At 41.3% G+C, this 1,153,433-nt stretch overlaps 8 protein-coding genes and 1 long non-coding RNA gene across 20 annotated transcripts; 5 read left to right on the top strand and 4 right to left on the bottom strand.

Annotated features, from left to right (window-relative positions):
* Positions 1 to 453,092: 453,092 nt before the first annotated feature.
* LOC134358791 (uncharacterized) lies at positions 453,093 to 462,459 on the bottom strand. The gene is made up of 3 exons (XR_010020949.1): positions 462,131 to 462,459; positions 461,181 to 461,304; positions 453,093 to 453,203 (listed from the first exon to the last, which is right to left on the bottom strand). It is a non-coding gene; the product is annotated as an uncharacterized LOC134358791 (long non-coding RNA).
* Positions 462,460 to 486,456: 23,997 nt separating this feature from the next.
* LOC134340589 (transcription factor E2F6-like) lies at positions 486,457 to 515,606 on the top strand. The gene is made up of 6 exons (XM_063038014.1): positions 486,457 to 486,686; positions 492,718 to 492,922; positions 499,421 to 499,580; positions 502,670 to 502,783; positions 505,013 to 505,178; positions 513,574 to 515,606. Exons 1-6 carry the CDS (start codon positions 486,668 to 486,670, stop codon positions 513,591 to 513,593), a joined length of 684 nt encoding a protein of 227 aa, XP_062894084.1. The 5' UTR covers positions 486,457 to 486,667; the 3' UTR covers positions 513,594 to 515,606.
* A 10,638-nt stretch (positions 515,607 to 526,244) lies between these two features.
* Positions 526,245 to 543,176, top strand: LOC134340583 (transcription factor E2F6-like). Its single transcript, XM_063038001.1, has 6 exons — positions 526,245 to 526,493; positions 531,191 to 531,395; positions 535,239 to 535,398; positions 537,279 to 537,392; positions 539,994 to 540,159; positions 540,960 to 543,176. Exons 1-6 carry the CDS (start codon positions 526,475 to 526,477, stop codon positions 540,977 to 540,979), a joined length of 684 nt encoding a protein of 227 aa, XP_062894071.1. The 5' UTR covers positions 526,245 to 526,474; the 3' UTR covers positions 540,980 to 543,176.
* Positions 543,177 to 625,387: 82,211 nt separating this feature from the next.
* asap2a (ArfGAP with SH3 domain, ankyrin repeat and PH domain 2a) lies at positions 625,388 to 882,828 on the top strand. The gene is made up of 28 exons (XM_063037946.1): positions 625,388 to 625,754; positions 688,377 to 688,449; positions 736,899 to 737,044; positions 737,776 to 737,850; positions 742,497 to 742,546; positions 765,238 to 765,367; positions 770,773 to 770,858; positions 770,981 to 771,056; positions 782,234 to 782,320; positions 793,250 to 793,353; positions 794,563 to 794,632; positions 795,382 to 795,469; positions 798,334 to 798,382; positions 808,879 to 809,045; positions 824,079 to 824,212; positions 833,207 to 833,301; positions 837,149 to 837,338; positions 844,695 to 844,780; positions 847,810 to 847,925; positions 853,639 to 853,706; positions 853,799 to 853,906; positions 854,348 to 854,585; positions 857,322 to 857,480; positions 859,849 to 860,041; positions 861,034 to 861,101; positions 862,754 to 862,860; positions 866,093 to 866,215; positions 879,292 to 882,828. The coding sequence occupies exons 1-28, from the start codon at positions 625,629 to 625,631 to the stop codon at positions 879,364 to 879,366; spliced, it is 3,087 nt and encodes a 1,028-aa protein (XP_062894016.1). The 5' UTR covers positions 625,388 to 625,628; the 3' UTR covers positions 879,367 to 882,828.
* A 185-nt stretch (positions 882,829 to 883,013) lies between these two features.
* On the bottom strand, positions 883,014 to 906,050 carry itgb1bp1 (integrin beta 1 binding protein 1). Of its 3 annotated transcripts, none has more exons than XM_063037988.1 (7): positions 903,551 to 903,686; positions 903,205 to 903,290; positions 897,599 to 897,677; positions 889,137 to 889,273; positions 887,558 to 887,650; positions 886,414 to 886,563; positions 883,014 to 883,574 (listed from the first exon to the last, which is right to left on the bottom strand). In XM_063037988.1, exons 2-7 carry the CDS (start codon positions 903,274 to 903,276, stop codon positions 883,503 to 883,505), a joined length of 603 nt encoding a protein of 200 aa, XP_062894058.1. In that variant the 5' UTR covers positions 903,277 to 903,290; positions 903,551 to 903,686; the 3' UTR covers positions 883,014 to 883,502. The 3 variants fall into 3 exon arrangements, with proteins under 3 accessions (XP_062894058.1, XP_062894049.1, XP_062894041.1); XM_063037979.1 differs by lacking the exon at positions 903,551 to 903,686 and adding an exon at positions 905,686 to 905,908 and having other exon boundaries at positions 883,015 to 883,574; XM_063037971.1 differs by lacking the exon at positions 903,551 to 903,686 and adding an exon at positions 905,915 to 906,050 and having other exon boundaries at positions 883,018 to 883,574.
* cpsf3 (cleavage and polyadenylation specific factor 3) lies at positions 906,029 to 955,198 on the top strand. Its single transcript, XM_063037960.1, has 18 exons — positions 906,029 to 906,219; positions 907,239 to 907,302; positions 909,710 to 909,807; positions 919,287 to 919,415; positions 920,274 to 920,451; positions 925,068 to 925,157; positions 927,144 to 927,294; positions 928,906 to 929,081; positions 930,374 to 930,532; positions 931,219 to 931,365; positions 931,855 to 932,007; positions 934,539 to 934,647; positions 936,390 to 936,488; positions 941,064 to 941,158; positions 943,578 to 943,665; positions 944,575 to 944,644; positions 949,069 to 949,168; positions 954,653 to 955,198. Exons 1-18 carry the CDS (start codon positions 906,149 to 906,151, stop codon positions 954,755 to 954,757), a joined length of 2,082 nt encoding a protein of 693 aa, XP_062894030.1. The 5' UTR covers positions 906,029 to 906,148; the 3' UTR covers positions 954,758 to 955,198.
* Positions 955,199 to 956,255: 1,057 nt separating this feature from the next.
* On the top strand, positions 956,256 to 1,016,431 carry iah1 (isoamyl acetate hydrolyzing esterase 1 (putative)). 8 transcript variants are annotated; one of them, XR_010016577.1, is made up of 7 exons: positions 956,256 to 956,445; positions 978,913 to 978,965; positions 980,175 to 980,323; positions 986,925 to 987,086; positions 992,551 to 992,666; positions 993,874 to 994,570; positions 1,015,096 to 1,016,431. XR_010016577.1 is itself a non-coding variant. In XM_063037880.1 (6 exons), the coding sequence occupies exons 1-6, from the start codon at positions 956,386 to 956,388 to the stop codon at positions 994,042 to 994,044; spliced, it is 711 nt and encodes a 236-aa protein (XP_062893950.1). In that variant the 5' UTR covers positions 956,256 to 956,385; the 3' UTR covers positions 994,045 to 999,159. The 8 variants fall into 8 exon arrangements, 6 of the variants coding, with proteins under 6 accessions (XP_062893950.1, XP_062893992.1, XP_062893986.1 ...); XR_010016576.1 differs by having other exon boundaries at positions 1,014,737 to 1,016,431; XM_063037880.1 differs by lacking the exon at positions 1,015,096 to 1,016,431 and having other exon boundaries at positions 993,874 to 999,159.
* adam17b (ADAM metallopeptidase domain 17b) lies at positions 999,285 to 1,090,921 on the bottom strand. 2 transcript variants are annotated; one of them, XM_063037856.1, is made up of 19 exons: positions 1,090,714 to 1,090,921; positions 1,065,122 to 1,065,254; positions 1,063,091 to 1,063,224; positions 1,053,688 to 1,053,776; positions 1,052,595 to 1,052,781; positions 1,045,702 to 1,045,838; positions 1,043,120 to 1,043,209; positions 1,038,510 to 1,038,620; positions 1,037,757 to 1,037,913; positions 1,036,992 to 1,037,080; positions 1,035,208 to 1,035,357; positions 1,033,163 to 1,033,362; positions 1,031,577 to 1,031,680; positions 1,030,012 to 1,030,146; positions 1,021,033 to 1,021,160; positions 1,016,871 to 1,016,949; positions 1,014,516 to 1,014,604; positions 1,013,637 to 1,013,693; positions 999,285 to 1,000,179 (listed from the first exon to the last, which is right to left on the bottom strand). In XM_063037856.1, the coding sequence occupies exons 1-19, from the start codon at positions 1,090,823 to 1,090,825 to the stop codon at positions 999,817 to 999,819; spliced, it is 2,544 nt and encodes an 847-aa protein (XP_062893926.1). In that variant the 5' UTR covers positions 1,090,826 to 1,090,921; the 3' UTR covers positions 999,285 to 999,816. The 2 variants fall into 2 exon arrangements, with proteins under 2 accessions (XP_062893926.1, XP_062893936.1); XM_063037866.1 differs by having other exon boundaries at positions 1,037,769 to 1,037,913.
* Positions 1,090,922 to 1,110,788: 19,867 nt separating this feature from the next.
* On the bottom strand, positions 1,110,789 to 1,134,004 carry ywhaqa (tyrosine 3-monooxygenase/tryptophan 5-monooxygenase activation protein, theta polypeptide a). 2 transcript variants are annotated; one of them, XM_063037838.1, is made up of 6 exons: positions 1,133,893 to 1,134,004; positions 1,132,996 to 1,133,487; positions 1,118,402 to 1,118,525; positions 1,117,802 to 1,117,965; positions 1,114,173 to 1,114,268; positions 1,110,789 to 1,111,854 (listed from the first exon to the last, which is right to left on the bottom strand). In XM_063037838.1, the coding sequence occupies exons 2-6, from the start codon at positions 1,133,383 to 1,133,385 to the stop codon at positions 1,111,789 to 1,111,791; spliced, it is 840 nt and encodes a 279-aa protein (XP_062893908.1). In that variant the 5' UTR covers positions 1,133,386 to 1,133,487; positions 1,133,893 to 1,134,004; the 3' UTR covers positions 1,110,789 to 1,111,788. The 2 variants fall into 2 exon arrangements, with proteins under 2 accessions (XP_062893908.1, XP_062893913.1); XM_063037843.1 differs by having other exon boundaries at positions 1,133,794 to 1,133,920.
* Positions 1,134,005 to 1,153,433: the final 19,429 nt, after the last annotated feature.

The following is a 1,153,433-nucleotide window of genomic DNA, read 5'->3' as shown; positions in this document are numbered from 1 at the left end:
TGGTAGGTGAGACTTGTGGCTGTGAAAACAATCTCAGGTTCTGGGGCCTCCTCCATGTTGGTTGTAGGAGCTGACTCTGAGACTGCAGGAAGTGGTTCTAACAGCTTTGGACACCTTTCTTCTCCTTTTCAACTTCTTGTTTTTCTTTATTTCATCTTCCTTTTTCTTCTAGTTTCCTGTGAGGATATCTAAATTTGTTAATTTCTCAAAAATTAGGTCTCATTTATCCTCTTCTATTTCTATAGCACTTATGACATCCTCCTTTCTTTTCCTGTTTGTTTTTTCTAGTTTGTGCATCTTGATCTCAGGAAGGTCCACTTAGTTCACTGGAGTATTCTCTTATTAATCCTTCTATTGCTCCCTTTAAAATCTGATCTCTCCTCTTGGTTTCCTCATCCACAAGACAAATCCTCTGTTTTCATATCTCCATTAACTCATTTTCTTTTGGCCTTCCATTCATCCAGCTGGGCTTTGGTCTTTGCATCTGTTTTTTAAAAGCAGCTTTTTGTCTCCAACTTGTCGTTCATGCAATAACCTTAAATGCTACAGGGTAGATCCTTGATTTTTATACTCACGAAAGCTGGATACTTGCAACTTTCCTGAAGCACTTTGAATTCTCTTCCAGCTTAAAACTATGTCATATTTCACAAGTAACTGCCTGATTAACAAATCAGAAGCTTTCTCAGATATGTTGCCTACAAAAGTTGTTGTAGTTGGACCACTGTTTTCATCACTTCCACAATTCCTCTGAGCAGCATAGACCTTCCTTACTCCAAACTGCTTTTCAACCAGAGGCACAAAGGTTGGCACCAACACAGTTTGTCCTTTGTTGGGCAATGGTTCATGATTGGAGAATGGAGATAACTGTGGCATCTTCCAGTACCTTTCTTAATTTGGTTTCAGGTGACTCTATTACAGGGGATGTGGCAAGAAAAAAGTGGATGCATTTCCACTCAAGTTGTAGTTGGATCAGCCAATCACACCCTCCTGTAACACGCATAAAAGTTGCTGGTGAATGCAGCAGGCCAGGCAGCAACTCTAGGAAGAGGTACAATCGACGTTTCGGGCCACAACCCTTCGTCAGGACTAACTGAAAGAAGAGCTAGGAAGAGATTTGAAAGTGGGAGGGGGAGGGGGAGATCCAAAATGATAGGAGAAGACAGGAGGGGGAGGGATGGAGCCAAGAGCCAGGATTGGCAAAAGGGATATGAGAGGATCATGGGACAGGAGGCCTAGGGAGAAAGAAAAGGAGGAGGGGGAAAAAACCAGAGGATGGGCAAGGTGTATAGTGAGGGGAACAGAGGCAGAAAAAGGAGAGAGAGAGAAAAAGAATGTGTGTGTGTATAAATAAATAACAGATGGGGTACGAGGGGAAGGTGGGGCATTAACGGAAGTTTGAGAAGTCAATGTTCATGCCATCAGGTTGGAGGCTACCCAGACGGAATATAAGATGTTGTTCCTCCAACCTGAGTGTGGCTTCATCTTTACAGTAGAGGAGGCCGTGGATAGACATGTCAGAATGGGAATGGGATGTGGAATTAAAATGTGTGGCCACTGGAAGGTCCTGCTTTCTCTGGTGGACAGAGTGTAGATGTTCAGCAAAGCGGTCTCCCAGTCTGCGTCGGGTCTCGCCTCCACACCCTCCTGTATTTACCACATACAAGCCCAATGTGGCTTCTTGGTTGTTGTAGCTCACTGTTACAAAAACATCATTCTCATTGGAGTTATTGTTTCTCCAGTGTAAGTTCTTATTTCAATACCTGCAGGTTTCAGTTTGGATCTTTTAATTGCTGTTCAAGCTCATTTTGTGGAATGACTGAAACAGCCGAGTCAGTCTCCAATTCCATTTAAATTAATTTGTTGTTCACTTCTGGTGTGAGCCATATTGTTTGTCTATTGTTAATGTTCACGTTCTAATTCTTAACACTGCGCAGTTCGCTGTCACTCTCATCATTGTCAGATTTTTCATCAACAGCATGCATATTAGCACTCTTTGAAACTGCAACTTGATTTTTTAGCTTTTTCTCTTCCTTGCGCAGTCCATTTATTTTTGTCTGATGACATGTTCTTTGCATATGTCCTACTTCGTTGCATTTCCTAGCAACACATACAAAATGCTGAAGGATCTCGAGCAGCCTTGGCAGCATCTGCGAAAATAGTATGATTGACATTTCTGGCTGAATCTCTTCAGCAGGACTGGAGAAAAAACTGAGAAGTAGATTTAAAAGGTGAGGGGAGGGGAGAGAAGAACACAAGGTGATAGGTGAAACCTGGAGGGGGAAGGATGAAGTAAAAAGCTGGGAAGTTGATTGGTGAAAGAGACAGAAGGCCATGGAAGAAAGAAAAATGGGGAAGAGCACCAGAGGGAGGTGATGCGGGCAAGGTGATAAGGTGAGAGAGGGAAAAGAGGATGGGAAATGGTAAGGCGGGGTGGGGGGTGGAGGCATTTAGAGAAATCGATGTTCTTGCCATCAGGTTGGAGGCTACCCAAACAGAATATAAGGTATTGTTCCTTCAGCCCAAGTGTGGCCTCATCACGACAGTGGAGTAGGCCATGGATGAACATATCGGAATGGGAAGTGGAATTAAAATGGGTGGCCACTGGGGGATCCCACTTGTTCTGGTGGACAGAGCGTAGATGCTCGGCAAAGCAGTCTCCCATTCTACGTCAGGTCTCAATGATATACAGGAGGCCGCACCAGGAGCACTGCACACAGTAAATGACCCCAACAGGCTCACAGGTGTAGTGTCGCCTCACCTGGAAGGACTATTTGGGGCCCTGAATGGTAGTAAGGGAGGAAGTGTAAGAGAGGTGTAGCTTTTGTTCTGCTTGCAAGCATAGTTGCCAGGAGGGAGATAAGTGGGGAGGGACGAATGGACAAGGGAGTTACGTAGGGAGCGAACCCTGCAGAAAGCAGAAATTGTTGGGGATTGGCAGTCGTTTTAGAGAATTATGTGCTGGACACAGAGGCTGTTGGGGTGATAGGTGATAACAAGAGGAACCCATGTGTGAAATGGAAGAGATGTGGTTGAGAGAAGCATTGATGGTGGAAGAAGGGAAGCCCCTTTCTTTGAAAAAGGAAGACATCTCCCTTGTTCTAAAATGAAAAGCCTCATCCTGAGAGCAGATACAGCGGAGGCGGAGGAATTGAGAGGAAGGGATGGTTTTTACAAGTAACAGGGTGGGACGAGGTATAGTTCAGGTAGCTGTGAGAGTGCAAGTGTTTATAATAGACATCAGAGGATAAGCTTTCTCCAGAGATAGAGACAGTGAGATCGTAAAAGGGAAGGGAGGTGTCCGAAATGGACCAAGTGAATTTGAGGGCAAGGTGGAAACTGGAGGCAAAGTGGATGAGTTGACGAGTTCAGCACGGGTGCCGGAGGCAGCACCAAAGCGTAACACAGGACCAGTTTGTGCAACCACCATCCCAGGTGTCCACTTCGTTCCAGAAATGTAGCTCCGGGTAAGTACTCTCTCCTGCAGGGAAACTTCCGTACATAGCTTTGGCATGAACCCTGCCTGTTCATCTAGCACAATCTATTCTTTGTTTGAAGGTCTAAGCAGGTCAATCCAAGTGCAAAGCTGTCTTTTCATCAGCGCAGTGGCTGGAGACATTTTGGTGGTGGCAGTATGTCAGCAAGAAAGTGCTGAGATGCTGGTTGAGAGATCCACTTCCCACTGAAGTCTTGAGGGCTTGTTTATCTCCCTCCGTCCCTCCCTCTCATGCAAATTTTTGCCATGTTATACTGGTGGCCTTATACATTGAATGACTTAATCAATTTGTTGCAAATTGTAGAGAATGACAAACAAAACCAACTGTACCAATGCAGATGTGAAACATTGAATATTTCTGGCATACCAAAGCAAACTAACTTATCGGAAACCGAATAAGTGTAGTTTTATGATAGTTGCTCTTTGTACGGAATATACAGTGGTTAGTCTCCATGGCTTCTTGTGGTGAGGCCACAATCATCACTGCATTCCAAAGCTCCATGTTCACACATGCTGGCACCCCTGCTTGCATACATGGTGACTGTGCGTCTTCAGTGGTAAAGGCTTTCAGGCTATGTGTGAACAAACAGGTATACAAGAGGAGTACAACACTCCATTCCAGCAACAACTGAGTGGAACAGTAGAGTGAAGGAATCAAGATTAGAGAGGCCTGGCAAAACTGGTCTATTCTAGAGGCCAAAAGTAGGCTACACTGTCCCTGAAGTGCAGGTGCCCATAAACAAAGAACCAATTGCAAAAATTGGACCACACAAGGATGTACACTTCTTTCTTTACTGTGTAACGTCCACCTCAATATCCCCCTGATCACTAACTCAGCCTAACCATTGCCTACACCAGATACAACGCTCCTTGAGGAATCCGGGAATTCAAGAGAAAGCAAAATAACATGAGACAGTATTTTGGAGACCACAGAAAGGGGACTGGCCCCAAGAAAAGAAATTCCATAAAAATAATTCCACTCCTAGTTTCGGTCTGAGATGGAAAGCTCCTTGTCTCGCGACCCAGGTTAACAATAGGACTGTGGCAATTGCGACTGGGAGATGAAAAAAAAACTAAATAAAACTGTCTCCATAGAAAATATAAAACTTGCTTCAGCAGGGTTTATCTCCTCAGAATGACTGGAACTCCTACATTAGGTCTACCACACAACCCCTACACCCTGATGAGAAATAGGGTGAGATGTATTGAAAAGATAAAACACGTATCTATATCTAAAAAGAAATGTAAAAAAATTCCAATTCACTTGCCGAAGATCTCATAAATATATTGCCCAAGAATAATACACCCAAAATGCATTGTTTTTTTTTAGAGTAGGAAAGACTAAGACTCCAGGAAGAAATGTTGTTCTTGTTATGCTTTCTTTTTAGTATCTGTGTTTATACAATGTTATTCAGTGCTGCCTTATGCTTTTCTTCACATACAAAGTTGCATTTACTACAGAAATTTTCTCATCTGGCTCGGACACCCCTACATTTAATAAATCAGAGAATATTAGATTAAGAAGTACTGCGAGTAACGATGACTCTAATTAAAATATCATCAAACAGACCTTACCCCTTGGTCATGTGTGAACTAATACACTGGAACTCTTAATCTTGCCTCTGCCAAAGTGATTGTTCCTGTCCATTTAAACATTCACTTTGACCATATTACAGATGAAGTGAACATAGATACATGGGAAAGCAAAGAATCATTTGCAGAAATGATTAATGACACCCTAACAAAGCTGAAAATTCCAGCCCAGATATTGAAGGTAAACTCATAGGGGAATGCCTTGACATGGATCCCGCTGCACTTGAAGAAAAGTATAGATTCTGATTCAGATTCACTGAATGGTCCCACTCATGGGAGCATGACTTTGAAGCTGTTAGACTAGAACATTGTGAAAAGCCTATTTTTTAAATGAAGACTCTTCTCAATTAGACGGATATCTCATTGCACTTTCCCTTTCTGGCCAACAAGAATATAAGCGTTCTTACTAAAAAAGGGTTTCAGACATTTCCATTTCCCCAACTATGGCCACCATTCCACTCCATTGTTCAATGTCAAGGTAACATAAAAATTTTCTGTGTTACTACTTTATATTCTAAATGGTTCTTTGAAGCCCTTATCCCAGGTTCTTTCATGGGAAGGTAAGACAGAAAGATGCACTGAAGCAGAAAGAAAGATAGAACAAAAATATTTTCCTCCCTGGTCAAATGAACCTGTCAAATCCAATAAGCTTTTTAGAAATTTTAGACCCATAGACTATTATATCTATCCAGATTTCTTATTTGCCCTTAATCAGACAGTCACAAATTGTTTGTGCTGTGGTGCGAATAATGCCTTACAAAAATTAGTTGAACTATTCTTACAAAAATTAGTTGAACTATTGGAGTCATTACAAATCCAGTTATACAGTACTTCTGATAGACTTTGACCACAAGTTGAAAGATGGGGTAAACAAGCCTATGAAAAATTTTACTGTTGGAGACCAATTGATAATGTTAAACTTTGGAGTTGCACTGATAACATTACTCCCCAAATAAACAATCCTTTGATTATTGCTATGTATTCAGTCAGATGGTATTGTCATGAACAGGCAAAAAACAATTCGGCCGTTAACAATTCTCATATTTTTTTGCTAATATTAGAGTAAAGCTGCCTGTGCAGCTATATTCTGACAGTGTTGGTCTCATAACACTGATGTGATCCTTCAGTTCACTCAGAATGTAAAAAATTCTGATGACAGGAGTTGTTCAGACATACCACTATCAAAGGATCACCCACTTTTTAAGGTTTGTAGATAAAAGACTCTTGAAGTAATCTGATTATTTAATCTATGTTGTGTATCTCAAAACAGAAATCCAAGTCCAGTTTCAAGGAACTATTTATGGTAGACACATCAAATAATATTCTCGAAGGATTTAACATTCATTAACAATAGCTAGAAGAAACTCTATCAAATCTAAAGAATATTTCTCAATACACTATAGAGTAAATGAATTTACACAATTAGATTAGTGAGGCACTTCCTTTCACTAGTTTTCTTTGTGGGACCATACTAAACCCTTGTCTGGCTTAATGCCCTGGATTAAACAATAGCTAAGACCTCTACAGCTGTTGCAAATTTAACTTCCACAGCAGCAAATACACAGGTACATTCCTCTGCCTTCGATTTCTGCAGCAGATGATTTGTTTGTCTGTGGCTTGGAGGTACATCTTTTTAGCTTGTAGGAATTGTACCTGTGTTTCAGAAATCCTTTGTGTTGTAGAAATGGTTTACAATTTGGAAATATTTTACAAAATAGGTTTTAAATGTGTTTTAAGAATGTTATTTGGATTTAAACATGTATCACTGAAAATAAATGAACTCTGTTTAAACTACTTGGTTAGCTGGAAGTATCTCCTCCTTGGTAGGGAGAGTGTCCATCACTCAAATATTGGGAATTAGCATCTAAACTCACCATGGAGGATAAGCAGGGAAGTGAACTAGCTTTTGAAGACTGAGCAGTCACAGTATAACTTCCCTTTAGTGAGGGTACTCATGGTTATTTATATCCGACAGAGCTTAAGGTTTTTGTTTGAGTTTAAAACGCCGCAGTCAGAAACCCAATCCCGTCACACTTTTTATTAACACTATAACCTAAAATTTATAATCTCAAGATGTAAGAAAAATATAAATTATGATTTTTGTTCTTAAACATGGTTCCTGGAATTTTATATACATCAGCAATATTCTAAAGTTATACCTGAAGCTAAAAAATGGGTGACACAATTTATAACTTGGTGGCAAGTCAATGCTCACACAGTACTGGAATGTGATGCTCACTAAATTAGAATAGCTTCGAGAAGTCATCAGGGCACAATACAGGCAATCCAACTCCCTAAAGGAAAATAAAGGGCTCAATGTCTTTTGTAATATTTGTTGCCCTTGAGTAAACTCAGGCAGCAGCCATAGCAATCAGGAGAATATTCTGTTCCAAATCAACCTTCCAACTCACTGCAGAGATAAGAGTAGCTGTTCTCTCCCAATTTCTCCACACCACTACTTCCTCCAAGCCCTAGTCCCTACTTGTCCTGTGATGGATGTTCACTTTGCAGGGCTTGAGAGGCTTATTGGTAAACTCAGCTTTCCAGCTCACTGCATGACCTTTCCACAAGATCAGAGCTGTTGGTGATAAAGTTAAACTTTAGCCAACTATTCCTTGATCAGCTTTTTGCTGTAATCAAGAACCATTCCCCAGTTCTTAATGTAAATTGCAAGCAACAAACAGTCTGAGGTTGGAGACACAGTAAAGTGACTTGGTTCCATTAGCCAAATGCAAAATCATGGTTCACTTAGCACATCAAACATGTTTACAAATGGGATATTTGTGCACTCATAGGGTCATCCCCCACAACATTAGTTGCGAATACTTGGGATTACTTGGAATTAAAGAGGCTAGGCGTGAGGAGGTTAGTTCACAACAGAGGGATGGGAACCAGTGCAGAGAGACAGAGGGGTGTAAAGTGAGCGTAGAAGCAAAAAGTACAAAGGAGAAAAGTAAAAGTGGCAGGCCGACAAATCCAGGGCAAGCATTAAAAAGGGCCACTTTTCAACGTAATTGTACAAGGGCTAAGAGAGTTGTAAAAGAGCGCCTGAAGGCTTTATGTGTCAATGCAAGGAGCATTCGTAATAAGGTGGATGAATTGAAAGTGCAGATTGTTATTAATGATTATGATATAGTTGGGATCACAGAGACATGGCGCCAGGGTGACCAGGGATGGGAGCTCAACGTTCAGGGATATTCAATATTCAGGAGGGATAGACATGAAGGAAGGGGAGGTGGGGTGGCGTTGCTGGTTAAAAAAGAGATTAACGCAATAGAAAGGAAGGACATAAGCTGGGAAGATGTGGAATCAATATGGGTAGAGCTGCGTAACACTAAGGAGCAGAAGACGCTGGTGGGAGTTGTGTACAGGCCACCTAACAGTAGTAGTGAGGTCGGTGATGGTATTAAACAGGAAATTAGAAATGTGTGCAATAAAGGAACAGCAGTTATAATGGGTGACTTCAATCTACATGTAGATTGGGTGAACCAAATTGGTAAAGGTGCTGAGGAAGAGGATTTCTTGGAATGTATGCGGGATGGTTTTTTGAACCAACATGTCGTGGAACCAACTAGAGAGCAGGCTATTCTGGACTGGGTTTTGAGCAATGAGGAAGGGTTAATTAGCGATCTTGTCGTGACAGGCCCCTTGGGTAAGAGTGACCATAATATGGTGGAATTCTTCATTAAGATGGAGAGTGACATAGTTAATTCAGAAACAAAGGTTCTGAACTTAAAGAGGGGTAACTTTGAAGGTATGAGACGTGAATTAGCTAAGATAGACTGGCAAATGACACTTAAAGGATTGACGGTGGATATGCAATGGCAAGCATTTAAAGGTTGCATGGATGAACTACAACAATTGTTCATCCCAGTTTGGCAAAAGAATAAATCAAGGAAGGTAGTGCACCCATGGCTGACAAAAAATTAGGGATAGTATCAATTCCAAAGAAGAAGCATACAAATTAGCCAGAGAAAGTGGCTCACCTGAGGACTGGGAGAAATTCAGAGTTCAGCAGAGGAGGACAAAGGGCTTAATTAGGAAGGGGAAAAAAGATTATGAGAGAAAACTGGCAGGGAATATAAAAATGGACTGTAAAAGCTTTTATAGATATGTAAAAAGGAAAAGACTGGTAAAGACAAATGTAGGTCCCCTGCAGACAGAAACAGGTGAATTGATTATGGGGAGCAAGGACATGGCAGACCAATTGAATAATTACTTTGGTTCTGTCTTCACCAAGGAGGACATAAATAATCTTCCAGAAATAGTAGGGGACAGAGGGTCCAGTGAGATGGAGGAACTGAGCGAAATACATGTTAGTAGGGAAGTGGTGTTAGGTAAATTGAAGGGATTGAAGGCAGATAAATCCCCAGGGCTAGATGGTCTGCATCCTAGAGTGCTTAAGGAAGTAGCCCAAGAAATAGTGGATGCATTAGTGATAATTTTTCGAAACTCATTAGATTCTGGACTAGTTCCTGAGGATTGGAGGGTGGCTAATGTAACTCCACTTTTTAAAAAAGGAGGGAGAGAGAAACCGGGGAATTATAGACCGGTTAGCCTAACGTCGGTGGTGGAGAAACTGCTGGAGTCAGTTAACAAGGATGTGATAACAGCACGTTTGGAAAGCGGTGAAATGATCGGACAAAGTCAGCATGGATTTGTGAAAGGAAATCATGTCTGACGAATCTCATAGAATTTTTTGAGGATGTAACTAGTAGAGTGGATAGGGGAGAACCAGTGGATGTGGTATATTTGGATTTTCAAAAGGCTTTTGACAAGGTCCCACACAGGAGATTAGTGTGCAAACTTAAAGCACATGGTATTGGGGGTAAGGTATTGGTGTGGGTGGAGAATTGGTTAGCAGACAGGAAGCAAAGAGTGGGAATAAACGGGACCTTTTCAGAATGGCAGGCGGTAACTAGTGGGGTACCGCAAGGCTCAGTGCTGGGACCCCAGTTGTTTACAATATATATTAATGACTTGGATGAGGGAATTAAATGCAGCATCTCCAAGTTTGCGGATGACACGAAGCTGGGTGGCAGTGTTAGCAGTGAGGAGGATGCTAAGAGGATGCAGGGTGACTTGGATAGGTTGGGTGAGTGGGCAAACTTATGGCAGATGCAATTTAATGTGGATAAATGTGAAGTTATCCACTTTGGTGGCAAAAATAGGAAAACAGATTATTATCTGAATGATGGCCGATTAGGAAAAGGGGAGGTGCAACGAGACCAGGGTGTCATTATACACCAGTCATTGAAAGTGGGCATGCAGGTACAGCAGGCGGTGAAAAAGGCGAATGGTATGCTGGCATTTATAGCGAGAGGATTCGAGTACAGGAGCAGGGAGGTACTACTGCAGTTGTACAAGGCCTTGGTGAGACCACACCTGGAGTATTGTGTGCAGTTTTGGTCCCCTAATCTGAGGAAAGACATCTTTGCCATAGAGGGAGTACAAAGAAGGTTCACCAGATTGATTCCTGGGATGGCAGGTCTTTCATATGAAGAAAGACTGGATGAACTGGGTTTGTACTCGTTGGAATTTAGAAGATTGAGGGGGGATCTGACTGAAACGTATAAGATCCTAAAGGGATTGGACAGGCTAGATGCGGGAAGATTGTTCCCGATGTTGGGGAGGTCCAGAACGAGGGGTCACAGTTTGAGGATAAAGGGGAAGCCTTTTAGGACCGTGATTAGGAAAAACTTCTTCACACAGAGAGTGGTGAATCTGTGGAATTCTCTGCCACAGCAAACTGTTGAGGCCAGTTCATTGGCTATGTTTAAGAGGGAGTTAGATATGGCCCTTGTGGCTACGGGGGTCAGGGGGTATGGAGGGAAGGCTGGGGTGGGGTTCTGAGTTGGATGATCAGCCATGATCATAATAAATGGCGGTGCAGGCTCGAAGGGCCGAATGGCCTACTCCTGCACCTATTTTCTATGTTTCTATGTTTCTATCTCTGTTGTCAGAAGCTTTTAAGATCATTGTGTGAGTTATTTTGTCCCAGCATAGATATCTGAAAAGCATCAAATGCAGATGATGTCATCTGGTAGAAAATAGTATAAGCGCCATCATAGATTTGGGCTTGTTAAGACTGACAAAGATAATGACAGAAAGATAGGGTTATAGAAAGAAACACTAGAATTTATTCCTCATCCTTTAGTTCCTGCGATAGACAACTCTTTCATCTGCAACTTGTTGCTATGTTTTTCTAGTCCTTAACAATTGTACCTGGGTTTGGAAATCCTTGGAAGCCAGGCAGAATCTATAGGAAGAGGTACAGTCAATGTCTCGGCCTGAAACGTTGACTGTACCTCTTCCTATAGATGTTGCCTGGCCTGTTGCATTCACCAGCAATTTTTGTGTGTGTTGCCTGAATTTCCAGCATCTGCAGATTTCCTCGTGTTTGGAAATCCTTTGTAGTTTGTAAAATATTTTGTAATTTAGAAATCTTTAAGAATTTAGAAATCCTTTTAGTTTTAAATGTGTGTTAAAATTTAAACCTGTATCATTAAAAATAAAATAACTTTGTTTAAGCTACTTTGTTCACTGGAATGTTGAGGGGATCCCATCAGTCAAGCAATGGATATTGACAGCTAAGCGTCACCCAGAGGCCAGGCAGTGAAGTAAGCTAGTCTTTGAAGAACAGGTAGATCTGTTTCTGTGCTGTAATTGTTAATCGTTATAGTACAACCTACCTACAGTGAGGGATGAATAGATATTTATATCGGATAGGGCTTAAAATCTTGCTTTGAATTTAGGGTTTTGCAGACCGGGAATATAATACCATTACAGTCCCTACTGCCCTTCCCAATGGGTTTCTCCCTCTTTATCTCCTCAGTAGCCCATCTGGTACCTTCTGCAGGTGGCTTCATTTGTTCAAAATTGAAATATTCTTCCCAAATGAAATTCAATGTCCAATATTGGGTGCACATTGCCACTCCCTATTCCAATGAAGGGAAAATTTACTGCAACCAATCTGTCAGACTTTCACGAACCATTTGGGACACTTAACTTTTCCATTAATACTCTTACATCTATGCCAGATTGCAAATTATATTTTCTAACTGTTACAATTGCATAAACCAATATTGCATTATAGAAACTGAGGTAGAAATAACCCATTCAGACCCCTTTGATCTGTACTGTGTCCTATACAACCTACCAGAAAAGTAATTCAAAGTTCTGTACAAAATCTATGCTATTCCTTAAAATTAACATTATTGTTGTTATTTTACAAATAAGTTCAATTACTTGATTCATCTGTAAAGTTTAATGCAAAGATTTCTAATTGAACCATATAACCATATAACAATTACAGCACGGAAACAGGCCATCTCGACCCTTCTGGTCCGTGCCGAACTCTTACTCTCACCTAGTCCCACCGACCTACACTTAGCCCAATATAACCATATAACATTTCTAAGTAATCTTGTTATCTTTTGAAAAATGAGCATAAAAGCAAGGAGGGCAACATCCTCACCGGCTTGTGGAACAAAACTGGGTAAGTACAAGTCCCTGGAGACAATGCTGAGGCTCTGTGAATCACTGGTGAAACCACACTTGGTGCTTTGCATTTTCTGGTCATCAGACCACAAAATTCAGAGCATGCAAAAGAATGAGGCAAAAGGGACAAACTGTTTGAAGAATGGTTACAGAAACCTGAGGTCAACTATTAAAGTTGATAAAACGTTTAATGGAATAGGTAGGAGTATATTCACCTCCATGTTTACAAGATTGATTTGTTGTCCATATCTTTTTATGATTCCATGACTAGTTTTCCCAGGGATTCCTTCAGAGTGTTTCAACAGCACTTGTAGCTTTTGCAATCAATACAAAAAAAAATCATTTTTTTGCAATCTTCTGATTCTTATTAGGAGCTTGGCAGGTGTAAGGAGTTACACGAACCCCTTACAAGGATCACCGCAGGCCATTGCTTAACCATAAATTTTGTAAAGGTAAAATCACTTTGTAAAACTGGGAGGAAAAGATTACTTTCTCCAGCTCCATCCGAAAACCGATGTCAGTCACCACTCACTTTACCATCCCTGCCCCTCCTTTGCTGCTAATCTCAGTTGCCGCCTCCTTCTTTGTGTACGAGTCAATTGAAGGACATACTGGATGATATCTCCCTCAGACAGGTAGACCAGGACTTCTGCCCTTGCGTGTGACACCAGTTCCATCCCATTGGGACATGCTGTCTGTAATTGTGTTGGCAAACTTAGTATCATTTGAGGTGACCAAGAGAGGGAAGGGTGGGAATTGTAAAATGAATGGTAGCAGACTTGACCTCTGCTTTTGAAGTGGAGCTGTAAGGAGTAATCCTGCCCCTCCTAGCTTCAGAAAAAGATCTTCCTCTATAAAACAGACAATTGCCTGCAGCAGTTTATTGAAGGAGCTAACAAAATAGTCATTGGAACAGCTCATCCATTAATAGATTCCTGTCATTGGTAAGGCAGAAAATTAAGCACTGGTGCAGCATTTAAAATGGTTCAGCTGGTTAGGCTAACCCTTCCTTTTGGAAGGAACCACATCAGAGAGTTAAAAATACTCAGGCTGTCAGCATCAGGAAGAACTCTGAGGTTCTCAGGTGAACTGCCTTCTGTATTAATCAAAGGATAAGGGAAAGGAATTAGTGTGGTCTATAGGCTGAGTCCTCGTGGAAGAAAAATGCTAAGGCAGTCAGTGCAAAGCATTGCAGGAAGAGGTTTAATGAAATTAAATATGTAGCTAAAGCTCATGATTTCTCAATTCTCCATCCAGTTCCTGATAGAACATCTGAATTTTAATGCTCTCAATTTTTTTTATTGAAAGCAACTGGGAGGTGGTGATGATGATGTGATTGGTTGTGGTTGCCACATGTGCTAACTTTTAACAAAAACAAATGTATGAGATCCTGAAGTCTCACATTCAACAGTTCAGAAACAGCTTCTTCCCCTCCACCACTGTTTTCTGATCACTCTACAGATACATGAACACTATCTTGTCAATTCTTTTTCTTACATTATTTATTTATTTCTGTCATGTGTAGTAATTTTATACAACAAATTTAAAATCATACACGTCAGTGCTAATAAATCTGATTCTGATAAAAATATGCAGTATTTCAATATTATAATGCTGCATTATTGTGTTCTGTTTTCTTATATTTCAGAGACATTTTTGAAAATCAGAGACATTTTTGAAAATCACTAGAATTTTATTATATTTTTGAAAATTGTCTGTGGTTGGATAGATGCCACAATTGCTACCTCAGAGCATCTTGACACTCCCACATCCCAATTTTTAAGGAGGGTTTCCCAATCATGCTAGGCTTTCTCTCTCTTGCTGCTTCCTCATATGTTTGGAAGGCTTGTCCCTCTTCTTCATCTTTGTCTGCATCCTGAAAGAAATCTTTCTGAATAAAGATGATTAATTAAGCCAGGAGAGTAAGATCAGGGAACTAAATTGAGACTCGAGAAAGCCTCGCAAATCAGATCCATTGGGAAGTATGCATAGCTGCACAAAAGGGAGGCTGTGCTACTGAACAAACCCAATTTAAAGCAAAGCATCTAAAGAAAGTAGGTACCCTTGCTTCTGAGTCCAGATAGATATTCCAGCCACAATGCAGACAAAGGCTAAGCCAATACTCCAGTGGGAGTATTGTCTTATCAGAAATACTGCCTTTTATGCTTAAGTCATGATTCATCTGTTCTCAGTGGTAGACACAATAGCCCTAATTGTATCAAAGAACATTGGGGGAGTTTAATAGCTATTTTTGGAAGCTTCTGTGTGTGTTAGCTGCATTACTAAAATTATTACATTTCAAAATTAATTAATTGGTTTTAAAGCACTTCTAACATAGAACTACAGATGAACTGTTGAAAACATCCTGCCTGGTAACATCATGGCCTGGTGCGGCAATTCACATGCACAGGAATATACAAAGCTACCAAAAGTAGTGGACTGTGCCCAATACATCATATCAACATCGTATCCCTCTATTGGTAGTGTCTAAATGAGGCGCTGTGTTAAGAAGGCAACATCTATCATTAAGATCCTCATGCCATGGTTTTGTATCTATCCTCGGGCAAGAGGTACAGCAGCCTGAAATTCCAGACTACCAGGTTCAAGACCAGTTACTTCTCTTCAACCATTCAGTTTCTGAACCAACTGGGACAACCCTAACCAGTACAGTTCAGCAATACTATGACCATTTTTCACTAAAAATAGAATTTGTTTTCTAGTTCTCACCGTGTTTTCTTGTAATAATCACATATAATTTATGCTTAATTTTTGTTTTTCTAGCAAGTCCTGTTTATATGATGCAATGTGACTGTAATGCTGTGAAAGCTAATATCTCAAGTCACCTGTGCTTAGATGTACTTGTGCATATGACAATGACAATAAACTGAACTTTGACTTTGCGAATGATAGATTTAATAAACTGACTGTCCTTTATTTTTAATGCTATGTTAAAGAGTTTAAATAAAATAACAATTAAGTTTAAAGCACCACAAAGTGTCGTACCCCATGCCTCTTCTCTAGTGGCATAGTTGAACCTTTGTTTTTGTTTTACTAATCATATGGAACTCTCCGGTCTAATTCAATGCTACAATTTAAAGAATTGATATTTCTCATCACCTTTTGAATTTTGATCTATCTTATTTGTGTGCATCCTCTACAAATGCACAATCAGACAATCACAAAAGAAATACTTCACTGTTGTAAGCCCATTAAATGTCCCACCATATTAGCAGAGCACACAACCACTGTTAAATTGGCTGTTGTGAATAATGGCTTTGATGCAGTGCAAGGTGCCAGCATTCATGCTGCAGCCAAATGACAAGAACATTTTTGATCTTGGTTTGAGGAAAGCTATAAAAGTAACAAAGCATCATAATTTAGTATTTTCTTTTGTATCACATTTTCTGACCTGCACAAAACTCACTGGAAAGAGACCGCAACCTACAACACACTAATACTTAGGGCACTGAAGACACTCATTGAAACCCGTTTACAATATTTAAATCAAACCTGAGACATAACTTAAAGACATCAATCTTAAAAATTCAGCCAAATATTTCTAAAATTTCAATGTGCTCAAAAGCACTTCAATTATATTCTATTTCATCAAAGCAGTAGTATTCTTCAGATAATTAACTATATCTTCCGTGATAGTTAGCTAAACAAAGTAGTTGCTTCAATATTGAAAATATGAATGTGCTGCTGCCCAGTCGTTATATTCTATAGGACATCTCCATTAAGAATATAAAGCAATCCATCCCGACTAGAAAAAGCAATGGGTTCCCTTTAAAATCAGAAATAATTAATGTCATCATGAATGCTGGCTACTATTTATATGTCCCTTGATATCAAAGTCTTGGAAATGCAGGTGTGCAGCTTAATTTTTAATTAGCGGTAAGCAGGGGTTGAAACCCTACTGACATGTTGGAGGCCTCTCACTCTTTGTGCCCAAGGGCATGTAAAATAGCATTGATAGAATGCTAATGCAAGATTGTAAAATGCACCAGATGCAAATGAATCCCAAGGAATCTATTAGTGACCCTCACAACAATTGAAATAGCATTGCTTCATCGTTTTCATTGTGCCTTGTTGTAAGTGGCAAACATTGAAAAGAAAATTCTAATCTAATTTAATAGATTACTACTGAATGATTGAGAGAAATGTGCTCCTTTACATTTTTTTAAATCTAGAATTCCTAGGACACACAATATTATGTGGATTGGAATTCGTTGAAATATTTATTTATTTTTTGAGATACAGTGCAGAATAGGTCCTTCAAGCTGTGGCACCCAGCAACCCACCTACTTAAACATAGAAACATAGAAAATAGGTGCAGGAGTAGGCCATTCGGCCCTTCGAGCCTGCACCGCCATTTATTATGATCATGGCTGATCATCCAACTCAGAACCCAGCCTTCCCTCCATACCCCCTGACCCCTGTAGCCACAAGGGCCATATCTAACTTCCTTTTAAACATAGCTAATGAACTGGCCTCAACAGTTTGCTGTGGCAGAGAATTCCACAGATTCACCACTCTCTGTGTGAAGAAGTTTTTCCTAACCTCGGTCCTAAAAGGCTTCCCCTCTATCCTCAAACTGTGACCCCTCATTCTGGACTTCCCCAACATCGGGAACAATCTTCTCGCATCTAGCCTGTCCAATCCCTTTAGGATCTTATACGTAGCTCTAGTCTAATCACGGGACAATTTAAAATAACCAATTAGCCTACTAACTGGTATGTCTTTGGACTGTGCGAGGAAACCCACATCGTCACTGGGAAAATGTACAAACTCCTTACTGATAGTGGCAGGAAATGAACCCGTGTCGCTGGCACTGTAAAGTGTTGTGGTACCCACTATGCTACCGTAAGATCGGGAGCAGTAAATGAAGAGTCAAGGCAGGTGCCGGAGTCCACGTTCGACCACTTTATGGCAGGATTTCAATGGGCCCTTAAGGGCTTTTGTATCTGATTACATGCTGTGAAGTCTGGGCAGCAAATTGGACTGGGGAAAGAAAACAAGGATATCGTAGGATTGTGAATAAGTGATGTAAAGAAAGATAACCTTCAACAAGAACCAGAAATACAAATACAAAGGGAAAACTTTACTGATGAAAGAATGTGATTTCCTGCTGTGTACATAGGTAAATGAATGTTTACAAATGCGTATTAATATTAAATGTGTATTAATAATAAATATCATTTGGTATGTGTATATGCGTAGTTAAGAACTATTTTCCATCGTGTGCAAACCCACTTGATCATTTTCAATGACATTAAATATAAACAGAATGAAAGGTGCTTCAGTAGAAGATGTGATCACAATTATTTTGATGTCCGCTAATTCAGCTTTAGAAGATCACCTCCATTTCCCTAGAAAGAGGCTTTGCAATTGTTCTTGCCCTGCAGGTTTGGTCTGCAGTTTAGTACTGACTTTTCCCAATTCTTAGCTCAGTCTCTTTTCAAGCATTTACATATCCATCCCTGGCTAAATGAATGAAAGTGTTTTCATTTTACAGGAGTTGCTGGTTCATTGACAGGTGCAGTAACCAATACTTTCTCCTTGAAAGAAACCTGATCAAGAAACCTGGAAATCCCTGACAAAATGGCACTGAGCTTTGATGTCCATCGAGGTTGTGGCTCAGACTTGGTAGTTTTTTAGGTTCATAGGGATCGTTTGGGGGGCAGTGCAGGGAGTTTAGGGGACTGGTTATTGTTTAGGGACAGATATGTGGAGAGTTAAAGGTCAGGGGCAGTAAATGAAGAGACGAGGCAGGTGCTGGAGTCCAGGTTGGACCACTCTGTGGTAGGTCAGTGATTTAAGTGGATAGATATCAGGTCAGTGGAGCACTGAAGACAAAGACAAGGGATCCTCATGGTCCAGACCGAGGTCAGAGAACCCCATGGAGAAGGGCTGGTATCCAGAACTAGAGGGCACAGCCTCAAAATTGAGGGGCAATCCTTTAGAACAGAGGTAAGGAGGAATTCTTATAGCCAGAGAGTAGTACATCTGTGAAATGCTCTGCCACAGACTGTGGCGGAGGCCACATCCACGCATATATTTAAGGCAGAAGTTGATTGTTTCCTGATTGGTCAGAGCATCAAAGGATATGGCGAGAAGGCAGGTGTATGGGGTTGTGTGGGATCCGGGTTCAGCCATGATGGAATAGCAGAGCAGATTTGATGGGCTGAATGGCCTAATTCTGCTCCTGTGTCTTATGGTCTTGTTGCACGGGGCGCCTGAGGAGAACCCAAGTGCAGGACACCGGCAGGTCAACTGAGTTGGGGATGCGGGTGTAGACAGGAACGTAGAACAGCAAACCGGAGGAATCTTGACAAGAAGATGGGATCTACAGGAACTATCTTGAAACTAGAGGTGAACTTGGAACTAAACTTAGAACTAACAGTTCTAAGCGGACAAGAGAAGGAGGTATCACACGAGAATAAACTAACAAACTGGCGACCTGTCTAGTGACGCCATCGTACTTATTTCACAGTCTCTGATGAAAACCAGGTGTACTGTAATTAGGTAAACGAGCAGCAATTGGAAATCTAATGACGGAAATTAGGGCATAATCAGGGAGAAAGGAGCACTAAAGGGGGACAGCCAAATGGAACCATGACAGGCCTTATGGACACTCCAGATCAGTGAGACCCCCAAATCGGTGAGTAACGGGATTAGAAGTCTGTGTAACCAGGAGGCAGGAGGGCTGGTGACCCACCAGGTCAGTGAATCCCAGGGTTGAGGTCCATGTGAGTCTAGAGTTCGACGCCCAGATTTCCAAGGTCCATAATCAATGAGTCCTGGGGTCAATACTGAAGATTGAAGAATAAAGTTTGCAAGCCTGGAAGTCAAGACCCAATGGTCAAAGTCCCGGTGTCAGCAAGTCAGAGGCCTGATGTCTGTGAGTTTGGGCCAGGGATAATCCCCAGAGTAGGAGACCCGTTCATGTCTTGGCAATCAAGAAGGATCGGAAGAGTTGTATAGAGTACGCTGGCAGAAAAACTTTTGCAAAATGTCTAAAGGTATTGACAATGCTATTTTTCTGGCCATACTCTATTCTGAGGTTGTTCATGGAGAGCCAAAGAAGAACAGTCTACAAGTAACCTGTGTCACAGACAACTACTCTCTGGTTGATGCCATCAAATCCACCAAGTCAGTTACAGAGAAGAAGCTTCTTCTAGAGATGAGCAGCATCAAGGAACTGACCCAAGCAGAGAAAATTCATCACGTGATATGGTCAGCTACAAAGGAACAACTAGCTGACTGGCTCACAAAGGCAGAAGCATAAGCTCTTGTGTTGCCGAAGGCACTTAGTGAAGGCATTTAGTATCTTAAGAACTGTATCAACATCAAGCGTTAGAATTAATTCCCATGTCCTAAAGGACATTTGAGTTGATATATATATTTTTTTACTTTGAAGGCGCCAAATGAGGGAATAGGGTATCTTAAGAAATGTATCAGGCCTAACAACAAGACGTAAAAGTAATACATTAAAACCAATTGACATTTATTTTTTAATACACATAAAAGGATGGGAGATTGTTGAGTTCTGTTCATTTGTACTATGTAAGCATTTAGTTGGAATGTTCATTTTACCTGTTATGGGCATATGCATGACAGTGGTTGGGGGAATGTTGGGTAAGAAAGAGGCAACCTAGTGTAATAAAAGTAAATGGAGAAAGTAAAGTTGTTAAATCAAAATAAAAGCCTGTCTTTGTTGTTTGTATATTATAAGAGTTTGTTGTCTTCTGTCTTCTGATTGATCTATTGATCCTGTTATAGTTACTATTCCATAGATTTGCTGAGTATGGCCAGGAAAATGAAACTCAGGGTTGTATATGGTGACATACAGTATTTGTACTTTGATAATAAAATTTATTGTGAACTTTGAGTTTGAGGTCCTGAGTTCAACATCATGTGAAAAGAGAGTTCTGTGGTCAGTACCAAAGATCAAAGCCCAAAAGTCAAAGCCGTTGGTTTAGTGTGTCCAGAAGTCAGAGGCCCAACGTCTGCAAATCCAGGCTAGAGAGCGGAGTTACCCTTTTCTGGGCTTGGAGGCTTGTCTGTGTGTGTGAGTTAGGAGGAAACAACTTGGTTTGTTGCTGTTGTTTGTTTTGTTGCTGTTGTTGTTGGTGCTTGTTTTGCTATTACTTCTGGGCATGCTATGTTGTCGCTGGAATGTGTGTTGATGCTTGTGGACCGCCCACAGCACTCCCTTGGCTTGTGTAGGTTGTTAAGTTCAATGTCACATGTGATAAATAAATGAATCTGAATCCGATCTGATGGCAGAACCACCAGCCACTTTCTACCACCTCAAACAACTGTGAAAAACGATTTTAAGGGTTAAGAAAAGTCTTTCTGTGGATGCTGCTAGTGAAATGCTGGACATATGAATCGGCTGCAGGTTGACTGATGTTACTATTAACCAACTGCAGCCCAGAATGTTTATGAGGTGAGCAGCATGAGGAATGCAATGGTCTTCTTTGTCACAATCATCGAATAAAAACCTCGGACAATATAGTGCAGTCATCGCTGAAAGAGCTGTTACGTTTATAACTCCAAATCATAAAACTAATTTTAAAAAATGTGAAGAGTCTAACTTCATTTTTACTTTACTGAGGTGCCTACATATGAAGCAGTGGTGTGATGACGTTTGTCTTTCATGTACTTCATACATATAACCATAATGAATTACTTAAACAACAAAGAATACTTAATCAAACTATATATTTACAATAATATTCAAATATTAGCTATATATTAAATACACAACACTCCTCCCTGCCTAGCAATAAACTCCAACTCAATATAGAACGTATCTCAATATATATATACATACACACACTATATATACAGTACACTGTATAATACAATTACTGTATAAACATCCACAGCAAAGTAAATCTTAACTCATCACGTTCAGACCTAAAGATGTAATCACTGTGGAGAATTTCTTATTCTTGTGGGATAACGTCTTTCCTGACTAGGGAGGTCACTCTGCTTGGCAGGTGGGACTTGTGGTTGTGGAAACAATCTCAGGTTTGGGGCCTCCTCCGAGGTGGTTGTAGGAGATGACTCTGAGACTGCAGAAAGTGGTTCTGACAGCTCTGGACACCTTTTTTCTCCTTTTTCTCAGCTTTTCGTTCTGGATCTACTTTGATCGTTGCTTTTCTCCCAGTTCTGGCTTCTTTCTCTCTCTTTATCCTGCTTCTTTTTTTTCTCATGTTTCTCCTCTCTTTCAGGCCTTTCTCTTACTTGTTCAAGTTCTTTCTCTCTATCTCTTCTTTCCTTTTCAACTTCTAGTCTTTCTTTTTCTTGTCTTCCTCTTTTTTCTTATAGTTCTGTATCTCCGAATTTGCTAATCTCTTGAGAGATTATGTCTTGTTTATTCTCTTCCATTTCCATAGAACTTATGTCATCCTCCTGTTTCTTTTCCTTTTTCTTCTTTCTACAATATGCATCTTGATCTTGGGGAATGTGCATTTAGTTCACTAGAGTATTCTTTTATTAATCCTTCTATGGCTCCCTTTACAATCTGATCTTTCTTCTTGGTTTCCTCATCCACAACGTCATCTGATGAACCCTCTGTTCATGTATCTCTATTGACTCCTTTATATTTGGCCTTCCATTCATCCAACTGTATTTGGTCTTTACATTTACTTTTATAAGCAGCTTTCTGTCTCCCACTTCAAGTTCATGCAATAACTTTAATGCATATATAGTAGATTCTGGTTCATTATACTCCTGAAAGGAAAATGCTTGCAACTTTCCTGAAACTCTTTGAACTCTATTCCAGTTTAGAACCAAACCACATTTTGCAAGTAACTGCCTGATTAATTTATCAGATATGTTGCCTACAAAAACTATTGGTTAAGACAAATGTAGGTCCCTTACAGTCAGAAACAGGTGAGTTGATCATGGGGAACAAGGACATGGCAGACCAATTGAATAACTACTTTAGTTCTGTCTTCACTAAGGAGGATATAAATAATCTTCTGGAAATAGTAGGGGATCGAGGGTCTAGTGAGATGGAGGAACTGAGGGAAATACATGTTAGTAGGGAAGTGATGTTAGGTAAATTGAAGGGATTAAAGGCAGGTAAATCCCCAGGGCCAGATGGTCTGCATCCCAGAGTGCTTAAGGAAGTAGCCCAAGAAATAGTGGACGCATTAGTGATAATTTTTCAAAACTCTTTAGATTCTGGATTAGCTCCTGAGGATTGGAGGGTGGCTAATGTAACCCCACTTTTTAAAAAAGGAGGGAGAGAAAAACCGGGGAATTATAGACCGGTAAGTCTGACATCGGTGGTGGGGAAAATGCTAGAGTCAGTTATCAAAGATGTGATAACAGCACATTTGGAAAGCGGTGAAATCATCCGACAAAGTCAGCATGGATTTGTGAAAGGAAAATCATGTCTGAAGAAGCTCATAGAATTTTTTGAGGATGTAACTAGTAGACTGGATAGGGGAGAACCAGTGGATGTGGTATATTTGGATTTTCAAAAGGCTTTTGACATGGTCTCACACAGGAGATTAGTGTGCAAACTTAAAGCACATGGTATTCGGGGTATGGTATTGATGTGGATGGAGAATTGGTTGGCAGACAGAAAGCAAAGAAGGGAATAAATGGGACCTTTTCAGAATGGCAGGCAGTGACTAGTGGGGTACCGCAAGGCTCAGTGCTGGGACCCCAGTTGTTTACAATATATATTAATGACTTAGACGAGGGAATTAAATGTAGCATCTCCAAGTTTGTGGATGACACGAAGCTGGGCGGCAGTGTTAGCTGTGAGGAGGATGCTAAGAGGATGCAGGGTGACTTAGATAGGTTAGGTGAGTGGGCAAATTCATCCCAGATGCAATTTAATGTGGATAAATGTGAGGTTATCCACTTTGGTGGCAAGAACAGGAAAGCAGATTATTATCTGAATGGTGGCCGATTAGGAAAAGGGGAGGTGCAACGAGACCTGGGTGTCATTGTACACCAGTCATTGAAAGTGGGCATGCAGGTACAGCAGGCAGTGAAAAAGGCAAATGGTATGCTGGCATTCATAGCAAGAGGATTCGAGTACAAGAGCAGGGAGGTACTACTGCAGTTGTACAAGGCCTTGGTGAGACCACACCTGGAGTATTGTTTGCAGTTTTGGTCCCCTAATCTGAGGAAAGACATTCTTGCCATAGAGGGAGTACAAAGAAGGTTCACCAGATTGATTCCTGGGATGGCAGGACTTTCATATGATGAAAGACTGGATTGACTAGGCTTATACTCTCTAGAATTTAGAAGATTGAGGGGGGATCTTATTGAAACGTGTAAAATTCTAAAGGGATTGGACAGGCTAGATGCAGGAAGATTGTTCCCGATGTTGGGGAAGTCCAGGATGAGGGGTCAGAGTTTGAGGATAAAGGGGAAGCCTTTTAGGACAGAGGTGAGGAAAAACTTCTTCACACAGGGAGTGGTGAAGCTGTGGAATTCTCTGCCACAGGAAACAGTTGAGGCCAGTTCTTTGGCTATATTTAAAAGGGAGTTAGATATGCCCCTTGTGGCTAAAGGGATCGGGGGTATGGAGAGAAGGCAGGTACAGGGTTCTGAGTTGGATGATCAGCCATGATCATACTGAATGGTGGTGCAGGCTCGAAGGGCCGAATGGCCTACTCCTGCACCTATTTTCTATGTTTCTATTGTAGTCGGGCCACTGCTTTCATCACTTTCACAATCCCTCTGAGCAGCCTGGTCCTTCCTTTCTTCAATATGCTTTGCAAGCAGAGGCACAGAGGATGGCACCAACGCCTGCTTGCCCTCTGCTGGGCAATGGTTCATGGTGAACAGCACGGAGAAAGTTGTAGCATCATCAAGTGCCTTTCTTAATTCATTTTCAGTTGACTCTGTTGCTGGGAATGTGGCATGCAAATGGTGGATGGATCTCCAATCAAGTTGTAATTGTCTAAGCCACTCATGCTCTCCCCTTCCCCCAATATTGGCCTTCCTGTTTTTACCACATACAATGCCAATGTAGCTTGTAAGTTGTTGTATTAAACTATTACAAATGTCATTGCCACAAAAGTTATCTTTTCTGTGGGAATTTGAATTTTATCTTTTTCTCTTCCCTGTGCATCCATTTATTTTTGTCTGCCTAACATGCTCCGTGTATGTGTCTTACTTTGCTGCATTTTTCTGTTAATTTTGCCTTTAAACCTGCGTTGGTCTAGTGTATGTGAGCCTCTGCCACAAATTGTTTCGGCCAGGCTAGTCTCTGGTTTCAGGTTTCAGTTTTGTTCGTGCTCACGTTTATTCCTGACTGCACCTCCTTTGGGTCTCTGTCTGCTGTTTCTATTGATACAAATATTTCAACTGCTCTTTTAAATGTAAGTTGTGCTTCAGTTAGGAGCTGCTTTTGAATGCTTTCTCGTAAGATTAAACAAATGATATGATCTCTCAGTGCATCATTAAACCCATTACTGAACTGACAATGCTCAGATAACTTCTTCAATTCAACCACTTAAGATGAAATGGACTCCTCTTCCTTCTGATTCCATTTATTAAACCTAAAGCTCTTTGCAGTGGGTTTCATTCTAAATGTTCCTGCATTATTTTCACGATATCAGCAAGGCTCATCTTGGCTGGTTTGGTTGGAGTGGTCAAACTTTTAAGCAAACTATATGCCTTTAAATCCAATGTGCTCAGCAAGATTGGCGCTCTTCTCATGGGCTATTCCATCTGTTTTAAAATACTGCTCAATTTGCTCAGTATACCAAATCTCATTATCCGTTGTGCAATTGGCATGTCAATCTTTTCAATGTAGCCATTGGTTTCTGTACTTTTTATGGTTAATGTCATCACTGTTTATGAACCCATGTATTTGTCCATTTCCTGACTTTTTTTTAACTCGACTAGCTTTCTCCCCTTGCAAAGAAAAGAAATGTGCTGCACTGCATCTTTCAACTGACCATTTCTCTCTTGCGAAGAAGGTATGCAGTGCTTTCTTTTAAACTCAAACGTCTTGGGGTTCCAGTGACGTCATCGTTCATAATGGCAGCTTAAATCAACAGCTCCTCCGGAAAAACGCATATTTTGCCCCGTTAGTCCATTAATCACAAGATCTTTCAAAAATATCTGAATTGATAAGGGGGGAAAGAATGGGGAAAAAGAATGGAGATAAAAAAAGCATCACTGCGGAGTCTATGGAAGAGAGAGGTGCAGCGCGTGGCTCTCCTACACGTGCGCGTGGTGGCGAGGCTGACGCGGGGCCTCGTGCGAGCGAAGCGGCAAATATGATAAGGATTCTGGTAGAGATAAGGGAAGTCCAAAAAGATAAAAAGCAACAACTCAATGATATAAAGTCAGAGCTTGCCAAAGTCAATCAGAAAATAGTGGTGGCTGAGACTCCAATTGAGAAGGTGGAAGATGACGTGCAAAACGTGGAAGAGATACTAAGTAAGATGATAAAAATATTAAATCAACAGGTAAGTAAATTGTTTGACCAGGAGGGAAGATCGTGACGGAAAAAAATCAGGATTTATAATGTTCCCGAAGGAGCAGAGGGATTATCGATGATGGACTTTGTAGAAAAGCTGCTGCGGGAAGCGCTGGCGATTCCCCGGACTATGGCGATTGAAATTGAGAAGGCACATCGTTCGTTCGTCCCACAGCCCTCCATGAGAAAGTAAACCGCATTCAATAGTTCTTAAATTCCTTCGATTCAAGAGCAAGGCGGAGATTCTACAAAGGCCCTGGGGTAAGAAGAGGGTTTTTTGGAACGGGAAGTTAATATACTTCGATCATGATTACCCCCCGGCGGTCCTACAGAAATGGAAGGAACATTCCGAAGTGAAACGAATATTAAAGCAAGAAAAGATTAAATTCCAAACCCCGTACCCCGCTAAATTGAGGGTATTTTTACCAAGAAGGGATACAGCTATACCCAACGGTGAAGGAGGCGACTACAGACATGAACAACAGAGGACTGTCCATTAGCATGGTCAAACCAAGGGAAAGTCTAGCTGAGCAGTTATCCCGATCTGCTTGGGAAATAGTAAGAGAACCTAGAAAGCAGGGGATGGGAGCAGGACGAGAGAAGGATATTAGGAGGAGACTGTCAGTTCTCCGAGGACAGCCCTCACCTCCTCCAGAAGAGCCATAAGGTTTGGCTAACTTTAAAAGTGCTGATAAACTAAACTGAAGCAAAAATAGACAGTGATATACCTATCTCGAGAAATGCGTGTTATAATGTGGATTTTATATTATTCAATTTTTCAAAATTCATTTATTCATTCCTTTTTCCCCACCAAAATGAGAATATATACATGGAAGGAATGCACAGGGAAATCATTTCTGTATAATGGACATAGTTTTTTTGACTTACTTTTATAGGTACTGCAACGGGGACCCTCAACCCACAGGTAGGAGGGACTACCCCCACGGTTAGACTTTTCTTCTAGCCCAACCCAGGGTTATCTAGAGACCCCAGCCTTGGAATCACACCTTTGTTACTTTTTTTTAATTATTCGCGTTTCTTGGCTCTTATTTGTTCAGGGAGTAGATCGATGAAGTTATATTCTGCAAATTTCAATGATATACTAACAGATAAATACACATGGCTAAGGACAAATTAAAATTCATTTCTTTTAATGTCAATGGGCTGTTAAATCCAGTCAAGCGCAGTAAAATTCTATCAAAAATGAGAAAAGAACTAGCCCATGTAGTATATTTACAGGAAACTCACTTAAGTGATAACAAGCATGGAAAATTAAAGAGAATGGGCTTCACTAATTTGTTTTTCTCATCATATAAATCAGAACATAGAAGAGGAGTTGTTATTCTCATCTCAAGTCAGCTAAATTTTGAAAAAGTATTCGTAATTGGAGATAAGGAGGGCAGGTATATTCTGGTAAGGGGGAACATAGATGGAAATCCAGTTACTTTATTGAATATATACACACCCTTAGGAAGTGATATTAGTTTCTTCCAATAAATTACTAATTTTCTGGTAACGGAAACAGAAGGTCTCTTGATATGTGGGGGAGACTTAAATTTACAATTACAACCAAAGTTAGAACATGGAACATAGAATAGTACAGCACAGTACAGGCACTTCAGCCCACAATGTTGTGCCGACCCTCAAACCCTGCCTCCCATATAAGCCCCCACCTTAATTTCCTCCACATACCTGTCTAGTAGTCTCTTAAACTTCACTAGTGTATCTGCCTCCGCCATTGACTCAGGCAGTGCATTCCACACACCAACCACTCTTTGAGTAAAAAACCTTCCTCTAATATCCCTCTTGAACTTCCCACCCCTTACCTTAAAGCCATATCCTCTTGTATTGAGCAGTGGTGCCCTGGAGAAGAGGCGCTGGCTATCCACTCTATCTATTCCTCTTTTAATCTTGTACACCTCTATCATGTCTCCTCTCATCCTCCTTCTCTCCAAAGAGTAAAGCCCTAGCTCCCTTAATCTCTGATCATAATACATACTTTCTAAACCAGGCAGCGTCCTGGTAAATCTCCTCTGTACCCTTTCCAATGCTTCCACATCCTTCCTATAGTGAGGTGACCAGAACTGGACACAATACTCCAAGTGTGGCCTAACCAGAGTTTTATAGAGCTGCATCATTACATCGCGACTCTTAAACTCTATCCCCCGACTTATGAAAGCCAACACCCCATAAGCTTTCTTAACTACCCTATCCACCTGTGAGGCAACTTTCAGGGATCTGTGGACATGTACCCCGAGATTCCTCTGCTCCTCCACTCTACCAAGTATCCTGCCATTTACTTTGTACTCTGCCTTGGAGTTGGTCCTTCCAAAGTGCACCACCTCACACTTCTCCAGGTTGAACTCCATCTGCCACTTCTCAGCCCACTCCTACATCCTATCAATGTCCTTTTGCAATCTTTGACAATCCTCTACACTATCTACAACACCACCAATCTTTGTGTTGGCTGCAAACTTGCCAACTCACCCTTCTACCCCCACATCCAGGTCGTTAATAAAAATCACGAAAAGTAGAGGTCCCAGAACAGATCCTTGTGGGACACCACTAGTCACAATTCTCCAATCTGAATGTACTCCCTTTGCCTTCTGCTGGTAAGCCAATTCTGAATCCACCTGGCCAAACTTCCCTGGATCCCATGCCTTCTAACTTCCTGAATAAGCCTACCATGTGGAACCTTGTCAAATGCTTTACTAAAATCCATATAGATCACATCCACTGCACTACCCTCATCTATATGCCTGGTCACCTCCTCAAAGAACTCTATCAGGCTTGTTAGACACAATCTGCCCTTCACAAAGCCATGCTGACTGTCCCTGATCAGACCATGATTCTCTAAATGCCCAGAGAACCTATCTCTAAGAATCTTTTCCAACAGCTTTCCCACCACAGGCGTAAGGCTCACTGGTCTATAATTATCCGGACTATCCCTACTACCTTTTTTGAACAAGGGGACAACATTTGCCTCCCTCCAATCATCCGGTACCATTCCTGTGGACAACGAGGACATAAAGATCCTAGCCAGCAGCAAGTTAGACTCTTCCAATAGAAAAACTTATGAAACAAAGTCCTTACATAAGAAAGTTAACACTCTTTTTGAGGATGTTGGTCTAATTGATATATGGAGGGACCTTTTCCCCGACAGAGGGGATTACACTCATTATTCTGCCCCTCATTCTGTATATACAAGAATAGACTATTTCATAACATCTGGAAAAGATAGCCACAAAATAATCACCTGTGGAATTGGGAAAATAGATGTAAGTGACCATGCACCTATATATTTATCTGTTGATTTTGACCTACAACCAAAGAATACTATTTGGAAACTAAATTCAAGTCTACTCAATGATCCCTAGTTTAAGGAACAAATTAAAAAAGAAATTGGTCCTTACTTAGAATTCAATGATAATGGAAAGGTTTCACCTCCCATTCTATGGGATACTCTGAAGGCTGTCTTAAGAGGGAAAATTATAGCGATATCTTCATATAAGAAAAAAATAAGGAATAGAACATTAGAGGAATTATAAAATAAGCTGAAGGAACTAGAGAAAAACACAAATTGAGTTTGGCACAGGATACACTAGAGGAAATTTTAAAAATTAGGAATGAAATTAATAGTTTGGCTACAGAAGAAATTAGAAAAAATTCAATGTTTCTGAAACAGGGACACTATGAAAGTGGATCTAAATCTATGAAAATACTGGCGTGGAGACTGAAAAAAAGATAGCAGAAAATACAATTCATGGAATTAGGGATCCAAGAACAAAAGTGATAAGAAAAATAAGCTAAGTGAAATTCAAGAAGCTTTTGAAATGTTTTACGAAACTCTATATTCCAAAGTTCCAGAGAGAAGCATTACCCAAAATGACACCTTCCTGAATTCTTTAGAGTTACCCACTTTAAGCAAAAAACAAAATAGAACGATGACTGCTGACATAACTGAAGCTGAACTAAAAACTGCAATTAGTAGGCTTAAATTAAGCAAGTCACCAGGATCAAATGGATATACAGCAGAGTAGTATAAAGAGTTTAGAAGTGAGTTAATTCCTATTTTACTCCCCACACTGAACTGGGCCCTAAGAAAGGCGCAAATGCCACCCAGCTGGAAGGAGGCGATAATCTCAGCTATACCGAAAGAAGGCAAGGATAAAATGGAATGTGGGTCATTTAGACAAATATCTGTTCTTAATGTGGATTATAGAATATTTATCTCCATCATGGCCAAACGATTAGAAGAGTTTCTACCCACACTAATCATAATGATCAGGCAGGTTTTATACAACAATGTCAAACACAAGACAATATACAAAGGACACTTCACATTATGGATCATTTTTTAAAAAATGAAGTTGAAGTAATAGTGATAAGTGTGGATGCTGAAAAGACATTTGATTTGGTTAATTGGAATTTTCTTTACAGAGTTTTACATAGATTTGGTCTACATGACACAATTATTAAAACTATACAGGCACTATATGACGATCCTACTGCCAGGATTAAAATCAATGGATATTTATCTAATAGTTTTACCCTAGAAAGGGGCACGAAACGGGGTTGTGCATGGTCACCGCTACTCTTCGCATTATATCTGGAACCATTAGCTCAATATATCAGACAAAATCAAGATATCATGGGAATCAATATTAAAGGGACAGAGCATAAATTGGCCTGTTACACGGATTGCATTTTGATCTATCCAGGGCAACCAACATACTCTTTACCTAAATTGATGCAATCCTTTGAACAATATGGCCAATTATCAGGACACAAGATCAACATAGATAAAACCCAGCTACTTTCATATAACTATAGCTCATCAAGAAAAATTGACAGTAGATATCCTTGGGCGTGGCAAACAGAGTCCGTCAAATATTTGGGCATCATTATGCCAAAAGATTTGGCAAAATTATCAGAATGCAATTATCAGCCTATATATAAAAAAATTAAGGAAGATATAACAAGATGGAATCTAATTCCTTTTCTTGGTCTCAGTTCAAGGATTGAACCTATTAAAATGAATATGCTGCCCAGACTATTATATCTCTTTCAGACCCTACCAAAAGAGATTAACCAAAACCTATTCAATGAATGGAACAAGATGCTATCAAGATATATATGGCAAGGTAAAAGGCCTAGGGTTCATTTCAAAACTTTGTAATTAGCCAAGGAAAAAGGGGGATGGGGCCTACCTTCTCTTAGAGATTATTATTTTGCAGCACAGTTGAGAGCCGTGATATGCTGGTGCAACCCATCATATGGAGCTCAATGGAAAAACGTTGAGGAGAGGATACTTTCCATCCCCATACAGGCAATTTTGGCTGATAAGAACCTACTAAGTTACATAAATAATATTGACAACCCATGGGTGAAATGGACTCTTAAAATATGGAAAACTATTATAAAAGAATATAAACTAGAGAGAGACATTGCAATTCTTAAATGGTGTGCATATGACTCGGATTTTACACTGAATAAACTGGATGCTAGATTTAAGGACCGGACAGCTAGTCATAGTCATAGTCATACTTTATTGATCCCGGGGGAAATTGGTTTTCATTACAGTTGCACCATAAATAATTAAATAGTAATAAAACCATAAATAATTAAATAGTAATATATAAATTATGCCAGTAAATTATGAAATAAGTCCAGGACCAGCCTATTGGCTCAGGGTGTCTGACCCTCCAAGGGAGGAGTTGTAAAGTTTGATGGCCACAGGCAGGAATGACTTCCTATGACGCTCTGTGTTGCATCTCGGTGGAATGAGTCTCTGGCTGAATGTACTCCTGTGCCCAACCAGTCTATTATGTAGTGGATGGGAGACATTGACCAAGATGGCATGCAACTTAGACAGCATCCTCTTTTCAGACACCACCGTGAGAGAGTCCAGTTCCATCCCCACAACATCACTGGCCTTACGAATGAGTTTGTTGATTCTGTTGGTGTCTGCTACCCTCAGCCTGCTGCCCCAGCACACAACAGCAAACATGATCCCACTGGCCACCACAGACTCGTAGAACATCCTCAGGATCGTCCGGCAGATGTTAAAGGACCTCAGTCTCCTCAAGAAATAGAGACAGCTCTGACCCTTCTTGTAGACAGCCTCAGTGTTCTTTGACCAGTCCAGTTTATTGTCAATTCGTATCCCCAGGTATTTGTAATCCTCCACCATGTCCACACTGACCCTCTGGATGGAAACAGGGGTCACCGGTACCTTAGCTCTCCTCAGGTCTACCACCAGCTCCTTAGCTAAAGGAATAACAGCTATTTGCAATATAATGAAAGAAGGAACACTGTTCAGTTTCGAAATGCTCAAAGAGAAACACTTATTAGAAAAACGAGACTTTTACTGGTATTTACAGATGCGACAATATGTTAATAGACGGTTAAAAATGTAACCAAGGCAAGTACATGTCTGAAAGAGCTATTTAGAAAAGCATATAATTCAGACAATGGTAGTAGAATAATTTCAAGCGTTTATAAGGGTTTGTCAAATCTTAAAGCACATTCGACTTCGTACGTTAAAACAAAATGGGGGAAGGAAGGAGGGATAATAATATCTGAGGGAGACTGGACAATAATATGGAGGTATCAATGGAAGTGTACCGGTTCACAGAAATGGAGGGAGTTTGGGTGGATAAACTTGATAAGATATTTTATTACACCCTCTCAGAAATCCCATTATGGTAGTAACCTCCCTGTTTGCTGGAGAAATTGTGGAAATCAAAATCAAACAATTATCATATTTTCTGGGAATGCCCCATTATCAAAGACTATTGGAGTGGGATACATAATGCCCTACAAGACATCTTTAAATGTGAGATACCCTTAGGGAGTACATAGAACATAGAACATAGAATAGTACAGCACAGTACAGGCCCTTCGGCCCACAATGTTGTGCCGACCCTCAAACCCTGCCTCCCATATAAGCCCCCAGCTTAGATTCCTCCATATACCTGTCTAGTAGTCTCTTAAACTTCACTAGTGTATCTGCCTCCACCACTGACTCAGGCAGTGCATTCCACGCACCAACCACTCTCTGAGTAAAGAACCTTCCTCTAATATCCCCCTTGAACTTTCCACCCCTTACCTTAAAGCCATGTCCTCTTGTATTGAGCAGTGGTGCCCTGGGGAAGAGGCGCTGGCTATCCACTCTGTCTATTCCTCTTATTATCTTGTACACCTCTATCATGTCTCCTCTCATCCTCCTTCTCTCCAAAGAGTAAAGCCCTAGCTCCCTTAATCTCTGTTCATAATGCATACTTTCTAAACCAGGCAGCATCCTGGTAAATCTCCTCTGTACCCTTTCCAATGCTTCCATATCCTTCCTACAGTGAGGTGACCAGAACTGGACACAATACTCCAAGTGTGGCCTAACCAGAGTTTTATAGAGCTGCATCATTACATCGCGACTCTTAAACTCTATCCCTCGACTTATGAAAGCTAACACCCCATAAGCTTTCTTAACTACCCTATCCACCTGTGAGGCAACTTTCAGGGATCTGTGGACATGTACCCCGAGATCCCTCTGCTCCTCCACACTACCAAGTATCCTGCCATTTACTTTGTACTCTGCCTTGGAGTTTGTCCTTCCAAAGTGTACCACCTCACACTTCTCCAGGTTGAACTCCATCTGCCACTTCTCAGCCCACTTCTGCATCCTATCAACGTCTCTCTGCAATCTTTGACAATCCTCTACGCTATCTACAACACCACCAACCTTTGTGTCATCTGCAAACTTGCCAACCCACCCTTCTACCCCCACATCCAGGTCGTTAATAAAAATCACGAAAAGTAGAGGTCCCAGAACAGATCCTTGTGGGACACCACTAGTCACAATTCTCCAATCTGAATGTACTCCCTCTGCCTTCTGCTGGTAAGCCAATTCTGAATCCACCTGGCCAAACTTCCCTGGATCCCATGCCTTCTAACTTCCTGAATAAGCCTACCATGTGGAACCTTGTCAAATGCCTTACTAAAATCCATATAGATCACATCCACTACACTACCCTCATCTATATGCCTGGTCACCTCCTCAAAGAACTCTATCAGGCTTGTTAGACACAATCTGCCCTTCACAAAGCCATGCTGACTGTCCCTGATCAGACCATGATTCTCTAAATGCCCAGAGATCCTATCTCTAAGAATCTTTTCCAACAGCTTTCCCACCACAGACATAAGGCTCACTGGTCTATAATTACCCGGACTATCCCTACTACCTTTTTTGAACAAGGGAACAACATTCGCCTCCCTCCAATCCTCCGGTACCATTCCCGTGGACAACAAGGACATAAAGATCTTAGCCAGAGGCTCAGCAATCTCTTCTCTCGCCTCGTGGAGCAGCCGGGGGAATATTCTGTCAGGCCCCAGGGACTTATCTGTCCTAATGTATTTTAACAACTCCAACACCTCCTCTCCCTTAATATCAATATGCTCCAGAACATCAACCTCACTCATATTGTCCTCACCATCATCAAGTTCCCTCTCATTGGTGAATACTGAAGAGAAGTATTCATTGAGGACCTCGCTCACTTCCACAGCCTCCAGGCACATCTTCCCACCTTTATCTCTAATCGGTCCTACCTTCACTCCTGTCATCCTTTTTTTCTTCACATAATTGAAGAATGCCTTGGGGTTTTCCTTTACCCTACTCGCCAAGGCCTTCTCATGCCCCCTTCTTGCTCTTCTCAGCCCCTTCTTAAGCTCCTTTCTTGCTTCCCTATATTCCTCAATAGACCCATCTGATCCTTGCTTCCTAAACCTCATGTATGCTGCCTTCTTCCTCCTGACTAGATTTTCCACCTCACTTGTCACCCACGGTTCCTTCACCCTACCATTCTTTATCTTCCTCACTGGGACAAATCTACATCCCTTACATCCCGCAAGAGATCTCTAAACATCAACAACATGTCCATAGTACATTTCCCTGCAAAAACAAGTAAGACCATATATTTTGGGTATATACCTCAAGAATGGTTGAAAAGAGATAAATATTTAATGAATGTACTGCTGGTGGCTGGTAAAAAGACCCTTACCAGGAAATGGTTATCTCAGGAGAGCCCAACTTTAAATGTATGGATGGAAATTACAATGGACATTTATAAAATGGAGAAGATAACAGCATCTGTTAATCATAAGTTGAAACAATTTTATTCATACCGGAAAAAGTGGTTTAACTACATAACACCTCATCGGCCTGATTTTATTCTCATAAGTCAATGAATATGTTGTAAAAAATGATCACTCCCTACTCTGTATAAAGCTTTCTTCCTTCGATTGTTCTTTCTTTCCTCTCCTTTCTATAAGTGTATACCTCAGATAAATATTATGTGATTTGTGACAAATATGATTATATGATATATATGTACAGTATCTGAAATACATCTTATGGAAATGTTTGATGATGAAATTCAATAAAAAATAAATTACAAAAAAATAAACTCAAACATCTTGCTGCACTTTTTTTCAAACTCGAACCTTACACTGTGCTTCACGAGGTAGGTAATCAACTCAGGTTCATTTAAAACTTCCTCGTCACCACTGCTATGTTTTGTAACTCCAAAACATAAAATTAATTTAAAAGAAAAATGCAGAGAGTCCAGAATGCAAATCTATCTTCAATTTTACTTTAGTGAGGCATATACATATGATGCTGTGGCATAATGACATATACCATTCATATACTTCATACATATAACCATAATAAATTATTTAAACAACAAAAGAATTCTTAATCAAACAATATATTTGCAATATTACTCAAACATTACTGATATATTAAATACACAAGCGATGTCATGGAATGGTGGCTGTTGCTTTGAAATTGTCTCCTCTGCTTACTTGCTCCCTCTTACAGAATCTCCTTACTGCTTGATTCACTTCCCCTCCCAGCTGTACACTCAGTCTTCTAGAAATGGGTCTCATTGTCTCTCTCCTGGTTTTTCTCTCCCTTTCACTGCTGCAAAACACAGAAACAAAAAAATACATTTGCATGCAACCTGGCGGGAAATCTATACCTGTAACTCTAGGGTATATGAATCCAGCAATCCTTTTCTGGCACAATAATCATAACCTTCAATTGAATGGTGCCAGCCTGCTACCCTAGCCTAATCTTGTGTTGGATATTTCCTTGGACACAGCTGTGCTTTTCACTCCTCTAACCTGTTTGGGTGCATTACACAGCTTAATATCTAACCACAAGATAGTGTAACCCAAGGGCATAACAGTAAGATTCAATAAGATCTTAACAGGATAACTGCGTCTTCCATTAATCTCTCTGCTATCATCTGTCAAACAGTTTAAAGCCAGCAAGGGAAGCACTTGATATAATGAGCATAAATACAAATAACAAGCTTTTTTTTTCACTCATTGGTTTTAACATATCTTGCAACCAAACAGTAACTATGATCCTGATCATCAATCATGTTGGGTCTCAATGTTATCTGTAAGAAATCTGTACGTCCTCCCCAAGGAATGTGTGGTTTTCTCCGTTTGCTCCACTTTCCTCCCACAGTCCAAAGACATACTGGTAAGAAGAATAATTGGTCATTTAAATTATCCCGTAATTAAGCTAGGGTTAAATTGGGGGTTGCTGGGTGCGGCAGCTCGAAGGGCCAGAAGAGCCTACTCTGGGCTTTATCTCGAAGTAAATACAAATAAATAAATAAAACGTCAATCATCCAACTGCCTCCTCAGCTCACCTACAGAGTTCCTCCAATAGTTTGTGATTTGATTGGGATTACAGTATCTGCAATTTCTTGTGTCTCCAGTAGCTTTGATCTTCTTTATTAAATCTTTTCTAACTTTGGAAATGTGGCTTTCCAGACAACGTAAGTAATGAATGTGTGATACTTCTATGAACCAATGAGCCATCTTACTGACTTAACTAAAGTAACACACATCGACCTTTTGCATACTAATTCTCCAAGCTGGATCATAGCTCACCCTTGCAAAAGCCTGTTTAAGAAACGTTTAGTGTATGTTTTCATCCCTGCTTTGTTTTATATTGTTTGAAACTAGAGGGAAAACCCTGGACAATGAGAGAAACTATCAAAATGGTTGACTTACAAATTTGAATGTTGCTTATTGTTCAGGGAAACAAACAAAAAGCCTAGTTCATTAGTGATATGTCTATATTATCTTACATTTGTGTTACTTTAAAATTTGTAGAGATATACATATTTTTTTAAAAATAAAAGCAGATTTCTGGTCCTTTGTGAAAGCATATTCACAAACCCAACATATGACATTGTCTTCCCCATTGCAATGAAGAAATAATTTTTCCTGTAAGATACCAACACACAAGGTAAAACAATATTTTTTTAAATTGCTGAAGAATTTACCACCGAATCTGGTCTTTATAATGAGCTTATAATTTACCAATCTATTAAGTGCTATCTATAGTTTCTTGGACACAGAATGTAAACACTGCTTGTTTATAATAAATTAATATTTAGGATAGTGGAGTTGCTGTAATGTTGTTTTGTAGATTAACCTGTCAGCACAAATCATGTCAAAAGTCAGTTCATATTGGAGTACACAGTTTCCTTTTAGTCAGATAGGCTTCACTTAGCCTTGGGAAGATTTTCAAATTTTGCCTGGACTGCACTTAATGCAGCCATTTGGATAGTGTCCTTTTCAAATCAATGGGGCTATTCCGGATAGAGCCATTAAAAGTAATTGACTTTTCATCTCTGTTGCTGAAGACTGCATAATTTATGAAAACCCCTGTGTAGGCTTAAATAATAGATTGTGTTTTATGTGAGAGGGCAGCTCCTTGCGTTGCTCAAGCCCAAGCGGCAGGTATTTCAGAATTTATACTTTCTCTTATTGCTTTTTTCATTTGACTGCTTGGACATTAATACATTTGATTGGATTCCACTTTAATCGAAAGTTATTTAAAGAAAAGGAACAACCTACAACATCCCACTGCTGGAGATAATGAAGGAATGCTTAGACACCTTCTGATGAATTATTAATTGCTAGCAATATAGCTTCTGGATACATCTGGCAAAGATAATGTTAATTATTGCTAAATTACATACGAAAATATGGCCAAACAGGGTATTTTATTATGCAAACGTTTACTTCAGCATGGACACCTCATCACTGAGTCTCCATTTATAGTCCTCAGTAGAGACATAGTATTAGGGATGGAGACTGGGAAAGAAAGGCTCATTTCCCACATTGAATTTATCAAGGGTAGGAAATGATTGTTCACTTTTAAATAATTTAAGTATTGAAACTGATGCCAATCTGTGTATTTGTTTTGTTTAGAGGATATTGCTTTCAAGATACTTCATTAATATTGCATGCATAAAATAGTTATCATATTAGAAATGCACAGTGAGGGCCCCTTTACACTCTTCGTGTTTTACTTGCAATCTTGCCATCTATTCGTCTCTTGAGAACACATTCCACAAGATATCTATGAGGTTCCCAGTCATCTAGATCATTGTATATCAAGCAGTAGTAAATCAAGGCAACGGGACTTGATGTGTTGTCCGGAAGATGTCTCACCACTCATCTGAGAGGCTTCTTCAGTTCTGATCCATGGTGGGTACTTTTCCGGCTTATAAACTCTGTGTGTTGTTTAAATGTATACCAATCACATGAGGGCCATTAAGAGTTGTAGAGGTAGCAGGGACATCAGCCCAACAGGCAGAAGTAAGGAGCAATGCAGATGGAAAACATAGTCATCCTATATGCAGCTGGAGTTTCAGAGAAATTCAGAAGAATTTTCAACAAACACCAAATCCTTGTGTTTTTCAACCTACAAAAACACTTGGACAGAAACTCATCCACCTCAAGGATCCTACACACAAACAAAAACGGAGCAATATTGTATATGTATCCAACGCAATGAGAACTGCACAGATCTGAGTATCAGGGAGGCAAATCAACCACTTCACAAACGGATGGCCCAACATCCGAGGGCGAACACCTCAGGTCAAGACTCAGCTGTTTATCTACACCTAAAGGACAAAGGGACACTCCTTTGATGATAACAATATGCACATTTGGGATAGGAGGGGACAGGTGGTTTGAAAGAGGGGTTAAAGAAGCTATTTTTGACAAACTGGAAAACCTATCCCTGAACAGAGGGGGTGGGGTACGACACTACCTATCAGCTACTTACAATGCAGTCCTAACATCTCTACCCTGGCATCTCCACAATGGTTCACACCCCCTTAATGCAAACATAAGACTAATGACCCTCTCATTACCTATACCACTCTTAACTACTCTCTTATGATTGCTATAAATTCTTCATTAGCAAAGTTGAAGACATTAGAATGAACATTCCCCCCCCCCCCCACCCGTGACCTAACTGTCTCACTGGTCTGTTCATCTAAACTGGACTGTTTCCAACCTATCACGCGACCCTCCCTTACAAAGATTGTTTCCACCATGAAACCTGCAACATGGCCTATTGACATTGTCTCCACTGCCCTCCTGAAGGATGTCTTTGACATAGCTGGTCCCAGCATCCTCTCTATTATCAACAGCTCCCTGACCACTGGTACCATTCCAACCTGCTTCAATTGTGCTGTGGTCCAGCCCCTCCTGAAAAAACCCAACTTAGACCCTACCTTTCCTAGTAACTACAGACCTATTTCTAATCTTCCATTCCTGTCAAAGGTTCTCAAAAAGGTTATTCTTAGTCAATTGCTGCCCTACCTACACCAAAACAACATCTTGGAAAGATTTCAGTCAGGTTTTAAGCCTTATCATAGCACTGAGTCTGCCCTGCTGGAAGTGTACAAAGATCTCCTCCTCTCTACCGACTCAGGTGACTCTGCCATTCTAATTCTTCTTGACCTCAGCGCAGCGTTTGATACCATGGATCATGCCATTTTAATAGACCGTCTCCAGTACGGGGTTGGTGTTGATAGCACTGCCTTGAACTGGTTCACATCCTACCTCAAAAATAGAAGCTTCTCCGTCAACATAGGCAAATTTTCCTCTTCTCCAGCTAGTTTCTCCTGCGGGGTCCCACAAGGTTCCATCTTAGGTCCCATTCTTTTCTCTATATACATGCTTCCCCTCGGTCAAATCATTCAAAAACACAACATTTTCTTCCATTGTTATGCTGATGACACACAGTTTTAGCTCCCCTTGAAACCAAACGACCAGTCAAATCTAGTCAGCCTCATGAACTGCTTTGAGGACATAAAGTGTTGGATGGCACAAAACTTCCTACAGCTGAATGAAGGCAAGTCTGAAGCTATCCTATTTTGCCCCCCTGACTCCATCAAAGTGATTACCAACAGTCTTGGTAACCTGTCCACCCTTGTCAAACCCCATGTCAAAAACCTTGGTGTGATATTTGATTTCGCCTTTAAGTTTGAAAAGCAAGTTAATGCAGTAGTAAAAGCCTATTTTTTCCAGCTTCGTACTATTGCCAAAATCAAGTCGTTCTCTCTTTCAAAAATCTCGATAAAGTCATCCACACCCTTATATCCTCCCGCTTGGACTACTCCAATTACCTGTATACTGGGATTAGTCAGTCATCCCTGTCCCACCTGCAACTGGTCCAGAATGCTGCAGCCAGGCTCCTGACAGGTGAACGGAACAGGGACCATATTACTTCTATCCTGGCCTCTCTCCACTGGTTACCAGTACGGTTTAGAATTGATTTTAAGGTTCTCCTGTTTGTTTATAAAGCCCTAAATGGGCTGGCCCCCTCCTATATCTCAGACCTTCTAACCCCTTATTCTACTTCCAGGTCCCTCAGGTCAGCTGACTTGGGGCTCCTGGCTGTCCCGCGATCTAAATTTAAGCTCAGGGGTGACCGCGCCTTCGCTGTTGTAGCCCCTAGACTGTGGAAAAGCATTCCCCTCCCTATCAGATCTGACCCCTCCATTGACTCTTTTAAGTCCAGGCTCAAAACTTACCTTTATTCACTAGCGCTTGAGTCTTCCTGATGTGGCTGATTTTTGGCTTGTGCCTAGGCTCATGTGTTGTTTATTTTGTGCCTATAAGCTGTGTGTCTTGTTGTTTATATCTGTGTTTCTTGTACTTGTGATTGTAGCTACCTGTTATGGTTTGTACTGCACTTCAGTCAACATTGGATGTTTTTAAACGTGCTTTATAAATAAATTTGACTTGACTTGACTTGACTATGCCTTTAAATAACTCACCAAATTTAGAAGCTGGAAAACTACCCAGTCAAGGATCAGACTGGAAGAAGCCACTTGATGAGTGGTGAAACATCTTCTAGTCCAGTTGCCTTGATTTACTACTGCTTGACACATTCCACAAGAGGTCAAGTATTGAGGAAGAGGCTTTTGATTTAAATTTGTAAGGTCATATTTACCACTTTCTGGTCACAGTGGCCTCTTCAGGTCCAATCAAAGTTGTAGTCGTTCATCTTTTATGTTTTTTTATACAACCTCAAGCCACTGCTAGATACTAAGAACATCAGGTACTGCAGGACTAACCCATCAATGAGTTTCTCGATAGTGATGGAGTATTGTTATTGTGTTGTCTCCTGGACTTGTCGTGTGCCATTGTGCTGTGATGGTGTGCAGTGCAAATGATTGTCTTGGGTGTTTTTTATTGTGATCATAAGACCCTATTGGACACTGAGAATGTTGAACTCTGCAAGTCTGATTTATTGGGGAGATCGATGGCAGGCTGCGTTGCCTCAGTCGAGGCTGTGGGGCTGCCTGTTGCAGCTGACCGGGAAAGGACATACTGAGGTGCTATGGGAGAGCCCTGTGAGATGTGCCAAACTCCATACTTGGGTTGGGGATGGGCCCGTCCTCTCAGTGCTTCCTTCCAGTCTTTGTTCTTCCTATCACTCCAGCACAACTTGCTATCAGTCAAGCCACTCAGGATCATGGGCTCTATTACATTTTTCTTTCTGACTGTATGTTTTTCTGAAATCATAACCATATGTGCTATTTGTGCCCTGTGCGATGTGCTGTTGGTAATGTATTTTGCACCTTGGCCTCCAGACAAACACTGTTTCAGTTGGCTATATTCAAGTCTGGTTGAATGATGATTGACTTGAACTTGGGTTTGATAATAATTGTTGATTGCTATGTATTGTTTGTACTAATGTTCTTACTCAGTATATCCTAAATGGAGAACAATGGGTTGTAACTGGTTGTCTGCATTTGAGTCTGCTTTCAGGGGACTTTCTGGCAGATGGTTATTAATCTGAAAGAAGAAATTGGTGAATCTCTTTTGAGAGATAGTCTTAGTCATGTTTCTTGATCAATTTGAGCTACAATTCAGGTAAAGTGGAGCTCCCTGAGTTATTTTAAAGAGCAACTAAAATGCCTGACAACTTTAACTCAATGTTTCACAATGAAGTAAGATCTTATTTGTTCATTTAAATCGGAAGTAAATGGAGAAATTGTCTGAATGCAGCAAAAATAGCAATTGCAATTCTCCACAATTAAGATGCCACAAATTTTGCATGGCTCAGCAGATTCATTTAATTTGTTAGGGTGAACCATTGTGAACTTGTAGATTTAAGCTGGTTGTTCGTCTGTTTTTGTTCGTGTGTAGTTTTTCATTGATTCTATTGTGTTTCTTAGTATCTACTGTGAATGACTGCAAGTAAATTAATCTCAGGGTATTATATGGTGACATACTGTATGTACCTTGACAATATAATTAAACTCTTGAAACTATTCACCAATTAAGTCCTGTTAATGTGCTCTTCATCTTAAAATATTGGTTGAAAAATTTTTTTTTTAATTCCTTCACTTCAGGAAAGGTTCTTGTAAATTGGAAAATAGAAAATGTATTTTCTTTCTTCAAACAGGAGAGGGGGAGGGGACAAAGAAAGAAGGAAACTACCGGCCAATTTGCTGAACATCCATTATTGGGAAACAGTTAGAATCTATTGTGAAAGATGTTACAAGGGAAGACTTGAGTTCAAGGAAATTAATGAAAGAGAATCCCATTTGACCAACTTTTTAAATGTTGTTGAAAAATGCAACATATGTTATTGATAAAAGCAAACTGATGGGCAATCTACACTTGGAATTCTAGAATTTGCAATGGAAATTCTCCAAGGTACCTCATGCAAAGTTGTTGCAGGAAATAAAAGCTCAGATATATAAAATAATATATCAGTGGAAGAAAATTGGCAAGTTAACAGAAAACATGCTGAATAAGAGAGTGGCAAGATGTAATGAGTAGTGTGCTACAGGGATCAGTACTGAGACCTGGACGTTTTAGAATTTATATAATGACTGGAGTGAAGGCATCAATGGTGTAGTTGCTAAATTTGCTGAGAAGACATAGATGACTCTATGAATCATAGATTCTACAAGACGTAGACCACTACAGCACAAAACAGGCTCTCATCCCATCTAATCCAGGCCAAAATGTTATTCTTCCTTGTCCCATCAAACTATGCCTGGACCTTAGGCCCCCCCACCCCCATCCATTTACTTAAGAGAAGTTTGGTTAAGTGTTGCAATTGAACTCACACTTCCACTGGCAGCTTAGTCCACACTTAGATAAGCCTTTGAATAATGAATTTCCCTCTCAGATTCTCTTTAAATATTTCATCTTTCATCTTTAACCTATGACCTCTAGTTCTACACTCACCCATCTACACCCCTCATAGTTTTGTATGCCTCCTTCCCTCCTGCATCACAGAGCCAGAGTCAGTGCCAGAGGCTTGACTGCTGTGGGCTTTCTTCTGCTCGGCTATCACTAACCACCACCCCCCCCCAAACAAAGGTATCCAAAACAATAAACTCCAGAGGGGAACAGCCACAGGATTACCCTGCAGTGGCTGCCTATCCCCTATCCCCTATCCCGCTCGTGATGGTCAGCCAGTTTCCTGTGTAACTACCACCCTGTATCTCCTGTCAATCAAACCCTCTGACTCCCAAGTGATTCAAAGGTCATCCAGCTCCAGCTCCAATTCCCTAATATGGTCTGTGAGTAGCTCAATAGGATACACATCCTACAGCTGAGATCATCAAGGGTACTGGAGGTCTCCCTGTCTTCCCACATCGTGCAAGAGGAGCACTCCACTGTGATGAAGTGCTTTGAGAGGTTGGTGAGGAAACATATCAACTCCTGCCTGCGAAGAAACTTGTGCTCCAATATGCCGACTGTCACAACAAGTCAATAGCAGATGCCATTTCTTTGGCTCTTCACTCAATCCTGGAACATCTGGACAGTGAAAATGCATACATCAAGATGCTTTTCATTGACTGCAGCTTGGCATTCAATACTATCATTCGCTCAAAACAAATCAACAAGCTTAAAGTCCAAAAGATACAGAATTAGGCCATTTGACCCATCAAGACTGATTTCTCAGCCACAATCTCCTGCTTTCTCCCTAGATCCTTTCATGCCCTGACCAATCAAGAATCTATTAACCTCTGCCTTAAATAAACATAATGACTTGGCCTCCACAGCTGCCTGTGCCAATGAATTCCACAGATTCACCACTCTCTGGCTAAAGAAATTCCTCCTCATCTCCATTCTAAAAGGATACCCCTCTATTCTGAGGCTGTGTCCTCTGGTCTTAGACTCTCCCATCATAGGAAACATCCTTTCCACATCCACTCTATCAAGGCCTTTCACTGTTTGATAGGTTTCAATGAGGTCGCTTTTCATTCTTCTGAATTCTAGGAAATACAGGCCTAGAGCCATCAAACACTCTTCATATGACAAGCCATTCAATCCTGGAATCATTTTCATGAATCTCCTTTGAACTCTCTCCAGTTTCTGCACATCTTTTCTAAGATAAGGGGCTGAAACCTGCTCACAATACTCCAAGTGAGGCCTCACCAGTGTTTCATAAAGTTTCAACATTGCATCCTTGCTTTTACATTCTAGCCCTCTTGAAATGAATGCTAATATTGTATTTGCCTTCCTCAGCAGATTTAACCTGCAAATTAACCTTTAGGCAACCCTGCACAAGGACTCCCAAGTACCTTTACATCTCAGGTTTTTTTTTGTATTTTCTCACAACATAGAAAAAAGTCAACCCTTTCATTTCTTCTACCTAAGTGCATGATTATACATTTCCCGACACTATTCCATCTGCCATTTCTTTCCCATTCTCCTAATCTATCTAAGTCCTTCTGTAAACTTTCTACTTCCTCAAAACTACCTGCCCCTCCTCCTAGCTTCAGACCTTCTGCAAACTTTGCAACAAAGCCATCAATTCCACCATCCAAAGCTCTGACGTATAAAGTATCAGTCCCAACACGGACTCCTATTGAACACCATCAGTCATCAGCAGCCAGTCAGAAAAGGCTCCCTTCATTCCCACTCTTTGCCTCCTGCCAATCAGCCACTGCTTTATCCATGCTAGAATCTTTCAGGTAGTACCATAGGCTCATAGTTTGTTAAGCAGACTTGCGTGTGGCACTTTGCTAAAGGCCTTAAGGAAATTCAAGTACACAACATCAACTCATTCTCCTTCGTCTATCCTGCTTCTTAATTCTTCAAAGAATTCCAACAGATTTGTCAGGCAAGATTTTCCCTTGAGGAAACCATGCTGACTATGGCCTATTTTATCATGAGCCTCCAAGTACCCTGAGACCTCATCTTTAATAATCGATTCCAACATCTTCCCAACTACTGAGGTCAGAGCAATAGGCCTATAGTTTCCTTTCTTCTGCCTCTCTCCTTTCTGGAAAAATGGAGTGACATTTGCAGTTTTCCAGTCTTCCGGAACCATTCCAAAACCTAGTGATTCTTGAAAGGTCATTTGTGCCTCCACAATCTCTTCAGGTACATCTTTCAAACCTCTGGGGTGTACACCATCTGGTACAGGAGACTTATCTACCTTTAGACCTATACAGTTTCCCAAAAACCTTCTCTCTAGTTATGGTAACTTCACAAACTGCATGCCCCTATCACTTTCCACCATATTGCTGGAGTCTTCAGAGGTGAAGAATGATGAAAAATGCTTGTTCATTTCATCCGCTATTTCATTGTTCCCCATTACTACCTTTCCAGCATCGTTTTCCAGTGGTCCAATATCCAATTTTGCCTCTCTTTTACACTATGTATCTGAAGAAACTTTTGGTATCCTCTTTAGTATTATTGGCTAGCTGACTTTTGTATTCTGTCTTTACCTTCTTAATTACTTTTTTTGTTGCCTTCTTTGGTTTCTAAAAGCTTCCCAATCCTCTACTGGGTTACTGTAGTATACTGGGGGGTAACTGCATATTATACTCTTGTGTTTTATATGTAACTTAGTAGGGAGATTGAGAGGGTCATACTCGTCTAAGGGTCGGTTCATCATGGTGTCACAATTTTTGAAGGGTAGATGTATTGTGCAGGATGTGGCTTGTCACAAGCTGCTCCATCGTGATTGGTTAGTTTAGCAACTAAAGCTGCTCTTCTCATTGGTTGGCTGCCTAGTCTCCAGTTTCAAATGTCCTGGGTATAAAGTCTAGCACCTGTGGAAGCTCTTTCTCGATCCCTTTGTCTCTGGGCCTCATGGCATTGAACACATAGGAAGGTATGCTCTGCATGCACTTTTAACGAAGTATCTGTTTGTTGAATATTTAGTTTTGTGGTTTGTGTAACATGAATGTTGGGTCAAATTTTTACTGTGAGGTTTTTAAAAAAAAATTAATACACTTATTCGCAGTCAATGTTTTCTGCCTCGTTCGCCAGACCCATGAACCTGATTCAACGTTTCAGCATGCAGAACTTCTGCTTTCTTAGAAGTATGCAAAAATTCAACATGTCATCTAAAACTTTGGAAAAAAATATTCCTATAGCTGTGTGGTGGAGAGTATACTGACTGGTTGCATCATGACCTGGTATGGAAACACCAATGCCCCTGAACGGTAAGCCTGTAGAGGATTTGAGTAGAGGATTTGGCCCAGTCTATCACAAGTAAAGCCCTTCCTACCATTGAGCGCTGTTAGAGGAAATCAGCATCAAGGACCTCCACCACCCAGGCCATGCTCTTTTCTCCCTGCTGCCATCAGGAACGAGATACAGGAGGCTCAGGACCCACACCACCAGGTTCAGGAATAGTCATGAACCCTCATCCATCAGGCTCTTGAACCAGAGGGGATAACTCACTCAATTCCACTCACCCTATCACTGAACTGTTCCCACAACCTATGGACTCATTTTCAAGGACTCTTCATCTCGTGTCTCGATATTTATTGACTATTTGTTTGTTATTATTATTTTTTTCTCTTTTTGTATTTGCACAGTTTGTTGTCTTTTGCACACATTGTTTACCCTGTTGGGGCAGGCCTTTCATCGATTCCATTGTGTTTCTTGTATTTACTGTGAATGCCCACAATAAAAAGAATCTCAAGTTTGTATATGCTGAAATAAGAAAGAAACTTACCAGAGACCTACATTAGCCTCTGTCTCTTCTCAGCAGATTCTCCCGAGTGGCCATTGTGTGACTGGGTCAGGAATAAAGTGGGGACCTGAGGCTTTGGCTTGCAGAGGAGAGGGGCTACACAAAAAGCTTGCTATGGAAATGGTGAATACAGAGCTCCAAGCTTCAGAGGTACCTGCAATCCCTTCTACATGATTCACAAAAGACTAGTGTACAAGTACAGCAAGTAACAAAGAAAACTGACAGAACATCATTGATACGGGAATTGAATGCAAAATGTCCCAAAGGAAATCACAGTTCTTTCACAGAAAATAAGAAAATCTTGTATTCCTTTTTTTGAAGTTAGTTTGGAGACAATAAAGGCTGGGGTAGATTGTACAGAGAGTGGAGCTAATATTTTCTCTTTTCAGAATTTATGCTTAATCCCTTAAAACTGCACTATCTCAATTTTGAGAGAGACAGAGTAATACCTGAACTGTGAGAATATTTCTTTTGGGATAACCTTAAAAAAAAACTGGGATACTTCTCTAGAAAACTAAAGAATATCCCGAAAAAAGAGATTGTCAGGAATTTAAAAAGTTAGAGAGATACAAGAGTTAACTTTGGACCAGACTAAAGACAGTAAATGTGAGATAGTCACAAAATTCAGCGGAGAATACAGGAAAAGCTTATTTGCACAGAGTTGAGTAAATTTGAATGTCACTTCTGCGGAGTAGTGAAGGGAGGTAAGATTTATATTTGTATAACATTTTTCATAGCCTCAGGTAACCATTAACACTTGATAGCCAACATAGTACTTCTGAAATACAGTGACTGTTGTGGAAAATGCAGCAGCCAATAATAGCATCTGCATCAGCAAGTACATGAACTACAGCCCCTAGTATTCCTCATTACAATTGTGGTATTGGGACAACCTCCTGATAGAAGAGTCCGAGTTTCAATTCCGGGACTTTTTAGTTTCAGGCTCATTAATTTCTCTATAATTTTTTTCCTGATTCTTACTACTTTTATTTCCCTATGTATACTAGCCCCTTAGTTCTCTATTATTTCTAGAAGAATTTTTGTGTCTTATCTTATGATAACATACACAAAGTACTTCTTTAATTCCTTTGATGTTCTTTTTTCTCCATTATAAATTCTCCCATATTTCTCCTAGACTTGCTCTTAATAGTCTTGTTTTTGACAAATGCCCTTTCAGCCCATTTTCACATTTCCCGTGAGTTTGCACTCACATTCCAACTTTCCTCTCTATCTCTTGTTTAGTAACCTGTTCTGACTTTTAAAATTCTTGCAATCATTGGCTGATTGACTGTATTAAATCTATGGGAAAGGTTAAATTGTAATCCATGGTGAAGCATTTCCCTCTCTGTTTCTGTGCCTTAAAGGAGAGGGTAGGTGTTGAAAACCATGTTTTTTTAAAAACTGTTCACCATTGCCTCTCTGCTGTTGTGCACTTTAATGCAGTTTCCACTCTACCACAAGCAAGCAGCCCCTCACATCTTCATAGTCCCCTTTGTTTAGATTGAAAAATCCGACTTTCATATTGAAAGTGCTGTCACTCAAATGTAATGTAAAAATTTTAACACATTACGGTCATCATTTTCTCAGGTTCTCATGGAAAAAGGTTAATAATCAACCATTTTTCATTGCATTATACTGAATCTTAAAGAGCCTGTTCTCTAGTAAGTTCCTTGACATATTGACTTAAAACCCAAAAATTCATTTTCCATCTTCTTTGCATTAATTTGATTAGCTTAGTCTATGTGTAGATTAAAGTCCTTCATAAAAACGTAATTCATACCCATCTAATTTCCTCAATCACTCTTTACCCTTATTCTGAGGCTTGCAATAATTCCCAGCAATATTTTCTGCCCTCTGCTGTTGCTTAGTTTGTTATGGTAAGTAGGTGAAACCCAACTTCTTCATTTGTGCTGTTAGTTCATCCAACATGTTTTTCAAAGTACACTATTATTAAAGTATGTACACTCTACTATATACAACCTTGAGATTTGTCTCCTTACAGGCAGCCACAAAAACAAAGACACCCAATAGAATCCAAATTTTAAAAAAGACTGTCATCAAACACCCAATGTGCAAAAAAAGGAATAAATTGCACAAACGATAAAAACTAAGTAAATAACATTTAGAACTAAAGTTCACAGAAGTGAGTTCACAACCATGAAGCCTGTCATAGAACCATAGAACCATAGAAACTACAGCACAGAAACAGGCCTTTTGGCTCTTCTTGGCTGTGCCGAACCATTTTCTGCCTAGTCCCACTGACCTGCACACGGACCATATCCCTCCATACACCTCCCATCCATGTATCTGTCCAATTTATTCTTAAATGTTAAAAAAGAACCCCCCCTCACCCTTAACCCATATCCTCTGGTTTTTTTTCTCCCCTTGCCTCAGTGGAAAAAGCCTGCTTGCATTCACTCTATCAATACCCATCATAATTTTATATACCTCTATCAAATCTCCCCTCATTCTTCTACGCTCCAGGGAATAAAGTCCTAACCTATTCAACCTTTCTCTGTAACTGAGTTTCTCAAGTCCCGGCAACATCCTTGTAAACCTTCTCTGCACTCTTTCAATCTTATTTATATCCTTCCTGTAATTTGGTGACCAAAACTGAACACAACGCTCCAGATTCGGCCTCACCAATGCCTTATACAACCTCATCATAACATTCCAGCTCTTGTACTCAATACTACGATTAATAAAGGCCAATGTACCAAAAGCTCTCTTTACGACCCTATCTACCTGTGATGCCACTTTTAGGGAATTTTGTATCTGTATTCCCAGATCCCTCTGTTCCACTGCACTCCTCAGTGCCTTACCATTAACCCTGTATGTTCTGCCTTGGTTTGTCTTTCCAACATGCAATACCTCACACTTGTCTGTATTAAACTCCATCTGCCATTTTTCAGCCCATTTTTCCAGCTGGTCCAAGTTCCTCTGCAGGCTCTGAAAACCTTCCTCACTGTCTACTACACCTCCAATCTTTGTATCATCAGCAAATTTGCTGATCCAATTTACCACATTATCATCCAGATCATTGATATAGATGACAAATAACAATGGACCCAGCACTGATCCCTGTGGCACACCACTAGTCACAGGCCTCCACTCGGAGAAGCAATTCTCTACTACCACTCTTTGGCTTCTTCCATTGAGCCAATGTCTAATCCAATTTACCACCTCTCCATGTATACCTAGCAACAGAATTTTCCTAACTAACCTCCCATGCGGGACCTTGTCAAAGGCCTTACTGAAGTCCATGTAGACAATATCCACTGCCTTCCCTTAATCCACTTTCCTGGTAACCTCCTCGAAAAACTCCAATAGATTGGTCAAACATGATCTACCACGCACAAAGCCATGTTGACTCTCCCTAATAAGTCCCTGTCTATCCAAATGCTTGTAGATTCTGTCTCTTTAGTACTCCCTCCAATAACTTACCTACTACCGACGTTAAACTTACTGGCCTATAATTTCCCGGATTACTTTTCGATCCTTTTTTAAACAACGGAACAACATGAGCCACTCTCCAATCCTCCGGCACCTCACCTGTAGACAGCAACATTTAAAATATTTCTCCCAGGGCCCCTGCAATTTCAATACAAGTCTCCTTCAAGGTCCGAGGGAACACCCTGTCAGGTCCCGGGGATTTATCCACTTTAATTTTCCTCAAGACAGCAAGGACCTCCTCCTTTTCGATCTGTACAGTTTTCGTGATCTCACTACTTGTTTCCCTTAATTCCATAGACTTCATGCCAGTTTCCTTTGTAAATACAGATGAAAAAAACCCACTTAAGATCTCCCTCATTTCCTTTGGAGCTGACCACTCTGATCTTCAAGAGGACCAATTTTATCCCTTACAATCCTTTTGCTCTACCTGTAAAAGCTCTTTGGATTATCCTTCACTCATCATCTTATACACCTCTATCAGGTCACCTCTCATTGTCTGTCGCTCCAAGGAGAAAAGGTCGAGTTCACTCAACCTATTCTCATAAGGCATGCTCCCAATCGAGGCAACATCCTCGTAAATCCCCTCTGCACCCTTTCTATGGTTCCTGCATCGTTCCCGTAGTAAGTTGACCAGAACTGAGCACCGTACTCCAAGTGGGGTCTGACCAGGGTCCTATAGAGCTGCAACATTACCTCTCGGCTCCTAAACTCAGTCCCACGATTGATGAAGGCCAATACACGTATGCCTTCTTAACCACAGAGTCAACCTGCATAGCAGTTTTGAGTGTCCTATGGGCTCAGACCCCAAGATCCCTCTGATCCTCCACACTGCCAAGAGTCTTGCCATTAATACTATCATACTGCCATCATATTTGACCGACCAAAGTTAACCACCTCACACTTATCGGAGTTGATTCTGATTCTATTTTCTCAGTGTGGTAAAGTTATAACAGATTGAGTTCTGAAATATTTAGTCTGAAATGTCTAGTCTCTTTCTCTCCCAAAAGATACCAACTGATCCTATGAGTATTTCTAACACTGGTTTCATTCTGAAGTTTAAATTTTTTTCTCTATCTATTTTACAAAAGAAACCTTTGACACACAACAGTCCTCAAACATTTTTCAAGATGCAACTCCTAAACACATCCTTGACCACATTTGTGGATTTTGTGATATTATTTGCAAACGAAAGCAAATTTAGCTTCTGGATCACATTCCAGAATTTGTTTCGTTAATCCTAGATAGCTGTGAAGAAATGCATAAATTGAAAGGCCCAGAGTGTTATCTTTAACTGAAAATTTCTATTATGGTGTTTAATCTTTCTGGCCTACGTGATTACCTTCAGAAGTCATTACATTGGCTGCACTTTATATGTACCGGAGGGCAGCACACAACAGGCATATACAGCATGGTCCACAGCTGCTACATTGAGTTGTGCAGGTGCACCTTATCATGGTGGGCACCCAGAAGGCACAATAATACATTAAACTTCCCCATCACCAGTTTTTATTTGAATCTCAGCCCTGTTATTAAATACCTTCCACTGCAAATCTCATTAATGCTACCTGAAGACCTCCTTCAATAGTTTATTGGGATTTTAAGGGGTGGGAGATGGGGGAGGAATGGAGGGAATGCTGCTTAATTGGTGTTAGCTGAGGATGGATGAAATTTTATCACTAAATCTATGCTAATTAAAAAGATCTAGGAAGGAAAAACTAATGAGGATGTTTATATTCAAGTGCAAAAGCATTCTTACATCTCTGCTATTTTGTGTGCAAGTTACCAGCATTTTGTGTCCAGTACATAGCAGAGTGACAGCACTGGCATCTGTTACATTGACAGAGAAGACAGGACCAGCTAGAATATAACAAGATGGAGAAACAACTGCTTAAGAAATTTTAATAAGCACCCTCTGTTTCTATTTATGAGAGATTCCAAAATATATTAGAATCACTGAGAATTAAAGCTTAGAATCAGATCATTTGATCTCACTTTTAAATACAGCATTTGTGCCCCGGATGAATATCATCCCACTCATGTACTGTTTTCTCCATTTCTGTACTTAAATAATTTCCCTTTTACAGCAAGAATACTATTTGCTTCAACTACTGCTTGTGAAGGCAAGTTCCACTTTCTAACCACACTCTTGAATTCCCTATTTGATTTATTAATATAAATGAAAAAGACGTACTAATATATCAACTATCATAACCTTTTCAGTAAACTTCCAGATCACTTAGTTATTGTAATAATAAGCTTCAGATTGAATCAGCTTAAAGTTATGATGTTGCCAAGGCAGGCTGAAGAAAGACTAGAGAGAGAAAAACAACTCCTAAGATACAAGCCATAAAACTAAGAAGGGAGTATTAGGGGAAAGGAATGGGAATATAGATGAAATTGCTGGTTTCTTAAAGTCATAGTCATTCAGAGATGCAACATAAAAACAGGTCCTTCACTCCACTGGATCCTCACTGACCAGTAACCACACATTGACACTAATCCTACATTAATCACATTTTTGTTCTCCCCCTATTCTCATCAAACTCCCCCCCCCCCCAAGATCCCACCACTCACCTACACATTAAGGGCAACTTGCCTACCGACACACATTATCGGGATGTGGGAGGCAACTGGAGAACCTAGATGAAACCCACATGGTCAGAAAGAGAACATGCGAACTCCACATAGACAGAACCTTGGGTAGAGATTAAACTTGGGTCTCATGGACAGTGAGGCTGTGACAGTTTCGGCTATATTTCCACACCACTCCTCTTCCCCAACTCGCAACCAAAACAGCTTCTGAATCCAGGTTGTCTCAAAACACTAATTTGGTGATATTATTGTTTATGTTATGCATTTGTATATGTCCCAATGTTCAGTTCACTGCCATTTGTGCAAGTGAATGACAGAGTAAGAACGGTCACCCCTGTCTCTTTGCCATTCCTATCTCCCTAATAAGGAGAAGGAATTGAAATCACTGTTGTTGAGTCAGAGTTATGGAGGTATCCGTGTGGACCAAGCTGCCTACCTGAGCCAGACCTATTTGCATGCATTTAGCTTGTACCTCTAAACTTTTCCTGTACATGTATCTGCCTAAATATATTCTCTGGATTGCTTCTGGTGCCACAAGCTAGTGAATATAGAATAGAAGGATATAACAGGTCAATGAGTTATGAAGGGTTGGTGCAGGGCAATGAGTTTAAGCTCCTGAATCATTGGGACTGTTTCTGAGAAGGGTGTACAAGAGGGAGTTCAAAGTTCAAAGTACCTTTGTTATCAAAGTATGTATACTGTGTATAACCTTGAAATTTGCCTTCTTACAGGCAGCCACCAAAATAAAGAAACCCAATAGAACCCATTAAAAAAGACTGTCAAACACCCAATATTCAAAATAAAAGAACAAATCATGCAAACAATAAAAAGTAAACAAATAACTCTCTGCAAATGGATCCTTGACTTCCTCACCGGATCTGTGTGGAGGTAAAATAACATCTCTATCTTGCTGATAATCAACACTGACACACTTTATAATGTGTATTTAGCCCACAGCTCTACTCTCTCTCCACCCATGACTGTGTGGCTAGCAAGAGCTCAAAAGCCATCTGTAAATTTGCTGATGATACAACCATTGTTGGTAGAATTTCTGATTGTGATGAGAGGGCATACAGGACCGAAATCTGCCAGCTAGTTGAGTGACGTTGGAGCAACAACCTCGTACTCAACGTCAGTAAGACCAAAGAGCTGATTGTGAACTTCAGAAAGGGCAGGACGAGGGAACAGGAACCAATTCTCATAGAGGGATCAAAAGCGGAAAGAGTGAGCAATTTTAAGTTCCTGGGTGTTAATATCTCTGAAGAAGATCTAACCTGGTCCCATCATATCAATACAGCTATAAAGAAGGCTAGACAGCCGCTATATTTCATTAGGAGTTGGTATGTCACCTCAAACACTCGTAATTTTCTACGGATGTACAGCACCATAGAGAGCATTCTAACTGGCTGCATTACCATCTAGTATGGAGGGGAGGGGTGGGGGGCTACTGCACAGGATTGAAATCAGCTGCAGAGTTGTAAAATGAGTCAGCCCCACCAGGGGTACTAGCCTCCGTAGTATCAAAGACATCTTCTCGGAGCAGTGCCTCAAAAGGCAACGTCCATCATTAAGGACCCCCATCACTCAGGGCATACTGTCTTCTCATTGTTACCATCAAGAAGGAGCTACAGAAGCCTGAAGGCACACACTAAATGATTGAAAGACAGACAGAATTGACAGCCCAGTATCCCAGGGTATAGAATTTTCAGGAGAGAGCGAGGGAGAAACTGAGATGTAAAAGAGGAAATATGCTTGTATTGTTAGTCAAGGAATGAATTGCTTCAACTTTGAGAAACAGTTTTCCAAAAGGGTCCTTAAATGAAGACAAATAGGTAGAGGTTTGGAATAGAAAGGGTATTATTGCTTTGCTGGGGATGTACTACAGACCATCTAGCAGCGAACTAGAGAAAGGAGAACAGACATGCATTCAAATAGCATAGAAATTTGATAAAATAAGGTTATAGTAACAATTTCCTAAATATTAACTATGATTCCCTTTAGTAAAAAAGGCACAGAGGGGGTGTGATTTTTCTTGAGGTGTGTTTAGGAGATCTTTTGATACTGTATTTAGATAGACAACAAGGGAAAGAGCATTATTAGACATTGTCTTGAGAAAGTAACTAGTCAGGTGGAGGGTGTGTCAATGAGGGGGCAGGCCTTTTGGAGGTAGTGACCATAACTCTGTATATTTCAAAGTTGTCATGCAAAAAGAGAGAGATAGACTAGGAATAAAAGTCTTATGTTGGAGGCAGGTGAGTTTCATTAGAATAAGACAGGACCTAGCAAAGCTGTACTGGGGGTCCTGACGAAGGGTCTCGGGCCGAAACGTCGACTGTACCCCTTCCTAGAGATGCTGCCTGGCCTGCTGCGTTCACCAGCAACTTTTATGTGTGTTGCTTGAAATTCCAGCATCTGCAGATTTCCTCGTCTATACTGAGGGCATCTACTTGCAGGAAAGTCTACATCTGCATGGACAAAACCATTCAGTGAAGAAATAGTGAGAGTTCATGTTCCTCCGAGGCTGAAAGCCAAGGGTAACAAGTACAGGGAAGCATAGATATCAAGAAATACCAAGGGTCAGATAAAAAGAAAAAGGATGCATACAACAGACATTGTGATCTAAGGCCAGGGGAAGTCCACTGCAAGTCTCCATAAATAAAAATAAACCACTCAGTGCCTTAACGGGGTTAAAGATAGATAAATCCCAATGATCAGGTGCGATTTATCCCAGGTGCTCTGGATTTCCAGTGTCTGCAGATTTTCTCATGCTATGTTTACTTTGCAGTTTATTTTGAACATGTGTAAGCTATGTAGAATTTACATTAATTTACGTTTATGGTAAATTTTGTCCTTGTTTTGTGCTGGGCTGTTGCTGCAATATTCAAATGTTGGCTTCATTTGTACCCTGTACAGCAACAAACTCAAACCTGAGCTTATACAATGCCTTAGAAGACACACTCCAAACCTTAGAGTAACATGTTTCTTCTGGGTTATTAATCTATTATTATTATTTGAGTCAAAGCATTAATTTCTTTGCCTGTATTTCCTCTTTGAGTTTGTGTAGTTCCTTTGCAATTAGGAAGTATTCAAAGCCATGAAGAGGTAAAAGAGAGGTCATTTCACTTTCCCCAGCCAAATAAAGGTCAACCATTTGACTCATCTGTCATGCTTAATCAGCTGATGAAAAGTCGGCAAAGTTACAGCTTGCAGCACTTCAATTCCAGGCATAAATCTTACATGATATCAGCTCAGAATGTGTTACTTTCTGATAGATATCCCTTCCCCCAGCTCTCCCCGCTATAGCATCGTACCCAAGAATGTTTACCTCAAACTGTAAATATGCACACTTAGTGACTTCTTATTCCAGTTTTGCAATGATGCTGTTGCTTTTAGGGAAACTTTACAGGAAAGCATGGTAAACTCCCAATACTTCTGTTTACCAGTTATCTTGTGTCAAGTCATACCCGGGTTCAATGCAAGCACTTTAGTTCGCTATAGTCCATAATTTTGACTCTGCAGTACTGTGATTGGAGTTTGTTGAGATAGACTCTTTAAGAACAAATGCCTTCTCTAAGAGTGTTAGGATGGAGAAGGGAGATGCATAGAAACTGTGTAGAGTACAGCACAAGCATCATATGTTTGGAAATATGAGGATAAACTGGTGTTCTGACATTGTTTTGTGATGACCTTATTTGGATCTTGGAGCAACTGGAATTAAAAGAATGATACTTAAAATGTGCATCAACATTACAGTGAATTATTCCACTGGATACTAGTTAGAAACTTGGACTACAGCACCCAATCCCTGAGATATCCTGTAAAAAGAATGTATAGGGAGTGAATTTGAAAAGAGGTGTCACAGCTGTAATTCCAGGATGGCAAACTTGCTTTTAAGTTAGAAGACAGTGCACTCAAGGATTTAAGAATATAACCCAGGCTGACAGTCCTGTGTAAAACTCAGGGATGTTGCAATTTTGCATCACACACAAAATGCTGAGGCAGCTGAGCAGTTCAAGCAGCATCTATGGAAAACAATAAATAATTGACGTTCCAGGGCATGACTTCATCAGGTATTGTTGCATGATCTTTTAGGTAAAGCATTAGATCAGATCCTTTTATTTGGATGTGAAAGATCCTGCAGTAAATATTTAAGACTACACTCGGAGGATCTGTGCGGATCATTGAATCATTCAGCATGCTCAGGCCTCTCAGTCCGTTGTGTCCACGTCACTTAAGAAGCACCATTTACGCTAATGCCATTTTCTATCTCAATTCTTCATCTTTCTCCACCCAGACAACCCCACTGATTCTTTGCCACCTGCCTAAACCAAGGGCAATCACATGCAGACTCGATGAAAATAGAACATAGAATAGTACAGCACAGGAACATGCCCTTCAACCCGCAATGTTGTGTCAAACCAATTAAATAAGCAATCAAATGGCCAGTCAAACTAATCCCATTTCCCTACAATGTCATTGTCTTTCCATTTTCCTTATTCATGTGATTCTCTAAATGTCTCTTAAAAGTCCCTGTACTACCACCACCCGAGGCAGTATATTCCAGGCACCCACCACTCTCTGTATATAAAAAAAATCTTCTCCTCACATCCCCATTGAAACAACCCCCTCTCTCCTTAAATACGTGCCTTCTGGTATTAGACATTTCAACCCTGGGGAAAAGTACTGTCTGTCTGCTCTATCTATGTCTCGTATAATTTTATAAACCTCTACTAGATTTCCCCTCGTTATCCACTGCTCAGTAGAAAACAACCCAAGTTTGTCCAACCTCTCATAAAAGCACATGGCCTCTAATCCAGGCAGCATCCTGGTAAAGCGATTCTGCACCCTTGACATCCTCTCTATAATGGAGCATCCAGAACTGTAGATGCAACCGAGCCAGTGTTTTATAAAGCTGCAACATAACTTGCTGTTTTTGAACTCAATGCCTTGACTAATAAAGGCAAGCATGCCATATGCCTTTATAACCACCCTATCACCCTGTGTAGCTACTTTCAGGTAACTATGAACTTGGACCCAAGATCCCTTTGCTCATCAACACTATAAAGGATCTTCCCCTTAAGTGTGTACTGTCTCTTTACAATTGACCCACCAAGGTGCAATACTTCACATTTGTCCAGGTTAAACTCCATCTGCCACTTTTCTGCCCATATCTGCAACTGAACAATATCCTGTTGTATTCTTTGCCAGTCTGCTGCACTATCCACAACACCGCCAATCTTCATATCATCTGCAAACTTACTAACCACCCATCTAGATTCTCATCCAGGTCGTTTATATGCATCACAAACAGCAGAGGTCCCAGTACAGACCCCTGTGGAACACCACTAATCACAAACCCCTGTCCCTTCGACCGTCACCCTCTGACTTCTATGGAAAAGCCAGTTCTGAATCCAAGTAGCCAATTCACCATGGGTCCCTTGCATTTTAATCTTCTGTGAGGGACCTTGTCAAAAGCTTTACTAAAATCTATGTATACATAAAACAAAGAAACATAGAAATCTACAGCGCATTACAGGCTCTACGGCCCACAATGTTGTGCCAACCATGAAACCTACTCTAGAAGCTGTCTAGAATTTCGCTACCACATAGCCCTCTATTCTTCTAAGCTCCATGTACCTATTTAAGAGTCTCTTAAAAGACCCTATTGTATCTGCCTCTATCACCTTCGCTGGCAGTGCATTCCAGGCACTCACCACTCTGTGTGGAAAAACTTACCTCTGACATCCCCCTTGTACCTACTTCCATCACCTTAAAACTATGCCCCTTCATGTTAACCATTTCAGCCCTGGGAAGAAGCCTCGGCTATCCACACAATCAATGCCTCTCATCATCTTGTACGCCTCTATCAGGTCATCTCTCATCCTCCATTGCTCCAAGTAAAAAAAGCCAAGTTCACTCAACCTATTCTCATAAGGCATGCTCCCCAATCAAGGCAACATCCTTGTAAATCTCCTCTGCACTCTCTCTATAGCATCCACATCCACAGCTCTACTTTCATCAATCACACTCATCACCTCATCAAAAAGCATAATCAAGTTAGTAACACTACATACGTAACATCTAAGATCAGGATCCATCCCAGGTCTCTAGAGTTGTGAAACAGCAGTTCTAATCACTGTATCATTCTGCCATCTTGGTATTTCCCCTGTGTCAGATGCTTTGAAATTCAGTGACACACACATTGAACGATGTTGATATCACAGCTACATACTCAATGACCTACGTGTACTAGTACAGTACATTGTGTGCACAGAGCACATCATGCAGTTTACAAACTAGGATGTGCTGAAAACACTTATGGTCAATTTTAATTTCAGTTCAGTCATGCAAAACCTAAAAGAAAACTCGCGCACACAATTGCACTCCTAGGCCTCTCCAGCACTACTTGTTAAAGAGCAAGAAAATTCTCCCCAGTGACTTCTAATAGTCCTTGAACAACATCAATGTTGCTGTCTGGTATAGGCTGCAGGGCATTGCCCAGCTATTGCATTCTCGTGTTGCAACATGGAATGCACTTCAAATTGCATTCAAATGGTCCTAATAGTCTTAGGTACATCCTGAGATTGTGAAGGACACTTCAGGAATACAAATCTTTCTTTCGTTACTTCTATAAGATGATACCATTAAGCTGGAAAACGTGCAGAGGGGGTTTACAAGGAAGATGCCAGAAATGAAGGAAATGACTTAAGGAGAGAGGTTGATCACATTGAGAATTTCTTCATGGGAGCATAGGAGAATGAGGAATGATCTTATCCTGGTGTATAGGATCACAAAGGACATAGACAGGGTCAATGCACACAGTATTTTTCCCAGGGTTGAATAACTGGAGGGAAAATGCTTAAGATAAAAAGGAGAGATCAAATAAGAAATTGAGCTGCCAGAGAAAATGGTTGAGGCAGGTACAGTTAAAAGGTTATTGGAAAGATGTATAAAAAGGCAAGGCTTAGAGGGTTTATAAGTCAAATGTGGACAAGCGGGACTGACCTAGATTGGGATCATGGACATGTTGGATCGAGGGACCTCTGGCTGTGCGATATGACTCTGTGGCCAGTCACTGCTTCACAGAGTTCCTCAGGAAGCATTAGTGAACCACATAATAATTATCTGGTCTTGATAGAGGCAGAGGTAGACTTTCAACATGATAATGCTGCTCTAAATGATTGTTATAGAATTATGCAGTGAAAAGTGGGTGTTCACTGTCAGGTTAATTGGCTAGAATGTTGGTAACTGTTAGGAAAATCAGGACGGTGTTGCTGGACACGTGTGAGGGAATTGGTTACAGGAATGTAAGTGGGACATGGGTTTGATGAGATTGCTCTAAGAGCCAGAATGATCCCCTCCTATGTTGTAAGGAAATATGAAAATCACTCATGCTGACTCTTTGAAAGAACTTTCCAATTAATCCCATTCAGCACTTAACCCTTTCCCCCGCAATTTTTTTTCCTTTTTCTATTCTTTATCCAGTTCCCTTGTGAAAGTAACTATTGAAACTACTTTCACTTCTCTTTACTTTCCTCCCAATTATTTTAAGGCTTGGTACATCTGCTTCTAGCCTCTTGGAATCTAACTTCGACAAAATGCATGGACTGCAGGGCATGTTCCCGTACTGCGCTGTCCAAATACAAACATTGTAGGAGAGGACGAAACAAATGGCAGGTGTGACATTGAGAACCCACTAAGGAGTTCATTGAAAATCACCATGCTAAGCGATGTCACAAATGTGATGTATGCTTTCCTGTGTAACTGTAAGGACACTGGAAACCCAAGATATTTTTAGTTTATTGGCGAAGGAGGTGGTGTGATGAGTATGGATTTTTATGGAACCCAGTATATGCTTCTTCTGACCCCAGCAGTAATTCCTCCTGCTTTAGGGGCTCACTTCTGGTTTACCTTGCCCCTGGTTGCTGTCTGGTCTCCTGCCCCATGGTGTGTGTTCACATCCTTGCCGACAGACCCAGACAGGGACAGGCTGAGTGCCAGCATCAACGGGAATGGATCTGATAGGGCTCACGGGGCTGGAGCGGCTGCTTTCTGGGAGTAAACAGAATGCTCCTCTGGGGTTTCAGAGAACGGAGTGGACATGTCCGTCCAAATTGGAGAGATGGCAGCAGAAAGTACCAGTGGCGGCTGCAAGTTTCCTTGAAGATACAAGAGACCAAAGATGACGAAATCTGGAGCCTCATAAATTTGCTAGATGTAACTGTTGAGTCAATGCTGCTCGTCTTGCTGAATTCCTCCAGCTGGCTGTTACTGCGAGTCTTATCGCTGGATTGTACCAGCGACACTTCCGCTAATAGGTTTTAGAATTAAAAATCTATCATATTGCACTCCACAAAAATGCTAAACAACAGCCTTTCTCTTTTCATCTGCTGTCAACTTGATTTGTAGAAACTCAACAAACATGAAAGAACTAGGAGTTCCCGGGCCCTGTGTTCCCATTCTAACACTGTGCATCAGGCCTCAAAGAGGTTGCGGAAGAGATTTAGGAGAATGGTGCTGCTGGATCACAGACTGAAACCTCCATAAACATCATAATGGTTAAAAAGGGTTCTCATCGAGATACTCACAATCAGGAATTGTCTTGGTTAAATAAATAACAGGAAACTGTCCACTGGAAGAAGTTTATCACCAGAGGAATTTAAGCTAATTGACACAAAAAAAACGGAAGTATTGCTTGTGCTCTGGAGTACCCTGCCTGAAAGAGAGGTGAGATATTTTTCATTGAAAACTGGTTACTTTGGTCTTAATGCCCCTGGTGAGCTGCTTCTGTATCATTTAAAACATAGAAATCTGCAGCACATTACAGGCCCTTCGGCCCACAATGTTGTATCAACCATGTAACCTACTCTAGAAGCTGCCTAGAATTTCCCTACCGCATAGTCCTCTATTTTTCTAAGATCCATGTGCCTAAGAGTCTCTGAAAGGACCCTATTTTATCCGTCTTATCGTCGTCAATGGCAGTGCATTCCATGCACCCACCACTGTCTGGGTGAAATCTTATCTCTGACATCCCCCTTGTACCTACTTCCAAGCACCTTAAAACTATGCCCCCTTGTGTTAGCCACTTCAGTCCTGGGAAAAAGCCTCTGGCTATCCACACAATCAATGCCTCTCATCATCTTATTCACCTTTATCAGGTCACCTCTCATCCTCCGTCACTCCAAGGAGAAAAGGCCAAGTTCACTCAACCTATTCTCATAAGGCATGCTCCCCAATCCAGGCAACATCCTTGTAAATCTCCTCTGTACTCTCGCTATAGTATCCGCATCCTTCCTGTAGTGAGGTGACCAGAAATGAGCACAGTACTCCAAGTGGGGTCCAACAAAGGTCTTGTATAACTGTAACATTACCTCACAGGTCTTGAATTCAATCCCATGTTTGATGAAGGCCAACACACCATATGCTTTCTTCTTAACACTGTCAGCCTGCTCAGCAGCCTTGAGTGTCCTATGGACACGGACCCCAAAATCTCTCTGATCCTCCACACTGCCAAGAGTCTTACCATTAACATTATATCCTGTATTCAGATTTGACCCACCAAAATAAATCACTTTACACTTATCTGGGTTGAACTCCATCTGCCACTTCTCAGCCCAGTTCTGCATCTTATCAATGTCACGCTATAACCTCTGACAACCCTCTAGACTATCTACAACACCCCCAACCTTTGTGCCATCAGCAAACTTACTAACCCACCTTCTACTTCCTCATGTATAAAAATCATTAAAAAGAGGCGTCCCAGAACAGGTCCCTGCAGAACATCACTGGTCACCGACCATCATGCAGAATACGAACCATCTACAACCACCCTTTGCCTTCTGTGGGCAAACCAATTCTGGATCTACAAAGCAAGGTCTCCTTGGATACCATGCCTCATTACTTTCTGAATGAGCCTTGCATGGGGAACCTTATCAAGTGCCTTACGGAAGTCCATGTACACTACATCCACTGCTTTACCTCCATCAATGTGTTTTGTTACATCCTCAACGAATTCAATCAGGGTCGTAAGACATGAACTGCCCTTGACAAAGCCATGCTGACTATTCCTAATCAGATTCTGTCTCTCCAAATGCTCATAAATCCTGCCTTTCAGGATCTTCTCCAACAACTTGCCCACCACTGAAGTCAGACTCACTGGTCTATAATTTCCTGGGTTATCTCCACTCCCTTTGTTGAACAAGGGAACAACATTTGCAAGCCTCCAATCCTCTGGTTCTTCTCCCATCCCTATTGCAGACATAAAGATCATTGCCAGAGACTCAGCAATCTCCTCCCTCACTTTCCACAATAGACTGGGGTATATCTCATCTGGACCTGGTGACTGATCTAAATTAATGCTTTTCAAAAGCTCCAACACATCTTCTTTCTTAAGCTCTATATGCTCAAGCACTTCAGTCTGCTGTAAGCCATCCCCACAATTGCCAGGGTCCATTCCCCTGGTGAGTACTGAAGCAAAGTATTCATTAAGTACCTTTGCTGCCTCCTCTGACTCCATGCACACGTTTCCACTATCACACCTGATTGGTCCTATTCTCACAGGGATAATCCTCTTGCTCTTCACATACTTGTAGAATGCCTTGGGGTTTTCCTTAATCCTCCTCACCAAGGCTTTCTCATGGCCCCTTCAAGCTCTCCTAATTTCATTCTTTTTTTTTGTAATTTATTTTTTATTAAATTTCATCATCAAACAAACATTTCCATAAGATGTATTTCAGATACTGTACATATATATAATATAATCATATTTGTCACAAATCTCCACATAATATTTATCTGAGGTAGATACTTATAGAAAGGAGAGGAAAGAAAGAATAATCAAAAGAAGAAAACTATGTACAGAGTAGGGAGTGTTTTTTTTAACATATTCATTGACTTGTGAGAATAAAATCAGGCCTATGAGGTTCTATGTAGTTAAATCATTTTTTCCAGTATGAATAAAATTGTTTCAACATATGATTAACAGATGCTGTTATCTTCTCCATGTTGTAAATATCCATTGTAATTTCCATCCATACATTTAAAGTTGGGCTCTCCTGAGATAACCATTTCCTGGTAAGGGTCTTTTTACCAGCCCCCAGCGGTACATTCATTAAATATTTATCTATTTTCAACCATTCTTGAGGTATATACCCAAAATATATAGTTTCATTCTTAAGCTCCTTCCTGGCAACCTTGTAATTTTCTAGAGCTCTAACAGTACCTAGTTTCTTAAACCTTTCATAAGCTTTTCATATCTTCTTAACTAGGTTTTCTACATCCTTTGTACAGCATGCTTCTTTTACCCCTACCATCCTTTCCCTGCCTCAATAGAAATTTCCAAGGATTTACATCCTTCCTGTAATGTGGTGACCTGGCTTCACATACACTACTGTAAATATGACCTAATTAAAGCTTTATACAGCTGTAACTTACCAACTTTTTTACTCTATTCCCAAATGATGTAGAAAAATATCCCAAAGACCTTCTTTACCAATTGCATTTACTTCTGTTGGTAATTCAGTGAGCTATAGACCTGCATCCCAAGCAACTGCTTTTGATCAATGCTCCTACGGGTCCGGCCATTCATTGAAAACTTCTCTTTTGCATTTGTCCTCTGAAAGTGCAATAACTCACACTTGTCCAGATTAAACTCCGTCTGCCATGTTTCTGGCAAGATTTCCAATTGATTCATATTGTGCTGTATCCTTTGACTATTTTCCTCACTATCTACAACTCCACTAACAGGTGTTGCATCCGCCAACTTAGCAATCAGACCACCAGTCCAGATCACTTTCTAAATGAAGTGCAATTAGAAATCATTTTCTATACCTTACAAAGACCAGATTTCCCATCATTGATCCTTATAGTACATTGCTGTTCAGAAACTTCCAATCAGAAAAATAGCCCTCCACCACACCCTCTATCTTCTATGTCCAAACTAAAATCATGAATGTTAGCCCAAACAGATTGAATTATGGGGTTCCATACTTTAAAATATTCATCCCCTGCTAAATTCACTGGCCATATAATGAGTCACAAATATATCCTGAATAACTTTTAAATACTGTGGATGTGAATGCGAATGAGTGACACAGAGCTGTAGATGTAAAAGGTCTTTATTTAGAACAAGAAGAAGGAAAAATCTATCTAAGAGAAGTCACAAAAGAATCTCACTGAACTCGAAGTACATGGAGGTGTTATACTCTTTAAGGACAAAGATAAAAAGCTGGTGTTGAAGTCAGAATTAGAATCAAAATCAGGTTTTTTTTTATATCATTGGCATGTGTTGTGAACTTTGTTAACTTAGAAGCAGCAGTACAATACATGATAATATAGAAAACAAACCAATCAGTTACAGTAAGTTTAAATAGTTATATTAAATAAAATTGTGCAAAATCAGAAGTAATATGTATTTTAAAAAGGGGGGGGGGAAAGTGTTCATTGGTTCAATGTCCATTCAGGAATCAAATGGCAGAGGGGAAGAAGCCATTCCTGAATCGCTGAGTGCGTGTCACTAGGCTTCTGCACCTCCCCCCTAACAGTAACAATGAGAAGGGGGCATGCCCTGGGCGATACACGGGGGCTTCTTTTGCTCCTATGCAGTAGCCCCCCTCAAACTAATCCTGGGAGCTTCTATGAGGGGCAATTAACATAAATATTCATGTATTTATAACATAAATATTATTTTGCTTTGCATAATTTACAGTAGTGAAAAACTAGAAAGTCCCACATCAAATGGTTGATTTCAATTACATTAAATATCATTAGATATTATATTGTTTAATATAGTATCCTTTTCAATAGAAGAGATTGCCCAATTAGCTCCAAGTATATTTCTCAAGTAATCACCCACTGTGAACAATTTTGAAGACTGGTTCTTTTTTGTATTAATGACTGCTATCCACACGATTCCTGGTTATCATCGACCTTTAACCCCTAACAGTAGTTTAAAAAGGAAATTGGATAAATGCTTGAAAAAGAAATAATAAATAAAAGACCAAGTGGGAGAAGCAGAAAAAGGACAAAATTATACATGTAGTTTGTTTTAAAGTTAGTGGGGTGCCACACTAATGTAGCAGTTCGCACAATGCTATTATAGCTCACAGTGTCAGAGTTCAATTCCGGTGCCCCCTGTAAGAAGTTTGTTCCCATGAGTGTGTAGATTTCCTCTGGGTGCTCTGGTTTCATTCCAGAGTCCAGAACTGGTTCATAGGTTAATTGGCCATTGTAACTTGTCCTGTGATTGGACTAGGACTAAATAAGTGCATTCTGGGCATTGCAGTTCATTGGGCTGGAAAGGCCTGTTCCTCACTCTGTCTCTAAATAAATAATGTTACAGTGAAATTGATAAGGGAAGAAGAACAAAGGTGCAGGCTCTTAATAGGGTAGACATCAGGAGAGGCTGGACAACACAAGGAGTAAGTAGATAACAGGAAACAGATACTGTCTGGAAGACGGAGGTAGAGGTATGTCTGGATGAAATGCAATTAGAAAGAGAGCAAGGAGATCTGAAACACCAGATGAGGAAACAAAAGAATATAATATTGGAAATGTAGGATAAAATACCAATATGGCTTGTTATCTGAAATTGCTGAATTCACTTTTGAATTTGGACAGTTGTATTTTGCCAGTTTGGGAGGTGTGTAACTGATCCTTGAGCTTAAATTGAACTTTGTTGGAACAGCGCGGAAAGTGAAAGGCAGAGGTCAGAATGGGAATGAGGTCGAGAATTAAAGTGACAAGCAATGAAAGTTCCATGTGTCACCCCTGTGACTAAATAGAATTATTCCTCAAAGTGACCACCCAAGATATTTGACTTCCTTAGAGATGACTACTTTAGGGAAAGGCTTGAATTGAAAAGTTCTTCCAAAGAGCTGGAAGTGGTATAATAACTTCCTGTGTTGTAACATTTTATGCTTCCTGCCATCAATAGGCTCCAGCTCAAACCAAGTGCTAGAAATTAATTGCAGTATCAAAGCGGGAAACTGTCTACACCTCGACTGAACACGGAAAAAGAATACTTTAATCATCTCAAGAAGTTCCTGCGTACTTCAAGCAAACTGTCAATGGGAAAGTACCATCATAGAAGTGAACCTGTTATTACATAAAGGTGGATCATATCCTCAATGACCTTTATAAGCTCTGGTAATGTTAAAGCTTTGAGATGTTTAATTGTATTCATATTATGATACAGTGACTCAAGATGACCTAAGAACTATACTTAGAAATCATAGAGCAATTCCTTCTGAGATAAGGATACTTTATTAAACAATGTAACATTCAATGATACTTTAAGGTAATTGAAACTAGCTTTTTGATGTCAGACATTCTGGTTTTTCACTACTGAAATTACGTCAGGCAAAGCAGTAAGTAATATTTATGTTAATTTTCCTGCATAGAAGGTGCTGGGATTAGATGGGTAAGGGATAAAATGGCAATCCTCTTGAGTAACAAACAGTTAAAAATGTTCTGTCAATCAATATCCATCTCAATCTTCTTATTACTACCTTTGGAGGAAGAGGAGACTGAAGACTCACGGTCAATGATGCAGAGATTTTTCTGAGATAGTGATTTCTGTCTCTGCACGGTACTGCTGCTGCAAAACAATCAACTTCACATCACATACTGTATGTCACTAAATCTGATTCTGATTCTGGAGAACCAGCAGCAAGTTATTTACAAATCCCACAGGAGGGGTTGGTCTATATTACACAATGAAGAAGACCTGGTGACTTCCCACTTCAGCACCATAGGCTGAATGGTCAATGCCTCGAACTGTTGCCAATTATTAGTCTGCCATGCACACCTGAATGTGTCAATATATTAGAGCTAGAAATAAATACTCAGGAGACCTCAGACATAATCAAATGGTCCTTTTGCAAGACTCTCTCCATAAGAAGTTGCAGGTGTGACAGAATCTTGGGCTTGTGCATGGAAAACAAGAGTAATCACACCAAACTCTGTCATTCCAAGGTTACAGTTTGCTGGAATACACTTAGCAGCAATTAATGCTAGAAGCAAGTCCTCTATTTGCAACAGTGTGGGAGAGGATGGGGCCAGGGTTTGTGCTGAGGATGTTTGACATCATGTCTTCACTGAAGTCTCCTTCTAATGTGGTGGACCTCTTTGGTATAACTCAGACCCAAGGTTACACTGTTCTGCTAAGGAGAGCACCATGAAAGCCATTAATAATATCTACTCTTTTACACCTTCCCCACTTCTTGTAGCCTTCAACTAGACAGATTCTTCATTGCACATTTCCCTAGTTACCTAATTAGCTGTCTATCTATCTATCTAATTATCTATCTACATCTAACTATTTGTCAGGAGGTTGGTATTACTGACAAGGCTGCAATTATTACCCATCCCTCATCGTCCTTGGGAAGGTGGTGGTGAGTAAAGTGCAGCATTTTTCCCAGTGAATGTAGGTGCATCCAAAGGGTTAACGGACAGGGCATTCTAAAACTTAGATCTAATGACAATGAGTTCTGATAAAGGGTCTTGACCCAAAACTTCTCCTCCATAGATGCTGCCTGACTTGCTAAGTTACACCGGCATTCTGCTTATGTTGCTGATGATATATTTCCAAAGGGAGTGAATAACTTGAAGGGAAATCTGCACTTGCTGGCTTGTCTTTCATAGTTTGAGAAGTGCTCTCAGAGGGACATAGATGAGTAACTGCAGTGTATTTTGAAAATAGTCACACCACAGCCGCATGCACCACTGGTGGAGGGAACAAGGATTAGAGTCGATGACCGATGCCAGTAAATGGACTTTTGTACTGAATAGTGATGAACTTCATAAATGTTGTTGCTGCTGCTCTCATCCAGGCAAGTGAAGAATATTCCATCAAGCCCTTGGTCTGTGCTGTGTAGCTGGCATTGGGATGTCAGAAGGTGAGACTTTTGTTGCCAAATACTCAGCTTCTGACCTGCTCTTGTTTGTTTGTTAGTTTATTTATATATTGGGCTACAGTGCAGAATAAACCCTTCCAGCCTAAAAATTCCCTGATTTAACCCTACACTGATGACAGGATAATTTAGGATGGCTGGTTAACCTACTCACCAGTACGTCTTTGGAATGAGGGAGGAGCCCCCAGTGCCTGGAAGAAACCCACACGAACATGGGGAGAACATACAGACTCCTTACATATACCCAGGTCATTGGTACAGTAATGCATTGTGCTAACCACAGCATTTGTAGCCAGAATGTATATGTGGCTGGTCAATTTGAGTTTCTGAGGGATGGTGACCTCTAGATGTTGACATTGGATTCTCAGCAAAGGCAATACCTTTGATTCAGGAAACTGTTGGGAGTATTCTAATTAGGTGATATATATACTTAGTACAGGTATGGTGGACCTGGTGAAGTAAAATTGTTAGAAATCTGCAGCACTCATATGTATTTGTAAATTAAGTAAACCAAACTGATGATTTGTAACAAGTTTCCATCTACAGAGTTCAGGAGAAGGTTGGGACAAGTACACCCCTGATTATTGAATATTGTGCTCACGACAGTAACCCACTGTAATGTTGTCCATGACAGAGAGGTGATACCACTATTTATTTAGTTTTATGCAGATTCATCCCATCTCTCCAGCACCAGCTAGAGCTATCGCCTTTCATTACTGCCAATACCAGGCTGATGGCTAGCTACATGTAGGGGCTGCAGGCTTGGTTTATATTTCATCCTTTGGTCCATTAACATTGCAATCACAGTATTCCAGTCAGAGTATATTCATGTATAGTGGTTATTTATACGGCTGCTGGCATATTGAAAGCTAAGGTGCCATTACTTTCTTCACTGTCATTTGGTCTTTTGAAAAAGAAAATACACAGTATGTGCTTCCCCTGCCTTCTCCAGCCACCTGTCCTACCAGCCTTCCAACCTAGGTACATCCTGTGTATCCCCACCTGAAAGATGAGTGAATTAGAAAAGGAATACATGAAGGACACCTGCCTCATACAAGCGGCTGCAGATTGTAGAGCGATTGTCCATACCGCAGAAAGGTTCTGCTGAGATCTTACTACTGGCTTTCTCAGTGCTCTCCTTAAAGAAGATTCAGTCTTGTGATTACCAAGAAGTAATGAGTTTCTAGTTCATGTAGGCGAGGTGTGGAGAGTTTTCTCAGTGTTAAATGTTTCACCACAGTCTCGGGCCTGAGCAGATTTCAGCTGCTTCGGATAGAAACTAAAGAGAGGCCAGAAGGACAAAAGCTCCAGAAAGACTGAAGTTGGCATTGTGATGCAATCAATATGTACATACTGTAGAATAAAAATATAGCATCAGTCCTGACTAGTTAAATCATCTAAAAATTTGTTTCCACTGTTTGTGTGAGGAATGGGTATCAAAGTAAGTTAATAAAAGAGAGAGACAGACAGAGAGAAAGAGGTACAGACATGCAAGAGTGACAGAGAGAAAGAGATAAGTAAGAGAGACAGAGAATGAGAAAGAGAGAATGTGAGTGCCTTCAACCCAATCCATGTTGGTAGAGAAACAGTCTATGCTTGAGAGATTATAAATTACACCAATTAATCTTTCATTTATTTCAATGTTTCCCTGATGAAAAGCTTTGAAGGACAATTAGCTGACATCGTGACCCCTTCTGTCTCCTTGAAACAGAAGCAATGGCAAAATGCTTACTCAAGTGTAAATTTGTGTTCCTCCTTCTGCTGTCCTGCAGGTGAAAATGTTCATCACCCTTCCTGAACAAAACAACTTAACTACCAATTTATCACCCAGACCAGGGATTTCAACAGCTAATTGTAAAAGAAAATTGCAATCAGATGCTAGAATTTAATAGTGGTATCATCAACAAGTGAAACTGTCATCAATTTGACTGAGCATGGAAAAGGAATAACTGTCTTTAAAAAGTTCCTGTGTGCTTCAAGTGAATTATCAAGGAGTAAATATCATTACAGAAGTGAGCCTATTATTACATGGTACTGGATCAGGACCTCAATGGCCTTTATAAGCACTGATAATAATAATTCCACCATAAATATCAACATGTGAGCACCATGTCATCGATGCTTTGAGATAGTTAATTGTGCCCATATTAGGAAACTAACATTACAGTGAGTACAACAGCTGATTTTAGCCAATGCTCTGTGCACACCTGGTCCATGTTTTGTCAACACGGCATTATGTCATCTGACTTGATAAACACAACCCTTTACAAAGACGTTGTGCCACATGTAATTATTTTTTAAAAGGAAATAAAATACAACAAAGAACTCCTGTCTTGGTGAGCACTCACCTGCTTTTTTTACATAAATAAACTTTTGTCCCTGCACCACACTTGATGTGGTGCCAAGACATTCCGGAGACTTCTTTCTGATACCTATGGAGGGCCACAGAATGCTGCCAGTCAGGCTGATCACTTGTTTTGCTTGTGATGGAGCAGTTAAATCACGCCAGATAACAACAAAGAACTGGAGCTTGACTTTCTCAGGTGGATTTTCCCCAAACATATGCTCCATCATTGGCCAGTTCAGTTTCCTGCAGCCTGTGGGGAAACCACAGGATGATTACCAGTGGGAGTTTAGACACCCTTCCTCAGCTGCTCATCCTGCCCCACCAGAATATCCAGTCTCCACTATCTGTTGTGTTGGTTCTCACCCATATGGTTCATCCCCATCCATTTTTCAATAAGTCCATTCTCTTGGCCTGGACCCCACTACTGAGCACAGTGTGCATCATCAGATCAGTCACCCACTACATCAACATTGGGTTCTCTATCCTAGTGTTCACGTACTTTGTTAGATAATCTCGGACCTATACATGTCAGAGAATAATTGACTGGAAGCCAAATCTTCTTCAAGGGGGTTCCTAAGACAGTGATGCCAGAAAGGAAGAATTTCACATCCAAAATTAGATTGTAGAAACTGTGATTGTTCTCCTTGGCACAAAGATGGTTGAGAAGAAATTTGAGGATGTGTATCCAAAATTATGACAGGTTTAGATGCAGGAGATAGAGGGAAGCTATTCTCATGTATGCATGGTTCAAAGAACCTAAGATTCTGATATACAGTGATTATAAAATGATACAAAGCTTAGAGTGGGGGATCAGTCAGAATGTGAAATATGATGTGAAACTTGCTGCCTTTAAGGGTGGTGGAAACAGAGTCAGTTTTCAAAAGAGCTGGCTGGGCCTTTAAGGGAATTTATAGGGATACAGATTTAGAACCAAAAATGATGAATTATCCACCAGTACAACAAAATGTATCGTGCTTAAATTTAACTGAGGTGCCTTCTAAGGTAGACTTTGACCTTATCGTGCCTTCCATCAGCGCCATAGAAACAGGGGCTGCTATACAATGATAGCAGATATCTTCCAGAGATATGGTAAGGTCCTTAATGAATACAAGCCATTCTCTCAAATGCTTGTGTGCTGGAGAGAAAATCTCACAGGAGGGAATTAAAAGTACAGCATCTCAATGCAAAAATGTTCAGTGACTTCACTTTCTTTTTGAAGAACTGTACCTGAACTATATCTGTGAACCATTCATGATCTTATTAAGATGAAGACAAGAAATGACTTGCCCTGGCTGTTTGCCTTCCACAAGGAGAAAAGGCATGCTAGCCAAATGTTTCTTTCCTCAAGCTCAGTGGCCTTTATACACCATTGAATGAATTCTAGATTAATCATTTAATACCCTTTAATAAAGTAATGAGGGACCAAAAGTTCTCTTTTGCATTATATTATGGTGGTTGAGTTTAAATCATAATAAGGGAAATGTTGCAGCTCCTTTAACTTCAGAGGTTCCATGGTTTAAACACAGTGAAATATTATTTTTCACAGGATTTAACTGAGTACATACTATTTATTACAAATTACTATAAATTGCACATTCTGACAGAGACGTAACAAAGATTTTTACTCCTTATGTATGTGAAGGATGTAAGAAATAAAGTCAATTCAATTCAATATAGGTGTAAAAGTAACAAGGACAAATATTCAGCAGGATCACTTACTGATGTAAACATTCCCTGTACCCTGTCTGTTGCAATTTAAGGTTTCTCAGTTATTGATTTATTTCATTCACATAAAATCCTCAGAGTAAGCAGTATTCTGCACTAAACCCTCTTCCATAATGAAAAGGAAGCTGCTGAAAATAACTCCAGCCAGATGGTCAAAACGGTATTAATAATATCAAGTTGGGTGGGTACCTAATTCAAGCCAACCCTGTGGTTAGTAAGAATTAATGTCAGCTTTCTTTGACCACGAAGGCATGGGGTTGGAATGGGGCTAGTGGTGAGAAGGAGAAATAAGTCAATAATTAATCAAAAGCTGAAGGTTTTTGACCTTGATCTTCATGCAAATCTCTTGGAGAAGCAGATAGCTATGGCAGTACATTGTCAATTCAAACACTTTACCAGAGACAAGGTATTACTGTTATTGTTGTACTTGGTTCTACCTCAATACATTATGTAATGATTTGATCTCTATAAACTGTATGCAATACAAACTTTTCACTGTATTTTTGGTACATGTGACAATAATAAACCAACGTCAGATCCAATATTCAGTCTCCAGGCAAAAGAAAGCATCCTGAATCCATCTCTCTCGAAAGGGCAGATAGATAGGGTTGTCTCATAGTTTATTCAATTGGCCCAAGTACAACTATAGGAAGTGATGGAAAAAAACAACATTGCAAAGGTCGCCCTCCAGTTTTAGTTCCATTATATTTCACAGACATGAACACCAAGCGTGTTGTTTGACAATCATTATGTGATATCCTGCCTCAATTGTGTCAACTTCACCAGCTTTCTGCACTGAAATTCTCTGAAATCGGCTGCGTGTGTTCTGTCAGCTGATGGGGCTCGGCTGGCAGGTTTATATTTGCTCATACAAAAACATAAAAGAATTTTAAAAGAATCAAAACTTTCCAGCAGAGGAGAATATTTTCCTCTCCTCATTCACCTCTCACAAAGCCTTCATGCCACAGCATCACTTTTTTTTTGCATAAATACCAGGCTCATTTGTTTTCACAAGTTTTTAAATACCTGTCAGAGCAAAAAAAATGTAATTTTTGTGTATTTAAGGTTCCCCAACCCCCATATCACTGATGCAATTTTGTGAACAGCTGCAGCTACAAATGTGACAAGCTGATATTCCACTATACCTCCATTATAAATACATCCTTTCAACTGTTGTGGCTGATGACACCAGTTCCAGTTTCTACTGAAAACAATTGCCGTGCAGAGTAAAACATTCTGCAATCCAGTGTTATCAAAGTGTAGCAGAACCTAATCAATTGCCCTCAAAAAAAGATTTTGACATTGGTTCTACTCAGGGCTATTTTCTCTGTTGTGTATTCTTCTTTAAAATAGACACATTTTAAATTATTTCTTCAAATATTTGAGAATTTTGCAAAATAGCAATATTAAGAAATAGCTGCATTTCTGTTGAACAACGATCATAATGTCTATTTGTCCAGCCCTTCCCTCTAACTGAAGAAATTCCAGCTTAACAACACTCATTGCCTAGACTTGCACAGACGACTAGAAGCACTTGGAAAATAAATTCTAGCAATGAGACCTCCACGAGCCTAATTGCACCCTTGTAAGAGCCGGCTGGTAGTCAGTGGCATCAACACTAGACTTCAAGGTGTGTGGTCCTGAGTTCAAATCTGGCCAGGTCCCAACCTGGGCGGCATCAGTATCAGTGCGGAAGAAAGGCTTGGCAATCTACTTCCATATCTTGCCACGAAATCCTAGCTACACTATCCATAGGGTCACCATGACTCAACGGCACTCAATAACAATAAGAAACAAGAGGAAAAGCTTTATTTATCACTTAATGTTAAATGTTATCACTTAAAAGCTAAGATGAATTTGTGAGAGTGGATTTGTGTCACTCTTCATTGTCCCCATTTTCTTGAAGTCCCAATAGATGCTCCAATCTCAACCTCTTTTCAGGCCTGAGGCCACTGCATCCTCTCCACACTGATCCTGATCTTCTTATTACTGCATTGACTCATCACTCTCCATCTCCTCAGGTGTCTGAATAGTCACTTTCTCCACTTGTTACCTCAAACTCCTCATGAAATATAGCTGCTATTGTTCCTTCTTTGTAATTGTATCAATATGTTGGGCCCAGGATAGATTTTCAGAGATCTTGACACCCAGGCATTTGAAGCTGCTCCTTGTCCGTGATGCTTGTCTCATTCAAACTATTTGTTAGCGGTTTAGGAACAGCAGCATTCAAGGTTGGTAAATTTAAGGCTGTGCAGATGGTCTCAATGAGACCAATTCCATGATAGATAGAATCAAAGAAACTGTCGGCAGGTAAGAGAAATTCATAAGTGCAAACCACCCTGAGGCGGCTACATGTGTGGTACATTATGACAATGTGACTTATAGCTACAAAGTGTGTGCCTCACATTGCATGTTTCACTGAGCATTTGCACAGCATTAATCAAAGAGGATTTCTTCAGCATAAGCCCACAGAGAACACAAGCTGCACAACTCTTCAGTGACCTTGGTCTAGCTTCCATTTATATTGTTTCCTTGAAGGAACTAGACCAGTATTTGACATCAAACAGTTTGTTCTAACCTATGCTGTCTCTCATCTGTAAAGAGCAGTCTAGACCAGTTCAAAAGCCTGTTAAGTGCAGGCAGCGCATTTAACCATTCCTGCCAACAATGAACTGCTGACTCACTTAGAGAATTGGACTTTTCTGTCTGAGATAAATTATTACACAGAACATTGTGATCACTAAACCTTAAGACCTAATATTCTCACCATGGACTAATCTGGCTGAAACTCACCAGCTGATCAAGGAGATAGCTCACGAGCTAGTCGAGTGCTTTGCTACATAGCCTCCTCCAGGTCTGGCTCTTTGTAGAATAAGTTAGAGTCATAGAGTGATTGGGCAATACACCACAGATACAGGTCCTGCAGCACAATGACTACAGCCCGACAGGCCTACCCAGCTACTCCCAATTCCCTGTATTCAGCTGATATTCCCCAGAGCCTCATCCTTTCTGCACATATCCAAGTGCTTCTTAAATTATTCTGTTGTACCTGCTTCAACCACATCCTCTGGCAGCTTGTTCCATACACCCTGTATGAAAAGGTTGCTCCTTAAGTCCCTTATAAATCTTTCCACTCTCAACTTTGAACTCACTTACCTTGGGGAGAAAACTTCCTACATATCTATATCCCCCATAATTTTATAAACCTTATAAGAGGACCCCTCATTCTATGCTCCATAGAATAAAGATCGAGCCTGCCCTTCAATACGGGCTTTTTTGTCCTGGCAACATGCTCATAAATCTTTTCTGCACGCCGTTCCGTTTTAACCACACCTACCCTATTACAGGGTGATCAATCTGAACGCAATACTCCAAGTGCGGCTTTACCAATAAATTGTAGAGCTGCAAATTAATGTTCCAACTCCTGTACTCAATGACTGATGAAGGCCAGCATGCCAAATACCTTTTTCACCACCCTCTCCAGATGGGTCTAAGTTCTGTGAGTTTGCAACATTACACTGCAGAGAAGGTAGTAAATACAACCCAGCTGTACAAAATTCCACCATCTCTCTGTTACTCTTAAATCTGAGAGATGCTTATGGGAAAATAGCTTTTACGGATGAATATGAAGAACTTGTGGAGTTGCTTTAATTAGTAAACCAAATATTATTTAAAACTATGACACAATATGATACACCCCCACCTTTGGCCCTGCTGGCTGTGCTTGGATTTAACACAGACAATAAACTGTTTTTGGCCACATTTTCACAATGCCCCAGCTGGAACAAAAATGTTTTGCCTACAAAAATAAGATTTTTCTCAGTGTGCGGTCCAAACTGATGAGCCAGCAGCTGCAGTAGTAAGGGAACTCTTGCAAATTCTCCTGTGATTTTTACGTTGAAGACCAGATTCGAGTGTAGATGCACCCTAGGAGTTTTTACTAAAGGCAGGAAATATACTCAACAGAACAAAAACCTGGTTTACATCTTGGAAAATATTTCTTGAAATGAGGAATTCCAGCAATCAAGCATTAAATACTCGAATCTGGTGCAACTGCAACATCTAGATTTTGACCCTTAACACATTTATATCTCTGAGGCAAAAGTATGGAGATTCATTCATAAGTATTCTGGCTTTTCAGGCAGAAATCAAGGATAACAAGAACTCTTTAGCTTCTCACGAAAGAAACTATATTGATATATATTGTCGGTGCCAACTTTCCAAAACAATACAAAAGTATAACGAGCAGCAAGTCAAAGGAATGAAAAATATAAAACTTAGTGCTGGCACGCTCTGGTGCTATTCTGAGATTAGGGACAAGATGGAGACAACTCTGTGCCCATGCTGTGACTGAGTGAAAAAGTCTTCATTTCAAATTCAGCTAAGGATAGAAGTTGCTGGACATATGATTGTGATATGCAAATCACCAGTATTCAAGATCAATGAATCTATGTGAAAAGATTTAGTTCATTTCCATGTCATGGTTTCAGAACGCTGTGTGTGTCCATATGTACAGAAATAATAGTTTGGAGTTATGTGACAAATATTTTATAATTATTCCATTTGAGTAGTGTGCAACAGGAAAACACCCTTAAAGGGACATTTCCGATCTATTGGAAGAGTGTTATGCTTTAGTCGGAGGTTTTTGGGATTACTTATTTACCAATTTTTTATGGATAATATTCTTCAAACCTGCACAGGAAGGCATTTGATCAAGTGATTCATAATGAAATCCATCTGTGTATATAATGGAAGGAGAATACTAGCTGCAGATTTCAACATTAACAACTCAAATCCGGCCTGAAGATATTAGTAAAAACGTTGCTTGCATTCATTTCAAACAATAAATATTTGTCCTTTCTATTCGTGCTGATACAGACACTGATATAATCAAACCTGGGAGAAATTCAAGGTCAGGAATTGTTCCTGCATGTAGTTGCCCTCAGCTTTTACTGCAGGTATGGGTTTCAGATTCTCAGTCCAGAATTGTACAGTTTCACTTGACATTCAGCTACAAAGCACTCTGAGATGCACCTGCATGCATAGGATTTGGAGTTTTACTCTCTAGATGATATATTTGGTGACTCAGAAAACAACAGGTGGGAAACACCAAGTGAAACATCCGTCCGCTAAGACAGGAGTGCGCTCAGATGCAGTGGCTTCTATGAGGTCAACCAATTTTGTCATTGTCTTTCTTAAGTGTACTTTTTACGATCATGAGACCCTGCTGGACATTAAGAACTGAAAGTACTGCAGGCCCACCCCATCAGTAAGTTACTCATTGGCAGAGAAGCTGATGGAGCTGGACTTGGTGTGGATCGTGATGCTGCCTGCATCAGAGAGGCGTCGGAGGAGTCAGTGCACAAAGATGGTGTGCAGTCTGACCACGAGTGATCGTCTTTCTACTCTTGTGATTGCAAGACCTTGTTGGACATGGGTGGTCTGTCATTCACTGTTTTTTGGTGGACTCCATGGCAGGCAGTGGGGCAGCTGCATGGCCTTGGTTCTAGCAAGGACCAGACCGTAAGCCACAGTATCGGTTGTTTGCAGTCACCCAGAGGGAGGCATCAGCATTGGGTGCTCCACTGGAATGTCCGAGGCGGTGTGGCGTGGCATCCATGTGGGAGTTGGTGCTGCCCCCATCCCCGCACCCCCTGTGTTCACTCAGCAGAAAAGCTGTATCGTGTTCAACTGCAGATCGCTTCAACGTTCATGGACTCAGGGACTTGGACTATAAATTTTTTGTATGACTGTATTTTACTGGTGTTTTATACAGTATATGTTTGCTGTCTTGTGTGCTATATGTGCCTTGTGCTGTGTATAAATGTTGGGGCTGTGTTTTGCACCCTGATCCCAGAGTAATGCTGTTTTATTTAGCTGTATTCATGCATGGTTGAATGGCAATCCAACTCGAACTTGAACTTGAAACCTAACAGTGGAATACTGAGTAACATGTTTGGAAAATCCCAAGCTGCCCTAGTGCAATGCACACTCCAGGTGAATAGCTGCCCCCTGCAAGCAGTTACCTCATATTTCTATATACTGAGGTAAAGGGGAACACATATACATGAAGTCACCTCTTGAATTCAGGCTTTCTTATTTTTCCCACCTTTCCATTGCCATCTCACTTTCACTCTACCTGCTTACAAATGGCTTCTTATCTGTTGTCCAAGTAGCAGTTGGAATTCTGACGGCATTCCTTTCAGCAGCATTGTGTTCTGAGCTAAATTCTGGCCGGATTCCATGAAACTCTGAATTGCCCAGAATCAAGGCAGTGACAAAACTATCCATTCAAGTTGTTTAAAGTGCAAATGGTGGTGTTTACTTCGATAATAAACTGGTGACTATTTGGAATTTTAAATTAAAATCGGCATTGAGATTGTACTTTCTCATTATCCTGGTACCTGCTGGAATTTGTAACACTAAGAGAAAGAAAGTAATTCGCAACAGGAATTGCTCACTCAGGTTTTCAGCTGTATTATCTGGCAAAGTATTGGACTCTGTGGCCACATGTAACAACTCACAACATCTCAGATTATTTTCTGAAAGATATGCTGTTTTCAACTCATGTTTTCTTTCATAGCACTAAACCAGAGATAAGAGAATGGATTTGGCTCAGAGCTGACCAGAGCCAGATGGCATGACTAATTTGGTAATATGCAGACTACACAATGACATTTACTGTATGTCTCAGTACAGCTGATATGAAACATACAACGAGCTGGCCTACTGGTATTTGTGATGTGAGAGTTACACAAATCAGACCTTTTCTGTTTCTAAGAGTATTCCTCCTTCATGTCCTAATTCAATACCACTGAGTAAAAAAAGACAACTGAGATACCACAATCATTGTGTATTCTTTTATTTCTATTACAAGATGACCAGTCTTGGTTGTGATTTGATATAAATTTAATCTCATCCCTGTGCTAACTTTGATTAGTGATTCTGTGTTTTCTTGCATTCTACTCACAGGGGTATTTCTATGAAAAAGCTGTCCAATAATATCTATTCCCCAGGCTTTTTCCATGTCCTGCATAGTTTTCCATTTCAAGTACACATTTTATCCTGCACCTATCTTTGTAGTTTGTGCTTTATCTTTCTTTCCATTGCTTCAGAGCCACTCTTCAACACATTAAAGGAAAATCAAGCCAGATGACAAATGTGCACCTTAAGATGATAAAGTTTTTCATAAAGGAATTTTAAGATGAAAATAACACCATTAATCTCTTTGAGTTTTTATAAATTTAGTGTTGCTTGCTCATTTTACAGTACAACTTTTACATAGACAATTAAGGTAACTTCAACTTTACACTGATTAAAAGGAATCAGAAGTTCATTCAAAACAACGAACTCTCTGAAATGTTGCTAATTCACTATTGCCCTTTCCCAGACTGTCCTTCCACAGGACATACAGTTCTGCTGTAGTATTTTGCCCTGCAGCCCCTCAGCTCTATTTCCCCATATTAATCTCTCTTCTCCCCACCCCCCCTCATACACACCCCCTCCCATTCATCTGAGTCAAAGCTCTTATCACTGCCACTGCAGATGCTCCAGCATTTCTGCCAATTAGGGGAAAGATGGAGAATCACACCACTGAGAGTGTCAGAAAGTCTGGAGTTTAGTGTGAGCCTGAGCCAAATCTGTCTTGGAATTGTTCGAAAAAGATCAAAACACAATTTTTAGAGTCTCAGTGCAAAAGCAGAATTATATTTAGTGGTATCTTTAACTTTAGCAGCAGAAGTGAACATTCAAGCATAGTAGCTGTAATAATGACCATTTTGCCAACATATATGCCTGTTATAGATATTCACTTCTTGGATGTTTACTAATCTCAGCTTTCTAAACACAGCAGCTGCTACTTGTAAGATACAACAGTTGGAAGTAAATTTTAAACTATTTCAAATCAAGTTAAATCAAGTTTAATATACATTCAAACCATACATAGGTGCAGCTGAATGAGACAGCTCTGGGGCCAAGGTGCAAAATATTTAAATAAGCAAGCAAACATTCAAAAATAGTGAGTAACATAATTCAAAATATCGAGCAAAGAAGCATATTCAATCAAAAACAAATCTATATAATCCAAGACCCTGGGCGATAATGTCCGGCAATCAATGGTACAGACTCCCAACAGGGCACAGAAGCATGTAATCCAGCCTGTCATTCCATGACTCGAACATGGGAGAGCAGAACCGATGGGTGAGACCAGGCACCAGCTGAGCTCAACCACACTGTTGCACTTCCCTGTCACTCACCTCTTCAGCAAGCCCAAGGCTTGAGGCCTAGTTCTGGCTACCACTGAGGCTACACGGCTCCTATGGTGACTGTCCCTCCACCAGACAATGGTAACAGGCCTGCCGCAACTTACATTATCACTATCTAACAGAGTCTTGCAATTGCTTTGTTTAGTTTCTGCTCATAAACAGAATTCAGTCTTCAGTTCTTAAAATGTAAATGACACGCAGTAATCAGCCTGAAGTTTAAAAACACAGCATTGCAAACAAACTCTATTTATAGCACAGATGCCCTGTCTGTGACAAGTAAGAAGCTAGTTCACTATACCTGCTTTATTACCGCTGGAGAGATGAAGTATAAGTCAATGACCTGTTCCATTTGGATTGTTGCAAGCAGACAAGTTGACACTAAGCTGTTTAGTTCAAGGAAGCTTGCAGAATAGATGAAAAGTATCAATTAGCATATCAATATCTGATGCGTTTATACTTGGGCATTTTATGTACTTAAGGAGGTTAGCTTCACAGCATTAAATGTGGAACTATGTCTCTAGGGTGCTTTTAATCCATTTGTATTAAAAGGTGTCTGAGGAAACACATGCATGTGAAGTCACACAAGTGGGAAAAAGGGTATAAGTGTAGATAGCAGTTCAGACTATTAGGTATGGGGTAATGAACACCAAAAAACATGGACAGAATGAAAATCCATTCCCCCAGCTTTGGTTTCTATGACAGACAATTCATAGAAAACATAGAAAATAGGTGCGGGAGTGGGCCATTCGGCCCTTCGAGCCTGCACCGCCATTCAGTATGATCATGGCTGATCATCCAACTCATAACCCTGTACTTGCCTTCTCTCCATACCCCCGATCCCTTTAGCCACAAGGGCCATATCTAACTCCCTCTTAAATATAGCTAATGAACTGGCCTCAACTGTTTCCTGTGGCAAAGAATTCCACAGATTCACCGCTCTCTGTGTGAAGAAGTTTTTCCTCATCTCGGTTCTAAAAGGCTTCCCCTTTATCCTCAAGCTGTGAACCCTCTTTCTGGACTTCCCCAATATCGGGAACAATCTTCCTGCATCTAGCCTGTCCAATCCCTTTAGAACTTTATACGTTTCAATCAGATCCGCCCTCAATCTTCTAAATTCCAGAGAGTATAAGCCTAGTCGATCCAGTCTTTCATCATATGAAAGTCCTGCCATCTCAGGAATCAATCTGGTGAACCTTCTTTGTACTCCCTCTATAGCAAGAATGACTTTCCTCAGATTAGGGGTCCAAAACTGCACACAATAGTCCAGGTGTGGTCTCACCAAGGCCTTGTACAACTGCTGTAGTACCTGTCTGCTCCTGTACTTGAATCCTCTTGCTATGAATGCCAGCATACCAATCGCCTTTTTCACCGCCTGCTGTACCTGCATGCCCACTTTCAATGAGTGGTGTACAATGACACCCAGGTCTCGTTGCACCTCCCCTTTTCCTAATCGGCCACCATTCAGATAATAATCTGTTTTCCTGTTAAAGTGGATAATCTTACATTTATCCACATTAAATTGCATCTGCCATGAATTTGCCCACTCACCCAACCCAAATCACCCTGCATCCTCTTAGCATCCTCCTCACAGCTAACACTGCCACCCAGCTTCGTGTCATCCGCAGACTTGGAGATGCTGCATTTAATTCCCTCGTCTAAGTCATTAATATATATTGTAAACAACTGGGGTCCCAGCACTGAGCCTTGCGGTACCCCACTAGTCACTGCCTGCCATTCTGAAAAGATCCCATTTATTGCCATTCTTTGCCTCCTGTCTGCCAACCAATTCTCTATCCACATCAATACCTTACCCCCAATACCATGTGCTTTAAGTATGAACACTAATCTCCCGTGTGGGACCTTGTCAAAAGCCTTTTGAAAATCCAAATATACTACATCTACTGGTTCTCCCCTATCCACTCTACTAGTTACATCCTCAAAAAATTCTATGAGATTCGTCAGACATGATTTTCCTTTCACAAATCCATGCTGACTTTGTCCAATGATTTCACTGCTTTCCAAATGTGCAGTTATCTTTGATAACTGACTCTAGCATTTTCTCCACCACCGATGTCAGGCTTACCGGTCTATAATTCCCTGGTTTCTCTCTCCCTCCTTTTTTAAAAAGCGGAGTTACATTAGCCAATTCATTCATCTACATCATGGCATGTCTTTTTAGTTTATTATACCTGCGTTTAGGAAATCTTCTATGCTTTGTTCTTTGTATTTTAGAAATGTTTAAAATAGGAATTCTTTAAGAGTTTTGAATGTGTTTTAAAAGTGATGTTTGGATTAAACATGTATCGCTGAAAATAAATGAACTGTGTTTTAAACTACTTTGTTAACCAGAAGTATTCTTTTCTTTGGTAGGAATAATGGGTATTGGTAGCTCAACTTGCCATGGAGAATAAACTGGGAAGAAAATTAGTCTTTGAAGATTGGGAAGTTACAGTGTTATCTCCTTTTAGTGAGAGTACTTGTGGTTGTGTATAACTGATACGGTTCAAGGTCTTTATTTGATTTTGAACTTCCACGGTCAGCAAATCCAATACCAGCACAGTTGATCCATGACATGGTTGCCTTATACCAAAATTATTATTTTAGAAATTATTATTATTTAGCAGTAATCCAACTCAGAGAGCTTTTGACAAATGCTACAGCAACCCGCCTCATATTATAAAATGGTCGACATCCTGGTTTCCAACAGTTGCACAAGCAAATGGTGGTCAACATTATCAATGTATTAATAGTATATCAAAAATATGGGATAATACTCCAACTGCTCCTCAAACTGAACATGATGAATATTTTATTTTTCAAGTCAGAGACTGAAATGATGAAGGGATAGAACACAGAGTAGGATGTACATTAGACAGACCAAATGCCATTATGCTCTGTATGATCTGCTGGTCTCAAACCATCACAATTTGTACCAGATCCCAATGTTGTAGCAATAATTAGTGCCGGGAGACAACAAGTTGGCCCCTTTTTAGAAAGAAACCAAGCACCCAGTTGGGGACCACATATTTATATGACAGAATCTATTGGCCCATATCTTAATTCCAATTCATGGAATGGGCCTTAAAGACACACATGAGGTAACAAACACACCAGTAAGCCCTAGAGGCACTAATGAAGCCTGGAGAACAGATGGTTGGGAACATGCTCTTGTGAAAATCTTTGCACCACGTGTGGAATAGCCCTTAATCAACATCTGATACATGAATAATTTCAGATTGTTGAAGAGATCCTGCACCACCTACATGGTGGAAACAGCATTACTGCTCATTCCCACACAAGAGCAACGAAGTTTCTCCTCTTTTCCCTCTAATGGGAATGTAGGGTCAGCAACAAAGTTATCAAACCAACCTTATTCCTCAGGTTGATCACATTCACAATGTTCTCCAACACCAGCTCCTCAGCAGGGAAAATGTAATCAATAAACCGAACTACTTCCCTGGTGTCAACCTGCCTTATTAAGAGATATTCACCCAGAACCAAGATGGCTAGGCACCAGGTATAGGTCACAAACCTTAGCTCCATCCCTTTCTTTGTGCAAGAACATGTCAGACCTAGATACTCCTCCTGGGACAGAGAACACTTATGGAAAAGAGTATGAAACTGGCCACACACCACGATGACCACTTCATCCTTCATCTTCTAAATATACAAAGGGACAGGGCCCATCCCAAATGTCCACTCTCTCTCCTGCAGTTTAGGGAAAACGAAATATAAAGAAGGGGAAGGTCGACGTTAATGTAAAAAAAACTGCTCAGGAGAATTTTAGCAACAACTCCACTCAAAATGCTCCATCCGAGAATGAGATACAAGCAAACCTCGTCTCACCTTTCGACATGTCAAAGCTCATATTTTTGGCAAAATTTGACCTTGCTGTTTTGAGATAGGAAGAGACATTATAACAAATGCTGCAAGGAATGGGTCGTAAGAAGTATAAATTTTGCACAGATCTGGCCAATGGCTTCTGGTCACACCTACTCCCTGAAGGTGACAGACAAAGGCTATGTAATCAACATTAAAAATTCTCAGCTCTTTTATACAAAAGTAAATTTCCTAGTTATAACAATTACCAATAAGAGACGTGGTTTAATCCCTGAATATAAACAAGAAGTCGCTCAAGTAGGATATCGGATAAAACCTAAGTGCCTTGCGTTCAACCCTAGACCTATTGTATAAAGCTAGAGGTTTCATACCTGATTATGCTCAGTGGCTAAAACCATTGTATCACAGGTGCACATGAAAAAATGCAAAGTTTTTTGTTTTTATCCCAGAAGATTATGAGACTATAGAGAAGTTAATGAATGCCTTTTAGCAAGCAATGGGCCTCTGGACAAAAGACCTAACAAAATATCATGCAACATAAACAAAATTTTTTAGGAACTCAGCAGGCCAGACAACATCTATGGAAAAGAGGTAAACTGTTGATGTTTCAGGCCAAGTTCCTTCATCGGGGCTGGAAGGAAAGAGGAGAAGTCAAAGTCAGAAGGTAGGGAGAGGAGAGGAAAAAGTGCAAGGTGGAAGGTGATTGGTGAAACTGGGTGAGGAGGAAGGGTTGAAGAAAAGAGCTGGGAAGTTGATTGGTGAAAGAGATAAAGGGCTAGAGAAGGGGGAATCTGATAGGAGAGGATAGAAGATTATGGAAGAGGGAGGAGCACCAGAAGGAGGTTATGGCAGGTAAGGAGATAAGGTGAGAAAAAGAAATGGGAATGGGGTAATAGTGAAGGACGGGGTGAGCAATTACCAGAAGTTAGAGAAATTGATGTTCATGCCATCAGGTTGGAGGCTTCCCAGATAGAATATAAGGTGTGCTCCTCCAACCAGAGTGTAGCCTCATCACACCAGTAAAGGAGGCTGCCAACAGTCCATGGACTCCCCTACCACCATGCAAAATTTATTTAGTTATCTCAGTTTTCTGAACATAGCAGCTACCACTTGTATGATAAAACAGTTGTAAGTAAGCTTCCAACTATTTGCTTTGTTTAGCTTCTGGTCGTAAACAGAAGTCAGTCTTCAGTTCTTAAAATGTAAATGGAAAGCAGAAATCAGCTTGAAGTTTAAAAACAGTTTACAAAGCTCTGTTTATAGCATAGACACTCTATCACACACCATTTTTTTTAAAACTCCTGTATTTGTTATTTCAATTCATAATGTAAGTCATAATAATTGATGCCAAGATTAAGGAAGGCATTTAGGATTTTTTTTTGGTCCACAAATCAAACAGGCCATCAAAGACAAGGCAATTCAAAGAACTTCTGGTGGGACTGGAGAAAATTGCATGGAAGTCATTCAAGGATGTTGTTGAAGATTTTCTTGGCAACTATAGAGTATGAAACTACATGCAGCTGGTTCACAACATTCTTCAAGCATACAAAACAATGAAGTGCAATATGTCACTAAAGATTCATTTTCTGCATTCCCATTTAGACCTCTTCCCTGCAAATCTGGGCACCATTAGAAATGTTGATAGTGAAAGTTTCACTAGGACATTGTGGTCATGGAAAAATGGTATCAAGGCAACTGGAATCCATCAATGCGAGCTCATTATTGTTGGACACTTAAGTGAGAAGCTTTAGACTCTGAGTACAGATGAAAATCATCAACAAATATCTTTAGCTTACTTGAACTATTCCAAAGCAGCAACACCATTATACAATTAAATACATTATATTCAATAAAAGTTAATTTCTTGTTTCTCTAAATTCCTATGAGTAGTCTGAAATCATATTTGTGTTCAGCATTAAGTGGTCTATCATGAAGAAAAAAATTCTGAGGAAGTAACACTTTTCAAAAAAAAATTGTTATCCAGTGTATCTGGAACTCATTGCTTGAAGAAGCAGTGCATCAGATACAATCACTCTGTTTAGATAGGTACTTGAATAAGCAAAGCACAGAAGAATCAGATCTTACGTGGGCAAATGGGTTTAGTATAGATGAGCAAAAATGTCAGCCAGGACATAGTGAACCAAAAGACCTGTTTCTGTGCTGTGTAACTCCATAATCTCTATAACCTCTATAATCTGTGTTAATTTGCTGGATGAAGAATATACATTGACCAGGACAACAGGCAAAACACCGACATCAGGTTAACAGCGCTTTTCAACAGGGATATTTGAAAACATATTGATTCAAGTAGCTCAAAAGAATTATTTTAAAAGAAATAGAAAATTTTAAAACTATTAAAAATTAAATATATTAATTAAATCAATGATTACAATGTTTTTAATTAAGAGCTAGTGTAAAGCTAAGAGCCAGATATGAAAGGACAGTATACTCAACTCTCATTTTAGGATGATTGTGCTCTGCCCCCAGGCTGCTGACTCCCACACTGCAGCTGGATGTCAAGCTCTAGCATATTCCATATTTCTCCTCTGCAGGGAAGTCAGGAATGTATGGATCCTTGAGTTGTATCTCTCTGGTGCTCCTTTTAGAAATTCACTCACAAAAGGCAAGATTTCCTGTTGGCCACCCACCCCAATTCGACTGTTCATTCCCATTTCAACATGTCGGTCCATGGCCTTCCCCACTGCCACTTTGAGACAACACTGAGGTTGGAAGAGCTGACTTTTCTTCCTCTACCCCCTTCTATCTTTTTCCATTCACTATTCTGTTTCCGCTCTCACCCTTTCTTCTTCTGTTCACCTGCCTATCACCTCCGTCTGATGCCCCTCCTCCTTCCCTTCTTCCATGGTGCTCTGACTTCTCCATCAGATTCCCTCTTCTTCTGCCTTTTACTTCTTCCATGCCTCACCTCCCGTGTTCTTACTTCATCCTCCCTCCCCAGCCACTCACATTACCCCCTCGCCTGGTTTCACTTATCATCTGCAAGCCTGCACTCCTTCGCCTCCTCCATCTTCTGCTCTCTTCCTGATAAGTGTCTCTTTCTGAAACTCTGTTCCCCTCCATAGATACTGCCTGATTTGCTGAGTTCCTCCAGCATTTTGTGGGTGTAGCAAAAGTCAGGTAGAGTTTGACCCATTCATATACTCTTCAAGGAAAAACATAAAGAAGGCAGAGAAAGACAGATAAATTAAAATTTTAAAAATGCAAACACAAGGAAACCTGCAGATGCTGGAAATTCAAGCAACACACACAAAAAAAGTGTTGGTGAACGAAGGGGCTCGGCCCGAAACATCGACTGTACCTCTTCCTATAGATGCTGCCTGGCCTGCTGCGTTCACCAGCACTTTTTTTTCGTGTGTGTTGCTTAAATTTAAATTTTAATGTATTTCCACTAAATAAATTAGAATTTTAATGCATTTCCATTAAAAGCACGAAAATGGTGTTACAAAGCTACAGCAGGGCATTTCTGTACCTGGGATTTGTTCAAATCAGAAAACTGCAGAAGACAAGGTATATTTTCATCCTTGTCCAAGCTGGTTTCAACCTCATCACGTGATGGTTGCTTCTGAGAGTTAGAAAGGTCTCCAACTAATTCTAAAACATCTCATCTATGAGAGACCAGCTGAAGTACAACAGGCACAGGTCTGGTAGGGAGTCTCTTACCTGGGTCAGTACTGGTTCCACTGCAGACTGCTGCAATGTTCATGGGCTCAGGGTGTTGGACTGTTTTTATGAGTGACTGTATTTCACTGATATCATTTTGTGCTTGCTCTCTTATATGTGCCATCCCTAATGCTGTGTATGACTGTTGGTATTGTGTTTTGCACCTTGGCCACGGAGTAACACTGTTTCATTTGAATCTATATGCGGGTATTCACATATGTTTAAATGCCAAATTAAACTTGAACTTGAACTTTTGATGACTAGATGGAGCATTTCAGTCATAAGGAATGACTGGATGGGCTGTGTTTGACCATAAAACAAAAGAGCAGAATTAGGCCATTTGGCCCATCGAGTCTGCTCTGCCATTCAATCATAGCTGATCTTTCTTTTCTCCTCCTCAACCTCATATAAGACCATAAGACATAGGAGCAGAATTGCTTTCCTTTCCCTGAGATGAAGAAAACTAAGCAGTGACCTGATAGTGCAATTCAATACTATAAGGGGTATAGAAAGGTAGAAACTTCTCTTAGCAGAGTTGTTTATCACCAAAGAGGATGGGTTTAAGTTAAGGTTCAAGAGATTCAGAGGAGATTTAAGCAAGATGTTTTTCATTCATTAAGATAAGCATTCATGAGATAGACGTCATCTACTTTTCTAGCACTTGTATATGACACTTGCATTAATCTGTTAATTTGTAGACTATGCCCTTGGATCTACAATAGCCACAGTAGCAAGAATATATTAACAGCAAAGGAAAAGACTAATGCTTTCAATTTAGATCCAAACGGGCATCACTGGTGACCATTTTCAATACAGGTTCAAATTCATTGGTAATTATTTGCCAGGTCACTTTTTTATCTACCTCAATGGATTACCTTGTCACTTCTCCAAAAAATATTTAGATTTTGAGACATGATTTTTGTGATGGCAATCATGGCTGTCCCTATTGTGTTACACACTTAATGATTCACTCAAAATTCCTTCTTTTTAATTGATGTCAAACCTGTGCTGCCTATATTTAGCTAGGTCTATTGTGTTACTTTTTGTGAAGGCGGAGGATCTATTAGTCTTCTTCCTATTCATGGGAATTATCCAAGGTGCAGTGAACTATTAAAAATAGAGGCTAGGGTCTCGCACAACATGACCAGTGATGTGTGGGCAAATTCACCATTTACGATTGAATAAAATCAAATTATATGGTAGGAATAAAAAGAAATAACTGAGACCTTTTTAATTCAACATCCAGCATGTTACATCTCTTTCCAGTGTTTAACTCTAATTACAGGCTATTAAACTTCTAGCTGCTTCTTTGTGAAAGTAGTCAGTGGATCTATACTCTTGACCTCCAACTGGTTGTTCTCCCCCTCAACTTTGATTGCTGTTGTTGCTCCAGTCTGAGATCACGAGTTCACGCATGCTCTCTGCATCGCAGCACTTCCTATTTCTGTTGAAAATTAATCATTTGCTTTCATACTTGAATAAATAATATTTATAATATTGTGAGACTCTAGTTCTCTCTGTGAAATGTGTCTTCTAAAGAACAGCAACAGTAAAATTAGCCCTCAGTGTTGAATTGCTGAATTGCTCCTGGTGTTAAAATTCAGTTACTTCATTTTCATTGAAGAAAATATTGAATGGCAACATAGAACATAGAACATGGAACCATACAGCACAGTACAGGTCCTTCAGCTCATGAGGTCGTGCCAACCTTATAACCTACTCTAAGGTCAATCTAACCCTTTCCTCCAATATAACCCTCCATACAATTGCGGAGAGGGGGGGAATCAGAGTGCCAGAACTGATGGAGAGAGATTACTAAAACCTCAGATTAAGTCAGCAATCAAAAGATTGAGTGTGATGTGACTAATGTCCTGAGCTGCGTATGTTTCAATGCAAGAAGTATTGTAGGAAAGGCAGATGAGCTCTGGCAGGGAATAGATCAACACATGGAATTTTGATATTGTGGCCATTAGTGAGACTTGGTTGCAGGAGCAGCAGGACCGACAGCTCAGTGTTCAGAGCTGCACTCTTTTAGATGTGACAGGGTGGGAGGGATTAAAGGAGGAGGGGTGGTGTTACTAGTCAGGAAAAATGTCATAGCAATGCTCGGACAAAACAGCCATTGCCGTAAATAGGAAAAAAAGATAGGTCTGGTCTGCGGGTTGAGATTCTAAATTAGAGAAAGGACCTGGTGAGTGTGGAACTGACTGGCTGTTTTCTGGCAAAGGTGTTCTTGGTAAGTGGGAGGCCTTCAGAAGTGAAACTTTGGGAGTACAAAGCTTCTATGTTGCCTGTCAGAATAAAAGGCAAAGAAAACAGGTATTTGCAGAGTGTAAGAAATGCAAGAGAACATGTAAGAACGAAATCAGGAGGGCTAAAAGAAGGCATGAGGTTGCCCGAGCAGACAAGGTGAAGGAGAATCCTAAGATATGTTCTGAGCAAAAGGATTGCAAGGGTCATCTGGAAAATCATAACAGTAATCTATGCGTGGAGACAGAAGAGATGAGGGAGATCATAAATGGATTTTTTGCATCTTTATTTACTCGGGAGATGGACACAGAGTCTATAGAAGTGAGGCAGTGAGCTCCTGGGCCCCATACAGAGACAAATCCTTCAACCCATCTAGTCTGTGCTGAACCATTTAAACTGCCTACTCTCACCAGCCTACACCCAGCCCATAGCCCTCCATACCCTTACCATTCATGTACCTATCCAAGCTGTCTTAAGCATTGAAATATAGCTGGTTGCTCATTCCACTGTCTCGTAATCCTCTGAGTGAAGATGTTTCCCCTCATGTTCCCTTTAAACTTTTCATCTTTCACCCTTAACCCATGATCTCTAGTTGTAGACCCACCCAATTTCAGTGGAAAAAGCCTGTTTGCATTTACCCTATCTACACCCCTCATAAATTTTGTATACCTCCATTAAATCTTGCCTCAATCTTCTACATTCCAAAGAATAAAGCCGTAATCTATTCAACCTTTCCTTAATACTCAGGTCCTCCTGACCTGGTAACATCCTTGTTATTTTTCTCTGTATTCTTTCAAACTTATTTACATCTTTCCAGTAAGCAGATGACCAAAGCTGCACACAATACTCCTCACCAATGTCTTATACGTAACATCCCATCTCCTATACTCAATACTTCGATTTATGAATGTCAAAGTGCCAAAAGCTTTCTTTACGACCCTATCTACCTGTATCACCACTTTCAATGAATTATGGACCTGTATTCCCAAATCCCTTTGTTCTATGACACTCCTCAGTATCCTGCCATTCATTATGTATGACTTACCCTGGTTGGTTATTCTGAAGGGCAAAACCTTGCACTTGTCTGCATTAAATTCCATCTGTCATTTTCCTGACCACTTTTTCCAGATCCCACTGTGAGCTCTGATAGTCTTCCTTGCTGCCCACTACACTCACAATCTTGATGCCATCCACAAATTTGCTGATTCAGTTAAGCACATTATCACCCAAATCATTGATATAGATGACAAACAACAATAGATCCAGCTCCGATCCCTGCAGCACTCCACTAGTCACAGGCCTCCAGTCAGAAAGACAACCATCTACTACCACTCTCTGGCTTCTCCCACAAGGTCGATGTCTCATCCTATTTACTACCTCATCTTGAATGCCGAATGACTGAACCTTCTTGACCAGCCTCCCATGTGGGACCTTGTCAAATGCCTTACTAAAATCCATGTAGACAACATTCACTGTCTTATTTCATCATCTTTCCTGGTAAGTTCCTCGATAAACTCGATGAGATTGTTTAGACACGATCTACCACACATAAAGCCATGCTGACTATCCCTAATCAGTTTATGTCTACCCAAATACTCGTATATCCAGTGCCTTGGAATACCTTCCAATAACTTTCCCATTTATGTTGTCAAGCTCACTGGCCTATATTTTTCTGGTTTATTTTTCGAGCCTTTCTTAAACAGCGGAACAACATTAGCTATGCCCCAACCCTCCAGTACCAAATCTGTCGCTGCCTGTTTTTGTGCTGTCTTTTTCTATGACTCCGTAACTCTATTTTTCTATCATCCATGTGCCTATCTAGGATTTTCCAAACACCCATCCCTTTCTGTGTGAAAACATTACCTTTGACATTTCCCCTATACCTTCCTTTAATCACCTTAAAGTTATGCTCCCTAGTATTAGCCATTTTCACTCTCGGAAGAGAGTGGCGGTCCACTCAATCTATGCCTCTTATCATCTTGTACACCTCTGTCAAGTCACGTCTCATACCACTTGACTCCAAAGAAAAAAGCCCAGCTCACTCCACCTATCATTATAAAACATGCTTTCTAATCCGGATAGCATCCTGGTAAATCTCTTCTGCACCCTCTCTAAAGCTTCCACATCCATCTTACAATGAGGTGACTAGACTGAGCACAGTACTCCAAGTGTGGTCTAACCGGGGTATTATAGAGCTGCAGCACTGCCTCGTTTTGAACTCAATACCCCTCTGTAATGAAGACTCCATAGAAATCTCCTTGAAGTGAAATGGGGATAATGCTGCTGGTTGGAACTTTAGTCCAAAGATGACATTGGAGGAAGGAATCCTGTGACAGGTTGAGCTGGTATCTGAGATAGGTGAATTCACAGTGTGTTAGGCTATCTTTAAAAATAGACCACTTGAGTTAGCTGACGTGATCTGGGAGAATCTTCATTTAGCTGCAAATAACCTTGATGGACAATGTGACTTAAAGTAGTGTATTTTTTTTTCTGAATAAGCATTGTGTTCTGGTCAGCCATGCACTTCTTATTTAGTCTAAGTTCAGCATTGAACCCAGTACATGCAGGGTGGTAACAAACTCTTACCTATTGGTGATTTGTGAATTTGTTTCTGAGACTAAGTAACTGGCAGCTGTCTGCAAGATGAGTGAGCACACTTTCAACTGGATAGACAGAGACTGCACTTGTGTGGGTTTTGTAATGTTTTGATTTGGGAACTCGTAAGCACAGTGTGAATTCCTCAGGCAACATACTCATTGAAAGGTACGCAATGTGTTTATTTTGCATGTTAAACTGCATCAAGACTGATCTCCCTTTGATCCACTGCAGGCCAGAAGCAATGAAATCAACCTGTGCTCTTCCTCTCCATCCAAACCACAGCTGATGTAGGTGCCCCAGACTACTAAAGTTGTTTGGAAAGAGTCTAGATGTGGGGCTACTAATTGCTACTTGCTACTGGTCAAATTGGCCTGGAGAGTTTGGAGTTGTGAGTTTGGCCACCTGTTCCTCGGTCTCCTTGCTAATGCCTGGAGAAGAGGAGCCATAATGTAGGCAAAATGTGTGTAACATTAAAGAAAGAGGGACAATTAAGAACACAAGAAAGAGATCAAAAAACAGCCATTTGGTTCAGGAGCCTGCACTGCCATTCAGATTGATCACAGATAATCCTGCAATATCCTTCTTGATTCCAAATTCCTTAATTCCTTTGGTTTCCTAAATCACACTAACCTGATCTTGAAAGTATCAATGACTAAACCCTTTTTGTACCTTCATGTTAATTTTTCCATATCTCTGACCTGGAAAGCTGGATCATTCTCCTGAAGTTCTCGCCCTAATTCACAATCTTCAATCCTAATGAAACAAACTCTTAGTATCAGCCTGTCAATAGGCCTCACTCTTCCATGAGATCAATACACATTATTCTAGGCTTTTGTAAATACAGGACAGCATTTCTCAATCTAATTGGTCTGGACCAATGTGATCGACGTAGACAACCAATTAGAGCAACAAGATGATATCAACTCATTACAGGAGCACTGAAAGAAATTTAATCTGTGTGGCTTCTACCTAAAATATATCAGGTACCCCAGGGCATCATTTACAGTAAATCTTAAAATAGGTTGTTTTATAATGATACACAGTACTTAACATGGCATGATTGATGGCCTGTTGGTTTAAGATTAACTGCTGCTGGTGAAAAGAGTTTACAATTTGGCAGCTACTTGTAAATTGCTGAATCTGAGTGAGAGGAGCTAGAATGAAAGAACACCTTTATTTGTTAATTCCTTTAAGTGCAATGCCCTTGTTAGAATGACAGTGCAATTGTCAACAAACTTGGTCCCATGTTTTTTTAGCCACTGTGTCATATTCGTTCAATGATGTTTGATGCATACTGCAAGCCATCTGGGAAAAGCATCAGCACATTTGCAGTTAATACCCAGTGGGGTAAATAATATCGATGTCAATTAATGTGCAATGCTGATATGTTGCCAGTGTTGCTGTTTTCGAGTACAGTAATTCAGCCACACGCTTCAGCCTTTATTCTAACTGCTGAGCAGGGCAAAGATGGTATTGCCTTGGTTGCCAGGTTCATTCTGATCATGAACATCTATGCATCCAGGCTAAAGCTGGAGACAATTATCCATTATTGCATAAGGAAGCTCAGAACACACGCTATTCCATTTTACCAGCGGCATATGTGAACTCATGGACGCATTCCAACTGCAATGGATTCCACTATCTCAATGTTCGCCTGGTGCAGATCATTGACAAAACATCATGCACAGCAAGAGCTTCCACTTAAATGGTGCCTTAAGCTATTCCATTGAATAAAATCTGATACTATGAAATATTAGAACATTTAGTCAAAGTTTGGTCAAAGATAAAGGTTTTAAAGGAAGAACAAGTGGTAGAGAAACAAACGGGTTTAGAGACGGCTTGCTGTCTTTTCCATGTTTTTCACTGTCCACCAATTATTTCCCACTGCTGTCGACCACTGGACATCCCAAGCATTGTAAAGAATGATGAGAGTCACAATTTTTAATCATTGGTATTTTAAAAAAAATGTTTTAACCATTATTTTTTAATCAGCTTTACTCTTTTTAACTATTGTTTGTTTAACCAATCTAGTGTTTGAATTGGTTCAATGATGTTGCTGGATCAATGGCTGACAGCTATAGGAACCTGGTTTTGATTCTGACCTCAGGTGCAGTTGGATATTCTCCTTATCTTTACATGAGTTTCTGCTGGGTATTCTGGTTTCCTCCCACAAACCAGTGGTGTGGTCATTAGTTCCCCTAGATATACCATAGCACAGACAAAAAAGAATCAAAGAAGATTTGACAGGTATGTGCTGTCAAACAGAGGACTATGCACTAGGGAAATTCCAGGCAGTTTCTAGAGTAGGTTACATGGTCGGCACAACATTGTGGGCCGAAGGGCCTGTAATAGGCTGTAGATTTCTATGTTCAATGAGGAAGTGAATAAATACAGAAGTATAGGGAGGTAAAGATAAGAGAAATGGACTGATGGAATTGGAACCAGTGTGGTCTCAGTGGGTTGATCAGCCTCCTTCTGTGTCATTATATATAAGCAATTCATTGATACAGCCATTTCCTCACTTTCCAAAGGGATATGTTTTGGTAAAACAATTCGTTAAGAGAAATTTCACAAATCAAAAAAACATGGGTGAAATACATATGGACATTTTGGTTACAGTGTATTCTTAGGGTTAGGGAGTTGCTTGTTATTCATCAGGTTAAAAACAGATTTGTAAATCAAAGAGTTGATGGCGCTATAGTAATAATCTGTAAATTGTAGTTTTGTATATTGAAGAAGTGCCCTCATCAAAGTTTTCCAGGGGGAATTCTTTGCATGGGGCTTGATCTCACACAATTCCATTTCTTCTCTGAGACGCAAGTGCCTCTTATGGACAAGGACATTGTTGCCTGCCTGAATTGAGTCAGTTTCCCCATCCAACAAAGTGGGGAATGCAGATGGTGTGAGCAATAAAATCAACTTTGTTTGCAATCGCAAGCCCCCCTTCTGATATGCTGCATAGTATCAACTTTTCAGCTTTGACTTGATTGTAGTACAAGCCTTTGTGTTTGAATGTTGTGGGTTTAAGTCTCATCCAGAAACCTGAGTGCATGACCCAGGCTGACCCTTTCAGGTAGTAGTGAGGAGATGCTGCAAAGTCACAGATCAATTTCAGATCAAATATTAGACAGGAGCCATGGTCTCATGCATGCCTCAAAGATCCATGACACCACAAGCAGGAGAGTTAACCTGGTGACCTAATTAATCACACCTCACTTGGGTAGGAAATGTCGACTCAGACCATGACATCACCAACAATCTAGTCATTATCACATTGGTGTTTATGTGCTTCTGGTGCACAAATTGCCTGCTTTGATTCCCACATGACGAACTTCAAAGAAGCTTTTTGACTGTAAGAACTTTGAGATATGAATTTTTTTTTTAAAATGCAAGACTCGCTTTCTTTGTCATACATGTCTTCACTAAGAAAGTTATCGCATTACCTTCCATACATTGTCCCAAACAGGTAATACTTATGTTGAGGCTTCTAAGCTGATCCTTAGATTTCTTTGCGAGTGCGTAGATTTAGCAAGCATGTGGAGATGTACATTTGCAGGTGCATTGCTGTCCATTTGTTCTGGTCAAAAGACAATGATCACACTAAAGTTTACTCTCTCCAGGACCTCCCTTTACCTTCATGCAGTAGCAATAGCAATAGCAGTAGCAATGCCTCTGTGCTGTACACTCACGAAAGCTCGTGGATGGTACAATAATTGTTTTGTGTTCACCAATTATGTTACAGCTTTCTTCGGGACTGCCTACTGTCAGCTGTGATATCCTGGTATCCTGGATCCTCCCATGTGAGTACATATCTGACATTGACATTCCGGTATGTACTGTTCCATAAGAAAGGCTTGTGGAAGCTCAGCGCATTTCTAGCTCTCAGTAGCTGACCAGCTCCCCCTTCAGACAATTGTGTTGCTTGCGAAACAGGCTCTTCAGCCTGCAAGGTGCAGCACCTGTGCTGCTGCTCATTAATTTCATTTGAATGAGATGGGTTACAACCAAATAGAGAGTAGCTTGTCTAAATGATCACTCTGGCCTGTTGGAATACCGCCCCAATCGCCTGATTGACTTAAACAAGGTAGGTTTAGAACTAAATTTTAAACAAAATACTTTTACAAATCTTGGAAGAGTTTACAATGAAAAAAAACTGATGTATTATCAAATACCGGCATTATTCTGCTTTTAATTATTTGCCTAAAATTTAACAATATCAATTCACTAGAAACTATGGGCTTTGAAAGGTTCTAATGTTGATTCAACATAATGACAGAATAGGTTGTATGAAGTAGGTTTAGATTCCCTTGATTAGCGGAAATTAACTACAGATTTCAATGAAGTGTTAAAAAACGAGGTGGGGAAACAAAAGGAGAATAGTTATTTCCTACAGCTGGTGAATCCAGGATATGAAGACTTAATCTTACAATTTATCTATGATTCTTATCAGGACTTCGTTCCCCAAAATACTAATGATGCTCTGTAAATTAAAAATTACAAGCCTGTTATTGATAGATCTTTGTTAAAATCAGCAGTAGAAGATAAAGGATAAAAAACAGTAGAGTAACAGAGCAGCTAAATCAAACTGAATTGCAAAACAGGTGCAAGGTGAATGGTCTCTTCCCATTCCCATAATGCTGGACTAGGGACTGCTGATATGATAGCAAAACAGTTGAATAAGTTTCTCACTTTTTCTGCCAATCATGAAGTCTTTTATTCTTGGGAAAGTTCATCATGGACATAAAAATACTCACATCTTCTGCCCGTTACTGGTACAAGATCTCTGGGGCAAGGCTTTACATCCGAAATTGAAAAACAGAAAAATAATGAGATCTGACGTTCTTTCATTTTAGGTCCAGGGCCATTGGTAAACTCATTGCATTATAGAACAGAATTTTTTTTTTGTGTAGTTTGGGTCAAAGGCTGAGTATTTACTGTGTATGATAGAAGTTCCCAAAAGCATTGTTGTCAGTGGGAAGGAGCCCGCAAAGAGAAAGGTTACCTGCAACGGTAACATAAAGGTTTGAGTTAAACTTAAAGCCAAGTAGATTGTTCACATTTTCTACTAAAAGTCTTCAAATAGAACAAGGACAAGGAATATGAAAAGAAAGAAAGAAAGCCATCACTTTGGTTATTCAATCAAAAAGGAGGGTTGGCAATGCCCAACGAAGGACTAACATCACTTACTTCAAGGCAATCCCCAGATGTACTTCTAACACTACAATAAATAGCAATGTCAGCTGGTTATTTGGGGGACAACGAAATGGCGGATGAACTGAATAAGTATTTTGCATCAATCTCACTGTGGGAATTCCTGGAGTCAGGGCTCATGAAGTTTGTGAAGTTACCATTACTAGGCAGAAGTTTCCTAGAAAACTGAAAGGTCTGAAGGTAGGTAAGTCATCTGGACCAGATGGTGTACACCTCATGGTTCTGAAAGAGATGACTGAAGAGATTGTGGAGGCATTAGTAATAATCTTTCAAAAATCATTAGATTCTGGAATGGTTCCGGGAAGACTGGAAAATTGTAAATGTTATTCCATTCTTCAAGAAGGGAGGGAGGCAGAAGAATGGAAACTATAGGCCAATTAGTCTGACCTCAGTGGTTGGGAAGATGTTAGAGTCAATTACTAAGGATGAGATCTCAGGGTACTTGGAGACACATGATAAAATAAGCTGTAGTCAGCATGGTTTTCTCAAGGGAAAATCTTGCCTGACAAAACTGTTTGAATTCTTTGAACAAATAACAAGCAGGAGAGACAAAAGAGAATTGGTTGATGTTGTGTTCTTGGATGTTCAGAAGGCCTTTGACAAGGTGCCACACGTGAGGCTGCTAACAATCTACGACCCCATGGTATTACATAACAGATTCTAGCATGGATAAAGCAGTGACTGATTGGCAGATGGCAAAGAGTGGGAATAAAGGAAGCCTTTTCTGGCTGGGTGCCAGTGACCAGTGATGTTCCACAGGGGTCTGTATTGGGTTGGACCAATTCTTTTTGTTTTATATTTGGATGATGGAATTGATGGCTTTGTTACAAAGTTTGCAGACAATATGAAGATAGGTGGAGGGGCGGGTAGTTTTGAGGAAACAGGTCGGCTACAGATGGACTTAGACAGATTAAGAGAATGGACAATGAAATGGCTGTGAAATACATTGTTGGGAAGTGTATGGTCATACACTTTGGTTGAAGAAATGAAAGGGTTGACTATTTTATAAATGGAGAGAAAATACAAAAAACTGAGGTGCAAAGGGACTTGGGAGTCCTCACATAGGATTCTCTAAGGGTTCATTTGCAGATTGAGTCTATGGTAAGGAAGGTAAATGTGATGTTAGCATTCATTTCAAGAGGGCTGGAATATAAAAGCAAAGGTGTAATGTTGAGACTTCATAAGCACAGGGTGAGGCCTCACTTGGAGTATTGTGAGCATCTTTGGGTCCCTTATCTTAGAAAGGATGTACTGAAACTGGAGAGGGTTCAAAGGAGGTTCATGAAAGGAGGTGACTATTCTGGGTGTAGTCGATAAAAGGTATGGGAGTTCAGGGCAAGAGCATTGTGGTAGGCCTCACCTTCAGATTATCCTGCACTTTATTTCATTACTCACCATATTTGTTGACACTATAGTAAGGCAAGATTCTCTGACATATTATTCATGTTTGTTACATATTTACATATCTCTTTATCCTTCATTCAATCAGCAACTTCACTTATTTCATTTGTGAGAGAACCTTTATGGGAAGTTAAATTTGATATTGAACATTTTTTTAGCAAATTGATTTCTTTTTTCAAATTTAAACATATGCACATCATTTTACCTGATGAGATTCAATGATATCTGTTCACTGTGAGTCAGGTGACTCATTAACTAGGCTTGGTTTTCTTCTGTTTCTCTCCTTAAAAATAAGAAAATAATTGAATTACTCTAGATGAGCATGACTTTTCCTTGCAATGTATCTATTCATGTCAACAAATTCTTCATCTTGTTGTTACTTCACCTTGGACACCACATTACAATACAATATTCTGGTCAGAATAAGGAACAGGATGTTGGGCAGACGTACGATTACAACAGGGTTTTAAGAAAGCTGAGGCCTCAGTGGCAACACTGATCATTTAATGCTAAAAAGAATGAATAACTGTAGTAGTATTTTCTAACCTAATGAGATTTGCACTATTACACAGTACCGTGTTGAAAACCTCCCGAAGGAAATCAATATTAAACCATAGCTTGATCATTATTAATCTAATGCCCATTAATCAATAATGCTTCCAAAATAATTCTCCCTTAATGCTATGAGTCTTCTAGGAGCAGATCATTATTATGATCACAATTTCTTGAAGCAGATATGAGTGCAAATTCAAAAAAACCTGTGGTTTGCTGTATGGATAACACTACGTCACCATAAGAAGTGGCATTTAAGTGGTTTGCATATTGTCAACACAGCCTGCCTTGTTTCTACTTTGGTCCCATACCCATTGAGTCACCATTCATACATATAACCTTAACTTCTCCATTGTTCTTTTTGATAGCTTCTTTAGCCGATCCTGTTTGAATTTTAGCAGCCTATCTTCATTTATATCTATTCCATGCTCTTTACTCACATTGCAATAAAAGTTCTCTTTGAATCCCTCTGTGGCCTTGAACCTCCTCTGGCCCTATGTTGCAGCTCATATTTTCCATCCTTGTGGCACAAGCCACTCTTCCCCATTGCTTCAACGTGTACCAGGAACAGGCCTTTTGCCTCAAAGCCTTCTCACTTGCCTCTCCTCACATTATTCGTTATGTTTACTGCCTATTTGTGGAAATGCCTTCAAGCATTTTTGCAATGAAGAAAACCCATCATCAGCTGTTCAAAACCAACATGGTATGGACAATGAAAGCTGGCCTTCCTCACAACTCCAATATCCCTATAATGAATGCAAAAGAAAGGCAAAGCAACATACGTCAGATGATGCATTTTTACATATTTTGCATTCTATAAGTATACATATCAGGAACTTTGTTACCAAGTGTTACGGGAACCCATATTAGATACCATATATATACTTGCTATGCACAGACACAACAGACACAGCAGTCCCTGGTGTGCTTTATATGAAACTAAACCTTTGCAGAATATAAATCTGTGCTTTTTTACTGCCTAACATCCCCAGTAATGACATTCAGTAACAGTTAATGAGGCTACCTATTACATAAAGCGACTGTCAATAAAACTGCAACATAAAACATGCCTGTGTTGACTGGAAGAAGAAGCTAAATCTGTTTTTTCTCAAATAGCGCAGGTCAGGTGCATGCTATTAGTGGCCTAAATTTAAAACAATAAAAATTGCCACCTTTCTCTGTGTCAAGCCAACTCAAATCATTACAGGAGCCTCCTGGGAATCAGCAGGTTTATCTGATACTACTCCGGTTATATTTGTGCTTGTGATCTGAGCAGAATTCTCTCATCTATTTCTGACAAGTGAACCAACACTGCTATAATCAAATTACTAGGTCGTCTATCTTTTCAGCCATCTTTGTGTGCACTGGTACTTCAGAGTACTTTCCAAATGTTCTGCACTGCACCTGTGAAATCCAATGGTCTGAATACACCAGATGACAAGATCTTCATGAATTGTAACAATAAGTGCCCTGACATCTTACGTGAGTGGCCATTGGCACATGCCAATCTGGTCAATGAGCCTCATTGATTAAAAATCATCGTCATCACAATGACTATGATTGTTTTTGCCAATTTCTTCTACAGAAGTGATTTGCCATTGCCTTCTTCTGAGCAGTGTCTTTACAAGACGGGTGACCTCAGCCATTATCAATACTCTTCAGAGATTATCTGCCTGGTGTCAGTAGTCCTGTAACCAGGACTTGTGATGTGCACCAGCTGCTCATACAACCATCCGCCACCTGTTCCCTTGGCTTCACGTGACCCTGATTGAGGGGCTACACCTTGCCCAAGGGTGACCTGCAGGCTAGCAGAGACAAGGAGCACTTTACACCTCCTTTGGTAGAGACATATCTCCACCCCGCCACCATGATTAAAAATAAAACCAGAAAATGCTGCAGGGCACACAGCAGATCAACTGCATCTCTCAAGAAACACAGAGCAAACTCATGCAACTTGTCAGAACATTCGCTGAGTGCATTCCATTTTTATTTCAATCTTGCTGTTTCTATATTATTTTGCAATGCAAGGAGGGTGGTCAGCTGTTGTGTGAATGCTTATATGTTCTTGGCACTGTTTAAAACTAGAGAGCTTACATCAGGAAGCAAAGTTGTCCAATAAGCCATTGAGGGAAAATAGTTGAAGAAACATTTTGGGAGTTTTAACTTAAGATCAACAAATAAACTTATTGTCAATAGAGAGAACCACCTATGCTTGTTCATAGTGGTATTCTCATTTCTTCATACAAATGTACAAACTTGTTTCTTGTTTTTAAAATCAGAACACGTTAACAGAAAACCTGAATATTTGTTACTGAGTGTTGTTGATGCCTTTTGCTTCCTCTGCAACTGCCTTTAAAAACTTTTGCCATGTGAGAATGTCATACAAGTAAATGAAAACCACTGACAAGTGTCAAAGACAGAGATGAAAACACAGTGAGCAGCTGTTGAGTGATAGTGTCAGGTTGAGATTTGGACATAATTGCATTCAGGATTATATTTTACCCGGCAGGGCCAGCCAACTGAAAGAGTACAATAGGAGACTGGGGTATCTAAAATATGAGGATTTAGGATAGATATAATGAAACTATATCCTCTGTAAGTGCCCATGGATGATCTTCCACATAATGATTTATTTCTGGAATAAGAACTGGTTCTATTTATGTTGGAGTCAGTGACAAAATCAGAATCAGAATCAGGTTTATGATGTGTCCTGAAATCGTGAACCAGCATGTGTCGTAAAATTTGTTAACTTATAATCTGGTACTAAGAGATGATTCCATGTGAAAATATAATCACATGCTCAAAATATCTCACTATTTTGAAAACTGCTTACATTTTAAAGACATAATGAAAACCCTGCTAAAAATTCCAAAATCTGCTTTTCTAAGGTCTCAGCCCAAAGCGTTGACTGTTTATTCTTGTCCACAGATGCTGCCTGACTTGCTGAGTTCCTCTGGCATTTTGTGTTGTTGTTCAAGATACCCAGCACCTGCAGAATGTCACATTAATGTAAAAACAGAAAATGATGGATGCAGTCAGTAGGTCAGGCCACACCTGCGGGAAGAGAAACAGAGTTAGAATTTTGGGTCAGAGAAGAACTTTGTTAGTATTCAGAGAGGGTGTGGGAGGGAGGATCATTATCTGCAACTTCCATCAGCTTTAAAGGATCCACATCAGAAACACTTTCCCCCGTTTTCCTCTTTCATCATTTTGCAGGAACCATTCCATTTGTGTCTTCCTGATGCTCTTCCACTCCCACCCCCTTCCCTACAACATTTCCCTTGCAATTGCAGGTGATGGAACCCCCATGCTTTCTCCTCTTCTTTTCCCACTATCCAGGGATCCAAATGGTCTCTTCGGATAAAGCAGTGATTCAGCTGTACTTCTTCCTATCTGGTGTATTGCATACCCTGCTCACAATATGGTCTGCCCTATATCAGAGAAACTTGAATGATTGTTGTGTTCAGTATTCAGGAGCACCCCACCTCTTTTTACAGAATTCTACAGTTTCAGGTAATTCAATTTTTCTGCCTATTTCAGATGCCAACCAGTGATATTGGCCCAGATTGTTGGTTGCTCCCCTCTCTCCCTTTCCTTTTTTGCCCTCTAGGTGTGGTGAACATGCACAACCTGACCCACCAGCCATATTCTCCTGTTCTGCATTTCACAACCCTTGCATTCCTTTGTCTTTGTTCTCACTGTCTAACTGCTCCCATTTACTCATTGACCAGATAACCTTGTTTATGGTTTAACCTCATGATTGCCCTAGTTTTACCCTTTGAGAGACTTTGCCCCCACCTTCCCTGCAGCCCATCATGATTCTTTTGTCTTCTTCCCGTTTCTGAGGAAGGGTCCTCATGCTGAAATATCACCTCACTTCTCTTCCCACAGATATAGACTGACTTGCTGTGCAATTTCTGTTTATATTTTAGAGTTCCAGCATCTGCAATCTTTATGATTTTCCACCATTCTAACCTACCTCCTCATTTAGAACCCAAGTATCAATATTAACACAGAATCTATAAGGAAGGGAATGGTTCCACCTACTTGCCTTTTTCCCATAACCCTGAATTCCCCAGCTATGCAAAAATTTAACAATGTCTTAAATATATTTAATGAGATAGCCTCTACTACTTCTCCAGGCAGAGAATTCCACAGCTTCACCATTCCCTCATGCAAACAGCATCTCCTCATCTATTTCCTAGAACTAAATTGAGAGGGAAAATAAGTCAGCCATGATTGAATGGCAGAGCAGACTTGATGGGCCAAATAGTCTAATTCTGCTCCTATATCTTATTGTCTTTATGAAGAAAGCACAATATTCTTCAATTTCACTTTCAAATTCCTCTGATTGCTCCTTTAAGTAAAGATAATTAGAGTCCAGCTTTTCCTTCACCACTACATTTTAGAGTCCACCATCTTAGAACACATACAAGAACAAATACGTGCTCAGATCAAAGATACATGCAAAATGCTGTCTGATCCTCATGCAAGTCACCCTGGCATCATTACTTTTATTCCTCTTTAAGGTGATTGTCTGGAGTTTGTTCCTTACCGCAGTTCTGCTTGGTAAGAGAGTTATTTACTGATTCACATATTGCTAATGCCCCTGCAAAATGAGGATCCTCTGGTGATCTTTATTGTCTTCTGACAACAAAGGTCCACAACAATCAAGGCAACCCACCGTCCAAGCCTCAAGATCCAGCTGCCAGCAAAGACAGGTATTCATGATGAGATTCACCATCTCCTTTAATGGGCTTTCAAATACAAACAAAAGGTAACTATATAACTCATTTAGAAGGAAAAGTTGGAATACTAAAGTAAAATAGCCAATAATATTAAAGAAAATACCGGAAGGATTTTTCGATACATAAAGTATAAAACAGTGGCAAGAGTGGATATTGGGGTGCTCAAAAATCATGCTGGAGAGGTAGTAATGGGGGACAACGAAATGGCAGATGAACTGAATAAGTATTTTGCATCAGTCTTCACTGCGGAAGACATAGAATAGTACAGCACAGTACAGGCCCTTCTGCCCACATTGTTGTGCTGACCCTCAAACCCTGATTCCTATATAATCCCCCACCTTAAATTCCTCCATATGCCTGTCTAGTAGTCTCTTAAATTTCACTAGTGTATCTGCCTCCACCACTGACTCAGGCAGTGCAATCCACGCACCAACCACTCTCTGAGTAAAAAACCTTCCTCTAATATCCCCCTTGAACTTCCCACCCCTTACCTTAAAGCCATGTCCCCTTGTATTGAGCAGTGGTGCCCTGGGGAAGAGGTGCTGGCTATCCACTCTATCTATTCCTCTTAATATCTTGAATACCTCTATCATGTCTCCTTCTCTCCAAAGAGTAAAGCCCTAGCTCCCTTAATCTCTGATCATAATGCATACTCTCTAAACCAGGCAGCATCCTGGTAAATCTCCTCTGTACCCTTTCCAATGCTTCCACATCCTTCCTATAGTGAGGCAACCAGAACTGGACACAGTTCTCCAAGAGTGGCCTAACCAGAGTTTTATAGAACTGCATCATTACCTCGTGACTCTTAAACTCTATCCCTCAACTTATGAAAGCTAACACCCCATAAGCTTTCTTAACTACCCTATCTACCTGCGAGGCAACTTTCAGGGATCTGTGGACATGTACTCCCAGATCCCTCTGCTCCTCCACACTACCAAGTATCCTGCCATGTGACATGAAATTTGTTAACTTAGCAGCAGCAGTTCAATGCAATACATAATCAAGCAGAGAGAAAAAAAACAATAAAATAAAAAATAATAATAATAAATAAACAAGTAAATCAATTACATATAGATTTTTTAAAAACAAGCAAAAACAGAAATACTTTATATTAAAAAAAGTGAGGTCATGTCCAAAGATTCAATATCCATTTAGGAATCAGATGGCAGAGGGGAAGAAGCTGTTCCTGAATCACTGAGTGTGTGTCTTCAGGCTTCTGTATCTCCCACCTGATGGTAACAGTGAGAAAAAGGCATGTCCTGGATACTGGAGGTCCTTAGTAATGGACACTGCCTTTCTGAGACACTGCTTCTTGAAGATATCCTGGGTACTTTGTAGGCTGGTGCCCAAGATGGAGCTGACTAGACTTACAACATTCTGCAGCTTCTTTCAGTCCTGTGCAGTAGCCGCTCCACACCAGACAGTGATGCAGCCTGGTGGTACGAGTCCTGATAACAAGCAAGAGAAAATCTGCAGATACTGGAAATCCAAGCAACACACACAAAATGCTGGAGGAGCTCAACAGGCCAGACAGCATCTATGGAAAAAAGCACAGTCAACATTTCGGCCTGAAACATCAACTGTGCTTTTTTCCATAGATGCTGTCTGGCCTGCTGGGTTCCTCCAGCATTTTGTGTGTGTTGCTCTTTATTACTTGGCCAGGTTTGACCACAGAGCAGAGCACTGGAGATAATTTAGCAGTAAACAATAACTTTAATGATAGACAGCCAAATTACAAGTGACATGGGGCCACAAAATAAGAAAGAACAGAAACTAAACACAATAGGCAACGGGATGAATTTTAGGCAGTGAGAGTGAAAGCAAAGAGTGACTGATTGAAGTCAGCTGGTTTGATGAGTGAACAAGGACTGTCTTCTTCCTCTTCTTCTCCGTCTTGTTTTACGACCATTGGCACCCAGATTAATGGTGCATTACCGCCACCTTCTGCTCCAGAGTGTGCAGTAGACTTACATTCTAAATCCCTTCACTCAATCACACATACACACACACCCTAACCTAACTGTACCCTAACTGTATACTTTACCCTCCCATCTTTGGCCATCCTAGTACCCTATTGCTGCTTATCCGTCATATCCTATAAAAAAAAACCCTGTGCCCCTTAAGAAAGCTAAAAATACCCTAACCTGTACTCTCTCACCAATGCCCAGCAACACTTTTAATGTGAATTCCTGCACCCCCAATTCCCTTAGATTAATTCTCATCATCTCTCTCCGTATCCCATACTTCCTGCAACTCAGAACTACATGTTCTACTGACTCCTCTTCCTGACATTCCTCACACAATCCTGTCTGGTGTTTCCCTATCATTTTCAATGTTTTGTTTAATGCACAGTGCCTCAGCTTAACCTAGTCCACATAGTTTCCTCTCTTCTGTATCCACGACCTACCCTAGTACCTGCAACACTTTTTTATATTTGATATAAATGCCTCCCTTTCCCCTCCCTGTCCCATCTTCCTTGCCACATTTGGTTGATTTTTTTTCCCAGATTACACACTTAACCTCTGCTTTACTGATACTAATGTGCATTTCCACATTTTCTTTCTTTAACGCCCTCTTTGCCAACTCATCCACCCTCTCATTCCCCTTCACCCCTACATGTGCTGGAACCCATAGAAATTTTACCTGACTTCCCTGATTTGCAATTCTTGTGACTGACTGAAGGACTTCATAAACTACATCTTGCTGACTGTTTGAGTGAAAAGACCTTAAACTTGCTAGAACTGAGGATGAATCTGAGCATATCAACACTTTGACTTGTCTAGCTTTCTCCACCCATCACAACGCAACCAACACTGCCAGCATCTCCACTGTATACACCCCTAACTTATTAGGTGTTCTTCTGCTGATTCCAATTTCTTTTGCTGGTATAGCCACCCCAAACCCTGTCACTCCTGTTTCAGGTTCCTTAGCACCATCCATATAAATGTGAGTATAATCACTGTACTTTTCCATCACATGACAGTTAAATGCACTTGTCAAATCAGTTTTATATCTTTCTTTCCTTTTTACTTCTAACAAATGTCAGTCTATGTCAGGCCAAACAAGCTTCCACGGAGCTACAACCGGATAAACTACTGAAGGACATATCCTTAGACCAAACACTCCACATTCTTTAGCAATATCATTCCCTACCCAACTAAAGGTATCCCTCTGAAACCTCCCATTTTCCCAGCACTCCTGCAACACTCCTTTAGCAGAGTGAGAATCATTGTGCCCCTGCAAATTAACCCAGTAGTTTGCCATCAATTGCATCCTTCTTAGTTCCAAAGACATTACTCCCATTTCTACCTGTAGGGCTGATATTGGTGATGTTTTAAAAGCCCCACTGCACACTCTCAAAGCCTGAGCCCGAATCACATCCAGTTTCCTTATAAGAGACGTAGCTGCTGATCCATATGTTATATTTCCATAGTCCAACACAGATCTTACTAAGGCCACATACATTCCCTTGAACATTGAACAACTTGCTCCCCATTCCCGACCAGTCAAACATCTTATCATATTTATTATTTTTTTACATTTCTCCTCGACTTTCCTGATATGGTCTGCCCATGTTAATCGTGAACCAAATATAACTCCCAGAAATTTAAATGATCCAACCCTTTCTAATTCAATCCCATACATCCTTAACTTCTTCCCTACCTCAATTCTTTTCCTGGTGAAAAATACAGTTTGAGTTTTTTCTACTGAAAATCTGCATCCCCAATCATAACCCCACTCCACCACTTCATCAATTGCTCCTTGTTGTTTCCTGACTATATACTCCATGTTCCTGCCTCTTTTCCACAAGGCCCCATCATCCACAAACAGTAACCTACCCATATCCACTGGTACCTTTGTGAAGACATCATTGATCATAATGATGAAAAGTAACAGGCTAATCACACTTCCTTGAGGTGTGCCATTTCCCACTATGTACTGTCTTGATAATTCTGATCCAATGCGAACTTGAATTTTTCTACCAAACAAAAAATCTTTAATCCAATTAAAAACTCTCCCACCAACCCCCACCTTGTGCAGTTTAATTAACAATCCTTCCTTCCACATCATATCATAGGCTTTTTCAATGTCAAAAAACACTGCAACTACTGACTCTTTATTTGTCTGGGCCTTTCTTATTTCAGTCTCTAACCTTATCACTGAGTCCATGGAATTCCTTCCCTTCCTAAAACCACTCTGATAACTTGCCAGCATTCCCCTCTTCTCAAGCTCATACGATAACCTTTCTGTTATCATCCTTTCCATTATCTTACATATATTTGATGTTAATGCTATTGGTCTGTAGCTAGTGGGTTTTGACAGATCCTTGACAGGTTTCCTTATTGGAATTAATAATGCTTCTTTCCATGCACTGAACACGGACTGTGGATGAGAAATGGGGTTAAATTTCTCAGCACATGAATCCTCTTAGCTGGGCAGCACCCGGGAGGGTGGTTGCATGTGCAGGCAAGACATGTTGGTGATATGTTTAGGAGGTTGTTGATTGAGCAGGTAGTAATCAAGTGTGAGGTTACAGAGTCTGGGTTTCTTTGAGTAGCCCAGTGATGATGGTAATCCCTGGATGTGGCAAGATATGTCAGTGAGCTCAAGAGGTCTGAAAGGCTGCAACCATCCTTTCAGAACATGAAACAAATGGTGATTAATTAAAATAATTCAGCACGAACAGACTTTGAGTTGTAGACACAAATCGTTCTCCATCTGTCCATTTTATGCCTCCTCCTGATGCACCCAGTTCTTCCTACAGCCATTCAAGTCTGCAACACACTATTTCCCCCTCCTCACCCATTTCATCTGCCTGTCACTCACATACTCTTTCAATGGAGTCCTTTCGCCCCACCACCATTCCCATCTGCACAGCCACCTGTCTTGTTCGATTCCATGCTCCACCTTCCTTCCCCAACATCTGCAGCCACCTGTTGCCTCCACCTATCATCTCGTAGCCTTTGTCACTATTCCCACTGCCTATTTCCACTCTTCACATTGATCCACCTATCTATCTTGCTCCACCCTTTTCCCTCATATCTTTATACTGGCTGCTTCCCCACCATTTTTCTCTCCGGAGGAATTTTGACCTGAAACATCGACTGCCAGTTTCCCTCCTCAGATGCTGCCTGAGCCCACTGACTTCCTCCAGTAACTTGATACAATCTTGTTTGTGTTTCTAAAAAAAAATGAGCACCATTACTAACCTCGTACATTGTCAACTGTACACACACGAATATGGGAAAAGCAACCACATGTGAGCAAGTGTTTGCTCTGTATGTGTCAGTGTTACCAAACACAGGTCATTCTTTTCTTGAAATTCTGTATATAAACAATACCATGAGGCCACATATAGCAGGCTGCATGTATCTAACCTCAGAAGCTCATTAGGGGACAGTCCAGTGGGTGAATGTAATCATGAATCATGACCTATGTAAGCAGATGACAGAATGGTTTTAAAGGTGAGAGTCTTGTAAAACATGTTTCACACGCTCAACTTTCAGTGCCGTACTAAAGTTCTACTCATTACTGTTCTCATTAAGTTTTAGGCCGTAATGAGTCACTCTCTCCTTGAATACATGGTTAGGGGAATTGGACTCACGCACTCAGAAAGTAGAAAGGACGGTAGAATTAACAGGTAGGGTAATGGCTGGCTGGCACAGTCAGAGTGGATGTATTAATGTTCTTGGCAGAGATTCCTGCCAACAGCATACCTGAAAAGGTTGTATTCTGAGCTTCAATCTTTCTCAAAGTTCATCCCACTGGAGTGATGTATCATTTACACTCAGTGGCCACTTTATTAGGTATATCGGCACACCTGATCGTTAATGCAATTATCTAGTCAGCCTATCTAGGTAGCAACTCAACGCATAAAAGCATACAGACGTGGTCAAGAGGTTCAGTTGTTCTTTAGACCAAGCATCAGAATGGGGAAGAAATGTGATCTAAGTGACAGACCACGGAATGATAGTTGGTGTCAAATGGAGTAGTTTGAGTATCTCAGAGTCTGATAGTCTCCTGGCATTTTTGTTCACAATATCTCGAGAGTCTACAGAGAATGGTGCAAAAAACAAACAAAAAAATGCCCAGTGAGCAGCAGTTCTGGGGGAAAAAAATGCCTTGTTAATAGGAGAGGTCAGAGGAGAATGGCCAGACTGGTTCAAGCTGACAGGAAGGCGACAGTAACTCAAATTAGCATGCATTACAACAGTGGTGTGCGGAAGACCATCTCTGAACACACATGTCGCACTTTGAAGTGGATGTACTACAGAAGTGGAAGACACAAGCATACCCTCAAGTGGTCACTTCATTAGGTACCAGAGGTATCAAATTAAAGTGGCCACTGGGTGTACATTCAAGACAGGGAGACAGACGGACACTTAACAGGGTGACCCTATTTTAGAAAAGTGAACAAGAATGCCCTTTAGACTACTAAAGTTGCTGAAGTGGTGCTGAATTTGTCTTTGGAAGTAGGAAGCAGATTTGGGGAACTTTCCTTTTTGAAATCAAGGGGTCACTCATTTAAGATAGAAATGAGGCCAATGTTTTTTTTTCCTCCAAGCGTTGTAAGTTTTTGGTTGAAGCAAAGAAAAGGGCAGAGGTAGATCCATTCCTGAATAAACATGGGCTCTGGGGTGAGGGGGGGGTTGGTACACATGTGAAATTGAGGTTACAGTCCATTTAACTCCACATGCTGTCTGACACATTGAGTTCCTCCGGCCTTTCTGTATGTTGTTCTTTCTCTCAGTGGTACTGGACACACTTGGCATCACTTAAGTTTCAATGGAATACATCTAATGGAATGGCTTAGGACAATAATCGGTTGCATTTACAATACTCTTTCTTCATGTTCTGAGGCAGCAGGCAAATCGGTCACTGGAACAGAGACCTGATGAGTGAATTGGAGGCAGTAGGTGAGTGAGTGACAAGTTCTGTTCATGGAGATGACTCCTGCAGCTACTTTTTAAAGCAAAATCAAAGGTAATAAGGTAGTGATAATTCAGAGACATTCTCCTGAGATATCCATAACAGTAGGAAAGTATATACGTAGGCTGGGTTGAGACCTGTTGCACATACACTTGGGTATTAAGTGCATGATCTTGTTCCCCCATGTGTTTTGTCTCCATCTTTATAGACTTACTATTGGTCATAGAAACATAGAAAATAGGTGCAGGAGTAGGCCATTCAGCCCTTCAAGCCTGCACCGCCATTCAGTACGATCATGCCCGATCATCCAACTCAGAACCCTACACCTGCCTTCTCTTCATACCCCCTGATCCCTTTAGCCACAAGGGCCATATCTAACTCCCTCTTAAGTATAGCCAGTTAACTGGCCTCAACTGTTTCCTGTGGCAGAGAATTCCACAGATTCACCACTCTCTGTGTGAAGAAGTTTTTCCTCATCTCAGTCCTAAAAGGCTTCCCCTTTATCCTCAAACTGTGACCCCTCGTTCTGGACTTCCCCAACATTGGGAACAATCTTCCTGCATCTAGCCTGTCCAATCCCTTTAGAATTTTATACGTTTCAATCAGATCGCCCCTCAATCTTCTAAATTCCAGAGAGTATAAGCCTAGTGGATCCAGTCTTTCATCATATGAAAATCCTGCCATCCCAGGAATCAATCTGGTGAACCTTCTTTGTACACCCTCTACGGCAAGAATGTCTTTCCTCAGATTAGGGGACCAAGACTGCACACAATACTCTAGGTGTGGTCTCACCAAGGCCATTTGTCATGTCCATCTTCCTAAGGCACTGCCCCTCCTTACACAGACTTTTCATAATCTGTATAGTCAAACAGTATTCTTCCCATTTCCAGTACTTTTATAAGAGTGGACGTGAAGAGGCTATTTCCAATAGTGGGGGAGTCCAAGACCAAAAGGCTTAGCCTCAGAATACAAAGACATCCCTATAGAACAGGGATAAGGAGGAATTTCTTTAGCCAGAAGGGGGTGAGTCTTTGGGATTCATTACCACAGATGGCTGTGGAGGCAAAGTTAGTGGGTATATCTAAAGTAGAGATAGATAGGTTCTTGATTAGTAAGGGCATCTAAGGTAACAAGGAGAAGGCAGGAGAATGGGGTTGCGAAAGATAATTGATCAGCTAGAATCGAATGGTGGAGCGGACTCAATAGACTGAATGGCCTCATTCTGCTCCAATGTCTAATGGCCTTACAGAACAGGGAAATCTAGGGATTCACCACTCTCTATGAGAATAAATTCTTCCGTATCTCAGACCATGTCTGGTAACCGCATCCCCTCATTAATGATTCTCCCACCAGTGGAAATCAAAAAGTTCAAAGTAAATTTATTATCAAAGTACATACATGTTTCCATATACAACCATGTACATGGATTTTTGTAGGCTCTTTTTGAAAAGCCGAAGTCTCAGCTCCCCACTCTAACCCAGGCCCAGCCACAAAATGGCCACTCAGGAGAACGTGGCAAGAAGAGACAGAGGCTAATGTAGGTTTCTGGTAAGTTCCTTTCTTTCTTTCTTTTATTCGTCACCACATACAAACCTGAGATTCACTTTCTTTTGGGCATTCATAGTAAATGCAAAGAAACACAGAAGAATCAATGAAAGACTGCACCCAACAAGATGGACAAACGCCAATGTGCAGAAGACAACAAACTGTGCAAATGCAGAGGAGAATAATAATAAATAAATAAGCAGTAAATATCGAGAACATAAGATGAAGAGCCCTTGAAAGTGAGTCTATAGGTTGTGGGAACAGTTCAGTGATGGGCGTCAGTGAAATTATCCTCTGTGGTTCAAGAGCCTGATGGTTGATGGGTAATAACTGTTCCTGAACCTAGAGGTCTTGAGGCTCATGTACCTTCTGTCTGGTGACAGCAGCATGAATAGAGCGTGGCCTGAGTGGTAGGGTTCCTTGATGATGGATGCTGCTTTCCTGCAACAGTGCTTCATGTTCTCAGTGGTGGGGAGGGCTTTACCTGGAATGAGCTGGGCCATATCCATTACTTTCTGTCTATCTTAAACACAAAATAATCTGCAGATGCTGAGGTCAAAGCAACACTCACAACACGCTGGAGGAACCCAGCAGGTCGGGCAGCATCTGTGGAAAAGATCGGTCGACGTTTCCACTGATGCAACCCGACCTGCTGAGTTCCTCCAGCGTGCTGTGAGTGTTTCTGTCTATCTTAACATCTACCCTGTCAATTCCCCCTAGGATATTACATTTTTCAATTAGATCAGTCCTCGTTGTTCTAAACTCCAAAGAATATAGATCTAATTTCTTTAATCGTTCATGATAGGATAATGTTGTCATCACAGCAATTAGCCTAATTAAGGCACAAAAGACCACAAATACTAAAATTTGGAGAAAAGAAAATAACTATTGGAGAAACTCAGTGAGTCAAGGAGCACCTGTGGAGGCAAAGGTATCTTTGAAATTTTGGGTTTGTAGCCATTCCAAAGAATCAACAGCTTCCTTGTCTCCACAGATGCAGTTTCACTCATCAACTTCCACTAACAGTTTGTTATTAGCCTAATAAAATACTTCAGGACTTCCTCCAATGGCAATAAATCCTTTCTTAAATGAGGGGACCAAAATTGTGCACAGGACACCTAATGTGGCTCCACCAACACTTCGTACAATCGTAACAATACTTCCCTATTTCTACATTTCAAACTCTTGCACTAAAGGCAAAGGCAAATGATGTTTCAGCAGAAGTAGGTAGGCTGGAGATAAGTAGGAATCAAGGTACAGAGAAAGGTTGGAAGGGAGGAATGAACATGAGACAACGTGATAGGATTTGTGATGGCAGGAGAAATGAAATGATCACAAGGATCACAAAGACAGCAACTTTTCAAGGCAAAAGCTCATAGTAACAGCAGAGGCAAAGCAATAAGGGAACTATTTAGGCAAATATTAAATTCTTTTCAAGAAGTTGTTTAATTCAGCTGTCTGGTCGAGCTAAGCTTTATTGGAACAAAATGGAAAGCTAGACAGAGAATAAAAATTGAACAACGGCCTGCGGACTAAACAATGGTGTTCCACAAAGTGGGCGCCTCATTTGTGTTTGGTCTTCCCATTGCAGAGGAAGCCACTTCATGAGCATCAAATGCAGTGTAGCAAATTGGAAAAGATTTGTCTTGATTTGCTGGAGACTTATGGGAATGTGCCTAAACTAGTGCCCCTTCAGGTTTTATTGTGTAATCCTATTAATTTCAGACACTTTATTTTTGAGAATAGCATCTAAACCCAGCTTCCTAGCTGCTACCTCCTGATTTATTTTTTGCTTTTAGATGACACCAGCTGTAACTGCAGGTCACTCTCACCGAACAGGTATGCACTATGTGTGCTTTGCAAAGCTTTGTTGATGAAACTTCACAGAGGGAAATGCTCGGTGACCCAATATAGTCATCTAACTGTTACTTCACTTACTGTTACATTCTTTTAAGCCAGAAATATACGAAGTAAAACCACCTGATCCGACAGCTGTCAAACCACCAACTTTTATTACCTTCTGCGTGTCCCACAATGGCAACTATGTTTCTGTCTGTGCCTGAACAGGTGACCACATAGCTTGATTTGGAAATGGATGCCCAGTTCCACTCCAAGGTTTGAAATTCTGGCCCATCAGTAATCGTAAATTCCAATAAGTTGTATAAACGAATGGCAAAACAAAACCAAAAATAATCTAATGTATAAACAATTTTATATAAAATACTTGGACAACATTGTTATGTGGTGCAGAGTGCAGTGCAGCCAGATTTGAGAAGGGTACTCCCCACTGTTTTTCTTGATTGATAATGTCCAAGGTGAAGTGAGATAAAGGCCACCACAGAGAGTGATAGATGTCACTCCCTTCATTCTTCCTGGAGTTAAAGCCCTTCTGGCTATGCAGATGGCTTCAGTTGCTCGAATCCACCCCCACTGACTGACCTGGGAAGAACAGGGTCTCAGACAAACTAGCCACAACACACAGGAGGATACCCAGCCAATTCCCAGTATTAACAAATGGGTCGCTGCAGACTTAGCAGAGTTTCTAAGGAGATCACTCCAGTCCATAGGCCTTGGACAACTTGGCCACAGGTCTGGGGGAGAAGTCCCTTAGCTACAAAGACATCAGGAAACCATTTTCAATCATTGCAGTTATCATCAGGCAGCCAGTTGAGAACTTATCCAAGGTCACGGCTCCATCAAGGCAGCTTGCTTCTTCATATATTCATTCAAGGCTAGAGTGGTAGTTCAGCCATGGAGAGGACTTTAGAGTGGTGAGGAGAGGTGAGGTGAGGGGTCAATCAGAGAAGGTACAAAGGAAGGAGAGCAGGAGACCAGAGAAGAAGTGAAGGGCTTTTCCCACAGCAGGTATGTGAGGAGGGACGGGAGGTTGGGTAGCAGAACAAGATAAAGCAGACTAATGCATGGAGGAAGAGGGGGCTGAGGGAGAGCAGGGGCCGGGGTTGCATTTGGGATGGGGATGGACCAAAGAAGGCGTAGGAAGAAAAGCAATGTGGGGTGCGTGGAGAATATTGATCGAGCATGTCAACACCATGACTGTCTAAAGTCTCAATAATGGAGCCACAGAATCACAGAAGACTAAAGCACAGAAACAGGCCCTTCGGCCCATCTAACCCATGCCAAATCATTAATCTGCCTAATCATATCGACCTGCATCTGGACCATGTCCCTTCATACCCCTCTCATTTATCAACCTATCCAAATTTCTCTTAAATGTCGGTGATGGCAAACTGACACATGGCCTTCACCCCCGAGGCAGGAACACTCTCCCACTCCTCATCCCTGACCAGCCCCTCATGTGCCCATCAGGACAAAGCCTCAGCATCAACGTTCCTGCTTCCCAGCCAGTACTTCAGGCTGAAATCATAGGCAGACAATGCCGTCAACCACCAATGGCCCATGGCAACCAGTTTCACCAAGGTCAGGACATAAGTTAGGGGGTTGTTGTCCGTTCTCACCTCAAACTTGGCCCTGTAGAGGTAGTCACTCAGCTTATCCACCACCACCCATTTCAACGCCAGAAATTCCAACTTGTGTGTGGGACAGTTTTTCTCAGAGGACGACACACTCTGACTGAGAAATGCAATGGGTCTCAACCCGGTGCCCTGATCCTGATACAGGACACCCCCCCAAGCCCTTTCGGCTGGCATCCATGTGCAGGATATATGGCAATCGGGGGTCCGCAAAAGCCAGCATTGGCACCTAGGTCAGCAGTTCCTTCAGCGACTGAAAGGCCTCCTCACATTTTACATCCCACCTCGGTCCAAAGGGTTCTGACGGGCTAAGATACTTTCCACTCTCCTGTCCTTTTCTCCCTCCCTTTCTTCCCCAAGGGAGGGTATCCGCACAGAAACTGATTCAAAGCGTGACTCACATTCATGTAGCCTTTCACGAACCTCCAATAATAACAACAAAACCCGAGGGATGAGCGCAGAGAGCTCACAGCCTGGGGTCTTGGCCAAATGGTCACCTCCTCTACCTTAGCCGGATCTATAGCTACTCCTACCATGAGACTATGTGCCCAACATAGCTAACAGACATTTGGCAGAATTGGCACTTGTCCAGGGAAAGTTTTAACCCTTCAGCTTTCAGGCGGCCGAGCACCTTCAGCAGCCTTGCTTCATGTTCCTCCAAGGTGGAGTCAAACACAATGATGTCATCCAGACAAACCAACACCTCAAGCAAGTTCATATCCCCCACCGTCTTCTCCATGACCCGCTGAAAGGTTGCAGGGGCTCCCAATATGCCCTGGGGCATCCTTTCAAACTGGAAAAATGCCAGGGGACGTATAAATGCCGTCTTCTCTTTGTCGGCCCCACTCATCAGGATCTGGTAATATCCACTCCTCAAGTCCAGCACACTGAACCACTTCACACCACTCAGGCAGGCCAGCGTGTCTTCAATCCTCGGGACCGTATACTGTTCAGAGTCCTATAGCCAACACACTTCCGTACCTTCCCATTCTTCTTTCAGACCACTACTACTGGAGACGCATAGGGGCCCCGGGACTCAGTGATGATTCCTTAAAACTTACACAAATGATGCCAAATGTCCTCCACCTCTGCAGGGTCCAGCCTCCGCGACCACTCTCTAAACGGGGTGTCCTCAGTCACACGGATAGTATGGCGAGTGCTCTTGGAACAACCCACGTCAAACTTGTCAGTAGAAAAGACACCTTCCAGCTTCAAGCCAGGCAGCATCTCTAGGAAGAGGTACAGTCAACGTTTCGGGCCGAGACCCTTCGTCAGGACTAACTGAAAGAAGAGCTAGTAAGAGATTTGAAACTGGGAGGGGGAGGGGGAGATCCAAAATGATAGGAGAAGACAGGAGGGGGAGGGATGGAGCCAAGAGCTGGACAGGTGATAGGCAAAAGGGATATGAGAGGATCATGGGACAGGAGGCCTAGGGAGAAAGAAAAGGGGAAGGGGGGGGAAAAAGCCCAGAGGATGGGCAAGGGGTATAGTCAGAGGGACAGAGGAGAAAAAGGAGAGCGAGAGAAAGAATGTGTGTGTATAAATAAATAACAGATGGGGTACGAGGGGGAGGTGGGGCATTAACGGAAGTTAGGGAAGTCGATGTTCATGCCATCAGGTTGGACACTACCCAGACGGAATATAAGGTGTTGTTCCTCCAACCTGAGTGTGGCTTTATCTTTACAGTAGAGGAGGCCGTGGATAGACATGTCAGAATGGGAATGGGACGTGGAATTAAAATGTGTGGCCACTGGGAGATCCCGCTTTCTCTGGTGGACAGAGCGTAGGTGTTCAGTGAAAAGATCTCCCAGTCTGAGTCGGGTCTCGCCAATATATAGAAGGCCACATTGGGAGCGCCGGATGCAGTATATCACCCCAGCCGACTCATGGGTGAAGTATCGCCTCACCTGGAAGGACTGTCTGGGGCCCTGAATGGTGGTGAGGGAGGAAGTGTAAGGGCATGTGTAGCGCTTGTTCCGCTTACAAGGATAAGTGCCAGGAGGGAGATCGGTGGGGAGGGATGGGGGGGACGAATGGACAAGGGAGTCGCGTAGAGAGCGATCTCTGTGGAAAGCGGTGGGGGGGGAGGGAAAGATGTGCTTAGTGGTGGGACCCCGTTGGAGGTGGCAGAAGTTACGGGACCTGGAGGCTGGTAGGATGGTAGGTGAGGACCAGGGGAACCCTATTCCTAGTGGGGTGGCAGGAGAGTGGAGTGAGAGCAGATGTGCGTGAAATGGGGGAAATGCGTTTGAGAGCAGAGTTGATGGTGGAGGAAGGGAAGCCCCTTTTTTAAAAAAAGGAGGACATCTCCCTTGTCCTGGAATGAAAAGCCTCATCCTGAGAGCAGATGTGGCGGAGACGGAGGAATTGCGAGAAGGGGATGGCATTTTTGCAAGAGACAGGGTGAGAAGAGGAATAGTCCAGATAGCTGTGAGAGTCAGTAGGCTTATAATAGACATCAGTGGATAAGCTGTCTCCAGAGATAGAGACAGAAAGATCTAGAAAGGGGAGGGAGGTGTCGGAAATGGACCAGGTAAACTTGAGGGCAGGGTGAAAGTTGGAGGCAAAGTTAATGAAGTCAACGAGCTCAGCATGCATGCAGGATGCAGCGCCAATGCAGTCATCGATGTAGCGAAGGAAAAGTGGGGGACAGATACCAGAATAGGTACGGAACATAGATTGTTCCACAAAGCCAACAAAAAGGCAGGCATAGCTGGGACCCATCCGGGTGCCCATAGCTACACCTTTAGTTTGGAGGAAGTGGGAGGAGCCAAAGGAGAAATTATTAAGAGTAAGGACTAATTCCGCTAGACATAGCCGAGTGGTGGTAGAGGGGAACTGGTTAGGTCTGGAATCCATGGATGTCCAGTCCCTATATACTTCCATCCCCCCCATCAGGAAGGTCTCAAAGCTCTCCACTTCTTTTTAGATTCCAGACCTAACCAGTTGCATTCACCAGCAACTTTTATGTGTGTCGCTTGAAATTCCAGCATCTGCAGATTTCCTCATGTTTGCCTTCCAGCTTCAACATCTTCTCTACCAACCTCCTCTTCAATACCTCAACAAAAGATGGAGGGAGGGGCCTCTTACGAGACTGTCGGAGACCCCAAGCATTCAGGTCCTGGGACTGGGTGCCCCTGGCTATCTGGTCCACTCTTAACTGATCCACCTCAGCTACCTCAGACCCCTCTACACTGCAAGCAATTTAGCTGCCTCCCTAGCTGAAAAAAATAAGCAGAAAGCTTCTCTCCCTTCTCCTGACACATGTTCTGAAACCCCACCATGAGCTCCATTGGGCTTCCTGTCAGGCCAAAAGCATTGTCCAGTGCTTGCATGTAATTGACAGCTGTCGCTACGGGATACCGCAACCTGACGGCTCTCACAACGTCAGCAGCCCGCCCACTCAAACTCTCAACCAATCTCTGTCGCTTTACATCATCAGAGCACTACCACTCATCTACCCCACTGGTGCAATGCTCAGGATAATCACACAGCATCCAACGAACTCAATCCTGAACAATACCCCCACAACAACTCACGGTTTGGCTAGTGGCTTAATCTAGGGGAAGACTGCCCTCGGCCTGACCAAACTTAAGAAATCTTGTTTGGGTGGATGCTGCGCGATGTGTCCCCTGTTACAAACCAGTACCATGAAATAACAAACAGTACACAATATGCAATTAAGTGCTTTATATTTCATAATTTGACTATATAGTTAGTAAAGAAACAAAAAAAGGAAAAAGCCCATTCTCATGAAACAGTCTAATGCGCAATGTTGGAGCTCACTGATAAGGCCGTTCCTCCACCATCGACCTCCTCAGAGCATCGCTGACCTTCGGACACTCACTCCAAGTCCACTCTGTCCAGCAGTCTACCGACTCTCTTCATTTGCATCTTCTCTCCTCATCTCTCCCCAGCAAAAGACCACAAAATCCCTGCTCCCAAACCCACAAGAAAGAACAACATCCCTCTCATTGGATAGCCCCACGTTCCAAAACCCCGTTATCTCTGGTCATAACCCAAACATTGCTGCTACAGAGAAACCATTATATTCACAGTGAAACCTTACAGCGTGTTACACAGATGCAAAAAATCCATTTAATATCTCCTCCATCTCTTTCGTTTCCACACATAGATTACCACTCTGATCTTCCAGAGGACCAATTTTGACCCTTGTTACGTTTGCTCTTAATATATCTGTAGAAGCCCTTAGGATTCTCCTTCACCTTGACTGCTAAAGCAACCTCCTGGTTTCCTTAAGTATTTTTTTGCATTTATTATAGTGCACAAGTACCTGACTTCTTCCTGCCTGCCTACAGTGGCAATGCATCTCCTTCTTTTTCTTAACCAGGGCCTCAGTGTCTCTCAAAAACCGAAGTCCCATTAGCCTGTTATCCTTGCCTTTTATTCTGACAGGAACATACGAACTCAGTACTCTCAAACTTTCACTTTTGAAGGCCTCTCACTTACCAAGTACACTTTTGCCAGAAAAACAACCTTTCCCAATCCTCATTTGCCAGATACTTTCTGACTCCATCAAAATTTGCCTTTCTCCAATTTAGAATCTCAAACTGAGGACCAGACCTATCCTTTTCCATAATTACCTTGAAACTAATGTCTTCCCCTACACAACCTCCTATCATCTGCCCTGTCTCATTCCCTAATTAGAGATCCAGCATTACACTCTACCTAGCTGGGATTTCTATGTAATGATTAAGAAAACTTTCCTGAACACATTTGACAAACTCTATCCCATCTAATTCTTTTACAGAACGGGAGTACCAATTAATATGTGGAATGCTAAATTCAATATGTGGACATTTAAGTGAGTGCTCTAATTTTGTCAAGCACTGCCTTCTCATCAAGTACAAGGTGTGTCAGCATCTGTTTCTACATCCTTGGGTTGAGCCTCACCCAGTCCTGCAAAAGAAAGGAAAACATACCAGTGAGTGTTGTGGAACATAATCACGTGATGTGACTGTATGTTGACTAGTGCCTAGCATGGCTAAATGGCCTGCAGTGTGTGGTAGCTGTGAAATGTGTGCATTTTGAAGTATGTTGGGAGAGAACAAAGCACATGAACGTTAGGTCTGTCCCTGCCAGATAAAGATTGGTGAGTATATAATGCAGATGTGGCTTATTGCACAATGTGTGCAGCCATTGATGCAGCTGATTGGATATTGCATTGTGAAAGCGTTCACTGACCTCAATTGCTTGTGTAAGGTCAATTAACTGATTACAGCCCAGCCAACAAGTCCTAATTTCTTGGCATCTGGTTTTAGCCACGTAGGTAACACCAGGCACTGTCTTTGCAGAACATGCCTGGAAGATCTTCTGGTTCCCTACAAACAGCTCACATCTCTCCACTCTTTAAGAAAAACTGCAAATATCACTTCAGTCTTTAAGAAAGGAGGAAGACAGCAGAAAGGAAATTATAGACCAGTTAGCCTGACCTCAAAGGTTGGGAAGATCTTAGAGTCAATTGTTAAGGATGAGGTGATAGAGCACATGGTGACACAGGACAAGATAGTACCAAGTCAGCATGGTTTCTCAAGGGAAAATTCTGCCTGATGAACCTGTTGGAATTCTTTGAGGAGATTACAAATAGGATAGATAAAGGGGATGCAGTGAATGTTGTATATTTGGACTTTCAGAAGGCCTTTGACAAGCTGCCACACATGAGGCTGTTTACCATGGGCTGCTTAAGAGCCCATGGTATCACAAGAAAGTTGCTAAAATGGTTAGAACATTGGCTGATTGGAAGAAAGCAGCAAGTGGGAATAAAAGGATTCTTGTCTGGTTGGCTGCCAGTGACTAGTGGTGTTCCATGGGGGTCGGTGTTGGGACCACTTCTTTTTATGCTGTATATAAATGATTTAGATAATGAAATAGATAACTTTGTTGCCAAGCTTTCAGATGATACGAAGATTGGTGGAGGGGTGGGTAGTGTTGAGGAAACAGGTAAGATGCAGAAGGACTTAGACAGATTAGGAGAATGGGGAAGAAAGTGGCAAATGAAATATAATGTTGGAAAATGCATGGTCATGCACTTTGGTAGTAGAAATAAAGGTGCAGACTATTTTCTAAACAGGGAGAAAATCCAAAAATCTGAGATGCAAAGGGACTTGGGAGTCCTTGTGCAGAACACCCTAAAGGTTAACTTGCAGGTTGAGTCAGTGGTGAGAAAGTCAAATACAACGTTAGCATTCATTTCAAGAGGTCTACAACACAAGAGCAGGGATGTGATGCTGAGGATTATAAGGCACTGGTGAGGCTTCATCTTAAGTATTGTGTACAGTTTTGGGCACCTCATTTTAGAAGAGATATGCTGGCGTTGGAGAGGGTCCAGAGAAGGTTCACGATTCCAGGAATGAAATGGTTATCATACGAGAAATATTTAAGGTCTCTGGGTCTGTACTTGCTGGAATTTAGAAGGACAAGGAGGGATCGCATTGAAACCTTTCGAATATTGAAAGGTCAAGGCAGAGTAGATGTGGAAAGGATGTTTCCCATGATGGGAGAGTTTAGGACAAGAGGGCACAGCCTCAGGATAGAGAGGTGTCCATTCAAAACAGAGACGCAGAGAAATTTGTTTAGCCAAAGGGTGATGAATTCGTGGAATTTGTTGCCACACGTAGCTGTGGAGGCCAGGTCACTAGATAAATTTAAGGCAGAGATTGACAGGTTCTTGATTGGACATGGCATCAACGGTTATGGGGAGAAGACCGGGAAATGGAATTGAGGAAGAGAATGAAAAGGATCAGCCATGATTAAATGGCGGAGCAGACTTCATGGGCCAAATGGCCTAATTCTGCTCCTATGTCTTATGGTCTTATGGTCTTTCCCCATTCCCATCCGCACCTCAATCTCCTGCACATGTGGCACAGCATCGGAACACCATTCATCTTCAACGTTGCGCTACAAACACAATGAGACATTCAAGAGAGGTGCCCAAGGTTTTAGACTTCCTGCTGAGGCAAGCAGATAATACACAGCAAGGTGAACAGAGGTCCATGTGGAAATCATACAAATAAGCAAGCCACACAAAGCCAACATGATGGTTGCAAAGGTGGAGTGACACAGTGGCACATCTAGTAAAGCAATTGCTTCACAGCGCCAGAGATCGATGTTCAGTCCTGACCTCAGGTGTTGTCTGTGCGGAGTTCACTTGTGTGAAGATTACACAATGCGCGTGTTTCCTCCAAGTGCTCTAGTTTCCTCCTGCATCCTAAAGCCACATCCATCAGGAGATTAATTGCCCAGTGTAAATTGCCCCTTGTGTGTATGTGAGTGGTAGAATCTGTGAGAGAGGTTAGTAAGAAAGTGGTGAGAATTGTTTTAAAAATAGGATGACATAGGATTAGTATAAATAGGTGGCTGATGATCACTGTAGATTCAATGCACTGAGAGGCCTAATTCCATGCTAGTTCTCTGCATGACACTTATTATAATCTTGTCTCCTTATCCAATTCAATCCACTCATGTTTGCATGTCCTGCCAGGTTTGTGGTTTTCTGACATTCTCTGAGAAACTAACCCACCAACAGCAATGAAACTATAATGGAATGTGGCCGTTTTGTTTTCTGATTAACATTGCTTTAAATAATAAGTGAAAAATGTGCAGTATTTCATATGGTTAACCCTTTATATCTAACTTTTGAAACAACATAATGTAAGCTACAGAGAGAAAACTCCTCAAATCATATATGAAACATTTAAAAAAGACATGCACACACCAGGAAATAACTCAGGGCAGCTATAAAATATTTGAAGGAACTATGAAGCAATTAATGAATTGTTTTTTAGAGCTAAATCTATCAGTGACTAACACATGCAAATAGCTTGAATGTAGGCAACGTTTATTGAGGCTAAGGATGACACATGAGAGGGGCAAAACAGTAAATTAGCCTGACAGCTGTAGTTGCTCCGAATGTGATGCTGTCTAAATTAGACTGGCAAATAACCCAATGAAAACAGGTGCAAAATGAACTTCATGCCTCCCAGGGAAAAAACATTGAACACTGGAGAGAGATGCACCTGTGCTATTGTTATGATAGAAAAAGCAGCTTTTAAGTGCAAATGCACTGACGTCTGAATAAGGGATGAAGAAGTGGTTTGATTTCTACATCCTTACATGTTCACTTTCCAATCAATCAGCGTTCGTGCTGAATTTACAAATGGAAAATGTCAGGGCCATTCTGTCAATTAACCCTTCTTTTTATGATGGTAACAACGATGTATATTTGTAACGCTGTTGAGAAAAATAGTGCTCAGATTTGTTTTGAATTTTTAAAGGAATTGTCTAGGCATGCCCAAAAGATGCAGATAGTGACAGGACCAGCAATGGTTGGATCCTGTCAAAGCAATCTCAGCCGTTCAGAAGATTGTAGGGTTATGCCTTCCTTCACACACTCGGGCAAATCATTCAGGATGTCACATCTTGCAGAGAAGTGGTTGTCACTTCCTGCTGCCAAACTAGAAATTCTGCTGCATTTGAAACTTACAGTAACTTGCACTGTAGAGAGGATGCAATTTGATGTTGGGCTGGAAGAGAGTGAGAACGTAAATTCCTGCATTGCTTGACTTAGCTGACACTGTGTTGGTTGATGGCCCAAGTGCAGAGGGACAGACACAAAAGGGGAAGGAACAGTTCTGAGTTTTAACAAAAACTGTACAGAACAAAAGGAAAATAATAAATGCTAGGCCAACAGGTCCACTAACTAATACTCTTAAACTAAAATCTAACTCATCATTGTTGCTCAGAAGCATTAACTTAATACTAAATTAAAACTGCTCCTTTACAGCATCAATCTAACTTGTAATCTTCTTTCCCGAAACACAGACTCAGGTAAGCAGGGAATGTTGCCATTGCTGATGCTTCGGTGAAGACTCAACAAGACTGATAGCAAAGCAAAGAGGGATACAAGACAAAGATTGTGCAGCAGAGAACCCTGACCCATCTCTATGTGCACTAACTGTTCAGCAGCAAGGACTCCCACATCAGTCTCTTGGTCAGGGAAGAGAGGAGGCTGGAATCCCTTTTGGCATTTGAAGGGGGTCATGCCAGTGGAGGATAACTGATAATATTGAGGGAAGTCTCTGCTCAAACCAGTTGGGAGCTCCAGGCTGAAGAGTTGGAAGAGACAAGGCAGCACAGAGTTGTTGCCATCTCTTGATTCACTCAAACACGAGGAATCCTGCAGATGCTGGAAATTCAAGTAACACACATCAAAGTTGCTGGTGAACGCAGTAGGCCAGGCAGCATCTCTAGGAAGAGGTACAGTCGAAGTTTCAGGCCGAGACCCTTCGTCAGGGCACTTCATCCTGACGAAAGGTCTCAGCCCAAAACGTCGACTGTACCCCTTGATTCAATCTCTCAATCAGGCTGCTAGTTTGGGAGTGGAAACCTGATGAGAGGCTGCCTGTGGCTTCCAAACCAGAACAGAAAGCCTTCCAAAAATGGGATGTGAACTGTGGTCTTTGATCAGACACCATGTCCTAAGAAAAGCTGTGCAGCTTAACCACACGTTGAACCATGACGCTGGCAGTTTCACAATTTGAAGGGAGATTGGGAGAGCAATGTTTTAGAGAATCAGTCCACAGCTACCAGATTGGTATGTTCCCATCTGAAGGAGGCAGACCAGTGATGAAAACCACTGAAAGGTGGGACCGGGAGCAGTGAGGCACAGGTAGTGGGAAAAGCAGACCAGCAGGGAGCTGACTTGATGTTCATCCTCAACACAAGTGGGACTGGCAGGAACAAAGTTGCAGACATCTTGGGACATATGGGGCCAACAATATCATCTCTTTATAATTTTCAGGGTCGATCAGATGACCAATCAGATGGGAAGAGTGACTCCACTCCAACACTCTGGGATGCACAGAAGTGGAAACAAACAGATGTTTGGGATGTCCCCAACTTCAGCCTGGATCCAACTTTTGGGCAGACCTCAACTCTTCTTCTCTTCCCCGAATCTCTGAAACATGAGCAAGGAGAGTTGGGCTCTGGAGTGGCAATGTCCTCAGAAATGTCAAACTGGTGGGAGAGAGCACCAGCCTTGTTATTCTTGCTGCCAGGACACTAAGTGAGCATGAAATTAAACTGGGTGTAGAAGAGAGTTCTACAGGCTTGAAGCGAGTTGTGTCTCTTGGTGTCACAAATGTAAGGAAGTTTCTTGTGATCTGTCCATACCAGAAAGGGGTCCTTTTCCCCCTCACCAGTGTCACCATGCCTCCTTGACAGCCAGAAGTTCTTGGTTCCAGACATTATAGTTACACTCTGCAGGAGTCAAATGCCGGGAAAGAAAAACACAGGGGTGTAGCTGATTATCTACAGAAGGACGCTAGCAGAGTACAACTCCAATGGTGAAATCTGATGCATCAACCTTGGTGATAAATGGATGGAATGGGCCTGGATGTTGCAGCACTGGGACAGTGATGGTGTCATGTTAGCTTTTGGGATGTTTCATCTGCTTCACTTGTCCATTGGAATCCTGTAGAGGTTTGCTTTGTGAGTGCATTTATGGGGTTAGGCATGGAGGAACTGAAGTTTCTTGTTACGTGACAATAAAAGTTTGCAAACCCCATGAAGCACCTTGCATGTCTGACTATAGATGGTAAGGAACACTCTGTAACTGCCTGAAATTTACATGAGTCCATTTCAACACTGGACATAACCCAAGAATGGCACCTGCTCCTTGTGGAACTCACACTTCCCTGGCCTAGTTGTTGTTGTTGATTGGCTTGCTGAGCTGGCTTGTTCGCTTGCAGATGTTTCGTTACCTGGCTAGGCAACATCATCAGTGCAACTACGAATGAAATGTTGGTGATCTACATTGTTCATCTTTCATGTGTCCTGTGATTAGTTCGTTTGTGTGTGTGTGTGTGGGTATATGTGCTATTTCTATTGGTTATCAATTATGTAATCTGCAATTGGTTCGCTAAAATCTGGTCAGGTGATTATTGTTGTCCGGACTGTGTTAGTCGACCGTTATGTAGGATTAACGTCATCATCATTGATTGACACGTAATCAGGTGTGAATTGGTTCTTGGTTCTGGACTGACGACTTGATGCTAAAGTGGGATGTAAACTGGATTCATTATGACGTGCTTATTGATAGAATTCTGTGTGGAGAACAAAGCCTCTAAGAATTCTCAGGCTTGCCGTTGACGAGCTTGGCCTAGGATAGTGACATTTGTCCAGTCAAATTGAAGTGCTTTGCTGTCACAGTCAACTGCGACAAGCATTATATTGGACAGACTAGTAGGAAGCTATCAACAAGGGTACATGAACACCAACTGGCTGTAAACCGTCATGATCAACTTTCCCCTATACATTGCAACAGCGAAGCTCATCAATTCGACTGGACCAACCTCAACCCGAGCTACAAATCTTTTCCAATATCTTATAAAGGTTGCGCTCCAGGAGCCATCTGAGAACCCTCCAAACATGATGGTCGTGACCGTGGCAGAGCCGGAATGGATAAGAATGTCATCCAAACATGCAAAAGAAAATTGGTTCAACATGTCCTGGAGCACCTCATTGACCAGGGCCTGAAAAACAGCAGGGGCACTGGCCAGGCAAAATGGCATCACGGTATACTCATAGTGGCCACTGGTGGTGTTGAATTCTATCTTCCACTCATCCATTTCTCAGATGCAAACCAGGGTATAAGAATCGTACAGATATATCTTGGAGAATATGGTTGCTCCCTGGAGGTGTTCATACACAGAGGCAAGAAGGGGAAGAGGGTGAGGGTTCCTCACCATAATGTTACTGAGGGGCCAAAAATCAATGCAAGGACAGAGCCTGCCGTCCTTCTTGCACAGAAGAACCCTTCTGCTTGGTGGATGGACAGGTAAATCCTAAGGTCAATGCCTCCTTGATGTATTCTTTCATGGATAACGTTTCAGGATGAGAGGGAAAAGAGCTGGCGCCGGGGAGGACAAAAACTGGGTAAGAGGTCAATGGCACAGTCATATGGCCAGTGTGGAGGCAGAGAGTTGGCCTCCTTCTTACTGAAGACGTCAAAAAGTTCAACATATTCAGCTGGAACACCAGACAGGCCCACACTAGTAGTTGGCACAGAAGGGGATAAACTGACAGGGGGTTGAGCTGGACCAAGACAGGCAGACAGGCATGCCGTCCTCTATGCTTACAGTGCCTTTAGCAACCAGATGATCCATGAGTTGTGTCAAGAGTGCCAGGGATGGGCAGAGCTGTTTGCTGTGGTTGCCTTCTAGCGCTACCTTTTCCACAGGCACTGTGGAAAATTGGATCCTGTTGGTGCCCAGAAACCGACCACCATTGACATATTGACATCAATAGTCTCTCCAATTGTTGAGTGGGAACTCCCCATCTTTGAGCCTGAGAGACATCCATGAGGCTCTCAGCTGCCTCAGTCAATAAAAGCCTGAAGCCCAGGGTCTGAGACCCTCACGAGTGGGAAGCTCAGAAGATTACTCGATTAGGGGAAGATGCTTGCAGGGAGAATCAACCAGTCAGAATTCGCCTTCTTGCTGACGGGTATCCTCATTTATTGGGTGCTTGGGATATAATGCACAGCAGAAGCAGCAACCTGTTCTCCTGTGCTGATCTCATTCCTCCTGAGACAGGTGCAAACCGTCCAATTACATGGGCACTTCCACGGACTGTGTACTGGTTGATGAAAAAGAGGATAATGACGGTCAGTGATCTAAAGAATAGGAGGCTCAGGGCAATCTCTCTCTGATTGCTATGCAGTTGCCTGGTTGTCTATTCGAATGGCCAGATTTATCAAGTCGTCCAGGTTCTCCTGTTCATCACGCACTCAGCCCACACTGGAAAGCAATGATGAGAGATCTGTCATTTCACCTGTCTCAGCTGCAAGAGTGCAGAATGTTTCTGCATAGTTCCTCACCTTCCTGTTCCCTTGGTGCAGGTCCAGGAGTTAGTGGACTGTCTCCTGACCCCATGCTGGAACATTAAACACTCTCCTGAACTCGACTATAAAGTGCTGGAAAGAACCTTGTGCTTATAGAGCGCTGCACAGGCTAAGTGGGGGTCCCTCGACATTCACCATGTAAGCCAGTTTACATACTTCATCTCCAATCTGACCTGGCCAGGCTTAAAAAGTCAGCTTACACTGGATATTAAAGTTCCTGCAGCAGTTGTGGTCACCGGAGTACCTGTGTGGTGGAGAAATGCTCAGTTAGGTCCAGAAGCTGCCAAGGGAATCAGAGCATTAGTGGCTGAGGCTGAGAAAAGGACATGGGAGGTACTGATGCTAGGCATGGGACTGTCCAGGCAGAAGGCTGCTAAATAATGGTTTCCACTTGATTCTGGCTGTCTATTGTAAGTTGCTGAACTGTGGCAGTGAGAGCGGCAATGGCAGCCACCTGATTCCGGCTATCTCATGTGACTTGCTGAACTATCACTGCGAACGCTGACACCTGCTCCTTGTGCTTGGACTGGCCTTGCCACTCTGAGAGTAGTTGTCGCATTGCATGAGCCACTTCTGCCAACCCAGCCTCCACTGACTAACTTCTCCTCCATCTGACGAACAAGCTTTGATTTGGGCTGGGCTTGCTGCTCTGAGTGTAGCTTTCACACTGCATGGGTCACTTTTGCCAAGTGAGCCTCCAGTGACTTTAACCTATCTCCAGCCTGATAAACAAAATTCAGGGCCAAGGTCAGCTGTTCTCTCTCCACTGGGTCCATTTTGATGGCCAAATCTTAATGACATAGTCTTCAGTGATGGCCTAAGTACACAGGGAGAAACATAGAAGCAGAATGAACAGTTCACTGAGTTTTAATAAATAATGACAGAACGGAAGGAAAATAATAAATGCTAGGCCAATGAACTCTCAAACTAAAATCTAATGCTCTCACTGCAATTCAGAAGCAGTAAGTTAATAGTAATCTAATGCCATTCCTTTACAACATCAGTCTAAATAGTAATTTTCTTTCCCAGAATATGGGCTAAGGTAAGCAAGGAGCATGGTTGTTGCTGTTCTTCGGTCAAGGCCCAACAGGACTGAAACAATGAAGGGAGTTAAATACAACAACAAAGCAACACTAATTGGCTGAAATGCACATTTCCACGAGGACAATTGCCGATTTCTTTCAGCTGCCCACCTGCGAAAGCTCACAGACTCCACAACATTAGTATCATTAGCATAGTGTTCTTTCTCCCTCATATTCTAGATTTTTCTGAAATGGTTGAAAATTTTGTTTGCCTCAATTACTCAATGCAGTAGTGAATTTCTCAACAACCCTGACCTCTGGGAAAAATTATATTTGATGAAATGGCAAAGGCTGACACCAGGTATGTGAAAACCTCCTACTTGCTGTCAACTGCAACAAAAGCTTTTGGCAGATGTAATTCTGGTTATAAAAATCAATAGTTTACATGTTAATCTGATGGGATATAGTGTCACAAGCAATTATAGGAAGTGCGTTGTTCCCATTGTAAAGTATCCGTTGTTGCATCTGATGGTTGATCGAATGGTTTGCTAAACCCACTAGTATTTGAAAGAAATAGCTAAAAGTTAATGCTAATGCAATAGTTTACCCCATTATGAATGTTCTGATTGTCTTTGATATGCTCTGCAGCTCATTCTAAATGATGAAAGAAAAGTTATCCAGGGTCTCAAGTTTGCAAAGATATTCCTACTGTTGGCCGAACACTTTTTCCTTCAATTTCAGTTGCAGGGTAACAATGCCCCAGGCAGCCTCTGTTATCCTGATGCTTCCCATTTCTTCTTGTTTTCATTGCTTCCTTTGACTTACTTCTCATTCACGACCAGATCATAAGCATGAATAGTGAAATGTCCATTCTGAAACCCTTGAGTGCATTCACAAATATATCTCCAAATGCCAAAGAAATGGAAACTCAAATTTCCAAAATGCAGTGCTGAAAATATTTTGATTACCCAACATTGCAGAACTTCTGACTTATTTTAGATCTTATGGTTGCACTTTAAGACATTTTGAAAGACATATCAATGTGCACTGGCTTTGCCATACTTCTAAACATCTAACACAGATATTTCGGGGTCTATTAACCATCCATGGCTGGGTTAAAAGAACTTTTTCCCCAGTGGGAATTCTTCAAAGGGTGGAGGTAGAGATCTTTCTTGGACAGGAAATATGAAGGATCTTCCAGACACTCATGATGTGGAATAATGACAGCTTGGCAGGGTTTCTCTCTTATGGTTATGTGGAAGGACAGCATTCTGACAAAAGTGTGGACCAAAATTGGGGAAGACCTAATGTACATCTCTATTCATTAGGTCCACAATCTCATAGACTTATTGACTGCTTTGATAATTCTTCCTGTCGCATTGTGCTCATCAATTACCATCACTCTTTTTTTACATTTACAGCTTGTACTTTCTCTATCTGTGCTTCCTGCCGAGCATGACTTCGTGCAAGAGGAGAACTGCTTTTCATCCAGAGGACGCAAAAGTGCAACCTTAGGACAGGGGAAGATGCTTCCCATTTCTGAGACAGGAATGCCCCTAACCTCCCCACATTTAGTCTACAAACCCAATAGTCCCCTCAACCCAGGCCCCATCTTCTGATCTCAGCCCTCCCATTGGCTTTCGATCTGCCTCTGTCACATTGCAGTCAAGCAGTCGAAAGAGCAAATAATCACTCCCCCCCCACTGTTAAATTTACAATGACGTGGGAAAGCCTGTTCTTCTGGATTTCCTGAACATAGTGAAATCACCTCCTCCCCCCTCCCCATGTGAATATCAGAGGTAGGTGCCTCTCTGCTATTTGCATTGGCAGCTGCAGACAGTAGACAGGGGTCTGAGCCACAGACCAGCCATCCTTTCCTTCCCATTAGACTAATGATGATTCCCTTGAAAGACGACAGATAATTCATACCCTGTTTGCATTTCAATCACCTCTACACAGATGCAATTTCAATGGTGTTAGCAATAGTATTAAAAGCTATCAGATCATTTGGAATAGTAACATCTGCAATTTAAAAGATCACAGAACAGACAAAGTTAATTTTTATAATTAATCAACCGTTGTGGGAATGTTTGGAGGAAGATGTCTATACTGAAGCATGTAAGCCAGAGTTTCACTGACTTCAAAGGCCTGGCTGCAACATGAAAAAATTCACATGATAATGTACACCATGTAAGTCACTCAGGTCTTTGACTCTAGCTGCCAAGCAGCCTAATATGTGCAAGTTCAGTCGGAATCTTGCTGTCAACCAACCCCACACACTGCACCCCACCCTCTCCTGATACACTGCAAGCTTCTTTGTGAAAATCTTACAGTGAAAAGGCACTACAGCTCATTCAATTGTATGAGGAATAAATTGTGAAGAAAAGGAATATTTATCTATGATCATCTTTGTGTGGTCTATCTAATGTGGGAAGAGAATCTCTAAGTAAATCTCTCTGTTTTAGTCAGAATTTAGTGGCTGGATAGAGCTGGTGAGTGAATATGGTGTATATCCGATGTCACTGAAGCTGCCCTGCTCCCATATGCCAAGGTTTCATTTATTTGTTCAGTTTGCGAATGTTGCAGGCATGAGCCACATTCTGTGGTTGGATGTTTGCTCAGTTTGGTCAGGATTTGGTGATCTATAACTATTTAAAGGAACCTTACGTCATGGAAATGGGCATTTTTTTTGCATTTTGTGCACCTATTTTCCATTAGAAGTTTCCTAACAATGCTGCTGGAAGATCAGACCCCCCTTTGAAGACAACAACAAAAACATACAGCAGAGAAACCTGATGGCGTGAATATTGACGTCTCTAACTTCCGTTAATGCCCCTCCTCCCCTTCACAACCCATCCCTTATTTATTTATTTAATATATTTTTAATATATTTTTTATTTTTCCCCCTTTTTTCTCTCTCTCTTTTTTCTCCCTCTGTCCCTCTCACTATAACTCCTTGCCTGCTCTCCACCCTCCGGGCTCCCCTCCCCACTTCTCTTTCTCCCCAGACTTTCCGTCCCATGATCCTCTCCATTCTCCAGCCTGGTATCCCTTTTGCCAATCAACTTTCCAGCTCTTAGATCCACCCCTCCCCTCCTGCCTTCTCCTATCATTTTGGATCTCCTCCTCCCCCTCCCACTTTCAAATCTCTTACTACCTCTTCTTTCAGTTAGTCCTGACGAAGGGTCCTGGCCTGAAATGTCGACTGTACCTCTTCCTATAGATGCTGCCTGGCCTGCTGCGTTCACCAGCATTTCTTGAGTGTGTTTGAATTTCCAGCATCTGCAGATTTCCTCATGTCAGCAGAGAAAGAACGTCTTCATGAAAATGGCTGTAAGTCTTCCGAAACTATTGGCATCAGATTATGCTAGATAGTGCTACCCAGTTTTCAAGGTTAAAACGTTGTTGGAACAGAGGAAATAAATTCAACAATTTCCTCAAAGGGGGCAAGGTAATAACACTTATTGTTTGCTTTATTGCTCATGGATAATCATCAGCCATCATTGTGTGCTTTGCATTAAATCCCCTTTCAGCACAAGAGGGTACAGAGTTATTGGGAACATCACAAGTAACCGGCTTGTCTGTCCACCTACAGCCAATCACAACAGACTGGAAGTGTTGTCGGGTAACAAACGCCTGTGCTCACGTCATTCATAGAAGGTGTTTCTTTTAGTTTTGTCAAAGGATGCAGCACAAATGAAGTTTTTCTGAAAATGGTCTGTGAGGTTTTCAAAGAGTACCACCATTAATAGAATGATGGTGAGCTCAATGAACTGTATGGAAATTTATGGGCCAACGCCCCTCTGTTTCTACCTAACGAGTTTTTCTGTTGTTAGATTTAAAAGTCAAATGTTGGGTTACCCTAAATATAAATTACTAAGCAGTAAAACATAACAGAGCCGCAACCAACCATTGTATCCACTCAGTAACGCATATCATCATATGGATTTTTTTTCAAAAAATATACTTTACCCAAAACTTATTTGGTAAGTGCACACAAGATGTGCCATTCTTTATATCCATTGCTGCATAATACTGTAACTCTTAGTGAAGAAGTTAGATCATTTAGGTGAGTGGAAGAGTGTTTCCTCGGATGGCCAAGTGTCCGTAGGTCTGCAATGATAAATATGTGACATAGTAACAATGTTAAATACTGGAGTTCTTATTCTTGTCTCATCAACCACAAAATGAGCAATAAGTTAAAGATTCATTTTCTGTTGTTCTTCACTGTTTGCAATAGATTCAAAGGCTGTGAAGTGCTTTGGAGAGTTTTGTATCAATAGAAAAACATTTCTTCGACTAAGCAATGTTTCTCTCACACAGATTCAATGCCTCTGATTCAAATTCAACTTGAAGAGAATCAGACAACTTCTTCAACTGAAAATAATGTCCTACTGCCTGCCCTTCAAATTAGCTGTCTGATTTTCTGTCTCTCCACATTTGTCTAGGACATGCCTTGCATCTCAGGCAAATATATTGATTGTTTCTTGCATAATGTCAATGTAGCTGTGCCCAGAATACAAACCGTATTCACAAAGAGGTAAACTTCTATCATTTACCATCTCATGTTCTTAGACAGCCATGGAGCTCCACAATATTGTATGGTTTTCTCCTCGTCCTTGATAAATGGATAATATTTCCATGGTTTTGCAGCATTCTGCAAAGGACATCAGTAGCCTTTCTGGATTCTTGAGCAAAGGTTTATTGTATGCTTTCTCCATGAATTCAAGTATTTTATTGGGTAGTTTCATTTCTTAACAGAGCTTGAAAACTCACAATAAATCATAATTGCCAAATTCCTGCATTGTGTTTGATCATCCATTCTAGATCATCCTTGTTCCTTAAATATAAATTACTAAGCAGTAAAACATAACAGAGCCGCAACCAACCATTGTATCCACTCAGTAACTCTGCCTGTCGGGATTGGAATATGTTCACAATGGGTTATATTGTGAGATTTCCAAGAAGCAAAACACAGAATGTGTTGTTTCTGCGCAATTAACTGATCTGTCTTCAGTATCATCATCATCATTCGTCAAATAGATAGAATTTTACATCTTGCGATGCACTCAGACACATTATCAGTGATGTAACCCGGGGTCACAGGGTTTTTTGGGGGGGGGGTGGGATCTTTCAACATCGAACACCCTCACCTGAGTGATTCTTGCCAGTGTTGATGTGGCCCCAACTTGTGTCTGAGTAGCATTCTGCCACGGATCACTCCTCCTGATCCACAGCCATCTCAAAGCTTGTCTCAATCATGTTCCTGATGGCTTTCCTTTTCTGGGCTCCTGAGATGCCCATCCGGCTGTAGGCTTGGAAGGGGGATTGACCAGCAAACCCTCTGCAGCCCATCTCTATGGGCGTACAGTGTACCCGCCACCCTTTACTGCAGCACTCCTCCACCTAGGCTTGGTACTTTGTCTTTTTCTTTTCATGGGCCTCCTCCATCCAGTCTTTCCAGGGAATGCAGCATCTCTAGGAAGAGGTACAGTCGACGTTTCAGGCCGAGACCAGTCCTGACGAAGTGTCTCGGCCTGAAACGTCGACCGTACCTCTTCCTAGAGATGCAGCCTGGCCTGCTGCGTTCACCAGCAACCTTGATGTGTGTTGCTTGAATTTCCAGCATCTGCAGAATTCCTGTTGTTTCCAGGGAATGGTCAGTTCCAATATGACCACCTGTCTAGATGATTCTGGCAGCAGCTCTATATCTGGCCTAAGGACGGTCAAGGAAATCTGAGCTGTTTCCCAAGATCAACTCTCAATTGCCAGTCCTTTGCTGTTCCTAGGAGGCCAGTATACTCTTTGGATTGGGTACGAGTCTTCTCCCCTGCCTTGATAAAAGCAATTGCCTGCTTTGCTGGGCAATGGTGTTTGGCCTTGGCGATGGCTGTGTACAAGGTGTCAGCCACTGTCTACAGTACCTGGTCATGGAGCCAACGATAACGCCCCTCCCCCAGGGTTTTTGGGGAGTAGCTGAGGATATGCTGTAATGTCCCCTTCCCTCGGCATAGGGAGCATGCTGGTGTTTCAGCCTTGCCCCAGCAGTAGGGGTTCACTGGGCTTGGGAAGACATCATAGACTGACTGGATCAGAAAAGTTGCAGTGGGGCTCAGCTCGCCAAACTACCCCCCATGAGTTGTTGTGCTCCATTACCTGATCCCATCTTGTCCACGCACCTTGTTGCCTCACGTAGCTCCTCCACAACAGCTCGCATCTTCTGCTGGATCAACTGGCGCCTCGCTCTTCCTTACCGTAACGGTCTGTTGGGAAACAACACAAGCTCGCCCAACCTATGCCTCTGCACCCACCAGCACACTGTGGCACAGCCGGGCTTCGGTTTGTTTGACTGCATCCGCCACCTCCTGCCCATCCTCACCTCAATGCCTGCGCGTGAGACTTTCATGTTGATACGCTCTGTATTGCAGCGCTTCCCTTGCACAGGCAACGGTAAGCTCCTTGTTTTCACTGCTGATGGGGAGCTTCAGTCTGTTTTTCTTCCCATAAAAGGCAATGCTGCTCAGGCTCCTGGGTATACCCAGCCACCTCCATAGGTGCTGGCTGATATTTCTCTCAAAGGCCTCAACCGTTGACAATGGGACATCATAGACTAGTAGAATCCACAGGATCCGAGAAAGAATACGACGCAGGTAATTTCAAGCCTTGAATTTACCCAGCAGCCCTGACTTGTCCACAGCAGTCTACCGTTGCTGCAGTTCTCCCCCGGCTGCTTTGATGGCTGCTGTGTCCTTCAGTGAGCTGTTAAGCACCTTGCCAAGGCTCTTCACCGGCTTCTCTAATAGGCTTGGAATTTGGGCAGCTCCCAGGTTAAAGCTGAATTTGTCAACCACCTTTCCTCTTGTAAGTTCCAAGGATCTGGATTTCTTAGGATTGAAGCTTACCCTTGCCCAAGCAGTGGCTTCTCCAGACCCCGGAGGATCCATCTGCATCCTGGCACTGACATTGTTGTTTCAGTCAGGTCATCCATGAATGCTCTTCTAGGTGGGGTTGGCGGAGGCTGACTTGGCCAACATGTCCATCACCAAGGAGAAGATGATCACAGACACTCTACATCCTGTTATGATCCTCTTCTCTGGACAATGTCAATCAGATGTGACTGTCCCAGAGTGGACACTTAGACTGAAATTACTGCGGTACTCCTGAATGAGATCCTGGCCCTGACTGGGACATGGTGGCACTCAAGGATGACTTCAACCAGTTTATGTTGTTTGGACCCATGTGCATTTGTGAGGTCCAGCCAGAGCATGGAGAGAACTCCCTCATCTTCCCGTGCTTCTCTGATCAACTGAGTTTCACTCCTGTATGCTCAGGGCATTCTGGAACTTGCACTATCCCGCCCTTCTGCACTGAGGTGTTAATGTAGTGATTCTTCAGGAGGTACCTTGTTAGGCGTCAGACAACAACACTGAAAAAATGCTCAGCAGTGAGGTAACTCAAAACTGCTTGATGTTCATGGAGTTCTCCTCCTTGGAAATCCAAACACTGTCTGTGAATCTCCACTGGTGGGCCCCTCTCCCCCTCCTCCAAATCGCCCCGAGGATCCTCCACAGTCTGTACAGAGGTTTGGGACACCACTTGTATACCATAAGACCATAAGACAAAGGAGCAGAAGTCGGCCATTCAGCCCATTGAGTCTGCTCCGCCATTTTATCATCAGCTGATCCATTCTCCCATTTAGTCCCACTCCCCCGCCTTCTCACCAAAACCTTTGATGCCCTGGCTACTCAGATACTTATCAATCTCTGCCTTAAATACACCCAATGACTTGGCCTCCACTGCTGCCCGTGGCAAAAAATTCCATAGATTCACCACCCTCTGGCTAAAAAAATTACTTCGCATTTCTGTTCTGAACGGGCACCCTTCAATCCTTAAGTCATGCCCTCTCGTACTAGACTCCCCCATCATGGGAAACAACTTTTCCACATCCACTCTGTCCATGCCTTTCAACATTTGAAATGTTTCTATGAGGTCTCCCCTCATTCTTCTAAACTCCAAGGAATACAGTCCAAGAGCGGACAAACGTTCCTCATATGTTAACCCTCTCATTCCCGGAATCATTCTAGTGAATATTCTCTGTACCCTCTCCAACGTCAGCACATCCTTTCTTAAATAAGGAGACCAAAACTGCCCACAGTACTCCAAGTGAGGTCCTTCTATGGTGATGCACTTGGTCCAGGTGCTGAGCTTTCCCTAGGTGTTCTTATTATTTCTTGGCCCTCTCTCAAGCTGGGCTCCCTGCTGTCAAACTCAGTGATAGGTGCTGATGGATTTACCAAGTCCCTGCATGCCCCCAAGTCTCGCTCCCTGGTTGCGTCTGTGTAGGTGTCCTGGAGATGCTGATCAATCTCCTCTTTTGGGCAAGATAGGGGTCTACTCCACTCTTGTCCAAGAAACTTCTTAGTGAAGCTAAATGTATCAGCTATGAAAGCAGCCCGCTTTCTGGCCCTCTGTGTTCTCTGTGCCGTTCTGCCCTGTGGAGAGTGAGGAGCTTCTTTCTCACAATGTTACGAAGCTCCTGCAGTGCTTCCTTCTCCTCCTCTGCTGCCTCCTTGTACATCTGTTTAAGTGACCTCCACTCCTGTCTCAACTGGCTGATCTTGCTGGCCCTCCAGTTCGTCGCATAGGGTGCACTCACCCACTGTTTCTCTTCTGTGCCAAACCTCTGCACAGTGAAACTGACGATGACCGCAGACGTGAACCTGAGCCTTCAGTCAGCATCCCTTCCTGAAGCATCAGGTATTTTGTCCACATGGCCGTCGAACTGATGCCACTCATCCTCCTTGCTTGCCGGAGGCCACTTCAGCCGGCGGTGTTCTGATGCTGCGGTTGGGGTTTTGGGTACATGGAGGTTCTGGGCACTGAGAGGTGACTCAGGGCCTGGCTCCTGCATCTCACCAGAGGTGATCCCTGTGCACTGTACCCAGTGTTCATTCCTCAGACTTCTCACCTTGGCCTGGTTGATCCTCAGACCATATGGGTTCTTACAAACTTTGCTGCAGACACATTCCCTGTTCATGGTCGGTTGATCGTTAGCGTGGGTCTTCATCTGTAGTCCATCTGGTCAGGGTTCTTATTCTCCCCCCCCCCCCCCGGACTCCCCTGGGGGTATACTTCTTTAGGGTGTTTCATAGCTTTGATGTGTTCTTCTTTACAGAAGAAGCAGCTCGGATTGCTAGCCCTAACTGCCCTGGTGCTGTCTCTCTGAATTGTCTGCTGCCACCACTATTTCGTGGTAGTCAGCCAGTCTCTTCCTGGATGTCACTGGCCTACTCAGGTGGACTGATAGAATAATACATCTTGCGATACATTCAGACACATCTTCAGAGACGTAGCTCGGGGTCACAGGTCTTTCACCATCAGGCACCCTCACCCGAGCGATCCTGCCGGTGCTGATCTGGCCCCAACTTGTGTCTGAGTAACATTCTGCCACAGATCACTCCTCCCGATCCACAGCCATCTCGAGGCTCACCCTGCTGCCTCAGTGGTGTTCCTAGTGGCTTCCCTCTTCTGGGCTCCTGAGATGCCCATCTAGCTGTAGGCTTGGCAGAAGGATTGACCAGCAAGCCCTCTGCAGCCCACCTCTATGGGTATACGGTGTGGCCACCACTCCTTACTGCAACACACCTCCACCTGGTCTTGGTACTTTGTCTTTTTCCTTTCATAGACCTCCTCCATCCAGTACTTCCCAGGGAATGGTCAGCTCCAACATGACCAGCTGTCTAGATGACTCTGACAGCAGCACCATGTCTGGCCTAAGATGGTCAAGAAGATGTGTCAGGGATTATGAGCTACTTCCTAGGTTGACAGTCGTTTGCTGTTCCTAGGAGGTCAGCATACTCCTTGAATTGGGTATAAGTCTTCCCCCTGCCTTGGTAAAAATGATTGCTTGCATCTAAAATATTGCCTAACAACTGGTAACACAGAGTATTTCCCTTGTTTGATGAGTCAGTGCTTATGAAAAATTATTTATGGGTATAATTTATTCCTGGATGGATTTGTCTTCTGAGCATAAAATGAGAATTGGAATGATCAAGTTCGTGAGTCTGACAGTGAGATAGTGTTAAACTGATTTGCAAGGTAGGGAACTGGCAGAATCGGATGGAATGCCAGTTTACAGCCTCTCACTTTTTTGCTTTATTGCCTTAACAGAATTAACTGAGGCAAAATTTAATATTTAAAACTAGAGATGTATCCATTCCATCAGTTCAGATTAAAATTGCTACTTTGCTGCTTTTGGGTAATTATCTGTCTTCTCAGAGAATCTAATTTGTTCTTAACTACTGTTTTGTTTTACAATCCATATCTTAAATTTGGTCTTTGATAGTAAAATAGACTTTTAGGAAGCGGACTTTGCAAACATTCTCATTTACTTTGGCACATTTCAAAGGTGCAATTTAATGTCAGAGAAATGTATGCAATATAGTCCCCTCCTACATTTACACACTTAGTCCAGCAGTCGTGGAGCATACGGATCCCTTCTTTGTAGACGTCGGCGTCTTGGGTCTCCAGAACGTGGTCCACAGCAGGGATGATTGATAAGTTCGTGGCCTAAGGTAGAAGGACATGAGTTATTAACTTCAAACTTTCTGCATAATCACTCAGAGTTGAACTGCACGGACATGTAACGAGAGCTGTATAACTCATCTCCTTCTACCAACTAAGTGTGTAAATGTAGGAGGGGACTATGTTGAAAAATAAATGTGCTAGGTTTTCTAAAACTGACTCCTTCTACCTTAGGTCAAGAACTTATCAATCACCCTTGTACATCCTGAAATGCTTTTCCTTCGCAAACATCCATGAAATCAGCGAAGTGCCCCAAAGAATGAACAACAGTTAAACATCAGAACTCCAAAGTCCCTCCCCAGCTCCTGCCTTCCACGCATAAGCAGCAGCAAGCAACGATCCCCCCTCCCCCCACCAGCAAAAAAAACCGCCTTGGTACCATAACCGAGCCCAAGCGTGTGCTTAGCAATAGAAAAGATACAAATCAAAGTTACCCCAAAGACTTCGCATTTCATCCGACATTCGACAAACCTCTCTCTCTCCCTGGCAAGACAGAGGGGAGTGTCGCCCATTTTCACAGTGAGCGGGAGACATAACAACAACCCACTGCTTTACAATGTTAAAAGTCTGTTTCATCTCCTTTTTCGAGCTCTGTGTCCAAAGATTGCAAAGACCCCAGGTCTTTGGGCCCACAGCGAAAGATTTTTCGGTCTCCCCGACGATACACGAGTCTCCTGCTGTGACACTGACCCTTGATCCGCCCGCCTCCAGAGCCCCGAGATCTTAGGCTTCCAAACACAAGTGAGACTCTCAGGCCAAACCCTCGAATAACAGCCAGTCGTGGAACCCCAAGAACAGGTCCCATTCCCACAAAGAACCGAACCCTGCAAGTAACTCCATGTCAGGGTCTTCAAAAGAATCCTGAAAGGGAAAAATAAAGATATTGAAGGTGGAAATAGAGCTGTTTCCAAAGATGCAAGCAAAGTTAGGCACCATTATCCCTTCTAAGCTCCGCATTTTCCCATAATGATGTATAATTTTATAGCATTGGAGCTGATGGATGCTGAGATGAAACTAGCTGTCCAGGAATATTTTAGTGTAGCTTTGATAATATTAATGTTCAGCTGCTACCTCAACATACTAGTTTCAATCATATGGTCAAAATTGGAGATATTTGTTAATATTGACGCAATGTTTGATTCTATTTGCAATTCCTCGATAAATGGAGCAATCCGTCCTTAAACACAACCGGATCTAGATAGAATTCTGGTACAAGGGATAAGAGGCAGGTAAGATTTGTACGACAAAGTAATGATCATCTCCTACATGAAAGAGTCTAACCAGCTACCCTAGCTAATGGAATTATTATTTCTGAGAGCCCCATCACTGATATCCTGGGAGTTAATCACTGACAAAAAATTCATTTGGACAAGCCATATAAATACTGCAGCTACCAGCACAAGTCTGAAGCTGGACATCTTGTGGCACAAGGGTCACCTCCTAACATCCCAAAGCCTTTCCACCTTCAAACATAAGACAAAAATAAGATGATGCTCTCATGTCTGGATTTGTGTAGCTCCAACAATATCCAGGAACTCAATACCGTCCAGGGCAAGGTAACTACTTGCTTGGCATTCCATCAACCAATTTGTTGCACTTTTATCAGCACATAATGGCTACTATGTATGCTATTGCCAAAATACATTGGGTTTCTTGACAAGGATATCCTACTAGCACTTTCCTTGCTGGTGGTTGCTTCCTAAGTCACACATAGGATTGACCTGAGTTCGGTGATGACCCAAGTACAGAGACAGACACACAGATGCAGAATGAACGGTTCACTGAGTTTAAATAAGAACTGTACAGAACAAAGAAAAATGGTAAATGTTAGGCCCACAAAGCCACCAACTAAAACTCTCAAACTAAGAGTTTACACCATCACTGTGGCTTGGAAGCATTAATTTAATACTGCTCCTTTACAGTGCCCATCTAAATTATTTATCTTCTTACCCAGACTAAGGTAAGCAGGGAGTGTTGCCATCACTGTCCTTCAGTCAAGACAACAAGACTGAAATGAAAGGAGAAGAGTTAAATACAATTACCAAGATACCCAAATTGGCAGGAATATACGATCTCGCATGCATGATTGCTGAGCTCTTCCAGCTGACCACCCATGAGAGCTCCCTGACTCTATGACAATGATTGTAGTTGTGCCAGGGCCTCCTTCCCGAGGCACCAGAGGCCTGTGCTGGTGGAAGTCCCAGATGAAAGACTTGTCCAAGTTGTTACGAGCAGGAACTCAAAAATATTCCACTGGGCCATATTCTTCCCAATCCACGAGGGACTGGACTCTGCCCTGCACCTGATGAGATGCCAGGAGGTGCCATACAGAATAGACCAGGGACCCATCTGCCAAGCATGAAGGAGGGGGTCTTGACTGGAGTAAGGTGAGGAGGAAGTCAGCAACTTGAGCTGTGAAATGTAGAACACAGGATGAATCTTCATAGATGATAGTAGGCTCAGCCTATAGGCAGCTCTGTTGATAAGCTTCTCCATTATGAATGGTGCCACGTAGCATGGGCCAGCTTACCGCCTTCTATTCTCAAAGGAAGATCTCTAGACACCATCCAGACTTTTTCTCTGACTTGAAATGTATCACTTGTCTCACCTGTCAGCATAGCCAATCAGCCTGCCAGGCCAATTGTTTCTGATTGTGCAGCAGAGAAGCCCTGACCCAGCTTTACATGTGCTTAACATTGGACAAACTGCTCAGCAGAAGGACTTCCATGCCAATCTCTTAGTCAGGGAAGGGTGGCAGCTAGAATCCCTTTTCTCATTCAAAGGGAGACGTGCCAGAGGAGGACAACTAGAAGTTATTGTGGGCAATCTCTGCCCAAACTATTTGAGAGCTCCATGGTGTAGTGTTGGAAGAGACAAGGCAGAACAAAATTGTCTCTAGTTCCTGATTCTCAGTTTGGCCATCAGATTAGAAATCTGATGAGAAGTTGATTGTGGCTCCCAAAAGAGACCACACAGCCTACCAAAAATGGGACCTGAATTGTGGTCCTCGATCAGACACTGTGTCCTAAGAGAAGCTGTGCAGCCTGAACATATGCTGAACCATGAGGGTGGCAGTTTCACAAGCTGTGGGGAGCCTGGGGAGTCCAAGTGGACTGCTTTAGAGAACCAGTCCACAACTATCAGAATGGTAGTGCCCCCAACTGACGGAGGCAGACCAGTGAGGAAACCCAACAAGAGGTGGAACCAGGAACAGTGAGGCATAAGCAACAAGCAGAGCAGACCAGCAGGGTGCTGAACTGACGACTTTGTCTGGACACAAATGGGAAAGGCAGAGACGAAGTTGTGGAAATCTTGGACATATATGGGCAACAAAATCATTTCTTTATAAATTCCAGGGTCCAGTGAATGCCTGGATGGGCAACCAGATGGGAAGAGTGACCCCATTCCAACACTCTGGAGTGTACAGTAGTAGGGGCAAACAGTTGTTTGGGAGGTCATTATTATTTTAGAACTGAGACCTGTTCCAGCAATTAAAATAAAATATAATAAAACATTCTTTCCTAAAGTAAGTCTGCAATAAATTGCATGCAATACTTCTCAACACTATAACATTGAACAATGACAGATCACTCTCTCAATGCACATTTAGTACCATTTACGCTTATGCTGAGGGTTTGTGCTCAAGCAATCTTTTCCTCTCACCAGCTTAAAAGTTTGCTGTTTAAAACTTCAGCCGTATTATGCACATGGCTTGTTTTGGCAATGAAGCCTTCTCACGTTGTTGAAACATGCAGACAGAGGTAAACAGTGGAATCAGTGGAGTCTTACAGACAGACTGACATTTCCATCTGTATGTGAGGCTGGTAATTAACAGGGAGTTCTTGCCTGCAGCACACCACCATCTGCTAGGGAAATGGCTGAATTAGGTGCTAGTTGGTTATTGCATCTCTATAGTGACTCCATCAGGTTTGGACATGAGACTTTGCATCTGCTAGACAATGAAGATGAGCTTTTAACGTGCTATTAGGCAATCCGACTGGGAAAAAGCAGAAAGGAACAGATTGGCTTTGGAGATATCTTCAGTTGTTTTGTTGTACTGACCTTCTCCTTTGGGATATGTGAACAACTAATGTGGTACTTTTTTCCTTGTTTTAATTGTATTTTTATTCCTTTATTTGCATGTTATCTTTCACCCTCTTTTACATCCCCTTTGAACCATGGGCAATTCTGTTCTGACAACAGCTTATAATTGGCTTGAAAAGTACTCCTTTCTTCATGCTTGCTCACTCTCTTTTCCCTGTGTTCTGAGGATGGGGATAAACATTCATCCACCCACCTGCCTCATTCTCTGAAGTCTGCTCCCCTGTCGTGACAGTTCATGTCACCTTTGATTCCTATCCCTTGATGCCCCCAACAAATAAAAAAAATTGTTACGAAGCCCTTTAGCATTTTGTGATTCCACCCTTTTAGAGTAGGGAATTACAGATTCTCACAAACATTAGGCCTTCTCGATTTCACTCAAAAATGATTTATCTTCAATTTAAAGTCAAACCACATAATTCTGGGTCCCCTCCCCCCGACCAGCCATATACATTCATTCTTGAGTCTTATCATTGTCATTACCTCATTTACATCAAACCTCAGCCTTTGAAGTTCAAGGAAATATGGCTCGTTAATACAGAACAACACATACAAAATGATGGAGGAACTCAGCAGACCTGGCAGCATCTGCGGAAAAGAGTAAACATTTGACATTTTGGGATGAGGTCCTTCTTCAGGACTGTTAATACAGCCTGCCTTCATAGTTAAACTTCTTAATTCCTTGTGTCATCCTAGTGAAGGCACACTGTAACCATTCTGAATTTCTTTAGATGGATGTGTAAAACTAAATTTTATAATCTAGGCAGCATGGCAAGAGCTAAACATAACAATCACATTACTTTTTACAACCTTCTGAAGATAACAGGCAAATATTCAACTCATTTTTCTAAACACCTTTTGTTCCTGTGATTTGTCATCTAGTGACTTGTGTACCTGGACCGCCTATGTCCCTTGGCTCCTCCACAGTTTCATTGAAAAGGACATCTGAATGGTCTTTATTGAATGCAACAGTGAACCCACATTGCACTCCACTTCCTGAAGCTTTACTTCTCCAAGTAGTCCTTTAGCTACTATCTGCTCACATCTTGAATGATTGAATTGCTGGAGCAGTGAAAGAAACCTATTGGGTCCATACTAGCTCCTCATTCAGCAAGCTATTCAGTCCATTCTCTTGCTCTTTTCTTCCATTGCCACAAATCATTTCCCCTCTATTGTCCATCCAACTCCATTTTGAATGCCTAATTGACTATTTTCAACATCCTCACAGGTGGTTAGTTCCAGATCATCACCACTTCTCTTCACGAAAAGTGATGATAATCACTGGGAAAGTTCCAATAGGCCCTTTCTGCATTTTCTTCTCAAGAATGTTCACATCATTCCAAAACTGGCAACCAGAACTGAATACAATACCCTGGATGCAGACTAACCAGTGTTTTGTAAACATAAATCCTGGGATTTTTGTAGTCTATATCTTTATTTGTGAGGTGACTATTTCCCATATGTTTCATTATCTGCTCTGTCAACAAATCATGCCTCTTTAAAGCTGAATGCTCATGAACACCTACGTCTCCCTGTTTCTGTACATACTGTGCCAAGTAGACTGCAGAAGGATAATGGTAGACTACCTTCTTTGCTGGTTTACCACTCCTCCAAGCTGAAAATTATCTGTTAACTTTAACACTTTTCCTGGCATATTCATATGTTAATCATTAATAAGTCGTAAAAACAGTGGTTCCAATATTGCCTCCCCCTTTCAAAGTGAAAGATAACCATTTACCACAGCTTACTGCAATTATTTTTCAATTCTGATGCTTATCCCTTTACTTTACTACTATCCCCTCAATTTTGCTAATGAGCATCGATATGAACCTTTGTGAAAGAACTTCTGAAAGTCCGTGTAAATGAAATCAATTACATTTCCATCGTCACTTTTCTCTGTTACCTCATCAAAATATTCAATCAAGTTAGACAATTATTACTCTCCTTCAATATATCTAAGCTGGATCTTCTTTTTCAACTCAACTTCTTAGTACCCATTATTTTTTTTCTCTCTGATTATTCTTTCTAGAAGTTTCCCCACCACCAAGGTAAAATTGACTGAAGTTAATATCAGGCACTTTTTTGCAAAGAAAGTGTCAAAATTGGTTTGAAGACTTGCACCAAATAAAACTGGAGTGACCTATATGAAGGTTTGGGTGTGGTGCTAAACCACCTACTCATTCAGGGCGAGAATGCACCCTTCATTCCTGAAGTCAGAAATTCACATTGTGAACAAATACAAGAGGAAGTCATGCATTTGATAATTGCATAGTACCCTGCTGTGCACTCAGGAGCAATTAATGTTATATTATTAATGAAGAATAAATCTTCACTTTTTCACTGAAGTTTAAATGAATTCTTAGCTGTCTAGTATTATGTCCAGTTTCTCGGCCAAAGATTATGTAGGATCAATTATGCCTTAATTTATTTTGGATGTGGCTCAGATGTATCCTAAAAGCATCACCATCTCTCGTTCCACCTTGATCTAACTTCAGCACCTCATTCCAGGAGAAGAACCAAAGATCTGAATACTCGAAGCTTACTTTCTTTGGCAAACAAATGCAAATAGCTTTGTGAGCCATGAAGGATTTGAAAGATTATCTTTTAATTATTACTGGGTATCAGGTGTGAGCTGCCACCAAAGCCAATTTCTTTCCGGTAAGGGGGAGGGTTGTGTTCCTACTGATAACTTATCTGAGCGAGCACCGACTTAACAGTGGGGCAAAGGTAGCACTGTTCGCCTTTGCTGCTCAAATCAATTTCCTGCCCTTTGCTATTCTGGCTATATCTTCATGTCTCTGCACAAAGAATGTGCCCTTCAATTTGCATCTGTACCTATCAATATTGCAGACCATGCATCACATTGCTGTGAGAATCATTGATAGCTGCTTAATGAAATAGTTGCAACTTGGCACTTTCCAGTGTCAGAATCAGAATCAGGTTTAATATCACTGGCATATGTCATGAAATTTGTTGTTCTGCAGCAGCAATCTATTTCAATACATATAAATTACTGTAAGAAGTATGTATAAAAAAATAAATTAAATAAGTAATGCAAAAAGAGAAAACAAGTACTTAAGTAGTATTCATTGGTTAATTGTCCATTCAGAAATTCGATGATAGAGGGGAGAAAGCTGTTCCTGGAGTATTGAGTATGTGTTTTCAGGCTCCCATACTTCCTATTTGGTGGTAGCAATGAGAAGAGGCAAGGTCCAGGGAAATGGGGGTCCTTAATGATGGATATCAACTTTTGTGGCATCACATTTATAAGGTGTCCTGGATGCTGAGGAGCCTAGTCCCAATGATGGAACTGGCAGAGTTACAACTCTCTGCAGCTTTTTCCAATCCTGTGCAGTGGACCTTCCATACCAGATAATGAGGCAACCAGTTAGAATGCTCTCCATGGTTCATCTGTAGAAATTTGCAGTGCCTTTTGTGACTTACCAATTCTCCTTGAACTCGGAATGAAGTATAGCCACTTTGTAATTACATGCCTTCTTTGTAATTACATCAGTATTTTTGGCTCAGGATAGATCCTCAGAGATGTTGACATCTAGGAATCTGAAAGTGCTTACCCTTTCCACTTCTGATCCCTCGATGAAGCCTTCTGTGTATTCCATCGAATTCCCCTTCCTGAAGTCTACAATCAATTCCATGGACTTACTGACATTAAGTGCAAGATTGTTGCTGCGACAGCACTCAACAAGTTGAACTATCTCACTCCTGTACACCTCCTTGTCATCATCTGAAATTCTGCCAAAAATAGTTGTGTCATTGGCAAATTTATAGATGCTGTTTGAGCTCTGTCTAGCCACAAAATCATGAGTGTAGAGAGAGAAGGGCAGTGGGCTAGGCACATATCCTTGAGGTGTGATAGCGATTGTTAGAGTGGAGAAATTTTACTTACAACCCTCACAGACTGTGGTCTCCAGGTGAGGAAGTTAAGGATCCAGTTGCAGAGGGAGGTACAGAGGTCCAGGATTTCGAGCTTGTTTATTAGAACTGAGGGTATGATTATCTTGAATGCCTGGTGCAGGAATTGCTATTGTTCAGATGATCCAAGGCGGAGTGAAGAACCGGTGAGATTGCATCCGCTGTAGACCTATTGTGGTGATAGGTAAATTGCATCGGATCTAGGTCCTTGCCAAGTCAGGAGTTGATTCTAGCCATGACCAACCTCTCAAAGCACTTCATCACATTAGATGTGAGTGCCACTGGGTGATCGCCTTTAAAACAACTCACCCTCCTCTTCTTGGGCACTGATATGATTGTTCCCCTTTTGAAACAGGTGGGAACCTCCATCTGTAGCAGTGAGAGATTGAAGATGTCCTTCAACACCCGTGCCAATTGGTTGGCACAGCTTTTCAGAACCCCACCATATACACCAACAGGGCCTGATGCTTTGTGAGGGTTCACTGTCTTGAAAGATGTTCTGATGTCGTCCTCCGAGACAGAGATTACACGGTCACCAGATGCTGCAGGGATTCACACAGTTTTTCCTCCCTTTCAAAGCATGCACAAAAGGCGTTGAGCTCCTCTGGGAATGGAGCATATATCCATTCATGACGTTGGGTTTCGCTTCGTAGGAAGTAAAGGCCTGCAGACCCTGCCAGAGCTGACATGCATTTGATTCTGTCTCTAACCTCAATCGGAATTCTTTTTCACCCTTAAAGTAGCCTTCTGTAGGTCATTTTAAAAACGCAAACAACAGGAATTCTGCAGATGCTGGAAATTCAAGCAACACACATCAAAGTTGCTGGTGAACGCAGCAGGCCAGGCAGCATCTCTAGGAAGAGGTACAGTCGACGTTTCAGGCCGAAGGGTCTCGGCCTGAAACGTCGACTGTACCTCTTCCTAGAGATGCTGCCTGGCCTGCTGCGTTCACCAGCAACTTTGATATGTGTTGCTTCTGTAGGTCATACCTGGACTTCTTGTGTAGTTCTTGATCACTAGACCAGTCCTGAATGCCACAGATCTAGCCCTTATGAATCTCCTGGTTCATCCACGACTTTTGTTTTAGTTGTGTCCGCTATGTTCTCGAAGGAACACATTCATCCACACAGGTCATGATGAATTCGCTGAAAACCGTGGCATATTCATTCAGACTTGAGAAGATGAAATCCTGACTATTACCAGTCTCCCAACTCAGAGCAGTACTGTAAGTGCTCTGCCAGCTCCCTTAACGATGCCTTCTTGGTCCTCATCACTGATGCTGCAGTCTTTAGTCTCTGTCTATATGCTGGGAGTAAAAATACAGTCAGGTGATCATAGTTTCCAAAGTGTGGGTGTGGGATGGCATGGTAAGCATTGGTATAACCGTGATCAAGTGCGTTGGTTCCTCTGATTCCACAGGATATGTTAGTGATAGTTGTTTAGAGAACTCTTTAATTTGGCATGGTTGAAATCCCCTGCAATGATAGGGAAGCCATCAGAGTACATAGTTTCATGCCTGTTGATCTCATTACCCAGCTCCCTCTGTGCCTGCCTGGCATTGGCCTGAGGTGAAATGAAGACCGCAACCAAGATGGTGGGGGAAAACTCTCTCTGAAGATAAAGTGGACAACATTGACTACCAGATGTCCCAGATTGGATGAACAGGATTGAGATAGAACTATAACATGCAACACAATGAGTTAATCATAAAGCATACTCGACCTCCCCTCTCTTTAAAAGCCAAAGTCGAAGTACATTTATTATCAAAGTATGTATGCAGTGTACAACCCTGTCTTCTCCACAGATAGCCACAGAAGAATGAAATGCTATGGAACCCATTCATAGAAAACATCCAACACTCAACATGCAAAAAGAAGAACAAATCATGCAAATGGAAAGAAATGAGCGAATGAAACACAGAATGTTAAATATGGTCTTTTGGCCGTAATAATCAATATCAAACAGTAGCTTTCCTTGAAACAGTCTAGGAATGTTCAGTTTAGTTCAGTTCAGTTTAATTTAGTGCTGTATCGTTCATTGACTGTCAGTCCATCCCGATCAAAATTGCACAAAATATCAATTAAAAAATGAGTAACCAGAAAACAGAAACACATGTAACATGAAATGCAGAGTCCTCTAAAAATGAGTCCAATCCACAAACTGTACCGATTAAACCTTGCCTGAGAATCAAGACTCCCGCACCTGCCTCAGGCAGCATCGAGTGAGGGGGACTGATTAAACACAGGCACCTTCCTCGACAGCAACAAGCAAGAGGGAGAGGGAGACTAGTCAAACACAGGCAGACGGCACTGAACACCATCACTCGCCTTCCATTCTTGTCCTCTAGGTTTCAAGTCTGTTTGACACATTAATCGGCAAGATCAGTGTAGAGTCGATCATGAGTTCATGCCCAATATTAGGCCACACAGTCTGTTTTCAACCATGACAAACTCTGTCAGAGACAGCAAAACTCCCAAATTGCTCAGTCAACCAAAAACACATTAACAAAATGTAATTTGGAAGAAGGAGAAGAAGAATGATGATGAGAGGTGACCTGATAGAGGTGTATTAGATGATGAGAGAGGCAATGATCATGTGGATAGCCAGAGGCTTTTAGAGCTGAAATGGCTAACACGAGGGGGCATAGTTTTAAGGTTCTTGGAAGTAGGTACAAGGGGGATGTCTGAGGTAAGTTTTTCACACAAAGAATGGTGAGCGTGTGGAATGCATTGCCAGCGAAGATGGAAGGGGCAGATACAATAGGGTCTTTTAAGAGACTCTTAGATAGGTATATAGAGCTTAGAAAAATAGGGGGCTTTGCAGTAGAGAAATTCTAGGCATGTGTGCAGGGTGTCGCCATTAGTCACATTGGTCATTAGCACCACCTTGCTCAAAAGACTCATCTATCTTGTCTTTGAGGAGAATTGTGAAGCTGTCTTGGCCTGATTGTTTGTCTCCCATATGATCGCTTTCAGTCTACCTGGTACAGATAACCTTCTGCTGAAAGCAATCATATTGCCTTTATGCGGCAATGCTTATGCTGGTTAAACCAGGTTTTGCCCTGCTTTCAAAACACACATAATTACAAAGTCTCAACTTTCCTGCAGAGTCTCTAAGTTGCAAAGCTAGGAGCATGTTTGCTGTAGAGTAGGCCCACTGATGTCTCTAGGGCTGACAGTCTAACGTGATAATTACTCCAAATGCAAGTCATACCCTGAATGTATGCAGTCGAGATTTTCCTGACATACTGGCAATGTGTGGTTTGTTTGAAGTGCTGGCAACATTTGTGCTGTGCAGTCAATTTTTGAAGACTGTTCTTTGCAGCAGCACTGTGGTTTTATGCTGGGGTTTTGACCAAAATTTGTATCGGCACAGATATTGGGGAAGAGGACGGAAGTGTGGCTTGTTGACCTATTTTTAGAAGTCATCGCTGATGAAACAGAACTGTTTGAACCATTTTAATTCCATCTTCTGGAATCAGGTACAGCAGGAACAAATTGGAGTGTGTTTCTTTTGCCCAAAAAGAATAGCCATCTGATGTTTCGCCAATGATCCAGACGCTGGATTTTAAGATTTAATAAGGAAGCCTTACTGTAACAGAGTTCACTTTGTTATATTACTGAGAAACTGGTACGGGGAGCTGGACCGAGGCAACAGCTCTCTTTGTTCATTACGGATATTTGTTCATGTTATTACCCATAGTAAACAGAGTTATGTTTTGCATCACATCTGCTGGAAGGATTACATTTCTCCTTTTAAAACTCTCTTGAAAGCAGCATCTTGAACCATAATTCTCATTTACAAAATGAGAGTTTTTAGATAGCCCTGGAAAGCTGTCTCTGGTGCTGTCCCACCCACCAACACCTGCTGCTGATTATTCGTACAAACTCGTCTCACTCACCGTCTAGGCTGCACAGGGTGTCAGTATCTGATCCTCTGCTTGACTGTTTGATGTAACTGTTTATGAACTGGCAGGAGGTAGCCTACTGTGTGGGAGCCTCTTTCCACTCAAAAGGGAAAAGTAATTAGAAGTACCATGATCAATGAAAGGGAAAACACCAAGTGCAAATCCAGCAGCAGATTTTCACTTTTGCACTCTGACTGAGCAGAGCCTAGAAGCTGGTGATACATCTAAAGGCCTTCTGGAACCAGTATCAACAGCTGCCTTGATTGTACTGGCATGGTTAAAGTGAAAGGCGTAGTATTATTACTTTCCCTGTTGCTGTAACCTATTCAAGCATGTATTATTGACCAAAAATTAAATCCCTCTGCAACCAGATGATGCAGTGCCTCTTAACTGGAAATAAATTGCTGCTACTGAATGCAGAAGCACCTTCTTCTTCACAGCAAGGAGCTGAGATCTACAGAAGATCTAGATCTTCTGTATCTAATAAAGTGGCCACTGCACGCATATTCGTGGTCTTTTGCTGTAACCCACACACTTCACGTTCTGATGTGTCGTGCATTCAGAGATGCTCTTCTGCACACCACTGTTGTAACACCTGGCTATCTGAGTTACTGTCACCTTCCTGTCAGCTTGAAACAGCCTGGCCGCTCTCCTGTGATCGCTCTCAATATCAAGGCATTTCGCTCACAGATCTGCCGCTCACTGGATGCTTCTGGTTTATTGTGCCATTCTCTGTGAGCTCCAGAGTGTTGTGCATGAAAATCCCTGGGGATCAGCAGTTTCTGAGTTACACAGACCACCCTGTCTGGCACTCATTCTACAATAGAAGTTACTTAGATCACATTTCCTCCCATTCTGGTGTTTGGTTTGAATAAGAACTGGACCTCTTGACTATGTCAGCTTTTATGCATTAGGTTTCATCCACATGATTGACTGATTAGATACTTGCATTAACGAGCAGATGTACAAACATACTTAAGAAAGTTGCCATTGAGTGTGGACTTGACACATACTCCAAGAATGTAGGTTGGCACGAGAAATCTCAAGGCACTAGTCTGAATAAGAGCTGGGGAGTTCTCGCTACTGAACTGCCCAAGTTTAATCTTTAACCAAAAATAATTAAAATGATTATATAGTTGTTCATTTATTTGATGTGTACAACAGAATGTGGGGCTCTGTATTTTCTACATTACAACAGTGGCATTCATTTGATATTAATTCACTGGATGTTAAGCACTCTGGGATGTCTTGGCACCATGAATAGAATTTAATAAATAGAATTTTCTGTTTAACTGTCAATCTCATAATTGTGATCAGACAAATGGGATCTCAAAGTGTGAGTGGTGAGTTGATTTACTGAGATACTGTGGATCCTACTGGATTTACAGCTCCAGTTATCTCAGTGTTAACAAAGAAGTTCTGGCAAGGATCTAATGAATGGTTGATGCTGAGATACATCCTAGGATACGCTGGGACACATCATCAGGGATGTAACCTGGGGTCATTGGGTGTTTCTTGCTAGGCAACACAGCCAGGGTTGATTAGGTCTTGGCCTATGTCCCAGCAGCAATGGTCCACGGGTCACACCTCTTGATCCATAGCCATCTAGAGGTTCGCTCAGCAGCCTCTGTGATAGTCCTACTGGATCTTCTCTTTGCAGCCCCATAATCCCAAGGGGAGAGTATGTTCCGCACAACGAAATACTTTGTGCAATTTGTCCATATTTTTCTGATAATATTTGATTGTGAACTATTTTATGGTTCCTTAAGGTTGTTTTAGCCGAGGCTGGTAATGGGGACAAGCTCCCTCTACCTATTAAATGCTTCCAGTGATGTGCGCCTCAAATAGCTTCTGACAACCAAGTCCAGCTCCTGAGGTTTCATGTGTGGCTTAGCTACTAAGCCTGGCAGTACCATGTTTTGCTGACAGGAGAAGGTACTGGTGCCTTAAAACCAGTTGCTTAGGGCAGATGAGTCTCGTCAGCCATGGTTGGCAGCTCATCTAGGAGAAGGAAAACTCTGATCTCAAACCTTCGCTGCCTCATGGCTATATCCACTCATGGGGAAGGCTTCAGAGTAAGGCCCGAGGGAAAAATCCAGAGCTGAAGTCCCAACATTGAGTTCAATGCTGATTGGCAACTCCTGCGACACTGTGGTACCAAACTGTGTCGGTCTCTGCCGTTCCTTTGGGTTCATCGGATGTGTGGAGAGGAGGAGCATGCTGCACGGCCAACAGCTTGCTCGCCATATTGTACTGTCCAGTAAAATATAGTCATAGTCATAGTAGTCATACTTTATTGATCCCGGGGCAATATGGTATCCAGACAGCTAGGACACAATTTCCATGGTCAACCCTGACCAACAGAAGCCCTCATCACAACTCACTATTTTATGAAGTTGCATACATCACCTTGAATGTAACTTAGAGGCAGCAATGAAATACTTAGCCAGCAATTTAAAGTTGCTTGTTCATTTCCTGGGATACAGCGCGGTATAGGCCCTCTGGCCCTTCAGACCATGCTGCCCAGCAATCCCCCGATTTAATCCGAGCCTAATCATGGGACCGTTTGCAATGTCTAATTAATCTGCCAACCGGTACGTCTTTGGACTGTCGGAGGAAACCGGAGCAGCCGAAGGAAACCCACACAGTCCTGGGGAGAACGTGCAAGCTCCTTACAGGTAGCGGCAGGAACTGAAGTTGGGTTGCCTGTACTGTAAAGCGTTGTGCTAACCACTACACTACCGTACCCCCTTGCACCCTGTACCAGAATGACAAGACTCAAAGGAAGCTGGGTAAAACCAAGCATTCAGCTCAGCAGGATGGATAAGCTGCATCCTATCGATCAATAAACAAAGAATGGTGATCACTTGTGCAGCCTTTTATATGTACTTTGAACAACACACACCAAAAATGCTGGAGGAGCTCAGCAGGACAGGCAGCATCTATGGAAAAGAGTAAAGAGACCGAAACATTGGCCGTACTCTTTGCCATAGATGCTACCTGGCCTGCTGAGTTCCTCCAGCATATTGTGTGTGTTGTTTGAATTTCCAGCATCTGCAGATTTTCTCTTGTTTGTTTGAGACTATTTTTTAAAATATGGTGAAAATTCAAATCTGTAAGTGGTGAGAAGCCTGAGATGATCATCGGACTATGCCCAGTAGCATAGTGATTAGCACAACGCTTTACAGTACCAGCGACCCGGGTTCAATTGATGCCATTAACCATATAACCATATAACAATTACAGCATGGAAACAGGCCATCTCGGCCCTTCTAGTCCGTGCCGAACTCTTACTCTCGCCTAGTCCCACCGACCTGCACTCAGCCCATAATCCTCCATTCCTTTCCTGTCCATATAGCTATCCAATTTAACTTTAAATGACATCGAACCTGTCTCAACCACTTCTGCTGGAAGCTCGTTCCACACAGCTACCACTCTCTGAGTAAAGAAGTTCCCCCTCATATTACCCCTAAACTTTTGCCCTTGAACTCTCAACTCATGTCCTCTTGTTTGACTCTCCCCCACTCTCAATGGAAAAAGCCTATCCACGTCAACTCTATCAATCCCCCTCATAATTTTAAACACCTCTATCAAGTCCCCCCTCAACCTTCTACACTCCAAAGAAAAAAGACCTAACTTGTTCAACCTTTCTCTGCAAGGAGTTTGTACATTCTTCCCATGATCTCCTGGGTTTCCTCCAGGTGCTCTGCTTTCCTCCCACAGCCCAAAGACATACCAGTTAGTAGGTTAGCAGGTCATTGTAAATTGTCTCATGATCGGGCTGGGGTTAGATCAGGGATTGCTGGGCAGTGCAGCCCGCAGGGCTGGAAATGCTTATTCCACACTGTATCTCAATAAATTTTTAAAAATCCAATGAACTTTTAATTAGAAAGTGTCCTCTTTGGAGCCAGCGGTGCAGTGTAGGAAATCATTTGCAGAAGTGAACAATGAAGAGGAGGATGTCAGAATTTGTGCAGAGCGTACCTTAAATGGAAATGTTCTTTGATGCCTGTTCCTTATCTCTTTGTCACATTTTCCGTTTCTGTATTCTATCATGTGCTCATGTGAGAAATGGTTTTGAGTTGTGTAAACCATCCTCCTTCGCCAAGGAGACTGCGTCGCAGCATAATGTGTCTCACAAGATGCTTTCTAATAACGTATTGGCCAATTTGGGTGTGATGATCATCTGGTGCTCCTATCAAAAGCTAATGAAATGATAGAATTTAAAATATAGCAGCAAAATTGTCAGCAAAGGAGAAAATAACTATAGACGACAGGTCTGATTTAATAAAATTTTATTTATTTTTATTTACAGACACAACATGGTAACAAGGCTTTCCAGCCCACAAGTCTATGCTGCCCAATGCAACCATGAGACTAATTAACCTAGTAACCTGTACTCTTCTGAAATGTGGAAAGGAACTGGAGCATCAGGATGAAGCCTGGGTCAAGTATTTAAAGTGCATTTGTTATCAAAGAATGTATAAATTACACAACATTGAGATTTGTTTGCTGACAGGCAGTCGCAAAGCAAGGAACCTGAAAGAACCCAATTTTAAAAAATTAGACCACCCCCAGTGCCCACAGAGAAAGAAAAAAAACACAAATCATGCAAGTGATCAACAACAACACCCTGCACTTCCAGTCTATATGGGCCAGTGTTTAGATTGTCCAATCAGTGAATTATATCTCGCATTAGGGCCCAGGCCTCACTGCAATGAATTGATCTGGGCTAGAACACACAGCCCAGTGATTCAGTTCAGACCTGGACTTCACTACCGAAGAAGCCGTCGTTGACCTCTCCAAATCGGTTTGACATTAGAGCAATCCACCCTCGCACCCAGGACAGCTGAATGGGCATCGGAGCTCCTCTGTCCCATTTTCTCCCCTCAAAATCATTCACTCCAACCAGCACGACTCCAACTCCAAGTGCTTCGATTTTGCAGCGAACAAGTAGGGCCCATCTTGCAAATTCACTTTGCCTTCACTCGCCTCTTCATTGTTTGCGGTGATAATTCACCACAATTTACCTTAAAATTCTGTTATAGAGATGTTTTTAATCAAATTCCTTTGCTTTTTATGTACCAGTAAGCTGTCACACACCTTCGACAGCGCCATCTTAAATCAGAAGAACACAAGAAGAATGTACAGGAATTGAACCCAGTTCGGTGGCACTGTAATTGCATTAGACAAAATGTTACCCTACCATGACACCAAAATGAATCAGGCAAGATATTTATGTGAGCAAAAATAGGTGAAATACTGTAACTGAAAAGACCATAAGACGTAGGAGCAGAATTAGGCCATTTGGCCCATCGAGTCTGCTCCACCATTCAATCAAGGCTGATCCTTTTTTTCCGCCTCCTTAGCCCCAGTTCCCAACCTTCTCCCAGTAACCTTTGATGCCATTTCCAGTCAAGAACCTATAAATCTCTGCCTTAAATAAACCCAACGACCTGGCCTCCTCAGCTGCCTGTGGTGACAAATCCCACAAATTCACTACCCTATGGCTAAGGAAATTTCTCTATATCTCTGTTTTAAATAGACACCCTTCCATCCTGAGGCTGTGCCCTTATGCCATAGACTCTCCCACCATGGGAAACATCCATTCCACATCTACCCTGTCTTGGCCTATCAACATTCGAAAGGTTTCAATGAGATCCCCCCTCATCCTTCTGAATTTCAGTGAGTACAGATCCAGAACCATCAAACATTCCTCATATGATAACCTCCTCTGGACCCTCTCCAATGCCAGCACATCTTTTCTTAGATGAGGAGCCCAAAACTGTTCTCAATACTCAAGGTAAGCCCTAACCAGTGCCTTATAACACCTCAGCATCACATCCCTGCTCTTGTATTCTAGACCTCTTGAAATGAATGCTTACAGTGAATTTGCCTTCCTCACCACCAACTCCAACGTCTTTAGGGTGTTCTGCACAAGGGCTCCAAGTCCCTTTGCATCTCAGATTTTTAGATTTTCTCCCTGTTTGGAAAACAGTCTGCACATTTAGTTCTACTACCAAAGTGCATGACCATGCATTTTCCAACTTTGTATTTCATTTGCCACTCTCTTGCCCATTCTCCTAATCCAAGTCCGTCTGCTGCCTATCTATTTCCACAACACTACCTGCCCCTCCACCAATCTTCATATCATCTGCAAACTTGGCAACAAAGCCAACTATTCCATCATCTAAATCATTGATATACAGCATAGAAAGAAGTGGTCCAACACCAACCCCTGTGGAACACCACTAGTCACTGGCAGCCAACCAGAAAAAAATTATTTTATTCCCACTCACTGCCTCCTACCAATCAGCCAATGCACTAACCATGTTAGTAACTTCCCTGTAATATCATGGGCCTTTAACTTGGTAAACAGCCTCATATATGACACCTTGTCAAAGGCCTTCTGAAAGTTCAAATTATACAACATTCACTACATCCCCTTTATCTATCCTACTTGTAATCCCTTCAATGAATTCAAAGAGGTTTATCAATCAAGATTTTCTCTTAAAGAAGCCATGCTGACTTTGTTCTCTCCTGACCTGTGTCAGGAAGAGCTCCATAACCTCATCCTTAACAATTGACTCCAACATCTTCCCAACCACTGAGGTCATTTCTGCTGCCTTCATCCTTTCTTAAAGAGTGCCAGAGCCCAACAATTTTTTGAAAGGTTATTACCAATGCCTCCACATTCTCTTCCTCTACCTCCTTCAGAACCCCAGGGTGCAGTTCATCAGGTCCGGGTGACTTATGTACCCTTGAGTCTTTCAGCTTTTTGAGCACCTACTCTCTTGTACTAGTAACAGCACCCACTTCTCTTCCTTCACACCTTTCAACATCTCGCATACTGCTAGTGTCTTCCACAGTGAAGGCCGATTCAAAATACTCATTCAGTTCGTCTGCCATCTCCTTGTGTCCCATTATTATTTCTCCAGCCTCATTTTCTAGTGGTCCTATATCCCCTCACATCTCTCTTCTAATTTTTTTTTTTACATACTTGAAAAAGCTTTTATCATCCACTTTGATATTGTTTGCTAGCCTGCTTTCATATTTCATCTTTTCCCTCCTAATGATTCTTTCAGTTGCTCTCTGTAGGTTTTTAAAAGCTTCCCAACCCTCTGTCTTCCTGCTAATTTTTGCTTTATTGTATGCCCTCTTCTGCTTCTACATTAGCTTTGACATCCTTTGTCAGCCACAGTTATAAAATTAAGAAGGCAAAATAGTACAAGATATATGTCTGGATCTCATCTAACTCCTGCATTTATTGCTTATTCTTAATTAATTAATTCTTAAAAGGGTAATAGTGAATTACCTTCTTAAACGCAGCAGTTCTTCTGGTGAGTAATAATCACAGTGCTATATCTAGATACAGTGACAATGAAGAAATGGCAATATATTTTTAATTCAAGATGGTGAGAAACGTGTGGGAACTTGCAGGTAATAGTAATTATTTTTTTTACACCCTGGTCTTTTGCGACAGAGTTCACAAGCTGAACTGTGCCTTTGGAGCAGCCGAGACAAATAACAGCAGTGAATTTTTTAACAATACACAGTGGAGCTACTGCACACCACCAGTAGGGAGAATGAATAGTTGGCAGCATAGGGACAGGAGCCAATCAAGAATGGTGTCAAGCTTCTTGATGCTGTTGGACTTGAACTCATCCAGCTCTGTGGAGAGAATTTCCTTCTGCTCTGACTTGTAGATGATAGAAAGGCTTTACAGTGTTAGGAGATGACGCAAGATACCCAACCTCTGATCTGCTGTTGTATTCACAATATTAAAAGTTCAAGATAAATTTATTATGTAAGTACATATATGTCACCATATACAACCCTGAGATTCCTTCTCTTACAGTCATACTCAATAAATCTATCATAAAATAATAACCATAATACAATCAATGAATGACCACGTTCAACTCTGGTGCAAAAGACAACAAACTGTGCAAATACAAAAAGAAAGAAAAACTAGTAATAAATAAATAAATAAATAAATAAATAAATAAATAGATAAGCAACAAATATTGAGAATATGAGATGAAGAGTCCTTGAAAGTTAGTCCATGGGTTGTGGGAACAGTTCAGTGATGGGGCGAGTGAAGCTGAGTGGAACTTTGCTTCATGAGTCTGATGGCTGAGGGGTTACAACTGTGACTACTGCTCCTGACGTGGTGATGTGAGTCCTGAGGCACCTGTACCATTTTTCCTGATGGCAACAATGAGATGAGAGAATGACCTGGGGTGTGGGAGTCCCTGATGATGGATGCTGCTTTCCTGTGACAACACTTTGTGTAGATGCACTCAATGGTAGGGAGGGCTTAACTCATGATGGACTGGGCTGTATCCACTACTTTTTGTAAATTTTCCATTCTAGAGCATTGGTATTTCCATATCAAGCTGTAATACAATCAGTCAATATACTCTCCACCTCACATCTATAGAAGTTTGTCAATGTATCATACGTCATGTCAAATCTTTGCAAACTCCTAAGTAGAGGTGTTGCCGTGTTTTCTTCATAATTGGCCCTTGTGCTGGGCCCAGGGCAGGTCCTACAAAATGATAACACCAAGGAATTTAAAGCTGCTGACCATCTCCACCTCTGACCCTCCAAAGAGGACTGGCTTATGGAACTCTGGGTCTCTCCAGAAGTTTAGGGACTGAATCTAAGTGTATTCTAAGAAATGTTTATCTTTTTCCCATTAAAATAGCCTTTCTTTTTGGTCATTAACCCAACAATCTTGTCGCATGTTTTAATGTGTTTTGCACATTACCTACAGCACCAGGGGATCCAACACACATCACCACTACTATATTACCATTAAATATGCCTACCAATCTATCAGTAAATCGTATTTCACCAAGTCTGATCAATTGGCTGTTCTTCTCCTTTCAGAGGCTAAAGAACAGGGCACCAGAGAGGGAGAGGAGCAGCCTCACGATTGCTTCAAGTCAATAGACAGGGTCATGTTCAAGGACTCATTAGAGGGCCTGGATAAATATGCCACAGTCGTCACAGATTTTATAAAGACACTGGTGGGCAAGTGCGTCCCCACAAATTCATTCAGGGTCTTCCCAAAACAGAAGCCCTGGACGAACCAAGAGACTTGCAATCTGCTAGAGCTAGATCAGTAGCATTCAGTTTGATGATCAAGGGACATACAAGAGGTCCTCAAGAAAGCCATCTCACACGTGAAGTGACAACTCTGAACCACACTTGGATCAAAGAATATGGAGGCAGCTTCATGAACTGCCACAGCCCCCAACAGCTCTGTGAATTCAGTCTCTGAGGCCGATGTGAGGACATCCTTCAGGGAGGAGAAGCCATGGAAAGCCTTCGGCCCAGATGGTGTACGTAGCTCAGTATTGAAGACCTGTTCTAATCAACTGGCTGAAATATTTACTGATATCTTTAACCTCTCACTTCAATAGCCTGTGGTGCCCAATAAGAACATGGTAAGATGCATCAATAACTATCGTCCAGTAGCACTTACATCCACTATGACAAAGTGCTTTGAGAGGTTGGTCATGAAGCATGTCAACTCTTGTCTGATGAGTGATTTGGATGCACTCCAATTTGCCTACCATCACAACATGACACGTACAGCAGATACGTACTTCATTAGTGCTTCACTCAACCCTGGAACATCTACATATTCAAGGTGCATTCATCAGAATGCTCTTCATTGACTACAGCTTGGCATTCAACACTATCATCCCCTCAAAACTAATCACTATGCTCCAAGACCTTGGCCTCAATACCACTTTGTGCAGTTATATCCTCTATTTCCTCACTTACAGCCTCTAGTCACTTTGGATTGGTAATATATCTTCTTCACAATCACTATCAGCACAGTTGCACAACAAGGCAGTGTGCTTTGCCCTGGCTGTACTTGATATATACTAATGACTGTGAGGCTAAGTACAGCTCCAATGCCATATACAAGTTTGCTCTCAACACCACTATTGTCCAGATCAAAGATGATGGTGAAAATCAGGTAGCATGGTGTCACAACACCATCTTCTCACTCATAGAGCTGATTATTGACTACAGGAGGAAAAGATATGAGCCAGCTCTCATTAGGGAGTTGAAGGAGGAGAGGATCAGTAACTTTAAATTCTTCTTCATTATCACTTCAGGGGATCTGTCCTGGGACCAGCAAGTACCATCACAAAGAAGGCATAACAACACCTGTACTTTCTTAGAAATTTGCACAGATTCAGCATATCATCTAAAACTTTAACAAACATATATAGATGCACAGTGAAGAGTTTACAGACTCATTATATCATGTCCTGGTATGGATATACAAATGCCCAAGAATGAAAGAGCCTACAAAAAGTGATGCATACAGACCAGTCCATCACAGGAAATGCCCTCCCCACTATTGAGAACATTTACAAGGAACACTGCCACAATAAAGCAGCATCCACCATCAAAGCCTCTCACCATCCAGGTCATGCTCTCTTCTCGTTGCTCCCATCAGGAAGGAGATGTAGGAACCTTGGGTCTCACACCACCAGGTTCAGGAAAAGTTACAAACCCTTCAACCATCAAGCTCCTGAATTCACTGAATTAATTTTACAGCCTATGGACTCACTTTCAAGGTCTATGCATTTCATGTTCTCTGTATTATTTATTTATTTGTTTGTTTATATTATTATGACTTTGCACAGTTTGTCTTTTACATATTGATTGTCTTGTCAGTCTTTGTGTGTAGTTTTTCATTGATTCTATATTGCATTTCTTTGTTCAACTGTGAATGCTTGCAAGGGAATGAATCTTACAGTAGTATATGATGACAGATACGTAATATAGTGAAATAGTTTGGGATGATTTCACGCAGTTAAGTGAGGTCACTTGGGTGGAGGTCATTAAATTTGAAGGGTGAATGAAGTTGAAACAAAAGACTTCTCTGTTATCATTGCCTGCTGGAAATTTGTGATCAAAATACTGCAGAAAATTTCATGGAGGATTTTCTGAAAACTGAGTTAGCCTCCAAAAATTCCCTGGGAAGGTGGCTTACTTTGTTTAAGATCTTAAGACATAGGAGCAGAATTAGGCCATTCAGCCCATTGAGTCTGCTCCACCATTCCATCATGGCTGATCCTGGATCCCACTCAACCCCGCACACCTGCCTTCTCACCATTTCCTTTGATGCCCTGACTGATCAGAAATGATCAATTTCCACCTTAGATATACCCACGGACTTGGCCTCCACCACAGTCTGTGGTAGAGCATTCCAAAGATTTATTACTCTCTGGTTAAAAAAAAATCCTCCTTACCTCTGTTACAAAAAGTCACCCCTCAGTTTTGAGGATGTGCCCTCTAGTTCTGGATATTCTCACCCGAGGGAACATTCTCTCCACATCCACCCTATCTAGCCCTTTCAACATTCGTAGGTTTCAGTGAGATCCCCATGCATTCTTCTATATTCCAGTGAGTACAGGCCCAAAGCTGCCAAACACTCTTCGTGTGTTAACCTCTTCATTTCCAGAATCATCCTCATAAATTTCCTCTGGACTCTCTCCAACGATAACACATCCGTACTGAGATATGGGGCCCAAAACAGTTGACAATATGTGGCCTGACTAGTTTCTTATAAAGGCTCAGCATTATCTCCTTTCTTTCATATTCTATTCCCCTTATAATAAATGCCAACATTGCATTTGCCTTCTTTACCACAGACTCAACCTGTAAATTAATCTTCTGGGAGTCTTATACGAGGACTCCTAAGTTCCTGTGAATCTCTGATGTTTGAGCCTTCTCCCCATTAGATAATAGTTCCTTTTACCAAAATACATTATCATACATTTCCCAACAGTGTTTTTCATTTGCTACTTTTCTGCCCATTCTTCCAACTTACGTGATTAAGTTTGTGATTAGGGAGAGAGGGAGAAGGGCTCTATTAGACCAATTATGTTAAACAGTACCCAAATAGAACAACCTCAAAGCTCTACGGCTCTCAGTGATCTTGAATCCACCCCGGGTACACTGCAGATAACATTGCCCAGTGATAGACTGCATTTTACCTATGCTGTCATTTGAAGACCATAATTTATTATTTTGTTCACTCTTGGAGAGTCCATATGGAAGATAAGAACGTGGGCACAACTACAGGAGCAAAAGCAGGTGATATGGCCCTTTGAGTCAGTTCTACCGTTCACTTAAGATGATAGCTGATCTCAGCTTGGGTTAAAGTCCACTTTTCCTTCCTGGTGCTCATGACACTTATAGAACCATAGAACACTACAGCACAGAAAACAGGCCATTTGGCCCTTCCAGTCTGCGCCAAAACTTTATTCCACTACTCCCATTGATCTGCACCCAGTCCATAACCCTCCAGAACTCTCCCCTCCATGTACCCATCCAATTTATTCTTAAAACTTAAGAGTAAGCCCACGTTTACCACATCAGATGGCAGCTCGTTCCACACTAGCACCACTCTCTGAGTGAAGAAGTTCCCCCTAATGTTCCCCCTAAACCTTTCCCCTTTCACCCTAAAGCCATGTCCTCTCATATTTATCTCTCCTAATCTAAGTGGAAAGAGCCTATTCACATTTACGCTCTCTATACCCCTCATAATTTTGTAAACCTCTATCAAATCCCCTCTCATTCTTCTATGCTCCAAGGAATAAAGTTCTAACCTGTTCAATTTTTCCCTGTAACTCAACTCCTGAAGACCCGGCAACATGCTAGTAAATCTTCTCTGCATTCTTTCAATCTTACTGATATCCTTCCTATAGTTAGGTGACCAGAACTGCACACAATACTCCAAATTTGGCTTCACCAATGTCTTATACAACCTCACCATAACATCCCAACTCCTATACTTAATACTTTGATTTGTGAATGCCAGGATGCCAAAAGCCTTCTTTACAACCCTGTCTACCTGTGACGTCACTTTCAGGGAACTATATATCTGAACTCCCAGACCCCTTTGTTCCTCTGCACTCCTCAGTGCCCTACCATTTACTGTGTATGTCTACCTTGATTTGTCCTTCCAAAATGCAACACCTCACACTACACTGCATTAAATTCCATCTGCCATTTTCTGGCCCATTATTCCAGTTGGTCCAGATCCCTCTGCAAGCTTTGAAAGCCTTCCTCGCTGTCCACAACGCCTCCAATCTTAGTGTCATCAGCAAACTAGCTGATCCAACTTACCACATTATCATCTAGATCATTGATATAGACAACAAACAGCAATGGTAAAGCTCAGAATTCAATACATGTACTGATTTAGCTTCCACTTTCTAATTATACATGGTTCTCAAAAAAAATTCCTCCTCAGTTCTGTCTTAAATGGGTAACTGCTTAGATCAAGGTTCTGTTCCCTATCTAGATCCTCTACCGGGAGAACCATCTGTTCAGCACATAACCCATCAAGGTCCCTCAGAACCTTATGTTTCAATAAGATCAGTTCCTTATTGAACCACCTCACCTCACCTCACCTCCCCCAATTTCATGACCCTTCACCAAAGATAGCAACCCAGGAAACCTTTTCTGTACTGCGGAGGATGCAAGAATATCCAACAGGAATGGAAAAGGACAATGTCAGAAACACTCAGCGATCTGGTGGCACCTCTGGAAGAAGAAAAAAAAGTTCAAACGTTTCAAGTCTGAGGCCTTGAAGTAGACTAGGGAAGAGAGAAAGCACCAGTTTCAGCAGCTGAAGGGTTGGTGTGAAAGGTGAGTGGGACTATCTCTAATGATGTGACAGCTAATGTGGCAGTCAGATTCGGATTATATTTCTTTGTCTGTGCCATATTCAGCTAGTAGCAAGGCTGTGAGATTTGTCCAGCAGACCGACCTAACTAATATCTAGCAGGAAACAAGCACCAGGATGAATGCCCCATCAGAAGCCTAGCAAAAATGGTGAAATTCCCCTTTATTGACTAGAGGTAATGAGGGACATGGGGGAAGGACTGGGGCTCGAGACGGAGAAATGCCAGTGGTGCTCAGCACCCTTCAGGGCAAAGATGACCTGCTCATTACTTTATATAGCACTGGAAAACAAATGGACCATCATTAGCTGTATCCTGAGGCAGGGTTAAGGGCGCGGGCGCTCCCTGGCTCATTGCTCTGACACTGCAGCAGTGAAACTCTGTTATTACCAAAGAAACTGCTAATCAACAAGCATCTGTTTCCCATTGTAATTCACAAAAAAAAGGAACTAGCTGTGGCAACACATTCACATGGAGGAAGAAGCTATTTCCATTGTTTATCTAGATAAACGGCTACACAGAGGAGGCTTTTCTACATTTTGGTGCCCTCTGTGTGAACTGCAAGCAAACAGTAATAATGGGTTGCTACATTGTGATTATGTCTCTCTACAATTAAAGAACAGCTGATTTCTTCCTCAGCATCTTTGTCCGTTGGGTAGAAGTCACAAAAAGTCACAAAGAAATAAAACAACTCAGCTGTGGATGTAACTTGTACTTCAGAGTCACGTGTACTTGAGCTGAACAACAACGAGTCCTGCCTGTGGTGCCTCTGACCAAATTTTTAGCAATACTTTATTCTGTACTTCCGTTGCACTTAAATTTCTTAATTTTTCAAAGAGGTTTTTAATGATTTTCTCCCCCTTCATAATCAAATAAGGAAGGCATTTGACAGTTATCCAGCACCAAGGCATTTTGCAACGTTTTCACACTGATAAAAGGCAAAAGACAATGCAAGTTCTGCAATTATTTTTTTAAGAGATATGTATATGGTGAAATCTTCAGTCATGTCTTTCTCATACCAATCAGTGGCAGTACATGAAATGTTCTGCATTGTGTCTGTCGCAAAATCTACCAGCAGCTTCCAGTGTCTACCCTCTCACCCCAGCACCACCTTCCTTTTACACAATATATCTTCTACCTGGTCTCCCGGGGTCCTGTTTCAAGTCAAGTTTATTGTCATAATGCACGGTGAGGTATAGGTAGGCAGGCACACAGATTCAGACAGCACACAGGAAAAAAGTTGTACATAAATTAGACCAAACAGTGAAGGAAAAAAAGACTGCAAAAACAAGACACTCATGCATAACAAGCAGAGATAAGTCGGTGGCATTTTAAGAGGAGACAGTAGCAGCAAGAAGAAAGCATGACAAATATTGCCTAAGGGACAGAAGGTGCAAACTGACTTCAGGTTTCCATGATACTACTCTGGCCTGGCTATCGGGAATAATCCTGAAGGCTATTTATCTTGTATGGTTTCAGTCTTTCTGGATTTTGTCTGCCCTCTACTGAATGCCTCCAGGAGACTGTTGAACACACTTCCTTTTATCCTGAAAAACTTAGTGAGTGTCTAAATTACTTATTAGACTTACGCATTGAAGCATGGAAATGTACTGCTTTTCTTATTGAAGAGGCTTTGGGTGCTAATTCTAGACATTTGTGCATAGATTTTGAAGAACCAATGGGAACTAAGTGAACTGACAAAAAGGCAACTGTTGTGGACATTAACTCCCAATTAAAACTTCAACAATAGATGAAGGTGCAGGTGAAGGGGACTGTAGATAGATTACAGGCAAAACATTCTTTCTTACTTATAACTCAGCAGGTGTATATTTATAAAAATGAGAGAATCTGCAGATGCTGGAAATCCTAAGCAACACACACAAAGTGCTGGAGGAGCTCAGCAGGTCAGGCAGCATCTATGGAAATGAATAAGCAGTCGACGTTTCGGGCTGAGACACTTTAAGACTGGAAAGGAAGGGGAGAAGATGACAGAATCAAAAGGTGGGGAGAAGGGGAAGGAGGACAGCTAGAAGGTGATAGGTGAAGCCAGGTGGGTAGGAAAGGGATATGCGGCTGTGGTAGCGAGTCAGGGTGAATACATGGTTGAAGAGTCAGAGAGCAGCAGACATCACAAAGGGGGAGAGGGTCTCACTGAACTCCCATCAAAGAGAAGATTTAAAATTTCTCCAGGATAGGTGTCTCTCTGTCAGGATGCTGGAGCAGGGACCCAGTTGCAGACCAAATACTGCGCGCCCTGTGATACTGCAAATCCAGAGGGGCAACAAAGTCAACATTAAAGTTCAGGTGGAGATCAAAACATCCAGAGAAATCCAAAGACCAGAACTGGGAAACAGGCAAAGTCAATATTCAGAGAGAGTTCAGATACAAATGCTGGAAAGGCTCAGGAAAACTCATTGGCACGATCTGGCAACAAACAGGTGAAAACACAGGACTAAGACACATTGAGCAATAAACAAAATGGTAGATGATAAGTGGAGCACAATGAGACACAAGTGGCAGCAGAACAGGTAATAATGAGAAACAGCTGAGAGGCAGAATAACCAGTAATACAGGGGTGGGAGTAGAGCAGGAGCGGGGACAGGAGCACATGGCAATACAAAACCACAGACTGACGGCTAGAGGGAAAACACACAAAAAAGACAGAGTTCAACTGGAGGTACTGACACTCTCAGAGAAACTTCACGATGGAGCTGCAAATTATAAACACAAGAGATTGTGCAGATGCTGAAAATCCAAAGCAACAGACTCAAAATGTTACAGGAACACAGCAGGTCAAGTAGCATCTAGGGAAATGAATATCCCATCAGATCCATGCCAATTCCCACAGAGTAATCTCATTCTCCTTCGATTTATTATTTTGAATGCCCATAAACTTTCCATTGATTCCTTTGCAACATTCCTGCACTGAAGAAAAATTTACACCAGCCTAATAATCTACCAGCATACCTTTGGGAAGCGGAAGAAAACCGAACGCACCCATTGGAAACCCATCCAATCACAGGGAGATGGTGTAAATTCAAAACTCAAGGCTGGAATTGAACTGGGCTCACAGTTAGTACATGTTTGCAACAGGGATCACTTTAATTTAGAAACAAATATTGAAGGTTCACAGTTAGAACAGAATACTATAGGACCCATGGATGAGAAGTAGCCCATATTCAATCAGCTATGAACTACAATACCTAATCACCTCGAACCCCCCTCCCAAACATAGTCATCATCTAAAACCTATCCCATTCTCTAATCCACCCTTGAGTTATTAATAGGTGAAAAGGGTAAAGCTCATGGCTAATAAGGAAAACATAAGGAAAACAGCATGGATTTGTGAAAGGAAAATCATGTCTGATGAATCTCATAGAATTTTTTGAGGATGTAACTAGTAGAGTGGATACAGGAGAACCAGTGGATGTGGTATATTTGGATTTCCAAAAGGCTTTTGACAAGGTCCCACACAGGAGATTAGTGTGCAAACTTAAAGCACATGGTATTGGGGGTAAGGTATTGATGTGGATAGAGAATTGGTTGGCAGACAGGAAGCAAAGAGTGGGAATAAACAGGACCTTTTCAGAATGGCAGGCAGTGACTAGTGGGGTACAGCAAGGCTCAGTGCTGGGACCCCACTTGTTTACAATATATATTAATAACTTAGACGAGGGAATTAAATGTAGCATCTCCAAGTTTGCGGATGACACGAAGCTGGGCGGCAGTGTTAGCTGTGAGGAGGATGCTAAGAGGATGCAGGGTGACTTAGATAGGTTGGGTGAGTGGGAAAATTCATGGCAGATGCAATTTAATGTGGATAAATGTGAGGTTATCCACTTTGGTGGCAAGAACAGGAAAACAGATTATTATCTGAATGGTGGCCGATTAGGAAAAGGGCAGGTGCAACGAGACCTGGGTGTCATTGTACACCAGTCATTGAAAGTGGGCATGCAGGTACAGCAGGCGGTGAAAAAGGCGAACGGTATGCTGGCATTCATAGCAAGAGGATTCGAGTACAGGAGTAGGGAGGTACTACTGCAGTTGTACAAGGCCTTGGTGAGACCACACCTGGAGTATTGTGTGCAATTTTGGTCCCCTAATCTGAGGAAAGACATTCTTGCCATAGAGGGAGTACAAAGAAGGTTCACCAGATTGATTCCTAGGATGGCAGGACTTTCATATGATGGAAGACTGGATCGACTAGGCTTGTACTCTCTGGAATTTAGAAGACTGAGGGGGGATCTTATTGAAACATATAAAATTCTAAAGGGATTGGACAGGCTAGATGCAGGAAGATTGTTCCCAATGTTGGGGAAGTCCAGAATGAGGGGTCACAGGTTGAGGATAAAGGGGAAGCATTTTAGGACCGAGATGAGGAAAAACTTCTTCACATAGAGAGTGGTGAATCTCTGGAATTCTCTACTGCAGGAAACAGTTGAGGCCAGTTCATTGGCTATATTTAAGAGGGAGTTAGATATGGCCCTTGTGGCTAAAGGGATCAGGGGGTATGGAGAGAAGGCAGGTACAGGGTTCTGAGTTGGATGATCAGGCATGATCGTACCGAATGGCGGTGCAGGCTCGAAGGGCCGAATGGCCTACTCCTGCACCTATTTTCTATGTTTCTATAATCAACACCCTGCCCACCACCCCTACCTCTGGTCAGTGATAATCTATCTAGAGACTCTCATGAACTTGACACTCCATATCAAATCACTTACACGCTGTATATGATGCAGTCTCCATCATGAACCTGTCCTGTTCTTTCTTGCAGACATGCAGAAATCCAACAGGCAACACATGCCCTGGCAAAGAAAAAACACGATATCCAGTCTACTTATTGTTTAGTTTCATGTGCCCTGCCCCTCCCCAGGAAGTCAAACTGGAATAATCAGGCAACGGGTACACCATCCCTGTCCACACATCATTTATTGAAAGACCTCAAATAGGTTTGATGTAAATAGAAAATATATTCAGGAGAATATTTGGTCTCGGATAGTGCCAAAATGGGTTTAAGAATAAGGTTTAATGGTATATTTCAAAGTAATTAGTAGATAAGTATTGAAGGGGAGCAAATTAATCAATTACTCTGTCAGAGAAGAGATTTAGAACAATGGGCTGAATGGTCTTCCTTATAGTATTTCATTCCATGATTTCTTGATGTGACGATTGAATGTGTGTGCAGATGCACATTGTTATAAATGTTACTGACTGTCTTTGTGAAAGGGCTTTATGCAGGGTGATATATCCTGAATGTTCCTTATCTCTCCTCAAACATGATGTCCAAAGAAAGACTGTGGTCAAGGTATTAACTGAGCTGGAATTACCAAAGAGTAACATTGATGGATCATTACTCCCGGCAAATATATGATAAATTCAGGATTACTGAATTTCCAATGCATATACCGTAATAGTTTATTTTTCATGCCTCGTCAGACTCATCAATTACTTTTAACTACTCTTCTCAACAAAGTATTCATTTCTCACTGTTTATAGTGGAAAAAATCAATACCAAAACAGAAGCAAACAAAAGAAATCCACGGTCTGTTTTGGAAATGGACACTGATACTCCTTCTACTACTACTACTACTACTACTACTATGTCGACTCAGGCCCAGGGGGCTGGCGTCGGGCACGATGACGGACTCTCCACTTCTCCCTCTCCCTCATCAGTGTGTTCAGTTCATCTACATTAGCTGCGCCGCTGTCTTCTAGGAGCGTGTTGAACATAGTCTTGGGAGGGTGCCCAGGGTTCATCCTCCCATACTTGGGCTCCCATATGATGACTAGGCTGGCAGGTAGCTCGGGGTGGCATAGACAGTGCCCCGCTAGTTGCAGTCTTCTCGCCTCGATTTTAGTGGTGAGCATCGGTAGGTCGTCATAGAGCTCGATGTTCGTCATACGCTGTTGCCAACTCATGTCAAGAGCCATCCGGAGCATTTGTGTATAGCAACCATCTAGAGACTTTCACATAGTCTTGGTGAGTGTCCACATCTTGCATCTGTATGTGAGAATGGACTCTATGACTGCTATGAAGATCCTCTTTTTAAGCCCTCTGGTTAGGTTCAACTTCCAGATTTCCTTCATGTCATTCATAGCCCTCCACGCCAGCGCCTTCCATATCTTTATGTCCTTCTCCAAACTCATCATTCTTAACCCGAGGTACTTGAAGTCAAAGACTTTCTTAATGGTATCATTCTTTACAGTCTGAGAGTACCTTTGTCGCAGTTAAACGCCATGTGCTCTGTCTTTTTAGCGTTTAGGTGAAGCCCAACTTTATTGCACTCAATTTCCACTTTTGTCAGTAGCTGCTGTGCTTCCTCCATCTGGTCAGAGAGCAGGACTATGTCATCTGCAAAATCGAGATCTGTGAGCATAACTGGTCTGACCCTTTTGGTTCGTCCTGGTTTTATGGTAAAACCAAGCTTGGTACCAGACGGAGAAACAGCAGTGTTTGAGCTCCTAGCTGGTGTGCTGCAAGAAGACACTCTGGCACCCTACATCTTTATAATCGTCCTTGATTACACTCTACGTCAAGCTAGCAAAGATCATGACAAGCTTGGTTTTACCATAAAATCAGGACGAACCAAAAGGGTCAGACCAGTTACGCTCACAGATCTCGATTTTGCAGATGACATAGTCCTGCTCTCTGACCAGATGGAGGAAGCACAGCAGCTACTGACAAAAGTGGAAATTGAGTGCAATAAAGTTGGACTTCACCTAAACCCTAAAAAAAAAGCTTACTGATACTCCAATTTACTTCTTTACATGCTTTTAATGACATGCTGTCATTTTACTTTAAAATATAGTTCTGGGAATGTGAGCAAAAGTGGTTATGATATCTTTAAAACATAATGTAATCAGCTCTGAGTCAGATTGCTCCCAAATGGAAGCCATTTTGAGCCACTTAATGACAATCATGTGTCAGAAACATGCAGTTTGCCTTTTTTAATAAAAAAAATTGTTTGTAAATTACTACAGCTGCAGAAGCCAGGTGGTGTGTTCCTTCAGAAAGAACAGGAAATTATGAAATAGAGATTCTGCAAATGTAATGGGTGTCAGCTCATAATGTCGTGCGTGAGGTCAAACTATCCACCTGGTGCACAATTGATTAGCAGAAGCGGATTGTGAGGGTAGAATGAGAATACACACACTTTGTCTCAAACAATGGCAATCTGAGCATTGACTAACATTGAATATAAATAATAGGAAACACCTACTTTAATATGAAGCTTTGTTGTCAATCAGAAAAGATTAATCTTATAAGCAACAGTTTCTAATTAACACTAAACTCAGGCTCTTTCATTTTACTGGCTTTGACTCATCTCTTTGTGTACCAAACATCTTCACAAATTACTTATTGACAGACCTTCCATAATTAAATGATTCTTAATTTCTAGCGATCTGGTAGTAGCAAATTATTTCAGTAACAAAACAATAAAGGTTCATTGTGACAAATCGTCACTGAAATAGTACATTGCACCAACATTTACAGTCAGCTAGGATTTTACACTCAGACTAACAGGAAGTCAACACTTTAAATGACCACATTTTAAAGGGGATAGACAATACATTTCAGTCCCTCCAGTGTATTTTTACCACGTCAGTATGTAACAAAGCAGAATTGCCCAATATTGCTTCCTTAGACAACAATAAGAATAATTTAAATGACTTAGAGATGAAAAGTGGAAAGAAACTTGAGTTTATAAATTAAATATTAAGATGGCAATATTTTGATTTACACATGAATTTAATATAGTGAAAATGAGTTGACAAAATATTCCAGGAAAAAAAGCCTGGTCACAGAAAAACACAAAGATGTTACATTTGTATCACAGGTTTTGGAAAAAGATCTCACAATACGAAAACATAGCAAAATACCACCAACTACTACTGTATAGGCAATAGATATAGTGGTTGTTAACAGCAACAAAACTGATTAGGGTCCAGCTACGGATTTGCAGACTGTAAACTAACATCATCTGTGTAATTATGAATTGGCAATTGTTTAATTTTTATTTCAAAATAGTCCAGAGAGAAAACAAACTAAAACTCAATCTCTCAAAATTTTCCACTAATACATTTTTAAAGCAAAAGCTGCAACTTCACATTGTGAAAATGCAAAATGATTTTCAAGTGTTCCTCGTGTTTTTCTTCTGTTTATGATTTTCAAGTTGTGTTAATATTCTAAGGTTTTTTTTAACTGTTTTAATTTGCATTAAAATATCCTATTTGCTTATCAGTGATACCACAGCTTGTGTATGAGAATTTGAGATAAAAGTGTGCTGTCCAAAGCAGTTATCTATCATAGGAAGTCACTTGCAATTTCCATGGTTTCTGCTCTGCTCTGTTTTTCAACAGTGCAGAAGTAAAGACAATAAGCTTATCATGTAAGAGACAGAGTTTTAGAAAAAAAAGCTAATCTTTTTTTTATTGCTTAAAGGAAAAAAGATTAAAAGGAACAATTCAAAAATTCTGCAGCGTGGGTTGCATACATTAAATATTGCAGCAGCTGATGGTAATTACAGAGTACAGGTGGTAAGAAGCCATTGAATATAGACAGGCAGCTTCTGAGCTCTGCATGTCACTGGAGAAATTAAACATTGGGATACTCGGATTTTTATATTTTTTGACATGATTTAGAAAACTAGATGGCAAAGATTGCAGTGGAGAAAATCATAAAGACTGAAAAGAATAGTGGAGAAGAGAAAGTATAAAAAGATGCACCTGGGAACATCCTGGAGAGAATGTAACGTTCCTAGGATGCCACTCCAAGCCTGGTGAGAATGCCTAACTAACATAAAAACAGAAAATGAAGAAATATTCAGTATACTAGAAGAATCTGTGGAAGAGGGAAGGATGTTTCAGGTTAATGTAATGACATTCACTCTTAAAGATGTTAGATTTGGATAAATTGTAAGCAAGTACAAATCCTAGATAAAAGTGGGAGTGAAAGTTTAAGAGAACAAGAGCTATTCAATAGGAGAGGCCTATGGCTAGGGATGATTCAATAACAATTGAGCAGGTGATGGCATGAAGCAAGGACTTAAAAAAATAAAAGATGGTCTGAAGGAGGAAGCAATATTTATAATGCTACTACATTCTATCACCTATTTATTAGATTATACATGGTAGATTATTTAACCTTTCTTCCCTTGGTTAAACAGTACTTTCTCAAAAGCCACAAAGCTGTCCTAAAAGCTGAGCAGAAGACTCTTACTCCTCATGTGTATGAAGGATGTAAGAAATAAAGTCAATTCAATTCAATGTAGAAGTCACAGAACTGAATGTGACTGCTTGAAATGAGGGAGGTGTTTTAAGAAGAAGGTTGAGGAGAATGGGCCTATTCTCTCTGCAATTTGGAAGACTGTGTGGTGATCTTACTGAAAGATAACAGGGTCTGAGAGGACTTGAGGGAATTTGAAGGTAGGTGTCCAAGCTGCCTGCCAGTGGAGAAGGTTATAAGTAGGGGTTGTAACATCAGGATAAGGGGTCATCCATTTAATGTTGAGATGAAGAGGAGTATTATCTTTCAAACAGATACATTTTTGTAACACTGGAGATCTCTGGCTGCTGAGCCATAACACACATTCAATGTTGAAATAGAAAAGTTTTTGGACAATAGTGGAGACAAGGGTTATGAGAATCCAGTGAAAAAGTCAACTTAAGACCATCAGCCAGTTCAGTCATAATCACATTGATGGAAAGTGTGAGCTGAAAGAATCGTTTATTCCACAACTTTTCCTAACCTGAAGTAAAAAGACAAATAAAATAAGAGAAATACTGTGTCCTAAATAAGTATATTTATTTACTAAATCAATTTTATTCTTATAATGTTAATGGTCAGTGAGCCCATGCTCAAGGACAGCTTCTAATTTGTTATAAGACACTTGAATGGATCTCTTGTATGATCAACCTTAGGCTGCTGTACCATCAGAAAGAAAGTACAGGAGCCTCAGGACACCACCAGTTTCAGGAACAGTTATTACCCCTCAGCAATCAAGCTACTGAACCAGAGGGATAACTTCACTCAACTTCACTTGCCCCATCACTGAACTGTTCCAACAAACTATGGACTCACTTTCAAGGACCCTTCTTCTCATGTTCTCGATATTTATTGCTTATTTATTTATTATTATCTTTTTTCTTTCTTTCAGTGTTTGTACAGTTTGCTGTCTTTTGCACACTGGTTGCCTACCCTGTTGACGCAGTCTTTCATTGATTCTATTATGGTCATTGCATTTATTGAATATGCCCACAAGGAAATGAATCTCAGGGCTGTATATGGTGACATACAGTATATGTACCTTGATAATAAATTTACTTTGAACATTGATAAAGATGAACTCTTGGTCTTCCAATTTACTTCATCATGGTTCTTGCACTTTATTTGCCCACCATCACTACATTTTCGCTGTAATTCTTACCCTATATTCTGCATTCTTTTTTCCCCTTTGTACTAACTCAATGTATGTATGTTTGGAATAATCTGTAAAGTTGGCATGCACACAAAGTTTTTCACTTCATCTCAGTGGCTGTGGCACTAATAAACCAAATAGTGACTTCCAATTCCGATTTTGATCTGGTAACTCAGTGCAGAAGGAGGAGGACCACTTTCAAACTGCAAATGGAGCTGTTGGGTTCATTCTGTAGACAGACAGGTGCTCCCACAAAGTGAATCTTCAGATCCTAACATCCTTTAAGCTTGGTGACCAAAAACTCTCTCCATGTCAAACAAGTTGTAGTGGGCTTATTGTTTTGTGTATAGGCCCCTGTCACACATTCAACAGCACAATTCCGCTAGCAATGAGCTCCCAAGGTGCCATCACAGAGCCAGAAGAACAAATTGCTCAGGTGTCTAACACAGGTTAAAGGTCAACAACACAGATCACCGGGCTGAGTAAAAGAGGGAGTGTGGTATCTTAAGCTGAGGAAATGAAATCTCAAATGGCAAGGTAGATTATTGAGGTGCTCTGGTTTCCTCCCACAGTCCAGAAGGGGTAATGGTTAGTAGGTTAATTGGTCATTGTAAATTTCCTGTAATTAGGCTAGTGCTAAATAGTAGGTTGGTGAGTGGTGTGGCTAATTGCACCAGAATGGCCTATTCCATGCTTTAAGTCTAATTAAATTAAACAAATAAATAAAAGTGCTTCATACATCTCGATTGAGTTTTTTATCCTACACCTCACTCATCACCCAACTCTGCTTTTAAAACAGACACCTCTGCAGTATTCCCTAGTTCGAGGCCTGTGCCCCTGACACAAAATGCTCATTGATTTCCCTTTCCACAAGTGCTGCTTCTCTGGCTGAGTTCTTACAGCATTTGTGTTTTGGTAGTCAGACTCCAACATCTGCAGTTGAATTTGCCTTCCAGTGCATCACAGATCATTGGAATGCTGCCGTGGATCTCCAGGCTCCTACCTGTGTAAGCACATCACATGCACAGGAAGTCATGTGGTATTTCTTGGCAACACTGTATTTCCATTAAAATTCCATTGTGTTGCATTGGAAAGCAGAATAGAGTTTCTAGTTTCGAGCCTTTGTTATACCCACAAATGCACTGACTTTATTATTGAATGTTGGACAGAAGGCAGCACCAAAGAAAGCTAGGCTTAAGGTTGGAGATTGGAAAAGGATGGATGGAAGAGAAGGGTTAACCAGTAAGCATCATCAAGAGAGGGAAAATGGGAGTCCAACAAAAATAACAAGACTCTCTGAAGAGACAACAGTTGAAGAATCAAAGTGACCAGCTGCAGAATGGCTTGAATGTGCAATGCACTGAAACATTTCAATGTGCTTGAATTTGCAATAAAATGTCTGTAAACAAAGTTGGGAGCTGATGATTTAAGTACCAATCTTGGGTGCCAAAGACAGAGTTGGAGAAAAATTAAAAAGACTGGTGCATGAAGCTATGGGTTAAATGTGGTGGGGAGAAAGGACTTTTGGGGATTCTGTCCAATATATAGTCTATGAAGACTAATTAATTGATTGTGTCACAGCAAATTCACAACATAGCTATGCAGCAATGAAATCAATAAATCGCTGAGGTACTCAAAAAGTTGGATCACTTCTGAAAAGTGAAACTGATTTAATCTTTCATGTCAAGATCTATTGTTGTTTTAACAAAAGATGAACTTAACACAATAAAACTGCAGATCTGAAAAAATGACGAACTTAAACCATACCATCATATTTTCCAGTCTTCCATTTGCTCAAATAATTTCCCCTGCGTCACACTAGAGTTGATGAGACAATGACAGTTCTGAAGAAATGTCACTGAACTGAAACAAAGACTCTCTTTCTCTCACCACAGGTTCGGCCTACTCTGCTGAATATTTCCAGTGCATATTTTCAGTATTTAAAGCCTTGTGCTTTGATACAATCTCACCGTACATGCTTAGTACCTGGTTAAACATTTGGGGTTGTAAAACAGTTCACTTACTTTGATACCTAGATTGACTGGTGAGTATACTGGGGAAGGATAAATCCTAAGTCAACAATTTTTATTAACTCTGGCAAGTACATCAAATTAAATGAGGAATAGATAGATGTACATATTTTATTCTAACAATTATGCAAAAAGATAAATGTAAATAACTATGTACATATAAGCAAGATGTGGCCATGTAATAATCACACTTATTACTGTGTGGCTAAGCACAGCTTCCATGCCATTTTCAAGTTTGCTGTCGACCCTACTGTCGTAGGCCAAATCAAAGGTGGTGACGAATCAGCATAGAGGAGGAAGATTGAAAATCTACCTGAATGGTGCCACAGCAACAACCTCTTACTCAAGACCAGGGAGTTGATTATTGACTTTAAGGGGGGAAACCATAGGTCATGATCTAGTTCTCACCAGAGGACCGGGTGATAATAACTGTAAAAAAAGAAATGACTTGCCACATCAGAAATATTGACAAGTTTGATTACACAACGGGTAATTGGTTCATGCATACTGAGCTACTGTAACAGTACCCTGGAGTAAATGAAATACCCAATGAGAAGCAAGTGCCAATTTTGCTGAATGCGTTGGGTTTAAAGGCATACAGTTTGCTTTGAAGTTTGATTGCTCCAACCAAACTATCAGAAATTAGCTTCGCTGCTATTGTAAAAGTGATGCAAGGACATTTAGAACAAAGTCTTTGTTGACTGCAGAACACTTTAGGTTACATAAGCAAAATCAAAAAGAAGGGGAGTCCATTTCAGCACGCGTAGCAGAATTGAGGAGGTTGTCTGAGCATTGTCAGTTCGGTAATGGGCTTAATGATGCACTGAGAGATCATTTAGTTTGTGGAATCTTACTAGAAAGTATTCAAGAATACCTCCTATCTGAAGCACAACTTACATTCAAAAGACCAGTTGAAGTCATTGTTTCAATGGAAACAACAGACAGAGATGCAATTAAGTTGAACAGAAGTGAGAGTGAACAAAATTGCAGCATCTAGATGGAGGCCTGTCTGGCCAAACAAGTTGTGTTACCATTATGGCATACCTACACCAGACCAATACAGGTGTAAAGGCAAAACTTGTAGAGAATGCAACCGAGTAGGTCACATACAAAGACCATGTCAGGCAGATAAAAGTAAATGGACTACACAGAGAAGGGAAAAAGAGAAGTCAAGTTGCAGTTGCAAAAAGAACACTAATCTGCATGCTGTTGATGAAAAATCTGTTAATGATTAGAGTTTCACAGGACTGTGTAGCCTTGAGATTTAGTGGGTGAAAATTAGCGTTGAGCTTGTCTGTGACAAAGGCCGAAGGACCAGCATTGTGGAGTCATGACTGGCTGAGACAACTACAACTTGATTGGAGATCTATCTACCATTTCAATGCCACATCCCCTGCAATGAAGCCATCTGAAAGAAAATTGAGAAAGATGCTGGATGATGCCACAACTGTTGCCATGCTGTTCTCCATGAACTATTGCTGAACAGAGGACAAACAAGTGTTGGTCCCTCTGGTTGGAAAGCATGCTGTTCAGAGAAAGTGTGAAAGTAACAAAGGCAGTGGTCCAACTACACGTTTTTTTTGTAAACAACATATCTGAGAAAGCTTCTGATTTGTTAATCAAGAAGTTACTTGTGAAATGTGGCTTGGTTTTAAGCTGGAAGAGAGTTCAAGGAGCTTCGGAAAAGTTGCAAACATTCAGCTTTTGTGAGTATAAAGAACCAGAATCTACTCTATGTGCATTAAGGTTATTGCATGAACATCAAGTGGGAGACAAAAAGCTGCTTGTAAACGTAAATGCAAAGACCAAAGCCCAACTGGATGAATGAAAGGCCAAAAAAAGTTGTCAATGGAGCTACAAAAACAGAGGATTTGTCAGATGATGTTGTGAATGAGGAAATCAAAAGGAGAGATCAGATCATAAAGGGAGCAGTAGGAGGATTAATAAGACAATACTCTAGTGAACAAAATGGAACTTCTCAAGATCAAGATGCACAAACTAGAAGAAGAAAAAGGGGGAAGAGCTGGAGAGAGAGAAATTGAAGGAGAAAAAAGGTGTGAAATAGAGTAGGAACGTGAGAAAGATAAAGAAAGGGACTGAAGTAGATCCAGAAAGATAAAAGGAGAAGGAAGGTGTCCAAAGCTGTCAGAAGCACTTCCTGCAGTCAACTCCTACAACCACCATGCAGGAGGCCCCAGAGAGTGGGATTGTTTACACAGCAACAATTCTCACCTGCCAAGCAGAGTAATCTCGCTTGTCAGGAAAGTCGTTATCCCACAAGAGTAAGGAATCTTCCACAGTGATTAAATCTTTAGGCCTGAATGAGACACTTTAAGCTATGTTGTGAATGTTTGTAGATAGTGGTCATATTATATAGTAACTGTGTATATCGTTGAGATACATTCTCTACTTAGTTGGAGTTTATAGCTGAGCAGGGAGGTGCATTGTGTATTTAGTAATTCAATAATATTTCAGTAATCTTGCATATATATTGTTCAATTAAGCTTTCCTGTTCATTCAAATAATTCATTATGGTTATATGTAAAAATACATTAATTGCATATATCACCCGCATTTCCGACTCCCGAGTCTTTCTTTGAATTAGTTTACTGTTTTGAAGTTACAAAACATAACTTTGGTAATAAAGTTACTTTGAACTTTGATATACAATACATTTGTGGGAGTGGAAGGATTGGCTGGAATTCAAGAAATGCCACTTGTGAAAAAAGCAAGCTCTTTACTTGTAAGTACCTACTGTAGATGAACTCTCTATCTTTGGTCTGATGCCCATAACAGCAGCAGTGTCTTTGGCACCCAGATCGCCCTTGTCTTGGTCAATGCCACAGTAGCTGGGCGGTTCCAACGAAAGGATTCCTTCTCAGAGAATCTTCAGTAGATAAATATGCCTTTCCCAAACTTCATCAAAAAAACCTTGGCAATAGCTGGTGATTATGATGACCAAAACCTTTTAGGAGAAAACATAATAATGAGAAGTAAGTTTGGAATCAACATCGGGAAGGGAATGGGCTTAAGTGGGTTTGGTGGGGGTCGGGTTTGTTGGAATTGCAATGGAACAAGGAAGGGAAAGCTGAAGCACGGAAAATAGTTACTTACAAAATAAAATAACTAAATTACTGACTTTCCTGTCTTTCTTTGGCTGCTGCAAGTATGTGCTGGTTTAAATATATCAACATTATGTTTTAAGTGTTTGTGAGAATTGCTAAGTATGAAAACATTAATGTCTTTACCATGGTTGAAATGTTTAAAGAGGAAATCATTGCCTTTAGCCAACTCCTTGCAATAAAAGTTCATCTGTGACCACTGTGTTCTATCTGGTGAAATGTCATACCAAAACCCTTACTTATTAGAAGCATGGTTAAACCCTACTGCTTTCATGCTGTCAACATTTACTAATTACAAACCAATCCATTGCAATGCCCAACTACAACACATTTCTTCTCATGATGTGACAGCCGACATTCTCCCAGCTCCCAGCTCCTCGTTTGGAAAGCAGCCCACCGCCAGTACAATTGCTGAACCATATGTAAATGTATCCATTAGTTTGGGCACTGCTGGAATAAGTATTGTGGTTGCAGCTGGCTTTCTATTTGCAGGGATGTTGGGGGTGGTGGTGAGGCTGATGAACATAAAGGAAACACACGATTACAATGAGTGCACTCTGTCCCAGCCATTCACATTCTATGGAGAAGGTACAGTGACACCAGCTATTGTTAAAGGTCATTTCTCTGCCTGTTTTAACATGCCCTTTCATGCACAAGAGCCAGCTGCAAGACCAGATGTTGCTCAGGGCACACAATTTGAAGGTCAGTGCAAGGGTCATTAGATACTCACTGGGTCTCCTGAGTGCAGGCAAAAAGCATCCAGGGTGTGAGATATATATGTGAAATTAAATAGGAATACCCTCCTTAACAAAGTTGATAATTTGAGTACACCAAAGCACATCACTATAGACTGATAGTTTAATGTAATGTCACATCTATAAGCTACCACTTATAGAAGGATAAATACAGAGTGAAAACCATGACGTAGTCAATCTGTTCGTACAAGATTAACACTCTAAAGTCTTTCATCAACATCTTGCAAACTAAAGATACTTCTAATTGTTAAAATCAAATACTCCATCATTGAAGTCAAATGTAATTAATTTGGAGAAAATATTAAGCAACATTATGAAACAGGAGTACTGATGTTTTAGAAAAGATAGAGAAAAAGGTAAAAGAGTGGGGAGGGGGAGAGTTGTACTACTAATCAGGGACAATATTCAACCTGCACTCAGAAGGGGCATAACAGGGGGCTTCAGTCCTGCCGAAGAGTCTCAGCCCGAAACGTCGACTGTACTTTTTTCCATAGATGCTGCCTGGCCTGCTGAGTTCCTCCAGCATTTTGTGTGTGTTGCTTGGATTTCCAGCATCTGCAGATTTTCACTTGTTTATAATTGGGGAGGGGGGCTCATCCACTGAGTCTATATGGATAGGACTCAAATATAGGAAGGAGGCAATCTCTGATGGAATTGTACCATAAACTCCCAAATAGCCACCATGACATTGAGGAACAGATATGCAGGCGGATTAAAGAAAGGTGGAAAAACAATAGTGTTGTTATCATGGGGGATTTCAACTTCCCAAGTATAAACTGGGACATTCTTAGTTCATGAGGTTTAGGTGGAGTAGAATTTGCTCAGTGCATCCAGGAGGGTTTCTTCGACCAATATGTAAGTAGTCCAACAAAAGGAGGGGCTGTACTGGACCTGGCACTGGTCACCTGAGTCTGGCCAGGTGACCGACCTTTCAGTGGATGAGCAGTTAGGGAACAGAGACAACAACATCTTAAGTTTTAAGGTAATGAAAAATATGGACCTTGCAGGCAATGTTCCCTCTAATTTGTAATGACCAGTATGCACAAAAATCTTGTGTTGCGCTATTTTTTTTTGCCCAGTGACAACAACATTTGTGCACTGAATAGTTTCTTCAATAAAAACAGTATAAATATGCCAGTTCTAAAATCTGCAGGCACTACTACTAATCATCTACTCAGGCCTAGGAGGCGGGCGTCAGGCAAATCAAAGCAAACTCCATGTTGTCAACACCATCTGCATCAGAAACCAGAAAAGAAAATGTGATTGCGTATGATCATGAATTATGAAAGGAATTGTATAGAGTGCAAAACTGTCTTATTATTTTATAGCTCATGAAGTTGACTAATTGAGGGGCAGCAAATTGTTATCATAAATTATTCTTTGAGTTACTTTTCATTCTGCTTCATCTGAGAAAGGATATCTGTTCTTTCTCATAATGCTGAACAAAAGGGAAAAAAAATTAGCAGTCCGGTTACACCTTGTCTCTCACTTGCCAAATATACAGTGACAATAACAACTGAAACCAGATGTTTACAGTAAAGAGGGAAGCGATTTGGGCAGGAGACAATTTCAGTTCTACCAGAGTAAAGCACAATTAATCTTAATCCCCAGATCCCTCACTATAATCCTGTCCTCTGCCCTGTTTCATTGAAGTAATGCTCTGACCACAGCTTCTACAGCTCACTGGCATAAATCATTCTGTGCCCCAAAAGCTCCACACTAATAGAAATTTCTCCTTTCTTCATCTTCATGCTGGCAAATTTAGACTGATCTTGTAGCATAGTTAGAGACTGGCAGGTAAGATGTTGTGGGCATCACTGAGTCGTGGCTGAAAGAAGATTATAGTTGGGAGTTTAACATCCAAGAATACACGTTGTATCAAAAGGACATACAGAGGAGATGGCATGACTCTTTAGGTAAGAAATGAAATCAAATCCATAGAAAGAGGTGACATAGGATTGGAATATGTAGAATCGTTGTGGGTAGAGCTGAGGAACTGCAAGAGTGAAAAGACCCTGATGGGGGTTATATACAGGCCTCTAAACAGTAGACAGGATGTGGGCTATAAATTGTAACAGGAGTTAGAAAAGGCATGTTAAAAGTGAAATGTCATGATAATCATAGGGGATTTCAATATGTAAGTAGATTGGAAAAACCAAGTTGGTGCTAATTATGGATCCCAAGAGAGAGAGTATGTAGAATGCATACGAGATGGCCTTTAGAGCAGCTTGTGGTTGAACCCACTAGGGGATCAGCTATTCTACATTGGGTGTTGTGTAATGAACCAGATTTTAATAGGGAGCTTAAGATAAAGAAATCCTTAGGAGGCAGAGATTGTAATATGATAGAATTCACCCTGAAATTTGAGAGGGAGAAGCTATAGTTAAATGTATCAGTATTATAGTGGAGTAAAGGGAATTACAAAGGCATGAGAGAGGAGCTGGCCAAAGTTGATTGGAAGGGGTATCAGCAGGGAGGATGGAAGAGCAGTAATGGCTGGAGTTTCTGGGAACAATTTGGAAGATGCAGGATAGATACATCTCAGATAAGAACTATTCTAAAGTCAGGATGACACAACCGTGGATGACAAGGGAAGTCAAAGCCAACATAAAAGCAAGAGAGAGCATGTAATAGAGCAAAAATTAGAGAAAAGTTAGAGGATTGAGAGCTTTTAAAAACCAGCAGAAGACAGCTTTTAAAAAAGCCATAACAAGCAAAAAGATGAAATATAAAGCTAGCCAATAATATCAAAGGGGTATCATTTTTTTCAGATATAGAAAGAATAAAAGAGAGACGAGAGTAGATATTGAACCACTGGAAAATGATGCTGGAGAGGTAGTAATGGGGGAGGAGAAAATGGCAGGCAAGCTGAATAAATATTTTGCATCAGTCTTCACTACAGAAGACACTACCAGTATACCAGAAATTCAAGAGTGTCCGGAGGCTGAAGTGAGTGCAATTGTTAGGGCAGCGGATGTTGTCTTTATGGGTTTTAGTAAAGCCTTTAACAAGGTCCTGCATGACTCAGGGGAACCAGTGAGATGGATTCAAAATTGGTTTGATGGACAGAAGCAGAGGGTGATAGTTGAAGATCAATTCTCTGACTAATAGGGTGCCCAGGGTCAGTGTTCAAAACTCTGTTATTCATTATGTATATAACTAATTTGGATATGAATGTACATGGTACAATTTGCAGGTTTGCTGATAATTCTAATGAGGGGGTCCTATTGATAGTGAAGCAGGTTTATTTATAATAAATTGCAAAGGGATCTTCATCAGTTAGGGAGATGGGGTTGGTGAGTTCAAAACTGAAGGACACAGATATAAGATGGGAGATTTAAAATAGTCCTGAGAAGCAATTTCTTTACACAGAGAGCAGTGAGCTGCCTGAGGAACTAGTTAAGGTGGGTACAATTGCAACAGTTAAGAAACATTTGGATAGGTACATGGAGGGGAGGTGTCTTGGAGGGTTATGGGACAAATGTTGGCAATTGAGATTAGCAGAGAGGATGCTGTGGTCGGCATGAACCAGTTGGGCCAAAGGGAAAGTCTTTAAGACTCTCCTTGAACCATCTCTTTGACTAAGTTATAAAGTCATAGAGTCATTGTGTATTACTCCATGACTCTATAACTTAATCAAAGAAATGAGATTCCAAATTCATTTTATTATCTTTCAGCCATACACACGTATACCACCAAATGAAACAACGTTCCTTCCAGACCAAGGTACACCACACAGTACAGTACATATAGCACACACATCTACACATAAAGTAATATTATCACAAGTAAATTAACAAATAATAAGGAGCAGTTACAATACAAGTTAAAAAGTAAACAGTACAATGCTGCTGACACTTAATGCATGGTGAGACCTGAGTGGTGACAAGGAGTTCAGTAGTCATATTGTCTGGGGGAAGAACTGTTGCCCATATTATCAGTTCTTGTCCTAACATTACAGTATTTCCTGCCTGATGGTAGGGTGTCAAAGAGATTAACAGATAGATGGGAGGGATCATTAACAATCCTAAGCGCCTTGCATAGGTAGTGCTCCTAATAAATATCTCTGATAGGTGGAAGAGAGACTCCAATGATCTTCTTGGCTGTCCTCTCAATCCTTTGTTTGGACATGCAGTCAGATACCTTTCATTTCCCGTACTAGTCAGTGATGCAGCTGATCAAGACACTTTCAATGGTGCTTCTGTAGAAATTGGTTAGAATGGGCACACACCTCAATCTCTTCGGGAAGTGGAGATGCTACTGTGTTTTCTTGACCAGAGAGGTGTTGTTGAAGGACCAGGTGAGATTGTCCATTATCTGCACTCCCAGAAACTTGCTGTTCCTGACTCTCTCCATATAGAAGCCATGTATGTGCATTGAGGAGTGGTCAGCCTGCATCTTCATGAAGTCCACAGTCTTCTCTTTGGTCTTGTCCACGTTGAGACTCAAGTTGCTGTACTCACACCGTACTACCATCTGTTCTACCTCCTCTCTGTACGCTGTCTTGTCATCATTGTTGATGAGGCCACCCACTGTTGAGTCATCTGCAAACTTGATGATTCATTTTAAACTGTATCTAGCAGTGCAGCAGGCTGAACATGCAGCCCAGGGAGGCACCGGTGCTCATCGTGGATGTTGCTGCCAACGTGGACTGACTGTGGCCTTTCCGTCAAGAGATCCAGGATGAGTTACAGACCCAACAAGGACAGTTTACCCACCAGCTTCTGAGGGATGTTGGTATTAAATGTCAAGCTGAAGTTGATAAACAATATCCTGGCAACTGAGTCATCACTTTCCAGGTGGGACAGGATGGCATCATCGGTGGACCCATTTTAGAGATAAGTGAACTGAAAAGAGTCCAATGTAGTACTGCAGGAGGGTTTTAAGAAGAGAGAGCTGGGGATGTTCAGGGTAGAAGCTTCAGAGTTAAGGAACTCCACATTTAGGACAGGAGCAGGAATGGGCTATTCAGCTCTTTGAACCTGCTCTGCTACTCATTGACATTGTGGCCATTCATCTGTCCCTACATCATTTTACTACACTTTTTCTATATCCCTTGAGTAGCTTAGTATCCAGAAATCTATCAATCCTGAGCCTCCACCATCTTTCAGTGTAGAGAATTCCAAAAATCTACCATCCACTGAGTGAAGAAATTGCTACTCAACTCAATCCTAAATGACCCACCCCTTATTTTGAGATTGGCCCAGACTCCCCAACCAGTGAAAGTGCTCTCCCTGCACTTAGCAAGTGTGGGAAGTACATTCTCCCCTGGAAGGCCAAAATGTGTACGCTTCCAATTAGGAACCATAGTTCTCCCTCCAAGCAGACTGAAAAACTGATACAGCACACACTTAAATTTGCTCCCTGTGGGTAAAGCTCTTAGACTGAACCGCTGACTGTATTTTGGCACACGTGGCAGTAATAAACTTCGCCAATTTATTTTAAGTGGCAATAAAAGCTTTGACACGTTTTTGGACATTGGAGTGAACACTGGCAACTTTGGAATGTGGGCTTCCTTTGTGCTGTGTAGGCACATAATTTCATAAAATTGATCCTGTTGAACTCATTTCCCTGAACTCGTCGTGCTCTGCGGCGCACATAGATCTCCACAACCTTTTACCTTCAGCACCACAATGTGAGTGTGTCCAAGACATGATCCACTTCCTGTTTCTACCTCTCCTCATTGCCCTTTGAACTAACTGTGAATTGCAGCCTCTCCAATTGATGTGATGTGAGCTGAATGTATACCTGCAGCCATGTACTGAGATCCAGTTCCTCACTTAGATGCTGTGGCAGTAACTTGCACTTTTGAGTGAATTCTTACCAATATTATAAGTTCTTATTATACTTTTCACATTCTGTAATCTAGATAATCAGAGCCAACTCGGAGCTGTACTTTTCAGTACTGCTGTGGGGAACTAGTAAATAAAGACTTCTCCATAGAAAGAGGGACAAAAAACAGATGGAGCAATAGTCATACAAAACAATGTTAATTTTCTGTAAGGTAGATAAGGTACCCTTCAGCAAAAGAATAGGAAAAAGGGGGAAACGATATTCGGCTAGCAACCCACTGCAGGGTAGACTGTACGGAGATGAGGAAGGAGCAAGTCTGCTAAGTGTTACGGTTCAAGGGGAGGTAGGCTGGAAATGGCTCCTGGGGTTCTTTGAATTCCACTGCCTTATTGTGACCAGATCTATATTATAGCATAGCAACACCCCCCCCCCCATGGGAATTAACAGTTACAGGCCACAGACTGTAATTGCAAATCTACTGCCTCTGGATATTGTTATGACAAGACGTGATTTGATTCTGGGAGCTCAGTGCCTGTGTTATAATGACTTTATATTGCTAAGGTAACAAGAATTCTCTTGGCAACATTGAAAAGAAGGAAATAAATCAGTACTGTGTTAAAAAGAAGTTGCCAAAGCTAATCTCACAGTTGTACAGCCCTTCAGATTCACGACGCAATTTTTCTCTTAAAATAAAAGCCAGATTCATCAGCCCATTTCTGATTGTTCTTTTACTTATTTTTGTCACCACTGTAACATGTTTGATCAAAGGAAAAAGCAGAACAGCTCTACAGAATGGGATTGTACAGCAGATCAGTTGTGTTATCTGCTTCCTCTATTGTGGGGTGACTGGAGATTAGCAGTGGGGCTGATAAGGGTACAGGGAGGAGGTAATGACCTATGTGACATTGCTGGGTGACCAATGGGCATGTTGTGGAGCCAACTTCCTGGTTACGACCTCATTGGGAGCTAGTGCATTCTTCTCTCCTTTACAGATATTACACTAAAGACTTGGGAAACTATAAAAACTCTCCAGATTGCCAAGCTAGAAATTGGAGTTTGTCATAAACCTGCTCTTGGTTCTTTGAATCAGGAACAGCAGCAATGAAGGCAAAAGAGCACACGCATCCCACACAGTATTCTTTCATGCTGTTTCTCAAAGCCAAAGCAGAACTAAACTAAAGCCATATCTTCACTCTCAGGAGCCTATCGAGGATTCCATGTTTACTTAAACAAAAACAGACTAAATTGTTGCAGCCCCTTAGTTAATGGCTTTCCCTCAGCTCTCATCATTAAAGCAGATTTTGTTGTTATCTCCCTGACTTTCATGGAATATTTCTATGGAGAAGTTGATTATGTACATCCCTACATTGCTCCTTTGGCAAAAAAATTTTATTTTTATATAAATGCAGAATTCTTCGTTCTTGTGTGGAGTGAATCATGCCAGAATAATTAAACAGGTAATAAACACTCTCCTATATATGACTATGTTGTTATTTTTCACATGTGACCCTAGACTTTGAACAATCTAGCCCCAAGACTGATCACATGGTCCGGAAGCAACGTACATAATCGCACATCAATCAATGCTTTTATATCATTGTGAAAATTAACAGCACAGAAAAGGGCCATCCGTTCCACCTTGACCCTGCCAGCTCTTTGAACCATCTCCCTGCCCTTTTCTCGTCCTTAGCCCTGCAAAACATTTTGTTGCAGTTTACATCCAATAGCTCTCTTAAACTTATTCCCAAATCTATTTCTACCACCCATCTAGACAGTCCATTTTAGGTTAGAATAACATGTTGCACAACAGCAGATTTCTAATCTTCTTTGCTCTTTTGTAAGTTATCTTTAATATGCAACCACTGGTTATCAATTCAATTGCTAGCAGAAACATTTCTTCATTATTTAATCAGTTAAAATCATATCTCACTTTCGGCTCCTCTATTGAATCGCTCATTGATCGTCTCTGCTCAAAGGAGAAAATCCTGGATTCTCCCACCTTGCCTGAAAAACTCCCTCGTCCATAATCAGACTGAGTACTCAAAAAACCATGATTTATAAAAGTTTAATGCTACTTTCATCTTTTTATATTCTATTCCTCTACCTGTAATGTCAAAGGTCCCTTGAGCTTTCCCCGACTTTTATAACCATGCCTTGCAAGTTTAAAACATGTAGATGAAACATTCAATGTTTCTGCAAACCTTTTAACATTGTTTCAATTAGTTTAATTTGCTCTTCCTCTTAAAGGTATCATTTCAAAACTCTCTGCATCAAATTTCACCTTCAATGCACCTCCCCAGTTTGCTGGCATTTTTATGCCCCTTAGAAACAGTTCAATGTTCATCTGGTCAGCAACGTTGCCCTTATCAACCTTGTTCATAACTCTGAGAAAAGAACTGAATGAATTTTTCAGGGCAACACACACAAAATACTGGAGGAACTCAGCAGGCCAGGCAGCATCTATGGAAAAAGAGTAGAGTCAACGTTTCAGGCGGAGACCCTTCATCAGGGCTGGAGAAAAAAGAAGAGGAATCAGAATTAGTAGGTGGGGGAGGGGAGGTGATAGGTGAAACCGGGAGGGTGAGGGTGGGGTGAAGTATAGAGCTGGGATGTTGATTGGTGAAAGAGATACAGGGCTGGAGAAGGGGGAATCTAATAGGAGAGGACAGAAGGTCATGGAAGGAAGAAAGAAAAGGGGGAGGAGCAGCAGGGGGAGGTGATGGGCAGGCAAGGAGATAGGGAGAGAGAGGGAAAAAGGAATGGGGAATGGTGAGGGGAGGGGCATTACCAGAAGTTTGAGAAGTAAAGAATGAATGGAGTAAACAACAGAAATTCTGCAGATGCTGGAAATTCAAGCAACACACATCAAAGTTGCTGGTGAACGCAGCAGGCCAGGCAGCATCTCTAGGAAGAGGTACGGTCGACGTTTCAGGCCGAGACCCTTCGTCAGGACTAACTGAAGGAAGAGTTAGTAAGAGATTTGAAAGTGGGAGGTGCAGAAATGAGTTCGGTGGGGCAGGAGCAAGCTGAGACAATAGGTCTGCCAGGACAGGCAGGTTTGTGGATCTTGGGTAGGAGGTAGAAATGGGAAGTGCGAGGTGTGGGAACTATAAGGTTGGTAGCAGTGGATGGGAGATCCCCTGAGCGGATAAAGTCGGTGATGATGTGGGAGACAATGGCCTGGTGCTCCTTAGTGGGGTCACGATCGAGGGGTAAGTAAGACGAGGTATCTGCGAGTTGTTGCTGTGTCTCAGCAAGGTAGAGGTCAGTACGCCAGACTACAACAGCACCCCCCTTATCGGCGGGCTTAATAATAAGGTTAGGATTAGGGCGGAGGGAGTGGAGAGCAGAGCGTTCCGAAGGAGTGAGGTTGGAATGGGAACAAGGTGCGGTGAAGTCGAGACGGTTGATGTCCCACCAGCAGTTAGCTCCCACTTTCAAATCTCTTACTAACTCTTCCTTCAGTTAGTCCTGACGAAGGGTCTCGGCCTGAAACATCGACTGTACCTCTTCCTAGAGATGCTGCCTGGCCCAATGAATGGAGTAGTTTGGAGAACCTAGTCCCATTTAATTCAAAATGATTAATGCTCTGGTCATGAAATTTGTCTAGCCAGAACTACATAATGCTTAAAAGCTAGAAACGTCAGATGAGCCTGGATTAGATGGTACCAGACTACAGAAGGAATTGCGGCTTTCCAGGCCTACTATGACATACTGAGGATTTATACAGGACAATATATCAGACCTTATTGGAATGATAAAACAGACTAGGTCATTGCAGCAAAATAACTGTACCTAATACTTGTTCAAATACCTCAGAAATGAAATGAATCAAAAAGCCACAGTGAGTCAAATTTGGACAACTGAGGTTTCTTTGAAAGAAAAATATTGCTAATACAAGGATGGACGAGATTCGGAGATGCCCACAGGTCTTACTTGGTTTGATCCTATTGCATGCATGCTTTTTTAATCATAGTGTTAAGGAATACAACTCGCCCAATTTCAGCTTCCTATCTGTGGTTGCGAGGCCACCCCCCACCCAACCCTACCCCCAGGAAAACATCCACATGCAGCCTGGATCAGACATGATGTATTCCACATTTTGACTATGGATATTACACCACATTACAAGTACTTTGGCCTGCGATGTGGTGTCGAACTTAATGGACCTTTGAGAATTGTGGCCTAAGAGTAGGTCAAAGAAACAGCATTAATATTCCAGGCCTTACAGAGGACCTTTCGATGGCACCAAGAAGATACCCTTAGTACTGACGTGTACCGGAAAGTAACCTGAAATGCCCCCAAAGTTCTCTATGTCAAGGTCAGAGTCATCGCCCTCCTTGGAATCTTGGTCTTAGCATCTTTGCAAATGCTGGAATGTTGAGCAAAGAAAAATTGAGCTGCTGATGAAACTGAGCATCCAGGCAGGGTCCGTTGAGGAAAATGGACAATCAATGTTTCAAAGCAACACACACAAAATTCTGGAGGAACTCAGCAGTCAGATGGCATGTTTCAAAATGAAGAAACAGCTGACGTTTTGGGCAAAACCCTTCTGCAGGATTGAGAAGGAAGGGGGAAGACGCCAGAAAAAAGTGACTGGAGGGGAAGGAGGCTATTTAGAAGACGACAGGGGAAGCCATGAGGGTGGGAAAAGTCAAGGGCTAGAGGAGAAGGAATCAGATAGGGACAAGATGGTGGCAAAGACAAGCTCCCAGGAAGGATCTGGCAGCAGGTCTGGGTGAGGACATGGTAGAAGAGTCAGAGGGCAGCAGAGATTACAGAAGTGGAACGGTGATAGAGGGTTTCACTGAATTCCCATTGAGGAGAAGACTTAAACTTCCTCAGGGTAGTTGTTTCAGTTCAGGACTCAGCATCAGGATCAGATGACAGTCCATCTTCCTCCACAGATGCTGCCTGACCCACTGAGTTCCTCCAGTGGTTTGTTTTCCGCTTCTTGCATGCTGTGCCTGCTGAGCTATGACACATAAAGTTAAACTGGAAAGAGTGCAGCAAAGAATTACTAGGATGTTGCCAGAACTAGAGGGCCTGATTTACAGGTAGAGGCTGGCCAGTTGAGGGAATGAGGGATGGATCGTATGGAGGTTAACAAAATCATGAGCATAGATGAGGTGGACAGTAACAGTATTTTCTCCAGGGTAGGGGAGCTTAAATCGAGAAGGCATTGACTTGGGGCGAGAGAGGAAATATTTAAAAGGGACCCGAGAAGCAACCTATTCATGTAGAGAGTGATGAGTACATGAAACAAGCTGCCTAGGAAGAGGTTGAGGTGGGTGCAGTATAGTATCTTTAAGAAGCATTTGGATAGGTACATAGAGAGGTGGGACTTAAAAGGATACAGGGTGAATGCAGGAAATTGGGAGTAGCTGGATGGGCACTGTTGTCAGCATGGACTGGTTGGGCCAAAGGGCCTGTATCCCTGTTGTATTCCTCTATGACAGCAATTTAAAGTAGCATAAATCATACCTAACTTACGTCACATAATAAACAAAAATAAACATATTCAGACCATAGGACCATAAGATATAGGAGCAGAATTAGGTCATTTGCCACATCAAGTCTACTCTGCCATTTCATCATGGCGGATTCAATTTTTCTCTTGGCCCCAGTCTCCTGCCTTTTCCCCCTGTCCCTTCACGCCCTGACCAATCAAAAATGTATCAACCTCTGCCTTAAATATACATAAAGATTTGGCCTCCACAGCTGACCATGGCAAAGAATTCCACAGATTCAACACTCTCTGCTTTAAGAATTTCCTCCTCATCTCCATACTAAAAGGACACCCCTCTATTCTGAGGCTGTGCACTCTGGTTTTTGACTCTCCCACCATAGGAAACATCCTCTCCACATCCACTCTATCAAGGCCATTCACCATTCAATAGGTTTCAAAGAGGTCACCCCTCATTCTTCTGAATTCTAGTGAATACAGTCCTACAGTCATCAGATGCTCTTCATATGACAAGTCATTCAATCCTGGAATCACTTTTGTGAACACCCTTTAAACCCCCTCCAGTTTTAACACATCCTTTCTATGATAAGGGGCCCAAAACTGTTCATAATACTCCAAGTGAGACCTCACCAGTGCTTTATAAAGTCTCAACAATATATCCTTGCTTTTATATCCTAGTCCTCTTGAAATGAATGCTAACATCACATTTGCCTTCCTCACCACAGATTCAACCTGCAAATTAACCTTTAGCCAACCCTGCACAAGGATTTCCAAGTACCTTGGCATCTCAGTTTTTTGTATTTTCTCTCCATTTAGAAAATAGTCAATTCTTTAATTTCTTCTACCAAAATGCATGACCATACACTTTCCAACACTTTATTCTATCCACCATTTCTTTGCCATTCTCCTAATCTGCCTAAGTCCTTCTATAGTCTTACTTCCTCAAAACTACCTGCCCCTCCACCTATTCTCACTTCATCTGCCATCTCTGCAACAAAGCCAGCAATTCCATCATCCAAATCATTGACATACAATGTGAAAAGAATCGGTCCCAACACAGACCAATGTGGAACATCACTAGTCACTGGTAGCCAGCCAGAAAAGGCTCCCTTTATTTCCACTTTTTGCCTCCTGCCAATCAGCCACTGCTTTATCCATGCTAGAATCTTTCCCTGTAATACCATAGGATTGTAATTTGTTAAGCAGCCTCATATGTGGTACCTTGTCAAAGGCCTTCTGAAAATCCAATTACACAACATCAACTGATACTACTTTGTCTATCTTGCTTGTTATTTGGATTTGTCAGGTGAGATTTTCCTTTGAGAAAACCATGCTAACTATGGACTACTTTATCACGTGCCTTCACGTAACCTGAGACCTCATCCTTAATAGTAGACTCCAACATCTACCCAACCACTGAAGTCAGAATAACTATCCTATAGTTTTCTTTCTTCTGTGTCTCTCCCTTCTGAAAGGGTGGAGTGACATTTGCAATTTACAAGTCTTCCAGAACCATTTCAGAATCTAGTGATTCTTAAAAGATCATTACTTATGCATCCATAATCTCTTCAGCCACTACTTTCAGAACCCTTCTCTCTAGTAATGGTAACTTCACACATTCAATGATCCCTTACACCTGGAACTTCCACCATACTGCTAGTGTCTTCCACCGCAACGAATAATGGAAAATACTTATTCAGTTTGTCTGCCATTTCCTTGTCTCCCATTACTACCTCTCCAGCATCATTTCCAGTGACCCAATATCTACTCTCACCTCGCTTTTACACTTTATGTATCTTGAAGAAACTTTTGGTATCCTCTTTAATATTATTGGCTAGCTTACTTCTGTATTCCATCTTTACTTTCTTAATAACTTCTTAAAGTTGCCTTCTGTTGGTTTATAAAAGCTTCCCAATCCTCTAACTTCTCACAACTTTTTGCTTTATTATATGCCCTCCCTTTGGCTTATATGTTGACTTTGACATCTCTTGTTGCCATGGCTGTATCATCTTCCCCTTAGAATACTTCTTCCTCTTTGGGATGCATATTTTCTGTACCTTCCAAATTGCTTCCAGAAATTCCAACCTTTGCTGCTCTGCCATCATCCCTGCCAGTGTTCTTTTCCAGTCAATTCTGACCAACTATTTCCTCATGCCTCTGTACTTCACTTTACTGATACTTCTCAAATTTCAGGATGAATTCAATCATATTATGATCACTTTCCCCTGAGTGTTCTTTTACCTGGAGCTCTCTAATCAATTCTGGTTCATTGCACAACACACAATCCAAAATAATGAATCCTCTAGGGTGCTCAACCACTAGCTGCTCTAAAAAGCCATCTCATAGGCACTCTAGAAATTTCCCCTCCTGTGATCCAACACCAACCTGATTTTCCCAATCTACCTGCATATTGAAATCCCCCATGAGTATTGCAACATTGCCCTATTGGCATGCATTTTCTATCTCCATTGTAACTTATAGACCACATTCTTACTCTGTATACATCAGGGTCTTTTTACCCTTGCAGTTCCTTAGCTATATTCACAATACACCAAATGACCCTATGTTCCCTCTTTCTAATGATATGATTTCATTTTTTACCAACAGAGTCGCCCTCTCTGCCTTCCTGCTTGTCCTTTTGATACAATGTGTATCCTTGGACATTAAGCTGCTAGCTATAATCTTCTTTCAGCCATGATTCCATGATGCCTACAACATCATACCTGACGATCTGCGACTTTGCTACAAGTCCTTATTCCTTATTCCGTATACTGCACATATTCAAATATAGCACCTTCCATCCTGAATTTGCCCTTTTTGATTTTGTCTGCCTTTTCCATTGCAACTCATCCAGCTGACTCCAATTTTGGCCTATGAACACCTCTTCTCACTGTAGTTTGCCTCTGTTTGTAAACCAGCTACCTCATCTGCAGCATTATTATCTGCCTATCCTACGATTCTTCTAGCATTGAAATTTAGGCAGCTTAGGACACTAGTTGCACCATGCTGAACCTTTTGATTCCTAACTTTGTCTGAGGTCTTGCCAACATCTGCCTCCACAACCTCTCCACTAGCTGGTCTGGCACTCTGGTTCCCATCCCCTTGCATTTCTAGATTAAACCCCACTGTGCATCATTAACAAACCTTCTCACTAGGATATTCATGCCCCACCAGTTCAGGTGCAAATCTTCTCTTCTGTACAGGTTCCAGGTTCCAGCTTCCGTGGAAGAGAGTCCAATGATCCAAAAGTCTCATGCCCTCCCTCCTACACCAATTCCTTAGCCACATATTAAACTGTATAATGTTCCTTGTTCTGGCCTCACTAGCACGTGGCATGGGTAGCAATCCTGAGATCACAACCCTGGAGGTCCTGCCCTTTAACTTAACACCTAACTCCCTGAACTCCCGATGCAGGAACTCATCACTCATCCTATCCATGTCATTGGTACCTACATGGACCATGAATTCTGGCTCTTCACCTTCCCACTTAAGAATGCCGAGGACTCAGTCCAAGATATCCCAGGCCCTAACACCCAGGAGGCAACATGCTATCAAGAAATCTCATTCTGGCCCACAGAATCTCCTGTCCATTCCCCTAACTAACAAATCCACTTTCACCATAGCGTGTCTCTCCTCCCCACTTCCCTTCTGAGTCACAGAGCCAGGAAATGCAAGTTCAGAAAAATATAGTTCAAAGTACATTTAGGGTTCTTCAGGTCAGTGCAGGAACCAGATGACAGTGGTGAAGAAGCTGTTGTTGAACCTTGAGGTGTGGGTGTTCAGTCGGTGAGTGGTGTGCACATGGAACAAGCTGCCATAGGAAGTGGTTGAGGCAGGTACAATAGTATAATTTAATTTAAGAAGCACTTGGATAGGTACTTGGAATGGCCGGGCTTGAAGGGATATAGGTTGAACACTGTAGCTGGGTGGATACTATGGTCATTGGGCCAAAGGGCTGTATCCACTCTGTTTTGCTCTATTACTGTATGACATATGACACCTTACTGCCTACAGCTATACAATCAGTCAAAAAGAAATTACCAGAAAAATGGGGAAACATCAATTGTAGACAAATTCGACTTTTCAATCAATGCCCAGAAGAGGCATTTGGCTACAGGACAAAGTTCCCAAAGGTGCAGACATTGATAAAGGTTATCTTTGTCTTCATGGACACCTCTCTGGCAACTTCCTGCTGTGAGTGCCACCTCTCTTTTTCAGATCCCTTTCTAAAGTTGAAGACCCAAGAGTCTGTTGATGGTGAAATATGAAGCAACAAGCAATCTGCTGGAGGAAATCAGTGGGTCGAGCAGCATTTGTTGGCGGTAGAAGGAGTTGTTAACATTTCCACCATTACATTGCTAGTTATAATAATCACCTACTGGCCCATCACTCTGCCTCTTCTCTTCATACTGGCTATCTTCCCTCGTCTTCAGTCTTGATGCACGGTTTCAACCTGAAATGTCAACTATTCCTTTCTCCCCACAGATTCTGCTCAATGCACTGAGTCCTTCATGCAGATTTGTTATCTTTCTCAAGTTTTTTTTAAAATTCATTTTTCATCTGGAAAGCATAGAACTACTTAGTTTGCAATATTTCTTTTGATACTTTCATCATGCAATTTTAAAGGGGAAACTACTGGAACCATGTGTGTTTGTTATTGGGATGCTGATTTGGGGCAGCATACATGAGGCTGCTTCACAGACAGAGGAGGACTGCTGTGCTGATCCAAGAGAGAGGTGTGTAGCCCTTGAGTTAATATCTAGTTCAAACCTCCATTGTTATGAAAAGCAAGTGTGTCAATGAGTTAACTGTGCCATTCATAAATCAGACCAGTGTAGTTAAAATCCCACCTGGAAAGTACTTTGGGATTTACATAACTGTTGATGTTTGTCAACGCCTGTGAGATGTGTTGAGGCTATCATTATGTTGATTTTATACCTGGTTTGATTTTAAAATGAGCGCAATAACCTGTCCTACAGATGCTGGTATCCTTAAATATTTCTGTGTACTTTCACAATTGTGTATCATAGTGAAACTTTGAAGAATCCATAATAAACACCCCTTTCCAGTCCAGCTTCTCTGAAACAATCTTTATCCATTAGTTTTGATTGATTAGCATAACCAGCTACAACTATTTTATTTGCCGATCATTGTGACTAATGGGTGATTTCAGTTTGTCTCAAACCTGCACCACTTCATTTGAATATGTTTTCAAGTTAACTATGTTCCTCATCAGAGCCTTCTGGCTGAACCAACTGACAGAGGAATCCTTCTCCCATAGCTGAGCAAATCTGCTGCTGGTGTAATGCACTGTCCATTTACCACACTTTAGATTTGTAGTTGTTCAGTTTTACCTGTTTCTGTTGGTGCATAAATGCTATATAAGAAAGTATTTCTCCTCCATTGTCTACACTGGCTTAATTCCTGGGTGGTGTTGCTCTCTGTAGCTTTTGATTATGAAAACATCCACTTGTTGAAAAAATATTACACCAATGAAGTTGCAGTTTGAGTATAACCTATTGTGCTGAGAACATGCATCCCATATATTGTCAGTGAAAGCTGAGAAGATAAACATGCAGAATCTAGGACACCTTCTATACCGCAGTTATTAGAAACTTGAATGGATCTATCAAGCCAGCGAGCACTGTGAGGGTCATGTTTTTTGACTTCTCCAGTGCTTTCAACACCATCCGCCCTGCTCTGCTGGGGGAGAAGCTGACAGTGATGCAGGTGGATGCTTCCCTGGTATCATGGATTCTTGATTACCTGACTGGCAGACCACAGTATGTGTGCTTGCAACACTGTGTGTCCGACAGAGTGATCAGCAGCACTGGGGCTCCACAGGGGACTGTCTTGTCTCCTTTTCTCTTCACCATTTACACCTCGGACTTCAACTACTGTACAGAGTCTTGTCATCTTCAGAAGTTTTTGGATGACTCTGCCATAGTTGGATGCATCAGCAAGGGAGCTGAGGCTGAGTACAGGGCTACGGTAGGAAACTTTGTCACATGGTGTGAACAGAATTATCTGCAGCTTAATGTGAAAAAGACTAAGGAGCTGGTGGTAGACCTGAGGAGACCTAAGGTACCGGTGACCCCTGTTTCCATCCAGGGGGTCAGTGTGAACATGGTGGAGGATTACAAATACCTGGGGATACGAATTGACAATAAACTGGACTGGTCTAAGAACACCGAGGCTGTCTACAAGAAGGGTCAGAGCCATCTCTATTTCCTGAGGAGACTGAGGTCCTTTAACATCTGCCCGACGATGCTGAGGATGTTCTATGAGTCTGTGGTGGCCAGTGCTATCATGTTTGCTGTTGTGTGCTGGGGCAGCAGGCTGAGGGTAGCAGACACCAACAGAATCAACAAACTCATTCATAAGGCCAGTGATGTTGTGGGGATGGAACTGGACTCTCTCATGGTGGTGTCTGAAAAGAGGATGCTGTCCAAGTTGCATGCCATCTTGGACAATGTCTCCCATCCACTACATAATGTACTGGGTGGGCACAGGAGTACATTCAGCCAGAGACTCATTCCTCTGAGATGCAACACAGAGCGTCATAGGAAGTCATTCCTGCCTGTGGCCATCAAACTTTACAACTCCTCCCTTGGAGGGTCAGACACCCTGGTCCTGGACTTATTTCATAATTTACTGGCATAATTTACATACTACTATTTAACTATTTATGGTTCTATTACTATTTATTATTTACGGTGCCACTGTAATGTAAACCAATTTTCCCCGGGATCAATAAAGTATGACTATGACTATGACTATATGCTAAAAGATAAACTCTTGAACTCTTGATCTCCTAATCTAAATCAAAATGGCCCTTACACTTTTTTTCTACCTGCACTGAATTGCAATGCATTCTGAATTCTATTTTGTTTTTAGTATTTGATTTTTTATTATGTATGGCATGATCTGTCTGGAGGGCACACAAAACAAAAGCTTCTGCCAAAAGTAATGTTTGCTATTTTAAACTGACATACTACAATGCTCTACATTTATAACAGCAATTCACACCAGTCTCACTCACATGCTTCAGATTCTGCTTTGGAACTTCAGACTTCACTATTGCTCTGCTACAATGAACTACAGTCATACTTGTATCTTGCGCTGAATTGGATAGTTAGCATCCTACAACTCCAGCTCCAGAGATATCACGATTTTGTACACAAAACACAAAATGACTTTGATTAAATTTGCTCATTGATCAAACCACAAACACTCTCATCACCTGTGTACAGTATAAGGAAGTGCTAAGATTGCTGTTCCAAGTTCTAGCTTTGTTGCTGCAATTTTTGAGGGTTTATCTTTGAATTGATCCTGTAACTTTTGCACCAAACAAAAGAGCTTTTGCTTTCCATAGTTCCAGATTCTTTAAATACTATACATTTAGCAATTCTCTTCTGCTAGCAGAATAGGTTCTTGTGTTCCTGGATAATTTTACTCAGGCCTGTTCTCAATTTACTTGACTGTTTGCTTTAAAAAATATTTCCTTACATTCTGAGCATGAATTGTAAGGCTCAACTACTCATTCTTGTAGACCAGGGCTTCTACCAGCTTGAGTCTGAGCAGTCAATTTGTCCTCTTCTGACTCCAATCAAAACTGTCAACATCATACTAAATTTCTTATCACTTCATTCCCTATTTCATTGAATCTTTCGACTCATTATATAAATCGTAAATATTTTGCTTGCATAGTTCCCATGCCTTTTAACCTGTCTGGGGCACTCTTATCCCTGAAATCCACATAACTGAAGTGTCTCTGCTGGTTGCACTGTGTTCGCACAGCCAGAACTTCTTTTTTATATGAATTATATCATATCAATTTACACTGAAATACTCACTCAGAGGCCGCTTAACTCAAGCGGTTCCTCTCAGTATTGGCCTACACTACGTGTGACACTGCTGCCAATCTGTTATGCCCTCCAAATGACGTTGACTCACAAATAAGTCTTCTTTCTTGACAGCATGTCCACTTTCTTTCCCATTACATTAGGTCAGTTCTTTACATCACTATGTGATGTCCAGTATATTTGCATTTCTAGGAGCCTTAAGGCACAGAGGGATTGTGGAATGCAACGCCATATCTACCAGAAAGTAGCAACACATATATAGTGTGGTAAAGAAGCCACATGGCATTGATTAGGGTGTTCAGTATAAAAATCAGGAAGTCGTGTTATGGGGTTATAGAGCCATAGAAAAGTATAGCACAGAAACAGGCCCTTTGGTCGGGCTAGTCCATGCCAAACCATTTAAAGCTGTATAAAGCTTTGGTCAGGTCATATTTTGGAGTATTATCTGCAATTCTAGTTGAGGTGTAACAGGAAGGATGTGGAGGCTTTAGAGAGGGTGGCAAAGTGGTTCAGCAGAATGTTCCCTTGATTGGACAGTATCAGCTATGGATTAAGTAAGCCTTATTTGTCACCCCACATCGGAGCATACAGTGAAATGCATCAAATCAAATCAGCAAGGATTGTGCTAGGCAGCCCAGACCTAACCATACATCTTTGGAATGTGGAGGGAAACCAGATCTCCCAGAGGAAACCCACATGGTCACAGGGAGAACATTTAAACGCCTTACAGGCTGCGGCAGGAATCAAACCACAATCTCAAAGCTGGCTCTGTACTGGTCTTAGACTAACTGCTATGCTACCATGTTGCTACGTGCTATAAAGAGAAGTAGAACAAACATTTGAAGTATCAAAGGCAGAGGTGAAACCTGACTGAAGTAGATAAATTTACGACGTATAAGAAGGATAGGTTGTTAGGGACATTTTTTCCCAGGGTCAAAATGTCACATGCTAGAGGGACTAGCTTAAGGTGAGAGGAGGAAAGTTTAAAGAAATTTATATGACAAGTTTTGTTTTCATAGAGAATGGTAGGTGCCTGGAAATCACTGCTAGGGAAATCAGTGGAAGCAGATATGATACCGATGTCTAAGAGGCATTTAGGCAGGCACATGAACAGGCAGGGAACATAAATAACATATAAATAGGCAAATGTGCAGTTTACATTGGCATTGTGGCCAGCACTGATGTTGTGTTTCTCTTTTGCCTGACTGTCAACATCTCTGAAGATGTATCACATTGATGCAATTACTAAAAAGGCACGTTGTTATGAGATGCTCCGAACCATGCCAGTTTCCCAGATTTAAACACTCTAACTCTCCAGAGTACAGATAGCTGGCACCCCTTCTTTAAAGGCTTACAGCGTTCTTGTTAATTGATAAACATTTTTTGGGTGCCAAGAACTGAGTATTTAAGGAACACCGGAACATAGGTTGAGTGCTGAATCGGAAGCCAACTAGTGGTATTGCCTAGTGTTTGCTTTGTGCTCAGATCCAGTTGGATGCCATGTTCTGAACCGCGCTTCAGATACCCCAGCATTTGGGTCCAAAGCATCCTCGTCAAGCACTCTCATCTCACATGTCAACTGTTATACTTCATTCGTAGTTTGAGATTTGGTATGTCATCAAAGGTTCTGACAAACTTCTGCAGATGCTTCATAGTGAAAGTCTGATCAGTTGCATCACTGTCTGGTGTGCAGTCTGGAACTGCACAGGATTGGAAAAAGCAGCAGAGGGTTGCAAATTCAGCCAGTTCCATCACCAGCACTAGCCTCCCCAGCATTGAGGACATCTTCAAAAGGTGAGGCCTCAAAAAGTTGGCATGCGTCATGAAGGCCCCCCAACACCTAGGACATGCCCCCTTCTTAATACTACCATCAGAGAAGAGGTACAGGAACCTGAAGACATACACTCAGTACTTTAGGAACAGCCTCTTCCCCTCCATCAGATTTCTGAATGGACAATGAACCAATCCCTGAAGACTAGCTCACTATGTTGCACTACTTATTCAATTATATATATATATTCTTATTGTAATTTATAGTATGTTTACATTGCACTGTACTACAGCCACAAAACAACAAATTTCATGACATATGTTAGAGATATTAAACATGAATCTGATTCTGATTCTATCTGCATGTTTCCATGACTATAATAAATTACTTAGAGACAAAGAGAGCTGTTAAAACACATGTGTTTTGTCTAATCTACTCTTTCCATGCACGCTGTGTGCATATGCATATGTCATCTATCCATACATGCATCACGTATATACTACACTGAGGGTATTGAACATCAGAACACGGGTATCATATTTTTCAGTGAATCCAATCAGATCAAAGTCTGCATTATGGTACCATGTAGAACGGTTGAAACAATTAGCACTTAATGCATAATTGGGTTAGTACACGAGGGAGAGAGGAATAGAAGGATATATAGATACAGGTGGATAAGGATTATGAAGGGAGGCTCATGCAGAGTTAGGTCAAAAAGGGCTGTTGATGTGCTGTAAATGCAATGTAATTCTTTGCGAAGAACTCCCTCTGCACAACTGCAGTATTGCTGTGAAGCTGGCCACAATGAAAGGGAATACCCTGAAGTGTTCAAAAGGCAAAGTGTTTTACAATCTTGCAGCGCCATCTGTCATGGACTAACAGAGAGCTTGGTTTAAGCCTCTGATTTTCTTCAAATGTTGGCTTCTAATCTCCCCATGTCATCATGTAGAGGTACTCTGTAGTAGCCAGGCTACTGGTCTGAAACCATCTTTAGGGGAAGTACATATTAAGACCCTCCCTTTCTTTCCCTGTTGCCCCTCTTTCATAGGATTTCACCTCTAGGGTAACAGCTTTTAGAGCATCTAATCATCAGGAGGTATTGATCCAGCTGGAACTAAAGAACTATTTTAACTGAAGGCAGCCTGTTTTTGCAACACAGTCTAACAGCACTTAGCAACAGACAACTCAAGTAAGCTTGCAAAGATTATCTAAACTTCATTGTTCAAACTATACATTATGAACCAATTTTGACTACAAATGATACTTTGAGCATGCTCTGGAGAAAGCAATGCTAAGTTGCACACTGTAAACTGCATCTCTGAGACTAGTCAGTAAGACAAGGAGCTCTAGACACCTGCAATTGCGTTGGTGTTTACACTTTAATTGATGCTGTTAGCCACAGAGCTTTGATGAAGACCACTTCCTTTTACCTCACTACACACAAGTGCTTATTTAAAGCACAGCACACCAAAAAGAAGCACGATTGAATCCAGAGCCAGAGTTCTTAAAATCATAGTTTTAAAAATTCATTAACCCTTTTGAGTCTATGGAAGTCGCACAGTTTTAATAAAGAGCAGTTTGACAGATGACAAAGCGCAAACCACTGCTCTGCGTTTGCCCGTGTTTTGCAGTGAAGGAGGCAGTTCACGGTGCCTGGAGCAGTGACAGGCTGTGTGATCCAGTGACATTGCTGTACAGCAGAGCTGACATGGTGAAAACTACTGCAGCTAAAAATATCATAGGCTAGGTTTTGCAGCTGTGCAAGTAACACAGCCACAATCTGAGCATTATAAGGATAAAGATTTTATTTCAGACTTGGTTTGGAATGACTGATATCATTGCAGACACACACATGCACACACATAGGTATAAAAGGAGCACTTAGGGTCAAACAAATGGGGGAATCCAAAGCAATAACATGCCTTCCCAGTTCAGATGTATTTTTGACCTGCCTGTATTTGAAGCATTATCTCTTTTAATGTTGAACAGGCAGCACCTTTGGTTGCAATTAGCTAAGTGTGTGTTTCATCAGCTCATTAAGCAAAGACCACTGGATATAAAAACATAACTTGATGACTCCAAAAAAAGTACTTTAAGTAACTGCTTCTTTTAACACCCTATCCATTAATTGGCATACACTGTGCTCGTAGACTGCTATAGGGAACAAGAGCAGATTAATTAACCATATTTTATGTAGGTGTAACTAGCTGGTTTGTATACTCTAGAGACCCAAAGCCATATTGGAACATGAGCTGAAAGAGAACACAGGTAATTAAAAAAATAGGAAGCAGGGTGAGTAATGCATACCAAGATTAGTTTAGGCATGATGCAAAGTCATCTGCTTAAAATAATCTACAAGTGAATTATGCAGAACTGATATCACTTTTATGTGATTTATTACTGCCTGCAAGATCAATGAATACATCAAAAATTTAAACTCATTCTGCAAGTCTGATCACACTAAAAATAAACGCCTCCCGTTGATTTCATTTGACTTAAAATGGTCATTTCATCTGACCACGAACCAACAAGGGGCGCCACAATAGCGTAATGGTTAGCACAATGGTATTACAGCTCAGGGCATTCTAGAGTTCCAAGTTCAATTCTGGTGTCGTTCTATAAGAAGTCTCTGGACGCCCTGCCTTTGGAATGCATGAGTTTTCCCCAAGTGCTCCTGCAGTTTACAGACATATTGGTCATTGTAAATTGTCCTGTGATTAGGTTAGGGTTAATCGGGATTTTGGGGTTGCTGGGGCAGCGTGGCTCAAAGGACCGGAAGGACCTTCACTGCTCTGTATTGCTAAATAAATAAATAAATAAACTTCTTACTATTCTCCAAGGCACAGTTCAAACCAGGGCAAATCCCCATCGAAACGATCCTTCCATGCCACATCCTGTGCCAGTTTAACATGTGTAAATGAGGACAGTTGGGTTCTCAGTGATACTTTTGAAAGGCAGGTCAGGAAGAAAATGGAAGTTAGGCAGCTGAGCTTGAGTTTATGCACAATGAACTAGACTGCAACAAAAGTCAGATCTGCTGAACTGCATTAGTGGGACCCGCCTCCGAGGCTCATTGACTGGCCGTTTTCTAATATGCCAAGGACAGGGATGAGAAGGCAAGCAGGCCTTCAGGATTCCACAGCTTTGCAGACCTGGGGATGAGCTAATTCCATGCTGGTGTCACCAAATGAAGCATCACAAGAGAAAACAGAACATCAAGAACAGTGGATCGGTTGTGAGGGGCTCTGTACTCAGCAAATCACGTGCCCTCTCTCTTTCTCTCATTGGTAGGGGAGAGTTTGTTGATGATTCTTGAGTTGGAAAACTCAGAAACAAAGCAACGTGGCAGACTTTATCATCAACAATCAGCAAGTTGTTTTGTTATGTCTCTGCATTTGTTGTGAAAGGGTGGCACCTCTCTGTCCCTCTATTGGGGAAGGAGAGCCTGTGGTATGTCGAATTGCTGGGCGAATAATTAGTTTTTTGTTGTACTGTAGGTCATGGTCTTTCTTGGGGGCTTTGCTATTGCTTGCTTAGTGGGTAGAGGGTGCTGATGTTTTTTTTGCTGAATTTATTGAAGGAGGGAAGCGTTGTTGCTTTGCTGCTGCTTGTATGTGGGGTGGAGTAGGGGCTTATTTGGGGGCTCTAATATTTTTACTGCCACTCATTCTTTGGGGTACTCTTCAGTTTTTGTGGATGTCTGTGAAGAACAAGAATGGCAGGTTGTATATTATATATATTCTCTGATATTAAATGGAACTATTGAACTAAGAAACAGGAGAATGAAGGTTTCAAAAGTTGATCAGTAACATTAGTGGTGTCAAGCGATTCCATAGTGGTAAGAATGGGCTGGCATTGAAGGGTAGCACAAAGGCACAACATATTCTGCAGGAGCTTCATGGTTCCAGTGAATCTGACCTCTGGTGTGTGTGGAGTTTGCACATCGTCCAATGACAGCTTCGATTTCCCCTGGTGTCCCCTGGTGTGCCAAAGTATGCTGGTTGGTCGATTAAGCAGCAGAATAAATGGGTGGTAGGCAAATCAGGGTGCAGTTGATATTTGAGAGAGTGGGTTACAGGGAAGTAGTTAGGGAGGAGATTGATGGGATAGTTCTCAGAGCAAACGTAGACCTGGAGGGCCAAATCACCTATTTCTATGTGATATGGAAATATAATTATGAAATGGGATCAAAACTCACCTCATGTGCAATATGATGCCAAGGATAGTTGTGAATAACCTGGTTCATCCTTAAACATTTGTTCAGCTGAGACTGGTCATTAATGCCAAGAGAATAAAGTTTGTGATAGAAAATGAAGACAACAGCTTTAGTCTTACTAATAATTAGAGGGGGGTAATTTATGTTCTTCCAGTAAGGATGATTGCCAAACGTAGATAAAAACAGAAAATGTAAAAATACTCAGCATGTCAGAAAGTATCCATGAGGAGAAAAACAAAGATAACATTTCAAGCTGACGACCTCTCAGATCTTCTGTAGTTTTGTTTTGCTTTTTGATATTTGAAAAGCAGGCTAAACTTTGAGAAGCAGGGGGTTGAGGTAAAGCTCATTGTCATCAATGTTTAAATGAGTCCTCTCTGGGAGTTCTCCAATGACATTGGCAATGCAGTACATGCTGATGAGAAACTGTGGGATATGGAATTCTTGGGGGGTCATGAGAGGTAAGCAGTGCAGGAATGGAAAGGGAAGACATTGTGGATTCTAGCTGTCACTGAAATAGAAATGAATCCAACTAGAAAAAAATATTTTAGGGCAAAGAGGAAACATCACAGGTTATCTAGGTGATGACTTTAAGAGTTTCCATCATTTATTAAGCTTTATTTCGGAACCTGCAAGTGACCTCTTTCCACAGATAATGCATGAAGCAAAAAGACGAAGAAATTAAAGGTCAGAACATAGAACATAGAATAGTACAGCACAGTACAGGCCCTTCGGCCCACCATGTTGTGCCGACCCTCAAACCCTGCCTCCCATATAAGCCCCCACCTTAAATTCCTCCATATACCTGTCTAGTAGTCTCTTAAACTTCACTAGTGTATCTGCCTCCACCACTGACTCAGGCAGTGCATTCCACGCACCAACCATTCTCTGAGTAAAAAACCTTCCTCTAATATCCCCCTTGAACTTCCCACCCCTTACCTTAAAGCCATGTCCTCTGGTATTGAGCAGTGGTGCCCTGGGGAAGAGGTGCTGGCTATCCACTCTATCTATTCCTCTTATTATCTTGTACACCTCTATCATGTCTCCTCTCATCCTCCTTCTCTCCAAAGAGTAAAGCCCTAGCTCCCTTAGTCTCTGATCATAATGCATACTTTCTAAACCAGGCAGCATCCTGGTAAATCTCCTCTGTACCCTTCCAATGCTTCCACATCCTTCCTATAGTGAGGTGACCAGAACTACACACAGTACTCCAAGTGTGGCCTAACCAGAGTTTTATAGAGCTGCATCATTACATCGTGACTCTTAAACTCTATCCCTCGACTTATGAAAGCTAACACCCCATAAGCCTTCTTAACTACCCTATCCACCTGTGAGGCAACTTTCAGGGATCTGTGGACATGTACCCCGAGATCCCTCTGCTCCTCCACACTAGCAAGTATCCTGCCATTTGCTTTGTACTCTGCCTTGGAGTTTGTCCTTCCAAAGTGTACCACCTCACACTTCTCCAGGTTGAACTTCATCTGCCACTTCTCAGCCCATTCCTGCATCCTATCAATGTTTCTCTGCAATCTTTGACAATCCCCTACACTATCTACAACACCACCAACCTTTGTGTCGTCTGCAAACTTGCCTACCCACCCTTCTATCCCCACATCCAGGTCGTTAATAAAAATTACGAAAAGTAGAGATCCCAAAACAGATCCTTGTGGGACACCACTAGTCACAATCCTCCAATCTGAATGTACTCCCTCCACCACGACCCTCTGCCTTCTGCAGACAAGCTAATTCTGAATCCACCTGGCCAAACTTCCCTGGATCCCATGCCTTCTAACTTTCTGAATAAGCCTACTGTGTGGAACCTTGTCAAATGCCTTACTAAAATCCATATAGATCACATCCACTGCACTACCCTCATCTATATGCCTGGTCACCTCCTCAAAGAACTCTATCAGGCTTGTTAGACATGATCTGCCCTTCACAAAGCCATGCTGACTATCCCTGATCAGTCCGTGATTCTCTAAGTGCCCAGAGATCCTATCTCTAAGAATCTTTTCCAACAGCTTTCCCACCACAGACGTAAGTCTCACTGGTCTATAATTACCCGGACTATCCCTACTACCTTTTTTGAACAAGGGGACAACATTCGCCTCCCTCCAATCCTCCGGTACCATTCCCATGGACAACGAGGACATAAAGATCCTAGCCAGAGGCTCAGCAATCTCTTCTCGCCTCGTGGAGCAGCCTGGGGAATATTCCATCAGGCCCCGGGAACTTATCTGTCCTAACGTATTTTAACAACTCCAACACCTCCTCTCCCTTAATATCAACATGCTCCAGAACATCAACCTCACACATATTGTCCTCACCATCATCAAGTTCCTTCTCATTGGTGAATACCGAAGAGAAGTATTCACTGAGGACCTCGCTCACTTCCACAGCCTCCAGGCACATCTTCCTACCTTTATCTCTAATCAGTCCTACCTTCACTCCTGTCATCCTTTTTTTCTTCACATAATTGAAGAATGCCTTGGGGTTTTCCTTTAACCTACTCGCCAAGGCCTTCTCATGCCCCCTTCTTGCTCTTCTCAGCCCTTCTTAAGCTCCTTTATTGCTTCCCTATATTCCTCAATAGACCCATCTGATCTTTGCTTCCTAAACCTCATGTATGCTGCCTTCTTCCACCTGACTAGATTTTCCACCTCACTTGTCACCCTACCATTCTTTACCTTCCTCACCGGGATAAATTTATCCCTAACATCCCGCAAGAGATCTCTAAACATTGACTACATGTCCATCGTACATTTCCCTGCAAAAACATCATCCCAATTCACACCTGCAAGTTCTAGCCTTATAGCCTCATATAATTTGCCTTTCCCCAATTAAAAATCTTCCTGTCCTCTCTGATTCTATCCTTTTCCATGATAATGCTAATGGCCAGGGAGCAGTGGTCACTGTCCCCCAGATGCTCACCCACTGAGAGATCTGTGACCTGACCCAGTTCATTACCTAGTGCTAGATCTAGTATGGCATTCCCCCTGGTCGGCCTGTCCACATACTGTGACAGGAATCTGTCCTGGACACACTTAACAAACTCTGCCCCATCTAAACCCTTGGAACTAATCAGGTGCCAATCAATATTAGGGAAGTTAAAGTCACCCATGATAACAACCCTGTTATTTTTGCACCTTTCCAAAATCTGCATCCCAATCTGCTCCCCTGTATCTCTGCTGCTACCAGGGGGCCTATAGAATACCCCCAATACAGTAACTGCTCCCTTCCTGTTCCTGACTTCCACCCATACTGACTCAAAAGAGGTTCCTGCTACATTACACACCCTTTCTGTAGCTGTAATAGTATCCCTGACCAGTAATGCCACCCCTCCTCCCCTTTTTCCATCCTCTCTATCCCTTTTAAAGCACTGAAATCCAGGAATATTGAGAATCCATTCCTGCCCTGGTGCCAGCCAAGTCTCTGTAATGGCCACTATATCATAATTGCATGTATGTATCCAAGCTCTCAGTTCATCACCTTTGTTCCTGATGCTTCTTGCATTGAGGTACACACATTTCAGCCCTTCTACCTTACTGTCTTTACACCATTTATTCTGCTTCTCTTTCCTCAAAGCCTCTCTGTATGTTAGATCTGACTTTATTCCACGCACTTCTTTCACTGCTCTATTGCTCTGGGTCCCATCCCCCTCGCAAATTAGTTTAAACCCTCCCGAACCATGCTAGCAAACCTACCTGCAAGGATATTGCTCCCCCTCGAGTTCAGGTGCAACCCATCCAATCTGTACAGGTCCCACCTTCCCCAGAAGAGATCCCAATGATCTAAAAATCTAAAACCCTGCTCCCTGCACCAACTCCTCAGCCATGCATTGAACTGCCATCTCCTCCAATTCTTACCATCACTGTCATGTAGCACTGGCAGCAATCCTGAGAACACCACCCTTGAGGTCCTGTTCTTCAGCCTTCTGCCTAATTCCCGAAACTCACACTTGAGGGCCTCATCCCTCATCCTGCCTATGTCATCGGTCCCAACACGTATCACGACTTCTGGTTGCCTTTCCCTCTTGTACCAGGATGTCGTGCACCCGGTCAGAGACATCCCGGACCCTGGCACCCGGGAGGCAACAAACCATGCGGGTGTCCTTCTCACGTCCACAAAATCTCCTGTCTGCTCCCCTGACTATAGAGTCTCCAACGACGACAGTTCTCCTCTTCTCCGTCCCACCCTTCTGCACCACCGGGTCAGACTCAGTGTCGGAGGCCCTGCCACCATGGCTCACACCTGGTCGGTTGTCCCCGCCAACAGTATCCAGGACAGTAAACTTATTATTCAGGGGAATGGCTGCAGGGGTGCTCTACACTACCTGTCTGCTCACCTTCGCTTTCCCCCCTCTGACTGTCACCCAACGACCTGCTTCCGACAGCCTAGGTGTGACTACCTCCCAGTAGCTCTCATCTATGACTGCCTCATTCTCCCTTATGAGTCAAAGGTCATCCAGCTGCTGCTCCAGATTCCTTACACGGTCTTCCAGATCGCCCAGCCATATGCACTTCTGGCAGATGTGACTCTGCAGGAGAGGGGAATTCCCCCAAGACTGCCACATCTCACATGAGAGGCACATCACCGTCTCAGGAGACATGGTAAAAACTAACTGCGAGCTAGCTTGTCCTCCGCCTCTTCTCGTCGAAGCCTCTCGAGTCAAAGCCTCAAAGCTCCACTCCTTCACTGGCCCACTCACGCAGCTGTCATCTAGCCTTGCAAAGGTAGTCAAGGATGATGGCAACTAAAAAGAGAATTTGTCCTTTTAAATAATAATTTATTGATCTAAATGCCACAAAAGCGTTTGTAGTCTCCAGTTTAACATTGTACTGTAAGTTGCCAGTAAGGTCAGCCAAAGGTGGTCAAATATATAAACAGGTGGCAGTGGCCTGTAGAGCTGGATGTCCTTTAGAAGACAGGGTTCAGACTAGGATTCCTCTCTCCCCAGGTGCGACTGCCAATACAACATAATTGACTCAATTGCCGCCATCTCCATCTTGCACAACAGCTCTCTGAACAACTGACATTTCAACTCTCCCACACGTGCCAGCAGCAGTGACATTGCCGGCTCTCTCCCGTGTGAAGCCGATTATTCTGAGGTGAAAGCTGCATGTGTGCGGCTGATGATAAGAAGCGTGTGGAGCTGGCTGACACAGAGAGTTCAGGTCTGAAGAAGAAGGTGACATTTCCCTGGCTGCTCTCGTGCTTGTGTCCTTGTTAAGCTGTAGGGCGCTATTTATACTGTAATTTTCAGCTGTTTATTTGATCACCAAACAAACTGAACTTCTGGTAGTTTTCTAAATTTACCCAGATAATCATTGTTAGTTACAAGTGATAGGGACACAAGTATAAATAATGTCTATTTCACCCTTTGCAGAGTTTGGCAGGAGGCTCAATACAATTAAACTTCTGTACTGCTATATGAAAGAGAAACCTGTGCATTTATTGTCGTTGAATAAAAATTTTATGTTTTGTTATGGATTAGAATTAATTTGCATTTTAATTTTCAAATATGGATGTCTCCCTGTCAAGATATGATCCAGCTTGCCATACTGTTGCCATGAAATGAAAAATATTAAAGTTTGCTTAGTTCGAACTTGCAGGAATATTGCAGTCCATTCAAAACACAAAATACATAGTATAAGACACCCTGATTAATCAAGAACCTATCAATCTCTGCCTTACACGTACCCAATGACTTGGCCTTCACAGCCATCTCTGGCAAAGAATTTCACAGATTCACCATCATCTCGCCAAAGGATTTTTTCTTCAGCTCTGTTCTAAATAAACACTCCTCAATTCTGAAGCTGTGCCCTTTGTTCCTAGATTTACCCACTGTAGAAAGCATCCTCTCCACATCCACTCTATCCAAGACCTTTCAATATTCGATAGGTTTCAATGAGATTCCCTCTCATTCTTATAAACTCCAGTAAGTACAGGCCCAGAACCATCAAATGCTCCTCATATGTTAACCCTTTCATTCCTGAGATCATTCTAGTGAACCTCCTCAAGAGTTTCTCCAATGTCAGCTTAGACAAGGGGAGAAAATCTACTCACAATACTCCGCCCTGTCCAACCAATGCTTTATAAAACCTCAGCATTACACACTTGTTTTCATGTTCTAGTCCTCTCAAAATGAATGTTAACATTGCATTTGCCTTCATTACCACCAACTCAACCTACAAGTTAATCTTCAGAGAATCCTACTCAATGAGCATATCTGGGAGGAGTTTAGGAGGACTAATGGTACCTAACCGTGGACCTTTTGCTTGCTTCTTCAGAAACAGCTCTACTTCCATCTTTAATATCTCTATTTTTCCCTTTCAGGATTCTTTTGAAGACCCCTACCTGGAGCTACACACTGACTACAGTTCTTTGCGGGAATGGGACTCGCTCTCGGGGTTTCACGAATGGCCGTTATTTCGCACGCCGAGGACTCAGCCTAAAAGCTCGCTCGCCTTCAGAGGACTGAGATTTCCTGGCTCTGAAGATGGGGGCGGGGGGGGGGGGCATTGAAATCGAAGGTCAGTGTCCAGGCAGAAGTCTGGTGTGTCTTGGGAGATGGAAGATCTAAGGCTGTGTGCCCAGAGACCCAAGATTTTTGGGCACAGAGCTCGGAAAAAGTGATGCATCAGACTTTTTAACACAGTAAATCAGTGAGTTGTTTGTTATGTCTCCCCTCTCACTGTGAAACAGAGACACTTCTTTCTCCCTTATTAGGGAGAAAGAGAGCCTGTGGTATGTCGAATACTGGGTGAACTAGTAGTCTTTGGGATACTGAAGTCTGTGGCTTTGCTGTTGCTTTGCTCATACTTGACTACTCAGTGGCAGGTGCCGATGCTTTTTTTGCCAGTGGCGGGGAGGGGGGCTTGTTGCTTGCTGCCACTTACGCGTGGGAGGGAGGGAAGCTGGTGGGGGGAGCTTTGGGAATATTTAACTGTCATTCATTCTTTGGGGGCACTTCTCTGTTTTCGTGGATGGAAAAAACATTTCAGGATGTATATTACAACAACAGGAATTCTGCAGATGCTGGAAATTCAAGCAACACACATTTACCAGCAACTTTGATGTGGTAAGCGGAACAAGTGCTACACATGCCCCTACACTTCCTCCCTTACCATCATCCAGGGCCCCAGACAGTCCTTCCAGCTGAGGCAACACTTCACCTGTGAGTCGGCTGGGGTGATATACTGCGTCCGGTGCTCCCGATGTGGCCTTTTATATATTGGTGAGACCCGACACAGACTGGGAGACCGATATGCTGAACATCTATGCTCTGTCCGCCAGAGAAAGCAGGATCTCCCAGTAGCCACACATTTTAATTCCACGTCCCATTCCCATTCTGACATGTCCATCCACGGCCTCCTCTACCGTAAAGATGAAGCCACACTCAGGTTGGAGGAACAACACCTTATATTCCGTCTGGATAGCCTCCAACCTGATGGCATGAACATCGACTTCTCTAACTTCCGCTAGTGCCCCACCTCCCCCTAGTACCCCATCTGTTATTTATGTTTATACATACATTCTTTCTCTCTCTCTCCTTTTTCTCCCTCTGTCCCTCTGACTATACCCCTTGCCCATCCTCTGTTTCCCCCCCCCCACCGTCTTTCTCCCCGGATCTCCTGTCCCATGATCCTCTCATATCCCCTTTGCCAATCACCTGTCCAACTCTTGGCTCCATCCCTCCCCCTCCTGTCTTCTCCTATCATTTTGGATCTCCCCCTCCCCCTCTCACTTTCAAATCTCTTACTAACTCTTCCTTCAGTTAGTCTTGACGAAGGGTCTCGGCCTGAAACGTCGACTGAAACTCTTCCAATAGATGCTGCCTGGCCTGCTGCGTTTACCAGCAACTTTGATGTGTGTTGTCAGGATGTATATTGTCTACATTTATCTGACATTAAATGCACCTTTGAAACCTTTGAAGGACTCCCAAGTCCTCCTGCAGACATCTTGCTTCCTCAACACTACCTGCCCTTCCACCTATCTTCATATTGCTTGAAAACTTGACCAGAAAACCATCAATTTCTTCATCCAAGTCATCAATATACAACCTGAATAGAAACAGTCCCAACACCAACCCCTGTGGCACACCACTTGTCATCCAGAAAAGTCTCCTCTTATTCCCACTCTTTACCTCCGGCTAGTCAGCCAATCTTCTATAGTGCCTTTCATATAAAACCATGGGCTCTTATTTTGTTAAGCAGCCTCATGTGTGGCACCTTGTCAAATTCCCTCTGAAAATCCAAATAAACAACATCTACTGACTCTTCTTTGCCTATCCTGCCTGTTATTTCCTTAAAGAATTCCAATAGATTTGTCAAGCAAGATTTCCTCTTTAGAAAACCATGCTGACTTTTGCCTCCTTTATCATGTGCCTCCAAGTACCCCAAGACCTCATCCTTAAGTATCTGAAGATGACATGCAGGCTGCCTTCAAGAGAGTAATTCCAAGGAAAGCATCCGCTCCGGATGGAGTATCTGGCCAAGCACTGAAGAACAGTGCTGGCCATCTGGCTGGGGTATTCACAGATATCTTCAAACCCTCTCTCTTCAGCAGTGTGTGGTACCCACTTGCTTCAAGCAGGCTTCAATCACACTGGTGCACAAGAAGAGCATGGTGACCTGCCTCAATGACATCACCCTGAATGAACTTACATTCACAATGATGAAAATGTTTGACAGGCTGGTATTGAAGCTTATCAGCTCCTGTCTGATTGGCAACTTGGATCCACTCCAATTTGCCTACCAAAGCAACAGGTCTACAGCAGATGCCATCTCATTGGCTCCTCACACAAACCTGGAACATCTGGACAGCAAAAATTCATACATCAGGATGCTCTTTATCGATTACAGCTCAGCATTTAATACCATTATCCCTCAAAATTAATCAATAAACTCCAAGACCTGGGCCTCAATACCCCCTTATGCAATTGGATTCTGGATTTCCTCACTTGCAGACCCCGGTCTGTTCAACTTAGCAAAAATTTCTCCTCCTCATCAATCTCCATCAGCATCAGAGAACCACAGAAGCACCAGTGTGTTAAGCCCCCTGCTCTATTCGCTTTACACCTATGACTTTGTCGCGAAGTACAGCTACTCTATATAGAAGTTTGCTGATGACACCACTGTTGTGTGCCATATTAAGGGTGGTGATGAATCAGCATACAGGAGCGAGACTGAAAATTTGGCTGAGTGGTGTAATAACAACAAGTTCTCATTCAATGACAATAAGACCAAGGAACTGCTTGTAGACTTTAAGAGAGGGAAACCAGTGGTCCATGAGCCAGTACTTATCGGAGAATCAAAGGTGGAGAGGGTCAGTAATTTTAAATTCCTGAGCGTCACTATCTCAGAGGACCTGTCCTGGACCCACCACGTAAATATAATTGCAAAGAAAGCACAACAGCACCCCTACTTCCTCAGAAATCTGCGGAGATTTGGCATGTCTTCATAAAATTTGGCAAACTTGCATTATGGCCTGTATGGGAACAAGAATGCCTTTGAGTGGAAAATCCGACAAAAGGTAGTCGATTCGGCCCGGTACATCACCGGTAAAGCCTTCCCAACCATTGAGCACATTTACACGAAACATTACCATAGAAAAGCAGCATCCATCATCAAAGGTCCTCACCACCCAGGCCTTGCTCTTTTCTCGCTGCTGCCATCAGGTAGAAAGTACAAGTGCTTCAGGGTTTTGGCCCGAAACGCCGACTGTACTCTTTTCCTCGATGATGGGTTACCAGGCCTGATGAGTTCCTCCTGTGATTTGTGTGTGTTGTTTGGATTTCCAGCATGGGCAGATTTTCTCTTGTTTGTAATCAAGTCTCGCACCACCAGGTTCAGGAATAATTACTACCCCTTAACAATCAGACTCTTGAACAAAAGGTAATGATTACACTTATTCTTCTTCTCGTGTTCCCACAACCAATGGTCTCACTTTAAGGACTCTTTATATTGTTATTTCATTATCTCATTATTTATTGCTATTTATTTATATATGCATTTGCACTGTTTGTTGTTCATTGATCCTGTTGATCCTTTTCTATAGATTTGCTAAGTGTGCCCGCAGGAAAAAGAATCTCAGGGTTGTATGTGGTGACATAATGTACTCCGATAATAAATTTTACTTTGAATTTTGAACTTTAATAATAGTAAGTCCAACATCTTTCCAACAATAGAAGTTGGGCTAACTGATCTATAATTTTCCCTCTTCTGCCTCTCTGCCTTCTGAAAAAGTGGTGTGACATCTGCTATTTTCCAGTGTTCAGGAGCTAGTGATTCTTAAAAGATGCCTCCACAATCTCTTCCGTTACCTCTTTCAGGACTCCGGAGTGTAGTCCATATGGTCCAGGTGACTTAACTACTTTCAGACTTTTCAGCTTCCCAGGCACCTTTTTCTTAGTAATAGCAATGACACTCACGTCTGCCTCCTGACACTTGAATCTCTGGCATATTGTTAGTGTGCTCCACAGTGAGGACTTACGCAAAATACTTCACAAGTTCCTCTGCCACATCTTTGTCCTCCATTACTACCTCACCAGCATCATTTTCCAGTGGTCTGATGTCACCCTTGGCTCTCTTTCACTCCTTATATATCTGAACAGAGCATTTTATATCCTCTTTTACATTATTTATGAGCTTACCTTCATATTTCATCTTTTCTCTCTTTATGGCTTTTTTTTAGTTGCCTTCTGTTATTTTTTAAAAGTTTTCCAATCCTCTACCTTCCCACTGATCTTTGCTACTTTATGTGTCCTCTCTTTTGCTATAATGCCATCTTTGGTTTCCCTTGTCAACCATCGTTGCCTCATCCTCCTTTTAGAAAAGTTCTTCACCTTTGGGACGTATCCTTCCTGCACCTTTCAAAGTACCCCCAGAAACACCAGCCATTGCTGTTCTGCTATCACCTGCTGGTGTGCCCTTCCAATCAAATTCTCTCTTGTGCCTCTATAATTCACTTTACCCCGTTGTCATACTGACATGTCCAATTTTAGCTTCTCCTTCTCAAACAGCAGGGTGAATTCTATCATATTATGATCTCTGCCTCCTAATGGTTCTTTTACCTTAACCTTCCTTATCAAATCAGGGTCAAATCACCTGCATATTGAAATCTTTCATGATTATCACAACATTGCCCTTTTGACATGCCTTTTCTTTCTCCCGTTATAATTTGTAGCCCACATCCTGAATACTGTTCAGAGGCCTGTATATAACACCCATCAGGGTCTTTTTACCCTTACAGTTTCTTAATTCTACCCACAAGGATCTTACATCTTCTGATCCTTTGTCACCTCTTTCTAAGGGTTTGAATACATTTTTATCAACAGAGTCACCCCACCCTCTCTGCCTACTTGCCTGTCCTTTTGATACAATATATATCCTTGGATATTAAGCTGCCAACCATGATCTTCTTTCAGCCATGACTTGGAGATGCCCATAACATCATGCCTGCCAATCCAGCTTATTCCATATCCTGTGTGCATTCAAATATAGCATATTCAGTCCTGTATTCATCACCCTTTTATGATTTTGGCCCCCAGTTACATTTTAACTCATCCTGACTGCAATTTTGCCCTATATCTGCCTGTCCCTCGTCACAGTCTCACTATGCACTGCACCTACTTGTATACCAACTGGCCCATCCTCAGCCCTATCACTCTGGTTCCCATCCCCCTGCCAAATTAGTTTAAACCCTTCCCACCAGCTCTAGCATATCTGCCCACAAGGATATTTCCCCCCTCCGGTTCAAGTGTAACCTTTTTGTCTGGATCTTACTCTCCCTAGAAGAGATCCCAATGATCCAGCTATCTGAAGCCTTAGCCCCTGCACCAATTCTTCAGCCACACATTCATCTGCTGAATTATCCTATTCTTACCCTCATAGCACATAGCACAGGCAGCAATCTAGAGATTTCTACCCCACAGGTTGTGCCTTTTGGCTTTCTGCCTAACTCCCTAGATCCTCTCTTCAGGACCTCCTCCCTTTTCCTATCCACATCATTGGTATCAATATGTACCACAACTTCCGGCTGTTCACCCTTCACCTTTAGGATGCCATGGACCTGATCTGAGACATCCCTGACCCTGGCACCTGAGAGGGAACATCACCATCCACTTATCTCTACAGAATCTGCTGTCTGATCCTCTTTTCACTACTGCACTCTTTTTCTCCCTCATTCCCATCCAAGTCACAAAGCCAGACTCAGTGCCAGAGACCCAATCACTGCGGCTGTCCCCTGGCAGTTCTCCCACCCTCCAGCAGTATCCAAAGTGGTATACTTATTATTGAGGGACGGCCACAGGAGTACTCTGCACTGGCTACTGAATGACTAGAAAAATCCACATTTTTATGAAGTATAAAAATAAGAGGTGATCAAGTTGAATCACAGGAACTGGCTGAACAATATGTTGAACATTATTGTACTGCCCTGGGGTAATTGAAAGGACAGATGCATTATGTGAATACTACAGGCACTCTACAGCTAAATAGACCACACAAATAACCAAAGTAGGGGCACAGTTGGGAGTGTGGGATATCATCAGGTTTACTGTGGCTTCTCATGGTACTAAAATGGTTGAAATAGATGTAATCTGAGAGAATGAGAATAGAATATCTTATGGGAGAGTGGTACAAACATTAAGTAATTCCCCTATTTTCAGGAGACCGATACCCAGAGTCGTTACTTTCTCCTGAGTCCATTAAGTTCTAGGATCGACCATGCAGCCCTTTTCTTACACCCACATTAATGACTAAACAAAGAATAAGGCAAGCCCAAACTCACTTCCCAGCATTGGGATGTCGTCCTAACTGTTTAAATATTCTGCATCCCCATATCAAGTCAAATCAAGTTTAATTGTCATTCAAACCATATGCAGATACACCTGAACGAGACAGTGTTCCTCTGGGGTTAAGGTGAAAAACATTCTAAATAGCAAGAAAACACTCAAAAAATAGCAAGTAACGTAATTCAAAATAGCGAGCTAAGAAGCATATTCACTCAAAAATAAAACCTATATATAGCCCAAGACCCTGAACAACAATGTCCAGCAATATACAGATGCACGCAACCCAGCCTGTTATTCCGCTGCCTGAACACGGGAGTGTAGCACCAATGGCTGAGGCCAGGTCCCAGATGAGTTTGGACGCCACTCTATGGTGCTTCCGCATCTCTCACGTAGTCTGCAGCAGCAGGCAAGCCCAAGACTTGAGCCCTAGTTCTCGCTACAACTGAGGCTACACAGCCCCCATGTCACCTGTCCCTCCACTAGACAAGGGTAACAGGCCTGTGGCAACTTACATTATCACTGTCTAACAAAGTCTTGCGATCACAAGTCAAATGTCCAAGACAATCTCCCACAGTTATACTGCATTAACTTTCATGCTTATGAGTAGCGGACAGCAACACAGTCTGCAGCCACGTCAGCTCTTCCATATCCAAAACTGATTCCTCCAATACCCCAACCGGCTCCTTCGACACCTTTGCCGGCTTCTTCACCACCACCCTGGCCTCAGCCAGCCCCTTTGACACCTCAGCCAACTCCTTCTCCAACATCACACCGTGCCCCTTCAACACCTCAACCAGCTCCTTCACCACCGTCACGCCGTGCCCCTTTGACACCTCAGCCAACTCCTTCTCCAACATCACACCATGCCCCTTCAACACCTCAACCAGCTCCTTCTCCAACATCACGTTGTGCCTCTTTGACACCTCAGCCAGCTCCTTCTCCAACATCACGTTGTGCCCCTTTGACACCTCAGCCAGCTCCTTCTCCAACATCATGCATTGTCCCTTCAACACCTCAACCAGCTCCTTCTCCAACATCATGCATTGCCCCTTCAACACCACAGCCAGCTCCTTCTCCGACATCACGCCGTGCCCCTTCAACACCACAGCCAGCTCCTTCTCCAACATCACGCCGTGCCCCTTCAACACCACAGCCAGCTCCTTCTCCAACATCACGCCGTGCCCCTTTGACACCTCAGCCAGCTCCTTCTCCAACATCACGCCGTGCCCCTTTGACACCTCAGCCAGCTTCTTCTCCAACATCACGCCGTGCCCCTTTGACACCTCAACCAGCTCCTTCTCCAACATCACACTGTGCCCCTTTGACACCTCAGCCAGCTCTGCTGCCAGCACCAGTCCAGCTACTCCGATTAAAGTGCAGTTCACTGAGTAGCCCTGCAGTACCCGATGTTCTTGAAGTAGCATTGTCCTTGGATCGTAAAAAGCAAATTTTTCAAAGAAGAAAGCACCTTTGGTTGACCCCCGATAGGCCACTGCATTTACACAACCTGCCATCTAACCAGAAGTAGGTATTCTTCCTTCTCTTTTAACAGCCAAGCAATAGTATCCAAAGAACCAATAAGCCCCAAGAAATCTTTCATTTGAATAGTTCAAGCACATCCCTTTTTGACACATAATCCATATTTGTTTTGTCTGCATTGATACTGGGATAGATTCCAACTGTCCAGTTTGATATATCAGTGAATATATCCGTGTATGGCCCTTCAGCCAAGTTATCTATGCTGACCAAGATGCCTACTTGAATGAGTCCCTTTTGTAGGTGTTTGCCTCCCATATCCCCCTAAACCTCCCCTTTCACTCGAGTGCTTTTGGTAGAACTTCAAAAATACTCCATTGATGATCAGCTGTCAACATTACACAACACACTGGTGTGGTCCAACAGGCCAGCCCATTGCTGATTTAGCTGTATTTGTTCAGAAAATTGTGATTCATTATATAAATTAAAGGGCTTTTAAACATTTAAATATCCTGGAATTTCCTTCATACAAAAGTGGGGTCTAAACAAAGTGAATAAAGAGAATCTGATTCCTTTGGTAGAAGGGTTGAGAATGAAAAAGACATGGATTCAAAATGATTACAAAAAATCATGGTTGACAAGGAAACACAAATTTTCATGTCATGAGTATTCATGATGAAAATTTCACTCAAAAATAAAATACGGCCAATGTAGGATATCTGAAATAGATCCCGAATTTTCTGGAAATGCAGAGCAAGCCAGGCAAGATCAGTCGAGGAAGAAAACCAGATGGTGTGATCTTTCTTCTGAAGGAAAGTCAATGACATGAAAATCCTTCACTCTGTCTATGGGTTCTGCTTGACCTGCTAAATATTTCAGTATGTTACGTCTTTGTCCAAAATACTATATATTGTCCAGCATGTCAACAATTCATTTCCTCCCAATGATGCTACTCAACCTGCTGAGTTCTTCCTGTAGATTATTTATTGCTCTAGATTCTAGCATCTGCTGTCCCTCACGTCTTTGCAGTGTGCTGTTCATATATTTGGAATTCACTGCCTCAAAGGCAAGTATGAACAGCTTCAATCATCATTTTCAGATGGAATTAGTTTGACAGTGTAGAAAGAAAATATTGCATGGCTATGAGAAAAAGCCAGGGAAACTGACTGATGAATGGACCCTAGCATAAGGCATTGAGATGACTCAAAGTTCAATGTTCAAAATAAGTTTATTATCAAAGTACTGTACATATATATCACCATATACAACCCTGAGATCCATTTTCTTGTGGACATAAGACCATAAGACATAGGAGCAGAATTAGGCCATTCAGCCCACTAAGTCTGCTCTGCCATTCCATCATGGTAGATCCCAGATCTCACTCAACCCGTGCACAATAAATACAAGAAGCACAATAGAATCAATGAAAAACCACACCCAACAGGATTTAACAGCGTAGATTAAACATAGGAAATATACTCTTAAAGGTTGCATTTTCAGAAATCTACGTATGTAGAAATAAAGCCACAAAATAGGTACGCTACAGACCCCGGTGGCTTCTGGAATGACATTAATGGTTGATTCACTGGAAGTACTGGAGGCAAGGCTCATCACACTGTCCTTGATGTTTCCAAGAGAGATGATTTGAACTACTCTCACATCAGCTATCAGCACTTCAGATCCTCCAGCTAGCACGAATGCATATATATCAATGTCTGATGTCCTTGAATTTCCAGAATCTATTTGATAAGGTACCACATAAAATATCACTGCTCAATAAAAAAGTACACAGGGTGGGAATAGTATTGATGTGGTTATTGTTTTGTATGGCAGGGGTTTTTCTCTTCACACACTTCTAATTGTTTTTTGTCCTCCTGCTTGTGGCCACATTGATGGACAGTGGCAACTTGAAAAGTTGGCTTGATTCAGGATGAAGTGTGGCCCGGGAGGGGCAGCTACAGGTCTGTCCGTTTGGGACCCAGGGTTGGATCAATCTTCGCCTGACGTCTCATCACAGCTGTTCCAACATGGGTGGCCCTGAGTTTGCATCACCTGATGGAGTTCTTGAAGCACACAAGCCTCCACACAATGTCAATGTGTTGATTCAGGTCGTGGAAGATTGATGTGGTGTGGTTAACGGAGAGTGGGTATTAAGGGGTCAGTTTCATATTGGCATTCAGTAATTAGTTGGGCGTCACAGAAACTTGTTCCTCACTGATTACTTGAACGAAGGGATCAAGTGTGCTATAGACAAATTTACTGATGACCAAGAGGTAGTTGCATTAGCAAGTTGAATGAGGACTCAAGGACTTATATTGGGATATAGATCGGTCAAGCAAAAGGGCAAGAAGCTGGTAGATAGAATATTATGTGCAAAGTGTGAGGTTATCCTCTTTGGAAGGAAGAATGAAAAAGCAAATTAGTATTTAAATGGAGTAAAAATACAAAAAATTGTGGTACTACAGGATTTATGGTTCACAGCACATGAACACAAGAACTTAGAATGTAGGTACAGCATATACTGTAATTAAGAAGGTTAATGGCATTTTGGCCTTTAGTGCAAGAGATATATAGTATTAAATCAGGGAGATTTTGAATTTTACAGGATTCTGCTGAGTACCGTGTACAGTTTTAGGTTCCATATTTAAGAGAACATGAGCTTTCATTGGAGGAAGGAAAAGAAAATCTCTGAAGTTTATTGCTGGAATAAAGAGATTAATATATGAAGAATGGGTGAGCTTTTTTGGGCCTGAATTGTTTGAAGGGCAGAAGAATAGGAGTTGATCTGATTGAAACGTACATGATCTTGGGGGAATTAATAAGTGGATGTTAAGATGATGTTTCCCTCAGTGGGTGGTATCTGGAACTAGGGGGCATAGTTTTAAAGAAAGGGGTCATCTATTTATGACAGTTAAGGAGGAACGTCTTCCCTCAAAAGCTGGTGAATCTTTAGAAATTTCTAGCCAAGAAAGCTGTAGAGATAGTCATCAAATTATTTAAGGTGGAGCCTGACAGACTATCAGGGAGTCAAGGACTTTGAGGAAGGAAGCAGGAAAGTTGTGTCGAGGCTGAAATTAGATCAACCATTATCTTACTGAAAGCTCTCGGCATCAACAGATCTTCCACTGCTTCTGTTTCCCATGGTGCTTGTACTCTGTCCTTCTTTTCATCACCGTTTCTTTTCTGTAAACAGTTTCTCCATGTCATGTGCCCTTTTTATATAGATACAGTACTTCTTTATCTGTTTCACTTGCATGCATTCCTTATCAGCTTCTACACGTTGCTTCTTTAGACAAGAAAACAAATTGCACACATGAGATCAAAAATGAAAGAAGATTTAACTCAAAGATAAGATTAAAAATAAATTAACAGATGACCATGAAATATATTGGTGAGACAAACTATTACCTACAATTTCGTGCACAGTGACCTTTTGATTTTAGCCAGGTTACTTAGGATAGATGATGAGTAGGAAGAGAAGCACTCCCAATGGATTGATATTGTGTACTTTGACACTTGTGTACTGTACACTTGCAGAAGTGGCAAGGTCCATGGAACCTTAGCTACTAGAAAAGGAGTCTTATCAGCAAGGTAGAAGAAAATAACTAAAGAAAGTACAGTAAGTCCGAAGGCTTAGGAAACGAACTAGCCCTCTATTCGTTCCATTCCATTCTCCATTTTCTCCAGCTTTGTCGTATCTTTTCTGACATAGAAACATAGAAACATAGAAAATAGGTGCAGGAGTAGGCCATTCGGCCCTTCGAGCCTGCACCGCCATTCAGTATGATCATGGCTGATCATCCAACTCACAACCCTATACCTTCCTTCTCTCCATACCCCCTGATCCCTTTAGCCACAAGGGCTATATCTAACTCCCTCTTAAATATAGCCAATGAACTGGCCTCAACTGTTTCCTGTGGCAGAGAATTCCACAGATTCACCACTCTCTGTGTGAAGAAGTTTTTCCTCATCTCGCTCCTAAAAGGCTTCCCCTTTATCCTCAAACTGTGACCCCTCGTTCTGGACTTCCCCAACATCGGGAACAATCTTCCTGCATCCAGCCTGTCCAATCCCTTTAGGATTTTATATGTTTCAATAAGATCCCCCCTCAATCTTCTAAATTCCAACGAGTATAAGCCTAGCCGATCCAGTCTTTCATCATATGAAAGTCCTGCTATCCCAGGAATCAATCTGGTGAACCTTCTTTGTACTCCCTCTATGGCAAGAATGTCTTTCCTCAGATGAGGGGACCAAAACTGCACACAATACTCCAGGTGTCGTCTCACCAAGGCCTTGTACAACTGCAGTAGTATCTCCATGCTCCTGTACTCGAATCCTCTCGCTATGAATGCCAGCATACCATTCACCTTTTTCACCACCTGCTGTACCTGCATGCCCACTTTCAATGACTGGTGTACAATGACACCCAGGTCTCATTGCACCTCCCCTTTTCCTAATCGGCCACCATTCAGATAATAATCTGTTTTCCTGTTTTTGCCACCAAAGTGGATAACCTCACATTTATCCACATTAAATTGCATCTGCCATGAATTTGCCCACTCACCCAACCTATCCAAGTCACCTGCATCCTCTTAGCATCCTTCTCACAGCTAACACTGCCGCCCAGCTTCGTGTCATCCGCAAACTTGGAGATGCTGCATTTAATTCCCTCGTCTAAGTCATTAATATATATTGTAAACAACTGGGGTCCCAGCACTGAGCCTTGCAGTACCCCACCAGTGACTGCCTGCCATTCTGAAAAGGTCCCGCTTATTCCCACGCTTTGCTTCCTGTCTGCCAACCAATTCTCTATCCACATCAATACCATACCCCCAATACTGTGTACTTTAAGTTTGCACACTAATCTCCTGTGTGGGACCTTGTCAAAAGCCTTTTGAAAATCCAAATATACCACATCCACTGGTTCTCCCCTATCCACTCTACTATACATCCTCAAAAAATTCTATGAGATTCGTCAGACATGATTTTCTTTTCACAAATCCATGCTGACTTTGTCCGATGATTTCACCGCTTTCCAAATGTGCTGTTATCACATCTTTGATAACTGACTCTAGCATTTTCCCCACCACCAACGTTAGGCTAACCAGTCTATAATTCCCCGGTTTCTCTCTCCCTCCTTTTTTAAAAAGCGGGGTTACGTTAGCCACCCTCCAATCCTCAGGAGGTAATCCAGAATCTAAAGAGTTTTGAAAAATTATCACTAATGCATCCATTATTTCTTGGGCTACTTCCTTAAGCAGTCTGGGATGCACACCATCTGGCCCTAGGGATTTATCTGCCTTTAATCCCTTCAAATTAACTAACACCACTTCCCTACTAACATGTATTTCCCTCAGTTCCTCCATCTCACTAGACCCTCGGTCCCCTACTATTTCCGGAAGATTATTTATGTCCTTGTTCCCTATGATCAATTCACCTGTTTCGGACTGTAAGGGACCTACATTTGTATTAACCAATCTTTTTCTTTTCACATGTCTATAAAAGCTTTTACAGTCAGTTTTTATGTTCCCTGCCAGTTTTCTCTCATAATCTCTTTTCCCTTTCCTAATTAAGGCCTTTGTCCTCCTCTGCTGGACTCTGAATTTCTCCCAGTCCTCAGGTGAGCCCCTTTTTCTGGCTAATTTGTATGTTTCTTCTTTGGAATTGATACTATCCCTAATTTCCCTTGTCAGCCACGGGTGCACTACCTTCCCTGATTTATTCTTTTGCCAAACTGAGATGAACAATTGTTGTAGTTCATCCATGCGATCTTTAAATGCTTGCCATTGCATATCCACCGTCAACCCTTTAAGTATCATTTGCCAGTCTATCTTAGCTAATTCACGTCTTATACCTTCAAAGTTACCCTTCTTTAAGTTCAGAACCTTTGTTTCTGAATTAACTATGTCAATCTCCATCTTAATGAAGAATTCTACCATATTATGGTCACTCTTACCCAAGGGGCCTCTCACGACAAGATTGCTAATTAACCCTTCCTCATTGCTCAATATCCAGTCTAGAATGGCCTGCTCTCCAGTTGGTTCCTCGACATGCTGGTTCAAAAAACCATCCCGCATACATTCCAAGAAATCCTTTTCCTCAGCACCCTTACCAATTTGGTTCACCCAATCTATATGTAGATTGAAGTCACCCATTATAACTGCTGTTCCTTTATTGCACGCATTTCCAATTTCCTGTTTAATGCCATCCCCAACCTCACTACTACTGTTAGGTGGCCTGTACACAACTCCCACCAGTGTTTTCTGCCCTTTAGTGTTATGCAGCTCTACCCATATCGATTCCACATCCTCCCGGCTAATGTCCTTCCTTTCTACTGCGTTAATCTCTCTAACCAGCAATGCTACCCCACCTCCTTTTCTTTCATGTCTATCCCTCCTGAATATTGAATATCCCCGAATGTTGAGCTCCCATCTTTGGTCACCCTGGAGCCATGTCTCTGTGATCCCAACTATATCACATTCGTTAATAACAATCTGCACTTTTAATTCATCCACCTTGTTACGAATGCTCCTTGCATTGACACACAAAGCCTTCAGGCTTGCTTTTACAACATTCTTGGCCCTTATACAATTATGTTGAAAAGTGGCCCTTTTTGATTTTTGCCCTGGATTTGCCGGCCTGCCACTTATACTTTTTACCTTACTACTTTTTGCTTCTACCCTCATTTTACACCCCTCTGTCTCCCTGCACTTGTTCCCATCCCCCTGTTGTGAACTAACCTCCTCTCTCCTAGTCTCTTTAATTTGATTCCCACCCCCCAACCATTCTAGTTTAAAGTCACCTCAGTAGCCCCCGCTAATCTCCCTGCCAGGATATTGGTCCCCCTAGGATTCAAGTGTAACCCGTCCTTTTTGTACAGGTCACGCCTGCGCCAAAAGAGGTCCCAATGATCCAAAAACTTGAATCCCTGCCCCCTGCTCCAATCCCTCAGCCACACATTTATCCTCCACCTCATTGTATTCCTACTCTCACTGTCGCGTGGCGCAGGCAGTAATCCCGAGATTGCTACTTTTGCAGTCCTTTTTCTCAACTCCCTTCCTAACTCCCTATATTCTCCTTTCAGGACCTCTTCCCTTTTCCTACCTATGTCATTGGTACCTATATGTACCACGACCTCTGGCTCCTCACCCTTCCACTTCAGGACTTCTTGGACGCGATCAGAAATATCCCACATTTCAGTGTGAAGTTTTTTTAACCACCATCTTCTCCACCATTATTGACAAGGCTCATAACTATATCTGTTCCATTTCCTTCACTTCTCTTCAACCCATTCTCCTCACAGTCAGAGCAAGGATAGGATTTACTTTCCGCCATAGTAGATCATCTCTGGAATTCCTGCCATCTTCAATGAAATGTTACCAACAGACACATCTTTCCTTCCCATTTATCTTTGGCAAGCTGATTTGACAAGTCTCTCTGCAATTCCCTCGAACATATTTCTCTTCTGACAGCACTTTCCCAGGCAATTGCCCTTCTACCATTTCCTGTCCTACCAGCTAAGGACCAAACACACCTTCCATGTAAAGCACAATTCCCTTGCATTTCATCCAATTGAGTGTTCTCCTCATTGAATCAGACACAGATTAAGTAATCACTTTGGAGAATTCCTCTGTTCAGTCTGCAAAGCTGACCTTACATTCTGAACTCTTGTCACTTTCATCTTCGACACCAATGGCATCTGAGCACCCTACCTTCAGATTGTTCCAAAAAGGTTCAAGGCATCTTATCTTCCACCTAGGGACATGGAATCCCAGATGCATAATTCTCAGGAATCAGTAATGAATTTACCCATTTCAGGTAAAGAAACTCTCTAGTTTGTGTTAAAACTATTCAGTTTAATGCATGGTGGAATGTGTAACATTAATTCAGCTTTTCTCTTCACAGATGCAAATAGGCCTGTTGAATATCTTCAATGTTAGATATCCAATGACTGTTGTGTTCTACGTCTCATAGTTTCAGCATTTTTTCTTGTTTCTGTACTTATTCAACTCTCTCCATTTATATCGCTTCAGACAATGCATCTGCCATTAACAAGCCTTCACCACCACTCAGGCAGCCATTACTAAAACATTTGTAAACTACAGTCTCTACCCAAACTAGACATTCCCTTTGATCTTTCCATCCCTACAGCTGAAAGCATCCTGGTTTTTCACTTCTCCCAGTTCTGATAAAAGTTTGACCCTATCACTCTTTCCACAGATGTTGTTTGAGCTGCTGAGTGTTTCCTGCATCTTCTGTTTTATTTCAGTTTCCTGTACCTCCAGTTTATTGCTCCTAGACTTTCATGGTTCAGCTGGACTCCAGTAGCACAATTTGCATTGAGATCAAGCCAAAATTGAAATTCAGCCAAACTCGCTCTGGCTAGAACACCACTTATTCTCCATTTGCAACTGTGAGCTTTAACGACACAGAATATTCCATTGGTGAGGAAGCTGAAGTTACTGGAAAAAGCTTACCTGTCCCATACATTAATTCTCCAGTCAATTAGGTTATAAAACATCTTGTAGTTTAGACTACTGTGCCCTACACTTCCAAAGGAGGCAAGCAATAAGGATAAATAAACATTAGGATCATCGGTTTAAGTGGGATGCTGTAGGATGGGCCTGTTCCCAAGAAGCACTCATTACCTGACCCCATTAGTTAAGCTGAGTGGTAAACACTTCCATCTAATTACCACCTGAGTAAAAATATAAATATTGATTTGGTTTATTTGAATCTTATTTGCCAATGAATAGTCATTACAATCATTGGGTGAATCATGCATTTTAATAATGGATGACTTCAGAAGCACTTACTTCATTTAAAAGCTCATTTGAACATTACAGTGTGAATGGCTTAGGCGAGGTTGGTAAAGACCCAAGTGCAGGAACATCCAAGACTAGGCTCGAGACATGATTTCAAGATTATGGCGAGAACAGTGTTCTTGACTAGATGCTAGATGAGAATCCAAACAAGACAGAAATCCAAAATGTATTTGCAGACTGAACTAAAGTTAAGCTGATGATTGAGCATCAAAGCTGAACTCAGCTGCTCTTTATATATTAAAATCGTGGCACCAACACACGGCTGCCAATTAGCAGAGTAGGCCTGAATCTTTAAAGTGGCCAAGCCAGCCATCCACACTCTCGAGAAGCAGAGCCTCTAAATCACGGAACCTGGTGTGGTCGCATGCGTACCGTAACAGGGGTAGCAAATGGAATTTGAGCCTTTCAGCTCATTTTCTATGGACTAATGATACTTATTACAAAACTCAGGCAATATTTACCTTTTATTAGCACCGTGTGTCAAACTCTGAACCTTAACACAGCTCCCCTTGACATCCAGCACTGGTGAATCTCTGCTTAGGGATTTCAGCGGACCCTCCTTTCCCTTCAACATTCTGTGGCTCACATTGTTTCCAACTTCTGATTTGCATTATTAGCTTGCAGGGTGCGCATCTTTGAGCTTGTCCCTGATTCCAATCACAGGTGATGCTGCAAAGATCCGGCTTCACATTTTGACTCTTTCCCCATATTGATCACTCCTGCATGACCATTCCATTTCTGGTGGTTCACCTGGGAGTGTGAAACGTCAGCTTGTGATTGACAAAATTGAAGTGCTGAAATTTTCCAGTCCCTCCAATTTGGCAGTTCATCCATGGTAAAGGTGTTTAAATAATCACATCCCATTAGTTTGATTAACTGGTGAACTGGTGAATGTAATTTCTGTGAGTTTCCATGAAATAGTCAACCCCCAGCTGCTGCACTCACCAAGAGGCCAGATTATCAAACGCAGGACAAGTAGTAGAAAGTAATTAGCCTGTTTTCTCTTTGCTTTATACTTTCCATACTTTGAAGAGCACAAATCTGACATCTGAAATGCAAAGTGTACAATGTACTTCTCTGATGCAGGGAGAAGTGGAAAGACCATATTGTAAACAGAGCCTGCTGTGCTGCTTGGCATTGAGCACCATGTTTAATATTACACTGACTGATAATTCTGCAAAAAAAAGTTACAAATGTTTATTTAACACACATCCTCTGTTTCACAAACACCATGCTGTTAAGGGTTTTCAGAGCCTGTGATTCTGCCAGGGGTATTTCAGCAAATTATTTCTCTTGAGCAACTCAGTAGCAACCCTAATCCACCTTGTACCTGTTGCTATACACGCACAGCCTGATCCTGGATTGGCCACAGCCTTTGTGCCCAGAGTTCCAAACAAACAAATGACCTGAATGACTGGAGGAAGTGAGGTTATACCATAGCAATACAAAGAGACTCCTCGACACATAAGGGAGTCTGCTCATACAATCCCCTGCTGCTTATGAAAATGCATGTACTGCAGGGCAAAATGATTTGAATCATTATATTTCATTAACAAATTTGCGCAGACCAAGGAGCACCTAAAGTAAACCAGACATAACGTTTTGACCTCTCTACATTTACTACATGTTACTCTGCTAAGAAGGTGTTAGTATAAAGACACTACACTGAGGAAGTATTAAGAAAGAATTAGCGTTGACTAAAGTAGTGAAGTCATCATAACACCAGGCAACTGTATACCCATGGACAGAGTTGAGTCAGAGTAACCTCAAAGTGAAGACGGGACTTGAGTTTAGATTTGAGTGTGGAGAATTAAAGACTAGTGTATGAGATAATTGAATTAAGCCTTGAAACTATTGAAACAGGAACAGAGCAGTGACAGTGTAGATAAAACGTGGTTTCACCATGAGTCTTGAACTCCCCGACAAAGTGTAAGAGTACTTCAATTCAGAGTGCAAGAGTACTTCAGTTTATGTATGAACAAATCAAGATGTTTTTCAGCACAAACAGTATCATTGAAATTGACAGGAAAGGCAAAATGACACACAAGCATGAAATGAAGCCATATGAGAAGATAAGGAAGTGATCTTGGTTGTAAAGATAGGCTCAGATACTGTATCTGTGCACTGCCTTAGCAGACAATTAAGGTACAATGCAAGACAAAAGATGTCCCACTTGCTGAGGTAAAAGAGAAACCGTGGAACCACTTTAATCTTTGAAGGTTCTAGCAAGTTACAAATTTAGGACTAGAAAGCAAAGGCCAATTAAATAAAGATAGTGTTGGCCTTCATTGCACGCCATTGCCATCACCCTCCACCTGGCCCTAACCCACCTGGACAAAAAAGACACATGTGTTCGAATGTACTTCGTAGACTTCAGTTCAGCATTCAACACAATCATTCCTCAGAAACTGACTGGAAATCTGAGCCTACTGGGCCTGAACACCTCCCTCTGCAACTGGATCCTAGACTTCCTGACTGGGAGACCTCAGTCAGTCCGGATTGGAAGCAGCATCTCCAACACCACCACACTGAGCACAGGGGCCCCCCAGGGCTGTGTGCTCAGTCCACCGCTGTCCATTCTGCTGACCCACGACTGTGCTGCAACACACAGCTCGAACCAGGTCATCAAGTTCGCCGATGACACGACCGTGGTGGGTCTCATCAGCAAGAACGATGAGTCAGCATACAGAGAGGAGCTGCAGTGACTAACAGACTGGTGCAGAGCCAACACCCTCATCGGGCTGGATTCAGGGAAGATTGTGTAAGGTTTTCCTTGGATAAGGTGGAAGGGCTGTGGGTAGAGAACCCTCAGAGGGTGATGATCTAATTCTCCACCACAGATGGCTGTGGAGGCTGTTAATTAATATATTTGAAAAGGAAACAGATAAAAATTAAGGCACAATAGGTGTTAAGGGATATATGAAAATAGAGGTGAATCAAATGGCACAAGTACAAAGAGCCAAATGGCCTACTTCTCTTTTTCTAAGTTTCTGTTTGATTGCTTCATGATATAGAAGAATTTGTTGTGACAAGTTGCCTGCTGCCTAGCAGGTGAGCAAAATTACCTAAAACTTTTTGAATGCATAAAGCTTTATGCTTATGCGTGCGTACAAAATAGTTGTGTCAATGAACGTGGCTTCTGAAAATACGGAAGACTTTTAGTCAATGCACAGAGTCTGTGTTAATGCATGGTCATATAACAACAGCAAAGACATGAGCTCCAAAGTTAAGCCAAGTCATTCATAATAACAGAAAATGCTAGAAATACTCAGCAGGTCAGGAAACATTTGTGGAAAACCAAATGGAATCTATATTACAGGTCAAAGATTTACAGCATTTACGGAATTCTGATTTTCCTTGAACTATGTCACATGAACATGTGAGAACTACTGGAGGGTGGTTGTCACTAATATACCAGCTCAGAGCAGTGGCACATTCTATATGTTGCCTTAATGAAAAGCCAGAAAAATGTCAGCCGCATAGATACTATGTTAGGGAGAAGTGAAAACAGAAAGCCACAAAGAAGCTTGTCTAACATTAAAGTTAATGAGAAAATTAATGACTGAATTGTAAACCGTATTTACACAAATACTGGAATTTTTTAAAATTAAAGTGCAATAGAATAGTCATTTTATCAACTTGAATACTAACATGGCTGCTGCAGTTTGAATCCATTACTGCATAAATTTCTTTCCATAATCACTTTAGAGCAGGGGTTCCCACAGATCCTTCAGTTAATGGCATAAAATAGGTTAGGAGCCCATGCTTTAGATGGTTTGACATAAGTTAGTCTTTCATTCTTCCACATTTTTTGTGACTTAAAGCTATTTGTTTTCTCTGAATCCTGTTCTGAGGAAGGATCTTTAACCTAGAAACTTAACTCTACCTCGCTTTCTACTGATGCTGCCTGACCTGCTGAGTGTTTCCTGTATTTTTTGTTTTTATTTCACATTTTCAGTACCTGCAGTTTTTTGGATGTTACTTCACGGAGAATGCACAAGGCTATATAAACTTGAGGCACCATTTCTTAAATGTGAGTATTTTTAAAAGGATATTTTGCATTGCAGTTAAGTCTTATGACCCAGGAAATAAGTAAGTCAATGTTATTACCATTAACTTTTTGAATGGTTTTACAAGTTATTTTAAAACTCTATATTTTCTAGTTATTTAAATGCTTTTGATTTGCACAAGTATAAACCAAGTTAACAAGTAAGAACTTTCCCTGATTTCAGATTCTTAAAACTTCTGTGTTAGGCCTGCTCCTTTAGGCACCTCATCTCTCTACCCAGCTAATAGCATTCACCTGCTGCTCATTCCAGATACATCACCTGCAGCCTATTTAACCCCAGTTTTCATCCATTTTCCTGTTCAACTATTGAACTAGTTGCTCCTAGTTACTGGATGTGTTTAGTTTCTCTTCTCTCTTGGCTTGTAACCCCTTAAGCCTTGTTATTTTGCTGTCTCGTATTAAAGTTATAGGCTACTGCTAAATCATTTCCACTGCACTGCTTTTGTGTCAAGTCTCCTCTACATTCCCTGACATTCTGTGACTGATATGAAAGAGTGGGACAGATGTTCATTTTTCCCATTCATGTAATATATGATGTTTGTATAGTACTTCCCTGAGATGCTGATGGTTTTTGCTGAGTTACATCTATTTTACGCTTGGCTAGTTTGAGGAGATTCAGGAAATACTTGAGCATAATTTGATCTGCAAAATCAGCATTCAGCACAGTTACTGTTCTAACTTCTAAAATTGACTAACTAGGGAATCATTAGTGACAAGGGAGATTGCAGTTGCTGGAATGCAGAACAACAAAGAGTCTGCTGAAATAATTCAGTCAATTGAGCAGCATCTGTGGGGGAAAGAACTGCTGACATTTCTGGTCAAAATTTTGCATTAGGAAAACATTAGACCCAGTTGCAACTCGAATGGGAAGAGATCTCAAAGATATCAATTCCTTGCTTGGAAGTATGAAATGATGGATTTTGACAGAAAGAAAAAGATGAACTATAAACCAAATGATAACATTTTTGAACAGTCAAGGTGATATAAGGACTCATGTTGCTAAACCTTCCATGAAAGAATGAGTTAATAAGATTATTAAAGCATACTAGATCCAGGGCATTATAAACTAATACACAAAGGAAAGGGACTCAGATAAAATTTAGGAAATAATTGATTAGAGGATTGCGTCCAATTCTTGGCAATGTGCATTTTATGAAGAACAGTACAAATTGTAAGAGTCCTCAGACATGTAGAGAACTTGGAAAATGTTGAGTTTTTTTTCTACGTAAAAGTAGTAGAGGTTAAAAAGAAATGTTTCACAATATGAAAGGGCTTCATATAATCTAGAACACACTGACTGAAAAAAGCGATGAATGCCGACAACTATAATTTGTGGAATATAGAAAAGGAAAAGAATCATTGTTACAAATTCAGAGAGGTGCAATTGTCAAAGGTGGACTGAATACCCAAACTGGCTGATGCTATGTGATTCTATGAACAGTGTGCTGTATTTCCCACGGTAAGTTATCTGAGCAATGCAGGTTCTCTGCTGAGCACTCCAGCATTATGTACACTTCTATGCCAGGTGCAATTCCAAGATATTACAGCCTAAAGTGGCACAGTTAGCTTTTGAATGGATGCCAGAACTTGCAATCATGTAGCCTTGGTCAGCTGTGTATTTGAGAGCACTCTTACTTGGAATTCTGTCTCACGTTAGATTTGTCTGCACTTTAAATTTCTTTCTATTCCATGCCTGCTCCACTTCATTTATCCACAAATTTCCAGCAGCTGGGTTTAAATCTAACGTGTAAGTTGTTCCTTGGCTCAGTAACAAGTGCATGACTTATGGATCTGCCTTAACCCATCTATGCTTTTCACATGACTAGGAATGGTCCTCAGTCAAAATAGACAAATGTCAAACATGTTTAAACCTCACAGAGTAAATAATAAGCATGAATCATGTAATATCCAGTCTGAAAGGATGAATCAGCCAGAATCACAGAATGGAAGAAATGAAATCCCACTGGAATACCTTCCAAAGCAAAGTGGAGAAATACAATCTCCTAACTCCTCCTTCCTCCTCATCTGCAGAGGCAAAGCAAAGGGTTGCAAACTCAAGCATCCTGTTCAGACACATCACTGCTTGCAATGGCAACTGCCCTCCCCAGGACTGCAAGAAATTGCTGCGAGTTGTGAATGCAGCCCAGTCCATCACGCAAACCAGCCTGCTCTCCACTAACTCTGATGACACTTTTCACTGCATTGGGAAAGGAGCTGACATACTCAAGGACATTTCCTCCCCAGCCACCCTCTCTTCTCCCCTCTTCTGTATAAAAAAACCTGAGAGCACAAACTACCAAATTTGAGGACAGCTTCAGTTCCGCAATTGTCAGCCTCTTGAACAGACTTCTCATATGTTAAAAGATAAACTCCTGAATTCCTGATCTCCCAATCTATCTCATTGTGGCCCTTGCACTTTATTTGTCTACCTGCACTGCACTTTCTCTGTAACTGCAACACATTTTGGAGTCTGTTATATTTTTATATTTTATATTTTTACTACATTGCTGTAATCATGTATGGCATGATCTGTCAGGACAGCACACAAAACAATAGCTTTTCATTGTATCTTGGTACATGTGACAATAATAAAGCAGTGGATGAAGTGTGTACACTTGGCAGAATGGAACAGGTCAATTAAGAGTTAGTCAAAGCAAAGTTAGTGGATGGTTACAACCAAGAAAAAAGTATAGGCAAGGATTGAAAAGTAAAGAGCTGGTAAAATGACTACATTGGCAGATAAGGAATTGAGAGGTTGGATTCTAAGGTCTGGTAAGGACACCAGAAGTGAATAAAGAAGCTGGGGGACAAAGACGGATGATCCAACATAACCAAAAGGAATCACCCAAAGCCCGCAGAGTCCAGGTAGGAATGGAATGGTGACTAGGCAAATTATTTAGCCTGAGGGCCAGTCCTTGTTCCAACAGAATTAGAGATACTAAATAGTCATGATTAAGTTTTTACACCATGAGAAAAAGTTATTTGGAATGGAAAGTAAGGTAAAGTGGGTAAACTGATTAAAAAGATGGCTTAGTTTGTTTCATGTGAATGAAAGGGCATGCATGTGGAATGCTGGAGACATTCATGCAGAAGAAGCCATAAATGTACCGCCTCCCCTCCTCTCGCACCCCACCCCTGCATTACCAAACATTAATCAAAAGGAAGGAGAACAAATCCCAAAGAGAACTGAAATGAACATTGAAATAGAAAGGGAGAAAATGAGACAAGGCTAGTCCATGTTGGGAACAGGAAGGTCAAAAAGGATTGTGAAGAATGAAAATGAGGAGAAAAGGGAATAAAATCGCTCTGAAGTGACAGTCTGATGAAAGTCCAGCAGATGTAAAAAGAGAGGAATTCGAAATTAACATTGTAGGCAACTGTGTTAAAGGAAGAGCTCAAAAATAATATAAAGTAAAGGAATCATTCATGAAGGCATGAGAACTCTAGAAGTGAAATAAGGCCTTGTAGAGAGAGCAGAGGCAGTGTAGTACTGACAATGGGTAAAGAAATCATAACACAAGGTTTTAGGTCAGTCTTCATAAAATCCGTAAAACTTCGCTTTCAGAACCCAGAACAAAATAAACATAAAATAACAAAACAGTGTAGGCAATGTATTGACAAATAAAAAAGCATTTATATTTCACATCAAATAGAGCAGATACAGTGACTGAAGCACATGTAGGAGGTTAATGAGGACTAGAAATGAGCAATAATAAGAATAAATGGACCAAATTGGAATATAAATGTTATCTTTATTACTAATTCCTTTCCCAATAATGTGGATTAAGTAAGACTAGATTCCATTTATTAGGAATTCTTCTCCACAACTAAATTAGTTAAACGGCATTTTGTTGTCTTCTCAGACCTGCGATATTACATGACAGTGATTTGCTATAATTCTGCTCCCTTCCCCCACTCCCCAAATCTTGGCTGGCTGCCAGACAGTCAAGCATCAGCCTTGCAATAATGCAGTTTGAACCAAGCACCTTCCTCAATGAATGTTAACAGATATAGCAGACAAGGACTTTGCTTTTCATGGCAAATACATACTATTGCCATGTATTCTATGCATTGCACAGAATTGAACATTAAATGTACTAAGAAAAACACCCATATTCCTTCAGAATAATCATCCTTATTGTTCCCAGCTACAAGAACACAAATGCCAATGTCAAGGACAAAAGCAGTCTATTTGCATCTTGCAAGATTCAAAGACTAGGAATGCAAAATACACTGTCCAGCATTTACCAGTGATAATTACTGATTCCCTTTGTGGGACAATGTCAGACATTGTATTTGGCAAGACTGTTTCATCTTTTGATTAATTGGATGGCGCACGTGCAAACACTGCATACTGCAAGTCAGTATTCCTGTTCGTGCATAAATTTGTTCAAGTTTAATATTTCATTTACTGACAGTCAAAGTTGATTTCCGTTCCAAAACTTGAAATTAAGAATACTGTAGAAATATGCAGCAACAATGCAATAGTTTCTATTTCCAGGAGATTTGCAATGTGGCTCAGAGGTTCATGAAGCAGTCGGTATAATTGCGAATGGCTAATTAGCTTTGCCATGTCTGTAATTCCTTCAGCATCACCTTTCCCTGTCATTGTAGAGAGTGCAATGCATATTTCCATAAACTTGCATCTACAGAGCTATGTCAAATATAGCAAACATTGGAACGTAAGATTCAATGTGGAAGATGATAAGTAACAAAGGTGATTATAAGTACGATAGTGGTCTGTGGTTATATTAGGGTTTCAGTCACTGCTCGTCAATGCACATCATTACAAAGGTAATGGAACACAACAGGAAGTGTTTCAGATAGAATGTTTCCAATAAGTTACTTGTGTGAAAACTGGCCTTTGAAGAGCGACATTTCATCACCAAAGTGCCAAGAAGACATTTAATGCTCGGCATATTTCATCAGTACGATAGATTTGCTGTTATTAAGAACACAAATAATTCAGAAGCACTTTGCAAAATGAGCAATATTTTAGGAAAAACGTTCAAACTATTTTATACTCTTGTTTTCACCTAGATGTGTTCTAATTGACCTTAACCCACACAGTGACAAAAAAAAATGAAAGAGCTGGGATTCAGAATGACTGAATTACTACATTGTGTTTGATAAATGCATTTAATGATAGTCCTGTCATGCAAAGTACCTGATAGTGATGACCCTGCAGATATGCAACCTTGAGCAAAATAGATTCTGAAAGTTTTTGCTTTCCAGTAGCTGTTGTCGTTTTACTGACAAAGGCATTGTGCAGCTGGCATGTGTGTTACCACTGACAAAACAGTAATAGGCACAATCTGTTTGATTTTCCACTTGCCTTATGGAATCACTGTAAGCAGGACTCAGCCACCAACAAGATTAAAAAAAGGTACTGCGAGATGGGCCACACTCCTCACACAGATTCAAGCATTCAGTTTCTTTTGTGATGGGTCACTGGATAAATTGGAAATAATTTTCAAGCTGCTAATCAATTTAAGCTCAAGCACAGTGGAAAGTGGCTCACTCCGGGGAAGTTTCACATGGAAGCGTACAGAAGCATGACCCCACAGTACTGCCACAAGAGTCCTCAGTCAGTGCCTCACTCCCACACTATGCACCTGCGCTGTAATCTGCAGGCTCAGCAGCCCTTTCTCCTCTCGCGGTGAGCTCCTTACTCACGGACTGGCCACTGGTCGGACCATCCACTCCAGCATGACCCAATGGGTTTCTCCTCAGCTGGACACCTGGTACCGAACCACACAAGGGCAGGAGGCCGGCAGTTCACGTTGCACATGCTGATAGTGTGGCGTGGAGCATTGTTCAAACCTCCTGACTTTCAAGCCATGCCCTGAATGTGAATCCTTCCAATTTCCACCCCCACCCCTCTTCCAAAACTAACGGCAATCTGTGCATCAGCAGCAGCGCCAGTGGGCTCAGTGACTTGCCACACCACCAATGCCCGGTTGCATTCTGCACCAACTGCATCAATTACAACAGCGGATCCGATCCTGAATGACAGTGCAGCACAGAGACACAACAACAATTTCGATACGTATAAACTCCGGCCGCACAATCGTTCATCTACTTCACGTGATCATTTTGTCACCCCCTTCCAAAATAGCTCCAGGGGACCAGCTTTAGCATTTCCAAAAGGCTTCATGAGCACCTCCGTCTCCACCATTGGAGGAGTCCACATGAGGTGCTGCCTCAAAAACGAAACTTCCGGTTAAAGATGGCGCTACCGAATGCATGCGACTGCTCTCTGGTAGCTCAAAAGGCAAGGAATTTGACTTAAAACGTTGCTAATAGCACGTGCTATGAAGTAAATTGTGGTAAATTATCACCGCAAGCAATGAAGAGGCAAGCAAGAGCGAAGCGAATTCGAGGGATGAACCGCGCGATACATTGCCGAATGGGCACAGATGGAGTGAGCCATTCGGAGAGGAGAAGCCGAGGCAGAGGAGTTCCAGTACCTGGACTATTGGCCCCGCTGGGAGGTTACATCGCTCTGGGCGCTGAGCCAATCTGGAGAAATCGAAAGCGGCTTCAGGCTGGGCAGCATGTTCCAGGCCTGGAGCCTTTCACAGCAGTGGTCCTGGGTCCTACTGCGAGATGTGATACGCTTTTTGAGCAAGTTAAACAACATGCTGGAAAGACAGGGCATCGGGATCTGAGGCAAGAGCTGATTTTGCTCGCTCTCCCGTGATGTTCACTCCTCTCTCCATGGCGCTGAGGCCTGCCGTACTCCATGCCCGCTAATATGATGGACTGATACCGATGCTTGGGCCTACTCTAGGCTGCTTCGGGGTTCGGATCTAAGGATCCAGTCTGGCTCGGAATGTTGTTGCTCACTTCTATCGTTTGCATGTTCTGTGTTTTTTTCCCCCTTTCTCTGCGCATCAGATATTGGTCTTTATTTTTTTTAATTGGGTTCTTTCGTGTTTCTTGCTTTGTGGCTGCCTGTAAGCAAACAAATCTCGAAGTTGTATAATTTATACATTCTTGGATAATAAATGTACTTCAAAATCTTTGAAACCAGTCATCAAAGATCATCACCATTTTGGCCATGACATCTTCATGGTTCAGAAGCCTGAATTTTTACACCACCAGGATCAAGACAACTTTATACTAAAATAGTTCTAAATTGCACTAAAATTGTCCTGATGAAGGGTCTCAGTCCAAAACATCAACTCTTTATTCTTTTCCATAGATGTTGTCTGACCTGCTGAATTCTTCTCTTAAAATGGTCACACTCTCATAATTGTGTTCCTTTATGTAAAATTTGTTTTTCATTTATGTTTTTCTTATGCATGCCACTTGTATAATGCTATGTGTCTGGGATGCCACTGCCAGTAAACAATGAATACAGTATATACAAATTCAGCTTTGACTTTCAACTACTTCTCTTCAATAATTCGGTTCTTGAACCAACCTGCATAACCCTTATCACTACTTTTGTACAGTGACACTGTGACCACTAGAATCGCTTTGCACTACAATGGACTTTATCTTTCTGCTCTAATTGTGTTCTTTCTTGAATAATTTATGTTTAATGTATGTTTTTCTTGTGAATATTGTGCACCTGAAGCTATGCCTATGATGATCCTACAAGTTTATCATTACACCTTTGCATGTACGTACTTGAGCACACCCCAATATGCAATAAACTTAACCAAACTTCCAGACTCTACCTCATGCAAGGGTCTATGCGGAGAATCCCAACCAAGTTATAATTCTCTCTGGCGATAGGCCAATAGTTCATTACATAAAATCATACAAGTAACACACCACTCAAAAACTATGCAAAGCATCCACCATATAATGACATCGTACCGAATGGAATGACACAAGAGCTGTCAACTAGAAAAGGTTAACAGGAACATCCAGGTGCTAATTGCACAATATCGTTCAAAACTTAAAATTAATAACAGCATATGAAGAGCAATAACAGTACTTGCCTGAGAAATAGATTTAATGACAATGTGCACAGGGTGATGATGCAGATGGATTTGTACAATTGGTAAAATTAGCAAAATTGCTGCACAATAAGAGCATAGAGTTGTAATTGCATGCCTTAATATAACAATCAATTAAAAGAAAAAGGAAGACTATGTTCTTAAGCAGACTACATTTTGAAGTTTAATAATGCATGATATATGCTTATAAATTCTTGGTGAGGTTAAAACAGATAAAATCATTAGCACCACTGAATTACGCACAGAACTTAAAATGAAAATCTTGCCAACTGAACACAAGAGTGAGCCAAGGTCGGAAGACCTTTATAAGGGGTAAACAGGGAGCATGGCACACAGCACCAGAAAGAGTATTGTGGCCTGTGGCAGGCTAATCACACCACTTCCAGTCTATCCTTGCCAGGACTGAACTGTGCCCCTGGAGCAGAGCGCCCACCTCAGTAGCCAGGAGTTCCAACATCCCACACATAAACTCTGCTTTTGAACTGGAGAGCAGGAATTGCATCTTCTCTCAGGTTTGCAGCTATGTTGATCCCGGTGCAGATTTTATTGAGCTCAACACATAACATAATATGTAACACGCACAAAATGCTGGAGGAACTCAGCAGGCCAGGTAGCATCTAGGGAAAAGAGTACACTGGATTTCCAGCCTCTGCAGATTTTCTTGTGTTTATAGCATAACATAATATGGTGCATCAATCTCTTTACTAATGTGCTGTTTCATAAAGGAAAAACCGAAAGGCACATTATACTAATTCCTTTAAAATTTGCTTGTCAATTTGTGATATCAATGTATTTTCCAAGTTATAAGACATAACGTTTTACACCAGGAAATAAAAGAGGGTGTGAAATTTTAATTTAGCCATTAGGAAGTGATATTGCAAAGAATGGCAATTGTACCTCTAAAATAATCTCCTTTTAAGAAATTTATGAGGAATCTGAATGAAGTAGAGGCCATTTGAGGCTGTGGAAATATTTGAGCAAGAGAAGGCAAGAGAAAGAACCATTGAATATGTACATATATGTGTGACTGGAATATAACTTACATCTATGTTGGTGCTAATGATTTACTGTATATAAATATATCTCCACTCCATCTGGAGTATTGGCCCAGTTTTGAGCAAGATGCCCCATGAATTATATATATTGGCCTTGGAGTGTATCAGTACTTCTGTCGATATTGAGATTTATGAGAAATGCCCCTATATATGGACAATATTCCCTTGAATTTAGCAAACCGAAGGATGATTTAACTGAGATTAAAATTATGAAGAGATTGCCCGGGTTAGATAGTCAGAACTCATTTTCTCTGTTGGGGGGAGATCTAAAGCTAGGCAGTGCAGTTTAAAATTTGACCTTGGCCTTTGTAGAGTAAAATTAGGAAGGACTTCCATAGGCATGATCAAAGTGAATGGAGAAACAGGTCTGAGGAGCTAATGGCTTGTCCTTATGTAAAGAAATTGACCCTGGATCAATGAAAACCCTTACAACTACATTTTTCTTCAGAGAGTAACAATTAAAACTATCATTCAGGTCTATGGACTTTGGCCCTTATTAACTTATTAACTTTGGTGTAACAAATAAGTGCTTGTAATAAGCAGTTTAGCATATCTGATGGCACCATTTGTGATGAATTCGAGCCCTGTTATGACAGGCTGCACAGCTGTGGTTGTTTTGGCGCTCACAGGAAGTGACTTGTGCCATCATAATTTCCTAGAAGCGGTTCCAGCACATGTGCTGCTTTAAAAAAAAATGCTGTTAATTTTTTCTAGCAGCCCGTGGTCAAAGAATGAGGAGAAGAATTTGGATCTAAATAAGACAGCATCCCGAGAATGAAATATGATGCTCTCTGTGAGTTTATCGGAATGGTGTGGAATGCAATTGAAAAACAATTGACAAACAGTTGCTTCTTAACTGGAGTAATCAATCAAAGGAATCCATCAGCAGGAGTAACGGGCAGTGAGAAGGTTTTCTGTTTCATCTCTTGAGGTCTTCCAACTACATTGAAGGCTATGATAAAGGCTGATCACAAAGCAGTGAGGTACTATTTACAGTCATTTAGCTGAGAGACAGGATGATCTCTATCCAACAATTAGTATGACGTTGTGACCATCTCTGAAACTTGGCTAAAGGATGGCTGCTATTGGCAGTTGAATGTCCAAGGATATACGGTGTATCAGAAAGATAGGTTAGTAGGCAGAGGGGGTAGTGTAAAATAATATTAAATCATTAGAAAGGAATGACATAGGATCGGAAGCTGTAGAGTCTCTATGGGTTAAGAAATGGCAAGGGTAAAAGGACCCTAATGGCAGTCGTATACGGGCCTCCAAACAGCAGCCAGGATACAGATTACAAATTACAACAGGAGATAGAAAAGGCATGTCAGAAGGGCAATATTGTGGTAATCGTTGGGGACTTTAACATGAAAGTGAATTGGGAAAAGCAGGCCAGTACTGAACCTCAAGAGAGAATTTGTAGAATGTCTAAGGGATGGCTTTTTAGAACAGCTTGTTGTTGAGCCCACGAGGGGATCAGCTGTGCTGGATTGGGTGTTGTACAATGATCCAGAGGTGATAAGAGAGCTTAAGGTTAAGGAACCCTTAGGGAACAGTGATCACAATATGATCGAGTTTACTTTGAAATTTGAGAAGGAGAAACTAAATTCCAATGTGTCGGTATTTCAGAGGAATGAAGGAAATTACAATGGCATGAGAGGGGAACTGGCCAAGGTTGACTGGAAAGGGACACTAGCAAGAAGCACAGCAGAGCAGCAATGGCTGGAGTTTCTGTAAAAAATGAGGGAAGTGCAAGACAGATATATTCCAAATAAGAAAAAATTTTCAAATAGAAGAAAGACACTTCCGTGCCTAACAAGTGAAGTCAGAGCCAAAGTAAAAGCAAAAGAGAGGGCATACAAGGAAGCCACAGCTAGTGGGAAGATAGAGGATTTGGAAGCTTTTAAAAACTTGCAGAAGGAAACTAAGAAGGTCAATAGGAAGGAAAAGATGAATTATGAAAGGAAGCTGGCAACTAATATCAAAGAAGATACTAAAAGCTTTTTAAGTATATAAAGGGTAAAAGAGAGTTGAGGGTAGTTATAGGATGAATAGAAAATGGAGATATTGTAATGAGAGACGCAGAGATGGCAGAGGAACTGAATGCATATTTTGCATCAGTCTTCACAGTGGAAGACATCTGCAGTATATCAGACATTCAAGAGTGTCAGGGAAGTGGAGTACGTGCAGTGAAAATTACAACTGAGAATGTGCTCAGGAAGCTTAATGGTCTGAGGTTGGATAAATCTCCTGGACCTGATGGAATGCACCCTTGGGTTCTGAAGGAAGTAGCCGGAGGGATTGCAGAGGCATTAATGATGATCTTCCGAGAATCGATAGATTCTGGCATTGTACCAGATGATTGGAAAATTGCAGATGTTACTCCGCTATTCAAGAAGAGTGGGAGGCAGCAGAAAGGAAATTATAGACCTATTAGCCAGACATCAGTGGTTGGGAAGTTGTTGGAATTGATTGTTAGGGATGAGATTACAGAATACCTGGAGGAACATGACAAGATAGGCCAAAACCAGCATAGTTTCCTGAAAGGAAAATCCTGCCTGATTAACCTACTGCAATTTTTTGAGGAAATTACGAACAGGGTAGACAAAGGAGATGCAGTAGATGTGGTGTACTTGGATTTTCAGAAGGCCTTTGAAAAGGTGCCGCACGTGAGGCTGCTTAGCAAGATAAGAGCCCATGGAATTAAATGGGAGTTACTAGCATGGCTGGAGCATTGGTTGATCGGCAGAAAACAGAGAGTGGGAATAAAGGGATCCTAGTCTGGCAGGCTGCCAGTTACCAGTGGAGTTCCACAGGGGTCATTGTTGGGACCATTGCTTTTTACGATGTATGCCCATGATTAATGGACTTGTGGCTAAATTTGACAATGATACAAAGATAGGTGGAGGAGTGGGTAGTGTTGAGGAAACAGAGAGCTTGCAGAGAAACTTAGATAGTTTAGGAGAATGGGCAAAGAAGTGGCAATGTTGGAAAGTGTATGATCATGCACTTTCGTGGAAGAAATAAATGGGCAGATTATTATTTAGGTGGGGAGAGAATTCAAAACGCAGAGATGCAAAGGGACTTTGGAGTCCTTGTGCAGGATACCCTAAGGGTTAACCTCCAGGTTGAGTCGGTGGTGAAGAAGGCAAATGCAATGTTGGCATTCATTTCAGAAGCTTCAAACCAGCAACCTGGTACTTGTTTTATATTAGATTAGATTAGACTTATTTATTTATCACATGTGTATCGAAACATCGAGTGAATGCGTCATTTGCACTAACAACCAACACAACCTAAGGATGTGCTGTGAGCAGTCGCCAAATGCCTCCACAATTAGCTAGTCTTTCTACTGACTAGATGGAGTCAAAAGGGTCACCACTCATGTCGTCTTCAGTTCTTTTCTCTGGTGGGTCTCAACCTCCCCTCTGGACTGTGTCTTCATGGCAGTTTTAGCAAGACATGGGTAAAATTGGGCCAGAAGGGCCTGTTATCAAGTGGTATTTCCAAATAAATAAATGAAAGTAATAAGACATAAATAAGAATAAATCTGCTAAACCCTCATCTACTAACCTGGATTACTCACCAGGGAACTCAAACTTGGGAAATTCTGCAAACATCCCATTATTACTCACAAAACTGATCCGTTCTGTATGCCACCCAAATGTGTATAAAGTGCTGATATAACTGAGGTGGCCTGATTCATTTCACCAGCATGATTTGACCCCACTGGATATCATCTTACATGTAAGTATTTCTCTTCTCCTACTTGTGATATTTTCTGTTACCAAATTATAGGTGGGGACACAGCAAGTTTGCAGGCTATGCAGCTTGATTTTACAATACCTATTCCATGGAATTAAGAGTAACTGTTAGAATTAACCCATGTGATAATTTCAGAGCTCTCAAAGTGCCTCACCCAGAAACTTCTTGGTTTTGACTTGTGGCAGCAATAAGGTGAGTACTGTTCTTCTGTCTTGTATTCACTATTTATGCCTGCACATTTTATCACTGGGTATTATTGAATACAAGTTCTCCAGGACAAACTAGAAACAGTAAAACATGGGGTGAATTTCCATTATGTCTCGAACTTATTAATTGGAACAAAGAGCACCTTAAGCACTGTTCCACTCTGATCTTCAATATTAAGTTTCTAGGAAAAAAGCTAGAATGCATTCAGACAGCAGGTCAGAAGGTGACCTTGGGAAAAGGTAAATAGTTCTGACTCGGTTAACATGAGCACATTAACTAAACCACTAGGGCCCCACCGATGAGGCAGGAGTCCAAGCAGGGTTTGAGGTGGCAACAAGTGGGAACTCTCTGCAACAGCCTGCACAAGAAAAGGCATCAGCCGCTGCACCAGTGCAACACCACAGAAACATCCTGGCTGCAAACCATTGTCAATGTACATGGATGTTTATTCATACCTGCAAGTAACTCCTGGTGAGAGTTTATGCTCCAACTCACCTCCCCTCTTCAACACTGTAGCAATACCTTCCATTGTTTTCTTAAGCAATGCCATTGTGGCTCTGTGCCAGATTAAAGAAGAGCTATCAATTTCTTATTAATCTATCCTTACTAAACCAAATCATCTGAAATGTAACTATAAACCCCATACACAAGCATCCATTTCAAAAGCAATGTTATTTGTAAGTACGTTCATCTACCTATCAAACTATATACATTTGTTTATCTCAGTATACTGAGATAATAACTACAGATAGCTAAGAGTATATATTTCTTATTTACTTCCTGAAATTCAGGCTGAAATATAATGCATTCTGGTACAATGATTTCATTTAATTCAAGGTATGTAGTTTCACGCAAGCCCCCTGGTGACTTTAATTTAATCAGCCTGAGAGCTGTACAAATCCATATCAATCTCATCATAAATCTCTGCCAAGCACTGCAGACTAATACTCAATTTAACCTAATAACAATAAAGCCCCTCCACTGGAATGAAAAATGGCTGTGTGACCTTATTGAAAATTGTAATTCAAAGAAGATTTTTTTTTATCTGCACATTGATCTGCCTTAAAAATCATTTAGTTGGATCACTTCTGCAGGACTTAGAAATCACTATGTGTACAAGCATTTGATAGCTGTTTTGAGGAGGAGTAAAAATAAAAAGATGTTTAAGAATCAGAATTAGATTTATTATCACTGACATATGACATTAAATGTGTTGTTTTGCAGCAGTAGTACAGCGCAAAGACAGAAGTGTATAAATTGCAAAAATAAATAAATTGTGCAAAAAAAGCTAGTGTTCATTGATTCATGAATGATTCAGAAATCTGATGGCAGAGAGGAAGAAGCTGTTCCTAAATAAATGAGTGTGGGTCTTCAGGCTCCTGTACCTCGTCCCTGATGGTAGTCATGAGAGGAGGGCATGTCCCAGATGGTAAGGATCTTTAATGATGGATGCTGCCTTCTTAAAACACCACATTTTGAAGATGTCCATGATGCAGCGGTGGGTTGTGCTTATTATGGACCTGTTGCGTCACAACCTGGCTCCATACCAGATTGCGAAGCAACCATTCAGCAGACTCTCTACCGTACATCTATAGAAATTTGTAGGAGCCTTTGGTGTTACCAAATCTCCTCAAACTCCTAATAGTCCTTTCTGTGCCTTTGTCATGATTGCATCAGCGTGTTAGGCTTAGGATAGATCAATCGAGATGCTGACAACCAGAAGCCTGAAGCTATTCACCTTTTCCAGCACTGAACCCTCAAGGATAACTGATGTGTGTTCTACCATCTTCCCCTTCCTGAAGTCCACAATCAGTTCCTTGGTCTTCCTGATGTTGAGTGAGAGATAGCTGTTGTTACACCACTCAACCAGGCAATCTATTGCACTCTTGTAAACCATCTGAAATTCTTCCTTTTTTCCTCGTTGGGTGGCAATCAGCACACGATGCTGTTCATTGGTCAAGCAACGTGAGGCTGAAAAAGGCTCAGGAGATTTTATGGCTTTTCTCTAGGCAGGCAGCAATCAGTGCAGGGCCAAAAAAAGAAAGAAGGATAAGTGAAGCATCCATTATTGGAATGGGGCATTGTTAGAGTGGTCTGGCTTTGGAGCGACAGGCTTAGGCAAGAACAGGCCTGGGCAAGCTCAGGCAGAGGTTCTAAATAAGTAAGTACTGTAAAAAATTTCTAGCAAGGTTTTTTTTTCCTGTTAGTACATAGTTAGTGCGTTGAGAATGGATCCAGTGGTAGTGGTATGCTCCTTGTGTAAGATGTGGGAAAATTTGGGAGAGGCCTCTCGTCTCCTTGATAACTACATCTGCATGAAGTGCATTGAGCTGCAGCTCCTTGGAGACAATGTTAAGGAAATGGGGCTGTCGCTCAATCACCTTTGCATCATGCAGAAGAATGAGGAGGTAATAGATATGAGCTACAGGGAGGAAGTCACCTCTAAGTTGCAGAAGGCAGGTCCCTAGGTGATTACCAGGAGAGCTAAAGGAAATAGGCAGCCAGTGCAGAGTACCCCTGAGACCATTCTCCTCAAAAATATGTTTACCACTTCGGATACTGTTGGTGGGGGGGCGGGTACTGACCTACCAGGGGGAAGCTGCAGCGACCAGGTCTCTGGCACCGAGCTTGGCTCTGTGGCTCAGAAGGGATGGGGAAGAAGAGGAGAGCAGTGCTGATAGGGGATTTAAGGGTTCTATAATTAGAGGAGCTGCATGCCCTCCCACCAATTTTGATATAACTTGGATTACTCTGGGTCTGGACGTAGGGAAGGCTGAGCAATGGAGAACTTTTTAAAAAAGGAATTTAAAACCTGTGTCAGTTAGCCAAAGCTAGTTTCCAGTCCAGTCATGGAACTGTGTGAATTAAAAAGTCTGGTGCCATACTTGTGGACTTAAAACTGCCTCACAGCTGGAGTCACTCAGTGTCAATAAACTTGCGGAAGATGTGCATGTGCACAAGGTTGCTAATTACAGCATGAGTTTTCACTCACTCACTACAACACGCGCCACTTGGAAGATCCCATGACAGCTTTCTGTGAGTATTTGTCCATCCGAACTGTGCTGGGGGAAGATATGTGACAGATATTCATTCTACTCAACTTAATACTTGTTTAGTCCATCTAGTCTTTGAGGAGGGAATTGTGAAAGAAGGTTCTTCATTGAGTCCACGGCTGGCAGTAAATGTGTATGGTAGAAATTTTATTTTGAAACAAAGTTTGAGATCAAAATGGGTGCTTTCAATATGGCTGTGGCAAAGTTATTACTTCATTAGTTTCATAAAATCAGGTCTTGGTGGCATTTCTTTAGGAAACAATGCGAGGATGGAAAATGGGCAGGTCAGGCGACTGACTGATGAATGAACTGAAATTGTAAAAGGAAACATCCTCTCAGTTAAGAATTAATATAACCCACACAAACTGCAAGGCAGAAGGGTCAATGGTTGGGTATAATTAGCAACAATCACAGCATATTAGAAAGAAGTGAACAAGCAATTCTGTTCCTTAGTACATTAAGAACTCCACTGCACACAGCCAATGGCTGACAGGCCTGAGATTAGACGGATGTGTTACTGAACTGCAGTTACATTTGAATAAGACACAGAAGGGGAAAACACAGCAGGTGTCTGCAGACATGGCAACTTTACTTTTAGTTATCCTTATTCCGTAAGTTCAGTATATATGAATCTCCATTCTCATGCAAATATTGCAAGTATGTGAAGGCATTAAAACATTTTACTTGTTTATTTTTTAGGTCAAGGAAAATTAATTTATAAATCAGAGTATCAATGCTAAACTTGTATTAATGGACGAAGGCGATATAATCTTAAGAAAATGCTTGTTTTTGCAGTTAAAATATATTCTATTTCAAAAAAAAAGTCAGTTGTCATTTTGCTAGTACATCTGGCATTACAGCCTAAGAAAGAAGTTTTCTTACAACATATTATCCAGTCTTCTATTTTCCTCTCTGGTCAAACCAACCTGGTGATACTGATAATATCTGTGTTGCAGACACAGCTGTCTAAAACTTACTCAGTGTAGGTGGAAAGTACCTAACATGCCAAGAATCTGGATTCTGTTAACTCCACTCAAGCCACGAATTGTATGCAAACTACAAACTAGAAGTCCCCCCCGCCCCCCCCCGCCACAATGCTGCAAACATTTAAGCAATAGATTATACAAATAGAGAATGGAGAATCAGATGTAAAAATTACAAACAACAGGAATTCTGCAGATGCTGGAAATTCAAGCAACACACATCAAAGTCGCTGGTGAACACAGCAGGCCAGGCAGCATCTCTAGGAAGAGGTACAGTCGACGTTTCAGGCCGAGACCCTTCATCAGGCGTCCTGACGAAGGGTCTCGGCCTGAAACATCGACTGTACCTCTTCCTAGAGATGCTGCCTGGCCTACTGCGTTCACCAGCAACTTTGATCCTTGTTGTAAAAATTACAGTTATTTTGCCTTACAAGGGGGCCACCAATGGTTATGCTTCCTTGCTGGTTTACATTCCAGTGGGTAATTTTATTCAAAGAGGTGTTTAGAACCCAACATGCCTTTTGGTGAGTTTAAGAGTCAGCCAACAAACCTGATGAAACCTGATGTCACAGCCAGCATTCTGTTCCCAAACAACCATCCATCTTCCCCATGGCCAAGACTAACACCAAATCAGGTAACTGTTTGTCTTCTGTGTTTCGTACCCCAAGGCACCATTCTTCTTAAAACCATTAAAACCAAATTACTTCCATAAAATTAACAGAGATAGGGTTGATAGGAATATTTGCATGTCTATTCTTCATTTATTTACCTGGCATACAAATGCCTATAAAACCTTACCTTCAGATTGTGCACTGTCAAGTTTTGCCATAAGTTAGGATGACTTCAATGGTTCATTGAGGAAATAAAACTACGTAACAATATTAAACCAGATAGACCAAAATTCTCAGCTTAATACTTGAGCTGCTAGCTTCAGTCAGACACTTCTGTTGAGTTAAGAAGGGTTTACTCCACAGAAATGCTATAGCAATGTTGGGAGATGGTTACCTTTCATGATGACATTAAATGGAGGACAATAAATGAGCCACCTACTTTGCAGATCTCTATATTTTTAAGTCCTTGGAAGTCAACAGAAATAAAAACTAAAAGATTTACAAATTGAACTATGGACCCCTATTCTCCATTTTACACTGTTACACAAAAGAAGGATTAGTTCTCACTTGTGGAATAAGTTAGATGGCAATAAGTTCCACAATGTCTGGCAAGATTTTTGTGCCTTCTGTCTTTATGAACTGTGTTTTTTTCCATCCCTAACCCTGAATCTTTGCCACTTCCTTATAAATATAGTAGCCATTGTTTCCACTTCTGTGGTAATTCAAAGCTCTGATGTGTAATAGTCACTATTAATCCAACAAGGAATTCAGAAGGATTTTTCTGTTACTCACTGCCACAGGGAATAGGTGAGGATAATAGTATTGAAGCATTGGCAAAAGCTGAGTCCATTGCATGAAGGAGAAAGAGGGCAAGATGGAGCAGATGACAAAGGATGAGAGAAGGCTTATGTGGAGTTGTGCCAAGTGATGAGTTTCAGTTCTCGGAATGGTTTTACATCAGAAGCTCTGTGAGACTTGTCAGAGGAAGAATGCACATTCACTATATAGCACTGAAAAGCACCCAGCCATTGGAAACTCACCCGGTGCATCTGAGAGTATCTGAAAGCAGGCAAAACTAGACATCCACTGCAGCCAGATTTACTTTCTGGACTTAGCTGCACACCCACTGAGCAAGCTCACCACCAGATCACATTGGGCCATTAAGTCACTGGCAAACAGGCTGTCGTGATTACTAGCAATGCAGAACAGACACCATGTCCCCTACAGTGCTGGTCCTGGAGAAAATTGAGTTTAAGCCTTAGTTTTTGGAGAAGCATTCAGATTGACTGCATTAGTGACTAAGCCCCATGTAGAAAACCTACTTCTATTTGTAAGACTAGCGTTTCCAACTTTTCCTGGGACAACTAAGTCATGTCCATGCTATTCTGGCTCAGAATGCAGTCCGCATATTTTCCCCATCTGTAGCAAATAGTCTTTCATGGAGGAATTGAGCCGTACAGCACAGAAATAAGCTCTTCGACCCAGCTGGTCTAAACCAACCAAGATTTTCATCCAAATTAGACCTATTTGACTGTATGGCCAATATCCCTCTAAATGTTTGCTGTTAATATACCTACCTCAACCTGTTCAAGTTTACTGTCATTTCTGTCGCATATATGTATGCCGCCAAACAAATCAACGCTCCTGCAGACCAAGGTGCACAACACACAACACATAAAGTAATAATACAACAAATAAATTAACAATTCCAAAGGCGCATTTACAACACAAGTTAAAAAGTAAACAGTATAGCGCTACTGGTGCTCATACGTGATGAGACCTGAGAGGAGGCCGGGAGTTCAGTAGTCTTACGGTGGGGGTAAGAAGCTGTTTCGCATCCTAACTGTCTTGTCCATGTCCGTGTACCTCCTGCCTAATGGTGGGGGTAAAAGATGATGTTGGATGGATGGAAGGGATCACTGAAAATGCTAAAGGCCCTGTGTACGTAACGCTCCTGTTAAGTATTTTGGATGGGTGGAAGGGAGACCCTGATGATCCTCTCAGCAGTCTTCACAATCCCGTGTATGGCCTTGCAAATCCCATACTAGATGGTGATGCAGTTGGTCAGGACATTCTCAATGGTGCTCCAATCAAAATTGGTTAGAATGAGGTTGGGGTCCCTCACTCACTTCAGTCTCCACTGGACGTTATGACCTTGCTGTGCTTTCCCGACTGAAGAGATGGTATTCAGGGACCTGGTAAGAGCATCTGTTACGTGCACTCCCAGCAACATAGTGATCCTCTCTCCACAGAGAAGCTGCTTATGGTGCAATGAGGACTAGTGAGCCTTCACTTCCTAAAGTCCACAATCATCCCTTTAGCCTTGTCCAGCACAGAGGATATGTCTGCAAACCTTTCCGGAGGGCAAAACTTCAGCAAAGTGAATTTAGCTGAGGCCTACCTACAGATGGAAATGGAAGAAGAGTCCAAAGTGTTTCTTCCCATAAACACTCACAAAGGGCTTTATTGTTATAATCAGCTTATATTTGGAGTAGTATCTGCCCCTGCACTCTGGCAGAAAGCTCTGGACCAGGTGCTGTAAGGCTGCACAGGCACTCTGTGTCACCCGACTGACATCATTGTTACTGGTCCGGAGGACAAGAAACATCTCCAAAATCTCAAGACAGTGTTAAAAAGATTAGAAGATTATGGGTTCAGAGCACAAGCATGTATTCTTTAAACCAAGAATCACTTACTGTGATCACACCATTGACACATAAGGATTACACCTGTGCTGAGAAAATTCAAGCAGTGGTAGTTGCCCCAAGGCCAAGGGACGTGTCACAGTTGCAATACTTTTAAGGATTTCTCTATTACTATAACAGGTTCCTGCCAAACCTGGATACTGTGCTCCATTCCTTGAACTTATTACTACAGATTGGGAAGAAATGGCAATGGACCAGTGTGAGGTGGCTTTCCAAAAGGCAAAGGAATTGGTGACATCAGACACTGCACTCTCACATTATGATCCACATTGTCCAGCGAAGCTTGCCTCTGACATCTTGCCTTAAGGTATAGGTGCAGTTATATCATACCTAATGTGATGGAAGTGAATGCCCCATAGCCCTTGTGTCACATTCCCTTACAGCTGCAAAAACAAATTAAGCACAGAATGATAGAAGTAGAAATTTCAGTAATATTTGAGTAATATTGTATATATTTGATTAAGCAATCTTTGTTGTATATATTATTCATTACGGGTTATATATATGAAGTATGTGAATGGCTTATGTTATTACACCACTATATCATACGTGCATGGCTCAATAAAGTAAACCTAAGCAAACATGTTCTCCTGGGCTCTTGTGTTTTTTTCTTTCAATTAGCTTCTGGAGTTACTAAACATAACAGGTTCTCTTCTCTATTTATGCCTTTCATAATTTAAAAAAGTCTATCAGGTCTCTATTCAACCTTCACCACACTAGAGAAAACAACATAAGTTTGCCTAACCTCCCTCTATAGCACATATCATCTAATCCAGGCAGCATACTGGAGAAGCTCCTCTGCACCCTCTTCAAAGCCTCCACATTCAACAAATAATGGGTCAACCAGAAATGAATCCAATACTCCAGATGTGACATAAACTAATTAGTAGCATATCAATCTCTGCCTTAAATAATGACTTGGTCTCCACTGCCTTCTGCAGCAATGAAGTCCACCAATTCATCACCTTCTAGCTGAAGGCATTCTTCTTTTTCTCATACCTAAAGGGATGATTGTTGATTTAGCTGGAGCATTTTCTCTACTTCCCACTTGACGAAAGATGTTGGGTTTTGGAGAGGGTGCAATGTTCCTAATGCAGGAAGATTGCTTCCTCCCCAGTGGAACATATCTAGCAGTGAGTGCTGTATGGCAGTGAGATGAATGTGTTAAGCTACAATATATCATACTTCTATATCTATCCTTCAAGATGATTCGGCCAACCACAGCTTTAGCAAATCCCATGGCCAGAAAATGGGGCACAAAGTAATCCTTTCAGGACACCTGGGCAACAAAGCAAATTTGCTATAGACCTGGTTGCGAACGATACTTGAGCTAAAGAATAGGACCATAAAAGAAATAACAAAACTCTTGCGTTAATTCTGGAGTCACAAAACATGAATGAGTAAGTGGCAAAGCAGCTAGCTGAAGTGTGGAGATGAGATTTTGAGGGGGTTGGGTAAGCATCATTATGTGGGGTCAGCTGACACTCTGCTGTCACTATAACTGATGGATTTTGGTGAATGTTTTAATTCACATCAGTCTTCACGTTTACCCATCAGTGCACTCTCCCCATTCTAATTACAATGACATGGGACAAATAAGCACAAATCAGCTACTGTATATACACTTAACTGCATCTGAAGATGGGATATTTACTCCAGAAGTCTTATTAAGACTCCTCAGTGCAAAGATTTGCAAATCTCAACAAAATCAATAGAAATATGAAAACTGGCAAAAACATTAAGCTTATCAACAAATCTTAGGCATATTTAAATTATAAACAAGCACTGTTGTTCTGAAATCATAAACAAATTGGTAAAAAGTTTTGGTAACGATTAAGAGACCACAGACTGTTTAAGAATATCATTTAGATTTGCTTTAATTTTAATTTGCTTTCACATTTAATATAATAGATAATGCACAGGTGATGGTACTTTTTTCTTGAAGAGGAAAGGCAGGGAGATGATCTATGAGAAACTCTGAAATTGGGATCTACAAACATAGAAAAAACTTTGAAAAAAACAGCAAGGAATCTCGAAGTGGCTTTTATAACCAGGGTGCTGTGAGAATATGCAAGTTGACATGAACAGAGTAAATGCTTTTAAAAAATGATTATATAAGCATGAAGAAGAAAAGAAGAATAAAGAAAAAAGAAATAGGATAGGAAGGAATAGCTTGATTTGAATAGGAATATATTCATGGAAAGAGCTAGAAATTCTCAGCACGATGACCAGTACAGAGCCAGCATCTCCTTTCAACGGTGAAGTAATTGAGCTGAGCTTTATTTGTATTCTATCTCAGAACAAATTTCAAATGAGACATTGATTTAAACCATGATTTAATACAGTAAAAGTACTCAGTGAATGTAGGCCTTATTAACTTATTTTTCTGTAAAATTTTATTTTTCATTATGGTACCCAAAAGAGATGACATATTTCCCTGCTAGCAATTGTTATTATATTTCTAAGTACTTTATTATGTTCGGGCAAATTGCTTCAAATATTAAAGTCTGGAGCTATATAAATGCAGACCTTTTCTTTAACAAGAATACCGTTATTCTGTATAAGAAGAAGCAAACATCTAATTGTCAAACACAGCTTACCCTAAGTGATCATTCTTAGTGCCATCAACGTATATATAGGTTGCTTTTCCTTTGCATATTGATTGTCAAAGGATTCCTCTAAATCTCTCAAATTAAGTATTTAGATTTTTACAGGCGTAGAAACAATAGTGACTTCACTGACATTAGAAAACAGGGTTAAAAAAAAGTTATACAGACAGAAAGTGGCCCATCGGCCCAACTCAGCCATGCCAGCAAGTTATCTACCTAAGCTATTCCCTCCAATCTGTCAGCATTATCCTTGTAAACCATTTCTATCCATGTACCCGTCCAAATGTCTTAAATGGTGTAATTGTACCCATTTCTACCGTTTCTTCTGGCAGCTTGTTTCGTATGGCCATCACACTTCATGTGAACGATTTACCTCTTTGATCCCACTCTTACTGAAAGATTAAGATCCACTCTTACTGTTTCCCTTTAGACTGGGAAACAGACAGTGAGCATCCACCTTATCTACGTCCCTTGTGATTTTATAAACCTCTGCAAGGTTACTGCTCAGCCTTCAGGGAAAATGATTATTTATCACTTACCTTGTCACTTATTTCACTTTTCACACGATATACAGTAGCACAAAAAATATTCTAATACACTCAGTTTGCAGTTGATATCAAGTTAGGTGGAGGGGCAGGTCATGTGAGGAAACAGGGAGGCTACAGAAGGACTTAGACACGTTACGTGAATGGACAAAGTAGCTGCATATTGAGTACGTTGTCGGGAAGTGTATGGTTACGCACTTTGGGAGAAGGAATAAAAGCACAGACTATTTTCTAAGCGGGGAGAAAATTAAAAAATCCGTAGTGCGCACGGACTTGGGAGTCCTCATGCAGGATTCCCTAAAGGTTAACTTGCAGGTAGATTCGGTGGTGAGGAAGGCAAATGCAATGTTAGCATTGATTTTGAGAAGACTAGAATATAAAAACAAGAATGTAATGCTGAGGCTTTATAAGACACTGATGAGGCCTCACTTGGAGTGAGCAATTTTGGGCCCCTTATTTAAGGAAGGATGTGCTAACATTGGACAGGGTTCGGAAGAGGTTCATGAGAATCATTCTAGGAATGAAAGGCTTTTTAAAAAATTTTTTTATTGAATTTCATCATCAAACAAACATTTCCATAAGATGTATTTCAGATACTGTACATATATATCATATAATCATATTTGTCACAAATCTCCACATTATATTTATCTGAGGTATACATTTATAGAAAGGAGAGGAAAGAAAGAACAATCGAAAGAAGAAAACTATGTACACAGTAGGGAGTGATCGAACCCAGCTTTAAATGTATGGATGGAAATTACAATGGACATTTACAAAATGGAGAAGATAACAGCATCTGTTAACCATAAGTTGGAACAATTTTATTCATAGTGGAAAAAATTGTTTAACTACATAACACCTCATAGGCCTGATTTTATTTTCACAAGTCAAGGAATGAAAGGCTTATTGTATGAGGAGCGATTGATGGCTCTCAGCCTTCATTTGCTGGAATTTTGAAGAATGAAGGGGATCTGATTATAACCTACAGAATGTTAAAAGGTCTAGACAGAGTGGATGTGGAGATGATCTTTCCCATGGTGGGTGAGTCTAGGCCCAGAAGGCACAACCTCATAATAGAGGGATCCCCATTTAGAATGGAGAAGAGAAAGAATTTCTTTAGTTAGAGGGTGGTGAAATGTGGATTCCCACCTGCGGCTGTGGAGCCCAGGTGTATGTATGGTGGAGGTTGATAGGTTCTTGATTAGTTATGTTGTGGAAAGGCTACAGGAAGAAGACAGGAGATTGGGTTGAGAGGGAAATGGATTACCCATGATAAAATGTCAGAGCAGACTCGATGGGCAGAACAGCTTAATTCTGCTGCTCTGCCATGTAGTCTTATGGTCTAATCAGGATTGTATGTGTGCTGCTTAATAGCATCTGCAAGAAGAGGGTATAGCCCAAGCAGGGATTCCCAATGATAGACATCACTTTCAAATGGCAATGCCTCCTGTAGATACTGATGGTGAGGAAGGGTGTGCCCACACTGCATTGAGTTACGTCCACCACTTCTCTGCTGCCTGTCCTACACATTTGAATGGCCATACAAGATCACTGATTCATTCAGAATGTGAGCTGGGGGGTCTGGAATACAGCAGGGAACAATGGACTGAGTGTTGGGCTGAGAGAAAGGGCCCAGACTCAGCAGCTGGACAGGGTGATTGCCCAAAGCGAAGGTCTGGACTGTGGGCCAGTTATGCAGCCCAAGCCAGGGTTCTGATTATTAATACATTTCCCACTGCCTTAAAACTCACTGAATACACTAAAAAGTGGTTGTACTACTGTAAACATGTAAAAATTGAAAAAGTGATAAAATAAGTGATGAGTTAAAAAGGTGAAACCAGATATTTGTAACAGTAGCATCCAGTAGTCTATAGATAAGGTAGACAGTCAGACTCTTTGCCCTAGGGTGGAAGTATAGTATGCTGCCTGGATTAGAGGGAATGTGCTATAACAAGCGGTTAGATGTACTTGAGTTGTTTTTCCTACAGTGGTGAAAGCCAAGGGATAACCTGATAGAAGTTTTTAAAATTACACAAGGCATAAATAGAGTAGACAGATGGTACCTCTTTACCAGGGTTGAAATATCTAATACTGGAGAACGTGGGAAGAGGGCAAGAGGGGAGAAAGATCCCCTTTCACACAGAGGGTGGTAGGTCTAGGGAACAGGCGGTATGACATAAATCACTTAATGAAAAGAAGTAAATTTCACCTATCAGTTCTATCACTTTCTCCCACATATGATTCCAGTTCCACCTGCCCTAGAGGGCTAAAGGTAAGCAGAGTAATTTCTAAGGTAGGGACATGTTCAGCACAACTCTGTGGGCCGAAGGGCCTGAATTGTGCTGTAGGTTTTCTATGTTTCATCTTTCCTCCACTGGTCCCATTATCACCTTCCATACTTTTCTGATTCCAACACCAGTGGCCATTGTACTCCTGCCTATCACCCACATGGATGACTTCACCTTCACCTTTCCCTCCCCCTACAGACCCCATCTTCCTTTTATTCTTTTTTTTTTGTCTGCCTCCATATATCATCCACCTGCCTCTCCCAACTCCACAACTACCTGGTTTCATCAGCTGATTATCCTTCACCCTGACTCAGTCCACTAGTCACCCACCAACCCCTTTTGAACCCATCTTTATACTGGCCATCTTCCCTCACCACCCTCAATCCTGATACAGGTTTTTGACAATTCCTTTCCCCCTGGAGATGCTGCTTGATCTGATAAGTTCCTCCAGCAGATTGCTTATCGAAAAGGAGTGAAATAGCTAAGGACCAAATTATAAAGGTAATGAACTTTGGATTACTAACTGAGTCACATGCAAATTAACAGAGGATCAATAACTTCAGAGAGTTGAACGAGTTCCTCAAAGACTGGAGTGGGAGATATGGGTTTCAATTTGTGGGACATTGGGGGTAAGGAACGTGTTCCACTGAAAAGGACTCAACTTGAATCAGGCTTGGACCAGTGAATTAATTACTGGTGCTGCAGTAGGGGCTTTAAAAGAAACAGTTGAGAGAGGATGATTGCTCTGGTGAAGTTTAGAAAGTTAAAGGAACTTTCACCAGATTGTTGAGTGAACTCGGCCTTTTCTCCTTGGAGCGACGGAGGATGAGAGGTGACCTGATAGAGGTGTACAAAATAATGAGAGGCATTGATCATATGGATAGTCAGAGGCTTTTTCCCAGGGCTGAAATGGCTAGCACAAGAGGGCATAGTTTTAAGGTGCTTGGAAGTAGGTACAGAGGAGATGTCAGGGGTAAGTTTTTTACGCAGAGAGTGATGAGTGTGGAATGGGCTGACGGCAGCGGTAGGGGCGGAAACAATAAGGTCTTTTAAGAGACTCCTGGATGGATACATGGAGCTTAGAAAAATAGAAGGCTATGGGTAAGCCTAGGTAGTTCTAAGGTAAGGACATGTTTGGCACAGCTTTGTGGGCCAAAGGGCCTGTATTGTGCTGTCGGCTACCCCGCAGAGTGTTATGCGGTCAGCTACATCATGGTCGATGCTCAGCTGGAAGGCCAAAGAAGCACTATAAGGATCAGATGAAGAATGCTTTAAGGAAGTGCAAGATCAGACCCAAGGACCTGGAGGAGTTTGCTGCTGACTGTACCACCTGGCAACAGCTGTGTAGGGATGGGGTTTATATTCTGGAGATGGAAAGAACAACCAGAAGACAGCAGAAGAGAGCCAGGAGAAATGCAGCCATGTTTGCCACCACGACTACATATACAAGTCCCACCTGCAGTAGAGCTTGTGGGTCCAGGATAGGACTGTATAGCCATCAAAGATCTCACCGTTAAAGGAGTGGACGTCATCATCAGATTTTGATAGACAACCAAAGAAGAAGAATGTTTCTAATCTAGAAAGTTAATCTGATAAAGATAACCAGAATCTTTGAGCAAAGGAAAAAGCATACAAGTAGAGTCAGAGCAAAGAAAAATGGCAACAGTGAAGGTTTTTTTCAAGCCATTACAAAGATGCAGTTGTCTAACAGCCAAGGTAGGGAATTAAATACTTCAGGATACAGACAGACAAAATGGAAGAGGAGGAGTGGTGCCTGTGACAATTACAAATGGTGCAAAGGCTGTAAAGACAAAGAATTCGGGCAATCAGAAAGTAAAATTAGTTTGAATGGAGCTCCACTTTCACTGGCATGCTTGTCGACTTCCTTCTTTATAACCAAATTGAGACCAGATACTGATTTAAGCAATAGCACCTTATATTCTGCCTTTGCAGTCTCCAACCTGACAACACGAATACTCAGTTCTTTAACTTCCATTAACTGATCCTTTATCCCACCAGCTCCATCTTCACATCTCTTTCCCTTACACCATCCTTTCAATCTGTCTAGTATTCACACATTCCTCCCTCCAGTCCCCTCCTCTCCTCCAGGGTTATTCCATGGTTCACTGTCCTCTCCTATCAGTTTCCATCTTCTTCAGATATTTGTCACTTCCACCTTATCACCCACAGTATCTCATGCTGTCGGTGTGGCCTACTGTATTTTGGAGGGACCTAATGTAGATTGGGAGACGGCTTCATCGAGCACTTTCACTCCATCTGCCAGAAAAAGTGGAATCTCCCAGTGGCCACCCATTTCAATTCTTCCCATTTCCATTCTGACATATCAGCCCATGGCCTCCTCTACTGCCATGATGAACAACAGCTTATATTCCATCTGGATAGCTTCCAATCTCCTCTCTCCTTCACCATTCCCCAATCCTATTTCCCTCTTTCACCTTATCTCATCTGCTCATCACCTCCCTCTGGTGCTCCTCTCCCACTTCCCTTTCTTCAATGGCCTTCTCTCCTCTCTTATCATATTCCCCATTCTCCAGTCTTTTATCTCTTTCACCAATTGGCTTCCCAGGTGTTTATTGCACCCTTCCCTCTCTCCTGGTTTCACCTATCACCTACTACCTTGTACTTCTTCCTCCCCTCCTCCTACCTGCTTATTCGGACCTCTCATCTTTTATCTCCAGTCCTGATGAAGGGTCTCTGCCCGAAGCATCAGCTGTTTACTCTTTTCCATAGATGCTGCCTGGCCTGCTGAGTTCCTCCAGCATTTTTTGTGTGTTGCTTGGATTTCCAGCATCTGCAGACTTTCTCATGTTTAAGATTGAAAGTGGTTTAATTCAATCTGAAACCAGAGTCTTCAGTTAAGAAGGCATGCTGTGTGAAAACTACATTAAAAGTTATTACAGTTAATTAAAAAATAACATTTGAAGTATTAACAGTACGGAATAAATGGTTTATCTGCATGCTTGCCTTCATAGGTCAAACCACAGAATATAAAAGATGGGAGGTTATCTTACAACTTTAGAAAACGTTGGTTAGGTCACATTTGGAATACTGTATTCTATCATGGTTACAGGAAGGGTGTGATTATATAGGGGTTTAACCAGGACGTCGCCTAGATTTGAAGTACTTTTCTAATAGGGAGAGACTTGATAGGCTGGGCTTGTTTTTCCTGGAGAGATCAAGGCTGCAGGGTGACCTAATAAAGCCATATAAAATTACAAGAGGCACAGATAGTGTAAAGGCATCAAAACCAAGAGGGCATGGGTTTATGGTGAGCAGAAGGTCTTTTAAAGGTGATTTAAAAAAAGATTTTTTTTTTGCATTGAGAATGGTTGATACCTAGAAGTCACTATAGAGGAGGTGATGGAATCAGATATAGTTACTGCATTTAGAATTAGAATCAGATATATTATCACTAACTACCGTATATTGTGAAATTTGTTGTTTTGTGATAACAGTACGTGAAAGACAAAAAAAAATTATTATAAGTTACAATAAATAAGTAGAAGTCTTCAGTCTCCTGTGCCTCCTCCCTGAAGATAGTAATGGGAAGAGGGAATGTCCAGAATGATAATGTTCCTCAGTGCCTTACTGATGGGTGCCTTCTCGAGGCATCGCCTTTTGAAGATCTCCTGTCCTTGATGTGCTGCGCCTGTGATCGTGCTGGCTGAACCTACAACCCTCTGTGGCTTCTTTCGACCCTGTGCATGGGAGTCTCCATTCCAGGTGGTGATGTCACCAGTTGGATTGCCTTCCACTGTTCAGCTGTAGAAATTTGCTAGTCACTGGTGCCATAAAAAACTCTCCATATTCAAATTATGAACCCCCTCAAATTAAGAGGTCTTTAAACAAACGGCTAAATAGAAAAATACAGACCAAGTGCGGGCAAGTAGGATTAGTGCTGATGGACACAAGAGCTGCATGTAGACTTGGTGCTCCAAAGGGCCTGTTTCTGTGCCATACAATTCTATTAGTCGATTAGGTGAAACATGAGCTGAAATCTTTATTGAGAAGCAACACCGACAGAAGGGGTCAAGTGATCTACTCCTGCTTTAATTTCTTGTGTTCTAGTGTTGCTATGTGAATATATTCTTTAAATTTAAAACAATGTCATGAAAATTTCCAAAGGAAGTATTTTTCAAAATTGTCCATAGATTTTGGAAAGACTTTCAGGAGTTTTTTGATGATTTTTAAGTATGTTCCTGGTGAGGGATAGGGCTGTCGGCCACAGCCAGCTCTTTAGCATAATCAGTCCCTGATGGACCCTGTGGCCATGAGGATGTGAAGATTTTTTGCCAAACAGACACATGGATGGGACTTGTCCTGCAAGCAGGTCGGCAGCTAATGAAGCTAATGCCAGTGGTGATGCTTCCCCTGCTGCCTCAGATCTCAGCGTAACATCAAAAAGAATATATAGGACTCTTTACAACACGTTCTCACTACTTTCAAGTCTGGTCTTCTTTTGCACATTGGTTATTTGTCAATCTTTGTCTGTTTATAGATAGTTTCTCATAAAATTCAATCGTATTTCTTTTCTCAGGTAAATACCTGCAAGAAAATGAATCTCAAAGTAAGATATGATAACATATACTTACTTTAATAACGAATTTACTTTGAACTTTGAAGTTTAGACCATAAGACCATAAGACTTCAGAGCAGAATTAGGCCATTCAGACCATCGAGTCTGTCCACCATTTCATTATCCCTCTCAAACCCATTCCTCTGACTTCTGCCCAAAACCTTTGACACCCTGACAAATCAAGAACCCATCAATCTCTGCTTTAAATATGCTCAATAGCTGGCATCCTCAGTTGCTTGTGGAAATGAATTCCAGAGATTCTCTATCCTCTAGCTAAAGATATTCCTTCTCATGTCTGTTCTAAATGGACATCCCTCTGGTCTGACACATTGCCCTCTGGTCCTAGACTCACCCACTATAGTAAACATCTTCCCTACATCTACTCTATCCAGACTTTTCAATATTTGATAGGTTTCAATGAGTTTTCCCCATCACTCACCATTCTTCTAAACTCTAGCAAGTACAGGCCTGGAGCCATCAAACACTCCTCGTACATTAACCCTTTCATTCTTGGAATCATTCTCATGAATCTCCTCTGGACCCTCTCCAATACCAGCACATCTTTTCTTAGATAAGGGACCTAAAACTGCTCAGAATACTCCGAGGGCAGCTGACCAATGCCTTATAAAACCTCAGCATCACATCCTTGTTCTTGTACTTTAGCCCTCTTGAAATTAATACTAAAATTGCATTTGCCTTACTTACCACCAACTCAACCTGCAAGTTAACCTTTAGGGAATCCTGAAGCTTCATGTGTGGCACCTCATCAAAGGCTTTCTGAAAATCCAAGTAAGCAACATCCACTGACAACACACATCAAAGTTGCTGGTGAACGCAGCAGGCCAAGCAGCATCTATAGGAAGAGGTGCAGTCAACGTTTCAGGCCGAGACCCTTCGCCATAAAAATCCAATAGGAAAGCAGGATCTCCCAGTGGCCACACATTTTAATTCCACATCCCATTCCCATTCTGACATGTCTATCCACAGCCTCCTCTACTGTAAAGATGAAGCCACACTCAGGTTGGAGGAACAACACCTTATATTCCGTCTGGGTAGCCTCTAACCTGATGGCATGAACATCGACTTCTCTAACTTCCGCTAATGCCCTACCTCCCCCTCGTACCCCATCTGTTACTTATTTTTATGCACACATTCTTTCTCTCACTCTCCTTTTTCTCCCTCTGTCCCTCTGAATATACCTCTTGCCCATCCTCTGGGTCACCCCCCCCCCGTCTTTCTCCCTAGGCCTCCTGTCCCATGATCCTCTCCTATCCCCTTTTGCCTATCACCTGTCCAGCTCTCGGCTCTATCCCTCCCCCTCCTGTCTTCTCCTATCATTTTGGATCTCCCCTTCCCCCTCCCACTTTCAAATCCCTTACTCACTCTTCCTTCAGTTAGTCCTGACGAAGGGTCTCGGCCTGAAACGTCGACTGCGCCTCTTCCTATAGATGCTGCTTGGCCTGCTGCGTTCACCAGCAACTTTGATGTGTGTTGCTTGAATTTCCAGCATCTGCAGAATTCCTGTCGTTAACATCCACTGACTCTCTTTTGTCTACCATGCCTGATATTTCCTCAAAGAATTCCAACACATTTGTCAGGCAAGATTTCCCCTTAAGGAAATGCTGACTTTGCCTTAATTTAACATGTGCCTCCAAATTCCCAGAAACCTCATCCTTAATAATGGACTCCAGCATCTTCCCATCCATGGAAGTCAGGCTAACTGACCTATAATTTCCTTTCTTCTGCCTCTCTCCCTTCTTAAAGAGTGGAGTGACATTTGCAATTTCGCAGTCCTCTGAACCATTCCAGAATCTAGTGGTTCTTGAAAGATCATCACTAATGCCTCCATAATCTCGACAGCCACCTCTTTCAGAACCCTGGGTGTTGTCCATCTGTCTTAAGTGAATTATCTGCCTTCAGACCTTTCATCTCCCCAAGAACCTTCTTCTTAGTAATCACAACAACTTCTTCCCCAAACATTCTCGAATTTCTGGCATACTGCTAGTGTCTTCCATAGTGAAGACTGATGCAAAATATTTATTACGTTCCTTCGCCATTTCTTTGTCCTCCCTTACTACCTCTCCGGCATCATTTTTCAGTGGTCTGATATCCACTCTCACCTCTCTTTTATTCTTAACATATCTGAAAAAATTTTTGGTATCCTCTTTTATATTATTGGCTAGCTTACTTTTATACTTCATCCCTTCTCTCCTTATGGCTTTTTTAGTTGTCTTTAATTGGTCTTGAAAATCTTCCCAATCCTCTAACATCCCATTAATTTTTGTTATGTTATATGGCCTCTCGTTTGTTTTTATGCTGTCTTTGACTTCCCTTGTTAGCGACAGTTGCCTCATCCTCCGTTTTGAATACTTTTTCATCTATGAGATGTCTGTATCTATCCTGATCCTTCCAAATATTCCCCAGAAACTGCAACCATTGTTGTTCTGCTGTCATCCCTATTAGTGTCCCTTTACACCATACTGAATTTTTCATCTCTTTCTCAAAATGCAGGATGAATGCCATAATTATGATCACCGCTTCCTAATCTTCTTAATCTCCCTAATCAAATTTGGTTCATTACATGACACCCAGTCCAGAATTGCCTTTCCCTTAGTAGACTTAACCACAAGCTGCTCTAAAAGGCATTCTACAAATTCCCTTTCTTGGGATCCAGTGCCAATTTTCCCAATCTACCATATTTAAGTCCCCCATGACTATTGCAATTTTGCCCTGTCCTTCCTCTCAGTTTCACTACACACTGCATCTACTTGTTACCATCTGCCCCATCCTTAGCCCTACCATTCTATTTCCTAACCCCCTGCCAGATTAGTTTAAACCCTCCCCAATAGCTCTTGCAAGCTTGCCCACAAGGAAATTGGCTTCCCTTGAGTTCAGGTGTAACCCATCCCTTTTATACAGGTCATACATTCCCCAGAAGAGATCCCAATGATCCAGAAATCCGAAACCCTACTCTTGCACCAGTTCCTCTGCCCCACATACATCCCGTCAAATCATCCTATTTTTACACCCACTGGTTTATGGCATGGGCAACGATCCAGAGATTATTATACTGGATTTCAGCTTTCTACCTAACTCCCTATATTTTCTCTTCAGGACCTCCTCCCTAACCCTACCTATGTCAATAAGTACCACAACTTCTAGCTGTTCATCCTCCCCCTTTAGAATACAGTGGACACGATCCAAGACATCCCTGACCCTGGCACCTGGGAGGCAAAATACCATCCGAGTGTCTTTATCACATTCACAGAATCTCCTGTCTGCTTGCCTAATGATCCATCACTACTGCATCTAACGATCCATCCTCCCTCACTACTGCACTCCTCTTCTCCTCTTCCTTCTGATCCACAGAGCCAGATTCAGTGCCAGAGACTAATCGCTGCAGCTTCTCCCTGGTAGGTGGTGTCCTTCAACAGTTTCTGAAGTTGTTTATTTATTATTCAGGGGAATAGCCACAAGAGTACTCTGTGTTGGCTGCCAATTCCCTTTCCTTCTCCTGACAGCCACCTAGCTACCCACTTCCTGCAACTTAGGGGGTGATACCACCCTGTAGCTCTATCTGTCACCTCCCTTTTTCTCCGTATGCGCTGAAGGTGACATACATGGGCGTTGGTAGCGGATCCAAATGCCAGACACAGACACTGAAGTATGAGGAACTAGATACGTTTATTAAGATTGCTAGGGAAGCCAAGGAGCGAGGACAAAACGATAACATGAAGGAAGACGAAGAGTGACAAACTGGAAAACCTGGACTTGGACTTGGGACTAGAACTCGTCAGGGAACTCAGATCATAACTCAGAACTCAGGTCTTGGCTGGGACTCAGCATCAGGGTCTAGACTTGGCTCTTGGCTGGAACTAGGGCTTGGCTTGGACTGGACTCTCGACTTGGACTTGGAACTTGACTCTTGACCTGGATTTGGAACTTGACTCTTGACCTGGACTTGGAACTTACCTCTGACTTGGACTAGGCTCAGACTTGACTTAGACACAGGACAAGGAACACTGAGCCGGGGCTCCTCCTTGGACACAGGACAAAGAGTCGGGACTCTTCTTAGACACAGGACACGGAACACTGAGCCGGGGCTCTTCCTTGGACACAGGGCACAAAACACTGAGACCGTTCCCCCCATCAGGGTAGTGACAAGTGGCCAGATCTACCCAGCAGAGGAGAGAACACGGAGAGACAAAATCACACAACGATAGAGTGACCTTTATCTTAACACGAAAAGGCTCCAAGTAGCGGCAAGCCTTAGACACGGCCCAGGAACTACAGACAGCAGCTCTAGTCTCACTCCGGCGGGTTAACATAGAAACATAGAAACATAGAAAATAGGTGCAGGAGTAGGCCATTTGGCCCTTCGAGCCTGCATCGCCATTCAGTATGATCATGGCTGATCATCCAACTCAGAACCCTGTACCAGCCTTCCCTCCATACCCCCTGATCCCTTTAGCCACAAGGGCCATATCTAACTCCCTCTTAAATATAGCCAATGAACTGGCCTCAATTGTTTCCTATGGCAGAGAATTCCACAGATTCACCACTCTCTGTGTGAAGAAGTTTTTTCTAATCTCAGTCCTAAAAGGCTTCCCCTTTACCCTCAAACTGTGACCCCTCGTTCTGGACTTCCCCAACATCGGAAACAATCTTCCTGCATCTAGCCTGTCCAATCCCTTTAGGATTTTATATGTTTCAATAAGATCCCCCCTCAATCTTCTAAATTCCAATGAGTATAAGCCTAGTCAATCCAGTCTTTCATCATATGAAAGTCCTGCTATCCCAGGAATCAATCTGGTGAACCTTCTTTGTACTCCCTCTCTGGCAAGAATGTCTTTCCTTGATGGGGAATCTGCCGAGGACAGTCCAGCAAGGAATCACTGGACCCCAGAGCTGTTTATGTTGCCAGCCCAAAATAAGAATCAGGTGCCTCAATTAAGGCACCCAACAGGACAAGGGAAAAACGGAATAACCAGAGTAAGGAATCCACGGACCAGACCGTGAATCGGAATGCAGATTTCACGGACTAAACAGTGACAGAAGGTCATCAAGCTGCAGCTCTAGTTCCTTAATATGGTTTCTAAGTAGCTGTAGTTGTTTGCACTTCATGCAGATGTAGTTATCAGGGAAGTTTCCCAAATTTCCCACATCTCACGTAGGAACATATCACTGACTCCAGATCTATTCTCAGCACACTAGCTGTATACTAATAGAAAAAACTTACCCGAAACTTACTCAGTAACTCAGCCTGTGTTTTTCCAAGCCTGTTCTCATCAAAGCCAGGCCACTCTAACACTGCCCACTCACACATAGGCTGCTCCACTTACATTTCACTTATTTTTATTGACTCACATAAAACTCACACCCAGCAAGACTTGTGGTTTTCAAATGGCTCCCGCCCTGCAAGATGTCACTCTCTCACTCGCTAATTCAATGAATGTTTACAATGAAACTCAGATGCCAAATAGGATAATTTTATTCAAAAGAGCAACAAATACTCTGCAGTGTTGCTACTAACAGGGTCTTGTTTTCCCAGGGTAGCAGAGTCTAAAACTGGAGGGTGTATATTTTAAGATGAGAGAGGAAAATATTTATAGGGGCCTGAGGTGTATCTTTTTCACATAGTGGTGGGCTGCCAGAGGAACTAGCTGAGGTACAATTATAACAGTTAAAAGACACTTGGGCACATACGTGGATAAGAAAGGCTTAGAGAGATATGGGGCAAACATGGGGGAGTAGAACTGGTTCAAGTAGACGACTTGCTCAGCATAGATAAGTCAAGCCAAAGGGCCTCTTTACATGCTATATTAAAAAATATATATATCTTAAGTTTTCATTTATGCTCTCTGTACCTGTTTGCAGAGTCAACTCAATATATTGTGAAGCCTCTCAGTCTCCTATCAGCCCCATACTCCAAACCAAACCTCATCAAGATTGGCTGCAGAAATACTTCAAATCTACTTCCATCTTTTGTTCAGAGAGACAAGACAGACCTCTCCTGAGGTCTATGTTGAATGATATTAGAAGGCATTCTAGATTTGATAGAGGTTAAGTTCAAAGTTCAAAGTACATTTATTATGGAAGCACGTATGTTATATACAGCCCTGAGATGTCGTCTCCTTACAGGCAGCCAAAAAACAAAGAAACCCAGAGGAACCCATTAAAAAACGAAGACCGTCAAACACCCAATGTGCAACAAAAGCAGATCATGCAAACAGTAAGCAAATAACATTCAGAACTGAACTTCACTAAAGTGATTTCACGGCCACGAAACCCGTTAGTTGCAGCCACAGCCTCAGTTCAGCCAAGACAAGTAGTCATCAGGGAGCAGTGAGCTGAACACCAGCCTATCCCTCACCTCACACCCCAATACTCTGACCTTTTCAATCTGGCCAGTGCTTAAATCAGCCAAACTCAGCTTGTTCCTCACTCTTGGACCCCGGCTCTGCTGCTTCAATCTCTTGGGCCTGCACCCCGCCACCTCAAATCACCCCATACCCGACCTTTCCAATCTGGCCCAGCTCTTAAATCGGTCAACCATTGGTTCATTCCTCGTTTTTGGGTAGAGGTCCCACCACCTCAACTCTGCCTTGTCTTGCCTTGGATCTACCACTCCAAATCGGCTCCAAGTTCATTCTAGCATACATTTGCTCATTCCTTGCTCTCGGGCCTATGCCTTTGCCACTTCAATCTGGCTCATACTGGCCACATTGCAACCATCCCCCACCTTTGAGACGTCAGTTCACACAGCAAAAATGCAAGTCATAAAGGCAGTCTAAAAGGGAAGTTACAGGCTATTGATTGCAATGATCATTTTCCAATAAAAGTGTGATTAAGAAAGCAGTTAGTAGTTTTGTTGGCTGCCAGTAAGTCATTGCTTGTTTCACCAGCACCGTCTTAAACCGGATCTAAATGGCTCATTGTCCTTATTTTGTATCATCTACCCTTTTGATGACAAGGCTGATCTTTATTGTCCAATTCTAAGAGCAGCAAAAATAACCACCCCCCTCCCACCCACCCACCCAGTCTGAGTGGCTGTTTCAGAGGGCAGTTCAAAGCACACCACATTGGAGTCACACGTAAGCCAGACCGGGAAAAGATGGGTGTTTTTCTACCATGAAGGATATTACTGATCCAGGTGGATTTTATTAATAGTTGATAGCTTCAGAATCAGAACCATAATTAATATCACTCACTGGCAAGTGTTGTGAAATTTGTTGTGCAGCAGCAGCAGTACAATGCAATACATAAAGATAAAAAACAACAGATTAGAATAAGAAAAGTACAGTATATAAAAACTAAATTAAATAAGTAGAGCTAAAAAAAAGTAAAAACAGAGAAAAATAATGGGTAAGGTTGTGTATATGGGTTCATTGTCCATTCAGAAATCTGCTGGTGGAGGGGATGAAGCTGTTCCTAAAATGTTGAATGTGTGTTTTTAGGATCCTGTACCTCCTCCTTGATGAGAAGAGGACATATCTCAGGTGATGGAGGTCCTTAATGATAGATGCCACCTTTCTGAGATATCGTCTTTTGAAGATATTCTCAAAGCTAGGGAGCTTAGTGCCCGTGATGGAGCTGGCTGAGTTCACAACTTACTGCAGATTTTTCAATCCTGTGCAGTGGCCCCTCCAAATCAGATGCAACCAGTTATAATTCTCTACACAGAATATCTGTAGAAACACAAAATGCTCTGCAGATGCTGGGGTCAAAGCAACACGCACAACACGCTGGAGAGCTCAGCAGGTTGGGCAGCATCTATGGAAATGAACAATCAACGTTTCAGGCCGAGTCCTGACGAAGGGTCTCAGCCCGAAACATTAACTGTTTGTTTCCACGGTTCTGTATATGCTGTTCGTCCAGCGTGCTATATCTGCAGAAATTTGTCTGAGTCTTCAGTGACATACAAAGTCTCCTCAAACTCCTATTGGGCCCAGGATAGATCCTCAGAGATGTTGTTACCCAGGAACTTGATCTGCTCACCTTTTCCGCTGTTGATCCTTCAAAGAGGATTAGCGTGAGAGTGTGTGTGCGTGAGTGTGCGTGAGTGTGTGTGTGTGTGTGTGTGTGTGTGTGTGTGTGTGTGTGTGTGTGTGTCTTCCCACAACTTCTCCCTTCCTGAAGCCCACAATCACTTCCTTGGTCTTACTGACATTGAATGCAAGATTGTTGTTGTGAGACCACTCAACCAGCGAGCTATCTCATTCCTGTACACCTCCTTGTCACCATCAGAAATTCTGCCGACATTAGCTGTGAAACTGGCAAATTTACAGATGGAGCATGATTTGTGGCTAGTTACAGAGTTGTGGGTGTTGAGAGAGTAGAGTGGTGGGCACACATCCTTGTGGAGTGCCAGTGTTGATTGTAAGTGTTATTCCAATCTATGCTGACCGTGGTCTCCGATGAGGAAGTTAAGGATCCTGTTGCAGAGAGTACAGAAGTTTAAAGTTTGGGTGTTGTTAATTAGTACTGAGGGTTTGTTGGTGTTGAATACTGAGCTGTAATCAATAACAGCAGCCTGGTATAAGTACTTCTATTGTCCAAGGCCAAGTGGAGAGCCAGTGAGATTACATCCACTGTAGACCTAATGTGGTGATAGGCAATTGCAGCAGGTCCAGGTCCTTGCTTAGGCAGAAGTAGATTCTGGCTATGACCAAACTTTCAAAATGCTTTATCACAGTAGATATTAGTGCAACTGGGTGATAATCGTTGAGGCTCTTCTCGGGCCCTGATATGATTGTCTCCCATTTGAAGCAGGTGGGAATCTCAACAGCAGCAGTGAGAGACTGAAGATGTCCATGAGTCCTCCCACCAGTTGGTTGGCACATTTCAGCGCATGGTAATGCACACCATCAGAGCCTGACATCTTGCACAGGTTCACCCTCACGAATGATGTTCTGATGTCAGCCTCCAAGACAGAGATCACAGGGTCATTAGGTGCTGCACAAGTATCATTTTATTCTCCCTTTCAATGCATGTATAAAAGTTTTTTAGCTCGTCTGGAGTGAAGCATCACAGCTTAGGAAACAATGGTCTGCAAATCTTGCTAGAACTGATGTGTATCTAATTCCAGTCTTGAGTGATACAGATCCAGCACCTAGCAGATGACTAATCTCCTGGCTCATCTGTGGTTTTTGGTTTGGGCATTGCCGGATGTTCTCGAAAGCACACATGCATCCACACTGGCCTTGATGAAGATAATGACAACTGTGCGTATTTGTTGACATTTGAGATGAATCCCTGAATATTGTTCAGTCCACTGACTCAAAGCAGACCTATGAGTGCTCCTTTGCCTTGCTGGACCATACCCTCAGTTATTACGTGAACGAAGTCACAGAGAACTACTGATTCCAGAGAAACACTGAGAGGCATGAAGCAGACTCCCTATTTGACAAAATATCACAAATAAGCTGACAGCCTCTGGAGCAAGGAAGGGGAGAGAGAGAGAGCCTTTTAAAGGAAAATGTCTGCTTGACACCAGTGGGATGCAGATTGGATTCATGCATATGTAGACAATCAGTTAGGTGCCTGCTTTCTGGTCTGTTTGGTCTGCATTTTACTGTTCTGAGCTGCATTTTAAATTTAATCTTCAATGCATATCCGAATCTGACAGTTGAAGTAACCCCAAAAATCACTCTAACGGCTTCTTGGTACTCACCACTGGTGACACTGTCTTTGGTGTCAGTCTAGTAGCTCAGCCAGGTGATCGGACTTTCCTAAGGGCAGGCAGGGGATAACATGGTAAGCTTTCTTGATGGTGGTATAACAGTGGTCAAGCTTCTCTGGTTCCACAGGTGCTGTGTTGGTGGTAGTTGTTCAGAGACTTCTTCAAGCTGGCCTGGTTGAAATTCCCGGCAATAATAGAGAAGGTATCAGGGTGCACTGACAGGTGATTGCTGATGGTAACGCTCAGCTCCTCCAGCACCTGCCTGAAGTAGGCCAGAGGTGGAATGTACACCACTACCAAGATGACAACAGAAAACTCGTTTGGCAGATAAAATGAACAACACTTGACCACTAGTTGTTCTAGTTCATTTGAGCAGGACTGAGATGGAACTGTTGTGTCAGTGCATCACAGTGAGTTAATCATGAAGCATACTTCACCTCCTCTACCTTCAAAAGACTCAGCTGCCCTGCCTTTGTGGTAAATGGTGTAGCCCTTGGACTGCAGCGCTGAGTGCAAAATAGCAGGGGTGATCCAAGTTTTCATGAAGCGAAGTACACAATAGTCCTTCTGGTACTTACACCAAGATCTTCAATGTTATTTTCCAGAGACAGTACATTTGCCAGCAGTGTAGTAGGGCATAGGGGTCTAAAGCCCCTGCATTTCAATCGTACCTGCATGCATTCATGATCATCATAACAAATCCACTATTTTATCCAGGTTTCCATCACTACCATTGCCTTCCTTTCCCACTATAATTGCACTTTCTCCCTGGCATGTCAATCAAAATTACAGATTCTTAGTCATAGTCATAGTCATACTTTATTGATCCCAGGGGAGATTGGTTTTCGTTACAGTGGCACCGTAAATAATAAATAGTAATAGAACCATAAATAGTTAAAAAGTAGTATGTAAGTTATGCCAGTAAATTATGAAATAAGTCCAGGACCAGCCTATCGGCTCAGGGTGTCTGACCCTCCAAGGGAGGAGTTGTAAAGTTTGATGGCCACAGGCAGGAATGACTTCCTATGACGCTCTGTGCTGCATCTGAGCCTTTGTTAAACAATTTGAACTTCTTTAAGCCTGCTCCAACTTTTAATTGGCAGATTCTAATGTCTACTGTTATATTCTGTAACTTATAAACATAAACCTAATCGAAAGAAAAACATGGACCCAGGAGATGCGTGCACTTTGTTCCATTTTACTTCAGTGAGGTGCGCAAATATGAGGTAGAGGCGTAATGACACACACATATGATGTGGTGGTGCAATGATGTATGCTAGTCACGTACTTTTATGCAAACAACAAAGCTCAGCTATAAACTCCAACTCAATATACAATGCATCTCAACTTATATACAGTTATATGTATACAGTATACTATATAACACAACTTCTATATAAACATACACAGCAGAGTAAATTTTAAATTGTCCTATTCAGGCCTAAAGATTTAATCATTGCTGAGAATTGCTTACCCTTGTAGGATAACGTTTTTCCTGACAAGGGGGATCACTCTGTTTAGCAGGCGAGACGTGTAGCTGTGAATCAATCTCAGATTTTGACCCCTCATCCATGGTGGTTGTAGTAGTTGACTCTGGGACTGCAGGACGTGGTTCTGACAGCTCTGGACACCTTTCTTCTCCAACAATTGACTGTGCTCCACAACTGATTGATGTGTCATCTTCAGACAACATCCGATACAATCTCTACTGTGTTGGGGAGTGGTCCAACTCTGTCCTTAATCTTTCCAAATATCCATGTTTGTTCAGCTCTGCAGTCCCTCACCAAGACTGCAATTCCAGGATTAAAATATTGAGCCTCTTTGCCTCTTTGTTTGAAGACTCCTCAATTTGACTCAGTTGTTAGTCCTGCAGACTTCTGAGATTAAAATTGAGCAGATCCAAGCAAGAGTGCAAAGGAGAACCAGGAACAGCACAGCGGGTGAATAGTTGGTTACAGAGTACGCTGCACTATGATGCGCAAGAAGGAAGTTGGTAAGCTTCTGATTCAGTGCTGACATTGCCCGCAGTGCATTCTTTAGACTCTGGACAAACCTTTCCACCAAGCCATTTGTAGCTGAGTGGGAATTAGGAGCCATTTTTGAATGTTTTCTTGTAAGATTCCATAAACTAAACAATCTCAGTGCATCATTGAGCCCATCACTGAACAGACAATTTCTATAATTCAGCCCCATATGCTGAAATGGACTTCCCTTCCTTTTGTTCTGCAGTCAACAATGCTTTCAGTTCCAAATGTTCCTACTTTACTCTCATACAGCATTAACTATAAAGAATTATGTAAACAACAAAGAATGCTTAATCAAACAATGTATCTATGATATTACTCAAATATTACTGAAATATTAAGTACACACATCTACCACAATGGAACACATAAACTACTTCTTATTCTGGCTTCTTCCCCCTTCCTTTCCAGTCATGTGGAATGGACTCAGCCTGAAATGTTGGCAGTTTATTCCTCTCCACAGATACTGCCTGACTTGCTGAGTTCCTCCAGCATTTTGTGTTTGTTGTTCTGACCATTCACTCCAGACTCTGAAATCGAGCCCAACCCTACACTCACCTCACTCCCACCCATTCTTCTGAACTTGCAATTGATAAGGTCAAAGTAACAAACACAAAATGCTGGAGGAACTCAGCAGGTCAGGTTGTATCTATGGAGATGAATAAACTGTTGACGTTTCAGGCAGAGTCCCTTCAACATGTCTGGAAAAGAAGGGGGAAGAAGCCAGAAGAGAATGGTGGAAGGGGGGAGAAGTACAAGTTGGTAGGTGATTGGTGAAGCCAGGTGAGGAAGAAAGTGGGTGGTTGGGCCAGGTAGATGAAGTTGGAGGAGAAACTGGGAGGTGATAGGTGGAAAAGATGAAGGGCTAAGGAAGAATAAATCTGATAGAAGAGGACAGTGGACCATGGGAGAAAGAAAAGAGGAGGCTGATAGGCAAATGAGGAGAAGAGAAGTGGGTAAGAGGGAAGCCAGAATGGGAAATAGAAAAGGGGGAAGGGGAAGGGGAAAGAAATTAACGGAAGTTAGAGAAATCATTGTTCATGCCGTCAGTTTGGAGGCTACCCAGATGGAATACGAGGTGTTACTCCACCAACCTGAGACTGACCTCATTGTGGCAGTAGAGGAGGTCATGGACCAACATGTCAGAATGGGACTGGAGATTAAAATTAAAATGGGTGGCCACTGGGAAAACATGCTAGTTGCAGATAGAGTGAAGGTGCTTGAGAATTCTCCCAAAACATCGACTGTCTATTCCTCTGTACCGATGCCGTCTGAGGCGTTGAATTCTTCCAGCAGTTTGTGTGTGTTACTCTGGGTGTCTAGATCCTCAGAATCTTCTGTGTTACCAATAAGGCCAAGCTGAAGGCTTGGACTCAGGGAGGAGAACAATGACACAACAGTTAGAGCTTTCCTTATGAAGTAGAAGGTCTTTTTGGTGCTTCAAGCCTTTGCTGGCTCTCAGGTAAAACCCATTAATTTTCACTGTAACCTGAGTAGCCTATTCTCCCTACATTACCATCAACTATCCCCATATTTTTCCTTCATCTGCACACAACTGACCCACCAAACTGTACTTCTTTGGGATGTGGGAGGAACCCTTCAGAGTTGCAGATAGAATATGCAAAGTTTACAAAGACAGCAGCAGAACACATGACTGAACCCAGGTAGCTGGAGCAGGGAGACAGCAGTTCCATAGCTGTGCTCTCCTATCACCTAGATTCAGTTCTATCCCTGTGACTGCCTGAAAGTAGTTTACGAATACTTTCTGTGGGTTCTAATTTCCTCCCACATGCCAATAATATGCTAGTAGGTTAATTAACTATCCTGCACAGTAAGAAAAACAAGTTATAGTGAGATATATTCATTTGGGACTCATGAGTAACATATGATTTCTTTGCCACTTAGAGTTAAATTTGCCACATTTTATAAGATCAGCTTAGGTGGAGTCGGCAATGTGAAGGCACCAGTTGATTTACAATGTGAATAAGTGCAATTGGAAGAAGGTGGGAATGGCATAAACTGTAACCTCAAGTCCTACAATGCTGCACATTCTTGGAATTTGGTGAATGTCCACCAGCATTCATGATCTTGAAAGCAAATTGAAAAAAAATTAATTCTTTTAATGCAAGGAACTTCACACTGCATTTTTAATGATTTATGACATTTATTGACAAGATACAACATCATTTCCTAGGTAAGATGAGGAGATGTAAAGTGCCATGAAAGAAAATCCATTCTTCAGTTGCGTTGAGCAGAATGTATTGGTTACCCTACAGGGTGCCTTAAGTTTACCCTAAAACTTACAGCACAAACTTCTCCCACATGAACAGATGTAAATAAAAACAGAAACTATCAGAACACTCAGTAGGTCAGGATTGTACACTGGGACTCATTAGAACAGTAGAGAAGGCCACAGAACGATACAGGAGACTGGGAGTCAGATGGAATTTGACATTACCGCACCCATTCCTTCATCTAGACACATGGCTGCTTTGGAGTCTCAATATCAAATTCAACAATTTCAAATTCTTTCTCTGTTTGTGTCAGTTCTGTTGTGGATTATCATTTCAATACTCATTCAATATTTCAATACTGAACACCAAAAACAGGTAAGCCTGCCAAATTCTAATCTAATAGTGAATCATTTGGGAATCTACTCAGACTGGAGGAATGCCAAGCAATGACACGCTGAGCATGTCTATATATGTTTGCTCACAAATACTTAAACAGCTCTAATGGTGCGTGAACAATTGTTGGTGTGTGAACTAATTCCTACATTAATATTTGTCCTATTCATCAAGCTGATTATGTGGTTCAAATGAAAGAAAATTATTGGCTTTTCCACACTTAAGTTTTGCAAATTCTGCAGTTCAATTTGTTTTAGAAGTAACTTGTCACTAAATATTAGGTGTAAAAAAATTAATCTTCAGGGCAAATAGAATCATATCTCAAGAGCTATCAATGCTACTTGACTTCTAAGCCGATCAACTCTTGCTATCAGACTTTCAAACCAATTACCTCTTGGCTATAGAGCTGCTGGGAATGGTTTAAACTAATATGGCGGGGGGCATAGGAACCAGTATGCTAGAGCTGAGGATGAACCAGCAGGTTTACAAGTAAATGATGGGTGTAATATGAATGTAAGGAAGGACAAGCCAATGATTGAGTACAAATGCAGTCAGTGCAAAGAGTTAAATTGTACCACAGAGGCAAAATTCAAAAGGACGAAGAATGCAGGACTGACGGTACTGTACTTAAATGCACATAATATTCAGAATAAGGTGGATGAACTCATGACGCAATTACAGTTTGCTCAGTATGATGTGGGCATCACTGAGTTGTGGCTGAAAGAAGGTCATAGTTGGGAGCTTAATATCAAAGAATAGACTTTGTATCAAAAGGACAGGCAGGAAGGCACAGGTGGTGGTGTGCCTCTGTTGGTAAGTGATGGAATTACATCTTTAGAAAGTGGTGACATAGGGCCAGAGAATGTCAAATTTTTGTGGGTGGAGATAAGAAACTGCAGGGGTAAAAATATCATTGTGGGAATCATATATAGGCCTCCAAATAGTTCCAAGATGTAGGGTTGAGATTGCAAAGGGAGATGGAAGGGGCACGTAATAAGGGTAATGTCACAATTGTAACATGGGACTTCAATATGCTAGGGGATTGGGAAAGTCAGGTTGGTGTCAGATCACAAGAGAGGGAATTTGTTGAATACCTACCAGATGGCCTTTTTTTGAGCAGCTTGTGCTTGCGCCTACTCGGGGAAAGACCATCTTAGATTGGGTGTTGTGTAGTAATCCAGATTTTATTAGGGACTTAAGGCAAAGGAACCTTTAGGAGGCAGTGATCATAATACAATTGAATTCATACTGCAAATTAGAGGGAGAAGCATAACTCACATGTACCAGTATCACAATGAGGGAGGTGCTTGCCCAGGAGGATTGGAAGGGGATACTGGTGGGAATAATGGCAGAGCAGAGGTGCCTAAATTTTCTGGGAATAGTTCACAAGGCACAGGTAGTTATGTCCCACAGAAGAACTTCTCATATGGCAGGGGTAGGCAACCATGGCTGACAAAAGAACTTAACAACTGCGTACAGGCATATAATGTTGCAAAAGTGTGTGGGAAGTTGGATGATTAGGAAGTTTTTAAAATAAAACAAAAGCAACTAAAAAAGCCATAAGAAAGAAGAAGATGAAATATAACGGCAAACTAGCCAAAAATGTAAAGCAGGATACTAAAAGTTTTTTTCAGTTATGTCAAGAGTAAAAGGGAGGTGAGAGTTGATATTGGACCACTGGAAAAAGATGCTGGTAAGGTAGTAATGAGGGACAAAGAAATGGAAGATGAACTTAATAAGTACTTTGTATCATTCTTCCCAGTAGAAGACATTAGCAGTGTGACAGAGGTCCATGAGTGTCAGGGAGCAGAAGTGAGTGTCATTACAATTACAAAGGAAAAAGTGCTAGAGAAACTGAAAGGTCTAAAGGCGGATAAATCACCTGGACCAGATGGACTACATCCTAGAGTTCTGAAAGAGGTTGCCGAAGAGATAACGGATGCATTGGTCATTATCTTTCAAGAATCACTTGAGTCTGGCATAGTTCCAGAGGACTGGAAAATTGCAGGAAGGGAGGAAGACAAAAGAACAGAAATTTTAGGCCAGTTAGCCTAACCTCAGTGGTTGGGAAAGTGTTGGAGTCCATTATTAAGGGTGAAGTTTCGGTGTATTTGAAGACTAAGCCAAAGCCAGCATGGTTTCTGTAAATCAAAATCTTGCCTACAAATCTTTTAGAATTCTTCGAGGAAGTAACAAGCAGGGTGTACAAAGGAGAGGCAGTGGCAAAGTTTGCAGATGATATGAAGATAGGTGGAGGGATAGGTGGTGCTGAGGAAGCAATAAAATTGCAAAAGGACTTAGACAAATAGAAAGAATAGGCAAAAAAGTGGCAGATGGAATACAGTGTTGGGAAATGTACGATAATGCATTTTGGTAAAAGGAACAATTGTGCAGTCTATTATCTACATGGGGAGAAAATTCGAACATCTGAGGTTCAAAGGGACTTAGGAGTCCTCATGCAAGACTCCCAGAAGGTTAATTTACAGGTCAAGTCTGTGGTAAAGAAGGCAAATGCAATGTTGGCATTTATTTCAAGGGGAATAGAATATAAAAACAAGGAGATAATGCTAACAACAGGAATTCTGCAGATGCTGGAAATTCAAGCAACACACATAAAAGTTGCTGGTGAACACAGCAGGCCAGGCAGCATCTCTAGGAAGAGGTGCAGTCGACGTTTCAGGCCGAGACCAGCTTTATAAGACACTGGTCAGGCCGCTCTTGGAGTATCGTCAACAGTTTGGGGCCCTATATCTCAGAAAGGATGTGTTGTCATTGGAGCGAATTCAGAGGAGGTTCACAAGGATGATTCTGGGAATGAAGGGGTTAACATAAGAGGAGCATTGGCAACTTTGAACCTGTACTCACTGGAATTTAGAAGACTGTGTGGGAATCTCATTGAAACCTACCGAATGTTGAAAGGACTAGATAAGGTGGATGTGGAGAAGATTTTTCCTATGCTGGGTGTGTCCAGAACTAGAGGGCACAACCTCAAAATTGAGGGGCAACCTTTTAGGACAGAGACAAAGAGGAATCTTTTTAGCCAGAGAGTAGTGAATCGGTGGAATGCTCTGCCACAGACAGCTGTGAAGGCCAAAACCGTGGGTACATTTAAAGCAAAAATTGATAGTTTCCTGATTGATCAGGAAAGGTTATGGCAAGAAACCAGGTATGCAGGGTTGAGTGGGATCTGGGATCAGCCATGATGGAATGGCAGAGTAGACTCGATGGGCTGAATGGCCTAATTCTGCTCCAACGGCTTAGGGTCTTAAGCTATCAGACTTCCAACGTGATGACCTCTTCACATCTCCTTCCTGGGATTGCTGTCACATTCAATCCGCCTCTCTGGGTTATCCATTATTGTCACTCCAGCGTTTTCTTTTGCAGTGTTTTAGATTGCACTGCAGCTTTGCCCCATTCTGCTGCAGCATCACTGTGTTATTGTATTTGTATTTATTATATCCTTAATACTAGTTACTCTGTGAGTTTCCTCCAAACAAGGAATTTCATTGCTCCCTAGTGAATATAACAGTAAATAACCTAATATAGTCTAGCAAATTTAACTCATGGACAATAATTAAAGCACTGAGCCAGGTTAAAGCATTAAGACTCAAGAACGGGAAATGAACTGGTGTTTAGCCTCACTACTTTGCACTGATTAAACATTGAGCCAGATTAAAGCATTAAGGCCTGAGAGTGGAAAAATAACCAATGTTCAACCTGCAACTCCATGCCAGTTAAGATCCCTCTGCTGAGGCCATCCCGTCTGCCTGCATTTGACCCGTCTCCCCCTCGTCTCAGTACTGCCATCGGCCGGGAGGTGCAGGAGTTTTGGATCCCATGCCGCCAGGTTCAGAAGCAGTTGTTGCCCTGCAGTCATCAGATTCCTGCACCAACTTCATTCACTTCAGCGCTGATCTGACTCCAAGGTCTGCAGGCTCACTGTGAGGATTCTGCAATTCATTTTCTGTGTCTTATTTATTTACTTTGGTTCCAAGGTTGTCAAGCCGAGGAGTGGTAGTGGGGACAAGCTCCCACTACCTAAAAGTGCTCCTCACGGCATGCGCCTCAAATAGCCTCTGACAACCAAGTCCAACTCCTGGCCTTCTCATGTGGCTTAGCCTCTAAGCCCGACAGAACTGTTTCTACTGACAGGAGAAGGGGTGAAGGCGGGTCATGGCGCCTTAAAACCAGTGCTTCGGATAGATGGAGCTCATCAGCCTGGGAAGGCAGTCCATCTAAGAGAGGGAAAACTCTGATTTCATACCTCTGCTGCCTTGCGACCATACCCACTCATGGGAAAAGCTTCGGGAGTAAACCCTGAGGACAAATCCGGAACTGGAGTCCCTAAGGCAGTCCGACGTTGCCTTCAATTTCGTTCTGGCAACTCCTGTAATGACACCAGTGCCAAGCTGTATTGGTTCTTGCTCTTCCCTTGGACAACATTGGTGTCATGGAGAGGGAAGACTTGCTGCATGGGCAACTGCCGGTCTTCCATACAACCTTGCCCAGGCCTGCGCCCTGGAGAGGACACTCCAGCGTCGCCTCACCGCAATGGCACAACAGCAAGACTTTCCAGGAGCAGATCCATGGTCTCGCGAGACTAAGGGATGCCACTAACCATTTATTTACTTTATTAGTCGCACTGTTTGTCCTCCTTTGCACTTTGAATTTTGTCAGCATTTGCTGTGGGTAGCTATTGTGTTTGTGTTTTTGTGGCTCCTGCAAGAAGGTGAAATTCAAGGTTGTATATGGTATACATAATTGGATAAAAAATGTACTTTGAACTTCATACTTCTGTGCACAAGTGACCCTAGTGATCAAAGTACATCTCCATCATCAGCTTTGTTTTCTTGTAGCATACTCAGTAAATCAAATAACCATAAAAGAATCCATGAAAGACCACACCCAATTGGATGGGCAACCAGTGTGCAAGTGACAACTAACTACGCCAATGCCAAAAGGAAAACAAAAGAAATAATAATAATAAATAAATAAGCAATAAATATTGAGAACATGAGATGAAGAGTCCTTGAAAGTGAGACTGTAGGTTATGGGAACAGTTCAGTGATGGGGCAAGTGAAGTTCAGTGAAGTTATCTCCTCTGGTGCAAGAGCCTGATGGTTGAAGATTAACAACAGTTCCTGAACCTAGCACTCCCTGCTCTATGCCTCTATATTCATTTTGATATCCAGTGCCTGAACTGAACATGGTGCTCATGCTGAAGTCAAAACAAGTTTCTTATAAATGTATTAAAAACAGGAAACGCAAGAAATACTCAGCATGCCAGGCAGCAGCAGTGTAATAGCAGAGTTGCTATTTCAGACAGATGATTCTTCATTGGGTTCTGTTTCAATGCACTGGGGTGAGGTCTGCAACAGTTAGTTTTCCATCTATGATTACATCCAATTCAATTGACAAATGTTCTGTGACTCAATATTGAAAATCTCTTGGGTGTGTTCCAAAATGTTTAATAACCACCAGAGTAGTAACAAACACAAACAAATTAAAAAGATTACATCTTCATTAGGGATGAGCAAAGAAATTCAAGTCAGCATTTGTCTTTCTACTACAATTTCCAGTAAATTGCATACTTTACATTATATAATTTAATATTTTCTTTATTTAGAGATACTGCACTGTAACAGGTCCTTCCAGCCCAAAGAGCCCATGCTGCCCAGTTACATCCATGTGACCCACTAACCTACTCAATCATACATCTTTACAATGTGGGGTGAAGCAAGAGTACCAGGAAGAAACCCTTGTACAAACTCATTACAGACAACAGAGTTACAGAATTACACCCAAGTCTCTGGCGCTCTAATACCATCACCGCAACCACTAGGCTACCAAGCCACTCTTTATACATTAATATAAAGAAAGATCATTTTTAATTTAAGAATTCCTAGCAAACTTAGTTAAGGAAGAAGTAAAGCAAAGAGAAAAAGGAGCATGAAAAACAGGATGAGAGGCTAAGGCTAGAGGTTGGAAAGAAGCATTTTCCCACAAATATTTAGAATGGAATCCCATCAAATACAACTAAATATTGTATCAATTAAGTTATTTTTGAAGAACCTTGAAGAATTTCTCAAATATTATTGAAATGGTATCCTGTTGAAATCAGAGGAAATGCTATCCTGTGGGGAAAGTGTTATTCAGCCGCTCATCTTCCTCAGGAGGTTGTGGCCGCTGGTCACTGTTGCTGATGTTGCTGATCATCAGATGATATTTCTGCTTCTCACCCTTGGCAGAAGACCCCATGAGATGGCTAAGTCAAATATGAAGGGTGTTTGATTCAGGCTATTTCAAGTAGAATCTGCTTACATTCCATTTGCCCTGCATAACTGATGCCTTGATTCCTTCAACCAAAGTTTATGACGCTACACTTCCTAACATTACATTCCATCTGGTATTTCTTTACCCATTCTCCCAATCTGTCCTGGTCCTTCTGCAGAGCTCCTGCTTCCTCAACACCGCCTGCCCTTCCACCTATCTTTGTATCATTCACAAACTTGGCCACAAAGCCATCAATTACCTGTCTGGACATGCCTGGACATGCCCCTCTGCTGAATGCTCCTGTGGCTCCTTCCACAGACCCCTGAATAAAGGCGATTGTCTCACTGCTCCTCCCTCAGTCCAGGACAGATATTCAGCATGGACGTTGGTCCATTTACTGTTAATAAAAGCCTTTCAGTATTTACTCTACTTCCAGTATTTTGGAGTAATTGATAGTGCATCAATTACATTATCCAATTCATTGACGTTTATCATAAAAGGAAATGGTGCCAACACCAACCTCGGCGGAACACCACCAGCAACTGGCAGTCAACCAGAATAGGTTTCCTTTATTCCCACTTTTTGCCACCTGTCAGTCAGCCAATCTTCAGTCCATTCTGGTATCTTTCCTGTAATGCCATGGGCTCTCATCGCATTAAGCAGTCTTATATGTGGCACTTTGTCAAAGGCCTTCTGAAAATTGAGTTAACAACATCCACTGACCCTCCTTTGTCTATTCTGCCTGATATTTTCTCAATGAATTCCAAAAGGTTTGTCAGACAAGATTTCCCCTTAAGAAAACAATGCTGACTTTGGGTTACTTTATCGTATGCCTCCAACTACCATGAGTCCTCACCTTTAATTTCAAATCCTCTTTCTCCATCCCTTCTTAAAGGGCACCATTCCAAAATATAGTCATTCTTGAAAGGTCATTGCTGATGCCTCTACAATCTCTCCAGCAACATCTTTCAGAACCCTGGGTTGTAGTCTATCTGCTCCTGATGATTTATCTACCTTCAGACTTCCAACTTCCCAAGCACCTTCTCCTTAGTAATAGCAACTGAGCTAATTTCTTTCCCTGGCACTGAAATCTTTGGCATGCTGTTGGTGTCTTCCATAGTGAAGACTGATGCAAATTACTTAATAAGTTACTCCACCATTTCTTTGTCCTCCATTACTACCTGTCCAGCATAGTTATCCAGCAGTCCGATATCTATTCTCGCTTCTCTTTTACTCTTTATATATTTGAAAAAAACCTTTTGTACCCTCTTTTATATTATTGGTTAGCTTACCTTCATATTTCATTCTTTTTAGTTGCCTTCTGTAGGTTTATAAAAGCTTCCCAATCCTCTGACTTTCCAGTACACTCACTCATTAGCATGTGCTGTCCAACCCACTCAAAGTTTAAGACACCCATCGTTAGTGTTCAAATCCATTCATGGCTTCAACTCTTTTTTGTCAATAGAAATATGTAAACTTTTTGTAAAACCATTTTATTTGAAAGAAAATAATTGAATTGAAAAATATGGCAAACTTTACTTTGCATTATCTTTTTCTTTTTACTGCCTTGATATACTTATGTATGGCATGATTTAACTGGATGAGAAAAGCTTTTCAATGCATCATGGTACATATACCAACCGCACATCAGTCAATACATTCAACATTAGGATTGTGACTAGTGATGTCCCACAAGGATCTGTTCTGGAGGATTGTGACTAGTGGTGTCCCACAAGGATCTGTTCTGGGACCTCTACTTTTCGTGATTTTTATTAACGACCTGGATGTGGGGGTAGAAGGGTGGATTGGCAAGTTTGCAGATGACACAAAGGTTGGTGGCTTTGTAGATAGTGTAGAGGATTGTCAAAGATTGCAGAGAGACATTGACAGGATGCAGAAGTGGGCTGAGAAGTGGCAGATGGAGTTCAACCCGGAGAAGTGTGAGGTGGTACACTTTGGAAGGACAAACTCCAAGGCAGAGTACAAAGTAAATGGCAGGATACTTGGTAGTGTGGAGGAGCAGAGGGATCTTCGGGTACATGTTCACAGATCCCTGAAAGTTGCCTCACAGGTGGATAGGGTAGTTAAGAAAGCTTATGGGGTGTTAGCTTTCATAAGTCGAGGGATAGAGTTTAAGAGTCGCGATGTAATGATGCAGCTCTATAAAACTCTGGTTAGGCCACACTTGGAGTATTGTGTCCAGTTCTGGTCACCTCACTATAGGAAGGATGTGGAAGCATTGGAAAGGGTACAGAGGAGATTTACCAGGATGCTGCCTGGTTTAGAAAGTATGGATTATGATCAGAGATTAAGGGAGCTAGGGCTTTACTCTTTGGAGAGAAGGAGGATGAGAGGAGACATGATAGAGGTGTACAAGATAATAAGAGGTAGAGTGCATAGCCAGCGACTCTTCCCCAGGGCACCACTGCTCAATACAAGAGGACATGACTTTAAGGTAAGGGGTGGGAAGTTCAAGGGGGATATTAGAGGAAGGTTTTTTACTCAGAGAGTGGTTGGTGCGTGGAATGCACTGCCTGAGTCAGTGGTGGAGGCAGATACACTAGTGAAGTTTAAGAGACTACTAGACAGGTATATGGAGGAATCTAAGGTGGGGGCTTATATGGGAGGCAGGGTTTGAGGGTCGGCACAACATTGTGGGCCAAAGGGCCTGTACTGTGCTGTACTATTCTATGTTCTATGTTCTATTATAGTCACATATGAACCAATCTTACCTGAATTATGAAACCACCATATAGGCTATGTTCTCTTACTCACTGTGTGTGAAGGAGGTTTTGTACAGGTAAGACTAGCTGGCAATCTCATGTCCACTGGTACTTTGCACCTATACTGCTTCTGGTTCTTTGAATGTGTTGGTTGGTAATGTCCAATTTTGAACAGTTGCTTCTGGAAAGTTGACAGGTTTTTGGTGATGCATTGAGCCTTTGTCAACAAAATAAAATCAGAAAACGTTGGGAGTACTCAGTAGGTCAGATGACATCTGTGGAGAAAGGAAAAGAATCAATATTTGAACAGAACTGGGAAATGAAAGAAATTTTAACCACAGGATCAGGTGCAATGGGTGGTAGAGAACAGAAATGGGGACACCTAGGATGGGGTGAAGAGCAGGAATGATGCAAATACAGATAGTGCCATTGAAAATATGAAATACCAGAAGAGGAGAATGAAGAAGAAGAGAGAAGAGAAGGCTCTGTTGGTAAAATTGAAATCAAATCCTTAGAAAGAGGTCACATAGGATCAGAAGGTACAGAATTCTTATGGGTCTTGTGTACATGCCTCTGAAAAGTAGCCAGGATATGGGGTACAAAATACAACATGAGATGGAAAAGGCAAGTGAAAAGGGCAATGTGGTTATTGTACTGGCGGATTTCAATATGCAGGTAGGTTGGGAAAATCAGGTTGGTGTTGGGTCCCAAGAGAGGGAATTTGTAGAATTTGTGCTGGATCCCAAGTGAGTGAATTTGTAGAGGGCATTTGTAAGATGGCTTTTTAGAGCAGCTTGTGATCAAGCCCATTAGGGAAAAGACCATTCTGAATTGTGTGTTGTGTAATGAACCAGATTTGATTAGGGAACTTCAAGTAAACAATCCCTAAATGGAGGATGAGGCGACTGTGGCTGGCAAGGGAAGTAAAAGACAGCAAAAAAAATTACTGGGAAGTTAGAGGATTGGGAAGCTTTTATAAACCTACAGAAGGCAACTAAAAAAGATGAAATATGAAAGAAAGATATCCAATAATATAAAAGAGGATACAAAAGATTTTTTTCCAATATATAAAGAGTAAAAGAGAAGCGAGAATAGACATCGAACTGCTGTGGAGTTAAGAAACTGGCAGCAGACTTTTGATTGACATCAAGCTTTCCCATGGTAAAGAAATGGATTCCCATAGCCAGCCAAGTAAGTAAACTTGGGAGAAACGTAATTCAGAATGCAAAACAAAAATGGCTCAAGGACAAAATCAAGTCATTAGGTTGTGACTACAGAGAACTTCTGTTCAGAGAAGAATTCGGAGCAAAGTTTGGAATGTGTGCCTTTGACAGTCTAGTTTAGTTACAATACACAGGTCAAGTAGAGCAGTCAAACAGAACTCTCAGAGGGGTCGCTCATCCAAGCCCACTTGTGTCTTTCACACTCCTTCAAAACTTTACGCTTCTATCTTTCCATTCTATCCCATAGCCTCCAACTCCACTTCCACAACATATGAAATATCTGGTATTATAATTGACCAAAGATCAATTAGGAATTCTTCAGAAAATGTAACAGGTCTCGGTAAATGTTGCCAAGTAATGGACTTTTCAGTTCTCCATGCCTAGCTCCCATCAATTCATGCCAAGGTGGGCCTTGAGCTGCATTCCTTGCTCCAACTATAGATGAACTGGGCCATCCATCACCCATCAGGTCATCCCACCCCACGCAGAGAAACAGCCCGACCCCACTGCTACCTAAGCAGAGCCCTGTGGCCTTTTCTCACAGCACAGCCTTGAAGTGCGGTCTTTTCCTGACTGATGTTAAGGCACACCCATGCCTGCTGAATGTTGTACCTTCTGTGGAGGTTCACCTCATTTGTTATCTCCCATACCAAATAAGGACAGCACTGAGGATCTCTTCCGGCTTCCAGTTTCCCACCCACTTCAGAGTCAGAGTATGAAAGAAGCCCAACTTCAGAAGCTCAAACTGAAAGAAAAAGTTCTGAGAGAGAAACCTTCCGATCAGAAGCTTAGAGAATGTCATTGTGGTGTGATATTTACTTAAGACACTCTGTTGTAACTTCTAATTTAGAACTCAAAATGGAAACATAATTCAGGACAGATACATGAATTCAAGAAGAGAATGTATGATCAATTCATGGTCTTTATCCTAAGGTATCCTCATTTCTAACCTCAAGTCCATGTTTTATCTCTGATTTTCATGTATAATACTGTCAGAGCTTGATTGTCACATGAAACCATCACAACTATGAATTCAACTATTGAATTAATGGAAACTTAAAACAACTGAGATTTATTGCATGTTATATTGAAGACACTTCACCCAAATTACTTGGTCATCCATCATCAAAGTTATATAAATTTGGAGGAAATTCATATATGAATAATCAAATGATTTCTGTCAGCCCCCTTGATCTCCCCAGGGCTCACAGAAATCATTATATTTAATAGATGTTCGTAGAGAATTGGTGAAAATATATTTTAAGGTGGCATGATTTTGGAACCAACTAGGAAATTCTACCCCATAATCCTCAGGTGAAGAAACAGGATCAAAGAGAGAGAAATAACTAGCATGGATGAAATCCAGTCCCATTTCGTATCCTGATGAAATTTTATCTTCAGCGACCTATTTTTTATATATTAGCAGATTCTTATTTCAGCACTGAAACTTATTTATTAAATATATATGTGCAAGACTGAAGGACAGCCTCCCCATCTGCTGATCACACCTCAAACATGGTGAGAGGACAGTGCTCAGCAATATGGCACCTTGCCTGGTTCTCAACACTGCCAGAATAAAGGGTAAGCAGAAACTGTCCAGTGCTAAAGATCTGCCAGTTCTAAATCTGTTCACTCTGAGTCCACTAGTGCGTGAGCATTGGCGTGCCAGGCCGGTCACAAAGAATTTGTCTTTCACCTTCCATCCAGTCACATTCGTTGTTGCGTACCTGGGTGGACTGTCTATGGAGGGCTCCCACCGGTTCCCGTCGAATGGGTGTCCTCACCAGCTCACAGATAGCTGACTGTTGACCAAATGTGTGAGGGAATGAAATTGCAGAGGAGGCGAAGTCAGGGGCATAGAGTTGAGATCAAAGTTCGAGATATCATGTACATAAAGTGTCCACATCTTTTGTGCGTGTGTGATAACTGCTAATGAAAGGGACATGGCATGCTGTTGCTGTATATGGAAAGGCTAAGACCCGATATGTTGTTGGGTCAACTCCCCATGCAGATGCCACTGGTTTGGCTAATGTTTCAAACATTATTGGTGTCTTCCTGAGGTGCTCCCAGAAGGTCAAAGTCTATGTAATCCCAATCTAATTCTTCCTGGGGGTGCACCCGTGCTTTAACGTCAGACACCATGTGTGTAGATGATCATTTCTTCTTTTCAAGCTGGCATTGAGTAGTGGAATATATCTGATGTAGCTTAAGTAGGGCTCAGCGTGGGGCACCTTGTGTGGTGTCAGCTAATAAACTCTCGCACCTCTTCATTTAAAGTTTGGTCAAAACACCAGACTGAATTGAGTAACATAATAATTATTGCTCAGGTGGATGAAGGATGTCATTAATCACTTGCAGAGATATTGAGGAAAAGTTGGGGCAGCACAGAAGGCCGTGGTGTTCTATCTGCCTGCCCTGTCAGCACATGTGTCCTCTAACCAAGATGAAAACTGGGTTATCCAACGCAGTAGACCCTTTCAGTGTCATGGAAATAAGCCATATATTTTTTAACATGGTAATTAGAGATAAAAGGTTACCAACAATGCAAAGTAGGAAGCTATTATTAAAGCATTGAAGGTAAATATAATTTAAGCTGAAAACAACAGAAACCACAAACCTCTGCACTCTATGTGGAGAACATATTGTTTGATACAATTTATGTTTATTAATGCAGCTGAATGTTAAATTACCATTACCAGTGATAGACTCCTTTCAGTTCTTCAGTCTCCCTCTCTTGGAAGTATTATTTACAAAACTAAAGTGATGTATTTTGTTCATAGAATTGAGGCAATCTAAATAAAATATTTGGATTTTAAAAAGTGTGCAGGAAAAAGAAACCTGCAGGTATCTGTAAAACAATAGTCTTTGATGCAGGACAGCTGGCTGTTAAAATGCATTAAGATTTTTTGGTTTTATAAACAAAAGAAAACGCACAAAACAAATTCCAATTTTATTGAGCTCTCCAAATCCAGCTCTTCCACTCTTGTTGATATAGTTCTGGCATTGGTTGCCACCACCCTGATTTGGAAATGCATGGCAATTCATTCATTGTTCTTCTACTTATGCGTATCTATCAGAGGCCTGGGGTCTTTCTTTTCACTGACACTATACAAGCTGACTTTGGCATGATCCAAAGTGAGAACAGGAAATGCCTTTCCTGCAGAACTTCCCCCTTGCTGCTGATAAAAACCTAGCACTGGAGTAAATTGGGGTGAGTACGTAATCTAATAGAGAATACTTGCAACACAAGGACAGCTACATTTCGTGAAAGTAGTTCACCATCACTTTTTGAATGGAAATTGGGCATAGCGAATGTTATTAAACTATGGATAAAATAATTTCTCTTCAACTAAACTGTACCAAACCTTTCTGCCATTATTAGATTTAAGCATGTGGAAAGATGTCAAGGCATTGACAACTTGGCAGCGGGATTAAGTAGCATAAAAGCAGGGACAGAGGAGTACAGCTATACATGGAGAGGCAAGAGAGGATAGAATTACTGTACCTCCTTATAGCATAGAAGATCATGCACATATTCCTTAGGAATGTCGAAATCAGGAATGATTTTGGTGGAATAAATATGGTTTCCTCTCTCCCCTGGCAGAAGGGTTAACAGCTGCTTATGGTGAAAATGATCGAAGCTTCAGAGGATATGTGAAGCATATTGCAATTTGCAAAACACTGACTGAAAAACGATAGAAGTAAATTCAAGGGTGTGTTCCTCTTTAAAAATGAATAAATTCTGAATAAATAAAGTCAGCAAAGTTGCATGATAATTGAAACGAGCAGGGTAGAAGATTAATTTAACGGTTCTTCTAAAGAACTGGTGGTTATAATGGGCTGAATGGTTTCCTCCTCTTTTAAATCATTCTAAGTTTTTGATCTTTACTCATTATGTGGCAATAATTAGAGTCATAAAGTCATAGAACACTACAACACAGAAACTTGACCTTTAACCCATCTAGTCCACACCAAACTATTATTCTGCCTAGTCCAATTGATCTCCCCTCAGACCATAGCCCTCCATACCCCTCCATACCCTTCCTATCTATGTACTTATCCAAACTTCTCTTAAATGTTGATATGGAATCTGCATTCACCTCTTCCACTGGCAGCACATTTTACATTCTCACCAACCCTCTTGTTTTCCCCTTAAATATTTCACCTTTCACCCTTAACTTATGACCTCTAGTTCCAGTCTCATTCAACTTCAGCCTGCTTGCATTTACCCTGTCTAAACCCCTCATAATTTTGCTTACCTCTATCAAATCTCCCCTCATTCTCCCACGCTCCAGGGAATAAGGTCCTAAACTATTCAACCTTTCCCTACAACCTTTCCCTAGACCAGTGAGTCTTACTTCAGTGATTGGTAAGTTGATGGAGAAGATCGTGAGAGGCAGGATTTATGAACATTTGGAAAGGCATAATATGATTAGCATTGATCTGCTTGGCTTTGGCAAAGCCAGATCGTGCCTTACGAGCCTGATTGAATTTTTTGAGGATGTGACTAAACATATTGATGAAGGTAGAGCCGTAGATGTAGTGTATATGGATTTTTGCAAGGAATTTGATAAGATACCCCATGCAAGTCTTATTGAGAAAGTAAGGAGGTATGGGATCCAGGGGAACATTGCTTTGTGGATCCAGAACTGGCTTACCCACAGAAGGCAAAGAGTGGTTGAAGATGCGTCATATTCTGCATGGAGGCCAGTGACCAGTGGTGTGCCTTAGGGATCTGTTCTGGGACCCCTATTCTTTGTGATTTTTTTAGATGACCTGGATGGAAAGTGGAGGGATGGGTTATTAAATTTGCCGATGACACAAAGGTCGGAAGTGTTGTGGATAGTGTGGAGGGCTGTCAGATGTTACAGCGGGACATTGATAGGATGCAAAACTGGGCTGAAAAGTGGCAGATGGAGGTCAACCCAGATAAGTGTGAGGTGGTTCATTTTGGTCGGTCAAATATGATGGCAGAGCATAGAATTAATGGTAAGACTCTTGGCAGTGTGGAGGATCAGAGGGATCTTGGTGTCCGAGTCCATAGGACACTCAAAGCTGTTATGCAAGTTGACTCTGTGATTAAACAGGCATACGGTGCATTGGCCTTCATCAATGGTGGAATTGAATTTAGGAGTGGAAACATAATGTTACAGCTATATAGGACCCTGGTCAGACCCCACTTGGAGTACAGTGCTCAGTTCTGGTCGCCTCACTACAGGAAGGACGTGGAAACCATAGAAAGGGTGCAGAGGAGATTTACAAGGATGTTGCCTGGGTCAGGGAGCATGCTTTATGAGAACAGGTTGAGTGAAGTCGGCCTTTTCTCCTTGGAGCGACGGAGGATGAGAGGTGACCTGATAGAGGTGTACAAGATATTGAGAGGCATTGATCATGTGGATAGTCAGAGTCTTTTTCCCAGGGCTGAAATGGCTAGCATGAGAGGGCATAGTTTTAAGATGGTTGGAAGCAGGTATAGAGGAGATGTCAGGGGTAAGTTTTTTACGCAGAGAGTGGTGAGTGTGTGGAATGGGCTGCCAGCAGTAGTGGTGGAGGCGGAAATGATAGGGTCTTTTAAGAGACTCCTGGATGGATACATGGAGCTTAGAAAAATAGAGGACTATGGGTAAGCCTAGGTAGTTCTAAGGTAAGGGCATGTTCGGCACAGCTTTATGGGCCGAAGGGCCTGTATTGCGCTGTAGGTTTTCTACATTTCTATGTTTCTTACTCAGGTCCTCAAGTCTCAGCAACACCTTTGTAAATTTTCTCTATACTCTTTCAACCTTATTGATATCTTTCCTGTAGGTAGCTGACCAGATCTGCACATAATACTCTAAATTAGGCCTCACCAACTTCATGACTTTTCATCAGATATAGCCAGTTATGATATAGAATGATAAGAGTGGTTATTTGAAATTATTCAAATCGATGTTAAGACAAGAAGACAAATGCAAAAAGTCATAGACTGATTGTCATGGTTTGAAGATGCTGTTCTTCAAACTTAAATTCAGCTTCGTCAGAACAACGCAGGAGAAAAAAGGGAGAAATATCCAAGTGAGAGTGAGATAAAGACTTCTATAATATTATTCACCACCACTCCTGTCTAATGGCATAAAATCTTTAAACATGTTTTGTCAACTTTAGACATTACCATTCCAGTGATGTCCTTCTGATCTCCCATTCTCTGTTATCTTTGCATCATCCAAACAATCTGTTTCCATCTCCCCAGAGGAAGATCTTATTCTTGTTTACTGATCTATATTAAACCCCTGGTCTCAGTGGATTTACTGATCTACATTAAACCCCTGTCTCAGCAGAATTGGAATAAGGTAATTACTTAGGTTTATTATTGTCACATAAACCAATACAATGAAAAACTTAGTTTTGCTTTCCATCACTACAGATCATTCCATCACATCAACGGACTGAGGTAGTAGAAGCGAAAAGCAACAACAGAATGTAAAATAAAGATTTACAATTACAGAGAAAGTGCAGTGCAGGCAGACAATCAGGTGCAATCACAACAGGAGCTATGACAAGGTATATTATGTCTAAGTATTCATCTTTACATACAAGAAATTTGTTCAACAGCAAAGATAGAAATGATCCTTGTGCCTGGTGGTGCATGTTTTCAAGCTAATATATCTTCTGCCCTATGGAAAGGGGAGAAAAGGCAATATTTGGGATAGCAGGGTCTTTGATAATGCTGGCCGCTTTCCTGAGGCAGCGAGAAGTGCAAACAGAGTCTATTGAGGGGAGACTGGTGTTAGTAATCGACTGAGCTATGTCCACAACTCCTTGCACTCTCTTACAGTCTTGGTCAGAGCAGCTACCAGGCCAAGCTGTGGTGCATCTGAATAGGGTGCCTTCAATAGTGCATCTATAAAAATTGGTGAGAGTTTTTGGGGATGTGTTTAGGCTTCTGAGGAAGCAGAGGTATTGGTGTGCCTTCTTGAACTTAGCACCAACATGCTGAACCAAAACTAAATACTGGCGATGTTTATACCCAGGAACCTGAAGCTCTTAATCATTTCTACCTTAGCACCATTGATGTATACAAGGGAAGGTGCTCTACCCAACTTCCTGAAGTCAATAACTCGCTCTTTTGTTTTGCTTATATTGAGGGAGTAGGCTCTTTGTCTCCTTCAGGTGTTCTACCGTATTGTTATTTGATATCCAACTCACTGTAGCTTACCAACAATATAAAAACAATTCAGAGTTTCCACCTTTCTATTAAAATCTGCACGTGCCGTTGCCCCCTCCTAGTTCTGTAAATATTTGCAAATCCAGAATCAGACTGTCCTTAGAACATTCCCCACCAGTAGCGTTGGCACATTCAGTGAACTATCTCTGGAAGATCTGTTTCTGAATCTGTTCAGCTCTCCTCTCCTCTCTTCGTCTTTAGCACAATCATGACAATTCACTCCTATTAAGATTTTGGTTACCCCTTGTTATGTTACACCAAAAGCTTCTCTGAGCTGATTCAGTAAGGTAGAAAGACACAAATTTCAGTTACCTACTGAAACCTAAGTTACAGTGCCTATAAAAAGTATTCACCCCCCTTGGAATTTTTCATGCTTTATTGCTTTACAACATTGAATCAGAGTGGATTTAATTTGGCTTTTTTCACACTGATCCACAGAAAAAGACTTTTTCAAGTCAAAGTGAAAACATGTCTACAAAGCGATCTAAATTAATTACAAATATAAAACACAAAATAGTTGATTGCATAAAGTATTCACTCCTTCAAGTCAGTATATAGTACATCCACCTTTGGCAGCAATAACAGCCTTGAGACTGTGTAAATAGGTCTCTATCAGCTTTGCACATCTGGACATTGCAATTTTTCTCCATTCTTCTTTACAAAACTGCTCAAGTTCTGTCAGACTGCATGGGGATCGTGAGTGAAGAGCCCTTTTCAAGTCCAGCCAAAAATTCTCAATTGGATTGAGGTTTGGACTCTGACTTGGCCACTCCAGAACATTAACTTTGTTGTTTTAAGTTACTCCTGTGTAGCTTTAGCTTTATGCTTGGGACTATTGTCTTGCTGGAAAACCAATCTTCTCTCAAGTTGCAGTTCTCTTGCAGACTGCATCAGGTTTTCCTCCAGGATTTCCCTGTATTTTGCTGCATTCATTTTACCCTCAACCTTCACAAGCCTTCCAGGGCCTGATGCAGTGAAGCATCTTTACAGCGTGATGCAGCCACCTCCATGCCTCATGGTAAGGATTGTGTGTTTTTGATGATGTGCGGTGTTTGGCTTACGGCAAACATAACACACAGTCTGATGGCCAAAAAACCCAATTTTCATTTCATCAGACCATAGAACCTTCTTCCAGTTGACTTCAGAGTCTCTCAAATGCCTTCCGGCAAACTCTGACCAAGATTTCATGTGAGTTTTATTCAATAGTGGCTTTCTCTTTGCCAATTTCCCATAAAATTGTGACTGGTGAAGCACCTGAGCAACAGTTGTTGTATGCACAGTCTCGCCTATCTCAGCCACTGAAGCTTGTAACTCCTCCAGAGTTGTCATAGATCTCTTGGTGGCCTTCTTCACTAGTCTCCTTCTTGTACAGTCACTTTGTTTTTGAGAATGGTCTACTCCAGAAAGATTTGCAGCTGTGCCATATTCTTTCCATTTCTTAATGATTGACTTAGCAGTACGCCAAGGGATTGTTGGCGCGTTGCCAAGTGGTTAAGGCATTCATCTAGTGATTTAAAGGTCGCTAGTTCGAGCCTTGGCTGAGGCAGCATGTGTGTCCTTGAGCAAGGTACTTAACCACACATTGCTCTGCGATGACACCAGTGCCAAGCTGTATGGGTCCTAATGCCCTTCCCTAGAACAATATCGGAGAGGGGAGACTTACAGCATGGGCAACTGCTGGTCTTCCATACAACTTTGCCCAGCCCTGCACCCTGGAAACCTTCCAAGGTGCAAATCCATGGTTTTATGAGACTAACAGATGCCTGTTAGTAACTCCAAGGGATATTCAGTGACTTGGAAATTTTCTTGTATCCATCTCATGACTTGTGCTTTTCAATAACCTTTTTGCAGAGTTGATTGGTTTGTTCTTTTGTCTTCATGGTGTAGTTTTTGCCAGGATACTGGCTCACCAGCAGTTGGACCTTACAGATACAAGTGTATTTTTACTACAATCAATTGAAACACCTTGACTACACATGGTGATCTCCATTTAGCTAATTATGTGACTTCTAAAAACTAATTGGCTACACCAGTGATGATTTGGTGCATCATATTAAAAGGGGGGGGGGTGAATACATATGTAATCAAATATTTTGTTTTATATTTATAACTGATTTAGATCACTTTGTAGAGATCTGTTTTCACTTTGACACGAAAGAGTTTTCTTCTATTAGTCAGTCAAAAAATGCCAAATTTAATCAATTATGATTCACTGTTGTAAAACTTCCGGGGGGAGGGGTGAATACTTTTTATAGGCACAGTAATTAAGACAAAACAGGGCAAGCATTCAAAGACTTTTCTCGTAAGTGCGGACCCACCTCACTGCAGCACACCTCCCATTCGGTGATCCACACTGTGCTTGTGACCAACCCATTGTTGAGGCCTCGAAGAACTACCCCTAAGCCCCTCAACCACTCTACTTTTATACCTTTTTCACTGATTTGAAATGCTGCAGTAAGTGGACCAGTACATTAGCACCAGCTCAAACCATTGGACCAAAACCAACCATCACTTGTCAACACTCTTCACAAAATCCACCCCTGTGTTCTCCTAACTTTCATGTTCTCATGGGTGTATTCCCACAGTCTTGCATTCTCACGGTTGTATTTATCCCAAGGTCATAATCAAAGCTTCTGCAGCTAGTTCTGTTACATTCAAGGCCACTGTGGTGGTGAAGGCATTTGACAAACAGAAAGATTAACCCTTAACAATACACCTCTCTTTATATCTTCTACAAACTTTACAAAAGCAAACTGATACAGGTGTTGGAAATAAAAATGGGAAATTCTGGAACTATTCTGCAGGTCAAGCTGTAACTAAGGAGAGAGAAGAACAGAGCTGACATTACGGGTCAATCTTTCCTTTCTACCCATTTTAGGTCAGAGTCTAATCATCACATAAGGCTAATGGAAAAGGGATGTGATAAGATCAAGGATTTTTCTCCCTCCTTATTTCTGGAGTACCAAAAAGCTGCAATCACTATCATCGAAATTCGGAAGATTTGGGTTGTTTTGGATATACTGTAGATTCTGCATATTTAGCATTTGCAAGCGATAAAATCTGCTGTGTTTTGAGCTATTTTGACATTTATTTTGCTTTATTTGGATGAGAATAAAAGCAAAAGCATATTTACTGAATAAGCTTAGTAGATAGCACTTTGTTACGAGTTAACAAAATCTGCATTAACTGCCATTTTGAACTTGACTTTACAACGTGGTGAGATGCAAACTGTGGAACACATGATAAGATCAAAGTTGACAATGAAAAGTGTGTACAAACTCTACCCTGGTGAGTAGGAGGTGAGAACAAGATAGAGTTAGGCCAGTGGGAATGTACTGAATAATAGCTCTCATATCCACCCACGCATTACCACAGAGTAGAAAGGGGCGTGTGGGTAAAATATTGTTAACTGTTTTTTTCTTCTTCCACAGAATGCAATCGTGCTTAAGGTGAAAAACATTAGAAGCAAAATATAGTTAAATAACTTATATGAACTAGTAAAATGATACTGAATGTGTTTGATTTTGTGAGTTGGTTAATGGGTTCCGAATGATTCAATTTTGGCTTTGGTACTTCATATACAGTACATATGTGGTGGAATCTGTTGACATTTACACACCAATACCCCATGTTCTCATTATCTGCATCTAACCACAAATGGGCTAAAATAATAAACAAACACTGATCTGCTTTTTTCCCCTATTATCAGAGAGTTACACGCTTTTATTCACTTTGACCTCCAAATAGTGCAAGTTTTCTCTTTGCCCCGAAATTTCTATACTGAAGCTTCTCACTTGTTCCAAGGTGCCGATCCACGGGTGCTGATCTTTCCATTCCCAGTCCGTGGTTTGCAAATTAATTATACAATACCCGCTTCCATGCTAACTGAGGTCAGACAGTCAGTAGAGGTCAACAATTGAAACAGGGACCTTTCTGTGATAGCAGCTCATCACAGGGGCTTATGTTAAACTAATTGATCAAATTATTTCCTGCCCTCTCTTCTTTTCCACTCCAATGCAATGATTGCATTGACAATAATTTGCTTTCATACAATGTAAAGGTGCATTAAGAAGGACAATGTGCAAAATGAACTTGCTGATAACAACTGTTTTGCTAGCTGCAACCAGTTCAGTGACAGCTCAAAGCACAATGTGCTTTCAACCTGTTATCTTTGTTCAGTCGTCAGTCTTGGGTTTCATTCTCTTATTGTCAGAGTTACGCTGACATCTATTGTTTGAATAGGGGCAAGATGAAACAAAACTAACTGAATAGAAATAAAATACAAATGGCACTGAAAAAAAACAGAAAGAAATAAAATCCTCCACTCTTTTCATTGTTCAGGAATGATAAAAGCAAAACTAATTCCATTCTTTTTGCAGTTTCAATGCCCTCTGAAATAGTCTGGAAAATCCATTCATTTTAATGGCAATTGGGGACGGGCAAAGAAAAGCATCAGTCCACATAGCAAGGCTTATATTCCTGAATGAATAAATATAAGTTAGAATAATGATTTCAATGTTAAATGAGGCAATGAAAACCAAGTAAAGAAAGTAACTGGAATTAACAACTAAAGGAAAAAGTAAAAATGCAAAATGCCATTTACGAGAGAAAGTGGAAGAAATAACATGTCCAGATGTAAAAACACATTTTCAGTGACTGACAGTTGTTTGACAGCGATTAAAACTGAGAACTTTGTTGAACTGAACAAGTCATAACTTTCAATCTCAAGGTTAGACAATGTGACCAAATAAACACATGAACTTCTGAGCAAGACCGGCAGCAAGAAGCCATTGTCAGTGCTACACAACTTCAACTGCAACCTCTAGATTTTCACATTCAACCACACAATCAAGCCGCCATCATGAAGTAAACTCAGTTTCACTGTAAAATAACCGGATATTCCTATCAAACTAACGTTCCAGTTTCATCTTGATCATAAGACCATGGGACCACAAGACATAGGAGCAAAATCAGGCCACTCGATCCGTCGAGACTGCTCCGCCATTCTTTTATGGCTGATTTATTATCTCTCTCACCCCCATTCTCCTGCCTTCACCCCATAACCTTTGACACCCTTACTAACCAAGAACCTACCAACCTCTTCTTCAAATATACTTAGTGTCTTTGCCTCCACAACTGTCCGTAGCAATGAATTCCACAGATTCACCAGCATCAGGCTAAGAAATTCCTTCACACTTGGTTCTTAATGGACACCTTTCTATTCTGTGCCCTCTGTTCTAGACTCACACACTATAAGAAACTCCTCTCCATATCCACTGTCTAGGCCTTTCAATATTTGATAGGTTTCATTGAGATTCCCCCTCCCCGCCCCCATTCTTCTTAACTCTAGTGAGTACAGGCTCAGAGCCATCAAACACTCCTTATGCGTTAACCTTTCATCCCTGGAATCATTCCTGTGAACCTCCTCTGGACCCTCTCCAATGCCAGCACATCTTTCCTTAGATAAGGGGCCCAAAACTGCTCGCAATACTCCAAGTGCAGTCTGATCAATGACTTATAAAGCCACAGCTTCACATCTTTGCTTTTACATTGTTGAAGATCGCAGAGAGACATTGATAGGATGCAGAACTGGGCTGAGAAGTGGCAGATGGAGTTCAACCCAGAGAAGTGTGAGGTGGTACACTTTAGAAGGACAAACTCCAAGGCAGAGTACAAAGTAAATGGCAGGATACTTGGTAGTATGGAGAAGCAGAGGGATCTGGAGGTACATGTCCACAGATCCCTGAAAGTTGCCTCACAGGTAGATAGGGTAGTTAAGAAAGCTTATGGGGCGTTAGCTTTCATAAGTCGAGGGATAGAGCTTAAGAGTCGCGATGTAATGATGCAGCTCTATAAAACTCTGCTTAGGTCACATTTGGAGTACTGTGTCCAGTTCTGGTCACCTCACTATAGGAAGGATGTGGAAGCACTGGAAAGGGTACAGAGGAGATTTACCAGGATGCTGCCTGGTTTAGAGAGTATGGATTATGATCAGAGATTAAGGGAGCTAGGGCTTTACTCTTTGGAGAGAAGGAGGATGAGAGGAGACATGATAGAGGTGTACAAGATATTAAGAGGTAGAGTGCATAGCCAGCGACTCTTCCCCAGGGCACCACTGCTCAATACAAGAGGACATGGCTTTAAGGTAAGGGGTGGGAAGTTCAAGGGGGCTATTAGGAAAAGGTTTTTTACTCAGAGAGTGGTTGGTGCGTGGAATGCACTGCCTGAGTCAGTGGTGGAGGCAGATACACTAGTGAAGTTTAAGAGACTACTAGACGGGTATATGGAGAAATTTAAGGTTGGGGATTATATGGGAGGCCGGGTTTGAGGGTTGGCACAACATTGTGGGCCAAAAGGCCTGTAATGTGCTGTACTATTCTATGTTGTATTTTCTATGTTCTATATTCTAGTCCTCTTGAAATGAATGTTAACATCATATTTGTTTTCCTTACCACAGACTCAACTTGCAAATTAACCTTTAGGGAATTCTGCACAAGGTCTCCCATATGAGACTTCACTGACCTCAAGCTCAAAGTCATAGTGCAAGAGTTACATAAGTACTGCACTTCTACACATTTCCCTTTCCCCTCTTCTATAAACTGATTTCTGTCACCCACTTCCTATGTGAGCCTGATCATATTGGTAAAATTTGGTAATTTTCACAAAACCTCAATGATTCTAATGCAAAATTTCTAACAGTTATCAAATGATGAGTTAAATTGAACTTCTTTATGGGCAAATATTTCTGAGCCCTACCATCTCTGAAAATTGTGCATCTACAATAAGCCTTAATTTTTGGTGAAAATCTTCCAGTGACTCTAAGTGCAGTGACTTTTTGACAGCCTCATTTTAATATGCAATTGTTATACAAAGAGTTGGCTATTACTAAGTTTTAATTCTGATCCTGTGCGCATAACTATGCATTAATTTAAATGCCGTATATCTCAATTATGTCGTGGAAGAAATCAAGGCCTCAAGGTTTAAAAGCATTAATGGAACTTGCAATCTTTCCAGCACAACACAGATAGTGCTAGAAAAACTCAGCAGGTCAGGCAGCATCAGTAGAAACAGAAACAGTCAATGCTTCTAGTCTGAAAATGAAAGCATATTTTTCCACAGATGCTGAGGATTTTTACAGTATTTTCTATTCCTGTTTCACATTTCCATCTGCAGTATATATTTTTTTTCTGCTACAGAACTTTGTCTTACCTATGCTACCCAACCACCCCCTAGGTGACTTTATTTCTCACACATCTTCCCTTCAATCTTTCGATTAATTGGTTTAAATCTGCGGTATGCTCTCTTGTTTTGACTCCTCCTTCTACTTCAATAATCTAGGCTTCTCATGGTTTTATACATTTCAATTACATTTCCTGCATTGCCAAGATAACAACTGCAGCTTATCCAGTCTCTCCTCATGGCTAAAATTTTCCAACCTTCTACATGAAAATCCACTTAACTCCCTTCTGCTCCCTTCCAGTGCAATCACATTTTTCCTGCAATGAAGCAACCAGAACTGCATGCAGCATTCAAGCTGCCTCTCAACAGTGTTGTATGCAGATTGGCAAAACCTCATCTTTCTATATTCTGTGCCTTACCCAATAACAGAAATCAATCTTTTTGTGTTTTAAACACCTGATCGACCAGATCTGTTACCTTTAAAGATCAGTGCACAATAAAATCAGAAGTTCTTTTGCATCCTCCATCTATGATCTTCTTGACTTACTGAATCGTTAAACCAACAACATGTTGTTAAAGCAAGGCCCCACCTCAGTTCACATCAAATATCCAATATTCCATTTGATATGGAGCAAAGAGTTCTCTCATAGTCCACGCCAACATATTCCTCAACAAAGAACCACAACATATGATCCAGTAACCAATTTACCAAGAGAGAGGTTTGAATGTGGAATTTGCTATTCATAGCATTGCTGAGTCATCCGTTTAATTTTAAATTAATATATAACCTAATCACAAACAAGAGAAAATCTGCAGATGCTGCAAATCCAATCAACACACACAAATTCTGTGGACATGGACGGAACACCCAGGTGCCAGGGTTAGGGACATCCTGGAACATGTCCACAGCATTTTGGAGTGGGGGGAGAGCAGCCGGATGTCTTGGTACATACTGGTACCAATGACATAGGAAGGAAAAACAAAGAGGTCTTGAAGAGAGAATTTAGAGAGCTTGGCAGAAAGCTGAGAAGCAGGACCTGCAGGGTCATAATTTCTGGTTTGCTACCTGTGCCACACACCAGTGAGAATAAATACAGGATGATTCAGCAGATAAATGCATGCTGAGAAGCTGATACGAGGGGCAGGGCTTCAGGTTCTTGGATCAATGGGATCTCTTCTGGAGGAAGTATGACTTTTACAAAAGGGATGGGTTGCACCTGAACCCAAGGGGGACCAATATTCTCGTGGGCAGGTTTGTTTGAGCTGTTAGCAAGGGTTTGAACTAATTTGGCAGGGGGTGAAAACTGAGAGAAGAGACTTAGGAGAGGATGGATAGTAAAAAAGCAAAGATAGTGTAGTGTGCAGTCAAAATTGCAGCCTGCGGGGTGAGTATCAGTGCATTATGGATGCAGAATCAAAAGGGGTAGCAAATACAGTACGCAAAGTGTTATGTCTCAATGCACGGAGTATAAGAAATAAGGTGGATGATGTTGTGGCCATCTCTGAATCGTGGCTGAAGGTTGTAGTTGGGAGCTGCATGTCCAAGGTCACGCTTTGTATCGAAGGGATAGGAAGGTAAGTAGAGCGGTTGGCGTGGCTCTGCTGGTAAAGAATGGCATCAAATCATGAGAAAGATATGACATAGGATCAGAAGATGTTGAATCCTTGTGGGTTGAGTTAAGAAACTGCAAAGGTAAAAGGATCCTGATGGCAGTTATATATAGGCTTCCAAACAGTAGCTGGGATGTGGACTGCAGATTACAATGGGAAATAGAAAAGGCATTTCAAAAGGGCAATGTTATGATAGTCATGGCATATTTTAACATGCAGGTAGATTGGGAGGTTGGTAATTGATCCCAAGTGAGTGAATTTGTTGAATACCTATGACAGGGTTTTTTACAGCAGTTTTTTATTGAGCCTACTAGGGGATCAACTATGCTGAATTGGGTGTTACATAATGAACCGGAGGCAATTAAGCAGTTTAAGGTAAAGGAACCCTTAGGAGACAGTGATCACAATATGACTGAGTTCAACTTGAAAGTTGACAGGGAGAAAGTAAAGTCTGACATAGCAGTATTTCAGTGGAGTAAAGGAAATTACAGTGGTATGGTCAAAGTAAATTGGAAAGGGATGCTGGCAATGATGAGAGCAGAGCAGTAATGGTGTGAGTTTCTGGGGAAAATGAGGAAGGTGCAGGATAAATGTATTCCAAAAACAAAGAAATGCTCAAATGGCCAAATAGTACAACCTTGGCTGACAGGGGAAGTCAAAGCTAAGGTAAAAGCAAAAGAGAATGCGTACAACAAAGCAAAATTTGGCAGGAAGATAAAGTATTGGGGAGCTTTTAAAAATTTACAGAAAGCAATCAAAAGAATCATTAGGAGGGATAAAAATGAAATATGAAAGCAAGCTAGCAATCAATATCAAGAAGGATAAAAAAAAGCTTTTTCAAGAATATAAAAGATAAAAGAGAGATGAGAGTGGATATAGGACCACTAGAAAATTAGTCTGAAGAAATAATAATGGGGGACAAGGAGATGGCAAATGAACGAAATGAGTATTTTGCATCAGTCTTCACTGTGGAAGACACTAGTAGTGTGCCAGATGTTGAAGGGCTGAGGGAAGAGAAGTGAGTGCAGTTACTATTACAAGGGAGAATGTACCCAAAAAGCTGAAAGACCTAAGGGTACATAAGTTTCTGCATCCTAGGGTTCTGAAAGAGGTAGAGGTAGAGATTGTGGAGGCATTAGTAATAATCTTTCAAAAATTATCAGACTCTGGCATGGTGCCAGGGGGCTGGAAAATTGCAGATGTCACTCTATTCTTTAACAAAAAAGGAAGGCAGCAGAAAGGAAATTATAGACCAGTTAGCCTGACCTCAGTGGTTGGGAAGATGTTGGAGTCAATTGTTAAGGATGAGGTTATGGAGTACGTGGTGACATTGGACAAGATAGCACCAAGTTAGCATGGGAAAATCTTGCTGAGAAATCTGTAGAATCTGGAATTCTTTAGGGATTCCAAGTAGGATAGATAAAAGGGATGTAATGGATGTTGTATACTTGGATTTTCAGAAGGCCTGTGACAAGGTGCCATACATGAGGCTGCTTACCAAGTAAAGAGCCCATGGTATTACAGGAAAGGTACGAGCATGGCTGATTGGTAGGGGGCAGTGAGTGGCAATAAAAGCATCCTTCTCTGATTAGTTGCCAGTGACAAGTGGTGTTCCGCAGGAGTCAGTGTTGGGACCGTTTCTTTTTTATGCTGTATATCAATGATTTAGATGATAGTATAGATGGCTTTGTTGACAAGTTTGCAGATGGTATGATGATTGGTGGAAGAGCAGGTAGTGTTGAGGAAACAGGTAGCCTGCAGAAGGACTTAGACAAATTAGGAGAATGGGCAAGAAAATGGCAAATGACATACAATGTTGGGAAATGCATGGTCATGCACTTTGGTAGAAAAAAATCAATGTGCAGACTATTTTATAAATGGGGAGAAAATCCAAAACTCTGAGAACCAAAGGGACCTGGAAGTCCTTGTGCAGAACAGCCTAAAGGTTAACTTGCAGGTAGAATCAGTGGTGAGGAAGGCAAATGCAATGTTAGCTTTCATTTCAGGTGGTCTAGAATACAAGAGCAAGGATGTAATGCTGAGGCCTTATAAGGCACTGGCGAGGCCTCGTCTTGAGTATCATAAACAGTTTTGGGTTCCTTATCTATAAAGAGATTTGCTAGCATTGGAGAGGGTTCAGAGGATGTTCATAAGAATTTTTCTGGGAACGAAAGGATTATCATACAACAAACGTTTGATGGCTCTGGCCTGTACTCACTGGAATTTAGAAGGATGAGGGGGGATCTCATTGAAACCTTTTGAATGTTGAAAGGCCTAGACAGAGTAGATGTGGAAAGGATGCTTCCCTTGGTAGGGGAGTCTAGGACAAGAGGGGACAGCTTCAGGATACAGGGGTGTCCATTTAAAACAGAGATGTGAAGAAATTTCTTTAGTCAGAGAGTGAGAATTTGTGGAATTTATTACCACAGGCAGCTGTGGAGGTCGGGTCGTTGGGTTTATTTAAGGCAGGGCTTGATAGATTCCTGATTGGCCATGGCATCAAAGGTTATGAGAAGAAGGCCAGGGAGTGGGGCTGAGGAGGAGAAAGAAAGGATCAGCCATGATTGAATAGTGGAGCAGACTCAAAGGGCCAAATGACCTAATTCTGCTCCTATATCTGCTGGTAACATCATGTATCTCGCAACTAATCACCACTCACTTAGATAACCACAATATACTTCCAGAGGAGCAAAGAGGATAATATAAGGGTATGAAAGGATGTCAAAAACAACTGATAATTGATTATGCAAATCTAAACCAAGCCCAGTGGAAAAGCAGAAATCTTTCATGTTGGTACATTGACTAACTAAAGGCATGTAACTCTGTCAGCCAGTCATGGTTAATAGAAATGTATATAAAAAGTACACTCGATATTTGTGAAATTCCTACAGCATCTGAGAAGCATTGGCATACTGTAATCACCCTAAATGGTAACAACCAACAAAGAACAACAACCATTATCAAGATACACCAAGGCAATTCTCTAAGTCCTCTATAGTTCTGATTAGCTTTAAACCCACTTTCTAATTTGCTGAATTGGACAAAAATTGGGTATCAAATCACAAACAATGAAATGAGCTATATCTTAACACACCTCTTATACATGGGTGATTTAAAATTATATGATCCTTCGTCAGTTAAGCTAAAGCAATTAATTCAAATAGAACTATTTTCGAAAGATACAAACATGAACTTTGGACTACTTTGCAGAACATTAAACATAAGGAAAGGTGCAATAGAGCTAATAGAATACAAAACAGAGCAGCACAATACCATACAACTGATGGATAAATATGAAACATATGAGCATCTGTGATATCAACAAACAAAGAAAATAGATCATCATGCAAGAAAGGGAAATCTTCTGACAGAATTTATTTCAAAGCTTAAGAAAATCTGCCAAACAGAGCTCAACAGCAAAAATATAACAAAGGCAATAAACACTTTCACTATACTGTACCTATATTACTATATTCTTTTGGTATGATATTTTGGTCTGAAACAGATCTGGAAAATTTGCGAGGAAAAGTAAGACCTAAAATGACAAATTTCAGAAAACATTATGTACATTCGAATGTACTTAGATTAACACTACCGAGGATAGAAAAGGAAAAAGGAATATCAGACAATAAAAATCTACATAATACTCAGATAAAACTTCCAAAGATATACCTCCATCAACAGAAACAGAAATCAACACTCCATGCGAGAAAATGCAATTCCGATAAGAAGTACACACCACTAAATTTAAGTGAAAGCACAACCCAGAAAAATGAAGGAATTATCACTATTGAAGAAAAAGTTAACCATGACCCTCCATAAAGACATCTCCACAGTCTGAGCAGACTAAATGTCGACAAGTACGCATCAAATGCCTGGCCCTTCCCAGATACAGAAGGGTTCCTTGCGGCAATACAGGACCAGGTGGTTAACACAAAAAAAAATCAAAAATACACAATAAAAGACCAACACATTCCAGATGATAAATGTTGAAAATGCCAAGAAAAACCAGAAACAATCCAACACATTACAGGATCCTTTTGCAATTTAACACAATCTTATTACTTATTTAGGCACAATCAAGTGGTAAACTTCATTCATAAAAATCTTGCTTTAAAATACAAGCTCATAAGAGAAATCATACCCTACTATTAATACAACCTGATCCAGTTTTAGAGTCACAATATCTCATATTATATTATGACCAATCAGTTATTACTGATAAAATAATCCATAATAACACACAATACAGTCTATAATAACCAACTGGATATAATAATATAGAATAAACAAGCAAGAACAACTTACTTAATAGATATAACCATTCCAAGCACACGGAACTTACAGAAATCAACAAGTGAAAAGCACCAGAAATATGTTGAATTAAAAGAGGAAATTGAAGGACTTTGGAATATAAACAAGGTATACATTGTCCTGATAGTAATATCTACAACTGGTATCATCCCAAAGGCACTACACAATAGCATTATACAATTAGGGCTACACAGTAATATCTATGCAAATCTTCAGAAAGCCACAATACTAAACACCACTAGAATAGTCAGAAAGTTCCTAGCAATTAACAAATGAGCATGCTTGGCTATGCTCATACTTAGATATGAGTTAGATATGGCCCTTGTGGCTAAAGGGATCAGGGGGTATGGAGGGAAGGCTGGTACAGGGTTCTGAGTTGGATGATCAGTCATGATCATACTGAATGGCAGTGCAGGCTCGAAGGGCCGAATGGCCTACTCCTGCACCTATTTTCTATGTTTCTATGTTTCAGGTTTTACTAGCTTGAGCAGAGAAAAAAATAAAAACAATAATAATACTAAATGAATATATAACACAAATGATAAATCTCGAAAACATGAGCCAAATAACCTTTGAAAGTGAGTCAATAGGTTGTGGGAACAGTTCAGTGATGTGGCAAGTGAAACTGAGTAAAGTCATCCCCTCTGGTTCAAGAGGTCTGATGGTTGAGGGGTATTAACTGTGCTTGAACCTGGTGATGTGAGTCCTGAGGCTCCTGTACCTTCTTCCTGATGGCAGCCGCGAGAAGTCAGCATGGCCTGAGCGGTGGGAGTCCCTGATGATGGACGCTGCCCTCCTGCGACATTCTCCGTGTAGATGTGCTCAGTGATGAGGAGAGCTCAACCTGTAATTGACTGAGTTGTATCCACTACTTTTGGTAGGTTTTTCCATTCAAGTGCATTGGTATTTATCCAGGCCATGATGCAGCCAGTCAATATACTCTCCACCACACAACTATAATAGTTTGTCAAAGTTCTAGGTGACATGCCAAATCTTTACAAACCTCTAAAGTAGAGGCACTGCTATGCTTTCTTTGTAATGGCATTTACTTCCTGGAGCCAGGACAGATCCTCTGAAATGATAACACCAAAGAATTCAAAGGTGCTGACCCTCTCCACCTCTGATCCTCTGATGAGGACTGGCTCATGGAGCTCTGCCTTTCTCCTCCTGTAGTCTATAATCATCTTTTGGTCTTGCTGATATTGAGTGAGAGGTTGTTGTTGTGGCACCACTCAGCCAGATTTTCAATCTCCCTCCGAGATGCTGATTCGTCACCACCTTTGATTCAGCCAGTGGTAGCGGTGTTGTCGGCAAACTTAAATATGGCACTGGAGCTGTGCTTAGCCACACAGGTTTGTTCTGCCGACACTTGTGATTTCCTACCAATGGTGCAGTTGTGGCATGTCCAGCAAACTCTCTGTTCATGATGGCCCTATTTCTGTTACGTTACAGAGGATTTTTGTCTGATGCAGCAATTATGATAAGTGAGCTTGAAATTTACAGGATGGAAGGAAAGCTGTCTCCAGCTGAGGTAAACCATTGAAAGAAAGATCTGATGAGAGAGGAAAAGCTGGACAGGTGCCAAGAAAAGGAGAGTTGAAGTCCAGAGGAGCAATGAACTGCCAAAGGAATTGAGAATGGTTATAATCAGGAGGATGGAGTACAAACTTTGTAAGTGAAAAGGGAGCGTGAACAGTGGGTAATCAGAGAAATCTTGTCAATAAGAGAATGTTCATCACATTCCCCATTTCATTGGCATCAATTGTATTTAGCTATTGTTCTCTGTTCAATAGTGAAATGCCAGATGAATAAGCAGATTATGAATTTTAAGATATTTACATTTAAACAAATATTCAGCAAGTCAGCAAGAAGAACATTTACACTTTGCGTGTTGATCGATAAATGACAGCAATCGGTAAGCAATAGTTTGCGAAGAACTCAATTACTGGAACTACCCTGTTACTGATTTACTATGCATCCACTATTGTTACAATATTTGGTATTCAACAGCATCCCACTTTTACATAGTGACTTTAACATAAAAAAACATTGCTAAGCACTTCATTGGCTGTGGGCACATGGCCAAGTGGTTAAGGCATTGGACTAGCGACCTGAAGGTTGTGAGTTCGAGCCCTAGCTGAGGCAACGTGTTGTGTCCTTGAGCAAGGCACTTAATCACACATCGCTCTGCGACGACACTGGTGCCAAGCTGTATGGGTCCTAATGCCCTTCCCTTGGACAACATTGGTGTCGTGGAGAGGGGAGACTTGCAGCGTGGGTAACTGCTGGTCTTCCATAAACCTTGCCCAGGCCTGCACCCTGGAGAGTGAAGACTTTCCAGGCGCAGATCCATGGTCTCGCAAGACTAACGGATGCCTTAAGCACTTCAGAGGAACCTTATCTACAAAATCTGGTAATATTGCAAAAGGAGACACTTGTACAGATGAAGGAGCATTCTTTCTGATATTGCCCAATGTCCTAAAACACTTTTTGCCATAAGAATTCCTACTCCATTAGTATGGGATGTTCCACAAGAATAAACTAGTGTTTTATTTCTAATCTGACATGTTCCAGCACCTATCCAACGAACTTTGCTAATTCCCAACACACATCAAAGTTGCTGGTGAACGCAGCAGGCCAAGCAGCATCTATAGGAAGAGGCGCAGTCGACGTTTCAGGCCGAGACCCTTCGTCAGGACTAACTGAAGGAAGAGTGAGTAAGGGATTTGAAAGCTGGAGGGGGAGGGGGAGATGCAAAGTGATAGGAGAAGACAGGAGGGGGAGGGATAGAGCCGAGAGCTGGACAGGTGATAGGCAAAAGGGGATACGAGAGGATCATGGGACAGGAGGTCCGGGAAGAAAGACGGGGGGGGGGTGACCCAGAGGATGGGCAAGAGGTATATTCAGAGGGACAGAGGGAGAAAAAGGAGAGTGAGAGAAAGAATGTGTGCATAAAAATGAGTAACAGATGGGGTATGAGGGGGAGGTGGGGCCTTAGCGGAAGTTAGAGAAGTCAATGTTCATGCCATCAGGTTGGAGGCTACCCAGACGGAATATAAGGTGTTGTTCCTCCAACCTGAGTGTGGCTTCATCTTTACAGTAGAGGAGGCCGTGGATAGACATGTCAGAATGGGAATGGGATGTGGAATTAAAATGTGTGGCCACTGGGAGATCCTGCTTTCTCTGGCGGACAGAGCGTAAATGTTCAGCAAAGCAGTCTCCCAGTCTGCGTCGGGTCTCACCAATATATAAAAGGCCACATCAGGAGCACCGGACGCAGTATATCACCCCAGTCGACTCACAGGTGAAGTGATGCCTCACCTGGAAGGACTGTTTGGGGCCCTGAATGGTGGTAAGGGAGGAAGTGTAAGGGCATGTGTAGCACTTGTTCCGCTTACACGGATAAGTGCCAGGAGGGAGATCAGTGGGGTGGGATGGGGGGGACGAATGGACAAGGGAGTTGTGTAGGGAGCGATCCCTGCGGAATGCAGAGAGAGGTGGGGAGGGAAAGATGTGCTTAGTGGTGGGATCCCGTTGGAGGTGGCGGAAGTTACGGAGAATAATATGTTGGACCCGGAGGCTGGTGGGGTGGTAGGTGAGGACCAGGGGAACCCTATTCCTAGTGGGGTGGTGGGAGGATGGAGTGAGAGCAGATGTACGTGAAATGGGGGAGATGCGTTTAAGAGCAGAGTTGATAGTGGAGGAAGGGAAGCCCCTTTCTTTAAAAAATGAAGACATCTCCCTCGTCCTAGAATGAAAAGCCTCATCCTGAGAGCAGATGCGGCGGAGACGGAGGAATTGCGAGAAGGGGATGGCGTTTTTGCAAGAGACAGGGTGAGAAGAGGAATAGTCCAGATAGCTGTGAGAGTCAGTAGGCTTATAGTAGATATCAGTGGATAAGCTGTCTCCAGAGACAGAGACAGAAAGATCTAGAAAGGGGAGGGAGGTGTTGGAAATGGACCAGGTAAACTTGAGGGCAGGGTGAAAGTTGGAGGCAAAGTTAATAAAGTCAACGAGTTCTGCATGCGTGCAGGAAGCAGCGCTAATGCAGTTGTCGATGTAGCGAAGGAAAACTGGGGGACAGATACCAGAATAGGCACGGAACATAGATTGTTCCACAAACCCAACAAAAAGGCAGGCATAGCTAGGACCCATACGGGTGCCCATAGCTACACCTTTAGTTTGGAGGAAATGGGAGGAGCAAAAGGAGAAATTATTAAGAGTAAGGACTAATTCCGCTAGACGGAGCAGAGTGGTGGTAGAGGGGAACTGATTAGGTCTGGAATCCAAAAAGAAGCGTAGAGCTTTGAGACCTTCCTGATGGGGGATGGAAGTATATAAGGACTGGACATCCAGTTTTGCTAATTCCCAGGATGTTAATCATTAGTCTTTTCATTTTTATTTATCAAAAAACAAAATCAAAAATCTAATGGAAGAAAGGAGACAGAAGAAAGCAAATCCTATAGAATATAAGTCCTTAGATAAAAAAGTTAAAAGCTTATGTCAAAAAGCCAAAGAAGAATGGTTAAACCAGGAATTTGAGCAAATAGAAAGAATCCCTATTACTGATCTAAAAAGGTTACATCAACAAATCAAGACTATCACTAGTAAAAAAGTTCCTCTGTTCTTCAGGTGGAGGTATGAAAGCAAAGGACAGTACCATTATCATGGAAAAGGATGAGATTATGAACAGATGGACTGAGAATATTCAGAAATTGTTTGCAGACGATCGAGACGAAAAACCAGAAATTAAGAAAAACATTGAAGGTCCAAGTATTTTAAAATCTGAAGCTCGTAATGCAATAAATAAGATGAAGAAAGGATGGCACCAGGTCCTGATGAATTCATAATAGAACAAATTATTGCCCTTGAAGATTATGGAATTGAAAAATTTACTGATTTAATCAATGCCATTTATGAGACTGGAATAATACCAGAAGAGATGAAAAAATCAGTATTTATCACTCTTCCTAAAAAAGCTGGAGCAATAGAATGTGAATTACATAGGACCATAAATTTCATTAGTCATATCACCAAGATACTTCTAAGAATTTTGATGACAAGAGCTAAAAGTAAGATACAAGCTGAAATAGACAAAGAACAGTGTGGTTTTGTGAAAGACAAATGTACAAGAAAAGCAATGTTGATGTTAAGGATACAATCAGAACGAGCTATTCAAGTACAAAAAGATTTGTTTGTTTGTTTTATTGACAACACAAAAGCATTTGATAAAGTGAAGCACAATAAGTTATTTGAAATATTACAGAAAATTCTAGATCTAGATTCGAAAGACCTCCACCTAATCAGAAATCTGTACTGGGAACAACTGCCGCTGTAAGAAAAGATGGAGAAGTGAGTAAGTTTACAAAAATCAAGAGAGGCGTTAGACAAGGGTGCGTTTTCTCCCCTGATTTATTGAATGTGTACAGTGAAACACTATTACAAGAAGTAAGAGACATCTTGGGAATCAAAGTTGGCAGTGAAAACATCAATAATTTCAGATATGCAGATGACATTGTGTTAATTGCAAGTACGGTGGAAGAACTACAAAACTTAATTGATATAATTGTTGAAGAAAGTGCAAAAATGGGTCTATCTATCAATTGCAAAAAGACAGAATGTATGATGATATCCAAAAAGAAGGAGAATCCTATCCGCAGGCTGAGAATAAACGGGGAAGACATAAAACAAGTACAGAACTTTTGCTGCTTAGGAAGCTGGGTGACATCAGATGGCAGGTGCAACTTGGATATCAAAAGAAGAATAGGGATGGCAAAAGACACCTTTACGAGAATGAAGAGTATACTGACCAAAACTAAACTAGGCATGACAACCCGCCTCAGAGTACTGAAATGTTACTTTTATCCAGTTATGTTATATGGCTCAGAATGTTGGACAATATCTAGTAACATGAGGAAACGAATTGTAGCAGCAGAGATGTGGTTTTTGAGGAGGATGCAAAGAATATCATGGACGAAATGAATATCTAACGAGGATGTCATGAACAGAGCAAACACAAAAAGGGAAATAATGTATGAGATCATGAAAGGGCAACATAACTTTATTGGACATGTGATTAGGAAAGAGGAGTTAGAATGCACGGTAATTATGGGAAAGATTGAAGGGAAGAAAGCAAAAGGAAGACAAAGACAAATGATGATGGAGACAGCAGCCAGGGAACTGGAAATGAATGCCAATGATCCACTTGACCCGAAACAGGAGTGCGTGGGCCGTGGCAGTCAAAGCTCAAATTGGGCATGGCACCTGATGATGATGATGATGATGTACAGCTGATCAAAAGCTTGCTTGAGGCAATAGTTTCAAAGGGGCATAAATGAGTAGGAAAGGAGGAAGAGGTTTAGCGAGGGAATTCCAGAGCTCAGGGGCTTGGTAGCTGAAGACACAGTTGTCAATGAAACTCAAAGATGTATATAATACCAGAAATGGGTGACTTAGAAGATGTCTGAGCAATGTAGATCTGGAGAAACTTAGAGAGATAAGAAGTTGCAGAGTGATTAAGAAATTTAGAAGTAAGGTGAAAATTTTAGAATGAAGACTTTGTTCAACTGCTTGTCAGTGTCACCTAGGGGCATGGGGTGAGGGAAACAGAATCAAATGTGATGTTTTGGGTTATTTACAGAGAGAGGATGATAGGAGTTTATGAGGAGAACTTTGGAATAGTCAATTATTGAGCCAATAAAAATAATGATCTGAGTTCCAGCTATAGGTGAACTGAGGCACGAGGTGGGTCAGCCAATGGAGATCTTAATAACAGTTCAAAGTTCAGAGTAAATTTTATTATCAAAGTACATATTTGTCACCATATGTGATTCATTTTCTTGTGGGCATACTCAACAAATCTATAGAATAATAACTATAACAGAATTCATTAAAGACACCCAAATAGGGCATTCAAGTAGAGTGCAGCAAACAACCAACTGTGCAAATACAATAAGAATAATTAATTAATTAATAAGCAAGCAAATAAGCAATAAGCGTCAAGAACATGAGGTGAGAATTCCTGAAAAGGGAGTCCATTGGTGGTGGGAACATTTCAAACATGAGGCAAGTGAAGTTGAGTGAAATTGTCCCCTTTGGTTCAAGAGCCTGATGGTTGAGGGGTAGTAACTGTTCCTGGTGGTGTGAATCCTGAGGCTGTTGTACCTTCTTCCTGATGGTAGCAATGGAAAGACAGCATATCCTGAGTGTTGGGGGTTCCCTGATGATCAATGCTGCTTTCCATGTAAATATCTCAGCTATGTCACTGAAAGCTGCAGTGAGGTTTATATTTGGTCCAGTTTATATTCAGTGGCTTGGGAAATGAACAGTCTCAATAGCTAGAGAATGGAATTTAGATGGGGGTTAATAACAATATCCTATGCCTTCATAATGCTCTAGGTTAACCAATATAAATGGTGCGTCAAATCAATGGGATGGTAAAAAGGTAGAACTGAAAATCACGAGTGAATGCAGAACCTGCAATGCCTTCAATTGATGCCTGGGGAAAGCAACATGAAGGTGAGACGTGGGCAGCGGCTGAAAGGAATCAAAGAACCAGCAGCCAAGAGAGACATCATTAAGTGTGATTCTCTGACCTGATTAAAGTAAATAAGGCTATTTTCATTGAGTGAAAATGTCGGTGAAGTTTGATGGTCAATTGTATGTACAATCCAAAAAAAGCAAAGGGATAGTTAACCACTGTCATAATCACATGGCATTTGTTGCTTTGATATGAGCTGCTGTTCGTTGTGGCAAGGCTGGAAGCTTGGTAAGGTAGGAAGCAATATTATAGTGCTCCCCCCTCCGCCCCCTTTGTCTCAGAGATATTCTGTGCCAAAGTTATTTTCCAGGACCAGATGGATAACCAAGCTATCACGAGCCGTATGCTTAAGTGCAGACCAGACTTCTGTTATGACCTTAAGGAGCAATTTAATTCCACCGGTGCCAAAACCACGTTCTGCCAGCTGCTTCTGCTAGCTGTGGGCAGATGGTGCAACTGCAGTGGCCACACTGATCCGGCAGCTATGCCACACGTTCATCTCTGCTGAGCTTTATCATTCGAACTCAACTTGGAGTCTACAATAGTCCTCTTTACTTGGGGTGATAAGGTTGACTTTAGCTTTTCTGCCAAATTATACAGCCGCATAAAGCCACTGGTCAAGCAGTAAGTGCATTAATGGTTGGTTAGCATAAACTGCCACATTAAAGCAATACATTTTCATCATATATATTATATATAAAGCAAATGAGATGCAGAGAGATGCCTTGCTTACAACCTGAGTATTTTTATTATGTTGTGTAAATAGCTTTCTTGGGTGAAATCACTGAGATTTACTGTACCTCTCTGAATAGAGTGATGTTATCACAAGCTGATCAACTTACAGGAAAAGCTCAGCATCTGATATATAATTACCTAAGAATCATTTCTAATGTGTTTTACTTGCAAACAGTGCTCATGCAAGGCACTGTAATTGAGAAGAGAAAGGCAGCTTGTTCAATTACCTTTCCTTTGGTATGTTTATTGTGATTACAAGTGTGGTGAAGAGTGTGTGAATATGGTACACAGCGAAGTCTCAGAAATCTGGGGATATTTTGTACCAAAACCACAGATTGTTAACGACAGGAGATTTGCATACAAAGGCAAAAATAAAAAGGCAGTTTACTTTTTATTAACTCTCACTTATTTGATTAAACAAACCAAAATCTTTAGCACAGTGGGATCAAATCAGAAACTTCCAAACTTAGAACAGCTGTTTGTACTATTTATAGGGTTAAATCTTCCTGTTTTGAACCCCTTTCCTGGGACTTCATTCGTGTCTGTACAAAGGCCTTGGTTTGAACCTGCATTTGGAGAATCGTCTGAGATAGTTAACTTAAATCATTCCAAATTGACTACTAAGTTTCTTGGTAAGTGACAAAACTAAATTGCTGGAATAATTTGAACGAATGCAGTCTCTCAGACTTTAAGGGCAGCAAGATTTTGCAGTGTTGATAGCAAAGGGAATCCACGTTATTGGGAGTAAATAAATGGAAAATGCCTTTGTGTACCTTTCTATTTGTTGGATGATGGAAAATTTATCTGAAGGACTCCATCCATTCAATAGAAAGCCAGACATGTAGATGAAGGAGGAAGGAATGGAAGAGTGAGATGACAAGAGGTGAAAGGAATCTCGCATAGATCACAAATGGTAGGCAAGTTGTCTTACCTATGTTGTAAAATAGTACCTAATTCTTGGAAATGTTTATCCTTATAAAAACTGCTCAAAAGCAAGAGATCATCAGCAAATTCCATTGGATTGCAACATTGATCTTAGATCAGAATCTTAATGAAAAGCTGATGCCTCACAAAATCTACTCAATATTGAAGCTACAACATTAACATTGCCTAGATTTGCTTGTGAAGTTACATCTGTCCACTGCACACTCAGCTCTAAGAAGGCGACAGCACAAAAGGCAGGAGGAACTCTGGAACTGGCCATAGCTACAGTACAGGTTGCTGCTTTGCTACAGAGTTGTCCTTCTGTACTATCAAAGCATATGGCTGGAAGCCAACCCAAGCACAGCCTTCTATTCCTGGAAGATCAGTAATTGGCACTAACTCTTCCCACCATATTTGTCTAAACTGTTGTTTTTCAATCACTAGTCAGTGTAAACCAATGCCATCAAATTATATCTGCATATTTTAATGTATAATTTTTCAAAGCCAGATCTTTTTAAGTTTAGAGACAGCCCTGGTCTTTCAATATTTCACTGAAACTGGAATTACTTTATCTTCAGCCAGACTTATAAACTTGGATTCATTTCCATTGTTGAGAAGCCAAATCTGCAATAATCTATTTCAAATGGTGTTTTCACATTCTTTCATAATAAAAAATTCCATCAGATAAATCAGAGCAGATTAATCATTTTCACATTTATTTGCATCCTTCCACTCTGAAATTCTTACCATTAAATCTACACATCAGTTCCAATGTTCATTATCCCAAAATATGCTCCTTGCGTATTTCTACGTTGAACTGCATCTGCCACTTATTAACCAACTGCATTAACCTGTCCTCATCCACCTTACAATCAGCTTCATTAAGCTTCATTCATAATCTGATATGCTCCTATCACCTGCATCCTTGGTATTGCTCCACTGTCCAAATAATTTCTATAAATAAAGTTACTTGGGAGACAGACACAGAGTCTATAGGACTGGAGTAAAATAGTAATGAGTTCATGACTATATCTGGATTACAGAAAATGAGATGCTTGCTGATTTGACACAAATTAGAGTGGATATGCCCCCCAGGCCTGGCAAGGCAAGTCCTCGGACCCTGTGGAAGGCTGGTGCAGAAACTGCAGGAGCCTATTTAAAATGCCCTTAACCATGGGTGAGGTGCCAGAGGACTGGAGGATAGATAATGTTGTTCCATTGTTCAAGGAAGGCTCTAAGAATAAGCCACAAAATCACAGGCTGCTGAGCCTGACTTCAGTGGTGAGTAAATTATTGATTGGTATTTTAAAGAACAAGATAAGTAAGTATTTGTATAGGCCTGATTATGGATAATTAAAATGGCTTTGAGTGTGGTAGGTCGTGTCTAACCAATCTTAGAGATTTTCAAGGAGGTTACCAGGAAAATTGATGAAAGAAAGGCAGTGGACATTAGCAAGGTCTTTGACAAAGACCCACATGGGAGGTCAGTCAAGAAGGTTCAGTTGCTTGACATTCAGGATGACGTAGTAAATTGAATTCAACATTGACTTTGTGGGAGAAACTAGTGTGAGTGGTATTAGATGGTTGTGACGAGTGGTATGCCAAAGGGATCGGTGATGTTTGGATCTGGATGATAATTTGGTTAACTGGATCAGCAAATTTGCAGGTAACCCCAAGATTGCAGTTGTAGTGGACAGCGAGGAAGGTTATCAAAGCTTGCAGCAAGATCTGGACCAGCTGGAAAAATGGGCTGAAAATGGCAGATGGAATTGCAGACAAGTGCAAGGTGTTGCACTTTGGGAGGACAAACCAGGTTAGACCCAACCAGTGAAAGGTAGGGCACTCAGGAGTGCAGTAAAACAGAGAATCCATACAGAGCCATAATTCCTTGGAAGTGGCATCACGGGTAGATAGGGTGGTAAAGAGGATTTTTGCCACATTGGCTTTCATAAATCAAAGTATTGAGTGCAGGAGTTGGGATGTTATGTTCAATTTGTATAAGACGTTGTTGAGTCCGCATTTGGAGTATTGTGTGCAGTTCTGGTCTCCTACCTACAGGAAAGATATCAGTAAGATTGAATGAATATAGAGTAAAGTTACAAGGATGGCAGAATCAGAATCAGGTTTATTATCACTGGCATGTGACGTGAAATTTGTTAACTTAGCAGCAGCAGTTCAATGCAATTTTTGAGTGTATTTGTTGACATGCCAAATCTCTTCAAACTCCTAATAAAGTATAGCTGCTGTCTTGCCTTCGTTATAACTACATCAATATGTTGGGACCAGGTTAGATCCTCACAGATCTTGACACTCTGGAACTTGAAACTGCTCACTCGCTCCACTTCTGATCCCTCTATGAGGATTGGTATGTGTTCCTTCATCTTACCCTTCCTGAAGTCCACAATCAGCTCTTTGCCTTACGTTGTTGCCAGGTTGTTACTGCGGCACCACTCCACTAGTTGGCGTATCTCGCTCCTGTAGGCCGTCTTGTCACCACCTGAGATTCTACCAACAATAGTTGTATCGTCAGCAAATTTGTAGATGGTATTTGAGCTGTGCGTAGCCACAGTCATCTGTATACAGAGAGTACGGCAGTGGGCTAAGCACACACCCCTGAGGTGCGCCAGTGTTGATCGTCAGCAGGGAGGATATATTATCACCAATCTGCACCGACTGTGGTCTTCCAGTTAGGAAGCTGAGGATCCAATTGCAGAGGGAGGTACAGAGGCCCAGGTTCTGCAACTTCTCAGTCAGGATTGTGGGAATGATGCTATTAAATGCTGAGTTATAGTCGATGAACAGCATCCTGACGTAGGTGTTTGTGTTGTCTAGGTGGTCTAAAACCATGTGGAGAGCCACTGAGATTGCATCTGCCGTTGACCTATTGTGGCGATAGGCAAACTGAAATGGATCTAGGTCCTTGCTGAGGCAGGAGTTCAGTCTAGTCATAGCCAACCTTTCAAAGTATTTCATCACTGTCGATGTGACTGCTACCGGGTGATAGTTGTTAAGGCAGCTCACATTATTCTTTGGCACTGATATAATTGTTGCCTTTTTGAAGCAAGTGGGAACAAGTGAAGCAGTGAGAGATTGAAAATGTCCTTGAATACTCCCGCTAGTTGGTTGGCACAGGTTTTCTGAGCCTTACCAGGTACTCCATCGGGACCTTCTGCCTTGCGAGGGTTCACTGTCTTTAAAGACAGTCTAACATCGCCTCTGGGACAAAGATCACGGGGTGCAACAGGGATCCTCATAGCCGTAGTTGTGTTCTCCCTTTCAAAGCGTGCATAGAAGGCATTGAGTTCATCCGGTAGTGAAGCATCTGAGGACCTGAGTTATAGGGAAAGGCTGAATGGGATAGGACTTCTTCCCTGGAGGGTAGGAGAATGAGGGGAGATTTTATAGAGATGTACAAAATTATGAGGGGTATATGTGGATAGAGTTAATGCAAGCAGCCTGAGGTTAGTTGAGACTAGAACTAGAGGTCATAGGTTAAGGGTGAAAGGTGAAATATTTAAGGGGAATCTGAGGGGGATCTTCCTCACTCTGGGGGTGGTGCGAGTGTGGAACAAACTGCAAGTCAAAGTGGTGGACGCAGGTTCAATTGCGACGTTCTCGAGACGTTTGGATAGGAGGAGCATGGAGGTCTGCGGTCCAGGTGCAGGTTGATGGGACTAGGCAGAATAACAGTTTGGGAGGGCCTCTTTCTGAGCTGCAGTGCTCTATGACGATGGCTCTAAAGGGAGTGGAAGCAGTCCTAGCACAAATCTCTGGGCAGAGCACTGCTGACATTATTTAAGTTTGTTTTCTGCCGCTGACAACATACCAATATGCCAGGTGCTAAGAACGCCACATGCATGTGTTTCTAAAGGCCTGAATGGGGAGTTGCACTTTCTCAAGTTCCCAGGGAGTGTCACTGATTGTTGAATGATTGATGACAATGTACGAGCATCTGGCCAGTTATAGTACAGCAGGTGTCCTCGGCCTCCGCCCAACCTCTCCCTGAAACTGGTTGCCTGCCTGAAAGTGTTTCCATTGTCCTTGAACAATCTGTTCAGGTCAGGGATGGGCCTTCACCAGGTGTCTCACCCTTTGAATGTCGCAGATCTTTCACATTACAGAGAAACCTGCCTCTTATATTCTACTGAGGCAGTCAATGCTATCAGGCTGTGATTTCCAAGTTCATTCATGCCCACTTTCTTAAGGCTGGAATATGTGATACTCCCCTGTGTTTTCCACAATTTAAAAAGACTAGCTGTCACAACCCCAGTTAATGTTACATTCTGGTCTCAGTGCACTCAGTGCAGACTTGTTAACATTTGCTTATGAAATAACGTGCTCGTTTTCGAAACTCTGCGCACTGTTATTGTGTCTGTTTTATCTTGTCTTCCAGCAGGCATTACAAAATTAATTCCAGGTATGAGCACACAGGTAGAAGTGCTGATTGGAGTTTCACTTACGCAGACACCTGGAACAAAGCCTGAAGCTGAATGGCAAGTTGTTATGTTAGCATTAGGACAAGTGAGTGGGTGGAACTATCACCAGCCACATAAATTAATCCAGTGGATGAAGAATCTCTCAACAGCCAACTGCATTAAAAATCTTCGGTGCAACATAAAAAAAAATGCTGGAAAAGAATTTAAACAGGTGCTGCATAGATCAAAGTCCCTCACTAATGGGTTTACTGAGACAGATGGAAAAATAGGCAGAGGACCAGCAAATGGATTAGAAGCCTGAGAGAGCCTCTGCCAGATATGCTTAAGAAATCTGGAATCAGCAACATTGTGGCAAAGTTCTTACAGAATTTGACTGTTGCTAGAAATTTCTAAAATACAGCTGATATTTAGCAGTAAACTAAGCAAACATGCTCAAGTTTGTGCCATTTATATTTGAATCCACATGTGGGAAGCTGTAAAAAGCTGAATGGCAAATTTAACTTGCCTGACAGGGTGATCAAGTAGTGCAGCAAAGGTGAAACATAGGTGAAAAATATGGAGTGAAAATAAGATGAAGGCAGCCTGCTGTCCTGCCGGCTAACTTATCAGACCTGGCAGTGAAGAGAGGTGAGGAGATTAGAGAGCCACACTCTGGTACAATTGGCCCGTAACTGAGCTTACAGCAAGTTTCATCTGTACTTGCAATTGGCCAGTTGCAGAATGGTACCAGCCAATACTTGAAGGTTCAACCATTAGCAAGCGGAAGCAGCATGCATCGAGTAAGGTAGATGAACAGCAGCAAACCTGTGGGGGCAAAAAGTCCTGCTTTTAGATCAAAATGGCTGTTTTGAATAACAAAGTTCCAGAAGCTACAAATATTTATGTAGAGAATGGTCAAAAATTTGATTTTGCAAATCCCGCACATGGCAGAGCTCTCTAAATGTTGGGTAGAGCCTGCAAATAGACCACTTCCACAAGCTCTCACCACCCAACCGCCCTTCAGCCCAACAAGTCCAGGCCGATTCATTTACCTATTATCAAAAATCCCCATTTGCCCACATTCGCATCATGTCCTTCCATTCCTGCTTCCATTAACTGTCTAAATGCCTCTTAAACATAGTAATTGAATCTGGTTCCACCACCTCTTCAGGCGGTGTATTCCTGATATCAACCATACTTTGTGCAGGAAAATCTCTTTTAAATTGTGTTGGTTCTGAGAAGATTGTAATTAGCAGTTCAGCTAAATGTGGTCTATTTCGTTATTCAGCACCCAGATGGTACAGAAGGTGCTATAAATCAGAAAGAAGCAATCAGCCAATTATATCAGGCTGTTCAGCAGTGCAAGGTACCCTTTCCTACCACATTTGGCGGCAATTAAAGATGACCCCAAGCATTTTTAGAACTTTCTGAAACACCTTCAAATCTAAATATTGTCTGCAATTATATTTATGTAGCCACTGTATGTAAGCAATGATATTGTGGCACTTCCTGCATCCCTCCCCTTCAACTTATGACTGTTTCTGTAACTCTGACACATTAGCCCATTGGCGCCAATAAATCCCTGTTTATTCTTCTTATGAGACTGTTTGACAGCTGAGTTTTCACAAAGGAGGCTAAAACATCCACACCTGACATTTATAGTCTTGTTTGTTCCTCTTATTCTAGCTGCAGTATATTACTTAAGTATGGAACGCATCAATCAGTATTCAAACTCTGTCATTCAGGTACCAACTGGAATCAAGCATTGCAATGAACAATTCACAACCTTTCAGTATTTCTTCTTGCAGTCACGCAGTTTAAATGCCACCATTTAATGAGTGGGAGTGATGACCCAGTTTTCAATTTGTCCTCCCATGCCCAAAGCTACTGAGATAAACCCTGCCATCTTTAATCATAACTCCATATGATAAAATAATTGAGACAGAAATGGAACTAAACATTTGCACTCTTTAACATAGTTTATCATTTCTTAACATTTGAAGTCAAGTCTGTTATAATGACAATGAAGCCTTTGTAGCTAAAGCAATAACTATACAAGTGATTATTGCTATATTGAATACGGTTCTTCCCCAGTTTACGAACACCTGATTTATATACAGCCTATACATGTGAATAAGTGTCTGGGAGACTGGTAGGATGCATTTGCCAACTGCTGAGGGGCTGCAAGCATCTTCTGCTGAGTGAAGACTTGAGTCACAGCCACATTTCCAACTTGCAAACTTTTCAGGTTTGCAAGCAGTTCACAGGAATGGGAACACTGCTGTAACTGGGTTGGGCCTGTAAGCAGATTTGATTTTTTTAAAGTGTTTTACAATAAATGTTGTCTTTCACCATAAGTTTTCTGTGAAATTTAGAAAATGCACATATATGTAACCCTCAGGCTTGCCCAGTTCGCGTTCGTCTAGGGGAATCAGCGTTCAGCTCCACCAAACTGGGGAATCACGTTTGTGTGGATGCTGTGTAATGTACCCCCAGTTACAAACCCACAACGCGCAATATCAGACAGTACATCATATGCAATTAAATGATTGAACTTTATGAATCTTAATCTGAATATACGGTTAGTAATGAAAATAAACAAAAAAAAAGAAAAAGGACCCAAGTCAAATCAAAGTCACACTGGAGCTCACTCAGTCGTCATTCTTCCACCATCAGTCTCCTCCAAATGTCGCTGACCTTCAGACCCTCAGATCCCAGTCCACTCCGTCCGGTGGTCTACCAGCTCTCTCCACATGCGTCTTCCCTCTTCATCTCTCCTCGACAAAAGACCGCGAAAACAACATCCTTCCAGATACACAAGACAAAACAACAATCCCCAATTGGCTAACAATTCTGTTATCTCCAGCCATAACTCAAACATTTCTGCTACAGAGAAACCATTACCTCAGCAATGAACATTACAGAGAAGCCATTACATTTGCCTTAGCAGTGAAACATTACGAAGAAGCCATTACATTCTCCCCCCACCAAATTTAGTCATGTCCTCATGACGTTGAGATAATTTGCCAACCCTTCCTGCAAAACACAAAGCCCAATCCAGGTGCAAAAGGCAGTGACGTAGCTCCCCAAAACAGTAGAGATCACACCCTGTTCCCCAGGCGCTACTTAGGCCAATCTATCCAGTGGTCTCCTAATTCTCTGAGACCTCCATACCTCCTCACCTAACTCTTCAGGCTCAGATGCCACTGGGGATACCGGGTCTATTTGATGAATCCTCCCTCGATCTATCATTCATGCCCCCCTGCAACTCGGAGCCCTCTGTCCTGTGCCCAGCCCCACTTCCTCTCCTTCAGGGTCCTGCTGTAATCCAGGCTGCCCACGGATAGACCCGCCCCCCCCCGCACTTCTGACTCAGTGGGAGAAGGGCCAGGAGTCTCTTCCTCAATCAAGGGGATGTTAGTGAAAGGCATCATGTACCACACACCCAGATCATCATCCTCCAAATCAGTATCCCTCTCATGGGCATAGCCCAGCTCAGACTCTCCCGTTGTGGGGCCTGCAGTCGCCTCGCGTTTTCCCAGAGTCCTCTTACTAGGTGTATGCTCCAAGTCGGGCTCTGGGTCTACCTGCACCTCTTGTCCCAGGGGGAAACAGGTGGTTCCAACGGAGAATCTTGACAGGCCCATTCCCCTCCTATGGTTTCAGCCGGAAAACTGGTAGGTTTGGCATCTGACTCTCCACCACATAGGGCTTGGCCACCCACCGCTCAGCCAACTTGTGCTTCCCAGGTAATCCCAAATTCCTTATGAGGACTCGGTCTCCCGGCAGGAGTTGAGAGAACCTCACCTTCTGATCATACCTCTTCTTATTTCCTTGATTCTGCTTGGCGGCCGCGACCCCAGCCAATTCATAAGCCCTTTTCAGCTCTGTCCTCATATCAGACACATACTTCAGATAAGGCTTCGGTTGTAAGTCGCCCTCGTCAGTCCCAAAACAAAGGTCAATGGGCAACCTCGCCTCACGCCCAAACATCAGATAATATGGCGAGTACCCAGTAGTTTCATTTCATGTACAGTTGTAACAGTGAACCAGATGCCCAATATGTTGATTCCGCCTGCTCTTCTTGCTGACCTCCAGGGTCCCGAGCATGTCTAGCAAGGTTTGATTAAACCTCTCAGGCTGGGGATCATCCTGCGGGTGATAGGGTGTGGTCCTCAACTTCGCAACTCCGAGCATGCCCAGTAACTCATAGATGAGTCTGCTCTCGAAGTCCCGTCCCTGGTCACTATGTATCCTCCTGGGAAGGCCATAATAAATGAAACACTTCTCCCATAACACTTTTGCCACCATAGTCGCCCTCTGGTCCTTGGTAGGAAAAGCCTGAGCATATCTGGTGTAGTGGTCCGTGATGACTAAGACATTCACCGTGTTGCTGGCATCAGGTTCTATGGACAGGAAATCCATACACACCAGGTCCAGGGGCCCTGCACTCTGCAAGTGGGACAAAGGAGCTGCCCATGCAAGCAGTGTCTTCTGTCGTATGCAGCGAAGGCACGACTTGCAGTAATCTTCAACCTCCGACTTCATTCGGGGCCTGTAAAACCGGTTTCTGAGCAATCCATAGGTTCTTTCCACCCTCAAGTTTCCAGAATCATCACGAAGTAACTTCAACGCAATCCTCCGATACTTCTCGGGCAGAACCAGCTGGCAACGCCGAGGCTGGTCCGGGTGTGACATGACCCAGCATAAGAGCTGGTTCTTCAACTCCAACCGAGGTCATTCTTTCAGTAAGGGAGGCACCGAAGCATGTTTCATCTTCTCTGCCTGAACCATGTCTCCCTTTTGAACTCGGACCAGATAGTGCCAATGCCCGGATTATCTTGCTGAGCAGCTGCCACTTCCTGCCTCTCCTTTTCCTCTGCCTTCATGGTGATGGCAAACTGACACATGGCCTTCACCCCCAGGGTAGGAACACTCTCCCACTCCTCGTCCCTGTCCAGTCCTTCATGCACCCATTGGGACAAAGCATCCACGTCAATGTTCCAGCTCCCCAGCCAGTACTTCAGACTGAAATCATAGGCAGACAATGCCACCAACTACCGATGGCCCGTGGCATTCAGCTTCGCCGAGGTGAGGATATAAGTTAGGGGGTTGCTGTCCATCCTCACCTCAAACTTGGCCCTGCAGAGATAGTCACTCAGCTTATCCAGCACCATCCATTTCAAAGCCAGGAATTCCAACTTGTGCGTAGGATAGTTTCTCTCTGAGGGTGACAAACTCCAGCTGACAAATGCCACAGGCCTCAACCCAGTGCCCTGATCCTGATACAGGATGCCCCCTAAACCCTCTCGGCTGGCATCTGTGTGCAGTACATACGGCAATCGGGGGTCTGCGAAAGCCAGCTACAGAGAAACTGTTACCTCAGCAGTGAACGTTACAGAGAAGCCATTACATTAGCAGTGGAACATTACAAAGAAGCCATTACATATACTTAGAGTGTTGCATGCATTAAGACAAACATAGATACTGTGCAATTAGGTAGACATTATAATTTAAACTAAACTGTGCACATAAGTAGTCTTTTAAGAAAAAAGTCTTAGAAATTAGAACCCTTAAACCAAACATGAAATTGATCTCTTAAAATAAGATTCACTTATTAAATTATTAAGTATTTTCTTCGCTCTGTTTCTCCATCCTTTTACCTCTGAAGTGCTAACAATATTTGCTATTTTATTTTGTTGATGCACTAACTTGATTTGTGTTGGTTCTTCTGCGATTGCTCCTGGGTATTCCAGGATGGAAGCCATAGATTTGAAGGAGTTAACTGGGTAGCCAGACAGGAAGCTGAGCAATCAGACTGCTACCTTGGCACCATTATTCAGGACAAAGTAACTGTAGGTAGAATATAAAATTCAAACTCAAGCAGGTGTCGAATTAGTGCAATGTCACAGCAACGGAATGCCATAATATCTGGATCTGAAGTATCCTCAAGCAGGCAGAAATACTGGAGTTGAAACTGGGGACACAAGTATCCATGCAGTTTTCTTTATATTTGATAAGTGGCCAGATTTGACTGCTTTGTTTCTCTTTGTGCTTTTGCTTCCATTCATTCTTATCATCCTTGTCTGAGAACGATCTGGTACCAGTGTCATAGTCTTATGAGTTTTCTTGTCCCATTCATAGAGGAAGTGCTATGCTAAAGAAGGTGTCAACCTTAAGCTGAGATACTGAACCACAGAGTCTTCTGGTGTTCCCAGTTAAATCTAAAAAAAACATATGCCACAAATTTGAATGCATTGAGACAAGCTGAGGTGGATTTGTCCCCTGCCCACCCACACATAGCCAGGGCAAGTGTGGAGAGCTGACTTGGCCTGCTCTCACTCCAGGGGTGGGGATACTTCAGCACCACCAAGGCCTCATCCAGTTGCCACATAGGTCAGACTGCACACTGCCCTACACACTTTGATAGAAGGCATTTGAAATGATTCTGTGAAAGATGTAATTAAAGGGTATTAAAATACTAAGAAATTGTTAAAATAAAACACGGAATTTAAATAAAAACAGAAAAGCTGGAAAGACAGGTACCATCTGTGGAAAGAGAACAGTGGTAGTACTTCAGGATGAAAACCCTGAAAAAACTGGGAAGGGGAGTGATTAGTTACTACATAGCAATCATTCAGATTTTATTGCACTCAGTGTGTTTCAGTAATGGGTGTCTGGGGTGGAGAGAGATGCAGTGGCAGAGACTTTGAAGTCGATCATACGAGGAGCATAGAACAGGCATGACACCCACCTGAGGGAGTTAGTGTGGAACCTGGGACAATTCTGTTTTAGTGCTTTACTTCAGTAAAGACGCTCTCTATTGGCAAACCGTATCAGTTTCTAGAGTTGTCAGAAGTTACAAGAAACAAATACCATCTGAGAGACAGGCACCGTTCTGAACGACCGGTGTATTGTCCTATGAGCAAATACATGTTTGTGCAGTGCAATGAAAAACTTACTTGCAGCAGCATCATAGGTTCTGGATCTCCTGTTTATTGATGGCTGTGAGAAGATAACATGGCTCAGATGATGGGTCTTTGATAATAGATGTTACCTTCTTGAGGCAGCACTTCCTGCAGATACTACTGATGTGGAGGGGTTATTAACAAGGGCATTCACTCAAAACCAACACGTAACAGAAATAAACAAAAGGAGAAACTCCTGCCAGATTTAACCATTGCTGCTGGGAAACCCTTTAATGGTGAGTCAAAGTGGCTGACAGTTATTTTATACTCCCCTCCCCTCACAGGTTTAGTGACAGCAGCAGGGTCTACAGAGGTAGTGCAATGATCAAGTCATCAGATCAGTAATCCAGAAGTCTGAATCAACAATCCGGGAACCTAAATGTTGTTGCCACTATGGCTTCTGTGGCAACTTAATTCAGTTTATAACCTGGAATTGGTCTTGGTAATGATAACCACAAAAACCTTGAGTCCATCCCCAGTCTCATCTTATATATGACTCCAGACTCACTCCCAAAATAGGCTACCAAGTCAGCCAATTTAAAAGCCGGCTTATCACCACCTTCACAGGGGCAATTAGCAGTAAATAATCATTTCTGTTTTAGTCATCTTTAAAAGGAATAAAACAAAGTTTAATGAATGATGCGCCTCAGATATGCCTCTTATCTTCCACCGGGTCTTCGAACAATCTGACCTACTCTTTGGCTCTTTCTCCATAGAGTTTTTTAAATTTGCCACATGTTAATCAAATTCCTTTTTCAAAGTTATTATAGAACTTGTTCCTGTGTTAAAACCAATCATAGCAGTTAACTTTTCATGCAGTATCTTTTGCCATGCATCTTAAATCTGTATTTTCTGCATGTCAAATTTTCTGCCACAAGAAACAAATTCATCTCCTTTACCCAGTCAAAACTTTGCTTAATGCTAATACCTCTCTTATGTTTCCCATTGAATGTCGCTGCTATGTGAACAACACCGGCATATTTAGTCCATTTGTATAAACTTTCAAATGAAAACCCTGTCATCGTCGTGGCTGTCCCTCGAGGTCGAGGATGATGGTCTTCGTTCTGCTGATCTACTTATGGGTTCTCAAGTGGCTTATGAGTCCAATCTTGGCTTTGAAAGTTCTTCCGCATTCAGGACAGGTAGTTCCAGATGGCAGATCGGGCTTTGGTTGTTACTGCCTCTCTTTCCATTTTATTCTCTTTTCTTCTAATTCTGCACATCTGTTGGCTTCGAAAGTTGCTGTTCCTTCTCGGATGATGGTTTGCCAGAGTTTCCTGTCCTTGGCATTGGTTTCCCAATTGTTGATGTCGATGTTACATTTCTTCATGTTAGCTTTTAAGACGTCTTTGAATCCCTTCTGTTGTCTGCCTCTTTTACGTTTGCCTTCTTTAAGCTGGGAGTAGAAGATTTGTTTCGGCAGACGTTAGTCTTTCATCCGAACAACATGACCGCTCCATCTTAGTTGGTTCTTGATGACGTAGGCTCCAATGCTTGTTGTTTTAGCTTCATTTAGCAGGAAAACCCTGTATACTTGTAAAGATTGGTGGAAGAAAAAATAACACAATTTCCTGGTGTTTAATGAATCTGTAGTGGACTTCGCTTTCTGATATAAATGCAAAATACTGTGGATCTTGGAAATCTGAGTTAAAACAGGAAATACTAGAAACACTCTACAAGTCAGGAAGTCTCTGTAGAAAAAGAATCTGAATTAAAATTACAAGTTGATGTGCTTTTAACAAAATACTTTCAGTTATGATATTCTTTTAAAGACCATTGATCTGAAATGTTCATTCCATTTTTCTGCCTACAGATGCTGCCAGCCATCTATGAAAAATTTCCAATTCTCACTTAGCAGACTTCCCAATTTTTCTTTAATGTTTCTTATGTTTATGCTGCCAAAGATGCCATATAATTATTACCAATCTATTCATTATATCAAAAGATTACGGTGCATAAACCCTCAGGTTTCTGTGTTCCTGCATCTTCTTTAAAATTTTCCCATTGTGTTTACAATTCCTATCTGCATACTTTCCTTCCTTCCCATTAAAATGCATAAATCATCAGCTAGAAATGAAAATGATGCTATAATTGGTAACCTTGTTATTTGCTTCCATTTACAATCACTATGGGAGACTCTTGCTTATTTATAGTAGGTGTTCCTGTAAACTAGATCACCACTTCCCAGAAAATTGGAAACAGTAGTTTAATTGGTATTTACAGTTCACTTTCTTGGGCTGACCACTACTCCCCATCTTTCAGTGCAATCAGGCTGGCAGAAACAAGAAAAATGTTCCCTACTTGGTGTCCAGCCAGCTGGAATTTCACTCCCTTTCTCATTCTCTTCCTTTCTGTTGGCTTCAATAACGAACAAGATTCATTCATGGAATAGCCAATCTATTGCCTCTTATTCTGTTGCTGATCCTGCTGTGTTTGGTTTTTTTTTCTAACTTTGATTCTAGGTGTACCATCTAGGTCATCTAGATGATGATAATAACTAAACATGAGGTATGTTTTTGGGTGCTACTAGACAACCGGGTGACCCGTTAGGGCACCCTTTGAGGGAAAGTTAGAGCAGTCTGACGTGACCAGAATGAACATTAAGTTTCCCTGAATGCCATTGCTATCGCTTTGCTTTGGAAATTTAGAAAAGCTCAGTTTATTAAAGAAGAAAGACGCGTAGCAAGACAAATATAGCTCCTCCTCATATAACGAAGGACACTTTTGATGACAATATTTCTGGTTGATCTGCCACCCTTCAAGAAGATTCTAAATTTTTCATTTCTTTTTCCCTGGCTTAAAGCCACATACAGCTGACCATGCTGGAATACCGGTTTCTCCAGATCAACCAACACTTTCTCCATGGTTTGGCCTTGCGCCTTATGTATAGTCATAGCAAAGCATGACTGTATCGGCAACTGACTCCGCTGAAGAAAGACTTCTTCCCCTTTTGATAAACTGAGAGTAATTCTTGGGACCATGACAATGTCATTTTTGAACGCGCCAATGTTTATCTTTGCTACGATGAGATTGTCATGCAGTTCTTCCACCATCATTCGCATTCCATTGCAAAGCCTTGGTGGATCCAAGTTCCTCATTGAAATGATGGGATGCCATGATCTTGCTTCAGGTTCGGTGCTGTTCAGTATAATGACAGCGACTTCATTAGCAGTTGTTGTCATTCTGGAGACACGCAGCCCTTTCACCCTTCGTCTCTTCATCTCTTCTACCATTTGTTCTTTCTCTCTGATCCTGGAGTCATGCGGCCCTGGCCTGATCGGATTCTTGTTCTCTCCTCCTTCTGTGCCTATTGTTGTCATTTTGGAGATGTGCATGCCTCTCCTCCTCTGTCTCTTCTTCTCTCATCTTTTTTGTCCTGATTCTTTGATCCTGGAGTTGTGTGGCCCTGTCCTCATCCAATTCTTGTTCTCTCCCTCCCCTTGCCACTTCCTAACGACATTTGGCATAATCTCTTGACCATAATGTCCCTCTTCTCTTTCCACGCGGCATAATTAGGCTGACCATATTTTTTTACCTTAATGCTGGATAGAAGATACGAAGCAGTAACACCAAAGCCTCCAGGATGCTGATTTCTCTTGATGATGTGGTTGGCGCTCTCCTAATTGGACACGATATAGTCACCACTGTCCTTTGACTGCAGCAAAGAGTTTGATGGATGTTTCGAAGTACTTCATTACAATAAGATTTAATTATCTCTTATTGATGGGTCGCAGTTTGATCTGTCCCAATTCTGCATATGGTGATGGTGATTAGCAGAATGTGACCGCTCGAAATAGAGCTGCCATGCCCTTTTGCTGTGGTTGGTGTCGCTGCTGTGAGCATCGTGAGGTGCTGCTGAGGCTGGCCGTGTGCATGCATCATGGTGTCGCGTCGCAGTTTCCATGAAAGCTGGAATCACGTGTGGAAAGCGTGACCTGTTGATGAGTGAGCAATTTTAAACAAATATGAGCAATTTTAAACAAATATAACCCTGACCTTTTGCATGCATTCTGTAAATTAGTGCATTTTAAGTCCACTTAGTCAAAAAAAGTGCCACTTTAATGCACCATTTGGGCTAATTTGAGGGTACAAACAGATAAACAGAATGAGAATTTTAGTTATGTATAGATTTCTGGCACCCAATGGAAAATTTAAAAATACAGAAGGCAAAATGGGAAATTGCTATCTTGTGGCTCATGTTAGGGCATATTCTGAAGTTAAGGTATATAGCAAATATTAACTTCAGCAACCAATCTTTAGACTTGAATGTGGATTGAAGATTAGATTTAAAATGCAGCCCTGGACAGTAGTTTCCAGGAGCTGAGGACAGCAGTTGATTGAAAACCAGACAATGCTGATTAATGCAGCACACACAAAATTCTGGAGGAACTCAGTAGGCCAGGCAGCAACTATGGAAAAGTGTACTGATGAAACATTGTAGATACATTGGAACTATAGAATTGTCCTGCTGTTACCTTTGATCTTTAACATATAAAAATGTCATGTAATATTGGGTCAAGCAGGCGTCTTCCTCCAAGAGTGTCTCATTTTGTTGATTAAAACACTTCTGTATCCATTAGCTTCAGAATCTCTCCAGTGACTTTATTCACAATACAACCGCTCACACTTCTATTCCCCAATTAATCTACATTGGGACTAAAATGGCTGATGCCAGAAGACAGTTTCTGTCTGGAATTGGTAAGATTTGCCACCCTGAGAAGCAAGAAAAACAATCGCACCTGTGGGGAAAGAACCAGAAATCACATTTCACGGTCCTTCATCAGAGCCAAAGAAAAGCAAAAGAAAACATGATTGACATCTAAATTTTCAAAATTCCAATGTTATTTCATTGACCCGAAACTTCCTCACTCCACCGAAGCTACCTGACCTGACCAGTATTTTCACTATTTCTTTAGTATTTCCCACAAACCATTATGGTTAACCCCAATTTGGTGCACTAAATCAGTGGTCCCCAACTTCCGGGCCACAGACCAATACCGGGCCACGAAGCGTGCAGGGGTGCAGCGGTAGTCGGATTGCACCTAGCACATCTTTAAGAAAAAAGCCAAAATAAACAAGCTAATTAATTCGAGGCCGCCCAGAAGCCAGTCTTCATTAGAGGAACTGAGGTGGAGAGGGTCAGTAACTTTAAATTCTTCAGCATTAAGGATCGACGTTTCTCTCTCTGAAAAGTGTCAGAGGATCTGTCCTGGGACCAGCACATAACTGTCATTACAAAGAAAGCACGGTAGCGCCTATAATTTATTAGAAGTTTGTGTAGACTCAACGTTTCACCTCGATCCTGACAGCCCTGTCTTTTCAGCCTATCTGGGCTGCCGTTTAAATCGACCAAACAATGGAACAGCTAAAGGTTCCAGCGCCCTGGAAAGAGGAGTGAACATCATGTAGAGCAAGTGAAATCAGCAATCGCCTCTGATCTGGGCCGACATTTACGTGCTGGGCGGCACGTAATTAATTAGCTTGTTTATTTCAGCTTTTCTCTTAAAGATGTGCTGGGTGTACTCCGGCTACCACTGCACCCGGCCCGGAGGCTGAGGACCACTGCTCTAAATTGTATTAAGGAAATTTTTTTAAATTATTTAGTTTAATTTACAGCAAAAATGATCTTTCTGAACATCTTTCATAATGAATGATAGCAACTTTCACTCCATTGCAAATTGAAAGATATTTTTAGAACTCTTGAAGCTTCTGACTGTAGTCATACAAAAATAAACAGATCAGTTGTTAATCTAGCACTGCATGCCAATCTTTTTGATTAGACTCACTTGCATTTAACTTGCAGTGTGAAGCATCGTAAAAGAACAAAGCAAAAGAGGAGTGCCTTCCCCTTGGGGTGGGTTTTGTTTTCAGAAATGAACTAGTCTAGTGTCTCTATGATTCCCCAGTAAGATAAACATCTCATTCTAACACATAACTAACATGCCATAGTCATAGTACAATTCTGGAAGCTACAGATAGATCCTAGGAGGATTTTTACTTCAACAAACCCTGGCCCATGTCCTAAAGTGAAACAAAATTATCATTTTGGGCTACTTCAATAGCAGGTCCAGAAAGAACACAATCCTCTGGAAAGATGTGATTATCAATGAAAAAGTAGGGCGTTCATTCCAATAGACTTCTGCTTCTGATAAAATATTCAGATCACAGTCTTGGTGTAACAATACCTTTTATTTTGCCAGGAACACCAACCAAGACTTTCTGGGAAGATCCTCAATCAAAGGTATGGAACTGCTTGGTTAATGGCATCATCCAAGTTAGAGATGGCACAGGTGTCTATATTGCCGTGCTGTGGCAGATATCTATGACTGATAGACTGACTATCAACTAATCCTCTCTTTGCCAGTCTTCCAAACAATAACAGAAAAAAAATGGTGCCACAGGAAGATCAGTACTGAGGTTTCAAGCTCCCTGCAAAGGTGACTTTTGTCAGATAGCCTTCATAAACAAGCAGATGACCTCAAGACCAACAGGAGGCACAGGTCCTGAAGTTTCCTGTAATGAGAAAACCAATGAGAAGTTCCTGTAACTGAGAAAACGTGGACCATTTCCCACACCTAAGATTCACCTCTCCACAAGCATAAATATTGATGATGAAATCCACCACCAGCAAGGTCAGAACTCTTAGAGTGGAAACAAGTCATTCCAAACCTCAAGAGGGAAATCTGTGGAGAAGCCATCACAACTTTCGATACATCACGAGTAATGACTGAACTGTATGTGAATGCTATCTCTAGTATCAGACTCCAAGAAGAGAGCTTCCTCCACTAATCCAACCCCTTGCCTCCAATCCCAACCCATGAACAAACAACAATGATGTTTCAAGAATCAATTATAGAACTTGGCCTAAAATACATTAATTACATCATGTATCAGTCAAATTTTACTTCTTAGTACACTCATCCATGGCCTAATGCTTTTAAATAACACATTGGCCCATGGCCTCCTCTTTTTGAGACCCTTATTGGCTCACACTAGGTCCTTTTATCGACAAGGCACAACCTATCCACAGGTAACAAAAGACATGGATGCTGCCAAGGCTTTACCTTTCAGAAACTGAAAGGCTGCTCTTTTGTAGCCAAAACACCAGCCAGATGAATTTGAATATGTTCTATAATTCTCTAAAAGCAATACGCACATAAAATAAACACATTAAAAAGTTTAAATGTCTAAAAGGAGATAATATTTAGTGAACAGACTAATTTCATTGAACGTATTGGTACTAAGAACAACGATGGATTTTCAGATCACAAGACACAGCTGTGTAAACAAAGATTGCTATTTGGTAGAACAGCACACAGCAGGGAGTCACTTAACACAAGTGGTCCAGGAACTGATTGCAGTATTTAGACAGAGAATGACCAGTTCCTCAGCATTTATCTTCATGTGGATGTACTTGTTCAAAAAGATTCATGATGGGACCTGGGGTACATAAGATCGTATGACGTAGGAGCAGAATTAGGCCATTTGGCCTATCAAGCCTGCTGCACCATTCCATCATGGCTGATTTATTATCCTTCTCAACCCCATTGTCCTGACTTCTCCCTGTATCCTTGAAGTCTATACTAATCAAGAACATATTGACCTCCAATTTAAATATACTCAATGACCTGGCCTCCACAGCTGTCTGTGGCAATGCATTCCACAGACCCACCGCTCTCTGGGAAAAGACATTCTTCCAATTTTATAATTTTGTAAATACATGGATTCATGGATAGAAAATGTGTAGAAAACAAAGGTTGGGTGTATTGATAAATTATTATATTTCATAGTTTTATTTCAGATTCCCAGGTCCTGCTGTTCTCTTTTATCACCACCATTAACTTATGGTTTTGAATGTCATTCACTAGTAGTCCATATGTGTAGTCCATATGTTACCTCCACGCCTTGCCAACAATATCAGAGGCTGCAACACAATCAACTCCTTTCATATGATGCCTTGCTAGTTTTTATACCCTCTCAATCACTCCACTGTGGCAAAATTACCAGCTAGCAATAACACTTAAAATCTCACAAAACCTAGTTACAACTGGAAGTGTTTGTAAACCTTGCTTTATCTGGAACTCAAATGCTGCCCTCCTTTGCTTCCTGTGATAGCAGGTATGAGGCAGCGCTGGTGCCTGGCAACTTCTCAACTGATGAACCTTTACATCACTCTCTTCTGAGAAGGTTTCTCACAGCTGACAAGTGTTAATGCAAAACCTGGGGCACAAGAAGGGCCTGGCATCCACCCAATATTTGCACCTGCGCGATTGCAGCCAATCTCTTCTGTGCTTTTCTTGGCAACAGACCTCCTATGTACTTGAGGCATAATTTTTAAAATGTTTGGGAGAATAATTGGTTCAAATTTGTTCAGACCTCTTGAGATGATCCAGTTGGACGAGGAGTGGGAAAGTTCAGGGAAGAACTGAAGCCACCTGGTGTGCCTGAAGGGTAGTTTTGATAGTACAATGAGTACTGATGAAACAACTGCTTTCAGTTGTGGCCATTAACAATTCTCACAATACCTGTAAAACCAGTGCTATCAATCTTTGCACTTGAGAAATTCATAACCTATTGTTGCCTGTTGTTCCGCTTTAGCGTGCATATCACACGTCTATAAAGCATTCTCACACATATAGTTTAGAATGGCAACAATTTACAATACCAAAGGAGTTTGCATCTGAAGCAGAAAGTGCGAGAAATGCACACTGTGTCAGTCAATAGTTGCAAAAGTTCCCCCACCATGTAAATAAAATGGAATACCAGGTTGCCTGTAATGTGGATTATTACTTTAGTGGTGCATAGTTATGAATTTCAGCCCCAAATGTTATTAAAATTGCTTTCCCACTTCAAAATTTTAAACTCGTTCTTTTTCAAAAACTGGATCCTTTTTTTTAGCGTCTTATTTTACTCTGGATACCATTATTATTCCTTAATGCAGTTTCTGATGTTAATTTATTGTCTATACAGTTCTAGTATTTCTAACTATATTATAATCCTATTTGTTTCAGGTACAAGGTTCTAAAAAGCTAATTGTTGTTGCAGTGAAACACATATGCAAAGAATGTTAAGGTAGGAAGGGAAGGTGTGATCCCCAGCATATCTCTGGTAACTGCCTGCAGCCTATACACGTCAAAAAATTCTACTCTGTGCCACAGTCTGTTTGAAGTTCACACTACAATCTAAATCAAAATAAAGAGTCCACATAATTTTTCAACATCTTCATATTTATCATGGAGGTTGTGTCTTTGAGTCAACACTAAAATTAATAATTTGTGCTAGAAATTGGATTATTTAAATAGCGCAGCTGAAACTAGAATGTGAAAACATCACTCTTTGATCTTGAAGAAAAATCCGACTACTGTATAGTTTGAACAGTTAAATAGGTCCTGCAGATATTGAGCTTGCTTAAAAGGTACAGACAGCCACCATGTGATAACATTGCTCAGTCTCTTTAGAGCTCATATTCATTTCAATTGTGCTTCAGTAATGAAGAAGTACAGCAGTAGGTCACAATTTTATAAATCCGGGAAATTTTTCATCTATCCAATTTAACCAGCCTTAACTGAGTGTGACCCTAGGACAAAAGATGAAAAACATATCATTCTGGGTATCTGCTTCTGAACATTGACAAAAGCACTTTTGGATAATGCTGACAAGTAAATGATGAGTTACAATAAGATTTACTTCAGTTGTAATGCATGTCTGGAGAATAGCTGGTCAGAATCCCAAATTGTTATAACAGGCACATGGTTGAAGAACAGGACTAATGGCCACCTAGGCCAATGAATCTCAAAAGAATTAACATTTCCTTGAAAAAGGGAGGAAGCAATTCTCTCTTTGAAATATTGGTCACAAATATTGTTCCTTTCAAGGAACCTCATTCACAATGATAACTCAAGGCTAAACACCCATATGAGTAATTATATTCAGGGAAAGAATTTTGAAAAATAATCATACTTTGATGTCCCAAGGAATGACACTCAGTATTGCTAATGCACTTTCCAAAATATGTCCTTTGTTTTAAAGTGCTCAGTGGAATAAATGCCTTCTGCAGTTAGTGAATATTTGAAAAGGCTTCTTTCAAATGTAATGACCTTTGTGAAAGTGTAAATGTTTTTGGGGGATAAAACACTTGTAACAGAGAATGACTGTGGAAGTGAGTCCCCTTTTACAGTGAATAACAGTGTGAGTGACCATGGGAGTGAACTGCCTTTGTTGTGAGTGAACATGGAAATGAACTTCCTTCACTCTCAGTGACTATTGATATAAACTCCCCTCACTGTGATTACTTTTTCTATTGCATAAGCTTCTTAACCTTTTGTTCACCATTTTGACCGATGACATTCAGCATAACAATCTTTCTGTTGGACTTTTTAGTTGCTAATAGCAGGTAGGTAAATCCTTCTCTTCTGATCAGCTACAACATTTTCTGAACAGAAATGTGACTGATGTGCGGTCCAATGTTCGTGACTAGTTTCTGATGCATATCTATGAAATAAATTGCCATCTTTACCTTAATATAGTTTTTATGCTGAACACAAAAAATTGTGGCAAAAAGCAGCATTTCACATCCATTTTATGCTTCAATTTTAATGACTATGTTTCTATGATTTTATTAGCTTACAATGATTTTATTAGCTTCAATGATTTGAAGATCATTTTCCTATGGTCATCTGTGTTAAATAAATTTTGATTCATCCCAGCAGTGCCTTCCTTCCATTCAACTTAGGTAAAAATTGGTCATTTCTCTCAGCTGCCTGCAACATTTAATTCCAGTCTCTTAACGATTCACACTTAAGAGTATGGCCAAGTTAAATAAACAGATAAAATTCTTAATCACACCTATAAACCAGTTTTAGACTTACAGATGTTCAACAATATATTTCTTATAGATGAGGCTTAACCTATTTGGAGTCAAAGGAGCATCTGGCGATTTAAAGTGGAGACGTAAGGCACCGCAGATACTGGAATCTAGAGCAAAAAACAATCTGCCTGAGGAACTCAGCAGGTCAAGCAGCATCTGTGCAGGGAAAGGAAGTTTCAAAGTTTTGAGTCAAAACTCCTGATGCAGGGTTCAGTTCTCATTCTTCCCATGCTAATTTTTCAAAACATATATTCGGCCACTTTAATAGGTACAGGCCTCCTGTACCTATTAAAGTGGCCATTGAGTGCAAGTTTATGACCTTCTGTTGCTGTAGCCCATCTACTTCAAAGTTTGTTCGAAGAGTTGTGTGTTCAAAGATGCTTTTCTGCATATCACTGTTGTATTGCGTGGTTATTTTTAGTTACTGTCACCTTCTTGTCAGTTTGAACTAGTCTGGCCATTCTGCAGAGAGCAACCAAAAGAATCGTTAGAAAGAAAAAATAAAATATGAAAGCAAACTGGCAAACAATATCAAAGTGGAAAGTAAAAGCTTTTTCAAGTATGTAAAAAATAAAAGAGAGGTGAGAGTGGATATAGGACTGCTAGAAAATGAGGCAGGAGAAATAATAACGGGGGACAAGGAGATGGCAGATGAACTAAATGAGTATTTTGCATCAGTCTTCATTGTGGAAGGCACTAGCAGTGTGCCAGATGTTGTAGTGTGTGAAGAAAGAGAAGTGGGTGCAGTTACTATTACAGGGGAGAAGATGCTCAAAAAGCTAAGAGACCTAAAGTTACGCAAGTCACCCGGACCAGACGAACTGCACCCTAGGGTGCTGAAAGGGGTAGTGTTAGAGATTGTGGTGGCATTAGAAATGATCTTTCAAAAATCATTGGACTCTGGCATGGTGCCAGAGGACCGGAAAACTGCAAATGTCACTGCACTAATGACTATGTTGGAAATCTCTGAAGAGATTACAAGTAGGATAGATAGAGGGGATGCAATGGATGTTGTATATTTGGACTTTCAGAAGGCCTTTGACAAGGTGCCACACATGAGGCTGCTTAACAAGTTAAGAGCCCGTGGTATTACAGGAACTTTATTAAGATGGTTAGAGCATTGGCTGATTGGATGAAGGCAGTGAGTGGGAATAAAAGGATCCTTGTCTGGTTGGCTGTCAGTGACTAGTGGTGTTCTCAATGGTCGGTGTTGGAACCACTTCTTTATATGCTGTATATAAATGATTTAAATGATGGAATAGATGGCTTTGTTGCGAAGTTTGCAGATGATACAAAGATTGGTGGAGGGACAGGTAGTGTTGCGGAAATAGGCAGGTGCAGGAGGACTTAGATTAGGAGAATGGGCAAAAAAGTGGCAAATGAAATATAAGGTTGCAACATGCACAGTAGTAGAAATAAATGTGCAGACTATTTTCTAAACAGGGAGAAAATCCAAAACTCTGAGATGCAAAGGGACTTGGGAGTCCTTGTGCAGAACACTCTAAAGGTTGAGTCAGTGGTGAGGAAGGCAAATGTAACATTAGCATTCATCTTAAGAGGACTAGAATACACAAGCAGGGATGTGATGCTGAGGCTTTATAAGGCACTAGTGAGGCCTCATCTTGAGTATTGTGAACAGTTTTGGGCTCCTCATCTGATATTGGAGAGGGTTCAGAGGAGGTTCACAAGGATAACTCCAAGAACGAAAGAGTTATACGAGGAATGTTTGATGGCTCTGGGTCTGTATTCACTGGAATTTAAAAGGATGAGGGGGGTTCTCATTGAAACCTTTCGAATGTTGAAAGGCCCAGACAGAGTAGATGTCGAGAGGATGTTTCCCATGGTGGGAGAGTCTAGGACGAGAGGGCATAGCCTCAGGATAGAGGGACGTCCATTCAAAACAGATGCGGAGAAACTTCTTTAGCCAGAGGTGGTGAATTTGTGGAATTTGTTGCCATGTGCAGCTATCGAGGCCTGGTCGTTGGGTGTATTTAATGCAGAGATTGATAGGTTCTTGATTGGACATGGCATCAAAGGTTATGGGGAGAAGGCTGGAAAATAGGGTTGAGGAGGAGGAAAAAAATGATCAGCCATGATTGAGTGGCAGAGCAGACTCGATGAACTAAATGGCCTACATCTGCTCCTATGTCTTATGGTCTTATGGTCTCTTCTGACCTCTCTCATTAATAAAGCATTTTCACCCTTAAAACTGCCACTCACTGGTTTTTTTTTTGTTTTTCGTACTATTCTCTGCAAACTCTAGGGATTGCTGTCCATGACAGATCTGCTGTTTCTAAGGTACTCAGTCCCTTCATATTTTCATGTTAAGATTTGAGAACTCTAATTCCAGGCTTTAAATATTTGGGCAAATTGTACTGGTTAGTTATGGCACAGAATATTTCTTGACTTCTAAACTTAATGATGATTCACCACACATTTTCTCTTTGTATGGACAAGTGAGACTTAGCATCTTTCACAGAGGTTAATATGAATAGGAGCTGCATTTGATTATTTCAAATGGTAATGGATTAGTCTGCCTTGTTTTGAAGATAAAAGCAGTTAGATTGCAAGGGACCATAAATCATTAGATGTCACTTTTTTATTAAGCTTGCATTAAATGCCACACCTTAGGAACTTACTGGTGACAGCAACATGGCTGTTCAGAGTCTTAGGAACAATAGAGGTTATCCCACATTACCAGGTGTTATGACCAGAGCTGACTGCATGAAAAGCCCTGTCAACTTGACTTGGGTCATAAAAAATGGTTCAATAAACTGGCACACCTTTAAAGTAGATTTTTTATGACTTTTATGAAATGCATTGACTTTACACACAATAGAGCAGACACAATAGAACACAATAGTGTGTTCTTGAGTGGATGGAGTCGCCAGTCTGAGAGTCGCCTACGGATTATTGACCGATGGCTCACAAGTGGTGCTGTTTAATGATATGTTCTTGCCTTTTGAAGTATGATGTCCGGTTCTACTCTCAACCCTTTAGGAAACATATGAAACAGAAAAGATGCCAGAATGAGTACAGTTCTGGGGGATTACCAGGTTAGAGTGGAGAAGTTGGTATTGTTATCCTTACAACAAAGAAGTTTTGTGATTTTATAGAGCTTTAGCTATGTCAAATTAGTTATAATAAGGAATTCATGGATTTTTCCTTTATTCAGAGAGGAAAAAGATTCCAACATCTAATCAGAGTTAGCTAATGTTGTTTAATTATTCTGGGAAGAACCATTTGAAGTTCAGATCAGAGGGCAAGAGAGACAAGAACATGGGTCAAAACAAGTTCCATTGAGAATTTCATCTCCCATCCCCTTTGTTTAATTTGACTCAAAGTGAAATAACTCACATCCTGAGATCCAGTAACCGAACTATCAGCTGCCTCATAAATTATGGGACAATGGTAATAAAAACTGATGTGTGTTCTACCAAGAGTGTAAAATGTGCTTGGCTTGAAAATGTAATTAAACAACAGGTGCATAATCAGGTCATATGGTTTTGATGTCCCCCATGTGAAACCGATGATTGGGTTGGTTTGTACAGTATATATCACATATAGGCACAGATATGCATTGGCATTTAACAACGTGCTAAGTACACAACTCCACCCTCTCCCTCCATCATGGGTAAAGTGGATTGGATTCTAAGAACAAAGCACTGTTTAATGTAATGGTTACCCTTGGCACTCAAGTAGTTCAGCAGAGTTAAATGGCTTAGACGTGGATGATTCTGAGACAAGGACAATTTGTTGCTGTAAGCTATAGTGGGAATTCAGTAAGGAATAATTTATTCTGTGAAAGAAGAGTAATGCATCCCTTGTATTTCTTCTTGACATGTTATTATTTCTGTGATAAATGAAGCTACTTTCTTAATTATCATTCTGAAACAAGGAAATTAAACCTGCACTTTTTTGCAGATGTGCATTAATAATTCTCTGCATAATACCATCAATTTGCTCTGTGAGAGTCAAAAGGTTTAGCCAGGTTGATGTGACTTCAGTAAATTTAGTCACAGAATGTAACAGGCCCTTGCAGTCACCATCTCCTGCTTAGTCCTCATGAAAGTAAATGACTGATTGAGTTGAGATCATCTTTCCCCACATTTTATTTCACTTCCAATGCAGTTGACTACCTCAACACATCAGTAAGCTACTACCTGAAATCATTGTTGGACTATAAATCGAAAACTCATTTATCATGTACCAGGAAAAAGCATTGACTCAATTGTAATCCTATAGCAGGGGTTCTTTCCTGACACAAAAGAGCACTGTCTGCAGCAACACACAGTCAGCATCGTATGAAGATGAGACCAGGTTAGAGTATAATGTTATGAATATATAATGTTACTAATGTCAAGATTCCGCCTGCATGCAATGTCCCTTCCGTCGGCATCTCCTGGATAGATCATGAAACCACTTCTATTATGTCTTTTATGTTTGTTTTTCATATTGAACGTGATCTGGAACTGTTGGAACCTGTGATTTGCCGTCTGGAAATCGTATGGGTGTTCCAGTGCTCAGAAGTCTCCGAGAGGACTCCAGGAGGCAGAGGCAGCATGTGCAAATCTCATGATGGGCAGGCTGCGAGCCAATGTTTGACTCCATTCGCCAATTAAATCTTCCATTGTTTGCCGATTAAAGCAACAAGGGAGATTGAAACATCGAGGCGAATGCAGAAGCTTGGAGATCATTTGGTTGCTTCAGTGCTCTGCAGTCTCCAAGAGGATTCTGGGAGACAGAAACAGCATGTGTGGACCTCGTGGCAAGAAGCCTGCAGGACGGGGCTCAAGCCAATGTTCGACTCCATTTTGCCAACTAAAGCTTCCATTGTTCGCCGATCAAAGTGACGAGGGCGATTAATGCATCAAGGCGAGTAGAGAGGGTGAGCGCCAGGCCGCCAGCTGCCTGTATGTTGATGGCTCTGCTACAGAGAGGGAAAGGCCTGCTGCTGCTCCCGGAGAAGATTCCCCAGGTTTTCTGCATTTTAGATGTGGACTTGGGCGATAAACCTTTTTTGGGCCTTATGGTTTTTTTATATTCTGTGTTTTTCACCCAATCTTTCGTGTTTTTTTGTGCAGGGAGGGGGATTTGGGAGTCAATATGCCTGTTCCATTTCGTTTGTTTTTTGTGTGGGAGGACAGATTTGGGGGCCAATGTTCCAGTTCTGTTTCATTAACTTTTTGTGTGAGAGGAAGGAGTTGGGGGTCGATGTCCTGTTTGCATTGTTCATTTTTTTGTGTGGAAGGAAGGACCTTGGAGTCAATGTTCCTGTTCTGTTTCATTTGTTTTTTTTTTGTGTGGGATGAAGGAGTTGGGGATCAATGTGCCTGATCTGTTTTGTTTGGCTTTTGTGTGCGAGGGGGGATTTTTGGGGGTCGATAACCATGCTGTCTTTCTTTCTTGGTTTCACGGCTACCCGAAGAAGAAGAATTTCAAGTTGTATACTTTGATGATGAATGAACCTTTGAATACCGAATTCATTTCCACTCAATGTACTGTATACCTATGGGTTGAGTGTGCTGAAAGTTACTTTTCTCCTTTTTATTCCCAATTTTCCTTTTAAAATTGTCCATTCACTTGACTATTTTCTCTCTCTCTCTTTCCCTCCCTCCTATCTTCTTCACATTGGTCCCACCCTTCAATATGATGATCACGTGATTCACTTCATTTTATCATTGTCCAGCTCATTAGAAACTTCCTTAGAAGAGAAAATACTGAGCTCTTCGAGGTTAGGGCTTAGAACTCTGCTCGGGTTTCCAGCTGGGTACAGGTATCGATTTCAACCAAACTTTCAATGACAAACTCTGCCATCTTCATCACGGATGATGCTATATAGATGACAGAGTTTGTCATCGAAACATCAGTTAAAATCAATACCTGTACCTGGCTGGAAGTCTAAGAAGAGTTTATTCGTCACATACACCAGGAAAGCAATAGATCCTTTTTTAGGGCTAATTCTGTACCGGATCTTTTGGATATTGGACCTCTCTTGCAGTTGCTCAACATTGAAGCTCTGATTTCAGGCTGATGCAAACTCTCTGCAACCTGAACAAGTTGTTCAACCTAAATAGAGTTTCAAATCCCAATACCCTCCATGACAAAGAAAGCTAAAGAAAGCAAAATTCAGCTCTCGCCTCAGCGCTGAACTGGTCTGTGGCTATGGCCTGCAGCCGTCGGGTTCCTGGACTGGCTTCACGCACTCAGCACTGAGCTGACTCCGCGGCTGTGGATATCGGGTGTTTGGCTGCCTTTGTTGTGTGGGGTTTTCTTTAAATGGGCTCTATTGCGTTTCTTTGTTTTGTGGCTGCCTGCAAAAAAGACAAATCTCTAGACTGCAAACACGAGGAAATCTGCAGATGCTGGAAATTCAAGCAACACGCACAAAATATGCTGGTGAACGCAGCAGGCCAGGCAGTATCTATAGGAAGAGGTACAGTCGACGTTTCGGGCCGAGAACCTTTGTCAGGACTAGATTGTATGCAGTATACATATTTTAATAATAAATGTACTTTGAACTTTGAACTTCAACCCCTGTAACAATGATCACCATTGTTTCTATCCCAAATATCTTGTAGCTGAACATTTTATCCATGCACTTACCAGTTCCTGGTGCAACTGTTCCTGTGCTCTTAAATTCGGTCCCCTACCTCCAGTTTTCATAAACATCTATTCTTCAGAAATGAAAAAAAACAGTTGCCTTGAAGTCTTTAGCCTGTGCCTGGGAAACTTTGAGCAGATTCATTAGCATCCGATTGTGTCATAATGGCTCCAGGACCAACTTGACAAGAAATACTAGGAGAGGGAAAACACCACACTATGGGTACATTTGATGCAGAAATGCCTTACAATATTGCAGCCAATATAAGGCAAAATTAAGCAGCAGAAATTACACCTGCCTCTGCAGCTGCTATGTGTTTAGATCTAGTGTATGATTCACTGTTATACAAACATCCTCAAAATCCATACCTTTATTTCACGTAATCCCTGTGAGAATTGATGATTTATAAAACTACTTCACTGAACAACTATTCATAATTTGCAACAGCAACAAGCTAGGCTGTTTATTGAATCGTGCACACAAAGAGCTCAAACTTTAAAAATTGGCACTTCTCCCCAATAACTATCTAATGATTTTTGCTCTCAGCACAAGCAAGATGTCTGTGAAGACGAACACAACTAGAAAGCTTGCTGGTAATATCCATTATGCCAAACAGAAAAGCTTTCTCATAATGAATAAAAAATTATAGTCTGTAATAAAATGATGACTTGCAAAAATGCTCTTTGCTCTTCGTTGCATAGGGCTTATTAACTGCAACAGGTCAAATAATCAAATCATGGGCAGTGTTGTAATTATTCAAACTGATATACACACTCATATAGTGTGCCTCAACAGCAGTCACATATTCCAAATATTTTTGCATGCACAGGCAAAAACAATTAAGTGTTACCTGATGTATTAAAACATTGCGTACATTGTGACACCATTGGAGAAAAGAGAGAAAAGAAATCAATGCTTTGACCATTTCCTTAGGAGAAATAGCTTCTCTGAAATGGGCCCAGTGAAAGGGAAAAGGAAGAGATCAGAAAGCCACCAAGCAGTGGATTCGAGCCACCACCACCACTTGTACTGATTCCAGGACCACACCTGTCAAAAACTATCACTTTCAAAGGCACTTGGAAGAGCATCCTCACAGTAAATCATACATAGGAATAGCCTCGTATGTTCTTGTTTTCCTCCAAAGGTTTCTTCCTCTCATTTCACCTTAGTGTCACAGAGATGTGCAGCACAGAAACAGACTGCTTGACCCAGCTCTTCCATGACAACCCTGATGCCTATCTACCCTATCCCATTTGGCTGCATTAGACCCCTCTATGCTTTTCTTCTCCTAGTATCGGAGTATGAATGCCTTCTAAATATTCTAATTGTTTCTGCCTCTTCCACTTCCTCTGGCTCTATTTTCTTCTCTCTGTTCAAAATATTGATTGTCTGCTGAGGTACACCACCACAAACAGCTGTCCCCACTCCTTTAATTCACAGAACTCTTCCCTATTAATACAAGGCTGTGCTTCTATCTGTCCTTTTCTCACGGGAGTATCCACAACACATCTATGGCACGTTGCCAAGTGGTTAAGGTGTTTGTCTAGTGATCTGAAGGTCGCTAGCTCGAGCCTTGGTTGAGGCAGCGTGTTGTGTCCTTGAGCAAGGCACTTAACCACACATTGCTCTGTGACGACACTGGTGCCAAGCTGTGTCAGCCCTAGTGCCCCTCCCTTGGACAACATTGATGATGTGGAGAGGAGAGACTTGCGGCATGGGCAACTGCCTGTCTTCCATACAACCTTGCCCAGGCCTGCACCCTGGAAACCTTCCAAGATGCAAATTCATGGTCTCACGAGACTAACGGATGCCTATTATCCACAACACGTTGTGAATTCCTGAAACTGAAAAGTGTTCCATGAGTAAATACCATGAGCAGTTGATCTTTAAGACAGATTTGATTAAAAAAAACATAAGAGCATAAGGAATAGAAGCAGTCCTTGGCAGCTAACATCTGGAACCCACCATTTGTTAGACATTTCCCCAACTCTAGTTTGTGCGGCTTTGGCCAGAGACCAATCAGAGAAATCAGAAGCTCGAGACGATGTTATTCACTCAGGTTGGCTGATTGATTATTAAAGGCTGTGGATCAGAGCAATTTTTTGGAACTATGACCAGTGGGCCATCGGCGTTTGGAATTATTTAGCAAGAACAAATTAAAGTAAGGCAGGGGCAAGTGGAGCAGCTATCGTTGGAGTGGATAGAGACAGAGTGGTGATCTTGAGGCTTTGGCACTTTGAGGATTCAGTGAAGAGTGGCTTCAGTCAGAGAAGGCAAAAAGGGAGTTCGGGCGCCTAGGCGTGACTCGAGTAGCAGCAGTACTCTCAATGGATACCATTAAATATTCCCATTTCAGCCTGATGCAGCTCAAAGGCACAACTACTTCCAAGGTCAGTACAGTTAACAAAGATGTCTTAATGCATTTAAACAAAATATCGCTGCTTAAAACTGACGGAAACAACACCGATTGTGGTCGGAAGTGCTCACGGAGGCCACCTCGGAGGAGGCACAGGTAGATCGGGGCTACAAGTGTCTTTAAGGAAACGGGGTTTTACAGTGGCATGCAAAAGTTTGGGCACCTCTGGTCAAAATTTCTGTTACTGTGAATAGCTAAGCAAGTAAAAGATGAACTGATTTCCAAAAGACATAAAATTAAAGATGACACATTTCTTTAATATTTTAAGCAAGAAAACTTTATTAATTTCCATCTTTTACAGTTTCAAACTAACAAAAAAGGAAAAGGGCCCGAAGCAAAAGTTTGGGCACCCTGCGTGGCAGTACTTAGTAACACGCCCTTTGTCAAGTATCCCAGTTTATAAACGCTTTTTGTAGCCAGCTAAGAGTCTTTCAATTCTTGTTTGGGGGATTTTCGCCCATTCTTCCTTGCAAAAGGCTTCTAGTTCTGTGAGATTCTTCTGCCATCTTGCACGCACTGCTCTTTTGAGGTCTATCCACAGATACTCGATGATGTTTCGGTCAGGGGACTGTGAGGGCCATGGCAAAACCGTCAGCTTGCGCCTCTTGAGGTAGTCCATTGTGGATTTTGAGGTGTGTTTAGGTTCATTATCCTGTTGTAGAAGCTATCCTGTTTTCATCTTCGGCTTTTTTACAGATTCCAGAATTTGCTGGTATTTAATTGAATTCATTCTTCCCTCTACTAGTGAAATGTTCCCCGAGCCACTGGCTGCAACACAAGCCCAAAGCATGATCGATCCACCCCCGTGCTTAACAGTTGGAGAGTGTTCTTTTCATGAAATTCTGCACCTTTTTTTCTCCAAACATACCTTTGCTCATTGCGGCCAAAAAGTTCTATTCAAAAGGTTCAAAGGAACATCTAAACAAGCCTGATGCATTTTGGAAACAAGTCCTGTGGACTGATGAAGTTAAAATAGAACTTTTTGGCTGCAATTCGGCTGACGGGTGATAGATAAGACATATTGAGAGGTAGTTACACCCAACATGCAGGACACAGCAAACTGGGTGACAATCAGGAAGGGGAAAGGGGTTAAACAGCCAGTGCAGAGTACCCCTGTGGCCAACCCCCTCAACAACAGGTATATCACAGCCAGCGCAGAATACCCCTGTGGTCATCCCCCTCAACGACAGGTATATCACAGCCAGGGCAGAGTACCATCCCCCCCAACGACAGGTATATCACAGCCAGTGCAGAGTACCATCCCCCCCAACGACAGGTATATCACAGCCAGGGCAGAGTACCATCCCCCTCAACGACAGGTATATCACAGCCAGGGCAGAGGACCATCCCCCTCAACGACAGGTATATCACAGCCAGGGCAGAGTACCATCCCCCCCAACGACAGGTATATCACAGCCAGCGCAGAGTACCATCCCCCTCAACGACAGGTATATCACAGCCAGGGCAGAGTACCATCCCCCTCAACGACAGGTATATCACAGCCAGGGCAGAGTACCATCCCCCCCAACGACAGGTATATCACAGCCAGCGCAGAGTACCATCCCCCTCAACGACAGGTATATCACAGCCAGGGCAGAGGACCAGCCCCCTCAACGACAGGTATATCACAGCCAGGGCAGAGTACCATCCCCCTCAACGACAGGTATATCACAGCCAGCGCAGAGTACCATCCCCCTCAACGACAGGTATATCACAGCCAGGGCAGAGTACCATTCCCCCCCAATGACAGGTATATCACAGCCAGGGCAGAGTACCATCCCCCTCAACGACAGGTATATCACAGCCAGGGCAGAGTACCATCCCCCTCAACGACAGGTAGATCACAGCCAGGGCAGAGTACCATTCCCCCCCAACGACATGTAGATCACAGCCAGGGCAGAGTACCATTCCCCCCCAACGACAGGTAGATCACAGCCAGGGCAGAGTACCATTCCCCCCCAACGACAGGTATATCACAGCCAGGGCAGAGTACCATCCCCCTCAACGACAGGTATATCACAGCCAGCGCAGAGTACCATCCCCCTCAACGACAGGTATATCACAGCCAGGGCAGAGTACCATCCCCCTCAACGACAGGTATATCACAGCCAGGGCAGAGTACCATCCCCCTCAACGACAGGTATATCACAGCCAGGGCAGAGTACCATCCCCCCCAACGACAGGTATATCACAGCCAGCGCAGAGTACCATCCCCCTCAACGACAGGTATATCACAGCCAGGGCAGAGGACCATTCCCCCCCAATGACAGGTATATCACAGCCAGGGCAGAGTACCATCCCCCCCAATGACAGGTATATCACAGCCAGGGCAGAGTACCATCCCCCTCAACGACAGGTATATCACAGCCAGGGCAGAGTACCATTCCCCCTCAACGACAGGTATATCACAGCCAGGGCAGAGTACCATTCCCCCCCAATGACAGGTATATCACAGCCAGGGCAGAGTACCATCCCCCTCAACGACAGGTATATCACAGCCAGGGCAGAGTACCATCCCCCTCAACGACAGGTAGATCACAGCCAGGGCAGAGTACCATTCCCCCCCAACGACAGGTAGATCACAGCCAGGGCAGAGTACCATTCCCCCCCAACGACAGGTAGATCACAGCCAGGGCAGAGTACCATTCCCCCCCAACGACAGGTAGATCACAGCCAGGGCAGAGTACCATCCCCCTCAACGACAGGTATATCACAGCCAGTGCAGAGTACCATCCCCCTCAACGACAGGTATATCACAGCCAGGGCAGAGTACCATCCCCCTCAACGACAGGTATATCACAGCCAGGGCAGAGTACCATCACCCCCAACGACAGGTATATCACAGCCAGGGCAGAGGACCATCCCCCCCAACGACAGGTATATCACAGCCAGGGCAGAGGACCATTCCCCCCCAACGACAGGTATATCACAGCCAGGGCAGAGGACCATTCCCCCCCAACGACAGGTATATCACAGCCAGGGCAGAGGACCATTCCCCCCCAACGACAGGTAGATCACAGCCAGGGCAGAGTACCATCCCCCTCAACGACAGGTATATCACAGCCAGGGCAGAGGACCATCCCCCTCAACGACAGGTATATCACAGCCAGGGCAGAGTACCATCCCCCTCAACGACAGGTATATCACAGCCAGGGCAGAGTACCATCCCCCTCAACGACAGGTATATCACAGCCAGGGCAGAGTACCATCCCCCTCAACGACAGGTATATCACAGCCAGGGCAGAGTACCATCCCCCTCAACGACAGGTATATCACAGCCAGGGCAGAGTACCATCCCCCCCAACGACAGGTAGATCACAGCCAGGGCAGAGTACCATTCCCCCCCAACGACAGGTAGATCACAGCCAGGGCAGAGTACCATTCCCCCCCAACGACAGGTATATCACAGCCAGGGCAGAGTACCATTCCCCCCCAACGACAGGTATATCACAGCCAGGGCAGAGTACCATTCCCCCCCAACGACAGGTATATCACAGCCAGGGCAGAGGACCATCCCCCTCAACGACAGGTATATCACAGCCAGGGCAGAGGACCATCCCCCTCAACGACAGGTATATCACAGCCAGGGCAGAGTACCATCCCCCTCAACGACAGGTATATCACAGCCAGGGCAGAGTACCATCCCCCTCAACGACAGGTATATCACAGCCAGGGCAGAGTACCATCCCCCTCAACGACAGGTATATCACAGCCAGTGCAGAGTACCATCCCCCTCAACGACAGGTATATCACAGCCAGGGCAGAGTACCATCCCCCTCAACGACAGGTATATCACAGCCAGTGCAGAGTACCATCCCCCTCAACGACAGGTATATCACAGCCAGGGCAGAGTACCATCCCCCTCAACGACAGGTATATCACAGCCAGTGCAGAGTACCATCCCCCTCAACGACAGGTATATCACAGCCAGGGCAGAGTACCATCCCCCTCAGTGACAGGTATATCACAGCCAGGGCAGAGTACCATCCCCCTCAGCGACAGGTATATCACAGCCAGGGCAGAGTACCATCCCCCTCAGTGACAGGTATATCACAGCCAGGGCAGAGTACCATCCCCCTCAGCGACAGGTATATCACAGCCAGTGCAGAGTACCATCCCCCTCAGCGACAGGTATATCACAGCCAGGGCAGAGTACCATCCCCCTCAGCGACAGGTATATCACAGCCAGGGCAGAGTACCATCCCCTTCAGCGACAGGTATATCACAGCCAGTGCAGAGTACCATCCCCCTCAACGACAGGTATATCACAGCCAGGGCAGAGTACCATCCCCCCCAACGACAGGTATATCACAGCCAGGGCAGGGTACCATCCCCCCCAACGACAGGTATATCACAGCCAGGGCAGAGTACCATCCCCCCCAACGACAGGTATATCACAGCCAGGGCAGAGTACCATCCCCCTCAACGACAGGTATATCACAGCCAGTGCAGAGTACAATCCCCCTCAACGACAGGTATATCACAGCCAGGGCAGAGTACCATCCCCCCCAACGACAGGTATATCACAGCCAGCGCAGAGTACCATCCCCCTCAACGACAGGTATATCACAGCCAGGGCAGAGTACCATCCCCCTCAACAACAGGTATATCACAGCCAGGGCAGAGTACCATCCCCCTCAACGACAGGTATATCACAGCCAGTGCAGAGTACCATCCCCCTCAACGACAGGTATATCACAGCCAGGGCAGAGCACCATCCCCCCCAACGACAGGTATATCACAGCCAGTGCAGAGCACCATCCCCCTCAACGACAGGTATATCACAGCCAGGGCAGAGTACCATCCCCCTCAACGACAGGTATATCACAGCCAGGGCAGAGGACCATCCCCCTCAACGACAGGTATATCACAGCCAGGGCAGAGTACCATCCCCCCCAACGACAGGTATATCACAGCCAGGGCAGAGTACCATCCCCCCCAACAACAGGTATATCACAGCCAGTGCAGAGTACCATCCCCCTCAACGACAGGTATATCACAGCCAGGGCAGAGTACCATCCCCCTCAACGACAGTTATATCATTTTGGATACCGTTGACCTAGCAGAGGAAGTCATAGCAGTCAGCTCTCACGCACTGAGTCTGGCTCTGTGACTCAGAAGTGAAGGGGTGGGGGGAAGAAAAGACGAGTTATATTGATAGGGGATTCATTAGTTAGGGGAAGAAAGGAGGTTCTGTGGGTAAGAATGAGATTCCCAGATGACATGTTGCCTCGGATCGGGTCCTCAGCATTCTAAAGTGGAAGGGTGGAAAGCCAGAGGTCGTGGTCCATGCAGGTACCAATGACATGGGTAGGACGGGTGGCAAGGTACTGCAAAAGGAGTCCAGGTTTGCGATCTCAGGATTGCTACCCGTGCCTGCGCTAGTGAGGGTAGAACAGTAAGATTATATAGTTTAACACGTGTCTACGGAGTTGGTGTAGGAGGGAAGGCGTAACATATTTGGATCATTGGGCTCTCTTGCAGGGAAAGTGGGACATGTTCAGAAGGGGTGGTTTGCACCTGAATTGGAAGGGGTCTAATATCCTAGCAGGAAGGTTTTCTAGTGCTGTATGGTGGGATTTAAACGAGAGTTGCAACGGGGTGGGAACCAGAGTGGACAAAGTCAGGAATCAATAGGTTGAGCATGTCCAGAGCAGTGAATATTCCAATGCAAGAAGTACTGTAGGAAAGGCGATGAGCTTAGGGCAGGGATCGACACCTGGAATTATGATATTGTAGCCATTAGTGAGACTTGCTTGCGGGAGGGCCAGGACTGGCAGCTCAGTATTCTGGGGTTCCAGTGTTTTAGACGTGTCAGAAAGGGAGAGATTAAAGGACGAGGAGTGGTATTATTAGTCAGGGAAAATATCACAGCAATGCTCTGCCAGAACAGACTGGAGAGCTGTACTGAGAAATTACTGGTGGAACTGAGAAATAAGAAAGGCAGGACCATGTTAATAGGGCTATTTTACAGACCACCCAGCAGTCTGAAGGATCTAGAAGAACAAATTTATAGAGAGATTGCAGACTATTGCAAGAAGCATGAGGCTATTATAGTAGGTGATTTTAACTTTCCACATATTAATTGGAACTTCCATACTGTCAAAGAAGTAGATGGGATAGTGTTTGTCAAGTGTGTTCTGGAAAGTTTCCTCAATAGTGCGTAGAAGTACTATCTGCATGGAGGTCGGTGACCAGTAGAGTGCCTCAGAGATATGTTCTGGGACCCCTACTCCTCGTGATTTTTATAAATGACCTGGATGAGGAAGTGGAGGGATGGGTTAGTAAATTTGCTGATGACACAAAGGTTGGAGGTGTTGTGTATAGTGTGGAGGGCTGTCAGAGGTTACAGCGAGACATCGATAGGATGCAAAACTGGTCTGAGAAGTGGCAGATGGAGTTCAACCTAGATAAGTGTGAGGTGGTTCATTTTGGTAGGTCAAATATGATGGGAGAATACAGCATTAATGGTAAGACTCTTGGCAGTGTGGAGGATCAGAGGGATCTTGGGGTCCGAGCCCATTGAACACTCAAAGCTGCTATGCAGGTTGACTCTGTGGTTAAGAAGGCATACGGTGCATTGGCCTTCATCAACCGTGGGATTGAGTTTAAGAGCAGAGAGGTAATGTTGCAGCTATATAGACCCTGGTCAGACCCCACTTGGAGTCCTGTGCTCAATTCTGGTCACCTCACTACAGGAAAGACGTGGAAACCATAGAAAGTGTGTAGAGGAGATTTACAAGGTTGTTGCCTGGACTGGGGAGCATGCCTTATGAGAATAGGTTGAGTGAACTAGGCCCTTTCTCCTTGGAGCAACCGAGTATGAGAGGTGACCTGATAGAAGTGTGTAAGATGATGAGAGGCATTGATCGTGTAGACAGTTAGTGGCTTTTTCCCAGGACTGAAATGGCCAGCACGAGAGGGCATAATTTTAAGGCTTGGAATTGGGTACAGAGAAGATGTCAGGGGTAAGTTTTTTTACGCAGAGAGTGGTGAATGCGTGGAATGGGCTGCCGGCAGCGGTGGTGGAGGTGGAAACAATAGGGTCTTTTAAGAGGCTCCTGGATAGGTACATGGAGCTTAGAAAAATAGAGGGCTATAGGTAAGCCTGGGTAGTTCTAAGGTAAGGACATGTTCGGCACAGCTTTGTGGGCCGAAGGGCCTGTACTGAGCTGTAGGTTTTCTATGTTCCTAAGTCCCAACGAGTGAATGTGCGATAATAGGTCTACTATTAGGGATTATGACATGGCAAGTGACAGAAACTTATGTAGGGGAACACTTTGCATCTAGAGACCACAATGCCATTAATTTTAAAGTAAATATGCAAAAAGATAAGTCTGGTCTGCAGGTTGGAGAAAGGCCAATTCTGATGGTGTCAAAAATTGGTCCTCTGGAAGATCAGAATGATAATCCATGTGTGGAACCAAAACAGATGGGGGAGATCTTAATTAAAATGTTTGCATCTGTATTTACTCAGGAGACAGATACAGAGTCCATAGAAGTGAGGTAAAATGGCATCAACTTCAGGGACCCTGTACATGCAGAGGAGGAAGTGTTTGCTATCCTGAGGCAAATTAAGATGGATGAATCTCTAAGGCCTGACAAGGTACTCCCTCAATCTCTGCAGGAGGCAAGTGCAGAAATTGCCAGGGCCCTAGCAGAGATATTTAAATCATTCTTAGCGACCGGAGAGGTACAGTAGCCAATATTGTTCTGCTGTTTAAGAATGGCTCTAAACATAAACCAGGAAACTATAGGCCAGTGAGTCTGACATCAGTTGTGGGAAAGTTGTTGGAGGCATTCTAAGGGACTGCATATATAAGTATTTGGATAGACATGGACTGATTAAGGATAGTCACTATGTTTTCATGCATGGTTGGTAATGTCTAACCAATCTTATAGAGTTTTTTAAGGAAGTTACCAGGAAAGTGGATGAAGGCAAGGCAGTAGTTGCTGTCCACACAGACTTTAGCAAGGCACTTAACAAGGTCCTGTCACTCAGCATTCCAGATGAGGTAGCAAATTGAATTAGGCATTGGCTTTGTGGGAGAAGCCAGAGAGTGGTAGTTGCCTCTCAGATTAAAATGGAGTACCGTAGACATTGATGCTAAGGCCATTGCTTTTTGTCATCTAACATCAGTGATTGTGGACGATAATATGGTTAACTCAATCAGCAAATTTTCAGATGACACCAAGACTAGGGGTGCAATGGACAGTGAAGAAAATTATCATGGCTTGGAGAGGAACCTGCATCAGCTTGAAAAATGGCAAACAGAGTTTGATGCGGACAAGCGAGAGGTATTGCAATTCCATAGGTCCAACCAGGGTAGGTCTTATACAGTGAACGGTAGGGCACTGAGAAGTGCAACGGAACAAAGGGATCTGGGAATACAGGCCCATGGTTCATTGAAAGTGGCGTCACAGGTTGATAGGTTCATAAAGAAAGCTTTTGGCACATTGGCCTTCATAAATTAATGTATTGATTACGGGTGATGGGATGTTATGTTGAAATTTCATAAGAACTTGGTAAGGCCTAATTTGGAGTATTGTGTGCAGTTTTGGTCACCTAACTACAGGAAAGAAGTCAACAAGAGTAAAGAGAAAATTTACAAGGATGTTATTGATTCTGGAAGAACAGATTTATAAGGAAAGATTGAATAAGTTAGGACCTTATTCCCTAGAATGTAGAAGATTGAGGGGAGATTTGATAGAGGTACACAAAATTATGAGGGATATAGATAGGGTATATGCAAGCAGGCTTTTGCCACTGAGGTTGGGTGGGACAACAACCAGAGGTCATGGGTTAAGGGTGAAAGGTGAAAAGTTTAAGGTGATCATGAAGCAATACTTCCTCACTCAGAGGGCCGTGGGATTGTGGAATGAGCTGCCAGTACAAGTGGTGCATGTGAGCTCGATTTCAACATCTAAGAGAAATTTGGTTAGGTACATGGATGGTAGGGGTATGGAGGGCTATGGTCCCAGTCGATAGGAGTAGGTAGTTTAAGTGCTTTTGGCATGGACAAGAAGGGCCAAAAGGCCTGTTTCAGTGCTGTGATTCTCTATGACTCCATATTCCCTCCTTACATTACATCACTACATGACCAGAAACCAACAACCTCCATCTCAAATGTATGAAATGAGCATTCAGAGCCTTGTGTGGGTGACAATTCCAAGATTCTTAATCCTCTCAGTGACAAAATTCCTTTTCACTATACTTGTATGTAACTAATCCACATATGAAAGTATTCTGACTCCGATGCACAGCAACACAAGAAGCTACAGAGAGTGGTGTGCTCGGCTGGTTCCATCATGGGTGCAGCTCGCCCTACTATTGATGATCTCACAAGAGGCGACATCCAACATCAAGGGGCATCCACATTTTTTATTTTCGACGCTGCCATCAAGCCGGAGACACAGGAGGCATAAAGGTCCTCACCTCAAGCTTCTTCCTCACTGCCATCGGGTTCTTGAACTATTTCAGGCTCATTCTCCCTTTCCCTCTCTCAGCTTGCACTGAGGTCATCATGCTTATTTTGTCATGTAAGTTTGTATAATTTATGTTAACTTAAGTTTATGCTAAATTGGATCTATCATGTTCATTATATACTGTGCTGCTGCAGCAAAATCTGGCCTTTATACCCTGTGCATGCATGCTTATGACAGTGAACTTGACCTTTCCCTCCTGGTCATAGACAGCCTGCCAGCGTTTTTCCAGTCCCCTAACAAGCCAGATATTTCACATTGATATACATTATTCGAAGCTCCCTTCTACTCTATGTCTGCACATCTAATAATAGTGCCTGCATAAAACTGGCCAGTTTAGCTGGGACTGACAGTTCAAGGACCTCCCATCCCTGGTTCTTTCACGTCAACCCCATTTGTCTCCCAAGACACAGGCCAAGACTATAGCTTTACTTAGGCATCTCAGGGACAATTTCCGCCACTTTCAACATTCTACCACCCATTTAATACCACAGCCAGTATCTTCACAGGGTAACGAACGGAATACCCCAGAATCTCAAGCCTGCGGATTTAGGCTTTGTAAACAACGAGCAAGCTGGATACTTTGTAATACTTTCACATACTCTTAATTTTATGCAAGAAAATGCTTTATTTTGCTTCCCATTCGCTTTGAGTGCCTTTTCAACGTTATGTTAATATGCGTGTAAGATCACCAGAAATGGTTCTTTTATTTCCGAGCTGATTTTTGCCTTTCTTGTCCCAGAGACTAAAGGACAATTATCTCACCTAATTTTGTGCCTGTATCTGATCAGCTGGGAATCATATCTGGATTATCACTGATCCGCCATACTCAACATCATGTGCAACAGTGCACTTAATCACTTGGCCATTGGGGAAACTATCTTTGCTTGAGGGAAACATTTATTTGTTTCTTTTTAAAGTCAGTTATGCCCCCCCCCCACTAATCATTTGATTTTTCTCTTGACCCGCTCATTCAAAATCTGATTTGAGGTGTTTATATTCAGAAACCTGAACCTTGGAATGATTCCAAGGTAAATGTGATTAAAAACTAATATCAGTTCTGCCCTCAGGCAGGAAGGCAGTTTTAACACAGGTGAAAATATTATGCTAGGGAGGAGAGATAAAACAACACCTCGCAAACTGCAGGTGAATTGTTTTTGGGCATTGGGAACACCTTGAGGCAAATTGAAAAATTACACAGTAGGTAATTATCAGTCAGCAGTGACCAGTGGAGTGTATGAATGATCAACAGAAACTTGCAAAGAGCAGCTGCAGGAATTAGACAGCTGTTCTGATGATAGAACAAAACAATTTCTGTCAAGACCAAAATCCAAACTTATATATGTGCTTTTTAACTGATTCATACTCTATTTTGAATATAAATTCTTTGATCCTGTCCTATTGCTGAATGATTTTAACAGCTATCTCTTTTTAAGGTTAAAGGCTGAATTGGAAAGTTTTCAAAGACAAAAGCTACTGAGTCTGGTGGTGCTGAAAAAATATTAGAAATAGGATGGAAACCAATAATATATACTTGATGATCAATAAAATGCAAGTTCTAAGATGTTGAAAACAAACAAATCCTGAAATTCTCCTCCACAGACTATGTTTATCATAGATAGTATAATGTTCATTTCTCTTGTATTTGTCAGTCATGCATATTTATTATCAAATGTTAACAACCACTTTGCTTCCCACACATTTAACATTGCAGCAGTGACCAGCAGACTGATGCCATTTCTCGACCTGAGCATCCTGATGCAGGGTCTCAGCAGAAAATGTCATCCATCCCTCTGTGTCCACAGCTGTTGCTTTAGCCCCTGAGTTCATCCAGCAGTTTGGTGTTTGCTCCAGATGCAGTCTCTTGTGTTACCGGCAAGCTCCTAACTGAACAAGGCTAACGTTGTGCTAGAGTGCCACTGCTGCAAATAGACTTGCTCAGCATTGTTACCCAGAAAAAGAAGTTACATTACTACAAAATAATTCTGTAAGTGATTTTTAAATTGGCTATGGCAGCTCGAAAGGCAGCGGAGCTCTAGGATCATTGGGCATGTGTTACTTCTGCAATGAATAAGGTTAATAAAGTGTACTGGAATGCAATGAAGTGCTGTCTATCTGCATTGAACCTTACTGGAATATCTATAGTCAGAGGCTATTAACTGTGCGCCCTTAATCAGAAAATCGCTGTCTGCAGCAAATTGCTTTCTCTGGTTAGACAGAAGTAGCTTGTTTGAATTTGTATGTACATGCCAAAGCTCTGATTAATAAAATAAGAGAGAATATTATGCATCGGTAAATTGAACTTGCATGCTAAGATGAATCACAATTTTGAACTTTGTATAGTTGTGGATTTCCATATACAACAGCAAATCAGATCAGAGAAATGTAATGCAGCGGGGTGCTCAGACATAAACTACTCAGTAAGGAGTGGGCAACAGACAAGGAGGATATGACATTAAATTGATGAGTTATGTCCAATAGACAAGCAGTAAGATAAATCTTATACAATGTACCGACGTTCATTGTGGCATTATATTATCTGTAGCACCTTATTATCCATAGATAATCCTCTTTATACCTGGTCTGATATTATGCTAAGTTATTCCACATTTGAATCCACAATATAAACCAATGACTATGTTCAAAATGGGTAAGTGTTATAATAATTTATACATTGCAAGTGTGCTTGATTCAAAAACGTAAGTAATAAAGCAATGTGTGGACTGGATTATTCGCCTGACGGACATTAGAACAAATCATGACAACATACCCTTCCATTCTTTGGCTTTTTTAAATATAAACACATAGGACAGACTTTTGCTGCTGTCTTTCATTCTTAAAAAGATGAATAAGACAATTGACTAAATTAATAGAAAGGGGTTGAGATGCTTCTTGGTGAGTTACATTTTGTCAGAGTGTGTTGAATGCTACTACTTGGTGCACATGACACCTTGACCAAACAGTTGAAATGGTATGAAAACCCTTAGCCATCATCACTCAGAAAAACAGGCCGACTTCTGCGTATGCATTGTTTAATGTGAATAAAAATAATGGCTGTTGCCAGTGACACTCTGTTCATCTGTAAGGTATGTTGTTCCAGTCTGCAGATATAACAAATACAGATTTTCAGACTCCAACTTATAGACATTTTTCTCACTGTAAGAACAATTGCAAATGTTGAGTGAGGTGTAATTGTGCCTTAAATGTCACATAATAACTATAACTATTCTGCTCAGCACAACTCTAAGTTTAGGATGCTGGTGAATATTGGCAGCTCGTGTTGAGGCATTTGATGTCGCTATGTTCACCGAGCTTGGCAATTAGCTGTCAAATGTTTCATCACCACTCATGGTGACATCTTCACAACTCTAAGTTATATTGTAAGTCAAAACTTAACACAACATAGCTAGGAAAAGGGATGAGGCCCTAAAGGGCAAATATAGGGAACTAGGTAGGAAACTTAAAATCAAGACCTCAAGAGTAGTGATCTCTGGATGGTTACCTGTACTACACGCCAGTGAGGGTAAGGATAAGATGATATGGAAGATGAATGTGTGGCTGAAGAATTGGTGCATAGGGCAGAGTTTCAGATTTGTGCACAATTGGGATCTCTTCTGGAGAAGATATGACCTGTACAAAAGGAACAGGCTCCACATGAACTTGGGGAACTCATGTCCGTGCAGGCAGGATTGCTAGAGCTGTTGGGGAGGGTTGGTTGGAACCAGAGTGATAGGCAAGAGGATGGGGCAGTTGATGTGAAGATAGATGCAATGTGTAGAGAGGCAGTGAAGAATGATAGGCTATTGATAGGGCAAAATAGCAGTCACTGGGATGGTTTTTAATGCAAGAAGTATCAGGGACAAGGATGATGAATCTAGAGCATGGATCTGAACTTGGAACTACAATGTTGTGGCCATTACAGAGAGCTGGCTGTCACAAGGGCAGGAATGGCTGTTGGTGTTCCGGGACTTAGATGATTCAAAATGAACAGGGGTGGAGGTAAGAGAGGTGGGGGAGCGGCACTGCAAATCAGGGAAAGAGAGGAGGTCATGGGGGGAATTGCTACTGAGTTAGTGTGAGTGGAAGTTAGAAAGAGGAAGGGAAGAACCACTCTATTGGAAGTATTCCATAAACCCCAAGAGCAACAGAAACATTGAGAACAGATTGGGGAAAATTTTTTGGAAAGTTGCCAAAAAATAACAGGGTTGTTGTCATGGATGACTTTGACTTCGACTTCCCTAATATTGATTGGCATCTCCTTAAAGCAAGAGGTTTAGGTCAGAATTTGCTGGATGTGCCCAGAAAGAATTCCTGACACAATATGTGGGCATGCCAATTAGAGAATAGGCCTTACTGGATCTAGTACTAGGAAATGAACCTGGTCAGATGATGGATTTCTCAGAGGGTTAGCATTTTGGAGACAGTGACCACATCTCCCTGACCTTTATCATAGCCTTAGACAGGGATAGGAACAGAGAGTCAGAGAAAGTATTTAATTGGGGGAGGACAAATTATAATGCTATTAGTTAGGAACTGGGGAGCATAAATTGGGAACAGAAGTTCAAAGTTCAAAGTAAAATTTATTATCAGAGTACATACATGTCACCACATAAAACCCTGAGATTCTTTTTCTACATGTTTACTTAGCAAATCTATAGAATAGTAATTGTAAGTTGTAAACATCAGGAACTATAAACTGTGCAAACGTTGTTAATAAATAAATAGCAAATAATGAACATAAAATAACGATAAAACAGAGTCCTTAAATGACAGTAGCTAACCGCTTTTGTTCAAGAGCCTGATGGCTGAGGGGTAGCAACTGTTCTTGATCCTAGTGGTGTGATTCCTGAGGCAATTATACCTTCTACCTGATGGCAACAGCAAGAAGAGAGCAGGGCCTGGGTGGTAAGGATCTCTGATGATGGATACGGCTTTTCTATGGCCACATTTCATGCCGACGTGGGAGGGTTTTACCCGTGATGGGCTGGGCCGAATCCACTGCCTTTTGTACTCAGGGAAACGTACAATGGAAATGTGGAGGTTGTTTTAGGGAGCACTTGCATAGGTTTCTGGATAAGCTTGTCCTATTCAGACATGGAAAGGATTATAGGGTGAGGGAACAATTGTTGACATGAGAGGTGGAACATCAAGTCACGGGAAAGAAGGAAGCTTACTTAAGGTTTAAGAAGCAAAGATCAGACAAGGCCCCAGAATGTTACAAGGCAGTCAGGAAGGAGCTGAAGAATGGACTTGAGAGAGCCACATGGGGACATCAAAAGGCCTTGATGAGTCGGATTAAGGAAATCTCTAAGGTGCTCTGCATAGATGTTGAACAGGAGGATTTCCAGAGTCAGTGGAGAACTGATCAGGGATAAAAGAGACAATGTGCCTGCAGTCGGAGCAGGTAGAGGAGGTCTTTAATGAATACTTTGCTTTGGTATTCATCAGTGAGAGGCACCTTGACAAATGTGAGGACAGTGTAGCACAGGCTAATATGCTGGCACATGTCAAGGTTAAGATAGAGAACTGCAAATCTTGAAAATTATTGGGATAGACAAGTCCCAGGCGCTGGACGGAATATACCCCAATTTACTATGGGAAGTGAGGGAAGAGATTGCTGTGCCTCTGCCGGTGATCTTTGAGATAGAAACCACATGTTGAAAAGGGCAATGTTACAATTGTCATGAAGGATTTCAATATGCAGGTAGATTGGGAAATCAGTTTGGAGCTGGATCCCAGGAGAGCGAATTTGTAGAATGCCTACAACATGACTTTTTAGAACAGCTTGGCTGCATGGATTCAAAATTGGCTTGCCCACAGAAAGCAGAGGGTGGTAGTAGATGGAGTATTCTGTCTGGAGGTCTGTGACTAATGGTGTTCCATAGTGATCTGTTCTGGGACTCTGGTGTTGGTGATTTTAATAAAAGGCTAGGATAAGGAAGAGGAAGGGCAGGTTAGCAAGATTGAAGATGGCATGGAGGTTGGTGGTGTTGCAGATAGTGTAGAATGTTATCGTACTTTTCAATGGGATATTGATAGGATGCAGAGCCGGGCTGAGAAATTGCAGACAGAGTTCAATCTGGAGAAGTATAACATATCACCTATGGCCTGAGAAGTCCTCTCCAATTTGCCTAATAACATAGCAGGTCTACAGCATGTTATTGGCTCTACACTCAACCCTGGAACATCTGGACCCCAATGATGCATATAGCAGGATGCTCTTTATCAGCTACAGCTCGGTATTCAATACTTTCATCCCTTCAAAACTAATCAATAACCTGCAAGACCTTGGACAAGACCCTCGTTTTCCTCACTTGCATACCCCAGTCAGTTTGGATTGGCAACAACATCTCCTCCACAATCTCCATCAGCGTAGGTGCACCACAGGGCTGTGTGCTTAGTCCCCTGCTCTACTCTCTCTACACTTATTACTATGTGGCTCAGCACAGCTCCAATGCCTTTTTTAAATTTACTGATGACACCACTGGTGCTGACAAATCAGCATATAGGAGGGAGATTAAAAATGTTGCTGAGTAGTATCACAACTCAATCTCAGAAAGACCAAAGAGCTGATTATTGAAAACACGAGAAAATCTGCAGGTGCTGGAAATCCAAGCAACACACACAAAATGCCAGAGGAACTCAGCAGGACAGGCAGCATCTCTGGAAAAGAGTACAGTCCACGTTTCGGGCCCGGAAAAAAGCTGAGGAGTAGACTTAAAAGATGGGGGAGGGGAGAGAGAACCACCAGGTGATAGGTGAAACCTGGAGGAGGAGGGGGAAAGTAAGAGCTGGGAGGTTGATTGGTGAAAGAGACAGAAGATCATGGAAGAAAGAAAAAGGGGAAGGAGCACCAGAAACAAGAAGATGAGGTGAGAGAAGGAAAAGGGGATAGGAAATGGAGAAGTGGAGGGGAGGGGTGTTGGGGGGCATTAACCGGAAGTTTTTGACATCGATGTTCATGCCTTTAGGTTGGAGGCTACCCAGATGGAATATAAGGTGTCCCTCCAACCTAAGTGTGGCCTCACCAGTGGAGGAGTCCATGGATGGACATATCAGAATAGGAATGGGAAGTGGAATTAAAATGGGTGGCCACTGGAAATCCATCCATGGACTCCTCCACAAACTACAGTATATGTAATTAAAATACTTTATTTACAGCAAATGACATAGCAAGTATCTTCCAACTCATTTGGGTCAGCAATGCAACATTCTCTTTGCTTAACAATAAAAGATATCAAACTTCCTACTCTTTTTCACATTGTAAGGTGAGACCATAACCTTGGGGTTACCATTTAATATTCTGAATTCTGCTTCTACTTTTACCTACCCTTGTTTATAACCAGAGGGTGGAGTTTATACTAAACATCCTCGTCAAGGACATGGGACAAGACAGTGTAATACACAGCTGAGACAAAGTTGCATTTTGACTGAAAAAAGTGAATAAATACAGGTTTTTTTTTAATAATTCTGATCTCAATCACAGAGTTCAAATTTGATCAATGTATCCAGTCTAAACACTGTTTCAAAATCTTTTTGTAGGAAACCTGTCATACCTGAAATATCACACCTGGTTATTTATGTCTTCTATAATCAATTCCAAGCAATCTGTTGCCTTGTTATGAGCTGAGGTTAACTATCAATCGTCTAACGAATGACTAATTCATCAGCACTCAAGGGTTCTCTGTTGCCCCACTCCATGTGGTGTTTTAAACAATATAGCTTGTGTTTATAAAGCACCATCAGCATAGTACCATGTCCCAAGGCACCTGACAGAAATATAACCAAACAAAATGTTCATTGTTTTCAAGATATGGACATTAGAGATGTGGAAAAGAGTGCATTCAAAGGATCATATGATGAGACTTGCAAGGAAGGAAAAATTTTGGAGGGAGGCAGCTGTGGGAACAGGAGGGTTTTTGTTCTAGAATTTCAAACTTGAGGTGTCACTGGACACAGAACTTTGAGAAAATAGTAAAGTGGACATGGTACCGCATAGAAAAAATTTCTCTTCCCTTCTTATTCCAAAATGTATTAAATCATACTTTCAGAATCAGGTTTATTATCACTGGCATGTGTCGTGAAACTTGTTAACTTAGCAGCAGCAGATCAATACAATACAATATAGAAGGAAAAAATAATAATAAATAAATTACAGTATATGTATACTGAATAGATTAAAAAATCGTGCAGAAACAGAAACAATATGTTAAAAAAGTGAGGTAGTGTTCACGGATTCAATGTCCATTTAAGTATTGGATGGTAGAGAGAAAGAAGCTGTTCCTGAATCACTGAGTGTGTGCCTTCAGGCTTCCTTAATAATGGATGCTGTCTTTCTGAGACACCGCTCCCTGAAGATATCCACGGTACTTTTTAGGCTAGTACCCAAGATGGAGCCGACTAAATTTACGACCCTCTGCAGCTTAATTTGGTCCTGTGCAGTAGCCCCACCACCACCAGACAGTGATGCAGCCTGTCAGAATGCTCTCCATAATACATCTACAGACGTTTTTGAGTGTTTTTGTTGACATATCAAATCTCTTCAAACTACTAATGAAGTATAGTCACTGCCTTGCCTTCTTTACAGCTGCGTTGATATGTTAGGACCAGGTTAGGTCCTCAGAGATCTTGAAACTGCTCACTCTCCCCACTTCTGATCCCTCTATGGGGATTGGTATGTGTTCCTTCGTCTTACCCTTCCTGAAGTCCACAATCAGCTCTTTCGTCTTACTGACGTTGAGTGCCAGGTTGTTGCTGCAACACCACTCCACTAGTTGGTATAGCTCACTCCTGTGTGCCCTCTCATCACCACCTGAGATTCTACCAACAATGGTTGTATCATCAGCAAATTTATAGATGGTATTTGATCTCTGCCTAGCCATACAGTCATGGGTACAGACAAAGTAGAGCAGTGGGCTAAGTACATACCCCTGATGTGCACCAGCGAGGATTGTCAGCGAGGAGGAGACACTTTGCTGCACACCTTAATTCAATGTTATCAGCAAGTTGCAAATCATTGAATTTTAAGGCCCTAATCATCTATTTGTAAACCAAAGAGTTAAGCCAACACTAAATAGAAACCAATGAAGCTCCCTGTCCACTGTTTTTTTAAGCTGAAGAAGCTTTCTGCCTTTCAACTGCATCTCCATTAATTCCACCTTGCACCACCCCCACCCACCCCCCACACGAGACATGCCAACTTTAACTTGATTTCATATGGCATTAATTTTAGTAGCATTTACTTTATCAAATTCTTGTTGAGAATCTGTATAAACTACATCTACTGCTTTTCGTTGACCTATTAGTTCTTCAAAGAATGCCATAAAATTAGTCAAACATATTCAACCTGCCTAGTATAAACCCAAGCTGAGAATCTGATATCCCAACGTTCCCTTTCTGTACTATTGACACATTCCTGGTTCAGTCAAAGGAACTTAGTAGTTATTCAGTCAATTACCAAATGGCTTCTGTGGTCACAGATGCATTGTGAACACATTGATGAAGGGAGAGCAGTAGATTAAGTGTATATGGATTTCAGCAAGTTATTTGATAAGGTACCCCATGTAAGGCTTATTGAGAAAGTAAGGAGGCATGGAATCCAAGGGGACATTGCTTTGTGGATCCAGAACTGGCGTGCACACAGAAGGCAAAGAGTGGTTGTAGATGGGTCATATTCTGCATGGGGGTTAGTGACCAGTGGTTCTGTTCTGGGACCCCTTCTCTTCCTGAATTTTATAAATGACTTGGATGAGGAAGGGGAGGGATGGATTAGTAAATTTGCTGATGACACAAAGGTTGGTGGTGTTGTGGATAGTGTGGAGGGTTTCAGAGGTTACAGCGGGACATCAATAGGATGCAAAACTGGCTGACAAGTAGCAGATGGAGTTCAACCCAGATAAGTGTGAGGTGGTTAATTTTGGTAGGTCAAATATGATGGCAGAATATAGTATTAATGGTAAGACTCTTGGCAGAGTGAAGGATCGGAGGGATCTTGGGGTCCGAGTCCATAGGATATTCAAAGCTGCTGCATAGGTTGACTGTGTGGTTAAGAAGTCATACGGTGCATTGGCCTTCATCAACCATGGGATTAAGTTCAAGAGCTGAGAGGTAATGTTACAGCTAGAGAGAACCCTAGTCAGACGCCACTTGGAGTACTGTGCTCAGCTCTGGTCACCTCACTACAGGAAGGATATGGAAACTATAGAAAAGGTGCAGAGGAGATTTACAAGGATGTTGCCTGGATGGCGAGCATGCCTTATGAGAATAGGTTGAGTGAACTTGGCCTTTTTTCCTTGGAGCAACAGAGGATGAGAGGTGACCTGGTAGAGGTGTATAAGATGATGAGAGGCATTGATCGTGTGGATAGCCAGAGGCTTTTTCCCAGGGCTGAAATGGCTAACACGAGAGGGCACAGTTTTAAGATGCTAGGAAGTAGGTACAGAGGAGATATCAGGGGTTAGTTTTTTACGCAGAGGATGGCGAGTGCGTGGAATAGGCTGTCGGCAGCAGTGGTGGAGGTGGATAGGATAGAGTCTTTTAAGAGACTCCTAGATAGGTACATGGAGCTTAGAAAAATAGAGGGCTATGGGTAACCCGAGGTAATTTCTAAAGTAAGTACATGTTCGGCACAGCATTGTGGGCTGAAGGGCCTGTATTGTGTTGTAGGTTTTCTATGTTTCTATGCATTGCCCAGCAGCAGGGCACGTCACTGCATAATCTCTACCCAGATTGCGAATCACACCATGCAATACAAAAAGCAAGCTTAATACAAGGAAAATCTAATTTTGTCTGGTAACAAAATCAATAGGCTGGTAACTTTAATTTGCAAACATCCTCATTAATTTTCCAGACCAGTCAATTTGATAAGAATGTATGGGATACTTCCATTGATAATTTTCTGACATTGGTTAGTGTAATCAGAAATACAAATACGTAGAATTTACTGCATTGAAATAGGCCATTTAGCCCAACTATTGATGCTGATATCCATCAAAGAAGACGCCTTCTAATCTTAATCTTCACTTTAATTACTCCACCATTGCCAGCCATACATTCAGCTGCCAAGACCATGAGCTATTGAAGTTCCTCACTGAACCTTTCCAACATTTTACTTGTTTTCCATATGATACATTCACATGGAAAACAGTGTTTCACCTTCCCACCCACCCCACCCCCCAGAAGTTTTCATGGTTTATTGTTTTACAACATTGAGTCACAATGAATCGTAAATTGCCTTCCTTGACACTGATCAACAGAAGAGAAGTTTGTGTTAAAGTGAAAACAAATTTCTACAAATATATCTAAATTTATAACAATTATTAAACAGAAAATACTTCGTTGCATAATTAATCACCCCCTTCAAGTCAATATTTTGTAGATGTACCTTTGGAAGCAATTACAGCCTTGAGTCTGTGTGGATAGGTCTCTATCAGCTTTGCACATCTGGACACTGCAATTTTTCTCCATTCTTCTTTACAAAACAGCTCAAGTTCTGACAGATTGACAGATTGCATGGGGATCATGAGTGAACAGCTCTTTTCAGGTTCAGCACAAATTCTCAATTGGATTGAGGTCTGGACTCTGACTTGGCCACTCCAGGACATTGATTTTATTGTTTTTAAGCCATACCTGTGGGGCTATGGCTTTATGCTTCATGTCATTGTCTTGCTGGAAAACAAATCTTCTCCCAAGTTGCAGTTCTCTTGCAGACTGCATCAGGTTTTCCTCCAGCATTTCCCTGTATTTTGCTGCATTCATTTTACCCTCTACCTTCACAAGCCTTCCAGGGCCTGCTGCAGTGAAGCATCCCCATGCAGTCACCACCATGCTTCACAGTACGGGTGGTTTGTTTTGGATGATGTGTAGAGTTTGGCCTCAGCCAAATGTAGCCTTTAGTCTGATGGCCAAAAAGCTCAATTTTGGTTTCGTCTGACCATAGAACCTTCTTCTGGCTGACTTCAGAGTCTCCCACATGCTTTCTGGGAAACTCTAGCGGAGATTTCATGTGAGTTTTTTTCAACAGTGGCTTTCTCTTTGCCACTCTCCCATAAAGCTGTAACTGGTGAAGCACCCGGGTAATAGTTGTTAAATGTGCAGTCTCTCCTATCTCAGCCACTCAAGCTTGCAATTCCTCCAGAGTTGTCATAGATCTCTTGGTGGCCAACCCTCACTCATCCCCTTGCACGATCACTCAGTTTTCGAGAACGGCCTACTCTAGGCAGACTTACAGCTGTGCCATATTCTTGTTGGGTGGTGCAACTCGTTGGGCCAGCAAGATCTGTTCTGCGCTGTACCTCTAAAATAAAAAATAAAACCAAAGGTTGAAGAATGAATTTTAGTTCTTCTTTCCGTCATCCCATCTTTCTTATATTTTCCTTGTCATTCTTCACAATCCCCAATGATTTCCAACGTTTATACTGTTTTGCTTCTAGCTGACATTATTTGCATGTGATATTTTAAAGATAGCTTTGTCAGGTTAAAGGTTAAAGGAATTCACATAGAAAGCTTCTGGGAACAGAGATTCCAAGCACTCAAAATTGATGCTATGAGGTCTGACTCTCCAAATACACCAATATACCAACTGTTGATTCTTCATACCTATGACTGTGTTTGATATGCCAAGTGTCACAATAAGTCTGGTCCACAAGCTTCTTTGAACTTAGTCACTGTGGTAATTTCTACTTTGAAAAAGGCACACTCGACAACTTCATGCCCAAAGAAACAACTTTATCTCGAATGTCAAAACCGTTATGGAGTTGTGTAGTTATGTAGTTGTGTAGTGGCTTTCACAACCCATACAGCATGGCAGGAACACTATATACAAAAGCCCACTGGAAGTAAAAAGAACAGAAGTAAAACCCCCCCCATTATCCTAATTAGTATTAACTTACTTTTAATAATGCTCCCCCTTTAAAATCCAACAGTCCCCAAATGTAAAAACTAGGAAATAAGAACAGTGGTGTTATTAGCTTGCGTACCCCTGAAAACTTATACTAGCATCTCAGCAACAGTTTACCAATACAAAACATCTGGAAAACGTGACAGATTCAACATTCAATCTAACAACAACAAAAAAGAACTGTCCCGTCAAAGATTCAGTCTGTCAGGAGGTTTACAAGTGCGCCGTGATCTGCGCACCACCCCAGTGACCCAGGAGGAACCGCTGGTGATGGTGTTTTGGGTGGATCTGGTTTTGGGGCATGAGAGGGGTCTGTGTGTCTGCATGAGAATGTCCATCCTCTTCAGGGGACCCCGACCGCTCTGCCAGCGTCTCTCCCTCTGGCAAAGTCACTGATGGATGTGCTTCCGCAGTAGTCTGTCTCACTTTCGTCTTCATGTCCGGGCGCAGCAGGTCCAATCTTGACTTGGGCCTACGCCCCATCAGCATCTCTGCTGGAGTGCGGGCAGTTGTAGTCTGTGGCGTGAGGCGGTATTTAAACAGGAAACGTGAAAGCCAAATGCTAAGACAGTCCTCTGTCACCTGCTTCAGGCCTTCCTTCACTGTCTGAACAGCCCGCTCAGCCAACCCATTTGAGGCTGGGTGGAAAGGGGCCGTCCGAATGTGATGAATGCCATCCTGCTGCATGAACTCACTGAACAGTTCACTGGTGAACGTCAGGCCATTATCAGTGACCGGAGTGTCAGGCAACCCGTGGACTGCAAACACTTGCCTGAGTTTGTCTATGGTTGAGGGGGCTGTGATGTTGCTCATGATGTGAGCTTCGATTCATTTAGAATGCACATCTACCATTACAAGAAACATCTGCCCCATAAAAGGACCAGCAAAGTCCAAATGTAGCCTAGACCAGGGGTGGTCTGGCCACTCCCATGGATGGAAAGGAGCTGGTGGTGGCATATTCTGATTAGTCTGACATTGTGTGCATGATTTTACCTTGTTCTCCAGATCCTGATCCATTCTTGGCCACCAAACGTAGGATCTTGCAAGGCTTTTCATTCAAGACACTCCTGGGTGAGTCTCATGAATTTCCTTCACAATCTGTGAATGGCCAGGGGGAGGCACAATGACCCTCGCCCCCCAGAAAATGCAGCCATCCTGCAGACTGAGTTCTGTCCTGCGTTTGGTATAAGGCCTCAGTTCCTCTCCTTCCACGACTCTGGGCCAACCTTGTAAAAGAAAAGTCTTGATTTGGGACAGGACTGGGTCCCTCTCTGTCCACTACTTGATCTAGGTTGCCTTTACAGGTGTCTCTGACAGCCTCTCCAATGAAAACACAGTCTCTGGAGGCACATACTCCTGAGCTCGGAGGAGGCGTTGGCTCACCAGCGGACCCACAGCGAGGAGCCGGCACCCTGTGACAGGGGGGATGTGGAGACAGGGGCCCTGGCGGGCGGCGAGGGGGAGCAGGATCAGCAGCAGTGCCCAGAGTGCGACCAGGTTCTGAGCAGCGTGCAGGAGCTGCCGCAGCACCAGGCCCTGCACGCCAAGGCCCCTCCACTCCGGGAGCACCCGCCAGCCCCCTTGGAGTGCACCGTGTGCGGCAAGGCCTTCACCACGGCCCGGCGACTGCTGCACCTTTACTTCCTGAGAAAACTAAAGAAATTTGGCCTGTCCCCTAAAACCCTCACTGATTTTTATAGATGCACCGTAGAAAGCGTTCTTCTAGGGTGCATCACAACCTGGTATGGAAGTTGTCCTGTCCAGGACCAAAAGAAGCTGCAGAAGATCGTGAACACGGTGCAGCACATCACACAAATCAATCTTCCATCCGTGGACTCACTTTACACCACACACTGTTGGAGCCGTGCTGCCAGGATAATCAAGGACACGACCCACCCAGCCAACACACTTTTCGTCCCTCTTCCCTCCGGGAGAACGCTCAGGAGCTTGAAGACTCGTACGGCCAGATTTGGGAACAGCTTCTTTCCAACTGTGAGAAGACTGCTGAATGGATCCTGACCCGGATCTGGACCGTACCCTCCAAATATCCGGACCTGCCTCTCGGTTTTTTTGCACTACCTTACTTCCCATTTTTCTATTTTCTATTTATGATTTATAATTTAAATTTTTAATATTTACTAATTATTACCATTTTTAATATTTTTAATATTTAATATTTGTAATCCAGGAAGTGGGAAGCACAGAATCAAATATCGCTGTGATGATTGTACGTTCTAGTACCGATTGTTTGATGACAATAAAGTATAAAGTATATGTAGTAACAGGTGTCTCAGGTAAAGGTAGTCGATCTCAGTACATCGGCATTTGCATTATCCCCACCCGCTCTGTACACTATAGTATAATGGTAGACTGACAATGTACGAGTCCAACGCTGTATCCTGGCTGAGGCTAGTGGTGGGATGCATCTAGTCTCACTGAACAGGCTCATCAGTGGTTTGTGGTCCATATAAATTGTAAATACGTGTCCATAAAGGTACTGATGAAAGCGTTTGACCGCAAAAACAATGGCCAGACCTTCTTTGTCTAGCTGTGAATATCCCTTCTCAGCAGCTGTCAGGGTATGTGAAGCAAAACCAATAGGCTTCTCTGAACGGTCCTCCATTACATGTGAGAGAACTGCCCCGTCTCCATAGGGCGAGGCATCGCATGCCAGGGTGATCCCCTTGTCTGGGTCATAGTGAACAAGCAGCTTCACTTCCTTGAAAGCTTTCTCCTGCTCTTCACACCATTGCCACTTAATGTCATTGTGAAGCAGCTTATACAGTGGAGTCAAAGCCCTTGAGAGGTCAGGAAGAAGCCTGTCATAATAATTCACAATGCCCAAAAATGATCTCCCTGACGGTCTTAGGGCTTGGGGCCTCCTTAATAGCTCTCACTTTGTCCTCCACAGGGCAAAGCTCCTCAGCTGTGACCTTGCGTCCCAGGTAAGTCACACTCGATGTCAGGAACACACATTTTCTGCATTTCAACTGCAGCCCTGCGTCTGAGAGTCTCTTCAGCACCCATTCTAAATTAGCCAGATGCTCCACCTCTGAAGACCTGTGATCAAAATATCACCAAGGTACACTGCTACGTGCGGAATCTCCTGCAGCAAAGTGTCCATTGTCCTTTGGAAAATGGCAGGGCTGGACGCCACTCCAAACACCAGGTGATAGTCCTTGAATAATCCCCTATGTGTATTAATTGTGATGTACTCCTTTGAATCCTCGTCGAGCAGCAGCTGTTGGTAGGCGTGGCTCATGTCCAGCTTTGTGAACAGCTTACCCCCTGACAGGGTCGCAGACAGGTCATCCATCCGTGGCAATGGGTACTTCTCCAGCCTAGAGACCTGATTCACCGTAAGCTTATAATCCCCACATATCCTCACTGTTTTGTCTGCCTTCAAAACTGGAAAAATGGGAGCCGCCCACCTTGAAAACTGGACGAGCTCAATAATGCCCAGCCTCTGTAAAAATGTTCCAGCTCCTCCTTGACTTTGTCTTTCATGGCATAGGGCACCGACCTGGGCTTAAAAAGATGTGGTGTAGCCTCAGGGTCGACATGGAGTTTCACTTTCACGTCTTTCAGTGTTCCGAGCTCGTCCCTGAAAACGTCACTGTACCACTGCAGAATGTTCTCCGTCATGTGTGCATACTTAATTTCATGCCAGCTTAGCCGGATTTTGCGAAGCCAATCGCAACCCAAAAGACTGGGCCCCCTGCCCTTAGTTATCACTAGCCTGGCTTCAGCCTTCTGACCCCCGGTTGAAATGTCCACGTATAACACCCCTAAATGAGGTATGGGCTGCCCCGTATAGGTCCTGAGTTTGAGATTTGACGATCTGATGGGAGGCAGATTGGATCCCCATGTCCTCCTGTAGGTCTCCTCACTAATAACCCATGCAGTAGCCCCTGAATCAATCTCAAACTTAGTGTTCTTTCCCCTGACAGTGACTGTGGCATAATACGGTTCAGGTGGTTCCTCATCTGTTTCCACTGCAAACATGTTGTAGGCAGACGCTGCCTCTTCATCTGCATCTTCTAGATGGTGTATGGCTGCCTGAGCCTGTTGAGCTTTCCCCTGCCCAGGCTTAATCTTACCCTTTGAACTTCTGCACTTTTTAGCTAAATGTCCCTTTTTGCTACAAGCATGGCAGACAGTGTCTTTGAATTTGCAATCATTTGCATAGTGCGTCCCTCCACACCGGAAACATTCCACCCACTTTGCCTGTTTACCAGTCTCCCTCCTGACTTGGTGAACTGCTGCCGAATGCGACCCGATATCCTTGACATTACAAGCAGCCATCTCCATGCCTTGGACAATCTCTAAGGCTTTCTTGAAAGTCAACGGTGGGGTTTCCCCTAACAGGCAGCGTTGTGTGCTGTCATTATTAATGCCGCATACCAATCTATCATGGATCTATCAACACCACTCCGAAATCACAATGCTCCGACAGCTGCTGAAGCTCGGCCACAAAATTGGCCACAGACTGACCTGGCTTCCTGAAACGGCTGTGAAACTTACACCGTTGGACTATCACAGAAGGTTTTGGATTGTAGTGGTTCCCCACGAGCTTGACCAGTTTGTCATATGGAATGTCCCCCAGTTTCCGAAGCGTGGCTAAGTTCCTTATCAGCTTGTAAGTCTTCGCCTCACACACACTCAGGAGAATAAAGCGCTTCTTAGCCTCCTCAATAATTCCATTAGCACAGAAAAAGTGTCCCAACCTTTCCTCATACTCCAGCTAGTCCTCCGTCACCTCCACAAAAAATCACCGATAGTCCCAAACATAGCCATCTGAACATGAGGCTGCTGCTCCCGCTCGAAATGTGCTGACACATCCATAAAACCAGTTCACCTCGTCGCCAGAAGTATGTGGTAACTTCTACCTTGAAAAAGGCACACTCGACAACTTCATGCCCAAAGAAACAACTTTATCTTGAACGTCAAAACCGTTATGTATATACAGAGGCTTTTACAACCTGTATGGCATGGCAGGAACATTATATACAAAAGCCCACCGGAAGTAAAAAGAACAGAAGTAAATCCCCCCCATTATCCTAATAAGTATTAACTGACTTTTAATAATACTCACATTACAACAGTCACAATAGTACAAACAAACCAGCCAGACTGTTTATTGCTTGCAATTTAAATGAAGAACTGAAGATTGGTTCTTGTTTACAACGAGAAGCTGAGCAAGAAATATTGGTTAGTAGTTTAACTTTGTCACAAACAACTTCAATCTTTTGGAAAGGTCATATTGCTGTGCTAGAGGTGCTATTATGGAATATTTTATAGTTGGAGCAATAGATTCCCAGTTCGACTAATTTGTGTAGACATGTATCAGCTGTGCTGAGACTATTTCAAGGAAAAACAGTGACAGACTTAACTGCTAGCTGCTGGCTGACTGCTGGTACCCAGAATTCCAGGCAACGCAGTTAACAAGTTCTGATTCCAAAATGCTAGTAAATTAACCAGATAAGATGGCCTAATGGCAAATAGTTGGATCCATTATATTTTTCACGATTTGATACAAGACCAGTTTCCAATCCTTCCAGTTGAAAGTGCCACTGTGAAACTACTAAGTTGTTTTGATACTTGTGACCTTACTTTTCCTCACTCACAAGGTTGGGATTTTTTTTGTACTAGTGAAACAAAAGAACATTGACATATTTCTCTGATGTGGTTTGATATGGAGAAAATTCATTTTGCAACATTGACTGGCGTTCACACACAGATTCAAAACAAACTGAAAGGGAGCTTTGTGTCTGAAAAGTCTGAAGCCTACCTCAACTTCTTGTTCATTTCCAAACTTTGCTATCTGTAATTCTAAAGTAATTCCTGCTTACTGGTGTTGGAACACTACTGTTGCTGCAAAAACACCTGTTGACCAGTGCTGTCTCTGAGTTTTATCCTTTATGATAAGGAAGATCAATTCTTTCTGTTGTAATTGAAAAATAAACCTAAAGGGTTATGCTGTCTGTCCATTGTATATTGGAATGTCCAATGCTGTTTGAGGGCAGAAGATCTGCTTACCTTTGACAGAGCACTTACATTTCCAACAATAGGGGTTAGATTAAGGGCTAGAGACTCTCTGGAAGGACATCTACTAATCTCCTGGCTCACTAGAAACCGAGCAGATCTCTGGAAGTCACTATGCCAAGTGTATAGAAGGGTCACAGGGCCCAGATCAGAGGGATCTCTAATATATCAGTAACCTGAACTGGATAGAATTGGATTTTTTTCTTTTTCCACATTCAAAATGCAAATGCATTCCCCTTACACAGGGGCTGACAAAGCTGGTGGGGAAGAGAATGCACACTCATAATGGAAATGTATGCCAAGATTCCAGATACATGGGACAAGTGGCAGATGTACCTGAAAGAGGTAAGTGGGCAGTACCAACTACTGCCACTCTAACCTAGCTTATGTAATCATGTGCCCAGTCACTTTGGAGCCAATGTGTTTACAGAAGACATCACAAATATATTAACACTTAACTTCTGCTGTGGACTTCATATTTGTGCTCAAGCAGAACTTTCACATGAAATGGCAACAATGGATACCAAAGGAATGGATGCAAGAACTGACATCAAATTAAGTCATTTTTTTCAGATTCTTTACATTCATGTCTTTATCTATGGGGGTGCGGGGGTAAGTCGGTATATTGTATACATACAGTAAACCATAAAATAACCAATAATCTAAATGGCAGTTCAAATCATGCTGTGAAATAATAGATGGATTGGCCTTCAATGCATCAGCATGGCACCATTTCTTCTACCTTTGTGCTGATCATTAATCCCCACCTCCTTCCTGGCAACCTCACTCTCTATCAACTACAGTGTCCCCACTGGGCATCGCACCAAAACAAAAACACCATCACGTTGTGGCGTAGCCTGTCATGTTTTCAATGCTCATTTATAATACGATGCTGTTTTACGTTTTCTAACATGAAAAATCTATTGCTTGGAACTCATGCTCGCAAATCAGTTTGGGGAAATTGCCACTTGGCTGGAAAAAACATTTGCGAAAATGTAATGTTATTGTTAGCAATGAATGCGTTTGCATGCACTATTAGAAATAGCCAGGATAGGTTCTCTCAAGTGATGCCATGTCTTAGTTTGGAGAAAATTAGAAGATGAACTTTTGAACCTTTATTTGATTTTGAGAAAAGATGGGGCTCATTTGCTCGTTATTATCATTTGAGTTAATTGATAGATTTTCTCCACGATCTAATTGTAAATTTCTGGGTTTTTTTCTTGCTGGCGGTTTGATGTTTATCTTTAGAAGTTTTTAGTATGACGCATGGCTCCGGGGTTGTACACCTAATGGCGTGTTTTTTCCCCCCATTTTTCTGCTTAGTAGGGTTTTTTTCATTATCACAAAAATTTTTCAATCTTTAAAATAACGTTTTTTCCTTGAGACATTGTAAGTGTTGTTTACTTCGATGTACTCGTGTTATTTGTTGAATAATAATAATAAAAAAAAGATTTGAAAAGAACCAAATAGCCAAGATAAATCTGAACAAATATCCTGATATCACAATATCTATTTACAACTCAGAAAACAGAAGAAGCCTGTGAACCTTTACTGAACTGCATCTTTGATTATTACCTGGAACGTTTTATTCTTTAATGGTGTGTCTTTTTAATGTGAGGGAAGAGTGAAAGCTCAATCCAAAGTCAGTAAATTGTAAATTTGTTTATTAGTGTCACATGTATTAATTTACCTTCTGCCTGTTATGCTGCTGGTATTTAGTACAACAATGAAGACCCTCCATCTTGGAATCAGTGGTGTTCGGGGCTTCCTTCATTGTGCCAGTAGCTTCCTCTCGGTTCACGATTGTCAGCCAATGTACTGCTGCCGCATAAAAACTAATTTCAGAACATATCTCAGTTATACTTGACGTGATTCTGATTCTGATTCTGACTCCCTTTCATGAACAAAGGAATTAAATCTGCCACCTTCTGGTACTTTTCCTGAAGCCAGTGAGGATGAAAAGATCATCGCCAAAGGTGCAGCAATCTCTTTCTTTGCTTCAGTTAGCATCCAACCCTGGGGCTTAACTATCCTACTTTTTTCCCTTAATATTGACGTGGTCCCTCTCACAGGTGAATACTGAAGTAAAGTATTCATTAAGGAATATTCACGTACCTCCTACGACATACTTTCTCATCTATACCCGATCAGTCCTACTCCCATTCTAGATATCTCTCAGTTCTTCACATATGTGTAGAACAGCTTGCGGTTTTATTGTATATTCAATATTTCAGTAATATTTGAGTAGTGTTGTAAGTATATTGTTTGGTTAAGCATTCTTTCTTGTTTACATAATCCATTACAGGATATATGTATAAATACGCGAATAGCATATGTTATTCCGCTAGCACATCATATTTGAGTGCCTCTCTAAATAAACAAAACAGACATAGATCTTCCGGGCTCCTCTGCTTTTATTTCGATAAGTGTTTGCAGTGCTGATCATAGCAGTGACGGTGAATAAATTTTAAAATGAACCCAAGAAAAATGTCTACTTGTTGAAGTGTTGTGCGGAGTTTAAATTTTTAAAAAAAGCACAGCACATTTTCTTCTTAGGAAGGGAAAAGACGGAGTTCCAAGTTTAAAATAAAAGCACAGCACGTGTTTCTTCAGAAGAGGAGAAAGACAGTCCAGTTTTAAAAAAGCCAGAAAAAGGACAAAATTCACAGGTTCATAAACATAAGTACCGGGTGAGAATTATCATAAATAACAAAAAAGCAGAAATGGCTAACTACATCCGAAAGATAGATGTGTTCGATTGCACACAATATAACTGGCTGAGGTACACTGAATGAATTGTGCAGTATTTTGAAGAAAATGAAATAACCATTGAAAAACAAGTGTCAGTTTTGTTGAGTGCAATAGATGGAAAAGCATATAGTTTGCTTAGACATTTGACTGCTCCAACCAAACCAGCCGAAATTAACTTTGCTGATATCCTGAGAGTAATGCAGGAACATACAGTCTGGTGAACCAGGTCTGTGTAAGAAAACCAGGTATGACTTGCAGAGAGCTATTTTAAGAGCCAAGAAATGATTCTGGGAGAGGTTAGAGACAGAATTGGATGCACCTCAACTTTGGCAGGGTTTGCAGGCCATTACTTCCTACAAAGCAAAGCCCAACATCAAGAATGGCAGTGATGCTGCACTACCAGACGAGTTCAATGCCTTTTATACTTGCTTTGAAAGGGAGGTTAAAGCCACAGGTATGATGATCCCTGCAGCATCCAATGACTCTGTGATCTCTGTCTCAAAGGCCAACGTCAGGCTGTCCTTCAAGAGGATGAACTCTTGCAAAGAGCCTGATACAGTACCTGGTAAGGCTCTGAAAACCTGTGCCAAACAACTGGCAGGGATGTTTAAAAACATTTTCAATCTCTCATATAGCTACAGTCAGAAGTTCCCACCTGCTTCAAAAGGGCAACAATTATACCAGTGTCCAGGAAGAGCAGGGTGATCTGAATCAATGACTATCATCCAGTAGCACTCACGTGTACAGTGATGAAATGCTTTGACAAATTGGTCATGGCTAGGAAGGACTTGGACCATTGCATTTTGCCTATCACCACAATAGGTCTACTGCAGTTGTGATCTCAACGGCTCTCCGTGCAGCCTTGGATCACCTGGACAACATATAACATCATCATTCCTACAGTCCTGATCAGAAAGCTATAGAACCTGGGCCTCTGTACCTTCCTCTGCAACTGGATCCTCGACTTCCTAACCAGAAGACCACAACCTGTGTAGATTGGAAATAACATCTCCAGCTCACTGTCAACCAACACTGGCATACTACAGGGATGTGTGCTTAGCCCGTTATTGAACTCTCGCTACATCCATGACTGTGCGGCTAGGCATAGCTCAAGTGCCATCTATAAACTTGCTGATGATACAACTATTGTTGGCAAAATGTCAGATAGTGACGAAAGGGCAAGATATATTAATTAGTTGAGTTATGTCACAACAACAGCCTTGCACTCAACGTCAGCAAGACCAAAGAGCTGATTGTGGATTTTGGGATGGGTAAGATGAGGGAACACAAACCAATCCTCTTAGAGCGATCAGAAGTGGAGAGAGTGAGCAATTTCAAGTGTCAATATCTCTGAGGATCTAACTTGGACGCAACATATTGATGCAGCTATAAAGAAGGCAAGAGAGTGGCTATATTTCATTAGGAGTTTGAGGAGATTTGGTTAGAAATCTTCCACAAATGTAATATGGAGAGTATTCTGACTGGCTGCATCACCGCCTGGAAAGGGTGGGGGGGGGAACGGGGTTACTGCACAAAGTTGCAATAAGTTGCAGAAACTTGTAAAATTAGTCAGCTCCATTATGGGAACTAGTCTCTGTAGTATCCAAAATATCTTCAGGGAGCGTTGCCTTAGGAAAGCGGTGTCCATTATTAAGGATCCCCACCACCCAGGGCATGCCCCCTTCTCACTGTTACCATTGGGAAGGAGGCACACACTCAGCCATTCAGGAACAGCTTCTTCCCCTCTGCCATCCGATTTCTGAATGGGCATTGAATCCATAAACACTATCTCACTACTTTTTACTTTTTTTTTTGCACTACTCATTTTAACTTAACTACATAATAAACGTATATCTACTTACTGTAATTCAGTTTTTTCTCTATATTTATTTATCCTGTATTGCACTGTACTGTTGCCATAAAGTTAACGAATTTCACAACATATACCCAGTGATATTAAATCTGATTCTGAACTGCAAATGCCACACCCATGTTTTACAAAGCCTGTCCAGTTCCTTATACCATCCATGATGAAGTAGCCAGTGAGCTTGATCACATGGAGGCTGAAGGAATTTTTTTCCAAGCTCATGGGCAACACCAGTGGTCGTACTAGCCAAGAAGGATCGGTCTGTCAGGATCTGTGGTGATTTTAAGGTCACCATCAACCCAGGACTGAAAGTAGATCAATACCCTCTGCCCAGGATAGAGGACATCTTTGCAAACCTTTCTAGAGGGAAGCACTTCAGCAATGTGGACTTAGCTGAGGCCTACCTGCAGGTGGAGATGGAAGAACAGACCAGAGTGTTTCTCACCATCAACATTCACAAAGGGTGTCAGTGATATTTCTGGCAGAAAGCTATGGGCCAGGTACTGCAAGTCTGCCCAGAGACCCAGTGTTACTTGGATGACAACATTGTTACTGGTGAGGATGACAAGAAAAATCTCCAAAGTCTCAAAATAGTGTTAAAAAGATTTGAAGATTATGGGCGGACAGCACAACACAAGTGTGAGTTCTTTAAACCAAGCATCACTTACTGTGGTCACACCATTAATGCACAGTGAATACACAAGTGTTCTGAGAAAATTCAAGCAGTGGTGGATGTCCAAGGCCAAAATATGTGTCACAGTTGTCGTTGTTTTTTTGGATTTCTTAATTACTATAAAAGGTTCCTGCTAAACCTGTCTACTGTGCTCCACCCCTTGGACTCATTACTACATTTTGGGAAAAAATGGCTATGGACAAAGCAGTGTGAAGTGGCTTTCCAAGAGACAGAGGAAATGGTGACGTCAGACATTGTACTGACACATTATGATCTATATCGTCCAGTAAGGCTTCCCTGTGATGCCTTGCCTTTTGGGATGCCTTTTAGGTGCAGTCATGTCGCACATTATGCACAGATTGACAGAGAGGCCTTGAGTCTGGCTTGGGAAGTAAAACATTTTAACCAACACTTGAATGGAAGAACTTAACCATGAGGGAGATTATAAAAAGGAGTGTTCGCGGGCATTCACCGTTTTTCCCGTGGCCCAAACAAGTTGGGAGCAAGAGAGGCAGCAACTCACAGGTCCATGAGCGAGATTTTTAAAAGGATCATTCGTGGGCTTTTGGCATTTTCCTGTGGCCCAGTCGAATAGCGATTCATTAGCAAGGACAAATAAAAATAAGGTAGGGACAAGCAGAGCGGCCATTGTTGGAGTGGCCATTGTGTGTGTGGACCAATGCAGAGTAGATCTGTGGCTGTTCCCCTTAATAATAAGTATACTACTTTGGAAATTGTTGAGGGGAATGACCTACTGGGGTGGGTCGAGGAGCTGCAGCAACCAGGTCTTTGGCACTTAGTGCTGCGGCGCAGAAGGGAAGGGGGAAGAAGAGGACTGCAGTAGTGATAGGGGATTCCATAGGTAGAGGAGTAGACACAAGATTCCATGGACACAATAGACAAACGTGGATGGTACGTTGCCTCCCAGAGGCTAGGGCCAGGGACGTCTTGGATCAGGTCCACATTCTAAAGAGGGAGGGTGAATAGCCAGAAGTTTTGGTACATATTGGCTCCAATGACATAGGTAGGAAAGGGGAGGAAGTCCTAAAGAGAGAACTTAGGAAAGTAGGTATAGACAATAGACAATAGACAATGGGTGCAGGAGTAGGCCATTCGGCCCTTTGAGCCAGCACCGCCATTCACTGTGATCATGGCTGATCATCCGCAATCAGTACCCCGTTCCTGCCTTCTCCCCATATCCCTTGACTCCACTATCTTTAAGAGCACTATCTAACTCTTTCTTGAAAGAATCCAGAGAATTGGCCTCCACTGCCTTCTGAGGCAGAGCATTCCACAGATCCACAACCCTCTGTGTGAAAAAGTTTTTCCTCAACTCTGTTCTAAATGGTCTACCCCTTATTCTTAAACTGTGGCCTCTGGTTCTGGACTCACCCAACATCAGGAACATGTTTCCTGCCTCTAGCGTGTCCAATCCCTTAATAATCTTATATGTTTCAATCAGATCCCCTCTCATCCTTCTAAATTCCAGTGTATACAAGCCCAGTCACTCCAATCTTTCAACATATGACATTCCTGCCATCCCTGGAATTAACCCAGTGAACCTACACTGCACTCCCTCCATACCAAGAATGTCCTTCCTCAAATTTGGAGACCAAAACTGCACACAATACTCCAGGTGGGGTCTCACCAGGGCCTTGTACAACTGCAGAAGGACCTCTTTGTTCCTATACTCAACTCCTCTTGTTATGAAGGCCAACATGCCATTAGGTTTCTTCACTGCCTGCTGTACCTGCATGCTTGCTTTCAGTGACTGATGAACAAGGACACCCAGATCTCGTTGTACTTCCCCTTTTCCTAACTTGACACCATTCAGATAGTAATCTGCCTTCCTGTTCTTGCTACCAAAGTGGATAACCTCACATTTATCCACATTAAACTGCATCTGCCATGCATCTGCCCACTCACCCAGCCTGTCCAAGTCACCCTGCATTCTCATAACATCCTCCTCACATTTCACACTGTCACCCAGCTTTGCGTCATCTGCAAATTTGCTAATGTTACTTTTAATCCCTTCATCTAAATCATTAATGTATATTGTAAATAGCTGCGGTCCCAGCACCGAGCCTTGCAGTACCCCACTAGTCACTGCTTGCCATTCTGAAAAGGACCTGTTAATCCCCACTCTTTGTTTCCTGTCTGCCAACCAATTTTCTATCCATGTCAGTACCCTACCCCCAATAGCATGTGCTCTAATTTTTCCCACTAACCTCCTATGTGGGACATTATCAAAGGCTTTATGAAAGTCCAGGTACACTACATCCACTGGCTTTCCCATGTCCATTTTCATTGTTACATCCTCAAAAAAATTCCAGAAGATTAGTCAAGCACGATTTCCCCTTCGTAAATCCATGCTGACTCAGACCTATCCTGTTACTGCTATCCAAATATGCCACTATTTCATCTTTTATAATTGACTCCAGTATCTTCCCCACCACTGATATCAGACTAACTGGTCTATAATTGCCTGTTTTCTCTCTCCCTCCTTTCTTAAAAAGTGGGATAACATTAACTACCCTCCGATCCGCAGGAACTGATCCTGAATCTATAGAACATTGGAAAATGATTATCAATGCATCCATGATTTCTAGAGCCACCCCCTTGAGTACCCTGGTATAAACCTGAAAAGCAAGACCTCCAGGGTAGTTATTTCTGGATTAGTGCCTATGCCATGTGCCATTGAGCGTAAGAATAGGGATGATTTTGCAGATGAATGCATGGCTGAGGAACTGGTATAGGGGGCAGGGTTTTAGATTTGTGGATCATTGAGATCTCTTCAGGGGAAGATATGACCTGTACAAAAGGGATAGTTTACACCTGAACCCACTGGGGGCAAATTTCCTTGTGGGCAGGTTTTCTAGAATTGTTGGGGAGGTTTTTAAATAATTTAGCGGGGGAGGGACAGAGTGATAGGCTGAGGGAGGGTCAATTGGTAGAGGCAGTGTCTAGTGAGACTGTCAGGAAGGTTAGGCAGATGATAGGGCAAAGCTGCAGTCAGTGGGATGAGTTGAAGTGGAACGGGGACAAAATCGAAAAAGGCGATGAATACAGGACTGAAAGGGTTATATTTGAATGCATGCTGTATACAGAATAAGGTAGATGACCTTGTAGTGCAGGGAGAGATTGGCAGGTATGACATTGTGAGCATCACTGAGCTGTTGCTGAAACAAGATGACGGTTGGGAGCTTAATATCCAGGATACACATTATATCAAAAGGACAGGCAGGTAGGCAGAGTGGATAGAGTGTCTCTGTTGGTAAAAAATGAAATCAAATCATTAGAAAGAGGTAACATGGGATCAGAAGATGTAGAACCATTGTGGATAGAGTTAAGAAACTGCAAGGGTAAGAGCCCATGGTATTACAAGAAAGATACTAGTGTAGATAGAGCATTGGCTGATTGGCAGGAGGCAAAGGAGTAGGGATAAAGGGAGCCTTTTCTGTTTGGCTGCTGCTGTCTGGTGGTTTTCCGCAGGGGTCAGTGTTGAGATCACTTCTTTTCACATTGTATGTCAATGATTTGGAACATGGGACTGATGGCTTTGTGGCCAAGTTTACAGGTGATACAAAGATTGGTCGAGGAGCAGGTGGTGTTGAGGAAGCAGGGAGACTACAGAAGGACTTAGACAGATTAGGAGAATGGGCAAGGACGTGTTACTGGGGAGTGTATGATCATACACTTAGGTAGAAGGAATAACAGTACAGACTATTTTCTAAATGGAGAGAAAATTCAAAACTCCAAGGTGCAAAGGGACTTGTGAGTCCTTGTGCAGGATTCCCTAAAGGTTAGCTTGCAGGTTGAGTTGGTGGTGAGGAAGGCAAGTACAATATTAGCATTCACTTCAAGAGGACTAGAATAGAAAAACAAGGATATAATGTTGAGGATTTATAAATCACTGGTAAGGCCTCACTTGGAGTATTGTGAGAAGTTTTCGGCCCCTTTTCTAAGAAAGAATGTGCTGACATTGGAGAGGGATCAAAGAACGTTCATGAAAATGAGTCCGGGAATGAAAGGCTTATCATATGACGAGCATTTGATTTCTTGGCTATGTACTTGCTGGAATTTAAAAGAGTGAGGGGGGATCTCATTGAAACCTATCAAATGTTGAAAGGCATAGATAGAATGGATGTGGAGAGGATGTTTCCTACAGTGGTGGAGTCTAGGACCAGAAGGCACAACCTCAGAATAAAGGGATGTCCATTTAGAACAAAGATGAGAAAGAATTTCTTTAGCCAACGATGGTGAATCTATGGAATTCATTGCCAATGGGTGTATTTAAGGCAGAGGTTGATAGATTCTTGATAAGTCAGGGCATGAAGGGTTACAGGTAGAAGGCAGGAGAATAGGGTTGAGAGGGAAATGGATCAGCCATGATCAAATGGTAGAGCAGACTCAAAAGGCCAAATGAACTAATTCATTTCTTATGGTCTTACAGTCTTATTACTGATCATCAACCACTCGTGTCCATTTTCTATCCGCAGAAGGATGTTCCACCAACCATGAGTGCAGAGATGGGCCCTGCTTCTTGGAGGACACAAATACATGATCGAATTCAAGAGGACAACTAATCATGGAAATGCCGATAGATTGTCCCATTTACCCTTGGAAAAGGAAATAACTGAAAAATTTACAAAAGAGGACACTCCTCTTGGCATATTCTCCCTAATGGAAATTGAAAGTCTCCCTATTACAGCAGAGATGATCCAAAGAGAAACCAGAAAAGACCCCACACTGTCTCAGCTCTACATGTCCACCCAAAATGGCTGGAATGTACAGCAAAAATTCCAGTTTCCCAATTTTTACAAGCTCTAGGATGAACTTGCCTTTGATGAGGGTTACCTTATGTGGGGATTGAGAGTTGTTGTACCATCCAAGCATTGTAGGACCTACATGCTGGTCATCTTGGCATGCTCAAAATGAAAGCGTTGGCTTGAAGCTTTGTCTGGTGGCCTGGGATAGATCAGCAGATTGAGCTGCTTGCTTTGCACTGTTTGGGATGCCAACACATCCAGAAGAAAAGTGTCCAGAGCTGTCAGAGTCACTTCATGCAGTCCCAGAGTCAACCCTGCAACCACCACTGAGGAGGACCCAGAACCTGAGGTTGTTTCTCAGCCAGAAGTCTCACCTGCCAAGAGAGTGCCCCAGTCAGGAAAGACACAAACCCTCAAGAGAAATAATTCCTCTACAGCGATTAAACCTTTAGGCTTGAATGGGAAAATTTAGAATTTACTATGCTGTGAATGTCTACAAAGTAGTTGTATTATATAGTATAGTATATATATGTACATAAGTTGAGATGCATTCTATATTGAGTTGGAGTTTATAGCTAAGCAGGGTATTTAATATTTCAGTAATATTTGAATAATATTGTAAATATATTGTTTGACTAAGCATTCTTTGTTGTTTACATAATTCAATACGGGATACTGTATATTTAAAAGTACATGAATGGCATATATCATTACGCCACCACATCATATTTGAGCACCTCACTAAAGAAAAGTGAAGCAGACATGCCTGTATCAGTACAGCCCAGCCAAATTCTTGTACATGCAAACTCCCAAACATAGTACAACTTTAAAATTCTGACATACGCCACAAAAACAAAGTAGTTAGTACTGCGGAACCAGCTTGCCAGTCACTGAGACTCCCGACCCATTGCTTCAGGTATACCATTAGCTTCCTGCCACTCTATTAAATTTGTATCCACCATACCATTAGCATCGCTTTCGTTAAAACTTGATTATTCCAAACTTCCAGCTTTGAGCAAAACATGCATACATAAATTGGCTCTTTAACTCAGTCAGATCTTGCCTTCTTCTATACTTTAACTCCATCTACCTGCTTTAGCTCCATCGCCTCCCAATCCCTTAAGTAGTAAAGGTGAGATTATTTTTCTCTGGTTGCATCCACGTACCTTATTAAATTGTGTGCGGAGTGTGTTAATTACCATTCATTTCTCACATCCAAGCTCTTTCCTAACATTGAGCTTTTGTTCTTATTTGCTGGCAAATATCCGTTAACACATTTAAATCCTCAAATGCAGAAACTTGGCACTTGTCCTCACTAGCCCACATGCTATTGGTAATAATGTGAAAATTAGTTAACTCTTGTGATGCATGGGCTGAATTCAGCTCACAGAAATAGACTAGATCGCCAAGGCTGACCACTAATTTACTTATGGCCAGATTTTCAATTGTGGACTTTGATTGACACACAAAAGAGCATTGGTAATAGAGCACAGCTGTATGAAGCTGGCAACGTGTTTATATGTAATTTGATAAAGGTGGAACTGAATGGAATGTTAGCAGAAAGCCCTTGGTCCACCTCATTTCCAGATGTATACTATTATTTGTGTATGCAGATGAGAAATAGTCTCCTTTTACTGCTTAATCAGTTGCATGTGACAGTACACCTCAATGGAATGTGACTTTGCAATTGTTCAGGTATGGCCCAGTGAGAAATAATAGATAATAACAAAGATAATTCCTGGAAAAGCTGGCTTTCAAAAATAACCAAAGTCCTCGAGCTGCTTACTGAAATCAAGTATAGTTGTGCCTTGCAAAGTATATATTTTCATCCACTGATGTAGTAGGGTTACTTGGCAGGCTACAGAGAAACGGCTTCTGGATTCAGTACAGTCCAAATCCAGAGAGATCAGTGCACTGGACAAGAATACTATACCTTGTGCCAGCTCATTTCTGGCCAGATTTGGAGACATGTGGCCAGACTGCTAGTCCTCCACAGGACTGCCACTGGCTCACCACCACAAAAGTGGTTTGTGCTTAAGGGAGACCTCGAGTCAGCAATACAGGGGCCACTGCATTTTAATCAGTTCACGAGATTTGCCAGATACCAACTGTAGAGCTTCATATTTACCCACTCTTTCCTTTTTTATTTTGCCTTTGACTAAAGCTTATCAAAATGCCATCTTGGATTATCAGACATCCATGTGTGAATGCTTTTTTTTATGCATCTCATCTCAGGATATGCAACCTTGGGCATTTATTCAATTTTTAGCTGCACTTAAAGGATGCAACTGGAAACTTCTCCTAAGCCTCGGAAAGCACTTTGCTATAACCAAGTATCTTGCTAGTACAGGACCAGTTAACAGACCTAACTGAACAAGTTGTGCTTTTGCAATATTTAGTGGGCAATTTATCAATGCTAGGTTTTCATTGACAGCTTTTAAATACCCACACTCAGATTGTCTGACAACTGGATTACCGCTTCAAGGCAAAGCTCCATTCTGCTCTAACCCCCAGCCTATATACACAAAATATATTCAACCAATGTGATGCCTTTGTTACCTAGATCTCCAGGATAACTGGTTCATTGATTTGAATTTAACCCTTAGATTCCTGATGATCTTTCTCATGCTATGTGCCGCTGTACAGAACCGTAACTTTTAAAGTTCTGACATCTGCAAGCAGCTCAATCTGCAGACCTAAGCCAGGCCAGCAGACAAAGCTTCAAGCCAATGCTTTCATTTTGACCACACCTAGATGACTGGCACGTGCTCCTCCAACACTTTAGCGCTCAGTTTAGATATACAACAGCTCTTAATCCCCACATGAGGCAGCCCCCATCAAGGGCAAGTTCATCCCAGCACTGGTAAAAATGGGGGAACAGGGATTTCTGCTGCACATTCCAGCCATTTTCAGCTTCTATGTAGACCTGAGGCAGTGTGGGTTTATTTTCCTGGTTTCCCTTTGGATCATCTCAGCTGTAAAAGGGAGACATTTGATTTGCATTAGGGAGAATACATCAAGAGGAGTTTTCTCTTATGGAAATTTTTCGGATATTTCCTTTTCCAAGGGTAAACAGGACAATCTGTCAACATTTGCCGGATTAGTTGTCCTCCTGAATTCAGTCTTGTACTTGTGTCCTCCAAGAAACAGATCCCATCTCTGCATTCGTGCTGTTAGGGTTCATGGAACACCCTTCTGTGGATTCAAAATGGACACCAGTGGTTGATGATCAGTAACATGGGTAAACTCTCTCCGATACAGGTACTGATTGAAACATTTTAAACCCCAAACCAGATGCAAGTCCTCTCCGTCAATCTGTGTGTGATTTTTTTCTGAAGCAGTACAGTATAGGAATGTGATGCAAAGTCTACGGGGTGTTCACTTCCGTCACTCATAACATGTGACATGAGTGCACCTTTACCATACGGCAAGGTGTGATGGCAAGCTTTACTCGATGATGCCGATCATAATGTGTGAGTACAGAGTTTGCCATCACCATTGCCATTGTCTTTTTAAAAGCCACCTCACACCGCTTTGTACATTGCCATTTCTTCCCGATGTGTAGTAATCAGTTCAAGTGGTGGAGCACAGTATCTTTAAAAGGACCACAACTGTGACACATCCTTTGGCCTTCAAGCATCCAGCACTGCTTGAATTTTCTCAGCACACTTGTGCAAGCACAGTAAGCGATGCTTGGTTTAAAGAATTCACACTTGTTGCATTGTGCTCTGAGCCCATAATCTTCTAATCTTTTTAACACTGTCTTGAGAGTTTGGAGATGTTCCATGTCAACCTGACTGGTAACAATGATATCATCCAGGTAACACTGCATGCCTAGACAGCCTTGCAGCACCTAGTCTTTAGCTTTCTGCCAGAATACAGGTGCAGATGTTACTCCAAAAATAACCCTATTGTAGTGATAAAGCCTTTTGTGTGTGTTTACGGTGAGAAACACTTTGGACTCTTCCACCTCCATCTGCAGGTGGGCCTCATCTAACTCTACGTTGCTGAAGTGTTTCCCTCCAGAAAGGTTTGCAAAGATATCCTCTACCTGGGCAGAGGTAATTCATCTACTTTCAGTACTGGGTTTTTGTGGCATTAAATTCACCACAAACCCTGACAAACCCATCCGTGTTGGCTACTGGGATTACTGGCATTGCCCATGGGCTCCACCCAACCTTGGAAAGAATTACTTCATCCTCCATGCAGTCTAGCTCACTGGCTACTTTATCACAGATGCTCTTAGGAACTGGGTGAGCTTTGTAAAACTTGGGCGTGGCATTTTCATCTAACACTATTTGACTCTTGATATGTTTGAGTTTCCCAATGCCTTCCTTGAACACTGCTGTGGTATCATCCAGTATCTTTCTTAATTCACATTCAGTTGACTCTATTGCAGGAGATATGGCATGCAAATGCTGGACGGATCTTCAATCAAGTTGTAGTTCTTCTCAAGCAATAACACCTCCTCGATGCTGGCCATCCTGTTTTTACCACATCAAAGCCCAATGTGGCTTGTTGGTTGTTGTATTTCACTGTTAAAAATGTCATTCCCACAGGAGTTATCTTTTCTATAGTATAAACTTTTAGTTGGATACCTGTAGGCTTCAGTTCAGCACCTGTGAAAGGCCGTTCAAACTTATTTTGTAGAATTCTGAAACATTCGAGCTTGTGTCCAATTCCACTCTAATTAATATGCCGTTCATTTCTGCTGTAAACTATATTGCTTGTTTCCTGTTAGTTTTCAGAGGGCTACCCAGTCCTGTGTCACTCGCATTCTTATCAGATTTCTCATCAACAGCATGCAGATTAGTGCTTTTGAAACTGTAGCCTGACTTTTCATCTCTTTCACTTCCCTGTACAGTCTATTTTGTTTCATCTGCCTGACCACCTCCTTGTTGCAGATCTAATTTATTGCATTTTCTGAAAGTTGCACCTGTAAACCTGCATTGGTCTGGTGTACGTGAGCTCCTGCCACAATGGAACCACAATTTGTTCAGCCAGGCAGGTTTCTATTTGGATTTTGCAATTAATTTTGCACTTACTTTCATTCCTGACTGCAAAACAATCGTGTCTCTGCTGCTGTTTCCATTGATACAGCAATTTTAACTGCTCCTTTGAATGTGAGTTGTGCTTCAATTAGGACCATTTTTCAATGATCTCCTGAAAGATTCCACATACAAAATGATCTCTCAGTGCATTATTAAGCCCATCATTGAACTGACAATGCTCAATTTTTTCAATCCAGCCACATAAGCTGAAAAAGATTCCCCTTCCTTTTGATTCTGCTTATGAAACCTAAAGCATTCTGCAATCTATAATAGTTTCAGTTATAAATATTCCTGTATTATTTTCACAAAATCAGCAAAGCTCATTTCAAATCGTTTGTTTGGAGCAGTTAAACTTCTAAACAAACTGTATGCTCTACAATCAATTGCAAAACTGGCACTAGTTTCTCATTGACTTTTCTTTTGCTTCAAAATACTGCTCAGTTTGTTCAGTATACAACATTCAATTATCTCTTGGACAATCAAACATGTCTATCTTTCAATGCAGCCAGCCATTTCCGCTTTTTTTTAAAATTTATGAATGTTATCGACCAGTACTCACTATTTATGAACCAATGAATTCCATCCTTTTTCTACCTTTTAACTTGAACATCTCGCTGCACTTCTGAAAAAAAATGTGCTGCACTTGTTTTCTCAAACACCTTGCTGCGCTCTTTTTTGACTTAAACATCTCCTTTCCCTTTTGAAGGCTGAACTTCAACAGGTAGGCAGTTGTATCAGGTTCATTTTAAAACAACTCATCACCACTGCTATGTTCTGTAACTCCAGAAGTTAATTGAAAGAAAAACACAGGAGCCCAGGGGAACATGTACGCTTTGCTTTTACTTTAGTGAGGGAATCTCTCATGACGTGTTGGCGTAATGACGTATGCCATTCACATATGCTTACATATAACCATTATGCAAACAATAGAGAATGCTCACTCAGGCAATATATTTACAATGTTACTCAAATATTACTGAGATATTAAATACACAACACACCACTTATTACGAAGCTGTTTAGACTGTTTAAATGCCGGCCCAGATCGGAGGTGAGGGCTGATTTTGCTCGCTCTCCACTATGTTCACTCCTTCCTCCAGGGTGCTGGAACCTTCCACCATTCTGGTGTTTGGTGAATTCCAAACATTGGCCCAGATAGATTGAAAAGACAGGGTGTTGGGATCTGGGGCGAGAGCCAATTTCTCTCATTCTCTGCGATGCTCACTCCTCTCGCCATGATGCTGAGGCTATGAAGACTGCCCCGGCTACTGTGCCCACTAATATGAACTGATAAGCAAGCCTTTTGGCCTCCTACTCCAGGCTGCTCCAGGGTTCGGATCTGAGGAATCCATTTTGGTTTGGAATATTGTTGTTCGCTTCAAGTGTTTGCATGATTTGTATGTTTTGATTTTCGTTCTCTTGCACATCAAGTGTTAGTCTTCTCTTTTTTATTTATTTATTTTCTTTCTGGTTTCTTGCTTTGTGGCTACCTATGGCCAAACAAATCTATAGGTTGTATAATTTACACATTATTTGATAATCAATGTACTTGAATCTTGAATCTTAATTGCCTTCAGAAGGTGGTTGTGTGGCACCACATTGCACCATTCCAGCTCTTGTGATGAAGATGCTCTCCTAGCGCTGTTGAATTGGGGCTCCTCAATTTAGGATTAATAACAGTGCAGAGGAAGATATAGGATGTTAGGACGGTGTTTTTCTTGTTGGGGAACATGGAAATAGTAGGAAAATATACAAAAATACAAGAAAATTGGAGCAAGAGTAGACCACCAGTCCCTTCAAGACTGCCCTGCCATTCAATCATGGCTTATCCATGCTAGCTTCAACTCCATATCATATTATTTGGTTCTTTTTTTTTAGGCATCCGTTAGTCTCGTGAGAGCATGGATTTGTGCCTTGGAAGGTTTCCAGGACGCAGGCCTGGACAAGATTGTATGGAAGACTGGCAGTTGCCCATGCTGCAAGTCTCCCCTCCCCACGTCACCGATGTTGTCCAAGGGAAGGGCGCTAGGGCCGAAACAGCTCGGCTCCGGTGTCGTCGCAGAGCAATGTGTGGTTAAGTGCCATCACCATGGTAAATAACAGATTCAGACAACATTTACTAACTTAAACCTGGCATCCAAAAGGCAGTGTAGATCACTAAGCAGCAGCTATTTTGCTATCCTATGCTAAGAGTGGTAGCAGGAAAATCTTAAAAAAAAGGTACTCACATGGTGAAGCTACAACCCTGACCGAAGAAGCATGCTAAAGAGCAAAATCAGTGTGCAAAAGACAAAACCAAGAAATCCCTCAATCGAAAGATCAAATCAAAACTCTACAACCCTGGCACATGTTGGAAAATGCATACCTTAGAAGATGTTACATAAGATTTTCTCAATGATAATGGAACCCAGCACAAGCTGCACGATTTATAATAAATAGACTTTTTAAAGGCATCACTTGGGTGATCCAAACAGATCTTTTCTTGAGGAGCCCCATCATATAGCTGCCAGACACCACCAATCTATTCACCTCACCTAATATCAAGGGATGACTGATTTGCCTAGTCCTTTCAACATCCAGCACACAGAGCTGAAATGCCTTGCCGAATGCATCAAATCAACCAGGTGGATCATATCCACTCAAAATAGGACAAATCCAAATAGTGCCTTATGACTCTCAGTTCCTCAATCTTTATAATATTTTATTTATCTCAGTCTTAAATATACCTAGCAACCTAGTCTCCACCGTCCTCGGAAGCAGAGAATTCCGGGGATTTACTGCCCTCTGAGAGCAGAAATTTCTACACAACTCAGTTTTCAGGTCCTTATCTTATAAACCCCTTGACCCTGTTGGCCCTGTCCTTCCAGGTCGCAGAGGTCTCAGAATTAGGATGTGCTTTTAAAGAACTTCAGTGAATAATACATCAGCTAGTGATTGGGATATTCACTAAGGAGCCAGTTTTGTTGTGTCCAGTGTTGAAATTAATGGGTTGGAAATGCACCTGGTGCCAAATTGGACGTATTCAGTCATATTCCTGACTGGTAACTTATAGCTGGTGGAAGGATTTGGAGAGATATGAAGTGAATTTGTTGCCACAGATGTCCAGCTTCAACAAACGATGGGTACTACTTATCAATCTATGTCTGAATGTTGTCCAGGTTTTGCTGCATGCAGGTATGGCTGAGGGATAGTCAGTAGAATGGAACACTCTGTCATGATCAGCCAGCATTCCAGCTTCTGACCTCATGAACCAGATCAGGTAACTGATGAAACAGCTGAAAGGTGTTGAGCCTGACTCGTTACTCTGAATTACACGAAGCAAGCTTCTGCAAATACCATTATGATATACAGGAGCTACCTAATAAAGTGGCCACTGAGGGCATATTTGGTTCTGCTCCTGTACCCCACCCACTTCAAGGTTTAACATGCTGTGCACTCAGAGATTCATTCATTCTGCACACCACTGCTGTAACATGTGGTTATTTGAGTTACTGTTACCTTCCTCTCAGTTTAAATCAGTCTGGCCATTTGCTTTTGATCTCTGTCATTAACAAGACATTTTCACCCACAGAACTGCCATTCACTGGATGCTTTTGTTTTTCACACCAGCCTCTGTAAATTCCAGAGACTGTTATGCATGAAAATCCCAAAGAGCAGCAGTTTGTGAGATACTCAAACCACCCCATCTGGCACCAATAATAATTCCATGGTCAAAGTCACTTAGGTCACTTTCCTTCCCCATTATGATATTTGGTCTGAACGACTGAACCTCTTGACCATGTCTGCATGCTTTTATGCATTGAGTTGCTGCCACATGATTGGCTGATTAGATATTTGCATTAATAAGGTGTACAGACGTACTTTAAAAAGTGGCCACCGAACGTAGTGACTAGTTTGAATCTGATCAGCCTCTAACTGCTCCATTAACCTACCTGATCCAGTCTCACCCTATTGCAGATATTCCCTTTGTCCTTTCCATTCCTCCCACCACTTAAAATGCTGATTATGTCACGCACACAAAATGCTGGAGGAACTCAGCAGACCAGGCAACATCTATGGAAAAGAGTATAGACGACATTTCGGGCCAAAACCCTTCATCAGGACTGAGAAAAAAGACGAGGAGACTGAGTAAGAAAGTGGGTGGAGGGGAGGAAGAACCACAAGGTAATAAGTGAGGGGTGAAGTTAAGAGCTGAAAAGTTGATTAATGAGAGAGATACAGGGCTGGAGAAGGGAGAATCTGATAAAAGAGAACAGAAGGCCATGTAAGAAAGAAAAGGGGGATGAGCACAAAAGGGAGGTGACAGGCAGATAAGGTGAGAGAGGAAAATGAGAGTGAGGAATGGTGAAGGGGGGGCATTACCAGAAATTTGAGAAATCAATGCTGATTATGTTCTCGTTTTCTAAGTTCTGATGAAAGGTCTCAGACCTGAAACATTAACTGTTTTCTTTTTCCAAGATGCTGCCTGACTTGCTAAGTGTCTCCAGTATTTTCTGTTTTTAATATATTGAGCAGATTGTCCAGTTTTAGCTGAAAGGCAAATATTGACCAGCACAGCTGGAATCACTCATCTGCTTTTCTTTCAATTGAGCCATGTATCTTCTACAGCCACTTTAAAGATCAGAGAGACATAAAAGACTGCAGCTGCCAGAATCTAAAGCAACTAACAACCTGCTGGAAGAGCTCGGCTGTTCCAGCAGCATCTGCCGGAGAAACAGAATTTCAGGGTTTCAGCCCTGAATGTACATAGTTCTTTTCCTCCCAAATATTCTTCCTGATCCACTGATTGCCTGCAGCAGATTGTTTGTAACTTTAGGGAACAAATTTTGATTTAACCCCACATCTAAAAGGCAGCATACCCAACTGCAATAGAATAGAATCAAGTCTTGCAAGCTTGGGGTGAGAGTGTTATACTGAGAGTAGTGGATCATTCCTGCCCTCCCTGTATGAGCCTTCACCCAAATTCACCCAATTTTTAAGCAAAGGTACGTACATAATATCTTTCATATCCAGATGCTATGGCTGATCCCCCAGATTTGGTTTAATGACACATATTGACCAAGGTCTGGAATGCCTATACAGAATACGAATAAAGGCACATTTCAAATATTGGGTAGCAGGGCATCTCTTTGGTTTTTGGCTTTGATTGATTAACTCTCTCGGATGAAAGACGAATTAATAACATCATAAGGTGTTTTACCTGTGCAGACACTTCCACTCATCAATGAGTCCCATGCAAAGTCAATAGAGATTTTGGGAGCTAATGGTTGGTGCAGACTCACTGTTCCAAGGGGTTTGTTTCTGTGCTGTTCCTATTCAAGGACTCTTGGAATATCTTTAAATGAGTTGAACACAAACCTGACACATTTGATGCTCCTTTTTCCTTCCCCACTACTTTTTAACTCAATACTAAGGAGGCACTGTACAACCATAAGTGCTGATTCTTGGAAAAAAGGCATTAGTTTGAAGCTCCAATCTACCCATTCAATTCGATGAAGAAGCTTTATTTGAAGTGGAGCAAGCAATTTCCCATTGCAGTGGACTGTGTTGCCCCTTCAAAACTAACGCATTGACTAGCCACTCATTCATTCACCATTCCTGGGACCTTGCCAAGTATGAATTGGCAGCTGGATTTGTGTCTGTGTCTCCATAACAGCAGTGTGCACTCTTCAGAACTCATTCATCAGATGCTCAGTCTCAGTGCTTCAGGCCATCCTGAGCCCAAAATGTGTGATAAATGCTTCATTTCTCTAATCCACTTCAGGTAGTTTTGGACAGGGGTGGAACATTGATTGCAATAGAAGCTGAGTTAGTTCAACATGACCAAAATTTAAATCACTAGTCTTAGGACAGTGACGATCTCAAGATTTTACCCAGCTCTTAGTGATACTGGTGGGTTGATTTCACCACACTAAGCAATGGAATGGAGCCACAGAATGTTACTGCACAGAGGGGGTCCCTTTCCTAAGCTGCCTCCAAGTCATCAATCCCATTCCCCAAGTCTTCCCCATCACACTACAAAATACCTTCCCTCAACTGCCTATCCATTCCCCTGTCAAGGACACTAATTGATTTTCTTACCATCACCAAAATCAGCAGTGAATTCCAAATCAAAATCTATCCATCCATGTATTATGTTTTTCCTCCTGTTCCCATTAACTCCAGAATATTATGTGCTATTGAACTATCTAATGGGAATAATCCTTAAAGTGTTATATGATTACAATAAACTGAGTTCAACCCATTAACTGAATCCAACTTACTTAAGATGCTCCAGTATTACTAAGAAAATCCTCCAGCATTTTGTGTGTTAGTAAAATGCTTACATGATGTCTAAACTGTGACTGACTCACCTGTGTCGCAACATAAAGTCCAGGTGCGTCACTGATCATCAGAGGGACTTCAACTAAGCAAAGCCTTGAAATGTGGCATGAGAGTTACCTTTAACCTTCATGGATGAGCCTGCATTTACTCGCCTACCACAGGCTGTTGGCGCAAAGGCAGAACTCATCTTGTGTTGAACTGGTAGCTCTCCAGAAGCCGGAAGGGAATGAAGTCGAAAGGAAAGAGGAATAAATCCAAGGCATTTCCAGTGCTCTCCCCCCGCCCCCCAAAAACAGGAACCATGAATGATCACATTAACATCACAAAAAATTTTATAACACCATTAAACATTTCATTGTGTTTGCAACGGACTGCTGAAAAGCAATCGCTGAGTAACTACTTGATGCAACTGTGACCTTTTTTTAGAATACTACTCTTCACTCCCACCTAATTTACAATATGAAGTCACCAGGTCTGAAGGTTCATTATTTTAAATTCTTGGATGGGAAATAAAGGATAATCGATCTCTTATTTTGACATGGGAATAATTTGTCTCTTTAGTTAGTGCTACTTTGGTCAGTGCCTCAAAAGCATTCGCACACACTCCCTCATCCTCCATATGCACCGCACCGAAATCAAAGCATTCAAGAAAGCCCTCTTTATTGAAAGAAACGTTAGTTCAAGGAGCTTCAGGAAAGTTGCAAGCATTTGGTTTTTGTGAGTATAAGCAACCAGAATTTACTCTGCGTACATTAAGGTTATTGCATGAACTTCAATTGGGAAACAAAAAGCTGCTTTTAAAAGTAGATGCAAAGACCAAAGCCCAGCTGGATGAATGGAAGGTCAAAAAGAAAGGAGTCAAATGAAGATACAAAAACAGAGAATTACTGTGTTATAGTTGAGATGCATTTTTGATTGAGTTGGAGTTTATGGCTCAGCAGGGAGGTTATATGTAAAATTACGTTAATTGCATACGTTACCATGCTACCATGTGATATGCGAGCACTTAAAGTAAAGAGAAAGCTGAACTGCATTCCTGGCCTCCCACTTTTTCCTTTGAATTAATTTAATGTTTTGAAGTCACAAAACATAACACTGCCCATGAGGTCTACAGCATCTCTCAGAGTACTCCCATCAGTCTGATTCTCCCACATTTCCTTGCAACCCACTTTTTCAAACTCTCCACGGATTCTTCCACCAGCCAGCTGAACGAGGGATGAATTGCAATAGACAATTAAGGTAACATTCAGCAGCCTTTGGGATGTGGGAGGAAACTGTAGGGTGATGACGGGGAGAAGGTGCAAACCACACAGCCAACACCAGCAGAGGGACTCGAACCCAGGTGACCGGTGTTATGAAGCAACTCCACTACCTGCAACACCCTGTGTCACTCCCCAGATGGAACCCACTATTCGAAAAAAACCCTTCAAGAAATTCAAGAAACTCAGAGACTTATTTAGTATTCTCTGAGTTAAAATGTTATGGTTTTAAGCCCCACTTCAGAAACCTGAGCACAGTGTGCAATGTCTGTCTATACTTCTCGCTGCATCAGTAAAGCAGCCACCCACCCTCGACATTCTCTGTTATCCCCTCTCCCATCGGGCAGAAGATGCGAAAGCAATAGCATGTAGCACCAGGCTGAAGCACAACTTCTACCCTACGGCCATCAGACCATTAAACAGTTCCCTAGTGCAGTAAGTTGGACTCTTACCTTCACAATAGAAATAGATTGTGATCCTCATTTACCTGCACGACACTTTCTCTATCATTGTGACACTGTATTCTGCATAGTTATAGCTTTACCTATATCTACCTCCATGCCCATGATCTGTACAAACAGTGTGCGAGACAAGCTTTTCACTATACCTCAGTACATCTGATAATGTACCGAGATAGACCAGTTCTAATTCCAATTCCAATGTTAGTGGCATTGTCTTCAAGGAGGAGGTATTAAATTTTATCCTTCGGCAAATATTGTAAATCCTGTGGCTATGGCTGAAGCACAAGCCAACATTTACCCCTCACCCAGCCCTTGTGAAAGCAACCTCTGCTCCAGTGCCCACGGAACTAGTAGCAAAAAGCAACTCTACCCTAATGACAAAAAATTCACAGAATATGCCATTCATCAGAAATGTAAACATTACACAGGTTGAAGCATCTGTTTCTTTATGGTAATAATTCCAGTCAATGAATCAAAGTATTAGAATTAATATGTAATCAAATTACACGGTCAGGCCTATCAATGTACAGTACATCAGCCAGTGTTGTGGTATTTAATATTTATTATTTCAATAATATCTGAGTAATCTTGTAAACAAGACAGGCCGAAGCCAGCATAGTTTTCTGAAGAGAAAATCCTTCCTGACAAACCCACCGCAATTCTCTGAGGAAATTACAAGCAGAGATGCAATAGACATGGTGTACTTGGATTTTCAGAAGACCTTTGACAAGGTGCCGCACATGAGGCTGCTTAGCAAGATAAGAGCCCATGGAATTACAGGGAAGTTACTAGCATGGATGGAGCATTGGCTGGTTGGCAGAAAACAGAGAGTGGGAATAAAGGGATCCTATTCTGGCAGGCTGCTGGTTACCAGTGGAGTTCCACAGGGGTCGGTGTTCGGACTGCTGCCTTTTACGATGTATGTCAATGATTTGGACCATGGTATTAATGGATTTGTGGCTAAATTTGCCGATGATACAAAGATAGATGGAGGAGCGGGTAGTGTTGAGGAAACAGGGAGCCTGCAGAGAGACTTAGATAGTTTAGGGGAATGGGCAAAGAAGCGGCAAATGAAATACAATGTTGGAAAGTGTATAGTCACCCACTTTGGTGGAAGAAATAAACGAGCAGACTGTTATTTAGATGGGGAGAGAATTTAAACTGCAGAGATGCAAAGAGACTTGGGAGTCCTTGTGCAGGATACCCTAAAGGTTAATCTCCAGGTTGAGTCAGTTGTGAAGAAGGCAATTGCAATGTTGGCATTCATTTCTAGAGTTATAGAATACTTAAGAGCAGGGATGTGATGTTGAGGCTCTATAAGGCACTCACGAGACCACACTTGGAGTATTGTGTGCAGTATTGGGCTCTTTATTTTAAAAAGGATATACTGACATTGGAGAGGGTTCAGAGAAGATTCACGAGAATAATTCCAGGAATGAAAGGGTTACCGTATGAGGAATGTCTGGCAGCTCTTGGGCTGTGTTCCCTAGAGTCCAGGAGAATGAGGGGTGATCTCATAGAAACATTCCGAATGTTAAAACACCTGAACAGATTATATATGGCAAAGTTATTTCCCATGGTAGGGGATCCTAGGACAAGAGGGCACAGCTTCAGGATTGAAGGATGTCCATTTAGAACTGAGACGCAGAGAAATTACTTTAGTCAGTGGGTGGTAAATCTGCAGAATTTGTTGGCACGAGCAACTGTGGAGGCCAAAAATCACTGGGTGCATTTAAGGCAAAGATAAATAGGTTCTTGATTAGCCCGGGCATCAAAGGATATGGGGAGGAGGCAGGGGAGTGGAGATGACTGGAAGAATTGGATCAGCCCATGATTGAATGGCGGAGCACACTCGATGGGCTGAATGGCCTACTAGTGCTCCTATATCTGATGATCTTATGGTGTTGATTAAACATTCTTGTTTGTTTAAAAAATGAATTACAAGTTATATGTAAAAATATATTAATTGTATATGTCATCAAGGTACCACGTGATATAGACATGCCTCACTTAAAGTAAGTTCAAACTACATCCGATTTTCAGACTATCATGTCTTAATTTGAATTAACTTAATATTTTGAAGATACAAAACATGGCATTGGCGGTGAGGTATTTTAAAACAAATCCAAGATGGCTTCCTGACCTAATAAAGCAGAGCAAGATGTTCAAATTTTTTTAAAAAACAGCTCAGTGGAGCCCTGCACATGAAGAGATAGTCTTCAGAAGGGAAGACAAAGTCGAATTTTTTTAAGGTAGTAAACGAAAGAATTCAGGGTCCATAAACTGTGAGTGCTGGGTGATACTGATCATTAAAAAAATCAGAAATGGCTGGTTACATTGGAATGATTGATGAGTTTGATTACACTATGGGCAATTGATTCATATATGCTAAACCATTGGAACAGTATTTTGAAACTAATGAAATAACCAATAAGAAGCAGTGCCAGTTTTGCTAAGTGCATGAGGGTTAAAGACATGCAGTTTGCTTCAGAGTTTGACTACTCCAAACAAGCCTGCAGAAATAAGCATTAGTAATATTATCGAAGCAATGCAGGAGCACTTAGAACCAAAGCCATTGTTGATTTCAGAATGCTTTAGCTTTCATAAACTGAATCAAAGGGAAGGGTACGTAGCTGAACTGAAGAGATTGTCTGAATACTGTCAGTTTGGTAATGGGCTTAATGATGCACTAAGAGATCATTTATTTTGTGGAATCTTAAAAGAAAGCATTCTAACTGAAGCTCCTAACTGAAGTGTAGCGTACATTTAAACAAGCAGTGGAAGTTGCTGTTTCAATGGAAACTGCAGAGAGATACAACTGAGTTACAGTCAGGAATGAAAGTAAGCGTGAACAAAATTGCAGCATCTGAACAGAAACTGGCCTGGTCAAACAAATCGTGGTACCGTTGCGGCAGGGGCTCACAAACACCATCCAAGTGCAGATTTAAAGGCGAAACTGGTAGAAAATACAACATGTAGGTCACATACAAACAGCATGTCAGGCAGACAAAAATAAATCCTTCAAAAAAATTCAAGGAACTCAGAGGCTTATTTGGTATCCTCTGAGTTACAATGTCATGGTTTTAAGCCCCAGTTCAGAAACCTGAGGCACAGGTGCTGGTGCCAGCCTCTGTGCCTCTGGTTGGAAAGCATATTGGACCAAGGAAGGACCAAGCTGCCCAGAAAATGACCAAAGCAGATGTCCAACTACAACAGTTTTCATAGGCAAAGTATTAGAGAAAGCTTCTGATAAGTTAATCAGGCAATTACTTGCGAAATGTTGCTTGGTTTCAAGCTGGAAGAGAGTTCAAGGAGATTCAGGAAAGTTGCAAGCATTCAACTTCTGTGAGTATAAACAACCAGAATCTACTCTGTGTGCATTAAGGTTATTGCATGAACTTCGAGTGGGAGAGAAAAAGCTACTTGTAAAAGTGTATGCAAAGACCAAAGCCCAGCTGAATAAACGGAAGGCAAAAAGAAACTCTGTCTCTCTCTCCACAGATGCAGTCTGATACACTGAATAATTTTCTTTATTATACTCACTACATAATCAGTTTGAATCACTAGGATATCACTGAATATTTCCCTTTATTTTATAATACTCACTTTGACTTCCCCTGTGACAAAAGGGAAATAAACAGCACTGCATGCGACTAATAAGAAACAATTAGATTAAGGAGATGTTCTTGTACAAACTAATACCAGAACGGAGACTGCAGATGCCAGAAATTTGGAGCAACACAGACAAAACTCTGGAGGAACTCAACAGGTCAGACAACGTCTCTGGACAGAAATGAGCAGTCAATGCTTTGGGCAAATGCCCTTCATCAGGACTGGAAAGGAAGCGGGCAGAAGCCAGAATAAGAGTGTGTGGAGAGGGGCAGGACCATAAGCTGCAGGTGACAGGTGAATCCAGTTAATGGTACAAGGTAGACAGGAGGGGCAGGAGGGAAATGGAGTGATGTGAGACGCTGGGAGATGAAAGTTAGAAGAAGCAAAGGGCGGAAGAGGAAGGAAGCTGACAGCAGAGGACAGAAGACCACGGAAAGCACGGTAGCATAGCAATTAGCACAACGCTTTACAGTACAGGCAACCCCAGTTCAATTCCCGCTGCAGCCTGTACGTTCTCTCTGTGACTAGTCGTGCTTCCTCCAGGTACTCCAGTTTCCCCCCACATTCCAAAGACACACCGATTGGAAGGGTAATTGGGCATAAAAGGTTATCCCATGATCAGGCAAGGATTAAATCGGGGGATTGCTGGGCGGTGTGGCTCAAAGGGCCACAAGGGCCCATTCCACATTGCATCTTAAAAAATAAATACATAAAGGGAAGGAGGTGAGGAACCAGAGAGAGGAAGGTGGGCAAGTCCTGAGGGCACTGGAGGGGAAGGGAGTCAAATGGGTAAGGGAAAACAAAGAGCAGGGTCATGGGGAGAGATGGAGGGAGTGTTTACCCGAAGTTAGAGATTTTGATGTTGATCCCGTCAGGAGGGAACTACCAAGATGGAACATGAGGTCTTGCTCATTTAATATACGTTTGACCTCAATGTGGCAGTAGAGAAGACCATTGTCAGACATATCGTCGTGGAAATGGTAAAGGCCGTTGTTAGACACGTCGTCGTGGGAACGGTAAAGGCCGTTGTTAGACACGTCATCGTGGGAACGGTAAAGGTCATTGCCAGACACATCGTTGTGGGAATGGTAAAGGCCTTTGTCAGACATGTCATTGTGGGAATGGTAAAGACCGTCGTCAGACACGTTGTCGTGGGAACAGTAAAGGCCGTTGTCAGAGCTGTGATAGCATCATGCCTAGCTGTTATGGCAGATGGTGCAAAAATACTTGACAAATCAATCCAATAATCTGTGCACGGTCTCACCAATGTAGAGGAGGAACACCAGATACAATAACTGACCCCAACAGTCTCAGAGATGAAGCATCACCTCACCTGGAGGGACTGTTTAGGACCCTGAATGGTGGCGAGGGAGAAGATGTAAGGGCTGATTTTACACTTGGCATGGTTACATGGATAACTGCCTGGAGAGGGATCATTGGGGATGGACCAGTGGACAAGGGAGTCATGGAGAGAGTAATGCTGCAGAAAGCAGAGAGGAGAGTGGAGGGGAAGATTTGCCTGGTGGTGGGAGCCCGTTGGATATGAAGGAAATTATAAAGAATGATGTGTTGGATGCGGAGCCTTGTAGGGTTGTAAGTGATGACAAGGGGAACCCTATCCTTGTAATGTTGAAGAGGGATGGGGTGAGGATAGATGTATGGGAAATGGGGAGATGTGGGTGAAGACTGCATTGATATCAGTGGAGGGGAAGCATCTTTTTTTTGGAAAAAGAGGACATCTCAGATGTCCTCCCACTCCTCTTTGCTTTCCAGAATCTCTCTTGCCTCTTTCTCCTTTTCTTTCTCTTCCTCCACCCTCATGACCTGCCCAGTACCTACATCTCCCTCCTCTTGGTTTCCTACCTTCTTCCCTTTATTCCATGATCTACTCTCCTCTCCTATCTGATTCCTTCTTCTGCAGTCCTTTGCCTCCTTCACTGATCATCTTCCAGCTTCTCATATCAATTCTTTCCTCCCCCCATCTTCTTGCCTTCCCCCCCATGTGGATTCACTTACTACTTGTCAGCTCGTATTCCTCCTGTTTATTTCTGCCCCCCCCCAGCACACCTTTTATTCCAGCTTCTGCTTTATTTCTTTCCAGTCCTGATGAAGGGTCTCGGTCCAAAATAGCAGCTGTCCTTTTCCCTCCATAGATGCTGCCTGACCCATTGAGTTCCTCCAGTGATTTGTGTGAAATACCAGAACGGATTGGTTTGGTATGGATGGCTTGCTTCTAAGATGAAATTTATGGATACGTGACATCCCAGGAGCGCTTATGCCTCTGAAAATCAAAAAAAAACCTGCAGATGCTGGAAGACTGAAATAAAAAAAAATCAGCAAGTCAGGCAGCGGGGGGAGGGAAAGAAAACACAGACAGAGCAGTCAGCAGCTTTGAATTCTATCGTAGATCGCTTGCCTTTTTCGGGTTCCGGGTGTGGGTGGGTGGGTTTAGAGTTAGTTTTTTCCCATTGGGTGGTTCCGGCGCATGCGTGTTTTTTATCTGGTTGTATTCTTCATCACTGCCATCTTTGATCATCCTGCATTGGTATGTGCTTTGTGCATGTATAAAGTAGAATGAAATTATAGTATGCTGTTCAAATGGATTAATATAATAAGTTGGAATGTATGTGGTTGGAATCATCCTATTAAATGAAAGAAGACTTTTAAAATTATTAACCGATTCCAACCTGATACAATTTTTGCTCAAGAGACACATATCAGGGCGGGAGATCAAAATAGATCTTTTAGATGGTGGAATGGTTTGCAATTCCACTCTACTTCTCAGAGTAAAACAAAAGGCGTGTCTATTTTCATTAAACCTAATATATTGATTCAAGAGGATATTGAATCAGATTCTAATGGTAGATTTTTTATTGTTCAAGGAACAATCTGTAATAGAAAAGTGGTTAATTTGTATGGTCCTAACTTAGATGATCCTTTTTTTAAAAAGGTATTCACTTTACTGCCTGACTTAAATGAATATATGCTCATAATGGGTGGGGATTTTAATTGTTGTTTAAATCCTATGATTGATAAGAGCTCAACTAATCAGCGACTTCCAAATCGATCCACGTCATTTATTAATTCCTTTTTGATTGATTTTGGGTTGATTAATTTGTGGAGGTATCTTCATCTCGACAATAGAGAATATTCTTTCTTCTCACACGTTTATAAAAAATATTCGAGGATCGATTATATTATAATCGATCCCCGCTTCTTGCCTAGTGTTAAAACCTGCGAATATGACACTATTGCTATATCTGATCATGCGCCTCTGAGTTTGTTTTTTGAATTTGATGATGTCATTCTTGCCCGCCCACCTTGGCGCGTGTCTCAGACATTATTGCAAAACTCTGACTTTGTCACTTTCATTGAAACCCAGATAAAAGATTTTTTTCTTTTTAATGATATAGGGGGTATGTCTAAATTAGTTATATGGGATACATTTAAAGCATTTTTACGTGGTCAGATTATTTCTTATTCAGCTAAACTTAAAAAACAAACTAAAGCAGAATTAGATAGAATTTCAAAACAAATTAAAGATTTAAATAATATTTATGCGATTTCCCCCAATACTGATTTATTTAAACAAAGGGTGGAACTTCAATCACAATATAACCTGTTATTAACTCATCCAATTGAAGGTTATTTGCTTAAGTTAAAGAGTCAATTTTATATGTCTGGAGATAAAAATAATAAACTGCTTGCATCTCAATTAAAAATGGCTGCAGCCAAAAGGCAAATCACGAAAATTCGTAGGAAAGATGGTACCTTAGCTCAGGAATATGAGGAAATTAATAAGATTTTTCAAGACTTTTATGCTGAGCTATATAAATCTCAATGTCCGTTAGATTCCTCTAAAATGGATGCTTTTTTACGAAAGATTGTTTTTCCTAAAATCTCGGCTGAGGATCAAAAGATTCTCGATGCTCAAATTACTGAAGCCGAAATTCATAAAGCTATTTTTTCAATGCAATCTGGTAAGTCCCCAGGACTTGATGGCTATCCCGCAGAATTTTTTTAAAAATTTGGGAAGTTGCTTTCTCCGTATGTTAGAAATGTTTAAGGACTCTTTTGTGAAAGGTGACTTACCCTCTACTTTTTATGAGGCCTCTATTTCTTTAATTCTTAAAAAAGATAAAGATCCCACTGACTGTGCTTCATATAGACCTATCTCATTACTGAATGTTGATGCGAAGATTTTCTCAAAGATAATGGCCAATCGGTTGGAGAATATTTTGGGTAAAATTATCTGTAAAGATCAAACAGGCTTTATAAAGGGTCACTATTCCTTTTCAAATGTTCGGAGACTACTTAACATTGTATATTCATCCTCTTCTAAAATTCCACAATGTGTTGTATCTTTGGATGCTGAAAAAGCGTTCGACCGAGTCAAATGGAAATATTTATTCAATGTTTTAGAGAAATTTGGCTTTGGTGTTAATTTTAATAATTGGATTTAAATGATATATAAAGCCCCTATTGCTACTGTTGTTACTAACAATTGTAGGTCTCCTTTTTTTCAGCTTTCACAGGGGACAAGGCAAGGCTGTCCATTAAGTCCTTTGTGGTTTAATTTAATATTAGATCCCCTTGCTATTGCTCTTCGTGAGGCTAAAAATATCCCTGGGATACTTGTGAATGAGACCATGCATAAGGTCTCTCTTTAAACTGATGATTTATTGGTTTATATATCTAATCCTGACGAATCCATTCCTGCCCTGTTAAAATTATTTAATGAATTCGGAGGTTTTTCATGATATAAAATTAATTTTAGTAAAAGTGAATTGTTTCCTTTAAATGATTCTGTTTCTATATATGATAATACTCCTTTTAAAGTTTCAGACTCTTTTAGATATTTAGGTACTGTAATTACCAAAAAATATAAGGATCTTTATTTTGTTCCCTTGGTAGACTCTATGAAGTATTTATTTAGTAGATGGAGTCACCTTACATTTTCACTTGTTGGTCGTATTCATATAGTTAAAATGATGATTCTACTGAAATTTTTATATTTATTTCAGAATATTCCTGTTTTTTTGACTAGGAAGTTTTTTGATCGGATTGATTCTATTATTTTATCTTTTATTTGGAATAATAAAAGACCAAGAATTAGTAAATGTCATTTACAAAAATTGAAAAAGGATGGAGGTCTTGCTTTGCCTAATTTTAGAATGTATTATTGGGCTGTTAATCTGCGATATATGTCTTTTTGGTTATACTGGGTTGAGAAGAGTGATCGGCCAATTTGGGTAGACCTGGAACTAAAAGTTGTAAAACAGTTTTATTTAACCTCATTATTGGGGGCTCCTTTACGTATGCAATTAGGTAAAGTTGTTAATTTAAACTTATATCCTGTGATTAAGTATTCTTTACAAATTTGGCTCCAGTTCTGCAACTTTTTTAATCTTAAAAAATTTGAACTTTGTAGTTTTATTTACCGAAATTACTTTTTTAACAATGACTATCAACATTAGGAAAGATTTTAGAAAGTCTCTCCTTTGCTAAGTGATAACGATGTACAATTTTCACTTCTTTGAGTGATCCAATTTTTCTACTTTGGAAAAATAAAGGTATTAATTCTTTTTATGGATTTATTTAAAGAAGATAGATTGATGTCCTTTGAACAATTAATTGATAAATATTCTCTTTCATACTCACACTTTCTGCAATACCTTCAAGTTAGACTTTTTTACAAAAATATTTAAGTAATTTCCCTTACATATTGGAGGCTGACCTGTTGGATACTATTATGAGTATGAATCCTTTGATTAAGGGTTCTATTGGAAGAATTTATAATTTACTATTACAATGGGATAAGCGTCCTTTGTCTAAGATTAAACAGGATTGGGAAAAGGAACTTAATTTGACTTTTATGACGGAGGATTGGATGCGGATATTGAAGTTGGTTAACTCTTCTTCAATTTGTGCTAGCCATTCATTGATTCAATTTAAAGTTGTACATCGTTATCATTTAACAAAGGAGAGACTTTCTAAAATCTTTCATTGTGATAGATGTAAAACTGAGATAGCTACACTGATACATATGTTTTGGTCTTGTTCTATATTGGAACAGTTCTGGAAGTGGGTTTTCTTAACAATTTCTAAAGCACTTAAAATTAATTTACAACCTAATAAATTAACTGTGCTTTTTGGAATAGTTCCTCAAAATATTCATGGTATTTCTGTGTCTGACCAACATGTTATTGCATTTGTTACATTGATAGCTAGGAGGGCCATTTTGTTGAAGTGGAAGGATATGTCTTAGTTTGGAGAAAATTAGAAGTCGAACCTTTGAACCTTTATTTGATTTTGAGAAAAGATGGGGCTCATTTGTTCGTTATTATCATTTGAGTTAATTGATATAATTTTTCCACGATCTAATTGTAAATTCTTTTGTATATTTTCTTTTCTTGCTGGTGGTTTGATGTTTATTTTTAGAAGCTTTTTGTATGACGCATGGCTCTGGGGTTGTACACCTGATGGGTTCTCTTCTTTTTCTCACTTTTCTGCTCAGTAGGTTTTTTTTTGTTATCACAAAATTTTGTTTTCAATCTTTAAGATGATGGGGTTTTTTTTTTGAGGCATTGTAAGTGTTGTTACTTCGATGTACTCATGTTATTTTTCCTATATATACAATAAAAAGATTTGAAAAGAAAGCAAGTCAGGCAGCACCTGTGGAGGGAGAAACAGAACTGTTAACTCTAATTCTCTTTTTCACAGATACAGCTTGATCAGCTGAGTATTTTCTGGTGTTATATCATGTCTGCGTCTGCAAAGCCATACTTCTATTCCTACATCATCCCTGGGTTAGGTTGTAAAACATTCAGCAAAGTATTCTGCAATATAACAGGCTTCACAAGTTAGTCCTTTATATCAGCACATTTCAAACCTTTTCATTTTCAAACTGTGGTGGTGTAGATGCTATCCAGTAAGTTTTGTGTTATAACACTGCCATCTACTGGTTATTTTACATACTGATGTGCAGTTTTGCCTTTAACTGAGTTGCTGAATTGGGCACCTTACAAGTAGATATAACACAACAAAAATCATATTAGCAAGGGAAAAAACATGAAAAAAAAGCCCAGGTCATGACACTGAATGTCCTAGGCCTGGCCTGACACTGGGAACTGCTGCCTGCAACTGAACTACTCCAACCTGGAATCTCGACAGAGTACCGATCCTGTTTACCCACGACACCCTAGAGTCGTGAAATCATAGAGTCATACAGCAGAAAAATAGGCCCTTCTGCCCATTATGTCCATGCCAGCCACTGTACCTATTTGTAATAATCCGATTTGCACACACTAGGCCTGTAGTTTTCTATGCCTCTGCTCATCAAGTGCCTGTCAAGACTTCTCTTAAATGTTGTGATTGCTTTGGACTCCAGCTACCAACCACTCTCTGTGTGAAAAACCTCCTCTAAATCTCCTCCCTCTAACTATGTGCTCCTACCATGATAAAAAATATTCTTGTTACTTATCCACTCCCTACCTCTCAAAAATGTATATACCTCTGTAAGGTCAGTCCTCAATCTCTGTCACCAAGAAAAACAAACATAAGACTCTAATCCTTCCCTATAACTAAAGTCTTCCATCCCTGGCCTCTTCCTCTGCACTCTTACATCCTCCTACAGTATGATTACCAGAACTATACACTGGTCTGAGCAACCCCTGGGCCTTGTCCTGCAGATTGCCAGTAATCTGTGTACAGACCAAAAACAACTGCAGATTTAAATAAAGAATCATTAGCTAGAAGTGCAGAAGTCTATAGTTCATTTGGTGCCTCACCACTAATATTTGAAAAATACTTTTTTTATGTATGGTATGGTTGCTATTGAGAAGTTGGGCCAAAAGGCCTGTTTCTATGCTGTGAATTTCTTTGAGTCTATGTGTTATTTTAGACCTCAGATAGTTTATTACTGAAGCCAGGCCCTGTAATAGGACAAAGTCAAGCGGGCCTTGGGGTTCTTTCAGCCTACATTTGAAGAGTTTTAAAGTATCTTGTATATGCCTTTACATATCAAAGTAGGTAAATTGAAAATGAAAATTATTTTAAAAGATAATTAGATATAAATAAGTAAAGTCATATTGTTTAACTAACCTGTTTAAGTGTTTAAATTCTTTTACTTTACCTTTTATGTTTAATTATTTTTTTAAATAATTTTTATTTTCAAGTGAATTTAAAAAGTACTCACTTTGCTCTGCTTCTGAATCTGCCCAGATTCCCCTGTGAAACAAATGGGGTCTGATCTGGCATAAGATCAGAAAGGTTATTCCCTAATATAACGCTGAGATATTCCAGCAAAACTGGGCTCTGCCATTGGACTCAGCATGGACCTCAGCGACAGATGCAAGGCCATCTGTCGCTCAGTAAGTCCTGGATTTGCAACACATTTGCCTAAATCCAGGATTACTTCCACGGGGACAGCAAGATGCAAGCAGTTCCTTTTAGAGCTGCCTGCCACAGTCAGGACGGTTCACTCCATTAATACTTTTTGTCCTTGCTTATGTTCAATCTAAAAGCAAAGTAAAAGTATTCAATTTTTTTGACGCGGGGGCGGGGGGGGGGTCACCATCATTTGAATGGCTGAACAAAAAGGTGAATTCCTGGAGACTCAAGAGACTGCAAATGTGAAGCAAAAAAAAAAATGAGCTGCAGGAGAAACGCAGCAGGTTCCAGTCAAGATGAGGGGTCTTAACCCAAAAACTCGACTGTCCATTTCCCTCCACAGATACTGCCTGATACAGTGCGTCATTCAACAGCTCTTTTTTCTCTCTGAAGGTGAACTCCTGCTCACTCAACACTGCAGATCTTCCTTTCAGTGGACGTTGCACTTCAAATTAATGTGAAAGAATTGCCCACTGCTGGGCATCACACCTGAGCTGAGGGTTGCTCCAGCCTGCCTTCTAGTGGTTGTGAATGGGAAATGCTCCTGAATTGTGGGAACCCCTGACTAGTCCAAATGTGACATGCACAATAGAGCACAGTATGTACACAGAGGTCTTCCAGCCTCCAGCTGAAGCGGAATGGGTGTGGAAGCCAATGGGTATCGTGGGAGTAGTGGGTGAGGATTGGGAGTGGACTGGTGATGCAACGGTTGGGTGGGGAGAGGAAGTCGAGCGGATTGGGAGAAAGCCGGGAGTCGGAATCAGTTGGAGACCTTGATTAAAGCTGTGGAGAGAAGTGACATGTGCGGGTTAGTATTGGTCAAGGAGGCAATCAGGAGCACAGAGGACACTCGAAGAGAAGTGGTTGCAGGTGGGAATGAACACTGAAAAGCAGATCTTTCTAAACCAGTGGCCCACGGACCCCTGGGTTAACGGTTAGGCTCCATGGCATAAAAAAAGGTTGGGAACCCCGGGTCTAAACTCTGGACTCCGTGACAGTAGAAATGGTGAGGTTAGGTCCACCTTGACCAACAGTAAAGCAGGTCTCAGCTCTCTTTGGTGAGGGCTGTGTCAATGTGTAAGGATCGCACCAATCAATTTAGCCTCAAAGCCACCAGTAATTTGCACCAGCCATAGTCAAGGGACTTTGTATTGTACCAAACTGGTCCGAGCTGGCACAGACAGAATGAGTAAATGATTTCCATGAGGCCCATAAATATGCATAATTTTATGATTCTAAAACGTGCCTCATATCAAATGTATGATCACTCAGCATTGGAACATCTGGACAGTGAAGAAACATACATCAGGATGCACTTGAATAACTGGATCCTTGATTTCATCACTTGTAGACCCTGTCGGTATAGATTGGCAGTAACATCTCCTCCACAATCATCAGCAGCACGGGGGCACAGCAAGGCCTTGTGCTTAGCCCCCTGCTCTAATCGCTTCATACTTATGGCTGTGAGGCTAAGTACAGTTCCAACACTATATTTAAGTTTGTTGACAACACTGCTGTTGTTGGCTAAATCAAAGATGATGATGAATGAGCATATACAGCAGGGTGGAGGTTGAAAGTCTGGTTGGGTGATGCCACAACAAAAAACTTCCACTGAACATCAGTAAAACCAAAGAGTTATTATTGCCTAAAAGAGGGAAAAGCCAGGGATCCATGAGCCAGTGCCCACTGGGGAGCTAGGGTGGAGAGGGCCAACAACTTTAAATTCCTAACCGTTATATCAGATGGTCTGTTCTGAGACCAGCACTTAAGTGAAGAAGGCAAGGCACAACCTCTACTTTCTTGGAAGTTTGCATTGCCTTGGCACTTCATCTAAACCAGGGGACCCCAACCTTTATTGCACGGCGGACAGGTTTAATATTGACAATATTCTTGCGGACCAGTGACCGGGGCGGGGGGGGTGGGGGCGGTGTTCATGTAGGGTAAACTCACCTCAACATATCTTTTACAGTTAGGGTTGCCAACTTTCTCACTCCCAAATAAGGGACAAAAGTAGCAGTCAAATCCCGGGACACTTTACCCCGGAAAAGACTACCATGACCATGAAGCCTTACGCGGGCGCCTACGTCTTCACGACTATACTGTACATATATTATTTCTACTTTATATAGGCTGTGTATTTATCATGTCACTCCTGCTTTTACTATATGTTAGTGTTATTTATTTTCGGTTTTATGTGTTATTTGGTATGATTTGTTAGGTTATTTTTTGGGTGTGGGAACACTCAAAAATTTTTCCCATATAAATTAATGGTAATTGCTCCTTTGCTTCAAACCATTTTGGCATGAAAGGTCTCATAGGAAAGCTCTACCTTAGGGGGGGAAATATGGGACAAACCAATTTAGCCCAATATACGGGATGTCCTGGCTAATACAGGACAGTTGGCAACCCTATGTTGAAGTTCAACAGTGTGTGACAGGGAATGAGGAAAGGTGCAGCTGACTCATATCGTTTCCTCACGGCCCGGTAGCACATGCTTTGCGACCCGGTACCGGTCCGCGGCCCAGTGGTTGGGGACTGCTGATCCAAACCTTTCACAAACTTCTATAATGCACATTTGAGTGTATCCTGACTGGTTACATCATGGCCTTGTATGGAAACACTAACGCCCAAGAATGGAAGAGCCTACAAAATGTGATGGATGAAGCGCAGTCCATCACAGGAACATCTCTCCCCACCACTAAGCACATCTACGAAGAGCTGCATCCATCATCAAGGACCCCCACCGTCTAGGTCATGCTCTATTCTCGCTACCACCATCGGAAGCAGGCATGAGAGCCTTGGGTCCCACACCACCAGGTTCAGGAACTGCTATTGCCCTACAACCATCAGGCTTGTGGAGCAGTGTGGATAACTTCACCCACCACAACTCTGAACTGATCATTGAACAGGACCCATGGACTCACTTTCAAGGTCTCTACAACCTTGACACAAAAGTTGGGGGTGTTGTGGATAGTCTGGAGGTTTGTCAGAAGTTACCGCAGGACATCGATAGGATGCAGAACTGGGCTGAGAAGTGACAGATGGAGTTCAACCCAGATGAGTGTGAAGTGGTTCATTTTGGTAGGTCAAATTTGAAGGCAGGATATAATATTAATGGCAAGACTCGTGGCAGTGTGGAGGATGAGAGAGATCTTGGTGTCCGTGTCCATAGGTCACTCAAAATTGCTGCACAGGTTGACAGTGTTGTTAAGAAGACATATGTGTGTCGGCCTTCATCACCTGTGGGATTGAGTTCAAGGGTTGTGAAGTAATGTTACAGCTATATAAGACCTTAGTCAGACCCCACTGGAGTACTGTGTTCAGTTCTGGTCACCTCACCACAGGAAGGATGTGGATACTCTAGAGAGATTGCAGAGGAGATTTACAAGGATGGTGCCTAGAAATGGAGAGTGTGTCTTAAGAGAACAGGTTGAGTGAACTTGACCTTTTTTCCTTGGAAGGACGGAGGATGAGAGGTGACCTGATAGAGCTGTACCAGATAATGAGAGGCATTGATCATGTGGATAGTCAGAGGCTTTTTCCCAGGACTGAAATGGTTAACACAAGGGGGCGTAGTTTTAAGGTGCTTGGAAGTAGGTACAAGGGGGATGTCAGAGGTAAGTTTTTCACACAGGGAGTGGTGGGTGCGTGGAATGTACTGCCGGCAGTGGTGGTAGAGGCGGATACAATTGGGTCTTCTAAGAAGCTCTTAGATAGGTACAAGGAGCTTAGAAAAATAGAGAACTATGCAGTAGGGAAATTCTAGACAGTTTGTAGAGTAGGTTACATAGTCGGCATAGCATTGTGGGCCAAAGGATCTGTAATGTGCTGAGATTTTCTATGTAACTCATGGTCTCTGTATTATTTATTTACTTATTATTTATTATTATTGCTAGTTTTTTTGTATTTGCACAGTTTGTCTTCTTTTGCACATTGGTTGCTTGTCAGTCTTGGTGTGTAGTTTTTTTTAGATTATGAGGACACTGAGTCCTCGTTTATTGTCATTTAGAAATGCATGCATTAAAAATGATACAACGTTCCTCCAGAATGATATCACAAGAAAACACAGGACAACCAAGACTAAAACTGACAAAACCACGTAATTATAACATATAGTTGCAACAGTGCAAAGCAATACTGTAATTTGATAAAGAGCAGACCATGGGCACAGTAAAAAAAAGTCTCAAAGTCCCAATAGACTCATCATCTCACGCAGGCGGTAGAAGGGAGAAACTGTCCCCGCCATGAACCTCCAAGGGCCACCAACTTGCCAATGCAGCACCATTGGAAGCACCCGACCGCAGCGGACTCGGAGTCCGTCCAAAAGCTTCAAGCCTCCGACCAGCCCCTCTGACACAGCCTCTCCGAGCACCATCCTCTGCCGAGCGATTCGACCCCGCCCCGGCCGTCAGGCAACAAGCAAAGCTGAGGACCCGAGGCCTTCTCCTCCGGAGATTCTGGACCACACAGTAGCAGCAGCAGCGAAGCAGGCATTTCAGAAGTTTCACCAGATGTTCCTCCATGCTCTCACGTCCGTCTCTATCAAATCAGGATTGTGCACGGCACCCTACTTGACAAACAACAGACATCACCACCGGAGGGGCCACTGCGAGCTGCGTCGCGCCGCCATCTTCTCCTCCCGCCTTTCACTAGTTTTTCACTGATTCTATTGTATTTCTTTGTGAATGCCCACAAGTAAATAAATCTGAGGGTAGAATATATACGTACTTTGATAATTAATTTATCTTGACCTTTGCACGTACAGAACAGTATTTTGCGTACGTTATGAAGTATGCTACTGGAAGGTGAGAGAACTATGGAGCTGGACAGCCTAGAAATGAGCCCTTGGGCCCAACTTGTCCATGCCAACCATAATGCCTTACTAATCCCATCCACTTCATATCCTACTGATCCTTTCCTATCCAAATAACTGTACAAGTCTTCTCTGACTGTCACATTGTCGTGGTGGATAGACTTGTGAGTTCCCAAGAGTGATGTCGTCTGGAGTTTGGCCATCTGGCACTTAGCTGCTGGTAGGTTCAGCCATGGCGGTAGGATACAGACAAAGAATCATCCAACCAAGACCTCTCAAAGGTGGAGATAGTGGAGGGTGAGGACACATCAAATGGCAGTGAAAGCAGAGGAAGGCTGCAACAGTGAAAGGTGCTCAGTCATCTTGCATTCCATGCCAATGGACGTTGATCCTGATCTGTCAAGGCTGCCCGTGCATGAGCCTCCCCACGTTAAGCAAAGTCATACACAGGTGTTCTGCCTTGATAACAACTCCCACCAAGACCACGAGACTGCTGTGCCTGACTTGGGCCCTTAGAACTGTGAAGCAGTTCCAGCATTGGAGGCAGGAGGCTGCTTTCACTCCGTCTCGAAGCTCAGGCCAAAATGACCCAGATGCCAAGTGTGGCACCTCAGCGTGGCAAGGTATTCTGACCCTCTGACACGAGGGAAGGTGAGGGATGAAAGCTGGTCAACCCTGAGAGTTGTCAATATGACCTCTTCCCATTTCCCGACACTCCCTGCTTTCCAAAGAGCAGAATTTCAGTGCTGATGTGCAGTAAACATTTAACCTCCCCGCCTGGTAATTATACTCTATGTGGTCAAGTCTGAGCCCACCCAGGTTCCTGCATGCAGGGCACAGCAGCAGCCCCCCTTTGGATGGCCACGTGCCAAGGACTGCTGCATGCTGTTCACAGAAGGCACCCTCACAAGGTGGTGGCGAACTCAGCCACACTCTCTGGCTCTTACGCTTGAACTTCTGTCATCTTCCTTTGGACATCCTTTCCAAGCACAATTGCTTCTACACCTGTGACCACTGGATCATTCATGACGTTATTAATCCATTAGGAGCAGCATGCACAAAGCTGATCACCATAGCGGGCTCCCGGCAGCACATCAGGGAAAACATGAAATCCTGCAGATGCTGGAAATCCAAATCAACACACACAAAATGCAAGAGGAACTCAGCCGGTCAGGCAGCATCTATGGAGAGGATTAAAGAGCCGACTCCTCATGATCCAATGAAGAGTCTTGACCTGAAATGTCAGCCCTTTATTCCTTTCCTTAGATGATGGCTGATCTGCTGACTTCTCCAGCAGGACAGGAGGGAAGTCTTGGCATTTGTCTCAAGGACTGCAGTAACAATGTCTTCACAGACTTCAGGATGAACTTTAGTGGGGGGAGCATCATAATAAAGAAGACTCTCTTGGTGCAAACACGAGGAAATCTGCAGATGCTGGAAATTCAAGCAACACACACAAAATGCTGGTGGAACACAGCAGGCCAGACAGCATCTATGGGAAGAAGCACAGTCAACGTTTCGGGCCGAGACCCTTCGTCAGGACTCACTTGGTGCATCTGTTTAGATTCAAGAGCTTAGAAATCCAATGGTGGTGGAAGAGCTGTAGTTGTTGCCTAGCACGTCAATAGAAGCCCTCCCCAATTTACAAACACCTCACTTACAGACAGCAAACAAATTAATTCCTATCAATATTAGTAAATTCAAGTAAAATCCAATCTTGAAAAAAGAAACAGGTTACTCAAAACCTCCCTGCAGTAATCAGACACCACTGTCACTTAGAACACAGGCTGCCAGCATCACCATGGGAAGCCACTTAAGAGAATTGCCTTGGAAATTGATGAGCAATCACTTCCATTGATACTTGTGCAACATTGCTGTCTTAAACAATGTAACGTCCACTGATACAAAGCTATTGAAACCAGCCGTTGTGTGAGCGACATTTGATTCTGTATCACAGAAACTAGTCAGGGAAAGACAGTAAGTAAATGTTCTTATTAATTGGCCTTCATCAACACTGTATCAAGTGATTTTGTGTATTTTCCCAATGTAGAGACAAAATTGACTCATGGACATCTGTAAAAATAGAAACTGTCCCTAACCCAGGACAGCCCATAACTGTTTAATTAGGCCAGTATGGGTCAGCAGAGCCCAAAGCACAAGGCAACAGATGCTACAGAATGTACCTTATACCCATCCCAACGAGCGCTGTGCCTTTGAGGAGCACCTGGAGGAATGATCAGAACCAAAGCCTGGTCAAAGGGCGGTGTGGGGAATGAGTATTGGTGATCAGGGATTGACAAGGGTCTCAGTCAGGGATGATCAAAAATTGGGGGCACTGAGCTGGGGTGGGGTAAATCTGGGAAATCTATGGGTGGGAATGGTTGGTAAAGTGATTTAATTCTGTAGAGGGGAAAGGAGTGCAAAATAGAAGTAAAAATATGGAACACTGCCTGTTAGAGCATATTCTGGGCTTATGGAGTACAGGTTTCCCCCGCCATCCAAAGGTAGAGCGTTCCTATGAAACGGTTCGTAAGCCGGAATGTCGTAAAGCGAAGAAGCAATTACCATTTATTTATATGGGAAAAATTTTGTGAGCGTTCTCAGACCCAAAAATAACCTACCAAACCATGCCAAATAACACATAAGACCTAAAATAACAGTAACATATAGTAAAAGCAGGAATGATATGATTAATACACAGCCTATATAAAGTAGAAATACTTTTCCACAATCATTGCCTGCACTGTTGTCCGTAGCGAAAATCTCATGCAAGTGCTCTCAGCAGAAAATCTCACGCAAGCGCTGTTGGCAAAAACACTCTCTCTAGTAACCTTTAAGCTATGAAGCTGCCAAATCATACCAAATAACACGTAAAAATACACCGCCGATATAAAGTAGAAATGATGTATGTGTAGTGTAGTATCACTTACGGGAATTGGGAAGATATCGAGCATACAGATGATGGTGTGTTAGGCTGAGTCGTTGGAGCTTGGGTGGTGCAGTGGCCCCCACCCTCTGGGAAGCAACCCAATACCGATCCACGAAGCATGCAGCGGTGCAGCGGTAGCCGGGAGGCACACAGCACATCTTTAAGAAAAAAACTGAAATAGTCATGCTAATTAATTAGGTGCCACCCGGCACTTAATTGTCAGACCAGATCAGAGGCGATTGCCCATTGCATGCTTCGTGGACATCATCTTCGTCAGCTTCCACAAGCCAAACTCACGTTGTCCTTGCTTCGTTCACCAAGATCAATGTACCAGACACGTAATTGTTGGCCCAGAGCAGAGGCGATGCAATGGTTGTCTGGTGTGTGGGTATGAAGAAGGAGGTGCGAAAGTTATATGTATTTCAAAGAAAGCATTGTAAATATAGAATTGTCCTTTGATCTTTAGCATATAAAATGTCATGTAATGTTGGGTCAAGCAGACTTCTTCCTCTGAAGGGGACTCGATGTGATGCCTGCTGAGTCTCATTTTGTTGAATAAAAGATTACTTCATATATACCAGCTACATCTCTCCAGTGACTTTGCTCACACACAACACTGTCTAGTTTTGAAGCCTACTCAGGGAACAGAGTATTGAAACATGTTCATTCAGAGAATGGTCAATGACTTGATCAAATTTCATGAGCAACTTACTGAAGGTTAATCCAGCAACTAGAAGTGGCCAGCCAGTTTCTACAAAGACATGAATTGACCTGGAGATATTCCAATCACATTCCACTCTGCCATAAACACCACCCTCCCCCTTATGGACTCTGCATATAATTCTCGCTGCCACAGTATAGCAACCAGTGTAATCAAAGATGCCACCCACCCTAGATATTCTCTTTTCTCACTCTCCCATCCAACAGAAGATTCAAAAGCCTGAAAGCACAGACCACCAGGCTCAAGGACATCTTCCATCTCACTGTTATCAGACTCCAGAATGGACCTCTTGTATGATAAGATGGACTCTTGGCCTCACAATCTAACTTGTTATAAACTTTCACTTTTTTGTTTACCTGCACCGCACTCTTTTAATAACTTTTGTGCTTTATTCTGCACTGTTACTTCTCTACCTTATTCTAGCTTAATGCGCAATGTATTGATCCGTATTAAAGGTTGCAAGACAGACATTTCACTGTATCTTGGTAGATGTGACAATAATGAACCAATACCATCAAATTGCTGGCCCTCTCACCTTTTGACTGCCAGGGGCTTGTGGTCCTTTCTTCAGACAGTGTGCTTTCAGTTTCAACATATTCAGGATCGGAGATTGGCTGGATTTTTCATGAAGTATATGGAGGGACAAAGCTTTTTTTCAAGATTTCCATGCTCCTGCAATTAGAATGATGATTTGAACATCAGGTAGCAGTAGTAATTAGGTAGGTGTTTTGCATTGATTTGCTTTCTTTAGCCACATTTACTGTTTATGTTGTTTTCATCAGTGGTTCCATGATGTTGTTTTACAGTAAATGCTTAACGTGTTCATACCAAATTCCTGCTGTACTTTAAAACACATTCTGGGTGCTCTACCTATCTCAGGAGCCCAAACCTTGTCCTAGCAACCTTGCTATAACCACAGAGCTGCAGAGCTACACCCATGCAGCACTCACAACACGCTGGAGGAACTCAGCAGGTCGGGCTGCATCCATGGAAACGATGAGTCGACGTTTCGGGCCTATGCAGCCAGTGCTGTAGTTTTGCCGCACCCAGGGGGAGCTCGGAGCGCACCCCTGCTACCTTAGAGTGAAGCATGGATGACCATGGGTGTGCACTTAAGGTTGCACAGTTTCAAGAGGTTTTCCACTTGAGCAGCTGGCGCTGCAGAGTCCTAAACATCAGGGAGACATAGTGAGGGGTTATTGTGTAACAACAAAGTTAGGCAATACTAGATCAGAGACAGCACAAAGCATTAATCACTTGCTATACCACGTGCATCACTCTACCATGGCAAACACCCATCCTTTAAATCCCACCTACTCCTGGCCCGGCTACATTTGAAGGCTGAAATTTTGCCTTTCTTGTTTTTTGCTCTGAATTCTTGCAGCCATTGGATGAATGTTGAAAGGATAGGAACTGCATGCTGTCATCTCTAAGAGATACAGTACCCCACTCCAAGTATAGTCTGGCAGAACATTGCAAGTTGCTCCTAGTGTGTCGACGAGTGGTAAAATCTGGGTGGCAAGGGAGTTTGGGGGAGTAGATAGGAATATGGGAAAAGTCAGATTTTGTGTGATGATATAAATATGTGCCTGATATTTGGTGCAGATCTAGTGGACAGAAGAGCATGATTTGGTGCTGTATGAATCTATGGCTCTAACAGTCTCTTCAGTGTGGAAGCTTTGAGGAAAGGATGACATCCCTTCCTCCCCCAACATCAACAACACAAGCAGAATTTACTCTTGCTGAAGTCACACCTTTTATGTAACTCTGATTTAAATATTTATTTCAAACTTGTTTAATAAATATTTATACCACAAAATTTCAGAAAACAAAGAAATTTTTCATCAAAAATTCATAATATTTCTGTTTGCCTCATCTTTGGATTATTAACAAAAATAATATCAGGCTACAGTTAATCTTTCCAAGACTTATCCATTGTCACGAAGTGATAATATTAAAGTTTATGCAGATAAATTTAAAGTACTGTAATGTCTAGCATTCCCAGCACATTTATCACACTGAATAAAGAAACAAGTAAAAGAGAGCTAATTCTCTTTATTTTTGCAGGTCAGTGGCATTGACCTTACTGAAGATAAATATTTATAAGATCAATAGAATTTCTGGTGCTCCCTGAAAGACAAACTCCATGCTCTTCTGGCTGATAACATGATTTAGAAATATCCTTGAAGCACAAAAATAATATTTTTTAAATCATGCCACTCCAATATTTTGCTGATTTCTTTTCCAGCTGAGCCATCTATTATAGATCATTTAGCAGCTATGGATTTAGTTGGTGTGATTGGTGCAATTGTCTAAAATGTTATGAGAGATTGCACCAATTGATGGAATTTAAGGTTGAGTTTCTAAGAGAGGGTTACAGAGAAAGCCGTCATAAGCTTTTAGAGGTAAGAATGATGTGTAGATGAGAAAGTAGATAAAGAATAGCAAAGTCTGCATCAGTACCCGAGATCACAAAGGCAGATCATTCAATAGCCGAGAATTCCACTGCTTTAGGTTCCCAGAGGCATAGAAACGTTGCAAGGATTTGGGGATTTTGAATTCAACCCTGCATTGTAGCAATCCAAAAGATTTAAACCCATCCCAAGGTGTCACCAAAACAGCACTATTGTTGAAACCCCTGAGCAATACAGTCAAAAAAAGTTAATTATTATTTATTTATTTAGTGATATAGTGTGGAAGGTGGAACAGGCCCTTCCGGCCCTTCGATCTATGCAACCAATGATTCCTGCACATTTTCCATGAAACAGAAAACTTGAGAATACTTCTTTACTTTCTCTACCACTCACTGTATTGGATGAGTATTTTGCTGAACCACTGCAATGAATTTTCCTGTGAAAATTACAGCGGGATCCTATGTGTTGGATTAATCACCTACTTGAATATTTAAATTGTGTTGCCACCTCGGCTTTTCAGCAATCTTGAGGCAGTGCAGCCAATGAAATCATGATCAGCCACCGCCATTTACATTAGGTGCCTCCTTAAACTCAGTTTAATCTCTTAACACTTTGATGTCAGTGACCATCTCCTTTGACAATGACACCCTTTCTCAATTTTGCTTTATCTAGCCACAATTCCATAACCTTTACTTGGGATATGCAGCCCAAAGATGCTTTTCTTGTATGAGTCCTTTCTTTGTCTTTTGAATATTAATGTACATTTGAATGTAAAGTTCCAAAAGTAATTCAAGAATATCAAAAGCTCAATGATCATTTAAAAATTTTTTCAGGATGTAGAGCACCCAAGAATAAGGCAAAATAAGGAGTCATAGATTTAAAGTAGAAGAATGGGAGTTAAGTTTGGTATCTTGAATTCCATCCTTGAAGAACTGGTGGAGGGAAAAACTATTATTACATTTAAAAATAACCTAGGTTAAGATATTTGATATACTGTAACATATGGGCAACACATAGGGAGCCAGTAGGAGATTCATCTTAACACCTCACTTATCACTAGTTTAGGGTGAATGGTCTCCTTCAGTGCTTTAAATTACTATTTGCATAATCCAAATGTAATGGCTCCTTTGTAATGTTTCACTGCTAAGGCTATGTAATGGCTTCTCTGTAATGTTCACTGCTGAGGTCACGGTTTCTCTGTAGCAGCAATGTTTGGGTTATGGCTGGAGATAACAGGACTTGGGTATGCATGTTAGCCAATCGGAGTTTGTTGTTTTGTCTTGTGTATCTGGAAGGATGTTTTTTCGCATTTTTTTGTCAAGGAGAGATGAAAAGGGAAGATGTGTGTGGAGAGAGCTGGTAGACCACCGGACGGAGTGGACTGGGACCTGAGGGTCCGAACGTCGGCGACTCTCAGAGGAGACCGATGGTGGAAGAATGACTACTGAGTGAGCTCCAACGTGAATTTTTGACTTGAATTGGGTCCTTTTATTTTCATTACTAACCCCATATTCAGATTAAGATTCATAAAGATCAATCATTCAATTGCATATGGTGTACTGTCTGATATTTTACGTTGTGGGTTTGTAACTGGGGGTACATATACACAGCAACCACACAAACGTGATTCCCCAGTTTGACAGGGCCGAAGGCTGATTCTCCTAGACGAATGCAAGCTGGGCGAGTCTGAGGGTTACACATACTTTTTTTTTATTGCAATATTAGATATAGTTTTTTTACCCCTCACAAAAAGAGCAGATTCAGCAATGAAATGTTGAACATTGAGAAATCCATAACCAGATTCTTTAAAAAGAAGTTAAGAGCTTTTGCAATTAGAGAAAAAATTGTTTGGAATTTGAAGGAAATTAAAATTGACTTTGTAAATGTCTGTTGTAACATGGTGGTAGCACAGATCAAAAAATTATGGATTGAAAGCCCACAAAATCTAGGCAAACACTTCAGTATGCAATACTGTTGGAAATGACTAATACTGGAAGGAACATTAAACCAAGACTTTAAACTCAACAGAAAGATTTCATGGTACAGTACTATGGAAGTTTTTGTTAGTATCCTGGCCAACATTTATCCCTCAACCAACGTCACTAAAGCAGAGTACCTGGTAATTATCACAGGGCTGCTTGTAAATGTTTGGTTGCTACTTTTCCATGTGCCTTTAAGTTCAAAGGACTTCATTAGCCATTGACAGTTTAGGATATTCTGGGACCATTAAAGGCACAATAAAACTAAAAATACTTTTCTTCTTACTAAATAAATAGGTTTAAAAAAGACATTTTGTTAGAATTGGTTGATGGAGGAACATTTTGCTTTCTAATGCTAGTGGCCATTGATTCTAGCTTCAGTATTTACCCAGGCAACACACCCAAAATGTTGGAGGAACTCAGCTGGCCAGACAGCATCTATGGAAAAGAGTAAACAGTCGACATTTCGGGCCAAGACCCTTCATCAGGACTGGAAAAAAGATGAGAAGATGGAGGGGGAGGAGGAAGAAATGCAAGGTGGAAGGTGATAGGTGAAATTGGAAGTGGGGGGTAAAGTAAAGAGCTGGGAGCTTGATTGGTGAAACAGATAAAGGGCTAGAGAAGGGGGAAATCTGATAGGAGAGGGTAGAAGACCATGGAAGAAAGGGAAGGGGAGGAGCACCAGAGGGAGGTGATGAACAGGTAAAGAGATGAGGTGAGAGAGGAAAATGGGAATGAGAATGGTGAAGAGGGGACAACTACCAGAAGTTCAAAAAAATCAACGTTCATATGTGACAATTAGTGGGGCTGAAATGAACCCTTAAAGGGGATGCTTCAGCTATCTGTACTCCGGGGAGTTTGAGCATCTAAATCCTGGTAGCCTGCATGGTTGGGGGTGTCTTGTAACATCATGCCATCAGGTTGGAGGCTCCCCAGAAGGAATATAAGATGTTGCTCCTCCAACCTGAGTGTGGCCTCATCGTGACAGTAGAAGAGGCCATGGACTGACCTGTCGGAATGGGAATGGGAAATAGAATTGAAGTGGGTGGCCACTGGGAAATCCCACCTTTTCTGGCAGATGGAGTATAGTTGCTCAGTAGTTACCCAACCACACATCAGGTTTTGAAACAATGGGAACTCCTGAATGAGTAATATATGAAAATATATGGAGTAATATATGGAAATTTGAAGAGATTCAATGACTTTTAGCTATTCTGTTGTTCAGCAACTACAGAGTTAACCCTGCCTACGCTTAAACAGAGCAAAGCATCTGTGCTGCAGCTGCCTATGGTGTAACTGATCACTTCTATCCAGTTCATGTTAAATTTGTCATATCCTGAATTTTAAAGTATTAAGAATTCCAAGTATTCTTTTATACACATGTTACACTCTCCCCTGTTAACACCTTAGGGTCATTTTTACTTTTCTCTACTTCCAACACAAAATCCTGCACCATTCCAAGATTCAGGTATTTGTTGTCATTACCTTCCAACTCTAACCAAAGCACTAATTCCTCCTAGCAGTTCGGACTTTTAAAATTGCCTTTCTTCCAATGACTATTTGTTCTGTAGATATCTCACGTGTGGTGGGGCTGACAGACTTCCAAAATACTCTAGATGGGAGAAACCAGCCTTTTCAATATGTGCACTTGCATAAGAGCACACTCAGTAACAGATGGATTCTGATCTGGTTTTGATATTTATTGATAGCTAAGGGAAATTCTACCTGTATGCTGGGCTTTTGGGATCCTGTGAAACTTTCTTTAACTTTCACCAAACTAAATCTGTGAAGCTGAAAGGCTATAAATCTATCTATTTGTGAATTTACTCTAAATTGTGAAATTGGTTTATTTCTGTCACGTAGTGAGGTATAGCAAAAAACTTTGTTTTACATGCCGTCCATACAGAGCATTTCATCACTTTGAGGTAGTACAAGGAAAAAGTAACAACACAGTGCAAAATAAAGTGTTACAGTTACAGAGAAAGTGCAGAGCATGCAGAGAATAAGGTGCAAGGCATGAGGTTAACCTGTGAGGTTAAATATCCAGCCTATCATACAAGGGGACAATTCAACAGGAGGATAGAAGCTGTCCATAAGCCTGCTGTACATGCATTCTGGCTTTTCTATCTTCTGGCAAGGAGGGAGAAAGAAGATCCAGGTTGGTGGGGTCTTTAATTATGAAGTAAATTCATCTGTACTTGTTGCATCAATGCTAAAAAAAGATTCATAAGATTCTCAAAGTTCTCCTGAAGATAAACACTATTATTCCATTAAAATTCCCAAGCTCATCTGAAACAGGAGCAGTACCTATTTGGTTCAATCTAATCAGCTGCCTCAAAGGATAACATTTCTGACTCATAAGTCCTATTGACCATGTGCATTCCCAGGATAGGGTAACCTACATCGGTCCATCAAGAAATCATCAAGTTCACAGCATGGCCACACATCAGCATCAACAAGGACTGAAAGAAAATTACAAGAGGTCCAAGTATGATTTTCAGAAAGACATCTCATGGCCAAAGTGACAATTCCAGACTAATGTTCAATCAATGAAGGATGCTAGACAGTTGTGGCAAGGCTTGAATACAATTACCCCTTGTAAGGTTAAACTGGCTGGAGTGTTCACTGAGATCTTAACCTATCGCTTTGGCAGTCTGAGGTACCCACCTGCTTCAAGCAGGCTTCAATTTTACCCATGCCTAAGGACAACATGGTAGCCTGCCTCAATGACTATCGTCCATGAGCACTTACATCCACAGTGATAAAGTGTTTTGAGGGGATGGTGATGAAACATATCAACTCCTGCCTGAGAAGCAACTTGTAATTGTTCCAATTTGCCTACTAGGGCAACAGGTCCACAACAGATGCCATTTTATTGGCTCTTCACTCAACCTTGGAAAATCTGCACAGCAAATATGCATACATCAGAATATACCTTATAAACTAAAGCTCAGCTTTCAATACCATCACCCCTTCAAAACTAATCAATAAGTTCCAAAGCCTCGGCTTCAATACCTTCTTATGTAATTGGATCGTCAATTTCCTCACTTGCATTCAGTTGAATTTGGCAACAACATCTCCACAATCTTCATCAGCACAGGCGAACCACCAGCTTAGCCCCCAGCTCTACTTGCTTAACACTTATGACTGTGTGGCTAAGCACAGCCCCAATGCTATGATCAAGTTTGTTGATGACACCATTGTCGTAGACCAAACCAAGGTGGTGATGAATCTACATAAAAGAGAGACTGAAATTCTGGCTGAGTAGTGCCATAACAGCAACCTCTTACTCAATATCAGAGAGACAAAGAAACTGATTATTGACTTCAGGAGGAGAAACCAGAGGTCCATGAGCCGGTCCTCATCGGAAGATCAGAGGTGGAGAAGGTCAAAACTGACAAGCTTCTATAGATGAGTAAATCCTACAAAGAATACTGGGTACAGCTCAGTCCATCATCAGGGACCCCTCACCACCCCGTACATGCTCTCTGCTCACTGCTGCCATCAGGAAAAGGGTACAGAAGCCTCAGGACTCACACCACCAGGTTCAGGAACTATCAGCCATTATGCTCTTGAACTAAAGGGGATAACTTCACTCAACTTCACTTGCTCCATCACTGAAATGTTCCCACAATCTACGGACTCATTTTCAAGGACTCTTCATCTTATGTTCTCTATATTTATTGCATATTTATTTATTATCATTATTTCTTTCTTTTTGTATTTGAAAAGTTTGTTGTCATTCGCGTGGGGCACGTGGCCCAGTGGTTAAGGCGATCGTCTAGTGATTTGAAGGTCACTAGTTCAAGCCTCAGCTGTGGCAGCGTGTTTGTGTCCTTGAGCAAGGCACTTAACCACACATTGCTCTAGTGACTGTGCGAGGAGTGGCGCCCCACACAGACTTCCAATCTGCGCCTTGTAAGGCATGAAAATGCCCGACGCAGGACTCTCATGGTCTGAGTCGACGTTCCCTTCTTGTTGACATTTGCACATGGTTGTGCCCAAGTTGGTGTGGACTTTCATTGATTCTATAATAGTTACTATTCTATTGTGGATTTACTGAGTATGCCCACAAGAAAAAGAGTCTCAGCGTTTTATATGATGATATCAATGATAATAAAATTACTTTGAACTTTGAACTTCGATTTCATTTTCAACTGTACCTCTTACTGAGGGTCTTCTGGTTCTTGATGGGCAACTGTCAAAAGTGGGTCATACCCTTGGGATGAGTGGGTAGGGGACTTGTAGAAATAATCACTTTTAGGATCATCTGCTAGATCTGAGGTCCCTCTGTGTGGTACATTTCCAAGAACTAGATATGCAGCAGGAAAATAAGTCAAGAGTTCTAACAATGCTTTTCCTATGTCATAGCAGAGGATATCCTGGGTCAGCCAGAGGAACATGTGCCTCCAGGAAATCGTGACCAGTACAGCTGGGTGGAAATCATGACGGGTACAGCTGGATGGAAATCCTGACCGGTACAGCTGGGTGGAAATCCTGACCGGTACAGATGGGTGGAAATCGTGACGGGTACAGCTGGATGGAAATCGTGACTGCTACAGCTGGGTGGAAGGGGATTTTGCTGGGCCTCTGCCCCTTTTTTATGACATTTTCTCTCTGGAAAATGGGTGGGTGGGTGAACACTCCTGGTGAAACTGCAAAATGGTGTAGAAAATGGAAAAATCAGATCCTGAACATTTGTTGTTATTTAAAAAATAAAAATCTAAGTGTGCTAGATGCTGCTTTTTCACTTTCACTTTTGCTAATCTGTTTTTGTAAATACTTGTTAGTCCTACACCAGGGGTAGATTGGCAATTGGCCTAATACAAATCTCAAGCAATGAGGACTATTGTCAAAAAGACCCTACTGCCACTGTTTGGTTTTGATCTCCTCAGCTCCTTTCTGTGATATTATTACAGTATTAAAATTAGAAATTTGTTACTGCCTGCATTGACCTTGATCATTCACCGTCTCAGTTCACCTATTAGAATCAGAATCAGAATCAGGTTTATTATCACTGGCGTGTGATGTGAAATTTGTTAACAGCAGCAGCAGCAATACAATGCAATACATAATATAGAAGGGAAAAAAACACAAAATAAAATAATTATTGAAATCTTATTCGTGTCTTTTACACTAAAATTAGGTACCTCTTGAATGTAATAGTCAATGAGCATACATTTGTTGTCTTCTGCTGCTGTAGCCCATCCACTTCAAAGTTTGACGTGTTGTGCATTCAGAGGTGCTCCACTGCTGTAATGTGTGGTTCTCTGAGTTACTGTCACCTTCCTGTCAGTTTGAGCCAGTCTGTCCATTCTCTTCTGACCTCTCTCATTAACAGATTGTTTTCACCCACAGAACTGCCACTCACAAGATGTTTCTTTTTGTTTCTCACTCCATTCTCTGTAAACTCTAAAGACTGTAGTGAATGAAAATGCCAGATCAGCAGTTTCTGAGATACTCAAACCACCTTGTTTGCACCAACAATCATTGTGTGGTCAAAGTCACTTAAATCACATTTCTTCCCCATTCTGATGTTTGGTCTGAACAAATGAACCTGTTGATCACATCCGCATGTTTTTATGCATTGAGTTGCTGCCATGTGACTGGCTGATTAGATATTTGTGTAAAGGAGAAAGAGTACAGGGGTACCTAATAAAGTGGCTACTGAGTGTTATACATATTCCAACAAATTTCTGGTAGGCCTCCTTTATTCCAAAACTCTGATGTCCAGACCTGTTCACATCATTAATCATCTGCACACTGCCAGCTGAGCAACATCTCTCTGCTTACAAGCTTCTCTGTGGCCTCACTTCAGTCTTTAACAATGATCTTTTCAACCGCACATTCTTTCAGCGTATCTACATGCCACCACGCCTGACTTCTTGAGGATTCTGTTAATTGTTCTGCTATTAGTGTTTATTTCCAGAGTGGTCAGGACCCAAAGCACTGTAATTATCTCCCTGAACTTCCCTGTATCTCCAGCACTTCTTCACCATTTAGCCATTCCTTAACCAAGTTTGTTGTCAACTCTCCAAGTGATTCAATGACAAACTTTGTTTAATAACATTGCTATGAAGTGCATTGCAATGTTTTTCCATGTGGATTGGTACTTATAATTCCCCTTAATAACAACAACTATGCTTGGTATTTATCTGCAGATTTTAAGGCACTGGCTCCAAAACTTTTTTTGGGTTACCATCCCTTGGCTCCCAGACCACATCCCCAGTACCACCCTCTCCCTTTCTAGCCTCTAGATAAAAACTATAAAGAATTTTGACTTACGGTGCATTGTGAAAGAAATGGGAACTGCAAATTCAAAGCTGTAACAAATAATGCAAAAATTATTCAAATCTAAAGTTACAAATAAAATTATTTCTTTAATTACAGTTAAAACAATTTTAGAACATACATTAGTAGTCTAACTCTACACTACTTCATTGTTTTTTCACCTTTCAATGAGTTGAATGGGTTTAGTACAGTGAATTCTGCTTCACAACATCAGGCTGAATGTCACTCAGAAGGAGGCTCAAATCCCCACCAGTAATCTGCAGTCTGTTTCGTTGCTTTGAAAGAAGTTGGGCGACTGCACAGAAATTGTGCTCCACTAAAAATGACGTTGGAAAGGCAATTAAGAACATCTTGACCTCTTTTCACAGTGCAGGAAAGCATTCAGAGATTTGTTTCTGCAACCAAAAGTCTTGATATGATATTTTGAATCTCGGCTTCAGCTCAAGGTCATTTTGTAGTGAGATCAGTTCTTCCTCCATCCTTCCTGTTAACTTCTCATTGCAAGTGTTCAGGAATGGATTTTTTTTTTACCCAATCTGGAATTTGGATCAAGAAAGATCCTGAAATCTCTCTGACATGTCTTGATGCAGCTCACCCAGGTGTTCACAGTACGTATATTTGAAGATCATCCAGTATTCTTTCTTTCTTTTTCAACTCAGAGAGGCTCAGAAATTGGAAAAGATCGTAGCAGCTAATGTTGCACTTAAATAGGGTTAACCGACAGAAATGTGGAGACGACTGATTTGACTTTGATAAGATTCTCATCATTTCCCTGCAAATGAAGATTGATTTCATTAAACTTTGCAAATAATCTGACAAATAAGCAATGTCATGAGTTGATTACTGAATGAAGTATTCAAGTCATCGAAGAATTTTATCATAGTTTCAAAAAGCACATAAAAGCATCTCAGGCCGTTTCCTTTTGAGAGCCATCTGAATCCTGTGCGCACCAGCAAGCGTTCAAACTGTTCTTCATTCTCAATACTAAGTTAATGAAATAGTTGAAAATTGAGAGCACAGGGTGTGATTTTATTTACCACTACAATAACAATATTTAATTATTTGTGCAGCTGATCATTTGGGATTTTCGTGACAAGATGTTGCCTCTGAATTACACAGTAAATAGTGAATATGTTAGGTGAAGTTTTTTCAAGAACATTATAACCCCACAGTAGTATCCTGTTACTGATGGTGCCCCTTCTGTTGCACAAGCAAGAATATTGATGTTAATAATGTCCTTCTCTTTGAAAATTTACTCAACAACCTGAAATACGGACTCCTCCCTCATATCTGTTTCTAGTCCCTTTGCAAATAACAACTCTTGAACCATCTTTTATGCAGCAAACAGAACCAAGAAACAAAGATTTATTGCCTGGTAAGATAGAGCAAATTCTGTTGTCCTAAATATGTTGTACAATGTGCCTTCCACATTCTCAGACATTTCATCTATTCATCTTTGAACAGAGCTGTTGATGAATCGTATTGCTTTAATTGTTTGGTCTAGTGCCTGATGCAAAAACTTACTCAGAACCATTCTTACTACTGACAGAATCAGTTCTTCTCCAATTGTAAGGGGATTTCCAGGTTTAGCAATGAAAGCACACAAACCATCATTGTTTCATCATAAAGTACTGGCAGACACGCTTTGAAGTGTTTTCTATTTCTGAAAGTTTTCACAAAGTGACTGATATTAAGTCAAGTTCTTGTTTGTTTTATTAGAGTGTATTCTCTTTAAATGTTCAAGCAACATGGACAGTTTCATTGCCTCATTTGAAAAAGCTTTTTCACACAACAGACATATTAGCTACTGTTGGTTGTTGGTGGAGTAAATTTCAGATACTCCACACTATACTGTCTACACTTCTTTTTCATTTGGTATGCTTCTGCCATTTTTGTTATGGATTATTGACCATAGTCAATCACCTATTGTTTAAGTCTAACCACAAGCACTGTGATCAATAAAGGGGAAAGTTATGACATTATTGCAGCTCAGATGAAACCTGACTCTCTGCCTGAAGGTACATAAGGTGGTGCAGCAATATCTCAGTTGGGTCATGGGCTAGAGAAATGCAGTCAAGACTATTCAAAAGGGCAGATTCTGTACTTTACTCCATTGAATGTCATACAGGAAATATTCATAGGAAATGTGCTACTATATGCTACTATATCCTAGAGTGCTTAAAGAAGTAGCCCAAGAAATAGTGGATGCATTAGTGATAATTTTTCAAAACTCGTTAGATACTGGACTAGTTCCTGAGGATTGGAGGGTGGCTAATGTAACCCCACTTTTTAAAAAAGGAGGGAGAGAGAAACCGGGGAATTATAGACCAGTTAGCCTAACGTCGGTGGTGGGGAAACTGCTGGAGTCAGTTATCAAGGATGTGATAACAGCACATTTGGAAAGCGGTGAAATGATCGGACAAAGTCAGCATGGATTTGTGAAAGGAAAATCATGTCTGACGAATCTCATAGAATTTTTTGAGGATGTAACTAGTAGAGTGGATAGGGGAGAACTAGTGGATGTGGTATATTTGGATTTTCAAAAGGCTTTTGACAAGGTCCCACACAGGAGATTAGTGTGCAAACTTAAAGCACACGGTATTGGGAGTAAGGTATTGGTGTGGGTGGAGAATTGGTTAGCAGACAGGAAGCAAAGAGTGGGAATAAACGGGACCTTTTCAGAATGGCAGGCGGTGACTAGTGGGGTACCGCAAGGCTCAGTGCTAGGACCCCAGTTGTTTACAATATATATTAATGACTTGGATGAGGGAATTAAATGCAGCATCTCCAAGTTTGCGGATGACACGAAGCTGGGTGGCAGTGTTAGCAGTGAGGAGGATGCTAAGAGGATGCAGGGTGACTTGGATAGGTTGGGTGAGTGGGCAAATTCATGGCAGATGCAATTTAATGTGGATAAATGTGAAGTTATCCACTTTGGTGGCAAAAATAGGAAAACAGATTATTATCTGAATGGTGGCCGATTAGGAAAAGGGGAGGTGCAACGAGACCTGGGCGTCATTATACACCAGTCATTGAAAGTGGGCATGCAGGTACAGCAGGCGGTGAAAAAGGCAAATGGTATGCTGGCATTTATAGCGAGAGGATTCGAGTACAGGAGCAGGGAGGTACTACTGCAGTTGTACAAGGCCTTGGTGAGACCACACCTGGAGTATTGTGTGCAGTTTTGGTCCCCTAATCTGAGGAAAGACATCTTTGCCATAGAGGGAGTACAAAGAAGGTTCACCAGATTGATTCCTGGGATGGCGGGACTTTCATATGAAGAAAGACTGGATGAATTGGGCTTGTACTCGTTGGAATTTAGAAGATTGAGGGGGGATCTAATTGAAACATATAAGATCCTAAAGGGATTGGACAGGCTAGATGCAGGAAGATTGTTCCCGATGTTGGGGAAGTCCAGAACGAGGGGTCGCAGTTTGAGGATAGAGGGGAAGCCTTTTAGGACCGAGATTAGGAAAAACTTCTTCACACAGAGAGTGGTGAATCTGTGGAATTCTCTGCCACAGGAAACTGTTGAGGCCAGTTCATTGGCTATATTTAAGAGGGAGTTAGATATGGCCCTTGTGGCTACGGGGGTCAGGGGGTATGGAGGGAAGGCTGGGGCGGGGTTCTGAGTTGGATGATCAGCCATGATCATAATAAATGGCGGTGCCGGCTCGAAGGGCTGAATGGCCTACTCCTGCACCTATTTTCTATGTTTCTATGTTTCTATATGATTAGAGTATGGGAATCATACTAGCTAACACTGTACTATGGTAATAAATGGCCATAATGTACAGGCCAAGCTGGGCCGGGAAATAACACTATTTCTTCCGTCCAGATTTCTCATGATAGTCCAAATACCGAAGTGTCACATTGCTTTTCAACAAATGTAATGCGCTTCCAGCAAAGTCTAAGAGAATGGTGGGTTAGCAAGAGATGTAACAATTACATGATCATTGTAATCAATTATGAGGCACTAAGGATCAAATGAAGTAATCTATTTCTTAAATTAAGCCTGTAATCCTTCAGCTGACCCCCCCCCCCCACTTGCTACTAAGCACCACCACCTCCACTGTTCTCTTTATTTTTATTGCCCCTATAGATACTCCCACCACCACCAGGGGTGGAGATCTCACCCACTTTGGGAACCACTGTTTTAAGGGGAATGATAAGAGCAGGCCCATGCTGCATCGAAGCCCAGACATTTCACCCTGTACTTTTAGAAAGAAAGGAACTATGCATTAATTAATTCTTCATTCGTTGTAATGTCTCCAGGATGTCCTGAGGTACTGGAAAACTGCATGTAAATCCAAGTCTTTATTTGTCCATAGTTGAATCAAATTCATTTAATGACCTTAGACAATGAATTAGACAAAACAGCCAATTTTGACGGAGTACTCTGGAGACTCCAAAGAATCAAAATTAAAATCTGCAATAGTGTTGCAAGCAAATCCATGGAAATAATCATAAGGGCATGAGAAGAATTGCTTTTTATTTTTGATTTTTTTCTTATACAAGTGTTTGAAAAGCATAAGAAAAGAGAACATTACAGTTGGACTGGGAAAGAAGATTTGAGATGCAGAATTTCTCACAGTGAAATATCTAGGAATATGTCCAGCTGTTGTAATGGATTTGGAAAACAGAACCTTTGAAATTCTATTGCATAGGCCACCACCAAGTATTTAATGCCACAGTAGCCCATTCCCAAATTTTCTATCCAAATTCTCTGTGTGCGTGATCTAAATACAAAACAAGGCCGCTGGCATGTGCAGCACCTTCAAATGCCATGCACACTATTTTGACGTTACTTGCATAAAGCTGTACTACACATATGAAATCAACAGAGAACATGAGTTTCAAACACTGATTTGGTTTCATCTGAGATCAGTTTTAGTTGATATACCACTGACATGCTTGCATAATCTAAGTACTAAAATTCACTCACTAAACCTTTCCAATTCTCTATGAATCTTTCCTTTCAAAATAATTCTGAGACCTACCTCTTTGCTTTGAATTGTTACCTCTTTCTCATGCCTATGCCTATGTTTATACTCTTTCATTTCATAATAATCCTGTCTGGAACTTTAAGTCTTCCCACTATTGCCTTATGAAGACAAATCGTTGTTGTGGTTTCCCACCACTAAGCACATCTTTCCCTCCCCACCTCTCTCTGCATTCCGCAGGGATCGCTCCCTACACAACTCCCTTGTCCATTCGTCCCCCCCATCCCTCCCCACTGATCTCCCTCCTGGCACTTATCCGTGTAAGCGGAACAAGTGCTACACATGCCCTTACACTTCCTCCCTTACCACCATTCAGGGCCCCAAACAGTCCTTCCAGGTGAGGCATCACTTCACCTGTGAGTCGACTGGGGTGATATACTGCGTCCGGTGCTCCCGATGTGGCCTTTTATATATTGGTGAGACCCGACGCAGACTGGGAGACCGCTTTGCTGAACATCTACGCTCTGTCCGCCAGAGAAAGCAGGATCTCCCAGTGGCCACACATTTTAATTCCACATCCCATTCCCATTCTGACATGTCTATCCACGGCCTCCTCTACTGTAAAGATGAAGCCACACTCAGGTTGGAGGAACAACACCTTATATTCCGTCTGGGTAGCCTCCAACCTGATGGCATGAACATCGACTTCTCTAACTTCCGCTAAGGCCCCACCTCCCCCTCGTACCCCATCTGTCACTCATTTTTATGCACACATTCTTTCTCTCACTCTCCTTTTTCTCCCTCTCTCCCTCCTAATATACCTCTTGCCCATCCTCTGGGTCACCCCCCCCCTTGTCTTTCTTCCCGGACCTCCTGTCCCATGATCCTCTCGTATCCCCTTCTGCCTATCACCTGTCCAGCTCTCGGCTCTATCCCTCCCCCTCCTGTCTTCTCCTATCATTTTGCATCTCCCCCTCCCCCTCCAGCTTTCAAATCCCTTACTCACTCTTCCTTCAGTTAGTCCTGACGAAGGGTCTCGGCCTGAAACGTCGACTGCGCCTCTTCCTATAGATGCTGCTTGGCCTGCTGCGTTCACCAGCAACTTTGATGTATGTTGCATGAACAAATACAGTTGCTCCATGCAATATTCTTGGAGTTATTATGGCAGATGATTGGGATAACACATCCAGATGTTAAAGTCAAAGTCAAAGTAGGGTTTATGCACAAGTATGCACAGGTGTCATGAAAAACTTCCCTGCAACAGCATCACAGGCACATCGTGATAGGCATTCACATGAAAAACATAAAGTATACATAATTTTCACAGGATAGCACAATTAGCATAAAAAAGCAAAGTCTCTTTAATGCAAAATTGCTGAAGTGGTCATAGTGTTGCTGAACAGTAATAGTTAGGGTTTTGCCGATTGATTCAAGATCCAAATGGTTAAAGAGAAGAAGCTGTTCTTCAATGTGCTGGTGTGGGACTTCAGGCCCTGACACCTCCTGCCTGATGATAGTTTCAAAAACATAGCATGACCTGGATGGTGAGGAACTTTGGTGACGGATGTTGCCTCCTTGAGACAACATCTCTGGATACTACCGATGGTGGGAAGGGATGTGCCCATGATGTACTGGGCAAAGTCCACAACGCCCTGCAGATTCTTATGAACCCATACAATTGAATTGCTGTACTGGTCCTTGAAGCAATCACTCAGGATACTCTCAAGAGTAAACCTAAAGAAGCTTGTTAGAGTGTTAAATGACAAGCTAAACCTCCTTAACCTCCAAAGAAAGTAAAGATGCTGACACACTTTCCTTATGATTGCATCTATGTGCTGGGCCTAGGACAAGTCATCCAATTTGTTAATGCTAGGAAGTTAAAGCCTCTAAATTTCTCCATCTCCAATATCCCCATGTAGACTGGTGCATGTTCATATCACTTCCCCTTCCTGAATTCAACAATCAACTCTTTAGTTTTGCTGACTGTGCAAGAGCTTGCTTTTACCATACCACTCAACCAGGTGACATTTAGTATGTCACTCCAGTAAGCTGACTTACTGCCTTCTACGATTCATCCAACAGTGGTGTAATTGTCGAATTTGAAGGTGACATTGGAACTGTGCTGAGCCACACGGTCATGCTTGTATACACAGTAGACTGGGAGCTGAGCACTCAGCCTTGAGGTACACCTCCACTGATGGTCAGCAAGCATTTGTTCAGGATTCTATGTCGCGTATTGTCATTCATCAGCACACAAAACAAGACGATTGTTACTCTGGATCCAATACAAGATTTAAAAAAACATGAGTAAGCATAAAGAACACAAGATCACAATAAATATAGATACTTTTATGTTGTATTTGACTTACTTTGTCAGCAATGGTTGCATCACCTGCCTTTAGAATTCTACTTCTTCTTTGGGAGACGTACCTATTTTTCACCTTCCGAATTGCTCCAGAATCTCCAACCATTGCGGTTCTGCCATCATCCTCGCTAGTATCCCTTTCCAAATAACTTTGACCAGCTCGTCTTTCATGCCTCTATAACTCCCTTTACTCCACTGTAATACTGATATGCCTGACTTTAGCTTCTCCTTCTCAAGTTGCAGGGTGAATTCAATCATTTTATGATCACTAGCCCCTAAGAGTTCCTTTACCTTAAACTCCCAATCAAATCCAGTTCATTGCACAATGCCCAATCCAGAATAGCCTTTCCCCTAGTGGGCTCAACCCAGCAAGACCTGCACAGTAAGCCAATAAAGGAAATGTACAATCAACCTAGCCTCAATTAATTCAGAAATCATTAATGTGAAAGAACAATACACTCAAATGTTATGGCATTCAAGAAAGTAACTCTACAGTCTAAGTAGGACTGAGGTTCTTTTATTTAGTATAACAGTATCCTTTGCAGATGTTATGGCACATGGAAGCAATGAACAGTTCATTAAACTTCCACAGTTTCTAACCAGTTGGCATACAGGCTGATTGTTTCATATAATTAACTTATGAAAACTCAGTGTATCTAGAACATCTCCTGAAATGATCATGGCTATCCCTTTCAATGGACTGTATTGTACAACCTAAAGCATTCTTGAGAAAACAAGAACAGTTAACATCTCACAAATCATCAGTTCTAAATGATAAGAATGCACAAACTAATCCAGTTATTACATGTTCATGATGGCATGAGAGCATTTTTAACACAGAAATTCCTTACCTCTCTTTCTGAATCTGTTCTTTCACCAAATTAAGAAATAATAATCAATTGAGTCATATCATAGATACATTTCTATGTGAGATAAAACAAATCCAAAAGAAGAGATAGTCTAAAAAAGTAAAGAAATTTCAACATTTAAATAACTTCTTCTACACAGGTTGTGTCTTAGTCCCACCACCGTACTCTTTTGTATGCTCGTGACTGCATGGCGAGATTCTGCTCTCCGAAGTCCGTCTAAATGTTTGTAGATGATATCACTGTAGGAGGATGCATCTCATATAGCAGTAAATCAGAGTACAGGAAGGAGCTGGTGCCAGGACAAAGACATTCTCCTCAAAGTCAACTAAACAAGAGTTGGTCATTGACTTCAGAAAAGCAGGTGGTGCCTACGTTCCTGACTATAGCAACAGTGTTGAGGTTGAGAAGGGTGATAGCTTCAAGTTCCTCACCAATAGTCTGTCCCGGGCCAACCGCATTGATGTCATGGCCAAGAAAGCTCACCAATGCCTCTATTCCTCAGGAGGCTAAAAAAATGACATGTTCTCATTGGCCTTTTCCAATTTTTGTCAATGCACCATAGAAAGCATCCTATCTGGATACATAATGATCTGCACAAGACCACAAGAAACTGCGGAGAGTTACAGACACAGTTTCACAGTCGATGACTTTGACAGTATTCACATAAAACCAGCTCATAGGATCCACTGTTTTCTTCTGCCACAGGGACACTCCATGCTAACAATTTACTCTTTGGATTTGGCCAAAGGTCTTTTACAGCAGAAACACATCTACAAAGAACAGGTACTGCGGTGAGGTGCAATTGTCACCATCCTTCCCAAGACTGCAGAATGGTAGACCCTCAGCATGCAGTGATATTTGGTGCTTGAATCCTCCAACTCTATGCATAGATTGATGAAGGCACATGAAAACGTACTTCAAGACCCATGTATGTGATCCATTTTGGATCTCCAAGTGAATCGAAAAATGGCTTGGGTGACTGCTGTGATGCAGGAGCAGGGTAAGGCTCCACCTACAGAGTACTTCACACCCCATTAACAGGATTTTGCCTGCCATCCACAGGGAGGGCTGGTTCTACATCCTACATTCTACATTTCTTTTACAGTCGACCTTCACTAATCCGGCACTGTTTTCAAATTTTACACGCAACTGTAATTTCAAATTTCCCAGGCCACCGTACCAATCTGCTGCGCATTGTTCTGGTTGCGCTAGAAGTGTTCACATGTTGGCATGCTCTTGTAAGCACAGACAGGTGATTCCTGCTTGTTTTCCTGCATTTATTAATATCATTGGCTCTTTTTTAGCCCCAATTATGGCCCCAGTGAGTAAAGGAAATGCACCCCGTGCTGTGAAGCGAAAACACCGTGCATTATTCGTTAAAGATAAGGTTGAACTCTTGAAAAAACTGGACAGTGGTGTATCGGTGAAAATCTTGTGCGAGTGTTACAACATTGGGCTCTTCCACAGTGTACGATATAAAGAAACAGAAAGAAAAACTGCTACATTTTTTTGCTGATAGTGGCTCAAAGAAACAGATGTGCGTAAGAAAAACAAAAAAAGACAGAAGTTCGGAATTAGATAAAGTGCTGATAACGTGGCTTAATCTTCGTGTAAGTGAAGGTGTTGAACTATCTGGAGATATGGTGAAGAAACAAACAAAAGTGTTTCATGAAGAACTAGGACTAGATTATGAGTGTGACTATAGTGAAGGCTGGCTTCATTGGTTCAAGCAGCGTCATGGCTTACAGTTTTGTGCAGTGTGTGGTGAAAAACATTCAGCAGACAAGGAAGCAGCAGCAGAGTTTGTTGACGAGTTCACCAAGTTAGTCTCCGATGAAAAATTAAGCCCTGAGCAGGTGTACAATGCTGATGAGACTGCTAACTATTGGAGATGTACACCAAGAAGAACACTAACAACAACAGATGCAAAATCGCCAACAGGGTAAAGGCATCGAGAGATCGTGTGACTTTGCTAACAGAGAGACTTTCTATTGACAGGCTAATTAAGTTGACAGGTGAATTGCTGAAAGGATTAGAGCAACGATGTTTTATAACTGAGCAAGAATAATGAGTGTTTATATGCTGCAGGATAAGCTATTCAGAGAGAGACCAAAATATATGAAACAGCTTACCTTGGAAGATATGTTCAAAAAAATTGTTAGAAGTGCAACAGGGGAGCTAACACTTCAAAATCCAGTGCCATCAGCTTCTGCTCACCCAGATGTGCTGCCACCAACATCAACAGTTTTTGAAGAAACTGTTGTGCCAGTTTCAGCACCAGTTCCTGTGCTTCACTCATTTTTCAAGATGAAGATGTTGATGATCCTGACAACCCCACACTTGCAGACATGTAACTTTGCCTGAAGGCATATTAAAAGTTTCACTTTAGAAGCAGAAGTGCTCAACTCTTCTGTATAAGTTAATTCCTGTACACTTACCTGCACCCTTTATTTTATCTGTGCCTGTACAGTATATTACTTTACTACAATTTCACTTGCTACTCATTTAGTATTTCTGTTTCATTATCATCTAACTTGTACTGATTTACATGATATTGTAAAGGTAGGATGAGGCGGTTAGCTATTGTTGAATGTGATCCTTCTGTAATTCGGCATTTTCCCTAATCCGGCACTCCTCAGGTCCCAATGGTGCCGGATTAGTGAAGGTCGACCTGTAGTATCTACTCCAGTCAATTCCTGTGCACTGGCTAGCTCCTCCAAACAAGCATTTTCACATAATCAGACCTGACAGTGAAGGGAACAGAGGATCATTTGAGCCCGTTGCCAAAGACCATTACCTCAGTCGTGCTGCAATTGACTCTGGCCCCTTGTGACCAGTTCAAACTGATTACAGATGCTGATCAATCTGCAGTCAGGCTGTGGGTCAGAACAGAAGGTGGTGACGTTGTCCAGCTATAGGGTGGATTCGATTATCATCACCCTCTGATAACCATGTCCTTCCTGACAGATTTGACAAAAAGCTTGATATAACTCACAATCAAGACCAAGGAGAGTATTCAGCTTTGCCTGACTCCAGATTTAATTGGCAAGCTTTCAGATTTCCACTTTCCATCCATTAATTTGGACTGTTCAATTGATAGCTGTGTGGTGCAGTTTGACCCAGTTCCTGATCCTCCCCACAAAGCCCATTTTAGAGAGTATCTCCATCAAGTACATGTGCAATATTGTGTCAACAGTAACTTCTCCTGATCCAAGCTGAACAGGCAAATGTCCACTCTCCATCCCACCCACAAGCAATAGTATCCCTGAGAGGAACAAGTGTTAGAGATTTTCCTGCCAGGTACAGCACAGGTTTGGTGTGGGTGTTTCACCTGCCTCAGAGCAGATAGGATTGAGGATTTGTTTTCTTATTTCAAAAACATACAGCATTTCATTCATTAGAAATATACTGATATACTAAAAATATAGTACAATCAGTATATGACCCTTTTTACATTCATGGTGCCATCAAATCAATACTTTCTGCTCACAATGCCCCTCATGTTTGTTCTTTAAACAATGTACCATCAACACATTTGGCACATAGTAATGGACAGGCCCTAGAGTGAAACTATCAGTATGAGGAACAATTCAAAGTTTATAATGGTGACTGCACATACTAATTAGAATTCTAACGACTTACCTGTCTTTTAAACATAAAATCATAACCTTTATTCCAATGCCACCTATTCTTGGAAATAAAATAAATGAAGAACAAAACAGAACAGGATAAAACATAAACAAGAGAAAATCTGCAGATGCTGGAAATCCAAGTAACACACATAAAACGCTGGGGGAACTCAGCAGGCATCTATGGAAAAAAGTACAGTTGACGTTTCGGGCCCAGATCCTTCGGCAGGTCCTGCTTTTTCCATAGAGCTGCCTGGCTTGCTGAGTTCCTCCAGCATCTTGTGTGTGTTGACAGGATAAAACAAATTGTCTATCCAGACTGTCCATAGAAATTGAATATAATCTCCACTCTATCCTCTCCTTCAAGAAGTAGAAAATAATATAAAATCCTAGACGAATCTGGAAATAAAACAAAATGAAAATTTACTCCAGTAAATCATATTTGGCGGATAATTGCATGCTATTCTTTGGCAAAATGTCCCAATGGCCTTCTTTGTATATTGATAAAGTTCTTCAAACAAAATATAATTATTCTCAGGCAGCTGACCTTAAGGCTCAGTTCTTCCCATGTCAGAGTGTGCATCAGATCTGATCAGGAATATACAATACTGTATATGCTGACTTAAGCCTTGGACACAGAACCACTGTGCAGGAGGTTACATCTTGACTCTGCCCTGATCAGATGTCCTATATCTGATGCAGGAAGAGACACTTTCACTAACAGACCATTCAGGAAACAGAATTCACATCTCATATTAACCTTTGACTTTTCCTACAGTATACTGGTGTGGCTGTGGATTTTCCAGAACATTGTAAAGAACTGGCTATATTTTCCAAAATTTTTGGTGTGTAAATATATTTGCTTTTCTAAATAGTTAGTGGGTTGAAATCGACAAAATATTATCCATGGAACAATATGGAAAATTGTCCAGGTACCCTATGTTCTTCACAAAGAACAGGGCAAGTTCATCCATTTAGTTACCATCTAATCAATCGTTAGTCATTGACAACGTGAAGGAAGGTGCTATTGACTGTGCTATCAAGTAGCAAGTACTCATTGATGTGTACAACAAACCTTATCATAGCCTGTGTAGACAAAATAGGTGAAGTGAGAGTGACAATTCATGACCTGCAGCCTATGTAAACCCACCTCTCATCCATAATCCTCATACTCTCATCGAAGTAGCCAGCCTCAACCAGTTGCTCTTAGCCTTCAGTTACCTTGTTGCCTTTGAGTTTAGTATTTATTCTTTCTTGCTTTGTGGCCCCTAGTGGCTTGTTATTTTGCAGCTGATTATTAAAGTCATCGCTCACTACTAAATCATCTCCGCTGCTTTGCTTTTGAGGCAAGCCCCCTCTACCTTTTCTGATATTTCATGGTGTAGGATTATTAATTGGTTGCAATAACAAAATCACAGCTTTGAAAAAAGGACAAAACAGGACAAAAGGACAAAACCCTTGAGGTGCATGGAGTTCAGAAAGTATCTGGAAAGAAATAAAAGGAAGTAGAGTGGCGATATGAATGAGAGAGGTAATGGAGCAAATCTTCAAGGAAGCTACAAAATATGCAATAACTGTAGAGTGGGGTTATTGGCTCTTTTCAATTGCCCAAATATCGATTGGAACAATGTTGGAGTAAAGAGCTAAAAGGGAGTGACTTCCTAAAAGATGTACAAAAGAAATTCCTAGATTTGGATACTTTTGACCAATGTAGAGAAAAATGGGGGGAAATAGGTAGGATTGTTTGCTGGATTGAAGTAGGCCAAGTGGACTGCATCTTCAATGGAAGAGCTCTTTGGGAGCAATGACCATCAGATCATGAAGTTTAGACTTAATAATAGAGAATAACAAAGAGAAGCTGGAGGAATGGTAATTTCAATGGAATGAGAGATATGTGCTTAAAATAAAATGGAATCAAATATTGGTATTTATCTGTAAATTTAGTTCTGTATTCTTTATAAGAACAATACAACAAGCACAATTATTTAAACTGCAAATCAAATTATTTGTTTTTAATTATATGGATGCAAAAATTTGCAAATGCTAGGGATACTCATCAGTTCAGGGAACACCTGTGAAATGAGATAGAAACCACCCATGTGCTCTCCTTTAATATCAATTCTGATCATCTATGGAATAAACCAAATTTGCTGAATACCTACACATTTTGTGTTTCTTTTTTTTATTTTTACTTACTGCAAACTTGCAAACTACAAAAAATAAAATGCAACATTGTCAGGATCATTCATTAATTTTAAAACTTTAAATTGTGCGAACTTTCCACTGTACAATTCAAAATTACAATTCCAAATAAGCCCAGATCTTATATTTGCTGGACTACATTTTACATCTGCATAGTGTTTTAGTTTAAAAAACTGTTTCAAGAGTGTGGTGTTACAAAAAGAGACTGCGTCCCGCTGTGCTGACCAGGCTGCGCTGCAGCGTCTATTCACAGGCATGATCCGACTACTGAGACAACGGGGTTTTGACCTGCTCCGTTTCCGACCTGGGCTGATTCACCCCTCTTTACATGACCTGGTGATTCCGGATTCCTCCGGAAACACCATATCAATGCCCAACTTAGTGAGGGCACCTGACTGGCACAGCCCGCGGCAGCCCAGAACTCCTGGCCTCAAGCTATCCAACAGCCTCTGTCTCTAGAGTAGCCGGACTACAGCCACACGACACCGGAACCAGCAGCAGCCATCCATTATGAATTGCTATTTGAACCTGACATCACACATATGTCATCACTTCCTTCCAACGTTAGGAATAAAAGATACAAACTTAGTCATTCTATAAAGTTCTACAACTCAAACGTATTGGGGCATGATTGATGCAAATTCACTATTTGAAAAAGTTAGAAAGAGAATGCAAGAATTGTAGACTGATTTGTTTTTATGTCAGTCATGGGGAAGATGTTATTGTCCATTGTAAAAGATGTAACAGCAGAACACTTGGAAAACGGTGACCCATTGCGATGTGGTGTTACAAAAAGAGATTAAAATGCAAAATTAAACCATGCAAGATTGGTGTGCTAACATGGATTGAAAACTATTTGGGATATAAGAAACGAAAATTAGGAATACAGCAAACAAGTCCTATACTAATGGCCAGGCATTGATTAAAGGGATGCTATAGGGCTCCTTGCTTGGACCCAGCTATTAATAATTTAGACAAGGATTTAAATAAGCTATATCCAGACACAAAGCTGGGTGATGTGTGATGGTGATTATGGTACAGAGAGACTCCAGTTTGATTCTGGAGCGAAGGAGTGGGCAAATGCAAAGCAGGTGTAGTATAATGTCAATAAATGTGAGGTGATGACTTTGAATGAAACACATGAAAATGTAAATTTTACAGGTTTTCATTCAGCACTAGCAGAGGTTCAGGAGGAGATCTGATGCATCAACATTTATTCTATAATCTTTCTGAGTGCTCTATACATCTGAGTTTTTATATTCTTTAAGACAAAAGAACAGCAGATGATTGAATACAATTGCTATAATTGCAATTGCACTATACAGTTCATTATTTTGTGCATGGACATATGGCTTCAGAGAATTTACAATGGGAGCATATTTTAATTGACAAAACCTTCAAACGCCTTTGGGGATATAAAGTAATTCTCCTTGATATTAAAAAAAACTATTGAGGACAAAAATTCCGGACTGTCAGAATTAGTTTTGTGAGAACTGAGTAACAGAGTACACAAACATCCTCCTTGTTGACTCACAGAACAAATATGACCTTTGCTAAGTGCTTGATGCACCAAGTGGAAAAATAGCCTGGAACCTTACTTGATCTCTGACATATTGGTACAAAACATCCTAGCTGAAGACGTCTGACACTTGATAAAAGAGGTAGTAGATGCTGAGGTCTAAAACAAAAATTAAAATGTGGATAGAAATTAGTGAGGCAAAATGTGTAAGTCAACGTTTGATATGAGAAAATTTCCGGTAGTACAACGGTAGAAGAGTGCGCGTGCGTGCGCGGGGCAGAGAGGGGGTAGGCTGGTGTATCTGCAACTGAAAATAGCAATGTTCATAACATTAGGTTGCAAGGAACCCTAGAAAAATATAAAATATTCTTCTTGTAGCAATGGAGGAGACTGGGGATACACAAATCGGTGTGAGAAAGCAAAGGGGAGAAGAAATGATATTCACACAGGAGCTTGAGATGGCTGTTGTTGACAATTCATAGATACTCTACAAAGGCAGTAAGCCAGCTTGGAAGAGGTACAGGTGAGCCACCGCCTCACTTGGAAAGACTGCACGGTGGTAAAGGGACTAGTATTAGGGGTCACAGGGGAAACAGACAGGAAAGAGTAGGTGCGAGGGACCAAGGAATCACAAAGACATCATTCACAATGGAAATCATAAAGTAGGGGTGGAGGAAGACGTGACTGATGATGGGATCACATTAGAGCAGTCAGAAACATGGAAAGTAATTTGCTGGATTCAGACACTACTGGGATGAAAGTGAGAACTATTGGCAAAGTGATTTTGGTGGAAAAGAAGCAGAAAATATATCTTAAGCATTGTGTGCAAAAAGAGACTGCGTCTCACTATGTAGACCTGGATGTGATGCTACATTATTCATAGGTGTGATCCAACTACTGAGGACACGGAGGCAGCCCTTCTTCCTACCACCATAACATGGATAGAGTTCCCTTTGTCCTTGCCTACCACAAGCCTCCACATCCAGTACATCATTATCCATAACTTCTGCCATCTACAACAGGATCCTACCACTAAACTCATATTTCCCTCCCCTACTCCACCTCCCTCTTTCCCCCCACTTTCTGCTTTCCATAGAGATTTTTCTCCATCTGACTCCCTTGTCCACTCATCTGTCCCCACTGATCCCCCTTCTGGCATTTATCCCTGCAAGCGGGACAAATACTACACCTGCCCCTACATCTTCTCCATCACCACCATTTGGGGCCCCAAGCAATCCTTCCAGGCAAGGCAACACTTCACCTGTGGGTCTGTTGGGGTTGCCTACTGTGTCTGGTGTTCCTGATAGAGCTTCCACTACATTGGTGAGATCCCACATAGATTGGGGATTGCTTCACCGAACACCTTTGCTCTGTTCGCCATAAAAGGCCGTTTTAATTCATTTTAATTCTACATTTTACTCCCTTTCTGACAAGTTGGTCCATAAATTTACAGTCATGATGAAGCTTCTCTCAGGTTGGAGGAGCAACACCTCATATTCCATCTGGGTAGCCTCTCACCTGATGGCATAAACATCTATTTTTCTAACTTCCAGTAATTTCTTCCCCTTTCCCCTTCTCCCTTTTTTCATTCATCTTTCTGGCTCCCCTCTTACCTCTTCTCAAAACCTCCCTCTGATGCCCCTTCCTTTTCTCCCATGGTCAATTCTCCTGTCCTATCATATTCCTTCTTCTTCAGCTCTTTACTTCTTCCACCTACACCTCCCAGCTTCTCATTTCATTCCCCTTCCCCAACTCACCCACCTTCCCCCTTACCTGGATCTCGACATCACCTGCCAGCTTGTACTCCTTCCCCTTCTGCCATATCCTTGTTCTGGCTTTGTTCCCATCCTTTTCAGTCCTAATGAACGGTCTGGGTGTGAAACATCAACCATTTATTCCTCTGCATAGATGCTTCCTGACTTACTGAGTTCCTCTAACATTTTGCACTTCGTGCATAATGTTCTGAATAATTACAAGGGAAGAAGAAGTTTCAAGTAATTCTTAAGGTGCTTTACAAGGACAGATATGTGCAGCATTCTTTTGCTAAAGTAGTATGCAAGACATGAAAACACTAACTGGAAAATTTGCTCTGGTTGCCTTGGAAAAGCCATTTTGTTCATATTGAACAACTTCATAGTAAACAACTTCCATGTCTTTCAAGAAGCAATATCTCCAGTTTTAAGTTTATAAAATATTAAGCAACTGCTTTAAATTACCCACCATCTCATATGTAATGCAACATGATTGCAACCTGATTGGTGCCAACTCAGGCATTATCTTACTCTACAGAGATGAAAATACAGTTCGGAATGTGCAATCAAAAAAGTCGACAGAGAGATCATTGTCTTTTAAAGAAATGCAACCTCCTTCCTCTGTTATTTTGCACAACATCTGTTCTGCTCAAATGATTTGTAACTTCTCTTTCCTCCAGACTTGGACCCACCATTCCAGCATCATCGAAGAATCAAGGAACACAACCTTCTGTAAGGCAAGACATGAAATTATTTCATCTTCTACAACTGAAGGGATCAAAAGCAAACCACCTTGACACCAAATTTAACCTTCCAATTTACCAGTATGATTCAAGGTTTGCTAACGACAAAGGACAGAATCAGGTTTAATATCATTGGCATATGTCAGGAAATGTGTTGTTTTGCAGCACCGGTACATTACAATAGATAATTTTTTTAACTATAAATTACAATAAGAAATATATATAAAAACTACATTAAATAAGTAGTACAGAAAGTGCAAAAGGAAGAAAAAGTAGTGAGGTAGTATATGTGGGCTCATTGTCCATTCAGAATTCTGATGGCAGAGTGCGGAGGGGAAGAAGCTGTTCCTGAAACATTGTCCTTAGGCTCCTGTACTTCCTTCTTGATAGTAACAATCAGAAGAGGGCATTTCCTGGAAGATAGGATGGATCCCGCCTTTTTGAGGCATTGCCTTTTGAAGATGTCCTTGATGCTGGGGAGGCTAGTGCCCATGAAGGTGCCATTGTCTGAATTTGCAAATTTCTGCAGCTCATTCTGATCCTGTGCAGTGACTTCTCCATACCAGGTGCCAATGCAACCAGTTAGAATGCTCTCCACGGTATATGTGTAGAAATTTGCAAGAATCCTTGGAGACATACCAAGCTCTTAATTAAATATAGCTGCTGCCATGCTTTCTTTGTAATTGCATTAATATGTTGGGCCCAGGATAGATCTTCAGAGATACTGAGGTATTATTACAATTTCTACCTAAACAACTAACCTTACAACAACATATTCCCACAACCAACAGTATTTCAATAATGCCATGTTCCTTCATTTAGCATCCAAATCCCAAGTTCCACACTCACATTCTCATAATTACTATTCTTAACCATGACCACCTCTGCCCTCCCCATCTGTCTTTTAAGATCACAGCACTTCCCAATGATCACAATTCTGACTTTATCATCACCATCCATAGAGATCAACGACTTATTCAAATGATATCATCAGTCCCGATGGGAGGACAGATCCTAAATTTTAACTATCCCTTTGCCTCCACAGATGCTGCTTGACCTGCTGAGTTCATCCAGCAGTGTTTTTTTCTCCATCACATTTTTTCAACCAGGTAATCCGAGTTTCTCACCTTCAACATTATTGTAGCCATGATCAGGTTCCACATTTCATCAGTCACCCACCTGATCATGATCTTCTCTCCAACACTAACAGAGTCAAAACACCACCAGCAGGCTTGCTTTCCGTGATCAGCCTGTTGCCTCAATTGACATTGTTCCTCTGATCTCTGTGGTACCTCAGGGAACTAATAATCATCCTCACCCTCATAGAAACATAGAAAATAGGTGCAGGAGTAGGCCATTCGGCCCTTCAAGCCTGCACCGCCATTCAGTATGATCATGGCTGATCATCCAACTCAGAACCCTGTACCAACCTTCCCTCCATACCCCCTGATCCCTTTAGCCACAAGGGCCATATCTAACTCCCTCTTAAATATAGCCAATGAACTGGCCTCATCACCCATCCCTCCGACCGTCTTGGTCCTTTCTTCTGCCCTGCTGCCTGAAATTTCACTCTTCCCTTCCTGCACTTCAGATGCTGTCTGACCTGCAGAAAACTACCTGTCAAGGCCCTTCCTCCTTACCAAGCGTTCGATGCTTTCAAAATCAAAGAGATCTGTTATGTTTTAAAAAGGACACTTTCTGAAGGGGTTGAGGGAGTAATTCAGAACAGTCCAAAATTCACAATCTAGGTGTTTAGAGGCAAGAGATGCACCTTGACTACTTGCTCACTCCACCCATGTCAGTGGCAATTAAGCACCTTTTACAACTTCTCAACTTAAATATAATTCACTTCAACTCAAGTGTATTCAGGAGACAGTATCACATCAACCTGTGCCAACTGTGAATTATACAAAGTATATTCATGTTATCGAAAGTAATTTTAATCTTTATACGTATTGTATTCGATATCCGAATAATGTTGACGAGTGGTTAATAGGCCACTTATTAGCTTTACATTTACATTTTGTCCCTGATAGTTTCTCCCTAACTCTGAAAAATTATTACTGTGGACCAACTTGGAACAAGTTGGACTCTCTATTTATTTACTCACATCCCCTGAGATCTTATTAATTACGCTGAACAATTTACCTCCTGCAGGTTGCTGTTTTAATTTAAATTAATTACTATCTCCTTACTTCTCTGGATCAAGTTCCAATTTTCCTTCATTCTGTTTACACAAACTACCCTGTTTGGACAGATCTGGTCCCTGTAAGGATAGTTGGCACTCTCTAAATTTCAGACTCACAGTGCCAGATGTAAATTCAGACCCTTCCAGGACTTTGCTTGGAACAATGGAGTCATAAAGTGTTGACCAGGCTGCACTACAACTTCTATTCATAGACGCGATCCAGCTACTGGAGCTTTGTCCTGCTCCGATTCACCCCTCCTTACAAAACCCTGTGAACCCAGACTCCACCAGAGACACCATATTGATGCCCAATGTAGTGAGGACACCTGATCGGTACAGCCTGCAGCAGCCCAGAGCTCCTGGCCTCAAGCAATCCAACAGCCTCCGTCTCCGGGAGGCCGGATTACAGGCGCAGCCACAGCCAGCCTCACAGAAACCTGAGGTCACAAATACGACGTTGCCCTCCTACAGTGCTAGGAGTAAAAGATACAAACCTGGCTATTCTCTAAAATTCCATAATTAAATTGTATTGGAAAACAGTATCAGAATCAAGTTTAATATCACCAGGATACGGCGTGAACTTTGTTGTTAAGCAGCAGCTGTACACTACAAAACACAGGAATAAAGACTGTAAATCACAGTAAGTATACATACATTTTTAAAACGTTAAATTAAATATGTAGTGCAAGAAGGGAGAAAAAAGCACTGAAGTAGTTTTCATGGGTTTAACGTCCATTCAGAAATCTGATGGCAGAGCGGAAGAAGTTATTCACGAATCATTGAGTGTGTGCCTTCAGGCTCCTGTACCACTACTTAAAAAATGAGATTCTGACATGGACAGAAAACAGGGTGGGAGATACAAAACAAGAAGTAGGAATAAACAGGTCCTTTCCTAATAGTCAGGCATTGATTAAAGGGGACACTGTTGGGTTCAGTGCTTGGACCCAGCTTTTCTTAATATATATTTACAATTTAGATGAGGGAATGAATTATATCCAGGATGACACAAAGCTGCGTGACAATGCAGGAGTGAATAGGAGTAGGACACAGAAACATTCCAGTTTGATTGGATTGATTGAGGGAGTGGACAAATGCAGGACAAATGTAGTATAACATGAATAAATGTGAGATTATCCATGTTGCGACTTTGAATGAGACACATGAAAATGTAGATGTAACACATTATTTTTCAGCACCAGCAGACATTCAGGAGAAAACCTGATAGGTCTACGTTGTTGTATAATCTCTCTGAAATCTCTGCACATTGAGTTTTTAATCATCATTAAGACAGAATACCAGCACATGACTGAATACAACTACTATAATTGCAATTGCAATGTACAGTTCATTATTTTGTGTGTGGACATATGGCTCCAGAGAACTTACAATGGGAGCATATTTTAACTGACAAAACCTTCAAACAGTTTTGTTGATAATAAAGTAGTTCTGTTCTTGATGACTCCTGGTGTCATAGATTCTCGATTACCTGACTGGCAGACCACAGTACGTGTGCTTGCAACACTGTGTGTTCGACAGAGTGATCAGCAGCACTGGGGCTCCACAGGGGACTGTCTTGTCTCCCTTTCTCTTCACCATTTACACCTCGGACTTCAACTACTGCACAGAGTCTTGTCATCTTCAGAAGTTTTCGGATGACTCTGCCATAGTTGAATGCATCAGCAAGGGAGATGAGGTTTAGTACAGAGCTACCGTAGGAAACTTTGTCACATGGTGTGAGCAGAATTACCTGCAGCTAAATGTGAAAAAGATTAAGGAGCTGGTGGTAGACCTGAGGAGAGCTAAGGTACCGGTGACCCCTGTTTCCATCCAGGGGGTCAGTGTGGACATGGTGGAGGATTACAGATACCTGGAGATACGAATTGACAATAAACTGGACTGGTCAAAGAACACTGAGGCTGTCTACAAGAAGGGTCAGAGCCGTCTCTATTTCCTGAGGAGACTGAGGTCCTTTAACATCTGCCAGACAATGCTGAGGATGTTCTACGAGTCTGTGGTGGCCAGTGCTACCATGTTTGCTGTTGTGTGCTGGGGCAGCAGGCTGAGGGTAGCAGACACCAACAGAATCAACAAACTCATTCGTAAGGCCAGTGATGTCGTGGGGATGGAACTGGACTCTCTCACGGTGGTGTCTGAAAAGAGGATGCTGTCCAAGTTGCATGCCATCTTGGACAATGTCTCCCATCCACTACATAATGTACTGGTTGGGCACAGGAGTACATTCAGCCAGAGACTCATTCCACCCAGATGCAACACAGTGTCATAGGAAGTCATTCCTGCCTGTGGCCATCAAACTTTACAACTCCTCCCTTGGAGGGTCAGACACCCTGAGCCGATAGGCTGGTCCTGAACTTACTTCCTGGCATAATTTACATATTACTATTTAATTATTTATGGTTTTATTACTATTTAATTATTTATGATGCAACTGTAACGAAAACCAATTTCCCCCGGGATCAATAAAGTATGACTATGACTATGACAAAAATCCTGGAAACCCCCAGACTGTCAGAATTAGTTTAGTGTGGATTGAATCTCTGAGTATTCAGATTCCCAGTTATTGATTGACAGAACAACTATGACCACTATCATGTTTGATTTTAAGTGGCAAAACAGCCAGGCTGGAACCTTACTTGATCATTGCCATTATGGTGCAAAATACCTTAGCTGAAGATATCTGACGCTTGACAAGTAAATGGCAGATACTGAAATCTGGAATAAAAAAATTAGAATGCTGGAAAAAATCAACAAGTCAAGCAGCATCTGTAAAGGTAAGAAGTGCAAAAGTCAATATTTGGGTCGTGACTGAGAGGACAGAAGAAAATTTTCCATAATGTACTGTATCGGTACAACAGTGTGTGTGTGTGTGTGTGTTGAAAAATTCAGTGTTTACACCATTAGTTGTAAGGTACTCAAGTATAATAACATGTTCTTCCATTGTTCAAGAGTTCAAAGTAAATTGATTATCAAAGTACACAAATGTCACCATATACTACCTTGAGATTCATGTTCTTGCAGGTTTTTACAGGAAAATAAAGAAAACCAATAGAATTTATATTTTAAAAAACTACAAATTACAAAGACTGAAAAACAAAGAGCAAAGAAGACAACCTGCAAATAAACAAACATAAACTGAAGACAAGATTTGTAAGGAGTCCTTGAAAGTGAGCTTGTACATCATAGAATCAACTGAGTAGTGGTGTTTAAAATTATCCACCTTAGTTCAGAGGCATGATGGTTGAAGGGTATTAACTGTTCTTGAATCTGGGACATAAGGCCTCTGTACTCCCTGTCCAATGGTAGCAGCGAGAAGGGGGCATGGCCTGGATGGTAGGTGTCTTTGATGATGGATGCTTGCTGCTTTCTTCAGCAGGATTGTCTGCTTAAGAGTTTCAGCCCAAAACGTCAACTGTACTCTTTTCCCAGATGTTGCCTGGCCTGCTGAGTTCCTCCAGCATTTTGTGTGTGTTGCTCAGATTTCCAACATCTGCAGATTTTCTCTGGTTCTCCCGCTAGCAGAAATACCATGTCAGGTCCCCTCAGGGTCTTATACGTTTCAATAAGATCACCTGTTGCTCTTCTAAACTCCAAAGAATATATACATCTAATTTCCTTAGACCCTTGCAATAAAGCAACCATCTCATCTCAGGAGTTACCCTAGTGAATATCTTTTAGACTTCCTCCAATACCAGTATGTCCCTTTTCAGATAAAGGAAACAAAACAGTACAGGTATCATGCCACACCATGTACATCATATAAACTTCACCCGTGCCATCTACAATTGTAATGATACCTAAACTTTAACTCACACAAAATGCTGGAGGAACTCAACAGGTCAGGCAGCATCCATGGAGGGAAATAAGGAGTTGACATTTCAGTCCAAGACCCTGGAACGCACTGGAAAGAAAGAAGGCAGCTGCCAGAATTTTTTTTTTTAAATTGGAAGGAAGGTGAGAAGAACAAGCTGGTGGGTGATAAGTGAATCCATGTAAGAGGCAGAAGTAGGAAATTGAGGGATGGGGTGAAATTGGGAATGATTTGAGAAGCTGGGAGATGATAGCTGGAAGAACAAATGGCTGAATAAGGAAGGATCTGATAGGAGAGGACAGTAGACTATGGAATAAAGGGAAGGAAGTGGGGAACCACAAGGAGGAAATATGTTGGTGATGTGACAATTGTGAGGGTGGAAGAGGGAAATGAGAAGAAAACTTCAACCTCCTTGCAATAAAGGACAAAATGCCATTTTTCTTCTTAACTGTTTGTTGCACCTGGCTGCCAACTCACATTTTTTCCATGGCAACAACAAAAAAATATAGACACTATATATACAAATCAATATATATATATATATTCTCACTGAATGACTTCATCCCATCGGGCAGCAACCTTGATGTTTCTTTAGCATTTGTTACGAGGCCAAGTTGCTAGCTCAACGCTCAACCCATCACAGGTGGAACTCCTGCAAGGAGCCGGCCAGATTTGAACCCAGGACATCCTGTTCCAAAGTCCAGATGTGGATGCCACTACACCACTGTCACAGACTCATCCTATTTTGTCCTTGTCTTTTTCAGGAAAAGTGTTGTTTAAGTTCAATTTCACAGAAAAGAAAATCTCACAACTCAGGAGGTAATATTGCTTCTCTTCCATCATCCTTTCCAGAGATTGACACCCACACTGTGGTTGATTTTTACTTGGTTAAGACAAGGCAGCTACAAGCATCACATAGTCCAGAATTATTCCATTGAAGTTAATCATCTGAAATTGTAAGTTATTAATACAGGTTTGTCACTGAGCAGCAGTAAAATGCCACTCTTTGGGATGGTTTTAGCCATATCGCATAAGCCAGATTCAATAACTGGTTTTGGAGCAAAATAGTTAACATTTCTATACTTAATCTAGCCTTTTAGTCATAGTGGACATTCTTAAAGGTAGATGACAAAAAAAAACCTGCATTTGTATATCTTGCTTCATTAGATAGTTATTGTGTTCCATCAATTTCGCACATATCTGTGGCTCCATTTTTTATTATTTATTTATTTATTGAGATACAAGGCCCTTCTGACCCATTGAGCTGCGCTGCCCAGCAACCCCTGATTAACTCTAGCCTAATCACAGGTCAATTTACAATGACCTACCAATCTGTATGACTTGAGACGGTGGGAAGAAAGCGGAGCACCCCAGAGGCGTCAGCGTCATGGGGCGAGCATACAAAACTCATTACAGATAGTGGTGGGAATTGAACCTGGGTACCTGGTACAACAGAGCCTTGTGCTACCGTGCGGCCCTGGGTGGTCTCTCCATGCATTGTTGTACTATCTCTATTGCTGGCATTATCGGATGACAATGTGCATACTTCTGGCTCCAATATGCATTATTCTTTTATCTTTGCTTGTTCAAGGATATTCATTAGTTACTAGTCTCGGCTGAGCCGCCACGATTACATTTTCCCTTTTGTTCCTGAGAGTATGCTTTTCTCTCCAGTATCAAACACAACAGAGTAAGAGGATTCATCCACCCATTAAGCCTACAACTATTCTTGCTCTCTAAAGCCAGTTATTTACATTATATTTTGAGCCATTTTATCATTTCTTTTAAATTCTATAAAGAAACACTCTATTTCAACAGCCATGAGGTAAAACACATCATTTTCTGATCCAATTTTGAACATAAACATAACTTCAAAGCCTGATCTCTTGTGTTCAAATTATCATTTTTAACTGTTTGCTCTTAAAACTTTGCAGTATTCAAAAAACTAACCTGTTTTTGTTTTGATATGATGTCTGCCTTTAAACCAGCATGTTCACCCTCTCGGCCTGAGTCAACGTCGTAGTAGTAGAAGTAGTAGTTCACCCTCAGTGAATCACAATATCAAAGTAATATTCTGGCGTGATGAAAGATACAGAGGCTGTCACTACTTTCAGGCCATTGTTAAAGTGTAAAGCAGAAAATTAGTGGCCTATTTCCAGCTGAGTCTAGTGTCTTCATGGCAGGGTGATGAAGATGTAACATTAAAAACAGGAACGATCTATTTATTCTCCAAATAACAACTAAAGACATAAAATCTGAGAATTTAGAACTATATTGAGTTCAGAAAATAGCTTACTGTTGTAAGCCACCGTTAAACGGGTGCATGTACTGAAGAAGCATTGAATTCAAAAGTCCACTAAAGTTTTCAAAATTTTGAGATCAGGAAAATCTTAGAATAGTTTGAAAACTGATATGAGCAAAGTCATTTCAAGTGATGACAACCATCTCTTCGGCATTGGTATGCATTTAGATTGATTTCACGTTTAGCCTGTTCAGTAATTATTTGGTGTAATTAACCTTCATGTTAGTTAATATATTTATTATTCCATAAATTAAAAATGGATACTTTAAAGAGATCGCTCTCACTATATTACCCTGCAACCAGTATATCTGATTATACAGCTGCCTGCTAATTTGCCATTTGCTCTAAATTACCGAGCGCCGTATTTTATTTCAATGAAGTACTCGATTATGGTTATGTACCCAATTAGTTATGGTTAGCGCTCCCTCGGTTCAGAGCTGGTACAGCAGCTGCTTTAGCGATGTTTTCCACTGCAATAAAACAATTGAGCAGCAGAGAGCAGTAAATGATAGCAGCAGATATATTGTAAACTTGCAATTATTTAATGAATATTGTGACCAGGCAAACTGCATTCAAAAAAAATAATATATTAAAGTACCTTTTAAGTTTAAAAATATGCCATTTGAGTGGAAAAGGTGTGAAAAAGAGACTGTGTCTCACTGTGTTGACCAGGCTGCGCTGCAGCGTCTATTCACAGGCGCGATCCGACTACTGATGGGCACGGGGGCTTTGACCTGCTCCGTTTCCGACCTGGGCCGATTCACCCCTCTTTACACAACCTGGTGATTCCGGACTCCTCCGGAAACACCATATCGATGCCCAACTTAGTGAGGACACCCGATCGGCACAGCCCGCGGCAGCCCAGAACTCCTGGCCTCAAGTAATCCGACAGCCTCAGCCTCCGAGTAGCCGGATTACAGGCGCGCGCCACCGCGCCCGGCGACAGCCAGCCTCGCTCAGCCGCTACTTCAACCTGGCGTCACACGCCATTTGCATATACGTCATTTGCTCCAGCGGGTCGGGACTTCCCTCTCTCTGTGCAGCCCAGCTCGCATTCAGACTCTGCAATGGACGCCAGCGAGGAGAGGGGAACTGGCTAATCGTGTTTGCCAGCTCCTTTCCGAGCTGCTTGATCTAAAATCGGATGGCAAGCAGCACTTAGAGGCAAGAAACAAAAACAATTTAAAAGTAACAGACATAACTGCTGGAGGAAGGCAGTGGCCTTGAGGTTCAAATACAAAAAACAATCAGACCAAGGGTCTTTACTTGGAGAAAGCAATTGACCGGAGATTCCACCATTGGTTGGCCAATTGTATCATTAGCATGGCGTGTATTCTATTAACATGGGTCACGTAATTTGGTTTCTCAGAGGAGATTGGTAGCATAGAATTCGGCATCTAGGCTTAAGCTGATGACATGCTTCTCTCAATTACGGATTTTGTTGACATGCCTGGGGATATGTCAGTGCTGGCAAGTCCCCTCTGCCCCATCCTCCTGCACTGACCCTGGCTGTTCAATGACAGATAGTCTCCTTGCCAGAAGAGACAAGATCAATTCACAAAGTGCTTATCTGGGAATCTATCCAAGTCTTTCTGAGAAAGTCTGACCATCAAACTGTGAGGAGTTAAAGGCAAAAGCTGGGCAAGACCACCTCAAGTGCTTTGGTCATAAACCAACTGATGGCACCAACTGCGATACTCATGGATGTTTTGCCATCAAAATCCAGTCAAAGCTTGGATTTTTTTTTCTGAGGCAAGAGAAAACATTGAGTCACCGCCATAGTTCTGGGTCTTTGTATTGAGAAGGGTGGTCAATTTCTAGTGTGAATCTCTGCTTTTGGACCTTGAACTAGAAAATTATATATTCCACAAGGACACTGCCTTCAGGTTCACACATTGCTCACTTACTCACTCACTCATTCACACATATCTTTGGCCTTGGGTATGGTGGTATCCAGTCAGAGGGCACCCTTGTTGTGGCAGAGGAGGACAGTCTGTCTGTTAGAAGAGCTTGCAAGGGTGGGGGCAAACTGGTAGGTGGAGTAGTGAGCTGCATGGTATTGAGACTCATGGACAAAGTCTGCAGCAGTCCTGTCACAGTGCATGGTGAGGGAGCCCAAGAGCCCAGTGGAAAGCGGCCAGAACGTGAGTGGGCCAGTGAAGGAGTGGAGCTTTGAGGCTTTGACTTGAGAGGCTTCGACGAGAAGAGGCGGAGGACAAGCGAGCTCGCAGTTAGTTTTTACAATGTCCCCTGAGACGGTGATGTGCCTCTCATGTGAGATGTGGCAGTCTTGGGGGAACGCCCCTCTCCTGCAGAGTCACATCTGCCAGAAGTGCATACGGCTCTGTGATCTGGAAGACCGTGTAAGGAATCTGGAGCAGCAGCTGGATGACCTTCGACTCATAAGGGAGAATGAGGCAGTCATAGATGAGAGCTACTGGGAGGTAGTCACACCTAGGCTGTCGGAAGCAGGTCGTTGGGTGACAGTCAGAGGGGGGAAAGCGAAGGTGAGCAGACAGGTAGTGCAGAGCACCCCTGTAGCCATTCCCCTGAATAATAAGTTTACCGTCCTGGATACTGTTGGCGGGGACGACCGACCAGGTGTGAGCCACGATGGCAGGGCCTCCGGCACTGAGTCTGACCCTGTGGTGCAGAAGGGTGGGACGGAGAAGAGGAGAGCTGTCGTTATTGGAAACTCTATAGTCAGGGGAGCAGACAGGAGATTTTGTGGACGTGAAAAGGACACCCGCATGGTTTGTTGCCTCCCAGGTGCCAGGGTCCGGGATGTCTCTGACCGTGTGCACGACATCCTGGTACGAGAGGGAAAGCAACCAGAAGTCGTGATACATGTTGGGACCAACGACATAGGCAGGAAGAGGGATGAGGTTCTGAAGTGTGAGTTTTGGGAATTAGGCAGAAGGCTGAAGAACAGGACCTCAAGGGTGACGTTCTCAGGATTGCTGCCAGTGCTACGTGACAGTGATTGTAAGAATTGGAGGAGATGGCAGTTGAATGCGTGGCTGAGGAGTTGGTGCAGGGAGCAGGGTTTTAGATTTTTAGATCACTGGGATCTCTTCTGGGGAAGGTGGGACCTGTACAGATTGGATTTGTTGCACCTGAACTCGAGGGGGAGCAATATCCTTGCAGGTAGGTTTGCTAGCATGGTTCGGGAGGGTTTAAACTAATTTGTGAGGGGGATGGGACCCAGAGCGATAGAGCAGTGAAAGAAGTGCATGGAGTAAAGCCAGATCTAACATACAGAGAGGCTTTGAGGAAAGAGAAGCAGAATAAACGGTGTATAGACAGTAAGGGAGAAGGGCTGAAATGTGTATACCTCAATGCAAGAAGCATCAGGAACAAAGGTGATGAACTGAGAGCTTGGATACATACATGGAATTATGATGTAGTGGCCATTACAGAGACTTGGCTGGCACCAGGGCAGGAATGGATTCTCAATATTCCTGGATTTCAGTGCTTTAAGAGGGATAGAGAGGGCGGAAAAAGGGGAGGAGGGGTGGCATTACTGGTCAGGGATACTATTACAGCTACAGAAAGGGTGGGTAATGTAGCAGGATCCTCTTTTGAGTCAATATGGGTGGAAGTCAGGAACAGGAAGGGAGCAGTTACTCTACTGGGGGTATTCTGTAGGCCCCCTGGTAGCAGCAGAGATACAGAGGAGCAGATTGGGAGGCAGATTTTATAAAGGTGCAAAAATAACAGTGTTGTTATCATGGGTGACTTTAACTTCCCTAATATTGATTGGTACCTGATTAGTTCCAAGGGTTTAGATGGGGCAGAATTTGTTAAGTGTGTCCAGGATGGATTCCTGTCACAGTATGTGGACAGGCCAACCGGGGGAATACCATACTAGATCTAGTACTAGGTAATGAACCGGGTCAGGTCACAGATCTCTCAGTGGGTGAGCATCTGGGGGACAGTGACCACCGCTCCCTGGCCTTTATAATTAGCATGGAAAAGGATAGAATCAAAGAGGACAGGAAAATTTTTAATTGGGGAAAGGCAAATTATGAGGCTATAAGGCTAGAACTTGTGGGTGTGAATTGGGATGATGTTTTTGCAGGGAAATGTACTATGGACATGTGGTCGATGTTTAGAGATCTCTTGCAGGATGTTAGGGATAAATTTGTCCCGGTGAGGAAGATAAAGAATAGTAGGGTGAAGGAACCATGGGTGACAAGTGAGGTGGAAAATCTAGTCAGGTGGAAGAAGGCAGCATACATGAGGTTTAGGAAGCAGGGATCAGATGGGTCTATTGAGGAATATAGGGAAGCAAGAAAGGAGCTTAAGAAGGGGCTGAGAAGAGCAAGAAGGGGGCATGAGAAGGCCTTGGCGTGTAGGGTAAAGGAAAACCCCAAGGCATTCTTTGATTATGTGAAGAAAAAGGGATGACAGGAGTGAAGGTAGGATCGATTAGAGATAAAGGTGGGAAGATGTGCTTGGAGGCGGTGGAACTGAGCAAGGTTCTCAATGAATACTTCTCTTCGGTATTCACCAATGAGCGGGAACTTGATGATGGTGAGGACAATATGAGTGAGATTGATGTTCTGCAGCAAGTTGATATTAGGGGAGAGGAGGTGTTGGAGTTGTTAAAATACATTAGGACAGATAAGTCCCCGGGGCCTGACGGAATATTCCCCAGGCTGTTCCACGAGGCGAGAGAAGAGATTGCTGAGCCTCTGGCTAGGATCTTTATGTCTTCGTTGTCCACGGGAATGGTACCGAGGGATTGGAGGGAGGCGAATGTTGTTCCCTTGTTCAAAAAAGGTAGTAGGGATAGTCTGGGTAATTATAGACCAGTGAGCCTTACGTCTGTGGTGGGAAAGCTGTTGGAAAAGATTCTTAGAGATAGGATCTATAGGCATTTAGAGAATCATGGTCTGATCAGGGACAATCAGCATGGCTTTGTGAAGAGCAGATCATGTCTAACAAGCCTGATAGAGTTCATTGAGGAGGTGACCAGGCATATAGATGAGGGTAGTGCAGTGGATGTGATCTATATGGATTTTAGTAAGGCATTTGACAAGGTTCCACACGGTTGGCTTATTCAGAAAGTTAGAAGGCATGGGATCCAGGGAAGTTTGGCCAGGTGGATTCAGAATTGGCTTGCCTGCAGAAGGCAGAGGGTGGTGGTGGAGGGAGTACATTCAGATTGGAGGATTGTGATTAGTGGTGTCCCACAAGGATCTGTTCTGGGACCTCTACTTTTCGTGATTTTTATTAACGACCTGGATGTGGGGGTAGAAGGGTGGGTTGGCAAGTTTGCAGACAACACAAAGGTTGGTGGTGTTGTAGATAGTGTAGAGGATTGTCAAAGATTGCAGAGAGACATTGATAGGATGCAGAAGTGGGCTGAGAAGTGGCAGATGGAGTTCAACCCAGAGAAGTGTGAGGTGGTACACTTTGGAAGGACAAACTCCAAGGCAGAGTACAAAGTAAATGGCAGGATACTTGGTAGTGTGGAGGAGTAGAGGGATCTCAGGGTACATGTCCACAGATCCCTGAAAGTTGCCTCACAGGTGGATAGGGTAGTTAAGAAAGGTTATGGGGTGTTAGCTTTCATAAGTCGAGGGATAGAGTTTAAAAGTCGCGATGTAATGATGCAGCTCTATAAAACTCTGGTTAGGCCACACTTGGAGTATTGTGTCCAGTTCTGGTCACCTCACTATAGGAAGGATGTGGAAGCATTGGAAAGGGTACAGAGGAGATTTACCAGGATGCTGCCTGGTTTAGAAAGTATGGATTATGATCAGAGATTAAGGGAGCTAGGGCTTTACTCTTTGGAGAGAAGGAGGATGAGAGGAGACATGATAGAGGTGTACAAGATAATAAGAGGAATAGATAGAGTGGATAGCCAGTGCCTCTTCTCCAGGGCACCACTGCTCAATACAAGAGGACATGGCTTTAAGGTAAGGCGTAGGAAGTTCAAGGGGGATATTAGAGGAAGGTTTTTTACTCAGAGAGTGGTTGGTGCGTGGAATGCACTGCCTGAGTCAGTGGTGGAGGCAGATACACTAGTGAAGTTTAAGAGACTACTAGACAGGTATATGGAGGAATCTAAGGTGGGGGCTTATATGGGAGGCAGGGTTGAGGGTCGGCACAACATTGTGGGCCGAAGGGCCTGTACTGTGCTGTACTATTCTATGTTCTATGTTCTATGTAATCCTGACGGACCTGGGGTCCCACACAGCAATAAAGGCCCAGTTCCTGAAAGCTTGCTCAAGAGTGGGTCCCACACAATCTAAGGCATTTCTTGGAAACACCCCCTGTGATATTCCACACGGCACTGATAAAAATTCCAAAATGTCTGCTCCTGCACAGTCTCCATTTGCTCATTCTCTTGTGGATGCATTAGTGATAATTTTTCAAAACTCGTTAGATTCTGGACTAGTTCCTGAGGATTGGAGGGTGGCTAATGTAACTCCACTTTTTAAAAAAGGAGGGAGAGAGAAACCGGGGAATTATAGACCGGTTAGCCTAACGTCAGTGGTGGGGAAATTGCTGGAGTCAGTTATCAAGGATGTGATAACAGCACATTTGGAAAGCGGTGAAATGATCGGACAAAGTCAGCATGGATTTGTGAAAGGAAAATCATGTCTGACGAATCTCACAGAATTTTTTGAGGATGTAACTAGTAGAGTGGATAGGGGAGAACCGGTGGATGTGGTATATTTGGATTTTCAAAAGGCTTTTGACAAGGTCCCACACAGGAGATTAGTGTGCAAACTTAAAGCACACGGTATTGGGGGTAAGGTATTGGTGTGGGTGGAGAATTGGTTAGCAGACAGGAAGCAAAGAGTGGGAATAAACAGGACCTTTTCAGAATGGCAGGCGGTGACTGGTGGGGTACCGCAAGGCTCAGTGCTGGGACCCCAGTTGTTTACAATATATATTAATGACTTGGATGAGGGAATTAAATGCAGCATCTCCAAGTTTGCGGATGACACGAAGCTGGGTGGCAGTGTTAGCTGTGAGGAGGATGCTAAGAGGATGCAGGGTGACTTGGATAGGTTGGGTGAGTGGGCAAATTCATGGCAGATGCAATTTAATGTGGATAAATGTGAAGTTATCCACTTTGGTGGCAAAAATAGGAAAACAGATTATTATCTGAATGGTGGCCAATTAGGAAAAGGGGAGGTGCAACGAGACCTGGGTGTCATTATATACCAGTCATTGAAAGTGGGCATGCAGGTACAGCAGGCGGTGAAAAAGGCGAATGGTATGCTGGCATTTATAGCAAGAGGATTCGAGTACAGGAGCAGGGAGGTACTACTGCAGTTGTACAAGGCCTTGGTGAGACCACACCTGGAGTATTGTGTGCAGTTTTGGTCCCCTAATCTGAGGAAAGACATCTTTGCCATAGAGAGAGTACAAGGAAGGTTCACCAGATTGATTCCTGGGATGGCAGGTCTTTCATATGAAGAAAGACTGGATGAACTGGGCTTGTACTCGTTGGAATTTAGAAGATTGAGGGGGGATCTGATTGAAACGTATAAGATCCTAAAGGGATTGGACAGGCTAGATGCAGGAAGATTGTTCCCGATATTGGGGAAGTCCAGAACGAGGGGCCACAGTTTGAGGATAGAGGGGAAGCCTTTTAGGACCGAGATTAGGAAAAACTTCTTCACACAGAGAGTGGTGAATCTGTGGAATTCTCTGCCACAGGAAACTGTTGAGGCCAGTTCATTGGCTATATTTAAGAGGGAGTTAGATATGGCCCTTGTGGCTACAGGGGTCAGGGGGTATGGAGGGAAGGCTGGGGCAGGGTTCTGAGTTGGAGGATCAGCCATGATCATAATAAATGGCGGTGCAGGCTCGAAGGGCCGAATGGCCTACTCCTGCACCTATTTTCTATGTTTCTATGTTTCTATGTGCCATCTAAACACAGCGTGGTAGTCTGTTCTGCCATCTGACAGCTGAGGAAGTCCTCAGTGGAGGAATCCCTATGTGGGAATCCTCTCCTCTTACATAAGGACAGGAAGTAGAGGGGCAGGTTAGTCCCGTGCAACAGGTTTATAAGCTGGTCCACAGAATGCCTGACTCTGTCATTTCTGTGGTTCAGGTAAGTCTGTGTGTAATGCATATGCAGGGTGTGGGTTTGGAGCTCCTCTTTGAATATGCCACTGACATTCGAGCCCCCAGTGTTCAAAAGTTCAAAGCTCAAAGTAAAGTTATTATCAACATACATGTATGTCACCATATACCATCCAGAGATTTGTTTTCTTGTGGGCATACTCAGTAAATCCAAGAGCCATAATAGAACAATGAAAGACCACACCCATACCTAACAGGAGGGACAAACAACCAGTGTGCAAAAGACAAAAAAAAACTGCAAATAAATAAGAGAAAAATAAATAAATAAACAATAGATATCAAGAACGTGAGATGAGGAATCCTTGAAAGTGAGTGCGTAGGTTGTGGGAACAGTTCAGTGATGGGGCAGGTGAAGTTGAGTGAAGTTATCCCCTCTGATTCAAGAGCCTGATAGTTGAGGGGTAACAATTGTTCCTGAACTTGAGAGTGGGAGTAGTGAGAGTCCTGTACCTTCGTCCTGGTGGTAGCAGCGAGAAGCGAGCATGGTCTGGTGGTGAGGTCCCTGATGATGGATGCTGCTTTCCCATGATAGTGCTCTGTGTAGATGTGCTCAAATGTGGGGCGGGCTTCATCCATGATGGACTGGGCCATATCCACTACTTTTTGTAGGATTTTCGTTCAAGGGTATGGGTGTTTCCATATCGGGCTGTGATGCATCCAGTTAATATACTCTCCACCACATATCTATGGAAGTTTGTCAAAACATTAGATGTCATGCCAATTCTTCACAAACTTCTAAGGAAGTAGAACATTGCCATGCTTTATTCATAATTGCACTTACATGCTCGGACCAGGGCAGGTCTTCTGAAATATAACACTGAGGAATGTAAAGTTGCTGACCGAGTATCTGGCACTGTGCCTCAGAAGGGAAATAGGGAGAGAAGGGCTGCGGTAGTGATGGGGCATTCCATAGTTACAAGAGCAGACACAGATTCTCTGAAAGCGATAGAGACACCTGGAGAGTATGTTCCCTCCCAGGTGCTAGGATCAGGAACATCTCGGATCGGGTCCATGGCATTCTTAAGGGAGAGGGGGAGCAATATTAGCACCAGTGATATAGTTAGGAAAAGTGAGGAGGTCCTGAAGAGCAAGGATTATTTAACAGATAAATGCATGGCTGAGAAACTGGTGCAGGGGCAGGCTTTCAGATTTCTGGATCATTGGGATCTCTTCTGAGGAATGTATGACCTGCACAAAAGGGGTGGATTACACCTGAACCAAAAGGGACCAATATCCTTGTGAGTAAGCTTGCTAGAACTGTTCGGGGGTGGGGGGGAACTAATTTGGCAGGGGATGGGAATCAGAGTGATAGGTCTGTTGGTTTACAAGCAGAGGCAGTGTGTAGTGAGACTGTGAGGAAGGACAGGCAGATGATAGGGTAAAAACCGTAGTCAGTGGAATGAGTTGCAGTGTAAAGGGGAGACAAAATCAAAAATGCTGATAGATACAGGACGGAAGGTTTCATATTTGAATACACACAGTGTACGGAATAAAGTAGTTGATCTTGTAGCACAGTTAGAGGTTGGCAGGTATGATGTTTTGGGCATCACTGAGTCGTGGCTGAATGAATATTATAGTTGGGTGCTTAACATTCAAGGATACACAATGCAACAAAAGGACAGACAGGTCAGCAGAGGGGATGGTGTGGCTCTGTTGGTAAAAAATGAAACCAAATCCTTAGAAAGAGATGACATAGGATCAGAAGATGTAGAATCCACATGGGTAGAATAAGAAACTGCAAGGGTGTTAAAGACACTGAAGGGAATTATATAGTCTTTTTAACAGTAACCAGTAAGTTGGCTACAAATTCCAAAGGGAGAGAGAAAAGGCTTGTGAAAAGGGCAATGTTACAATAGTCATGGGGGATTTTAATATGCAGGTACATTGAGAAAATCAGGCTGATGCTGATTTTGGATTCCAAAAGAGAGACTTTCGAGAATACCTACAAGATGTTTTTTTTTAAGCTATTTGTCATTGAGCCCACCAGGGGAACAGCTATCCTGGACTAGGAATTGAGTAATGAACTGAATTTGATTAGGGAGCTTAAGGTAAAGGAACACTTAGGAGCCAGTGATCAGAATATGATAAAATTCACCCTGCAATTTTAGAGGGAGAAGCTAAAAGTTATTATTCTATAGTTCTATTGTATATGCCTGCAAGAAAATGGGGCATGGTTGTATATAGTATCCTATATGCACTTCGAGAAAAAATTTATTTTGAGCTTTGAACTTTAAAGTCAGATGTATCAATATTATAGTGGAGTAAAGGTAATTTCAGAGGCCTGAGAGAGAAGCTGGCCAAAATTGATTGGAAGGGGACACTAGCAGGGATGATGGTAGAGCAGCAAAGGCTGAAGTTTCTGGGAGCAATTTGGAAGGCACAGGATAGATACATCCCAAAGAAGAAGATGTATTCTAAAGTCAGTGTGATTGCAACCATGGCTCACAAGGGAAGGCAAAGCCAACATAAAAGAGAAAGCATATAATAGAGCAAAAATTAGTGGTAAGTTAGAGGATTGGGAAATTTTTTTAAAAACTATCAGAAGGCAACTGAAAAAGTCATACAGGGAGAAAACAGTAAATATAAAGTGAAGCTAGCTAACAATATCAAAGAGGATAACAAAGATTTTTTTCAGTTATTTAGAGAGTAAAATAGGGGTAAGCGTATATATTAGATAGCTGGAAAATGGTGTTGGAGAGGTAGAAATAGGGACGTGGAAATGGCAGTCAAACGGTATAGGCACTTTGCATCAGTCTTCAATGTGGAAGACACTAGCAGTATGCCAGAAATTCAGGAGTGTTAGGGGGCAGGCAGAAGTAAGTGCAGTTGCTATTACTGTGGAGAAGGTGCTTAGGAAACTGAAAGGTGTGAAAGTAGATAAGTCACCTGGACCAGATGGACTACACCTCAGGGTTCTGAAGAGGTAGCTGATGAGATTGTGGAGGCATTAGTAATGAACTTTCAAGAATCACTAGACTCTGGCAAGGTTCCAGAGGACAGGAAAATCGCAAATGTCACTCCACTCTTCAAGAAGGGAGAGAGGCAGAAGAAAGGAAACTATAGGGAAGTTAGCCTGTCACCAGGTTGGGAAGATGTTGGAGTTGATTGTTAAGGGTGAGGTGCTGTGTACTTTGATTTTCAGAAGGCCTTTCACAATTTGCCATATACATATGAGGCTGCTTAACAAGTCAAGAGCCCATGGGATTATGGGAAAGGTAACAGCATGGATACAGCATTGCTGATTGGCAGGAGGCAAAGAGTGAGAATAAAGGGAGCCTTTTCTCCTTAGATGATGTTGTTCTGCAGGAGTCAGTTTTAGGACCCTTTCTTTTTACATTGTATGACAATTATTTGGATGACAGAATTGATGGCTGCATGGCCAAGTCTGCAGACGATACAAAGATAGTGGAGGGGCAGGTGGTGTTGAGGAAGCAGGGGGGCTGCAGATGGACTTGGACAGATTAGGAGAATAGGCAAAGAAGTGGCAAATGGAATACAGTGTTGGAAGCATTTGCTTTGAGAGGACCAGAATATAAAAGCATGGATGTAATGCTGGGGCTTCATAGGGCACTGGTGAGGACTCACTTGGGAGTGTTGAGCGGTTTTGGGTCCCTTATTTAAGAAAGGATGTGCTGACATGGGAAGGGTTCAGAGGAAGTTCACAAGAATAATTCTGGGAATGAAAGGTTTATCGTATAAGGGGCAATTGAATGCTCTGGGCCTTTACTCACTGAAAGTTAGCAAAATGGGGGGGATCTCACTGAAACCTATCGAAAGTTGAAAGGCATAGATAATGTGGATGTGGAGAGTTCCTGTGGTGGGGAGCCTAGACCAGAGGGTACAGCCTCAGAATAGAAGGGCATCCATTTAGAATGGAGATGTGGACAAATTTCTTTAGCCAGAGAGTGGTGAATCTGTGGAATTCATTGCCACAGGCAGCTGTAGAGGCCAAATCATTGGGTGTATTTATGGCAGAGGTTGGTAAGTTCAGAGTATGAAAGGTTATGAGCAGAAGGCAGGAGAATGGGTTTCAAGGGAATATAGATCAGCCGTGATAAAATGGTGGAGTAGCTTGATGGGCCAAATGGCCTAATTCTGCTCCCATGTGTTATGATCTTTTGGTCTCTTCACTTTTGATCCCTGATGAGGACTGGCTTATGGACCTCCAGCTTCCTCCTCCTGAAGTCAATAATCAGCTCCTTGGTCTTGTTTGCATTGAGTGAGAGGCACCACTCAGCCAGATTTCCAATCTCCCTTGTCTATGCAGATTCAGAATCAGGTTTATTATCATCAGCACGTATCGTGAAATTTGTTAACTAAGCAGCAGCTGTTCAATGCAGTACATAATCTAGCAGAGAAAAAAATAATTAATATATAATCAATTACAGTATACGTATATTGAATAGATTAAAAATCGTGTAAAAACAGAAATAATATATATTAAAAAAGTGAGGTAGTGTTCACAGGTTCAATGTCCATTTAGGGGAGGAAGCTGTTCCTGAGTCACTGAGAGTGTGCCTTCAGACTTCAGCACCTCCAACCTGATGGTAACAGTGAGAAAAGGGCATGCTGGGTGCTGGGTGCTCCTTAATAATGGACACTGCCTTTGTGAGTCACTGCTCCCTAAAGATGTCCTGGGTACTTTGTAGGCTAGTACCCTAGATGGAGCTGACTAGATTTACAGCACTCTGCAGCTACTTTCGGTCCTGTGCAGTAGCCTCCCCACCATCCATACCAGACAGGGATGCAGCCAGTCAGAATGCTCTCCACAGTGTAGAAGTTTTTGCGTGTTTTTGTTGACATGCCAAATCTCTTCAAACTCCTAATGAAGTATAGTCGCTGTCTTGCCTTCTTTATAACTGCATCGATATGTTGGGACCAGGTTAGATCCTCAGAGATCTTGACATCCAGGAATTTGAAACTGCTCACTCTCTCCACTTCTGACCCCTCTATGAGAATTGGTGTGTGTTCCTTCATCTTACCCTTCCGGAAGTCAACAATCAGCTTTTGTCTTACTGATATTGAGTGAAAGGTTGTTGCTGTGATACCACTAGTTGGCATATCTCACTCCTGTACGCCCTCTCGTCACCACCTGAGATTCTACCAACAATGGTTGTACCATCAGCAAATTTATAGATGGTATTTGAGCTATGCCTAGCCACACAGTCATAGGTATATAAAGAGCAGAGCAGTGGGCTAAGCTCACACACCTGAGGTGAACCAGTATTGATTGTCAGCGAGGAGGAGATATTATCACCAATCTGCATAGATTGTGATCTTCCGGTTAGGAAGTTGAGGATCCAATTGCAGAGGGAGGTACAGAGGCCCAGGTTCTGTAACTTATCAATCAAGATTGTGGGAATGATGGTGTTAAATGCACACACTCAGCGATTCAGGAATAGTTTCTTCCTCTCTGCCATCTGATTCTGAAATGGACTGAACCCATGAACAATATATCACTTTTTTAATATATATTATTTCTAGTCTTTGCACGATTTTTAATCTATTTAATATATGTATACTATAACTGATGTAATTATTTATGATTATTATTTTATATTTTTTTCTTCTTTTATATTATGTATTGTACTGAACTGCTGCTGCTGAGCTAACAAATTTCACGACTCATGCATGTGATAATAAACCTGATTCTGATTCTGAATGTGGTTGAGAGAGAAACTGCATCAGCCATGATCAAATGAGGAAGCAGGCTTGATGAGTCAAACGGCCTAATTCGACTCCTATGTCTTGAAGTTTTATGGTCATGTCCAGGTGTCACTGGAAAAGAAGAATGGATTGTTAACTGGCTTGCTAGACACCCTCAGGGACCAGTGAGCAACCCTGGGTCTGGAGTACATTCTAGGCAGTGAAGGCAATATTTTCATATGGATTGTTGTTATAAATACTTATTTTGGAAAACATACACATTAAACAGTGCACATACTGAAAATGAAGGGAAAATTTGCTCGAAGTCAGACTTATTTCCAACATAATTTATTTCTGTGCTGTACTTTTCTATGACTCTATGACAAATAGTTCAATAGTTGAATACCTTTATGGTTACATAAGAACATAAGAACCAGAAGTGGGAACAGCCATCAGAACTGTGTGTTTGATCACCATTATATCCCTTAAGGTGGATACAATAGTGTCTTTTAAGGGATTCTTAGATAGGTACATGGAGCTTAGAAAAATAGATGGCTATGCAGTAGGGAAATTCTAGGCAGTTTCTAAAGTAGGTTACATGGTTGGCACAACATTGTGGGCAGAAGGGCCTGTAGTGTGCTGTAGGTTTCTATGTTCTATGTATGCCTTTAATCCTAATGCAATTAGCAAAATTGGCACTTGCTAATCATTGGTTATTTCACTTGCTTCAAAATACTGTTCCAATAGCTCAGTATACATGAGACAGTTATCTGTTACGTAATCAAACTCCTCAATCTTTCCAATATACTCAGTCATTTCTGATTTTTTTTCACTGATTACTATCACCCAGTGCTCACAGTTTATGAACCCTGAATGCTTCCATTTACTGTCTTAAAAACACTCGACCAAGTCTTGCTTCCCTTTTGAAGATGTATTGGCTGCTTTTGTTTTAAACTTGACCATCTCTCCACGTGCTGAGGTGCCTTTTCTACTCACCAATGCTCCCACCAATGTTATGTTTCGTAACTTCAAAACATTAAGTTAATTCAAAGAAACATGGGAATCTGAAAATATGGGTGTAGTCTGAGTTTATTTTAAGCAAGGTGTGCTCGTATCATGCGGTAACATGGTGACATATGCAATTAACATATTTTTACATATAACCCATAATGAGTTATTTAAATGAACAAGAATGCTTAATCAAACAATATATATATAAAAGATTACTCAAAATTATTGAAATATTGAATACCCAACAGAACCCATACCCATCGCTTTCACTGGCAGTTCATTCCACACTGTCACCACCCTCTGAGTGAAGTAATTCCCCCTCAGGTTTCCCAGAAACATTTCACCTTTCACCCTTAACCCATGACCTCTAGTTCTAGTCTCACCAACCTCAGTGAAAAAGCCTGCTTTCATTTACCCTACGTATATCCCTTATAATTTTGCAGACCTCTATGAAATCTCTCCACATTCTTTATGCTCTGGGGAATGAAGTCCAATTCAACCTTCCCCTGCAACCCAGGTCCTCAAGTCCCAGCATCATTTGTGTAAATTTTCTCTGTACTCTTTCAGTCTTACTCAGAAGCAGAATGAGAATCAGAATCACTTTATTGCTAATGAGTGACACATACCAGAATTGAATGTGATTTGGTGCCAAGCACTACACCTCCAATCTTGGTGCCATATGTAAATTTGCTACTCTAGTTTACTGTATTAACACCCAGATCACTGATATAGATGACAAACAACAACGGAACCAGCACTGATTCCTGGGGCACACCAGCAGCCATAGGCCTCCAGTCTGCAAGGGAGGTAACCATCTACTACTAGCCTCTGGCTTCTCCTGTAAAGCCAATGTCAAACCAATTTACTACCTCACCAAGTGACTGAATCTTCTGAAGCAGCCTCTCATGTAGGTGGGACCTTGACAAAAGCTTTGTTAAAGTCCACGTAGGGCCCCAAACAGACCTTCCAGTTGAGGTGACACTTCACCCATGAGTCTGTTGGGGTCATATACTGTGTCTGGTACTCCCTGTGTGGCCTATTTATATCGATGAGATTGGGAGTCCGCTTCACCGAGCAACTGCTGCCATCCACCAGAAAAAACGGGATCTACCAGTGGCCACCCATTTTAATTCCACTTCCTATTCCCATTCCGATTTGACTATCCATGGCCTCCTCCACTGTTGTGCTGAGGCCACACTCAGGTTGGAGGAAAAACACCTTATATTCCACGTGGGTAGCCTCCAATCTGATGGCATGAAAATCGATTTTTTTGAACTTCTGATAGTGGCTCCCCCCCCCTCACCATCCCCCATCCCTTTTCCCTCTCTCGTCTTAACTCCTTGCCTGCCCATCGCCTCCCTCAGGTGCTCCTCCCTTTTCTTCCTTTCTTCCATAGCATTCATAGCTATTAGATGCCCCCTTCTCCAGCCCTGTATCTCTTTCCCAGCTCTTTACTTCACCCCTCCCCCTCCCAGTTTCACCTAGCACCTTGTGTTTCTCTTTGCCCTCTGACACCTTTTAACTCTTCTCATCCTTTTTTTTCTCCAGTCCTGATGAAGGGTCTCAGCCTGAAACATCGACTGTACTCTTCCATAGATGCTGCCTGACCTGCTGAGTTCCTCCAGCATTTTGTGTGTTGCTTTGATTTCCAGCATCTGCAGGTTTCCTCCTGTTTGTAGACAACATCCATTGTTTTCCCTTCATCTACTTTCCTGGTAAACTCCTCAAAAAGCGCTGTAAGATTGGTTAGCCTACCACTATCAGGCCCTGTCTCTCCTAATACTTTTATGTCTAGTGCCTGAGAATAACCACTACTGACGTCAGTTTTACTAGTCTGTAAGCGCCTTTCATAAACAAATAAATAACGTCAGTAGTAGTTATTCTCAGGCACTAGACATAAAAGTATTTGGAGAAGTCCTCTGGCACATCACCTGTGTTTAAGAACATTTTAAGTATCTCTGCCAGGACACTAGCCTCCCACAAGGTTAGAGGGAACCTTGTCAGGACCTGGGAATTTATCCACCCTAATTAGCCTCAAAACTGCAAGCACTTCCACCTCTGTGATATGCATGCGTTTGATGACCTCGCAGTAGCTGGTAGATTCTGTGACGGGTCTCCCGAGTAAAGATAGACGACCAAAAAAATCTTCCAACTCTACCCTCGCGGTCCCCGTGACAAAGTTGGCACCCCCTCTGGCTGAAGCTGATCATAGCAACAGTCGTTATCGGTGTTTCTACTGCAATAAAAGAACTGAACGGCAGAGAGCAGTAAACAAAAATGTCCGTTTTGAACAGATCCCATTAAAACATATAAACATACTCATCTTCCAGCATCCGTAGATTTTAATCTTGTTTGTGAACATACTCGCCTTGAGTACTATCAATCGGTATACTGTCGTATCCTATTCCAAAATGTGAAAATTACAGTTCCTATTAAGCGTACTGTAATTTCTACAAAAAAGTTTTGTATTGAATTGCAAAACGGAAAAATTAATTTTAGGTTAATCTAACGTCGTGATAATACATAAAATGTGTTTACAGGTGCAGCAGCACTGTTTGAGTGGAAAAGGTGTGAAAAAGAGACTGTGTCTCACTGTGTTGACCAGGCTGCGCTGCAGCGTCTATTCACAGGCGCGATCCGACTACTGATGGGCACGGGGGCTTTGACCTGCTCCGTTTCCGACCTGGGCCGATTCACCCCTCTTTACACAACCTGGTGATTCCGGACTCCTCCGGAAACACCATATCGATGCCCAACTTAGTGAGGACACCCGATCGGCACAGCCCGCGGCAGCCCAGAACTCCTGGCCTCAAGTAATCCGACAGCCTCAGCCTCCGAGTAGCCGGATTACAGGCGCGCGCCACCGCGCCCGGCGACAGCCAGCCTCGCTCAGCCGCTACTTCAACCTGGCGTCACACACGCTTATGCTGATATCGATGTTGTTGAATACAATGTTTGTGTTCTGCAGAACCAATACAACTTATTCAAGAAGTATTGTAGTTATTACAAGCAGCTTCCGATTTTGAAGGTTTCAACAATAACACCACTTAACTTTAAACTGCTCTTGAAAATTAAGCAGTTTATTAATGCAGCAAGACCAAGACAATAGTCAGTCATGAGTAACATTCTTGCCACAAAAGTGCCAAACTCTGACCACCTTCGACAAGATAGATGAGGGGTCGCTGTCCAAAACTTCGACTGTTTATTCCCCTCCGTAAATGCTGCCTGACTTGACGAGTTCGTCCAGCCCGGCATTTGACATGTTGCTCAAGATCTCAAGCATCTCTTCTGTTTTTAGCCTCCTAACCATTAATGTTTATTAGCATTACTTCATCATTATTGGGTCTAAATCTTGGAACTCAACCCCTATAGCAATATAGCCACACTTTAAGCACATATGGGAGAAAGCCAGAGAGTGGCAGTAGATGGCTACCTCCCTGACTGGAGGCCTGTGACTAGTAGGGTGCAGTAGGGATAGGAGCTGGCTCCGGTGTTGTTTGTCATCTATATCAATGATCTGGATGATAATGTGGTTAATTGGATCAGCAGATTTGCAGATGACATCAAGATTGGGAGTGTAGTGGACAGCCAAGAAGACTATCAGAGCTTGCAGTGGGAACTGAACCAGCTGGGAAAATGGGATGAAACATGGCAGATGGAATTTAATGCAGACAAGTGTGAGGTGTTAGACCATAAAACCATAAGATATAGGAGCAGAATTAGGCCATTTGGCATAAAGAGTCTTCTCTGCCATTTCATCATGGCTGATGCATTTTGCTCTCAGCTCCAATCTCCTGCCTTCTCCCAGTACCCCTTCATGCCCCAACTAATCAAGAATCTATCAATCTTTGCCTTAAATGTTGCCAATGGTTTGGCCTCTACAACCGCATGTCAACAAATTCTACAGATTCACCACTCTCTAGCTAAACAAAATCCTCTTCATCTCCATTCTAAATGGATGTCCCTCCGTTCTGTTCTGAAACTGTGTCCTCTGGTCTGAATAAGATTCACCCCCCCCCCCCCCGGCATTCTTCCGAATTCCTGTGAGTACAGGCCCAGAGTCATCAAATGCTCCTGATATGATAAGCCGTTCAGTCCCTGAATCATTTTTGTGAACCTCCTTTGAAACCCCTTCAATGTCTGCACATCCTTTCTTAGATAAGGGACCCAAAATTGGTCACAATACTCCAAATGACACCTTGCCAACACTTTATAAAGCCTTAACATTACATCCTTGCTCTTATATTCTAGTTCTCCTGTAATGAATGCTAACATTGCATTTGCTTTTCTCACCGACTCAACCTATAATTTAACCTTCAGGGAATCCTTCAGAAGGACTCCTAAGTCCCTTTGCACCCCAGATTTATGAACTTTCTCTCCGTCTAGAAAATGGTCTACATTTTTATTTCTTCTACCAAAGTGCATGAACATACACTTCCTGACATTGTATTCCATCTGTCACTTCTTTGCCTGTTCTCCTCATCTGTCTTAAGTCCTTCCATAGCCTCTCTGCTTCAACAATACCTGCCCCTCCACCTACCTTTGTATTGTCCACAAAGCCATCAATTCTTTCATGCAAATTATTGACATACAATGTAAAAAGAAGCAGTCCTAACACCAACCCTGTAAAACACAACTAGTCACCAGCAGCCAACCAGAAAAGTCTCCCTTTATTCCCACTCGTTGCCTCTTGCCAGTCAGCCAAAGCTCTATCCATGCTAGTATCTTTCCAGTAATACCACGAGTTCATAACTTGTCAAGCAGCCTTGTGTGTGGTACCTTGTGAAAGTCTTCTAAAAATCCAAGTACACAACATCCACTGATTTGTCTTTGTCAATACTGCTTGTTATTTCTTCAAATAATTAGAACAGATTTGTCAGGCAAATTTTTCCCTTAAGGAAACCATGCTGACTTTGACCTATTTTATCATGTGCCTCCAAATACCCTGAAACCATATCATTAACAATCGACTTCACAATGTTCCCAACCACTAAGGTCAGACTAACTGGCCTGAAATTTCCTTTCTTCGTCCTCTTTTCCTTTTTGAAGAGTGGAGTGATATTTGCAATTTTCCAGCACTCCAGAACCATGCCAGAATCTAGAGATTCTTGAAGGATTATTACTAATGCTTCCACAATCTCTTCAGCCACCTCTTTAAGAATCCTCAGGTGTTGACCATCCGGTCCAGGTGACTTATCTACATTCAGAACTCTCAATTTCTCAAACACTTCAGTAGAATCAACCAGAGTAGATCCTACACAGTGAATGGTAGTGAGGGGTGTGGTAGAACAAAGGGATCTGGGAATGCAGGTCCATAATTCATTGAAAGTGCCATCACAGGTAGATAGGGTTCTAAAGAAAGCTTCTGGCACATTCACCTTCGTAAATCAAAGTACTGAGTACAGGAGATAGGATGTTATGTTGAAGTTGTATAAGATGTTGGTGAGGCCTAACTTTGAGTATTATGCGCAGTTTTGGTCACCTACCTACAGGAAAGATGTAGATAAGGTTGAAAGAAAGAGTACAGAGAAAATTTACAGGGGTGTTGCTGAGACTGGAGTAGCTGAGTTACAAGGGAAGACTGAATAGGTTATGTATGACTTTATTCCTTGAAGTGTAGGAGAATGAGGGAAGATTTGATGGAGATATACAAAATTGAGTTGTATAAGGTGTATAAATGCAAATAGGCTTTTGCTGGAGATTGGGTGGAGATACAACCAGAGATCGTGGGTTAAGGGCAAAATGTGAAAGTTTAAGGGGAATGTGAGGGTAAACTTCTCCACTCAGAGGGTCATGAGTGTGTGGAACGAACTGCCAGTGAGAGTACGGCTTACAAACTCGATTTTAACACTTCAGAGACATTTGGATAGGTACATGGATGGATATGGTACCGGGGCAGGTTGATGGGTTTAACTGATGTTCAACAGTTTAACAGATTGAACACAGACTAGATGGGGTCAATAGCCTGTTTCTGTGCTGTATTTTTCTATAACACTATGACAGTTGAAGAAGAGAGCTCAACACTTTTACAAGAGCAATTAGAGATGAGACACGTGGTTTTACAGGAACATCAAGATCCTGAAAATTAATGTAAAGCTACAGATGTGTATCCAGCTTAATATAATTATTGAAAAGTGCAATTTTTTTTGCATCTAGGTTTGGTCTGTGTCCCTCAGTCAAATTATTCTGTTTTATTAGTTTAAATTTCTTGACTTGTTACCAGAAAATCTAAATTCCCTGCAGTACTCAGTGCTGTAAGTTGCAGCCCAAAAACTTGCAAAGTCAGCAGATGACTGTAAATTTATTGAATTTGTTAGCTATTTGATGACACAGTCCAGTTAAATTGCAATATGCAGATTCGTATGTATTCAGTCAGAATAACCCCTCTTAAACTTAAGCAACACACACAAAATGCTGGAGGGACTTAGCAGGCCAGGCAGCATCTAAGGAAAAGAGTTTCGGGCCGAGACTCTTCATCAGGACCGGAAAGAAAGAGCAGAAATCTGAGTAAGAAGGTAGGGGAGGCAGGAGACTTGAGGTGAGGAGAGGTGAGGCTGGAGGCAGGAGACTTGAGGCGAGGCGAGGTGAGGCTGGAGGCTGGAGGCAGGAGACTTGAGGCGAGGCTGGAGGCTAGAGGCAGGAGACTTGAGGCGAGGCGAGGCTGGAGGCAGGAGGCAGGAGACGAGGCGAGGCGAGGCTGGAGGCAGGAGACTTGAGGCGAGGTGAGGCTGGAGGCAGGAGGCAAGAGACTTGAGGCAAGGCGAGGCTGGAGGCTGGAGGCAAGAGACTTGAGGCGAGGCGAGGCTGGAGGCTGGAGGCAGGAGACGAGGCGAGACGAGGCTGGAGGCAGGAGACTTGAGGCGAGACGAGGCTGGAGGCAGGAGACTTGAGGCAAGACGAGGCTGGAGGCAGGAGACTTGAGGCGAGGTGAGGCTGGAGGCAGGAGACTTGAGGTGAGGCAAGGCTGGAGGCTGGAGGCAGGAGATGAGGCAAGGCGAGGCTGGAGGCAGGAGACGAGGTGAGGCGAGGCTGGAGGCTGGAGGCAGGAGACGAGGCAAGGCAAGGCTGGAGGCAGGAGGCAGGAGACGAGGCGAGGCTGGAGGCTGGAGGCAGGAGACGAGGCGAGTCGAGGCTGGAGGCTGGAGACAGGAGACGAGGCAAGGCTGGAGGCTGGAGGCAGGAGACGAGGCGAGGTAGGAGGCTGGAGGCAGGAGACTCGAGGTGAGGCAAGGCTGGAGGCTGGAGGCAGGCGACGAGGCGAGGCTGGAGGCTGGAGGCAGGAGACTCGAGGCGAGGCGAGGCTGGAGGCTGGAGGCAGGAGACGAGGTGAGGTGAGGCTGGAGGCAGGAGACTTGAGGCGAGACGAGGCTGGAGGCAGGAGACGAGGCGAGGCTGGAGGCTGGAGGCAGGAGATGAGGCGAGGCTGGAGGCAGGAAGCAAGAGACGAGGCAAGGCGAGGCTGGAGGCTGGAGGCAGGAGACTTGAGGCGAGGTGAGGCTGGAGGCTGGAGGCAGGAGACTTGAGGCGAGGCGAGGCTGGAGGCTGGAGGCAGGAGACTTGAGGCGAGGGGAGGCTGGAGGCTGGAGGCAGGAGACGAGGCAAGGCGAGGCTGGAGGCAGGAGACTTGAGGCGAGGCGAGGCGAGGCTGGAGGCAGGAAACGAGGCGAGTCGAGGCTGGAGGCAGGAGACTTGAGGCGAGGCGAGGCTGGAGGCAGGAAACTTGAGGCGAGTTGAGGCTGGAGGTTGGATGCAGGAGACTTGAGGCGAGGCAAGGCTGGAGGCTGGAGGCAGGAGACGAGGCAAGGCTGGAGGCAGGAGACTTGAGGTGAGGCTTGGCAGGCTCCTCCTGGGCAGGGCGCGGTATTCCTGGGCAGGGCGCAGATCACCACCCGACAGAGGCAAGGGACAGGAAGGGACAGAACCAACCACAGGTAACGGCGAGACGGCCTGGCTTACCTGGGCGGAGGCAAGGGACAGGAAGGGAGCTAGGTACAGGATGGCTCCAGGAGAAGACGGCAAGACAAGGCAGGGCTTCAGGTGAGGAAACAAAAGGTAGAGCAAGGGATACAAGGAGTAAGGACAAGAACAATCCAGCAGCCACGCCTGGTTCTCTAAAGGTATTTTTGCAGCCAGCCCCAATGAGCATCAGCTGCCTCAATTAGAGCTCAACAAGAACAGAAACAGGGTAGACAGGAAAACCTGGAGCAAGGGTCGATGGACCGGACCATGAACCGGAATACAGACTTCATGAACCGGAATACGGACTTCATGGACCGGACCATGACATCTCCCAGTCTACCTCAGGTCTCACCGATGTATAGGAGGCCACATCGGAAGCACCCGGTACGGTAGATAACCCCAACAGATTCACAGTTGAAGTGTCGCCTTAGCTGGAAGGACTGTTTGAGGCCCTGAATAATAGTGAGGGGAGAGCTGTAGGGGCAGTTGTAGCACTTGTCCCGCTTGCAAGGATAACTAGCAAGAGGGAGATCAGTGGGGAGGAACGAATGGACAAGAGAGTCGTGCAGGGAGCGATCCCTGTCGAAAGCAGAAGGGGAGGGGGGAGACGCGCTTGGTGATGGGATCCCGTTCGCGATGGCGGAAGTTGCGGAGGCTGGTGTGGTAGTAGGTGGGACAAGTGAACCCTATCCCTGGTGGGGTGGCAGGAGGATGATGTGAGGGCAGACGTGCGCAAAGTGAAAGAGATGTGGGTGAAGCATTGATGGTGAAGGAAGGGACGCCCCTTTCTTTGAAGGGAGAGGACATCTCAGTAGTTCTGGAATAAAAAGCCTCATCCTGAGAGCAAATGCCGAGGAGACGGCGGAATTGAGAGAAGGGTATAGCATCTTACAAATAACAGGTTGGGAAGAGGTATAGTCCCGGTAGCTGAGAGAATCAGTTTGTTTATAAAAGATATCAGTAGATAAACTGTCTCCAGACTCACAGACAGAGAGACCGAGAAAGGGGAGGGAGGTGTCAGAAACGAGCCAAGTAAACTTGAGGGCAGAGTGGAAGTTGGAGGCAAAGTTGATGAAGTTGACGTGTTCAGCATGGGCGTAGGAAGTAGCACCAATGTAGTCGATGCAGCGTAGGAAGAGTTGGGGAGAGATACCGATGTGACCTTTTAAACTTAAGGTCACTTGGGTCTAGGTCAAAGACACAATATTAAATGATGTAGGTTCTCCGTACCAAATTAACCAGACATCGGAGAATTTCCTCCTACTTCATCTTTACAATCTGCAGCGAGATTAGGAAGTCTTACATCCCAATGCTTGAAAATCCTATCCTCCTAATCAACTCGTAGTGCTTCAAATCCAGGAAACAACTACTTAGAATGGGAAGTAACATGTAGATACATACATTTTAAAATATTTTTATTAATTATTCTTCGAAATTAATCCCAAATTATCCCAAACCACATTTTTATGGTTTTATATTGCTATATTTATACTCTATTCTTGGTTGGTGCAACTGTAACGAAACCCAATTTCCCTCGGGATCAATAAAGTATGACTATGACTATCCATGGAATTGTCTGTCATTAAAAGTCATAAACCTTTGAAAGATACAGTTAAATTTTGATGTAAAAGACGTTTTAATCGTTGGTTAAATATTCACAAAGGTGGCTTGTTAAACTTATCAGAAACAATTTGAAAACTGAACCCAGCAAGTTTCTGCTTTGTATTACTCTGACGACTCGAAAACACTTCTAGTGATCATTGTCTTTGCGGTGCCTCTTGGCACTAAATGTCTCCAAGGGATGCTCTACATATGCGCTTATCAGGACACAAGAAGGTTGACAAAGCCAACAAATAAGATTCCCTGCTTCAAAAAGGTATCGTTTCTCCATCCATTTCCATATCCGATGTCCTCGATTCCACGTACCTTCCTAGCACGTTTTATGCAGCTACTCTGAAACATCAAGACCTAAAACGTAGGTTGGAGGAGATCCAACCCATAACAAAACCGCCAAGAAGGCTCTCGGCCCGGAACGTCGTCTGTGGTTCATTTCTATGGATGCTGCCTGACTTCCACCAGCTCCAACATTTTGTAAATTCCGCCAGACACCGTGGTGGAAGAACGGAGCCTGCGACTGCGAGATACACTAGAGCGCATGCGTGGTTGGTCGCGGGCCCGGCTTCTGGGCATGCGCGGCAGCCTTTACATTGGCGGTGCAGGAAGGGATGGGGGTGCTGTAGGATTGGCTGCCTGGTGATCGTGGGGGCGCCGAAGCGGGATCCAAGTCTTCGAGCTGGGCGAGGGCCCGGGGTGTTCAGCCATTCGAGACAAGCTTGTTTTGGTGCTCGCGGTCTTCGGCGCCGACGCTTGAGGAGCTGTCATCGGCTGGAGAGAGGAGAGGAAAATCATGTCGACGTCCAGTCACAGTGAGTCCTGAGCTGAGCTGAGCGCTGGCGCCACCCGGATCACTCACCTCCCTCGCTTGTTGCTGCCTCTCGTGTCAGGAGTATTTACGTGTGTGACGCCTGTGCAGAGGGTCTGAGAGTGCAAACTTAGGCCTTGGCGGCACTCTTTCCGATGGGGTGATGGTTAGTTTTAACCTCACTTAAAGCCCAGATCTGTGCTTTTGATTTCGTTTTTGTTTCTCGCGTGCATTTGTCTGAAGCACGCCTGGGAAGTTTATGTACACTGCACATTGTTTACTTGACGGTGAAATTAACTTCCGTCCCGGAGCACCAAAAGGTAAAATGTTTGGCGCACATCTGTGGGGATTAAAGCAAAAGAAATCAAAGTTAACATTTCATGTAGGGGTCGTGAGCAATGCTGGCGAAATTCTCAAGTCCGGTAGCATTTCTGAAGCGAAATCAAGGATCATTGAGCTGAGAACCGATTTATTCTCCGCACGTAATAAGTATCTACAGCATTTAATTTTTTTATATAACATTCCACGTCAAAGTTCTTTTGAACTGTAAAACGTTAGTAATAGTCATGTGAAAGTAGATTGTTAATGATTTCAGTAATAGTGGAAAATAAGCAGATTTGTTAATTGGGAAGGAAACTGAATACTATTCAATGTATGAACTAACACGTTTGGGTGTAAGTGTTTTTCTTAGACCTTTTGAGTTCTGTCACCTAGTTCACATTCGTTTCACTGAGCTTTTGCTTTGGATTTTACGGGGAAATGCCAATAATTCCATGAGAAGCTACTGGCATTTCTCTATTTAAATGTTGGTAAGTTCTTGTTGTGACTGTGAACAAAGTCGCCGGGACAGTGAACCTGGTGATATAGAACTCTTCATTCAGCACAGCAAGCAGGCATCATTCTGGTGACACTGTCGGTAGAGGCTCACAAACCCACAGTATATCACAGTTTTATATCCTTAGGATCAATGGTAACTGGATGATTTACTACAATTTCAATAGTTACAATAACATCATTCACTTTAACATGTTGGGTTGACAGTGCTTCCTATGAATTACATATCTACAGTGACAGACATATCTGAATGTTCAAACACCTCTGTCACAAAGAATTTCTTACAAATACTATAAAATCTTTTGGGTGCAGAAATCCCAGACACCCAAAATTAGTGTTGTCAGGGCAGTCTCTGAGTACACAAATATCTTGATTGCCTATACCTGTGACTATGTTTGATATGCTAAGTGACAAAATCAGTCTGGTCTGCCAGCTTGAACTCAGGCTATGTCCACACTACACCAGGTAATTTTGAAAACAAAGCTTTTTCTCTTCGTTTTGACCCTCAGTCCACATTGAAACGGTGTTTTCATCCCCTGAAAATGGAGCTTTTCTAAAACACTCTTCAGAGTGTGTAAATTTGAAAACAATTGTTGCGCGTTGCAATGTAGATGGGTTAAACGGAGATATTTAAAAATGCTGTCATGACAACACAACAACAATGCTTTTTCTGCTTCTGCTTGGAACTGCGCTAGCACTGCCGGACAGCTATTATAACGCGCAGTCGGTGTGAACGGCGTGAGAGTTAAATTGTGAAGTGAGGTTTTTTGACTAGATCCCCTAAATTGATTTGATTGAGTCTATCTTTAAAAATATTAATGTCAGAAATACTGCTCAGGTCTGGCGGCAGAAGATTCCAGTCTCTTGTTGATCTTGAGTAGAGGACAGCTTCATGTGTGTGTTGTTTATTGTCTACATTAATAGCTTGTTTGGAGTTAAACATCTCCACGTCCTCCACCGCTTTGCTGACTTTGTAGTCGTTTGTAATCACAGAAACAGCTCCACGTCATTGTCTGTCGAAACGAACAAGTCGGTCTGCTTTTTCCAGCGGAGGTTTTCTTTGTATTCCTTGAAGATATTGTTGAAAACTTTCTTTCACTGTTGTTGTTGGTATTCTAGTTTTTGACCAATGGAAATAGCACAATGCCGCCGCGGAAACGTAAATATTATACCGTTTCCTCTTTGCTTGTTTTCTGTAGATGTGTCTACGCATGCCCAGTAGGAGGAGATTTGCCCAAATATCTATTTTAATGTGGACAGAGATATTTTGAAAAACACCTAGTGTAGATGCCTGTCGTTTTTACTCGAAACCGGTGTTTTCAAAATTATCCAGTCTAGTGTAGACATAGCCTCAGTCAAGATGGTGCAAATAACATAACCCATGTTGCCAGGTTTGATGTAAGCCAGTTAACACAACCCCATTGTCTTAATTCATATGCAGATGTCTCATCTTCACCATTTTGCAAACCATATCTCTTAGTCTATGGGCCACCCTGTTAATTTGCAAAAGTGTACTTTCAACTTCAATTTACTGCTTGCAATTTGCAATCCACATTAAAAACTAAAGAATGGTTCTTGCTTGAACTCTAATCTGCTATGTTTACTCAACTCCAGAATATTCCCTAACCCTTCATAATTTCCACTTGTGAATTACACCTGCTCTTTTCTGACCAGTGCAACATTAAGATTAAAGATTATCTTTATTTATCACACATACATCGAAACATACATTGAAATGTGTTGTTTGTGTCAGAACAAGTCAACAAGGATTGTACAAGTGTCGGCACACTTCCGGCACCAACATGGTGTGCCCATAACTCACTAACTCTAACCCTAAGTCTTTGGAAGTTGGAATGGAACCAGAGCACCCAGAGGAAGCTTGTGCAGTCACAGTCAGGGTGTACAAATTTCTTGCAGACAGTGGCGGGAATAGAACGCTGATCTTATAGCTGATACTGTTAACCCTTACACTGATGTACCCCACTAGTACTTTGTAATCTAGACTGTACGCTTCCATGTGTAAATTTGTGTGTTTACAGCATTTTGTGATTTTTTTTTTCCTCATTGTTCATCATCATCATCAGGTGCCAGTCTGAGCTTTGACTGCCATGGCCCACACACTCCTGTTTCGGGTCAATTGGATCAATTCATTAGTATTCATTTCCAGTTCGGTGGCTGCTGTCTCCATCATCATTTGTCTTTGCCTTCCTTTTGCTTTCTTCCCTTCAATCTTTCCCATAATTACCGTGCATTCTAACTCCTCTTTCCTAATCACATTTCCAATGAAGTTACATTGCCTTTTCATGATCTCATACTTTATTTCTCTTTTTGTGCTTGCTCTGTTCATGACATCCTCGTTAGATATTCGTTTCGTCCATGATATTCTTTGCATCCTCCTCAAAAACCACATCTCTGCTGCTTCAATTCGTTTCCTCATGTTACTAGATATTGTCCAACATTCTGGTCCATGTAACATAACTGGATAAACATAACGTTTCAGTACTCTGAGGCAGGTTGTCATGCCTAGTTTAGTATTGGTCAGTATACTCTTCATTCTCATAAAGGTGTCTTTTGCCATCCCTATTCTTCTTTTGATGCCCATGTCGCACCTGCCATCTGATGTCACCCAGGTTTTTGCTTCTTCAGTTCCTTAAGTTTTACTTTTACATGACATATTACTGGGTTATGGTCACTATTACAGTCTGCGCCTGGATATGTTTTGCATTGAGTCACTAAGTTTCTAAGTCTTTGGTTTATAGTAATAAAGTCAATTTGATTTCTGGTGTTATCACCTGGACTTTTCCAGGTCCACAAGCGTCTTGGATGGTTTTAAAAGTAGGTATTCATAATGACCTGATTATTCATCTTGCACCATTCTACCCATTTCTCGCCTCTTTCATTTCTTTCCCCAGTCCAAATTTTCCTATGAGATTTCCATCAGCACCTTGTCCTACTTTAGCATTTAGATCTCGCATGACAATAACAATATCTTGAGATTTGCATCCATTCTTTGCTTGTTCAAGCTCTTCATAGAATTTATCTATATCCTCATTTGTTCCATCTGTTGGTACATATACCTGTATAATTGCTATATCAAATGGTTGCCCTCTGAATCTAACAAGGAGCACTCTTTCTGATATTACCCAATGTCCTAAAACACTTTTTGCCATGTTTTCATCCATAAGAATTCCTATTCCATTAGCATGGGATGTTCTACAAGAATAAATTAGTGTTTTATTTCTATTCTGACATGTTCAGCAGCTATCCAACGAACTTTGCTAATTCCCATGATGTTAATTTTTAGTCTTTCCATTTCATTTATCACATTGTCCAATCTTCCTGCTTGATATAGGGTTCTTGCATTCCAAGTGGCAATGATTTTCTTTTGTATTACTTGAATTTTATGAGCAGTAGCTTGATGACGGTCGGGGATCCCCTGCTGCTCAGCAGCGGCCCTACCGAGCAAAGCATCTTCAGAATTGTCTTGAAATCCTCTTGACGCTGTTGTTGTTTGATACATTTTTGTGAGTTTGACCATGGTTTTCTTAGCAAATAGATTCTAGGAAACCTAGTATCTAACAATGGTGGTTTGCTATTGCCTTTCACTGGGCAAACTGAAGAAATCGCCATTTCTCTTCCCAAATGTTCATCTGCTGTTGTCTATAGCTGTTATCATTTGAGGTCGTAGCTCATCTGCCTTCTCCGTCATAAGTTCAGTTACTGAACCTGTTGGATCTGCCGTTGGCCTTCGCTCATTATCTGAGCAGGAACCCTTGCAGGTGCTACCGTTCCGGGTCAGAGCGGCCCTGGGAGCAATGAATGATTAAGGGGTAACTCTGCATTCCCCAAAGGTCTGAAAGTCCCCAGTCAGAGCCTCATCACCGGTTGCAGTTTAGAGTCATACCCAGGACATTTTTCTCATTAGTTATGTAAGTTATAAAATTTTTGAATTGGGTTCCTTTCAGTGCAGTTACTGGTTCCAAAGTCATTGGCCTAGATTTTCTTGAAAATGCTGGCCAATATGCATGGAATGATACAGTCAGCTCTTGCTTCCAGCCCCATATCACCTCGGCTAACTTTTTCTTTAACTTATCCAAACTACCTGTTACCCTTGTGTTTATCAATCTGTATAGGATCCATATTATTTGTAGCATTATTCTAAACATTAAATCCCACTATGGCCCTGTGTGGTTCTGCATATGACCACATAGCATCCAAAAATGTCTGATCTCAAGTTTTGGCATCTTGTTCATCCTGATTTTTGTAGCTTCAGCTTGGGAAGTATTTGAGCCATCTCTGGAGTTTTTCTCCCTCAGCATTATGTTTACAACCTTCTTATGACCAAATTCTTGTGAACTGTATAAGATTATTAAACCGAAATTCAATTTAACATCTAATTCTAAAATACTAATTTGTTATTTCTAATATAAACTTTTTTTTATCTAGAACAGATATCCTTTGCCATAGAAAATAACAACATCAATATTTGTTATTCAAAATAGAAAACATTACTAAGAGTCGGCAGAGACTCAAAAGGCAAAATTGTTCCTTTTGTGCTTAATGATTTCATGAAAGCATCTCAAAGGGTTTCACAGGAGTGTTATTGAACAAAAAATTGTTACAGATCTACATGAAGAAAATTGGAGCAGGTGACCTAAAGCTCTGCAAAGAGAACTTCTATCTAAAGAGTGTTTTAAAGAAGAGGAAGTAGAGAGACAAAGATTGGTGGAAACGGCATGGGTATTTCATCACTTAACATACTCGGAGTTAAAGACATGTCTTTCAGCAAGACAGCAGTGAAATTTTGGGTAGGCAGAAAACTTGCTGAAGGTACTGGCTGATGGATCAGTGATCTACCAAGCAATTGAAGATTTATCATGTTGCCAAACAAGATCAAGGATTATGGAAGTTTTCTTTTAATTGCCTGACAAAGTTGGTGATGAGAAGTGTAGGTTAAGGACTACACCAAAGGAAATTACTTTGGTCTTCCCAGTGCTCAGTTTTGGGAAATTTCTCTTTATCTAGTACTGGACATCAGGCATTAATCTTTCTGATTTTCTTAAGGATACCTGTTCCACGTGCATTGAATTTTATTTCAGTACAATTTCTAGTACCTAGTTTCAAAACTGTTTTCATGCTGTATCTCTTTGATTGTTATTTTAAATCTGAAAGTTCATGCTAGTTTCTTCTTTTGGTAACAGAGAGAAAGCCACGTTTTGATGTGTCGTTAGCACGTCTAACTCGGCGATTTATGGAACTTGTGAGTAAGGCTCCTGATGGGGTCCTTGACATCAATGATGTGGCATGGATGCTTGGAGTGCGAAAAAGGAGGGTTTACGATATCACCAATGTACTGGATGGCATTTGTCTGGTGAGAAAAAAATCCAAAAACCTGATTGAATGGATGTAAGTTAGTTTTCACAATAGATTATTCTTTATATAAAATTCCATATTCATTAAATCTACCTCTTCTGTTCTTCATTGGGAAAATTAACTGTAAGGTCATGCCAGCAATCCCTGATTTTGTTTTCTTGAACTAGATTTGACTAGAAATTGATGTTTGTTTTACCTTGAACCAATATATTGACTCAGATTTTATATTTATAATGACAGCAAAACTACATGCAGTTGACATCATTAATCTATCAAACTGGCAGCAGTTTTTAGAGTGAATACCTAGCGGTTACAGCAGAAATTGAAAACTTGCTCTCAGTGATTCCTTGCATCAATCGTAGCATAACTGCAGTTTTTACTGATCTAATCAGTGATCTGAAGAGAACTTGGAAATTCGTTGAATTTTTAATTGGAATACTAAGCCATAATTATTGTTTATTTCTTTCCCTGACCCTAAAGTATTACCGTTTCTGGAATATTTTTAAATTCCATGCCTTTTTAAACTTTAATCAGCTTCTGTATTATCCTTTATTCCTGTTTTTTAAAAATGTTAATGCTTCAATAAAATCTGTAAAGTGAGCCATTAGTAATTGATGAAGTCTTTTATTCATATTTTGTTCTAAAATTGTGAATCAGGCAGAATTAATCCAGTTGAAGTTGTTTTTCTTAACTTGTTACCACACATATCCACAAATGGGTTTAACTGGAATAATTATAATTAATTTAGTGTTCCACTCTACTGTAAACCTATTCAGTTAAGCTCCAGTTATTCTGGTTATTGCACATCACAAATGCTATTTGCTGCTTACCTGTCAGTTTCAGTATTGTATCGGCATTGCAGTAAGCAAACATAGGTATCATTATTTCTCAGTGCAAGTAGAAAGAGAAATTGCGTTAGCATCAACACAAATCACATTTCTTATTATGTGGAAAAGATCATTAACAAAGAGGCTATGATTGTTGTCTTGAAGAGTTCCTGCGGTGATGTCCTGTCAGTGAGATCTTGAGCAGCCATAATCACTTTCTGTTTTGTGAACTTTGACTCCAGTCAATAGCAAATTTTGCCCCCAGTTATTTACTCCAGTGTGTAAGGCTTCATGATGCTCTACTTAATCTGGCAGTCATTTCTCCAATCATAATTCAGCTCTCATCACTTTTTTGACCAAGGCTATACTAATAATAATAGTACTTTATTGATGCCGAGTGGGACATTCTTTTGCTACAGCAGCAATATTTAAAAACACACTTAGCAGTGTGCAGACTTAACTAATAAAGTACAGAATGATAATATACACAATAATAATGTATGAAATAATAAAGCAGAGACTATTGTACTATGATGTGTGTTCTTCTCTCACACAGAGATGAAACATAGAAACATAGAAAATAGGTGCAGGAGTAGGCCATTCGGTCCTTCAAGCCTGCACCGCCATTCAGTATGATCATGGCTGATCATCCAACTCAGAACCCTGTACCTGCCTTCTCTCCATACCCCCCGATCCCTTTAGCCACAAGAGCCATATCTAACTCCCTCTTAAATATAGCCAATTAACTGGCCTCAACTGTTTCCTGTGGCAGAGAATTCCACAGATTCACCACTCAATGAACTGTTGTATATGCTTATTGCATTTGGTAGGAAAGATTTTCTGTAATGATGCTTGTGGCAGCGGACCTGAATTAGCCTGTTACAAAAGGTGCTTATTCAGTAGGTCACGGAGAGAATGTGCCAAATTGTCCATAATGGATAACAGTTTGCTTAGTGACCTCCTCTCCACCACTAACTCAAAAGAGTCCAGATTGTAGCCAAGGATGGATCCAGCCTTTTTGATGAATTTAATGATGACTGGACATAACAGTCTGATAAAAAATCTCCAACATCCTGCTGCACATTTTGAAGGATCTCAGCTTCCTTAGAAAATAGCTTGCATATCCCCTTCTTGTAAACAACTTTAGTGTTGGTTTGACAGTCAAATCTGTTGTCAAGGTGAACACCCAAGTATTTGTACTGTACCGCAACTTCTCACAGAATGTACACAGGGCTTGTCACAGTCCTCTTTATCTTAAAATGAATCACCATCTCCCTGGTTTTGGCCACATTCGGGAGCAGGTGATTACTCCCGCACTGTTCCACACGTTTGTCCACCAGTCCTCTGTACTCCGACTCCAGCCCATCTCTGATACACCCAACCACTGCAGAGTCGTCAGAGAATGAGGTCCTAAGCTGAGCTTGGAACCTAAACTGAGCATTAGTAAGTGAGTTTTTGCTAAAAGTAGTTTCAATTGCCTTCCAGATGAGTGTTCTACAACTCTTCCACTTTGTCCGTTTTGTACCAGAACTGAAGCTGAACTGAACAGCTAGAACTGGAGTATAATTTAAAACTATCATCAGGATATTTGCAACCCAAAGCGTTTGCCCTATCTATATTGTAATTCCTTAATATTGCATTGAGTTGGAGCGTAAGGAGACATCCCGATGAATCTTGCACTAAACACATCAGCTGAAGATGTTTCAGTTTGGCTTTGTCTTTTGTCTTCATGTGCTCCATTTTGTTATGAAGAAATATTAGAATTTCTTTAATTGTCCTCCATTGTTCATGACTAGATATAACTAGACTACAGAAATATAATCTGATCCAAAGATTGCAATTCATTTTGGTTTCTTAGGCAAATGAGTTCAAAATTTGTCAAGCTTTTGGCCTTAATTCTACTTCAACTCACAAATATTATTTCTTTTGTAACAATTTGTTAATTTAACGTTTCTCGCATCCTGGTAACAAATGCAAACAATATCAAAAAGGGTTTAATTCCATGTCCCATTCCCATTCTGATATGTCTATCCTCAGCCTCCTCTACTGTAAAGATGAAGCCACACTCAGGTTGGAGGAACAACACCTTATATTCCGTCTGGGTAGCCTCCAACCTGATGGCAAGAACATTAACTTCTCAAACTTCTGCTAATGCCCCACCTCCCCCTCGTACCCTATCCGTTATTTATTTATGTACACACATTCTTTTTCTCTCTCTGTCCTTTTTCTCCCTCTGTCCCCCTCACTATACCCCTTGCCCATCCTCTGGTTTTTTTCCCCCCTCCCCCTTTTCTTTCTCCCTGGGCCTCCTGTCCCATGATCCTCTCATATCTCTTTTGCCAATCAACCGTCCAGCTCTTAGCTCCATCCCTCCCCCTCCTGTCTTCTCCTATCATTTTGGATCTCCCCCTCCCACCTTCAAATCTCTTACTAGCTCTTCTTTCAGTTAGTCCCGACATAGAAACATAGAAAATAGGTGCAGGAGTCGACCATTCGGCCCTTCGCGCCTGCACCGCCATTCAATATGATCATGGCTGATCATCCAACTCAGAACCCTGTACCAACCTTCCCTCCATACCCCGATCCCTTTAGTCACAAGGGCCATATCTAACTCCCTCTTAAATATAGCCAGTGAACTGGCCTCAACTGTTTCCTGTGGCAGAGAATTCCACAGATTCACCACTCTCTGTGTGAAGAAGTTTTTCCTAATCTCGGTCCTAAAAGGCTTCCCCTTTATCCTCAAACTCTGACCCCTCGTTCTGGACTTCCCCAACATCGGGAACAATCTTCCTACATCTAGCCTGTCCAATCCCTTTAGAATTTTATACGTTTCAATAAGATCTCCCCTCAATCTTCTAAATTCCAGAGAATATAAGCCTAGCCGATCCAGTCTTTCATCATATGAAAGTCCTGCCATCCCAGGAGTCAATCTGGTGAACCTTCTTTGTACTCCCTCTATGGCAAGAATGTCTTTCCTCAGATTAGGGGACCAAATCTGCACACAATACTCCAGGTGTGGTCTCACCAAGACCTTGTACAACTCTAGTACTCTCTGCTCCTGTACTCGAATCCTCTTGCTATGAATGCCAGCATACCATTCGCCTTTTTCACCGCCTGCTGTACCTACATGCCCACTTTCAATGACTGGTGTACAATGACACCCAGGTCTCGTTGCACCTCCCCTTTTCCTAATTGGCCACCATTCAGATAATCTGTTTTCCTGTTCTTGCCACCAAAGTGGATAACCTCACATTTATCCACATTAAATTGCATCTGCCATGAAATTGCCCACTCACCTAACCTATCCAAGTCACCCTGCATCCTCTTAGCATCCTCCTCACAGCTAACACTGCCGCCCAGCTTCGTGTCATCTGCAAACTTGGAGATGCTGCATTTAATTCCCTCGTCTAAGTCATTAATATATATTGTAAACAACTGGAGTCCCAGCACTGAGCCTTGCGGTACCCCACTCGTCACTACCTGCCATTCTGAAAAGGTCCCGTTTATTCCCACTCTTTGCTTCCTGTCTGCCAACCAATTCTCTATCCACAACAATACCATACCCCCAATACCATGTGCTTTAAGTTTGCACACTAATCTCCTGTGTGGGACCTTGTCAAAAGCCTTTTGAAAATCCAAATATACTACATCCACTGGTTCTCCCCTATCCACACTACTAGTTACATCCTCAAAAAATTCTATGAGATTCATCAGACATTATTTTCCTTTCACAAATCCATGCTGACTTCGTCTGATGATTTCACCGCTTTCCAAATGTGCTGTTATCACATCTTTGATAACTGACTCTAGCAGTTTCCCCACCACCGATGTCAGGCTTCCCGGTCTATAATTCCCTGGTTTCTCTCTCCCTCCTTTTTTAAAAAGTGGGGTTACATTAGCCACCCTCCAATCTTCAGGAACTAATCCAGAATTTAAAGAATTTTGAAAAATTATCACTAATGCATCCACTATTTCTTGTGCTACTTCCTTAAGCACTCTGGGATGCAGACCATCTGGCCCGGGGGATTTATCTGCCTTCAATCCCTTCAATTTACCTAACGCCACTTCCCTACTAACATGTATTTCCCTCAGTTCCTCCATCTCACTAGATCCTCGGTCCCCTACTATTTCCGGAAGATTATTTATGTCCTTGTTCCCCATGATCAATTCACCTGTTTCTGACTGTAAGGGACCTACATTTGTCTAAACCAATCTTTTTCTTTTCACATATCTATAAAAGCTTTTACAGTCAGTTTTTATGTTCCCTGCCAGCTTTCTCTCATAATCTTTTTCCCTTTCCTACTTTAGCCCTTTGTCCTCCTCTGTTGGACTCTGAATTTCTCCCAGTCCTCAGGTGTGCCTCTTTTTCTGGCTAATTTGTACGTTTCTTCTTTGGAATTGATACTATCCCTAATTTCTCTTGTCAGCCACGGGTGTACTACCTTCCCTGGTTTATTCTTTTGCCAAACTGGGATGAACAATTGTTGTAGTTCATCCATGCGATCTTTAAATGCTTTCCATTGCATATCCACCGTCAACCCTTTAAGTATCATTTGCCAGTCTATCTTAGCTAATTCACGTCTCATACCTTCAAAGTTACCCTTCTTTAAGTTCAGAACCTTTGTTACTGAATTAACTATGTCACTCTCCATCTTAATGAAGTATTCCACCATATTATGGCCACTCTTACCCAAAGGGCCTCGCACAACAAGATTGCTAACTAACCCTTCCTCATTGCTCAGTACCCCGGCCAGAATGGCCTGCTGTCTAGTTGGTTCCTCGACATGTTGGTTCAGAAAACTATCTCGCATACATTCCAAGAAATCCTCTTCCTCTGCACCCTTACCAATTTGGTTCACCCAATCTATATGTAGATTGAAGTCGCCCATTATAACTCCTGTTCCTTCATTGCACGCATTTCTAATTTCCTGTTTAATGCCATCCCCAACCTCACTACTACTGTTAGGTGGCCTGTACACAACTCCCACCAGCGTTTTCTGACCCTTAGTGTTATGCAGCTCTACCCATATCGATTCCACATCCTCCCGGCTAATGTCCTTCCTTTCTATTGCGTTAATCTCCTCTCTAACCAGTATTGAATATCCCTGAATGTTGAGCTCCCATCTTTGGTCTGACGAAGGGTCTCGGCACAAAACATCGACTGTACCACTTCCTAGAGATGCTGCCTGGCCTGCTGCGTTCACCAGCAACTTTTATGTGTGTTGATCAAAAAGGGTTTGTGTTTTTTGTTAACTGAATCATGTTGAGAGCCAATATAACTTGACTGCTCACTTTTTTAAAAATCAACGAACTTGGTTTACTCTCTGAACTAACTCAGTTAAATTACTAACATGGCAAAGTTGCTTATTTAATAATGAGACGCTGCAATTTTAGTTCTAGATAAGTTTGCAAGAATGATTTTACCTAGTACCTGTTTTATGAAATGTTAGTACTTTTACTCCCAAGTAAGGCAGTGTCTTGCTCTTCAGCGGCCAGAAGTGTTAATGGCAACTAAGTAATTTAACTTGTTAATTAATCTCCATGTGAACTAATTGATTCATGTGCAATAATTTTTATTCCACACAATATTTTCCTGTCATTTCATTTTGTGTGCAATATTTTGAACTAATTGCCTTCCAGTTAAACAAAAAGAGGTAAGCTTTTATAGAAGCTTACAATTTACCTGTTTCTATTTGTCTTTTAGAGGCAAAAATCCACAAGAAAGATTAGCATATGAAGCCCAATCTCGAAAACTGAGAAAAGAACTGGCAGACCTAACAACAGTAGAGAATTCTTTAGATGAATTAATCAAGGACTGTGCTCAACAGTTATACAATTTAACAGAAGACAAAGAAAATGCAAGATATCTTTTTGTTTTAAGGAAGTTACTTATACATGTCTGCTTTCAATTTTGAGAACATTGACATTGTTTTGAATAGTGCTGCATTACAGAATGTTTTATGAGGTTGCAAATGTACTTCGACCAGTATTAGATTTTTGACTGATTCTTAGGCCTTGTGTTGGATTTGAATCTCATAGAAACATTCTACTATTTATGAAATTATAGGCCACAAACTGAGAGATTAGACAGACTGATGCAGTGGCCACATCATGAGAACCAAATACAGGTTGACCTTCACTAATCCGGCACCATTGGGACCTGAGGATTGCCGGATTAGTGAAAATGCCGAATTACAGAAGGATAACAATAAGCATAATCAGTGCCAGATTATAGAAGGAACCGGATTACAGGTAGTCGGATTAGTGAAGGTCGACCTGTACTAAGTACAAGGCAACCATTGCTTCACTTGGAATGATTGTTTAGGTCCCGGCAGATCAGTTGTATTGGAGATAAGAGGTCAGGTGCTACAGTTCCTCTGGTTTCATGGAAAGCGCTGTAAGAAGGGGAGTCCGTATTTCCAGTATTTTTTGATTTCATTCTCGGATTGCTCATCCACTTTTAAAAAAATTCTCCTTCCTCAAAATAAACTGTAGAGGTTGGTTTGCTTTTTCTATGGGCCTGCTAACCTGTTGTCAGCTTTTAGAGATTGGCATTCTGCAATGTCGATCCCATTGTTTCCCCCGTACCTTCCAGATGTACCTCCCTACATCCCTATTAAACCACCCCACATCACCTTTATTTGTGTTGACCATTTTCCATTTACTTTACTATTTGACAATTTTATTACTATCCTATAATTTGTTGCAATCTTTAGTATTCTCTTACTTACATACTCGGCATCGAACGCAGATTTAAAAATTTGGAGAAGTATTTTGGGTGAATGGAGGATCTGATCTGGTGGAGTAGGTGGAGTGAAACTGATGGAATTTGCAAATAAGGAACGCGCAAGTACAAACCCCATTTCCAGAAAAGTTGGGATATTTTCCAAAATGCAATAAAAACAAAAATCTGTGATTGTTAATTCACATGAACCTTTATTTAACTGACTAAAGTACAAAGAAAAGATTTTCAATAGTTTTACTCACCAACTTAATTGTATTTTGTAAACATACACAAATTTAGAGTTTGATGGCTGCAACACACTCAACAAAAGTTGGGACAGAGGCATGTTTACCATTGTGTTACATCACTTTTCCTTTTAACAACACTTTTTAATCGTTTTGGAACTGAGGATACTAATTGTAGTAGATTTGCAATTGGAAATTTTGTCCATTGTTGCTTGATATAAGACTTCAGCTGCTCAACAGTCCATGGTCTCCATTGTCTGATTCTCCTCTTCATGATGCACCATACGTTTTCAATAGGAGATAGATCTGGACTGGCAGCAGGCCAGTCAAGCACACGCACTCTGTGTCTACAAAGCCACGCTGTTGTAGCCCGTGCAGAATGTGGTCTGGCATTGTCTTGCTGACGTTCTGGGAAGAGATGTCGCCTTGATGGCAACATATGTCTCTCTAAAATCCTAATATACGCCCCAGAGTCAATGGTACCTTCACATGCATGCAACTCACCCATGCCGTGGGCACTGATGCACCCCCATACCATCACAGATGCTGGCTTATGCACCTTTCGCTGATAACAATCTGTATGGTTGTTTTCATCTTTGGCACGGAGAACTCGACGTCCGTTTTTTCTGAAAACTAGCTGAAATGTGGACTCATCTGACCACAGCACACGGTTCCACAGTCTTTCAGTCCATCTGAGATGAGCTCGGGGCCCAGAGAACTCACCGGCGTTTCTGCATAGAGTTGATGTATGGCTTCCTCCTTGCATAATGCAGTTTCAAGTTGCATTTCTGGATGCAGCGACGGACTGTGTTGAGTGACAATGGTTTTCCAAAGTACTCCCAAGCCCAGGTGGCTATAATTGTCACAGTAGCATGACGGTTTCTTAGGCAGTGCCGCCTGAGGGCTCGAAGATCACGCACATTCAACAGTGGTTTCTGACTTTGCCCTTATACGCACTGAGATGTCTCTGAATTCTCTGAATCTTTTCACAATATTATGTACTGTAGATGTTGAAAGACCTAAATTCTCTGCAATCTTGCATTGAGGAATGTTCCTTTTGAACTGACTAACAATTCTGTCAGGAATTTTGGCACAAAAGGGTGAGCCACGACCCATCCTTGCTTGCAGATACTGAGCCTTTGATGGATGCTACTTTTATACCCAGTCATGATACCTCACCTGCTACCAATTAGCCTGCTTAATGTGGAGTCTTCCAAACCGGTGTTACTTGAATATTCTGTGCACTTTTCAATCTTATTTTAACTCTGTCCCAACTTTTGTTGAGTGTGTTGCAGCTATCGAATTCTAAATTTGTGTATATTTACAAAATACAATTAAGTTGGTCAGTAAAACTATTGAAAACCTTTTCTTTGTACTCTTGTCAGTTAAATAAAGGTTCACGTGAATTAACATATCACAGATCTTTGTTTTTATTGCATTTTGGAAAATATCCCAACTTTTCTGGAAATGGGGTTTGTAAATAAGCAACTGTGTCTACGGAACAAGTTGGCAGCAAAATAACATTCTGAAATATATAACAACTTTCAATTTTTTTAAGATAAACTTCTTTTAAACTATAGTTAAATTTCCTTAATCCAATGTATCTGAGACTTTGATGTCATACTGGCAGATTATTTGGATGCTGTTACAATTAATACTCCAGAATACTTTTAATGTCTACACAGTGTTTATAGTATTTTTTTTCAGCAAAACCTGTTACGGAGCACAGGAATATGTAGAGCCAGTGTATTAATTTAAAGTGGGTGTTGGAACCTGCATCCAGTGAGCCTGTTGCCAAACCTTTGGGACTTCAGAACAATTGAACAGCAAATTATACAGTCTGATTAATTTTATACATCTGAAGTTATGGAAGTTTTGCAAATGTGACTTCAGGTAGTAATTGAGGGAAAACGCATTAGAATATCATTGAAGTTTTTGGTTTTCCACAAATTGTAATCACGTTTAATCTTAACAAAAACATACACTAGCATATGTAACTTACGAGGACATCCACAGTCTTCAAGCCTTCAAGGAACAGATTGTAATCGCAATCAAAGCTCCCCAAGAAACGAAGCTGGAAGTACCTGTTCCCAATGAGGTAAGACGATTTTGACATTTTTGGTGTCTGCCACTTCTGTAGGCTTAGAGTCATCTGCATAGAGTTGTGATTAATGTTGATATAGCATTTTTGAAGTGGAGTTTTTCTGTCTGTTATTGTGTAAATTGTCAGCTTATATTGAGAGTAGACAACAGTATAGATTTATATGGTGCCTTTAACGTGACAAAATAACCCTCCCCAAGTATTCATTAACAAGAGCAATAGCTACAATTTATGTACTTATCCTTAGAAGAGGAATCAGATCAGGCTGGGTCAAAGTAGGAAGTTTTAAGGAACATGTTAGAGTAGCAGGGAAAAGGAAGAGAAGTTTAAGAAGGGAATTCCAGAGCTTAGGGTTCAGTCTCCTATTTTAATCAGCTGTCAGGAAGCTTGGTTTGGAGAAGTGCAGAGATCCCACAGTACTGCTACTGACAAAAGTTACAGACTAGGGAAAAGCAAGGCCATGGAGGGATTTGTCAAAATTGAGTTTATTGTCATTCCAGGTAGTGAGTATGGTTGTGCACTACTGGGTTGAAAGCAAAACTGAGGCAATGTCGACATGGTGTAGTAAGAGTCAGCAGCGCAAAATTGGCTAACGAGACTTGGGGAGAATCAGTATGCAAGTGGAAGAATCTTGGATTATTACTTTAAAAATTTATGAGATGGGAGGTCAGTCAGGAGAACATTGAAATAGTTTTAAGACTCCTAATGTACTTTTTCAAGTGCATGGAAATATGTGGCCTGAGAGCAGCCATGGAAATAAAAAAAAATTAACTGAATTAGATACTGATTGTTAACTCGTGTATTCAAATTCATTATAGTTATGTTTAACTCTGTGGATAGTTTTGTTGTTTGGGCCCTTGTAAGCATTAATTTCATTTAAAAGACCTGAAAATTAATGTCTGTTGCTCTTGAAATTGGAGTTTGTCTGCATTAATGGATCTTTACCTATTCTTAATGTTACTGGTGGCCCAAACTAGCATTATGCAAAATAGTAAACATCCTTCCTCTATAGCCAATTCAAAGTAATGATGCAAAGGTATATTTTAATTTTTTTTTAAATACTTGAAAAATGTTTAGTCAACTTAGAACGTAGTCAGTATACACTAATAAAACTTGTAAAAGTGAAGTCACTAATTTTTAAAAATCTGGTTAATATCACTGGTGATCTGAACACTCACTAAGTTGTTAAAAGTGCACTGTCACTTTTTAAGTTACTGATTTTTGAAAGAATGGTACAGGTTCATAATCCCTTATCCGAAATCCTTGGGGCCAGTTGCATTTCGGAATTCAGAATTTTTCAGATTTCAGACCGCCCCCCCCCCCCCGATACCAAAAAACACGTATGCTCAAGTCCCTTATTTAACCTGTCTCAGTGCGGTGAACCTTAGGACCCGGCGGCGCACCAAACCTACGCACATCCTCTCATATACTTTAAATCATCTCTAGATTACTTATAATACCTAATACAATGTAAATGCTATGTAAATAGTTGTTGTGCTGTATTGTATTTTATTTCCAACAAAATCATTCAATAAACCATAAAAATGTACAGCTTCAAACAAACCAAATCAAACACATGGTAAATGACTTATTGGAATAAATGTAGAATGTCACTGTCACTATAAAACTTCAGTAACTTGTCTTTCTGTTCATTTAAATCATATACAGTGGTAGTTCCGACATTATTTTCTTCAGTAAGATGCCGCACAGACACACCACAATCAAGCTTCTGCAATAACTCCACTTTCTGCGTTATTGATAATGATAGATGCTTCCTTCTCTTTTTCTCATTGTTACCCATAGGAGTATCTGCAGCTCTTTTTGACATTTTCACAGTGAAATTAAACACAAAGTCAACAGTAAACACAAAATATCAGCGAACAGCAAATGCACATGTAACCAGTACGAGCGCTGAGCCACAGCTGACGTCTGGCGGCCTCTGCTAGTGCTACCACGTCACACCTGAGTGACGTCAGCTGTTGGCGAAAACAACTTCGGTTTTCGGAGCTTTTTGGATTTCAGAATTTCGGATAAAGGAATGTGCACCTGTATTTTATTTTGTTATGATTGTGAAACAGTTTACATTTGCAGCTATGCAGATTCTTTGAGCTGAAATTGAAACAATTTCATTAGTAACCTGTTCAGTTTGCATTGAAATTACTAAAGACTTAGTCTTTGTATCTCTACAATGTTTGCATTTTATTTCTTGAATTTTTATTTGTATAGGAGAAAATCCAAGTTTATATAAAGAGTACTAAAGGACCAATTGATGTATTTCTGTGTGAGATACAGGAAGAACATTGTCCTCCTAAAACGTGTGAAGATGACGCATCCAATGGGAATAAAACAGTCTCCTCAACAGATGAGGCAGTGACGTTACCACCTGATAGAGGTGATGCTCCTTATTTATGGCAAGATTGAATAAACAGTTATTTTTAGTGATTATGCAGAATGATGTTGTAATGCTAAATCACTTCCAGAATTTGAGTAAATTATAAATCCTAATAGGAATGGGTTAATAAATTTGCTGATGACACAAAGGTTGGGGGTGTCGTGGATAGTGTGGAGGGCTGTTAGAGGTTACAGCAGGACATCAATGGCATGCAAAACTGAGCTGAGAAATGGCAGATGGAGTTCAACCCTGATAAGTGTGAGGTGGTTCATTTTGGTAGGTCAAATATGATGGCAGAGTATTGTATTAATGGTAAAACTCTTGGCAGTGTGGACAATCAGAGGGCTGTTGGGTTCCGAGTCCACAGGACGCTCAAAGCTGCTGCACAGGTTGACTGTGTGGTTAAGAAGGTATACGGTGTATTAGCCTTCATCAACCATGAGATTGAGTTCAAGAGCTGAGAGGTAATGTTACAGCTATATAGGACCCTGGTGAGACCCCACTTGGAGTACTGTGCTCAGTTCTGGTCTCCTCACTACAGGATGGATGTGGAAACTATAGAAACGGTGCAGAGGAGATTTACCAGGATGCTGCCTGGATTGGGGAGCATGCCTTATGAGAATAGGTTGAGTGAACTCGGCCTTTTTTCCTTGGAGTGGCGGAGGAAGAGAGGTGACTTGATAGAGGTGTATAAGATGATGAGAGGCATTGATCGTGTGTATAGTCAGAGGCTTTTTCCCAGGGCTGAAATGGCTAACACAAGAGGACACAGTTTTTAGGTGCTTGAAAGTAGGTACAGAGGGGGTAAGTTGTTTACTCAGAGAGTGGTGAGTGTGTGGAATGGGCTGCCGACAACGGTGGTGGAGGCAGATACAAAAGGGTCTTTTAAGAGACTCCTAGATAGATACATGGAGCTTAGAAAAATAGAAGGCTATGGGAAAATACATGTTTGGCGCAGCATTGTGGGCCGAAGGGCCTGTATTGTGCTGTAAGTTTTCTATGTTTCTAATAGCCTACAGAGGCTTCGGCATAGCCCAGACTTTGCAAATATTTTGTCAGATGCAGAGTTCTGACTGTGACTGCAGATGTGGTTGTTTATGTGCACTTTGTCACTGTACTCACCATTGAGACCAGGAGTGTCTTTGTGACGAGGAACTCTGGATGCCTTTTTGTCTAGCAAATTTTTATTTGAGGCTGCTAGCCTATGAACAGTTTGCTAATTTGCTTGAATCCTTGTGGGCAAAGTGCTTTTTTTTTGTTGTTTTTTGTAATTTGTGTTCTACTGTTTTAATTATTTTTATTAAATTATGTTAATTGCTCAAGTTTTAATCCATCTGATATACTTAGCAGCTTTAAAACCTTTTGACAGGTTGAATGCTCTTACTTATAATGTGTGTGAATTTTTGCTTAGCTAACATTATTGTAATTTGACGTAACAACAAAGCTATCTGTGTAGATAGACTTTTTTTTAAAAAAAGGTAAAGGGTCTTGCAATGATCTTTTCAGCAAAATTGATGCCTGTGGAATAAAAAGGGACTGGCAAAACACAGGAGATTTGCTGAAGGACTGGAACAGAGTGTTGTTCATCAGACTGGAGATAAACTATTGTAATTCTACTCTTCTGACAGTCTCAGTAAAGCAGCCAGCATAATAAAAGACCCGATCCACCACAGATATTCTCTCTTTTCCCCTCTTACTTTGTTTAGAAGATACAAAAGCCTGAAAGCACACACCACCAGGCTGAAGCACAGCTTCTACCCCACTGCTAGAGTACCATTAAATGATATAAGATGGACTGTTGTCCTCACAATCTTACCTTGTTATGGTCTGTGCTTGATTGTTTGACATGCACTGCACTGTCTCTGTAGCTGTTATACTTTATTCTGCATTGTTATTGTTTGACCTCAGTGCACTGTGTAATGATCTGATCTGCATAAACAGTATGCAAGACAAGTTTTTCACTGTTATCTTGGCACATGTGCCAAAAATATTCCAATTCCCAAAGTTGGTATTGAAACTGCTGTGTTTCTTCACAGCTTTGGATTTATGGTGGATGATTTCAAGATTTGCATCTGTCATGAAACCTAAAACTAAAATACAAGGAGGGTGGTGAAAGGCATTCTGGTGTCCCCCTGGTCCTGCCAGAATGTATCTACAGGTGTCCCCTGCTTTTCAAACGTTCGCTTTACGAAACCTCACTGTTACAAAAGACCTACATTAGTTACCTGTTTTTGCTAACAGAAGGTGTTTTCACTGTTTGGAAAAAAGGCAGCGCGCGCCCCGAGCTGCCAAGCTCCTCCCCCGGATTTGGAACTGCATTCTAGCTGGCATTGCTTAAACACGTGCCTGTGAGCAGCCATTAGCAAGATGAGTTCTAAGGTATTGGAAAAGCCTAAAACAGCTTGTTACACTTAGAATAAAACTAGACATAATTAAGCGTTTCGATCGTGGTGAACGAGGTAAGGACAAAGTGAGTTTGGCTTGTGGAAGTTGACGAAGATGATGTTGAAGAGGTTTTGGCATCCCATGACGAAGAACTGCTAGATGAAGAGCTGATGCAATTGGAAGAGGAAAGGATAACAATCAAAACCAAATACAGTAGTGAACGGACTGAAAGTGAAGTCGTCCAGGAACTGAACGTGAAGCAACTGCGTGAGATTTTCGCTGCAATGATAAAGTACAACTTTAATTTTGAAAGGGTACGTTGGTTTCGGGAATATTTGCAGGATGGTTTGAGGGCTTACAATGAACTGTATGATCGAAAAATGCTCGAGGCTCAGCAATCAAGCATACTCTCGTTTTTTAAGCCTTCCACAGCAGACGACGAACCTCGACCTTCGACATCGAGGCGGGCAGTCATAGATGACCTGCCTGCCCTGATCGATGAGATGGCACCCCAGTGTCCCACCACCCGGCGGACAGATACCGATTCACGGAGAATGCAGCGGTAGCAAGGAGGCACACGGCACATGTTTAAGAAAAAAAACGAAACAAACATGCTAATTAATTAGGTGCCGCTCGGCACATAAATGTCGGCCCAGATCAGAGGCAACGCAATTGGCAATCGCCTCTGATCTGGGCCGACAATTACGTGCCGGGTGGCACCTAATTAATTAGCTTGTTTATTTTGGCTTTTTTCTTAAAGATGTGCTGGGTGCGTTCCGGCCACCATTGTATCCCTGCATGCTTCGCGGATCGTTATCGGTCGGCAGCCCGGAGGGTGGGGGCCACTGCACCACCCCAACCTCTTGACAACTCAGCCTAACACACCATCATCAGTGTGCTCGGCGCTGTCTTCCCAATTCCCGTAAGTGACAGTACACTGTACATACATTATTTCTACTTTATATCAGCTGTGTATCTTTACGTGTTATTTGGTATGATTTGGCAGCTTCATAGCTTAAAGGTTACTGGAGAGAGTGTTTTTGCCAACGGCGCTTGCGTGAGATTTTTGCTACAGAGAACAGTGCAGGCAATGATTGTGGAAAAGCATCTCTACTTTATATAGGCTGTGTATTTATCATATCATTCCTGCTTTTAGAAACATAGAAACATAGAAAATAGGTGCAGGAGTAGGCCATTCGGCCCTTCGAGCCTGCACCACCATTTATTATGATCATGGCTGATCATCCAACTCAGAACCCCGCCCCAGACTTCCCTCCATACCCCCTGACCCCTGTAGCCACAAGGGCCATATCTAACTCCCTCTTAAACATAGCCAATGAACTGGCCTCAACAGTTTCCTGTGGCAGAGAATTCCACAGATTCGCCACTCTCTGTGTGAAGAAGTTTTTCCTAATCTTGGTCCTAAAAGGCTTCCCCTCTATCCTCAAACTGTGACCCCTCGTTCTGGACTTCCCCAACATCAGGAACAATCTTCCTGCATCTAGCCTGTCCAATCCCTTTAGGATCTTATACGTTTCAATCAGATCCCCCCTCAATCTTCTAAATTCCAACGAGTACAAGCCCAATTCATCCAGTCTTTCTTCATATGAAAGTCCTGCCATCCCAGGAATCAATCTGGTGAACCTTCTTTGTACTCCCTCTATGGCAAAGATGTCTTTCCTCAGATTAGGGGACCAAAACTGCACACAATACTCCAGGTGTGGTCTCACCAAGGCCTTGTACAACTGCAGTAGTACCTCCCTGCTCCTGTACTCGAATCCTCTCGCTATAAATGCCAGCATACCATTCGCCTTTTTCACCGCCTGCTGTACCTGCATGCCCACTTTCAATGACTGGTGTATAATGACACCCAGGTCTCGTTGCACCTCCCCTTTTCCTAATCGGCCACCATTCAGATAATAATCTGTTTTCCTATTTTTGCCACCAAAGTGGATAACTTCACATTTATCCACATTAAATTGCATCTGCCATGAGTTTGCCCACTCACCCAACCTATCCAAGTCACCCTGCATCCTCTTAGCATCCTCCTCACTGCTAACACTGCCACCCAGCTTCATGTCATCCGCAAACTTGGAGATGCTGCATTTAATTCCCTCATCCAAGTCATTAATATATATTGTAAACAACTGGGGTCCCAGCACTGAGCCTTGCGGTACCCCACTAGTCACCGCCTGCCATTCTGAAAAGGTCCCGTTTATTCCCACTCTTTGCTTCCTGTCTGCTAACCAATTCTCCACCCACACCAATACCTTACCCCCAATACCGTGTGCTTTAAGTTTGCACACTAATCTCCTGTGTGGGACCTTGTCAAAAGCCTTTTGAAAATCCAAATATACCACATCCACTGGTTCTCCCCTATCCACTCTACTAGTTACATCCTCAAAAAATTCTATGAGATTCGTCAGACATGATTTTCCTTTCACAAATCCATGCTGACTTTGTCCGATCATTTCACCGCTTTCCAAATGTGCTGTTATCACATCCTTGATAACTGACTCCAGCAGTTTCCCCACCACCGACGTTAGGCTAACCGGTCTATAAGTCCCCGGTTTCTCTCTCCCTCCTTTTTTAAAAAGTGGGGTTACATTAGCCACCCTCCAATCCTCAGGAACTAGTCCAGAATCTAACGAGTTTTGAAAAATTGTCACTAATGCATCCACTATTTCTTGGGCTACTTCCTTAAGCACTCTAGGATGCAGACCATCTGGCCCTGGGGATTTATCTGCCTTCAATCCCTTCAATTTACCTAACACCACTTCCCTACTAACATGTATTTCACTGTTCCTCCATCTCACTGGACCCTCTGTCCCTTACTATTTCTGGAAGATTATTTATGTCCTCCTTAGTGAAGACAGAACCAAAGTAATTATTCAATTGGTCTGCCATGTCCTTGCTCCCCATAATCAATTCACCTGTTTCTGTCTGCAGGGGACCTACATTTGTCTTTACCAGTCTTTTCCTTTTTACATATCTATAAAAGCTTTTACAGTCTGTTTTTATGTTCTCTGCCAGTTTTCTCTCATAATCTTTTTTCCCCTTCCTAATTAAGCCCTTTGTCCTCCTCTGCTGAACTCTGAATTTCTCCCAGTCCTCAGGTGAGCCACTTTCTCTGGCTAATTTGTATGCTACTTCTTTGGAATTGATACTATCCCTAATTTCTCTTGTCAGCCACGGGTGCACTACCTTCCTTGATTTATTCTTTTGCCAAACTGGGATGAACAATTGTTGTAGTTCATCCATGCAACCTTTAAATGCTTGCCATTGCATATCCACCGTCAATCCTTTTAAGTGTCATTTGCCAGTCTATCTTAGCTAATTCACGTCTCATACCTTCAAAGTTACCCCTCTTTAAGTTCAGAACCTTTGTTTCTGAATTAACTATGTCACTCTCCATATTAATGAAGAATTCCACCATATTATGGTTACTCTTACCCAAGGGGCCTCTCACGACAAGATCGCTAATTAACCCTTCCTCATTGCTCAAAACCCAGTCCAGAATAGCCTGCTCTCTAGTTGGTTCCTTGACATGTTGGTTCAAAAAACCATCCCGCATACATTCCAAGAAATCCTCTTCCTCAGCACCTTTACCAATTTGGTTCACCCAGTCTACATGTAGATTGAAGTCACCCATTATAACTGCTGTTCCTTTATTGCACACATTTCTAATTTCCTGTTTAATACCATCTCCGACCTCACTACTACTGTCAGGTGGCCTGTACACAACTCCCACCAGCGTCTTTTGCCCCTTAGTGTTACGCAGCTCTACCCATATCGATTCCACATCTTCCCGGCTTATGTCCTTCCTTTCTATTGCGTTAATCTCTTCTTTAACCAGCAACGCCACCCCACCTCCCCTTCCTTCATGTCTATCCCTCCTGAATATTGAATATCCCTGAACGTTGAGCTCCCATCCCTGGTCACCCTGGAGCCATGTCTCTGTGATCCCAACTATATCATAATCATTAATAACAATCTGCACTTTCAATTCATCCACCTTATTACGAATGCTCCTTGCATTGACACATAAAGCCTTCAGGCGCTCTTTTACAACTCTCTTAGCCCTTGTACAATTATGTTGAAAAGTGGCCCTAAATGCTTGCCCTGGATTTGTCAGCCTGCCACTTTTACTTTTCTCCTTTGTACTTTTTGCTTCTACGCTCACTTTACACCCCTCTGTCTCTCTGCACTGGTTCCCATCCCTCTGTTGTGAACTAACATATTTTACTATATGTTACTGTTATTTTAGGTTTTATGTGTTACTTGGCATGATTTGGTAGGTTATTTTTGGGGCTGCGAACGCTCACAAATTTTTCCCATATAAATAAATGGTAATTGCTTCTTCGCTTTACAATATTCCAGCTTGTGAACCGCTTCACAGGAACGCTTTACCTTCGGATGGCGGGGGAAACCTGTATCTCTTTTACACTGCAGTTTTTGCTGCTGCCATTGAAAGGGGGCGTAGGTGGGTAGAATGGGGAGACAGCAGATTAAGGCTAATGCAGAAATAGAAAGAGATATATTTTAGCATGAATAACAGGGTGGCAATATAATGTAAAACCAGAAGTTCAAAATTAGTTGTAAGCATAGAGGTAAGCAGAGAAAACTGGACAGTGGAACATTGCTGGAAGCTTTGAGTGAGAAGTCTGATCAAAGATGATTGACAGAAGAACTAAAAGCAATTCTGGAAACTGCTGTTTGTAGTGAGTAGTAAACATCTACATCTTGCGATGTTTTCTAAAGGATGGAAGCAAGTTTAGATGTAACTTTCAAAGAGGAGTTCAATAATACATCAAGGGGTGAAAATTCTAATATTACTGGAAGGAGTTCAGGAATCTTTAGAATGTAAATACAAAATCTGGGAAGGGTTTGATCAGCCAAATGGCCATCTCCACCTCCTTGTGTTTACAATTTTTACTTGATGTTTGCCCTGTTTTGTTTGCTTTAGGAGCTTGTAATATAGTCTCCTGTGTTCTATATTAATTAATCATTCTAATTAGTCATTCTTTCCATTTTATAATACAGTTGTTATCTCAGGGTTTTAGTTTTAAATTTCACTTTGAGTATTATATTTTAGGGTAGTTTCTTCAAAGGATTGCCAGAATTACAGTATTGATGAGAGCTTTAACATTTTTAAAGTAGTGACTGTCTTCCCACTTTCTCCAGTAATTTACAAGACTGTCAGGAACCAAGTAACTGTTTTTAATCGATTTGAAGTAAGAAGAAATATTTTTCTGTCTCTGAAGTTCACACATTATTGTAAGCTGTCAAGGAATTACAACTGTCCAGGATAGTCTTTAATCCTTCAACAAATAGTCCCTTCAAACAAATCGGGAAAAACATGAATGTGACATTAACTTTATTTGTAACATGTTAGCTATATAACCATAATTTGAAGCTGGAGTAACTGGTTGGGTGTTACCTTTTTGGGGATGGGAAATTATGTGAAATAACCTCCTCCAGAAAGAGCAACCCCTAGAGGTTTGTTGTATTTCCTCCCCCACCCCAGCCTTCACTATTGATAATTTACTCATCAAGTAACACTCAGATATTGACCATGATTTGACAACTGAACAATTATGCCGGTTGATTTTTTAAAAATATATATATAAAAAAACCTATATTACATATATGATAGATATTAAAGGTTCTTTAAATATACTCTTAATATTTGGGTTAGTATTGTCATTTGGCATCATCTGCAAGATTATCTCGCATTCAATAAAACATGGTTCAGAGGCAGTAGCAAGTTTCTGCTTTAGGGCCTGAATGCCTTCTCTTGCTCAGAGTGCTTATAAATGAGCAAAGCTTACCTCCAGTGAGGTACTGAATGTTGATTCAACCAGTAGATATTAAAGTGGTAAATGATAGGAAAATCAGAGAAAGGTTGATGCCATGAAATTTCAGAATTAAGTCACCTTTAAGGTACGGGTGTCTACGTTGATGTCTATGTTTATTTTGAGGTTTTAATTGCTCTTTAATTTTGTTTCAGAGGAAAACCTTACGGAATGAAGTATATAATAATAGTACTGAGACTATCAAGTAACACTTTACTGAAGACTAGAACACTTCAATGCGTCGTGGATTTTCCATTATCGATCACTGATCCAAATACCTATAGAGGAGCTGGAAGAAATGGTGTCCTGTGAGGCCATGCAATCTGCATGTCTTGACAAATTATGTACAAACAAACAGTTGCAACCCAATCTTAATGTATGTTACCAAGAAATACCAAATGGCTTTGCACAGAAAGTGTCATCAGGTGTCATTTGGCAGTGATTTGGTAGATCAGTTGAGGAGTGGTTTTGGAAAAGTGTGATTTGCCAACTTGCTAAAATAAGCTTTTGTAAATATTTTACTGGTTGAAACTGCATCATGAAAATGTCAATAAACTTACAAAATATTACCAATGAATGTATATAAGATTGTTTTATGTGCTGTAATATCTTCAGGGTGAACACATGAAAACTCAAAAACATTTTTTTTCACCATGGTGTATGGAATTTGTTATCTAGTTTTATCTAATAACCGCAGACAATTTGTTACACGGGGTAAAATTTGTCCCATTTGTTCAAGAATTAAAGGCAAAATGCTGAAAGAACACAAGTCAAGCAGCATCTATGGACCTGGAAAGGTTGTAAGAAGATATTTTGCGTCAGGTTGACACGCTGCATCAGCCGTCAGCTAGAGTTTCATCCCTAAATGGGAACTTCCAATTTTTGACACACAGATGCTGCTTGACTTGTTCTGTTCTTCCAATGTTCTTTCTGTTCCAGATTCCAGCATCTGCAACACTTTTGCCTTCATTTCAGCATTGGGTTGTCTTAAATCCTAAATTAAATCACACTTCTACAGAGAGGATAAAGCTGCGTGTTTATATCCCACCCTGACACTGACCGATCAGTGATAACTACTTCATAAGAATCTTTTTGGACACTATTACAGTTTTTAAACTTTTTATTAAAAAATACAAAAAGACCTCAGGTGAAAATTTAAGTCATTAGAGCAACTTCATGTTTATCTTTTTAAAAATTAATTTTGTTTATGGTTTTCTGAAATATATTTATCCTGCATTTCTCCAACACTGCCAGTGTTACTAAATAAATTATCCTTGGCAGGTTACTTGCTAATTACATTAAACCATCATATTCCTACATACTTATTATTCAAGCACTAAGGATAAATCTTAATGCATTGTGTAATTCTTATTGGCTACAATCATTTCCAGGCCATGTTCTGGGACCATGGTGTGCTTTTACATAGAGTAGTGAAATAATGGACTTTCTTTTAACCACCACAACCAGTATCAGTGTAATATAATTTGATCAAACTATATGGCCATCTGTATGCTTTGTCTCCCCTCCAATATCTTTATCTTTGTAGGTTTAAACTGTATTTAGTAAGACAAGGTTGATGAGATCAGGTTATCTTTAACGTGCATATTTATGGTTTATTTTCATTGGACACAGGAATGGAAGAATCCTCACATGCTTTTGATTTTTACCCACAGAGCAAACAAAATTTTGTATGATTATGAAAAATCATTTCTATTTTCTCTGTACTTTAATTTATTAATACTTCTTCACTAGTGAAGATGTGGGTTCCTCAATTGCTAATTGAGAATTGTGGTTAGCTTCCTGATGAAATGAATTGTAAAAGAATAAACATAGTGGTTCTGTTTCAGCTGCCTTTACATTGTTACACAACCCTTACTTGAAACTGTTACCTTTTTGCAGGTAATAAATACTGTTGTGCTTGTAAATGACAGAATTGCTGATTAGATTACAAATAGTGAAATTACAATGATCCACAGAAAACCTCAGATAGTTTTTGCCCAATGTTTTACACCTCATTAAATTGTAAGTAGTAACAAATTAACTAATCTAGATGAGCTCATTTTGTGATTTGAAGTTGTTACCCATCTGCTGTCAGCTGAAGCAATTTTAATTTGATGTCCACTTTCCTGTGCCACGGTGAATGATTAGTGTATTTTTAAAATTTCCCCACTGTAATAAAATCATGAACTTGGTATATCTGTGTGTGTGAACTGAATTCATTAAGGGTTTAACAGCTATATCTGGGAATGACGCTTTTTAGCTTGCTGAGTTACTCCAGTTTATTTGTGTGTGGCTTTCTCAGAAACTGCCGATTACCTGTGATTTCCATGTCTGTCTAGAGTTTACAAGAATGGTGTGAAAAACAAAAGACATCTAGTGAGCAGCAATTCTGTAGGTAAAGACGCCTGGTGAGGAGTCTGAGGAGAATGGCAAGAGTGGATCAAGCTGACAGGAAGGCGATAATAACTCAGATAACCACACATTGTAACAAATGTGAGCAGAAGAGCATTTCTGAACGCATAATTTGAACGTTGAAATGGATGGGCTTCAACAGCAGGTCACAGACGTACACTGAGTGTATATCATAGACTTCATGTCAACCTGCCAAATCACCCAGATGTTGGCTCACCAACACTGACTCCCTGCCCTCGATTTCCATTTGGAGTATTTATTGAATAAATTTAAGCGCCATGCCCATTTCCTCGGCTTCATCCCACTAAATACTTTAAAAAAAACCATAACAGATCAACCAGTAGATGGCAATGTGTTCGTACTGAAGGAAACACTGAAGCTTTTTAATTGACAAGCTGAAGTTTTTCACCAACTGACTTGTTTTTTGACTCATCCAGATTCTGTTCCTTCAGGTGGCAAACGTCTACAAAGTTAAAATTAACATCTTTATAATCTTATATTGCCAGTATGATCTTGATTTGGTATCTTCATATAAAGCAAAGAATATCATTCATGTTTGCAAGTCACTTTCCAACGAAGATGTTGTAATGTCAGGGCAAATCAGAGATGCCAAAATCAAGGAAGGAAACAAATCGTGTTGCGTGGGTAGGGACGAGTCTCTGATGTTTGCACTATCGATTTATTTTATTATTTATAGTCATTTTATGTCTTTGCACTGTCCTCTTCTTAACAACAACAGATTCCAGGACATTTATACTCAGTGACCACTTTATTATATACATCTGTACACCTGCTCATTAATACAAATATTTAGTCAGCCAATCATGTGGCAACAACTTAATGCATAAAGGTATGCAGACACGACCAAAAGTTGCAGTTGTTGTTCACAACAAACATCAGAAAAGAGAAGAAATATGATCTAAGTGACCTTGACCATGGAATGATTGTTGGTGCCAGACAGGGTGGTTTAAGCATCTCAGAAACTACTGATCACCTGGAATTTTCAGACACAACAGTCTCAAGAGTTTACAGAGATGGGTGAGTGAAACAAAAAAAAATCCCTTGAGTGACAGTTCTGCTGGTGAAAATGCCTTGTTAATGAGAGAGGTCAGAGGAGAATAGCAATTCTGGTTCAATCTGACAAGAAGATGACAGTAAATCCAATAGCCATGCTTTATAACCGTGGTGTGCAGAAGAGCATCTCTGAATGCACAATATGTTGAAGCTTAAAGTGGATGGGCTTTGTTGCAGAAGACCACATCGGGTTTACTCCTGTACCCAATAAATTGGCCACCGATAATTCATAGATAATAATTTTGATTCTGATTCTGCCAAAGGGGAAGTCAGTGCCAGGTTTCTCAAATGCCTCTTCCTTTTGATCGAAGTGCTGCTCCCGAATGTATATATGGGCTGGGTCTTACCAGTGATTTCTCAGTGCAACCTGTCATGACTGTGATTGTAACTAGTGGTTCCTTACTGCAGACCGTGATTGTAATCAATAGTTAATTTATCTAAGTACAGATTGGCCTCAAAAAATCCTCTGCTATCACTCCATAACTATCCCAGTCCTACTGCACCTCATCTCTGATGTTTTCCCTGCTCCAGTGTGTAACCTATGGGACAAATGAGTAACTGTTCAAATGTATTCATCTCTACTCCGGAACCATGATCACACCAACATCAATTATTGAGTTCCTATATATAGACAACATTATGAGTATTCATTGAGAGAAAGGGCTTTGGAAACAACATCAGAAAACAAAGATCCACTATTTAAGTATTCCAAAGTCAGATATTCAAATAATTACAGTCCCTTAAACCAATGTTAAAGCTTTTATGGCCTGTAGCAGATGGATTTTCCCCTCTGTGCTGTCAAGGTCTTATCACAGATCAGCCCATGCTTTTGGAGTGCAGAGAATGCAGACTACATGAGTATGGGCACAGGAAGTCCATGAGCAGCAATCCTATTTAGGGATACCAGGCCAGCAAAATCTGGTCATCTAGCTGATTATTCATTTCCATGCTGTTTATGTGACCTAGCTGTAAGGCTGTTGTTACAGAAGACCATGTTGTATGCCTGTTGCTCTACATTTTGACAGTTCTAGATATCATTGTGACAGGAAATGTACAAAACATCCTGAAGAGTTTTCGTATCTTTCAATATTTGCAGCTCTTCACAATCTGATCGAGGTGTAATCCACCAATGTGAAAATAGTGCATTGGATGGATAATAAAATTCAAAAAGGACAAAAATATTCTGCAAGAAATATAAATAGAAATGAGCTGCCTGAACTTGGGAGATTAGCTTGCCAAGCCCATTAAGCCATATATAGTCCTTAGCTATAGTCTGAATACCCCTGGAGCATTGAGAAATTCTTTAAACACAGAGATGGTTCAATTTTTATTTACTAATAATACATCCAAGATTAATTGTCTTTATTCGTTACTTATCTTAATGTACAAAAGGATGTGTCTTAAGAAAGATGATCTGCAGCAAATTATAAAATGAATTAGATTATGACAAGCTGTTGTTTCATACTGACTATCTAAGTGCCTGCAGCGAGAAAGTACATTGATTGCCAAACTGAGGGGCAAAGTATAAGACTGCCAGAATTCTGAATTCACGATATTCAGTCATGCAGATAATCTCTCCAAAAGAAAGTAAGCACTGTACTAATGACCCTTCCACATAGTTGGATATTCCTTGACCAATGTGTTAGTGACTGAAAAGGACTTGCCAATGTCTATAGCTGCAACATTACCTCACAGCTCTAGAAGTCAATACCACAGTTGATGAATGCCAACACACCATATGCCTTCTTAACAACACTGTCGACCTGCACAGCAGCTTTGTGTGTCCTCAGGACCCCAGGATCTCTCCGATCCTCCACACTGCCAAGAGTTTTACTATTAATACTATGTTCTGTCTTCAATTTTGACCTACCAAAATGAACCACTTCTCACTTATATCAGTTGAACTCCACCTGTCACTTGTCAGCCCAGTTCTGCATCCTGTCGATGTCCCGCTGTAACCTCTGACAATCCTCCAGGCCATCCACAACACCCCCAACTTTTGTGTCAAAGTTGTAGAGACCTTGAAAGTGAGTCCATGAGTTTTGTTCAATGATCAGTTTAGAGTTGTGGTGAGTTGCTCCACGAGCCTGATGGTTGTAGGATAATAACCATTCTTGAACCTGGTGGTGTGGGACCCAAGGCTCTTGTGCCTGCTTCCGATGGTGGTAGCAAGAATAGAGCATGACCTAGACAGTGGGGGTTCTTGATGATGGATGCAGCTCTTCGTAGATGTGCTTAGTGGTGGGAAGGGATGTTCCTGTGATGGACTGGGCTTCATCCATCACATTTTGTAGGCTCTTCCATTCTTGGGCGTTAGTGTTTCCATACAAGGCTATGATGTAACCAGTCAGGATACTCTCAAATGTGCATTATAGAAGTTTGTCAAAGGCACACTCTCCAGATCCAGGCACCATCATTGTAAATCTCCTCTGCACTCTCTCTAGAGTATCCACATCCTTCCTGTCATGAGGTGACCAGAACTGAACACAGTACTCTAAGTAGGGTCTAACTAAGGTCTTATGTAGCTATAACATTACTTCACAGCTCTTGAACTCAATCCCATGGTTGATGAAGGCCAACACACCATATGTTTTCTTAACAACACTGTCAACCTGTGCAGCAACTTTGAGTGTCCTATGGACACAGACCCCAAGATCTCTCTGATACTCCACACTGCTAAAAGTCTTACCATTAATATTATATTCTGCCTTCAAATTTGACCTACCAAAATAAACCACTTCACACCTATCTAGGCTGAACTCCACCTGCCACTTTTCAGCCCAGTTCCGCATCCCGTTGATGTCCCTCTGACAACCCTGCAGACTATCCACAACACCCCCAATCTTTGTGTCATCAGAAAACTTACTAACCCTCCCATCTAATTCTGCATCCAAGTCATTTATAAAAATCACAAAGGGGAGGGGTCCCAGAACAGATCCCTGCGGAAACCACTGGTCACCAACCTCCATGCAGAATGTAAACCATCAACAACCACCCTTTGCCTTCTGTGGGCAAGCTAATTCTGGATCTACAAAGCAAGGTCTCCTTGGATTACAAACCTCCTCAATTTCTGAATGAGCCTTGCATGGGGAACCTTATCAAATATCTTACTAAAATCCATATACACTACATCCACTGCTCTACCTTCTCAATCTGTTTCGTTACATCCTCAAATAATTCAATCAGGCTTGTAAGGCATGAACTGCCCTTGTCAAATCCAAGCTGACGATCCCTAATCAGATTACATCTCTCCAAATGATCAGAAATCCTGCCTCTCAGGATCTTCTCCAACAACTAGCCCACCACTGAAGTAAGACTCACTAGTCTATAATTTCTTGGTTATCTCTACTTCCTTTCTTGAACAAGGGAACAATATTTGCAACCCTCCAATCCTCCAGTACTTCTCCTGATGCAAAGATCATCACCAGAGGCTTCCCACAGTAGGCTGGGGTATATCTCTTCCGGTCCTGGCACGATGCTGAGAAGATCAATGGAGTCTCTTTTCCACCCATTAGAGATATTTATTAGGGGCGCTACGTAAGCAGGGCCCTTAGCTTTGTCAGTGATCCGTTCCATTTGTACAACAATCTCATTGATCCCCTACCATCAGGCAGGAGGTACCATAGCATTAGGACTAGAACTGTTAAGATGAGAAACAGCTTCTTCTTCAGGTTGTCAGATTACTGAACTCTCTACCACCACCTAGGTCTCATGACGTTTGAAGCGCCAGTAAGCTTATGCTGTTTAACTTATATCGCAAATGCAACTTATTATTTGTGAACTTATTTAAAGCAATATTATAATAAAGCAAAGTTATATGGTTATATTAAAGTTAAATTGGATAGATATATGGACAGGAAAGGAATGGAGGGTTATGGGCTGAGTGCAGGTCGGTGGGACTAGGTGAGAGTAAGAGTTCGGCATGGACTAGAAGGGCCGAGATGGCCTGTTTCCGTGCTGTAATTGTTATATGGTTATAATATTACTTGTGTCTTATATGTGTGAGTCACATGTACTATGTTGTGTACCTTGGTCTCCAGGAATATTGTCTCATTTGGTGATATAAATATATTTGGTTGAATGAAAGCAAACTTGAACTTGAAATTTGGGGAGCTAGTGATCAAAATATGATAGAATTCACGCTACATTTTGAGAGAGGGAAGCTAAAATCAAATGTATCAGTATTATAGTGGGGTAAAGGGAATTACAGATTCGTGAGAGAGGAGCTAGTCAAAGTTGATTGGAAGGGAACACTAGCAGGGATGATGGCAAAGCAACAATGGCTGGTGTTTTGGGAAGTAATTCAGAAGGTATACGATTGGTTCATCCCAAAGAAAAAAAAAACATTTTAAAGGCAGGATGATACAACCATGGCTGATGAGGGAAGTCAAAGATAGCACAAAAACCAAAGAGAAGGCATAAAAGTTAGCAAAAATGAGTGGGAAGTTAGAGAATTGGGAAGCTTTTAAAAACCAACAAAAGGCAACTAAAAGAGCCATAAGGAGAGAAAAGATAAAATATGAATGTAAGTTAGCCAATATCTAAAAGAGGATAGCAAGACATTTTTCAGATATATAAAGAGTAAAAGAGAAGCAAGTGTGAATATTTGATCACTGGAAAATGATACCTGAAAGGTAGAAATAGGGGACAAAGAAATGGTGGACAACTTCAATAAGTATTTTTGCATCAGTCTTCACTGTGGAAGACACTAGACATCTGCCAGAAATTGGGCAAAAGTGTTGGGGGCAGAAGTAATTGCTATTACTATGGAGAAGATGCTTGGGAAGCTAAAAGATCTGAAGGTAGAGAAGTCACCTGGAACAGATGGACTACACCCCCGTGTTCTGAAAGAAGTAGCTGAAGAGATTCTGGAAGCATTAGTAATAATCTTACAGGAATGACTAGATTCTGGAATGGTTCGAGGACTAGAAAATTGCAAATGTCACTCCTCTGTTTAAGAAGGGAAGGAGGCAGAAGAAAGGAAATTATAGGCCAGTTAGCCTGACTTCAGTGAATGGCAAGATATTAGAGTCCATTATTAAGGATGATGTTTCCAGGTGCTTCGAGTTACCCTCAAAATGGTCCATCTGCTTCCATTCTCTGGATTTTGCCATGATACCTATCAGAATCAGGTTTATTATCACTGGCATGTGACTAATGTCGTGTCAGTGACTAATGACACCACTAGCTCCAGCAGCTGATATCTAATGTTTATCGTCCAGACATGTATGTTCTGTAGATCTACTTTCTTTTACATCTCCTACCTGTCATTATATGATACTTCCTGATCAGATCTCACTTCTTTCCCTCCCTTGTCTATTTAGATTCATGATTCATGCATTACTGAAAAGTGGCAAGGACTGTAACCAGCACTGGTAAGACTAGTATTTCATGCCCACTTCTATGTACTCCCAAGATATTAATGATCATTCACAAACAACTTTTAAAATATGGTGTAAAATTTACATGTATAATATACTGCACAAGTGATAGAAAAATAAATAAATTTGCATAAAATGTATTTCATTTTAATGCATTTAAGATGGCACAGCTTCATATTACAGAAAATCCCATTACAGACAGTTTTCTAGGAATGTACCCTCCCCATTACAGGAGGAGTCACCTGTATTTGAAAGGAAGGCATTCCAATAGGCAGGGAATGCCAGGACTTTGACCAAGTCACCATGGAGTAGTTCTAAATCAGGGACACATTTCGGATTGGAAAGGACTTTATACGTGGTTATGCTCCAATATTCATATTGCTCTGGCTTTGGAAATGGCAGAGTTTGCAGGTTTGGCCGATGCTGGCAAAGGTTTGGCAAGTTATGTTCTGCCTTGCATTCTGTCACAGACTTTGGCAGGGTGGGGAGTTAAGGCACTTAATCTCTTGCAATCAGATTCCCAGCCTTGGGACTGATCATGGATCACAGGGCACTATAATAATAGAACACTTGAGATGGCAGCTGGGATTTTGATCAAGTGGACTGCTTTGACATAAGCTATCTGATCTCCTGATTTTATTCATTTGTTTATTTGCAGAGTGCATTCCAGCACAGTTCTGCCTTGTATCTTGATAAAGCCTTTGGGGGTTAAGAAGCTCAATCACCTACCACTTGCCGCAGGATTCCCAGCCTCTGGCCTGATCACACATCCACAATATTTTTGTGACTAATCCAGTCAACAGTGTCTCCTGGAATTTCAGTGATGGGGTTAATGCATTTGAAAGTTAGACTTCTTCACTTTGGACGTACTCAAATAAATTCACTTCCCTCTCCATGACATACCCCTTTGGTATTGAAGGCTACACAGTTGGGTAGAGAGTCGGGCGCATGAGGAACACCCGAATGGCCTCTAATGATCATTAGGCATCCTAGGATAATTTCACATACACATACGGTGTATATTTATCAAGCCCCTTCAAAACTAGTCAAATCTAAATATTCACACCCAGTTCTAAATTTATCACTCCTTTTAATTCTAGGATGGAGTCAATTTTTTTAATGATTAATGACTCATGGATATATTAGAAGAGGACATGAAGATCAGATACATGTTAATCAGACTTGGGGGTTTATAAGATTAGTGTACCTACTTTGTATTGAATGGGTAATTCGGTAAAACTGTTTAATCCATCCAATTCAAACGAACATCCTTAGGAGATGTGCAATTCATTGACATGAATACTGATGGCTTTGTTAACTGGGTAACCGGGAATGTTGTATCCTTTTTAAACACAGATTTGGAAGATTAGGGCAAAAGTATGTAAAGGATGGAAAGTTATTGAATGGTTTATTGTATATAATTTTTTTTGAATAAAGTATATTTTGAAATAAAAAAACAAGGCTGATCTGCAATCTACTTGTATATTCCCCTGTTTTCCCTCATGAGTTAATACCTCCAATTTGTAAAAGAAATTTCCTGACTTACTACATTTGGTGTAAAAAGATTGCTTACTATCTTCAATCTGAAAACACTTGGCTCCTCTAATCTCAAACCTTATAATTGCTGGAAATACTTACTCTGTATCTACTAAAATTGCCCTTAATATGTAGACTACCTTGATCATAAATAAGCTTTACCCTAAAGTAGACTCGAGGGAATACAACCCTTACTTTTCTGTGTTATTCAGTGCCTATACTCAATGAGCTTCTGTAGAGTGAAAAAAACACTAACATTTTATATTGATGAGCATCTCCAGCATGTTGTTTTTATTTTAATGTGTAAATGAGTTTAAATTGCTTTGCAGTTCATTTTAATGATTTTGTAGCCTAAATTAGCATGATTGCATTAGTTTACTTACAGAAGCTTCAATAGTGTCAGCAGAAAAAGTGGCACTATTTCACTGAACACACTGCATGTGATTGAAAAGATTCTATTCTTTTTATCTCTTATTTCTTAATAGACATTAGCATTTTTGAAAATCATTGATTTAATTACCAATGATACTGATAGTTTGTCATGCTAACACTTTATATTCAGTAAGTACTTGATTGGTCAGGATCAGAATGAAAGGAAAAAATACTTTTTTATTTACATTAAATGATGGAAGAAACTGAACTGGAAGAAAAACCTTTACCATTTCCTTTCACAATGTTAAAATTAAAAAATTGTAACTAGGCAGCTTCCTGAGCTCAAAATTTTGATTGTATTATGGTATAGAAAAGTAACTGTCTTTAATTAATACAGACAAGGGCTGAAATGAGGAAATGTTAGGTAAGTGGAAGGCTGAGGGGTATAAATTGATAAATGCTGCTATTTTCAGCAACTTAATTTATTTGAAGCCTATTTCAGAGGACTGACTTAGTGTACACAGCTCAATCAAATTAACTATATTTCATTAAATCTTTACAAAAGCAGAGTTTTACTGAAAATTAAAATGTTTGATAATATCAATCTATTTGATCCAAGTTCAAATTTCTGCTGTTTTTCCTTTGATTTAATTTTGGAATATTTAATTAAAGGATTCTTTTTATTGATTGCTCTGCTAAAATCAATTCAGAGATCGCAAACTGCATTGCTTGAAAACTACACAAATTCTCCAGCTTGGAATTCAGGAAGAACAACACGAGGCTTCGCCTGTTTGTGAACAGTTGTCATGTGCCACGACTCAGTCAGTTCAGCTGATCCATGTCTGCTTATTGTTCCCCGTAACACAAGCAATTTATGCCAGACAAGACAAATGACAATGGCTGTTTAATCCCAAAGTAAGGCAAATGACAGGACAGGTACACTGAGATTTAAACATCGTTTTTTTTCTAGACTTACCACCTTCATTCCTGAAAATGCTATCTTTCCAAATGCGGCAAGAAGCATCGAGCACACGAATTTCCAAGAGAAAATTTCAATGAGTTAATCCAGTATAGAGCCCATTGAACTCTCATACTCTTTCCATCCCCCCCCCCCATTATTCTGAATTTCAGTGAGTACAGGCCCAGAGCCATCAAATGCCACTGATAGGATAAACTTTTCAATCTTCGAATCATTTTCGTGACGCTCCTTTGAACCCTCTCCAATGTTAGCATATCCTTTCTTAGATAAGGACCCCAAAATTCTCCAAATGAGGCCCCACCAGCACTTATATAAAGACTTAAGATTACATCCTCACTTTTATATTATAGTTACATAGAAACATAGAAAGCCTCCAGCACAATACAGGCCCTTCGGCCCACAAAGCTATGTCGAACATGTCCTTACCTGAGAATTTACCTAGGGTTACCCATTGCCCTCTGTTTTTCTAAGATCCATGTTCCTATCCAGGAGTCTCCTAAAATACCCTACTGTATCCGCCTCCACCACCGTCGCCGGCAGCGTAAAAAACTTACCCCTGATATCTCCTCTGTACCTACTTCCAAGCACTTTAAACCTGTGCCCTCTCGTGCTAGCCATTCCAGCCCTGGGAAAAAGCCTCTGGCTATCCACACGATCAATGCCTCTCATTATCTTATACATCTCTATCAGGCCACCTCTCATCCTCCGTCGCTCCAAGGAGAAAAGGCCAAGTTCACTCAGCCTATTCTCATAAGGCATGCTCGCCATCCAGGCAACATCCTTGTAAATCTCCTCTGCACCCATCTGTTGAAATGAATGCTAACATTACATTTACCTTCCTCACCACAGGCTCAACCTGCAAATTAACCTTCAAGGGAATCCTGCATAAGGAATCCCAAATCTCTTCACACCTCAGATTTATGGACTTTTTCTTCGTTTAAAACATAATCTACGTTTTTATTTCTTCTGACCAGCTCCAACATTTTGTAAATTCCGCCAGACACCGTGGTGGAAGAACGGAGCCTGCGACTGCGAGATACACTAGAGCGCATGCGTGGTTGGTCGCGGGCCCGGCTTCTGGGCATGCGCGGCAGCCTTTACATTGGCGGTGCAGGAAGGGATGGGGGTGCTGTAGGATTGGCTGCCTGGTGATCGTGGGGGCGCCGAAGCGGGATCCAAGGCTTCGAGCTGGGCGAGGGCCCGGGGTGTTCAGCCATTCGAGACAAGCTTGTTTTGGTGCTCGCGGTCTTCGGCGCCGACGCTTGAGGAGCTGTCATCGGCTGGAGAGAGGAGAGGAAAATCATGTCGACGTCCAGTCACAGTGAGTCCTGAGCTGAGCTGAGCGCTGGCGCCACCCGGATCACTCACCTCCCTCGCTTGTTGCTGCCTCTCGTGTCAGGAGTATTTACGTGTGTGACGCCTGTGCAGAGGGTCTGAGAGTGCAAACTTAGGCCTTGGCGGCACTCTTTCCGATGGGGTGATGGTTAGTTTTAACCTCACTTAAAGCCCAGATCTGTGCTTTTGATTTCGTTTTTGTTTCTCGCGTGCATTTGTCTGAAGCACGCCTGGGAAGTTTATGTACACTGCACATTGTTTACTTGACGGTGAAATTAACTTCCGTCCCGGAGCACCAAAAGGTAAAATGTTTGGCGCACATCTGTGGGGATTAAAGCAAAAGAAATCAAAGTTAACATTTCATGTAGGGGTCGTGAGCAATGCTGGCGAAATTCTCAAGTCCGGTAGCATTTCTGAAGCGAAATCAAGGATCATTGAGCTGAGAACCGATTTATTCTCCGCACATAATAAGTATTTTAAGTTTTTACGTAACATTTCACGTCGAAGTTCTTTTGTTGGGATTGTAAAGCGCTAGTAATAGTCATGTGAAAGTAGACTGATTTCAGTAATAGTGGAAAATAAGCAGATTTGTGAATTGGGAAGGAAACGGAATAGTATTCAATGTATGAACTGACACGTTTGGATGTAAGTGTTTTTGTTTGGACCTTTTGAGTTCTGTCACCTAGTTCACATTCGTTTCACTGAGCTTTTACTTTGGATTTTACGGGGAAACGCCAATAATTCCATGAGAAGCTACTGGCATATCTATATTTAAATGTTGCTAAGTTCCTGTTGTGCCTCTGAAGGAAGTCACCGGGACACTGAACAGCAAGCAGGCATCATTCTGGTGACACTGTCGGTAGAGGCTCACAAACCCACAGTATATCACAGTTTTATATCCTTAGGATCAATGGTAACTGGATGATTTACTACAATTTCAATAGTTACAATAACATCATTCACTTTAACATGTTGGGTTGACAGTGCTTCCTATGAATTACATATCTACAGTGACAGACATATCTGAATGTTCAAACACCTCTGTCACAAAGAATTTCTTACAAATACTCTTAAAACCTTTTGGGTGCAGGAAACCCAGACACCCAAAATTAATGTTGTCAGGGCAACATGTTGATTACCTATACCTATGACCATGTTTGATGTGCTAAGTGACAACATCAGTCTGGTCTGCCAGCTTGAACTCAGTCAAGATGGTGCAAATAACTTAACCCATGTTGCCTGGTTTGATGTAAGCCAGTTAACACAACCCCCATTGTTTTAATGCTTGGCTCATGCATATACAAATGTCTCATGGTCACCATTTTGCAAACCATATCTCTAAGGCTGTGGGCACCCTGTTTATTTGCAAAAGTGTTCTTTTAACTTCAATTTACTGCTCGCAATTTGCAATCCACATTAAAAACTAAAGAATGGTTATTGCTTGAACTAATATCTGCTATATTTACTTAACTCCAGAATACTCCCTAACCCTTCGTAATTTCCACTTGTGAATTACACCTGCTCTTTTCTGACCAATGTGACATTAGTCATAGTCATACTTTATTGATCCCGGGGGAAATTGGTTTTCGTTACAGTTGCACCATAAATAATAAATAGTAATAGAACCATAAATAGTTAAATAGTAATATGTAAATTATGCCAGTAAATTATGAAATAAGTCCAGCACCAGCGTATTGGCTCAGGGTGTCTGACCCTCCAAGGGAGGAGTTGTAAAGTTTGATAGCCACAGGCAGGAATGACTTCCTATGATGCTCAGTGTTGCATCTCGGTGGAATGAGTCTCTGGCTGAATGTACTCCTGTGCCCAACCAGTACATTATGTAGTGGATGGGAGACATTGACCAAGATGGCATGCAACTTAGACAGCATCCTCTTTTCAGACACCACCGTCAGAGAGTCCAGTTCCATCCCCACAACATCACTGACCTTACGAATGAGTTTGTTGATTCTGTTGGTGTCTGCTACCCTCGGCCTGCTGCCCCAGCACACAACAGCAAACATGATAGCACTGGCCACCACAGACTTTAAGCTTTAAGATTAAAGATTAGCTTTATTTATCACACATACATCGAAACATACATTGAAATGTGTTGTTTGCATCAAAACAAGTCAACAAGGATTGTACAAGTGTCGGCACACTTCTGGCACCAACATGGTGTGCCCATAACTCACTAACTCTAACCCTAAGTCTTTGGAAGTTGGAATGGAACCAGAGCACCCAGAGGAGGCTTGTGCAGTCACAGTCAGGGTGTACAAATTTCTTACAGACAGTGGCGGGAATTGAACGCTGATCTTATAGCTGATGCTGTTAACCCTTACACTGATGTACCCCACTAGTACTTTGTAATCAAGACTGTACACTTCGGTAGTCCTAAATCCATATGTAAATATGGTGTGTTTACAGCATTTTGTGATTTTTTTTTTCTCTCATTAGTTATGTCTGTTATAAAATTTTAGAATTGGGTCCCTTTCAGTGCAGTTACTGGCTCCAAAGTCATTGGCCTAGATTTTCTTGAAAATGCTGATCGAGATGCATGGAATGATACAGTCAGTTCTTGCTTCCAGCCCCATATCACCTCAGCTAAATCTTTCTTAAACTTATCCAAATTACTGTCGTTCTTTTATTTGTTACCCTTGTGTTTATCAATTTATATAGGATCTATATTATTTGTAGCATTATTCTAAAGATTAAATCCCACTATGGCCCTGTGTGGTTCTACATTTGACCATGTAGCATCCAAAAATGTCTGATCTCAATTTTTTGGCATTTTGTTCACCCTGATTTTTATAGCTTCAGTTTTGGAAGTATTTGTGCTATCTCTGGAGTTTTTCTCCCTCAACTCCACAACATTCTGCTTACAACCTTCTTATGACCAAATTGTTGTGAACTGCATAAGATTATTAAACCAAAACTCAGTTTGACATCTTAATTCCAAAATACTAATTTGTTATTTCGAATATAATTTTTTAAATTTAGAATGAATATCCTTTGCCATAGAAAATAATATCAACATTATTTAAAATACTTAAAATGATTTAAAATATAAAACATTATTAAGAGTCGGCAGAGACTCAAAAGGCAAAATTGTTCCTTTTGTGCTTAATGATTTCATGAAAGCATCCCAAAGGGTTTCACAGGAGTGTTATTGAACAAAAAATTATTACAGATCTACATGAAGAAAATTGGAGCAGGTGACCTAAAGCTCTGCAAAGAGAACTTCTAAAGAGTGTTTTAAAGAAGAGGAAGTAGAGAGACAAAGATTGGTGGAAACGGCATGGGTATTTCATCACTTAACATACTCGGAGTTAAAGACATGTCTTTCAGCAAGAGAGCAGTGAAATTTTAGGTAGGCAGAAAACTTGCTGAAAGTACTGGAGCAGATCAAGACCAAATTGTTGCAGATCAAGACCAATTTGGGTTCGCATGCAGGGAGATCCTGGTTGAATGGGAATTCATAGAAGTTGGGACATGGACAGCAGTGTTTTGGCTCAGTTCATGCTTTGGAGAGAAATGAATGAGCCAGATAGAAAGAGCAGTCAGGTTTAAAATTAACAGAAGCATAGAGAAGAGCTTTCAGAGTGAACTCTATAATAAAATTATTTATGTGGAAGTCATCACTGGAATGTACACTTTATATTTTATTGTCGCCAAACAATTGATACTAGAACGTACAGTCATCACAGCAATATTTGATTCTGCACTTCCCGCTCCCTGGATTACAAATCGATAGTACATATTAAAAATTTAAATTTTCAGTCATAAATAGAAAATAGAAAAATGGGAAGTAAGGTAGTACAAAAAAACCGAGAGGCAGGTCCGGATATTTGGAGGGTACGGCCCAGAACCAGGTCAGGATCCGTTCAGCAGTCTTATCACAGATGGAAAGAAGCTGTTCCCAAATCTGGCCCTACAAGTCTTCAAGTTCCTGAGCCTTCTCCCGGAGGGAAGAGGAACAAAAAGTGTGTTGGCTGGGTGGGTCGTGTCTTTGATTATCCTGGCAGCACTGCTCCGACAGCGTGCGGTGTACAGTGAGTCCGAGGGTGGAAGATTGGTTTGTGTGATGTGCTGCGCCTTGTTAATGATCTTCTGCAGCTTCTTCCGGTCTTGGACAGGACAACTTCCATACCAGGTTGTGATGCGCCCTAGAAGAATCCTTCTATAAAAATTAGTGAGGGTTTTAGGGGACAGGCCAAATTTCTTCAGTTTTCTAAGGAAGTAAAGGTGCTGGTGGGCCTTCTTGGCAGTGAACTCTGCTTGGTTGGACCAAGTCAGGTCATTTGTGATATTCACCCTGAGGAACTTAAAGCTTTTGACCTGTTCCACTTGTGCACCACCAATGTAAATTGGGTCGTGTGGTAGATATTTGCATCAAAGATTATGGAAGTTTTCTTTTAATTACCAAGTTGGTGATGAGAAGCTTAGGTTATGGCCTGGCCAAGGGAAAGTACTTCGGTCTTCCAGTTTTTGGAAATGTCTGCCGACCTAGTACTGGATTTCAGGCATTGATCTTTTTGATTTTCTTAAGGATACCTGTTCAATGTGCATTGAATTTTATTTCAGTAGAATTTCTAGTACTTAGTTTCAATACTGTTTCCGTGCTGTATCTCTTCGATTGTTATTTTAAATCTGAAAGTTCATGCTAGTTTCTTCTTTTGGTAACAGAGAGAAAGCCACGTTTTGATGTGTCGTTAGCACGTCTAACTCGGCGATTTATGGAACTTGTGAGTAAGGCTCCTGATGGGGTCCTTGACATCAATGATGTGGCATGGATGCTTGGAGTGCGAAAAAGGAGGGTTTACGATATCACCAATGTACTGGATGGCATTTGTCTGGTGAGAAAAAAATCCAAAAACCTGATTGAATGGATGTAAGTTAGTTTTCACAATAGATTATTCTTTATATAAAATTCCATATTCATTAAATATACCTCTTCTGTTCTTCGTTGGGAAAATTAACTGTAAGGTCATGCCAGCAATCCCTGATTTTGTTTTCTTGAACTAGATTTGACTAGAAATTGATGTTTGTTTTACTTTGAATAATACATTGACTCAGATTTTATATTTATAATGACAGCAAAATTACATGCAGTTGGCATAATTAATCCATTAAACTCAGCATCTTTTAGAGTGCATACCTCTGTAGTTACAGTAGAAATTCAAAACTTGCATCAATCATAGCATAATTGCAGTTTTCAGTGATCTGAAGAGAACTTGGAATTTGGCTGAATTTTTAATTGGAGTACTAAGCCATAATCATTGTTTTAATGCTTTCTCTGACCCTAAAGTATATTATCAATTCTGGAATAGTTTTATATTCCAAGTCTTTTTAAACTTTTTTTCTATCAGCTACTATATTGACCTCCATTCCTGTAAAATATTTTTAAAATGGTCCCTTACAGCTGAGATGAAGGAAAGGGAATTTCACATCTCGACGATCTGGATGTGCAGTTTTCTTCAAGCCCAATCACAAATGTTAATGCTTCAACAAGATCTGCAAAATGAGCTATTAGTAATTGATGAAGTCTCTTATTCATATTTTGTTCTAAAATCTTAATTGGGGCAAAATTAATCAAGTTGAAGTTGTTTGTCTTTACGTGCTTCCGCACAAATCCACAACTAGGTTTAACTGGAACAACTGCAATTAATTTTGTGTTCCACTCTACTGTAAACCTACTCAGTTAAGCTCCAGTTATTCTAGATATAGGAATGTTTATTGCACATCACAAATTCTACTTGCTGCTTACCTGTCAGTTTCAATATTGTATCAGCATTGCAGTAAGCAAATATAGATATCATTATCTCTCATTGCAAGTAGAAAGAGAATTTGTGTTGGCGTCAACACAGATCACATTTCTTATTATGTGGAAAAGATCATTAACAAAGGGGATATGATTGTTGTCTTGAAGAGTTCCTGCAGTGATGTCCTGTCAGTGAGATCTTGAGCAGCCATAATCACCTTCTGTTTTGTGAACATTGACTCCAGTCAGTAGCAAATTTTGCCCCCCAGTTATTTGCAATAGTGTGTAAGGCTTCCTGATGCTCTATTTAATGGGATAGTCATTTCTCCCACCTTAAATCAGCTCTCATTATTTTTTTTGACCAAGGCTGTGATGAGGTCCTGAGCTGAGACAGAACCTAAACTGAGCATTAGTAACTAACTTTTTGCTAAAAGTAGTTTAGATTGCCTTCTGGATGACTTTTTTTTGTTCTATAAAGCTTTTCTACTTTGTCAGTTGTGTACCTGCATTGAAGACCACTCCTGGGGAGAGTAACAACAGTGTTGAATTTCCTCATTTGTACACCATCTGTCTGATTGTGAATTGGTGGAGCCCAAACTCTTTAGAAATGGTTTTGTATTCTTTTCCAGCTTGGTAAGCATCAACAACTTTTTTTTCTGAGGTCCTTGGGAATCTCCGTTGATCGAGACATGGTACACTACCGCAAACTGAAGTGGTGCAGATCAGACTTTGATAGTGAAGACCCAGGTTTATATTCTTTAAATAGGACAGGATCTCCCACACTCACAGTCCTGCCGAAGGGTTTCGGCCCGAAACGTCAACTGTACTTTTTCCATAGATGCTGCCTGGTCTGCTGAGTTCCTCCAGCAGTTTGTGTGTGTTGATCAAAAAGGGTTCGTGTTTTTTGTTAACTGATGTAGGTTTAAACTGTATCTTTTTGAGAGCCAATATACAGTGGCATGCAAAAGTTTGGGCATCCCGGTCAAAATTTCTGTTACTGTGAATAGTTAAGTGAGTAGAAGATGAACTGATCTCCAAAAGTCATAAAGTTAAAGATGAAACATTCTTTTCAACATTTTAAGCAAGATTAGTGTATTATTTTTGTTTTGTACAATTATAGAGTGGGGGGGAAAAAGGAAAGGAGCACTATGCAAAAGTTTGGGGACGCCAAGAGATTTGAGCTCTCAGCCAACTTTTACCAAGGTCTCAGACCTTAATTAGCTTATTAGGGCTATGGTTTGTTCACAATCATCATTAGGAAAGGCCAGGTGATGCAAATTTCAAAGCTTTATAAATACCCTGACTCCTCAAACCTTGTCCCAACAATCAGCAGCCATGGGTTCTTCTAAGCAGCTGCCTAGCACTCTGAAAATTAAAATAAATGATGCCCACAAAGCTGGAGAAGGCTATAAGAAGATAGCAAGCGTTTTCAGGTAGCTGTTTCCTCTGTTCATAATGTAATTAAGAAGTGGCAGTTAACAGGAACGGTGGAGGTCCAAGTTGAGGTCTGGAAGTTGAAGAAAACTTTCTGAGAGAACTACTCGTAGGATTGCTAGAAAGGCAAATCAAAACCCCGTTTGACTGCAAAAGACCTTCAGGAAGATTTAGTAGACTCTGAAGTGGTGGTTCACTGTTCTACTGTGCAGCGACACCTGCACAAATATGACCTTCATGGAAGAGTCATCAGAAGAAAACCTTTCCTACATCCTCACCACAAAATTCAGTGTCAGGAGTTTGCAAAGGAACATTTAAACAAGTCTGATGCATTTTGGAAACAAGTCCTGTAGACTGATGAAGTTAAAATAGAACTTTTTGGCCACAATGAGCAAAAGTATGTATGGAGAAAAAAGGGTGCAGAATTTCATGAAAAGAACACCTCTCCAACTGTTAAGCATGGGGGTGGATCGATCATGCTTTGGGCTTGTGTTGCAGCCAGTGGCACGGGGAACATTTCACTGGTAGAGAGAAGAATGAATTCAATTAAGTACCAGCAAATTCTGGAAGCAAACATCACATCGTCTATAATTTTTGAAAAAGCTGAAGATGAAAAGAGGATGGCTTCTACAACAGGATAATGATCCTAAACACAGCTCAAAGTCCTCAATGGACTATCTCAAGAGGTGCAGGCTGAAGTTTTTGCCATGGCCCTCATAGTCCCTCGACATAAACATCATTGAAAATCTGTGGATAGACCTCAAAAGAGCAGTGCATGCAAGATGGCCCAAGAATCTCACAGAACTGGAAGCCTTTTGCAAGGAAAAATGGGCGAAAATCCCTCAAACAAGAATTGAAAGACTGTTAGCTGGCTACAAAAAGTGTTTACAAGCTGTGATATTTGCCAAAGGGGGTGTTACTGACCATGCAGGGTGCCCAAACTTTTGCTTCAGGCCCTTTTCCTTTTTTTGTTATTTTGAAACTGTAAAAGATGGAAATAAAAAAGCAATATTGCTGAAAATATTAAAGAAATGTGTCATCTTTAACTTTATGCCTTTTGGAAATCAGGTCACCTTTTACTCGCTTAGCTATTCACAGTAACAGAAATTTTGACCAGGGGTGCCCAAATTTTTGCATGCCACTGTAACTGACTACCCATTTTAGTTAATTTCAGTTAAATTACTAACATGGCAAAGATGCTTATTTAATAAAGGAAAGCTGCAATTTTAGTTCTAAGTAAGTTTGCAAGAATGGTATCTACCTAGTATCTGTTTTATGAAATGTTAGTACTATTGCTCCCACGTAAGGCAATGTCTTGCTCTTATGTGACCAGACTCTTATTGGACTATTAAGTAATTTATCTTGTTAATTAATCTCTGTGAAATAATCAATTCACATGCAATAATTTTTATTCCACAGAATATTTTCCTGTGATTTCATTTTATGTGCAATATTTTGTACTAATTGCCTTCCAGTTAAACAAAAAGAGGTAAGCTTTTATAGTAGCTTACAATTTACCTGTTTCTATTTGTCTTTTAGAGGCAAAAATCCACAAGAAAGATTAGCATATGAAGCCCAATCTCGAAAACTGAGAAAAGAACTGGCAGACCTAACAACGGTAGAGAATTCTTTAGATGAATTAATCAAGGACTGTGCTCAACAGTTATACAATTTAACAGAAGACAAAGAAAATGCAAGATATCTTTTTGTTTTAAGGAAGTTACTTATACATGTCTGCTTTCAATTTTGAGAACATTGACATTGTTTTGAATAGTGCTGCACTACAAAATGTTTTGTAAGATTGCAAATGTGGAAAAGCCTCTAGAGTGGTTGTGACACAACAAGTGTACTTTTGATCAGTGTTAGATTTGTGACTCATTCTTAGGCCTTGTGTTGGATTGGAATCTCGTAGAAACATTCTAATAGTTCTGAAATTAAAAGCCTCAAACTGAGAGATTAGACAGGCTGATGCAGTGACACATCATGAGAACCAAATGCTAGGTACAAGGCAACCATTGCTTCACTTGGAATGATTGTTTAGGTCCCTGCAGATCATTTGCACAGGAGATAAAAGGAGTGGTGCTACATTTCCTCTGGGTTCATGGAAAGCACTGTGAGAAAGGGAGTGAGTATTTCCAGTATTTTCTGATTTCATTCTCCGATTGCTTATCTGCTTTTTAAAAAATTCTCCTTCCTAGAAATAAACTGTAGAGTTGATTTGCTTTTTCTATGGGCCTGCTAACCTGTTGTCAACTTTTAGAGATTGGCATTTTGTACTGTAGGTCCCATTGTTTCCTGCTGTACCTTCCATATTTAACTCTCTACATCCCTATACCCCACAACACCTTTATTGTGTTGACTATTTTCCACTTATTTTCCTATTTGACAACTTTATTAATAGCCTATAATTTGTTGCAATCTTTAGTATTATCGTACTTCCATACTCGGTATCAAATACAGACTTAAAAATAGTTTGATTCAAAAGTTTATTGAACTTGCAGATGAGCACTATCCTCCACTCTGTACTGTAAATAGCTACCCTACATTCTCACTGTCCACTGTCTTGAAGCCAGCTTTCAATTTATATAACTGCGTTTCCCTTGCATCTGAATTTTCTGACGTATTGTTCTATTAGCAAAACCCTGATGAAAATGTAAATTGCATCTCTTGTATGTCCATTGTCTGTTCTCTCTGCATTCAGCACGGTTAGTAACAAGCATTTTCCCTTTTGAAATCATTGCTGATAAATAATTATACTTTTGATTTCTACATATTTCCATTTATACTTCCTACATATATTTTGAGATGTTGAAAGCAACACACAAAGTGCTGGAGGAACTCAGCAGGTTAGGCAGCATCTATGGAAATGAATGAACAGCCAGCGTTTTGGGCTGAGATGTTGAGTTGAGGTTTAGAGAATGGTTAGAAGGGGCAATTAAAATCAAGTTTGGACAAGTAGATTTTGATGAGTTCTTTTCACAGTAAAGATAGGTGAAGCAAGGTGGGTAGTTGGCTATCCAGAGAGAAATTCTAATCATTGTATTGGCATGATGCTTCCCATTCACTTCATTGGCTGCAGTGAGGGCAGCAGTGGCTTTGACAAAAGCAATGTGCTTTTATACAGTCTGAAATATATAATGACCATTTCATTTTTTAAGATAAACTTATTTTAAACTATAGTTAAAACTTCCTTAATCCAATGTACTTGAGACTTTGATGCCATGCTGGCAGACTTTGGATGCTGTTGCAATCAATACTCCATAATACTTTTAATGCCTACACAGTGTCTATAATATTATTTTCAGCAAACCCTGATGAGAAGCACAAGAATATGGAGACCCAGTGTATTAATTTAAAGTGGGCGTAGGAACGTACATCCAGTGAGCCTGTTGCTGAACCTTTGGTTTTCAAAATAATTGGACAGCAAATTATACAATCTGATTAATTTTATACATCTGAAGTTATGGAAGTTTTGCATCTAAATTTGGATAGTAATTGAGGAAAAGTGCATTAGAATATCATTGAAGATTTCTGTTTTCCACAACTTGTAATCAGGTTTAATCTTAACAACGGCATACACTAGCATATGTAACTTACAAGGACATCCACGGTCTTCAAGCCTTCAAGGAACAGATTGTAATCGCAATCAAAGCTCCACAAGAAACGAAGCTGGAAGTACCTGTCCCCAATGAGGTAAGGTACTTTTAACATTTTTGGTTTCTGCCATGTCTGCAGGTTTGGAGTCATTCGCATACAGTTGTAACTAATGTTGATTTATCATTTTTGAAGGAGAGTTTTCTGCCTGTTATTGTGTAACTTGTCAGGGTGATATCACATGTAATGACGTGTCAGAACGTGATTGGAGAGAGTTCTGAGCATGCACAGAAATGATAGAATGATCTGGAACATGGCTTGGTAAAAACGTGGTTTGATTTTGTTGTTGTAAATAAAAGTTTCATGTCTTCCAGAATATGATTCTTTATTGTTAACCCACGGTATGTATAAATATAAAGAACACAACAATATTGAGAGTAGAAAACAGTTTAGATTTATATGATGCCTTGAATGTGGCAAGATAACCTCTAAAGGTTTTCGACAGCAGCACTATCTGCAATGTATACTGTCACGAACCCCATGACGAGAATAAAGAACCAGCAGAGATGGAAAACACTTTGGAGTCCAGTATTGCTATAAACTAATAATATTTATTAGTAACTACACAATACAGTAATATAAATGTAGATAAATCAAACAGGTTAGCAATGATTATATATAAGTAAAAAATATGAAAAATCAAGCCTCTTTAAGTCTAGGGGTAAAAATATACAGTCTTACGATGATGAGTAAAGTTCAGTTCAGTTCATGATATTGAGCTGAGTAGTGAGGGAGAGATTTGAGTCTTCAGGTGAGCTGGCGCTGTCGATCTTCTCGTTGTCCTTCGAAATCCTTTAAAAGTCACCGACTGTGACTTTAACAAAGGGGTCCGGTTTCCTATCGTGGAGCTATCCCCCAGGCGAGGGTGGACACATGGACAACTCCCCACCAGTCAACCCCTTTCCTCTTCTCACTGCAAGAGCGATGGATCGATCTGCCTGATCGATCCTCCAAAACCCACTTTTTCTGCGGGCACAACAATGCTCATTCAGTGTCCAGAACATGTGTCTGAGGTCTGTCATCTGACCTCCTATTTTACCTTCCCGTGCTGAGCATCAACTGTCATTCAAATAATCCCTCCTTCCTCTCTCTGTGAAGAAATGCACAAGTAGGCAAAAGTCCTTGAAGAAGTATCAACAACCTGCCGAAAATCATAACATCAATTGCCCATTTAACAACACCCTCAGTCACCATAGCAACTTACGAGCTGCTCGATGCTATCTCCACTTCAGCAGAAATACAACAGTTAACCAGTTCTTTCTCGTTCCTTAAAGTAACAGTCCAACAGTTGGTCTTCATCTCTCTGTCCCTCCCCCCCATCCCTCCCCCTCTATCCCTCTCTCTAAAATGTTGGTGGTAAATAACTCTCTTTCTCTCTTTTCAAAAGCACAGTTAATAGGGGTAATTCAGGACCCTGTCACAATACAGTATGCTTATCCTTAGAAGAGGAATCCAATCAGGTGGGGTCAAAGTAGGAGGTTTTAAGGAACATGTTGGAGTAACAGGGAAAAGGAAGAGAATTTTAAGAAGGGAATTCCAGAGCTTAGGGTTCAGTCTCCTATTTTAATCAGCTGTCAGGAAGCTTGGTTTGGAGAAGTGCAGAGATCCCACAGTACTGCTACTGACAAAAGTAACAGACTAGGGAAAAGCAAGGCCATGGAGGGATTTGTCAAAATTGAGTTCATTGTCATTCCAGGTAGTGAGTATGGTTGTGCACTACTGGATTGAAAGCAAAACTGAGGCAATGTCGACATGGTGTAGTAAGAGTCAGCAGCGCAAAATTGGCTAACGAGACTTGGGGAGAATCAGTATGCAAGTGGAAGAGCTTTGGATGATTATTTAAAGAAATTTGTGAGATGGGAAGTCAGTCAGGAGAATATTAAAATAATTTAAGACTCCTAATGTACTTTTTTCAAGTGCATGGAAATGTGTGGCTCAAGATTAGCCATGGAAATGCAAAAATATTTAACTGAATTGGGAATTGATTGCTAAGTCATCTCTTCAAATTCATTATGGTTATGTTTCATTTTCTGTGGTTAGTTTTGTCCTTGGGCCCTTGTAAACATTCATTTAATTTAAAAGACCTGAAAATTATTATCTGTTACTCTTGAAATTGGAGTTAGTCTGCATTAATGGATCTTTACCCATTCTTAATGTTACTGGTGGCCCAAACTATCAGTATGCAAAATAGAAGTCATCCCTCCCCTACAACCAGTTCAAAGTAATGATGCAAAGGTATAGTTTAAGTTTTCTTTAAATACTTGAAAAATGTTTAATCAACTTGAACATAGTCAATCTGCACCAATAAAACTTGTAAAAGTGAAGTCACTTTTTTTTAACATACAAAGCTAACATCACTGGTGATCCGGACACTCACTAAAATTGCTAATTTATTATTAAAAGTGCACTGTCACCCTTAAGTTACTGATTTTTGAAAGGATGTTCTTGTATTTTGTCATTATTATGAAACTTTTTCCATTTGTGGCTATGCAGATTCTTTGAGCTGAAATCGAAACAATTTTATTGATGGCCTGTTCAGTTTGCATTGAAGTTACTAAAGACTTAGTATTTGTATTTCTATACAATGTTTGCATTTTATTTCTAGAACTTAAATAAAACATTTTTTTTATATTTGTATAGGAGAAAATCCAAGTTTATTTAAAGAGTACTGAAGGACCAATTGATGTATTTCTGTGTGAGATACAGGAAGAACATTGTCCTCCTAAAACGTGTGAAGATGACACATCCAATGGGAATAAAACAGTCTCCTCAACAGATGAGGCAGTGACGTTACCACCTGATAGAGGTGATGCTCCTTATTTATGGCAAGATTGAATAAACATTTATTCTGAGTGATTATGCAGAATGATGCTGTAATGCTAAATCACTTCAGAACTTGAATAAACTATAAATCATTCCTACTAATAGTCTGCAGTTGGGCGTAGCTGCAGAGGCTTTGGCTGAACGTTGCAAGTGCAGAGTTCTGACTGTGACTGTAGTTGTAGTTGTTTATGTGTGCTTTGTCGCTATACTCACCATTAAGACCAGGAATAACTTTCAAGAGGAGCTCTGGATGCCAATTCATCTAGCAAGATTTTGGTCAAGGCTGCTAGCCTATAAACAGTGCCAATTTGCTTAAGTCCTTGTGGGCAAAGTGCTTTATCTTTTTTGTTTTTAGTCATCTGTGTTTTACTGAACAATTATTCAGCTTCATTTCATATACCTTTTGTATATGACAAATATATGTATGTGATATTAAAGTTTATTTAAATATACTTTTAATATTTGGGTTAGTATCGCCTTTTGGGATCATCTGCAAGATTATCTCTCATTCAATAAAGCACATGGCTCAGAGACTGTAGTAGTTTCTGCTTAGGTCTTGAATGCCTTCTCTTGCTCAGAGTGCTTGAAAATGAGCAAAGCTTACCTCAAGTGAGGTACTGAACATTGATTCAACCAGTAGATATTACAGTGGTAAAGGATAGGAAAATCAAGGAACGGTTGATGCTGTGAAAATCTGAATTAAGTTACCTGTAAATTATAGGTATCTATATTGAATCTTCATGTTTAATTTTAGGTTTTAATTGCTTTTTAATTTTGTTTCAGAGGAAAACCTTACGGAATGAAGAATATAATAACAGTACTGAGACTATCAAGTAACACTTTACTGAAGACTAGAACACTTCAATGCATTGTGGATTTTCCATTGTCGATCACTGATCCGAATACCCATTGAGGAGCTGGAAGAAATGGTGTCCTGTGAGGCCATGCAATCTGCATGTCTTGACAAATTATATACAAACAATTGCAATCCACTCTTAATGTATGTTACCAAGAAATACCAAATGGCTTTGAATAGAAAGTATCATCGACTGTCATTTGGTAGATCAGTTGAGTGGGTTTGGAAAAGTGTGATTTGCCAACTTGCTTTTGTGAATATTTTAAATGGTTGAAACTGCATCCCGAAAATGTCAATAAACTTACAGAATATTACCAATGAATGTATAGAAGATTGTTTTATGTGCTGTAATATCTTCAGTGTGAACACAAGATGACTCAAAAACATTTTTTTTCACCATGGTGTGTGGAATTTATTATCTAGGTTTATCTATTAACCACAGACAGTTTATAAAAACGGTAAAATTTGTCAAATTTGCTCAATAATTAAAGGCAGAATGCTGAAAGAACACGTCAAGCAGCATCTATGGACCTGGAAAGGTTGAAAGAAGACATGTTGCGTCAGGTTGACACCCTGCATCAACCGTCATCTAGACTTGACAGTCTCATCCATAAATTGGAACTTGTAATTTTTGTCACACAGATGCAGCTTGACTTGCTCTGTTCTTCTATTGTTCTTTCTGTTCCAGATTCCAGCATCTGCAACAGTTAAGCCTTCATTTCAGCATTGGATTGTCTTAAATCCTAAATTAAATCACACTTCTATAAAAAGGATAAAGCTGTATGTTTATATCCCACCCCGACACTGACAGACCAGTGATAACTACTTCATAAGAATCTTGTTGGACACTATTATAGTTTTTAACTTTTTATTTAAAAAAATACAAAAAGACTTCAGTAGATGAAATTTTAAAAGTCATTAGAACAACTTGTTTATCTTTTTAAAAATTAATTTTGTTTATAGTTTTCTCAAATATATTTATCTTGCATTTCTCCATCACTGCCAGTGTTACTAAATAAATTATCCTTCGCAGGTTACTTGGTAATTACGTTAAACCATCATATTCCAACATAATTTTATTCAAGCACTAAGGATAAATATTAATGCATTGTGTAATTCTTATTGGCTACAATCATTTCCAGGCCATGTTCTGGGACCATGGTGTGCTTTTACATAGAGTAGTGAAATAACGGACTTTCTTTTAACCACCACAACCAGTATCAGTGTAATATAATTTGATCAGACTATATGGCCATCTGTATGTTTTGTCTCCCCTCTAATATCTTTATCTTTGTAGGTTTAAACTGTATTTAGTAACACAAGGGTGCTGAGATCAGGTTATCTTTAATGTGCGTGTTTATAATTTATTTTCATTGGACGTGGGAATGGGAGAATGGTCACATGCTTTTGATTTTTACCCACAGAGCAAACAAAATTTTGTATGATTATGAGAAATCATTTCCATTTTCTCTATTTTAATTTATTAATACTTCCTTCTTCACTAGTGAAAATGTGGGTTCCTCAATTGCTAATTGAGAATTGTGGTTAGCTTCCTGATGAAATGAATTGTAAAAGAATAAACATAGTGGTTCTGTTTCAGCTGCCTTTACATTGTTACACAACCCTTACTTGAAACTGTTACTTTTTTGCAGGTAATAAATACTGTTGTGCTTGTAAATGACAGAATTGCTGCTTAGATTACAAATAGTGAAATTACAATGATCCGCAGAAAAACCTCAGATAGTTTTTGCCTGATGTTTTACACCTCATTAGATTGTAAGTGGTAACAAATTAATTTACCTAGATGAATTTAAAAATGCAAACATGAGGAAATCTGCAGATGCTGGAATTTCAAGCAACGCACATAAAGATTACCGGTGAACACAGCTATAGGAAAAGGTACAGTTGACATTTTGGGCTGAGACCCTTTGTCCCGATGCTGCCTGGCCGGCTGCGTTCACCAGCAAGTTTTATGTGTGTTGCTTGAATTTACCTAGATGAGCTCATTTTGTGATTGGAAGTTGTTACTCATCTGCTGTCAGCTGAAGCAATTTTAATTTGATGTCTTTGAAAGTCCACTTTCCTATGCCACGTTGAATGATTAGTGTATTTTTACAATTTCCCCACTGTAATAAAATTATGACCTTGGTATCTGTGTGTGTTGACTTTATTGAAGGTTTATGAGGAATGATGCTGCTTAGGTTGCTGAGTTCCTCCAACTTATTTGTGTGTTGCTTTTGAAATGATTTTATCTCTTGATGCAGATTATGTCTGAAGGATGGTGAAGTAGCTATAGATAGTTTTGGAGACAAGTTTTAGATTCAACCTTTCATGTAAGATTAGCTTTATTTGTCACATATACAGTTGCAAGAAAAAGTTTGTGAACCCTTTGTAATTACCTGGTTTTCTGCATTACTTGCCTATAAAAGGTGGTCTAATCTTCATCTAAGTCATAATAATAGACAAGCACAGCCCACTAAACGAATGACACACGAACAGTTGTACTTCTCATGTCTTTATTGAAGACATTGTATGGTCATTCACAGTCCAGGCTGGAATAAGTATGTGAACCCTTGTATTTAATAACTGGTGGAATCTCCTTTAGCAGGAATATCTTCCACCAAATGTTTCCTGTAGCTGTTAATCAGGCTTGCACAATGGCAAAGATGAATATTAGACCATTCCTCCATACAAAATGCTTTCAGTTCATCTACATTTCTGGGATACCTTTCATGAACTGCCCTCTTCAGGTCATGCCACAGCATCTCAATTGGGATAAGATTTGGACTCTGACTTGGCCATTCCAAAAACGCATTTTCTTCGTTGATAAATTTTGCTTTGGCTAGTGGCTTAATATAGGGGATGATAGCCCCCCCGGCCCGGCCAAACTTAAGAAATCTCATTTGGGTGGATGCTGCCCAATGTGTCCCCTGTTACAAATCAGTACCACGAAATAACAAACAGTACACAATATGTGATTAAACGATTGAGTTATAATTCTTAATTTGACTATATGGTTAGGAAAGAAAACAAAAAAAAGAGTCCATTCTCATGAAACAGTCTAATGCACAATGTTGGAACTCACTGATAAGGCTGTTCGTCCACCATCGACCTCCTCCGATCATCGCTGACCTCGAACCCTCGCTCCAAATCCACTCAGTCCGAGGTCTACCGACTCTCTCCATTCGTGTCTTCTCTCCTCATCTGTTCAAAGCAAAAGACCACAAATTCCCGGCTCCCAGACACACAACAAAGAACAACATCCTGCTCATTGACGAGCATGCCCCATTATCTCTAGTCATAAAACCCAAACATTGCTGCAACAGAGAAACCATTACCTCAGCAGTGGAACATTACAGAGAAGCCATTACATTAGCAGTGAAACCTTACAGCGTGTTACATTTGTAAACCATTATGTTAATTTACTCTCGTGTTTTGGATCATTGTCTTGTTGCATCATCAATTTCTATTAAGCTTCAGGCATTGGGACGTCTACCCTGAGATTTTTCTGTAAGATGACTTCATACAATTTTGAACACATTGTTCCTTCAATGATTGCAAGTTGCCCAGGTCCTGAGGCCGCAAAGCAGCCCCGAATCATGATGCTCCATCCACCATGCTTCACTGTTGGGATGAGGTTTTGGTGTTAGTGTGCAGCACCTTTTTGTCTCCAAACATAGCAGTGTGCGTTTCTGCCAAAAAAAAGTTCAACTTCTGTTTCATCTGTCCACAGAACATTGTCCCAGGCGTGTTGTGGAACATCCAGTTTAGTCTTGTGCAAACTTGCGATGTGTAGCAATGTTTTTTGGGGAGTAGCGGTTTCCTCCATGGCGTCCTTCCTTGACACACCATTCTTGTTCAGTGTTTTTCTTACAGTGGACGCATGGACAGAGATTTTAGCAAGTTCTAAATATTTCTGCAGGTCTTTTGCTTTTACCCTTGTTTTCTTTTTCACCTTCTTCAGCACCAGACATTGCGCTTTTGGTGTGATCTTTACAGGATGCCCACTCCGAGGGAGAGTAGCAACAGTATTAAATTTCTTCCATTTGTAGACAATTTCTCTTACTGTGGACTGATGAATATTCAGGCCTTTAGAAATGCCTTTGTAGCCTTTTCCAGCTTCATGCATTGCTACAATTCTTCGACCGTCCTCAGAAAGTTGTTTTGATCAAGGCATGGTGCATATAAACAGATATTTCTTGAGAAGAGCAGGCTCTGTCAGTAACCTGACTTCGAGTGTCTATTTTATAGGGCAGGGCACTTCTGCAACGCACACCTCCAATCTTATCTCATTGATTGGAACACCTGACTCCAAATACCTTTTGTAGAAGGCATTACCCCAGAGGTTCACAGACTTTTCTGAACCTAGACTGTGAATGTTTAAATGGTGTACTCAGTATTGACAAGAAAAAGTCCAATTGTTTGTGTGTGATTAGTTTTAGGCCGATTGGGTTTGCCAATTATTGTGACTTAGATGAAGATCAGACCACATTTTATGAGTAATTAATGTAGAAAACAGGGTTCACAAACTTTTTCTTGAAACTGTACATCGAATTATACAATGTATAAGTACCTTACAACCAGCAGTGGCAATCAAACCCCAGTCCTACAGATGGTACTGTAAAGCAGTGCATTACAAAGAAACATAGAAACATAGAAAATAGGTGCAGGAGTAGGCCATTCGGCCCTTCGAGCCTGCACCGCCATTTATTATGATCATGGCTGATCATCCAACTCAGAACCCCGCCCCAGCCTTCCCTCCATACCCCCTGACCCCTGTAGCCACAAGGGCCATATCTAACTCCCTCTTAAATATAGCCAATGAACTGGCCTCAACTGTTTCCTGTGGCAGAGAATTCCACAGATTCACCACTCTCTGTGTGAAGAAGTTTTTCCTAATCTCGGTCCTAAAACGCTTCCCCTCTATCCTCAAACTGTGACCCCTCGTTCTGGACTTCCCCAACATCGGGAACAATCTTCCTGCATCTAGCCTGTCCAATCCCTTTAGGATCTTATACGTTTCAATCAGATCCCCCCTCAATCTTCTAAATTCCAACGAGTACAAGCCCAATTCATCCAGTCTTTCTTCATATGAAAGTCCTGCCATCCCAGGAATCAATCTGGTGAACCTTCTTTGTACTCCCTCTATGGCAAAGATGTCTTTCCTCAGATTAGGGGACCAAAACTGCACACAATACTCCAGGTGTGGTCTCACCAAGGCCTTGTACAACTGCAGTAGTACCTCCCTGCTCCTGTACTCGAATCCTCTCGCTATAAATGCCAGCATACCATTCACCTTTTTCACCGCCTGCTGTACCTGCATGCCCACTTTCAATGACTGGTGTATAATGACACCCAGGTCTCGTTGCACCTCCCCTTTTCCTAATCGGCCACCATTCAGATAATAATCTGTTTTCCTATTTTTGCCACCAAAGTGGATAACTTCACATTTATCCACATTAAATTGCATCTGCCATGAATTTGCCCACTCACCCAACCTATCCAAGTCACCCTGCATCCTCTTTGCATCCTCCTCACTGCTAACACTGCCACCCAGCTTCGTGTCATCCGCATACTTGGAGATGCTGCATTTAATTCCCTCATCCAAGTCATTAATATATATTGTAAACAACTGGGGTCCCAGCACTGAGCCTTGCAGTACCCCACTAGTCACCGCCTGCCATTCTGAAAAGGTCCCGTTTATTCCCACTCTTTGCTTCCTGTCTGCTAACCAATTCTCCACCCACACCAATACCTTACCCCCAATACCGTGTGCTTTAAGTTTGCACACTAATCTCCTGTGTGGGACCTTGTCAAAAGCCTTTTGAAAATCCAAATATACCACATCCACTGGTTCTCCCCTATCCACTCTACTAGTTACATCCTCAAAAAATTCTATGAGATTCGTCAGACATGATTTTCCTTTCACAAATCCATGCTGACTTTGTCCAATCAGTTCCTCCATCTCACTGGACCCTCTGTCCCTTACTATTTCTGGAAGATTATTTATGTCCTCCTTAGTGAAGACAGAACCAAAGTAATTATTCAATTGGTCTGCCATGTCCTTGCTCCCCATAATCAATTCACCTGTTTCTGTCTGTAGGGGACCTACATTTGTCTTTACCAGTCTTTTCCTTTTTACATATCTATAAAAGCTTTTACAGTCCGTTTTTATGTTCCCTGCCAGTTTTCTCTCATAATCTTTTTTCCCCTTCCTAATTAAGCCCTTTGTCCTCCTCTGCTGAACTCTGAATTTCTCCCAGTCCTCAGGTGAGCCACTTTCTTTGGCTAATTTGTATGCTACTTCTTTGGAATTGATACTATCCCTAATTTCTCTTGTCAGCCACGGGTGCACTACCCTCCTTGATTTATTCTTTTGCCAAACTGGGATGAACAATTGTTGTAGTTCATCCATGCAACCTTTAAATGCTTGCCATTGCATATCCACTGTCAATCCTTTAAGTGTCATTTGCCAGTCTATCTTAGCTAATTCACGTCTCATACCTTCAAAGTCACCCCTCTTTAAGTTCAGAACCTTTGTTTCTGAATTAATTATGTCACTCTCCATCTTAATGAAGAATTCCACCATATTATGGTCACTCTTACCCAAGGGGCCTCTCACGACAAGATCGCTAATTAACCCTTCCTCATTGCTTAAAACCCAGTCCAGAATAGCCTGCTCTCCAGTTGGTTCCTCGACATGTTGGTTCAAAAAACCATCCCGCATACATTCCAAGAAATCCTCTTCCTCAGCACCTTTACCAATTTGGTTCACCCAGTCTACATGTAGATTGAAGTCACCCATTATAACTGCCGTTCCTTTATTGCACACATTTCTAATTTCCTGTTTAATACCATCTCCGACCTCACTACTACTGTTAGGTGGCCTGTACACAACTCCCACCAGCGTCTTCTGCCCCTTGGTGTTACGCAGCTCTACCCATATCGATTCCACATCTTCCCGGTTTATGTCCTTCCTTTCTATTGCGTTAATCTCTTCTTTAACCAGCAACGCCACCCCACCTCCCCTTCCTTCATGTCCATCCCTCCTGAATATTGAATATCCCTGAACGTTGAGCTCCCATCCCTGGTCACCCTGGAGCTATGTCTCTGTGATCCCAACTATATCATAATCATTACCCACTCTGCTATCACACCACATAAATATTGCACCATAATTTAAAGTCAAATAAATGATACAAACCAGGGCACTGCAGTCTGCAGTCTCTCTTGTTTCTCTTAACAAATAAAAAAATGAACAACTGTTGCAAAGCAGATTAACATGGTAAAAATGTAATAATGATTTACTTCAAACAAATTATGTATAGCAAACTTCAAATATTTTCAATTTCATCATATTTGTCAGTGTTAAAATGTGTGCAAAGAGTAGTTTGCATTTGTGTGGAATTTTGAAGGTAGAAAAAAATCTCCAAAAGCACTTTAAACAATTAGCTCAAGTAATTTAAATTGCTCTCTGGGGAATTTGCCTAATTTCTGCTCCCTGATAACTGTTAGTCCCAATATGGCCTAATGAATCTGTAAATTGACTTTAAAGTCAATACTACAGGTTATCTCCCTGGAATTGGATTTGTAATGCTAGAAACAGAGCAGTGGAGATTGGAGGCTGAGCTTTAGAGTTTAGTGGGAAATAAAGTAGTACTGTATTTTATATTCATCTAATCTTATTTTTGAGAACAAGTAAAAACCATTAAACATACACACAAAACAGATTTTATTGTTTAAACTGACAACAGTGAACCAGTGAAGAGATATATATATAGTTTTTTTTTTAATTTTACTTTTCTCAGCTCTGACAAAGGATATTTGACCTGAAATGTTGACTGCTCTCATTCCATAGATGCAGCCTGACTTGATTAGTTTTTCCAGCAGATTCCATTTTCTGTTTTGTTTTCATATTCTACTCATATGAATCCAGCCCGTCATTCCCACAACTAGCAACTCATAACACAAGCTACGTAGCTTAATGTGCTGATAAATATTCCCATTAGGCCCTTTTAATGGTCCTAAAACAGGCCTTCCCTTTGCTCTACACATGCCTTCTTCCATCTTCCCTCTACTGAAAATCTTGACATACTGTATGATGCCATCTCCAAAGAAGAAATGGTACATCCCGATGCATTTCAAATCATAGAATTCAAAGTCTTATTTGAAGAAATCCGTGCCCATTTACCATCAGCATACAACCTGTAGCACCAGAGGTCCCAACAAGATAAGAAATGCCTACCATTCCATGCCCAGATTTTAGTAAATCTGATCACTTGGCTGTTCTTCCACCTATAGATAGGCAGAGGTTGAAGAGCAGGGCTCCAGAGATTAGGACAAGATAGGGGTGGTCACTGGAGGCAAATGATCAGCTATGGGATTCCTTTAAGTAGGTGTACTGGGCCATGTTCAAGGACTCATCTGTGGATCTGAATGAATCAGATAGTTGACATGGATTTTATAAATACAGTTGTAGATGAGTGCATTCCCACAAAATCATTCAGAGTCTATTCCAACCAGAAGCCCTGGATGAACCATGAGATTCACAATCTGCCGAGGCCAGATCAGAGGCATTCAATTCTGGTGACCAAGAAAGTTTCAAGATGCCTAGGTACGATCTCCAGAAAACCATCTCACAAGCAAAGTGGCAATTCCGGACAATGGAGGACGCTTGACAGTTGTGGCAGAGTTTGAATGCTATCATCTTTTATAAAGTAAAATCAAGCAACATTGGTGACAATAGGGCTTTGCTTCCAGAGGAGCTCAATGTCTTCTATGTTCTCTTTTACCATCAAAAAAATGGAGGAACAATCATCAACTCCCATAGATGATCCTGTGATTTCAGTCTCTGAGGCCAACATGCAAGCAGCCTTCGAGAGGGTGAACCTACAAAAAACATCAGGCCCTAAAGGCCAAATACTAAAGCCCTGTGCTAAACAACTGTCTGGAGTGTTCACTAAGATCTTTAACATTTCACTTTGGCATTCTGTGGTACACATCTGCTTAAAGCAGCCTTCATTTATAGCAGTGCCTATGAAGAACGTGGTAACTACTATTGTCCTGTAGCACTTACATCCAGAGTGATGAAGTGTTTTGAGAGGTTGGTGATGAAATATCATCTCCTGCCTGAGAAATGACTTGGATCTGCACCAGTTTGCTTACTGATTCAACAGGTCCTCAACAGATGCCATGTCATTGGTTCTTCACTCAGCCCTGGGATATTTGGACAGCAAAGATGCAACCATCAGGCTGCTCTTATTGACTTCAGCTCACTGTTCAACACCATCAGCCCTTCAAAACTAATCAATAAGCTTCAAGACCTTGGCCTCAGAACCTCCCCTTGTGCATTTGGATCCTCAATTTTCACACTTGCAGACCTAGTCATTTCAGATTGGCAAGAGCATCTCCTCCACAATCTCTGTCAGCAGTGGTACACCACAATACTGTGTGCTTAGCCCCTGCTCTACTCACATTGCACTTATGACTGTGTAGCTCCAATGCCATATTCAAATTTGCAGACAACACTACTGTCATCGGCTGAATTAAAGATGGTGATGAATTGGCACATAAGAGGCTGAGTGCTGCCACAACAACAACCTCTTACTCAATGTCAGCAAGACCAAGGAGCTGATTATTAACTTCAGGAGAAGGAAACTCGAGGTCCATCAGCTAGTTCTCATTGAAGGATCAGAGGTGGAGAGGATCAGCAACTTTAAATTTCTCAGTGTTATCATTTTGGAAGACCTGTCCTGGGCCCAGCATGTAAGTGCAATTATGAAGAAAGCACGGCAGTGCCTCAACTTTGTTAGGAGTTTGCAAAGCTCAGCATGACAACTAAAACTTTGACAAACGTCTACAGATGTGCGGTGGAGAGTATGTTAACTGGCTGCATCACAGCCTAGTATGGAAACGCCAACATCTTTGAATGGAAAATCCATAAAAAGTAATGGATATGGCCCAGATCATCAAGGGGAAAAGACCTCCCCACCACTGAGCACATGGACTGTCATCACAGGAAAGCAGTATCCACCATGTGACCTCCACCACCTAGTTCATGCTCTCTTCTCGATGCTGCCATCAGGATGAAGGTACAGGAATCTCAGGACTCACACCACCAGGTTCAGGAACAGTGGAACCAAATCTTGAACCAAAGGGGATAACATTCAATTTCACTTGCCCCGATATTGAAATGTTTCCCCAACCAATGGACTCACAATCAAGGACCCTTCATCTCATGTTCTCAAAATTTATTGCTTATTTATTTATCATTATTAATTCTTTTTTGTATTTGCACAGTTTTTTTGTCTTTTGCATATTTGTTGAATGCCCAAGTTGGTGCAGTCATTCATTGATTCTATTAAGGTTATTATTCTATTATGCATTTATTGAGTAGGCTCACAAGAAAGTGAATCTCAGGGTTGTATATGGTGACATATATGTGCTTTGATAAAAAGCTTTCTTTGAACTTTGAACGTTAGTTGCCAACAGAAGGGGTGGATTGAGTATCTCAGAAACTGCTGATCACCTGTGATTTTTGTGCTCAATAATCTCTAGAGATTACAGAGAATGGTGTGAAAAACAAAAGACATTCTAGCGAGCAACAATTCTGTTGGCAAAATCACCTAGAGGAGTTCAGAGGAGAATGCCCTGAGTGGTTCAAGTTGGCAGGAAGGCGACTGTAAATCAAATAGCCATGCTTTATAACTGTGATGTGCAGAAGAGCATCTCTGAGTGTAGAACATTTCGAATGTTGAAATGGATGGGCTACAGCAGCAGAAGATCACAAACATACATTCAGTGGCCATTTCATTAGGTACAGGAGTATATATCTTAGCCTTCATCTCAATCTGCCAAATCATCACCCTCAAGTTGACTCACCAACACTGACTCCCTGCCCACAACTCTTCCACATTTAAAATCCTTACTCTCTTTATCTTCCCTGTCTCTGCAAAGTTATCCAGTGTTATAATTCTCTGAAACCCGATTCTCCTCGCACCCTGGCTTTTTGCAGATACTATGCTCTCTTCCTTAACATTTTAGGAGCAGCTTCTTCCGCTCCTCCTTTAGATTTCTGAATGAACCTATGAATCTTGTTATTGCTCTTTTGCACTCTCTATCTGTCTAGCAGTAGGCTGCTACAATAAAACTCATTCTGAAAACCTCTGGAATTTTATTTCTAAGTTCTTCTCCATCTCCACTTCTCCCTCCCTTCTTTAACCAAGCTACCTACTACTTTTGAATTTAGTGCAAATTTTTATTTGATTTATTTCCATTTGGAGTATTTATTGAATAAATTTAGGCGCCATGTCTATTGCCTCGGCTTCATCCCACTAAATACTTCCTTTAAAAAAACCATAACAGATCAACCAGTAGATGGCGATGTGTTCGTACTGAAGGAAACACTGAAGCTTTTTAATTGATAATCCGAAGTTTTTCACCAACTGACTTGTTTTTTTGACTCATCCAGATTCTGTTCCTTCAGGTGGCAAACGTCTACAAAGTTAAAATTAACATCTTTATAATCTTATATTGCCAGTATGATCTTGACTTGATATCTTCATACAAAGCAAAGAGCTTCATCCATGTTTGCAAGTCACTTCCCAATGTATTGAAAGAAGATGTTGTAATGTCAGGGCAAAACAGAGATGCCAAAAGTCCTGACCATCTTCAAGGAAGGAAACAAATCGTGTTGCATGGGTAGGGACGAGTCTCTGATGTTTGCACTATCTATTTATTTTATTATTTATAGTCATTTTATGTCTTTGCACTGTCCTCTTCTTAACAACAGATTCCAGGACATTTATACTCAGTGACCACTTTATTATATACATCTGTACACCTGCTCATTAATGCAAATATTTAGTCAGCCAATCATGTGGCAACAACTTAATGCATAAAGGTATGCAGACACGACCAAAAGTTGCAGTTGTTGTTCACAACAAACATCAGAAAAGAGAAGAAATATGATCTAAGTGACCTTGACCATGGAATGATTGGTGGCAAAAATAGGAAAACAGATTATTATCTGAATGGTGGCCGATTAGGAAAAGGGGAGGTGCAACGAGACCTGGTGTCAAAATACACCAGTCATTGAAAGTGGGCATGCAGGTACAGCAGGCGGTGAAAAAGGTGAATGGTATGCTGCATTTATAGCGAGAGGATTCGAGTACAGGAGCAGGGAGGTACTACTGCAGTTGTACAAGGCCTTGGTGAGACCACACCTGGAGTATTGTGTGCAGTTTTGGTCCCCTAATCTGAGGAAAGACATCCTTGCCTTAGAGGGAGTACAAAGAAGGTTCACCAGGTTGATTCCTGGGATGGCAGGACTTTCATATGAAGAAAGACTGGATGAACTGGGCTTGTACTTGTTGGAATTTAGAAGATTGAGGGGGGATCTGATTGAAATGTATAAGATCCTAAAGGGATTGGACAGGCTAGATGCAGGAAGATTGTTCCCAATGTTGGGGAAGTCCAGAACAAGGGGCCACAGTTTGAGGATAGAGGGGAAGCCTTTTAGGACCGAGATTAGGAAAAACTTCTTCACACAGAGAGTGGTGCATCTGTGGAATTCTCTGCCACAGGAAACAGTTGAGGCCAGTTCATTGGCTATATTTAAGAGGGAGTTAGATATGGCCCTTGTGGCTACGGGGGTCAGGGGGTATGGAGGGAAGGCTGGGGCGGGCTTCTGAGTTGGATGATCAGCCATGATCATAATAAATGGCAGTGCAGGCTCGAAGGGCCGAATGGCCTACTCCTGCACCTATTTTCTATGTTTCTATGATTGTTGTTGCCAGACAGGGTGGTTTAAGCATCTCAGAAACTACTGATCACCTGGAATTTTCAGACACAACAGTCTCAAGAGTTTACAGAGATGGGTGAGTGAAATAAAAAAAACATCCCTTGAGTGACAGTTCTGCTGGTGAAAATGCCTTGTTAATGAGAGAGGTCAGAGGAGAATAGCAATTCTGGTTCAATCTGACAAGAAGACGACAGTAAATCCAATAGCCATGCTTTATAACCGTGGTGTGCAGAAGAGCATCTCTGAATGCACAATATGTTGAAGCTTAAAGTGGATGGGCTTTGTTGCAGAAGACCACATCGGGTTTACTCCTGTACCCAATAAATTGGCCGCTGATAATTCATAGATAATAATTTTGATTCTGATTCTGCCAAAGGGGAAGTCAGTGCCGGGTTTCTCAAATTCCTCCTCCTTTTGATCAAAGTGCTGCTCCCAAATATATATGTGGGCTGGGACCTACTAGTGATTTCTCAGTGCAGCCTGTCATGCCTGTGATCATAACTAATGATTCCTCACTGCAGCCTGTGATTGTAATAATTTATCTCAGTACAGATTGGCCTCAAAAAACCCTTTGCTATCACTCCATAACAATCCCAGTCCTACTGCACCTCATCTCTGATCTTTTTCCCTGCTCCAGTGTGTAACCTATGGGACAAATGAGTAACTGTTCAAATGTATTCAGAACCATGATCACACCAACCTCAATTATTGAGTTCCTATATATAGACAACATTATGAGTATTCATTGAGAGAACGGGCTTTGGAAACAACATCAGAAAACAAAGATCCACTATTTAAGTATTCCAAAGTCAGAGATATTCAAATAATTACAGTCCCTTAACTTTTACTGACGGTAAAGCTGAGGACAAAGCTTAAACCGACGTTACAGCTTTTAGGCTTGTAGCAGATGGATTTTCCTCACTGTACTGTCAAGGTCTTATCACAGTCCAGCCCATGCTTTTGGAGTGCGCAAAATGAAGACTACATGAGTATAGGCACAAGAGGTCCATGAGCAGCAATCCCATTTAGGGATATCAGGCCAGCGAAATTTGGTCTTCTAACTGATTGTTAATTTCCTTGTTGTTTTTGTGACCTGTTGTTATATAAGACCATGCTGTATGCCTGTTGAACTAAAAGACGATGCTGTATGCCTGTCATTCTATAAGACCACGCTGTACGCCTGTCATTCTAAAAGACCAAGATGTATACCTGTTGATCTAAAAGACCATGTTGTATACCTGTTGCTCTACATTTTGACAGTTCTAGATATCATTGTGACAGGAAATGTACAAAACATCCTGAAGAGTTTTCGTATCTTTCAATATTTGCAGCTTTCACAATCTGATCGAGGTGTAATCCACCAATGTGAAAATAGTGCATTGAATGGATAATGAAATTCAAAAAGGACAAAAATATTCTGCAAGAAATATAAATAGAAATGAGCTGCCTGAACTTGGGAGATTAGTTTGCCAAGCCCATTAAGCCATATATAGTCCTTAGCTATAGTCTGAATACCTCTGGAGCATTGAGAAATTCTTTAAACACAGAGGTGGTTCAATTTTTATTTACTAATAATACATCCAAGATTAATTGTCTTTATTCGTTTCTTATCTTAATGTACAAAAGGATGTGTCTTAAGAAAGATGAACTACAGCAAATTATAAAATGAACTAGATTATGACAAGCTGTTGTTTCATACTGACTATCTAAGTGCCTCCAGCAAGAAAGTACATTGATTGCCAAACATTTGAGGGGCAAAGTATAAGACTGCCAGAATTCTGAATTCACGATATTCAGTCATGCAGATAATCTCTCCAAAAGAAAGTAAGCACTGTACTAATGACCCTTCCACATAGTTGGATATTCCTTGACCAATGTGTTAGTGACGGAAAGGGACTTGCCTATGCTTTAGTAGTATCAGCAATGCACAATACTTTTTCTGCACAGGCTTGTTCATTTTCGCATTTGTTTTTTTTGGGTTCTTTAACTCTTCCTGTCTCATTCCCTAAATTTTGGAGCAAGCTAGTGCTGGTAGCTACAAGTCATCCTTCTAATTTACAAACTGTTTCTTTCTCAACAGAAACAGCTCTCCTGAAAAAGTATTTCCAGTGTTTTCAGTTGTTGTTTAAATGCTTGGATTAGTTTGTCTGGAGAATAAGTTAAACCATACTTTTTTCCGTGATATCTAGTATTCACAATTTTGGGGGTGTAATGTTGAGCCTAACTGTTGCCGGGCAACTAATGTAATGGATCTCTTGTATCCAAGGTCGTCTAGAGTTCTACATATTGAAAGTGTTAAAAGTAATCTCCAGTTCATTTTCCAGCATTCTTTCAATTTGAATAGGCACTGAAACAACATTAGATATGCAATGATGGCATTCATCATGCCTTCAATGCACCAACACAGCTTTTGGTCTATTCACGAAAAGGGTGTTTAAAGATCAAGGTCTCAGACTTGGCACAAAAATCACAGCACACTAGGCAGTGGTTCCTGTCCACTCATGTGCTTCTGAGGCAGCAGTGGAAAAGATGCCACCAGTTCAGTTCTATACCTGCAAGATCCCCAGTTCACTGGCATTATAAGTGAAACAACATCAGTAAACTTCCCAAGACCAACAGCCCCGGCACTGAGCTTCTAGTTACACAATCTGCGATAGCGTGCGGGCCATAAAGCTCACACACTGGATACCAGATTCCCTAAAACAGACCCTCTATTCAGAGGTTAGCATGAGAAGAGATTAACAAGTCAGACAAATGAAAAGATTCAAGAACATACTCAAAGCTTCCTTGAAGAAACAAAACATCCCCACTGACTCTTGGCCCATGACTGCTCAAAGTGGAGAAAGAACATACAGGGTGGGATTGAGAAACACAAACAGCTCATAGAAGCCCTCTGCATGTGATAGAAGAAGCAGCCACCCTCGATTACCAACTAGCAGCCACCCATTTCCCCAGGCATTTCCTGTCCCAGTGGTGTTCATCAGCTTTCTCAGTACCCACAAAACTGGAGGACATGAGAGTCATCCTTGAACCCAATGGATCACCTATGTAGACTGAATAAAACCACAAAATGACGTAGAAAACCATCGTGGTTAACATTCCTCACTACCTTATCGGAACATGTCTGGCTTCTAGTTGGTGTTCCCTCAAGGTGACTCATCTGTCTGGTAACACTGAAGATTATACTGCATCACATTTTCACATGTAAGGTATTGTTTAGGTATCCATAGATGTAATCAGACTAGCATTCAAAAACCACATTATTATTATGTAATGATGAATGGATATCTTTGTTTTATTTAAATGAGGTTGACATAATGTATTTTTAGGAATGAGAAAAACAAGGCATTGTTTCTAGAGGAACTCTGCTTGGCTTTGATGCTGTGCTGTGCTTTTCATAAATGATAGACAATGTTATGGTTGATACCACTAGGGAAAAGGCAATTTTGTATTGGGTGTTGTGTAATGAATCAGATTTGATTAGGGAACTTAAGGTAAAGAAACCTTTCTTAGGAGATACTCTCAGGAGAACCCTTAAAGGAACCTAGATTGAGTTCAAACCAACAATGGCTGGCCTCATCAACAATGATAACAAGATGGCATACAGAGAAGAGGCAGAGCAGCTGGTAGAATGGTATGATCACAACAACTTGAGTCTCAACATAGACAAGACCAAAGAGACACTCACACCATGCTGGAGGAACTCAACAGGTCGGGCAGCACGTTTGGATGCTGCCCGACCTGCTGAGTTCCTCCAGCGTGGTGTGAGTGTTGCTTTGACCCCAGCATCTGCAGATTATTTTGTGTTTAAGACCAAAGAGGTGATTGTGGACTGTAGGAAGGTGCAGGCTGGCGACCCCTCAATGCACATAAACATCTACTCTGTGGAGAGAGTTAGGAGCACCAAGTTTCTGGGAGTGCACATAATGGACAATCTCACCTGGTCCCTCAACACTGACTCTTTGGTCAAGAAAGTGCAGCAGCATCTCCACCTCCTGAGGAGATTGAGGTGAGTGAGGATCCCCCCCCCCCACCCCGCCTCCCTCATTTTAACTAAATTTTACTGGAGCACCATTGAGAGTATCCTGACCAGCTACATCACTGTCTGCTACAAGAATTACTGGGCATTTTACTGCAAGTCCCAAAAATGTATTGTGAGGACTGCTGAGAGGATCATTGGAATCTCTTTTCCACCATTACAGAAATTTATTAGGAGTGCTGCATTCGCAGGGCCCTTAGTATTGTTAGTGACCCCTTTCCATTTGTCCAACTGTCTCATTGACCCCCAACCATCAGGCAGGAGGTAACAGCATTAGGCCAAGAACTGTTAGGATGGGAAACAGCTTCTCCCTCAGGCTGTAAGACTACTGAACTCTCTGCAGCCACCCAGGTCTCATGATGTTTGAAATGCCAGATTTGTTATGCTGTTTACTTTTTAATTTGTGTCACACATGCACCTCATTATTAGTTAATTTATTTATGGCAATATTACTTTCTGCGTTATATGTGCGAGTTATATGTACTGCTGTCTCATTCGGTGATATACATGTGTACAGTTGAAATAAAATAATCTTGAACTGGAACTTGAAATTGAGGAGCTAGTGATCAAAATATGATAGAATTCACGCTGCATTTTGAGAGGGAGAAGCTCAAATCAAATGTATCAGTATTATAGTGGAGTAAAGGGAATTACAGAGGCATGAGAAAGGAGCAGCCAAAGTTGATTGGAAGGGAACACTAGCGGGGATGATGGCAGAGCAACAATGGCTGGTGTTTTGGGGAGCAATTCAGAAGGTACCATATTGGTTCATCCCAAAGAAAAAAAGTATTCTAAAGGCAGGATGACACAACCATGGCTGATGAGGGAAGTCAAAGACAGCATAAAAGCCAAAGAGAAGGCATAAAATTTAGCAAAAATTAGTGGGAAGTTAGAGAATTGGGAAGATTTTAAAAACCAACAAAAGACAACTAAAAGAGCCATAAGGAGAGAAAAGATAAAAGGTAGTAATAGGGGACAAATGGATGACCTCAATAAGTATTTTGCATCAGTCTTCAGTGTAGAAGACACTAGAAATCTGCCAGAAATTCAAAAGTGTCAGGGGAAGAAGTAATTGCTATTACTATGGAGAAGGTGCTTGGGAAGCTAAAAGGACTGAAGGTAGAGAAGTCACCTGGAACAGATGGACTACACCCCCATCTTCTGAAAGAAGAGCCAAAGAGAATATGGAAGCATTAGTAATAATCTTTCAGGAATGACTAGATTCTGTAATGATTCTAGAGGAGTAGAAAATTGCAAATGTCACTCCACTGTTTAAGAAGGGAGGGAGGCAGAAGAAAGGAAATTATAGAAACATAGAAAACCTACAGCACAATACAGGCCCTTTGGCCCACAAAGCTGTGCCAAACATGTCCCTACCTTAGAACTACCTAGGCTTTACTCATAGCCCTCTATTTTTCTAAGCTCCATGTAGCTATCCAGGAGTCTCTTAAAAGACCCTACCATTTCTGCTTCTACCACTGCCCCCGGCAGCCCATTCCATGCACTGACCGCTCTCTGCATAAAAAACTTACCCCTGACATCTCCTCTGTATCTTCTTCCAAGCACCTTAAAACTATGCCTTCTTGTGCTAGTCATTTCAGCTCTGGGAAAAATCCTCTGACGATCAATGCATCTCATCATTTTATACACCTCTATCAGGTCACCTTTCATCCTCCGTTGCTCCAAGGAAAAAAGGCCGAGTTCACTCAACCTGTTTTCACAAGGCATGCTCCCCAATCCAGGCAACATCCTTGTAAATCTCCTCTACACCTTTTCTATGGTTTCAACGTCCTTCCTGTAGTGAGGCAACTAGAATTGAGCACAGTACTCCAAGTGGGGTCTGACCAGGTCCTATATAGCTGCAACATTACCCCTCAGCTCTTAAATTCAATCCCACGATTGATGAAGGCCAATGCACCGTATGCCTTTTTAACCACAGAGTCAACCTGCACAGCAGCTTTGAGTGTCCTATGAACTCGGACCACAAGATCCCTCTGATCCTCCACACTGCCAAGAGTCTTACCACAAATGCTATATTCTGCCATTATATTTGACCTACCAAAATGAACCACGTTACACTTATCTGGGTTGAACTCCAACTGCCACTGATTAATAGACTGTTGTAAAAATATTGCTAAAAGAAATAATTCAATAGACAATAGGTGCAGGAGTAGGCCATTCGGCCCTTCGAGCCAGCACTGCAATTCACTGTGATCATGGCTGATCATCCACAATCAGTATCCAGTTCCTGCCTTATCCCCATAACCTTTGATTCCGCTATCTTTAAGAGCTCCATCCATCTCTTTCTTGAAAGCATCCAGAGACTTGGCCTCCACAGCCTTCTGGTGCAGAGCATTCCATATATCCACCAGTCTCTGGGTGAAAAAGTTTTTCCTCAACTCCATTCTAAATGGCCTACCCCTTATTCTTAAACTGTGGCCTCTGATTCTGGACTCACCCATCAGCGGGAACATGCTTCCTGCCTCCAGTGTGTCCAATCCCTTAATAATCTTGTATGTTTCAATAAGATCCCCTCTTAGCCTTCTAAATTCCAGAGTATACAAGCCCAGTTGCTCCAATCTTTCGACATATGACAGTCCCACCATCCCGGGAATTAACCTTGTGAACCTACGCTGCACTTCCTCAATAGCAAGAATGTCCTTCCTCAAATTTGGAGACCAAAACTGCACACAGTACTCCAGGTGTGGTTTCACCAGGGCCCTGTACAGCTGCGGAAAGACCTCTTTGCTCTTATACTCAATTCCCCTTGTTATGAAGGTCAGCATGCCATTAGCTTTCTTCACTGCCTGCTGTACTTGCATGCTTGCTTTCAGTGACTGATGTACAAGAACACCTAGATCTCATTGTGCTTCCCCTTTTCCTAACTTGACTCCATTTAGATAATAATCTGCCTTCCCGTTCTTACCACCAAAGTGGATAACCTCACATTTATCCACATTAAACTGCATCTGCCATGCATCTGCCCACTCACCCAGCCTGTCCAAGTCATCCTGCATTCTCATAACATCCTCCTCACATTTCACACTGCCACCCAGCTTTGTGTCATCGGCAAATTTGCTAATGTTATTTTTAATTCCCTCATCTAAATCATTAATATATATTGTAAACAGCTGTGGTCCCAGCACTGAACCCTGCGGTACCCCACTGGTCACCGCCTGCCATTCCAAAAGGGACCCGTTAATCGCTACTCTTTGTTTTCTGTCAGCCAGCCAATTTTCAATCTTTTCAGTACTCTGCCCCCAATACCATGTGCCCTAATTTTTCTCACTAATCTCCTATGTGGGACTTTATCAAAGGCTTTCTGAAAGTCCAGGTACACTACATCTACTGGCTCTCCCTTGTCCATTTTCATAGTTACATCCTCAAAAAATTCCAGAAGATTAGTCAAGCACGATTTCCCCTTCGTAAATCCATGCTGACTCAGACGGATCTTGTTACTGCTATCCAGATGTGTCGTAATTTCATCTTTTATAATTGACTCCAGCATCTTTCCCACCACCGACGTCAGACTAACTGGTCTATAATTCCCTGTTTTCTCTCTTCCTCCCTTCTTGAAGGGATTATAGGTCAGCTAGCCTGACTTCAGCGAATGGCAAGATGTTAGAGTCCATTATTAAGGATGAGGTCTTGGGGCACTTCGAGTCATAATAAAATCTAACAGATCTGTTGGAAGTCTTTTATGAAATAATAGGCAGGGTAGACAAAAGAGTCAGTGGTTGTTGATAATTTGGATTTTCAGAAGGCCTCTGACAAGGTGCTGCCCAAGGCTGCTAAACAATATAAGAGCCCAAGGTGTTACAGGAAAGATTACATGGACAGAAGATTGGCTGACTGTCAGGAGGCAAGCAATCGGGGCCATTTCAGGTTGATTACTCGTGACTAGTGCTGTTCTGCAGGCATCAGTTTTGAGACTGTTTCTTTTCATTTTACGGTATATGCAAATGATTTGGATGACGGAATTGATGGTTTTGTGGCCATGTTTGCAGACAGGTGGAGGGGGAGGTTGCGTTGAGGAAGCAGGGAATCTGCAGAAGAACATGGGCAGATTAGCAAAATCGATAAAGAAGTGGCAGATGGAATACAGTGCAGGGAAGTGTATGGTCATACACTTTGGTAGAAATAATGAAAGCATATTTTCTAAATGGGGAACAAAAATAAATGAGGTACAAGGGGACTTGGGAGTCCTAGTTCAGGATTCTCTGAAGTTTAACATGCAGATTGAGTTGGTAATAAGAAAGGCAAATGAAATGTTAACATTCAGTTTGAGAGTATTAGAATATAAAAGCAAGGATGTAATGCTGAGGCTCTATAAGGCGGCTAGACCATACCTGGAATATTGTGAACAATTTTGCGCCCCTTATCGAAGGAAGGATGTGATGACATTAGAGAGGGTCCAGAAGAAGTTCAAGGGAATTATCTCAGGAATGAAAGGATTAACATGTAAGTGTTTGATGAATCTAGGCCTGCACTTGTGGGTGTTTAAAAGAAAGAAGGGGGAATCTCATAGAACCCTGTCGAATATTGAAAAGCCTGGACAGGATGTGGAGAGAATGTTTCCAATACTGGGGGAGTCTAGGGCCAGGGGGCACAGCTTCAGAAAACAAGGACATTCCTTTAGAACAGAGATGAGGAGGAATTTCTTTTGCCAGAGGGTAGTGAATCTGTGGAATTCATTGCCAGAGACTGCTGTGGAGGCCCAAGTCATTGGATATATTAAAAATGGAGTTTGAAAATTCTAGATTAGTAAGGATGTCAAAGGTTATGTGGAGAAGGCAGGAGAAAGTGGAAGGCTGAGATGGATAATACATCAGCCATGATTGAATGGTGGGGCCAAGTAGCCTTATTCTGCTCCTAACTCTTTTGGTCTTATGGTTTTATCATTGACTTTCCTTCTGTCATCAGATCGGGGGGGGGGGGACGTTCTTTGCAAATTCTCAGCAAATGAAGAAATCTATATTTAAATGCAGACATCATTAATTTGACATTAATTCAAGGGCTATACAATAAGCAAGTAATACTAATTCCATGGAAGTGTCAACAAAAAACCCTTACCACTTCCTTTGACCTTCAATTCCATTATTGCTTACTTCCTCACTATCAGGGCTACTTGAAACACGATAGAAGCATGCTCATCTCATAACTGCTAAAGCAGATTAATGGCTGGGTGTTTTGCAGAAAGTGACTCACACCTTGATATCCCAAAGCATTTCCACCATATGCAAGTCACAAGCTAGGACTGTGGTGAAGTCGTCTCCTCTTTTGCCTTAATGAATTTAATCCCAACATTACTCCAAAAATTCAATATCCTTCAGGACAAAGCAACCAGTCACCTCCCAAAGCATGTATCCCTCTCATCACTGGCCCAAAATAGCTGCAGTGTGTTCACTACAGTTACCAACCTAGACGACTCCAACAGGATTTCCCAATGATATGGGGTCCTGGTTTCAATACAAAATGCAAAAACAGACATTCCATCATGCATTCCTTTGCACCTAAGTTAAAAGAGGGCAAGTATTTTTTTCATTTATCATCCATATCAGGAGGTCTGGAATATAAATACCTGGATGTACTGCTGATGATTTATAAGGTGTTGATTATATTGTATTTGGAACATTGTAGGAAATTTTGGGTCCATATCTGAGGAAGGATGTGCTGGCCCTAGAGAGGGTCCAGAGGAGGTTCTGCAGCCTGTACTTGATGGAATTCAAAAGGATGAGAGGGGATCTCATTGAAACCTACTGTATAATGAAAGCCTGGAGAGAGAAGACTGCAGAGGATTTTTCCATTATTAGAGGGTCTAGGAACCAAGGGCACAGCCTCAGAATGAAGGGATGGCTTGTTAAATCTGAGATGAAGAGGGATTTCTTCAGCAAGAGGTTGACATGTTCTTCATTGGTAAAAGGGTTAAAGATGCAACACTGTGTGTCCAACAGAGTGATCAGCAGCACTGGGGCTCCACAGGGGACTGTCTTGTCTCCCTTTCTCCTCACCATTTACACCTCAGACTTCAACTACTGCACAGAGTCTTGTCACCTTCAGAAGTTTTCTGATGACTCTGCCATAGTTGAATGCATCAGCAAAGGAGATGAGGCTGAGTACAGGGCTACGGTAGGAAACTTTGTCACATGGTGTGAGCAGAATTATCCGCAGCTTAATGTGAAAAAGGCTAAGGAGCTGGTAGTAGACCTGAGGAGAGCTAAGGTACCGGTGACCCCTGTTTCCATCCAGGGGGTCAGGGTAGACATGGTGGAGGATTACAAATACTTGGGGATACGAATTGACAATAAACTGGACTGGTCAAAGAACACTGAGGCTGTCTACAAGAAGGGTCAGAGCCGTCTCTATTTCCTGAGGAAACTGAGGTCCTTTAACATCTGCCGGACGATGCTGAGGATGTTCTACGAGTCTGTGGTGGCCAGTGCTATCATGTTTGCTGTTGTGTGCTGGGGCAGCAGGCTGAGGGTAGCAGACACCAACAGAATTAACAAACTCATTCGTAAGGCTAGTGATGTTGTGGGGATGGAACTGGACTCTCTGACGGTGGTGTCTGAAAAGAGGATGCTGTCTAACTTGCATGCCATCTTGGACAATGTCTCCCATCCACTACATAATGTACTGGGTGGGCACAGGAGTACATTCAGCCAGAGACTCATCCCACCAAGATGCAACACAAAGCATCATAGGAAGTCATTCCTGCCTGTGGCCATCAAACTTTACAACTCCTCCCTTGGAGGGTCAGACACCCTGAGCCAATAGGCTGGTCCTGGACTTATTTCCTGGCATAATTCACATATTACTATTTAACTATTTACGGTTTTATTACTATTTATTATTTATGGTGCAACTGTAATGAAAAGCAATTTCCCCCGGGATCAATAAAGTATGACTATGAGTATGACTATGACTATGACTATTATGGAGAGAAGGCAGGAGAATGGGTTCAAAAAATAATCACCCATGATTGAACGGCATAGCAGACTGGATGGGCTGAATGGCCTAATTCTACTGCTATATTTTGTGGTCTGTGATTTGAGGCCCCATTTGGTTTACTTGTTTATTTATGATGGATGACCTAGCATAAGGTGCCACAGAAGTCACCATGAAGACTGAGCAAGAGTAAGACCATAAGACCATAAGACAAAGGAGTAGAATTAGGTCATTTGATCCACCTAGTCTGCTCCACCATTCCCTTATGGCTGATTTATTATTAATCTCAACCCTATTCTCCTAGCTTTTTCCCATAACCTTTGACGCTCTGACTAATCATGAAGCTATCAACCTCTGCTTTAAATATACTCAATGACCTGGCCTCCACAGCCACCTGTGGCAATGAATTCCAATAATTCACTACTCTGTGGCTAAAGAAATTTCTCCTCACGTCTATTCTAAATGGACATTCCTCTAGTCTGAGGCTGTACCCTCTGATCCTTGGATGATCCGCTGTAGGATATCCACTCTATGTAGGCCTTTCAATATTTACTAGGTTCCAGTGAGATCCCTCTCATTCTTCTAAACTCCAGCGACTACAGGCCCAGACCCTCAAACGCCCCTCATTTGTTAACCCTTTCATTTCCTGCAACCTCTGGATCCTCTCCAATGCCAGCACACCCTTTTCTTAGATAAGGGCCCAAAACTGTTCACAATACCTAAGGTGAGGCCTCACCAGTGCCTTATAAAGCCTCAGCATCACAGCCCTGCTCTTGTATTCTAGTCCTCTTGAAATGAATGCTAACATTGCTTCTGCTTTCCTTTCCATCAACTCAACCTTTAGGGTGACCTGCACAAGGACTCCCAGGTCCCATGACACCTGATTTTTGAATTTTCTCCCCATTTCAAAAACAGTCAACACCCTTGTTCCTTTTACTAAAGTGCATGACCATACACTTCCTTACACTGTATGTCATCTGCCACTTCTTTATCTGTTTTCTCACTCTGTCTTAGTGCTCCTGCATACTCCCTGCTTCCTCAACACTACCTACCACTCCACCTATCTTCATGTTGTCCACAAACTTTCAATTCTATCATCCAAACCATTAACATACCATGTAAACTGAAACGGTCCCAACATCAATCCCTGCAGAACACCACTAATCACCGATAGCCAACCAAAAAAGGCCCCTTTATTCCCACTCTTTTCTTTTTGCCAGTTAGTCATTCTTCTATCCATGTTTATATACCTTTGGCTCTTATCTTGTTAAGCAGCCTCATGTACGGCACCTCATCAAAGGTCTTCTGAAAAGCCAAGTAAACAACATCCATTGACTGTCCTTTGTCAATCCTGCTTGCTATCTCCTCAAAGAATTCCAACAGATTAGTCAGGCAAAATTTCCCCTTAAGGAAATAATGCTAACTTTGATCTATTTTATCATGTGCCTACAAGTACCCCAAAACCTCATCCCTAATGAAGGACTTCAACATCTTCCGAACCAATATTTTCCATGACTGCTGGCTGCTCACACACACCTTTAGAATGCTGTGGAACCGATCTGAGGCATCCCTGACAGCGGTACCTGGGAAGCAACATACCATCTGGCTGTCTCTTTCACATCCACAGAATCTCCTGTCTGCTCCTTTAGCTAGGGAATCCCCTCTCAGTACTGCACCCCTCTTCTCCCCCCTTCCTTCTGAGCTACAGAGCCAGACTTAGTGCTAGAGCCCCGGTCACTGCGACTTCCCCAAGAAGGTCATCCCACCCAACAGTATCCAAAGCGAAATACTTCTAATTGAGGGGAACAGCCACAGGGGTACTCTGTACAGGCAGCCTATTCCCTTCCCCTCTCCTGACAGCTTCCTGTGATTTAGGGGTGATTACCTCCCTGTAACTCTGATCTTAAACCTCTTCATTTTCCTGTATGGGCTGAAGTCATCGAGCTGCAGCACCAGTTCCTTAACACGGTCTCTAAGGAGCTGCAGCACGATGCGCATCATGCTGATGTAGTTAACAAGGAGACTGGAGGTCTCCCCATGTTCCCACATTCACACAAAAAAAAACATACCACTAACTCTGGACCAATTCTCAGTGCACAAGCTATGCACAGATAGACAAAGAGGGAAATAAAAACTTACTAGAAAATTACTTGGAACCTCCGCCTGTGCTTGCCCAAGCTTGATCTCACCAAAGCCTGTTGAGCCAAAGCCTTCCACTCTACCACTGGCCAGTGGTCCAGAATGATGGTCAGAGATCCAGAAAGCAGGAATGTCTATGCAAAGGAGGGTTGCATGGAAGGATTGGATTATTTGTTCGGAGTAACAAGGAATTCACAGAGATAACACAGATCAGGAGATGACATGGCCTGGGAAGAGTGAAAATCAAGAATCCTGAAAACAGGCTTTGATAATCTCACTGCTCTGAACATAATGAAACAAAATGCGTTACTTACAGGGCAAGGTAAAATAAATATTAAATTATGTTGAAGGAAAGATCAAAATTTCTTTAGTTGTTGGTAAAAATGGCTGTTTACTAGACAGTAGATATAAACTTAAAATACCAGTACAAACTTTTATGCTACAAAGAGTTAATTGGTCTTAGCTGGGTCTATCTTTCTGTGATTGAAGTTTGGTCCAGAATTGCCACTTCGTATGTGAGAAGGCTTTTTGAAGGTCGTACCTGAAACTTCTGTATTTTACTTGGACCTGAACACCACTGATCTATCCCTCAGCAGGCTGCAAACCTTTTGGTTCATGCAGGGCTTCTGTTTGGGAAAGAATGAATGATTGTGTGAGGATGTGCTCATCCACAGGCAGCTTTACAAAGACTGTGTCAATCATGGCAGAGTAGAATGGACACTTGATGATTTTTAAGGTCTGCTCACACCATCACATATTATTCCTCTTCTGTTGCTGAACTCATGAATTACTTGGATTTTGATTTCACATGACAAGTTTTAACTTGATTAGTACAATTTTGTGCAACCAGCTCCTTCCGCTCGCATGCAAGTTCCTTTGACATGTACTCCAAGTACCTTTAATAAATATTGTTTATACTCAAAATGCTACATCTGCTTCCATTCTCTGGGTTTTGCCATGATACCTATCATTTCAGTGACTAATGACACCACTAGTTCCAGCAGCTAATATCTAATGTTTGACCCAGACATATATGTTCTGTAGACTTACTTTCTTTTATATCTCCTACCTGTCATTATACTACACTTCCTGATCAGATCTCACTTCCTTCCCTCCCCTGCCTATTTAGATTCATGATTCATGCATTACTGAAAAGTGGCAAGGACTGTAACCAGCACTGGTAAGACTAGTATTTCATGCCCACTTCTATGTAGTCCCAAGATATTAATGATGAGTCAATTTTCCAGGACTTTGTTGCTTCAGATATGATAGAATGGGAGGGGCAAGAGTGTTGCATTGCTTGTCAGAGATTATATAACAGCAGTGCTCTGGTAGGATAGTGGCTCTAGTGGACTCATCTAGGGAGGCTATTTGGGTGGAATTGAGGAATAGGAAAGGTGTTGTGACGCTTACAGGGGTGTATTATAGACCATCTAATGGGGACCGAGAACTGGAGGAGCAAATTTGTAAGGAGATAGCAAACATTTGTAGTAAGCACAAGGTTGTAATTGTAGGAGATTTTAATTTTCCACACACAGACTGGGAAGCCCATTCTGTAAAAGGGCTGGATGGTTTGGAGTTTGTAAAATGTGTGCAGGATAGTTTTTTGAAGCAATACATAGAGGTACCGACTAGAGGAGGATCAGTGTTGGATCTCCTATTAGGGAATGAGACAGGGCAGGTGATGGAGGTATTTGTTGGGGAGCACTTCGGGTCCAGAGATCACAATACAATTAGTTTCAGTGTAATTATGGAGAAGGATAGGACTGGACCTAGGATTGAGATTTTTGATTGGAGAAAGGCTAACTTTGAGGAGATGCGAAAGGATTTAGAAGGAGTGGATTGGGAAAATTTGTTTTATGGGAAGGACGTAACAGAGAAATGGAGGTCATTTAAAGGTGAAGTTTTGAGGGTTCAAAATCTTTATGTTCCTGTTAGGTTGAAAGGAAAGGTTAAAAGTTTGAGAGAGCCATGGTTTTCAAGAGATATTAGAAACTTGGTTCAGAAAAAGAGAGAGATCTTCAATAGATATAGGCAGCTTGGAGTTAATGAGGTACTCAAGGAATATAAAGAATGTAAAAAGAATCTTAAGAAAGGAATTAGAAAAGCTAAAAGAAAATATGAAGCTGCTTTGGCAAGTAAGGTGAAAATAAATCCAAAGGGTTTCTATAGTTATGTTAGTGGTAAAAGGATAGTGAGGGATAAAATTGGCCCCTTGGAGAATCAGAGTGGATGGCTATGTGCGGAGCCAAAAGAGATGGGGGAGATTTTGAACAATTTCTTTTCTTCGGTATTCACTAAGGAGAAGGATATTGAATTGTGTAAGGTAAAGGAAACGAGTAGGGTAGTTATAGAAAGTATGATAATTAAAGAAGAGGAAGTACTGACACTTTGAAGGAATATAAAAGTGGATAAGTCTCCAGGTCTGGACAAGATATTCCCTAGGACTTTGAGGGAAGTTAGTGTAGAAATAACAGGGGCTCTGACAGAAATATTTCAAATGTCATTAGAAACGGGAATGGTGCCGGACGATTGGCATATTGCTCATGTGGTTCCATTGTTTAAAAAGGGTTCTAAGAGTAAACCTGGCAATTGTCAGCCTGTGAGTTTGAAGTCGGTGGTGGGTAAATTGATGGAAAGTATTCTCAGAGATGGTATATATAATTTTCTGGATAGACGGGGTCTGATTATGAACAGTCAACATGGATTTGTGCGTGGAAGGTCATGTTTGACAAATCTTATTGAGTTTTTTGATGAGGTTACTAAGAAAGTTGACGAGGGTAAAACGGTGGATGTTGTCTATATGGACTTCACTAAGGCCTTTGACAAGGTTCCACACGGAAGGTTAGTTAGGAAGGTTCAATCGTTAGGCATTAATATGGAAGTAGTAAAATGGATTCAGCAGTGGCTAGATGGGAGACGCCAGAGAGTAGTGGTGGATAACTGTGTGTCAGATTGGAGGACGGTGTGTAGCAGTGTGCCTCAGGGATCTGTACTGGGTCCAATGTTGTTTGTAATATATATTAATGATCTAGATGATGGGGTGGTAAATTGGATTAGTAAGTATGCAGATGATACTAAGATAGGTGGTGTTGTGGATGATGAGGTAGGTTTTCAAAACTTGCAGAGATTTGGGACAGTTAGAAGAGTGGGCTGAAAGATGGCAGACGGAGTTTAATGCTGAAAGATATGAGGTGTTACATTTTGGTAGAACTAATCAAAATAGGACATACATGGTAAATGGTAGGGCATTAAAGAATGCTTTAGAACAGAGGGATCTAGGAATAATGTTGCATAGTTCCCTGAAGATGAAATCTCATGTGGATAGGGTGGTGAAGAAAGTTTTGGTTTGCTGGCCTTTATTAATCAGAGCATTGAGTATAGGAGTTGGGATGTAATGTTGAATTTGTATAAGGCATTGGTAAGGCCAAATCTGGAGTATTGTGTACAGTTCCGGTCACTGAATTATAGGAAGGATGTCAATAAAATTGAGAGAGTACAGAGGAGGTTTACTAAAATGTTGCCTGGGTTTCATCTCCTAAGTTACAGAGAAAGGTTGAACAAGTTAGGTCTTTATTCTTTGGAGCGTAGAAGGTTGAGGGGAGACTTGATAGAGGTGTTTAAAATTATGAGGGGGATTGATAACGTTGACTTGGTTAGACTTTTTCCATTGAGAGTGGGGAAGATTCAAACAAGAGGGCATGGGTTGAGAATTAGAGGACAGAAGTTTAGGGGTAACATGAGGGGGAACTTCTTTACACAGACGGTGGTAGCTGTGTGGAATGAGCTTCCAGCAGAAGTGGTTGAGGCAGGTTCTATGTTGTCGTTTAAAGTTAAATTGGATAGATATATGGACAGGAAAGGAATGGAGAGTTTTGGGCTGAGTGCAGGTCGGTGGGAATAGGATAGGGTAAGAGTTCGGCAAGGACTAGAAGGGCCGAGCTGGCCTGTTTCCATGCTATAATTGTTAAATGTTTATATGGTTATAATTTCACAAACAATTTCTAGAACACGGTGTAAAATTTACATGTATAAAATACTTCACAAGTAATAGAAAAGTAAGTAAATTTGCACAAAATTTATTTTATTTTAAAGCATTTAAGATTACACACCTTCATATTACAGAAAATCCCATTACAGTTTTCTAGGAATGTACCCTCCCCATAACACAGGAGTCACCTGTATTTGAAAGGAAGGCATTCCAATAGACAGGGAATGCCAGGACTTTGACCAAGTCACCATGGAGTAGTTCTAAATCAGGGACACATTTCGGATTGGAAGGGACTTTATACGTGGTTATGCTCCAATATTCATATTGCTCTAGCTTTGGAAATGGGAGATGCTGGCAAAGGTTTGGCAAGTTGTGTTCTGCCTTGCATCCTGTCATAGTCTTGGATTGGCGGGGGGGGGGCGGGGTGGTCCAAGGACCTAAGTCTCTTGCAATCGGATTCCCAGCCTTGGGACTGATCATGAATCACAGGGCACCAGAACAACAGAACGTTGAGATGGCAGCTGGGATTTTGATCAAGTGGACTGCTTTGACACAAGCTGTCTGATCTCTTGAGCATTGTTGTAGTTTGTTTTATTCATTTATTTATTTGCACTCACCTTTACCAGCAGAGTGCATTCCAGCACAGTTCTGCCTTGTATCTTGATAAAGCCTTTGGGGGTTAAGAAGCTCAATCACCTACCACTTGCCGCAGGATTCCCAGTCTCTGTCCTGATCACACATCCACAATATTTTTGCGACTAATCCAGTCAACAGTGTCTCCTGGAATTTCAGTGACGGGGTTAATGAAATTGAAAGTCAGACTTTTTCATTTTGGACGTACTCAAATAAATTCACTTCCCTCTCCATGACATACCCTTTTGGTATTGAAGGCTACACAGCTGGGTAGAGAGTCGGGTGCATGAGGAACACCTGAATGGCCTTTAATGATCATTAGCCATCCTAGGATAATTTCACATACTTATCAAGCCCCTTCAAAACTAGTCAAATCTAAATATTCACACCCAGTTCTAAACTTATCACTCCTTTTAATTCTAGGATGGAGTGAATTTTTTAATGATTAATGATTCATGGATATATTAGAAGAGGACATGAAGATCAGATACATGTTAATCAGACTTGGGGGTTTATAAGATTAGTGTACCTACTTTGTATTGAATGGGTAATTCGGTAAAACTGTTTAATCCATCCAATTCAAACAAACATCGTTAGGAGATGTGCAATTCATTGACATGAATACTGAGGGCTTTGTTAACTGGGTAACTGGGAACGTTGTATCCCTTTTAAACACAGATTTGGAAGATTAGGGCAAAAGTAGATCAATGAATATCTCATCAATCCAAAAGTAAATTAAGGGAACATTATCAGAGGAAAGGTAAAGTGTCACTTTAGGGAGATTGATAAAATAGGATTTACAATGGGGATGTCATGTTACAACAGCTTAATTAGAATATAACATATTCTTAAAAATGAGAAACAACACAGATAAGTTAAGATTTTAGCAATGCCAATCATAAGTCAAATAGTTCCAAACTCAGTAGAAATGGGCCTACAATTTGTCCAGAGCTGCTCTCATTATACACTTCACCAGAAGTATAAAGGAGCAAGTGGGATTTCTGGGAACACAGGATCGGGAGTTTGCTACTGACCCTCATACACTTGCTCAATTCTTGAAGGAAAATAAGGCTGATCTGCAACATACTTGTATACTCCCCTGTTTTCCCTCATGAGTTAATACCTCCAATTTGTAAAAGAAATTTCCTGACTTACTACCTTTGGAGTAAAAAGAATTGCTTACTATCTTCAATCTGAAAACACTTGGCTCCTCTAATCTCAAACCTTAACATTGCTGGAAATACTTACTCTGTATCTAGTAAAATTGCCCTTAATATGTAGACTACCTTGATCATAAATAAGCTTTACCCTAAAGTAGACTCCAGAGAATGCAATCCTTATTTTTCTGTGTTATTCAGTACCTATACTCAATGAGCTTCTGTACAATGAAAATAAACACTAACATTTCACATTGATGAGTATCTCCAGCATGTTCTGCTTTTTATTTTAATGTGTAAATGAGTTTAAATTACTTTGCAGTTCATTTTAATGATTTTGTAGCCTAAATTAGCATGATTGTATTAGTTTACTTACAGAAGCTTTAATAGTGTCAGCAGAAAAAGTATCACTATTTCACTGAACACACTGCATGTGATTGAAAAGATTCTATTCTTTGAACATCATTGATTTAATTACCAATGACACTGATAGTTTGTCATGCTTAACACTTCATATTCAGTAAGTACTTGATTGGTCAGGATCAGAATTAAATGAAAAAAAAGACTTCCATTTACATTAAATGATGGAAGAAACTGGACTGGAAGAAAAACCTTTACCATTTCCCTTCACAATGTTAAAATTAAAAAATTGTAACTAGGCAGCTTCCTGAGATCAATATTTTGATTGTATTATGGTACAAAAAGGTAACTGTCTTTAATTAATATAGACAAGGGCTGAAATGAGGAAATGTTAGGTAAGTGGAAGGCTGATGGGTTTAAAATGGTGAATGCTGCAATTTTCAGTAACTTTTATTTTATTTGAAGCCCATTTCAGAGGACCAACTTAGTGTACACAGCTCAGTCAAATTAACTATATTTCATCAAAGCTTTACAAAATCATTGAGTTTTACTGAAAATTAAAATGTTTGATAATATCAATCTATTTGATCCAAGTTCAAATTTCTGTTGTTTTCCCTTTGATCTAATTTTGGAATATTTAATTAAAAGATTCTTTTTATTGATTGCTCTGCTAAAATCAATTCAGAGATTGCAAACTGCATTGCTTGCCAAACTACACAAATTCTCCAGCTTGGAATTCAGGAAGAACAACACAAGGCTTCACCTATTTGTGAACAGCTGTCATGTGCCACGACTCAGTCAGTTCAGCTGGTCCATGTCTGCTTATTGTTCCCCATAACACAAGCAATTTATGCCAGACGAGACAACTGCCAACGGCTGCTTAATCCTAAACAAAGTAAGGCAAACGACACAGTAGGAACACTGAGATTTAAACAACCTGGATTTAGTTCTAGTTTTCATTCCTGAAAATGCTATCTTTCTAAATGTGGCAAGAAGCATTGAGCACGTTATCCAAATGAATGCATGACTCCGAGAGGAAATTTCAGTGAGTTACTTGAGAATAGAGGCCATTGAACTCTCACACTCTTTCCAGTCCTAATCAAAATCTGTAAATTGAAACTTTCTAGCATCAGTTACTGAACCATGATCTTGGGCTGAGACTTATTCTGATTTACTTTACTGCTTTACCCCAGTACTCCTGGGGCCAAAATGAGTTAACTTGGAAGCAAGATCCTGTAGTGAAACACATATTCTTTAAAAATCCTCATGTGTCAGACAGTTTACATACTACTAGTAAACATAGTTCTCCATGACATCCAGAACTTAGATCTCAATCAGCTGGAAAATGAAATTTATCAGAAAGAATCAAGTTGATGAGAAACCTGATTAAACTAATCAAATTGATTAGAAAATGGAATTGAAGACACTTGGAATAAATCAGTTCAATTCGATGACAACAGGAGTCCATTAAAATCAAAGTTCAAAGTTCAAAGTTCAAAGAAAAATGTATTATCAGAGTACGTACATGTCACCACAGAAGAGCATAAGACCATAAGACACAGGAGCAGAATTAGGCCATTCGGCCCATCGAGTCTGCTCCACCATGCGATCATAGCTGATCCTTTTCTCCAGTGCTCAGCCCCACTCCCCAGCCTTCTCCCTGTAACCTTTGATGCCGTGTCCAATCAAGAACCTATCAATCTCTGCCATAGTTGGATGCATCAGCAAGGGAGATGAGGCTGAGTACAGGGCTACGGTAGGAAACTTTGTCACACGGTGTGAGCAGAATTATCTGCAGCTTAATGTGAAAAAGGCTAAGGAGCTGGTGGTAGACCTGAGGAGAGCTAAGGTACTGGTGACCCCTGTTTCCATCCAAGTGGTCAGTGTGGACATGGTGGAGGATTACAAATACCTGGGAATACGAATTGACAATAAACTGGACTGGTCAAAGAACACTGAGGCTGTCTACAAGAAGGTCAGAGCCATCTCTATTTCCTGAGGAGACTGAGGTCCTTTAACATCTGCCGGACGATGCTGAGGATGTTCTACGAGTCTGTGGTGGCCAGTGCTATCATGTTTGCTGTTGTGTGCTGGGGCAGCAGGCTGAGGGTAGCAGACACCAAAAGAATCAACAAACTCATTCGTAAAGCCAGTGATGTTGTGGGGATGGAACTGAACTCTCTGACGGTGGTGTCTGAAAAGAGGATGCTGTCTAAGTTGCATGCCATCTTGGTCAATGTCTCCCATCCACTACATAATGTACTGGTTGGGCACAGGAGTACATTCAGCCAGAGACTCATTCCACCGAGATGCAACACAGAACGTCATAGGAAGTCATTCCTGCCTGTGGCCATCAAACTTTACAACTCCTCCCTTGGAGGGTCAGACATCCTGAGCCAATAGGCTGGTCCTGGACTTATTTCATAATTTACTGGCATAATTTACAATTTACATATTACTATTTAACTATTTATGGTTTTATTACTATTTATTATTTATGGTGCAACTGTAACAAAAATCAATTTCCCCCGGGATCAATAAAGTATGACTTAAATTCACCCAACATCCTGGCCTCCACAGCTGTCTGTGGTAACAAATTCCACAAATTCACCACCCTCTGGCTAAAGAAATTCCTTCAACTCATTAAATGGACGCCCCTCTATCCTGAGGCTGTGCCCTCTTGTCCTACACTCCCCCACTATGGGAAACATCCGTTTCACATCTACTCTGTCTAGGCCTTACAACATTCAAATGGTTTCAATAAGATCTCCACTCTAAACTCTGCTTTACTGCTTCTTCTAAACTCCAGCGAGTACAGACCCAGAACTATCAAACATTCATTGTATGACAGCCCTTTCATTCCCGGGATCATTCTTGTGAACCACGTTTGGACCCTCTACAATGCCAGCACATCTTTTCTAAGATGAAGAGCCAAAACTGTCATAATACTCAAGGTAAGGCCTCACCAGTGCCTTATAAAGTCTCAGCATCACATCCTTGCTCTTGTATACAAGATCTCTTGAAATGAATGCTAACATTGCATTTGCCTTCCTCACCACTGACTCAACCTGCAAGTTAACCTTTAGGGTGTTCTGCACAAGGACTCCTAAGTCTCTTTGCAGCTCAGATTTTTGGATTTTCTCCCCGTTTAGAAAATAGTCTTCACATTTCTTTCTACTACCAAAGTGCTTGACCATGCATTTTCTAGCATTGTATTTTATTTGCCACTTTCTTGCCTGTTCTCCTAATCTCTCTGTTCTTCTGCAGCCTACCTGTTCCTTAAACATCACCTGCCCCTCCACCCATCTTTGTATCATCTGAAAATTTGGCAAAAAAGCCATCTATTCCATCATCTAAATCATTGATATACAGCAAAAAATAGTGGTCCTAACACTGACCCTTGCAGAACACCATTTGTCACTGGCAGCCAACCAGACGAGAAACCTTTTATTCCCAGTCGCTGCCTCCTACCAAAGAACCAATGCTCTAACCATGTTAGTAACTTTCTTGTAATACTATGGGCTCTTAACTTGGCAAGCAGCCTCATGTGTGGCTCCTTGTCAAAGGCCTTCTGAAAGTTTAAATATACAACATCCACTGCATCCACTTTATCTATCCTACTTGTAATCTCCTCAAAGAATTAGGTTCGTCAGGCAAGATTTTCCCTTAAGGAAACCATGCTGACTTTATCCTATCTTGTCCTGCTTCACCAAGTACTCCTTAACCTCACCCTTAACAATTGACTCCAACATCTTCCCAGCCACTGAGGTCGGGCTAACTGTCTATAATTTCCTTTCTTAAAGAGTGGAGTGATTTTGCAATTTTCCAGTCCTCTGGTACCATGCCAGAGTCCAATGATTTTTGAAAGATCATTGCTAATGCCTCCACAATCTCTAACGTTACCTCTTTCAGAAACCTAGGGTACAATTCATCTGATTGAGTAACTTATGTACCCTTAGGACTTTCATCATTTTGAGCACCTTCTCCCTTGTAATAGTAACTGCACTCACTTCTCTTCCTTCACACATTAGAACTCAATGCCACTAAGACCAAGGAATTAATTGTAGACCAGGAGAGGGAAACCAGAGGTCCATGAGACAGTAATCATCAGAGGATCAGACGTGGAGGGAGTCAGTAACTTTAAATTCCTGGGTGTCACTATCTCAGAGGACCTGTCCTGCACACGTCATTTAAATATTATTGAGAAGAAAGCACGTCAGTGCCTCTACTTCCTCAGGAGTCTGTGGAGGTTTGGCATGTCATCGAAAACCTTGGCAAACTGCTTTTGATGTGTAGTGGAAAGTATGTTGAATGGCTGCATTACGGCCTGATATGAGAACACCAATCCCTTTGAGCAGCAAATCCTACAAAAGGTAGTGGATTCGGCCCAGTAAATCACGGGTAAGATCCTCCCAACCATTGAGCGTGTTCATATGAAATGTTGCAGTAGAAAAGCAGCATCGAACATCAAAGATGAGGTTGTTGTTATTACACCATTCAAGTTTTCAATCTCCCCCTGTATGCTGATTCATCACCACCTTTGAAACAGCCCACAACAGTGGTATCATCTACAAACTTGTATATGGTGTTGGAGCTGTAATTAGTCTCACAGTCATAGGTATAAAACGAGTAGGACAGGGGGCTAAGTACACATCCCTGTGGTGCTCCTGTGTTGCTGGAGATTGTAGAGGAGATGTTTTTGCCAATCCAAACTGACTGTGTCTACAATTGAGAAAATCCAGGTTCCAACTGCACAAGGGGTATTGAGGCCCAGGTCTTGTAGTTTACTGAGTAGTTTTAAGAGGATGGTGATGTTAATTGCCGAGCTAGAATCGATAAAGAGCATCCTGATGTATGCATCTTTGCTGTCCAGATTTTCCAGGGTTGTGTGAAGAGCCAAAGAGATAGAATCTGCCATAGACATGTTGCTTCAGTTGGTGAATTGGAGCAGATCCAAGTCATCAATCAGACAAGAACAGATATGCTTCAACACCAGCCTCTCAAAACACTTCATCACTGTGGGTGTACGTGCCACTGGGCGATAGTCATTTAGACAGGTTACCACATTCTTCTTGGGCACCAGTACAACTGAAGCTTGCTTGAAGTAGGTGGGTACCACACACTGCTGGAGCGTGATGTTGAAAGTATCTGTGAATACACCAGCCAGTTGGTCAGCACTGGTCTTTGGTACTCGGCCAGATACTCCATCCAAACCAGCGCTTTCCTTGGATTCATTCTCTTCAAGGTAGCCCACATGTCATCTTCCGATACTAAGACCAAAGGATCATCGGGAGACATGAGGTGCATGATGGTTCTTTCCTGTTCTGGTGGTCAAAGTGAGCATAGTAGGCATTGAGCACATCTGGAAGCAAAGCTCGTCTCTCCCCTGTGTTGCAAGATTTATCTTTGTAGGAGGTTAAGACACTGAAACCTTACCACAGCTGTCGAGCATCCCTTGTTGGTTTCAGTCCAGTCTGGAGTCTCCACTTTGCCTGAGACATGGCTTTCCGGAGATCATTCTGCACCTCTTCTGGCATTCTTGATGTCCAGACTTGAATGCCTCTGATCTGGCTCTCGGCAGTCAATCTGATCACTTTGAGACTAGGCTTTAGGACCCAACAACACACAATTCCTACAACTTTTAATGTGAAGTGATTGTTATTCCCCCTCACAGTTACAGGTGCATTTACTTTGTATATCTATAAATAATACAGAACAAAGATGCTTCCTGGATTACTTTTGCAAAAACATCTGGTTCATTCAACTCCCCCATATGGATGTCAGCCAAATATTGACTTATGGAAAATATTTATTTTTAAACTGATGGCTGTTTTTTTTAGGAAAGCAGAATGTTCTAAATGTGAAAGCCATCACTTGTTTTAATAGAACTTTTGTAACAATTACACTCATAAAAGTGTGTGTGTGTGTCTCTCCTGAGTAAATACAGATGCAAAAAAATTCATTTAAGATCTCCCCCATCTCTTTCAGCCCCATGCACATACAACAGCTCTAATCTTTGAGAGGAAGAATTTTGCCTCTTGCTATACTTTTACTATATCTGTAGAAACCCTTGCAATTCTCCTCCATCTGGTCTACTATAACAACCTCATGCCTTTTAGCCCTCTTGATTTCCTTCTTAAGTGGTCTCTTGCATTCTTGAACTCCTCAAGTACTTCAATCAAATTGGGAACGAGAGGAGGCAACTCACGGTTTTGTGTGTAAGATTTAAAAAGGATCATTCACAGGCTTTTGCCATTTTCCAATGGCCCAATGAAATCATGATTCATTAGCAAGGACAAATAAGAATAAAGTAGGAACAAGCAGAGCAGCCATTGTTGAAGTGGACCAGTGTTAGAGTGGGGAAGCTTTGGTTCATCCAGCTTTGGTGAAAACAGGCTTGGGCTTGGTAAGTATCTGGTAAGTTTCTCCTTCCTCATTCTTTGTCTGTTGGTGCATAGTTAGAGCAGTGAAAATGGTTCCAGGAGCTGTGTTGTGTTCTTTGTGTGAGATGCAGGAATTCTGGGAGACCTCCAACCTCCTGGATGACCACATCTGCACCAGGTGCACCAAGCTGCAGAGCCTCAGAGAACGTGTTAAGGAACTGGAACTGCAGCTCAATGACCTTCGGCTCATATGTGAAACTGGGGATGTGATAGATAGGAGCTACAGGGAGGTAGTCACTTCTGAATTGCAGGAGGCAGGCAAGTGACTGTCAGGAGAAGGACAGGTAATGGGCAATCAGTATAGAGTACCCCTGTGGCCATTCCCCTCGGTAATAAGTATACCATTTTGGATACTGTTGGCAGAAAGAGCCACAGTGACAAGATCTCTGGCATTGAGTCTGGTGCTGTGGCTCAGAAGGGAAGTGGAGGAAGAAGAGGACTGCAGTAATGATAGGGGATTCCATAGTTAGAGGAGTAGGCGCAAGATTCTGTGAACATGATAGAGACACCCAGATGGTATGTTGCCTTCCTTTGTCAGGGAAAGGGCGTCTTCAATTGGGCTCATGGCATACTAAAGGAGAAAGGTGAGCAGCCAGTACTCTTGGTACATATTGGCACAAAATGACATAGGAAGGAAAATTGAAGAGATCCTGAAATGATAGTTTCGGGAACTAGGTAGAAGGACCTCAAGGGTCATAATCATGAGATTGCTGCCTCTGCAATGTGCCAATAGGATGATGTGACAGATGAGCATGTGTGCAGGGGGCAGGGCTTCAGATTTCTGGGTCATTGGAATCTCTTCTAGGGGAGGTATGATCTGTACAAAGGGATGGGTTATACCTGAACCCAAGGGGACCAATATCTTTGCGGGCAGGTTTGCTAGAACTGTTGGGGAGACTAAATTAATTTGGCAGCAGGGTGGGAAACTGAATGATTAAGTTGAGGATAACAGTTGGTATACAAGCAGAGGCAACGTGTAGTGAGAGTGTCAGGAAGGACAGGCTGATGATAGGGCAAAATTGCAGTTAATGGGATGAGTTGCAATGTAACAAGGGGACAAAATTGAAAAGGGTGATGAATATAGGACTGAAGGTGCATTACTTGAATACATGCTGTAGATGGAATAAGGTAGATGATCTTATAGCACAGTTATAGATTGGCAGGTATGACCTTGTGGGCATCACTGAGTCGTGGCTGAAAGAAGATTACAGCTGGGGTCTTAACATCCAAGGATACACTGCTCGCTTCTTCAAAACTTGTACTTGAAAGAAAATGATAAAATTAGCTGACATCGACATATCCGATAAATATGACTGAATGCTTTCAGGAAATAACAAGTAGGATAGACAAAGAAGAGTCAATGGATATTGTTTAGCTTGGATTTCAGTAGGCCTCAAACAAGATGCCACATATGAGGCTGGTAAACAAAACAAGAAACTATGGTATTACAGAAAAGGTACTGGTATGTATAAAATAGTCATAGTCATAGTCATAGTCATACTTTATTGATCCCGAGGGAAATTGGTTTTCATTACAGTTGCACCATAAATAATTAAATAGTAATAAAACAATACATAATTAAATAGTAATATGTAATTTATGCCAGGAAATAAGTCCAGGACCAGCCTATTGGCTCAGGGTGTCTGACCCTCCAAGGGAGGAGTTGTAAAGTTTGATGGCCACAGGCAGGAATGACTTCCTATGACGCTCAGTGTTGCATCTCGGTGGAATGAGTCTCTGGCTGAATGTACTCCTGTGCCCACCCAGTACATTATGTAGTGGATGGGAGACATTGTCCAAGATGGCATGCAACTTGAACAGCATCCTCTTTTCAGACACCACCGTCAGAGAGTCCAGTTCCATCCCCACGACATTGCTGGCCTTACGAATGAGTTTGTTGATTCTGTTAGTGTCTGCTACCCTCAGCCTGCTGTGGCTGACTGGCAGAGGCAATGAGCAGGAATACTGTGGATCTTTTCTGCTGGTAACTAATGGTGTTCCTCAGAGTTTTGTTTTCTCCGGTACTTTTCACGTTATATGTAAATGATCTGGATGACAGAAATGATGCCTTTCTGGCCAAGTTTGCAGATGATATAGATAAGTAGAGGATTCCCTAAAGGTTAACCAGCAGGTTAAGTAGGTAGTTAAGAAGACAAATGCAATAATAGCATTTATTTCAAGAGGACTAGGATATAAAAGGATGTAATGCTGAGGCTTCATAAAGCACTGGGCAAACCATGTAACACATTTGGAATGTTGTGACTAGCTTTTGTACCTATATCTAAAGAAATATGTGCTGGTGTTGAAGAGGGTCCTGAGAATGACCCTGGGGCTGAAAGGATTAACGTATGAGGAACATTTAATGGTTCTGGGCATGAACTTGTTGGAATTTAGAATGCTGAAGAGGGATCTCATCAGAGTCTACTGAATATTGAAAGACCTGGTCAGTGTGGACATGAAGAGGATGTTTCCAGCTGTGGGAGGGGCTAGGACCAGAGAAAACAGCCTCAGAATTAAAAGGAGAAATGAGGAAATATTTCTTTAGCCAGAGTGCGGTGAATCTGTGGGATTCATGGCCACCGACAGCTGTAGAGGCCAAGTCATTGGGTATATTTAAAATGGAGGTTCTTGATTAGTAATGGGGTCAAAGGTTACAGGGAGAGGGCAAGAGAATGGGGACGGGAGGGAAAATAAATCAGGCATGATTGAATGGGGTAGCAGACTTGATGGGCTGAATGGCCTAATCCTGCTTCTATGTCTTATGGCGTATTCGTAATAGAAGTTTGTTGGTAGGAACTTTGAGAACACAGAACCCCTGTCTTCCCAAAAATTTAGTTTCATGCATTTCTGTTTTTGTTGACTTGCAGCATCTGCAGTCTTTGTTTCAAAGTCCTCATTGACATAGGAATCAGCCTCAGGGTTAAGAGTAGGCCACACAGCCCCTCAAACCTGCTGCAAAATCCAGTGAGATCAAGTTTTATTGAAGTATAGCATCGATCTTCATGCTGTACTGTATCAAGAAGGCTTATAGTATCACCAAGGATGCCTCCCACACTGTCCATTCTTTTTTCTCTCTTCTACCTTCTGGGAGCTTGAAATCTTAGACAACCAGATTTTAGGAATAGCTTCTCCTCCACTGTTATCAGAGTTCTGAACCAATCACTTCTTCCTTGTCCTCTTCCCAGTGCTGCTGCCATATACTCATACTCATAGCTTTACTTCCCTTGCTTATTGTCAGTTTACCAATCCCCTTTGCACTACAAGCTTTGCCCATTCCTTCTTTTTAGCATTCATCTCTTACTGTTGTATTTATTGTTATCATGTATGCTGAGCTTCAAGCAAGCAAGGAATTTCATTGACAACGAGCTAATCTGAATCGAAATTCCAAGTTCCTGCTCTCTCTCCTTGTATGTCCAATGTCTCCGCCGTCTCAACTTGCTAAGGTAGAGAATTCCAAAGGTTCAGGATCCTCCCTCCCCATCTCCAAAACTATGCCCCTGGTCCTAAATATTCTTAAATAATCATATTTAAGTAAGATTTTTCATTCTTCCTTCCCCAATGTGCCAACTTCTTAATTACTCCGTATCTCACTTCAGGTTCTTTGTGTCTTCTTAACTTGCTAACCCAGCTATTGCTGTACCAGCAGATTTGCCTGCAATGCACTATAAAGTAAGTTCAGACTTTGATCTGGAGGAGCACGGCCAGGGACCAAGTCAATTCACTTCAGAGGATTGAAAAGTAGAGGCAGAATATGTCATGCAAATAAGACCTAATATGGAAACAAGCTGGAGTGTGTTTTCAGTGTTCTGGCAAATAAATATCAGGGAGAAAAAAAAAGCTGTGGTAACACCCATAAATGCATAGAAGAGTCTGGGTTATAAATAAAAAAATAAAAATGATTAATCCCCTTAAAAGGAAGATCTATGCTGTCAGTTGTTGTTTGCAGCTCGGCATTCCCCAGAGGCCCTTATTGTACATGATGCAACTGTCACTTGGGTAACAAGGCTTGTAAATGCTTCAAGGCAAATGCTTTCAGCAGAAAAAGACTAGACAGCTTTGTTCAAACTGTGGCTAATTATTCATGATTGGTTACCTCTGGTAGAACTCTGTCTTTCTCATCAACACAGTAGATGGAATGCTTTAATGATTTGTTTTAATAAATAGGTCAGTGGAATTATTTTTGCCCAAAGGCTGACTGTATTTTCGATTTGCAAATGAACACTCTAAGGTTCCTTCGGTCGGATACTTTACATTCCTCTGCCATTTCAAGAAATGTTTTCTTTTGTCTCAAAAGCGATGCAAACATTGACAAGATTAACAACCAATGAAAATCAAGACTTCAAAAGATGACAATACAGTCTCCTTTTGAAACTGATACGATGCAGCAGCCATCGATTAAAATGATGTTATGTAAATTAACAGACGTCAATATCTTAACAGGGCTTTCAGCATCTATGGTTCTTGCCATCCTGACAATGGCAATTGAACATTTCATTGAGGTTTTTAATGATAGAAAATAGCAAAACTGTCCATATGTTAATACATTATCTAAAACCTAGAAGAATTTTATTTTAGCGACATTTTAGCATCACCACTGACACCAGGCTCAGGCTGGAGACATTATTCTTTTTCAGAATGGGGGAGGGCAATAAGAGAAATTGAGCCTCACTGATACAGGATTTTGGTCAAAACTGATGTATTTGGTGGTCTAAAAACTAATCACTTACCCGACCATTGAGCTGTGCTGAACGTAGACATGAAGAGCAATTCTGTATATTTAAAAACTTATAGATGAAGAAATTACTTTAATGTCAGACTGCAAATTATATTTTGAGCAGTAGTATTTGTTATTCACAAGGGGTGCTTCATAATGATTTTCATGCGCTACAAGAGTCACATAATAGTGTCACGAGAGAATACAAATGCTGGAATCTGGCACAACAAAGAAATGGTTGGAGGAACACAGAAGGCCAGGCAATATCTGTGGAAGGAAATAGATATTCAATGTTTTGGGTCAAGACCATTCACCTGGACTGAGGGGAGATGGTCAGTGTTAAGGGGAACAATAGAAACAGGGACAGAGGCTAGGATGTGATATGTGGAGGCAATAAAGGGCTGTAGATAATGGAATCTGATAGAAGAGGAACGTGGACCACGGAAACAAATAAAGGAGGTGGGCTGGGAATAGGAGAAGAAGGATCTTCCACTCTTCCCTTCTCCATTTGCCTATCACCCCTTCTTGCCCTAGTGCTTGCCACATCTTACTCCACCCCACCCTTCTTTATACTAGCAATCTCCCCTCTATCCTTTGGTTCAGATGAAGGGTCTCAACCCAAAATGCTGCCAGTCCATATCCTTAAACAGATGTTGCCTGACCTGAGCTCCCCCAGAATTTAGTTGCATATTTAATTAATGTGACAGTGACAAAGGACACTTTATATGGTAAAATTTGCATGTATTGAAAGTATTGATACGTTAAGATAAAATGTACATCTGATTATATTTGGCAGGGTCATAAATTTACTCTTTTTACCTCCGCTATCTGGATTTTGTGATAGCAATGATGAGGAAGTTATTGATGTTTGCCATCATTGCTTAATGAAACTGACAGCACTTGTGGGCTTATCACACATGCACAGCTTAACATGGAAATCCCAATGCAGCTTTTGGCAACCAGCACGCCCTCACAGTTTGTGCTGTTGGCTACAATCAAGGGAAATAACTAGAGTGGACATGATTTAAGCTAACATACCAATGGTTAAAAAAATACCCTCAGTGTTTCTCAGTGTTTTATACTTTTTGTCCCTGAGGTCTGTGAGTTTATTAATGGTTACTAACCACAAAATGCTTTATACATAAACTAACCTTATGGATCTGTTTTGAAATGGAGCGGGAGGACTAGCTTTTTAATGAAGGAAAGGCAGTGGTGAGTAAGTGACATAAAGGATAATGGTACATGGCAAAAGAGGCGGCAGAAAAACAAAAGACTGGTCTTGAGGTATAAAAGGGATGGGCAAAACTATTGGAGACTGTAGATATAGGAATCTGGAGCAAATAAACAAAATGCTGGAGGAACACAGTGGGAGTAGAACCATTGACTAAAAATTACAAAGTGACAATAACTGCGAATGCTGGGAATCTGTAATCAAACCAGAAATGCTGGAAAGCTATTGCTAGTAATTCAGAAATGAATACAAGCATTGAGTACAGGCAGGTCAAGGTAAATGATGATCTTGATTTGAGCAGTTATTTGCAGGATTAGTTTTCCCCTGTTGGGGAGTATAGAAATAGCTCCACAGTCCCAGATTAAAGGAAACAAGAGAGTCAATGGAGATGCTGCTTTTTTTCCAGAAGAGCAGAATCTTGTATCTTCTCCAAGTTCTCCACCCATAGCAATCAAATATATGGAATTATCTGCTCAAAATGTACAAGCTCATTTACTAAGGATATTCAAGATGGGCATTGACAGACAGAAGATAAATTTAATTTCACAATGAGGTCGAATGGTCCCCTGTAAATGAATGGAGCTGTGCTACATTGCACCAGCCATGCCTGGAGTCAAGTAAAGGGATTTATCTTGCCCTTTACATCATAGAATGCTGTTGCTGAGTCCAGGAATGTAGCAAAGGAGTTCTAATGAGCCCACATTTGATCTCCAGCTGATTCTGTCATCTTAGGCAGTCCCTCCGTAATCAAGGATGACTTGCTGCCACTCTGGTTAAATGAGATCTGAGCTGGCTGATAAGATTGATGTCGAAACCACAGATTCTTCCATGGTTAGGTAGGAGGCACCCAAAAGGGTAGAGGAACTCACACAAAATATGCTGGTGAATGCAGCAGGCCAGGCAGCATCTATAGGAAGAGGTACAGTTGACATTTCGGGCTGAGACCCTTCGTCAGGACTAACTGAAAGAAGAGATAGTCAGCTCTGACTATCTCTTCTTTCAGTTAGTCCTGACGAAGGGTCTCGGCCTGAAACATCGACTGTATCTCTTCCTATAGATGCTGCCTGGCCTGCTGCGTTCACCAGCATTTTTCGTGTGTGTTGCTTGAAATTCCAGCAGCTGCAGATTTCCTTGTGTTTGCGTTTTCAAAGGGGTAGAGGGTTGGGTTGTTTATGAGCTGGCTTGCTGTTTCTGCCACTTCTAGAAGGTTCCTGTGTCGTCCTCATCCATAGTTTCAAACTTTTCAATATCAAATGCATTTTCTCCACTTTGAGCAGACATGGGCTGTTGGCAGCAGAGAAGCAATGAGAATGCTGCAAAGTTTTCATAAAGACTTTGAGCACAACCTTTTATCATTTCCTCTGTCCATGGGTTAATTTATTCTTGTGACAGTTTAGAATGCAGTGCCTGTTTGCAGAGTCCGGGTCAAACATGCAAGTGACATAGCCTGCCCAAGTATGAGCTGACTGAATATAATTAAAGACTCTCTGTTGGGGATGTTAGCCTAGGGGAAAATGCTCTCTTAACCCGTCAGAGTGTTTGCAGAAATTTGTTACTACTGCACGGAATGCAGGCAGGTCCAGAATGTGTCAATGCAAGCACTGCATCAAAATAGTAGTTCTCAGCAGTTAGTCAGCAGGGCAATCCAGCCCATTATATTTAGGATGTCATTTTTTTTTTCTTAACCCCAGAAGAGGAAACATCCTCTCTGGCTACGCTTCAGTATCTGGCTGTTCTGTTTATTTGAAACTATTTTATTTTTTCACTGAAATGGTCTTTGCATGTTGTCCTCATTTTCATCTCTTTCAGTATCAGGATCAGAATCAAGTTTATTATAATTGGAATATGTTGTGAAATGTTTAAAATTAGCAGCGGTAGTATAATGCAATACATGATAATATGGAAAAAAAGTATAACAATTGCAATATTACAATAATATTGTTTGTAAAACAATATTTTTTGTTTTACAAAAGTAAAACAGTTACAACAATTACAATAGTTTAATATATATGTATATTAGAAAGTTAAATTAAAAATAGTGCAAAAACAGAAATAACTTTTAAAAACTGAGGTTGTGTTCATGGGTTCAATGTCCATTTAGGAATCAGATGGCAGAGGGGAAGAAGACGGTCCTGAATTGCTGACTGTGTGCCTTCAGGCTTCTGTATCTCCTTCCTGATGGTAACAATAGGAAGAAGGCTTTTCCTTGGTGATGGGGGCCCCTAATAATGGAATCCGCTTTTCTGAGGCACGTCGCTCCTTGAAGATGTCTTGGATACTACAGAGGCTAGTACCCATGATGGAGCTGACTAATTTTACAACTTTCTGCAGCTTCTTTCAATCCTGTGCAGTAGCCCCCACCCCCAGACCAGACAGTGATACAGCCTGTCAGAATGCTCTCGACTGAACATCTGTAGAAGTTTCTGACTGTTTCACATGACAGACTCTTAATGAAATATAGCTGTTGTCTTGCCTTCTTTATAGCTGCATTGATATGTTGGGACCAGGTTAGATCCTCAGAGATCTTGACATCCAGGAACTTGAAATTACTCACTCTCTATGAGGATTGGTTCATGTTCCCTCATCCTACGCTTTCTGAAGTCCACAATCAGCTCTTTGGTCTTACTGATGATGAGCGCAAGGTTGTTGCTGCAGCACCACTCAACCAGCTGGTACATCTCACTCTTGTACGCCCTTTTGTTTCCAACAGAGATTCTGCCAGCAATGGTTTTATCATCAGCAAATTTACAGATGGCATTTGAGTTATGCCTAGCCGCACAGTCAAGGGAAGCGAGGGAGTACACAGTAGGTTAAACACATATCCCTTAGGTATGCTAGTGTTGATCATCAGCAAGATTGTCCACACAGATTGTAATCTTCCAGTCAGGAAGTCAAGGACTCAATTGCAGAGGGAAGTACAAAGGCCCAGGTTCTGTAGCTTATCTATCAGGACTCTAGGAATGATGGTGTTAAACGCTGAGCTATAGTCAATGAACAGCACCATGACACAGGTGTTTGTATTGTCCAGGTGGTCTAAGGCCGAGTGAAGAGCCATCGAGTCTGTGTCTGCTGTACATCCATTGTGGCGATAGGCAAATTGCAGTGGATCCAGGTCCTCCTGAGGCAGGAGTTCATTCTAGCCATAACCAACCTCTCAAAGTATTTCATCACTGTAGATGTGAGTGCTTTTGAATGATATTCATTAAGGCAGCTCACACTACTCTTCTAAAACACTGGTATGATTGTTGCCCTCTTGAAGCAGGTGGGAGCTTCTGACCGTAGCAATGAGAGGTTGAAAATGTCCTTGAATACTCCCGCCAGATGGTTGGCACAAGTTTTCAGAGCCTTGCCATGTACTCCATTGGGGCAGCTGCCTTGCAAGGGTTCACCATCCTGAAAGATAGTTTCATGTCAGCCTCCAAGACAGAGATCACAGGGTCACCGGCTGCAACAGGTACCTTTACAGCTGCAGTTATATTCTCTCTTTCAAAGCGGGCATAAAAGGCATTGAGCTCATCTGGTAGTGAAGCATTGCTGCCATTCAACATATTGGGTTTCACTTTGTAGGAACTAATGTCCTGCAAACCCTGCCAGAGTTGTTGTGCATCTGATGTCGCCTCCAACCTTGCTTGGAATTGTTTCTTTGCTCTTGAAAGAGCTCTCCTCAAATCATACCTGGTTTTCTGGTACAGAGCTGGGTCACCAGACTTAAAACCACACATCTAGCTTTTGGCTCTTTACTATCAACTTCTACCTGTGTTTCTTCTTCTTTCCTGTGTTTTAGTCCATTCACTTACCTTCCAATTACCAATTTTAATTAAGAGTCTACTGCACATCCAAGACAAAACAGTCTTAATGTATTCATAGCAATGTAATTTTGTTTTTCTTTGTATTTGAACAAATCTCTGATATTCCCAAAATGTACTTTAATTGGTCCTTTAATTCTAACATTAATTCACTGTTTCTTGGAGAGATGAGGACTTTCATTAGTTTATAGGAACAATTGTACTCTTCCATATCAAATATTTTAAACCAATTCAGGAATTTAAAGTCTTCTAAAATTTATGTTGTTTACATGTCACCTTATGGCATTATTTTGTTACATCACCAGAAGTCTGCAATTTCCAAGGTAGGGCAGATCTTGCTTATCTAAAGCATTGCACAGAACTGCCACCTGCAGTATCCCCATGAATATGCCTGGCTATAGGAACACACAACTCTGGAGCAACTTAATGGGTCAGGCAGCACCTGTGGAGGCAAATGAACAGTTGAAATTTTGGGTTGATACCTTTCATCTGGACTGAAAGGAAGAGGGGAGATAACCAGTACATATATCAAAAAAGGAGGTGACACAAGAGCTGGCATGCGATGGATGGTTCCAGGTGAGGGGGCGGGGTTGAAAGACTGATGAGGGAGGGGAGAGTGGGAATGATATTAAAGTGGTGACACCTGGAAGTGACAAAAGGCTGAAGATGATGGAAACTTTCAGGAAAGGAAGATGCCATAGAATAGAGGGAGGGAGGTGGGGTGGGGAAGCAGTGGGAGGAGTGTATGAGTAATGGGGAAATGAAGAACATGGAAGGGGGGAGGGAAAGGAGATGAGGGTGGCCATGTGGATCAGGAAGAGAGAGAAAAGGAAGCTCGAGAATTTGATGTTCATGTTGCTGTATTGACTACCCAAATGGAACATGTTGTGCTGTTCTTCAACTTTGCATTTAGACTTGACTTGACAGTGAAGGAGACAGGGGACTGATATGCCAGTGTGGGAATGGAGAGTGGAATTAAAATAGCTGGCCACCAGGAGATCCCAGCTGGTATAGTGGATGGAGAGAACGTTCAGTAATGCTTCACTGAGCACCCACCTGGTCAGACTCTTGCTATAGTTCACTTCCTAGAAAGCAGCAGCATGGGTGTCAGTGAAAGTAGGCCAGTGAAATAATTTTTAATAACTAGCTTAATTTTCCCTTTGCCGTACTGGTTCTACTGCAGTAAATGAGGACTCGAATCTTGTGCCAGGTTTAACCGAAGTCCAACAGCAAACAAACTGACAGATTCCACCTTCCTCTGAACTTCAGCACTTCCTGTACTGTGTTTTTGACAGCATAAGCATGGAATTCCTGGACACCATTCATTTTAAGTGGCTGAATGCTGACAATTGTGCTTAGAGCTGTCATCATTAGCTGACAAGGTGCAACTCTCAGCTATATTCTCAGATATCTTACTGCTTTGCACTTCCTCAGAAAGCCCAGTCTGCTTGTCACGGGTGCTGTTATTGACAGCTTTGTCTGGACAGGGGAATAGTTGGTGGAGAACCAGTATCAGCAGGCTCAGCAACTAGACAGCAGAAAGAATGAGTGCAGGAGCGCTAATTCCCAACCCAGTCCTGCAGGCTGCATCACATTGAAATGAAGAACCGGAGTTAAAATATTACCGGCACCGTCTAATTGTGTAGACACTACTTTAAAAATAAGACAATAATGTTGCTACGTATAAGGAATTGCTTTATACAAGTCAAGTCAAGCTAATTGTCGTGTGCACAAATACCAGTGAAACACAGGTACAATGAGAAAAGTTACTTGCTGCAGCATCAGAGGCAAATAGGTGCAAACAAACAATATAAATTCCACAACACAGTGAAGAGAGAAAAAACAGACTGTACTCAGGTAACATTTTACCTCTGATTACAGATCATTTCTATTTTGAGGAAAATTAATTTATGTGGTAATGTGTTCAACAAGGCAAATTTTAACAAATTGTCAACTACATGTGATAATGGAGTAGAAGCAGTTTCTAATACCGCTCATACAAAATCATTTCTATTGAATGCTGAGTGCAAAATTGTGTATAATGGTTTCTCACTCTATTTTTCTTTAGAACTGATGTGAAAGAGAGAAGCATTTTGCATTCGTAACACTGAAGCTGTGAGTTTTTCACTCGGCCAAGTCAGGAATGATGAATCTCAGACGTCTGAGGCTGGCTTCATCATTTATTCACAGCAAGTTCCGAGTACTGATCGGTTCTGCCCCTGTGGAGCACCACTGAATGGCTTCCCTCAAGACAACCACTTGGACGGCACAAAAGACGCCCAAGATATCAATGGGGTGCTCCGTATTCAGAGGACTTGGCAGCAATGAAAAAGAAAGTTGCCAGCCTCAGAAAATCAGACAAGCTAAGTCTACTCATGATTCTGGTATCCAAAAGACACAAGGAAAGGAGGTAAGTAACAAAAAACCCAAGGAGGACCAATATCCTTGCGGGCAGGTTTACTAGAGCTGGTGGGGAGGGATTAAACTAATTTGACAGGGGGATGGGAACCAGAGTGATAGGGCTGAGGATGGGGCAGTTGGTTTATAGAGGCAGTGTGTAGTTAGACTGATGATAGATTGATGATAGGGCAAAATTACAGTCAATGGGCTGAGGTGCAATGCAAAAGGGGGACTAAACAGAAAAGGGTGATAAATGCAGGAATGAAGATGTTAAATTTGAATGCACACAGTGTACAAAATAAGATAGATGAACTTATAGCACAGTTACAGATTGCCATGTATGGTGTTGTGGGCATCACTGAGACGTGGCTGAAAGGTGGTTATAGCTGAGAGCCTAATGTCCCAGGATACACATTGTATCGAAAGGACAGGCATATAGGCAGAGGGTGTGGCATGGCTCTGTAGGTAAAAAATAATATTAAATCTTTAGAAAGAAGTGACAAAGGATTGGACGGTGTAGAATCTAATTAAGAAACTGCAAAGGTGTAAAGACCCTGATGGGAGTTATATACTGACCTCCAAACAGTAGCAAAGATGTGGTTTACAAATTACAACAGGAGGTGAAAATGTATGTCAAAAGGGCAACATTACGATCGTCATGGGGGATTTCAATATGCAGGTAGATTGGAAAAATCAGACTGGTGCTGGATCCCAAGAGGGGCAATTTGTAGAATGCCTACCAGACGACTTTTGGAGCAGCTTGTGGTAGAGCCCACTAGGGTATCAGCTATTCAAGAGTGGATGTTGTGCAACGAACCAGAACTGATTAGATGGCTTAAGGTAAAGTAACCCTCAGGAAACAGTGATCATAATATGATAGAATTCAGCATACAATTTGAGAAGGAGAAGCTAAAGTCAGATGTATCAGTATTACAGAGGAGTAAAGAGAATTACAGAGGTATGAGAGAGGAGCTGGCCAAAATTGTTTGGAAGGGGACACTAACAGGGATGATGCGGAGCAGCAAATTTCTGGGATCAATCTGGAAGGTGCAGGACAGATACATCCCAAAAAAGAAGTATTCTAAAGGAAGGGTGATGAGAGGGCATAAAAGAGGAGCAAAAAATAGTGGAAATCTTTTAAATCCAACAGAAGGCAATTTAAAAAGTCATAAAGAAGGAAATACAAGATGGAATACAAAGGTATGCTGGCCAAATAATATTAAAGAAGGTACAGAAGTTTCTTCAGGTATATAAAGGGTAAAAGAGAGGTGAGAGTAGGTGTCAGACCACTGGAAAATGATGCTGGAGCAGCAGTAAGGGAAATGGTGGACAAACTGAATAAGTATTTTGCGTCAATCTTTACCGTGGAAGACATTAGCAATACGCTGGAGGTTCAAGAGTGTTCGGGGCAGAAGCGAGTGAAGTTGCCATTGCTGGGTAGAAGGTGCTTCAGAAACTGAAAGGTCTGAAGTCACCTGGATCAGATGATGTGCACCCCAGGGTTCTGAAAGAGGTGGCTGAATAGATTGTCTGTGCATTAGTAATGTTCTTTCAAGAATCAATGGATTCTGGCATGGGTCCAGAGGACTGCAAATTTGCAAATGTCACTCCACTCTTCAAGAAAGGAGAGAGACAAAAGTAAGGAAATTATAGGCCAGTTAGTCTGACCTCAGTGGTTAGGAAGATGTTGGAGTCGATTGTTAAGCATGCGGTTTCAAGGTACTTGGAAGCACATGATAAAATAGGCCAAAGTCAGCATGGTTTCCTTAAGGGAAAATCTTGCCCGACAAATCTGTTTAAATTCTTTGAAGAAATAATAAGCAGGATAGATAAAAGAGAATCGGTGGATGTTGTGTACTTGGATTTTGAGAAGGCCGTTGACAAGGTGCTACATATCAGGCTGCTTAACAAGTTAAGAGCCCATGGTATTACTTGAAAGATACTAGCATGGATAGAGCATTGGTTGATTGGTAGGAATCAAAAAGTGGGAATAAAGGGAAACTTTTCTGTTTGGCTGTCGATGACTAGTGGTGTTCCACAAGGGTCTGTGTTGGGACTGCTTCTTACATATATTATATGCCAAGCATTTGAATGAAAGAATTGATGGTTTCTGGCTAAATCTGTGGATGATATGAAGATAGGAGGATTGGCAGGTAGTGTAGAGGAAGCAGAGAGTCTACAGAAGGACTTAGGAGAATGAGCAGAGAAGTGGCAGATAGAATATGGTGTCAGGAAGCGTATGGTATGCACTTCGGTAGAAGAAAAACAAATGTCAACTAATTTCTAAATGGAGAGAAAATTCAAAAAGCTGAGGTGCAAAAGGACTTGGGAGTTTTTGTGCAGGATTCCCTAAAATTTAATTTGCAGGTTTTGAGTCGGTGGCGAGGAAGGCAAGTGCAATATTTTGCATTCATTTCAAGAGGATTATAACATAAAAACAAGGATGTCATGTTGTCTTTATAAGGCATGGGTGTGGCCTCATTTGGAGTATTGTGAGCAGTTTTGGGCCCCTTATCTGAGAAATGAGGTGCTTACATTGGAGACGGTTCAAAGGAGATTCATGAGTATGATTCCAGCATTGAAAGGTTTATCGTATGAGGAGTATTTGATGAGTCTGGGTCTGTACTCACTGGAATTCAGCAGAATGGAGGGTGATCTCATTGAAGCCGATCAAATGTCGAAAGGCCTTGACAGATTAGATTTGGAGAGGATGTTTCCTATGGTGGGAGAGTCTAATACCAGAGGACATAGCCTCAAAACAGAGGGGTGTCCTTTTAGAACAAAGATGAGGAGGAATATTTTTAGCCAGGGAGTGGTGAATCTGTGGAATTTGTTGCCACAGGTAGCTGTGGAGGCCAAGTCATTGGGTATATTTAAGGCAATGGTTGATAGATTCTTGATTAGTCGAGGCATCAAGGGATACGGGGAAAGGCGGAAGACTGGGGCTGAGGGGGAAAAGGATCAGTGATGACGAAATGATGGAGCAGACACAATGAGCCAAATGACCTAATTCTGCTCCTATATCTTAAGGCTGATTTTACTGTAATACATTATGCTTTGCTTCACATCCAGGTTGGAATTTCAGAAGATCAACTTTGATAACTGCTAGTTGAATTATTGTCATATTTAAAGGTTATTGCAGAAAGCATAGTACAATTGGAAATGTGAGGCAGATAAAATAAACAAACATTTTAATCTCAATCTTAAATCTAGCTTTATCAGGATCATAAACTTAGATCAGTCACATGATACAATGATAATCTAGATTTTGATGTAAAAGTTCTCACTCTCAACTAATTAATCTACCACACACTAGGAAAAAAGCCAAGCAGAGCTCACGGAATCCATGCAGACCATTAAGCACTCATTTTAGCTAACCCTACATTATTCCCATTTTATTCTTTCCACACTCCCAACAATTTTGTCCAGATTTTACCACCCATTTTACACTAGGGTCAATTTACAGTGGCCAATTAACTTACAAACTTGTGCATCATTAATGTGGAAGGAAACTAGGCCAGCCAGAAGAACACCAAGCAGCGAGTCCCAGAGTTTAGGATGTATCCAGGTTGCTGGAGCTGTGGGACAGCTCTATTCACAGTGCCACAGTTACAGCACAAGCTAATTGCCTAATGTTATCCAAAATGAATATTATTTGAATAGTTTATTTTTAAAACTTGCTGTTTTCATCAGAATCCTATTGCACAGATTGACTGTAAAGAAATAATAATCCCACAAATGAATTCTGTATTCTATTAATTCTGTATCTTATAAGTCAAGTTTATTGTAATTTAACTATATAGATGTACTGTATATAATGTATATAACCATAAATGTATATAGAAATGAGACAACATTTCTTCGAACCAGAGTCTAAAGCACAGTAGTACACATAACACACAATAACATACGAAGGTAAGGATAACATCTACAGATGAATCACACATAAATAACAGACTAAAGTGCATGAATATTAAGTATTGTACTGGAACAGATTAACCAGTGACACTTCCAGTATGATGTGACCGGGAGTTCAGAAGTCTGATGGCTTGGAAGAAGAGACTGTTTCTCATCCAGACTGGTCTTGTTTTTATGCATCGTATTCTCCTGCCTGATGGTAGAAAGTCAAAGAAGATTCTGGATGGGTGGGACCATTAATAATACTAAGGGCCCTGCGAAGGCAATGCTCCTGATAAATGTCCCTGAAGGATGATAGGGGGACCCCTATGATCTCATAGTCCATTGTAGGGAATTCTGTTCCGATGCTCGACTGCTCCCATACCAGATGGAGATGTAATTTGTCAGGACGCTCTCAATGGTGATCCTGTAAAGCGCAGTTAAGATGGCGGGGGGGGGGGTGGAATCCTTGCTTGCCTCAATCTTCTTCGGAAATGGAGGCACTGCTATGCCTTCTTGTTCAGGAAGGTGATATTAAGGGACCAGGTGAGGTCATCCATGATGTGAACTCCCAGGAACTCGGTTCTTTTAACTCTCTCTACGGAGGAGCTATGTATTTGCAGAGGGGGATGGTTCATCTGCACCTTCCTGAAGTCCACAATGATTTCCTTTGTCTTCTCCACATTCAGGCTTAGGTCATTCTTCTCACCAATTCACTGACCTCTCCACTTCCTCCCTATACAGCGTCTCGTCATCGTTGTTGATGAGGCCAACCACTTTTCTGTCATCCACAAACTTGATGACCCAGTTTGAGCTGGATCCTGCAACACAGTCATGTAGGGTGAACGACAGCGGACTGAGCACACAGCCTTGGGGAGCGCCAGTGCCCAGCATAATCGGGCTGACTATAGCCTTACTGTTAAGAAGTCCAATATGCAATTGCAGAGGGAGATGTTGAGACCCAGCGAGGACAGTTTCCTCACCAGTTTCCAGGATATGATGGTGTTGAATGCCAAACTAAAGTCTTTACACAGCAATCTGGCATACGAGACCCCATTTTCCAGGTGGGACAGGACAGAGTGGAGGGCAGAGGCTATTTTGTTCAGAAGTACCCCCCAGACTTTGTAAAAAATAAAGTTGCCCATTGGATTGGGGAATAAACTGACAATGGATCTGCACTATCACTGCAATGTTATGCACACGTTTTCCAGCCTTCCCTTGCAGTCATCTTACTATCAAATCACTCGGGGCACTGTATGTCCCATTAGGTCCTCAATTCTTCTGCTGGTGCATCCTTTCAAACAGTGAGTCCAAAATCCTTCAATCAGCAACTGCAACTGTCTCCCAACTCCCTTCCTTACCTGGTGTAACCTGCCTATCAAATCATTTTGTACAAGCAGGTTAGACAAAGGAGAGTCATTATATGTTATTTAGTTGAATTTCGGCAAGATGGCCCTTGACAAGGTGCTTCACACAAGGCTGCTAAAAGATATAAGACTCTGTGGTGCTAAAGTTAAGGTACTAGCATGGAGAGAAGACTAGCTAACAGAAGTCAGAGAGTGGGGATTATGGGGACCTTTACAGGATGGCTGCCAGTGACTAATGGAGTTCCATAGGACTCAGTGTGGAAAGTGCAATTTTCACTTTATACATTCATGATCTAGATGAAGAAAGTGATAGCATTGTGGCTATGTTTGCAGGCGATACCGCTAGGTGGAGAGGCAGGGGTTGTGGAGGAAGCAGGGATCCTACAAAAGGATCTGGATAGGTTAGGAGAATAGGCAAAGAAGAGGCAAATGATATAAAGTATACGGACATGTGGAGTTTTGCACTTTGGTAGAACGAAGAAAGGTTAGTCTATTTTCTAAAAGAGGGGAATTTCAGAAATCAGAGGTCCTGAGGGACTTTGGAGTCCTAGTGCAGGATTCCTTCAAGGTTAACTTACAGGTTGAGTTCATAATAAAGGAGGCACATGCAGTGTCAGCATTCATTTCAGGAGGACTAGAAAATAAGAATAAGTATGTATTGCTGAGGCCTAGTAAGGCATTGGTTGAACTGTATTTGGACTGTTATGAACAAATTTGGGCCCCATGTTTGAGGAAAGATGTGCTGCCCTGGTGAGGATCCAAAGGAAATTCACAAGAATTAACCCAAGAATGAAAGGTTTAACAAATGAGGTGCACTTGGTGTCTCTGGACCAATACTTGATGTACTTCAGAAGGATGAGGTAGGATCTTGTTGAAAGCTACAGGATATTGAAAAGTCCATATAGAGTGGACATAGAATATTTCTAATAGATGATATTCTATGATCCAAGTGCACAGCTTCAGAATAAAGGGATAGCTCTTTAAAACAGAGATGAGGGGGAATCACTTGACCTAATGGGTGGTGAATATGTGGAATTTGTTGCCACAGAGGGCTATGGAAGCCAAATCATTTGGTATATTTGAGGCATAGATTTATAGGTTCTCAATTGGTAAGGGGGTTAAAATGATGGGGAGAAGGGAGAATGGGGTTTTTTAAAAAATCAACCATGATTTAATGGTAGCACAGATTTGATGGGCCAAATAGCCTGATTCTGCTCCTATGTCATATGGTTTTATCATATACACCCCCCTCAGTCAACCAATCATCTTAGACTCCTGTTTGCTGCTCATCTCTAAACAGGCCAACTTGCCTCTCTACTTCCAGTCCTGATGCAGGGCTTCCACCTGAAATGCCAACAGTTTGTTTCCCCCCACAGCTGCTGCATGACCTGCTAAGTTCCTCCAACAGATTGTTTTATGGCTCCAGGTTCTTGCATTTGCAGCCTCCTGTGTCTCCATGACCCATGATGTCATTGGCTACGGAGCTGACGCTGAGCAAAAATCCCACTAAGGTTTAACACATCCAGACGAATTTCCTGATGGATGTTAATTAACTGGGAAGCGATTTAGGTCAATTAGCAAGCATCAAGAAATTGAGAGAGTTGAATAAATAAACTAGACCATTGAATAACTCTGTTGCACATTTTAAAGCAGCTCGTGTTTTTTCTAAATTTCTCAACGTAATGAGCATTGCTTAAATTGAAAGCGAGGGAGAGTTGTATATACACAAACATTTGCACAATGAAGCAGAACTGCAAAAGCAATATTGGCATTACAACAATGATTTTAAAAAAGTCAACCAAAATGAGCAAAGTCTTTGAGTCTGTCAACAAACAAGAATGAAAAGTCTGTGCAATGTATAATTTAATCCCATTAGCAAATATTGCACTGTGAAAGTAATATCAAAAGCATAAAAAGCACAGCAAAAATATCGACTTACTTCTGAAGCAGAAACTGCATCACTGCAAAAACAATATCGGCATAAAAAGCACATACAGCACTGAGAGAATGCCTATGTGCTCTGAATACAGACTATTTCCTGTTTTCATTTGGAAACAGTGAACAAACACCATTAGTTTCCAGAACTTTTTTTTTGCCTTTGTTACAATTAGTAATCCTCTATTTGTACTTAGAACTAGTCATAACTCTTTTCAAATAATATCTAAAACAGCATATATCAAATAATAAAAATAAACCATTTTTGTTCCTGGAACTGTAAGTATTGGGTAACATATAAGCAGATGAAAAACAGTATTAATTTATAATGCATTGAGCATTTTATGCCAGTTCAAACTGCTTTCTGGAAAGTCTAACCATAAATAATTAATATATTTAGCATTTTTTTTATTATAGAACATGCACATTGGGATTTATAATGGATATTAAAAAAGACAGAATTTACCTTTAAAACTGAACATGACATTGGCATTCCCAGCTGGAATCATCTTTAATCTGAAGGTTATATTTGGCCTTAATTCAAAGAGTTTGGAAATGAACTTTTATATTCACTTAGATTCCTGTTCATACTCATTACTCTTCAAAACTGACTAAAACCTCACAATTTTTGTGCACATGATTTAATGCAGCAATCCCACAGCTGTACTTTAATATTTCTCCACTTGAACCATGTGAATTCAAGGTATTTATAAAGTAGCAAAATATCCTGAAAATCATTACTTGTAAATTCAATTGCATAACATTTTATAACCACCATTAATCATGGTAGTTAAAACAAGTCATGCAATTAAATTTCCAAATTCAATTGACTTAATGATTTAAATCGTTAAATTGATTATTTTCCAGACTGAAACACAAACAGTTTTCTCCAGTTCATTTCACTTCACCTGAATGGGTGATTGCTGGCTGGTGTCCTGATACTACATGCGTACTTCTGGGCCAGTTACGACAGGATGATACCATTCACTCTCAGTTCTCTTTTTGGATTATAAATGGCCCAGGGTCAACTTAGTCTCAGCTACCCTGGAATTCTCCTTTTGGAGCAAACATCATTCATGACTCCAGTGAATCCGATGGCATTTCTGCTACAGTGTAGTTAGAATATTTGACTAACCATGTTACTGCAGATCTCTGTGACTATTGATGTTTCTCTCAGTATTCTGCATGTTTAGGCCAGCGAGGAATTTTTACTTAGCAAGCAGACGCCAATCACCAACTACCCTGCCATTTGCTTACAATGGAATTTCCAGGCATGTATGCCTTGTTATGTAAAGTGCAAGTAAGCGTAGGCAGCAATTACTACTCAGCAGACCATGTGTTCCTAAAAACAGTACAGACTTTTATGTTTTAAAATCTATGGAGCTTGATGGTGCTACAGTTAGCACTGCTGCTCAGTATTCATGGCTTCCAGCCTGGCCTTGGTTACTTTCTGTGGGGTGTTCACATGACCACGTGGGTTTCCATCAGGCGCTCCAATTCTTCGCACTTTCCAAACAAGTAGGTTGACCCTTAGTATAGCCAAGTGGTAAAGAGGAAAAGAGAATTGATAGATATATGAAAGAAAATAAAATGCAACGTTATCGGTAAATAAGAAGGGGAATGTGAATGATAGATTCCACTGTAGAGAGTTGATAGAGTGAATGATACCTTTCTATGTTGTAAGATGCAAGTAAAATTTATGCTATTGTGGTTTGTACATGATTATAATGTGTGTTCCAGCTTGGGTGCAATAGATCCCTTTGAACTGAAGCACACAGCAGCAGGTGTTGGGAAAGGTTAATTCTCACCACAGACATTGCTAGGTCTTTGTGGAAGTCTTTCTTGAGGTTTGTAGTATGTGCTGATGTCTTGCAAAATGTTATTTATATTAGATTGCAGCCAGTTCTGGCTGCTTGAAACTAAGAAAACAATAATATTTTCACAATTTCCAATCTGACTTTTTTCTATAATTAGGCTTTGTTTATATTCTGGTACATTATTGCCACTGTATATGATATTTATAAGTTAAAAGTGCCTAACTTTTAGATGTTTTTCATCTCATTTTGTTCAATCATTTTTTTACATATTGATTAACCAATAAATTGAAACCGAATTATATATTCAAACAGTGAATTGTCCTGGTCTGGACTACAGAGGCTATCTGTAAACCTGCTTTGGACTGCCAAAAGATTCTATAAGTAGTGCATTTAAATCAGGCAACTGAAGCATAATATTTGTAACTGAATCAGTCTTGACACTGGTTCACTTCATAAATGATGTGCCTTGTTGGAAATTTAACAGCTTTATATCCTAATATTAAATTCTTTCATATTCTCATGAGTAATCCAGATTTATTGATGTTATTAAAACTCAAAGGATCACAACACTCTGGGAGTAAGGTTTGGATTTTTAAGCAGAAAAGGTAATGTGAAAAGATACAAATCAAATTATAGTTGCAGGATTTTTAATGACCTGCTCAGCTACACAACCAGCAAGAATTCTGCAGTCTATTTATACACATTTCAAGATGCATGCATGCTATTTTCACTTCTATACTGACAGAAATTTTGTGACATTACCCATTTGCTCACAGTTTTTCTTAGAGCCAATCATACATTTTTAAAAGTTACCATTACAGAAAAAAATTGCTATTCAAATGTTCTGAGTTAAACCAAATTAATAAAGTTAAGTAAAAGAAATTATTACTGTTTGCTCTGAATACTCTATTCACTCCCTACTTAACGTTGTCACTTCTAATATAAAGAATGTTGGAAATCTGAAGCGAAAATGGAAAATGTTATACATATGTAACAGAATTAGAACCAGGAGCAACCTTTTTGTGGCCTCATGCCTGCTTCTCCATTCATAGCTGATCTTTTCTATCTATGCCCCCTTTGTGCAGTAACACGTCATCTCTTGATTCTGTTATTATCTAAAAATATATATTAATCTTGGTCTTGAATTTGCACAATGATAGAGCTTCCACAGCCCTTTTGGGCAATAAATTCCAAAGCTTCACAAACCTCTGAACGAAGAATTGTTTTCCTCACCATCTGCATAATGAACCATTGGATTGTAGAATTGGACCTGCAGTGAGTTCAAGGTTCAAAGTTAATTCATTATCAAAGTATATATATGTAACCATATACAGCCCTGAGATTCATTTTCTTGTGGGCATACTCAATAAATCCAATAACCATAATGGAATCAATGAAAGACTGCACCAACCTGGGCGTTGAATCAGTGTGCAAAAGATAACTGTGCAAATACAGAAGGAAAGAAATGCTATTTATTATTTATTTATTTATTTGTTATTATTGAGAACATGAGATGAAGAGTCCTTGAAAGTGAGTCTTTAGATTGTGGGAACATTTCAGTGATAGGGCAAGTGAAGTTGAGAGAAGTTATCCCCTTTTGTTCAAGAGCCTGATGGTTGAGGGGTAATAACTGTTCCTGAACCTGGTGGTGTGAGTCTTGAAGCTCCAGGACCTTCTTCTTGATTGCATCAGGGAGACGAGAGCATGTTCTGGATGGTAGTGGTGGGGGGGGGGGATCCCTGATGATGGATGCTGCATTCCTGAATTTAAAGTCGCTGACCCTCTCTACCTCTGATCCCCCGATGGGGACTTGCTCGTAGACCTCTGGTTTCCTCCTCCTGAAATCAATAACCAGCTCCTTGAATTATCTAATCCAAGAAAGTCTGACAGAAAAATTGAATTGCCCTTATTTCTTACATCCTACACATACATGAGGAGTAAAAATCTTTACATTACATCTTTGTCCGAATGTGCAATTTATAGTAATTTGTAATGAATAGTATGTACAACAGAACAGTCAGTATAGCTTAGAAATACAATTCTGTCAGCACGAATTAATCAGTCTAATGGCCTGGTGGAAGAAGCTGTCCTGAAGTCTGTTGGCCCTGGCTTTAATACTTCATTACCATTTCCCAGATGGTAGCTGCTGGAACAGTTTGTGGTTGGGGTGACCCGGGTCCCCAGTGATCCTTCGGGCCCTTTTTACCTTCTTTGAGTGTAGACCTAGAGCAAAAAATTCCAAATTTGGTTTATCATCAAAATTGTAGACAGCATAGAGAGAGTGCAGAGGAGATTTTCAAGGATGTTGCCTGGATTGGAGGGAGTTTCTTATGAGAATCTGTTGAGTGTACTTGGCCTTTTCTCCTTGGAGCAATGGAGGATGAGAGGTGACCTGATAGAGGTATATATGATGATGGGAGGCATTGATCATCTGGATAGCCAGAGGCTTTTTCCCAGGGCTGAAATGGCTAACACAAGGGGACATAGTTTTAAGACGCCTGGAAACAGGTATTGAGGGGTTGTCAGGAGTAAGTTTTTCACACAGTGAGTGGTGGGTGTGTGGAATGCACTGCCGGTGGTGGTGGTGGTGCAAGTGGATACAATAGGGTCTTTTAAGAGACTCTTAGATAGGTACATGGAGCTTAGAAAAATAGAGGGCTACGTGGTAGGGAAATTCTAGGCAGTCTCTAGAGTAGGTTACATGGTTGGGTCAACCTTGTGAGTCGAAAGGCCTGTAATGTGCCGTAAATTTTTATGTTCTATATGCAGGAAGAGACCAAAAATCGATTACACAGCTGGTTTTCATAGTTGTTAAGCATTGACATGTCATTCTCTTTGTAACCAAGCATGCGCTTATACTGTGATCTGTCATCACCAATAATAAAATAAATAAAATAACTGGACCCAGAAAACACAAACTCTTATGACTCAAAGATATTTTTATTTTACTTGTGCACAGTGAAATCACCATGACCCCCATCTGAAGTCTGAATAGAAAGCTGCAAATTGTATATGTTTGAATTCCCTATTTGCAAGATTAATTACTATTCACAATAGAGGTGTTAAAAGTCAATCAAAACTCCAATTGCAAATGCAATTGTCCCTTAGTTGTTGGGTATATTTCACATCCTTCTATTATTCCTATCTCGTCTGTATCTGGCACCCCATATTGCGTAAAGGGACACTATGTTTTAGGAAGAATTTCTAGGAAAGTCTCACTAGAGAGGCCTCACTTGCCCACACTACCCCAATCACCTCTGCCTATTTCATCTGTAGTAAGCTGAAGTATCTCCAGCATTGTGATGCGTCTATTTCTTCAAATTAAGACAATAAAACAGCCATTCATTTGACAGCTTTAAGTCAGTAAATGTATGCTGTCTTGCAACCTCATTGGGTCTAAAAAGGTAATGTCTCAATGCACTTGTGAAGACGTGCATTGAGACATGCATCTCCCATCCTGCTTCGTACTCCTCTACTGAAGCTTCCAGTATAGCTCTGGAAAACATTGGTCAGCCAATGATCTTGACTCCTTTCTGGAGTTATTCAATGGGATGGGAACATGTCCAGCAATAACATTGCACATTTAACCACTTTAGACTAGCTTTGAGGATTGCAAGGAGGTTGCTATTTTTGATGATGTTGCCGATGTGTGTAACTCAAGAGCAGTTACATATCAGCTGCAAAGAGTCACTATAATAATGAGCAGAGAACCAAAGTAACCAAAGTGTCTGAGTTGCATTAAATTTACAATCAGGCTGAAACCATGTTATATAGAGATTGCAACTATAAAACACACAATCTATATTTAAAACTGCAACAGCAAGGCACAAGTACTACTGACAACATAATACAGGAAACTATAAATAAAGACATGAATAGATGGCTTTCTGTATGTTTTTGATGGAAGCTCTGAAAATATCCTATCTCAAAATAAATCAGAGAACACCTTCACTAATTAGTTTCTGATAGCAATGAACCTCACTTATTTTCACCAAGCTACAATTTTGGAAAAATCACTAGTTTTGGATAACCAGTTTCATAGCATTTGTCTATGGTAAAATCATTCTTCCTATGGTTGGTTTCAATAAGATGGCAGCAAAATATTGGGAGATAAGATTTGTAATTGTTAATTATTCCTATTAATCAGAATTTGTTTTAATGCTCTAAACTCTTACTTACAAGCAACTGTATTTGGCTCATTCTTAACAAGTGAGATTAACACATTCAGAAAAAATGCATTTTTGTTACTTGAAAAGTAACATAGAAGCTTTTTACTTATTGACCTTTGGATTTGGGCAGCACTGACTGCCCACCCTTTAATGCCCTTGATCTTTACAGCTTGCTAGGTCATTTACAAGTAAACCACATGGGATGGGCCTGGAGTCACATACAGACCACACCAAATAAGAATGCAAATTTCTTCCCCTGAGGGATATTAGTGAACCCGGTGGGTTTTTATAACAATCAGTCATTTTTGTGATCATTGTCATTATTAAGTTCCCAGTCAAATCTGGCAGCTGTTATCGTATGGTATTATCTCAAGGTCTGTAGGTTTAACCACACATAACTTTTAACTGTGGAAATGAGGAACTATAGACATGGAAACGAGAAATTAAGAGAGGGCTATTGAGAAGAAATGAGAAGTGCAGGTATGCCTAGAAATTGAGTTACTTATGTGTAGTTACAACACATTTGCATAGATCAAAGCATAAGGCACAAAAGATACTTAGGAATACAGATTAAGGAATAATGAATTAAGATGATGCCATTCAAAGTGGGGTGTTTCTCCACTATTTTATTAGGCATTATTTTTCCATGGCAGAGTAAAGAGCTATATCACATGAATTTTGAGAGTGAAAAATATCCTTTTTTCCCCACATGAAGATATATGTAAATAGAGAAAAGCAGGCTGTAAAGAAAACCAAATGAAGCAAGATAATATTAATTTTAAATTTTTATTTAATTTAGAGGCACAGCACAGAACCAGGGCCTACCGGCCCAGTGAGCCTACGCTCCCCATTTACCCCCATGTGAGCCATTAACCTAGTAAACTGTACGTCTTTGGAATGTAGGAGGAAACTGGAGGACCCAGAGGAAACCCACATGGTCACGGGGAGAAAGTGCAAACTCCTTACAGACAGCGGCGGGAATTGAAACCCGTGTCGCTGCTGCTGTAAAGCGGTGTGCTATCCACTATGCTACCATACTGTTCATAGAAAAGAGACAGGGAGCATGACTATTAGCGAAATGGATGCCAGAGGACCATTGCTGTATCGTATAGAATGATTAAATACGTACTTGAAATAAAATGCCAAGCATATTGCTTCATTAAAGAGAAAGACAAAATGATGTAAATAATATCACAATGAACCTCCTGATGAACTGGCACCAATTCAAACAGGCTTCCTCCTGAACGTAGTTATAGAATCATGTTAAGGATGATGTTAGAATATTACAATACATACATTTTGAATGTGATCCCCAAGTATTTTGGATGGCGAAAACTTCTCAGAAGCAACTAAAGAAGAATGCTTTGTTTTAGTGAGTGTTTTCTTCCAATTCATTTGATCAATTTTTTTGGGTCATAAATAAAATATATCATTAAGTTATTTAATGACGTTCTGTAATCTTTAATTAAATCTTGAATAATTATGGAGGTGAATCATTTGTTATAGACATAGTAGAGGCTATTTTTATGGAAGCTGTATAAGAAAGAATAATTAAACATCATTGGTTTCCTTTCATTTAGTTCATCTAACTCTTCAGCTAATATACTACTCTACGTACATAATTACCATGTCTCCTGATTTAGAATCAGGTAAAAATTTGGATACATCTTCCTTCACTGAATTTATTAGAAATATCCGTTTTAGTTTATTACTAGACCGCTTGCCTTCAAATTATACATCTATAGGATCTAATCTCTTTCCAGAGGTTTGACACAAGTATCTACATTGTAGTATTAAAGGTGCACTGCACTGCTAGAACTGATGTCGTTCGGAAAAGATTTTAAAGCTCTAGTTGGCATCTTGAGTAAGGCTTGAAAGAATACAAAGCACCATTTTGAGGAATAAATGATTTCATCCACAGTGCCCATGTCAACATTTATCCAAAGAAACAGATTATCTGCTTCGTATTTAAATGCTTTTTGAATTTTGCAACCTGGAACAAATTTATTGAATATAGAATGTGTTGTAAAGTTTCGAGGGATACATGTGCTATTCCCTCATATTTCTTTTAAAAGAAACAAGCTCCTGTAGATTTATAAGACAACCATTAGGACTGATATCCTTTGCAAATATTCTTCATTTTAATTTTTATACTTCGTTACTTCCTTTACATCATTATTTTTATCTATTTTGCAGCTTCTTGAGTTTCTTCTTTAACTTTCATTTTTCATTATTCAGAACAGTTTTGTATGTTTAGTTCACTATTTACCTCCTTTAAATTATTCTTGAAATTAAATCCTTGGTTTATGATTCTTCTGCTTCAAGTCCATCAGATGATAGTCTTTGTAAAAGATTCCCTCTTGCCAGTCTTTAACTAATAATGGCAAAACTAAATCAAGACCACTTTCCATTACAAGAAATATTTTAAAATACTTTTCTGGTGAACTGTCCCAAATTCAGTTTAGACATCATTGCTTTTACTATTAGAATGTTCTGCTTTAATCTTTGTGTGAAAATTACTACCTTCCACCACAGAACCATGAAGAATTGGTGCATCACCATATTGAAATCTCCTGCAATATAGTATCACAATTTCAACAGTCAGGGTCTTACTTTTCCTTAATTCTTCCTATCCTCCTTCAGCAGCCAATCATCTTCCTGACATCTCATGTCGCCCTTGGGTCACTTATGAAGATCACTACTGTTCTGTCTTTGTAAAGAACCAAAATGTTGGCAAAGGTCTATCAACCAAATCAAGTTGGGTTGCTAGCTCATCTTGGCAATGAGAACTACATTATAAAGCTTGAAACTGCATGTGTACATTGAACTTACTTAAAAGCCCAGAGATATTGTGAAAGAATTATTATCCAAGTAATTGTTTCATATATTATTTTTGGTAGAGTTTGGATTTTCACCACCACCTTAACTGTTTCTATGCCACAGTGCAGTTTACCATTTCTGATAGCATGTGTGTACTTCTCTGGTAGGAGTGAAGTCTGTTAAAGCTCTACAACTTTCCATATTTAGTCTTAGAATCACAGGAATCTGAAACCCTCCCATTCATTTATTTCACACACATATGGACATTCTTAACCTTTTCCTTCATTCATTTCGGTGTTCAGTATTGGGAGTCCCAGAGATTATTACCCTTGAACCACTAAAAGGTAGAATTCAAACTTTGAAATTTGTTTGCAGGGCTATAGACCTACTCCTTTTGATAGTATTAATTCTCACTTAAATTCTATTCAGCCTTCTGTTTCACGAAGTAGTTGCTTCATGATGTCAATTCTGGTATCGAAAAAGCACTAAGGCAGTGAGTTGGAGTTTGGGATGACACTTCTTTATTTTAGTTCTGTGAGTTCAGATATGAATGATGAGGCTAATGTGGAATCTAAATACTCTAAAAAAGGTAGGCAGTGCATGACAGAGAGATTAGGTGTTAGCTTGAGAGGTGGCTTGCTTTTTCCTTGGCCTGCACATACTCCTAACAAAAAAAATGAGGCCTTTTTGAATTTGCTTTCTTCATTATAATAAGTCACTGGCCTGAGCTTCCGAGGAGTCACAATAACGTATTGTTTCCAGTGAGTTTTTGAGAACATGCGTTAAGTGCTTTCTCTGCACTTTGGTAATCTCTTGCCACAATAGAGCTTGTAGTACAGGTCTTTTTTTTAAAGAAGAGGCTAGCATTAGGCAAGCAAATAATGAGCTTCAGAGCTACCTGAGCACAGTTAAACTTTTGACACACACCAGAGAGCATCCTGTAATTATTAGCCTGGGTGACAACACCGATATTGGTACTGCCAAAATTTGGGTCTTGATCTCACAGACAATTAAATGTAATGCAGGTATACAGGAAATAGTGCTTAATTTTGGGCATTGATGTTGGCTGTTGCTGAGAGATGGCTCCCAAGATATGAAAAGTAATCCTGTTCATGAATCTTTATTGTTGGGGGACAGGGGGGTTGTTGTTTTTCTATGGGACAAGGGTTAATGCAATAACACAACATTGTTGGGACCAGTCTTCTCCAGGATTAAGTCTATGACAATCAATTGAAAAGAACCATGGAGTAAGTGTCATCATGTAATAGATGAAATGGAGACAAATTACTGTGGACAGCCACATTTGAGAATTCTTCACAATCCCTCTCAGTCAGCAGAATTCAATGTTTTGAGAAACACCTGAATAACAGAGTCTATATCATTTTTACAAAGAAAATCAACTTCTTCAATTTATTATAGTGTATTTATGTTCATTGTGTGGTTTCCTCTGTACTGGGCAGCCCAAATACAAGTTCGGGGAAGAATTTCAATTCAGTCTACAAGCGTTATCTTCAGCTTCCAGCAGTCTGTTGTTTTAATTCTCCCTACCATTCCTACTTCTGTCCTCATTCTTCACAACATTTTAACAAAGCTCAATGTGAGAGTAAGGAAGAAGCAAATAACCATTCAACCACGTACAGTCTTCAAATTAACAATTTCATTTAATGAGCATTTCCAATATGTTAACCAGATTCCTTCCATAATTGCAGATAAGAATTCTGCATCTACACCTTCTCCAGATGTTTGACATTTTGTTTTATCAGTTTTTTCTTCACTTCTGACTTCCATCCAACCACAGACTTTTCTTTTTTTGTCTCTCCCTTTCCCACTTTCACCAAATATTAAAATTTGTAACTATTTCCAATTCTGACAAAGAGCCATTAACTGAGACTTGAACCTTCTTTCTTTGACTGGTTTGAGTAGTTACAGCATTTCTACTTTTCTTTCAACTCACCTCGTGTTGTTTCTCCCCAGTGAAGTATTCTGATGGATCTAATTATTTCTTACTGTCATGTGGTGCCTTCCTTCCTTAATGTTATCCTTTTGTTCTCTTACTTGACACAAACATACCTTTTGGATAATCAGAAATAGGTTTAATTTTTTTCAGTTATGTCTATCTGCTCATTCAGAATATATTACTTTTACTTAAACATACAATAAATCTTTTTTTAAATTAACACCCTTATAAGGATTGTAAATTAGAGTTTAGATGAAATGACCTCACTCAAGTGTTGATGTTTATAAGCCTTGATGACAACATGTAGCTTATGAGCCAACATGTTGTCGTCCAGTCAATGATTCAATGTCTCACTTCAAGTAAATTTGAGCTTTGGGGAGATAGTCAATCACCCTGAATTACTTTGAATGACTCAATGTAATGAATGACTCAACTGCTAATGACTCAAATGCTTTCTAATATCATGCTTACAATTTGTTGCAATTTGGTCTACTTGTTAGTTGTGGATTACTTGACAATGCTCTTGTCTTCCTGAACCAAAATCTTCAAATGTCAATCCATTCTTCAGCACAAAAATCCTTTCTGACCCTTTAATTCAGTTTGGAGGAAGTACTGCACTATTGGAGGCGACACCCTTCAAATGTGATATTAAACAATGGAGCAATCTACCTTCTCATGTGAGTATAAAAAAATCCCTTTTTTTAAAAGAAAGTAGACACATATTTGTTAGGTGTGTTTAGGAAGGTTTCCTGACACAATATGTAGATAAGCCTACATGAGGAGAGTCTGTACTTAGAAACATAGAAAACCTACAGCACAATACAGGCCCTTCAGCCCACAAAGTTGTGCTGAACATGACCCTACCTTAGAAATTACTAGGTTTAATAATTTAATAATTTAATAATGCATGGATAAATCTTACATTAAAAGTATGGCAGAAGGTGGTTAATTCATGTGGAATTAATAACATGTTAAAACTCTTTAGATGGTGTGCATATGATACCGAATTCCTTCCCAACAGAGGAGATAAAAGATTTGAGCTATGGATAAAGAAAGGTCTTACAACCTACCTCTCATTTATAGATAAAAGAGTATTACAAAGTTTCCAAACCCAGCAGGACAAACATGGCCTAGAACATAATGACTTTTTTAGGTACCTTCAAATACGAAACTATGTTAACCAGAGTTGTAGATATACAGACCTATCAACAGTAGAATTAGAATTTTTCAAGATTCTGAATTCGGCTTGCAGTTCAATACCTAGTAAATCAGTTTCTCGCCTATATAATGCACTCTCCCATGCTAAAAATGTAAATACACTGTATATTAAAGAGAAATGGGAGAGAGAAGCGGGGTTGGTACTTTCAGAGGAGGCTTGGGGGAAAATCTGCAGCTTTCAATGGTCCTCGACTAATTCTTTGACTTGGAGAGAACATTGTTGGAAAAACATTATAAGATACTTCAAGACCCCATATCAGGAAAAATATAAAGATACAAATGTGATGTGTTGGAGAAGGTGCGGCTCCAAGGAGGCAAATCATTTTCATATTTTCTGGGATTGCCCTAAATTAAGTCTATTTTGGGAAGGTATTCATAGAACATTAGTTAAGGTACTTAGGTCCCAGATACCTCTGAACTTTGAGACGCTCTATTTGGGGCATGTATTATTCCTTGAACAGAAGGAAGATATAAAGTTGCTGCAGGTCCTCTTAGTGGCAAGTAAGAAATCAATCACTAGAAAATGGCTAAATCCAATACCACCTACATTAGAAGATTGGTACGAAATTATCTTGGAAATATTTAAAATGGGAAAGTTGACTTACTCCCTGAGAACTCAAAAAGAAACAGTTTATCAAATCTGGAATAAATGGATTGAATATATAACCCCAATGCGAGCAGACTTTAGATGACTCTCCTAATGATTTATATTGCTCTTCTCATCAACACAGTAATATTGCTAACGTAAGCACCCCTAGTCTAAATGTTTGTTTTTTTTTGGAAAATAGAGAATTAACACAAGTAAAGGGAAAGATTTGGGAAAGGGATAAAAAAAAAATGAAAAAATTAAGTAAATAAGTACATAGGGATTGGATAATTATGTCTGCGGGCAGGAACAAGCACGAACAAATTGGGATATAAACACCTACAATGGTTGGTATATAGGCTTGTATGCAACATTTTGGACCAGTGGAAATGGTCTGGAAGGGTTGTATGGAAACTATTATTACCATTTTTTTTAAAAAATAATTTCATTACTTAGCTTAATAGGTTAGATTTACCACAGTACATAATTATTTATTTAAATGTTTATTTTCCTTTTATATAATCTCAATGTGTACTTAAGAATGTATAAATAATTGTAGTTTTATACATATAAAAAAATGGAAAAGGTTATATGTGTGAAAAAAGTACATGATAATTGTGAATTCCTTATCCAAATAAAAATAAAATTAAAAAAAAAGAAATTACTAGGTTTACTCATAGCCCTCTATTTTTCTAAGCTACATGTACCTATTCAAAAGTCCCTTACATCCGCCTCCACTACCGTTGCCGGCAGCCCATTCTATGCACTCACCACTCTGAGTAAAAAACTTACCCCTGACATTTCCTCTGTACCTACTCCCCAGCACCTTAAACCTGTGTCCTCTTGTGGCAACCATTTCATGCTTGGGAAAAATCCTCTGACGATCAACGCATCTCATCATTTTATACACCTCTATCAGGTCACCTTTCATCCTCCATCGCTCCAAGGAAAAAAGGCCGAGTTCACTCAACCTGTTTTCATAAGGCATGCTCCCCAATCCAGGTAACATCCTTGTAAATCTTCTCTGCACCCTTTCTATAGCTTCCACATCCTTCCTGTAGTGAGGTGACCAGAACTGAGCACAGTACTCCAAGTGTGGTCTGACCAGGGTCCTATATAGCTGTAACATTACCTCTCGGCTCCCAAATTCAATTCCACGATTGATGAAGGCCAATACACCGTATGCCTTCTTAACCACAGAGTCAACCTGTGCAGCTGCTTTGAGCGTCCTATGGACTCGGACCCCAAGATCCCTCTGATTTCCATGCTGCCAAGAGACTTAACATTAATACTATATTCTGCCATCATATTTGACCTAATAAAATGAACCACCTCACACTTATCTGGGTTGAACTCCATCTGCCACTTCTCTGCCCAGTTTTGCTTCCTATCAATGTCCCGCTGTAACCTCTGACAGCCCTCCACACTATCCACAACACCTCCAACCTTTGTGTCATCAGCAAAGTTACTAACCCATCCTTCTACTTCCTCATCCAGGTCATTTATCAAAATCACGAAGAGTACGGGTCCCACTTGGCACGTGGCCAAGTGGTTAAGGCATTCAACTAGCAATCTGAAGGTCGTGAGTTTGAGCCCCAACCAAGGCAACGTGTTGTGTCTTTGAGCAAGGCACTTAATCACACAGTGCTCTGCGACGACACTGGTGCCAAGCTGTATGGGTCTTAATGCTCTTCCCATGGACAACATCGGTGTCGTGGAGAGGGGAGACTTGCAGCATGGACAATTGCTGGTCTTCCATACAACCTTGCCCAGGCCTGCGCCCTGGAGTGTGAAGACTTTCCAGGCACAGATCCATGGTCTCGCAAGACTAACGGATGCCATAATTTATTTATTTATTTATTTAAGGGTCTCAGAACAGATCTGTGAGGCACACCACTGGTCACCATCCTCCATGCAGAATATGACCCATCTACAATCACTCTTTACCTTCTGTGGGCAAGCCAGTTCTGGATCCATAAAGCAATGTACCTTGGATCCCATGCCTCCTTACTTTCTCAATAAGCCTTGTTTGGGGTACCTTAACAAATGCCTTGCTGAAATCTATATACACTACATCTACTGCTCTTCCTTCATCAATGTGTTGATTCACATCCTTAAAAAATTCAATCAGGCTCGTAAGGCACGACCTGCCCTTGACAAAGCTTTGCTGACTTTAATCATATTATACCTCTCCAAATGTTCATAAATCCTGCCTCTCAGGATCTTCTCCATCAACTTACCAACCACTGAAGTAAGACTCACTGGTCTATAATTTCCTGGGCTATCCTTACTCCCTTTCTTGAATAAAGGAACAAAATCCGCAACCATCCGATCCTCTGGAACCTCTCCCGTCCCCATTGATGTTTCAAAGATCATCGCCAGAGGCTCAGCAATCTCCTCCCTCGCCTCCCACAGTAGCCTGGGGTACATCTCATCTAGTCCCGGCGACTTATCCAACTTGATGCTTTCCAAAAGCTCCAGCACATCCTCTTTCTTAATATCTACATGGTCAGGCTTTTCAGCCCGCTGCAAGTCGGCACTACAGTCATCAAGATCCTTTTCCATAGTGAATACTTAAGTACAGTATTCATTAAGTACCTCTGCTATTTCCTCTGGTTCCATACACACTTTCCCACTGTCACACTTGATAGGTCCTATTCTTTCATGTCTTATCCTCTTGCTCTTCACATACTTGTAGAATGCCTTGGGGTTTTCCTTAATCCTGCCTGCCAAGGCCTTCTCATGGCCCCCTCTGGCTCTCCTAATTTCCTTTTTAAGCTCCTTCTTGTTAGCCTTATAATCTTCTAGATCTCTAACATTACCTAGCTCTCTGATCCTTTTGTAAGCTTTTCTTTTCTTCTTGACTAGATTTATTACAGCCTTTGTACACCATGGTTCCTGTACCCTACCATAACTTCCCTGTCTCATTGGAATGTACTTATGCAGAACTACACACAAATATCCCCTGAACATTTGCCACATTTCTTCCGTACTTTTCCCTGAGAACATCTGTTCCCAATTTAAGCTGCCTGATAGACTCATAATTCCCCTTACTCCAATTACACGCTTTTCTAATTCTCTATTCCTATCTCTCTCCAATGCTATTGTAAAGGAGATAGAATTATGATCACTGTCTCCAAAATGCTCTCCCACTGAGAGATCTGACACCTACCAGGTTCATTTCCCAATACCAAATGAAGTACAGTCTCTCCTTTTGTAGGCTTATCTACATATTGTGTCAAGAAACCTTTCTGAACACACCTAACAAACTTCACCCCATCTAAACTCCTTGCTGTAGGGAGATGCCAATCAATATTTGTGAAATTACAATTTCCCATCACAACAACTCTGTTATTGTCACACCTTTCCAGGATCTGTTTCCCTATCCACTCCTCGATATCCCTGTTACTATTGGATGGCCTATAAAGAACACACAGTAAAGTTATTGGCCCCTTCCTGTTCCTAACCTCCACCCACAGAGACTCCGTAGAAAAATCCCCCCATGACATCCACCATTTCTGCAGCCGTGACACTATCTCTGATCCACAGTGCCACGCCCCCACCTCTTTTGCCTCCCTCCCTGTCCTTTCTGAAACATCTAAAACCTGGCACTTGAAATAACCATTCCTGTCCCTGAGCCATCCAAGTCTCTGTAATGGCCACCACATCATATCTCCAAGTACTGATCCACGCTCTAAGCTCATCCGCTTTGTTCACGATACTCCTTGCATTAAAACAGACACATTTCAAACCGTCCATCTGAGCACATCCCTTCTCTATCACCTGCCTATCCTCCCTCACACACTGTCTCCAAGCTTTCTCTATTTGTGAGCCAACCGCCTCTTCCCCAGTCTCTTCAGTTTGGTTCCCCCCCCCCACCCCCACCACCACCACCAATGATCTGTTTGATCTGGTATTGGGAAATGAACCAGGTCAGGTGTCAGATCTCTCAGTGGGAGAGCATTTTGGAGATAGTGATCACAATCCTATCTCCTTTACCATGGCCTTGGAGGGGGATAGGAACAGACAAGTTAGGAAAGCATTTAATTGGAGTAAGGGGAAATATGAAGCTATTAGGCAGGAACTTGGAAGTATACTTGGAAACAGATGTTCTCAGAGAAATGTACGGCAGAAATGTGGCAAATGTTCAGGGCATATTTGCATGATATTTTGCATAGGTACGTCCAATGAGACAGGGAGAGGATGGTAGGGTACAGGAATCGTGGTGTACAAAGGCTCTTGAAAATCTAGTCAAGAAGAAAAGCTTATGAAGGGTTCAAGAAACTAGGAAATGATAGAAATCAAGAAGATTATAAGACTAGCAGGAAGGAGCTTAAGAATGAAATTAGGAGAGCCAGAAGGGGCCATGAGAAGACCTTGGCAAGCAGGATTAAAGAAAACCCCAAGGCATTTTACAAGTATGTGAAGAGCAAGAGGATAAGATGTGAGAGAATAGGACCAATCAAGTCTAACAGTGGAAAAGTGTGTATAGAACTGGAGGAGATAGCAGAGGTACTTAATGAATACCTTGCTTCAGTATTCACAACGGAAAAGGATCTTGGCGATTGTAGGGATGATTTGCAGAGGATTGAAAAGCTTGAGCATTTAGATATTAAGAAAGAGGATGTGCTGGAGCTTTTGGAAAGCATCAAGTTGGATAAGTCACCGGGCCCAAATGAGATGTACCCCAGGCTACTGTGGGAAGCGAGGGAGGAGATTGCTGAGCTTCTGGCAATGATCTGTGCATCATCAGTAGGGACGGGAGAGGTTCTGGAGGATTGGAAGGTTGTGGATGTTGTTCCCTTATTCAAAAAAGGGAGTAGAGATACCCCAGGAAATTATAGACCAGTGAGTCTTACTTCAGTGGTTGGTAAGTTGATGGAAAAGATCCTGAGGGGCAGGATTTATGAACATTTGGAGAAGCATAATATGATTAGGAATAGTCAGTATGGCTTTGTCAAAGGCAGATCAAGGCTTATGAGCCTGACTGAATTTTTGAGGATGTGACTAAACACGTTGACAAAGGTGAAGCAGTAGATTTCAGCAATGCATTTGATAGGGTACCCCATGCAAGGCTTATTGAGAAAGTAAGGAGGCATGGGATCCAAGGGGGCCTTGCTTTGTGGATCCAGAATTGGCTTGCCCACAGAAGGCAAAGAGTGGTTGTAGACGGGTCATATTTTGCATGGAGGTCGGTGACCAGTGGTGTGTTCTGGGACCCCTTCTCTTCGTGATTTTTATAAATGACCTGGATAAGGAACTGGAGGGTTTGGTTAGTAAATTTCCTGATGACTCAAAGGTTGGGGGTGTTGTGGATAGTGTGGAGGGCTGCCAGAGGTTACAGCGGGACATCGATAGGATGCAAAACTGGGCTGAGGAGAGGCAGATGGAGTTCAACCCAGATAAATGTGAGGTGGCTCATTTTGGTAGATCAAATATGATGGCAGAATATAGTATTAATGGTAAGATTCCTGGCAGTGTGGAGGATCAGAGGGATCTTGGGTTCCAAGTCCATAGGACACTCAAAGCTGCTGCGCCGGTTGACTGTGTGGTTAAGGAGGTATACGATGCATTGGCCTTCATCAACCATGGGATTGAGTTTAAGAGCCAAGAGGTACAGCTGTATAGGACCCTGGTCAGACCCCACTTGGAGTACTGTGCTCAGTTCTGGTCACCTCACGACAGGAAGGATGTGGAAACTACAGAAAGGGTGCAGAGGATATTTACAAGGATATTGCCTGGATTAGGGAGCATGCCTTATGAAAATAGCATGAGTGATCTCAGCCTTTTCTCCTTAGGAGCGGTGGAGTATGAGAGGTGACCTGATAGAGGTGTATAAGATGATGAGGCATTGATCGTGTGGATAGTCAGATGATTTTTCCCAGGGCTGAAATGGCTAACACAAGAGGGCACACTTTTAAGGTGCTTGGAAGAAGGTACAGAGGAGATGTCAGGGGTAAGTTTTTTATGCAGAGAGTGGTGAGTGCATGAAATGGGCTGCTGGTGATGGTGGTGGAGGCAGATATGATAGGGTCTTTTAAGAGACTCCTGGACAGGTACATGGACTTAGAAAAATAGAGGGCTATGGATAACCCTGGGTAATTTCTAAAGTAAGTACATGTTCGGCACAGCATTGTGGGCCGAAGGGCCTGTATTGTGCTGTAGGTTTTCTATGTTTCTATCCCTGATATCCTAATGTTTATCCTTCAATCAAGAGCTCTAGAAGACAATGACGTGTTCTACTATTGCTGTTGGTGGGAACTTGCTTTGCACTTTATAGGTCAAACATATTTCAGGGAAGTAAAGTGTTTTGATTTACTTTGTAAAGGATATGAAAGGCAGTATATAATTGCAAGTCTTTCTTTCATTCTCTACCCTAATGAGCTAGATAATTATCCTTGTATATGGCGATTTTCCAACTGACAGCAATGATTGCATGTTCTTATTATTCTCAGAGAGCTATCTAGCTGCAATCTCAGTTGCTGTGACAATCCAACATTCACCCTCCATTCTTCTGCTTCATATTTGATATCTGCTCCCTCCATCTATTACACCAATGGGACTGTTGTAACTGTTAGAATATATGTCCCTTTATATTGGGACCTTCCCCCCAAATTCAGTTATCTGGATATATTTCCACCGGTCAAATTTCTAACAAATTTACTATTTTGATAATATTTTGGCTCCCCTATCCCAGTTTTTGCTGACTGTATGTTTTCCCAGCCCCCTTCACTGTGAAAAGCCTCAGGCTATTGTCTGCTGTTGAAGGCAACACACAAGTGCCAAATGAGATTGTCATTTGACTTCAGGTTTTAACGCCCAGGATTTCCAATTAGATTCAAAATTACAGTACCCTTTAGTTAAGCTGCTTTGAGTCCCATATGTAGCTACAATTTTTTTTCTGTTTTTCAACTGCAGTTAATTAATTTTGAAGATATCATATACAATCATCATCATGTGCCATGCCCAGTTTGAGCTTTGACTGCCATGGCCCACTCATTCTTGTTTCGGGTCAAATGGATCAATTCACTGGTATTCATTTCCCGTTCTCTGGCTGCTGTCTCCATCATCATTTGTCTTTGCCTTCCTTTTGCTTTCTTCCCTTCAATCTTTCCCATAATTACCGTGCATTCTAACTTCTCTTTCCTAATCACATGTCCAATGAAGTTACATTGCCTTTTCATGATCTCATACATTATTTCCCTTTTTGTGTTTGCTCTGTTCATGACATCCTCGTTAGATATTCATTTTGTCCATGATATTCTTTGCATCCTCCTCAAAAACCACATCTCTGCTGCTTCAATTTGTTTCCTCATGTTACTAGATATTGTCCAACATTGTGATCCATATAACATAACTGGATAAACATAACATTTCAGTACTCTGAGGCGGGTTGTCATGCCTAGTTTAGTATTGGTCAGTATACTCTTCATTCTCGTAAAGGTGTCTTTTGCCATCCCTATTCTTCTTTTGATGTCCAAGTTGCACCTGCCATCTGATGTCACCCAGCTTCCTTAGTAGCAAAAATTCTGTACTTGTTTCATGTCTTCCCTGTTTACTTTCAGTCTGCAGATAGAATATACAATACCAAACTTTAATAAATACGCTAACTGTGGATGTCTGAACTTTATTGCATCCACCTGAAAAGTGTTCAAAGATTCAAAGTACATTTGTTATTGAAATAAGTATACAGTATACAATCCCGAGATTTGTCCTCCCACAGGCAGCCATGAAACAAAGAAACACCACGGAAGCCATTCAAAGGAAACATCAATCACCCAACATGAGAAAAAGAACAACTCGTGCAAACAGCAAAAAGCGAGTGAATAACACAGAGAGGATTAAACAGCAAACCACAGAGTCCTCGAAACGGTCTATGAGTGTTCAGTTTAGTTCAGTTCAGCAGTGTTATTTTTTGACTGCAGGTGGCAGAGCCAGTCCGCACTGAAATGCCCTGATCAAATGGCACAAAAATGGTAAAAAAAAAAGAAAAACCAGAAGCACATGTAACAGGAACTGTGGAGTCCTCCAAAATGTGTCCACAGCCACGAGTCACACCGGTCAAACCTTGCAACATGAGGAAGACTCCTGCAGCTTCCTCTGGCAGCAGCAAGTGAGAGGGAGAGGGAGACTGGTCAAACACAGGCAGACGACGCTGAACACCCACTCGCCTTCCGCTCTCATTCTCCTCAATTTCATCTTACTTGACGCCATAATTGGTGAGGTGTATTGGAGCCAATCATGGGTTCTCCCTTAGGCCACACACTCCACTCTGAAACTTGCTGAATTCCCCAAGAGACTGAAAAAGTACCAGATTGCTCAGTCAGCCCAAAACCACATAACCATAATGTAAATTACAGGCTCTAATCACACGCAGTTTAGTAGTAGAAGCAGATTTAAAAGAAAAAAAGTAGTTTTGTGAACTGTCTGCAGGGCATCACCGTTGGTTGCTGGCACCATCAGAAATGATCATAATAAATGTTTTCATTTCACATTACAGAATGTAGGTAATTTCATCATCAGTAACAAAATAGTGTCCAGCTTATTTTTCTCAAAGTTATTTTGAATGCAGATTTTTTAAATCTATCTAATGACATTTATCCTCACTGCACATTCCCAAACCTGAATTAGACATAGAATAACATAAAAAGTAAAAATAGCAATAATATGTAATGTAATAAATAATGTAATCCTTGCTAGAATATTCTTATTCTCCTGCTGTAATTGAACAATTTTTTCTACATCATGTAACAGCACTCAGCCAGTCTTCTTTTAAGAACTAAGAGCTGCAAGGCTACACAATGAGCTGATTTACTTATTTGTCGCTGCATGTCCCTGCCAAATTTTTCTCTGTCTGGCAACATCATTCTTAGACTGATGCCCGTGCTGCCAGTGGTGATGTTATTACTCACAACTTAGAATTTTTATAAAGTTCATTATTGAAAAAGTGCACTCACAAAGATGCTGTTCATTAAAGAAAGAAAAGAACTCCATAGTTTAGGCTTCACTGGTTATGGTGGTTGTACTGAAGAGGATGGAGATTTTCTCCACAAAGTATTTAGTAAAAATGTGTAAAGAGTTACACAACACATATGACTGAAGAACCTTCAAAGAGATGTCGAGAAATAATTGAGACTTTAATTAACTATTCTTCAGAATCCCATATACCAATGTCGTGTCTGAAGAATGTAGGTTACTGAAGCAACTAACAATTTTCAGAAGAAAAGTGAGGGGTGAATCAGGATAAAATTCAGTTAATTTTTAAAGAGCAACCTTATATTGTTTGATGTAGATGAATTCTTATGTGAGGAGACTGTTTTGAACAGGTAAGAAACTTTAAGAGCCAACTGATGAAGATTGGCATATGCCTTTTAAGGTAACAAAGGCCAATTATATTAATAGTGAATTATCTTGTTGGGTTAGAAATTGGGGACTACTGAATGTAGAATGAAATAATTCAGGCAAGTAGTTGTCCCTGCAAAACAATGAGCACTGGGGTTTGTTTCGAAGTTTCCTTATTTGTCAACATTGGACACATGTATTTCTCATATTAAAGGGCTTGTTAATATCAAAAGACAACCGGTCTAAAATATGGAAATTCTGATGATCAAAGGGAACTGAACAAATACAGCAAATGGACTTTTATATGAATGTAAATTAATGTTGAATGTTACATGAAACATAAAACATACATACAAAATCCATGAATATTTAACTGCACATCCATAAATCTTGGAAAGGGCAATCTCGCGGGAGGTTTTGATCAAGTGCTTCCTTTTATAGCAGACCAATACAAGCTACATGCATCCAATGGAATTGCAGAACTGAGGAGACAAATACAGAAGTAATTTCTAATTACCTTTAACATTAACCAAATTTAGTTCTACATTATGTAATGGAACATTGGAACTGAATTATGAGGAGTTTTGTTAACAGTACATTGATTAATATGTTGCAGATCAAATTTGGTTGTTCTTCAGTGCCAAAAAAGCATAGACACTATTGTTTCAATGTTCTGGGAAATGGAAGAAAATGCAATGATGTATCAATTATATAACGTAACCAAAAATGCAGCTGCAACAACATGTGACATTTTAGTTTCATTAGGTGTTCACAAGAGAGAGGAAAATGTGATTATACCTTGAAATGACTCAGGCGGAAATATAGATGAGATGGTTAGTTAGTTTGCAGAAGACGCTAAAATTAGTAGAGTTGTGAGCTGCTGAAGACTGTCAAAGAATACAGTAGGATGTACACTCAGTGGACACTTTATTAGGTCCGAGACTAGCTCATTTACCAAGATTCAACATGTGCATTCGGAGATGCTCTTCTGCATACCACTGTTGTAATGCCTGGTTATTTGAGTTATTTGTTGCCTTCTTATCAGTTTGTTTATTCTCCACTGACCTCTCTCATCAATAAGAAATTTTGCCCAAGGAACTGCTGTTCTCTGGATGCTTGTTTTTCACACCATAGAATGAAAACTCTAGATGCTGCTGGGCATGAAAATCCCAGGAGATCAGCAGTTTCTGAGATATTCAAACCACCCTATCTGCCACCAACAATCATTCTATGTTAAAAGCCACTTGGATCACATTTCTTCCTTATTCTGACGTTTGGTCTGAACAACAACTGAATCTCTTGATCATGCCTGCATTGTTTTATGCATTGAGTTGCTGCCATGTGATTGGCTGATTAGATATTTGTACTAACAATAACTTTATTTGTAGTGCATAGATGATGCAGTTCAAAGTGCTTTACAATGGGATAAAAGTGCAAACCTGAAAATAAAATTAAAAAAAACATGAAAAGACAAAAATATTAGTTAAAACCAGGTTAAGTAAATAGGTTTTGAGCTGGTGTTTAAAAGTATCAACTAGGATCAGAGGGAACAGCTTCAGAATACAAGGACGTCCCTTTAGAATAGTGTTGAGGAGGACTTTCTCAGTTCCCTCTGCTCAAATATGTCCTCCTCTTCCAATCTGACTTTAAGTCCTTTGTTAAATCTGGGAGGAGTTAAAGAGAATGTAGGAAGAATAAAAGTTGGTTGATATAGGATGAGTGTAAATGGGTGGTAGACTGAAAGTGCTGATTCTGTGAGTCAAAGAGCCTTTTTCCATGCTACATCTCTCTCTCTGACTTTATTACCCATTTGCAAGATGGCGCCAGCAAACAATGGCGACGTCTGCCGACATTCCATGAAACTACTTCTTTTATTTCCTCTACTTTCAAATGTGATTCTGCCACTAAGCTGCATGTGATTGGAACCTGTGATTTACATTTTGTTGCTATGTTTTGGAGCTGATTGAGTGATCTAGGACTTTGCTGTCTCCCAGGGTGTTTGATGAGGTTTGGAGCAGACTGTGAGGCCTGGAGGCCTGGTAGCCTGAACATGGGGCATGAGCCCATGATTAACTCCAAAGCTTCTCTTTGATTGAGGCATTGAGGGTGTGAGCCAAGGACAGGTGAATCTGCCCGCATTTGACCGGTCTTCCTCTCCCTCTCACTAGCTGCTGTCAGAGGAAATTGCAGGAGTCTTGGGATCCATGTTGCCAGCATTGATCAGTATACTAATTTTGGGGAACTCTGAGGTTTGTGTTGCATGTGTTACTGGATTCTGCTTATTCTTTTCTTGCTGTTTTTGGTCAGCTTGATTAAGGTGATCGATGTGGACTGGGGTGTCCCAGTGAAGAATGACCCAGTGGCCTGCAGTGGCTGGCAGCGCGGCTCTTGTTTTTGACTTACTTCAAATGGATTTCTACGCCACTGTGAATATGAAAAGTGCCTTATCGATACATGACACTGATAATGATAATTATTCCTTCCAAACTTTCAGAAATCTTTGTCACAGCAGAAAGCTGCTCCAGAGATACGATTTACAAACTGACATGACCGTGAGATGTGAGATCTTGAAGCCTAATGTAAGACAATAGAGTATGCAAATTGACCAGCATTAAACCAGGTATCAAACACTGTCAGTGACAGACAAGAGAAAATCTGCAAATGCTGGAGATCTAAGCAACACACTCAGCAGGCCAGGCAGCATCTATGCAAAAGAGTAAACAGTCTACACTCATCAGGACAGTTGTCGTACATCATTTACTTTGAATTACTTTGTCTCAGCAAAAGTTCAGAGGTATCCTGTCACCAACCTAATATTGAAAGGCCGAGATAGGATAGGTGTGGAGAGGATGTCTCAAATGGTAAGAGTGTCTAGGATCAAAGGAAACAGCCTCAAAATTCAAGAATATCCCTTAGAACAGAGGAGAGGTATTTATTTATAGCCAGAGGGTGGGGAGTCTATGTAATTCATTGCCAAAGAAGGCTGTGGAGGCCAAGTCATTGGGTATATTTAAAGCAAAGGTTCATAGGTTCTTTATTAGTAAGGACGTTAAAGGTTACGGGGGAGATGGCAGAAGAATGTGCTCAAAGAAATTAAGCATGATCAAATGGTAGAGCAGACTCAGTGTGTCAAATTATGCTCCTACGTATTATGGTCTTACAGCGTGCTCCCACTTTAAACATTCAATTCAAAGGAACCATTCACCAGACACAAATACTGAAGTAAACAATGTCACTGTAGCTATTGAAATTGGATTGAATGGCCTGCTGATATCTTGAAATACACACAAACCGCTGGTGGAACGCAGCAGGCCAGGCAGCATCTATAGGAAGAGGTACAGTCGACGTTTTGGGCCGAGACCCTTTGTCAGGACTAACTGAAAGAAGAGATAGTCAGAATGCTGGTGAATGCAGCAGGCCAGGCAGCATCTATAGGAAGAGGTACAGTTGACATTTCGGGCTGAGACCCTTCGTCAGGACTAAATGAAAGAAGAGATAGTCATTTCTGCTGCGTTCCACCAGCATTTTGTGTGTGTTGCTTGAATTTCCAGCATCTGCAGATTTCCTCGTGTTTGCTGATATCTTGATGTAATTTTGAGTTGGAAGAAACTCTACTAAGTGAGTGTGCATGAAAGTACCTTCTTGTTATGATAAATAAAGACCTTATATATACTAGTTTTAGTTTTTTTTCCCCCGTGATTCGGATCACAGTCCCAACACTCAGCGGGCCGAATGGCTTCCTTGTGCATCGTAGGGAAGTACGGAAATAAAATTAAAATGTGCCCCTCCAAAAATCGGCAAAATTTACTTGATCCAGCAGGGCATATTTCCTGTAAAGGCTAGCATTTCTGATAGTTTTTATATCCTTCAGCAATGATCCCATGACTATAAACTTTAAAGTTGATGAATACTACAGTATCCACATTGGACTATTTCCGAAGAAATTAGACCATAATCTCTAAATCTTGGACAAATGAAGGAACAACGCATTACAGGGGTCTGTCCGGATACAACGTTTACAACCACTTACGTGAAAAAGCGTGTTGTGACTTCCTAGCTCGGCGCTTGTAACACCGCCAATGATGACTGATGAGGGTGTGAACGATTTACGAGTCCCAATCTGGAATAATTTACCTGACAAATCACCTATGACTAAGCGATAGAAATCTATTACGTAAATTCATAGTAACAGGAGAACATTTCCGATTTCTTAAGCATCTAAACAAAAATCCTTTGTTCAGGAGACCTCGGAATGGAGACAGGTGTGCGCGTTCTGATCACTCCACCTTGCCAGTAATTCTCGGCATTGTTGCTGTCGCATTTGCTTTGATCCATTTGTGCAAGGACTTTGCCATGGGAACTAAATTCCAACCAATCCATTCATACTTAACGAAGAAAGTTCCAACTCATTTGCTCTTCACCGATGCATTGCAACCACTGCCCCCACCGCATCAATGAATCTGCTACAACTGACTGTTGCCGTACATACCCATCCCCGCGGAATTCCCAGCAGTTAATGAAAGAGCGCGCGCGCGCTCTCGCTCGCGGGCGCGCGCCTGATCCATGCTGATGCCTGCGCCTGCCTGAGCCTCGGGGAACGGGGAGAAACAGAGCCAGGAGTTGGGCAAGTGGCGGCTGCGCGCTGATCGGCCCCACCTCCTCCCCCTCCCCGCCACCGTCATGGCTCGGGCGGTGTGAGCGCGACTTCTGGTCGGTTGGTGATCGTTAGCGCACGGAGCCTGATGTGAGGAATACCCCTCGCACCAACCACAGGCGAAAGGAAACCAGACCGCGTTTGTTGGGCAGGAAGGGAGAAGGAATTGCCATGCCGGACCAGATCACAGTGTCGGAATTCGTGGCCGAGACGAATGAGGATTATAAATCTCCGACTGCCTCCAGCTTCACCACCAAGATGAGCCAGTGCAGGAACACAGTGGCTGCCTTGGAAGAGGTAAGGTGTAAACCCCCCACCCCCGGCAAACTTCTCCACAAATACTTTCTGCTTGGCTCGGAGCTGATACGTGGCTGCCGGCTTTGCTCTGCCTCGCCACTCCCGGTATCCAGCTCTGCTGGGGAACCCGTGTGGGCAGGTTCCAAGCCCGGCGGCCCAGATTTGGCCCATACGAGTGGCGAGCCGGCTACGAACCATGTTGTCGTTGCATTGACATTGGTTTTGGGAAACCGTGGGGAGAAATATCGAGGGCAAAGTGCAAGTCTTTCTAAAGATGAAGAGAAGGCCTTTTTTAAGAAAAAACCAATACATTAGAAAAGAAGTACAAGACAATCTAATTGGTATTTAAACTGACATTTTTCTTTTGCCTGATATGATGCTCTTAAATTGTCTGAGATTTTCTTTTGCCGGTGTGTAAAATTAAATTGTATGACATGTTTCTTAAAATTGACAGCAATTCACGCGTTTAAATAAATTCCTGACTGTTCCTTTAACCAATCCATATTTTTGAGAGGGTCAGTTCAGCATTACATGGACAGTGTAATGCGTGATTATATATTTCTGCGTATTCTCATTGAAAGAAAAACGTCCTTAAAGTACATTGATTATATTTTAATGGAAGAACGACCCCTCAAGAAACATTTATTTTCGATTTGAGTATTTCACTTTGCTGGTCTGCTGATATACTGTAGATGACTAGTTGTATGATTATGGTGAGGAGAATTATTTACAGTCTAACATTGAAAAACAAACATCTTTGACAGGATAAAACTAACATTTCATTCAAGAAAAAAGACTTAGAATATGTCAAAATCAACACAATTTATGTGCAAAAGTTTATCTATAACTGATATTATCTGTGTCATATCAGTTCATTGCAGTAATGCCTATTCTTATATTTCCAGCATTGCCTTTGTGAGTTGAAAAACACTAGATCATGCCTTTTTTTGATTTTTTTTTCCTAGTTCTGTGGAAAGATCATTAACTTTGCTTGTTTCTTTCCAGGTGTTGCCTTCCAATATTTTCTAGTTTTGTATTTGATTTGGTGGAATCACCTTTCTTAATGTGGTTGTGATTATCAGTTTACAGTGTTTTCTTTCAATTATTAGCAACACAAGCAAAACTTTAAAACATAAGTGTAAATCATCTGTTAACAAAAGTGAAAACTTAATGAGTATCAACACATTTTCCTTTTGTTCTGCAATGTACTGTATCCTTGGAATAGAAGTTGTTAATACAATAGCCTGCTTTCAAAAACATAGCAATAGAGTTTATAAACATCTTCAATTACCTCATTCAGCTGGCTTTTGTAGCTATTAGGCTTGATCAATTCGAATTTCAATGACTACCAATTTTTTTTTGATATGTTTCCCATCCCTTTCGGAATGGCAGGCGGTGACCAGTGGGGTACCGCAGGGTTCAGTGCTGGGACTGCAGCTGTTTACAATAAATATTAATGATTCAGATGAGGGAATTAAAAGTAACATTAGCAAATTTGCCGATGACACAAAGCTGGGTGGCAGTGTGAAATGTGAGGAGGATGTTATGAGAATGCAGGGTGACTTGGACAGGCTGGGTGAGTGGGCAGATGCATGACAGATGCAGTTTAATGTGGATAAATGTGAGTTTATCCACTTTGGTGGTAAGAACGGGAAGGCAGGTTATTATCTAAATGGAGTCAAGTTAGGAAAAGGGGAAGCACAATGAGATCTAGGTGTTCTTGTGCATCAGTCACTGAAAACAATCATGTAAGTACAGCAGGCAGTGAAAAAAGTTAATGGCATGCTGGCCTTCATAACAAGGGGAATTGAGTATAAGAGCAAAGAGGTCATTCTGCAGCTGTACAGGGCCCTGGTGAGACCACACCTGGAGTACTGTGTGCAGTTTTGGTCTCCAAATTTGAGGAAGGACATTCTTGCTATTGAAGGAGTACAGCGTAGGTTCACAAGGTTAGTTCCCAGGTTGGCGGGACTGTCATATGTCGAAAGATTGGAGCGACTGGGCTTGTATACTCTGGAATTTAGAAGGCTGAGAGGGGATCTGATTGAAACATATAAGATTATTAAGGGATTGGACACACTGGAGGCAGGAAGCATGTTCCCGCTGATGGGTGAGTCCAGAACCAGAGGCCACAATTTAAGAATTAGGTGTAGGCCATTTAGAACGGAGTTGAGGAAATATCTTTTTCACCCAGAGACTGTTGGATATATGAAATGCTCTGCCCCAGAAAGCTGTGGAGGCCAAGTCTCTGGATGCTTTCAAAAAAGAGATGGATAGAGCTCTTAAAGATAGTGGAATCAATGGTTATGGGGATAAGGCAGGAACTGGATACTGATAGTGGATGATCAGCCATGATCACAGTGAATGGCTGTGCTGGCTCGAAGGGCCAAATGGCCTACTCCTGCATCTATTGTCTATTTAATAATGGATAACAAATGAGGAGCCAAAGAGGGAAATAGGAGATCTTGGAAATCTGAAATAAGAAAGAAACAGAATGATAGAAATACTCAACAGAACAGGCAGCAGCTACAGAGAGATGGTGTTTCCTGTACCTTGTTATATGTGGTATCATATGGCTCAAGATCTCTTGTCCTGTGAATATCTGACTAGTATTTAGGGTTTAATTTGAATATATCTTGAATTCTATTTGCTTACAGTGAAATAATTTGGATTCATTAAAATTTGGGTTATTTTTTAAAGAGTACTTCAATTCTTTATGTAAGTAGGCATTGCATTTCACTATACTTTAGAACTGTAAGAAAATGCCTTTTTCATTTTGTTGCTTCGTTTTGTATATATTCTTGGATTTATTCAGTAGTACACAGGAAATATGTGTAAGGAAAGAAAATTGATAACATATTTGACAGCTGTTGGTTCACTGTTCACTTTGCAATGACAATTGTTGCTTGCAAAGTTGCAACTTGTTACTCTGCTTTTCTAAATGTTATCTTGCAAATGTCATTGGTGACCTGACAAAGTAGCTAAAGTAGTTAACAAAGTGTGTTATCTGTTGAATTTTTGCAGGGACATGTATTATCATGAATAATATGAAGTGACATATTAGTGAACTCACCATGCAAAATTATGATGGATTAGAGAAATGTTGTAATTAAATATAAATAAATAAGTGGACCAGTGGAAAATATTTTAGTCACTTCTCCACTTTGGATTGCTTTTGGTAGAAAAATTAAAATGATAGTTTTGATCTCATGATCTTTTTGAAAATACAGCAATTACTATCAAGAATAACTATTAACAGCTGCCAATGCCTTTTACTTTAGAGAATATTGGGAATTCTTTGTTCAGTGTGTTACAAATAAAATACAGACAAATAATCGTGTGGTTATGACTCTCAGTTACTGGCCTATTTTTGTAAGCTTGTATGCCATAGCTTTAAAATACTGAGCTGTAATATTGACAATACTGGATAATGAATAAGTGATCTTGGAAATATAAATCATTACTACACCTGTTTTGATACTACACTGCAAATAATGATAAATGCTTTTGCTTTCTGGTGGGCATCTATTCATTCCAATGTGATATTTTTGCAGTTTCTAAAAAGTTTTGTAGAGAATTAACAAGATGGAAAGATTTGCAGTCAGTAGAGTTTTTGATTTATAAATTTGTGTTGAATGTAGTTAAATACCAATAGATATATTTACAGTAGTGAACGAGGAAGATCATTGGTGAGCTCTGAGTACTGTTTGATTATTCACATTGCGCAAAGGGTGAACTTTGGCCAGCTATAGAATTCATACCCTGCCAACTGGATGAAAGATTGCAGCACATTTACAAATATTTTAACACAACATAAGCTAATAGAGCTGAATTTCAGAATTGGAGTACACAAACATATTGCACCTTTACTAGATGTAACAAATAGCTGGCTGATTTGTGCTCCTTGGCCTAGATTTATATTGCATTGTAGAAGAATTAACATAATTAAAATTAATTTTTATAAAATCTTATTTTTGCCTTGCCTCCTGTGGTGTTGCAGATACTTTGTGTTGCTTTTTTTGAAGGGATTTATTGCAGATAGTTTTCTGGGCACAAGCCATTTTAATAATGTTGCTGTAATGTGTTTTGAATTCATTAAAAATATTTGGATATTCAATAGCTTAACAAATAAAGGCTAACATTGCAGATTATCTTAATTTGCAGCATCTGTGGTTCTCTCTTTTCTCTGCTGATAGCTTCACATTACAGTTACCTGTACCTCTTTAGGACCTGATTTCTATTATCCACATGCTTTTAACACTTTCACCTAACTCCATCTTCACTTTTGTAATTAATCTCTCCTGTCCTCATCCTTATCCAGACATTCCAATTTCTCTTTTCCCTCCTCTCCCCGCCAAACTTAACCTCTTTTATCTTCCAATGATTCTTTCATTTTCAGTATTTGGAGCTGACGTGCAGTCTGCCTTCAGGAGGGTGAATCCACGGAAAGCATCCAGCCAGGATGGTGCACCTGGCCGTATACTAAAGACCTGTGCTGACCAATTGGCTGGTGTGTTCTCTGAGTTCTCTAACCTCTCGCTTTAGCAGAGTATGGTACCCACCTGCTTCGAGGAGGATTCAATTATACTGGTGCCCAAGAAGAGCATGGTGACCCACCTCAATGACTATTGCTCAGTTGCATTTACATCCACGGTAATGAAGTGTTTTTAGAGGCTGGTGATGAAACATATCAATTTCTGCCTGAGAAGTGACTTGGATCCACTCCAAGTTGCCTATAGGAGCAACAGGTCCACAGCAGATGCCATCTCATTGGATCTTCACTCAACCCTGGAATATCTGGACAGCAAAGGTGCATACATCAGGATGCTCTTTATCGATTACAGCTCAACATTTAGTACCATTAGCCCATCAAAGTTAATAAACTCCAAGACCTTGGCCTCAAAAATTCCTTGTGCAGTTGAATCTGCTTTTCCTCACTTGTAGACCCATTTCCTCCACGATCTCCATCAGCACAGGTGCACCATAGGGCTGTGTGCTTAGCCCTTTGTTCTACTCACTTTACACCTGTGACTGTGTGGCTAAGCACAGCTTCAATACTGTATTCTACTTTACTGATGACACCACTGTTGGCGGAATCAAAGATGGCGATGAATCACTATACAGGAGGGAAATTGAAAATTTGGCTGTGTGGTGTCATAACAACAATCTCTCACTCAATGTCAGCAAAATCAAGGAACTGGCTGTAGGCTTGAGGAGAGAGAAACCAGATGACTGAGCCAGTCCTCATTAGAGGTAGAGAGGGTTAGCAACTTTTAAGTTCCTGGGTGTTACTATTTCAGAGGATCTGTCCTGTCCTGGAGTCCATAAGTGCAATTGCGAAGAAAGCACGGGAGTGCCTCTACTTCCTTCGGAGAATGCAGGGATTCGGCATGACATCTAAAACTTTGATAAACTTCTATAGGTGTGTAGTGGAGAGCACATTGACTGGCTGCATCACGGCCTGGTATGGAAACACCAAAGCATTTGAGTGGAAGATCCTACAGCAGGTAGTGGATTTCGTCCAATACATCACAGATAATGCCCTACCAACCATTGAACATATCTACATGAAATGCTGTTGTAAGAAAGTGGTATCCATCATCAGAAATCACTACCACCCAGGCCTTGCTCTTGCTGCTGCCATCAGGTAGAAGATATAAGACCCTCAGGACTTACACCACCAGTTTCAAAAACAGCTAGTACCCCACAACTATCATGCCCTGAGCAAAGGGGATAACTTCACTCACTGGCCCATCCATTGAGTTATTCCACACCAATGATCTCACATTAGGGACTCTATACCTTGTTATCTCATGTTCTAATTATTTATTGCAATTTATCTATTTTTGTATTTGTAGTTTGTTGTCTTCTTCATTCTAGTTGAACTTTCATTGATCCTTTTATAGTTAGAATTCTATAGATTTGCTGAGAATGCCTGCAGGACAATTAATCTCAGAGTTGTATATGGTGACATATTTGTTTTGATAATAAATTTACTTTGAACTTTTACCCCTGCCTCCCACACTAACCAGCCTTTTGTTTTATTAAGGTTTTATTATTGTTTAGCCTTTTCATTGAGATAGAGAAAAGATTTAGAGCACACATGCTCTTCACCTCATATTTTTGATATTTATTTAATTATTATTTCTTTCTTTTTGTATTTGCAGTCTGTTGCCTTTTGTACACTGGTTGAGCACCCAAGTTTGTACAGTGTTTCATTGGTTCTGTTAAGGTTATTATTCTATGGATTTATTGAGTATGCCTGCAAGATAATGAATCTCAGGGTTGTATGTGGTAATGTACATGTACAGCTGCAAGAAAAGTTTTGTGAACCCTTTGCAACTACCTGATTTTCTGTATTAATTACTCATAAAATATGGTCTGATCTTTACCCAAGTCACAATAATAGGCAAACACAGTCTGCCTAACCTAATAACATACAAACAATTGTACTTCTTCACGTTAATACTGAGTGCACCATTTAAACAATCGCAGTCTAATTCAAAAATAAGTATGTGAACATCTGGGGTAATGCCTTCTCCAAAAGCTGTTTGGAGTCCAGTGTTCCAATCAATGAAATGAGATCGAAGGTGTGGGTTGCAGAGGTGCCCTGCTATATCTATATCTAGTCAGGTTACTGATATAGCCTGCTCTTCTCAAGAAAGATATGTTTATGTGCACCATGCCTTGATCAAAACAATTTTCTGAAGACCTTCGAAAATTGTACCGATGCATGAAGCTGGAAAAGGCTACAAAATCATTTATAAAGACTTTACTGTGGATATCAGTCTACATTAGTAGAAATTTTCTACAAATGGAGGAAATTCAGTACTGTTACTACTCTCCCTAGAGGTGGGTGTCCTGCAAAGATCACACCAAGAGCACAACGTGCAAAGCTGAAGGAGGTGAAAAAGGATCCAAGGATAACAGCAAAAGACCTGTAGAAATCTCTAGAACTTGCTAGAGTCTCTGTTCATGTGTTCACTATAAGAAAAACACTGAATAAGAATTGTGACATGGAAGCCACAGAGGAAACCACTACTCTCCAAAAAATAACATTGTTACATTTCTCAAGTTTGCAAAAGACCATCTTGATGGGCAATGTACTGTAGACAGATGAGACAAAAGTTGAACTTTTTGGTAGAAATACATATTGCTATGTTTGGAGGAAAAAGGGCACTATACACCACACCAAAACCTTATCCCAACTTAGAAGCATGGTGGAAGGAGCTTCACGGTTTGGGGCTGTTTTGTTGCTTCGGGGCCTGGACAGCTTGCAGTCATTGAGGGAAACAATGAATTCAAAATTGTATCAAGGTATCTTACAGAATGTCAGGGTAGTAGTCTGTTATCTAAAACTTAATAGATGTTGGATGATGCATCAAGACAATGATCTGAAATGTGAGTAAATCAACATCAGAATGGTTTACAAAGAAGAAAACACATGTTTTGGAATGGCCAAGTTGGAGTCCACACCTCAACTCAATTGAGATGCTGTGACATGACCTGAGAAGGGTTGTTCAGGCAAGGTATCCCAGAAATATTGATGAACTGAAACATCTTTGTATGGAGGAATAGTCTAAAATCCCTTCTAATCAGCAGCTACAGGAAATGTTTGGAGGTTATTCCTGCAAAATGAGGTTCTACCAGTTATTAAATAGAATGGTTCACATACTTTTTCCATCCTGGACTGTGAATGAATAAACAATGTGTTTTTGAAAAATTGAGAAAATATTAACTTCAATTGGGGAAATTAATTTGCTATGATTTTTATCGAAGCAGGCTTTAGGAATCGTAAGGCTTATTAGTTCTATTATATTTTTCAACTGGTAATTTCACAAATGCTTATATCTGTACTTTTCTATATTATACCTTAAACCTACCCATTCTGTTTCTTTCAAGCAACATACATAAAAAAATGCTGGTGAATGCAGCAGGCCAGGCAGCATCTCTAGGAAGAGGTACAGTCGACGTTTCGGGCCAAGACCCTTTGTCAGGACTAACTGAAAGAAGAGCTAGTAAGAGATTTGAAAGTGGGAGGGGGGAGATCCAAAATGATAGGAGAAGACAGGAAGGGGAGGGATGGAGCTAAGAGCTGGAAAGTTGATTGACAAAAGGGATTTGAGAGGATCATGGGACAGGAGGCCTAGTGAGAAAGAAAGGGAGAGGGGAGAAGCCCAGAGGATGGGCAAGGAGTATAGTGAGGGGGACAGAGGGAGAAAAAGGAGAGAGAGAGAGAGAAAAAAAAATTTAGTAATAATAAATAGTCATAGTCATACTTTAATGATCCCGGGGGAAATTGGTTTTCGTTTCAGTTGCACCATAAAAAATAAATAGTAATAGAACCATAAATAGTTAAATAGTAATATGTAAATTATGCCAGTAAATTATGAAATAAGTCCAGGACCAGCCTATCGGCTCAGGGTGTCCGACCCTCTAAGGGAGGAGTTGTAAAGTTTGATGGCCACAGGCAGGAATGACTTCCTATGACGCTCTGTGTTTCATCTCGGTGGAATGAGTCTCTGGCTGAATGTACTCCTGTGCCCACCCAGTACATTATGTAGTGGATGGGAGACATTGACCAAGAAGGCATGCAACTTAGACAGCATCCTCTTTTCAGACACAACCGTGAGAGAGTCCAGTTCCATCCCCACAACATCACTGGCCTTACGAATGAGCTTGTTGATTCTTTTGGTGTCTGCTACCCTCAACCTGCTGCCCCAGCACACAACAGCAAACATGATAGCACTGGCCACCACAGACCCGTAGAACATCCTCAGCATCGTCCAGCAGATGTTAAAGGACCTCAGTCTCCTCAGGAAATAGAGACGGCTCTGACCTTTCTTGTAGACAGCCTCAGTGTTCTTTGACCAGTCCAGTTTATTGTCAATTCGTATCCCCAGGTATTTGTAATCCTCCACCATGTCCACACTGACCCCCTGGATGGAAACAGGGGTCAACCGGTACCTTAGCTCTCCTCAGGTCTACCACCAGCTCCTTAGTCTTTTTCACATTAAGCTGCAGATAATTCTGCTCACACCATGTGACAAAGTTTCCTACCATAGCCTCATCTCCCTTGCTGATGCATCCAACTATGGCAGAGTCATCCGAAAACTTCTGAAGATGACAAGACTCTGTTCAGTAGTTGAAGTCCGAGGTGTAAATGGTGAAGAGAAAGGGAGAGAAGACAGTCCCCTGTGGAGCCCCAGTGCTGCTGATCACTCTGTCGGACACACAGTGTTGCAAGCACACGTACTGTGGTCTGCCAGTCAGGTAGTCAAGAATCCATGATACCAGGGAAGCATCCACTTGCATCACTGTCAGCTTCTCCCCCAGCAGAGCAGGGCAGATGGTGTAGAACGCACTGGAGAAGTCAAAAAACATGACCCTGACAGTGCTCGCTGGCTTGTCCAGGTGGGCGTAGACACGGTTCAGCAGGTAGACGATGGCATCCTCAACTCCTAGTCGGGGCTGGTAGGCGAACTGGAGGAGATCTAAGTGTGGCCTGACCATAGGCTGGAGCAGCTTCAGAACAAGTCTCTCCAGGGTCTTCATGATATGGGAGGTCAATGCCACAGGTCTGTAGTCATTGAGGCTGCTGGGGTGCGGCGTCTTGGCACAGGGACGAGGCAGGACGTCTTCCACAGTACAAGAACCCTCTGGAGCCTCAGGCTCAGGTTGAGTACATGGCGAAGTACTCCATATAGCTGAGGGACACAGGCTTTGAGCACCCTGGTACTGACACCATCCAGTCCTGCAGCCTTGCTTGGGTTGAGATGTTTCAGCTGTCTTCTCACCTGTTCAGCTGTGAAGCCCACCGTGGTGGTTTCGTGTAGGGAAGAGGTATAGTCATGAGAGCAGGGTGGGGGACTGTGAGGAGGGGTAGGAGGGGAGAGTGGAATATGTGTTGGGGGCTGACAACAGATGGCTCATGTGGGGGATGGGCAGGGGCCACAATGTCAAATCTGTTAAAGAACAGGTTAAGTTTGTTGGCCCTGTCCACACTGCCTTCAGCTCCTCTGTTGCTATTTTGCCGGAACCCAGTGATGATTCTCATCCCCCTCCAGACCTCTCTCATGTTGTTCTGCTGGAGTTTCCACTCAAGCTTCCTCCTGTACCTGTCTTTAGCCTCCCTGATCCTGGCTTTCAGGTCCCTCTATATTGCCCTCAGCTCCTCCCTATTTCCATCTCTAAACGCCCTCGTTTTAGCATTCAGGATGTCCTTAATGTCCTTTGTCACCCATGGCTTGTTATTTGAATAACAAAGGACAGTTCTTGTTGGAACATGGTGGTCCACACAGAAGTTGATGTAATCAGTGATGCACTCTGTGAGCCCATCAATATCCTCTCCATGAGATTGACAGAGTGCCTGCCAGTCTGTCACCTCAAAACAACCCTGGAGCACCTCATAAGCCTCCTCCGACCATTTTCTCACTGCCCTCGAGTTTGCAGGTTTACGCTTCACCAGGGGCATGTAACAGGGTTTTAGATGCACCAGGTTTTGATCTGACCTTCCCAGTGGGGGGAGGGGAGAGGAGCTGTATGCATCCTTAACGTTAGCGTACATCAGATCCAGACTCCTCTCCCCTCTAGAAATAAATAACGGGTGGGGTACGAAGGGGAGGTGGGGCATTAACGGAAGTTAGAGAAGTCAATGTTCATGTCATCAGGTTGGAGGCTACCCAGACAGAATATAACGTGGTGTTCCTCCAACCTGAGTGTGGCTTCATCTTGACAGAAAGGGAGGCCGTGGATAGACATATCAGAATGGGAATGGGATGTGGAATTAAAATGTGTGGCCACTGTGAGATTCTGCTTTCTCTGGCGGACAGAGCGTAGGTGTTCAGCGAAATGGTCTCTCAGCCTGCATAAGGTCTCGCTAGTATATAGAAGGCCGCATCGGGAACCCCAGACGAAGAATATCACCCCAGCCGACTCACAGGTGAAGTGTCGCCTCACCTGGAAGGACTGTCTGGGGTCCTGAATGGTGGTGAGGGAGGAAGTGTAAGGGCATGTGTAGCACTTTTTCCACTTACAGGGATAAGTGCCAGGAGGGGGATCGGTGGGAAGGGATGGGGGGGATGGACAATGGAGTCGTGTAGGGAACGATCCCTGCGGAAAGCGGGGTGGGGGGAGGGAAAGATATGCTTAGTGGTGGGATAGGGTTCCCCTTGTCCTCACCTGCCATCCCACCAGCCTCTGGGTCCAACATATAATTCTCCGTAACTTCCGCCACCTCCAACAGGAAAAAATGTGTGTCACTTGAAATTCCAGCATCTGCGGATTTCCTCGTGTTTGCATTCTGTTTGTTTGATCTGTTCTATACTTTTGTGGACACTTTGAATGTTCCTTGAAGCTTGCTTTTGCACCCAGCGTTGTTTTATACCAAGCTTTGTACAAAAGCATGAGGCATTGATATTTATTCTAAAGAAATCTTTTCCAAGGGGATAAACAACTGTGAAAATTCATGAATTTTAAATGTTTTGTATTATTGTTAAGTTGACTAAAGTTGTTATAAAGTATGAATTTAGACTTTGAATTACTGTTGCAATTCTTTTAAGCATTGTTTTCTAACTATTAGCTTTATGGGTATAATATTGTATAATTATTAAAATTTTGAACCAAATTTCTTTGTGTGATTTGTTTTTATTTTTTTGCTTGTTCATTTGTAATCATGTAATTGATTTGTCTTTTTTAAAGAAAAGCTTATTATCATAATTTTTGGTGAACAGATTCAGCACAGTGCATTGTTTTACATAACATGCATAAGCCTATATGATAAGTGATGGATGGGATGATAGCTTTGCATAGACCTAGAGATAATTTTTGAACGAGCAAAGGGAAGGTAGAAAAGATATTGATCAAGTTGTTAACTCAAATTAGTATCTTCAGGTCATCATACATGACTGTGTAGTCTTTCCCATTCTGTCAACCCTAATATAGATTAAGTATGTTATGCACAGAATATTTCTTCTGGTGTTTCATTTGGACTGGAGAACTTTGTTTCATTTCCTTATATTGATGGAACTTTTGAGTCAGCACTAGATTTAAAATAATATAAAACAAAATATATTGTTTAAGAATACCACATAATATTCAAAGCAGTCTGTAATCTTTGCTCACAGTATTTACAGTCAGATTTGTTTATAGAATGAATATTAGTCAATGATATAACTAGTATAACTGGACTGTTTGTAAGAAAGTGGATATTCGGGAAGAACCCAGAAGAGTTGAAGTGTGGGTACCAAAATGCAAAAATAATGTTAATTTCATGAGTAGAAAAGAGAATTGTCAACAAAATAAAGGAATGCCTGAACGTAACCATTAACCTTTCACTTGTCATTTCTGTGATTTTTGGAGTGTGTACAAGAATCTGCCTCAAATATCCAAAGACCACTAATAGAAAGCAAATAAAAATTAAAAGAATACACAGGGTTGGGGAAGTGATAAAACTATTTGAGCTGTGGTGCAATAATAGATCAGATTATATCCAAGGGATAGACTTCTTTCTGAGGTGTTGTGTGAATGAGTTCTGCAGCAAAATACAGTAAGTGTTCGTTCAAACATTTTACAAATGCTTTGACATGCATTGTTAGTATATTGAGGGAAATTAAAAAGAAAACCTACCCTTGATAAGAACCCTTGGATGAAAAATGTTCAAATTGTAATTATACTTCTGGCTTTCTCTAACAATAAAAATTTAGAAGAAATCTTTCAGGGCTACTGTGGAAATTGAGCAAGTGTGCTTGTTCCTCCACTTCTGTGAAGTTGCCTCAAAACATGGAACCCATTCAGAACAAATCAAGAGACAATTGAAGATATTTGTGTATGAGCTCAGCAAGCTAAATGACAAATGTGCATTGCAGCTTGAAACCTATTGTCTTGCTTTTTAGGGGAATTTGAGTGGAGCTTGGTTGATGCCATTAGTAAATTATTGCTTTGAAGCAAAAACGTGAACTACTGGAGGAACTCAGCGAGTCAGGCAGCATCTATGGAAGCAAATGTCTAGATAGATAAAGGGTCTCAACCTGAAACATCATCTATCCATTTCCTTCTGGAGATGCTGTCGAACTTACTGATTTTCATTAGAAATTTCTTTTTGTTTCAGATCCTAGCATCTGCAGTATGTTTCATCTCTGAAGTTGTTGTTTGATTCTGCTTCTAAATATTTTGACATTCATACTATTCAGGCATCTATGGAACAGAAGTGGGACACTTTTCCATCTTCTAGGGAAAAGCTTTTGCCCGTAAAGTGATCCTTCAGAAACCTAATGTCTCTGGCTTTCTTTTAACAAATTTGTTAACTTTTTGGTGAATATAGGAGGCAATTTTCAAAATTCCTGCTGAGCACCACTAGCTGTGGGGAAACTTGATCAATTCTGAAGAAAGGTCCTTTGTATTTCCTGCGTTATATTTGTGGTGAATCAAACAAATTGTTTGAAATCAAAGCAGTAAGTTTTACCAGATTTTGTCATACTTGTATATGGTGGAGATGAATGGTGCAGAAGGTTGATAATTAAGTTAGCACTCTGTAACAATTTGAAGGGGTGCTTGAGCCTGAAATTTGTGGTTTGCTAAACATACAATCATTCTTGTTTACAAAAGGCTTTAAATAATTTATGCATGATTCTGTTCATTTATAATCAAAGGACAGCCCAGCAACAAGGCACTGGTAAACATAAAATACTCTGCAGATGCTGGGGTCAAAGCAACACTCACAACACGCTGGAGGAACTCAGCAGGTCGGGCAGCATCCGTGGAAAAGATCAGTCGACGTTTCAGGCCGGAACCTGATAAAGGGTTCCAGCTCGAAACGTCGACTGATCTTTTCCACGGATGCTGCCCGACCTGCTGAGTTCCTCCAGCGTGTTGTGAGTGTAACAAGGCATTGGAATTTTGGGGAGATGATTCACTTTGATTACTTGTGCAAAATCTTGGATATAAGAAGCAATTTTCTGAACTCTTTGTCTTAAACTGTTTGGCTTGAGGGGAAAAAATGAAGGTTGTCAAATCAACATATGAAATTGATGTCTCTGTGAATCTGCATAGTTTTTTTTGTAGCACCAGTATAGTGGAAAAGATAAAACTGGATAAAATTGTCAATCCTTATAGCAGGTGGAAATCTGAAATGTTCTTTTCAGTATTTCAGTTGTCATCAATACCACAAAGGTATGTACATATGTGATGTTTTATTATGATGGATTCTGATTGCCGACATCCACATTTTTGCACTGTAATTTCAAGTTAACAGTGGCTGTATTGGTAATAGCAGGTGTATAGTGGCTTAAGCAATGAATGAAGCTCTGAACATATTGCAGCTTTGAATATTCATGATTTGTTGTCCTTGCCAATTTAGTGGAAATTTGTTGTGTTTATAATAACAAACATTATCTAATATTTAGAGTTAAATCCAAAGTTTCTTCAGATACATAAAGTGTATCTGAGAGGTGAGTGGATATAGGACCGCTGGAAAATAATGTTGGAGAGGTAGTGATGGGGAACAATGAAATAGTGGATGAACTGAATAAGTATTTTGCATCAGTCTTCACTAGCAGTATGGTGGAAGTTCCAGGTGTCAGGGGGCATGAAGTGTATGAAGTTGCCATACCAGAGAGAAGGTTCTTGGGAAACTGAAAGATGATGGTGCGTACCCTAGGGTTTTGAAAGACAGGGCTGAAGAGATTGTGGAGGCATGAGTAATGACCCTTCAAGAACCACTAGATTATGGAAAGGTTCCAGAAGACTGGAAAATTGCAAATGTCACTCCACTGTTCAAGGAGGGAGAGAGACAAAAGAAAGGAAACTATAGGCTAGTTAGTCTGACCTCAGTGGTTGGGAAGATGTTGGATTCAAATTTTAAGGATGAGGTCTCAGGGTACTTGGAGGCACATGATAAAATAGGCTGTAGTCAGCATGGTTCCTCAAGAAAATCTTGCCTGACAAGTCTGTTGGAATTCTTTGAAGAAATAAACAAGCAGGAGAGACAAAGGAGAATTGGTTGAAGTTGTGTTCTTCAATTTTCAGAAGGCCTTTGACAAGTTGCCACAAATCAGGCTGCTTAACAAGCTATGAGCTCATGGTATTACAGGAAAGATTCTAGCATTGATAAAGCAATGGCTGATTGGCAGGAGGCAAAGAGTGGGAATAAAGGGAGCCTTTTCTGACTGGCTGCCAGTGATTAGTTGTGTTCCACAGGGGTCTGTGTGGGTCCAATCCTCTTTAGGTTATATGTCAATGATTTGGATCATTGAATTGATGGCTTTGTTGCAAGTTTTGCAGGTGATATGAAGGTAGGTGGAGATGCAGGTAGTTTTGAGGAAGTAGGCTACTGAAGGACTTGGATTAGGAGAATGAGCAAAAAAGTGGCAGGTGGAGGCAAGGGGAGAAAAAAAACCAGAGGACGTGGGTTAAGGGTGAGGGGGGAAAAGTTTAAAGGGAACATTGGGGGGGCTTCTTCACACAAAGAGTGGTGGGAGTATGGAATGAGCTGCCAGACGAGGTGGTAAATGCGGGTTCTTTTTTAACATTTAAGAATAAATTGGACAAATACATGGATGGGAGGTGTATGGAGGGATATAGTCTGTGTGCAGGTCAGTGGGACTAGGCAGAAAATGGTTCAGCATAGCCAAGAAGGGCCAAAAGGCCTGTTTCTGTGCTGTAGTTTCTATGGAATATAGTATCGGGAAGTGTATGGTCATGCATTTTTGTAGAAGAAATGAAAGGGTTGACTAGTTTACAAATGGAGAGAAAATACAAAATCTGAAGTGCTATGGGACTTGGGAGTCATTGTGCAGGATTCCCTAAAGGTTAATGGTGAGAAAGGCAAATGCAATATTAGCATTAATTTCAAGAGGAGTAAAATATAAAAGCAAGGGTGTAATATTGAAACTTTAAAGCACTGGCGAGGCCTCACTTGGAGTATTGTGAGCAGGTTTGAGACCCTTGTCTTAGAAAGGATGTGCTGAAATTGGAGAGGGTTCAAAGGAGGTTCACAAAAAAGATTCCAGGATTGAATAACTTTTCACATGAAGAGCGTCTGATGGCTCTGGGCTGTATTCAGTAGAATTCAGAAGAATTAGGGGTGACCTCATTGAAACCCATTGAATGGTGAAAGGCCTTGATAGAACGGATGTGGAGAGGATGTTTCTTATTGTGGGAGAATCAAAGACCAGAGTGCACAACCTCAAAATAGAGGGGCACCGTTTTAGGAAAAATTCCATTAGCCAGAGGGTGGTGAATCTGAGGAATTCTTTACCACAAGCAGCTGTGGAGGCCAAGTCTTTATGAATATTTAAGGTAGAGGTTGGTAGATTCTTGGTTGGTCAGGGCATGAAGGGATAATTGGATCAGCCATGAAGAAATGATGGAGCAGACTCGATTGTCCAAATGACCTAATTCTTCTCCTGTATCTTATGGTCTTATTTACCAGATGATACAGTGTCAGATGGGGTCTTGTGGAACCAAAAATAAAAAGAGTAATTCATCTAAATAAATTCTTCTTTGGGTGGAAACTAATATACTCTCCATTAAAAGTGAAAGATTCAGGATGAATGCCAGCAAGTGCTAGAGGTCATTGTTTATTTTGGAAGATGTGTTAGCCTTGAATTGGGGCTACACACTATACCTGATATAATGGCCTGCATTAAATGTTTGTATGAGGCACTGAACTTGGTATTAAAGTAAACAAAGTTAACCTTTTTAAGCTCCCTTGTCAAGATGTTTTTGGTTTACAGAATGTAGCAGGTATGTACAAGGAATTCCTGATGCTTATGCTGATGGGTGAATGAAGCTAGTTATGCTTGTCTATTTAAAAGTTTATTCTGAACATGACTTATTCGTGCAGTAGAATTTTTGTCTTGGAAACAAAATAGTGATTGTGTTTGTTTAGGTTGGAAGGTGCAAATTATTGAATCCATGAGGACTTAATTTTTAAATCAGATGTTTATTGTTTTGTAAGGAGTGACCAAGGTAGGGAATTAGACTAGGTATTAAATCTTAATTGGTTATGATGGTCTTTCATGTTATTTCCTGTTTCTTTGTTTCTTCTTAAATTGAATGATAAACATTAATGATTAAATTTTCCAGTTTCTCTTTCGTCCATAGAAGCAAAATTAGAGTAGCGTTCAAATTGGGCCCCCTGGCCCAGAGCAACCTGTTTTATCCTGAAAGCCTAATGAACGTGGGTTTGTATCACTTTTTCTTTCTTATTCCTTTGGCGTTGGTAGTTTTTTTTTTGCTGCTCATCTCAAAACTGGAGATTTCTGTAACTGGAAATCATAGTTTACTTCTATCAGTTCCTTGAGGCTTGTGGAACACTTGTGAGAATGTGAGTGTAAACTTTGTAACTCCTTCAGTATAATATAGCCTTTAAAGAATAAGATCACAACAAAACTCCAGTAATCCAGTTTCTGATTACAAATTCCAGTAGTTTGGATCTGTCTCGCACATTAGTAGAATGTGAGTAGGTGTGCTAAAGGGGGCATTGAACCGTCATGGCTGGGGTCAGGTCGTGGGCCAGGTGTGCAGTCAAGAATGTGGGTAGGTTTGTAAACAGAGTCAGGGGTCCAAGCTGCTTGTTTGTTTCATCTTCTTTTGACAAGCTGCAGCACACAGGCTGCAATTTCCAGCTTCCTTTAAATCTCTCAAGATTCACTGTAAAATATACTAAACTACTGCAGGTCATGTACAAAAATGGGAGCTACAGTATATCCTCATAGTAATAAGAATCTGATAGTCCCAAGGATGTTGGATTGTCAGAGCTTTACAGTATTGCTATTGTAATGTAGGAGGATATGCCAAGCAGATTGCTTATAGCAAGATCTTACAAGCAGCATTAAGTTCAATGGCTGTATTATCTGTTTTAGTGATATTAGTTGAAATATACGAGGGGTGATTGATAAGTTCGTGGCCTAAGGTAGAAGGAGTCAATTTTAGAAAACCGAGCATTTGTTTTTCAACATAGTCCCTTCCTACATTTACACATTTAGTCCAGCGGTCGTGGAGCATACGGATCCCTTCTTTGTAGAAGTCGGCGTCTTGGACCTCCAGAAAGTGGTCCACAGCAGGGATGATTGATAAGTTTGGGGCCTAAGGTAGAAGGAAATGAGTTATTAACTTCAAACTTTCTGCATAATCACTGAAAGAGTTGAACTGCACGTGCATGTGACGAGAGCTGTATAACTTGTCTCCTTCTACCTTAGGCCACAAACTTATCAATCACCCCTGCTGTGGACCACTTTCTAGAGGTCCAAGACGCCGAATTCTAAAAGAAGGGATCCGTATGCTCCACGACCACTGGACTAAGTGTAAATGTAGGAGGGGACTATGTTGAAAAATAAATGTGCTAGGTTTTCTAAAATTGACTTTTCCTACCTTAGGCCACAAACTTATCAATCACCCCTCATAACTACATACTGCTGATAGAAAGGGAACTTTCCTGTTGATTACACAATAAGATTATGAGAAGTTTAGCATCCACCTAAAGGAAGCAAGACGCTGATGTTAATAACTTGCCTGAAAGCTTTAATAGAGTACTCTATCAACACTGCATTGGTGTTATCTCAGATTGCATCCTTGCCTGCAGAGTGGATCAGTTGTAGGATTTGGTAGTCATTAGTTAAACAAACAATGTGAGACCTATATGAAACCTTTAAGAGATGCTTTTGGTCACAGTTTTAGGCCTGTATGATTAGTCATACTGTCACTTTGTAAAGAAGACACTGAAAATGACCGAACATATTTTGACTTGGAAGTTCATCTTTTTTACAGTAGGACATGTATTAAAAAGTAAATTTTCAGGGGGAAGAAGTCAAAAAGTAAATTTACTATCAAAGTATGTATATGTCACCATGTACTACCTTGAGATTTCTTTTTCTTGCAGGTATTTACAGGGAAATAAAGAAATACAATGGAACTTATATATAAAAAAATACAAAGACTGGCAAACAGTAACATATACAGTATGCAATACAGAATAGTGATTTGAGAATTGTCATTTTAGTCATTTTGAGAATAGTTAACTTTTTGATAAACATCCAGGAGTTGCTGATTTGGATAAAGCTGATCTAAAACAATGTGAGAGAGTTTGCCAGATACATAATTCCCTACCTTGTAAGTTCAAACTTATTAGAAACCAATGGCAATGTTCAAATTAAAAATCCTTCTTGACTTACAAACAAATATTGTAAGAATTTTTATTCATACTTACGGTTTCCTTTTAAGTAGTGAGATTTTAGTTATTGATCGCATTGAAAAGCAGGTTATAAAACCTGTGCAGTTTACTATTTATGAAGTATGAAAGAAAATGGGTTTCTGTGACTGAGTGGTAGTGCTAGATGATTGGTAATATGGATGGACAATTTGAAGGTTTTACTGGTGGGTATTGTCCTGTGTTACCCTTCCTTCCTGTCTCACAAAATGAGTTCCTTTTTATTTACTCTGACAAAAATCTGAATGATGGAAATTCAATGTATGCATTTACTTTCTGTGTCTCAAGGAGAACAATCCCAGTTTCTCCTGATTTTTTTTCCATATCTAGAACCTCACACCCTAGTGTAAATCTAATAAATCTGCATTGGCCTTGAATAGAACAGCCTACAGAAAGTAGTGGATACAACCTATTACCCTGCAGACCATAAGATATAGGAGCAGAAGTAAGCCATTCGACCCATCGAGTCTGCTCCTCCATTCAATCATGGCTGATCGAATTCTTCCAGTCATCCCAACTCCCCTGCCTTCTGCCCATACCCTTTGAAGCCCTGGCTAACCAAGAACATATCTATCTCTGCCTTAAATGCACCCAATGACTTCGTATCCACTGCCGCTCATGGCAACAAATTCCACAGGTTCCACCCTCTGACTAAAGTACTTTATAATTTCTCTCCATCTCTGTTCTAAATGGACGTCCTACAATCAACGCCATAGGTAAAGCCCTCTCCACCATTGAACAGTCCTACAACCAGTGCTGTTGCAGGAAAGCAGCATCCATCATCAAAGACACCCAGCATCCTGGTTATGCATTCTTCTTGTTGCTGTCATCGGGAAGGAGGTAGAGGAGCCCCAGATCCTGTACCACCAGTTGAGGAACAGTTATTACCTTCAATCATCAGTGGATAACTTCTCTTATCCCAACACGACTCACTTTCAAGGACTCTACAATTCCTGTTCTCAAAATTATTTATTACTTATTTAACTTTTTTTTTCTTTTTGTATTTGCACAGTTTGATGTCTTTTTTAGATTAGTTGTTTGATCATCTTTGTTTGTAGTTTTTCATTGATTGTTGTGTTTCTTTGTAATTATTGCGAATGTCCCCAATCAAATAAATCTCCTGGTAGTATTTGGTGACATTTATGTATTTTGATAATAAATTTTCTTCGATCTTTGAAGATATCTTTGCTGAAGCTTGATGCCAAGAATTGGGCAAAATATTCCTGCTCTGTCCTAGTGATTCTTGAAAGCTGAGCAGAACTTTCTTGCTTTTGTGTTCTTTGCGCTCTATGCCTCTTTACAAAAGTTTGGATCGATTTTTTTTCCTTGTCCTTTGCAATAAATTTCTCAACTTGTCTTCCATCTTCAACTATTTATGTAAATGAACCCACAAGTATTTTCCTGAGTTCCCATTCTTTTTAATTATGGTATTTGGCAAGTTTGTGCATAAAATGTTAGGCAGTATTTTAAAGCCATTCATAAGCTTCTTCATCTTCTAGTTGAATAGAAGTGTACAGCAGTGTAATTTGAGAGGGTAAATAAGAAGCTTATCCCATTAGTGCAGGGTTTTCCAATCTTTTTTTCTGCCATAGAGCCTTACCATTAACTGAGGGGCCTGTGAGCCCCAGGCTGGGAACCCCTGCATTAGTGGATGATTGAGAGAGCAGGCACAGATTTAAAGTGATGGGCAAATTTCATAGTGGGCTGTGGGTTTGGGTTTGGGGGTGGGGGAAGACGACGTTTCTCTAGGATGTGATTATATTTAAAATCAGGTTTATTATCACTGACTTAAGTCCTGAAATGTGTTGTTTTGTGACAGCAGTACTGTGCAGGCATAACATTGCTGTAAGTTAGAATAAAAAAATAAATAGTGCAAAGGATGAATAGTGAGCAATGATCATGGGTTCATAAGCCATTCAGAAATCTAATGGCAGAAGCTTTTTCTAAAGATGGAGTGAGAGTTTTCAGGCTCCTGTATGTCTGCTTATGGTGGTAATGGGAAGAGAACATTGTCCTAGATGGTGAGGGTCCTTAATAATGGATGACGTTGTCTTGAGGTACTGCCTATGGAAAATTTCTGTGGTGGAGAGACTTGTGCCCATGATAGAGCTAGCTGAGTTTACAGCCCTCTGAAGTATCTTACCATGTGCTTTGGCACCTCCATATCCGACGGTGATGCAACCATTTAGAATGCTTTCCACAGCACATCTGTAGAAATTTGCCAGAGTATTTGGTGCATACCAAATCTCCTCAAGCTCCTAATGAAATATAGTTGCTGGTGTGCCTTCTTCATAATTGTATTAATGTGGTGGGCCTAGGATAGGTCCTTGAGATGTTGACAACTGGCAACTTGAAACTGCTCGCCCTTTCCACTGCTGACTCCTTAATAGGGCTGGTGTGTTCTTCCAACTTGCCCTTCCTGAAGTCCACAATCAATTCTTTGGGCTTGCAGACATTGGCTACAAGGTGGAATTGACCAATTGATGTATTTGCTCATGTACACCACCTCATTGTCATCTGAGATTCTGCCAGTAACAGTGGTATTATCAGTGCATTTATAGATAACATTGAGCAACATAATCATGAATATAGAGGGAATAAAGCAATGGGCTAAGCGCTCATACTTGAGCTATGCCTGTGTTGATTGTCATCAAGGAGGAGATGTTATTGCCAATCTGTACTGACTGTGGTTTCCTGATGAGGAAGTCAAGGATGGAGTTGCAGAAGAAAGTACAGAAGCTCAGGTTTTGAAGCTCACACCCAGGGTGTGATGGTGTTGAACACTTACCTGTAATCAATAAACAGCAGTCTGATGTAGAGCGGAGGAAAGGGAATCCATTGGATTTTTAAATAGATACGTATGAGAAAAGAGTGCATGGAATTCTGGGGAAAAGGTGGAAGTGGATTATCTGCTGAGTGTAGGCATAAATTTGATGTTAGAAACGATGATTTTGATGGTTGCTTCAAGACTTTAAATATGCTACAATTTTCTAGATTTCTGAAACATCTTCAGTGCTGTTGTCTGACACTACTTTTAATTTATTCTTGTTCTTTGAGTGGTTCCTTTGGGTTGAAGGTGACTTACTTCCACTCAAGTTTTGAGTTCTGAGGTGCTTAATGATACCAACATGGGAATTGTACACTTTTCCCAAAGACAGAGCAGGAGCTGACTGAAGCAGTAGATGGGCATATAATTAGTGAAGTGTTTGTAATGCAAAGCTACCTGTGTAACTACACTCATTCTATTCTGGTGTTCTCACAATCAATGCTCTCACTTCAAGGACTCTATCTTGTTACTTATTTATATTTGCATTTACACAGTTCATTGTTCCTGTTTAGTTACTGTTCTATAGATTGTAGGAAAAAGAATCTGAGTTGTATGTAGTGATATGTATGTACTCTGAAAATAAATTTTACTTTGAACCCTAAATTTCATTCCCTGTTTTTCTTTTGTAACTTTATGAGACCTTTGCTCTTTATGGCAGTTCTGCCTCCTAGTTCTTTGCCATATGCTGCCGAAGATTGTTAATTTTTCACTTTGCAGTTGACTTTACCTGTGAACTTCCTTAACATATCTGACTTGTTCCAGATATAAACTAAATTAGGACAGTGGTAGGTAGCAGTCTTGCCATATGCCTGCTGATGTCACAAACGATTTCATAATGATTGTTGTGTATTTAATATTTAACTAATATTTTGCTAATCTTTTTGTGAGTTTGTCTATATTTTTTTTCCATTAAGCTACAGTGGAGGAACTACTGCACGGAACAATCCCCCCAAACATACAGGATTGACCTCTGGCAACAAACAGAAGCCAGAACCCCACCAAACAATACAGTGCAAGACCCCACAGAAATGTTACCAGACGGGGCACTGCTTGACAGATGGAAGTGGTGAACTCTTAACAGAGCGAGAGCGGGAGTTTTAGGACGGGAGACAATATGGTGAAGTGGGGTTTAAAGACCAGCGAATCCTGTGAGTGTGGTGAAAGAGTGCAGAACATTGAACACGTTCTGCGCAACTGCCCACTCTCACCTGATTTAGCTGACACTGACTTGCTCAACATCAACCAAACAACACAAGAGCGGCTGGTTGTCTGGTGTGACAAGCTAGGATGATGATTCATTAAGCATTCTTCTTCGTTTGAATAATTTCAGATTATGTGTGAAATAGGTGAATTGCTTATGTCATCACCTTACCATGCGATACGTGCATGCCTCGCTTTAAGTAAACACAAAGTTAGACCTGCATTCCAGAACTCTCGTGTTTTTCTTTGAAATAGGTTTAATATTTTGAAGTTACAAAACATAACATTGGCGACGAGGTATTTTTAAAACCAACCTGGGATGGCTACCAACATGTTGAAGCGCAGCGAGATGGGCAAACTTTATATTTAAAAAAAAAATGAGCACTGCACGTGCAGGGATGGTCGAGTATTTTTAAAAAATAAGGCAGTAAACAGAAGAATTCACGGGTTCATAAAGAGTGAGTATCTGGTGATAATCAATAAAAACAGAAGTGGCTGCTTTTGAAAAAAGCAGAAGTTGGAAAGATTGGCGTGTTTATTTACACAACAGATAATTGGATTTTATCTACTGAGCTAATTCAATATTTTTGAAGCAAATGAGAAATGAGTACCAACTTTGCGTTCGTTGGGTTTAAAGGCATACAGTTTGTTTCAAAGTTTAACTAATCCAACCAAACCAACAGAAATGAGATTTGCTAATATTGTCAAAGTAATGTAGGAACGTTTAGAACCAAAGCCATTGTTGATTGCAGAATGCTTTAAGTTTCATAAATGGACTCAAAAAGAAGGGGAGTCCATTTCAGCCTATGTGGCTCAATTGAAGAGATTGAGCATTGTCAGTTTGATAATGGGCTTAATTTTGCATTGAAAGATCATTTAGTTTGTGGAATCTTACAAGAAAGCATTCAAAAACGGTTCCTAACTCAAGCACTACTCACATTCAAGAGAGCAGTGGAAATCACTGTTTCAGTGGAAACCACAGAGACATAACTGAGTTGTAGTCAGCAATGAAAGTGAGCATGAACAAAATTGCAGTGTCTAAACAGAAACCAGCTTGGCTGAACAAATTGTGTTACCATTGTGGCAGGGGCTCACATACACCAGATGAATGAAGGTTTAAAGGCGAAACTTGCAGAAAATATAACAAATTAGGACACATACAAAAAAGTATATCAGGCAAATAAAAATAAACGGACTGCTCAGAGAAGAGAAAAAGCTGAAAAGTCAAGTTGGGGTTTCAAAAGGAACACTAATCTGCACACTGATGAAAAATCTGATGATGAGAGTGACACAGGACTGTGTAGACTTGAGATTTACATGGAAAATTAACGTTAGATAAGCAATATGACATGGGCCAGAAGTGAATGGCAAATTAATTAAAGTGGACTTGGACACTTGCTCAGCTGTTTCAGTCATTTCACAAAATTTGTTTGAACTGTGTTTCAAAGATATTAAACTGAAGCCTGCAGATATCCAACTAAGAACTTGTACTGGAGAAAAAATAAAAGGAGAAGAAAGGTGTCTAGAGCTGTCAGAACCACTTCCTGCAGTCTCAGAGTCAATTCCTACAGCCACCACAGAGGAGGCCTCAGAATCTGAGATTGTTTTCATAGCTACAAGTCCTGCCATACAGAGTGATTCCCCTTGTCAGGGAAGATGTTGTCCCACAAGAGTGAGAAAACCTTCGCAGCAATGAACTCTGGGATCTGAATGGAACAATTTAAAATTTACTACGCTGTGGATATCTGTATACTGATGTCCCCTGCTTTTCGAACGTTTGCTTTACGAAACCCTGCTGTTACGAATGACCTACATTAGTTACCTGTTTTCACTAACAGATGGTGTTTTCACTGTTACGAAAAAAGGCAGCGCGCAATAAAAGGCAGAGATTGCCGATTGCGTTGCCTCTGATCAGGGGTGACATTTGCGTGCCGGGCAGCACCTAATTAATTAGCTTGTTTATTTCGGCTTTTTTCTTAAAGATGTGCTGGGTGCATCCCGGCTGCCGCTGCACTGCTGCATGCTTCACGAATCGTGATTGGTCGGCGACCCGGAGGTTGGGGACCACTGCACCACCCCAACCTCCGATGACTCAGCCTAACACGCCATCATCAGTGTGTTCGGCGCTATCTTCCCAATTCCGATAAGTGAAACTACACTGTACATGCATTATTTCTATTTTATGTAGGCTGTGTATTTTTATGTGTTATTTGGTATGATTTGGCAGTTTCATAGCTTAAAGGTTACTGGAGAGAGTGTTTCTGTCTGCAGCGCTTGCGCTGTGTTTCTGCCGAGAGTGCTTGCGTGAGATTTTCACTACGGTGGACAGTGCGGCAATGATTGTAGGAAAGTATTTCTACTTTATATAGGCTGTGTATTTATCATATCATTCCTGCTTTTACTATATGTTACTGTTATTTTAGGTTTTATGTGTTATTTGGCATGATTTAGTAGGTTATTCTTTGGGTCTGTGAACGCTTACAAATTTTTCCCATATAAATAAATGGTAATTGCTTCTTCACTTTATGACATTCCGGCTTACGAACTGTTTCATGGGAGTGCTCTACCTTCGGATGGCGGGGGAAATCTGTATAGTAGTTGTACTGTACAGTATATTGTGTATATAGTTGAGACGTTGTGCTGGAGTTTATAGTTAAGCAGAGAGAAATGTTGTGTATTTAATTTTAAAGTTATATTTGAGTAATCTTGTGTATATCTTGTTTGATTAAGCACTTTGTTTAATTGTGGGATTGTAGTAAAAGTACATTGCATATGTCATCGATAATTGGTTTTGTGTTTTGCCATGTGGTTTGAGATAGTGGAATCATCCATTTAGATCATTTCAAAACTTAAAGTACATCTTGGTTGTGAAAAGGGAAAAATAGTAACAATTCAGAACATAGCGACACAGTTACAGAGAGTGCACTGTAAGCAGACAATAAGATCAGGCCGTGGTGAGGAAAGTTGAGAGATGAAGAGTTCATGTTTATCATAAAACAAATATGTTCAGGCATCTTATAACAATGGGATAGAAGCTGTCTTTAAACAAAACACAGCAGCTTTGATTGTCCCTCTCTACGACTTAACAATGTACAACATGTTACCCTTTTCATCGAAAAAGTTTTCTTGCCATTCCTTGTGAAAAACTTTTTAAAAATCTCTGGAATTATGCTCAGGTACTTAAGGTATTTTTATTGTTTTTTTGTTATTGAGGATGTTCCCTCTTGCGTTGACAAGATTTTTCTTTTCCTTGGTGCAGGCTTTGTATAATATGTCAACTGAATTATTTCTTTAATGCTGCAAATCTGTAATCCAGTTTGGTTGATTTTTTTCCCCCCTCCCTTTTCATGTTTCTACTTTGCTTGTCAAGTATAAGCTTTTCTGAGTGTGTTTCCAGAGCCCCACCCTGTGGTTGATTTTTATAAATTTCTAGTTCTGCCATGATGTTGTTTATAGTTTGCTTATTTATTTTGATGACTTGCATTATTTTCAGGAAACAGTAATTTTTCTTCGCTACTACAGTTGAGCTTATTCTAGATATCATTTCAGGTTTTTCTAAATATTTTTAGAGGCTTTTTAGATCTGCTAAAGTATATACTTGGGAACCAGTTCATTTTTAATTTTTCTTGATATTTTTCATTGAAAGTTTTTTTTAATAAACTCTGCTTTAATTACTGAATCTATACTTTGTAATATCTGACTCTTAGATACTTTTTCTTGAATATTGGAACAACATGAGCTACTCATCAGTCCTCCAGGGCCTTACTTGTGGCTAGGGAGAACAGGAAGGTATTTGTGAAGGATGGATGGAATAGGCTGAAGAAAGGTTAATTTGAGAAGAGAGTGGACCATGGGAGAAAGGGAAGGAGAAGGGGCACCAGAGGGAGGAGAAGAATAATAATAAGAGGAGAACCAGAATAGGGAATGGAAAAAAGAGAAGGTGGGGTGGGTAGAAATTACTGGAAGTTGGAGAAATCGATGTTCATGCTGTCAGGTTGGAGTCTACCCAGGTGGAATATGAGGTGTTGCCCCTCCAACCTGAGAGTGGTAGGATCCTGTAAGAAGGCAGAGGTTATGGAAAGTCGTGCTGGATGCAGTGGCTCATGGGCTGTTAAATAAGGAAAGGTGAATTGTATCCTTGTTATGGCGGTGAGACGATGGCGTGAGGATGGATGTTTGTGGAATGCAGGAGATGCGGTTGATGGCAGCATCAATGATTGAAGAAGGGAAGCATCATTCTTTGAGGGAAGAGGACACCTCAGATGTTCAGGGATGAGAAGTCTCATCCTGAGAATAGAAATGGTGTAGGAACTGAGAAAAGGTAATAGTATTTTTACAGGTAACAGGGTGGAAAGAGGTATAGTCAAGATAGATGTGAAAGTCGGTAGGTTTATGAATTATCAGTAGACAGCCCGTTTCTAGAGATGGGGACAGAGATTGAGAAAGGAGAGCGAGGGAGGTGTCAGAGGTAGACTACCTTCCCCCTCTCCTGGCTTCACCTATCACCTGCCAGCTTGTACTTTTTTCCTTCTCTTTCCCCCCCCCCCACCTTATTCTATAGCAAAGAAGCCCCTCTGTCTCAGTTCTGATGAGGATCTTGGTCTGAAATGTGAGGCATAGGTATGATAGATTGCCAGGCATGTCTAAAACTAGATAGCACTGGTTTAAGATGAGAAGGAAGGGATTTTAAAAGGGATCTGAGGGTTGAATTTTTCACATAGAGTACTTGGTATCTGTTTATTCCCTTCCATAGATGCTGCCTGACCTGCTGAGTTGCTCCACCATTTTGTGTGTGTTGTTCAAGTTTCAAATTCTAATGTCCTATAGTGAGTTCAATTGAGCTCTCACTTACTAATAATAGTTCTAATGTCTTTATCAGAAACAAGCTGTACACATTTTTAAACTGTTCAGCATTGAAACCCAGGAAGTCAACTTGGATGTTTGCCTGTTTTGAGTTGTGTTTCCAGAGCAAATAATGGAAAATGTTGGTAGAGACACCCCTGTCCATATATGACGCAAACTTTACACTGCAAACAGAGTTTGTATGTACTCTGAATCTTATGCCAATACACCAGGACTGGTGAGACGAGTAAAAGCTTCTTTTTAGCTAATACGACTTTTTTCACATTTTCCCTACTACCTGTGTGCACTGAACAAATATTTGTGTCTTTGCTGCAAATTAATGTTGATTCCTCCCCTAAATGTAGTGGCTTGAGGTGATGGAGAGAATATATTATCCCTGTTCCTGCTTTTCAAAAGTTGAGTGTGTCATTATAACATCTTGAAGGTAATATAAGGATAATTGTGCCCTCTGCAAAATGCAGAAACGTGACATATTAGCTTAAAATACAATTTTAATGTCCTTTCAATAATTCTGTTGCTTAATTTTCAAAAGGGAAAATGAGAAAGTGTGCCTGTGACTGATGGGTATTTTCATTTGATTCTAAACTGTTTGCAACATATTCTTTTCATAGTCTTTGAATACTTTAACTATCAAAATACATTCTTATGGAAACATTTGAATATATGTAAATGAAAGATGAAAGTATTATTGAAACTACAAGTATCTCCTCGTTTTACTTAGTAGGTTAATAAAATATTTTCCTGTTTCACTGCTGGTAGGGCTTTATTGATTCAGTCCTTTGTATTTAGTATATAAAAAAAAGTTGTCCCCACAACACTGGATATGGGCCACTCTTTCCTCATTCTTCCTGTTATTTGCAATTGCCTGGTAGTTTGTGTATATGTGTGTGAATTGGGGAGAGGGCTGAGGGGGTTTTGCTAGTATTAGTGTCTGCCATAGTTGACCCAAATCTCTGTACTAACAAAAATTATATTATTAAGAATATTGTTACCAAGAAAATAATTCATTTCCTGCAGATGGAAGAGACAAAAATATTGTCATTTTCAAAAATCAATCAATCAATCCTGTTATATAATAAGTAAATTGCATATACACAAACAATAGAACACCCCAGTGATCACTAATGGCCCAAGTAAAACAAGTGTGATGGCTTCAGGGTATTTTTGCTCTGACTTTCCACAGCTGCTATTTCAATAGAATGTGTAATGTCAAGTGAAAATAATGAATATTGGCATTTGTAGAAATAGACTGGGCAGTGGGTGCATTTTTCAAGTGAAGTTTAAACTTCCCATCTTTATAAACACAGGAGATTCTGCAGATGCTGAAAATCTTGGCTGAAAGCATTTATTCCTCTCCATAGGTGCTACTTGACTTGCTGAGTTCTACCAACACTTTGTGTGTATGTGTCTGTGTGTGTGTTCCCATCTTAATGTTGATTCTGTAAAGGCCATAAATGTTACAAGTCAAAGATAATTTGTAATTACTGATTTAATTCACAAAATCTGATGTGTCTGCTATTTTTTGTTGATAATTTGCCGCATCCTTTTGTTATCTGGTACAGTATGTGTATAAGTGTAATGTCCTGGTTCACATCTTTACTGATGTGCTGTAAAGATTTCATTTGGCAGCTCTGTAAGAGCAGTCTGTTCTGCTGTCAGCTTGTTTGGGTTATTGTTGAAGATTAAGGGATGATGTGGAATGTGTGCCATCCAATCAGTGGGAGGTTTTCTTGGTGAGAGACAATAAGGTTGGTCTTGGGCTTTTGTTTGTTGGGAGATGGAGAGAGAAAACGCTGGGGAGAACTGGTCATAGCATATGATCCAGTGGGAGGCCCGTTTGTTCAAAATGAATTGTCAGCAACGTTCAGAAGGTGGTGTGGGCATTCATGCTGACCGACGGTTCCAGTGCGTGAGTGACAATTCAAGATGAGCTCCAACTTGTGCACATTTGACTGTTTAATTAGAATGGGCCCTTTTTGTTATTCTTAACTAACCCTTTAGCTAAGATTCATAAACATAATTCCTTTAATTGTATGCAGTATACTGTGTGGCACTAATTTGTAACAGGGTAGTAAATTACACAACATCCACACAAACCAGAGTTTTGGGGTGGGATGAGCCAACTCAATCTCATGAGTTTGGCATGGCTTGAGAGTGTCTTCCCTAGACTCACGCAGCCATGGAAACCAGGGTGTTTCATTGTGGGGGCTCGTCCGGGATTGATTTCGTTGGATGCTGTGAGATTGCCCTGAGCATTGATCCAGTGGTTTGTGTGTTTAAGTCTGTGTTAAACTATTATTCAGTAAAGTGATTACAATATGTAGTTATGGATACTGTAGGGGTTGAGCAGAGCTTTAATAAAATGGCAGGCAAAGACTTTGTTCTAGTTTAGACTAGCACTGACGTAACGGCAGTGGAACTACCTGGTTTTATTGGGGCCTCGTGAGAAGGAGCGCCGTGGGCTGTCCATACTTTCTGGGAGGAGGGGAGTGTAGGCGAGCGGGCTGAGTCGCAAGCCGAGTCTCCTGTAGCTGGGGGCGGAGACTTCAAAGACAGGTTGCTCTCGTTTCTGCAGGGCAAGGGGTCACGTTGCCTCCGAACCAGCCTTGGTGTTCCCAGTTGGTTCTGCCTGAGCAGTATTGGAGGATTGTGTTGAAGCCACTTCATGATGATTCTGGCCATTTGGGGGTTGACAAGTCTTGTGGATTGCTCAGTGTTCAGTTCTACAGGCCCCGAATGAAGCTAGATGTCGAAGAGTACTGCAAGTCGTGCATTGAGTATATGGAGGAAGACACTGCCTACGAGGATTGCTCTGTTGTCCCATTTGCAGAGTGCAGGGCCCCTTGACCTGATGTGTATGGATTTCCTGTCAATAGAGCCAGATGCCAGCAACATGGCGAATGTCTTTGTCATTACGGATCACTACACCAGATATGTACAAGCTTTCCCTACCAAGGATCAGAGGGCAGTAACGGTGGCCAAAATTTTATGGGAGAGGTATTACATTTATTATGCCTCCCCAGATGGATACATAGTGGTCAGGGACAGGATTTCGAGAGTAGGCTCATACATGAGTTACTGATCATGCTTGGAGTCAAGAAGACGAGGACTATGCCTTATCACCTTCAGGGTGATCCCAGCCCAAGAGGTTCAATCAGACCTTGCTAGAGATGCTCGGAACCTTTGAGATCAGCAAAAAGAGCTAGTGGAGTCAACATATTGGACATCTGGTTCACTGCTACAACTGCACACAAAATGAAGCTATCAGGTACTCAACCGTATTATCTGATGTTTGATCGTGAGGCGAGGTTGTCCGTTGACTTCTGTTTTGGGACTGGCAAGGAAGATCAACTACAGAAGACTTAGCTGAAGTAGGTGTCTGATATAAGAAAGGAGCTGAAAAAGGCTTATGAATTAGCAGAGGTCTTGGTTACCAAGCGGAATCAAGGAAATAAGAGGAGGTATGATCAAAAGGTTAGGTTCTCCCAACTCATTCTTGGAGACAGAGTCCTCATAAAGAAATTGGAGCTACCTGGAAGTGTAAGTTGGCTGACTGCTGGGCGGCTGTGCCCTATGAAGTAGAGAGTGAGATGGCAAACATACCAGTTTTCTGGGTGAAACCAGAGGATGGAAATGGGCCTGTCAAGATTCTCCATTGGAACCACCTTCTACCTCTGGGAAAAGAGGTGCGTGTTGATCCAGAGTCTGACCTGGACTCTACATCTAGTAGGAGGACTCTGCGGCAATATGGAGAGACTGAAGGACCAGCGGCAGGACAGCTTAGACAGGCCCCTGTGCTTGAATGGTATACAGACTCGGAGGATGAGGAAATGGGGGTGTGGTATATGCTGCCTTTTGCTGACTCCCCACTAACTGAGAAAGAGATTCCCAACCCTTCTCATGCTGAGGCAGGTCAAATCGGGGGGACTATCTGTGACAGGTAAGTTTGCAGCTGGTCTACGAAGTGGCACTGGGCTGTAAAGTAACTGGGCATGAAGCTGAGCTCAGCCGAGTGGTAGAGGGACCTGAGTTGCCGGAAGGCACGAGTAGTACACAGGGAGGCTTTGCCATGTAGACCAGAAGTACCCCAAGGAGTGTCTGAAACTGAAGACTTAGTTGATGGGATAAGGAAGTCTCAAGTCAGGAGACCCCAGACTGGCTGGCCTATGTAGCATTGGGGGACCAGGGCTGTGACCATCTCCCTAGTGAGATATGTCACTATCATTTACAAATTGATTGGAGGTTCTGACATTACGAAATTCCTTTGAAAACAGAGTTATTAATGACAGGATGACAAATTATTTCAAAGTCATGAGGACATGACTATTTGTTGTGAGCAGAGAGTGTAATGCCCTGGTTCAGATCTTCACTGTTATGCTGTGGATATTTCATTTGGCAACTCTAAGAGTAGTCTGTTCTGCTATCAGCCTGTTTGGGTTATTATTGAAGATGAGGGATGATGTGGAATGTGTGCCATCCAATTAACGGGAGGTTTTCTTGAGGAGAAACAATAAAGTTGGTCTTGGGTTTTTGTTCGGTGGGAGATGGCGAGGGAAGATGTTGGGGAGAACCGATCGTAGCATGCGATCCGGTGGGAGACCCGTTCATTCGGGATGGATTGTGAGCAACGTTCAGAAGGTGGTGTTGGTGTTCACGCTGACCGAGGGCCCAGTGCTTGAGTGACAGAGAAGTTCAAGATGAGCTCCATCTTGTGCACATTTGACTGTTTAATTAGAATGGCCCCCTTTTCTTTTTGTTATTCTTAACTACCCTGTAGTTAAGTTAAGATTCATAAATATAATTCCTTTAATTGTATGCAGTGTACTGTGTGGCACTAATTTGTAACAGGGTAGCAAATTATACAATGTCCACACAAACCGGGGTTTGGGGTGGGACGAGCTGTCTCAATCTCACGAGTTTGACATGACCTGAGAGTGTCTTCTCTAGACTTATGCAAACCAGAGTGTTTCATAAGGAATGGATTTCTCAGCTAAAGATTGGTTCTTTCCCTAGACAGGGTAGTAAGGCAGAGTTTTAGAAGGTCAGTGCAGTTTGGCTGCATTCCTTTTATGCAAACTGAAAAATTGAAGTGCAAAGGTCATTGGAAGTTTGACATTAAAATACAAACGGTAGATTAAGTTTGATTTTGTTGCTCTCAATTAACTTGGTAACAAAATCTACAAGTATTTGGATCCTGTAAGCCACTGTAAATTTCTGTAAACAGCTCGTTTCCCCTCTTTGCAGTCTGTGCATGTCGCTCATGTGAATAATGACAACATGGACAGGTACAAGGACAAAATATCACGACTGAAAAGTGAGTTTCAGAATTGTTTCCAACTGTTCACTCAGCTCGAGAAGGAATTCTCACTATTTTGCTTGCTGTTTGCCGTCAACACAGCATCAGATGTGCCAGAGGAACTCCAAATGGAAGTAATTGAAATTCAGTGTAACCCAGCTTTGAAATATAAATTTGAGACTGTGGGTCTGGACTCATTCTATCAATACCTGGGACCGATGTAGCCCAAAATGACAGTCCTTACCTCAAAGATCCTTTGCATATTGGGGACAACATATCTCTGTGAGCAGGCGTTCTCCATAATGAACATTAACAAATCCAAACTACGCTCGCAGCTGACACACAGACATCTAAATGACATTATGAAAATCACAACTGCCCTGAAACTGGTCCCTGATGTTGACAGGCTGGTTAAAACCAAGAGATGTCAGGTGTCTGGAAGCAACAAGTGAAAAATGAGTGACACTGTTCGGTGCACTGCGACATGTAAGCAAAATGCATTATGAAATATTGAGTGTCATAATATTGTGATTCATTCATTTTCTGACTTCTATTATTGTAAATGTGATCACTTCAATAAAAATTAGAGGCTAACTGTGTTCATTGTCTGAGTTTGATTGCTGGAAGCAGGCTAATAAAAATTAGGTGCAGTTGTGTAGCCTACATTTACAATTTGTTTCGTTAGGTCTACATTTGTGTCTGCTAATGTTTGATTTCAAATGGTTTATTAATGGAAAGGATGTGGCTCCCAAAACAAGCTTAGCCAAAATAGCATCGTTTTTTCTCTCTCTCATCACAACTTTCTTGTAGCCTACGACTGTAAGTTAATACCAATCTGCTTAAGAAACAAAATTTGTAAAGTGAAACACTTTGTAGTTATAGAGAGAGCAGGTTGAAAAAACGAAGGCAACGAAAGCTGTGGGAGCACACGTGTGTGCACAACTGATCCAACAAATGCATGAAGTCACATTTTGCCCAATCCAGCCTGTGACCTAAAATGAGTTTGACACCCCTGCTCTAGAATGAGAAGTCAGAACTACCCAGTGCATCACTGGCACTGGCCTACCCCCGCATCAAGGACGTGTATACAGGAAGGTGCCTGAAGAGGGCCAGTAACATGAAGGATCCCACCCATCCTGCTCTTAGATTATTTGTCCCACTCCCTTCAGGGTAGAGGCTGCAGAGCATCCACACCAGATTCAAACAGTTACTTTCCTCAGGCAGTGAGGCTAATCAGCTCTTCCACCCACTAACCCACCTCTCCACACCCCTCATCACCACTATTTTAATCATTTCCTGTCAGTTGTGCCTGGTGCCACTTTATTGACATACAATCAGTCTATGAATCTAAGCTATCTTATGTATTTATATTTATTGTTTTTTTTTGTGTTGCATCGGATTTAGAGTAACAATAATTTCATTCTCCTTTATACTTGTCCACTGGAAATGACATTAAACAATCTTAAACTTTCATCCCTGTAATTAAGAAAAACAAGATAACTTGCTTTACATCCAGTGGTTCTGGCATATGTACAGCATCATGAACTGATTTGAGAGGCTGGTTAACTCCAGATCCTGGGAGCCAATGATTCCCTCTGCAACTGGATCCTCAACTTCTTGACCAATAGACCACATTCAGTAAACATAGGCAGCAAAATCTCTGCCATGATTATTCTCAAAACTGATTGAGATTTCCGGTAAAATGGCAGCGCGTTAAGACGCAGCTGCCTCTTGGGGGCCAGCCAAAAGTGTTTTGTCTTTTTTTAAATGTCTTTGTTACAATTGCAAGACAATGTTAAACATTAAGAACTTCAATTACTGCAGGTCTACCCCGTCAGCGTGCTGCTTAATGGAGGAGCTGAACTTTGTGCAGACCATGTTACTGCCTGCTATAGGAGTTGTTGCATGAAGGCATTGTGCAGTCTAAACAGCAAGTGATTGTCTTGGAGAATTCCCTTGCGACTGCAAGACCCTGCTGGACATTAGTAATGTAAAATGCTGCAAGTCATGTCCCTTGTTTATTGGTGAGACAGATGGCGGGGGAGCTGCGTGGCCTCAGTTGTAGCAAGGATAAGGCCTCAAGTCGCGGGCTTGCCTGTAGCAACAGTCCAGAAGAGGGGATGCTAGAGGCATTGTAGCGTGATGACTGTGCTGGTTAGAGGACTGCCCCTCCTGTCAGTGCTGCTCTCCAGTGTTTGATCTGTGAAGTGACCAGCTGAATTGAGAGTTGAGTGGGTGTGTGTGTTCATCTGCGGATTGTTGTGAACTACTTTTTCTTACTGTTAACACCCATGCACCATCAATTTAGAGGAAATGTCACTCAGGGACTTGGGCTATATATATTTTTGTGACTGTATCTTTGCTTGCTATTTTATGTGTGTCTTGTGCTATGTATGATTGTTGCTACTGTGGTGTTTGTAGCTTGGCCCCGGAGGAACATTTTTGTTTAGCTGTATTCATGGGTATTCATGATTGGCTGAATGATAATTAAACTTGAAATTATACTTGGCTTGATGCCCCTCAAGACTGTGCATCGACCCCTTTCTCTACTCCCAATGCACTCACAAATGCATAGCCAGATTCTGCTCTAAGTTTGCAGATGATACCACTAGTGGGCTGTAACTGTGAGCTGGTGACAGGAAGGAGATAGAGAGTCTGGTAACATGGTGTCATGACAACAACTTTTCCCTCAGTGTCAGCAAAATGAGCTGGTTATTGAGTTCAGGAAGGGGAGTCAGTGCTTGTGCTTCTGTTTACATCAGCAGTGCTGAGGTTGAGAGCCACTTCAAGTTTCCAGGAGTGAACATCACCAGTAGTTTGTCCTAGTCCAACCATGTTGATGAGAGCTAAGAAAGCTCCCCAGTGTCTTAATTTCTCAAGAGATTAAAGAAATTTGTTATGTTCCCTTTTACTTCCATCAATTTTTATTGATGCACCATAGAAGTTGGCATTGATTTATTACTGTCACATATGCTGAGGTACAGTGAAATGTTTGTCTTGCATACTGCTCATACAGATCAGATCATTACAAAATGCATTGAGGTAGAGCAAGCAAAAATAATAATGTAGTATGAAATGTAACAGTTACAGAGAGAGGCAAGGCTTAAAGATAACATCCAGGTAAGGACAGTCTGAGATAGTGGTAGTCAAGTGAATCCTTTGAAGTAAGACCACTGGAGGTACCGCTGCTTACTGCAGATGAGGTACACAGGGGTGACTGTGGTAGTGTGTACTCAAGCCAAATGAGTGAGGCCTCTTCAGTAAGACTTTTCCAGAAAGGCCTTTCTAAAAAGCTCACAGCCATTTGGAGCTTTGAGCCAGTGGCAAATTAGAGATCGGAAGCCTCAAGCTTGCTATTTGAGTAAAAAAGGCAGCAACTTGCGACAGTTTGGTACGTTGAACAGCAGGCAATCAGCGTTTGGGATTGAGTGGCAAGAACAAATTAAAATAAGGCAGGAGCAAGTGGAGTGGCCATTATCGAAGTGGTCAGACATAGAGCTAAAGCCTCAAAATCTCCACTCTTGGAGGCTTCAGTAAGAGAAGGTAAAAAAAAGTTCTCTCCCCCCTCTCACCTTATAATTTAATTGTTCTTCCTCCTTTATATTTGATAAGTTAGAACAGTAGAGATGCTAGGCAGGATAGTGGAATGTTCGCCTTGCAGGATGTGGGAAGGCAGGGAAACGTACATTGTCCCTGGTGACTACACTGTCTGGAAGTGCATCCAGCTGCAGCTTCTAACAATCCATGTTAAGGAGTTGGAGCTGGAACTGGATGGATGAACTCAAGATCATTCATGCGGCTGAGGGGGTGATAGGACGTACAGAGAGGTAGTTGCATCCAAGGAGACAGGGTGACAGTCAGGAAAAGGAAAGGGCTTAAACAGCCAGTGCAGAGTACCTTTGTGGCCATCCCCTTCAACAACAGATATACTCCTTTGGATACTGTTGTGGGGTGGTGGAGGGTTTGGGGGAAGACCTAGCAGAGGAAGGTCACAACAGTTAGGTCTCTGGCACTGAGTCATGACTCTGCAACTCAGAAGGGAAGAGGGGAGAAGAGGTGAGCTGTGGTGATAAGGGATTTGTTAGTTAGAGAAACAGAAAGGAGGTTCTGTGGACGAGAACATGACTCCCAGATGGTATGTTGCCTTCTGGGTGCCAGGGTCTGGGTAATCTCAGACTGAATCCTCCTCATTCTTAAGTGGGAGGGTGAACAGCCAGAGGTGATGATCCATGTAGGTATCAATGACATATGTAGGAAGAGTGATGAGGAGGAAGGGCATAAGATCTTTGGATCATTGGGCTCTCTTTCAGGGAAGGTGGGACCTATATGGAAGATGGCAATTGAATTGGAAGGGGACTAATAGGCTAGTGGGAAGGTTTGCTAGTGCTGCACGGTGGGGTTTAAACTAGAGTTGCAGAGGGATGGGAACCAGAGTGCCAGAACAGTTAGTGGAGAGGTTGTGGAGATACGTTGTTAAGGCCTCATACAAAGTCAGGAATCAAAAGTTTGGGCATGGTGCGACTAGTGTCCTGAGCTGTGTATATTTCAATGCAAGAAGTAGTGTAGGAAAGGCAGGGCATGGATCGACACCTGGAATTATGATATTGTAATTATTAGTGAAACTTGCTTGCAGGAGGGGCAGGACTGGCAGCTCAAGATTCCGGAGTTCAATTCTTTTAGATGTGACAGAGTGGGAGGGATTAAAGGAGGAGGGATGGCATTGCTAGTCAAGGAGAATATCACGGCAGTGCTCAGTTAGGACAGACTGGAGAACTCATCTTTTTAGGCGTTTTTGGTGGAACTGAAAGTAAGAAAGGTATGACCATGTTAATGGGGCTGTATTACTGAGGTGGATTCAGAAGAACAAGTTTGCAGAGGTTGCAGATTGTTGCAAGAAACATAAGGTTGTTATAGGAAGTGATTTTAACTTTCCACTGTTTGACATGGACTCCCATACTGTAAAAGGACTAGACGGGATGAAGTTTGTCAAATGTGTTCAGGAAAAATTCCTTTATCAGAACATAGAAGTCCTAACGAGAGGGTGTGCAGTACTTGATCTACTATTAGGGAATGAGTCAGGGTAGGTGACAGAAGTTTGTGTAGGTAAGCACTATGCATCTAGTGATCACAGTGCCGTTAGTTTCAAAGTAAATGTGCAACTCTGGTCTCCAGGTTGAGATTCTAAATTGGAGAAAGGCCAATTTTGATGGTATCAGAAAGGATCTGGTAAGTGTGGATCAGGACAGGTTGTTTTCTGGCAAAGGTGTACTTGTTAAGTGGGAGGCTTCCAGAACTGAAATTTTGAGAGTACAAACCTTGTATTTGTCAAAGCTTTTGTACAGGTGTAGGGAACCTTGGTTTTCAAGGGATATTGAGGCCCTGGTTAAGAAAAAGGAGGTACATATTAGGAATAGGCAGGTAGGAATAAATGAGGTACTTATGGAGTATAAGAAATGCAAGATAACACTTAAAAAATAATCAGGAGAGCAAAAAGAAGGTATGAGGTCGCCTAAACAGACATGGTGAAGAAGAATCCTAAGGGCTTCTACAGATAAGTTAAGAGCAAAAGGATTGCAAAGAACAAAATTGGCTCTCTGGAGGATCAGAATGGTAATCCATGTGTGAAGCCAAAAGAGATGGGAGGAGATCTTAAATTAATTTGCATCTGTATTTACTCAGGAGATGGACACAGAGTCTATGAGGCAAAGCAACATCGACTTCATGGGACCTATCCAGATTACAAAGGAGGTGTTTGCTGTCATGAGACAAACTAGGGTGGATAAATCCCCACCCAGGACCTGACAAGGTGTTCCATCGGACTCTGTGGGAGGCAAGTGCAGAAATTGCCGGGGCCTGAGCAGAGATATTTAAATTATCCTTAGCGATAGTTGAGGTACCAGAGGATTGGAGGATAGCCAATGTTGTTCTGCTCTTTCAGAAAGGCTCTAAAAATAAACAAGGACATTATAGGCTGGTGAGTCTGACATGAGTAGTGGAAAAGTTATTGAAAAGTATTCTAAGGGTTTGGATAGATCTGGACTGATTAAGATAGTCAGCATGGCTTCATGTGTGATTGTTCATTTCTAACCAATCTTAAGAGTTTTTTGAGGAAATTACCAAGAAAGTGGATGAAGGCATGGCAATGAATGTTGTCTACATGGACTTTAGACAAGGCCCCACATGGGAGGTTGTTCAGGAAAGTTCAGTCACTCAGCATTCAAAATAAAGTAGTAAATTGAATTAGACATGGGCTTTGTGGGTGAAGTCAGAGAACGTAATAGATGGTTGCTTCTGACTGACTGGAGGCCTGTGCTGGGTCCATTGTTGTTTGTCATCTATATTAATGATCTGGATGATAATGTGATTAACTGGATCAACAAATTTGCGGGTGACACCAAGATTGGGGGGTGTATTGGACAGTGAGGAAGGCTATCGTGGCTTGCAGTGGGATCTGGACCAGCTGAAAAATGGCAGATGGAATTGAATGCAGACAAGTGCGAAGTGCTGCACCAAGGTAGTGCAAGGTGCTGCACCACTGTGTCTTATATAGTGACCGGTGGGCACTAGGCGGTGTGGTAGATTTGGGAATATAGGTCTATAATTAATTGAAAGTGGCGTCACAGGTAGATTGGGTCATAAAGAAAGCTTTTGGCACATTGGCCTTCATAAATCAAAGAAATGAGTATAGGAGATGGGATGTTGAAGTTGTATGAGACATTGGTGAGGCCTAATTTGGAGTATTGTATGCAGTTTTGGTCTCCTACCTATAGTAAAAATGTAAATAAGTTTATAAGAGTACAGAGAACATTTACATGGGATGGTGGACATGGTAGGGGGAAGTGTGGGGATGTCCACAAGAGGGATGTATTTGTTTTTGGACACCTTAGCCACTGGGCTTGAAGATGCCCTCTGGTCAAGGCAACTCTGATACCAGTTTCAAAGTTCAAAGTAAAATATATTATCAGAGTACATACATGCCATCACATACAACCCTGAGATTCTTTTTCCTGTGGGCATACTCCGCAAATCTTTTGAACAGTAACTTTCAACAACATCATTGAAGGAGCAAAAGCAAAGAAGGCACCAAACTGTGTAGATGGAAGTATAAATAATAGCAATAAATAATGAAAACATGAAATAACAAAGTGAGATCATTGTTTGTGGGAACATTTCAATAGATATATAGTTACCCTCTTTTGTTCAAGGGTTTGGTGGTTTTAGGGGTAGTAACTGTTTTTGAATCTGGTGGTGCAAATCTGAGGCACTTATACCTTCTACCTGATGTCAGCAGTGAGCAAAGAGCATGGCCTGGGTGGTGAGGATCTTTGATGTTCAGTGCCGTTCTACTGCAATGGCGTTTCATGTAGATGTACTCAATGGTTGAGAGGGCTCTACTTGTCATGTACTGGACTGAATCCACTACATTCTGAGGATTTTCCTCTTAAAAGCATTGCTGTTAAACAACCAGTCAGTATACTTTCCACCACACATCTATAGAAATTCCTCAAGGTTCTTAATGACATGCCGAATCTCCGCAGACTCCTAAGGAAGTAGAGGCGCTGTCATGTTTTCTTTGCAATTACATTTAAATTATAAGTCCAGGACGGTCCTCTGAGATGGTGACACCCAGGAATGTAAAGTTACTGACTCTCTCCACCTCTGATCCTCTGAGTACTGGCTCATGGACCTCTGGTTTCCCTCTGCCTCCACCACCAGATTATGCAGTTTAAATATCCAAAGTTCAATTTTATTATCAAAGTATGTATACAATATACAACCTTGAGATTCATCTCCTTGCAGGCACTCACAAAACAAAGAAACAATAGAATTCACTAAAAATATATCCAATTGGCAATAGAGGTCAAATTGTGCAAATAATAACAAAAATTAAAACAAAAACACATGGACTATGAACTGCAGAGAAAGTGAGTCCATAGCTGCAGAGCTTATTCGGCGCTTATGCGAGTGAAGTCCGTCCAGGTGCTTAATGGCTGCAGGGCAACAACTGTTCCTGAACCTGGCATCTTGGGACCTAAGGTTACTCAACTTCCCACCGGATGGTAGTAGTGAGAAAAGGAGGAGACTGGTCAAAGTCGTGGCTGGACACCTGCTCATTTTCTGCTCTTGTCCTTGACGATTTTGTAACTCCAGAAACTAAACAAAAGGAAAAACACAGGAGCTGGGATGATAGTCTACTTGGTTTTTCTGTTTCTTTTTATGTATACTGAGGCCCTCACATTTGACGTGCTGGTGTAATGGTGTATGGCGTTAATGTGTTTCTTACGAATAACCCATAATAAATTATGTAAACAAAGAATGCTTAATCAAACTATTATTACTCAAACATTATTGAAATATTAATCACACTACACTCCTCCCAACTTAAACTCCAAGTCAATATAGAATGCATCTCAACTCAAATATGTAATGTATTGCTCTCTAGCCATCTTGTGTAGTATATGCATAGTATACTATATCATACAACCACTATATAGACACCTATAGCATAATAAATTTTAAATTGTCCCATTCAGGCCTAAAGATTTAATTGCTGGGGAGGATTTCTTACTCTTGTGGGATAACAGGGTAGTGGGATGGTCACTCTGCTTGGTAGGGGAGACTTTCGGCTCTGAAGCATTCTCAGATTCTGGGCCTCCTCCGTGGTGGTTGCAGGAGTTGACTCTGGGCTTGCAGGACGTGGTCCTGACGGTTGTGGATACCTTTCTTCGTTAACACTTGACACTGCTCTCTTCAATTAATTGTTGTGTCATCTCCAGATGATAATCAGATGTGAACTCTACTGTGTAGGAGAAGGTGCAGCTATGTTCTTAAGCTTTCATATTTGATCATCCCTAGTCCCTCATCAAACCTCCTCGTTTGAGGAGCCCTCAATTTGTCTCAGTTCGTCCTGCATGCTCCTTCTGAAATTGGGTTTGAGAGATCCAAGCATGAGCGCAAAGGACAACGCAGGAACAGCTTAGCGAGTGAGTTGGTTGTGGAGTGCGTTGCATTGTGATATGCAAGGAGGAAATTGGCAAGCTTATGATTTATTGTTGTTGTTGTGTGTTCTGCTGAAATTCGTTGCAGTGTGTTCTTAGTCTCTGGATAAATCTTTCCACCAAGCTGGGTGGTAAGGTGCAGATGTAATATGTCTTATTCCATTCATTTTCAGGAATGACTGAAACTGTTCCATCCATTACCACTGACTAGGTGTTCTGGTATACCAGTCCTTGGGAAGAGGCTTCTCGACACATCTTCTGTGTGCGAGGCTGTAGTAGAGGCTATTGGGAACACTTCTGGCCACTTTGTAGCTGCATCTGATGCTACAAGGATATTTGTGCCTGTGAATAGTCTGGCAAAATCCACATGAATCCTCTTCCAGGTCAATGTAGGCCATTCCCAGGGATGGAGAGGTGCTGCTGTTGGTATCTTCTGGATGTGTTGGCATCCTGAACAGTGAATGCCAAGCTGTTCGATCTGCCGATCTATCCCAGGCCACCAGACAAAGCTTTGAGCCAACATTTTCATCTTGACCATGCCTAGATGACCGGAATATGGCTTCTAAAACACTTTAATTCTCAGCTAGAATGGTACAACAATTCTCCATCCCCATGTAAGGCAACCCCTGTCAAAGGCAAGTTCATCCCAGCACTGGTAAAAATTGGGAGGGCATAGCACTTTCCAGCCATTTTGGGTTGCCATGTAGACCTGAGACACTGTGGGTCTTTTCCGGCTTCAGTTTGGATCGTGTCTGCCATAATAGGGAGACTTTTGCTTTGCATAGGGAGAATACATCAAGAGAAGTGTTTTTCATATAGTTCCTTTTCCAAGGATAAATGGGACAATCCATTAGCATTTCTATGATTAGTTGTCCTCTTGAATTCGATCTTGTAATTGTGTCCTCCAAGAAGCAGAGCTCTTCTCTGCACTTGTGCTGCTGCTGTTAGTGGAACAGACCTCTGTCAATTGAAAATGGATAACAGTGGTTGATGAACAGTAATGAGGGTAAACTATCTCCCATGTAAGTACTAGTTGAAATGTTTTACACCCTATACCGGACCCAAGTCCTCTCTGTCAATCTGTGTGTGATTTTTCAATGCATTGGTAAGGGAATGTGATGCAAAAGCTATGGGCATTCACTTCCATCATTCATAACGTGTAACATGACTGTACCTATATATACCATAAGGTGAAGCGTCGCATGCAGGTTTCACTGGATGATGAGGATCGTAACGTCTGAGTACAGTGTCTGCTGTCACCATTTCTTTTGCCTTTTGGAAAGCCACCTCACATTGCTTGTCCATTGCCATTTCTTCCTGATCTGTAGTAAAAAGTTGAACAGATAGAGCATAGTAGCCAGATTTGGTAGGAACATGTAATTGTAATTGACAGATCCTGAAAAGGAACACAACTGTGACATGTCCTTTGACCTTGGGACATCTACCACTGCTTGACTTTTCTCAGCACATTTATGTAATTCTTCTGCATCAATGGTGTGACCACAGTTAAGTGATGCTTGGTTTAAAGAATTCACACTTGTCGTGTTGTGCTTTGAGTCCATAATCTTCTAATCCTTTTAACACTGTCTTCAGATTTTGGAGATGTTTGTTGTCATTTTCACCAATAACAATGATGTCATCCAGGTAACATCGAGTGCTTGGGCAGCCTTGCAACTCATGGTCTATAGATTTCTGCGAGAGTGCAGGTGCAGATGCTGCTCCAAAAATAAACGTATTAAAGCACTTTGTGAGTGTTAATGGTGAGAAACCCATTTGACTCTTCTTCCATATCCATCTGTAGGTAGGCCTCAGCTAAATTCACTTTACTGAAGTGTTTTCCTCCAGAAAGGTTTGCAAAGATATCCTCTATCCTGGGCAGAGGATATTGATTTACTTTCACTACTAGGTTGACGGTGACCTTAAAATCACCACAGATCCTGACGGGCCCGTTCTTCATGGCTACTAGGACCACTGCTGTTGCCCATGAGCTCCACTCAACCTTCGAAAGAATTGTAGCTCACTGGCTACTTCTACGGAAGGTATAAGGAACTGGATGGGCTTTGTAAAATAGGATTTCATTTAACCCTATTTTACTCTTGATATGTTTGATTTTTTCCAATGCCATCCTTGAACACTGCTGTGGCATCACCCAATACCTTTCTTAACTCAATTTTAGTTTACTCTATTGCAGGGGATGTGGCATACAACTAGTGGCAGGATCTCCAAGCAAATTATAGTTGTCTCAGCCAATCATGGCCTCACAATGCTGACCCTTCTGTTTTTACCACATACAAGCCCAATGTGGCTTGTTGGTTGTTGTATTTCGCTGTTGCGAATGTCACTCCCACAGGAGTCATCTTTTCTCCAGTATAAGCTCATAGTTGGATATCTGCAGGTTTCAGTTCATTATCTTTGAAATACTGTTCAAACTGATTTTGTGGAATGACTAAAACACCTGAGCCAGTGTCTGATTCTATTTTAATTTGCCATTCACTCCTGATGTATGGAACATTGCTTGTCTCTTGTTTTCACCTTGTAAATCTCAAGGCTACCCAGAGCGGTGCCACTCAGATTTTTCATCAACAGCTTGCAGATTAGTGCTTTTTGAAACTGCAACTTGACTTTTTCTTCCATTTGTGCAGTCCATTTATTTTTGTCTGCCTAGCATGCCCTTTGTATCTGATCTACTCTGTTGCATTTTCTGCAGGTTTCACCTTTAAACCTGCATTGGTCTGGTGAATGTGAACCCCTGGCACAACGGTAACACAATTTGTTCAGCCAGGCAGGTTTCAGTTTAGATGTTGGAATTTTGTTCATGCTCCCCTTCATTCCTGACTGCAAATCAATTGCATCTTTGGCTGCTCTTTCCATTGATACAGCGATTTCAACAGCGAATTCTGTCTTGTAAGATTCCACAAACTAAATGATTTCTCGATGCATCATTAAGCCCATCACTGAACTGACAAAGCTTGGAAAATGTCTTCTTGCCTTCCTTTTGGTTCTGCTTATGAAACCTAGAGTGCTCTGCAATCAACAATAGTTTTGGTTCTAAATTTTCCTGCATTGTTTTCATGATATCAGCAAAGCTCATTACAGAGCAGTTAAACTTTGAAACAAATGATATGCTTTTACACCCATTGCACTCAGTAACACTGGCGCTCAATTTACTATTGGCTATTTCATTTGCTTAAAATACTTCCTAATGCATTCAGTTTACATCATCTGTGTCTATCTTTCCGATGTAGCTAGCCATTTTTCCTGCTTTTTAAAAATCATTTATTATTATCAACCAGTATTCACTATTTATGAACCTGTGGCTATAATTGTTGCTTGTTAACTTTGTCTATTTTCTATCTCTCTCCACTTCTGAAGAAAAATATGCTGTGCTTTTTGTTTTTTATAATGCCCTGGTTAAAATTTTTACTGCAATGCTGTAGATTTTTCATTTTAGCAGTTCTGTAGAAGTAGTGTGTTCTGTTTTTTCGGATGTTTGGTTTTGGCTAAAAGCTAAGGGGCTGTGATGTTCAACTTAGGAATGTTTTGTCAGCCCATCAAGATGGTGGAATCGGGAGAAATTTCAAGAGAATGAGTTGGAGAGAGACTTTCGATGGACAGTGTGGTTCACGGTTTTTTGTTGACAAGCAGCTGCAGGGAGGACGGGAAGGAAGATGGCTAAGAATGCAGTGGGAAAGAGCGTCCCTGTTACACAGTGCTTTGTACCAGTGAATGGCTTCACAGAGGAAAGGCCAATACACCCAGTGAGAGTGTCCATTTGTTAGAGATGAATTTCGAGTGACGTTCAGGATGTGTGTGCTTTCACACACACCGTGGATCCAGCGCATTAGTTAAAGAGAACTCCAGTATGAGCTCCAACTTTTTATGTGCATTTGGACTGTGTTAACTGAAGTGGGCCCTTTTATTTTTTTTTCCTTTGCTTTTTCCTTCTAATTGTTTGATAAAGCTGAGATTTATTAATATAAAGTTTTGTGCTGACCAGCAATTGTGTTTGGCAGTATTTAGATAGAATTTGCTCAAATCGAGGTTTCTTTAACCAGAATATCATGGTGTACCTGTTTGGTTGAACACCAAATCATACTGATCCTAGATGCCTATTGTTTATGAAAGGTGGCCTTCTCAATGCTGTTGCGGGGCCTGCAAAGAGCCAAATTTGCATACAAGCCTAGTTTGGGGGGGGTGGTTTGCGCGTTATTATGGGAACTGTCATCTGGTGATTTGTCAAATACTGTGTAACTGCTGTTAGGAATTGATTATGCAAACACAAGGAAATCTGCAGAAGCTAGAAATTCAAGCAACACACAGAAAATGCTGGTGGAACACTGCAGGCCAGGCAGCAGACCTAGTGATTGATTTAGTGGTTTGGGTGTTTAAGCCTGTGTTTAAATTAGTGTCAGGGAAAGTGACTAAGGTACTCTATTAAGGATGCTGCAGGGATTAAAGGTTGGTGCAGTTCAAAGAGATTATCTACAATAATGTTTGTGTTTTGAGCGGGGTGGATGTCTGAATTTCTGATTATCAGGTGTTCAGAGTGCTAAGTTCTATAAAGGTTTTGGGGAGAGTTACACTGATTTTACTTTATTCTCGCCAAAAAATTGATACAAGAACGTACAATCATCACAGGGATATTTGATTCTGTGCTTCGCGCTCCCTGTAGTACAAATCGATAGTAAATAGTAAAAATTTAAATTATAAATCATAAATAGAAAAGGGAAAGTAAGGTAGTGCAAAAAAGAAACCAAGAGGCAGGTCCAGATATTTGGAGGGTAAGGCCCAGATCTGGGTCAGGATCCGTTCAGCAGTCTTATCACAGTTGGAAAGAAGCTGTCCCCAAATCTGGCCGTACGAGTCTTCAAGTTCCTGAGTCTTCTCCCAGAGGGAAGAGGGACAAAAAGTTGGGTGGGTCGTGTCCTTGCTTACCCTGGCAGCACTGCTCCGACAGCGTGCGGTGTAAAGTGAGTCCAAGGACGGAAGATTGGTTTGTGTGATGTGCTGCGCCGTGTTTACAATCTTCTACAGCTTCTTCCCATCTTGGACAGGACAACTTCCATACCAGGTTGTGATGCACCCTAGAAGAATGCTTTCTACGGTGCATCTATAAAAATTAGTGAGGGTTTTAGGGGACAGTCCAAATTTCTTAAGCTTTCTCAGGAAGTAAAGGCGCTGGTAGGCCTTCTTGGCAGTGAACTCTGCTTGGTTGGACAAAGTCAGGTCATTTGTGATATTGACCCCGAGGAACTTAAAGCTTTTGACCTGTTCCACTTGCGCACCACCGATGTAAATGGGGTCGTGCGGTCTGCTACTCCTTCTGAAGTCAACAACCAATTCCTTCATCTTGCTGACGTTGAGGGATAGGTTATTGTCTTCGCACCATGTCACCAGGTTCTTAATTTCCTCTCTGTACTCAAACTCATCATTACCCGAGATATGGCCTACAATTGTTGTGTCATCAGCAAACATATATTGAGTTTGATGGAAACTTGGCTACACAATCATAGGTGTATAATGAGTACAGCAGGGGGCTGAGTACACAGCCTTGTGGGGCACCGGTGCTCAGAGTGATTGTAGAGGAGAGCTTGTCCCCTATTTTTACAGCCTGAGTCCTGTCTGTGAGGAAGTTGAAGATCCAGCTGCAGATCTGAGTGCTAAGGCCCAGGTTCTGGAGCTTAGGAATCAGTTTATTTGGAATGATGGTATTAAAGGCAGAGCTGTAGTCAATAAAAAGGAGCCTTACATATGCGTCTTTATTCTCCAGGTGTTCTAAGGAGGACTGTAGGGCCAGAGAGACGGTATCTGCTGTTGACCTGTTGCTCTGGTAGGCAAATTGCAAAACGTTGAGGTTGACCGGTAGGCTGTGATTGATGTGTGCCATAACCAATCTCTCGAAGCATTTCATAGCAATTGATGTCAGAGCCACAGGTTGATAGTCATTCAGGCATGCCACCTTGCTCTTCTTCGGCACTGGGATTATCGTTGGCTTCTTAAAACATGAGGGGATCTTAGACTGAAGCAAGGAGCAGTTGAAGATGTCAGCAAACACTCCAGCTAGCTCGCTTGCACAGGCCTGGAGAATCCGTCCCGGGACGCCATCTGGGCCTGTTGCCTTCCTTGCATTTATCTTCAGGAAGGCCCTTCTAACGTCCTCAGTGACAATGAATCTCGATGCCACCAGGTCCGGTTCATCCGGAGGGAGTGGGACGCTCCTCTTCTTTTCAAATCTTGCGTAGAATACATTAAGCTCGTCAGGAAGAGAAGCACTACAGTTATTGATATTCCTAGCCTTTTCTTTGCGCCCAGTGATCTCATTTAGGCCCTGCCATAGTCTACCAGCATCCTTCTGGTTAGCCTGGGCTTCCAACTTGGCTCGATATTGCCTCTTGGCACCCTTAATGGCTTTCTGGAATTCACACCTGGATTCTGTGTAGCGACTGGTATCCCCGGACCTAAAAGCCGCAGCTCTAGCCTTCAAAAGGGACTGGACCTCATAATTCATCCAAGGTAAACAAAAGGAATTCTGCAGATGCTGGAAATTCAAGCAACACAACTCAAAGTTGCTAGTGAACGCAGCAGGCCAGGCAGCATCTCTAGGAAGAGGTACAGTCGACATTTCAGGCCAAGACCCTTCATCAGGACTAACTGAAGGAAGAGTTAGTAAGAGATTTGAAAGTGGGAGGGGGAAGGGGGAGATCCAAAATGATAGGAGAAGACAAGAGGGGGAGGGATGGAGCCAAGAGCTGGACAGGTGATTGGTAAAGGGGATATGAGAGGATCATGGGACAGGAGGTCCGGGGAGAAAGACAGGCGGGGGGGGGGAACCCAGAGGATGGGCAAGGGGTATAGTCAGAGGGACAGAGGGAGAAAAAGGAGAGTGAGAGAAAGAATGTGTGTATAAAAATAAATAACGGATGAGGTATGAGGAGGAGGTGGGGCATTAGCAGAAGTTAGAGAAGTGGATGTTCATGACATCAGGTTGGAGGCTACCCAGACGGAATATAAGGTATTGTTCCTCCAACCTGAGTGTGGCTTCATCTTTACAGTAGAGGAGGCCTTGGATAGACATGTCAGAATGGGAATTCATCCAAGGTTTCTGGTTAGGGAATACCCGGATCGTCTTGCGAGACACATTGGTTTGGTAAGGATGTTGTGTTAGTCCAGAGTAGCAGTAACTACCTATCAAGTCATGTTGCTTATTAAGTAGGGAGACCCTGGAGAGGCATGACCATGGCCATCCATATTTTTAGAGAAGGGGGGCATGTAGCTGAGGATGAAGACTTTGAAGACAAGTTCTTGTTTCTGCAAAGTAAGTGGGGGGAAGGATGTCTGATGTGAAAGGTCTGATGTATGGTTTCTCAACCGGGGTACCACGAAAGATTGTGATTTAAAAAAAACATTGTTTCTTGAACCTCACGCAACACACGATCCTTGCAGCCCCATTAGCAATCTTGTGAGAGGTCGCTCAGCCCGGTGTAGCAGTGTGCTGTAGGACCGTGTTTATTTGCTTGAGTCTATTCTCAGTTTTTGATGCGAGATAGGGAGGCTGTCGATGATTGGTGAGCGTTGTATTGCACGGAGGGGAGGACAGTAAGCTGATAATTGGTGAGTGCTGTATTCCATGGGGGGGGGAGGATGGTAGGCTGATGAGGTGTGCTGTATTACGTGGAGGGGAGGACAGTGAGGCTGATAATTGGTGAGCGCTGTATTGCACAGAGGGGAGGACGGTATGCTGATGATGAGCGCTATATTGCATGGATAGGAGGACAGTCGGCTGTTGAGCGTGAAGTGCCTTTTGCTAGCATTGAATGGACTCACCCAATTTGGGCTGTGACGTCAACCTCTCCCTCCTGAATTACCTCTTCCAACTTTCCCTTGCGTGTCGCCGACTGACTTATGAAGGCGAACAAACTCTATCACTATAGCAGAAAATTGGAGGGAAGTTTTCATTCTAAAGAAGGAATTTTTATGTGACGTGACTCAGCTGTGGGCCTGCATCCTGTTTTGTAAACGTTGCAAAAGGTGGATTGTGTAGGTTAGAAGTGATTTGTCTTGTAACATTTTTGTATTTTTTGCGTTTTTATTTAATTAATTACTATCTGTTCTTATGCAACAACAGACACACCAAAAAGTCCGTCTTTACAATGAAAGCTACTTATTAATGGATTTTACATGGACTGGTGATTCAAGTTATCCTATTCCATTGTACTTAGCCTCTGGCAGATAACTTGCAAATGCAGCAATGGCTTCAGCAAAATTGAAAAGTCACCTAACTATAAATCACAGCCATATGACACGTAAAAGTGCTGATTATTTTAAACGGCTATTGGTATCTTGAACAGAGTAAATCTTTTGTTAATAAAGTCGCAGTCAGTAAAAGGGTTCAGGAAGCATGTTACTTAGTAGCAGAACTTATTGGCAAAAAAAAAGGAAGAGTAACACACTTGATGAGAACCTAATAATGCCAGTATGTAAAATGATAGTGCTAGGATGAGATGTAATACGAGAAATTGAAAAGATTTCACTCTCAAACAGTACAATAAGCCAAAGTACTGATGATATGTCACATGATGGTGAAGAGGTTTTGTGTGATAAACTTAAAAATAAGAAGCTTCTCTATCCAGGTTGATGAATCAACAGATTTCACCAGTAAATGTCATGTTGTAGCATTTGTAAAATTTGTAAATGAAGGAGAAATTCAAGAAAACTTTTTCTGTTCCAAAGAGCTGCCCAAAACAAGCAAAGGCCAAGATGTATTTAATATTTTTTTTCATATCTGGAAACAAAAGCTCTGTCTTGGACAAACTGTACTAATGGGTTGCCCCATCAGTGGTTGGCTTCATGAGAGGTTTCATTTCTCTTGTTTAAAAAAAAGAGAAAATCCTAATGTTGTCATTGCTTCAATATTGCAAATAAATTTTCACATTGTAAGTACTATTAATTAAAATCAATTTACAACCTTGAATTAAATGTACCGAGCCAACCTTTAGAAAAATTTAAAAGTTTTTTAAATTTATGAAAGGGAAAGAAGGAGATTAATTTTAAGAAAGGTAAGCTAGGCTTAACTACCTTTTTTTTTCCAACAAAGGTTAGCTAAAAATTCATTCTCTACTCAACCGCAATGACTATTATTTTTGGATTATTATTTGTACAATTTGCTGAACACACTAACGTACGTGAGCTGTAGATATAATAGTTTTTATGCAGTGTTTCCCTGAGGCCTGAAAATTATTTCAAGGGTTCTCCAGGCCAAAAAGGCTGAGAAAGGCTGGTATAATGGGTTCTTCAGCAATTGATTTAAATTCTGAGCTGGTTTTGGCTATTGCATCACTGATTGATTAACTACAGAATTGTATCTGCAGATAGCCGAAGTTACTGTAGGCTGGGGAGTGTTCTCTGGGGTCAAACCCTCACCTGATGTGGGCTGAGCAGGCATCTCAGTTACTGGATGAATGGCAGTGCTCAGATAATATGAAAGAACAGAGACTGGTAGAGAACTTAAAAGGTCTGGCAGCTGATATAGGGAGGCTCCTAAAGGCAGAAAACCCATTAGCCATGTCAGCTAATTACATGCAAGCTCTGGAAAATGCTTTTGGCACTGCTGAAAGTGCAACTGGTCTGATGAGGAAATTTAGGTACACATTCCAGGATGAAGAAGAGAAGCTGTCTGCCTGCATTTTCAGGTTGGAGAAACTGCAGCATTGTGCCACAAAGGTGGCATTCAGTGGTGTCCTCAGTGGTAGCCTCTGTTGCATAAGTGACCCCTGATGCCACAGAGATAGAGCATTTGAGGAACGAGGTGGAAAACCTTCAAACTGAGCTGATTCAATGGATGTCTGCTAATATTTCAGCTAAATGTGATACGTCTGTTTGGAAACCCGACCAACCTGCAGTGGACTGCTGCTGAAAAGGGTCTCTTGTCTAGGGAGGCGACCGGTATTTTCTGTTACAACTGTGGAGAAGATCGACATTTCAAGCGAGACTGTGACAGGCAGGAAAATCTTCAAAAAGTAAGTTGGTGGTTAATTATACAGAGAAGAGGCAAATCTAAGGAGGGACCCAGTAAAGGAATAGGCTGGTGTCTCCAAGAGGATAAGTTCAAATCATTGTTTCAAGGGAAATACTAAAGTGCAAAACACTATTCCTGATGGTTTAGCGGGACTAAGTGCTGTATCCGTATGGATTGGAGGTGTTTATACTAGAGCCATACCTGACACAGGTTCTTAAATTACTTTGGTTTATAGATCCTTTTAGAACCGGTATTTGATGCATTTAACATTGATGCCACTCAGTGTCCTTGAGGTCGGAGGCTTAGTGCTGATGAGTACCTAGAGGATGGTTACTTGTCATTGAAGCTGAAGTTTTCAGAAGCAGATGTTGAAGTGACTGAGACTATTGACTCACCAGTGTTGGTCTGCTTGGATGTGGTCGGAAAAGGTGGAGCTTCCATTCTTGTGGGAACAAATACTTCTGTTGTAAGAAGACTCATGGTAGCGTGCAAGGAGAGAAATGGAGAGAATATTTTGAAATCCTTGTCCATTCACCCTGTGTTCAGAGCTGCTTTTGAGAAAGTGCAAGTTCCTCTGAAGAAGAATGATGAACAGAAACGAGGAACTGTGTGGTACATCCAGTCTAAACCTGTCGTGTTACATCCTGGAGGAGTAGTTAGTGTCAGGAAATCCCAAATTTGGTGAAATGCCCAAAGCCTCGGCCATCCAGGTGGGTGCTCCTGATGATCAGGAAGAAGAATCATGCCAACTCACAGGAGTGCTGGTGAAACCTGAACTGCAGAAATGTTCGGCTGTCTATGCAAACAAGATGACAGTGATTATCAAAAACACTTCAAGGAGAGAGTTACCCTCTGACATGGGATGCCAGCTGTTCCTCTTTTTCCTGTGATGGTAGTGTCTAGTTTTCCGGCAAAACGGAAAGAAGCAGTCTCCTAGAGTGAGGATATTGATATAGAGGCCATGTGACTTGGATGGCTCACTGATGCCTGAAGAATAGAAAAGGAGATTTAACTGAGAAGATGTTGGAATGTGAAGATGCCGTTTCTACTGACGAGTCTGATGTTGGTGCTCAAGTATTCACCACACTATTAGAACGATTGAGGACACCTCTTTCCCGGAGAGGTCTCGGCAGTTAGCAATAGCAGAGATTGATGATGTTCAGCAGCACCTGCTTAAACTGAAGGAACTTAAGTTCAGTCATGGAGCAGGGGTATCTGAGCTGCAGGAAGATGAGCATGGGAGATGGGGGAGGCACCCTCTAGCAGGCAGGAGGGATCACAAAGAGTGTTTGAAGCTGGAGAAGCGGAAGATGAGATAAGGCGGACTCAGTCAGGAAATGCCTAGTTAGGCTGGCAGAGATGTATCGAAGAAACAATGTTATTACCATTCCCATGGTGAGATAGGCTACTTCAATTTACAAATAGGTAGGAGGTCCTGGAATCATGAAATTCATTTGAATACTGTGTTATTAATATGGTTTAATAAATTCCAGAGTCATGAGGACGTGACTATTTTTGGTGGGGAGAAGAGCGTAATGCCCTGGTTAAGATTTTTACTGCTGTACTGTAGGTTCTTCATTTTAGCAGTTCTGTAAAAGCAGTTTGACTTTTAGGATGTTTGCTTTCAGCTGAAAATAAGGGGCTACGATGTACAACTTAGGAATGTTGTGTTAGCCCATCAGGATGGTAGAATCCAGAGAAAGTTTGAGAGAGATTTGTGATGGAGAGTCTGGTACGTGTTTTTTTTTGGCAGGAGCTATGGAGAGGACAGGAGGGAAGATGGCTGAGGATGCTGTGGGAAGGAGCATTCCTGTTGCACAAAATGTTTTGTGCTGATGAATGGCTCCAAGGAGGAAGAGCCAATACTCCCGATAAGAGTGCCCAGTTGTTTGAGATGGATTTCCAGTGACATTTGGGATGAATGTGCTTTCACACGGATTGTGGCTCCAGTGTGTGAGTTAGTCAGCTCCTGTATGAGCTTCAACTTTGTGCACATTTGCATTGGGTTAACTAAAATGGGCCCTTTTACTTTGTTATTCCTTTCCTTTTTCTTATAATTATTTGATAAAGCTGAAATTTATTAATATATGTTCTTTAAACATATAGCCAGATTACAAACCCAGCACCCGAGGGCTCTCATTACCATCTTGGGTGACTTCAACCAGGTTACCATACTAGAACACTGCCCAACTTCACGCAGTATGTGAGCTGTACAACCAGAGGGGAGAGGTCCCTGGATTTGATGTACGCTAACGTTAAGGATGCATACAGCTCCTCTCCCCTCCCCCACTGGGAAGGTCAGATCACAACCTGGTGCATCTAAAACCCTGCTACGTGCCTCTGGTGAAGAGTAAATCTGCAACCTCGAGGACAGTGAGGAAGTGGTCGGAGGAGACTTATGAGGCGTTCCAGGGTTGTTTTGAGGTTACAGACTGGCAGGCTCTCTGTGAGCCACATGGAGAGGATATTGATGGGCTCACAGAATGCATCACTGATTACATCAACTTCTGTGTGGACTGCAGTGTTCCGACAGGAACTGTCCTTTGTTATTCAAATAACAAGCCATGGGTGACAAAGGACATTAAGGACATCCTGAACGCTAAAAAGAGGGTGTTTAGAGATGGAAATGGGGAGGAGCTGAGGGCAATACAGAGGGACCTGAAAGCCAGGATCAGGGAGGCTAAAGACAGGTACAGGAGGAAGCTTGAGTGGAAACTCCAGCAGAACTACATGAGAGAGGTCTGGAGGAGGATGAGGACCATCACTGGGTTCCGGCAAACTAGCAACAGAGGAGCTGAAGGCAGTGTGGACAGGGCCAACAAACTTAACCTGTTCTTTAACAGATTTGACATTGTGGCCCCTGCCCATCCCCCACATGAGCCATCTATTGTCGGCCCCCAACCAACACATATTCCACTCTCCCCTCCTACCCCTCCTCACAGTCCCCCACCCTGCTCTCATGGCTATACCCCTCCCCCACACAAAACCACCACGGTGGGCTTCACAGCTGAACAGGTGAGAAGACAGCTGAAACTTCTCAACCCAAGCAAGGCTGCAGGACCGGATGGTGTCAGTACCAGGGTGCTCAAAGCCTGTGCCTCTCAGTTATATGGAGTACTTCGCCATGTCTTCAACCTGAGCCTGAGGCTCCGGAGGGTTCCTGTACTGTGGAAGACGTCCTGCCTCATCCCTGTGCCGAAGACGCCACGCCCCAGCGACCTCAATGACTACAGACCGGTGGCATTGACCTCCCACATCATGAAGACCCTGGAGAGACTTGTTCTGGAGCTGCTCCGGCCTATGGTCAGGCCACACTTAGATCCCCTCCAGTTCGCCTACCAGCACCGACTAAGAGTTGAGGATGCCATCATCTACCTGCTGAACCATGTCTACGCCCACCTGGACAAGCCAGCGAGCACTGTGAGGGTCATGCTTTTTGACTTCTCCAGTGCATTCAACACCATCCGCCCTCCTCTGCTGGGGGAGAAGCTGACGGCGATGCAAGTGGATGCTTCCCTGGTATCATGGATTCTTGATTACCTGACTGGCAGACCACAGTATGTGTGCTTGCAACACTGTGTGTCCGACAGAGTGATCAGCAGCACTGGGGCTCCACAGGGGACTGTCTTGTCTCCCTTTCTCTTCACCATTTACACCTCGGACTTCAACTATTGCACAGAGTCTTGTCATCTTCAGAAGTTTTCAGATGACTCTGCCACAGTTGGATGCATCAGCAAGGGAGATGAGGTTGAGTACAGGGCTACGGTAGGAAACTTTGTCACATGGTGTGAGCAGAATTATCTGCAGCTTAATGTGAAAAAGACTAAGGAGCTGGTGGTAGACCTGAGGAGAGCTAAGGTACCGGTGACCCCTGTTTCCATCCAGGGGGTCAGATTACAAATACCTGGGGATACGAATTGACAATAAACTGGACTGGTCTAAGAACACTGAGGCTGTCTACAAGAAGGGTCAGAGCCGTCTCTATTTCCTGAGGAGTCTGAGGTCCTTAACATCTGCCGGATGATGCTGAGGATGTTCTATGAGTCTGTGGTGGCCAGTGCTATCATGTTTGCTGTTGTGTGCTGGGGCAGCAGGCTGAGGGTAGCAGACACCAACAGAATCAACAAACTCATTCGTAAGGCCAGTGATATTGTGGGGATGGAACTGGACTCTCTCACGGTGGTGTCTGAAAAGAGGAAGCTGTCTAAGTTGCATGCCGTCTTGGTCAATGGTATCCACTAAATAATGTACTGGGTGGGCACAGGAGTACATTCAGCCAGAGACTCATTCCTCCGAGATGCAGCACAGAGCGTCATAGGAAGTCTTTCCTGCCTGTGGCCATTAAACTTTACAACTCTTCCCTTGGAGGGTCAGACACCCTGAGCCGATAGGCTGGTCCTGGACTTATTTCATAATTTACTGGCATAATTTACATATTACTATTTTAACTATTTATGGTTTTATTACTATTTATTATTTATGGTGCAACTGTAACAAAAACCAATTTCCCCCGGGATCAATAAAGTATTACTATGACTATGACTAAAATTTTATGTGGTGTACAATCTGTTACTTTATGCTGACTGGCAAATGTGTATGGGCAGTATTTAGATGGCATTCACTCAGATCGAGGTTTCTTTAATTGAAGCATCATGATGTTCCTGTTTGGTTGAGCACCAAAACATACTGACCTTAGATGCCTATTGTTTATGAAAGGTGGCCTTCTCAATGCTGAGTCACATGGCTGTTAGCGGGGCCTGCAACAAACCAAGTTTGGGTGGGGGCTTCATTTAACTTGAACGTCTCTCACCCCTACCAAAGGAAAGTGTGGTGTGCTTCATCTCGGGCTTGTGTTTGAAAACTTCTTTGTCGCCGCTGTTATGTTTTGTAATTCCAGAAACTAATTGGGGGATAAAAAAAAACACAGCATATGGGATCTTGGTCTACCTAGTTTTTCTTTGTCCTTTGCTTTTTAGTGAGGTGCTCACGTATGACGTAGTGTCATATTGACATATGCCATTCACGAACTTCTTGCACATAAGCCATATTGAATTATGTGCGCAAACAAAGGATGCTTAATCAAACAATCTAATTACAATATCAAGTCAAGTCAAGTTTATTATCATTTCGACCATAAGCTGCTGGTACAGTACACAGTAAAAACGAAACTATGTTCCTCGAGGACCCTGGTGCTACATGAAACAACACAAAACTACACTAGACTACCCTTCCTTACTCACTCTTCCTTCAGTTCCACACATTTTAATTCCACATCCCATTCCCATTCTGACATGTCTATCCACGGCCTCCTCTACTGTAAAGATGAAGCCACACTCAGGTTGGAGGAACAACACCTTATATTCCGTCTGGGTAGCCTCCAACCTGATGGCATGAATATCGACTTCTCTAACTTCCGCTAATGCCCCACCTCCCCCTCGTACCCCATCTGTTACTTATTTTTATACACACATTCTTTCTCTCACTCTCCTTTTTCTCCCTCTGTCCCTCTGAATATACCCCTTGCCCATCCTCTGGGTCCCCACCCCCCCTTGTCTTTCTTCCCGGACCTCCTGTCCCATGATCCTCTCGTATCCCTTTTGCCTATCACCTGTCCAGCTCTTGGCTCCATCCCTCCCCCTCCTGTCTTCTCCTATCATTTTGGATCTCCCCCTCCCCCTCCAACTTTCAAATCCCTTACTCACACTTCCTTCAGTTAGTCCTGACGAAGGGTCTCGGCCTGAAACGTCGACTGCACCTCTTCCTAGAGATGCTGCCTGGCCTGCTGCGTTCACCAGCAACTTTGATGTGTGTTGCTAGACTCTGTGAGACAGCACAAGGCTACACTAGACTACGTGAAATGACATAAAAACTGCACTAGACTACAGACCTGCACAGGACTATATAAAGTGCACAAAACAGCGCAGGGCAGTACAATAATTAATAAACAAGACAATAGGCACAGTAGAGGACATAATTACAATATAATAATAAATGATGTAGATGTCAGTCTAGACTCTGAGTATTGAGGAGTCTGATGGCTTGGGGGAAGAAACTGTTGCACAGTCTGGTCATGAGAGCCCGAATGCTTCGGTACCTTTTGCCAAATGGCATGAGGGAGAAGAGTTTGTGTGAAGGGTGCATGGGGTCCTTCACAATACTGTTTGCTTTACGGATGCAGCGTGTGGTGTAAATGCCTGTAATAGCAGGAAGAGAGACCCCGATCTTCTCAGCTGACCTCACTATCCGCTGCAAGGTCTTGGGATCTGAGACGGTGCAATTCCCGAGCCAGGCAGTGATACAGCTGCTCATTATGCTCTTGATACATCCTCTGTAGAATGTGTGAGGATGGTGGGGTGGGAGATGGATTTTTCTCAGCCTTCGCAGAAGTGGAGATGCTGCTGGGCTTTCTTTGCTATGGAACTGGTGTTGAGGGACCAGGTGAGATTCTCCTCCGGGTGAACACCAAGAAATTTGGTGCTCTTAATGATCTTAATGGAGTGTTCAGCGGAGAGTGGTTGCTCCATGCTCTCCTGAAGTCAACAACCATCTCTTTTGTTTTGTTCACATTCAGAGACAGGTTGTTGGAGCTGCACCAGTCCGTTAGCCGCTGCACCTCCTCTTTGTATGCTGACTCATCGTTCTTGCTGATGAGACCCACCATGGTCGTGTCATCGGCAAACTTGATGATGTGATTTGAACTGTGTATTTCTACACAGTCATAGGTCAGCAGAGTGAACAGCGGTGGACTGAGCACACAGCCCTGGGGGGGCCCCCATGCTCAGTGTGATGGTGTTGGAGATGCTGCTCCCGATCCGGACTGACTGAGGTCTCCCAGTCAGGAAGTCTAGTATCCAGTTGCAGAGGGAGGTGTTCAGGCCCAGCAGTTTCAGCTTTGCAATCAGGTGCTAAGGAATGATTGTGTTGAATGCTGAACTGAATATTACTCAAATATTACTTAAATATTAAAAATACTACAATTTTAATCCTGTTCGACACTTTAATTGACACTGAGCAATAGAGCTGACCACAGCTTTATTCTCTGCTATCAGGCCTCTTTGCAGTGTTCACCCCCAGTGATGGCTGCCTCAGCTGTACCTGCACTCTCAAGAGTTTGGTTTGCTGAATCCCCCAGGAGATTGTAAAAGTGTCAGATTGTTTAGTTGGTTCAAAAGTACATCCTTAAAGTGGAAATAACAGGCTGCAGACTAGCGATTGCTTTTCAGAAAGAGCAGTATCCAGTATTTTGTGAGCTGTCAGCAAAACATTGCTGCTGGTTGCTGACACCATTTTGCTACAGGTTCATTTTGCCTGTCGTAAAATGCTACCTGATATAAACCTGTCTCCGAGGCCAATGCCAAACTGGCTTTCAAGGGGGTGAACCCTTGCTAGGTGACAGGCCTCAATGGAGTACCTAAGAGGCTCTGAAAACCTGTGCCAATCAACTGGTGGGTGTGTTCAAAGATATTTTCAATCTCTAATTTCTACAGTCAGAAGTTTGTACCTGTTTGAAAAATTCAGTAATCATACCTTGCCCAAGAAGAGCAGAGTGAGCCGCCTTAATGAGTATCATCTAGTGACACTCACATCTATGGTGAAGAAATGCTTTGAGAGGTTGATTATGGTTAGAATTAACTCCTGTCTCAGCAAGGACGTGGACCCACTGCAATTAGACTATCGTCACAATATTTCTACAGCGGATGTGATCTCATCAGCTCTTCACGTGGCCTTTGGTCACCTGGACAATACTAATACCTGTGTCAAGATGCTGTTTATTGACTGCAGCTCAGCATTTAACACAGTCATTTCTACAATTCTGATTGATAAGCTCCAAAACTTGGCCTCTGTACCTCCCTCTGCAATGAATCTTCAACTTCCTTACCAGAAGACAACAGCTTATGCCGATCAGAAATAATATCCCCCCCCCACTGACAATCAAAACTGACACATTTCCGACAACACACATCAAAGTTGCTGGTGAACGCAGCAGGCCAGGCAGCATCTCCAGGAAGAGGTACAGTCGACGTTTCGGGCCGAGACCCTTCGTCAGGGCTAACTGAAGGAAGAGCTAGTAAGAGATTTGAGAGGGGGAGGGGGAGATCCAAAATGGTAGGAGAAGACAGGAGGAGGATGGATGGAACCAAGATCTGGACAGGTGATTGGCAAAAGGGATATGAGAGGATCATGGGACAGGAGGCCCAGGGAGAAGGAAAAGGGGGAGGGGGAAAAACCCAGAGGATGGGCAAGGGGTATAGTCAGAGGGACATTTCAGACATGTGTGCTTAGCCCACTGTTTTGCTCTCTCTACACCCATGATTGTGTGGCTTGGAACAGCTCAAATGCCATCTATAAATTTTCTGACAATGCAGCCCTTGTTGGCAGAAACTCAGATGGTGATGAGAGGGGATATAGGAGTGAGATATAGCAACTAGTTGAATGGTGTCATAGCAACAACTTTGTACTCAACCTCAGTAAGACCAAAGAACTGATTGCAGACTTGAAGAAAGGGTAAGATGAGGAAACACACACCTGTCCTCATAGAGGGATCAGAAGTGGGAAGAATGAGCAATTTCAAGTTCTTGGGTATCAAAATCTCTGAGGATCTATCCTGGGCCCAACGTATCGATGCAGCTACAAAGAAGGCAAGACAGAGGCCATAATTCATTAGGAGTTTGAGCAGCAAAGACACAAATTTCTACAGATGTACCATGGAGAGCATTCTAACTGGCTGCATAACTGTCTGTTATGGTGTGGGGTCACTGCAGAGGATCAAAATAAGCTACAGAGTGATGTAAACTCAGGCAGCTTCCATCATGAGCTCTACCCTCCATAATATATGGGACATCTCCAAGAAGTGATGCTCAGAAAGGTGGTATCCATCATTAAGGACCCCCATCACCCCGGACGTGCCCTTTTCTTATTACTACTATCAAGGAGAGCGTACAAGAGCCTGAAGGCACACTCTCAATGATTCAGGAACAGCTTCTTCCCCTCTGCATCCAATTTCAGAATGGACTTTGAACCCATGAACACTACCTCACTACTTTGTAAATTTTTAGTTTTGCACTACTTATTTAACTATTAAAAAATACACACACACTTACTGTAATTAACATCTATGTTTCTCTATTATTATGTATGCATTGTACTGCTGCCACAAAGGCAACACATTTCATGACATATGCTAGTGATATTAAACCTTATTGTAATTCTCAAAAGTCAAAACCCTTGCTGCATTCACTGAAGTGCTCCTAGGATGTTAAAAGTGATCCAATTTTTTTAGGGTCTCTTTGTCAGCCTTTATATATGGTGCTCGTGGATGTTTGTAAAAGGCTTGTTCTCCTATGGGCTTCAAATTACTTATTTGTAATTTCAAGCAATGTCTATGAACTGCAGATCCACAACACTAAGTAATGTTGATGTGGCCTTGCTTCTTAGATGCAGATCATGGACATTAACAGTATCTGATATTTCTTCCCCCTGTGGCTACACTCCATTCCACAAAAGCCTTTTTTTTTTCTGTTGGTGAGATGCAGCATTGTGGTAAGAAAAATTAAAAAAGATTAGAGTAATGACAGTTGTTCTTAACTCTAGTCTTGTGGATCTATTAATTAATGTCTTGAATGTCATTTGGTTTCAGGCACTGAATGGAGATGAATTTTTGAAGGCATCCTTAACTGAGAAAAAGTCCCTGATGGTAGTCCCTCCCTGGTAGTAGAATACTGGAGTCATTGGCTCCAGACTCAGACCCACAGACATTGGGCCTCCAACATGTCATTCATAAATACTGTTAATGTATTGAAGCTGATGAAGCATAATACTAAGTGTTAATGAGTATTTAATAGATTCATATAGGTTAGCATAGCTAATTCGGGTTTTCTGCCAATGATAATCAACAATTTGCTGCTTGCACAATAGATAATTATGTTGCCTCTTTTCCTAATTCTGGGTTTGTGTTATTAGAGTCCGGAACAGCAGAGAGCTGTAGATCAACTTTTCAAATCAAGGAATTGAAAATTATCATGCTTTTATTAATGAGTTACTAATTGGTTTCAGTCAACTACAAATAATATTTCAGTCTGCTTTGATGCTTAAATATTAGTTTTCCATCTGGTAAAATCCTTTCCAGTTCCTGACCTAAATTAATAAGCTACAGTGCATGATCAAACTTTGCTTAAGTTTTGGTGTTAATGGCTTTACTTTTTGATTTTTTTTTAGGCACTAGATGTGGATCGTGGAGTATTACAAAAGATGAAGAAATCTGTTAAAGCTATTTACACATCTGGACTAGGTGAGAACTGCTTTAATACTTGGATGCAGTGAAGGAGTAAGGCATGGGTATCCTTTTGTTTTGATCTGCATGTGCTCAGAATGTATGTACTCCTGTGTTCCCAAACCAAAATAACACATTTGACTCAGAGGAGCTTTTGGATAAACTGCAAAAAAAAACCCCATGGATTTTGCAATAAAAATAACATGATTGGTGTTGTACCCAATATTAAAGAATAAATTCGATAACATCTTTTGATTGTATGTATGCAATTAAATGTAGATCTAAGGAAGATGATATTCAAATTCCTCTGCTGTACTGTGTATGCTATGGTAATGCAGAACGTGTATTGCCTGTATAGGCTAATGCTTCTGATTTGTTTGATGGACTAAAAACGTCCATCAAAACACACCAGAAACATTAGGGTCTATACCTACATGAAGAAGTCATATTTTAATTGCAAAACAATGCTTCTGGCATTAGAAATTAATCTTTTAATCTATAGTCTTTTTTTTCTCTTGTGTGCGTTTGTGTTATATTTTCTCCCTGTATTTCACTTCATGCTTTTGCACTGACTTGTCTATTTAAATGTGCTTTTTGGTTAAGATTATATGGAATTCAGTGGGTTTTCCTGTTCACACAAGTCACATTTCCTGTAAAGGGCATTACTCTGTTTTCGATTTCCAATTAATGCATATTTCCAGGAGAAAAAGATGTTGAAAGCTGTAGCAGAAGAAATAGTTGGCCTATTTGTTTTACAGGGCCTTAAAAAAAAATCAGGCCAAGATTTCAAAGAGTGCTGATCCTTTGGAACTGAATTTTGGATACACGATGTTATTGACATCCTATCCTTTACAAATAGTGGAAGTTGGCCACTGAAAGTAAAACTCTAAATCCAAAAGGAAAATGCTACAGACACTGGAAATGTGAAATGAAAGCAGAGAAAATACTGGAAGTGGTCAATGGCAGACACAATCTCAATGGCTCTTCACAAGGCCTTAGACCACCTGGACAATACAAAGACCTATGTCAGGATGCTGTTCATCGACTATAGCTCAGCATTTAACACCATCACAGACATTCCACCCTGCAAAAACTCATTTCAGGGAGGTATCACCACCATTTCAGGGAGGTAGCACCCCCCCCCCACCCATTGACCTCGTAGGGTGTATGTAATACTTTGTTTAGTGATTTTGTCTAATCTGTAAACCAAGTTGGGTATATGCAGCAAATATGACATTAAAATATGTGCTTATATTATATTATCATGTTTATTCTATTACAACTTTAAGCAAGTCTACAGGGAGCTTGGCCTCATCATGTAGGACATCAATAGCATAGCTCCTTAGCAGCTAGCCAGCTAGTTTAAATAATGTTAGCTATGCTGTAATGACACCTGTTAAACTCACCTCAACATGTCTTTTACATTTTAACCCACCATGGACAATAGAAAAGTCACTGTTGCAAGCAGTGCAGCGAGCAACACTCATTATTTTTGAGGTCGACTGTGAAGCCCACCCACAGAGAAAACTGATAGTCTACTTAGCAGGGGTCCCCAACATTTTTTGCACTGCAGTCTGGTTTAATATTGACAATATTCTTGCGGACCGGCTGATGGGGGGTGGGGAGGATATTAATCACGACCGGAATATAGGTGATAAGTCAATAGCATCATAACATATTAAGTAACGTTTGGATATTAAACACACAGGGCATATTTTCCTCATATGAACATTTAAAATCATTGCAACACACCAATATCGCTGAATCACTACGAGCCCTGGGCTTGTTTTCCTGCAAAAAGATGGTCCCATCGAGGAGTGAGGGGAGACAGCGATACTCGAAGGGGGTTCCTTATGTCCAGTCTATTCCGCAATTTAGTTTTCGTTGCATTCATTGCAGAAAACTCTGCTTCGCAGCGATATGATATTGGAAATGGAAGCAACGTTATTAGTGCTTTCGTGGCTATCTCAGGATATTTAGCCTTGACTTTGATCCAGAATACCGGCAGAGATGTTATGTCAAACATACTTTTCAGCCAGCCGTCATTTACAAGCTCGAGGAGTTGATCTCCTTCCCGCGCTGACATGGATGACGCGTGGGTAATGACCTCACGTGCGTTCAAGTTCAACAGTGCGCGACAGGGAATGAGGAAAGGTGCAAATGACTCATATTGTTTCATATTGCCAAACCATATTGTTTCCTCGTGGCCCGGTAGTTGGAGACCACTCTTAGCACGAAGGGAGACCAATCAGGATGCTCGCTCTCCCTCTCCCTCTCAAAAAAATCTATTTCCGGGATATTGTATATAATTTCCGGGTGTCAGGGAGCCATTATCGATATGCAGGAGACTCCCGGATCTTCCGGGAGAGGTGGGATGTCTGCCATCATTCCTGCAATCCTGATTGAGAAGTGACAGAACCTGGGCCTTTGTACCTCCCTCTGTAATTAGATCCTCTATTTCCTAACCGGAAGACCACAGTCTGTATGGATTGGTGATAATATCTCCTCCTTGCTGACAATCAACACTGGTGCACCTCAGGGGTGTGTGCTTAGTTCACTGCTCCACTCTCTCTATGCCCATGACTGTGTGGCAAGATGTAGCTATCTATGAATTTGCTGATGATACAGCCATTGTTGGTAGAAACTCAGATGGAGACGAGAGGCATAGAGGAGCGAAATACAGCAACTAGTGGAGTGGTGTCACAGCAAGAACCTTGCACTCAATGCCAGTAAGACTAAAGAGCTAATCGTGGACTTCAGGAAGGTTAAGACGAAGGAGGGATCAGAAGTGGAAAGAGTGAGCAGTTTCAAGTTCCTGGGTGTCAAGACCTTTGAGGCCCTCACCTGGTCCCAATATATCGATGGAGCTATAAAGAAGGCAAGGCAGCGATTATACTTTATTAGGAGTTTGAAGAGATTTGGCATGTCAACAAAAACGCTCAAAAACTTCGAGAGGTGTACCGTGGAGAGCATTCTGACAGGCTGCATCGTTGTCTGGTATGGGGGGGGGGGGGGTGGGAGGCTACTGCACAGGACCAAAAGAAGTTGCAGAGGGCGTAAATTTAGTCAGCTCCATCTTGGGTACTAGCCTGCAAAGTACTCAGGACATTTTCAAGGAGTGGTGTCTCAGAAAGGCAGTGTCAATTATTAAGGACCCCTGGCATCCAGGGCATGCCCTTTTCTGATTGTTATCATCAGGTAGGAGGTGCAGAAGCCTGAAGGCACACACTCAGCAATTCAGGAACAGCTTCTTCCCCTCTGCCATCTGATTCCTGAATGGACATTGAACTCGTGAACTCTACCTCACTTTTTTAAAAGATATTATTTCTGCTTTTGCATGATTTTTTAATCTAGTCAATATACATATACTGTTACTTATTTATTTATTTTCTTCTAAGTTGTGTATTGAATTAAACTGCTGCTACTAAGTTAACAAATTTCACGACACATGCTGGTGATAATAAACCTCATTCTGATTCTGGTCACCAGGTCAGTGAAGAAAAATGCAATTTATGTTTCATGTTACTGATCTTTGGGCAGCAGAGTTGCGTAATGCTTTACAGTGCTAACGATCTAAGTTCAATTCCCACTGCTATTTCAAAGTAGTTTGTACATTCTCCGTGACCATGTAGGTTACTTCTGGGGGTGCTCTGGTTTGGAATGTGGCAAGAAAGATATATGGCTTAGTAAGTGTGGGCTTGCTATGTTGATGCCAGAAACATGGCAACACTTGCAGGCTGCCCTGCACATCCTCGGACTCCGTTAGTCATTGAAGCAAATGACACCACATTTCACTGTATACTTCAATGTACATGTAACAAGAAAAGCTATCTTTAATCTTAATAACCTTTATCTTTCATCAGAAGTGGTGGAAGATAAAAATAGGTTTTTAATCACACAGAGAGTGGAGAAGGGTGGGGAGGACAAAAGGGAAGCTTGTGCTGGATGGAGACCAAGAAAGAGTGAATGATAGTTGGTGGTGGTTACAAAAGTTTAATGGGTAGCATAAAGCATGTCGAGGCACGGTGTAAGTAGGAGGAGGCAAATTACTTTTTAAATGCCAGAAAAGAAGAAAAAACCTGCATTTGGAAATGGGTGATTGAGATTGTTGAATTCAAGGTTGCAGTGTGCTAACCCAAGATGTGGTGCTGATCCTGTTAAAATTGTATTGGAATTTAAAGACTGAAAGTTCAGATTGGGAGTGGATTAAAGAATTTAAACTATCACTTGAATGGAAGCTGAGTGTTCCGTACAGTGGCATGCAGAAGTTTGAGCACCCTGGTCAAAATTTCTGTCACTGTGAATAGCTAAGCGAGTAAAAGATGACCCGATTTCCAAAAGGCATGAAGTTAAAGATGACACATTTCTTTAATACTTTAAGCAAGATTACTTTTTTATTTCCATCTCTTACAGTTTCAAACTAACAAAAAAGGAAAAGGGCCCGAAGCAAAAGTTTGGGCACCCTGCATTGCAGTACTTAGTAACACCCCCTTTGGAAAGTATCACAGCTTGTAAATGCTTTCTATAGCCAGCTAAGTGTCTTTCAATTCATGTTTGGGGGATTTTCGCCCATCCTTCCTTGCAAATGCCTTCTAGTTCTGTGAGATTCTTGGGCCATCTTGCATGCACTGCTCTTTTGAGGTCTATCCACAGATTTTCGATGATGTTTAGGTCGGGGGACTGTGAGGGCCATGGTAAAACCTTCAGCTTGCGCCTCTTGAGGTAGTCCATTGTGGATTTTGAGGTGTGTTTAGGATCATTATTCTGTTGTAGAAGCCATCCTCTTTTCTTCTTCGGCTTTTTTACAGACGGTGTGATGTTTGCTGGTATTTAATTGAATTCATTCTTCCCTCTACCAGTGAACTGTTCCCTGGGCCACTGGCTGCAATGCAAGCCCAAAGCATGATCGATCCACCCCCATGCTTTCTTTTCATGAAATTCTGCACCCTTTTTTCTCCAAAAAATTCATGAATTTCTCATTACAAAATTCAGCATCAGAAGTTTGCAAAGGAACATCTAAACAAGCCTGATGTATTTTGGAAACAAGTCCTGTAGACTGATGAAGTTAAAATAGAACTTTTTGGCCGCAATGAACAAAGGTATGTTTGGAGAAAAAAGGGTGCTGAATTTCATGAAAAGGATGCCTCTCCGACTGTTAAGCATGGGGGTGGATCGATCTTGCTTTGGGCTTATGTTGCAGCCAGTGGCACAAGAAAGATTTCAATTAAATACCAGCAAATTCTGGAAGCAGCCATCATACCGTCTGAAAAAAAGAGCCGAAGATTAAAAGAGGATGGCTTCTACAACAGGATAATGAACCTAAACACAACTCAAAATCCACAATGGACTACCTCAAGAGGTGCAAGCTGAAGGTTTTGCCATGGTCCTCATAGTCCCCTGACCTAAACATCATCGAAAATCTGTGGATAGACCTCAAAAGAGCAGTGCATGCAGGACGGCCCAAGAATCTCACAGAACTAGAAGCCTTTTGCAAGGAAGAATGGGAGAAAATCCCCCCAGCAAGAATTGAAAGACCCTTAGCTGGCTACAGAAAGCATTTACAAGCTGTGATATTTGCCAAAGAGGGTGTTACTAAGTACTGACCATGCAGAGTGCCCAAACTTCTGCTTCGGGCCCTTTTCCTGTTTTGTTATTTTGAAAATGTAAAAGATGGAAATAAAAAAGTAATCTTGCTTGAAATATTAAAGAAATGTGTCATCTTTAACCTTTATGACTTTTGGAAATCAGGTCATCTTTTACTCGCTTAGCTATTCACAGTAACAGAAATTTTGACCAGGGGTGCCCAAATTTTTGCATGCCTCTCTGTATGTGTACTGAATGGAAGTGTTCAGCAAAATATTCACCCAAACTGTATCTGCTTTCCTTATGATAAAGGAAACAATATTAGATGCAGTTTACTAACTCAGAAGAATTGCAAGTAAATTAATGATTCATTGGGGACAGGTTTTGGAAGCTTGAACGATCAAAACATTTGTTGCAGAATTTCTGAAGAATTTGAATCAGTAGTGCTGCTGTTTTTGGTTATCTCATTGCAATCAGTTATTAGTAAACACATCTGTTCATATTTGGTTTGGGAATTTTGTCTGGTGGATATTAAAATACAATTGTATTGCTTGTGTAAATTCTTAGCATGGTTTCTCATTCCCTTGTACTCATCTCTCCTGAATGGCCAATCTTTTATTTTGTGACTGTGACTCCTAGTTCTAGACATTGCAGCCAAGTAAGATATTAAGTTGGGATCTATGCTGTCAAGCTCTCCAAGAATGTTGTATGTTTCAATGCAATTTATTTCATTTTACTAAGCTCCAGTATAAGTCAGTTTAGTTATTTACTCCTATGAGCAACATACAATCCAAGAAATAAATTTGGTGAACGTTTGATGCATGCCCTTTAATTCAAGGGCATCCTCCCCTGAGTGTGTTACCAGATCTGTTCACAATATTCCAGATATTGTCACTCCTGGGCCCTATGTAATTGGAGTAAGAGGATTTTTGATACTGATTGGTTGTTGGCGACTAGTGGTATTCCACAGGGGAAGGTATTTTTTTTTCTTAAGACCATAAGACATAGGAGCAGAGTTAGTCCATTCAACCCATCAGGTCTGCTCCACCATTCCATCATGGCTGATCCCAGATCTCCCTCAACCCCACACACCTTCCTTCTCGCCATATCCTTTGAAGCCCTGACCAATTAGGAAATGATTGACTTCTGCCTTAAATATATGCATGGACTTTGCATCCACCGCAGTCTGTGGCAGAGCGTTTCACAGATCCACCATTCTTTGGCTAAAATAGTTCTCCCTTTGGTTCTAAAAGGTCTCCCCTCAATTTTGAGGCTGTGGCCTCTAGTTCTGGATACCCCCACCATAGGAAGCATCTTCTCTACATCCACCTTATCTGGTCCTTTCAACATTCGGTAGGTTTCAATGCAATCCCCACATATTCTTCTAAATTCCATTGAATATTGGCCCAAAGCTGCTATAATCTTCTCACATGTTAACCCCTTCATTTCCAGAATCATCCTCGTGGGCCTCCTCTGGACTCTCTCCAAAGACAATACATCTTTTGTGAGATAAGGGGTCCAAAAATGTTGACAGTGCTCCAAGTGCTACCTCACAAGTGTCTTATAAAGCTTCAGTATTACCCCCTTGTTTTTATATTCTATTCCCCTTGAAATAAATGCCAACATTGCATTTGCCTCCTTTCAGACAGACTCAACCTGGGAAGTAACCTTCTGGGAGTCTTGCATGAGGACTCCTAAGTCCCTTTGTTCCTCTGATGTTTGAATTTTCTCCCCATTTAGATAATGGTCTGCACTATTGTTCCTTTTACCAAACTGAATTATCATACATTTCCCAACACTGTATTCCATCTGCCACTTTTTTGCCTATTTTTTTCCAATTTGTTTAAGTCCTGCTGCAATCGCATTGCTTCCTCAGCACTACGTACCCCTCCACCTAACTTTGTATCATCTGCAGATTTTACCACAAAGCCATCATTTCCACCATCTAAATCATTATCAAACAATGTGAAAAGTAGCAGTCCCAATACTGACCCCTGAGGAACACCACTAGTCACTGGCAGCCAACCACAAAAGGCCCCCTTTATTCCCACTCACTGCCTCCTGCCTGTCAGCCATTCCTCTGTCCAAGCCCATTCCTGTAACATCATAGTAATTTATTTAGTTAAGCAGCCTCTTGTGTGGGACCATATCAAGTGCCTTCTGAAAGACTAAGTAAATGACATCCACTACCTCTCCTTTGTCCACCCTGCCTGTTACTTCCTCGAAGAATTTTAACAGATTTGTTAGGCAAGATTTCCCTTTACAGAAACGATGCTGACTTTGACTTATTATATAGACTCCAAGTACCCCGAAACCTCATCCTTAATAATGGACTCCTGCCTTCCTCCTTTCTTAAAGAGTGGAGTGACATTTGCAATCTTCCAGTCCTCCGGGGCCATGCCAGAATCAAGTGATTCTTGTAAGATCATGACCAATGCATCCGTTATCTCTACAGCAAACTCTCTCAGGACTCTGGGATGTAGTTCAGACTTATCCACTTTAAGACCTTTCAGTTTGCCTAGCACTTTTTCCTTTGTAATAGTAATGGCACTCACTCCTGCTCCCTGACATTCACGGACCTCAGGCATACAGCTGGTGTCTTCCATAGTAAAGACTGAAGCAGCGAAGTATTTATTAAGTTCATCCGCCATTTCTTTGTTCCCCCATTACTACCTCATGAGTATCATTTTGCAGGATATGAGGACTTGAGAGTCCTTGTGCAGGATTCCCAAAAGGTTAACTTGCAGGTTGAATCAGTGGTAAGGAAGGCAAATATAATATTAGCATTCTTTTCAAGAGGACTAGAATATAAGAGCAAGGATGTAATGCTGAGGCTGTATAAGGCGTTGGTCAGACTGCACTTGGAGTATTGTTGGACCCCTTGTCTAAAAAAAGAAGTGCTGCATTGGACAGGGTTCAGAGCAAGTTCACGAGAATGATTCTGGGAAATGAAAGTGTTAACATAAGCGGAGTGCTTGATGACTCTGGGCCTGTACTCACTGGAATTTAGAAGAATCGGGGATGGGGGGGGAAATGTTGGAGGACCTAGATAGAGTGGTTACGAAGAGGATGTTTCCTTTGGTAAGGGAGTCTAGGACCAGAGGACACAGCCTCAAAATAGAGGAATGTTCATTTAGAACAGATGAGGAGGGATTTCTTTAGCCAGAGAATGGTGAATCCATAGAATTCATTGGTATGGATGGCTGTGGAGGCCAAATCGTTGAATAGATTTAAAGCTGAAGTTGATCGATTCTTGATTAGTCTGGGCATCGAAGGTTACAGGGAGAAGTGGGGAGAACGGGGCTGAGAGGGGAAAAGGTATGGCTGAGCTGACTTGATGGGCCAATGCCCTAATTAGAACATAGAAATCTATAGCACATTATGAGCCCTTCGGCCCACAATGTTGTGCCAACCATGTAATCTACTCTAGAAACTCTCTAGAATTACCCTAGCGCGTAGCCTTCTATTTTCCTAAGCTCCATGTACCTATCTAAGAGTCTCTGAGAAGACCACATTGTATCCGCATCCATCACCATCACTGGCAGTGCATTCCACACACCCATCACTCCCTGTGTGAAAAACTTACCCCTGACATCCCCTCTGTACCTGCCTCCAAGCACTTTAAAACTTTGCCCACTGGTGTTAGCCATTTCAGCCCTGGGAAAAGCCTCTGGCTATCCACACGATCAATGCCTCTCATCATCATATATACCTCCTATCAGGTCACCTGTCATCCAATCAGGAGAAAAGGCCAAGTTCACTCAACCTACTCTCATAAGGCATACTCTCCAATCCAGGCAACATCCTTGTAAATCTCCTCTGCACTCTTTGTAGAGCATCCACATCCTTTCTATAGTGAGGTGACCAGAACTGAGCACAGTACTCCACGTGGGGTTTGACCAAGGTCTTGTATAGCTGTAACATTACCTCATGGCTCTTGAACTCAGTCCCACAGTTGATGAATGCCATTGCACCATCCGCATTCTTAACAACACTGTTAACCTGCACAGCAGCTTTGAGTGTCCTATGGACAAGGACTCCTAGATCTTGCTGATTCTCCATACTACCAAGAGTCTTACAATTAATACTATATTTTGTCTTCAGATTTGACCTATCAAAATAAACCACTTCAACTTATCTGGGTTGAACTCCATCTGTCACTTCTCAGCCCAGTTCTGTATCCTATCGATGTCCTGCTGTAACCTTTGACAACCCTTCAGACTATCTACAACAGGCCCAAACCTTTGTGTCATCAGCAAACTTACTAACCCACCTTTCTACTTCTTTATCTAGGTCATTTATAAAAATCACAAAGAGGATTCTGCTCTTATGGTCTTATGATTCCTGTACTTGATTTTTTAGTCTAGGTACTTCTGACTATTGCTTTTATCTTAAAAAAAATCTTGAGTACCTCATTCTTGGTTCTATTTCACGTTCTCCTTTTTTATATAAAAAAAGTATTCTAGAATATTTAATATCTTTGCAAACGTGGGCACTTTTTATGTAGATCTGTTATGGATATTGGATTATTCATCTTTAATTTTGTCCTTGTACCATTTTTCCACAGAGCTGTAGTTTTATGTCTGCATGTATCAGAATCAGGTTTATTATCACTGGTATGTGACGTGAAATTTGTTAACTTAGCAGCAGCAGTTCAATGCAATATATAATATTGAGAAAAAAAAATAAAAATAATAAATAAATTACAGTATGCATTGAATAGATTAAAAACATGCAAAGAACTGGTACTGTATATTAAAAAAGTGAGGTAGTATCTAAGGGTTCAATGTCTATTTAGAAATCCGTTGGCAGAGGGGAAGAAGCTGTTCCTGAATCGCTGAGTGTGTGCCTTCAGGCTTCTGTACCTCCTACCTGATGGTAACAATGTGAAAAGGGCATGCCCTGGGTGCTGGAGGTCCTTAATAATGGACGTTGCCTTTCTGAGACACCACTCCCTGAAGATGTCTTGGGTACTTCGTAGGCTAGTATCCAAAATGAAGCTGACTAGATTTACAACCTTCTGCAGCTTCTTTCCATTCTGTGCAGTAGACCACCATACCAGACAGTGATGCAGCCTGTCAGAATGCTCTCCATGGTACATCTATAGAAGTTTTTGAGTGTATTTGTTGACATGCCAAATCTCTTCAAACTCCTAATGAAGTATAGCCACTGTCTTGCCTTCTTTACAACTACATCGATATGTTGGGACCAGGTTAGATCTTGAGAGATTTTAATACCCAGGAACTTGATACTGCTCACTGTCTCCACTTCTGATCCCTCTATGAGGATTGGTATGTGTTCCTTCGTCTTGCCCTTCCAGAAGTCCTCTTTCATCTTACTGACATCGAGTGCCAGGTTGTTGCTGAGGCACCACTTCACTAGTTGGCATATCTCACTCCTGTACACCCTCTTGTCTAGGGTTGCCAACGGACAAGAGTAGCAGTCAAATATATTGTGTTTACCCTGAGAAAGACTACCATGACCATGAAGCCTTGCACGGGCATCTGTGTGTGCATGCGTGTACATGTTGATTTTTTTCTACAAATTGTTTTTGGCCATTCTGTTCAGTGAAACTACACTGTACATACATTATTTCTACTTTATATAGGCTGTGTATTTATCATATCATTCCTGCTTTTACTATATGTTAGTGTTATTTTAGGTTTTATGTGTTATTTGGTATGATTTGGTAGGTTATTTTTTGGGTCTGGGAACGCTCAAAAATTTTCCCCATATAAATTAATGGTAATTGCTTCTTCGCTTTATGCCATTTTGGCACGAAAGGTTTCATAGGAACGCTCTACCTTAGCGGGAGAAATACGGGACAAAGGCGATCCTGTATGGGACAAACCAATTTAGCCCAATATACGGGATGTCCCGGATAATATGGGACAATTGGCAACCCTGGGGGTTGGTGTGGTATTAATCACGACTGGAATATAGGTGATAAGTCAAGTATAAGTCACTTATAAGTGGCTAATACACTCAATTTCGTTTCTAAAAGGGTTTATCTAATGAATTTATTAAACACAGCGCATATTTTCTTCGCATGAATATAGTGATAAGTCAGTTATAAGTCAATAGCATCATAACATTTTAAGTAACATTTGGATATTAAACACACAACACATATTTTCCCCGTATGAACATATAAAATCATTGCAACGCACCAATATCGCTGAATCAGTGGGAGCCCTGGGCTTGTTTCCCTGCAACAAGACAGGGGTGTTGGAAGACAGCGATACTCGAAGGGGGTTCCTTATGTCCAGTCTATTCCGCAATTTAGTTTTTGTTGCATTCGTTGCAGAAAACTCCGTTTTGCAGAGATATGTTGGAAATGGAAGCAATGTTTTGAGTGCTTTTGTGGCTACCTCAGGATATTTAGCCTTGACTTTGATCCAGAATGCCGGCAGAGATGTTATATCAAAGATACTTTTCAGCCCGTCGTCATTTGCAAACTCGAGTTGATCTTCTTCCCACACTGACATGGATGACACGTGCGTTCAAGTTCAACAGTGGGCGTGACAGGGAATGAGGAAAGGTGCAGCTGACTCATATCGCCAAATCATATCGTTTACTCGTGGCCTGGGAGCATATGCTTTGCGGCCCGGTACTGGTCCGCGGCCTGGTGGTTGAGGATCACTGTCCTAGAGAATAACTTGCGGATTTCAGTATTTAATGATAGCTGAAGTTGTAGAATCTGCAAACTAAAATAGTGATTTCTAATGGCTGCACTACTGTTATATAGAAAATTTGTGGCATATTGGCATGTTATTTCAATAAACGTGGAAAAGTTAAATTCTTTAACTTAATTTTGAAGCTATTTGATTTGAAAGATTTGGCCTATAATCCCTTTTCTGGGCAAATGTATAATTATCAACTAGATCATTGCTAACCTGCTGGTTTGGCAACCCATTAAACTGCATTATAGAGATTTCCTTGAGTAAAATGGACAGATTTGCTGATGTAATTCTGTTAAAAATGTTTTATTTTAATGATAATTGACCCAATGACCAATATCTTGTTCAATAATGTAAGTTGGACTTTAACAATGTATTGAATTGGGTATTTGTAACTTCTGGCTGTATGCTTTATCTTTCTAAAACCTGAGCAAGACTTGAGGCTTGACGTGATTTCTTAAACTACGTTGATATTAAACTGCATAAGATTCAAACTGGCTGCCAAGGAATAATATAGGGCAGCGGTCCCCAACCACCGGGCCGCAGAGCATGTGCTACCGGGCCGTGAGGAAAAGATATGAGTCAGCTGCACCTTTGCTCTTTCCCTGTCACACGCACTGTTGAACTTGGGCGCACGCGTCATCCATGTCAGCACGGGAAGAAGATCAACTCCTTGAGCTTGCAAATGACGGTGGGCTGAAAAGTATGTTTGATATAACATCTCTGCCGGCATTCTGGATCAAAGTCAAGGCTAAATATCCTGAGATAGCCACGAAAGCACTGAAAACGTTACTTCTATTTCCAACATTTTTCTGCGAAGCGGAGTTTTCTGCAATGAATGCAACGAAAACTAAATTGCGGAATAGACTGGACATAAGGAACCCCGTTCGAGTATTGCTGTCTCCCATCACCCCTCGATGGGACCGTCTTGTTGCAGGAAAACAAGCCCAGGGCTCCCACTGATTCAGCGATATTGGTGTGTTGCAATGATTTTATATGTTCTGTTACGTACCCCGTAACTGGGTTGCCAAACCAGCAGAAATGGACCACATGTTGGAGTCTGGATTACTAGAAACTAATAAAGTTTTATTAAAGAAGTAAGTAACACAGTACTCTAATCGTAAGGATATAAATACAACAGGTTAGCAATGATAAAACACACATGTACACAGAACTAGGGTAATAGGAATCAACCAAGCTCTATCACAGTCTAGGGGTAAAATGATCAGTCTTAAGTGATGCAGACTTCAGTTCAGCTTAGTGCAGTTCGCAGTAATCGCTGCTGTGCCGTTGGGGGAGGGGAATGCAAATTTGATTCAAGCAGACCTTTGATGTTCTTCGCAGTTGGCTTTCGGGCGGACCCTTTTATGTCTTCTATCCGCTTTCAGGCGGACCTTTTTATGTCTCCTATCCCGCTGTGGTCACCAACTGTGACCCCTCCATTCCGGATACGACTGTTCTTCTGCGGTGAACCCGGCACCCAGGCAAGGGCGGACACACATACCAGGTTCCCACCGATCGTACCTTTTCAACCTGTTAGTCTATGGTCGGTTCCCTCGATCCAGACCTCCAAACTCCCACCAACTTGTGGGGGCACACCACTCTTCCAGGGTCTCATTATCTCGTGATCTTGTGGTGTGTCCCGTGCCTTAGCGAACCTGTTCTTTTTATCCCCCTGCTGGGGTATCGCCTGTCCATCAAACTTCAAACAGTTCAGGTTCAAAGCAACCAGTCTGTCAATATTCTGAATTGTGTTTCTTTTCTGTTATCTCTCTCTCTTCTCTCATTAACATTTTGAACGTTTCTCCATTGTCTCCCTTATCTCTCTCATTACCATCAATTGTCTGATAACTTGGTTTGTTGTCACACCCCTACCCTTCAAAGGATTTTTACCAGGGTAAAGATTATGGGCATGAATACATTATTAGATACACACTAATATACAGGGTCATCAGCTATTCGGCTAATACAGAGATCTTTAAGTTTTCAACACCTTGACAGACAGTTGGCAATCACATTGTCCGTTCCCTTTATATGTGTTATTTTAATACCAAATTCCTGTAAGACCAGGCTCCAACTTAGCAACCTTTAGTTTTTATCCTTCATAGTGGCCAAAAACACTAATGGGTTGTGATCAGTGTAAATTATCAGTGGTTCCCGTGCCGGACAAATACAACAAAGGTCGTCCCACACAAACTTTGCATTCTTTGGCAAGAGCTTAGTAAGAGGGAGGGTAATATCCGCAAAGTTTTTGCAAAACTTCCGATAGTACCCCACCATCCCCAAGAATCTTCTCAGGGCTCTCTTGTCTGTTGGGGTGGGGACTTCAGAGATAGCCCGCACCTTAGCCTGCATTGGAGCCAGCTGCCCCTGTCCTACCACAAATCCCATATTAGTGACCTTCGCGTGGCCGAATTCACTTTTTGCGAGGTTCAGTGTTAGGCTGGCTTCAAACAGCTGTTTAAACAGCTGCTCTACTGCCACAATATGCCCCTCCTACATGTCACTCCAGACCACTAAATCGTCAATATACGCTTCTGCGTTCTTTAGCCCTTTTGTCACTGAATTAATCATCCTATTAGCGGTGTTGCTTACTAAGCTGACCTGATGTGACAACAACAACACGTACCGTCTCTTTGCATCGCCTTGGGACATCCGAACATACGTCTGCGTGCCGGTTAATTAGCTTTCTCAGTGGCTCGCTCTGTTCGGGGATTAAGGGAGAGACCTTATCAGCAAAGCTGGCCAAAACAATAGAGTTCTCCCATCTGGTCGGCAGCATACTTATCTTTTCAAAATGGGTTTTCCCCTTATCAGGTGGTACCCTAGCCCCATTAATTTTCATGATAACACTGACTAGGTCTGCTCGCTTATCATGGCAAGCTGCTAACATATCAATAGACTGTAACTGTGTCAGCTCCCGTCTCCAATACTCAATAATATCCTCCCTCATGCTCGGCCAGTAAAACTCTTTCATAATTCTATCGACTGTCTTCCTCACCCCAAGATGCCCACCAAGGGGTATCTTGTGGGCCAGGTTAAAAATCTTGCCCCTATAAATTTTCGGCACTACCACCTGGTGCACCACCCCCCATTCTTCATCTGCGGGCACGGTACTTAGTCTCCATTTCCTCATTAGTACTCCCTCCTTCACATAATAGTCCACTGGCTCCCTTTTTAATTCTGCTTCGGAGAGAGCTGTCTCCGTCAAAACCATTAGCTCCTCGTCTCATTCCTGTGCCTGTATAAATTCCTTCCTTGCTAATGATAAGTCTACCTCAACTCCCTCACTTCTTTCCGTTTTACTATGCTCCTTCTTCTCACTTTCTAACCCCTCCTGGTACAAGGCTGGTAAAAACGTCTCAGCTAAATCTACATTCGCTTCGGCAGCCTTTCTGGACATGCGCCGAGTCACTGCGCAAGCGGGATAAACCTGTGAGTCCATGGGCGGGGCTTCAATGTTTGTCAGTTTTACTGCTGGGTACACCTCTCCGCCGGCGAGGTCATTACCGAGTAAGACCTCCACGTCTTCCATCGGTAGTTCGGGCCTCACCCCTATCGTGACTGGTCCGGAGACCAAGTCGCTTTTTAGGTGTATCTAGTGCAAAGGTACTGCTTCAGTCCCTTTCCCAATGCCTTTTATCACCCTGACCTCCCCAGTCTGGGTCTCTGAACTAAAGTCTAACACACTCTTTAAGATCAATGACTGACAAGCTCCAGTGTCTCTCCAGATCCGTATTGGAACTGGGTTTGACCCCTCCTTCACCGACACCAATCCGGCTAAAATAAGCTTCTCGTGCCCTTCCTGAACTTTATCAGACCTCTTCTCCCCTAGTGGTTTGTTTGCCAGCTCAATACAGCCAGTCGGAATCGTCGTTTTTCCTTTCCCCGTCTCCTTCTTTGGGGCAAAGCACCTGGACGCAAAATGACCGGCTTTCCCACAATTATAGCATATGACCCCAGGAGACTTCCTACCAAACTGCTCCCTGTCTTCCGTATCCTTCTCACTAGACCCCGGCTTACTTTCTGGCTTTTCTGGTGGACTCTCTCTGCCCTCTTGACTACCCTTCTGGTAGCTTTTACTCGGGGTAAACTTCGCTTTGTGTGTTAACGCGTATTCATCCGCTAACTTAGCAGTTGCGGCTAAGGTTTCTGCCTCTTTCTCATCTAGATAGGGCCTCATACCTTCAGGGACACAACCTTTAAACTGCTCAATCAGTATTAGCTGTAGCAGTCTGTCATAATCCCCATTGACCCCTTTCGAGGTGCACCAATGCTCACAATACATCTGCATCTCACGGGCAAACTCTAAATACGTGCGGCCCCACTGCTTCCTCACATTCCGGAACCTCTGCCGGTATGCCTCCGGGACCAACTCATAAATCCTGAGTATCGCCTCTTTCACCACATCATACCTCTGGGCATCTTCTGCGGACAATGCCGAGTAAGCTTGCTGAGCATTCCCCTTAAGTACGCTCTGAAGCAAAACAGCCCACTTATCCCTCGGTCAGTCCTGACTTGCAGCGACTTTTTCAAAATATAGAAAGTACCGATCAACATCGGCCTCCTCAAATGGGGGAACCAGCCTAACCTCCTGGCTCGCCCTGAACCTTCCACCTTGGTTCGGCATGGGGCCCTGCGCTAGTGTCATCCTTAACTTCTCCAGTTCAAATTCCCTGTCCTTCTGCTTCTCTCTCTCTTCTCGTTCTAACTGCCTGTCCCTCTGTTCTCGTTCCAGCTGTTTTACCCGGAACTCGTGCTCGAGTCTCAATCTTTCCATCTGCAGCTGTACTGCTTCTCCACCAGGTTTTCCCATAGATCCCACCTCCAGCTCCCCTTGAGGAAACAGACCTTTAGATACATAATGCTCAAGGATAGCTCTGTGCATCTCTGCTCTCCTCATTGTCGACTTCCCCTTAAAAAGATTCAACCGTTTGGCAACAGTCGCCAATTCTGATTTCCTGGCATCCTCTAATGCCTCCAAGGTTGGCACCTTTAGAAATTCCTCAATCTCCATTTCTGCTGTTTGTCCTTTCTTTCTTTCGGGAATTTTAACCCAATCAATTTACCCAGTCCCAAATTTGGCGTTTAAAATCCCGGAGGAGCCCCCACTTATGTTACGTACCCCGTAACTGGGTTGCCAAACCAGCAGAAATGGACCACGTGTTGGAGTCTGGATTACTAGAAACTAATAAAGTTTTATTAAAGAAATAAGTAACACAGTACTCTAATCGTAAGGATATAAATGCAACAGGTTAGCAATGATAAAACACACATGTACACAGAACTAGGGTAATAGGAATCAACCAAGCTCTATCGCAGTCTAGGGGTAAAATGATAAGTTATGCAGAGTTCAGTTCAGCTTAGTGCAGTTCGCAGTAATCGCTGTTGTGCTGTTGGGGGGGGGGAATGCAAATTTGATTCAAGCAGACCTTTGATGTTCTTCGCAGTTGGCTTTCAGGCGGACCCTTTTATGTCTTCTATCCCGCTGTGGTCACCGACTGTGACCCCTCCGTTCCAGATACGACTGTTCTTCCTCGGTGAACCCAGCACCCAGGCAAGGGCGGATACGCACACCAGGTTCCCACCGATCGTACCTTTTCACCCTATGAGTCTATGGTTGGTTCCCGTGAACCAGACCTCCAAACTCCCACCAACTTATGGGGGCACACTGCTCTTCCAGGGTCTCGTTATCTTGTGATCTCGTGGTGTGTCCCGTGCCTTAGCGAACCTGTTCTTTTAATCCCCCTGATGGGGTATCGCCTGTCCATCAAACTTCAAACAGTTCAGGTTCAAAGCAACCAGTCTGTCAATATTCTGAATTGTGTTTCTTTTCCGCTATCTCTCTCTCCTCTCTCATTAACATTTTGAACGTTTCTCCATTGTCGCCCTTATCTCTCTCATTAGCATCAATCGTCTGATAACTTGGTTTGTCGTCACAGTTCATACAGGGAAAATATGTGCTGTGTGTTTAATATCCAAACGTTACTTAAAATGTTATGATGCTATTGACTTATATAACCATATAACAATTACAGCACAGAAACAGGCCATCTCTGCCCTTCTAGTCTGTGCCGAACACTACTTTCACCTAGTCCCACCGACCTGCACTCAGCCCACAACCCTCCATTCCTTTCCTGTCCATATACCTATCCAATTTTTCTTTAATGATAATATTGAACTTACCTCTACTACTTATACTGGAAGTTCATTCAACACTTACTTCAAGTTCCCCTGTCCTCCTCTGATAATTGACTTATCACTATATTCATGTGAGGAAAATATGCGCTGTGTGTTTAATATTAAATTCGTTAGATAAACCCTTTTAGAAATGAAATTGAGTGTATTAGCCACTTATCACATATATTCTGGTCGTGATTAACACTGCCCCCACCCCCCCCGGACAGAATCGCTGAAAATGATTTATAGGGGGAAAAATCGGCACGTACACGCATGCGCACTGGTGCCCGCGCAAGGCTTCTTGGTCATTGTAGTCTTTCTCGGGGTAAACCCAACATATTTGACTGCTACTCCCCCCCCCCCCCCCCACCAATGGGACGGCCGGTCCGCAAGGATATTGTGAATATTAAACCGGTCTGCAGTGCAAAAAAAGGTTGGGAAAAAAGGCTGATATAGGGAATTCAGAAGAAAGCCATTTTGGCCAAGGAGTAGTGAGAATCTGGAGCTCACCACCACATGGAGCAGTTAAGGCAAATCATATACACTCTGGCCACTTTACTCGGTACACCTGTCTGGTAGAATACAGTTTGCTTGACTTGGATCATATTTCTACCCCATTTTGATATTTGATCTGAACAAAAACTGAACCTGTTGACCATGCATTTATGCATTGAGTTGCTACACATGATTGGCTGATTAGATATTTTCATTAACAAGGTGTACAGGCAGTTGAAAGTGAGAGAAAGATCTCCCATCATTTTGTACTGAGCAATTATCATTTAGGAGTAACAAGGAAGTTTTCCATACTGCTATATTCCATGTAACAGCCTTGAGGGGCCGACGAGCAGGAAATGTAGGCAAACCAGGCACAATATAGTATCAAATCTTTCACACTCTGACTAAATAAGAACCTATCAACCTCTGCCTTAATTGCACTCACTGACCTGGCCTCCAGAGCCACCTGTGGCAACGAATTTCACAGATTCACCACCCTGTGGCTGAAGAGATTCCTCTTTATCTCTGTTCTAAATGGACAAATGGACATCCTTCTATTTTGAGGATATGTCCTCTGGTCCTAGACTGTCCCACCAAAGGAAACATCCTCTTCATTCCTAGAATCATTCTTGTGAACCTCCTCAGAACCCGCTCTGATCTCAGCACATTCTTTCTTGGATAAGGGGCCCAAAACTGCTTACAATACTGTAAAATGGAATTTAGATTAGATTAGATTATGAGGACACTCAGTCCTCATTTATTGTCATTTAGAAATGCATGCATTAAAAAATGATGCAATGTTTCTCCAGAAAGATTGGCACTAAATTGGAATTTAATGCCAATATGGACAAGGTAATGCATTTCAGTATTCCCAGTTGATATTATTAAAGTTGAAATCCCCTCCTGTCATAATCCTATTGCATTTGCATCTTTTTGCTTAAATATTTGTTCCTCTAATTTCCACAGGCTATTGAAAGGCCTGTGGTGTAATGACATGTAATTGTTTGCTCCTCTCATTCCTAAATTCTACCCTTGTGCCTCGTTGGACATTCCCTCCAGGATATCTTCTGAGTTCCAGGGTAGCAATATCTTGGAGGATCTATCCTAGGCTCAACAATTTGATACAATCACTAAAAAGACACTCCAGCAGCTCTACTTTGTTAGGAGTTTGAATAGATTTGGTATACCAAAGACTCATGTAAATTTCTGTAAATATATGGTGGAGAGCATTCTGACTGGTTGCATCACAGCCTGATATGGAGGCTTCAATATATAAGATCACAACAGACTGCAGAGGGTTCTTGACTCAGCCAAGCTTCATCACAAGTGCAGCCCACTGCAGCATCAAGTAAGTCTTTAAGAGGTAGTGCCTCAAGAGAGCAAAATCCATCACTAACGATCTTGCCATCCAGGACATGTCCTCTTCTCATTTCTACTATCAGGAAGGAGGTACAGCAGCCTGAAGATCCACACTCAGTGACGGAGAAATAGCTTCTTACTTAATGCCCCCTGATTTCTGCATAGTACATGAACACTACCACATTATTCCTTTCATTTGCACAACTTAGTTTGTGATTTATGGTAATTTCATGTCTTTTACTGCTGTAAAGCAAATTTCATGTCGTATAAGATGGTGATAATAAGCCTGATTGTGAAATACTGTCATGATATTTTGCCTAATCGGTACTGTAACTTCCCCTCCTCTTCTGCATCCCTGCCAGTCATGTCTGAAATTTCTACAATTAGGAACATTAAGTTACCACTCTTGTCCTTCACTCAACTATATTTCTGTGATTAAACTAATATTGTACCTGCATGTGTTGATCCACAATCTAAACTTGTCTATCATAGCTGCTTGCACTAAAGTAAATTTGGCTGTGCCTATAACCCTCCCATTTTCCTTTTCCTGCTCTCAAATGTAGAGAATAAATTACACAAATCCAATGAGCAAAGCAGATAATTTCCCCACCAGCTACACTACTATAGTGCCTCTCACTGCCACAATCACTCCCAAACCCATGTTAAGTCAGTTAAAATCCATCCTAATAGTATGAACAAACTTCTCGGTGGATCTTTTGATTGCCTTCCAGTTCAGTGCAACCTGTTCGCCTTCTGGTCCCACCTGACTCTTACCCTAACTGAATGAACTCTGCCAGCTCTTTACCATGCACTCAGCTGTTCTTTCCTTCTACTTTCTTAAACATGGCCCAGGAAGAAATTGTAAGATTACACCCCTAGGATGTAATTTATTTTTATTTGGCTCTAATATGTGCTATTCTTTGAAATTTTCTTAAACACATTATTACTTGTCTTTCTCCTGGTGTTTTTTTTTTGCTTTCTAGATTGGAATCCTCCATCATTATTGTCAAAGTTTTTTTAAATAAGGTTTCATTATTTATTCCTTTTAACTCCGTCTTACCATTTTAGAAAGGCCTGTACGGTATATTACTCCAACTAATGTCCTCTTGAAGCTTTTTTGTCCATCCAATCTGCTTCCATTATCCCAATTATATCACTTTAATTAGCATTAATCACTCCTTCACCTTTTTCCTCTTTCCAATCCTTAAATGCCATTTGCTTGTTAATAGTCAGGAGCCAATATCTATGTCATTCTACAATCATGTCTCTGTAATAGCCATCAGATAACTAGATAACTTTCATTTCTAAAGTCTGGCCATCAGCAAGGATTACTTCACATTTCTACTCAAAGAGAAGCTGTTCATTAGAAAACAGTGAAGAAGATACATTCATGAAATTGACCTTAAAGGAAACAATGCTTTCACTGTGTTCAGACAGCTGGCGCCAGACTGTTTTAGACCAGTAACAGCTGGTCAAGTCAGCCACACCTTAAAGATGAAGTGACATTCTCAATTCATGAGGGGATGAATACATTGTATTGTAAAACAGCTTGTACAGTTCCTTGGACTAGTTTTACAGTTAAAAGCTTGTTACTTGGAGACCACAATGTTTGTAAGTGTTTAAATGTTCCATATCCTTATAAGTCCTTATTTAATAAAGAATAAACCCAAAGGTCTGTAATAAGCAATTTGTTTCTGCTCTTGTACATTTTTTGTTAAATTTACTATGTTTTTTTCTTGCTGTTTTCCTCAGCCAATAAATAAATTGCATATGTACACATTTAGTGTTTACGTATTTAAGTGTCTTATGGAATACTTCTTTAAAAATTAACTTTAAACTTCCAGCGTCACTTCATTTTACCTACATCTTAATGAATTGCTGCAACATATGGTTACCATCTAATTAGCTGTGGCTCAGTTAAAAATCCACTGGATTCAAAAGATCTGCATTTACGTTTTACATAAATCCCAAGCAGACACTCTGGCGCAGTACTGAGGGGACTCTGTATTAACCTCTGTTAATACATCCTGTCAGGTGAAATGTTAATTTGAGACAGTTTTTCTTCAATGGACAGAAAATAATTCCGTACAACCACTTTGCTAATATTTATCCTGCAGTCAGATTTTTTAAAATTATAAAATCAGTTTTTGGAAGCTGTGTGTAAATTAGCTTTTACATTTCTTAAGTTATCACTGTGACAACACTTCAGAAGACCAAAGATAAGATGCAGCCTTGCCTGCTGAGTATTCCTGCATTTTCTGTTCTTACTTTGATTTCTAGGTGCAAATTTTATTATTTTGTTTTGTTGCTGAATGACTCAGAATGTTGCTGGATTGAGCATTCTCTGGAATATTGTGTAAAGGTCATGAAATATGCTGTATAAAAACAAAACTACCTCAAAATATTATTGCTATAATATTCAGATGATTTTTTTTATCAAGATGACCCTTTCCACTGTAAACTCATAAGGATTTGTAGTTGTACAAGTGCTATTAACCTGCTTGGAGATCAGGTACTTTAACCTTTTTTTTGTACAAGCACAAGCAAATTATGCACTTATAGCACTATGTACCACTTAAGTCATATTCTGGACCCAGTAATATCATTCAGGAAAGCTCTGAGCTTATTCGGTGATGAAACTCAACATCTGCTTAAGTGTATATTAATTTCAAATTTTATGTGATTGCTGAACTTTTGCCCTTTATTCTCTATTGTATTGATCCTGTACTAAACCTGTATAATGCATTTATTATTTTGACTTGATCTTAATGTTAATTTGATTGGCAGCAATATTTTTCACTGATTTAACATTTTATAGGAATGGGTAATTTGAAGTAACAGATCCTTGCTAGTATTAATTGTCTGTAAACTGTCTCTCCAGCTTTACTTAATTCAACCTATCAACATATTTTCCCCTCATTTTCAGTGTATCACTGAAGCAAAAGAATGATGTTTAATGAAAAAATAAACTTCACTTTCTCATCATTTTTGAATAATTTACTCTGACTTATTGAATTTGAGTGTTGATTTTGTAGCTTTGGTCTGCCTCGTAAGTGAGAACTTCTTTTATGTTTAGCCTTTCGAGTCATTCAGCATTTTAGTTGTATCATCATGACTTGGGTATGGGTACCACTCATGATACTTAAATGTTACAGTGGGATGGGTTTATCTTAACTAGGCATAGGTCTCAAAAGGAAGAATAAAAATGCTTTCAATGTGGCCAGTGTGTGTGAAAGTGGAATCAGGTAGGATGGTAATGCTCATGTTAACAGTTTAAGACAAATGAAAGGAATGAGGGAAGATGAGCATTTCTGCATTCAATATACAGAATAAGATGCAAACTCAAATGACATTTAAAAAAAAAATACAGTCTAGAAGTCTGAAATTAAAAACTAAAAAAATGCTAGGAACATTCAGCAAGTCATTCAGCATTTGTGAAAGAGAACATTTAGGAGAGTTAATATTTCAGAATCAGGTTTATTATCACCAGCATCTGTTGTGAAATTTGTTAACTTAGCAGCAGTTCAATGCAATACATAATATAGAAGAAAAAATATTAAAATACATGAATGTAAATCAATTACAGTTTACTTAATAGATTAAAAATTGAGCAAAAACCAGAAATAATATATATAAAAAGAGTGAGGTAGTGTTCAAGGGTTCACTGTCCATTCAGGAATCGGATGGCAGAGGGGAAGAAGCTATTCCTGAATTGCTGAATGTGTGCCTATAGGCTGCTGTATCTCCTACCTGATGGTAACAGTGAGGAAAAGGACATGCCCTGGGTGCTGGAGGCCCTTAATAATGAATGCTACCTTTCTGAGACACTGCTCCTTGAAGATGTCTTGTATCCAAGATGGAGCTGACTAAATTTACAACCCTCTGCAGCTTCTTTCTGTCCTGTGTAGTAGCCCCCGCCTCCCATAACAGGCAGTGATGCAGCCTGTCAGAATGCTCTCCATGGTACATCTAGAAATTTTTAGTGTATTTGTTGACGTACCAAATCTCTTCAAACTCCTAATGAAGTATAGTCACTGTCTTGCCTTCTTTATAACTACATCGATATGTTGGGACCAGGTTAGATTCTCAGAGATCCTCATGGGTGTGCCTTGACACCCAGGAACTGGAAACTGCTCACTCTCTCCACTTCTGATCCCTCTATGAGGATTGGTATGTGTTCCTTTGTCTTACCCTTCCAGAAGTCCACAATCAGCTGTTTCATCTTACTGATGTTGAGTGCAATGTTGTTGCTACGATACCACTCCACTAGTTGGCATATCCTGCTCCTGTATGCCCATTTGTTACCATCTGTGATTCTACCAACAATGGTATAATCAGCAAATTTATAGATGGTATAGCCACACAGTCATGGATATAGAGAGAGTAGAGCAGTGAGCTAAGCACACGTCCCTGAGGTGCACCAGTGTTGATTGTCAGTGAGGAGGAGATGTTATCACCAATCCACATAGTTTGTGGTGTTCCGGTTTGGAAGTCAAGGATCCAAGTGCAGAGGGAGATACAGAGTCCCAGGTTCTGTAACTTCTCCATCAGGATTGTGGGAATGATGGTGTTAAATGCTGAACTATAGTCAAGGAACAGCATCCTGACATAGGTGATTGGTATTGTCCAAGTGGTCTAAAGCCATGTGAAGAGCCATTGAGATTGCATCTGCTGTTGACCTATTGTGGCAATAGGCAAATTGCAATGGGTTCAGGTCCTTGCTGAGGCAGGAGTTTAGTCTAGTCATGACCAACCGCTCAAAGCATTTCATCACTGTCGATGTGAGTGCTACTGGGCAATAGTCATTAAGGCAGCTCACATTATTCTTCTTGGTCACTGGTATAATTGTTGCCTTTTTGAAGCAAGTGGGAACTTCCGCCTGTGGCAGTGAGAGGTTGAAAATGTCCTTGAGTTCTCCTGTCGGTTGGTTGGCACAAATTCTCAGAGTTTTACCAGGTGCTCCATCAGGACCTTTCGCCTTGCAAGGGTTCACTGTATTTAAAGATGGCCTAACATCGGCCTCTAAGATAGAGATCACAGGGTCATCAGGTGCCACAGGGATCTTCAGAATTGTAGTTATATTCTCCCTTTCAAAGCGGGCATAGAAGGCATTGAGTTTATCTGGTAGTGAACCATTGCTGCCATTCATGCTATTGGGTTTTGCTTTGTAGGAAGTAATGTCTTGCAAACCCTGCCAGAGTTGTCGTACATCAGATGTCGCCTCCAAACTCGTTTGAAATTGTCTCTTTGCCCTTGGAGTAGCCCTCTGCAAATCACATCTGATTTTCTGGTTCAGGCCTGAGTCGCCAGAATGCCACAGATCTAGCCTTCAGCAGACGACGTACCTTCTGGTTCATCCACAGCTTTTGGTTTGGGAATGTACAGTAATTATTTGTCGGTACACACTCATCCACACAAGTTTTAATGAAGTGGGTAACAACTGCAGCATACTCATCGAGGTGCGATGATGAATCTCTGAATATAGTCCAGTCCACAGATACAAAGCAGTCCCGTAGGTGCTCCTGTGGTTCCCTTGTCTATGCCACCTTGGTTCTCACTACTGGTGCTGCAGTCTTCAGTCTCTGCCTATACAGGGAGTAGAAGTACGGCCAGGTGATCAGACTTCCTGAATTGAGGGCGTGGAGTAGCACGGTACGCATTCTTGATGGTGGTGTAACAATAGTCCAGTGTGTTGTTTCTTCTAATATTGTAAGTGATCTGTTGATGGTAATGGCTTAGTGATTTTTTTCAGACTGGCTTCGTTTAAAATCCCCCAAAATGGTGGTGAAGGTGTTTGGGTACACTTCTTCGTGCCTGTTGATCCCATTGCTCAGATCATCTAAAGCCTGCTTGACATTGGCCTGAGGTGGAATGTATACTGCTACCAAACTGATCCTGGAGATCTCCCATGATAGGTAAAAAGGATGGCACTTAACTGCTAGATTTTTCAGGTCTGGTGAGCAGAATTGGGACAGCACTGATATATTTGTGCACCAAGAAGAGCTGATCATGAGGCATACTCCTCCACCTCTGATTTTGAGAGAATCTACAGATCTATCCTGATGGTGTATAGTAAACCCGTCGATCTGAATCAATGCATCTGGTACGATAGGGGTTAATCAGGATTCTGTGAAACAAAGGACACACGCAGTCCTAATGTCCCTCTGATTCAGCACCCCAGGTCTGAGATCATCGACTTTATTCATCAGAGGCTGCAAGTTTGCCAGCAAGATTGTCGGTATTGGAGTTTAAAACCCTGTTTCCTTAAATGCTCTTGTATCCCCGACCTGCAGCAATGCTTCCTGCGTGGAATCCTACGAGAACAAATCCGTCCGCAATCAGCATTATTTCCGTCAGTTTTAAGCTACAATAGTTCGTTTAAATTCATTAAGACATCTTTGTTGACTGTACTGACCTTGGAAGCTGTTGTGACATATGATACTGTTCTGTGGTAGCAAGAATCATGGATACATGTTCCAATCTTTATACAATATTCTGTTCAATGTTTAAATTTTAAAATTAAACGTTTGTGTATTTTTCTCCGCTTGAATGCTGTGAGAAGTCTAGAATGTTGCTTGCTTGCTTAGCTAGTGTAATGAAATCACTGCTTGTCAGGGATCACCTTGAAATAATTCCTGATAGCAGTTGATGTGAGGAAAGGAAGTAAGATTTTTGGTTTGGATCCTCAATGTCAGTGACATGGGAGGTTTCTCTATTTCTGACCATAAATTTGTGGCTAATGTCTGAAAAATAAAATGATGTGAGAGTCTCAATATATTTGTGACTTCTGGTCAAAATAGCGCCAGGCTGTGGGGCTCTGTCGAGGTTGTAACTCAGACTTGCTTACTAGGCAAGCCCTGCAGCTGATACCGAAGGCTGAAGACTGAAGTTGGACGAGTATGGAAGTAGAGGTCTGATAGTCAAGGCCCCTGAATCGGTGGATCTAGAAGTCAGAGGTCAGGTGTCTGCGATTACTGGCCAGGGTCTGAAGTTTGGAGGCCTGGAGACCACCAGCCCAAGGGTTTGGGGACCTGTCTGTGTTGGTGGATAGCAGGAGGAAAAGGGGCTTGTTTTACTCATGTTATTTTGTTGCTGTTACATATTGTGATTTTGTTGTTCTGCTGAACATTGTGGGCATGCTAAGTTTGAACTGGAATGTGTGGTGACACTCACAGACTGCTCCCACTACATTCTTGAGTTGTGTTGGCTGTTAATGCAAATAATTCATTTCACTGTATGTTTTGATATAAATGTGACAAATAAATGAATCTGAAACTTCCCTGATAATGTTGATTTAATTACTTGCAATGCATAAGTTTCAACAGTTGAGTCTTGTGGCAGAATGTGAGTGAACCTAGGTTTCGTTTTACGAAGCTGCATGATTCTTGATGAAGATGACATGAAAGTATATCCTGAAACATTGATTTCTCATGCCCCTATATTCCTACTATTTTATTGTAAGCAATTTTTTGCCTAATTTAGTGTCAATATTGTTCTTAATTGAAAGATTAATTTAATATTTTTGACACAAATGAAATTAGAAGCTTTTCAGAAAACAATTGAATTTCTAAAACTCAAAATAACACATCAAGTTATATGAGGGCTGATGTTCTGATCTGAAGAAATAGGTACAGAAAGTAATGGTTAAATCTCTAAATGGACAGCTATTAATTTAAGTGTTCTTTTAAATTATGCGAAACCTGAGAAATACATGTTTCTGGAATTCATAGAACAACATTGCCAAGTACTGGTCTGTCCAAAATACAAAACAAAGATTCCTTCGTTCTAATATTTTGCATTAACCGCAATCTTAGTACTGTGTCATTGTTAATGAGTTTCATGGCACTAGTTTCCAAGAAACATTCCAGAGTAAGGTTTCTGATTGTATTGAATATAGATTGTCCTGTGAACCTTTGCTGGTTTTCACCTAGATTGATGCTGTCAAATTGCATGTAGTTTGTCATGCAGTAATAGTAGACTTCAATATTGGGCAAGATTGGATTCAGAATCAGATCGTAGTGTATTGCTGATTCAAGTTAATAATAGTATTGCAAAAGCCAAATAATGTGGTGCTGGAACAAGTCAGAAAAAATCTAGTGGGAGCAACTGAGTTAACATTTTGGTTCATGAAACTTTTATCAGAAGTCTGGAAATTCATGAACCTATAATATTAACTCTGTAGATAAACACGAGATCTACAGATGCTATAAATCCAGAGGAACACACATCAGGACTGACGTCTCAGCCCAAAATATCAACTGTTTATTCCTCTCCATTGATGCTGCCTGACATGCTGAGTTAGTTCCTTGAGCATTTTGAGTGTGTAACACTCAATGATGTTGTCTGATCTGTTAAGTACTAAAAGGGGTTTGGAGATTTTTCACTCAATATTGCTGAAAACAGTTAATTCAGTTTTGAATTAAATAATTGCAATTAAATGATCATTTAAATGCAATAAATCAAAATGCTGAAAATCCTTGTAATATGTCTACCTATGGAGGAAGAAATAGTTTCAAGTCAATGTTCGTGATTTTCATCTTCTCTTCAACAGATTATCAGCAAATAGTGGAAGCTTGAAATTTAATGAGCTTTGCAACTTACAAAGTATTTAGATTTTCACATTTGCCAAGCAGCAATAAACTAACGAAAGTGAAATTGAATATAATATTTATCCTTGTAATGCATTGCCAATAGGATCTGGAGAGAAATAGGCAAAAGATGCTGTAATCGTTGAAATACTTTTTTTTTGGTTCCCATAATTCCCCAGTGGCTGAAAATATTTACTGAGCAATTGGATTGCATAACCATTTTGCAACTTTATGCAATTAACTATTTTTTCTCTATCCCAGAGTGAAATGCAGTGAAGATGATTTGCAAGTTTTGATTTGCGCTCGAAATTTGACAAGGCATTTGTGAAATCTTGCATGTGTACATACCATAATTACATTCCATTTGGTTCACTAATGTTTCACAGGGGAGGACACTTGCTACACTTCCCTGATTTGGCTGATGGCAGCTCTCAATTGAATCTTTTTTTGTTAAAAAGATTGTCTGACATGGCCTAACAAGCCTTTCATTGGTATTCACCTTCTCAAGGTATACTGATGGATGGGGCAATAAATGCTGGTCTTGCCTGATCATAGAAAAATATTTTATTTGAAAATTGCAGTGGTCTCTTGCAGAATATAAGAAAAACTTAGCATATTGAGCATTGCTGTGAACAAGCAGGTCATATCGTACCAGCAGAGGGTCAGTCTGAAATGCATGCTATGTGAACTAGTGAAAATACTGGAAATACTCAATATAATGGATAGTATCTGTTATTTCAGTTAAGTACCATTTTGGGAAAGAGAGGAAAGTAGTTTTAAGTTGCTGAGAGGATGGAGGAGGGATAGATAGGACAAAGGGAATATCTCTGATAGAGTGAGGTTAATCATGTGATTAAAATGTTGATGAAGCCATTTTGAGAACTACCAGAGAACAGCTGAAAACAAAAGAGATATGTAAACGTTGAAAAATATTGTGACAACACTTACCAGTGGATAAGTGGTGCCCAGAAAGGGAAAACTTAGTTAATTGATAACCTATAGCAGACACGGCCATTTCTGACAGAGAAAGCAACATACCTGAATCAAGTCCAGAAGGCTGTAACATACCCAAATGGAAGAGAGGTGCTATTCTGCAAGCTTTTGTTCGATATTGTTAGCATGGTGCAAGAGGCCCTTCGCATTTAGACTTGTGACCCCTTTTGACCTTTGGAATTTTAACTGCTTTCAGTACAGCACTTGCTCTTAACATCTATCACCTGCATCATTGCTGGGTCCTTCCCATTCTTTGGGTCAGCCATAGTCCAATAGCTTAATTCGACCAATAACAGGTCAGAGGCTGGATATCTTATAGCAAGTGATTTCACCCTCAATTCACATTGTCTTTTAACCTTCTTTGAAGTCCAGTTCAGAATTGTGGTTGGTATACAACACAGGAACAGGCCCTATGTCCCACTGTGTCAAAGCCATCCATGTACCAATTTAAACTACTCAAGCTGCAGAGGGTTTTAAATCTAGTCAGCTCCATCTTGGGTACTAGCCTACAAAATACCCAGGACATCTTCAGGGAGCGGTGTCTCAGAAAGGCAGCGTCCTTAAGGACATGCCCTTTTCTCACTGTTACCATCAGGTAGGAAGTACAGAAGCCTGAAAGCGCACACTCAGCGATTCAGGAACAGCTTCTTCCCCTCTGCCATCCGATTCCTAAATGGACATTGAATCCTTGGACACTACCTCACTTTTTTTAATATACAGTATTTCTGTTTTTTGCACGATTTTTAATCTATTCAATATATGTATACTATAACTTATTATTATTTTTATTTTGTTTTCTTCTATATTATGTATTGTATTGAACTGCTGTTGCTAAGTTAACAAATTTCACATCACATGCCAGTGATAATAAACTTGATTCTGATCTCTTCAAATGGTATGTATCCCAGTATTCCCTTCCTTTTCATGTGTCGCTCTAAATGTCTGTTAATCATAGCTATTATACGGTAAACACAAAATAATTTGCTGATGCTGGGGTCAAAGCAACACTCACAACACGCTGGAGGAACTCAGCAGGTTGGGCAGCATCCGTGGAAATGATCAGTCAATGTTTCGGGCTGGAATCCTTCGTCAGTCAGGATTCCAGCCCGATTTATAAAAATAAATCTTACCTTGCAAATATCCTTTAAATTTCCCCCTTCTTACCTTACCCCAAATGCCCTGTAGTACTTCCAATTCTGGAAAAAATGGCTCTGACTATCCATCCTTTCTATGCCTCTCAAAGTTTTATAATCTTCTATCCAGTTGTCCCTTAACTTTTAATCCGCACAGAAAATGATCCAAGTTTGTCCATCCTCTACTTATAGCTGATACTCTCTGAACCAGGCATTATCCTGATGAATCTCTTCTGCAACCTCTCTAAAGCCTCCAGATTAGAACTGAAGACAATGCTCCAAATTTCACCTTCCTAAAGTCATATATCATATCCTTTTATACTCAGTGTTCAACCAATGTAATAATGCTGCATGCCTTTTTTTTTAAAAAAAAGCATCCTATCTCCTTGTGTTTCCACTTTTATGGATTTGGCATGGACTTGTGCTCCAAAATTCTTCTGTGCATCAGTGGCCCTAAGGGTCCTCTTGTATTTGACCATCTAAAGTACAGAACCTCATGCTTGTCCATATTAAACTGTGTTTCTCTGCCCAAATTTCCAACAGATTTAACAACCTTCCTCATTATCCATAACTGCACCAATTTTCCTGGTGCTTGTAAAAGATTCTAGCATTGGTCCTTTCAGAATGCCACTGGTCATAGACCTCTGGCCACAGAAATGCCCCTTCACCAGTGCTCTCTGTCTTCTCTGACTAAGTCAATTTTTAATCTAGTTTACCAACTCATGGATCCTATGTGACTTAATCTTCTTGAACAGCCTACCATGAGGGGCTTTGTTAAATATTTTACTACAGTAGATAACATCCGTTGCCTTACTCTTGTCAACTACTTTCATCACTTCCTCAAAAAAAAACTCATTCAAATTCATGGGCAGGACTTCACTTGCATGAAGCCATGCTAAAGCCACACATCTAGATGAGTGATATTTTATTTAGCTGGGATTGTGTTACATGTTAGGAATAAGTAGAAGTTGAATCCCTTTCCTTTTTTTTTCTTGTCCATCTAGCTGGTTGTAAAGTACTTTCAGAGTAGTATTGGTAACGTAATTCCAACTGTAAGGATGTGGCATGGTGTGAAGCTGGTATGGGTCGCTACAGTCCTAGCCTCCAATGCTGAGTGGAATCCAGATGTTCTTCTAAGTTCAAAGTAAATTTATTATCAATTTATTACCATATACAAACACAAGATTCATTTCTTGTGGGCATATTCAATAGATCTAGAATATTAACCTTAACAGAGTCAGTAAAAGACCACTCAACTAGAATATTCGACCAGAGTGTAGAAGAAAATAAACTGTGCAAATAGAAAAAAAGAAGCAATAAATATTGAGATCATGAGACGAAGTGTTCTTGGAAATGAGTCTGTTGGTTGTGTGAACATCTCAATGATGGGAGCGAAGGAAGTTATCCCCTTTGGTTGAAGAGCGTGATGTCTGAGGGGTAATAACTGTTCCTGAACCTTGGGGTGAGAGTCCTGAGGATCCTGGACGACCTTCCTGATGGCAGCAGTGAAAAGAGAGCATGTCCTGGGTGGTGGGGAGGCCCCCTGATGATGAATGCTACTTTCTTGTAACAGCATTTCATATAGATGTGCTCAATGGTTGGGAGGGCTTTACTGGTGATTGACTGGGCTGAGTCCACTACTTTTTGTAGGATTTTCCAATCAAGGGCATTCATGTTTCCGTTCCAGGCTGTGATGCAGCCGCTTATTATTTTCTCCACTACACGTGTGGAAGTTTATCAAAGTTTAGATGTCACGCCGAATCTCCGCAAACTCCTAAGGAATTAGAGGCGCTGCCGTGCTTTCTTTGTAGTTGCTGTTATGCACTGGGCCCAGGTCAGAACCTCTGAAATAATAACACCAAGGACTTTAAAGTTCTAACCCTCACCACCTCTGATTGTCTGATGAGACTAGCTCACGGACCTCTGGTTTCTTTCTCCTGAAGTCAATAATCAGCTCCTTGGTCTTGCTGACACTGAGTAAGAGGTTATTGTTATGGCATCACTCAGCCAGATATTCAATCTCCCTCCTATTTGCTGATTTATCACTACCTTTGATTTGGCCTACTAGAGTGGTGTTGTCAGCAAACTTGAACATGGCATTGGAGCTGTGCCTAGCCACACATTGATAGGGTAAAGTGAGTTGAGTGGGGGGTAAGCACACAGACTTGTGGTGCACCTTTGCTGATGGAGATCGTGGAGTAGATCTTGCTAATCTGAATTGACTGGGGTCTGCACATGGGGAAATCTAGGATCCATTTGCCGAAGGAGGTATTGAGGCCTAGGTCTTGGAGCTTATTAATTAGTTTTAATGGGATGATGGTATTGAATGCTGAGCTATTGTCGATAAAGGGCATCCTGTTACATGTATCTTTGTTCTTCGGATGTTCCAGGGTTCAGTGAAGTGCCAATGAGATGCCATCTGCTGTGGATTTGTTGCTCTGGTAGGCAAATAGGAGTGGGTTAAGTCACTTCTCAGGCAGGAGTTTATATGTTTCATCACCAACCTCTCAAAAAACTTAATCACTGTCTATATAAATAAGTGCTACTGGATGATAGTCATTGAGGTAGGTCACCATGCCATAAGACAGTGGTCCCCAACCACTGGGCCGTAGACCGGTAGCGGGCCGCAAAGCGTATGCTACCAGGCCGCGAGGAAACGATATGAGTCAACTGCACCTTTCCTCATTCCCTGTCACACACCCTGTTGAACTTAAACTCACGCGAGGTCATTACCCACGCGAGGACATCAGTCGGTCATTAACCTACAACTACTCAATGAGTTAAAAACAAACGTCACTTGAGAGTTTCTTTGGAAGGGATGGTAGAGGACATAAAAGGCCTAACGATGATGATAATGCAGAGACAGCTGAGGCCGAGACTGCAAAAAAAAAAGCTTCCTTCAATAGAAAATATGACGAGTCGTACATAAAATATGGCTTTATTGCGATCGGTGACTCGCACGCTCCAAGCCCCCTGTGTGTGATATGTGGAGACAAGCTGTCTAATGAGGCAATGAAGCCCTCAAATCTGCTTCAGCACCTTGAGTCCAAGCACCCTGCACTTAAAGACAAACCCGTTGAGTTTTTTGAGCGGAAAAAACGTGAGCAAGTGAGACAGAAGCAAGTGCTGAGAGCCACCACCTCCACAAATGCTGCTGCTCTGAGAGTGTCATACTTAGTGGCTAGCCGTATTGTTAAGGCTAAGAAGCCTTTCACTGTTGGTGAAGAATTGATTCTGCCTGCTGCCAAGGACATGTGCTGTTGGGAGAAGCTGCAGCTAACAAAATGGCACAGGTTTCAGCTACTACAGTCTCAAGGAGAATCGATGACATTGCGGAGGGCATCGAAGCACGGCTGTTGGAACGGCTTACGAGTCTGGTTTCACTACCTGAGTCAAAGGGGTTGCCCTGAATGCCAGTCTACACACTGTGTCACACACAAGGAAATGCTGGCTAGCCAAAAAACGTCACCTGATCTTAACAGCGTATTGAGTGATGTTGTTGAAGTTATCAATCACATCAAAGCAAAAGCCCTTAACTCACGTCTGTTTGAGCAGCTTTGCGAGGAAATGGATGCAGAGCACAAACGCCTTCTCTTACACACTGAAGTCAGGTGGCTATCAAGGGGGAGAGCCCTGGCCAGGGTGTTTGAGTTAAGAGAGCAGCTACAGAGATTTCTTTCAGGAAAAGGCAGCACACTTCAGTGACGAGGAGTGGATAGCAAAACTCGCTTACCTGTGTGACATCTTCAACCTGCTCAATGAACTCAATTTGTCACTTCAGGGGAGAATGACAACTGTCTTCAAGTTGGCAGATAAAGTGTCTGCTTTCAAAGCCAAACTGGAACTGTGGGGACGGTGAGTGGACAGGGGTATATTTGACATGTTCCCAACATTAGCTGGGAATCTGGGAGAGACTGAGGCTCACAGCTGGTGCGTGAGCACCTATCTTCGTTGTCGACAGAATTTGAGCGTTACTTCCCAACCACAAATGACCCAAGACGTGCAAAGGAATGGGTCCATGACTCATTTGTGAATGTCCCCGGTGAATCATCCATGTCAACATGGGAAGAAGATCAACTCCTGGAGCTGACAAATGACGGTGGTCTAAAAAGTATGTTTGACATAACATCTCTGCTGGCATTCTGGTTCAAAGTCAAGGCTGAATATCCTGAGATAGCCACGAAAGCACTGAAAACGTTGCTTCCATTTCCAACATCATATCTCTGCGAAGCGGAGTTTTCTGCAATGAATGCAACGAAAACTAAATTGTGGTATAGACTGGACATAAAGAACCCCTTTATGACTTATAATTGACTTATCACTATATTCATGCAAGGAAAATATGCGCTCTGTTTAATATTAAATTCATTAGATAAGCCCTTTTAGAAACAAAATTGAGTGTATTAGCCACTGATAAGTGACTTATAGTTGACTTATCACCTATATTCCGGTCGTGATTAACCCCCCTCGTCAGCCGGTCCACAAGAATATTGTCAATATTAAACCGGTCTGCGGTGCAAAAAAGGTTGGGGATCCCTGCCATATATATAGGAGCAACAGCCAATTCAGCCCATTGAGTCTGCTTCACCATTCCATCATGGATTACTCCAGATCCCACTCAACCCCATACACCTGCCTTCTCGCTATATCCTTTGATGCTTCTTGGGCACCAGTATAGTTGAAGCCACTTGAAGCAGGTGGGTACCTTAGACTGAAGAATAGAGAAGTTAAAGATCTCAGTGAACACTCCAGCCAGTTGATCAGCAAGTGTCTTTAGTAGTTGGTTAGGTACCCCATCTGGAATGGATGTATTTTGTGGGTTCTCCCTCCTGAAGGCTGCTTGCATGTTGGCCTGAGGTCATAGGATTATTGAGGGATGTGGGAATTTGTGAACTCCCTATATCTCTGTGGTTTTATCCTGGTCTCCCTGTAACTCTGTAGTTCAATCCTGGCCTCCCAAGTCCCAAAGATGTGCAGGTTGATAGATTAATTGGCCGCCATAAATTGCCCCTTTATTAATTAATTATATAAGGAAAATAATAAAATCTGGGGGGAATTGATAGGAATTTGGGCAAAATAAAAATAAGTTGAATAGATACTTTATTGATCCCAAAGGAAATTATAGTGTCACAGTAGCATTATAAATGCACAAGATATACAAATACTAGAAGAAAAGTAAGAAAGGAAAAAAAAGTTGCCTCAAACAGTTGAACAGGAGGGGGTGATCACTACCCTGGCTATAGGTTGACTTATTATAGAGCCTAATGGCCGAGGATAAAAATAACCTCATATAGCGCTCTTCAGAGCAGCACAGTTGTCTTAGTCTATACTAAAAGTCCTCCTCTGTTCAGCCAAGGTTGCACACAGAGGATGAGAAACATTTTCCAAAATTACCAATATTTTCCATAGGGTCCTTTGTTCTACCATAGCCCACAGTGTGTCCAGTTTGATTCCTACAACAGAGCCAGCCTTTCTAATCAGTTTATTGAGCTTGTTGGCATCACCCGTGTTGATGCCATTGCTCCAGTACACCACCACGTAGAAGATTGTACTGGCAGCAGCAGACTGGTAGAACATGTGAAGGAGAGGCCTGCATACTCCAAAGGGCATCTGTCTCCTCAGGAAATGGAGATGACTCTGGCCCTTTTTGTACACAGCCTCTGTGTTGGTGATCCACTCAAGCCTGTCATCCAGGTGCACCCCCAGGTACATGTAGGTACTAGTCAAAGGGTGATTTGTGTGAACCCAGATCATCAAAGGGTCCATCTCCCATGTTGTACAGTCCTTTGCTTTCCTATGATTTGGTGGTTTATCTGCCTTTTTTATTGGTAGTACTCAGTTGCACAGAATGAAAGATTATTGTACAGATTGATGTTGCCTGGATTATCTTGGGCAAAACTGTGAATAGCTCTCAACTACAAGTCTTCAGTAGTATAGCAAGGTTTGCCTAACCCCATTTCTTTTGATGTATCCCGTGTTTTGTAGACTATTAGTAGCAGCAAAAGAAATGTGCTCCAGCATAATGTGCAAGTTTATGGCCCATGACATGGAATATAGAACAGTACGGGGCTCTTTAGCTCACAATATTGTACTGACCTATATAAACCTTCTACGATCAACCTGACCCTTTTCTCCTACGTAGCCCATAACCTCCATTTTTCTTGTATCCATGTGCCTGTTTAAGAGTCTCTTAAATGTCCCTATTGTATCAGCCTTCACCAATATCCCTGGCAGCGTGTGTGTTCCAGGCACCTACCCCTCTTTGTGCATAAAATACACCGGCCTTCTCACCATATCCTTTGATGATTCTTGGGCGCCAGTATAATTGAGGCCACTTGAGGAAGGTGGGTACCTCAGACTGAAGAATAGAGAGGTTAAAGATCTCAGAAGAAGTCTGCAAAACACAGGATACTTCAAAAGAAATAGGATTAGGCATATCCTGCTATACCTACTGCTGAAGACTTGTAGTCAAGAACTATTCAGTTTTCGCCAAGATAATCCAGGCAGCATCAATCTGCATAATAGTCATCCATCCTTTGCAAATGAGTTATCCCCTAAGAACTTGAGTGTTTCATGTAGTATATGTTTAATGTTTGTCATATACTTACCATCAAACTTGTTGTCTTCAATAATGTTCTATTTATTTTCTTATGTCAGCAGTAATACAACAGGCACTACTGAGAATTTAAAATGTAACTTTGTATCCAATAGTTTGATAGCCTAGTTGTGGTGCCTTTATGGTATCTTACTACATGTCCTGAGTTAGAATCCAGCCGGCTCCCCTGCACGCTTTCTGCTGGGTTACGAGCTGGTGATCTATTTGGAAACTCACCTGGCAGAAAGCAATGACAAACCACTGCTTTCCCCACTATGTCAGAGAGGCGTGGAGGGAAATCGTCCACTAACCGGAGAAACTCCGGATGCGACGTACCTTTCCTATTACATGTTTTACAGATAACTTGTTGGTTCTAATTATGGTTGCTGGTGAAGATTACCCAGTATTCAGTGATTTTGGGGATTGTGCACAGTGAATTAGTTGTTTGGACTGTGAAAATTACGTATTAAGATTTGTAAGTATGTTTCACATTGAGATTAAAAGAACTGTGAATTCTGGAAAGCTAGAGGCAACAAAAACAAACCAATTAATCAGCCTCTGAAACAGTAACAATTTATTGATTTATTTGACCAGTCGTTATAATATGAAGACTATCTTATAAAATAATAACATTTAAAAGTACATTGCCTTGCCTTAATTCCTGGTGAAGTTGTCATGTCAAGCTTTGCACCAGTCTGTTCCATCTGTCGCGGTTGTGTGCCAGAGCCTAAGTCACCGCAAACGTTTTCCCTGTCCATTCTTTACTGTTGTCGGTCCATCGTTTCCTCTGTCTGCCTCTCCTTCTTTTCCCCTCCGCAGTTCCTTGTAGAACGGTCTTTGCAAGGCCACTGGATCTTGTTACCTGGCCGTACCATCTCAGCTTTCTTTTCTTCACCATTGTGAGAAGGTCTTCATGGGGTCCAGTGTGGTGCTAGATGGTCTTGTGGACCTGCTCATTTGTGATGTGGTCCAAGTATGAGATGCCCAAAATGTTGCGATAGCATCTCATTTCCAATGCCTGTATCCTCCTCTGTAGCTTTGCTGTGAGGGTCCACGTCTCGCATGCATACAGGAAGATGGAGAATACCAATGCACGCAGGAGTCTGGTCTTATACTTCATGGTGATGTTGCTGTCCCTCCATATTGTCTTGAGTTTGGGTAGTGCAGTCATTGTCGTTGCGGTTCTTGCCAGGACTTCTGGTCTTGATCCTTCATCACTGATGATTGCCCCCAGGTATTTGAACTGCTGCACTGTCTCAAGTTTCTGATCATGGACTGAGATGTCTGTTGTGATGGCACCATTGGCATTTGCCATGAGCTTGGTTTCCTTGGCACTTATTTCCATTCCAAAGTTTGTGGAGGCTCTGTCAAGACGGCTGACCACGTTGGCCAGTTCGTCCTCTGTTCCTGCAAGTCCGTCAATGTCGTCAGCAAATCTTAGGTTTGTGATGTTCCTCCCTCTGATGCTAACTGTGCCCACATGATCTTCAAGGGCAACACTCATGATCCGTTCCAGGAAGATGTTGAAGAGAGTGGGGGAGAGGAGGCAGCCCTGACGGACTCCTACAGAGGTATGGAACCATTCCCCGATGGTGCCCTGAGCGAGCACTACACTGGTTGCCTTGACGTAAAGCTGATGGATTGTATGACTCAGCTTCTGCCCCATGTTGAATTTCTTTTTGGTGGCCCATAAGGCATCATGCCAGACTCTGTCAAACACCTTCTTGAAGTCTATGAAGATGTGGTAGAACTCTCTCTGGTGCTGAAGGTGTTTCTCACAGAGGGTGTGGAGGTTGAAAATCTGCTCAGTGGTGCTTCTGCCCTTACGGAAGCCTGCTTGTTCCTTGGCAATGATGTCTTCTGCCTGAGGTCTCAGTCTGTTCAAGATGATTCTGAGCATTACCTTGCTTACATGGCTGATCAAACTGATGGTACGGTAATTCTGGCAAAGTTGGAGAATGCCTTTCTTGGGAAGCACAATGATCAACGACTGAGTTCAAGGTGTCGGCCATTCACCTGTCTGCCAGATCTTATTGCAGATGGTGGTAAGCATGTCTATCGTGGCCTCTCCTCCATGCTTCAGCAGTTCAGCAGGGATGTTGTCAGCTCCAGCTGACTTCCCCCAATTCAGTGACAATAGACAATAGGTGCAGGAGTAGGCCATTCGGCCCTTCGAGCCAGCACCGCCATTCACTGTGATCATGGCTGATCGTCCACAATCAGTACCCCGTTTCTGTCTTCTCCCCATATTCCTTGACTCCGCTATCATTAAGAGCTCTAAGTCTTTCTTGAAAGCATCCAGAGAATTAGCTTCCACTGCCTTCTGAGGCAGAGCATTCCACAGATCCACAACACTCTGTGTGAAAAAGTTTTCCCTTAACTCTGTTCTAAATGGTCTACCCCTTATTCTCAAATTGTGGCCTCTGGTTCTGGACTCCCCCAACATCAGGAACATGTTTCCTGCCTCTAGCGTGTCCAATCCCTTAATAATCTTATATGTTTCAATCAGATCCCTTCTCATCCTTCTAAATTCCAGTGTGTACAAGCCCAGTCGCTCCAATCTTTCAACATATGACAGTCCCGCCATCCCGGGAATTAACCTTGTGAACCTCTGCTGCACTCCCTCAATAGCAAGAATGTCTTTCCTCAAATTTGAAGACCAGGGACGTCACGTGATGATGTGGGATTGAGATGTGTAAATCCAGCTCTCCCGTAAAAAATCAGCAAAGTACCGTTTAAACAAAGCAAAGTTAATAAATACTTTCCGAAAACTACTTATAAACTTTGCAAGACTACTTTACGATATGCCTTGTAAACCGCAACAGAAGAAGTCTGTTGTTGCGAAGTCGCCGCAAGATGGGAAGAAAAAGGGGCCTACTGCAGCGATGGAACCCCAGATTCAGGTTGGATCTTCTTCGGAGCAGATGCATTTTATCTCTGGCGTAGAAGAACAGGGAGCAATGGCGGCAGTAGCGGTCTCTAGGAAGAAGATGCCAAGAATGCGTATGCGCAAGGAAGTACGCATGCGCAAATCGACCCAACTCAAACTACAAGAACCGACGGCCACTGCAAGTGAAAGTGACTCAGAGTCAGAATTGGATTCCGCAGAGAATACAGATGAAGAATAGGAAGAAGAACTGGAAGAGACTGGAAGTAAAGGAGGTGACAGAGACATAAGAGAGGCTTTATTGCAAGTAACGACTGAACTAAGAAAATTAAGAACAGAGCTTAGAAATATGAAGATGTGCTATGATAAAGCTATGAAAAGACAGGACAAAATGGATAAGAAACTTCAGAAGATGGAAAGAACAATGGAGCATATTAACGATGAGTGGAAAAAACAGAAAATAATGTGCTTGTCTAGAACACGGAAAGAAATCGACTCGTGGAGAAAGTGGACGTGTTGGAAAATTTTAGTAGACGAAATAATATTAAAGTTGTTGGTCTTAAAGAAGGTATAGAGGGGGACAATCCAATAGAATTTTTTCAAAGATGGATCCCGGAAACTTTGCAAATGAAAGAGGAAGACCAATCAATTGAAATTGAGCGGGCACATAGAGCTCTAAGACCAAAACCACAAGATGACCAATATCCACGATCAATTTTAATAAAATTCTTAAGATTTCAAGACAATGAAAGGATTTTACAGGCGGCTGCCCAAGCTGCCAAGAAGAGAAAAGGGCCACTGATGATAGAAGGGAAGAACATTTTTTTCTACCCTGACATAATTTATGAGCTTTTGAAGAGAAGGAAGAAATTTAATCCAGTGAAAAAAGTCCTATGGGATCACGGTTATCAATTTATATTGCGTTATCCTGCAACCTTGAAGATTTTTTTGGCTGGTGGAGAAAAAAGATTTTTTGACGATTACCAGAAAGCGGAGGAGTTTGTGCGAGGTTCTTTGAATATTCACCAGATACAAGAATAAACCCAGGGGAGCGAAATGGATTGAAGATGAAGACTGGGTCAAGGAATAGACCTGTTGGATTTTTAAAGGCGAATGAACATAATATTAATTATATGAAGGAGGGGAAGAAAGGTTAAAATTTGAGGAATACTAGTTGGGAATAGTGACATTAATTTTTTTTTATATAATTTTTTTGTTACGGGGGAGCTGGAAGAAATACTGACCAATCGCTACGCTATTCATCTGTACAAGCGTGGCAATAGCCACGACCCGCAAAATGGAGGGGGGTAGTGTTGTGTATCTTTTCATTCACAACATTAGTAGGGGGGTATTTTGTTATTTTTTTGTATCATATCTATCTTTTATTTCTTTCCTTTTGCCTGGATGATTGGGAGGGAAACACATAGCAACATGGTGAAGTTTAAAGAGATTCCCCAAGGAACTATGAGAGTTGAGAAGCTAAGTAATGTTTTAGATTGGAGTAACTTTGTTAAGAATAATGACTAATTTATTGAATTTTTTGAGTTTTAATGTTAATGGGCTTAATGGACTGGTGAAAAGAGAAAGAATCTTAACACATATTGAGAAAATGAAGGTAGATTTAGCCTTCTTACAGGAAATGCACTTAACAGAACCAGAACATCAGAAATTAAAGAGAGGTTGGGTGGGTAGTGTTGTTGCAGCTTCATTTAATTCAAAAGCGAGGGGAGTAGCAATTTTGATCAATAAAACGTTACCAATTAGAATACAAAATGTAATAACCAATTCTGCGGGGAGATACGTGATTATACACTGTCAACTTTTTTCTGAATTATGGACTTCCATGAATATTTATGCACCAAATGAAAATGATGCAAAATTCATACAAGAAGCTTTTTTGAATTTGGCTGATGCACATGAAAAAATATTAATAGGAGGAGATTGTAATTTTTGCCTAGACCCAGTCTTAGATAGATCAACTAAGGTTGTCACAAAATCAAAGGTAGGAAAACTAACTTTATCATTGATGAAAGATTTAAATTTGATTGATATATGGAGAAGAATTAATCCTAAAGAAAGAGACTATTCGTTCTATTCTAATAGACACAGAACTTATTCAAGGACAGATCTTTCCTATTATCAATGCATATTCAACACAGAGTGAAAAATATGGAATATAAAGCAAGAATATTGTCAGATCATTCTCCTCTATTAATGACAATACAGTCATTAATATCCAATGACTGATAAGGAAGAAGTGGCTTATAGATGGAGATTTAATTCAACATTATTAAAACGCCAAGATTTTTGTGATTTTATGAAAAAGCAGATCCAATTTTTTTTGGATACAAGCTCTCATTCAGTGGATGATAAATTTATACTATGGGATGCAATTAAAGCATATTTGAGGGGTCAGATAATAAGTTATACGTATAAAATTAAGAAAGAATATATGGCAGAACTAGATCAATTGGAAAAAGAGATTATAAAATTAGAAAAAGAATCTCAAAGACATGTCAGAAGAAAAACGAAGGCAACTTGTCAATAAGAAGTTACAATATAATACGCTTCAGACATACAGAATGGAAAAAGCAATCATAAGAACTAAGCAAAGGTATTATGAGTTAGGTGAGAGAGCACATAAAATTCTTGCTTGACAGTTGAAAACAGAACAAGCTTCCAAAACGATAAATGCAATTAGAACAAGTGCAAATAAAATTACTTATAAACCTTTAGAAATTAATGAAACCTTCAAAAGGTTCTATTCTGAATTATATCAGTCAGAATCACAAAATGATGTTAATGAGATGGAAAGGTTTTTATCACAAGTAACTCTTCCAAAATTGAATTCGGAAGAACAGAAGGGATTAGATATGCCTTTTACATTAAAAGAAGTTGACGAAGCTTTAAGATCACTCCAAAGTAATAAATCTCCTGGAGAAGATGGTTTTTCACCTGAATTTTATAAAAAGTTTAAAGATTTATTATTTCCTCCCTTTATGGAGTTAATACGTCAAGCAGAAAAAATACATAAACTCCCAGAATTTTTTTCAACAGCGATTGTAATAGTATTGCCAAAAAAAGACAGAGATCCTTTAAAACCAACATCAAATAGGCCTATTTCTTTGTTGAACACGGATTATAAAATAATAGCAAAAATTTTATCGAATAGATTATCTAAATATTTACCAAAATTAATATATATGGATCAAACAGGATTTATTAAAAATGGACAATTGGCAGATAATGTAACTCGGCTACTCAGTATAATTCATTTAGCACAAAAAAGGGAGGAGGTGAGTATAGTAGTAGCCTTGGATGCAGAAAAAGCATTTGATAGATTGGAATGGGATTTTTTATTTACAGTATTAGAAAAATATGGGTTAGGAACATCTTTTATAAACTGGATTAAAATTTTAAATACTAACCCTAATGCTAATAAGTGACAAATACTCAAATTTCAACACCATTCCAGTTAAAAAGGTCAACTAGACAAGGTTGTCCATTATCACCTGCTTTATTTGTACTGGCGATAGAGCCATTAGCAGAACTAATTAGAATTGATCCAGATATTATGGGTTTTAGAGTTAATCAGTAGGAATATAAAATTAATCTTTTTGCTGATGATGTTTTGATTTACTTAACAAACCCAGAGCATTCATTATATAAATTATCTTCTAGATTGGATGAATATGGAAAATTATCAGGGTATAAAATAAATTGGGATAAAAGTGAAATTTTATCTCTTACTAAAGGAGACTATAGCCAATGTCGATTAGCAACCCAATTTAGATGGCCGGTAAATGGCATAAAGTATTTAGGTATAAGACTTGATAATGATGTAAAGAACTTATATAAATTTACTTATTTACCACTATTGAAAAAAATTCAAGAAGATCTTGACAAATGGATGATACTACCAATAACATTAGTGGGTAGAGTCAATGTTGTAAAAATGAATATATTTCCTAGGTTACAGTATTTGTTTCAAACATTACCAATACAATTGCCACAGGAATTTTTTCAAGCGTTAAATAAATGTGTGAGAAAATTTCTTTGGAAAGGTAAGATGTCAAGAATATCATTGGAAAAATTGACATGTAAATTTAGGTTAGGAGGGTTACAACTTCCAAACTTTAAGAATTATTATAAAGCAAATCAACTTAGATTTATTGCATCTTTCTTTGATGATCGAAAACCGGCATGGATTAAAATAGAATTAGACAAGATAGGAGAAAATAGACCTGAAGATTTTATATATAAATGGGAATCTAAATGGATACGGGAAAAGAAAGAATCTCCTATATTAATACATTTGATTGATCTATGGAATAAGATAAATGTTGATAATGAAATACAGAAATCTTTATTAGCAAGGAGACCTTTGTTCCAAAACAGACTTACTCCTTTTACAATGGATAATCAACTTTTATATAATTGGTACCAAAAAAGGGATTAGATCTGTAGGAGACTGTTATGAACGAGGTATATTGATGTCATTTGAACAACTAAAGAATAAATATAAAATAGCAAATAACACTTTCTTTTGTTACTTTCAATTAAGGGCTTACTTAAAAGGCAAACTGGGTCAAAAAATGTTTTTGCCAAAACCTAATGAAATTGAAATTTTAATTCAAGAAAGAAAAATTAAAAAAATTATTTCTTGTATGTATAATTTGATTCAAAAACAGACAACTAAACAAGGAATCCACAAGTCAAAACAAAAATGGGAAACGGATCTGAATATTAATATTGATGAAACAAATTGATCAAGACTGTGTCTTGACAGTATGACAAATACAATAAACGTTCGACTTAGGTTAGTACAATACAATTTTTTACATCAATTATATATCACACCACAAAAAATAAATAGATTAAATTCAAATCTATCTGATCAATGCTTTCGGTGTAATCAAGAAATTGGTACTTTCTTACATTCTACTTGGTCTTGTTCTAAAATTCAACCGTTTTGGATAAATTTAAGAGTTTTATTTGAACAAATTACTGGAACTCAATTTCCATATAACCCTGTATTATTTCTATTAGGTGATATTGAAGGGATAAAACCGAAACTTAAATTGAATAAATATCAGAAAGAATTCATAAAAATTGCACTGGCAGTAGCTAAGAAGGCTATAGCAGTTACTTGGAAATCCGATTCGTATTTAAGTATGAATCGTTGGAACGATGAAATGGTTAGTTCTATTCCACTCAAAAAAATTACTTATAATTTAAGAGATAAATATGAAACATTTTTGAATATTTGGCGCCCTTATTTACAAAAGATAGGATGGCATATTTAGTTGCTCCGATGATAAAGATCTTGGTCCCTTGGGGAAAGTAATAAATAAATATACTAAATTTATTTTGAATCCCATGGAGCATGTGGAAACCTTCCAATATCCAGGCGGTTCTCTTTTTTTTCTTCTTTCTTTCTTTTTAGGTAGGAGTATATATCGGGGGGAAGGGCTAAGGGGAGGGGAGGGGGGAGGGTAGATATCATCTTTTCATGTATTCACTTTGAAAACTCAATAAAAATTATACTAAAAAAAAATTTGAAGACCAAAACTGTACACAGTACTCCAGGTGTGGTCTCATTAGGGCCCTGTACAACTGCAGAAGGACCTCTTTGCTCCTATACTCAACTCCCCTTGTTATGAAGGCCAGTTTTCAGTGACTGATGAACAAGGACACCTAGATCTTGTTGTACTTCCCCTTTTCCTAACTTGACACCATTCAAGTAGTAATATGCCTATCTGCCTAGTAATCTGCCAGTGATCGTATAGTCATCCTCATTGGAAGATTCCTGTACATTCAGCACGCTTGGACTCCCTTTGCTCTGGTAGTTGTACAGGTCTGAACAGTACTCTGTCCACCCTTCCATTTATTTCCTTTTCTTCTTTGAGACTTCTGCCATTTTTGTCTTGGATAGTGTTTACTTTGGCTTGTTTTTCTTTGGTAAGATCTTTCACCAGTTGGAATGTCTTCTTTGTGTTGTTGTTGGAGAGGCTGTCTTCAATGTCCGCACATTGTTCAGCTACATTACAATAAGTTATAATGTTAAAATTATAATGGGAAATGTTTCTTTGCACTTTAATGTGTATATTAGAATTTGCTATTCTTCCCTACTGTTTAATCTTAATCAAGTAAGTAAAAATCTAAAATAAAAACTGAAGTGTGAACGAGTTAACCAGATAGATTGGAATACAAACCAATTAATAGAATTGATTTGTCATATTGAATTTATTCCTTCTTTTTCATTATAAGCCTTCCATTCATCATTTAAACTAATAATCTTTGCTAATCTTTCAGCTGGAGGCCATGTTAGCAGAGAGCCTTCAGTGTGAGACCAATAGAGCTACTAAATCCACGCAAAACATTTACAGAGCATTTCAAATAATGGAAGCACAATATTTTGGACAAGAAGAATAATCCTTTACTAAACACATAACAAAAAATGATGAACGTGTGTTTAAGATTTGCGTGCACTCACAAGCACGCAGATTTGGGTACTGGCCCTCCTCACCCACCCTCCACTTGACCCTTCGCACCCATAATCTTCTTTGTCCTTGAACCATTTTTAAGATTCGAGATTCAAAAAACTTTGTTGTCATTCTAACCGTACATCAGCTCTGCAGGGCAGAATGAGACAGCATTTCTCAGGAGCAGTGCAATCATAACATAAGAAACGCAACACTAAATAATAAACATAACAATAAATAGTAAAACACAACAGCCACATGTCAGTTAAAATCAAGTTATAAGTGTCAAGTGCAAGTTAAGTGTCCAAAGCAGAGTCAGGTACAGCAGCTATTTAGCAATCTGACCACCCGTGGGAGGAGCCTTGTGGTTTTAGTTTTGATGCTCATGTAACGTTTGCTTGACGGCAGAAGAACAAACAGTTCATGGAGAAGGTGTGAGGGGTCTTTAATGATGCACCGTCTCTTCTGGAGGCATTGACTCTGAAAGATGTCTTGGACAGAAGGTAGGGAGACCCCAATAACCTTCTCTGCTCCCCTAACCACCCTCTGCAAGGCTTTTTTGTCGACAGCACTGCAGCTGGTATACCAGGTTGTGATGCAAAAGGTCAGCACACTCTCAACCATGCCTCTGTAGAATGTAGTTAAGATGTTAGTGGGGAGTGATGCTTGTTTAAGCTTCCTCAGAAAGTGCAATCTCTGCTGGGCCCGTTTCACAATCCCAGTTGGTGTTCCTGGACCAGGTGAGATTGTCCGAGATCTGCACCCCAAGGAACTTGATGTTTTCCACTCATTCCACTGTGGAGCCACTGATGCTGAGGGGTGTGTGCTCAGGCTGAGACCGCCTGAAATCGACGATCATCTCCTTGGTTTTGGTGACATTAAGCATCAAGTTGTTATCCAGTGACATTGAGCATATTTGGTGACATTAAGCATCAACTTTTGTAGATCTTCCTCCTACTCTTCCATGGACCTCCTGCCTTTAGCTGCCTGAGAGCTCTTTTCCCATTCTTCCCATTTAGCATTGCTCCACTTGCCTGACCTATTCTTGCCTTCATTCTGGCTGCTGGTCCCTGAGCTACAATGAGAATCGATGGGAGTTGCAAGTTCCAGTGGTATATGGAACTTGCAGTGAAGACTATGGGTGTAAATTATTAAAGCAAACTTGATCTGTAATTGCGCATCCTCTAGGAGAGCAAGAGTAATTTAAAAGGGGAAACTTTCATAGACATTTTCTACTAGGATTTGCGAATAAAGTATTTGTATTTGTAAAGATACAGTAATACATATATGCAAATTGATCTGAATGGCATTAATCTAGTTTCACATCTTTTGAACCTTTGAACTGAAGTAACTATTATTACTTTTAAAGAAAAATCCATGTTGTAATGTTAAGCTGCCCAGATTTAATAACAAGTAGTCACTTCCGTCATGGTATAATAACAATGTAAATAGAAATTACGCTTTCATGAATTATTTTCCTTTTGTGCAGGGCATGTAGAAAATGAAGAACAGTACACACAAGCATTGGAGAAGTTTGGTGGTAACTGTGTCTGTCGTGATGATCCTGATCTTGGCACAGCTTTTCTGAAGTTTTCAGTCTTCACAAAAGAGTTAACTGCACTATTCAAAAACCTGGTAAGGTTCTAAACTTGTATCTTAATGCATTTTATCCAGTTTAAATTTTTAATTTAAAATTTTAATTTTTAAACTAAACTCTCTGTTTAGTTTCTCTATGCAATTTTAAAAAAATTAAATACTCTCTATAGTTAAAATATAGATATTGTATTCCTTATTTATAATTTTTGAAGAATTTATTGACCATGGAATGTATAGTGGAATTTGTGCGGTGGGATCGCCTAGTGTAATGCCAGGGATCCAGGCTCAATTCTGCCATTGTCTGTAACAGGTTTTTACAATTTCCCGTGACCACACGAGTTTCCTCTAGGTGCACTGGTTTCTGCTTACATTCTAAGGATGTAGGTTAACTGACCACATGGGTGTCATTTGTTGGTGCAGGTTCATTGGGCCATAAGGTCCTCTTACCGTGCTGTGTTTCTAAATGAAATTTATAAGGTAATTCCTACAAAATAGCTTTTGCACCATATTAAGCTGACTTTCCCTTAGGTTAAAACAGATGTTGCCAATGAACTTCAAAATAAAAGCTGATGAAAACTACCCCTTTTCCTACATTCTGTATTTTAAGAATATTATCTAAACTTTTAAAATAATATTCATGTAATATCTGAGGTATTGCACAGCATTGTATCATATAGAAGGATACTCCATTATAATAATTTTTAGAAAAGACTGGTAGGTAATTATATTTGTAGAGTTAGCAATTAAAATGATTATTTATCACCATGCAGATTCAGAATATGAACAATATCATCACTTTTCCTCTGGATAGCTTATTGAAAGGAGATCTGAAGGGAGTTAAAGGGGTAAGTTTGTAGTATCTTTATAACTTTCAAAGGACTCTTAATTGATTCCACTTTGAAATTTTTCACATATTGTTGGATAAAAGTTTTTGTTGTTTCACTGTTAAACTGTGGCAAGATCTGTAGGTCTGTAAATGTTAAGACAGATCAGAGTGATGTTTCTCATGTAACTGCATTTCTACATTATGTGCAGTCAAAATCTTTGAAGAATTGGCAAATGTTTGCAATATTGAATTACCCCATTTTCTAAATTACCAGGCTTGCCTTTGCTGTAAAATTCTCTTTTAATGCTTGGCTCTGATTTTAGCAGTGTCTTTTATTTCCTGGATTTTACACACTTCGAAGTAACTTCTTTCTATCTCTCTTGTCAACAAAGGTTATTTGTTAGTTAAGCTCTCCACCCCTACTGAGGCATAGGCGACGGACAGCAACTCGCCAGAAACCTCTGTCCTGTGCTTATCTTTGAAGTTGCCCTGAATCTTCAAAGATTCTTCCTCTCCCAGGAATGAGCTTATATTGGTGTTCTGAAACTCTGGATTTTTATGGGATGGGTTGCTAGCCCCATGCCCAAACCCCCTGCTTTTGCAGCCGGGCTTGGGACTGTCCTTGGTAGAGTTAATAAAGGTTGTGCTAGTAATATAATATCACAACTGAAGTACTGGACAACTGTGCTCCAGAATTAGCTGCATCTTTAGCCAAGCTGTTCCAGAATAATTGCATAACCAATAATGTGGAAAATTGCTCAGGTCTAATCCCATCCACTTAAAAAGTAGGGCACATCCAGTCTGGTGAATTACAACTCCTTTAACGAAGTATTGAGAAACAAAGAAATGTAACATTAAGTGCTGTGTGATAAAATAGTTCACTGACTGTTGTTTTTCTTGGAGCATAGGAGGCTGTTTGAAGGCCTGATACACTAGTTGAGATGTATTGGGTAGATAGAACAAACATTTTTCTCTTAGCAGATTCTTTAAGACCAGAGGACATGGATTTAAGATTGAGTAAGAGGTTTAGAGGAGATCTGCTGAAGATTTCTTTTTCACCCAGAGAATGTAAGTTGGAATACACTACCTGAGAGCTGGTGGAAACGGGTACCTTCCCAAAATTTAAGAAGCATCTAGATCTGAGGTTCTTAACTTGGCATCCATGGACTCCTTGCTTAATGGTATTGGTTCATGGCATAAAAATAGTTTGAAAACCCTGCTATTGATGAACACTAAAATCATCAGGTCATAGTGGGGTATGGACCAAGTACTACTGAATGAGGTTAGCACAGACTTGATGATCAGCATGGACAGGCTGTTTTCTGTGCTTTGACTCTAAAGCAGTGGAAGCTGTCACAAGATTATTGGTGAGGTGGGAGTGATTGTTTGTGACATCAGGTGTTCCAAGAAATCAAAAGTAACCAGGCAGATCTTGGCATCATGGATTTGGTTGTTGAAGGTCAGTTTCACAACATAGAACATCACTGCAAGAGTTCATCAGGGCTGTATCCTGGGCCTACCCATTTTCAACTGATCTTCCAAAGTTGGATTAAATGTTACCACATCATTTAAATCTATTCAGAACTCCTCAGATATGAAACAGCCTGCTTGTGCCAAGAAATGGACCACGTTTTTGTTTTGTGTGTGGGGACTGGATCAAAGTCAGCCATGATCTTGATAAATGGCAGAGTATGTTTGAGAGGGCTGAGTAGCCTACTCTTGCTTATATTTTGTTTGTGCATGTTAGTTTGAATTCCTGCAAGGATTTCTTCTTTGGCCATAAGAAGGTGATCAGTGCTCAATTTTTTTCTTTTGCAATAAAACATTTTCCATGAAGCAGCACCACTCATTACTCTTTTGAAGTTTTAAAATCATAAATGAACTTGTGCACAGTACCGAAGCTAACTCTATTAAAGAAAACATTATCATTTTAATGTAACAGAATGGAAAATCCAATATATCAGTGAACATACTTGAGCTTCCTTTTTTACATTTGTACATTGAAAGTTATTTGCATTAGATTAATTTGTAAAATATGAATTTTATCAACATATTGTGATAATTAAAAAATAAAAATAACAAATTTATTTGACCAATTTACAGCAGGGTATTAAAAACAGTGATTTCTCAGGGTTGATGTTGTGCTTTGATCTCAGTAATCTTGGTTGCAATATTTAAGTATTCCTGGTTGATTGAATAGATCCAGCCATATATTGCAATTGCCAGTGGCAGTAATTCACAGTTAATAATTGTAGTTGCAAATGTACTATTAAGACAAAAACACTTGTTAAATGATCTAAATTGTTACAATGAGAAAACACTAATTGTGGAATATTTTAAGTAATTGTGTGATCAACATTTGTCATCTATTTTTACCTTGTACTATCATCAGCTACCCAAGAGTGATTTTTGTTATATTGCATATAAACGAATGAATTGTGAGTAAGCCACATCACCCTTCAAGCTTGCTGCACTATTTAATAAGATCATGGTTGATATGATTGTAACTTCAGTTCTGTATTTCTGTCTTTTACCTACTTTGTTAGGAAGTAGCTGTCTGTCTCTGTCTTAGGAATGTTCAAAGACTCTGTTTCCACTGCCCTCTGGGGAAAAGTGTTCTAAAGATAGATAAAACATGACAGAAAAGATAGATAAAACACTAACAGAAAAGATTCCACCTCATTCTTATTTTGATTCCTTCCTTATAATCAGTAACCCCAAGTTTTGCTCCTCCTGCAAGATAAACCATCCTGTTGAGGTTCCACAAGATTTTCTAGGTTTTAAACTTGTCTCTTCTATACTGCAGCAGATATAAGTTTAACCTGTCTAACTTTTACTCATAAGTCAGATTCTGGGTTTTTCAGTTATTAGCTCAGTAAACCTTTTTTGAACTTATTTCAATGTTTGAACATCCTTCCTTGATTAAGGAGACAAATATTATACCCCTTTTTCTTTATATGGTCTCACTAATTTTCCAATGGAACAGAAGCATACCCCCATCACACCTTTGCTATTGTACATTGCTATTTATTAGCAATAAATGTTAACACTTGATTGATTTTCCTAGCTACTTAATGCACCCTACAGATTAGCATTTTGTGAACAATGTACTGGGATACTCAGATTTCTGCATCTCAGTGCTCTGTAATCCATCACCATTTAAGTTTTTCCCTTAATCGCAAAGTTCAAAGTAAATGTATTATCAAAGTACATGCGGGTCATGTTATACAAACCTGAGATTCATTTTCTTGTGGGCATTGCAGTAATTACAAGTAACACAAGAGAATCAATAAAAGACCTCACCCAACAGGGTAGACAGACAGCAAATGTGCAAAAGCCAACAAACAGTGCAATATAAAAAGAAAGAAAAAAAATAATAGATAAGTAAGCATTAAATATTGAGAACATGTAATAAATGGTCCTTGAAAGTGAGTCCTTAGGTTGTGGGAACAGCTCAGTGATGGGGTGAGTGAAGTTATCCTGTCTGGTTCAAGAGCCTGATGGTTGAGGGATAATAACTGTTCCTCAAACTGGTGGTATAGTTTTTGAGGTTCCTGTATCTCCTTCCTGATGACAGCAGTGAGAAGAGAGTATGGCCTTGGATGATGGGGTTTCTGATGATGGATGCTGCTTTCTTGCTATTATGTTTCACGTAGATGTGCTCAATGGTGGGAGGGCTTCACCTGTGGTGGACTGAAATGTATACACAATTTTTTTCAGTTTTTTCTGCACAAGGGCATTGGTGTTTCTATAGGAGGCCTTGATGCAACCACCACAATTCTATATAAGTTTGTCAAAGTTTGACATGCAGAATCTTTGCAAACTTCTAAGAAAGTAGAACACTACTTTGGCACCAGGATAGGTCCTCTGAAAGGAATTTAAAGTTGCTGACCCTCTCCACCTCTCCCCCGATGAGGAGTAGCTCATGGACCTCTGGTTTTCTGCCCCTGAAATCAATAATCAGCTCCTTGATCTTGCTGACATTGAGTGAGAGGCCAGATTTTCAATCTCCCTCATGGCTGCTGATTCATCATTACCTTTGATTCGGCCTCCATAATGGTGTCATCAGCAAACTTAAGTAAGGCATTGGAACTATACGTAGCCACACAGTATTAAGTGTAAAGCGAGTAGAGCAGGATGCAGCCTTGTGGTGCACCTGTGTTGATAGAGATTGTGGAGGACAAGTTGTTGCCAGTCTGAACTGACTGGGGTCTGCAAGTGAGAACGTCAAGGATCCAGATGCACAAGGAGGAGAAGCGTTTTTAGACCAGTAGATCATTTTTATTGTTCCTACATTATATTCTATTTCCCATATCTTTACCTACCCAGTCGATTTATATTCCCTTGTAGATTCCTCACGTCCTCTTCACAACTTATCTTTCTTTTAGAAATGTATATGCTAATACTGCAACCTTGCCCTCCTGTTGGTTATATATGAGAAAAATAACCTTGGGGAAATGGATTCTGCTGGGTGCATATTGATTGAGAATAAGTGTTTGTATTTTAATTTTGCTGAATATAAACTTCTTTCTGACTTGGTATAGGTAGAAAATATTGCAAGTCCAGTTTCAAAAAAATCAAGATGTGATTACTTTGTTGCAGCGATCAGATGTTACGTACTCCACAAAATAGAATACTTATTCATCTTACTACTTCCATCTATAGGATCTTAAGAAGCCTTTTGATAAAGCCTGGAAGGATTATGAAACAAAAGTGTAAGTCTAATTTTTTATTTAATCATAAGGAAGTTGTATGTCTGGCCAGCTGTTTTATTTTACACAGAATAAGCACTGAAAACGGGCATTTTTCAGGAATTGAGACATTTGTTGATCCTACTGTTGTAAATGACTAAATTGTGCCACATGGGAGCTATAACTGGGACATAGGCTTTAATTAAAACAGCAGATCTTCGGGACAAGATCCTAGTTTTCCCCTCCAAGCACAGTGTTTTATACTTTTTGAACACAAAGGGAACAATAAGTGATTAATTGTATTTTCAATAGCTATAATCTTCTGTTTACTTGAATAAAGACAGGTATCTTTGCAGAATTTCATATTTACAAAGGGTGCACATTCCAACCAACTGAACCCCTTTGAATATTCAAATAGTGACTGGACTAACAGCTTCTGAGCACACAATCCAAACGTCCAAGTGTTAAGGAATGTCACCCTGAATATACAACTTGACAGAATATTGAGTGACAAAAACAGACATGTCCTGGACTAAATGTTCTGTGGCAGGGATATGCCTTTAATGATGCATTAATACAGGAGATGGTCACTTAATGCCTTCCCTGATCTCATGCTGAAGTTTTCAATGATCACCAGTTAACATGAGCAACACACATAAAATGCTGGAGGAGTCCAGTAGATCAGGCAGCTCCTATGGAGGTAAATGAATAGTTGACAAATCTGGCTGAGACCCTTATTCAGGACTGGAAAGGAAGAGGACAGCAGTGCGAATAAAAGGGTAGGAGGGGCACAAGCTGGCAGGTGACGGATGAATCCAAGTGAGGGGAGAAGGCAGGAGGATGGGGGAAGGGATAATCAGAATCAGGTTTATTATCATCGGCATGTGATATGAAATTTGTTAACTTAGCAGCAGCAGTTCAATGCAATACATAATTTAGCAGAGAAAAAAAATAAAACATAATGATAATAAACAAGTAAATCAATTACATATATTGAATAGATTTTTAAAAACGTGCAAAAACAGAAATACTGTATATTAAAAAAAAGTGAAGTACTGTCCAAAGCTTCAATGTCCATTTAGGAATCGGATGGCAGAGGGGAAGAAGCTGTTTCTGAATCGCTGAGTATGTGCCTTCAGGCTTCTGTACCTGATGGTAACAGTGACAAAAGGGCATGCCCTGGGTGCTGGAGATCCTTAATAATAGATAAAAAGAACATTCTAAGAAGGTGGAAGAAACAAAGGGCTGAAGAAGGAGGAATCTGATGGGAGAGAACAGGAGATCTTGAAATAAAGGATAGAAGTTGGGGAGGTAACAAAATTCACAACAAATCCCAATGATATTGCACCTGATTCTGATTCTGAACCAGAGGGATGAAGGTGATGGACAGGTTGTGAGGGCAGGGGAGGGGAGTAAAAGGGTAAAGGGGGCATAGGGATAATGGAAAACAAGGGGTGGGTAGCACGTGGTAGAACAGAAAAGACTGGTTATTGGGCATTAAGAGAAATATGGTGTCTTGAAGAAGTATTCCACCCCCACAACTATTTTCGCATTTTACTGTCTCATTTTCTAAATTTAAAATTTATTGAAGTAGGATTTTTTGAGGAAATCTACAAAAAAATTGGCATCATATCAAATCGAAAGAAAAAAAATCCAAAACCTGTCAACAATTTACTAAAAAAATAAAATCCAAAATTGTGAGGCTGAAAAAGTATTCACCCTCTTTGTAATTATTATGCTAACTTTCCTCAGGTGCAATATTATATATTATCTTACCAACTCACTCAATTTGTTGATGTAGAAAATTGAAGGGTCACCTGTTTTCAATGAATTAATTAGAGTAGATACTGCTCTCTCTGTAAGATCCAACAGTATGATAGATTTTTCATAGACCAAACTAAAATGTGGACAAAAGCGTGTAACCCTCCCATTGTGGCTTGTAACAAACTAGGCTTGTTAGTTAACTCTGGCTAACAGCCGCGTGACTCAGCATTGCATGGGTAATGGTGAGAAGTCCACCTTCAATAAGCAACACATGGAGGGTCCGTATGATTTGGGTTCAACCGAAAGGAAGGTTGGAATGTTCTGATGAGGGAATGGAAATTATGGTGAATGCTGTATAAATACTGTTCCATGCAAAATTATCATTTGCCAGGAAATAACAGCCCTTACACTGGCATAAAATTAAAGTGGAAGTATATTTACAGATATTTCAATTTTAACAAACAGTTAATAGAAAAAGGACCCATTACAATTAAACCTATCGAAATGTGCGTATAAACGTTAGAGCTAATTTCTGGATTGTTGTGTGGTTCGTTTTAATTACTCATGCGCTTAACCCACTTTCTGCGTGAGAGACACCAGTGACAGTATGAACTTCCTTTAAAGATTGTTACGAATGAACTGGCTGACTCAGAAGTATTGGTACTTCCTCCTTGGAACCATTCATCTGCACAAAGCATTTCTTACAATGAGGTCTTTCCTTCGAGCGGTTTTTCCAACTTTTCCTTTGTGCTCTTCTCCACACCTCCTCCTTACTCCAACCCTTCCTAACAAAAGACTCAAAATCAAGCTACTGTCTCCTAGAATTCTGATGTTACCAAGCTCTCGCGAATGTTTCATGGCATCCTACTGGATAGAATGTTACCAAGACGAATCCAATTGGCTGACTCAACATTACCAAGCTGTGCAAATGGGAAGCAGAGTTGAAATGGGTGGCTGCTGGGAGATCCTGTCTGTTTTGGCAGATGGAGCGGAGGTGCTCGACGAAGCGGTCCCCCAATCTGCGTCGCGTTTCACTGATGTAGAGGAGGCTGCACCGGATGCAATAGATGACCCCAACAGACTCACAAGTGAAGTGTGGCCTCACTGTTTGGGGCCCTGAATGGTGGTAATAGAGGAGGTGTAGGGACAGGTGTAGCACTTGCGCTTACAGGGATAAGTGCTGGGTGGGAGATCCGTGGGGAGGGACGTGTGGACCAGGGAGTCGCGGAGGGACTTGTAACAGTGAGGCTTCATAAAGCGAACGTTCGAAAAGCGGGGGACACCTGTATCTATGGCAAGACATCAAGATTGCTGTCCACCTGTGCTCCTGAACTAACTTGGCACAGCTTGAGCAATTTTGCAAGGAGGACTGGGCAAATCTTGATCCATCACATTGTGCAAAGCCAATAGAGACTTATCCAAAAAGACTACTGACTGTGATACCTGCAAGAGGTGGTTCAACTAAGTACTGAGCAAAGGGGAATGAATACATTTGAACTGCTGATATTTCAGTTTTTTGAATTTTTAGTTTTTCGTACTAATGATTTCCCCTGTATTTTGGGCCCTACTATGAAAAAAAGAGCATGTGATTTACAGATAACAACTCAGTTAAACTGATCAAAATCTCTGGTTGTAATACAGCCAGAGACTTAAGTGAACAAAGGTTTGGGGGCTGAATACTTTTACAAGGCACTGAAATCAGGTTGAAGACTACCAAGACTTCAAAGTGTTTCTCCTGCAATCTGCATCCAGCCTCAACATGGCAATAGAGGGGACACTGTGGAAATTGGAAGTGGAATTCTACCCCGAGCCATCCCTCATTGTTTACCCTTATCTTGGTGGCCCATTTACCCCTTCTCTTTCCCACAACCTGCCCTTCATTTTCACTTTCCTCCCCCTAGTGCACCACCTCTTTCCCTTTATTTCATTGTCTATTGTCATATCATATTTCTTCTCCAGCTCTTTGCCTCTTGCACTTAACATTTTCCGTCTTCTCACATCATTCCTATCTTTTCTGCTCCCCCATCCTCCTGACTTTCACCCCATCAACTGGATTCAGTTGTCACCTGCCCACTAGTGCTCCTCCTCCCCCCCTCCCAACCTTTTATTCTGGGTTATGCCCTTGTTCTTTCCAGTCCTGATGAAGGATCTCGGCCCAAGACATTGACTGTTCACTTCCCTCCATCGATGTTGCTTCACCTGTTGGCTTCCTCCAGCATTCTGTGTGTGTTGCTTCATATTTCTGGTATTTGCAGCGTTTCTTGTGTATCCAATAAACATGTGCATTCATCTGTTAGCTACCCGCTTGTAGTTTCAATGATAAAGAATCAGAATGGTCCTCACCCAATTGAAGTACCACTATCACACAATGATTGTTGAAGTATCACTATAGTCTTAAAGTATCATTGGAAATTAAATAGTGAACAAGTTTTGTTTCCTGAAGGCTAGTTCTCAGTTTAATTAATACCTGCTATCCATAATTGAATCAGTCCAGAATAATCCCTACCATCAACATGTTTTAATAGGTGCCCATCAGATTGAGGATAGAAACCCTATAGATCTGCAAAAACTGTATCCAATATAGTATTTTTCTGGTTTTAATTTTGGAAAAAAATCACTTGTTAAGAGTTCACAAGTAACATAGTTGAAACCTCCAGAATAGTTCAGTAATCTTTGTTCTGATTAGATGGTTGTCAGTGAGCATTTCTATGAGTGAAAAACATTTGCTAAAATTAAGGGAAAAGGAAACAATAATTAAAATGTTAATGTACTTTTAAACAGGATGAATACAGTGCCTATAAAAAGTATTCCCCCCACCCTCCCCCGGAAGTTTTCATGTTTTATTGTTTTACAACATTGAAACATTGAATCACAGTAGACTCAATTTGGCTTTTTTGACACTGATCAACAGAAAAAGACTCTTTTGTGACAAAGCCAAAACAAATTTCTACAATTTGATCTAAATTTATTACAATTATTAAATAAAATAATTCATTACATAATTACTCATCCCCTTCAAGTCGGTATTTAGTAGATGCACCTTTGTTAGCAGTTGCAGTCTTGAGTCTGTGTGGAAAGGTCTCTATCAGCTTTGCACATCTGAACACTACAATTTTTCCCCATTCTTTTTTTTAACAAAACTGTTCAAGCTCTGTCAGAGTGCATGGGGATCATGAATAAACAGCCCTTTTGAAGTCCAGCCACAAATTCTCAATTGGATTGAGGTGTGGACTCTGACTTGGCCACTCCAGGACATTAGCCCTCGTTGTTTTTAAGCCATTTCTAAGTAGCTTTGGCTTTATGCTTGGGGTCATTGTCTTGCTGGAAAACAAATCTTCTCCCAAGTTGCAGTTCTCTTACCCTTTACCTTCACAAGCCTTCTAGGGCCTGCTGAAGTGAAGCATCCCCACAGCATGATGCTGCCACCACCAAGCTTCGCTATAGGGATGGTGTGTTTTTGATGGTATGTGGTGTTTGGCTTATGCCAAACATAGCCTTTAGTGTGATGACCAAAAAGTTCAATTTTGGTTTCATCAGACCATAGAACCTTCTTCCAGCTGACTTCAGAGACTCCCACATGCCTCCTGGTAAACTCTGGCTGAGATTTCATGTGGGTTTTTTGAACAGTGGTCTTTTCTTTACCACTCTCCCATAAAGTTGCAACTGGTGAAGCACCCAGGCAACAGTTGTTGTATGCCTAGTCTCTCCCATCTCAGCCACTGAAGCTTGCAGTTCCTTCAGAGTTGTCACAGGTCTCTTGGTGACCTCCCTCACTAATCCCCTTCTTGTATGGTCACACAGTTTTTAAGGATGGTCTGCTCTATGCAGATTTACAGCTGTGCCATATTATTTCCATTCTTTACACTCTTGGCCTTGGTTCCTCCCTGTGCTCATGGGTCATGGACTTTCTCACAGACCGACCACAGCGTCAGAATTAGTAAGCACACCTCCACCACCCTCATCTTAAAAATAGGCACTCTGCAGGGCTGTGTGCTGAGCCCTGTGCTCTACACACTCTTCACACATGACTGCACCCCCATCTACACCTCCAACTCCATAATTAAATTTGCAGACGATACCACAGTGGTTGGCCTAATCTCGGACGAGGATGAAACAGCCTACAGGCTTGAGATGGATCATCTGACGGAGTGGTGTAAGGACAATGACCTGGTCCTTAACACTTCTAAAACAAAAGAGATGATCATTGACTTCAGGAGATCAAAGTATAGAGTACACACCCCCCTCCATATACATGGAGAGGCAGTGGAAAGTATGGAAAGCCTAAAGTTCCTTGGAGTTATGTTGTCAAAATAGCTGACCTGGACCACCAACACCTCATTGCTTGTAAAAAAGGCACAACAAAGACTCTTTTTCCTCAGAGAGCTGAAACAGGCCAAACACCCACAAAAGCTGTTGCTTAACTTCTACAGAAGCACAATTGAAACCATCCTGACCAACAGCGCCACAGTGTGGTGTGCCAGCTGCACAACCGCTGAGCGCCAAGACCTGTATCGCCTGGTGAAGGCGGCCCAGCGAATCGTCAGGATGGAGCTCCCAGGACTGGACACCATCTATTCCAGCAGACTCAGGAGGAAAACAATCAGCATAACCAGAGACATCACCCACCTTGGCCACTCCTTGTTTGACCCACTGCCGTCCAGCAAAAGGTTCAGGACACTAAAGGCCAGAACAAATAGACTACCAATTTCCCCCGGGATCAATAAAGTATGACTATGACTATGACTAAGGAACAGCTTCTATCCCAGAGCTGTGGCCTCCATCACACCACTCCCACAGAACAATGACTGAAACTGTGAGCACACACAAGGACTCAAATACTTGAATTAACGGCACTTTGTGCATTACTGTGATATTCTGGTGCTGCTGCAACTTATTTTCTGCTACCTACCTACTTAATACTGTTTTTCTATTACTGTCTTGATTTTATCTTCTGCTTTATTTAATTGCCTGAGAGGAAGCCAAACAGAGTTCATTGTACCTATGTATAATGACAATAAAGATCATTCAATTCAATTCAATTTCTTGAAGATTGACTTAACAGTACTTCAAGAGATATTCAGTGACTTGGGAATTTTGTTGTATCCATCTCCTGACTTGTGCTTTTCAATAACTTTTTGCGGAGTTGCTTGGAGTGTTGTTTTGTCTTCATGGTGTAGTTTTTGCAGACTAACCAGCAGTCAGACCTTCCAGGTACAGTGTATTTTTACTGCATTTGATAGAGCTTGACTGCACACAGGTGGTCGCTGTTTAACTAGTTATGTGACTTCTAAAACCAATTAGCTGCACCAGTGATGGTTTGGTGTGTCATATTAAAGGATGGGGGTGGTGAATACTTATGCTATCAATTATTTTGTGTTTTATATTTGTCATTAATTTAGATCATTTTGCAGAGATTTGTATCACTTTGACATGAAAGAGTCTTTTTCTATTGATCAGTGTCAAAAAAGCCAAATTAGATCCACTGCGATTCAATGTTGTAAAACAATAAAACATGAAAACTTCCAAGGGGAGTGAATACTTTTTATAGGTACTGTATATAGTTTTCCACTTGCAAAATATGTTTTTCCCTATAACTGAATGGTTTTCCATTAAACTGTGCCAGAAAATTTCTAGAATTGAATTCCAGGGAGTTGGTATTTCAAACACACAAAGCTTACATTTGCCTAATATCTTAGTGTAAATGGTTCTCTGTGAAATCTTCAGCAGTTAATTGTGCAGAAATTACAGCGCAAACACTAAGAAGTTGGGATCAAAAATGATTTGAAAACATAACTTCTAAACTTGTATAATGTGTCTTAAGAATTGACATGAGAGGTGTACAGTTATTGGAAACTGAATTATATTTTGCAAGACAACTATCTTAAATATTGGAGTAAAAATAGTGTATAATTCTGAATGCATTTATATTTCCGTTTGATTACGACTTTGCCTTTGAAGTAATTTAGCAATTTCCTCATATATCATGATCTTGTGAAAATAGAAATTTAAAAATAGACCACAGGACATAGAAGCAGAATTAGGCCATTTGGCCCATCGAGTCTTCTTCATGGTTTTATCATGGTTCAACCATTTTTCCTTTCAGCCCCAGTCTCCTGCCTTCTCTCCATATCCCTTCATGCCCTGACCAACCTCTCTCAACCTAGAAGAATCTACCAACCTCTGCCTTAAATATACATACAGTCTTGACTTCCACAGCTGCCTTTGGCAACAAATTTCACAGATTCACCACTCTCTGGCTAAAGAAGTTCTTCCTCTTCTCTAGTCCAAAAGGACGCGTCTGTATACTGAGGCTGTGTCCTCTGGTCCTAGGCTTTCCCATCATAGGAAACGTCCTCTCAATATCCACTCTATCAAGGCCTTTCATCATTCAAGTGGTTTCAATAAGGTTACCCCTTATTCTTCTGAATTCTAGTGAATACAGGTCCAGAGCTATCAAATGCTCTTCATTTGACAAGCCATTCAATCCTGAAATTATCTTCATGAACCTCTTTTGAACCCTCTCCAGATTCAGCACATCCTTTCTAAGATATGGGGCCTAAAACAGCTCACAATACTTCAAGTGAGGCCTCACTAGCACTTTGCAATTTCTTATGCGACGACAAACCAAGTTATCAGACGATTGATACTAATGAGAGAGATAAGGGAGACAATGGAGAAACGTTCAAAATGTTAATGAGAGAGGAGAGAGAGATAACGGAAAAGAAACACAATTCAGAATATTGACAGACCGGTTGCCTTGAACCTGAACTATTTGAAGTTTGATGGACAGGTGAAACCCCAGCAGGGGGATAAAAAGAACAGGTTCGCTAAGGCACGGGACACACCACGAGATATTGAGACCCTGGAAGAGCGGTGTGCCCCCAGAAGTTGGTGGGAGTTTGGAGGTGTGGTTCACGGGAACCAACCATAGATGCACAGGGTACAAAGGTACGATCGGTGGGAACCTGATGTGTGTGTCCACCCTTGCCTGGGTGCCGGGTTCACCGCGGAAGAACGGTCGTATCTGGAACGGAGGAGTCACAGTCAGTGACCACAGCGGGATAGAAGACATAAAAGGGTCCGCCTGAAACCAACTGCGAAGAACATCAAAGGTCTGCCTGAATCAAATTTGCATCTCCATCTCTCCCTCTCTCCCTCTCTCCCTCTCTCCCTCTCTCCCTCTCTCCCTCTCTCCCTCTCTCCCTCTCTCCCTCTCTCCCTCTCTCCCTCTCTCCCTCTCTCCCTCTCTCCCTCTCTCCCTCTCTCCCTCTCTCCCTCTCTCCCTCTCTCCCTCTCTCCCTCTCTCCCTCTCTCCCTCTCTCCCTCTCTCCCTCTCTCCCTCTCTCCCTCTCTCCCTCTCTCCCCCCCCCCCCACACAACAGCGATTACTGCGAACTGTACTAAGCTGAACTGAACTCTGCGTCAATTGAGACTGGTCATTTTACCCCTAGACTGCGATAGAGCTTGGTTGATTCCTATTACCCTAGTTCTGTGTACATTTGTGTTTTATCATTGCTAACCTGTTGCATTTATATCCTTACGATTAGAGTACTGTGTTACTTATTTCTTTAATAAAACTTTATTAGTTTCTAGTAATCCAGGCTCCAACGAGTGGGTCCATTTCTGCTGGTTTGGCAACCCAGTTACGGGGTACGTAACACTTAACATTACATCCTTGCTTTTATATTTTAGAACTCTTGAATGCTAACATTTCTTTTGCCTTCCTCACCACAGACTCAACCTGCAAATTAACCTTAAGGGAATCCTATCAAGTCCTTTTGTGCCTTAGTATTTTGTGTTTTCTCTCCATTTAGAGAATAGTCAGCCCTTTCACTTCTTCTACCAAAGTGCATGACCATACAGTTCAAAACACTGTACTCTATCTGCCATATCTTTGCCCACTCTCCTAATCTGTCTAAGTCCTTCTGTAGCTCTCTACTTCCTCAAAACTACCTGCCCCTCCACTTATCTTCATATTGTCTGCTGACTTTGCAACAAAGCCATCAATTCCATCATTCAAATCATTTTCATGTGTATCAGATAGAATCTGTTGCAATACAGACCCCTGTGGAACACAGTGCATCTAAAACACTTCTTTTCTGCCTACTTATGCTTTAAAAACAATTGGCCACTCCATGTTTTGTTTTTAAATTGAGAGATCCTTTTAGACCACAGTCGATGATGAGGACATTATAATTAGAACCTTTGCAATAAGATCCTTTCCCTACTGACCATTTTCCCACCTGATTCCAGCAAATTCCTACAGATATATGATGGAGTGCATTCTGAATGGTTGCATCACTGCCTAGAGAGAAGGCTCCAATATGCAGGTTTATAAGATACTGCAGTGATTTGTAGACTCATCCAGTTTCAATGTGGATGCAACACTTCCTACCATTGAGGACAGTTTCAAAAGACAGCTCCTCAAGAAGGCAGCACCCATCATTAAAGACCCTTACCATCCAGAAAATGCCCTTTTCTTATTACTACCATCAGGGAGAAGGTACAGGACCTTGAGGACCTTTACGCAATGTTTTAGAAACTTATTCTTCCCCTCTGCCATCGGATTTCTGAATGGTCCATGAACACTATCTCACTATACCACTGGTGTGATATTTATTTTTGCTTTGCACTGCCTTTTTTTTATCTTGTCATGCTCTTGCCACAAGACAACAAACTTCACGACATATTGTATGCCAGTGATAATAAACCTGGTTCTAATTCCTAGTAACCATTAATTCCAGTTGAGCTAGCGCCTGCATACATCTTCTGATAGACCATGAAACTATACATTCCACTTTTTTTTTAATGTCTTTTACATTTGTTTTTCATCTTGAATGGGATACTGGAACTGTTGGAGCCTGTGATTTGCAGTTTGGAGATTGTTCAGGTGTTCCTGTGCTCTTCTGGATTTTGGGAGCGAGAGGCAGTGTGTGTGAGTCTCCTGGTGAGAAGGCTGCGGGGTGCAGGAGCTGATGTTTGGCTCTGACTCTGTTTGACTGATTAAAGCTTTCATTGTCTGTCTATCAAAGCGATGAGGGAGTTTGAAACATTTGAGGCGAATGCAGAAGGTGAGCGCCAGCTGCCTGCCTTTTGATCGCTAGTGGGATCACTCTGCTGCCAGAGAGGGGAGAGGATGCTGCGGTACCTGGAGAATGTTACCCAGGTTTTCTGCATTTTGTATATGGACTTGGACTATGGACTTTTTTTCAGTCTTAGAAGTTTTTCAGACCTGTGGGTTTTGCCTATGTTTCTCGTTTGTTTTGTGTCTGGGGGAGGGGGATTTGGGGGTCGATTGCCTGTTCCATTTCTGTTCGTTTTTTTTGTGTTGACGTTCTTTTCTTTCTTGTTTTCGTGGCTATCTGGAGAAGAATTTCAGATAATAAATGAACCTTTGAACCTTCTCTCTGAACCTGAATACCTTGTTAGACTCCTTTTAGGGAAGATCTAACATACAGAGAGGCTTTGAGGAAAGAGAAGCAGAATAAATGGTGTAAAGACAGTAAGGTAGAAGGGCTGAAGTATGTGTACCTCAATGCAAGAAGCATCAGGAACAAAGGTGATGAACTGAGAGCTTGGATACATACATGGAATTGTGATGTAGTGGCCATTACAGAGACTTGGCTGGCACCAGGGCAGGAATAGATTCTCAATATTCCTGGATTTCAGTGCTTTAAAAGGGATAGAGAGGGCGGAAAAAGGGGAGGAAGGGTGCGATTACTCGTCAGGGATACTATTACAGCTACAGAAAGGGTGGGTAATATAGCAGGATCCTCTTTTGAGTCAATATGGGTGGAAGTCAGGAACAGAAAGGGAGCAGTTACTCTATTGGGGGTATTCTATAGGCCCCCTTGTAGCAGCAGAGATACAGAGGAGCAGATTGGGAGGCGGATTTTGGAAAGGTGCAAAAATAACAGGGGTTGTTACCATGGGTGACTTCAACTTCCCTAATATTGATTGGCACCTGATTAGTTCCAAGGATTTAGATGGGGCAGAGTTTGTTAAGTGTGTCCAGGATGGATTCCTGTCGCAGTATGTGGACAGGCCGACTAGGGGGAATGCCATACTAGATCTAGTACTTGGTACTGAACTGGGTCAGGTCACAGATCTCTCAGTGGGTGAGCATCTGGGGGACAGTGACCACCGCTCCCTGGCCTTTAGCATTATCATGGAAAAGGATAGAATCAGAGAGGACAGGGAAATTTTTAATTGGGGAAAGGCAAATTATGAGGCTATAAGGCTAGAACTTGCAGGTGTGAATTGGCATGATGTTTTTGCAGGGAAATGTACTATGGACATGTGGTCGATGTTTAGAGATCTCTTGCAGGATGTTAGTAATAAATTTGTCCCGGTGAGGAAGATAAAGAATGGTAGGATGAAGGAACCATGGGTGACAAGTGAGGTGGAAAATCTAGTCAGGTGGAAGAAGGCAGCATACGTGAGGTTTAGGAAGCAAGGATCAGATGAATCTATTGAGGAATATAGGGAAGCAAGAAAGGAGCTTAAGAAGGGGCTGAGAAGAGCAAGAAGGGGGCATGAGAAGGTCTTGGTGAGTAGGGTAAAGGAAAACCCCAAGGCATTCTTCAATTATGTGAAGAAAAAAAGGATGACAGGAGTGAAGGTAGGACTGATTAGAGATAAAGGTGGGAAGATGTGCCTGGAGGCTGTGGAAGTGAGCGAGGTCCTCAATGAATACTTCTCTTTGGTATTCACCAATGAGAGGGAGCTTGATGGTGAGGACAATATGAGTGAGGTTGATATTCTGGAGCAGGTTGATATTAAGGGAGAGGAGGTGTTGGAGTTGTTAAAATACATTAGGATGGATAAGTCCCCGGGGCCTGACGGAATATTTCCCAGGCTGCTCCACGAGGCAAGGGAAGAGATTGCTGAGCCTCTGGCTAGGATCTTTATGTCCTCGTTGTCCACGGGAATGGTACCGGAGGATTGGAGGGAGGCGAATGTTGTCCCCTTATTCAAAAAAGGTAGTAGGGATAGTCCGGGTAATTATAGACCAGTGAGCCTTATGTCTGTGGTGGGAAAGTTGTTGGAAAAGATTCTTAGAGATAGGATCTCTGGGCATTTAGAGAATCATGGTCTAATCAGGGACAGTCAGCATGGCTTTGTGAAGGGCAGATCATGTCTAACAAGCCTGATAGAGTTCTTTGAGGAGGTGACCAGGCATATAGATGAGGGTAGTGCAGTGGATGTGATCTATATGGATTTTAGAAAGGCATTTAACAAGGTTCCACATGGTAGGCTTATTCAGAAAGTTAGAAGGCATGGGATCCAGGGAAGTTTGACGAAGTGGATTCAGAATTGGCTTGCCTGCAGAAGGCAGAGGGTCGTGGTGGAGGGAGTACATTCAGATTGGAGGATTGTGACTAGTGGTGTCCCACAAAGATCTGTTCTGGGGCCTCTGCTTTTCGTGATATTTATTAACGACCTGGATGTGGGGGTTGAAGGCTGGGCTGGCAAGTTTGCAGACGACACAAAGGTTGGTGGTGTTGTAGATAGTGTAGAGGATTGTCAAAGATTGCAGAGAGACACTGATAGGATGCAGAAGTGGCCTGAGAAGTGGCAGATGGAGTTCAACCCGGAGAAGTGTGAGGTGATACACTTTGGAAGAACAAACTCCAAGGCAGAGTACAAAGTAAATGGTAGGATACTTGGTAGTGTGGAGGAGCAGAGGGATCTGGGGGTACATGGCCACAGATCCCTGAAAGTTGCCTCGCAGGTGGATAGGGTAGTTAATAAAGTTTATGGGGTGTTAGCTTTCATAAGTCGAGGGATAGAGTTTAAGAGTCGCGATGTAATGATGCAGCTCTATAAAACTCTGGTTAGACCACACTTGGAGTATTGTGTCCAGTTCTGGTCACCTCACTATAGGAAGGAAGTGGAAGCATTGGAAAGGGTGCATAGGAGATTTACCAGAATGCTGCCTGGTTTAGAGAGTATGCATTATGATCAGAGATTAAGGGAGCTAGGGCTTTACTCTTTGGAGAGAAGGAGGATGAGAGGAGACATGATAGAGGTGTACAAGATAATAAGAGGAATAGATGGAGTGGATAGCCAGCGCCTCTTCCCCAGGGCACCACTGCTCAATACAAGAGGACATAGCTTTAAGGTAAGGGGTGGGAAGTTCAAGGGGGATATGAGAGGAAAGTTTTTTACTCAGCGAGTGGTTGGTGCGTGGAATGCACTGCCTGAGTCAGTGTGGAGGCAGATACACTAGTGAAGTTTAAGAGACTACTAGACAGGTATATGGAGGAATTTAAGGTGGGGGCTTATATGGGAGGCAGGGTTTGAGGGTCGGCACAACATGGTGGGCCGAAGGGCCTGTACTGTGCTGTACTATTCTATGTTCTATGTTCTAAGATTTCACCAATGTTTGAGTATAGATTCAGCAATAATTGACCTCATTTGTATGGGGAAAAAACCTATCATAGTACCTTCCTACTGTAGTTTGCTCAGGAATTTATGTTAACATACAAATATATAGATATATGTCTAACATCATTGTGTTTATTACTGGGGACCATGACATTGTTTCTTATTTGCTATCCTGAGATTCATTTTTTTTTGGGAGCATTCACCATAAGTGCAAAGAAACACAATAGAATTAATGAAAAACCACGCACAAAGACGTATGAACAACCAATGTGCAAAAGGCAAACTGTGCAAGTACAAAAAAGAAATAAACTAATCATAATTATCAACAATAAATATTGAGAACATGAGTTGTAGAGTCCTTAAAAGTGAGTCCATAGATGGTGGAATCAGTTCAGTTTTGGGGTGAGTTAAGTACCCGCCCCCCCGGTTCAAGAGCTTGGTGGTTGAAGGGTAATGATGTTCCTGAACCTGATGGCTGAACTTGAGGCACCCATGCCATTTTCCTGATGGTAGCAGTGAGAAGAGAGCATGGCTTGGATGGTAAGGGTCTGTCCTGTGATAGAGCTCCTTGTAAATGTGCTCAATGGTGGGGAAGGCTTTTCCTCTGGTGGACTAGGCTGTATCCATTAAAGATGATTTATCTGGGTTCATCCTCTTAAAGGATGCTCTCACATCAGCCTCAGAGACTGAAATCACAGGGTTGTCATGTATTGTGGGTGTTTGTGAAGGTGCCCCTATGTTTTGTCCATCAAAGCAAACATTAAAGGCATTGAGATCATCTGATCGTGAAACCTTGTTGTCACATATTGTATGTTGCTTCCTTTTACTCTATAGGAAGTGATAGCATTCTGAGCCCTGCCACACCTGTTGTGCATCCTTCAGTGATTTCAGTTGGGTCCAGAGTTGCCACTTCACATATAAGATGGCTTTCTGGAGTTCAAACCTGGACCTCTTGTATTTTACTTGATAGCTGGACCTCAACACCACTGATCTGGCCCTCAGCAGATTGCAGATTTCTTGGTTCATCCAGAGCTTCTAGTTGGAGTAGACTCTGAATGATTTTGTGGGGACACACTTGTTCTATGTATGACTTTATAAAGTATATGACAGCCATTGCATGTTCTGAGATCCTCTGAGAACTTGAGCATGGCCCATTCCGCCAAGGCAAAGCAATCCAGTAAACGCTCCTCTGCCTCCCGTGACCACATCTTTGTTGTCCTTACTTCTGGAGTCTTAGTCTTTATCTTCTGTCTGTATGCAGGTATGAGGACAATAGACAGATGATCAGATTTCCTGAAATGTAGTCTAAGGATTGAATGATAGGCTTTCCTAATCAGTAGTCAAGTGCATTGAGGCCCCTGATGCTGCAGGTGATGTGTTGATGATAATTGGACAGAGATTTCTTCAAGGAAACCTGGCAATGAGTTTAAAGGTGTCAGGGTGGGCTGTTTCTTGTTTGCTGATGATGGTATTCAAGTGCTTGCTTAATATCTGCCTTAGTAGTCAGGATCACGGAGGAAAGCTCTTTCAGTAAGTAGAACAGATGGCACATAATCATAGACAAGACTGCTATGTGCAAGCACCACGATGAGTTTATCATGAATACACAGCCCCCCACCTCTTGGCCCTCTTTGAATCAGCATTTTGGTCCATGTGGTGTATTGAGAAGCCCTTGACTCTGACTGTCCTATCCAGCGTGAGCCATGTCACCATGAAACAGAGAACACAGCAATCTCCTATTTCCCTCTGATACAGGAATCTTGCCCTTAGGTCCTCTATCTTGGTCTCTAGTGATGTACATTTGCTAACCAGACACTGGGTAGAGGAAGTCTGACATCCTGCTGTTTTAGTCTGGTTTGGAATCCGCCCCTTCTTCCTCTCTTCCAGCCATGGTGATGTACATGAACACTTATTCAGTATTTTTCCCTCTCTTTGCACTACATATTTCATTTTTTGTTTATACTTATTGCAATTTTTAGTTTTTATTACTATGTATTGCAACGTACTACTGCAGCAAACAACAAATTTCACAACAAATGCTGGTGGTATTAAACCTGATTCTGCTTTTGATGTACTTTTGTCCATACCGTACCTGCATTCCTGAGAATAGAGTCTACGGAGTCCTTTAGGTAATCATATAATCACTAGTTCTTTAGAGGGTTTACTTCTTGTTATATGTGGGCTTTAGTGATTTTTTTCGATCCTCGGGTTCTTTAAGGAGTCCAAAAATGAGTGAAAACTTCAAGATTGCTTATTTGAAGTTTAAACAAAGGAACAGATACAGAGCATATGAAACTAAAGGAAAGAGCGAAGGCGATGCCTATAGCAATGTTTGTACAGACTGATAATTTTACACTGAGTTAAGACAAATTCCAGAGATAAGCAAAGAGCCAATTAAAAGACACACAGTCACAGCACATGAGTGCTAACACTTAATGAAAAATGAAAAGGTGATAAACTGTTAAGTAACTGCTATATGGCTGTCACTAGTAGGTGGAAAGAAACACCACATACTGTGAAAAATACAGGTTAAAAATGTCAGTTAAAAACTATTTCAGTTTTACATTAATTCAACTAATATCTCATAAAACATAAAAAAAAATTCCAGCAATCTCCCCTTTGATTCTAAGACCATAAGATATAGGAACGTAATTAGGCCAACTGGCCCATTGAATCCACTCCTGCCATTTTATCATGGTTGATCCATTTTTCTTCTCAGCTCCAATCTCCTGCCTTCTCCCGATATCCCTTCATGCCCTGACCAATCAAGAATCTATCAACCTCTGCCTTAAATATACATAAAGACTTGGCCTCCACAGCAGCTTGTGACAAAGAATTCCGCAGTTTCACCATCCTCTGGTTAAAGAAATTCCTCCTCATCTGCGTTTTAAAAGGACACCCCTCTATTCTGAGGCTGTGTCCTCTCGTCTTAGACTGTCCCACATAGGAAACATCCTCTCCATATCCACTCTATCAAGACCTTTCACCATTCAATAGGTTTCAATGAGGTCACCCCTCATTCTCCTGAATTCTAGTGAATACAGGCCATCAAACTCTCTTCATATGACAAGCCATTTAATCCTGGAATTATTTTTGTGAACCTCCTTTGAACCCGCTCCAATTTCAGCACATCCTTTATAAGATAAGGGACTCAAACCTGCTCACATTACTCCCAAGTTTGGCCCACCTGTGGTTTATGAAGACTTAACATTAAATCCTTGCTTTTATATTCTAGTTTTCTTGAAATGAGTGATAACATTGCATTGGCCTTCCTCACCACAGACTGAACCTGAAAATTAACCTTTAGGGAATCCTGCACAAGGGCTCCCAATTCCATTTGTGCCTCAGTTTTTGTTTTATTGTCACTCCATTTAGAAAATAGTCAACCTTTTCATTTCTTCTACCAAAGTGCATGACTGTACATTTCCCGACACTGTTTTCCATCTGCCATTTCTTTGTCCATTCTCCTAATCTGTCTGAGTCCTTCTGTAGCCCCTCTGCTTCCTCAAAACTACCTGCCCCTCCACCTATCTTCATACCATCTGCAAACTTTGCAACAAAGCCATCAATTCCATCACACAAATCATTGGCATATAACGTAAAAAGAATTAGTCTCACCACAGACTCACGTGGAACACCACTAGTCACTAGCAGCCAGACAGAAATGGCTCCCTTTATTCCCACTCTTTGCCTCCTGCCAATCAGCCATTGTTTTATCTGTGCTAGAGTCTTTCATGTAATATCATTTGTTTAGCAGCCTCATGTGGCACCTTGTCAAAGGACTTTTTTGAAAATCCAAGAACACAACATTATCTTGTTATTCTCCTTTGTTATTTCTTCAAAGAATTCCAACAGATTTTTCAGAGAAGACATTCCTTTGAGAAAACAATGCTGACTATGGCTTATTTTTTATCATGTGCCTCCAAGTATCCTGAGACCTTATCCTTAATAATCAACTTCAACATCTTCCCAACCACTGATGTCAGACTAACTAGCCTATAATTTCCTTTCTTCTGCTTCTCTCCCTTCTTGAAGAGTGGAGTGAATCATTACATCTGAAAATTCACAGGCAGAAAAACTTAGAGTAATCACGTTACGGAGTAATCAAAAACTACTTCAGTTGTGTACTATCAAAGAATATATACATGTTCTTGAAATCATTTATAGCATTGAAATAAAATTCATGATGCCCAATAATTATACTAGTGCCTGAAGTCTTCTCAGAGCACTTGTCTTAATCTGGTGTCACTTTAGCTCGCTTGCAGTGGCTGGTGTGTATCTACTTACTTTTACCTTCTACCTTGACTGCTGAATTAGTAATTAACAGTATCTGGTAAGGACCTTTCCAATAAGCTCCCAGTGGTTTCTTCTGTGGTTTCTTGACCAGGACTCACTTGCCAGGAATCACAGTGTGTCCTTCTATCGATATACCACTCTAAGCAGCAAACAGCTATAGGGAAACAGAGTGAATAACTTGGGTTAATTTCACACAATAATCAACTAAACTATCTACTATAATGTGTAACACAGCCTCTCTGAGATTTTCCATCCTGCACCACTTATCTTGGTCTGAACATTGATTTTGCATTTCTCAAATATCTTGTATGTTGATCAGTGATACAGAGTTCAGTAGTTTCATTTATAGGGTTTTCTTCTATTTTCTTTATTCATTCCCTTGCTGCCATTTTTGCAGTTTCGTCAGAGAATGCATTTCCATGGCTTTCAATTGCAGTCATTTTGGAGTGACCTTTATATTTCAATACAGCAACTTCTGATGATAGTTGTATGACTTCCATAAGTTCTTGTACTAACTAGTTGGCCATTCTTGAACAGAGTTCCCATGGCTATAAGAAATCTTCTTTAAGTTTTCAAAGTCATGAACGACTCTGAAAGCATATTGAGAATCAGTGTAGATGTTGGCAGATCTTCCTTACAGGCTTCAAGCAAAGCTTTCAGTTCTGGCTGTTGCACAGAGGTACCAGGAGCCATGCGTCCTGAGGTCATACATCATTTTCTTTGACAACAGCCCAACTAGTGTTTCGAATTCCTCCCTCAATGGTTGAGGAGCCATTAGTGTACAGAGTCAGATCTGGGTTCAATAAGTACTACATCTTTATGAAAATTTGCATCTTCTTGGCAATGTATTATTCTTGCACAGTCATGGTCATCATAGTCTTCCATGTCCACTGGCAAAAGTGTAGCTGGATCCACTGGACTTGCTCATTGAATGATCATATTAGGTGCCTCAAGAACAGTAGACCACTGAGCAGCTGTCACTTGAGAGCCCCTGTATAGAGTCAGTTTAGTATGTACTGAATATGGACGTTGAACTTTTAAAGTCTGATCCTACACTATGTTAGAAACAACTATGACTGCCAGGTAAGTTGCCTGCACTGCTTGTAGACATGAACCCATCCCAATGTTACATTCTGCCAAATTGGATAGTAATAACCAACAGGACGTGTTGGTCTCCACGTTCTTGAGTTAAATCTGTCATAATGTACCCACACTTCTTGTTGACATACAGGATAGATGGTCTTGCTGTGCCAGGGATTCCTAATGCAGATGTAGTATTTAATATCACCTTTAAAGTTTGAAAAGCTTCCATCTGTTCTTCATTAAGAGTCACAGGGTCGTCAGAGTGCTTGCTGCCTTCCTAGCAGACTAGTCAGTGGTTGAACAACTTCAACATATGAATTGATCCATGCTCTGTTGTAATTGCACAAACCCAGAAATGATTGAAGTTGCTGAGCTGTTGTAGTTGGTTTTGCTGATATAATGGCCTTTACACGATCATCAGTGATTTCTCATTTGCCTTGAGAAATTTTCTGTCCCAAGTAAATCACTTCTTGTTGCAATTGTGCCTTGTCCAGATTTGCTTTGTGTCCCTTGAAGGCTAGATAATTGAGCAGATAAAGGACATCACATACATTTTCAACTTGTTAATTAATATATATCTGAGAATTCCAGTTATGTTGGTTAGCAGATGTAGACAGTGGTTTATCTGTACTCATGTTATTTGGACTTTGATACTTTGCTCCACTTGTTTGGCAATTTGCATCAGAATACTGTAGGAAATGGCATTTTAATTCAAATTTTTTTTTTCTGTTATACTCAGCATTTTGGCAACATCTGGTTTTCAAGCCATCCATGAAGGTAAACTTGAGAGGGCCATATGTGGATTCTTCTATATTATCTTCAGTTATTGCTTGAACTTCTGAGTAACTGAGCCCAACTGTCCTGTAGTGGTCTTTATATTCAGAAACAACCTCTGAAGATTTTCTTTGCAATCTGTCACTTTCCTTCATTCAATCTGTGTTGGGGATTGTTGTTCCAAACATTTAATTGCATCCCAACCACCTGGCAAATTCTGTTTATCCTCTCCTAAACCATCCTCAAATCGATATGTCAACTGTCTTATGTGTTGGGATGACAGCATGGTAGTTAAAATTTGGATGCCATCATATGGATGCAATTTGTATATGTTATTAATTCTGTGAAGTTCAGTCCAAATGTTTAAAATTCCTTTTTTTTAGGATGTGAGATTTCTTTGGATCATTTGTTGACTTTTTTTCAGTTCTAGTGGTTGATGATAAACCTCTTGTCTCTATTAATAATCTTCACCTTCATTCTTGCGTGCTTTCAATCCCTTAGTTTTTATTGGGGCAAGTTGCGACATTGTACCCAGTTCAATTGCCTCATCACTGTCATCTTTACTTGAGTCACTAGAGGTCACTGTTGAGTCAGTATTGTATCAATTTTGCAGTTCTTTGGAGTTCCCAAGGTGGCGCTATTCCTGGGGCTATTCAGCATTGTCTGCATTCCATCATAACTGATATCACTGTTAACACTGCTGAACTGCCCACTGAAGGTCTTTGCTGTGTCTAGCAATTTTGTTTCAAACTGTCTTGTAACTCGATACAGCTACATTCATTAAGGATATCATAAACAACAGGAATTCTGCAGATGCTGGAAATTCAAGCAACATACATCAAAGTTGCTGGTGAACGCAGCAGGCCAAGCAGCATCTATAGGAAGAGGCGCAGTCGACGTTTCAGGCCGAGACCCTTCGTCAGGACTAACTGAAGGAAGAGTTAGTCCTGACGAAGGGTCTCGGCCTGAAACGTCGACTGCACCTCTTCCTATAGATGCTGCTTGGCCTGCTGCGTTCACCAGCAAATTTGATGTATGTTGCTTAAGGATATCATAGTGTTTCCTCACTCATTCAGTTAACAAGGAGATTCATTCACTAGGCTTTTTACTGTCTATCATACTGTTCCTTCAGCATGTTGCACATTTCTTCCTTTTTCTCCAACTAATTAGTTAGATTATGTACTTGCTCAGTGCTCACATCACCATGATTTAGTTCACTTTGATTTTCTAACTCAGCACATTCATGTTTAGATTCATTTGTTTGATCTTGTATCTCAGAATGCTTACATTTTCTTAGCTTTGCAAATACTGTTAGCGTCTAGCCAAGTTTTTTTAAATCTCTGGGCAGCATTTTCTGAATTTTGCTCCATGTCTTGCCCATTGTTTTATGTTTGATCTTAATGAGTACTCTCCATTTTAGATATCAATCAGAATTGCTAGGAACTATAGAGTTTATAACCCAAATAGAGACTGCAACCAGCTGCACCCGAAACATAGAGAGTATAGCATGAAAATCAATAGTGCTTATAGCCCAAAAATCAATGGAGTTGATCTAATTTATTTTTACAGAGCCAACCCAGAATATTTAGCACAGATCTGCCACTCATAACAAAGTAAAATAAAGTTTTGTTCTCACTCTTAAGCTCCCTTTAGGTGGTGTACTGAAGCAAAATCAGACAACTTCTCTGACATTTCAGGAATGGAGGATGTTTTACCTCATGTTAGGTGTGCACTGAAAGTCCCTTCTTTGGCCAAAGAATTTTTTTTTTCAAGCTCTCTTTTCATGACCATCCTGCTGACCACACCAAAAATTGCAAGATCTAGTGATGTTTTGACCCCTATGTTCTAAGCCCAAGAATGAGTGAAATCTTGTTGATTCACGATATTTGTTTAAAGAAACAAACAGATATAGAGTATGTGAAACGAAATATAAGAGATAAGGCGAAGACAAGGACAAGATGGTGATCTTTTTGCAGAGACTGACACTTTTATATTGCATTGAGGCAAATTCCCGAGATAAGCGAAGGGCTAATTAAAGGACACGGTCACAGAATGTGTGTCATGTGCTAACACAGCCAATGAAAAACCCTATGTAACTGCTATATGGCTTTGCCACCAGTAGGTGGAAACAAGCACCACAGATTGTGAAAAATACAGGTTAAAAATGTTAATAAAAACTACACTTTAGTCTTGCATTAATAACCTTATTAAAAGCATAAAAAACAACTCATTCCGACAGTTACTGATTCAAACAGTTATGTATATAAGCTATCTTATGTATTTATATTTATTATGTTTTTATAATTATGCTTTTTGTGCTGCTTTGGATATGGAGTAACAATTATTTTGTTCTCCTTTACACGAGTATTGGAAATGACATTAAAGGAGCTTTAATCTTGAATTTGCAGTACAAAGATTGAAAAGGAGAAAAAAGAACATGCCAAACAACATGGTATGATCCGTACAGAAATAAGTGGAGCAGAAATTGCTGAAGAAATGGAAAAAGAGCGGAGATTTTTCCAATTACAGATGTGTGAGGTAAGTCTGTATAATTATTATGTATATTAAGGACATATAATTATGTAATTATTTGTTTAGCCTTAATTGAACATGGCTACCCATGTTATCAGAATGAGACTTAATATCACTGGCATATGTCATGAAATTCGTACTTTCACGCCAGCAATACATTACAATACAGAAAAAACTATAAATTTACAATTAGATTATATTAAAAATATAATTTACAAACTATTGCAAAAAGAGAGCAAAAAGTCAGGCAGTGTTGATGGGTTCATTGCCCATTTCAAAAATCTGATGGTGGAGGGGAAGAAGCCATTCCTGAAACATTCATTGAGTGTGTGTCCACAGGCTACTGTACCTCCTCTTTAATGGTAGCAACGGCGAAAGGGTATGTCCTGGATGATGGATGCTGCCTTTCTGAGGCATTGCCTTTTGAAGGTGGCCTAGATGCTGTGGAGGCTGGTGCCCATGACTGAACTGGCTAAGTTTACAACTTTTACAACCTCCTGTGCAGTGACCCCCCTCCATACCAGATTGTGATGCAAGCAGTTAAAATGCTCTTCAGTGTTTCTTTTTTCGAATCATTTACTTGGCAAAGTCACTTCCTGGTTAAAAGCAAAACATTTATTTTATAGATTAGAAGCTTGGTTGCATGTGGAGACAAAGTTGACTGCAGATGATGGAATCTGCAGCAAAGAACTCCTCTCAGCTTCTGTCTTAACACATACTCCCCCTCCCCTCCGCCATCCCTACCAGGCTTCATTTCTCCAGCATTGCACCCCACACGTCCCATTGTCTGCTTCCACCGATTGACTACCAGCCTCTGTTTCAGCCCTCCTACTCACTTTTGTATGCTGACTATCTTCCCACTACCCTCAAAGTCTTGATGCAAATTCTTGACCTTAAACATTGACCATCCCTTTGCCAACACAGATGTGGTTTGAGTCACTAAGTTCTTCCAATGATTTAGCTGTAGGTATCTGGCTACCTATCTCAGATGTAATGTTAACTTCAAACACAAACCGAAGTGTAGCCATGGACAGTTTCTTCACTTAGGTTTATTTCTGTGGCCAGTCCTTATTGGAGCTTACAGTGGGCATTCTGGGATTTTCTTTAGCTCTACGTTCTCCTAAATTGTTTAAAAAGCAAAGAGTAGTAGAAACAACTGTTGGTCCCAAAGACAAAGGCAGGAGAAGTTTATTGCTGAGCATTGAACAATGGATAGACTGGTAGACAGGAGTTTCAACGAGAGTAAGTAACCTGAAATAATTAATATAACTAAAGAGAGGAGAGTTGAAAATGTGACAATTCCTTGGGCCTAGTAGCCTGCACCCCAAGATTCTAAGAGATATGGCTACACGATTGTCTGATGCATCAGTGACTTCCAAAAAATTACAGATTTTCGTATAATCCTAGCAATTTCAAAATATAACATTGTCATTCTGTAGGGAAGGAAAGAAAAGTGAATTTTCATTAGTCAAATTAGCCTGCATCAGTTGTTGACAAAATACTGAAATCTACCATTAAGGACAGAGAAATAATCCTTACTACTCAGAAAATCAGAATATGAATTCAGCAGTCATAATAGTTTTACATGGTCTTATGAAAGGGAAAAATAACCTCGACAAAACTAGTAAGAGCTTTTGAGAATAGTTTTTCACAGGTAACCTGAAAGATGGTTATACTTAATGAAGCTTTGGAGTGGAGTTAGCAACATATCCACAAGTATGGAGCATAGTTAAAGGAATAAAAATAGAGAATGGGCCATTTTCTTTCTGATAGACTGTTACTGGTGGGTTTCATTAGATTGTGGTATAAGAACAGGTTAACATTTCCAGGCAACGCACACAAAATGCTAGAGGAACTCAGTAGGCCAGGCAGCATTTGTGGAAAAGAGTACAGTCGATATTTCGGACTGATACCGTTCATCAGGTCTGGGGAAAAAAAAGATGAGTAGTCAGAGCAAGAAAGTGGGGGAGGGGAGGAAGAACCACGAGGTGATGGGTGAAACTGGGAGGGGGGAGTGCTGAAGTAAAGAGCTGGGAAGTTGATCAGTGAAAGAGATACAGGGCTGGAGAAGGGAGAATCTGATAGGAGAGGCCAGGGAAGAAAGAAAAGGGGGAGGAGCACCAGAGGGAGATGATGGGCAGGTAAGGAGATATGGTGACGAGGGAAATGGGAATGGGGAATGGTGAAGGGGTGGAAGTGGGGCTTTACCTGAAGTACAAGAAATTGATGTTCATGGCCATCAGGTTGGAGGCTACCCAGACGGAATATAAACCGTTGCTTCTCCAACTTGAGTGTGGCCTCATCATGACAGTAGAGGAGGCCATAGACTGACATGTCAGAATGAGAAGTGGAATTAAAATGGGTGGCCGCTAGGAGATCTGGTAGGTGCTCTGCAAAGCGGTTTCCCAATCTGCATTGGGTCTTCCCGATATACAGGAGGGCACACCAGGAGCACTGGATACAGTAAACGACCACAACAGACACTTAGGTGAAGTATCACCTCACATGGAAGGACTGTTTGGGGCCCTAATTTTACCAAGCTGGAAAAGGAAGTTAGTTATGTTCAGAGTGTATAAAAGGATATACTCTGGTTAAGATAGTAATTGGTGTATGATGTGGGAAAATCATACAATTATTTATATTGTTTAGAAGAATAGTAATAGAGAACGGGGTGAGACGTAGGTTTAAACTAGAGTTGCAGGGGGTTGGGATCCAGAGTGCCAGGGCAGATAGTTGAGAGATTGTGGAGACATGTTGTTAAGACCTCAGGCTATTGACCTGAGCTACGTATATTTTAATGCAATAAGTGTCGTAGGAAAGGCAGATGAACTGGGCATAGATCAACACCTGAAATTACAATATTGTAGCCATTAGTGAGAATTGGTTGCAGGAGGGGCAGGACTGCCAGCTCAGTGTTCTGGGGTTCCATTGTTTTTGACGCAACAGAGCAGGAGGGATTAAAGGAGGAGGGGTGGCGCTACTGATCAAGAAAATTGGCATGACAGTGCTCATTCAGGACAGACTGGAGAATTCATCTAGTAAGATGTTATGAGTGGAACTAAGGAATAAGAAAGGTATGACCACGTCAGTGGGGCTATGTTACAGACCACCCAACAGTCTGAGGAATTTAGAGCAACAAATTTGTAGAGAAATCGCAGACTGTTGCAAGAAATATAAGGTTGTTATAGTAGGTGATTTTAACTTTCCATGTACTGACTGGGACTCCCATACAGTAAAAGGATTAGTTGGGATGGAGTTTGTCCAATGTGTTCAGGAAAGTTTTCTTAATCAGTACATTGAAGTCCCAATGAGACAGTGTGTGATACTTGATCTGCTATTAGGGAATGAGACAGGGCAGGTGACTGAAGTTTGTGTAGGTAAGCACTATGCATCTAGTGATCACAATACCATTAGTTTCAAAGTCAATATGCAAAAACGTAGGTCTGGTCTGTTGGCTGAGATTCTAAGTTGGAGAAAGGACAATTTTGATGGTATCAGAAAGGATCTGGCAAGTATGGAATGGGACAGGCTGTTTTCTGGCAAAGGTATGCTTGGTAAGTGGGAGGCCTTCAAAAGTGAAATTTTGAAGGTGCAAAGTTTATATGTACCTGTCAGAATAAAAAAGCAAAGATAACAGGTTTAGAAAACATTAGCTTTCAAGAGATATTGAGACCCTGGTTCAGAGAAAAAATGAGTTGCGTTGCAGATATAGGCAGGTAGGAACAAATAAGGTGCTTATGGAGTATAGGAAATGCAAGGGAACACTTGAAATCAGAATGACTAAAAGAAGAATCCTAAGGGATTCTACAGATATGTTAAGAACAAAAGGATTGCAAGGATAAAATTGGTCTTCTGGAAGATCAGAATGGTAGTCTATTATGGAGCCAAAGGAGTTGGGGGGAGATCTTGCATGCATATTTTGCACCAGTATTTACTTGAGAGACAGACATAGAATCTATACAAGTAAGGCAAAATGACATCAACTTCATAGAGTTTATACGGATTACAGTTTTGGTCATCTACCTACAGGAAAGATGTAAATGAGGTTGAAAGAGTACAGAGAAAATTTGCAAGGAGGTTGCTTGGTTTGGAGGACCTCAGTTATATGGAAAGACTGAATAGGTTAGGACTTTATTCCTTGGAACATGGACGATTGAGAAGAGATTTTATAGAGGTATACAAAATTATGAGGTGTATACATAGGGTAAATGCAAGCAGACTTTTTCCACTGTGTTGGGTGGGGCTACAACTAGAGGTCATGGGTTGAGGGTGAAAGGTAAAAAGTAAGGGGAACGAGAGGGGTAACTTCTTTACAGAGGTTGTGAGAGTATGGAATGAGCTAGCAGCGCAAGTGGTTCATGCGAGCTTGATTTCAACATTTAAGAGAGGTTTGGATAAGGTACATGGATGGTAGGGGTATGGAGGGCTATGGTCCCAGTGCAGGTCAGTGGGAGTAGGCAGTTTAAATGGCTCGTCATGAACTGAATGGGCCAAAGTGCCTATTTCTGTGCTGTATTTTTCTATGACTTTATGATTAATGGTTTTTAATGTTGAAAAACTAGTAAATATTTATGAACAAAGAATTTGGTGTGCTGGTGCATGAAGGAACAACATACAGATATATTAAATATTTAGGAAGGCCTATGGTATGCCAGTTTTATTACATGGGTATCGGAGTACAAAAGCAAAGGTAAGGTATAGGGCTATGGTGAGATCTTATTTAGATATATAGCAAACAATTCTGGATCAGTGCAGTCTGGATTGACTGGATGTATTCTTGGATGAGGATATAGATCTACAAGAAGGAAAGTGAGTAAGATTTGCTGATATCCAGTGGAATTGAGACAGATGAATGGTGTTTGTCATTGAGACATATTTTGAGATCTTGAAGGTTTTTGCTCTAGTCCAAAGATTGATAACCTTTGGAACATAGTCTCAGGAAAAAGTGTTGGTCATTTGTAAGTTTAGGATCAAGAAGAAAGAAAGTTTGACTGCACTCTCGTCTGCCAGTATATTGCTCTACCCTAGTGATTGAAGTAGATGTATATGTACTGGTGTATGTGCTACATCAGTTGTTTAAATTGGGAGCTTGGCATGGGTAAGAGTGAAATTATTGTAAATACTGTACATGTTTGCTGTACCGGTGAAGAAGAGGTGTGGATTTTCATATCAGTCATTATGATAGTTCTTGATTCCTATAAACTAATAAATATACACACATTTTGTACTGACGCATGATATTTTGAATCTCTTGAGAAGTTTATTTGCTAGCATTGTTCATTGTGAATATTTTAAATGCATAATTACCACATCCTACAGCCTCATGCTGTTCTCAAGAATGTTGTTACATTGGATATATTCTTGCCGAAAGAGTGATTTTTCAGCTTGAAAGTTGTTCTTTTCTTTCACAGTATTTGCTTAAGGTTAATGAGATCAAGATTAAGAAAGGCGTTGATTTACTCCAGAATCTCATTAAATATTTCCATGCACAATGCAAGTAAGTTTTTGAATTCTATTAAAGTTTATACTGCATTTATTTTTAAAAGTTAATGACATTGTTTCATGCAGAAGTTTTGATGAATTTATTCAATGTATTTCAGTTTCACTGTTTATTGTCAGCTTTTTTCAGGATGGCTTGAAGGCTGTAGAAGGTTTAAAACCCTCCATGGAAAAGTTGGCGACAGATTTGCATGCTGTAAGTCTAATTATTACTGAGAATGCAACTACATTGTACATTTCACAGACAATATGAAAGAATACAAATAACTGTTTTCAGTTTTATTAGAATAAAACCAAGATGTGCACCTCTTAGATTTGATTTTTTTCTCTCTCCTTTGAGTCCACTCGTGCATGTTAGGCTAATATTTTGGTCTTAGTATTGACCTGTATGCATTGAACTAGAAGGTAGAAAGAAACATACCCTTGGATGCCATACAATGTTTTCCTTTAGAAGCTAGTTTATCAGTTTTGGAATCAGATCGCATTTAGTTGTTTTACTTTACTGTATTTTACTTTATACTTTATTGTCACCACACAATTGATACTAGAGCGTACCATCATCACAGCGATATTTGATTCTGCGCTTCACGCTCCCTGGATTACAAATCCATAGTAAATATTAAAAAGTTAAATTATAAATCATAAATAGAAAAGGGAAAGTAAGGTAGTGCAAAAAAAACCGAGAGGCAGGTCCGGATATTTGGAGGGTACGACCCAGATCCGGGTCAGGATCCGTTCAGCAGTCTTATCACAGTTGGAAAGAAGCTGTTCCCAAATCTGGTTGTACGAGTCTTCAAGCTCCTGAGCCTTCTCCCCGAGGGAAGAGGGATGAAAAGTGTGTTGACTGAGTGGGTCATGTCCTTGATTATCCTGGCAGCACTGCTCCGACAGCGTGCGGTGTAAAGTGAGTCCAAGGACAGAAGATTGGTTTGTGTGATGTGCTGCACCGTGTTCACGATCTTCTGCAGTTTCTTCCAGTCTTGGACAGGACAACTTCCATAGCAGGTTGTGATGTACCCTAGAAGAATGCTTTCTACGGTGCATCTATAAAAATTAGTGAGGGTTTTAGGGGACAGGCCAAATTTCTTTATTTTTCTCAGGAAATAAAGTTGCAATTGGGCCTTCTTGGCAGTGGACTCTGCTTGGCTGGACCAAGTCAGGTCATTTGTGATATTGACCCCGAGGAACTTAAAGCTTTTGACCTGTTCCACTTGCGCACCACCGATGTAAATGGGGTCGTGCGGTCCGCTACTCCTTCTGAAGTCAACAACCATTTCCTTCGTCTTGCTGACATTGAGGGATAGGTTATTGTCTTTGCACCATGCCACCAGGTTCTTAATTTCCTCTCTGTACTCAAACTCATCATTACCCGAGATACGGTGTACAATTGTTGTGTCATCAGCGAACTTATATATTGAGTTTGATGGAAACTTGGCTACACAATCATGGGTGTACAGTGAGTACAGCAGGGGGCTGAGTACTCAGCCTTGTGGGGCACAGGTGCTCAGAGTGATTGTAGAGGAGAGCTTGTCCCCTATTTTTACAGCCTGGGTCCTCTGTGGTCATGTGCTTGCTGATGATGTTTAGTCTGGATATTCTGCCATTAATGGGTTAAACAAAAGTTAGACATGTAATTTTTCACACCTAATTCTGTCATGTAAGCTTGTAAGTGTGAAGTGGTTCATTTTGGTAGGTCAAATATGATGGCAGAATATAGTATTAATGGTAAGCCTCTTGGCAGTGTGGAGGATCAGAGGGATCTTGAGGTCCGAGTCCATAGGACGCTCAAAGCAGCTGTGCAGGTTGCCTCTGTGGTTAAGAAAGCATACGGTGTATTGGCCTTCATCAATCGTGGAATTGAATTTAGCAGCTGAGAGGTAATGTTGCAGCTATATAGGACCCTGGTCAGACCCCACTTGGAGTACTGTGCTCAGTTCTGGTCGCCTCACTACAGGAAGGATGTGGAAACCATTGAAAAGATGCAGAGGAGATTTACAAGGATATTGTCTGGATTGGGGAGCATGCCTTATGAAGACAGGTTGAAAGAATTTGGCCTTTTCTCCTCGGAGTGACGGAGGATGAGAGGTGACCTGATAGAGGTGTAAAAGATGGTGAGAGGCATTGATCGTGTGGATAGTTAGAGGCATTTTCCCAGGGCTGAAATGGCTGCCACAAGAGGGCATAGATTTAAGGTGCTGGGGAGTAGGTACAGAGGAGATGTCAGGGGTAAGTTTTTTTACGCAGAGAGTGGTGAGTGCGTGGAATGGGCTACTGGCGACGGTGGTGGAAGCGGATATGATAGGGTCTTTTAAGAGACTTTTGGATAGGTACATGGAGCTTAGGAAAATAGAGGGCTATGAGTAAGCCTAGTAATTTCTAAGGTAGGGACATGTTCGGCACAACTTTGTGGGCCGAAGGGCCTGTATTGTGCTGTAGGTTTTCTATGTTTCTATGTAAATGAAGCATAGAAGTAGGGATGGGAAGGAGGAGCATAATAATGATGCAAATAAAAAGCTTTGTGTTTGTAAAATTTAAAATGGGTTGAATTAAAGAGGGATATAAGAAGTTAGTAAAAGATCTACTGAAAGTCTTTTGACTTCTGCAAAAGATACTACATCACTTCAGTATATTTTCACAAGACCAAAGGGGAAGTTGGATTGAGAAGTCAACGTAGAATACAATTTGAAAGACTTGAGAGGTGCAGGTAAGAATTTTCAGAATAATGACAAGGCAGTCCAGCATTCAAACATCGACTTTTACTACAGCATCACAGTGTGTGATTGTGGAGACAGTTTATGTTCCACAGTTTTGACACAGTTTGCAGAAACTGCCTCCAGCTGGCCATCACCATGGTTGAATGTGACCTTATAGACTAAAGCCTGATGCTTACTGGATGCTTTGCGTCCTATAGTCTTTGAGAAAAGTGTGGCTGCAGAAACAGAACAGACAGCGCAAGGCACATATAATTGCATTTAATACTGGAAGGCAGCATTGTCAGGAGTGACTACATGCCAACACAGCACGGAAAGCCCACCATGCAACAGCTCCTCCAGCATCTGTTCCCCTGGAGCTGTAATAAGCAGACCATTGTATAAGGACCTTGTCTGCATAACAACTGAAGCTACACAGTGTCTCTCCCCGCTCTCCCGCCCCGTTGTCAATCTTGCAGGATAGATAATAGAATTGGTGGATATTTGTGGATTTGGATTTTCAGAAGGGCTTTGACAAGGTGCCTCACATGAGGCTGCTAAACAAGATAAGAGCTTAGCGTGGATAGAGCATTGGTTGATTGGCAGGAGGAAAGTAGAGGGACTAAAGGGATCATTTTTGGATTGGATACTGATGACTAGTGGTGTTCCACAGGGGTCTATTGGGACTGCTTCTTTTTATGTTGAATATCAACGATTTGGAGGATAAGACCATAAGATATCGGAGTAGAGTTAGGCCATTTGGCCCATTGAGCCTGCTCCACCATTTCACCATGGCTGATTCATTTTACCTCTCAGGCTCAATTTCCTGCTTTCTCCCCGTATCCCTTCGTTCCCAGACAAGTGAAGAATCCATCAACCTCCGCCTTTAATTTACCCACAGCCACCCGTGGCAACAAATCCCATAGAGTCACCACTCTCTGGTTAAAGAAATTCCTCCACATCCCCGTTAAACAAGGAGGCCCCTCCACACTGAGGCTGTGACCTCTGGCTTTAGACTCTCCCACTCTAGGAAACATCCTAAGGTTGACACAAAGGTTGACGGTGTTGTGGATAGTGTGGAGGGCTGTCAGAGGTTACAGCGGGACATCGATAGGATGCAAAACTGGGCTGAGAAGTGGCAGATGGAGTTCAACCCAAATAAGTGTGAGGTGGTTCATTTTGGTAGGTCAAATATGATGGCAGAATATAGTATTAATAATAAGACTCTTGGCAGTGTGGAGAATCAGAGGGATCTTGGGGTCTGAGTCCACAGGACACTCAAAGCTGCTGCGCAGGTTGACTGTGTGGTTAAGAAGGCATACAGTGCATTGGCCTTCATCAATCGTAGGATTGAGTTTAAGAGCCGAGAGGTAATGTTGCAGCTGTATAGGACCCTGGTCAGACCCCACTTGGAGTACTGTGCTCAGTTCTGGTCGCCTCACTACAGGAAGCTATGGAAACTATAGAAAGGGTGCAGAGGAGATTTACAAGGATGTTGCCTGGATTGGGGAGTATGCCTTATGAGAATAGGTTGTGTGAACTCGGCCTTTTTTCCTTGGAGCGACGGAGGATGAGAGGTGATCTGATAGAAGTGTATAAGATGATGAGAGGTATTGATCGTGTGGATAGTCAGAGGCTTTTTCCCAGGGCTGGAATGGCTAGCACGAGAGGGCACAGTTTTAAGGTGTTTGTAAGTAGGTACAGAGGAGGTGTCAGGGGTAGGTTTTTTTATGCAGAGAGTGGTGAGTGTGTGGAATGGGCTGCTGGTAACGGTTGGTGGTGGAGGCAGATACGATTGAGTCTTTTAAGAGACTCCTGGACAGGTACATGGAGCTCAGAAAAATAGAGGGCTATGGGTAACCCTAGGTAATTTCTAAGGTAAGGACATATTCGGCACAGCTTTGTGGGCCAAAAGGCCTGTATTGTGCTGTAGGTTTTTTATGTTTCTATACTCTTGACATCTACTGTATCAACGCTTTTCAACATTCAATAGGTTTCATTGAAGTCACCTCTAATTCTTCTGAATTCCAGTGAGTACAGGCCCAGAGTCATCCAACACTCTTCATGTGACAAGCCTTTCAATCCCACAGTCACTTTTGTGAACCTTGTTTGAACCCTCTCCAATGTCAGCATATTCTTTCTTAGGTAAGTGGCCCAGATCTACTCACAATACTCCAAGTGAGGACTCACCAGTACTTTATAATGCCACAATATAACATCCTTGCTCTTATGTTCTGGTCCTCTTGAAATGAATGCTAACATTGCATTTGCCTTTCACACCACGGATTCAACCTGCAAATTAACCTTTAGGGAATCCTGCACAAGGACTCCCAAGGCCCTTTGCACCACAGATTTTTTAATTTTCTCTCCATTTAAAACATAGTTTACCCTTTTATTTCTTCTATGAACGTGCACACCATACACTTCCCAACACCATATTCCATCTGCCACTCCTTTGCCCATTCTCCAGATCTAAGTCTAAGTCCCTCTGTAGCCTCTCTACTTCCTCCACCTGCCCCTCCACCTATCTTTGTATCATCAACAATCTTTGCCACAAAGCCATCAATTCCATCATTCAAGTCATTGACATTTAACGTAAAAAGAAGCAGTCCCAACACAGATCCCTGGGGAACACCACTAGTGACTGGCAGCCAACCAGAAAAGGCTCCTTTTATTCCCCCTCTTTGCCTCCTGTCAATCAGCCAACACTCTATCCATGCTAGAGTTTTTTCAGTAAACCATGGGCTCTTAACTTATTAAGCAGCCTCATGTGCAGCACTTTGTCGAAAGCCTTCTGAAATTCCAAATACACAACACCAAATGATTCTCCTTTGTTTATCCTACTTGTTGTTTCTTCAGTGAATTACCACAGATTTGTCAGGCAAGATTTTCCCTTGAGTAAACCATGCTGACTGCAGCCTATTTTATCATGTGCCTCCAAGTGCCCCAAAGATACATGCTTAAAGATCGACTCCAACATCTTCTCAACCACTGAGCTAAGAATCAGAATCAGGTTTATTATCACCAGCATGTGTCATGAAATTTGTAAACTTAGCAGTAGCAGTTCAATGCAATACATAATATAGAAGAAGAAAAAAAACAAAATAATAATAAATAAGTAAATCAATTACAGTGTACGTATATCGACTAGATTAAAAATCATGCAAAAACAGAAATAATATATATTTAAAAAGTGAGGTAGTGCTCAAGGGTTTAATGTCCATTCAGGAATTGGATGGCAGAGGGGAAGAAGTTGTTCCTGAATTGCTGAGTGTGTGCCTTCAGGCTTCTGTACCTCCTACCTGATGGTAACAATGAGAAAAGGGCATGCCCTGGGTGCTGGAGGTCCTTAATAATGGACACTGCCTTCCTGAGACACTGCTCCCTGAAGATGTCCTCAGTGCTTTGCAGGCTAGTACCCAAGATGGAGTCGAGTAAATTTACAACCCTCTGCAGCTTCTTTCAGTCCTGTGAGGTAGCCCCTCCTCCCATACCAGACAGTAATGCAGCCTGTCAGAATGCTCTACATGTTACATCTATAGAAGTTTTTGAGTGTTTTTGTTGACATACCAAGTCTCCAAACTGCTAATGAAGTATAGTTGCTGTCTTGCCTTCTTTATAACTACATTGATATGTTGGGACCAGGTTAGGTCCTCAGAGATCTTGACACCCAGGAACTTGAAACTGCTCACTCTCTCCAGTTCTGATCTCTCTATGAGGATTGGTATGTGTTCCTTCGTCTTACCCTTCCTGGAGTCCACAATCAGCTCTTTCGTCTTACTGATGTTGAGCGCCAGGTTGTTGCTACAACACCACTCCACTAGTTGGCATATCTTGCTCCTGTATGCCCTCTTGTCACCATCTGAGATTCTACCGACAATGGTTGTATCGTCAGCAAATTTTTTAGATGGTATTTAAGCTATGCCTAGCCACACAATCACAGGTATAGAGAGAGTAGAGCAGTGGGCTAAGCACACACTCCTGAAGTGCACCAGTGTTGATCGTCAGCGTGGAGGAGATATTATCACCAATCTGCACAGATTGTGGTCTGCTGTTAGGGAGTCGATGATCCAATTGCAGAGGGAGGTACAGGGGCTCAGGTTCTGCAACTTCCCAATCAGGATTGTGGGAATGATGGTATTAAATGCTGAGCTATAGTCATGAACAGCATCCTGACACAGATGCTTACATAGGTAAGAATAACTGGCCTATAATTTCCTCTGTTCTGCCTCTCTTCCTTGAAGAGTGGAGTGAACATTTGCAATTTTTCATTCCTCCAGGACAATGCCAGAATCAATTGATACTTGAAAGATCATTATTAATGCCTCCACAATCTCTTCATGCATCTCTTTCAGAACCCTATGGTGTATACATCTGGTCCAGGGTGACTCATCTATCTTCAGACCTTTCAGTTTCCCAAGAACCTTCTCCCTAGTGATGACAATTTCACACACTTGCCACTTCCCTAACACACTTGAACTTGCAGCATTCTGCTGGTGTCTTCCGCAGTGAAGACTGTTGCAAATTACTTTTTCAGTTTGTCGCCATTTCCTTGCTACCTCTGCAGCATCATTTTCCAGTGGTCCGATATTCATTCTTACCTCTCTTTTACAGTTTATGTTTCTGAAGAATCTTTTGGTATCCTCTTTAATATTAGTGGCTAGCTTACTTTTGTATCCCATCATTTCCTTAATGTTTTTAGTTGCCTTTGGTTTTTAAAAACTTCCTAATCCTCTAACATCCCAGTATTTTTTACTGTATTATATGCCCTCTCTTTGGCTTTTATGTTGGCTCTAACTACTCTTATTAGCCTCAGTTGTGTCATCTTGCCTTTAGAATACTTCTTCCTCTTTGGGAGGTATAAATCCTGCGTCTTCTCTATTGCTTCCAGATGTTCCAACCATTGCTGCTCTGCAGTCATGCCTGCCAGTGTTCTTTTCCAGTCAATTTTGGCCAGCTTCTCTCTCATACCTCTGTAATTTCCTTTACTCCACTGTAATACTGATACATCTGACTTTAGTTTCTCCTCAGATCTCAGGGTAAATTCTATCATAATCACTGCTCCCAAAGGATTCCTTTATCTTAAGTTCTCTAATTAATTCAGGTTCATTGCACAACACCCAATCCAGAATAGCTAATTCCCTAGTGGGCTCAACCACAAACTGCTCTAAAAGACATTCTGTTGGCATTGTAGAAACTCCCCCTTTTGGGATCCAGTACATAGCTGATTTTCCAAATCTACTTGCATTTTGAAATTTCCCCATGACTATTGTAACATGCCCTCTTGGCATGTATATTCTATCTTCCATTGGAATTTGTAGACCATATCCTTACTACTGCTTGGGGGTCTGTATATAACTCCCATCCGGATCTTTTTACACTTGCAGTTCCTTAGTTCTACCTGCAACAATTCAACACCTTTTGACCCTATGTCACCTCTTTCTAATGATTTGATTTCATTTTTTACCAACAGAGCCACGCCACCTCCTTTGCCTAACCATCTGTCCTTTCAATACATTGTGTATCCTTGGATGTTAAGCTCCCACCTATAATCTTTTTTTCAGCCACGATTCAGTGATGCCCATATGTCAATCTGTAACTGTGCTACAATTTCATCTACCTTATTCTGCATACTGCACGCTTTCAAATATGACACCTTCAGTCCTATGTTAACCCTTTTTGATTTTTATTTACCTTTTACATTCCAACTCATCCTGTTGACTGCAATTTTGTCCTATCATCAGCTTTTCCTTCCTAGCAGTCTCATTACACACTGCCTCCCCCTTTAGAATGCCATGCACCTGATTCGAGATATCCTTGACTCTGAAATCTGAGAGGCAACATACCATCTGGGCATGTCTATCACATCCAGAGAATCTCGTCTCTGATCCTCTGACTATGGTATCTCCTATCACCACTGCAGTGCACTTCACCTCTCTTCTTCTCTTCTGGCCACAGCACCAGACTTGGTGCTAGAGACCCGGTAACTGCTACTTCGCCCTGTAGGTCATCCCCCTCAATGTATCTAAAGTGGTATACTTATTATTGAGGAGAATGGCCACAAGGGCACTCTGCACTGGTCGTGTATTCTCTTCTTTCTCCTGACAGTTACCCAGTTATCTGCCTCCTGCAACCTAGGAGTGCCTACCTTCCTGTAGCTCCTATCTGTCACTTCCTCATTTTCCTCTGTGAGCCAAAGGTCATTGAGCTCCACCTCTAGTTCCTTAATACATTCTCTGAAGAATAACAGCTCAGTGCACCTGGTGCAGATGTGTTATCTGGGAGATTGGAGGTCTCCCTGAATTACCGCATCTCACACGTGGTACAAAACACTGCCCCTGGAGCCATTCTTAACAGACAAAGAATGAGGAATTAAGAGCAAAAAGAGAAACTTATCAGGTACTTTCCCTCGCCCAAGCCTGATGAGGCAAAGCCACTCCACACACTGGTACACTCACAGCAATGGCCATTCTACTTACACTGTCTTATCTTTATTTTTATGGAATTGGTGGTTTTGTGGCCATGTTTGCAGATGATATGAAGATAGGTGGAGGGAGCGGTAGTGTTGAGCAAGCAGAGAGGCTGCAGAGGACTTAGACAGATTCAGAGAATGGGCAACAAGGTGGCAGATGGAATACAGTCTTGGCAGGCAAATGGTCATGCACTTTGATAGAAAGAATAAAAGTGTAGACTCTTTTCTAAACGGAGAAAATTCAAAAATCCATGGTGCAAAGGGATTTGGGAGTCCTTGAGCAGGATTCCCTAAAGGTTAATTTGCAGTTTGAATCATTAGTGAGGAAAGCGACTACAATGTTAACATTCATTTCAAGAAGACTAAAAGTAATGCCAAGGCACTGGTGAGGCCTCACTGAGTTTTGTGAACAGTTTTGGGCCCTCATTTAAGAGAGGATGCGCCGACATTGAAGAGGTTTCAGAGGAGGTTCATGAGAATGATTCCGAGAATGAAAGGGTTATCATATGAGCAGCGATTTAATGCTTTGGGCCTGTACTCACTTGAATTTAGAAAAATGGGGGGGGGGGGGGCGCGTGGATCAAAATTTGGCCTATCTACCTCCACCGTGCCACTGAGACTAAGTGGTTTCAACGTAAGGAGAGTCTGGGAAAGGCCCAACCAGCTACATCTTTCACCACTTCAATGACCTACACCTGCCAACACTACAATAGGACTTGTAGATCATGGATCAGCCTCTTTAGTCATCTCAAGACCCACAAGTGACCGGATCAACCACCAGGAGAAGAATCATAATCGATTACCAGTGATCGCTAATGAATGAATGACTCAGGGGGGTTCTGTACATCTCATGATCATGATGAGATAATTGGGCCAGGGCAACTGGAACCACGAGTGCCTTATGAGTTTTAACCACTTGGATTATGCTGTAACTTATTCCTTTTTGATGGACTGACTTGGGAAAATATCAACATTTTCATATTTGCCCAAGTGTATCAAAGCAGTCAGCTGAACAAATTGAAATAAGATTCAACATAACTTGATTGGTTAAACCCATAATAAGACACTCATTAAGTTTCTGAACAAATAAATGCTAATAAATCTGCATTTTTACTAGTTACTGTGCATATTGACAACATAGTTTTAATCATTTCTGATTATGCATGACTATATTTTCCACAACTACTTTTGGAGTTTAGCCAACTAACACTGTGAAACTATTCAGAACTGCTTCTCGTTTTTCATCCTGTGAGAATTACTGTACCTAATTAAGATACAATCTCACAAATTTTTCTTTTGCTGATCTTTTGTAATGCTATTTTCATTTTTTTTTGGTAAGTTATTCATTAGTATTACCCTAAGAATACAGTTGATTTGCTTAGTTTAGCAAATAGGTTACTAGAAATGCTACTACATTCCGCACTTTAAGCCTTAAGAATTTCTTTAATTTCCTGTTTGTCAAGCAGCTTCTACCCAAGGACAGCTTGCACAGCAATAGACACTGGCATTCAATCATATTAGAAATTGGGGGGGGGGGGGGGGAGGGGCATTTCCAGTTACTTTGTCTATTTTTGCTATTCATGTATAACTGATTATTTTATTGATAGTTTGTTGACTAAATTAGTTAAATCTTCATTTTCTTTCATTTGTCCTTTTGTCCAATTCCACTGAATGAGCGGGCCTTGCAAATACACGAGAGGACCTATTTCCTTTTGCAGTCAGTTCTCCTTTTACCACATCTACACTCTGTAAGCTTGGCCTTGGATTTCAGATATGATTCCTATTTGAAAAATGACATTGTTAATAATGTTGTTCAGCTATTTGGCATCTGGATGAAATATTTAGTGGAATGTGCCCAAAATTAAATGTGAAATGAAAAGAGGAGAGGTGGAAAAAGAAACATTTTCATATATTCAATTATTTTGTTGGATGTTGCATTACTAGATATCTGTGGAATTTCTAGAGCTATATATCAATTTCCCTTGTCCAGCTTTTTGACTAATTGAAGTTGAGTAAGGATACTTAATAGAGATTTTTTTCATTATTATCATCCCATCAATGAAACTGCATAAGTGTTCTATGTGTGAATATGTGCTAAGTGGCTAATATAGGAGAAAAATAGCACTTCCTTGTCTTTTTTCTTAATTCTGCACCTATTGAGCACAACTAGTTTTGCTCTCTGAAATATGACTATATAGATTTTATTTCCAGATCAAGCAGGTGCAGGATGAAGAAAGAAAACAGCTTGTTCAGCTTCGGGATGTACTTAAAGCAGGACTTCAGGTTGAACAAAAAGAGGTGAGCAGTATTTCGAGTGCCGTAATGCTGGTGCAAAATGTTATAACATTATTGAAAAGCAATAATTTCTGTTTGTGTTTCGTCAATTTACTTTTTACAGTCAGAGAACAAGTTTGTGTAAATAGCCACAATGGATACAGATGATTGTTAGACAGGCTGTGGCTTAAAGTGCTTTATTACTTTCATCAACCTGACTCCAAAACAATAATGTCAATCTAAATGTTGTCATAAGACAATCAGTGTTGAGGCTGTCAGAAGCTCTAAAGTTAGCACTTACAGGTAGACTGTCAACAACTCACCTACAGGAGTAGCAAAGTGTCCATGGCTTATGAGCTGCCCTGAAGTATGCCATAATTGGTAGTTGCAAAGAAATGCAGAGCTATGACTGATTTGGTGAGAATGACTACAAGCTAATCAGTTGTAAATGTAAGATGCAAGTTCTTAGTGAGACTGGAAAATGTGAATCATTTCTCAAATATTAGGATCCACATCTTGATGAAGACAGATGCCAGTGGTGAAATTCAGCACTGCATCAGTTGATGTGCCTACAGTTCCAGAGGTCTACTGGAATATCGTTGACCTAAAGACAGATAGACTGAGAGTGCACAAGGCTCAACAATGGCATTATATTCTCAAGTTCTTAAAAGGTGGTAAAGCCGTCTACAGCTCAAACACTGCTTCCCCAGTGAAAACCAGAAATGGGATTGAACACCTTTGATTCAAGTTGTTAATGCTTGCTGGAAAGAACACTTCAAAGAATTCATCAACTAGTTTTTAATATTAGTGCCTTTGACTCCTTCTCTCAGCAGTTTATTTCTAACTGATAGGAAATTGAGAAAACCATGTCACATCCGAAAAATTGTGCATTGGAAGAACACGGTACCCTGCTAAGATCCTAAGAAGCTTAAGTATCAAATCTATAATCGCATTTTACTCATCTGAAAAGAGTAAGGTATGCCAAAGATTATCTTTAAGAAAGGAGAGGAGGATGTCTGGTAACTACAGGGAAGTTTCTACAGGGGAATGTTGTCACAAGAGTCTTTCTGAAGCAACTTCTCCAGTGGCTGAAAATCTGGTTTCCAAATTACACGATGTATTTTGTCCATCTTGAGACATACTGGTCATGATCTTGACTGCATAATGATTATTTTTTTAAATACATGCATTGTTAAGTATCAGCCTTTTTCAAATATGCCAAAGCATTTGCTTCATCTTTCAAGAATGATTATGGAATACCCTGCTCAAATTCAACTGCCAACAGAAATCCATCTCTTTCTTATGTTTGCACCATGATATGGTTTACAACAGAGCCATAAGAACATAAGAAATAGGAGCAGGAGTAGGCCATCTGGCAAATCGAGCCTGCTCTGTCTTTCAATAAGATCATGGCTGATCTGTCCACGGACTCATCTACACCTACCTGCCTTTACCCTACACCCTTAATTCCCCTACTATGCAAGAATCTATCCAACTTTATCTTAAATATATTTACTGAGGTAGCCTCCACTACTTCATTGGGCAGAGAATTCCACAGATTCACCACCCTCTGGGAATAGCAGTTCCTCCTCATTTCAGTTCTAAATCTACTCCCGCAAATATTGAGGCTATGTCCCCTAGTTCTAGTCTCACCTATCAGTGGAAAGAACTCTCCTGTCTCTATCTTGTCTAGCTCTTTCATAATCTTTCTGAATTCTTCTGAATTCCAGTGAGTACAGTTCCAAGTGACTCAATCTCTCATCTCTGGAATCAACCTGGTGAACCTCCTCTGCACTGCCTCCAAAGTCAGTATATCCTTCCTCAAGTAAGGAGACCAGAACTGCACACAGTACTCTGGGTGTGGCCTCACCAGTACCTTGTACAATTGCAACATAACCTCCTTGCTCTTAAAATCAGTTCCTCTAGCAATGAAGGCCAACATCCCATTTGCCTTCTTGATAGCCTGCTGCACCTGCAAACCAGCCTTTTGTGATCCATGCACAAGTACTCCTACGTCCTTCTGCACAGCAGCATGCTGCAATTTTTTTTTACCATTTAAATAATAATCTTCTCTTCCATTTTTCCTTCCAAAGTGGATGACCTCACATTTACCAACATTGTACTCCATGTGCCAGACCCTTGCCCACTCACTTAACCAATCTAAATCTCTCTGCAGACTCTCCATATATTCTGCACTCTTTTGCTTTTCCACTCAATTTAGTATCATCAGCAAACTCAGATACACTACACTCAGTCCCCTCTATTGAGCCAATCTCAATGAAGACCAGTGTCAAACAAAGCTGCATCATTCACCCAACACTTTACTCGTTCTTTCTCATTATAACATTCTACCTCACTTCCAAAAATGCCTTGCAAGTGAAGCTATCTTCAACCAGCAACACTCCAGATGTAAATCAAATCTCAGTTGTCAAACTGTAAGATTAGATTAGATTATGAGGACACTGAGTCCTCGTTTACTGTCATTTAGAAATGCATTCATTAAAAATGATACAACATTCCTCCAGAATGATATCACAAGAAAACACAGGACAAACCAAGACTAAAACTGACAAAACCACGTAATTATAACATATAGTTACAACAGTGCAAAGCAATACTATAATTTGAGAAAGAGCAGACCATGGGCACGGTAAAAAAAGTCTCAAAGTCCCGATAGACTCATCATCCCACACAGGCGCCATGTACCTCCAAGCACCGCCAACTTGCCGATACAGCACCATTGGAAGCACCCGACCGCAGCGGACTCTGAGTCCGTCCGAAAACTTCGAGCCTCTGACCAGCCCCTCCAGCACAGCCACTCCGAGCACCATCCTCTGCCGAGCGCTTCGACCCCACCCCGGCTGCTGAACAACAAGCAAAGCTGAGGACTCGGGGCCTTCTCCTCCGGAGATTCTGGACCACACAGTAGCAGCAGCAGCAGCAAAGCAGGCATTTCAGAAGTTTCACCAGATGTTCCTCCGTGCTCTCACGTCCGTCTCCATCAAATCAAGATTGTGCACGGTACCCTACTTGACAAATAACAGACATCACCACCGGAGTGGCTGCTGCGAGCTGCGTCGCGCTGCCATCTTCTCCTCCCTGATACAGATGACATTTAATTTTGTGGATGTTTGGAGGCCATGTCAAAGTCACCGTTGACTTGTTCTGAAAGGGTGTCTTACACTCAACATCTGTAAGACCCACTGCCTGCCTGCCCACCTACATCACAATGCCCAGCAACAATAATGTTCATGGCAAAACTTAGTTTTCAACTACCCAATTCCTCTATCAACCAAAAGCTATGCTGTCACACTGAATGAAGTGGTGCACATTATCATCCAGATCTAACCTATCACAAAACATATTGTTTACTGAACAGCAGATATCTCTGCACTCCTTTGTGCTTCTGGAAAACACCACCTACGTTGTTTCTACAAAATATTACAAATTCTATGGAAGAAAAGATGAATCAAAGTCGGTGTCCTCTCCCAGGTTAACATCACAACCATCTGAAGCTTTAATGACACTCAGTGAGCCACTTTGGGTGATGTACATTGTGCACCTGCCTAAACCAGATTCCCACAATGGTCTATATACTGAAGTATGTGTATTGAAAGTCTCTTTGCGAAATTGCAGTATTTCCCCTGACTTCTAGAAGTCTCTAGCTTTCTTTGAGGCAATAACAAACAAGATAAAGACAAAGGAGAGTCAGCGGATGTTGTTTACCTGGATTGTCAAGGCCTTTGACAAGGTGCTGCAATGAGGCTGCTTAACAAGATAAGAGCCCATGGTATTACAGGAAAGATACTAGCATGGATAGAAGAAGATTGGCTGACTGGCAGGAGGAAAAAGGTGGGAATAAAGGGGGCCTTTACTGGTTGTCTGCCAGTGACTAGTGGTGTTCCACAGGAATTGCTTCTTTTCACGTTGGATGATGGAACTGATGACTTTGAGGCTAAGTTTGCAGTCGATACAAAGATAGGTGGAGGGGTAGGTAGTGTTGATGAAGCAGGGTGTCTGCAGATGGACTTGGATTGGGAGAATGGGCAAAGAAGTGACAAATGGAACATAGTGTAGGGAAGTGTGTGGTTATTCACTTTGGTAGAAGAAATAAAGGTGTAGACTATTTTCCAAAAGGGGAGAAAATTCAATAATCTGAGGGGCAAAGGAACTTGGAGTCCTTGTTCAGGATTCCCAAAAGGTTAACTTGCAGGTTGAGCTAGTGGTAAGGAAGGCAAATGCAAAGTTATCATTTATTTTTAGAAGATTAGAATACAAGAGCAAGTATGTAATGCTGTGGTTTTATAAGGCATTAGTCAGACTGCACATGGAGTATTGTGAGCAGTTTTGGACTCCTTATCTGAGGTTACGTCCACACTAGACCGGATAATTTTGAAAACGCCGGTTTCGCATAAAAACGGCAGGCATCCACACTAGGCATTTTTGAAAATACCTCTGTTCACATTAAAACGGACATTTGGGTGAATCTCTTCCTCCTGGGCATGCACAGAAAACAAACAAAGTGGAATCTGTATGCTTGGTGCGTGTTTGTCCAGTTACGGACTAGAAAAATTTAAAAGGAAATTGCCAAACGAAAGACTTGGTGCACTTTTGTCCAGAAATATTTCCTACAGCCATAGTCTCTTCACCGATGAAAGGGACGACAGCTACAACTAAATGCAATAAGGCTTGTTATTGGGCAAAAGTGAAATTTGCTGTTACCTCATTTAGCCATTTCTTTGTGTATTATTTTGCTGTATTTAACATGTGCAATAAAACGAGCTACTGGGCAAAAGTGACAATTGCATCTATTTGTTCCGTCACCATTTGTTCCAGCATGTCATGACAGAGGTTTTAAAAATAGCCAATTATCCTGTACACACTACACCGGATATTAAACGTTTTCAGATTTATTCACTCTGGAGAGCATTTCTAAAAAGCTCTGTTTTCAGAGGAGGAAAACTCTGTTTCAATGTGGATGGAAGGTCAAAACGAGAAAAAGCTTTGGTTATGGATTTATCTGGTCTAGTGTGGACGTAGCCTTAGAAAAGATGTGCTGTCATTGAAGAGGGTTCAGAGGAGGTTCATGAGAATGATTCTGGGAACGAAAGAGATAATGTCTGAGAGCGTTTGATGACTCTGTGCTGTACTTATTGGAGTTTCGAAGAATGAGAGGGGATCTCATTGAAACATATTGAATAGGCTGAACAGAGTGGATGTGGGGAGGATGCTTCCTCTAGTGGATGAGTCTAGGGCCAGAGGGTGCAACCTTAGACGAGAGGAGCATAATTTAGAAAAGAGATGAGGAGAAATTTCTTTAGCCAGATGGTGGTAAATCTGGATTTCATTGCCACGGGCGATTGTGGAAGCCTAGTCATTGAGTATATTTAAAGCAGAGGTTGATAGATTCTTGATTAGCCAGGGTGTCAAAAGTTACAGAGAGAAGGCAAAAGAATGGGGTTGAGAAAGATAATAAATCGGCGATGATAGAATGGTAGAGCAGACTCAGTGCGCCTAATGACCTAATTCTGTTCCTGTGTCTTATGGTAATATAGCTCATGACTGCTCATAGTGGAGAATGAGAATTTGGAATGATATTGACAACTTTAGATACACTTTCAAGATCAAATAAGATTAACAATAGAACTTTTTTTTTAAAGATGGAGAGAAAAAGTATGTTTGAGTGTTTCTAATATTGTTAATATATAAACTGAGTTGTGAAAAGGATTTTGTTAACATTTCAACACCATCCACAAGTAGTGATATTTGGCAATGTGAAACTATATTAGTCTCCAGAATTAATGTGCAGAATTACAGGTATTTTGGGTCATGATAGTTAAAATATTCTGTTGATTTATTTCTATATGGTAAGTGGTTTGTCAGATAATAAGAATACAGAATAACATAACATTTGGTAATAAATGCATGTGATTAATAATATATCAAAACTGTGCTAGATATGATTTGTTAACACTTTTTGTAACTAAAGGATATATTTTGCTTCCTTCCAAAATGCAAATACGTTTGTGATCAAAGTCTAGGAGAGTAAGTTATTCTTGTATTTTCCCTGCCTGTTAAATATTATCTGTTTGTTTAATTTTAGTCGGAGAACATATTTAGTATTTGTACCACGTTTGAGTAAGATTATTTGAATTTTTGCACAAATGTAAATTTGTTACTTTTAAGACAAAAAGTAAACAGTAATTTGTTACAGTTCATATTTAAGTGCTATAATATTTTAAATTATTGATGAGTAGGACAAAGAAGAATTATGGTGGTTACAACAAAGGAAAATCACCGTCAAATAGCAAATACATTTCTAATCATTTTTACATAACTTTACAAAGAAAAATCCAACTTTTACCCCTTGCAAGTGAAGTTGTTGCTTTCATCTTTTGAGTCCAAAGCAAATTACCTTGATTCAAAACCAGCAAGTTTTAGTTGCATGCATGTCTGGGATATTAACAAGTTCAATATACTTGCATGATTTTATGTTGACTAATGATGATAGAGAATAAATTGCAGCAGGAATTATATAGGTTATGAAAGTAAATTTGGAAACACTATGATGGAAGGTCAGGTGCTTAGGAATGAATGCCTAATGCATAAAAATGCATAATGTCATCTTTCCTGGCATGACTTTGAAACAAGGAAGGAAATAAAAGTACAAAATATGTCACTTCCTGTAAGAAATTTCCTGATACTGTTAACCTTTAATCTAAGTTGCAGATCATGGTAAATGCAATCATCTTTCTCAATTTGACTAAGATTCATATACAATGGATTCTGATTAATAGGGCCATGGGTAATCAGGGTAGCTGCTGGGACAGCTCTTAAAGAACAAAAACAAATTGAGAAAGTAGCTGGGATTCCCTTTATTTGGAGCAGGAGACTTGCCTAACATTTTCTAACTAGCGTCAGTCACGTGCATGTCGTGTGGCCGTTAGGCAGTACACCGTTTGATGTTGCAGTGTTTGCCGAGCTTGGCAATTAGCTTGCACTTTTCATCACCAATTGAGGTGACATCCTCAGTGCACAGTTGTTGGTGTCTCTCTCTGGGAGTGTTTGCGTTTATATAGCCCCCACCCCCTGTTTGCTCACTTGTCTTGGTCCAGATTGGCTTACCTCTTCAGTTGACCTTTGCATTCTATTGGCTCGCGTTCTTTGGCTCTTAGGGGTTTGTAGATGACATCTATTTCAATCTGTTTGTTTATGGAGTTATCAGAAGAAAACCATGCACTGAGGATGTCACCTCGACTGGTGATGAAGCGTCTGCAAGCTAATTGCCAAGCTCAGCAAACACTGCAACGTCAAAAACCTCACCTGAGCTACCAGTGTTTACCTCCATCCTAAGCACTACGCCATGTTCTCTCTAAGCTGTGCAGTCGCACAGTAAATGAAAAGCTCCCACACTCATAGCCATTGTTGCCACGCAGCTGGAATTTTCTTACTTAGCTTCTTTGTTACTATCACCAACTATGACAAATGCATTGCCTCAAAAATATCGCAGCAATACTGCAATTTCAAATTTATTGTTTCTGAGAAAGTTAACACTGGTTCAATTAAGAAATTCACTGATATGTTGAACTACATGCTTAGAAACAAAGAATTTGAGGAACTGTCAGTTCTTGTTGACATCATTGGAATATTTCAGATTTTTAGTGCTGACTGCAAATTGTGGATTCAGTCTTATGCATTCAATCAAATGTAAATCCAGAAACAGACTAAAAGTGGAACATTTGGATGTTTTAATGAGGATTAAGGTGCATCTTTCCTCTGGATGTAAAATTAATCTGGACAATGTTTACAAAGTACAAAGTAAAATTTTCCTGTGGTCATACTCAGCAAATGTATAGAATATCAACTATAACATGATCAATCAAAAATCAACCAGAGTGCAGAAGACAACAAACTGCAAAAGGAAATATAAATAAATAGCAATAAATAATGAGAACATGAGAAGGTGAGATAAAGAGTCCTTAAAGTGATATCATTGGTTCTGGGAAACATCTCAATGATAGGGCAAGTGAGTGTAGTTATCCCTTTTTATTCAAGAGCCTGATGGTTGTGGGATAGTGACTGTTCTTGAACCTGTTGGTCTGAGTCCTGAGGCTCTTGCACCTAATGAGAGCAGCGAGAAGAGAGCATGGCCTGGGTGGAGGTGCTGTCTGATGATGGATGCAGTTTTCCTACGACTGTATTTCATGTGGATATGTTCAATGGTTGGGAGGGCTTTACCCATGATGTACTGGGCCAAATCCACTACGTTTTGTAGACAATGGATTTGTAATTAAGACTGACAAGAAAATGTTTATGAAACATGAAAGATTTTCTTTGTACTGTATTTTATTATACCCTTAAATTAATAAAATCAAAAGAATGTGATTTTTCAATTTGCCTTCTAAATATTCATAGCATGCATATTACCAAAGAAAAACACAAATAAAGTGCTGTGCAGTTCTCAGTCTTCGTAAAAATTTCCTGCTCAGAGCAATGGTTGGTCTGCACAGCTGTAAAAATAAATTAGAGCTAGAAGTTTTTAAATAGTGTCAGTTGCCTGTGTTTGTGTTCAAGAAGCAGTGACTTTTGTCACTGATAGTTGGTGAGAAATAAGCAGTAAGACTATTCAGAACCGTGGTTTCAAGCATTCAGACTTGGAGATACCAAAAATGGCTGAGCGAAAATGAAATGATCACTACTTCAACACGTTAAGAACTACAAAGACACTGAGCTCTGTGGCTCCAAGTAGCTGTTTGCATGCAACAGCAGCTATACACTGGTACACCAGGGGGCAACATGGGGGCTAAATGAGGTGTAGGTAGCTGAAGGATCTCATACCCCAGTGAGATAGGGGCATGCCTGTCCTAGTATGAGAAGTCAGCTCTGGTGGACTGGGCGGGTGGGATCTTCAGTGAGATCTAATGGCCAGGAAGGCGGTTCAGCAACACCATGTAGTGAACGAAGGGCACAATGAGGCACAGCAGTCATGATCATCCACATTAACCAGGGAAGACTGCAATTGTGACGTCTATTCATGCCACTGGACCCAGGCCTCTGAGGTTAGGAGAGAGGAACTGCCCCAATGAAACAGCTTTTCTAGTTTAACAGCTACGGCACAGATTTTCTGCCATTGTTGGATGCAACAGTAGTATTGGTAGTGTTCTAATTTGTTCTGTATTTCATTTCAGTACATAATATGTCACTCAGTTAAATGGTAATTTGTCTTTTTTTCATATGGATAGATAGGTAGATATACTTTATTAATCCCGAGGGAAATTTGGTTGCGTTACAGCCGCACCAACCAAGAATAGAGCGTAAATATAGCAATACAAAAAACCCCAACAAGCAAACACCAAAATGCAAACTATGCCAGATGGCAAATAAGTCCAGGACCAGTCTATTGGCTCAGGGTGTCTGACCCTCCACGGGAGGAGCTGCACGTTCGATGGTCACAGGCAGGAACAACCTCCCGTGCCGCCAAGTGTTGTATCACGGTGGAATGTGGCCGAAGTCCAACAGTAAAAAGTTCAATATCCAGTCTGCAAACACATTCCTCGATCGTAATATACCCCGGATTTCACCATCCGTTGTTAGCCAGAACAGAAAGCACCCAACTCCTTTACGCTTACCGCTTTCAGTGCACTTCCGGTCAGCCGGAATGGTATTACCCACCAAACTCCTCTTCTCCAAAAGTCTCTGTTGTCTTGACCTGGTCCTCTTTCCTCGGCTTTGTGATTCCCCCTCTGTGTGTTTTCCTCCAGATTTCAGCAGGGGTGTCCACCGCTCTGTTCACTAAGCCGGCTGGTCTTTGCTGGTCCTTGGAATACACAATGCGACCTTGCTTCTGTCCCGCGTGTCGGGATGTAACCATTTCCAGCACTAAAGAAAACCCAAATAAAACTCTCTCTACCAGCATGTTAGAGAGGGTGCAGCTTCGACATGTTACCATGAGAAAAAAAAATACAAAAAAAAATGTAAATTAAGAAGTAAGAAGAAGGAAGTAAGAATAGATGGGAACGGCTGTACCAGGCTGCATGTATGACCGGCGCATGCGCACTATACCTTTTTAACTATTTCCATGAAACTTTGGCTAATTGGGGCAGCCATGTAATTGAGCCAAGATGTACTGGTGCCAATGTGTCCCAATTAACTGGAATCCACTGTATATCTGCTCTTCCTTTGTACTGTATTGGCATTTCTGCATTGCTCTCCAGTTTTCTGAAGTAGATAAATATAAACGGAACAATATTCTCCATATTAGCAGAAAATCTATAAGTGGTTTTGTACATAGCAACTAATATTTAATGCATTTTAAATTATGAAGTGTTATTGAGAAAAATCAGTACTGATAATTCATGGAGTTGCCTGGACTGGGGGGGCATGCCTTATGAGAATAGGTTGAGTGAACTCGGCCTTTTCTCCTTGGAGCGTTGGGGGATGAGAGGTGACCTGATAGAGGTGTATAAGATGATGTGAGGCATTGATCGTATGGATTGTCAGAGGCTTTTTCCCAGGGCTGAAATGGCTAGCATGAGAGGGCACAGTTTTAAGGTGTTTGGAAGTAGGTACGGAGGAGATATCAGGAGTAAGTTTTTTTACACAGAGAGTGGTGAGTGCGTGGAATGGGCTGCCGGTGACAGTGGTGGAGGTGGATACGATAGGGTCTTTTAAGAGATTCCTGGATAGGTACATGGAGCTCAGAAAAATAGAGGACTACAGGTAACCCAAGGTAATTTCTAAGCTATGGACATGTTCAGCACAGTTTTGTGGGCTGAAGGGCCTTAATTGTGCTGTAGGTTTTCTATGTTTCTATAAACAGAAACAAAAAAAAAATTGGATTAGTCAGCATCAGTGGAGAAAACAAAGTTAACATTTTAGGGATAATCTTTTATCATTCCCCCATTCTTGATTAAATTGAGTTGTAAGGTGTAACAAAATTATTGTTCCATTTAGGATTCGCAGGTTCGGCAGAGCACCATGTACAGCTTGCATCAACCTCAAGGAAACAAAGAACATGGAACAGAAAAAAGTGGTGCTTTGTATAAAAAAAGTGATGGGTATGTTACATTTTTTCTGTTATTTGTTGAACAATTTTAAGAAATACCAGTGAAACTCTTCATCTTAAAAACATTTATCAAAGAATTATCGACTTTATTGAAGCAAGGTAAGCAAACCAGCCAGAGTGACAAATTTTAATGATGTAACTATTATTAGCCTCATGTTGTGCAGCATACACAATTGCTGTCTCTGGAGTTCTCAGTTCTATCCCATTAGGCTGTTCACTGCTAACAAGCATGGCTGTCGGCAATGAGCAGAAATCCCCGGCTCCTTAAAAGTGAAACCTGTAAAATCATCAGAAGTATGTGAGGACCCAGGAGAGGTGCTGCTTGGGATGAAGTGTGATAAGGTGCCTTGCATTCTTCTCCAGACCGTGTTTGCTAATCCACAGTCTGCAAAGAGGTGGGTGACTGTCTGTTCCTCATCTCAATTGCCCAAAGGGCAGCATGCATTGAGATTGAGATTCCAACCATGCCGGAAAGATCTGACAGCGATGTCTGCTGTCACCGCCAACCAAATGACGGTTTGATGCTTGTTCGTGATTTCTAGCGAAGAGGCCAGATGATTTGGGTAGTCTATTCATGTCTCAATGTGCTTGCAGGGCATTCTATGGAGACAACTGCTTGATGGACTTGTGGGTCAATGTGTTTATCTAGAAGAACTTTGATTCAAAAGATAGGTATTGGGTCATTGTCCAGCTGTCTGGGTCGCTGGTTCCCATGCTGCCTTTCCACTAACTTCAACCCTGGTTTGTGCACTCTACTTTAAGTCATTGGATCCCCTGGTACTCATGCGCCTTTTAACTTGGAAGATTTTCTATCATAAAGTGTGGCCTCTAAAATTAGTAAATTAAAAATATTTTGAAGCATTCTTAGGTATGGCATTCAATCTGCCAGTTGGCTGGAAAATCTGCCAATCCAGCATTGCCAGTATCCCAAGGGTAATGTGAGTTTCCTTATATGTGGTTATGTATGGTTAAAATAACTCATGCAGCTTTATGAATGGCTCTTAAAAGTGGGCCTTCCCAACAAAGGATATGCACAACTGTAGCCAGAAACCAGTGACCTTGGAGGTTCAATGTAATGACTTGATATTTAGAGGTCCAAAAACAATTCAGAAATATTTCCAATTCAAAACAAGTAATATTTTCTAAAGTACATGAACTGTGGTTAGCTACATGCAAATTTTAATGTAATTTTTTTTTCCAGGCTTAGGAAAGTGTGGCAGAAAAGGAAATGTACAGTAAAAAATGGTTATCTAACGATTTCACATGGAACAGTAAGTTTCAAAAAAAGCTTTATATTTTCTAAGGTAGAATTGACCATAAGACATAGGAGTTGGATTAGGCCATTCATCCCATCGAGTCTGCTCTGCCATTCCATCATGGCTGATCCTGGATCCTACTCAACACCATACACCTGCCTTCTTGCCATATCCTTTGATGCCCTAACCGATCAGGAAACTATTAACTTCTGCCTTAAATATACTTACGGACTTGGCCTCCACCGCATCTGTAGCAGAGCATTCCACAGATACACTACTCTCTGGCTAAAAAAAATCTTCCACTTTACTTCGTTCCTAAAGGTCGCCCCTCAATCTTGAGGCTGTGCCCTCTAGTTCTGGATAACCCCGCTATAGGAAAGGTCCTCTTCACATTCACCTTATCTGGTCCTTTCAACATTCGGTGGGTTATCTGTTTTAAGGAATTGTTCATAACTGCCATGTGCTCACTATTCAAAAATCATCCCTATATGCAAAGGTTTTTTCTCAATTATGAAAATTGTGGAAATGTTAACCTGCTCTTGGGAAACTGATTGGACTTTTACTCCTTACTGAAACTATGGATGGTAATATTGGGCAGTGTGCAATGAAGGAATTAGTTTGATTGTATAACATGATTGGAAATCATGTAATAAAAAGCTGCAGTTTCTTGTCCCATAGAGTAGTTGCTACTAGAGTACAATAATTGTGCTACTATTTTGCAAGGTTTATTTGCATGTTTTCAAGCATTTCTGATTTTCTTATAGGTTAATAGACCACCAGCGAAGCTTAATCTACTTACATGTCAGGTGAAAGCAAATCCTGAAGAGAGAAAATGTTTTGATCTCATATCACGTATGTTTCCATATATTAAAAGATGCATTAAGTTGCCTGTACATAAAATGCAAGGGTGTAACTACTGTAACTTGTTCATTTAGGTTAAAAATTGTGAAAAGCTACAGATATGTTGCAAATTTTCTGCACATTTTTGTCTTCAATTTTTTAAAATATAAATTTGGCTGAAACTTAAATAGGGTTTTATCTATTAAAACTAATAGAAGACTTATCTGCTTAAAATTGAATGACATTATCCCTAAGTGAAAATAGGGAAAATGAGAATAAGAATGAGGAGGAGGAAGCTGGGGGAGGTGAGATCCAAAGACATGGAGAAGCTTGAGAAAGATTAGTGGAAGGGAGGGTGAATGATTGTTGGTGAATTACATAAGACATAGGAGCAGAATTTGGCCATTCAGCTCATCAAGTCTGCTCTGCTATTCCATCATGCCGCTCAATCCCATACACCTGGCTTCTCACCATATCCTATGATGCCCTGACCCATCAGGAAACTATCAACTTCCACCTTAAATATACCTACGGACTCCGCCTCCAAAGCAGTCTGTGGCAGAGCATTCCACAGATTCACTATTCTCCAGCTAAAACAAATCCTCCTTTTCTCTGTACTAAAAAGTTACCCTCAGTTTTGAGGCTGTGCCCTGTAGTTCTGGATACCCCCACCACAGGAAACATCCTCTCCACATCCATCCTATCTAGTCCTTTCAACATTTGCCAGAGTTCCTAAGACAGCACATTCCAGACCCACGACCAGTACTATCTAGAAGGACAAGAACAGCATATACCTGGGAACGATGGGTCAAAATAATGGCATTTCCTCCCTTACAGCACTGTGGGTGTACCTACACCTCAGGGACTGCAGCAATTCAAGAAGGCAGTTCATCACCACCTTCTCATGGGCAACTAGGGATGGACAATAAATGCTGACTTAGCTGTTGACGCCCACATCCCATACATGATATTTTTTTTAAATGTTTGATGAGTTTTAATGAGAGCCCCATGCATTTTTCTAAATTCCAGTGAGTGCAGGCCCAAAACTGCCAAACACTACTCATATGTTAACAACCCGTTCATTCCTGGAATCATCCTTGTGAACCTCCTCTGGACTTTCTCCAATGACAATACATCCTTTCTAAGATATGTGGCCTAAAACTGTTGACAGTACTCCAAGTGCAACATCACTAGTGTCTAATAAAGGCTGAGCATTATCTCCTTGTTTTAATATTCTATTCCCCTTGAAATAAATACTAACATTGCATTTGCCTTCTTTACCACAGACTCAACATGTAAATTAAATCTCTGGGAGAAGGTTCCTTTGCACCTCTGATGTTTGAACTTTCTCCCCATTTAAATAATAGTCTGCAATATTGTTCTTTTTACCAAAATACATTATCATACATTTCCCAATACTTATTCCATCTGCCTCTTTTTAGCCCATTCTCCCCATTTATTAAAATCCTGTTGCAATTGCCTTGTTTCCTTAGCACTACCTACTCCTCCACCTATCTCAGTATCATCTGCAAACTTTGCCACAAAACCATCAATTCCATTATCCAAATCATTCATAAACAATGAAAAGTAGTAAGTAGTCCCAATACTGACCCCTGAAGAACACCACTAGTCACCGGCAGCCAACCAGAAAAGGACCCTTTTATTCCCACTAGTTGCCTTCTGCCTGTCAGCCATTCCTCTATCCATGCCATAGGATTGTATGTTGCTAAGCACCCTCATGTATGGCACCTTATCTTATTCCTTCTGAAAATCCAAGCAAATGACATCCACTGCCTTGCCTTTGTCCACCCTGCTTGTTACTTCCTCGAAGAACTCTTAACAAATTTGTCAGGCAAGATTTCCCTACACAGAAACCATGCTGACTTTGACTTATTTTATTATTAGTCTGCAAGTACAGCAAAGCCTCATCCTTAATAATAGACTCCAACACTTTCCCAACCACTATGTTTAGGCTAACTGGCTTATAATTTCCTTTCTTTTGCCTTCCTCCCTTCTTGCAATCTTCCAGTTCTCTAGGATCATGACCAATGCAACCATTATCTCTTCAGCAACCTCTCTCAGGACTCTGGGAATCGACTATTTGGTCCAGGTGACTTATCCATCTTGAGACCTTTGAGTGTGCCTGGCACTTTTTCCTTTGTAATAGCAATGGCATTCCCTCCTGCTTCCTGACACCCATGGACCTCTGCCACACTGGTTGCATCTTCCACAGTGAAGACAGATGCAAGGTACCCATTAAGTTCATCAGCCATTTCTTTGTTCCCCATTACTATCTCACCAGCATCAATTTCCAGTGGTCCAATATCAACTCTCACCTCCCTTTTACCCTTTAAATAACTGAAAAAAAACTTCTGGAATCCTGCTTTGTATTATTGGCTAGTTTGCCCTCATATTTAATCTTTTCCCTTCCTATAGCTTTTTTAGTTGCCTTTTGTTGGATTTTAAAAGCTTCCCAATCATCCAACTTCCCATTCACTTTTGCTACATTATATGTCATTGATAGTTGCCTACCCCTGCCATTTGAGAATAACTTATTCTGTGGGACATATCTATCCTGCGTCTTGTGAACTATTCAGAGGAACTTCAGCCATCTCTGCTCTGTCGTCATCCCCGCTGGTATCCTCCTCCAATCTCATCTCTCTCGTAAGGGAGATGATAACACAACAAACTCTTAACTCAGAGTAGTGAGTAAGTTATGAGACTTGCACATTAATGACATTTATAATATCAACTTTTGGGGGAGGGTGTAGTGTTAGGAAGAATTTTTGGAAATATTTTGTAATCAAGTTAGTGTAGAAAGCATTTTTTAATAATTTCTGACTGCTTGTAATTGGATGGTGCATCTTCTTTTATAGATGATAGAACATACCATTTTCAGGTGGATGATGAGCAGGAATGCCAAGTGTAAGTTTTAAAAATATTAATGAAAATACATATAGCTTAAGAAGAATTGTTAATAATAATAATGGATTTGAAGCAAGTAATTATTGCTATTTTGTGAACTGTCTTTCATAAGTTAGCATGTTTTCAGGTTCAGTATGACTGGTGATACCTCCCCAGTCCAATTATGACGGGGAAGAAGATAGCACCAACGAATAGTGTGTTCAAGGGCGACATCCTCCAGGTGGCTCACGAAACTACTACTTTCACTTTTTTTTTAAACGTCTTTTTCTTTCTGCTACTGTTGGAGCCTATGATCTACATTTTGGCGGTGCGTTTTCTGGCCGATTGAGCGATCTGGAGCTTGCTGTTTCCAAGAGGGTTCCATGAGGCTTCAAGTGAAATAGAAACATAGAAAACCTACAGCACAATACAGGCCCATCAGCCCACACTGCTGTGCCGAATGTGTACTTACTTTTGAAATTACCTAGGGTTAGCCATAGCCCTGTATTTTTCTAAGCTCCATGTACCTATCCAGGATCTCTTAAAGGACCCTATTGTATCCACCATCCACTACCGTCGCTGGCAGCCCATTCCACGCACTCACCACTCTCTGCGTAAAAGCGTACCCCTGACACCTCCACTGTACCTACTTCCAAGCACCTTAATACTGTGCCCTCTTGTGTTAGCCATTTCAGCCCTGGGGAAAAGCGTCTGACTATCCACACGACCTATATCTAACATCATCTTATATACCTCAATCAGGTCACCTCACATCCTCCGCCACTCCAAGGAAAAAAGGCCGAGTTCCCTCAACCTATTTTCATAAGGCATGCTCCCCAATCCAGGCAACATCCTTGTAAATCTCCTCTGCACCCTTTCTATAGTTTCCACACCTGTCCTGTAGTTTGTTGAACCGGAACTGAGCACAGTACTCCAAGTGTGGTCTGACCAGGGTCCTATATAGCTGTAACATTACTTCTCGGCTCTTAAACTCAATCCCACAGTTGATGAAGGCCAATGCACCATATGCCTTCTTAACCACAGAGTCAACCTGCGCAGCAGTTTTGAGTGTGCTATGGACTCAGACCCCAAGATCCCTCTGATCCTCCACACTGCCAAGAGTCTTACCATTAATACTATATTCTGCCATCATATGTGACCTACCAAAATGAACCACCTCACACTTATCTGGGTTGAACTCCATCTGCCACTTCTCAGCCCGGTTTTGCATCCTATCGATGTCCCGCTGTAACCTCTGACAGCCATCCACACTATCCACAATACCCCCAATACCCACAACCTTTGTGCCATCAGCAAATTTACTATCCCATCCCTCCACTTCCTCATTCAAGTAATTTATAAAAATCACGAAGAGAAGGGGTCCCAGAACAGATGCCTGAGGCTCACCACTGGTCACTGACCTCCATGCAGAATATGACCCGTCTACAACCACTCTTTGCTTTCTGTGGGCAAACCAGTTCTGGATCCACAAAGCAATGTCCCCTTGGATCCCATGCCTCCTTACTTTCTCAATCAGCCTTACATGGAGTACCTTATCAAATGCCTTGCTGAAATCCATATACACTACATCTACTGCTCTACCTTCATCAACGTGTTTAGTCACATCCTCAAGAAATTCAATCAGGCTTGTAAGGCACAACCTGCTTTGACAAAGCCATGCTGATGATTCCTAATCATATTATGCCTCTCCAAATGTTCATAAATCTTGCCTCTCAGCATCTTTTCCATCAACTTACCAACCACTGAAGTAAGATTCACTGGTTTCCTGGACTATCTCTCTCCCCTTCTTGAATAAGAGAACAATATCTGCTACTCTCCAATCCTCTGGAACCTCTCCTGTCCCCATTGATGATGCAGAGATCATTGCCAGTGGCTCAGCAATCTCTTCCCTCTTTTCCTATAGGGGTACATCTCGTCTGGTCCCGGAGACTTATCCAACTTGATGCTTTCCAAAAGCTCCAGCACAACCTCTTTCTTAATGTCTATATGTTCAAGCTTTTCAATCCGCTGTAAGCCATCCCTACAATCACCAAGATCCTTTTCCGTAGTGAATACTGAAGCAAAATATTCATTAAGTACCTCTGCTATCTCCAGTTCCATACACACTTTTCCACTGTCACTTTTGGTTGGTCCTATTCTCTCATGTCTTATCCTCTTGCTCTTCACATACTTGTAGAATGCCTTGGGGTTTTCTTTAACCCTTCTTGCCAAGGCCTTCTCATGACCCCGCCTAGCTCTCCTAATTTCATTCTTAAGCTCCTTCCTGCTAGCCTTATAATCTCTAGATCTCTATCATTACCTAGTTTTTTCAACCTTTCGTAAGCTTTTCTTCTTGACTAGATTTTCAACAGCCCTTGTATACCACGGTTCCTGTACCCTACCATCCTTTCCATGTCTCATTGGAACGTACCTATGCAGAACACCATACAAATATCCCTTGAACATTTGGCATATTTCTACCATACATTTGCCTGAGAACATTTGATCCCAATTTATGCTTCCAAGTTCCTGCCTGATAGCTTCATATTTCCCCTTACGTCAATTAAACACTTTCCTAACTTGTCTGTTCCTATCCCTCTCCAATGCTATGGTAAAGGAGAAAGAATTGCGATCACCATCTCCAAAATGATCTCCCACTGAGGGACCTGACACCTGACCAGGTTCATTTCCCAATACCAGATCAAGTACAGCCTCTTCTCTTGTAGGCTTATCTACATATTCACACCTAACAAACTCCACCCCGTCTAAATGCCTTGCTGTAGAGAGATGCCAATCAATATATGGGAAATTAAGATCTCCCACGACAACCATGTTGTTATTACACCTTTCCAGAATCTGCCTCCCTATCTGCTTCTCAATGTCCCTGTTACTATTGGGTGGTCTATAAAAAAACACCCAGTAGAGTTATTGACCCCTTCCTATTCCTAACTTCCACCCACAGAGACTCCGTAGACAACCCCTCCATGACTTTCTCCTTTTCTGCAGCCGTGACACTCTCTGATCAGCAGTGCCACGCCCCCACCTCATTTGCCTCCCTTCCTGTCCTTCTGAAACATCTAAAGCCTGGACCTCTAGGTAACTATTCCTGCCCCTGAGCCATCCAAGTCTCTGTAATGGGCACAACATCATAGCTCCAAGTACTGATCCACGCTGTAAGCTCATCCGCTTTGTTCATGATGCTTCTTGCATTAAAATTGACACAACTCAAGCCATCGGTCTGAGTGCATCCCTTCTCTATCACCTGCCTATCCGATTTCTTGGTCTTCAGCAAGGTTTAATTGATGCAGTTTGTGGATTGAAGTCTTTAGTTCATGTTGTGATGTGTTTCTGATTGCTCTATTTTTGTTGTTATTTTCATCAGAGTGGTAATGAACTGAGCTGAACTGAATATGCCTGGAATCTTTTGATTTTGTGTTTAATATTCTGTGTTGTTCAATTTTTTTGTTGCTGTTTGCATAATTCGTTTTTTTGTGCATTGGGAGGGGTGTTGATGTTTTTATTTGTATGGGTTCTATGATTTTCTTTGGTTTTGTTTGTTTCATGACTGTGGGGAAGATAAATCTCAGGGTTGTATGCTGTTTGCATGCTTTGATAATAAATGTACTTTGAACCTTTGATAAAGAATTTAAAATTTGTTACTATATTGTGAAGCTGTGAGTTACTAATTAAATTTAAAAACATGAAAGTTCTTATGACTTGAATGAGTTGAATAGAAGGCCTTTCACATAAACTAACACATTCAAATCTGTATTTGTGTTGTTCACCATGGGACACATTAAATCATCCCAGAATTGAAAATGCTGGGAATGTTCATTTGTAGTTTTGGGATTGACTTCATTCAATTCATTGTTGCTATTGGATGATCTTCTCTGTTTATGCACAAGTACTTTTGCCTCGGCATATAATGTGAACAATGTGAAACTGAGGAGAAATGTAGGAACATAGAACATACAAATCTACAGGACATTACAGGCCCTTTGGCCCCCACTGTTGTGCCGACCATGTAACCTAACCTGGAAACTGCCTAGAATTTCCCTAGCTCATAGCCCTCTATTTTTCTAAGCTCCATGTAGGAAATTATAGAAATTGTACTTCTCTCTACATTAAGTCATTGTTATTTTCTAACTTTCTATCTGTGGAACTGTGTGCTTGCAAGGCCAGCAGTATTTAACTGGGAGAGTTGTTAAAGCGTTGCATTTTTGTCCCGAGGCCTCTGCTATAGTGTTTAGGAAATCCTGCTTACCATGATTGAATCAGATTCAGTTTTTTTTTATTACATAGACATGGAAGCGGACAGTGGTGATGGGGGCAGACCATAGGTATCAGCGCACATTGGTGCCACGTTGTATGCCCATAATCCTCAGCAGAACATACAGAACACGGCAAACAACGGAACAACAACACCAAAAGCAAGTCCCTTTCCTCCCTCCCGCATATCTATACCACAGTCAAATCTCCAGGCTTTGGCTATTTGGCTTCAACTATCAGACTCTAAATCAATCTTCAGGCTTTGATCTTTGGTATTAACCTCACACTAGCCGATCACAGGACCCCAAACTCCAGACTCGGACTCTGGGCTCACTAACTGACCAGCCCAATATCTATGGATGTACACCACCTGTCCATATCGCTAGACTTCGAATGTGGAGCAAAGGCCTAGACTCTGAACATCTTTTGTCACCATGTCCACTTCGCTGACTGTAAACTGACTTCTAACTTCCTCATGTCTCTTAATCGTAACCTGACCTCTAACTCCTCCTCCACCACCCCCCCCCACCACCACCACCATTCCCAACACCATCTCTACAAACTTAAAAAAAACAACTTGCCTGAGCCACAATCTCATTTGATCTCTTGTGCTGGATCTGAGATTTGGACCTTGGACTGTATGTTTTTATTTGTTGGATTTCAAGTTTATTCTTCACAAAATAGGTAAAATTACATTTATCTTGGTATTTTCATGTATATGTCTTCCCAAGACTTGTAACTATTTGTTTTCAATAGGTAAATTAAAGCAGCAGCTAGGTTAATATATATCTAGTACTGACATATATTCTGTGTGTGGGCTGGGTATTCAACTGGATCGAGGGTCAGGAACAGTGGGGGTCAACAATAGCTTTGCTGCCAAATTTGGGATCAGAAGTGTGAGTCGTTGTGCTGAAAATTTTACTGTTTGGTGCTTCAGTCTATCAGCTGCTGCAGTTGGTGAAAAAAGTTAAAAGCTAGTCAGTCTCCTCCCTATAACCCTGCATTAACTCAAACATAAATGACACTTGTTTTGATCATTAGAAACTTGCAGGTAGAAGCCCATAAACTAAAACCTACAAAGAAGTTGTATCTTTGAAGGTATTGATCATGTATGTCATTGCAGCCTTTTGTGTGATCGTCCAACAAAATAAGAGATATCCATGTTTCATTTTTGGTATTCATAGTAAGTCTTTGTCCATTTCCCTTGTAAATAATGAGGGTTATGCAATTATCTTCACTAATTTCCAAATATTTTAAGAGATTTTAAGACAGAATGCACAACCAAGAATTTGTGTTTCATGGCAAATTACATCTCAGAGTTAGAATATAGCTGCATTTTATAATACTGTTCAATCAAACCATTATTTCATAATGCTTGTGCATTGACACTTAAAATTACTGTAAACAACTGATGGCAAGTATAACCTAAATCATTGCTATCATGTCAAAGACCTTGTATTATTGTGATTGGAATTCATGTCATTTAACATTCATCTGTTGTACACTTCTTTAGGATGTCAATTTCTTAAAATTTATTTATCCATGGGATGTGTGCATTACTAAGAAAACCTGCAGTTATTGCCCATTGAGCATTATTTCTGGGAAGAAGGCTGTGAATTGGCTTCTTGAATTGCTGCAGTGCATTTGGTAAAGAATTCCAATAGTAAATGTAATTAAATATCCCTAAGATGCATTAAGTTAAAAATTGCAGGATTTTATGCCATTGATGATGAATGATTGGCTAATTATTTCCATTTTTGAGTTAGTGTATGATATGTGGTAATGTTCCTACATGTCTGTTGCTCTTATTCTAGGTATTAAAGATCGTGAATTTGGGGGTTCCTGTCAAAGAAACCTAAGTGAGTTGTTGGGGTGCATCTTGTAGATAGTACGTGCTGACACCACAGTGTGTCACAAGTGTAAGGAGTGGACAGGGTACCAATCAAGGGCTGTTTATCAAGAATGGAGTTGAGCTTCTTGAATGTTTTTGGAGCTGATTAATCTAGGCTAATGGATATATGCTTGGTAGATATTGGAATGACTTGGGGGAGAGGTTATATGAGCCACTTCTAATGGGATGCATAGCTTCTAGCCTACTTTTGGAATTTGCGTAATGGACACTGTTTCTGATCCTGTTCATGGTGCGGGATTTGTCAATGGTAATTCCATTGAATATCAAAAAAATCACTCACTTGAGAAATCATAATCTAAAACTTGTCTGGACCAAATGTTATTTGCTGCTTCAGGTACTGAGGATGTTAATGATTCAGATTTGTGGATCCGGTCCCAGTCTGGAACTGCTGTTCAAGCTTCCCCACCAGACCCAAATTTGATGGCTTTTCTTGCTGCCCAAAAGTCCTGGACTGCAGCAGCATAGTTTGAATGTTGGTGGTTTCTCAACTGGCTGTGGGTGGGAGGAAGACCTGTAAAAATCATGAAAGCTTTACGAGCTGGCGGAGCCCAAACCTCTTGACTGGTTGCAAGCAATGTTCCCTCTAAGGTATGCGCATGTGTGTGCAAAAGTATTTAAACTACAAAAAAGGTGGTCACCCTCTATCTCGTTGGCATGTTAAGTATATTTCATGATCATACGTAGTTGCATTTCCTTTTCCAGTTTCTGATGCGGTGTTGACAACATGGAGTTTGGAATTGCTTGTCTGGAGATTTTAGAACTGGCTTGGTTATACTGATTTTATTGAAGAAATTATTCAACATGTTGTTGTTATTGGGCAAAAAATTACACAGCAGAAGCTTTTTGCATACACTGGTCATTACAAACTAGAGGGAACATTGGTAATTTATTTTGATATTTGGTACAGATTGGTTTGGAGTTTTTCTTTAAAAGTTTACCTGAAAATCATAAAAGATTGAAGATATTGAACTAAAATGCAAGATAAATTATTGTGTGATTACCTTTCCCTTCTATTTTAGAATAACTGACATTTACAAACAACTCAGTAGCCTTGAGTGGAACATAGCATTCCTGGCAAATATCTATAATTCCTGATTTTATGATGGAAGGGATGGCCACCAATGTATTAGTTAAATATAGTTAGGCCATGATCAGTCCGCAGCCTTACAATGTTCATTGATAATAGTGGGGTCTCTGATGTTCTGCTACATCTAACTTGACTCAAAATTCAAGAATCATCAACAGGAGAAAATCTGCAGATGCTGGAAATCCAAGCAACACGCACAAAATGCTGAAGGAACTCAGAAGGCCTGGCAGCATCTATGGAAAAGGGTAAATAGTCGACGCTTCAGGACTAGAGAAAAAAGACGAGAAGTCAGACTAAGAAGGTTGGTTGGGGGAGAGTGGAAGACATATAAGTTAATAGGTGATAGGAGAAACCGCGGGAGGAGACGGGTGAAGTAAAGCGCTGGGAAGTCGATTGGTGAGATTAAGGGCTGGGGAAGAAGGAATCTGATAGGAGAGGACAGAGGTCACGGAACAAGGGGAAGGGGGAGAAGCACCAGAGGGATGAGATAAGGTGAGTGAGAGAAATGGGAATGGGGAATGGTGAAGGTGGGTGGCATTACCCGAGATTCGAGAAATCGATGTTCATGCCATCGGCTTAGAGGCTACCCAGATGGACTATGTTGCTCTTCCAACCAGAGTGTGGCCTCATCGCAGCAGTAATTTTGCTCCCCGTTCCCATTCTGACATGTCAGTCCATGGCCTTCTCTACTGCCATAATGAAGCCACATTCAGGTTGAAGGAGCAACAACTTATATTCCATGTGGGTAGCCTTCAACCTGATGACATGAACATCACTTTCTTGAACTTCGAGTGATGGCCCCCCTTCACCATTCCCCATTCCCGTTTTCCCCCCTTACCTTATCTCCTTATCTACCCATCACCTCCTTCCCCTTCCCTTTCTTCCATTCCTTCTATCCTCTCCTATCAGTTTCACCCTTCCCCAGCCCTTAATCTCACCAATCGACATCCCAGCTCTTAACTTCGCTCCTCCCTCTCCCAGTTTCACCTATCACCTACTACCTTGTATTTCTTCCTTCTCTCCCCCCACCTTCTTGCTCTGATTGCTCATCTTTTTTTCCAATCCAGATTAAGGGTCTTGGCTCGAAACGTTGACTGTTTACTCTTCCATAGATGCTGCCTGGCCTGCTGAGTTACTCCAGCATTTTGTGTATGTTGATTCAAGAATCATCTGAGCTTTGCCTGAGCGTAAGACTATACTAACAAATTTAGCTTAGCAAGTTTGTGAGTGACATGTTTTGACAGCATGTGCATGGAAATCATTAACTAGTTTCCATCTAAATGATGATGGTTAACATCAGAATAGTTAACATTTACCATCAAAATCAGTGTCATTTACCAAGATTCTGTGAAAGACCAACTTGCAGTCATTAGTGAATATTTCCACCTCTGATCTTGTGATAGAAGAATGGCCATTGATGGAGTAATATTGGTTAGGGGTTAATCACTGTTCTGAGAAATTCTTGCAGTATTTACCTAGGGTGAAATGATAAACCTTCAACAAGCATCCTAACACATAAAATGCTAGAGGAACTCAGCAGGCCAGGCTTCAACAAGCACCGCTGTCTTCACTGTATTCTAGAGATTGTCTTATCTAATGCATAGATTTTGTCTCAGAAATTTTCACTGGATTCAACTTTGCTAGGATTCTTTGATTGCACATTTGGTTAGATGCTGCCTTAATGTTAAAGGCAAACAGCATTGCTCCCCTCTGGAATCGTGGACACGCTTGGACTAAGGCAGTAATAGTATCTGAAGTCATGTAGTCCAGCTAAATGAAAATAATGCACTGGTAAAATGACTAATGTTCAGTGATTATTAATTGAGGTGTCAGTGATTGTTGATGACACCTTTCATTGCTTAGTGATGATTGAGCAGACACTGGAATCGTGATTGGTTTGTTTTGATTTGTCCTATCTTGAGTAGGTATGATCTGGTTGATTTGTGCTTCGTGTCAGATGTTGAAAGGGCCAGACAATTTAGCTATCTCTTGATATTTTGTGATGTGAGTAAAATTGGTTATATCTTGCATCTATAACATGGACCTTCAGGAGAAGATCTGTTTGGATCACCCAAACAATGCTTCTAACAAGACTTTATTTATTGCAAATAGCCCAGCTTGTGCTTGGTGCCACTATCACTGAGAAAATCTATGTAGCTTCTAAGGTATGTAGTTTCTGACATGTGCCTGGGTTGTGGAGCTTTGATTTGATTGCTTAGATTGAGGGATTTCTTGGTTTTGTCTTTAGCGTACTGCTGTTGCTTTTTAGTATGCTTGTTAGGTCTGTATTATAGCTTCACCATGTGAGCATTCTGTCTTAGATTTGCCAGCTAATTACTCTTTAGCATAGAATTTTGCCCTTCTTTAGTTGTCCAAACTGCCTTTATAGGATGCCTGGTTTAAGTTAGGAAATGACTAAATCTGTCATTTAATATGGTAGTGGTATCAAATAATATGACTGAGGGTAGAGGTCATACGTCATTACCGCAAATTGAGGTGCTTACTCTTTTTGTTTGTTTTGTGCACAGTTGCATATCCAGTTGGAGAATTGTTGAGAATCTGCAGGATTTCTCCATGAGTCATTCTGTTTCATATTAAGTGTCTTCCTACTGCGGATGGTTAACAATTCATGTTGAACATCAGCAGTAGGAAGACACTTAATATGTAGCAGGTTCTTTTACCTATATTTGACATGAGGCTACATGACTGAATAAGTGCCGGTGAACAAGACTATTTTATTTAAAATCACATTCCAGAAGTTTTATAGTCTTCATTGCTAATTGTGAGTTCTTGTTGCAGTTTTTTAAATTCATTTCATTTGTACTTGTGTTTCTGCATCTTGAATCTTTGCATTAAGATTACTTGATCAGCATTAAACCACTATTGTGTCTAACAATTGCACAAATTTACTGGGCTCATCAACCCTCATCCTATGTGTGAGTAGACATAATATTAGTGCAGTTCTTCCAACTTATCACCAATTCCTTAAATCCCTTTATGGATTAGTTTGTTTGGCCATCAAAGTAGCATTTGTTCAATAAAATAATATTACAAAGTACATTCAAAATACCAGAGAATGATTAATAAATGGTGCATACATCCAGCCAGAAGGGTAAGAGTTAAAAACTGTTTAAAAGGAATAATAAATACCTTCAAACTTGTGCAAACTTTTTTGTGCATTAGGTTTAACAGTTTTTCTGCAAGCATTTTTTCATTTGCATTTCTTGTATCTTTCCTTCAATTTTGTAGCTGGATTTCCGTTTTGCAGAACAGTAAAGAAGAGGCTTTGAACAATGCTTTCAAGGGGGATCATAATGCAGGAGAAAATAACATTGTCCAGGAATTAACAAAAGCAATTATTTTAGAGGTGCAGCGGATGACCGGAAATGATGTGTGTTGTGACTGCAGAGCACCAGGTAATTTGCATTTACAATTAAATGGTGATTAAAGGGATTATCATTGATTATTTGCCATGATTTCATTTAACTACATATTATAATTCTTTTTATATAAATCTATACTGCACTATTGAAGTGTTGTTTAAAACACTACATGTTAAAAATTTTCTATAATTGGTACTTATTAGTTTTTAATTTTTTTTATAAGTTTCTACAATGCAACAACAAAAAAACAGTAAACAAAAGAGGTTTATACAGTGTAAAACAAACATATCAAATGTACAGTTCATAACAGTTAAGGAGAAGCACCCATAGTAGAATCGTATAAAGTTAGTTACCACCCCACCCTCCCACTACCCAACTCCAGGCCAACCTTACGATATATAGAAAGGTTAATCAGAACTTTTATCACCACAGAGCTGTATTTATAAAAAAGAAGGTATATTGCCTACTACCTAAGCTATAATATAATTACACATCAAAAAACAACCGTAAGTCATACTTATAAGTTAACATTGATAATCTGACAGAAGTTCCGAGTATCATATGACATGCAGTGGTCCTCTTACTATGTTAAAAGTTTGATATTTGGCACAGAAACATGACATTTCCCATGTTTTATTTTCTCTGATAGTTTGCTTTTTGGCTCTGGTAATGCTGATACTTCAAACTCCTAACAATGAAAAGCTGCTGGCATGCCACCTTCAAAATTGCATACGTATGTAGGGAGTAGATCCTCTGACATATTAGATCATAAGACATAGGAGTAGAATTAGACCATTTGGCTTAGAGAGTTTGCTCTACTATTTCAACATGGCCGATCCATTTCCCTCTCAACCCCATTTTCTTGCCTTCTCCCCATAACCCATGGTATTACAGGAAAAATTCTAGCATGGATAAAGCAGTGGCTGATTGGCAGGAGGGAAATAGTGAGAATAAAGAGAGCCTATTCTGACTGTCTGTCAGTGACTAGTGGTGTTCCACAGGGGTCTGTGTTGGGACTGATTTTTTTACATTGTATGTCAATGATTTGGATGACGGAATTGATGGTTTTGTTGCAAAGCTTACAGACTATGTGTAGATACAGGAGTGCTGGAAAGTTTGTGAACCCTGTGAAGTTTCTCTTTCTGCATAAATATGACCTAAAATGTGATCAGATCTTTACGCAAGTCCTAACAGTAGATAAATAGAACAGTAGATAAATAGAACCTAATTAAATAAATAACACAAAAAGTATTATACTTGTTTGTTTATTTATTGAGAAAAATGATCTAATATTACATAACACGAGGAAATCTACAGATGCTGGAAATTCAAGCAACAGACATCAAAGTTGCTGGTGAACGCAGCAGGCCAGGCAGCATCTCTAGGAAGAGGTACAGTCGACGTTTTGGGCTGAGCTCGGCCCGAAATGTCAACTGTACCTCTTCCTAGAGATACCGCCTGGCCTGCTGCGTTCACCAGCAACTTCAATATTACATGTATTTGTTAGAAAAAGTATGTGAACTTTTGCTTTCAGTAACTGGTGTGGACCCCCCACTCCACCCCTGCCTCCTGTACGGCAATAACTTCAACCAAACATTTCAGGTAACCGCTAATCAGTCCTGCACATCGGCTTGGAGGAATTTTAGGCCATTCCTCTGTACAAACCTGCTTCAACCCTGGATGTTGGTGGGATTCCTTGTTTCAGGTCCTTCCACGATATTTTTACAGGATTTTGGTCAGGACTTTGACTTGACTATTCCAAAACAAGGATTTTCTTCTTTTTAAACAATTCTGTTGTTGATATACTCTTGTCTTTTGGATCATTGTCTTGTTGCATTATCCAACTTTTATTAAGCTTCAGGTGATGGAATGCTACCCTGACATTCTCTTGTCATAATGTCTTGATATAATTTTGAATTAATTGTTCCCTCAATGATTGCAAGCTGAGCAAGCCCTGAGGCAGCAAAGCAACCCCAAACCCATGATTTTCATTCCAGGACGAGGGAGATGTCCTCCTTTTTTAAAGAAAAGGGTTTCCCTTCCTCCACCATCAACTCTGCTCTCAAACGCATCTCTCCCATTTCACGTACATCTGCTCTCACTCCATCCTCCCGCCACCCCACTAGAAATAGGGTTCCCCTGGTCCTCACCTACCACCCCACCAGCCTCCGGGTCCAACATATTATTCTCCGTAACGTCCGCCACCTCCAACAGGATCCCACCACTAAGCACATCTTTCCCTCCCCCCCCCCGCTTTCCGCAGGGATTGCTCCTACGCGACTCCCTTGTCCATTCGTCCCCCCCATCCTGATCTCCCTCCTGGCACTTATCCTTGTAAGCAGAACAAGTGCTACACATGCCCTTACACTTCCTCCCTTACCACCATTCAGGGCCCCAGACTGTCCTTCCAGGCGAGGCGACACTTCACCTGTGAGTCGGCTGGGGTGATATACTGCATCCAGTGCTCCCGATGTGGCCTTCTATATATTGGCAAGACCCGACGCAGACTGGGAGACCGCTTTGCTGAACACCTATGCTCTGTCCACCAGAGAAAGCAGGATCACATTTTAATTCCACATCCCATTCCCATTCTGACATGTCTATCCACGGCCTCCTCTACTGTAAAGATGAAGCCACACCCAGGTTGGAGGAACAACACCTTATATTCCGTCAGGGTAGCCTCCAAGCTGATGGCATGAACATTGACTTCTCTAACTTCTGCTAATGCCCCACCTCTCCCTCGTACCCCATCTGTTATTTATTTTTATACGCACATTCTTTCTCTCACTCTCCTTATTCTCCCTCTGTCCCTCTGACTATACCCCTTGCCCATCCTCTGGGTTCCCCCCCCCCTTGTCTTTCTTCCCGGACCTCCTGTCCCATGATCCTCTCGTACCCCTTTTGCCAATCACCTGTCCAGCTCTTGGCTGCATCCCTCCCCCTCCTGTCTTCTCCTATTATTTTGGATCTCCCCCTCCCCCTCCCACTTTCAAATCTCTTACTAACTCTTCCTTCAGTTAGTCCTGACGAAGAGTCTCGACCCGAAACGTCGACTGTACCTCTTCCTAGAGATGCTGCCTGGCCTGCTGCGTTCACCAGCAACTTTGATGTGTGTTGCTTGAATTTCCAGCATCTGCAGAATTCCTGTTGTTTGCGTTTTTATATTCCTTCCACCATGCTTCACAGTTGGGATGAAGTTTGATGTTGATATGCAGTGCCCCTTTTCCTTCAAACATAGCAATGTGCATTTCTGCTGGTAAGTTCAACTTTTGTCTCATCTGTCCACAGAACATTGTCCCAGAAACATTGTAGAACATCCAGGTGGTCTTTTGCAAACTTGAGATGTGCTGCAATGTTTGTTTTGGGGAGCAGTGGTTTCTTCTGTGGTATCCTCCCATAAACAACATTCTTGTTCAGTGTTTTTTCTTATAGTGGACACATGAACAGAAACTTTATCAAGTTCTAAAGATTTCTGCAGGTCTGTTGCTGTTACTCTTGGGTTCTTTTTCACCTCCTTCAGCATTGGACATTGTGCTCTTGGTGTGATCTTTGCAGGATGCCCATTCATAGGGAGAGTATAGCAACAGTACTGGGTTTCTCCATTTATAGACAGTTTTTCTTACTATGGACTGATGAACACTCAGGTCTTTAGAAATGTTTCAGTAGCCTTTTCCAGCTTCATTCATCTCTGCAGTTCTTCTTCTAAGGTCCTCCGAAAGTTTGATTGACGCATGGTGCATATAAATAGATGTTTCTTGAGAAGAGCAGGCTCTGTCAGTAACCTGACTTTGTGTGCCTTTTTAATTGGGCAGCCCACACATCCAATCTTATCTCATTGATTGGAACACCTGACTCCAAATAGCTTTTGTAGCAGGCATTATCCTAGAAGTTCACATATTTTTTCCAAAAATACATGTAATATTGGATCATTTTTCTCAATAAATAAATGATCAAGTATAATTTTTTGTTATTTATTTAATTGAGTTCTCCTTACCTAGTTTTAGGATTTAGATTATGAAGACGCGCAGTCCTCTTTTATTGTCATTTAGTAATGCATGCATTAAGAAATGATACAGTATTTCCTCCGGTGTGATATCACAAAACACAGGACAGACCAAGACTGAAAAAAACTAACAAAACCACATAATTATAACATATAGTTACAACAGTGCAACAATACCATAACTTGCTGAAGAAGTCCATGAGCACAGTAAAAATTCAAAGTCTCTCAAATGTCCCACATCTCACGCAGACGGGAGAAGGAAGAAAACCTCTCCCTGCCATGCCCGACCACGGTCCGACTCTGAGTCATCCGAAAACTTAAAGCTCTGATCAGCTGTTCGACACCGAGTACTGAGCGCCATCTCTATCCGAACGATTTGACCTCCATCTCGGTCGCCCACAGCAGGCAAAGCCGGGGATTTTGAGGTCTTCCCTCCGAAAGATTCCTGACCGCGCAGTAACGACAGCAGCGAACGAGCGTTTCAGAAATTTTCCAGATGTTCCTCTGTGCTTTCACGTCCATCTCCATCAAATCAGAGTTGTCCACGGCCCCTATTTAACGGAAAGGCTATCATTTAAGTGAAGATCTAATCACATTTTAGGTCATATTTATGCAGAAATAGAGATAATTCTACAGGGTTCACAAACGTTTTAGCACCACTTTAGCACGGTATTTTGAGGAAGTAACTAGGCTACAGGACTTAGACAGATTAAGAGAATGGGCAAAGAAGTGGCAGATGGAATACAGTGTCAGAAAATGTATGGTGATGCACTTTGGTACAAGAAGTGAAAGTGTTGACTATTTTCTGAATGGAGAGAAAATGGAAAAAACTCAGATACAAAAGGACTTGGGAGTCCTTGTGCAGGATTCCCTAAAAGTTAATTTTCAGTTTCAATCTGTGGTGAGGAAGGCCAATGTGATATTACCATTCATTTCAAGAGAACTGGAATATTAAAACAAGGATGTAATGTTGAAACTTTATAAAACACTGGTGAGATCTCACTTTGGAGTATTGTGAAAAGGTTTGGGCCTCTTGTCTTAGAAATGATGCGCTGAAGCTGGAGAGGATTCACAGGAGGTTCATCAAAGTGATTCCAAGATTGAATGACTTGTCATATGAAGAGCGTCTGATGCCTCTGGACCTGTATTCACTAGAATTCAGAAAAATGAGGGGTGACCTCATTGAAACTTATCGAATGGTGAAAGGCTTTGATGGAAGCCAAGTCATAGATTCTTGATTGGTCTGGGCATGAAGGGATACGGGGAGGAAGCAGGAGATTGGGGCTATAAGGGAAATGGAGCATGATGAAATGCTGGAGCAGACTCAATGGACCAGGTGGCATAATTCTGTTCCTACATCTTATGGTAACTTTTCACACACTTTCTAATCAAGAACCTATCAATTAAAGCTTCCACCTTAAATATACCTAATATCCTCTCATCTCAGTTCTCCTCAAATTCCTCATCTCAGTTCTAAATGGACGTCCCTCTATTCTGAGGCTGTGTCCTCCGTTTCAAAACTCCCTCACCATAGGAAACGTGGTCTCTACATCCACTCTATCTAGGCCTTTCAACATTCAAAGGGTTGAAAAAAGATTTCCACCCCCCACCCCCCATTCTTTGAAATTCCAGCAAGTAAGGGCCCAGAGCCATCAATTGATCCCCATACGAAAAGCCTTCCATTCCTGGAATTATTCTCCTGAACCTCCTCTGAACCCACTCCAATGTCAGCACATCCTTTCTTAAATAAGGGACCCAAAACTGCTCACGGTACTCCAAGTGAGGCCTCAACATTGCCTTTCAAGCCTCAGCATTACATCCTTGATTTATATTCTAGTCCTTTTGAAATGAGTGCTAACATTCCACTTGCTTTCTTCACCACCAACTCAACTGGCAAATTAACTTTTAAGGAATCCTGCACGACAACTGCCAAGTTTCTTAACATTATGGATTTTTGAATTTTCTCCCCATTTAAAAATCTTCTAAGCTTTTATTCCTTCTACCAAAGTGCATGATCATTCTCTTCTTGACACTTGCCACTTGTTTGCCGGTTCTCTTAATCTCTAAGTCCTTCTGCAACCTCCCTCCTCCAACACCACTTGCCCTCCAGCTATCTTCATATCACTAGCAAACTGGGCCACAAAGCCATCAATTCCATGATCCAAATTATTGACATACAATATTAAAAGAAGCAACCCCAATGCTGACTCCTGCAGAGCACCACTAGCCACTGGCAGCCAATCAGAAAAGGCTCCCTTTATTCCAACTCTTTGCCTTCTACCAATCAGCCAATGTTCTATCCATCTTAATGTCGTTCCTGTAATACCAGGGGCTCTTTTGTTGAGCAGTATAGTGAATCGCCTAGTAGGCGCAACCATGAATTTTTCTAAAAAGCCACCTCTGTGGTTTAGAAGGCATACGGAGCATTGGCCTTCATCAATCGTGGGATTGAGTTTAAGAGCCAAGTGGTAATGTTACAGCTATATAGGACCCTGGTCAGACCCCACTTGGAGTACTGTGCTCAAATCTGGTCGCCTCACTACAGAAAGGATGTGTAAACCATAGAAAGGGTGCAGAGGAGACTTACAAGGATATGCCTGGATTGGTGAGCATGCCTTATGAGAATGGGTTGAGTGAACTCGGCCTTTTCTCCTTGGAGTGACGAAGGACGAGAGGTGACCCTGATAGAGGTGAAGGTGTTTGGAAGTAGGTACAGAGGAGATGTAAGGGGTAAGTTTTTTACTCAGAGAGTGGTGAGTGCGTGGAATGGGCTGCTGGTGGCGGTGGTAGAGGCAGAAACGACAGGGTCTTTTAAGAGACTCGTGGATGGATACATGGAGCTTAGAAAAATAGAGGGCTATGGATAAGCCTAGGTAGTTCTAAGGTAAGGACATGTTCGGTACAGCTTTGTGGGCTGTAGGGCCTGTATTGTGCTGTAGGTTTTCTATGTTTCTTTTTAAATCTTTTTATTGAATTAGTACACAAAAGGTAAAACATATAGCAACCAATATATTGTTAAGATATAAATATACAAGTAATATTAATACAAAAAAAAGCAATGCAAACAGCGTAAGTTAGTTGTAAAATAACAAGGTAATATAGTTGTATACTAATTTTCCATATATATCGATAAACGAGAAAAAAAAACCAGAAAAAAAAACCCCCAAAAAAACCTACCGTGCAACTAACCTACAAAGCAAAGCAATGGGCTAACTAGGTAAATAGTAGACTTGAACAAATTAAACAATCATGTCCACAAACCCGATCTCTGCTAATAGCAGATAAAATCCACGAAGGGAGTGTTTGTATGATCAGAGAGAAAAAAAAATAGTTACATTAAATGAAAATATTGAATAAAAGATCTCCAGGTCTGTTCAAATTTAACTGAAGTATCATAAAGATTACTTCTGATTTTTTCCAAATTTAGATACAGTATCATTTGAGAGAACCAAAAAAACGTAGTTGGGGCATTAATCTCCTTCCAATGTTGTAGAATACATCTTTTCACCATTAAAGTAAGAAATGCAATCATTCTACGCGCTGAGGAGGATAAATTACTAGAAGTTTTAGGTAATCCAAAGATAGCAGTAATAGGATGGGGAGAAATATCACTATTCAAAACCTTAGAGATAATATTAAAAATGTCTTTCCAAAAAGTTTCCAGAGTAGGACAAGACCAAAACATGTGGGTCAAGGAAGCTATCTCCCCATGACATCTATCACAAAGAGGGTAAAAACGAGCTAATTTATCTTTAGACGTGTGCTCTATGGACAACTTTAAATTGAATTAAGGAGTGTTTGGAACAGATGGAGGAAGTATTAACTAGTTATAAAATATGAGCCCTGTCATCCACCGGGATAGTAAGGCCCAATTCCTTTTCCCAGTCAGTCCTAATCTTATCGAATGGAGCTATCCTAAGTTTCATGATAGTATTATAAATAATAGCCGTTACACCTTTCTGACACGGGTTGAGATTAATGATAGCGTCTAAAATATTTGTAGGGGGTAATGCCAGAAAGGAAGAAAGTATGGTATTTAGGAAATTTCTAACTTGCAAATATCTAAAAAATTGTGTCCTTGGTAAATTGTATTTGTTAGATAACTGTTCAAAAGACATAAGGGAGCCATCTGAAAATAAGTCCAAAAACCGTGATATACCATTAGTCTTCCAAATTTGAAAAGCACGGTCCGTAGAGGAGGAGAGAAAAAATATATTACCAATAATAAGATTTGCTAGCACAAATTGATTAAGATCAAAAAATTTTCGGAATTGAAACCAGATGGGCAAGATATGTTAAACTATCGGGTTGCAAACCTGCTTATAGTGTTTCAAATCAGAAGGAAGAGAAGATCCTAATACAGAGCCAAGTGCATAGCCTTGAACAGAATGTAATTCCAATACTACCCACTGAGGAATGGAGAGTATATCTTGGTCAAGTAACCAATATTTCATGTGTTGAATATTAATTGCCCAATAATAAAATCTAAAGTTAGGTAATGCCAAGCCTCCATCTCTCTTAGATCTCCATCTCTCTGTGGATGTATTCTACCCAATCTCGGGTTTTTATTTTGCCAAATAAATGAAGAGATTTTAGAGTCTACTTTATCAAAAAAGGATTTTGGAACAAAAATCGGTAATGCCTGAAATATATATAAAAATTTTGGCAGAATAAACATCTTAACAGCATTAATACGACCAGTCAAAGTTAAATAAAGTGGAGACTATTTAAAGGAAAGTTATGTAATGTGGTCAATTAAGGGTAAGTAGTTAGTCTTAAATAAATCCTTATGTTTACAGGTAATTTTAATCCCAAGATATGAAAAATGATTATTAACCGATCTAAATGGCAGGTCCTGATATAAGGGAGCTTGCTTATTAATAGGGAAAAGTTCACTCTTATTAAGATTTAATTTATATCCTGAAAAAAGACTAAATTGTGCTAATAAATCTAAAGCTGCTGGAATAGATTTTTGAGGATTGGAAATGTATAAAAGTAAGTCATCAGCATAAACTGATACTTTATGAGACTTTAACCCACGAGTTATACCAATAATGTTAGGAGATTCTCAAATAACAATTGCAAGAGGTTCTAATGCTGTATGGAATAATAAAGGGCTAAGAGGACAACCTTGTCTGGTACCTCGAAAAAGAGGAAAAAAAGGTGAGTTTAGAGTGTTAGTACGAACTGAGGCCATGGGAGAATGGTATAACAATTTGATCCAGGATATAAATTTCGGGCTGAAGTTAAACATTTCAAGCACCTTGAATAAGTAGGGCCATTCGACCCTGTCAAAGGCTTTTTCAGCTTCTAGGGAAATGACGCATTCAGGATCATTTTGCGACGGGGTATAGACAATATTTAAAAGTGTACGAATATTATAAAAAGAGTAGTGATTCTTAATAAAACCGGATTGGTCTTCCGAAATAATATAAGGAAGTGCTTTTTCTAGTCTATTTGCTAATAATTTATAAGATGCACATTGAGTGGGATCTTTATCCTTCTTTAATATTAAAGAGATCGATGCTCTATAAAAGGATTCTGGTAGTTTACCAAGTTTTAATGAGGCCTCCAGAACCCTGGATAACCAGGGGACTAATGAGGGTGCAAAAGATTTTTAAAAAATTCCATGGTAAACCCATCAGGGCCAGGAGCTTTCCCCGAGTTCATAGAAAAAATAACATTCTTAATCTCATCAGTAGTGAAGGTTGTTTCTAACATAGAATATATATCGTGTGAAATCTTAGGGAAGTCTAGGTTATCTAAAAAGTCACACATATGTTTAGAGTCTCATGGAGATTCTGATTGATATAAAGAGGAATAAAAATCAAAAAAGGATTGATTAATCTCAGCTTGATCAAACGTCATTTGGTCTTTTTGATTATAAATCTGATTAATTTGAAATTTAATGGAGTTAGTCTTCAACTGGTTAGCCAACAGTTTACCAACTTTGTCACTATGTATATAAAATTGGCTTCTTGTCTTCATTAATTGATTTGCAATAGAGGACGAAAGTAATAAACTGTATTCCATTTGAAGTTCAGTTCTTTGTTTATACAGCTTCTCAGATGGAGCTGTAGCATATTTCTTATGTATTTCCTTAATCTTGTCCACAAGAACCAGCTCTTCCTCCTTCAACCTTTTCCTCAAAACAGCAGAGTACGAAATGATCTGACCACAAATATAAGCTTTATAAGTATCCCAAAAGGTGTTCATGGATATATCCTCTGTACTGTTAATTGTAAAAAAAAAAGATCAATCTGTTCATTCATAAAGTTAACAAAATCCAAGTCCTGAAGCAACAGCAGATTAAAATGCCATTGTCTATTATTATGAGTATTGGCCAATAATTTAATAGAAAGCTTAAGTGGAGCATGGTCTGAAATGGTTATAGAGTCATATTCACATTTAACTACTGAAGAAATAAGACTAGAGTCAATAAAACAAAAATCAATTCTTGAGTAAGAGTGATGAACATTTGGAAAAAAAAGGTCTTTTTCCTGGGGATGTAAAAACCGCCAAATGTCCGTCGACCCCGAATCTGAGAGAAATGAATTAATCAAGGTTGCGGATTTATTGGGTACAGTCTGTATAGGGGCCGAACAGTCCAATAACGGGGATAACCAAATATTAAGATCTCCGCCCCAGATTAGTGAAGACTCATTCAAATTTGGGAACAAATTAAATAACGATTTATAAAATTCCGGACAGTCCGAGTTTGGAGCATAACCGTTAACCAGAGCTACCTTTTTATTAAAGAGTAAACCACTAACCAGTAAAAATCTACCATTCGGATCAGAGATAATATCCTGTTGCACAAATGTAATTGAGGGATCTATGAAAATAGAAACTCCTCTAATTTTAGCATTGGAATTCGAATGATATTGTTGATCCTTCCAGAACTTAAAAAAATTTAATCTGTACCCCCCTCCGCACATGGGTCTCTTGCACAAATAGAATATGTGCTTTAAGTCTCCGGAATACTTTGAAGATTTTTTTCCTTTTAGTTGGATGATTAAGACCATTAGTATTCCAAGAGGCAAAATTAATAGTAGAATCCATAACCCCTAAAGTCAACCCTCAAATAAAGGGAGGATTGACAATAGGTTCAACCCACGAACCCGGAAAGGGAACAGAGTAAACATGAGATACCGAGAAAGAGGACGCGAAAAATACTCAAATAATATATGAGTAGCCCAAGAAGAAAAAAAAACTAAAAAGTGAAGCCCCCCCATCCCCACCCCGAAACCCCAAAGCTAAATCTAAAATAGACTAACCAGATAGAAGCAAGCACTAAATCTACCCCGATGACTTCCGATAGACGCTCAATAAAAAAGTGTATATATAAAAAGATCAGCTAAAATTGTAAAACAGTAGAAGAGTGAAAAAATCAAAAAGTACACTGATTAAAATGAAAACGATACAATACAAAGAAAAAATAGATATATATAAAAAAAACCGTTGACATACAGCAAACCGTACAATTAGGAAAAGAGATGAAATATCTGCATAGACTAGCAAAAAAAAAATTACAAAGTTTAAGGCCTCCAGGTATGTGCAAAAAATAATGCTGTGTGAGTAGCCACCCAGAATCCCTAGGGAAGAAGAAGGAATGACGCAGTTAAAAAAGAGTTTGGCAGCCATATTGATTAAACAAAAAAAAAACATTTCTGCCCTCAGATAGAGCAAAAAAAAGAAATTAAAACCCAACAGATTAACAGCCTCCAATCAGGCACTGATGATTTAGTAGTGCGATTAGGATGTTGAAGGCGAATGTTGATCCAGGTAACTCTGGGCTTCCGACGGAGAGTCGAGAAAACGGAAAGACCCATCAGACAATCGGATCCTCAAACGTGCAGGATATAGCAGCACTGGTTTTAAATCCATTTTGTAGAATTCAGCTATCACAGATCTGCGATGAACACGTTGGTCACGAACCTGTTTGCTAAAATCCTCCACCAATCGAAAACAGAGGTCCGAGAAATCAATGTAGCCGAGCAAAACGAAGCAGCTTTTCCTTGTCTTGAAAATAATGAAATCGTAAAATAACATGCTGAGGTTTGTCCGACTTAGACGAATATAATGGGACTCTGTGAGCCCTATCCAATAGTGGTAGTTGATCAGGAAACAAGGTGGGAAATGAATCTTTTAAAAGTTGAGAGAAAAACTTAATAGGGTCTTCAGATTCGGTGCGTTCTCTGAGTCCAATAATTCTTATATTCTGTCGATACATTCTGCATTCTAAATCGGAATTTTTAAAGGTAAGGAATTCAAGTTTTTTCTTCATTGTACTAATTGTTTCTTCAATTTTTCCCATTTTGAGTTCATTCTGTTGCGTATGAACTTGGAGATTAGATATAGCAGTCTGATGTTCCGCGATAGTTGTTTTCATCTTATCAATTTCATCGATGATTCTCTCCAGTTTAGATGAAATCTCCGCACGGCTCAAATCCGTTATAGCTTGCATAGTTACCTCCGATTCAACTGGAGGGGGATCGGTAGCTTTTGGTCTGACAGGAGGTTTGCCGTTTTTCCTGTTCTTAGACATACCGGACCTTAAAAGCATCCAAATATATAATGACAATCAACTGCAAGGTATTGTAAAGGTCGGTGCCTTAAAAGTTAGCTTAAATGTAGCTGATGATAGGATAAGGATCAGAGGTAATGGAGCGGATCTAAGCCACGACCTCACTCCATGAGCACCACCGGAAGTCTCTCCGTTTTCTATGTTTCTATGTTAGTGTTCAACAAATTCCCCCTTTTGGGATCCAGCACCAACCTGATTTTATTAATATATCTGTATATTGAAATCCACCATAACTATGATAACATTGCCTCTTTGAAACTATTTTCTATCTCCCATTGTAATTTGGAGCCCACATTTTTGCTAGGGAATCTTATGGAAACCTATTGAATGTTGAAAGGCCTTGACTGAATGGATGTGGAGATTATGTTTCCTATGGTGGGGGAGTTTATAACTAGAGGACACTGCCTCAGAATAGGGGGATGCCCGTTTGGAATGGATTTGAGGAGGAATTTCTTTAGCCAGAGAGTGGTGTATCTGTGGAATTTGTTGCAAACTTGTGGAGGCCAAGTCCTTGGGTATATTTAAGACAGAGATTGTTAGCTTCTTGATTAGTCAGGGCATGAAGGGTTACGGGGAGAAGGCAAGAGATTGGGGCTGAGAGGGAACTGGATCAGCCATGATGACATGGGCATAGTAGGCTCATTAACCAAATGGCCTAATTCTGCTCTTATGGTCTTAATACACAATACCCAATCCAGAATAGCTGATCCCTTATTGGGCTCAGCACAAACTGCTCTAAAAAGCCAACTTGTAGGCATTCTACAAATTGTCTCTCTTGGAATCCAGGATCAACCCGATTTTCCCCAGTCTAGTTACGTATTGAAATACCTCATGACTCTCATAATACTGCCATTTTGATATGCCAAGGAGCTTGAAGCTGCTCACCTTTCCACCACTAACCTGTCAATGAGAACATGTATGTGCTCTCCTGACTTCCCCTTCTTGAAGTGCACAATCAATTCCTTGGTCTTGCTGATGTTGAGTGTGAGGTTCGTTGCAACACCACTTAACCAGCCGATCCATTTCACTCATGTATGCCTCTTCTTTGTCATCTGAGATTCTGCTGACAACAATGGTGTCATCAGCAAATTCATAGATGGCGCTTGAACTATTGATAATCTCTGACAGGCATAGATAGGATTGATAACCAGAGTTTCTTTCCCATGATGAATGTGCCTAAAGGACATAGAGGACTAGAGCACATAGGTTAAGGTGAGAGGAAAGACATTCAAAGGGGATCAGTGAGGAAGTTTTTCATGATTAGTTGGTATCTGGAATGAACTGTTGAGAAGGTGGTGGAGGTAGGAACAGTTACGATATTTAAGAGGCATCAGGATAGGTGTTTGAATGAACAAAGACACAGAATAAAGTAGCTACGTAGGATCAGCATCAATAGGAATAATGGTTGGCATAGATGCTGTGGCCAAAGGGTCTGTTTCAATATGTGCAACTCTGACTGTGGTTTCTAATTATGCTTTTCCCCCATAATTTTAAAAGACACCTTTAAGACTAACTCTTGACTTACTTTTTTCAAGAAAAAGATGCTTATTTCAGCACCAACAATGTGTTTGTTCTGTGGTCTGGTAGCAAACAGCTTTAAGCTTGCCTGTGGTATTAATGGCTTAGCTTCACATCAAGTTGCAAAGTAGAAAGGATATTAATTTGTTTTAACTCAAGAGGATAATGTTGGTCAGACAAGAGGGAATCTGAAAGGTACATAACAATCTGTAATGTCTGTCTAACAAATCACACCCAGATGATAAGCACCCAGTCACATAAAGACCCTGAACACATCACCCCATGTTGTATTGTGTACGGCATCTGCCCTGCATTATATGCTGCGTAATGTGTAATACGGTCACCCCCTCCACCCCCCTCTTATGTCAGGCAGCTGGCACCTGGCCTGTGTGTACTATGTAACGTGTCACCCACCCCACCATGGCAGGTTGAAACCTGAGGATCCACCTGAGCTCTTCACGCCTCCTGCACACCAGTTCCTCATCCAGCCGGTGGAGGCACGTCCCCTCGGTCTTGATCTTTTCAAAATGCTGCTTCACCTCCTATCACTACTTGGCCTGGGGACGGGGAGGGGCGGGGGCAGATAGATTAAAGATAAAAGATGAGCTCTATTTGTCACACGTACATTGAAACATGCAGTGAAATGCATTCTGCGCATCAACCGCCAACACGGTCCGAGGATGGTGCTGGGGGCAGTCTGCAAGTGTTGCCACGCTGCTGGTGCCAACAAAGAATGCCCACAACTCACTAGCCTAACCCGTATGGTTTTGGAATGTGGCCTCCAGTTTCTCATCTTCGGAAATGCCTTCTATCCACTGGTTCAAAGTTTTTAATATATTTTTGAATCAATATTGAAAGGGACTCCAGGTTTGTTAAATATTACAAGCTTATTGCTTGGTGTTGCTGAAAATCTTGATGACAATAATTTTGAGCTGGGTTGTTAAATTTTATTTTACAGATCCGACATGGCTTTCTACTAATTTGGGAATTTTAACATGCATTGAGTGCTCTGGAATTCACAGGGAACTGGGAGTTCATCATTCCAGAATACAGTCCCTTACGTTGGATGTATTAGGGACATCAGAACTCTTGGTAAGTCCTTTTAATTATATGTAAGGTTATAGGCAAACCTCAGTGTCTAGGGAAACCCCACAACCAGCCAACTACGTAAGCCAGTTTATGTGGAGGCTGCATAAATGCCCAATTCACATCAGACAGAACACCATAAGCGGTTAAATACATACACTTTATAAATCTTACTGCGAATATTGGTTAACAAAGAATATACTCTAAAAGAATAAAACAAAGAAAGGCGCCAAAGTTTGAATAGAGTTTTAAAAGTCAGTGTACTTAAGGTTTCGTTGGAACTCAATATCCCGCAGAACCTCGACCCTCCGTCCTCAGCCTCCGACAACCCGCAAGGGACCACTCCTCAGGTGGTTGACCAGAGCACCTCTGAATGCGACCTTCCTCCATCTTTTCTGCCCGAAAAACCCACCAACCATCCTGTCCCCAGCCATATGAGACAGAATATCACCCACAAAAAGAATAATGTGGGCACTCATTGGTTCGTTCACTCCCTTATCAATAATATAACCCAAACAAGCAGGGAGAGAGAGAACTCCTTAAATCGCAGTTATTATTACAGAAAAGCCATTTTATATAACATACAAAGTGTTGGCTCGTGGCCAAGTGGTTAAGGCGTTTGTCTAGTGATTTGAAGGTCACTAGTTCGAGCCTTGGCTGAGGCAACATGTGTGTCCTTGAGCAAGGCATTTAACCACACATTGCTCTGCGACAACACCGTTGCCAAGCTGTATGGGTCCTAATGTCCTTCCCTTGGGCAACATCGGTGGCGTAGAGAGGGGAAACTTGCAGCATGGGCAACTGCTGATCTTCCATACAACCGTGCCCAGGCCTGCGCCCTGGAAACCTCCCAAGGCGCAAATCCATGGTCTGATGAGACTAACGGATGCCTATATAACATACAAAGAAGCCATTTTAGACACCTCAGTGGCCAGTGTAACCAAGACCCTGTTACACTCTCCGCCCCACCAAATAACGTCATGTCCTCATGACATTAAAGGTGTTCACCAATCCTCCTTGCAAAACACAAAACCCAACCCAGGTGCATAAAGCAGTGACATAACTTCCCAGGGCAGTAGAGATCACACTCTGTTCTCCCTGCGCTACATAGGTCAAACGGGGGGGATTCCTACTTCTCTGAGACCTCTGTACCTCCTCTGGTGACCCTTCCAGCTCAAACACCACTGAAGACACCTCGGGTCTACCTGTTGAACCCTCACCTGCTCCCTCACTGGGACCTCTCGGTAACTCGAAGCCCTCTGTCTCGGGTTCTGGTTCCACCCTCTCTCCTTCCAAGGCCGGCTGTATCCCAGGCTGCCCCCCAATACTCTCCCGCCTCTCACCTAACTCAGTGGGGGAAGGGTCAAGAGCCTCTTCTTCCGGTACTGGGGAATTAACGAACGGAAGCAGATACCACAGATCCAAATCATCATTTTCCAAATCAGTATCCTTCTTTGGGGCTGGGCACGGTTCAGCCTTCCCCGAAGTGGGTTCCTCTGTCAAACTGCGGCTCCGTAGAATCCTTGTACTAGGCAAAGGCTCCCCATCGGGCGCTGGGTCCATCTGCACCTCTTGTCCCAGGGGCAACAGATGGTTGCGATGAAGAATCTTGACAAGCCCATTCCCATCCTCTGGTCTCACCGGTAAACAGGTAGGTTCGGCATCTGGCTCTCTACCACATAGGGGGTGGCCGCCCAGTGATCTGCCAGCTTGTGCTTACCATGTCTTAAATTCCATGTGAGGACCCGGTCTCCCAGCATAAGTTGAGTGAACTTCATTTTCTGATCATACCTCCTCTTATTCCCTTGATTCTGCTTGGTGGCCGCCGCCTCAGCCAACTCGTATGCCCTTTTCAACTTCCTCCTCATGTCAGCACATACTTCAAATAGGGCTTCGAAGGTAATTCACTTGCTTCAGTCCCAAAACACAGGTCTGTGGGCAACCTCGCTTCCCGCCCGAACATCAGATAATAAGGCGAGTACCCGTAGCGTCATTGCAGGTACAATTGTAACAGTGAACCAAATGCCCAATGTGCTGACTCCACACTCTTCTGACAGATCTCCAGAGTCCCGAGCATTTCCAACAAGGTCCGGTTAAACCTCTCAGGCTGAGGATCACCCTGCGGGTGGTAGGGCGTGGTCCTGGATTTCTCAACCCCAGTAATTCATGGATAAGCCTGCTCTCGAAGTCCCATCCCTGATCACTATGTATCCGTTTGGGGAGGCCATAATGAACAAAATGCCTCTCCCATAACACCTTTGCCATTGTAGTCGCTTTCTAGTCCTTAGTGGGAAATGCCTGAGCATACCTAGTGTAGTGATCCGTAATGACTAAGACATTCGCGGTGTTGCTGGTGTCTGGCTCAATAATCAGGAAATCCATACACACCAGGTTCATGGGTCCTGCACTCTGCAAGTGGGACAAAGGAGCCGCCTGCGCAGGCAGGGTCTTCCTCCGGATGCAGCGACTGCATGTCTTACAGTATTCTTCAACCTCTTCCCCGCCGCCCCCCCCCCCACCATTTGGGGCCAGTAAAACCAGTCCTTGAGTAATCCGTAGGTCTTTTCAACTCCCAAATGCCTGGAGTCATCATGTAGTGACTTGAGCGCAGTCTTCAGGCAGGACCAGCTGGCAATGCCGGGGCGTTCTGGGGTGACGTGACCTGGTATAAGTTTTGGTTCTTCAGCTTCAACCAAGGCCACTCCTTCAGTAGTAAGGGCACTGAGGCGTGTTTCGTCTTCTCCGCCTGAGCCATATCCCCCTTTTTAGCCGCGTACCAGATAGTGCCAATGCCGGGGTCATCTTGCTGAGCCGCCCCCACTTCCTCGGGACTCAACTCCCGTAACTGCTTGTTCTTCGGAGCAGTCAAATTACAGTAAACAGTGGGTAGCGTGTCATCATCAACCCCCAATTGATCCACTGCCCGATCGGGCCCCATCGGGTTCCCGGCTTTAGCGTCGCTGGCAAATTGACACGTGGCCTTCACTCCCGGGGCAGGGACGCTCTCCCACTCCTTGTCCGTGCCCGACCCCTCATGCGCCTGACGAGATAAGACAAAGCCACCACCCACCAATGTCCTGTTGCGTCCAGTTTCACCTAGGTCAGAATATAAGTGAGTGGATTGTTGTCTGTCCTCACCTCAAACTTGGCGTCGTATAGATAGTCACTCAACTTGTCCACTGCCCATTTCAGCGCCAGAAATTCCAACTTGTTAGTGGGATAGTTTCTGTCAGAAGGCAACAAACTTCGGCTGACAAACGCCACCAGCCTCAATCTGTTGCCCTGCTCCTGGTACAGGACAGCTCCCAGCCCCGCTCGGCTGGCATCAGTGTGTAGCACATATGGCTTCCGGGGGACGACAAAAGCCAACACCGGGGCCTATGTCAGCACCCTTTTCAGCGATTGGAACGCCTCCTTGCATTGGGCATCCCACTTCGGTCCAAAGGGCTCCGACGGGTTCAGATATCCTCCTGCTTCCTACCTTCGGTCTCCCTTCCTTTTTTCCCCATGGAGGGAGGGGGGGATAGCCACACAAAAGCTGGTTCAAGAGGTGACTCATTTTAGCGTATCCTTACACGAACCGCCGATAATACCCACAGACCCCCCAAAAACGAGTGCAGGGCACTCACAGTCTCTGGTCTCGGCCAGGTGGTCACTGTGTTTATCTTAGCTGGATCAGTAGTCACTCCATCTCACGAGATTATGTGTCTGACATAGCCGACAGATGTCTTGCAGAACTGGCATTTGTCCAGGGAAAGTTTCAACCCTTCCTCCTTCAGCCGGCTTAACACCTTCAGTATCCGCTCCTCATGTTCTTCCAAAGTAGATCCAAACATTATTGTCACGTACCCCATAACGGGTTAAAGAACCAGCAGAAATGGAAAACACCTAGGAGTCTAGTATTGCTGTTAACTAATGCTCATTTATTAGTAACTACGCAATACAGTAATATAAAATCAGATAAATCAAACAGGTTAGCAAAGTTCATGCATATATAAGTGTGGAAATATAAAAACCAAGCTTCTTCAAGCCTAGGGGGTAAATGGATACAGTCTTACGATGATGGATAAAGGGAATCAGTTCAATTCATGTTATTTAGTTGAGTAGTGATGGAGAGAGGGGTATAGGTCTTCAGGTGAGCTGATGTCGTTGATCTTCCCGTTGTCCTCCGAAACTTCCAAGTTAGCCAAACTTGACCAACTTACGAGCACGGTCTTCAAGTGATACCCAGGCAAAGGTTAAACACACTGGTAGACTCCACAGGGTCGCCCTTTCACGCACAAATAATCACAGATCGATCCCTCACAATTGATCCTCAGTCCCACACTCGTGGGCACCTGAACAGGATTGTGATAACTTCACCACACCTTAGTGCGTCTGCGTGTCCTGTGAAACAAGCAATTACGCTGCTTTAAATGCTGTTGTGCTGAACACCAGCTGTCCATCAAGTAGCTCCTCCCTTCTCTCTCTCTAGGAACTCAGAAGCTGGCAGTGGCCTTGCAGAAATCCCAGACAAACTGTGAGCAGTCTTCGCCTGTGTGTGTGTGTGTGTGTGTGTGTGTGTGTGTGTCTCTCTCTCTCTCTCTCTCTCTCTCTCTCTCTCTCTCTCTCTCTCTCTCTCTCTCTCTCTCTCTCTCTCTCTCTCTCTCTCTCTCTCTCTCTCTCTCTCTCTCTCTCTCTCTCTCTCTCTCTCTCTCTCTCTCTCCTCTCTCTCTCTCTCTCTCTCTCTCCTCTCTCTCCTCTCTCTCTCTCTCTCGCTATGACAAGTTGTTTGTGCTGTACAGCTGTACGCTGTCTCTCTCTCTTTTTAAAAGCCCAGTCCATAATGAATAACTCAGGATAACATCACACTATCAAGTCATCCAGATACACCAACCTTGAGCAAGTTCATATCCCCCACTGTCCTCTCCATGACCCTCTGGAAGGTGGCTGGGGCCCCCGATATGCCTTAGGGCATTCGTTTGAACTGAAAGAATCCCAGGGGACAGTTGAAGGCCGTCTTCTCTTTGTCGGCCCCACTCATTGGAATCTGGTAATACCCACTCCGCAAATCCAATACACTAAACCACTGGGCACCACTCAATCAGGCCAACATAACACATTTTCAACCCTCGGGACCGTATACTGGTCAGGGACAGTGCGCTGGTTCAGGGTCCTGTAGTCCACACACATGCGTACCTTCCCATTTTTCTTCCTAGCCACTACTATGGGGGACGCATAGGGGCTCACGGACTCTGCGATAATCCCCGCGTCCTTCAACTGGCACAAGTGCTGCCGCACGTCCTCCACGTCAGCCGGGGCCAGCTGTCGCGACCTTTCTCTAACAGGGTGTCATTAGTCACCCGGATAGTGTGACGAGTGCTCTTGGACCAACCCACATCAAACTTGCCCTGAGAAAAGACATCCCCTAGCTTCAACATCTTCTCCACCAGCCTTCTCTTACACTCCGGTGACACAAGGGAGTCCTCAAAATTAAAGGCCTCTTCGGTCAGCCGCCCCCTTTTCTCCAATAATTTTCCTCCAGTGGGCCTCACGGGGGCGCTAGACATCACTGCCACTAGGAACAAGTGTGAGAGGGGCATTCCGCACTTAAAGGTGTTCCTTACAATCACCCCCATCTGGCGTGCCTGTACAACTGAGAGCCTCTGCAATTCAGGTCTCACCAGCACCCCAGCCTGGAACCGGGACTCCCCTTCAAGGTCTTCCAGGGCGTCTACTAACAAGGCCTCGCCCGCCAGTACTCCAGGGAATCTGGGTGTCCCCAACACTAGTGCCACTTCCCCTGGCCATATCACTGCAGGCTTCGCCTGAGTGTACCACACAGTCCCTCGTTTGAACTCAGGATCCAGCCCCCTGTGGCCACCCGCTTCCTTGAACGCCGCTCGAGACACTGGGTGTATCGAGAGGGTCTCCAGGAAGTTCTCCCCTGCCTTCTCCTTACAGGCTCCCAGGAGCCATCGCACAAGAGGGGAGTTAGACCCCACCAGAAAGGCAGTGCCACCTGTTTCCACCGGATCCGGACAAACCAACACCAACGTCTCAATGGTTTCAGACACCCCCACATCGCCCTCTGAGAATTCCAATCTCACTGACAGGTACCCATCATACAGGTAATCACCATCAGTTATACCCCAAATCTCCAGGGCATTAAACGGGGTTATGGGCAAATGCTTTAGATATTTGTTGTAGAACGACCGGTACAATAAGGTGACCTGTGACCCTGTGTCGAGGATGGCTCTTGCAAAGATTCCCTCTATCTATAGGGACACTCTGAAGCGGGGTCCCAGTAATCCGTCTGGAATAAGGGCTTGGGCTTGCGGGGGTCCTATGGTAGATTTGAGGGAACGTGTTCGTCCAGAGACTCCAGTCCGTTCCCTCACCGAGTCTCTCCTAAGTTTCCCGACACCTCTCCCTTCTTAGTCGCCTGGGGGTTTGCCCTCCGCGGGGCGTCTTGTCTCTCACAATTTCTCCGGAAGTGTCCCTCTTCCCCACAGCTGTAGCACACCTTCTGCCACTCACATTCCTGCCGGAAATGCATCTCTTTCCCACAGTTATAGCACACGCTACCCACTGCCCCCCTCCTCCCGGGACGCCCACCACTCCCAGCCCTCTGAGCAGCCCGCCCCCTGAAAGGGGTGCTTTCCCTGTCAATCCACTCATGCCAGGGGTCCCTACGCACCTGGGACCCCTTGGGTTGCTCAGTTCTCAACCCTGCCACCACCTCCTGTACCGCTGAGGATTGTGCCTGGTAGCCAGAGTCCTTTCTCCGGCCCAATGCGCTCTCATCCTCCCGCACCTCTCCAACCAGCTGAATGAACGATGGAGGGGAGCCCCTTTTATAGGACTGCCGGAGTCTCCAAGCAACCTTGTCCTTTCCCAGGGAACCCCTAGATATCTGATTCATCCTCAACTTTGCCACCTCATCCGCCTTCACTACCCCTCGGCGCAGCAACCCATTAAGCATTATCTCCAGCTGAAAAATATATTCTGAGAGCTTTTCCCCTCTTCCCTGCTGCATGTTTTGAAACTCCCCTAAGAGCTCCCAGGAACCTCCCATCAACCCAAATGCGCCCTCCAAAGCTTCCAGCTACTCCGCCAGAGAAGCCGAGGGCTGTGCCGCTTTCAGCCCCCAGACGACACCAGCTGCCACTCCCTGCAAACTTTTCACTAATCGCTGTCTCTTTTCCTCATCCAAGCCTGGCCACTCCCCTAACAACGGACATGTTTTTGATCCATGTCTCATAATCGTCCTCCCCTTACGGGGTGGGCGTGACTCCTGAGAAAATACTCAGCTTCGGGTGGGGCCCCTCGGCCCTTCTTGCCGCGGAGGTAATGGCGGCTGCCAACTCAGAGGTCTCACCTCTAGCTGGGGGACGGGGCCTAACCAATCCTTCCCACTCTGACCCCTCTTGCCCCTCCTCCCTCATTACCCCGAGAACTCATTCCTTCGCAAATTCCTTCAACCCTCCACTACTGGCTACAGGCACCTCCCCCAGTGCGTCATGAAACTCTTCCTCTGGTGTCCCCTCACACTTATCCTCTGAGAGGGTCCCCCGGGACGCTGACCGTCGCTGGCAGTTCCAACGTCATGACGTCAGCACTCATACAAACCAACACCAAGCTGGATTCCACTACTTTTACCGCACCTTCTAGCTATGAGTTCTACCTTGCTGATAGCTTTAATCAGACTCAACCCTCGCACAGCACTTCTTCCAAAGTGCGAACATCCACCCCACTTAACACGCATGCATGATTAACTCAGACTCACACCGGCTTACGATCTTATCCAGGTCCATCTCCGCACTAACTTAATGTGGCGATTTACACAGCTTCCGCAGAATCCAATCCCGGACGAGTACCCCCCAGTGTAAGGCTATAGACAAACCCTACTCCTCAGTGTCTAGGGAAACCCCGCAACCAGCCAACTACGTAAGCCAGTTTATGTGGAGGCTGCATAAACGCCCAATTCACAGATCAGACAGAACACCATAAGCAGTTAAATACGTACACTTTATAAATCTTACTGCGAATATTGGTTAACAAAGAATACACTCTAAAAAAAATAAAACAAAGAAAGGCACCAAAGTTCGAATAGAGTTTTAAGAGTCAGTGCACTTAAGATTTCATTGGAACTCAATACCCTGCAGAACTTTGACCCTCCGTCTTCGGCCTCCAACGACCCACACAGGACCACTCCTCAGGTGGTCGACCGGAGCACCTCCGAATGTGACCTTCCTCCGTCTTCTCCGCCTGAAAAACCCGCCAAACCACCCTGTCCCCAGCCATGTGAGACAGAATATCACCCACAAAAAGAATCACATGCACATTCATTGGTTTTTTTCACTCCCTTATCAATAATGTAACCCAAACAAGCAGGGAGAGAGAGAACTCCTTACATCGCAGTTATTATTACAGAAAAGACATTTTATATAACATACAAAGAAGCTATTTTAGACACCTCAGCAACCAGTGTAACCAAGACCCAGTTACATATAACTCCTTTTTGCTGATAGATTTTGCTGGCGAGGGGCACTGTGGCACAGCCAGTGGAGCTGCTACTTCACAGCTCCACCAACCACATTAAGTCGTGACCACTTTTGTGTGTGTGAAGTTTACAAGTTCTTATTTTGACAATGTGGGTTCCCTCTGGATGCTCTAGTTTCCTTTCACATCTCAAAAACATGCAAGTTTTTGTATTAATTGACAAATATAAATTGACCTCATTGTGTAGCTGAGCAGTAGAATTTGGGGTGGAGAAGGTTGTAAATGATTGGAATATGGGAGATTGAAAGGGGTTAAGGAAGGATTAGAATGAAAATGTATGCTTGATGGTTAGTGTTTACTCAGCAATGTAAAAGGTTGTTTCTCTGCTCCATCCCTACAATTCTATGACTGCATTTGAGCTTTGAATTATTCAGTAATTTATAAAACAATTTCTTGACGCAGTATATATGTGTGTTTGTATATGTTAGGTCCAATAAAAAATTGTTATTTTTACAGCTAGCTAAGAACATTGGGAATGCAGCATTTAATGAGATTATGGAAGCTGGTCTGTCATCAGATGGAACTGTCAAACCTAATCCAAATAGTGATATGTAAGTACACATTTTTGTTTCCTACTCAATGGAAGGAAGCTCAGCACATGTGAATCTGGGAAACTAGCAAAACTTTCCCTTCATTCTTTTTCGCAGTGCATTTTATTTTTGAAGAACATGAATCATATATGATTACTTTTATTTTAATTTGACGAACCGTAAAGTACTAAGTATGGAGTTTAAAATTCTGTAAATATTTGAGTGTCATGCAGAAATTGAGATTTGTCTTTTTCTAAGAATGCATGGCCCTTTGAACATTAGCTGTTTTTGCACGTAATCTTTCACCTTTTAAAAAATGTTTCTATTTTTATGATTGGTGGATAATTTTTCATCATTTTACTCTTATGTGCCATGTTATTGTGCACTCATTCTGTTTTTTTGTATCTCTTGAATGCTTTGCATCCTCATCACTGTTGACATTCACAGTTTCATCAGAAAATACGGAAATATTACATTTAATGCACTCGCCCAAATCACTGATACGGACTGAGAATAGTCACAGAGTCCAAATACTGGTTTCCATAGTACCCAACCACTCACACACTGCCATCCTTGAGAAGGACCTAAAGCAAAAACTGTGAAATTGATAGAAATACTCAGCCAGCTGGGTGTTATCTGTAGAAGCAAAAACAATAAATCTTTTGGGTTAAAGATCCTCCATTGTCTTCTCTCTTCAAAGGAATGGTCTTTCAATTGAAACATTAAATCTTTTTCTTTCCTGCCTGATCTTCTGAGGCTTTTTAGCATTTTTTTTTTCTGTTTCAGAATCCATATAACCATATATAACCATATAACAATTACAGCATGGAAACAGGCCATCTCGGCCCTTCTAGTCCGTGCCAAACTCTTACTCTCACCTAGTCCCACTGACCTGCATTCAGCCCATAACACTCCATTCCTTTCCTGTCCATATAGCTATCCAATTTAACCTTAAATGACAACATCGAACCTGCCTCAACCACTTCTGCTGGAAGTTCGTTCAACACAGCTACCACTCTCTGAGTAAAGAAGTTCCCCCTCATGTTACCCCTAAACTTTTGTCCTCTAATTCTCAACTCATGTCCTCTTGTTTGAATCTCCCCAACTCTCAATGGAAAAAGCCTATCCATGTCAACTCTGTCTATCCCCCTCATAATTTTAAATACCTCTATCAAGTTCCCCCTCATCCTTCTACGCCCCAAAGAATAAACACCCAACTTGTTCAACCTTTCTCTGTAACTTAGGTGATGAAACCCAGGTAACATTCTGGTAAATCTTCTCTGTACTCTCTCTATTTTGTTGACATCTTTCCTATAGTTTGGTGACCAAAACTGTACATGATACTCCAAATTTGGCCTCACCAATGCCTTGTACAATTTCAACATTACATCCCAACTCCTATACTCAATGCACCGATTTATAAAGGCCAGCATACCAAAAGCTTTCTTCACCACCCTATCCACATGAGATTCCACCTTCAGGGAACTATGCACCATTATTCCTAGATCCCCCTGTTCTACTGCATTCTTCAATGCCCTACCATTTACCATGTATGTCCTATTTTGATTAGTCCTACCAAAATGTAGCACCTCACATTTATCAGCATTAAACTCCATCTGCCATCTTTCAGCCCGCTCTTCTAACTGACCTAAATCCCTCTGAAAGCTTCGAAAATCTACTTCATTATCCACAACTCCACCTATCTTAGTATCATCTGCTTACTTACTCATCCAATTTACCACCCCATCATCTAGATCATTAATATATATTACAAACAATATTGGACCCAGTACAGATCCCTGAGGCATATCGCTACACACCATCCTCCAATCTGACACACAGTTATCCACCACTACTCTCTGGCATCTCCCATCCAGCCATTGCTGAATCTATTTTACTACTTCGATATTAATACCTGACGATTGAACCTTCCTAATTAACTTTCCGTGTGGAACCTTGTCGAGGGCCTTACTGAAGTCCATATAGACAACATCCACGGCTTTACCCTCGTCAGACCCATAGAACATCCTCAGCATCGTCCGGCAGATGTTAAAGGATCTCAGTCTCTCCTCAGGAAATAGAGACGGCTCTGACCTTTCTTGTAGACAGCCTCAGTGTTCTTTGACCAGTCCAGTTTATTGTCAATTTGTATCCCCAGGTATTTGTAATCCTCCACCATGTCCACACTGACCCCCTGGGGTCACCGATACCTTAGCTCTCCTCAGGTCTACCACCAGCTCCTTAGTCTTTTTCACATTAAGCTGCAGATAATTCTGCTCACACCATGTGACAAAGTTTCCTATCGTAGCCCTGTACTCAGCCTCATCTCCCTTGCTGATGCATCCAACTATGGCAGAGTCATCAGAAAACTTCTGAAGATGACAAGACTCTGTGCAGTAGTTGAAGTCCGAGGTGTAAATGGTGAAGAGAAAGGGAGACAAGACAGTCCCCTGTGGAGCCCCAGTGCTGCTGATCACTCTGTCGGACACACAGTGTTGCAAGCACACGTACTTTGGTCTGCCGGTCAGGTAATCAAGGATCCATGATACCAGGGAAGCATCCACCTGCATCGCTGTCAGCTTCTCCCCCAGCAGAGCAGGGCGCATGGTGTTGAACGCACTGGAGAAGTCAAAAAACATGACCCTCACAGTGCTCGCTGGCTTGTCCAGGTGGGCATAGACACCGTTCAGCAGGTAGACGATGGCATCCTCAACTTCTAGTTGGGGCTGGTAGGCGAACTGGAGGGGATCTAAGTGTGGCCTGACCATAGGCTGGAGCAGCTCCAGAACAAGTCTCTCCAGGGTCTTCATGATGTGAGAGGTCAATGCCACCGGTCTGTAGTCATTGAGGCTGCTGGGGCGTGGCGTCTTCGGCACAGGGACGAGGCAGGACATCTTCCACAGTACAGGAACCCTCCGGAGCCTCAGGCTCAGGTTGAATACATGGCAAAATACTCCACATAGCTGAGGGGCACAGGCTTTGAGCACCCTGGTACTGACATCATCCAGTCCTGCAGCCTTGCTTGGGTTGAGACGTTTCAGCTGTCTTCTCACCTGTTCAGCTGTGAAGCCCACCATGGTGGTTTCGTGTGGGGAAGGGGTATAGTCATGAGAGCAGGGTGGGGGACTGTGAGGAGAGGTAGGAGGGGAGAGTGGAATATGTGTTGGTTGGGGGCCAACAACAGATGGGTCATGTGGAGGATGGGCAGGGGCCACAATGTCAAATCTGTTAAAGAATAGGTTAAGTTCGTTGGCCCTTCAGCTCCTCTGCTAGTTTGCCAGAACCCAGTGATGGTCCTCATCCCCCACCAGACCTCTCTCATGTTGTTCTGCTGGAGTTTCCACTCAAGCTTCCTCCTATACCTGTCTTTAGCCTTCCTGATCCTGGCTTTCAGGTCCCTTTGTATTGCCCTCAGCTCCTCCCTATTTCCATCTCTAAACGCCCTCTTTTTAGCGTTCAGGATGTCCTTAATGTCCTTTGTCACCCATGGCTTGTTATTTGAATAACAAAGGACAGTTCCTGTCGGAATACTGCAGTCCACACAGAAGTTGATGTAATCAGTGTTGCACTCTGTGAGCCCATCAATATCCTCTCCATGTGGCTCACAGAGTGCCTGCCAGTCTGTCACCTCAAAACAACCCTGGAGCACCTCATAAGCTTCCTCCGACCATTTTCTCGCTGTCCTCAAGGTTGCAGGTTTACTCTTCACCAGAGGCACGTAGCAGGGTTTTAGACAGAAGACAGATTTAAGTTAGAAGTCCAAGTAATTTTTATTGAAGACATTGTCCAATGTTGAATAAATAGTTTTATATCTCTTGTCATTAATATTAAATAAGGGTTATTTATAAAAAAATTATTTTTCCCACAGGGTTGCCCGAAAAGACTACATTACGGCTAAATATATAGAACGGAAGTATGCAAGGAAAAGGTCCACTGACAATGCTGCCAAACTTAGCCTTCTCTGTGATGCAATTAAAGCAAGAGACATTTTTGCATTAATTCAGGTGTATGCTGATGGTGTCGATCTTACTGACCCAATACCTTTGGCAAATGGACATGTAAGATTTATTTATGGAACAAAACATTATCAATCATCTTCAGTAAGAGAATATGCTCCTGTGAATGCACAATTTGAAATGGTTCAAAGAAAAATGTGTAATAATTTATTTCAAACTAAAGGTAAAAGGAATCCTAAGATTTTGTATGTGGGTTTTCAAAGATATCCTCCAAAAAATATTAGCCAGCAGAACTGAGGTCCATGGAGTAGTATGATTAGTGGCAGAAGGATAAGAAATTAGAATGGGGTAGGAAATTAGAAAAAAGAGAAGAGTATATGGACTCAATTGCTGGGCTTTAAAGGATATGTAAAAATAGAGGGAATCGAATGAATATCTGATAGTGAATAGACAAGTTAAGAAAGAGACTCATAACCTGGGTTTGATCAGGTGCTCCCATTTAAATACAAAGGGACAGCAGGCAAGTGGGAGGCTTTTAAAATGGTCATATCAGAAGTCCAGGGCAGCAGGTTTTTGTTAAGATAAAAGGTAGACATTACTAGTTTATTGAACCTTGGCTGATCAGAGAGTTAAGGCTCTGGTCACTTAAAAAGAAAGAAGCATACATTGCTTTTAGGCAGCTGAGTACAATGAATCTCTCGCCAAATGTAAAAAGTTTAAAACAACACACAAAAAATGCTGGAGGAAATCAGCAAGCCAGGCAGCACCTATGGAAAGAAATATTTAAAATGTCGCTGTCTACAGGTGAGGTGCCAGAGGATTGGAGAGTGGCTCATGTTGTTCTGTTGTTTAAAAAAGGATCGAAAAATAATCTGGGAAATTATAGGCCAGTAAATTTAACGTCAGTAGTAGGTAAGTTATTGGAGGGAGTACTAAGAGAGAGAATCTACAAGCATTTGGATAGACAGGGACTTATTAGGGAGAGTCAACATGGCTTTGTGCGTGGTAGGTAACATTTGACCAATCTATTGGAGTTTTTCGAGGAGGTTACCAGGAAAGTGGATGAAGGGAAGGCAGTGGATATTGTCTACGTGGACTTCAAGAAGGCCTTTGACAAGGTCCCGCATGGGAGGTTAGTTAGGAAAATTCATTTGCTAGGTATACATGGAGAGGTGGCAAATTGGATTAGACATTGGCTCAATGGAAGAAGCCAAAGAGTGGTAGTAGAGAATTGCTTCTCCGAGTGGAGGCCTGTGACTAGTGGTGTGCCACGGGGATCAGTGCTGGGTCCATTGTTATTTGTCATCTATATCAATGATCTGGATGATAATGTGGTAAATTGGATCAGCAAATTTGCTGATGATACAAAGATTGGAGGTGTAGTAGACAGTGAGGAAGGTTTTCAGAGCCTGCAGAGGGACTTGGACCAGCTGGAAAAATGGGCTGAAAAATGGCAGATGGAGTTTAATACAGACAAGTGTGAGGTATTGCATGTTGGAAGGACAAACCAAGGTAGAACATACAGGGTTAATGGTAAGGCACTGAGGAGTGCAGTGGAACAGAGGGATCTGGGAATACAGATACAAAATTCCCTAAAAGTGGTATCACAGGTAGATAGGGTCGTAAAGAGAGCTTTTGGTACATTGGCCTTTATTAACCAAAGTATTGAGTATAAGAGCTGGAATGTTATGATGAGGTTGTATAAGGCATTGGTGAGGCCAAATCTGGAGTATTGTGTTCAGTTTTGGTCACCAAATTACAGGAAGGATATAAATAAGGTTGAAAGAGTGCAGAGAAGGTTTACAAGGATGTTGCCGGGACTTGAGAAACTTAGTTACAGAGAAAGGTTGAATAGGTTAGGACTTTATTCCCTGGAGCGTAGAAGAATGAGGGGAGATTTGATAGAGGTATATAAAATTATGATAGGTATAGATAGAGTGAATGCAAGCAGGCTTTTTCCACTGAGGCAAGGGGAGAAATAAACCAGAGGACATGGGTTAAGGGTGAGGGGGGAAAAGTTTAAAGGGAACATTAGGGAGGGCTTCTACACACAGAGAGTGGTGGGAGTATGGAATGAGCTGCCAGACGAGGTGGTAAATGCGGGTTCTTCTTTAACATTTAAAAATAAATTGGACAGATACATGGATGGGAGGTGTATGGAGGGATATGGTCCGTGTGCAGGTCAGTGGGACTAGGCAGAAAATGGTTCGGCACAGCCAAGAAGGGCCAAAAGGCCTGTTTCTGTGCTGTACTTTCTATGGTTCTATGAAAGGAGTAAACAGTCGATGTTTCAGGCCAAGACCCTAATGAAAAGGTCTCTGCCCAAAATGTCGACTGTTCACTCTTTTACATAGATGGTGCCTGGCCTGCTGAGCTCTTCCAGCATTTTGCATGTGTTGCTTTTGATTTCCAGATCTGTAGATTTTCTCATTTGTAAGAAGTTTAAGACTATTTAAGGCTTAAGAGGAAATCGGGGTATGAAATGGATTTGGCAGGCAGAGTTAAAGATAACCCCAGGAGGTTCTTTAGTTATATTAAATGATAGAAGAGTGACTAGGGAGAGATAAGGTCCTGTTAAGTTTTTATACTCAAGTTTTGATAATGTCCATTTCTTGGTGTTTACCAAGGAGAATATCATGAATGCCAATGAAGGTAATAAGTAGTAAGGTTTTTGATCATATGCATGTTACAAGAACAGAGGTATTTGCAGCCTTGAAGCACATTAAAGTGAGCAAATCCCCAAGGCATGACCAAGTGCATTCCTGAACTTTATAGGAGGCTAGGCAAGAAACCACGGAGGCCCTTGTAGAGGTATTTGTTTTATCATTAGCCACTGCTGAAGATCCAGAAGACTGAAAGGTGGCTAATGTTTTCCTGTTGTTCAAGAAAGGTAGCAAGGACAGACCAGGTAAATATAGGCCAGTAAACGTAACTTCAATTGTAGGAAAGCTACTGGAGGGAATTCTGAGGGACAATATCTACCATTATTTAGATCAGGAATAGTCAGCATAGTTCTGTTTGGTGGGAGGCCATGTCTGGCAATTTTTTGGCTTTTTTGACGTAACAAAAGGGATAGATGAAGGTAGGACAGTAGATGTTCATATGGACTTCAATAGCGTCCTTGACAAGGTCTCACATGGCAGGCTGATTTGGAAGGTTAGGTCGCATAGGATTCAGGGAAAGCTTGCGAGCTAGATTCAAAACTGGCTTGAGGATAGAAAGCAAAGAGTGATAGTTGAAGGCAAACAACAGGAATTCTGCAGATGCTGGAAATTCAAGCAACACACATCAAAGTTGCTGGTGAACGCAGCAGACCAAGCAGCATCTATAGGAAGAGGCGCAGTCGACGTTTCAGGCCGAGACCCTTCGTCAGGACTAACTGAAGGAAGAGTGAGTAAGGGATTTGAAAGCTGGAGGGGGAGGGGGAGATGCAAAATGATAGGAGAAGACAGGAGGGGGAGGGATAGAGCCGAAAGCTGGACAGGTGATAGGCAAAAGGGGATACGAGAGGATCATGGGACAGGAGGCCTAGGGAGAAAGACGGGGGGGGGGGTGACCCAGAGGATGGGCAAGAGGTATATTCAGAGGGACAGAGGGAGAAAAAGGAGAGTGAGAGAAAGAATGTGTGCATGAAAATGAGTAACAGATAGGGTACGAGGGGGAGGTGGGGCCTAGCGGAAGTTAGAGAAGTCAATGTTCATGCCATCAGGTTGGAGGCTACCCAGACGGAATATAAGGTGTTGTTCCTCCAACCTGAGTGTGGCTTCATCTTTACAGTAGAGGAGGCCGTGGATAGACATGTCAGAATGGGAATGGGATGTGGAATTAAAATGTGTGGCCACTGGGAGATCCTGCTTTCTCTGGCGGACAGAGCGTAGATGTTCAGCAAAGCGGTCTCCCAGTCTGCGTCGGGTCTCACCAATATATAAAAGGCCACATCGGGAGCACCGGACGCAGTATATCACCCCAGTCGACTCACAGGTGAAGTGATGCCTCACCTGGAAGGACTGTTTGGGGCCCTGAATGGTGGTAAGGGAGGAAGTGTAAGGGCATGTGTAGCACTTGTTCCGCTTACACGGATAAGTGCCAGGAGGGAGATCAGTGGGGAGGGATGGGGGGGACGAATGGACAAGGGAGTTGTGTAGGGAGCGATCCCTGCGGAATGCAGAGAGAGGTGGGGAGGGAAAGATGTGCTTAGTGGTGGGATCCCGTTGGAGGTGGCGGAAGTTACGGAGAATAATATGTTGGACCCGGAGGCTGGTGGGGTGGTAGGTGAGGACCAGGGGAACCCTATTCCTAGTGGGGTGGTGGGAGGATGGAGTGAGAGCAGATGTACGTGAAATGGGGGAGATGCGTTTAAGAGCAGAGTTGATAGTGGAGGAAGGGAAGCCCCTTTCTTTAAAAAATGAAGACATCTCCCTCGACCTAGAATGAAAAGCCTCATCCTGAGAGCAGATGCGGCGGAGACGGAGGAATTGCGAGAAGGGGATGGCGTTTTTGCAAGAGACAGGGTGAGAAGAGGAATAGTCCAGATAGCTGTGAGAGTCAGTAGGCTTATAGTAGACATCAGTGGATAAGCTGTCTCCAGAGACAGAGACAGAAAGATCTAGAAAGGGGAGGGAGGTGTCGGAAATGGACCAGGTAAACTTGAGGGCAGGGTGAAAGTTGGAGGCAAAGTTAATAAAGTCAACGAGTTCTGCATGCGTGCAGGAAGCAGCGCCAATGCAGTCGTTGATGTAGCGAAGGAAAAGTGGGGGACAGATACCAGAATAGGCACGGAACATAGATTGTTCCACAAACCCAACAAAAAGGCAGGCATAGCTAGGACCCATACGGGTGCCCATAGCTACACCTTTAGTTTGGAGGAAATGGGAGGAGCAAAAGGAGAAATTATTAAGAGTAAGGACTAATTCCGCTAGACGGAGCAGAGTGGTAGTAGAGGGGAACTGATTAGGTCTGGAATCCAAAAAGAAGCGTAGAGCTTTGAGACCTTCCTGATGGGGGATGGAAGTATATAAGGACTGGACATCCATGGTGAAAATAAAGCGGTGGGGGCCAGGGAACTTAAAATCATCGAAAAGTTTAAGAGCGTGAGAAGTGATAGTTGAAGGTTGATTCTACAACTGGAGGCATGTGACTAGTGAGGTGTTATTTGTTATTTTTGTAAATTATTTGGATGTAAATGTGCATATGACAATTTGCAAGTTTGTTGATACTAAATTAGGAGTTCTTGTTGATAGTGAAGCAGGTTACAGTGAATTACAAAGATCTTAAGGAGTTAGGGTGATGGGCAGTGGCAAATGGATTACTTAGATAATCCATTTCATAGATAATTTAGATATGTGTGAGGCGAATCAATTTAGACATTCACTTCATACTCTGGTTTGAATGGCAGGGCACTAGTAAGTGATGTGGAACAGAGAAATCTTGGAGTACAAGTGCACAGTTCGCTGAAAGTGGTCACGCAAGCAGACCAGGTGGTGAAGGTAGTGTTTAGCATGTTGCCTTCATCAGAGCATAGAGTTTAGGAGTAAGGACTTTATATTGCAGCTTTATAAGTCATTGGTGTGGCTGCACGGAGTATTGTGTACAGGTTTTGTCACCCTGATATGGAAAAATATTGTCAAGCTGGAGAATGTACAGAAGGGATTTTCAAGGATGCTGCCTAGACTAGACGGCCTGAGTTATAGGGAGAGATTGGCTATGCTTGATCTTAATTCCCTGGAGATGAGATATAATCATATAAAAGTTTTAAAAAATCATGAGAGGCATGGATAAATTTGCTGGTCAAGATGGCGCTGAGCTTTGATGTCATGACTTGGGCTTAGTCATTTTTTCAGGCTCATAGGGATGATTTTGGGGAAGTGGGGAATTAGGAGTCAAGTTGTGGTTTATGAAGAGGGATGAGGGGGAGTTAGAGGACGAGTAGTAAATATAGAGTTTGGACAGGAGTTTGAGCATTCCATGGCCAAATATCAGCAATCCTGAAAGTCATGTGGACAAGCTCTGAAGAATCCAGTGTCCCTCAGGTCGGAGACCAGTCCTAGTCAGAGCACCGTATGATGGGAATTGCAAGGTCACTGGGTTCTGAGTCTAAGTGAGTCCGGAAATCGAGATCTGAAGGTCAAATCCAGCGAAGTCCAGAGGGTAATGTTAAAAGTCAAAGTCTAGAGCACGATGAGTATTGAGGTAAAATTCTGAAGATTGATGATTGAAGGTAGAGACCTGACGGAGACATGAGAGTACGTGTCACTTGAGTCAGTGGTCTGTGTGAGTCTGGAAGTCGAGGCTGTAAGGTCAAACGCATGATTACCGAGTCTTGGGGTGAAGTCCTAGGCTCTTTTGAGTCTGAGAATCCAGGGAGAAAGACTGGAGGCCTGGAGGTGACCTGCCTGGGATTGGAAGCTTGTCTGTGTGGGTGAGCTAGTGGTTAGATGGGTTGTTCTGCTGTTGATGCCTTGTTTTGTTGTTGTTGTTGCCGCTTGTGTTGTTCTGCAGAACATTGTGGGCATGCTGTGTTGCTGCTGGAATGTGTGGTGACACTTGCGGGCTGCCCCCAGCACATCCTTGGGTGTGTTGGTTGTTAATGCAAGTGATGCGTTTCACTGTATGCTTTGATATACATGTGATACGTGAATCCGAATCATAGTCTTGTCCTTAAGGTTGGGCAGGTCAAAACTAAAGGGCTGAGATACAGGATAAGGGTGGAGAAATTTAAAAAGGATTTGAGAGATAACTTTACACAGAGGGTAGTGAGTACCTGCTATGAGCTGCCAGAGGAAGTGGTTGAGGTGGGTACAAATTGCAACATTTAGGAGGCATTTGGGCAGATAATGGATGGGAAGGGCTTGGAGAATTATGGGCTGAGCACAGGCAACAGGAACTAGCAGGATATATGTTGTTGGCAGCATGGATCCATTGGGCTTGTATCCGTGTTATATTACTCTACAATGGGCTTCAGGGCTTCGTAAGTAAAGACTTCGAGCACAAGAGCAGATAGGGTTTTGGCATGTTTGTCGAACATATATTGGATAGTAACTGGACTATTTTAGTCAATTCTAGTTGTAAAACGTTTTGATGGAGGAGTAGTAGCAAGACACAGTGTGGAAACTATAGTCATGATAATCAGGGAACATAAATTAAACTGATGGGCAAGAGATACAGTGAAGATATAAGAAGAATATTTTCATGCCAGTAGTGGTTATAAGCTGGAATCTGCTGCCTGTAAGGACAGTAGAAACAAAGTCAAGAGAACTTTCAAAAGTGAATTGGATATATACTTAAGGGAAAGTAATTTGCAAGGCTGCAGTGAAAGAACAAGCATAAACTCTGGGCTGAATTGCCATCACCTGTGTTGTAAAAGCAGTGGAGTTCTGTTACTTCTCCAGAGCTCAATAGCTTTGAAATGTATATTTAAAACCATTTTCTCATTGTTTTCTTTTCCATATAATCTGCCAGGAACAAGGAGAAACTGCACTTCATCTTGCGGTAAGATTAGTGGACAGAACATCACTTCATGTAGTTGACTTTCTAGTACAAAACAGGTAAGTATTTTACCATATTTAAGCAAAACCAGCTCCTTTTTAAATTAGTAAAGGTGATTTCATGGGTAATTGATTACATAAGCAGTAGATTTACACTCTACAGGAATCTTACACTTTGGTAGACATCCACAAACTAGATACTGGAAGAACTTAGTGGGTCAGGCAGCATTTATGGAGAGAAATAGATGTTGACATTTCAGGCTGAGACCCTTTATCTGGACTAAAAGATAAGAGAGGTGGTTCATATTAAAAAGTTGAGGAGAAGGGGTGGAGTAAGAGTTGGTAAGTGATGAGTGAACCCAGCTGAGGAAGGGCAATGGGCAGATGGGGGAGGGGAGAATAATGGAAATTATGAAAAAGGCTGGGAGATGTTAGGTGGCAGCAACAAAAGGCTGCAGGCAATGGAATCTGAAAGAGGAACATGGAGCATAGAATCAAGTAAGGGAGATAGAGCACAAACATGAGGAAATCTGCAGATGCTGGAATTTCAAGCAACACATAAAAGTTGCTGGTGAACGCAGCAGGCCAGGCAGCATCTATAGGAAGAGGTACAGTTGACATTTCGGGTCGAGACCCTTCGTCAGGACTAACTGAAAGAGGAGCTAATAAGAGATTTGAGAGGGGGAGGGGGAGATCCGAAATGATAGGAGAAGACAGGAGGGGGAGGGATGGAAGCAAGAGCTGGACAGTTGATTGGCAAAAGGGATATGAGAGGATCATGGGATGGAAGGCTTAGGGAGAAAGAAAGGGGGAGGGGGGAAGCCCAGAGGATGGGCAAGGAGTATAGTGAGAGGGACAGAGGGAGAAAAAGGAGAGAGAGAAAAAGAATATAATAAATAAATAAATAACAGATGGGGTACGAGGGGGAGGTGGGGCATTAACGGAAGTTAGAGAAGTCAATGTTCATGCCATCAGGTTGGAGCCTACCCAGATGGAATATAAGGTGTTGTTCCTCCAACCTGAGTGTGGCTTCATCTTTACAGTAGAGGAGGCCGTGGAGAGACATATCAGAATGGGAATGGGACGTGGAATTAAAATGTGTGGCCACTGGGAGATCCTGCTTTCTCTGGCAGGCAGAGTGTAGGTGTTCAGCGAAACGGTCTCCCAGTCTGGGTCAGGTCTCCCCAATATATAGAAGGCGGGATCCCACCACTAAGCACATCTTTCCCTCCCCACCTCTCTCTGCTTTCTGCAGGGATCGCTCCCTACGCGACTCCCTTGTCCATTCGTCCCCCCCATCCCTCCCCACTGATCTCCCTCTTGGCACTTATCCTTGTAAGCGGAACAAGTGCTGCACATGCCCTTACACTTCCTCCCTCACTACCATTCATGGCCCCAGGCAGTCCTTCCAGGTAAGGTGACACTTCACCTGAGTTGGCTGGGGTGATGTACTGCGTCCAGTGCTCCCGATGCGGCCTTCTATGTGTTGGGGAGACCCAACGCAGACTGGGAAATCGTTTTGCTGAACACCTACACGCTGTCCGCCAGAGAAAGCAGGATCTCCCAGTGGCCACACATTTTAATTCCACGTCCCATTCCCATTCTGATACGTCTATCCCTGGCCTCCTCTACTGTAAAGATGAAGTCACACTCAGGTTGCAGGAACAACACCTTATATTCCGTCTGGGTAGCCTCCAACCTGATGGCATGAACATTGACTTCTCAAACCTCCGTTAATGCTCCACCTCCCCCTTCGTACCCCATCCGTTATTGATTTATTTATTTATTTATTATTATATACATATATATTCTTCTTCTCTCTCTCCTTTTTCTCCCTGTGTCCCTCTCACTATACTCCTTGCCCATCCTCTGGGCTTCCCCTCCCCTCCCCCCCTGTCTTTCTTCCCGGACCTCCTGTCCCATGATCCTCTCGTATCCCTTTTGCCTATCACCTGTCCAGCTCTTGGCTCCATCCCTCCCCCTCCTGTCTTCTCCTATCATTTTGAATCTCCCCCTCCCCCTCCTACTTTCAAATCTCTTACACTAGCTCCTCTTTAAGTTGGTCCTGACGAAGGGTCTCGGCCTGAAGCCTCGACTGTACCTCTTCCTGTAGATGCTGCAGGCCTGCTGCGTTCACCAGCAACTTTTATGTGTGTTGGTTGAAGGGAGATAGAGAAAGTGGATGGTAAGAGTAAGGCTGAAAACCAATGGAGGAGTGTGAAGGTGATGAGCAGATAGTGGGGAAAGAAACAGGGTGACTGGAGTGTGTGTGAAGGAACTGGGTAGATCAGGAAGGGAGGGAAACGATAAAGGGAGTGCAGTTTACCTAAAACTGGAGAGTTAAGTGTTCATGTCATGGGGTTGTAAACTACCCAGGTAAGCTCCGAGCTGCTGTTCCTTCAGTTTGCACTTAGCCTTGCCCTGGATGAATGTCGTGGAGTTCAAAGCCTTGTCTTGAAAAAGATGCAGTAAAGATAGAAAGTGAGAAAAAGGAACTGTGTCCTTACAAGAGACAGAGTGGGAGGAGGTGTGGTCTAGCTGTGGGAGTTTGAGGATTTGTAGTAGTCTGAGACTGACGCAAATTAAGAATGGAGAGAGAGGTGTTGGACCTGAACTAAGTGAATTTGAGTACCTTCAGCATCTTATTTGTTGCTCCAGATTCCAGCATCTGCATTCTCTTTTGACTTCAATTTGTATATCTGCTCTTTCAGCCTCACTCAGCTAGGTTATCTAGGTAGATGACAATAGCAATAATCTTTGTCTTATCCAATGTCTTGTGCATTTGGAAAACCAATATTAACTAATTGTGAGAATCTCAAAAAAAATAATACCCACTTTCCATGAGAATGGATCCCCAACTCGAAGAGATTTTAGTGAAATGTAACTTTATACTATATAATTATTCAGATCATTTAGCCCAGTTATGTAAAGTTGTATCGTTTTTGATATTACCTTAAATGTTTGCATTACATTATTGAAAGGAAATTGTCATAAATGTAAATCAAATACTGTATTTGGTTGTGAAGTGCTTCAATATATCATTTTAAAATGTAACCCTGTATATGAATTGCTCATATTTGATCCAACAGTGGGAATCTTGATAAACAGACTAACAAAGGCAGTACAGCATTACACTATTGCTGTCTAAATGATAACGTGGAGTGTCTTAAATTGCTTTTGAGGGGCAAAGCTTCCATTGAAATAGGTATGTTCCTTTAAAATCATACTTCTTTTAATGCTTGACTGTCCCTTCTATAAATAAGCATTGTTTAATATCTTTGTACAAGAACAGAAGAAGTGACAAATGTGTGCCAGATCATTCAGTTTCTTGAAAGAGGAAACAAAATAAGATATGGTTTGTAAACATTGTTGGGTTCAATCTGGCCATATGTAGTATTACATATGAATTATTAATGACCTCCGATAATGTTTTTGTGCGTGAGCTGTTTAAGTAAGAGTCTTTCTCATTTTAGCTAAATTTACACCTGTGTAGTCGCGTGCAAATGCGTTACTAAAGAAACACATGGAGGCAGAGAGCTTAACTCAGAATGCCTTTACTGATTCAAAATTGCGTGCTTAAATCTCCCCTCCCATGGGCCCCTGCGACCCGCAGGGCGGATGTCACGTCAGACTGTCCTCGGAAGGTCCACCCCAAGTGGGTAGTTCCAAATGCGCTACCGCGTGTCTGCCCGTGGCTCCTGATGGCGGTTCAAGTCCCGCGTGTGTGGGCCACCACACCCTCCCACCCCCCAGAAACATCCATCGGGGGAGTGGAGCCCCCAGTCTGTGTGGCTTGCCTGGGTGGCAGGCCTCACTGGCGTGATGCGGGTACCCTCACTGGTTGCTCACTGTCCAAGTGCGCTGGTTTGAGGCGGTCCACTGTAAAAGTCTCTTCCTGGCCACCCACCTCCATGACACACGTGGTTCCGTTGTGCCGGATCACCTTGAAGGGTCCCTCGTACAGCCGCTGTAGAGGTGACCAGTGCATGCCCCTGCGAATAAAAACTTACTCACAGTCTCGGAGGTCTTTAGGGGTGAAGGATGGCGTGGGACCATGCCTGGAGGTTGGGACCGGTGCCATGGTCCCTACCTTGTCCCGCAGCCTCATTAACACCACTGCTGGAGTTTCTTCCGAACCTCGGGCCTCTGGTATGAACTTGTCTGGGACCTTCAGGGGGTGCCGAGACCAGTTCCACCGAGGAGGTGTCCAGGTCCTCCTTGGGGGCTGTGCAGATGCCCAGTAGGACCCAGGGAAGCTCGCCTGTCCAGTTGGGGCCCCTGAGGCACACCATCAGGGCCGACTTGAGATGCCGGTGGAATCGCTTTACCAAACCGTTGGACTGGGGATGGTACACTGTGGTGTGACGCAGCTGGGTGCCCAGGAGCTGCGCCAGTGCTGTCCACAAACCAGACATGAACTGCGCCCCTCTGTCGGAGGTGATGTCCGTTAGGAGGCCAAACCTGGCGATCCAGTTTGCAATGAGTGTCCTGGCGCAGGACTCAGTGGACGTGTCTGCGAGCAGTATGGCTTCTGGCCATCTGTGAACCTGTCTACCATGGTAAAGATATACCTGGCGCCCTGGGAGACCTGCAGGGAGCCGACACTGTCCACGTGGATGTGTTGGAACCTCCTGTGCGTCAGCTGGAACCGCTGGAGGGGAGCCTTCACGTGCCGCTGGACGTTGGCGGACTGGCAGTGTGCGCAGGTCCTGGCCCAGTGTCTGACCTGTTTGTGCAAACCGTGCCAGATGGATCTGTCGCCTACCAGCTTGATGGGCGCCGGGATGGACGGGTGGGCCAGGTCGTGCAGCGTGTCGAACACCAAGTGCCTCCATGCTGCTGGTACCACAGGTCGGGGTTTGCTGGTGGACACGTCGCACAGGAGTTGATCCACTGCTGGGCCGATGGAGAGTCCTGTAACTGGAGCCCCGAAGCGGTGGTGCGGTAAGCCGGGATCTCGGTGTCCGACCATTGTGCTTCCGCCAGTGCTGCGTAGTCTATTCCTGAGGGCGATATGCCTACTGAGTGGAGGCAGGGGCGAGACTGTGTGTCGGCGACGACGTTGTTCTTCCCTGCGATGTGGCGGATGTCCGTGGTGTATTCTGAAATAAAGGACAGGTGCCTCTGCTGCCGAGCCGACCATGGGTCCGATACCTTGGCCAGTGCGAAGGTGAGGGGCTTGTGGTCCGTAAACACGGTGAACTCCCTTCCCTCGAGGAAGTGCCGGACAGCCAGGTAGAGCGCTAGCAACTCTTTCGAAAGCGCTGTACTTCACCTCTGGTGGCCGTAGGTGCCGGCTGAAGAAAGCGAGTGGTGGCCACTGGTCCTTGATGAGCTGCTCCAGGACTCCGCCGACTGCCGTGTCAGAAGCGTCAACTGTGAGTGCCGTGGGTACATCTCGGGTGCACTAGGAGGGCCGCCTTTGCCAGCGCCTCCTTGGCCTGCTCGAATGCCTCCGTGGACTCCGCGTCCCGTGCCACTTCTTTGGCCTTGCCGGCCATCAGGCTGAACAAGGGTTTCATGATGCGTGTCACCGCCGGCACGAACCGATGATAAAAGTTAACCATCCCTACGAACCCCTGCAGGCCCTTGACCGTGCTGGGCTTGGGGAACTGGAGGATGGCCTGGACCTTGTCCAGTAGGGGAACTGCGCCATGTCGGTTGACTCTGTGGCCCAAGAAGTTGATCTCCGTCAGCCCAAACTGGCACTTCGCTGGATTGATTGCCAGTCCATGGTCACTCAGGCATTGGCAGAACTGGCCCAAATGTGCCACGTGCTCTTGGTGCGAACTGCTGGCCACCAGGATATCGTCCAAGTAAATGAAAACGAAATCCAGGCTGCGTCCCACCGAGTCCATGAGCCTTTGGAAAGTTTGGGCTGCATTCTTGAGACCAAAAGGCATCCTCAGGAATTTGAACAAGCCGAACAGGGTGATGGTGGCTGTCTTGGGCATGTTGTTGGGGTGCACTGGGATCTGATGGTATCCCCTGACCAGGTCGATTTTCGAGAAGATGGTCACTCTGTGCAGGTTCGCCATGAAGTCCTGGATGTGGGGTACCGGGTATCTGTCGGCAGTAGTAGCGTCGTTGAGCCTCCTGTAGTTTCCGCAGGGCCTCCATCCTCCTGCAGACTTGGGCACCATGTGCAGCGGGGATGCCCACGGGCTGTCTGAGCGGCGTACGATTCCCATCTCTTCCATCTTATGGAACTCCTTCTTGGCGAGGTGAAGCTTGTCGGGTGGAAGCCTGCGACCTCAGGCGTGCAGCGGCGGTCCTTGCGTGGGGATGTGGTGCTGCACGCCGTGCTTGGAGTCGGCCACGGAGAACTGCGGGGTGACTATAGAGCGGAATTCTGCCAACACCCTAGCGAATTCGTTACCCAAGAGGGTCACGGAATCCAGGAGGAGGGCCGGTAGCTTGGCTTCTCCGTGCTGGAAAGTCTGGAACGTCTCGGCGTGAACCAAACGCCGGCCTTTTAGGTTGACCAGGAGGCAGTTGGCTCGTAGGAAATCTGCCCCTAGTAGTGGCTGTGACCCCGCTGCCAACGTGAAAGTCCATGTGAAACGGCTGGACCCAAAATGCAGTGAGATAGTTCGCGGGCCGTACGTCTGAATACTGGTGCCATTTGCAGCAGTGAGTTCGGGGCCTGTGACCACGTTACAAGTGTCCATGTTCGAGGGGGGGACTATGCTGACTTCGGCCCCGGTGTCTACCAGGAAGCGCCTCCCGGAGTTTAAGTCCCAGAGGTACAGGAGGCTGTCTGGGTGGCCAGCCGTCGTTTCCCGGAAAAGCACATGGTGGACGGCAACGGCATGCGCCTGAGCCCCATCTTTGGTGATAGAAACACCATTGTTCCGAATTTGTGGCTTTTTCCCCCGTGGGTCTCGATGGCTTTGGGATGCGCAATCATGGCTTGGCAAATGGAGGCTGCTCCACATTGCTTGCTCTGCCAAAGGGCGTCTGCTTTAGCCGCGACCCTGCGTGGGTCGCTGAAATCTTCACTCACGAAGAGGAGGCGAATGTCCTCCGGCATTTGCTCGAGGAACAACTGTTCAAATAAAAGGCACGGCTTATGGCCGTCCCTGAGTGCCAGCATATCATTCATGAGCTCAGATGGCGTGCGGTCGCCCAGGCCGTCCATGTGTAGGAGCTGCGCAGCCTGTTCGTGGCGGAAGTGTCCAAAAGTACGGGTCAGGAGCGCCTTAAGCTTGGTGTACCTGTCCTCCGTTGGTGGCTGGTGTGGGAAGTCGATGATCCAGCCTGCCGTCTCCTGGTTGAGCGTGCTGACCACGTAGTAGTACCACGTGGCGTCGGCTGTAATGCCTCTGATATTGAACTGGGCCTCAGCCTGCTCGAACCAAACGTGGGGCTGAGTGGCCCAGAAAGTTGGGAGCTTCAGAGAGACCATGCTGTGCGAGTTGCTTGAACTCATGGCTGGTCGCTGAGTTGCCGGTGCCAGATGCCGTCTGGAACGTCGGGGTCACCAATGTAGTCGCGCACAAACGCACTACTAAAGAAACACACAGAGGCAGAGAGAGCTGAACTCAGAATGCTTTTACTGATCCAAAATCGCGCGCTTAAATCTCCCCTCCTATGGGCCCCTGCAACCCGCAGGGCGGACATGGCATCAGACTGTCCCCGGAAGGTCTGCCCCAAGCGGGTAGTTCCAAACGCACTACTGCATGTCTGCCCACGGCTCCCGATGGCGGTTCGAGTCCCGCGTGTGTGGGCCGCCACACTTGTAAATTTTCATTAAAACAGTACAGTTTAATTCCTTGAGCTATGGTCACATTTAAGGTTAGAATGAAATCAATTTATTCTTTGCCTATATAAATGCATCAAATGTAACAGGCTGAATTAAAGGTTGGTTATGATGAATTGGACTATGCAAAATAATAAGGTACTTCATATAGATCTTAATTTATGGAAGAGTATGGGCAGTGATCTGAGGAAGATTGTTTCTGTTACTTGGTAACAAGGGACATAGATTGTGGACTACCACAGGAAAAATAAGAGTATAAGTGGGTGGAGGGTCATTGGAATTTTTTCTCAACTGTCTACTGAAGTATAGAATGCTCAAGTGGCTTTTGAAAGCTTGTTGAATCATTTAAATTGTAAGTAGTTGAGAAGGAAAAATATGAAATGTTACAATAAAAGTGATATGGCACTGCATTTCACTTTTATTGTAACATTTCATGCATGAACACGTGACTTTTCTTATATTAACATAGAAGTGATGGGCTAAATGACTTTGATCTTGTTTATGTGGTGATTGCTATAATTTAGTGACAAACATTTTAAAAGACTTCATTCAAGAATAACTCCTGCAGCAGGATCTAAATGCTTTCTTCTGCATTCTTTCTCAGTAAGAGTTCCAAATCATGTACTATTTAATGTTTTGTATTTGCATATGAGAAAGTTAAACAGAGAATAGCCTAACCTGCAAACTAATGGTATAAACTGAACATTTTTCAATAACAGTATTTGAAACTATAAAGAGACACTATGTTGATGCAGCTCTCCTGAGGTTTCTGTAAATTTACCCAAACTAGTATATGAAAGAAACCCATTGTGAAGATAAAGTGAATTCTTGCTAGAGGATATTTGTTTTCAAACCCTGATCGGAAGAAATAAATGCTGTTTCTGAAATAATACTTCAACACACCCTCAGTATGCAAGATTTTGCCACTCTACATAATGAAAAAGTATTGAAGAGATGATTGAAAATTTCAGTTGATCATGTATCAGTACTGCTGAGTTTTCTTTGTTAACATGTAGCTTTTGCATATCTGAAATCCAATGTTTTTATATTTGGTAAAGGTCTTGAAACCTACAGCTAAGACACTTTAAATCTTAGTATGACAGATTTGTTCAATTTAAAATGAATATTTTGAATGGATTATGTTGTTTCATTTTAGCCAATGAAGCAGGGGAAACACCACTTGATATAGCTAAACGCTTAAAACATGCTCAGTGTGAAGAAGTGGTACGTTCTATATTTACTTTATTCTTATTGTAATTATTCCAATATATCACTTATATTTATGCAACTTTAAAAATCATGATTTTGATTTTCAGCTTATACAATCGTTATCAGGAAAATTCAACGCACATGTGCATGTAGAATATGAATGGAGGTTGCATCATGAAGATTTGGATGAAAGTGATGATGATATTGAAGACAAGGTAGAGATGTGACAGTCAGAGACATATTCCTTTAATGTTTTTTTTATTTTTTCTTAAAGTTTTATCTGCTGTATTTGTAAATGTTTATCAATTAAAGCAATATAATGCTTTTTCCAGGTAGTTGCCCTGGCACCATCCAGAATTATTACTGCTTAGACAGTTTTGTTGCTTTTCTATGTAGACCTCAGTTGTAATCCTGAGTGTTGGGCATATCAAAGCTTTTGAAATCTTCCAAGTCTTAACTTAAATTATCTGATTCAAAAGGACCACATTTATACTGCTAGAATCCTGCTGGAATTCTGATTTTAATATTTTATGCTAACCATATGAGGTAGTACCGCAGATAAATATAAAATGTTGTGTAGGACTGCAAATGGAGGAGAGTGTTGAATGAGAATTTTTCAACCTCATTGAAGCTCTAACAAAACCCATCCTTTTCAGCAATCCAGTCCCAATAGACCCATCAGTTTCTATCAATTATCATATCAGTCAGGAGTAAACCAGCTTCAGCCTCCAGCATCCCATGCAGTGCTGCCAAGAGATTCGACCATTAAAGACAAGCAGCGACCATTCATTCCAAGTATGCTGAATAACGAGACATATGGAACTGTACTGAGCTCCAGCCCTCCTCCTCCTGTAACGATTGCTCCTCCTCTTCCGCCAAGGAACATCAACAAAGGTGAGTCATTTGCATCTGAGAGAAGTTGATTTTTTTTCAACACTTATGTGTTCTAATATATTTTAACCATATTTTCCCTTAATTAATAACAGGTTCTGGAAAGTTAGAAGGATGAATGTTAAATTGCACAGAAATTGCTGGGATGGTTGAGGGGTGGCAGAAGAAAATTGACAGTGTTTTGCCAAACTGGATTCAACCCACTGACCTCTGGGCATGATTTCAGCATTGTGGGCTGTGAATGAATAAGTATCTTGAGAGAGAGATGTATATTACTGGCTACTGAATGCTAGGTGCTCACAGAGCACTATTAACCCTTCAGTTTAAAGTTTAATCACAGACTGTCAATAGCCCACCAGTTAAAATGAGGTGAGAAAAACATCATTTGAGGAACTCAGTCAATCTTGGGGAAGCATGTTACTGATTGGTTAGATCTCACAGCTGCTCTCTACCTGTTGGAGGGAAAAAAATGGTATTTTTGCTTGGAGATGACTGTCTGCTCTTCTGAGTTTGCACTTTCGTAGTTCGATCTATCACACCGGGATGGGTTCCACTTCTGTTACTTAGACCATAGATGAGGACCAAGATGTTCAATAGCAAAAGCAATCTGCTGATCACTAATTCCCTGCAACAGAGGTGTTCTGTCTTTTCTCTGACTTCAGTGAGGGGTGCCAAGGATTACATGTACTTTTGAACATGCCTTTAATTGTATCACGTTGCAAAACAATCTTTATTTCAGACAGACAACAGACAAATCTTATTTGTGACATTAATAAGACCCTACATCTGTACCTTTATAATATTACCCCAGTAGCCCCTTTCACAGTAGAAATGTGTTAATTCTCTATTCCCCTCCCCTCCTTCCTTTACATTTATGGGTTTGTGACCAGCGCTTTGCTTTTGCTTCAAAGATTTGTTCTTCCATGCTTTTGTTATCTCTAGACTTGACCTGGTCTGAGTTCCCCAATCCATTCTCCATTGCCTCATTCCCCAATCATCCACTTGCTCATTGATTTATATTGGCTTTTGGTTAAGCAATGCCTGTATTTTAAATACTTCCCTTTTTTTTAAACTCACTCCGTGGCTTTGCTCTCTCTAGCTTTGAAGCTATTTCCAATTCTACAACTTTCTAAAATGCCCTCCACCCTGCCATTTCTGGTCTTTTAAACATCTCCAATTTTAACCACTTTGTCATACATAAGAAGCCCATCATCACATCAGTCCAACTTAATCCTGTAATCATCAGGGGTGTGGAGTGGAGGGAAGTACTAAACAGGGAACAGAGTTTCTAAAAGACACCAAAGAAAATGGCTTAGGCTTTCCTTGATTTTGTGTTGATAAGGCATTGCGGAAGGGGTGTGTCCAAAGTTTTCCATCCATGGCAGACAACATCAATTATACTGCAGAAACTGGAAGGGGAAATTAAGTCATTGTAGATGATCCAGCTATTGAAAGGAGGAGGTGTGCTGGAGCAAGTTGGTGTGATCTGCATACAGGCTGAGGAGTATTTGACCATTATCACATGGGATGTCATTTTATTACAGCTGCCTTAGTACTGTTCAGCAGGTGGGTATCATAGACAAATTGTATTTAGAGAGCATGTGAGGGGAGGTGGGCAATTAATTGGAGAAAGATGTGAAGTTGTGGAAACTACATGGGGGAACCTTGGGAGAAGTCTAGGAACAGACGGGGAAGAGGGCAAAGTAGCAGAGGTTACTGATCGGATTATATTAAAGTTGATTTTTTATTTCCATAAATAGTGGAATATTCTTTTGTGCTATGGAGATAAATAAAGAATAATACAAATCTTAAAAGATGTCATTATTCAAATTTCAACTTTCAAGTTTAATTATAATTCAACCATACATGAATATAGCCAAATGAAACAGCGTCCCTCTGCGGCCAAGGTGGAAAACACATTACCAACAGCACATAGCATGTTGCACACTGCACGTAGCACAAATAGCACATATGGTTATGATTTCAAAAAAACATACAGTCACAAAGAGAAAAAATATAGCCTAAGTCCCGAATTGTCCTGGTCCAGCTTGTTCTTCCACCGAGTGATCACCAGAGGGCAGCACTGACAGGAGGGGCCAGCTCCCAAGGCAGTATGAAATCCAGCAACACATAGCCGGTTCCAGTGTCCTTTCGCTGGCAACCGCAAGAGGTGAATCCATGGCATAAGGGCCTTGTCTGCCCAACAACTGAAAACGCAGTTGCCCTGCCATCAGTCTAGCCAGTGAACCAGACGTGCAGTATTTTACATTACCAAACTCCAACATTGTCTTGCGATCACAATAAAAATGTCCAAAACAATCACTTGCACCTTTTTTTTGGACCACACACCTTCTCAGCACAGTGGCATGAAATAAGCCCAGATGACAGCACAACAATGGTACGCAATAAGTCCATCGAGCAACTCACTGATGGGATAATCCTGCAGAAATTGATGTTCTTACTATCCAGTATTAACTTGCAATCGTAAGAGAGACATATGGGACAAATAAATACACCTTTGATTGGACCCAGAGTCTCCACTAAAAGCACACAAAACCTGTCCAATCCCAGCGTCATAGTATTTACATGGTGGCAAGTTAATTTAATATGTTGGTGCAGAAATTGCTTTTGTTTGCAAGGAAATATGCTTCTGAAATTAACAATTTTTAAAATTGTAAGACAGAAGCTGTGATATTATGTGATGTTAATCTGAATTTAATTTTTCTGCATTGAACTTAGCTCAACCTTTGGTTCCTGGTGTTCAGACAACTACATCATCAAGTGTTTGGAAGTCAGCACCAATTGGAATGGATACTACAAGTAGGCAAAGATCTGCTTCAGATCCACCAAATCTTCATCCACCTATACCACCAATCCGTGTGACATCAGCAACAGCAAGTATGTGTGTTGTTATTACAGTTTAGATATTCTTGGCTATTATTATATATCAAGTATGTGTTTGACTTATCCATAAGGCAACTTAATTAACAAGAATGAGATTGTCATTCCTTTTTCTTTGCTGTTTTTACTGGCAATGTGATTCAAAATAATGTGAACTTGTTTGATTTAAATTTGGATTTAACTATTTGCAAGTGATCAAGAGGGAGAGGGAGAAGTGGAGAGTCCGTCATCATGACTGACGCCGGCCCCCAGGCCTGAGTCGACGTCATAGTAGTAGTAATTATAACCCAGCAAACAGCCTGCTGGTAAATGTAAGAAGTGTTTTCAGGTGGTATTTTAATGCAACTGTGAATAGCCTGTTCTGCACATGAATAATGATCAATAAATAATCCTCTGACCATATTTGGTATTGGTTTGGGTATCATCCAGTTGGTTGAGTAAGAGTATTTGCTACCAACTACTTATACCTATTTTGAAACAAAATGATCTCCTGTAATGGCTTACTTTATAATTTTTTAAAATCCCATTTACATCATCACAGTCTCAGCCATTTTTATAATTTCTTAGTTCTGCAAACACAGAGAGAGGAGAAGAAAACATCTCATGTCCTTGAATTCTGGCTTTTCCATATATCATCTCACCTTGCACCATCCTTGGCAAGCCTATGTTGAGACATTTTGGTAAAATAGTCTGGGATCCATTTTCTAAAATCTAATACTGCCTTGAAAATTCACTTCTTAAATCCATTCTCTTATTCATCTGCTATAACATTTCTTGAGCAATAAATCCATGCAGGAGTGTCTGGATATTTTTATCAGGTATTTTGAATATCAACTGTAGAAATAATCCCATGGTGATTCCAGTGATTTTTGAGTCATTTGACTACCTTATTGCTTTCGCCCTTTGCATCCTGTTGATAAGAAAGAGGTTGTGTCGAAGATTAAATCCTTAAACAGAAAAGGATTTTCTGATTAAGAATCCTCTTGGCAGTGTGGAGGATCAGTGAGATCTCAGGGTCCATGTCCATAGGACACTCAAAGCTGCTGCGCAGGTTGACAGTGTTGTTAAGAAGGCATATGGTGTGTTGGCCTTCATCATCCGTGGGATTGAGTTCAAGAGCCATGAGGTAACGTTGCAGCTATATAAGACCTTAGAGAACTGTGTTCAGTTCTGGTCACCTCATTATACGAAGGATGGGGATGCTCTAGAGAGAGGGCAGGGCAGATTTACAAGGAAGTTGCCTGGAATGGAGAGCATGCCTTATTAGAATAGGTTGAGAGGTGACCTGATATAGATGTATAAGATGATGAGAGGCATTGATCGTGTGGATAGCCAGAAGCTCTTTCCTAGGGCTGAAATGGCTAACACAAGGGGGCATAGTTTTAAGGTGGTTGGAAGTAGGTACGAGGGGGATGTCAGAGGTACGTTTTTCACACAGAGAGTGGTGGGTGCATGGAATGCACTGCCGTTGAAGATGGCAGAGGCAGATACAATAGGGTCTTTTAAGAGACGCTTAGATAGTTACTTGGAGCTTAGAGAAATAGGCGGCTATGCAGTAGGGAAATTCTAGGCAGTTTCTAGAATAGGTTACATGATTGGCACAACATTGTGGGCTGAAGGGCCTGTAATGTGCTGTAGATTTTTTATGTTCTAGAAGGGATGTTCAAAGACAATGCGTATTATTCATGACAATAAAAAATCCAGTTAACAAGAATCATAGGTAACTTTTAAAAATAATTGAATTGTGTTTTTTTGTTTTTATTGGTACTGGGCTTCTTTATGACCTCTTTGATTTAGAGAGTCCATACATAGCTCTGTTGAACATGAAATATTTAGAACTTCAGACTATTTTGGAAATGATGTGAACTCTTGTGAAAGAACCTAACAAGGCCGCACAATGTACTGGTTTTGAACAGTCATCATTGAGAGTGCTTCTAGCACAACTGCGAAGCAAGACAACCAGACATGTGCGCCTGATTGTGTCCATTGCTGTGCTTGCCAAGACTACTCCAGTATTAGTTCTCAAATTTGGTTTCTTTACCACTAGAATGGGGAAGTGGATCAGGTGCATGAGAACAACACCACCTGCAGTTTGCCTTCCAAGCCAAATACCAACTGACTTAGAAATACTGTATATTATTCTTTCTTTATTGTTACTGCATCTACTGTAAATCCTGGAACACCTTCCCCAACAGTATTGTATTGTACTACAGCAGTTCAAGAAAGTAATCACCCTTGAATCACCTGAATGGCCATACAGATGGGCAATAACGTGGCCTTTCTGGTCGTGCCCAGATGCTGAAATTGGTAAATAAAAAAGAACTGTATGTCTTTCTTTGTTTTCAAGTTTGTTATTATTCTTTAGACCCTTCACCTCCAACTCCAGTGGCGAAAACTAACAGTGTCATTGAAGCAATGAGCCTGCAGGTAAAGCAGTCACAATCTTCACAGCAGCAACCAGGTTCTCTGCAGCAAGTTTCCCAGAACAAAAAAACACCCCCACCGCCACTGCCTCCACAGCCACCGCTTCGCACTTCACAACAGAAATCATTGGCCAGGTAATAGCTTTTATATATGTAACCTATGACCATGATCATTTTTTAATGAGTTTCTTTTAGACAATGTGAACAGCTAAAATTGGTGACATGAACAAATTAGAAATGACGGTACTGGCTTTTGTAGCATAATCTTTGGTAATATTTCCAAGACATTGGTTGAAAAAGCTGTAGGTTTTTTGAAATAGATGAATGAATTGAGATAGATAAATGATCTTCCTCATTCACTGTGATCTTGTGGCACCTATTCCTGGTTTAAATGAAAATCTCTTTTGGTGTTTCATTTTGTGCCTTTTAAAAAAATATATAGTGCAGTTTTTTCATTTGAGCTGCTCTAAAAATCTGTGGGAATGGTTGAAAAGGATTGTTAGATTAAAAAAAAGTTAGAAATTGCAACAATAGGATCAAAAATATATATCTTGTTTTTGAATCAATCAGTTTTGTTTAATTCTCTACTGTAGTTAATGTCATGTATCTAATTCGGTCATGGGATTTTTTGTGAATGTAACAAATGATTTTGCAGCAATAGGATATTTATTGATGTACTGTGGTGATAAAACTTGTAACTCTGGGGAGGACAGGCTGCTTTTCATCACATATTGTCTGACAATATTTAAGATTTAAACATTGTTGGATCTGCGCGGATCAACCGTTGCCCTGAGCAAGAAAATTTTACATGGCCTGAAAACTGTGTGGCACTTAAATAAACCATTATATAAAAGAAAATTCATCTGTGTGGCAACTAATGTGTGTGGGAGCATTTCAGTTACGGCATGGCCACTCAGCTTAGAGGGAATAGTGCCCTAGACTTGCATGGGTGGTTTCATGTGAAGAATCTTGCCAAGTGCCCATCTCGCCAATATAAAATATTCACTTCCTCAGCTGTATGAAGCAAGGATCTGGGGCAATACTGATAGAAACAGTTACTTGAAGAAAACTATTAACTAAGTAAATTTACTTGGTCATTATAGAACATATCTGTCATCTGTTCACAGTTCTGATCGAACACCCACACCTAAAAGACCATCAACAGTACTTGGATCAGTGCAATCACTGCCTTCAGGTGAATGAGTATATTTTATCAGCAGTTTATCTCTAATGATAAAGATACATTATTGCAGAGTAAATGAATGTTAGTTACATTTTACTCTCTGTAAAATATTTATGATACTTTTGATTTTTTTTTGTCCTTTCAATGTAATTAAAGTAGAAGTCTTTTTAATTGGTAGATACCTATACATTATAGGGTTTATCGCATTTTAATGCTTTTTGAACATTGAAAGAGCAGAAATTGATATGAGCACAGGACAGTGTTAGCAGTGGTTAGCACTGATGCCTCACAGCTCCAGATATTCTGATTGCTTCCTGATCTTCGGGTGCTTCTGTGAAGAATTTGAACAGTCTTGCTCTAACCTCAAGGATTTCACATGGGTGCTCCAGTTTCTACTCACGTACCAAAGACACATCAGTTGATAGGCTAATTGGCAGTTGTAAATTGTCCCTGGTGTTGGATGCTGGGAGAATTGGAGACAGTTGTTGAGTTTATTGTTATATGCACAGGTACAATGAAAGACTTACAGCAGTGTCACAGACACAAAGGTGGTTGATAAAGATATGATAAGTAAAATGGAATTTTTTTAGTTGGGTGTTTTTGGTCACAGCAAGCATGCTGGATTGAAAGACTGTTACTGTGCTGTGCAACTGTGACAAGTAATTATTTCCAACTTCTTGTTCAGCTTGTGACAATGTGTATGTTAAATGTTGGGAATTCGCATTCTCTTGCGTTTTCTCACTTGCCCATTAAGTCTCTAGCATAGATGATGACATTGACAGAACTACACATGTTATGCATGTTTAACGTATGAATCCTGGAAATGCCATGGGACAGTTCTTCAAACATGATTTTAAATTAACTAAATTGATACCCTGTTATCCAGGATGCCTGTAGTAGTAGCATATTTGTATCCAAGTCATGACTTCAAGTCTCCAGGGCCCACTTAAATAAGTAACTCTGCATGAATCACTGTGATTATACTCTAGTTATTTAGCATATGATTTGGACATAAAAATACCTCATGACACACTTCAGCTAATAGCATGGCCTTTTTCCTCATGCCCCAGCGGACACTTGTGCATGAGCCAATACAACAGGATAGATTAGTAATACAGACAATCCCCAGGTTAAGAAGGGTTCCATTTGTGAACTGTTCATAAGCCAACTTGATTGTAAACCAGAAATGACATTTTTATTAGTAATCCATATTGTATAATTTTACATACACTTGCTATAATTTCATTTCATTCAGTAGTCACCCCAGAACTACCCATAATTAAACTTATGGAATATATACTGCATCAAGTTATTAATAAACACTGCTAAAATTCTTATAACTATATATAACTGAAAAATTTATAAAAGTATTTGGATAAAGTCAGATCTCTGTAAGTCAGGTCATATCTAACCTGGGTAGCCCTTTTATATTTCATTTTTTTTTGTATCTTTCCATGTGGGAATGTATCACAGTGCCCTATGTTATGATAATGATCACATTAAAAATAGCAATTTGAATTGCACTGAAGAACACAAAAGATGCTATATTAAACAAACCAGTTTTACAGAATCTGCCAGAAAACAAGATAAGAAAATATATAATTGACTCAAATTTATTCAAAACTTATCAACATTTCTTTTCTTTGCCATTCACTTTCCAACAGGTGATGCTTCTGTGACATCTCAAGCTGCACCAAAAAAGCCAGGACATGCACCTAATTCAGCAAATTTAAACAAGGCTCCAGCACCAATGCCACGCAAGTCTCAAATGGTAAATAGATAGACAAGTATGTAAAAAAAAATGATCAGGGTCAAGCTGTAATCTCAACTTCATTTTGTCTCTCTTTGTTCAGTTCCTTCCTGCCTACATCTGTGGCATTTCACGTGCTTTCTATCACTTCCAGTTCCCTGGCCCCGATTTCCTTTTTTTTCCACTATGGACGTCCAGTCCATATCAGGAAGGGACCGTCCCCCATCAGGAAGGCCTTGAAGTTCTCTGCTTCATTAACCAGTGAGCTCATCAACTTCATCAGCTTTTCCTCCAACTTCCACCCTCCCTCAAATTTACTTAGTCCGCCTCTCCACTTTCTCCATCTGTCTCCTTCTCTGGAAAAAGACATCTATTGACATCTTTTACAAACCGGCTGACTTACGTCATCGTCTTGACTGTAGCTCTTCCCTCTCTGTCACTTGTAAAAATGCTATTCCCTCTTTCAATTCTTCTACCTTCGTGCCTTTGCCACATCTGTTCCTAGGACTTGGCTTTCCATTCTAGAACATCTGAGATGTCCTCTTTTTTTATCTCTTCCATCATCATCGATGCTGCCTTCACCAGTATCTCGTTCTTCTTATCTGCCCTCATCCTATACTTCCGCCGTCATAACAGGCATAGGGCTCCTCTTGCCCTTACCTGTCACAAGCCTTCTGCCATCTCCAAAGGGATCTTACCACTAAACACATATTTTCTTTTCCCTCCCCCCCGCCCCCCCCCCCAGAGACCCCAGTTCTGTAGGGATCACTCTGTACTCATTTACCCTTACTAAGAAAGGCATTGGGATGGTCCAGGGAAGATTCATGAGAAAGATCCCGAGAATTAAAAGTTTGACATACGAGGGGCGCTTGATTCCTCTGGGCAAATTTAGAAGAAAGAGGGGTACATGTCATTGAAACCTATTGAATATTGAAAGGCCTAGCTGGAGTGGATGTGAAGAAGATGTTTCCGATAGTGGGGGAGTCTAGAACTAGAGGGCACGGCCTCAGAGTAGAAGAACGTCCCCTTAGAGATTGAAAAAAGACAGGGAGAAATTTCTTTAGCCAGAGGGTGGTGAATCTCTGGAATTCATTGCCACAGATAGCTGTGGCGGCCAAGTCATTGTGTATATTTAAAGAGGAGGTTGATAGGTTCTTGATTAGTAAGAATGGCGGAGTAGACTCAATGGGCCAAATGACCTAATTCTACTCCTATATTTTATGGTCTACCTTATCCACTTGTTCCTACCCACTGATCTCCCTCCTGGCATTTATCCCTGCAAGCGTGATAAATGCCACAATGGGTCCTACACCTCCTTCCTCACCACATTCAGGGCCCCAAGCAGTCCTTCCAGGAGAGGTGACACTTCACTTGTGACTCTGTTGGGGTCACCTACTGTATCCAGTGCTCCTGGTGCATCCTCCTCTACATCAGCAAGGCCTCACACAGATTGGGGGTATGTTTTGTCAAGCAAGTTTGCTCTGTCTGCCACAAAAGGCAAGGTCTCTGGTGGCTATCCATTTCAATTCAACTTACCATTCCATTTTTGACATTACGCTCCATGGCCTCCTCTACAGTCCTGATGAGGCGAAACTCAGGTTGGAGAGACAATACCTCATATTTTTCTGGGTAGCTTCCAACCTGATATGACTATTGATTTTTCTAACTTTCGGTAATTCTCCCCCCACCTTTCTCCCTTTTTCCATTCCCCATTCTAGCTTCCATCTTACCTCTTCTCTTCTCACCTGCCTATCACCTTCCTCCCTTTTCTTCCATGGTCACTGTCCTCTTCTACGACATTCCTCCTTCTTTAGCCCTTTACCTCTTCTACCTATCTCCTCCTAGTTTCTTAATTCATATGCCCTCCCCCATCTTCCCCCTCACCTAGTCTCACCCGTCACCTGCCAGCTTGTACTGCTTCTCACTACTACCCCCCCCCCACCTTGTTCTGGGTTCTGCCCCATTCTTTCTTGTCCTAATGAAGAGTCTCAGCCAAAAATATTGACTGCTTATTCCCCTCCGTAGATACTAACCGACTTGCTGAATTCTTCTAGTATTTTGTGTGTGTTGCTCAAGATTTTAATTGAAGGGTTTTAACATAGCCTTTGATGAGAATTTAAATTGGTGCAAATTATACTACAGTGAACATTAAACCACTTAATCCAGTCTTATTGTTAGAAAGACAGCTAGATGACAGGGCTAGTCAGGTTGATTCAAAACTATAGCAATGGAGTGACTAATTCAATGAGCATTATTGTCAATATTGAGCTTGATACGTAGAGATTTAGTTTTAATAATGTGTTTTATATACTGACTGGGCTTCCAGTCAAGATGGCATCGAGCTCCAGTTTCAGTCAAGGTTGCGGCTCAGACTTGGTGATATTTTTGTATTTTTATTAGGTTTGTGGGGATGGTTTTGGGGGCTAAGGTTGGGGGGGGAGTTAGGGGTCAGGCTAGGATTTAGGGACAGGGATGAGATGAATTAGAACCCTTTCCCAGGATCAGTGAGTTATTGATGGGTTCTGGAAATGGAGTTCAATGTGGACAGGAGGAATGACAGCTAGTGACTCCCTAACTATGCAAATTGGCAAGACTGGAGTGTTCTGGTCTTGTCATCAGCCCATCTACAGTTCGAGGCCTAGTGTGTATGGCAAGTTCTGAGTCAATACTGAAGATCAAAGCCCAAAGGTCAAACAGTAATTTGGAAGTTTAAGCCCAATGTCTGGAGCCTTGAGTCTGCGAATCCATTTGGGGGCAGGGCGTCAGAGGCCCAATCAGTGTCTGCAAGTACAAGTCCACTGCCTGTCCTGAGACTGGGTATGTGGGTGGATGGGAGGGAGAGAGGAATGGGGCTTGTTTTGCAGCTTACTGTGTCCTGTGTTGTGCTGCTGAGTATTGTGGGCATGCTATGTTGGTGCCAGAATGTGTGGTGGCACTTGTGTGCTGACCCCGGCACCTTGGGTTTGTTGGTTGCTAACGTAAATGACATATATCTTTGTATGTTTCAATATACATGTGATAAATAAACCTGAATCTGACATTTGGAATACTTGATTTTTACTGAAATTTTACTGTTTATGCAGTCTTAAGTTACAGGTATATAATCATTAATATGAACCCTTAAATTGCTAGTTGTGAAGGAAACATTAGAACTAAAATGTTTTGCGTAACAAATTATTCAGCCTAAACTATTCAGAATTGTTTTGTGAGCTTGCTTTGTCTGTGAGATTTCATTTGTTTTTCATTGTTTCAGATAAAGTCTAAGCCAAGAAGAGTAAAAGCAATTTACAACTGTAGTGCAGATAATCCTGATGAGCTCACTTTCTCAGAGGGTGAGATTATTGTTGTTGATGGTGAGGAAGATCCAGAGTGGTGGGTAAGTGGTGTAGATAATTGTTAATGTTTCAAGATTATGTTAAAGAATTAAAATTACTTTCTATCTGTTGCAGACAACAAATCTGATCTAATTTTATATTAAGTACTCTTTCATCCAGAATCATATTTTGAGGTAGTTATTTACAGTATACAGTATAACGATGTTCAGTGAAGCAACAATAAGTTCTTCTTCAACTCTGCTCCCATTTTTTGCTAATCCTAGGGTGAGCCATGGACACTTGCGCTAGCCCTAGTTATGCCTGCCTTTTCACCTGCTGTGTAGAACAGTTCATGTTCCAAGCCTACACCAGTAACCCTCCCCAACCTTTTCTCTGCTAACTGATGACTGCACTACTTCCTGCTGAGCTCATCAATTTTATCCATGCCTCCAACTTCCAACTCGCCCTTAAACTCACTTGCTCCATCGCCAACACCTCTCTCCCCTTTCTCGTTCTGTCTCTACCTCTGGAGTCAGATTATCTGCTGGCATCTTTTGCAAACCTACTGATTCCCACAACTACTTTGACTATTCTTCTTCCCACCCTGTCCCTTGTAAGAATACTATTCCATTCTCTTAGTTTCTCCACCTTTGCTGGATCTGTTCTCAGCATGAGGCTTTCCATTCCAGGACATCTGAGATGTCTTCTTTTATTTTAGAAAATAGAGTTTCCCGTCCACTACTATCAATGCTGCCCTCATGTATACTTACTCCATTCCCACATATCTGCCCACTCCCCATTAACCACCCCCCCCACCCATTCCAATGTAACAGGGTCAGGGTACCCCTTTCTCTTACCTACTACCTCATACTTCCTATGACGCTCTGTGCTGCATCTCAGTGGAATGAGTCTCTGGCTGAATGTACTCCTGTGCCCACCCAGTACGTTATGTAGTGGATGGGAGACATTGACCAAGATGGCATGCAACTTAGACAGCATCCTCTTTTCAGACACCACCGTCAGAGAGTCCAGTTCTATCCCCACAACATCACTGGCCTTACGAATGAGTTTGTTGATTCTGTTGGTGTCTGCTACCCTCAGCCTGCTGCCCAGCACACAACAGCAAACATGATAGCACTGGCCACCACAGACTCGTAGAACATCCTCAGCATCGTCCGGCAGATGTTAAAAGGACCTCAGTCTCTTCAGGACACAGAGACGGCTCTGACCCTTCTTGTAGATAGCCTCAGTGTTCTTTGACCAGTCCAGTTTATTGTCAATTCGTATCCCCAGGTATTTGTAATCCTCCACCATGTCCACACTGACCCCCTGGATGGAAACAAGGGTCACCGGTACCTTAGCTCTCCTCTGGTCTACCACCAGCTCCTTAGTCTTTTTTATATTAAGTTGCAGATAATTCTGCTCACACCATGTGACCAAGTTTCCTACCGTAGCCTTGTACTCAGCCTCATCTTCCTTGCTGATGCATCCAACTATGGCAGAGTCATCCGAAAACTTCTGAAGATGACAAGACTCTGTGCAGTAGTTGAAGTCCGAGTTGTAAATGGTGAAGAGAAAGGGAGACAAGACAGTCCCCTGTGGAGCCCCAGTGCTGCTGATCACTCTGTCGGACACACAGTGTTGCAAGCACACGTATTGTGGTCTGCCAGTCAGGTAATCAAGGATCCATGATACCAGGGAAGCATCCACCTGCATCGCTGTCAGCTTCTCCCCCAGCAGAGCAGGGCAGATGGTGTTGAACGCACTGGAGAAGTCAAAAAACATGACCCTGACAGTGCTCGCTGGCATGTCCAGGTGGGCATAGACACGGTTCAGCAGGTAGACAACAGCATCCTCAACTCCTAGTCGGGGCTGGTAGGCGAATTGGAGGGGATCTAAGTGTGGCCTGACGATAGGCCGGAGTAGCTCCAGAACAAGTCTGTCCAGGGTCTTCATGATGTGGGAGGTCAATGCCACCAGTCTGTGGTCATTGAGGCCGCTGGGGCGTGGCATCTTCGGCACAGGGACGAGGCAGTACGTCTTCCACAGTACAGGAACCCTCCGGAGCCTCAGGCTCAGGTTAAATACATGGCGAAGTACTCCACATAGCTGAGGGGCACAGGCTTTGAGCACCCTGGTACTGACACCATCCGGTCCTGCAGCCTTGCTTGGGTTGAGACATTTCAGCTGTCTTCTCACCTGTTCAGCTATGAAGCCCACCGTGGTGGTTTTGTGTGGGGGAGGGGTATAGCCATGAGAGCAGGGTGGGGGACTGTGAGGAGGGGTAGGAGGGGAGAGTGGAATATGTGTTGGTTGGGGGCCGACAACAGATGGCTCATGTGGGGGATGGGCAGGGGCCACAATGTCAAATCTGTTAAAGAACAGGTTAAGTTCATTGGCCCTGTCCACACTGCCTTCAGCTCCTCTGTTGCTTTCCCTCCATAGACACTGCTTGACCTGCTGAGTTACTTCAGCATTTTGTGTGCATTGCTAATGAAGCAATAATCTATCAGTTAACTATTTTGAGACTGAAGAATAAAAGGAGTGATTGACATTATAGACCATAAGACATTGGAGCAGAATTAGGCCATTTGGCCTATCGAGTCTGCTCCATCATGTGATCATAGCTGATCCATTTCCCTCTCAACCCCACTCTCGTGTCTTCTCCCCATAACCTTTCATGCCCCAATTTATCAAGAATCTGTCAACCTCCGCTTTAAATAAACTCAGTGACCTGGCCTCCACAGCTGCCCGTGGCAGTGAATTCCACAGATTCACTGGATAAAGAAATTCCTCATCTCCGTTTTAAATGGTCGTTCTAAATTCTGAGGTTGTGCCCTCTGGTCCTAGACTCCCCCACAATGGGAAATATCTGCTCTGCATCCACTCTATCCAAATCTTTCAACATTCAATAAAGTTTAGTGAGGATCTCTCTCATTCTTTTAAATTCCAGTGAGTACAGGCCCAGAGCCATCAAACACACCTCACATGTTAAACCTTTCAGTCCTGGAATCATTTTCACAAGTCTCCTTTGATCCTTCTCCAATGCCCTTTCTCAGAAAGGGGCCCTAAACTGCTCACAATACTCCAAGTGAGACCTCACCAATGCCTTATAAAGCCTCAGCATTACATCTTTCTTTTTATATTTTAGTCCTCTCGAAATGAATGCTAACGTTGCATTTGCCTTCTTCACCACTAACTCAACCTGCAAGTTAAACTTTAAGGAAACCTGCACAGGACACCCAAGTACCTTTGCACCTCAATTCCACCATCCAAATCATTGACATACAATGTAAAAGGAAACTGTCAGTACAGAACACCAATAGTCACTGGCAGCCAATCAGAAAAGGTTCCTTTTATTCCCACTCTTTGCCTACTGTGAATTAGCCAATGCTCTATCCATGCTAGTATCTCTCCTGTAATACCATGGGTTCTTAACTTGCTAAACAGCCTCATGTGTGGCACCCTGTCAAAGGGCTTTTTAAAATCCAAGTACACAACATTACCAATTCTCCTTTGTCTATCCTGTTTGCTATTTCCTCAAAGAATTCCAACAGAATTAGGGAAACTATGCTGACTGTGGCCCATTTTATCATGTGCCTCCAAGTTCCCTGAAACCTCATCCTTAACCATCGATGGCAATGTCTTCCCACCCACTGAGGTCAGCCTAACTGGCTGATGATTTTCTTTCTTCTGCTTCTCTCCCTTCTTGAAGAGTGGAGTGATATTTGCAATTTTACAGTCCTCCGGAGCCATTCTCAAATCTAGTGATTCTTGAAAGATCCATAATAATGCCTCCACAATATCTTCAGCCACCTCTTTCAGAACCCTTGGGTGCAGTTCATTTGGTCCAGGTGAATTATGTACCTTTAGACCTTTTGGCTTCCCAAGCACCTTCTCCTTAGTAATAGCAACTGCATTCACTTATGCCCATTGACACTCTCGAACTCCAGTATCCTTTTCCAGCAATCTGATATCCTATACTCACCTCTTTTACCCTATATATCTGAAAAACTTTTGGTGTCCTTTTTGATATTAATTGGCCAGCTTACCTTCATATTTTACCTTTTCGCTCCTTATGGCTTTTTTAGTTCCTTCTGTTGGTTTTTAAAATCTTCCCAATCCTCTAACTTTCCACTAATATTTTGCTCTGTTATATCCCCTCTTTTGCTTTAATGTCAGCTTTGACTTGCCTTATGAGCTGTAGTTGTGTTATCTGGCCTTTAGAATACTACTGCATCTTTGGGAGTTTCTTACCCTACACCATCTGAATTGCTCCGAGAAACTCCAGCAGTTGCTGCTCTGTAGTGAACCCCTCCAAAATCTTTGGCCAGCTACTCTGTCATGCCTCTGTAATTCCCTTTACTCCACTGTAACACTGATATATCTGCCTTTAGCTCCTCCCTCTCAAATTGCAGAGTGAATTATATCATATTATGATAAGGGTTCCTTTACCTTGAGCTCCTTAAGCAAATCTGGTTCCTACACAACACTCAATACAGAATTCCTGATCCCCCCAGTGGGCACAACTGTATGCTGCTCTAAAAAGCCATCTTGAAAGCATTCTACAAGTTCTTTCCCTTGGGATCTAAAATCAGCACCAACCTAATTTTCTCAATCCCTCATGACTGTCATAGCATTGCCCTTTTGACATGCATTTTCTATCTCCCATTGGAGTTTGCAGCCCACATCCTGGCTACTGTTTGGAGGCCTGTTTGTAGCTCCCATCAGTTTCTTTTGACCCTTGCGGTTCCTTAACTCTACTCACAATGATTCTCCACCTTCTGATCCTTTGTCACCTCAAAGGATTTGATTTCATTTTCTTTTACGAACAGAGCCACACCACCCCCACTGCCGACCTGCCTGTCCTTTTGATACAATGTGTATCCTTGAATGAGTTTTTTGATCCTGTTGGTGTAGGTCATCCTCCCCAACAATATGCGAAGTGGTATACTTACTATTGAGCAGAGTGGCCTCAAGGGTACTCTGCAGTGGTGGTTGCTTTCCTTTTCCTTGTCTGACAGTCACTCAGGGACCTGCCTCCTGCAAGTTAGGGTGATGACCACCTTCCTGTAGCTCCTGTCTGTCATCTCCTGAGTTTCCCATATCGGCTGAAGGTCATCAAGCTGCAGCCCCAGTTTCTTAACACATTCTCTGAGGAGCTGCACCTGGTGCAGATGTGGTTATCTGGGAGGGTGGATGTCTCCCAGAATTCTCACATCTCACACAAAGAACCCATCCTTACTACTCTTAATTTTGTACTAACACAGGAAGAATAAAGAAACATAGAACATAGAAATCTACAGCACATTACAGGCCCTTCAGCCAATAATGTTGTGCCAACCATGTAACCTGCTCTAGAAGCTGCCTAGAATTTCTCTACCGCATAGCCCTCTATTTTTCTAAGCTCCATGTACCTATCTAGGAGGCTCTTAAAAGATCTTATTTATCCGCCTCTACCACCTTCGCTGGCAGTGCATTCCACGCACCCTGCACTCTCTGTGTGAAAAACTTACCTTCCAAGCACCTTAAAACTATGTCCCCTTGTGTTAGCCATTTCAGCCCTGCGAAAAGGCCTCTGGCTATCCATACAATCAATGCCTCTCATCATCTTATACACCTCTATTAGGTCACCTCTTAGCCTATTCTAATAAGGTACGCTCTCCAATCCAGGCAACATCCTTGTAAATCTCCTCTGCACTCTCTCTTTCATATCCACATCCTTCCTGAGGTGACCGGAACCGAACACAGTACTCCAAGTGGGACCTGACCAAGGTCTTATATAGCTGTAACATTACCGTACGGCTGTTGAACTCAATCCCACAGTTGATGAAGGCCAACACACCATATGCCTTCTTAACAACACTATCAGCCTGCGCAGCAGCTTTGAGCGTCCTATGGACATTCACCCCAAGATCTCGCTGATCCTCCACGCTGCCATGAGTCTTACAATTAATATTATATTCTGTCTTCAAATTTGACCTACCAAAATGAACCACTTCACACTTATCAGAAGAAACTTACCAGATACTTACCTCGCCCAAGCCTGATGCTCCAAAACTTCCCCACTCCAATACTGGTCCACTCACACAAAGGCCGTTCTGCTTGTCCCTGCCTTATTTTTATTTGCCCTTGCTGATGAACTGCAATTTGACTGGGCCACTGAAAAATGCTGAAAGCCCACAAATGCTCCTTTTTTAACCTCACTCACAGACCTGTGAGTAGCCTCCTCTCTTGTTCCTGATTTCACTGGGCCACTGTAAAAATGCTGGAAACCTGTGAATGCTCCTTTTTAAAACCTCACTGACAGACCTATGTGTAGCCTCTTTTCTCGTTTCCAATTCAACTGAGCCACCAGTCTACAGTAAAACTATTAATAGCCTGGTATGCTCAGAATATTGGTGGTGATGAACTGGCAGAAATTCCATGCAGTTGGTGTTCCCATTAATACAAAAACAATTTTAATACACCTTTTAGAATATTACACAGAATTATTATAAATCTTGCAGTGATACTTGTAGGCTTAGAGAGAGAGAGATCACAAGCAGTTTATAGAGCACGGGAACCAGGGGTGCCTGTGAGTTAACAGGGAGTGCAGGAACTGGGGTCTTGCTGAGTAATGAATCAGATGCTGTTTTCTGAATGGTCTTGTAAGTAGATTTTTTAAGTCTTGCACCTTTCATAAACATAGGGCATTCTAAAGTGTTTTACAGCCAATAAGATAATTATTGAAGTTTGATCACTAATTGTGGGAAATGCAGGAGCCGATTATTTCATGTTTCCTCCAGCAGTAATGGGAGAATGACTAGATTCTAATAATATTGGCTGGGGAACAAATATTGGCTAAGACTGCAGAGTTAAATCTTGTACTTAAAGTAGAATTTTATTTGCCCACCTTAGGGAAGACACAAAGGTGTTAATGCCTATTCTGTAGGACTACACCTTATACTGGAGCAGTCCTTGAGTAGAATCGTGGAGTGTGGGCCCAGATGTTTGTGTTAGGCTGTTGGGTGGAAATTGAATACACAACTTCCTAGCTCAGAGACCACAGCTGATAACTCCAATTCATCCTCACTAACTGAGTAAAAGGAATTGGTTAACAATAACAACTAACAAAAAGGGAAGATAGAGAGTGAGTGTTTGAGAATGGACATAGGAGATGGTGTCATGGACCCAGTGGGTTCCTTGAGAGTGCAAGATATGATTAAAGGAACCAGACCTAGTGTCTGGGACATAGAAGAATATTAGTGAACTAGAAAAGAAAATGAAGTAAGCAAAAAGAAGAAATTAATCATGTTAGCCACTGGAGATAAAGGATGAGGAAGCTAAAGATGTAAGGATGATGTTTCAAGATGGAGAAAGGATGGTGATTTTTGCATTCTAGGATGGTATTAGAATAGGAAGCTCTTCTAGGAGAGTAGAGCCAGTAGTATTTCAGAGTTACATGGTATAGAAACAGGTCCTATGGCCCATCTGCATGCCAATCAAGATGCTCCATCCAAGCTATTCCCATTTGCCAGTGTTTTCATCAGTGGGAATAACTTGGTTAGAAAAAACTTTCCAATCTAAATACCTGTCCAGCTGTCTTAAATTGTTGTTGATCCTGCCTCAACCACTTCCTCCAGCAGCTGATTCCGTATAGATACCACCATTTGTGTGTGTGTGGGGCGGGGTGGAAGATGCCTCTCAAGTTCCTCTTAAACTTTAAACCTATGTCCTTGAGTCATTGGTAGTAAAAAAAAGACTGAGTGCCCCTCATGATTTTATACACCTCTTTATGATCACATCTGTCTCCTAAGCTATAAGAAATTGGGTACTAGCCTGCCCAACCTCTCCCCATGACTTAGTCCCTCAAATCCTGGCAACATCTTTGTAGATCTTATCCGCACTCTTTCCAGCTTAGTAACATCTTTTCTCTGGCAGCGTGATCAAAATTGAATGCAAGTGCAGCCTTAGCAGTGTCCTGTACAACTCCACCATAACCTCCCAACTTTTATACTCAGTACCCTGACTTACAAAGACTAGCATGCCAAAAGCGTTCACCACCATCATGTCTATCTGTGACTCCATTTTCAGTGAACCATGTATTTGCACTCCAAGGTCCCTCAATTCCACAATGCTCCCCGGATTTGACTTTCCAAAATGTAACCACTCATACTTACCCAAATTAAGCTCCACTTGTCATTCTTTGGCCTATTTACTCAGCTGAACAAGATCCCCCTGTATTTTTTGAAAATCTTCATTGTCCATTATACCACCTATTTTAGTATGTGCAAACTCACTAACCATGCCTTGTACATTCTTATTCAAATTGTTGATTAGATAATAAACAACATTGGGCTCAGCACTGACCTGAGGCAAACTACCAGTCATGGGCCTCCAGTCCAAGAAACAGCCTTCCACCATCACCCTCTGCTTTCTACTATCAAGCCAGTTGTGTATCAATTTAGTTAGTTCTCCTTGGATTCCATGTGATCTAACTTTCCAGAGCAGCCTAACATGTTGAACCTTATCAAAGGCTTTACTAAATTCCATATAAACCACATCTACCACCCTGCTCTCATTAACTTTCTCAGTCACCAAATCAAAAGAAAAATTCAGTCAAGTTTGTAAGGCAAGGTCTTCATTGCATGAAGCCATGCTGATTATCCTAATAAACTCCTCTCTTTCCAGATGAACAGTATTTATATCTTGTCCCTCAGAATCCTTTCCAGTAATTAATTTACCACCTAATTACTTGGCTCATAGTTCCCAGGTTTTTCTTTGCCACTCTTATTAACTAAAGGCACAATGTTTGGTACTCCCTAGTCTACCATCATCTCACCTGTTGCCAATGATGATGCAAATATCTTAGCCAGGGCTTCTGGAGTTTCTTCTTTAACTTCCCATTGCCTTCTTGGATATACCTGGTCAGGCCCTGGAAATTTGTCAGCCTTTTAAGGCAGCATCCCCAACTTCTCTCTGTTTACTTTTCATAGTTCTAAAGTCTTCATATATTTTGCCATGCTTAAAAATAGATAAGTATTCATTAAGGACCTAGTCCACCTCTTGCAGCCCCACATAATGGTATCCCCTTTGATCTTTGAAGGGCCTGTTCTCACTCTAATTAATCTTTTTACATTAATATACTTAAGCTCTAAATTTTCCTTAATCTACTCTGCCTAAGTTATCTCATGCTTTTATTGTCCTCTGGATTTCCTCCTGAAGTTCACTTTGTGTCCCTTAATACTCCAGGGATTGAATTGATCCCAGCTACCTTTTTCCTGGCCAGGGCTCCAATATCCCTCATCATCTAGGGTTTCCCAATTCTGTCAGCCTTACCTTTCACTCTAACAGGAACACACAGACCTTGAGCTCTCATTGTCTCACTTTTAAAAGCTTCCCACTTAACTGTGGTCCCTTTGCCCCCAAAATAGCTATTCCAAACAACCCTTGCAAGTTCCGATCTCATAACATCAAAATTTGCCTGGCCCTAATTTATAACTGGAGTCTGTGGACCAGTTTTGTCCTTTCCCAATACGATTTAAAAACTAATAGTACTATGGTCACTGGTCTCAAAGTGCCCTATTGTCCAAGAGTAGGTTGACCTTTGTCCTCTCCCTAATAGGGTAATGTATACATTGAATGAGGAAACTTACCTGAACGCACATAACAAATTCCACCCAACTAAGCCCTTAAAATTATAGCTGTCCCAGTCTACGTTAGGCAAGTGAAAACACCCTATGAAAACCCTATTATACTTAATTCTGCACAATATCCACTCAATGCGGAGAGATTTCTTTAGCCTGAGGATGGTGAATCTTTGTGATCTATTGCCACAGCAATAGATATAATACAACTTTGAGATGTCTGTGGAGGCCAAGTAATTGAATATATTTAGAGCGGAGTTAATAGGGTCTTGTTTGGTAAGGACAACAAAGGTTACAGGCAGAAGACAGGAGAATGGGATTCAGAAGGAAAATAAATCAGTCGTGATTTACTGGGCAGACTAGATAGGCTAAATAGTGTAATTCTGATCTGGTAATGGTCAAATACTTGTTCTCCGAAATTGCATTCACTCTTTGGAAGCCTGCAGTAGAATCTCAACAAGTGATCATCCTCTTCTAATTTCTCAATTCCACCCATGAAGCCTAACTGGATAAGCCTTCAGTATTTTCATTTCTGACTACCGCTGACCTGACCTATGATCAAAATGCTACTTGCCCTCCTCTCTTTTCTCCACCTGTAGCCTGCCTAAAGCACCTGTAACCTGGAACATTAAGCTGCTAGGCCCCTCCTTCCCTTAAGCAATATTATAACCATGGCTATAATACTGTATTCCAAGTAGTTATCCAAGTCCTAAGTTCATCCACTTTACCTGTCAGATCTCTTGCTCTGAAATAAATGCAATTCAATCCAATAGGTTCCCCTAACTCCCTGCCAATCTCCTGGCTGTTGTACCTATTCATTTAGCTATCACTGTCTTCTGCATCACTTTCAAGCCTCCCATTTGCCTCCCTGGTGCTTGGGATCCAGAGAATACTTTCTTCAAGGTACTGTTTTGTAACTTCTATAGTTCTCTATATTCACTCTGCAGGACCTCATCTCTTTCTCTACCCATGGCATTTGTGCCAACTTGCACAACTTCTGGCTGCTTATTCTCCTGCTTGAGAAAATTCTATAGCTGCACTGTGACATCCTGGACTCTGGCACCTAGGAGACAACACACCATTCAAGAATATCTTTTTGCCCCTGATTTATTGAATTCCATATCAATATAGTCCTTTCTGCTTTTTCCTGAACAAGCATCCACCTCCCACCCCTGAACAGTATTCAAAACAGTATGCTTTTTTCAAGGAGAATCTGATCCAACCAAATTGTGTGAAGAATAACCAAACCCTATTTTTACCTCATGGTTGTTTAAATTTTTATCCCTTCAATAAGGAAACAAGGATAAGCCTGTATATTGTCTGTTTGGATGATCTCTTCAGCCCATATTTTTTGTATTTTTTATCGAGTTGAAGAAGCTAAAATGACAGATGATTGAATTTTTTTTTGGGGGGGATGGGGTAAGAAATGAAACAATTATAAATTCTAAGATACTTATCTAGCATGACTTTAATAAATAAGTATTACAATTGGAAAGCGGTGAAATGATCGGACAAAGTCAGCATGGATTTGTGAAAGGAAAATCATGTCTGACGAATCTCATAGAATTTTTTGAGGATGTAACTAGTAGAGTGGATAGGGGAGAACCAGTGGATGTGGTATATTTGGATTTTCGAAAGGCTTTTGACAAGGTCCCACACAGGAGATTAGTGTGCAAACTTAAAGCACACGGTATTGGGGGTAAGGTATTGGTGTGGGTGGAGAATTGGTTAGCAGACAGGAAGCAAAGAGTGGGAATAAACGGGACCTTTTCAGAATGGCAGGCGGTAACTAGTGGGGTACCGCAAGGCTCAGTGCTGGGACCCCAGTTGTTTACAATATATATTAATGACTTGGATGAGGGAATTAAATGCAGCATCTCCAAGTTTGCGGATGACACGAAGCTGGGTGGCAGTGTTAGCAGTGAGGAGGATGCTAAGAGGATGCAGGGTGACTTGGATAGGTTGGGTGAGTGGGCAAACTCATGGCAGATGCAATTTAATGTGGATAAATGTGAAGTTATCCACTTTGGTGGCAAAAATAGGAAAACAGATTATTATCTGAATGGTGGCCGATTAGGAAAAGGGGAGGTGCAACGAGACCTGGGTGTCATTATACACCAGTCATTGAAAGTGGGCATGCAGGTACAGCAGGCGGTGAAAAAGGCAAACGGTATGCTGGCATTTATAGCGAGAGGATTCGAGTACAGGAGCAGGGAGGTACTACTGCAGTTGTACAAGGCCTTGGTGAGACCACACCTGGAGTATTGTGTGCAGTTTTGGTCCCCTAATCTGAGGAAAGACATCTTTGCCATAGAGGGAGTACAAAGAAGGTTCACCAGATTGATTCCTGGGATGGCAGGTCTTTCATATGAAGAAAGACTGGATGAACTGGGCTTGTACTCGTTGGAATTTAGAAGATTGAGGGGGGATCTGATTGAAACGTATAAGATCCTAAAGGGATTGGACAGGCTAGATGCGGGAAGATTGTTCCCGATGTTGGGGAGGTCCAGAACGAGGGGTCACAGTTTGAGGATAGAGGGGAAGCCTTTTAGGACCGAGATTAGGAAAAACTTCTTCACACAGAGAGTGGTGAATCTGTGGAATTCTCTGCCACAGCAAACTGTTGAGGCCAGTTCATTGGCTATGTTTAAGAGGGAGTTAGATATGGCCCTTGTGGCTACAGGGGTCAGGGGGTATGGAGGGAAGGCTGGGTTCTGAGTTGGATGATCAGCCATGATCATAATAAATGGCGGTGCAGGCTCGAAGGGCCGAATGGCCTACTCCACCTATTTTCTATGTTTCTATGTTTCTATGTTTAATTCTTTTAGCATCAGGGAATTAAGTTGTTTGCCATGTGTAATATGTACATTTTGTTCAAGATCTTGCACAAAAAAGCTTACATACATAGTGAATTTTAATTTGAAACTTGCTACAATAAAAACCATTGATCCGCCAGGCCTGTAACATGGATACCAGATCAGTGGATTATCTGGACTTGTTGGATAATATTCCTGTCAGTACTATAGCACAATTTTAATTTGCTTTAGATGCTATACAGCAATGTAATAAATTTTCTCTGGAGTATGATGAATCTAAAGGCAGTGCAGGAAACAGGCCTCAGTGAAATTCAAAGGAGGGCAGGAAACATCCACTTAGTGAACCCAAAGAGAGTGAAGGAAACATCATCCAGTGGACCAGGTGCTGAAGAATTGCAATTTATAAATAATTGGACAGAGGATTATCATTAATTTACTGTATCATGAAGTTAGACGATACATACATTGTGAATTTGACTGCTGCTACAGTGAAATGGACTTAAAATTTAATGCTCACCTTTATGGATATAAAGAATTTCACTAATATTTGAGATTTCCAATATTATCTTAAGTATACATTCTAACTTACATGAGTTTTTCCACATATAATCAAATAATTGTATTAAAAAGTAATGTGTGTATTTCTGTAACACCAGTTTCTCAGAATCTACTTAAGTGTCTGTTTTTCTGTAGATTGGCCACATTGAAGGAGACCCAAAGCGAAGGGGCGTATTCCCAGTGACATTTGTGCACTTCATTCCTGACTAAGCTCTTTCAGAAGTGGGAAAAAAACAATTTGATTATGGTACCATATCCTGATGACAAGAAATGCATCTTTTAGCAGGATAGCCAAATCACTTCTTAGATGGAGGATGTTATAAATATCTAGTTCTCAAATATGTTTTCTTGTTGAAGTATTTGCACTTTCAATACAACTGGAGATTCATTTTTATAACATGTAGACTTCTTATGTCTGTAAATTCGCTATGGTGCAAGTAGGTACTTGGGGATGGAAAGAATGCTATTCTTAGATAGCGAGTAGCTCACATCACTAACTTAAATGTTGAAATATGTAGCAGCAACAATTAAGCAAAATTGGAGAACACAAGTATTGATTAAAATGATATAATTCACAAATCAGGTAATGAATTTAGAAAGCATGCTGTTTTTGTGAACTTCATAATTTCCATAAAGCCTTAAAGCACTACTATAAATCTGAAACAATACCCGTTTCCATACTGGTTTTAATTTAAATCTGTAATTTTCTTAAGCATTCATGAACACAGGATTATAATGATGTAAATATGAATATTTTTCAATATGCAGCTAATGAACAGCAATAATATCCAACATAGTTGTTATTCAAGGGAAAGGATTAGTGATGGAAATTCAGACATTATTTGGGATCCTTTACGTATTGTGTTGCATCATATAGTTTAATAAAAATTATGTTTAACTAGTTAAATCATTTTTAAAAAAAGAAATTCAGTGTTGCGCAGGCTTTTTTTAAAAGTCTGCATAGAATTATTGATTTTTATTCAGGACAAACATTTTCAAGAAAATAAATTAGAATGTGTAGTGCAAACCATTTCTGGTGACCTTCATCTCAAACACTTCTTGCAGTGGTCTTTCTGGCCTGTTATTGATAATTAGTGTTTTAACTTATTAGATGTGTTAATTTTCTTTTTAAAAGATGCCCTGAATTCTAATGTGTAGGAATGCAAATTTGAAAATTATTTTGGACTAGCAATAAGATTAACAATTGCAGCCTATCAAATTTAATTAAATATGGCTGTAATTATTATCCAAATGGAGAAATTAACCTTTGTATGTAATACAAATTAATACTGAAGATGTTGACATCATTCAGCTCTATTACTTTCTATTTGTGGGTAAAAGGATCATAAAAATGTCTGGACAGGATAAATATTGCTATCTCATGTCATTGCCTGTGAGTAATATTTAGAGCCGTTAAGACAAAAACTATTTGGGATATGGTGTAAAATGAATACAAATATGACAAACTTGGTATTTGTTGCAGAGCAACACTATATATATTGTAAATGTTAAGTCCTATAATACTTTTACATTTCTTTGCAATGATTGACAATTAGAGCATGTGTAATGTACTGTATATCTCTGTTTTAACATTGGAATTAATTCAGAAATAAAGTTATTAAACCAAAGCCTGCTTCAGAATGCAGGTCTATTTCTCATGATTTGAATGAGACATAGTTAATTTGCTATTTGGAAAAACAGCATCTGATGAAATATTGTACAAAATCAAATCTAAAGTGTTTGAAAATCCATCCACTGAATCAAGTTAAGGCAGCTTTATTTGTTAACTATAATTTTGTTAATCAGTACATGTGCACAAAATCAGTTCATTCCATTAAAGACTGAAATTGAGAGACTTTTGTCTTGAATATACCTATTTTACTCATGACGTTTCTTTTAGCTGTTAAAGGGAATAATATCTTGTTTTGCACACTAAAGCCCAGAATATCTATATTTCGAACTTAATGTTAGTAATAAAGATGAAAACTTTTCCCCCATATATGACATTGTGTACCTTCACATTGAGATTAATTTTAAAGAACTAACTCAAGCTCAAAAATAGGAAAAGCCTATGTGACAGTGTTATGCTGCTGAAGCCCAGTGAATGGCCATCATTGGTGATTGCTGTTTAAGATTTTTTCCAAAATATTCATTAAGAGTATTACATAGTTTCTAATACTTAAGTGCTTAATTTTCTGTAGGTTAAAATATATAATTGAAATGTGTGTTATGTTTAATTTTCTGTTCTGTAAATGCAAAATTGAAGGCTGATATTAATGGTTTGTATAAATTTTTTTTATTGAGTATTCCAAGATGAAATCCAGCAGCTGTTCTAAAATTATATTGGCTGTTTGCTTGTTTTACAGTTTGAGTTAAAGAGATTAACTAATTCTTGAACCATGAAATGTATCTCAAGTTCAACATAGCATTTGATTGTTATAGTATTAAAGCATAGTTTACTTGGATAATTTACTTTAATAACTATCTGAATTATGATCTTGGTTTAAACAAAGAAAAGCTGGTTATCAAATAGTTCCTTGCATTGATTATTTTACCATCCTGAACAATGGACACATTTCTGATTGAGTTTTCTAACCACAATTCCCCTCCTCTATTAATATTATCCATCAAAGTCTTCACACTTTCCAACAAAAAACACACTTCAATCTCCACAGGTTGCTATCAGGTAGATACAGCACTGTACAAGGGTCTTCCTCAGGTTTTAAGCAAATCAGAACATCCTGTATGTTTGCCTCCTGCTGTCAGTCTCATTTTAAGAATGCCTATTGTACCATGTTAATTCATGAGGTGCCAACGTGATGCCAGAGACAGTCTTTAAAGATAGCTATCCTGCCTTTGCCCATACAGAAGGGGGCTTAGAGCCTGCCATATGTCTTTACAGTTGGTCATAGTTGTTGACTAGCTTTGTTTTGAGCAGGATGACTTCATGTTATTTATCTGCTAGGTTCACTGCAGTTAAATAAATAGTTCTTATCTACTGTCCAAACATAATTCAGACAACTTCGCGTTTTGAAGAAAAGTCTCTGACCTGAAACTCTTCTCTTTCCAGAGATGTTGCTTGACCTGCTGTTGGTTTCTAGTATATTCTGTTTATATTTATAATTCTGCTAACACTTTTTGGATTCTTGCTATTATTATCTATTTGATATTCCCCTCATTAATCTTGGGGTAAATATAGTTTGCCTTTCCATGTTTTTACAATTGCAAATCTGTTAATTTGATACAAACTGGATTTAAACTTATGGTATTACAGGACTAATTCCACATAATGTGTGGGCACATGGCCAAGTGGTTAAGGCGTTTGACTAGTGATCTGAAAATCGTGAGTTTGAGCCCCAGCCAAGTAAGCGTGTTGTGTCCTTGAGCAAGGCACTTAATTATACAGTGCTCTGTGACGACACTGGTGCCAAGCTGCATCGGCTCTTGCCCCTCCCTTGGACAACATCGGTGTCATGGAGAGGGGAGACTTGCAGCATGGGCAACTGCCAGTCTTCCATACAACCTTGCCCAGGCCTGCGCCCTGGAAAGTGAAGACTTTCCAGGCGCAGATCCATGGTCTCGCAAGACTAACGGATGCCTTTAATTCCACATAATTTAATAAGAAAGCAGTTTTTTCCCCCCAATAACATACATAATGCTTCAGACGAAAACCACATTTTTGTTCAGTTGCTCACCTGTATAGAAATTATTTTGTCATCTTTGGAGGTGACAGTAGAGCAATTCATGTTTTTCTATAATTTGTTTTATTGCAACTTTAATTTGATAACATACTGATTAGAAAAGTATGTATAAATAAGGAGCAATATTGCATACTTAATTAGAAAAGCAAAAATGAAATACTATTTACTTTGATAAACATTGACCTATATTATTTTTGCCTTGAAAATACAGTATTTAATATACATTTAACTATTACTGCTAATGCTAAAGTACCCTCCAATGGGACATGATCTAAGATTACCAAAGCTCTATGAAAATGTAATTATTAATTCTATATTTAATAAGAAATATTTATATACAAAACATTCTTCACAGTTGGTACAGGCTTAGTTAACATTTCAGTGACTTATTCTTTTCTTTGATAAAGAATATATACTTCACGAACAAAACAGGTAATTCATACTACAATCACTCTGAATTGAAGATGATGTACTACATTAACAAAAAAGGGGTTATTGTTGTGCAAGTCCATTATTTTACTGCAAACATTGAAATGCTGGCAACTGCAAGTCTCAGAAGCTGCAAACTATTCCATTCCTTCATAGACAACAGCAGCAGTTGTAATTCAACAGATATTAAAAGTCAGGTTACCATTTAGGCAATCATTATGATTTATCTGACAAAATTGCTGAATCAAAAGCTGTGGATAGGACTTTGCAGATTGTTTGAGCTTGTTCCTGTAACCCAAAAGACAGTTATTAAGATCAGTGGGTTTGGATATCCAAAACAATTTATAGGGTTGAGAGTTTTTTCTTAAGATGTGTTAATTCAGTTTTAATTGTACATAACAATAGAAGGTATTTTTGAGCAGCCCAAGAGAAATGGTTTGCCTTAATAACCTCCAGTAGAATTTAAATCTTTGAATTGTTCAAATCCTTTTGTCTATGCCCATCTCTGTAACCTGATCCAGTCCGTGGCCTTCAAATTTCTGTTCCTCCAAGGTTAAATTCTTGATCATCCTCAATTTTGAGCACTCCACCATTGATCAAATAACATAGCTAGCTTACACAAAAATAATTATTGTTGATTTTTGATGAGATAGCAAGTGTTGGGAGAGTAAGGCTACATCCACGCTACGCCGGATAATTTTGAAAACGCTGGTTTCGAGTAAAAACGACAGGCGTCCACACTAAGCGTTTTTCAAAATATCTCTGTCCACATTAGACGGATATTTGGGCGAATTTCCTCCTACTGGGCATGCGCAGGACACACAGAAAACAAGCGAAAAGGAAACGGTATACTTAGTGCGCGTTTGTCCAGTTACAGAGTAGAAAAACTTAAAAGGAATTGCTCTTGGCTCTCGCGCAGGAGGACTTAAAACTAAAAAAAAACAAATACTGTAGCGTATGGAGGCAACCGACGGAGTAATAACAACAAAACAATGAAATGCCACGCTGCCGCCATCTGTTGTGGCACGTCATGACAGCGGTTTTAAAAAGCTCCGGTTACCCCGTACACACTGCAACGGATATTAGGCATTTTCAGGTTTATTCACTCTGGAGACTATTTCTGAAAATCTCTGTTTTCGGGGGTTGAAAACGTCGTTTCAGTGTGGACGGAAGGTCAAAACGAAGAGAAAAGGCTTCGTTTTCAAAATTATCCGGCGTAGTGTGGATGTTACCTAAGGATAATTTTGGTCAGCCTCTTTTCCCCCCAGCAATCAGCTTCATGCCCTTCTCATCCATGGGGTATAGCTTTTTAGTGGAATTAGCGGTGGAGGAGTGGGTCATTTCCATCTTTTTTTGTTGGGTCTCCAATCATTATTCATACCCACTTCTCTCCCACCTAGCCACTACATGCAGGTCACATAGCAGTAAATTGGAGCCAAAAGGTTTTCCATGCAGTTTGAGTTTAGTGTCTAGACAGTGGGAATAGAAATAGGATTTCAGTGCTAAATGTCCAGGAAGGGATGATGGATGGTTCCCATGATCTGACAGTTGTGGTGCAGCAAGGGTCAGGCAGAGAGATTCACTATCTGTGTGCCAAATTCTTAGTGTCTCTTCTCTTCCTCTCTATCCTACTTTCTACAGATGCATAGTAGCTGAGCCTTCAGTTCTGCAACTTGAGCGAGCCAGGGTCAGCGGAGAGATTTTGTAGTCTAGTTTATGGATAAGGGTTGATGCTTGGATTAATGAGGGTCGGAGAAACACTAGTCTGCTGATGTATACTCTGGGGTTTCAGAGCAGAAAACAGTGTAGCTAATTGTGACCAATTATACTGTAAAATTAATTGTTTTCCTTAATGATTAATTGAGAGTTCTAAAACTGCTCAACTTGTTAAAGGAAGTTTGCATTTTTTGATTTCAAATTGCTGGCTATAAATAGATCAAACATTAGGCCACGTTAATTAGAATAGAAAATCAAAAGATAATGCATTAAAGGAAAGGAAATAGTGACCTCAATTTCACTGGTGTTCAATGAGAGTGAGGACAACTTGGTTGAGAGTAAATGGAAATGCATTCAAGTTTGCACAACAATACAAGTTTTAAAAAAGTCATTGGTGATAAGAGTTTCTAAAGCATATTTTTCATGGGAGGGGAAAAGATGCCAATGAATCATTTATGATGTTGATCAGGAAAGGATAATCACCACTGGAAACCAGGGTAAAGGAGCCAGATAGTAATGCTGATATCTTAAGATTTGATCTGAGGGGACTGAATGGAAAATAACAGTTCCAAATATTAGCTGTGTATGTTGGAAACTGTATGTTCAAGCGCTGCAAACAGAAGAGTAGTGAGCTTGTTAGCCCTTTTAAAAAAAAATGAGTACATGGAATATTTAAAGAAGGCTGTGAAGTCAGTAAGGAAGACAAAAATAAGAAAAAGGTTAGTGTGTGAATTGGTGATAAGATTGTGCACAAAGATCTCAATATAAGGCAAACTGAGGCAATTGGAGGTTGTTAATTTGCTAGCATTATGTAGGTAGGCTGAGGGTGGTGAAGAGTTTAATGTTCTTCGGAGCACAAATGGCTGCACTGTCTTCCCTACTGCCACCCCAGCACACACACAGTATTGCCACATTAGGACCTTTGAAAAACACCAACCGCCAGATTATCTATGGGTTTTCACCAACAGCAGGTCAGGTGTACATTGAATGTCTGAAGTCCTGATCTGGAGGTGGGGAGGGGAGTTGTAGGGGGAGGAGAGACTGATCTCGCCAGTGCCACACGTTCTCTACATTAAGGGAAGAAGTTTACAATGGCATGGAAGCATCAATGAACCAGTTACATCTCTAGCTGAAGTGTTGGATTTGGGGTAAACTGTTCCATTCAGTAACTCCTGCTATTGCAATGACTCCCAGAATTACTTTGAGTTAGCTCCTTAAAATACACACTTGTTCAATGAACATAAACAAAAATACACTTAAACCAATGAGATGACAATACTTTCACTTCTGAAGTGAATTTGAAACTCTTGGGCTGATTTAATGGTTGAATTACTCCTGAAAATGAAAATATACCGTAAAACAAAGATCAAAGTGAAGAGGGATTGTTGAAGGCTTATCAACTATTTCTCACCAAGCTACTGCATTGATATAGGCAGATGTTGTATTCTGTCTGGTTTGCATCAGTGGTTTTTATAGCAAGAAGGCTTTTTCCCATTCCGAGCCCATCATCATAACAGATCACTCGCACTATTAAATACAGTGGATGCCTATGCAAAATGTCCTGCCAAAAAAAAAGAATGTTACTAGAAGTTACTAGGAAAAGTAAATGGGGAAGACATGGAAATAAATAGTCATCATTACAGTGGAGGAGTGATGGATACTTTAAAATGTATGAAGGTAGACAAATCACCAGGGCCTGAAATCAAAGGAGCAGTGGCTGAGATACTTGCATCATTAGTCATGTGTGAGGTACCAGTAGACTAGAAGGCAGTGAATCTTGTGCCTTTATTTAAGAAGAACAGCAAATAAGAATCTGGGAGCTAAAGGTCACCAAGTTTAACATCTCTGGTAGGTAAGTTACTGAAGAGGATTCTGACGGATAAGACATATGCACATCTGGAAATACAGAAATTGATTAAGGATAATCAGCATAGCTTTGGGGTTCTAACATTTCATTCTTTGGGGCACTCTTCTGTTTTCATGTATGTCTGTGAAGAAAAAGAATTTTAGAATGTATATTGTATACATTTCTCTTGACATTAAATGTACCTATTGATTGCAACAAGATTCTGCAGATGCTGGAAATCCTGAGTAACACACACAAAATGTTTGAAGAACTCGGCTCTTTAATTTCATGACAGATAGACAAAAAACAGAAAACTTAGCAAAATCTCCATTGCCTTTATCTAGAAATGATATAATTAAGTGTATATGGTTATATGTTGGAAAATGTTTCAATTTGTTTTTAAAACTTTGATAGTATACACTCATCTCTATTTCATATTAATTAGCTTTTGGATATGTGCCAGCTATTTGTAATTATAATGCTTCAGTCTGAGAGATGAAGGAACATTAACTTGCTCACTCACATTACCACTTTTAAAGCACCATGAGTTGGTGGAAACAAATTAGTTAATTAACGTTGTATCATTTATCAGGAAATCACAAATTACTTGCTCTCGCATAAACTGAATACCATTTTATACAAGTATTTCCTTGTCTCCTGCTTCTTATTCCTTATTAGAACTAAATGGGTAGGAGCCATTAATACTTACAATTTGATCAGAGGATGCCACTTTGATACCGTATTTGGAAACACACAAGATACTCTCCTCTTCTGATGGTGTAAATGGTAGCTTTCCGTATTGCTGTAATAAAATGAACAAACAATTGAAAGTAATATGACAACTCAAATAACCTCTTCCTTAATATCAACAAGACAAAGATGGTTATTGACTTCAGGAGAACTCACACCCCTTCCCTCTTTACATCAGCAGCACAGCAGTGAAAACTGTAAGCAGGTTCAAACTCCTGGGGATGCACATCACATACAAACCTCTCATGGTTCTAGAACAGATCCTACCCAGTCAGGAAAGCTCACCAAAGCCTCTGATTTCTGAGGAGGCTGAAGAGAAATCTGGTCTCACGTCATTCTACAGATGCGCACCAGAGAACATCCGAACAAGATGCATCACTGCAGCATACAGGAAGGCTCAACAACGGGAAGTTAAAATCTCTCAATGCATCTCTGGCACCAGCCTTGCTGGCATCAAGGACATTTATACGGAAAAGAACCAGTAATATCATAAAGGATCTCACACCCTGCTCATGGTCTGTTTGTCCCACTCAAGGAGGTGGCTATGTATCATCCATGCTAGGACTACCAGATTCAGAAATAGTTACTTTCTCCAAGCAGTAAGGCTGATCAACAACTCCATCACTACTTTATTATTTCCTGTCAGTCACCCTACCTCGCTTTATGGACATACAATCAGTGTATAGAAGGTATCTTACATATTGATTGCCTTTTAAAATTAATATTATTGTGTTCTTCATCTTGTATTTTTTTTGTGCTGCCTTGGCTCTGGAGTAACAATTATTTCATTCTCCTTACACCTGTATATGTATAGGTTTAAACAATCTCCAATCTTGAAATAGATGGAATCAGCATAGAATAGTACGTGGGCCTTCAATAGCAGTGACCAGTTGTAGGTCCATTAGCAGTGAGTTTTTCTTCCTTCCCCCATTCCTCTTCAGTTGAGGAAAGGCAGTAAATGGTAATTGGTATGAAACTTTCTTCATCTGCCATGATTTCTTCAATATTGTACAGATTACATGTCCTTCTAAAACTATAATCTGCTTTTTTGTGTGTCTTTACTGGGCTTATTTTGTTCCATATTCTTTGCTGTTTCGCTTTTACTTAAGAGTTTTCTTCCCCCTTATATGTAACTCCCCTTCCTACTACCTCACTAGTTTGAAGGCTTTAATTGCCTCTCTATTTATCTTTCTCCTTTGGCTCTGGTCACATGCTGGTTCATTTGGTACACGTCCTATCAGTACAACCCCCCTGCCTTTATATTAATATGTCCACCGCAAAAGCCAGCCAGTATAAACTTATAAGACCAAAATGCTGTATATTACTGAATATACTCAGCAATTTCCATTATTTTGTACATTTTTGTAGAGAAGCAGAGTTAGATGTCTGAGGTCAATGATCTTTAATTTCTAATTCAGAAATAAGGTCAGAATTAAAACACTCATTTTGCTCTCCACAGTTAACAATTACACAAAAGTAAAAAGAGTATTCATGCAGAAACAAGTAGACAACCATACTTTAAAATTCCATTAATATACCTGTGCCAAGTCAATGTAATTAATCAAATCTTGTGGTCCTTGGAGACATTCAATGGAACCAGCTTTTAAGTTTTCAATAGCTCCCAAATACTTCACTCGAAATTCATTACAGGTGTCAAAGTTACTATTACTCTGACCTGGAATCAAAACACAAAACCACAATTTACTTTCTGTTGCAGTGATTAGCAGCAATCGATTCTCAACAATCTCACACTGTTAATGTTTTTTTTCTGATTTCTAAAGTTACAAATTTAGCCAATTTACTTCGTTTTATTCATGTTATAATTTACCAAAAAAAAGTCTATTCATTTCCAATTCTACCCTTCCTCTAACCCCACCCCCATCCAAATTTTGTTTTTTCAATTTTTAACTGCTGACTCATTTTCGAACAGGACATTGAAACATTTTACTACTCATCCAAGGAAGTATTTTGATAATCTTGCAATCATTTTTCTGGGAAAAACCATCACTGATCAATGTGAACATCATCTTATTTCCTAGAAATGTTGTAACTTATGAACTTAGTGTAGACTCCAAGAGAAACATGCAAATGAAATTTAATGCAAGTATTGTTATAGAAAATGTGACGTATAAAGTAAATGATACAATATTATTAGAGTTGGCAATTACACCATGGAGGATGAATAATTTGAAAAGAATGGAGACTGTTGAGACATGAAAAGTTTTGGTGCAGTTTCCTTACAGCAGCAATGGTAGGGAGCAGGTTTGACATTCAAAAATCACAATTACATGTTACCAGCATAAATAAGTAGGCCTCAGTAACTGATGTCACATATTTAAGAAATCAGTTGGAAACAGAAACAGATGACATGAAGTGAAACTCACCATGCAGTCAGGAATACCCCACCTGAAACTGTCATGGAAGCAAATTGCTCTTTCAAAGATTAAGCATAGACATGATGGACCAATGGCCACGTGTGTTATAGCAGTCTATGAACATACAAATTATGTTCAAGTCGTCACTGAGTATACTGGGCCGTGGCCGGTCCCAAACCCAGTTGCAAAAAAAGAACAGTTGAGCGTAGGGCTAGCAACTCCATCACACAAAAAAATGAGCTACAAAAATACCAAAAGAAGCCCTAAAGACCTCATCCCTGGGAAAGGAAGGATCTTTAAAGGTGGGCTACACCTGGGGACAATCTGAAAGACTGACAGAGGACTTTGGTGAGCGGCCGTCGGCAGCCTATGGCTCTGTAGGGATGATGGATGAACGAACACACACACACACACACACACACACACACACACAGCATAATCATGCTAATAATAAGGATATTATGTACAAATATTTCATTGATGCAAGAATTGGATGAGGAGACATTGGATCGTGCATAATTAGGCACCAAGGCATTGATCTCAGGATTGCTACCCGTGCCAAGTGGTAGAGGCCAGAAATAGGAAGATCGTACAGTGTAACACATAGCTAAAAGGACAGCACAGGAGGGAGGGTTTCAGATTTTTGGATTATTAGGCACTTACCAGGGAAGGTGGGACCTGAACTGGAGGGGGACTAATATCCTCGCGGGAAGGTTTGCTAATGCTGCCTGGGGGAGGTAAACTGGAGTTACAGAGGGATAGGAACCAGAGTGCCAGAAAAGAAAGTGGTGTGGTTGTGGACAAAAGTGTTGTTAAGCCTACATAAGAAAGTCAGGAATTAAAAATTTGAGAATGGTGGGACGAATATTCTGAACTACATATATTTCAATGCAAGGAGTATTGTAGGGAAGGCAGATGAGCTCAGGGCATGGATCAGCACGTGGAATTATGATATAGTGGCCATAAGTCAGACTTTTTTGCAGGAGGGACAGGACTGGCTCAATGTTCCGGGGCTCCGTTGTTTTAGACTTGATAGAGAGGGGGGGATTAAAGGGACATTACTAATCAGGGAAAATGTCATAGTGGTGGTCAGTCGGAACAGACTGGAGAGCTCATCTAGTGATGCGTTATGGGTAGAACTGAGGAATAAGAAAGGTATGACCATGTTAATGGGATGATACTATAGACAACCCAACAGTCTGTGGAATTTAGAGCAGCAAACTTGTAGAGATCACAGACTATTGCAATAAAACTAAGGTTATGATAGTAGGTGATTTTGACTTTCCATGTATTGATTGGGATTTCCACACTGTGTGCTAAATGGGAAAGAGTTTGTCAAATGTATTCAGGAAAGCTTCCTTAATCAGTAAATAGAATTCCCAACTAGAGAGAGTGCTATACTAGATTTCCCATTATGGAATGAGACAGAGAAGGTGACAGAAGTTTGTGAAGGGGAACACTGCATCCAGTGAGCATACTGCCATTAGTTTCAAGGCAAGTATGGAAAAAGATAGGTCTGGTCCTCAGGTTGAGGTTCTAAATTGGAGAAAGGTTAATTTTGATGGCATCAGAAAGGATCTGCAATTGTGGATTGGGTTAGATTGTTATCTGGCAAAGGTGTACATGGTAAGTTGGAGGCCTTCAAAAGTGAAATTTTGAGAATAGATTTTGTATGTTCCTATCAAAAAAGGCAAAGATAAAAGGTTTAGGGAATCTTAGTTTTTGAGAGATAGTGAGGCCATGGTTAAGAAAAAGGAGGTGCATAGCAGATATAGGCATATAGGAACAAATGAGGTATTTGAGAGGTATAAGAAATTCAAGAGAACACAAGATAGAAATCAGGAGGGCTAAAAGGTGTGAGGTTGCTCTAGCAGACAAGGTGAAGGAGAATCCTAAGGAATTCTACAGATATGTTAACAAAAGGATAGCAAGGGGCAACATTTGTCTCTGGAAAATCAGGAAGGTAATCTATGTGTAGAGCTGAAAAAGATAGAAGGGTTCAGCCTGTTGAATGATAGCTTTTGTTACTTTAATGGCGAGATCAATTTTGTTGAACTGGAAGGAAACTAATCCTCCAACTACATTCCAATGGTTTTCTCAAACCATATTAAGTTTAAATTTAGAAAAAATTAAAAGTGATATTTTTGACCCTTCGATTAAATTTGAAGAAACTTGGAAACCTTTTATGCAACATTTTCATATGATGTAATCTGACCTTTCCGAATCTTTTTTCTAAACTTAAATTATATGATGAGAGGAGCGGAGTTAACGACATTATTGAACGTGTCTGATACAAGTTGTTGGTCTAGCCCTGTTTTGCTTTCTTTTTGGGGTTTTTTCTTTTTTTCTTTTGGGGTTTTTTTTGTTTATATATATATTTTTCTTTTTATTTCTTTTTTAATGATTAATTTCATTATGAGTTTGGAAGTCTTTTATATCTATGTTACTTAGAATTCATTTTATATATGCTGATGAACATTATTCCAATCTCTTTGTACTAACTTTGTTATTGAGTTTATAATTTTGAAAAATTAATATAAAGATTTAAAAAGTAAGATAGAAGGGGAAGGTCTCAAATGGGATTTTTGCATCTGCATTTATTCAGGTGAATAACAAAGTCTATAGAACTGAAGCAAAACATAAACAAGGCCATGGACTCTGTACAGATTACAGAGGTGGTGTTTGCTGTTTTGAGGCAAATTAGGGTGGATAAATCCTGAGGGCTTGACAAGGTATTTGCTCAGACACCGTGGGAGGTTAGTACAGAAATTGCACATGCCCTAGTAGAGATATTTAAAACATCCTTTGCCATGAGTGAGATGCCAGAGGATTGGACGATAGCTAATGCTGTTTCATTGTTTATTAAAGGCTCTAAAAATAAGCCAGAAAATTATAGGCCAGTGAGCCTGCCATCAGTAGTGAGAAACTTAGTGGAAGGTATTCTAAGGGACCGGATATACAAGTACTTGGATATTCAGAGACTGATTAGGGATAGTCAACATGGCTTTGTGCGTGGTAGGTCATGTCTAACCAATCTTAGAATTTTTTTTGAGGAAGTTATCTGGAAAGTTAAGAACGGCAAGCAGTAGATATTGTCTAAATGGACTTTAGCAAGACCTTGGACAAGGTCCCACTTGGGAGGTTGATCAAGAAAGAATGGAGAAGATCCTGAGAGGCAGGATTTATGAACACTTGGAGAGGTATAATTTGATTAGGAATAGTCAGCATAGCTTTGTTAAGGGAAGGTCGTGCGTTATGAGCCTGATTGAATTTCTTGAGGATGTGAATAAACACATTGGCCTGAGTCGACGTAGTAGTAGTAGTCGTCTAAACACATTGATTAAGGAAGAGCAGTAGATGTAGTGAATATGGATTTCAGCAAGGCATTTGATAAGATACCCCATGCAAGGCTTATTGAGAAAGTAAGGAGGCATAGGATCCAAGGGGACATTGCTTTATGGATCCAGAAATGGCTTGCCCACAGAAGGCAAAGAGCAGTTGTAGACGGGTCATTTTCTGCATGGAGGACGGTGACCACTGGTGTGCCTCGGGGATCTGTTCTGGGACCCTTACTCTTCATGATTTCTATAAATGACCTGGATGAGGAAGTGGAGGGATGGCTTAGTAAGTTTGCTGATGACACAAAGGTTGGAGGTGTTGTGGATAGTGTGGAGGGCTGTCAGAGGTTACAGTGGGTCACTGATAGGATGAAAAACTGGGCTGAGAAGTGGCAGATGGAGTTCAACCCAGATAAGGGTGAAGTGGTTCGTTTTGGTAGGTCAAATATGATGGCAGAATATAATATTAATGGTAAGACTCTTGGCAGTGTGGAGGATCAGAGGGATCTTGGGGTCCCAGTCCATAGGACACTCAAAGCAGTGCGCAGGTTGACTCTGTGGTTCAGAAGGCATATGGTGTATTGGCCTTCATCAATCGTGGAAATGAATTTAGCAGCCGTGCGGTAATGTTGCAGCTATATAGGACCCTGGTCAGACCCCACTTGGAGTACTGTGCTCAGTTCTGATCATCTCACTACACGAAGGAAGTGGAAACCATAGAAAGAGTGCAGAGGAGATTTACGAGGATGTTGCCTGGACTGGGGAGCATGCCTTATGAAAAGAGGTTGAGTGAAGTCGGTCTTTTCTCCTTGGAGCGTCGGAGGATGAGAGGTGACCTGATAGAGGTGTATAAGATGATGAGAGGCATTGATTGTGTGGATAGTCAGAGGCTTTTTCCGAGGGCTGAAATGGTTGCCACAAGAGGACACAGGTTTAAGGTGCTGGGCAGTAGGTACAGAGGAGATGTCAGGGGTAAGTTCTTTCACACAGAGAGTGGTGAGTGCGTGGAATAGGCTGCCGGCAACGGTGGTAGAGGCGGATATGGTGGGGTCTTTTAAGAGATTTTTGGATAGATACATGGAGCTTAGGAAAATAGAGGGCTATGGGTAAGCCTACTAATTTCTAAGGTAGGGATATGTTCGGCACAACTTTGTGGGCAGAAGGGCCTGTATTGTGCTGTAGGTTTTCTAGGTTTCTATGTTTCTAAAGTTCAGTCATTTGGCATTCAAGATGAGGTAGTAAATTCGATTAGATATTTACTTTGCAGGAGAGTGGTAAAGACTGGTAGAAGATCATTGCCTCTCTGACTGGAAGCCTGTGACTAGTAGAGAGCCACAGAGTCCACTGTTGTCACTTGAGGGGTATCGATAGGAGTAAATACAAGCAGGCTTTTTCCACTGATCTTGGATGAGACTAGAATTAGCAGTTATAGGTTAGGAGTGAAAGGTAAAATACTTAAGGGAAACATGAGGGGTAACTTCTTCATTCAAAAGGTGGTAAGAGTGTGGAACAAGCTGCCAGCACAAGTGGCACCTGGATCCATGTTCGGCTTCAACACTTAAGGGAAGTTTGGATGGGTACATGGATGGCTATGGTCCAGGTGCCGATCGATGGGTGTAGGCAGATGAATGATTTGGCCTGGACTAGATGGGTCAAAGGGCCTGTTTCTGTGTTGTAGTGTTCTATGACTAATTAAGTAATCTTTTAAGGGTAAAAGTCTGAGATACTATTCTATAATTTATTCACCCTCTTACCTCCTATTGATAATATATTTCTTGATAAAATGAATGAGCACTCCAAATATCAAAGTGAAGGTCAATGCTGCTCTTCAACTGACCCAACAGGAGATCCACAAGTGATACAATGGATTTTTATTATTTGGTGAAGAATTGTTAAAAATTCAGCTTTGAGACATTCAAGGAAGGTCTGCTTAATCCCTAACAGTAAACACTTCTAGGGAGGCAGGGTAGTATAGCATAATGTTTAACAGTGCTAGCGAGTGGAAGATCAGGGTTCAATTCCCGATGCTGTCTGTAAGGACATTGTATCTTCTCCCCATGACCACGTGGGTCTCCTCTCATATTCCAAAATTTGCATAGGTTAGGGTTAGTATGTTGTGGGCATCAGTGTTAGCACAAGAAGCACAGTGACACTTGTGCGCTGCCCCTCAACACACGCTCAGGGGAACCATGCCTTTCACTAGGTTTCAAACTACATGTGACAAATAAAATTAAATATTTAATAAATTTTGTATCTTGATACTTCTACTTGTCTTGTTTGTGTGAACCACATAAACACCCCTGCTCTAGTACATTATCTAGGCCTGCCAGAAATCTGTTGTAAAAATTTAACAAACAGTGCTTTCAGAAACTTTGTAAATTAAGCAGATGGTTCTTGATATGGCTTAACAGAATAGTGGTGTAGCTTCTCAGCTCCAGAAAATGCTGGTGACCCTTGTTAGAGAGATTTTTGGGTTTAGGACATATACATTTAGCAATTGACTTTGGCTTCCAGTCTTCACATCTGAAAATGTATTTTGCTTTTAATTTGGAGTGCAGCTCTGAACAATGGGTTCATAAAAGCTGTGAATCCAGACCAGACAATGCTGATTAAAATTGATTTGGGTGTCTGTGGTGGGGAGGTGAATCAGCAGGTGTGAAGGTTGTATGTAATTTCAAAGAAAGCATTGCCCATACATTGTAAATATGGAGTTGTGCTTTGATGTTTATTGAGGCTTATGTCGGGCCAGTGAAACCTTTCGACCGAAAGCATCTCCGTATAATGCCTGCGGTACCCTGTTTTGTCAAATAAAGAAGCTGCTTTGTATCTACCAGTAATTTTCTCCAGTGACTTCATTCACGCAACAACAACCCTGAACAAGCTCACTTGATTCTGTCCGTGTGGATTTTGCATCTTATTCCCATGAACGTACAGGTTTCCTCTGAGTGATTTACTTTCGTAACCAAGGACGTGCAGATTGGTAGGTTAACTGGATATTCCAAGTTGTCCCAAGTATGTTGGTGAATGGTCCGAATCTTGGGAGGAGGGGATTGATGTCGACGGGAAAATTAAAAAGGGATTAGGGTAAGGTTAATTGTTCTTCATTATTAGTGAAGACTCAATGGGCCAAAGGGCCTGTTTCTAAGTTGTATGGCTCTACTGTTCCTTAGAAGGGGAGCAATTTTGGAACTTTTGGAATGTGGATTAATCACTCCAGGGAAATCCTGCTTAAACTTCCTATATTCCAACAGCCTATCGTCGCGTTCTCCTTCTGCAGCCTCACGTGTTGGTGTTCTTAATTTCTCATGTACCTATACTACTGCAAGGGCAAGTCAATTTGAATACAAAATCCCAGGATCTTCTAACTCAGTTTCCAGCAGGATATACTAGCTTGGGATTTCCGCTACGCTTCAATCATTTTCTTTCCTGCAGATATACAGGGCAATTGTAACAGCAATTTAATGCTCTATCTGCTCGGAGATTGCCGACATCATCCGATAAGAATGGTACCTGAATCTTTTGTTTCTGCATCGTTAAGAGGCCTATCTCCTCTGTTTTCATGTTCTCAGATGGGTAAACTGATCTGCCTAATTATAATGATGGCCAGAATTTGAGACATTTTCCTAGAGTTTTGAAAGAATCAACTATAGTATACTAACAACACCTTGCTATTGTAATGGCTTTTCTTAAATCACAAATAAAACATATGTAACAAAATAATAGGACTCGAGTTTTATTGAAAATCTAACATGCTAGAAAATGAAAAGGGATTAGTGCAAAGTTAATGTTTCTTGATCATCAGTGAAGACTCAATGGGCCAAAGGGCCCATTTCTAAGTTGTATAGCTTTACTGTTCCTTAGAAGGGGAAGCAATTTTGGAAATGTTGGAATATGGAAACTTTTAATATTCAAAAGACTTTAATCACTGTGGGGTAATCAAGGGTGGGGGGGGAATTTCAATCTTGCAATTGCTGCAAGACACCTATGCACATGAAATTAAGCTGACATTTCAGTGTGATTTTGGAATTATCCCTGATATCCTGGATAACATATCACTCAAATTATTTCTAATAGATACTTGATTATTACCACATTACTATTTAAGGGAGTTTCCTGTGTGCAAATTGCCCACTAGATTTCTTACAACAGTAATTATACTCCAAAAAAAGTCCTTAATTGGCCATCACACACTTTGGAAACTTGTATAAGATAGATGAAATGTGCTATGTAAATGCAGTGCTTCCTTAATCTTAACAGCATAAAAGCAAAGATTTATAGTTACAATACCTGAACTCTTTGTGGAATCTGTATCAAGGCTAGCCACTGTACTAGATCTAGAAAGGCCACCCAAACTGGAATCTACTGACTGAGAGAAAAATAAACACGAGTGATGTTAAGAGATTTAAATTGATAAATTAATAACTATAGCATTTAAGACTTCCTGTAACAACATCTTGCATTCCACTTTATTTTACATGAACTGGCACTCAGATTAGAACCAGATTAGAAAAAGAATCAAAATAGATAAACAGTGTGAAATTGTACTTCGAGCAGGTGAGAGAAAATCTCATTTCAGTTATTTAAAGATTATCAAATGTTGCAGCTCTATAAAACTCCATTCAGGCCTACAGAGAGTACAGAGATTTTCCTGGCTCTTTTCTGGATTGAAGAGCATATTTTATGAGGATAGGCCAAGTGAACAAGAGCTCACTTTCCTCTTTGGAAAGGAACAGGATGAAAGGTAACTTGACAGAGGTGGACAAGAAAATAAGAATAGATGGAGTTGACAGTGAATGGCATTTTCTTAGAGTGAAGTACAAGAAAATGACATAACTTTAAGGTGGAGAAAAGTACAGGGGGGATGTCAGATTTTTTAAATACAGACTGGGGGGTGCATAGAACACACTTCCAGGGGTGATTGGTGGTAGGTAGAGGCAGATACATTACAGGCATTTAAGAGACACCTAGACAGGCACATGGACAATAGAGAAATGGAAGGCTATGTGGCAGGAAAGGGTTGGATTCATCTTGAAGTAGATTAAAGGGTCAGCACACCATTGTGGGCCAAAGGCCCATACTGTGCTGTAATGTTCTAGGTTCTAAATGAGGAAGTGAGGAATGTCTATTAACAAACACATCACTTACAAGCCACAATTGTAAAGTTTTCAAGAAGTGAGTTAGAACAAAAGACAGAAAGAGTGTGGGGCCATTTATCCCATTGCATCTGCTTCATCATTCAGTAAGATTCAGAATTCCAAAGATTCCCCATCATCCAGGTCAATAAATATTTTCTCATTTCTGTCCCGACTGGCTAACTTCTGCAAGGAAAATGCCTGTGTCTACCCTATCAAGCCACGTAAAAAGTGTGAATGACTAAGACGATCTCTAAACTTAAGAGTTGACTTGGCCAAGTTGACTTAATTTCTCCTCATACAACAGATCAGCCCAGGAATCAGTCTGGCACACCTTCACTGCACTTCTACTTTTATAAGTACAGTATGTACTTCCTGAAGTAGGAAACAAGATCTGAATGCAATATTCAAGATGTGATGTCATTTCTTGAGCTAGATGACTTATGTATTCAAACACTCCTTTACAAGTCTAACGTATCATTTACTTTCCTAGCAGTTTGTTGAACCTTCAAGTTAACGTAATGATGGGTACACAAAGACACTGTTTCAACAGCCCCCCCCAGAGTACCTCAGAAAAGTAGCCAATGTAACAAAGAACTCTAACCATCTCAGACATTTTCTCCTCTCCTCAAAGCATACACCACCAGACTCAAAGACAGATTCTCTCCAGCTGTTACATGTCTATCGAAAGGTCCCTTTGTATGATAAGAAAATAAGACCATAGACATAGGAACAGGATTAGGCCATTTGACCCATTGAGTCTGCTCCACCATTCCATCACAGATTTATTACCCCTGACAACCCATTCTCCTGCCTTCTTCCTGTAGCCTTTGAAGCCCTGACTAACCAAGAAACTATCAACTTCCGCTTTAAATATACTCAATGTCTTGGCTTTCACAGCCCTCTGTGGAAATGAATTCCACAGATTCACCACTGTCTGGCTAAATAAATTCCTTCTCATTTTTGTTCGAAATGGATGTTCCTCTATTCCTGGACTCACCCACTATAGGAATCACCCTCACCACATCCACTCTGTCTGGACCTTTCAATATTCAATAGGTTTCAATGAGATCCTCCCTCTTTCTTCTAAGCTCTAGTGCGTACTGGCTCACAGGACCACCAAACTGGCTCCTCATATGTTAACCTGTTCATTCCTGAAATCATTCTCGTGAACCTCCTCTGGACATCTCCAATGCCAACACATCCTTTTTTTAGATAAGGGGCCTAAAACTGCTCATAATCGTTCAAGTGCTGTCTGACCAATGCCTTATAAAAATTCAGCATCACTTGCTCTTATATTCTAGTCTTCTTGAAATAAATGCTAACATTACATTTTCCTTCCTTACCACCAACTCAATTTGCAAGTTAACCTTTAGGGAATCCTGCACAAGGATTCCCAAAGCCCTTTTGCTACTCTGATTTTTTAATTTTCTCCCCACTTAGAAAATCGTCAACACCTTATTCCTTCTACAAAAGTTCATGACCAGACACTTCCCTACATTATATTCTCTGCCCCTCCATTGCCCGTTCTCCTAATCTGTCCAAATACTTCTTAAGATAGACTCGTGACCTCGCAATCTACCTTATCGTGATCTTGCCCCTTACTGACTGACTGCACTGCATCTTCTCCACAAATGTAACACTTTATTCTGCATTCAGTTACTGTTTTCCTCAATGCACTGATCTGATGAAATCATCTGAATTAATCACGTGTAAAACAAAGGCTTGTACATGTGACAATAATAAACCAATTTATCAACCCCTCCCAACCTTTTGCCATTTGAAAAGTCTGCAGTGCTATGCTTTCTATCAAAGTGAGTTACCTCATATTGTCCTACATGATATTCCATCTGCCATGTTTGATCTGTCTGTATCCTGATGTTTCTAACCCTCATTACCATTTAGCTTTGCACCATTAGCAAACCTGGATAAAATATAATTAATCACCTTGTCTAAATCACTGAAAATAAATTATGAACACCTGCGACCCAAGCACCAATCCCTCCACAGGCCCAACTTCTCAACACAATAATGATAACCTACTCTCTTTTTAATGACTAACCAAACTTCAATCATACCTATATATTACCCCACATTTTTGTTTGCAACCTTAATTCATCAAGGATGATTTCTCTTCCATAAATACACATTGTTTTGTGTAATCCTGCAATTGAGCTTAGTTTGATTTTGACTACATTCTTTCATTTCATCCATATCTCTAGACTTTACTGATACTCCTGCTCAGCCTCCCTGTTCCACTGACTCTTAAGCCTCAACACTTACCTTGCCGAAAGTTACTTTCATTATTTACCTGTGTGCACTGGCTGCCGATCAAATAACAGCTCATCTTTAAAATTCTCATTCTTGCTGAAAAATCCCTCCACAGTCCTGCCTTGCTCTACCTCTATAATCTCCACTGGTCCTACAACCCAATGGGGTCAAAGTTACAACAGTCAATAAATCTTGTCCCATGTGCACTACCCCAAGGAACTGAACAAACCAGAAATATTCAGCACCCAGCTAAACCTGAAACTTGGCTAGTGTCTGTCCCTATGTTTTCAAGCAGAATTTTATTCTGGGGCATATTACATGAACATTATTTTCAAAATAAGACTTTGGCCAAAAGTCATTTGTCATATTTTAAAGAAAGACAGCACAATTGATTTTGAGCTAGTATTGAGCAAGTAAAAAGTCCCCTAATTTTCTCTGCTGAAGGCACCAATAGTTAAGAAAAAAATACTTCCTGGGATACCTGGTTCAGATTCGCAAGCCAATCAACCATGAAACAGTTTTAATTTCCCATACCAGGATCTTGGAGGTTAAATGGAACATCCCAACTAATCTCCACAAATTTGGTACTGACCTTTTCTGCATAATTTATCATGTCAGCCAGCTCAGTTACCCACAAAAGCATTGACATAACAACACCTGAATGCAAGAATCTCACTATCTCTGGCCTCCGCATTGGGATAGTTGGAGGATTTGAAAGTGGATTAGGCAAGCAATATTAATACTTTACTGTGGACAAAGTATTGAACAAGAATGAGGTACCAAGGAAATTTGCATATTGTGAGATCCCAGTGGAAAATTTGTTTAAGTCCGTTTTGCATGACTTTCCTTGAAATAAATGGGTTCTAATGTTTTTGTTAGCACAGAAATAAGTGGAAAGGCATTCAAAATTATCATAACCTCAGCAGCTAATAATGCTCCAAAAATGTTTTGTTATAAACTTTTTTTTTACATACGTAAGCAAACTCCTTTTTCACATTAATGTAACGCAACACTGTAGTTTGTTGTGAAATAGACTTTTCACAGCCTTTACCCTGTAATTCTGCACATTGGAGGTTCTGGGATATGAATTTGGATGTTTTGCACTCTAATAGTCAAAGGATAGAATCCAAGGCCGATGTCAACAAGTGGAACTCTGAATTATGGGTGGCATGGAGACACAGAAATTAGTATTGCTGTCTCCTATCTCCAATGGCACAGTTCTTAGTTCCATCCTGACATCTGGCACGGAGACACAGAAGTTAATACTGCTGTCTGCTAGCTCCAATGACACAGTTCCTAGTTCCATCCTGACATTTGGCACGGAGACACAGAAGTTAATACTGCTGTCTGCTAGCTCCAATGACACAGTTCCTAGTTTCATCCTGACCTCCTGTGCCCTCTATGTTATGTTACCCTCCTCTCCCCACCCCCCCCCCCAGGGTTTGAGTTTCCTTTCACAACACAAAGATGCACTGGCTGCCAGATTATTAGGTTGCTGCAAGTTAGCTGAGGTGTGACTGAGTCATAGGACAGTTGGCCTGGCATTGCCGAGAGAGAATGACTTGCAAGAAACTTAAATGGAGAACGGGGATTGCTGCAGAAGTGCACTGCCGAAAAGTGCAAATATTTTGTTTTCTAGACGACTTTAATGTAAATAGATAGTACAAGAAAGGAAGTGGAACTGGGACTTATGGAGAAATTAGTGTTACAAAAGAAGTTAAAAGAAAAATGGCAAGTTGCAAGTTATGTGCAAACACCATTAAACATTTGGTATTAAATTCCTAACTGAAGAAACTTGTAAAGCTAATTGATCAATTCAAGGGAATTGTCTTGAATCCAAGAGACACTGAGTGGACCTATATAAAACCAAACAGATTCAACGACATTTACATAATCCATAAAAAAAAGCAGGAATAGCTCATTCAGCACATCTTTCCCGTTCTGGGAACTTCAGAGCCACTGTCCTGCACTAACCTGTATCCTAGCTACTTTATTGTTCTCTTTCTGGAGCATATTCAATAACTGAGATTCTCAAAGGTAAAGAGTCTCCTTTATGAATCTCATTTCTGCTCAGAACAGCCAATCACTTATTCTGAAACCCTGGCCTCTGGTTCAGAACACTGCAGTCAGGAGAAACACCAGTCCATACTACCTATTTTTCCATGTCTATTGAACAATCCATTCAATCTTTAGTTACAATAATAATATGCAAATACAAATACTATAAAATTGTACTGGAAATTTTACAGTAATTTTCACAAATTGCTACAGAAAATGTGGGTATTTACATTTCTTATCAACCAGTTTACTTCATTTTCAAACATTAGCAGGAGGTCATTCTTTAATTGCCACAACTATTTTTTTTGTCATAGAAATATAAACTAAAACAATAATCTGCCTTTACCCTTTATAATAGCATGAGTCAAAGCATGAACGAATCTACCATGTCAGTGATCAGACATGAACCATGTCATGTCAGTGAAAAACTACCTTGCTTTTTGTGCTGATTTCACTGCCTTGAGAACTGCTACTGCTGTGTCGTTTCTTTCCCTTCCGAAACATTTCTCAACATCTTCCTGCACACCAGTGAAACAGAAGAACATCAATTCAAAGACATACTTTACACCAATTCAAAGACATACTTTACATATTATCTATTCTGGATGAAATTACAGTATTTAGACATGACTAATGACACCCAACATATTTAAAATAGTTACTGATACATGCAGAATGAAAACCCATTGGGAAAGAGGGGAAAGGCACAGGAAAACCATTCTCCATCTCCATATAAACAATCAATATGCAAAAATAAATTCTAGATTAACTAGTATACCTTTCTCTATAATGTTCCCATAGTTATGCACAAAGTGTAGTAAAACGTGATGCGATGTATTACACTTCTTCCTTCTTTAATAACATCACAGCACCACATGCAGGACATTGTTGATATTGCTACATCAATATCATTGACTGAGTGTTTGTAAATTGTGATTCTGTCTTTCTGTACGGAGCAGTGGGTGTTAAGTTACAACAGTTCTGGGGAAGTCCCATTTGAATGTTGTTTAGAATGAGGAGACTCTAATTCTTAACAACTTTATCACATTTTAACTTTCTCAGAAACACCAAATATTATTTTTTTTTACTGTTTACAAAATCTCCTCCATTAAAGAAACAATATTTATTCATATTTATTTCAAAATAATGAAGACTTAGATCTAACCATTAATTTTGTACATGCTCATGAGACATGCTTACCATTTCCTGACCCTATTCCCATTAAAGCCTAGGTCATTCAACTACCTTCTTAACATGCCACCCTCCTCCAAAGCCTCTCCACCTATTTCCAGTTGATTGGGACAGGAACAGACAGATTTCATTCTCATCTCTCCAATCCTAGCCAGAGAATCACCTGCCATGGGTTTTCATCTCTTTCTGCGCCTGCACTGTGACTCTAGTGTTCACCGAGGATCTACCTTTGGTCCCTTTAATCATTTACTTGCTGCCACTCATTAACATCTTCTCCAAACAAATAATCAGTTTCTCGAAGTACACTGATGACATTTTGGTCCCGCTTCACCACCACCATTACAGTGTAAAACTGCTTATCCATGATGCAGCATTGAAAGAGAAAAAAAAATACAGGGCCAACTGAATGAGCTTTGGCACTGGTCACGAACTCCAATCCCTAATTGATTCCATCCTCTCCCTGGCAAATGCCTGAAACTGAATGGAATTGTTCATAACCTTGAGGCCGTATTTGATTCAAAGATGAATTTAAAGCTACTTATACAGTGCCCATCTCTACTTGTTTAATATTTGTCTAGCTCCATTAAAGATCTGTTAATCTAGAGATTCATCTTATCAATATCAATGCCTTCAGTGCTGTGAACTTGACTATTCCATTGCAACTCTGGTCACCAAAAGCTCTGCTGTTGTTGTCGTTAAGAAATCCTATTCACTCACCACCCGTAGCTGACCTCCCATTCAAAAATTCTATGATTCTTGCCCAAATTTTTTAATCCGTCCATGTCCTTCCCCTTCCTCATTTCTATAGGTTCCACCTGTTCCACAAGATTTCTATCCTGTAATCAATCCTGGACCCTTGCTTCACTGGATTTTAATTGCTCCACCTCTAGCCTGCACACTTTCAACACTGTGAGCCTAAACTCTGGATTTCCCTTTCTCAACCTCACATTTCTCCTTTAAAATACTTAATTGAACATACTTCTATGTTGAAATTTTCATTTCTCTCCTCAACTGTCAACTTATGTGGTTAGGGGATCAACTTTTCTCTGATTAAAACCCCTCAGAAGTACCTTGAGATGTGTTACTTTAATAACAAAACAACATGAATGGAAGTTGCTATTTCCCCTGCTCAGGCATTCCCTAGCCAACTTGGTCTCAACTCCATTTACACATCTGTACCCCAAAGTCTTTCTCAGCCTTAAAAACATTCGATGTCTCTGTCTCTGCGGTTCTCTAGGATAAAGATTACAATGCTCAGAGAAGAAATTGCGCCCCAAATCCATCGTAAATGGAAGGAAACTCCTTACTTTGAAGCTGTGCTCCCTTCAATCTAAATTTATCAGAGTGGGGAAACAAACTTTCAACGTTCGCTCTATCAAGCTCCTTCAAAATATTATGTTTCAATACAAATCACGTCATCTTAAACCACAATGAGTAAAAGCCACGCTTAAATTTTTTCACACTTCACTTCTGTTCACTCTGTCTTCACATCATTACCTTTACTTAAGTCACTAATTTCAGATCTAAATTTCTCAATCTCAAAACAGATTTTGAAAGTCTATTAAGTTATGATTAGTCTGCCCAAATAATTATTCACCACGATATAACATCTTAAATCATGTCCCTACATACAACCAAATGTAAAATACCACGTCCCCAGGTGGGTTCTATTCTACACTTTGTTCCCAGACACCGTCCAATAGGCGCCCCAACTGTGCTTGCCTTGTCGTTAAGCCGTAGGGCTGCTCTGGACTTCTTCCACCCTTGTCACTCTTTCAGACTGATTCTATACCCAAACCAAGCTCCTTCTCTGGGCAAAGCTGCTCTCAGTGTTATTCAGGCCTACGTTTCCTTCTCCTGCGATCAAGGTTGAGCTCAGTTTATAATAAAACGACGGCAGATTAGGCATCACAAACACTCGGGCTTTAGCCTCGCTCCCCGGCACTCTCACCACATCAGCAGAAATAGTGAAACCTGGAAACCCGTTCTAAAAACCAGCGCAGGGCGGGTGAGTAACGAACTCTTATTAAAACAGTGAAGCCAGTCGGTGGGGCCTTCTCTCTGCGGGGACCCGCCGGACAACGGACCGTTGGGGGTGGAGGGAGGACAGCTTCCAGCCGGACACAATTGACAATGGAAGCGGAAGCGGAAGCAGCGCGGCAGCGGCAACCGCGCCGAGTTAAAGATGTCGTCGAAGCGTAAAGCGGAGAATTTGATCCCGGCGGAGGAGAGCGACCAGTTATTGATCCGCCCACTGTGAGTTTCTATCACCGTCACCCGATCCTCCTTCCCCACCCACTGCTTCTCTGCCCTCTCCTCAGGTTTTCTCCTTGTCTCCCCCTCCCCGGCTTTTGCCTTCACTGAGAACTACCATCTCTAGCTCTAGCTTCTGTTCATACCTTCATCTCCAGCTTTTGTCCCCTTTGATCTCCTATCTCCAACCCTTGTCTCCATTGATCCATCATCTTCAGCTCTTGTCCCCACTGTCATAGGCATTCCCAGCTCTTGCCTCCCCTATTAATTCCCCCCCCCCATCGCCTACTATGGTCGCCTGATGAGCTGCCAACCACGGCTGTGGAGACCCAGCTGCCCGAGGCAACTGGTTTTAGGGCGACAGTAACACTACAGGCTCCTTCACTTCTCAGTAGAAATGGTTCCACCGGGCTTTGTTCCACCTAAGCCATGTGTGAAGGCCAGGAGCTGGACTTGGTTGTCAGAGGCGATTTGAGATGCATACCATTGGGAGAATTTAGTGGGTAGTGGGAGCTTATCCCCACTAACACCCACGAGCTATGACAACTTTAAGGAACCTACATCTCAATTTCATGCCCATACTTATCTGCCCCACCCCCCATAACCAGCTCTTGCCCTATTGTCTCACCCCCACCTTCAGCTCTGTAGCTGCTGTTGCCTCTGCTTCTTGACCCCTAGTGCCTCCAATCTCAATCTCTTTCCCCAACAGCCCCCCCCACCCGTGTCCCCCACCCCCATGGCTGGCTTTTGCCCATATCAACTCTTCACGTTCTCTCCCTGCCTCTACCCACACCCCAGACTGTTGTCTGAACCCCACTTTGAAACTTTTGGCCTTTGTGCACCAACACCATGACTTTTGCTATCAGTCCATTGCCACAGTAGTGATGGCAGATCTGAAGCTTCAGTTTTAACTGATCTTTGAATTTGATGCAACAATACATTTCTTATTTATGTTTCAGATACAAATATTTTAATGTAAAATGTGTTGCTTTTCCTAAGAAAGTTTTGTTTTACTTCTGTAGAGGAGCTGGCCAAGAGGTGGGAAGATCATGCATCATTGTGGAATTCAAAGGAAGAAAAATCATGGTAAGACTTTATAACAGCCAACATTTATAATTAACTCGAGGCTCATTTGTTAGTGTATTTTTTTAATTAAACAATTTATTTTCTAATACAAATGAGCATTTATTGCAGTTTAGTCTTCAGTTTGTAAAGGACCTATATAAGAAAATTACATTGGACGTCATTGATGTAATTCATACAAGAACACAGGAAAACAGTAAGCATAAACATTAGGCCCCTCAAGTCTAATTTAATATGATCGTAGTTGATTTATGCTGGCCACAACGCCTCTTCTGTGCCAGTTTCTAATAACCCTCAATTCCCTGATGTTTCAAATATTTATCTCTGTCCACCTTATTGTGATCTGCCTTTCACCATCCTCTGGGACAGAGGATTCCTGTGATTCACTGTAAATCTGGGAGAAAAGTTTCTCATCACATGTTGGGAAAAAATTGCTGCAAGTTACTTCTTTCTCTTGGTGCCATAATGGACGTGGAGAAATTTATCTAAGATGACGGCAGGATCAAGATGAACTGGGGAAATGGACTGAGGTACGGACGATGGAATTTAGCCTGAACGAGTGTGAAGTGTTGCATTTTGGGAAGTTAAACCAGGGAAGGGCTTGCACAGAAAATGACAGGGTTTTGGAGAATGCTGTAGAACAGTGCGATCTCGGTGTACATAAGTTCCTGTAAATGGCACAGGCAGCAAAGTGATGAAGTAGGCATTTGCCTTCATTGGTCCAGGCATTGATTACAGGAATTAGGTTATTGTGTGCAACTGTACAAGTCAGTGGTGTTACCACACTTGGAGTATTGTGCGCAGTTCTGGTCATTCAGCTATAGGAAAGATATCATAAAGTTAGAAAGGATGCAGAGATGATTCATGAGCAGGTTACCAGGGCCAGAGAGCTTGTGTTAAAAGGGGAGGCTGGATAGACAGGAACTCTTTTTTTTCCTGGAGTGAAGACAGCTGAGGGATGACCTTTTAGAGATCTATATGAGGGACATAGATATGTCACAGTCTTTTTCAGGATGGGAAACTAATAAACTCAAAAGGCAAACGAGAAAATCTGCAGATGCTGGAAATCCAAGCAACACAGACAAAATGCTGGAGGAACTCAGCAGGCCAGGCAGCATCTATGGAAAAGAGTACAGTTGATGCATAAGTTTGCTGTGATAGGGAAAAAATTTAAAGGGGCCTAAGAGACACCTTTTTCCACAAAAAGTGTTGTTGCTATATGGAACGAACTGATGGAGGAAGCTGTAGAATTCAGTGTTGTATAGTTACAATGTTTAAAAGATATTTGGACAGGCACATGGATAGCAAGTGTTTTGATGGATATAGACCAAATACAGGTAAGTGGGACTAGCCTGGATACACATTTTGGTCAGCATGGACATTGGGCCAAAGTGCCTGTTTCTGTGCTATTTGATTGTGAGTCTGTACTGACTTTTCTCTCCTCGAAGTGCTTGCACTCAGTAGGCTAAGCTGTGGCTTGGCTAATGGTAAATATTTCATCTAATGTCACAATGTAATCATACTCAATATTGAATTGAATTGACTTTATTTCTTATATCCTTCACATACAGGAAGAGTAAAAATCTTTACGTTACGTCTCCATCTAAATGTGCAATCATAATAATTTATAATAAATAAACTCAAATCAGTGTGAGTTCAGCAGTCTGATAGTCTGGTGGAAGAAGCTGTCCCAGAGCCTGTTGGTCCTGGCTGTTATGCTGCGGTACCATTTCCCAGATGGCAGGAGCTGGAATAGATTGTGTTTGGGGTGACTTGGGTCCCCAATGATCCTTCGGGCCCCTTTTTCACACCTGTCTTTGTAAATGTCCTGAATCATGGGACGTTCACAACTACAGATGCACTGGGCTGTCACACCACTCTCTGCAGAATCCTGCGATTAGGGGCGGTACAGTTCCCATACCAGGCAGTGATGCAGCCAGTCAGGATGCTCTCAATTGTGCCCCTGTAGAAAGTTCTTAGGATTTGGGTGCCCATACCAAACTTCCTCAACTGTCTGAGGTGAAAGAAGCGCTGTAGTGCCTTTTTCACCACAAAGCTGGTATGTACAGAACATGTGAGGTCCTCGGTTATGTGGATGCTGAGGAACTTAAAGCTGTTTACCCTCTCAACCCCAGATCCATTGATGTCAATATGGGTTAGCTTGTCTCCATTCCTCCTGTAATCCACAACCAACTCCTTTGTTTTTGTGACATTGAGGGAGAGGTTGTTTTGAATTCATTGAACCTTCTGCATATGGATAAATAATTAAGCACAAACTTGAAGTGAAAGGTGAGTAGTCAAGTTAAGATTAATTTTGCATCACAAAGTTGTGGTTTGTCTAATATAAACTTGAAGAGGCTATTGAGATAGATAACTTGTGTCTCTTAATCTGAATTTAAATTTTGTGCAGTTGGATTGTGGGATACATCCTGGTCTTGAAGGAATGGATGCCCTCCCGTACATTGATCTGATTGACCCAGCAGAGATAGACCTTCTCCTTATTAGTCAGTAAGTTACTTTGGCTGAAATTTTGATCTTAGAGGAATAGAGCACATTTGCTTTGCTTTTCCCCAATTACGATAAATTCCATCTGTAAAATGTTGTTAATAGAAAAATGTATTATCATATCTATCATCTCTCATTCACATCACTAAAGCTTTTTCCTCAAGTTTTTGGAATATTAATGCTGAAATGTTTTTAATGATGTGTACACGTCAAAACTATTTAAGGTGTGCGTGCGCGCACACACACACATATCAGATGCAAAAAGTAGTCATAGGACACTACATAGCTTCATTACCAAATACTGAAGTGCTATGGTTTTGAAAGTTTCAGCAAACACAAAAATGCAATGAATGCAAATGAGTCCATGGGTTACTCCACCTGTTCATTGCAGGATTTGAACAGGAGAAACCCATGACTCTCTATCATTGTGTGCTTGAATTTTGATATTTTGACTAGATGATTCTCAACCTTTTTAAATTTTGAGAATAGAAACCTCATTTATGCAACTCTTGTCTTCATAACGTGTGTATGCCCTGGTATCATTTTGCTGCAATTATGTTTGACCTTTTCTAAGATCATTTCATACTTGTATAGGAAACAGAATCAGATGTAATGTTGCTGCCGAATGTTGTGAAATTTGTTATACAGCAGCAGTACATTACAACACAAAATATTATTGTAAATTACAGTAAGAAGTATATATGTATTTTTAAAAAGTTAAGTAGCGCAAAAAGAGAAAAAAGAAAGTCGTGAGTTAGTGTTCAAGAGTTCAATGTCTAATCAGAAATCTGATGCCAGAGGGGAAGAAGCTTTTCTTGAATCATTGAGTGTATGCTTTCAGGCTCCTGTACCTCCACCCTGATAGTACCAATGAGAAGAGGGCATGTCCTGGGTGATGGGGATCCTTAATGATGGATGCCACCATTTTGAGGCGTCACTCCTTGAAGATGTCCTGGATACTGGGTAGGCTAGAGCCCACGATGGAGCTGACTGAGTTCACAACTTTCTGCTGCTTATTTCGATCCTGTGCAGTAACACCCCTCCCAATCCCCCTAGTATACCAGATGATGATGCATCCAGTAAGAATGCTCTCCATGGTACCTCTAGAAATTTGTGAGTATCTTTGGTGACATACCAAATATCCTCAAACTCCTAATGAAATTTATCTGCTGTTGTGTCTTCTTTGTAACTGCATCGATATGTTGAGCCCGGGATAGATCCTCCGAGATGTTGACGCCAAGGAACTTGAAACTGCTCACCCTTTCCACTTCTGATTCCTTGATGAGGACTGGTGTGTGTTCCCTCACCTTAACCTTTCTGAAGTCCACAATCAGTTCTTTGGTTTTAATGATGTTGAGTGCAAGGTTGTTGCTGTATCACCACTCAACTAGCTGGTATATCTCGCTCCTGTACACCTTCTCATCAACATCTGAATTTCTGCCAACAATTGTGTCACCAGCAAATTTATAGTTGGCATTTGAGCTGTGACTAGACACATGGTCATGGGTGTAGAGAGAGTAGAGCAGTGGGCTAAGGACACATCCCTGAGGTGCGCCACTGTTGAATATCAGCAAGGTGGAAATGTGATTTCCAATCCACAGAGACTGTGGTCTTCCAGTGAGGAAATTGAGGATCCAGTTGCAGAGAGAGGTACAGAGGCCCAGGTTTTGGAGCTTTTTGATCAGAACTGTAGGATTGATTATGTGAAACGCTGAGCTGTAGTCAATAAACAGCAGGCTGACATAAGTACATATTAGTATTGTCCAGGTGATCCAAGGCCCATGAAGAGCCAATGAGATCGCATCCGCTGTAGACTTCTCATGGCATTAGGCAAATTGCAATGGGTCCAGGTTCTTCACTGTTAGGAGTCTTCACCATCCCCTTTGACCTTCCTCCCTCTGAGGCAGAATGTTTTGTCCTCAGTAAGGGGGACCTTTGTCCCCCTGCCCCACATCTCAGTGAGTTTCGTGCCCGCCATGCGCTGAGCTCTTCTTCCACCGCCTCCTTCTTTGGCAAGGGCTCCATGCCACACCGATAACCCCTTCCGTCTTCAACCCGTCTCCTCTTCCTTGGCACCCTGCTCTTGTCTTTTGCCTGCTGTGGATCTTTTTATTGCCAATGCTGATGGGACATCAACCATCTTGACTTCACCACTCCTCTCTCCAATTCCAACCTCACTTCTTCCGAATGCTCTGCTCTCCACTCTTTCTGCACTAATCCTATCCTCACCATCAAACCTGTAGATAAGTGGGGTGCTATAGTAGTCTGGTGGATTGACCTCTACAGTGCTGAGACCCGTTGACAACTGTCAGGCACCTCCTTTTACTCATCCCTTGAGCGGGATCCCAGTAATGAGCACCAGGCTATTGTCTGCCACACCATCACTCACCTTAGTAGCTCTGGGGATCTCCCTTCCACTGCCACCAACCTCATAGTTCCAGCACCCCGCACCTCCCATTTCTACCTCCTACCCAAGATCCACAAACCTTCCTGTCCAGGTAGACCCATTGTTTCTGCTTGTTCCTGCTCCACTGAACTCATATTTGCATACCTTAACTCAGTTTAATCCCCCTGGTTCAGTCCCTTCCTACCTACATCTGTGACACTTCACACATTCAGCTCATGTTTCTTCCTTCCCTCATCTTTTTCTTCCTGATGAAGGGTCTCAGCCCAAAACATCGACTATAATCTTTTCCATAGGTGCTGGCTGGCCTGCTGGGTTCCTTCAGTATCTTGTGGTTGTTACTTGGGTCCAGGTCCTTGCTTAGGCAGGAGTTGATTCTAGCCAACAACCAACTTCATCCCTGTAGATGTTAGTGCTACTGGACAATAGATGTTAGGGCAGCTCACCCTGCTCTTCTTGGGCACTGGTATGATTATTGCCCTTTTGAAGCAGGTGGGAATTTCTAACTAGCATTGAGAGATTGAAAATGTCTTTGAACACAGCTGCCAGTTGATAGGCACAGAGCCTTACTAGGTACACCATCAGGGTCTGTCACCTTGAGAGTGATCACCTGCTTGAAAGATGAAGTCTCTTTCAAGAGGGTGAGCATTGCACTGTCCATAAGGTCTGAAAGAGAAAGCTCTATACAATTCAATCATTACTTCCTCAGTTTTGTGTTCTCGTCTTGATACATAAGCAATATTCTTCTAGCTGTTTTGATCACTGACATTAGCTTATAATGATATGTATTTGAATCCAATCCAAACAGCCTCCTGGTTACCTTACCCACTGTATTTTGCCTGTGACTCACTGTTTCCATTTTCCATTGTAACTTCTCCTTACTTCGAACTTAGAGTTCGCCATAAACCCAGGAATACACCCGTGAAATATATGGTGAAAAGCTGAGGATCTAAGATAGAAAAATGAGCAATCATTAAGTTCTGGCAAGCAGAGAGCATTCTTTTATCTTTCTACCTCCCAAACAGTGAATTGAACTGTGTCCAGTTCTGTATGTTGAGATTTTACCTAATCACTTCTCAATTCCTATCTGAAGTGGTTATTTGTAGGTTTTCCGATTGACTCAAAAGCAGCGGGTGTATGCTTACAACAAATGTAGTCTCTGCAGATTTTATAAGGTGCTACAAACTTACTGTAGATTTGAGACTGGTAAGTGAGAATTTTAAAAAGCTATAGATGAGGTAAAACCTATAATGCTAGAAGTGCTCAGCAAGTCAGATAGATTCTTTGGAAAGAGAAACAGTTAATGTTTCAGAGCCAAAGCTATTTTCAGCATTTTCTGTTTTTATTTAAGTTACTGGTCAGATTGTATTTATGCAAATAAACTTTTTCAGCTTGATGTGTTAGATAAAAAAGAATCTAGTGCTTTCCCAGCATATATGATGTCTAAACTCTTAGGCTTCCAGCCAGGTACCGGTATCAATTTTAATCAGTGTCATCTTCATCAGGAAAGATGCCTGGACATGTCTAGTATTTATACCCCAGTCATCCGTCCCTCCTGATTGATTAGTCTTCATCCAATCAGGTTTCTGCTGTCCCACCTTGTTTACAATCAAATCCCAGTTCGTACTTAGGGCAAGACCTTCATCTTTGTGCACGCAGAGCAGCGTATGTTGGCCAGACAGGGTGGTTGGTAGAAACCCTCATCAAGGAACACAGGAGCTGTATCTGTCTCAGTTATCTTGAGAAATTGGCGGTAGCAGAATATCACATTCGCAGTGGCCCTAGGATTGATTTCGGCGGCACAAAAATACTTTACTGTGCTGATGAAGGAAGCCATTTAAATAAAACTAGAGGAAAAGAACTTTAACAAAGACGAAGGTCTTGCTCTAAGTTAGAACTGAAATTCAATAGAAAACAAGGTGGAATAGAGAAAACCTGATTTGGATGATGACTAACCATTCAGGAGAGACGGACGATGATTATAAATACCACCGGATGAGATGTGCCCTGATGAAGATGAAGGACTTTATCATCGAAGCGTGAGTTAAAATGGATGCCTGTAACTGACTGGAAGCCTGAGAAGAGTTTATTTGTGATATGTTAGATATTATCGTGCATCAGGTTAACCTTCTAGAAGGGATTCCATAATATGTTTGGGATTTTTTTTCCAATGAAATAGTTGGTTAGTTAGAACTTCATTGTCATTGCTGAGGACAACGAGATTGCAGTGGGGCTTCCCTTCTTCCACCATCAGTGCTGCCCTCACCTGCATCTCTTCCATTTCATGCACATCTGCCCTTACCCCATCACCCCGCCAGCCCACCAGGGATAGGGTTCCTCTTGTCCTCACCTACCACCCCACCAGCCGCAACGTCCAGCACATAATTCTCTGTAACTTTCGCCACCTCCAATAGGATCCCACCACCAAGCACATCTTTCCCCCACCTCACCCCCCACTTTCTGCTTTCCTGAGGGATTGCTCCCTTTGCGACTTCCTTGTACATTCCCTCCTCCCCACTGATCTCCCTCCTGCCATTTATCCTTGCAAGTGGAACCAGTGCTACACCCGCCCTTGCACCTCCTCCCTCACTACCATTCAGGACCCCTAAACAGTCCTTCCAGGTGAGGCGATACTTCACCTGTTAGCCTGTTGGGGTCCTCTACTCCATCCAGTGCTTCCAGTGTGGCCTCCTGTATATCGGCTAGACCCGACGTAGCACTTAAGCTCAGAAAAAGCGGGATCCCCCAGTGGACACCAGTTTTAATTCTACTTTCCATTCCCATTGGACATGTCAGTCCATCCTGTCCTCTACTGCCACAATTAGGCCACACTCAGGTTGGAGGAGCAACAATTTATTTTGTCTGGGTAGCCTCCAACCTGATGGCATGAACATTGATTTCTCATACTTCCTGTAATGCCCACCCCGCTCCTTCACCATTCCCTATTCCCATTTCTCTCCCTCACCTTATCTCCTTACCAGCACATCAGCTCCCTCTAGTGTTCATCCCCCTTACCTTTCTTCCATGGCCTTCTGTCTTCTATCAGATTCCCCTTCTCCAGCCCTGTATCTCTTAAACCAATCAACTTCTGTTCTTTACATAACCCCTCCCCTTCCTGGTTTCACCTGTCACCTACTACTTCATATTTCTTCTTCCCCTTCCTCCCACCTTCTTAATCTGACCCCATCTTTTTCCTCCAGTCCTGTTGAAGGGTCTTAGCATGAAACATCGACCGTTTACTCTTTTCCATACCATCTCGGTTGGCCTGCTGAGTTCCTCCTGCATTTTCTGTCTGTCGTTTGGATTTCCAGCATCTGCAGATTTTCTCTTGTTTGTCATTGCAGTGCTACTCCATTCAGTGCGAAACAGCATATTGGCAATTCAATTACTAAAAACATAATGACTACATTTAACATAACGGGTGGGATATTTAGAATGACATCTAAGTTACAACTGAATTAAAAACAAACAACTCTAAGTTTAAAAGAAACAGTGGCTGCTCCATCCAAGTGTTGCACTTGCCCGTGTTATAAAATATGATTAGATATAGCATCAAGAATTAAAGCTGAAATTCAAAAAAAAATACAAAGAGCTCTGAAGTCAAGGGGAGGTAGCTGCCCCAGTTAAACCCAGATATTACAAATGCCATATATTGCACCTAGAGATTGTCCATGGTGCCGATGGACTATGGGAGGGTAAGCGGGAGGCTTTGTTCAGTTGCATGACAGCCCTGGGGAAAATGCTGTTTTTCAGTCTGGATGTCCGTGCAGAGATGTTTCTGTACCTCCTGCCAGATGGTAGGAGATTGAACAGGTGATTACTGAGGTAGTCCGTGCAGAGATGTTTCTGTACCTCCTGCCAGATGGTAGGAGATTGAACAGGTGATTACTGGGGTAGGATGAGTCCAGCACAATATTGCAAGCCTGGCATAGACAGCGTGAGTTATAGATGGTTTCTTGTGAAGTCTTGATCACTCATTGAAGTGCTTCCTGGTCCATTTTGTTTCAGCTAGTGTACCATACTGTCATAAAATAGGTCAGTATGCTCTCAGTAGCACATCAGTAAAGGTTTATTAGTAGATTTTGGAGCAGATTTGCTCTTTTTTAACTCCTTAGATATTATAGGCAGCCCTGAGCCTTCCCTTCTATTAAGGAGGTTTATTGGTCCAAGTGAGGTCCTCTGATGTTCACCTTCAAGAACTTAAAGCTGGAGATCCTTTCCACTGCTTCACCATTTATGAGTAGTGGAGCTTGTTCATACCTTCTTGATTTCCTGAAGTCGATAATCATTTCTTTGGTATTGGTAGTGTGATCTGCAGATTTGCTGATGAAGTTGATGGTGCAGGCAGGGGCTCAGTCACAGTGAAAGGAATGTAAAGGAGTGGGCCCAGTACACACCCCCGCAGTGCACCAGTGTTCACAGTCAGGCAGGTTGATGTGTACGTGACTAGCCTGACTGTGGGTGTGATTGGTAAGAAAGCCCAGAATCCAGTTGCAGATTGATGTATTGAGTCCCAGGTTGTGTACTTTTAATGGACACCTTGGTAGGGAGTGTGGTTTTGAAGGCAGAACTATAGTTCATAAAAAGCATTCTTGTATCGGTGTCCTTATACTCTAGGTGTTCCAGTATGGTGTGGTGAGCAATGGAGGTGGCATCATCAGTTGATCTGTTTGCCTTGGCCCAGAGTAGCAGGGATGGTGTTCTTAACGTGGGACATAACTATTCTCTCCAGGCACTGGGCAGTAATGGGGGTGAGTGCAACTGGTCTATAGTCTTTAAGGCATTTTACTGCTGACTGCTGTGGGACTGGGATGATGGTTGCTGTTTTGAATCATACAGGGACCACAGCAGGGGACAGAGAGAGATTTTTAGTAAAAACCTCAGCGCAGTCCCTGAGGACCCATCCGGGTGCGCCGTCTGGTCCAGCTGCACTGCTTGTGGAGAGTACGTCCCACCTCGTGTGCTCCCTGTCAGCACTGTGCCCTTCTCATGTATACAGGCATTCATCACTGGTTTGACATCATCCCTGTCAAACCGAGCAAAGGCGTTGCTCAGCTCCTCAGCTAGCGTGGCATCACTGTTTGCAGGGACAGGACATCTTCCCCGTGATGGACCTGATGCCTTCCCATAGGTGTGGCTAGGGTTGGTGACGTTATTGAAGTGTGTCTCTAGCTGTTGGCTATTTTGATGCCTGTTTTAAGTTTGGACCTGGCTTCATTGTATGCTGCGGCTTGAGTGAATCAGTAAGCAGCGTCTCAAGCCCTGAGCAACTTTTGGAATTTGTTGTTCATCCATGGCATGTGACTCAGGAATACACAAATGTCTTTATTGCTGGTGATTTTGTTACACCAGTGGTTTCCAGCCTTTCTTACACCACAGACTAATACCATTAAGCAAGGGGAACCATTAACCAGGGGTGGGAACCCCTGGTGTGTTTGATATAGTGCCTGACCTCTGATTCAGTTCCCAAATGATGTGTTGCTTGACATGCAAGCAGGTTCCAGTGTGTGCACTTGAAACAGTCCTGAAGTTGAGAGACAGCTTCCTCAGGCCGTACTGTCACCGACTTGGTAATTGCTTTTGTGTTCCTTATCACTAGTCTTTAGGCTGGGGTTAGAAATAAAGGCAGGTGGTCGGACAATTCCAGGTGAGGGCATGAATAAACCCTGTATGCCCCCACAAAATTGGTGTAAATCTAGTCCATTGTATTGTTGCCCCTTTGGGGGCATTTTACATTCCACCAAAATTTAGGGAATACTGTCTTAAGGTGGCTTGATTGGAATCACTGGCTACAATGAAGGCACCCTGAGAGTGGGCAGACAGTTGCTTATTAATAATATCTAATTTGATGTTGCCTTGTGCTGGAATATGGACGGCTGTGATGTAAACAACTGTGAATTCTCTTGGTGGATGGAAAAGCCTGCACTTTAGCGTGAGATATTCCAGGTTGGGACAGTAGTGACTATCATTGATGACAGAGTTCATGCACCAGGCATTGTTGGCATAAATGCATCAACCACTGCCTGATTCTTACCAGAATCTTGTGTTCTGTTGGCCTGTTAGGCTGTGTGGCCTGCTAGCTCAGTAGCTGTATCGGGCGCATTATAATCCAGCCAGATTACAGTGAAGATCATTACACAGTGGTCGAGTAAATTCCTTTGCGTGGTAAGTCTCAATCTGAATTTCATCCCTTTTATTAGCAATCATTCGGGTATTTGCAAGGAAGGTGCTTGGAAATGGAGGCTTGAAGGTGCAGCTTTTAGCCTAACACAGATCCTGGCTCGCTTAACACACTTCTGCCTCCTCTGGTTGTGCTGTTTGCCAGCATCTCCCAACTGGGGCTGCTGTCCAGGCTTGCCCCGGTGTAACATCATGTGTTCCGTGAGAGTGAGCTGAGAGCTCTTAATACACATGATATTCAGAAGTTCCTTTCGGCTATATCGTAGAACATTTGTCTGATGTGGTGAACTTGAAGCCACTGTGACTGTGTGCCTCCATCTCGTAGCAGTGTCAAAGTAGATTAATTATCTTCGCCTTACAAGAAAGGTGAATCTGTTTCTGGCTGAGATGGTAATTCCTTTGAAAAGAGAGTAAAAGAGCCGTTCATATAAGCTAGGTACACCTTGGCTACTTCCATCATCCAAAGGAGAATATTCCAGAATTTATTTTCTCTGCTATTTAACAAGTTTCTGTCTAGAAATCATTTGGTTTGAGGTAGGTATTTAATATGCACAGTTTTATGCTGGATGAAACAGACTAGATGGACCAATCATCTTTCTCTATCTTGTATCTGCATCTTCAGTTATATTGTGTTTGCACCTTCAATTATATTGGTTTGACATGTACATGCCATTAGAAATATTTTACCATCTATATTCTAAACAGTTAAGGGATGGAGTTTTAGTGATGCGAACAACAAGGAAGACATACTGTTGTTAAAATAAATACTGTTGTTAAAATAAGTGAATAGCTTGGGTCATGTTTTACAGCAATGGCTTTTGTTTGCAAAGACTAAATACTGATCCAACAATATTTATGTACAATTAACCTTTCTATTGTTAACATAGTCATTTATTAGTTTCCATTTAGATCACTGTGGTGCACTTCCATGGTTTCTGCAAAAAACGAGCTTTAAAGGCAGAACCTTTATGACACATGCTACAAAAGCAATATATCGCTGGCTGCTGTCCGATTACGTCAAAGTCAGGTGAGAGAAACCATCTATTTTTCTCCTGCTAAGTTAGTCGTGCTGCTCTGATGTAAGGTCACAACCTGAAACATCCACACCCATGCTTCCTGATCCGCTGAGTTCTGTCAGCATTTTGTTATTCGTGATGCCAGTATTTGCTGAATCTTGTATCTCTCTCATTTCCAATTTTCAGTTGATGTCTAATTGTCTTATTTGCTCTGAAATTTGAATGAATCTGTACAACCAGCAGTGTGATTTTATTTTATTTCGTGATACAGTGTGGAGTAGGCCCTTCTGGCTCTTCAAGTGATGCCAACAAACGTGATTAATCCTAACCTAAATATCAGGAGAATTTACAGTGACTCATTAGCTTGCCAGTAGGTCTTTGGACTGTGGGAGTCAACTGAAGGGGATAGAGAAAACCTATGCATTCCACAGGGAGGACAGACAGACTCCTTACAGAAGAGTCCCGAATTGAACTCTGAACCCTGGAACGTCCTAGGCTGTAATAGTGTCAGGCTAAGCACTATGCTGTTGTGGCACCCCTACCATGGATTTGGATGTCATGTAATGCAGGCACTTTCAGGCCTCAGGATTCATTAAGTTCACTATGTTTCACTTCAAATATTCATAGAAAATTTACATTCAGGAGGAGGCCATTTAGCCTGTGTGCATAAGTAATTATCCAATAATTATACAGGTCCATGGTCCTGCACATTTAAGTACTTCTTAAATGTGATGAGGTTTTATGCTTATCACCCTTCCACCCTCTGGGTGAGAAAACTTTTCTTAACTCCCCTTTCATGCTTTGATTTATGTGAGCGCTTGATATCACAGTGGACACATTTATGATTAACATTTTTTTTTGTCATTAAGTAATATCTCTGCAGATGATATGCTTTACACAGAATCAGATCTAGAAGAAAGCATGGATAAGATTGAAACAATCAACTTTCACGAGGTGAAGGATGTGGCAGGTATCAAATTTTGGTGTTACCATGCAGGCCATGTCCTTGGAGCAGCCATGTTCATGATTGAAATAGCTGGGGTGAAGGTATGTAAAAATACACGTATACACAAGTGATAAATTACAGAAATACTTTAAAGCAATGGTTCCCAAATTGTTTTAGGTTACCGCCCCCTTGATTCCCAGACCACATTCCCAGTGCCACCCTCTCCCTTTTGGCCCTTCACTTAAAAACTATGAAGAATTTTGATTTACCATGCACAGTAAAAGAAAATAGGAACAGCAAATTCAAAGAATTGGCAAATAATTGTAAAAAAAATTCAAATCTATTTAAAGCTACAAATAAAATTATTTCTGTAGTTAATTATAGTAAAAATAAATACATCAAATATTTTAGAGTGTACATTAGTAGAAACATAGAACACAGAAAACATACAGCACAATACAGGCCCTTCGGCCCAAAAAGCTGTGCCCAACATGTCCCTACCTTAGAACTACCTAGGCTTTACCCATAGCCCTCTATTTTTCTTAGCTCCACGTAGCCATCCAGGAGTCTCTTAAAATACCCTATTGTTTCCGCCTCCACTACCGCCGACGGCAGCCCATTCCATGCACTCACCACTCTCTACATAAAAAAACTTAACCCTGACATCTCATCAGTACCTATTTCCAAGCACCTTAAAACTATGCCCTCTCGTGCTAGCCATTTCAGCCCAGGGGAAAAGCCTCTGACTATCCATATGATCAATGCCTCTCATTATCTTATACACCTCTTTCAGGTCACCTCTCATTCTCCATTGCTCCAAGGAGAAAAGGCCGAGTTCACTCAACCTATTCTCATAAGGCATGCTCCCCAATCCAGGCAACATCCTTGTAAATCTCCTCTGTACCCTTTCGCTGGTTTCTACGTCCATCCTGTAGTGACACAACCAGAATTGAGCACAGTACTCCAAGTGAGGTCTGACCAGGGTCCTATAGAGCTGCAACATTACCTCTTGGCTCTTAAACTCAATCCAACAATTGATGAAGGCCAATGCACCATATGCCGTCTTAACCACAGAGTCAACCTGCGTGGCAGCTTTGAGCGTCCTACGGACTTGGACCTCAAGATCCCTCTGATCCTCCACACTGCCAAGAGTCTTACCATTAATACTATATTCTGCCATCATATTTGACCTACCAAAATGAACCACCTCGCACTTATCTAGGTTGAACTCCATCTGCCACTTCTCAGCCCAGTTTTGCATCCTATCACTGTTCCGTTGTAACCTTTGACAGCCCTCCACACTATCCACAACACCTCCAACTTTTGTTTCATCAGCAGATTTACTAAACCAACCCTCCACTTCCTCATCCAGGTCATTTATAAAAATCACAAAGAGTAGGAGTCCCAGCGCAGATCCCTGAGGCACACCACTTGTCACCGGCCACCATGCAGAATATGACCCGTCTACGACCAGTCTTTGCCTTCTGTGGGCAAGTCAGTTCTGGATCCAACTATTCACTACCTCATTGCTTTTTCGTCTTTCAGTTAAATGGATGGGCTTGGTGCAGTGATATCAGCTTCTCAACATCAGGCTGATGTCACTCGGAAATCTCAGGTTCTCATGCTCAGTAATATGCTGTCTGTTTCATTGCTTTGAAAGAGGTTGAGCAACTGCACTGAAACTGTGCTCCACTAAAAGTGATGTTGGAAGGGCAATAAGGAACATATTGACCTTCTTCCACACTGCAAGGTAGCGTTCAGAGATTTCTTTCTTGATAAAATTTTTAGACTCTTGGCTTCAGCTCAAAGTCATTTTGTGAGGAGATCAGTTCTTCCTCCATTCTTTCTGTTAATTTCTCAATATGAGTGTTCAAGAATGGAATTATTACCCAATCTGGAATTTGAATCGAGAGAAGATCCTGGAACCTGTCTTGACATGTCTATGCAGCACACCCAGAAGGGCACAGTATACTTGAAGGTCATCATCTGGTATTCTTTCTTTCGGGTTAACTTGCACAGAAATGCGCAGATGACTAATTTGATTTGATAAGATTCACATCATTGCAATGTCAAAGTAAAATTTATTATCAGAGTACATATATGTCACCGCATACAGCCATGAGATTCTTAATACTGCGGGCATACTTAACAAATCTATAGAACAGTAACTGTAAACAGGATCAATAAACAACAAACTATGCAAATACAAATATAAACAAATAGCAATAAATAACGAGAGCATGAAATAACAAGATAAAGAGTGCTTGAAGTGAGACCATCAGTCGTGGGAACACCAGCAATAGAATGAGTGTAGTTATCCCCCTTTGTTCAGGAGCCTGATGATTGAGAGGTACTAACTGTTCTTGAACCGGGTGGTACGAGTTTTGAGGCACTTGTACCTTCTACCCGATGGCAGCTGCAAGAAAAGAGCAAGGCCTGGGTGATGAGGATCTTTGATGATCGCTGCTGCTTTTCTACAGCAATATTTCATGAAGATGTGCTCAATAATTGGGAGGGCTTTGCCCCGGGGCACATTGGGTGGCAACCTTGCAGTTTCTTTTGTATTTGTTTTTTACGAGGATGAGTTGCTAGCTCGATGCTCAACCCAGTATGGATGCAAGGAGCTGGCCGGATTCCATTCCAGGACCACTCTACTCAAAGTCCGGTGTGGATGCCACTATACCACTGGCAGGCGAAATTAGTAGTGTCATGCCTAACATTCTCGAATTGATTACTGAATGCAGCATTTGAGTCTTCAAAGAATTTTATCACAGTTTCAAAAATCACATAAAAAACATCTCTGGCAGTTTCCTTTTGAGAGCCATATGACTTATGTTTGCAACAACTATTCAGACTGTTCATCATTCACAAAACAAAGCTCTTGAAATAGTTGAGAATTGAGAGCAGGGAACTTGATTTTATTTACCACTATGATAACAGTATTTAATGGTTTGTGCAACTGATCACATAGGTTTTTTGTGACAAGATGTTTTCTGTGAGTTACGCAGTGATTGGTAAATATGTTAAGTACAGCTTTTTCAAGAAGACATTAACCCCACGGTGGCACCTTGTCTTTTTCCATCTGTTACACAAGCAAGGATGTTGATGAGCGAAATGTCCTCTTTGAAAAATTGCTCAACAACATCAACTATTGATTCCCCCTTCGTATTTGTTTCCAGTCCCTTTGGAAATAATAACTGAGCCATGCTTTCATCTTGTATGAAGTGAACATGAAAGGATAAGGGAGAAGGCAGGAGATTGGGGCTGAGAGGAAAGTTGGATCATCAGCCATGATGACGATGGGCCGAATGGCCTAATTCTGTTCCTATACGTTATGGTCTTATGGAGCATAACTAAGAAGCAAAGATTCATGCCTGTCAAAGTTGACCCATCGAACTGTAGAGCAAATTCTATTGTCCTAAGTATGTTGCACAATCTCAGACATTTCATCTACTCATCTTTGAACAGAGTTGAGGCTGAGTGGAATCACGTTAATTTTTAGTCTGGTGACAATCAAAACCGTACTTAGAACCGTCCTTACTGCTGGCAGAATCAATTCTGTTCCAATTGTAAGGGGTTTTCCAGAATTAGCAATAAGCAATGAAATGTTGTATGAAGCACACAAACCATCACTATTTTGTTGGGAGTTGCTGGCAAACATGTTTTGAAATGTTTTCCATTTCTCAGAGTTTCTACAAAGTGATTGAAAATAAGCCAAGTTCTTGTTTGCTTTATTAGTGTATATTTTCTTCAAATGTTCAAGGAGCCTTCAAATGCTGCGAAGACCATTCAAAAGGGCAGATTCTGAACTTTCCACTATTGAACACCATACCCTAGCACACCATGTGATTATTAGAGTATAGGAATCGTATTAGTTAACACTATACTACTATAGTGGATGGCAATAATGGGCGAGCCAGGACTGATTTTTCAGCTCAGATTTCTCATGATATGCCAAATTCAGATGAATCATATTGCATTTCAACAACTATAACACACTTCGAGCAAATTCTAAGAGATGAGGTGATTATGTGATCATTGTAATCAATTATAAGGCACTGAGAATAGAATGTTTATAAATAAGAAATTTGTTTCTTAAATTAAGCCTGTAATCCCTCAGCTGCCCCTATTGCTACCAAGCACTTCCCCCACTGTTCCCTTTATCTTTATCGTCCTCTTAGAAAGTCTCACCGACCCCAGGTCACCCTCTCTGGGAACCACTGCTGTAAAGAAGCAGGTATAATGATGACCTATCTCTCCTACAGTAATCTTTCATCAGCACTTGATCATTTATATATAATTAATGATTTTCTGCTTTTTCACAGGTTAAAGTGCTGTGTTTAAACTGATTGTATAATAGTGACGGAAGATAATAGGCCTATGACAGCAAATGCTGAACTGATAGAAAGTATAATGATGTGGATCAGAATATTTTGTCTAAAAGTTATGGATATTCATAAATTTAGTGTGAGGCTTTATAGTGATACCACTAATACTAAAATGCATTGTACAAAACTGAACTCAGTTACTGTATATCAATGTCTTTATTTTAGAACTTTCCATGGAACACTGGAATTTTCAGTGTGTGTTAAAGTAGAGCCCATCTATTGTTAATTTCTTGTGTTTTTAGCAAATAATATGCAGAAGGAATTTTTTCTCATTCTCAATTACTTTCGACTTTGTGATCTTTATGCTTATCTCAGTTGTTCTGTTGCAGATTTTGTATACTGGAGATTTTTCCAGACAAGAGGACAGGCATTTAATGGCAGCTGAAATTCCCAGTGTCAGACCTGATATACTTATTATAGTAAGTTACTTAATGTCATTCAGGAAATTGTAATGATGTCACCGGCACTGAAATGTGTGTACTTGAATGTGAAATATTATGGCAAATGATTACTCCAAATTTTAAAATCAAACTATCAAAATGAAATCTAAAATCAGCAAGCACTTTATCAAATTTTAGATTCAGATGTACATTGAAACATGGAGTGAAATGCCTTGTTTGCATCAACAACCAACGTACCCAAGGATGTGCTGGTAGTAGTCCGAAAATGTCCCACATAATCCAGTGCCATCATAGCTTGGCAAAACGGCACAGAACATAAAACAGAACATACCAAGCGAGAAAGCAACAATGGCAAAACAAGCCCTATTCCTCCCTTCCACCATCTGTGCATATTCGCAGTCCCCTAGTCCCAGGACAGGCTCTCTTTGGCCTTTAGCCTCCAGCAGACTTGTGGATTTGCAGACTGGGCCTTCAGCTACTCAAGAGGATCTGCAGGCAGGCTCCTGCCATCAGGTCTTGACTTTCAGATTTCTGATTGACCTTCATGCTTTGATCTTCGGTATCGATCTAAGATTTGCCAGTGACAAGACCTGGAACACTAGGCCTCAGACTCTGATGTCACTGACGCACACCTAGGGGTCCCTGATAGATGCCAGAGCTCAGTGCCATTTTTTCTAGAACTTCTGGTGATTGAGTTGTGTGTAGATTTGTTAAGAGAAAGAAAATACTTGATGCATGGAAAACATTATTCAGTTTATATAAATTACGGTATCCTGTTGTCTCAGGTCCTGCTAAATAACCAGCACCATCAGATTTTACCTCTGAAGTTCCATAAAACAGCAGGATTTCTTAAAATCACACATGGTTGCCAATCATTTGATTACAAAAGATGATTGGACTATTAATTATGACCCTGAATATCTGTAGTAAGTTTATTGTTAAAAAACAGCCAGTTCACTACATGGTGATGCTCAGGGAAAGTTCCAGAGATTTGAAACTGTTGGCATCTCTCTTTAGCACATCTATAAAAGTGCATGTCATTAACAGGAATGTTTGGCTCATTAAGTCACAATTAAATGATTCCCAAGGTCATCATTGCACTACAAAGAGGTCTAATGGTTGTAGTGAATGAAGTGAAGCCCTAGTGAGTGAAGTTCCACCTGAGGTTGTATACACAGTCTTGGTCTCCATTTTTAAGGAAGGATAAACTTGCATTTGAGGCAGTGTAGGGTAGGTTCACCACATTAATTTCTGAATTGACTAAAGAGATGTCTGAACAGTTTGGACTAGTGCACACTGAAGTTTAAAGGAATGAAAGATGATCTTATTAGAGCAGGATCCGCAGGGTGGATGGTGAGAGATTGTTTCCCATGGTAGATGTGTCTAGAATGAAAGGCATAGTTTCTGAATAAGAATGACACTCCCCCCCCCCCCCCAAACCACCACCACCATTTAAGACAAATATGGAGGATTTTCTTCCTCCAGGGTCATGACTCTTTGGAATTCTTTACTCTGGAGAGTTGTGAGGATGACATCATTGAATATGAAGATTGACAGACATTTGAACTGCAAAGGAGTCAAAAGGTGTAGGGAGAGAACAGGAAAGAAATGATAAGGAGGATTGAATCAGCTCTTACTGTCTTTTGGAGGTGGCTTGAGAGGACAATTAGCTTGCTCAAGCTTCTTAAATGTTTTCATCTCTAAAAGTAGAGGTCAAAAGTCTCAAAATTAATGGTCAGCATTCAGCAGCTTCCCCCAAATTCTACCTCTATGGGCTATTTACAACAGCTAATCAACCTACCAAGGATAAGAAGTCTTTGGAATTCTTTACCCAGGAGAGACATGGCGATTTGCTTGTTGAATAATACGGGGTTTGTGCCAGAAAGTAGCTCTGAGGTAAATAATTGAACATGGCAAGAAAGACCAAAGAGCTTCCTGCTGATTCAGTCCCTCATACTTCATGGTCATTATATTTTCAACACTGGTATTTCCAACTTTATACAGGAATCCACTTATGGTACACATATTCATGAGAAACGTGAGGAGCGTGAAGCTCGATTCTGTAATACCGTACATGATATTGTGAACCGCGGAGGACGCTGCCTCATCCCTGTCTTTGCTCTAGGCCGGGCCCAAGAGCTGCTACTGATATTAGGTGGGTGTAAAAGCAGATTTGTAATTTATGCCTCTATTCTTATTTTTTGTTAGTAAATTAATATAAAAAGTAGATGAAAACATTTAGGGGGAGCTATAATCATAGCATTTATCAATAATAATTCTAAATTGCAAAGATTAGAGAAATTTTCAACTCTCCTGTTTGAGCAAATGATGCTTAATTCTGCATTAAATGAAGATGGTCTTTGCTAGCAAAAATACTTTTCAGATATTTGATGAAGTGTCTCAGCTTGAAGCGTCGACTGTTTATTCCCCTCCTTGGATGCTACCCGACCTGCTGAGTTCCTCCAGTATTTTGTGTGTATTACTCTGGTTTTCCAGCATCTACAGAATCTCTTGTGTTCAGATATTTACTTTATCATGAGAATCCTTTGGTTGATCCTTTCTGCCAGTCTATTTTACAAATACTACTTAAATGCTGATTAGGTGCGAAAGGGTATGGATAAGTCAAATAAAGTTGAATATTTCACTTCTTGCTTAATGGTGCAATATTGTGATTCAGGGTTAAATACTAGAAGAGCAGCTGTGCTCACTACTTGCTCTTTTGAAGCTCGGTGAAGCTGGAACTGTACAGTAAAAACAAATCACAGTCATATAGAGCATGCATGACTGACGATGCATCATCTTTTCTTCTTTGCCTTTCTGCAGCCTTTTGTTGTATAATTAATACTGAATAACTGCTTTCTCAAGTCGAACTGGGATCTTTGACAGCTGTAGTGTCCTTTTTGATTTTGACTAAACTTCTGACTCTATATCCCCTCCAGCATGTAGTCTGGGTGCTTTTATTAGCATTGCATTACCCACCTTCATTCCTAACATTCCCCAACCACTCTTGAAATGCTTGTTTATGACTTTGTCACCTGATACGATTATTCCAATGCTCTTCTGCCCAGGGTCCATTCTCCACTTAAGTGTGAGCTTATCCTTCATATTGTTACCTGACCCTGTTGTTCTTTGGTGGCACTTGGTTTTCCAATGTCATACATCAAAAATTACCAACCACGTGCTCAAAGCCTTTCAGGACCTTGCTCCTTCCTATTGTTATAGCCAGCACGAAATAGAGGAATGGATATGTCCGAAACATGCGAGAGAAGAGGGTGGAAGCAGATACGATAACAACGTTTAAGAGCCATTTAGGAAGGCACATTTTGCTGCCCTAAATGCCAGTGCTGTAACAGGCAGTGAAACCAACAAGATAGGCACAAATACAGACAGGCAATGGAGATAAAATGGCAATAAACCACGTGCAGATGGATGGGGTTGGTTAAAATTGTGTGGTGGTTGTCGCAGGCATTGTGGGCTGGAAGGCCTGTTCCTGTGCTGCAACACACATAAAAGTTGCTGGTGAACGCAGCATCTCTAGGAAGAGGTATAGTCGACATTTCAGAGAGGTACAGACCCTCTGAAACGTCGACTGTACCTCTTCCTAGAGATGCTGCCTGGCCTGCTGCGTTCACCAGCAACTTTGATGTGTGTTGCTTGAAATTCCAGTATCTGCAGATTTCCTCGTGTTTGCTGTTCCTGTGCTGTACTGAATTGAAAGATGCAATAAAAATGGAAAACTTACTATTATTTTACTTACACATAATAGATGAATATTGGCAGAATCATCCTGAACTACATGACATCCCCATCTACTACGCCTCATCCCTGGCAAAAAAATGTATGGCTGTATATCAAACCTACGTCAATGCCATGAATGAAAAAATTCGAAAACAAATCAGTATTAATAATCCTTTCGTCTTCAAACACATCAGTAACCTGAAGGTAAGAGGATTATTGCAAACTGAATTCAGCTGACATATATGGGAATTCTCAATAATGCAGTATGTCCTTTTTAAAATATAGTGGATGCTGATTAATTAGGTCACACCAGGACCAGTACATTTTGGCCCAATAAAGCAGCTGCCCCAATTAGCCGAAGTTACATGGAAATAGTTCAAAAAGTATTTAAAAAAAGATGAGCTACAATTTAACGGAGTGACAGATTATGCATTAGAATGAAAGACAGAACAAATTAGAACACTGCTAGTACAACTGGTGGTTCTCTGTCATATTCGACGATGACAGAAACCTGTGTGGGAGAGTTTTTAAAGTAGAAAAGCCGTTGCACTGGGGCAGTTCCACTCTCGACCTTAGAGGTCTGGGTCTAGTGGGATGAGTAGATGTTACAACTAGTGTTTTCCCTGGTTGAATTGGATAATCATGACGACTTCTGTGCCTCGTCATGCACTTAGCTGTCCATGGAGCATTGCTGGACTGCTTTCCTGGTAGTTGGGTCTTACTGTTGATCTCATCCGCCCAGTCCGCTGGAGTTGACTTCACATGTTAGCACAGGCATGTCTCTATCTCATAGGGAATGAGACCCGCTGGCTACTCTCACCTAGTTTAGTCCACCTGTTGATGCAATGTAATGCCAACTATCAGTGACAAAGATCACTGCTTTTCTCCAAGTACGTTTATTATCAAAGTATGTATACTATATACAACCTTGAGATTCATCTTCTTACAGGCAGCCACAAAACAGAGAAACCCATTTTTAAAAAAAAACATCAAACACACAGTGTGCAGAGAGAGAAGAAAACAATTTGTGCAAACAATACAGTAACCAAATAGCATTCAGAACTGAAGTTTATGAATGTGAGTCCACAGACACAGCCAGTCCAGGAGCCCATTAGCTGCAGGCCATAGCTTCAGTTCAGCTCAGAGATGAGCTGAATCAGCTGATTAAATCATTTTCCATTTTTTAGTTTCAAGTTAATCAGGCTGATTGTAGGTGAAAATATTTGGGCAGTGTCAGCACATTTCTTAGTCGGAACATTAATCACAAATTATCCATAGGCAATCTGCTTCAGGAAGTTGTAATGGTGGCTGGAGAGAAAATTGACAAAACATTCATTCAATGAAATCTGATACAATAATGTTTATTTTCTCATTTTTATGCAAATGTGATGTATCTTTAAAATAGTAGTGCACTGATAAATCAGTGTATTGAGTAACAGAGATTTTGTGATAATTGACGATACTTCATTTTCTACAATGCCATTTTCTTTTTGAAGAGTATGGATCATTTTGATGACATTGGTCCAAGTGTGGTGATGGCCTCTCCTGGTATGATGCAAAGTGGTTTGTCCAGGGAATTGTTTGAAAGCTGGTGCACTGATAAGAGAAATGGCGTCATTATTGCCGGTTATTGTGTTGAAGGTACACTTGCTAAGGTAGGCAAAGTCAGAATGCATGCTTCTCAAAATGCATATTTTTATTTAATTTCAGTTGAACCCAATTGTTCCACATTTTGGGAGCTTAAAATAAGTCACTAATGTCACAATGTTAAGTTTACAACATTGGCTGTACTCCTACAAAATGCCAAGTGACAGCTAAGCATTTCCTTCTGTAGAAGAAATATTATTTGAGCATTGATTTGTTGCTATGCTCCCCCCCCCCCATAGGTATTGGTGCAGTACTGATCCTCAGATGTTTTAAAGAAAACAAGCCAACATTGGTTGTAATGTCTGTCCTTACTAGCCCTCTTGTTCATTTGCTATTAATACTAACTGGTGGAATGCAAGTATGTATTACACTGTCTCTCTTTCGCTTGTGTCCCTGCTTAACCAAACTTCAGATACGTGTTGACTAATATCCTCTTGGGGAATATAGGATGGAAATTCATGATTAGAAGATTGCTGTAGCTATTTCCATGAGGTTATTAAAGTGTTCCTCATTAAAACAAATGGTTCAGAATAAGGTTTGAGGAATGATCTTAACTTCAAGGCAAAGAGATCATTCTTGTTTCTTGTGGAAGTTGCTAACTTTTTTTTGTATTGCTGACAGTATATTAAGCACACTTAACTATTTTGCAAACAATGTTATGTTATTCAGTTAATATTATTTTTTATAATTTCAGCATATTATGTCAGAGCCTGAGGAAGTAACAACTATGTCTGGACAGAAGTTACCATTGAAGATGTCTGTAGATTACATTTCATTCTCTGCACATACAGATTACCAACAGACAAGTGAATTTATTCGTGCATTAAAACCACCACATGTGGTCAGTACTGAACTTTAAAAATGTTCAATTTATATTCCCTCCCTATCTTTCACAAAGTGCCTTCTCATATCAGAATGTAGTTCCAATACGGTGATTCTGTATTCTGTCAGACTTTTTCTGCGAATATTGAAAATCTATTTTTTGTATGTTTTAGAGAAATAGCAAATCACATTTGAGCACTATCCGTAATTCACCTGATGTCTGCCTATAAACCTGTTCCAGTATACATCACTGGAATCAGGAGTAAAAGTAATGGCTAATTGACTTTCCATACAACTGAAGTGCATGTTCAGTCTCTGCTGTTTTTCCCCCCAAGGAGAGCAGGTGTTAGCATTGCACATTTTGTTGCCTTATTTTATTTCAGTGTCCAAGAGATGGACATTCTGATTTAATCTTTGATAAAATTAAAGTATCTGTTATTTGTTTCATTTTGTAAAATGCAGTACATTAATTTACTTCCCTTTGGGACAAATCTGGGATTTCTTACAGCTGCTTGTCCATGGCGAACAGAATGAAATGGCAAGGCTGAAGGCAGCGCTTATCCGGGAATATGAAGACAATGATGAGGTTCATATTGAGGTCCATAACCCACGTAACACAGAAGCTGTGACACTATACTTTAGAGGTGAAAAGCTTGCCAAGGTAATTACAATAGGGTTTCACTTAAGGTTATCAACATGCAGTGGACTAGAGCATTATTTTAATCTTTTCAAATTCTTTTACTCTTCTCCTCCTGTGGCTGTCAGCCTCTTCCTGATTTATAATTACACTGGGCAACGAATGTTTTTGAAAGTGTTGCTTCCTCTGAATTTTTTTTTGGTAACAATAGACCTCTTGAAGCTGAACACAATATACCTTCAGACTACTTGTATCACATAGAAATGTGGAGATATGAGAAATTAACTTTTATTGAATATAATGTGTTTAAATGCATAATGGTGCTGATGCTTTGCAATTGTTCAATTAAGCTAAAAATGTTTTTTTGATGAAGTTCATTTATACTCAGTCTGAGGCCTCTTGCTTAAGAGTCCAACAATAATCATTCAGCATTGATGGATTCCAGTTGCCCTGATACTGTTTCTCCTTGACTGCAATGTCCTGGTGAAACCTTTCCCCATGCTCATCACTGACAGTGACAGGATTTGCAAGGAGAAATCTAAATGGGAATGCAACAAATGTGAGGAGCCCAGGCTTCGTCTTGGTTGCCAATTTTACACTCGAAAGAGCTCATAGGCTTTCTTAATAAGAGGAGTCATGCTCTGTCTTTGAGATTTAAGTGCATACTCACCACAAATATAACAGAAAATATTGCAGCTGTTGCAACAGTGGGGAGTTTGCTATCATAAATACCTGAAAATACAATTAGTTTATTGTAATGAGTACACACACTATGCTATGTGTGTAGAGCATGGACATCAACATGATCGCAAATTGATGGACATGTAAACGCAGTGCAGAGAACAGTGTGTTTGTGATGCTTTTATAGCCTATCTAAAACCTGTCCTGCCATGTAACATAAGACCATAAGACATAGGAGCAGAATTAGGCCATTCAGCCCATTGAGCCTGTTCCGCCACTGCATCATGGCTGAACCTGGATCCCACTCAACCCCATACACCTACCTTCTTGCCGTATCCTTTGATGCCCTGACCAATCAGGAAACTGTCAATTTCCACCTTAAATATACCCACGGACTTGGCCTCCACCGCAAGCATTCTACAGATTCCTCCTTACCTCTTCTAAAAGGTTGCCCCTCAATTTTGAGGCTATGCCCTTTAGTTCTGAATACCTCCACTATAGGAAACATGCTCACCAGATCCACCCTATCTAGTCACTTCAACATTCGGTGAGTTTCAATAAGATCCCCCCTATATTCTTCTAGATTCCAGTGAGTAACAAATATCGGCAATTACAAAGAAAATAGTGTGTGGTTGGGAAATCTCATGGTGATTTTCATGTTCATCAGCCCAAAATCCAGAAGATACACCCAAAAGTAGTCAGGAAGCAAAATCTTTGTTGTCCAGTGTTATTACTTTGTTATGCAACTTCTTTTATATTTTCAAAGTAAGTACCAAGACTAAAATAAACCAAGTTAAATTTGCTCTTCACTGACATCATTGTTTATAGGAAAAACACACTGAAGAACTCAGGTGGCCTCAGTCACAGATTGTAATAAATGTGTTATTTTAAATCCAGAACTGATTATGAAGGTACTAATACAGATTTTAAAAAAAATCCCACCTGGAGTTCATTATTCTCATGGTTTGATTAGACTGCAGTTTTGTGACCAAGTTGGATGTATTTGTTGAGGAAATCTTAGTGTAGGGTGATGAATTCGCATTTCAGTTTGCCCAAGATGGCCTCATCATGAAATAGCATTGTATCTCAGAAAATGGAACAATCAACTTCAGTCTTTAAGTTAAACTATTAACTGCAAAGATCCCTTCTATTTATAACTGATGTGTTTTCTGCATATGATATGGGATGTAGAACTGTAAATGGAATTGTGCATGTGTACTGCATTCTGCCTTGCACGTGCTGTGTGAATACTGTTGTACAACATTCAGCTAAATCGGAATGCCTATGGCTATTGTAATTTTGCCAGATCAGGTGAACCGGATTTTTAAAAATTTTTGTGTTTAATTCTGCTCTAAGCACGCATATACATTAGCTGTGAAGTTATAGTTCTCTGGACACACTGAAGTTTTAGCTTACTGAAGGAGTAATGTTTTCATTTTCAATTTGTTGTTGTTTGTGTGAATTAGTCATTTCTCCTCATTCAGAGTCTTTGTCATGTAGTATGTAACAAATTTTTTTTGTTTTATTTTAATCCTCAAAATGTTATTTCTTGCTAAACTGTGGGGCAAAATAATGTGAACAGCATAAGAACAGACTTTTCTAATTACCAGAGAGAGAATACAGAACCTTGGACTCAATTCCATATTCAGATCGATTAAAAACTACATTGGAGTATTTACCCAGATCGGGTATTTAAATAGAATACAACATTAATATATACATGGCCTTTGTTAAATTGTTCCAGATTTCTGTTTGGATTCCTCCCACAGATTGTCCCATGTTTGTGTTTGCTAACTGACAATTTGTTGTGTGATGAAAGTTAGAGGAAATTGCATCCTATCATGTCTTCATCTTTACTTTAATATCTTTAACAGGTGATGGGTTCATTGGCAGACAAAAAAGCTGATCAAGGTCAAAGGATCTCGGGGATACTTGTAAAAAGAAACTTCAACTATCACATACTTATTCCTTCTGACCTATCCAGTAAGTAAATGTGTTCTCCATACTTAAATAGTTAATTCTTGGGTTTAAGCTGGAGTGCAAAATGTTAGAGTAGGTTAGGACAGGAGAGAGTTGTCCCAAGGCAGTATAACCATTTGTTACATTTATGTACAGTGGATTCTGGTTAATTGGGACAGTACATATTGGCCCAATTTAGCCATTCATGGAAACGGCTAAGATAGGTATTTAAAAAAACAAGATGTTGGGTCTGCAGTTTTTAATGTTATAGGTGAACAATATAGATGATAGAATTGATGGCTTTGTGACCGAGTTTGCAAACACTGCAAGTACAGGTGGAAGGGCAGATAGTGCTGAGGAAGCAGGGAGTCTACAGAAGGACATGTGTAGGTTGTGGGAATGGGTAAAGTGGCAGATGGAATAGAGATAAGGGAAGTTTATAGTCATGCTCTTTGGTAGAAGGATTAAAGGCATAGACTATTTCTAAATGGGAAGCAAATTCAGAAATTGGAGGTGTAAAGGGACTGGTGCAGGGTTCCCTAAAGGATAACTGGCAAGTTGAATCAGTGGTAAGGAAGGCAAATGCAATGTTAACAATCATTTCAAAATGACTAGGATATTAAAGCAAGGATGTAATGCTTTACAAGGCATTGGTCAGACCCCACTTTGAGTTTTGTGAGCAGCTGTGTGCCCCATATTTAAGAAAGGATGTGCCGGCATTGGAGGGGGTCCACAAGAGGTTTACAGGAATTATCCTGGGAATGAATGGGTTAATAACGTATGAGGGAGTTTGATGGCACTGGGCCTGTAGTCACTGAAGTGTAGTAGAATGAGGGAGGATCTCATTGAAACATACCAAATATTGAAAGGCCTAGATAGACTATACTTGGAGAGTCAAGGACCAGAGGGCACAACCTCAGAATAGAAGAACATCCCTTTAGAACAGAGATGAGGATGAATTCAGCCATGATTGAATGGTGGAGCAGACTCGATGGGCTGATTGGCCTCACTGTTCCTGTGTCTTAGAGTCTAAGCAGCTTAGTCAGCGTGTTGTGAATGTGTGGAATTCATCATCACAGAGAGCTGTGGAGGCCAAGGCATTGCGTATATTTAAAGCAGAAGGTGCCTGAAAGCAGATAGTTATGATTTTTCACTTTTAACAGTAGGCTTAGCAAGTTCTGAAATCAGTTCGAAAGAATCCGATAGCAGCAGAACGTAACACTGGAAAATGCCAGATTCGCAGTAAAAACAATATGGGAAAACCTACATGGTTTCCAGTGTCACATTGATTCTTTCTGTTCTAGAGAAATCTACGGATAGGATTGTGCTGTGTTACCCACACTCTGAGAGCAATTGCCTGGAAAAATATACAAAAAAGATCTACAAAAGAATACCCATCCCTCATCCATGCCTCACTAATATGAACCCCTCCTCCCCTACCACCTAGCCTAACTTTTGGCATATGGATTCAACAGCCTAATGAATTCTTGTATTAGGCAGTGCTCTTCACAGCTTAAGCTGTACTGAAAATTGCTATGAAAGAAATCAATGGAGGAGGGGTGGGGAAGTGGAAATAGTTTTATGCCATTTAGGAATCTTTGGGAGCATCATTTGCTTGAACTATTTGTTTAAAACTGTAAGGTGAGCTTGAATCACTAATTCTGTTGTTTCCACTTTCATGTATTTGATCAGTGTTTTGAAAAATTATTAATATTCATTGTGCACAAGTTGAAAATACAAACTGTTGTCCTTCCCTCGTGTAATAGATTACACTGATTTGGCAATGAGCACAGTGACACAGACCCAGGCCATTCAGTACTCAGGACCTTTCATGCTGTTGGCACACCACCTCCAAGCTCTTGCAGGTTTGTATTGACAACTCCTTCACGTTTCTGCTTTCACCTCTGGTAACAATCCTTGGGTATTAGCCACCTTTTAATTTGAATATCTTTTGTCACGAATCCACACTCTAAATCTGCAAGGTATTTAGTTTACAAGGTATTGCAATAGGCCTGTTGTTTCTCAGATCAGTGCCACCTGAGCAGTGGTGTATCAGAGATTTGTACTAGGGCTTCAGTTACTTATTGGGTTTTGGCAAAGTATTTCTTCTCTAGTTACTGGTAATACAGCCAACTACATTCATAGCAGCACACACAAAATGCTGGAGGAACTCTGCAGATCAGGGAGCGCCTGTGGAAATAAATAGACAGTCGATGATTCACACTGCGATCCTTCTTTGGGACTGGAAAGGAAGCGGGAAGACACCAGAATAAAAAAGTTAGGGGAGGGGCAGGAAGACTAGCCAAAAGGTGATGGGTGAAGCCAGGTGGGTGGAAAAGTTAAATGGCTGGAGAAGAAGGAATCTGAAAGAAGAGAAGAGTAGACCATGAGAGAAGGGGAAGAAAGAGGGTCACCAGGGTGAGGTGATAGACAGATGAAGAGAAGAAATAAGAAGCCAGAGTGGGGAATAGAAGAGGGAAGGGGAGGGATAAAATTATGAGCAATTGATGTTCATGTCATCAGGTTGGAGCTCCCGTGATGGAATAAGAGGTGTTGCTCCTCCACGCTGAGAGTGGTCCCCCAATTTATGTCGGGTCTCACCAATGTAGAGGAGGCCACATCGAGAGCACCAGATATGATAGGCAACCCTAATAGATTCACAGGTGAAGTGTTACCTCACCTGGAAGGACTGTTTGGGGCCCTGTATAGAAGTAAAGAGGGAGGTGAATGGGCCGGGGTAGCATTTCTGTCATTTGCAGGGACATGTGCTAGGAGGGAGATTAGAGGGGAGGAATGAATGGACAAGGGAATCACAGTTCCCTGTGGAGAGTTGGAGGGGGGTGTTGAAGATCTGTTTAGTGGTAGGATCCCATTGAAGATGATGGACATTGTGGAGGCTCATGAGGTGGTAGGTGAGCATGAGAGAAACTCCATCCCAGTGGAGGGTGAGGTGATGAGTGAGGGCAACATCAAAGGTGGAGGAAGGGAAACCCAGTTCTTTGAAGAAGAAGAACATCTCTCATGTCCTGAAAAGAAAAACCTCATCCTGGGATCAGATGTGGCAGACACAAAGGAACTGAGGAAAGGGAATAGCATTTTTACGGGAGACAGGGTGAGAAGAGGTATAGTCAATCAGAATCAGGTTTATTATCACCGGCATGTGTCGGGAAATTTGTTAACTGAGCAGCAGCATTTTAATGCAATACATAATATAGAAGAAGAAAAACAAAACAAAATAATAAATAAATTACAGTGTATGTATATTGAATAGATTAAAAATCGTGCAAAAATCAGAAATAGTATATATTAAAAAAGTGAGGTAGTGTCCAAGGGTTCAATGTCCATTTAGGAATCGGATGGTAGAGGGGAAGAAGCTGTTCCTGAATCGCTGATAGTGTGCCTTCAGGCTTCTGTACCTCCTACCTGATGGTAACAGTGATGAAAGGGAATGTCCTGGGTGCTGGAGGCCCTTAATAATGGACACTAAATTTACAACCCTCTGCAGCTTCTTTCGGTCCTGTGCAGTAGCCCCCCCCCCCCACCCTTCCCCTCTCCCCCCCCCCCCAATACCAGACAGTGATGCAGACCATTTTATTTACCATGGGAGTTCACCACTGTCCTTATAGTCGGTGTCTTCATTCCCCCCAGCACTAATGGTAAGGAGGTGCTCTGTGAACTGCATGGGGCTATTAGCAAACTGCAGAACGCACACCCTGATGGACAGTTTATTGTCGCCGGAGATTTTAACCACGCGAACCTTAAGTCAGTGCTCCCCAGATTCCATCAGAACGTGGACTTTGCAACGAGAGGGGAGAACGCATTGGACCTTGTTTATACAAACACTCCCAATGTGTGCCGGGCGGAGCCCTGCCCCCACCTTGGTTGCTCAGGCCACATCTCTGTTATGTTAATCCCAGCATACAGACCATTCGTCAGGTGCTCCAGACCAATTCTGAAGCAGGTGAAAACCTGGCCAGCAGGAGCTATCTCTGCTCTTCAAGACTGCTTTGAGCACACTGACTGACACATGTTCAGGGAGGCTGCAGCCAATGGCGACTCTACCAACTTAGAGGAGTACACGGCATCAGTGACTAGCTACATCAGCAAGTGCATCGATGACGTCACTGTGGCCAAGACCATCACTACACGCGCTAACCAGAAGCCGTGGATGACTGCAGAGGTGCGTGAGCTGCTGAGGACCCGTGACTCTGCCTTCAGAGCAGGCGACAAGGCAGCCCTAACAACAGAGAGGGCCAGACTGTCCCGGGCCATCAGAGAGGCAAAGCGTGCACATGTCCAGCGAATCCACAGTCACCTCAAGGACAGTGGCGACACGCGGCACATGTGGAAGGGCATTCAGGACATCACCAACTACAAGACAACACCTGGTGATGCCTCCCTCCCAGATGCGTTGAACACCTGGACAAAAAAGACACATATGTTCAAATGCTGTTCATAGACTTCAGTTCAGCATTCAACATGATCATTCTCAGAAACTGATTGGAAAGCTGAGCCCACTGGGCTTGAACACCTCCCTCTGCAACTGGATCCTAGACTTCCTGACTGGGAGACCTCAGTCAGTCCGGATCGGGAGCAGCATCTCCAACACCATCACACTGAGCACGGGGGCCCCCCAGGGCTGTGTGCTCAGTTCACTGCTGTTCACTCTGCTGACCCACGACTGTGCTGCAACACACAGCTCGAACCAGATCATCAAGTTCGCCGATGACACGACCGTGGTGGGTCTCAACAGCAAGAACGATGAGTCAGCAGACAGACAGAGGGGAGGTGCAGCGGCTAACGGATTGGTGCAGAGCCAACAACCTGTCTCTGAATGTGAACAAAACAAAAGAGATGATTGTTGACTTCAGGAGGACACAGAGCGATCACTCTCCGCTGAACATCGACGGCTCCTCCATAGAGATCATTAAGAGCACCAAATTTCTTGGTGTTCACCGGGCGGAGTATCTCACCTGGTCCCTCAACACCGGCTCCATAGCAAAGAAAGCCCAGCAGCGTCTCTACTTTCTCCGAAGGCTGAGAAAAGTCCATCTCCAACCCCCCATCCTCACCACATTCTACGGAGGTTGTATTGAGAGCATCCTGAGCAGCTGCATCACTGCCTGGTTTGGAAATTGCACCATCTCGGATTGCAAGACCCTACAGCGGATAGTGAGGTCAGCTAAGAAGATCATCGGGGTCTCTCTTCCCACCATTACAGACATTTACACCACACGCTGCATCCGTAAAGCAAACAGCATTATGAAGGACTCCATGCACCCCTCATACAAACTGTTCTCCCTCCTGCATCTGGCAAAAGGCACCAAAACATTCGGGCTGTCACGATCAGACGATATAACAGTTTCTTCCCCCAAGCCATCAGACTCCTCAATCCCCGGAGCCTGGACTGACACCAACCTACTGCCCTCTACTGTGCCTACTGTCTTGTTTATTATTTATTGTAATACCTGCACCGTTTTGTGCACTTTATGCAGTCCTGGGTAGGTCTGTAGTCTAATGTAGTTTTGTGTTGTTTTTACGTAGTTCGGTGTAGTTTTTGTATTGTTTCATGTAGCACCATGGTCCTGAAAAACGTTGTCTCGTTTTTACTGTGTACTGTACCAGCTGTTATGGTCGAAATGACAATAAAAAGTGACTTGACGACTTAACTTGATGCAGCCAGTCAGAATGCTCTCCACAGTACATCTATAGAAGTTGTTGAGTGTTTTTGTTGACATACCAAATCTCTTCAAACTCCTAATGAAGTATAGCCACTGTCTTGCCACCATTCTAATTGGATCGATATGTTGGGACCAGGTTAGATCTCAGGGATCTTGACACCCAGGAACTTGAAGCTGCTCACTCTCACCGCTTCTGATCCCTCTAAAAGGATTGGTATGTGTTCCTTCGTCTTACCCTTCCTGAAGTCCACAATCAAATAGCTGTGGGACTCGTGTGTTTATAAGAGAGTTTGTCTGCAGAGAGGTTGAGAGTGGGGAGAGAAGTGTCAGAAACAATATTCATAATTACCCTAGGAGTGTTAACTTTCTCACGAGATCAGTGAGCTGCCGTTAAGAGACCTTTTAGCCCTGCTTGTTTATGCCAGGAATGGCAAAAATAGTCCTTTAGCTACTAGGTTACTTGTTCACCAAAGTGAATTTAAGATATGTTTATTCTGCTCCAAAGAGCATATTACTATACCAGGGAATCAGTGCACTTTCCTCATTCAATTAGCAGGGAAGAAAATTGCCTTGTTTCAAGAACTTGTACTACTTTCAAAATTTGGTCCTGTTTTGTCTTGACAGAATTGTTTGCACTACACTATACACAACCATAACCTTATTGCAATATCCCAGCATTGTGAATAATGCATTTGTTCAAAGATCAGTCTTTTAATTAAAAAGTTAAACCATCTGATGGAATATTTTATTACTTCTCAGATGATGTGGAAGAAATAGAAATTCAGGAAAAACCAGCACTGAGGGTCTTTAAAGCAATCACAGTGATTCAGGAGCCAGGCATGGTTATGCTAGAGGTGAGCTCTCCTGATTTGGTCATCTAATTTATTTTTCTTTAGTTTTTTTTTCAGAATTAATATGACCAAGTGAATTGGGTACTTGCACATGAAGCAGAGAAAAAAGCATTTATCTGCATTGTCCCTTTCAGAAAGTGATGCGCAGACTAAAAACTATCGGGTGTACGGATGGCTAAGCTTATTTTATAGCAAAGTGGACTCAAGTTTCCTTAAACAGCAGTGCAATAAATAATCAGTTCATTTATTGCAGTTCTATTCTTTGTGCTTGGAGAACTCCTATGAACCTTAAACAGGAGCTCTTGTGTTCAATTTAAAAAGACCTTAACATGAGTCAGCATGGCTTTGTGCCTACAAAGTCGTGTTTGATGAACATTTTAGAGATTTTCGAGAGGTAGCCACAAAGGTAGATGAAGGTGGATCTTGTCTACTTGGACTTCAGCAAGACATTTAACAAGGTCCTCCATGGTAGGCTGGTCTGGAAGGTTAATTTCCATGTAATCTGGGAGAGAGCCAGTTACTAGAATTCAAAATTGTCATGGAAGTAGGAAACAAAGTGTGGTGGTTGAAGATTGTGTCTTGGAATGGAGGCCGGTGATGAGTGGTGTGCTACAGAGGTCTGTGATGGGACCCTTGTTATTCATTATCTATATATATAAATGATATGGTTGCAAATGCACAAGGCTTGATCAGTAAGTTTGTGGATGACAGAAAAAGGCATTGTTGATACTTAAGATTTATTCTAGGTTACAAAGGTAAGTTAGGGAAGTGGGCCAAGGATGGCAAATAGATTTCAAAACAGGTAAGTGTGACAATGCATTTTGGAAAATCAAACCAGCATAGAACTTGCACTTTGAATGGTAGGACACTAGGGAGTGGAGTGGAACAGAGGGACTTAGGAATACAAGTGCATGATTTTTTGAAAGCAGTGTCACAGGTTTGACAGGATGGTGGAAAGGGCATTTAGCATGCTGGCCTTCAGAGCATTAAGTGTAGGAGTTGTTACATTTATATTGCATTTGAAAAGGTTATTGGTGAAGCTGCACTTGCTGTACTGTGTACAGTTTTGGTCACCCTGTGGTAGAAAACGTGTGGTTTAACTGGAAAGAATTCAGAAGATGTTGACAGAACCAGGCAAGGTTTATTCCTTGGAATTTAGGAGAATGAGGGGTGATGTTACAGAAATGTTTAAAATTATGAGAGGCATCCATATGGTGAATCGTCATTTCCTCAGGGAAGGAAATCCAAAACCAGTGGCATAGATTTATGGTGAGAGGGGAAAGATTTAAAAGGGATCAGAGGGGCAGCTTCTTCACTCAAAGGGTGGTGAGTATATGGATGAAGCTGCTGCAAGAAGTGGTTGAGGCAAGTACAATAATAACACACACAAAATGCTAGACCACCTCAGCAGGTCAGGTAGCATTTATGGAAATGAATAAACAGTCGACATTCTGGGCCGAGACCCTTCTTCAGGACTGGAAAGGAAGAGGGAAGACTCTAGAATAAAAAGTTTGGGGAGGGAAAGGAAGTTAGCTGGAACGTGAAAGATGAAGCCAGGAGGGTAGGAAAGATTAAGGGCTGGAGAGGAAGGAACTTGCTAGGAGAGGAGAATGAACCAAAGGAGGAGAGGACCGGGGGAGGTGATAGGCAGGTAAAAAGAGATAAGAAGCTGAAGTGGCAAATAGAAGAAGAGGGAAGGGATATTTTTCACAGAAGAAGATATTCATGCTATTAGATTAGAGGCTACCCAGATGAAATATAAGTTGTTGCTCTTCCATCCTGAGGGTAGCCTCGTCTTGGCACAAGAGAAGGCCATGGACCCGTATGCCAGAGTGGGAATGGGAATTGGAATTAAAATGTTTGGCAGATGGAGCAACCGTGCTGGATGAAGCGGTCACCCAATTATAGTATGATTTAAAAGCAGTTGGATAGGTACATAGAGTGGCAGGGCTTAGAGGGCCAGTTCAAGAAATTGGACTAGCTGAGTTGGTGTGGACTGATTGGGCCGAAGGTCCTGTATTGCTTTATGAGGATGATTATTAAATAATAATCCAAAATGCAGCACTACCTCTGTATTGTGTAAAGACCCACACCAAACTGTGTGCACAATTTGACAACTCGCAACTGTTGCTCATTACTTGGAACCGTTAGAAGAAGAAGCTGACATTACACACCTTGTATCAGTAGTCATCATTGACTTACTAGTATGGTTATTTTTAATTGCTTCCCCTTTTTTTGGGTGACTGAATTTTTTTGATCAGGAATTCATATGAGAACTTTGACTTGCCGTAAGTATGATGTATGTTTTCCAAAATATATTTTTGTCAGGTATCTTTAAACTAGTTAATAAACCTCAGGGCAATTAAATAAAAGCAGTTTGATCTTTTGGTAACACTGCCTTTATTTTTATTTGGCTTCACAGTGGGTGGCAAACCCATTAAATGACATGTATGCTGATGCAGTAATGACAGTGATCCTGGAAGTGCAGTCAAACCCTAAAGCACAAAAAGGTATGACAATTTCCATTGCTTCATTTATTGCCCCTTCAAGTACTATCTTCCTTTAAAGAAAATCATTATGTTCTACCTCCTGAAAACATTAACTTATTCTGGGGCTGAATGTAATGATGCAAGTTTGTCATCCTAAAACCATGGCCAGTTATGTATTTTACACCACCCATTTAGACATTCCAACACGATGTCTGTTAGTTCTGGTATCATGAAAGTTATTCTCCCCCATCCATAAGATCACTATCAATAGAAAACCATATGCATGTCTTCAACAAAAACAAAATTATTGTTTAGCAATCAGAGCAGGGAATGGAGTTGACTTTCTTCTTCTTTACTAGATCTCTGGGTAATGTTGTATATTAATTGACTGAACTAATTGAAGTCATTGGGTCAGTGTAGATCATAGATGAAGTTTATGACCAGAGTATCCTTAGCATAGCACAAGCCAGTACATTATTCCCCAGCCAAGAAGGAAGGGATAGTGATTTATTATTCTGATAAATTTAAATTTATTGCTGATTATACATTAGTGTATTTTGATTGGATCCTGTAAGCATTGTACTGCAATGCTGGTAGGGATTTTGTCCAACTAGAGGGCATCAAGCAGACTGATCGGCACTGGGAAATATAAATCTCTTACTTAATTGAGCTCAGCATATTCAGCCAAGTAGTTCTTCCATAGCATTCAAATTCTGGTTGCACACGGCCACTGTAATTCAAAACATGCATTGTTGAACACTTGTTTCCTAAGTAAAATTGTTTTGAATTTCTAGTATACTTCTGTATATTATTTTTAACTTTGTCTACTATATAAATCAAAATTTGACAGTTGATTTCCAGACAGCAATTCTGATTTGCTCCTTAAAGTCCTTAAATAAATGGATACTTAACTCTTCCTGTTTTCTTTAGTCATGCAACAAAGTGCAAACAAAAAAGTCGACAAGGAAACATACACAAAGAGGTTGGAGATAATGCTGGAGTAAGTCACTTCATATTGTTTGAATTCTGCAAGCTTTTGTCTCTCCACTGGATGTATTGTTATTCTTCAAGGCAGAATTTTGTACTGTACTTACTGTGAGTTTGAATTTTTATAGTGGAAGATAACAGATGTGGCAATATAGTTGTAATACAATTAACTCAATAGCGGAATACAAATTCTACCTACGTTTTCATTTCCCTACATTATCTACAGAAGCAGCTCCCATAGGAATCTTTACAATCAGCAGTTTGTGTTCTGTTAGAATGCAAGTGAACATCCAGATTGTGTTGACTTTTTTCCAACAAAAATATCCTTGCTTCTGGGATCATGATTCCCAAATATTGTGCTTAATTAAGTTAATTCACCTGGCATGGAATGATTTCTCCTCCATTCCATATAAGCCTCAATGATGGTTTGTACTTGTCAGGTGAAAAATCGGTGTGAATATTTTCTTGCTTAAGATCTATTGCATTTAATCACGCTAACCTTAAGTCAGTCCTCCCCAGATTCCATCAGAACGTGGACTTTGCAACAGGGGGGGAGAATGCGTTGGATCTTGTTTACACAAACATTCCCAACGCGTACTGTGTGGATCCCCGCCCCCACCTCGGTTGCTCAGACCACATCTCTCTTATGCTAATCCCAGCATACAGACCATTCGTCAGGTGCTCCACACCAGTTCAGAAGCAGGTGAAAACCTGGCCAGCAGGAGCCATTTCTGTTCTCCAAGACTGCTTTGAGCACACTGACCGGTACATGTTCAGGGAGGCTGCAACCGATGGCGACTCTTAACAACTTAGAGGAGTACACGACATCAGTGACTAGCTACATCAGCAAGTGCATCGATGACGTCACTGTGGCCAAGACCATCACTACACGCACTAACCAGAAGCCATGGATGACCGCGGACGTGCATGCGCTGCTGAGGACCCATGATTCCGCCTTCAGAGCAGGCAACAAGGCAGCCCTAACGACAGCGAGGGCCAAACTGTCCTGGGCCATCAGAGAGGCAAAGCATGCACGTGCCCAGCGAATCCAGAGCTGCTTCCAGGACAGCAGAGACATGCGGCGCATGTGGAAGGGCATTCAGGACATCACCAACTACAGGACAACATCACCTGACTGTGCAGGTGATGCCTCCCTCCCAGATGCGCTGAACAACTTCTATGCTTGGTTTGAGGCAGATAATGATGTGGCGGCGAGGAAGACCACCCCTCCTCCAAATGACCAGGTGCTGTGTCTTACTGTGGCCGATGTGAGGAGAACCCTTTGGAGGGTCAACCCACGGAAGGTTGCTGGACCAGACAATACTCCTGGCAGAGTGCTCAGAGGATGTGCAGACCAGCTAGCAGATATTCTCACTGATATCTTCAACATCTCCCTGAACAGCGCCGTCCTTCCTACGTGCTTCAAGGCCGCCACCATCGTCCCCGTGCCGAAGAAGTCTTCAGTGTCCTGCCTCAACAACTACCGTCCCATTGCACTCACATCCATCATCATGAAGTGTTTCGAGAGGCTTGTCATGAGGCACATCAAGACCCTGCTGCTCCCCTCACTGGACCCCCTGCAGTTTGCGTACCATCCCAGTCGCTCAACGGCTGACGCTATCGCCACCACCCTCCACCCGGCCTTAACCCTCCCGGACAAAAAAGACACGCATGTTCGAATGCTGTTCATAGACTTCAGTTCAGCATTCAACACAATCATTCCTTAGCACCTGATTGGAAAGCTGGACCTACTGGGTCTGAACACCTCCCTCTGCAACTGGATCCTAGACTTCCTGACTGGGAGACTTCAGTCAGTCCGGATTGGAAGCAGCATCTCCAACACCATCACACTGAGCATGGGGGCCCCCCAGGGCTGTGTACTCAGTCCACTGCTGTTCACTCTGCTGACCCACGACTGTGCTGCAACACACAGCTCAAACCACATCATCAAGTTTGCCAATGACACGACCGTGGTGGGTCTTATCAGCAAGAACGATGAGTCAGCATACAGAGAGGAGGTGCAGCGGCTAACAGACTGGTGCAGAGCCAACAACCTGTCTCTGAATGTGAACAAAAGAGATAGTTGTTGACTTCAGGAGGACACAGAGCGACCACTCTCCGCTGAACATCGACGACGACTCCGTAGAGATCATTAAGAACACCAAATTTCTTGGTGTTCACCTGGCGGAGAATCTCACCTGGTGCCGCAACACCAGCTCCATAGCAAAGAAAGCCCAGCAGCGTCTCTACTTTCTGCGAAGGCTGAGAAAAATCCATCTCCCACATCCCCCCCCCCCATCCTCACCACATTCTACAGAGGTTGTATTGAGAGCATCCTGAGCAGCTGCATCACTGCCTGGTTCGGAAATTGCACCATCTCGGATCGCAAGACCCTACAGCGGATAGTGTGGTCAGCTAAGAAGATCATTGGGGTCTCTCTTCCCGCCATCACAGACATTTACACCACACGCTGCATCCGTAAAGCAAACAGCATTATGAAGGACCCCACGCTCCCCTCATACAAACTCTTCTCCCTCCTGCCATCTGGCAAAAGGCACCGAAGCATTCGGGCTGTCACAACCAGACTATGTAACAGTTTCTTCCCCCAAGCCATCAGACTCCTCAATACCCAGAGCCTGGACTGACACCAATCTGCTGCCCTGTACTGTGCCTATTGTCTTGTTTATTATTTATTGTAATGCCTGCACTGTTTTGTGCACTTTATGCAGTCCTTGGTAGGTCTGTAGTCTAGTTTTTGTGGTTTTTTTTAAGTAGTTCCGTGTAGTTTCTGGATTGTTTCATGTAGCACCATGGTCCTGAAAAACGTTGTCTCATTTTTTACTGTGTTCGGTACCAGCAGTTACGATTGAAATGACAATAAAAAGTGACTTGACTTGACTTGATTTGCAAGTGTGATAAATACTATCACATGTAAAACTCAATCTAAAAATTAATAATCGTACACTTTTAACTAAAGACTATGCTGTGGATTCCAGTTAATTTGGTCCATTGTTTAATTGGGTAGCCACTTATTTGAGACAACTCTTAAAGAACAGAAACTAATTGAGAAAATGGCTGGGATTCCCTTCATTTATTTGGGACACCATGCTGCTTAATTGGAACAGGAGGCTGTTGTCAAACAGTTTCCAACTAGCGTTGGTTGCATGAAATTGTGTGGCTATTCGATACTACACCATGTTTCGAGTGATCAGTTTTTAAATAGCATAAGTTTGTGTGGTTCTGTTCAAAAAGGAGTGATTTTTGTCATTGATAGTTGGTGAGAAATTATCAGTAAGACAATTTAGAATTATTTTCCTCACTGGTTTCAAGCATTTAGGCTTGGAGATGTCAAAAACAACAGGAAGTGAAAATGAAAGGATTTCACTACTTCAATAAGTTAAAAACTGTGAGAAATTTGAAGTTACCGACAATCATCTTGAATGTTACAATGAAAATGAAGATTTGGAGGATGCAATTGTGAAGAGCATTGTGTGAAGGCAATAGGTGCCTGCACTAATTTTGTTCACTCACAGTCAATCAAAAGATCGCAGCAGTGTGTTGGTTGTCCATCATATTGGATGACAGTGAAACCTGTGCAGGAGAGTTTTTAAAGAGGAAAAGCCTTTGTACTGCGACAATTCCATTCTCGACCTCTGAAATTCAGGTCTAGTGGTATAAATAATGATCACAAACTGGGGTCTTCCTTGGTTGCAGTAGGTAACCATGACTTCTTTTGTGCCTTGTCATGCCCTTACCTCACCGTGAAGTGTTTCAGAGCCACTTTCTTGGCTTTTGGGTCTCACTGTTGATTTCATCAACCCAGTCTGCTGGAGATTACTTCACATGCTAGGACAGACATGTCCCTATTTTACTGGGGTATGAGGCCCACCGGCTAACCTCACCTGGTTTAGCCACCCTGAAGCAATGTACCGCGGTGTGGCCGCTGGCATATGCAAACAGCTAGTTGGAGCCATAGGTATCCGGTGGAGACCAAAGGTGAGTGAGCTGTCTCAGAATGGACACAATAAGTTCCTTCACCAGGAGTGCTACCCATCCCTGGACACCCCGTACATGCAGTGTACACTGAATGAATTCCTTCGTCGATAACTATTAGGAAAAAATACAGTTTTATAGTAGTGTAGTACCATTGGTAGCGTGCCAATATCTTCTGTATTTCATTTAAATACATAATTTGTTACTTAGTTAAATGATAGTTTGTCCTTTTTATACTTTTTAAACTGTTTCCATGAAACTTTAACCAGAATCCACTGTATTAATTAGCATTGCTGCTAAATTCAGTGTTGTCTGAACTATTCCATAGAATTCCCTTTGTGACGGTTCAGGTGAAAAATGAAAAGACCAGTTGTGATGTTTTTATGTTCATTTGAAAATGTTCTTTGCCTACAAAATTGACTTCTTGTTTTTTTTTTTTTTTAGGGATATGTTTGGCCAGGATTGTGTAGCAAAATCTAAAACTGGCAATACTCTCTCAGTAACAGTAGATGGAAAAGCAGCAAATATTTCTCTAGATACACAGGTAAGTATTCAGAGCTATTATTATCGGCTAAGTGCAGGATGGGAGGAGTGCTTTGTTCAAAGTTCGAAGTAAATTTATTATCGAAGTACATGTACATCACCACGTACAACCCTAAGATTTGTTTTCTTGTTGGGTTTCTCAGTAAATCCAAGATCCATGATAGAATCACTGAAAGACTGCACCCAGGAGGGCGGGCAAACAACCAATGTACAGAAGACAATGAACTGTGCATATACAGAAGAGAATAATAATAATAAATAAGCAATAAGTATCAAGAACACGGTCCTCCAGAGTGAATCCATAGGTTCTGGGAACAGTTCAGTGCTGGGGCAAGTGAACTTGGATGAAGTTATCTCGACTGGTTCAACAGCCTGATGGTTGAGGGGTAATAACTCTTCCTGAAACTGGTAGTGTGAGTCCTGAGGCTCCTGTACCTTCTTCCTGCTTGCAGCAGCGAGAAGAGAGCATGACCTGGGTGGTGGGCGTTCCTGATGATGGATGCTGCTTTCCTGCAACAGCACTCCACGTAGATGTGCTCAATGGAGTGGAGGGTTTTACCTGTAATGGACTGAGCTGTATCTGCTACTTATTACCTGTTGAGTAACTAAAACAATGCCACACCCTGTATCTGTTCCTGTGTATTAGTTCTGGCTTGGTGGTGTTCGCATAAGCAGATCCGTAAGACTGCAGATTCAGAACCTGCATCCTTATATAGGAAATGTGCGTAGTCAGTACGAAAAGCCAAAGAGAACCACGTCACATTGGTATCCTTTGCATGTTCAGACTCTCTTCTGGGCTGAGTGAAAACCACATCAAGCAGCTTCTTTCAATACACCTAATTGCACTGGGAATTAACAAATAGAAAAGGCAGCAAATGTGCATAACAGATGTCAATTTCAGAAGAATACACAAGCTGAGTTTGTGTTTTGCAACACTCATTTGTAGTTGAAATTTCTGTAGAAATATCAAATTTTTTATGTTTGGTTTGGTATGCTAAAACTTCTAAAAAGAATACAGAATCAGTTTTAATGTGCCATGGAATATTATTGGTTTGTTCTTGCATTTTAAACTTTTGGGGATATCCCCAAATATCCCACACACCATAAAGTAGACTTGTAGATTGATACACATATGTCTGGGTGAGGACTGCAGAGAGAAGATTGATAAGTGTACACGTTGACTTCAGTTGGACTTTAAATTCATATCCACAAAGTTTCTGATCACAGCATTTTTATTCAAATTAATTTTGGAGCATTCATGTATTGTTTCTTATTGTGATCTATCTCCATGATGTAAATTGAGTTTCAGAAAGCATTCTACATTTCTAAATTGACCTTATAATTGTGATATATTCAATAGTTAAATATATTTAGTGTTTAAATATTACCATCAATAATAAACTGGTTCTCAGCGATTTGTCTGAAGTGGAGGGGAGGGATTGTAAGGATAATTTCGTATATGATATAGGCCCCCCCCCCCGCCCCCGGGTTACGAATGCCTGACTTATAGACACCCATGCTAATGAACAATCTCCCATAAATATTATTATTAACTTCAAATGAGAATCAGTCTTGAGGGAAAATACCTGTTTACATGTAATCTTCTTGTAGTCATTAAGAATATAGACTGATAGCTTCACCGCAAGAGGGCACTTAGAGTTGTTTTGAAAGTTGACAAGCAATCGCTTCTATTGAAACTTGAATGTTGATGCTCTATTAAACAATGTAAAATGCATTGATACTTCAAGTGTATTGAAATCAGCTGTTGACCATGGTACATCCTGGTTCTGTACCATTGTAACTAGATCGGGAAACTGTAAATGTTTGTAATAATTAGCCCTCATAAACACCATTCATTACAATACTGTGTAAGTATGATTACTGTATTGTGAAATTGTGCTTTATGTACTTGTGGACAAAAGTAACTTATGGATGTCTTTCAATGGATCCTGTTCTGTACCCAGAGATAGCCTGTAGTACAGTTCTGTGTATTGGTGATAAGTGTTGTTTCCAGTCACACTTGAAATTGCAAATGGTAGAATCTAGAGAAACAATCTGCTGGAGGAACTCAGCAGGAAGAGTAGCATCAGTTGGAGGAAAGGAATTGTCAGCGTTTTGAATCCCGATCCAGACTTTCAACCTGAAACTTCAGCGATCTCTTTCCTCCCACAAATGCTGCTTGACCCACTGAATTCCACCAGTAGATTGAATATTGGTCTAAGCCCATCAAAACAAGATCCTTTTCCATGAAGTGCGAAACCCATCCTGAGGGAAATGCTTCTCTTCAGATAAGACATTAAAAGTGAGCTCATGTGTGTCCTTGCGTAAAAACAAACCCAAGTGCCTTCTAAATAATAATCTGGGAATATTATCACTTGACCAACAATACTAAAACTGATTATTTGATCATTACTTCATGACTGTTTGCTATGCACTAATTAGTTGTTACATTTCCCTTTCCACAGTGGCTAAAATTCAGAAGTGTTTCATTAACTATAAAAAGTTATTTTAAACATTCAAAATAGTGACAGCAGTATATAAATGCATCTTCCTTTTTTAAAATTTAGATTGCAAATGAATTGCTGGCAACAATTTTTTCATATAAAGATTGTACTCCTTTACCTTAGTGTATTGAGAGTTAGTTTGTGCACATGGATAACTTTAATTATGGATTAATTTTATTGTGGATTATGAGTTTAGCAGCCAGCACTGGTATGCAGTTGCAGCAATTTAGAGCTGGAGAGCTCAACTTCCTCTTTTTTCCTCCTCCTTCTAGTCTAAATAAAATAGCCTCACTTTTAAGTTCAGTTAAAAGGCTCATTCATCAATATTTTCGGCATTATGAGGTCAACTGGAATATCTCAAGTGATAATACAACTACTTTATATTCATGTACTGAAAGAATTTTAACTATCCAAGGTAATTTTCGTTAACACCAATTATAATTTTGTTGATTTATTGACGACCCAGGTGACATTTTCAGTTTTTATTCTGAGTTTTGCATGGAGGATCTAATACAAAATGAATTGCACTCTAAAGCATCCTTTTTCTTTGAAAATAATCATATTACTTTTACACAATCTTACCCTGTTTAACAAATATAAAAATTGTATATATACCACATAGGCCCATTGTGATTGTAGCACTCTCATAATATAGATACTTATTGAAGTTCATATGAACATTGATGAGATGGTTTTATTTCATCTAAGTCTTGAGTGTACCAGTAAAATTATTTCAGTCTGTCTAAAGTTACTTATTCTGAAAATACTGTAGTTAACAGTACCAAAAAAATGACCATACTTCATTATTAATTGGACAGTCATGATGAGCCTGCAGTCTGCAAAAGGACTTTGACAGATTGGAGGAATGGGGAAGTGCATGACCATACAGATAGAATATAATGTAGGAAAGTGCATTGTCATGCATTTTGGCAGAAGAAATAAAAGTGTGAACTGTTTTGTAAATGGGGAGAAAATTCAAACATCAGAGGTAGGTGCAGAGGGATTTCGAGGTCTTCGTTCAGGGTTCCCTAAATATTAACTTGCAGGTTGAATCTGCAGTAAGGAAGGAAAATGCAATGTTAACATTCGTTTTGGGAGGACTAGAATACAAAAGAAATGCTGAGGTTTTATAAGGCATTGGTCGGACTGCACTTGGAGTATTGTGAGCAGTTATGGGCCCTAATCAAAGAAAGAATTTACTGGCATTGGAGAGGATCCTGAGGAGGTTCATGAGAATGATCCCAGAAATGTAAGGGTTAATATGAGGAGCGTTTGATAGCTCTAGGTCTCTAATCACTGAAGTTTAGAAGGATGGGGGGGGGGTGGATCTCAGTGAAACCTATTAACTATTGAAAGATCTGGATTGAGTCAATGTGGAGAGGATGTTTCCTGTAGTGGGGGAATCTAGAATGAGAGGGTACAGCCTCAGAATAGAGGGATGTCCATTTAGAACAGAGATGAGGAAAATTTTCTTTAGCCAGAGGGTGGTGAATCTGTGGAATTCTTTGCCACACACAACTGTGTAGGCTTTAAATATACCCTGTCATAGGGTATATTTAAGGTGGAAGTTGATAGATTCTTAATTAGGGCGTCAAAGGTTATGGGGAGAAGACAGAATGGGTTTGAGAGAGATAATAAGTCAGGGGAGGGAGGGAACGTCGACTCAGACCATGAGAGCCTACGTCGGGCATTTTCATGCCTTACAAGGCACAGATTGGAAGTCTGTGGGGCGCCACTCCTCGCACAGTCACTAGAGCAATGTGTGGTTAAGTGCCTTGCTCAAGGACACAAACACGCTGCCACAGCTGAGGCTCGAACTAGTGACCTTCAGATCACTAGACAATTGCCTTAACCACTTGGCCACGTGCCCAACACAATAATAAGTCAACTATGATGGAATGGAGCAGACTTGATGGGCTGAATGACCTAATGGTCTGTGAGCAGAGGAAGAAAGTTTGGGTATCTTTGGCAAATATGTTTTTAGGTTGTAAAGATCATTATTGAACACAGCTGGGGAAATTCTTGTGCTCTAAGTTTATGATTGCCTCATCTGTAAATACATTTTGTTGATATTATAAATAACATACTTTTATTTCCACAGAGCTGATCTTTAATGATCATGTAATAACAGCAGGGACTTTTTAACCAAGATTATTAGAAATTAAAGGCAAGAGTAGCAGGTTTAGAGTGTGAGTGGTAGGACATTGAGGAATGTAGTAGAACAGAGGGATCCTAGGAATACAGATCCATAATTACTTGAAGGTGGTGTCACAGTTAGATAGGGTTGTAAAGAGAGCACATTCGCCTTCATAAATCAAAGTATTAAGTACAGCAGTTGCGATGTTATGATGAAATTGTACAAGACATTGGTGAGGTTTAATTTGGAGTATTGTGTGCAGTTTTGGCCACCTACCTACAGGAAAGAGGTAAATAAGATTGAAAAAGTGGAGAGAAAATTTACTAGGATATTGTCAGGATTTAAGGACCTGAGTTATAGGGAAAAGTTGAATAGGTTATGACTTTATTCCCTGGAGCATAGAGTAGATGGACCAAAAGGCCTGTTTCCGTGCTGCACTGTTTTATACATCTATGGCTAAATAACAAAATAAAAACTCTGGATTCTTTGAGTATTCTTTGTTCAGTTTGGGTTGATTAAAAGCAATAAATCGAGGAGAAATGCTATTTCACTATATAGTATTCCCATTGAGGCTGATAGATTTGTTTAAACTTGGTAACATACACTTTGTCTATTAAGTTAACATGTACTTTGGGTGGGGGTATGCTACTTAAAGTTGACCACAGGATCTGACAGTGACCTGTATAGGAAGTGGTGCTTGCTGTCATACCTGATGATGGCAGAAAACCTGTGCAGGAGAGTTTTTAAAGAGGAAAAGCTGGTGCACTGGGGCAGTTTTGTTCAACTTAGCTCTTTCTACACTTTTGTTTAAAATGTACATAATTCTATTCATTTTTGCCCACAGATGGTTGTGTGTGAAGAGGGCAGTGTAGAGGATGAACCACTTCGAGAAATGGTGGAAGTGGCAGTGCAGCGGCTTTATGAAACAATACATCCAGCGCTCTCTTGAAATGGAGAAAACCTGTGATAAATATGAACTGCAATCTGTTGTGTCTTCAACATTTAATAACCTCTCTCTTTTTGTCAGGCGAGTCCCTTCTGCAAGTGATGTAAATGATTCCATGTAGTTTGAACAAACTGAAATGTGCATTCTGTTGCAACTCTTAAACTGACTTTACATGTACAGAACTAGACCGACTGCTGTTTGAAGGAAAATCTGATTAATTACCTCCAAAAGTCCAAACACTGTTGGCGTGACTTCAACATCATCTTTCAGTTTTGTAAAATAAACAAAATATCAACAAGAACAGATGTGTTTTGGGATATCTTTTGGGGCCCTTGTAAGAAGGAAGACATGTTTTTAAAGTAAAAATAAACGATATTTGTTCAAATGGACTAATGCAAGAGTTGAAATTCCTAGAATATATATAACGATAGAATTACTGCCAAAGTATGTACTGTATTGTATACCCAGACCTTTATCTTGTACTGTATTGTATACCTAAACCTAATGGGAAGAAAGAAGCATGGTGGAGATTTTGGAAACTACCTGTTCATTGTGAAGTTGCTCAACCTAACATGAACCGAATTACTCATATGTAATTAATATTATTTTTCCATGAATAGCAGTATTTTGTAAAATAATTATTTTGAACATCAATACATTTTAACGGGATTAAATACAGTATCTTGATGTGCATCAAAAGAAGAATAGGGATGGCAAAAGACACCTTTACGAGAATCAGGAGTATACTGACCAATACTAAACTAGGCATGATAACCTGCCTCAGAGTACTGAAATGTTATCTTTATCCAGTTATGTTATATGGCTCAGAATGTTGGACAATATCTAGTAACATAAAACGAATTGAAGCAGCAGAGATGTGGTTTTTGAGGAGGATGCAAAGAATATCATGGATGAAACGAATATCTAACAAGGATGTCATGAACAGAGCAAACACAAAAAGAGAAATAATGTATGAGATCATGAAAAGGCAATGTAACTTCATTGGACATGTCATTAGGAAAGAGGAGTTAGAATGCACTGTAATTATGGGAAAGATTGAAGGGAAGAAAGCAAGAGGAAGACAAAGACAATTGATGATGGCGACAGCAGCCAGAGAACTGGAAATGAATACCAATGAATTGATCCACTTGACCCGAAACAGGAGTGTGTGGGGACGGCAGTCAAAGCTCAAACTGGACACGGCAGCTGATGATGATGATGATCTTGATGCCCACTTTTCCTTATTTCAAGGCCTTAGTCCAGAAGAAGCTAGGCAACAAGGAAACGACTGAGGATGCTTTGTCTAAACTCTCAAGTCCAGAAGTTTGCAGCTGCTCCTGTACTTTGTCCACTTTCCCACCCTCTGATTCCCTCAGTGTGCAAAGTCTGTCAATCTCAGTTTTGAATATATTCAGTAAGTCTACAGTTCTCGGGCTCCGAAGGTTAACAATTTGTTATGATATTATTTACCTCACTCTAAATGTGACCCCGTCAATAACCCTAAGCTCTGGGGTGAACCCAGGGTGTTCGGACCGTCTAGTGGGGCTCACACCCTGCTTGCAGTTTGGTGCTCGTCCTGCTGATGGCGGTATTGGCTCGGCGATTGCGGCGTTGCTGTGTTGGGCGAAGAGATGGCTGCTGGCGGGCTAGTCTGGCCGCGGCTCATTTTGTTTGGCGACTCCATCACTCAGGTAGGAAAAACAAGGGCAGGCTTTCGTGGAGCTTGGGAGCGTGTGTGCGGGTCGGCAGTGCTGGGCAAAGGGCCCGGAGTTTGAGGATGGAGCGGAGTGCTGTACCTGGAGAGCTGGCGACGCCACCCCGCCTGCAGGCGTTTTGATCAGTGGTGGGGCAAATCTTGGCTTGGGTGTGGAGGTCGGAGCCAAGCCCCTGGGTAGTGTGTGCCTGCCGGTCCACACACACTTTGGCGGTGTGAGGGAGAGTGTAGCAGCTGCCAGGTACTGACTGGCGAGATATGGAACGGCGGGGGGGGGGGGTAGACACGGAGCTATGGCTGTATCTACCTGCTTCGAGGAGACAGAGAGAGAGCAGATGGTAAAATCAGGAGAAACACACTACTGGAGAATCGTGCCCCGCGGAAATACTGCTCGGTTCGCCTCGTTTCTCCAGCAGACGGCTGCTTGTATCTGGTTTACACCAGCTCTGGAGCTGCCAGTGTATTTGCCGCTCCAGGCAGTACGAATTCCATCTGTTCTTGGGAGGGTCATTTGGGAGATAGTGGAATAATCAGCTTTAGGAGAGGGTTTAATGGTCATACAGGTGTGGGTAATGATCTCAGATGAAGCCAGAGGTTCGGCAGTAGGACGATTAAACTGGACTTCAAAGCCGGAAGAGTCACATGAGCTGCTGGCAGGGATGTCAGCAGAGCAGCAATGGCGTGCGTTTCTGGGGGAAATGCGGAAGGTGTAGGGCATGTGATTTACAAAAATGAAGAAATATTCCAGTGGTAAAATAGTACAACCATGGCTGACAAGGGAAGTCAAAGCTATTGTTCAAGCAAAAGAAAGGGCATTCAGTAAAGCAAAAATTAGTGGGAAGGTAGAGGATCGGGAAGTTTTTAAAAACCTACAGAGAGCAACTAAAAATCATTAGAAGGGAAAAGATGAAGTATGAAAGCAAGCGAGCAAATAATATCAAAGTGGATAGTAAAAGTTTTTTCCAAGTATGTTAAAAATAAAAGAGAAATGAGAGTGGACATAGGACTGCTAGAAAATAAGGCAGGAGAAATAATACAGGGAACAAGGAAATGCCTGATGAACTAAATGAGTATTTTGCATCAGGCTTCACCGTGGAAGACACTAGCAGAATGCCTGATATTGTAGTGTGTGAAGGAAGAGAAGTGAGTGCAGTTAATATTACAAGAGAGAAGGTGCTCAAAGAGCTAAGAGACCTAACGGTACATAAATCACCCAGAACAGATGAACTGCACCCTAGAGTTCTGAAAGAGGTAGCATTAGAGATTGTGGTGGCATTAGAAATGGTCTTTCAAAAATCATTGGACTGGACTGGGAAATTGCAAATGTCACTCCACTCTTTAAGAAAGGAGGAAGGCAGCAGAAGGGAAATTATAGACCAGTTAGCCTGACCTCAGTGGTTGGGAAGATGTTAGAGTCAATTGTTAATGATGAGGTGATGGAGTACTTGGTGACACAGGACAAGGTAGTACAAAGTCAGCATGGTTTCCTTCAGGGAAAATCCTGCCTGATGAACCTGTTGGAATTCTTTGAGGAGATTACAAGTAGGATAGATAAAGGGGATGCAGTGGATGTTGTATATTTGGACTTTCAGAAGGCCTCTGACAAGGTGCCACACATGAGGCTGCCTACCAAGTTAAAGCCCATGGTATTAGAGGAAAGTCACTGGCATGGTTAGAGCATTGGCAATTGGTAGGAGGCAGCGAGGTTGCCAGTGACTAGTACTGTTTCGCTGGGGTCAGTGCTGGGACCACTTTTTATGTTGTATATAAATAATTTGGATGGTGGAATAGCTGGCCTTCTTGTCAAGTTTGCAGATGATATGAAGATTGGTGGAAAGGCAGGTAGTGTTAGAGGGAACAGGTAGGATGCAGAAGGACTTAGATTAGGAGAATGGGCAGGAAAGTGGCAAATGAAATATAATGTTGGAAAATGCATGGCCATGCACTTTGGTAGTAGAAACAAATGTGCGGAATATTTTCTAAATGGGGAGAAAATCCTAAAATCCGAGATGCAAAGGGATTTGGGAGTCCTTGAGCAGAACACCCTAAGGTTAACTTGCAGGTCGAGTCAGTGGTGAGGAAGGCAAATGCAATGTTAGTATTCATTTCAAGAGATCTAGAATACAAGAGCAGGGATGTGATGCTGAGGCTTTATAAGGCACAGGTGAGGCCTGACCTTGAGTATTATGAACAGTTTTGGGCCCCTCATCTTAGAAAAGATGTGCTGGCTTTGGAGAGGGTCCAGAGGAGGTTCACAAGGATGATTCCAGGAATGAAAGGGTTATCATACAAGGAACATTTGATGGCTCTGGGTCTGTACTCGCTGGAATTTAGAAGGATGAGGGTGGGTTCTCGTTGAAACCTTTTGAGTGTTGAAAGGCTTAGAGTAGATGTGGAAAGGATGTTTCCCATGGTGAGAGAGTCTAAGACAAGAAAGCAGAGCTTCAGGATAGAGGGGCGCCCTTTCAAAACAGAGATGCAGAGAAATTTCTTTAGCCAAAGGATAGTGAATTTGTGGAATTTGTTGCCACGTGCTGCTGTGGAGGCTAGGTCATTGGGTGTATTTAAGGCAGAGATTGGTAGGTTCTTGATTGGAAATGGCTTCAAAGGTTATGGGGATAAGGCTGGGAACTGGGGTTGAGGAGGAGAAAAAAAAGAATCAGCCATCATTGAATGGTGGAGTAGACTCGATGGGCCAGATGGCCTAATTCTGCTGCTATGTCTTATTGTCTTATGAAAGGTGAGTGATTATCAACCAAAGAATGAATTCAATAAAACAGTTCTATTTAACATAATTGGCACTTTTTCACTGTGTAATATTTACTTAAGAAACCTATTTATTGAAATTGCCAACTTCAAATGTTGGATTCTTCCCCAAATGCCCCCAAAATAGGATACAAACAGCAATTTTGTAATGGGGAATAAACTGAGCTTTTATCTTTTTTTCAATCATTTTATTAATATCATAATGATAAAGATTAACATAACATAATAATTGTACAAAGTTATTGGGATTACATTGTTGTAATTATCATATATAAATATAAACCCAGTTAGCACATGGGTATTAAACCTCCCAATCATACAAGATACAAATATTACATATAAACAAAATAACATGAAAAAGGAAAAAAAGAAAAAATATATACCCCAAAAAAACTAATCTAACAAGACTAACCAACTAAACTACAGCAAAAAAAAGACATGGGCTGTTGTGAAACATAAAAAAAGAACTATTATTGTTGTTGACTCCGCTCCTCTCAATATATATTAAAAAGAAATAAAATAGGTTTGGATAAACTGAGCTTTATGTAGCCTTGAGATACAAAGACAAGTAGGGCAGTATTGAAGTGATTAAATCTGAAGCTGGCAGAGGTACAGAGGAGGGTTAACAACAGGCGAACGGTTAGGGAAGAGACCAGTCATGTTATGGACATGGAAATAGCCAGCTTTATCACAGAAAGGATAAGGAGTTACAAGCTCTGTTCGGCATTGAACTAATGTGTGGCAACACCACTTCAATCTGAGGTAGAGGATAGAGCAGTACAGCACAGGAACAGGCCAATCGGCTACAGTGTTGTGCTGAACCAGCTAAAAAGCAAATCAAAATCACTCAAACACTAATCCCGCCTACTTACACCATGTCCATATCGCTCCGTCCTCCTTGCATCATGTGCCTATCCAAAAGCTTCTAGTGTATTTGCCTCCACCGCCATACCAGGCAACCTGGTAAACTTCTTTTGCACTCTCTCCAAAGCCTCGATATCCTTCTTATAGTGGGATGGCCAAAACTGTATGCAGTACTCCAGATGTGGCCTAACCAGAGTTTATGAAGTTGTAACATAACCTGTTGATTTTTGAACCCATTGTCTCAACTACTAAAAGCAGGCATTTCATAAGCCTTCTTTACCACCTTATCAACCTATGTGGCTTTCTGCTCAGAAACACAAGGTGTAAGACTTCACATTTATCTGGGTTAGATGTGAACTGTGAACAGTGAGTCTGTTGGGGTCATCTACTGTATCCTGTGCAGCCTCCTATATATTGGTGAGACCTAACATAAATTGGGAGACTGCTTTGTTGAGCACCTATGCTCTGTCCGTCAGAAAAAGTAGGATCTCCCAGTGGCCATCCATTTTAATTCTATTTCTCATTCCCACTTGTCAGTCCATGGCCTCCTCTACTGCCACAATGAGGGCACACTCAGGTTGGAGGAGCAACACCATATTTTCTGTCTGGATAGCCTCCAACCTGGTGGCATGGACATAGATTTCTCAAACTTCCTGTAATGATCCTGCCCTCCAACCAACCATTCCCCATTCCCATTTCCCCCTCTCACCTTTATCTCCTCACCTCCCTACCTGCACCTCTTTCACCTCAGACAGTTGAAGGAAGTTTGATATGAGCCCCTAAATCTTAAGATTTTTCTAAAGGGAGAACATCCTGACTGGCTGCATCACTGCCTAATATGGGAAATATACTTCCCTCAATTGCAGGACTTTGTGGTGTGGACAGTCCAGCACATCTGTAGATGTGAACTTCCCACTGTTCAGGACGTTTATAAAGACAGGTGTGTAAAAAGGGCCCGAAGGATCATTGGAGACCCGAGTCACCCCACCATAAACTGTTCCAGCTGCTACGATCGGGAAAACGGTACCACAGCGTAAAAGCCGGGACCAACGGACTCTGTAACAGCTTCTTACACCAGGCCATCAGACAGATTAATTCATGCTGATACAATTGTATTTCTGTTATATTGACTGTTGTTGTACATATTATTTATTATAAATTACTATAAATTGCACATTTAGATGGAGACATAACATAATGATTTTTACTCCATGTATATGAAGAATATAAGTAATAAAGTCAATTCAATTCAATTCCCTCTGGTTCTCCACCCCCTTCCCTTTCTTCCATGGCCTTCTGTCCTCTCCTATCAGATTCCCCCTTCTCCAGCCCTTTATCTCTTTCACCAATCAGCCTTCCAGCCCTTTACTTCCCCCTTACCCCTTCCCAGTTTCACCTGTCACCTACTACCTTGTACTTCTTCCTCCCCTCCCCACCTCCTTACTCTGACTTCTCATCATTTTTCTCCAGTCCTGATGAAGGTTCTTGGCCCGAAATGTTGACTGTTTATTCTTTTCGATAGATGCTGCCTAGCCTGCTGAGTTCCTCCAGTATTTTGTATGTGTTGCTTAGGCTAACAGTATCTGTAGAATTTATCTTGTTTGTGAACAGTGAAAGTACTTATGGTGAGAATCATTTCTAAGGAATTCTGTAGTTAAAGTAGTGTCTGTAAGAAAAGCTATTGTTCAAATATATAAAAGTAAAGTAGAAACAATTGAGAGGCAATACCATTAAACTAAGCAATAACAGAAAATGGCATTGATAACCAAGGTGATAAACAAGTGGAGAAGAAATAATTACCTTTTTTTGCAGAAAGAACTAATATGCAGTTTTTGTTAAAACCATAACACGAGCAGAATTAGGACAATTGGCTCTGCTCAGGTCATGGCTGATTTATTTTCTCTCTCAACCCCATTCTCCTGATTTCTTCCCATAACCTTTGATGCCCTTACTAATCAAGAACCTATCAACCTCCGTTTTAAATACCCGATGACTTGGCAGATTCACCACCCTCTTGCTAAAGTAATACCTCCTCATCTCTGTTCTAAAGGGAGAACCTATTCTAAGACTCTTAGATCCTAGACTCTTCCAATATGTAGGCCTTTCTATTTGGCAGGTTTCAATGAGATTTTTCCCTCGTTCTTCTAAACTCCAGCAAGTAGAGGCCCCGGCCATCAAACATTCCTCGTGTTAACCCTTTCCTGGAATCATTCTCTCAAACCTTCTGTGGACCTCCCCAATGCCAGGGCATTCTTTCTTAGCAGTGGGGCTCAAAACTGGTCACAGTACTCCAAAAAATGCTGGTGAACGCAGCAGGCCAGGCAGTATCTATAGGAAGAGGTACAGTGGACATTTTGGGCCGAGACCCTTTGTCAGGACTAACTGAAAGAAGAATTAGTAAGAGATTTGAAAGTGGGAGGGGGAGGGGGAGATCCAAAATGTTAAGAGAAGACGAGGGGGATGGATAGAGCCAAGAGCTGGAAAGCTGACTGGCAAAAGGGATACAAGGCTGGAGAAGGGAGAGGATCATGGGACAGGAAGCTTAGGGAGAAAAAAAGGGGGAGGGGAGCCCAGAGGATGGAGAGCAGGCAAACAGTTATAGTGAGAGGGACAGAGGGAGGAAAAAGAGAGAGAGAAAAAAAAGGGGGGGAAAATAATAAATAAATAAGGGATGTGGTACAAAGGGGGGGGGCATTAGCAGAAGTTAGAGAAGTCAATGTTCATGCCATCAAGTTGGAGGCTACCCAGATGAAATATAAGGTGTTGTTCCTCCAACCTGAGTATGGCTTCATCTTGACAGTAGAGGAGGCCGTGGATAGACATATCAGAACGGGAATGGGACGTGGAATTAAAATGTGTGGCCACTGGGAGATCCTGCTTTCTCTGGCGGACAGAGCATAGGTGTTCAGCAAAATGGTCTCCCAGCCTGCGTCGGGTCTCACCAATATATAGAAGGCCACACCGGGAGCACCGGATGCAGTATATCACCCCAGCCGACTCACAGGTGCAGTGTTGGAAGGACTGTCTGGGGCCCTGAATGGTGGTGAGGGAGGAAGGAAGTGTAAGGACATGTGTAGCACTTGTTCTGCTTACAAGGATAATTGCCGGGATGGAGATTGGTGGGAAGGGATGGGGGGGACGAATGGACAAGGAAGTCGCGTAGGGAGCGATCCCTGTGGAAAGCAGAAAGGGGGGGGAGGGAAAGAAAGATGTGCATGGTGGTGCTAGCTTTTTTTGTGTGTGTTGCTTGAATTTCTAGCATCTGCAGATTTCCTCGTGTTTGCACAGTACTCCAAGTGTAGTCTGACCAATACCTTATAAAGTCTCTGCATTACATCCTTGCTTTCACATGTAATCTTCTAGAAATGAATGCTAACATTGCATCTGCCTTCCTTATCATCGACTCAACTTGAAAGTTAACCTTTAGGGAATTCTGCACAAGGACTCCCAAGTCTCTGCACATTCGATTTCTGAATTTGCTCCCCATTTAGAAAATAGTCTACACCCTTATTCCTTCTACTGAAGTACATGACTATAAACTTCCCTGCACTGTATTCTATCTGCCACTTCTCTACCCATTCTCCTAATCTGTTCAAGCCCCTCTGCAGGCTCACTGTTTCCTCAACACAACTTGCCCTTCTGCCTATCTTTGTATCATCCGCAAACTTGGCCACAGATCATCCAGATCATCACGGATCATCACATATAACATGAAAAGTATCAGACCCAACACAGACCCGTGAAACACCACTAATCATCTGCAGCCAACCATCGTATCCCATTGCTGTGGCTGGGTTGTATGCAAGAATGAAGAGATTCAAGCCTCAGGGGAGGTGGATTTGGATTTTGGAGAAATTAAATGAATGGTAATTTTCAAGGATAAAGAGGTTGGAAATTTGGTTTAGTGAGAAAGAGTTTTAAAAGGAACACTTTTGAATGGCGAGATTGTACTTTCTATTAGTAAGGATGGGGAAAGTTAATGGTAGTGCGGCCAAGGGAACAGTCAGTAGGGCTTCTGGATATAAAGAAATTGAAGAAGCAAGAAAGTTAATAGAAAAACTAGAGAAGGATGAAGGAAGAATATGAAAGAGGGTTTGGCGTGGAAGTATGGAAACAGATGAAGAAAGCAGAGGCAGCTGATTGAATGGTTTCAGCAATGGAAGGATCATGAACTTTTGTTTTCTGTTAGCTATGAGGTTGGGTGGAAGTTACTCTAATATTTATATGATATCTTTGCATGCCACAATTCCCACAACAACCTGTGCAAGGTAATCTCCCAGAAAAAGCATCGCCATAGTGTCCAATTATTGTGTTTTTGGAACTGTTGATGTATAGATAAATATTGTCCAAGATAGGATGGGTAATTCTTCAGCATTTCTTCAACCATGCCCACCTCAGTTTTGCATGTTCTCTATAAAGGATGGATTCTGCATAGCCTCAAACTAGAGTAGTAGAAGTATTAACCATGTGTGCTCAGATTATCGACCCATATTCAGAATTCAGTTTTGCAAAACAGGAAAAGGTTATTTTCTCATATATAGTGGATGCTTGCAAGAATGACCCACTCTGTTCCAGTTCCCTTTTCACCCTTTCAAAGATTTGCAACAGTGCAGTTGAGAATTAGTTGAGAGATCAAAATCGAAAGGGTTCCAAATGACAAAGAGCAGATCTCTGTGATGTATTAAAATTTATCATTTTATCTATCTTGGAGAGAAATAGAAGGGTGATAGGTGGAAAGATTAGGTGGTATTAACACTTAAACTAATTCTAGTGATTGGCTGAATTTAGACAAGTGTGTGATCATTGGATAAGTAGGTGCATAAACCAACGATCACAACAGAACACGTTTGAAGCTTCTCTATTCATTATTAACGATCTTTAGATCAAAGGTTCCCAACCTGGGATCCACTTGCTTAATGGTATTGGTCCATGGCATAAAAAAGGTTGGGAACCCCTGCTTTAGAGTGTGCTTTGATGCCTTAGGCCAGTGTCTGTGGGGAGCTTCTCAGGAATGGTGCATATGCAAATTTTCAAGTGCTTTGATGTGTTATTAAGACTAGTCATCTTACATAGGGGTACTGTTTGACTTGGGCCAGCTGGTGGAGTAGTGGCAATCGGCACTGGACTCTGAGACAGATAGTCTTGAGTTCAAATCCAGCTGGGTCCCAACCTGGACGGCAGCAGTATCCATGTGGAAGAAAAGCCTGGCAATCTACTTCCGTATTTTGGCATGAAAACCCTATGGACAACTACACTATCTATAGGGTCACCATGAGTTGACGGCAACTCAACGGCACTCAACAACAACTGTTTGATTTTATGTTGTAGAGGCCACTTAATCATATCACAGCATCTTCATACGAGTAAGTTGGTCAGAGGTTTGAGTTCATGTTGACAAGCATCTCCTCCACAATCACTACAAGTCTGTGTGCTTATCTCCCTGCTGTACTCACTTTATACTTATGACTGTGTGGCTAAGCATAGTACTGTATGCTGATGACACCAATCTCAAAGGAAAGGTGGTGACGAACTGGCATATAGGAGAGAGATTTAAAATCTGGCTGAGTGGTGTCACAACAACAACCTCTCACTCAATGTCAGCAAGACCAAGGAGCTGATTACTGACTTCAGGAGGAGGAAACCGGAGGTCTATCAGCCAGTCCTCATCAGGGACCAAAGATGGAGAGGGTCAGCAACTTTAAATTCCTCTGTGTTATTAGTTCAGAGGACCTATCCTGGGCCCAGCATGTAAATACAATTACAAAGAAAGCACAACAGCTCCACTACTTCCTACGAAGTTTGTGAAGATTTAGTATGAAATCCATAACTTTGACTAACTCCTATAGATTAGTTTAGAGACTGGCTACATCACAGCCTGGTATGGAAACACCAGTACCCTTGAATGGAAAATCCTACGAAAAGTATTGGATATGGTCCAGTCAATAAAAGGTAAAGCCCTCTCCTCCATTAAGCACGTCTACACGGAATGCTGTGACAGGAAAGCAGCATCGATCATTCGGGACCCCACCACCCAGGTCATGCAATACCATTAGAAAGAAGATACAGGAGCCTCAGGACTCACACCGCCAGGTTCAGGAACAGTTGTTACCCCTCAACCATCAGGCTCTTCAACCAGTGGGGATAATGTCATTCAATTTTAATTGTCCCATCACTGAACTTTTCTCACAACCTATGGATTCACTTTCAAGGACTCTTCATCTCGAGTTCTCAATATTTATTGCTTATTTATATATATATTTTTTTCTCTTTTGTGTTTGCCCTTTTGGGTATGGTCTTTAAGTCTATTATGGTTCTTGGAATTACTGAGTATGCCTGCAAGAAAACAACTCTCAGGGTTGTATATGGTGACATGTATTACTTTGATAATAAATTTACTTTGAACAAGTTCACTGAACAGTGATAGGGCTACAAGGTGTCTCATGCTCAACTTGGTTTAGGGAAATGCTTCTCAATCTATTGGCCATGTTTGGCCACACTTGTTTGGCAAAGACCATTGTTCAGAACAGGCACAAAAATAAAGCAGGATGACAGGCTTAACCATAACTAATACTACATCCAAGATTGAAACAAAAAATTGGTCCAAAAAAGCCCATCAAATCTGAGGAATGGCAACAGTTTTAGAACTCAGTAAAGTAGAACAAGGAATTCATTAAGATGGGGAAAATAAAGTGTGAGAGTAGGCGTCCAGTGAATATGGAAGTTTCTCTTGATTAGTGAGAGCAAATTATGGTCAGAAACTATGAGCTTACAATGGGAACAAAGAACATAGTACAGTAATTGACCAAACACTGTTTTCTGTCTTCACAGATGTCACAAACATCTCCCCAGAAATGTTAGAAAATGTATTGTACGTGCAGTGAGAGTGAAGAACAGAATGAAATCAGTATTAGTAGAGAAATAAGCATTTAGGGAATTATAGAATTGAAAAAAATTGTGGGGGGGGGGAATGGTCAATTTTGGAAACCTTAAGTATTCCGGAATACTTAAGAAAGTTGCTGTATGCATTCATCATTTTCCAACATTTTTTAGGCACTGGATCAGTTTCTATAGATTTGAAGGTAGATAATAAATATCACTATTTGAAAGAACGGAGGGAGAGAGAACACAGTATTATAGACCAGACAGTATCTGAGGAGGAGAGCCACCAGATGGAGTAAGAAGGTGGGGGAGGGGAAGGAGTACAAATTGGTTGGTGATGGATAAAACCAGGTGAGGCAGGTGGTGGCTGGGTGCTCTAGATTTCCAGCATCTGCAGAATGTCTTATGTTAAAAATCAGGCAGCTTCACATTGATAGAAGGTGGGAATGCCATAATCAATTATTAAGATACATAGAAGAGCATTTGGAAACAGTGACAGAATCAATTAAAGAAAGGATTTACTAAAAGGAAATCGTATTTGATTAATTCACTGGAATTTGTTTTGAGAATGGATCAGTACTTGGAGCTATGATGTTGTGGCCATTACAGAGACTTGGATGGCTCAGGGGTGGGAATGGCTACTTAGAGTGCCAGGCTTTAGATGTTTCAGAAAGGACAGGGTAGGGGTCAAGAGAGGAGGGGATGTGGCACTGCTGATCAGAGATAGTGTCATGGCTGCAGTAAAACAGGAAGTCATGGAGGGATTGTCTACTGGGCCTCTATGGGGGGAAGTTAGAAACAGGAAAGGGTCAATAACTCTACTGGGTTTTTTTTATAGACAACACAATAGTAACGGGGACATCGAGGACCAGGTAAGGACACAGATTCTGGAACGGTGCAATAATAACAGGGTTGTCGTGATGGGAGATTTTAATTATCCCAATATTGATTGGCATCTCCCTAGAGCAAGTGGTTTAGATGGGGTGGAGTTTGTTAGGTGTGTTCAGGAAGGTTTCCTTACACAATATGTAAATGAGCCTGCAAGAGCAGAGGCTGTACTTGATCTGGTATTGGGAAATGAACCTGGTCAGGTGTCAGGTCTCTCAGTGGGAGAGCATTTTGGAGATAGTGATCACAATTCTATCTCCTTTACAGGCATCCCACCCTGCAAAAACTCATTTCAGGGAGGTAGTACCATCAATTTGCGAGAGACTTCCAGGGGAGGTGGGATGTCTGCAATAGAGTAGCTCCTTAGCAGCTAGCCAGCTAGTTTAAATAACATTAGCTATGCTAATGAACAAATGACACCTGTTAAACTCAGCTCAACATGTCTTTTACAGTCTTAACCCACAATGGGCAATAGAAAAGTCACTGTTGCAAACAGTACAGTGAGCAACACTGTCATTATTTTTGACCCCTATTAGGCAGGGGTACACTTTAGTCTGGGGTGACATACGTTTCATATTTTCTTTTATTGGAATACTCTCGCTCTTGCTCTCTTTCTCGCTCATGGTCGCTGTAGCGCGCACTTGCTTTCTCGCTCTCTCGCGCGCGCTTGCTTTCTCGCTCTCTCTCGCGCGCGCTTGCTTTCGCGCTCTCTCGCGCGCTTGCTTTCTCGCTCTTGCTTTTGCTCTCGCTCTCACGCTGTCTCTCGTGGTCACTCACTCGCGCTTGCTTTCTTCCTCTTGTGCTCGCCGGGACATTGTATATAATTTGCGGGCATCAGGGAGCCACTATTAATATGCGGAAGACTCCCGGAACTTCTGGGAGAGGTGGGATGTCTGCCTTTACCATTGCTTTGGAGAGGAATAGGAGCAGACAAGTTGGGAAGTGTTTAATTGGAGTAAGGGGAAATATGAAGTTATCAGGCAGGACCTTGGAAGTATAAATTGGGAGTAGATGTTCTCAAGGAAATGTACGGCAGAAATGTTCAGGGGATATTTGCGTGGCATTCTGCATAGGTACATTCCAATCAGGGACAGGATGGTAGGGTACATGAACTGAGGTGTACAAAGGCAGTTGAAAATCTAGTCAAGAAGAAAAGAAAAGCTTACGAAAGGTTCAAAAAAACTGGGTAATGATAGAGATCTAGAAAATTATAAGGCTACCAGGAAAGAGTTTAAGAATGAAAATAGGAGAGCCAGAAGGGAACATGAGAAGGCCTTGGCGAGCAGGATTAAGGTAGGATGCCTAGGGGTTTTCAAGTACGTGAAGAGCAAGAGGATAAGACGTGAGAGAATAGGACCAATCAAGTACGACTTTGGAAAAGTGTGCATGGAACTGGAGGAAGTAGCGGAGGTACTTAATGAATATGTTGATTCAGTTTTCACTACAGAAAATGACCTTGGTGATTGTAGGGATGACTTGCAGTGGACTGAAAAGCTTGAGCATATAGACATTAAGAAAGAGGATGTGCTGGAGATTTTGGAAAGTATCAAGTTGGATAAGTGACCGGGACCAGACAAGATATACCTCAGGCTTCTGTGGGAAGCAAGGAGGAGATTGCTGAGCCTCTGACAATGATCTTTGCATCATCAGTGGGGATGGGAGAAGTTCTGGAGGATTGGAGGGTTGCAGATGTTGTTCCTTTGTTCAAGAAAGGGAGTAGAGATAGCCCAGTAAATTATAAACCAGTGAATCTTACTTCAGTGGTTGGTGAGTTGATGGAAAAGATCCTGAGAGGCAGGATTTAGGAACATTTGGAGAGGCATAATTTGATTAGGAATAGTCAGCATGGCTTTGTCAAAGGCAGATCGTGCCTTACGAGCCTGATTGAATTTTTTGAGGATGTGACTAAACACATTGATGAAGGTAGAGCAGTAGATATGGATTTCAGCAAGGCATTTGATAAGGTACCTCATGCAAGGCTTATTGATAAAGTAAGGAGGCATGGGATCCAAGGGGACCTTGCTTTGTGGATCCAGAATTGGCTTGCCCACAGAAAGCAAAGAGTGGTTGTAGACGGGTCATATTCTGCATGGAGGTTGGTGTGCCTCAGGGATCTGTTCTGGGACCCCTATTCTTCGTGATATTTATAAATGACCTGGATGAGGAAGTGGAAGGATGGATTAATTAATTTGCTGATGACACAAAGGTTGGGGGTGTTGTGGATAGTGTGGAGGGCTGTCAGAGGTTACAGCAGGTCATCGATAAGATGCAAAACTGGGCTGAGAAGTGGCAGATGGAGTTCAATCCAGATAAGTGTGAGGTGGTTCATTTTGGTAGGTCAAATGTGATGGCAGAATATGGTATTAATGGTAGGACTTTTGGCAGTGTGGAGGATCAGAGGGATCTTGGGGTCCGAGTCCTTAGGACGCTCAAAGCTGTTGTGCAGGTTGACTCTGTGGTTAAGAGGGCATACAGTGTATTGGCCTTCATCAACTGAAGGATTGAGTTTAAGAGCAGAGAGGTAACGTTACAGCTATATAGAAACATAGAAAATAGGTGCAGGAGTAGGCCATTCGGCCCTTCGAGCCTGCACCGCCATTTATTATGATCATGGCTGATCATCCAACTCAGAACCCCGCCCCAGCCTTCCCTCCATACCCCCTGACCCCCGTAGCCACAAGGGCCATATCTAACTCCCTCTTAAATATAGCCAATGAACTGGCCTCAACAGTTTCCTGTGGCAGAGAATTCCACAGATTCACCACTCTCTGTGTGAAGAAGTTTTTCCTAATCTCGGTCCTAAAAGGCTTCCCCCTTGTGGCTACAGGGGTCAGGGGGTATGGAGGGAAGGCTGGGGCGGGGTTCTGAGTTGGATGAGCAGCCATGATCATAATAAATGGCGGTGCAGGCTCGAAGGGCCGAATGGCCTACTCCTGCACCTATTTTCTATGTTTCTATGTTTCTATCCTCAAACTGTGACCCCTCGTTCTGGACTTCCCCAACATCGGGAACAATCTTCCTGCATCTAGCCTGTCCAATCCCTTTAGGATCTTATACGTTTCAATCAGATCCCCCCTCAATCTTCTAAATTCCAACGAGTACAAGCCCAATTCATCCAGTCTTTCTTCATATGAAAGTCCTGCCATCCCAGGAATCAATCTGGTGAACCTTCTTTGTACTCCCTCTATGGCAAAGATGTCTTTCCTCAGATTAGGGGACCAAAACTGCACACAATACTCCAGGTGTGGTCTCACCAAGGCTTGTACAACTGCAGTAGTACCTCCCTGCTCCTGTACTCGAATCCTCTCGCTATAAATGCCAGCATACCATTCGCCTTTTTCACCGCCTGCTGTACCTGCATGCCCACTTTCAATGACTGGTGTATAATGACACCCAGGTCTCGTTGCACCTCCCCTTTTCCTAATCGGCCACCATTCAGATAATAATCTGTTTTCCTATTTTTGCCACCAAAGTGGATAACTTCACATTTATCCACATTAAATTGCATCTGCCATGAGTTTGCCCACTCATCCAACCTATCCAAGTCACCCTGCATCCTCTTAGCATCCTCCTCACTGCTAACACTGCCACCCAGCTTCGTGTCATCCACAAACTTGGAGATGCTGCATTTAATTCCCTCATCCAAGTCATTAATATATATTGTAAACAACTGGGGTCCTAGCACTGAGCCTTGCGGTACCCCACTAGTCACCGCCTGCCATTCTGAAAAGGTCCTGTTTATTCCCACTCTTTGCTTCCTGTCTGCTAACCAATTCTCCACCCACACTAATACCTTACCCCCAATACCTTACCCCCAATACCGTGTGCTTTAAGTTTACACACTAATCTCCTGTGTGGGACCTTGTCAAAAGCCTTTTGAAAATCCAAATATACCACATCCACTGGTTCTCCCCATCCACTCTACTAGTTTAGGACCCTGGTCAGACCCCACTTGGAGTACTGTGCTCAGTTCTGGTCACCTCAATACAGGAAGGATGTGGAAACCATAGAAAGGGTGTAGAGATTTACAAAGATGTTGCCTGGATTGTGGAGCATGCCATATGAGAATAGGTTGAGTGAACTCAGCCTTTTCTCCTTGGAGTGCTGGAGGATGAGAGGTGATCTGATCGAGGTGTATAAGATGATGAGAGGCATTGATCGTGTGGATAGTCAGAGGCTTTTTCCCAGGGCACAGTCTTAAGGTGCTTGGAAGTAGGTACAGAGGAGATGTCAGGGGCAAGTTTTTTTACACAGAGTGGTGAGTGTGTGGAATGGGCTGCCGGTGATGGTGGTGGAAGCGGATACGATAGGGTCTTTTAAGAGACTTTTGGATAGGCACATGGAGCTTAGAAAAATAGAGGGTTCTGTGTAACCCTAGGTAATTTCTAAAGTAAGCACATGTTTGGCACAGCATTGTGGACCGAAGGGCCTGTATTGTGCTGTAGGTTTTCTGTGTTTCTAGAATCTAACTGATCAAGCAGTTGGGGAGGAGCTGGTGAATATGGTGTATTTAGACTTTCAGAAGACATGACAAGTGTAATAGTTAATTAAAGCACTTTTTTTTATAGTTTTAGATTTGATCAGATAGTCTTTCATTCTTTTTTTTTGGTCGTTTCCTCAAAATGGACTGCCCAGTCCCTTTTTTTTGTTTTTTTTATATAGTGTAGTGGTTTTTTTTCCTCTTCATTTAAAACTCAATGTTTTTTCTTTTCTCTTCATAAACTGATGAGAACTGCTGTTTTCATTTTTTTTATTATATATTTTATACTAGTTTAACAATATCTGTGATTTTGACAATGTCTATCTTAATCTCAGTTTGTATTGTTACTGATAGATATTTGAGATAATTCTCCTCTTGATTGTATTTATGCTTTTAAATCAATAAAAAGATTAATAAAGAAAGCACGTGTGAATGGGATATTTTATTGACGTTGATGGAAACTGGTGGGCAGACAGGAATCCAAGTGTAGGTATAAAAAAGAGACTTTTATGAGTAGCCACCAGTCACTAATGGGCCTACTTCTTAAGCATATCTAATACTAATTGGATGAAAACATAAAGTAAAGCAGCTGGAGACAGCCCACCAGGGTAGCCGTGCTTTCGTCATCAACATAGCATGCCCACAACTTATTAACCCTAACCCTACGTCTTCAGAATGTCAGAGGAAACCAGAATACCTGGAGGAGACCCATGCAATCACGGGGAGAATGTAGACTCCTTAAGGACAGCGGCAGGAATTGAACCATGATCTTACAGCTGGCACTGTAAATCTTTATGCTTACCACTACGTTACCTTGCCACCCTCTTCAAGAAGATTAAAATGCATGGGATCCACAGGAATTTGGATGCTTGGATTCAGAATTGGCTTGCTAATCGAAGACAGACTGCAGTTGTCGATGGGATTTATTCTGGAGGTCCATAATTACTGGTGTTCTGTAGTGATCTATACTGGGATCTCTGCTGCTTGTAATATATGTAAATGACTTTGACAAAAACATAGATGGGTGGATTAGTAAGTTTGCAGATGACACATTTTTTGGCAGTTGTGTCAAAAATGTAGAAGCTTGCAAAAGGATACGTTGGATATAGATCAGTTGTAGCTATGATTTGAGAAATGGTAAATCCAGCAATTGTGAGGTGTTGCACTTTGGGAAACCAAATTTAAAGTACATATTTAGTGGCAGGAGGCTTGATGGTGTTGATATACAGAAAGCCCATTTCTCACTGAAAGTGGCCATACAAGACTATAGGGTGCTAAAGAATGTATTATATTGATTTAAAAGCAAACAACAGGAATTCTGCAGATGCTGGAAATTCAAGCAACACACATCAAAGTTGCTGGTGAACGCAGCAGGCCAGGCAGCATCTGTAGGAAGAGGTGCAGTCGACGTTTCAGGCCGAGACCCTTCGTCAGGACTAACTGAAGGAAGAGTGAGTAAGGGATTTGAAAGTTGGAGGGGGAGGGGGAGATCCAAAATGATAGGAGAAGACAGGAGGGGGAGGGACAGAGCCAAGAGCTGGACAGGTGATAGGCAAAAGGGGATACGAGAGGATCATGGGACAGGAGGTCCGGGAAGAAAGACAAGGAGGAGGGGGGGACCCAGAGGATGGGCAAGATGTATATTCAGAGGGACAGAGGGAGAAAAAGGAGAGTGAGAGAAAGAATGTGTGCATAAAAATAAGTAACAGATGGGGTACGAGGGGGAGGTGGGGCCTTAGTGGAAGTTAGAGAAGTCGATGTTCATGCCATCAGGTTGGAGGCTACCCAGACGGAATATAAGGTGTTGTTCCTCCAACCTGAGTGTGGCTTCATCTTTACAGTAGAGGAGGCCGTGGATAGACATGTCAGAACGGGAATGGGATGTGGAATTAAAATGTGTGGCCACTGGGAGATCCTGCTTTCTCTGGCGGACAGAGTGTAGATGTTCAGCAAAGCGGTCTCCCAGTCTGCGTCGGGTCTCGCCAATATATAAGAGGCCACATCGGGAGCACCGGACGCAGTATATCACCCCAGTCGACTCACAGGTGAAGTGTTGCCTCAGCTGGAAGGACTGTTTGGGGCCCTGAATGGTGGTAAGGGAGGAAGTGTAAGGGCATGTGTAGCACTTGTTCCGCTTACACGGATAAGTGCCAGGAGGGAGATCAGTGGGGAGGGATGGGGGGGACGAATGGACAAGGGAGTTGCGTAGGGAGCGATCCCTGCGGAATGCAGAGAGAGGTGGGGAGGGAAAGATGTGCTTAGTGGTGGGATCCCGTTGAAGGTGGCGGAAGTTACGGAGAATAATATGTTGGACCCGGAGGCTGGTGGGGTGGTAGGTGAGGACCAGGGGAACCCTATTCCTAGTGGGGTGGCAGGAGGATGGAGTGAGAGCAGATGTACGTGAAATGGGGGAGATGCGTTTAAGAGCAGAGTTGATAGTGGAGGCAGGGAAGCCCCTTTCTTTAAAAAAAGGAAGACATCTCCCTCGTCCTAGAATGAAAAGCCTCATCCTGAGAGCAGATGCGGCAGGAGACGGAGGTATTGCGAGAAGGGGATGGCGTTTTTGCAAGAGACAGGGTGAGAAGAGAAATAGTCCAGATAGCTGTGAGAGTCAGTAGGCTTATAGTAGACATCAGTGGATAAGCTGTCTCCAGAGACAGAGACAGAAAGATCTAGAAAGGGGAGGGAGGTGTCGGAAATGGACCAGGTAAACTTGAGGGCAGGGTGAAAGTTGGAGGCAAAGTTAATAAAGTCAACGAGTTCTGCATGCGTGCAGGAAGCAGCGCCAATGCAGTCGTCGATGTAGCGAAGGAAAAGTGGGGGACAGATACCAGAATAGGCACGGAACATAGATTGTTCCACAAACCCAACAAAAAGGCAGGCATAGCTAGGACCCATACGGGTGCCCATAGCTACACTTTAGTTTGGAGGAAGTGGGAGGAGCCAAAGGAGAAATTATTAAGAGTAAGGACTAATTCCGCTAGACGGAGCAGAGTGGTGGTAGAGGGGAACTGATTAGGTCTGGAATCCAAAAAGAAGCGTAGAGCTTTGAGACCTTCCTGATGGGGGATGGAAGTATATAAGGACTGGACATCCATGGTGAAAATAAAGCGGTGTGGGCCAGGGAACTTAAAATCATCAAAAAGTTTAAGAGCGTGAGAAGTGTCACGAACATAGGTCGGAAGGGATTGAACAAGGGGTGATAAAACCGTGTCGAGGTATGCATAAACGAGTTCGGTGGGGCAGGAGCAAGCTGAGACAATAGGTCGGCCAGAACAGGCAGGTTTGTGGATCTTGGGTAGGAGGTAGAAACGGGAAGTGCTGGGTGTGGGAACTATAAGGTTGGTAGCAGTGGATGGGAGATCCCCTGAGCGGATAAAGTCGGTGATGGTGTGGGAGACAATGGCCTGGTGCTCCTTAGTGGGGTCACGATCGAGGGGTAAATAAGAGGAGGTATCCGCGAGTTGTCGCTGTGCCTCGGCAAGGTAGAGGTCAGTACGCCAGACTACAACAGCACCCCCCTTATCAGCGGGTTTAATAATAATGTTAGGATTAGTGCGGAGGGAGTGGAGAGCAGAGCGTTCCGAAGGAGTGAGGTTGGAATGGGGACAAGGTGCGGTGAAGTCGAGACGGTTGATGTCCCGTCGGCAATTAGCGATAAAGAGATCCAGAGCAGGCAGAAGACCAGAGCGGGGTGTCCATGAAGAAGAGGAGGGTTGAAGACGGGAGAAGGGGTCATCGGTGGGGGTGGAAGAGTCCTTGCCGAAGAAGTAGGCTCGGAGACGGAGACGGCGGAAGAAAAGTTCCGCATCGTGGCGAACACGGAACTCGCTGAGGTGTGGGCGAAGGGGGACAAAGGTGAGGCCCTTACTGAGAACAGAGCGTTCTGCCTCCGACAGTTGAAGGTCGGAGGGGATGGTAACGACCCGGCACGGATGAGAGCTGGGATCAGAGAGGGGAGGGGGGAGGGGGGAGGCTGGGTGTATCCCATTCCCATTCTGACATGTCTATCCACGGCCTCCTCTACTGTAAAGATGAAGCCACACTCAGGTTGGAGGAACAACACCTTATGTTCCGTCTAGGTAGCCTCCAACCTGATGGCATGAATATCGACTTCTCTAACTTCCGCTAAGGCCCCACCTCCCCCTCGTACCCCATCTGTTATTTATTTTTATGCACACATTCTTTCTCTCACTCTCCTTTTTCTCCCTCTGTCCCTCTGAATATACCTCTTACCCATCCACTGGGTTCCCCCCCCCCTTGTCTTTCTTCCCGGACCTCCTGTCCCATGATCCTCTCGTATCCCTTTTGCCTATCACCTGTCCAGCTCTTGGCTCCATTCCTCTCCCTCCTGTCTTCTCCTATCATTTTGGATCTCCCCCTCCCCCTCCAACTTTCAAATCCCTTACTCACTCTTCCTTCAGTTAGTCCTGACGAAGGGTCTCGGCCTGAAACGTCGACTGCACCTCTTCCTATAGATGCTGCCTGGCCTGCTGCGTTCACCAGCAACTTTGATGTGTGTTGATTATATTGATTTATATGGTCACATGTACATTGGAAAAACTCACCTTTTTTAGAATAGCCGTTGAGTTTAAGGGTCAGGAAATTGTGTGGCAGCTTTATTCACTTCTGGTTCGGCTGCATCTGGAGCATTGCATTTAATTCTGGTCACCCCATTATAAGAAGGATGTGGAAGCTTCAGAGAGGGCACTGAAGAGGTTTACCAGGAAGCTACGTGTATTACCGTGTCAGAAGAGAGGCTCCACAAACTTGCGTTGTTTTCTCTGGAGAAGCAGAGGCTCAGGGGAAGCCTGATATAAGTTTATAACATTGTGAGAGATATAGTTAGAGCAGACAGCTTTATCAGATGTCTAACAGCAGAGGGTGTCCTCTTAAGGTGAGAGGGAGTAAGTTCAAAGGAGACGTGAGGGAAGTTGTTTATTTACACAGAAGGGTGGTATAAAAAGAAAACAAAACAATGTACAGAAGCCTCAGGATCCTCACCACCAGGTTCAGGAATGGTTATTACCCCTCAACTAAAGAAGATAACTTCACTTCCGTCACTGAAATGTTACTGCAATGAGTGGACTCATTTTCCAGGGCTTTTCATTTCATGTTGTCAATATTTATTGCTTATTTATTTAATTATTATTTCTTTCTTTTTGTACTTGCACAGTTTGTTGCCTTTTGCACACTGGTTCAATGCCCAAGTTGGTGCGGTCTTTCATTGATTCTATTACGGTTATTATTTTATTATGGATTTATGGTCACAAGGAGAAAAAAAATCTCAAGGTTGTATATGGTGACATATATGTACTTTGATAATAACTTCATGTTGAACTTTGGTTGCTTGGAATGTACTGTCTGGTTGATGGTGGAGGCAGATGTTATGGAGGTGTTTAAGAAGTTCCTAGATGGGCACATATGAATATGCAGAGATTGAGGGATGTAGACCAGGTGCAGACAGAAAGGATCAATTGAAGTAGTTCAGCACAATATTGTGGGCCACAGAGCCTTTTGCTTTTATTGTGTTTTGTTGTATGTTCTTATCTGAGGAAGAATGCCCATATCTTGGAAGAACTGTAGCAGAGTTTCACCAGACTGATCCCTGAAATGGCTGACACACACAAAGATTTGGGTAACTGGGCTTCACTAGAAAACTGAGAAGGCACCTCATGAAAATGTTAAAAATAGTTACAGGATTGGACAGGCTAGATGGAGGAAGAGTATTCACAAGGGTTGCCAGTAGGAGCTAGGAATCACAGTCTAATGATATGTAGTCGTAATATAGAACTGGAATGAGAAGAAATTTCTTCACTCAGTGGATGGTGAACTGGTGGAAAGCAGTTGAAGCCAAATCATTAAATATGAATATGGATATAGTTCTAATTGCCAGAGAAATCAAGGGAATGGGGAAAACATAGAAAAGGGTAGCAAATGTGGATAATTATCCTTGATTAATATTGAATGGCAAATGGTCAAAAGGGGAAAATGGCTTTCTGTTCCTCTTCTCTGTATCTATGTTTCAGTGACTGCTTTAGTGTTTTCCCATTTTGTTTTCAGTTAGAATAACATTTGATTCTTACCACTATAAATGAAATTCCAATAATACAACACTCTCAGAACTTTTTTCTAGACTATCAACAATTAATTCTATTAAAACACCAAATGAGTTAAAATTTATTTTTTTAAAAAGATGTCACGATGATATAATGAATTTTGCAGTCTAAGGGGAGTATGGAAGATGCAACTCTGGTAAGTGGAAGGAAAGCAGGTTGGGAGAAGGAAGCCTATTGAGCCACGTACCAAAACATTGAGATTTCTGAACCAAAGTACAGCAGATTATCAGAATTTTACTGTGCCATAAGTTGGAACCTTGGCCTATCCTTATTTCAGCAGAAAAACAAAGCTCCCCATAAAATGGGGTTGCCATTTCACAAATTAGTTTAGGGAAGGGACAAAGATTAGTCATGCAAGTTGAGATGAAGGCAAAAATATGATGCAGAAAATTGGAGAAAAAGTTGAACTATCTTTTGATTAATTAATGACTAATCTCTTTACCCCTAGGGATCCTTTGAGAATGGAGGGTGGGGTGCTGCAATTGCAAACAGACTTGTTAGGTAAGTTAAGATATCAACACTTATTACAGTAAACAACAGGAATTCTGCAGATGCTGGAAATTCAAGCAACACACATCAAAGTTGCTGGTGAACGTAGCAGGCCAGGCAGCATCTGTAGGAAGAGGTGCAGTCGACGTTTCAGGCCGAGACCCTTCGTCAGGACTAACTGAAGGAAAGTGAGTAAGGGATTTGAAAGTTGGAGGGGGAGGGGGAGATCCAAAATGATAGGAGAAGACAGGAGGGGGAGGGATAGAGCCAAGAGCTGGACAGGTGATAGGCAAAAGGGGATACGAGAGGATCATGGGACAGGAGGTCCGGGAAGAAAGACAAGGAGGAGGGGGGGACCCAGAGGATGGGCAAGATGTATATTCAGAGGGACAGAGGGAGAAAAAGGAGAGTGAGAGAAAGAATGTGTGCATAAAAATAAGTAACAGATGGGGTACGAGGGGGAGGTGGGGCCTTAGTGGAAGTTAGAGAAGTCGATGTTCATGCCATCAGGTTGGAGGCTACCCAGACGGAATATAAGGTGTTGTTCCTCCAACCTGAGTGTGGCTTCATCTTTACAGTAGAGGAGGCCGTGGATAGACATGTCAGAACGGGAATGGGATGTGGAATTAAAATGTGTGGCCACTGGGAGATCCTGCTTTCTCTGGCGGACAGAGTGTAGATGTTCAGCAAAGCGGTCTCCCAGTCTGCGTCGGGTCTCGCCAATATATAAGAGGCCACATCGGGAGCACCGGACGCAGTATATCACCCCAGTCGACTCACAGGTGAAGTGTTGCCTCAGCTGGAAGGACTGTTTGGGGCCCTGAATGGTGGTAAGGGAGGAAGTGTAAGGGCATGTGTAGCACTTGTTCCGCTTACACGGATAAGTGCCAGGAGGGAGATCAGTGGGGAGGGATGGGGGGGACGAATGGACAAGGGAGTTGCGTAGGGAGCGATCCCTGCGGAATGCAGAGAGGTGGGGAGGGAAAGATGTGCTTAGTGGTGGGATCCTGTTGGACTTATTACAGTATTCACTTTTGGGGTTGCCAGATTCATTGTCATGGCAGTTTAACACTGAAACCTAGCAGAACCTGCCAGCAAATTGTATTATTTCTAAGCATGTATAGCCTGGAAGACCATACTCTGAATGAAAACACGTCATGATTTTATGACAACACAAATTATTTTTAATTTATCACAAAGTTGTGATCACTTTTCTTGTAGGAAATGTGATGTGTTGAATCGAGGTTTATCGGGATATAACACCAGATGGGCTCTGACTGTTATGCCAAAGATTATTACTCAACCTCCTGAGCAAAGCACCATCGCAGCTGTTGTAATCTTTTTTGGAGCTAATGACTCTGCTTTGAAAGGTAGGCACTGTGTGGAATACCTCAGCTTTGACAAGCTTTTATCAAGTCTCTCTCTTTTGAAACCACCCCAAGGACAGATCTGAACTGAAACACACCTGGGGCAAGGCTCTAAGCCCAGTTTTCTGGCTGCACTGCCAACTGTTCTCAGAGGGGTATGAGCATGCTCACTGATGAGCTGACCACAAAGACTGTGGCACAGGGAGGAGAACATTATAGTGTCAGTCCAGAAGGTGATGCAGTGACTCCTGCAGCACACGGTGTGGGTACAACTGACATCAGAGCTGAGCTGGGGTTCCAGTAAAAGGAAGTGTGGATATAGGGAGGAAAAAAATCAGCCAAAGATGCTGAAATTCAACTGTAAAAACTCATGGCTAAACTTCTCTACTACCAAGCATGAATCGGCTTTGGGATCTTCCGAAGTAAGCTAGTCATTGGAAACAACTAAAAAGGTGAGGGATGTTGGTCATAAAAGTGTATCTATATTATAAATCCTCAACCTGTATTCTTAAACTAATTAATCAGTTTGCTATTTTAAATATAATAATGAGGAGCTTGTCAATGTTCACCTTTTAAAAAATAATTTTTGGCCAAATAATTCTGAACAGCTTCCTTATACCCTTTCTGACCAGATACAAAGGAATATTTTTATTAAGCAGATTGCCAATGGTGGCTGAGTGGAAGGAGAAAAACACGAGATTTTAGGACAAACCTAATCCAGATTCTTAATATCGATGCAGAAGCATAAGACATAGGAGCAGAATTAGGCCTTTTGGCCCATCGAGTCTGCTCTGCCATTTCATCATGACTGATCCATTTTCTCTCTCAACACCACTCTCCTACCTTTTCATCATAAAAGCAACTTGTAAATGAAGATAATATAAATATTGGGAAAACGGACTCGAAGATAAACTAAGTCTCAAGACACAAAGCTCTACTATCAGATTTCTGAACAGTCCACAAACCCATAAACACACCTTCGTTTTTGCATTATTTATTTATTTTGTAATTTGTAGTAATCTTATGTTTGTTCTGTACTGCTGTTGCAGAACAACAAATTTTTCATACTAGGCAGGGATAATAAACCTGATTCAGAAATAAATCCAATGAAATGCCAAATATAAATGTTTAAATTTGTGTAAGATCTTAATTGAGAGGAGATGTAGAAAGAGTTTTCACTTGTGGGGAACTGTACCTTGAAGGTCAGTGCTGCAAGATAGCAATCTAGTAGAAGAAACTTGCTTCATGGGGATGTGGAACTTGCTAGTACAGAGAGTTACTTACAGGCATCTTCACCATTTGCTTAAAAGGAGGGTGAACAAACATTGAGGAAAACATTAATCATAAGAAAGATGGGATTGGATTCTAGTGCATCATAAATACAGACATAGTCTAGTTGGAATGAATGGTCTGCTTCTGCATCATATATTTTATGTACGTACTCAGATTTCATGATACTTATTGAAAGGTTGTTTACAATGTGAAATAGTCCAGCACCAGAAACAACTAACATTTTAGGACTATTTGTCTGTTCACATGAAATTTCATTAAAGTGTAAAGGAGTTTATTTCTTTAATTCCTTTTAATGAAGTATGAGAGTCTGCAAATGTTGGAATCTGGAGCAACTCAGCAGGTCGAGCAGTATCTGTGGTAAATCACAAGACAAAGGAGCAGAAGTAGGCCATTCAGCCCATCGAGTCTGCTCCGCAGCTCCCCCATGAGCTAAACTATTCACCCATCTAGTTCCAATTTCTGGCTTTTTCCCCATATCCCTTGATACCCTGACTAATTAGATACCTGTCAATCTCCTCCTTAAACACCCTCAATGATCGGGCCTCCACAGCTGTATGTGGCAACGAAATCTACAAATCCACGACCCTCTGGCTAAAAAAATTTCTCCTCATCTCTGTTTTAACTGGGTACCCTATAATTCTAAGGCTATAGCCTCTTGTCCTGGACTCACCCACCAAGGGAAACAACCTTTCCACAGTTACTCTGTCCAACCCTTTCAACATTCGAAAAGTTTCTATGAGATCCCCTTTCATTCTTCTGTACGCTAATGAATACAGTCCAAGAGCCGACAAACGCTCCTCATATGTTAGCCCCTGCATTCCAGGAATCATCCTTGTAAATCTACTCTGAACTCTCTCCAACATCAGTACATCCTTTCTAAGATAGGGGGCCCAAAACTGTACACAGTATTCCAAATGAGGTCTCACTAATGCCCCAAAGAGCCTCATCAACACCTCCTTACTCTTATACACTATTCCTCTTGAAATGAATGCCAACATAGTATTCGCTTTCCTTACCGCTGATCCAACTTGGTGGTTAACCTTTAGGGTATCCTGCACGAGGACCCCCGAGTCCCTTTGCACTTCCGATTTTTGAATTTTCTCCCCATCTAAATAATAATCTGCCCGATTATTTCTTCTTCCAAAATGTACAACCGTACATTTGTCAACGTTGTATCTCATCTGCCATTTCTTTGCCCACTCTCCCAAACTGACTAAGTCTCTGGGCAACCTTTCCGTTTCTTCAACATTTCCTGCTCCTCCACCTATCTTGGTGTCATCCACAAGCTTAGCCACAAAACCATTTAATTCATAATCCAAATCATCGATATACATCGTAAAAAGAAGCGGCCCCAACACCGATCCCTGCGGAACACCACTAGTAACCGGCAACCAACCAGAATAAGATCCCTTTATTCCCACCCTTTGCTTTCTGCCCATCAGCTAATGCTCCACCCATTTCAATATCTTTCCTATAATTCCATGCGCTCGCATCTTATTAAGCAGCCTCATATGCAGCACCTTATCGAAGGCCTTTTGAAAATCCAAATACACAACATCCACAGCCTCTCCCTTGTCAATCTTATTCGAGATTACCTCAAAAAATTCCAATAGGTTGGTGAGGTAGGATCTTCCCTTCATGAAACCATGCTGGCTTCGGCCTATCTTGTCATGCACCTCAATATATTTCATAACTTCATCCTTGAGGATTGACTCCGATATCTTTCCAACTACTGATGTCAGACTAATAGGTCTGTAATTTTCTTTTTTCTGCCTCCTTCCTTTCTTAAATAGCGGAACTACATTTGCGACCTTCCAGTCCTCCGGAACCATGCCAGAATCTATTGATTCCTGGAAGATCATTTCCAATGCTTCCACAATCTCCAAAGCCACCTCCTTCAGAACCCTTGGGTGTACCTCATCCGGACCGGGAGACTTATCTATTCTTAGTCCACTTAGCTTCCCAAGCACTTTCTCTCTAGTAATCTTGACTGAACCTAATTCTATTTCCTGATACGTCTGGCTATCAGGTATATTGCTCATAGTCTTCCACTGTGAAGACTGATGCAAAATACCCATTCAGTTCCTCCGCCATCTCTTTGTTATCCATTATAATTTCTCCAGCATCATTTTCAATCAGTCCCGTATCTAGCCTTGTCACTCTTTTACTCTTCATATATTTTAAAAAACTCTTTAGTATCCTTTTTTATGTTAATCGCCAACATCCTTTCATAATTCATCTTTTCTTTCCTAATAGCTTTCTTAGTTACCTTCTGTAAGTTTTAAAAAGTCTTCCAGTCCTCATTTTTCCCACTAATTTTTGCTTCCTTGTACGCCGTTTCTTTTGCTTTTATTTTTGCCTTAACCTCTCTCGTTAGCCACATTTGTGCCATTTTTCCATTCATGATTTTCTTTTTTCTTGGAATATATTTTTCCTGCATTTTCTTGTAGGAATTTCATCCAATTCTTCTCTGCCATCCCTCCATTTAGCTTACTTTTCCAATCGACTTGGGCCAGTTCCTCTCTCATACCACTGTAATTTCCCCTGTTCCACTGAAATATCGATACACCTGATACCAGCTTCTCCTTTTCAAATTTGAAACTGAACTCAATCATATTATGATCACTACTTCCAAGGGGTTCCTTTACCTCCAGCTCCCTAATCACCTCAGGTTCGTTACACAGCACCCAATCCAAAACAGCCGGTCCCCTGGTGGGCTTCTGGACAAGCTGCTCCAAAAAGCCATCCTGTAGGCATTCTACAAACTCCCTCTCCTGAGATCCAGTACCTTCCTGACTTTCCCAATCCGCTTTCATATTAAAATCCCCCATAATTATCTTGACATTTTCCTTCTGACATGCTTTTTCTATTTCCAGCTGCAACTTGTAGTCCACATCCCGGCTGCTGTTTGGAGGCCTGTATATAACTGCTATTAGTGTCTTTTTACCCTTGCCATTTCTTAATTCTACCCATAAGGATTCTACCTCTTCTGATCCTATGTCCCTTCTTTCTATTGATTTGATATCGTTACTTACCATCAAGGCCACGCCACCCCCTTTACCTACCTTCCTATCTTTCCTATATACTTTGTATCTTTGGATATTCAGCTCCCAATCACATCCATCATTTAGCCAAGACTCGGTGATGGCCACAATGTCATATCTTTTAACCTGCAGCTGTGCAGCAAGGTCATCCACTTTATTTCTAATGCTGCGTGCATTTAAGTACAGTACATTTAGATCAGTATCTGTTGCTGATTTTGCTATATTTCTATTTTGCAGCAAATTATCCTGTACATTCACCGGCCTGTCCTTCTTGCCATCTTTGCTGCACAGTATTTTTGACTTATTTCTATTTTCCTCTTCCCTGACCCTAACACCTTGGTTTGCTTCCCTTTGCCAACTTAATTGAAACCCCCCCTAACAGCTATATTAAACAATCCCGCCAGGATATTAGTACCTTTTGAGTTCAGGTGTAATCCATCTTTTTTGTACAAGTCATACCTTCCCCAAAATAGATCCCAATGATTCAAGAATTTGAAGCCCTGCCCCCTGCACCAGTTACTTAGCCACACATTCATCTGCTTAATTCTGCTATTCTTAGCATCATTAGCGTGCGGGTCAGGCAGCAATCCTGATATTATTACTCTAGAGGTCTGGCTTTTCAATTTTCTTCCTCGCTCCCAGTAATCTTTCTTCAGGACCTCCTCTCTTTTTCTATCTATGTCATTGGTACCAACATGTACCAAGACTTCCGGCTGCTCGCCCTCTCTCCTCAGAATACTCTGGACTTGATCTGAGACATCCCATACCTTGGCACCAGGGAGGCAACAGACCATTCGGGTATCCTTGTCCGGCTCGCAGAATCTCTTGTCTGTCCCCCTTACGATGGAATCCCCTATAACTACCGCATTTCTTCTTGCTCTCTTGATTTCAGCACTGGGCAGAATGCCAGAGTCTCGTTCACTGTGGTCCTCCTCTGTCAGGTCTGCCTCTTCAATAGTATCCAAAACGATATATCGATTTCTGAGGGGGACTGTCACAGGGGTGCTATCCACTACCTCTCTATAGGTAGTATCTATCACCTCCTCACTTTCCCTAATTAGCCGAAGGTCATCAATTTCCATCTCCAGCTCCTTAACTCATCTCAGTGCACCTGGTGCAGATGTAATCCTTGGGGAGGCTGGGAGTCTCCCAGGGTCCCCACATCTGGCACTCCAAGCACAACACTAATCCTAGATGCATACCTCTAATGCTACTGTTTGTACTAATACCAAAAAACTGTAACTTACTCCGTTACTATGAGACTCAACGGTCGCAGGAAGCCTCTTCCCGTCTCCGCCGAAGCTCGTTGAGCCAAAGCCCTTTCACTCTGCACCCTCTCACTCCGCAGCCCGCTCCGACGCTGCCTGCTAGATATGGCGGTTTTCTTTTTAAACTGTTCGCGCTCAACTGGCTGATGTCACGCGCCTGCGCAGTCTGGCCTCTCTCCTACTTCGAGAAATAAAATCTCTTCTCGCTGGAAATCCTTAGCCTCTTACCGCTGTCTTCTTGATCTGAAGAGAAAGTTATCATTGACATTGTGGATCAAAATCCTGTATGAACATTGAATTTTTATGTATTGGGTAACAGTCCCTCAAATGAGTTCTTCCCCCTCCCCTCCCTTTGTGATCCTCTTCCAGTCCTCCCATTTTTGTGCCCTTATCAAACACCATACCATCATTCATCTTGGTCTTCCTCCTCCTCCTAGTTCCACTCACCCACTCACAGGCTCCCCTGCTCCCAACCCAAACTTGTTCTGGTTCAAATGATTCTGCAATTCACCTCCTTTACCTATCAGATTCCAGCATGGGTGTTCTTGCTTACTTCCCCCCGGCAGTTGTCTACAACCTTCACCCTCCTCTCCTCTCGTCTCACTCCACCTGCCTGTCATACTCTTTCTCCCTCTTTGCCTGCCTCCATCTATCATTCCCATTATCTTCTCCCAAATCCATCCCCCCCACCTAATGTAAGCTGCCCAACATCTTTCACCCTCTTCAGTCGACCAAAATCACCTCTGCCTGTTCTTTGTATGCTGCCCATCTTGTCTCTCCATTCAAAGCCCTGCTAACTGAGTTTCAACCAAAAACATCTGCAATTCTTTATCACCACCTCCCCCTCTCTTCCCTGGGCTACTGCTTCGAAAACTGAGTTTTTCCAGATTGTTTGCTACAAATGTTTGGAGGCAGACAGTGGAGTGTTTTGTTAAATAGTTTGTGTTGTTTCTTCACGATCACACCAATTTATTACTTATTCTTTTGATTTGTGACCAGATGTCAACCCGGTGCAGCACATTCCTCTGACTGAATATGCCGAAAACCTGAGACACTTAATCCAGTACCTGAAATCTATAGGTATTTGTGAAGAAAAGGTGATCCTGGTAGCCCCACCTCCACTGGATGAGTCAGCCTGGGAAAAGGCATGCATTGCCAAGGGTAACACTGACACATTCGTACACAGAATCTAAGTAAAACAAATCAAGTTAATAAGTTGTGAGTCAGTTACAGCCTAATGATTTGATTTGAATCTTTTTGTTACTGAACAGTGAGGTAGGCAGATGTGGATTTAATCTCCTGCAGCAGACTCCCACCATGCAATTATTACTTTGGGTTCTATTTAGGATATTATGTAAGATTTTTCCTCCGTCTAGTAAGGAATACAGTAGCACAGTGTTTAGGTTATTGGACTGACAGCAAAAGTTGTGGGCAGCTGATCCCGAGACGAGGGAATCTCACCAGAGCACCTGGGAAATTAAATAGAATTAAGTCTCTTGGCCCATTGAGTCTGCTCCACCATTCCATCGTGGCTGATTTATTATCCCTCTCGACCCTATTCTCCTGCCTTCTTCCCAAAACGTTTGACTCCCTAACTAACCAAGAACCTATCAACCTCTGCTTTAAATATGCTAAATGACTTGTAAACACAAAATACTCTGCAGATGCTGGGGTCAAAGCAACACTCACAACACGCTGGAGTAACTCAGCAGGTCAGGCAGCATCCGTGGAAACGATCAGTCAACATTTCGGGCCGGAACCCTTCGTCAGGATTGAAGAGGGAAGGGGCAGAGGCCCTATAAAGAAGGTGGGGGGAGGGTGGGAAGGAGAAAGCTGGTAGGTTCCAGGTGAAAAACCAGTAAGGGGTAAGATAAAGGGGTGGGGGAGGGGAAGCAGGGAGGTGATAGGCAGGAAAGGTGAAGAAGGAAATGACTTGGTCACCACAGCCATCTGTGGCCATGAATTTCAGATTCACCATCCTCTAGCTAAAGAAATTCTTTCTCATCTCTGTTGTAACTGGACAGCCCTCTATTATGAGGCTATGCTATCCTCTCCACATCCTACTCAACAAAGGCTTTTCAATATTTGATGAAACAATGAAATCCTGCCCCCCCCGCCCCCCACCCCCCCAGCTTCCAAGGTCCAGTGAGTACAGGCACAGAGCCATCAAACACTCCACATATGTTAATCCTTTCATTCCCAGAATCATTCTCGTGAACCTCCACTGGACCCTCTCCAATTTCAGTACATCTTTTCTTAGATAAGGGGCCCAAAGCTGCTTACAATACTCCAAGTGCAGTCTGACCATTGCCTTACAAAGCCTCAGCATTACATCCTTGCTCTTATATTCTAGTCCTCTTGAAATAAATGCTAACATTGCATTTGCCTTCCTTACCACTGACTCAACCTGCAAGTTAACTTTTAGGGAATCTTGCACAAGGATTCCCAAATCCCTTTGCACCTCTGACTTTTGAATAGAAAATAGTCTATTCCTTTATTCCTTCTATCAAAGTGCATGACCCATACAGTTCCCTACACTATATTCCATCTGCCACCTCTTTGCCCATTCTCCCAATCTGTCCAGGTCCCTTCTGCAGACTCTGCTTTCTGCCATCTGGCCGCCTTGTGACATTGATCTGTTGTCTGAATTCAGAGATTATTCTTTTCTGCATATACCCTTCTCGCCCACTCTCAATCTCACCACCCATTCCAATATCAATTCCTTCCAGGTTGACATTGAGAAGGTCTTTTTCAATATCACTTCTGAAATTACCTGATAGTTGCTTCCCTTATTTACTTCCATCCCAGTCCCCAAATCTTATCTTAGATATATCAATTAACTGTCACCCCTATTTTAGCTGTCTAAGAACTTTGTCCTTTATCATTTGGATTAGAGACACAGCACGGAAACCGGCCATTCAGCCCAACTGCTCCATACCAACCAGCCAACTAGATGATGGACGTAGTATGAATGTAAGGAAGGACAAGCCAATGATCGGATACAAATGCAGACAGTGCAAAGAGTTAAATTATACCACAGAGCCAAAATTCAAAAGGGCAAAGAATGCAGGATTGAAGGTGTTATATTTAAATGTACGTAGTGTTTGGAAGAAGGTAGATGAACTCGTGGCTCAATTAGAGGTTAGTTGGTATGACTTTGTGTGCATCAATGAATCATGGCTGAAAGTTCATAGTTCGGAGCTTAATTTCAAAGGATATACCTTGTATCGAAAGGACAGACAGGAAGACATAGGTGGTGGTGTGGCTCTGTTGGTAAGAGATGGAATTACATCTGGTGATTACAGAGGTAATCTGGTGGGTCAGAGAATGTCCAATCTTTGTGGGTGGAGTTAAGAAACTGCAAGGTTAAAAAAAAACATTACGGGAATCATATATAGGCCTCAAAATAGTAGCCAAGATGTGGGGTTGAGATTGCAAAGGGATCTAGGAAGAGCAGGTAATAAGGGTAATGTCACAATTGTAATGCAAGGGGGTTGGAAAAATCAGGTTGGTGTCAGATCACAAGAGAGGGAATTTGTTGAAAGCCTACGAGATGGCTTTTTGGAGCAGCTTGTGCTTGAGTCTACTTGGGGAAAGGCCATCTTAGATTGGGTGTTGTGTAATAATCCAGATTTTATAAGGGAGCTTAGTGTAAAGGAACCCTTAGGAAGCGGTGACCATAATATAGAATTCATACTGCAGTTTGTGCTGGAGAAGCACAAGTCAGATGTATCAATATCACAATGGAATAAAGGCAATTACAGAGGCATGAGAGAAGAGCTTGGAGGGGGATACTGGCGGGAATGATGGCAGAGCAGAGGTGGCTAAAGTTTCTGGGAATAGTTCACAGGGCGCAGGACAGTTATGTCCCACAGAAGAAGAAATTCTCAAATGGCAGGGCTAGGCAACCGTGGCTGACAAGGGCTGCATAAAAGGCAAGCAAAGGGCACCTAAGGTAGCAAAAGTGAGTGGGAAGTTGGATGATTGATAAGTTTTTAAAATCCAACAAAAGGAAATGAAAAAAGCCATAAGAAGGAAAAAGAATCTAGGCAATGATATAATGCAGGATACTAGTTTTTTTCAGTTATATAAAGAGCAAAAGCGAGGTGAGAGTTGATATTGGACCACTGGAAAAAGATGCTGGTGAGGTAACAATGGGGGATAAAAAAATGGCAGATGAATTTAATAAGTACTTTGCATCTGTCTTCACTGTGGAAGACACAAGCAGTGTCAGGGAACAGGAGTGAATGCCATTGCTATTACAGAGGAAGAAGTGCTTGGCATACTCAAAGGTCTTAAGGTGGGTAAGTCACATGGACTACATCCCAGAGTCCTGAGAGAAGTTGCTGAAGAGATAATGGATGCATTGGTCATGATCTTCCAAGAATCACTGATTCTGGCATGGTCCCAGAAGACTGGAAGATTGCAAATGTCACTCCACTCTTTAAGAAGGGAGGAAGGCAAAGAAATTATAGGCCAGTTACCTAACGGTAGTGTTTGGGAAAGTGATGGAGTCTATTATTAAGGATGAGGTTTAAAGGTACTTGGAGACTAATGATGTAATAAGTCAAAGTCAGCGTGGTTTCTGTAGAGAGAAATCTTGCCTGACAAATCTGTTAGAATTCTTCGAGGAAGTAACAAGCAGGGTGAACAAAGGAGAGGCAATGGATGTAATTTACTTGGATTTTCAGAAGGCACTTGATAAGGTGCCACACATGAGACTGCACTACAGGGAAGTTACCAGCATGGATAAAGGAATGGCAGGAGGCAGCAAGTGAGAATAAAGGGGGTCTTTTCTGGTTGGCTGCTAGTGACTAGCGGTGTTCCTCAGGGGTCAATATTGGGATTGCTACTTTTCACGTTATTTGTCAGTGACTTAGATAATAGAATTGATGGCTTTGTGGCAAAGTTTGCAGATGATACAAAGATAGGTGGAGGAATAGGTGGTGCTGAGGAAGCAATGCGATTGCAGAAGAACTTAGACAAATGGGAAGAATGGGCAAAAAAGTGGCAGATGGTATACTGTTTTTGGAAATGTATAATAATGCGTTTTGGTAAAAGGTACAAAAGTGCAGACTATTATCTAAATGGCAAGAAAATTCAAACATCAGCGGTGCAAAGAGTCCTCATGCAAGGCTCCCCGAAGGTTAATTTACAGGTTGAATTTGTGGTAAAGGCAGCAAATGCAATGTTGGCATTTATTTCAAGGGCAATAGTTTATAAAAACAAGGAGATAATACTGTGGCTTTATAAGACACTAGTCAGGCCACATTTGGAGTTTTGTCAACAGTTTTGGGCTCAATATCTCAGAAAGGATGTGTTGTCATTGGAGAGAGGCCAGAGGAGGTTCACGAGGATGATTCTGGGAATGAAAGGGTTAACATACGAGCAGCATTTGGCAACTTTGAACCTGTACTCACTGAAATTTAGAAGAATGCAAGGTATCTCAATGAAACCTACTGATGGTTAAAAGGACTAGATAAAGTGGATGTGGAGAGGATGTCTCCTATGCTGAGGGTGTCCAGAACTAGAGGGAATATCCTCAAAATTGAAGGGCAGCCCTTTAGAACAAGGGTAAGGAGGAATTTTTTAGGCAGAGAGTAACTCTCGACCTATGGTCTTGACCTCCACAGCTGTCTGGCAGAGCATTCCACTGTATTGGCTGTACTAGATCCTTTGCAAGTATTGTCCAGATGGTTCCACAAGCTGGAATTTTGTTTTTCTTTCATCTCATTGTTCTGCAGTTCTCAGTGATAGGCTCTCCTTTAAAAGTTACTACATTCATCCTTCTAAAGTTTGCATTCCAGATTATAACAATTTGCAGTGCTGAAGTATTTACGTTTGTATAGTTGCTAGATATTTTATATCTGATTGCTAGCCCTCCTGCTAGTGGAAGTTACGTATTTCATTAAAAGTTCTACATAATCTTGAAACTCCCTATAGTCTTCAGGGCAACATAGTGAAGACATATCATATGCATCTGTGGGTGAATTAGGAAATCAGTGCTATTGAGGGGATAGCCTGATTCAAAGTTGTGAGTTCAAGTCCTATTTGCAGAAGTGTTTACAAATCATTTGTACAATCAACTAGGAAAAGTGAGTTGGAAAATGGGCATTGTTACTTACGGCTGAGTAGAGATATTAATTTTCCCCTTCTAACTATACAGGAATTTTCCAACATTCATGGAGAAACATCTTCTGAAAAACTTAAACAGCAATGAGTGTCTGAACAAAATTGATTTACACAGATGTTCGTGTAGTTAGAAAATTATTCCATTCTAAATGTCCCTAATTATTGCAAAGCCCAACACATGTGCATGCCCATTAGAGCTAGAGCAGAGCAGGTTAGTGCCACCAGATATCTTTGCTGCCTGCTATTCTCATGATATACTGAAGCCCTGCTGTCACCATCTCTTACACTACTGAATGACAGCTGTTAATTCACTAAGTAGTAACTTCAGTTGGCTAAAAGACTTGAAAATATTCATGAACAGTTGACATTCAAATCTGTTTGCAACAAACTTTGTTGAGGGGACCAGGATAGTAATTTATACATATTTTAATTCAATGGCCATCACTTTTTTTGCATTTTTTTTCCTTAAGTTGTTACTTACTGTATTTACCAGGTAATAAATTGGACAGATATAATTCAGTAACCAAGGAGTACGCTCAGGCTTGTGTCAAAGTAGCAACAGAATGTGGAACTGGTGTGCTTGATCTCTGGACTTTGATGCAAATTGGGGTAAGAAAAGAAAAGTTATCTGTAATCTGAAGGAACAGGAATCTAACACCGTTTGGTTTTAATACATGGTCAAAGATATCCTTCATGCTTAACATTCATTATGGTCATTTCCATTCAGAATCAGAATTTAAAGGGTGTCATGCATTCATTCTCTCAGGAAAAGAAACTCCAAGATGATGACTTCCTTTGCATCCTTTTTTTAAAATAATTTGAGATGCAGCACAGTAACAAATCTTTCCGGCTCAATTACACTGATGCCCATGTGACCAATTAAACTACTAACTCGTATGTCTTTGGACTGTGGCAGGAAACCGGAGCACTCAGAGGTGCTGGGTGATCATTGGGAGAATGTACCAACGTTCTTACAAAAAGCAACGGAGTGCTACCGTGCCACCTCTCTATTAATAAAACCATTTTCCATTTCCCAACTATATTATTAATAAGATAAAATAATCAACCTTCATAAAGAGGGGATTTATGTTAGATGAACTGTCCATTAAATAGGTTAGCAGTTAATTCCTTAAATACGTTTTTTGGAAGGTATGATTTGGAAATGGTGGTGGAATTTGGGGGGGTGGGGGAGAAGGGCATATAAAATGAGGCCACTTTTCCTATAGTTTCCCCATAAATGATTCTTTGTATTTTTTAAAGGAAGGTGTATGTGGTAACACCATTATAGCCCGTGTCAGTGGAGATGCTTGCAATCATGCTTGTTGACCACACTACAATGACTGAGGTTGATTTTATGCATACAATTCTTATTTACTGCACTTGCTAAACTTTTTTGAACCTACCTCGCTGGATCACCAGCCAGCAACAATATATACTCATTAAATGGTTGAAATTTTACTTTGTATAAAATTCTGACTGTATTGCAGTTTCTGATGGTGTATGTACTAACACTGCCACTTAAATAATACAAAAAAGTTGACTAATCACAGAACACAGGTTTTAATCATTATAGTGAGCTCAAATAAGATAACTATTGTATTTAAAATCTAATAAAAAGGTGAAGGGTGCATATAGCTCTCTACTTGAGCAATTTGCATTCACAGTGCTGCTAGTGTTATATCACCAACATTTCATTTTTGTCAACAGATGCAATGATTGTCATGACCACCCTGTCTGTGAATAAATCTTTTGTATTCAATTTAGTTGGGTGCTGATATGCTAACTTAAGATTCTTTTTCAAAAAATTATATTACAGGACTTTTCCTCCTATCTTTTGGATGGATTACATTTATCAGAAAAAGGAAGCAGATTTCTTGAAACTCATTTGTGGCCTATGCTGGAAAAGAGAACAGAAAATCTGCCGATGATCTTCCCAAACTGGAGGGATATAGATCACCTGAACTGCCAAGCAAGTCTATTGCTATAATTTAACACTGCAAGGTTTCCACATATTCTTTTGCATTAATCCAATGAGAGGTTAGCCAATAGGAAATAGACCTGATTTTATTAACATTGCCTGAGCTATTACTACAAGGCCACACAATGTCATTCTTAGGATTATTATTCTATTGAACTACAGTATGCATTGGGAAAATAATATACACAGAGAAAACTATCATTTAGACAATTGGTGCATGTTTTAGAGATCCAAGCCAAATGAATTCTACCTCCTATATCTAACATTTTTATATGCTATAACTTACAACAAATACTCATGGACTACTCTGGTGAAAACCCAAAACTGTATAACATCAAAAGACCCAAGCAGCAGCACCGGTTTCGTTTTGTTTGACTATCCTTTGGCCGTTGATTTTACTAATAGAGCCCAGTACAGGAAATATATCAGGCATCCTCACTGAAGAGGATCAATTAACACAGCTGTGTTTTGAGGACATCTGTCTCTGTCTTTGTCTCTATTCCAACCAAACCCAGTAAAAGGACAAGTGAACCAGGTAGGGTTCATTGGTTCACTAGCAGGTTGTTATTTTTCTGATCAAGATTAAAAGAATGCAAGTTTTAAAAATAAAGCATTCATCTAAAGTACTTCTGCTAATATTGAAAAAGGGGACAAGAAATGTTAGTAATACATTAAAACCTGCAAAATCATCAAAATAAACTGATACTAGTTAATTGAGAACAAAACAGCCTGGTGTGCCTCTTAGCTGCCTGCACTGTTTTGAACTTTCAGCAAAATGGGGGAAAAAATTGCTGCTGCGAGCTTTTCCTTGGTTTTATTGTTCATATTTCCATTCAAGTTTGTACACTTTTGATACCAAACTATTATTCAGTCATCCCATTTCAACACATTTTAGAGTGGTGGGTTGACTACTGAGATGTAACTAAAAGAAGAGGTTGAATCTCAAGCCAATGATGAACAGAGAGAACTACAGTATTAGCACCCTGTAAAAGAACAAGATCAGCTGTCCTTTTGAAAACAAATCTCTCAACGTCAGTTGTGCTTTGAGGATTACTATCAAGATATGTCCAGAATGAACACATTTGGACCCTTGGTACACTGTCCATGTTACTGACCCAATATTTCACAATCAACGAAAGTTTATCAGTCTCAGCTCATGTCACTTACAAGATCAGTCTTGCACTGATCCGGTAAGTCTGACATCAGTAGTGGGAAAGTTAATGAAAGGTATTCTGAGGGACTGGACATACAAGTATTTAGATAGACATAGGCTGATTAAGGATAGTCAGCATGGCTTCGTGCATGGTAGGTCGTGTCTAACCAGTCTTATAGAGTTTTTCAAGGAAGTTACCAAGAAAATTGTTGAAGGCAAGGCAGTGGATGTTGTCTACATGGACTGTTGTAAGGCATTGAGGGCATTGAGGAATGCAGTAGAACAGAGTGATCTAGGAATAATGGTGCATAGTTCTCTGAAGGTGGAATCTCATGTGGATAGGGTGGTGAAGAAAGCTTTTGGTATGCTGGCCTTTATAAATCAGAGCATTGAGTATAGGATTTGGGATGTAATGTTAAAATTGTACAAGGCACTGGCGAGGCCAAATGTGGAGCATTGTGTACAGTTCTGGTCACCGAATTATAAGAAAGATGTCAACAAAATAGAGAGAGTACAGAGGAGATTTACTAGAATGTTACCTGGGTTTCAGCACCTAAGTTACAGAGAAAAGTTGAACAAGTTGGGTCTTTATTCTCTGGAGAGTAGAAGGTTGAAGGGGGGACTTGATAGAGATATTTAAAATTATAAGGGGGATAGATAGGCTTTTTCCATTGAGAGTAGGGGAGATTCAAACAAGAGGGCATGAGTTGAGAGTTAAGGGGCAAAAGTTTAGGGGTAACACGAGGGGGAACTTCTTTACTCAGAGAGTGGTAGCTGTGGAACGAGCTTCCAATAGAAGTGGTAGAGGCAGGTTCGATTTTGTCATTAAAAAAAAAATTGGATAGGTATATGGACAGGAAAGGAATGGAGGGTTATGGGCTGAGTGCAGGTAGATAGGACTAGGTGAGAGTAAGCGTTCGGCACGGACTAGAAGGGCCGAGACGGCCTGTTTCCGTGCTGTAATTATTATATGGTTATATTAGACAAGGTCCCGCATGGAAGGTTAGTTAAGAAGGTTCAGTTGCTTGGCATTCGAGATGAGGTAGTAAATTGGATTAAACATTGGCTTTATGGGAGAGGGTTGCCTCTCTGACTGGAGGCCTGTGATTAGTGGAGTGCCACAGGAATTGGTGCTGGGTCAGTTGCTGATTTTCATCTACAATTTCAAGAAAAAGTTTGTAAACCCTTTGCAATTACCTGGTTTCTGCATTAATTATTCATTAAATGTGGTCTGATCTTCATCTAAGTCACAATAACAGACACAAACAATTGTACTTTCAATGTCTGTTAAACACATCGTTTAATCATTCACAGTCCAGGCTGGAAAAAAATATGTGAACCCTTGTATTTAATAACTGGTAAGACCTCCTTTAGCAGCAATAACCTCCACCAAATGTTTCCTCTAGCTGCTGATCAGACTTGTACAATGGCAAGGAAGTATTTTAGACCATTCCTCCATATAAAACTGTTTCAGTTCAATAATATTTCTGGGATACTTTGCATGAACAGCCCTCTTCATGTCATGCTGCAGCATCTTAATTGGGCTAAGATCTGGACTCTGACTTGGCTGTTCCAAATCACAAGTTTTCTTATTTTTAAACCATTCTATTGTTGATTTACTCTTGTTTCAGATCATTGTCTTGTTGCATCATCCAACTACTATTAAGCTTCAGGTGATGGACTGCAACCCTGACATTTTCCTGTAAAATGTCTTGATACAGTTTTGAATTCATTGTTCCCTCAACGATTGCAAGCTGTCCAAACCCTGAGGCAGCAAAGCAGCCCCAAATCTCTACCATCCTTCACACTTGGGATGACGTTTTGGTGTTGATGTGCAGTGCCCTTTTTTCCCTCTAAAGATAGCAGTATGCATTTCTGCCAGAAAGTTCAACTTTTGTTTCATCTGTCCACAGAACATTGTCCCAGAAGTATTGTGGAACATCCAAGTAGTCTTGAGACATGCCGCAATGTTTTTGTTTTGGAGAGCAGTGATTTCCTCTGCGATGGCCTTCTATGAACACCATTCTTGTTCACTGTTTTTCTTATAGTGGACACATGATAGATTTTAGCAAATTCGAGAGATTTGTGTTACCCTTGGGTTCTTTTTTCCCTTTAGCTTCTTTACAGGATGTCCACTCTGAGGGAGAGTAGCAACAATACTGGGATTCCTCCATTTGTGGACAATTTCTCTGACTGTGGACTGATGAATATTCAGGTCTTTAGAAATGTTTTTGTAGCCTTTTCTAGCTTCATGCATTTTACAATTCTTCTTCTAAGGCCCTCTGAAAGTTGTTTTGATCGAGGCATGGTGCACCTAAACAGATCTTTCTTGAGAAGAGTACAGTAACCTGACTTTGTCTTTTTTATAGGGCAGGGCACCTCGACAACCCAATTTTATCTCATTGATTGGAACACCTAACAAATAGGTTTTGGAGAAGGCATTACTCACATACTTTTTGGAAACTAGAGTTGTGATTGTTTAAATGGTGTGCTCAGTTTTGACAAGTAGTACAATTGTTTGTGTGTTAATAGTTTTGGCAGATTGCGTTTGGCTATTATTGTGCCTCAGATGAAGATCAGACCACATTTTATGACCAGAAAACCAGGTAATTGCAAAGGGTTCACAAACTTTTTCTTCCAACTGTACATCAACAATCTGGTTAACTGCACCAGCAAATTTGCAGATGACACCAAGATTGGAAAAAGGTAGTGGACAGCAAGGAAGGCTATAATGGCTTGCAGCAGGACTGGACCAGCTGAAAAATGGCAGTGATGCATACAGGCTCAATTTCAACACTTAAGAGAAGTTTGAAAAGGTACATGATGGTAGGGGTATGGAGGGCTATGGTCCTGGTGCAGGTCGATGGGAGTAGGCAGTTTAAATGGTTCAGCGTGGACTAGATGGGCCAAAGGGCCGTGTTCTGTGCTGTACTTTTCTATGAGTCTATAACCAGAGGGTTTAATAAGATTAGAGGCCTACAATTCAGCAAAATACCACACGTCATGTAAATGCATTACACTTAAAAATGGAAAGAATGGTTGACACAGATTGCTATTTTTAATCAGTGGCCCAGAATTTCCTGGGAGTAGCTTGCTGCTTTCTTACCTAGTAGGCATGCATTTATCAACAGCAATCCTTCCAGTGGCAATTTCCTTAATGACATACATTGCACATAATCATTTTTACCCTGTCTGCATTAGGAAAGCAACCAGAACTGTGCAGAAACTGCCTACTAGTTTATTTATTGAAATACAGCGCATTACATGCCTTTCGAGCCATGCCACGCAGCAATCCCCCAATTTTTTAGGCATCTGTTAGTCTTGTGAGACCATGTCTTTGCGCCTTGGAAGGTTTCCAGGGCGCAGGCCTGGGCAAGGTTGTATGGAAGACTGACATTTGCCTATGCTGCAAGTCTCCCCTCTCCACGCCTCCAGTGTTGTCCAAGGGAAGGGCACTAGGGCCGATACAGCTTGGCACCGGTGTCGTCGCAGAGCAGTGTGTGGTTAAGTGCCTTGCTCAAGGACACAACATGCTGCTTCAGCGGAGGCTCGAACTAGCGACCTTCAGATCACTAGACCGATGCCTTAACCACACTCCAACAATCCCCCTATTTAACCCAGGCATAATCATTGGACAACTTACTATGACCAACTAACCTACCAACCGGTATGTCTTTCAGTTAGTGGGAGGAAACACGCGGAGAATGTACAAACTCCTTATGGCTAGTGGCCATTCAAGGTGGCACAGCTCCAACTCGACTGTACTCTGTTATGGGTGTCTGCCAGATGCTCTGGTCGTCACCCATATTTCCTCTGACCATAAGTGGTAAAAGATGAGCAAGTAAGAAAGTAAGTTGCATAACTACAGGGCACATAACAGGGTGATTAGCATTGGTAATCAACATTTTGTGGAATTTTGCATGTCCTTACCTGCACAAGAGTTCCAAGCTTACTGATATTACAGACATTTCCTGCAAACCTGCTGGCATTTTTTCAAGAAAACCCAAGTGATTCTCCACCACAAGATAAATTGAAAACTTCAAATATTTGAAGTTATTCATCTAAACAAACATTTAATAAAGTACACTGCAATCACTCTAGTTCCAAATTTTAATATTTACAAAATTTCAAGTCTTTAGTTACCAAAATTGCAGCAGTAAACTGCTCACACTGCTTGCAAGTACTGATACCGAATGAATAGTTATAAATACAAGGCAACATTTTGCTTATCAGTGCTTTCAAACAGCAAAAATGTAACTGACCATAGCTGTTCTTTACCCAAGAGAAAGTATGCCTCAAAATGAATAGTTAGATTCATGTTTGTGTTGTACTAAGCAGATAGACCAGAAAGAACATATTTTTGGATTTTTTTTTACAGTTATGATCCAGCCAAATTACTTCTGTTGTTAAATAAAGAGGCTATGTATATGAAATCATTTTTGTACTTAAAAAGTAATTAGAGTTGAAGGTCAGAAACACGTAACCAGCTTTTTAAAAAATGCTGCATATACTGGGAATAACCACATCAATTTGTACATAGATCGATTTATAACAAAGTCTTAAAAAAAAAACCACATGATAAATAATTCAGTGTTTTATAAAAAAAATTACTAAACGTTCAAGCAACATTAGCATTCTGTTTCCTTACTGTCAACTCTGGTCTGACGCTGCAATTTAAACAGAGATGCCTTGTCACTCCTGTTGGCAGAGTGCGCAGTTAAATCTTCAAAGGATTTTGCTGCCTGGTTACTATTTGGAAAAGGGTCATCGCCTATTCCTCCCTCTCCAATTAAAGAATCAACACTGGGATCTTCCTGTATCGTGTCCATCCGCTGGTGATCTGATTTTGTTGGCACTATGATTGTTGGAATGGTCAATGTCATTGGTGTTGATGCTGGTGGTGCTGGTTGTTGATAGCGGCTTGTGGACTGAAGAGGAGGCTTCACTATGCGAACTGAGGCAGATTCTAGGCTGCTAAACATCTCAGCATTCTGCAGTAAATTGTTAAAAATAGTTTCATTAGACAATTAAACCTCACCAAAGCTATTCAAGTATTTACTAGAGGGTGTCAATATTAGCCTAGAACTACAACTTTACTAAATGGACTTACAACAACCTTACAATCTTCCATCCTTAAAATGGAAGGAAATGTGAGTAGTACTGCTTAACTTTATAGCCTGGCAGTTTCCAGTTTCATGTATCAAGATTGCATTAAACTTACACAGGGCAAACACAGTACAATACCTACAACTCTTTCCTTTATCACATCCAACTACATTATACATCACCAAATCCCCGATACCCTACGTTCAAATATTTGAAGGGTGGTACACATTTAGATAGGGTGAATAAGCTGAGGAATAAACGTTTACCAGGTTTACAAGTAGGTGATGTAATATGCGATATGAATGTAAGGAAGGACAAGCCAATGATTGGGTACAAATGCAGACAGCAAGGAGTTAAATTGTATTACAGAGGCAAAATTCTTAAGGGCAAAGAACGCAGCACTGAAGGTGCTGTATTTAAATACATGTAGCACTCAGAATAAGGTGGACGAACTCAAGGTGCAGTTAGATTGGTCAGTATGACGTGGGCATCACTGAGTTGTAACTGAAAGAAGGTCATAGTTGGCAGTTTAACATCAAAGGATATACTTTATATTGAAAGGACAGACAGGAGGGCATAGATGGTGGTGTGGCTCTATTGGTAAGAGATGGAAGTACATCTTTAGAAAGAGGTAACATCGGGTATATAGCGGGGGAGGAGTGGCATTACTAGTCAGGGAAAATATCACAGCTGTGCGTAGACAGGACAGCCCGGAGGGTCGTCTACAGAGGCCATATGGGTGGTGCTGAGGAACGGGAAAGGTGTGACCACACTAATAGGGTTGTATTATAGACCGCCCAATAGTCAGAATTGGAGGAGCAAATCTGTAGAGAGATAGCAGACCGATGTAAGAAACAGAAAGTTGTAATCGTAGGGGATTTTTAACTTTCCACATATTGACAGGGACTCCCACACTGTGAAAGGGCTGGATGGCTTGGAGTTTGTCAAATGTGTTCAGGAAAGTTTTCTAACTCAATATATAGAGGTACCAACGAGAGAGGATGCTATACTTGATCTCCTATTAGGGAACCAGAGAGGTCAGGTGACAGAAGTATGTGTAGGCGAACATTTTGGGTCCAGTGACCATAATGTCCATAGAAACCATAGAAACTACAGCACAGAAACAGGCCCTTTGGCCCTTCTTGGCTGTGCCGAACCATTTTCTGCCTAGTCCCACTGACCTGACCTGCACACGGACCATATCCCTCCATACACCTCCCATCCATGTATCTGTCCAATTTATTCTTAAATGTTAAAAAAGAACCCGCATTTACCACCTCGTCTGGCAGCTCATTCCATACTCCCACCACTCTCTGTGTGAAGAAGCCCCCCCTAATGTTCCCTTTAAACTTTTCCCCCCTCACCCTTAACCCATGTCCTCTGGTTTTTTTCTCCCCTTGCCTCAGGGGAAAAAGCCTGCTTGCATTCACTCTATCTATACCCATCATAATTTTATATACCTCTATCAAATCTCCCCTCATTCTTCTACGCTCCAGGCAATAAAGTCCTAACCTATTCAACCTTTCTCTGTAACTGAGTTTCTCAAGTCCCGGCAACATCCTTGTAAACCTTCTCTGCACTCTTTCAACCTTATTTATATCCTTCCTGTAATTTGGTGACCAAAACTGAACACAATACTCCAGATTCGGCCTCACCAATGCCTTATACAACCTCATCATAACATTCCAGCTCTTATACTCAATACTTTGATTAATAAAGGCCAATGTACCAAAATCTCTCTTTACGACCCTATCTACCTGTGACGACACTTTTAGGGAATTTTGTATCTGTATTCCCAGATCCCTCTGTTCCACTGCACTCCTCAGTGCCTTACCATTAACCCTGTATGTTCTACCTTGGTTTGTCCTTCCAACGTGCAATACCTCACACTTGTCAGTATTAAACTCCATCTGCCATTTTTCAGCCCATTTTTCCAGCTGGTCCAAGTCCCTCTGCAGGCTCTGAAAACCTTCCTCACTGTCTACTACACCTCCAATCTTTGTATCATCAGCAAACTTGCTGATCCAATTTACCACATTATCATCCAGATCATTGATATAGATGACAAATAACAATGGACCCAGCACTGATCCCTGTGTCACACCACTAGTCACAGGCCTCCACTCAGAGAAGCAATTCTCTACCACCACTCTCTGGCTTCTTCCATCGAGCCAATGTCTAATCCAATTTACCACCTCTCCATGTATACCTAGCAAATGAATTTTCCTAACTAACCTCCCATGCGGGACCTTGTCAAAGGCCTTACTGAAGTCCACATAGACAATATCCACTGCTCTCCCTTCATCCAGTTTCCTGGTAACCTCCTCGAAAAACTCCAACAGATTGGTCAAACATGACCTACCACGCACAAAGCCATGTTGACTCTCCCTAATAAGCCCCTGTCTATCCAAATGCTTGTAGATTCTGTCTCTTAGTACTCCCTCCAATAACTTACCTACTACTGACGTTAAACTCACCGGCCTATAATTTCCCGGATTACTTTTCGATCCTTCTTTAAACAACGGAACAACATGAGCCACTCTCCAATCCTCCGGCACTTCACCCGTAGACAGCGACATTTTAAATATTTCTGCCAGGGCCCCCGCAATTTTAACACTAGTCTCCTTCAAGGTCCGAGGGAACACTCTGTCAGGTCCCGGGGATTTATCCACTTTAATTTTCCTCAAGACAGCAAGCACCTCCTCCTTTTCAATCTGTACAGTTTCCATGGTCTCACTACTTGATTCCCTCAATTCCATAGATTTCATGCCAGCTTCCTTAGTAAATACAGACGCAAAAAACCTATTTAAGATCTCCCCCATTTCCTTTGGTTCCGCACAAAGCCGACCACTCTGATCTTCAAGAGGACCAATTTTATCCCTTACAATCCTTTTGCTCTTAATATACTTGTAAAAGCTCTTTGGATTATCCTTCACTTTGACTGCCAAGGCAACCTCATGTCTTCTTTTAGCCCTCCTGATTAAGTATTTTCTTGCACTTCTGATACTCCTCAAGCATCTGATTTACCCCCTGTTTCCTATACATTTCATACAACTCCCTCTTCTTCTTTATCAGAGTTGCAATATCCCTTGAGAAGCAAGGTTCCTTATTCCTATTCAATTTGCCTTTAATCCTGACAGGAACATACAAACTCTGCACTCTCAAAATTTCCCCTTTGAAGGCTTCCCACCTACCAATCACATCTTTGCCAGAGAACAACCTGTCCCAATCCACGCTTTTTAGATCCTTTCTCATTTCTTCAAATTTGACCTTCTTCCAGTTCAGAACCTCAACCCTAGGACCAGATCTATCCTTGTCCATGATCAAATTGAAACTAATGGTGTTATGATCACTGGAACCAAAGTGCTCCCCTACACAGACTTCTGTCACTTGCCCTAATTCGTTTCCTAACAGGAGATCCAATATTGCATCCCCTCTAGTTGGTCCCTCTATATATTGATTTAGAAAACTTTCCTGAACACATTTTACAAACTCTAAACCATCTAGACCCCTAACAGTATGGGAGTCCCAATCAATGTATGGAAAATTAAAATCCCCTACCACCACAACTTTATGTTTCCTGCAGTTGCCTGCTATCTCTCTGAAGATTTGTTCTTCCAAGTCTCGTTGACTATTGGGTGGTCTGTAATACAATCCCACTAATGTGGCCATACCTTTCCTGTTTCTCAGCTCCACCCATAAGGACTCAGTAGACAAGCCCTCTAATCCGTCCTGCCTGAGCACTGCGCTAATATTTTCCCTAACAAGCAATGCTACGCCCCCACCTTTCATTCCTCTGCCTCAGTCACATCTGAAACATCGGAACCCTGGAATATTAAGCTGCCAGTCCTACCCCTCCTGTAGCCGAGTTTCACTAATTGCTACAACATCGTAATTCCACATGTCAATCCACGCCCTCAACTCATCCGCCTTCCCCGCAATACTCCTAGCATTGAAATATATACACCTCAGAAGATTTTTACCACCACTCACAACCTTTCTATCAGCGGATTTGCTTAAACTTTCAACATCATTTATTTTCACCCCAGCCACACTGTCACTAGTTTCAAATTAATCATGGATTAAGATAGGTCTGGTCCTCGAGTTGAGGTTTTAAATTGGAGAAGGGCCAATTTTGTGGAAATGAGAAAGGATCTAGGAAGAGTGGATTGGGATAAGTTGTTTTCTGGCAAGGCTGTGTTCAGTAAGTGGAAGGCCTTCAAAGGTGAAATTTTGAGAGTGCAGAGTTTGCATATTCCTGCCAGGATTAAATACAAAGTTAACAGGCACAGGGAACCTTGGTTTTCAAGGGATATTGGCGATCTGGTTAAGAAAAAGAGAGAGGTGTATAGTAGGTATAGGCAACTAGGAACAAATGAGGTACTTGAAGAGTATAGAAAATGTAAGAACATACTAAAGAAGGAAATCAGGAAAGCAAAAAGAAGACATCAGGTTGCTTTGGCAGATAATGTGCAGGCAAACCCGAAGGGTTTCTACAAGTATATTAAGAGTAAAAGGATAGTAAGGGACAAAATTGGTCCCCTAGTAGATCAGAGTGGTCATCTATGTCTGGAGCCTCAGGAGATGGGGGAGATCTTAAACAGTTTTTTTGCATCAGTATTTACTCAGGAAACTGGCATAGTGTATATGGAAGGAAGGGAAACAAGCAGTAGTGTCATGGAACATATAGAGATCAAAGAGGAGGAGGTGCTTGCTGCCGTACAGTGAATAAAGGTAGATAAATCCCCCAGGCATGACATGATATTTCCTCGGACCTTGAGAGAGACTAGTGTAGAAATTGCAGGGGCCCTGGCAGAAATATTTAAAATGCCCTTAGCCACATGTGTGGTGCCGGAGGACTGGAGGGTGGCTCATGGTTATTCTGTTGTTTAAAAAAGGCTCTAAAAGTAAACCAAATAATTACAGGTCAGTGAGCCTGACATCAGTAGTAGGTAAATTAGTGGAAGGTGTTCTGAGAGATCGGATATACAAGTATTTGGACAGCCAAGGGCTGTATAAGGATAGTCAGCATAGCTTTGTGCGTGGTAGATCGTGTTGAACGAATCTTGTAGAGTTTTTTTGAGGAGGTTACCAAGAAAGTAGATGAAGGAAAGGCTGTGGATGTTGTCTGCATGGACTTTAGTAAGGCCCTTGACAAGATCCCACATGGGAGGTTAGTTCAGAAGGTTCAGACACTAGGTACCCATGGAGAGGTTGTAAACTGGATTTGAAATTGGCTGTATGGGAGAAGACAGAGTGGTAGTGGATGATCGCTTCTCAGACTGGAGGCCTGTGACTAGTAGTGTGTCTCAGGGATCTGTGCTGGGACCATTGTTGTTTGTTGTCTATAACAATGATCTAGACGATAATGTGGTAAATTGGATCAGCAAGTTTGCTGATGACACTAAGATTGGAGGCATTGTGGACAGCGAGAAAGGCTTTCAAAGCTTGCAGAGGGATCTGGACCAATGGGAAAAAATGGGCTAGGAAATGGCAGATGGAATTTAATGCAGACAAGTATGAGGCGTTGCATTTTGGAAGGACAAATCAAGGTAAGATATACACAGTAAATGGTAGGGCACTGAGGAGTGCGGAGGAACAAAGGGATCTGGGAGTTCAGATACATAATTCCCTGAGAGTGGCGTCACAGGTAGACGGTTGTAAAGAAGGCTTTTGGCATCCTGGCATTCATAAATCAAAGTATTGAGTATAGGAGTTGGGATGTTGTGGTGAGGTTGTATAAGACATTGGTGAGGCCAAATTTGGAATATTGTGTGCAGTTCTGGTCACCTAACTATAGGAAGGATATCCTTAAGATTGAAAGAGTACAGAGAAGATTTACTACGATATTGCCGGGTCTTCAGGAGTTGAGTTACAGGGAAAGATTGAACAGGTTAGGACTTTATTCCTTAGAGCGTAGAAGAATGAGGGGAGATTTGATAGAGGTTTACAAAATTATGAGGGGTATAGACAGAGTAAATGCAAGTAGACTCTTTTCCACTTAGATTAAGAGAGATAAATACGAGAGGGTTTAGGGTGAAAGGGGAAAGATTTAGGGGGAACTTCTTCACTCAGAGAGTGGTGAGAGTGTGGAACGAGCTGCCATCTGATGTGGTAAATGCGGCCTCATTCTTAAGTTTTAAGAATAATTTAGATAGATACATGGATGGGAGAGGTCTGCAGGGTTATGGACTGGGTGCAGGTCAATGGGACTAGCGGACTAGTGTACAAGGAAGCAAAAATTAGTGGGAAAACAGGACAGGATGACTTTTAAAAACTTACAGAAGGAAACTAAGTCAGGAAAGAAAAGATGAATTATGAAAGGAAGTTGGCAATTAACATAAAAAAGGAGACTTTTTTTTAAGTATTCAAAGAGTAAAAGAGTGACACGGGTAGATATAGGACCAATTGAAAATGATGCTGGAGAAATTATAATGGGTAACAAAGAGATGACAAAGGAACTAAATGAGTATTTTGCATCAGTCTTCACAGTGGAAGACATTAGCAACATAACTGATAGCCAGAGGTCTCAGGGAATAGAATTAGGTACAGTCAAGATTACTGGAGCGGAAGTGCTTGGGAAGCTAAGTAGACTAATGCAGGATTCTCAGTAATATTAGCTGGACTGTTAATCGCTTATTACCAAAATGGCTTCTCTGAAGTGTTATGCTAAAATGGCTTCTCGTAATGTTAACTGCTGAGCAAGGGGTTCTCTGTAACAGCAATGTTTGGGTTATACTTAGCGATAATGGAAATTGTATTCACTTGTTAGCCAATGGAAGTCATGTTATGTTATCTTGTATATGTGTGCTGAGTTGGAGGGCGCAAGCAGGAAGAACAGACGTGTAGGGAACGGTCAGTGGTTCCAGGGCGGCAGGTAGGGGGGTCAGATAGTGGCCGGAGTCTCGGAAGGACGTTGTGGATGGAATCGGAGGCGTGAGCTCCAACATATTAAAATATTCTGTGCACAAGACTGATAAGTTACTTAGGTGGCGCCTTTTCTTTTAGTTGTTGCTACTAACCCATCACCAAATCTTGCTATAAAGTATAATTCTTTACTCGCACTTGGTATATTGTTTGATATTTGTGTCGTGGCTGATCACTGGGCGCCTTACACCATATCCGCACCAAAGCATTTGCACTGTTTGGCGGGGTCGACAGCTATTCACCCTAGACAACGGGAGTCAGTTGGGACAAAGGCTGTTACACTAAGAATCGATGTCTCCCGGACCAGATGAGGTGCACCCATGGGTTCTGAAGGAGGTGGCTTTGGAGATTGTGGAGGCATTGGAAAGGACCTTCCAGGAATCAATAGACCGGCATGGTTCTAGAGGACTGGAAGGTCGCAAATGTAGTTCCGCTGTTTAAGAAAGGAGGGAGGCAGCAAAAAGAAAATTACACACCTATTAGTCTTACATCGGTAGTTGGAAAGTTATTAGAGTTGATCCTCAAAGACGAGGTTATGAAATACCTTGAGGTGCATGACAAGATAGGCCCAAGCCAGTATGGTTTCATGAAGGGAAGATCTTGCCTCAGCAACCTATTGGAATTTTTTGAGGTAATCTCAAATAAGATTGACAAAAGAGAGGTTGTGGATGTTGTGTATTTGGATTTTCAAAAGGCCTTCGATAAGGTGCTGCATAAGAGGCTGCTTAATAAGATGAGAGCCCATGGAATTACGGGAAAGATATTGGAATGGGTGGAGCATTGGCTAATAGGCAGAAAGCAAAGGGTGGGAATAAAGGGATCCTATTCTGATTGGTTGCCGGTTACTAGTGGTGTTCCGCAGGGGTCGGTGTTGAGGCCGTTTCTTTTTACAATGTATATCGATGATTTAGATTATGGATTAAATGGTCTTGTGGCTAAGTTTGCGGATGACACCAAGATAGGTGGAGGAGCAGGAAGTGTTGAAGAAACAGAAAGGTTGCAGAGAGACTTGGTCAGTTTAGCAGAGTGCGCAAAAAAATGGCAGATGAGATACAATGTATTCACAGGTTGAAGAGAAGATGACGGTGCGACACAGCGCGCAGCGGCCACTCCGGAATGAATATCAGTTATCTGTCAGGTAGGATGCCGTGCACAATCCTGATTTGATGGAGACGGACGTGAGAAGCACAGAGGAACATCTGGTGAAACTTTTGAAATGCCTGTTTCGCTGCCGCTGCTACTGTGCAATCGAGAATCTCTGGAGGGTAAGGCCCCGAATCCTCAGCTTTGCCTGTTGCTTGGCAGCCAGGGTCAAAGCATTCGGCAGAGATGGTGCTCGGTGTCGGAGGGCTGGTCGGAGGCTCGAAGTTTTCGGACGGACTCAGAGTCGGCTGTGGTCGGGTGCTTCCAGGGTGCTGCATCGGCAAGTTTGCGGTGCTGGAAGTTCATGGCAGGGAGAGTTTTTCTTCCTTCTACCGTCTGCGTGAGATGATGAGGCTATCGGGACTTTGAGACTTTTTTTTTTACCATGCCCATGGTCTGCACTTTATCAAATTACGGTATTGCTTTGTACTGTTGTAACTATATGTTATAATTATGTGGTTTTTGTCAGTTTTAGTCTTGGTCTGTCTTGTGTTTCTCTGATATCATACTGGAGGAACATTGTATCATTTCTTAATGCATGCATTACTATATGACAATAAACGAGGACTGAGTGTCCTTATAATCTAATCTAACCTAATCTAATGTTCAGAAATGTATGGTTGTATATCTTGGAAGAAGAAATAATCGGGCAGATTATTATTTAGATGGGGAGAAAATTCAAAAATCGGAAGTGCAAAGCGACTTGGGGTTCCTTGTGCAGGATACCCTAAAGGTTAACCACCAGGTTGGATCAGCAGTAAGGAAAGCGAATGCTATGTTGGCATTCATTTCAAGAGGAATAGTGTATAAGAGTAAGAAGGTGTTGGTGAGGCTCTATGGGGCACTGGTGAGACCTCATTTGGAATACTGTGTGCAGTTTTGGGCCCCCTATCTTAGAAGGGATGTTCTGATGTTGGAGAGAGTTCAGAGAAGATTTACAAGGATGATTCCTGGAATGCAGGGGCTAACATATGAGGAGCGTTTGTCGGCTCTTGGACTGTATTCATTAGAGTATAGAAGAATGAGAGGGGATCTCACAGAAACATTTTGAATGTTGAAAGGGTTAGACAGAGTAGATGTGGAAAGGTTGTTTCCCTTGGTGGGCGAGTCCAGGACAAGAGACCACAGTCTTAGAATTAGAGGGTAACCATTTAAAACAGAGATGAGGAGAAATTTTTTTAGACAGAGGGTCATGGATTTATGGAATTCGTTGCCACATACAGCTGAGGAGGCCCGATCATTGAGGGTGTTTAAGGAGGGGATTGATAGGTATCTAATTAGTCAGGGTATCAAGGGATATGGGGAAAAAGCCGAAAATTGGAACTAGATGGGAGAATAGCTCATGGTGGAGTGGCAGAGCAGACTCGATGGGCTGAATGGCCTACTTCTGCTCCTTTGTCTTGTGATTAGAAGGGCCAAATGGCCTGTTTTCTGTGCTGTAGTGTTCTATGGTTCTAAAGGACCCCTTAGGAGGCAGTGATCATATTATGACTGAACTTGTACTACAATTTGAAAGGAAAAAGTATAAATCACATGTATCAGTATAGCAATGGAATAAAGGGAATTACAGAGGTATACGACAGAGGAGCTTGGAGGGGGATGCTGGCAGGCATGATGGCAGAACAGAGATGGCTGAAATTTCTGGGAATAGTTCACAAGGCGCAAGTGGGAATAAAGGGGGCCTTTTCTGGTTGGCTGCCAGTGACTAGTAGCATTCCTCGGTGGTCAGTATTGGAACCGTTTCTTTTCACATTGTGTGTCAATGATTTAGATAGTGCAATTGATGGCTTTGAGGCAAAGTTTGCAGATGATACGAAGATAGGTGGAGCAATAGGAAGTGATGAGGAAAAAATGCGATTGCAGCAGGACTTAGACAAATTGGAAGAATGGGCCAAAAAGTGGCAGATGGAATACAGTGTTGGGAAATGTATGACAATGCATTTTGGTACAAGGAACAATAGTGCAGACTATTACCTAAATAAGGAGAAAATTCTGTGGTCAAAAACACCTTATTAATGAGGGAGTACAGAGGAGAATTGTCAGACTGGTTCAAACTGACAGGAAAGCGACTGTAACTCAAATAACCACACACTACAACAGTGGCTTGCAGAAGAGAATCTCTAGAAGCACAACACATTGAACCTTCAAGTGGACAGGCTTCAGCAACAGACCACGTACATACACTTTGTGGCCAGTCTATTAAATCCAGGACGTACCTAATGAAGTGTCCACTAAGTGTATGTTTCTAGGCCAAGTGTGGGTGCATTTTGGCTCTTCATACTATTTGCATTTGTACTCTTAAATTGCCTGGTCTCTTGGTAAATTAGTTCATAAGTAAATGTATGTATAGCTGCAACTACATATTTACAATATTTGGCTATAATACAAAATAATTTGTATTAAATGAAGTAGCTGACAGATGAAATGTTCACCATCATAGCTACCCGAACATTTAAATCCACACATAACAATATACAGTCTGACCTTTCATTATTATTTTAACAGTACCGTAGGGTGCAGGCCCTTCCAGCTCTTCAAAAGAACAACTTTTTTCTGCTTTTGTCTACACAGTGGTATCCACGTGGACTACAACAAATTGCCCTAGCTTTGTAGTCATGTGTGATTTCCTCATTTCCATCTAATGACATCTTTGTACGGCTGTATAATTAGCTAATTTTAAACAATTTCATGTTAAACTTTAACAGAAGCTTAGTTCAGATTTGTTCCTGAATAGTACACGGTATTCTGCCTCAGTAACTCCCGACAAACTCGATTAACCCTAACCAAACTACGGGACAATTTACCACAACCTATCCAATACATCTTTGGATTGTGGGGGACATCTGGCAAAAGCAAATAACATTAGGAATGGTGAGGGTGGAGCACCACGGGATGGGTGAGGCAAGAGAGAGTGCCAGGTGCAGGAGGTGGCGCAAGTGCAGACACACTTAGCCCTAAGGCACCAGGGAAGTTTTATCTGATTCCAAACAATTGGTTTAATGGTCATTACGGAAGGTCGGTCTGGTGCTTCTTGCTCCCTCTCCTCTCCCTTCTCCTTTTCCCAACCACGATTCCCCTCTGCCTGCCCCCTTCCCGCCCTCAGTCTGCAATAGAGACCCACATCAGAATCAGGTTTATCATCACCAACGTATGTCATGAAGCTGAGTTTTTTTTGTGATAGCAGTACAGTGCAATACATAGAACTACTATAGTACTGTGCAAAAGACTTAGGCACCGTAGATATATATATATGCGCCTAAGACGTTTACACGGTACTGTAAGTGTCTTCTCAGAATGCTCCAGAGATGAGTGTAAGATCATTTGTGCTCAAAGCATTTCATAATGGTAAATGAAAGAGCCACTGGTCAGTAGTCATTCTGTTACCTTGTAATTCTTAGGCACTGGGATGATAGTGGTCTTCTTAAGGGAGGTGGGAATCATAGATTAAAGCAGGGAGAAGTTAACACCTGCTCTTTATGATCTTTATAAATGGGGAAGCCGAAGAGTGGGTTAATAAGTTTGCAGATGCCATGAAAGTTGGTGGTGTTGTGGGTAGTGTAAAAGGTTGTCAGGTTACAATGGGACATTGACAGGATGCAGAGCTGTGCTGACAAGAGACAGATGACGTTCAACCTGAAAAAGTGTGAAGTGTTACACTTGGGAATGTCGAACTTGAAGACAGAGTACAACGTTAATGATAACATTCTTAGCAGTGTGGAGTAACAGGGATCCTGGGGTTCGTGTCCACAGATTTCTCAAAGTTGTTGTGCAAGTTGGTAGGCTGGTTAAGGAAACATATGATGTGTTTGCCTTCATTAGTCGGGGGACTGATTTCAAGAACTGAGTTAATGCTGCAGCTCTATAAAACTCTGGTGAGACCACACTTGGAACATTTATGGTCTTATTCTACTTCTATGTCTTATGGATAATTGATAAGGTCAATCCAAAGTAAAGACAAACAAATTATATGCCAATATGTAAAGATAATTGTGTGAAAAAATTGATGACATCCTTCTTGTTGGTGTCAAATTTTAACTATGCTATGAAGTGCCTTGGACATCTTGCCATGTTGGGTGTCATATAAAATCTAATTATTGGCTGCATCAATTCAATGTTACAGCATAGTTGCATTGACAGTTTGCATTTACCTCCCTGTAGTCATGTGAACTATGGCAGCATTCTATCTATTTTCAGAGGCCACTGGGCAGGCTATTAAAATACATATTAATCTTACATTGTAAATCAACTGTTTGCACTTCATGCAGATGCAATTAGGCTATTTAATATTCTTACAAAAAAATAACACAGAAGTATTTGGGGAGAACAACATCAAACTAAATCCAACTCTAAATCACTAATAGACATACATAGCAACACACATCAAAGTTGCTGGTGAATGCAGCAGGCCAGGCAGCATCTCTAGGAAGAGGTACAGTCGACGTTTCAGGCCGAGACCCTTCGTCAGGACTAACTGAAGGAAGAGTTAGTAAGAGATTTGGAAACTTTGGCAACTTTGATGTGTGTTGCTTGAATTTCCAACATCTGCAGAATTCCTCTTGTTTGAATAGATATACATAAATGATTTTCAGCAATGTCCCACTGAAAGCAATTCTGGCCATCAATAATTTGCCCGTCTTGACTGAGTGGTAAGTACAGGGGCTTCTCAGGTTACAGATGACCTAATTTACAGTTATCTGATTTCACGCAAATTCTCCGATACATCTGTAAGGCATTTTTCAAGCTAATAATAATGTTTCATGGTATTCTTTAATAACTAGGTATCATATATATTCCATTAGTTTAATTATAGGTGGTAGAAATTAAAGGACTATAGCATGTGTCTGTAGAGCAATACAGTGTGGGTTACGATAAAAACCTGATGTTCCTGACATACAGATAGTTCTCAGGAATAGACCCTTATGTAACCAGTGGACTGTTATGTGGGTTCAAACCTAAATTCACAATAGATCATTTTGCAGTGCACACCTTTCCTGAAGCCCTACTCAATGCCACGAGAAGCAAGCTATTTGGCCATACAACACCAACCTGATTGAAGCAATGATGAACTCAATATGAAATCCAATATCCTACAAGATCTCATGTTATTTAAATGTGTTTGCTTATCCTGCACTGAATAAACTGTGCCAGCATTCTGGTTATAGATGAAAACAAGTCATATTTTGCATAGAAAGATATGCAAGCCTAAAATTCATCTCACTGATCAGAATTTGACTGTCATAAGTTATAATAAATAAATTTCTAAAATACATACACTGGGAGGGAAGAATGTTTTCGAGCTCTCCTCATACTGCTGGTCTAATTTCTTATCCTGAAAGGAAAAATTTAAAGAATCTGTTAACTTATCCCTGTGCTTTCTTGCTATAAACCAAACTATTAAGAATTTCAGAAAAATTCCGTTCCACACAAAACAGCCCACATTTTGGCATAACCTTAAAGCTACTGTCAGCCATGACTCAACAGCAGCATTAGTGTCTTGAGTCAAAAGGTGATTCAAAATCCCACTCCAGAACTTGGCACCGAATTCTAAGTTGGCACTCCATTACAGTTCTGAGAATACCATCACAGACAATGCTTATTGGATGAGATATTACATCAAGGAACATCAACTTACTCACAAGAAGAGCAGGGAATTATGTTAGTAAACCTACCAATACTGATTCCAACCCCGCCCTCCCACCACCCCCACAAACCATCATCAGTTAAAAAAAAACTTCTGGGCATGATCACATTACTGTTGCTGAAATTTCCTACCTTATAACAGCACCTGCACTTCAAAAGTACTTTCGGATATCCCAAGGTTATGAAGTAATAATGCAGGTACTTATTTTCACCCAAAAATACTGTTCTTTGATTCCCAAGTAGAAAAAAATTTTAGTACAACATTTATAATGACATATTTACATCCATATGGGCACTATGACAATCAAAAGATATGGATGTGGTAGGACAGGAGAATTGTAGTACAGGATCAGGCATTATTTTGTAAATAGCAGAGTAAGCTTGAGGAAAACTACTACATCTGATTACATACATTTTAAGCTTTGTGGCTCAAGCTTCCAAGATAACAATGGAAACAAACAAAAAAGGATCGGCCATTCTCATGGTGTTCAGAAACAAATATCTTTCTTACCACACAATGGACAAGAATACTGAGAGGAATCCAAAAGACAAGAGAGAATACAACAACGGATCCAACAATGTTGTCAGCAAGGAATTTCCCTGTTTTAAAAAAAAAGTAGCATCAGCATTTACAGATTATTGCAATGTTGAAGATTATTATACTAGATTAGGTCTGCTGTCAGTTCTATTACTAACATGTCTATTATTGACAATTTCTTTCCCTCTCCACAGATGGAACTTGGATGTTCTAGGTTAAATTCATTGAGGTGGATTGTGTGCTTTTCCATGCGTCTGCTAAAATATATTCCATCATCTTGCAGAAAAGGTTAAATCAAACTGAAACTGGCAGAGTGAAACTTGAAAAAGCAAACTGCAGCAATGTCCACCTCTTTGTTACTTTTGCTTAAAAGTAATCAGTTAAGTAAATGATAGGTCCAAGATTAACCTTAAATATCATCATATCCATGTTAGACAACTTCACGCCAGCTGCTATCCTGACTGAGATCAATTAGCCCGGCACTGACCTGTAATTGAACCAGAAGTCATTTCACTCAGTAACTCTCGGAATGTTTGTCTTTATTTATTTATAGGGTGGAGGCATTGTTGGCAAGGAAAGCATTTATTTCTCATCATTGACAAGATGAGCTGCTTTCTTGTAGCAGTACTTGTACAGTGCTGTCGGGTGGTAGTTCCAAAATTTAGAGCCAGAGACAACGAATGAATATTCGTCAGGACAGTCTTCAGCTTAGAAATAAACCTGCAGGTCCACGTTCTTCTTGGTGGAAGCAGTCACCTGTTTAGGAAGATCTGTTGAAGTAGCCTTGGCAAGTAACTGATTTATATTTTATAAATGCACTTATGTAGGGTTGGTGGAGACATTACCAATCAACCAAACTTCCTTGTCCTGGATGGTATCAAACTTCTCATATTATTTGAAGTTGCAATTATCTGAACAAGTGGGGAGTAATTTCCTTCATTCAACTGCAGACAGAGTCGTCTCTTTCAGCAGGATACCAAGCCTCTGATTGCCCTTGTCACCACAGTATTTACATGGTTGGTCCAACAGAATATCAAGAGTGGATTTTAACCTGTCTCCAGTTGGACACATTCATTGTCTGGCACATGTGTGACATGAAGGTCATTTGAATCTTATCACCATATGTTTGAATGTTGTTGAGCCTGAGCTTCATTTTATGAGCTACAAATATTCTACCTTCTGACCTTGCAACAGAAGGAATTTCACTGATGATCTACACGTGTTCCATTTACCCAAAGAAAGATTTGAGTGTAAGTATTCAATAGCCTGTGAGAGGCATTACAACTAATATGTTCTTTATAACAGCAATAAGGCAAAATTTCTATTAAAAATGTTATTCTAAAATACATAATTGGTTTAACCCATCACCCATTTACAATGTTTTAAAAAAAATAAGAAATAATGTCTGAATTTTGTTTATAGTTGGACACTAGGACAAAATTGTAAACATTAAGGATTAAGAAACTGAACGGTGAGATTTGCAAATATTTTATTCTAATGAAGTGCTCAAGTATATTTGTATCCTTGAAATTTACAGATACCCTGTGGTTTTGTAGGCTTGATTCGCAGACACAGGGAGATGAGTAAGTTGCCTCACACATATGTTGAAATAAAGATTACCAATTATTATGACAAATTCTTGGAACTGGAACTGGTTTATTATTGTCACATGTACCGAGATACAGTGAAACGCTTGTCTCACACACTGTTCATGAAGATCAGGTCATTACACAGTTCTTTAAGGTAAAACAAGGTCTACCTGTAGCAATGCAAAATAAAGTGTAACAACTACAGAGAAAGTACAGTGGAAGTAAACAATAAGGTGCGAGATCATAACGACATAGACTGTGAGGTCAAGAGACAGCTTATTGTACTAAAGACAAGACAAAATCTGCAGACACTGGAAATCCGAGCAACACACACAAAATGCTGGAGGAACTCAGCAGGCCAGGTAGCATCTATGGGGAAAAAAGCACAGTCGATGTTTTGGCCCAAAACATTGATTGTACTGTTTTCCATAGATGCTGCCTGGCCTGCTGAGTTCCTCCAGCATTTTGTGTGTTATTGAACGAGAGACCTATTTTCATAAACTTATACTTGTCAATTGCTCTTAATGTGAATAAAGTGAAAAGTAACAAATTAGGATAAACTCATTCGATTATTTAGCTCTAGCAAAACACAACTGCATTTTGTAAATTATTTTACTTAATCTATAGTTAACATATTTAAGATCAATTCACAGCCGCAGAAACAATTTTTGTTCAGTTCTTTCAAGAGGCACAAGAACAAAAGAATGTAGGAGAATACAAACATTGTGTGTCAGCTTACCGAAAGTGTTGATATCCAATTTCTCAATGAACTCCCAGAATCGTTCTATTACATCCTGTACTTGCTTTTCACATTTGCCCTGTACAAGCAAATTTTAAACAAAAAAACAATTAAACCATTAAAACAGTGACATCTATCAACAGATATAACTGTTTAAGTATATTTCCATCATTAGGTTGATAAAAAGCAGTTTTAGGTACACATTAATTAGAAAATGTCTTCATTCTCTGTCCCTCCCACCTCGCTGAGTACCAGTTATTGGCAGCATTTTATTTACACCTCCTCTAAAGATGTCCATTAATCTCTTTACTGTGTCCCTAACTACATTCTTTTGCTTTATGCAATCAAATCTCTCTTTTGCTTAACTTCCTAATTTCCACCAAAACACATTAGCTATTTCTTCCCTTTACCTTTATCCTGACTCTATACTTAAAACCAGTTACTACACTTGATTAGTGCCAGCTCTGACTAAAAGATCACTGACCTGAAACAGAACTTTGATTCTACTTTCAGAAATGGTGCCATTGCCTCAGGTTTATCCCCGATTCCTAAAGCAACTGATCTACATAACTACCAAATAACAATGTCTCTGGGCTAATTGTGGGTCAGGTTACTGAGAAAACTCTAGTGTTAAACTAGCTGAGGAAAAGGGTTTTAAATTTAGACGCATCTAAAGGACAACGGAAGAGAAATTATTCCTTGCACGGCAATACTAAACTTGTGTGGTGTTACTTTTGGATATACTCACTTCCTTCATAGCAGCTCCACTGAGGTTAGTAGAACTGAATAGGTAGAAATAAGTACAACTATTAGCCAATGCTAATATATCCTAATTTTAATAAAACATTCTTATTAAGTGGATATACATAATAGTGTGCTAGAAGACTATTTATAACTCGTATACTAGCGGACAATTGTAATAATTTATGCAGTACTGTGCAGAAGTCTTAGGCACATATGTGTAGCTAGGGTGCCTAAAACATTTGCACAGTAATGTAGTATTTTTATGTATTGCATTGTACTGCTGCCACAAAAAAAATGTCATGACATGTGAATAACGATAAACCTAATTCTGATATGGGTCTCTATTGTGGACTGAGAGTGGGAAGGGGGCAGGGAGAGGGTATCATGGTTAGGAAAAGGGGGAGGAAGCAGGAAGCACCAGAGAGACATTCTGTAATGATCAGTAAACCAAGTGTTTGGAATCAAATCACCTTGCCTGATGTCTCCGGCAGCACTCCACCCTCGCTATTCCCAACATCCTTTGCTCCCGCTAGATTTACAAACTTGCTCTCTGCACCATGATGCAAAAGCCTTATGCACCCTAGCAATATATACTGTATGTGCCTCTAAGACTTTTGCATAGTAGTGTCGTTTCATAGATACTTTCCCCAAGTAGTCATTCCTAACACACAAACATCCAATGGTTGTTCAAACAAATTAATCAATAAATCTTCAGCTGTCTTCCTCTGATCACATGTGTACTGAAAGGAATCGCAGACATTTATCAAAAATAGGAACCCAGGTGCACTTCTGCCTCATTCACTCAGTAATTCACAATCCTGTACACATGGCTTTATCACCAGAATCAAAATCAGGTTTAATATCATGGGTAGATGTTGTGAAGTTTGTTGTTTTGCAGCTTCAGTAATGCATAACAACTGCAATGCATAACCACTTTAAAAAACTATAAATTAAAATAAATATATATTTAAAAAAATTAGTACAAGAAGACAGCAAAAAAAAAAGTGTAGTATTCATGGATTCATTGTCCATTTGTAAGTCTGATGGCAGAGGTAAGGAAGCTGTTCCTGAAATGTTGAGTGTGTGGTTTTTGGCTCCTGTACCACCTCCTTGTTAGTAGCAATGAGAAGAGGGCATGTTCTGGATGATGAAGGCCCTTAATGATGGATGTCGCCTTTTTGAGCCATCACCTTTTCAAGATGTTCTCAATACTGAAGAAGCTAGTGCCCATGATGTAGCTGGCTGAGTTTACCACTTTCTGCAGCTTTTTCTGGTCCCTCCATACCAGAAGGTGTTGCAAAGAGTTACAATGCTCTCCACAGTACATCAGTAGAAATTTGCACGTCTTCAGTGACATAACAAGTCTCCTCAATCTCCTAATGAAATATAGACACTGTAAGAAAATAAATTACTTTATGCCTTCTTTATAAATGCATCAATATGTTGGTCTCAGGATAGATCTTCAGAGATGTTGACACCCAGGAACTTGAAACTGCTCACCCTTCCCACTGCTGATCCCTTGATAAGGACTAGTGTCCCGAAGCCCACAATCAATTCCTTGGTCTTACTGATGTTGAGCGCAAGGTGGTTATTGCGACACCACTCAACCAGCTGATCTATCTCCCTCCTGTACACCTCCTCATCATCATCAGAAATTCTGCCAATAGTAATGTCACTGGCAAATGTATAAATGGCATTTGAGCTGCGCTTGCCTCACAATTGTGGGTATAGAGAGAGCAGGGCACACATCTGGCACACGATGCATAATTACTATTTGTGCATTTCTGACTTGTATGATTCTGCCTCTTATCCAGCTTGGCCAATGGGGAAAAAGGTACATTAATATTTACTACTCATGCAATTTTTTTTTAAAAAACAAGTCATTTTCTGTGTATTCATAAATACTATTAACTTCAATATGAAAGTACAAATTTCCTCCAAAACCTTCAACACTGTTTTACAAACGTGTTCTGCTATGTATTAACAGTACAAGACTATTGTTAGAAAAATTATTATTCCTTTTGTGAACTCTATAAAAGAAAACTCAAGCATACAAGTTCCAATCACTGTAACAGGTCAAGTCACTTTCAAAGACTGCAAGAAGGTCAAATGAAATTAAGCTTCAGGCAATTTTCTGCAAAGCAAATGAAATTCAAAGTTTAAAAATAGATAACCTACAATGTCAAAACAACAGTTCACTGTGATTGCAGTAGCCTGTTATTCATTGCAGTGGATTAGTAACCTAGGATTACTTAGAAGTTCAAAATCCAAGATTCAAAATTCTTGGAATCAAACATATGATAACTTGTGGACAGCAAAGAAAAATAATTCATCATCATAAATAGTCAAAATCCTCCAAGGATGTAAAATGCTATTCATTGGCATTCTGTTTCCATCCTATGTAGCTCATGAAGTCTAGGCATGAGTAATGGATACTGCCTTGCCAATATTGTTTAATCCCAAATAAACTAAAATCTATTTCTGCTTGAACTTTCAAACAGCTGAAAATCCAAGGAGTATGCACTGATAGTAAAAAGAAGTGGTTCAAAACACCTTACAGAACAAATGATGACAAATGCCCACAAAGACGCAGGAAAATTTACAAAAATTTCATTTTCCTTAAACAAAATGCTGTAGTTCCATGAAATAAAAGCATCACGAGGAAAAGTAAAATCAAGGAAATACAAGTAAATAAATGTACTATAAAAATACAATGAATATTGTTGATAGAAAATAAATTACTTCTTAAAAGTTATACTATACTTATTACACACTTATACAGATATTTTATTATACTATACTTATTACACACACAGATATTTTATTGTCAATAATATCGTGAACCACCTTGTTGTGGTTGGTTACAGTTTTAATATTTCATTACCAAGCTTGTTTCTTATTTTAAACCAATCAAGGTTTTACTGTGTTAATACTCTGCAATGAAAGATTGCAGTTGGATTACCTGGACCATAAAGATAACTCAGTACCCAAAACAAATACCAAACTTGAGATACAACTTATTTACCAAGGCACAACAGACAGATGAAATAGTAATCCAGTTTGGAAGATATGGAATGAAATTCAACAAGTGTAGTTCTACAGCAAATTTTAACTCAAGAAACAAACATTCTTTTTCATTAACCCTCAGACTGTTCCCTTGCACTTCCTCTCGGGAAGTAATGATTCTGTTATCCAACAAAATATATCTGAGTATCTCCTGACTATGCTTCCAAGGCTGTTCTTGATAATGTTTTAGATATTAATACATTAAAATAAATCTTTATAATGTTTTACTAAAGACTGTTACAAGATATGATAGTAAAACCACCTAAGAATAGAAAAGACAGAAAAAAAATTGTGAAAGGGAACATTTTTCAGTAAAATTAAGAGTAACCCAGCCCTAAAAGTTGTTACTTACATATCCATCACAGAATCCAACAGTGCAGGGTTTTCCTTTGCGCAGATACAAAAACTGGTTGTTCTTATCCACATATGGTTTACAAATTCCATCTTCTCTACAACAAACTTTGCAAGAATTGTCCGTTTCTAAACAGTACAAAAACAAAGCAGCATTTTAGCATTTACAGATGCAATATATACATACTAAAATACTAATAGAAGCTGGATAAAAATATAATCCCATATAGTTAATGCAGTATTAAAATGAAACTGGTTATACAGAAAAGATTCTAGAAGTAAATCAGTAATTCAGCTCTACCCTCAAATTATTCTTAAATAGTCTTTTTACAATTTCTCTTATAAAGCAGTGACAACAAAATCTTCCATAAATTTAGCCTGGTAACTTTTAAAACTAATTTTTTACAACAGGTTTCCAAGGTAGACTGTTCTATATTCCCAATGGGCCTGAACTTCCTAGGACCTGATCAATGACTCGTGGTCCCAAACACAAGTCACCAGGGCCAAGTGCAAAGGGTCAACCTCACCAACCCTCAGTAACCTGTAGTCGATTAGCAAGACTCCAACGACCAGAAGACCTCAGGTGACAGACTGCTAAGACACAGCTTCTGGATCAGCCCCTCTAGACTCTGACGACCTGAACTGCAAAGGATATTAATGTATAAATACATTATATATATAAATAATAATTTTTGTATACAGTGCTATGCAAACGTCTTGGGCACATATATATAGCTAGGGTGCCTAAGATTTTTGCACATATAGTACTTATAAAACACACACACATATAGTACTTATGTATTCTCTCACTCTCCAGTTTTGCAAATCAAGCACACTACATTCCACTACCAAGCACCGCCACCCTGCCACCCCTCTCATCCACGTATCTTCTCTTAAATGTTACAATTGAACCTGCATCGACCACTTCTGCTGACAGCTCATTCCACACTCAAACCAACCTCTGAGTGAAGTAGTTCACCCTCAGATTCCCTCTAAATAGTTCACCCTCTACCCTAAACCTATGGCCTCTGGTGCTCCTCCCACCCCCCTTTTTCGTTCTTCCACTGCCTTCTGTCTCTTTTGCCAATCAACTTCCTAGCTTTTCGCTTCATCTCTCCCCCTCCAAGTTTCACCTATCACCTTGTATTTCTCTTTCCCCTCCCCCCACCTTTCAAATCTACTCCTCAGCTTTTTTCTCTCCCGTCCTGCCAAATGGTTTCGGCCTGAAACATCGACTGTGCTTTTTCCCATTGATGCTGCCCAACCTGCTGAATTCCTCCAGCATTTTGTGTGTGTTGCTTCAAGTTTTAATTTCACCTGACCTGAGTGGAAAAAGCCTGTATGCATTCATCCTAGCTATACCCCTCATACCTGTCTCCTCAAATATACCCAATTATTTTCTCAACCAATTATACTATATGCTTCAAAGCTATTCCAGGGTTATTCTACATTTCTGCAGTAGTGAATATCACATACATACACATATATCTGTTACTTATATCATTATAGAATCATAGAGTGGTTGTAACTCAATGCAAATGCTATCTTCTTCAAAACTTCTATCAACTTGTTCTTGAAAAGTTTGTGCTGATCATTCTACTCCAGGTAACATATCAATCCTGTCCTGAATCTGTTTATGAAAGCTTTTCTATGACTAAGTTTAAAATATTAGCCTGTAGTGGCTGGGTTTACTTGTATTCTTTTATTAAAATAAGTGACTAACATTTACCACACTTGAGTCTTCCACCCCTTGGTATCTAAAGAGCATCAAAAGATTATGAACAGTATCCCCACAATTTCCTCTCAATTTCCCTCAAAATTCTTAGGATTTATTCCTCCAGTCCACATCTTCTGCTAAAACATTAATGCTAGTGTGTCTAATTTCTCAACTACCTCCTCCTTCCTTACCACTCTCTTCTGAAGAAAGATACAAAGTTCCAATTTAATGCCCTAACACTTCCTCTCCATCCATCTGCAAGTTCCTATTGTAGTCCTCAAGGACCCCTATTCCTCAATATACTAGTTATATGCCAATCAAATATTTTTGCATTCCTATTTGTTGGCAGCTAATCTTCTCAAATGTTCTAAGATGATGCCAAGCTCTGATCTCTCCCAATGTCATGGCTCAGACTTCGTTGCTTTTTAGGGTTCATAGGGATGGTTTTGGGTCTTGTTTTGTTGCTGTGTCGCTATTCTGCTGAATGTTGTGGACATGGTATGTTGGTTTCAAAATGTGTGGTGACAGCACATCCTTAGGTTGTGTTAGTTGTTAATGCAAAGGACGCATTTCACTGTGTGTTTCAATGTACATCTATAAGTAGATGAATCTGAATCTAATATTCTCTTTGCTTCTGTTATTCTAATTTGCATTCACCATCCAATTCTTTTGTAATCAGGCTCAATCTATTTTATAAGCTGATGCTTCGCAAAAGCAAAAGAAAAAGACTGCTCATCTTCCTTTACATCCTCTTTTGTCACCGTAGGAGTTATGGTTTATTTGTTCCACCTTTGACTTCATGGAAATATACCTCAACCATATCTAAACCATCTCTTCCTTAAAGGCAGCCCATTGTTCTGTTACAATTTTCCCTGGAAATGTTTGTTCCAATTAACTTAGCCAGGCCACTCTCACTTCATTGAAACTTACCTTCCTTTAATTTCTTTTATTGTATTTCCAGGTATGCCATCAACTCACCTCTTCTGTTATGAATGTTACATACATTCAAATAAAGAACCCTTGATTTTATCTTATTATTTTTCTTATCTCTGACTGGTAGTGTACTCTAAAGTTTGAACACTCTTCTGTTTCCTGATAAACTCTGGTTTTTGTAATCCCCTCATTGCCATTTCCCTTATCATTATTTTCCTAAATCTCTCACTTGAAGCCCTATATTCGATTTCCATTTTCACTTGTCTTCCTTTTAATTCTATCCTCAGATTTGCTGCCAAACTGGTTTAAACATCCACAATAATAGAAACATAGAAAATAGGTGCAGGAGTAGGCCATTCGGCCCTTCGAGCCTGCACCGCCATTTATTATGATCATGGCTGATCATCCAACTCAGAACCCAGCCTTCCCTCCATACCCCCTGACCCCTGTAGCCACAAGGGCCATATCTAACTTCCTTTTAAACATAGCTAATGAACTGGCCTCAACAGTTTGCTGTGGCAGAGAATTCCACAGATTCACCACTCTCTGTGTGAAGAAGTTTTTCCTAACCTCGGTCCTAAAAGGCTTCCCCTCTATCCTCAAACTGTGACCCCTCGTTCTGGACCTCCCCAACATCGGGAACAATCTTCCCACATCTAGCCTGTCCAATCCCTTTAGGATCTTATACGTTTCAATCAGATCCCCCCTCAATCTTCTAAATTCCAACGAGTACAAGCCCAGTTCATCCAGTCTTTCTTCATATGAAAGACCTGCCATCCCAGGAATCAATCTGGTGAACCTTCTTTGTACTCCCTCTATGGCAAGGATGTCTTTCCTCAGATTAGGGGACCAAAACTGCACACAATACTAGCAACCCTGACTGCTTGAAGTGAATATTGACCCCATTTCCATTGGGTTGGACTACAAGATATATGCAGGAGTAGAATTAGGCCTTTCCACCCATTGGGTCTTCTTGCGCTAACCCTTAACACCCTTACCACCCATAGCAATTAAGAACCTATCAATCTCTGCCTTAAACAGCATAAAACACCCAAATACACCAAAGGCACCATAAAATGCTAGAACATGTTGATGTTAAGAAGGAGGATGTGCTAGAACTTTTGAAAAAAAACATTAGAATAGACAAGTCCCCAGGGCCAGATGGGGTACACTCCAGGTTAGTAAGGGTAGTGAAAGCAGAGATTGCCACACCCTTGGCGATGATCTTTGCATCCTCACTGGCCACAGGAGTCATGTCAGATGACTGGAGGGTGGCAAATGTTATTCCTTTGTTCAAGAACGGGAGTAGGGAGTGGGAATTATAGCAGTGAGTCTCACTTAAAGTGGTGGGCAAATTATAGGGGAGGATTCTTAGAGATAGGACTTACAAGTATTTGGAGAAGCATAGGCTGACTAGGGATAGTCAGCATGGCTTTGTGAGGGACAAGTCATGCCTCACAAGCCTGATTGAATCCTTTAAGGATGTGACAAAGCATATAAATAAAGGTAGAGCAGTGGATGTAGTGTATATAGATTTTAGTAAGGCACTTGATAAGGTTAACTAACTACAGAAGCTTTGTGACTGGTTGTCGAATCTATCCATACTATCATTTGGCCTTAACAGTCACAAACTTACAGATACTGATTGCAGTGTTTCAACAGTAAACCTGAGGAAGACATTTGGGTTTACCATTGAAACATTGCAATCAGTATCTGCAGTCAGTGACTGTTAAGCGAAAAGTTAGTATGGATAGACTTGATAAAGTTCCCTGTAACAGGCTCATTCAGAAAGTCGGAAAGAAGGTATGGATCCAGGAATTGGCTGGGAGGATACAGAATTCACTTGCCCTTAGAAAACAGAGGGTGCTAGTACATAGGGAGTATCATGCTTGGAGTCGGTGACCAGTGGTGTTCTACCGGGGTCTGGGCCCCATTCTTTGTGATTTTTATAAATGACTTGGAAAAGGAAGTGGAAATGTGGGTTGGTAGAGTTGTGGATAACGTGGAGAGTTGTTGTAGGTTGCAACGAGACATCGAGAGGATGTAGAACTGGTCTTGGAAGTGGCAGGTGGGGTTCAACATGGAAAAGTGCAATGTGATTCATTTTGGAAGATCGAATTTGAAAGGGAATTTAATAAAGGGTTAATGGCAGGATTCTTAGAAGTGTACATCCACAGATCCCTCAAAGCTGCCGTGCTAGTTGATAGGGTTGTTAAGAAGGTATTTGGTGAGTTGGCAATTCATTGGTTGGGGAATTGAGTTCAAGAGCCACAAAATAATTCTGTAGCTCTATAAAACTCTGATTAGACCACACTTGGAAAAGTGTTGTTTAGTGCTGGTCATCTCTTATGAAAACAGGTTGAGTGAGCTAGGGATTTTCTCTTTGGAGTGAAAAAGAATGAGAAGTGACTTGACAGAGGTGTACAAGATGATAAGGACATAGATCAAGTGGATTGCAGAGATTTTTGTTTCCTCAGGATGCAAATGGCTAATACAAGGGAGCATTATTTTATGGTGATTGCAGAAAAGTAGAAGAGGGATGTCAGAGGTAAGTTCTTTACACAGAGATTAGTGGGTGGGTGGAATGCCCTGCCGAGGGCAGTGGTAGAGGCAGATACATTGGGAGCATTTTAAAAATTCTTAAGATAGGCACATGGATGACAGAAAAATGGAAGGGTTATATAGGAGGAAAGATTTAGATTGACCTTAGAGTGGGTTGAAAGGTTAGCACAACATTGTGGGGTGAAGGGCCTGCACTGTGTTGTAATATTCTATGTTCTAATAACTTGGCTTCCATAGCCCTCTGAGGCAACAAATTCCAGAGATTCATCAACCTCAGGCTAAAGAAACCCCTCCTCATCTAAAGAGGCATCATTTTATTCTGAACCTGTGCCTTCAGAGTCTAGACTCTCCTACTAATGGAAACCTGTCCCCTGCACCCATTCTATCCAAGCCTTTCAGTATCCAGCACGTATCAATGAGATCCCCTCTCATCCTTCTGAATGCCAAGTACAGACCCAGAGACATGAAACGCTTCTCAGATGTTAAGCCTTTCATTCCTGAAATCATTCTTGTCAACATCCTTTGGACCCTCCATAGTGCCAGCATATCTATCCTTAGACATGGAGTCCAAAATTGCCCACAATATTCCAAATGCATCTGACTGGTACCTTATAGAAGCTTCAGCAGTGTAGCTTTGCTCTTGAAATGAATGCTAGCATTGCATTTGCCTTCGTTACTACCAATTCAACATACAAGTTAACCTGAAAGAAATACTAAACTATGAATCTCAAGTACCCCTGCAGCTGATTTCTGAATTTTCTCCCCAGAGAAAGTAGTCCACATTTCTATTCTTTCTACCGGAGTGCATAACACTATGCTGTATTCTTTGCTTACTATTCCAACTTGTCCAAGTCCTACTGCAGACTCTGTGATACTACCTGTTCCTTCACCTGTCTTTGTATTGGCTACAAATTTGGCTCAATGCCACCAGTTTCTTCAACACCATCCTTCTGGCCTGTAGTCAAGGAGCATCCTCCCTTCAGCCACACATTCTGTCTTCCTGTTTCTGTATCCACAAGTACATGGCCCTGGTGTTACTTAAGTGTTTGCTGTCGTTTGAGTTTTTGTTTTTTATCCTCTCTTTAGCTTTTTCAATTTTTCCCACAGTAGTCCATCCTACCTATAATCATCATACCTATAATTACTAGCACCATTCTGTAACCTGTTTGCCCTCCATTTTCATGATGCTCGGCAGCCAGTGACATCCTTGACCTTGGCACCATAGAGGTAACATATCATGTGACAATGAAAATGTCTGCTCCTTCATGTTATCACTATTGTTTTCTATTCTAGCGTCATGTAGCAGGGAAACAGATCCTTTGGCCCAACTCATCCATGCTAAACAAGATGCCCATCTAGGCTAGTTCCATTTGCCTGCATTTCACCTTTATCCCTCTAAACTTTTCCTATACACATGTACCCTCTTCCCTGCTGTGCACTCAAGTCACCCGTGATACCTGTCACTGGCTCCGGCTACAACCTCTAAGACATTCCCCCACCCCCGCTGTTCTCCCCACCACAAAAAGCATCACCCTCAAGAAGGGTCCTGGCCCAAAATTCCAACTGTTTCTGGAGATGCTGCCTGACCTACTGAGTTCCTCTCGGTTTTTTTTTTGCACTACCTTACTTTCCATTTTTCTATTTTCTATTTATGATTTATAATTTAACTTTTTAATATTTACTATGGATTTGTAATCCAGGGAGCAGGAAGCGCAGAATCAAATATCGCTGTGATGATTGTACGTTCTACTATCAATTGTTTGGCGACAATAAAGTATAAAGTTCCTCCAGTACTATGTGTGTATTGCTTTGGATTTCCAGCGTCTACAGACTTTCTCTACAAGTCTGTTATCACCAGTGTAATTGCCTATGTGGTGGTGTGCTGGGGAAATGGCATCAACATGGGTGATGCCAACAGGTTCGTTAAACTGATTAGAAAGGCTTGCTCTGTTATACGAGTCCAACTGGACACACTGGAGGCTGTGGTAGAACAAAGGACCCAATGGAAAATCCTGGCAGTTCTGGACGACGTTTTACACCCTCTGCATGCCAACTTGGCTGAACAAAGGAACACTTTTAGTAATACAGGTTTCCCCCGTTATCCGAAGGTAGAGCATTCCTATGCAATGGTTCGTAAGCCGGAATGTTGTAAAGTGAATAAGCAATTACCATTTATTAATATGGGAAAAATTTTTGAGCGTTCCCAGACCCAAAAAGTAACCTACAAAATCATGCCAAATAACACATAAAACCTAAAATAACAGTAACATAAAGTAAAAGCAGGAATGATATGATAAATACACAGCCTATATAAAGTAGAAATACTTTTCGGCAGCTTGTCTAGTGCAGTGAAAATCTTGCCGAAGCGCTCTCGGCAGAAACACTCTCTCCAGTAACCTTTAAACTATGAAGCTGCCAAATCATACCAAATAACACATAAAAATACACAGCCTATATAAAGTAGAAATAATGTATGTGCAGTGTAGTTTCACTTACCGGAATCGGGAAGACTCCAATAAATTGCAGTTTCGTCACAGTTAATCACTTGCTTATACGAATAAGCACCTGACGCAATCAGCAATTGCCTCTGATATGGGCCGACATTTACGTGCCGAGCGGCACCTAATTAATTAGCTTGCTTATTTTGGCTTTTTTCTTAAAGATGTGCTGGGTGTGTTCCAACTACCGTTGCACTACTACGTTCTTCACTGCAATGTATCGGTCCACGACCCGGAGGTTGGGGACCACTGCTTAAACTATGAAGCTGCCCTCGCCTCAGAAACCGATGAAACCACCCATGACTACCTTTAAATACCACTTTCGCAACACTTTTATCACCATCGTCCAGTGCTTCCCGTTTCAGCTTATTAAAAAGACTGACTGATTTCCCCGTAAGTGTAAGAAAACTTAACGGAACACCACGCTTTGTACACCCATTAATCCACTCAAGCAATAGACTTCACATTTTATCCATTATTGGATGCCAACTAAGAGAGACCACTTTGCTACGAGCAGACCAACAGTAACATCGGCAGCTTTCAAAATTCGTTCTCTCTACATATAAATAGTGCGAATGGTGGATGCAGGCAAGTTCAACATGTGGACAATATCCTTACTTCGTTCACCACGATCGAAACACTTAATTATGTCTAGTTTTACGCCAAGTGTAACACACTTACGAGCTCTTTTAGGCTTTTCCGATACCTTAGAACTCATCTTGCTAATGGATGCACAAAATAAATCGAGATAAAGCACGTGTTTAAGCAATGCCGGCTAGAATGCAGTTCCGGGGGAGGAGCTTGGCTGTTTGGGCACACGCTGCCCTTTTTCGTAACAGTGAAAATACCTTCTGTTAGTGAAAACAGGTAACTAATGTAGGTCTTTCGTAACAGCGAGGTGTCGTAAAGTGAACATTCCAAAAACGGCGGCCACCTGTAGACTAAGACAACTGTGCTGCTGCAAAGAGCACTAAATGAGATCATTCTTACACTCGGCCATTAGACTCAATAGTGAGTCAACCTATAGCCAGGGAAGTGATGGCCCCCTCCTGTTGGACATATTTTATTCATTCTACTTCTCTTCTGATATTTATATCTATGCACTGGTAGTGCTACTGTGACACTGTAATTCCCTTTGGGATCAATAAAGTATCTATTTATCTATACCATGTCTATATTTGATCTAAGAACAAGCTTTGGTTGCAAGACCAGTCCTTCTTTAAATAAGGCCAAACACGACCAAGAAATTTCAATAAATCTTTTCACTCACCATTGCAAGCACATGATTTGAGGCTGTGCTCTGCCTCACAGAAAGGAATGCATTCTCCATTTTTGCACTTTCCCATGTCCACACAGATTGTCTGATCTGTTGCATTTCCAGGAGCAGGACAGAACTGGTCAGTCCCTAACAATAAGAAATTTCATTAGTTCAAAATCTTGTATTAGAGAATAAATGTCCAGTTTTAAGAAAACATAACTGAATTGTTCTTTTGGCTACAGTATACCCTCAGTGACCACTTTATTAGGTACCTCTTGGTACCTTAGGTACCATCAACTTAAAGCTTCAACATGTTGTGTATTCAGAGATGCTCGTGTGTAAAAATCCCAAGCATCAGCGGTTCCTGACATACTCAAACCACCCCATCTGGTACCAACATTCATTCTACAGTCAGTCACTTAGATTACATTTCTTCCCCCATTCTGATGTTTGGTCTGAACAACAACTGAACCTCTTGGCAACGTTTCACACACAAAATGCTGCAGGAACTCAGCAGGCAGGGCAGCATCTATCGAAAAGAGTACAGTTGACATTTCGCGAAAAGATCCTTCATTAATTCACAAATTGGAAGTGCCAGTGTAGCACATCGTATTGAAAGAGGTAGTGGTCTCTTCCAGGTGGAAATACGCTCAGTTTCTCTCCTTCGGAGGGCTTCCACCTCAAAAGCATGTGCTAGACTGATATTCACATAAGGGCATGTGCATTTTGCCTACATTTCCTATCATGTCGGCTACTTCCGGGCTGTAAATATGTTGGAAGTCATAGGAAGGTTGCAACAATATCACAAGTAATTTACCATTATTAAACACTTTTTTTTCTATAGGGACTTGAAACTTTCGTGATCTTTTGTGCAAGATGCTGAATTTTGTTTCCTATGAACTACAACAGCAACATTGAGAATCCCATTGAACAGCATCCTTGGAAAATAATATACGAGGCTTATCAGGCACATACATCTATAGAAGGCAACCCACATGATATAGTTATGCATAAATCCAACTCCAGAATTAGTTACAGTAAATCATTCTCAGTACCAATACATGTAATCAGTCATGCTAAAGTATCCTAAAATAAGATCTGCCCATGAGCCACAGCCCTTTCAACAGCACTTATTAACTCTTTCATGTACAGTCATTGATGAAAGGATGCCAAAAGGTAAGTAGCACTACATTGTTTTCGTACGGATATGTAATCTGCAATCAGCCATGGTCTGAACTGATAGGCATTTTGCAATGTTGATGTATTGGAGGCACAGAAGGTAATAGTCACAGCAGGCGTAAACTCTACTTCAGCAACGAAAAAGCAGCTGCAATGTCAGATTCCTCATTCTAAAACGAAGATTACACCACAGCTTTGTTTCATTTTCTTGTGTCCTTACAGCTCTGGTGAAGGCCGCTAAGGGTTGAAATGGCTTCCATGATTCATGCTACAACTGTTTCATTTTCTTGTGTCCTTACAGCTAGCTAAGGGTTGAGATGGCTTCTGAACACCTATAAAATCTTTCAGAAGGTACACCTGGTTAAATTTAATGCACACAGATTTTGGCTACCACTCACCTGTACAAGTAGATTCTCCTTTGCATGTTGCATTGATTGCTTCCTGGCATTTCTTCCCAGCTTTTTCAAATTGGCAATCCTTGCAACATGGGCTGTTCTTGTCACTTTGGAAATAATGATTATTTTTGTTAAAAAAGTTTCACCTCCAGACAACTATAGAGAAGTCAAAGAATGTTCAATTGCAAAATGCATATTTTAAGTATATTTTTGTTAGAATTTATTTTAGTATTTATAAAGTACTGTGACTTCACAATGCAGTTTTTTTTTCATTTCTGTGTATTTACATCATTAGAGTTAACAGTTTAAAATAATACCAATTAATCAGAAAAATATATTTACTTCTGCTCTAAAACACATAAAAGCCATCAATGGACTTTCTATAAATTCTACGTAGACATTAGCAAGAAACATGCTTTATACAGATTGTGCATGGAAAGCTAGCCTGGAAAGTTAGATCACATACGATCCAGGGAAAGCTAGCCATGCTTGATGGCAGGAAGCAGCTGGTGATTGGCCACCTGTATTTAGTGCTGTGGTTCAGGAATCCGTGCTGGATGCACATTTGTTCATAACTTATATATTATAACTATTAGGATGAAAATATGCAAACCATGGTTAGTAAGTAGGTGGTATCATGGATAGTGAAGGTGGTTATCAAAAATTATAGGGGAATCTTGATCATTTAGGTAAGTGGGCCAAGGAATGTCATTCATTTCAGATAAAAGTGTGAAGTGTTGCATTTTGGGAAGCCAAACTAGGGCAGGATATTCACATGAAAGATAGAGCCCTTGGGAGTGTTGAACAGCAAAGGAGCACAAGCACATGGTTCTCTGAAAGTGGCATTACAGGTTGGCAGGTTGGTGAAGAAGATGGTTTACACGCTGGTTTTCAACAGTCAGAGCACTGAGCATAATGGGGTGTAAGCTTGCAGTTGTACAAACAATGATGAGGCCACACATTGTGCTCAGTTTTGGTTATCCTGCTATAAGAAAGATGTCATTAAGCTGGGACGAGTGCATTGAAGATTTACAAGAATGTTGCCAGGACTCAAGGGCCTGAATAATAGGAAGAGTTGGGCAGGCTAGGACTTTATTCATTAAAAGCCATCTATACAAGTACATGGGCCATCTATACAAGTACATGGATTGAATAGGTTTAGATGGCTATGGACTAAATGCATACATATGGGACAAGCTTGTTGGGAAACATGGTTGGCATGGATGAATTGGCCAAAGGACCTATTTCCATGCTGTATGACTCCACTAGTAGATACAGTTTAGAACATAATATAATTACGGAAATAATGGAAGGGAACATTAAGGTGATACTAACATTCAAACAATGGCAAACAAAACTGGCAACGGTACACTTAAGTGCAAATTCATTAAGTGTATACAGGACAGCATCTTGGAACAAAACAAAATGCAAAAGCAACTAGCAAACAATATAATGAGCCAAAATTAATTTAGGATATATTAGCAGAAGTTCCTCTGGATTCAGAGAAGTCAAAACGAAATAGAGTTTCACATTCCAGTTGAAAGTAAGATATTTAAAGTAAAATGTTAAAGGCCGGTCATTTATTTTACCTGCATTTTTTATCTTTCTTAAGTTTGCATTGATCAGTACAACATTTATCTTCGTGGAGATGTAAAAGCCCAGGGTCACACTCTTCTCCTTCATCTACACGCGAATTGCCACATACTTTATTGTTCCTTTTTTGAAAGCACTTGGATGCTTTATTAATTAGAGTCTGATAAATTGATCGCTTGCTGCAGTTGGAGAATAGCTAAAGAATCATACACATTGCATGAGTTACATAATTTTGCAATCTACTGTAGATTTCAAAAAGCAACTCACTTATTTTAATAAAATCCAAGTAAGATGCAGTGATCTAAACATTCAGTCAAGCACTGGTGACGAAAAATAGTTAAACCGAAATATTAACTCTGCTGGGCATTCCGAGTGTTTCCAAAATTAACTATTTTTATTTTAGCCATGCACTGCACTTGCTACTATGGTACATTAAACTGAACTGCAGCGTAAATAATGTATTTGACTTAAATTTTTGCTACATTTATAAACATGAAACCTAGATCAAAATTAACTCATGTCCAACAATGCACATTTGAGAATGAAAGACCTGTAAAACCAATGTTAAATGTCTTTTGCATATTGCAGCACAATGGAAACTTGGATGTATTTTGTCTTTATACGAAATTGCTGTAGTGCCACAACACATTATTGCTCAAGACCCAAATACAACATCAACACAGATATAGGCATTGCAGATTCTAAAGATTAGTCAAGGAACAAAACAGACAGGAAACTTGGCAAAACCTGATTACAATCCTCCTGCATGTCAATTTAAATTTGTGATGAATCTGAAATAACATACACTGGTATCTGCTACAATTTTATATAACCGTCTTCCCCTGAACTCCACAGGCTGGTAAAATTTAAATTTTAGATCATAGTAAGTTTTTTATTATCCAGGAGGGAAAACTTATTCGTAAGGCCAGTGATGTTGTGGGGATGGAACCGGACTCTCTCACAGTGGTGTCTGAAAAGAGGATGCTGTCTAAGTTGCATGCCACCTTGGTCAATGTCTCCCATCCACTACATAATGTACTGGGTGGGCACAGGAGTACATTCAGCCAGAGACTCATTCCACCGAGATGCAACACAGAGCATCATAGGAAGTCATTCCTGCCTGTGGCCATCAAACTTTACAACTCCTCCCTTGCAGGGTCAGACACCCTGAGCCAATAGGCTGGTCCTGGACTTATTTCATAATTTACTGGCATAATTTACATATTACTATTTAACTATTTATGGTTCTATAACTATTATTTATGGTGCAACTGTAACGAAAACCAATTTCCCCCTGGGATCAATAAAGTATGACTAAATAAAGAGATCTAGAGGTTTGAATTGTCATTTCCACTTCTTGAGTAGGTTGTTTCCAGATTAATGAGCATTTGTTATTTAGTTTCATGGCCTCCCAATTACATTGCACCATTATCTGAAATACAGCCAGCTTTGTAAAATAGAGCTAGTGAGCCACCAGTAGGCTATTAGACCCCAAAGGATATTATGATAAACCAGTATCTGTCCTTCATCAAATATTGACATTTTTACACTTTGAGCGGAAATGGTCAGAAAGTAATCAAAAATAGAAACACCCCTCCCATGCGCTTTATCATTTCAACATTTTGGGGATTTACTAAAGTCTTCTTGGCAACATAAATTGGACTCACGCACGAAGTAAATTTCTTTTCAATTTAATGTCTCAGCAAATGAATGAACTGCAACAGGAAAACTGTTACCCTATATTGAGATATAAAATTCCCACAAAAGCTAACACTTTGGCTTCCTAACAGATACTAGTATCTATTGAAATACTGCAAACTTTGAACAACATGTCACATCCACAAGAAACGGTACCAGGATAACAAAACTTACCTTGGGATTCAAATTTACAATTCAGATACACAATTCAATGTTTCACTTTAGGGAGTTAATGGAGTACATTGAAAAATAAAATTGATAACCCAAAAAGCTGGTTTAATGTCTTCTATTTGTAAGCAGGGACGACAATGCCAAAAGCATTATACAATGTATTATGCTGTACCTTATTATTTTCCTGGTCACCACTCACTGCGATAGGATACATGACATACTTTCCACCATCATCATCAGTGGGAGCACATTCATGGCTATCTGGGTCATGCTCTGCTCCAAAATTATGGCCTAATTCATGAGCAGTGACAAGATCTGCTTCCTGTTTTTGTAAATAAAATCAAGACAATACTTCGGTTATACAGCTGTTTAAGAGTTGTACAAATTAGCAGTTTCAGCAAAGACATGTAGTTTGCACATATTTTCACTCATTGCAAAACTCATTATCCTTTTTTAAGCTATTTAGAGGACCAATTAATTAATTTAAAATTTAAAATATTTTGTACATTTTTTTCTATATATACATTATTCATAAAGAGCTAGTACAGACTCTATAGGCTAAGTGACCTCATCCAGTATCATAACAAATCAATGAGTCCATGGCTCTGAGATCTCATAAATGTTTCAAAGCATAACAGAATGTTATACTTAAGAATGTTTTATTATAAAATAATATGGACCATCTTTGTACTTAGACATAGCACAAAAAGATGAAAATATTCCTAAAATGCTAAAAATTAACTGAGTTAAATCTCTACCATTTCCTTCACCAAATAACTTGATCCACAAATTTCAAAGTTTCAAGCTTCAAAGTTTTCATATTTCTATATTTTCTCACAAAATAGAAGATCTTGTAGCCCATTAAGTCTATGCTAACTCTCAGAGTATTCACATCAGTCCCACTCTCCCACTTACTACATACCCCTGTAGTTTACTCTTGTACACATGCTCATCCATTCAGCCCAATTTCCTTATTACACATCTACCTTTGGAATAATTTACATTGGCTAGTTAATCTGCCAGTACAGCTCTAGGGTGTGGGAGGAAACCAGAACACTCAATGGAAATACATGCAGTCACAAGGAAAACATGCAAAATCCACAGCAAGAGCCCAAGGTCAGGATCAAATCTAGGTTGCTGGAGTCATGTGGCATCCACACAGATGCCATGGCATTGTGTCACCCCATTTTTAAATGATGACAGAGGGAAAGGGACAAACTTAAAAATATAAAGAGGAATATTCAAAGAGAAATTAAACCACAGAAGGAGATTAATAAAAAACATGGTTATATTTCATTCTGTTAACATTTTATAGAAAAACCCAATGATACCATTGTAAGCCATTAATGATTTGAATCTAATCACAACAAATAACAGCCACATCTTGCTTAAAATTACAAACAGAAGATATCCACAGGAAATTTTCAGTGTCCTGCTGAAATAGCATTTTTGGTTGAAACTAACCAATCTAGTTAATCTGCTTCCTTAGAAGGAAAATAAGTAATTTTGTTCAGTTGATTTTCATTTTCTATCCCTTATTTTTTTACTGCAATCAGACTTACTATTAACAACATAAGAGTAATCCTAAAGTTGAAAGGCCTTTTCAGTAGAGGTAACAAATGTGGGCAGAAGAGCTGGTTGAAAAAAGCAACCAAATCTGAGAGTGTAGCATCAACACACAAGATCAATATTTAGCAATTCTAGTCCTGATATGCCTAGATAAATTAGGAGATTGAAAACTTTAATTATTTTTGAAATTTCAGCTGCTGATTGAGCCGGAAATTAGACAGCAATATCATAGAACATATGAGCATACAAGTACAGCAGTCTGGTATAACAAAGACTACATATCCCCAACAAATTAATGCCTTCAACAAAAAGCATACTACAAAAGCACAGATCAATTAAATCAAGCAATTTCTAAATAAATATAAAAACAAGTAATGCATAATTTACCTTGGTCAGGATTGTTTTTCCATAATTTTTAGTGCTTGTTAATCCTGTATTTAAGTAAACTGCCTTGCGCAAGGTTGCGTGATCATAGGCTGGTGAAAAAAACATTCCTAGATGATACAGCTATTGAAGCGGCTTTCCCAAAAGACAAAGACAAAAGATCCTCATTGTTCTAGTCTCAGAATAGGATTGCAAGTCTTCATTTTTCACATTACCTACTTTTAATTATTACTAGTACATGCAGTACAAAACATTTTATAAGCATACCTCCCACCAATACCCATTCCATAAAAAAAGATAATAATTTGTAAGTGCTATCTCCATGATATTTTAATATGCACCAGCAACAATGAAGTTCACCAATCCTAGGTATATATAACATTAGCCCCATCGTTGTTATATCAGCCTCATTTCCATCAACCTCTTTTCATACAATACAACCAACTTAAAAATATTAACATTTTATTAACATTTCCTCAATGCTAAAATGAATTTTTGAAAATAAATTCCATTTGGATATGGACTTACACATGGAGTAACTATAACTTAATGCTCTTGGTTTTGGAGTTCCAACATGTGCCACCAGCATGAGATTCGCCAGTTGCACACATGTGCAAATTGACTCCAGAATCTCATCTTTGTTATACTAATTTTACTTCAACAATGTGTTTCCTATAAAATAATCCAACTTAAAATAGTAACACAAAGCATTTTATGCACATTTCTTCATCAATTAAGTAAATATTGGAAAATTAAAATTTCATTTACATTTGGACTTACGTGTAGGGCAAATACCACCCAAAGCACGTGGTTTTGGAGATCCAACATAGGCGAGACCAAGTGTTCCATGTTCAAAATCTTGGTAAGTGAACAAGTGCGCAAGGCAAACTTTGGATGCTCTATCTGCTATATCAGCACTGAATTGCTTTAAAAAAAAGAAAAGTACAGAGTCATAAACTGGGAAGTTAATTTCTAAATAAATTCAAGACACAGGAATCTATAATCTACTGGATAATCTATACTTTCACACAGTCTGATTGGCTAACATAGTCCGCAAAATAAACTTCATTCTGCATGCTTTTATTTCTGTAAAGTGGGTTTTCACAGTAGTAAAGAGAAAGAGCCAATTGTCTAGAATGCCATTATGGTCTCTATGGGTCAAATGCTCTCTTTTTATGTTGTAAAGGTTTCACAATTCTCCATTTGGAAATTAGCTTGGCCGAAGGAAACAAGAAATTATCTAAAATAGAGTTATTTTCCATCTTTTCACCTGGAAGTAGAACTGCACAGTTCAGATCAAAAATGATGCAATTACTATAGTTATAGTTAATTTTAAAACCAATACTAGAAAAGTACAATGCATAATAGATTCCAAAAATATACACTGGTTGTGTGAAAGATGCATAGTGATCCACTAAGAAATTTAATCCAGTAATTCAGGTTTACAGGATAACTCCAGTGTCTAAGAAAATGATACTTTAAAAACATTACTTAACTATTGTCTTGTTAATTCTTTCTTACCTCTAATAGAGGTTTAACTTCCCAAGCATCTTTGTACTTCGGAAAGGTCCCCTCCATATTGTAGTGTTTCTCGTCTAAAACAACCTTTGTTGGTTCTTTTTTAACAATGATCTGCGATTAAAAATAAGCAAGCTGCATTTAAATAGCGCCTCTAATGTAAAAAAAGATGCTCAAAGCAAAGAAGAGGATTGAATCTGGCTGACTTAAAGCTTGGCCTTAGGTTGGTTTTAAGACAGATATTAAAAGGAATTAGAGGGAGAAGTGGCAAAGCAGAGAGGTTCAGAGTGGGAGTTCCAAAATGTAGGGCCTCCACAAATGTGGGCATAGCATGGGTGAAGGAAAAAATGTTAACAAGCCACAGTAAGAAGACTGGAGAAGATTAGAGAGATGAAAATGAACAAGAGCATAACGTTATTTACCACATCTAAATAAATGTGAGCCATGAGAGACTGAGGCATATCAGGATGAGAAAAATGACTTTACGTCATGGTAAAGGAGACCATTCGAGCATTCAAACTGAGGAGTGGAAATTAATGTAATAGTTGCGATAAGATATACTAAAGTGATGGTAAAGTCACGATACACAAAAGATCCCATTGCGAACTAATAACATTGGACTAGAAGGAGGTTTTTCTAAAGGAGTAAGAGCAGCTGTGATCCACATTGAAAAGCAGAAACAATGCTAATATTCTCTGGATAATGCAGAGTTACATAACAGTTCTAACAAAAATATAGCAAAAGAACATTCCTCATCAAGCTCACAACCCACAAAGCCACTCAGCTTTATTTCAAGAGAACACATAAAAAAGGAGTACCCACAATCCTCAATTCCCTGATCCTTCAAATATTTATCTATTTCCTCTTTAAATGTCACCTATGACCTAGCCTCCATGACCCACTGGGGTAGAGAACTGAAATTCACCATCCCCTGTAAGGTCATGGTCAGACACCTAAGTTTTAAATCACTGGTCCCTTTTCATGTAACATATTCCTTCCTTTGAGATGCTTCCACTAGTTTCAACATCTTAGATGTTCTGTAAAAGCAGTGTGTTCCACTTTTAGAATGTTTTGGTATTGGCTCAAAAAATAAGGGGCTATAATGTTCAACTTAGGAGTGCTATGTCAGCCACTCAGGATGGTGGAATTGGGAGAAGGTTCCAGACAGAGCTGGGCGGAGTGAGATTTGTGATGGACAGTGTGAGCCGGGAGAGGGTTAGGGTTAGGATGCTGAGGATGCCATGGGAAGGAGTGTCCCTGTTGCACGAAGTGCTTTGTGCAGATAAATGGATCCAAGGAGGAAAGGCCAATAACCTCAAGAGACCACCTGTTTGTTCGAGATGGATTTCAAGCGACATTCAGAATGTGGTGTGTGCTTTCATCCGTGGGACCAGCGTGCAAGTAAAAAGACAACTTCAAGATGATCTCCAAATTGATGCACACATTTGGACTGTGTTAACTGTAATGGGCCTCTTTTTATCTTTTCTCTTTCTTACTAACTGTTCGATAAAGCTGAAATTTGTAATTATATTTGTAAATATACAGCTGCTTATTTGGGACAACTCTTAAAGAACAAAAACTAATCAAGAAAATAGCCAGGATTTCCTTTGTTTATTTGGGACACTATGCCTCTTAATTAGGACAGGAGACTGTTGCTGAACAGTTTCTAACTAGCATTAGGTACATGCACTGTGTAGCCGTTAGCACTACACCATGCTTAGGGTGAACAGTTTTTAAAATAGCATCAGTTGTGAGGTTGTGTTCAAAAGGCAATGATTTTTGTCACTAACAGTTGGTGAGAAATATGCAGTAAGACAATTCAGAACTGTTTTGCTCACTGCGGTTTCAAGTATTCAAGCTTGGAGATACTAGAAATGGCCAGGAGTGAAAATGAAAACGTGTTCATTACTTCAACACGTTAGCAACTATGAAAAATTGGAAGGTATCCATAATCATCTTGAATGTTACAATGAAAATTAAGATTTGGAGGATGCAATCATCGAAACATTGTATGAAGGCAGTCCATTATCTGCACGAGGTGTCTGCACTGATTTTGTTCATTTACAGTCAAAAGAACACGGCAACGTACTTTGAATGAACTCCTCCATTGTTAACTATTAGGAACTAGTACACAGTTTTATAGTACTGTATTGGTAGTATTCTACTTTGTTCTGTATTTCCTTTAAATATGTGATTTGTTACTCAGTTAAGTGGTACTTAGCCTTTCTTACACCTTTTTAACTATTTCCGTGAAACTTCAGCTAATTGAGGCAGCAGCTTAATTGGGCCAAAATGTACTGGGCCCAGTGTGTCCCAGCAAAACAGAATCCACTATACTTCCTTATAATGATGGCAACATGCCATTTGCCTTCATAACCACTTGCCTGCTATCTCATGCACAAGAATTACTGGCTCCCTCTGTTCTTTGCTCATCCATAAACCTTCATAGATAATTGTCTGCCTTTATTCCTCATATTGATGAATGTAATCTTGCACTTTCAGACTTAGCAAATTCCATTTCTGAAATTTTCACCTACTCATTTAACCGATCTATATCTTCTTGTAGAATCCATGTATTCTCATTACAACATACTTTCTCACATACTTTTACATTCAACTTGAATACCAACTGCCTTCTGTGTGGTAACTAATCTATGCTAACACACTTCCATTAATACCATAAAATACTCTTTTATGTGATAGATTATCACATACATTCTAAAAAAAAATCTAAATATACAACATCTATGAGATCCCTTCTCTGGAATCTGCTGGTTACATCCTCAAAAAACTTCAGTAAATTTGTCAAACATTATATACTTATCACAAACCATGTCAATATTATTTTTATAAACTTGGTTTGCTAGATTATATGTATATTAAATTCTCCTAAGATTATTTTATTACCCTTGTTGCATATATCTTAAATTTCTTGAGTTCTATTAGGCTTTATATTACAAGTATACAGGGCCTATAAAAAATATTCACCCCCACTCCACCCTTGTAAGCTTTCATGTTTTATTGTTTTACATTGATTTAGCAGTGATTTGGTGTATCATTTTAAAGGGGGTGAATACTTATGCAATCAATTATTTTGTGTTTTATATTTGTAATTAATTTACATCACTTTGTAAGATCTGTTTTCACTTTGACACAAGAGTTTTTTTTCTGTTGATCAGTGTCAAAAAAGCCAAAATAAATCACTGTTAATCAATGTTGTAAAACAATAAAACATGAAAACTTCCAAGGGGGGAAGGGTGAATACTTTTTATAGGCACTGTATTTGAGCCTTTCATCAACACTCAATATTTTTTGCCCCTTAATTTTGAGCTCTACCCAAAATGATTCCACTTTATTTTCTGAATTAAGATCCTTTCTCTCTAGTGCCTTCATCTTATTCTTTATAAAAAGACAAACTCCTTTACCATGTTGCATACTTCTACAATATGCAGGCAATGCAAATAATTAGGAAGGCAAATGGTGTGCTGGCCTTTATTATGAGAGGATCTGAGTGCAAGAAAATAGGCACATTCTGGAAATGATATTGTGCTTTGGTATGAACTCACCTGAATATTTTGTTCAGGAATGGTTTCCCTCTCTGAGAAAGTATACACTGGTGATAGAGGGAGGGAAATGGAAGCTCACCAGATTAATTCTTGGAATGAGCAGGTTGTTCTATGAGGACAGATAAAACAGATCAAACCAATAATCCCTTAAGTTAGAAGAGCGAGAGGTGATCTCAATGATGTGCAAAATTCATACAGGATTTGACAGGGTACAGGCAGTGATGATACTCCTCCAGCTCTGGTGCCAGAGTCGCAAATTAAAGAACGGCCATTAAAAAATAAGATGAGGAGAAATTTTTCCTCAGATGTAGTGAACCTTTGGAATTCTCTACCCAGAAGGGATGCAATTCTTTCAGTTGTGAGTCTATGAACTAGGTTGATTCAAGACTGAGACTACTTTTCTTTTGAAACAGTAAAGGAAGGCTAGTGCTGGGAAATAGCACAGAGATTCAGATCAGCCATGATCCTTCCGAATAGCAAAGCTGCCATGAGTGGCCAAATGGCATACTCCTGCATTGAATTCATATGTTATTTCTCTTGTATCACGTCAACTTTTATTTTATTTATGATCTACTCATCCTATCTCTGAAATGCACTTCACGTTTTGTTAAACTAAATGCTATGTAGTAGAACATTAGATTCTCATTAGCTGACTTGTTGATCTTTGTAGTCACTAGTTATGTATCTTTGCTGCATTTTGACTCAATTTTTATGATAATTATATTGGCTAATTCTCACTCTTGTTGAAATAATCAGTTTCATGATTTCCAATACAAGCCCCTAATTAACAAAATTTTGAGGTAAATTGGACAGTCAATGACAACATGAACTTTGCTACATGGTCTTCAGATTGTAGAAAGAAACATAATAAGTGTTAGTTTTTACATCATAAGCATAATGGAATACAGTTCATTTGGATGATTTTCAAATGCTTTCTGAAAAATAAATCCAATAGGTTTCAGAAGTTTTTAGTATGGTTATTTCTGCTTCATGCATTAAAGTTAAAAGTTACTATCACTAACAAATTTTTTTGTTTAATTTAATTACCTCTTCTATCTGCAAACCATAACCTCTGAATCCAGCATCATTCCAAGATGTATTTCGATAAATGTCATCCACCCGGTCAATTAATTCTATCTGTGTTAAAGATTATCACAAGTATGTTAAATCAGGAAATGAGCAATCAGAAAAACAATTTGCTCAAACTGGGCTAGATCACAATGGACTCAGTCCGTGCCTCACAGTTGCATTTCAGTCATACTTACTTTTACAGATACAGGTCCACAATTCCTTATCCAAAATCCTCGGGGCCAGTTGCATTTTGGAGTTCAGAATTTTTCAGATTTCAGACCCCAACCCCCCCATGCCAAAAAAACACGTATGCTCAAGTCCCTTACTTAACTTGTTTCAGTGCAGCGGACTTTCGGACCCAGCGGCGCACCAAACCTATGCACATCCTCCCATATACTTTAAATCATCTCTAGATTACTTATAATACCTAATACAATGTAAATGCTATGTAAGTAGTTGTTACACTGTATTGTTTAGGGAATAATGACAAGAAAAAGTTTTATTTCCAACAAAAACATTCAATAAAACATAAAAATATACAGCTTCAAACGAACCAAATCAAACACATGGTAAATGACATTGGAATAAATGTAGAACGTCACTGTCACTGTAAAACTTCAGTAACTCGTCTTTCTGTTTATTTAAAACATATACAGTGGTAGTTCGACATTATTTTCTTCAGTAAGACGCCGCAAAGACACACCACAATCAAGCTTCTGCAATAACTCGACTTTCTGCGTTATTGATAATGATAGATGCTTCCTTCTCTTTTTCTCATTGTTACCCATAGGAGTATCTGCAGCTCTTTATGACATTTTCACAGTGAAATTAAACACCAAGTCAACAGTGAACACAAAATATCAGCGAACAGCAAATGCACGTGTAACCAGTACAAGCGCTGAGCCACAGCTGACATCTGGCGGCCTCTGCTAGTGCTGCCACATCACACCTGAATGACGTCAGCTGTTGGCGAAAAAAACTTTGGTTTTCAGAGCTTTTTGGATTTCAGAATTTCGGATAAAGGAATGTGCACCTGTAGTAGCTCCCAACCTTAGTAGCCATCCCACTAGACAGAGTAGGCCACAAATGATGAGTAGGTTGCAACTGTGGAAACTTAGGCTAACTGCTGGACTATTCAATGAAGAGCAGCAACTACATTCATTGCCTGCTAGATATGCCAAATTGTGGTGGCATAAACTGAGATGCAATTTACTGAGAGTAAGTTTGCCATTACATTACCTCTATTCAGTAACTTATGGAATGCCCTGAAACTCTGTGTCAAGGCTAGGGCTGGAGTGAGAGGTTAGATAGAAAGATCTGACCTTCAGTTTATTCCATATACTTGTGATGCATTGCACAAGCGTAGAAATCTAGAGTATGCTTAAACACACACAGTATCTTTGGAACTGCCTATTACCCATGCCCAATATGTATAGGATTATAAAATGTTTTCACATATGTTACGAATAAAATGCTTTCAGGGTCCTACTTTCTATATTGCATTTACGTAAAGTAATACATTCCAGATCAAGTCTATCAAGATAATTTGCAAGTACAATTTGATTAAACTGGGTTTGCATTCACGCAATAACATAAAACATTCTACCAAAGTGCGGGGCAAGGTTTATACTTGATTTGAAAAATGAAATTAAGCATAATGACCTGGACCAAAATACTTAGATATGTTTCAAACAGGATACAAACAGAACAAAAGGAAATGTCTAAGTTGTCTGAGGCATATTTAAAAAACATTAAGTTCTTAGTTCAGCATTGCTATTTTCCCTGTATAATGCATGAAAGAATGTTCCAAAGACATTGTACAGATTTAAAAACCCAAACTTTTCACGATATACTTATTGACTTGACATTCAAGTGAAAACTTATTAACAGGAAGAGAAATGGGTTATTTATTGACCCATTTTTCTGCCCACTATCAATGAATATATTGGTGGGCAAGCAGACAAATGATGTTAGAAAAAGCTTGAGAACAAATGCAGTTTAAAAAAAAACTTATTGCCAATATAAAGGACTTAAAAGGCTATTTTTTGTTTTCAATGTATGACACAAACGAACAGAAATGTATCTTTTAAATTACAGGCCGCCCCTGGGTAACGAGTGTCTAACTTATAGCGGCCCGTACCTATGAGTGAACTCCCATATTATTAGATTCAAAAGTCCAACAAATGTACATACTTTCTTTCCTCCAAACAGCAGAACTAGCTTTTTCTCTCTATCCACTTTTAGTAATTGTTCTTTCTAATCAATCTTTTGTACTTTTGATGTCATTCATTACAACATCGTGGGGGCATGGTTAGCATATCCAGTGATTTTTTTTTGTGCATTTTCCAACTTTTAGACAAAATCAACTGATGGATTTCTGTGAAAACAAAATCTGTCTGTCATCTGGGGATGGCTTGCAGATCACATCTCGCTCCACTGGGTAGTTCTAACACTTGTTTTATATTTCACCCAACATTTGGATTAGGTAAAACAAAAACACAGGAATGCATGAAATGACATAAAACAATCTTGAATCTTGAATCTTAGGGTTTGCTTACCAGATAATTAATAGTGATGCTCTCTTCACTACGTCCCATGTGCTTGAAAAAACGATGATCTGCTACTACTAGCATTTTACAGGTATTCTTTTCAGGATCTAGAGGCACCTTCTGTCGTTTTTGTCGCTGGATATATTCTATCAAGGAATTTAAAATTTCTGAGTCATTTGAAAAGAGATGATTTGCATCTTTCCAAAGGAAATAAAAACAGGATACATCTTAGAAAAAGACAGCTGTGTAGAATACAACACTAAAATGGTTACTTGAATTATTCTAGTATAAATGTTTATTGATTCTTCACCTCAGACAATTAAAATAATTTTTAAAAATCTTGATTAGTGCATCATTTACTGGAATGACACTCAGCTGTTTAGTGCACTGGATTCTGCAGAGGAAAGATGTCCAGAAGAGCAAAGTGGCTTCTAGCATAAGTAAGTCGAACAGATCTGCTAAAATCTAATGGCTAACTTAACCAACAGCCTCCTAATTTTTACAAAAACTTATGCACATTATCAAATGCAATGGAATCACGGAATCAAAAGGAATTTTACAGAAGAGGAAGCCATTTACCCTATTGTGTCCATGCTGGCCAGAAACAGCAGCAGTTTCCAACACTGGTTCCTCAAATACACGTCTGTACTTTTAAATGTGTCAAGGGGTAATGCTTATATAACCCTATTAAGCAGCAAGTTCCAAATACTCTGCAAGTGAAAAGAAACTTTTCCTTATCTCCTCTCTAATCCTTCTATCAACTCTTGTAAAGCATACCTCATGATCTCACAATATTCATTTTATCTAGGATCCTTGCAATTTTTACACACCTCACATTTCCCTAGCCTGCTGCATTGCAGTATAAACAAACCCATGGCTACCCAATCTTTCCTCTTAGGTTAAAAAAAACAACTAATGTTGCAAATAGTTCTAGCATAACTTTAATATTATTATATTATACATTTTGGCTAATAAAAGAAAGCATCCTACTTGCATTTTTGCCATTTTATCTGCTGTCAGATTGCCAGCAAGTTGTAAAAGTGGGCTCCCTCACCTCCAACCCCCTGACTCTCAATACAGGAGCCCCTCAGGGCTACGCACTGAGTCCCCTTCTTTACTCCTTGTATACCCACGATTGTATCACCACCCACAGCTCTAATCTACTAATTAAATTTGCTAACGACAGGCCTTATCGCAAACAATAATGAGATGGCCTACAAAGAAGTCATCTCTGACACTGTGGTGTCAAGAAAACAACCCTTCCCTCAACAAAGGAGCTGTTTGTGGATTATAGAAGGAATGGAGACAGGCTAACCCCTATTGACATCAATGGATCTGGGGTTGAGAGGGTAAACAGCTTCAAGTTCCTCAGCATCCACAACACTGAAGACCTCACATGGTCTGTACACACCTGCTGTGTGGTGAAAAAGGCACAACAACACCTCAGACTGTTGAGGAAGTTTGGTATGGGCCCCCAAATCCTAAAAACTTTCTACAGAGGCACAATTGAAAGCATCCTGACTGGTTGTATCATTGCCTAGTATGGGAACTGTATCTCCCTTAATCGTAGGACTCTGCAGAGAGTGGTGCAGACAGCCCAAAACATCTATAGTTGTGAACTTCCCATGATTCAGGACATTTACAAGGACAGATGTGTAAAAAGGGCCCTTAGGATCATTGGGGACCCAAGCCATCCCAACCACAATCTATTCCAGCTGCTACCATTTGGGAAGCAGTACCACAGCATAAAAGCCAGGACCAACAGGCTCCAGGACAGCTTCTTACACCAGGCCATCAGACTGATGAACTCACCCGGACTTGAGTGTACTCTATATTACATTGGCTGTTCCATTTATTATAAATTACTCTGATTGCACATTTAGATAGAGACGTAACATAAAGATTTTTACTCCTCGTGTGTGAAGGATGTAAGAAATAAAGTCAATTCAATTCAAGTATCTGCAGACATACACTCCAAGGTCCCTCTGTTTCTCCACATCTTTGTTTAAAATGTTTAAAATGATAAGAGGCATAGATAAGAAGGATTATAACAGTCTTTTTTCCAGGATAGGGAATTCTAAACATTGGAGGCTCAGGTTTAATGTAAAAGAGAAAAGATTTAAAAGGAACACGAGGGGCAACCTTTTCATGGAGAGGGTGGTGAGTATATGGAATGAACTGCCCGAAGAAGTGGTTGGGGCAGGAGCAATAGTATTATTTACATGGATATGGGCTGAGTGCAGGAAATTGGGACTAGCTGGTTGGGCCTGTATCTGCACTGTAACTTTCAGTATCTTTCCATTTACTAAAACTTGCTTTATTTCACCTTCCCAAATGCATTACCTCAGAAATTTAAAGTTACCAGTTTTCTGCCAAACCTACTCAATCACTGTATCTTCCCGTAGACTAAAGATGCATTGTCAACCATATGATCTTTTTTTTGTATCATCTGTAATTTGCTTTTGAATTATAAGGGGCTTGGAGTCAAGTCAGGGAGACTTGAAAGCAGATTGCAAAAGGGAAAATATCTTAATTTCATATTGTAAGTACAGGCACATACTGTATATACAATTTTACTTCTTAAAAGGAAGAATATCTGACTAGCAATTTACTTTTTGCAGCAAATTATGTAAACAAATAATCACCATCTCTTGCCACCATATCTCAAAATAGTGGTACAAAGGCAGAGCTACCCAGTTTTAGTGGCGGAAATAAAGTGCTGGCTAAGATAAGAGGAAGACACAAAGACCAAAGTGTTAACTCAGACAAGCTGGCTTGGTAAGGAACCAGGACTTAAACAGATTACTACATGTACATGTATAAAAAGTAACAAACCAAGTCTATTTGTATATTTTTAATTTACAAGATTTGCACACAATTTGTAATATTACATTTTAAGAATTTAATGCAAAACTATTGCCCACTAAGACACAGAAAGTAAACAGACAGGCAACACTCTCATTCATAGTTGAACAAAACAGCAAAGCAAAAGGCAGTAGGAGAAACCTAAAACATTAAGGGAAATAAATGGTAAATGTCAAAATATTTCTTTGACAAGAGTTACCATGCTACAAGTCAAATGATTTCCTCCCTTGATCTTCTATATTTGTGCAACCTACAAACAAAACATTATTTGCAATACTAAAACTGTGAAGCAGTCGAGCAACGCAAAGTGTTGGAGGAACTCAGCAGGCCAGGCAGCACCTAATGAAAAAAGTACAGTTGATGTTTTGGCCCAAAATGTTAACTGTACTTTTTTCCATACATATTGCCTGGTTTGCTGAGTTCCTCCAGCACTTTGTGTGTGCTGCTCAGATTTCCAGCATCTGCAGATTTTCTCTTGTCTGTGAAGCAGTCGCATTGTTCCTTTGGTAATAATTGTTAAGTGTTTTTTCACTATACAGCCAATCTGCATTCTACTTTCACCTTTACCCTACTAGTAAAATGATAGAGGGGGTTTGGAATCAGCAAACTGGACAATAAAGTTTTCTTTAGTATTCTCTTAAAATAGTTCACAATTTTGTTCAACAATGTGTACTTCATTCAGCAGAAATTATAAATCAAAACATGTATAAAAACGCAATTTTATATAGTATTCCTGAAATCAAGAGTTGTAAGGACAAGTTCAAGTTTAATTGTCATTCAACCATACATAAATACTCATGAATACAACCAAATGAAACCGCAGTACTCGAGGACCAAGGTGCAAAACAAGTACTAACAGTCATACACAGCACAAGGCACATATAGGATAGCAGCAAAATAGTTACACAAGAAAAAATACATAGTCCAAGAGCTTGAGTGCATGAATGTTGCAGCAGTCTGTAGTCAAACACAATTCAGCTGTCAAGCCAACACTGGGAGCGGGCAACACCGACTCCAACATAGATGCTGTGCCTCCAGCTGTCTTGTGTTGCCCCCGACTCTCACTGCTCCCCCTGGACGGCTGTAAGCAAGCGACCCCACGACTTGTCCTCACTACACCAAGGCCTCACAGCTTCTGCGCCGAAAAGCCCTGCCATTCACCAATAAACCAATGAATTGCACATTCAGCATTCCACGCCACCATTGTTCAATAGGGTCTTGTGATCAGAAGAAAAGCGAGTCAGACATTCACTGCACACCTCCTTTGCACACCAACGTCTGTCACAGGCAACATCACGGTCCACACCGGGTCCAGCAACTTCAGTTTCTCTGCCAACGTGCAATTCACTGATGGGGTAGACCTGCAGTACTTTAAGTGTTTAATATCCAGCAGAGTCTTGCAGTCATAAAAAAGAAGGCGGGAGGAGAAAATGGCAGCACGACACAGCACGCGCAGCTCTCCGGTGAAATGATATCATATTTGTAAGTAGGATGCCGTGCACAATTCTGATTTGATGGAGACAGATGTGAGAAGGCACAGAGGAACATCTGGAGAAATTTCTGAAAAGGCCCGGTTCTCTGCCGCTGCTACTGTGCGATCGAGAATCTCTGGAGGGAAGGGCCCAAAATCCCCAGCTTTGCCTGCTGTTGGCGACCGAGGCTGGGGTCGAAGCGTTCGGCAGAGATGGTGCTCAGTACTCGGTGTCGGAGGGCTGATCGGCGCTCGAAGCTTTCGGAAGACTCAGAGTCGGACTGTGGTCAGGCATGGCAGGGAGAGTTTTCTTCCTTCTCCCGTCTGCATGAGATGAGGGACTTTCGAGAGACTTTGAACTTTTTTTACTGTGCCCATGGCCTGTCCTTCATCAAGTTATGGTATTGTTGCACTGTTGTAACTATATGTTATAATTATGTGGTTTTTGTTAGTTTTTCAGTCTTGGTCTGGCCTGTGTTTCTGTGAGTCATTTCTTAATGCATGCATTACTAAATGACAATAAAAGAGGACTGCGTGTCCTCATAATCTAATCTAATATATTTTAAAAAGCCAGTAACACCTTTGGTTGATCCCATAGAAGCTGCTATGACGAGGCACACCATTGTCTTACCAGAAATAAGATAAAAGGACATAAATGAAAAAAATGCATATATTAGGTGTACAAGATAATGAGAGGCATTGATCATGTGGATAGTCAGAGGCTTTTTCCCAGGGCTGAAATGGCTAACACAAGAGGGCATAGTTTTAAGGTGCTTGGAGGTAGGTACAGAGGAGATGTCAGGGGTAAGTTTTTTTAAGCAGAGAGTGGTGAGTGCGGGAAAGGGCTGCCGGCAGTGGTGGTGGAGGCAGTAACGATAGGGTCTTTTAAGAGACTCCTGGATGGAAACATGGAGCTTAGAAAAATAAAGGGCTATGGGTAAGCCAAGGTAGTTCTAAGGTAAGGACATGTTCGGCACAGCTTTGTGGTCTGAAGGGCCTGTATTGTGCTGTAGGTTTTCTATGTTTCTATATCCAAAGCAATGGCCTACAATAAAGCATGACCAGCAGTGAAATATAAAATCAGTTAATGTTCATGGATTTTAGCAAGACTTCCGCAGTGTCAAATGGGAATTAAAGAAAACAAGAGAATGAACAAAACCCCTGGCTTTATCAGAAAAAAGCACTGGTACCAGGAAATTTCCTTATAGTGTGAAGCCGATAACCTGAAGACAACATCAAACATCTCCTTTATTGGGTAAATAAGCAGGAATTACAGCATTAATATGAGTTTCCCAGTAACTTAGTCATACTAATATATTAGATGGTGGTTACATCACCGTCCGGTATGGAGAGGAGAGGGCTACTGCACAGGATTGAAGTAAGCTGCCAAGAGTTGTCAAATTAGTCAGCTCCATTGGGGTAGAGCCTCCGTAGTACCAAGACACCTTCAGGGAAGAGTACTTCAGAAAGGTGGCTTCAAGGACACCCACCACCAAGAACATGCCCTCTTCTCATTGTTACCATCAGAAGGGAGGCACAGGAGCCCGAAGGTATACACGCTGCAACTCAGGACAGATTCTTCCCCTCTGCCATCCAATTTCTTAATGGACACCAAACCCATTAACACTACCTCACTACTTTTTTTTAAATTTGTTTTTGCTCTGCTCATCTTAGATTAACTATTTAATAGATATATACTTACTGCAATTCAGATAGTTTAAAATATTTATCATGTACTTTATTGTACTGTTGCCACAAAATTAACAAATTTCACGACACATGCCAGTGATATTAAGCTTGATTCTGATTGTGATTGTAAAGAGGAAGAAGTTGTTTAGGATTTGTGTAGAAGGTGACCTCATTTGTCACCTTTTACCTGCAAATTCAGAGATGTGTTGGATGTTATGTGATTGACAAGTTCTGAGTAGAACTAAGCAAGAAACATTTCTAATGCACAAGACCCTTTCCAGTTTTTATCAATCTAAAGAGAAAGAAGTTAAACAGGATTTGTGTAGGAGGAGATCAAGATATTTGGTAGCAATCCAGTTTCTATACACCTTCATAAAATAGAAGGGAATGGAAAGTAGTACAAAATATCACTACCCAATTTAAATGTAAGGGATTTATTGGACTTAACCTACTTCGGAAGGACCAGTTCTCTTTTGATAAGAAATTGCTTAACTCCACTTATTACGTGATACTATGGAATCTTAAAATTTAATGGTCTTAAAATCAACATTGTATCATTTTTTTTAAAAAGTGCAGATCCATTATAAACTGTTTACAAGAAAACAATAATCAAATCTGTAATGTATTTCTAAGAACTGAAAGGTCAAATTACGGAGAATTTTTAATTCTGTAATTACTAATTTTAAAGGACATGTCCATTGCTCTTGAGAAAAGATCTTCACGGCACCATTGACAGCTATACATTAGCAATGTTATACTTAAACCAACATTGATCCAATAAATCCACAGCATGAGCCTAAAGCCACAAACATACTGACTGAAGACCAAGAGACAGGAAATGAATACATTTAATAAGCAATTTCTCACATACACCTACCAGTAGAGGCATCTATATCAAAATCATCCTCCTCATCATAATCATCTTCTGGCAAAAGCTCAGAGTCATTCAGCTTTATATAACCACAGACACTGGAAGATTTTAATCGTCCAATTTCCAGTACATTCTCAGATTTATATGCCAACAACTTTTCAACTGGGGCAGAGTCAATGAATCTCCATAGGGGCTAGAAACAAGAATTAAAAGCATAAATATGTAATTAAGAAACTGACCAATAAAACTTTACACAGGCTGATTTTAATCATTAAAGACAGTGAAATTTGAAGAAATCAGTAACAGAGTGCAGGATATACAAACTGAAAGGGGTAGCAAAGGAAGACGGAGGGGTATTGTGGAGTTGAGAGAATGAGAGAGGGAGAGGTGTAAGAAGCTGGGGGAGGGGGCTATTTTACAGCTATAATAAAAGGGTAAACCGCATTACTGACTTCAGAAATTAGAGTATAGTCACACCACTTACAGTCTGGTAAAACACAAAGGATGCTAAAGAACTAAAAGAAAGTATTGCATATCTTCATCAATATTTGGGGTGGGAAACATATCAACATATCAAGATTATCTGCACTGTTATAAAGACAATCTAGGAGAAATGTAACAATTCAAATAATAGAAGATTTTAAGGGTGAATAAAGAAGAATTTCTTCTGGTAGAAGAATTCATTACAAATAGTCAACTTTTGAATCAATGAGCAGGTGCAAAGTAGAAGGAGATTCATTGTAGGAAGGTGATATGTTCCACTCCAGAATAGCTGAAGGAGAAACCATTGCTCTAAGTTAACAGAACTGATTAAATACTTGAAAGAAGAAACTGCAAATATCATGATGAGAGAATGTTTAGTTTTCAATCCCTACTGCAAATTACTGGCACAGTTAAGATGACTACAATTGCTTCCTGTATGTAAACTTATGGTTCATGCATATTAAAATTTACTATCATTTTTAAGCATATATTAACTTCAGCACATTACAAAGACAGGATGGAAACCACAATCATCAGGAAGAACTCTGTACACAAGAGTAGCAGAATGTCTGTTAAGCCTTTCCCAAACAAAAGGGTAAATTAAAGGCACGAATACCTCTATGTTATATTCTCCTTCATCGGTAATAATTCTGGCAATAAATTCCTCCTCATCAATAAGAGCACGGACCTTTGAACCTGGTTCACCTTTTATTTAAAAAATTGTACAATTAGACTTCTGATCCTTCAATGTACAGTTTTTACTTCAACATTTTTCAACCTTTACAATCATTTCACTTTCAGTCAAAACCAGAATGTTAGTTGAGGAGATCTCCAAATGGCACGTTAATGTAGAAATGAATTGAATCAGACACAACAGAAGATCTGTGGTTTGATGTTTGCCTTCATTTAACATGTTATGAATATATCACATTATTATGAATATTAACCAATTAGGATATGATTTTTTTGCCAACTATGAAAATACCAAGTTCACTGATGAGAGAAAAAGTGGTAACTACGACAATGCTATGAATACATTATATGCATCAAAATTCATTTGGAGGGTGCTAGTATTGACACTAACATCTTCAATACTAGCATTTATCGCCAGGTACAAAATTTTCTGAGAAGGGACTGATAAATCACCTCCTTGAACCGCCACAGTCCTGTTGGTTAAGATTGTCAAGGCAGAAGTTCCAGGATCTAAGCTCCGGAACAGCAAAGAATAGGCATACAATTCCAAGTCAGGATGTTCATGAACCTGGAGATGAACCTGCAGGCAGCAATGTTCCTGTGCACCTTCCACTCATTCCTCCTCATGGTAGTTAGTGATTGGGGCTTTGGGAGGTGCTGTCAAAGTAGCCTTTTGTGGCGATGCATCAGAGCAAGTGTTTACAGCGGTACATAGGGACTGCTTTGTTCTGGATGGTGTTAAACATTCTAAAAGACTGTTGAGTTATATTCATCCAGGAAAACAGAGAGCTTATCATCACATTCCTGACTGGTGCCTTGGTAAATTGTGGAAAGCTTTCAGAGACTACAGGTAAGTTGCTCACTACAGAATACCCATTTCATTTTCTTGTGCTTATGGAGGTCTAGTCTAGACAGGTTTTGGGCCAATGATAAGACCCTTAACCCCAACCTTTATAATGGATATTCACTGTCCAAAGGGCCTTCAAAGTACATTTATTAGGTACGTATGCTTAACCCTGAGATTCATCCTCCTACAGGCAGCCATGAAACAAACACCATAGAATCTGGTCAAAGAAAACATCAACCATCCAAAGTGCATTAAAAAAAAATAAACCGTGCAAACTGCAAAAATATTAGTGAAAAACACAGAATATAAAACATCAAACCACAGAGTGATTGAACAGTCCAGGAACGATTCAGTTTAGTTGAGTTCAGTTCAATTTAGCACTGTGTTGTTTGCTGGCGGCAGGCCACAGAGCCAGTAAGCCCCGATCAAGATTGCACAAAATAGCAATAAAAAGGGAATAACCAGAAACTAGAAACTCATCACATCATTAACTGCAGAGTGAAATCCACAAACTGTGTTGACTAAACCTTGCCTAAGACCCAAGACTCCAGCACCATCCTTCGGCAGCTGAACACCCGCTCGCCTTCCGCTTTCATTCTCATTGATTTTAATTTTGCCTCTTTTTTGGCAAGCTTAGCTTTCTAAACACAGTAACTGACACTTCTAGAGATCAAATTATTGTTTTTTAATGAAATAAACTTCCAACTAATATTCCTTGTTTAGTTTCTTGTCGTAAACAGGGGCCAGTCTTCAGCTTTTAATAACAAGAAATAATTATTTTAAAGTTGAAAGGACAGCTTTGCAAACAGACACACTGTCTACAGAACTCAGGATGTTGGTTCATAGCACCCCTTCTCAAGAGCTGCAATGCAAAATAATGACCTATTTAATTGGGCAACACTGGCTAAGTTGCTTAGTTCAAGGCAGTTTAGGCTTAATAAGAATGGGGTAACGAACATCAAAGATTGACAGAAACAAGGAGTGAATTAGAATTCATTCTTCTGCCTTCAATTTCTGCGATGGATGACTGGTTCATCTGCAGTTCATAGTCCTTTTAGCTTATAGGAACTGTATCTGTGCTTTGGAAATCCTTTAGAAATAGTTCGCAATTTGGAAGTAATTTGAAAGATAGAAATCCTCGGTGAGTTATGAATGTGCTTTGAGAATGTTGTTTTGATATTAACGTGTATCACTGAAAGCTAGTGAACTGTGTTTAAACTGCTTTGTTAGTTGGAAGTATCTACTTGGCAGGGAGGGGAGACCCACCACTCAGATAGTGGGCATTGGCAGCTAAACTCACTGCAGAGGATAAACAGGGAAGTGAACTAGTTTTTCAAGATGGGTAGTTACAGTATAACCTCCCTTTAGTGAGGATACCCATAGCTATCTATATCAAATAGGGCATAGGGTCTTCATCTGAGTTTAGGTCTTTACGGCTAGCAAACCCAACACCATAACACCTTAGAGGATAATGCAATGACCATAATGTTATATGTCAAAGATTAAACTCTGTCTTGTTGAAAACTGGCTCTGCTATATCCAGCATCCCCATTTCCAGACACTGCCTGTTAGTTTCAGTAAGTTAAGATTTTCAACAAAGTCTCATTTAGAATCTTCTGAATTTAATGGAAATACTTGGCTGCTAGAAAACTTCAAGGATTCTTTCCATGCCCCATTAGTTCACTCTGCTTAAATTTTACATAAAATGAGTCTGATTTCATCAACTCTTATGTCCCGTTGGATGGATGTCCAGCTGAATATACGTCACAGTTAAGAAGTTGAATAGCATTATTTCTTATATAAGCACTAATCTATGAATGAAAAATAATTGTTATTACAATGCCATTTCCTATCCTAGTATTAGTCCTTATATAAATACTAATTTAATATTTTCCAACGTGACTAACTTAAGATTTTATTCTTTGGAGTTAAATTTCAGCACAAATATGTTAATTACTTCTATTTCTGCTTATCTTCATTCTGCCACATGAAATTAAATTTTTGAAACACTGCATCTTCAGGTTCAAAAGTTCAGCAAGTAAAAAGCCCAGACTATGTAAACTAACATGCCCTATTAACAGAAATGTCCATTGCCTGACCTATTTGGCATTTTCATCATTTACTGTTTGCATTCCTTATTTTCAGTACCACGGTATTTGTTTATATAGGACAGACAAAATTATTTTCGGGGATTAAAAGCTCAAAGGCAGCAGTCTAATTACCTCACAAATCCACCTCCCAGGCAAGAACTCACTGGTCACTCAAACTTCAAGACTAAAGCAGTCCCAATGAATCATGTGTGCTTATCCTCTCACTCACTTACAGTGTATTTTTGTTAATCCTATCCTCCCATTTACATCCACCTACAGAAGGTTTTAAGAGCACTTACCTCTTGAAATTAGTTCAGAAATTTACCAGCTAATCTGAAAAGTTATTTACAGCAGTAATTTATATTTCAATTGGTCCTAAAGCATACATTTATCAAAGGGCAATTGACTCTGACTAAATAATAGTGCATTGAGAGGGGGAAAATAAACAAATGAAAGAGACCCAAAGCAGCAAACAAGGTCAGGAGGGAATTCCTGAATGGCTTTAAGTCCATGAAGAGGATATTAAGAAAACATTAAGAAAATGTTTCCAGTGGTCAGAAAAGGCGAAGAACTGCCAAGTTGGTGTGGTCTTTCATTGATTCTATTATGGTTATTATTCTTTCGATTTGTTGGGTATGCCCGCAATAGAATGAATTTCAGGTTTGTATATGGTGACATGTATGTACTTTGATAATAAATTTACTTTCAACTTTGAACTTTAAAAAGGCCCTTGGACTTTGTTAAGGACAAGAAAGACTTGATGAAAGCCTTACCCTAGGACAGAGGACAGGAGCACAGGGCAGAGGAGTACTGATAAGCCCCACCAATGGTAGAGACCATGCTGCCTGCAAGGAATTCTGCAAGAGAAGGATGGTAGCAGGCAATGTTGTGGTTCTTCTTTGAATGTCGAACTTCGAGGTCGAACATGATAACAGCTATTTGGCAGTCTTGCTCCTACCTTTAAACTCAAAAAGGCCAATAGTACTGTAGTCTATAAAGTTTGGCTCTTTGATTTGTTGAACTTTAAAAAATGACGAAAATGCATCTTTTCAACACACTTTCATCTGGAAGAAATAAGGACTGCAAAAGCAAATGGGAAAGCTTTTATCTAATTAGAAGGTGCAAACAAATCAGATATGCAGGGTGAAACTGAGCCCAGACAGGTCAGACTTCTGGATAGTCTGTAGGTACTTACAGAAGATAAGATGGCTGAGTTTAATTTTATATCAAACAGAGAAAGTCATGGCACTAAAGACCACTTGGCCCAGTACAATACTGCCTGCTGGATTTTTTTTAAAATCTTATCAGATAAACAGTCAAAAGTAATGTCAACAAGGCAGAGCACTCCGAACCAATGCAAGCTGGGATTAGATTATTCATTTATGGTATCTGATATAGTACAGGATGCAGGCAGAAAAGCTTCGGATGATGTAATGTTTAGGGCAAGCTAGTTTGTAGAGTACTGAAAAGGGTACTGAAACTTCAGAAATAGGGATAAGACTAGACTTATCAATGCCCCTCCATCCATTCATAGGTTGCTTCTATCACATAATTAAATCACAGCTGATGTACATCTTAAATCCTTTTAGCTTCCTTGCTTCTACAACCTTTTGTACAGTTTTTAATTTATAAATTATGGTCCTGAAACTTTCAAAAAAATAACTTTAACAAAATAGGAAGGTGTTCCAGATTTCCACAAGTCTCTGCTTTAAGTGTTAGACATCACAACTGAACAGCTTAGCTCAAATTTTGAAACACTTCTAGACTAGTATAACCTTAAACCACCTCCCCACCCCAAACCTCCTTCGACTCTTTCCCAACAGTGGAAATAAGGTCTCTCTTTCAACACTGTCACCTGTCTTGTGCACTTTAAACAATGCTCCCTCTGATTTTTTTATAACTGCACAGACCAACCATTCCTTTGAGCAGGACATTTTTACACGGCCTGAAATCTGCGTGACAATATAGTAGAAGTCTATATTAAAGAAAATTCCATCCGTGTGGCAACAAAGTCTAGGTATGTGGAAGCATTTCAGTTACTGTGTGGCTGTACACCCACACAGCTTAGAGGGAACATTGATATTAAACCTCAATATAACTCCCTAATTTTCTAAGAGTATGGAAGTATAAATTTGGATAATGCAACATCTAAAATATTTATTGGTCAGTGTTAATTTAATTAACAACTATCCAATATTCAGCTGTGGATGAATTCCTAGGTTCTTGAGTTAAGTACTGAAAAGACTAATATCCTCACAATCCTTTTAACCCCAGTATGATTCGAATTAATCTATATGCTAAACCCTTCATACTCAATATATATCATTTTTCAGATGAATTGCCTAAAGCTAAAGCCAGTGCATAAGATTGGGGTCTAAGTAGGCCTCTATGCAGATGTAATGAAAATTGATAACTTTGTATTCCTGCCAATATTACATAAAAGACCACCATTTCTTTAGAAATATTAAACATCGCTCCACCTCTCCACTGAACTTCATTTGCCTGCTTATTTAACCTATCACATCTCCTTGCAACTTACTGTATGCATCGATTTTGCGAGGGGGATGGGACCCAGAGCGATAGAAAGAAGTGCATGGAGTAAAGCCAGATCTAACATACAGAGAGGCTTTGAGGAAAGAGAAGCAGAATAAATGGTGTAAAGACAGTAAGGTAGAAGGGCTGAAGTATGTGTACCTCAATGCAAGAAGCATCAGGAACAAAGGTGATGAACTGAGAGCTTGGATACATACATGGAGTTATGATGTAGTGGCCATTACAGAGACTTGGCTGGCACCAGGACAGGAATGGATTCTCAATATTCCTGGATTTCAGTGCTTTAAAAGGGATAGAGAGGGCGGAAAAAGGGGAGGAGGGGTGGCATTACTGGTCAGGAATACTATTACAGCTACAGAAAGGGTGGGTAATGTAGTAGGATCCTCTTTTGAGTCAATATGGGTGGAAGTCAGGAACAGAAAGGGAGCAGTTACTCTATTGGGGGTATTCTATAGGCCCTCTGGTAGCAGCAGAGATACAGAGGAGCAGATTGGGAGGCAGATTTTGGAAAGGTGCAAAAATAACAGGGTTGTTATCATGGGTGACTTTAACTTCCCTAATATTGATTGGCACCTGATTAGTTCCAAGGGTTTAGATGGGACAGAGTTTGTTAAGTGTGTCCAGGATGGATTCCTGTCACAGTACGTGGACAGGCTGACCAGGGGGAATGCCATACTAGATCTAGTACTAGGTAATGAACCGGGTCAGGTCACAGATCTCTCAGTGGGTGAGCATCTGGGGGACAGTGACCACCGCTCCATGGCCTTTATAATTATCATGGAAAAGGATAGAATCAGAGGGGACAGGAAAATTTTTAATTGGGGAAAGGCAAATTATGAGGCTATAAGGCTAGAACTTGCCGGTGTGAATTGGGATGATGTTTTTGCAGGGAAATGTACTATGGACATGTGGTTGATGTTTAGAGATTTCTTGCAGGATGTAAGGGATAAATTTGTCTCGGTGAGGAAGATAAAGAATGGTAGGGTGAAGGAACCATGGGTGACAAGTGAGGTGGAAAATCTAGTCAGGTGGAAGGAGGCAGCATACATGAGGTTTAGGAAGCAAAGATCAGGTGGGTCTATTGAGAAATATAGGGAAGCAAGAAAGGAGCTTAAGAAGGGGCTGAGAAGAGCAAGAAGGGGGCATGAGAAGGCCTTGGCAAGTAGGGTAAAGGAAAACCCCAAGGCATTCTTCAATTATGTGAAGAAAAAAAGGATGACAGGAGTGAAGGTAGGACCGATTAGAGTTAAAGGTGGGAAGATGTGCCTGGAGGCTGGGGAAGTGAGTGAGGTCCTCAATGAATACTTCTCTTCGGTATTCACCAATGAGAGGGAACTTGATGATGGTGAGGACAATATGAGTGAGGTTGATGTTCTGGAGCATGTTGATAGTAAGGGAGAGGAGGTGTTGGAGTTGTTAAAATGCATTAGGACAGATAAGTCCCTGGGCCTGATGGAATATTTCCCAGGCTGCTCCACGAGGCGAGAGAAGAGATTGCTGAGCCTCTGGCTAGGATCTTTATGTCCTCGTTGTCCACGGGAATGGTACTGGAGGATTGGAAGGAGGCGAATGTTGTTCCCTTGTTCAAAAAAGGTAGTAGGGATAGTCCGGGTAATTATAGACTAATGAGCCTTACATCTGTGGTGGGAAAGCTGTTGGAAAATATTCTTAGAGATAGGATATATAGGCATTTAGAGAATCATGGTCTGATCAGGGACAGTCAGCATGGCTTTGTGAAGGGCAGATCGTGTCTAACAAGCCTGATAGAGTTCTTTGAGGAGGTGACCAGGCATATAGATGAGGGTAGTGCAGTGGATGTGATCTATATGGATTTTAGTAAGGCATTTGACAAGGTTCCACACGGTAGACTTATTCAGAAAGTTAGAAGGCATGGATCCAGGGAAGTTTGACGAAGTGGATTCAGAATTGGCTTGCCTGCAGAAGGCAGAGGGTGGTGGTAGAGGGAGTACATTCAGATTGGAGGATTGTGACTACTGGTGTCCCACAAGGATCTGTTCTGGGACCTCTACTTTTCGTGATTTTTATTAACGACCTGGATGTGGGGGTAGAAGGGTGGGTTGGCAAGTTTGCAGATGACACAAAGGTTGGTGGTGTTGTAGATAGTGTAGAGGATTGTCAAAGATTGCAGAGAGACATTGATAGGATGCAGAAGTGGGCTGAGAAGTGGCAGACGGAGTTCAACCCAGAGAAGTGTGAGGTGGTACACTTTGGAAGGACAAACTCCAAGGCAGAGTACAAAGTAAATGGCAGGATACTTGGTAGTGTGGAGGAGCAGAGGGATCTCGGGGTACATGTCCACAGATCCCTGAAAGTTGTCTCACAGGTGGATAGGGTAGTTAAGAAAGCTTACGGGGTGTTAGCTTTCATAAGTCGAGGGATAGAGTTTAAGAGTCGCGATGTAATGATGCAGCTCTATAAAACTCTGGTTAGGCCACACTTGGAGTATTGTGTCCAGTTCTGGTCACCTCACTATAGGAAGGATGTGGAAGCATTGGAAAGGGTACAGAGGAGATTTACCAGGATGCTGCCTGGTTTAGAAAGTATGCATTATGATCAGAGATTAAGGGAGCTAGGGCTTTACTCTTTGGAGAGAAGGAGGATGAGAGGAGACATGATAGAGGTGTACAAGATAATAAGAGGAATAGATAGAGTGGATAGCCAGCGCCTCTTCCCCAGGGCACCACTGCTCAATACAAGAGGACATGGCTTTAAGGTAAGGGGTGGGAAGTTCAAGGGGGATATTAGAGGAAGGATTTTTACTTAGAGAGTGGTTGGTGCGTGGAATGCACTGCCTGAGTTAGTGGTGGAGGCAGATGCACTAGTGAAGTTTAAGAGACTACTAGACAGGTATATGGAGGAATCTAAGGTGGGGGCTTATATGGGAAGCAGGGTTTGAGGGTCGGCACAACATTGTGGGCCGAAGGGCCTGTACTGTGCTGTACTATTCTATGTTCTATGTTCTATGATACTATTAACCAGTGCTATTGCTAAAAATGTAACGAAAACCAATGGTCCCAAAACAGAGCATGTCAGGAGCTAACCAAGATTCAGTAAAGATGGAGAATGTTACTGAGATGGGAAGAGGCAAACTCTGCAACAAAGAAGTCACAGTGTTAGAGATTCAGCGATAAGAAAGTAGAACTGCAACTTATTCAGTTCAGTCTGGCACACTGTGAAGGAGGGGAAGGTTTGTGGCAAGATTCATAAACTAAACTTTAATCTTTACAATATTTAACTCAGGGACCTTGGAGTTCATCTACAACTCAATAATGGACAGTTGTTAATTAACTTATGCCTGACCAATAATCCTTTACAAGGTTAAAAGGGAGGCAATTTTTTTTTTAAAACAAAATTTAAGAGAAGCAATGGCTAGAAAAATAAACATGATAAATAATGATCTGTAGTGTAACCGATATTTTTTTTAAACTTTTGTGCCCACAGTTACCTTATCATCATTTATATAACAAACGTAACTAATTTGGTCACCCGCAGTTTAAGATAATGTATAAACTTTCAGTAAATAATAAAAAACTCACAAGTGTAAAGTACCCTGGTAGTCATGACAACTGTAGCACAGGACTTCTACTTAGCGCGTGATCTAATGACTTATCCAGACCCATAGAGTTCATGAAAATGTCTTATTTTGAACAATTCCTCTCAAATTCAATCGTCCCATTACAATAAAAAAATTGATATTAAATGAATATTTGACTTGAATTCTTTTATTTGAAAAACTGCTATAGGTTATAACAGAAGACATGTTTTATGTACAGTATCATTTTCTGTAATCACTCAATTTAATTATATGTACTAACCAATCACATGGCCAGAAAAGAAATTTTTCCATTGCACAGGATATTCTTCCTCATTTCCTTCTCCATCCACTATGACTGCTTTGAAAGTTTCAGAAAAATGCTCCATATTTGAAGTTAAGTACAAGTTAAAATTTCTGTGAAACAGGAAGTTCAAAGAATTTTCAAAGAATAAACAGCTATTATTATAGTAGTTCTGACTTTCATATGCATGCATCTTTATCTGATGCTCTAAAATATAAATTGGCAGCATAATCAAAATATATCACAGCATTTTCCACTGCACCAAATTACAGCTGGCCAAATTAACACATGGGATTATGTAAAATTGATGTAAGTCACCATGATAGAACATCTCCCATCCCCCACCCCCCCAATTGGTCAAATAACGCATCCTTAACATTTTAAGCACAGGCATATAATTCATACTGAATTGAAATGCAATTACTGATACCAAGATTGTTAGGTTCATTTTTTCTTTAAATCTTGCTTCTTTTTTAATTTTCTTTTCCCATTCAGGCTAAAAGTGCAGAAGTACAGTCCGTTCCCATAATATCAATGCCTCTTCAAGCAACACTCTTCCAGGCAGAATTATACATTTGTGATTCTCCCAACTGCCATATAATCTCCACTCAGCATCTTTCCCGTGTGATACAACTCAGCAACAGTGAGACTTGAAGTAGAACCAACAGAACATAGAAATATGCTGATAATAATCTAGAGACACGAGATTTTGCAGATGCTGGAAATCTTGAGCAATACATAAAAAAATGTTGGAGGAAAATGAATAATCAACATTTCAAGCTGAGACCTGTCATCAGACTGGAAAGGAAGAGGAAAGAGCCAGAATAGAAAGGTGGGGGAGGGCAGGAGTACAAGCTGTCAGGTGACAGGCGAGAAGGAATAAAAGGGAATTTTGTGAGAAGCTAAGAGACGGTATATAGAAGAAGTAAAGGGTTAAAGAAGAAGGAGTATGATAGGAGAGGAGAGTAGGCTGTGGAATAATGGGGAGGAGGTGGACAACCAGTGGGAGGTGATGAATAGGTCATGAAAGTGGGCAAGGGTAGTGAGAGGGCCACCAGGATGACAGAAAACATCCTGTCAGTAAAGGAGGCTGTGAACAGGCACCATCAAGTGTGGGAATGGAAAGTAGAATTGAAATGGGTGGCCACTGGGAGATCTCGATTGTTGCGACCTATAGAGCAAACGTGCTTGATGAACCATCCTCCAAACTGTGTTGGGTCTCACCAATGCAGAGGAGGCTGCAACAAATGAACCTGACAGGCTCACAGGTGAAGCACTGCCACACCTGCAAGTACTGTTTAGGGTCTTTATTTTTTGTGATGAAAGAGGAGCTGTAAGGGCAGGTGTGGCACTGGCATGGATGCAGAGATAAGCATCAGGACTCTCCATTCCCCCACCTGGCTACCTTCCCCCTCGCCTGGACTCAGCTATCACCTGACAACTTGTACTCATCTACTCCCCCCCAGCTTTTTATTTTGCCTCTTTCTTTCCAGTCTTCATGAGGAAACTTAGCCCGAAACACTGACTATTCATTTCCCTCTGTAGCTGAGGCCTGACCTGCTGAGTTTCCCCAGCATTCTGTGTGTGATGCTGAACTTCGTTTCGTAACTTTCATTGACCCAAAAATGTGGATATGATAAACATTTATATTTTCTAAGCTGCAACAATAATTGTGGCAGGTTACATTTTGCTCAGGATAAAACAACTCAATTGCTAGCATGCTAAATCATAAATATTGTAAGTTAGAACAAGTGAACTAATCTCATACGGATTTTAGGAGAAAAGGCAGGAAGAAGAAAATGTGCTGGCTTCCTGCATCTAGTGTATGTACTGCTAACCAATATTACGAGCGTAGGTTAACTGAGTAACCATTTTAACATCTTGAGAAAAACATCTCTCTAACCAGTAACATTTTCAGTTTATAATTCTTAACGTTACATCTTTTATCATTTCCCTGTGATTATAGTTTGAGAATGAAATCACCTGTATTAAAAAAATAATCAATCTTACCTATTCAGGGCTGAAAACTGTACCGATTGTTCTAAGTGAGTCTGTGGTTCTGCATCGCGTTTTCTTACGGAATGTTGGCGGATATCCGACAGTGAGAGGATATCATAATCAGTTAATAGTCCACTCAAAACATCTGTTTCAAAAATTTAGAATTGAAACAAAAATTCTTTTAGATCATTGTTCAGTTGGCTCTCAATTGTCCAGCACAATGGAACAGACATCAACTGAGATCATGGTTAAAAGTGCATACTTCAAATAATAATGCGAACCACATTAACAGGCATCAAACATAGTACTTATTTATAAAAATGGTCACGTTTGTTTCGGAACTGTCTCACAGTGATAACTTCTTCCAGTTTTGCTTCTATTTACAGGGCTTGCAGATCTATTTACAGTCCAATATTACATTCTGAGATACAGTCCTGTTGAGTAAATAAGCTTCAATAACCTTGAAAGGTTTTTAGTTTATATTTAAAACTATATAACTAAAACACATTAGTGTACCATTCTTAGATACAGGAAATAAACTCCTGCAATATTCAAAGTGTTAGAAGACAGTCTTCCAAGCTTGACAGTGTTGGCCTTTGAAGTTAATATCATGGGACATAGAACATAATTAAACAATAAAACAGCTGCTGAATAAAACAGTGTTCATGCACTGTACACTAAACTACTGGCACTGTACGTGTTATTTTCTTCCTGTATCACAAACATGAATTGATTTCAAGGTGGTTAAACCAACAGATGATGCAAAATTATCTATGGAATCACAGGAAGCAATTAAACAACTATAAAATGAGACAGAGACAATATCAATGGACAGAATAATAACATCAAATGTATTGCAGTTACGTGCAAACAATTGGACATTGAAAGAATAATGTGTCACCAAGAACATTTGGAGTACTGTGCTCAGTTCTGATCGCCTCACTAAAAGAAGGATGTGGAAACCACAGAAAGGGTGCACAGGAGATTTACAAGGATGTTGCCTGGATTGGGGAGCATGCATTATGAGAATAGGTTGAGTGAACTCGGACTTTTCTCTTTGGAGCGCTGGAGGATGAGAGGTGACCTGATAGAGGTGTACAAGATAATGAGAGGCATTGATCGTGTGGATAGTCAGAGGCTTTTTCCCAGGGCTGAAATGGCTAGCACAAGAGGGCATAGTTTTAAGGTGCTTGAAAGTAGGTACAGAAGGGATGTCGGGGTAAGTTTTTTTTAAAGCAGAGAATGGTGAGTGCGTGGAATGGGCTGCCGGCAGAGGCGGTGGAGGCAGAAACAATAGAGTCTTTTAAGAGATTCCTGGATGGATACATGGAGCTTAGAAAAATAGAGGGCTATGGGTAAGCCTAGGTAGTTCTAAGGTAAGGACATGTTCAGCACAGCTTTGCGGGCCAAAGGGCCTGTATTGTGCTATAGGTTTTCTATGTTTCTAACAAGAAAATGTCAAGGATTGGGCTGGTAGGTGATAGGATTTATACATGCTATTGAGTAAGAGGTTATGAATGCCACCAACATATATAAAAAACACTCAACTTGGCTTTTCATAACACTCCATTTGCCCAATGTTTCATTATTAGGAATTAAACTACATCATACACATCAACAAGATAGTCACTAAACAAAGAACGACAAAAGCTGGTCAACATTACTTAACAACAGGTGGCCAACCTCCTAAGCTACTCTCGCCATTTCCTCATCCTCTCATAATTCATGATGCATTTTGCAAGATTCACAACAAATATGATGAAACACTGACCACCACCTGCACAGGTGCAACCATTACCACACACACTCAGTGGCCACTTTATTAGGTACACTTGTACACCTGCTCGTTAATGCAAATATCTAATTAGCCAATTATCATGTAAACATGGTCAAGAGGTTTTTTTTTATTGTTTAGACGAAACATTAGAATGGAGAAGGAATGTGATTTAAGTGACTTTGACAGTGGAATGATTGTTGGGGGCAGATGGGATGGTTCAAGTTCCTCAGAAACTGCTAATCTCCTGGTATTTTCATGCTTAACAGTCTCTAGAAATTACAGAGAATGGTGCAGAAAACAAAATATGTCCAGTGAGTGGAAGTTCTATAGGTGAAAATGCCTGGTCAATGTGGGAGATCAGAGGAGAATGGCCAGACTACTTCAACTTGACAGGAAGGAAACAGTGACTCGAATAATTATGGGTCACAACAGTGGTGTACAGAACAGCATCTCCAGATGCACAATACATCCAACCTTGAACTGGATGGGCTACAGTAGAAGACCATGAACATATACTCAGTGGCCACTGGATTAAATACAGGAGTTGAAGTGTATAAGCAGTTTGAAACTCACCAGTTGGTTAATAGTCAACAACCAATCCACCCACCACTGGCGTGTAATGGACTGAATGGGTACAAAGTGGACAACAGAGTGGCTCTAGCTGCTACACCCACTGTCTCACAGTGCCAGTGACCCTGATCTCAGATGCTGCCTAAAGAGTTCGCATGTTTCCCCTGTAACCACATGGGCATCCTCTGAGTGCAAATTTCTCCCCAATTAACCACCATAAATTGCCCCAAGCATGTAGGTGAGCAGTAAAATCTGGGGTACTTCACGAAAATGTGAGATCAATATAAAGTTAGCATAAATGAGTGGTTTGATGTTGAGGAATCTATGTGTCTATGAACCTATAGGACACACTGCAATAACTTACATTTCCTTCACAAGCTCTTTCTAGCTACATATTATCACAACGCACAAGAACTACAAGAACACGAAAATACAATCTGTATGCTTTGCTTGAAGTAAAATATCATTGCAATCTCTGCAATACAATGCTATCTATGAACACAGAAAACAGACACTGTAGAAACCATATCAATTTGTCCCATAATTAACAGACTAATGCAAAAGTATAAATAAATCAACTGAATGCAGGATCTGTATCCATACAATAGTCAAACAATAGATCTTGGGGAAAACGACCTGGCTGTAGGTGGACAAAAGTCTGTGTACATCTCTTCTCTAAGCAATTTTCAAAGTTGATTGAATTAACTTAATTCCAAATGTAAGTACAGTGGATTCAATTAACTGGAATACATCAGGACCAGTATGTTTTGGTCCAATTAAGCAGCTGCCCCAGTTAGCTGAAGTTTCACGGAAATAGTTTAAAAAGGTATAAAAAAGATTAATTTTAACTGAGTAACAAATTGTGCATTTAAACTAAATACATTTAAAGGCAGCATCCATAATTAAGAACACCCATCACTCAGGACAAGGACATTCCCTCTTCTCGTTCTTATCACCAGGAAGGGGGTGCAGAAGCCTGAAGGCACACACTCAGCGATTCAGGACCAGCCCTACAATTCTTAAATGGACATTGAACCCATGAACTCAATCTCACTTTTTTATATTATTTCTGTTTTTGCACTATTTTTAATTTAACTATTTAACATTATATATTATATATACTTACTGTAATTGATTTTTTCTGTATTATATATATTGTACTGCTGCTGCTAAGTTAACAAATTTCACAACATATGCAGTGATATTGAACGATTCTGATTCTGATACAGAACAAATTAGAACACTACCAATATCTCTAAAGTAAAGGCATCCGTTAGTCTTGCGAGACCATGGATCTGCACCTGGAAAGTCTTCACTCTCCAGGGTGCAGGCCTGAGCAAGGTTGTATGGAAGACCAGCAGTTGCCCATGCTGCAAGTCTCCCCTCTCCACGACACCAATGTTGTCCAAGGGAAGGGCATTAGGACCCATACAGCTTGGCACCAGTGTTGTCGCAGAGCAATGTGTGATTAAGTATCTTGCTCAAGGACACAACACGTTTCCTTGGCTGGGGCTCGAACTCAGAACCTTCAGGTCGCTAGTCCAATGCCTTAACCACTTGGCCACGTGCCCACACTACCAATATCTCTACAGTACTGTAAAACTGTATATTATTTCCTAATAGTTAGCAACAGAGGAATTTGTCTAGTGTATGCTGCCATGTTCTTTTGTTTGACTGTAAGTCGACAAAGTCAGCACAGACAGCTAGTGTAGATAATGGTCTACTTTCATACAACGCTCATTTCATTCTCCATATCTTCATTTTCATCGTAATATTCAAGATGATTGTGAATACTTTTGAGTTCCTCGTAGATCCTAACTTGTTGAAGTAGTGAAATCTTTACAGTACAGGCAACCCATGTTCAATTCCCACCGCTGCCTGTAAGGAGTTCGTACACTCTCCCTGTAACAGCACGGATTTCCTCCCCCAGTCAACAGAGGTACTGGTTGGTAGGTTAATTAGTCATGGCAATTTGTCCCGTGGTCAGGCTCAGATAAAATGAAGGGCTAGAAGGGCCTACTCCACACTTCATCTCAAGAAATAAAAATATTTTCACTCCCACTCAATTCTCACATCTCCAAGCCTGAACGTTTAAAACCGCAGTGAGCAAAACAGTTCTGATCTGTCTTACTGCTTACTTCTTGCCAATTATCAGTGACAAAAATCACTGCTTTTTGAACACAATCACACGCAACTGATGCTACTTAAAAACTGTTCAGTCTAGACACAGTGCAGTATCTAATAGCCACGCAAGTGCACATGACCGATGCTAGTTAGAAACTGTTCGCAATGTTTCTCCTGTCCTAATTAAGTGGCATAGTGTCCCAAATAAACAAAAGGAATCCCAGCTATTTTCTCAATTAGCTTTTGTTTACCTTGTGAAGGCACAGCGACAACTCGCGGATACCTCCTCTTATTTACCCCTCAATCATGACCAGGCCATTGTCTCCCACACTATCACCAACTTTATCAGCTCAGGGGATCTCCCATCCACTGCTACCAATCTTATAGTTCCCACACCTCGCACTTCCCTTTTCTACCTCCTACCCAAGATCCACAAACCTGCCTGTCCAGGTAGACCCATTGTCTCAGCTTGCTCCTGCCCCACCGAACTCATTTCTGCATACCTCAACACTATTTTATCCCCTCCTTGTTCAATCCCTTCCCACCTAATGTTCGTGACACTTCTCACGCTCTGAATTTTTTCAATGATTTTAAGTTTCCTGGCCCCCACCGCTTTATTTTCACCATGGATGTCCAGTCCCTATATACCTCCATTCCCCACCAGGAAGGTCTCAAAGCTCTCCACTTCTTTTTGGATTCCAGACCCAACCAGTTCCCCTCTACCACCACTCTCCTCCATCTAGCAGAATTAGTCCCTACTCTTAATAATTTCTCCTTTGGCTCCTCCCACTTCCTCCAAACTAAAGGCTGATTTATACTCATGCATACGGGCTACGCCATATCCTACGCTGTAGGCCTGAATTAAACTTTTGCGTAGCCCTACGCCGTAGCGAGCATGCATAGTTGTGTCTGCGTTGCTCTGCAATTCACCACCAAATCGCAAGCTGGCGGTGAGGTTTCTATGCCACTATGTTGAGTTTCTTCGTGACAGACGTGGACGAGGAAATGCATTTCAAATATTTTCAGATGTCAGCAGGTAGATTTGACTATTTGGTTCATCGTCTCCAACCATCTATTTTGCAACAGTGTACAGACATGGCAGAGAAAAGCAACCAGAAATGTGTATGAGGAAATACGATGCTACCAAGCGGACCAATCACAGTTGTTGCGGTCTGCGTTGCCACAACGCACAAGTTACGTTTTTGGGGAGGTGCACGTCACCCTACCGCGTAGGGTTTGGCGTAGAGTATGCAGTACCTACGGCATACATTTGACACACAAGTATAAATCAGCCTTTGAGGTGTAGCCATGGGCGCCCGTATGGGTCCCAGCTATGCCTGCCTTTTTGTTGGCTTTCTGGAACAATCCATGTTCCAAGCCTATACCGGTATCTATCCCCCACTTTTCCTTCGCTACATCGACGACTGCATTGGCGCTGCTTCCTGCACACATGCTGAGCTCGTTGACTTTATTAACTTTGCCTCCAATTTCCACCCTGCCCTCAAGTTTACCTGGTCCATTTACGACACCTCCCTCCCCTTTCTAGGTCTTTCTGTCTCTATCTCTGGAGACAGCTTATCTACTGATCTCCACTATAAGCCTATGGACTCTCACAGCTACCTGGACTATTCCTCTTCCTACCCTGTCTCTTGCAAAAATGCCATCCCCTTCTCGCAATTCCTCCATCTCTGCCACATCTGCTCTCAGGATGAGGCTTTTCATTCTAGGACGAAGGAGATGTCTTCCTTTTTTAAAGAAAGGGGCTTCCCTTCCTCCACCATCAACTCTGCTCTCAAACACATCTCTCCCATTTCATGCACATCTGCTCTCAACCCATCCTCCCGCCACCCCACTAGGAATAGGGCTCCCCCTTGTCCTCACCTACCACCCCACCAGCCTCCAGGTCCAACATATTATTCTCCGCAACTTCTGCCACCTTCAAAGGGATCCCACCACCAAGCACATCTTTCCCTCCCCCCCAACTTTCTGCTTTCCGCAGGGATCGGTCCCTACGCGACTCCCTTGTCCATTCGTCCCCCCCATCCCTTCCCATCAATCTCCCTCCCGGCACTTATCCTTCTCCCGGCACTTATCCTTGTAAGCGGAACAAGTGCTACACATGCCCTTACACTTCCTCCCTTAGCACCATTCAGGGCTCCAGACAGTCCTTCCAGGTGAGGCGACACTTCACCTGTGAGTCGGCTGGGGTGATATACTGTGTCCGGTGCACCCGGTGTGGCCTTCTATATATTGGTGAGACCCGACGCAGGCTGGGAGATTGTTTCACTGAACACCTACGCTCTGTCCACCAGAGGAAGCAGGATCTCCCAGTGGCCACATATTTTAATCCCACGTCCCATTTCCTTTCTGATATGTCTATCCATGGCTTCCTCTACTGTCAAGATGAAGCCACACTCAGGTTGGAGGAACAACACCTTATATTCCATCTGGGTAGCCTCCAACCTGATGGCATGAACACTGACTTCTCTAACTTCCATTAATGCCCCTCCTCCCCTTCATACCCCATCCCTTATTTCTTTATTCCGTGTTTTTCTTCTCTCTCTCTTTTTTCTCCCTCTGTCCCTCTCACTATAACTCCTTGCCTGCTCTCCATCCTCTGGGCTCCCCTCCCCCTTTCTTTCTCCCTAAGCTTCCTGTCCCATGATCCTCTCCCTTCTCTAGCCTTGTATCCCTTTTGCCAATCACCTGTCCAGCTCTTAGCTCTATCCCTCCCCTTCTTGTCTTCTCCTATCATTTCGGATCTCCCTCTCCCCCTCCCCCTCCCCCTTTCAAATCTCTGACTATCTCTTCTTTCAGTTAGTCCTGACGAAGGGTCTCAGCCCGAAACGTCGACTACCTCTTCCTATAGATGCTGCCCGGCCTGCTGCGCTCACCAGCATTTTTTGTGTGTGTTGTTGAATTTCCAGCATCTGCAGATTTCCTCATGTTTGCGTTTGTTTTCTAGAGTTGTCCCAAATAACCAGCTGCCCTGCTTAATCGATGGCCCAATTAACCTGAATCCATTGTACTAATATCCAAAAAACTAGTGTTATCAAAAGCAGATACGACAGTACTACTGATTGCCACCTTCACTCTTAACGTACCATTAATTCAAGTTTACAAAATGTTTGAGTGTTAAAGCCTAGATGTTCCCCACTGACCTTGAAAAGTCTGCACACAAATATCGAGTGTTATTTTTGTGGCAAGGATTTAATCATATGTGATAGTACAGTAAAACATCAATATCCTTTCTATGCCTGCTTTGAAAGGGAGAATATAACTACAGCTGTGAAGATCCCTGCTGCACCCAGTGACCCTGTGATCTCTGTCTCAGAGGCCGATGTCAGGCTCTTTAAAGAGGATGAACCCTCAGAAGGCGGGCAATCCCGATGGAGTACCTGGTAAGGCTCTGAAGACTTGCGCAAATCAACTGGGGGGAGTATTCCAGGACATTTTCAACCTCTCACTGCTACAGGCAGAAGTTCCCACTTGCTTCAAAAAAGACAACGATTATACCAGTGCCTCAGAATAAAGTGAGCTGTCTTAATGACTATCACCCAGTAGCACTCACATCGACAGTGATGAAATGCTTTGAGAAGTTGGGCATGACTAGACTGAACTCCTGCCTCAGCAAGGACCTGGACCCATTGCAATTATCCTATCACCACAATAGGTCAATGGCAGATGCAATCTCAATGGCTCTCCACACGGCTTTAGACCATCTGGACAACACAAACACCGATGTCAGAATGCCGTTCATCGACTGTATCTCAGCATTCAACACCATCGTTGCCACAATCCTGATTGAGAAGTTGCAGAACCTGGGCCTCTGTACCTCCCTCTGCAATTGGATCCTTGACTTCTTAACCGGAAGACCACAATCAGTGCAGATTGGTGATAATATCTCCTCCTCACTGACAATCAACACAGGTGCACCTCAGGTGTGTGTACTCAGCCCACTGCTCTACTCTCTCTATACCCATGATTATGTGACTAGGCAGAACTCAAATACCATCTATAAATTTACTAATGATACAACCATTGTTGGTAGAATCTCAGATGGAGATGAAAGGGCATACAGGAGGAGCAAGATATGCCAACTAGTGGGGTGGTGTCGCAGCAACTACCTTGCTCAACATCAGTAAGGTGAAAGAGCTGATTGTGGACTCCAGGAAGGGTAAGACGAAGGAACACATACCAATGCTCATAGCAGGATCAGAAGTGGAGACAGTGAGCAGTTTCAAGGTCCTGGGTGTCAAGATCTCTGAGGACCTAACCTGGTCCCAAAATTTCGACGTAGTTATAAAGAAGGCAAGAAAGCAGTTACTATACTTCATTAGGAGTTTGAAGAGATTTGGCATGTCAACAAATACACTCAAAAACTTCTATAGATGTACTGTGGAGAACATTCTGACAGGCTGCATCACTGTCTGGTATGGCGGGGGGGGGGGGGGCTACTGCACAGGACCAAAAGAAGCTGCAGAGAGTTGTAAATTTAGTCAGCTCCATCTTGGGTAACACACACTCTTACTATCTCTTCTTTCAGTTAGTCCTGACGAAGGGTCTCGGCCTGAAACATCGACTGTGCTTCTTCCTATAGATGCTGCCTGACCTGCTGCGTTCCACCAGCATTTTGTGTGTGTTGCTTGAACTTTCAGCATCTGCAGATTTCCTCGTGTTTCCATCTTGGGTACTAGCTTACAAAGTACCCAGGACATCTTCAAGGAGTGGTGTCTCAGAAAGGCAGTGTCCATTATTAAGAATCTCCAGCACCCAGGGCATGCCCTTTTCTCACTGTTACCATTAGATAGGAGATACAGAAGCCTGAAGGCACACACTCAGTGATTCAGGAATAGCTTCTTCTTCTTTGCCATCCTAAATGGACACTACTTCACTTTTTTAATGCATGTTATTTTTTTTTGCACGATTTTTAATCTATTCAATACACATATACAGTGATCGATTTACTTATTTATTATTATTTTTCCCTCTTCTTCTATATTATGTATTGCATTGAACTGCTGCTGCTAAGATAACAAATTATACAACGCATGCCGGTGATAATAAACCTGATTCTGATATCCTGCAACAATGAGTAATTACCAGGCTCAGCAAGCAGATAGAAGTATGCCAGCAGAACTCGCACAATTCATTAACCAAATTTGTAAACATTTCATAGCAAATCAAATAAAGATTGTAAAAGCAGGAATTATCTGCAAAGTACAATGTTTATGTTGGAATGGCATTCCTCACATGTGCCACTGTTTTTTTTTGAGTCCTTGAGGCTAAGCAGTAATTACGATTTAAAACACCACTATACTCACACGCTCACGTAACACAACATAGTCCTTTTCAGGTGTTTCTTTTAAAGCAAAAATATTTGTCATTGCAGATTACTAATTTCTGAAGACAAAATTGGAGAAATCTTCAAAACGGCACACTCGGTAAAGGAGCAGGGAATGGCAGACAGCAATTTCAACATTTCTGAGTCAAAGGCAAAAACAGGACTTGGGCTCAATATACTGGAAACAAAAGTGTAATATTTGAATGTTGATACATACTATAAACACAGTATCATTCTTAAATATAATTTTGCAATTGACCACATTGCCATATCCTTGGCATTCTGCTATCAATTTTATACGAGAATAAAGAGCCAGAATAAAGGTCCTCCACAACTTATGGCTATCCCATACATACAAACAAGCACTTAGGAGACCAGCAGGATGGATGGGGATGGATTTTTTGGCTCCTAGGTGACAATGGATATTTTCCACATGCCATTTCTCCAGGCCAGAGCAGAGGTGGGAACACTGAGTAGACTGAGATGGTGACTCACTCACTGAGTCAGTGAGGCTGCTGGCAGCCATCTTCCAATGCCTACTTGCTTTCCTATCACAGTTGTTGCCGTGATCCTCTCCCACACACTGCTTTTGTTCATTTCTAGATTATGAACCATCCTTGGGAATGGAGCATAACATGGTGACTGCCTGCATACTGATTAAATATATTGTGCCAATTTACAAAGAAAAGCCAACAGTTTCCTGATATTGAGATAACACTCTTTGTAGGACATCAGTGAACTGAAAGATATTAAGACAACAATCCAGCAGGAACAAGAAAAACAAAAAAAAACATTAAATCATGTTACTTTCAAGTTTTCTGAGTTCATGTTAAAAATTTTACATAGAGGTTTGGGCAAAACAAGTAACTTGAACATTTATAAAAGTTGCTGGTGAACGCAGCAGGCCAGGCAGCATCTCTAGGAAGAGGTGCAGTCGACGTTTCAGGCCGAGACCCTTCATCAGGACTAACTGAAGGAAGAATGAGTAAGGGATTTGAAAGTTGGAGGGGGAGGGGGAGATCCAAAATGATAGGAGAAGACAGGAGGGGGAGGGATGGAGCCAAGAGCTGGACAGGTGATTGGCAAAGGGAATATGAGAGGATCATGGGACAGGAGGTCCGGGAAGAAAGACAAGGAGGTGGGGGGGGGGACCCAGAGGATGGGCAAGGGGTATATTCAGAGGGACAGAGGGAGAAAAAGGAGAATGAGAGAAAGAATGTGTGTATAAAAATAAGTAACAGATGGGGTACGAGGGGGAGGTGGGGCATTAGCGGAAGTTAGAGAAGTCGATATTCATGCCATCAGGTTGGAGGCTACCTAGACGGAATATAAGGTGTTGTTCCTCCAACCTGAGTGTGCCTTCATCTTTACAGTAGAGGAGGCCGTGGATAGACATGTCAGAATGGGAATGGGATGTGGAATTAAAATGTGTGGCCACTGGGAGATCCTGCTTTCTCTGGCGGACAGAGACATCTTTCTGTCTCTGTCTCTGGAGACAGCTTATCCACTGATGTCTACTATAAGCCTACTGACTCTCACAGCTATCTGGACTATTCCTCTTCTCACCCTGTCTCTTGTAAAAACGCCATCCCCTTCTCGCAATTCCTCCGTCTCCGCCGCATCTGCTCTCAGGATGAGGCTTTTCATTCTAGGACGAGGGAGATGTCTTCATTTTTTAAAGAAAGGGGTTTCCCTTCCTCCACTATCAACTCTGCTCTTAAACGCATCTCCCCCATTTCACGTACATCTGCTCTCATTCCATCCTCCCGCCACCCCACTAGGAATAGGGTTCCCCTGGTCCTCACCTACCACCCCACCAGCCTCCGGGTCCAACATATTATTCTCCGTAACTTCCGCCACCTCCAACGGGATCCCACCACGAAGCACATCTTTCCCTCCCCACCTCTCTCTGCATTCCGCAGGGATCGCTCCCTACGCAACTCCCTTGTCCATTCGTCCCCCCCATCCCTCCCCACTGATCTCCCGCCTGGCACTTATCCATGTAAGAGGAACAAGTGCTACACATGCCCTTACACTTCCTCCCTTACCACCATTCAGAGCCCCAAACAGTCCTTCCAGGTGAGGCAACACTTCACCTGTGAGTCGGCTGGGGTGATATACTGCGTCCGGTGCTCCCGATGTGGCCTTTTATATATTGGCGAGACCCGACACAGACTGGGAGACCGCTTTGCTGAACATCTACGCTCTGTCCGCCAGAGAAAGCAGGGTCTCCCAGTGGCCACACATTTTAATTCCACATCCCATTCCCATTCTGACATGTCTATCCACGGCCTCCTCTACTGTAAAGATGAAGCCACACTCAGGTTGGAGGAACAACACCTTATATTCCATCTGGGTAGCCTCCAACCTGATGGCATGAACATCGACTTCTCTAACTTCCGCTAATGCCCCACCTCCCCCTCGTACCCCATCTGTTACTTATTTTTATACACACATTCTTTCTCTCACTCTCCTTTTTCTCCCTCTGTCCCTCTGAATATACCCCTTGCCCATCCTCTGGGTCCGTCCCCCCCACCTCCTTGTCTTTCTTCCCGGACCTCCTGTCCCATGATCCTCTCATATCCCCTTTGCCAATCACCTGTCCAGCTCTTGGCTCCATCCCTCCCCCTCCTGTCTTCTCCTATCATTTTGGATCTCCCCCTCCCACTTTCAAATCCCTTACTCACTCTTCCTTCAACACACATCAAAGTTGCTGGTGAATGCAGCAGGCCAGGCAGCATCTGTAGGAAGAGTTGCAGTTGACGTTTCAGGCCGAGACCCTTCGTCACTCTTCCTTCAGTTAGTCCTAACGAAGGGTCTCGGCCTGAAACGTCGACTGTACCTCTTCCTAGAGATGCTGCCTGGCCTGCTGCGTTCACCAGCAACTTTTATGTGTGTTGCTTGAATTTCCAGCATCTGCAGAATTCCTGTTGTTTGAACTTGAACATTTAGTTTTCTCTACTGGAAGCTCCTTAGTTGATGGATACGACACTTGCAGAATTTGCAGTTAAAGATTCTTCCTAATATACCAATCTTCAGCAACAAAAATGTCCACAAGTAAGAATAATGACAAAGAACTTAAAAGTTCTTCATCTGCGTGGGCACAAAGGTAGCGTAGCGATAGTGCAATGCTTATACAACTCAGGCACCGTCTTTGAGGAGTTGCTGAGTTCTCCCTGTGACCACGTGGGTTACCTCTGGATACTGCGGTTTCCTCCCACAGTCCAAAGATGTACCAGTTAGCAGGTTAACTGGCCACTCTAACTTGTCCAGTGATTAAGCTAGGGTTAGATAGGTTGCTGGCGGCACGGCTCGTTGAACCAGTAGGACCTGTCCAACAAAGCATCTCCAAATAAAATAAATAAATAAATTCCCAACAAGATGGATGAGCTAGTTTCCTAAAAAGAAATAACTGGAATAAACCGCCAGCTATTCCAAAGAAATTGATATATCACAGAGAAGTCAGAAAGAAACCAGACTAAGTCCGTTAATATGGAATTGAGTCCTTGTAGTGGTGAGGAATGAAATTGGTTCAAAAGCTTAAGATGTCGAATCAGTTTGGGTAGAGATGAGCAGAGTAAGAAGTCACTGGTGAAAGTAGCATATTCACCTCTCATGGCAGACATATTTAGGATAAAAAACAATAGGAATAATGAGGAATGGTAAGAAAGAGAATATATGCAATAATCATATAGATTGGACAAATAAAATTGCCAAGAGTCGCTTTGAGGATGAGCTCACAGAATCGGAAATTGCTTCTTAAACCAATTAACTGAGGAACCTATCAGGAAACTGGGTTAATAAACTGAACACTGTGTATTGCAACAAGACAAATTAATGATCATAAAGGTTGTCAAACAGAAATGTGACCATGGTATTTTACAACTTCAAACTTAGGAGTGACAAAACATGGATCTGAGTCCTAAATTTCAACAGGGGCAATTACAACGGTACAAATACAGAGATCAGTGAAAGAGACAGGAAACACAGATGAAAGGGTATGGAAGTAGATCAGCAGTACCTCATATTTAGAGATGCTTTATAAATCTCAACAAGCTTGTATTCTAGAGAGGAAAGAAGTCTCTGTAAAGGATGCATGAAAAATTTAATAAGGATGGTTTCAAATTTCAAAAAAAAGTCATAAAATATTTCAAAGAATAGTGGTAGGCAGAAGTTTGGGAAATTTTGAACAAGGGATAGCTAAAAGAAATGATAAAGAGGGAGACTACAAGTCACATGCAAACAATAAAAACAGAAGGAACTTCCACAAACATATAAAAAGAGTGTCTGAAATAAACACTACTCCTATAGAGTTCTCTGGCGAATCAATAATGTCAAAGAGCTGAAATAACCCTTTTGCTTGTGTCTTTATGTTACACGACACTGAAACACTGAAGCAGATTCAAGAGCTATCAGGAGTAAAAACAACTTAAAACAAATCTAGATCATTAAGTGCCTGCTGTGCTATTTCATGTCCACACTTCATAAAGTCTGATCACCTGGCTGTACTTCTTCACCCTGAGTATAGGCAGAGACTGAAGAATGCAACAGCAGTAGGGAGGACCAAGGAGGTATGGACAAGGGAAGCACAGGAAGCCTTACAGAACTGACTTGAATCAATAGATTGGACTGTATTCAGAGATTCATCTTCAAGTCTGGATGAGTATGCCGCAGTCGTCACTGCCTTCATTAAAACCTTGTGGCTAAGTGTGGACCTATGAAAACTTACTGTACACTTCCAAACCAAAAGCCGTGAATGAACCAGGAGGTTCACAGTCTGCTGAAGGTTAGATCTATGGCAATTAAGTCTGGCGACCCAGATCTGTACAAGAAAAGCAGGTATGACTTGCAGAGGTCTGTTTCTAGAGTGAAGAAACAATTCCTTGAGAGGTTAGAGGCAACTACAGATGCACATCAACTCTGGCAAGGTTTGCAGGGCAATACTTTCTATAAAGCAAAAGCCAACATCAAGAATGACAGTGATGCTTCACTTCCAGATGAGTTCAACATCTTTCATTCTTGTTTTGAAAGAGAGAACAGAACCACAGCTGTGAGGATCCCCACAGCATCCAGTGATCCTGTGATCTCTGTCTCGGAGGCCGACATCAGGCTGTCTTTCAGGAGGGTGAACTCTCACAAGTTGGCAGGCCCCAATGAAGTACCTGGTAAGGCTCTGAAAACCTGTGAATACCCCTGCCAGCCGGTTGGCAAAGACATTTTCAATCTCTCATTGCTATCGTCCAGTAGCACTTGCATCTACGGTGATGAAACGCTTTGAAAGTTTGGTCATGGCTAGAATCAACTCCTGCCTCAGTAAGGAGCTGAACCCTTTGCAATTTGCCTATCGCCACAATAGGTCTACGACACACACAATCTCAATGGCTCTCCACGCGGCCTTGGATCACCTGGACAGTACAAATACCTAAGTCAGGGCTGCTGTTTATTGACTACAGCTGAGCATTCAACACCATCATTCCTACAGTCCTGATCAAAAAGCTCCAGAACCTGGGCTCTCTACAGGGATGTGTGCCTAGCCTGCTGCTCTACTCTCTCTACATCCATGACTGTGTGGCTAGGCACAGCACAAATGCTATCTATAAATTTGCTGATGATACAACCATTGTTGGCAGAATCTCAGATGGAGACCAGAGGACATACAGGAGCTAGATATACCAGCTAGTTGAGTGGTGTTGTAGCAACAACCTTGCATTCGACATTAGTAAGGCCAAAGAGCTGATTGTGGACTTCACAAAGGGTAAGACGAGGAAACACAAAGCAATCCTCATAAAGGGATCAGAAGTCGAAAGAGTGAGTAATTTCAAGTTCCTGGGTGTCAATACCTATGAGGACCTCACCTGGTTGCAATATATTGATGCTATAAAGCGGCTATATTTCATTACGAATTTGAGGAGATTTGGTTTGTCACCTAAAACACTCAAAAACTTCTACAGATGTACCCTGGAGAGCATTCTGACAGGCTGCATCACTTTCTAGTATGGGGCGGGGGATTCTACTGCACAGATCAAAGTACGTTGCAGAAGGTTGTAAAATTGGTCAGCTCCATCATGGGTACTAACCTCCGTAGTATCCAAGACAACTTCATGGTGCAGTCCCTCAGGAAGGTGGTATCTATCATTAAGGACCCCCACCAACCAAGACATGCCCCTTTCTCATTGTTACTATAAGGTAGGAGGTACAGAAGCCTGAAGGCACACTCAGTGATACACCAACAGCTTCCCCTCTGCCATCCGATTTCTTTATGGACATTGAACCCATGAACACTAACTCACTACTTTTGTATTTAGTTCTATTTCTGCACTATTTATTTTAACCTAACTATTTAGTATACGTATATATTTACTGTAATTCAGTTTTTCATTCCTCTATTCATCATAAATTGCACTGCAGCTGCAAAGTTCATCAATTTCACAACATGGGTCAGTGATATTAAACCTGATTCTGAAAGAAATGTACTAGACCAGCTAATCAAGCTAAAGGCTGTCAAGTACCCTGGACACAGGGTCTGCATTCTAAATCCTTAAAGGAAGTGGCTGCAGAAAACATGAATGAATTGCTGTTATCTAATAGAAGTTACTGGATTCTGGAGTTTTACTAAAGACTGGAAAACTGTAAACGTAACTTTACTATTACATTACAAAGGAAGGAAAATGAAAGCAGGAAACTTTCGGCCAGTTAGCCCAACATCTTTAATTGAAAAAATGCAGGAATATATTACTAAGAGTGTAACTGCCAGTATGTGGAAAATAATAGCAAGCAGAATCAGCATGTTTGTGTGATAAAAACATATGAGGATGAAAGTAATATGTTAAGGATAAAGACACAAGGAATTCTGCAAATGCTGGAAATCTTGAGCAACATACAAAGCGCTGGAGGAACTCAGCAAGTTATCCGGTAACACCTGTGGAGGGAAATAAACATGCAACGTTTTGACGACTGTGTAAGAGATGGCTAACAAAAACACAGAATTGGAATAAATTGACTGTTTTCAGACCATTGATCAGTAATGAGTTGGTGATAGAGTGATTAGTGTTGGGGCTTTAATGATTTATCTTTACCAATGACTTAGACAAAGACATCAAGTGCATCATGGCAAACATTTCCTGATAAATACCAAAAACAAAGGTGGGCTAGCAAGAAATTGGCAGGTGGAGAATAATGTAGGGAAAATGTGAGTTATCTACTATTTTGGAAGGAAGAATGAGGAAACCCATTATTACTTCCATAGCATGAGACAATGAATGTTTCAACCCAAAGGGACCTGGGGACCCACGCATATGAAATACAAATGTCAGCATGAAGGTACAGCAAATAATTAGGAAGACTAATAAAATGTTGTTTTCAGTGCAAGAAATGTGAAATACAAAAGGAGGGACAGTTTGATACAACTTTACAGGGCATGAGGAGGCCCTATAATTGGAGAACTTTTGGTCCATTTTTAAGGACAGATTGAATGAAATAAAGAGAAAACACACTAGTTTGGATCCTGAGATGAAGGATTTGATAGATAAAAGTAAGTTGAGCAAACCTGCCCTATACTCATGGAAATGTGGAAGAATGAGAGGTCGTCAAATTTAAATATATGATTCTGAAGGCAACTGACAGGCTGGTCATCTAGTGGGGGAATTTAGAACTGGGGGCATAGTTTAAGAATAATGGGGTACCCACTTCACACACAGATGAGGGGAGGTTTCTTCTCTCACCACCAATAGGAATTCTTTACCCCAAGAGCAATGTTCCCTCTACTTTTTAGTAGTCAGTGTGAGCAAAAATCTTATGTTATGCAAGTATGTGTGCACTGAATGCACACGTGGCAGTTTATGTAGATTTACAAACTATTTAACATAAAACTGCACAGAATAACAACAAAATAACATACATATTTAAGTCACTCGGTTACTTTTCTCTCCTGTCTTTGACATTTATCTATTCTTTGTAAACTCTATCTAGACTAATAGAACTTCCATCCAATTAATAGCTTTTGATTCTCATTAACATATCCAAAAGACATTCACCTAAACAGTTTCTCAGCTTGTTTTTGAGTTGATTCATTAGGCTAAAACCTCGCTCACAGTCCGCACTAGACGCAAGAAAGGTTCCCCCAATGTCCATCAACTGTGCAAGGTCGCAAAACTGTTCATTTTAAAGTACAAATGTCACCATTTGAGCAAAGTTTGAAATCAGTTTGGATTAAATTTTTTCTTGCATGGAAAATTTGAAATCATTAAACTATCTAACTATTACAGCATTTTCAGCTAGAAAATCATGATATTTCAGACATAAGGCACTAACTTGTTCATCGCCAAATGTTAAGTCACAATCTGCAATTGCGGAGAAATCAAAAGCTGACCATTCTTGTACCTCATCTTCAGGAAACCTTTCTTCTAAATGAAGACAAAGACTATTTATAAAAGTCAACAGTGAACTTGTATCTACTATGATGTTTTCTTCCAGTTGTTGGCTTAGCAAAACTTTAACTTTGTCACTCCACAAAACATTGTCTCCCAGATACTGCTTTCTTACCTTGTTAATTTTGCCTCACGCGAAATGAAGTGAATCAATCGGTGTCAGGCCACTCTTTTGCAGAATTTTGCACAGTGCAGCCAGTTCATCAAAGACATCACTTAACACCTGTAAAAGCTGCTTTGTACGTGATGTTTATCAATCTCTTATGACAGTATTTAGCCATAGGGTCACCTTTTTCAATAAAAACTTAGTAAGCTATCTACAGGATTTGAAACAGATCTTTGTAAACTTTACAATAGACAATAGGTGCAGAAGTAGACCATTCGGCACTTCGAGCCTGCACCACCATTCTGAGATCATGGCTGATCATCTACTATCAATACCCAGTTCCTGCCTTGTCCCCATAACCCTTGATTCCCCTATCCATAAGATACCTATCTAGCCCCTTCTTGAAAGCATCCAGAGAATTGGCCTCCACTGCCTTCTGAGGCAGCGCGTTCCACACCTCCACAACTCTCTGGGAGAAGAAGTTCCTCCTCAACTCTGTCCTAAATGACCTACCCCTTATTCTTAAACCATGCCCTCTGGTACTGGACTCTCCCAGCATCTGGAACATATTTCCTGCCTCTATCTTGTCCAATCCCTTAATAACCTTATATGTCTCAATCAGATCCCCCCTCTCTAACCTCTCTGCGTAAGACAGTCCGGACATCCCAGGAATTAACCTAGTGAACCTACGCTGCACCTCCTCCACAGCCAGGATGTCCTTCCTTAACCCTGGAGACCAAAACTGCACACAATACTCCAGGTGTGGTCTCACCAGGGCCCTGTACAAATGCAAAAGGATTTCCTTGCTCTTGTACTCAATTCCCTTTGTAATAAAGGCCAACATTCCATTAGCCTTCTTCACTGCCTGCTGCACTTGCTCATTCACCTTCAAAGACTGATGAACAAGTACTCCTAGATCTCTTTGTAATTCTCCCTTACCTAACTCCACACCGTTCAGATAATAATCTACCTTCCTGTTCTTGTTCCCAAAGTGAAAACCTCACACTTATTCACATTAAACACCATCTGCCAAGTTTCTACCCACTCACCCAGCCTATCCAAGTCACCTTGAATTCTCCTAACATCCTTATCACATGTCACACTGCCACCCAGCTTAGTATCATCAGCAAACTTGCTGATGTTATTCACAATGCCTTCTTCTAAATCATTGACATAAATCGTAAACAGCTGTGGTCCCAATACCAAGCCCTGTGGCACCCCACTAGTCACCACCTGCCATTCCGAGAAACACCCATTCACTGCTACCCTTTGCTTTCTATCTGCCAACCAGTTTTCTATCCATGTCAGTATCCTCCCCCCAATGCCATGAGCTCTGATATTACCCACCAGTCTCCTATGTGGTACCTTATCAAATGCCTTCTGAAAGTCAAGGTACACCACATCCACTGGGTCTCCCGCGTCTATCTTCCTAGTTACATCCTCGAAAAACTCCAATAGATTAGTCAAGCATGATTTGCCCTTGGTAAATCCATGCTGGCTCGGCCCAATCTTATCACTGCTATCAAGATATGCTGCTATTTCATCTTTAATAATGGACTCTAGCATCTTTACGATATGAACACTGTCCGCCAAAGATGGCTGCCGCCGTGATGCAGCTGTACAAACTGGAACAGGAAAGGTGGGGTGACGTAAATTACTGACGTGCATTGTGGTATTTGAAAAACCGACTAACTAGTTAACAGAAACATTTAGCTAAAAGATTATTTTCAATAAGTATAATTATTAATTACTACGTTATTTTAGGTAACTAACCTTTTGTGTGCACATTAATTTCCTTTGTGTGCTGGCTGAAAAATGTGTGCGCACGCGCACAAGCGCATAGCTTAGGGGGAACATAGCCCAAGAGCTATGAAGGCAGAATCATTGAATACATACAAGGCCAAGACTGAACTACAAAGGAATACGGGGAGAAAATGGGTACGTGATGCTGAGGACGTGATTTTATTGTAAGATGGTGTAGGCTCAAGAGGCTGATGGACTGTCCCTGGTCTTGTTATGTTCTTATGCAGTAGTATTTATTTGAGTCATAAAGTACTGGGAACACTTAAATGAGCTAAATAATTGATGTCAATGTCGTATTTACTACTATTTTGATGACAATTTACTTCCATAATAGCAGTACCTATATAATAAGGCTGCTGTTGAGTTGATTACAGCTCAGTAGTCAACACAATTATACTCTCAGTTCTAATCAACAGGCTCCAAAACCTGGGCTTCTGTAACTTCCTATACAACTGGATCCTAGACTTCCTCACCAGGAGATCCCAGTCTGTGTGGATCAGAAATAACATCTCTTCCTCGCCGCCAGTCCACACTGGCGCACCTCAAGGATGCGTGCTGAGCCCACTGCTCTGCTCTCCATACACCCACGACTGTGCGGCTAGGCAAAGTTCAGACACCATCTGTAAATTTGCCAATGACACAACTGTTCTTGGCAGAATTTCAGATAGTGATGCAGCTTACAAGAGTGAGATAAATCAGCTGGTTGATCGGTGTTGCAACAACCTTGCACTCAACATCAGTAAAACTAGATGACTGATTGTGGACTTCCAGAAGGGGAAGTCAAGAGAACACACACCAGTCCTCATCGAGGGATCAGCAGTGGAAAGGGTGAGCAGTTTCCAGCTCCTGGATATCAACATCTCTGAAGATCTATCCTCGGCCCAACATATTGATGCAAATCACAAAGAAGGAATGCCAGTGGCTATATTTTGTTAGGAGTTTGAGAAGACTTAGTATGTCACCAAAGACTTCCGCAAATTTCCACAGATGTACTGTGGAGGGCATTCTAACTGGCTGCATCACCATCTGGTATGCATGGGTCACTGCACAAAATCAGAAATAAACTGCAGAAAGTTGTAATTTCTGCCAGCACCATCATGGGCACAAGCTTCCCAGCGTCAAGGCCACCTTCTAAAGGCGATGCCTCAAAAGGGAGGCATCCATCATGAAGGACACCCGTCATCTACAACATGTCCTCCTCTCATTGCTGTCATCAAGGTGCTGATACAGGAACATGAGGACATACATTCAATGTTTCAGGAACTGCTTCTTTGTCAGTTTTCTGGATAACAAATCCATAAACACTACCTATTTTTTCTCTCTTTTCGCACTACTTACTTGTATGCCTTCAGTGTGTGCCTTCAGGCTTCTGCACCTCCCACCTGAAGGCAACAGTGGGAAAAGGGCATTCCCTGGGTGCTGGGGATGCTGCCTTTCTGAGACACCGCTCCTTGAACACATCCTGGGTACTTTATAGGCTAATACCCAAGATGGAGCTGACTAAACTTACGACTCTCTGCAGCTTCCTTCAGTCCTGTACAGTAGCCCCCCCCCCCACCCCCATACCAGACAGCGATGCAGCCTGTCAGAATGCTCTCCACGGTATATCTTTAGAAGCTTTTGAGTGTATTGGTTGACATACCAAATCTCTTCAAATTCCTAATTAATTAGCTTCACTATAATTAGTGACTAATTATAGTCACTGCAGCAATATTCTGGGACCAGGTTAGGTCCTCAGAGATCTTGACACCCAGGAACTTGAAACTGCTCACTCTCTCCACTTCTGATCCCTCTATGAGGATTGGTATGTGTTCCTTTGTCTTACCCTTCCTGAAGTCCACAATCAGCTCTTTCATCTTACTGATGTTGAGTGCAAGGTTGTTGCTGTGACACCACTCCACTAGTTGGCATATCTCGCTCCTGTACACCCTGTCGTCACCATCTGTGATTCTGCCTACAATGGTTGTATGATCAGTAAATTTATAAATGGTATTTGAGCTAAGCCTAGCCACACAGTCATGGGTATAGAGAGTAGAGCAGTGGCCTAAGCACACACCCCTGAAGTGCACCAGTGTTGATCGTCAACGAGCAGGAGATATTGTCAACAATCCGCACATATTGTTATCTTCCAGTTAGGAAGTTGACAGAGACCCAGGTTCTGTAACTTATCAGTCAGGATTGTGGGAATGATGGTGTTAAATGCTGAGCTACAGTTGATGAACAGCATACTGACATGGGTGTTTGTATTGTCCAGGTGGTCTAAGGCCGGGTGACGAGCCATTGAGATTGTGTCTGCCATTGACCTATTGTGGCGACAGGCAAATTGCAATGGGTCCAGGTCCTTGCTGAGGCAGGAGTTCAGTCTAGTCATGACCAACCTCTCAAAGCATTTCATCACTGCAGATGTAATTGCTACAGGGCGATACAGTAGTCACAGGTTTATACTTTCTAAAAATTATGAATTGCTATGTACTGCTGCCGCAAAACAACAAATTTCATGAGAATGCCAATGATATTAAACCTGATTCATACATAAAACAGTTAAATTAAGTAAGTAGTGCAAAAAAGTTGTGAGATAGTGTTCATGGATTCAATGTCCATTCAGAAATTGGATGGCAGAGGGGAAGAAGCTGTTCCTGAATCGTTGAGTGTGTGCCTTCAGTCTTCTGTACCTCCTTCCTGATGGTAACAATGAGAAGATGGCATGTTCAGGGTGATGGGGGTCCTTAAGGATGGATGTCACTTTTTTGAGGCATCACTCCTTGAAGATGCCCTTATATGACTATTGAATGGTTCCCCAGTACTGTAAGATGGACCCTCAATATCATAATCTACTTCGATATAAACTTGCAATGTGTTATTTGCCTGCACTGCACCTTCTCTGTAGCTGTTAAACTTAACTCTCCATTCTGTTACTGTTTTACCTTGCTCTACCTCAATGCACTGGGTAATTATTTGATCAGTATGAACTATATGCAAGACAATCTTTTCATTGTATCTTGGTACAATAATAAACCAATTCCAATGGGCAGGATCCAGCATGTGGGTACTAAAGACATGTGGAACCACATTCGGTCAAACAAAATGGATGTTGGTTTCCTCCTGAGATTTCTATCATTACAGAAGGCAGTTTTCAGCCAAATTGAATAATGCGGAATGAGGAGAAGAAGAAACAGCTCAGAGAATTCAGTACACCATATCCCAGCTCAAGTAATGAACACTAATGATCCAGAACTCACTGTGCCTATAGTCAGTCAAACTGTTCCAGTACAGTAACTATGCCCTATATTGTGAAAAAGTGCCCAAGTATGTCTCATTCAAGCAGGACAAATCCAATCCAGCTATTTAACACCAAATCATTCTGCTATCAATCATCAGTAAAAAGTGAAATGTGCCACTGGTAGCACTTTATCACAAATAACTTGCACATTTTGCTGCAAATAATTTCTTTATACTTGAAGATATTTGACTATGTATGACAAAAAGCAGTCCTGGTAAAGCATGGTCGATAGACAAAGGATAAATACTTCTATGTCGGAGTCACATCTCATAAAAAGGAAGGTAGTTGTGTATGGTAGGGGTCAACCATTCTAGTCACAGGACAACACTGTCAAGAATTCCTCAGGAGTGTTTCATCAATAATCATCTACCGTAGGATTAGAAGAGAAGATTTTTGTTGCTTTTACACCAGATTCAATTCCACTTGCAATTCCTTAGAAAATAAGTCAATCTATGCCTGTGCGCAATAAGACCAAGAAATATCGCAAGCACAGGCTGGTCAGTGGCAGCTAACATTTATGCCACAAAATCATTTCCAACAAGAGAGTCTAACTACTTACACTTGACATTTGACGGCATTAACATTGTCAAATCTTTCACTGTCAACACTATGGCCGTCGTATACTGGCCAGAAATTCAACTGGCCAAGCAACTTGACACCATCTGGGTCATAGCAGTCCACTTGAATGCTGTACTATTACCTGCCATAAATATTTATTCCTTCCACTGTATCTCAGTGTGTACCATCCACAAAAAGGCACCTAAATTATTTACATAGGCTTTCAGAGAACCACCACCTCTTAAATCTGCAACGCCTATCAAGGATGTAAGCAGCAGATGAATGGGAATATCATTTCTGTAGATTCTCATTCAAATCATATACCATCTTGATTTCAAAATGTAATTACTAGTCCTTTATTGTTGGATCCAAATCCTTAAACTCTCAACACAACATGCTGTTGGAGTACAATTGTGTTAAATGAAGCAAGTTCAAGACAATTTCATCACAAGACCCCATTTGTAGCATCCACAAATTGGACCTTACAAATGCCAAAAGGTACAGGATCAAATTTCTTGTGGCGAGGGCTAATTAAAAAGTGGAATGAACCTTAAAAAGATAATAACCTTAGACAAGCACACAATTCTGAAACTTCACAGAGAAATCTAATCTAAGTTAACAAGATATATGAAATCAAATTGTCCCAATTATCACAGGATAAAACTAAGATATAACAGTAGCTGAAATGGATACAGAGCTTATGGTGAATTTGAAGATAACAGTTGTGCCATTGACCTTTTTCCCCAAAGGAGGAAAAAGGGAAAAAAATCTCAAGAGTGAGGAAAAGTTCTCCACTGAATGTGGTGCACTATAGTGTTAGAGCATCATCTCTGTACAAAGAGTTTGTGGTTCCCTCAGAGCTTATACTGATTCTCAGATATGAGATATTCTACAAGTAACCTCATACTAAAACATTCACATAGTACTGTTATCTTTAATCCAATTCAGTTTTAAATAGATAAAGACAACTAGAAAGATCAGAGGCAATTAGTACTATTCATGCAAAACCGAAAAAAAAATGTCATAAATTAATACGTACAGCGATGCCAGTGACAGAAACCACAAGGCAAGAACGAGTTGGTACTCGAGTCTCGTTACTGATTGGATGTGTTACGTTTTAGAAAGCTCACAGTTGATGGAGTGATTGATCCACATGGAAGTTCTGGGTGGGGTGCAATGCACAGTAGTAGTTGTTACTGTCTCCCCCCCCCCCCGCCCATTAAAGCCATTCAAGTAAGATGGCCAAAACTACTGAGGATCCAGAGACTTCCCCTTTGCGCTTTAGCCAAGTGTTTTGCATTGGCACAAACCTACGCCATTAACGTTTCTAACTCCTACCTAAATGATCTGCAACTATCATTTCTGTCTATATACAACATATACTTCCCCTAGGCGTAAACTGATTTCACTGTAACACATAAGTTTTTGTTTGTTTGGGGGCAGTACCCTCAACTGTGATGAAGGTTAGATGATGTGTAAATACATTCGCACATCTACCGCCATCAGCTACTTCCATTTCCCGCGGAGACACCGCCCCCCCTCCGCTGTGAAGAGGGCTCCCAAGATTGAAGCTGCGCCCGTCCCAAATCCGACCACTCCGGGCCTCCTCCTCTTACCGAACTGATGATCGAGCCCCTCCTTCTCTGACTGGAGCCCGGCTGTTTCGCCTGACCGACAGAGGAACAGCCACGCCAGCAACACGCCGACCGAGGCCATCAAGGTTCTCATTGTCGATACTGGAAGAACCGATCACTTCCCACCGCGAAAGTCGAACCCCAAGTCCCGGGCCGCCGCTCAGGGCGACACCCCGGAAGCAATCTCCTGCCGTCCCGTTCAGCCCGGAAGTGTTCAGGGCAATTGGCGAGCCGCAGCTACTTTTTTAAGCAAATACAACAGATTTAAGAGGGAAAGTACCCCAAGATAGCTTTTTAAAAGGCATCTTCTTGATGGAAATATGCCATGGTACTGGAGAATAAACACATGGAAAGTTTGTTCCCGGTGGTAAGAAAACCTAGAGCCAGATGTGACATATAAGCGAAAAGGCAAACGTAAGATGTGGATATTATTTTATGTATCGGAGCTCTCTGTCCTTAAAAGTACTGGTGTGCTATTATCATTACCTTTGAAATGAAATTGGATTAATAACTGAAGCAGAAATATTTCAAAGTTCAAAGGAAATTTATTATTAAAGTACATATGTCATCGTATATAACCCTGTGATTCATTTTCTTGCGGGCATGCCCAATAAATCCGTAATAGGATCAATGAAAGACCGCACCTACTTGGGCGTTCAACCAGTTTGCAAAAGACAACAAACGTTTCAAATTAAAAAAGAAGGAAGTGATAAATAAGCAATAACTATCAAGAGCATGAGATGAAAAGGCCTTGAAAGTGAATCTATGGGATGTGGGAACATTTCACTGATGGGTGCGAGTGAAACTATCCCCTTTGGTTCAAGATCCTGATGCTTGAGGGGTAATAACTGTTTCTGAACCTGGCAGTGTAAGTCCTGAGGCTCTTGTATCTTCTTCTGAGCCCAGGACGGGTCTCCCCCGCGATAATAATAATAACACTGAGGAATTTAAAGTTGCTGACCCTCTCCACCTCTGATCCTGCAATGAAGACTGGCTCATGGACCTCTGGTTTCCTCCTCCTGAGGTCAATAATCAGCTCCTTGGTCTTGCTGACATTGAGTAAGAGATTGTTGTTATGGCACCACTCAGTCAGGTTTGCAGAGCTCTGAAAAAAAAATATTGGCATTGACAGTTCTCTCAAAATTCAGCATAAACACAATGTGAAAAATAACTTCTTACTGTGTTATGACATCTCTTTAGTGAATGGATCAGTAACTAATCCCAAACTATGGAATAAGGGTAGGTTTCTTCACATAACCACTTATAGCCAATTGACTAGGTTAGATCATTTCCAAGATATTTATCACTTAGTATTAAATTAGATAACACCGTTCATTTGTTTAGGTGAGGTTATATTTTCATCAATGCCTGTCTTGAGTCTCTACTGCAGTAGCATGTGGAGGCCAAGAGCAAAAAAGCAGAAAAAGTGCATATCATCCAAAATACCGTCCTACAGTAGGCAGATCCCACAGTAGCCTTATCACAGACTGGTATGAAAGCAAGTCATCCTCAACTGCAAGGGATTGTCAAGAAGGATTTACCTTACTTTTGTATTTTAGTATTATCATCTGAATAAATATTTGACTTTGTTTCATACTGATATGCATAATTTACCACAAGAATTCAGAAGATTCCAAGTGATAAAATTAATGGCTAAGCAATGATGCTACTGAAACATCACAATGACAATTGGTAATCCAGCCTCCAACTCTCAGGGTGCAATTCTGCAAGAAGTTTCTGTACATCTTGGTTTCACGTGATTGACCCCTTATTTTAAAAATGTGTATCCTTATTTAAAGATTCTGCCATTATTAAAAACATCTCAACATCTAACCCTGCCTTGCTGTCTCACCCCAAAGAGTTTAGGTAGACCCAACCTCTTTAGCCTCTCTTGATGGAAGAATCATCTCATGTCATGAATTAGCATAGTAAATACCTTTTGTACTGCCTCCAATGCTACTCTATTTGGTAAGGGAACTAAAATTGAGTGTAATACTCCAGGTATGGACTTAGTAGCAACCCTATTTCTAAAAAAGGATCTTATGCTTTCCTGGCGTATATGATAAATTAGCTCTTCTCAGGCTTCCGGCTGGGTACAGATATTGCGATTAAGTGATGTTTTGATGACAAAATCTGCCATCTTCATCAGGGACGATGCCTAGTCAAGTCTAGTCCATTGGTATATGTAACCCCGTTGTCTATCCCTCCTGATTAGTTAGTCCCCATCCAATCAGGTTTCTGTTGCCCCACCTTGTTTACAATCCAATTTCAGTTCTTATTTTATAACGAGACCTTCATCTTTATTAAAATAGTTTTTCTCTGGTTTTATTTAAAAGGGCTGACAGAAAAACCAGGAAACCTAACAATCAGGAGGAATCCATTGCTACCAATTGTCTTCCCTATGTTGCCACAGTTTCTGGAAGGATCGCCAGGATCCTGAAGAAATATTGGATTAATTCCATCCACAAACCCATAAGGAAGCTCAAATCACAACTTATGCGGGTCTAAGATGACCTGGGACTCAGGATGGCTGGCATTTACAGGATTCCCTGTGATTGCAGAACAGCGTATATTGGCCAGATGGGGTGCATGGTGGAAACCTGCATCAGGGAGCATAGGAGGTGTATCCATTTGGGTTAGTTAGAGAAATCGGCAGTGTTAGAACATTGCAATCACAATGCCCATAGGATTGACTTCCATGGCACAAAACTACTGTGCCGTGCTAATGGCTTTTGGGACTGCCTGGTGAAGGAGCCCTTTGAAATAAAACTAGGGAAAAGAATTTTAACAAAGACGAAGGTCTCGCTCTAATTAAAAATTGGAATTCAGTTGTAAACAAGGTGGGACAGTGGAAACTTGATTGGATGACGACTAACCAATCAGGAGGGATGGATGAAAGGGGTATGTATTCCACTGGACCAGACGTGCCTAGGCATTGCCGCTGATGAAGATGGCAGAGTTCGTCATCGAAAGGTCTGTCAAAATCGAAACCTGTGCCCGGCTGGAAACCCATGAAGAGTTTATACACTTGATTTCTAATTTCCAACCTCCTTGCAACAGCAATATACCATTTGTCTTCTTAACCACTTACTACACATTAACCACTTACAGCACATTTGGAAAGCGGTGAAATCATCGGACAAAGTCAGCATGGATTTGTGAAAGGAAAATCATGTCTGACGAACCTCATAGAATTTTTTGAGGATGTAACTAGTAGAGTGGATAGGGGAGAACCAGTGGATGTGGTATATTTGGATTTTCAAAAGGCTTTTAACAAGGTCCCACACAGGAGATTAGTGTGCAAACTTAAAGCACACGGTATTGGGGGTAAGGTATTGATGTGGATAGAGAATTGGTTAGCAGACAGGAAGCAAAGAGTGGGAATAAACGGGACCTTTTCAGAATGGCAGGCAGTGACTAGTGGGGTACCGCAAGGCTCAGTGCTGGGACCCAGTTGTTTACAATATATATTAATGACTTGGATGAGGGAATTAAATGCAGCATCTCCAAGTTTGCGGATGACACGAAGCTGGGCAGCAGTGTTAGCTGTGAGGAGGATGCTAAGAGGATGCAGGGTGACTTGGATAGGTTGGGTGAGTGGGCAAATTCATGGCAGATGCAACTTAATGTGGATAAATGTGAAGTTATCCACTTTGGTGGCAAAAATAGGAAAACAGATTATTATCTGAATGGTGGCCGATTAGGAAAAGGGGAGGTGCAATGAGACCTGGGTGTTATTATACACCAGTCATTGAAAGTGGGCATGCAGGTACAGCAGGCGGTGAAAAAGGCAAATGGTATGCTGGCATTTATAGCGAGAGGATTCGAGTACAGGAGCAGGGAGGTACTACTGCAGTTGCACAAGGCCTTGGTGAGACCACACCTGGAGTATTGTGTGCAGTTTTGGTCCCCTAATTTGAGGAAAGACATCCTTGCCATAGAGGGAGTACAAAGAAGGTTCACCAGATTGATTCCTGGGATGGCAGGACTTTCATATGAAGAAAGACTGGATGAACTGGGCTTGTACTCGTTGGAATTTAGAAGATTGAGGGGGGATCTGATTGAAACGTATAAAATCCTAAAGGGATTGGACAGGCTAGATGCAGGAAGATTGTTCCCGATGTTGGGGAAGTCCAGAACGAGGGGTCACAGTTTGAGGATAAAGGGGAAGCCTTTTAGGACCGAGATAAGGAAAAACTTCTTCACACAGAGAGTGGTGAATCTGTGGAATTCTCTGCCACAGGAAACAGTTGAGGCCAGTTCATTGGCTATATTTAAGAGGGAGTTAGATATGGCCCTTGTGGCTACGGGGATCAGGGGGTATGGAGGGAAGGCTGGTGCAGGGTTCTGAGTTGGATGATCAGCCATGATCATAATAAATGGCGGTGCAGGCTCAAAGGGCCGAATGGCCTACTCCTGCACCTATTTTCTATGTTTCTATGTTACACCTAACCTTTTGAAAACAATAACCTGCATATCATGTATTTCACTCATTTGCAATCTACCTCCATTTGGATAATAAACCTGCCTTTTGATTCCTCATACCAAAGTGAATGGCTTCACACTTCCCCTCATTAAATTCCATTTCACCTATCACCTTCTAGCATGTCCTAATCCCCCGCATCACATCTATTTATTCTGGCATCTTCCCCCTTCCTTTCCAATCCCAATGAAAGATCTCGGCCCAAAACATCGATCGTTTCCATAGATGCTGCCTGACTTGCTAAGTTCTGCCATCATTTTGTGTGTGTTAAACTCCATTTGCCAAGTTTTCATCCACTCACTCAGTTCATCTATATCCTGCCGTAAAGTCATAATGCGAGCAGCTGTCCCTTTATCTAAAGCTTTTGTAGAATGCCACAATCATCATTGCAAAATGCCATTCCACCTATCTTGTTTTGTATTTGATAAACTTGAATATCTCATATTCTGTCTTCTCTTTGAGTCATTAATGTAAATTATAAATAATTAAGACCAAGAACTGAACCCTCAGGTCCTCTTAGTTACATGCCACCGATCTAAAAGAAGACCCATTTATTCCAACTCTCCATTTTTATGTGATATCTAGTTTTTAATCCATGCTCTCACACTTCTACTAATGCTATGAGCTTTCAAATTGCAATATGTCAGCGATAGATATATTTTAAAACTCTAAGTACATCACATCTACAGATTCTCTATTAACATCTTTCTGAAAATTCCTTGTAAAAATCAAGTAAATTTGTCAAACAGGATTACTCTTTCATGAAACCATATGGATTTGGTTTGTTATATTAAGCTTTCTTAGAGTCAGAGTTACATGGCACAGAAACGGGTCCTTCAGTCCATAATTGCTGACCAAGATGGTTATCCGAGCTAGTCCCATTTGCCTGCATTTGGTTCATTTTTTTTAACCTTTTCTATCCAATCACCTGTCTAAATATTTTTTCTAACATTGAATTGCATCTGCCTCTGTAGCATCCTTTCCTTTCAAATAGCTACCACCTTTTGTATGAAATATTTTCCCTCAGGACTCTTTTAAATCTTTCCCTTCTGACCTTAAATCTATGTCCTTTAGTTTTAGACTCCTCTATCCTGGGAAAAGAATGGTGACCATCCACTTTGCCTACATCCTGCAAGATTGCATATACCTCCATAAGGTCACCTTACAGTGTCCTACAGCTAGGGAAAAAGATCCAGCCTATTCAGCCTCTTCTTATAATTAAGGCCCTTCAGTCCTGGTTCATCATGAATAGTCTCTGCACCATGTCCAGTGTGAAAACATCCTTCCAAAAGCTAGGTGACCAGAACTGCATACAGTACTCCAAATGTGGTCTCATCAACAATTTATACAGTTGTAACATGAAATCCTGACTTGTGCAATCAATGTCAACTGACGAAGAAAGCATACAACCTGCCTTCTTCACCACCCTGTTTATCTAAATGGGTTCTTTTCCTACATGACTATTTCATCTTTGATGATTGTAGCATCTAGTCAACAATAAATGTTAAACTAACTAACCTACAGTTTCCCACCATTTGTCTCCCTTCATTCTTGACAAGGATGGTAGTTTGCCTCCCAGGTGCCAGGGTCTGGGATGTTTCTAATCGCGTCCACAATATCCTGAAGTGGGAAGGTGAACAGCCAGAGGTCATGGTACGTATTGGTATCAACAACACAGGTAGGAAAAGAGAGGAGGTCCTGAAAACAGACTATAGGAAGTTGAGAAGCAGGACCTCAAAGGTAGTAATCTCGGGATTACTGCCTGTGCCACGCGACGGTGAGTATAGGAATAGAGTGAGGTGGAGGATAAATGCGTGCCTGAGGGATTGGAGCAGGGAGCGGGGATTCAGATTTCTGGATCATTGGGACCTCTTTTGGGGCAGGCGTGACCTGTACAAAAAGGACGGGTTGCACTTGAATCTGAGGGGGACAAATATCCTGGCGGGGAGGTTTGCTAAGGCTACTGGGGAGAGTTTAAAGTAGAATTGCTGGGGGGTGAGAACCGAACTGAAGAGACGGAGGAAGGGACAGTTGGCTCACAAATAGAGAAAGCTTGGAGACAGTGTGAGAAGGAGGATAGGCAGGTGATAGAGAAGGGATGCATGCAGACTGATAGTTTGAGATGTGTCTATTTTAATGCAAGAAGCATCATGAACAAAGCTGATGAGCTTAAAGCGTGGATCAGTACTTGGAGCTATGATGTTGCGGCCATTACAGAGACTTGGATGGCTCAGGGCAGGAATGGTTACTTAGAGTGCCAGGCTTTAGATGTTTCAGAAAGGACAGAGAGGGAGGCAAAATAGGTGGGGGCATGGCACTGCTGATCAGAGATAGTATCACGGTTGTAGAAAAGGAGGAAGTCATGGAGGGATTGGCTACTGAGTCTCTGTGGGTGGAAGTTAGGAACAGAAAGGGGTCAATAACTCTACTGAGTATTTTTTATAGACCACCCAATAGTAACAGGGACATTGAGGGGCAGATAGGGAGACAGATTCTGGAAAGCTGTAATAATAACAGGGTTGTCGTGGAGGTAGATTTTAATTTCCCAAATATTGATTGGCATCTCCCTAGAGCAAGGGGTTTAGATGGGGTGGAATTTGCTCGGTGTGTTCAGGAAGGTTTCTTGACACAATATGTAGATAAGCCTACAAGAGGAGAGGCTGTGCTTGATCTGGTATTGGGAAATGAACCTGGTCAGGTGTGAGGTCCCTCAGTGGGAGTGCATTTTGGAAATGGTGATCACAGTTCTATCTCCTTTACTATAGCATTGGAGAGGGATAGAAATAGACAAGTTAGGAAAGTGTTTAGTTGGAGTAAGGGGAAATAAGAAGCTATCAGGCAGGAACTTGGAAGCATAAATAGCGAACTGATGTTCTCAGGGAAATGTATGGCAGAAATGTGGCAAATGTTCAGGGGATATTTGCGAGGTATTCTGCATAGGTATGTTCCAATGACACAGGGAAAGGATGGTAGGGTACAGGAACTCTGGTGTAGAAAGGTTGTTGAAAATCTAGTCAAGAAGAAAAGAAAAGCTTATGAAAGGTTCGAAAAATCTAGTTAATGATAGAGATCTAGAAGATTATAAGGCTAGCAGGAAGGAGCTTAAGAATGAAATTAGGAGAGCCAGAAGGGGCCATTAGAAGGCCTTGGTGAGCAGGATTAAGGAAAACCCCAAGGCATTCTACACGTATGTGAAGAGCAAGAGGATAAGACATAGGACCAATCAAGTGTGACAGTGAAAAAATTTGTATGGAACCGGAGGAGATAGCAGAGGTACTTAATGAATACTTTACTTCAGTATTCACTATGGAAAAGGATCCTGGTGATTGTAGGGATGACTTACAGCGGACTGAAAAGCTTGAGTATATAGACATTTTGAAAGAGGATGTGCTGGAGCTTTTGGAAAGCAGCAAGTTGGATAAGTCTCCGGGACCGGGCAAGATATACCCCAGGCTACTGTGGGAGGCAAGGGAGGAGATTGCTGAGCTTCTAGCAATGATCTTTGCATCATCAATGTGGACAAGAGAAGTTCTGGAGGATTGGAGGGTTGCTGATGTAGTTCCTTTATTCAAGAAAGTGAGTAGAGTTAGCCCAGGAAATTATACACCAGTGAGTCTTACTCCAATGGTTGGTAATGTTGATGGAGAAGATCTTGAGAGGCAGGATTTATGAACATTTGGAGAGGCATAATATGATTAGGAATAGTCAGCATGGCTTTGTCAAAGGCAGGTGTGTCTTACAAGCTTGATTGAATTTTTTGAGGCGGTGACTAAACACATTTGATGAAGGTAGAGCAGTAGATATAGTGTATATGGATTTCAGCAAGGCATTTGATAAGGTACCCCATGCAAGGCTTATTGAGAAAGTAAGGAGGCATGGGATCCAAGGGGACCTTGCTTTGTGGATCCAGAATTGGCTTGCCCACAGAAGGCAAAGAGTGGTTGTAGATGGGTCATATTCTGCATGGAGATCAGAGACCAGTGGTGTGCGTCAGGGACCTGTGTTGGGACCCCTTCTCTTTGTGATTTTTATAAATGACCTGGATGAGGAAGTGGAGGGATGGATTAGTAAATTTGCTGATGACACAAAGGTTTGGGGTGTTGTGGATAGTGTGGAGGGCTGTCAGAGGTTACAGTGGGACATTGATAGGATGCAAAACTGAGCTGAGAAGTAGCAGATGGAGTTCAACCCAGATAAGTGTGAGGTGGTTCATTTTGGTAAGTCAAATATGATGACAGAATATAGCATTAATGGTAAGACTCTGGGCAGTGTGAAGGATCAGAGGGGTCTTGGGGTACGAGTCCATAGGACGCTCAAAGCTGCTGCACAGGTGAACTCTGTGGTTAAGAAGGCATAAGGTGCATTGGCCTTCATCAACCATGGGACTGAGTTTAAGGGCCAAGAGGTAATGTTACAGTTATATAGGACCCTCGTCATACCCCACTTAGAGTACTATACTCAGTACTGGCCACCTCACTACAGGAAGGATGTGGAAACTATGGAAAGGCTGCGGAGGAGATTTACGAGGATATTGCCTAGATTGGGGAACATGCCTTATGAGAATAGGTTGAGTGAACTCGGCCTTTTCTCCTTGGAGCGGCAGAGGATGAGAGGTGACCTAATGGAGGTGTATAAGATGAGGAGAGGCATTGATCGTGTGGATAGTCAGAGGCTTTTTCCCGGAGCTGAAATGGCTAACACAAAAGGGCACAGTTTTAAGGTGCTTGGAAGTATGTACAGAGGAGATGTCGGGTAAGTTTTTTTTACGCAGAGAGTGCTGAGTGCGTGGAATGGGCTGCCGGTGACTGTGGTGGAGGTGGATACGATAGGTTCTTTTGAGAGTCTCCTGGATAGGTACATGGAGCTTAGAAAAATAGAGGGCTATGGGTAACCCTAGGTAATTTTCAAAGTAAGTACATGTTCGGCACAGCATTGTGGGCCAAAGGACCTGTATTGTGCTGTAGGTTTTCTGTGTTTCTAAGTCACATTTCCTGTTTTTCAATTCACTGGTACCTTCCTGGAATTCTGTGAGTATTGGAAAAAAGTGGATCTGATGAAAGGTCTCCACCCAAATCATTGGCCGTTCATTCCACTTCATCAATGCCACCTGACCTGCAGAGTTCAAGCATTTTGTGATTGATGCTCTAGATTTCCAGCATCTGGAGAATCCTGTGTGTTTGTACTGGATCTACTGTTGTCATTTCCTTTAAAATCATTGCATGCAGGTCATCAGGCCTTTCGTTTTGTGAGCTTTTCCAATACCCTGGCCTTTAACATATCTGCCGATTTTTTAATGATTTCTTTTCCAGTTCATTCTCCAGAGGGTTCACACTTACCTTAGCAAAACTAGCAGAAATGATGATGAGGTTTTCAATACAGAACATTAACCAGCGGCTCCACTTTATGAAGACAAAATCTCTGAAAATGTTACACAGAAACATATTCTATGGTAATACATTTTTTAATGTTACTAGCTGATAGAAGAGGTGGACTGAACTGAATTACACTAAAAATTTAAGTTAAAATTCCACCATTGCCATTGAGGAACTTGAATTCTCTTTAAAGGAATAGGAAATAAATGATATGACAGTGAAGTGACATGAGGAGCAGTTCTAGGGGTGAAAAAAATGAGTGAGAGGAGGTACGTTTGTGGAAATTATGACTAACAACGCTGATTAGTCTCAGGATTGGTTGAAGGGAATTCAGTTCCCACATTTAGCCTCCTTAGAAACTCTGTTTTTATAACAGTGGTTTGCATCCAATTCTGGCTACCATGCAATGAGTCGGAAAAAATACTGGCTGTAGAGAAAATAGGAGCTGTTTCCACAATAGCCCACACTACAACCCACAGAACCAAAGCAGAAGCAAGTCATCCTCATGGCTGATTATGTGATGCTTTTATTGTATCATCCCTCTTGCTTTGACATTCTTGCCTACAACACACCTTCACAACAGGTTCTGAAGTGTTTATACTCCCACTCTTCTAACATTTCATCTGAGGCACAGAGGTAGCACTCCAGCACATTTGGGATGATTTATGACTTTCTAAAATGGTGCATAGGTTTGGAGTGAGCAGCAAGGGTAAGATGCGGGTATCACCATAAAAGTAATTGTGAGCACTTATAACACTGCTGTAAAATCACTAAGTTTGGATTTCATCTGTTTCTGACCTCAAGTACTCAAGCATTCAAATCAAAAATGTCAATGATAATACATTGAACTTAGTGCAGAGATTTTTTTTATATTTGTTAGCATTAAGCTATTATACTTATTTGCTAAAATTCTGTATCATTGACTTGGAAAGGTGGCTAATACTGTGGTGAATCAGGAATAAAAGGCAGGCCAATAAACATTAGACGGCATAGTTCTAAAGATGTGCGTAAATATCTGAAAATAACAAGAAAGGCCAAAAAATTGATTATGAACTTCAGGAAGGGGAGGTTGAGGGACCACAATCCAGTCCTGATTGAGGGGTTAGCAGTTTTAAGTTCCTGATTTTAAACATAACTGAAGATCTATACTAGTATTGATCCAATTATGAAGAAGGCATGCCAGAGGCTATATTTCTTTAGGAGTTTGAGGAGGTTTGGTATGTCACTAAGGACTCTAGCAACTTTCTACAGATGTACTGTGGAGAACATCCCAACTGGTTGCTCCACCACCTAGCATGCACAGGATAGGGAAAAGCAACAGATAGCTGTAAACTCAGCCAACTCCATCAAGAACATCTTCAAAAGGCGATGTCTCAAAAAGGTAACATCCATCATTAAGGGCCCTCCCACTACCCAGGAAATGCCCTCTTTTCATTACACCGTCAAAGTGGAGGTATGGGAGCCTGAAGATACACACTCAATGTTTTAGAAACAGTTTCTTCCCCTCTACCACTGGATTTCTGGACCCATGATCACAACCTGCTGATATAATTTTCAACATATTTATCTGTTACTGTAATTTATAGTATATATACTGCACTGTACTATTGTTGCTGCAAAACAACAAATTTCATAACCTATGTCATCAGTGATAATGAATCTGCTTCTGATTCTGGAAGACTGGGAGACTTTAGGTAAAACTTCTAGGATACTGGCTTAATGAAGAGTAGAAAAGCTGAGAGGTTATGTTGAATGTTTGTTAAATATTGTGTGGTGTAAGTGAAATATTGCATCCACTTCTAGCCACCACACAATGGGTTTACAAAATTACAATGGCTTTAGATAGAGGAGGGCTGCTCCCATTCGCAATTGGTTTTAGGACCTGAAGGCTCAGATTTAATTTGATAATGAGAAAAAGATACAATATTATGCTGTGGAATTTACTGTAAAGCAGATGGACAGAGGGAAAATTAGGATTCCAAAAAGAGATTAGAGGTGCAAATAATTTGCAAGGGAGGAGAAAGTACAGGAGGACTCAGAGGATTGCTCTGTGACGGCAAGTGTGAAGCTGATGGACTAGATGGTGTCCTACTATGTAATGCTTCATTGATTCTGTAATTCGGTACACATTGCTCCTTGACTTGAAGAATTTCCAGCAGTTGCTGGGTTTTGATTTAAGAGTTTCTATCTCCTACCCTCAAAGTTAACATGATCTGGTAGGAATGTTCTCAGAGTTAATCGAGATTTTGCCAATTATTTTGACTTATGAAAATATTGTTCCTTCACAACATTTTTTAGAAAATTGGGAATCAAGAAGCTGAATTTTCTCCACAGAACTTAAGTAGATTAGAGTACTCATGCAAAATTTCTTTAAGTAAAATTGATTGCAACATATTTAAGATACATAGGTCTGAATAAAAATTGCCCAAAAGACTTGAAAACTGTAAAATAAATTATATTTGACTCTCATTCTACACTTAGTTCCTTCATTTTCTTTCCACATTGCTTTTCATGGCTCACTTCACACTGCTGAGATTCGAATGTATACTATTACACAAGAACATAAGAAATAGGAGCAGGAGTAGGCCATCCGGCCCATCAAGCCTGCCCCGCCATTCAATAAGATCATGGCTGATCTGTCTGTAAACTCAGTTCCATCTACCTGCCTTTTCCCCATAACCCTTAATTCCCCAACTATGTAAAAATCTATCTAACTGTATCTTAAATATATTTAATGAAGAAGCCTCAACTGCTTACCTGGGCAGAAAATTCCACAGATTCATCACTCTCTGGAGTTTCTCCTCATCTCCGTCCTAAATCTTCTCCCGTGAATCTTGAGGCAATGTCCCCTAATTCTAGTCTCACCTACCCATGGGAACAACTTTCCTACTTCTATCTTATATATCCCTTTCAAAATTTTGTATGTTTCTATAAGATCCCCTCTCATTCTTCTGAACTCCAGAGAGTAAAGTCCCAGGTGACTCAATCTCTCCTCATAGGTTAACCTCTTCATCTCTGGAATCAACCTGGTGAACCTCCTCTGCACTGCCTCCAATGCCAGTATATCCTTCCTCAAATATGGAGACCAGAACTGCAAACAGTACTCTAGGTGCAGCCTCACCAGTACCCTGTATAGTTGCAGCATGACCTCCCTGCTCTTGAATTCAATCCCTCTAGCAATGAAGGCCAACATTCCGTTTGCCTTTTTAATAACCTGTTGTACCTGCAAGCCAACTTTTTGCGATTCATGAACAAGCACTCCCAACTCCCTCTGCACAACAGCATGCTGCAATCTTTCACCATTTAAATAAAAACCTGCTCTTCTATTATTCCTTCCAAAGTGGATGATCTCGCATTTACCAACATTGTATTCCATCTGCCAGACCTTGGCCCACTCACTTAATCTATCTATATCCCTCTGCAGACTCTGCACATCCTCTGCACAATTTGCTTTTCCAATAAGTTTAGTGTCATCAGCAAATTTTGCTACACTACACTCAGTCTCCTCTTCCAAATCATCAATGTAAATGGTAAACAACTGCGGGCCCAGCACCGCCCCCTGCGGCACCCCACTCCCCACTGACTGCCAACCGGAGAAACACCCATTTATACCAACTCTCTGCCTTCTATTAGTTAACCAATCTACTGTCCATGCCAATACGCTTCCTCCAACTCCATGTATCCGTATCTTATTTGTAAGTCTCTTGTGCGGCACCTTATTGAACACCTTCTGGAAATCCAAGTATATGACATCCACCTGTTCCTCTATCCACTGCACTCATTATGTCCTCAAAGAACTTCAGTAAGTTTGTCAAACAAGACGTGCCCTTTTTGAATCCATGCTGTGTCTGTCTCATGGAACCACTCCTTTCTAAATATCTCTTCCTTACTGACAGCTTCAAGCATTTTCCCGACTACGGATGTTAAGCTAACAACTGGCCTATAGTTGCCCGTCTTTTGCCTACATCCTTTTTGAAAAAGTGGCATGAAATTTGCTGTCTTCTAATTCGCCGGGACCTGCCCAGAGCCTAGGGAGTTTTGGTAAATGATTACCAACGCATCTACTGTAACCTCCACCAATTCTCTCAGCACCCTGGGATTCATCCCATCAGGACCAGGGGACTTATCTACCTTCAGGCCTTCTAGTTTTCTCATCACTATCTCTGTAGTGACAGTGATTTTATCGAGGTCCTCACCTCCCATTTCGTTCACCACATCATTCTTTGGCATGTTAGACGTGTCCTCCACCGTGAAGACCGACATAAAATAGTCCTTCAATGCCTCAACATTTCCTTATCATCCAATATCAATTTCCCCTTCTCATCTTCTAAGGAACGTACGTTGACTCTAGCCACCCTCTTCCACTTTATATATTTATAAAAAACTTCTGCTGTTTTTATATTTTGTGCCAATTTACTTTCATACTCTATCTTCCCTTTCCTTATTTCTTGTTTAGTTGTTCTCTGTTATTTTTAAAGTTTTCCCAATCCTCCCGTCTCCGACTACTCTTTGTGACTTTGTACACAAGCTTTTAATTTGATACTATCTTTTACTTCCTTAGTTATCCGAGGCTCTCCCCAGACTTACTGTCCTTACTTTTGACTGGAATATACTTCTGTAGAGCACTGTGAAAAATCTCTTTGAAAGTATTCCACTGTTCCTCAACTGTCCTACCAAATAACCTGTGCTCCCAATCCACATTAGCCAACTCCTCCCTCATCCGGTTGTAGTCTCCCTTGTTCAAGCATATTACACTAGTTTTAGATCTATTTCATCCTCCACCTATATGCAAAATTCAATCATACTATGATCACTCTTTCCAAGAGGATCCCTGACTACAAGATCATTCATCTTACCTGTCTCATTGCACAGAACTAGATCTAAGATAGCATTTTCTCTTGTAGGTTCACTAACATGCTTCTCAAGAAAGCCAGCATGGATGCTTTCTATTAAGTCCTTCTCAAGACTTCCTTGACCAACCTGATTTACCTGATCTATGTGGAAATTAAAGTCCCCCATGACAACTGCCGTTCCGTTCTTACAAGCCTCAGTTATTTCTTGGTTAATTGCCTCTACCACTGCAATATTTTTATTAGGTGGCCTATAGACAATTCCCACCAGTGATTTTTTCCCTTTACTATTCTTAATCTCTACCCAGATGGACCCAACATTCTGCTCCGTAGATCTCATATCATCTCTCACAATCGCCCTGATCTCATCCTTAATTAAGAGCACCACCCCACCTCCTTTGCCTTCCTGCCTATCTTTTGGTATTACCCAATACCATCAGATATTGCCTGTAGGTTCCTCTTCAAGATTTATCATCCCACCTAGGACACAGATCATTGGCACGGTTTGTAAATCCTGGGACACCTTACCCAGCTGGAAGAGTAATGTCAGCAGAAGGATTGCATGTGTTCAGGAGTGGCTCACCATTACCTTAGGGGCAACAAGAGTTCCACAATAACACTGGCCTTACTAGCAATATCCACAAAATTAATATAGGTGCCAGTCTTGTGCCGCACTATGGGAACACTGAGTGCAGAAAGACAGTAAACAGAGAACACACATCTTTCATTTGTTCTTCCTGGAACATGTGAGTGTTTATCTTTCAATCGACATTGAAAAAAATCACATTTTCTCAAAGTTATTTGTAGGATGTTGCAGCAGCCAAAATGTGTGTTGTATTTCCCAACTAAGTCAATTCTAATGTGTACGCTTTCTTCTAAAGTACTTAATTGGATATAAAGGGCTCTGGGACCAAGGTCATGAAAAGTACTGAATAACTGCCTTCTTGTCTTGATTGGTATCAATGTTATATTTCAACCTGGCCTATGCACAACAGGAGTACATAATGATAAACTTTCAGTAAAGTTGACTTCATTTGCTTAATTTCTGCAATAGCTGGTAATGTGAGGGAAGGCGATAAACAAACACCAAATCCTCCTGATACATCAAATTTTACTGGTAACTAGTTGTTCGGAATCCAAGAATTTCGAAGAATCATAGTCACATATACAAATTAGCAGCTTGTGAATCCATAAATTAATTAACTACAATTAGCCTCTGGAAGAATTTCTGGAGAAGATAGTTAACTATAGTGCAATGTATACCTGTGTTAGAAAAGTTTTCCTGTAAAAGCATGTTTGTTCAATTTAGACTCAAGCTCCATTTCCGTTTCTGAAGTTGATAATTAACTCTGGAATGCAGTCTGATTTCCTTCATAAGTCATAGAAATTATCAGGGTAAGAAACGTGTTCTGAAGTTTTTTTTAAATGCTTCATGATTTGATGAGCCTCTGGTTTCTTTTAACACATCATGGCCTGTTTGGCTTCTAGCTTCTTAGAATTTTCTGGATGGCTTATATAAAATTGTATTTCTTTTTCACCAAAACAAAACATCAAATTTTAAGAAGAGGGTTTACCACAAAATGAGTTGGCATAACACAAGAAATCTTTTTCCACTCGAGTCTAGTAAACATACCAGTTAATGTATTAAACCAACGTAACTGCAAAACTGGTCTACAAGTAACACCTTTGTTCAGATTTTAAAAGGAGAATTATGGATTTATCTCCTTGTCCATCTTGATCAAATAATCTTGTCAAAAATAGTGAAGTGCAAAATTAGCCAACTTCTTTTTCCATTAAGTATGTGCCAACTCTCAAGTTACCTTGGTTTCACATCTTCTCTTTCAAAACCCCTCACCACCATGAGTTATTTTTTGCTCATCAGTTACGTTCAGAATGCTACTATTGAAAGCTTCCATTACCGTGCTTGACAGTGCATTCCAGACCCTAAGCACATAGTGTTTTTTTTTTCCATTTCACATTTGCTTTTTTGTCATTTTTGTATAGATTACACTATCTGCAGAGGGTTGTAAATTCAGCATTATGGGCATAACTCTGGCCACCATCGAGGACATCATTAAGAAGTGTTGCCTCAAGGAGGCATCCATCCCTGAGGGCCCTTATGCATTCTTCCCATTACTACCATCGGGGAGGAGAAACAGGAGCCTGAAGACTGCACTCAATGATTTAACACTTCTTCCCCTCTGCCATCAGATTTCTGAATGGTCCATGAACATTTTTTTGCATTAATTTTGTTATTTACAGTAATTTTACATCTTTGTACTGTACTGCTGCTACAAAACAAATTCCACAACATAAGTTAGTGATAATAAACCTGATTGTGATTCATCTGCCATTTCTCCACCTACATCTACAACAGATCTATTTTCTACTCTGTCTACATCACCAACAATCCCAACATCATCTGTGAACTTACTAACCCATCCACATTTTTATCAAAGTTTTTATATACACCACAAAGTTACAGTACAGGTCCTCAAGGAGCACCACTACTCAGAACTCCAGCCTGAATAGATCCCATCAAACACTACCTTCCATTTTATACGGGCAAACCATTTCTGAATCCAAAACAGCCAAGTCAACATGGACCTCATGTATCTTAATCTTCTGGTAGAGCCTAACATGAGGAATGTTGTCAAAAGCATCAGGTATTTGGTTGGTTTATTATTGTCACATGAATTGAGAAACAGTGAAAGGCTTTTGTTTGCATGCTATCAAACAGATCAACATTATAAGCAATGAGGAGTTTAGAACTGCTTAGAGACCGAAAAACTTGGATTGGATGGTGTACCAGGCTGGGTCCAAACATCCTGCACAGATTAGCTGGTGGGAGTATTTACAGATATTAACTTCTGGATTATTGAGGTTACTTTGAGAAGACCACCATCATCCCAGTACCTAAGGAAAACAATATAACATTGTGAAATGCTTCAAGCACGAGAGTGGCCCTACACTCATCTCTGGAGCATCCAGAGAGAAAGGACACCTACAACACTGTGTAAAAGGTTTAGCTGCATATATACAGTAGCTAGGGTGCTTAAGACTTTTGCACAATACTATAGTAACTATGTATCGCACAGTACTGCTGTCACACAAAAAACAAATTTCATGTGAGTGATGATAAACCTGATTCTGATGAAACTATTATGGACCGAGCGTAGGAAGGAGGCAGGAGAGTGGAATTATTGTTGGAAAGGTGGGGGTGGGGGGGAGAGAAGAGAGGGAGGAGAACAGGAAGCACCAGAAACATTCTGTAATAATCAATAAACTCTCTCACTGCTCCACATTGACATGTACAGTACTGTGCAACGGTCTTAGGCACCCTCACTTTATATATGTGCCTGAGACTTTTGCACTATTTATTGACTGGAGCATTGTGGACATGCTAAACTGGCACCAGGTGTGACGACACTTGTAGGCTGCCCTGAGCACATCCTTGAGCGTGTCGGTTATTAGCGCAAATAAGACATTTCATTGAATGTTTCAATGTACATGGGATTAATAAATGAATCTGAATTCCTCTCTAGTATTGTCATTAAAGGAACTTCAAAACCATATGAACTTCACATTTGGCAATTATTATGCACATATAGTACACAAAAATAGCAAAGACAGTGCCTTTAAGTATTTAGCTCCCACTAGTTTCACATTTTACTCTCATTTTCTAAACTTAAAATATATTGAAGTCGAATTATTTTGAGCTAATGTACAAAACATTGTGCATCATGTCAAAAGAAAAATTTCAATTCCTGACGATTTCCTAAAAATTAAAAACCAAAATTGAGGTTGAAAAAGTATTCATCCTGTTTGTAATTACTATGCTAACTTTCCACAGGTGCAATACCATTTATTACCTAATCAATTCACCCAACATGTTGATGTAGAAAATTGGAGAATCCATTTTCAATGAATTAATAAAAATAAAAAAAAAACACTCTCAGTAAGGTCCAACGGTATGGTATATATTCAACAGACCAAACCAAAATGTAGCAAAAGTGTTTTCATTCAAGACAAGTTGGGGAAACAATAATAGAGAAGCACAAATCTGTGGAAGGGTACAAGGCCTACTCAAAAGGCATTGAACATACCTCTGAAAAGGTGGAAAAATATGAAACCACAGCCACACTGCCTAGATCAGGCCACCCCTCTAAATTGAGTCCCCAGAGAATGGCATTTCTAAGAGAGGCTACTGTGACGACAACAGTCTGTCTGAGTGAGCTGCAGAAATCTGTGGCTGCAATTGGAGATGAAGTTCATGACTCCAGTCACCAAGGCTTTGCACAAAAAGGGTACTTATGGAAGAGTGACAAGGAAGAAGTCCTAGCTAAAAAAGCATATCCTTGCCTGTAAAGACTTTGCAAAGCATCACTTAGAAGATACTGTAAAGATGTGGAAGATGATCTTGTGGTCAAATGAGACTAAAGTGGAACTTTCTGGTCTCAACACTAAGCAGCATGTGTGGCAGAAATCTCACACTGCACATCAACCAGTTAACAGCATAAAGTGTTGTGGAGGTAGGATCATTCTATGGGAATGCTTTTCAGCAGCAGGGAAATCTGGTCAGGGTTGATGGGAAGGTGAATACAAAATATAGAGAGATCCTAGATAAAAAAAAACTTGCTAGCCTCTGTCAGCAAACTTAAAACTGTGGAGGAAGCTGTTCTCCCCCCCCCCACCCGCAGGATAGAACCTAAAGCACACTGCCAGGGAAACCATCGAGTGGCTTCAAATGAAGAAAATTGATGTCCTTGAGTGGCCCAGACATTCCTGACCTGAACCCAATCGAATATCTCTGCAAGACCTGAAGACTGCTGATCACCTGCACTCCTGAACTAACCTGGCGCAGCTTGAGCAATTTTACAAGGAGGAATGGGCAAATCTTGCTCCATCACATTGCACAAGGCTAATAAAGACATCCAAAAAGACTACTGGCTATAATAGCTGTGAGTGGAGGTGCAACTAAATACTGAGTAAAGAGGGATGAATACATTTGAACTACTGACATTTCAGTTTTTGAACTTTTAGTTTTCCATGCTTTACAATTTTCCATGTTTTTTGGGCTCTTGTGGGGGAGAAAAGGAGCATGTGATTCACTAATAAAAATTCAGTTAAATTGATCAAAATCCCTGGTTGTAGTACTCATTTATGTGACCAAAGGTTTAGGGGGCTGAATAGTTTTTCAAGGCACTCTATTTCATAGTTCAATAATTTCAAAATTAACTTTTAACAATGGTTCATCAGTGATAAAGTGTTAAACACCAATAGAGATTCTACAAACATATGTACACTTTTTGAAAATCTTCCATCGTGGTCCATAATCAAAATAATATACACAGTCAGTAAAAATGGTCTATAAAATGTAATTTATTTCATGTTACATTGGGCATTGACATTTTCACAAGGCCTTTGGAGATTATGATAAAATAACTAACAATTATAGTGGTCCAAATCTCACTGAAAATCCCCTTATATTTGCACAAACTTGCAAAGAAATAATATGCTTAAAAAAAAATTACTAGGCATAATCCAATGCTTTCCCATTCCAGTGTATTCAAAGTCATGTACGTAACTTAATCATTTACAAGCATATTCTAAACTTCAGCAGAAATGTTCTATAACAGTTGAGAAGTGAATAGCATGACATGAATAGGCAAAGAATTCATTTCTTTCTTAAAAAACATTAAGACTCACGATTTCCAAAATCACAAGGTACTTTAAAAAAAACTTGATAGTATTTTAAATGTTTTCAGTCTTATATTTTCACAAAGTAACTAGTTTACACAAGGCCAGTCTTCCTGCAGAATAGAGAGGTGTGCAAGGACTATTTTACTTCAGCTATGTCAGTTTTCAATTAATGACAATTGTAAATCAAAGAGTGTTGAAGAGTACTTAATGCACAAGTCAAATCTTGAAGAACTAGAAATTGGCAAATTTGGAAAATGGTTTGACAATGGGAAGCAAGCAAAAAAGGGGTATTGGAGTAAATCTGAATTACGTTCTAATGCAGCAATTTATTAATATGCTCACAATACAAACATTGCAAGTATTTAAAATATTAAAACAATCTGTCCTCTATTTTGAGGTTACTCACGTTATAAAGTTAAAACTATATACTCTTCTACAGCAGTAATTGCATACCAGAAAGGCAGACAACCATCAACACAAACCAAGGGATGGACTTCTTTTAAAGCAATGGTGTGTATATAAAGACAAAACTTGGGGCTTTCCATACATAGATAAGTACAGTACTGACAAATTTTGTTACTATAGGAATTTGAGTGTAGTAAGGAATGGAGATGTGTAAAAAGTTTGGAGAATTGTGCCTCGAGTGCACCTAATTTTCTCCAGGCTCAGCTGCAACAGGTTCACTCTCATCAGCTGCACTCTCAGATGACCATAACTAGAAACAGAAGGGAAAATCGTTACTCATTCTTGTACGTAAATATTAAAAATTCTCAAAAAAACTTTATATTATAATGAACACACAAACATGACCACCTATATGCTTTTGCTCAAAGTTTAATAATTAAGTATTAAAACATATAATTCCTTATTGTACATAGCAAAATTATTTGTGGGCAACTCTTGAACTGGTAATTGTGACAAAATATCATTTCATTTTCAAATTAATAACAAGCTGTTCCTCTTAATGGAGACACTTCCCATAATTTAATCTAAAGAACCTGTATGACAATAGGTACTTGAATCTCACATAACCTATATTTTATGCATTGGGACTACCAAGTCCCAATTAGCTTATTTACAACTCAATTTTCCCCTTAAGAAAAAATAATCAAATAGTTTTGATCATAGACAGAGTCATACAGCACAGAAACAGGCCTTTCAACCCACAGAATCCTCAATGACCATCAACCACCTAATTGTGCTAATCCTGTATTAGTCAGTCCATAGACAACATTCAAGGTCAGGATGAATTTCAGGTTTCTGACACTATGAGGGAGTGACTCTACCAGTTGAGCCACGAGACCTGCTTCAGCTCTGAATTAATGCCTCTCTGGATTCCTCATTATTACATCTCAGAGGGCTGTTTTTTACCCTTCAACAATTAGTTCCTAATTAACTAGATACTAGTTAATTCTTTTAACTACTAATCTTTGAACACTGTCATCACTGGTGTTCCCTTCTCAGACAATACCCTGATCTCATCAACTTTATTCTTCAGTCACCTACCTATTAATGCTTTTGAATGCATTGCCACTTTCTCTTGGGATGCTCTGAATCGAAGATCACTACTCTTGAACCAATCTTTTCCCTTCTTCACATATTACTATGTACGCACCAAATGTTCTCAGTTCTCCTCTACACCACACTTGACAGACATGCATTCTTGGACAAGGCTTCACTTCCTTCATCCCTACACCAGAGAAACTAAATCTATGGTCCATACCTCCAATACACGCCAGCAATTGTGATTTCCTCCTTACCCAATTCCTCAGGTTTAACTAGGCAGCAGGTGACATCAAACAACCTCTTAGTGAGATAAACTCTCCTTTGCTCATAATGCTCAATTTCACCTCCAATCTTCTGGTGGAGGTTTCATCATGAATTATAACTCTTAACACTGCCTTCTACGTCTTCTTTCAATGTTTGACTACACTTCTACATGTTCCCTTCACTTGTAGCCCCATTCTCATGCTCTCCGTGACTTGTTAACATTTTATTATTTATTGAGATACCACATGGAATAGGTCCTTCTGGCCCTTCAAGCCGCGCTGTCAAGCAACCCTCCGATTTAACCGTAGCCTATGCAGTCACGAGAATATGTACAGCTCCTCACGGGCAGCGGGGGAGAAACGAAGCCGGGTCGCCTGGACTGTACAGTGTTGTGCTAACCACTATGCCACCATGCCGGACCAGGTCTCACCCCTTGCCTGCTGAAATTTACAAAAATTTGAAAAAGGATCTAGTGCTTTCCCAGCGAATGTCATGAATAAACCCTTCTGATGAAAATGTCATCGAAATGTCGGTTATAATCGATGCCTGTGCCCGGTTGGAAGCCCAAAAAGAGTTTATTTTCGCAAAAACCACATCAAAATTGCTGGTGAACGCAGCAGGCCAAGCAGCATCTGTAGGAAGAGGTGCAGTCGACGTTTCAGGCCGAGACCCTGGGCCTGCTGCGTTCACCAGCAACTTTGATGTGTGTTGCTTGAATTTCCAGCATCTGCAGAATTCCTGTTGTTTTTGTTTTTATTTTTCCAAAAATTTGTTTCCTTCTTCACGAAAACCCTTCTCCTCCCCATTATAGAATGCAAGAAATAGTAGTAGTAATTCAGCCCCTTATGCTTACTCCCTCATTCAATGAGATCATGTCTGACCTTTTACCTCAACATCAATGAATCAACCCCATGTCGCCTGGTTCCCTTAACATCTAAAAATCTAATGGTTTTTGTCTTAGCTTTGACAGAGATGGAGCCTCCACAGCCCTCTTGGCCAGTGAATTTTAAGGATTTAGCAGCCACTGGGGTGACAGGTAATAATGACATCATTGTTGCTTCAGCAAAGTTTTATAAAATGCATTGGTAAGTCATGTGCACAATGCATCAGAACATTCCAAGAATGACTACTCATTATTTCATGGCACAAAAAACTCCTAAGTTAAAACTGATTGTTAAAACATGATAAAACTGATAAGTTAAAACATGTACAACTTTAATTCTTCAATACTGAAAAGTACAGGGAAAGTCTGAATTAACTTACTGTAAGATTGTCTCTAAGCAACTGCATTATGAGGGTACTGTCTTTGTAGTTATCGTCTTGGAGAATATCCAGCTCTTTAATAGCCTGGTCAAATGCCTAGTAAATAGATCAGAATTTGGAAAATAGGAAGACAATATCAGACAGGTGCTGCTGTAATGTTTGCTGAATCCCCACAACCCAGGAAGGACTATGAATAATCTGATACTACCAAGACAGGGCAAATCTCAAACCCATGAAAGAACTATTATTTTTAGCAAGCTTAGTACCTACCCAGAAGAGCAAAAAAATGTTATTGAAGGTCAGTTATCTTTCAGACATACTCATGGTTGAACATTTCAATATATATCTGGCTTTATTATCTAATAAATGATACAAAATGATTATTCAACAAAACCAATAGCAATTGCTAAGAATAACAACTAACAAAAAAAGAGAGGGCACCCTATCCAAAAAATGTGATGTTAGAGCCATATCTCATCTTCAGAACACAAACGAGCACTGTTGTTTGAATAGGAAATCTCAGACATTTAAAATGCAGTGTATTTTCATCCCTAGACGACCTTCAGGTCCCTTGCAACTTTCCACAAATCTCTCATGCTAGATCTCTGTAGCCCATTATGCCCATTCCATACGAGTGGCTATTTTGAGATTGACTTGCTTAGTTAGAAAGCATAGCAATCCCAAATTATCTTTGAGGATTTGGTTCCAATATAGCTGTTTAGTCAACCAGATGAGAAGACATAGTTTAACCAATCATATTAATGAATACCTATCCAAAATACAGGAAGTTTTAAAGCACATTTTATATTGAGCTGACTTATTTTCTTATGAAATAAACCATTCTGCAGAATTTTATAGAGAACACCAAATTAAGAGTATAATCATGTATTAATACTTGAAGCACCAAAATTTACAAAGACAAATCTGGTTACGAGGTGTGCAAATGGAATTCAACTCTGCAAAGTGGTTCATTTTGATAAGTGGATTAATTTTCTTGGAACATAAATTTTAAGTGGAGTAGAAGGATAATGCATTTTATTTTTAGGACAAACGCAGAAGAGATTTACAAGAACAGAGTACAGGAAACAGAATCTTGTGAAGATTGAGTGGGTTTCAACATCAGTAGGTTGAGGGAAAAGAAAGAGACCAAGCAGAAACGAGATGTCTTTTCTTTCTCAAAGTGGAAACAAAAGGGCATAGATTAAAGACAAAAAATGTTATATAATATTTTAATATGGGTGTACAAGGTAACATTTCAAAATTTCCAAAATGCAGGAGGTGCTGTCAACATAGGATAATAACTGTTTGTAGGAGGACACAGATGAACAGAATAGTCAAACAACTTAATACAGAATATTCTGACATAACATTTTGGCAGAGAATGAAAAATATAGATTAAAAATCATAGGTCTAAAGCATATGCAGGAATTGAGAGACCTGGGTATACAGGTGCATAAATCATAAAAAGGGGCAGGACATTGAGGAATGGGTCTGAGTTTCATGTAAGGACGTGTAAGCTAGAGTGTGCAAAAGACTGGTTCCAAGAAGTAGAGATTTCAGCCACAGAGTTAGTTGAGATCAGCCAGGGTTGTTTTTGGAGCAAAGGTTGAAAAAAGATACGAAAAAAGATAATCGTAAGAATGAATTCTTCAAATGTTGTTATTTGAGACAAGGAAATTGCTAGATGAGCATTGCAAGCAATGCTGAATGCAAAAGCATGTTGAACTGGGCTGCTTTAGTCAGAGGACTAGCATCATCACCTTAATTAACATTTTTAGCAAAATCATTAATGTCTAAAGGCTTTGACAAACCATCATGAAATAGCCTATTAGAATACCCCTTGCCCACAGGCCATGCTGTCAGACAGGAGAATCCCCCAAATCCATCATTACCATAAAATTAAATCAACACCAAATCCATTTCATGGAGTTAAGAAATAAACATACCTAAAGTATTTGTACCCTTGGATATGCACACCAACTAGGCCCAATTTCCACTTCCTCAACTACTGTAAAGCTTCAAAACTCCTCACTCACCCCATTTATGTACATCAGGGATAGATACTTAAACTTTCAGCTGATCTAAAACCTCTTTAATAAGAGAAACCAAACTGATTGATTTACAAAAACGTTTTCAAAGATTGCAAATTACCCAAATTCTACTGAACAGCCAGGAAAGTAGTAAGGCAAGTTCTCCCATCCAGATCACAATCTGTTAAACTTGATCAGATAACTCTGAACTGCCTGTAGCAAAATATTTTAATTAGAATTCACTGTGGATTTCTTCATGTTAATAATGGACACTTTGACATCAATTTTGTACCTCAGCAACACATCAATGCCTTTAGAGAAGGAAAGCAAGCCCAGGGATTTTTTTTTTTAAAAAACATAATTGTATGCATGAATATGCCAGCACGTTTAACATTTATTCCAGCTGCATCTTCAAACTTAGAAAGCATATAGAAACATAGAAACATAGAAAATAGGTGCAGGAGTAGGCCATTCGGCCCTTCGAGCCTGCACCGCCATTTATTATGATCATGGCTGATCATCCAACTCAGAACCCAGCCTTCCCTCCATACCCCCTGACCCCTGTAGCCACAAGGGCCATATCTAACTTCCTTTTAAACATAGCTAATGAACTGGCCTCAACAGTTTGCTGTGGCAGAGAATTCCACAGATTCACCACTCTCTGTGTGAAGAAGTTTTTCCTAACCTCGGTCCTAAAAGGCTTCCCCTCTATCCTCAAACTGTGACCCCTCGTTCTAGACCTCCCCAACATCGGGAACAATCTTCCTGCATCTAGCCTGTCCAATCCCTTTAGGATCTTATACGTTTCAATCAGATCCCCCCTCAATCTTCTAAATTCCAACGAGTACAAGCCCAGTTCATCCAGTCTTTCTTCATATGAAAGACCTGCCATCCCAGGAATCAATCTGGTGAACCTTCTTTGTACTCCCTCTATGGCAAAGATGTCTTTCCTCAGATTAGGGGACCAAAACTGCACACAATACTCCAGGTGTGGTCTCACCAAGGCCTTGTACAACTGCAGTAGTACCTCCCTGCTCCTGTACTCGAATCCTCTCGCTATAAATGCCAGCATACCGTTCGCCTTTTTCACCGCCTGCTGTACCTGCATGCCCACTTTCAATGACTGGTGTATAATGACACCCAGGTCTCGTTGCACCTCCCCTTTTCCTAATCGGCCACCATTCAGATAATAATCTGTTTTCCTATTTTTGCCACCAAAGTGGATAACTTCACATTTATCCACATTAAATTGCATCTGCCATGAGTTTGCCCACTCACCCAACCTATCCAAGTCACCCTGCATCCTCTTAGCATCCTCCTCACTGCTAACACTGCCACCCAGCTTCGTGTCATCCGCAAACTTGGAGATGCTGCATTTAATTCCCTCATCCAAGTCATTAATATATATTGTAAACAACTGGGGTCCCAGCACTGAGCCTTGCGGTACCCCACTAGTCACCGCCTGCCATTCTGAAAAGGTCCCGTTTATTCCCACTCTTTGCTTCCTGTCTGCTAACCAATTCTCCACCCACACCAATACCTTACCCCCAATACCGTGTGCTTTAAGTTTGCACACTAATCTCCTATGTGGGAACTTACATCTTTTGCCAGCTTGCAGGCACTTTCCGGACAGTTGAGAATTTCATAGTAAAACACAGAAAAATTAAGAGCAAGACCCAAACGGATTGGATGTGTTGATGGCAGACCTTCCTTACTGATTTCAAATGCTGCTTGATATGCCGATTGCGAGTTTTGTATCGTTTCTACAAAAATAATGAGATTTGTAAATTGAAACTTAGTTTGCCTTCAAAACGCTATCATTAATTCAGCAAGTTAGAACTGCTAATTCAATTAGATTTCAAAATTACAGTAAACATTAAAAGTCTATACAAGACATTTTTAAGGCAGTACAATATCAGAACACCAGCATTCTAATTCTAAATATTGAAAAGTATTTTTTTTTTCACCTGGGATCCCTTCAGCTTATTAAAATTCACAAATAAATGTCAAGTTTATGGAATAATTTCATAGCAGATGACAAACAGCTTTGAACCACAGCATTTTTTTGCATTTTAGATGAGAACAGATTTCAGAGTAGGCTGCCTTATGACAAAATTGCACGTTAATCATTTGTTCAAATTTGTTTTTTTTAAAAAATGACTGATTTTCAATTTTAAGGACACAAAAAAATTAGTTTACGTTGTCGGTCATCTCCAGAAGCAACTTCAGCGAGGTACCGAAAGTAATCACCCTTCATTTTCAGGTAGAAGACTTTGCTCTCTGAGCAGGTGGTATTGGGAATTAGATAATTATCCAACAACCCCTGGAGGGAGAGGAGAAAAAAGTCAGTCAAATCTCAAGCAAGTCCAATGCAGAATAAGAATAAATTTCAGAAGTGCTACAATACTACAACTTTACATGATAACAACCTTCAATTTGCATGTGTTCAGGTGGAGTTGGGAGGAGAGGAAAAAACACTACTCCAGAAACAGTTGTTCACATTTGTCATTAATTTACACAACTCTGCCTCAAAGATATTCAATGTCTTTTCCACCACTCTTCAAGGAGTTTGAAAGACACTCAATTCTCAGGGGGAAAAAAAAGCTGCAGCGCATTCATCTTAAGTAACTATTTTTGTTTGGTTTCGAAGTGTCCTTTAGTTCTAGGTTCTCACATGACCAAATTCTGTCTCCACGTCCACACTAAGACACTCAGGATCTTCCATATTTCACTCTTCTACACTCCATCTTAGTCTGTCCAACCTATTCCTGTAACACAACCATTCATGCCAGTATCAGCTGAGTAAACTTAACCGCTTCAAATGCATATATATCCTTCCTTTATGAGACCAATACACTTACTCCAGATATGACCTGACCAAAATATACTTGAGTTCCCTTCTCAAGTATGGAAGCACAGCTTTGCAAAACTTACCAGGGTCACTCAAAGCAAAATTAGAAAGTGTATCCAATTCTTCTATTCTCACAAAATACCATCTGCTTTTTAGCCTCTTTACCCCATCCTCAAATATTCAAGCATGCCACCAGCAGTCAATCACCAAAACTACTCCAAGCAAAATCAACTATGGAATTGTAGCATTTAGTTTTGGACAACCTACCAATTCGACCATTTAACAATACAAACTGCCCATCTTCAAAACGTCCCAGAAATGTCATCCCAGTTGACATCCCAAATGTCATCTCATTACTACCATCAGGTGTAGGTACAGGAGATTGAAGACCTATGGTCAACATTTTAGGAAAAGCTCCTTCCCCCTCTGCCATCGGATTTCTGAAAGGTCCATGAACACCATCACTATTCTTCTTTTTCATTTCTTTCTGCAATTTATAGTCATTTTTATGTCATGCACTGTACTGCTAAAACAAAACAACAAATTTCTCAACACCATGGTAACTTGTTGCAAGCTGCTCCCTGGCAGAACCATTCGTTACTTCTATGATCATTTTACTCTTTTAAACCTAAATTCTTGTCTACCTGGAGTGCACTCTTTTGGTAGCTTTTACACTTTACGCTGCATTGTTATTATTTTACCTGCTTCTAGCCCAAAGCACAGTGTAATGATTTGATCTGTATAAACAGCATACATAACAAGATTTTCACTGTCTTCATACACATTACAATAATAAACCAATACTAAACTTGCTGTGGTTGCTTTGGACCAGATTATTCCAAGACACACAGAAACATAGAAAACCTACAGCACAATACAGGCCTTTCAGCCCACAATGCTGTGCCAAACATCCACTTTCTTTAGAAATTACCTAAGGTTATCTATAGCCCTCTATTTTTCTAAGCTCCCTGTACCTATCCGGGAGCCTCTTAAAAGACCCAATTGTATCCACCTCCACCACAGTCGACGGCAGCCAATTCCACACACTCACCATGCTCTGCGTAAAAAACTTACCCCTGACATCTACTCTGTACCTGCTTCCAAGCACCTTAAAACTGTGCCCTCTCATGTTAGCCATTTCAGCCCTGGGAAAAAGCCTCTGACTATCCACACGATCAATGCCTTTCAATCATGTTATACACCTTTATTCGGTCACCTCTCATCCTCCATCGCTCCAAGGAGAAAAGGCCGAGTTCACTCAACCTATTATCATAAGACATGCTCCCCAATCCAGGCAACATCCTTGTAAATCTCCTCTGCACCCTTTCTATGGTTTCCACAACCTTCCTGTAGTGAGATGACCAGAACTGAGCACAGTACTCCAAGTGGGGTCTGACCAGGGTCCTAGACAGCTGTAACATTACCTCTCAGCTCTTGAACTCAAACCCAAAGTTGAAGGCCAATGCACCATATGCCTTCTTAACCACACAGTCAGCTTTGAGTGTCCTGCGGACTTGGACTCCAAGATCCCTCTGATCCTCCACACTGCCAAGAGTCTTACCATTCATACTATATTCTGCCATCATGTTTGACCTACCAAAATAAACCACCTCGCACTTATCTGGGTTGAACTCCACCTGCTACTTCTCAGCCCAGTCTTGCATCCTATCGATGTCCCACTGTAACCCATGACAGCCCTCCACACTATCCACAACACCCCCAACCTTTGTGTCATCAGCAAATTTACTAACCCATCCCTCCACTTCCTCATCCGAAGTCATTTATAAACATCACGAAGAGTAAGGGTCCCAGAACAGATCTAAGGCACACCACTGGTCACCAACCTCATGCAAAAAAAATGACCCGTCTACAACCACTCTTTGCCTTCTGTGGGCAAGCCAATTCTGGATCCACAAAGCAAGGTCTCCTTGGATCCCATGCCTCCTTACTTTCGCAATAAGCCTTCCATGAAGTACCTTATCAAATGCCTTGCTGAAATGTATATACACTACATCTACTGCTCTACCTTTATCAATGTATTTAGTCACATCCTCAAAAAATTCCATCAGGCTCGTAAGGCATGATCTGCCTTTGTTGACAAAGCTATGCTGACTATTCCTAATCATATTATGCCTCTCCAAATGTTCATAAATTCTGCCTCACAGGATCTTCTCCATCAATTTACCAACCGCTGACTTAAGACTCACTGGTGTATAATTTCCTGGGCCATCTCTACTCCCTTTCTTGAATAAGGGAACAACATCTGCCAACCTCCAATCCACAAGAAGCTCTCCTGACCCCATTGATGATCATTGCCAGAGGCTCAGCAATCTCCTCCCTCGCCTCCACAGTATCCTGTGGTATATCTCATCCGGTCCCAGTGACTTATCCAACTTGATGCTTTCCAAAAGCTCCAGCACATCCTCTTTCTTCATGTCTACATGATCAAGCTTTTCAGTCCACTGCAAGTCCTCCCTATGATTGCCATGATCCTTTTCCGTAGTGAAGCAATGTATTCATTAAGTACCTCTATCTCCTCTGGTTCCATACACACCTTTCCACTGTCACACTTCATTCGTCCTATTCACGTTTTATCCTCTTGCTCTTCACATACTTGTAGAATGCCTTGGGATTTTCCTTAATCCTGCTCACCAAGGCCTGCTCATGGACCCTCCTGGCTCTCCCAATTTCATTCTTAATCTCCTTCCTGCTAGCCTTATAAGTTTTTAAATCGCTATCATCACCTAGTTTTTTGAACATTTTGTAAGCTTTTCTTTTCTTCTTGACGAGATTTTCAACAGCCTTTGTACACCATGGTTCCTGTATCCTACCATCCTTTCCCAGTCTCAGTGGAACATACCTATGCAGAACTCCACGCAAATATCTCTTGAACATTTGTCACATTTCTGCCGTGTATTTCTCTGAGAACATCTATTCCCAATTTGTGCTTCCAAGCTCCTGCCTGATAGCTTCATATTTCTCCTTACTCCAATTAAACGCTTTCCTAACTTGTTTGTTCCTATCCCTCTCCAATGCTATGGTAAAGGAGATAGAATTGTGATCACCATCTCCAAAATGCTCTCCCACTGAGAGACCTGATACCTGACCAGGTTCATTTCCCAATACCAGATCAAGTACAGCCTCTCCTCTTGTAGGCTTGTCTACATATTGTGTCAGGAAACCTTCCTGAACATACCTAACAAACTCCACCCATCTAAACCCCTTGCTCTAGGGAGATGCGAATCAATGTTAGGGAAATTAAAATCTCCCACCACAACAACCCTGTTATTATTACATCTTTCCAGAATCTGTCTCCCTATCTGCCTCTTGATGCCCCTGTTACTAATGGGTGGTCTATAAAAAACACCCAGTAGAGTTATTGACCCCTTCCTGTTCTTAACCACCACCCACAGGGACTCAGTAGACAATCCCTCCATGACTTCCTCCTATTCTGCAGCCGTGACATTATCTCTGATCAGCATTGCCAGGCCTCCACCTCTTGCCTCCCTCCCTGTCCTTTCTGAAACATCTAAAGCCTGGCACTTGAAGTAACCATTCCCGCCCCTAAACCATCTAAGTCTCTGTAATGGTCACAATATCATAGCTCCAAGTACTGATCCACGCTAAGCTCATCTGCTTTGTTCATGATACTCCTTGCATTAAAAGAGACACATCTCAAACCATCAGTCTGAGCACATCCCTTCTCTATCACCTGCCAATCCTCTCTCTCACACACTGTCTACAAGCTTTCTCAATTTGTGAGCCAACTGCCCCTTCCTCCAGCTCTTCAGTTCGGTTCCCACCCCCCAGCAATTCTAGTTTAAACTCTCCCCAATAGCCTTAGCAAACCTCCCTGCCAGGATATTGGTCCCCATCAGATTCAAGTGCAACCCATCCTTTTTGAACAGGTCACTCCTACCCCAAAAGAGGTCCCAATGATCCAGAAATCTGAATCTCTGCCCCCTGCTCCAATCCTTCAGCCACGCATTTATCCTCTACCTTACTCTATTCCTATACTTACTGCCACGTGGCACAGGCAGTAATCCTGAGATGACTACCTTTGCGGTCCTGCTTCTGAACTACTTCCGAACTCCTTGCAGTCTGTTTTCAGGACCTCCTCCCTTTTCCTACCTATGTCGTTGGTACCAATATGTACCATGACCTCTGGCTGTTCACCTTCCCATCTGAGGATATCGACGACACGATCAGAAACATCCCGGACCCTGGCACCTGGAAGACAAACTACCATCTGTGTTTCTTTCCTGCGTCCACAGAATCACCTGTTTGATCCCCTAACTATAGAGTCCTCTATAACTGCTGCCTTCTTCCTTTCCCTACCCTTCTGAGGCACAGGGCCAGACTCTGTGCCAGGGGCACGGCCACTGTTGCTTCCCCCAGGTAGGCCATCCCCCCCAACAGTACTCAAACAGAAGTACTTATGTTAAGGGGGACAGCCAGAGGGGTACTCTCTAGACTCTTGCCCTTCCCTCTCCTGTCTGTTATCCACTTATCTATCTTCTAAGGCCCCAGTGTGACTACTTGCTATAGCTCCTCTATCACCTCCTCACTCTCCCTGACCAGATGAAGGTAATCGAGCTGCATCTCCAGTTCCCTAAGCTGGTCTCCCGGACATCCCATATCTGACATACTTCCTATTCTTCACAAATAACTTACCTCGCCTCGTCCCGTTATCGCTGAAGCCCTGTTGAGCCAAAGCTCTCCTACTCTGACTCCCTCTACTCCATTACCTGCTCCTCTGACGCCCACTCTATAAAGCTGTCTTCTTTTTAAACTCTTCCCACCGGTCTAACTCGCTGACGTCCACACACTTGCACAGTCGTTGCTAGATCCGTGTTCAGCCTTCTATATTTGTTTACTCTTTTATAGTGAATGCAATCTCTGTTGGGTTCTGGTTCTACTGTACCTCAAAAATAAAATTTTTAGCCTCATTTTTACATCTTTTCACCATCTCCTCCATTTCAGGCTTTGTGCAATCCACTACTTCTCCATATTATATCCTCCCAGTGACCCATCATTACCAACTATGCTTTCAGAAGACTCCAGGACTCTCTCACTACATTTCAAATACACGTCAGAAGGTTCAATTCTTGTACCAGATTAGAGCAGCTACCTTATTTTATTTGATCATGCTTCCACAATACTTGGTGGAATGTGTTTCAACAAAAAAACTTTTAAAATTCTGTAATATTTTCTTTAGTCTGTAGAAATTTATAGGAATAAGTCCTATTGCGCTGTTGATCATGATTAACAACTTAAAAGTTGTGGATTTTTTTCTTTAACGAAATATCATTCACTTTCATCCTATTATGTAGGCCTTTGAGCCAGAAAAACTAGAATAGACTTCTTTTCCTGATATCATCTCTTGCCAAAAATGCATTATTGATAATTTCTTTTCCTCAAGCCTGCCTTGATGCAGCAGCCATAAGCTTCTGATGTCTCTTACATAAAAAAACATGCTAAAGGATCCCAGAATAACCCAGCAAGAACAAAATTCTGTTTTGTCAAGCCGATCCCATTTTCCTACACTTTGTTCTAAACTGCAGCATCTTACTCACCTCACATTCCCAGCCAAGTTTTAGCAGTAGGTCCAAAACTTATAACCATTGTAGTTCATTACACCTTATGTTTATTGAATTCCAGAACACACGGTGAAACCCTCTCTCACTGCTCCCCTTCTGTGATCTCTGCTGCTCTCCGACTCTTTGACCACGTGCTCTTTACTTCATGCCTCCCTCTCCCGGTTTCACCTATCACCTTGTGTTTCTCTCTTCCCTCCACCACCTTCTAAATCTGCCCATCTTTTTTTTCCTGCAGTCCTGCCGAAGGGTCTCAGCCCAAAACGTCGACTGTGCTCCCCCGCCCCCCCACTGATGCTCTCTGGCCTGCTGACTTCCTCCAGCATTTTGTGTGTGTTGCCTACACAATTTTCTGGTCAGACCGAAACAGTACTTGATAGATCTATCTCAAACTAAAACTGCCTTTAAACTCATGTTCATCCACGATTTATTCTGGGTATCAAAAATCCAGTTTTACACATATAAATTTCTAAATCCATATCCAGGAAGAAAAAAAACAGGACTGAGAGACCAAACTTGTAGGTTTACAAAGGTCACAAGAGTAAAAATAAGTCATTTTCAAAGAGCTACTTTGAAAGAATATCAGGTCAGTTTACTCCAGAGACTGGTGATCGCAGCAAGATGCCTCTGTAAAACTTTAAAGAAAAACAAAAACAGGAAATGGTAACTTCATCTAAAAAAAAATAGGGGATGGTACTTGACAGCACCATTTCTGATGCAATAGAGAGGTCTCAAATTAAGCAAACCTATGCAAAACCCACAATACCTTGGAGAGCTCAGAAACGAGGTAACTAAGCTCCTGGACCAAAAACAAATCATAAAAAGCAGGTGTTGTCTGAAGTTTATCAACTCATACAGAACATTAAGAATGAGCTCAAAGCCAGGTAAAAGAGGTATCAGCTTTATATACTGCATTTAGGAGTTAATTATTTAATTAATTATTTTCCATTTTAAATTTGACAGATTGAACATGCAAACAAGAAATCTTTTGCCCATTCGACAATTTTACTTGCAGAAAATCAGGCAAGAACCAGATTTATTATCACCGACACAAGACGTGAAATTTGTTGTTTTGCAGCAACAGTACAGTGCTAAGACAAAGAAAAAACTATGAATTACAAAACAAATGGTGCAAATAAAAAAAAAGGAGTTAGTGTTCCTGGACCATTCTGATATGTAATGGCAGATGGGAAGCAGCTGACTGTGGGTCATCAGGCTCCTGTACTACAATGAAAGAGGAATAACGAGAACGGGCCTGTCCCAGATGGGACACAAGTTTAAAATGTACAGACCCAGGAGGGGAAAAGACTAAAATTTCACAGGCTCTATAGTTTGGACTGCACACAACTGAAATTCTCAACTTCAAACATGTAATATTTCTGATCTTTTCTTTTGAGAGCTATAAAATAGTTGGCAATAAACACCACTGAAGTTCATAGTTGGATGCAAGCCACAAATGGAATTAGTTATAAGTGATACATTTAAAGGATTTCAGTGCCAAGAGGGGGCAGTGCAACATTCATTGCACAGATGAACTGAATAAATTGTAGGAAAGAAATGAGGGTTTTTCCAGATAAAGATAGGACTACACTCCAGTTCTGTTCATAATCAGATATAATCAACAAGCTCCAAAACCTAGGCCTTGGTACCTCCCCTCTGCAACTGGTTCCTTGACTTCCTCATCAGGAATCAGTCTGTGCAGATCAGAAATAACTTCTCCAAACTGACAATCAACACTGGTGCGCCTCAAGGATCTAGACTCAGCCCACAGCTCGACTCTACCAATGACTGTGTGGCTAGACATAGCTCAAATGCCACCTATAAACTTGCAGCTGGCAATTATTGTTGGCATAATTTCCGATTGTGACAAGGTGGTGTACAGGAGCAAGATAAATCAGCTGGTTGAATGGTGTTGCAACAACAACCTTGCCCTCAACATCAGTAAGACCAAGGAATTCACCGCTGGCTTCAGGAAGGGGAAGTTGAGGAAACACACACCAGTCCTCATCAGGAGATCAGCAGGAGATTAGGTTTACTATAACGTTACCTGGGTTTCAGCACCTAAGTTACAGAGAAAGGTTGAACAAGTTGGGTCTTTGTTCTTTGGGACGCAGAAGGTTGAGGGGGGACTTGATAGAGGTATTTAAGATTATGAGAGGGAAAGATAGAGTTGACGTGGATAGGCTTTTTCCATTGAGAGTGGGGGAGATTCAAACAAGAGGACATGAGTTGAGAGTTAAAGGGCAAAAGTTTAGGGGTAACATGAGGGGGAACTTCTTTACTCAGAGAGTGGTGGCTGTGTGGAATGAGCTTCCAGCAGAAGTGGTGGAGGCAGATTCGATGTTGTCATTTAAAGTTAAACTGGACAGCTATATGGACAGGAAAGAAATGGAGGGTTGTGGGCTGAGTGCAGGTCGGTGGGACTAGGTGAGAGTAAGAGTTCGGCACGGACTAGAAGGGATGGCCTGTATCCGTGCTGTAATTGTTATATGGTTATATAGTGGAAAGGGTGAGCAGTTAAAAACTTCCTGAGTGTCAACATCTCTAAAGATCTATCCTGGGCCCAACATATTAATGCAAATATAAAGGTGCCATGACAGTGGCTATACTTGAGTAGACTTGGTACGTTAGCAAACACTTGCAAATTTTTACAGTTGTACCATGGAGAACATTCTAAAGTCTGGAATGGAGGGGCCACTGAACAGGATCAGAAAAGGCTGCACAAAGTTGTAAACTAGGCTAGCTCCACCATAGTCATTAGCCATTCCAGCACAGGATACCTTCAAAAGGCAATGGCTCAAGGCGGCGGCATCATTAAGGACCCCATCATCCAGGATGTGCTCTCTTCTCATAGCTACCATCAATGAGATACAGGAGCCGAAGGGACACAATCAATGTATATATAATTTCTTATTGTAATTTATAGTTTTTTTAAAAATGTACTGCTCCCACAAAACAAATTTCACAACATACACCAGTGATATTAAACTTGATTCTGACTCTTCAAGTCACTATATTAGTAAACAACTTAACTCATATCTGCCCCCCCCAACTTTACCCTTCCTAAGCAGTAATGTATTTTTTTTAAATGATTACTCCACTCAAAATTTGGAATAATCAGTCTGCAAATTGAACATGACTAAAGTAATGAGATTAAAGATTAGACACATTGTTTAGGCTACAACACTGGGAAGTATTAAATTAAAAAGTCAAAAATGAAAATAACATTTGAAAAGTCTTAGTTTAACATGAACACCAGTCAAATTGGGTTCCACTTAGATCAACCAGCTCATATTTTTAAAAAATGCACCATTCTTCCACTCTTATAAATTGTAAATGGATTTCTAAATGCTAAGTTTGGTATCGGTGCAATGCAGTTTCTGCTTGAAATGAATGTTAAACATTATACAGTATAAATCACAACAAAAATTAAGCATAATCAAAGAATGCAAAAGTAATATCCTGTGGTATGTGAACCAAAAATTTGTAAAGAAACTTTAAAATGACTATTAGGTACAAATTGTTTGAGATTTTGACTTTCCGAAATGAAAAAAACATAGCGGTTTAATACTTCGATCTAATCATACAATACAGTAATTTTGATTTAAAAACAAAATTGAGCACTGCATTTAAGAGGGCTGACAAGGCATACAGAAGGACAGCTTATTTACTTACAGTGAGAAACTGGCTGTTCCAGCCAACAAGCAGCATCACCCAGCAACCCATCTATTTAACAATAGCCTAATCAAAGGACAATAAATGATCAATTAACCTAATAACAGGCACATCTCTGGAATGTAGGAAGAAACCAGAGCACCGAGGAAACCAACAGGTTCATGGGAAAGCCGTACAAATGTCTCACAGATAGCACTGGAATTGAACTCTGAACTCCGATGCCCCAAGCTTTAAGTTATATTTATTTAGTGGCATATAGCACGGAATACACCCTTTGAGCTAACCACCCAGCAACCCCTGATTTAAACCTAGCCTAATCATGAGACAACTTACAATAACCAATTAACCTACAAATCTGTAGGTCTTTGGACTGTGGGAGGAAACCAGAGCACCTGGAGGAAACCCACACAGTCACAGGGAGAACGTACAAACTCCTTACAGACAGTGGCAGTAATGGTATCATGGTAACTGCTACACTGCCATGGCGTACCATGTTCTGTGTAAAGATTATAATTTGGAGTGAAGAAAAAGGGAAGGGAGGCAGCATGAAGTTATTGTCTGAGTTTGAGTTATTGGCCATTTACAACTGTAATGAGAAGGAATTTCCTTAAAGTTCTATTCACACCTTCAGAATTTTCTACTTCATCGCACTAAAACTCAGTTGTCAAGTATACTATAAGACTAAGATATAGGAGCAAAATTAGGCTATTTGGTCTATTGAGTGACAAACTGGGAACTCTGAATCCTGGACACCATGGAAACAAAGTAGCTGGGAGGGAAAAAGAGAAGTATGACAACCTGGTGGTTAAGTACATAATAAACCAGAATCTTAGAACAAAGAGGCCATACCACTTATTATATTATATCTACTTATTATTAAGAAATGTTAAATTACCATACAAAAGTACCTGATGAAATTGAGCACATTGAGTTCCATAATAGTAATTAAAACTTTTGGAGAAAAAAAAACACTGATTATGACAATAACATTATCTTGAATAAACTTCCAATCCTGCAGTAGAAATTAACTGCAGTTTTAATACACGGGGGAAATGAGGAAAGGTAGTAGAGGATAATAGTTTTGCTCAGTGGCCTCTTTAACATGAACAAAAAATTAAATTAGGTTTGCTGAACAGTGCCAGAAGTAACAGTTCTTCTGCACAATGTGGATTAGCAACTGAAAGAATAACACTTTCTTCACATCAACAATGCATTAAAAACTATGTCAGAATTTGCAGAGAACTTGTGTTAATTTAAAGGATCTCTAGGGTCTGCAGAACTTCCCTCATTGGTGCACATCCAACTTTCAAAATGTCAACATCAAGCACAAAAATTTCATAAATTGTTTCAAAACATGAACATTCTGCTGTATGCTTGAAGATATACATTGTTCACCCTGCACCCATCCCAAAACTCCATCATTTAAATATGGTATTGCCTGTTCAACTTATTGCCCTCAAATCAAACTCTTCAAAGTTATAAATACTTCTCGGCAGTGCCTCAGTACAAGATTTTGAATGAAAAACATCCATTTTGTTTCTTGCTATTTCCCTAACATTAGGCGCAATCTAGATTAAACTCCAATAACTTTAAGCCTTACAATTCTATTTAGATTCATTAACACTTGGTTGTTATATTCTGCATCTAGAATATAAAATCTAGAATCCAAGCAATGTACCAAGCTGCATCACTGTACTTTAATTCAATACCTTCAGCCCAGAGAATATTCTGAATTATTTTTCAAAACTGCAACTCTTTACAAACATTGAGGCCGATCTCCATCTGCCAGTGTTTCTATTCCTTCATCTCACTGGAATTCACTTGCTATAGCTTCCAACCTTCTAAAGGATTAACTTTATTCCCTAACTGGTATCCATTTTGATTCATAACTTATTCCTAAACCCAAATTATTTACATTAGTAGTAAACACCAGAGGGCATTGATTGAACAGAATGGCAGCTAAAGTGCTATTTCTATCTGATTCACAAATCTTCTAGCTTCCCTTAAAATGTCTCATTTCCTTGCTCTTCCTGCACATGCCCTGCAACACTCTTCTACCCACCTACATACTTTTTACCTCAATTTTTAATATCCATGTTGCCCATTTTCACCTGTAGTTCACCGAATCTAGATGATTTCATACTTAAAATCTTAATTTACTGTGACAGCCCCTTTAATATTATAATCCTGCAAATCTTACCCATCGACTTTATTCTTTTATCACCTTTTAGAGCAGCTAATTAATCTACCACTATGTAGCTGAGATGGGGTGGTTGATTAATTGGCCACACAGAGATGGCACAAACTCCACACAGCCAACACTGAAATGAAGTTGTGAGACTGCAAGTAAACCAAAATAATAAGAATGAGCTCTGTACCTATTTGGAAATAAAACAAGTTCTATGCTGACCACACTCCAGACATTTGGCATAAGAACTATATCCATTGAAGGCTTCAAAACATCAGGAGCCTAGGAGACAACATCACAGACTCTGGCACAATTTAACTCACCAACTAACTGCATTTTAATTTGTTATCCACCCATCAGGAAACTGCTCATCTCAGGATCTCATCATCTGTATATTCATCTCTGGTTTAACCATTGAAAAAACAATGATGAGGTGAATTTGACCTTCTGGCTTAAGTCTCCAACTGCTTGTAACACTTACTATGCCTAATTTGTCCACACTAAAAATGTGCAGCATATCCATGTGCCCAGATATGGGAAATCACAGCAATATAAACTGAAAAACATATTTTAAGTCTAACTGCAGGACAAAGCTCAGATTCAGCAACTCAATTAGGAAGCTGGTAGTAAATAGAGACAAAATTGGGGCAAGAGCCATTTAATACTACATTTCTACTCAGTTGGTATCAAGCCAGGTTTTCATCGAGACATGATTTAATTACATTAATGACCAATTCCATCTGCTCTACAATACATCTGACTAAAGGAAGCTGTCACTACTTAAAATGAACAGAGGTTCAGCTGACAATGAAAAGTACTTTATAAGATAAAAAAGCAGGAAGATGTTGCAAAGCCGATTTCCACAATGCCTTTGTTTAAATTGGCTGATCACAGAAGCATGAGTTTGTGCTAATGAACAAATTGCTTGAAAATCCATCTAGAATGGATTATTTTCATGAAAACTGAATAAAAAATTCATTCAGAATTGCTTGACAATTCCAAAAATTAAGAAGAAAGAGATAAGGCTGTATATCAAACAATCAGAAACATAATTAATAGGTCCACATCATTCAAGGCAACAGATTTCATACAACCATGTTTATTTTTTTTTAAATGCGTCAAACTAGAAGTGTCTAAAATCTTCGGCCTAGGGCTGATGCCACTGAATAATCATTGGGAGAAAAACAGGTTTCAATCCAGGAAAGTAACAAGCAATGCACGTTATCTTTTTTTTTGTGATAGTGTACCTTTCTCAAGGCATTTTGCTCAATTCACATTCAATTTCAATATTTCTAGCTTAGAACAAAGATCCTCAATAACTTTAAAATATCTATAATTAAAATTAAATCAGGTTGACATAACATAATTACGATAAACATCAAAAGTACCATGTTGGCTGCAACATCATGTTATGAAGAAGCTGATCTGATGTATGAAATTCACACCAACCCACCCCACCCAGCCTACACACCTAAATTCAACTTGAAACTATTATATGACAATGTGACTGCCATGAACTTATTTGACATATTTATTGAACTGCAGCATCCTGACAGGATAATAATGTGGCAGTTTTAAGTGACATCTGTAGTAAGTTGTGGGGAGCGGTACAGAAAAAAAGATTTTTTAAATTATTTTAAAATTTCAATTTTAAAACCTCATGTTTGAGATGGGAGTCAGTTTCCATCACGCTAAGCAACCGCGATTCAAACGTCGCCAATTACTGTCTTTTACATCAAACATCTTAAAATTAACTTTCAGCCTACAAGTTTTTTTTAAGAACAGACATCATTTAAGGGAAGATACAAGATTAAATAGGATAACTACCTGTATTTTTCACTCAATACTATCAACGCCCACCAACAAGCAAAAATAAAATTCGTCAATTCAGAGAAAATATACCCATTTCAAACGGTGCTTATGTAGCAATACAGTAACAAGGAAACAGTTTTACAACGCTGTCTATAAAACTACACAAGCAACTTTCTGCTAAATGTTGCAACTTTAGTTAGTTAACAGAAAATGTAAACATTTTAATGCAGGAATGGTTTACTCTGCTAATGATCAGCTAAAGGCAGCATTCTAATTCATAATTAATCTTTGAAAACGTCACTCCTCGAATGGTTACAATATTACCTATCGACTGCGTATAGCTTTGAATTAATCAAGCGTATCACAAACAGTAGTGGGAAAAATCTGAAGAGCTGGTTAAGATCTTTTCCCTCTTTTCACGTGTATGTAAGCTAGTGGCACACTAACCTAGAAAACCAATATCCAATAGCGTAACTCGGAGCCGTCTTAATCATGTTTCAGACTTATTTAATTGTTAATTTAAGTACTTCACGGAAGTTAACCTAAAATTGCACATAAACGCACTTAATTCGTTTTTGCTTCTTTGGAGAGAAGTTTATTTACAATGGTTTTAAAGCTAGAGGAACCTCGAATCAAGACCCCCCCCCCACTTCCTTTGTGCACCGCTTACCAAGACGTCGCCGCAAATTTCACGGAGCTCTTCTTCTACTTTTTCCCGGTAGCTTTTAATCAGCTGTAACTTCTTCTCGTCTTTCTCGTTCTTCTGCTCTATACTGGAGATAACCCTCCACGCCGAGCGGCGGGCGCCCACCACGTTCTTGTAGGCGACCGACAGCAGGTTCCTCTCTTCAATGCTGAGCCCGCAGCCCTGCTCGGTCACCGCTTTCATAGCAGCGGCCATATCATCGTATCTCTCGGCCTGCTCAGCCATCTTGGCTCTTTGCACCTGCTCGGCATTCTCCGGATTGCTGTTGGTCTGATCAACCTGCTTGGCATTGTCGGGGTTGCTGTTGGTCTGCTCAGCTGGTTTCTCTTGCTTGTCCTGCTCTGCGTTCTCCATGCTTCTGTTGGCCGGCCTCTCCTTGAGTTCTGTTGCTGTGCCTTCGGTACACCGAGGGCTGAACTTCTGCTCACTCCGCCTTTCAGCTAAAAGGTATGCAGTCTGTTGAGAGACAGAGAGAAAAGAGGAAATTTATTCTAAGACAAAACCAACATGCCCGAAAGAGTTTGATAGATAGGTGGGCAAAGAGCGGGAGAGTGGGTGCATTGGTGAGGGTGTGTTATCTACATCCGCTTGTTTTCCCCCTCCAAAATCGATCTCGGGGTAGAGTAGCGTGGATCTAATTTGTGCAAAGTACAAAAAAAGAAACATGGCGGATTTTTATTAAAATCCAAGAAATCTTCAAAATTAAGCCAAAACTCCAAGACTGCAATTCCAAGATTCTTTTTAAATTTAAACATCGCTTACCCTTCTATTACTTTATAAACTGGTTCCCCACTCCCCTTTACTTTTGCCTCCTTCCGAAAGAGAAGAGCGATTATCGCAACAGATTCCCTGAAAACAAACCTGGTTCAACCTTGTATCTCCTCAAATGGCTCAACTTGGGCCAGCGGAAGAGCGGAGGTGGAGGCGGGCCCACCCACCCAGTTTGACGGACGCGGAAAGCCACGCCTCTCTATCCCTTGCACTATGACGCATAACTTGTTCTACGAATGAACCATTGAAACCTGCTGCTGACGTGCCGAAGTTATCCAATCAGCTAAGGCTAGTGAAGGGGCGGGGTCATTGCTCTATTCTTACAGGTTAGCTCGGCTAGGCGTCTGCAGCCCGACAACGGGGTTTCCTCCAATTAGATGCAGGGCAGAATGACGTTTCAGTTGGCATGACGACCGCGACGAGCAGCGAAATGGCAAGGGCGTGGTTGTGGACGGGACGCTTCATGTCAGTGCTGCAGGTTATGTTTGAATGGTAATGCATTGAAGCAATGAGGGACACTATCCACTCGCACAGCTCAGCAATATGACATCGACAGGAAGAGCACATCAAACAATAAACAATAATCAAGTTTCAACTGTTGCTGTTAAATATGTTTGGGATATGCGGATTAGAAGTGCTGCTGGTAGAAAGAAATACTTTAAATATTCAAATTAGGTTATTATTGTCATATGTATCGAAGTATAGTTAAAACTGTTTTGCTTGCATTGATTATTACAACTACGCATTGAGGGAAAACAATTATAGAATGCATAATTAAATGTTACAGAGGAAGTGCAGACAGAGAATAAAGTGAAAGACCATAACGAGGTCTTGTAAAATCAAGAGTCCATCCTATTGTACGGAGGGACTGTTCAATAGCAGAATGGTGATAAGTATTTTCAGATCTTGTGTCTTCCGATGGGAGGGGAACAAGACCGAATGTCTGGGGTGGGCGTGGGCTTTGATTACATTTACGGAGCAGCGGGCAGCGAGAAGTATAGACAGAAACCTTGGAGGGAAATCTGTTTTCCGTGATGTGCTGAACGGAGTCCACAACTCCGCAATTTCTTGCAGTCTCATTTGCCATACCCAGCTGTGAAGCATCGATATGAGGTGTCTTCTATGGTGCATCAATAGTAGTAAACTATGGGCCATTTTTAAATAGCACAATTAAATGAAAACAAAATTCCGAACACACGCAGCTTACTGAGAAGAAAAACAGAATTAACGTTTCATATTGAAGATTCATCCTCAGAAATGATCTGTAATGTTAACTCTTCTCTCTTTTCACAGATGCTGCTTGACTTACTGTGCATTTCCGTTTTCTAGAGTTCCAGCATTTGCAGTTCTTTTTATCATCATTGGAGAAATGCAAAATGAAGAAAGTTGAAGGAAGATGATTAGAAAACCATAACACAATTGAACAGATGCAGCACACTTTAAAAGAGAGACGAACACACATTTGGGTACCCTATGTGTCTCAGAGGCTGATGACAAATGAACCATTGAAACATGCTGCAGACAATGCTGTCAGGCCCCAATGGTGTACCTGACCAGAAACAGAAAACCTGTGCCGACCAACTGGCCTGGAGTACTCAAGGACACCTTCAACCCTTCACTGCTGCAGTCTGGGGTTCCTGTCTGCTTCAAGTGGGTAGCAATCATACCAACACCCAAGAAGAGCAGGGTAAGTTGCCTCATTGACTATTACCCAGTAGCTCTCACATATACCATAATGAACTGCTTTGAGACGTTGGTAATGGCGAGAATTAACTCCAGCTAGAGCAAGGACTTGGACCCCTGCAATTTGCCTATCGCTGCAATAAGATCTCACTGGCTCTCCACTCTGCTTTGAAGTAGCTGGACAACAGCAAGACATACATCAGGCTACTGATTATCAATTACAGCTCAGTATTTAATGCAGAATTCCCTTGGTACTATTAACCAAGCTTCAAAACCTGGGCTTCTGTACCTCCCTCACAATGGATCTTCAACTTCACCTTATTACCCAAGAAAAAACGTGTTAACCTGGCTCACTGACTATCATCCTGTAGCACTTCCACTGATTGTGCCGAAGTGTTTAGAGAGGTTGGTCATGAAGCATATCAACTCCTGTTTGGGGAGTGACCTAGATCACAACAGGTCAATAGCAGATGCCATTTCACTGCTTCTTCACTCAGCTCTGGGATCAGGTGTGGAAAGGGTTGGTAACTTTAAATTCCTAGGCGTTATCAGAGGTTTTGTCCTGTAAGTGCCATTAGAAAGAAGGTGTGACAGTGCCTCTTCTTTCTTAGAAGTTTGTACAGATTTGCCATTCACCTAAAACTTTGACAAACTTCTGTAGATGTACAGTGGAGAGTATTCTGATTGGTTGCATCATAGCCTGGTATAGAAACATAGAAAATAGGTGCAGGAGTAGGCCATTCGGCCCTTCGAGCCTGCACCGCCGTTTATTATGATCATGGCTGATCATCCAACTCAGAACCCTGCACCAGCCTTCCCTCCATACCCCCTGATCCCCGTAGCCACAAGGGCCATATCTAATTCCCTCTTAAATATAGCCAATGAACTGGCCTCAACTGTTTCCTGTGGCAGAGAATTCCACAGATTCACCACTCTCTGTGTGAAGAAGTTTTTCCTAATCTCGGTCCTAAAAGGCTTCCCTTTTATCCTCAAACTGTGGCCCTTTGTTCTGGACTTCCCCAACATTGGGAACAATCTTCCTGCATCTAGCCTGTCCAATCTCTTTAGGATTTTATACGTTTCAATCAGATCCCCCCTCAATCTTCTAAATTCCAACGAGTACAAGCCCAGTTCATCCAGCCTTTCTTCATATGAAAGTCCTGCCATCCCAGGAATCAATCTGGTGAACCTTCTTTGCACTCCCTCTATGGCAAGGATGTCTTTCCTCAGATTAGGGGACCAAAACTGCACACAATACTCCAGGTGTGGTCTCACCAAGGCCTTGTACAACTGCAGTAGTACCTCCCTGCTCCTGTACTCGAATCCTCTCGCTATAAATGCCAGCATACCATTCGCCTTTTTCACCGCCTGCTGTACCTGCATGCCCACTTTCAATGACTGGTGTATAATGACACCCAGGTCTCGTTGCACCTCCCCTTTTCCTAATCGGCCACCATTCAGATAACTTCACATTTATCCACATTAAATTGCATCTGCCATGAATTTGCCCACTCACCCAACCTATCCAAGTCACTCTGCATCCTCTTAGCATCCTCCTCACAGCTAACACTGCCACCCAGCTTCGTGTCATCCGCAAACTTGGAGATGCTGCATTTAATTCCCTCATCCAAGTCATTAATATATATTGTAAACAACTGGGGTCCCAGCACTGAGCCTTGCGGTACCCCACTAGTCACCGCCTGCCATTCTGAAAAGGTCCCGTTTATTCCCACTCTTTGCTTCCTGTCTGCTAACCAATTCTCCATCCACATCAATACCTTACCCCCAATACCGTGTGCTTTAAGTTTGCACACTAATCTCCTGTGTGGGACCTTGTCAAAAGCCTTTTGAAAATCCAAATATACCACATCCACTGGTTCTCCCCTATCCACTCTACTAGTTACATCCTCAAAAAATTCTATGAGATTCGTCAGACATGATTTTCCTTTCACAAATCCATGCTGACTTTGTCCGATAATTTCACTGCTTTCCAAATGTGCTGTTATCACATCTTTGATAACTGACTCCAGCAGTTTCCCCACCACCGACGTTAGGCTAACCGGTCTATAATTCCCCGGTTTCTCTCTCCCTCCTTTTTTAAAAAGTGGGGTTACATTAGCCACCCTCCAATCCTCAGGAACTAGTCCAGAATCTAACGAGTTTTGAAGAATTATCACTAATGCATCCACTATTTCTTCTACTTCCTTAAGCACTCTAGGATGCAGACCATCTGGCCCTGGGGATTTATCTGCCTTCAATCCCTTCTATTTACCTAACACCACTTCCCTACTAACATGTATTTCGCTCAGTTCCTCCATCTCACTAGACCCTCTGTCCCCTACTATTTCTGGAAGATTATTTATGTCCTCCTTAGTGAAGACAGAACCAAAGTAATTATTCAATTGGTCTGCCATGTCCTTGCTCCCCATAATCAATTCACCTGTTTCTGTCTGTAGGGGACCTACATTTGTCTTTACCAGTCTTTTCCTTTTTACATATCTATAAAAGCTTTTACAGTCATTTTTTATGTTCCCTGCCAGTTTTCTCTCATAATCTTTTTTCCCCTTCCTAATTAAGCCCTTTGTCCTCCTCTGCTGAACTCTGAATTTCTCCCAGTCCTCAGGTGAGCCACTTTCTCTGGCTAATTTGAATGCTTCTTTTTTGGAATTGAAACTATCCCTAATTTCTCTTGTCAGCCACGGGTGCACTACCTTCCTTGATTTATTCTTTTGCCAAACTGGGATGAACAATTGTAGTTCATCCATGCAACCTTTAAATGCTTGCCATTGCATCTCCACCGTCAATCCTTTAAGTGTCATTTGCCAGTCTATCTTAGCTAATTCACGTCTCATACCTTCAAAGTTACCCCTCTTTAAGTTCAGAACCTTTGTTTCTGAATTAACTATGTCACTCTCCATCTTAATGAAGAATTCCACCATATTATGGTCACTCTTACCCAAGGGGCCTCTCACGACAAGATTGCTAATTAACCCTTCCTCATTGCTCAATACCCAGTCTAGAATAGCCTGCTCTCTAGTTAGTTCCTCGATATGTTGGTTCAAAAAACCATCCCGCATACATTCCAAGAAATCCTCTTCCTCAGCACCTTTACCAATTTGGTTCACCCAATCTACATGTAGATTGAAGTCACCCATTATAACTGCTGTTCCTTTATTGCACACATTTCTAATTTCCTGTTTAATACCATCTCCGACCTCACTACTACTGTTAGGTGGCCTGTACACAACTCCCACCAGCGTCTTCTGCCCTTTAGTGTTACGCAGCTCTACCCATATCGATTCCACATCTTCCTGGCTTATGTCCTTCCTTTCTATTGCGTTAATCTCTTCTTTAACCAGCAACGCCACCCCACCTCCCCTTCCTTCATGTCTATCCCTCCTGAATATTGAATATCCCTGATATTCCCATCCTTGGTCACCCTGGAGCCATGTCTCTGTGATCCCAACTATATCATAATCATTAATAACAATCTACACTTTCAATTCATCCACCTTATTACGAATGCTCCTTGCATTGGCATACAAAGCCTTCAGGCGCTCTTTTACAACTCTCTTAGCCCTTATACAATTATGTTGAAAAGTGGCCCTTTTTAATGCTTGCCCTGGATTTGTCGGCCTGCCACTTTTACTTTTCTCCTTTGTACTTTTTGCTTCTACCCTCAGTTTACACCATTACCCAAGAATGGAAAAGCCTACAAAAAAGATGATGGTAAGATGGTGGCAGACTCAGATGCAGCAGCCTCTCAAGGGCCATACAAAGGTGTTTTTGTCATTTTAAATGGTTTTCTTTATGATCTTTTACTTTGAACTTTGAGATACAGAGTCTGCAAAAGGTTATAAGTAGGTTAATTAAAATGAAAAATAGAGTATAATATAGGGGGAATGTGAAATTATTGACCATAATAAGTAGAAAGGCAAAGTTCAAAGTAAATTTATTATCAAAGTACATATACGTCACGATACTGTATGTAACTCCGAGATTCTGTTTCTTGCAGTCAATCACAGGAAATACAAGAAACATAACAGAATCAATGAAAAACCACATCCAACAGGGTAGACACCAACCAATGTGCAAAAAAAAACCTGTGCAAATACAAAAAGAAAGATTAAAAAAGAAATAATGATCCATTATGAAAAGGTTTCAGAGTAAAAATTGTATCAATTAAAGTCTCATCTGGACATTTAGGAAATTTATAAAGTTGAGAACGCAAGAAGTCTCTAATTTGTAAATATCTAAAAAAGTGAGCTTTACGAAGATTATATTTAGTAGATAGTTGATCAAATGAGGAAAGACTATCTCCAACAAGCAGATCCTGAAAACATTTAATACCTATTCTATTCCACTCTTTAAAAACTACATCAGTCAAAGATGGTTTAAAAAATAATTAGAAAAAAATGGAACTAGAGAATGAAAAACCAAATAACCCAAAGAGTTTTCTAAATTATAACCAAATCCTCAAAGAATGTTTAACTACAAAATTATCAGTTAAATTACTTAAGGATAGAGGAATTGAACAACCAAGAAGAGAAATAATAGAAAATTTATTAACAGAATTAACTTCTGAAGAAACCCAAACTGGACAGTCTTCACGATTAATGTGGTATATCCAAAACATAAGGTAGCGTATGTTGACTGTCCAGTAGTAAACTTAATATTGGGTAGGGCTAATCCCCCATTTTTTTTTTTAGCTTTCTGAAGATGAACTTTGTTTAATTGGGGGGTTTTGTTCTTCCATAAGTAAGAAGATATAATCGCATCTAAAGAGTTGAAAAAGGATTTAGGAATAAAGACAGGTCGGGCTTGAAATAAGTATAAAAATTTAGGCAAAATATTCATTTTAATAGAATTAATATGTCCAATCAGCGATAAAGAAAGGGGAGACCAATTTGATAGTACCTTCTTAACACGGATCTATTTTTAATATTTATGTTGTTGGCATTGAGAAACATTCCGTTAGACAAAATTAAAAACCTCTGGGAACAAGACCTACAGATTTCAATTGATGAGGATACTTGGAATGAGATTTTTAAACTTGTTCACACCTCCTCGTTATGTGCGCCTCACTTGCTTTTACAAATTAAGGTGGTTCATAGAGCCTATATGACTAAAGATAAGCTCTCGTTTTCACTCAGGTTTTTTCCCATACTATAATAGGTGTAATGTTGAAGAGGCCTCTTTAATTCACATGTTTTGGTCCTGCCCACGGGTCGATAAATTTTGGAAAGAAGTATTTCAAACTTTCTCAGAGCTTTTTAAAGTAAACTTTAAACCCAACCCTCTGACTGCCTTATTTGGCATTGTTGGAGGAAATGATTTTACTCTTAAGCCAAATGATTTGCATATTTTGGCTTTTGTTTCTCTTTTAGCCAGAAGAGTTTTGTTGCTTAAATGGAAAGATGCCACTCCGCCTACTTATGCCCATTGGTTGATTGATGTTATGTCATGTTTAAATCTGGAGAAGATTAGGTGTTCTATTTCTATACCTGGACAAGATTTTTCACTTTATAGGGACCTTTTTGGAACTACTTTCACAATTTTCGATTTGGTCAGCAATGGTGATGGCTATTATATGTTTGAATTTACTATATGTCAGAGATTTTTTTTTCTTTTAACCTACCAGCTTTTTTTCTCTTTTTTTTCCTGTTTTGTTATGGGGTTTTGATTTTGCTTTAGATTAGAATAAAATATACCTTTTCAATATTATGGTTAATTTACTATACATAGTTATGGGGCATTTCAACCTTGTTTCTGTTTCCATAATATCATAATGTATTTTGTATTTGTCTATGCAAGTAATTAATAAAAATATTGAAAAAGAAAGAAGAAAAAGACATAATGATAAATAAATAAATAAGCAATAAATATCTAGAACATGAGATGAAGAATCTTTGAAAGTGAGTCCATTTCAGTGATGAGGTGAGTGAAGTTATCCCCTCCAGTTCAAGAGCCACGATTCAGGGGTAGTAACAGTTCCTGAACCTGCTGGTGATGCACATCCTGAGGCTCATTGTACCTCCTTCCCTGATGGCAGCAGGGAGAAGACAGCATGATCTGCATGATGGGAAAGGTGTCCTCAGTGATGGTTGCTAATTTCCTGCAATAGTGTTCCGTGTAACTTAAGTTAATGGGAAGAGTGATTGCAGAATACAGAGAGATCTTGGCTGACTCATACTGGACACACATAAAGGGAAGAAGGCAAAATATATGTTGGCTTCACTGTGAGGAGTACAAATATTGGAAAATCATTCTGTAACTGTACAGGACATTGGCATGATCACACCTCGAAACCTATGTCCTAGTTAGTTTTTCTTACAGGAAGTAGTTCACAGCAAGTTCACCAGGTTGGTTTCTAGCTTGTATAGCTTATCTATTGAGAAAATGTTGAGCAAATTAGACCTGTACTCATTGGAGTTTAGAAAATTGAGATATGATGTCGCTGAAAAATATATTATTTTTGAGGTGGCTGCTACGAGCATCCTATTACTCATTGGAAAATATAAATCTAGGGGGTCATAGTTTTGGAACAAGGATTCACCTACTTACAATGCAGATGAGAAGGAATCTCTCTGACTGGTTTGCACTTTAGGAATTCTCACTGTGAGCTGTGGAAGCTGAAAACATTCAAGGCTGAGAAAGGCGTATATCTGATTTAGAGAGGAGTGAAGTTTATGATGAAAGGGAGGAAAGTGACGGTAAGGGCATGATGATGCTGAATGGGACAGCAGGTTTGAGGAGCATGTTCCTATTTCTTACACTCTTTATTAAGCTTCAAACCTTAATAAAGACCTGGAAAATAAAGACGCATATGTAAGGCTCCTTTTCATTGACTACAGCTCTGCCTTTAATACCATCATTCCAAATAAACTGATTTCTAAGCTCTGGAACCTGGGCCTTAGCACTCAGATCTGCAGCTGGATCTTCAACTTCCTCACAGACAGGACCCAGGCTGTAAAAATAGGGGACAAGCTCTCCTCTACAATCACTCTGAGCACCGGTGCCCCACAAAGCTGTGTACTCAGCCCCCTGCTGAACTCAATGTACACCCATGATTGTGTACCCAAGTTTCCATCAAACTCAATATACAAGTTTGGTGATGACACCACAATTGTAGGCCGTATCTCGGGTAATGATGAGTTTGAGTACAGAAAGGAATTTAAGAACCTGGTGACATGGTGCAAAGACAATAACCTATCCCTCAACGTCAGCAAGACAAAGGAATTGGTTGTTGACTTCAGAAGGAGTAGCGGACCGCACAACCCCATTTACATCAGTGGTGCACAAGTGGAACAGGTCAAAAGTTCCTCAGGGTCAATATCACAAATGACTTGACTTGGTCCAACCAAGCAGAGTTCACTATCGAGAAGGCCCACCAGCGTCTTTACTTACTGAGAAAACGAAAGAAATTTGGCCTGTCCCCTAAAACCCTCACTAATTTTTATAGATGCACTGTAGAAAGCATTCTTCTCGGGTGCATCACAACCTGGTATGGAAGTTGTCCTGTCCAAGACCGGAAGAAGCTGCAGAAGATCGTGAACACGGCGCAGCACATCACACAAACCAATCTTCCGTCCTTGGACTCACTTTACACCGCACACTGTTGGAGCAGTGCTGCCAGGATAATCAAGGACATGACCCACCCAGCCAACACACTTTTCATCCCTCTTCCCTCCGGGAGAAGGCTCAGGGGCCTGAGGACTCATACGGCCAGATTTGGGAACAGCTTCTTTCCAACTGTGATAAGACTGCTGAACGGATCCTGACCCGGATCTGGGCCGTACCCTCCAAATATCCGGACCTGCCTCTCGGTTTTTTTGCACTACCTTACTTTCCCTTTTCTATTTTCTATTTATGATTTATAATTTAAATTTTTACTATTTACTATCGATTTGTACTCCAGGGAGCGAGAAGCGCAGAAACAAATATCACTGATGATTGTACATTCTAGTATCAATTGTTTGGTGCCAATAAAGGAAAGTAAAGTAAAGCTTCTAAGTCAGAAAGTATTCAGTTCGAACCTCCCCAGTGACTTCAGCTCAAAAACCAAGGCAAATACCCCAGAGCATTATTGAGGAAGCACTTTACCTTCAGATATGATTTCCTCAGGATATAATAGTAAAACAAGGACTCATCTGTTATGTCAGGTGAAGAACTTCAAAGAAGAAATAATCTCTGGTATTCTGGCTGAATCAACACAGTAAAGATAAATGACTTGGTCATTGCCCAGTTGCTATTTATGAAAAACTGCTGTGCACAAATTGACACATTTTGTGCATTGTGTCTATTCTTTAATAACATTTCACTGGCTGCAAAGCCCTTTGAGGCACTATGGGTGTATGAAAATCATTATAGAACGTCAACAGTACCTGCCAAAACCGAGAATTTCAAAAAGAACAAGGGCAGCCAGCATTTGGGACCACTTACTGTACCCTCTCCAAGTCATACACAATCTTGACTTGGAACAAAATTACCATCCTTCAATATTACTGGCTCTGAATGTTGGTGCTCACTATTCAACAACACTACTGAAAGATTCGAGATGAGGTTTACTGCTGTCTTTTCAAGAGTAACAGGGATAAGCAGCAAGTCCTAGCCTTTCAGCAATGCTTTCGTATGCTGTGACTTTGAATGATTCGCAGGAAGACTGGAGTCATAAATGAAAAACAATTTTGTGCAGCATAATTAATCCCTCAGGAGGAGATCTGGTGGAGGGAACTCCTGAAATTTCACCGTCAATGTTAACATGATCCAAAGTATAAATTATACAACTTTGAGATTTGTTTGCTTAACGGGCAGTTGCAGAGCAAGGAACCTGAAAGAACCTAATTAAAAAAGACCCAACCCCCAATGCCCAGAGAGAAAGAGAAAGGAAAAAAAAAACAAAACAAATCAAACAAGAGAAACAAGCAACAGCATTCCAAGCCAAATTGAGTCCTTAGATCCAATACTCCAGGATCGGCCCAAAGCCTCAGTATTCAGTTCATCATATTAACGAGGCAAATCGCCACAAAGTTCACTAACTTAAGGTAAAGCAGCCGAGCGCAGTTCATAGCCTTAGTGTTGCAAAGCCAAGAAGCTAATTGTTAACTTCAGAAAGAGGAGCACATGCCATTTTTACTGGTGGGTCAGAGATGGAATGAGTTAGTAGCTTCAAATTCTTGGCAGTTAAGCTGTCCTGGACCCGACACACTGATGCAACCACAAAGGAGGTACGCCAGTACCTCTCCTTTACTAGAAATGTAAGTTGAAAGTGACCTGACTGGTTTTATCATGGCCTGGTATGGCTATTCCAGTGCTCAGGATCATAAGAGGCTGCAGAGAGTAGCAGACATAACCTACTCCATCATATGCACATCCCTCTCCCCAACCGAGAGCATATACATGAGGCATTACTCAAGATGGTGGCATTTATCATCACCTAGCCCCACAATACAAGTTATGCCTTCTTCTTTCTGCTGCCATTCGGCCTGAAGTCCCACACCACCAGGTCAGGGAACAGTTACTTTCCTACAAAAACTCAGCAGGCCAGGCAGCATCTATGGGTACAGTCGATATTTTGGGCTGAGACCCTTCAGCAGGACTCAATGTTTCTATTTTCTAACATCTATGGGTTGCTCAACTTTAATCCTACCTCATCAATGGGACACCTTTTACACTATCATCAACAATGGGACCACATCTTACATTATCATCATGTAGCTGATTATGATTTTTTTTTTGCATTTATACCTTGTTCTGTAAAGTCTTTTTTTCTTCACTCTTTTGCATAACTTGAATATAATTTATGTGCTGTTGCCTTCACATATGTGCTTTTAATGTTGGTGCAAACATTTTTTTCATTGTACCTGTACCCTGTACTCATGTATTTGACAATCAACTAGACTTGAGAAGGTTTCCTTGGAAGAATCTTACTGAAGTCAAGGTACACTGAGGTTTTATATTCTTTAAGCACAAAGATAACAGCAGATCATTAAATATACTTTCAATACTTACAAATACATAGCTTACTTCAATATTTCTGTGTGTAGAGTTGTATATTTACATTTGGAACACATCTCAACTGCCAGGACACCTCTTAACTTGCAAGCATCTTTACAGTATTTCTTTTATCAGCTGTCTTGAGGGAGGCTCTTTGGAAATACAAACACTCAAACATTGATTGACTGAACAAATATGTCTTTAACCATGCATTAAGTATAGCCAATCATCTGGGGAGTTTCAATGTAGTCTAATTAACATTGTCTCCCAGTGCAATACTCAGGATGCTCTACGCCCATTTCAGTACTCTTAAAGTATCTATAAATGTTACATAATTTAACATTCTTGTCAGTCTCCATAGCACATCTAAATAGTGAGGATGCTGTATGTTTGTATCACTGGTTGCTACAAATATAACTGAATTACAAATATAACTGCATCTCTAACACTGTAAATTAAAGTAAAGAATTTAGGATTCCTCACTGTATTCAAGTTGTTTTACAACAAGGAGGAAGGCAACTCTGAGAAGAAAAGAAAATAGAAACATTGAGTCCTGCTGAAGGGTCTCAGCCCAAAATATCGACTGTACCTTTTCCCCATAGATGCTGCCTGGCCTGCTGAGTTTTTTTTAAAACAAAAATATACTTTATTTAAAATAAAATTATTTACAATAAACCAGTCAATGAATCTGAATCCTTTACAGACATTACCATTACATTCTATACATTTCCACACTTTCAGCCACACACGTGGCACTCTGTTAATTCATCTTTATCCATCATTGTTGAGGGGTATACTCCCCGCCACCCGACCCCTCCCACTCATGTGGAAGAAGAACCCTAAACCATAGTCCTTCCCCATCGAGCCCTTGCGGTGGCTGCACAAAAGTTCCGGTGCGTCCCTCAGCATGTACTCCTGCCGCCAAGAATGTGCCAGTCAGCAGCATTCTGCCACGGACATCTCCATGTTCTGTTAGACCATCAAGTTCGGGCCAACCAAAGAGCGTCTTTCACCGAGCTGATGATCTGCCAGCAGCACCGGATGTTTGTCTCCGTGTGCGGAACTGGGAACAGTCCCTAGATCAGAGACTCCTCTGTTACGCAGCTGCTGGGGATGAAGCGTGACACTAGCCCTTCCATCCTCCTCCACACCTTCTCCGTGAACCCAGCATTGTGTGTGTGTGTTGCTTCGAAACATTGAGGGGTTTTGGAAACATTGTTGGAAACATTGAAAAGAAGGGGTTTTGAATGGTGGTGGCAATTGCCAATATCATTTGATATACAAGGTAGTGAGAGTGTGGCTATCAGTGATGGAGGTGAGAGACTGGCAAATTAGAAATTTATCAGTGTCAATCATATGCAGAATGATTGAAGAAAGGTGCAGAGTTACAAGTTACTGACTGGTGATCAACTGAGTGAGAAAAGACCAGAGAAGGAATTCAAAGTGAATATAGCTACCTTTGGAATTTAAAGGCGTGGCTTTATGGATGTATGAGTTTGTATTGTCAAGGGTGGTGGCATACAGTCATAAATAATTCATACAATTAGGAATGCAGCCAACTCCACCCACATATACTTCACCCATGTCATTTTTACAGATATTGGTTGTTTCATTGCATTTCAACCTTCTTCTTCCTTTTTAAAAATCCTGTTAAGTGCTGTCCACTCGACTTTCCACATAGTGCTGAGGGAAGAGCTGCATTATCAGAGGAGAATTTTTGAGATCAAGACTTGCTTTATGCTTCACTCTCTCCAAACTCCCATCACTGCCACAGGATTAAAGAGATTCTAAGGAAATTCAAGATACTGAATATATCCAAATCCTCCTCAAATTTTTTTTTGCCGTTCCTCTAACAAATTACCTTTAGTATATAGGTCAATGAGATAGCTCCTGCTCAGAAATAACTTCATCTACATATTTACCACCGGCAACATCATTGGCAGACCAGTACATCGGCTTCCTCTTGTGTTTTCACAACTCTAGTCTTATCTTTCCGTCATCTGTTTCAACAACTCTGTTTCTTTTTCATGCAGATATTTTCCCCATACTCAATGTGAATGAGACACAATATATGACAGTTACATACTGGGAAGCTGATGCTATCTGTTTCAACCCTTGCAGTCATACCACCTCTGATTCTATTCCCTAACCCAAATAGATGGACTCCGGATTTCAACTCACATTGTTCCTAATTACAGAGACCCACCTATTTCCACCAATATAACTAATCCAACTCAGTCCTGAAACCATCATTATCCCTGTTTTTGCCAATTACACAGTGGGTTATAGCTGAACTAGTTTCCTAGCCCTTCTTTATCTTCAAAAGACTGCAGCTAGTATTTTGCTATCTATGACCTATCTATCTCATTATGTACTATCTGTACATTTACAGGACAATAAAAATTCCCATTCTCTCAAAGCGACCAAGTTAACATCTTTGTAGTTCATGGCCTTACAATCCTTTTCTGAGAAACTTTCTTTAACCACTGTGTCCCAAATCTTGTCATCTTGTGCTGACCTACTATGCTGTTTCCATTCTCAGTGGTGCCTTTGGTCACTCAGTCCGTTGGAATTTTCTTGGAAGCTCCCCTTTAAGCAAATGTTTTGTTACTTCTGCACTACTTTCTTCATCAGCTCAGCACTCATTTTCTTCTGTGAAATGCCTTGAGATTGTTACTTTCCAAAATGTGTTCTGCATAAATGCAGATAGTACTGCTGGAGGCGGTAGGGTGTCCTTTACTCATCTGGTTCTTCATGTTAGTCAGTAGCTCTTCAAAGATTTCATTCACCTCTGTGATATGAAGATATATTGTGAGGACATGTCGCTCTTGTATTTGTTAGTGAATACATGTACGAAGAACACAGTGTTTATACTATACTAGAGTCATTGCCAATTTCAACACTTTGCATTTTTATATTCCCAGATCTGAATGATTTATTTCTATTATAGTTCCAGAAAAATCCTTTGCTGTTAAGTTTAGCAATTTCAACAATGCTCTTTTCATGTTTACTTTCCTGACACCCTCCAGAATTGAACAAAACAGCAAATGAGAATCAGGCCATTTACTTACCAAGTCACATCTAGGGGTATTGTTTAACATGTGAGCCATCTAAGTGCAAAGTTCAAAGTAAACTTAGTATCAAAGTGTGCATATGTTACCAAATACTACTCTGAGACTCATTTTCTTTCAGGCATTCACAGTGAACCAAAGAAATTCAATAGAATCAGTGACAAACTAAACATGAAGACTGACAAGCAACCAATATGCAAAAGAAGACAAACAGTGCAAATACAAAAAAGAGAAATAATAATAATAATAATACATAAATAAGTAAATAAATAATACTAAGAACATGACTTGTAGAGGTCTTGAAAGTGAGTTGGTTGAATCCATTGTCCTACTCACTCAGCTATTTTTTTACTATTCAATATTTTTCAATCAATTAACTATTAAAAAGGAGTAAAGGGAGAATGTTATACAATGGTTTTCTGAGCTCCCTTGAATTAGTTTATCATAATATTTAATTTATCCCCTATTATCATCTCAGAAGCAGTGGAAATGATTTACCCATATTTATGATATTTTGGTAGTCTATCAGGTCAATTCTTAATCTTGTCAGCTCTATGTTAAAAACACCTAATTTCAGAATACCTTTCATAGCTGTAACTTTTTATTACTGGAACACTTTTTATCACCTTTCCCATCATTCCACCTAAAATGGCATGTTCAAAACTGTATATACTACTTGAAGTGTGTCATAACGAATATTTTACAGAAAAGTCCAATATTTCTTGCTTGCAATTATATCCGATATCTTTGAATATTAAGTGAATAATTTAATTCACTTTAAATAGTTTACACAGCCATCATTTATTTCTAGTACAACTAAATACCAAGCTCCTTCTGCTAAGAAGCCCTTACATTGGTTCCTTGAGCTTACCTTCTGTAAATGTTATAGTGTGTATTTCTGATTAATTTCTCTTAAAGTTATTTTATAATTATTATATAATGCATACTTATTATTAGTTTAGTCTGTATGTATGCGTTTGTTTATTTAGAGATACAGCGTGGAATTCGCCCTTTGAGCTGCACCAACAAGCAATCCCCAATTTACCCCGATTTAACCCTAGCCTCATCACAGGACAATGACCAATTAACCTACTAACCGGCACAAATTTAGACTCTGGGAGGAAACCAAAGGAACCAGAGAAAACCCATGCATTTTACAGGGAGGACGTACAGACTCCTTACAGATGACATTGGAATCGAACTCCAAACGCTGATGCCCTGAGCTGTAATAGCATTGCACTAACCCCAATGCTACCATGGCACCAGTTATCCCATACATTCAGCAGTATACTTTCAAAACTATTTAATTTATCCTCAACCAAGGATTTTCTCTTGTCCTTGACACAATCTTTTTAAAACAATGATCACTTGTTCCCTTAGTCTCCTCATGCAGTATATCATGAACAATTATTCATTACATTATGCATCCCAGTCTCCAAACCACAGGAGCATTTCAAATTAATGGCAAGTTGATTGAAATATTTAATTATCATAACCCATTTATTTTCACATGCTTTTATTCTCACTTTGGAACCCAGCTGTCATGTGACAATTTGTAGCATTGCCCTACACTTCCTAATAAAAAAAATCTAGTTTCTTGTGAATTATTTGTTGATCTCCAATCTGTGTTTCTCTTTCATATGTTAATAGATCTTCCATTTACATGACAAGTTTGTTCCAGGGTGTTTCAAGGAAACATTATCAAACAAAAATTGACCATTTCCTCAAAAGGTTGAGTGAACTCAGCCTTTTCTCCTTGGAGCGGCAGAGGATGAGAGGTGACTTGATAGAGGTGTATAAGACGATGAGAGGCATTGATTGTGTGAATAGTCAGAGGCCTTTTCCCAGGGCTGAAATGGCTAACATGAGAGGGCACAATTTTCAGGTGCTTGGAAGTAGGTACAGAGGGATCTCAGGGGTAAGTTTTTTTTATGCAGAGTGGTGATTGCGTGGAATGGGCTGCCAGTGACTGTGGTGGAGGTGAATACAATAGGGTCTTTTAAGCTACATGGATAGGTACATGGAGCTTAGAAGAATAGAGGGCTATGGTTAACCCTAGGTAATTTCTAAACTAAGTACATGTTTGGCACAGCTTTGTGGGCCGAAGGGCCTGTATTGTGCTGTAGGTTTTCTATTTTAAGGCAGATGAACAAAAACTTTAACAAAGTTATGTATTATGGTGATTTGTAAAGGAAGATGCTTTTCGTGGAAAGTTACATAGAACAGTACAGCACTGTACAGGCCCTTTGGCCCACAATATTGTGCCGACCCTTAAACGCTGCCTCCCATATAACCCCCCACCTTAAATTCCTCCATATACCTGTCTAGTAGTTAGTTGAACATAGATTTTTTTCAAACATTTAAGAACTTAAGAAATAAGAAATAGGAGAAGGAGTAGGCCATCTGACCCATCGAGCTTGAATACACTTTATATGAAGATAAAATCCACAAAGTACAATCCACACAAAATCTCTTGTAAATTTGGTGTTTGACATCAAATAATAATGTAGTAGTGGATGAAATTCTGTTACATAGTTACAGAAAAATCAATATTAGGAATTAAAATAGCAGGATATAATATATTTAGACAAGACTGAGAGGAAAAAAGAGGAAAAAGTAACTGCATTTACTGGCGATAAGCAGCTGAAGAAGTGACATAGCTATCAGTAAGACTATAGAATTCATGTGGGTCGAGTTAATATATAATAAAGGATAAGTCAATCTAACGCGGATAATCTACAGATAATCTATTAGTGGAATTGAGCAGGAGCAAGCTTACGAAAATTATATAAATGAGAAAAAAAACAATAAATATTTCACTTTACCAGAAATTAATTAAACAGAAGAGACAAGAGAAGAGTAAGCAGATAGGCTTCCTGTACAGAACTCAATACAAGTACAGTAAACAATGTGTGAGAGAAATATGATTACTTGATTAGGAATAGCAATGGAGAACTTGTCAGGGCACACAAGACAAACAAAAGTGAAGGAATGTCTTGACAGAAGTGATCAATCTTCAAAATGCTATAAGGTAATAAAATCACAAAATGCTGAACGCACAGCAGCTGAGAAGCGGTTTGGATAAAGAAAGAGGTTAACATTCAGGTCAAAGACTCTTCATCAGAACTGCTGTAAATTAAATGTTGTATAAAGTTCTGCTATTAGATAATAATCGAAAGGAGCTAAACATACAGTAACAAAGAATGGAAAATTGCTCATATGGAATGGAGCTTAGGAATATATCAAAAAGGGCTAACAATAATGCACAATAGCTTACAGTAGTACTCAACAGCATCTGAGAAAAATATTTAAAAAAGAAGAACAGATAAACACCGATGAGAGATCATGGATAAATAGAATCTCTCCACAAGAGAATTCATAAAGTCAGAAATAAGACATCAATGATGAAGCAGTTCATTCCTGAATGCAGCAAAGCCGGGATAACACTAGGCAGTCTGATAAATAACACTTGTGTCATGTAAATTCCAAACAGCATCCACCTTCAATAACAGAGTATCTATCTGCCTGCTCTTGGCATTTATTGGCTTTATGATCATTGAATCCCTGACTCCCGATTATTATTGGAATCACCATCATCAATTAGCTCCCCTCACTCTCCTTCATCCCTATATCAGCCCTCAAGTTAAACCTACTGATTTGCTCTCTCCTCAAAGCCCTGTGACAGTCCCAAGTTAATCCCTCAGGCCCACTCCCCCTTTTTAAATCTTTTTATTGAATAAGTATACAAAAAGGTAAGCCATATAGACACTAATACACTGTTAGAATATAATAAAATTACAGAAGATATTAATACAAAAAAAATACTACAAACAATGTAATTTAAACATAACATACCAAGGTAACATAATAGTATACTAATTTTTATATATATATCGATAGAGAAAAGGAAACCCCCCCCCAAAAAAAAACCCACCATGCAACTAACTAAAAGCAAAGCAAAGCAATGGGCTAACTTGAAACCAAACAGAGTTAAAAAAAACTTAAAATCACGTCCTCAATCCCGACCTCCATCAAAAACAGTAAAAAAAAAACAAGAAGAGTATATATTACATTAAATGAAAATATTGAATAAAAGATCTCCAAGTCTGTTCAAATTTAAATGAGGAGTCATAAAGATTGCTTCTAATTTTCTCCAAATTCAGGCATAATATCGTCTGAGAAAACCAAAAAAAGGTAGTTGGAGCATTAAGCTCTTTCCAATGTTGTAAGATACATCTTTTCGCCATTAAAGTAAGAAATGCAATCATTCTACGGGCTGAAGGGGAAAGATTACTGGAAATTTTAGGTAGTCCAAAGATAGCAGTAATAGGGTGAGGAGAGATATCTATATTCAATACCTTGGAGATAATATTAAAAATGTCTCTCCAAAAAGTTTCCAGAGTAGGGCAAGACCAAAACATATGAGTTAAAGAGGCTATCTGCCCCGGACATCTATCACAAAAAGGATTAATATGAGAATAAAAGCGCGCTAACTTATCTTTGGACATATGTGCTCTATGAACAACTTTAAATTGAATTAGGGAATGTTTAGCACAGATAGAGGAAGTATTGACTAATTGTAAAATCTGCCCCCAGTCATCCACGGAAATGATAAACCCCAATTCCTGTTCCCAATCTACCCTAATTTTATCAAATGGAGCTTTCCTAAGTTTCATAATAATATTATAAATCATAGCCGATGCACCTTTCTGACATGGATTAAGGTTAATTATAGTATCTAAAATGTATGTAGGAGGAAGCATTGGAAAGGAAGAAAGTATAGTACTTAGGAAATTTCTAACTTGTAGATATCTAAAAAAATGTATTCTTGATAGGTTATATTTATTAGATAATTGTTCAAAAGACATAAGGGAACCATCT

This window comes from Mobula hypostoma, chromosome 2 (genome assembly GCF_963921235.1).
Source record: "Mobula hypostoma chromosome 2, sMobHyp1.1, whole genome shotgun sequence".
Taxonomy (NCBI): Eukaryota; Metazoa; Chordata; class Chondrichthyes; order Myliobatiformes; family Myliobatidae; genus Mobula; species Mobula hypostoma.
This window is presented reverse-complemented; position numbering and strand designations above follow the sequence as displayed.

Bases quoted from the DNA above. Each gene is read 5' to 3' on its own strand.
- LOC134340589 (XM_063038014.1), top strand. The intron at 499,581-502,669 runs TATCTTTTTGTT...CAAAAACATACA, and splicing joins AAGACAAAGAAAATGCAAGA to CTAGCATATGTAACTTACGA. The intron at 502,784-505,012 runs GTAAGACGATTT...TTATTTGTATAG, and splicing joins AAGTACCTGTTCCCAATGAG to GAGAAAATCCAAGTTTATAT.
- cpsf3 (XM_063037960.1), top strand. From the start codon at position 906,149: ATGTCGTCGAAGCGTAAAGCGGAGAATTTGATCCCGGCGGAGGAGAGC. The intron at 906,220-907,238 runs GTGAGTTTCTAT...TTACTTCTGTAG, and splicing joins CAGTTATTGATCCGCCCACT to AGGAGCTGGCCAAGAGGTGG. The intron at 927,295-928,905 runs GTGGGTGTAAAA...TACACATAATAG, and splicing joins AGAGCTGCTACTGATATTAG to ATGAATATTGGCAGAATCAT.
- itgb1bp1 (XM_063037971.1), bottom strand. From the start codon at position 903,276: ATGTTTCGGAAGGGAAAGAAACGACACAGCAGTAGCAGTTCTCAAGGC. The intron at 889,274-897,598 runs GTATTGTAACTA...TTTTGATTCCAG, and splicing joins AGATTCCACAAAGAGTTCAG to GTCAGAGTAATAGTAACTTT. The intron at 886,564-887,557 runs GTAAGTATTAAT...TTTTTTTGGCAG, and splicing joins TGGCATCCTCTGATCAAATT to GACATTTTGCATAGGCATCC.
- iah1 (XM_063037880.1), top strand. From the start codon at position 956,386: ATGGCTGCTGGCGGGCTAGTCTGGCCGCGGCTCATTTTGTTTGGCGAC. The intron at 978,966-980,174 runs GTAAGTTAAGAT...CTTTTCTTGTAG, and splicing joins ATTGCAAACAGACTTGTTAG to GAAATGTGATGTGTTGAATC. The intron at 992,667-993,873 runs GTAAGAAAAGAA...ATTATATTACAG, and splicing joins GGACTTTGATGCAAATTGGG to GACTTTTCCTCCTATCTTTT.
- ywhaqa (XM_063037838.1), bottom strand. From the start codon at position 1,133,385: ATGGAGAACGCAGAGCAGGACAAGCAAGAGAAACCAGCTGAGCAGACC. The intron at 1,118,526-1,132,995 runs GTAAGCGGTGCA...CTCTCCCTCCAG, and splicing joins AAATTTGCGGCGACGTCTTG to GGGTTGTTGGATAATTATCT. The intron at 1,117,966-1,118,401 runs GTAAACTAATTT...TTATTTTTGTAG, and splicing joins TTCTGGAGATGACCGACAAC to AAACGATACAAAACTCGCAA.
- LOC134340583 (XM_063038001.1), top strand. The intron at 535,399-537,278 runs TATCTTTTTGTT...CAACGGCATACA, and splicing joins AAGACAAAGAAAATGCAAGA to CTAGCATATGTAACTTACAA. The intron at 540,160-540,959 runs GTGATGCTCCTT...ATTTTGTTTCAG, and splicing joins GACGTTACCACCTGATAGAG to AGGAAAACCTTACGGAATGA.
- adam17b (XM_063037856.1), bottom strand. From the start codon at position 1,090,825: ATGAGAACCTTGATGGCCTCGGTCGGCGTGTTGCTGGCGTGGCTGTTC. The intron at 1,033,363-1,035,207 runs GTACAGCATAAT...ATGATTCTTTAG, and splicing joins GTGACCAGGAAAATAATAAG to CTATTCTCCAACTGCAGCAA. The intron at 1,000,180-1,013,636 runs GTATGTATTTTA...AATTTACTGCAG, and splicing joins AAACATTCTTCCCTCCCAGT to AATGCTGAGATGTTTAGCAG.
- asap2a (XM_063037946.1), top strand. From the start codon at position 625,629: ATGCCGGACCAGATCACAGTGTCGGAATTCGTGGCCGAGACGAATGAG. The intron at 688,450-736,898 runs GTGAGAACTGCT...CCTTTTGTGCAG, and splicing joins TATTTACACATCTGGACTAG to GGCATGTAGAAAATGAAGAA. The intron at 809,046-824,078 runs GTAATTTGCATT...TTTATTTTACAG, and splicing joins TTGTGACTGCAGAGCACCAG to ATCCGACATGGCTTTCTACT.